This window comes from Cotesia typhae, unplaced genomic scaffold (assembly GCF_013202065.1).
Source record: "Cotesia typhae breed Kobodo isofemale line unplaced genomic scaffold, CoteBio_Ctyphae contig_5, whole genome shotgun sequence".
Lineage (NCBI taxonomy): Eukaryota > Metazoa > Arthropoda > Insecta > Hymenoptera > Braconidae > Cotesia > Cotesia typhae.
The window spans coordinates 10,270,862-11,403,740 of NW_027423757.1; the positions used below are offsets into that span (position 1 = coordinate 10,270,862).

General features: G+C 30.2%; 108 protein-coding genes, 4 long non-coding RNA genes and 1 pseudogene across 198 annotated transcripts; 66 read left to right on the forward strand and 47 right to left on the reverse strand.

Moving 5' to 3' along the window:
• Positions 1–273: 273 nt before the first annotated feature.
• On the reverse strand, positions 274–38,449 carry LOC141531157 (uncharacterized). The gene is made up of 4 exons (XM_074248713.1): positions 38,179–38,449; positions 12,427–12,520; positions 3,528–3,661; positions 274–1,315 (listed from the first exon to the last, which is right to left on the reverse strand). The coding sequence occupies exons 2-4, from the start codon at positions 12,508–12,510 to the stop codon at positions 1,207–1,209; spliced, it is 327 nt and encodes a 108-aa protein (XP_074104814.1). The 5' UTR covers positions 12,511–12,520; positions 38,179–38,449; the 3' UTR covers positions 274–1,206.
• An 8,571-nt stretch (positions 38,450–47,020) lies between these two features.
• Positions 47,021–149,791, reverse strand: LOC141531577 (rap guanine nucleotide exchange factor 6). Of its 8 annotated transcripts, XM_074249471.1 has the most exons (14): positions 149,367–149,787; positions 128,063–128,614; positions 124,523–124,650; positions 123,901–123,984; positions 81,906–81,981; positions 62,239–62,334; positions 56,935–57,147; positions 55,705–56,057; positions 54,915–55,376; positions 52,514–54,576; positions 51,455–51,769; positions 50,512–50,628; positions 48,203–48,442; positions 47,021–47,088 (listed from the first exon to the last, which is right to left on the reverse strand). In XM_074249471.1, exons 2-14 carry the CDS (start codon positions 128,129–128,131, stop codon positions 47,057–47,059), a joined length of 4,248 nt encoding a protein of 1,415 aa, XP_074105572.1. In that variant the 5' UTR covers positions 128,132–128,614; positions 149,367–149,787; the 3' UTR covers positions 47,021–47,056. The 8 variants fall into 8 exon arrangements, with proteins under 8 accessions (XP_074105572.1, XP_074105574.1, XP_074105576.1 ...); XM_074249473.1 differs by lacking the exon at positions 50,512–50,628 and having other exon boundaries at positions 149,367–149,791; XM_074249475.1 differs by lacking the exon at positions 48,203–48,442 and having other exon boundaries at positions 149,367–149,785.
• An 822-nt stretch (positions 149,792–150,613) lies between these two features.
• Usp39 (ubiquitin specific protease 39) lies at positions 150,614–153,429 on the reverse strand. The gene is made up of 9 exons (XM_074247555.1): positions 153,215–153,429; positions 152,795–153,073; positions 152,182–152,357; positions 151,873–152,098; positions 151,499–151,785; positions 151,278–151,406; positions 151,146–151,207; positions 150,825–151,047; positions 150,614–150,720 (listed from the first exon to the last, which is right to left on the reverse strand). The coding sequence occupies exons 1-9, from the start codon at positions 153,291–153,293 to the stop codon at positions 150,667–150,669; spliced, it is 1,515 nt and encodes a 504-aa protein (XP_074103656.1). The 5' UTR covers positions 153,294–153,429; the 3' UTR covers positions 150,614–150,666.
• A 179-nt stretch (positions 153,430–153,608) lies between these two features.
• Positions 153,609–155,270, forward strand: LOC141530460 (uncharacterized). The gene is made up of 3 exons (XM_074247556.1): positions 153,609–153,974; positions 154,119–154,241; positions 154,991–155,270. The coding sequence occupies exons 1-3, from the start codon at positions 153,817–153,819 to the stop codon at positions 155,169–155,171; spliced, it is 462 nt and encodes a 153-aa protein (XP_074103657.1). The 5' UTR covers positions 153,609–153,816; the 3' UTR covers positions 155,172–155,270.
• A 293-nt stretch (positions 155,271–155,563) lies between these two features.
• LOC141530407 (uncharacterized) lies at positions 155,564–175,606 on the reverse strand. The gene is made up of 10 exons (XM_074247486.1): positions 175,377–175,606; positions 168,431–168,668; positions 167,149–167,316; positions 166,786–166,959; positions 166,485–166,646; positions 165,351–165,558; positions 165,118–165,244; positions 162,079–162,302; positions 160,169–161,204; positions 155,564–157,305 (listed from the first exon to the last, which is right to left on the reverse strand). Exons 2-10 carry the CDS (start codon positions 168,631–168,633, stop codon positions 157,076–157,078), a joined length of 2,532 nt encoding a protein of 843 aa, XP_074103587.1. The 5' UTR covers positions 168,634–168,668; positions 175,377–175,606; the 3' UTR covers positions 155,564–157,075.
• A 6,093-nt stretch (positions 175,607–181,699) lies between these two features.
• Positions 181,700–199,356, forward strand: Jar (Myosin heavy chain 95F jaguar). 2 transcript variants are annotated; one of them, XM_074247960.1, is made up of 14 exons: positions 181,700–181,843; positions 191,214–191,404; positions 191,964–192,037; positions 192,354–192,483; positions 192,721–192,885; positions 193,379–193,791; positions 193,875–195,551; positions 195,912–196,217; positions 196,309–196,448; positions 196,655–196,702; positions 197,766–197,886; positions 197,960–198,077; positions 198,158–198,373; positions 198,806–199,356. In XM_074247960.1, the coding sequence occupies exons 2-14, from the start codon at positions 191,224–191,226 to the stop codon at positions 198,955–198,957; spliced, it is 3,741 nt and encodes a 1,246-aa protein (XP_074104061.1). In that variant the 5' UTR covers positions 181,700–181,843; positions 191,214–191,223; the 3' UTR covers positions 198,958–199,356. The 2 variants fall into 2 exon arrangements, with proteins under 2 accessions (XP_074104061.1, XP_074104062.1); XM_074247961.1 differs by lacking the exon at positions 196,655–196,702.
• Positions 199,357–199,838: 482 nt separating this feature from the next.
• On the forward strand, positions 199,839–205,168 carry LOC141530881 (myosin heavy chain 95F-like). The gene is made up of 10 exons (XM_074248262.1): positions 199,839–199,975; positions 200,071–200,207; positions 201,355–201,428; positions 201,507–201,636; positions 201,750–201,914; positions 201,987–202,399; positions 202,808–204,313; positions 204,531–204,712; positions 204,818–204,935; positions 205,002–205,168. The coding sequence occupies exons 2-10, from the start codon at positions 200,081–200,083 to the stop codon at positions 205,071–205,073; spliced, it is 2,787 nt and encodes a 928-aa protein (XP_074104363.1). The 5' UTR covers positions 199,839–199,975; positions 200,071–200,080; the 3' UTR covers positions 205,074–205,168.
• LOC141530882 (fatty-acid amide hydrolase 2-B-like) lies at positions 205,132–208,051 on the reverse strand. Its single transcript, XM_074248263.1, has 9 exons — positions 207,525–208,051; positions 207,230–207,449; positions 206,755–206,972; positions 206,577–206,688; positions 206,145–206,443; positions 205,921–206,022; positions 205,677–205,844; positions 205,401–205,583; positions 205,132–205,341 (listed from the first exon to the last, which is right to left on the reverse strand). Exons 1-9 carry the CDS (start codon positions 207,693–207,695, stop codon positions 205,246–205,248), a joined length of 1,569 nt encoding a protein of 522 aa, XP_074104364.1. The 5' UTR covers positions 207,696–208,051; the 3' UTR covers positions 205,132–205,245.
• A 437-nt stretch (positions 208,052–208,488) lies between these two features.
• LOC141530480 (fatty-acid amide hydrolase 2-B-like) lies at positions 208,489–212,905 on the reverse strand. Its single transcript, XM_074247602.1, has 10 exons — positions 212,631–212,905; positions 210,912–211,082; positions 210,617–210,836; positions 210,332–210,549; positions 210,159–210,270; positions 209,776–210,074; positions 209,454–209,555; positions 209,027–209,194; positions 208,746–208,928; positions 208,489–208,666 (listed from the first exon to the last, which is right to left on the reverse strand). Exons 2-10 carry the CDS (start codon positions 211,080–211,082, stop codon positions 208,571–208,573), a joined length of 1,569 nt encoding a protein of 522 aa, XP_074103703.1. The 5' UTR covers positions 212,631–212,905; the 3' UTR covers positions 208,489–208,570.
• A 1,179-nt stretch (positions 212,906–214,084) lies between these two features.
• Positions 214,085–225,457, reverse strand: LOC141530478 (fatty-acid amide hydrolase 2-A-like). 4 transcript variants are annotated; one of them, XM_074247599.1, is made up of 13 exons: positions 225,319–225,442; positions 222,667–222,905; positions 222,188–222,331; positions 219,353–219,532; positions 219,011–219,230; positions 216,900–217,117; positions 216,420–216,531; positions 216,176–216,333; positions 215,771–215,911; positions 215,602–215,706; positions 215,354–215,521; positions 214,753–214,935; positions 214,085–214,670 (listed from the first exon to the last, which is right to left on the reverse strand). In XM_074247599.1, exons 3-13 carry the CDS (start codon positions 222,188–222,190, stop codon positions 214,575–214,577), a joined length of 1,584 nt encoding a protein of 527 aa, XP_074103700.1. In that variant the 5' UTR covers positions 222,191–222,331; positions 222,667–222,905; positions 225,319–225,442; the 3' UTR covers positions 214,085–214,574. The 4 variants fall into 4 exon arrangements, with proteins under 4 accessions (XP_074103700.1, XP_074103701.1, XP_074103702.1 ...); XM_074247600.1 differs by lacking the exon at positions 222,667–222,905 and having other exon boundaries at positions 225,319–225,457; XM_074247601.1 differs by lacking the exons at positions 222,188–222,331; positions 222,667–222,905 and having other exon boundaries at positions 225,319–225,443.
• On the reverse strand, positions 223,000–227,412 carry Mats (MOB kinase activator-like 1). Its single transcript, XM_074247603.1, has 5 exons — positions 227,139–227,412; positions 226,296–226,462; positions 225,993–226,220; positions 225,755–225,918; positions 223,000–225,573 (listed from the first exon to the last, which is right to left on the reverse strand). The coding sequence occupies exons 1-5, from the start codon at positions 227,150–227,152 to the stop codon at positions 225,493–225,495; spliced, it is 654 nt and encodes a 217-aa protein (XP_074103704.1). The 5' UTR covers positions 227,153–227,412; the 3' UTR covers positions 223,000–225,492.
• Positions 227,413–227,811: 399 nt separating this feature from the next.
• Positions 227,812–231,724, forward strand: Tti1 (Telo2 interacting protein 1). The gene is made up of 5 exons (XM_074248096.1): positions 227,812–228,184; positions 228,444–228,580; positions 228,665–228,842; positions 228,917–229,094; positions 229,180–231,724. Exons 1-5 carry the CDS (start codon positions 227,994–227,996, stop codon positions 231,625–231,627), a joined length of 3,132 nt encoding a protein of 1,043 aa, XP_074104197.1. The 5' UTR covers positions 227,812–227,993; the 3' UTR covers positions 231,628–231,724.
• Positions 231,566–233,373, reverse strand: Rrp42 (exosome complex component Rrp42). The gene is made up of 6 exons (XM_074248098.1): positions 233,214–233,373; positions 232,940–233,136; positions 232,540–232,705; positions 232,262–232,456; positions 232,019–232,174; positions 231,566–231,842 (listed from the first exon to the last, which is right to left on the reverse strand). Exons 1-6 carry the CDS (start codon positions 233,265–233,267, stop codon positions 231,738–231,740), a joined length of 873 nt encoding a protein of 290 aa, XP_074104199.1. The 5' UTR covers positions 233,268–233,373; the 3' UTR covers positions 231,566–231,737.
• Positions 233,374–233,450: 77 nt separating this feature from the next.
• On the forward strand, positions 233,451–235,494 carry LOC141530781 (40-kDa huntingtin-associated protein). Its single transcript, XM_074248097.1, has 2 exons — positions 233,451–233,598; positions 234,255–235,494. Exon 2 carries the CDS (start codon positions 234,300–234,302, stop codon positions 235,206–235,208), a length of 909 nt encoding a protein of 302 aa, XP_074104198.1. The 5' UTR covers positions 233,451–233,598; positions 234,255–234,299; the 3' UTR covers positions 235,209–235,494.
• A 70-nt stretch (positions 235,495–235,564) lies between these two features.
• On the reverse strand, positions 235,565–237,122 carry Bc10 (BLCAP apoptosis inducing factor bc10). The gene is made up of 2 exons (XM_074247880.1): positions 236,835–237,122; positions 235,565–236,674 (listed from the first exon to the last, which is right to left on the reverse strand). The coding sequence occupies exon 2, from the start codon at positions 236,587–236,589 to the stop codon at positions 236,347–236,349; it is 243 nt and encodes an 80-aa protein (XP_074103981.1). The 5' UTR covers positions 236,590–236,674; positions 236,835–237,122; the 3' UTR covers positions 235,565–236,346.
• A 484-nt stretch (positions 237,123–237,606) lies between these two features.
• Positions 237,607–239,642, reverse strand: LOC141530486 (pre-mRNA-splicing factor RBM22). The gene is made up of 3 exons (XM_074247611.1): positions 239,393–239,642; positions 239,250–239,303; positions 237,607–238,894 (listed from the first exon to the last, which is right to left on the reverse strand). The coding sequence occupies exons 1-3, from the start codon at positions 239,444–239,446 to the stop codon at positions 237,746–237,748; spliced, it is 1,257 nt and encodes a 418-aa protein (XP_074103712.1). The 5' UTR covers positions 239,447–239,642; the 3' UTR covers positions 237,607–237,745.
• A 424-nt stretch (positions 239,643–240,066) lies between these two features.
• LOC141531282 (neurophysin 1-like) lies at positions 240,067–241,061 on the reverse strand. Its single transcript, XM_074248995.1, has 3 exons — positions 240,617–241,061; positions 240,355–240,559; positions 240,067–240,275 (listed from the first exon to the last, which is right to left on the reverse strand). The coding sequence occupies exons 1-3, from the start codon at positions 240,743–240,745 to the stop codon at positions 240,163–240,165; spliced, it is 447 nt and encodes a 148-aa protein (XP_074105096.1). The 5' UTR covers positions 240,746–241,061; the 3' UTR covers positions 240,067–240,162.
• Positions 241,062–241,077: 16 nt separating this feature from the next.
• Positions 241,078–243,574, reverse strand: LOC141531279 (rRNA N(6)-adenosine-methyltransferase ZCCHC4). Its single transcript, XM_074248991.1, has 4 exons — positions 243,432–243,574; positions 242,426–242,970; positions 241,658–242,354; positions 241,078–241,589 (listed from the first exon to the last, which is right to left on the reverse strand). Exons 1-4 carry the CDS (start codon positions 243,496–243,498, stop codon positions 241,093–241,095), a joined length of 1,806 nt encoding a protein of 601 aa, XP_074105092.1. The 5' UTR covers positions 243,499–243,574; the 3' UTR covers positions 241,078–241,092.
• Positions 243,575–243,680: 106 nt separating this feature from the next.
• Positions 243,681–245,515, reverse strand: Idh (isocitrate dehydrogenase [NADP] cytoplasmic). The gene is made up of 2 exons (XM_074248992.1): positions 245,304–245,515; positions 243,681–245,096 (listed from the first exon to the last, which is right to left on the reverse strand). Exons 1-2 carry the CDS (start codon positions 245,316–245,318, stop codon positions 243,885–243,887), a joined length of 1,227 nt encoding a protein of 408 aa, XP_074105093.1. The 5' UTR covers positions 245,319–245,515; the 3' UTR covers positions 243,681–243,884.
• Positions 245,516–246,787: 1,272 nt separating this feature from the next.
• Clc-c (chloride channel protein 3) lies at positions 246,788–252,741 on the forward strand. Of its 6 annotated transcripts, XM_074248989.1 has the most exons (12): positions 248,225–248,340; positions 248,495–248,713; positions 248,787–248,975; positions 249,050–249,227; positions 249,339–249,688; positions 249,757–249,918; positions 250,001–250,288; positions 250,349–250,531; positions 250,592–250,806; positions 250,911–251,471; positions 251,587–251,964; positions 252,034–252,741. In XM_074248989.1, the coding sequence occupies exons 4-12, from the start codon at positions 249,137–249,139 to the stop codon at positions 252,122–252,124; spliced, it is 2,319 nt and encodes a 772-aa protein (XP_074105090.1). In that variant the 5' UTR covers positions 248,225–248,340; positions 248,495–248,713; positions 248,787–248,975; positions 249,050–249,136; the 3' UTR covers positions 252,125–252,741. The 6 variants fall into 6 exon arrangements, with proteins under 6 accessions (XP_074105087.1, XP_074105088.1, XP_074105086.1 ...); XM_074248986.1 differs by lacking the exons at positions 248,225–248,340; positions 248,495–248,713; positions 248,787–248,975 and adding exons at positions 246,788–246,943; positions 247,016–247,141; XM_074248987.1 differs by lacking the exons at positions 248,225–248,340; positions 248,495–248,713; positions 248,787–248,975 and adding exons at positions 246,807–246,830; positions 247,016–247,141.
• Positions 252,742–253,227: 486 nt separating this feature from the next.
• Positions 253,228–258,068, forward strand: Arf51f (ADP-ribosylation factor 6). Of its 2 annotated transcripts, XM_074248994.1 has the most exons (6): positions 253,241–253,383; positions 253,456–253,476; positions 254,078–254,199; positions 254,285–254,388; positions 254,514–254,712; positions 255,454–258,068. In XM_074248994.1, the coding sequence occupies exons 3-6, from the start codon at positions 254,118–254,120 to the stop codon at positions 255,594–255,596; spliced, it is 528 nt and encodes a 175-aa protein (XP_074105095.1). In that variant the 5' UTR covers positions 253,241–253,383; positions 253,456–253,476; positions 254,078–254,117; the 3' UTR covers positions 255,597–258,068. The 2 variants fall into 2 exon arrangements, with proteins under 2 accessions (XP_074105094.1, XP_074105095.1); XM_074248993.1 differs by lacking the exon at positions 253,456–253,476 and having other exon boundaries at positions 253,228–253,383.
• A 3,112-nt stretch (positions 258,069–261,180) lies between these two features.
• On the forward strand, positions 261,181–276,025 carry Stol (voltage-dependent calcium channel subunit stolid). Of its 6 annotated transcripts, none has more exons than XM_074248102.1 (26): positions 261,181–262,009; positions 262,139–262,609; positions 262,841–263,042; positions 263,801–263,882; positions 263,981–264,091; positions 264,319–264,541; positions 264,733–264,864; positions 265,336–265,914; positions 266,088–266,224; positions 266,322–266,402; positions 266,486–266,566; positions 266,717–266,791; positions 266,869–266,883; positions 267,081–267,191; positions 267,288–267,359; positions 267,420–267,561; positions 267,681–267,902; positions 268,530–268,629; positions 269,508–269,540; positions 270,098–270,202; positions 270,373–270,485; positions 270,566–270,708; positions 271,009–271,172; positions 271,664–271,860; positions 272,013–272,304; positions 272,450–276,025. In XM_074248102.1, exons 3-26 carry the CDS (start codon positions 262,945–262,947, stop codon positions 272,727–272,729), a joined length of 3,588 nt encoding a protein of 1,195 aa, XP_074104203.1. In that variant the 5' UTR covers positions 261,181–262,009; positions 262,139–262,609; positions 262,841–262,944; the 3' UTR covers positions 272,730–276,025. The 6 variants fall into 6 exon arrangements, with proteins under 6 accessions (XP_074104203.1, XP_074104205.1, XP_074104202.1 ...); XM_074248104.1 differs by having other exon boundaries at positions 261,181–261,663; XM_074248101.1 differs by having other exon boundaries at positions 261,181–261,499; positions 261,572–262,609.
• Positions 276,026–276,721: 696 nt separating this feature from the next.
• On the forward strand, positions 276,722–278,922 carry LOC141530520 (trans-1,2-dihydrobenzene-1,2-diol dehydrogenase). Of its 2 annotated transcripts, none has more exons than XM_074247680.1 (4): positions 276,722–277,201; positions 277,575–277,778; positions 277,905–278,196; positions 278,276–278,922. In XM_074247680.1, the coding sequence occupies exons 2-4, from the start codon at positions 277,577–277,579 to the stop codon at positions 278,778–278,780; spliced, it is 999 nt and encodes a 332-aa protein (XP_074103781.1). In that variant the 5' UTR covers positions 276,722–277,201; positions 277,575–277,576; the 3' UTR covers positions 278,781–278,922. The 2 variants fall into 2 exon arrangements, with proteins under 2 accessions (XP_074103781.1, XP_074103782.1); XM_074247681.1 differs by having other exon boundaries at positions 276,722–277,196.
• A 249-nt stretch (positions 278,923–279,171) lies between these two features.
• LOC141531579 (ribosome biogenesis protein NOP53) lies at positions 279,172–281,108 on the forward strand. Its single transcript, XM_074249481.1, has 3 exons — positions 279,172–280,073; positions 280,370–280,890; positions 280,963–281,108. Exons 1-3 carry the CDS (start codon positions 279,264–279,266, stop codon positions 281,042–281,044), a joined length of 1,413 nt encoding a protein of 470 aa, XP_074105582.1. The 5' UTR covers positions 279,172–279,263; the 3' UTR covers positions 281,045–281,108.
• A 94-nt stretch (positions 281,109–281,202) lies between these two features.
• On the reverse strand, positions 281,203–282,705 carry LOC141531582 (uncharacterized). 3 transcript variants are annotated; one of them, XM_074249487.1, is made up of 5 exons: positions 282,470–282,705; positions 282,131–282,402; positions 281,920–282,073; positions 281,680–281,859; positions 281,203–281,618 (listed from the first exon to the last, which is right to left on the reverse strand). In XM_074249487.1, exons 1-5 carry the CDS (start codon positions 282,574–282,576, stop codon positions 281,210–281,212), a joined length of 1,122 nt encoding a protein of 373 aa, XP_074105588.1. In that variant the 5' UTR covers positions 282,577–282,705; the 3' UTR covers positions 281,203–281,209. The 3 variants fall into 3 exon arrangements, with proteins under 3 accessions (XP_074105588.1, XP_074105587.1, XP_074105589.1); XM_074249486.1 differs by having other exon boundaries at positions 281,920–282,402; XM_074249488.1 differs by lacking the exon at positions 281,680–281,859 and having other exon boundaries at positions 281,920–282,402.
• LOC141531580 (cilia- and flagella-associated protein 157) lies at positions 282,551–284,579 on the reverse strand. The gene is made up of 4 exons (XM_074249482.1): positions 284,323–284,579; positions 283,984–284,255; positions 283,449–283,602; positions 282,551–283,362 (listed from the first exon to the last, which is right to left on the reverse strand). The coding sequence occupies exons 1-4, from the start codon at positions 284,442–284,444 to the stop codon at positions 282,693–282,695; spliced, it is 1,218 nt and encodes a 405-aa protein (XP_074105583.1). The 5' UTR covers positions 284,445–284,579; the 3' UTR covers positions 282,551–282,692.
• Positions 284,580–284,634: 55 nt separating this feature from the next.
• On the reverse strand, positions 284,635–288,475 carry Hrd3 (HMG-coA reductase degradation 3). The gene is made up of 5 exons (XM_074249480.1): positions 287,494–288,475; positions 286,704–287,422; positions 286,402–286,630; positions 285,636–286,042; positions 284,635–285,567 (listed from the first exon to the last, which is right to left on the reverse strand). Exons 1-5 carry the CDS (start codon positions 287,960–287,962, stop codon positions 285,052–285,054), a joined length of 2,340 nt encoding a protein of 779 aa, XP_074105581.1. The 5' UTR covers positions 287,963–288,475; the 3' UTR covers positions 284,635–285,051.
• A 465-nt stretch (positions 288,476–288,940) lies between these two features.
• Positions 288,941–290,021, forward strand: LOC141531583 (uncharacterized). Its single transcript, XR_012479957.1, has 2 exons — positions 288,941–289,209; positions 289,615–290,021. It is a non-coding gene; the product is annotated as an uncharacterized LOC141531583 (long non-coding RNA).
• A 2,085-nt stretch (positions 290,022–292,106) lies between these two features.
• On the forward strand, positions 292,107–294,880 carry LOC141531581 (glycosylated lysosomal membrane protein). Its single transcript, XM_074249483.1, has 5 exons — positions 292,107–292,478; positions 292,780–293,037; positions 293,476–293,913; positions 294,153–294,427; positions 294,529–294,880. The coding sequence occupies exons 1-5, from the start codon at positions 292,413–292,415 to the stop codon at positions 294,698–294,700; spliced, it is 1,209 nt and encodes a 402-aa protein (XP_074105584.1). The 5' UTR covers positions 292,107–292,412; the 3' UTR covers positions 294,701–294,880.
• Positions 294,881–297,406: 2,526 nt separating this feature from the next.
• Para (sodium voltage-gated channel paralytic) lies at positions 297,407–334,035 on the forward strand. Its single transcript, XM_074248273.1, has 33 exons — positions 297,407–297,549; positions 303,249–303,325; positions 304,666–305,099; positions 305,857–306,031; positions 307,349–307,381; positions 309,305–309,460; positions 310,104–310,309; positions 310,717–310,845; positions 312,247–312,338; positions 312,619–312,831; positions 312,953–313,013; positions 313,262–313,571; positions 313,766–314,044; positions 315,170–315,226; positions 315,558–315,986; positions 316,418–316,511; positions 316,621–316,689; positions 317,329–317,579; positions 317,654–317,827; positions 317,906–318,256; positions 318,596–318,830; positions 320,277–320,411; positions 320,524–320,656; positions 320,739–320,857; positions 320,936–321,207; positions 321,286–321,459; positions 323,416–323,538; positions 325,213–325,335; positions 325,420–325,614; positions 325,696–325,941; positions 326,208–326,478; positions 327,353–327,657; positions 328,021–334,035. The coding sequence occupies exons 4-33, from the start codon at positions 305,888–305,890 to the stop codon at positions 328,804–328,806; spliced, it is 6,165 nt and encodes a 2,054-aa protein (XP_074104374.1). The 5' UTR covers positions 297,407–297,549; positions 303,249–303,325; positions 304,666–305,099; positions 305,857–305,887; the 3' UTR covers positions 328,807–334,035.
• Positions 334,036–334,857: 822 nt separating this feature from the next.
• On the reverse strand, positions 334,858–336,492 carry LOC141530895 (U6 snRNA-associated Sm-like protein LSm2). The gene is made up of 4 exons (XM_074248275.1): positions 335,933–336,492; positions 335,765–335,832; positions 335,169–335,259; positions 334,858–335,056 (listed from the first exon to the last, which is right to left on the reverse strand). The coding sequence occupies exons 1-4, from the start codon at positions 335,933–335,935 to the stop codon at positions 334,931–334,933; spliced, it is 288 nt and encodes a 95-aa protein (XP_074104376.1). The 5' UTR covers positions 335,936–336,492; the 3' UTR covers positions 334,858–334,930.
• Positions 336,493–336,683: 191 nt separating this feature from the next.
• On the reverse strand, positions 336,684–338,328 carry Creg (Cellular Repressor of E1A-stimulated Genes). Its single transcript, XM_074248274.1, has 5 exons — positions 337,881–338,328; positions 337,403–337,557; positions 337,142–337,261; positions 336,979–337,060; positions 336,684–336,890 (listed from the first exon to the last, which is right to left on the reverse strand). The coding sequence occupies exons 1-5, from the start codon at positions 338,233–338,235 to the stop codon at positions 336,718–336,720; spliced, it is 885 nt and encodes a 294-aa protein (XP_074104375.1). The 5' UTR covers positions 338,236–338,328; the 3' UTR covers positions 336,684–336,717.
• A 1,954-nt stretch (positions 338,329–340,282) lies between these two features.
• On the forward strand, positions 340,283–344,544 carry LOC141531365 (uncharacterized). Its single transcript, XM_074249147.1, has one exon. It carries the CDS (start codon positions 340,379–340,381, stop codon positions 344,246–344,248), a length of 3,870 nt encoding a protein of 1,289 aa, XP_074105248.1. The 5' UTR covers positions 340,283–340,378; the 3' UTR covers positions 344,249–344,544.
• A 523-nt stretch (positions 344,545–345,067) lies between these two features.
• On the reverse strand, positions 345,068–357,951 carry Dap160 (dynamin associated protein 160). Of its 14 annotated transcripts, XM_074249134.1 has the most exons (25): positions 357,790–357,951; positions 357,494–357,678; positions 356,971–357,027; positions 356,719–356,872; positions 356,494–356,642; positions 356,196–356,390; positions 355,883–355,987; positions 355,526–355,597; positions 352,637–355,386; positions 352,507–352,572; positions 352,220–352,315; positions 351,311–351,451; positions 351,081–351,207; positions 350,838–351,002; positions 348,150–348,286; positions 347,963–348,069; positions 347,826–347,898; positions 347,410–347,616; positions 347,082–347,327; positions 346,868–347,005; positions 346,240–346,468; positions 346,068–346,142; positions 345,760–345,834; positions 345,421–345,594; positions 345,068–345,347 (listed from the first exon to the last, which is right to left on the reverse strand). In XM_074249134.1, exons 3-25 carry the CDS (start codon positions 356,990–356,992, stop codon positions 345,199–345,201), a joined length of 5,652 nt encoding a protein of 1,883 aa, XP_074105235.1. In that variant the 5' UTR covers positions 356,993–357,027; positions 357,494–357,678; positions 357,790–357,951; the 3' UTR covers positions 345,068–345,198. The 14 variants fall into 14 exon arrangements, with proteins under 14 accessions (XP_074105235.1, XP_074105238.1, XP_074105239.1 ...); XM_074249137.1 differs by lacking the exon at positions 357,790–357,951 and having other exon boundaries at positions 356,971–357,037; positions 357,478–357,691; XM_074249138.1 differs by lacking the exon at positions 357,790–357,951 and having other exon boundaries at positions 357,445–357,691.
• A 786-nt stretch (positions 357,952–358,737) lies between these two features.
• On the forward strand, positions 358,738–366,936 carry Orct (Organic cation transporter). 5 transcript variants are annotated; one of them, XM_074249148.1, is made up of 11 exons: positions 358,738–359,103; positions 359,169–359,290; positions 363,566–363,841; positions 363,910–364,153; positions 364,509–364,767; positions 364,866–365,034; positions 365,121–365,354; positions 365,439–365,653; positions 365,768–365,949; positions 366,107–366,243; positions 366,315–366,936. In XM_074249148.1, the coding sequence occupies exons 3-11, from the start codon at positions 363,699–363,701 to the stop codon at positions 366,454–366,456; spliced, it is 1,725 nt and encodes a 574-aa protein (XP_074105249.1). In that variant the 5' UTR covers positions 358,738–359,103; positions 359,169–359,290; positions 363,566–363,698; the 3' UTR covers positions 366,457–366,936. The 5 variants fall into 5 exon arrangements, with proteins under 5 accessions (XP_074105249.1, XP_074105251.1, XP_074105253.1 ...); XM_074249150.1 differs by having other exon boundaries at positions 358,829–359,103; positions 359,169–359,304; XM_074249152.1 differs by lacking the exons at positions 358,738–359,103; positions 359,169–359,290 and adding an exon at positions 360,655–360,836.
• A 708-nt stretch (positions 366,937–367,644) lies between these two features.
• LOC141531385 (putative pyruvate dehydrogenase E1 component subunit alpha, mitochondrial) lies at positions 367,645–370,480 on the forward strand. The gene is made up of 6 exons (XM_074249185.1): positions 367,645–367,825; positions 368,633–368,869; positions 368,950–369,168; positions 369,249–369,497; positions 369,685–369,933; positions 369,997–370,480. Exons 1-6 carry the CDS (start codon positions 367,775–367,777, stop codon positions 370,180–370,182), a joined length of 1,191 nt encoding a protein of 396 aa, XP_074105286.1. The 5' UTR covers positions 367,645–367,774; the 3' UTR covers positions 370,183–370,480.
• A 143-nt stretch (positions 370,481–370,623) lies between these two features.
• On the forward strand, positions 370,624–377,173 carry LOC141531381 (synaptic vesicle glycoprotein 2B). Of its 2 annotated transcripts, none has more exons than XM_074249181.1 (10): positions 370,624–370,941; positions 371,009–371,068; positions 371,270–371,431; positions 371,990–372,152; positions 374,513–374,634; positions 374,702–374,940; positions 375,042–375,244; positions 375,759–376,021; positions 376,128–376,415; positions 376,490–377,173. In XM_074249181.1, the coding sequence occupies exons 1-10, from the start codon at positions 370,887–370,889 to the stop codon at positions 376,549–376,551; spliced, it is 1,617 nt and encodes a 538-aa protein (XP_074105282.1). In that variant the 5' UTR covers positions 370,624–370,886; the 3' UTR covers positions 376,552–377,173. The 2 variants fall into 2 exon arrangements, with proteins under 2 accessions (XP_074105282.1, XP_074105283.1); XM_074249182.1 differs by having other exon boundaries at positions 370,624–370,844; positions 371,292–371,431.
• Dad (Daughters against dpp) lies at positions 377,134–396,392 on the reverse strand. Of its 4 annotated transcripts, none has more exons than XM_074249177.1 (7): positions 395,375–396,392; positions 392,276–393,127; positions 389,254–391,189; positions 387,777–387,836; positions 387,074–387,178; positions 380,221–380,430; positions 377,134–379,915 (listed from the first exon to the last, which is right to left on the reverse strand). In XM_074249177.1, the coding sequence occupies exons 3-7, from the start codon at positions 390,239–390,241 to the stop codon at positions 379,554–379,556; spliced, it is 1,725 nt and encodes a 574-aa protein (XP_074105278.1). In that variant the 5' UTR covers positions 390,242–391,189; positions 392,276–393,127; positions 395,375–396,392; the 3' UTR covers positions 377,134–379,553. The 4 variants fall into 4 exon arrangements, with proteins under 4 accessions (XP_074105278.1, XP_074105277.1, XP_074105279.1 ...); XM_074249176.1 differs by having other exon boundaries at positions 395,319–396,392; XM_074249178.1 differs by lacking the exon at positions 395,375–396,392 and having other exon boundaries at positions 392,669–392,822.
• A 459-nt stretch (positions 396,393–396,851) lies between these two features.
• On the forward strand, positions 396,852–400,991 carry LOC141531382 (xylulose kinase). Its single transcript, XM_074249183.1, has 12 exons — positions 396,852–397,059; positions 397,597–397,679; positions 398,116–398,269; positions 398,405–398,584; positions 398,679–398,780; positions 398,867–398,998; positions 399,103–399,256; positions 399,755–399,899; positions 399,969–400,258; positions 400,344–400,441; positions 400,520–400,660; positions 400,767–400,991. Exons 1-12 carry the CDS (start codon positions 397,009–397,011, stop codon positions 400,836–400,838), a joined length of 1,602 nt encoding a protein of 533 aa, XP_074105284.1. The 5' UTR covers positions 396,852–397,008; the 3' UTR covers positions 400,839–400,991.
• Sf3a1 (splicing factor 3A subunit 1) lies at positions 400,699–404,279 on the reverse strand. Its single transcript, XM_074249175.1, has 4 exons — positions 404,028–404,279; positions 403,618–403,945; positions 401,449–403,225; positions 400,699–401,162 (listed from the first exon to the last, which is right to left on the reverse strand). Exons 1-4 carry the CDS (start codon positions 404,140–404,142, stop codon positions 401,061–401,063), a joined length of 2,322 nt encoding a protein of 773 aa, XP_074105276.1. The 5' UTR covers positions 404,143–404,279; the 3' UTR covers positions 400,699–401,060.
• Positions 404,280–404,602: 323 nt separating this feature from the next.
• On the forward strand, positions 404,603–406,717 carry Ppan (Brix domain-containing protein peter pan). Its single transcript, XM_074249184.1, has 5 exons — positions 404,603–404,728; positions 404,855–405,415; positions 405,498–405,824; positions 405,941–406,289; positions 406,372–406,717. Exons 1-5 carry the CDS (start codon positions 404,711–404,713, stop codon positions 406,515–406,517), a joined length of 1,401 nt encoding a protein of 466 aa, XP_074105285.1. The 5' UTR covers positions 404,603–404,710; the 3' UTR covers positions 406,518–406,717.
• Positions 406,718–406,726: 9 nt separating this feature from the next.
• Positions 406,727–416,584, reverse strand: LOC141531374 (uncharacterized). 2 transcript variants are annotated; one of them, XM_074249171.1, is made up of 7 exons: positions 416,253–416,584; positions 414,729–415,916; positions 414,426–414,606; positions 414,107–414,236; positions 407,675–414,013; positions 407,376–407,527; positions 406,727–407,019 (listed from the first exon to the last, which is right to left on the reverse strand). In XM_074249171.1, exons 1-7 carry the CDS (start codon positions 416,404–416,406, stop codon positions 406,944–406,946), a joined length of 8,220 nt encoding a protein of 2,739 aa, XP_074105272.1. In that variant the 5' UTR covers positions 416,407–416,584; the 3' UTR covers positions 406,727–406,943. The 2 variants fall into 2 exon arrangements, with proteins under 2 accessions (XP_074105272.1, XP_074105271.1); XM_074249170.1 differs by having other exon boundaries at positions 406,728–407,022.
• Positions 416,585–417,467: 883 nt separating this feature from the next.
• Positions 417,468–429,065, forward strand: LOC141531376 (uncharacterized). Its single transcript, XM_074249174.1, has 5 exons — positions 417,468–418,073; positions 418,189–422,132; positions 422,663–422,806; positions 427,392–427,570; positions 428,861–429,065. Exons 2-4 carry the CDS (start codon positions 418,230–418,232, stop codon positions 427,542–427,544), a joined length of 4,200 nt encoding a protein of 1,399 aa, XP_074105275.1. The 5' UTR covers positions 417,468–418,073; positions 418,189–418,229; the 3' UTR covers positions 427,545–427,570; positions 428,861–429,065.
• Positions 422,626–424,776, reverse strand: LOC141531387 (U-scoloptoxin(11)-Sm7a-like). 3 transcript variants are annotated; one of them, XM_074249189.1, is made up of 5 exons: positions 424,411–424,776; positions 423,674–424,170; positions 423,397–423,579; positions 423,115–423,318; positions 422,626–423,051 (listed from the first exon to the last, which is right to left on the reverse strand). In XM_074249189.1, exons 2-5 carry the CDS (start codon positions 423,824–423,826, stop codon positions 422,851–422,853), a joined length of 741 nt encoding a protein of 246 aa, XP_074105290.1. In that variant the 5' UTR covers positions 423,827–424,170; positions 424,411–424,776; the 3' UTR covers positions 422,626–422,850. The 3 variants fall into 3 exon arrangements, with proteins under 3 accessions (XP_074105290.1, XP_074105291.1, XP_074105288.1); XM_074249190.1 differs by lacking the exon at positions 424,411–424,776 and having other exon boundaries at positions 423,674–423,925; positions 424,024–424,257; XM_074249187.1 differs by lacking the exon at positions 424,411–424,776 and having other exon boundaries at positions 423,674–424,257.
• Positions 425,649–427,114, forward strand: LOC141531386 (uncharacterized). Its single transcript, XM_074249186.1, has 2 exons — positions 425,649–426,613; positions 426,989–427,114. The coding sequence occupies exons 1-2, from the start codon at positions 425,682–425,684 to the stop codon at positions 426,990–426,992; spliced, it is 936 nt and encodes a 311-aa protein (XP_074105287.1). The 5' UTR covers positions 425,649–425,681; the 3' UTR covers positions 426,993–427,114.
• An 83-nt stretch (positions 429,066–429,148) lies between the features above and the next one.
• Svil (Supervillin) lies at positions 429,149–440,874 on the reverse strand. Of its 2 annotated transcripts, XM_074249172.1 has the most exons (16): positions 440,735–440,874; positions 440,050–440,154; positions 439,878–439,952; positions 439,677–439,762; positions 438,770–438,899; positions 438,406–438,664; positions 435,746–437,146; positions 434,596–435,494; positions 433,549–434,300; positions 433,138–433,411; positions 432,957–433,034; positions 432,651–432,819; positions 432,375–432,532; positions 430,074–432,295; positions 429,407–429,562; positions 429,149–429,334 (listed from the first exon to the last, which is right to left on the reverse strand). In XM_074249172.1, the coding sequence occupies exons 2-16, from the start codon at positions 440,150–440,152 to the stop codon at positions 429,248–429,250; spliced, it is 6,849 nt and encodes a 2,282-aa protein (XP_074105273.1). In that variant the 5' UTR covers positions 440,153–440,154; positions 440,735–440,874; the 3' UTR covers positions 429,149–429,247. The 2 variants fall into 2 exon arrangements, with proteins under 2 accessions (XP_074105273.1, XP_074105274.1); XM_074249173.1 differs by lacking the exon at positions 435,746–437,146.
• LOC141531388 (uncharacterized) lies at positions 432,909–440,857 on the forward strand. The gene is made up of 6 exons (XR_012479917.1): positions 432,909–433,047; positions 435,881–436,013; positions 438,800–438,920; positions 439,694–440,003; positions 440,065–440,612; positions 440,724–440,857. It is a non-coding gene; the product is annotated as an uncharacterized LOC141531388 (long non-coding RNA).
• A 1,026-nt stretch (positions 440,875–441,900) lies between the features above and the next one.
• LOC141530383 (uncharacterized) lies at positions 441,901–446,917 on the forward strand. Of its 3 annotated transcripts, none has more exons than XM_074247446.1 (4): positions 441,902–442,089; positions 442,262–442,399; positions 442,514–445,935; positions 446,016–446,917. In XM_074247446.1, the coding sequence occupies exons 2-4, from the start codon at positions 442,282–442,284 to the stop codon at positions 446,229–446,231; spliced, it is 3,756 nt and encodes a 1,251-aa protein (XP_074103547.1). In that variant the 5' UTR covers positions 441,902–442,089; positions 442,262–442,281; the 3' UTR covers positions 446,232–446,917. The 3 variants fall into 3 exon arrangements, with proteins under 3 accessions (XP_074103546.1, XP_074103547.1, XP_074103548.1); XM_074247447.1 differs by having other exon boundaries at positions 442,262–442,393; positions 442,507–445,935; XM_074247445.1 differs by having other exon boundaries at positions 441,901–442,089; positions 442,262–445,935.
• A 441-nt stretch (positions 446,918–447,358) lies between these two features.
• Positions 447,359–459,523, reverse strand: LOC141530389 (uncharacterized). Of its 3 annotated transcripts, XM_074247464.1 has the most exons (14): positions 459,403–459,523; positions 458,779–458,919; positions 458,609–458,693; positions 458,260–458,430; positions 457,082–457,740; positions 456,427–456,965; positions 455,266–455,436; positions 450,919–450,989; positions 450,047–450,314; positions 449,885–449,963; positions 448,817–449,424; positions 448,525–448,742; positions 447,657–448,197; positions 447,359–447,584 (listed from the first exon to the last, which is right to left on the reverse strand). In XM_074247464.1, exons 9-11 carry the CDS (start codon positions 450,154–450,156, stop codon positions 449,410–449,412), a joined length of 204 nt encoding a protein of 67 aa, XP_074103565.1. In that variant the 5' UTR covers positions 450,157–450,314; positions 450,919–450,989; positions 455,266–455,436; positions 456,427–456,965; positions 457,082–457,740; positions 458,260–458,430; positions 458,609–458,693; positions 458,779–458,919; positions 459,403–459,523; the 3' UTR covers positions 447,359–447,584; positions 447,657–448,197; positions 448,525–448,742; positions 448,817–449,409. The 3 variants fall into 3 exon arrangements, with proteins under 3 accessions (XP_074103565.1, XP_074103564.1, XP_074103563.1); XM_074247463.1 differs by lacking the exons at positions 455,266–455,436; positions 456,427–456,965; positions 457,082–457,740; ... (2 more) ...; positions 458,779–458,919; positions 459,403–459,523 and adding an exon at positions 451,569–451,676 and having other exon boundaries at positions 448,817–448,966; XM_074247462.1 differs by lacking the exons at positions 455,266–455,436; positions 456,427–456,965; positions 457,082–457,740; ... (2 more) ...; positions 458,779–458,919; positions 459,403–459,523 and having other exon boundaries at positions 448,817–448,966; positions 450,047–450,317; positions 450,919–451,048.
• Kay (transcription factor kayak) lies at positions 451,376–478,682 on the forward strand. 6 transcript variants are annotated; one of them, XM_074247456.1, is made up of 4 exons: positions 451,376–451,515; positions 451,603–451,776; positions 475,026–475,457; positions 476,403–478,682. In XM_074247456.1, exons 2-4 carry the CDS (start codon positions 451,648–451,650, stop codon positions 476,970–476,972), a joined length of 1,131 nt encoding a protein of 376 aa, XP_074103557.1. In that variant the 5' UTR covers positions 451,376–451,515; positions 451,603–451,647; the 3' UTR covers positions 476,973–478,682. The 6 variants fall into 6 exon arrangements, with proteins under 6 accessions (XP_074103557.1, XP_074103559.1, XP_074103558.1 ...); XM_074247458.1 differs by having other exon boundaries at positions 451,603–451,725; XM_074247454.1 differs by lacking the exon at positions 451,376–451,515 and adding an exon at positions 459,820–459,976 and having other exon boundaries at positions 451,742–451,776.
• On the reverse strand, positions 459,848–462,509 carry LOC141530390 (uncharacterized). Its single transcript, XR_012479751.1, has 3 exons — positions 462,018–462,509; positions 460,979–461,901; positions 459,848–459,971 (listed from the first exon to the last, which is right to left on the reverse strand). It is a non-coding gene; the product is annotated as an uncharacterized LOC141530390 (long non-coding RNA).
• A 461-nt stretch (positions 478,683–479,143) lies between the features above and the next one.
• Positions 479,144–483,196, reverse strand: Mrrf2 (mitochondrial ribosome recycling factor 2). The gene is made up of 4 exons (XM_074247453.1): positions 482,704–483,196; positions 480,192–481,960; positions 479,528–479,674; positions 479,144–479,441 (listed from the first exon to the last, which is right to left on the reverse strand). The coding sequence occupies exons 1-4, from the start codon at positions 482,843–482,845 to the stop codon at positions 479,280–479,282; spliced, it is 2,220 nt and encodes a 739-aa protein (XP_074103554.1). The 5' UTR covers positions 482,846–483,196; the 3' UTR covers positions 479,144–479,279.
• Positions 483,197–484,921: 1,725 nt separating this feature from the next.
• LOC141530388 (N-acylneuraminate-9-phosphatase) lies at positions 484,922–492,406 on the forward strand. Its single transcript, XM_074247461.1, has 3 exons — positions 484,922–485,367; positions 490,455–490,938; positions 491,619–492,406. The coding sequence occupies exons 1-3, from the start codon at positions 485,263–485,265 to the stop codon at positions 491,804–491,806; spliced, it is 777 nt and encodes a 258-aa protein (XP_074103562.1). The 5' UTR covers positions 484,922–485,262; the 3' UTR covers positions 491,807–492,406.
• Neurochondrin (neurochondrin) lies at positions 485,692–489,798 on the forward strand. Its single transcript, XM_074247452.1, has 2 exons — positions 485,692–486,443; positions 486,601–489,798. Exon 2 carries the CDS (start codon positions 486,904–486,906, stop codon positions 489,127–489,129), a length of 2,226 nt encoding a protein of 741 aa, XP_074103553.1. The 5' UTR covers positions 485,692–486,443; positions 486,601–486,903; the 3' UTR covers positions 489,130–489,798.
• Positions 492,407–492,873: 467 nt separating the features above from the next.
• On the reverse strand, positions 492,874–497,072 carry LOC141530384 (uncharacterized). Of its 3 annotated transcripts, XM_074247451.1 has the most exons (10): positions 496,965–497,072; positions 496,657–496,880; positions 496,223–496,572; positions 495,672–496,002; positions 495,087–495,479; positions 494,627–494,937; positions 493,726–494,057; positions 493,345–493,622; positions 493,150–493,251; positions 492,874–493,073 (listed from the first exon to the last, which is right to left on the reverse strand). In XM_074247451.1, the coding sequence occupies exons 1-10, from the start codon at positions 497,002–497,004 to the stop codon at positions 492,906–492,908; spliced, it is 2,529 nt and encodes an 842-aa protein (XP_074103552.1). In that variant the 5' UTR covers positions 497,005–497,072; the 3' UTR covers positions 492,874–492,905. The 3 variants fall into 3 exon arrangements, with proteins under 3 accessions (XP_074103552.1, XP_074103550.1, XP_074103549.1); XM_074247449.1 differs by having other exon boundaries at positions 495,672–495,999; positions 496,657–497,041; XM_074247448.1 differs by having other exon boundaries at positions 496,657–497,041.
• LOC141530382 (uncharacterized) lies at positions 497,066–531,026 on the reverse strand. The gene is made up of 9 exons (XM_074247444.1): positions 530,827–531,026; positions 516,377–516,528; positions 508,776–509,206; positions 506,189–506,988; positions 504,661–504,929; positions 503,107–503,864; positions 501,351–502,389; positions 499,796–500,253; positions 497,066–499,463 (listed from the first exon to the last, which is right to left on the reverse strand). The coding sequence occupies exons 2-9, from the start codon at positions 516,480–516,482 to the stop codon at positions 499,290–499,292; spliced, it is 4,035 nt and encodes a 1,344-aa protein (XP_074103545.1). The 5' UTR covers positions 516,483–516,528; positions 530,827–531,026; the 3' UTR covers positions 497,066–499,289.
• Positions 531,027–540,915: 9,889 nt separating this feature from the next.
• On the forward strand, positions 540,916–542,466 carry Sec13 (nuclear pore and COPII coat complex component secretory 13). Its single transcript, XM_074247858.1, has 3 exons — positions 540,916–541,283; positions 541,615–541,999; positions 542,084–542,466. The coding sequence occupies exons 1-3, from the start codon at positions 541,042–541,044 to the stop codon at positions 542,390–542,392; spliced, it is 936 nt and encodes a 311-aa protein (XP_074103959.1). The 5' UTR covers positions 540,916–541,041; the 3' UTR covers positions 542,393–542,466.
• Positions 542,467–542,501: 35 nt separating this feature from the next.
• On the reverse strand, positions 542,502–547,091 carry Tst (superkiller complex helicase subunit twister). Its single transcript, XM_074247857.1, has 5 exons — positions 546,915–547,091; positions 546,476–546,782; positions 543,454–546,240; positions 543,196–543,377; positions 542,502–542,940 (listed from the first exon to the last, which is right to left on the reverse strand). Exons 1-5 carry the CDS (start codon positions 546,945–546,947, stop codon positions 542,611–542,613), a joined length of 3,639 nt encoding a protein of 1,212 aa, XP_074103958.1. The 5' UTR covers positions 546,948–547,091; the 3' UTR covers positions 542,502–542,610.
• Positions 547,092–547,423: 332 nt separating this feature from the next.
• Cap-g (Chromosome associated protein G) lies at positions 547,424–550,694 on the forward strand. Its single transcript, XM_074248659.1, has 3 exons — positions 547,424–547,690; positions 547,769–550,342; positions 550,423–550,694. Exons 1-3 carry the CDS (start codon positions 547,577–547,579, stop codon positions 550,609–550,611), a joined length of 2,877 nt encoding a protein of 958 aa, XP_074104760.1. The 5' UTR covers positions 547,424–547,576; the 3' UTR covers positions 550,612–550,694.
• Positions 550,695–550,758: 64 nt separating this feature from the next.
• Wdr92 (dynein axonemal assembly factor 10) lies at positions 550,759–553,211 on the forward strand. Its single transcript, XM_074248660.1, has 4 exons — positions 550,759–551,180; positions 551,519–552,019; positions 552,149–552,246; positions 552,623–553,211. Exons 1-4 carry the CDS (start codon positions 550,914–550,916, stop codon positions 552,828–552,830), a joined length of 1,074 nt encoding a protein of 357 aa, XP_074104761.1. The 5' UTR covers positions 550,759–550,913; the 3' UTR covers positions 552,831–553,211.
• A 104-nt stretch (positions 553,212–553,315) lies between these two features.
• Rpb8 (DNA-directed RNA polymerases I, II, and III subunit Rpb8) lies at positions 553,316–585,358 on the forward strand. Of its 3 annotated transcripts, none has more exons than XM_074248663.1 (4): positions 553,316–553,470; positions 565,208–565,291; positions 569,621–569,801; positions 584,618–585,356. In XM_074248663.1, the coding sequence occupies exons 1-4, from the start codon at positions 553,398–553,400 to the stop codon at positions 584,733–584,735; spliced, it is 456 nt and encodes a 151-aa protein (XP_074104764.1). In that variant the 5' UTR covers positions 553,316–553,397; the 3' UTR covers positions 584,736–585,356. The 3 variants fall into 3 exon arrangements, with proteins under 3 accessions (XP_074104764.1, XP_074104765.1, XP_074104763.1); XM_074248664.1 differs by lacking the exon at positions 553,316–553,470 and adding an exon at positions 553,737–553,803 and having other exon boundaries at positions 584,618–585,354; XM_074248662.1 differs by lacking the exon at positions 553,316–553,470 and adding an exon at positions 559,014–559,432 and having other exon boundaries at positions 584,618–585,358.
• On the reverse strand, positions 565,231–566,570 carry LOC141531129 (uncharacterized). The gene is made up of 3 exons (XR_012479866.1): positions 565,941–566,570; positions 565,564–565,836; positions 565,231–565,370 (listed from the first exon to the last, which is right to left on the reverse strand). It is a non-coding gene; the product is annotated as an uncharacterized LOC141531129 (long non-coding RNA).
• A 6,523-nt stretch (positions 585,359–591,881) lies between the features above and the next one.
• On the forward strand, positions 591,882–612,953 carry Nompa (no mechanoreceptor potential A). The gene is made up of 20 exons (XM_074248442.1): positions 591,882–591,905; positions 597,480–597,612; positions 598,311–598,396; positions 598,526–598,787; positions 598,976–599,105; positions 599,375–599,526; positions 599,615–599,890; positions 600,562–600,870; positions 601,851–601,946; positions 602,047–602,577; positions 603,259–603,493; positions 604,299–604,906; positions 605,667–605,845; positions 607,087–607,226; positions 607,372–607,518; positions 607,726–607,815; positions 608,971–609,325; positions 611,296–611,477; positions 612,323–612,448; positions 612,589–612,953. Exons 2-20 carry the CDS (start codon positions 597,537–597,539, stop codon positions 612,779–612,781), a joined length of 4,173 nt encoding a protein of 1,390 aa, XP_074104543.1. The 5' UTR covers positions 591,882–591,905; positions 597,480–597,536; the 3' UTR covers positions 612,782–612,953.
• Positions 612,954–626,631: 13,678 nt separating this feature from the next.
• Positions 626,632–652,466, forward strand: LOC141530990 (netrin receptor UNC5B-a). 3 transcript variants are annotated; one of them, XM_074248433.1, is made up of 12 exons: positions 626,632–627,154; positions 629,977–630,239; positions 631,591–632,319; positions 633,343–633,633; positions 636,730–636,897; positions 637,935–637,967; positions 638,309–638,473; positions 639,453–639,509; positions 639,740–639,883; positions 644,997–645,599; positions 647,227–648,244; positions 649,897–652,466. In XM_074248433.1, exons 2-12 carry the CDS (start codon positions 630,134–630,136, stop codon positions 650,066–650,068), a joined length of 3,486 nt encoding a protein of 1,161 aa, XP_074104534.1. In that variant the 5' UTR covers positions 626,632–627,154; positions 629,977–630,133; the 3' UTR covers positions 650,069–652,466. The 3 variants fall into 3 exon arrangements, with proteins under 3 accessions (XP_074104534.1, XP_074104535.1, XP_074104536.1); XM_074248434.1 differs by lacking the exon at positions 637,935–637,967; XM_074248435.1 differs by lacking the exon at positions 629,977–630,239 and having other exon boundaries at positions 627,065–627,154.
• Positions 652,467–674,442: 21,976 nt separating this feature from the next.
• LOC141530803 (UPAR/Ly6 domain-containing protein crok) lies at positions 674,443–679,390 on the forward strand. Its single transcript, XM_074248128.1, has 3 exons — positions 674,443–674,904; positions 678,227–678,388; positions 679,055–679,390. Exons 1-3 carry the CDS (start codon positions 674,838–674,840, stop codon positions 679,264–679,266), a joined length of 441 nt encoding a protein of 146 aa, XP_074104229.1. The 5' UTR covers positions 674,443–674,837; the 3' UTR covers positions 679,267–679,390.
• Positions 679,391–682,503: 3,113 nt separating this feature from the next.
• On the reverse strand, positions 682,504–689,550 carry Gcl (germ cell-less). Of its 2 annotated transcripts, XM_074248126.1 has the most exons (9): positions 688,958–689,550; positions 687,605–687,728; positions 687,419–687,515; positions 686,017–686,386; positions 685,246–685,518; positions 685,110–685,169; positions 684,801–685,019; positions 683,978–684,068; positions 682,504–683,911 (listed from the first exon to the last, which is right to left on the reverse strand). In XM_074248126.1, the coding sequence occupies exons 1-9, from the start codon at positions 689,101–689,103 to the stop codon at positions 683,777–683,779; spliced, it is 1,515 nt and encodes a 504-aa protein (XP_074104227.1). In that variant the 5' UTR covers positions 689,104–689,550; the 3' UTR covers positions 682,504–683,776. The 2 variants fall into 2 exon arrangements, with proteins under 2 accessions (XP_074104227.1, XP_074104228.1); XM_074248127.1 differs by lacking the exon at positions 685,110–685,169 and having other exon boundaries at positions 688,958–689,547.
• Positions 689,551–689,887: 337 nt separating this feature from the next.
• On the reverse strand, positions 689,888–694,583 carry LOC141530294 (uncharacterized). Of its 2 annotated transcripts, none has more exons than XM_074247317.1 (10): positions 694,394–694,583; positions 693,124–693,490; positions 692,678–693,036; positions 692,289–692,398; positions 692,073–692,218; positions 691,736–691,987; positions 691,307–691,537; positions 690,860–691,225; positions 690,618–690,751; positions 689,888–690,542 (listed from the first exon to the last, which is right to left on the reverse strand). In XM_074247317.1, the coding sequence occupies exons 2-10, from the start codon at positions 693,445–693,447 to the stop codon at positions 690,368–690,370; spliced, it is 2,097 nt and encodes a 698-aa protein (XP_074103418.1). In that variant the 5' UTR covers positions 693,448–693,490; positions 694,394–694,583; the 3' UTR covers positions 689,888–690,367. The 2 variants fall into 2 exon arrangements, with proteins under 2 accessions (XP_074103418.1, XP_074103419.1); XM_074247318.1 differs by lacking the exon at positions 694,394–694,583 and adding an exon at positions 694,211–694,338.
• A 142-nt stretch (positions 694,584–694,725) lies between these two features.
• Positions 694,726–698,675, forward strand: Glnrs (Glutaminyl-tRNA synthetase). Its single transcript, XM_074247316.1, has 6 exons — positions 694,726–694,861; positions 695,543–695,720; positions 695,858–696,162; positions 696,290–696,513; positions 696,727–698,381; positions 698,515–698,675. Exons 2-6 carry the CDS (start codon positions 695,610–695,612, stop codon positions 698,563–698,565), a joined length of 2,346 nt encoding a protein of 781 aa, XP_074103417.1. The 5' UTR covers positions 694,726–694,861; positions 695,543–695,609; the 3' UTR covers positions 698,566–698,675.
• LOC141530295 (parkin coregulated gene protein) lies at positions 698,658–699,974 on the reverse strand. The gene is made up of 4 exons (XM_074247320.1): positions 699,784–699,974; positions 699,108–699,420; positions 698,885–699,034; positions 698,658–698,818 (listed from the first exon to the last, which is right to left on the reverse strand). The coding sequence occupies exons 1-4, from the start codon at positions 699,883–699,885 to the stop codon at positions 698,658–698,660; spliced, it is 726 nt and encodes a 241-aa protein (XP_074103421.1). The 5' UTR covers positions 699,886–699,974.
• Positions 699,975–700,125: 151 nt separating this feature from the next.
• Positions 700,126–707,049, reverse strand: LOC141530292 (DNA-directed RNA polymerase III subunit RPC1-like). Its single transcript, XM_074247315.1, has 8 exons — positions 706,604–707,049; positions 706,379–706,511; positions 706,163–706,312; positions 705,312–705,653; positions 704,911–705,243; positions 702,101–704,227; positions 700,915–701,772; positions 700,126–700,427 (listed from the first exon to the last, which is right to left on the reverse strand). Exons 1-8 carry the CDS (start codon positions 706,645–706,647, stop codon positions 700,215–700,217), a joined length of 4,200 nt encoding a protein of 1,399 aa, XP_074103416.1. The 5' UTR covers positions 706,648–707,049; the 3' UTR covers positions 700,126–700,214.
• A 542-nt stretch (positions 707,050–707,591) lies between these two features.
• LOC141531032 (splicing factor U2af 38 kDa subunit-like) lies at positions 707,592–709,697 on the reverse strand. The gene is made up of 5 exons (XM_074248501.1): positions 709,446–709,697; positions 709,204–709,291; positions 709,035–709,101; positions 708,270–708,558; positions 707,592–707,968 (listed from the first exon to the last, which is right to left on the reverse strand). Exons 1-5 carry the CDS (start codon positions 709,487–709,489, stop codon positions 707,722–707,724), a joined length of 735 nt encoding a protein of 244 aa, XP_074104602.1. The 5' UTR covers positions 709,490–709,697; the 3' UTR covers positions 707,592–707,721.
• Positions 709,698–710,122: 425 nt separating this feature from the next.
• On the forward strand, positions 710,123–715,874 carry Gnf1 (germ line transcription factor 1). 2 transcript variants are annotated; one of them, XM_074248497.1, is made up of 7 exons: positions 710,123–710,388; positions 710,678–710,937; positions 711,092–711,232; positions 712,017–714,130; positions 714,526–714,918; positions 715,353–715,617; positions 715,688–715,874. In XM_074248497.1, exons 2-7 carry the CDS (start codon positions 710,929–710,931, stop codon positions 715,799–715,801), a joined length of 3,036 nt encoding a protein of 1,011 aa, XP_074104598.1. In that variant the 5' UTR covers positions 710,123–710,388; positions 710,678–710,928; the 3' UTR covers positions 715,802–715,874. The 2 variants fall into 2 exon arrangements, with proteins under 2 accessions (XP_074104598.1, XP_074104599.1); XM_074248498.1 differs by having other exon boundaries at positions 710,344–710,485.
• Positions 715,875–715,885: 11 nt separating this feature from the next.
• Positions 715,886–719,542, reverse strand: LOC141531029 (angiotensin-converting enzyme-like). The gene is made up of 7 exons (XM_074248499.1): positions 719,361–719,542; positions 718,334–718,676; positions 717,864–718,182; positions 717,559–717,783; positions 716,609–717,389; positions 716,185–716,360; positions 715,886–716,115 (listed from the first exon to the last, which is right to left on the reverse strand). Exons 1-7 carry the CDS (start codon positions 719,369–719,371, stop codon positions 716,090–716,092), a joined length of 1,881 nt encoding a protein of 626 aa, XP_074104600.1. The 5' UTR covers positions 719,372–719,542; the 3' UTR covers positions 715,886–716,089.
• Positions 719,543–721,811: 2,269 nt separating this feature from the next.
• Positions 721,812–724,617, forward strand: LOC141531031 (actin, muscle-like). Its single transcript, XM_074248500.1, has 3 exons — positions 721,812–721,964; positions 722,427–722,572; positions 722,647–724,617. Exons 2-3 carry the CDS (start codon positions 722,447–722,449, stop codon positions 723,649–723,651), a joined length of 1,131 nt encoding a protein of 376 aa, XP_074104601.1. The 5' UTR covers positions 721,812–721,964; positions 722,427–722,446; the 3' UTR covers positions 723,652–724,617.
• A 2,374-nt stretch (positions 724,618–726,991) lies between these two features.
• Positions 726,992–729,501, forward strand: LOC141530979 (actin, clone 205). The gene is made up of 3 exons (XM_074248392.1): positions 726,992–727,123; positions 728,031–728,181; positions 728,256–729,501. The coding sequence occupies exons 2-3, from the start codon at positions 728,056–728,058 to the stop codon at positions 729,258–729,260; spliced, it is 1,131 nt and encodes a 376-aa protein (XP_074104493.1). The 5' UTR covers positions 726,992–727,123; positions 728,031–728,055; the 3' UTR covers positions 729,261–729,501.
• Positions 729,502–730,867: 1,366 nt separating this feature from the next.
• LOC141530980 (actin, muscle) lies at positions 730,868–732,903 on the forward strand. Its single transcript, XM_074248393.1, has 3 exons — positions 730,868–731,026; positions 731,376–731,525; positions 731,600–732,903. The coding sequence occupies exons 2-3, from the start codon at positions 731,400–731,402 to the stop codon at positions 732,602–732,604; spliced, it is 1,131 nt and encodes a 376-aa protein (XP_074104494.1). The 5' UTR covers positions 730,868–731,026; positions 731,376–731,399; the 3' UTR covers positions 732,605–732,903.
• Positions 732,904–734,616: 1,713 nt separating this feature from the next.
• LOC141530787 (uncharacterized) lies at positions 734,617–736,532 on the reverse strand. Of its 4 annotated transcripts, XR_012479799.1 has the most exons (5): positions 736,489–736,503; positions 736,353–736,414; positions 735,808–735,852; positions 735,253–735,366; positions 734,617–735,182 (listed from the first exon to the last, which is right to left on the reverse strand). XR_012479799.1 is itself a non-coding variant. In XM_074248106.1 (4 exons), exons 2-4 carry the CDS (start codon positions 735,776–735,778, stop codon positions 734,854–734,856), a joined length of 450 nt encoding a protein of 149 aa, XP_074104207.1. In that variant the 5' UTR covers positions 735,779–735,852; positions 736,353–736,413; the 3' UTR covers positions 734,619–734,853. The 4 variants fall into 4 exon arrangements, 1 of the variants encoding a protein (XP_074104207.1); XR_012479798.1 differs by lacking the exon at positions 735,808–735,852 and having other exon boundaries at positions 734,619–735,182; positions 736,489–736,532; XM_074248106.1 differs by lacking the exon at positions 736,489–736,503 and having other exon boundaries at positions 734,619–735,182; positions 735,772–735,852; positions 736,353–736,413.
• Positions 736,533–739,007: 2,475 nt separating this feature from the next.
• LOC141530609 (uncharacterized) lies at positions 739,008–744,967 on the forward strand. Its single transcript, XM_074247808.1, has 4 exons — positions 739,008–739,200; positions 739,277–743,139; positions 743,208–743,411; positions 743,584–744,967. Exons 1-4 carry the CDS (start codon positions 739,176–739,178, stop codon positions 743,674–743,676), a joined length of 4,185 nt encoding a protein of 1,394 aa, XP_074103909.1. The 5' UTR covers positions 739,008–739,175; the 3' UTR covers positions 743,677–744,967.
• Positions 744,968–747,183: 2,216 nt separating this feature from the next.
• LOC141530850 (uncharacterized) lies at positions 747,184–749,646 on the forward strand. Its single transcript, XM_074248213.1, has one exon. The coding sequence runs from the start codon at positions 747,897–747,899 to the stop codon at positions 749,376–749,378; it is 1,482 nt and encodes a 493-aa protein (XP_074104314.1). The 5' UTR covers positions 747,184–747,896; the 3' UTR covers positions 749,379–749,646.
• A 44,883-nt stretch (positions 749,647–794,529) lies between these two features.
• LOC141530650 (uncharacterized) lies at positions 794,530–797,307 on the reverse strand. The gene is made up of 4 exons (XM_074247877.1): positions 796,510–797,307; positions 795,749–796,345; positions 795,279–795,562; positions 794,530–795,207 (listed from the first exon to the last, which is right to left on the reverse strand). The coding sequence occupies exons 1-4, from the start codon at positions 796,529–796,531 to the stop codon at positions 795,067–795,069; spliced, it is 1,044 nt and encodes a 347-aa protein (XP_074103978.1). The 5' UTR covers positions 796,532–797,307; the 3' UTR covers positions 794,530–795,066.
• Positions 797,308–798,862: 1,555 nt separating this feature from the next.
• On the forward strand, positions 798,863–801,384 carry LOC141530806 (uncharacterized). Of its 2 annotated transcripts, none has more exons than XM_074248132.1 (5): positions 798,863–800,092; positions 800,170–800,316; positions 800,399–800,528; positions 800,669–800,846; positions 800,917–801,384. In XM_074248132.1, exons 1-5 carry the CDS (start codon positions 800,011–800,013, stop codon positions 801,103–801,105), a joined length of 726 nt encoding a protein of 241 aa, XP_074104233.1. In that variant the 5' UTR covers positions 798,863–800,010; the 3' UTR covers positions 801,106–801,384. The 2 variants fall into 2 exon arrangements, with proteins under 2 accessions (XP_074104233.1, XP_074104234.1); XM_074248133.1 differs by having other exon boundaries at positions 800,399–800,525.
• A 12,237-nt stretch (positions 801,385–813,621) lies between these two features.
• On the reverse strand, positions 813,622–889,105 carry LOC141531434 (serine/threonine-protein phosphatase 2B catalytic subunit 2). 7 transcript variants are annotated; one of them, XM_074249267.1, is made up of 15 exons: positions 888,880–889,092; positions 887,508–888,397; positions 861,979–862,182; positions 842,766–842,890; positions 840,061–840,172; positions 836,712–836,857; positions 833,160–833,299; positions 829,764–829,935; positions 828,900–829,026; positions 828,507–828,587; positions 825,279–825,311; positions 818,282–818,366; positions 817,923–818,020; positions 817,495–817,714; positions 813,622–817,112 (listed from the first exon to the last, which is right to left on the reverse strand). In XM_074249267.1, the coding sequence occupies exons 2-14, from the start codon at positions 887,557–887,559 to the stop codon at positions 817,518–817,520; spliced, it is 1,572 nt and encodes a 523-aa protein (XP_074105368.1). In that variant the 5' UTR covers positions 887,560–888,397; positions 888,880–889,092; the 3' UTR covers positions 813,622–817,112; positions 817,495–817,517. The 7 variants fall into 7 exon arrangements, with proteins under 7 accessions (XP_074105368.1, XP_074105367.1, XP_074105366.1 ...); XM_074249266.1 differs by having other exon boundaries at positions 887,508–888,479; XM_074249265.1 differs by having other exon boundaries at positions 887,508–888,769.
• Positions 862,606–863,526, reverse strand: LOC141531437 (uncharacterized). The gene is made up of 2 exons (XM_074249274.1): positions 862,904–863,526; positions 862,606–862,821 (listed from the first exon to the last, which is right to left on the reverse strand). The coding sequence occupies exons 1-2, from the start codon at positions 863,361–863,363 to the stop codon at positions 862,775–862,777; spliced, it is 507 nt and encodes a 168-aa protein (XP_074105375.1). The 5' UTR covers positions 863,364–863,526; the 3' UTR covers positions 862,606–862,774.
• On the reverse strand, positions 865,600–868,041 carry LOC141530601 (uncharacterized). The gene is made up of 2 exons (XM_074247796.1): positions 867,760–868,041; positions 865,600–867,686 (listed from the first exon to the last, which is right to left on the reverse strand). Exon 2 carries the CDS (start codon positions 867,275–867,277, stop codon positions 865,760–865,762), a length of 1,518 nt encoding a protein of 505 aa, XP_074103897.1. The 5' UTR covers positions 867,278–867,686; positions 867,760–868,041; the 3' UTR covers positions 865,600–865,759.
• A 29-nt stretch (positions 889,106–889,134) lies between the features above and the next one.
• LOC141531436 (uncharacterized) lies at positions 889,135–893,234 on the forward strand. The gene is made up of 5 exons (XM_074249273.1): positions 889,135–889,305; positions 891,827–891,958; positions 892,030–892,225; positions 892,298–892,453; positions 892,890–893,234. The coding sequence occupies exons 1-5, from the start codon at positions 889,139–889,141 to the stop codon at positions 893,022–893,024; spliced, it is 786 nt and encodes a 261-aa protein (XP_074105374.1). The 5' UTR covers positions 889,135–889,138; the 3' UTR covers positions 893,025–893,234.
• Positions 890,088–891,351, reverse strand: Gsts4 (glutathione S-transferase S4). The gene is made up of 5 exons (XM_074247807.1): positions 891,239–891,351; positions 890,959–891,106; positions 890,715–890,882; positions 890,511–890,647; positions 890,088–890,400 (listed from the first exon to the last, which is right to left on the reverse strand). The coding sequence occupies exons 2-5, from the start codon at positions 891,095–891,097 to the stop codon at positions 890,233–890,235; spliced, it is 612 nt and encodes a 203-aa protein (XP_074103908.1). The 5' UTR covers positions 891,098–891,106; positions 891,239–891,351; the 3' UTR covers positions 890,088–890,232.
• Positions 893,235–896,043: 2,809 nt separating the features above from the next.
• LOC141530569 (odorant receptor 13a-like) lies at positions 896,044–898,533 on the forward strand. Its single transcript, XM_074247759.1, has 8 exons — positions 896,044–896,556; positions 896,635–896,754; positions 896,837–896,954; positions 897,012–897,273; positions 897,351–897,473; positions 897,546–897,636; positions 897,705–897,841; positions 898,338–898,533. Exons 1-8 carry the CDS (start codon positions 896,413–896,415, stop codon positions 898,519–898,521), a joined length of 1,179 nt encoding a protein of 392 aa, XP_074103860.1. The 5' UTR covers positions 896,044–896,412; the 3' UTR covers positions 898,522–898,533.
• Positions 898,534–899,191: 658 nt separating this feature from the next.
• Positions 899,192–901,722, forward strand: LOC141530413 (odorant receptor 13a-like). Its single transcript, XM_074247492.1, has 9 exons — positions 899,192–899,356; positions 899,433–899,549; positions 899,741–899,858; positions 899,922–900,183; positions 900,250–900,372; positions 900,430–900,520; positions 901,029–901,165; positions 901,245–901,377; positions 901,458–901,722. Exons 1-9 carry the CDS (start codon positions 899,192–899,194, stop codon positions 901,512–901,514), a joined length of 1,203 nt encoding a protein of 400 aa, XP_074103593.1. The 3' UTR covers positions 901,515–901,722.
• Positions 901,723–901,905: 183 nt separating this feature from the next.
• LOC141530414 (uncharacterized) lies at positions 901,906–904,858 on the forward strand. The gene is made up of 9 exons (XM_074247494.1): positions 901,906–902,375; positions 902,432–902,551; positions 902,905–903,022; positions 903,120–903,384; positions 903,463–903,591; positions 903,869–903,959; positions 904,021–904,157; positions 904,613–904,745; positions 904,808–904,858. The coding sequence occupies exons 1-9, from the start codon at positions 902,232–902,234 to the stop codon at positions 904,856–904,858; spliced, it is 1,188 nt and encodes a 395-aa protein (XP_074103595.1). The 5' UTR covers positions 901,906–902,231.
• Positions 904,859–905,601: 743 nt separating this feature from the next.
• Positions 905,602–908,065, forward strand: LOC141530415 (odorant receptor Or2-like). Its single transcript, XM_074247495.1, has 10 exons — positions 905,602–905,745; positions 905,803–905,922; positions 906,014–906,131; positions 906,657–906,921; positions 906,988–907,110; positions 907,176–907,266; positions 907,337–907,473; positions 907,727–907,859; positions 907,930–907,932; positions 908,018–908,065. The coding sequence occupies exons 1-10, from the start codon at positions 905,602–905,604 to the stop codon at positions 908,063–908,065; spliced, it is 1,182 nt and encodes a 393-aa protein (XP_074103596.1).
• Positions 908,066–908,664: 599 nt separating this feature from the next.
• On the forward strand, positions 908,665–910,997 carry LOC141530578 (odorant receptor 67c-like). Its single transcript, XM_074247766.1, has 10 exons — positions 908,665–908,808; positions 908,885–909,004; positions 909,149–909,266; positions 909,325–909,589; positions 909,891–910,025; positions 910,097–910,187; positions 910,245–910,381; positions 910,649–910,781; positions 910,848–910,850; positions 910,950–910,997. Exons 1-10 carry the CDS (start codon positions 908,665–908,667, stop codon positions 910,995–910,997), a joined length of 1,194 nt encoding a protein of 397 aa, XP_074103867.1.
• A 380-nt stretch (positions 910,998–911,377) lies between these two features.
• LOC141530570 (odorant receptor 13a-like) lies at positions 911,378–913,284 on the forward strand. Its single transcript, XM_074247760.1, has 9 exons — positions 911,378–911,619; positions 911,686–911,805; positions 911,875–911,992; positions 912,054–912,318; positions 912,395–912,529; positions 912,589–912,679; positions 912,747–912,883; positions 912,949–913,081; positions 913,149–913,284. Exons 1-9 carry the CDS (start codon positions 911,431–911,433, stop codon positions 913,197–913,199), a joined length of 1,239 nt encoding a protein of 412 aa, XP_074103861.1. The 5' UTR covers positions 911,378–911,430; the 3' UTR covers positions 913,200–913,284.
• A 387-nt stretch (positions 913,285–913,671) lies between these two features.
• Positions 913,672–915,628, forward strand: LOC141530572 (odorant receptor Or2-like). The gene is made up of 9 exons (XM_074247762.1): positions 913,672–913,812; positions 913,942–914,061; positions 914,142–914,259; positions 914,347–914,611; positions 914,678–914,809; positions 914,997–915,087; positions 915,174–915,310; positions 915,379–915,511; positions 915,578–915,628. Exons 1-9 carry the CDS (start codon positions 913,672–913,674, stop codon positions 915,626–915,628), a joined length of 1,188 nt encoding a protein of 395 aa, XP_074103863.1.
• Positions 915,629–916,030: 402 nt separating this feature from the next.
• Positions 916,031–917,691, forward strand: LOC141530574 (uncharacterized). Its single transcript, XM_074247764.1, has 8 exons — positions 916,031–916,294; positions 916,381–916,498; positions 916,553–916,817; positions 916,872–917,006; positions 917,080–917,170; positions 917,238–917,374; positions 917,448–917,580; positions 917,641–917,691. The coding sequence occupies exons 1-8, from the start codon at positions 916,031–916,033 to the stop codon at positions 917,689–917,691; spliced, it is 1,194 nt and encodes a 397-aa protein (XP_074103865.1).
• A 749-nt stretch (positions 917,692–918,440) lies between these two features.
• LOC141530571 (odorant receptor 13a-like) lies at positions 918,441–920,202 on the forward strand. Of its 2 annotated transcripts, XM_074247761.1 has the most exons (8): positions 918,441–918,584; positions 918,657–918,776; positions 918,840–918,957; positions 919,101–919,365; positions 919,431–919,565; positions 919,646–919,736; positions 919,806–919,942; positions 920,019–920,202. In XM_074247761.1, exons 1-8 carry the CDS (start codon positions 918,441–918,443, stop codon positions 920,200–920,202), a joined length of 1,194 nt encoding a protein of 397 aa, XP_074103862.1. The 2 variants fall into 2 exon arrangements, 1 of the variants encoding a protein (XP_074103862.1); XR_012479766.1 differs by lacking the exons at positions 918,441–918,584; positions 918,657–918,776; positions 918,840–918,957; positions 919,101–919,365; positions 920,019–920,202 and having other exon boundaries at positions 919,535–919,565; positions 919,646–919,741; positions 919,806–919,828.
• A 2,148-nt stretch (positions 920,203–922,350) lies between these two features.
• Positions 922,351–924,390, forward strand: LOC141530416 (odorant receptor 9a-like). Its single transcript, XM_074247496.1, has 8 exons — positions 922,351–922,839; positions 922,932–923,051; positions 923,123–923,240; positions 923,312–923,576; positions 923,640–923,774; positions 923,842–923,932; positions 924,001–924,137; positions 924,204–924,390. Exons 1-8 carry the CDS (start codon positions 922,696–922,698, stop codon positions 924,388–924,390), a joined length of 1,197 nt encoding a protein of 398 aa, XP_074103597.1. The 5' UTR covers positions 922,351–922,695.
• A 576-nt stretch (positions 924,391–924,966) lies between these two features.
• LOC141530417 (uncharacterized) lies at positions 924,967–932,557 on the forward strand. The gene is made up of 16 exons (XM_074247497.1): positions 924,967–925,319; positions 925,612–925,731; positions 925,966–926,348; positions 926,431–926,553; positions 926,619–926,709; positions 926,773–926,915; positions 927,175–927,307; positions 927,396–927,441; positions 928,778–929,039; positions 930,061–930,193; positions 930,734–930,901; positions 930,968–931,087; positions 931,155–931,272; positions 931,485–931,746; positions 931,823–931,939; positions 932,500–932,557. Exons 1-16 carry the CDS (start codon positions 925,173–925,175, stop codon positions 932,555–932,557), a joined length of 2,424 nt encoding a protein of 807 aa, XP_074103598.1. The 5' UTR covers positions 924,967–925,172.
• A 1,007-nt stretch (positions 932,558–933,564) lies between these two features.
• LOC141530582 (odorant receptor 4-like) lies at positions 933,565–935,583 on the forward strand. The gene is made up of 9 exons (XM_074247770.1): positions 933,565–933,796; positions 933,874–933,993; positions 934,064–934,181; positions 934,420–934,681; positions 934,764–934,871; positions 934,950–935,040; positions 935,098–935,234; positions 935,325–935,457; positions 935,533–935,583. Exons 1-9 carry the CDS (start codon positions 933,653–933,655, stop codon positions 935,581–935,583), a joined length of 1,164 nt encoding a protein of 387 aa, XP_074103871.1. The 5' UTR covers positions 933,565–933,652.
• A 794-nt stretch (positions 935,584–936,377) lies between these two features.
• LOC141530581 (odorant receptor Or2-like) lies at positions 936,378–938,198 on the forward strand. The gene is made up of 9 exons (XM_074247769.1): positions 936,378–936,521; positions 936,609–936,734; positions 936,797–936,914; positions 937,009–937,270; positions 937,337–937,453; positions 937,531–937,621; positions 937,735–937,871; positions 937,964–938,096; positions 938,148–938,198. Exons 1-9 carry the CDS (start codon positions 936,378–936,380, stop codon positions 938,196–938,198), a joined length of 1,179 nt encoding a protein of 392 aa, XP_074103870.1.
• Positions 938,199–938,763: 565 nt separating this feature from the next.
• Positions 938,764–940,661, forward strand: LOC141530577 (odorant receptor 4-like). The gene is made up of 9 exons (XM_074247765.1): positions 938,764–938,907; positions 938,974–939,093; positions 939,185–939,302; positions 939,398–939,659; positions 939,723–939,842; positions 939,904–939,994; positions 940,196–940,332; positions 940,412–940,544; positions 940,611–940,661. Exons 1-9 carry the CDS (start codon positions 938,764–938,766, stop codon positions 940,659–940,661), a joined length of 1,176 nt encoding a protein of 391 aa, XP_074103866.1.
• Positions 940,662–941,103: 442 nt separating this feature from the next.
• LOC141530573 (odorant receptor 4-like) lies at positions 941,104–943,233 on the forward strand. The gene is made up of 9 exons (XM_074247763.1): positions 941,104–941,405; positions 941,472–941,591; positions 941,650–941,767; positions 941,917–942,178; positions 942,236–942,355; positions 942,589–942,679; positions 942,748–942,884; positions 942,974–943,106; positions 943,169–943,233. The coding sequence occupies exons 1-9, from the start codon at positions 941,262–941,264 to the stop codon at positions 943,217–943,219; spliced, it is 1,176 nt and encodes a 391-aa protein (XP_074103864.1). The 5' UTR covers positions 941,104–941,261; the 3' UTR covers positions 943,220–943,233.
• Positions 943,234–943,907: 674 nt separating this feature from the next.
• Positions 943,908–945,975, forward strand: LOC141530580 (odorant receptor 13a-like). The gene is made up of 10 exons (XM_074247768.1): positions 943,908–944,051; positions 944,111–944,230; positions 944,316–944,433; positions 944,599–944,863; positions 944,937–945,077; positions 945,253–945,343; positions 945,419–945,555; positions 945,648–945,780; positions 945,849–945,851; positions 945,928–945,975. Exons 1-10 carry the CDS (start codon positions 943,908–943,910, stop codon positions 945,973–945,975), a joined length of 1,200 nt encoding a protein of 399 aa, XP_074103869.1.
• A 756-nt stretch (positions 945,976–946,731) lies between these two features.
• Positions 946,732–949,090, forward strand: LOC141530418 (odorant receptor 13a-like). The gene is made up of 10 exons (XM_074247498.1): positions 946,732–946,875; positions 946,948–947,067; positions 947,133–947,250; positions 948,015–948,096; positions 948,170–948,310; positions 948,381–948,471; positions 948,536–948,672; positions 948,735–948,867; positions 948,942–948,944; positions 949,043–949,090. Exons 1-10 carry the CDS (start codon positions 946,732–946,734, stop codon positions 949,088–949,090), a joined length of 1,017 nt encoding a protein of 338 aa, XP_074103599.1.
• A 1,889-nt stretch (positions 949,091–950,979) lies between these two features.
• Positions 950,980–1,007,245, reverse strand: LOC141530583 (uncharacterized). The gene is made up of 6 exons (XM_074247771.1): positions 1,007,165–1,007,245; positions 1,006,773–1,006,957; positions 1,005,959–1,006,062; positions 997,635–997,781; positions 994,479–994,619; positions 950,980–951,233 (listed from the first exon to the last, which is right to left on the reverse strand). The coding sequence occupies exons 2-4, from the start codon at positions 1,006,906–1,006,908 to the stop codon at positions 997,671–997,673; spliced, it is 351 nt and encodes a 116-aa protein (XP_074103872.1). The 5' UTR covers positions 1,006,909–1,006,957; positions 1,007,165–1,007,245; the 3' UTR covers positions 950,980–951,233; positions 994,479–994,619; positions 997,635–997,670.
• Positions 951,977–957,517, forward strand: LOC141530419 (uncharacterized). Its single transcript, XM_074247499.1, has 17 exons — positions 951,977–952,120; positions 952,285–952,404; positions 952,470–952,587; positions 952,657–952,936; positions 953,005–953,127; positions 953,211–953,301; positions 953,952–954,088; positions 954,168–954,347; positions 954,448–954,454; positions 954,929–955,156; positions 955,225–955,344; positions 955,509–955,626; positions 955,690–955,969; positions 956,778–956,900; positions 956,970–957,060; positions 957,125–957,261; positions 957,334–957,517. The coding sequence occupies exons 1-17, from the start codon at positions 951,977–951,979 to the stop codon at positions 957,515–957,517; spliced, it is 2,481 nt and encodes an 826-aa protein (XP_074103600.1).
• LOC141530579 (odorant receptor 82a-like) lies at positions 958,370–960,380 on the forward strand (annotated as a pseudogene).
• LOC141530860 (uncharacterized) lies at positions 964,026–966,139 on the forward strand. Its single transcript, XM_074248224.1, has 3 exons — positions 964,026–964,400; positions 965,255–965,453; positions 965,564–966,139. Exons 1-3 carry the CDS (start codon positions 964,093–964,095, stop codon positions 965,837–965,839), a joined length of 783 nt encoding a protein of 260 aa, XP_074104325.1. The 5' UTR covers positions 964,026–964,092; the 3' UTR covers positions 965,840–966,139.
• Positions 985,999–986,910, forward strand: LOC141530420 (uncharacterized). Its single transcript, XM_074247500.1, has one exon. The coding sequence runs from the start codon at positions 985,999–986,001 to the stop codon at positions 986,908–986,910; it is 912 nt and encodes a 303-aa protein (XP_074103601.1).
• Positions 1,007,246–1,018,345: 11,100 nt separating the features above from the next.
• On the forward strand, positions 1,018,346–1,032,571 carry Dmtn (transmembrane and coiled-coil domain 2 protein Dmtn). 7 transcript variants are annotated; one of them, XM_074249107.1, is made up of 13 exons: positions 1,018,346–1,018,701; positions 1,018,772–1,018,998; positions 1,020,820–1,021,015; positions 1,021,328–1,021,532; positions 1,022,430–1,022,610; positions 1,022,850–1,023,078; positions 1,023,345–1,023,389; positions 1,023,881–1,023,963; positions 1,025,482–1,025,810; positions 1,025,871–1,026,271; positions 1,026,967–1,027,097; positions 1,027,310–1,027,449; positions 1,032,453–1,032,571. In XM_074249107.1, exons 3-11 carry the CDS (start codon positions 1,020,879–1,020,881, stop codon positions 1,027,091–1,027,093), a joined length of 1,737 nt encoding a protein of 578 aa, XP_074105208.1. In that variant the 5' UTR covers positions 1,018,346–1,018,701; positions 1,018,772–1,018,998; positions 1,020,820–1,020,878; the 3' UTR covers positions 1,027,094–1,027,097; positions 1,027,310–1,027,449; positions 1,032,453–1,032,571. The 7 variants fall into 7 exon arrangements, with proteins under 7 accessions (XP_074105208.1, XP_074105205.1, XP_074105204.1 ...); XM_074249104.1 differs by having other exon boundaries at positions 1,018,348–1,018,705; positions 1,026,937–1,027,097; XM_074249103.1 differs by having other exon boundaries at positions 1,018,348–1,018,701; positions 1,026,937–1,027,097.
• LOC141531348 (uncharacterized) lies at positions 1,030,825–1,035,711 on the reverse strand. The gene is made up of 4 exons (XM_074249102.1): positions 1,035,369–1,035,711; positions 1,035,101–1,035,253; positions 1,034,301–1,034,801; positions 1,030,825–1,034,118 (listed from the first exon to the last, which is right to left on the reverse strand). Exons 2-4 carry the CDS (start codon positions 1,035,242–1,035,244, stop codon positions 1,032,415–1,032,417), a joined length of 2,349 nt encoding a protein of 782 aa, XP_074105203.1. The 5' UTR covers positions 1,035,245–1,035,253; positions 1,035,369–1,035,711; the 3' UTR covers positions 1,030,825–1,032,414.
• Positions 1,035,712–1,036,996: 1,285 nt separating this feature from the next.
• Positions 1,036,997–1,044,811, forward strand: LOC141531347 (uncharacterized). Its single transcript, XM_074249100.1, has 12 exons — positions 1,036,997–1,037,335; positions 1,038,058–1,038,235; positions 1,038,350–1,038,445; positions 1,038,964–1,039,470; positions 1,039,542–1,039,908; positions 1,040,491–1,040,867; positions 1,040,942–1,041,376; positions 1,041,766–1,041,939; positions 1,042,037–1,042,770; positions 1,042,831–1,042,933; positions 1,043,546–1,044,556; positions 1,044,627–1,044,811. The coding sequence occupies exons 2-12, from the start codon at positions 1,038,101–1,038,103 to the stop codon at positions 1,044,672–1,044,674; spliced, it is 3,987 nt and encodes a 1,328-aa protein (XP_074105201.1). The 5' UTR covers positions 1,036,997–1,037,335; positions 1,038,058–1,038,100; the 3' UTR covers positions 1,044,675–1,044,811.
• Positions 1,044,812–1,046,570: 1,759 nt separating this feature from the next.
• On the reverse strand, positions 1,046,571–1,115,094 carry Ci (transcriptional activator cubitus interruptus). Of its 2 annotated transcripts, XM_074249098.1 has the most exons (11): positions 1,114,977–1,115,094; positions 1,114,788–1,114,873; positions 1,114,296–1,114,677; positions 1,059,997–1,060,250; positions 1,059,492–1,059,593; positions 1,055,821–1,056,012; positions 1,053,377–1,053,633; positions 1,050,668–1,051,081; positions 1,050,412–1,050,576; positions 1,048,998–1,049,936; positions 1,046,571–1,048,406 (listed from the first exon to the last, which is right to left on the reverse strand). In XM_074249098.1, exons 3-11 carry the CDS (start codon positions 1,114,547–1,114,549, stop codon positions 1,046,658–1,046,660), a joined length of 4,326 nt encoding a protein of 1,441 aa, XP_074105199.1. In that variant the 5' UTR covers positions 1,114,550–1,114,677; positions 1,114,788–1,114,873; positions 1,114,977–1,115,094; the 3' UTR covers positions 1,046,571–1,046,657. The 2 variants fall into 2 exon arrangements, with proteins under 2 accessions (XP_074105199.1, XP_074105200.1); XM_074249099.1 differs by having other exon boundaries at positions 1,059,504–1,059,593; positions 1,114,296–1,114,873.
• An 8,403-nt stretch (positions 1,115,095–1,123,497) lies between these two features.
• On the forward strand, positions 1,123,498–1,125,979 carry LOC141530635 (uncharacterized). The gene is made up of 3 exons (XM_074247855.1): positions 1,123,498–1,124,834; positions 1,125,011–1,125,595; positions 1,125,782–1,125,979. Exons 1-3 carry the CDS (start codon positions 1,124,663–1,124,665, stop codon positions 1,125,838–1,125,840), a joined length of 816 nt encoding a protein of 271 aa, XP_074103956.1. The 5' UTR covers positions 1,123,498–1,124,662; the 3' UTR covers positions 1,125,841–1,125,979.
• The last annotated feature ends 6,900 nt before the right edge of the window (positions 1,125,980–1,132,879 follow it).

Sequence of the window (1,132,879 nt, forward strand, 5' to 3'; positions counted from 1 at the left end):
GTCATTATCATGCTTTTTAATAAGATGTCTTAATAAATTACACATTACCTCAAAAGTGGAATTAGTCTGCTTTTTCGTCTAATCGATTCTTTTTTCTACGTTTTCAAAATAATAATAATTATAATTGTAATTATAATAATAAAGCTGTTGCACAAGAACAATACTTTAGTTTATTTTTTTTAAAAAATTTTTGATTGGATTTAGCTTAATTTTTTTTTTTTTTTTTTTTTTTTTTTTTTTTTTTTCAAGAATAATAACGGTTAAAAAAATTTTTTCTTCAAGCTTTGAAAACTTTTTAAAAAAGCCTATAATAACAGTAATAATAATAATTTTATGCTAACAATGGAGCATAATTATTACCATTAATGATAATTGTCAGTTAATAAAGTTGAGGAAAGTTGGTAAGGATTAAATAGAACGTGACAAAAATAAAAAAAGAAAATGAAACATCTTAAGAACGCTCCTGACCTTCCCGGCGTCTGTTGCTTGCACATTTAAAAATACTCATAGACTTATTTGTATGTAGAGTACAGAGGTAAAACTAATGCATCCCAACTGAGTCGGCGGTACGTGATGAGAATAATTTTATCGCATCGGTATATGAAGAGGTTAAAGAATAAAAGACGATAAAATTCTTTAGTTGGGTTTTGTCTGGTTGGACGATCTAAATTTTTTCTCTGTTTAGTTCCTCCTCGTTGCTCTCGACTGCTGGCAGTTCTATCGAATCGAATTTCAGCGTTATCGTCACGAATAATCTTCGGAAAATAGATCGCGTATACATCTTTACTCTATATTCTATACATTGATAAATAGGGGGTGGATAAATTGAAGGTGACCTACCAGTACAGTCGGAGTGGAGGGGGTTTTATTTTTAAAAAGATTTTATCCGATAAGGAATGCGCGTATTGTTGATTTTGTAGACCTTATCGGAGTATTGTTGTATTGCAATTGCACTAGTAGTATAGTAACTACTACTGACTACCGACTACTGGTCCGTGGAGAATAGAAACGAATCTCATTCTTTTTTTATAAAAGTTCAACAAAGCGACGTCACGAAAAGTAAATGAGATTGTCTCAAGAGTAATTCAATTTAATCATAAGAGTTGTACCTGTTTTAGTTTAAAGTTTATGTTTGTAAAGAAAATATAAAATTCGCAAAACAAAAGTATACACGCTCGACTGTAATCAGAGGAAGATAAATTAAAGTTAGAATAAAAAACTCACCTTCCCAGAGCCCCGGGTGTTGCTAAGAATAACTCCGGCTGCGTGGATACGATATTCTTTATCCAGTTGTTCATGCTGGCCCTGGATTTTCCTGAAAAAAATGTACTATTGTTTAAAAATTTATATTCAAATTATTTTCGGAGATTTATTGTCCAGCCATTGTGTTGTTAAATTTTTTTTATGTAAAAGGATATTGTGAAACTCGGTGTCGATCATTTTAAATACCCATTGTGCTAAGTGGATTTTAAATTTATTTACTTTTTTTTTGTCAGCATTTACACTGATAGAAGAATTTGTTAGAGAATAATAAACTGGTTCCTTAAAATTTTGTTAAATTACTTTTTAGCAATAAATAAAATAAATTAATTCATCAAAAATTTTAATTTTCTTTAACTCATTTTAATTCAAATCAAATTCTGATAATACATATTTCATTATTGAGCTTAAAATCCAATCTCGTACATTACTAAATAGTTTCTAACTTTCCTTTTCAATTTTCAAGACAATAAATTCATTAAAAAGGATCCATACGTAAGCTCAGGACTTACCAATCATACAAAATAAAATAAAGAGGTACAAGAGAGTAATAAATTCTAACAAGGATTTCAAGTACAACTTTTCTACTTATCATTGAAATAATACACCATTGCATTCAACTAATAGTCTTGCATTATTTCCATATTATAAAGTAAAACAACTCATAAATTTATTTTTGAATTATAATGACCTCACTTTTTAATAATATATATTTAAAATTGATAATCAAACACTCGAAATAGATTATATTTTTATGACGTTTAAGCTAATTGGTGCCAATTTTAATATCCAGTGAATTTTAATAAAATCTGATCCGCTTATAATAAAATGGAGATTAATTATAATGACGATAATTGTTATAATATAGATAGAAATAGAAATTAAATCACAATGATCTTATCAACAGTAGTGATACCGAGTTTTAATTGGATCGACGCGAATCGGCCTTTGATCTTCGAGGCCAGACGTCCATGCGCTTTACGGAGCATTCGAATCAGCAGAATTAAATCGGGAATCGGACATGAACGAGCTGCCAGACATTCAATCTTATTGGAGTCGTGTGTATCGACATAGCCGCAGATTAATACTGAACTTAATAGCGGAAATCTGTGATCCAAAGCTCTGCTGTAATAGCCCCACCCTCGCTGTCTCTATCTCTATCTGTCCCAAGCCCAAGCTCGAGCTCCAGATATATAGCAGCAATATCACGGTTATTTACTTTCACAGTGACAGTTTTTTAGTCCATATAGAAATTTAATCCTTTGATACGCGCAAATCCTTCTTTATGTCTTTGGAATAGACATCGCAAACGTGTCGTAACTTTGGTGATTTACGAATGAAACTTTTGACTAGTTTCTCGGGTTTTATTCCTTCAAAAAGTTATACAGACAATTACCATGAGGATGGAATTTTATTTAAAACAATGCTTGTCCGTATAAAAAGAATTTATTTCAAAAATATATTATAGAATATTAAATATAAAGAAAAATACATTTATTATGTTATAAAAAATTTTTTTTTCAAACTATTTAAAAAATAAAAATTTTTTTAATTTGTTGAAAATATGAGTTAGTGTGAAATATTGTTTTTTTCTGATCGTTATACACGTATTTTGAGTTTATTTTTAATTTGATCAAAATTTTTTGATTTTTAATTTTGATCTGACTATTTTTATTTATTTTATGTTGTCAAAAAAAAAAAAATGAAAGATAATTAAGTTTCCAATGATAATATTTTATCCCAAATAATTGACCCCCAATAGTGACAAAAAAAACACAACAGCTCCAATAAGTCTCATCAATACTTAAAGTTGATTCCAGCGAAAATATAAGGACCGCATAGAGAGCAATATCCATGATTTTCAGCGAGGAAATGTTGTATTATTTTCTACGGATTAAATTTATTTGTCCCTCTTGCCCGACGATATAAAACAGAGAATAGTTTCGTTTACAAGATTTCGCAAAATATACATATACAAATAAAAAGAGGAAGAAAGAGAGAAGCAATTTGCGCTCAAGAGGATGCTGCTTGATGCTTTTCAGTTAGTAGAAGTAAATTTAACTAGTAGCTAAAAGAAAAGTAGAAGCAGAAGTTGAAAAAGAGAACGAACTGGAGAATCAAGAGATACAAGCTCGAATCAACTTGTCATTTATTTCAAGAGTCCAATTTATCTCTAAGTGCTTTTTCATATTACTCGACGGAATTGTCCATAAATCTAACAGTCATTATTTTTTCATCTCAAGTCGGAAAAAGTGAATCAGACTTACGAAATTGCGTGGATTAGTTCTTGTCGCTGCTTTTCTTTTACTTTTACGCTTCCTCCCTCGGCAAGAGCTACCTGCAGTTCTCTTTGGAGGACAGCTAGTTTCCTTCTTTCACCTTCCAGCAGTAAAGAAGTAACCTGCAACAGAAAATTTCTTGGCATTAATTTTGATAAATCAAACTATTTGCAATTATTGTCAATTAATTGAGATAATTTTTTTTTATAATTTTAATCTTTCAATTAATTGATGATCAGTGAAAGTCGAAATCAAAGTTTCTTGAATTCTTATCGCAGCAGATAAAGTAGTGACTATCTTACCCGATAATTACCGTTGTAAGTTAACAGCTAGCTGCTATGCCGACCGAAGCAGCGGCTCATTTTACCGTGCAGCAAAAAAGTAACGCTAGAGTTGGAGCAAAAAGTCAATAACGCTTGTATATCTAGGTAAAATAATAATTAAAATACCCAATCTAAATCCGTTATCCAAAGAATAATTATCAAAGCAAACATTGCGCAATTAATTTTGTTAGATAATTTAATTCAATTATCATATTACTCATTACGTAAATTGAGTCATAATGCAGCATAATACAAAATAGACTATTACATTATGAATAAAATAATTCACACAAGAATTTCCATAAAAACGGTGCTGCGAATAATCCATAATACGAATGAATGAGTTATTCGAAAAATAAATATGTATTCTATTATTCCAACGATGCTGTATAAATATATAAATATAAACAGAATCCCATAACTCGAGTATTTTACACCGTTTATTGCATTACTCACGATTTATTCGCCTCACTTACTTGAAATAAGGAATCGGTTTAGCAAACACAATAAATATTTACTGCAATGAAATATGAGTTTCATTTTTATCATTCTTTATATAAAAATAAAAAAAAAAGCAACTGCTCGGTACATCACCCAATTTAAATGAATATTTATACGCTGACAAAACACTACAAGACATGTGTGTCATATGTGATGTGTTTTAATGATTCTCCGACGAGCGGTCACACTGGTAAATTCACTTTCCTGTTTATGCGATAATCATCTACCCAATGTAGTGATATGTCTACACCGTAATTCACATATGTACGCATGGGCCCGTAAGTGAATTACAAACATAAAATAAAGTTGCAGATGGATTAACTCGGATGTAATACAACTAAACAGAATTACTGAAACTTTTAAAATTTCAGACGGGCAAATAACTTTTACTTCGATATAAATAATTCGAATCACGCGTGATTTTTTCAAAAATATTTCGCCCGTAGAGAATTACGAATAAGTTTCTAACTAGATTCTCGATGCATACAACAAAGCCTAATGTTTTTTTCAACAGTTCTCAAACTTAATGGTCTAGTGACTCTCGTCTCAAGATCAACATGATCATGATTCATGAAGACGAATAATAATAATCCTAACAATGATCATGCTAATGATAATGATCACAACGATGATTATTATCGTAATAACATTATCGTAAAGATAATTATCTCTAAAACGTACTCGTGCCATAATTAACCACCAAATAGGCACGGTTTCCTCAGCGATTAAACTGTTATTACTGGCCGAGTCGTGTATGGATGCGTAGTCGTATACACTCATCGTTCACATAAGTGTATAATCGAGAATAGAGATGTAAATGTAAATGAATTTAATGATGACCAGCAAAGGGTTAGAGCGTGCATATAAATGTTAGATCAAGTGTAATGGTCTAATCATTACGCTGACTGCTGCAGACATTGATTCTCAATCAGTACACATAGTAGTCGGTATCGGTATCGCAACTCCAACTGCTACTGTGATTATTATCATTATTATAATTGTTATTATTATCATTATCATTATCCATTTGCGAACAGCATGTTCCGAATTCTGTTAAAATTCATTTCGACTGGATCCGGATTGCGATTTCCACTTAAGCGCACCGTTCTGTGATGTAAACTACCGAACTGACGCAGTTATTCAATAGCTGGATCAAGGAGTGTGATGTTTTGATGTTTATACCGTGTACCTGATTTATTATTATCTTTGGGTGCCATCCTTCATTGCCAGGATGATTACAGAATGCATAAGTGTGTGTAGCAGTTGTAGTAAATGTAGTTGTTGCTGTTGCTGCTGTTGTTGTTTATGATACGGTAACATCACGCCTACGCTGTGCAATTTGTTTATCTTTGGTCTAATGCTCTTGCGGAACAACTCTTACCATCCAACCTTAGTATGTTTATTATGCTTGCTGTTTAATTATCTTTATTTTATTATTTGCATTAAACTACTTACTACTTATTATGGATTATTCAATGTATTATATTATCATTATCAACCTTGTTCTTTTTTTTACATGGTTAGAATATTGCAAAATTTAAACTATTACAATACTACAGTCGTATCTCATAAAATTTCATGACTTAACTTTTTTAAAAATGGAACCATGTATTGACAAAAAATAATTAAATTGACTCCACATTTTGGATCAAAAATTTTTCTTTACTAAATTATTAAAGAGAGTCGAGCAAAATTAATTTAACTGCACTATTTAAGAACAAAAACTCATCAATAATTTAAAATCGCAGTCTTTAAAAATTGAAAAAAATTAATAATAACTTTGAATTCTATTCTATTATCAATAATTTATATATTAATAACTTCTCCTTAATAAGAATTTCCTCAAGTGTATTCTGTGTAATTTTCTCAGTTTAAAATTTTTTCTCGTCAATCTAATTAATTTTTTTATCATATATGATTTGATTTTCCAAAAAAAGTAAAGTATCGTAATAACAACTCAGATTTTCTTGAACAGAATTTAAAGAAAGTAACAGTATAACATCGTTATTTGGAGTTAAATATAAAAAATGTCCATGTAATGTAATACGAAGACACAAGCAATTAATTTCAGCAACCACAAGTAATCAATCTCAGGCTGAGCGTAAAAAATATGACCTAGCTAAAAAAGTATATGACAGCGAAATGAAGAAACCGCATAATCGCAAAACCATACGAGCAGCCATTAGCAAGATCCCAGCAATTACTTTCGAGGAGATTACGTCATAACGGCTCATCTCTTAACCAGAGTCTTAGACGACCTTCTGGAGCCTGAACTTGAAAACTCTATTTCCAGCTCCAGCTAATGATATAAATCTTATCCTGTCTCTGGTCATGTGCAGCGTACATATGAAGACGATAAAGCTTGTGTTCGCTCATCACGATGAACCATGTACTAACTGGTTACCAATAGCAACACTCTCACTCAATCCGTGGGAACCAGAGTCATGTCTAAGTCTCCAAAAACGATCCGTCAGTTTGATCAAGAGTTCTCAGTTCTCTTACCAGAAAATAACAAACTAAACAATCGTCATTCCTTCAGCTCTTCTTCATTCATTCTCTTATTCTCAAATGTCATTATCTATAAAGTATTGGAAGTGGTTGCGTGGTTGCGGTCTGATGCCGTCGGTTACCTTGCCCTTTAAAGTTTAAACGCAGCTCCGAAGTCTACAAAACTCCCGGACATTGACTCTATCTCACGAACACATTTGCACGTTTACGAAAAATCCCCACACGTTTGAATCTTTTAAAAACGTCTCTCCATTCACATAATCTTGGCTCTTCAACCACTACCGACTACCGACTACTCGACTTGCTCATCTACACGTCATCATTATTATTATTATACATATATATATATATATATATATGGATTACATCCACTAGTGAAATTACACGAGCAGAATATCGACAAGACACTTAAATAATCTCTCTGCCGTCATGTCGTACATAAAATTACCACATGAAAAGATCGGCATTACTTCTGACTCCTGACTAGTACTATCTATACTAGAAATAACCCAAGATTTATTCCAACACGTCAAGTTATTGGCGATAAAAAACCTTATTTCTAATATTTTAACCGTTTCTAAAGAGCTTACACTCTGAGCGATGTAATAGCGACAGATAGTAAAACGTGTACGTTATTTTTATGAAATTTTTAATGCAAAATTATCTATTTGATCGACATTTTTATGATGGTGAAATTGATAGATTATTTTTAATGATTCTTCTAACCGACAAGTTATTGCAAGGATAATTTGAGAAAAAATTTTAGATAATTTAATTTTTAATATAATTTTCTCTATAATTTTTTGTAGTAGTTCTGAATAATTTGTTGCGTTTTTACCATAACATTTGTCCATTAAATTATTGGTAATTGATTCTGTCATCGCAGTATCATTTTCAAAATTCATTTCAAAAGTATCCAAATTATGTATATTGTGATTAAAAATATCGAAAAATCATGGAGCCAAAGTTTTTCAAACATAATTCGTCATTCTTGACAGTTACATAGCTATTGCAGATTGATAGTTTTTATATCAAGTTACCAAAGGATATTTATTTATTTATTTTGTAAACTAATCAATAACTCAATGGAAGATTCAAAAATATTAAACGATAAAAAGGATAAAGTACTTTCAACAAAACTGAAGGAAAGATATTGTTAAAAATTCAAAAGAAAAAAAAAAGAATAATATCTAGAAACAAAATTTTTAAAACATGAGTATTATTTTATCACAAGACTGAATTTATAACATTATAAATCAAAAATTTCAATTTTATCGCTCGAAAGTATAATAAAAATTTTTTATATCTTGTACATTATCTTCACGACTAAAACTAAATTTATTATTATTATTATTATCAGTAATAATAACATCAAAGATAAAGTGTTTGTATGCTAGCCTTTTAAATGATAGAGAACTTTAAAGTGAGACTGGGAAAAAATGATAAATAAATTTATGAACACGAGCTACAATTGATTGTCGATCAGTAAGGCTACTTAAGTTACACTCTCGGGACCACCTTTCACCATTACATGTTGCAAAACAAGAGTGTACTGGATACTGGATTTTGCAAGATCGTGCTCCTCCAAAGTCACTTTAACGGCGGAGGTGGCACTTGCTATCTCAGGAACTAAACCGCTTACGCGATTTATTCATCAACCTGTGTGGTTACTGCCTGCATATACACGCTACAGATTTTATACATATGTAATATATAAAATGTGATATATAACACAAAATATATATAATATAAGACACCAACACCACCCACTGAACTGAAAGACAAGTAACTCAAGACGAGATGAAAGGACGACCGGATTCTCCTACTGACGGGAAGTGTAACGTTTGCAGTACAAGTGCAAATCGGCAATCTCTACTCTATGTGTCTTTCTTTTGGTATACACATGCTACATAAATATATATATATAGATATACTTATAATATGGAATATGTAATCTCTCTTTTCATTCTAGAATCGCCTTCCAGCGAAAGTAGAGCGACTTTACATTCCACCGAAGTTGTTTTGCATACTGCCCTGTATTGATATTTTTCTTCGATACGAGTTCAATATGCTTTCAAATTTATTTATAAGTTTCTATTTTTATCTACATGGGTTTTTTATGTAATCATTGTGATAATATAGATGCAACAAAGTCCATTTATTGACTAGACACAAAAATTTATTCACTGATAAAACTACTAATTCTATCAAAACAAAAAAAAATGCTGCAAAATTTTTTGAATGACAGTGAAATATTGTTCAGAAATTTTTTATTGATTAAATGCGAATAGTAAATTCAATACATCATTAATCATTATAGACAATTCAAGTAAATACGTCATTGTAATTGCAATAAAAAATATTAAGAGTTTAAAATTGAACAAAAAAATTTCTCAATATTTGTTGTTAAAATTTATGAAAAGAAAAAATAATAATGTTAACGTAAATGAAAAACAAATAATAACTGTGAATAATTTTTTATTGATGATTTCTATTTGACGAATTTGTTCCACCTATGTCGGCTAAAATAGAGAGTTGCCGGGTTAAATATGAGTTTGCCCATTCTATTATTTCCTTACTTATATATTTATTTACTCACTTACGAGCAATTTAAATAACTGTCAACAAAATGACATGTCTTCGCGGTAAATGATTAGTATTAGAATTACTCGGATTAAGGATTTTTTTTATTTGTTTTATTAAGAAACGCGTCATTGACATCATTCGAGTGGTTAACGCTGTAGTCATCGTTATCAAGTTTGTCGATCGCTACAAACAAAACCAGTCGTTGCCATTTATGTTTTAATAATAACACCAGTTTGTCCGCGAACCGGCAACCGGTAATCGGTATAGTAACCGGTACTCTATTTAAGTTTGTTTGTTTATGTATTTATTTGGCTTTGTGGTTCTATTTTGAGCGTGCTGGGTGTTACGTCCAACGTCCTGAGAAGAAGCTAGTGTATTGAATTGGGAAATAATACATTATACTACACTATTATTATTTCATAATGTTCAGTTGCGGGATTACTGAAGCTTAGTTTCAATTGTAGATCGGTCATCGCGGAATCTAGTCACGGACCTGTAAGTGCGCACGCGTAGGTTTTCACTTTCGTGTTAATAATTATTCATTTTTATTATAATATTATTATTGTTGTTAGTATTAATGCAGTAATGATAAAAATAATGGCAACGCGTGCGAGAATAAAAGATGTTGCAGCAAACTAAGCCCGACATAAAAGCTCGACTTTTCTTTACTCTTCATGCACGAATTATTTTTTCTCTGATCGCGTGTCCGACGTAATTGCTCTGTTTCTACTTATGCACGGTCTTTTAATACATAACCTATTCATAGCTAAATATCAAGTGACTGATGTACTATTCCAACTCTATAAATACATAACATATATGTCTCTAACATAAATTCACGTAGAAAGTTATTTTTTGCTAAATATACTCGCTGTGTAATTAACAATTAACAGACGCTTATTGCGGACTGAAAACTCTGAGCGGCCTCTAAAATTTCAAACTTATACCCGAGAGAGTCAAAGGAATCTTTTTTAAAATTTTAAAAATTTTTTCTTTGATAAAAATGTCAAACTTTCTTCTATTAAATTTCTACGCAAAAAATTGTCTCTTTACAGTTATTGAATTATAAGTTATCATTCATTAATTAATGTATTTAACTGTTAACAGTTTATTAATTAAAAAATAAAAGAGACCGTCACTATAAAAACATTTATTCGTGCCGATTAATTAAAAAATTTATTAAAAAAAAAAATATTTTTTTTTCCGGTGAAGAAAAATGTTTTAAATCAACAATTATAAATATTCTATTTATGATTTAAATTTTTGACATTTTAAACAAATTAAATTTCTTTAAAAAAATTTTTTCTATTCAATTTTTTGATAAAATATTTGCAAATCATTTTTCCATCAATCATTGAAAAAAATTATGTTATTATTATTTCAATATTACTCGCATCTGTCACAGTGACAAGTTTATTATTAATGGAAATAATAATGACAATTGAGGTAATGATGATGATAATGATGATTAAGATGAATATAAATACGAAAAAATGACTGTCGAAAAGAAAGGGAGATTAATATGATAAATAATCCCCATTTTTCGCGTACAACTGAATAAGTAAGTAAGTAAGTAAGCAAGTAAGAGTAGCAAAATATAATACTGGAACCTACTTTCTTCGATTAATTCGATTTCAGAGGAGACGGTAGAGTCAGTACCAAGTGGATTTCTCATTCTAGGTCATAAGTCTCGAACGAGTGAAGAGTAAAGAGTATAAGAATACTCTTTGCTGTAGGTATAAGTACTTATATACTATACAGCTAATAGTGAGTCTACACGGCTGAGAAGTTGAGTTGGCTTGACTCGGTGTAAGTATTATACTGAGTGTAAAGATACATTGGCCCACTAACGACGACACTAGATACACGTATGCATGTATATGTAGATGTATAAGCAGACGAGACCAGGTGCATATCTACAGAGTGACCGTTGGCCTCTCATATAACCCGAGACCACTTCACCGGCCGTTCCTGTATGAATGAATAACCGCTAAGGTTATATCCCATTCAGACAGGTGCTATATATACGCTAACTGATGTATAAACTGATCTACTACTTGTAATATTTTGCTACTTCCTCGGATTTTATTTAACTACTCGCATATTTTCATATTAACGCAGATGAAATCTCTTCAACCTAAAATAGCGTTTATTATTAAGTTACGGAAATGCCGAGGTAATTTCTAAGGCTTTCTCTCATTGTGAAACTGCTAAATGGTATTTGATTCACCGAGCCTTTGATCCACCGTATGGTATGTTTTCATAGGTTCACGATATGAAGTTTATTTTAGAAACTACGGCGATAATTTGCAGCCAGTATAAATTCAAAGTTGAACTTGATAAGAAATATTTGTCTAATTAATTTATACATTTTTTAAATTTAAATTTTAGGAAGTAATAAAAAAATTGATAATTAAATTTTTCTTGGATGATCTTGAAATTTTATCGGAGAATGTCAAAATCAAATTATAATTGTAGGGTCAAATTGTAATTGTGGGTTCATTACCGAAAATATCGAAGAAGTTTTAAATTTTTCGTTAAAGTTAACCTTTTTTTCATTTTAACAGTTGGATGAACTTCGTTATCAGTTATTATCAATAATATTGAAGAGCATTGATTGATGCTACCCAGGCGAGACGGCTGTCAGGTTCAATAACTCCGACGAAATAAAAAAATAAACTTTTATTTAAAACGTAGGTATTAAATGTGAATGTGCATTGTGTTAAAAGTTAAAAATGTGCGGTGAAATGACGATGAACGGGCTGTCTGAATAGTAACGTGGATCGTGGATAGAGATCGGAGCAGAGATTGAGGAGAGACACGTGGGCGTTTTTCTGGCCGAACCCTGGGGCTCAATATCCTAGGTTATGAGAGTACCACAAACTGTATAAATATATAAATATATGGACGGCAAAACGGCAAATGTACAATAAACATATCGATAAGAAACTAAAGAAACGGTCGCTCACTTCAAGCTGGACGCCAAAGAGATCTCTCGACCTCCCTGGTCTCTGCAGCTCTTGCATCTGGTTCTCCCGTTCCACCAGACCCATCTTGTGGTATCTGAAAACATTTATTTCAAATCATCAATCATTAATATGCCATTTGAAATGTTAATAATTTATGTAATCAAGGAAATAAAATAAATTTTGCATCCAGTAAATTTACGTAATGATTTGTTTTTCTTTTTCAGCTAAATTTATTATTATCAGAAATGTCTTGGACTGAATTTGTGTCTTTTCACAATCTTATATATTTTTTGGTTAGTTAATTTTTTATTGTAATTTTTTTGAAGCGATTTTGAATGATTTTATAAATTTTATTTCATTTTTCTATAAAATTCTTAATAATTAATCCTAAAATAGAACAATTAATATTAAAATTAATTTAAAAAGTACCCTCACTAAGTATATTGTAATTAAAAATATTTTTAAAAAATCATTCAACCAGTTCTTTTATCCATAACTCGTAATTCTCAGCAATCACATAGTAACTGAAGATTGTTAGTTATAATAAATAACTAAGCAGTGACATGCAACGTACAAAAGTACTCTATTTAAACAAAACAAAATCTGTTTCTCGTCGGATGTGCCTCGTCGTAATGTATAACGGTGAGCCGCGGAATACCGTGCACCGACAATATTTAACTTAATGTCTGCAAGAGTATTTAACCAAGTCGAGGTTATGCACATGCATTGTCTGAAGATCGTATGTACTCATTGTTGTCCTAGGGCATCTCCTTTCGCTGGCTGGGTCCTCTATTCTCTGAGTTGCGGATCCTACTGTTGTAACCTTGTTGGGTTTCCCACCAAAGCTATTTAACTACTGAGACGCTCGCTTCTTAACCTGAGATCTAAGATCTCCTCTATTGTTTAGTAAGGTCAATTAATTTTATTTAATTAATTAATTATGGATATTATCTAACGTCTTTTATTATTATGTGGCGCTAAAAAGTAAAAATCACTATCGAAAGTGCTAATTTGAATATTTTCTAAAAGATATTTTGTGTTACTATTAAAAAATTACTTTTCATTTATAGGCAAAAAATTAAACTTTTTTATAAAAAATCAATTTAAAAAAAAACTCTTTTTTAATTAATTTTGAAAGAAAAAAATTAATTTTCGCCAATTTTAAAATTGAATTTATAAAAAAACATTTTATTAATCATTTTGAAGAGCTTCATCTTATGATTTAAGTAGAAAAAATTTTTAAATAAAAAATTTTTCTTGATTTAAATAAATTTTAATTTACTAAAGAATTTTTAATCTTCATTAAAGAAAATAAAATTCTTTAAAAAAATTTTCTTAACTCAAGAATTTATTCTTAAATCAAGTTAATTATAAAATGCATCAGAGAGCGAATAAACGAAGTGAGTAAAAATGATCAACTAATTATTTCTAATGAATCGTTAGAATTACGACATCTCAGCGCAGCGTAAGACCAGAGTAGAGTAACTAGGAATAGTATACAGGTAAGACGCAGCGAGTTTTTGTCCTCATCAGACTTTGATAAACAACCCCGCGGTGTCAATGTCGTCTTCTTCTTCTCGTCCTCATCCTCATCCTTATACATATACCTAACCTATAAGACCTTATACTTTATATGCTCCTCGGAGACTTGACAAACGAGATCCTGGAAGCCACCAACCAGCCCGATGAGCTTGTATGAATTTATTTCCGTCTTCAATTTAAAATATATTTATATATATGTATATGAACATAAAGAAGACGAAAAAATAAACTCTCAACATCTCGATCCGTATTCTCAAATCACGAGCAAGACATTAATCTACAAGAGTAATTGCCCGTTTCCCTTCCCACGTTAGTCATTCGGCCGACAATAATTTGCATTCGGAAGTCGATACTGCGGTGTTGTGCCGGTGCCTACTCGGTACCCGGAGCCACTCGCGAACTATTCACTGTATACCTTTATTTAAACAACTGTCTGCACTGGCTTTACTCTTTCTTCTTTGCCAATGATTTATGTTTCAGAGTTTTACCCTAAACTGCAAGAAAATTCACGCTCACGATACTCATTATGTTTTTTCACAACCCTTTATTTATTAATCGATTATGTCATTTTTTTTTCGTGGATATTGATTTTGTAAACTTGTGGGAATATTCGATTTCATTTGTACACAGAAAAAAAGTGATTATTGAGACAGAAAAAATAATTAACTTGATTCAAGAATTTTTTCTTGAATCAAATTAATTTTTTTCTCAATCTATATATCTTTAATAACGATAATTCTGATGGAAAAAAATTAAATTTGCTTGCTTCAATAAAAATTTTACTTGAGCCAAGACTGTTTTAATTTTCTTAAATTAAATAAAATTTTTTCCTAAAGAAAAATATTAAAAAAATTTTCAAATTTTTGTGATGAAAATCATCAAATTTCAATTATATAAAGTTTATAATTAAAGAATATGTTTTATTAAAAAAAAGATACTCAGTAAAAAATTAATAGTCTCCAGTGTATTGTAAATTATTAGTATCACGCATAAAATTTAAAATCAACCGTTTAAATCTTGTAATTAATTGATATTTTATTTTGAAGCCAACTACTGAATAAATAAAAATCCTAATACCTGAATATTCTAATTTTTGCTGTGAAAAATGTCAAAATATAAAAGTAGTGATAAATCATGCCAGCAAATTTTTTCGCCAATCCCATTCCCATCATGATCCTGACTATCTCATCAAACTCCACTAGTCTCATATTACTATTAATAACAAAATACTTGATCATTTAGAAATAAATATAAACAGCCAGATTAAAAATAGCGTAAGATAATAAGAAGGAGAAGAGGAAGAAAGCTAACGAATTAAAATCTTCGGGGGCGAGTATAGCTTGGTAACGGGACCGAGATACGGATCATTAACGCGCTACCAAGATCCACCATCCACCATCGACCATACAATATAACATAGGTTACCACATTAGACTCTTACAGTATTATATACTCTTGGTCTATTACTTACACTCGAGAGTAAGAGCTACCTACGCGTTACGTCTGCTCGTGATCTCGCGTGTGAGGCTCACTCTCCTCGTGGATCTTCTGTTCTACGTACCGAGCACCTCGGCATGCCTCTGAACCACTAATGTTAAAATTAACGTTAATGCAAACCTGAGCGAGGCTACGATCGCAATTGGATAGCGCGGTTAATCCGTGATTCCACCTAGTGAAGCTCCGACGATCGCGAACGACCGCCGCGGATATAATATCTATCCACCTAAGGAGAGTAGAGAGGTTCTTTAGACTCATCAGCAGTTTCTAATCTTAGCATTTATCATTGTAAATTTATATAAAATAATAATAATAAATAATGATAAGATGATTACGGACTTACAAGTCATCTTCATTATTATAAACTTGCAATTGTAGAAACCCTCACTTTCACATTTTTTTAACATTTACTTTTAAATTATAAACGCTTTCCTGATATATCAGCACAAAGTCAGCGCAAAATGATCAATTGCAATTATCATTATCGTTATTAATGTTTTGCTAATTTTTATTTTATTATTAAATGCTTCTTGATTTGTTGTACATTTGTGTAAATTTATGAATAGCTTTGTTCGCAACAGTTGTATAGTAACTAAACAAGCAATAAGGCGCATATCGTTTAATATTATGGGACATATTGTATCGATAACTTCTTAATGGTTATTTCATTTTGGTTGCCGAGGATAACTACCGATAAAGAGACCCACTTCAAGGACTCTGATTGTGCCCGGTTAAATCTGAGCAGCTTCTACTCAGGAAAAATTTACGAGTCACTATTAAGATTACTATTACTATTATGTACACTCTACATAATATAATACTAATACAAGTTATGCGTATTACATTGAGTAATCGGTTTATTATGCTGAAATTTCAGTACCGGTTTCTATGTAATTATTATTTTAATAAATTTTAATCGTTGATTATTTTTCATGCCTACTTCTCGATAGTTAGGCGTTTATTAATCAGAATAATGTTTCTTGATTTTGTTCCGTGTTTCAAGTAGGCAAATATTTTTAAATTATTACGACTTAATTTTAAATTTTTTAATTTCTATAAATTTGATATTTTTTACTCCAAAATTTTTTTTTAATAATTCATTTGTAAGTAATTAGAAATTTTGATTGTAAGTAAAAAAATAGATATTATTAATTTTAGCTTTATTATACAAAAATTAATTAATTTCTTTTAGATTAAATTCGCTTGCTCTATCTAATCAACCGATTTATTAAATTAATAAATGGAAAAATAATATTTTACACATGATAGCAATTATATTTTCAGAGTATAATTTTTTTTCTAGAGTAATAAGAATCGATTCAAAGATTTTTATCAGAGATTCTGATAAAACTTTTCGTATTTAAAATTTTTTATTGAATTAAAATGAATTTAATAAGCCTGGGATAAAGTTGAGTGTTAGATAATTTAAAAATAATTTCATAATCCTCGAGCCTCGATTCTTCGGTGTTTAAAATAATTAACTGTTGAATTAAAGAATTATCCAATTATTAAATTATTTAATTAACAAGCGAAAGAAGGAGGTAAAAAATAATTAAAGTAATAAGTTTATTTATAAATGTTATTTATAGCCCTAGTTCTAACTCTAGAGTCTTGACAATAATACAACTATAATAATATATCAGCAAAAAAAATCTAGTGTCATTATATTTCATATTACATAAGCAGGCGCCTGCGTGTGTCGCAGCACGGTATAGCAACCTCTACTCATATCAGCAAAGCCACTCTTACACTTCTAGATCTAACTCCGTACATATTTGGTTCTCATATCACCTCCGCACACGGTTTTCTATCCCTTCATACATCACACGTATTTTTAATACCATACGAGCTCGAGGATGAGGACGAGGACGAGAATGGGAATGGGGAGTGTAACGAGCTTTGCAAATCAACCACTTTAGTACTTTGAGTTGAGTATTAGTTCTAAGATCTTAACATATATGCACACGACGATCAACCCCTTTGACTTGTCGCGTTCCATGAATTCGCTTGCTTGCATTTACTTTATTATTCACCTTCATGCCCATATATGAACATATAACATACACGGAGCGTTCGTTCATTAATATACCTATACATTTGTTCAAACTATAGACTTCAGTACAATTAACTGCACGATACAGGAAAATATAAAGCCAAGTAATCACTCGGACTGACGGTATACGGCATTAATTAGTATTAAAATCTTAACGTTGAAACAATTTATATCGCGATTTAATCGGTTCTATAAATTTAATATATCATTCTTTATCGTTCGTAATTTATTTTATTTTTTTATTTTGTAAGAATAGTGGAAAATTTCTAAAAAATTGACTTTGAGCAAAAACTTAACAATAAAGTGACAAATTAGTGTCAATCTTGACATGGTCTCGCATTAGTCGGTAAATGAAACAATTCGCTCCACTTGATTAACGTCTGGGTCAAGCTATATGGTTTAGGAGCTGATCTCACAACCTACTTATATCGATACGCATCATACGGAGACAGACGATGATGCTATTTATTTAATCGATGTGACTGACGCCCTTTATTTATTTAATTAGTTTAATCATCTAATTTCCTGGCGATTAAATAAAGTTTTGTTGAAAAAAGTTTTAGTTATGAGCTGAATGGAAGTTATTATTAATTTACAAATTTAATAAATCCGAGGTTTTAATTATAATATTAAAATCAATTATCGGTACAATCTGGAACCGCAAACCATATTCTTAATCCGTCCATTTTCCATCACCGATTAAAATTCGATATATCCATTTAATGAACCATATATATGTATATATTGATGAAAAATCGTTATGTATAATAAATATGTACTGTCATTTACAAGTGATTTAATTAATTAAAACAAATAGAATAATGTATTATGATGTAACAAGTATTAGATTGTATTACATCATTCTTAATTAATTTAGTTATGTCATTATATTGAAAATTGGGACTGATAATCTAGACATTTTTATACCATGCGGTATAATTATTAATTCATAATTAATACGTTATTTCATATTGCATTAAAAATTGAATATTGTTGATTGATAAAATGAATTATAAATAAATTAATTAAAAATTAAATTAAATAATTTTTTTTAGTCAATGAGCTTATCATTATTAATTTTCTAAAAATATCATTTAGTGTCTTATCACTCGCGCTAACAAGCTCAACAATAACTCTCGGATGTAAGTCATAATGAGAAAAAAAATTGATGACCTAATATTTTATAATACACCATTAGATTATACGCAAAATCTCAATATTTTCCCGCTTCTTTTTATAATAATATAATTTAAAATATTTTATTATAAAAAGAAAGGCTGGCATGAGATCAGTTTACACGAGGGTTAAAAGAGTCGTGGGTGGCTCATTTCAGCTGCGCAACTCGCGGCTCGAGAATCGATCAGAGTCTACCGGTGATCGCTCGAAATCTCGCGTGTTCAACCGTTTGCGTGGGCGTATCATCCACACACTCACACCAGTTCATCCATATCCATACACATATATGTATACACATAAACATACATAAACATAGACAGTCATATAGATATAGATATAGATATAGATATAGATGCATGGAAGGCAGATTGTCAGCGTTAACGTCGCCGTCGGATGGGCCTGTACGGTAGGCGGCAGACATCGGGTGTGTAGCTCTACATCACGAAGGGTATACATACATGCATTCATAAATCCATCAATGTATAAGTGTATAAGTACATCGAATACTGACACAGACCCTCGTATATAAAATCATTAGTAGTAGTTTGGTAGGAAGGAAGTTTTCTATCGATCGCAGCAGTGTTTTGAGGTCAGGGCGCTGCGCCAGCACTGCGGGGACCGGTGGTAGCTAATCCTACGGACCGGAAACCGGCAACCGGCCTATACCTATACTAGTGGTGTTGACGGCACCCTTACAAGCAAACTTAAACTATATTTTCCAAATAATCTTACTGCGGAATGAAATAGAATTCCTAAGACGCATATTCTCATCCGTTTTCTTCTTCTTCTTCTTCTTCTTCTTCTTCTTCCTTTCTTCTTCTTGCAGGGCATGATAATGATAATGATAAAGTATACGAGGATGTATGTTGACAACTCTGGAGAAGAGCGATTATTTAGACGGTTGAATCTCTTCCGCAATGCAGTCGCGGGTTCAACCGCGAATGAAAATATTTTTGGTTATAATGACAGGGTAGAGAGAAGAAAAAAAAAGTTGGCGGAAGCTCATAAAAATCCAACCGGAATCAAGGTCTTTGTTGCTCTGATACAATCGAGCTCGATATTTTTATCGGATTTTCTCTACAGAGTCGAGCTGGTGTTGCTTTGTATCCTTTTATTTTTTGTTATTGTTATTGTTCTTTTGATTATTTTTCTCGGTGGAGAGCGCGAAGCAGGTGGGCGTCATACCTTGCGGCTGTTACGGCTGCACGCGGTGGCCTGTACCGCAAAACCTCAAGCTTAAAGTGACAGGTTGAATTATCGTATCGAGCGAAAAAAGTAAGTGTATGAATAAAAATAATGGACTTCTGTCGATATGTTTGTTAATATCTGTCCAGAGATTGACAGAAATTTTGACAAAGGGCAGTTATAATCGTACAAAATCAAATTTTTGCGGATTTTTTTGTATGTCTACTTTCAAAATAATACAAACTGTTTAGTCTGCAATACTGTTTAATAAATTCAATTTTAAAAAATTACTCAAGAAATTAATTACTTTTCCTGATTGTAATTCTTGTCGTACATTAGTAATGCAATAAATAATAAAATTCTCCCTGTGTACCAGGAAGTAGTTATAGACGACAAGGGTGATGGGCGATGGGTAGAAAGGTTAGAGCTTTGTCAGCAGTAATGTTTTTTTTTTTTTTTTTTTTAAATGTTTAAGTACGGCTAATGGATTTTTTAAGTACATGGGTTGAAATAAAAAATAGGTTCAATACCGTGATAATTTAAAGTCCAAGCGGTATAGACACAGGCTAGCTTGGAGTCTATAAATAAACAACTATTTTAGTTGTAGGCCGTTAATACTTAATGATTAATGATTGACGTAGTGTTTGCATTAGGTTTCAGCGCTATCATCAGTTGGAGACAGCGGTAGTGACACAACATAACAGGTAGTATATTAAAATAATATATATAATATAATGCCCGCGCCAGGTTGTAACACGTGGTGGGTAGTGTAAAATAAAAAGCCACGTAGCCGCAATTATTGTTCGTGCAGTAGCAGATATAACAGCGCTGCTAACGTAAAACATAAAAGCAAAAAGTAAACTCCTTTTCTGCGAACACACAAGTGCTATCGGTGATGGCAAATATGTGATAACGCTGTTTCTAGGAACAACACACAACACCAGCGTAGATGTAGCTCTGTTTTTTAATCGAGCAAATAACAGAAAGTCTTGCATACTTTAATAGAAAAATAAAGAGCCTTGGAACACGAACCTTCATTTGTCGATACAATTATTCTTATTATAATATCTTTAATGCATTTACATTGTTAACAGTAATAACTGATGGCTGTTCGTTGATGCCTGCTGACTGCTGACTTCACTTCTGACTACTGACGTGTACGTGTCCCTCTTTTTTAACAATAAATTTTTATCTCTAATCGATATTTTTCCTGGTATTCTTTTTGCAACCATTTTTCTTCAAGCTTGTTATTTAGTTTATTTATTTATTTATTATATGTATACCGCTTTTAAATTTACCTTGTATTTTTTTAAGGGTTGTAACTTTTATGTGGTTGAAAAAAAAAAAAAAAAAAAACAGCACATTGCGTTGATGAAAAGCATAATTAATTAATGCAATGTAAACACATCATTAAATTGGTGTGAAAAATGTAAAAATTTCTCTAGTATTATAAATTTATAAATTTTCGAATAATTTAAATTTAAATGTTTTATAAATGATTAAAAAACTTTAATGCTTTAAAATTTTGTTTAGAAAATAAATTATTGATGTATTTACGACAAAAAAAAAATTTTATTTTCATGTTTTAAAATTACCTTTTATTACACCCACGTCCATAAAAAAAAGGTTTTCTCTTAAAAAAATAAACAAGCAATAAAACCGTCGACTAGCATGCATTAAAATCCGCAAAGGACAAAGTCATAAGATCATAACTCGTATAGATTTAACACGATAATACTCGAGTTTGAGAAATTATACTCCGTAAGCTAGGGGAGTTTTTTAAAACCAGGGGGTGAAATAATATTACAACACACATTTGTATGTACCTATATGAGTATAATAATATAGCGTGAGTTCCATGAAAGGGCCTCGACTTTTCGATCGCTTTCTAATGTCTCGCAACGTCATGAGTTAAGGGAAGCGAATAAAAGTACTTTTATTCATAACAGTGTAGAACCTTAGCTTTAGCTTGCAGTACTTAACTCAATATATAGATATGTAGGTATAGTTAGGGGTACTCACGCACTCGGCAAGCCCGGAAGAGCTTTTACGGACCGCTCGTCAAAAAATGCGGGCCCATTTGGATGGAGGTAAATACCTAATATTTCGTGACTGTACTCTCGACTCACCACCAAGTCAAGGTATATGTATGGTATGTAATATATAATACAGTATAGATGCAAATGTAAAGGTAGAGGCCGAGCTTACCGCGATACCAGAAGGATAGGAGTCAAGGCAGTAGAATCCACGAGGGGAGCTTTTGGCTTATCGATTCGCTCGGCAAGTCACGCCAAGTACAAACCACCACACAACTTTCAACCCTCTTACGATTTAACAACACTCTTATATTCCGAAACTATATATATATATATACATGTAGATGCTGAAACATTATACGTGGCCGCATAATATACATTAGTATGTAAATATATGTACATTTTACGAATTACTGCACTTTTACAAGGCATTTAACTCTAGCGAAAAAACTCAGTTCAGTTTTTCAGAGAGATTTAAAATTAGAGTTTAGACTCCGAAGTAATTAAACTTGTTTGGAGATAATTAAGGAGCGAGGAGAAGTAAAAGCGAGTGAATAAATTTTATAAAGAGTGAATTGGAGGAGAGTGTATTCGTACAAGTTAAGTTAAGCTCGTATAGTTTGGTCACGCGAAGTATGGGCGGAGATTCCAAAAATAAGACCATTACCGATAAGGCGAAAGGCGAGTACGAGCGTGAGGCGCGCCGGTCGGGCCTAGGTGCCGATGCCAGGTGATAAAACCGAGGGAATAGAACCGCAAGACGGGTGAGTTGAGTTAAGGGCGGCTTTTACTACTACATATACGTACGGACGTAGATATATACATATATACATGTGAGAAGTCGACAGGCTAGGGCGAGCTTACTTTCAGGAATATATAATGTTATGTTATGTATTATGTAACGCGGATAATAATAATAATAATAATAATAATAATAGAAACGGGTGAAATGGGGGTGTAATTTGGATGTAATTGCGCGGAAGGCATTCCAATATATTCACTAAAAATAACTCCAGTAAAATAAATTTTTATGTTTGAATAAAATAAATTAATTATTGAATCAATGATTGAAAAAATAAAAATCTAATGATAAATAAAAAAAATGTTGATATTATTACAAAATAAAATAAAAAGAAACGATGTATATACATAGATAAAAATGTAAAAAAGATCTTCTGTGACATTTTACGCTTTTGAAATCAGCGGATCGATATTTATGTTTATTTTTCTTGGGTTTTAATATTCACATGAAACCAACGATAAGCTTGTTATTTTTCCGCCCGTTTATTATTTGCAACCCCGAGTTTATTTATTTTATTTTATTTAGCTCCTTTGTGAGTGGAACATATTAAATAAATACCAAATCGTGTGCACTCGATCGAATTTACATTAACAAGCTTAAAGCTTTATCGGACTTTGGATTCCGATCGTGTAATAAAATGATATTGATAATGATAATGATAATAGATGTGATATATTATTCATTTTCATTATAAATAGCAATCCTGAGGCTTTTATTGTAGCCATCGCGAATAAGTGATTCCTCGATAGCGGACATTGGACATACACGTCAAATAATAATAATAATAATAGTAATGATAACGAAAGTAAACACATGCATCTACGTTTCTAATCATATTCATATGCATGAATGTTATTATTTTTTATAAATTTTCCTGATCAAGACAAACACGCGTGAATACAAAAACGCGGCACGTAACACGCCCCCAAATATACACACAGAGAATGATGCGTGCAAGTTGGTAATACGAATGTACATCGAGGCAACCTTCAGGCAAACTATTGATCCGTGATTAGTCACGCGATTCGCTCATATAAAACTATCCTTACTTGTATTAATTCTATCTATATTACCCACATTTTTATTTTTATTATTTTTTTTATTTTTTATTTTTGCAACAGACTGACAGGATTATTTTTTTACGTAGACGTTTTACCTCATTTACTTTTTATTATATAGATATATCCACGTAATATCAACCGCGGTGTTAAATTAGATAATTTTTTTTTACTCTTAATAGATCACCGGGTAAATTTAGTGGCTTGCGACCTTACAAATTAATGTGTAAGGGTATATATAGTGGGATAAAATATACATATGTATAGAGAGAAGGTTTCACGGACGAACGAGGCTGCCAAGTGAATAAGCGACAAACCCCGACATCCAATTAGGCCGGTGTGATCTTGGCCAAACAGGAAGTGTGCAACCTGCAACCAGCAACCGTGTGTGTACCCTCAACGACTAGACGGCTTTGTGGACACATCCAGGCAATAATTTTCGACGTCATTTCACTTTTTTTCTTTCATGTTACGTATTTCTATTCTCTCGGTCTTTCATCTCTTGATAGTGAGTAGTAACTCCCTGATAAATGTCAGAAATATACTCAGAAAAATTAGTCATACGTCCATTTTTAGTCATGTGTGAGAACATTTGTGATCAGATCACATATCATTAAATTTAATCTTTAATTGACTGAAATGTCAATTTTTATGTCTTGTATACTTTGTAACTTTTGCGATTTATATTTCATTTTTATTTAGGCATCAAATATAATTAAGATATTAAATTTTTTTAAAACAATTTTAATTTTTCAAAAATATCCAATAAAAAAAAAATATTCAACCTTTTCTTAATCCTTTATCCCCAAACGATAAATATTTTTTCAGAAAATAAAATAATTGAAGACATTCGATTATCGTTTCATTTTACTCTTTAACGTAAGCTGATACTACTTAACTATACTTATAACGTGAAATGATTGATTGACTGGGGAACATTTATTTTCTTTGGGCAGTTGTTGTATCCGTGGCGAGTGCTTTCTTAGCGGACAACCAGGGCCAAACCAGTTAAGGATATAGAGAGAAAGAGGCGAGGTTCATCATATAATAGGAAGGGTGAATATCGATTGTGGATGACCATTTGGAAGTCTATGGCGTGTTAGTTTGAAAAAACTTTAGTATCCATAGATATTCCCACCCTGGTAGAAGCTACAACTTTCCTTTACTTGCTTCGTCACTACATTGTTGCTTTTACTATTACATATTGCACACGTACATCTCGATGGGTGGCTCGACACACACATGTCAACCTACACACTGATGTGATATAGAGATAGTTTATTATGCATGCGCAAATGTCACTCAAGTTGTATCATTATTGAAGTACTCGACACAGCAATTTAGTCCCCTATGTCAACATAACTCTGTTATCATTAACAAAAATATGCTGGTAATTTAAATATAATTAATAACTGTTTTATTTATTATTTTGCTACATATAAACATGTTAGAGATATACAATGTCAAAAATTGTCGTTAATCTCGTGTACGTGATTTTTTACAAAAATTAAAACATTGAAATCATTATCATTGCTTATGTAGTTAATTTTAGAGAAATTTTGTTCAAAAAAGTATTCCCAAAAACTTTAATTCAAAATTTTGGTTGAAATATTAAAGATACGAAAAAATGATCTGATTTCTTTCATAAAAAATTCAATTCTTTACAAAAAATTACTCAATCAATTTTATCGTATCTCTTATCTATTAATAGGAATTTAAATTTAAAAATAAAATAAGAAATGTTTTCAAAAATACTCATTTTTATTTGGAAAAGATTAAAGTCTAAATTTTAACCAAATTATAAAAAAATGATATAAAACCATTTCTGTAGAAAATTCAATTTTCTCAACACAAGTTTCCTGTCAATTTTATCGTATCTCTCACCCTCTAGCCATAATTTAAATTTAAAATAAAAATTAAACTCGACAATAATTTCCAACTCTAGCGCGTAAACATGAGATAAATAATTTCATAATAACAGGGTAAAAGTTAAAAATAAGAGTATTTACAGCTCGCGGATCGCGTATTTTTATTTTAGCACTTCTCGAGCTCGTTACAGCTGTAGGCTCGAGTCTCTTACTCATGTAAGTACCAGAGAAAGCGGGGAAAGTTCTCACGATGCTGGAGCAGGCTAAGTAAAGAGTAAGGTAAGGGTGAAGTGGATGAGATAAAGACAAGGGTCGAGTTCTTAGGTCACTCGGTCGTGATGTTCAGTACAACTACGATGATATATAATTACCGTTTTCTGTTTCTGTTTCAACTCTGTATCATACACGCTCAGAGTTCTTCTTCTACTAGACTTCTTACCAATGCGAGACACGAGTAGAGTTCACTAGTTAGTTCGTCTTCAAAGCGACTTACGCTGTCAGACTCATGAAGATATACTCTGTTAGTTTAGTTTAGTTTAGTTTAGTTTCTCGACTTGGACTATTTCCTATTACTTATATTCTGAGGAGAATGCAAAATCGAGATGAACATCCTGATGGAGTGTCTAGTTATATAGTTATAGTAAATCGAATAGAAAGAAACTTTAAATCTTTACTGGTATATTGTGCTGCTCAACATGACTATATGACCATACGTAGTACGAGTCTAGTCAAGATAGACGTGAAGCTCTTTAATCGAAAGTAGTATGAGTATGAGCTCGAATGAAATGAGTGGAGAAATACCAGAGGTGAGTAGTCGATGAGTCGAGAGCTGTTGAATTCCCGAGTACGAGTATGAGCACAAGTACGAGACAGCTAGACGGCAGAGAAGTAAAGATGACTCAAGAATTATTAGAATTAATGGAGAATGCAAATTATGGGAATATCAATCCGTCATTTTTTATCAGTTATTTTTTAAATTATTTCATGATTTTATTTTAATTCAATTAGATTTTTTCAGCCAAGCAGTCTGTCTAGTTTAATGTTATTCAAGTACAGTAAATGGAAAACTAGAAAATAAATCCTGACGCCTAATCGATGATTAGATCCAGGTTCGATTCCTAGCTCGAGTCAAAAGCTCCAAAATTTTTTCAATATGAAATTTATTAACAGTTTATAAATATTTGTTTAGACTTTTGAATGAAAATTCAATTTTTACTCTTTTTATATCTCGATAATTTTAATAGATTGTTTTATATGATCAGATACATTAATAACTTGATTATAAAATATGGAGAAAATAAAATTAATAATAAAACAATCATTACAATCAGTGAATATTATAATAAAAATAAATTATAATAATAAAAATCTTTATTAAATTTTAACGATATCTATTTATGCTTAATAATTGAATAAATTACTTTCAATAAAATGAATTTGTTAATAGTTAATTAATTCTACTATCAGTGCAGAGACGAAAGTCATAACTAAATAAAAAACATGAGAAATTTTTCATTCACTATACTTGAACGACATAAATCTAGTCAGACCGCTTAGTTAAAAAAAAAAAAAATCTTACTTAATAACAAATTTATGGTCGTAAAAAAATAAAATATTTTTGAGATAAACTTTATTGAGTAGAAGTTGTCGGTGGTCGGTCTTCGTTGACTGGACGATTATTTAATATCCGCTGTGAAGGTCAGTGATGAACCTGGAGCAAAGTTGCTGGACCAAAGCTCGAGATGAGATTAAAGTAAAGGGCAAAGCAGGCTTAGCTCAGTTTGTTTGGTTGTTTTAGCCGGTACCGGCTCCGGTGATGAGGCGGACGTCGGCTTGGCAAGCCGGGAATTAGGTGGGCGTAGTCAGATGGAACTAGAGCAGGGACAGGTGGCAGGTGGGTTAGTTTGCTTACGTGTGCGCTCTATGCACAGTGTGCTACGGCCTACTACTATGTTCAGTGTGTGCACCCGATCCTCGTTTCCGTCTCGCGGCACACGAACCGTAAACTTACGGACGTGCTTGCGTGACCACTCATTCGAGTGGAAAAAATAAAGCTACTAAATTAAAGAATAAACATTTTAGATCCAACTGCTATGCTCCTCGTAATTGTTTTATTCTCAGAATTATTTTACTTTCCCAATTATAGATTTTTTTTTTTTTTTTTTTTTTTTTGTATCAATACTAACTATATTTATTAGCAAAACTAATTCTTTATGACAGTATAAATGTTTACTTAAATTATACTGTAGTATTTATCAATAAAATTATCATGAAATTTTGATAAATTATAAATTCAATTTATTTTTTTTAATTCCAAAAAATATCAGTATTTATTTATTCATTGTTAATTAAATTTAAAGTAATCACAGAACATATATTTGAGAACAAACAACAAAGGAAGTCCTCATCTACTTCTAACACAGCAACTAATTTACCCAAAGAACTCTTCGGACAACTAAAAGTGGTACCAGCAGACCCGAGGGTGAACTCCGTCATCCTCATCCATCCTCATTCCATCAACAATTCAAAGCATTTGAATTCCCTCGACCGAGTTCCCCTATCCAACAAAATTACCATTAGCCGGTTTTCTGTTGAATTCCTCTTCCACTTCGTCCTCGAATAGAAAAAACTAATAGAAGCTAAGTGGAGTCCGTCTTCGACCTTTCGTCTTTCGTCTTTTGAGTTTGAGTTTGAGTTCAGGTAAGCACAGGTGTACACGCGAATTTACGTGTTGGTGATCAATGGTTGCTCCACTCGGTTGTCGTGTGTACACGTGGGCTGGCATGGCAACGCGTTCGATAAATAGCTCGAGCGGCCGCGGTGAGCTTCCGGTGTCGTTATCGCGCTGGGATATCGAACTCAGCTAACTCTACTCTATACTACTGTACTATATACTGCCACACAAGAGTATGTGGTGTGTGCATAGGCATAATATATATAATACTGATATAAACCCTTGCCATCTATATAATCCTAGCTGCACTTGGTACTATAACTAATATAATACAACTAAACGTGCTTAAGGTAAGACTAAATTAGTCTCTACGTAGGTCGGTTTTAGTGTTAGTATTAGTTTGTGATTGTATGAGTGTAGAACCGTGTGCTCGCGGCATATACTCCAATAGAGAATAACACAGGAGGGTGTTATTCGGCTCTACTCGACATTAATGTTGTTTCCACGACGTTGATTCGTCCATAAGATAAGCTCCATTCGATCGACCGGCACTTTATTCCATTCTCGAGCACGAGCATGCAGCCTTCTATATTATAATATATTTCTACGTTCCACGTATATAAACCAGTATCAGTATCAGTACCAGTACCAGTGCCAGTGCTTACGCTCAGATCTGATTCTAATGAAATAGACTAGACCCAACTGACGTTTTTCACTAACACTAAGGAAATATTATGCTAGAGAATTATTCCGATTATCGATCTCAATGCGCATAGTTAGTTATAGCTTAAATTTTACTCGTATCATTTTTATTTTTATTCATCTCTGGTTAATTTAGTGAATTTAATTTTTTTATAAGTAAAATAGTTCGGATACTTTCACGTTTTTAATTTAAATCCGTCGAATTAAGATATTAAAACTTGATAATAAAAAAATAGTTTGGTGTTGGGGTGCTCTTTTTCTCGAGGTGAATTAAAAACGTGAAAATATTTTAATTCAATCGTGAGTAAACAAAAAAAAAGTTTACATTTTTTTCGGGGCAAAAAAATTTACTGTCGAGCTAAGAATTTTTTTTATGATGAAAAAATAAATTTATAAAATTTATTTAAGAGATTAATTAAAAAGAATATTATTTTTTTGATAAAACAATAACAAATTAATATAATTATTTAAAGAGATGGATTGAAAATACTAATAAAAATAATTTTAATTCAAAATTAATGTTATCAAAACAAAAAATACCACAAATATGTAGCGACTAATAAAAAAATGATTGTCATCATTGATAAATTGTGAATTTATTCCGAAAGACACGTATGTCATATTATTACTATTATTCTTCCGACTTAGTTTTATTTCCCGGTAAAGGTAAACTCACCCTCACCCTCATACTCGCGAGCAGATATAGAAGTAGAGCTTCGAGTGCATATTTATAACTTGGCTTTACACTGTATATACATCAATGGTGATATATGGAGGCATTACTGTCCCTTAGTCTCACTGTTTTACGTCAATGGCCAATTTAGTACCATATAACTACATATATACTACTTATATCCGTATCCATGTCCATATCCATATATAATACGAATACGTAATCTAAAGTTGTACTGTAACTAAGACTGTCGACGTGTGTGAGAGTATTACTTTGGCACTCGTCCTGAGTAAAGAGTTTCCGAGCTCGAGTAAGCGACTAAAGAATACCAGGTCGCGCGTGTACTATTTCCGGCGATCCCCTCATTCACATTTTATTGTCCGCCCTTTTGTGGCCTATACTATGGACTAGATATAGAGTTATTTTATATTTATGTATATATGTATGTCTTATGTCTAGTTTTATTAAAAAAAAAAAAAAAAAAAAAAAAAACTGAGTAGATTACAGAAATTTTTTTTTTTTATTATCGGCTTGTTTGAAATTCAATTGTGCAATTAAACAGTTCAAGTTTGGTTAGATAATACCAGCGACACACAAGGACGGCGAGTTTAGTGAGTCATGCAGAGTTTGAGTTTTAGTTTGAGGCCGCTTCGCTCGACTTCTCTACCCTGTGGTGGATTTAAATGATAATAAAAGTTCGGCGAACGTTATCAGACAGGTGAATGACTCGGTAATCTACGGACACCCGCAGCACACACCAGTCAGCAGATGTAGTATTGTTAAAAGCGAAATTTAGCCTCAGCTGTTGGAGGTTCGAGCTAGAAAAATGATGAATTATTGCGTGACTTTGTTATTATTTAAGCAGTTGTTTAAAAGAATTTTTAATGTTATCTGTGTTTAATTAACTTTATTTTTATTGATTAATAACTGCTAAATTTTACAAATTTTATATTTTATTATTAAATGTTAAATATTTATCATTGAATAAATAGAATTAATATAGACGATGTTAATATGTTGGAGCACTTTATACAAGGCAAACCTTACCCGTGATTAAACGTTAATTATTTATAATACTTGTGAAGATTATTTGGCTGAAGGTTTGTACCAGCAAGTGATGGCATTGCAAGATCCACGATTATTAATTGCACATCTGTGAATTCTTCCAGTGCCAAGACCCGTCAGTACAATGCATAATAATTATAATATTAGATAGTACTTTAGATTTTGAATAGTTCACATCCTCTCTTTCGAAGATATTTCCCATGAAAAGTTTGTCGAATCCATGAAAAACAGTTAGCGAAAACAATAATAATAATAAACAAATACGGCAAGGGTTTCGGAGTTATTATTCTTCGGTGTACTCAAAGTATTGTTAAAGTTACCCAGTGAAAGATCCATACCAAGACAAGATGAACTTTCTAAGATGGTACTACTCCACTCTAAGACGAACAAAGAGCCTATACCAATTCCAATTGTCCTTCTTGAGTCTCGGGTCTAGTTTGTCAAGTGCTCCGAGGAAAGGAAGAGGGTCTCGTTCGTGGGAAGCCTCTCCTTCAGAGCCTCAACTTTCCGAGCAGATGAATCTCAACAACTCAAAGGGATTCCAAGGTTGAACGACGTCCGGCTTAACGGCGAATCTACCGCGAATACCCGACACAGGAAAATACCAAATTTAACGATAACGATGACAATAACCGAGTTCCAGTTGGAGTAATAATAATAATAATAAAAAAAAGTAATAAAAAAATCCGTACTGTGGACTATTGTTTTCAACGGGTGCTAACGTTGTGAATGAGAGATAATACAAGTTAAGTTAAAGTAAGTTAAGTCTATACTGGTGGTCGGTAGTCGAAAAATAAAACTCAGCACACTGGGAATAATCGTATCGTTTTATAAAATCCCTGATACAGCAGTTCTATCCGCAAATATTATACGTATACTTTATTTTTTTTTATTCTTTTTACTTTTATTTTATCAACACGGAAAAAGAGCTGGTGAAAATAACTTTTTATTCAATATTTGACTAGACCACTCGATTAATTTTTACCATATGAATTTATAGATTATCAATTTTTGCTCTTTTTCCATGCACAAATAAAATATATTTAATATATTTACCGCGGATGATTCACTGGATAAAAAATAACCGCGTGAATGAAAAAATAAAAAATAAACTGGTGAGAATAATAAAGTACGAAAACCGGAAAGGCACGCGTGGCCGATCGCACGAGTAGCACCAACAAAACTGGCTGGCACAACTCGATACCAACGTACCAAAGAGTGCCAGAGTCCCTCGTGATTCGTCAGCCGTGGGTTACCCTTCCGTCCTATTCCCCTATTTTATCAAATAAAATAAAACTTTTACGTAGATACCAACAACTCGGTTACTTTTGCGTCAACGAATTCGCCCTTTTTTTCTATTATTATTATTGTTTTTATGATAATTATTATTTTTAAAAGGGCAGCGTTCCTCACGAGTGAACAGACCGGACGTACACGAGGGTGCGCCAACAATGTTGGTGTTTACTGAGGACGACCAACAACCACCGGAGCCCGAATAAGACTGACTGACGGAAAACTGAACGGAGTTAACCCGTCGTCAACCGCGTCGTCGTGGTTCCAATTGTTGGATTACCGAGTTCTGGCAGAGTTAGGGGAGTCTATTCTCGAGGAATGGACTGCTGAAAACTCACTGAGGCTGCGCAATCGGGGTCTAAACTACCCCTACTAGAGAGCTTCAAAGTTCACCCCTGGCCCTACTCTCTGCTCTCTTTACAAACAACCCCCTCACCAGCTCTCCCGCTCACCCTCGCACGAGTCCTCATTATCAACGAGGTTAACACACCACCACTAACCACTACATATATGTCTATGATAGTATACAACCATTGTCACCAGTCACCATGTCCATTCCACGTTACGACTCATACTACTTTATTATTATTATTATTTTTATTGTTATTATTATAGCTAGAAACTTTGGAATATCGCTAAAGTATGCGCAATTGTTTATAAGATCGCATCATTCTTTGTTAATATATAATAATATGTATGTGTGTTGAGAGTAAGTTTATTCGATAAACTTCAAGTAAAGTATTTCCAAGAGCTCAACAATCTTTTCATGGAATTCTCTAAATCTACTTCGCGATGAATAATTAATAATGCAGATAGAATTCTGAATGTATTATGTATTTATTTGTAATAAGATTTTGTTGAGTTCTATAATTTATTTTCGAGGAATGTACAGTGAAAAAAAGTAACTTGATTTAAGTAAAAAATTTAATTTTATAAAAAAGTTAATTTTTGATGACTCAAGAATTATTTGTCTTCTTGATTTTTTTTTATTTTTTGTAAAAACGGTCAGTTCCGCTGGGAAAGGTTTGCCTGTTTTCGGTTTGATGGTGACAAGATAAACTTTTATTGACGCTGAACTTTCGTAAATTATAAGTTTAATTTAGACTTTAGAGTTGACTTTTAAAATTTTAATGGTTCGAATTCTATCTTCTGACTTTACTTGGATTAACTGCACAATTTTATTCTTGTTTAATCCAACAAGATTGTATTTTAAGAATAAAATTTGAATAAAAAATCAAGACTAAATTCTGATTCTTCACTGAAAAAAATTCTTTTTTTCCAACAATGAGTTTCTTGAAAAATAATTTGATTTTAAAAATATTGATCGATAATTAAAGCTTTATCTAAATTCATTAAATGACATATCTGACCTAAGATTAAATAATGAAAACTTATCAAAAATAAAAGCTATGAATATTAAATAAGTACCTGTCAGATTTAGTAACAGTTTAATTTTCTCGAGTTTAATCACTCATTAATCTAGCATAAAGTATGAAAATATTCTCATACACTTCTACATTTTTGAACTCTTAGAGGAATCTAGTCTCCGAATAACTGCAGAAGTTGGTCGTAAACTTTCCAAGAAGGATTGCCCAGAATTTAATGAATTTTTTCTTTTTTTTCAGAAAATATTCATGAAATCAGTAATTTCAATTGAAGTATTATAAATTCAAAATTCAAATGAAATTATACTCCGACAGAATTTACCTAACAAAGACAAAGTGCGGGATGATTCAATATTTTTCTCCACATTAATGTAATTGAGGTACCTATCAGCTAATTAATTAAATTTCTCGTACACATTTAATAGTACAGTTATACACACTAACAAGCAATTTAAATATAATAATGAAATGAAATTATATATTATATTTATACCGTATAACAAGGAAGTATGTAGTGAAACAAAATCCTAGCCAAGATATTTTTTAGTTGACAATTAATGCATTGTTGTGTAGATGGTTTGTTTAATTAAACAAAACTAGAAGTAGATTTACGAGAGGTAGTAGCTAGCATACGTTTGTTAAAATCAAGGCTCAACTATGTTTTTTTTATTTTGGAAGTAAATCTAAAAGATTGCAAGGCACGTAAGACTGAGATTAATGTCTGCAGAGGTGTGGAGATAAATTTTTTTTCCTTTTAGAATATTTCGTAGTATTACATGTATATAACGCCAGGTTGAGCTCTAGATATTAGGTGAATTATTAAACATGATGAGGGGGTTTCGTGCTGACGGTTTTATTTGTGCTTTGGGTCTCTAGTTACGGGAATAATAACGAATGGAAGTAGTACACGTGTGCTTTTACTGATCAGTATCTCTTGACTGGAAGATAACAATCTTTGGTTTCCCGGTTAGGTCTACTGGAAAATTTAATAGTAATAGTAATAGGAATAGTAATAACGAGTTCTGAGGAACGATATTGATCGACCTGTTAGCACATGACTACGCCATTTGCCCAGTATATATTATTTATTTATTTATTTGATTTATATTTTACAATCTACTAGAATTCAAATTTGCGCGCGCAAGCGCGCGCCTTACTATAGCGTTTACATATATTTTCATGCTCATGATATATTCGACCAATCACGTTACGAATAGTTTGATGCCACATACATTTCATCTCAATTTTATATAAGGACTAGAATTTAAATTTGCGCGCGCAAGCGCGCGCCTCATATTTGTTTGATATATTTATGTGTCGTTTATGTATATTATATTCACTTTCAACCAATCATAATGAGAATAGTTATTTTCAACCAATCATATCACGAATAAATTGGTTTCACATACATTTCATCTCTATTTTAATATTAAGAATTTTAATATTAAGATACTCGAGCTTTTCGTCGCAATTTTTTCTCTCTTTATTATTTTCAGCTTTTATGATTCTTATTACCGAGCTTTAACATTTTTATCGCTCGTTATATAGGCAGGTCATTAGCACACGTAATGATAGTAGATATTACTTTTATTGGTTATTACTAGCAGTTTATATTATTCATTTTATTATCTTATCAAACTTTCTGGTTAATCTTGTTTAATTGCCTTTTTTAATTAAGAAATGTTTTTTACTCGGAATACGGTTAAGGTTTTACCTGATCAATTTATCGAATTTTTGTAAAATTAATTATCAGCTTTTGTCACTTTTTTTTTTTTTTATTGAACAGTGAGTTTAGTAAATTTTTTTCCCGAGAGTAAATATTTGGTCTCAATTTATTGAAAGTTAGTATTCATTTTTATTAATAAATTATTTTTTTGTATGAATATTTTTTAATTTGTAATAAGAAATTATTGAATAATTTTTTAAAGCAAATAAATTTTAAATTCAATTTTCTTAATAGATAAATTTTAAACTGTAATTTTCTCTGGAAAATAACTATAACAATTTTATAAGATATTATAAATAAAGAAAATATTAAATATCAAGTCAATATTTCTCATTTTTTTTAAATAATACATTATATTTACTCTAACGAATTTAAATATCGTGAAACATCTGCTTTTTTCAGTAACATAATTATGATAATTCTCACTGTTATATTTATCCTTGTAATTATTATTTCATATATTTAATTTAATCAGAATTTAGATCCTCAAGCCCCGTGATGGGAAATGACCAGCCTTTTATAAAAATTATATTTCAAGCATAATTAATTAATTATAGTTATCAATTTTCAAAAAAATAAAAACTAAAAACGCAATTTAATAATTAGGGAAATAAATGCATAATACATAACAGCAAGTTCACACAATTTGCCACTACAATAACGGCTTTAACCTAATGCGCAGAGGTAGTACAGAGGTATATACCGATCTTCGGTCTGATTCGCTATGCTAATCTAGCCAGCAGCAGGCTCACGCCCGAGGCGCTGCATATATAATAATGTAACAACATATTACAGCAACTACGTAATATAACTTGAAGCTCGTAATATAACTCATCTTAAAAAAAATCCCGGCATTTCCGTTTCCTCACCGCGAGCTTACAAGCCGCGACACCTTTGTCCTCGGCATTTAATAATAAAAATAAAAATGAAAATAAAATGGAGGATCGAGGATCGGTGATCAGTGACTACACACTATAATATCGGGAGTTCCGGCCAATGTCCCACATTTATCATCAATCATTACGAAATGACTTTACGTAAAAATGAAAATATAAATAAATATCTTCACAGTACATAGAACATCTCCGTAATTTATTTTTATTCTATTCTATAATTATTTTTATTGTCTCGAAATCGCGTTATTGAACAAGACTCTCTAATTTATAAAAAGTAAATGTACGGGATAATTTTTAAACTTTTCAGTGTTTTTATATTTTATATTTTATGTTGCAATAGCTAACTCGCGAATAATAAGACAAGTGGTCGCTGATGTGCATCACGAGATTTTATTTTCTTGCGTCCCGTTTCTCTAACGGATATTAAATAAACTTAACTCTGTATTAAAACAATTAAAATATCTATTGTTTAATCTGTTTATCGTTTTTTTATGTTGAAAAAATTGTGAGTGAGTTATTTTCTTTGAAAGATAAAAAAAAATGAGAAGAGAAATAAATAAGATATAAATATAAATAGGAAAAAAGATAAGTCAACCAACGATTCTCTGTAATTTACTTATTTAACTTATAGATCGCTAGAGTTAAACTAAAGTTGAGCAATAAACTCAATCAATGTTGATTGCTACCTGCATAATCATCGATAAAGTTCCCAAGGACCTACCAAAAGGTCGCTGAGGGCGTAAAGACGCAATCGCTAGTAATATTATCGAGCACAATAAAAAGATTGGATAAATGGATAAGAAGAAAATACACTTCACTTTTGATTTTTTTCTGTTCAATATGATGAAGAGAAATTTTAGAGAAAATGAAGTTCAATTTTGACAAGAAAAAATTTTATAAGCTTCGAAGATTGCTTTCTGATCGGTAAGGAAGATTTATATCGATTATTTAATTATTTATGTGAGTAATTTTCATTGATTTTAGTTTATTCAAGAGTTTTTTTTAAATAAATTCCTTTTTTTATGGCAAAAATTATTTATGATTGTAAAATAATTAAATTAATTCCATTAATTGTTATATTTACATTAAATAAATATATTTGCCTTAAATCGTAATGAATAATTAATTTAAAAAATTACTAATAACTTCCGTAAATAAATTTTTGTCAAAAGTAAATTTTGAAATAAAATAAAATTTATCATGAACTGTTATAAAAAAATATCAGTATAAAAATGAGTATTCTATATAGGTTCACATATTATCATTAATTTATTTTTTATAATTCAACATGCACATTTGACATCAATTTTTTTCAAGGGAGAAATTAATAAATATTTATCCAAAAACTTCAACAATATTAAATGAAAATTGCTCTAGAAGAATGTGCATTAATTCGTAATAAAATTAAAAGTTATTTAAAACTCCTAAAAGAAATCATAAAAAATCTGAAAACAAACCATAAAAGTAACCATATTTGAAACAAGCATGTAATTTATACTACTAGTGATTTTTTTTTATTTTAAGAACATTTATTAACGGCTGAATATTTTCGTCCAAGGATATTTAGTAAGGATTCTGTTGTCATCGAAGCAAGACGCAATCGCAAAAAAGACAATAAAGCCTAAAAAGTAACAAGAGAAAATATAAATGAAAATAAAAATAACTTGGCCCAGAGATAGAGAGCGTAATAATATGTAAGACCTTCAAAAGTAGTACGCGGCCCTCTGCTCCACGCTGGTAAAATACATCCACGTACAGATAAATACATTCATACACAAGTACACTCAACACTCCCGGGCTTTCTCTCCATCTTGATCAGGAGTTACGGACTCTGACTACTCGGACAGCACTCGACCTCGACCAAACACGGACATAAACTATTTATCATTCAAACGCGACGTTTTTAATAACAACCCAGTAATAATGTTACCATTTAACACCAATAAACTCAATCACATATTATCATATTATCACAACATTACATACTGTAATTATTAACCGCAATCACACTTATTAACTTCAACGAGTCATTATATATTACGCCCATTAGTGTACATTTAAATTAAATAAATACTTATTAAAAATGATAAATTATAAACTTTCTGATAAAATTTTTATTACCTGGATAAAGAGATTGAATCCTTCAGACTTTCATCAAAACGAATGACAAAAAAATTTGAACAAAACTTATCATTAACATCAACATCAACATTAAAATAATGCAATAAAACTTGACACTTGAAACTTGCAACTAAAAATAACAAAACTCACAGAATGAGGATCCGATAAATAAAATATCGGTAAATAAAATATATGCACGTATATTTATGTGTTCCCGGTATTTATCGGCTCGTTAGCACAGTCAAAGAGCACGTGAACGACACAAGAACAATTGCAGTATCGATCTCAAATCGTATCGTGAAAAACGTTTAAATAAAAACGTTTCAAGTTAAGACAAACTCCGGAAGAAGATTGATCGGTTTAAAATAAGTGCACACCTTACTTACACCTTAATTATTTATATTATTTAAATGCATTTACGTGTAGTGATGGCACAGAGGTACCAAATACACGTGCAAACCGGAAATATCGAAGGTTCCTTTATGTATACATAATAGAACAGGCACATGTGTAACACGCACTCAAAACTGTTACGAATAAGAACTCACGAAATATAAATGTATTTCAAAAAGACACTTTTATTCCAATTGTATTATTATTTTGATGCTTTGGGAAAATAAGTTAACTTTTACTCCAATGTTTAATAAAAATCTTTTCGAAAATAGTTATATTAGTTAATGCAAACTTAAATTTTTAAACTTTAAATTTTTTTACGAAATTTTTTAGCCAATTTGAAACTATTAAGTTAAAAAATGTATGACTTTTTTAGTTTTGATGATTAAAATTTGTATACAAGTTCAAATTAAAGATTTTGAAACCAGAATATTTAACCCGAAAACTCATTAGAAAACTACCAAAATTTAACATGAAATAAATCGCTAAAAGTTCCAGCAATAAAAAAAGTACACAAATTTATAATTGACTTTACTAACAAAAAATGAGATAAAATTTTTGATAGTTCACCCTTTTAAACTACTTTAAGATAACTTAAGTGTCTTATCAGCGATCACTTATCATCATCATCACCACTTATCACATCGAAATGACATGTTTATAGAAGCGATATCACGTTGTTAAAAATCCACCTGTATATTCTGGAAGTTGTGGTGTTTATTGGTATGTATATATATATATATATATATATATCTTTGTAGATTGTAGATATAAACAATGGGAATAAAATAATTCAATCGCACGTGGTCGTTATATTACTGCAGAGGCAATAAAAGTATCCAATGCCAGAATATCCAGAGTCAGGAGTAAAAGCTTTGCTCAGGATGTCGTTGGTGTTGTAATATACTGCCCGCGATTGGTATAATAACAACAATAATGATAATAATAAGATTCGATTCGATTCGATACGGAGAATTCGCGGCAACTGACCTTGAGTCGGAGGTCAGGGTCGGGCTCAATGATCCTCACACACTCACACGCGATAAGATATGGGCATGGGTAAAATCGATAAATACAAAAACAAATTTACATATTGAGGCACTTTTTGAAATTCAAGCACTTGCACTTGCACTGTTTGCAAAAATCCTTTTTTTTTTCTTTCTTTTTGTAACTCGCGGATTAACAGATCAGCTCGGTTGGTCGCGATCGCGAAGTTGGTCTTTCTCGGCACGATGCACCGCGACTTACGTCTGCTGGTGGTGTAGATAGGAGTAAGAATAAGTATTAAAGTAGTTGGTTAGAGTCGAGTTGGATTATTCAAGTTGGTGGAAGGAAGGCAGACTTGAGTAGTGTGGTGTGGTGGATTTAATATTACGTAGAGAGGGAAATTGCTGTACGAACGGCAAAACTAACCGGCAGAAGGTGTGCTGAGCTGAGTGAAAGAGCAAGAGACTAAACCGGCAAGTGACGCGTTTGGTTCTGCTGTTATGTTGCTGGTTGCTTGTTGCTTTAACTTTGCTCTGAGCTCTCAAGGAAGAGTATAGAGTATAGAGGAGGAAGAGGAGACAGCTGCGATAGGAGGAAGTAGGGGCTCGGCGAATGATCTCTGCTTTTATTATTTCCTTTATTCGTTCTATGTCTGAGCACCCAAATACTGACACCTCTCCTTCCTATTGTTTGCTTTTTTGATTAATTGCTTTCTGTTTTTGGGAGGTAAGACAAGTTTGACGTCATTTCTTATCAGAGAACCAGATGTTTGCTGATTTTTAACTTCGTGATATAAAAATAGATCATTTTTTTTTAAATCAGGAAATTAATTGACTTGAATTTGTGCCTTTTCAATGCTGTATCTCTAGATACATAATTGGGAAATTACTTTGTATCTTGTGATCTATTGATATTTTTAAAGATATAAGCTCACCCCGACATTAAACTTATCGAGACCTTTCATTTGAGTACCCACATCCATTTTTCATATATTTATATATATATTTGATATATGTATATATAAAAAATATATCAAAATGCATGTGGGTACTCAAATGAAAGCTCTTGATGAGTATAACATGGGGATGAGCTTATATCTTTAAAAACGTCAATATTTAAAAAAGTACAGTGCTAGTTTACAATATTTAAATTGTTTAGATAAAAATATGTTACATTGAATGAATTTTCTGAATGCATGAATAACATAAAAGATTTTATAATAATAACATGCCTGTTTTTGACAATTTAGGGTATAGTACTGTTTATTTGTTTAGACTTTTTAGGGTTTAATTACCGAGAAAGACACTAAACCCATAATTTACTCGGCGACTTTGATACCTACTATGGTAGTGAAAAAATGAATACCCATATCATACGGTGAAATATTTTCCATGTCCTTAGTTCTACATTAAACAAGTTCATGAGCCGTATCGCTATAAGATAGCTGTTTATTTCAGTGAGGTTAATATCCACCTCTCAATATATATCCACGTGCTGGAAAAATATTTTTTCCGCATCGCTAATTAAATGTACTCAATAATCCCAACAATGCAAAATACATTATTTACAGTAATAAGTAATAAGTTATTATTTATTATTAATCATACAATAAATTATCTCGTTCCCATTCCACTATTACATACTAAGGAATAATCCCATATTAATATTTTTTATTTATTTATCAAATCATCAACCATCCTCATAAATAATGAATAATAATCCCTCCAGTAATTAAATTACGTAAATAAATTTTATTAATGGTCTAATAATATGAATTTTTGAAATTCAATTATCGTAAATAAAAATATAATGATAATATTGGGAAGACACGAGACATAACTTAGCAATTAAACCCTAGACATAAAAGTACCCTCTACTCAGCATTATATTATTTCATACTTCACAAATAAACCAAAGACTCGTCCTACTGGTACTGGTACTAGTACTGATGCTGGTAATAGTACTAGTGCGCGAACATTGAACAAGTTTTCTCGGGTACACCGGCGGGTTGCTGAGTAACACCTGTTGCACGATCAGGCCATACTCAGACTCGCAATACATAGATACTAGATGAGTTAAACCACTTGAGAAACTACTTTACTCCTTACATTTACTTCACGTGATCCTCAATAAATCTCCTTTTTATCTCGACCGACGACCGACGACCGACTGCCTCCGAACAACAGAATGCATATTATATTTTATATTATGACTCTTTCTTTAACTTTTAAACTTAACATCTAAAATCCGACTTTTTAGCTTTTTATCAGATTTAATGTTTCTCTAATTTACTTAAAAAATTTATGTACCTGTTCCGGACAAAATTTTTAAAAATTATTTCAAATTTAAAAATCCGAATTTTATTTTAGCCGCAAATAAATCCTTAAATCAAGGGAAATTTACTCAAATTAAGTAAATTTTTTCATTTTAATCAACATCATGCACGGAAAGAACAATATGACACTGGATATTATCCCAGATTATACTCAGTGATATCTGTAATGTGAAAAAATTTCAGATAGTAGCTAGTATAATCCAGATTATACTACGTGATATTTGGATTATACTGGCTACTATCTGAAATTTTTTTTCACTCCGTATAATCTGGGATAATATCCTGTGTCATCTTGTTCGTTCCGTGTGTGCTTCAAAATTATTTTTTTGGTTAAAAATTTTTTCTTGAGACTCAAGTTAATTTTTTTGCTCAAGCTTCCAATATTTTTTCATTTCTGTCTTAAGTTGTTAAATTAATTTTTTCAATTTATTAAAAAAAAAAAATATTTAATTTATCAATTCATTTTTCCCCCCAAAAATGTGATTAAAACAAATTTATCTCAAAATTAAGCCACAAAAAATAATTTTAAAAATCACAAATCTGAGAAAAAAAAGACACCAGACAATTTTTGTATTTTTTAATAAATTAATAAATTTTTAAATAAATAAAAAATTGTTAATTAAATAAATTAAATAAAATATTTAATTAATTTATTTAAAATTTACAATAATTATCTGATTTTTTTTATATTTAAAATTTTTATACTCAAAAAAACTCACATTTCGCAGATTCAAACAGCAACTGCATTTGGCGGGAAAATGGCGCAGCGAATCTCTGAAGCCTTGACACTATACGGAAAAAAAAAACCACTCACTGCACTACTTACACACTAATTTATTATAATAAACACTAAAAACTGAACTTTTACTACTTAGACCCGATTCTGAATAATAAATTTCATTAATCAATACTTTTAAAATATAACAAAGACCGATCGAAAATTGCGCGGTATATATAGGTATACATGACGGTGCTAAAAACCGGCTCACGGATGCCCGAATATTCGAATTCATATTTAAGTAATTGTTAACGGCGGAATAACTGAAATTTATTAGTCTACGCGTTTATCGTCATGAAAAGAACACTTTTGTGTGTTTATTTTGATTAATCTACTCGATATTTACTAAAAAACTTGATAAAACTAGTGGAGAAAATTCGCGTAACGTACTTTTGTTCCGCGCAGTCGCCATGTTGTGAAGCTTGCTGCGCGCGCATGCCGAGTATAACAGAATTGGCCGTTAGAAATTTGAATTAATATTATTAAATTTGTTTTTATAAAATTTTATTTGATAATAATAATAATAATTAATTTTATTATTATAATTATATTAAATATGAAATAAATTAATTAATTATTTTCTAATTTGTCCAATAATTTATGATTTTATAATGTGATAAAAATATGACAAATATAAAAATCAATAATACTGAAGTTAGCATTCAACTGTTAATTTTAAAAATTTTTCCAATAAATCAATTACAATAAAAAAAATGCTTCTAAAAATTTACACAGTAAATTTTATTAATTTTTACATGTGAAACTTTTTAATTTAATTTTTTTTATAATAATTTAATTGCTATAAATATTTAAAAAAATTATGACATAATAAAACTAATTGTTGAGATAAATTAAAAAAAATTAATGCAAAGTTTGCACTTGGCAGAAATATAATTACCAATTAAAATATTGTTCAAATACCAGACAACAATATTATTAAAATAAACCTGAATAACTGAATAATTTCAAGTGTTACGTTTCAAATAAAAGAGTAATAAATTTAAAAATATGACGGGAATATAAAAGAATGAATTATAAAATTTACATAATTTATTCTATTTTATTTTTCTATAAATAATTTTTATGCTTTAAAAAACGGGAATAACAATTGAGTTTTGCGCTATTCAGCCTTTATGTATGCCACAAACCCAGTTTTCGAGCCAATGAATTCTTTGAGTAGCAATAACGTCTTTTCATTACTTTACCATCCAGAAATTATTGATCTTCAAAACTGTAAAAGCTCTTTACAGTTGTTGCGGACTTGATCCAAATTTCCCCACAAAATTCTTTCTTAAAATTAATTCAATGATAGGCAAATAAAAAATAAACAAATATCTGTTGTACTATGATTTGAGTTTTATTAAACAAATTAAATACAAAAGATCTTGTGTTCATTTAAATATCTTTCTGATAGTTACTGTCATCTAATCGCATTTTGTTATAAATAAAACCAACAGGTATTTATATAAATTAAATAATATTAATTAATAAAAACGTGTGGAAGAATAATATTAATAATAATAATTATAATGATATAAACTGTCTATATTTATATAAATATATCCTTTAGTCAAGATTAATTTGCATTCTACGGATTATTATTTTATTTATCGACACGTATTCATATTTTTAAATATATATATTTATTTATTTATAAAGGAGATAGTGGCTGACATTTTGTAAATAAATTAAAAAAATTTATTTATATTTTTATAATTATAGCGAGCAAGTAAAAAATTATATTGTTTTTTAAATGGATATTAAACAGTGAAATGAAATTTTAAAATTTATTTTTTTAAATTACCAAATAATATTTTGTACGTCAACACATGCGATTTTATTTTATTTAATTTCAATAATCAGTACCTGTAAATGCATTTGGAATAAAATAAAAGCGATTAATCGCTGTAATTTATAATAATAATAATTATTATTATTATTACATTGACAGTTCAATGATAATAACAGTAATTAATATTATCATTACCATTTAGAGAGTAGTATCGATAATAAAATTTAAATTACATCTGTACAATTAAATAGTTTAATGTATATATTAATCAATTACCTTTTATACTGAGAGAAATTTAGTATTTTTAATTATTTATTTTGCAATGAAGATGAATATTTTTAGAGATATGTACAGAGATATATATTTTAAAAATTTTTAATTCAATATGTAGATATTTAATATTCCAGGATGTATATATAGGCGTATCGACTAGTCGAACAGTGTCCTTTAATGTCATACTTTTATTATTTTTATTAATGACATTCAAAGTGCGCTGTTTAATGAGCATTTATATATTTTTTTTATTCTTACTTTTATTAATGATCAATTAAGAAATTGAAATAAAAAAATCATTTTATTTAATTTAAGTGTCTAGTTGAGTAACTGAGTGTTTAATTTTTTATTTTAATGCTTTATTTAGTGTGTCAAAAATTTTTGTCAAAGTTAAATAATTTAATTTATTTTAATTGAATTTTTAGATGCAATAATTACTCCAATAGCATAATTTTTAATACAACAGTCCATAATAATTATGATAAATAAATGAAACTAAAATTAGCCGACAGCGAAAAATTTTTATTTTTTTCTTTTTATTAATTAAATTAATAAAAAAATATTTTTAAAAAATTGCACGTGTAGTTTTTTAAATTTTTTACTTGTGGAATTTTTTCAATTAATTTTTTTCTAATAATTTAATTAATAAAAAAAATTTTTTTTAAATTTAGATGTCGGCTAACTTAATTTTCATGATAAATAATACAACAATTATAATTAATTGATAACAAAATATTATATTTGAACTCTATTAATTAGGACATGCAATTATCACAAAAAAAAAATATACCACGAAACGTGTCCAAATATGCAAATACAATAAATAAAATAAAATTTGCATATAAATATTCAAATTCACAATTATTCATAGAATATGATCCTCCAGTTAATTAAAACGCCTACAATAAATATTACGATGAAAATAAATTTAAAATTTATAGTATTAGCATACAAATATCCTGAACATTGCCAATTAATAATTATTACAACTTCTCTTGACTTTCTAAAAATAACTTTTAAACACTCAGTCAAAAACTAGGTAGAACAAACAAAACAGAGACCATTTATGGACACCGTTAACGACGTAATCACTCCTTAAACGGACGATAATTAGGTCCGTTAAATTTAAACAATGGTATACATAATAACCAAAATTATTAATTTTGCATCATAACTCATAATTTAACACTTAACTTTTTACTTCCATCAATCATTAATAATTAATTATAATTTTGAACTGAAGATTTTTATTTTTTAAACTGCAAATTTAACCTCTTAATTATCAATTAATCTTTCGTTTTTGAAATAAAAAAAAAGCCATTACGGCTTTTATATATTATTTCATTCTCCACATATATAATATTAATATTAATAATAATAATATTCAGTATTAATGTCAGCTTAACTCTATTCTAAGCTATTTACACAAACTTACAAACTATAATTATACTTTAAATTCCTTTTACAAACTAACTTATAAATAAATATAATACAGGTGCCGGTAAATAATTATTCGGCATTTTAAAAAGGATATTTAACATCTTTGGATTCAATTTATTACACATTTATATATATTTATATATAACTGATTTGTAATATATTTCTAGTCACTCAAATAAAACTTTATTTCATTTGAATGATTAGATATAATTAAATAATCATAATTAAATTTGAGTAAAATAAAATTTACCAAACTTTTTGTTCGTCTTCATAATTTATAGTAAATATATTTATTATTATTATTCAGTACTAGAGTAAAAGCGATCAGCATAGTATATTTTAAATGATATACTTTTTTCTTTTATCATAGGCTTTCCTCATCCTCAATCTTTACACCCGTGATTCATACACTTTAATTAATCAAAATTAATCATACATGTATATATATATTTTTTTTTATTTTATGTATATATATATATATGTATTTTTTTTTATCAGTTATCATTGTCGGGTACGTGACAGGAAATATTATAGATCAATGCGTGTATGGTCCGGAGTACAAGGAAGCACTAAATAACATGCGGTTGTTATTTATTTATTCGCATTATTTTTTTTTTTCTTTAAATATATACTTTTTTTCTTTTGTTTTTATCTATTCACAATTATTTGTCTTAGATATGTCCTATCCGCTCGCTAGTCTGACTCACACCACTAGTAAAGTACAAAAAATAAATAGTAGAAAATAATTAATACAATATAAAAAATTAATATAAACAAACAAACAGAGGACGGTCAGGAATTGGTGAATTTTTCTGGTCTTTTTTATCTTCTATTGATTGCTGACTTTGTTTTTTTTTTTTTCTTCATATTGGCTCTTTATTTACACTGCTGACACTTGAGCTTCGTCGTCATCTAAAACAAATTGTAATCCCAATTATTTATTGTTATTTTTTTTTTTTTTACTTACACTGAAAAAAAATTTTTAGAATTGATTTAAATTTTTTTACCAGTGCAAAATTTTTAAATTAAAAATGATGCAGTTAAAAAAATTTTAATTATAATTAATTTTAGTGTGATAAAAAAAAATGACAACGAATGCAGGCAGACTAAGTACAAGCAATAACAGTTACTAAAATAAAAATTATGTAAAATAAAATTAAAAGTACTATGTACAAATAAAAATGTAAAATTAGTAATTATTTTGTAATATGTTATCACGATAAAATCTCGGTTTTTTTTTGTTTTTTTTACAATATACAATACAAAGCAGGCAACTATAATAATAATCTATCAAGTGACTGCAAATATGCTGACTGTGATGTTTAAATAGATATTGGCAAGCATTTGGTGCATCTGATTATCAGAGTGATTATAAATGCGTAGTCATGAGAGTGATGTTAATTATTAAGTATGCACAATATACGTTTACATTATTATTATTTTATAAAATTTTTTTTTTATAAATAAATATATTTTATAAATAAAAATATAAATTAAAATAGTAAATGATAAAGTTAATAAATTAATAATAAAAAGAAGACCAGACTAAAGTAGAGAAAGAAGAATAAAATAAAATAAAATAAGAAATATAATACAAGATATGACGTAAAATATTATTATCCCGTGGAATATAATAAATATAAAGAACAAAGTTGCAATTAAATGTAAGTGAACAAAGAAACTAGCAAAAATAAAGATAGTTTACACTTTGATGGCCATCACCTAACGGATTTTTGTTCTAGACTATGATATAATATAATATATAATATAAAATATAAAAATTTATAAATATAAAATTTCTACGATACAATAGTTTTAGTTTGTGATAATTTTACCGGCGAAAATAATGTTAATATAAAAAATATAACAGTATTGAACAACAATACTTATAAAAATTTATGAGTGTTATTTATAATATATAATATAAAAATATGGACATGAGGAATGCCAGTGAGTATAATCCAAAGACATGAAGAATAATTTAATGTAATAATTTAAAATTGTGTATTAGGCGTTACTGCAGTACCATCTTCGTGATTGGTGCGATAAGTGACTCCTTCGTGGCTGTGGGCTCTGCCCAGCCTGTGCAATCTTGCCATCTGAGCGGCGACTTTGTACGCTGGAAGCTGTCGACACTGCCCAGGAGCACCGCCTGGGAGCACTCCAGGTCGCTGGATTATCGAGGAGTTATTGTTCATAAAAGAGGTTGTCCCTGCGCTATGATGCATCACTCCTGTTCCGAATCCAAACCCAGCTCCCGTACAACCTGAAAGCCCTTCACTCTGGGTCTCGTTCTTCATTTACAGATTTTTATTATTATTTATCACCCTATCGGATTTTTTTTTTTTTTAACTTGAAGATTTTGAAAAATTGAAGTTTTAATTCTTCAAAATAATCAAGCAAATTATCGCCGATCCCTGGTTACTAAACATTTTAAGGCCATTAATTTAAAAACCACACTAGCAAATGAACTCTGATTAACGACTGCAATATCGGTTTTCCAAAAAAAAATTCCAGTTTGTTTATTTACAAAATTTTCTGAGAAAAAATCCTGGAAAGCACCAGTAGAAGAAAGATGAAGAAAGAAAATTTGAAAAAAAAAATAGTAATAATAATAATAATGATGATAAGTAAAATTGTAGTAAAAATAACAGCAGTCACAAATAACAACATACACACCTGGAAACAGCGGCAACACCACCAGCAACAGCAACAGTTGTTAATAAAATAAAGACAAGACAACCCACGAAAAAGTACTCAGTATTTTTAAGCCAACCAGTCAAGTAGCAAAAACTCATAAATATAATGACATTGACAATTTACATGGTTGTTAGCGTGCTCAAACTAGCTCTTCAGCCAAGCGATTATGCCTTACAAATGTAACATGTACATGTATATTTATTATTTATAATTATAATTATAAAGAAAAAAAAAAGACAGAGGTAGTGAAGTATATTTTAAGGACAAGGAGTATAGTAGTAGTCCGGTGGTTAATGACAGCATGAATGTAAGTGGATGCCATGACCAAATAAAAAGGAGACATGCCGGTCCTTTGTCGACTCACCTCGAGAGGGTGGCGGTGGCGGTGGTGGTGGTGGTGATGATTGGGATTGTTGGTGATGATGGTGATGATGGTGATGATGTAGATGATGATGATGATGTTGTTGTTGATTCTGATGATTATGCGTATGGTTGATTGGAAGCGGAGGTAGCACTGCTACTGCGTGGGGGAATGGAGGCAATCCACCTCTTACCGATCCTGCACCACAATTTTTAATAACCCAACTACTCTACTTTCTGTTTGTTTCTTTTTCTTTGTCGATAGTTTATCGTCAGAGATTTTATTAAGATAAAAATGACCCCTCTGTTTTTTTTATTTTTAAAATTTAGAAATAAAACCATTACCGGCAAAAATTCAGATTTAAATTAAAAAAAATATGTATAATGATAATTATTAAATATAATTGCTCGTCTATTGGCCAATTAGAAGAAAAAAAATTTTTTTACAGTGAACTATAAAGAAATAAAATTTTGCTTTGTTGAATAATGAATTTTGTTAAATTGCGCTGTATTTTTTTAACTATTGACATTTTTTTTAAATTTAAGCTCATCCCGATGTTACACTCATCAAGAGCTTTCATTTGAGTACCCACATGCATTTTGATATATTTTTCATATATACATATATATAATATATATAAATATATGAAAAATTGATGTGGGTACTCAAATAAAAGGTCTCGATGAGTATAACATCGGGATGAACTTATATCTTCAAAAATGTCAATAGTTCACAAGATACAAGGTCATTTCTTAATTACGTATCTAAAGAAGAGCATTTTTGAATGCAGCCTAAATACTTATTATAATAAATTGAATATTTATTGCAATTAAATAATAAATTTTTAATCCAATTTTTTAGTAACTAGCCAATAAAAGAGTAATACAATTTAAAACAGTAAGTAAAAGATAAAAAATATAAACCCCAAGTCTTAGCTTGACAAAGCGCTTAAGCAATCCTCGACAATTAGACACCAAATACCATAGAAGCAATAGAATGACAGATGAACAAGAATAAAGCTTTATAATTATATAATAATAATTTAATGATTAAATGTATAACGCGATGGCAGAAAATAAAATGTATCTGCCATGGGACATACGATATTTATTAATAAAAATTTATAAAATACTCGATTGATAAAAAATTCCGAAAAAATCAAACCCGTTGATAAATGCAAAAAATAATAATTAATGTTTAATAATAATAATAATAATAATAATAATAATAAAATATTAATAGTATCTGTGGTGGGTGTACTCGGAGTTACATACCTTGCATGGATGAATGCCGTCTCTGGGGCGGTGGAGGACTCCCACCAGCTTCGACGCTGCTCCCGCTGTGGCTATCCAACTGTGTACTGTGACCACTGTCACTACTCGTCACCGAACCTACACAGACGTCGGCAACATACTTCTATCACAACACTATTTCAGCCCAACCAATACACCTCCTTTTAATCCTTAATACTTTAATCTAATCTAATCTAGGCTATTACTTATATTTATTTATTTATACTTATTTGTTATTATTGCATAATATCACTAATAATAACAATATTAATAACGTAATATTTGTTACTTAATATTATCATTATTATTGCGTATTACATCAACAAAACAGTTAACTAACAGCCCTGATGACAATATAAAAGCTCTACATGTATGTCCCATGGTGACAACATTCGGATCGTTATCTCATAATGTTTAATTCCATTATTATATATATATTATTATTATTATGATCAGACCTGTTTATTTATCTGTACTGATCATTTTGATATTATTTGATTGCAAAAATAGATTTTTTTTATTTATAAATTTAATCAAGATGCTAGTAGATGCTCATAAATGTATGACATGAAACATTTAATATGAATGAATATTATTAATGTTTTAAATAATAATAAAAAATGAATATTTAAATAAATATATTGCGTAACAATTGTGCAACGTGCATAACAATTAAAATAGTCAAAAAAATAAATAAATAAATTTTTAATATAACGTACGATCCGATCCGTGTATGAACGAGCAACGAAAGTGCACCATGGTTCAAGACAAAAGTGTAAGCCGTTCCCTAGTTTGTTAAATTTATATTAAGCTAATTATAATTTATTTTATTTGTTACTGTTATTGTATTTGTACTGTGTTGATCGTGTAATCGCGACTAGAAGAAAACGATAAGTATTTAAGTTGACAATAAGTCACGACTTACCACTAGTCAGTGTCTTTCTTAAAGGCTGGAGATTACTGAGACTAGTGACACTACTGCTTTCGGCGCTAAGATCCACTGGAGGCGGTAAACCAGAAGGTGTATCGCTGTGCGACCTTTCATGCATCGGCATTCGGCTGCCAGAGCCTACTCTTCTAGGTGCTCCAGGACTTGGTTCCAATCCGCTCGAATGCAAAGCTAGACCTGGAACTGGCAGCGCGGGACAGTGCTTTGGTTGGTATGGTCGGGTCTTGTGGGGGTCTGATAGAGCTAGCATTTTTCGTACTGCTTGGGGTGATGCTGCTCCGAATTTTGTTCCTGGAATGTATTATTCAATTAGTTTTTAGTTGGAGATATAAATTTTATTGGCATTCATTATTCAAAAATAATTAATTGATCAATTATATTGGTGGTAATTGGAAAAGTTAATTACTTTTTATTACTAACAGAATTTATAGATCATAATTGGTAGTAATAATAAATTAATGCTATACTAGCACTATGTGACTGCCATGACTTGTGAATTATAAATAAATAAAATTTTGCTTTATTAAATAATAACTTTTGTTTAATTGCACTGTACTTTCTTAACTATTGACATTTATAAATATATAAGCTCATCCCGATGTTACACTCATCAAAAGCTTTCATTTGAGTACCAACATGCATTTTGATATATTTTTCATATATACATATATCAAATATATATAAATATATGAAAAATGGATGTGGGTACTCAAATGAAAGGTCTTGATGAGTATAACATCGGGATGAACTTATATCTTTAAAAATGTCAAAAGTTTACAAGATACAAGGTAATTTCTTAATTATGTATCTAGAGATAAAGCATTTTATCTTTTAAAATTCCTTAAATTTAATAATTTTGCCAATTTAATTTACTAGTTTGAAAAATTTTTCAACAATATAAAATATTCATTAATTTTTTAAATAATCCAATGAATTTATTATATAACAGGCACGTAATTACTATCAATAGAATGAACCAAAAAAAAAATTATTATTATTATTATTATTATAAACTAATTTTTATCAATGAAATACCTTGTATGCTTTTTCTGCCCTCACTGGTACTACTGGCACTACTAGTAGTAGAAAGCGTGGGTGAAGGATGCCTTCTGCCCCGACTTCCTGATAGAGGAACAGCCGCAGCAACAGCAACCGCACCCGCATGTGGCTCACAATCGACTGACAACGCGTGTAAACGTTCCTCATCCGTGATAACCTTCATATTCGCCAAGTAGGCCTTGACCCGTCTAACCATCTGAGCTTCCTCGAACATTTTTTTGGGATTCGGCGCGGCAGCTGACTTTTTCCTCCTTTTAACCGTCGCAGTTTGACCACCCTGGTTCCCAGTCGTCATTTGATTAAGCGCGACCATCGCAGAACTAGGAGGCTGACCACCGCGCTCTAACATCGTCAGCAAATCATACGGCGACGAGCACATATTTGTAAGTGCCCTCACCTCCTTGGCAATCATTCTCAGTTTTTCAAAGTTAACTAAATTCTCGACTCTAGAATCATTTCCCAGATGAATGAACGTCAAGTCTTTCTTCACCACCGGATAGAAGGGAATTATTGGCGGTTGCGTCTGTTCAGAAGCCACTAGCTGGCGATACTTGCTCATATTCCTGCTGGGGTCCATCAGTTCTTGCAGGTCACTGAACAACCTTTGATACTTGCTGGGTAATTTCTCCCAAGAGGCTCTTAGACGTGAGACAGCTCCATGACCCAGACCAGAAATAATCGCAAACATTGAATTGAAATTTTTACACTCTTTGCACTGGCGGGCAATTTTAATAAACTGTTTTATTATTTTACTACGTCTGACGAGATTGTGTTCAGAGCAAACCTCCGTGACAACCCAAAACATCTCTCTGTTGACTAGTTCCGCGAATTGGCTGAGCATCGGTATCCCATAGCGACTCTTCAGCTCAAACAAATCATCCACGTACTCCGTAGACTCTATTTGCCGGAAAATACTAAAGTCCTGGAGTGTCAGCTGGATTGCAACTTCTACGGCGTTTAGTTGTAAAAAATGTACTTGGGACTCACGTATCAACTCAGGTGCCTGTTCGTCGGCTACCAACGTCTCAGAAACGCCGTTTGTCTTAAGGTAGTAGCGTGAGCTTAAGCCTATCCTCTCGGCCAAATTTTGCAGCTGATCTGGCAGTCTTCGCTGCTTAATCATTCCGCCTTCGGCGACACTTACTTCTGCCAGGGAATAATTCGAGCTGCTCTCTGTTCCCAACCCAAACTCTTGCAACGCAAGCATAACAACTTCATGAGCTGTCGTTACTTGATGTACTAGAAGATATTTGCAAGTCTGATCAGCTTTGTAGACTTTCAGTACGTGCTCGGGATAATCTGGCGCTCTCAAATCATCGTAGCAGTATATCGAGGTTAAATCGGGATTACTGCGGGAATGATAAAGGTTCGAGGAATTCTGGAGTCCCGTTCCCGGGGGCGTGTGAGGAGGTGCCAGCGAATCATCAGCATGCATACCATCGTTGATAATGTTCTTTGGCAATATGTTCATCTTCATTAGCGCTTTTTGAAATCGCCTTTTTGGTCCCAGTGTCATGAACCCCTTGTGTTCTTTCTTGGAGTCCTTGCAAGGCGAGCCGTTGTTGTCGGGAATCAGCAAGGGCACTCCGCCGACCATGGGGTTGAGCTGCCCTCCAGGCGTCAACGGGTCCACGTGAGTCGACAGCCTGGAGCGCGGGTCACTTGGTATTCGCGGGATTTCGGGTTTGTTTACTCGTCCACGTGGTCGCGGCGAGTTGTCGGGCATTTGCAGCATTTCTTTGAATGCCAGGAGATTAGATTTAACTGTAATACTGAGATGCGTTGAACCACGCAGAATTTCTAGGGCTCTCGCGTGACTCACGTGCTCGAAGCGCTGGCCATTAACTTCTAAAATTTGGTCTCCGCGCTTCAGTCCTACGTCTTCGGCCTTGGAGTTCTTGTCAACTTTGGATATGAAGATTCCGAACCCACGTTCGTATCCTCCAAGTATACTGAAATTCAGCACCTCGTCTCGGTTTGGCCTCGCTAGAGTTATGTTGCGCGTTCGCGCTTTTGCAGCACATGCAATGTTTAATAATCTGAAAAATAAAATAAATTACAATTAATGAATAATGTTTTGTCTTAAGGAGGTATTCTGATCTATAAATTTGAAAAAATCACTTCATTAGCTGATAATTTTTTTAATTTTTTGTTTTTTCTTTTTTGTATTTTTGAAATATTAAGAAATATATAAAAAAAATCGATCGGAAAAATATTGATTCTCTAAAAATGTTCTCAAATTCATGATTCTAGACCAGAATACCCCCTTAATCAACAAGTGTCTGGATAATTTTTCATTAAAAAAAAAAAAATATACAATTGATAAAATAAAAAAAATAAATAAATAAATAAATTGCCACTAAAGATAAAAATTTACCTCTGTTGACCCTGCATTTTTTCGCGCTCAAGGCCAGCCTCGAATGCTTCTAAAAATTCCATCATCGCCGGGTCTGTTTCAAAGTCCGTGAAATGATTATTGACCCACAGCAAAACGACACGTGCAACGCGATCTTTGACCTGTGGCTGGGCAAACCATTCGAGCAATTGATCGGCAACCAGCAGCGGGCTGTCAATGAACGTTCGGTGGGTCAGCAGGAAATCCTCGACATACGTCGGGTCTGTAATACTGTTTTCTTCAATAAGTTGTAGCATCAGCCGCTCAGGTGTCCCACGAATCACAACGTGACCGCGTCTTGTTCCACCGTCCAAGGCGCCTCTCAGCTCGGTAACCAAAATCACTCGACCGTTCTCTTCATGTCGCCTCGTGTTTTCTTCCCCCTGATGCTGGATGCGAAAATAGTCAGCTTGTGTCACACAAACAAATTGGCAGTCATTGCACCTAAAGCAAGAACAAAACAAATAAATGAAAATTTTCCAAAACAATCCCGACTAATAAATATTTAATATGTAATACGTATAATGTATCTCTTAAATGTCAACAGCAACTGTTTAGCAAGTACACAATGTAATTTATAATTTATAATCTATATACACGCAAGACAGAAACATATAAAGAGAAAAAAAGAGAGAGAAGAAGGATAATAAGCATTTATTTAAATCCTACCCACTGCACAGCAATTGCAATGACAATTAAACGTGATCACGACTAGTAATTGCTATAAAGTATACCGTTGACGTCTCATCAGACAGATGATTTGTTTACTTACTTTGTTCGCATAACTCCTCGGTGTAGCAATCGCTCCATTGTTGGCAAAATTCCAAAACTATCACCAAGATGTAATTGCTCCACATCGCCATTACTATGTTCTATTTCAACAGCACCATTTATCAGCACACTCCAACTATCTAATTCCTCGCCATCAGTCAGTACGATCATCCCGGCGCTCTCCACCACTGCGAATACCATTACCGCACACAGTGCACGTCTCACGGCCAAGGTCATATTCGTGAATGCCTTTAAATGTTGCGTGAACTCTAGCAGGATCTCGATATCTTCCTCGGTTCGCTCTGCTGGATCTTTTTCCAGGCATTCACGCACGGTATCGCGAACAGTCAGGCTCTGAAATTTATAAAATCGTTATTCCAACTTTCAATCATTGTTATTAGAATAAAATTAAAGTTATTCAAGTTTTTATTCATGATTTATATAGTACATAAAATCGGTTCTTGTTTTCAGAATATTTAATATTTTATTTTCATACTACTTTTCGCCGCTTTCGCTTTTTCTTTCTCAGGTACTACAACAGACACTAATAATTATTTCAATTTAAATACACTTATAATTTCTTCTGTTTTTAGTATCACCTCACAATAATTAAAAATGAGATAAATTTATTTTATTAATTTAATAGTTGACAATTTTATAGATAAATTTAACAGTTGATATTTATAATTGAGGTAATTTTTATTAGTGTATTTAAATTAGTTTAATTTGATCTGTTAATTAAATTATTACTAATTTTTAATATTTTTATATATAATTGAATTGTAATTATTATTACTGTCTGTTGTAATACCTGAGGAAGCTGCGAAAGTGTCGAAACGTAGTATAAAAATTAAATAAACATAAAATATTAAATATCCTAAAGACAAAAACTGATTTAATGTACCATAAAATTAAAGTTTGTAGCTACAAAGAATTATCTGTCAATTACCAAGACTAAAATTTTTATAATATTTTAAAATAATACTTAAACATTGCTATTTAGATAGATAAATTAAATATGTTGGTATTGGCAATTGACTTGTATAATTTATTGCTTTTACGACCCTCTGAATGGTAGTTTAAGTCGAAAAAAATGATAAATAAAATAAAATTGAAGATTTAATTATATACTGCAGACTATGTGCTCTGTACTCGGAGTTATTTCATCTACAGAATTATTTAATATGATTACTGGCTAGATTTAATACAAGATAAGTGACCAATTACGTACGTCCATGCTCTCAGCAAGATCTTCCTCCTCATCGCTGTCTACTATCGACTCGACGAGGCCAGAGAAGTCGACCTCGTCGTTGTCCGCGTCCAAAGATCCCTGGACCGACGTCATTGTGTCTGACCCGCTGTACGCCGAGCTGGTGTCGCTTGAATGACTACTCCTGTTCGACTTTTGGTACAGCTCCGGCCGGCTCGTCAGCCCCGGTGCAAACTGAAATCAAGAACAAATTATTAGCTTGCAATGTGAGCTTATATTGAGACAAGACAGTTTAATAATAAATAGAAACCACCAGAACTGTAGTTGCACCATAATCATAAATCATACCGAGACTTTTAGTCACTCAATAAAGACAATGCATTTCAACAATTGCTTTGTGGGTATATTAATCATCGGTCATATCAATCTACATACACACGCGCAATTTATTTCACTTGCGCACACACGCATCGGCTTAATCTTCTTTATATTATATTATGAGGATTACATAAACCTTTTTAATAAAAGTTTACAAGCTTTAAATTAAAAACTATAAATTGGTGATTGTATCAAACCCAATTATCAATATTATTATTGGTTATTTTGTTTTAATAGATATCATTGGCCAGTCGGTCAAAGTCAATTTTTTTTTAAACATTCTCATCTTTAATCTTGAGTGGAAAATAATTATTTTTCATTACATAAATTGACTTTTTATTTTTAAAAAAACTGGTTATACAAATTTAATAATATTTTTCCTTTCAATAATAATTTATCTGTTTAAAAGAAAACAAAAGGTTTGTGCTAACTGTTAATTCTAGTATTATTATTTATTATGAATCATAAATCATAAAGCACTACTGTGAGTAAAACCAGTAAATTTCAAGTACAATTGGTTTCAGGTTATTCAGAACAATTACACAGTAAAAAATTTTTGTGTTAAATATTCAACACTTTTATTTGTAAATTTAACATTTTTTTTATTAAATCAATACAAAAAATTATTAAATATTTAACATAAAAATTTTTGACACAAAAAAAAAAAATTGCAATAAATATTTAAATAAATCCATAATTTTTTTTTTTTCGTAGTAAAAATAAAAAATTGTTATTTAAAACCCAAAACAACTTGGTGTTGACGTTTCGATGACCCTGAGTCCACGTGACCTTTCCAGTCCGTATAAATTTTAATATTTATATTTATAAACAACAATATATATATATCAGAGAACAAAACGACAGTACCGATCGAGGCGAGGAGCAAAATACCAAGAATGGGCGTGATTGTCGTATTGACGGTAAGGTTAGGACGCTGGGCATCATGACATCATGATGAAAAGAGTGTATATAATATGTACACTGGATGACAATTGACAATTGATAGATGCAACACACCCACATGGGTGCTCCATCAGCAAAACAAAACAGCTCGAGTTTAAGAATGCGAAATCGCTCAATTGTTTTTTCTATTTTCACCATAAAATGCAAACTGAATCGTGAATCTGGAATTTAATATAGTTTACATTAAACTTGATGAGAATGAGAATTGAGTTCAGTATTTAATTCAGCACCCAAGTGACAGTCATTGAAGCGAATTGTCGAATCAGGTAAACCGATATCTAGATAAGATAAATAAAAATAAAAATAGATACGGTAGTGTCCCCCTACCTACACTATCTCAGGGAAATGTTTAATGCAATGGACTTTTAGGTGTACACGGTACACCGTGAAAGGAGCGTGCCTCACCAAGGCCATTTTGAGCTAGCACGAGATTTCCGCGCTTCACATCTATAATCCACATACTTCATTCTTACATTCACAATCTAAAACATACATTATTTTAATATCAACATAAATATATCTCTTTAAATGTTGATATAAATTATAGATAAAATATATTGTGTATTAATTTAATCAGAATCAGTCTGTATTGATGACACTGAAGTTAGCAGACGTCTAAAAATTTTTGATTTTGTTTTTTTAATTAAATTACAACTAAAAAAATATTTCTAAAAAATTTCACTTACAATTTAACACGTGACATTTTTTTTTTATCTTTTTACTTGATATTTTATCAATAAAAAATTTTGAAATGTCGGCTAACTTCATTTTCATCTATATTGATGCATAACTCACTTGGTACATGCCAAAGGCATCCATCGCTGTTGTCACTGCACAATATTTCAATTAAATATCATCTAAATTTATTTTTAATTGCCGACATATTAAGTCTGTAGGTCACCAATTAATTTAATTTTTTTTTTTTTTTTTTTTTTTCAATTATCTGCAAAGTTAATTCAATAATTTATAATTAATAAATAAATAAACAAAAATGAAAAATTTTTTACGCACATCACGATCACAAAACAAAAACTTGTCGCTCTAATTCACTTACATACGTGTAGTAATTTAGTAATTGCAATTACACTAGAATTATGAGTAGGACACCAAGTTAGAATTGGAATTAAAAAATAGATTGGTGGAGTATCAACCGGCAGTAGCTTTCATTGTATAGTATCTCTACTCAGTAGCCATTTGTGCAGCATATCCGTGGAAATTTTAATAATAATAATTGTAATATTTACAGTGTTTATTATTAAATTGCGGAAGAATATTTATGACACGTAAAAATTAATTGGAGTGTTGAACACATGCTGGAACTGGTACTCGGTAAGTATTGATGATAGTTATCAATTGGATGAAAATAATATAAACAAAATGTCTTGGTCTGAGTCTTGAGTTGTCTTGTTGTTCCCCTTCTTATTAAATATTCCGTCTGTTCACAGTCACAGCATTGAGCATACGCACTCCTGACTATAGAGTGTGGTACCTCGGATCCGTACACACAACAAACACCAGCGCAACTAATATAATAACCAGCGGCCAACGAAAACCAAGTTAATAGTATATTCGAGATCTGTAGTGAGTAACTGAACAAAATGACAATAGTGACAATGCGCCGTCGCAGAACTGCCACGATGTCTCGGCCAATCATTGAGCGAATAACATGAGTCATGTGACCGATGTTAGAACTGGGAATACCAGGAACGTATCGACTACGGAGAAAGATTTTTATGGGGCTCCACCTGTAGCTTCTCTTTCAAAAAAAATTTTTTTTTTTTTTTTTTTTTTTGTACCAAAAAAGTTGCTTTTTTATCTTATTAAAAAATTTTCTGGTTATATATATTTTATTTTATGAATTTTTTAAAGCTTAAAAAAAATTATGAAGATACTTTTTTTTTTAAGAAGAAATTTCTTTTTATTGATGAGAAGAAAAAAATTTTTTTTTGATTTAATTTTTTGTGAAAATTAATTTTTTAAAATTGGAAAATTTTTATTGATAATTATGACAGTCTTTTGACATTATATAAACAATAACATATTTTATCTTGTTAGAAAATTTTATTTTAGGAATTTTTTGTCTAAATTGAAGCGAAAATTTATTTTTTGAAGCTTGAAAAAAAATTGTAAAGATATTTTTTTTTAAAGAAGAAATTTTTTTTTATTTATGAGAAGAAAAAATTTTTTTGGTTGAATTTTTTGTGGAAATTAATTTTTTGAAGTTAGAAAATTTTTACTGATGAGTATGACAGTTTTTTGGCATTTAACAAGACATAACATGATAAGTAATTATAATCTGATGATTTTGATAAATAAATTAGAGCAAAAAAAATTTAATTAAAAAATTTCATCTTCAAAAGCTGTAAAAAATTATACCTGCAATTTTTTAAAAACAATTTTCTAGACCTAGTTTATTTTTCAAAAGAAAATATAATAATCATTTTTGTTTTAGGATTTGTTGGAAGATAAAAGATTATTCAAAGACCGATATTTTTTAAAAAAGTTATTGGAGGTAAATATGTTTGAAGTGTTATGATTTATGAGGGTTGGAAAATTGTTTTGGAATGTGTCCAAGTACAAGAAAATATATAAATCGCAACGAGATGAAGGACGGAAAAAGATGGAAAAGATATTGGTGCTTTATGTTTGGAAAAGTGAAAAAAGTAGAGTGAGATGGAAAAATGAGTATAAGTAGAGATTGTTGAGGTTGAGGTAGATGTGGAGGCAAAAAAAAAAAAAAAAAAAAACTATCATCGACATCATGATTTACACACCAATGCGATCCGTTATACTGTTTAGTTGTTTATTGTACACTGGGTCTTTGTACTCTCTCACTTTTCCCAGCTCCAGCTGAACGCATGCTTTCCAAATCACTCGCCCATTCCACCATCCGAGTAAAACTACGGAGGACGTAGAGTACGGCAACTATGTAAAATGCTACATATATAATAACTGAACTAAACAAAATGTTTATTTAACCGCATGTAGAGTTACATGTGCAGTGATGAGAATAAGGAGCAAGACTTGTTTTATTTATTTAGGCGCTGTCACTAATGGATTTTGACAAATGGACCTTTGTAGACTTTCGGGAGGTAGAAATTGAACTTGAGCTAAAAATAATTAATCTCGATCTTCGTTCCAGTTTAAATATCATTGTATGCACTTTTTTCTATTATGCTTTTTTTTTATTTTACATACTCTACTTCACAGTTCTACGCGGTGTTTATATTTATATTTGTAACAATGAATTGGAAAATGGAAATCAACCGCTGGACAAATGAAAAAAAAATACAATATGATGATGATGATAATAATAATAATAATAATAATAATAATAATAATAATAATAATAATAATAATAATAAATAAAGTTTTGAAACGAGAAGTGAGATGAAAACTGAATGGGATATTGAATTGGAAAATTATTATTGAATGGTCAATTGTTGACCGTAAATCCAATCGCTGGCGGTTTTATCAAAAGCGATGTGAAATAAATAGAATGTATAATAGTATATAGTACTGATCCCTCAATTCTATCCAGTACTGTTCGGATGATAATAAAATCTAAATAGATTCATTTTCTATTGATTGCAGAAAAAGAATAATTATTATTTTTATTTTGAATGACATGGCGAAGCGATTCGAATAAAAGTTTCATTGAAAAATAAATATAATATTCAATTTAATAAAAATTGAAAATTTATTTTTTTAATTATTTATTTATTTACTTGGCAAAAAATTTAGAATTTCTATTGTAATTTTACTATCATAGATCATATTAATTTTCCTCAATGTATTTTCTAGAATCGATAATATTTATCCTCTAGCTCTAAGTATATATTATTTCCAAGAAATATTTAAAATAAAATATTAAAATTATAATTTTTAATTTTAAATATTAAATTGTCAAAGTTTTTTTTTACTTAAAGAAAATTCGACAATTTTTATAAATTGCTTTAATAATAAAAAAAAAATAATAATTACCGTATCATCGAAGACCAAATTAACCTGCCGATGGTCGGCGATGGGATGAGGATGCGGAGGTCGATGCATCCTTCCCTGGACTTCCGGATAATCAATCTGCAACAATAAACAAGAAAAATCGATTAGTAAACAGATTCATTAAAAAAACTTTTATTTTTTAAATTTCGGATTCGCTTTGAATTGGATACTCAGATCGGCAACTACAAACTTTAAAGTTTAGACATACATATGTATGCACTTGATTCTGTACAGTGTATCAGCAACAGAGAAGAGTTTCTGTCGACCGCGAGTGGAGCGAGTAAGCCGATTAGTGAGTTGCAAAAGAGTTGAGTACATAGAACATAGATAGTATAGAGAGAATGAAACATAAAAGCAGATGATCCTCACGACTGATCTCTGATATTTTCTATCACTCGACTTAGACTTTCAAGGCAAACCGATACAGCTCCAGAAGCCTCTAAGCCTTTATATTATTCACCGGCTTACTCTAAATAAAATCCTAGAAGCATCCATGTTTCTATTTTTGCTCGTTATACTTTTAAATTTCGTTAATTCCTGATACAATCTAAAATTTAACAATAATAAATTTATTTATCGTTACATTTTTAAGTATAAGTAAAAATCTAATCTTACTTGAAGACTATTTAAGTTATAACAGAATTATTTATATTTTAAATAATAAAATGAGGGAGAGACGAATGTATGTCGGACCGGAACTCGTAGGCCGGACTTCCTGTAGATACTCGTCATTCGAAATGTACTTCATAAATGTAATAAATGTTTTTCACAGCGCTGTTACATTTCTTTCAATGTTTTGTCAGTTAAATTTTTTTCGCGGGATCATTAGGTCTTAAAATCAATAAAATTTCCCTCCAAGGTATTTAGGTATTTCCATATTTAAAAAATTCTACAGCAAATTGTAAAAACGATTCATTTTTAACATTAATTAAATGTTTTAAATTTTAATATTAATTTTTTAAAATTTTAATATGACTTACATAATATTATTATGATTTTATTTTTCGAAAAAAGTCAATTTGACAAATTTTATGGAAAACACAGAAAGAAAGAAAGTCTTGAGTCAAGCATAAATTTTTTTAAATCAAGAAAATCTTAAGGAAGATTGAAAATTTCTTGAATGAAGTTAAATTTTTTTTTCTTACAATTTTCTTGGTTCAAAAAAATTTTTTTTTCGATATAAGTACCGATATAATCGGCAGTAATTTTCTCTCGACTGTCGAAAATCGAAAGGCAAATTAAGAGAATGGGAATACTCGAGTGATTATTCGACGGTTTCACCCTTTTGGTTCCGCGTTTTGATAAACGAGCTTTGTAGGTCGATTTGAGGTGAAGCGTTGAAACCGCACCCGCTCTAATAAATTTACCCCGTACTGTATCCATTTCAGCCAAACGAAGTATGTCAGAGTGTATATATGTGTATATTAATACTCAGGAGGTCGAAGAAACGAAGGGTTGGTCATCTATTTTTCCCTCGCAATTTACAACGTCTGTTCACGCGTACGCCGGATAGGAATACCACCGTTTACGCTGCAGGTGGCTCACTTTTTTACTGCCAGCCAAACCAGACTAACTCAACTCCCTCTGGACTCTGGATAGGAGACAGCTAAATGTATAACTCTCTTATATATTATTCGTGGGCATACTATGCCAGGTACCGGGCAAATTATCGCGATTCAAACGCTACCGTTATTGTTATACAACAATACTCTGGAGTATGTAGACCCGCGTAATTAAAAATAATGCTCGGTTGGGTATTATTTGTTCGTTTATTAATATACACGGAAAAAACAGTTAAATTTTTAGAGTTTGGAGCTTAAATTTTATAATTAGAAGCCTTTAAGCTGCAAAAAAAAATTTATTGTCCAGAAAAGGATTTTGTGAAATGATTTATTAATTTATGACAAAAAAATATCAATATTTGCCTTAATTATGAAATATTTGAATGTATTGTGTTAGATAAAAAAGTAAACAGCTTTATTTGAATTGAGTAATTACTAAGAATAGATTTTCTTGTGTTAAGGAATTTTTCTTTAAGTATTATTTTCTCTAAGCGTAGCAAAAAAATTAAAAAATGACAAAATCGTTAAAAATTGTAAGAAATACAGTATTAATTAATATTTTTATAAGATAAAATTCTAATGTACTGATTTTTACAATTTAAAAATAAAATTTTTTTTAAGATTGTCAAAATTGTATTTTAAAACTGTAATTTTTATATTTTTTTTTTTTTTTGCTAAGTCCACCTGAATTTATAAATTTTTATAAAGATTTTGTCTCTTCAGTCAAGTTAATTTTTTTATCAGTGTACAATATAAATAATAAAATAATTTATAATCGACGGAGAATAGAAAAATAAGTTCATTCGATCCCAGATTGTTTTTACGATAAATAATTTAGCGCAAATGTAAGTATGTAAAAATATTGTCGAATAAAGTCGACGGACTTTATTAAGTATCTGCTGGATTTATTTATAGCCTTGTTATTTTTATTATTTTTTTTTTTTTTTTAAGGTAAATAATTCATACATATGCAAGTATTTGTATGTACGATGTACCTCCTCTCTCGTCTCCTGACCCCAGGTGAAAGCATTGTCGCCACAATGTGTCGTCAGACGTTGTGTATATATGTATTGACAAAAGAACACGCCCGCGGGTTCATGTCTTTATTTCACTTGGCGTATCCGACTGCGACTTTAAACTCCCTAACGATGTTCTTTCTTTCCCTATTATATTGTACTATATATAAAAATATAATAATATAGAAGATTCGACTTGAAAAGTGCAGCCTTTATCTTGGCATTCATTTGCGCTTTGTCAGGTAATCACGCATTGTAGGAAAGAAAATAGTGATGCTCGAGGAGACTCAATAAAAATAAAAAGATTCGATGGTAATGAAATCTTATGACTTATTTTTAAGCCTTTATAGTTTGTAAAATAAATAAACCAGATGATAGTTTTATTTGATTAAGAATAATAATAAAATCAAATTAGTATCAGACTCTTGAAAACTTTTTTAAAATTCATAAACTATTTAGATTATTACAATAAAAATTTTATGGAAAAATCCACTCGGAAATTTTTTATACTGCTATTAAATTAAATTAATATTTATTCAGTGCTAAAATAAAAAAAAAAAAAAAAAAAAAAAAAAATATCAGCTATCTGTTAAATTTCTCACTCGTTAAAAAAGTCAGTGTTATTTGCTTAATTTAAAAAATTAAAATAATTATAATTTATACAAATTAAAGAAGTTCATTATAAATATTTTCATTCTTACAAATATTTTTTACTTGTCAAGGTTATTTTTTTACTGTGTCATTGATTATCCACTTACAAAACCAATTAAATGAAATATTTAATTTATAAATTTATAAATTCTTACGTAATATAACATTTAATAATTTTTTCAAACTTTACACATAAATTTTCCAACGAAAAAATTCAATAACTACTAAAATATAAATTAATAAAAAATAATTTCCCCTCTGTATCCATAAAACACAAGAATTATTCTCGTAAAAACAAAAAAGCAAAATAATAATGGTAATTTTGTTTACTTGAAAAAACTTTTGAATGCAAATGATAGAGAATTTAGAGTCTCATTACCGGGATCAGAAGAAAATGACGGTGATATTGGAAACCGGGGAGTAATTTTGACAAAGGGGTTTATTATGCAAGAATTCATAATGAAGAGTATTCAAATGCAATGCGGAAATTTTCTCTCAGTATTCAGTGTGTATAATTTACCAAGTACAAGTAAACCCACTATGCTATACATCATATAATGTTCCCATTCCCTCCGTATAATATTCGTACCTCGGACGCAGAAGCGATGGAGAGAGTATAAGGGGTGCCAGGCCAACTTCTCGACCCGGAGCGTCCTCGTTTCTTCCTCAAGACGATAAACCGTGGCCGCGCGGTAGGACGTCCCACGTGTTTCAGCATTTTATATTTCTTCACCAATTATTTCCCTTATCACTTGCCTCTATTATCACTTTCTATTTCTATTGAATTATCATCGACTCGGCACTTCCATTCCAGTCAATAAAAAATACTTCAAACATCATTTGAAACTATCCTGCGTGTCCTCCATCGGGCGAAAGTTCATCAAGAGAGCTCACTCGCTCTCTCTTATCGCTTATAAATTTTTTATTATCACTTCACTTGTGTATTTTTGAATTATTATAAATTAATCCATTTTAGTTTAATTAAATAATTAAATCCTCTAATCGTTACTATGCTTTCACATGTTAATCACTGGAAATTAAAAAAAAATTTTATTTTTTTAATTAAAATTAATTTTAGCGCGAACTCCAAAATTTTTAAATTAGCCAATCAATCACGTTAAATAAAAACAAAATACGAGTATGTAATTCGAAAAAGACATCGCTAGTAAGAATATAAATAAATATAAAGCATTGTATGTTAACGGTATAATCCTACAACGTGCATTATCCCCAACGGACTTTCGACGATACGAAATTTCACAATGAATTGATGTAGAGGAGGTAGTGAGTAAGTGTATAAGTACTATACGTATGAGTGGCGATAGTATGAGTGAGTAAACGTGTGAGTATGTGGGAATGCGAGGGAAGCAGATACCAAACAAGTATTATGTCTTTTGTGTGTGTGTAGAATTATCTTTACAGTCTACACACTCGTCATATCACTACTTACACTCGTACTGCTGTACGAGCATGGATAAATGAGCATACGCGTAGTAGTAGAACGAGGTATTGTCTGTATGAGTGGTACTTCACTTAAAAAATGTATGACTGTGTGGGTAATAGAATGGGTTTTGGTTTGGGTTTGTGTATGGGTAGTGAGCAAGTAATCACGTGACATGGACAGCTAAACACATACGTGTTGCAAGACCTCAATTGAAACGAGACGCCGTGGCAGATTACCGAGTTTAAGTATACTTGATCGTATCGGAGACATCTTGGTCTTAGTTGGATTGCAAGTTGAGGTAGTAAAAAAGAAATCTTCAAATTATGGAATTAAGTTCGTTAACTGAAGCTTTATAGATGCAATTTTGGTTTATTTTAAAAAACAAAACTTTGAGAGTAGTAACTAATGTCTTTTTTTAGTTTCACTTTAAAGAAAGGGAAAGTTTGTTCAAAATTTGAAATTAGGTTAATATTAATATTAATGAGTCTATTGGACACTTTCTGTTATTAGAACAAATACAAGTTTTTATATTAGGATAATTTTATAATAATTGTTAGAAAAGTATAATTTCATAATTAGATTAATCCAAATCAAATTGCATTCATACTTTAAAATTAATAAATATCAATATAATTTTAACAGTTTTTCTTAATAAAACTGAGACAATTTAAATCAAAAGTACATAATTATTTTCTTGACATAAACTAATTTGACATTGGCTTAAATAAATTTATCTAACTTATCATGATTAATTGTAAATTTCAAACATGGAGGGACTTGACGTTAAAACGTTATACATATTTTTTTTCCAAGTATGACGTAAAGATAACGAGAGATTAATATTGTAAAATTGAGGTAATTTTATTATGACTTAAATCAGTACTAAAAATCAATGTTTTTTTTTTGTAAAATATGCAAGTATAAATATTTATTATTATAATAATAATTATTGTTATTATTATGATAATATTAATATATAATATACCAGCAGACAGTATTTAAATTTTAAAGTAAGTCTACTCTGGGGTGAATGTGGAATGCGACGAGGGATCGCGACGTGACAACAGGCGAGATTTTCGCAACCGCAAGCTGCTAAAAATTTATCTCGCTATCCGTTGTTCGAGTTCACAGAACATGGAAGACTATCCACCAAACTCAAAACACAAAAAGAAAATAAAATAAAAGAATATACATAAATATTCCATTCCGGCTTGAGTTTATTTTGGGTACCACCCGCGTTGAGGAGTGAATAAACTTGAACGCCATACGAGTTAGTACACGTAATACAGCACCAAGCTAATTAAAATTTATTCTAAAATTAAATCATAATAAATTCGAAGTCGCTGCTTCAAAATTCAATTTCAATTTCCATTATACACTTTTTAGGATTGCATTTAAAGACCATTTTGTTAACTGTCCAATGATAATTGGTATGTATGACTGGCAAAATACGAATAACAGCACATAACATAATAAAACATAACACAATATAATATAAAGTAGATAATAGCATATTACGATGTATAATGTTATTATTTAACGCCAGTGAAGTTTGAGCAGTCACAGAATAGGATATTAGGATCTTTTACTTATTTTCCAGGAAATGAGGGTACGTCGGGATCGTTAGGGGTATACGCTATGGCATAATATGGTTGAGGAGTGCAAACGAGGGTATGGCAGGTAGTCAGACGTGTCTGGGTGTTGAACCACAGCTAGGCAGCCCAGGACTATATTCTATTCAACATATAACTATGACTAGACCCTCGTCTTTAGATTTCACACACATGTATTTTATTTTTTTACTTTTTATCTTGCACTTGAGAAAAACATAATGAAGACACAACTCTAAGCTCAACAGAACAGAACACCAGAAGGTCGGAGTAAAATTCAATTTTACTTTTGAGAAAATTTTACGAGGAAATTAGATAAAAGCTTCAAGGTTTTCCGACATCATTTCACATCACATGTGACACACAGATTTTATACACATGTGGATTGTATGCTTGTTAACATTAATATTTATAATAATTATAATTGTGTAAAAAGAAAAAATTTAATTATGAAAATTTTGGAGTTTTAACTTGAAATTTAATGGTAACTTTTTTTTTTAACTGTAGTTAAATTTAGATCATGAGTTATGATGTAATTATTTACACTATGAGACTAAATAGAGACGACTTATAACTATATTGAGTTTAAAGAACAAGTTAATATTGAGTCAAAGTCGCGGTTACTTGATACGAGTGTGGCAGTCCGCGAGTTGGGTTAAGAACTGAGTAGAGAACTGAGAACAGAGAGACATACGCTCTTCACTTCCTCTCCGTGGTGGAAGATAATGCACGTCACTATCTCCTTCACGGATGTGTGCCTGAACGCTAGTTCACAGTTTACTTTTTTTACTCTTCCTGCCAACGCATTTTTCATTTTTTATTTCATTCATGTGTTTGTCGAACTTGTAGATAAAGATAATGAGTTTGTGATGTATATAGTCACCGTCCGCTTCAATGGCGTTGATTTTAAAATTTCAAAATTACCGGGAGAAAATTTCAATGTTGGAAAAAATTTTTTTCAATTTTTTTTTTATAAAATATGATTCAAAATTTAATAAAAAAATTTTTTAATAATATGCTTGTCTTTATTTGAATGTAAATGTTGTAAAAATATTTGAAAGTCACCAAAAGCTTCAATTATAAAATAATAAAATTGAGGTGACTTTAAAAAAATTCAAGTGAAAGTTTTGTAAATTATTATTATAAAAAAAATTTAATTTATTTTTGGCCGTAAAAAATTTATCAATTTTTTTTATCGAATTTTAAAATAAAAAAAAAATATATGATATTTATTTATCAAAATGAAAATTTTATGAGTAACTTTTAATTAATAATTGCAGGCAGAAAATATAAATTTAAATTCCGCCAGTCAAAATTAAGTGTACCCATTTTTTTAAAACGATATTCACAAAACTTTTAAATAAAAACGGAGAATAAATTTAAGTAGACGTAAAAGTAGATTTTTATTGCCGTGGATATAGAGCAAAACAAAAATCAAATACAAATGGTAGTACACCGCGTGTGGCCGTAGGCATGAATGGAAAGTCCAACTTGAACGTAAATGTAAGTTAGCGAGATACACACCAACACAAATTACATGTATCGTGTGTAGACGATCAACCGTGCGAAACTCCTCTACTATTATCGCACACATACTCTCAATTCATTACACACCCGCGTATCACGAGCCTGAATTCATATAGGTGATAGACATATATAAATATAAATATAGAAACCGTCCAATATTATAGACGAGAGAGCAGAGTATATTTATGTAGAATCCACAAACAGCAGATTTTATTCAAGTGTATCGAGAGCGCGCTCTCACTGACAGCCCACGCGTGTGTCACAACTAAACGGAGTAAGCTTTGTAAATATAAAGTACACTTGCACTAAAATATTAAATATAAAATCATTGTAAACAGTTATTATTTGAAGAACAAGCGTAATATATTATGTGTACATACTCAAATTTTGTACTTTTAAATTCATTTTCATTTCCTACCGCATAGCAGAGCTTTAATTAAAAAATTCACCGCTTTATTTTTCCATTCGTACCACAAGCGAATTAAAAACTCAATGAATAGAACAAAGTTTAAAATTTTAAGTGTTAATAAAACATTAACATTAGTAATTTTTTTTTTGTTAACCTATTTATTGAGTCACGCATGAGAAATCAGAGTGTGTGGTCGGATGAGTGTGAGCTTTGAGCTATTAAATATGCACTGTGTACGTGATGTCAGAGCGGGGTTATTTTTTGCTCCAACAGGTGCGAGTGACATAATTATCGGGCTGCAGGTTTCATTTAGTTCGGTTACGAGTGACAAAAGCAACTGTCGGGATAATTTGTTTAAGTGGTTTGTTGGTAGATGTAGAGCTTGTATGCTTTGGTTGGGTTGCATTGCTTGATAACTTTATAGATAAAGATTGTTTGTTTGTTTGATTTTTAAGGAGATTCTTCAATGGATAATTGTCTTCCGGGTTACGGCTTTTGTTGAGTTGTTTGCTTTTTAAATAATTGTCTATTTATTTTATTCGATATTTGTTTTGTTTTTTTCTGCAGGTGGAAATTGATATCTTGCAAGTATTTATTGTTTTTAAAATTATTTTTGTTACATTTTATTACAGTTCAAGTGAACAATCTGATGTTTTTTTTTTTCTTGTGAATGTTTTTGTTCAATTTTTTATCAATTTAAAGTTTAAACTTTGTTTTTTATTTTATTTTATTATTTTTTTTTTTTTAATAAGAAAACTTAAAAAAAAATCTAAGTTGTTTTATTATTATTATTATTATTATTATTATTATTATTATTATTATTATTATTTCGTCAATTTTTTAAATTCACACATTTTTTTTTTTTAATAAAAACAAACTAAATAATTTAAACTAAAAATAACATTACCTATAATTAATTTAAATAAATACGTAAATTGATTAATTGACTACATTCGTATGTGTTGTTAATATGTTATATTAAATAACACTGTCAGTTGCAAACCTCTATATTATTATTATAATAAACAACATAAGGCATTTGTTTTTCTAACGACTGTTAACTTCCGTCAAAACATATTCTCAGAACTCAGTAAACTTACAAAATAATTTCCAATTAAATCAATTACTTCATTCATAAAAAAACAATTTAATCATATGTTGTTATCTTATCTCAAAACTACAATTGAAATAATCTTCACTGATAAAAAATCATTTGTCGACAAATTTGTTTTTGTTTCTCCAATATTTTTTCAATTAAATGATTTACAAGCTCAACATAATAAAATAATAATAATGAAATTAAAATGATGCAAATGTATGTAATATTGTAGCCGTTAAAAGTCGGCGGAAGTAGTCGCAGGGAGGAAAGGAGAAACGTGTTCTTATAACTTACAGTGGGTAGTCATCGGAATAAGAAGTTACGTTACGGCAGTGAGTACGATGAATGAACTTGCGGGTTATGTTGACTCGACCCGCGAATAAAAGCCAGGGGGGAGGACCAAGTTGAGTAAAGTCGAGTAAAAGTGAAATTCATCCAGCAAAAAAACTCAATAAAAAACCACCACCGATACAAGACACAGCAATATATATGTGTGTGTATATATATATTTAAGTATAGTATATAATAAAAACCGCAGTCCGAAATAATGATTAAATTTTTACAAAATAGAGGGGGGAGAGTTAATGCACCGCTAATGGAGTAATGGAGTCGGAGGTTAAATAATTTCGGCAAAAAATAATTCACTTTAGCTTCAGCGGTAATAAATTCTCCATGATTTATTTTTGCGGTATTTTAATTTTTTAAAAAGAAAGTTAAAAAAAAAAGTTGGACAATTTAGTTTGAATTTTTGTCTCACCTTTTTATTATTACGATAATTTGTTTTATTCGGAGAGTTTTTCCCTTGATATTTATTTTTATCCGTACATCGTTTCAGAAAAATAGCGTTTACGCTAAACCGTGAATATATATTGGAGACTTTCGGGCACGAGGTAACCCCAATAATGGGAATCGGACATTGCTGAGCCTCATAACTTCACCTGGATTTATCTTCTACGCCCTCTTTATTTTATTTTACTTTTTCGGTCCTGGGTAGTTTTTGATGAGGATTCTACTCGATAGCATTACACCGGCTGGAGGATCGCTCGGAAAATATTGTCATTTTTTCTTCTTCCAGTAAAGTAACGGGGAATATAAAATAAATTTATTGTTACATATAAATACACATATAGATAAACAGATAAAGCCATGATGAATTTTTTCGGACAGGGATAAATAAATTTATCGCGGTAATAAAATTGCGAGTGTATGTAATAAATCATCAAGCTTATATTTTACTGTATATATTATATAAAATATAAAAATATTTTTTACATCAGATATGAATTCAGTTCCGTCAACAAAGTAGATAAAAATATTAATTATTATTATTATTATCACTTTTATTATCGTCTATGGAATATTTCAAGAAAATTTAATTTCAAATTTAAAATCCTTTATCGCTTCATAATTACTCTTTGGAATGTCTAACTAAAATACTTTAAGAATCGTCAACTTCTACTTAGTTTTAATTAAACATTTTTTTTACTTCAAGTTTGATATTATAATTGTAAAAAATTCTTAAGCTTTTATTAATTAAAAAAAGATCAATTTTATTTTTCTTTCCTTGGCATATTTTATCGTGAAAAATTTTTTAATTTTATCTTGACGTTAAATTTAATTTAAAAAAAAAATAAATAAAATTTTGTCACATAAAAATTAATTCAATTTTTCATTACTCCCACGTTGGAAATAAAAAAAAAAATACAAATATTTATTCTCTTTTACATCAATATTTACTGAGTAAACAACCGAGCGAATAAAATTTAATTAAAATATTTTCCATCAAATTCTTGAACTAATTTTTCACAATTTCTTTTTATTTATTATTTTATTTTTTTAATAAAATAGAAATAAAAATAAAGCAAGGTTATATGCTCAATACATTTGCACACATTTGACACATATGTATATACTTGTATGCGCTTTCTTAGCCAGAAGCCACAGGGGATTTAAACTGCAAGTCCTCACCATTTGGTCCTTGTCCTTCTCCTCGACGTCTCCGTCCTTGTCCTTGTCCCCGTCGACGTCGCCAGAATACCGTAATGGAGTTCCAACTGAACGTCGTGATAGAAATTGAATTCCCCGTAATGGACACGTCCGTCTACGTCTAGTCTACCTACAACTATTACTATATACACCACCCTTACATATATATGCACTATATTCCCGTCATTCAATTCCTTTCAACGACTCTTCTATTTTTATTTTCCATTTTAAAATCTACTTTTTATTTTTCACTTTAATACGTGTAGACCTTCACGAATTTCTTCCACATCCATAAACCATTTGCCATTTGCCATTTACCACTAACCATTTACACCACTGTACTGTGTATAATAATAATATAATATGTATACACTATGGACGTGATCGTGCTGACCGAGCAGAGTCAAATAGCGACTGAATGGCGCCTCTCACCGAAAGTGACGTGGAGGATCCCACGAGATGACGTACGTGAATCACGACGGATGTGGTGCCGTTTTATTCCAAACCCCATGAGTAAAACTAATATTTTAGTAACATCTAACATATCTCCTCTGCTATGAATCATTTTTCTCTGATATTTTATATTTTTATATTTATCATTTTTAATCGTGAAAAAAATTTATTGAATTTATTTCATCATAAAAATTTTATTGTTATTTTTATTAAGCTAAATTCAATTCATTTAATAAATTTATCAATTGTACAAATTAAAATCTAGAAAGATCCACACGCGTCGAAAAAAAATGAACTTTGATGAGATTAAATCAATTGTTGTTTTATATATGTTTTTTATTATTTATCGCAATAAGAATTGAATTACTTTTTTATTAAAGTCAATTGAATAAAATATCATTTCTAAAAAGTTACGGGCATGCGGAGCCAAACCAGGAAGTTTTTCGAAATTAATTTTATTTCCATTATTACTAAATTGTTTTTTATTAAATAAAAAGAATGATATTAATAACAATTGATGAGTATAATGATTAAGATGGGCTTGTCCTGATAAAATAAATAAAATTTTACCGAAACTATAAGCAAGATTAAAAAAAAAAATTTCCTGTGGCCTGATATGTCGCAAAATTTTTAAAATATCCTTGTATTTCTAATCTGAAAATTAATCAGGAAATATTTGACCGTATAAAAAAATTTTTTCACGAAGATAGAGAAGAATAGGGATGAATGAATGGATATGACATGGAATAAAATAAAAGATAACCTTTCCGCGATTGAATCCTTCGTGCGGATGCTTATCTCACATCCCACATCTGAGATCGCATCAAGTTTGTCGAGTGATGAGTGATGAGAAGAGAGTGAAGAGACCGAAGAAAGTGTTGGTATCGCCTCAGCCAGCGGGCAGGCTTATTGCAAATATATTCAACCTTTGAGCTTACGATATAGTTTATGGTTATTAACATATGGGTAATGAACCCGGGTTACGTGATTCGAGAGGAGCGATGAGCTTAGGAGCTTTCGAGGGAAGCCTACTACCACTACTGAACATATAATGGATGTATTAGTATTGGTATTAGTGGGTGTAAGGATCAAAGTTTGTAAGTAAGCTGCGCGGGATCCGGAGGTTGAATATACGTGACGTGTAACTTTAAATTAGAAGTTGTCGGTATGAATATACCAGGATATCATATATAGTAGATAGTATATTATATACAAAGACTTTTATATAAGAAGCTATTGAAATTTTATATTTAATAAAAATACGCGATAAAAGTGTGTGCCAAGGAAGCGCGTAAACGTGATAAAAATATCGAGAAAATATTACGTATTATTTTTTATGCAATATTTATGTTTATTATAACTTTATCTATATTTAAAATACTGAGATTTATTATTATTAATATCGTTTTAGAAATAAGTTTTAAATTTTTATGCACTGTTAAAAAAAAATTTTTTTGATTCAAAAGAAAATTTTGAAGAACAAAAATTATTTTTGAGAATTTAATTAAGAAAAATAAAATAAAAAATTTGTTTCAGAATTATTCTTAAGATTTTTTTCTCTAAATTAAATTTTTTTATTGCAATTAAAAATGTATTTTTTTTTTTTTTAATTAAAAAAAAAAACGACGTTTAATCAATAAATTTTTTTTTTTTTTTTTTTTTCATATATTCTACCAGTCGATTAAAAAAATGTAAACTCTTGTATGGCTTCATCAGCGCTCTATATCCGATAATAATATCTCCATACATAATGAACAATAATAATAATCCACTCTTATAATTTAGATGAAAAATATGAAAATATATCATGTAAGCAAACTATTCGTAACGTGATTGGTCAAATATATCATAAGCATGAAAATATATGTAAACCCTAAACTCAGGCGCGCGCTTGCGCGCGCAAATTCAAATTCTAGTGAAATCTAAAATACATTGTAGATTATAAATTCGACTATATCCCTATAATGATGTTTTTACGTCAGTCTATTATTTTTACCCCAACAATTGAATCTCAATAATCCATCCCTCGTCAAATATGAAATATAAAAATATATCTAAAAGCCCGAAAACATTAATCAAAAAAATTTATCCTTGCACCATTACTGTCTCATTATATTTTCCCGATCTGCGATTTCTATCTAACGCCTAGCGTCCCTCGCCCCAGTAATATTTATTCATAAAATAAAAAAATATAATAAGGAAACAGTGACAATATATAATATATAATATTATACATTTGGCAAAAGAGAATAACGACCTGTCAAGGACGTCAGCGGTATTATCGAAGCCATCCAACCGTGACAGGATGCCAAGGTAAACTCGACAGACATCTCGTCAGTCAGAGACCGACTACCGGGTCGAGATATATCTCACCCCTGCAAAACGTCCAACACGGAACGCAGAGGACAGTGTAGTCCGGACTCGGGACAGTATGGCCCAGACTCGGGCTTGTATGAGTTATGGGATTACCTTAATTAGATGTCACTGGAGGGTCGTCTGAGCACGTCCAGATCAAACACGCGTACTATTAAACTCCGATAGAAAATTTACATCCATTCTTTCCATTTATTTGTTTGTTTGTTTGTTTAGTTGCTACAGTGTGTTTGCATGTCTATGCGTACTCATATTATTGGACGCATGTGTATGCTCCATTCCCGCACCCGAGAGGTCAGAGGTTAAAGTTCACAAGTCCAGAAAAGTCACTGGATCCAGGGATGTTTGCTCAACTCACAAACTACCGATATAATAAACATTCACTTCCTCTATAATTTAATTAAATGTTTATTCATGCGCCAGGAATTATTTATTATATATACGACTATAGGCGTGTATCTTTATTCATTATTTAATCCTTATGTTCTTGTCAACTTTCACCTTTAACAAATTTTAATTATTAGGATAAATTCAGAACAAACAAAATTATTTTTTTTTGTTTAGGTGTTTCACTAATTTATTAAAGTTTAATTAATTTTAATAAAATTTATAATATTTGAATTTATTTAAAAGATTTAATTATTTTTTTTTCTGATAAAAAAAACAATGCTTTGTGTATTTTTAGAAGTTTTGTTTTTTTAATGTTTAAAATAAATAAAAAAATTAAAAAACAAAAACTTTCTGAAAAATAATTTAATTCTTCATTTAAAGATTTTTTCAAAATTTATTAGAAGAAATATTTAAATACAATTTTATATCTTTAATTAAAATTATTTTTTTAATTAAAAGATAATTTAAAAAAAAACCAAATTTGTCATTTTTTTGAATTTATCTAAACAAAATTTTTTTTGAGTATTGATACCAAAATTTCCGAAATTTAAATCAATAATTAAATTATACGTTCTAAAAATTTTATTCAACTCACCCCGTGACAAATTACAGATCAATCTACCAAAATTAAAAAATAAATTACCCACTATTTCTATTCAATCAAATTAAACTCATCTCTATCAAATATTCCACGTATTTTCCCAGCGAATGAACAACAAAAAAAAAAAAAAAAAAAAATTACCGTCGCACTGAGTGACACGGTACCAGTGCAACTCAGTACCAACACGATTGTCGATAAATAATCAATGATAATGAAAAACCCGGCGACAATTTTGTCTGAATAGAATAAAATGAAAACCGGCGTACACAACAGCGTCCGCGGGATAACATAAAACAGTAACGCGAGATTTTCGCCACGAGGCTGCTCACGATATTTATTATTCATGTGTATGCATATATGTGAATATACATATATATATATATATATATATATATATATATATATATATATATATATATATATATATATATATGTGTGTGTGTGTGTGTGTGTGTGTGTGTGTGTGTGTGTGTGTGTGTGTGTGTGTGTGTGTGTGTGTGTGTGTGTTTACTGATGCATGTGACGCGCAACACTACTATTTAATTCCATGTATTGCATTGCATTGCATTATACATTGCGTCGGTGTCAGGTCAGCAGAGCACTTGTAGAATTATGATCGTCATAGATACGAAGTCGGACGTATAGACAGTCCCTAGGGGACTCGTGTTACCCGAAACCCCACGTGCGTGTCGTTGATTCCGCTGGTAGACTGAGAACAATGATCGCTGCCGTCCAGAGAAGTATTCCATGTGTATAAAATGCAGTCCCAAGTCCTGATAATTTTGCAATTAATTATTAATAATTAATTTAGTAAATAAACAGAAGCTTCTATCTCTGAATTTTTATTAAATGAAATGATTACTCGAGGTGTCGCGGCGACAGGAAGTCATGTCGAAGATATGAAGATACACAAGAGGACTCACTACCATAGATACAGACGACGTCAACATCCCGTTGGCTATTTCTATGACCCAGTTTTATCTTTACTTTCTTTGTTCGACAATTAATTTCGTTTTATTTGCTATATAATTTTTTGCGGCCCTGGTAATGTAGGTACAAACGAGACATTGTATATTATTGGGGGTAAACAGAGTGTAATATAGTAGAATGAGTTGCTTCTATATTCTTCGATAATGCCAATTGCTAAGAAGCTCAAAAAGTCGAGTAAGATAAGATTCGATACGATATAGATACGGTTTTACTGTACTGAGTAAAGTACTCTATGGAAGGAGGATTGTAGGGTTTAGATTGCATAGCAACTAAACCGATCGTAAAAAAAGATCTGTTGAGTTTGAAAAAGATAGTATTGGTGTGCTTATCACGTATGCGTTCCCGATCTTGCTTTTACGATACTGTTTACTGATTTTAGTTCGAGCGAATTTTGTAATGCTAACAAGTATTTACTATCAATCACTACCTTAGTCTTATTTGCTCATTTTCAACGTAAAAAAGAATTATTTTTTTTTAAAACATTTTATTTTTTAAATTTAATTTGTTTTGTAAAAATTTATTTTTTTATAAGCGTTGACAAATACTAAAGTTATTTTTAGTTAAAAAAAAAAAAAAAAAAAAAAAAATGTTTGGTTAAAAATTATTCAAAAAATCTTTGATGGTATAATTGATACATTTTTGAATTTTAAGACAAAATTATCTAGCAATTTTTTTTATTCTAAGCTTGGAGCCAAAAAATGTTTTTTCTATCAAAATTTCATTCAAATAAATAAAAATTTATTTATTCTTCCCCCGACATAAAATAAAAAACAGCATAGATTTTTATTTTTATTATTATTATTAACCAACCAGATTTTACTGTTGATTTATTACAACAATAAAATTTTCCGCTTTGTATTAAACTGAACAATGAAGATATTCCATTGATAATACCGCGGCCGTGAACAATAAAAAAAAAAAAAAAAAAAAAAAAAACCATCAAACCAAAATGGTTCTTTTAAAATTCACCAATTTATTTTTATGGTTCACTTGATTTTGTCCAATGGTAAAATCGTGATCGACCGTTACATCCAAAAGTATCCATATCCTCATCCACGTAGATAACATTCGTATCGTCCTATTATACACGCATACATATATATACAAGCAACCTCGATCCGGGATCCCGCGTTATTATCCATGCACGCTGGTATCGTATTACCTGGAACAAGGTTTCGCACCCGATCGTCGATTCCGAGCTAAAACGATTTATTCCAACCGAGCAGACTAAAACCACGCAATTCATCCTCTACATCCATATATACCGACTTTATTTTATTGAAAACACTGTACTATATCTCTAGCTATTTCTTCCCACAGCTTTCCATCCTCAATCTCATCCTACATTTAAATTTAGATTGTATTTCCCAATTTAAAATAAAAATTTTAAAACAAAATTAATGAATTATAAATTAATTTTACCGAGCCAGTCAATAATTAATTTTAATTATTTCCAATCTCATTATAATTGTCAAACAAAAAATTAAAATTAAATTAATCGGTACTGCAGATTCCTTGACTGCAGGTGGCAGCACAGCGTGGTTGTTGATTGTGTTCAGCTTGACTCAATAATAAAATACGAACCCGTCGAAATTGAAGCATGTATAAAGCAATTAATTAAAAATAAATTAAGTTGTCGAATAATAACAATGACAATTATAATTATAATTATGACTGTAATGGTATTATTATCAGATATTTAAACAGCTGATTGAGTGAGTTCGAATGTAATTACTCGTTGTTTGCTATTAATGAGAGCAGAATTAATCAATATGCCCTTGTATCGTTCCTTGTATTGTTATTGTTATTGTTGTTGTTATTGTTATTGGTATGTGTATCGCAGGCAGCCGTCTTTGCATATGCTAGTTAGCAAACGCCCAATAGCAATACCAATCTCATCTGATCCGAGCAACACGTTCCTGGAGCAATACGTGTATATGTTTGCAAATACATCCCGTATGTTGGAGTGTTTTATACACACGGATATATTTACATTTACATTTACATGCATGTATACGAGAGCGAAAGCAGCATCGGCATCACTAAAGGTAATATTGATTAAATGTCTTGTCTCAGGTCACGTCTCCCTCACGTTGAGTCGCGATATGTCTTCAGGAATGTCGGAATATAAGTTTGTTGCTTGTTCCAAACATCAACATTCAAGACTCGATGAGTTGAGAAGCTAAATGATGCTTCGCGGATCATATTTCATGTTATATGTTTGGTACATTTTCTGTTACAATTTTGTTTGCAAAACTTTGCTTCGTTAATTAAACTAATTATTTGTTGGACGTCATTGCCTTATCTTATTACGAATTATATTTATAAATAAGTGAAATAATGTGCTTACTCCAATTTAATTAGAGATGTCATTTAATTGCACGAGGAAATAGATAGATTTTTTTTTTTGCTCGTGTGATTGTAAAACATTTTTATTGAGTATGTACTTAAAAATTATGCAGGGGTGTGAAATTTAATGAGAATTTTTCTGAATAAATTTTCATACGGAAGACAATTTTTTTTAAAAGAAATTGAATAAATTTCTAGTGTTAATTTTTTTTTTTTAATAAAATAAAATGTTGAGTAAATATTATTAAAAATGCATGAAATTTCTTAGAAACTTTGAAAGGGTGTTTTTTTTTAAATTACTTTTATAATATGTAAATTGGTTTTATGAAATATTAAAATTGTAAGTTTTTTTTTTCGAGATATCTCAAGAGAAAATGAATATTTAAAAGTAAACAAGAATTTTTATTAATTTTGTTTTTAACCAATCAAGTTTTTTTACTGTAACACAATTTTTCATATTTAATTAAAAAAAAAAAAAAAAAATTATTAAAATTGTTGGTAATTTGAATTATTTCCGCTTAAAAAGTGTAATAATTATATAATAACTTTTTCAAAAAAAGTAATTTATAAAATGAGCACTTGAACAATAAATTAATATTTTCCCAAGTAAATATATAAATTTTAAACAATTTCCTGTGTATAATTTTCACAGGTGCATTTATATATTTTCATGGTTATATCATAACAAGCGCGTAAAATAAACAAAATACATAAAATAACGTAAGCAAAAAAAAAAACTCCTTATATTAATAGTACGCTCGGTAATTGTAATGAAGAAACTTTATAATTTCACTATTCGCTGCGTTTGCGCTAGGCTACCCACCACGAATGGGAAATTGCATTTCCAGTTATAACATCAAGTCGAACCATTACCCATTGTAAAATAAAAATTGCTTCTAATGAAATAATTACATAAATAATAAATAATATGATTAAAGACAATAAGTCTAAAAATTTCACATCTTAATGAACAAAACTGATAGTCTGTCCGATTTAAATAACGAAACAATGAATTTCGAGCCTTGAAACTGTTGCAACGGTACTTACATTTTACTTTATATACATATCCTAAACATATGTAAGTAATTATGCAGCGCGAAGCGTGAATGGATTTAACCGTAAAAAGGCGAACAAAAAGCGCATATTTAAACTTATACTTATAATAAACAAATAACAATGTAATACTTACGACAATCATCTCGGAGGGCTCGAGAACGAAGCACTCGTTGGGTCTCCTGGCACTGCCACCCGTCCGCTTTCCAAAGCTGGAACAAATAAACGGTCCCAAGGGCGAAACGTTAATTATTTACATTTAAAACGGCATCGTAATTGGAGGAGCTTTTGCGGGCAAGGAGCGGAGGTGGAGGACAGAACTTTTAAATTAAGGATCAGGATGCTTTGCGGAAAAGGCGATGAAATATTTCCATGGGTGAACCGCGAAGGGGCGAGGGGATGGAGTGAAGGGATGCGATCAGCGATTTAAGAGCAGACTAAGGTCGTAATTAATAATAATAATTGCGGGCTTACTAATCACGAATGTATGTATGTAAAGTAGGGGTGTATTTGCTAACTGGCTGGTTAACTGGTGGATGTTGGATGTTGGATGCTGGATGGTTGACTGGGAATTAAAGAGGGTGAGCTAGACCCTATTTCTCAACGGAGTTTGCGGAAAATTCATATAATGCGCTAATAGCTTTACCCACCTACGCAATGTCATCTGGTCTGGTGTCTAGTGTTTGTATATATGTATGTGTAAGGATATGAGGACAAATGTTGTATATATATGTGAGCCATGTATAGTTATAGTTATAGATGTATAATTGCGGTGCGGATGATAGCGAAAGTAAAACGACGTCTCGACGTAACAAGGAAAGACCAGAGGCGCCGTCGCTTCTCTCCCAAGGCAATTTAGTGATTCTCTTACCATTACGCGTTCTATTATACCCCACACCCGAGAAAGTGGGCGTCGCGACGGCGTTAATAGCCTCCGACTTATCAGACTTTTGAGCCGTGTCACGAGTCACGACTCACCCCCGCTTGGATCTTCTAAGTTTCTATTACCATATTATATTAGACTAACTAAATTCTGGTGACGTCTCCAAGGCTTTATGTACGTGATTTTTGGTTGTAAATCATTCAGGTATCTAATCTTGATTTTTTATCGAAGTTGTTTTTATTTTGTTGAATAATTTGGAAAATTTTTATTTTATTTTATTAATTATTAAGAGCTTTAAAGACATCTGAGTTACTCTGGATACTCAAGGACTTTGAGTTAAAAATCCAAAATTAAAAAAAAAAAATAAACTTGTTAACTTTTTGGCCTAAAAACCTTGCAGAGAATACGAAAATAATTGAATTGGTATTTAATAATCGTGAAAAATAAATCTATCGAGAGATTTAAAGCCTATTATCCCTGTAGTTTAGCATCAAAATTCTCGATACCAATTAAAAAAATTTTAATTTACAATTAATAGTAAAAATAGATGACAAAAACGGACATAAAAAACCGCGGATCAATTTCGTCAATGCAATTTGCAACTACTTCAGTATTTAAAATTTATTTTTGCACAATCTTTGAAAAGTTTTCGCATTGCGGTAATGAGCAGAGTATTAATTAGTCACGCGAGCTTGTTTCGCGATTTTATTTTAAAAGACTTATTCATTTTATCAAAATAAAAAGAAAAGTATATTAAACATTGAATGAAGAAATAAAAAACGTCTGTAAAAATAATAAAACATCAATTGATACATTTGCTCGAGTTTCATTACTATCATTATTATCATTACACTCAAATAAAATACCAGAGACACGAAAACACCGCTAGCATTATCGTCAAAAATACCATGTTTTGCAATGACATGTTACGTAGTAAAGCCACTCCTAAATCACAAACTCGAGCTCAACGGTGATTAATATCAAAATTAATGTGCCCTTTCATCAATATTATCATTATCCATATAAAACTATGGATCGGGTGATCGATTTTGCCTTTGATTGCGATAATCATGCACGCGTCAATGCATACACACATATCGCAGCACTCGTAATATCGACAATATGTTTAAATACGTCAACGAAACTCTATCGACAAGTAATTCGCAAATTAAACATGAGATTAGAACCCGAATGCGCAATTCAACGTCACGACATGCAAAATAACAAGACACGCAATCGGCATTTATTCAATTATATCACCCATATAACCACCATGTTCCAACAGACATATGATTTGATTATACCCGTGCAGAGCACATTCCTTCCATCTTCTATCCTCTATCCTCTATGTTCTACATACATACATATATCATATACATATATACCATATATGCCTCCTACAATGACGGGCTATTTCACGCCATCAATCGATTAAACGGGCTGTCTATTAATAAGCTCAATTCTCAGCTAAAAACTACCCTCGATGCCCTAGACTCACGATTCGATACCCACAACCTAAATAAGAACATTTTTTACATGTTTAGTTTATTTAAATATATATTTACGAGCCTTAAATTTTTATTTTATTATAAAAAAAAAAATTATTCAAAAAATGAAGAACTTTAATATTTTCTTAGTAAAATAAAGCTTAAGAAATTTTTATTGTTAATCAATTATAAAGGTTTGTTACAATTTAATAATTAAAATTTTTTTTAATGTTCAAATCTATGAATTGTATAAATTAAAAAAAAAAAAATAATTATACTGCATAATTTTTACATTTCTAAAAAAATCCACTCTCTTAACACGGAAAGCGCCATTTTCATGTATAGTTTTAAGATTAAGACACTAGCGCCATCTTTTAGAATTTTTGAAAAGTAAAATGGAAAAAAATGAATAATTCTCAAAATTCTTAATAATTCTTAAATAAAATGTATTAGAAAAAGATTTTATATTGCAACTGTTAATTAATAGACTTGAAAAAAAAAAAAAAAAAAAAATTGTACTAAAAGTACTAATTCAAGAAAACAAACATGAGCCACATGGATGCATGGCAATCGCTAGATTAATCGAACAAAGGGGCTCGGATTTTCAGGGAGCGCTGCGATGCGTCACTAACAGCAGGCATTTTGAAACGCATATGCTGGTTATAGCTATCTTTTTTCAATACTTATGGCTATGGAATACGTTGTACCATTACATATAATAGATTTGGTCATTGAATAGACTCGCATATCACATACATACCATTATACTCTATGTACTAGACATATATGTGTATGTAGACAATGGCTTAAACCACCCATTTACCCGTAATGGCCTAACACACCGTCACTGCGGTGAGACCTACGAGAGTTGATTAGAAACAGTGGGGGTTGATGTCCAATGCCATTCAATTTCATTATCTTGTTTAGGACTGAGAGTTTCAAGCCGAGCATTGAACTGTTACCTTGACTCCCATAAATACATATAGTTACATAGTTATCGCTTGCTACAAAGACGTGTTTTACCTAATTGTAAATTACTAGCACGCATAAGCCCAATCAATTTTAGTTTACGACCATCGACTGCTTAAACAAACTTTCGGCTGAAACATAAGTATTCAACATTTAGATGATTACTTTATTTTTTTTAGCGTTGGTTGATTTGATCTAGATTTTAATTTATTAAATTTTTAAGGAAAAGATTGTTCTATTTTTGATTTATTAAAAAAATATTTCATCAAAAAATTGTCTAGTCCAAGGCTGGAAGATTTTTCATCCCCAGAATAATTTTATCGGTGGAAAAATGAATATTCTTTCTCGTTTTTTAATTTTTCTCATCTCCGGCGGTCTTTGAGCTTCTACCGCCTTTAATATCACTTCACATTATACGTTATATATTATATATATCTTGTTTAATGTGAAAACACTTAACATTGTGGCTTGTAAATCATCAGCGGGAAAATAAAGTATGTATAAGAGAAAGAATAAAAAGCATCTGGTTTAGTTAACTGTTCAGTGATAAAGATATAGATGTTGAAACGGATAAACTTCCTGGTTGCTGGCATTAACTTTAATGAAAACGACAAGTCGCAAGAGCTGTTAACTGCTATATGCTTTTACTATTACTATTTCTATTCTGACAAAGTTATTTCCATTCGGGTGATACCGGGACATAGACATTATATAGACAGTAGCCCGTCCACCACTCAGAGTGATGAGAAAATATTTACGTTGCTCTTATCCCCTTATTCATTTTACCAATTGAATAGCATACCTGACCCCTATAGACCCTACATATAGTCCAGTTTCTCATCCTCAACGTGCCTATGTACGGCGTAGTTTGCTATATAGTCTAGTGAATGTAGTGATATAATATAACTTGTATGGCGGTGTGTACATATTCGGTTTACTCGGCGATGACTGGACTATGGCCTTGTGCTTTCTGTCACAAGCGTTACCCTTGGAAAGTTCATCGCCGTCTATGCTTACAATTCAACAACCGCCGAAATACACATCCAGCTGCTTTGTTATTCTCAATGCGCGCTGTGTTCAAACAAATTAATTCCTATTTCCCTTAATAGAACCCATTAATTACTTACTTATCGATATAAATTATCACTTGACGTTCTTAATAAAACAATATGGGAAATCTTTTTTATTTATTTATTTTTATGCTTTCGTAATTTATTATTAAATAATCGTCAAACTTTTCTAAAAAATTACATAATTGTTTGAATCTGCCATAACAAATCAAAAAATTGTCTTATTCGTTTTTTTTCCTTCTTTGTGGTGAATTTTTGAATATAATTTGTAAAAAATACAATCAATAAATTTTTTGATCACATTTGTCCAACATACAAGACAAAAAAATTGTATACTTGTTTTGATTTTCGTTGAAATTTTTCATAAATCAATTTTTAGACTATTAAAAACTGAATAAATTAAAAATGAATAAAGTTTTATACAATTTTTTTTTTGGATTATCATTAAATTGGCATTTTTTAAGATGGAAAAATTTAAATTTCTAAAGTTAAATTTTTTCCCTCTTCAATAATAAAAATTCAAACTTATTTCAGTACATAAAAAAATCTTTACCAAAATTGGAGTTTTTTTTATTGCTATAAATAAAACTCTACAGCTCAATAAATAAATAAAAAAGACAACACAATATTCCCGTAATTCTAGTAACATAAAAGAAATAATTGGTAAAGCAAAACTCACCAAACAGAAAAACGTCGTCGAGGAAAAGCCGGGGGTGGTGGCGGCTGAATGCGATGACCTCGGTCTACACTTTCACTTCTGAGTACCTGAACGGCTTTGGGAACAGCCCTGTAGGGCTCGAGATTGCTCTTGGGACTGAGACATCTCTCTCCATTAACATTCGAAGGATTAGTCTCAAAATTGCCGCCACCATGGAAGCTATTCCAGCGTTTAACCTGTCCACGAACAGGTGGAGAACCATTTGGACTCCTCACCTGGTTCATATGCTTGTGCATTGCTTACCGCTTATGCGCCAAATAGTAAACAGATAAGAGCTGAAGCTTCAGAAGCGTTGTCTGCTGCGGCTTTGTACGTGCCAAAGTCCAAATCCGAATCGATTTCGATTCCGCTCTATCGCCTCCATTCTCGGTAATTGTTACTGTAGACCAAGGTTTACCTTTACCTTAATAAAACCTTTATCTCTTTTTTTTGCTTTACCTTTATTTTTATCAGCTAAGCTTCAGTCTCTTTACTCCTACACCCCCGGTATATATATTTGTAATCTCATTTCTACTTTACTTGGCGATGATCCATTTTGAGGCGTGCATTCAACGCAAACTACTCAGCATCGCGGGATGAAATATAAATAAAAGTTCAGTATTTATCTTCCTTCTTCTTAAATTTAATTTTTTCCTTTTGCGCGTTCCTATTTCTGTGTATGGGAATAAAAATAAGGTATTACATCTCGAGCTACTGAATAAACTACTTCAGTAGGCAGTGTCATTTTATAAACCGCACAACTAAACTCTCTATCTGTCTCTCTTTTCTCTCAACATATACAATTTCTGGAAGTTAAAGTTAAAGTTAACTTTGCCTGCAGTTACAGTTACAGTTACAGTTCAGATATATGATGCGCACCATCAAGACAAGTGGGAATACAACGAAAAGTAAAAGACAATGATAAATATGACAAAAGCAAAAGAGATGTGAGCTTCTACTTCACTGTTGTCACATGCTAATGTGTATTATTATGTTTACTTTTCTCCGATAAAAAATGAATGTTTTCTATGATAAATTTTTCTCTTCATAAAAAAAAAAAAAAATTCAGCGACACCTTTATTTATTGCACGAATATTTTAGTTTTGATGAAAAATAAAATTCATTTACTTGGTAATTAAAAATTGTAAATACTTAAGCATCAGCATTTTCATCTACAAGATAAAGAGACGGTGAAAAAATAAATGCCGTTGCGAAAATTATGAGAAAAAATACCGAGGAGACAAACGACTTTGATGCTTTTCGAGCTTATAAAAATTCAACGAGCTCCAGAATTTTCCTCCTTTACAACTCTTTCCTTGACGTCTTTTTCTTTTCACGCATACGCAGCAACTCTCAGAAAAAAAAAATGTTTTTTTCTTTATATAACACCCCCTTATCTCGGCGTTTTACAGCGTCAAACTTTTATTTAAAAACCAGCTAAGCTCAGAAGAATATCATGAAGTATTATATTCTGTAAAGGCAATTGAGAGCTATAGACTAACATCGTATACAGCTAAGTGTAGTCTACTCCATCTCGAAAATAGAGTTTTACTTCTTCTAAGGAAGAGTATTCTGATTTTTTGATAGAAGAAGATGCTTTGTGTTATATTGAGCAAAGCATTCCAGGTGTTGTCAGCGTTTACCTGTCTGGGTTGACATTTTTTACGCGCATACCTAAAGTATACTTTGTACTGTCTTAGCCGGTATATGCACAGAGATTTTTCTATTTTACTTTGGCATTATGTTCTCTCAGCCCACGCCTAGGTCCCGCCGTGACAAGTAAATATGAGAGGGAAAATTAAAAAAAATTGTGGATGTTAGAATTAACAGAAAATAGGGAGAAAAAAAAAAAAGTGAGAAGAGCTTCTGACAAATAGAAGAGAAAATTGAAATTTCAACCAACCACTACTCGCGGAGAATTTTCATCACTTCTTAGCCCCGATGTTCTCCAAATTTATTCCATTCCAAGGGATAGATAAAAAATCTGTCACGTAAAAAATTAATTTAACTTGGTAATATTTTTATTTGACGCAGTATGGTATGCTGGTAGCTGGTAGGACATGGGAAAACTTAGAAATTAAAAAGTTAGGTATTCATTGAATGGAAATAAAAGTTATAATAATAATGTGGCTGTAATTAAATGAAAGAGAAGAATAAGAGATGAAATTGAAGATTCCGTTATTTTTAGTTTCTCGTGATTTAGACATAAACTTTTTCCTATTTGCAAAGCACCGAGTACGAGCGCATAAGTTGAATATAATGTATACGTATTGCATCAATAAACCCGCCTCGTCTAGTCTTCTTCGGTGTAGATGTTACGTATGGTATAAATACTATTAAAAAAAAAAAAAAAAAAAAAAACAGAAAGCAACAAAGAAGAAGACAGACCCCCAGTGTGCATTGTGCTTATTTTTCTTGATCCTGACAAGTGTGTTTTACACTCCACCGAGACACGTGTGTTATCGGATTGATACAGAAGCACTGATACTGACTGTAATTGCACAAAACCGACAGTAAATTAAACAAATATTTGCTCTTTGTAAGTATTTGCTTTATTTATAGTATTCTGGTGTGTATATTGTGCATCGAAGATGGAAAAGTTTAACGAGTTTTTCAATTTTAATCAATCAAATTTTTTCCTTAACTTAAAAAATTTTTTAAGAAATTGGAGTCGATTAATTAAATTAAAAAAGAAAAAAATGTTTAGCTTTATTTCAAGGCAGAAATTGAAGCAATAAAGAGAAAAATTTATCGTAAGTTCGATAGAGATTATTATAAAAATAATAAAAAAATTTTTTAAGAATAAAATTCATGAGATTTAATTTTTTTTACGATTATTAAACATTAAAGTGAATTGTAATTGATTTTGTCATTTTAAACGTACAGTTACAAAGTAAGATTTCGAGATTATTAATACGCGGAATCTTAATTTGAATTAACACCGGCCTCACGAACCGTGTCTACTCTTCCGGTGCAATGATCTCTTGCTTTCTTTCTCAGCACACACCATAAAAATAACAACAGGCTCCTGTAAGTAAAACTACCGTATCTTAGTCCTTAGTTCTTGCTCTATTCTTTCCATCTCGTGGATTATAAGTGAGCAAAGAAGGGACCGAAGCATCCATCCATCCATCCATCTACTATCCATCCTTGCATGTCCAGTCTACAGTCTACAACATAGTAAATATGCAAGTGGGCAACTGGAACTTGAGCCTCATACCAGCTTAAAACTCATCGTCGACTGCCAATTGATGTACAAGGTAATTTAACCCGATAGTTTGTGGAAAAGAGTGGCTGTAAAGTGCATCCCAGTGCCCGGAAGATACATCCACATCCACTCTGTGCTCTTAAGAAGCATTAATGCAAAAACGGCGTGTACATACATAACACCGCCGAGAAGAATATTTATTCTTATATTTATAAGGCTTGAGCGTCTACATCATCACTGAAGACTGCACGAAGAGCGAAGATCTCCAAGAGAAGAGGCCCGCGAAAATAGTTGGGACTGGGAAAAAATCTACTCGGTAAAAAATAAAAACAACACCGCAGTTTAGTTGCATTTACCGCCGAGGGCAATGATAACGAGCTCGGTTGTACTCTCTATGAAGAGCTCAAGCAATGTTACCTGCTGGGTACTTTGCTCAACTTGTGTTGGGTTCCATCTACTTTCCGCCGCGGTCTTATTTAGCTGATGTACTTATAAAAGTCTATGTGTAGGAACAAAAGCACCGATACAACGCTGTTCCGTCATTTATGAGTTGAGAAGTAAAACATTGAGCGTAAGACACAACAAAAATGGGCTTGCAAATCACTTGTTTTGTTATTATGCACTTGCTTGTTTTATTTTTTATGCATTGCCTTTCTTCCTACGCTGGTAAAGTTGTAACAGAAATGCTGATACTTTGTTGCAAGACTGGCTAACTAAACTATCGGTAAAAAATATTTATTGGTTCAATAATTTTTCGTCTGTCTTCATTTATGAGTATTAAACTTTTTTAAATGATTTTTTTAGCTACAAATTTTTTCTATTGAATCAAGTTGATTTTTTTTTTATCAATGTCATAAAATTAGTTTTGATTAGCGATTTTTAATATCACTGAAGAATTTGTGACAATCTAAATAATTAAAATCAATAAAATTTGTCAATGTTTACTTCAAAACTTATAAAAATAAATATTAAGAGTTCAATAATGCATTAAGAAACATTTTGCACCAATAAATATTTTTAAATGTCCAGTAAAAGCCTCTTAGATCTATTAAAAATCGAAAAAAGTATCAATAAATCGAGTTTCCTCCCAAACAAATCTTTTTAACGGCGTAATAATGTAGAGTAAGTACAAGACCTCGAAGAATTGTACTCCTCTATTACGAAAATAATAGAAACCAATCGTTATATTCCAAAGGACAGATGTCCAAAGGACAACAACATGACTTGGAATATTGTGCTGGCGTATGATACTAACGAGGTGGATTCCCATCGTCAATTCCGTCCTCGAATGTAGGTACCCTTGATCAACGCATACGACTTTACAATTACACATTGTTTTGTGTGAAAAGTATTTTTAATATTAAAATGTGTTTAGCGTTTGTTTTTAAAAAAACACCTGATTAAATTTAAAAAGTTTTTCAACAAAACAAAGTTACTTCATCTTCTTGACTATTAAATATTAAAGATGTTACCGCGAGAAAAAAAAAATATTGAAAAACTTAGCTTGGAAAAGTTCTTGAGAATGAATATTTTGTATAAAAAATAAGTAATTTCATTTGCAAGCAAGCGATAAATTTATATATTACATCCATCACATCAGGTATGCTCATTTTTGGTTGAATCTAAAACCAGCCGGATGATCTCATGGCTTTGTTATTTTAAAAAAGACATAATATAATCCACCCGTATATATTCATGTGATATTGTACAGACAACTCGAGAGATATGATATTGCTGTGTAGAGTTTGTAGTAGTTTGGTTCAGTTGTACTTATGTGATACTCAAGGGCCGCGTGATTGGCTCCCGGAATCAGGTTAATGTTTAAAAAGAGGCTTTGATGTGTAGAAGAGGCTTTGATACTTGTAAAAATTTTATTTCCGCATGATATCAGTTGATTTAAACCGTGTCAAATAAATATATAAATATAAATAACGTCTAACACATGTTAGTTGTTTAATGTTGGAAGTAGTAATTATCTTTGGTTATGTTGCGTAAATGAAAAGTAAGCTCATCAGTGAAATAGCATGCAGTCAAGGGGAAGTGTAGGAAGTTATATAGCAAATCTTATCCACTATACCTGTTGTTTAGGCCTGTTGTTTGTGTTATTGGTGTAAGTCGGGTGTAATTGCCGTATCGGGCGTGTGTATCCCGGCCCGTAATTCCGGAAGGATAAAAAAAAAGGTGAAAATTTATAATGGAGATACTGGTGATAGGGCGACAGGCTATCGACAGCGTGATGTCGCGGTACTGCATGGACATGCTCCAGTGAGCTAAAATGAAAGGGAAAGCAGCCTTTGGTAGCTCGCAAGGGTTATATTATGTGGAACGTACCTGTGAAGTACTGAAGGGAACAACAGGGAAAACAACGAGAAACAAAAAGGATAAAAAATATTTTATCGTGGAAAATCCAAACGGTTGAGCGCGCTTGCTACTAATAAACACCCACACTATCCAGTGACTCTCAATAAAATTAGCATTTGCTTGAAGAGATCAACAGCTATTATCTCGTTACGCCACAATCGTAAATTTTAAATCTGTTTCATCTTACATTTTACACTCAAACCGTGGGTTGATATTAATAATAATCTCGGTTGTTTATTATTATTATTTATTATGTATTATGTGTTCGAAGAAGGTAAGATGGATTTTATAGAACAGTTAGGAGTTATTAAACAGACAGTTAAGCTGTAAAAAAAATTAAATAGCTACGTCAGCTGTAATATTTTGTGGGCTGATATTGCATTTACTGATATTGAAGGATTTATAAGGAAAAAGTCAAATAAATTTATTTTACAGCTTTTATAGATGGTAATTTTCATTTCTGAGAGAAAAATTTTTTTTTCAGGAAATGAATTTTTTCATGTTTGATCCAGAGACCGGTGGGCTCTCGTACCAAGAAGTTCAAACACGTGTAACCATTTTGGAATATTTTTATAAAATTATTTTATCAGTATGAAAATAAAAAATTGAAGGGATATATGAAGTACCGATAGCTATCTACGGATTTAGTTTTGATATGACTGAAAATTGATGATAGTGAAAGTGAATGGAAAAATAGATGGAGAGAAATTCCCATTGAGATTTGGTAAATAGGTTTTTATACTTTCACATACGTGTGCTTTTTTTTTTTTTTATTTCTTTTTTTGTTTTCATTTTCATCGGTATTGGTGAATGTAGGTAACGAATGAAAAGTACTTGCAATTTCATTATTACGAACGGGTGAGATTTAGTCTACGAGCGGGTGAGAAACGATATTGCAGTACGTGCAGACGATGATACGAGCACATGTGTGTGAGAGAAAGTAGCTCTTATTCAGAAGCTGGAGGATCCACAGGACATGTTACTAGCGTTAAAGTACCAGGAAATCCGAGTGAACTGTTCCACTCGAAAAAACCGATAACGATTCACGACGTAGGTCTTTTCCCTTTTTATTATTACGTTTTTTGTTTGCATTGCTCCACCCGAAAACGAGGGTTCTCTGTATGTGAGCTAGGTATAAAGGAATACGAGCTGATGGAGAAGACTTTTGGATGACAGCCAATGACTGAGGAAAGAGGAAGGAATTTATGTATAAACTGAATTACTCGTTAATTCATTGAGGCTTGATGTCGTTCTCCGTTAATTGTCGTGGTAATCAAATTTATTTTATTCATCCGGTTTATTTTTGGAAAACCAAATTTGTTTTCTTAACGACGGTTTCTTTCAAAGTTCCGACAGAAGCTGTTAATGTTGTTTTATCTAGAAATTACACTTCGGTTTTTGAAAATCTCCATTTTTTTTTTGGTTGGAAAAAATTTGTGCTGTTGAAGTTTGTACTTGGTAGTGAAATAACAATGATAATGATAATACCAAAGAAGAAAAAAGGTGAACACTTTTATTGAAGAGCTTCAAGCGAATTTTATCCATAAAAAGTTTTTAAGTATCAAGAATCGAATTGAAGAACTAAATCTATATAACTTTAGAATTTTTGAATAATAGAAATATTATTGCATATATTTCTATTGAAATCTGAAAATATTTTCAGGGGTCAAGATGTAAGTAGAAACTTTCAAGCGTTTTTGACATTTCAAGAAGAAATTTTCATATTCAAAGGAACTATTTTTTTTTTTAAATGAAGAATACTTTTGGTTGTTTTAAAAATACTTTACCTTTTTTTGTAAATAAAAGTTTTGAGCGTTATATAATTTATAGTCAATATTATTTCAAATGTAATTTATAGTGTTTTCGGTTGAATAACACAATTAATCAAAAAAAGGTGCCTTAAGAATCAAACTTTTCTTCTTAAATTATTCTGAAGTTAACCATAAATTTATCATCAATCTTTGAAGAAAATACCTGTACACCATACTATATTTCTACAATTTTTCATCTTAGTCTTTAAATTTTTTTTTTAAATTTAGTTAGTTAAAAAAATAACTTTCGAAGCATTTTCCTCAAAAACTCTTGCAAAAGATCCATTTGAACCTTGAAGACTGTTTATTTTTGTTTATTTACTCGACTAATTTCGGTTCTGATTTTGCGAAATGTTTCCACTTGAAAAAAGAAGCCTTAGAATTTTTTTTTCGTTCTAAAGAAGTCTGACGAGTAAAAGAAGTAAAAGCACAATTTATATCAATATAGATAAAGTACTATGTACTCCAATACTGGCGGTAAATCTGGCCAGGTCAGCTCGAATTTTACCCGTAATCTCTTATCTTCTTCACGGTATCCTTTCTACATCGTTCACGATCGATTTCCTGTCTTTACTTTCTCAGCTGGAGCTCATCGATCTAATGGACCGTATAAAACTTCTTAAACAACAACAACTATCCTTACTGCAAGCAAACCAACAATAAATCGATACCGAGTAACACCAAACAAAACACCGAAATTTCTTTAATTGACAATATAACTAAATTCCTTTATTCTTCTTTCTACATTGTATATATGTGTATACTATTCGCTATATAACTATCACTAGCAGTATTTTTAATACATGGTTCAACGAGTTCATACGATCGATTGAACTACGGAGACAAAGGCTCTCTAGATTTCGCGAGACGCAACGAAAAAATGAAAAATAAAGCGAAAATCCTCATATCCGCTCAAAGAAAAAATTGCGCTATAAAAAACTACTGAAAGTTGTTATACTTCGCTTATGTGATACAAAAGATGATACACTGGCTGTATTCATCCACCATATTTCAAAAGTTAAATATTTTATATATTAAATGTACATCTTCATCTTCAACAGAAAAATATCTAACTATATATTTTGGAAGTTTCGTGAAGAAAAATTGGTCATAAACGTGAAAAAATTTTTTACGGTAAAACTCAAAATTTGTATCATTTTTTTGAACAGTTTTGTTATGAAAAAAATATATTAAGAATAAATTAATTCTTATGCAGTTTAAAATAAATTTTTTGTAAGTTTAAAAAAGTTAGCTATTGATAATATATTTTTAAAATTTCAACATATGTTTTTGATATAAATTATTGTTATGAGGGTTGAACCAAAAAACTAAAATTCTGGAAATTAATTATTATTCAAGTTTTTTGTTCAAAAACTAGCCTTTAAGTTTTCCAATATATCATTCTAAAATAAAGTAAACATCTTGCACTGCATTTAAATCCATTCCAAATGAATAATACCCGGCTTATTCTCTATTTATAATAATAATACACCCTGAGGCATTTAAATATCTGTCATACTAGCTATATTCCCGACTGCCTTTGAATTAATAACCGGTTAAACTTAAACTGTTGGTATCATAACAGAAAAGCAAAAATTTTTAAAATTCATTCACAGAGTAGGATTCATTAGTTAAATTTGGTTAATGTGAGTTTATAAAAAGCTTAGCTGCGGACTGACTGAAAACATCAATCTATTAATATGTATATCGAAGAGAACTGCGCAATCAATGAATAAAACGCCGTCTATCTATAAATATATGTACTAAAGTAATACGTTTTGGAATATAATGCTACAAACGGATGATGAATTGAGGAGACCCTGCTGGCAAAGGAGGGTAGTGAAGTTCACTACCCACGCAACATGGTAATCTATATTGTATGTATGTATTCGAAGATACATAAATAACATTCTATTCCGCGTAGTTGTAGATACATATATAAATGTCTACAATGTACAACTAGCAGACACATAACTCGAATACCCAAAACATTTGATCATCTTCACTTTGCCTTCCTCTATCAGCTTTCTCAACACTACACTGTTCTAAAGTGAGGATATTGCCGCCTCTGTACTATAAACAGATATTTGTCTGTCTCAATTTAAAGTTGACAAATGTAGTGGTAAAATAATACGTATAATGCGAAACTAAGCCAAATTAAATCAATGAACAAGCCTTTGTTAATGTTAATCTCTCAAAGACGAATCTTTTGTAAATCTGTCAGCAAATTAAAGTTTCATTTTAGCTGATCAAATTACTTCTCATTCATCATACAGGCTCAAAGTGGATAATTTTTACGGGCACCAGAGTTGAATGCAGTCGTTAATTTAAAGATATATATTCAAGATAAGTTAGTTGCTTCTTCAAGTGAAGATATAATTGTTCAAATTGTTTCAGCTTGGGTTTAAACATTGAAGTGTAAGCTATATTGGAATTACTATCGCTTGGTTAACTTGTATCAGCTTTTAATCGAATTGATTAACGAGTACCAAGTGTTTGAAACTTGTTCGTAATTGAATTCACCTTTCTATAACACATAAAAAGACATATCTACGATATGAATGTCATTCATTTGCTAATTGAAATCCAAAGCGTGTCATTTTTAATTATTAGTTTTTAGATATTTTGGATCCTAAATTGTACTTCAAAGTAAAATAAAAAAAATAAAATAGCCTTTTCAGTTTGTTGAGAACAAAAAAGATCTTGCAGTTTAATTTTCTCTTTTTGCGATGAAGCGGAATAATTCCGGTATTTTTGTAGACGATAAGACTAATCCCGATTTGGCGATTAAAATCTGAAATGGCGGGTGGATTTCAGAGAACGAAAGTGCTTATATGAAAGAGTTGGAAAGAATTGACTTTTTGTTTTCTGAGGCCAAAAAATATACTCCTTCTTTGTATTAGTAAGTTTGTATGCGTACGGATTGTTGGATTATATGGAAAGGTACATAACGTGGGGATTATAAAAGCATTATGTAAGAAGTGTAGGGGTGAAGTAGCCAAGTATGTGGCGTGTACGGAATAACAGGGCTGGGGAGGAATGAAAAGAAAGGAAAAGGAAAAGAAAAAGAAAAAGGATAAAAGGATGGAAGAAAAAAAACAGAAACGAAAGCGAGGTGGTAAGAAACATCTGCGACTTGGATATTCCAAAAGATATAATGTGTGTGCGTACCACCAATATTTCTTGGTATGTTAGACTCAGATATATAGAAGCAAGGACGTCGAATCGTCCACTCAATGATACGCGGGTGTGGCTTTGCTTTTTTAATATTTAACCACGCATTTTAGTTTTTTCCCCGTGACCTCGTTGTGAATAATCGACCGAGTTCAAAGAACAAGGGCTCGAGTAATTATTGGGAGTGTGAGTTGGAGAATAAGAGTTTGAGGCACCTGTCAGACGCTAAATTTGTTTTATTTAATGATGATGGATTTTATACCAAGATCGATTTTTAAATGGAAGTTTTTGATATTCATCCGACCTATTTCACCGGCTATTTACTCGCGTTATAATTTCAATTCAAATGGAACAGTGTCAGGAATTTTCAATCATTCGATACGTATGCTATCGATTGCCCTAAGAGCATGTCCGCGGAAAACTCAACTGAAATAAATGGAAAAAGTGCTAACTTGACGAAATATAAACACGGGATAAATAAATCCTGGGGTGATATGCTGTACTGTGATGGATATAAATGCTACGGTGACAGAATTTAAGCATTTCTTTTAAAAGTATTCCAAATTTTGTTTCAAGTCGTAAGTATTGCTAACTTAAGGAAATTTTAATTTTATGTAAAAATATTTTCTTTTTAACTATTCGAAATTTTATCTAAAAAAAATATATGGTATATTTTATAAAATTTTATATTATGTTTCATATTTTATGTTCTACGCTTTATGTTAAAATTATATTTCAATGCTCATAAACGTTATAATGACAGAATTGAAACATTTCTCTTTAAAGCATTAAAACTTCCATATAATAATAATAATAATAATAATAATAATAATAATAATAATAATAATAATAATAATAATAAAAAGAAGATTGTAAATTTTAAAAAATATTATGCAATATTTCAGATGCTATGTTGTGATGCTCATAAACGCTATGATGACAGAAGCGAAGCATTTCTCTTAAAAGTACCGAAGATATTATGCAATCAAAGAAAATATTGTATCAACTCAAGAAGATTTTACGTAACGTTCTCTGCTTTTTGCCGACGTTATATGGTTGTAAGTTCGTATGTTCTGTGCTCTATGAACTGTGTACTGTTACATGAAAGTGAACAGACACCGCAAGAGTAATTTTTGTCAGCATCAAAGCAAAGATGGATGAGATGGAAGAGTTGTCGTTGAAATTACTATTAGTGAAAACGCATTTCATTATTTAAATTGGAAGTTGTCGAGCAAAAAGAAATGATGAAGAGAAAACCGAGTGAGTGAAAGAACGCCCGTACCGCTGTGCAAACTACACTTATGCTTGTTTATTTGTTTCTACATATACAACATACACACATTTAATTCATATATGGATGTTTCAAACGTATGGCTGAAGCGAGATGTAGTACACAAGCTGGTTATGTACATCTGCCTTATGCAATCCACGGCAACGTATATCTCGAGGGCCGGAAGTCAATATCACCCAGTATGCAGTGGTAAGCTCCGCCGGCCATTAATTAAACCTGACCAAAATTTTCCAGAAAATATTGACAATGCTCAAGAAAATCATTTTTCTTGCTCTTTATCTAATTTAATGCAAATGCTTTTTTTTTTTTTTTTTTTTCGTTTATTAAACTCTATCTTCACTATCGCGTCATTAATCTTTGTCTATCTAACAATGATTCTTTGGGAGGCTCAGTCACGCAAAACCTATCAATTATTACACTTTTATTCTTCACCATTCATTTTTTTTTTGTTAATTATATTTTTTTTTTCTTCTGAACTTTATCGGAAGTTAATTAATTATAAATTTCCATTAAATATAAAAAATATCTGAAGATATTTAAATAAATAAAGTTTTCTCATAAATCGACAGCCGTCAATTTATCCCAGGTAATTACCGATCAAGTTCAATAGATCCTTTTATTCATCCTATTGATATCGAGTCTTTTTGTGCGATTTCGTGGGAAAATATTAAAGAAGGTATTGCACGGTAGCTTCACCTACATACTACTATAGTTATAGTTATAGTATAATGTTTCTCACTAAAATATAGGAGTATAGAAAAATACAATGTAGAGGAAGGATCCAAGTGCCTACGAAGAATCGGAGATTAATACTACACTAACCAAAGAGTTCTAACAAAACCTTTTTTTTCCGTGAAATAGGAAGTGGAGTGGTTGGAAAATATAAATAAAAAAAAATTTTCCACGCTCAGTCCGTTGCAGAAACTCAGTTGATTCTTTTACTACACACAAATGCACACAAACTTTTATACTGATATACTTAGACTCAAACTCTGTCGAGTCTTTATATGTGAAGAGGAAGCGAAAGAAGCTGAACAAGTAGGTACAGTAAAGAGTGCGTACATCGACTCAATACCAGCATATATTATGAGTGCGTTAGATTCTACGTCACAAGCGTTTTTCCGGAGCTAAGGATTTTATTGAACTCACATGTGAGTATTTTGTGTGTGAGTGTGCGTGTTGTCTTGCACGTATGCTGACAGAAGATTGCAAGAACTCGGGATGGATGAAAGGGGAACACGACAAACGGGATCGAGTAAGTCTGTGACTATCAAGGGAGCTGAAGATCCCCTTCCGGGTGAGCGATCGAGAAAACGTATGTCTAGTTGTCGATATCGAGACGATAATCCGGATTTAATATAAATATATTTGATGTGTTATTTTTTTTTAATTTTATTTTTGAAAATAGATTTTCAAATTATCTTTCAGTCTATTTTGAATCAATATAGTTTCATTTGAAGGCCGAAGAATCGGCTATTATTTGCATGGAATATAAATTAAATGTGAACATAACGGATTTATGGTCTCAAGTTCAGACAACTGTGAAGCAATAGATTATGCGTAACATCGAATTTGCCGAGCAGAGAGCTTCAATGAATTTCTCTTCAGTTGACTTGGTCAGTTATGATAATAATGCGCTGTGATTATACGACTAAAAAACAGAATATGGATGATAAGAATAGCTGGCTGTAGTAAACAATTTTAATTGAAGGATTATTAATGAATGGCTGGTTATTGTATCAGCGTGGAAAAAAAAAAATGAAAATTATTTTTACTTTTTAATTTGAGAGAATATTTAGATTTATTTTATATTGGTAATTAATATGAAATGTTATTTGATTGGTACTTGATGAATCAAACGTTGAAACGGTAATTATATTAATATTTAATCAAATTTTATTTGATAAAAATATATGTACTTGTTAAAATTAAAATCACTTCGAGTGTCACTTGACCCGTGGATATATTTAATTTACTTTTGAAAATTAAATCGTGTGAAAATAAAAATTTCATTTTTAATCATGAAAATAATTTATTTTACGTCGTAGAAATTTTTATTCACTGTTAAAAAATGAACGAATTTTTTTATTTCAATAAAAAAAATTTATAATTAAATTTTGAAAAAAAATCTGATGATTTTAATTTTTTATTATAAGAAAAATTAATAATCTCAATTTTTTTTTTAAGCTGCTCGATCTTCGCTGAAGCTTATTATTAAAAATTGAAGGAGGATAAATTACCGCGGGCTTATGCAGATAAACGAGACAAGCGATTGTTGTGAAGAGTTCTGAGAAGCACCTGAAGAACACTCAGCTCGGATGATGATGATAAGAATACATATTATAATGCATGTATCATTATCATCATAATGCTTATACATACATACTAGACCGAAGAATACTTGCATTGTTGTATCATACTCAAAACCTTCTACATCTTTGCCTTATTTTTTCCATCTCAGCTCGGAACACCCACAGCCGTCAAAAAAAAAATCGAAGATCTGGAAATTGACACGAAACATGACGACAACGAACCAGGTCATGCTGTCATCTGCCTTCTGGAGCACATTTCCTATTTGCATACACACGCTAATTGCTTTTTATTTCTTCTCCATATCCTACATCCCCATTTCTGGATTTGCGATTTCAATCGACAATTACCCGCTCTGCAAACTAATCCACCCCCCACGGCTCAGAACCGAACAATAATAAAAATAATCGGAACATAATAATTAATAATACAATGCAATATTAATACCGCCGTTCCTCCTATTAATAGCGAGATTCGCTAAAAAGGCCGAGACAGATATGCGGACGCCTCGTGTTTTAATTAATTCTGATAGCTGTATTAAGAAGAGTAATTATTTTTTTTTTTTTCTATAATTGTTCTGTTCATTGTGTCACTGGGTTATCGTTACAATTTATACCAACAATTGTTCCCTGGCAATTAATTAATTTTTTTAACAAACAAAACTTGAGAGACAGAGAGAGAGAGACTTTTAAAAGTCGCGCGGCTTATAAAAATAAACACCCCTTATTACTTTAATTGTAACTCGTAAACATACGTATGCTGGAAATGAATCTCGTGCTCTGTTTCAGCCCATAAAAAAAGTTACAAGCTCCATAGGCATGTGGAGTACAAATAATGTGTATCTTCACTGCACTGTTATTATTCACGTCACAAACTGCCAACGGTTAATAATTTTTTTTATTTATATCAAATGGATGTCATCTTAGTGGAATAATTGTAAATTCATTTTTTTATAATTCTATTAATATTTATGCATTTTAAATCTTTTATTTATTAATTTAATATATTTTGTGATTTTTTTGGACTGTTATTGTAGATTATAGGGTTACTCGAAACTCGCGCCACGGTGTTCCAAACAACACTAAGCTTCTCTCGAATAGAACTCTCAATAACATGAGCCAAGTGCGGCTTCGACCTAACGCCTCTTGCGGCTGATCTCCGAACGAATGTTTCGTTATTTGCAATCGCTACTTTACTTGTGTATGTAGATTATTGCTTCATAATTTGATATAACGTTATATTAATTAAGAAAATTATTTTATAAACCCGAATTAATGAAACATTTTATTTTTTTTATTAATTTAAAAATTAATCTTAAATTTATCTGCTAATTTTTTACAAATAAATTTTTTTTAAAAAAATTCATGCGTTAAAATTTATAAAATTATAAATAGTAATTTTTTTTACTATTTTAAATTAATTTATTTTATAAAAATTATCAAATTTATGCTGATTTAAATTTTATCAAAATTTGATAAGAAAAGTCTAATGAATTTTATGATTTTTTTTATGGACAATAAACAACCTAATAAAACTAAATAATAGGGCAGTATTTTTTATGAAAATATTAAGGTTAATTTTACTTGTTTTTTCTTTTTAAATAATTATAAAAAATGCTTACAGTGCATCGTAAATATAGAAAAACTTTAGTAATAAAAAAATACTTTGTACACTCGACACAAAATGATCAATAAAAAAAAAAAAAAGGCCAAAACTAACATTGCATTGTATGGAGACATTATAGTAATTTCCAGCGCACTTATGAGAATATGTGAGCATACAGTACTATTCTTGGTGAATAACCATATCGTTGTTGGTCCATGGCTTGGATGCACCGAACATTATTTCGTGTAAAGCCCCCATGATTTTGACGCGTGACGGTCTTACATGTGGTAATTTTCACGCGATACCTTTTTATTTGAGCATGTTGTGTGATCATGTCACTTGAACTTGAGTATATGAGTTTATTTAGGAGTTATTACTATTATATGTGCTGGCGGTAGCACGGTGAACGAAAGACTCCAGATTGCTGAGTACCGAGTACGAGTCGTTAAAGAGATAAAAGAGTTCTATACTGTTCACTGTGCGAATTGCCAGCCACTGAACCTCCATGCATGCTGCTTGGGGGAGTGAATACAATTTTAATCTCAAGACATTTATCTGATCTTCAACGGAAGGTCGTGTTGTCCTTACACATTCTCAAGTTTCTAGAAAAGCTGTTTGAAGCTATGCTAGGATAACAATGATTCCATTGTCAAGTTCTTTTGACGTCATTACAATTGTAAGGAAAAATTTTTTTTACTTTTTGTACTACGCTCACTAAGTTCAATTGTTGATGTCTCCACTAGTTTAATGTCGCATTAATTAATCAAACATATATTTTATTTATAAGGTTCGTCGAGAGAAATTTGTTTATTTAGATATGTTTGACGTTTAATATTTGATATTCAATATTTACCGTGAGGTTTAATATGGAGTATTGACAAAATATTTTTACTTTATACGGTATTTAGGTTTGATTTATTAATTTAATATGAAGTAGAAGAAATTATTTAATATGAAATTTATAGAAATTATTAAATTACTAATTCAATGTATCATTAATAATTTATTAATTAATTATGCGTATGATTTATCAATTTTTTAAAATAATTTAATGGTATGAACCCAAATTTTTTTTTTTTATTTAATTTTCAAACTGTGGACGAAATATTAAAGATACATAAAAATTATAAAATATTTTTTTTTAAAGAAAATTAAGTTTCCTACAAAAAAGCTCAAAATCAATTTTCGCGAAACTCTGCTTATTTAGAAGTCAATTAAATTCAAAGTAAAACCTTGTCAATAAAATTTTTTATTTAGTCAAGGACTAAAGTTTACATTATGGATCAAGTATTAAACACGAGAAGTCATAATAAATTTTTTTTTGGCAGATTTCCAAATCATACATTGATTAAAAATTAAAAAATTGTCCATAAAATACGAGCCCTAAAATATAAAAACCCATAACCATAAAATAAATTTAGGATATAGTAAAAATCTAAAGTACGCTGAACAATGAGCTTTGATGACCTTGACATGACGTGAAGTATAATACGTGCCGGACGTATTTAACGAGCAAGGTCGCATGTGCCATGTTAAGTTTAAATTGTAGCGACTAGATAAAAGCCTTTAGAAAAGCTTCCATTGCACACAATACCAATCACACATTAATATAGCAGTTCATAAACTTGCAAAGAATTAACTATACGGTACAGAGCTGCCTGATAAATTAACTTGTCGTTCGATTGTACCATCAATTATCATTATTATTATCGTGAACTATCTACATCTATACACGCACAGTATATCGGAATCTGCTTGGAAGACGCGACGGTATATAATGGGACGGTGAGCATAGAGCATAAATCTAATTTACGCGCTCACTCATTAACGACGGATCCCCGTTAAGAAAATTAATTAAGCTCCCCACACTCATCCCGCTTCGATTGGACTCAAGCTCCGCTAGTTTTATTCCATTTCATTTATTTATTTATTTATTAGAACAAACCGATACGGGTAACGCTGATCTTTATAACAGGGCTTCCGGTTCCGTTTCCTCGTCCGGCAACTTGGCGCCCAGTTTCTCGTCTACTCCAATACAATATTACTTTATTTTACTCATACATTTATATTACTGTTAGATAAGTCGAGTGCTGAATTAATCTACGAGCTCACGCATTCGCACGCACACACTTTTGCCGAATGCACTGCCGTGGTGCATTGATCAATTCAACATTTATTCTCTTCATTGAGCAAATTCGGGCACTTCATCCTAGCTCGTATAATGATTAATTTGTATCACAAACAAAAAATCGCACAAATCACCGTTAGTTTTTTGGCAGCGCTATTTTTATCTTCCACGCTCGCATCGATCATCGAAGTGATTAATTGTTATGTTCGCTACGGTGGATCTGGTCTAAATTTTTTTGCACTTTGGCATGCTTGTAGAGAAATCGTTGCAACAATCTCAGTGAAAGTCATGAAAAAAATTTATTTATTTATTGCTCATACACTTGCATGTTTTATTTTATGACCAATTATTTACCGCGGGTTGGTAATTTTTTCATTAAATATACTTGTAATATCTTTAGTTTCCAAGAATTAGGTAATTTAGAAAATATATAAGTTAATTTTAATTGTTTGATTAATTAATTAATGTAGAAAATAAGTCAAGTGCCATTTGATCAAAAATATATTAATTTAATTATTGAAAAAAATTTCTAAAAGTTTTCTGAATTGATAATTATAAAAATTTATAGATAATTAAAGTTTTATGTGAAAATTATAATATAAAATTTTTTTTTATCCATTTCTTAGAGTGTCATAATTGAGAAAATTTCTTTTCGCCAATATCACATTTTAAAATTTAATCCAAAGCTCCCAGGATTAATTATTTGATCAAGAGGTCCCTCGTGCCTCGATTTCCCTTATTAGACATAAAAAAGGCGCTAATGAAGCTTGAAAATTGAAATAAAACCGAGAAAAAGAAATCCTCAGGATTCTTGAGTCGAAAAATGTTAAATTAAAATTATCAGTAATTTTCCAGCATCCGAGTTACGGAGTAATTTACTGCACCAGGGAGAATATGAGGATACTTTAGCAGCATCTGCCGTTGAAAAAAAGTAATCGACGGCCGATGGAATGAAAGGAAGCGAGTGACTTCCCGAAAGAGCTCAGCGATTCGCGAGTCATCAGGCTTTCTCGATTATTATGTGTTACATTATGTTCATCAATGTGAGAGATATTGTGTGTTATATGTTTTATACTTGTAGATGAGTATTGAGGCAGGTGTAAGCGTGAAATGGTATGTAGTATGTAGTATGCAGTTTGTAGACGTCGGGTCGTTGTGTCAAATCTTCCGTACATGTGTATGTTCTATGTATCATGTATCATGTTATATTCAGTGTACACGGATAAACCCAAGTTGGGAGCATTGACTCGCACGGAATCATATTTATGTATGAGTACCCGTATAAATTCAAAGCATGATGTTAAAAAGTGATGATGGCTATGTCCCTGTCCTCACGGCTGAAAGTTTGATCGACCGTCATCATCGATGAAAAAAACCGATAAGATGCAATATATATTCCGAATTTATGAATTTTGGGTGGTTATTTTATTATGCTACATTGCCAGGATGAAATCTTTTGCACCGAGAAATAAGTACAGAAAACTTTGATAGCAAAATATGGGTTAAGAAATTAGTGATGATTTATTTTTGATAGACATTCAAAAATTATTTGAGCAAAAGCTTGATAATTTCCTAAATTGTATTATTTTTTTTTTTTTTTAATTTCATTTTTTGTTATTCGATGCATAATTATATAAAGAATAATCTTTGTAAATAAAAAAAAAATGCATCTAGTGATACAACAAAATTAAGTAAAGGTGCATTTCACTATTACGTATACAGGAGGTCAAAATATGAATGATTAATGATTAATGATTCGATAGAATCAAAAAAACCTTCCGTGATTTTGATTTCCTCCGGGCATTGTGCAATTACCTGGTTAAAATTTATACACTTATGTTGATAAACCGTTCGAGAAGCTCCCTACGATAGGAGGATTGATCGATGTCATAATTTCCGTGCATGAGACGCAATAAATGTAGTTCACCGTCCAATTATTTTCCATTCCGATTTCTAGTGCGAGCCTGCTATAAAACTTAATAAACGTTTTACGTCCAATAAAAGGCGGAAAATATTGAGAAGGTTGACTATAAACTCGAGGATTTAATATCTGGTTCAGCTATTTCGCCAATTATAAGTGATGCAATCAAAGGATTTAATACCTTGGCTCGTCTTATTATCTAATAACTTACTGCAGCAGATAGGTAATAGGTAACAACACGGGTTTCATCCTATACGGCGTGCTATTCTGGGATCGTTTAATTACGGTGGCCGTGCAGACTTTAACAACAAATACGAGCTGGTTTAGTGAATAATCAGGCTTTGGTGTAAGGCAGCTTGGGCTCTGATGTGGTGGATCTATTTCAGAGAGTACACGGGCCAGCTAAACAGCAAAAGTGGTCTTATACGTAAAATATCCCTCTATCGACCCTTATTCCGATATGACGTTCACTTTTGGGAGAAGGGGCCAAATCACACACACTGTCAGCTTTGTACTCTCTACTCTCAATCACCATGATAGCAGAGCAGCACAAATATCTCCAACACCCAACATACATCCAACATTCAACACTTAAAGCTACCCAAATGATAAACCAGGCCTGGAGAGCCCTCTCGAGCTGCACATCAAGAGACCAGTAACCAGTTACTGTTCCATCCATTTGTTCTATTCCTTTCTCGTTCCATTCTAGTTCTTGTACTCTGTCCATCACATCAATGTCCCATTTTCATCCTCGTCCTCATTTTCATCCTCATCCTCATCCAGTACTGGCATTTGGCCTTTACTCTTCTCTCGAACTCGGACAAATATATATATTTTATAGTAGCACAGAGCAAGTTTTTTATTTTTTACCTTCATTTATATTCCAACGCATCGATCGATTAATTCGACATGGCGTCTGGCATCCAACGCTTTCGAATACGCCATAAAACAACATCGGAGACGATAGACGATAAAAAAATTTAACGAAGCACCAAGCTATCGAGTGAAAAAACTCTCTGTTGGTATTGAGAAATATTGGCGAGAATACTGAAGAGGGCTCGACCAAGAGTGGAGAAGACACTCGTATATCATCGAGGTTTTACGGTGCCTCCTAGTGTTATATATAGGAGAAGTCAATCATGTCTGGATGACTAGTGTCATAGTAGAGACAGAATATAGCACAGAGAATGTTTGGTTGAAGGAACTGTGGATTGTGGGGCGAGAACCAGTACGACGAACCCGGAAGCCGGACTGCAATTGACAACCCGTCGATCTTGAGGAGTTTCACTCCAGGAGTAAACTTTATCGACTAAACAAGATGACACTGTTTGGCTTACACGCAATTTAACTCACTTCCGAGACTGATTTGGAGTAAGTAATCAATTTTCTGGGAAATTGAAACTGTTTGGAGTTGCGAACGTTGATCAGTCTTCAATCTTCGTACGTCAATCTTGTTTTCGAAGAAATTTGTCATGTTTGATAACATTGAAAGATAAACTTAAATTAGACACGTGAAAAAAGTTATTGATATAACCGTAATTAATTTATTAACTAAAGATGGTGTTTAAAATCTCCAATAGGCGGCGCATGATCTCTAAATCGTCTCCTTACAAGAGAGTTATGTCTAAGATTAATTAAGATTTCAATTTCTAACGATAAAAAAATTTTTTTTGACATTGGTGTTCAATTCAAAACACCATTAAACTAATTTTTTTTAATATGACATTTTAATTGATGTAGATATTCTTTGAAAGAATAAAAAAAAATTTTTTTTTTTAATGAGATATGGCCAGAAATTAAACTGAAAATAAAAAACTATTTCCCTGTGTCAAAAATGTACCCCAAACATGAAACAAAAGCTATAAAGTCTGGGGTCGCACGTGTGGTAGCAGATATTACAGTACTGCATATAATAGAAGCGTGTGAGGACAAAAATGATGGGGACGTTGGGAAGCATTAACTAGCCGCAAGACAGAAAGGGTTTATTTTGATACAGGAGCCTTTTACCTCAAGGACCATTGTCCTGTCGTATGAATGCAAGTATTACCGTATCTCGTATTTGTATACACGAGATATGTTTGTAGAGACACATTTATTAACGTCTCGTGGGACTGTCAACCAACTCCAGTACTCATTAAAGTGCACGCGACGTAATTAATAATTAAAGTGCCCTCGCATGACGCTTTTATTCGAGTTAATCCAAACTTTTAGTGCGACACTTTCTCTCGTAATGATATTAATGGCGAAACTTACGGAAATACCCCCGTAATTAGAATTAGATGTGCTGTCACAATAATTCGAAATAGTTTCTGCTTCTATTATATTACATTAATACCACTAAATTATTAGATATGATGATATGATTATTATCAAAACAGAGGTATAATTGTGTTTGAGATTAAATCGTGACCTAGTGTGTGGGGGTTGAGAGGACATCAACAGAAAGAGGACAATGCAGGCCACCATCAAGAGTTAGAAAATTTCTAAAGGTACTTCAGGGCTTATTGTCAACGTGTGGGGCACAATTGCACCCGTCATCACTGCCAATGAATAAAATATTCAGAAGCCCTTCTGTGGACTCTGTTCTGCTAAATTAAAAGCTTAGATGGAAAAAACATCTGTCTTTGATAAAAGATTGCTTTTTATGATTGACTATTCATAATATTGTCCGCTTTGGTGATTATTGATGATCTGCTAATGCTTCATTTACGCCTGAGCTAAGGACATAAGTCCTTAGCGTGAGTAGGAGAAAAAACCACCTGCCTTACCGATGAGTAACGCTAGCAAATCACTACCTCGAGTCGGTAAAATAACTCTCAGCAGACAGCTTTGCTGACAGGCAATAATAAAACAGGTGGAATGATGTTGATAACAGCAAGTTGCTGTTAACTTTGTAGATGGAGAAGAGAAGAAGAAATATGGATAAATAGAAAAAACGGGATTAACCGAGTAAATTATTAGGAAGCGGAACAAAACAAAACAGTTAGCAGATGATTAAAAATTTCTGAAATAAACCTAAATTGTATTAGTTTAGTCGGGTGCCGGTTGGCCCTAAGTGGACGTTAATAACATTAAAACTCCGGAGTGCAGTTAGAGGAGGAAGTTTTCTCAATTTCAGTAATTACAAAACTTTCCTTTCAGGAACAACTGGTAAGTACTTGTGAAGCTGTACAAGGCGATTTCCAACATCATCAGGCTCGAGTAGACTGGTGACTGCTGTGGGAGCTCCAAGACCTACGTTATAACGTCAATACGCTACACACTTACTTATTGTATTACATTATATATTATATATTTCCATTTATATCATCTATATCTACTCCCCACTAGAATGGACGATAATATTCTGCAAACGCGTTCAGGGACACCAAGAGAACGTTCGCTTCTCTTGTACGGAATTTCTATCGATCAGAAACGAGCCCAGAATATCCAATCAATCATGTGGAATGCTCGATAAATTCACCGCTCGTCTGCGTTTACTAATAATTTACCGCTAAATATTTTTGTTAATACTTTTAGATATGGAAATAAATAATATTAATCCGGAGAATTAATCATTTAATCATTCCATGGATAAGAAAATTAGACAAAAATTCGTCACACCTCCCCACTTGGAATTGTCATCTTTAGCTAATAAATAAAAATGATTTTGGGTATTTTAAGCAATCCATTCTCAAAATTTATGGGTTTTGTAATGTTCTGTAATGATTCTAGAGATTTATTGAAAGTAGAACAGCATTGTTAGTATCAGTTTTAAAACATGGTCATTTAATTACTCTGATTGGATCCGCTTGTAGAAGAATAAAAGAATAAATGTCCCTCCTTATAAACGTGCAGTTGGGGGTAAAAATATTCACAGCAAAACAAAATTTGACCTTTCTGCATAACAATGAGCTAGCTCGAGGCGACAAAATTGAGAATGGAAACCAAAGCATTCTTTAAGACCACCACACCAATGTGGAATCTACATCTAGTGTAAAGTTTCTATAGTTGAACAGACTCCGGATTCATATTATGTTATAGTTAAATATAAATCTACAATGTTGTATCCATACAAAAGGCGATTTCTCGGCGAGCTAAAATGAAGATTTTGTGCGCCATTGGACTATCTCGAGAACCACCAGAGCGTAGATTCATTATTGTGCGCCCTACAGGGGAAGGGATTTTATCAAATGTACACACCCAGTGAATATACATCTTCGTATTGTCACTCCTCATTGTCAGCTGATAAATAACAATATATAACAATATTTTCCCGTTACTCTCTACGACTACAAGGACTACCATAAATCCACCTGCCGTTCTCCGATCCATTGTCTCCTTGCTTTAGTTTTATATATTATGTCCTATATATATATATATATATATATATATATATATATATATATATATATATATATATATATATTATAGACTGAACTATAGTCGAGCTACCCACGGCACGGTATTAAGATTTTCACCGCGTAGTGGTTCGTTCTCAACGAAATAATTCCCCATTAGCATCCGCTCTATCTCGAGATCTTTCAAATTAATAAAAGCCATGGTAACTTTAATAGCCCTACTGAGTGGTCCAGGCTATCGTAGAATATACTATAGCTAAAAAGTTATCTCTCTCGGTCCTCGAGACACTTAAATCTAATTTATTTTTTGTCCGGCCGAAGAGATGGATATCCAAGTACCGAATCAGTACTCCAACTTGGGTATGGTCTATAATACTTTAATAATGCTGTACTAAAACTGCCAGACGGCGTATCAGATACGCTTGAGATTATTCAAGCATAAATTATCATTTTTTGTCGATCCTCCAGAGGAATTACACTAGGCTCCGATTATTTTATACCAAATCACTCTTGTCTAGTCTCTAGAGACTCTAATTTGTTATTATTCCTTGGGGGTAAAAAAGAGTATTTAAAAATAAACAAAAAGTTGATATTACCTGCGTTTTTGGTAATATAAACATTAGTTTCGTTTAATTTGTACAAATTGGATTATTTTATCTTTTTTTTTTTTTTTTTTTTTTGGTAATTTTTATTAAAATTTTATATTATATTTGATTTATTTTTTAGCTTTAAAAGTGATAATATTTTATAAAATATAACGTTAATTTATTCAGCTTTCATCAATTAGCAAGTTGTTAATTAAAAATTTCATTGAGAGCCTATTCAAATAATTTCCTAATTAATTTAATTACAATTGAGTAAAAATTGATTGAATATAAAAAAAATGGACTAATTTTCAATAAAAATTGAAATTCAATCAAAATAAAATTTAACTATCTAATATTTAACATTTAAAATTTTTATTACCAACAAATAAAATCATCTAGCAGTATATTTAGCCTCTAGGCTCTAGTATCTAACCAGGTCTAGCATTACTATCCATTCTCATTCTTATTCTCATATTTATATTCTCATTCTCACGTATGATGAAAACGTGAGAGTGGGACGCTCGACACGCAAGATATGCGAACCCATAGACTATAGTCTATACCCTTCTATTTCTCCTATTCTATCTACATACATATTATAATAAACATAACATGAAGAAAAGAGAGAGGCGTGCATGTGGTTGCAATGAATGAGGTAAAAGTATTGGTATTGAATTATCCATGCACACAATTACATCACACTCATACTATAAATCAGTAGTTTTGGATTAAGATTGAGGACAGTAATAAGTTAATATTAAGCCCGACAATCACGCACGACTTATTATCGTCATAGGTATTCCTTAGGTCATCGGTGAGGGTCATCGGGTCAGTGTCTATAATATCTGGTCACTCTATTCACAATACAGCCTGAATTGAATCAAATGTGATGGGAAAAACTCGATAGACCTATGATACAATGAGATAAATTTTTAGTTATTGTTGCTGAAATAAAAGCTTTGTGCTTTGCCAACCGTTGCAACATAAAAGTGTTGATAAAGGGCGATAAAATAAAAAAAATTAGATTATATGATATTATCACTTTATAGATATATTTTAACGCTGGCCTATTTATCAGCTATCGATTTACTATAGTCTTTCGTGCTCGATCGTGCGTATTACTGTGCATCGTTGCACTTTGCTACACGTATTATTACGTCATAGGTGTTGTGTGTTGTGCTTGTGGGAAATAACTAAAAAGGTACGACGACACAACTTTTATTTTTCTTAGCATACCAGCCAGCGTACTAATATGTCAGCAATACCGATCGATTCTCATCCCAAAGTGTATCGTCAACAGAAGAGATAAAACAATTAATCACGATATTATATACAATGTTCGAGATAATATGTAATACGTTGCTGTAAGTATAAGTATTACGACTTGAGACTCGATGACGTGCGTCTTCAAGTACACCATCTCCATCCTAACCAGTCTTCGTCTCCGGTTATAAGACTCCCGTCCTATCATATCCTATCCCTTTACTTAATATACGTTTTTATACCTATGTATATCTACTGACTTCATCATGTGACGTGATGACATTAAAAGCTGTAATTTATTTATATTGAGTTAAATGTCGATTTAATTATTTTATACGTCAGAAAAGTTTTTACTTTATTTTAAACTAACCCATTTGCCAATCGACAAGTGAATTTTTTATGCAGTTATATTAAGTCGTGACATACTTTTTTTAATTGGTTTGATTTTTTGACAATTTTTGATCAAAAGATTTTTTTTTTTTTTTTTTTTTTTTTTAATGGAAAAATCTGAATTAATAAAGGGAAAGGTATTGATGTTTGTTTATTTTGAATTTAAATTTTGTTTGAAATGAAAGATTAAATGATAATTTATTTATAGAATAAATTTATAACAAAAAGTATTTGTAATTTTTTTTTTAGCTTCAACTTCTACTTGAAATTTAGACTCCAAATTTTTATAAAATTCATTTTTGTTTTTATTTAAAAAATTAATTGTACTTTTGAAAGAATTCAATTTAAAAAAAACATCTTTTAATATTTTTTAACATTGTAAAAATTAATCAGAATACTTTTTAAGAAAAAAAAATTTTTTACCGGTTATTAATAAAAAAAAAAAAAAAATGTGGGTTTATTTAAAACGAATAGACGTTAAGAAAAGCTTTCTCAAATATTGATACTTTTGAGCTAATACAATGCTAATGTACTGTAAACTTAAATAAATTTCAAGGTAAAAGAATAGAAATAGTCTGCTTACTTCTACTTACTTAGCAAGTTGTCGAGAGTTTACCGAGTTTACAAATTGAAATAAAGAATTATTTTGCATTGGCAGTCACGACTTGAGAGAATATTGGAAAAGTTTGTTTTTTCTAGTGGACGAATGTCGGGTTAGCAAGAAAAAAGTTCATCGCACTCTAGTCGCACGTGGTGCAAATTGCGTGGGGAAACTTTGAATGAGTCTTAACTTTTGTTAGACTTGGACTGGATATATATACCATAACATATAAGTAGAATTGGACATGTAAGGCAGAGAAAGCACAATCAAAAGAAGAAAAAAGAATGAGGAAAGAAAACACTGAGGAAGTTTTTTCTGTGATTGGGCAGGTTGATCGATCGGCGGGTTCAGCGACGTCAGCGAACAAGTTTCAAATTTTTCTCAGCTAAGCCACTTTTTTCTTTGTCTCCGCTTCAATTTTAGTGAAATTAGATTGGACAAATTAATTAATTAGATTGTAAGGAGGAAAATCCGCACGCGAAACATTGCAATGGGCTTTAACTCGATTACTGGTATGCCTTTTTTGTCGAGATGAATGTCAAGGATTTCTTTAGAGTGAGTTTATAAAAATACACCGCGATTTATACACAAATAAATGCAATGTTTCTTTGTAATGTGGATTTTTCTCTTGGCACAAATTTTTCTGCAATGCAGTTTATTTCGTGTGAGCAAGTCACACACTGAAAATTAAATACGGATTTTTCGCAGAGAATATACTACGTTGGAGCTTTTGTCTCTGCGAATCGATAAAAAATAAGAGGAAAATTATGTATAGAAAACCTTGTGGGAATATTCAAATGAGGCCAAATAATGAGATCTTTTTTTATAATAACTGTTATCATTATTAAAAAAAAAAAAAAAAAAAAACAATACACCTCTCTGTACGATTTTTTCCGAGCATTGTTGAATTAAGTCGTCATTCATTAAAGTTCATATTTTGTAGAAAAAATATCTAAAAAATCAGATTTCTATTTTAGAGTTTTCTGTAAAATAATTCTTTTGATACGAGCCATTTTATTAAATTTTTTCAAATCGCAATTCCGGCTTAAGTATCAAAATTAATGTTTAGGACTTTTATTTCTATCTTCGATATTTTTCTCACAATTTTAATTCGAAACTTTCAAATCAGAAACTAGTCATCTCCTTCTGTAATTGTTCGTATAAATATGAAACTTGACAGCGAAAGTGTCTATCATTTTGGAAACCTTTAATTCCCTGTAACTAGCGAGAGCTGAGATTTCCTACCTCTAGTCTGAAAAGACATAAATAACAGCAAGAGGATCTCTTTTCAGAGACAAGAAACTCTGTATAGTAACATATAAAACGACAAAGAGAAAGCCGTGTGTGAGAGTTTTGACGTATGACTTGGTCAATTCAATCCTTACGCTATTATATACAAAATAACAACATCAACCACAATAATAACGGACCTCTGATTAAATTAAATCTATCACCGGTACAATAAATACAATAACGATTACAAATGGGCTTAAATACTTAATTGACGTTGAATAAAAGAAATAGTTAAATTAAGCTAAAATCATAATAGTAAAAAAAGTAAATGACTCGTTAAAAGTTCAAGCGGTAGAAATAGAAAAAAAAAAAAAAAAAAAAGTAAAAGTGCGACAAAATATTTCTCACTGGAAAATTTCTCCAATTAAAATACCGACGTGCTGCTTTTGCAAATGAGAGTCTTGACGTTAAAAATAGTTCGTAGACAATTAATAGATAAGAAATAAATATTAATAGACTCGAAATAGAAATAAATGTTCGGAAGAAGAGGACAACTATTTTTATCAATTACAGGACAGTTGCTGTGAGGGCGTCACAGAACAATTTATTATTATGACGTCCTTGTTGGACACATTAATGCCTTCGTCTGCATAATTCATGATTTTGATATATTTGGTGTATGTGTGGGCGACAGACCGGTGATATTAGTGATAGTGATGACGATATTTTTATAAAGCATCACCTACCACCAGATTTAATTTGTCACTTGTGCAAACAACGAAAAACGTCTATTATTACATGGACACTCTACAAGGGTTGAACATTAATCTTCTCGATGACCAATGTGAAGGTTGCGGGGGCGTTAACTGATGGCCAATAAAATAACTGAACATGTGAATGTGAATGTGGAGATATTGGCACACATGAGATCAATGAATAGAGACTAAACAAGTTAAGTTAAGAGGTAAGAGTTATTCTGATATAATATGAAGAAAAGAATAAAAAAATTGAATGGAATATCTATTTTATATCGAACGAGACTTGATGCATTAATCACCGTCTGAATTGAACGAGAGAGCTTGACTTTATTTATACACTTGGCGCCAACCTGATAAATTGGACTCGCTTTACAATTTTTATCTACAGCATTTATATTATTTGCCTTGAGATGATACATTAATCTTTCATTTTTCATCGGCCTGAATCCTTAATAACTCATTACTTTTTTTTTTAATTAATTGGCGCGTAAATTTTTTAATTTTTCCACATCTTTTTATTTTTTTTGTCGTTTAGTTTTAATGATATGAACGTGTAGTAAAAAATAATTACCGATGATAATGTTAATGAGAAAAAACTTCATATTGAAATTAATATTAATGGCTTTTCAAGTGTCGTTGCAAGGAATATCATTGAAAGGTAATTGATTTATGAGTCATAAGAAAGTAATCGGTAAAATATTAGTTGAAAATAAAATACGTTATTTACATTTATGATGCTAAAAGTAAATATCTGACATTAGTTTCTTTTTAAATAAATAACATTTACAGGAAAATCATTTTAAAAATGTTCTCACGTGTTATATTATTTTATTAATGTCTTAAAAAATTACTGACATTATCTTAATTAATTTTAAAGTATTGATTAAAATAAACACCAAAAGTTTTATTTTTAGAATTTTTTTCTATTATGATAAAAATTCAATTCAATGAAAAATTCCATAGATTGATAAAAAAAATTAATTTAATAGAAAAAATTTTGAATTAAAAAATTATTTTTTAGAATTTGATCTTTTTGAGTCAAGCAAAAAATTCTTTAAACTCAAAATTTTTCTTGGTTCAAAATTTTTGTTGTAATATTAATTTTTTTTAATCATAAGTTGTACTAATTTCAATATTATCCCTAAAACAATTAAACAAATGGGATATTTAAAAATAAATCTTTGAAAGCATGAAATTAAAGGTCCAAATAAAACCCTACTTATCTCGATTTCCATTATACGGAAAATAGGAAGCTTATAAATTCGTACGAACTGCATTTCATTTGAGGAAAGTATAGTAAGGTAATAGCCGTTTTGTTCGCTCCGGTGATTGGAAATCGATAATTTGCTTTGTAGTACGCTCACTGTTTGAAATAAAGTAAAAAGTATCGGAATCTAAAATGAGGAAAAAAGGAATCTGCAAAAATCCCATCCATGGGGGATTATTTTTATCGGTTGGTAGAAATATCGTAATAGTAATAGTAATGAATAACGAGTAATGAGTAATGAAGAACCGAGGCATAACTTCATGGGAAGGCTAAGCAAAGTAAAGTTAGATATGTCGTGTCATAACTTAATACCCCGTAGCATATGAAGTATGAGGAAGTACTACTTTATACTAGTTTAGAGACCAGAGATAATTTTTAAATGATGGCTCGAGATGTTTTCCACCAGCAAGGCTGACGTTGCTAAACACAACCTGGCACATTAACGACAAGGATCCTCGAGCATTAAATAAATTGATATCGTGGTTGTTTTAGCCGCGTAATGCTAGTATTAATCTCAATGTTAATTTTATAGAAAATATCTTCATAAATTTATAAACAGCAGCAGGGCTCGTTTTTTTTTTTTTTTTTTTTTGTATTTGCGCGGTTTCAATGCTCAGTTTTGGTCCTCGCGGTTGTGAGTCAAATATAAGGAGTCAGAGGAATGAATAACTGGCGTGCAAACTAGTAATAGTATTTATGTATCGCAAGAATTTCATTACTGGGTCGCGGTGAGATTACTTTGCTTTTAGAGTTAAATAAAGTAGAGGAAGAAGAAATAAAATAAAAAGAGAGGACCGGGACTTGATTATTGCGTCGGCTTATTATCCTTTAAATAATAGTAAGAGAGGAATAGAACAAGTGTATATTCACCGGTTCTTATTTTGTACTTTACCGAGTAGTGAGTAGTGAATAGTGAGTGCTAGTACGAGTATTAAGACCGACTATTTGCGGAATTTAAAATTGTGGACGTTGAGATAATGGAAAACCGGGACTTGATCATTTCACCGAGTGCTCTGTCTCTGTCTTTGGATCTTTCTACTCTTTCTTCATTCTCGGATAATGATTATTGCGTGCTTATTTTACAGCACGGTAGTAGATTACTCTTCGAGAAGTATAATTTACCATTACAACATTCTATAAGCTGAATTTATGGTAAATAAAAATAACAAACCATTAAATTCCATGTTAATCTTAAGACGCGTCGTTATAATTAACATGTGTGGGGAAAAAAATTCTGGTACATGGTGTGAAAATTTTAGCACAACTTACATTAAACTTTTTTGCACGTGCTCGTCCAAGTTTACAAGGTTTACGAGCTCTTAAAAACTCGAAAATTTCAGAGAAATTCCACGGCTGTCCCGTTTCAAAACTCAATAACTGCAAAATTTATAGGCTTGTTTTTTTAAGGTATTACATGGGTAAGAGCAATTGAAAAATTACAGATTCTGTAGTAAGAAGAGGAGCTTTGAATAAAAATCCTAAAAAATTACTATTTGAAATACAATTCTAACAGAATAAAATCTCAAGTATTAATTTTTACATTTTTAAAATTTTTTTTTTGAATTTTCTAATTGTAATTTGTCTAGTTTTTTTTTCGAGGCATTCGTCTTTTATAAATTGTACTATGTAATTATTTAATTGTTTTTTTCTGCGTGTAATACTTTAATTAAACAATTTGATTTATTTTTGTAATTTAAAAAAATTTTTAATTAATTTATTGATAAAATAAAAATTTTTTTTGCTATAAAACAAATTTGAAAAAATTTTCAAAATGTCATTTACTGTATTTAAAAAAAAAGGCAGTCGTCTATAGAGCTCTGAAGTGACATTGACACAAAAATAATGCAAAAAAAACATATCTCACCGGTCATCCTGAGTGACAGTGATGTCAGGCGGGGGTGGAAGGGGAGGGGCGCCGTCGGTGGCATCCAGCTTGCCGGTTTTTTCCACCCTCTCCTTATCAATATCCAACAATGCCCAATATCAATTCACTGACAATTCACTGGCACATCAACACTTTAAAAATTAATAACTTATTTCTGGTAAATTTATTCAAACAGTCACAGAACGTAGAACTTCTGCAATGTCAGTACAAAATGTAATTAAAGTTCCAGACTATTAGAAACTCATATCCTGACCTCAATGTCAAAATAAGAATGAGAATACGGTAAGGATAAAGAATACCAAGTTGCACGTAAAGTAGCAAAACCACTTACTTGTAGCTGGCACAGACTCTCGACAAACTTTCGTCGCAAAGACGTCGTCAGAGACTAGTCAAGTCGACTAACAAACTAAAGTCTTGCAGCGTATAGTAGCGGTGAAAGCGACCAACCGGCTAATATATATGTATACGAGATTGTATTGTAACTATATAACCACACAAAGCAGATAGTACAAGTACATAGAACCCAATTCTCGACAATTATAGTTATGGTTGACTCTATAGTGCAGTACAGTGTAGACAGTACACCGACATAAACATCAACATCAGCTACAACACAATCACCGACCAACAAGTTGATATAACTTATAAACTCACTGTAAATCGCGAGGTTGCTCAAGGTGTTTATCGATAATAATCGTGCGTGTACCTGCTACGAGTAATCACACAGATGTGATCCCGATGACGGAGTATAAATTTCTATAAAAAGTTGTAACTGTTAGAAGTTACATGTTATAACTTATACGCTCGTTTATTCATTAAATTGGCCCAAAAAAAAAAAAAAAAAAAAAAAAAAAAAAACTCAATTAAAATTTTATCAAAATTTGGACTTTTTATTGTTTTCAAAAACTTTTTTTTAGCAATGTTCAAAATAAAAGTTTTACTTTTGGAACTTTTGATTTTTACACTCAATTTTGAATCTTTTGGATGAAATCATTAAAATTTTGAAATTTACGCTTATTTGAAAATCAACCAGTACAATTATTAAAAAAAAAAAAAATTAATTTTTAAATCACAAATCATGAAAACATATATTTACAATCAGAACTTTTGTAAAGCACAAAATTTTGACACTTTAATAAAAAAAATTTTGTTTTGCAAACTTGAGGGATATTTAAAAAAAAAATTTCAATTTTTTTTTTTTTTTTTGAGCCAGTTTGAGAAAATCGTGTAAATGTGTAAGTTTTAAGTTAGTACTTGAGCACAGAGCCTATAATAATATTTAAATAGACAGAGCAAGAACTGAGTGTAGATAGAGAAGTACAGGTCCCTTCTCTTCTCCCACTGCACGGTGTAGTAACCGATTGGCACTAGCACGATTCGCGCACCGAGTTGAGTCGCGAGCGAGCATAGCAGGAGTAGCTGTAGTGGCGGAATGCAGCAGCGAGCCGTTTGTTGGGTGTCGCTCCCAAAGCTCTCTCTCAGCCTCATGCTCGCTTACTATACGGTCTATACTATATAGTACGATCCTTTTCCACCACCTACGGCGTCCTCACCCTTCAGGGTTTCCGTCTCACTCGCAACCTTTATCGTACACTTGACTCCGCTGCTCAGATATTATATGATACACACTCTCTCTCTCTCTCTCTCTCTCTCTCTCTCTCTCTCTCTCTCTCTCTCTCTCTCTCTCTCTCTCTCTCTCTATCTATCTCTGTCGTTCGCGCATTTTATTCACGGGTCACTGGTCCCAATCTTTCGGTATGCAAGTACTACAGCAGCAACAATCTTCCTCGTACGGATAGAGGATAGGAGTAACACAAACAAACATCCATTGCAATACAACTATCAGAACCAGTCCGGAGGATTTATAAAAGAGACAGTAGGTCTCTACTCGCGGTTTTCGCGGGGAAATAAGGGCATGATTGGAAGAAACTTTTGATAGACTCGTTAAGAAAATTTTTTAAATTTTGACTCAAGGACTTGAGATACAGGAAAATTTATGAGGATTTTTTTTTCTATAATCTAATTTTTTATCTCCAATATTTCATCCTTCAAACCAGAAATTCCCTAATAATAAATGAATAAACTCATTGAATAAATATCAAAACCTTGACCATAGATTTCAAGCTAAATAAAGAAACCGGCGAGTCCTTTTGATGTGTAGCTGATCCGTCACGGGACACTAAATTGCCCGATCACCTCATGCGAATCAACTTTATAGCCATCATTCGCAGTACAGCCATATTATACAAAATACAGATAAGACGACGTATATTCTTCTTCCTACCCTTCCTTTCCTCCTTCGCCCTATTTAAACTCCACACTTTATTAACTTTGTCTCAACTAAGCAGAGTCTTACCTTCCTTACCTTACATCAAACATTACATATTACATATTACATGTTACGTATAATCCATTACATTAATACCCATAAACTACAAACTATAACTGAGAAAAGTAAGTCTAATCATCCCCGTCTCTCCCTCAATTTAGTCTTTATCCTCCCACATATGATCCAAGGAAAATATATCTATCCCTCTCACCTTAAAAACCTTTATAATATTACTTCTATCCTATCCTCTATGACTTCCTCTTTCTCACGCTCAATTCCACGACACGGTTCGACTCACCGTGTGAAATACGTCGGTGGCGTTTTACCTCTTTACCAATCAACAACAACAACAACAATACAACATAACAACAGTACCGTCAAATGTACATATGTACGCTTTTATTTAGCATATTACCGTAGGTACAGTTCCGTACAGAAATATTGAAACAACCGCAATTGTGTATACTTAAACTTTCTTTCTCTCTTTCTGTTCATGCCTACCAGCGGATCTTTTATTTATTTTATTCGCGAAAGAATGAAAAAGAAGATACAAAACCGTACTACTATACGCTGTAGACTAAAGCTAAGCCTGTAGCCCAGGAACCGGCTCATGTAGAACTGATGTCGTTGACAAACAAATATGCACACCGGTCTACTACAGTCTACAGTCTAGCAACCAAATCAACCGTTTCTTTCTTTCACTCTTTAAAGCTCCGCTTTTTATCACAAAATCACACACTAGCATACTACACACTACACACATGGTCACATTTTTTAATAAAATAAAACTCAAACAGTATGTGTGCAAAATCCCGCAGCAGTTTTACGTACCCAGCCGCTAGTCTCCACTGCAAAAGCAAATAAAGAGCGAGGAGGAAGAAAGGTAGAGGATTAGATCGAGAAATTTATAAAGCACAGCATCTCCCGCTACTATACGGAGTATGTTTTTTAATTCGCGTCTCCGCACACGGTACATGGAATTTAATCGAGCTCGTGCTATGCCTACCTCATACTCAAACTCATTACACCTACGCCATACATTTTCAGTTAAATACCAGCACATCCTGCGCCAATACCAGGCTCTTTAAAGCCTCGAAAATTCTATAATGCTGTGCCACAACTTTGCTTCAGACGTATGGAGAACTATATGTGGTATGGAGTTTTCGTTGGATATTCATACGGTTTCATTTCAGTCTTTTATTCATCAACGCGGAAATAATTTGGGTGAATATAATAGATGGAAGGGAAGTAAAATGGAGTTCTGCAGAAATTTTCGGTACAAAAAAGCTTTGTTGCTTTTGAAATGTGTTTTTTTTTTTTTTTTTTTTTTTTTTTTTTTTTTAAATTTTTATATGAAATTTGTATGAATTTTAGAGTATTATGAATTGAAACTTTTTTATAAGAAAATATTAATTTAGTTTTGGTTAAAATCATTGCATAAAACTTATTAATGATTACATGTCAAATGATTTAAGTATTAAAATTACTTCATAACAGGTAAATCATAAAAAAATTTTTTCCTTAATTTTTAGTTATTTATAAAATTTAAAATAAATTTTTTTTTTTCTACTAAAATTACTGATAGAATACTTTATGTTATAAAATTATATTCAAATATGATTTATGCATATGAATATTCGTATTCTATTCAAAACACATCCTACTTTGATAGGGAATCATAGCTTCTATTCTAGTTATATTATGCATAGCGTTATTATAATAACAATCTCAAAGCCAGCACCGTCTGTCGTCAGCCAGCCCAAGTTTCATTATACTTCATTATTATTTTTCCTCCACAATAGAGTCGAGTTTGCAGCGAACTTAATACATATAATAGACATATAATATGTATGAATAGTCAAACAAAAAAAAAAAAGAAAAAAAAAACTACGCACTTGTTAATTTAACAACCAACGGACTCCAGGAACAGGAATTCAAATCAACTTGATCTCCCATCCTGTTCCAGTGTTCTACTATTTGCGATAACTAGTGACCCGAGACTCGGATCAATTTAAAAAGTTGCTTGTCGCTCCACACAGCTCACTGTTTTTTTTTTCTTTTTGATCACTCGTTTTTTATTTACCTATCGCTGCTCGTAGATGATGATGGATCACTGCATTGTCATGTTGCACAACAGAGGTAGAGTAAGAACGAAGGGCTACTTTTGAAGGAATGAGCATAGGAACGTTGTGTAACAATATACGGAACAATACGCGTATTTATATTATATTAGTCCGGTTATATTGTTAATTGTATTGGTGCAAAATTTGCGGGGCTTATGTCATGAATTACGAATCGAGGTTGCGGAATTAATAAGGATTTCCTTGATAGGTACTAGGGGAACGAAACCCAGAAATATCACGGCCGTAACCCCGTTAATAATTATAATTATACGTAACACCTTTACAAACGATCTAGCGCTTACGTTTAGATCTGCATTAAGTTAAATATAACTTTTAGATTATAATTAGCCATAAAACCATGTCTATTTAAGGACTATGACGTGCTTTCGTTGGAATAGACAGTTATTGATAATTGAGTGGAAATAGAATGGTTAATTCACCTTGTACGGGGGAGGAACATTGACCCATCGATGAACACCGATCCAGACAGCAAGATGTACCAGCTAGTCGCCAGTTCGCCAGTGCTGAAAATTTGATTTACTTTTGTTAATTTTCTATTACTTTTCGTCTTCACTCCAGAATAACTGTTTAAAATTTCATAAAAATAAATGGAAGCTTCTTTTCCGGCTAAAACTTCCATCTAGTAGCAAATGAATGAATTACAAAAGTTACCAAGCATTTCAACAGTCGGTAGTTAGTATTCTGCTTATTCAAAGTCGGTAGTACAGAGTTATAGTTCGAAACTATCCGTTAGATGGCGGTAGAAATCTGTTTTGCGCTAATGAAAGTTAAAGATGAAGTAGAATTTTATAACTCCGACTGAGAGCTTTTTCATAAAGAAAAAAAAATTAATTATTGATAATTTAATGTACTTCTTGTTTGAAAGAGGATAAAACGTTCAGTTTTGTTAAGAAAATAAATGTATTATTAAATATGACCTAAAAAGATCGTTTCAAGATTAGGTCACTTTTCTGAAATCATCCAATAACAGAAATGACTAATAAAAATAATATCTTAATGGTGTATAATAATATAGAAATAGAAATAAAAGATAATACTTACTAATAGAGAACATGATTGGCGTAATGTCTTTCATATCGGACAATTTTACAAAGTCCTCTGAGAATAGAGTCTCTGCACGGCCTCAAAGCTTCCAGCCCGAGGAGACCATAGTAAATAATCTGAAGATCCTGAAAGAAGAATTGAAGCCAGTGGTTAGCCAACAGAAATAAATGTCAAAAAGTTTGTCATCTATACAGTGCACAGATAGATATTCGCTTATTTATACCTTTCGTTAGTATATATTTAACAGTTGGCATTAAACACGAGTGTCAAGAGACATGCGACCTCGCGTGGTGCATTCTATATACATATATATTTTTGCATTAAAGTACAGTAAGTATAACTATGTAGATGTAATACCGATCGAAAGGCTATATAGCGACTTGTTCCTTTATATTAACAACCGCATACTTCGCATATATATTTTACTAAACAAACTTTTATTTGCATATTTTTCCTTTCCCGGGTAGATAAATCTTCCATCTTCTATTTCTATTACCATTGAACTAATATTGAGAAACTAAAATTGTGTTTATATGTCCACACATTATACTTTTTACAGATCACTAAATCGCGTGCAAGATAAATTGAAATCTGCAACCCAGTCTGCAGTTTTAAATTACAATATTTATTTTATCACCAGTACAGGGTATTTAGATTTTTGCACAACTAATGCACGGAATTTGTCCGGCTGGCAACCAACCAGGTAACATCTTTCAAATTAATGATCGAATATCATCTGATCGCCATGCTCACTCATTATCATCGTATAATTTCGCTATAAAATGTAATTACGTTTTACAATCTTGTTTAAAGTCTTGCGCTAAAATCAAGAGTTTTCCTTTTTTCGATATCAACTTTTTATAAAGATTTAACTCTCTACTTGCCACCCGATAGGAATTATAACAAACTTGCATATCAGGAACGCTCTTATCGAGGTAATAAAACGCGTACGCAAATACAAAGGAGTCAATAGCCCGTGCAATGCAGACTATATTTTATTGTGATTATTATTCAAACGCTCTCTATTAGCAGCATTGAAATTAACAATACTCGTAATTGTATCCTCATTATACTTATTATAAAAAGTACTCACACGAAAAAACAAGTCACGGAAAACACACTGGCGCCTAACAGTCTGCTTCTTCCCCCTCGTGTTATGATTATAGTTATAGCTAACTTATTTTGATTCTTTTTTGGACGAATAAAACAAAACTTTGTGAATAAAAGTGACATGTCCTCAGTAATATTTTGTTATTCATTTTTTGGGTTAATTTACCGAATACAAAGTTGTATCTTTTTTTTTCTGTCCAAAGATATTAAATATTGTGTATGTGTATGTATGGATGGATGGATACGTGTGTTTTTTGAACGAGAGGAACAGGCATACTCGCAAAATGTGGAACAAAACGAGTACCCGGCGACCTTGAAGTTTGAGATTGTATCTCATTAAGTGTGAACGTTAACGTTTTATTCTACAAGCCTGTACCGAGTTTATTTAAGTTGATGCAGCAGCTAAATTGAATTGAAAGGTTGATCCTTGAATGAAGATTATTTACAATATAAAAAAGGCAGCTTCAGCCTATTTTGAATTATACAATAATCGTCACTATTTTCGACGAATTCACGCGGCATGGGTTCTTCTATTTAATTTTTTGTATCTTTGCTTCTATATAATATCAAGTAAAATCTAAATGAGATGAAGAGAGAAAGAGAGTTAAGGCGTTTTGACTCGAAGAAAATAAATGGATAAATATAAATATATAAAAGGCACACGAGTACATCGGGTATTTGTACCGTTACCTATATATATTTTCATCTTGCTTCTCTTGGTCTTCACTCGCATAACACGCATTCCGTAAAGGCTCAAGCAGGTTTATATTCACGGCACTAAGAATCTTTATTACCTGACAATTCAACGTCAGGTGCGTATTTCTGATGTACAACCTCCTTTTCATTGATAATATTTGCGATATTTGCCCTCATCGAATTCAACTTTCTGCTGAATGCAAATAGGAAGGAGGAAATTTAAATATTCTTTGTTATTTATCGTTTGTTTGGTACACACATGACTTCATATCAACAATTTGCAATAATATTTGAATAACTGAAGTCGTTTAGAGTTGAAACATTACGAAATGATGAAATATATTCACTTTTGTTAAAAAAAAAAAAAAAAAAAAAAAATAGACGCTTCAGTATAGCTGTAATTATTTTGAATACTTTCTATCAAGCCTGATAATACTTACGCAATTTATGATTCAACATATTTGACTTTAATGAGCAAGCCTACGTAAATTGTAAATTCTATAAAATTGAAGAGATATTGTGGATGTTTTTAATAAAATATCCTATTCAACTATAAGCCCAAAATTATTGTCCACTTCAGCTATTTAATTTTACGGGGTACGCATTAAAATTATATTTTATAGTCGACGCAATATAAAGTGCGTAGCGATTAATAATTGATGTAATAATTTACGGTACTGATGATATAATAATTTTAATGATAAATACATTACTAAAGATTATCCTTTTGAAGATTAACTACTTTTTATAATTTATTTAACATCGAGGGGTGATTTTTTTTTTTTATTGATTTGAGCTTCATAGTGTATTCACTGTTGTTTCGTTATTTTCAATTTCCATGTTCATACCTTTAAATGTCACTCTATTTCTGGTATCACGACAAAAAGCTGGATTTTAAATAAAAGTTTCGAGAAAATAACGTTTAAAGGTTCTACAGGACTTTCTTTTGAAAAGAAAATCAATTTCGTTAGAAAAAAATTCTGTAATGAGTTAGAATTTTTTGTCGTGGTAAATCTATAAATTATTTGGGATATCTCTGCTCAGCGAGGATAATTGAGTGTCTAAGATACACAGTTACGTGTTACAGCATTTTGTCGTAACGATTCTAATTATTTTCTAAAAGATCAAAGACGTATCTTTAATTTAAAATCAAGAAAAATATATCTCGAGTTTTTCAGTTCTACAATTGAGATTTTTCGATTTAAATAACAAGAGAGTGATTGATAAATTAATTACTTCAGTCATTCAAATTAATCTAGTTAAAAGGAATTTTTTATTTACTTTTATCAGAACGCAATTTCGAAATAAAAATTCATTTAAAATTCTTGACAGAGTCCGTATTGATAAATAAAGCTTATGATTTATTGTACAAAACATTATTCACGGGAATCGAGTATACGGAATTTAAATAAAAAAACTAAAAAGCCTGAAATACCATGAAGAGAATACCATATAGTGAATTTGAGGGTTTTGGCAACCGATATCGGCTTTCATGATTGGCTTCAACGATATATATCTATACATATAATAGCTATCCCAACTCCGTGGCAATTGTTAATTAGTCCGGGGGTTCTGAGTGCAGAATATCGACCACAATATTTATTAGTCCCCCTGCAGGACAATACCAGTCAAACGGACTTGAGAAAAATGCTGAACAAGGGCCAGAGCTCATAACTTTTCCAATATATATTATAATATAAAATATATAAAATAAATTTGTCAATAACTTACTTGCAGTGTCCTTCTGTCTGGATCCCGACAGAGCGCTCGGACAAAATGTGGGTCCAAATAGTCCGTCATACTCTTTCACACACTCACAATGTCACTCTCCAACTTTACAGTCAAAGATAAACTCGGATGATAAAAATATTTCAAACTGGAACCCGGTTCCTTTCATTATTACTCGGACGTCGTCTTCGTCCGATGTACGATCATCAATTACTTCGGATTCGGCGAATAATTAATATCCAAATTCCGTCGCGAACTTTTAGTAACAATTTGATTTCTCATTTCTCAATAAGGAAATTTAACAACGAAAGCAAAATAAAGAAAACAGTACAATGAGAAGAGGAAGAGGTGAGCCCGGCTCATGCACCCGGGTCACGACACTTTCACTCAGACAATTGCCGTTTCAACATTGCATACGATCCAGGTCACTCGTGACGCCTTTCTGTGAATTTTGTTCCAGGAAATTCGATCAGTTGTTGTGCTCGGAACTTTTGAAAATCAAGATCTGGTGACGATACTCCATCAATTGATCACCTTTCCTCTCTCCACGGGAATCTGTAACACCAACACAAAGCTTTTATGTAGATACACGTTTAGTAAAAGTTAGACGTCGATGAGTCATGCACGATTCTTATTTGTTCTTTTTGCGGGCACTCTTACTCATTCACGCATTGGTAATGTTAATTCTCAAACTTAGTATTTTATTTACAACCCTCTAATTTAAATTTCTGCGTCAAAATATATTTTAAAGAGCGGAAACATTAGTTAATTTTTTAATTAAAAAAACATTTTAGTCATTTGCATTAAAATTAGCAGCAAATAAAAAATTGTTAATAGTCGCCATTTGTAAACTAGTTAACTGATTTTAATCGTCTTCAATTTTATCCAAAATAATAACCCCAGAAGCAGTTGTACCAAGTTTCATAAAGATTCCTTCAAAATTACAAACATCATTTTTGAATTAATGATATTCTGTAAAGCTTCTTGACAATTGAAGAAATTGCAAAATTTTTAAAAGAACTAGGAAAGTCACAGCAAGAGGACAAACACAATAGTGAGATTTCTAAATAATTCAACTGAAAATTACCACAAAATGATCTGCAATTAACATAAAAGCGGCATTTAACAGTGAAATCACCATTTTTATAAAGAATAACTTTTTGTATAACGTGTTTGTAAATAAAACACAAACGAGGCTGCTGTTAAGTATCGACCAAACGGAAGGTTAACGGTCTTTTTATCTACAGCTTCCTTCTTATTCTGCGCTCTCATTCGTACCGGTCATACGCCCGAATGATAATCACCAAAGGTAGCCGTCTACACAAACTACCGCACCAAAAATAATTATAATCAAGTGGTTTTGATGCCAGAGCTTTTAAATCTTACTTGAAGAAGAAAACGCTGATAGGATAAGTAGACTCTAGACAGTGAACTTGCAGGCTATTCGAGAATAGACTGCCAAGGGGCGGTAGCTGATAGTTTATAGTTGATAGTAAATGTGGTGAGACCACCACGAATGAAGAGTACAAGAATGGATAAATATAAATGTGTAAGTAAATGAAAATAGGATAAAATAAAATATGTATAATATATACTATCAGACGTGGTTCATCATCCGACCTTGGATGAACTGCGTGACGTCGCCACTTGAATCTACCTTGAGAGGTACGCGCCGAGGTCATACGTACACCCCGGGATATACACGATGACTACTTTCAAGTTGGGTATTACATTATATAGACAAAGACCAAGACAACTACACTTACTCCTTACTGGTTGGCTACCTACTGCACTATCTGCATTCGCATACAAGCACCACACGGTGCATACACGCTTTATTATACGTGTATTAGCTTCTTGGAGAAGAAAGATGCTGAAGAGTCAGCGAGTCGGGCTACCAATACCCAATGTAATGCGAAAACGGAGTCTACCGCGTGAATTATTATAGGATTATTGCTCCTTGCGTTTTATTCACCTCATGTATTCTTGGGTTAAATATTACAGGTCGCTTCTGAACTGCTTCATTGAAGCAATAACCGGCGTCTGATAAATTCCTCTACAGACAGTAGGTTACTTTTATTTAGAATCCGGGTTATTGAAATAAATTTCGAGTCTGGTTTATGCCGTTCTGGGGCAAGAAATTGATAGTTGATTAATTGAGCGAGAGACGGTTTCCTAAACTGGTGTCTTGGTATTTTTGTTGCAATTAATTAATGAGTAACTGTAAGAACCGCGTTTCGATTTTGGGGCATTAAATGTTCTGTGTCGAAAGTCACTAATTAAATCGAAGAGGTTGCTTTGATATTTCGGAATATGGGTCAGTTATGAAACTAGTTTTGGAAGGTTGAAAGGCAAATATTCTAACCCGGCTCACGACACACTTTTTGAATGATGAAAAAAAAATATTTTGAAGGGAAGTTAGAAATTTATTCTAATTTTGTTCAATAATTGCTTTTGTAATTATTCTGAAGAATTTTATAAATTTTCGATCTACTTGAAGTTATTAAATATGATTTTGATATTGAATTAAATATTGATAAGACCAACGATATTGAATCTCGATATTAATATTTAGAGTAGAAATATTTCTAATAAAATTCAGAAAGCAGACAATAAATTTCAAACAGAATAAAGCATCATCAGAGTTCAGGTATTTCGGTCAATTTCCGCAACGTGATGAATATTTTAAAAAGTAGTTTCCACTAGCAAGTAGCTTCGCTGAAAATCAATGAAATTCATCGACAGACTAGAGTTTCAAAAGCAGAAAGCTCTAGCATAAATAATTTATAAACTGTTATGAATTAAAGTAAAAATTAATCAAGCGAAAGGAAATCAATGTAGTGACACGAGATTAATATCCGACAAACTTGAGAATTATCGATTAACGTTAACCCATAAACGTGTCATATGAATTGTGACTGAGATAGGTCAACGACCTGGCTGTGTAATAGCAGCTCTTTACTCTCTTGACTAAAAATTGCAGATTCATATCTCGGTGGAATTCGTCCCGCTAAAAGTCAACATCTCTACTATGATATGATCGTTACGTAGTTCGTAGATCATAGTTCGTGTTAGTGATATGACAAGCATGATATTTTTCGCAGCATCACCAGAGATCATGACGAGAAAATTTATAGCCTGGCCGTTAAAGCTTTTACGCAGCTTTTTTTCAACCCTCACTTTTTGCTTTTCATCCAATAACTCTTCGCTACTTTGCAACACGTCCCAAATCCCGACTCTCGATTCCATCAACCCTTTTTTCCACGCTACCATCCACCATCACATTGTGGCTCTTTCGGGGTTCCGCTGACGCACGGAAATTGCGTCGGATTTTTAGATCGTCCTCGCTTTACTTTGCGGCTTAAGCTTTACAGCTAACAATTTTATTTAAATTGCAAACGTTTAAAGATAGATCAGACTATGTGTCCAGTTAGCGACTGTATAACGCTAAGCTGCACGTGCATCGCTATATTTAGACACTTCATCTTCTATTTAGCTTATGTGTGTACAGCTACTATATGTTTGGAAGATTTAAAAACGTGTCTTTGAGGCCTAAGATAAATAATCACCGAAATTGGGAACGATTCGTTTTCGCGATTACTTATTCAGGCCATTCGGCATACTTTAACTAAATAATCTGTAAATCTTCGGTGAACGACAAACTCAAAAAAAAAAATGTAGTTTTCGGAACACTTTAAAAAATTTCTTTCTATCAATTGATTTTTCTTTTTTATTCTTAAAAGAGTATAAGAAAAAAAATATAAAGACGGTAATCTTTGGATTCAAGTTAGATCAATAATCATAAAAATTTTAATCTTTTTTTTTTTTTTGTCAACCATTTAATTTGAGAACCGTCGCTCGGGAGTTTACAATGGACATAAACTTGCTCAGAAATATTTTCAATCTAAAAGCAATTTCAGATTATTATCGACAGTACAAATTTACCTCGAAATCTAGTAACTAAGATACGATACAACGAGTTTAATGCAGACTGAAAGTCGATGCTCGACTCTCCGGAGAAAATAACTCTCCAGAGAGAGAAATACAACCAATTCATTTGACAAAAACTACGCTAGCTTCAATGATGGTAATTCTTGAGGAAAAACCGTGATAAAAAAATTTAAAGTTACTTCTGAATTTAAATATGAATTTTATTCATATTTTATAATAATCACAGCCATAACATACTCAGAAGTCACAAGTTCACTGAATTGTTAAATTAACTAAATAAATATTGAAATTTGCAACATTTCACTTTCAGTCAAACTTGCGGAACAAATAAAAAATTCTAAAGAATCCAGCGTTTGAATACCTAACTAGCCGACTTCAAAAGAATTATTCAAAAAGTGTTTTAACGATCAGCACTAGTTTATGCAGTGTTCGGCAAGATTCTGCAAAAAAACATTTTGTTGAATTTGTATTTCAAGATTATTAAGATCCAGTTAAAAGTTGCATCCACGCCTATTTACACAACTTCTTTTTGTAGAGAATTAGAGAAGCTGCTGAGTTTGCGTCTCGTTCATAAACTATCTTCATAAGAAGCGCGAGCCATAATGTAAGAATTCTGTTAAAGCTATTCGCAAATACTTTATTGCTTTCCATCAAAATATCTCCATAAAGAAAATTGCAGCATGTAAATGCCAGTTTTTGCTTTTATTCCACGAGTCATCACGGAAAATAACATAAAAGTTGGTAAGTTGACGTAAAAAGAGCGAGCAAATGGGAATGTCAGATTAATAAAAGAAATTTCTAAAATTAGCATGATTCAAAAACCTAGTTTAAAGTTTGCGATTGATAATGTACTTGACGTCTTTACCCGGAGGGGCATAGATTCAAGTCACCGGCTAAAATACACTCTGTATGTAGGGCATTGTACCCACCTCTTATGTACACCTCTTGTAATATGTAGAGCTAATCTTTTCACCACAATAACTCGGAGCTGGCTATCGAAAAAGTTGTCAAGTGAATATAATAGACCCTCGAATACGTACGTCCAAATTTATTAATAACTCGCCTGCGCATTCCACCTAGACATAATAAACCGAATATCTGCTGCTGCTGCTGCTGCTGCTCACGAACTTTTTTATACAATATTGATACAGATATAGACAGTCGAATTTTGACGAATTGCATAAAACATTGCAAAGAAAACAGTGCAAAACTTGAAGTAAAACAAAACAGTTTGGTAATGATTAATAAGCTAAGAACGATCGATATAATGATCCAAGAATAGTTCTGCGATTCCGCAGTCTATTTGCACTAGAAATATACCATTCGTAATGAACGTTAGTTTATTTAACTGTTGGTCGGACTTGCGCGGCCTGGATATCCATTAACCCAACTACTAACTACCTTAATTCAACTGCGTCTATATATTTATACGTTTCAATGTATATCTTTGGTTTGAACAGAACTTAGCCAGCGCAGTATAGACAAAGTACTTGCAAGAGTCAAGTATCTCAAAGGGCGTACTCGAAAAAACTACACGGCGATTATTATCGCTGGCAGTAAAATCAAGGAGCTTTGTTTGCTGGGAATGAAAGGTAAACAAAAAAAAAGTTTTTCACGTTTATTATATTCCTGAAAAATGCTTCTCTTTTTTTCCAAAGCATCACGGAACAGTAGAAAATGGAAAAATAGTGATAAGTCGCGTTTTATTAACATGTCAAAAGATTTAGTTGAAAAACCGGATGGATGATGGTAGATATAGCGTAATAGGGATATTATCCGTAAAAAAAATTTCTGACATGGTCATATATGCCCGTATATAATTTTTTTTAACGAAAGTAGTTTTAAAAATCTCCAACAGATGGCGTCCGATCGCTAAATCTCCTCCTATCAAGAATTAAATTTTAAAATTTCAAAAAAAAAATATGAAAAGTTACTAAATGATTTTCTTTTACTGATTATTTATGGCCAAATTAGAAATTTTTTTACTGACAGTATCAAGTGTGAAATAACGACACTAAATAATCAAATTCAAGATCTAAAAAAACATTTAAAGAGTATCACGGATCAATGGTATCCGAAACATTTATATATACAGATAAAATATGACATTTGACACTATGGTTTACCCTGTCGTGAAGGCTGAGTATCAAAGAGATAAGAAAGGTCGATCGAGGCAGCTACTACACTATGTTATTTCCTCATCTTATTCACACCGTCTTGTAATAGTGATAATAACAATAAGTTTGAATCTATTTATACTCCATCAAAATATATAACTGTTTGGCAAATAATAGAGTAGTTATATTTCTTCGCTAGAATCGCGCCTATGACCCGGTTTTAATTTCGCATTACGCAAAAACGACATTGTTCTTGGATCTACAATAGTAATAGGAGTTTTAGTTTTGACTGGACCATTGTTTTAGCTGTGATGAGGGATTCAGTGACGACACGAGGCATGTCGGTGATGTCTAACGAACCGAGACTTAATATCTGACTACTACTTCTGTCACTTATTCTATATAGTAGCTGTTATGATTGTGGCTGTGTGTTATGTGACTTGCGATTAGATGTGTAATTATTTTCAATGACACTTTGCAATGGCCTGAATCTGCTAAAGAAATTCATCGATGATTAATCTTCGAGCGATATGCAAACATAATTTGATGAATCACGTTGGAAGATAAGTTTTCAATTATCTGCTCTCTGTTCTGCAACGAATGACGGCGTGAAATGATGTTAGTTTTATTTTAATGACGTGAAACTTTGTAGCTTTCGTTAAATTTAACTTTACGGTTGGATATGTAAATTGTGGAAGGGACAGCATGTGGAATTATTAAATTAATTTTTTATTTTAAATGACCTACTGAAACAAACTGAATATTTATAATAATATGCATAGATAAATATGTAATTAGCATTGCAAATAAATGAGAGTATCATATAAAATATGATCATAAACAGTTTAAAACGTTAAACAAAGAGCACACACATATAAAATTACGTACTCAGGAAATGGAAACCCGTTTCTTCCGTGGAGGAGATTCGGTTTACGGTATCCAGCTTTAAGCAATTCACGGCACCGTGATCGCGACTCAGCACGTTGACCACGAAAACTACAACTAAACCATCTTCATCCCTATTATTCGTACATAAGAACAAGATACTACTCCACATTCACATTTATTTTAATATTATTCTTTTGCATTTATCTTTACGTCGTTAGAAATGAAGGAATTAAATGAAACATTCATTCAGAGACTGAGATTTCATATCAGTGTAATGATAATGAGTATCCCTTTAAAAGTTGCACACTCAGTGTAATAGAAATCGACTAGATCAAGTAAACTGAATAGAAGAACCGCAAAGTACTCGAGACCTGATCACGTATAATTAAGCTGAAAAAATATTCGATCGAATGAAGATTAAAGGGTTAGAACAATGTAAAATACGAGATTGTCACGTGGATTTAAATTGAACGTTTTATATTCTGAAGCGTATAAAATGAACGGGAAATGGATTCGGTTGAGAGAACCCAAGTCTGGTAAGATCTACCAGCTACAGCTGGTCTATATGCCATTTAACAGTGGTTTTACCGCACCACCAATTACTTGTTTAGTTTCGCATGTCGGTATCACGCGATTCCTTGTTTTGCCCAGAAGAAAAATCATTAATGATTAGATTACATTACCGTCATCTGCATATGTGTGTATATTTCTTGGAATAATCAAGTATAGTAGAAAATAAAAGTGATATTTAGACCAGTGATAAAATTACACGACACTTTCTCCATTTCTTAAGACAGAGTTCAATTTAAACTTCAATCAGAGCAAAAACTTCTGATTTGATTAAAAATTAATTAGAAGAATTTTTAGAAAAAATTTGATCTAGAGTTCGATGTTTAAAAAACAATTATGTACTCAATCATTTGGGTGTCAATGAAATCCCATGATTTATAAATGGAATTTATCGCGGGTGGGCAGAATTAAATAGTCTGCAGTAACTAAAAACCGTGGAAATGGCTGATGAATGGGAAAAGTTTGTGCTGTTTAGTTAATATATTGCGCCTACACACTTGTATAAAATGGTGTATGCACGTTACATCCTCATTAACTAAACCTACCGATTGTCCCTGTTGTTGCTGTCCCTCTTCTCAGCGATAATTTATCTACGCGGCAGCTTTTTTTATCTTCGTAACACTCTATTAATTCGACTTTGCGAGCAGAGTGGGATGTGTGAATCTGCATTCTGCATACCTTCTTTCCATCCGTAGAAAAAGTCCATTTATTCAGAGTATTTGCTTTTAATCCCACCAAGTGAAATTAAAAAAGTTTTTCCTCCCTAAGTAATAATAATAATAACAAAAATAATGACATAATCCCCGAAGAACTTTGTGTAAATCGAATTCGTTGCAATAAAATTTATGATATGTAATTTAAAATTTAATTTCCGATCACGCGTTGGAAATATTTATCTAGTGAATATCGTGAAGATAAAGGAACAAAAATAAGGTCGCTCATGCTCATAGAAATTTATAGATATATCATAACGTCTAACGTCTGTAGAATTTTTAGTAACTGGGTTGTGTCACCCCATGGAACAGTAGTCTGAGAAATTTTCCGGTGAATCTTTTTCAATTTATGTGCTACGAGATTGACAGCCGTTTAATTTTGTTCAAGCATATACCGGCGCTTTTTTGTGGAAAAAAAAGACCGAGCCAAGTAGGCTGACTCGACAAAAATTATCTGAAACACCTGTCAAGGCATTATTCATAGCTTACAACCAATACTACTTCAAGCTGATGTGTGATCTAGCAATGATAAAAAATGAAATGAAATAATGTGAATTGGCACAGCCTGTGCCAACAAACATAACAAGTGTATCTAGCTCAAAATCTCACGAAAGTTTTCTCAAAAGAACTATGAATGTATTGAATGAGTCGCATTTCTATTATAGACATCGTATCGCTGTCTATTATTAAGTGTGTACATATCCCCACAAACTTTCTTATCCGTGCGATATTTATCCATTATTATCTTAGCAACTTGACATACTGAAAGTCGGGCGTGATAATGATAATAGCGGATCGAAAGCACCGGAAGAGCTGATTGATAATCTTTATCCACTTTGACAATACCTCCATTCAAAATTAATCACCAATTTCATTAATTAGCTCTATATTGTTATGCCGTTTAGCGGATCAACCCTCCGGCGGTTCAATCAACAAATTAATTTTTCTATATTTCCCAGGTTCATGCTTCAGCTTGAATCAATACTCAAATAATGCAAAACTAAGCGCCGAATTTTTCGTTATGCCGTTTCGAAATCAAACAATGCGAAATGCGAAACACGAGCCGTAATAAATGCAAGGGCTTTAAAAGCCGGCAAACAAAAGTATTGGCATACCAATTCTGCTTTAAATTTTTTGTTTGAACCAAAATAATAGAATAAAAACACCAAATTCAGTTTTCAGCACATATACATATCATTCAGATGCGTGAGATAGTTCTCACTGTAAATTATTGTTACGATGAGCGTTTTGTCGGTCGTGTATTGTACACGCATTCCAGTTAAGTAAAATACAAGTGATTACAGTACATAGCACACATATGTATATATTTCGTTACACATTACGATATGTAATATGCGTATGTACAAATTGGCGTGCCGTCAACACATCGTCCAAATACTGAAACACTGACAACAGACTCTTGATGCGTGTTAATATATTATTACATTATAGTATATTATGCCCGGTATGTTTCGTTACATCAAATAAATTCGCAGTAACACAATGAAATGAAAAAAGCTATTGCTAACAATTCAACACAAACGCCAAGCAGCCGTATGCTCTACTCTGGGAAATAATACTAAAGTAGAACAAAACAGAAACGATGTACAATGTCGTCACCTGCGGTGTACCATAATCAAATGAAACCCTATTTTCATTTCGTTTTCGTTTCGAGGCTCGTGGTATTGCGAAGTGATGCGAAAGAAAAATTGGTCTCCATTTTTCATATTTTTTCTATTTTTTTCACCGAACGCTAGACTGTGAATAGATGAATTTTAATTGTCTGACGTTGGCGGAAAATCAGGAATAAGTTCACTACTCTGGATGCGTTTCGTTGTTGACAGATTCGCGTATAAACAGAAAACTCATGTTACGTTGCCATTGCATAAAGGACTGTCTGACGAGGATGAGTATTTTGTGTATATATAAACTAAAAATCGATAAAACGGTGGATATAATCGAACGGCATGAATAAAGTTTCAAGTGTGCATGTTCTATGTGTTTATATATACGTTTCGCGTTTCGAACTGGCTTTACTTTACTTGGAGCCACCGTGAGCTCTTTCTACATACTTGGATTCGTCGGAGCACTGCACTATGCACTGATACCGTGTCTATGTGTGTATTGTATGTTCGTGCATATGCATAATATTTACTATATATGTATATCACGGACACAGGTAGAAGTAAACTTTGTTGCATTAGCGAACAGTAGACTGTAAAGAACAGACGACTGAGCAAGATACCAGACACGAGACAGGAGACAAGAGACAAGAGGCAAAAAATGAGAGTGGTAACATAAGTATCGAGTAATGTATATAATACTTTCATTCTATTATGCTACTTTTAACGTAGTTTGCGCATATTATGGAGCTGAGTTAAGTTGAGTTGTCTTTACTTTACTTTGGACTTGTTGTATTCAGTTCGCCGTTTATTGAGCAACGAACTGCACTAACTGAAACAGTATGTCGATGTAGATATACTTTTCAATGTGGACTTTGGTGTCAGTGTATATATTTACGTATGTATATAAATGTATTTATGTAAAGTAGGTTTTTTTTAGGAATAATTGGTCATTTTTGATACTTATTGTCGACGAGATTCAAAAATGGTTGTGTTAGATAAAAAAAAAATTTATGTTGTCTTCGTGATGATTAATATTGAATTGATTTTTCGATAAAAAATAATTTTTAATTTACTGTAACTCTAATTTTTTTAGCATAAAGCCGTAATATACAAAATGAAATACTTTATATGTAAATTAATTAATTTTATCCAATAAATTAAAAGTAATCCGAAGTGAATTGATCATAAATTTCAATTATTGAATAAAGATTGGATTTTTCTTTGTAAAAATGTTCAAAAGTTTAAAAAAATTTGATTAAAATTGAATCTTTGAGCTACCAGCAAAGGTTCTGTTACTAGAATACATAGTATATAGACAAGTATTGCCCGCTACACACATGTTTACTCCATATATAGCGTATGTAGATTATACTATGTATATAGACCTATATATAAGTAAGCGTAGCATGGGACCTCTCTGACATATGGCGTACGGCTTCTGTTCGTACTCGGAAACAACCACGAAATAAAAGCGTTCTTATTTCCCCGGCTTACGATATTGCCTCCAAGAAGTTGGTTAGCTTGTACTCTACTCTCAATTTTTTAAAACCGCTTGCGTGTGATGCATCCGCCAACGTTTCCTTTACGCTCTTAATTTCGTTGGTTCTTTTATCCTTTATGTATCACTGGCAAATGCTAATTTCTAAGCACTTCTGAGACCCGGTCCAAAGAAAATTTGCAATTGAAAAAAATAAATAAAAAGGCGCATACATATTTATAGATCCGAAAGGCATTGAACCATTGTGGATAAGGGTTGCCCTATTTTTTGGGGTGAAAACACCTGTCTGGGGGGCAGTCAGGTGTTCCCACCTGCGCAAAAAATGTTTTTTAGAGAAGGAGAATGATTATGTGAAATTTATTTGATTGCTTTCTCATAAGCGTAAGCTCTAATATAAGATTATTAATGACACAATTTATAAAATAATTTCCAAATTAAATTTAACTAATATATAATTTAATTTCTAATATATGTGTAAAATATTTCTGAAAAGGGTTTTGTTTCATTTACCGACAAATTAAATTATTGTGCTCTTAAGTTATGGGAACGTGACTGGATAATCTATGCTTAAACGTAAAGTGTAATTATAATATTCAATTAACAGTTTATATATTGTAGATTTAATGCACGTATTTAATACACAAACATACAAACAAAAATAATTAAATTTTCATCGATAGTTTATTTGACGATAAACTTTCAACTTATTAATTAATTTATGTAATACCAGAACTTTGGCTTAATGATTTTTCGATAGTTTTAATCACAATACAGATTTTTTAGGTTCTTTTGAAATAAATTAAAAAAATAATGTTTCTATTTTAGGATCAGTTATTAATTATTTAATGGACAAATGTCACATGCACAAACTTATAGAACCAAAGAACTATTCAATACTCTTCTAAAGAGTTAACATAAAAAATTGACTACTCCTAAAAATATATTAAATCGTAAAAAAGCACAAATTCAGGTCAAGACCTTTCTGATGATATTAAAAAAATTCATTTTATTAAATAAAATACGCCAGAGACATATTTTCTCTACTCTCTTAATTATATAGATTAAGGTTAATTAAATTAATAAACCAAATATTTATAATCAAATAAAATGGGAATTATAAACGTGAATTTCAATTAGAATTAAAGTGTTAGTGTCAGTTGGAGTAAATGTCGAGCCGAAATTGAAATAAGTTATTTATACGAAAGCAGTCAGGATAAATTAAGATTGAAGACAGCGAGCAATTTTAAGAGCAAAATTGCAGTGAACTTCGACATTAGTATAAACTGTAAATTTGAGAAGGTCGCGACCCTTGATTTTACTCGTGTGTGCCAACGATCGATCAACTGAAAGTACTACTGGGAACAAGAACAATCATTAAACCCAAAAGAGAGTAAGAACCGAATTAAAGCAGTCGAGCAGATAAGGTGTCAAGTAAAGTCTTAAGTGCAAATGAGAATGAGAATCTGGCTTTAGTTCTTAGCTTAGACGTTACACCTACAATCCTCATGCAATGTAAAACAGGCTTTGTCTGGGTAGTGTGTCTAGGCGAAATAAATTATCGAATTCAACACTCGTGTTCTCAGTACGATCTACCTGACTGATCCTACGTGATCGTGCATACACAAGTCGCTCGATCGTTTTACTTCCAATTCCTCATCGCAACACCCGGCAGTCTCCCGATTCAAACCCATTTATACATGTTTATATTGTATGAGTGTGTATAGGGAGTACAGAACACTAGATAGTATCAACTTGACTCTTTATAATTGCACTGCAATTATCAGCACGTGCAGTGACGCCAATACCAACTCATCGCAATCGTATGTAATGTAATATAATAATATAATAATATAATAATATAATAATATAATATATAATAGGATGTTTCTAAAAGGATAATAAAATAAAAAAGTTTTTTAATGTGATCAACGTGTTAACAGCTAAATATAAAAATCGAACCGTTAGAATATCGAGCAATAAATTTTTATTTCTTGATGAAGATTAATAAAATGTCTGCCTGACCTTAGAGACTGGTGGAGGATTTCCTGGTGTAGAAAAAAAAATTAATAGTTAGTTTGCTAATTACAAGTCATAATTTTTATTTGTTTATTGAGTTGAAAGATTTAAATATCTTAATGGTCTTGTGGATAAAAATCAAACTTTAGAGTCACAAATTTTAATATTTGATTCGAAAAGAAAAAATTAGTTGTTGAGTGTGAATAAAGACTTTTTTTTTTATGTTTCTTCCTATTTAATAATATTTTTGATTTCAGAAAAAAATATTCAACCAAAAAAATCATTTTAAAGATTTTTACATTCTTGATTCAAGATTTTTTCAATTATATTTTTAAGTACTAAGAAAAATTTGAAATTTTTCAATTTTTTAAATCAAAAATATTTAATAATTTTTTCCCTTTTATAAAGTTTTATTATTTTGTATTTTGGAATGTTGTGTCCTCAGGTACTTTATCATTGAATATTTCATACTTTGACATATCGCGTTCGATATTTAAATGTAACCTTGACGATAACGATTAGCGAAATATTTTCGTAACTCGTGACTTTAAAAAAGCTATCAACCCCAAAACTTTGCGTCGATCAAACAAAAAGTAAAAAAAAAAAAATATCCCTATTAAAATATTCATTTTCCGCGGTATATAGAGATAAATTTCGGAGATGAGTTTTCTGTTAATAAAATTTAGAGCGGAGGCTCAAGAGGGCTATGAATCAATCGGTATGTCAATATCGAGACGGGGTGTATAAACCCTAGAAGCATATAGCAGTGATCAGAGAAATGTATATATATTACAACATCACACCCTATCTGTTATCATAAGCGAACCCGAGCCCTGGGGCAGGATAACTGCCGTTTTATACTTTTTCTCCCCAAACTTAAGCATCCGGTTTAAAGTTCACCAACCGTAGTATGCATTTTCCCCTACAATATATATAAATATATATAATAATGATGATAATAACAACATATATGCTACTCTATATCTAGCTATCTACATGAATTTATACGACGACACTAAGCGACATCAGGATGGATGGGAGTCTCACAAAATAATAAAGAAACTAACGCAGAGATCAACCAACCATCAGATCAGCCCTCACTTTGCACACACACACCGCTTAATTTTCTATTTTATTTATATTCTGAAAGTCAACTCTTGCTCTTGCCATGATTTGATGCGGGAATAAGGAAATAGGCGTGAAATTGCCCGAAAATTGACACAAACCCTCTGGATATGCGCATCCCCAATATAAACCCTCTTGTCGTTTTGCCTCTCATTTCTCTCCAACTTTCGGGTCCGCGTCAAAACATAATTGAATGAATGTGCGTCGGGTGTAATTTAGTAGAAGCCAAAACAAAAATTTATAGCCAAAAAAAATTTTACAAAACAAACTAATCAGCTTGACAATAAATTCTAACAATTGTTAACAAAAAAAAAATAAAATGTGGGATTTAAAATATAAAATTGGAGCCAGATGTCCCTCAGGACCTTCCAAAGTTAAAAAAATCAAAATTTCACTACGATCCAGTGTAAAAATGAAATCGAAAACAAAAATATTATGACTTACAACAAAACAAACCGTTCTGACACACACAATTTCCAAAAGAATGCAGCAGGTATGCATGCGTGACACTAGCAAGCCGGAAGAGGTTTTTGACCGGAAACCTCGGAATCTTCAGTCAAAAATTGTGTTTTTTTTTTTTTCTTTTTAAGTTATTTATATTATATTAACGAAATAAAAGATCTAAAGACGCGGATTGAGATTGTTTCACCTGTGGCGTAGAGGTGGCTTCCGCCGAGGGGTCTCCAGCGACCTCGAAAATCTACTTCGAGCATACATGTAGACATGTCATGCTTGTGGATGTGTATATATAATATGTATACAATATAAAGTCTCGATGTGTTAACACTTTGTCATCGACATCGAAACTTTCATTTTTTAATTCCAGCCTACGCATGTGAATTTACATATTTTTTGTGTTCGACTAACTATGGCTATAAAAATCTGTGTATATTTAATTGCATGTATTTTTATAAAATACTATCTCAAATTATTGACAACTTTTTTGGATTTATTCATCAGTGATGTTTATTTACGCTCATACTTGTATTGTGAATCATAGACAAATACTTTTTAGGACTATTGTAGTTTTTACAACTTTTGATAAAAAATTTATAGTCAATAAATTTGTTTTTTTTTTGTTAGAAAATCGATTAAAATCGTCTTTTAATAACAATAAAGTGTCTTTTATGGATTGTAAAGTTTTTAATTTTAAATCAGTTTGACGCAATAATTAAAAAAAAAAATAAGCCTAAAAATTACTACACACCTAAGCTCAAAGTTTCGTCAGTTAAAATTTTGTGTAATTAGAATTTTTCAAATATCCAAGATTTTCATGTAAGATACGAAAACCAACGTGGAAAGAGTCATTAATATTACATTAAGAACATGAAATTAAACATTAAAAAAATAGAGACAAAAAGAAAATCACCGGCGTAAAGAGGACACAGGAAACTAGAAGAGAAAATAGTGGAGAAACAACAGAAGTCCGTGTAACAAAACGCACTAACTTCCATGTGTCACTCTTATACATCCAAGACGTCACTGGTTATTATTTTTATTAATAATGGATGATATATATGACACACAACACATGCACAGTATATTCTGTCGAATGGAAATAATTAACTTCTCGCTGACGTACAGCACGTTTGACAGGAATAATTCAAAAACAAAGCACCCAAGTGAAGAAGAAACAGGTGCCGTACCAACAAATAAATATTACACTTCTGACAACAACTGTGCTGGTGGAGGGTAAAAAAAATGCCTCCAAAAAAAACGAACGAGTGTAAATTAAAAGGCAAACAAAAAAAACAAAAAGGCGCAGTGAGATAACCGTTTAAATAAAAGGGCGGACTCTCGTTTAGTTTAGTTATATATTATCATAATAATAAGAATTAGTTGAGGTACAAAATAAAAAAAAATCTTAATGATCCCTTGCACCGTATCGTGCATGCGGGCGATTTTAGCTGTAGCAATACTTTCTGAGAACTTTACTACTGACTAACAGCCAAGTATTCACTCAGATAACAAATCGTTCCGATTTTTCCCGTGGTTACACTCCAGTGAATCATCGCTTCTTAACGAATAGTTAATCCTTATGCCCGGTAATGGCTTAATGGCTAGTAAGCGTAATAACAATTATTATTTATTATTATTGAGCAATTAAAGGTATTTTCAACCCATAAATAATCTATTTGCTAAATCCGGGTAATGGAAAAAAAAACTCTTCCGTGACATTAAGATAAGATTGTCGGCACAGCCTTTTTTTACACATAACAAACAGATAAACGAGATAAATTAAAAATGTTTTAATTTTAGTGTAAAAATTATCTTTGAATTTTTTTGAAATCAATCTTCCGTCTGAACACTGATAAAAAAAATTAACTTGACTCAAAAGCCAAAATCTTGAATCAAGAATACCATTTTGGAAAAAATTCTTGAGTTAAAAAATTATTCTTGGGCTAAAAAAATTTTTCTGTTTCAAGAATTTATTCTCTTGACTCAAGAAAATCAAAATGGTATTCTTGATTCAAGAATGTGACTCTTCAGTCAAGTTAATTTTTTTATCAGTAAAGAAATTTAGTTCAACTTCCGCACCAAAGTCTTGGTAACTAGATGATAAATTCCTTGCAATAAACATTCCAGACTCAGAACCGTGAAAACCGCGAACAGGAATTAGCACACAGATCACCTTGTCAAGTATGACGGATTAACCGTCGTGTGTAGTTCTACGAGGAGTATTGTCTGCACCCTATATGCATTAGATAAATGAGAGTAGCCCTCAGCTCAGTTGTCTATTGTATCCGTGGCCTCATCCTCACTCTTGCAACACAATCTACAGTACAGAGTACTTCCTCTCACCTTCTATCCTGTCCCTCAAACAAAACCTCACCAGTAATAGTAACTATAACTATGCATACACTCATTTATCTTCCAGCCGAGAGCCGAGTGTCCCTGCGCTGCCTTCCTGATCAACCGACCATGAAGACTCTTTATTTTTATTTTTACTTGTACTTATTATCGTATATTTACAACTCTACTGTACTCTACGTACAGTACTATGCATATATATGTGTAATACCGTCGCGGTACGTTACTCGAAAACATCCACACCCTAGCGCAACATAGAACTAGTGTAATGTACTGTACTGCAGAATGAAAAAAAAAATACATACATATCCATACAATTTATTCCGCACGCAGTATTAAAAAGTCACAACAGCGTGCACCCCTGTCAGCTTTATATGAAACTCTCCCATCCTTAAAAGCCTTGCATTTAACGACACGAAGTTCCGATTGCGTTCTTCCCGACCTCCTGGCCCAGTTTTGTTACTTAAAACTTAAAAATGTATATTTTATACATTTATGTGACTAAACGTACATTATTCATATATAAGTCACACGTGGTTGTTTTGAAGAAAGAAAAGACAATTAAAGGCATGCCTCGTCCTCCATACTATATAGATCCCGTGATAACAATTATTAACCGTGGGATAAGAATTTTTCTAAGCACGTCATCGACAGTTACTAAAGTGGAAGCGTATAAAAAATTTATGTACATTTATATAAAAATAAAAGAAACACTGCTAACACAATTGTACCCAAATAAATTGAAACACGTGTTCTATAGACATGAAGGCTACAAGTCTAGATCTAACAGTCGTAGTTGGTGTTAAATAAATGAACGGTAGATGTGTTGCTTGGATTGACGTCAATAGATTGTCTGAAGTTTAAAAAGGTCCTGAGCAGAGCAGAATCTTAAGCTGGTATTCAGTCTTGGCTAGACACTGCTCTAGGATTCTATTCACCAGAAGAATCTTCCCCGGTCATGTAACGGGGCGAATCAAGACGGGTTGCAGTCGATTGAACAACTTGTATCTATCTTTATCTTATACTGTAAAAATATCTCTGGTACGTCCTTAAATACTTGACTCGGTGATCGAGTGAAAAGTTAAGTACATTGACATCTGGAGCTACTTGACTTGGAACTTAGTACATCCATCACTTGGATCGATAATACTCTATTTTAATTATTCATCATTCTGATTTAATAAACTGGATTAACATTAAACTTAAGCCGTTTCAAAACTAACGGAGTTGATCATTAGTCATTGCTTTTTCTTGTTCGGATACTCCAGATTCTTTATTCTTCATTCTCTGACTCTGGATTCAATTAAAAGCCTTGCATAATCCTCTCTGATAGCTCACTCTTACTTACAAGGAGTATGTCTGAATTAAAGAACGTTACATACATCAATATGCATTACTATCATTACCATAACTATTACACATTTATCATGCGTACATATATGGAGATATACCGCAAACTAATCGTACCACCTGCCATCTGGCTTAGGCTTATTTTTTAACTGCCGAGACACTTGTTTCCTCTCCGTGTAAGTCGGTTTTATTTTTTAGTTGATGGAAATTAATTGACATAACATTTAAATATTTCTTATTAATTATTTGAATTTTTAAAAATTGCCGATAAAATAACTAAATCAATTAAAAATTTTATTATTGACAAATTGATCTAAAAGAAATTATTGAGAATAGATTTAACTGATTTTTGTGAGTTTTAATAATTGAAGAATTGTTAATTTTTTATTAAATTAAAAATGACATTAAAAGTAAGAAAAGTAATTCTTGATATTGTATCTATTCAACTGCTGTCAGAAATAATATTTACTTGCCAGTTGGAGTCTATTAAACCAAACGCGATATTTAGACACTTGACTTAACATTACTCGAAAATGTTAAGATACAAATTGTAAAAATTATTTTTTGTTTTATTTCAAAGGAATTTTTCTCTCAGTAAATTAACTATTATTTAAAAATTCAAAGCTCATTAATCTTACTATAAAAAATAAATTAAAATTTTCAGACTAGTTCATATTTTTCAAATTAAACTTTTTAACTTAATTGACGCAGAAGATATATTTTTAATTAGTCACGTTTTATAATTAATTTAGTACTTTTTATAATTGCCTACAGTAATTAATTTTTATATAAAATTTTTCGGGACACTAAAAACTTAATCCACATTTCGTGATCCTAAAAATTCTAATCGACAATTTTTTAATTTAATTAAACTACTGACTTACTAAAATTATTCAATGTTAAACAATTTTTCAACAAATAAAATATATATTAAGAAAATTTGCTCATAACTTTTTTAATTTTCTCCATATTTATATTTTTAACATTCATTTGTTGAAAAAATAATAAATTAAAGATTATATAATTTATAAAAAAAAATATAATCTGACTTATTAATTTCTCTATTGCGTAGAAAAATTTCCAATACCCTAAAAAATCCTTGAATTAAAAAAATAGTACACAATCACGCCTAACCACCGAAAACCCAAGCATATAATTCGACAAACGTATTCCAGAGCCTGATACTAAAATAAATTAATATTAACACGTGGTAAAGCAATAACAATAAATAAATAAAAAACCTAGTGTAGCATCGAGCCCGTAACTTAACCGCTATACCAGTATAAGTATATAATATAGAAGTAGTTTAAAGTAAATCTTCTCTCGACCTCTTGCATTATCTTTTTTTACAGCCTCCCCCAGAAATTGGGTATTTTTTTCAGACCTCCGATCTCTGGTTAGGTGCCGGTCCGCTTCTCAACTCTCTTCTCTCATCTTGGAGTTAAACAAACTCGTATTAGAGTATATTGCATCGCGTGAAACAGGTACAGGTACGAGTCTTGCTTCTTGCTATGTATTATATGCCGCACAGTAAAGCAATACAAGCGATAAACGACTCAACTAGTATATAATAGTAGAATAGTATATATAATAATACTAATACATAATATAACAGAATACAGGACAAACCGATGCGAGTGGAGATCCCCAATATAATACAAGACCAGTAGACAACAGAAGTAGTGACTAGTTGGACGATCGTTTGTAAGTCCTACTACGAGGGTACAATATAAACACAATGCTCAATGCTAGTCCTGTCATTGTCGTTGTATTCCATTATAAGAATATTTATATTTATATACATTTAATATGTACATATATACGCATGGCACATTTATACCAAAACTGACAATTGGCAACTCGCAACTCCGAACTGGGAGATATAGATACTCATATTAATATTTATTAAAAAATTCTAATTCAAGACAAACCCGATTTATGTTTTGAATTTTGCACAGCTTAAAAATTCCTATTAACTCTCACGGTTCCAGATGAGAAAAAAATTAAAAAGCTAATGATAACATCAGTTTTTTTTTTTTTTTTTTTAGAATCATGAATGGCAACATCTTTAAAGCACCTTGTGAGAAAAGAAGTTGGACATAAAAAATTAATGACGCTCACATCATTGTAAAAAAAATTTTGATACTAAAATTAGCAAACATTTTAAAATTTTTGACATTTTTAAATCAGTAAAAATTCTAATGACATTAAATTTTTAATTTTTACAATAACTAAATTATAATGAAAAAAATTTATTGAAAAAATCATAAGTAAAAATTTTTAAAAATTACAAGTGTCAATTTTTAATAATATTTTAAGACATTAAAGTTAGTAGTCACTTGACAATTTTTTTAATTTTATTTAACAAAAAAATTGTTCTTGAAAAATTATTTATAAAAAATTGGATTTTTAATTTTTTTAAATTTCTACATGTCAATTTTTTTTTGCCATCATTTATTTGTAAAAAAAATTTTTTAAATTATTAAATATCTGCTAAATTAATTTTCATAAAATTTTGTCATATTACAAAAAGAGGAATTTTTTTTTATTAGTAATTAATAAATTATTATCAATATTAATATTCATTTGTTATTATTATTATTATTATTATTATTATTATTATTATTATTATCAGTGACTTACGTGACGAGGACTCGCAGCTATCTTGGGTTGTAAATCGGTTAATCCACAAATGTTCACATCACAGGTAAAAGTAACAATGCACGAAAGAATAAAAAATAAAAAAACACTATCACGACATAAAATGTAACACTGATGTAAAATATATAATATATATAATGTAAATTTCACTGAACTGTTAACGGTTTTAGTTATTAAAACTTATTAAAACTCAGCCTCGGTTGCACGGTATTTTTTATTTGCAAGGTGATTCAAAAATACGGAGATAAGCAATTCAAAAAAGGTATTAATTTTTCCCATAATATAAGTTAGTGTTTACTTCTCGTTCTCGGTGAGGAATAAAACGCGCGCGTACTATACGTTAGTCAGACAGCACAGGTAGGATATACAAAAGTAAAGGAGAAATTAAGTGCTCGGAACAGCTTCGCGTGGCCGGCTGCCGTCGTGCCCCGTCCATCGGACTCGTTTGGCGCGACGCTTCGCTCCCTCCATTTCGATACACTTTTGGCTCCCCCACCACAGAAAGCGCCAGCGCGCCAACGCGGACAGTTTTGGTACTAAATTCAAATTTAAATTGGGGAGCATGCTCGAATGTTCTAGTACATTCACATTTCAGTGCGTACACACATACTGTCTACATATATTGAGATCTAAGTAAGTTATATTCAAGTATATGTATATATATGTAATTTAATTAGTATAATTTAATTTAATGCAAACTTCCTGGTCTAATTCTCTTATTGGTGAAATATTTTTTATCATTATTGAGTAAAAATTCAAAATTTCAACAGAAGGAAAATTAAAAAAATTTAGAGTTTTATTTTTTGTGATTTAATTGTTTTTTTTTTTTAATTTAATAGAAAATTCTTTTATTAAGTTGCAGCTGTTTTAAGTAAGAATTTTTGAATATTGATTCAATTAAATTAAATGTTCTTAAATTTAAGAAAAAAATAATATGAAAATAAAGTTAGCTGACATTAAAAAATTTTTTTTTATTGAAAAAATTATTACAAAAAAAATTTCATTTGTAATAAAATTAAAAAACTGTAAATCTAATGTTTAAAAAACCTTTTTTAGTTCTAATTTAATTAATTAAGCAAAATCAAAAATGTCGACTAACTATAATTATAAAAATAATGAATTCAAAAAATTGACAGCTGTCATTTAATTTCAGTATCATAAAAATTGTTAGTAAAATAAAATTAAAAATTTTTGGAATGAAATTGAAGGTAAAAAATTACCAACCCATGGATAATTGTACGAAAAATTATTCAATCTTTATTAAAATATAAAAAACTAATCGTTAATTCGTCTTGGTACCATTTTCAGTGCTGTCTTTTTTCCTTAATTCATAAATCTGTAACAAAGAATTATTTTTTAAATTAATAATTTTATTAATGTGTAATAAATATAAAAAAGTAGTAAAATCTGACATATGCATGCGTTCAGAGTAATAATTACCTGTATATAAGCCTCGCTGAGAGTTATCATTTGAGATAAGCGCTGTGTGACGTGCAAATCTTGCATCTCGTACCATTGACCTGTAGCGCGATGTAGAATGTGAACTTTGTAAGTTCCCTTACCTGGTTCACCTTCATGGACAATGTTTGCAACTAAGTCGTAAACAGTGTATGGATGCCTAGCTTTTACTTCTGGAGTCAAAATATCTCCAAAGTCAACATTCCTGTAGTAAAAGTAATAATGAATTAATTATCATTGTTATTCATCACTATAAATTATTATAATTACTGTAGAGTGCTCTAGAGAAACAAAGTAACTTACTTAACCGGGAAGTTGACAATCGTGGGATTTTTTTCCACGAAAAAGGTATTCTTGGTGAATCTCTGGAATATTTAAATATTAATTAAAATATATTTTTAGTAATTAATTAATTTGATTGTTTAAAATACTTACTTTTATGTAGAGTATTAAGTAAGGTGGAAGTTCTGTTATTTCGAACCTCTTCAGAAAGTTTTCTTTGTAAGTTTTATACTCTTTCTCCGTGAAAGCATTGAATTTATTTAATAGAGTGTACAAGTTCACCTAAATATAATTAAAATTAATAAGTACAAAATTTTTATTTAAATTTTAATGAAATTTGGATAAAAATAAGAACAAAATAATTAATTAAATACCTGAGGAATAATATTTTCAGTAAATTGATCTTTAAAAAGCGGTGGAGGTGGCAAGTCGCATGTCAAATACAAGAATGGACTCTCGGTAACTGTTTCTCCATATTCCACAGTATTTAATAATTCACTTCTTTGGCTTTCCTCTAATTCTAGCGGTGGGATTTTTCGCGTATATATTCTCATGTGGCCCAAAAATGTCTTATAGATGATACTAGAGTCTCGTTTTTTACTGCCGTTCAGCGCAATGTGAAGCGCATTTAAAAACCACGACAAAAAATCAATTGGATCGCCTGAAAAAAATTATTTTAATAATAAATTTCTTATTTAATTTATTTTATTTTTTAAATTTAGTATTTCGTTAATATTTAATAAAATACCTTGTTCAGTAAATTGAAAACTTTTTTTACTCCATAAAACAACAGCTTGAAGCATCTCATGAGGACTGACATGAGCTTTAAAATTTCTGGAGTTCCATAATTTCCTCATCAATTCGCCAAATCTCTGAACTAGAAGATACTGCGAGTCACCAGGTGGTCTCTTGACATGCGAATAGTTGGACTCACGCAAGAAATAATTCCTCAGTGGAGTGACATGAGACAATGCCTAGATAAATCAATCTTATTAGCAATTAATTATTATTATTAATAATCATTACTTTTTTTACAAAAATAAAAATAATAATTTACCTGTAGAATAACATTGCAGTAATCATTCGCTTTAATGTTGTTCAACCCAACGATACCCGGCGAGTACATAGATCCATCAATCGCTCGCGACTGCTTATCACTCGTATCAAGCTGAGCTATTTGCTCCTTACCAAATGTTGGATTTAATACGTACTTAATGTCGTCCAAGGATGAATCTAAGAAAAATTGAAAATAAATTTCAATAATTAGTTAGCAGTCAGTTGATAATTTTAAAAATTTTTTTAATAAATCAATTACAATAAAAAAATGTTTTTAAAAATTTTCACTTTCAATTTTTATTAATTTTTACAGGTGAAACTTTTTAATTAAATTTTTTTTTAATAATTTAATTGCTATAAAATTCTAAAAAAATTTGTAATGTCTGTCAACTTTAGTGTCTTGCCTAAATATTTATCATAATAAATTAACCATCGGTGAGAATAAAATGAAACTTTAAAAAGGCACAAATTTAAATCAAGACCTTTGCAATGACACTAAATTTCACTTATAAAAAAAAAAAAAAAAAAAAAAAACGATTTTATCATATGATTATCCTGGATACAAAATTTTTCTTATTCTCTTAATAATATAGATTAAATAATAAATTACTTACCAACAATTTCATAATTGTCAGGAAGACAGTAAAACTTTAGGGTATGAAGATTTAAAAACACATGATGACTCTCAGCTACGCTGTGAGTGTAAGCGTGAGTATTAGTACCTCTTCCTTGGAAATATTTTCCACATACTAAACAAGCGTAAACGTTTATACGTGACAGGGAAACGGAGCACAATTTCTCAAAATCAAAGTCTAAAAATTGTCTATTTATGGTGTCCAAGTACGGACATAGTCTTGGAGCATCTGTTTTATTTTTTCTGAAAAAATTAGTATCTGAAAAAAATAAATTTTAAATTAAAAAGTGTTCTAGTTGTAGATGAGGTTATAAACCTAACCTCCAAGAAAATGTCATGATAAATTTATCTGATAGTTTTGTTAGAAATTAAAAAATTGATGTTTTATCGTAGTACTTACTTTCATTTTCATTATCTGAATCACTGTCACGGTTACTTAATTTTCTTTTTAAATTATTACTTGTAGTATTTGCAGCCATTGTACAAATCGGCGGTGTGTTTACTATGAATTAATGTAAACACTGCATGCTGGATGTGTAAATGTGGAATAATTGTGTAAAAATAAATTGTGAAAAAAGTAATTAGAATAATTCAATTTTAATTATTTAAATAATTTTTTATTTATTTATAAAAATTATTGTAATCATTTAATAATTAAAAAATAATTTGAAATGTATACTTTATTTTCATTTTAAAAATTAAAATAAAGGTTTCTTCATAACACCAGTCGAGAATTTAGATTCCGTAGTTTTCATAATAGTAAATTCCTTCAGAAAAAAAAAAAAAAAAAATTAAAAAATTCATCTCGTGCTCGTAAAAATTATTCTGATGCAATTTTGCAATTTTGCAATTTTGCAATTTTTCGATTCAGTGAATAGCCACCCTCATTATCGCACGACTTGACTGAATAAGATACCTCGAGCACGTGTCTAAATCAAAGTTCATCAAGTGAATACAGTGTTATATAAAACGTGAAATTACTACAAACATAATTGCAGAACAATGGCCAGCTCAGGAAATTCAGCAGACTCGCTTTTGACAAAACTCGGTCTCCAACCAGTAACACGATGCTCGTTGGCTAAATTTTACGTTCCCGCTCTAGGAGTTGCTGGTTACTCAGGACTTGGATACAGTGTATTGAACCCTGATTTGGTGCTAAGGTACTAAAAATTGCTATTGCATGTTTAACCTTACTTTTACTCTGTGCCGTTTTTTATTTTTTCAGAACTCGGCATCACGGAGTATTATATAATCACCAGACTTATTTAATATTTCATTAATAATAAATTTTTATTTTTGTTTAGATTTTCCCAAAATGTCGACATAACCAACATGTTCCTGGGGACTTCCCTCGTGGGCATGGGATCATACATTTACACTAGAGAACACATGAAACCAGCCCGTCCGGTTGTTCGAGTTATGTACAGGTATTTAAATCTAATAGATTTTTTTTTTATTATTTATTACAACTCAATTTTTTAATGATAATTAATTCAGCAGATATTTGATCATTTTTATCATTTTTGTAAGAAATTGATCATAGCAAAAAAAATAATATTTAGACATTTTACAAAATTAAAAATGCAATTTAAAAAACAACATTTTTAGAACAAATTTATTTTGAAATTTATACTCATTAAAATTTACATAAACAATTATTTTTGATAGTAATAATAATATGAAAATTAACTTGGCAGATAGTTGATAATTTTAAGAATTTTTGTAACAAATAAATTATGGCAAAAAAAAATTGACATCTAGAAATTTTAAGAAACTACAAATGCAATTTTTTAAAAATAGTTTTTTGGAGCAAATATTGTATCAATAATTAAACCCGTAATTTATTTTTAAAAAAATTTTGAAATTATCAAATATCTACTAAATTAATTTATATCGAATTTTAACTAAATATAAATGATACTTAAATCAGCTGACATTCGAAATTATTTTTCATTTTTTAAATTAATTAAATAAGAATTGAAAAAAAATTTTTTTTTAATTGCACTTATAGTTATTCAAAGTTTTATTTTTTTCTGCTAATATTTTACCAAGAAAAATTAAAAAATTTTTTGGATGTCTACTAATTTTATTTTCATAAATAGAAAAACAAGGGTTCAATAAAATAATTAATTTTGAATTTTATATTTCTTAATTAATTAATTAATTATTTATTTAGTGTCACTGGAGCACTCTTGTTTAACTTTGGATCAGTTTTGATCTGGGCAGTCGTAAAATCAGTTTTTGGAATGAATAAAGTAACGCAATGCACATTGGCAGGAACTGCTACAGGAACCGCGCTCATCATAGGTGGTCACGTTTACCTCAATTTTGTTGACAGCCAAGTCGCCAAGAAGTAGCGGGTGTTTATTTATTTATATTAATAATACTGTTAGATTATTTTATGAAATACACACACCACTCATTACTATATTTACAAATAAAACTCCAAAAAATAATCAATATTTTTCTTCAGCTCCCATCGCTTATACAAAGTAACTAATTAATTGTACTCCCACTTTTTTATCAGTAATATTTTAATTCTGTTAAGTGTTTGCTGTTTTTCTTGACACTTTATGTAAATTGTTATCCTAGTGTTATAATTATGTTGAATTTAAATCAAATAGAAGCTATTAAAAGAAAATTTATCTTACTCATTTGCTTTTTATTTCAGTGACATAAGTTTTTTTTTGGAATTTTATTTTTTTATTATTCAAACAGGTCTATTGAATTTTTTAAATAAATATTCAACTTTACTTGTCGGGATATAAATCCTTTTATTAATTCGAATTTACGAAACATGGTTTTTGATTCACCAGACCATTTTATATTACAACCAGCGTTTAAAGACTAACATACAATTAATAAATAATACAAGCGACGCTTAACATTTAAAGATTCAATAAATTTTTTTTTTTTTTTCAACGCCTGCTTATAAAATAAAATAAAATAAAATAATATTTATCAGTTAATATAAAAAGTAGAAATACAATAATTATAAATTAAAACCTAGCGGTAAACTAACAGTAGTCTATTGAAAAATTACATTTAAATGTATTTACATGATGAAAGTTATTAAGAATTAACTGAATAATGATTTTTACTATCAACTTTTTAAGCTCGTAAATTTGATTAATACATTTAGCTCTAGCAACCTCCAAATTTATTGTCACTTTATTTAAGTTTTTTGTTATAAATATTTATCCATAGGATAAATCATCGTCAAACGTATTCATGAAGTTTCATGAATCGTAAGTTACAATTTACTCCAGCTTTTGTCATAAAAATTAATACATTTTACTTTTACAGGTTGAGAGCCATTGAGACGGATATTAAATAACATCCTCGACTTTTTAACAAACTCGATCATTTAGAAGTATAACTGTACAATTTTTATAAATATATCAATGTAGTTATTATTATTTATGATATACATTTTGAAAAAAAAAATTATTTTCAATTATCAATTAGCAGATAAATAAATTTTTAAGTAGAAATGATTTAATAGGATTTTTAGCTTTGTAAATCTAAATCTTTATCTTTTTATTTTAATGCTACTTGATAAACTCTAGATAATTTTTTTTATAAAATTTACACTTTGAAATAATGGTAGTTATTTACAAGTGGGGTTTTACCATTTTAACTTCCATTTTTTTTTTAATTGTTTAAAAAATTGTGATAATAATTTTTTTTTATTGTTCTTTTTTATGTATTTTTGAAAAAAAACAAAATAAATCAAATAAGATAACAGAAATTTTATCCAAAAACATGGAAGCCAAAATTTTTTCCAAATTTTAAAGGCAAAAAAGCTGTTGAAATATTAATTTTTTGACATTTTCAAAAACAAGCCAAATAAAAAAAAATTAAAAAATGTTTATTTTTCACTTAGATATGGCCAAAAATATGTTTGACCCTTTCTGGAAATAATTATAACTACTTTGATTTTTTAATTTAATATTTTAACTTATTTAGATATTGTAAAATTATTGTATTTTAATTTTAAAAAGTCGAGGATATTTAAGAATATTTTTAAAGTAAAAAAAAAACTGATCTTAACTTAATAAATTTTACAAAAATAAATTTGTAAATTAAAATCATAATAATAATCACTTAATTTATCGTAAATAAATATCACGAATAAATAAGCGACCGATAAGTCTTGGAGTTACTAAAACTCAATAACAGACTCGGGAATTATTTAAGGAATTATAAAATTAATACTTGTACATTTATTATTAAAATTAAAATAATAATTATTAACTTATTAAGAGTCTCCTGCTTCCGTGGTTGACGGAGTTGAAGACACAAGCGCATCAGTAACAGCATTAGCGACTTTAGTTGATATCCTGTCGATGCTATCAGTAATTAAAGTGATCGGGTGATCTTGGTCAGTGTGATTATGTCCCTCGTGGTCTTCTTCGTGGTCATGCGAGTGTTCATGACTGTGCTCGAGTCCATGCGAGTGTCCATGGCCATGTGAGTGAGCATGAGAAGCTGCAAAAGATAAATCAACGATATCAGATAAGCTACCCGCTGGTATTTATCCTCAGAAGCTATAATACAAGTGATTAATAAAAGAAAGTAAAATAAATATTGTTGACGCCAACGCTTTCCGGATTTACCAAAGTAGGTATCATTTTCTCCTAGAATTTACTATCGGAAAAACCCGTAGAGGTATAATCTAGCTATTGAATTTGCGAATAGTAATTTAGGTACACGAGAAAGCTGTCGAAAGTCGGTCAATCAAGCGACTAGTGCGTCGACCTCGGCAAAGGTCCACTGCCAGTACCGGAGAAAGCTCACTGATTAAACACATCTGGGTCATCTGGGTCTATTTATTTATATAGATCTGGATCTATAAAAGTCAACTGGGGGCTAGTCGATGAGGTAATAATCATTAGAATTTTTTATCATTAAAATCATTCATTATTGTCATTAATAAAATCAAAATTGATAAAAAATTTGATTTATGAATAGAAAATACTTGTATATAAATATTTTAAAGAAAAAATATTTGAAATTAAGATCTAAAAGTTATAACAAATACAACAAAGAAAAAATAAAGATTTCGATAGCTTTTTTGCCTTCAAAAGTTAAAAAAAATTTTAGCTCTCATGTTTTTGGATAAAATTTCTATATCATCTTTTTTTGATGTCTTTTTTTTTTTTTAATTACATAAAAAAAAGAATAATTAAAAAAAAATGAATACCACATTTGTTTTTTAATTTATAAATTTTTTTTTAAATTTATTAAAATTGTGATAATAAATTTTTTTTTTTTTAATTGTTCATTTTTTAAAACATTTTTCAAAAAAAAAAAAATGTGTCAATAAAATCAAATAGAAATTTTGTTTAAAAAAAATGAAAATTAAAATAGTTGACCCCACTTTTAAATATTTACCAAAAAAATTTCTTCAAAATTTAATTTTATAAAAAAAAAATGTTTCTTATGATTTTTTAGAAAAACCAATAATTGCGCTGTAATTTCAAAATTAAGATTAATAATAAAAGATTCAAATTTTGTGATAATTATGAACGTTAATATAAAAAATTTGAATCATTAATTATAAATTATAATTTTGAATTTGCGAAAATCTCAACGCTAGTAAATTAACAATAATAATTTAAAATAAAATTCCAGATAGATGAAAGCGTGCAAATAATTTACCAGGAAGTGTCACTGCCTGTATTTACGTCTGTTGAACCACCGAGGACAATATCTAATTGCGCAACGCATCCGGAACTATTTGAATCGAAATAATTTGAATAGAAACATAAATTTCTCATCATTGAAATATTTATAAGAGAAAAAATTCACGTAAATAGCGTCTGAATATTTAAAAAACATAGTGAGTAATAATATTTATTATTTACAATGAAAATCGATAGCGTGCTGACGAAATGAAGAGCCACTAGAATCAATAATACTCTTTACATTACTAGACACAGAATAACTAAAGAGGTAAAAGCTCTGGAATAAATATTCTTCAATATAATAGCAGTGATTGGACGTGAAGAGATGGATAATATAAAATAATAAAAAAAAAAAATGAAGACAAATTCGGGAGCGATTAATGTAACGGTGGATCAATGCCAAACGTTCATCAGCACGCGATCCACGTGGCCGTGACCCCGCCTCATCACCGTGACCTGACGGCTAGTTGAGTTTCGTGGATAAGTCGGAATTTGTTTTATACAAGTGTAACATAAAGCTTACTCTTAAAGAGAGCTCTCTCTTTCTCTCACTTGATTTAAAACTCATCGATCGCTTTAAATCTTTTCACAACGTCAGACAACGACTACCTGCTCTACAATCTGCAATGGATATGGATATTTAATACATATGTAGACCGTACATACAACTAAAAGTAAAATGCAAGGACGTGTCTTGAAATAGCTCTGGGTTTTGTTGATCGTTAACGCCACCGTACTGAATTAAGCGAAAGAACAAGTATCTTTGACCTTTTGTCGTAAAATAAAAATTGCTTTCGCCCGAGTGAACCTATTGTTCCAGTTGTTAAATTCCTCGTAACAAAAGCAATAAAAAAAGGTGTTCAAAGAAATAAATTACAGAGCTATTTTAGCACTTTCTCAGCAGGAGTTCATTTTTAAAAATAATTATTCTTCTTTTATTTCTTCTTCTTAATTTACAGCTAAGTCATGAACTTAGTGATGTAAAGCAAAGCATGTGCTCGTCAATTGACCAACTAAAAAAAATTACCGCCGGTCATTTTTTCGAATTTAACCCTAGACTGGTTAACGTATGAGTGTGACGCCGCGTTCAACTAATTTTTTTTATTACATCTTCAATATTTACTAAAATTATGCAAAAAAATTTGATTTTGTTCCTTAAACATTTTAGAATATATTAATAATTTTTTTAAACATCTTTGAAAACGTTAAATTACTAAGAAAAAATTTCTTTAAAAAATTTGTGGCAATTTACGGGGCTTTCTAGGCAAGTCTAGGCTTAAAAAATTATTAAAAACTTGATCAAAAAATAATCGAAAAATTTTTTACAGTAATTTTCCATCTAAACCAGATTTATTTATTACCGTCAGAAATTTTAGATAAATTTTGTTTTGAATATTTAAAATATTTATGTTGCATATGAAATAGTTTGGATTTTTTTTTTTTTTTTTTGAGAAGAATTTTCGTAAAAAAAAAAAATAAAAAATGCTCATGAATTTTTGTGACTGACTAAAAAAAAAAAATGTCGAGCAATTTTTCGTCAATTGCCCGTAATTTGATCAAAGTAAAAAAATGATTGTCATTTCACATCACTACATGAGCTGTAATTTATGATGATGATCCTTGTGTTCCTTGTGTATTACTACAGAAGTCTAACGCAAACTCACTGAGTAATTGAAGCCCCAGCATCAGCATGAATCCAGCAACAATGGCTGCTAATTGTAGCAGCCCGCTTTTTTCATTGGCTCGCTCACGCGCGAGAACTTCAAAAAAGACAACGTAAAGAAGAGTTCCCGCAGCCATGCCTTGAAGAATAGTCGGGGTGGTCCCCAGATTGTCGCTGTCATTTTTGAAGTATCCGAGAGCGAGTCCAGAGACGATCCCCAGAGGCGTGACCAGGGAAAACACAGACATGTACCCGAGGACTGTCCTCGTCGAAGCGCCAGTGACGTACAGCTCCATCCCGACGCAAAAGGCAATTACTAATTTATGAGTCGCGATCGCGGCTGCCAGGTAGACCACGGAAGCGATCGATGGCTCTAGACCTACGGCCAGGCCTTCGAATATCGCGTGGAATGACAGAGCGACTACTGTCAGCAGTCCGCGGACGGATGTGTCTGCTTGAGCGTGGCTGTGAGGCTTGTGAGCGTGAGAATTGTAGCTCGGAGGAGCGACGAACTGGTCTTCTTCCTGGCCAGCATCCACTGGTGGGTCCATCGACGGCGAAGATTGCACAAACACCGCGGGTAGAACGTCAGTTTTGCTTATCTCTTCTCTGCTGGTTGGAGAGCTGCTGGCTGTCTTGTGCTTCTCGTCCTCGTCGTCGTACCGCAGCTTCCCGATATTCCACGACGTTGGCGACGAGGCTTTCTTGCTGGTCGCCACTGTCGTTATCGTGGTGTTTGATGCTGAAACAGCCGCTTGCTTGTTGCATCTTCGCACTGAGACTGTGCGGTAGAGCAGATCTTCTGGAGATGATCGCTTTCCTGTCAATGTCGCGTGCACTGTTTCTTCGACGAAGTATACCAAGAAAAATCCGATGCAGAACAGCAATTCTGCCATGCTCAAAGTTCCTATGCTTGTTAGCTGACCGTTTGACTGGTGTCGTTCTACGCTTTGACGGACTTCTGGCGCCAGGTGAAGAAATGTTGTGAAGAGTAGAACTCCACCGCCGAAACAAAGGAGTAGAGATGTCAGCAAACCCTGGATTAATAATTTATTTATGTAAATATAATTTCAATTTTTATCAGAAAAAATTTTTTTTTATTTAAGATTAAATTTTATGATTTAATTAATTTACTTGACAAATATTTTTTTTAAGTCTTAAATTCCAAATTTTAATTGTCCTTTTTACTGGTAAATTATACTTTTTTCTTAAATTAATTTATTAATATCAAACTATGTGACTGCCGTTACTTGTGAACTATAAATAAATAATTACTGTTGTTAAATCGCACTGCAATTTCTTAATTATTGACATTTTTTAAGATATAAGCTCATCTCGATGTTACACTGATCAAGAGCTTTTATTTGAGTACCCACATGCATTTTGATATATTTTTCATATATACATATATATATATATATATATATATATATATATATATATATATATATATATATATATATATATATAAATATATGAAAAATTGATGTGGGTATTCAAATGAAAGGTCTTGATAAGCGTAACATCGGAATGAGCTTATACCTTTTAAAATGTCACAATATTTCACAAGATACAAGGTCATTTCTTAATTATTTTATTGAATAAAAATAATTATTTTTTACATAAATTGAAATTGAAATTTTAAAATATATTTAAAATTTTTAATTTCGAAATCTAAAAAATATTTTCTTAACAAAAAATTTGAATAAAATTTTCAAGTTTCGAATATTGAACTTTTGTACAAATTACTTAAGCATATATCAGTAGGATTAGATAAAAATATCTTTAAAGAAGATATTAATAGATAGTATGTCAAAAATTCCAAGAAACTCGATGAACTCGCAATTTAATTATAAATTCTCCTTTCAAGTAAATAAATTAAAATAAAAAAAAAATATATATATATATTACTTGGGCCGTTTTGTCGATAGTCGAAGAAGCATTAGTAGAAGTACTGGAGCAGTTAGAGAGCGCGCATTTTTGTCGTCTTCTGAACCTGCAGCGTCCAATAATCAGCGGAAGAACACCCAGTCCGAGTGATCCTAGTCCGAGAATAAACATCGCGGCTATTTTAGCCATCAATAAAGACACTTGGTTTGTCTGGTAAGACACCGTAGCTTCGGAGTTCTCCATTTAGAATTTAAAATTAACAATTTACAACAATTTACAACGAAGGTTTTACTTATAACACAGTGCACTTTCGAATCGGTTCTATTAGTGACCACCGTCAACTTATCACTGGTTGAATTGTTCCCCTCTGAGCTCGGACTTACGTCGAACGAGTTTACTTAACTCGATAGTGATATCATCTTGAAACAAACATCCTAGACATTCAAAAGGTCCACCCAGTATAGCAGCAATATATCAGCCATAAGTCAATAAGAGCATAATAAATAAATAAATATAAATATTAAGTATGTTAAATACTCATATGTATATATTTATTTCTTCTTAATGTTATCGTCTGCTCATAGTCCGTCACTACCGATTTCTTCTTTACTTCAATCACATGCTTTGCTCGATATCTTGTTTAAGTTTGCTTTAAAACTTCAACAACCTTTTGTGAAATATAATAAAAAATAAAACATAACTCTGATAGCTTATCTCGCCAAGAAAATTATATACAGATATATTAACTCTGTAACAAATTATCCAAAAAGTTTATTCTTGACGTTTTAGTTTTACCTCAGTTACATATCAGCACAGTAGTAATAATCACCGTACAAAAATTTAATTACATAATAATTATCATCTTCATTAATTTTTTTTTTTTTCAACTTATTCTTCAAAAAATTAATTATATCTTTTCTTCATCCACTACCTTAGCATATTTATTTAAAAAATAAAAAAAAAACTCTATCGTAAAAATTACAACTGACACCGACACGTGTCCATTGAAGATAACGTCATTATTGAGTAATTAATCCAACCAGAATTAAAATGAGACAATACAAGAGGTGTTACATCAGCAGATGACCCAGGAACACCTGCTTGCTCATGACTAGTTCTGTTCCATAATAAAACTCGCGAGCGTCACGTGGGAACGTCCTCGCGAATCACCCAGCAAACTGAACTCGAGGAGAGACTCCAACTCCAACTCTACTCCAACTCGTGGCCCGCTGGTTGTAAGTATAAGTATAATATATATATATATATATATATATATATATATATATATATATATATATATATATATATATATACAAATAAATATATAGCCAGCAGTCAGAGTTTGAGTGAGCGGCTTGTTGCGGGCTATCCCTTCGCACGTCTTACGTCGCTCCATCCATCCCCTTCCATCATACTGGCTGTTGTATTTTCACGACAAATCAAGCTTCTCCCTCTTCTTCATCAGCATCCTTTTGCGAATTCCCCCTTCTCGCTCTACTTCATTGTCGTTTCTTCTCTCTTGCGCTTTTGTAAAATAAAATGAAAAACAAATCATCATCCTCCTACTCTGCTATATACTCATACGCTTAAAAGTCATCGCTGGTCACTATTATTGTACACGGTACACATATCAACTGCATATATGAAGTTGCATATCTCCACGGCCTGGCCTATTGTTTCCTCGTTGTTATATCTCTATTGTAATGCTGAAAGTCTGAGAGCATAAATCAAAACATTCATGTCGTAACAATCGTTTAAGATATGTTAATTATTTTAAATTATTAATTTCCTAGTACAAAATACCTGAAAATAATAATTATTAATTTCGTTTTTTTTTTTTTTATTAACAAGTTTACTCTTTTGTGCATACTTGTATCAATGCGATGCAGTTGGAGCAGTAAATAGGCCAAATGACGTTGAAGATTCCCAGTGACTTACTTACTCTTCTTTGTCTATATTCACCTACATTATTAAACTAGTTCCAACTTATTTATTCTCATTTCTCAATTATCATTTTAACCGCTTAATGTCATATTTATCTTCCTATATTAAATAAGTGTAGTTTACACCTTTATCAAGTTAATGCATCAAATTTATGTATTATTGATTTAACATTATGTTAACTTCAAATGATACTCAATTTAGAAGACATCTAAAAATTTTTTTAACAATTTAATTATAATAGAAAAAATTTTTAATTATTTTTTTTTTTAATAATTTAATTGTTATAAAAATTTAAAGAATTTTTAGATTTCTACTAGATTAAACTGAGTGAAAAAAATTTTTAAATAGTAGCTAGTATAATCCAGATTACAATGAGTATAATCCAGATATCACCCAGTATAATCTGGGATGATATCCAGTGTCATCTTGTTCTTTCCGTGTGGGCCATGTTAATTTTTTTTTTTTTTTTTTTGATAAATATATGAAAAAATGAATATTTAAAAAAAAAAGTTAATTATCGCAATTTTAACAAATTTTCAAAAAAATTTATAAATTAAACTTTTTTTTTTTAATTGTTTGTTTTTTTATGTATTTAAAAAAAAAAATTTATCAAAAAAATATAAAATAGAAATTTTATCCAAAAATCTGATAGCCGAAATTTTTTTCAACTTTTAGAAGACAACAAAGTTATCTAAATTTTAATTTTTTTCTTTTACGACATTTTTTTGTGATAAATGCACTGTAAAAATAATCAGAATAAAAAAATATTAATTTTTCACCTAGTGATGGCCCAAAATAGGGTTGACCCCACTTGTAAATAATTATTAAAAATTCTTGAGCCAATATCGTAAGAAGATATCCATCCACTTTGATCAGAAAATAATAAAATATTTTCAAAAGTGTGCAATGACGTCTTCAATATTCATTAAAAATTCTAAACCTATAAAAACAGCTAAGATATTTATTTATTTAATCTCTAGAGCATATAATAATACCTTGGGACCGGTTCGTTGACGTCAAACTCAGATCAACATAACATGAATAATAATATTTATATAAAATATAAATATTATAATGATAATGATAAAAATTAATGTAACTTGTATCTAAACTTACTTGCTATCTGGAGTCCAAACATCAGAATAAATCCGACGATGATTGATAAGTACTGATGGAGTCCATCCCGATTGTGATGCAATATCTCGAAAAATACGACGTAGAGAAGAGTTCCCGTGGCAATTCCCTGTGGTATTTATTTTTTTCGGATTAAATTTGGTGTTTTTAAGGTCGAAATCTTTCGTAATAAAAGATTTATTCATTTATTTATTTATGTATTGGGGAATGTTTACCTGGAGAATGACGGGGAGAGGTCCGCTGGCTGCTGGACTATCTCCGCCGACAAGCAGCATACCAATACCAATACCCATCGGCGAGACAATTGCGAACGTACAAACGTAGATGATACTCAAGCATTGGTGCGTCCTTGAAGCAACCAGTTCAACTCCAATACAGAACGCTATGACGAATTTGTGAGCAGCCACTGCAGCGAACATGTACCTGTAAGAGTAAAATTCATTAAATTAAAACGTTTTATTACTCAAATGGTTTGTTATCTAGGTCAGGGTTATTGATTGAGTGGAAATTTTAGTTTTTAGATTATTTGTAATTATTTTTTGTAATTTTTTTTCAGAATTTAGTATTTGGACATTTTTATGGCTGTAATATAATAATTTATTATTATTTTAACGAGTTTTGTTGTTTTGAATCAAGAAAAAAAATTTTTTAAATCAATTAAAATTTACTCAAATAAAAAAAAATTTATTAGTTAAAGAATTTTTCTACTTGAATAAAAATAAAGCTCTATAAAATAATTTTTTTTTTTAAATAATTAAAATTTTTAAATAATGACTTTTGTTTAATTGCACTGTACTTTTTTAAGTATTGAAGTTTTTAAAAATATAAGCTCATCCCGATGTTATACTCATCAAGAGCTTTCATTTGAATACCCACATCAATTTTTCATATATTTATATATATATTATATATATGTATATATGAAAAATATATAAAAATGCATGTGGGTACTCAAATGAAAGGTGTCGATGAGTCTAATATCGAGATGAGCTTATATCTTCAAAAATATCAATAGTTGACAAGATAGCTAAGTCAGTTCTTAATTATTGAAATTTTTGAAAATATAAGCTCATCTCGATGTTACACTGATCAAGAGCTTTCATTTGAGTACCCACATGCATTTTTACATATTTTTCATATATACATATATATATATATATATATATATATATATATATATATATATATATATATATATATATATATATATATATATATATAAATATATGAAAAATTGATGTGGGTACTCAAATGAAAGGTCTCGATGAGTCTAATGTCGGGATGAGCTTATATCTTTAAAAATGTCAATAGTTCACAAAATAGTCGAAATTAATTAAAATATTACTTACCATACATCATTGGCGGATCCTTCCAGTCCTATAGCAAGACCTTCAAACAGTTCATGAACAGATAGACCGAGAACTATGAGCAAACCTCTCAATGAACTTATTACAAAATCATGATTATCATTTATTGTAGCTGCTGGCAAATGGGTATGTCCATGACCGTAACTTGAATAAATAATATATGTAAATAAATATTAGTAAGATATGATAATAAGAATGAGGAATATTATGACAAAGAAGATGTCAGTGTGTATTTTTCTAAAAAATGATATACTTTATGAATTATTTATTGATAATTAATTACCCGTGAGAATGGCCGTGATGAACGTGCCCAACTGCACAGCCTTCGTTGTTTTCAACTAAATCATTCGTGCTGTGATTAACATCTTTCTCTGGATGGTGTTGATGGGCCACGTGGTGTTCACGGTGCCGTAATTTGGTGTGAACTATTTCTTCTACAAAGTACATTATAAAGAACCTAAAAATATTTTTAATTAGAAATTTATTCATTAAATATCTGTATTTTTATTTTTTTAGGATTTTTTTATGGTGAATTAATTAATTTGAAGTAATTAAGATAAAACTAACATCAGAATGTCTTAAAAATATTTTATTTTTGATAAAATTTATAAAAAGAGTTGAAGAAATTAATTTGAAAATAACTTACCCAGTACAAACAAATACTTCAGCGAGAGGAAAATTAAACTTGGGAAGTTCTCCGCGTTCTGTTAGTAGTCCAACGCTTTCTACGACTTCTGGAAGCATGTGCAAAAAGGTCGTGCAGAATAAAACTCCTCCGCCGAATCCTAAGAGCATTCCAACTATTCTAGAAGATCTATTTAAAAAAAAAAAAAAAATTACATTTTATTAATAATATATAATTAATGTTATGAAACAAAATTTTTTTTTCCTTATTTTATATTATAATTATAATTATAACTATTTATTATTAAGACATTAAACTCGCACCATTGCGTACTGAGAAAAAAATTTCCTTTATAAAAAAACAACTTTCTTGAGTCTAGATGTAATTTATTAAACTTTCAATTCTAATGTGCTTATTATTTTTAAAATATGTTATTTATAATGTGAATTATATAATATGAATTGCATAAATGATTATAATTTACAGTAATATTTTTATAATAAGATTAAAATTTTTCTAAGTCATTTTATAGCTTAAAATTTTTTTAATTTATCTTCAATCTAAGAAGCGAATTCTTCATTCATTAAAAAAATTTTTCAAGCTAGTTTTTTATTTATAAAATTAATTTATTTATTTCATTAATAAAAAATTAAATTATTTAGAAATAAAATTGTATTCTTTTTAGATAATTTAATTAAAAATTTTAACAAATTTAATTATTAATGAATTTTAATTTCATGTTAAAAAAAAATCATTTAATAATAAATTTAAAAAAAATTTTTTTAATTTATCTTCAATCTAAAAAGCGAATTTTTTATTTAATAAAAAAATTTTCCCGGATAGTTTTTTATTATTAAAATTAATTTATTTATTTAATTAAAAAAAAATTAAATTATGTTTAAAAAAAATTACATTTTTGAGAATTTTATTAAAAAATTTGATTATTAATCAATTTTAATTTTATGTTTAAAAAAAAAATAATTTAATAATAAATTTTTCTAATGAGAGAAGAAATAAAATTTTTAAAAAATTCCTAAAATCAAATTGAATTTTTCTGTATTAAAAAAAAAAAATATTACAAGAAAGTTTACAAACATTTTTATTTATATAACATAAAATCTACTAAAAACATATTCATAAATTTTAATCACAACTTAAGAGATCCACCCACAAAATTTACATATGTTAATCATAAATCACAAAAATTAAAGATAAAATAAAAATCTTTAGAAAAATTTAAAAGCAAAGGCGAAGAGAAAAATAAATATTGCAAAACTTTGAAAGTTGATAAAAAATAGATTACCTTGGATTTCCAGTTTTATCGTGCGTGCCCCACTTGAAGCATTTGCCAAGCTGAATGGGAATAATCCCCATAATAGTACTGACCACGCACAAAACAACCATGGTCACGGCTTTTGCCATAAGTACCGTCGACGGATTAATAATATCTTCGACATGGATGGCCATTTTTTGGCCGCTTTCCATGTCTTCCTGCTGCGTCGTCATTTCTCACTAAGTAAAATAAAACCGGCACAGACTGTCTGAAAGTTAAAACAAAAATAAAAATCAATTAATACGCATTATTATATATATAAATATTAACTACATAGTAACAGTCACTATCATTAATCAATGATCATCAATAGCGAAGTCAAGAAAGTCATTGAAGATAATGTAACAACAAATGGATAAACGAAAACACCTGGGGCAAACAAACTATCGATTAACTACGGGCATGATAAAGCAGGTATGTATATTTTTTGTAATGTTGCAACTCTTGGCTGTACCTGAATGATACTATTCAATGGATATAGTGAGTATTATGGAATAGTTTGAATTACGGTAAAAAATAAAAATATTTAAATTTAAAAATTTATTACAAGCCTTTCAGAAAATGTTTTGTAACAAACTATTGTATCATCATCGCGTTATTAAGCATACTGATGATGATGATGAGTACTTAAGTATCAATAAACGCTTAGATGAGCCTCATCGTCAACTGATGCTTACACAGTTGGTAAGCGGGTCCACCAATCACTTTTATTGTTCAATAAAAATATTTGAAATCAGTTACACACTTGAATATTTTTAATTTAAATATTTATTGTATATAATTGATGTCATCTGGTTATTAATAAATTACCAGGAAAAAATATGGTAATAAATTGAATCGTATTAGTAATAAATTTTACCATAGAACTGTTATCTGGTTGGTATATTATTTTGTAAATAGTATGATTTGTGATTTATAATTTATTTTGATTCACTATGTGACTGCCGTGACTTGTGAAATATAAATAAATTAAATTTTGCTGTATTAAATAATTACTTTTGTTGAATTGCACTGTACTTTTTTAAATATTGAAGTTTTTTAAGATATAAGCTCATTCCGATGTTACACTCATCAAGAGCTTTCATTTGAGTACCCACATGCATTTTGATATATTTTTCATATATACATATATCGAATATATATAAATATATGAAAAATTGATGTGGGTACTCAAATGAAAGCTCTTGATTAGTGTAATGTCATGACATTAAAATTAACCGACGTTTGACAATTTTAGATTTTTTTTTATCAATTAATTTAGAAAAAAAATAGTATTTTTATAAAATTGCTCTTGTAATTTATAAAACTTTTTATGAGATTAAAGTTAGCTGTCACTTGACAATTTTTTAAGTTTCTTTAACAAACAAATTTGTTCTAAAAAATTATTTAAAAAAAATTTCATTTTCAATTTATTTAAATTTCTAAAAGTCTATTTTTTTAATAATTTTTTTTTGCTATAATTTATTTGTTAAAGAAAATTAAAAAAATTGTGAAGTGACAGCTAAATGTAATGTCATAAACTTTTTACATGTGAAATTTTTTTAATTAATTTTTTTTTAATAATTTTGTCAATAAAAAAAATTCTAAAACTTTTTAGATGCCGGCTAACTTTATTGTCATCAATAGTTCACGAGATACAGGGTCATATCTTAATTATGTATCTATAAAAAATTAAATATATTTAATAATATAGATCAGTAAAAATTAAAAAAAAAAATTTTTCTTCACGAAGAAATTTAAAAAGTGAGTAGACAATTCAATTTTAAGTGTGAGAGTTAGTGTGATTTTTATGAGCCCGGAAGAATACGATTTCTCAACGATCTTTTTCAATTAAGCTCGACGAATTGCCAAGAAACACGAACATGGGCATTTGCTATCAACCATCAGCATCTGTATCTGTATCTGCGTAGCAGATATTACATATCACAGCATACGTATCAACTAGTCCGTCGGGATATAGATGACAATAATAAAGAATAATATATAAAGAGCGAATGATTTGAGCGTGGACACACGAATTGAATTGTCTGATACAGTAAAGAGTCTTCATTACACATATACTTTATTATACAAGTAGCGAGAGCAGTAAAATGCGAATCGGCGTGGGCACTAAGTACATTCATCCGGGTGTAATGCTTTATTTTATTTTATTCTGCTTTGCAATCAGAGAAAAGTGAGTAAGAGTTCGTGCGCAATCGATCTTCTGATTATTTTTACTAATTTGTCTCTATTCTTCCCGCCTATCGGCTCACTTTTTGACATTTTGCATAAATCACAACTCATGTGATTATTATGGAAGATTCTTTTATTACAGTGGGAAGAAATTTTATTTTTCTTCAGCCTTAGGGTATCAATTGCTCATAATGATTGTTGTTATTACTTTCTTCTTATATAAAGTTATTTTTAACTGAGTCAATATTAGTTTTAATAGGATTATTTACATTCAAAGTAATTAAGTAATTTATTTATATATTATGCAATTTTACTTCTTAGATTACAATTTATTAGTAATTTTTTTTTTTAATTAAAAATTTATTTTATAAATTAAAGAAGTTTAGAAAAATAAGAATTTTTTAACTTTCACTTAAATTTTTACATTATCAATTTTTTTATTATTATATTTATTAAATTTATTACTTTATTCAATTTTTTGTACAAAATTCTACATCTGTAATTTAAAAAAAAAAATTAATTTGATATTTCAAGTTTAATTAATAAAATATTAATACCGATAGAAAAAATGAAAACAATTTAAATAAAGACGTATGCAAATTTTTCTAGTATTTTTCCATTATATAAATTGAACATGAAAGCTAAAAATTATCAAACGTCGACAATTTTTTATCTTTCTTCCCAACGAGCATATGTAATAAATTTATATACGTATACATGGTACAATAAAATAAAATATAGTTTAAAGCTACTCGTTAAAAAAAATTTTCTAATTCGCTGGATAAAAATATGTATGAAAAAGACTATTATTTTCTGTTTTAAGAATTTACCTGCGAGTATGTATGCACTTAGAACATTACTAGTTCCAATAGATTATCACTTATCACCATAAAATTTTTAAAAATTAATTTTAAATTATCAATAATTAAAAAACTGTAAAAAACTGAACAGAACTGAGATATAATATTAAATTATAGAATAGAATTTTAATTGAAAATAGCATTGAATATTTATTTAAATAGATAAATAATAATATTTAAAATAATAATGTAAAACGACGATGAATGATTGAGGATTTAAATCACCGCGGGAATCGTGTAACTAACTGTCTTACTACTAACTGTCTCCGTCCGTGACATTCAGATATACTCGTATGTATTTAGTATCATCTCTCAATCTTACTAATCGACGAATACGTGGTGATAACAAGTTGATATTTATTGCCGGGTAATAATAACCGCTTTAATACTGCGGTTAAGGTAGTACTGTCGGTCTTAGGATCATTGTTTAGAATTTAATAAAATTTTATGTTAGTAATTAGTAATTTTATGTTAGTAATTAGTAATATATAATTAGTAAAAAAAATATTGAACTTTTAGAATTTTTGCGTGTTAAAAAAATCACAATTATTTTTTTTTTTTAAATAGTTTACTAAAAAAAAAAAAAAAAAAAAATTGTCTTAGATCAAGACAAAAAATTCTTAAAGGAAAATTTACTTAAATCATCAGTTTAAAAATTTTTCTATACTTAAATCAAGACAATAAAGCTCTTCAAAATTGTTTTTTTTATTTAAGAATTTTTCACAAGAATCAAGTCAATTTTTTTTTTTTTTTTTTTTTTTTTTTCAGTGTGCCACTGAGATTTTTATAAAAATTGAAACAATGAAATAAAATATCATTAAAAATTTTCAATAATTAAAACTACTGATTTAGAGCAAGTAGTTCTAACTAATAAAAAATTATGTCTATCTTTCTTTCATTCCAAGGCAATATTGCTTATTTAAATTTACTCCATAAATCAAACAAAATTTAATATTCGACATTCGACACTTGCAATCTTAAAATATTACCTCAATAAAATAAATAAATTATAATATTTTAATAATAATTATAATTTTATTTATAACAGACCTGATTTTTGGATAAACTAATTTTAGCTCAGGCGCTACAGATTGTGTAATATTCATGAGATGAATTTAGATATTTATAGAAAAAAAGAGTAAAAATGTATAAAAAGACTCCTGCGGTGACTGGCTGCTGACTGCCGGATCTCTGAGTATTTTTATGAGATAATATAATTTAATAAAAAGTAAGGCCTTAGATATATAGACAGAAATTCGATCGCTATCTTCAAAGGTCGCTCATTAATTTAATACCGTGCAGCAAGTGAATAGTTGTTACTTGTAGCCTACTGTTGTGTATCATTTGTGTCTCTGAGTGATGCAGTGAAAGTATTCGCGAAGAATTAGCGAAGGGGAAGCCGCAAGCTACTTTGCCAGAGAATAAATAAAATAAATCTTTTTATCTTTATATATATATATATATATATATATATATATATATATATATATATATATATATATATATATATATAGATATTTAGCGAAAGATTTGTTCAAGGCGAGCCTCGTGACTGGCATATACACGCTTGCAAACTTCACAAGGGGTTTAATGTGTTGAATCTCGTCCAGATTCCGGTTTTGCTGATGGTAATTGCTGTCTATTTGGACAATTTGCTGGGTACTCCAGGACGATCTGGGAATTCCGCTACATGAAAAATGCACGTCATGTTGGGTTGAGGAAACTCAAACTATTTTGCTTACAACAGACAGCATTATTATTTTACTGACGCATTTATAACTATATTATCTCCGTATGTGATTATTGTTCTAATAATAATGATGATAATTTTTTTAAGATAAATTGGTCATCAATTGGAAATTATTATTCATTTTTCCGTCAATTATTTATGAAGTAATCACAAAAAATCAAAGATATTTATTTTATCTTTATATCAATTAATTAATTTTATAATTTTTGAGTTTGTTTTTAAAAATAAATCAGTTCTGAAAAAATATTTTTTTTAAATTGCATTCATTGATTTTTTAAACTTCAAAATGTAAAATTGTTTTTTTATAATAATTTAATTGTTAAAAAAATTTCTAATTAAGTTTAAAAAAAATTACCTGGAGAGATTTTATAAAATCTTGTCAGTGGAAAAATTAAAATTCGATATTTACTAACACTTAAAAAACCCGGCGTGGGTGGAATTTAAACTTAAAAAAATTTACTAAACACAAATTTTGATTTTATAGATAAATATAAAATGATTTATTTTTAAATAAATCTAAAGATGATAAAAAAAAATTAATTAAAATAATTAAGTCGGAAAATTTCACTTTTAAACATTTAACACAGTAGATTTTCCAAGTAATATAAGAAAATTAAATTTTAAGGTTATTTTGAATTGGAAAACACGATTTGGACGGAAAGAAACGGACTAATGTTTCACGATGGTCATAACTCCCACCCCTATTATTACAAAAAATTACAAGCTCTTTACATACACTTTATACACACAGTAAAAAATTTTGCGCCAATGCGTTGAAAAATTTTGTGTTAAAAAACACAATAAATGTTAAATTTACACAAAAAAGTGTTAAATTTTTAACACAAAATTTTTTGACTTTTAAGCCGAAAAATATAAAATAAAAAATTCTTAAACCAAAAATGAAACTATATATTCATTAAAAAAAATTTTACAAAAATTAAGGGTTGAATTTTCTCCCTTAATAATATAAATACCTATCACTGATAATTAATTGTTTATAAAATCCTATAAATTAATTTAAAATAACTTCGAAAAAATTTTATTATGAAAATACTCACATTAGATGAAGAACTTAAATGCTTCTAAGTCAAGTACTCGCAAACGTTTGTCAAGTATTATCAGGCAATGAGCGAGCATTCATAAAAGTAGAAATATTATATTGCCTGTGGGACGATACAGGTGTGAACTAAATCGTAAAGTCATGTATAAATGTATACATATCAATACAAATGTACCTTACACATCCACAGTGAGTTTGTTCAAATTCTGACATCACCCAACGAAATTCACGATAAACGCAAAGAGATTACAATGCACAGCTGCATGTTTAATTTAAATATTATTATTTATCTTAAGCCAAAAACTTTTAATCCGAAAAACAAACAAATTACCCCGCAAATATTAAAATTATCCGTGTGATATAATATTTATTATAAAATTGTGTTTAAAAAATTTCTTCCTTGTCCATATATTTAGTTAACAATTATTTCGAGTTATACTGCCGCATGTCATTAAATAACTCATTGTCAATCATCAGGTAAATTTAATTCTTATTGATATGATGCTATTTGCGCTCCGAGTGTCTTTTAAAAAAATATTATTTATTTACAACATTCATTACTAAATTTAATCTCACGGCCATCTTACACATTAAAATGTCACAATAAATATTTAAAAAGTATCGTTAAAAATTTTATATTTCGTTACAATTATAGACAGTGTTTCCGCGTTTAAAAAAAAATTGTTACTTGCGGGACATTTCTAACAGTATAAAATGTAAATTGGAATAAAATTTCAAAAACCGACACACATGACTCACTTGTCAGCATTTAAAATACATTTATCAGCCGTAGAATACACACGTCTGATGTGAATACAAATGAACCAATAAAAAATTATTTTCTACGAAATATATGTAGGTTTGTTTGTATACAAAACGGAAAACCCGCTTAAATTGTTGTTTAAATTAAAATAAAAAAAAAAAATTACGCACTAAGTCTTCGATCATTTAATTACTCATTTGATTCCTTAAAAATTCATGACGCAAACACTATAAATTCATCTCAGTAAACAAAAATTATAATTAACATAATAATAAGCTTGAATAATTTTTTATAGATATAAAAACACTTACAAAATTAATCCGCCCGACAATCGGTACAAAAACTAACTGGTTTGTTCGTTTAGTTTCGAGCCATAGGCTGAGGGAAGAAAAATACTTATAATCCCGGAGAAAAGCAATTAGCCAACAGCACAGCAGACTTTTTCTCGACGACTGATGAAAATTTACTGCCTTGGGTGCCTTATAACAACCCAGCTGTAAACGTGTCATACACTTTACACTAACTTTACTTGCTGTATAAGATATATAACAGTAAGAATGTAAGTATAAGTATATAATTACACTTAATAAGCTTCACTAATGACAAACACTCGAAACCGATAATAGAACTGAAATCGAGTGACGAAACTTCTCCCGCAGTTCCTTCCTATTGAAAGGAACAGAATTAAAACGCCGAAAGGCGGGAAAATTAAAGTATAAAAATTATCGGATAACAGTTAACAGTTAACAGTCGATAGTAATAATAGAGTAAAGAACCAAGCCCAATAGCTCTAAGCAGCGTTCTTATTACAGATGATTTACATGAGAAAGCCACGGATGAGTGAGTTGCTGTCCATCCAGCTATAATATATTGAGAAACAGCTTGCGTCCGCTTACTTGCGCTTTACTCACTTTACTTACACCGGGATTCACGCAACTGAAACGCGTAGGCGAAACCGCGGGCTTATCTCTGTTATTATCTTACTTTAGGGATTCACCACTACGATTTTCCAGCCTGCATTTTTCCGGTAACTGTCTTGCAGAAATTTTCCTCCATTGTGAATCATACATACAGAAAAAGATTCACTTGAATCAGGAAAATATTTTTTTTCCTAATTATTTTCTTGAGCGAAAAAAAAAACTCAAAAAATTTCACTTATTCCAACAAAATTAATTCTCTTGCTTTAAGAAATAAATATCTTGATACAAGAAAATTTATTTAAGTCAAAATAATCTTCTTGCTTTGAGAAAATTTAGCCTCTTGCTCCAAAAAATTTTTTTCTTGATAGAAATAAATTTTTTTGACTTGAAAAAATTTCTTTCTTGCTCCAAAAAATTAAATATCTCGATAGTAAATTTTTATTAACTAACATATCAAAATGGGTATCAAATATTCAAGAGAAAAATTTTCTCAAGGTGAGAAAAGTATCTAAAAATTTTGATCAAATATAAAAATTTATTGTATCAAATATTTATGATAATTTGAATTAAAAAAAAATTACTTCCACCAAAAATAGAATTTCAAAAAAAATTTTTACTTCGGCTAACACAATTTCGGCCTTCCTTCAGGCACTCAAAAAATTTTTTGAGCCAAGAATTTTGTTCTCCAGTCGAGATTTTTTTTTCTGTATAGTAAAATAATAACAATAATAATAATAGTTGTAATAAATATAACTCAGCTCGAACAATTATGATAATGTTAATGACAGATAAATAATTATTTAAATAATGTGATAAAAATAATTGCTGATAAGTGTAAGCATACGAGTTTCAACAGGAAAGACAATAAATGTAAACAAACACGAATTATTTTGCGGATATGCTCGTCATGTGTTGGTTTTATTTTTTTTTTTTATTTATTAATTTGTCGAAGAGACATTCCAATTACCATAAATAGTTTAAATACTTTTTTTTTATGCCGGTGGTTATTTATAGAAGGACATTTATTGCATTCTAGTTGATATTATTTGAAATAGAATAAATTTAATATTGGAATTGTGTGTAACTATAGAAGAGGATGGTTTTAAAAATGAATCTAGAGCAAATCAATCTATAATTTATCTAGAGATCTGTTAGGTTGATAATAATCAGTAAATAAATAATAAAACTCACATGTCACGGGTCGGTGTTGCACTCTTTAATTTTTTTTATTTTATTTCACTGAATATGAAGCGTTAATTGTGAAGAAATATAAATGTACTTCATGCGTGATTTTTTTGTGAAAAATTTTGGAGTAAGCTTGAGATAAATGAACCGGAGTCTATGTTGTCTTTTGCGTTATTGTTGCGGTTCGACGCAGATACAAAATACAAAACAAAAGGAGAAGAATCTTGTTCAAGTCACGGCAAGTTGATGCGCGAAATTGGCGCCGCGAAGAAGAATAAACGGCTTATGGACTCTCTGGGACCTCGTCTCTTACCTTTCCACGGTGAATTCCCCCGTTCAAGTCATAATGCATTGCCTCAGGACCAATTGGCTTCACTTCACCCTGACTTCCCCACTCGGTTGTACCTACACCAATTCCTTTCCACCCAACTACATTCTAGATTTTATTCTATTTTACGATAACTTTGTATTAATTTATTTTTAATTATCATCACACGTCCAGGCATCTTCAATAATTAAAAAAAAAAATTATAAATTACAAATAAAAATACACTTTATATTTTTTACTGATGTTTGTTTTTTTATTTTACGATCGAAAAGAAATTTATTGCCTAAATTTATTGTTTGCTAGATGATTGAAGAAGAAATTATGTGAAGCTACTGATCGTTTAATTTGAGTACGCGAATTTCAAGGTCGCGGAGGGTAATGAGATGCGGTGTAGTACCTCATGAAATTATAATGAGATATATTACGAATCTTTAATCTGATTGAATGTGCGTATGATTAAATAGCCAGAGTTTTTAATTTAAAATTAATTATTATTTACTTTCAGTATCAATTTTTTTTTTTAGTGATTCTATTAAATTATCTATCTAAATTTTTTATAGATTTTAATATCGAATAATCTGAAAAAAAAAAAATTCGTAAAATTCTTTTCTTCACAGAAGGATGATAAAATGATGTTTGTAAATAATAAAGTAATCGTTTCAAAGAAGAATAATAATTATTTAAAACAAACGAAAGATTTCTTTCCTTATCAATTAATTTTGTTCACAAATAAACTTAGGAATTTCCTGTTGTAATGTAGAAATATATAAATATTTTTTTTATTAATAATTATTGAAGAAAAACAATTTTTTTAACAAAGAAGAAATTAGTCATTTAAAAAAAAAACTAGACAACCTTTTTATATTTAAATTTTAAAATTATGTAATTTGAATATTTTATTAAATTTACTAATAAGAAGTTCTTAGAAATATTTTTTTTTTTTTTTTTTTTCATTTAAGAAATAATTAACTTTGTTAAAAAATAATTTAAAGAATTAAAAACAATGAAAATGAGCAGCAATAAAAAAAGTAATTTAAATTAAAAAATAAAAAATTACTAACGACGGTACAAGAGGATTTCAATTTGTTCGATTGAGAATAGACATAGCTGGTAATTTTTTTATTATCCGCCTGTAATTACCTATCCATCATCCATTACCAAAGTAATTAACAAAAAAAAAAGATAGTACAACTAATGGGAAATTTTTATCTTTATCGCTGGCATATGTTTGTCACGTTGCTCGTCTTTGTTTTACATGTAATATAAAAAATGATTGCTTGATCAAACTGAAGTTTGACGCTTAACTAACATTTGAGCTTAGACATTTTAAATTAAGAGTGAAGTGAGGTTCGTAAATTCCATTGTTCAAATATCAGAAGATTAGCGGGTTAGATAACTAATCAGTTTTAATAACCATACTCCCATTAGTGGTGTATATCTATTTTAACTAACACAAATTTATATTTTTTATTTCACTCATAAAATCCAATCGCAAAGTAATAAAATCCGGAATTACTTTTTGTTTTTATAAGAATTAACGAGTCATTTATCAATAGAATTAAAATAGATATAAATAGAAATAAATTTTATAAATTTTTCGACTCCGTTTATATTAGCCTATTGTATAACAAGATAATAAAGCACGTAAACAAAAGGTCAAAAGAAAGGCACCGTGTGAGTTTGTTTAATTCAACGGTTCAATCGTTCAAAAGTTTAAGTCGCTTATGAAATCTTCTCTTATTGGCCACTCCCACGATACGATATTCTCATTCATTTATATATATTGTAATATTATAGAATAGAATAGAATTTATTTAATTCAATCAGTCTCAGGAAAGATCAATCGATCTCTTCTCAGTAAATTTTAAGATAAACAGAACAGAAAAAGTTTTTTCCTTATCATTTAATTAATTTTAAGCTTCAAATAAATATAATTTAATTTAATTATATGATAGGCATCAATGATTGTTAGAATTAGGCAACGAAACAATATTAAATAAATATTAAATTTAACCTTACGATGTGCGAAAAAATACGATCCTTTATTGTCTGTTTGCATTTATAATAAATGATTAATGACCGCATTAAATTCAAATTTTAATATTATTTTTCTCAAAAGATCGATCAATCTAAAATGACTTTAAAATTTCACTTTTATTGTTATTGCACTCGAAGGATGTGAGTGTAAAAATAACAATTGGTTTTAGTAGATACTTTCGAAAATACGTAATTGAGTTTTGAAAAGAAATCGTCAAATACTCAGTAGAGTTAGTCATAAAACCATTTTTAACACCAAGTTTTTATTGATTTATGTACTCATAATACTGAAAAATGAAAAAATAATTAGTCAATTAATATTTTTAACGATAAAAAAAGTCCCGGTTGTTAACACCGCATTGAAATATGCATAATTGCGCAAAAAGTTTAGACGCACAAGTTTTAGTTGAAAGAAGTAGAAGCGGCCGGAAATTCTTGTTTCGGTTACGGTTAATAGGTATAGCTTTACAGCTTAACTTGTATCGGACCGATTAATTTATTGCCAGGACTACAATCTGGGTAATTCCCAGCTCGCCGGACTGCGTTTGTTGTCATACAGCTTTCACAAGTTTTAATTAATCATAAACAAATATTTAGTTTTAATAAATGAATTAATTTGGTAGAAATTTATTACGCACGCGCCCTAATCATCTTCAGGCTATTGAATAACCAATAGGGAGATTGGAGTCTCTAAGTTAACCAATTAGGAGCTGTTCATTTCGAATTTATCAGCTATATTTTTATCAGAATTCCCTGAAGTAATAATTTATGTAACTTACGTCATTCTGATCTATAAAAAAGGTTAATTATTGAAAACTCGTCGGTACAATTATTTTTGAATGGATAAATAATTTAATTTTGACTTTCTTGAGGTAAAATTGATCATATCACACATCCGTAAGGAAATTCTGGTGCGCTGAACAAAGTGACCATGTATCAGATATTCATTTGCTGAAAATTTCACTTTTTTGTAGTAATACATTGATTTGAATCTAAATATAGAGAAATTATTTTAAAATATATAATTTTTTTTAATATTCATTTATTTATTTAATTTTTACGTCAAGGCAAATAGCCAAATGACAAAAATATATGTAAGTTTATACCAAAGTATACTTTAGTGTAACAAAATTAAATTAAATATATAAAACAGATAGGATCAATTTTATTTTAATTACAAAAAAAAGTCAACTTTAATAATTTAATAAATATAATTTTTAAATTATAAATTTTAAGATAATTGGTTTTTTGAGAACATTTCATTTTCTTTTTTAATTAGAATAAAATTGCAAGTGTCAAAAAACTAGATCAGTATCAATAACTGGGTCTTTTACCTTAATTATTAATTTTATTTAACTTGTAAATTATCTTTATATTATTTATATAAATTTTTCGGAATAATTTTAACTTTCATACTGTCGGCAAGTAGGAGTAACAACAGTTCTTTCCGTACGCGTACTCCATCTACACCTTACTCCCAGAATTCTTATCACTTATCACCCACTATTAAATTCCTGTTTTATCAATTTGACAAAAATTTAAAAATTATTTCAATCTCAAGAATTGGTAATAAATTAACAGATAAGGATAGGATGATAAAAATTATCAGTAATTGAAAACGTTTTTGCATGAATTATGGAATAAATTACATCATATTTTTTATTTGTGTAATTTTTTCATCAGATGTCACAAAAAATGAATCATTCAGCAGAAATCATGCGACGTAATAAAAAAAAAAACTTTTATAATTAATAAAAATATTAATTTTAAAGTAAAAAAATATTTTTTTGTCCCAGTATTTTGAAAAAATTGTCAGATTTTTTACTTTAAAAATTTCTTACAAAATAAAAATTTTTATTTTATTTTACAAATAAAATAAGTAAATTTGTGACTGAAAAAAATAAATTCTCTTTAATAAAAATCCTTTAATGCATAAAAATTTCTTTGTATCAATAAAAAAAAAAAATGTTCTTTATTTATTATATTATAAATCATAGTATTTTCCAACGACCTATTCTTCATCGACAATAAAATTAAGGATCCTATTGTAATGTCGACTGTTTACAGTATTAATTTCAGTAATTTATCAGAACAAGAATGGTACAAATATAAATTTACGGTCACGGTATAGAAAAGTGATTGTTGGTTGTTGGATCCCAGGTACATTCGCGTGGCAGGTACGACGAGCTACGAGTAAAACCGAGATCAAACGAGCAGAAGGATCTAAGCGGCAGTTGAGCGCGGAACCTCGTGCTGTTGGTGTCGTGTGTTATCAGTGATTATTAAGGAAACAATACAAAAACTCTTAGTAAGTAACTTGCAATCAATTGCACTAGTAATAATAAAATTAAATTTAAAATAATTTCAGGAAGAAATACTAATTAATTACTTACTTTTGAATCTTTTTAAAACGGTTCTCAACTATCCGTTTTTGGTCTTTAGTCTTTGTTATGACTAATGATTCCGAGACACCTGTACCGAAACGCTTGTCAAGGAGAACGGAAACTCGGATATTACATATAACATCAAAATATTATTATTTAAATTTAAATTTAAATTCTGAGGTTGAATTTTCCCTCCGAATTTCTTCCTAATTCAAATTTAAATTAGCTTCTTTTCAATCAAATATTTTATGACATTAAAGTTAGTAGTCACTAGAGAATTTTTAAATTTTATTTAACAAAAAAATGATTTTTAAAAAATTTGATTTTTAATTTTTTTAAATTTCTAAATTTCAATTTTTTTTGCCACAATTTATTTGTTAAAAAAAATTATAAAAATTATTAAATATCTGCTAAATTTATTTTTATAAAATTAAAATCTCAATAGCGAGAAATGTTTGTGATGAAACAAAAAAACTAATTGCCGATAATAAATTACTTTACTTCAATTTTTGCCATTTGTTTAATGTCGCTAACTTTTATGATAACGTCGTCATAAATTTTCTCAGCGATTTTGTCGGCAAGTTCTCCTGTTTTGTGTTTTATTTCTTTTACAGATTTTTTTTTCTCTTATTATTGCGATTAAAAAGATTAAACTAATGAAAAAATTTTTTATCTATTAAAATTTAATCCAAAATTTTGTTTAAAAAAAAACTGCTCCAATTTTTGATAATTTCAGTTTTAAAATTTTTTATAATTAAATTAATTATGAAAATTAAGTTAGCTGACATTTAGAAAATTTTTTTTCGAAAAAATGTCAATTAAAAAATTAAAAAAATAATTTCACATGTAAAAAACTTGAAAAATTATAAGTGCAATTTTTTAAAAATTATTTTTAGATGTAATTTAATTTATAAAAAAAAAGTCAAAAATTTTTGAACGTCTGCTAATTTAATTATTATAAAATAATTATTAAAAAATTCTACATGAAGAAATTTAAAAAAAATTATTAGTAGGAATTTTTTTAAATATTTTGTTATTTTTATAGACTTTTTAATCATATTTAAAAGCCAAGTTTGTTTATTTAATAAATTTTATAGCACAGAAGCTAACGTAAAGGACCGTCAATATACAATAAAGTACATAGTTAACATCTAGGTTAAACAATTTTATGAAAGAGTACAATAATATAATAGTGTATTGATTTTAAAAAAATAATGGAAAAATTTTACAAGAGTAAAACATTAAAATATAAAATTAAATTCATTAAATTTAGATTAAAAAAAAATTAGGATGCAAATTTGATTAAATTTTAACCTGAAAAAAAAAAAATCGTAAATTATTGACGAGATTAAAAATTAATTGATATGTAATTTAAATCCAAATGATATCGAGAGTACTTTCAAAATTTCACTGACACTTTCATCTAATTCATAATGAATCAAACAGACCGTCGTATCAAGAGTAGAAGTGTGTTGCTAATGATAAATAATTAAAGATTAGATATCAGATAAAAGCTAGTGAAAATATCTAATTATATTTTTAATAAATTCGTCGAATTTATGTAACAGGACTTTGCTCGCTTGGATTACTGGTCACTTGAGATTGCCAGATAATTTACTTTGCACATATTATATATCTTCTTAAATGTCTCATATTTTATAATATGACGAACAAAATACACAAACTCAGGTCGTGTCTTATCGTTCATTCGAAAAAGTACACCGACAAGTGTACACTAAAAGTTTACAGGTGCAAGACTCGTTATTTGTCACTCTTGCCTATTTTTAACATAACATGTTACCTGTATAATTAAATTATATATCAACATATAAACTCATAAAAAATAGGTATAAATTAATATCCGACCTCTAAAATAAATAATTAATTTTTTAAAAATTATTTATTCAAAAATTTTAGAGAGAATTCTTTCATTTTTCGGAATAGTTTAAAATTTTGCAGGGAATAAAATTTTCTGGAAGAGTCTAGCAATTGTTTTTTTATCTCCGCACGTAACGCACGTTATAAATCATGCATTAGATTATTATCCCCGCTAATGGGTGGCATGAGATAAAATTTTTATTAACACTTTCGAAAATTAAACGCTGTACTGAGTGTAAGCTTTCACAGCATCGGAGGTTTAAATCTTTAAATCTCACTCTAAATCACTTACAAGTCCGAAGACTATTAATTTCTCGCCGAGTACTGTCGACGGGTAATAAACGCATTCATTTATATTAATTAACTTGACCATTAAATCAAAGCACCGATTTTTTTTTTCAGCGTGATCAAAAATATTCTAAATAAATAGAAAAAAAGTTTGCGTGATAAATGATACTAAGTCTCGTTGCTGTGATCTCAATTAGCCGAGTTACAGACAACATTCAAACCAATTTCTTGCATTAGTCATTGTTGTGAAAAAATACCAAGAAGTTTATCAACACCGAGATCTCTGGCCTACATAAACAATTGTCTTATCCTTACTTCGTTCTTCATCACTTAGCCGGAGAAACAATAAACCCGGGAGAGAGATACTGATCAAAAGTCAACTACCGAAACAATTAACAAATTAATTTATCAAAAAACCGTAAAAAAAAAAAAAAAAAAAAAAAAAAAAAAATGTACATCATCCAGAAACTCTCACCTTGCACAACAAGTTGCACTTTCATTCTCATCATTATACACCTCGTATTGTCTTTATTACCATCTTTCAATGGTTAATACTCCACTAACAAATACTTATACTACTTTTGTTCTTAACTTCGTTTCATTGTTCCCCTTTATTAATAACGTCTATGCCTATTTTTTGTTCCGCCCAAATTATACGTGCTCCACTATTATATTATATATCAGCCTTACTATTACTACAGTTAGTTTTATTGTACTATTATCAATTTATAACATCGCACAATGCGTCTCACGACATCATTACGAAACAGTTTACAGCATTGTTAAGATCATTTCGTTTAATGTAATGACTATCAATTTTTTTTATTTGCTAGCCGTTCCCGCCCGCATTGCTAGACAAATTTTAAGAGATAATCGATTTAATTCATTATTTTCTGTTTTTATAATTTTAAAAAATTCTTTTACAATTTTTTTACATGTATTTTCATTCCTAATTTTTTGGTAACCGTTGCTATGGAAACTGTTGCCATGGTAACCGTTGCTAAAGTGGTTAACATAACAACGAAAAGCGACAACAATAAAAAAAACCTCACATCAACTTTTTAATAAATAAATTTAAAGGGTACCATTTAAATTAAATCAAGTGTAAATTCAAAATAATATTTTTACACAAAAAAAAATAATTTACTACAATTAAGTAAATAAAATTGAAGAACTTCGTTTTGATTTGAGTAGAAAAATTCTTAAACTAAGAAATTTTTCTTGGATTAATTAAATTTTACTTGATTCAAGTCAATTTTTTTTTCAGGGTAATATTATAGACTTTTTTATTAAAAAAAAAAATCCAAAATTTTTGTCTAGGAACAAAATGTAATACTTAAAAATAACTCGACGGCGTTTCTTTCTTCTTTGACTTGAATGATTAAAACTACTAATTTTCAATTCATCTAAAAATTTTTTTATTGAACACAGACAAGAACGTCCTTAACAATATATTGTCTGCGGACAATAAAAATTAGGCGGGTTTATTTTCGTAATTTAATCTGTGAGCTTCTTGTTTGCGATAAATATACCCATATGTCGCTCCTGCGGGTTCTTCAGCAAATGTATGCATATATATATATATATAGATATATATATATATATATATATATATATATATATATATATATATATATATATATATATATATATATATATATATATATATATATATATATATATATATATATATATTTGTGTTAGTATTTGTATTCGAGACCCTTCATACTGCATGTACGGTAATATTTTTCACATTGAGTACTTGCATAAGAGCGTGGATTTACAGCAGCAGGCAGCTAGTAAGGATTATCGCCGTCACGGCATGTGATACGATGACCGCGAAGAAGCGCGAAATAATGTTAGGTTGAATAAAAAATTAAAACAAGTATCTATGCTACACTACCAAGTGTGTAGAAATATAATATAGTATAATTTAGTAGATACAGCAAAGAGAATGAAGAAGAGAAAATAAAACCATGAAGAGGATGAAAGAAAATCCGCGTAATATAGTCCGGCTTCTCAGTTGCATGCAACCTACTTTTATCTCTTCTCTCTATAGATTTATTTAATCTATAAAGATCTAAATTAATGGCAATAATAATAAGAATAATTATTATTATTATTACTCGGCATCGATTGACAATTTAAAAGATTAATTTTAAATGAAAAGACCTTTTGCCTTTCGGCAAAACCTCAAGTACGTAAAAGGGAAAATAATTAGCGATGCGTCAGTTCATCCCACGCAAATAGAATCCGCAACATGACTCTGACCATGATCGTGCGAGAAGGTTGCACCAATTAATATTAAATGATAGTTCATTCGGAGTTTTACCGACGATGGGGGATCCTACGCATTATAAACGCATGTTACGTCGTAACTTGTATCCTCGGGTACTTATATTTTAGTTTAATACCATTCAACACTACCTCGATCGTAATATTCTATAACACCGGATTATGTATGAACAATATTAATATTGTAAATGTGTGAGTACAGAGAATAATTAAAGCTTAACTTACGTCTCGGCAATTACTTTCTCGCAGGCCAATTTAATAATTACTAAGTTAATAATTCATTATATCTTGCAATATATTATTTTTATTTTTAGTTGCAATAGAGTCTTTAATTCATCGGTTATTTTAAATTATTATGTTATTGCAATTGTACAAAATGAAGAAGAAATAATAATTTAGACTTGGAATCGAACTCAAGTCTCTTTTTGAATATTTTACTGACAATTATTGAATTTAATTATGAATTATCTAAAAAATTTTATTTCTGTTTTTTTTTTGTTGAGCAATTAAAATTTTTATGAATATTGAAAAGAAGAAATTATAAAAATTCCAGATTTTTTGTGTTTGCTTAAAAAAAAAACTTCAATGATACTTTAAAAAAAAAAATAATGTCAATGATAGTAGAAACTATAAAACATATTTATAGACTTACGATTAAATAAAATACATTTATTGAACCTGATTACGGTTTATCTATATTATTAAGAGAATAAGAAAAATTTTGTTTCCGGGATAGTTACGTGATAAAATCGGTTTTTTAGTGAAATTTAGTGTCATTGCAAAGGTCTTAACTTGAATTTGTGTCTTTTCAAGGTTTCATATTATTCTCACCAATAGTTAATGTATTATGATAAATATTTAGGCTGCAATCTAGATACATAATTGAGAAATGACCTTGTATTTTGTGAAATATTGAAATTTTTAAAGATATAAGCTCATCCCGATGTTAAACTCATCGAGACCTTTTATTTGAGTACCCACATCAATTTTTCATATATTTTATATATTTATTATATATATGTATATATGAAAAATATATAAAAATACATGTGGGTACTCAAATGAAAGCTCTTGATGAGTGTAACATCAGGATGAGTTTATATTTTTAAAAACGTCAATATTTAAGAAATTACAGTGTAATTTTTAACAAAATTCAATATTAATAAAGCAAAATTTTAATTTTTTAAAGGCTGCTAGTAAATATTTAAGATGTTAGATAAAAAATAAATAAAATAAAATTGGTCTTTTGTTCTCAGCGGATCTGAATCATACTTCTAAAGTATGACAAATAGAATTCATGATTTCTATTGATAATTCTCGCCCTATCACGTCCGGTGGAAGTGGCGCGGGGACAGAAAGTATAAAATTAGGGTTTTGAAACCCGTTGAAGGAATATTAGTACAATAAATAGTGAAATGGGAAAAGTATTGTTGGACTTTGTCAGCCCAGGTGATCGAAGCAGGAAATACGTTGGGTGAGGCGCTAACAGGGAAACACGCATCGACGAGTACATTCATTCCAAACATGTCTTTGCTTGTTTATATTTATACATCCATAGATTTATAAATAAATAAATTTGGTATTACGTAAAAGCTGTTCCAGTATTCGCGAAGAATTTTTTTAATTAAAAATTAAATAACTAAGTAAAAGACGACCCCCGGGAGTTTCAGGAGCTCAGTAGGAAAATGATGGTTCGATTTGTTAGCCGGCGAGAAAGTAAGAGGTAGTCTTCTCTCCTGGTCACGGCCACTGAACTCCGGACAAGCAGTTATCCGTGAGCACCCCGCTATCACGCATCGCATGCGTATGTATATTTATGTTTATATTTAAATATACAGACGTATATGTACATATGCGTTATGCGCTTATTGTATAGTAGGCCACGCAAAACTACCACCGGTTATTTTAAAAATAAAGAAAATAACTATACTATGAGCCACTGACGCATCAGAGCTTACTCGTCGTGCTTCAAATACGTTTACGTCCTCTTTACTCTTTATTTATGAATAATGTGAGCTGTGATAGTTTACTGATTGTTAATCGAGAAGCACTTTAAGTACATTATTCAAGAAGTTTTGCGGGTACTTTCAATCATCGTCGATCTTTTCGTAACTCTATATATACACAGTAAAAAATTTTGCGTCAATGCGTCAAAAAATTTTTGTATTAAATATTTAACACTTTTATGTGTAAATTTAAGATTTATTGTGTTAAATTAACACAAAAAAGTGTTAAATATTTAACATAAAAATTTTCAACACAAAATTTTTTATGAAAATGAAGTTAGCCAACATTTCAAAATTTTTAGAAATTTTTTATTGAAAAAATTTCAATTAAACAATTAAAAAAAAAATGTCAGATAAATACTTTAAGGAATGCACAGAAAAAAAAATTTATTTGAGTCAAATAAATAAATTTGAAGAATTTCATCTTTTTGATTTGAGTAGAAAAATTCTTGAGCTGAGAAATTTTTCTTGATTTAAGTAAATTTTATTTAATTCAAGAATTTTTTTCTCGATTCAAGTTAATTTTTTTTTTTTTTTTTTTAGTGTATTTACATACTTTTTATTGTTATTATTCAACTGTGCATTTAATTAAAAAAATTATATCAAATCTTATTTTTTAGAAATTTATTTTATAAAATTAAAAAAACATTTGATTATTTTTTCAACAAAGAAGAAATTATAAAAAATTATAATTGCAATTTTTTAAAAACAATTTTTTCTGCTGATTTTAAATTAAAATTTAATTAAATTAAAATTAACTAAAAAAATTTTTTTTGCTTGTATGAAAAATGATTTTAAAAGATTCAAAATATTAAATTTAAAGTAAATAAATGAGAAGAAATAGTCAGAACAATTTAAAGGTAAAGAGTTTTTCAATTAACGTAAAAAGAAATAATATTTAAAAAAGTTTGAAATAAAAAAAAAAATTTAACTTTAAAAAATGTTTAATGCTCATCAAAGCAATTTTCCTGGAGTATAATCTCTTATAATGTAAATTAATAACACATAAAATGTATATAATTTTCGATGCAAAAGACTCGAATCAACACTTAATGAAATCCTCATAAAAAAAATTCAAAACCGCTACAATTACATGTTTTTATTTAATAAATAAAGCATAAAGACTGCGCATCATGATGTATTGCTTGGTATACTGAGTACACTGAGCAATAAAGGGTTCTTGAAGCTAAATTACTTTCATTAGAAAACTGTCCAGTAGCCTCTGACAACTAAAAAGAATCTTACAACAGCTGGTAGTTACGACTAGTCGGGTACAACGAATATAAAGACGAACAAAAAAAGTACAACAAAGAAAATGAAATAATAAAACAAGGTGAATGAACTGTTGGTAAATATTTAACCCTATTTATTTTTTAAATATTTTCCAACTCGATCTTCTTGATCTCGTCTGCTCTGTTTAAATTTATATTACACAACAGGAAATATTTTATGTATTAAATTTTAAAATTTCTTCTGAATTTTCGATAAAAATTTCGAGGTTTTTGACCTGTAATAAAATAGTAAGTTTATTTAATAGAATGAAAACCCAAAAAGTCAACTCGATCCAGCGTGCACATAAGAATCGTTTCAGAAGTGTTTACCTGGTGGTGTTTACCGTTACGAGATCTTTAACGGGATGCAGGCGGGAGAAAGAACTAAAATTGAATACTGTAAAAAAGGAGCGGACAAAATAAGAGAACAAATAATAATAATAAAAAAACAAGGATATCTTGAACGGTGAAGAAGATTTAAATAATTACCAAGATTATACATAGAACGTTTTTTGTCTTCACGAATTAATCTCAATCTCGGAGAGTTTAATAAACTGTAACCGTATTAATTCGCCAAATGCCATGATGTCGATTTTGTAGTCAAGTCTAAGTCCTGTTCAATGCTTTTACTTATATTATGTTTGCAGTTTGCTCTTACTCCGTACTGTACGGTGAACTCCTTACATTAATGTGAAAAGTTCACCGCAAAAGTCACCTTCGTAATACAATTTAATTTCTTCCTCCTGAAAAATAAAATTCTCTTACTTATTAATGATTAATTAGTTAAACTGAAAATATAATATTCTACATACGTATACACATGAGTTACATTTACAAATAAAAAGATTATGTGGTTATGTGACATTTAGTTATCGCGATAACGAATGCGTCTTGATAAGCGACCCGTATTCGAGAATGCTTATTAATAAATTCGTTTTTTGTATTATATAGTTTTTGTTCTACTTATTATAAGTGTATGTCTTAATATCTAGTGATCTATCGGCTTTCTACGGAGAATTTCTGTAACGTTTTTCTCTTGACCAATTATTTTTCATAATAGATTACATTAGCCTTGACAATCTGCAGACTTGTCATCATACCAAGGAAAAAACAATAATAAACTCTGATACTTGCGAAGCACCGACTCGACGGCACTTTTAGTGTTTCCGAGTCGATAAAGAACTGTTTGAATTATTCTAGTCGACGTAATAAGTTTTTTAATAAGTACCACGTGTGTCTTTAATACATTGAGAAAAAAAAATAAACTTGATTAAAGAGAAAAAATCTTAAACTAAAAAAAATTCTGGAGTAAAATTAAATTTTTATATTTTAGAATTTGCTTGATTAAAAATAAATTTTTCAAAATTATTTTCTTGGTTTTTTTTTTGAAAATCAAGTTCATTTTTTTTATTAATTTTGTGATATTAAAGTCAGAAGACATTTTTATTACAAAAAAAAAATTTTAACTTGTAATTCTTTAAATTGTTTTTATAATTAATTTAATTGTCATAAAAATTAAAAAAAACGACTGTGATTTTTTATATTTTTTTTTGCAGAGTAATTACAATGGAGAACCAACAAGTATGGGTCCGGGACCAGAAAGAAGGTTTTATAATCGGTAAATTCACGGACATGGTAGACGGTGACGCATTAATTGTTCCTCTTGATCCGAAATATCCTCAACGCACGTGCCCACTCGACGAGGTATATCCAGCTGGAGAATACACCAAAGACGTCGAAGACAATTGCAAGTACACTGTGTTTACGCATTCATTTATACTCATTTTTTATGTCATTATTTAGAAATTATTTTTTTATTATTATTTAATTTTTAAACTGTTAAAAATAATTTCCTTGAAATTATTGCAAATTAATTAACAATTAAATTCCCACATTTCTTCTTGTTAAAAAATACAGGTCTTTAAATTTTTTAATAAAAATTCTTGTTAGAAAAAAAATTTATTTTTAACTAGAAAAAAATATTTTTAAAAAATTAGCTTTTGCTTGACCTAAAAAAAAAAAAAAAAAAAAAAAAAAAACGTTATTTTATATTGAGGCGAATCCTTCGAAATACTTTTTTATAACAAGACCTGTTGAATAATACAATAAGTTTGAAATAAGAACAAAAATTTCTGTTGATAAGTTAAAATTATAATGCATTACTCGAATAAATTAGTGTAATTATCACATAATTAACAAAAGAGAACAAGCTGATTTGAAAAAGAAATCAATGAGCATTTAAAACTGGCCTGCTGGCTATTGAGAAATAAATATGAAGAAATAAATGAAGTAATAAATATTTTTAGGTGCCCTGATGTACCTGAATGAGGCGACTCTCCTCAATAACATACGCACTCGTTACTTCAAGGACAAAATATACGTGAGTAAAAATTTCAAAGTACTTATCCGGCTTTAGAGCTTGAATAAAAAATGCACAGAAAAAATAAAATTCTCATAGCACACCCAAGAGATCCTGTGAGAGATAATCCACTAATGTAACGAAACACAGTGAGTGATGACTTTCACATCGCTATTTATTACAACAATTATTATCATTACTTAGTTTTTTTCTTTGGTGAACGATACTTGCTCCTCTCATTAGTACGGAACTCCCACATAACCCCGGGATTTGAAGTAAAGATTACGCTCCGCGCTGAATTACGGGCAATGATTGATGATGTTTTAAATTTTTACAGAGTTACGTAGCTAATATCCTCATTGCCGTTAATCCGTACTGTCCAGTTAAAGACCTGTACTCACGACAAACTATAAAAGCTTATCAAGGAAAATCGCTGGGTGAAACACCTCCTCATGTTTTTGCTATCGGTAAGTTATGATCTTGCAAACGTCCAATATTTTTTTAGTAATAAATTCTTGCAAATATTTAGGGCCACTTAAATCAAGATTTATATCCACTTACGCATCATAACTGTTAATTTTAAGCCATAGATCTTTTTTTTTTTATTTCTTCAATTTTTATTTTTAAAATTATAACAAATTTTCAATTTTAAACAATAAAATTTGAACAATTACTTAAAAACAATATTAATTGTTATTTTTAAGCTGACAAGTCTTTTAGAGACATGAAAGTACTGAAGCAATCTCAAAGTATTATTGTGTCTGGAGAGTCAGGCGCTGGAAAAACAGAATCAACTAAATATTTACTGCGTTACCTCTGCGATTTATGGGGTTCGACTGCGGGACCAATAGAACAGAAAATTCTTGATGGTAAGAACTGCGAATTGATAAAATGGTATTTGGAAAAAATTTTAAAGTCACGAAAAATTAATGTCATTTCATTGAAATTATTATAAAATAAAAATAATGTATCACTCTTTTTTTAATAAGAAAAATTTTTTAAAATGATGAGAATCAATTTAGCAGACAATAATTAATTTAAAAAATATTTTTTTATAAATAAATTATGGCAAAAAAAATTGACATTTAGAAAATTAAAAAAGTAAAAAATGCAATTTTTCAGAAATAATTTTTCGGAGCAAATTTATTTATTAAAAAAAATAAAAAAATTATAATAGTGACAGCTAACTTTAATATTATTTAACAATCTTGAAATTGTCAGTCCTGTGTTTTGAAATTAGGCAGCCGATTATTATAATTTTAATGAAATAATGAAATAATTTTAATGAAAAACTTTTTTCTGGAATTCTGATAAAATACTTAAAAAATAAATAAATAAACAATTTATTAATTTATTCTCCAGCAAACCCAGTACTAGAAGCGTTTGGTAACGCAAAAACTAAAAGAAACAACAACAGCTCTCGATTTGGTAAATTTATGGAAGTCCATTTTGACAACAAGTGTCAAGTAGTAGGTGGTTTTATATCCCACTATCTCTTGGAAAAGTCCCGTATATGTTTGCAGAGCCCAGATGAGCGAAATTATCACATATTTTACATGATGTGCGCGGGTGCTCCAGCAGAATTACGGTCAAAACTGGGCATCACCAAACCCGACGACTTTCACTACCTAAAAAATGGATGCAGTCAGTACTTTTGTAACGAAAAATCCGAGAAGAAGCTCAATGAAGCCCAAAAATCACGGAACCACCTGGAGAAGGGAGGTCTTTCCGACCCAATTCTCGATGACGTCGACGGTTTTAGTACCGTTGATCAGGTGAGTTTTCTTTCTAATCTAATAAAATCTAAAATGAAAAAAATCAAGCTACCGCATCAATTCACATTTTACTTTTTTCCTAGGCTTTCACTCGTCTCGGGCTCACTGAAGTCGAACGAATGGAGATCTACACGATGGTAGCAGCTGTTCTTCACCTCGGCAACATTGTCTTCGAGGACAATCCCGAAGACACGCGTGGCGGCTGTAGAATCGCCGGTAGCACTGTTAAATCCGTGACAATGTCCGCCAAACTTTTAGGGGTCGATCCGGAGGAGCTCAAAGAAGCGCTGGTATCAAAAGTAATGCAGACAAGCCGCGGAGGATACAAAGGGACTGTTATCATGGTTCCCTTGAAGATATACGAGGCGAACAATGCCCGAGATGCCCTCGCGAAAGCTATCTACAGCAAACTGTTCGACCACATTGTCATGCGCATCAACAAGAGTATTCCTTTTAAAGCCTCCAGCTACTACATTGGAGTTCTCGATATCGCGGGCTTTGAGTACTTCAAAGTCAACAGCTTCGAGCAGTTTTGCATTAATTACTGCAATGAAAAACTCCAGCAATTTTTTAACGAGCGAATTCTTAAATTTGAGCAAGAGTTGTACGCAAAAGAGTCGCTGAACATCCCGAAGATTTCTTACGTCGATAATCAAGACTGCATTGACCTTATCGAGGCTAAAATGAACGGAATATTCAGTCTTCTAGACGAGGAATCAAAATTGCCTACTCAGAGCTTCGCGCATTTCACCAGTGAAGTTCATCGCACCTGGAACGGTCACTTTAGAATCACATTGCCGCGAACATCAAAGCTTAAAGCTCACCGCGAGCTAAGGGACAATGAGGGCTTTGTTATAAGACATTTTGCTGGCGGCGTTTGCTACCAGACTAATCAGTTTATTGAGAAAAATAATGACGCTTTGCACGCCTCGCTCGAAGGGTTGATTCAGGAAAGCGGCAATAATTTTTTACGCACTCAATTCGCGAATCACTCGGCCAGTCAAAAAGGTAAGCTTACCTTCATCAGCGTGGGTAGCAAGTTTAAAACACAGCTGGGTGAGCTTATGGATAAATTAAAGAGTAATGGAACTAATTTCGTTCGCTGTATTAAGCCCAATAACGAGATGGTCGATCACAGCTTTGATGGCAGCAGTATCCTCGGTCAATTACGCTGTTCTGGTATGACTTCAGTGCTTGAACTAATGGAACACGGCTATCCGAGTCGCGTTCCCTTTCAGGAGCTCTACAATATGTATAAGTCGTATCTTCCACCGGAGCTGGCTAAACTTGAGCCGAGGTTCTTCTGCGAGGCTCTGCTTCAGAGTTTGAAGCTCAATAATAAAGATTTTAAGTTTGGTATCACTAGAGTGTTTTTCAAGCCTGGAAAGTTTGCAGAGTTTGACAGAATTATGAAGTCAGACCCGGAAAATTTGAAGAAACTCGTCGCTGAGGTGAAGAAATGGCTTCTGAAATCTAGGTGGAATAAAATACAGTTTTGCGCGCTCTCGGTTATTAAGCTGAAAAATAAAATTATTTATCGGCGAAACCATCTTATCGTGATACAAAAAAATGTTAGAATGTTTATTGCTATGAAACAACACCAGCCGCGTATCAAGGGAATTATGAAAATAAAAAATTTGAAAAATCAACTGATAGAGATGCAGGAGATTGCTAATCAATTAAAAAGCGCTAGGGATAAGAGTATTGAAGATATTAAAAATTTACAGTTGGAAATAGACGTTGCATTAAAGAAGATTAAGGTAAATAGAATTTTATTGTTGTATTAAATTATTTATTGACTTATTGAAAGTTTTTTTTTTTTTAATTTATTAACTTACTAGTCAAAAATACTTTCTCTGTATCTTTTATAAATGATTAGGTAATTTATTGTAGACAAAATATAATTTAACATAATTAAAATGTTCAAAAAAATTTAATTTGAAAAAACATTGAAAAAAAATGTAATTTGAATCAAGACAAAAAATTTTTGAATCAAATAAAATTTTACTTAAGCCAAGAAAAATTTCTTAATTTAAAAATTTTTCTACTTAAATAAGAAATATGAAGTTCTTCAAAATTATTTACTTAATTCTTTAAAGTAAATTTTTTTTTCTGTACAGATGGATCAAAATATAAAAAGTACGGAAATAGAAAACCTGTACACAAAATTGAGGATCGCTGTTAACAATGAAATGACCAACCTACAAGATAAAGTACAGCAGCAAAAAGTCGAGGAGCAGAAATTACGTAAACTTCAAGCTGAGATGGAGATAGAGAGGAAAAAAAAAGCCGAGGAGTTGGCTAAGAAAAAAGAGGAGGAGGAGAATAAAAAGAAGAAGATGGACATTGAAGCGAGAAGAAAAGCCGAAGAAGAACAAAGAAAGAGACTTGAAGAGGAAGATCAAAAAGCAGCACTGAGTCTTCAGGTACGGTGTTTTACTTTTAATTATCTTCCGCTAAGTTTTTTACTGCCCGTTGTTCTATCGGGCAAAAGACTCATCTCGATAATTACTTAAGGCTCAATTGGAGAAAGAAGCTATGGAGGAGAGTCATTACCGAGAGCTCCTGGAACAGGAGCGACGAGACCATGACTTGGCTGTGCGGCTGGCTCAGGAGTCTAATGGACAAGTCGAGGACTCGCCTCCGCCTATCAGGAAGTAAGTTTCAGTAATTTTTATTATTATTATTTATAATTTTGATGATGATAAAATGAAATCGGAGTGTAAATGATCGAGCATACAATACCGATTAATTTGGTCATACAACGCTGGCAATTGCTGGTTATTTAATAGATATTACACCAAAAATTGTACAAAGATAAACCTATGTATATTCACGTTCCAATTTTTATGTAATTGCACAGTGGCTCAGACGTGCGGGTAACCACGACAAACAACAACAGGCTCAACAGGTATCAAACTTTTCAGGGTCTTGACACCAACTTAACTAATTTTACTAATTCTAATCCTTTAATTGTTTACTATTTTTTATTTATTATGATGATACTGGTTAGCTGACAACTATTAATTTTTAAAATATTTATAATAAATCAATGTAATTATTTACAAGTGCAGTACACCCTATTTTTGGCCATATCTAGACACAAAATTAACATTTTTTTATTCTGCTTGTTTTTCAGACGCATTTGTGACAAAAAAAAAATCATAAAAGAAAAAAATAAAGATTTCGACAGCTTTTTTGCCTTCAAAAGTTGAAAAAAATTTTGGCTCTCATTTTTTTGAATAAAATTTCTATTTTATCTTTTTTTTTAAGTACTTAAAAAAACGAATAATTTATAAATTTTTTTGAAAATTTGTTAAAATTGTGATAGTCAATTTTTTTTTTAATTTTTCATTTTTTTGTGTATTAAAAAAAAAAATATTTCAATAAAATCAAATAGAAATTTAGTTCAAAAAAATGAAAATTAAAATGACCCCACTTGTAAATAATTACCCAAATCAATTACAATAAAAAATTCCCACTAATAATTTTTTTTTTTAATTTTCATATTTGAAATTTTTTAAAATAACAATTTCATAGCTTTAAAATTCAAAAAAAAATTCTGTCAGTTAATTTCAGTGTCATTTATTATGATCATGAATCTATCAAGCATTAATTAATTTTTAGAACAATAGAAAAAATAAATAATTTAAAAATAAAAAAAAAAATGTACTTGAAGAAAATTAAAAAATTTTTTTTAACTCTAAAAATTAATGTATGTTTGCTAAATTCAGTCATATTTTTTCGTACTTTAATTTTATTACATGTATTATAATTTATAACATAACTCTAGTATAATTTGCATGACCTCTTATGTGTACCATAAAATTTATCTGTAAATTAACTCTTTGTTTTTTAATAAATTTTATTTTTAATAAAATTACAACTTAGGATTGAGTAATGCATGTTAAAGCTGTTCTAAACTGTATTTTATTATCAAGAACTGACTAACTTTATTGGTTTATTGAATTCAGGTCGGAGCAAGTGAGAAATCATCAAGCAATGATGGCCAATAAAAAGTACGATCTGTCAAAATGGAAGTACTCGGAATTGCGTGACGCTATCAATACTTCTTGTGACATTGAATTACTCGAGGTAAATAGAATAAAATTATTGTATATTATTTATTAAGGTAATAAATAATAAAATGTACTTGTCAATTTTCCAGGCGTGTCGTCACGAATTTCATCGTAGATTGAAAGTGTATCACGCTTGGAAGGCGAGAAATCGCAGACGTACTACAATGGATGAAAATGAACGTGCTCCGAAGTCAATTATGGAAGCGGGTATTTATTAATTTTATTTTTTTTTTTGTGTTTAATGGTATCTTAAATTACAATTATTTTATAAATTTATTGTTTTTCAGCTGCTAGATCCTCACGTAATCCACTAAAGCATCAGATAACAGAAACGTCACAGCGTTACTTCCGTATTCCATTCGTGCGTCCCAATGCTGCAGGACAGACAGAAAATCCTAATGCTGGAAGTAAGCGTGGGTGGTGGTACGCTCACTTTGATGGACAATACGTAGCAAGACAGATGGAATTACATCCGGATAAACCTCCAATTTTATTGGTAGCAGGTAATTGAGTCATTTGTTTTTGACTTATAAATTTAAATAAAATTTTGATTTAATAAATAATGAATTTTGTTAAGAATTGCACTGTAATTTTTTAAATATTGACGTTTTTAAAAATATAAGCTCATCCCGATGTTACACTCGTCAAGAGCTTTCATTTAAGTACCCACATGCATTTTGATATATTTTTCATATATACATATATATATAATATATATAATATATATAAATATATGAAAAATTGATGTGGGTACTCAAATGAAAGGTCTCGATTAGTATAATGTCGGGGTGAGCTTATATTTTAAAAAATGTCAATATTTCACAAGATACAAGGTCATTTCTTGATTATATATCTAGAGAGTACTTTCGAATCCAGCCTAAATATTTATCATATTAAATTGACTATTTATAATTGTAATTTTTTTGGATTTACAGGAATTGATGATATGCAAATGTGTGAATTAAGCTTAGAAGAGACTGGTCTAACGAGAAAACGAGGCGCTGAAATTCTCGAGCACGAATTTAACCGCGAATGGGAGCGCCACGGTGGTAAACCCTACGTAATTCCCGGTGAACGTAAGAAATGAGTTAGGTAGAAATTATTATCACGGTTTATCGGTTTATTATATATACATATATTTAATAACAATAGGTATATAATATCTTATTGTATACTTGAAACTTGGAAATTTATTTGTATGAACATAATCTTATTCATTTATATCTTCACTCTTTTTGCTTCACTCTTTATCTTATATTTTTTGTTATTAGAATTGATACTGTCAATTATTTGCGGCAACACGAGGCTGTATGTTCATATGATAGATTAAAAATTTCATAAAATTTACTATAAGTTTTCTTGTTTTATTTTTAAACAATTTTTTTGATAATCATGGAAGAAAATTTGATTGAAATCTGTAAAAAAAATTATTTTACATTGAGTTTGAAATTAAAAATTTTCAATAAAGTTATTTAAAAAAAAAAAATTATTATTTATTTTACTTTACACTCCAAAAAATATTTTATGTCCTTCCTATATTTTATTTCTTTTGTAAATATAAAATTTTAATAAAATAGTAAGTTTATTCAAAGAAGAAGCCGAAATAAATTTAAAAAAAAAAGGATTTTTTTATTCTAAATCTTTTGAATGATTAATAATAAAAAAAAAACTCAAAATTTACTAAAAAGTGTCTTAACATGAATTAAAAAATTAAAAAAAAATGAGGGAATTAAAAATAAAAATATGACTCATATTTTACAATTAAAAAAATTTTTTTATGTTATAGAACAATTCGTTCTCGCAGTAATAAGAATATTTATCAATAAATTTAATTATTAAATGTCTCAAATTCTAAAATATTCTATAAGCATCTAAAAAATTAAGCGCGATCTATCGCTTCTCTACGGGAAATTTCTACAAAGTAAAATTATTCTTTAGATTAATTATTTGTCACAATAGATTAATCTAATTTAATCTAGAAATTTCAAAATTTGTGATTATATAAAGGGAAGAAAAATTCTAAATTATATTATTCGCAAAAAGCAGCTCGACGGCACCTAGTGCTTTCAAATCAATTGTGAAGTATTTAAATAATTTTATCCGAGGTAATAAATTTTTTATTAAGTACTACGTCTATAAATAAGTATATACAAATCTAATTTAATAAAAATTATGGTACACGATGAATACTTTCTTGCAGAATTATTATAATGAATTACGATCAAGAAGTATGGGTCCCGGACCCGAAAGAAGGTTTTAAACTTGAAAAAAAAAATGTTGTAACTACGGATAAACAATATCCAGTTGGAAATCGCGAAAAAGACGAAGATGATAACTGTAAGTACGCTGTGTTTACACATATATTTATATTTCCTTTTTTTTTATTTATTTGCGCTTGAATTGAATGTTTTTTTTTTTTTATTTGTAAAATTATTAAAAAAAGCTGAACAATTTACAAATTTACTTCTGTAAAATACATAACTATAAAAATTATAATTTATTTATTTATTTATCGAATAATAAGCAATAAAAAATATATATTTTTATTTTTATAATAAAGATCTCAAAAAATATTAAAAATAAAAATATCCATCGTACTTTTTACAGTGTAATATAATTAGAGCGAAACAAAATAAAAAGATAATTATTATAAATGCGACCACTGTATCAGATTTGACGCAATGTAATCACAATTTTGATAAATTATCCATCTGTAGGACAGTCCATTTGGCTAATCGATCATTCTAGCTAGTTTAATTGAACAAATGTCATCTTTACATTTTAAAAAGTACCAAAATGTCAATTTAACATTATTAAAAATGCACGTTTTCCAATTTGTAAAATGTCTTTTTTTTTATAAATAGAATTGTAAAGTTTACAATTAGAAAAATGTCAATTTTAAAAAAATAAAAATGTAAGATTTATATTCGAGATAATTTCAATTGCGCATAACGATAAATGTGAACAATACAAAGTAAAATATAAAATTGTAACATAATCATAATGTATGATTTGTTTCATTCATAATGGTTAACATGAATAACTTTTAAGATTATTTTAAATCGATTTGAATGAAGAAAATTTTTTTTACTTTTTTTTTTATTCTCTCAAGGCTAACTGTTGATTTTATTTTGAATGAAAATATGGTACGATATTTGATATTTTTAAATTGTTTTTTAAATTTAATTTCTCATCTTTATAAATTATAAAAAGAAGAAAAATATAAAATTAGAATTTTATTTTATTTGCATAAAAAAATTTTTACATACACTGATAAAAAATTTAACTCAACTCAAGAGTAAGAATCTTGAACCAAAAACACCATTTTAAAGAAAATAAATTTTTTGAGCCAAGAGAAAAAATTCTTGAGTCGAGAAAATTTTCTTGGTTTAAGAATTTTAAAGAAGAAAAATACAATTAATTTGAATAACTTTTTATTCCGGCTATTAGTATCTAAAATTATTAATTTTGTTGACTATTTTAGGTGCGTTGATGTTTCTGAATGAGGCGACTCTCCTCAATAACATCAAAATTCGCTACTTCAAAGACAAAATATACGTGAGTAAAAACTCACAGTGTACTTATATCTTCCTACAGTTTAAAATTTGAACTTAAACGATTTTAAAAATTTTTCAGACTTACGTAGCTCATATTCTCATTGCTGTTAATCCTTATTATCATATTGAAAACCTATACTCAGAAAAAACAATTAAAACATACATAGGAAAATCGCTTGGTGAAGAACCTCCTCATATTTTTGCTATCGGTAAGTTATATCATTTTTTTTTATTTCTTCTATTTTTATCTTAAAAATTTTTCAATTTAAAAATTTCAACAACTTCTTTAAAACAATATCAACTATTAATTGTTATTTTTAAGCCGACAAGTCTTTCCGAGATATGGAAATGGATCAACAATCGCAAAGTATAATTGTATCTGGTGAATCTGGTGCGGGAAAAACAGAATCAACTAAATATTTACTGAACTATCTCTGCAAATTAAAGGGTTCCAGCGACGACTCACTAGAACGAAAAATCCTTGATGGTAAGGGCGGTGTATTAATGTAATATACTTAAAAAAAAAAATAAATAAACAATTTATCAATTTATTCTCCAGCAAACCCAGTTCTGGAAGCGTTTGGTAACGCAAAAACTAAAAGGAATAACAACAGCTCTCGATTTGGAAAATTTATAAAAGTTTATTTTGATAAAGAGCCTAGAATTGTAGGTGGTTCTGTAGCCGACTATCTCCTGGAAAAGTCTCGCATTTGTCTGCAGAATTCAGATGAGCGAAATTATCACATATTTTACATGTTATGCGCCGGTGCTCCAGCAGAATTGCGCTCAGAACTGGGCATCACCAAACCCGACGACTTTCTTTACCTGAAAAACGGATGCACTCAGTATTTTTGTGACAAAAAAACCGAGAAGAGGCTCAGTGAAGCCCAAAAATCACGGAGCCACCTGGAGAAGGGAGGTCTTTCCGACCGAATTCTCAATGACTTTGTCGGTTTTAGTACCGTTAAACAAGTGAGTTTTCTTTCTCATTTGATAAAATATGAAAAAATCAAGCTACTCCCCTGTAAAAAAAAAAAAAAAAAATTGTTCATAACTTGTGAATATTTTTTTAACACCCAATAAAAAATCAAGGAAGTATTTACAAGTGGGTCAACCCCATTTTGGGCCATAACTAGGTGGAAAATTAACATTTTCAATTTTTTTTTTATTTGACTTGTTTTCATGGCGCATTTATGATAAAAAAAAATCATGAAAGAAAATAATAAAGATTTCAATCGCTTTTTTGCCTTTAAAAGTAGGAAAAAATTTTGGCTCTCATATTTTTTAATAAAATTTCTATTTTATCTTTTTTTGATGTTTTGAATATATTTTTTTTTTACATAGGCTGCATCAATTGACATCTTTTTACTTTTTTACTAGGCTTTCACTCGTCTCGGGTTCACTGAAGCCGAACAAAATGAGATCTACTCAACGGTAGCAGCTGTTCTTCATCTCGGCAACATTGCCTTCAAGGAAACGTCTGACGGCTGTGAAATCTTGGATAGTTCTAAAAAATCCGTCACAATGTCCGCTAAATTTTTAGGCGTTAATCGGGAGGAGCTCGAAGAAACTATCACAATAAATAAAAAGCAAAGCTACATCGAAGTTATCAAAAGCCCGCTTCGACCAGATCAAGCAGAGAACGCCCGAAATGCTCTCGCCAAAGCTGTTTACATCAAACTGTTCGATTATATTGTTTCGTGCATCAACAAAAGTATTCCTTTTGAATCTTACAGCTACTATATCGGAGTCCTCGATATTGCGGGCTTCGAGTCCTTCGAGGTAAACAGCTTTGAGCAGTTCTGCATAAATTTCTGCAACGAAAAACTTCAATATTTCTTTAACAAGCGAATTCTCAAATCCGAACAAGAATTGTACAAGAGAGAGAAGCTCGAGGTTCCTGAAATTGATTACAATGACAACAAAGATTGCATTAAAATGATCGGGGATTCAGAAAAGGGGATATTTAGTATTTTAGAAAACGCTTTGAGACTCTCCAATCCGAAACCAGAAGATTTTACTAAAGAAGTTTATAAAACTTGGGCAAAACACCCTAATTTCAAAGAGCCGGCGTTAACACGTGAATCTTCTTGTGAACTGAGGAAGGACGAGGGCTTTTTGATAAAACATTTCGCAGGCGATGTTTGCTACCATACGAATCAATTTATTGAGAAAAATAATGACGCTCTGCACTCCTCGCTCATAGAATTAATGCAGAACAGTAGCAAGGAATTTTTGAGAATTCGCTTCATGAAAGATCCGGAGAGTAAAACAAAAAAACGAGCGGCCCCAAGTGTCAGTAGCAATTTTAAAAAACAGCTCCGTGAACTTCTGGATGAATTAGAGACTAATGGAGCTAATTTCGTTCGCTGTATTAAGCCTAATAATGAAATGACCTCTCATCGCTTTGATGGCAGCTGTGTCCTCAATCAATTAAAATATTCTGGTACGATATCAGTGCTTAAACTAATGGAACACGGCTACCCGAGTCGCGTTTCCTTTCAGGATCTTTACAATATGTACAAATCGTATCTTTCACCGGAGCTGGCTAAACTTGAGGAGAAGGTCTTCTGCGAATCGCTTCTTCGGAGCTTGAAGCTGAAGGATGAAGATTTTAAGTTTGGTACAAAAAGGGTATTTTTCAAACCTGGTAAGTTTGCGGAGTTTGACAAAATTATGATGTCAAGTGAGACAGAAATGAAGGAACTGGTGGCTAATGTCGAAAAATGGCTACGAGAATCGCGGATTGTTAAAATTGAAGAATTGAAAAAACAACTTCTTGAGATGATGGGAATAGCTAATCAATTAAAAACTACAGGAAAGAAGAGAATTGAATATATCAAAAATTTTGAGTCAAAAATAAACGCTGCGTTGGAAAATATCAAGGTAATTTAATTATTTTATTAAATAATTTGTTTGAAATAGTAAAATTTTTTATTTTTCATTTATTTTAAAAAATTTTATTATTTAGAATCAAGAAGAAAAATTCTTGAATAAAGTAAAATTTCGGAGTTTTTTTCAAGAAATTTTTTTTCTTAAAAATTTCACTTTTTTGTAAGTCTATTTAATTTTTTCATTAAAAAAAAAAAATTTTTTTATACAGCAAGATAAAAATATGCAGCCGGTAACAATAGACAATATATATACTGGATTAAAGACCGATGTTGACGATGCAATTATCAAACTAGAAAAAGAACTAGAGCAGCAAAGAGAAGAGGAGCGGAGATTAGCTGAACTTGAAGCTGAGAAAGAAAAAATAAGACAGGAAGAGTTGGCTAGAATTAAGTAAGATTCAGTTATATTTTTTTAAGCAATAGTCCTTTATCAAAAATTTAATTATTTATATATTTATTTATATTATTGCGTATAATTTTGGTTTATGCGGATTAGATTGGAGGAAGAAAGAAATCGTAAAGCAAAAATGGCCACAGAAATTCCCGACGCATCTACGTGGAAGTACTCACAATTGTATGCCGGTTTTTATAGTGATAACTCTCAAATAAAAGAGGTAAGTAAATAAAATTATTATTTGTAATTATTTTTTTAATTAATTATAAACTTTTCAATTTTTCAGGCATCTATTATCGAAATTAGAAAAAGATTGCAAGTTTACCGCAAATGGAAGGCGGAGAATGATACCGAGTGAGACGATTAAATAATCATAATTATTAAATAATGAAATGTTACATTCTACATTATTATCTCTAAAATAAAATAACATTTTTTCTTTATTATTTATCACATATTTCTACATTTATTACAAACCATCTATATTACAGTAATTAAAATTAACAATACTTTAATCAATATATTTAAATCTAGAGTTTTGTCGGGGGAACCCAGCCACCAAATGCTTTTTCTAATTCTTTAGCGACTGCTAAACAGAGTCTGTCTTGGTGAGGTCCAGCGATCACCTGTTAATTCATTCAGAATTAAATAATGAGTCATTTTTGTGAATTTAAAAATTTCTTACCTGAAATCCGATTGGTAAGCCTCGCTTATTCAAACCCATTGGAACGTGCGTTGCCGGTAGCCGGAGGATATTGCAAAGGATGCAAAATACGCCTGAGATTGTCAGCAGACAACATTGACCAACTGCTGGAGCTGAGCTTACAAATGTCGGGAATAATAACACTGAATTTTCATCCAAAATTGTCTGTTGAACAAAACATTGGTTCATTGCACATCATTTCTTCTTTAAAACTCCAGAATAATGATCTATAATCTTCAATTAAGTAATTATCATTACCAAAATCTTTTTTTGCAATGTTTCATATTTTTCTTCGTACAGCGGAAATCGAGATTCAGGTACAAATCCATTCATTTTCCTAACAATCGCTACAAAAATAGATGAAATTGAATGTGATGAAAACCCAAGTATTGCTTTTATGGATTCTAAAAACGGATTTACTCTTATCTGCAAAATTTATGAGCTCTAAATTATTTATTACTTATTTTTAAATGATTAAAGTTGGTAAATTTTATGCATGTACTTTTGGATCATTGGGATGCGTTAGAATAGGCGGTAAACTATTCCAAGAGAAGAGTTTTACTGCTCCTATCTCACAACCATCGCTAAACTCTTCAATAACTGGCTAGATACAATAAAAAATCCATTATTTTAATTACACTTTTTAAAATTTCGAGGTTTGAGCACACTACTCCATATTATAAAGAATTACATTAAGTGTATAAAAATTAATTACAAAAATTTAACCTTGCTTATCTTTGCACCGCAAGACTCAAAATATTTGGTAGCAAGTCGAATAGATTGTCTGATATCTTCATCAACAGAAGAAACACCGAAATTGTTTTCAATATCTTCCAAGTAATAAAAATGGAGTTTTTTTACATCAACCGGTTCATCAAGACGCAAATTAGTCTTGCAATTTTTCGTCATTACTTTCAGTACCATGTAAAGATCCTCTGCAAATCTTGTCATTGGTCCAAAGGTTCCATACTGATAAAATCCATTGCCTTCTATCGTCGGAAGATATTCTTCCATCGGAATTATTCCTAAATAAAAACTGAATGAATTATTTAATTATTTAATTATTACTGAAAGAATTTTTGCGGGAAATTTTAAATAATAAATAATAATAATATGGCTAAAAAAATGTTTTCTTTTTTATAAAAATTTATTTTTTACCAGGAGTCGGCTTGTGTCCAAAAACACCGTTGAATAATGCAGGTATCCTAATAGACCCAGAAAGATCTGATCCAACACCAATAATAGATGCTCCGGCTCCTAATAAAGCGCCCTAATATAATAATTACAAATGATAAATTAAATTTAATTAATTAATTTAATAAATAAATTTTCTCACTTCGCCACCAGAAGAACCACCAGCAGTCCGTCTTGTATCATACGGATTAACAGTAGTGCCGTAAACTGGATTGGTACACTCAAAACCATAACACAATTCCGGTGTATTTGTAACACAAAGAGGAATAGCACCAGCCTCGCGCATATTTTTGACAACTATGCTGTCTTCATCAGCCTTGACACCGGAACGAGCTAATGTACCTGCGGTGTAACTAAGCCCTAAAAGAATGAAAATTAATTTAGCGTATATTTAATCATTTTAAGAATTTTTTTAACAAATAATTTCTGGCAAAAAAAATTTGAAAAAAAAACTGACATGAAGAAATTAAAAAAAAATTAAAAATGCAATTTTTTAAAAATAATTTTTTTTGTTAAAAAAAATTTTAAAATGGTTAACTTTAATGTCATCCGAAAAGAAGAAAATAGTCCTCGAGTACTCAGCGTAATGGACGCGAAGAACAATCTCGAGGACATACCTTTAAGACTGCAGCTTTCTTTAACAGTGAATGGGACACCGTAGAAAGGTTTTTCCAATTGAAGCTGCATTGGTGTAACAACCCCCGCCTCCAGCATTTTGTCACAGTGTCGGGCTTCGCGTAAAGCATCTTCAAATCGGTCATCTACTACTGCGTTAAGATAAGGGTTTACTTCTTTTATTCTCTCGATGTACGCTTCTACTACGGATTCACTTGATATCTAAAAAGTTTATTAATTATTTTAACAGCCGCTGGTCCAATTAATTGTTATAATTATTTTATTTAATAAACTTACTTGTCCAAATCTTATTTTTTTAACCAATTCGCAAGCTGTGAGATCAAACAATGAGTCTGTAGACGGCGGAATACTTGCCGGTTTTATGCAATCGCGGTACCAAAAAAGTGGCTTCAAAAGAAGCAACAGCTTGGCTGAAAGCCACGTCAAACATCGCAACGTCAATTGCATTTTTATATAAACTGAAATAGCTATCAGCTATAATTCTATTATAATCGTTAGATTACGTAAAAATATTTCTATTCCACGCTATCTAATAATATATAATAGATTTATCAATTTAAGATTTTGTGTATTGATAAAATAACTTAATCAAGATTATGAAGGAAAAAACTGAAACATTTAATATTTAAACATTCCATCAATTTTTTGTGTAAATTTTTAATTTTTTATTTACATAAGATAAAAAAAAATTGATAAAACTCATAAATGCAAATTTTAGCTTTGTTGCACCTAAAAAATGCTTTCTAAAGAAATATCTTCCCATGCATCGCAGAGTCAATTCTATTTTCTTCTTCGGCAGGTGTACTTATGTAATTTTTAGAGCGTTAAAAAGAAGAAATGATATAAAAGTATTTTTATAAAATAATTAAATCAGAAACAATGAAGAAATATGCGTCAACGTTGATATTTGATATATTACGTGAATACGTCGCGGTTAATTTAATATTTTTTATTTATACAAGATAAAGAGTTGATAAATGTCATAAATTTTAATTTTAACGTATCAATGATGATGTACTATACCAAGTTTAATTTTAAGCAATGAGTTATGCAATTTTAATTAATTTAATTCAATATTTATTGTGAAATACTTCAAATCATCCATTGAAAGCATAATGAGCTGAATAAATATGATGATACACTTAATTTTCAAATAAACTACCGTTTTTTTATTTTTAATCAATAATTTAAAGATGATAAAAGTCTTACGCTGGATTTTTGGTTTAAAATAAAATAAAAATTTGGCATATTAATGCTTTTATATATTTGTACAAATATTACAAAATAAATCTCTATAATAATTATAACTAATTGATTTTAAACTAGACTTTTGTTGGTGGAATCCAGCCACCAAACGCTTTTTCCAATTCTCTCGCAACTGCTAAGCCGAGTCTGTCCTGATGAGGCGCTGCAATCACCTATTAATTCATTCAGTAATAAATTATGTGTTAATATTTACGAGTTAATTTCTTCATTCATAAAACTGACGTTTCTTACCTGAAATCCTATTGGTAAGCTCTGTTTATTTAAGCCCATTGGTACTTGAGTCGATGGTAGCCCAAGAATATTGCAAAGAACGCTAAATACACCCGAGATTGTTAAAAAAACGCATTGGCCTACTGGTGGCGCTGGACTTATGAATGTTGGGAAGAATAGCACGGAATTTTCATCCAAAATTTCCTGTTCAAGTACAAAAAATAATTTTATTATTTACAAACTAAATAAATGTTGCCGTATTTTTTTTTTTTTTTACGGTAATGTTTAAAAAATATAATTACCAAAAGTTTCTTCTGCAATTCTTTGAACTTTTCTTCATACGTTGGAAATTGAGATTTGGGAACAAATCCATGTATTTCTTTAACCATGGCCATAAATATCGCAGATTTAGAATACGATGAACAGCCTACTGCTGCTTTTAACAATTCCAAAAATGGATTTACTTTTCCCTATCAAAAAAATTAAATAATTAATGGCTTATTTTATAATTTTTATCCTAAAAAACTATAATACTAAAGTTAGCCGACGTTTTTAATTTTTGGATTTATTTTCATTAATTAAATTAGAACAAAAAAATATTTTTAACGCTGTAAAATTTTTTTACAAATGAAAAAAATTTTTTATAACAATTTTTTCAATAAAAAAAAATTCTAAAAATTTTTAAATGTCGGCTAGCTTTATTTTCATTGAATAACTTTATACACATACTTTGGGATCTGTGGGATGCATCAAAATTGGTGGTATAACACTCATTGAAAAAAGTTTCGTGATTCCAATTTCACACACATCGCTTAGCTCTTCAATTACAGGCTAAAAAAATCATCAAATAACTCATTAGTCATCGTTTAATTTAAAAATACTGATAAGTACTGAAAAAAAAATTAATTTGATTCAAGAGAAAAATTCTTGAATCAAAAATATCATTTTAAAAAATTAAAGGTAAAATTTACTTGAATCAAAAATAATTTATAAGATCAAAAATTTTTCCCTTTAATCAATTTTTGTCAGTATTTAAATTAAAAAAATTTACCTTGGTAATTTTCGCACCACAACTCTCAAAATGCTTAGCAGCATCTCGAATCGACTTTCTGATATCTTCATCAACAGGAGGAATACCATAATTGTTTTCGATATCTTCCAAGTAGTAAACATTGAGTTTTGAAATATTTACCGGTTCATCAAGACGTAAATTTGTTTTACAGTCTTTAGACATTACTTTAACAGCCATATGAAGATCTTCTGAAAATCTGGTCATTGGACCTAGAGTCAAATAGTGTCGAAACTCAGCACAATCCTCCATTGGAAAATGTCCGTCAATTGGAATTATTCCTAGAAAAAAAAAAAAAAAAGAAATTAATCTTTAACTTTAAAAAAAAATTTTTTTTAATTATTTATTTAAAAAAAAAAAATTACCAGGAGTTGGTTTGTGTCCAAAAATCCCATTAAATTGCGCAGGTATTCTTATTGATCCACCAATGTCTGATCCAACGCCAATAACAGACGCTCCAGCACCCAGTAAAGCTCCCTAAAAGTCATCAATGTTGAGTTTTAGGATTAAAAAAAAAAAACTGCAGCTGAAAACTTACCTCGCCTCCAGAAGATCCTCCAGCAGAATGTCTTCCATCATAAGGATTAACAGTTAGGCCATAAAGTGGATTGGTACACTCAAATCCAGAACACAATTCCGGAGTATTCGTAGCACAAAGAGGAATAGCGCCAGCCATGCGCATACTTTTGACAATAAGACTGTCGTCATCGGCCTTGATTCCGGAACGCACTAAAGTACACCCGGTGTAACTGAGCCCTAAAAGAAGAAAATAGTCCTCGAGTACTCAGCTTAATGGACAAGAAGAACAATGTCAAGGACATACCTTTGAGTCCGCAGCTTTCTTTAACAGTGAATGGGACACCGTAGAAAGGTTTTTCCAATTGAAGCTGCATTGGTGTAACAACCCCCGCCTCCAGCATTTTGTCACAGTGTCGGGCTTCGCGTAAAGCATCTTCAAATCGGTCATCTACTACTGCGTTAAGATAAGGGTTTACTTCTTTTATTCTCTCGATGTACGCTTCTATTACGGATTCACTTGATATCTAAAAAGTTTATTAATTATTTTAAAAGCCGCTAGTCCAATTAATTGTTGTAATTATTTTATTTTATAAACTTACTTGTCCAAATCTTATTTTTTTAGCCAATTCGCAAGCTGTGAGATCAAACAATGAGTCTGTAGACGGCGGAATACTTGCCGGTTTTATGCAATCGCGGTACCAAAAAAGTGGCCTCAAAAGAAACAACAGCTTGGCTGAAAGCCACGTCGCAAATCGCAGTATCAATTGCATCTTTTATATAAACAGAAATATCTGTTACTTTTTATCGGTTTAAATCCGACAGTGATTGTTATTAATTAAATTACGTAACGATTTCTTCTCTCACGCTATATCAAATACCGCAACTAATCCGTATACTTTATAATTTGCACAGTAAAAAATTTATTGTTAAAAAATTTTATGTTAAATATTTAACACTTTTTTGTGATAATTTGTGATAATTTAATACAATAAAAAAAAATTTTTTTTTTCTTTTTTAATTTGTTATTAAATTTTTTAAACATGTCTTCTCCTTGCAGATGCTATTTATTGTATAAAATCAGTAATACTAAACATTTTACACATAAAAATATAATCATATAAAAAAATATATCAAATATCCAAACAAATAAATTCTGACAATTGACATTGAAAAATTCTATCAATTTACAGTGGCTATTTTGAAATTTTTTATTTACACGAGATAAAAAATTGATTAAACGCTCAATGTAAATTTTAAAATTCGAATTATTATTGCGCTGCACCGAATATGGCCATGAGTGTTATATATTAAATATAATATGTAATATTCTCTGTACTGAATGAAAAGCGAAATATTGCCGTTACTATTGCATCGATCAATCCTTTCTGTGATGGGCGAAGCAATTGTGACAAAATAGGCCATAAAAACCATCAAGATAGCTTCTCAAGTAGATTTCTTCTCGACTTTATTTATTTAACTTTCTACTTTATTAATAATTATCACGCGCGTTAATTTTTTAAAATTAACTCAAGCAAAATTTTATAAATATAAAACAATTTGCGTAAATATACTCGAGGAAGCTAATAGACATAATTTCAAGCTCATAAAGTAATGAGTTAGCTATTAAAGTATTTTAAAATAAGATAATCGTGAGGGACTTTTATGGTTTGTGAAAATCGGCGTTTAACCTGAATACCGCGTTTAAATTGCAAAAGTAACGCTGCTAGACATATATAATATATAAATTACAAGTTTAACAAACTCTTACTCAAGGATATGTGTATTAATCTTTTTTTTTTTTTTTTTTTTTTAATACACATTTATAAGTATTTCCTCTTTGCATGCATAATTACAAAATAATGAATCAAATTTCTATCAATAATTTTTTGCAATAAAACCTTGATTCTACTTACTACTTATTATTATTTTTTTTTTCTTTTAATTGCGCATTTTATCTGTTACAATGTTATAAACAGTTTTTTATTTTGATCGCTCGTAAGTTTACTGATTAAAAGTATTTTTTTTTTATTTTATCAATTGAATTTCATTAATCACTTTTTAACGAGTTTAAATATTCATTATCGTTTGTTTAATATATTACAATTATAAATATCGAGAAAAACTCGGCCTTGAAATTTTTTTTGAATACTTGAAGAAGAATATTGATAAGATTTTTTTTTTTAATTTAAAATATTTTGTATTAATTTATAAAACATTTATAAATTAAAAAAAAATTAATTAAACATGAAAATTATTGTAAAGAAGAAATAAAAAAATAAAATTCTTATTAATTAGAAAAATAAAAAATAATTACTTACGATTTTTGTGAAATTAGGAAGAAATATCAGTAACAATTTTATTGAAATAAAAATGAAGATGATAAATAATAAAATAATAAATAAAATAAGCGATTTAAATAAATTGAAATCGATAAAATAAATCTCGAGTTGTAACTGGTTGCAAATGAATGTATGTAAAAGAAGGTAGTGATCTCCCACTTGTTCGAATGTCCACGATCAAGTCTGGACCAGAAATAAAATGAATCAAGTTACATACAAGTTAAATTACCCGACACAACACAACGTTATCGTGTCTCCCAAAACGTGCGATTACAGACTGACCGGTTCTTCTGATTATGGATGGCATACGTACATTATGTGTATGAAACCGATTACAGACCGCCTAGTCATAACATATGTAAAACAAAAAGTTGATTATAAATAACTTTATAAGTAATGAGACGTTTTTTGCTAATTTATCCATCGGGATCTCGACATACGACCTGATGGCTTGAATATTCTAATTTTAATCTACATTTTATCGAATCAAACCAATTTCCGGATGTTATCCACATTATTTTATTATCGAACTGTCAAATCTGAAGGAAAATATTTTAATTCCTTCTTAAATTAAAATATTAGTTAACATTTTTTTTTTACAATTTATTTTAAGTGATTTATTTAAAGTGATCTTCTTTTAAGTTTAGATAAGCTGGATTTTTATTTAAATTGCTGGTAAAGTGTAAAAAATGTATGTATTAAGATACATCACATTAAATTTAGCTGTCAGTTCACAATTGTTTTAATTTTCTTTAACAAATAAATTATAGCAAAAAAAATTATTAAAAAAATGGACTTGTAGAAATTTTAATAAATTAAAAATTCAATTTATTTAAATAATTTTTTTGTTAAAGATAATTAAAAAATACTAAATTGTTTATACTCAAGCCATACTTTAAATTTTAATTATTTTATTTATGGATAATTAAATATTATCTAATCATTCTGAATTATAAATTTCCTTAAAATTTAATTATGTCGGTCTTCTGTATTTAATATTATTATACGTGATCTTTATTATAAAATTATGTATGTTATTTTCATTCGGCTATTTTACCTTGGCATAAAAATTGAATAAAAAAATAAAATAAATAATACAAAAATTTTTAAACTTCTAATTTTAATTATATTACTTATGTGAAACAAAATTCTATGTATTTACTTCTTGACATTTGGCTTTATGCCTTGGCATTTAAATTCAATAAATAAAAATAAATAAATAAAGTTTTTATAATTACAACATAAATATTGGTCGGGTCAATGTTTAAAAAATTTTAGTAATGTAAAGTTCACGTGATAACGACAAAGTTCAGAATAATCACCAGTACTTATAAAATTATTTTGAATTATTGTTATTTTTAATTTATTTTAAAATTTATTTTTTTATTAATATACGAGAATCACAAAAATTAATAAATAATAAAAAATAAAAATTATAATAATGAATTTTTGTTAATTTTAATTGACAGTTTAGTTAGTTTTTCTAGATAAAAAATTTATCTACATTCTTAATATTTAGGCTATCAACTATAATTGACAAGCAATAACTTAATTAAATTACAAATTTATCTTAGTGTATGGCTCTTTGTTAATACAAATAATTTTTTTTTTTTTTTTTTTTAATAGAAAATTTATGATAGTAAAAATATTTATCGCACGATGAAATATAAAGTTAATGCACTCTTATCGTACACATCACAGATTTGTATTATTTTAATCACGATTTAATAGAGGTAGAAATTACCACTTTATCCCACAAAAAATCACTTGAAAATAATTTTCACAAGTAATTTTAATTCACTGTTTTATAAATCAAATTTAGTATCGAATTACCGAAGCTTTTTGATTGATTTAGTATGCATAGAATTAATTTAAATACTTTTTTTCGTTGTAAATAAAATTGATTAAATATTAAATTTGTTTTTAACAACTTGGTGGAGGTTTCCAGCCGCCAAAAATTCGCTCGACTTCTCGCGCTACGGCGATTGTCAAATGATCTTGTCCTACATTTCCAACAACCTGTTATTTATATATAAAAATATTTTATACTTGTAATTTTATTTAAAAATTTTTTTAAATAATTATTTTTAAATAAAATTACCTGAAATCCAATTGGAAGACCATTTTTATTAAATCCAATAGGACATTGAGTCACAGGAAGTCCGATTGCATTGAAGATCATCATATAAGTAACATTACAAACTCTTGGATAAATTTCATAAGGATAATGAGGCCCATCAATAAATGTCGGGCATATTACAACACCATTATCACCAAGAATATCCTGTAAATCAATTTTAGATAAGTTTATTGCTTGCGTAATGTAATAGTAATCTTACACAGAAAAAAAATTAACTTGAATCAAGTAAATAATTTTGAAAAACTTAATTTTCTTGATTTGATCAGAAAAATTTGTATGAAAATTGATTTAGCATATATTTAATAATTTTAAAAATTTTATAACAAATAAATTATGGCAAAAAAATTGACAGTAGAAATTAAAAAAAAAAAAAACGAAAATGCAATTTTTTTTAAAATATAAAACTAAAAAAATTTTCTTATTTTAAATAAATATTACTTGATTCAATAATTTTTTTTCTTAATTCAAAATAATAAAATTCATCTAAATTATTTTTTTGGTTCAAGAATTTTTCTCTTGATTCAAGTTAATTTTTTTTCAGTGTACATATTAAATAAATTACCTGAAATTGTCTCTTAATCGACTCATTTTTTTCATGCAACCAATTAAAATGATTTTTCGGAAACGAATCGGTTATTTTTTTCAGCAAGCCGTAAAAAAGACTGCTGACGGAATGCGAAGATCTGCAAGTTGAATACCTCAATATCTCTCCAAGAACGCTTTTCCATTTCTAATGCATAAATATAAATTATTTTAAGCTTAATAATTAAAAAATAAATACATAAATATTATGTAAAAATTTTAACTTACTAAAGGAGCGTTTGTTTCTTCATCGAAAACAGTATCAACACCTTCTAGTTTAAGAAGCATAGTTGATGATGCTTCAAAAGCATACTTAAGATCCGGTATAACAGCCTAAATTTTTCTTTGATTAGATTTTTAAATAAATAATTTATTTTAATAGCAAAAAATATCATACCTTGTGGGTTTTAATTCCTTGAGAGCTTTCCAAGTGTTGAATAAACTTGTGAATACCGGTTATTATTTCAGAATTTATTTTGTGAGTAAGAAATGATGGTATTTCTTCAAAGTAGTAGAAATTAATATCCTTAATATTAACCTAAATCAAAACAAGGTAAATCAATTCATTTACATTTAAAAATAACTGATTTTTAAAAGTTCAAATATTTAAATTAAATTAAAAAAAAAATTAATTTAATTTAAAAAAAATTTTAATTAAATTTTTAAAAAATTTACATTCAATTTAAAAAATATTTAAATTAAATTTATAAAAAAATTAAATTAAATTAAAAAAATGTTTAAATTAAATTTTAAAAAAATTTACATTTAAAAATAACTGATTTTTAAAAATTTAAATATTTACTTGCTCATTGACATGCGAAATAGCAACGTCCGACTGGATCATTATTTTTAAAAAAAACAATAGATCGTCAGCGTATCTAACCATTGGCGCAAGGGTCAGAAATGAAGGCCACATTGGATCTACTGAACCTGGCATGTGTCCGTCAGTTGAAACCCATCCTGAAATAAAATAAATTCAAGCTTCAGTTACTTCAAGAAGACTATAATATTTATTTTAATAAAATAAATTAACGCTATAATTTTACCTGGAGTCGGTTTGTGCCCGAAAACTCCACAAAACATCGCTGGAAGTCTTGCAGATCCCCCAATATCAGAGGAGAGACTCAGCAGTGAAGCCGCTGACCCAAGAAGCGCTGCCTAAAGTAAAACAAAAATATTTAAGTGACGATAAATTGCGAAACATTAGACAAAATATTTATAAGACATTCATCGGTCTTTAAATCGCGAATAAACGAGACGGCAAAGAGAAAGTCGTAAAAGTTTAAGTGACGTAAATTTTGAGTATCTTCAAAAGAAATAATAAAAGAAGCTACAACTTTCTCAAGTATTTTTATATCTGTCGTTTCATTATTCATCAAAACGTTAAAATATTTACAGATTTTAATGAAATATTTAAATATTAATTAATAATCCTGATTGACATTTCAATGAAAATTTATTTGCAATTGCAATTATCATTAAATTAATTTTAATTATCATATTTATTGATACAAATAGTGGAATACCTCCCCTCCAGAAGAACCACCAGATGTTCTTCGTGTATCATATGGATTTAATGTTGTGCCGGTCACGTTGTTATAAGTCTCCCAACACATGCACATCTCCGGGGTATTGCTAACAAGGATAATTATACCACCGGCTCTTCTGACACGTTGAACTGAGTCCGCGTCACATAGTGCGATTGCTGGTTCCTTCGTTTTACGTCCAGCAGCATGACTTATTCCTGAAAATTTTATAAGTAATTAATAATTGACTAGCAACCTTGCAGCCAATTATTGCCGGGACTTGTGAACAATAAATAAATAAAATGTTGCTTTATTAAATAATGACTTTTGTTAAGCTGCACTGTACTTTCTTAAATATTGACGTTTTAAAGATATAAGCTCATCCCGATGTTATACTCATCAAGAGCTATCATTTGAATACCCACATCAATTTTTCATATATTTATATATATTATATATATATATATATATATATATATATATATATATATATATATATATATATATATATATATATATATATATATATATATATATATATATATATATATATATATATATATATATATATATATATATATATATATATATATATATATATATATATATATATATATATAAATATATGAAAAATTGATGTGGGTACTCAAATGAAAGCTCTTGATAAGTGTAACATCAGGATGAGCTTATATCTTTAAAAATGTCAATATTTCACAAGATACAAGGTCATTTCTTAATTACAAAAAATGTTTTTTTCTTCCTTATGACTGCAAATATTTTACCCTAATATTTTTCACCAAAATAATAGGAATTTCGAGCAATCAACAGGTGAAAAATAAATAATAAAAAAAAAAAGTATATTTATGATTTATAACAAATAATGTTTCGACATTTTCAACGAGGAAAGAGACACCGTTTTAGATTAATCAACATCTATTATCGTCAATTCCAGTCAACAAGCAGTAGCTCGATCTCCGAGCTAAATTTAACAAGCCTACGGATCAAGTCCGCTGATGATAAATTGTTCTTATTGCACGCAACATTCATCTATATACATGTATCTACATTGTAGGGACATGTCTCGTGTTAAGCACGACAAAAGTCATCTAATCAAAATAATTACACTGATACTCGCCCGACAAGTGTCTCACGATTTCTATGACCTGTCATTAATTCAATCAATCTCTAATGGATTTCGAATTGGGCCATCATTAATTGATACACTCAATGAAGTTTGAAAAATTGCCGATTGATTGATGAATATTCAATCACTCCATTAGAGTGTTTGGAAGAAATATTTAAAGTTCTTCGTATTACAGAGTACACAAGACAAAGTGCAGTCTTTATTTGTTTTAAAATACTTGTTTTTTTTTTTTTTATAAAGTGTTTTAGGTACTTTGTTGAGTTTCATAAATTTTACTATTAAAAATTCTTATTAATATTTAAAATAAATTTTATTTAATATTTTTCTTCATAAATCTTTGAATAATTGTATTTAATGATTTTTTTTTATTTAATATGAAAAATTGCCGCCATTATATAATTTTAAAGATATAAAAAATTATCTGTTGAATTTCATAAATTTTACTATTAAAAATTCTTTCAATTGCATATAAATTCAAACAAAGTACTAGAAAAATTTAATTGACCATAAAAAAAACCGATTTATGTAAATTTTTATTTTTATTTTATAAATTTAATATTTAAAATAAATTTTATTTAATACTTTTCTTCACAAATCTTTGAATAGTTGTATTTAATGATTTTTTTTATTTAATATAAAAAATTGCCGATTTTATATAATTTTAAAGCCATAAAAAATTAAAGTGTTTATAAATCTAAAAACTTAGATAAAATTTTCTCCTATTTGAACTAATTTTAATAGAAATAAAAGGAAGAAATATAAAATCATATATAATATAAACTTGAATCGATAAAATTTAATAACAGATACTTTCTGAATTGATTAATGTCAAAACTTTCATCGAAGAAATGTGTTTCCAATATTATAATCAAATTAGCGTCTTACAAGTCTTAAGAAGATATATAAATAATAATTATATATAAATTAAATACTAAAACAACATAAAAGTAATAAAATAATTGATTACCTTCAACAGCGATACTTTCTTTAACAGTGACGGGAATACCAAGAAGCGGAGTATCGCGAGCCAGTAATTCTTCAGACCTGGTGCCGGATTTCAAAAGGAGATCGACTTCACGTGCTTCCTTGATTGCAGCTTCGAACCGATTTTCCACTATTGCATTTAGCACTGGATTAACTTCTAGACATCGTTCTATATAAGCTCTTACTATTTCTTCACTGGTTATCTATTCGCCGAGCCATAAAAAAAAAAAAAAAAAAAAAAAAAAAAACAATTATTTGCTTAGCCAATAGAAAATGTCATAAGTCATAATTAATACAAGTAATAATAAGTAAAAACTAACGATACCTCTTTTCTGCGTATTCTTCTTGCTAATTCATTAGCATGAATAAATAATAATTTATTAGAAATTGCTGGGCATCGATTTATTTTTCTAAAAGCTGCTAATTTTAAAAAAGGCGTCACTGCACATGATACCATAAATACAAATGCTTTTATGAATACTTTCATCGCACCATTTACAAACTCCTGTGTAAACAAAAAAAAAAAAAAAATACATATTTTAAATAAAATTAAAATAAATATCCGTGAATGAATTTCCAATAATTTTACAATTTAAAATTAGAAATTCAATGTCAAGGTTACGATAATTATAAATTATTACTCGCGTGTTAACTTACCGCGTAATCAAAGCGTCTTATATTAACATACAATAGAGTTAATCCAGATAAAGCTAATTCCATTTTTATTTTTTATTGATCTATTTGTTTATATTAAATAATTTTTATTTTACCACTTTTTAAAAATAACACTGAATTATTTTATCCAGCTGTAAGTATTTTACAATTTTAATTCACTTGAATAATAAAACAATTAATTATTATTTCAGGGAAGAAATAGTGAGATTTAATTCAAGAACTATAAAGACCAGAATTTCTTAATCTAATTACTATTACATGTTGCAATGTCACTGATACATTGGAGAACTTGTTTGAAGGAAAAAAAGTGGATTAAAAATCGATAACAAGTTTAAACGCGACAATCATCAATTAAGTAACTTCGGATTTAATGCGCATAGGAAACTAGTTATTATATATTGTATATTAGATAATAATTGGCTGTATCTTGTTGCAGGTTTTTTTAACAGAGATATTTCTTCGGAGCGAAGATGATAGTGACTACAGGTCATCTGGATGGGTGTAAGATATTTAAAGAGCAAAGAAGATATATATGTAGTGCGTTATGGACAACTCTGTCAATGCGCTGATATGTACGGCATGAATAGTATGAATAGAAGAACAGTGGGGGACCATGCACAATGTTAATATGCCATGCCAATACCACTAAACCGCAAACCTTGGCAGATTGCGTTATGAAATGTAAAAGACACCGGTGTGTTTAATAAGTCAAATCATCACTCTTTTAAATCTATTGTGCATAATTTATTTACAGAAGATATATCTTCATTAAGTCAATCGATTGAGTTGTAAATATATTGAAAATATTTATGCAATATCTTCAAAAATTATGCGACAAAATAACTGCAAGACTTTTAAGTTAGTTTTTATAAAATTGCTATTAACAAAATTAAATTTAAGCTTTTTTTTAATTATTAAGTCAATTTTAAGTTAAAAAATGGATTTAATAAGTATTTAATTATTTAAAAAAATGCATTTAATAAATTACTATTCTGCATAATTTATTTACTGAAGATATATCTTCATTAAGTCAATCGATTGAGTTGTAAATATATTAAAAATATTTATGTAATATCTTCAAAAAAATTATGCGACAAAGTTTTTGTTTAAATAACTGCAAGAGTTTTTAATAAAGTTAATTTTTATAAAATTTCAATTAATAAAATAAATTATAATTAAATGTAAGTTTTTTTTTTTTTTTAATTATTAAGTCAATTTTTAGTTAAAAAAATGTGTTTAATAAGAATTTAAAAAACTGTATTTAATAAGTCAAACCATAACTCTTTTAAACCAATTTTTTGAACCATTAAGTCAATTTTAAGTTAAAAAAATTTTTTTTATTCTGTTTACAATCTAGTTTTTTTTAATTGAGTGATTAAACGTGTTAATCTTTTTTTCTTCTTTTTTCAGAGGCTGAATAGTTATGAGAAGTTGCATAATTAATTAATGCAATGCGTAATTTGCGATAAATCGATAGACTTCAAGTGACTCGAGCTATTGAGTGTAAAGAGAGAATTGATGAATAGAATTTCTAGAAGGGAAGGCTACTCCAGCTTGTGTATTTTATAACGTTATATGCAGGTGTAAATTTTTTTTCAGTGCTAAATAATCTGTCACACCTTATGTTTAGCTGAAATATTGCTCAATAGTAAAATAAATATATTTAAAAATAATACTTGCAAACACTTGTTAAAATGCACTCAAGAAAAAATTTTATAAAATTTTTTTAAGTAAATTGTTTGAACAAAATAAATTTCTAAGTAATATTCTTCATTGTACAAGCAATTTTATACTGGTAATAATTTAGTAGGACAATTTGCTTGTTAGACTGTCGCGGTGTATTATACTGTTGAGGTAACTAACTGATAAAATAGTGCAATTGTCTTTTAAAGTATAAAAAAAAAAAAAAAAAAAAAGATAAGACATCGATAGTTGATAAACAAAAAGTAGTTTAATTGTTGGAATAATTGACTTAGGAAAAATTTATTAAAATTATAAGCCTGAAGTTTAAGTTCTAGACAAATAAGTAAACATGTTTTACAATTTAAAGTGTAATTGAAGAGTTTGAATGATGATAATGACAAAAAATGATAATAAATCTATAAGATGCAATATTGTTTTCTTAAAAACTCTTTTGAAAATTTACAATGATCCTTTGATGGTAGTTTTTAAAATTTTTAACGTTTTTTAGCAAACACTTTACGTCATACTCATGCGTTATGTATTAGCGGTTAAACAATATTATCTTTTGTACTGAAAAATCTCTTGACATTGAAAAAAAAAATCAGACAAAAAAAAACTTAAATTTAAGCGTATTAGTTACAGTAAAATTTATTCTTGTTCATTTTTATTCAACGAACGTTCAATAGATTAGTATTTTTTGTGTTATTAATTATAATTTATAATAATCAATAAATATGTTGTCTAAAAAGCTTATTTATTCTTATGCTAAATATTTATTGAGCAAATTATTGAATTTACATACCATTATGGATTTTAAAATGAATTAATTTCATGCGAATAAATTTAGTAGACGAGGTAAACTGTCAAAACGTGTGATTACTTGATTACTTCTCTCGTTGCAGCTTTGCTCTTCACTTTTTTCCCTCTTCTTCGGTGCAATTACTGACTTTTCAGTCCCGAGTGAGTGAAATGAAAAAATAAAAATAGTCAGAAATTAAAAGCACACTTTAGGATCATAATTTAAAAGAAGAAATAAATTATGAGATTGAAGAAATGAATTACGAGCCACGTGTGGCGAATAACTGGTCAAAGACTGGAATACTTTATTTAAAATAAATTATCGAGTTTATCCGAACCCGGTGAATGGTTCGCGACGACTGAAATTATGTACGAAGAAGAGAGAAAAAGGCTTCTATAAAGTTTGCCGTACAACAAACCAAGTGGGGTGACCACAATAGCAACTGAGAAAAAAGAAACGCTTTCTTGGCTTCATTATTTTACCTATTAGTACGCTTATCGTCCATGACTTAATTATTATTATGACTATTCCGATTATTAATTATTTATTTCTTCCATAACGTTGTTCCACAACAAATTATCTCAGTCAATATTTGATACTCGCTCTCTGATGTTATTGTCTGGATAAATACACATTTTTTATTAAATAAACACTCAATTAACGATACTGAATTGATAATTAGGGTTTTCTTCTTTTAATTTTACTTTTTGACAGATGTCAGCTGAAAAAATTATTTTAAACAAACAATTGAATCAAAGGAACATTTAAAAATTTTTAAATTTATAAAAATAATTATTAAAAATTAATCTAACAAATTATATCGAGCCATTGTTTATTTTTATTTGAAAAAAATACTATTTACATTGCACAGATATCACTATTAATCGTTAACGCGAAATAACGATTTGTTTTTACAGAAGATAAGCAATTTGACGCATTTTTTTTTTACCATACCATACAATTTGAGCCTCTATTTCGTTTACTCAATTATTTTAAAATTCAAGTAAACTCATTAAAACTTTCTTCTTTATTTTTATAATTTTAGAACGGTCATTTTTCTTTAAATTAATTTTTTTTTTTGATTTTATACAATTATTTCGACGGAAATATTTTGACTACCATTATGCAAATTTAATTTAATGTATTTTGATTTAAATCATAGTCAGTATAAATAAATTTGTCCTGTATTGTTTGGAAATAAAAAAATAATTAAAACAAATAAAATTATGACACTCAAATTCTGAAAATTCTTGAAATTTTCATAACAAATTAATGATTATAAAAAAAAAATATTTTTAAAAATTCGCACTTATAATTTTTTTTAATTTTTACACAGAAAGAATAAGATGACACTGGATATAATCTCAGATTATACTCAATGATATCTGTAGTAAAAAAAAATTTCAGATAGTAGCTAGAAAAATCGAGATTATACTGGGTGATATCTGGATTATATTCATTGTAATCTGTATTATACTCATTGTAATCTGGATTATACTAGCTACTATCTGAAATTTTTTTTTTCACTCAGTAAGGTAAAAGACCCCGTTCTTGACACTTGCATTTTTATTTTAATTAAAAAAAAAAAATCAACTCTAACAAATTAATAAATATAATTTTTGAACTATGAATTTGATAATTAATTTTTTGAGAACATTTTATTTTTTTAATTACAATAAAATTGCAAGTGTCAATAGCTGGGTCTTTTACCTTATAATCTGGGATGATATCCAGTGTCATCCTGTTCTTTCTGCATACATATAAAATTTTTTTTCTAAATTTTTTTCATTATAATTTAATTGTTATAAAAATCTAAAAAATTGTTAGATGTCTGTTAAATTGAGTATCACACAAAATTAAATAGTTTAAAATTATAATGACGTTCTAAAATAATAACAATTTAAAGCTTATCCTTACGTGACAATCCAATGCGTCATATTTAATTAAGTACTCATTATTATGATAATTAATAATTATTTTTAGTATACAAATTATTAAATTTAGTTTTATTTATAGTAAATATGTAAAAGTACACTTAACGGGCATCTGAAATCTGAGTTTGAATACAAAAAAATAATTATTCACATTAGTCAATATCGTATTCAAATTTGCTTTTAAAAATTACTCATCCGCAAAAGCTTTATATATAAAATATAATATTTTGTTATTATTATTTTAATAATTATGTTTTAATATTTTTTTTTGTTCAGCATGACTGTGATCAAGTGTTCAAAAGACGTACAGAAAGATAGCTAGTATTTTAGTTGTGTAGTTTCTTTTAACTGTGAATATTTATACGTTTCAATTTCTCCACATTAATTTATTTTATTATCGACATTTGTCTTGTAATAAATACATGATTTTTTTTTTTTATTTCTGTCAATAGATAGTTACACTAAATAATAATTATAATATTGTCAAACATAAATGCGCACCAAATTTATAAAATAAAATTATAAAAGTAAATAAAAATAAAGGCAGTAAAACTTTTGTTGCAATAATTAAATAATAATAATAATTTTAAAAAAATCTCTGTTTTAAAATATACACTAGTGGTACGCATTATTTGTGCACGACTGTAACAAAATGCCAAGAAAATTATTCTAGAATAAAATAAATCTATTATCAACTATTTAATTAATTTATTAAAAAAAAAAAAAAAAAAAAAAAAAAAAAAAAATTAAAGAAATATTTAAAACAATAATTAAATATCTTCGCTGGACACGCGTAATGCCTTAATCTTTTTAAAACCCGCTAACATTAATAATCTAGAAAATAAAAACAATAAAAATACTTAAGTTAAAAAATGAAATTTAAAAAACACACGACGGTAATAAATTATAATAGAAGTATCCTTCTTACATTAATTAGAGAGTAATTATAAATTACGTTAAAAACATTCTAACCATACAACTATATTACAAGAATAACGTTAACGAATTCTTAATAATTATGCTAACGCTCAAAAATTTATTATCCTTTGTTCCTTATTATTATTTTTAATAATAATAACTACTATTATTTAATGATACGTCTCAGATTAAAAGCTGTACGAAATTTAGGTCTGCATTGCAGACTAATATGATTATAGACTTAAATTGCAGCGTAAAAGCATATAAATATCAACAACCTACCGGAAACGATGCTTAGCAAACTTTAAGATTTTAAATCCAGTTAAATAATATCCAAATAATACGCAAGTAGCCAGGAGATAACGATGCAGTTGGTTTCTTTGGAGTTTTACACATTTATTGTTCCACTTGTTGTATTTTAAATAAAAATAAATTTATTTTGTCACCATATTTCATTCATCGAGCATCTTTAGCTGTTAATTTTTCAATTAACTCTTGCAACGGCGCCAGCTCTCGTCTTTCAATTAAATTAAATTCCTAAAAAAAAAAATTAACAATTATTTACTATTCAAGTTCAGATTATTATTTTCAAAATTATAAAACTTAAAATTGGTCAAAGAAATTCAGGAAAATAATTTCAAATTATTCCTGTTACCAATTTTAAGTCATCTAAATTTTCTGGGCCTGATCAAGATTTTAAGATTATTAAAAAACTTACTTGAACAAAAAAAATGAAATGTTTAAATGATGTATTTAAATGTGCCTCCTCTCCTAATTGAACCACCTCACTGAAATGTTGATGGTATATGTGTGCATACACTCGAAACAGTCGTTTTAAAATTGTTTTAGCAATTGAGAGAAAATTTTTAGGAAAAGGAACACCTGTTACATTAAAAAAAAAATTATTTCTTATACTTTAATAGTTACATTAAATATTCCAATAAAATTTACCATACCTATTTTGGAAGGAAAAAGAGTTTCATCGTCCAGCTGATCTTGGACCCAAGTCATTAAATAATCAATGTACTTGGGTGCTGAACATTTGATAGGTTTTTTAACAGTGTGACCATCAGCCCAATGGTACTCATATTTAGGTCCTGCCGACATTATCGGGCAGCTTTCTTCAGTACAAAATTCCGTGATTGTACCGTACAGCATGTTTATTTGATTAAAAAAATCAACAGCTAAAACAAGACAATAAAATTAATCAAATATTGTAATTAAAATCATTAGCTTGTTATCTCGGACAAATTACTTACTGTTAACTGCTACCCACTCATTCAGATCTTCTCCCTCAGGTAACATGACAGCAAGTCTCAGATTCCCCGAGCCCAAAGTCGCAGCAGCATGTTTCATCAAGTCATACTGATGTGTCCCTTCAGGAATATTTTTCTTAGGCTTGAATGTCTTAGAAGACCGGCTTCCACTGCAAACAAAAATAAAATCAATACAAACTCCCAATTAATTTCTTTACTAAATATAACAATAATCCTGTGCGAAAAAATTAGCATAATAATGTAAGAGTATTAATCTAACAAATGACTCATAACATACTATATTTGTAATAATGACGTGAGTCAACGGTGCAATATAAATAAAAATAAAAAAAAAAAAAAAAAAAAAAAAAAAAAAATAAACCTCGACTAATGTAAGTAAAAAAATTTTTCGAGGATAAATAAATAATTATTTTTTAAAGTCTAATGGATTAAAAAATACACAATTCTGATGAGACTCAATTGGTGGTCTATTTATAGATAAACTATTGGACTTGAGAGAAATGAATTCATGTAGACAGGTCAAGAACCTAAATTTAAAAAAAAAAAGAACTTGATCCAGTAATAATATTTATGTCAGTAATTAACAACAGTGTTGGGTGGAGATAGTGCTCCGATAGTCAAGTATTCTGTCATATCAATCGACAACAAGAACGGATCTTTCTAAATAAATAGCACTTTCTCAGGATATTGATCAATGACGTGCTAATAAATTTGAGTTAAAAATCAATCTTCATCATTAACTTGACAATAATCAATTAAAATTAATTAATTAATCAATTTACTTGGTAAAAATGTAAAAAATAATTATTGATAAAAAATACTTACAATAGGAAGCTCATTCTGATAAAGTAGCTGTCGCGTCAATGTGCGACTTAGGCTGTTGCTACGTCGATTTAATATTTTTTTTGTTAAAATCACCACGTAAAACAACTGACACTTATTGTTGTGGCGGGTGGTTTATCAACGACACTCGCTATACAGTCGGTCTAGGTAAAAATTATAAATTACAGCAGTGATGTAAAATGGCAGACCTTTTTTTTAAGAGGTAATTTTTTTGTCAACTACCTCAAGAAGAGAGATGATTCCATCGACTGCACACACACTTTCCTCCTCTCTCTCTCCCGCTCCAGCTCTTTTAACAGACTATTTCCTTTCTGTTTTTCTATTGGTCCTTCTCTTAGAGCTCGTTGGGTTACGTCATATCCGCAAGTGGATTTTAGAAATTTTTAAATGACGGCTATTGGTCCGAAAACACCTGTCACGTGATACCAGCTGTTAAATTAAATTGAATAGTCATAACACTGAAGTTGACAGACATTAAAAATTTTTTTAGAATTTGGTAGCAATTCAATAATAAAAAAAAAATTTTATTAAAATGTTTCACATGTCAAAATTAATAAAAATTACAAGTGAAAATTTTTAGAAGCATTTTTTTATTGTTATTGATTTGTTAAAAATATTTTTAAAAGTGACAGCTGACTGCTAACTTCAGTATTATGAATAGTCAACAAGAAATCACAACAGCAATAGTTTGAACTAACCTCAAAAAATAATATACACATTTCAATAATATGGGATTACTCTAACCTAAACGTTTGTTTATTTACATGTGGGTGTCAACAAGTTAATACCGGTGAAATTTATTTATTTTATCTCAGTGACATATTTATTTAATTGATAATGGAGGACATTACTATACGACAAGCTTTTCTTAAGCTTAAGCCAATCTGTGATTGTTTAATAGAAGAACCGACAATTAAAAATGCTATTGATGTTGAAAAATGTGTAAAAAATTTACCAGCTTCAGTAATACAAAATCTTAATGAATATATTTTATTCCCAGTTATAATTCATTTACAAAATAATATAAGGTAATTATTTTTATTATAATAATTCATTTTTAATTAATCTACTATAATTTTTTATGATATTAAAGTCAGCAGTCACTTAACCATTTTTTTATTTTTATTTAACAAGTAGATTATTTCCAAAAAATTATTTAAAAAAAATTGAGTTTTATTTTTTTTTTAATTTTTACATGTCAATTTTTTCTCCGACTTTTTATTTGCCACAATTTATTTATTAAAAAAATTATCAAAAATCTGCTAAATTAATTTTTTTCTTTTTCAGCAAAGATGTCAAATTACATTTGATGTATATTGTCAAATCAGTCATTACCAGATTAAGATTTTACAAACTTGAATTTTTTAATAAACTTTATGTATGTTTTATTATTTCTATTTATGATTCTGCACAGAGCAATTTAGGTAAGACATTAATTTTTAATTTATTTTCTGTCATTTAAATATAAAAAAAAAAAAGGTTAAATATTCACAATATTTATTTTTCAGTAATTCAGTCACATGAAGAACTAAAAGAATGCGTTGTCGATTGTTTAAAATATTTGATTGTCAATACATCGCTTGACGTAATAGAAGAATTTTACACACGTGAAAATGCAGCGAAAATCAGCCAAAGTATTTATACTTGTTTATCAATAGCAGTTACAGAAAAATCATTTTCTTTACGGTAGTCAATTAAAACTATTGAATTAATTTATTTTTTTACAAAAATATTAATATTTAAAATTATCTTTTAAAAAGAATTGCTGCCTTGGAAGCACTTATAGCTCTCTCCTATGTCCACGACAGTGTCGATGCCTCAGAAGTTGTTTTACGTAATGATGTAGCGAATATTATAATGTTATTTCTTCCCGGTATTGTCAAAAAATTACAAGAAATTTATCAAGGAAGCGATGTTCAACATCATAAAATTACCCTGGTAATTTTCAATATATTTATTTATTTATTTATTTAACATTATTTAAAAATAATTTTTAAAATTTTTTATAAAAAAATTATTTTAGATGGCAGTAAGAGCATTGGGACGTATTGTAGCACTGGTAATGGAAGATCTAGTGAAAAATACCGAAGTATCAACTCTCCCAGCTTTGCCCCAAATGTCAAGCTCTACCTCAGACCCTCTGGGTATCCAATTAAACCAGGAAGGTCGTCAAGGTATGGAGAAACATATAAAAACAGTAGTGCGTAATCAAGAATGGCTAGACGCAGCTGCTGATAAACTCCAAGCTCCAATGCGTGACTTGATAAATCTAAAAAAACATTCTCACTATAAAGTAAGAAAAGAATTAGCTGTAACAGTAATTTTACTACTCACTAAATGTCCAAGTAACCTTCGCCAGAGTTTTGCAGAACTGACTGAAATTTTGATAACCCTGTCAGAAGATGATGTTCCAGAAGTACGAGATCTAGCAAACTCATTGCTGAGCCAAGTTAACAATATTGTCACTCAATATAAAATGAGATCAATTGTTGAAACTCTAGAAGAAAGGTTTTACAAGCTTTTGACAAAGTTACCGCGAATCATCCGCCGATCAGACGATGCAGCGCAATTGTCGTACTTGAACCAGTTGGCTGGTTACTTGAGACTTCTCGGAAAAGAACGTCTTCCTCAAATAATGACTTCCATCGCTCATTTAAGACGTTTGATTTTATCCCTGGTCTACGTAGCTGAGCTTGACTGCAGTGATGTCACAATTCTTGAAGAAAATCAGCTGCGGACAATCGAGGATGTTGTTGACTCACGGCGGTCTTGGAAGAAGTTCAAATTCATTCGTGACTCAACAACTGAAGAAAAACTAATTCTCATTTGCAGTTTACTGAGTAGTCTTGGAGAATTATCAATTTTAGTCAACAGTATCTTCGAACTCATTACCGACATGCCTCACTATCGTAAAGAATTGACTCTGCTGCTAAACTGGATGCTCAAATCAGGTTACGAAGCCCCGGTGTCTCTTCTGCGGCAAGTTGTAGATTACTACACGGATCCTGAGCTTTGGTACCTGCCTATCCAAGATGAAGGTACTTCACTTCGTCAATTGCAATACAATGTCGTCGAGTCTTGCTTATTGACAGAAGGTCTGGGGATCTTAGCGTCGGTACTCAAGGAGGATTATCATCAATTTCTCTTAAAGACTCTGTACTTAGTAATTGAAAGAGCGGGAAGCGGTCACGGGATGATAAGTCTCGTGGGCCTTCAGACTCTTGATCATATTGCTAATGCTCAAGGAAAGAAGAGTATAACTGATTTAATTCGCGAAAATGTAGACTATATTTCTTACCACGTTACCATTAAATTAAGAAGGGTTGAAAAAAATCCTGGTGTGCTAAATGTCGTTGCTGTTGTCATGAAGTACAGTACTATGGACGTGCTGCCTTGTCTGAAAGAAATTGTTGAAGATGCTTTGACTCAACTGGGGGCCAATTTTCAGAAGGCAAATGTTTACTCACTGCTCAAAGTGCTCTACACATTTACTGTGTGTTTGAAGCAATTGTTGGGTATTAGCGAAAGTGTAAAGAAGAAAGAAGAAGAAAAGGAAATAAATATCGCTGAGAGAGTGATAGAAAATTTATTAGAGCACTGTGAATCGAAAAAAGTGTCTGAAGATTTTGAGAATGACGAACTGGGTGGCAGCCCTGAAGATATTTTAAAAGATATTGAGAATAGAGAGGATGAAAATCCAGATTATAATGCTACGGAAGAAAATAGAGAGCCTCCAATGCACATTAAAATTATTGAGAGTATAATGAAACAGTGTTTACACTTCTTGCCGTCTAAAGACATGGCCAAGCTTTTGCTGAGCATGCAAACACTTCAGGAAGGTATTTTTATTCTTAAAGATTGGACGGATCAATTGCTACCTATCGTACACGAAATTTGGCATCCACTGGTGGATCGATTTCAAGATTCTAATATACTTATTATAAATACCGCCTGGCAATTACTTTTCACTCTAGCTCAGGTGTCTGAAGACTTTATTAGAAGTCGCACCCTCAAACAAGTGTCTCCAGGATTGGCAAAATTTTTAAATGATTCTGCTAAAGATAGTTATAAAAAAGATTCTAAAAACGGATATAAATTTACCCAGAAATTTAAATTACAAAGATTACTTCTTATGCAAATGGGACCCGTGACACGTTATTTAAAACTCCAAGAACCGGATCTCTGGAAGTTGGTTACTATTACCGAGCCTTATCTTGACTGCTATCAGCAACCTGAATTGCAGAAATGTTGTGTTAATTTGTACAAAGAGATTGCTGATTTAAATGGGGACATTGTTTGGGTCAAGTGTATCAGTCTTTGGCACTCACATGTTAGTAAGGTTTCTCCGGATGAAGGTTTTAGCATTGATTTAGAGTTGGAAAAAGTTAATGATAGTAGTAATAAATATGTTAAGAATTTAAAAACAATATTTAGGTATATTGATGAGAAGATTCGAATGGTTGACAGATGAGTGTTTAAATAATATTTGTTGTACAGTAATTCAATTAAAAATGTTGTTTTTTGTTACTCCATGTACAGTGTAAAAAATTAAATTCATTAAATCATAATGATTTGATTTTACTAACGTAGAAAACTAACGATTGGTCTTTTAGGTCCCAGTGATTGTTCTTTTTTTAGAGCGTCCATTAATGATTCATTTAATTTTTTTCCTACAGCAATTCCAGTCTGTAAAATTAATTATTTTGAATTGTCAATCAAAATTTGGTAATTATTTACGAGTGAAAATTTAAAATAAATAATTCATCAATTTTTTATGGCCAAAAATAGGGTTGACCCCACATGTAAATGATTACCCAAAATTTTTTTTTATTTTATAAAAATTGTTGAAAATTATGAACTACCTGCAAAGTTTTTATAAACGTAGCTGGTTGAAGACTTCCATATCCTGTTTTTACAACTGACGTGATTTCTCCTGAAGGAATTACTGATAAAACCACACTAGCTGCTGCGCAAGCTTCCTCTTCAGCTATGGGGTCTACAATACAATTATCACCTATCTAAAAAATATTCAATTTAATCAGTAAATTAAATATCAACTAATTGACTATAGAATAACAAAAATGAAACAGTGTTTGATAAATTACTTTGCATAATGTGACGAGCACTGGAAAAGATTCAACATTCAAAGTGACGCAGTCAAATGGGTCATCAGAGACTTGCAGGTCAGCTTCTCCACCATCCAATGTTGCAGCTGTCACTCTTGGAAGCTCTGTATTAAATAAAGCAGCTTTTATTGCAGCTCCAATAGCGTCATATAAATTTCCACCACATTGTAAAATCTATTTACAAGAAAAGAATTGATTATGATGGTTATAATTATTTTTAACAATTAAATAAAATTATTTTTAAAAATTAAACATACCAAAACGTCAACATACATTTTCCAGCATTTTTTATGTGGTAATATTGACAAAAATTTAAGATTAAATGTTTTCTGTGACTGATAAGTGTTTGTCAGTACATTGCTGATCTCTGTAGCCAAATCGTCTCCGCCTTTACCTTCAAACTCCGGGGCTGCGTTAGCAGAACTTTAATAAAAAAATGAATTAATCAATTAATTAATTATTGAGGAATTAGTAACGATTTTATCAAGCAAGCAATGAAAATTAAATTAGCTGACATTTGAAAATTTTTAGAATTTTTTTATTAAAAAAATTATTACAAAAAACATTTAATTGTAATAAAACTAATTTAATAAATTAAAAAAAAATCAAAAAGTCAAAAACGTCGGCTAACTTAAATATTATTATCGAACAACGTACCAATCAACAAAGAACTCCAGTTTCCCCTCATAAGGTCTATCGGGAAATGGAGTATCCACTTCAACCTTAACACCTACGAGCACATCGGTATTCCCAATTTTTAATCGCGCTGATCCATTTGTTTGTGGCATTAATTTTGTCTCAATCTCAATTGACCGGTACTCACATTGACGACGTCCATCTATCCTCAAATCTGCCTATTTTATGCAAGAAAATAAATGTCACAATAAAAATATTTATTTAACAAATAATTTAATAAAAAAATTATTCTTACATCTACACCGTGAAGAATAAATGTCTTTTCAGCTAAACTTAATGGATTTTCCATCTTTTTAGTAAATGTTTAAATTAAATTACTGTTAATAAAAAATCAGCTCACACTTGGACTCTTATTTATGTCTACACACTAAGGTTATGTTTACAAGAACGTGTTTTTCCATAACAATAATAATCATAAAGTTTGAGTTTTTTAATCAATCCAGGTGTCTCTAGTTGTTGGTGTTTATTCTTGCTCTAGTAACTAAAAACCAAGTATCATTAAAAATTACAGATGTCAATAATAATAATAACAACAACAACAATATATATGATGTATACGAATGCAAAGTTGTCCCAATTGTCAGTAAATTTTTTACAAATAAAAAAATAATTCTTGAATGGTATGTAAAATAAATGTAATTATTTTTTATAGCACTGAAGTTGACGTTGGAAATTTTTATGAAAATTAATGTAGCACATATTTAATAACTTTAAAAATTTTATAACAAATAAATTATAGTAAAAAAAAAAAATAAGAAATAAAAATTAGCATCTAGAAATTAAAAAAATTTTTAAATGTAATTTTTTAAAAATAATTTTTTGAAATAAATCTTTTTGTTAAAAAAATTAAAAATTGTCAAGTGACAGCTTACTTAAATGTCATGAAATATTTTTAGAACTTTATAGCAATTAAATTATAGTGAAAATAATTTAATAAAAAAATTCCACGTGTGAAAATAAAAAAAATTTATTTGATGAAATTTTTAGGAACATTTTTTTAATTATAATTAATTTGTTATAAAAATTTAAAAAAATTGATAAGTGTCAGCTGATGATATTAAAGTTAGCAGTCTTGAACATATTTTAATTTTTTTTTAACAAACAAAGTTGGTTTAAAAAATTATTTAAAAAAAATTTCATTGTTAATTTTTTAAAATATTTACATGTCAATTTTTTTTGCCATAATTTATTTGTTAAAAAAATTATTAAATAGTTGCTAAATTAATTTTCATTGTCAGCTAACTTCAGTATAATAATTTCTTATTTAATTTTTCAGATTAATACTAGTTAATCTTGACTGTCTTGTAATTAAAATATCAACATGTCAGATTTAAAAGAACCGACGAATTTGATGGCTAAGTACCATATTATTAATAACAAATTAAAAAAACGTTTTATGAAAAATCCGAATTACCCAGAAATTAGCGAAGAATTTATCTCATTAGCAAAAGAATGTGAGCAAAACCAAGCTTGGCAGTATGCTGGTTTGTGTTATACAGCGGCATCACAGTGCTATCACATAATGGGAGTAACAACGTCTGAGATAAATTCATTGGTGCAAGCTGGAAGACAGTACTTGGTAGCTGAAAAACAGAATAAAGACATTGGGTGTCCGTCTTTGGGTCAAGAGAATATTGTAGCTGCTACTAAATGCTTCCTGGATGCTTCAGAACGGGTTCCTGATGCACCAGAGTTCAAGGTGCTCGTTTCTGAGTGCCTAAGAGAAGTTGCGTCCTATCAAAAAGGCACATCAGCCTGTGATCAATTGCTGAAAAAATCCATCAGCATGTGTGCGACCGTGGAATCCTTCGACGCTTTGATAGTCAACAGTATAAAGCAAGACAACTATGTTGAAGCTCTCAACGCGATTAATGAACTAATCAGTCTTATTGAAAGTACAAAGTCAAAGACGTTGACTCGCTATCGCCATTCTTTACACAACGCCGAAATCAATCGAATATTGTTGGTGTTGATTATGTATCCCACGTGTTTCAAGATCCAACCTGTGCATAAAAAAATTCTGGATAATTTTATTGCCAATGAAGAAAACACTAAAAATTGTCTCTGCTTGTGCGATGACGAATTTATTTTACTCCAGTCGTTGATCTTGGCGTGTCAGTCTGAAGACATTGAAGCTATTTTAGATTTAGAAACAGAACTGTGGAAATATTTAAATGCTTATCAGAAAGATCTTTTGAGAGTACTTGTTCGAATTATTACTAATGAGTGAATTTATTTACATAGATAAATTTTATTTTATTAATTTTTAGACTAAAAAAATATGGTAAATATTTACAAGTGGGGTCAATCATTTTAATTTTAATTTTTTTAAACGAAATTTCTATTTGATTTTATTTTTTCACTTAGTTATGGCCCAAAATGGTGTTGAGCCCATTTGTAAAAAATTACCAAAAATATTTAATATTGAAAATTATTGATGCACTGTAAATAATTAAAAATTGCATTTAAATATAATAAAAAAAAAAAAGTCAAGTAATGTGTGTAAACATAAAATGAATAAGAATTACATTAAAAAATTTATTAAAAAAATAATTTTATTTCTTATATAACTATCCGTCATTACACTTGAATATTAGCGTTTATCATATTTTTTTTTATGATTAATTAATAGTTAATAATTATAATATAGAAAAAATTTGACAATTATTTGCATTTTAAATTACGCTACTAAAAATATTTATAATTGAGTATATTATTTTATTTAACATCGCAATTAGGCATAATAGAAAAAATAATTTGTTTTTTTAGTTAATTATTAATACCATGTACATAATATACAATAGTCGTATGTAAATAATTATAAGCATTATTTAAAATGCATAACTACGAAAGTGTGTCGTGATAAATTATCAAAGAAGGCAGTAGTCAGTAATAAATAAAAAAAAATATTCAATATTACATTATACCCGTAAACAACCAGGTAACATATTGTGATACAATAACTTTAAAGTTAAATAATTATAATTGTATCTTATGAGTAGTGAGTTTTAATAATTAGCATCTATAAATATTTATTATTGCCATGGGTATAATAAATAATAATCATTGTCGCTCTTACGCATCACTCACAGGTACCAATTAATAATTATAAACTAGCCATGATTAATTGTGCTATTACAATATTTACAGTGAATATTTTTTGGCTACTGTATCACTGAGTAAAATTGCACCAAGGGTATTAAATACTATATCTACATATTTGTCACGATTCAATACTTTCATACTTATGTACATTGTATAAATTATTTGATACGGTCAATTGTTCATAGATTATCATTATTAAATAACTTTTAATTTACATTATTGGATTTGATCCTAATTTTTTTAATTTATACAAATTTAAATTATTATTCACTCTCACATTTTATTAAATCGCAATTATTACTCCAAAATAAACAATTACCAAAACCACTGTAACAAATTAATGAAACAGCAACAAAAAATACCAAGCTGCAGATAATGCATGGCCTTCTTTCCAAGAAAAATCCTATAAGATAAAGTACCATAAACATGACATGAGTTGGAAGCAATGCAGGATTCACTGGTTTTGGAATCAGCAAAACTGGTATCAGCCACTGTAGACAATACATCCTTCCCTAATAATTATTTAATTATCTCCCTGATTATAACCTCTTGGAACTTTATTTTTTATCGGTTAATCATTATCACCTATATCTAAAAAAACAAAAAAAAAATAATTAATATTTTTAAATTCAAGATTATTTTTTATAAATCATGCATGCTTATCTATGCAATATATATATATATATATATATATATATATATATATATATATATATATATATATATATATATAATGTTTCATAATTGATACCTTGTGATGTCCATGGTGTAGCGCAAGTTAATTGTTTAAACAAACACTATGACAATTTATTACAGCTATCAATAATTTTTTATTGACACTAAACTCAGCATTTATTTTTCATATAAATATTTCAAGTATTAATCAAAGCATTTCCCACTTGGTTTTGTTAACAAGAATTTAAAATATTAAAATGAACTATTTTAATAAAAATATCATGACGGAAGACTGATGACAATAACAATGAGTAACAATAAAATTAAAAAATATATATGTTAATTATTACCTTTACCATGGTCTTATTTTAAATGACTAACCTTAAATTTATTGTTATTTAACTGCTGTAGGTATTTAAATGCACAGATGTTAACTTCAACTAGCGACATCTATGAATTAGATCTTAGTTAAATTTTAAAAAATACTTAAGATCATGAAAATTAAGCTAGCTGACATTTAAAATTTTTTAGAATTCTATTTTTATTGAAAAAATTTTCTCTAATAAAAAACTTTAAAAACTGTAAGTGCAATTTTTAAAAAATATTTTTTTGTTTTAATTTAATCATTAAAAAATTAAAATCGTCGGCTAACTTTAGTATTATAACAAAATTATGAAAAGCAGTCGCTTAACCATTTTTTAATTTTATTTGACAAAAAAAAAGTATTTTTAATTTTTTTTTTATTTCTACATGTCTATTTGTTTTTATTTACTTTTTTACTATAATTTATTTATCAAAAAAATTCTTAAAACTATCAAATATCTTTTAAATTAATTGTGACAACAAAATTAATTGTTTATAATATCATAAATTTTATTTATAAACAAATACATTTAATAATATTAAAACATAAATTGATAAATTTAAAAATCTTACAAATATTTGATTAATAAATATTGAAAGTAAACTTATACAATTAAAACTAAATTAATCTTCAGGCCAAGGTTTTCCTATCCCTTGACTGGCACCCATTCTTGACGGATCTTGGCTGGGATAATGAATGGGGGCAGTTCCAGGAGGGAATATCGGTGTGGCGGCACTGGCAGCAGCAACAGCAGCAGCAGCAGTCGCAATCTGCGACGGGAACAAAAACTGCGGAGCCACTGGAGGCGGTGGAATTATTATCGGAGGCATGATACCGGTAGCACCTTGAAGATTGAAGAAGTTGTTGCCCAAGCTCTCGGGCGGAGGCAGCGGTTTTGGGAGTCCAGGAACAGGCTCCAACATCTCTCGAGTCGCTTCTACGGCAGAAATTGTCTGTCGCCCTTGAGATCTTCCCCATTTAATAATCAATCGTCGGCCTCCTAAGATTAATTTGTTGAACGTGCGCTCGGCAGCCAGTTCTGCAGCTGCTCGTTGGGTGTACTGAATAAAGGCACACTGCTGACGAGGGACCATCGTCACGGAACGAATTTCTCCGTACTGATAGAAGTGATCTCTGAGCTGCTTCTCCGTCAGAATGTCACCGAGACCGCCGATGTAGAGAGTGGTGATAGATTTATCCTCCGGTGGCTCAAGAGTTGGCATAGCAGCTGCCCGGCGCATTAACTTGTCGGCAACCGGGTCATTGACTCCGTAATAACGATCCTTGATATTCTGGTCAGCCAGTGGATCGTCTGGGTCTGTGGGTTTCTCGTGACGGTACGGACACTCTTCGCCACGCTTACATTCTCCTTTCACCCAGAATGAACAAATGTGGGGGCGATTTCGCTTGTAGTAAGGACTTGTTCGGGCCAGCTTCATCAACAAGTCACTTGCTGCTGCTGATTTACCCACTGCTCCTGCTGGACTAGTTGGGTCAATGTTACCTATTTCTTTGTCTATGTTCTGGACGTAGTACTCTTTATTCACTTCGGAACGTGGCAAGTCATCCTTGACCTTGAGCGCTGCATCACGTACCTGGATGGGCAGCCCGTACTCCAAGTCCAGCAAACATGTTTGACAGACATTTTTCAATCTGCTGCACGTCTGGCAAACTTCAGTCTTCTTAAAACGCATTCTTGCTCCAGGACACCATCTGAACACTGTGAAGGGCCGGATACAAATCTTACACTCTTTTCCATATTTTTCCTTGGTCTGTAAATAAATTTAACATTTGATAGTAAAGTTAGCAGTCATTAGATAATTTTTTAATTTTTTTAACCTTCAAAATTTGCTCCAAAAAATAATTTTAAAAAAATTGCATTTTTCATTTTTTAAATTTCTACATGCCAATTTTTTTTATTTATTTTTTTTTTGCTAATTTTTTAATTTTATTTAATAAACAATTTTTTTCTGAAAAATTATTTTTAAAAAATTGAATTTATGATTTTTTTTAATTTCTATGTCAGTATTTTTTGCTCATTCTTTTGCAATATATTTGTTAAAAAATTCTAAAAATTCTTAAATATCTGCTAAATTAATTATTAATTTTTTTTAGAAAATTACTCACCATTCTTATGTAAGGATTATCACCTAAGCATGTCTGGCATAAAATTGGAAATTCCTGGAGAACAAAAAATTACAGTTAATAATAATGAAAAATTTCACGATGAAATAAAATAGTCGAGGTAATAAATAAGAGGTTATACTTACAGCATCTTCCCAATTTTGTCTGTTATATGTATTTGTAGTCTTTGACATCGCCATGATTAATGTTTATAAGTAATTATTTACTTGTTATAGTCAAAAATAATTTTAATTTTTATATTAATTAAATTTCCTAAGCAAGCTTGTAGCTTGTTAATTAAAATATTTATACGTCGAGCTGCGTCGCACTATACAAATAGATTCACTTTTCATTTATGTTGTGTTTTATTCTCTTTTATTATTCTCCTTCCTCTAATCTCCGCCATCTTTATTACGTCACAAGTTAACACGTGATTTGCTTTCTTGATACTAGGTGGCGCGTAATTTTTGTTGCGCCCTCTATTGAAACTGGCGGAATCTTTCAACTTACATCCACATTAAAAATTGTAAAATATAATTTTATTAATTAAATACATTATATTATTGATAAATATTTATTAATATAAAAAAAAAAAAAAAAAAAATAATGAAAATTTTTTTTTCAATCATTTTTTCAATAAACTTAATTTTTATTATTTTTTTTCTCGTTTTCTTTGATTTAATTTATTTGTTAAAAAAAATCTTACAATCATAAAATTTCTGCTGAATTAATTTTCATCTAACTTTAATTTCATAAAGTTGTCTTAATTTAACAAAGGTAAATAAGTAAAATTAATAAATTTATAATTATAGCAGCATTTTAGTTTATTTATGAGGCGTTATCATTTTACAGTATATTCTAAGTAAGTACATATTTTTATGAATTGTTTTTTTAGTAACTTGGTAGTTAAAATGATCTAATTTATCATTTGGTAATTTTCACCAATTAGCCTTGGAAATTCTTGATCAATTTTGCGGTCGCTCAAAAATTCATATCCAATTTTACATGATGAATCCAAGAAACAACTTTCTGCAAATGAAATCAATTTAAAATTTTAATCATTAAATTATATCAAATGATTTTCAAAGAAATTAAAATTAAAAATTACCTTGAGAGCAGCAAATGCCATTGGCGGCACATCTAGCAGTATTATCCCGACACATTGCAAAACCAGAGACACAAGGGTGCGAGTAAAGACTTTCTTTACGACATTTATAAGTTTCTGGGCTTCTGATGAAGCAGCCAATAGACGCTCCACAGCAAATATGAGGTCCAAAACATTGTCCTTGATCTCCAGGTCCACAACTTGAACACTGGAACAATTAATTAATTAATTTAATTACATCTTATTACAAAACTCATAGACTCACCTCTTTTATCAAACTTGGCATTGATAGTAATGGAGATTCTCCGCGTTTTCCTCCTCGTGGGCAGTTAGTAATAAGACACGCGAAACTAGAAGTGATAAAAAAATATACCAGCAGAAATTTATGCATCATTTTTCGATAAAATTTACTATTTTTTTTTTTCTTCTTTTCAGAGCCTTGATAACTATTAGCAGCTCACTAAATTTTTCGTTGCTGCAAATTCGGTGGAAGAAAGTATTCTGTTGAAAACCAAAAGAGCGCCAAGGTTTTTATACATTTCACTACAATTAGTTATTTAAAATTCTAAAAACGTTCACTACAAGAATGCCGGGATCATAACTCACAATAGGGCACTCTCAAGATTATTTTTTTAAGTTTAAAGGCATATAAAGATATTATTTTATGCTCTACGTCATTGTATAATAGCTACGGGATTTACAATAATGAATAACAAACATACAATATATTATTAAAAAATTTTATTTGCTAATCTTTTTCAAATTTAACTTTGAATTTACATTTTTAACTTTCTTATGTAACATCATTTTTGAACCGCTTTCTATTTCTTTTAAACTCCTCTTTTTTTTCTTCACTTTAGAATTGTCATCGCCTTTTTTTTCTCTATTCGTTGTTTTATCTTTCACGTGTCCATTTTCTTTGCCTGTTTCAGTAATTTCTCCTTTTACACCTTTGATTTTTAATTTTTTCTTCTCGGCTTTATTTAAATTACTCTTCTTGGTAAATTGTACTTCATTATGTGTTTCTTCTTCAACTATTTCATCCTCCTCATGTTTTTCTACTTTTTTATTTTTCTTCTTCTTATTCTTCTTCACCTCAATCGTATCTGGACCATTCAATTTTTGTTTTTTATTATTTTTCATTGAATTATTATCACTAGCCTTTCGTTTCTTTGATGATTTAGCTGAAGAGTCATTCACAGTACCAATAATTTCTGGACAGTCTTTACTAACATGATCTAAAAAAGAAATAAATAAAATAATCTAAATTATTAAGATAAAATAATAGATAAATAAAAAAAATTACCTGTCTTATTACATTCAGTGCAATGGCCACTGATTTTGGGTTTTGACCCGCAAAAATGTTTTTCGAGCGCACAACGCTTACATTTTTGACAATGTTTCCAAGTGGGTTTAACACAGCGATTACAAATATTGCAATGCTTGTATCGTCTACCGTCTTCACTTGTACAAGCTTTACATTTTTTACAATGTTTGTTTTCAGCACCGACCCATTTATCGCACCTTTTGCAGTACTTGTATCCATCATCCTCCGAAAGTTTGATCAAATTGAGCGGAATGTTTGTAAAAATACGAACAGGACTTCCAAACTTTCGTCCATTAGACCCAGAACTGAACAAGGTATGATTGTCATAGTCAACTTTATATTCAGCCATTTTTAATTCTTTCAAACCACCATCCACGCCAGCAGGATTTGATTTAAATTGTATGATTGATTTCATAAAATATGGCATAAATAACATTACTTTCAGTTCATCATCTTGAGACAATCCATTCCATTTTTTATGTAAATCGCTGATAGTTTTTATAGTTTGCGACATAGGTTCAACTCTACCACCAAACGGTGGGTCACATACCACATAAATGTCTTTTCCGTTGTTCTGAGTCATGAAATCCTTGAATACAGACTGAGATTCTTTATTAAAAAAGTGATGATTGAACAGATTGTACCAGCAGAAGCTCAGAGGTCCGAAGAAATCATGCTGCAATTAAAAAAATAGTTTTTAAATTTAAATTGATAAAAATAAATTATAAAATAAAAGATACTACTCACAAATCTTCCATCAAAGTCTAGCAAAAGACTAGACAATTTATCCTCATGATTTTGAGAAATATATTCATGAATTCTAGGAGCTCCAGTGCACAAAACATGCTTGGCTCCAAGATTTATCAACAAATCGACAATTTCAGAAGTCGCTTTCTTTGAAAATAAATACTGAGCCTCCTTTTTAGAGTCAGTACGAGGTTTCAAAAGAGTTGTAGGATTGCACATCTGGTCATTGGAGATGTTTTTGATAATTTCATGCTCTGGATGTTTAGAAATTTCATTAACTGAAATTAATTTTTCACACGTATGACAATACGCTCTTCTTTCAGGCTGCTCAGAAAGCAATTCATGGAATCGTATGTAACTCTTCTGGTGATTATACATCTGATTGTATGTTTTAATTTCTGCTTGCCATTTTTTTTTCTCATTTTCTGACAGTTCTCCGTCTTTTTTTAAATAAAATTTACACAGCTTTCGGTCTCGGCAGGCTGAGCAAGCGTAAAAATGTTTAAGATCATCCTTAGAACGCATTGCAAATAATAAAGTTGGTCCTAATAAAAAATAACATTTTTAATAATACTAAAATTGAAAGACCTGGTAATTTTAAAATATATTTAACAAATTAATTATATCAAGAAAAATTTATTTAAATAATTTCATCTTCAAAAATTTTAAAAAATTATAAATGGGATTTTGTTAAAATATTTTTCTAGACCTAGTTTTTTTTTTTTAAATAAAAATCAAAAAATTGTCAAGTCAGCCGACATTTAAAAATTTTTTTTTATTGAAAAAATTGTAATAAAAAAATTTAAAAAAAAATGTCACTTGTAAGAAACTTCAAAAACTATAAATGAAATTTTTTAAAAATAGTTTTTTGTTTTAATTTAATTATTAAAAAAAAAAATTAAATAATTAAAAATGTCAGCTAACTTTAGTATCATTCAATGTCATCATTTTTATTGTGATTATTATCCATTAGCCTAAAATAAAAAATTAATTTATGATAAAATACCGTGAGGACATTTTGGGTGAGTTTTAAGATCACTCCAAAAACATTCAATATTACTTTCTACTTCCATTGTTACAATTTAATAACAATAACCTTTTAAAAATATTTGAGAGCACGTGGATCAACAGAAAACTGACCACATATTTTTTTTTTTTTTCTTACACACTTGTTCAGTTGATAAAAAAGACAGGATTTAAATGGATCGGTACAGAAGGTAACTAATTACTATTAAAAAAATTTTAAACAATTAAATTATTAATTTATATTATCTTTATTTATTTAATATATTAAAATTAATATATTTTCTTTGCCATATTGCCACATGATAAAAATGCATAAAAATGGAATGATAAAAAATCTTCTAAAAATGTATAAAATTTAAAAAATTACATACACTTACAAAAACAAAGTATACATGAACTATAGATGATATTTAAACCCAGCCGACCTTTGGCTTCATTTCCCAAGACTTTTTTTAAGATTATCTGCAAGCTTGTCCATGAATTCAAAAGTCTCAAGATAATCTGACCGCTTAACTTTATCCATACCCTTGATACAAATCGCCAAATCTTTGGTCATAAAGCCCTGTTCGATTGTATCAATGCAGACTTTTTCAAGGGTCTCTGCAAAGTTCTTCAAAGCTTGATTATTATCAAGTTTAGCCCGATGAAGAAGTCCCCGAGTCCAAGCAAAGATAGAAGCAATAGGATTAGTAGAAGTTTCTTTTCCCTGCTGGTACTGGCGGTAGTGTCTGGTGACAGTTCCATGAGCAGCTTCTGCTTCAACAGTCTTGCCATCGGGACACAGCAGCACCGATGTCATCAAACCTAAAGACCCAAAGCCTTGAGCAACCGAGTCAGATTGCACGTCTCCATCATAATTTTTGCACGCCCAAACAAATCCTCCGTTTGATTTCATCGCGTAGGCAACCATGTCATCAATTAAACGATGTTCGTACCAAATATTAGCTGCCTCGTACTTGCTCTTGTACTCAGCTTCGTAAATCTCCTGGAAAATATCTTTGAATCTTCCATCGTACTTCTTGAGAATTGTGTTCTTGGTAGACAAGTACAGAGGGTACTTTCTGGAAAGAGCGTACTCAAATGAACTGTGCGCAAAGTCGCGAATGCTGTCATCAGTGTTGAATTGAGCTTGAGCAACTCCAGCTCCTTTAAATTCATGGACAGTGTGGAGGATTTTATTTCCGTCAGTGCCTGTCCATGATATCTCCAGCTTTCCAGCACCTGGTACCACGAAGTCAGTGGCTCTGTACTGATCTCCGTAGGCGTGTCTGCCAATAATAATCGGCTCGTTCCACCCGGTGACCAGACGCGGTATATTCTTACAGATAATTGCTTCGCGGAATACAGTACCGCCTAAAATGTTCCTGACAGTTCCATTGGGGCTCTTCCACATCTGCTTGAGCTTGAATTCCTCCACTCTCTTCTCATCTGGAGTTATTGTAGCGCACTTAATGCCGACGTTGTACTTTTTGATCGCCTCTGCGCAGTCTATTGTCACTTGGTCTGACGTAGCGTCACGGTGCTCGATACCAAGATCATAGACATGCAGTTCAATGTCCAAGTAGGGAAGGATCAATTTTTCTTTTATTGACTCCCAAATTATGCGAGTCATTTCATCGCCCAAGATGTCCACTACTGGCCCCGCCTGGCAATAAAGATAAATAAAATGTCGTTAGCTTTATCAACATAATAATACACGTCACTTAAAGTAAACAAATGTTGCGTCGTTTTTAGTCAGATGATAATTTGAGATTGTGAATTTTAATATAGATTTATTATTTTATTTTGGCAGTATTATTGTAAATTTTAATGGAATTTTAATAAATTAAAATAAAATAGAGAAAGTATTTACCTTGATTTTAGCCATGGCTACTGAAGTACAGCTGAATGTTCTAACTAACTGTGTAATTGAGCACCGATCAGGACAGCGAAGCAAAGACCTGCGTTGGGATTGCTCTGTGTTCAAAGTCCTCTTGTCAAGGAAAGTATTACTCGAGTGCGATAAGAAGGTTGTCGGGCGAATGAAATTGGTGTTGATCAAGCGGCAACGGAGAAAGACAGACATGACAATTCACTACCTCCACAACCTACTTTGCCGGTGCGACTGTTTCTCTCTTGCTTCAACAAATTGTTGCTTTGCTCATTTTGTCTCTCGTTGTTACGTAGTCAAACCCCCACTTCGCTTCAATGGTAACTGGTTACGTCCCTTTCCTCACTGAAACCGACGATCATCAACACAACACACATACTTTTTAAATTCCTGTAAATATGTCCATTGGAATTAAATTAGAATATTAAAATTACGAGACTTTGATTTCCTATTTAACCTCGTATAGACATTTTTCTAATTACCTATTCACTTATTGACTTATTAATAGCACTAGAATGTTCTCAGTGATAATTGATTGCTATAATAAAATTGATAAGTTTTAATTTTATCAATTATCAATTTTTTTTTTTAATTTTAAAATCTTACCAACTTGTGAAATTCTCATTTTTATTGTTATTGATAACAATAATAATAATATTTTTCAAGTAATTATTATTTCTTAATCACTTCCATTCATTATTTTGCAATTACATATTTTAACCTTGACCTAAAAAATATAAAAACAATTAATCAATTTAATTCATATTTTTATGAAAATAAAAAAATTAAATAACGGGATATATCTTCAGATTATTTTATTTGTAATATTTATTGACATTTTAATTTATTCCATTGATAAAACTGGGTCACAATTTTTTTTCCCACAGATTCAAAATAACTCGCGCCATTTTATTTAAATGTCTGACAGATGGCAGGTCAGTCGCGATAAAACTGAAGTTAGCTACAATACTAAAGTAAGTCGACGTTTTTAATTTTTTGATTCCTTTTCATTTATTAAATTATAACAAAAAAATATTTTTTAAAAATTGCATGTGTAATTTTTTAAATTTTCTACACGTGAAATTTTTTTTTAATAATTTTGCAATAAAATAAATTATCAAAGTTTTTTAATGTCGGATAACTTAATTTTCATAAGTTAGCTGTCAATTTAAAAAATTTTTTTAACAAATCAATTGCAATAAAAAAATGCTTCTAAAAATTTTCACTTGTAATTTTTATTAATTTTCACATGTGGAATTTTTTAATTAATTTTTTTTGTAATAATTTAATTGCTAAAAAAATTTTTAATATCTGTTAACTTCAGTGGGATAGTCGCGAATATTTCCAATGGCGCTGTGATTGAATTAAAGCGACATTTTCATGAATGATACGACAAAGAGAAGCTGTCAAACTATTGAAGAATGTTTTAGCAATAAATTAAAAAAAAAAAAACAACATTTTTTCCACCCACTAATTCCCAAGTGCTTTGTGCAATACTTGTACGTACTGGTACGTAGGTAATTTGTATGTGTTTCCATCTGTCACTGAGATTGGCACGTACAAAACTTATATTATATGATCAACATTTTTTTTTCAACAATAAGTCATTTGTGTGTTGAAACGTATGTCGTCTTTTCACGTTGAACTTACAACAATTGGAGCGTTTATTAACCTGAAAAATTTATTAATTCCAGGTCAGGAGAAAAGTAAAAATTTATCTAAAATGAATGTATAAAATTCTATGAGAAGAACTAATCTGTCAAATTTGAATGTTTTCGAGTGATATTAAGGACTATCAAGAGCATACGACGTTAGAAATGGTGAGTTGAAGATTTGTGTAATTGAAGAAAATGAAATATCGCGGGGATGTGTCAAATTGATCTATCTATAAATACACGTACCCATGATACGTGATGCATGAATGCGCTATCATATCCATGGTCAAGGTAATTCAATCTACATGATACACTTAACCACATTTACATCATGATATACTTGTAAAAAAAAATGATTGAGGATAAGGGACATTTAAAATACCAGTAATCAGCTGAGTAACTTTTTTTTAATCTGTTAAAATTGAGTTTTAATTAATTTAGGTAGTATTTTCTGATAATGCCAGTCAAGATATCAATTGATTTTGATGATACTAAAGTTAACCGACGTTTTGAATTTCTTTGATTTTTTTTTTTAATAATTAAATAAAACAAAAAAATATTTTTTAAAAATTGCACTAACTGTTTTTAAAGTTTTTTACAAATGACAATTTTTTTTTCTTCTTTTTTTGTTGTTATTTTTTCAATTAAAAAAATTTTTTTAATTTTTTAATTTCGGCTAACTTAATTTTGATGAAAATGAAATTAGCAGACAGCTGACAATTTTTTTTTTTTTTTTTTTTTTTTTTTTTAAATAAAATTAGTACGAAAAAATTCCACATGCAAAAATTTGAAAAACTTTACGTGCAATTTTTAAAAAATATTTTTTTATTGGTAATTCGAATAATAAAAAAAAAAAAATTAAATTTTTTCGCTGTCGGCTAATATTAGTTTAATTAACTTTGAGGGTATCATAATTGCGAATCGAAATATTTAACCGATATTGAATGACAATTGACATGTGCAGATGGTCTGGTCAAGATTTATAATAATAACAATATCAATTAATGTATTTAACACAAACAATAATACATAATTCTTCTAGTTAATCTGGATAAGATTTTTATCTGTTTGTCATATCTTAATAAGCTACGTAGCCAATTGAATATTTATTAAATGGAATAGTATTATTTGATATGCTCTCGGTTGTTGACTTGGTTTGACAATTATTTAATTTAAAAATTAGCCGTTAGATGTGTCACGCTGTAAAAATAAAATTCTTTGTCCCTATCTGTAAACTAGATCAAGGAAATGATATGGAGAAGTTTCCATTGAAAGGTACATCATCGCTGAGTAATTTTAGTCATAATATTGCTGTTTCTTCTGCTGTTTTGGGTACGACCTACAACTCTGTTTCAGCTGCTCAGGTAACTAGTGTAATTTAAATGTACAATGAAATTATTTATGAGACAATTGATGATTGCTGTAATAAATTATACTAGACGTCTAAATACTTGCTATGCTTCTGTATTTTTCCTAGTGACCTAACTTAGACAAACATTTATGTAACTCCTATTCCAGAATTAAACTGTCTGAAGAAACTATTTATTTACCTAAACTACTAAGGATTGAGGTGTATTTAAATTAAGTTGGACTACTAAAAAACAAAAAAAAAAATAAAATAACAATTTTATTTAATGATATAAATAATAATAAAATAACACCACGTATCTCGAATTAAAATTGACTAAAAACCGCTCGAGTGCTGGGGATATCAGCAGTCAGCGGTTAATACCAGAAGTAAGAATAAACACCTGTATAATTTTTTTAGACAACGCATTTATTATTTTATTGTTATGTTTATTATTTTCAGATATTTTTTTAAACACTAGATTATTGTTTTCATTGCTGATAATATGTATTATTATTATTTCTTCAATTTCTTTTTTTCTTATATTGATAATGACCCTCTGCACGCTTTCTCACCTACAAAAATATGTTTATTTAAGATTGGCTGGTTTGTTTTAATTTACGTACTTGCATGCTGTAATTACGTACAATTGTAAATATTATTTCATTGAAAAAAAATTTTTTTTTATTGAATTTTATTAAAAAAAATGATGATTTATTTTTTAGACAACGAATGGTCTTGATGGTAATGGTGACGCTCGGCTGAGAAGCAGTGCTTTAAATCGTGCTGGAAGCTTGAGCAGCGAAGACGATATGGATGATCAGAGTCATCAAGCTAGTTCCAACACTGGAAACAATGCTTATCTAGAACGTAGCTTACGTTTAGATGATGCCTCATCTCATTGTAAGTATTAATTAATATTTATGGCTATCCGGGAAATAAAATTTTTCTTATTTTCTGAATAATATAGATAATTAATATTTAATTTATTGATTTATCCCATTTGTTGAACAGTTTCGGCAGAAGCAGATGACATCCCAGGAATTGGCCAATATGAGGATTTTCATACGATCGATTGGCAGCGAGATATTGCACGAGATCGGATGCGACATCGGTATATCATAAAGAAAAAACACGATTCTATTTGGGACCTTGTTAAGGGAGCCCACGACGCATGGTCTGGATGGCTGTGTGTTCTTTTAGTCGGCTTATTTACTGGAGTCGCTGCTGGTGTTGTTGATATTGGAGCATCCTGGATGACTGACCTTAAATTCGGTATATGTCCCGGTGCTTTCTGGTTAAATAAAGAGCAATGTTGCTGGAGTTACAGTGATTCGATTTTTGATGATGGCAATTGTTCCCAGGTATTTAAATTATAAAGAAAAAAATAACTTTCAACAGAGAAAAAATTTTTATTTATTTTTATTTTTAGTGGATGGAGTGGGCTGAAATTTTCGGCCAGTCAAAAGAAGGCGCAGGACATTATATAGTTTCTTATTTCTTTTATATAGCGTGGGCTTTACTATTTGCATCACTATCTGCATCTCTTGTCAGGATGTTTGCTCCTTATGCATGTGGTTCTGGTATTCCAGAGGTTTGTAATTTTATCTATACCTAAATGAACTATAATTTCAATAAATAAAATATTTTTTAAATTCTAATTAATATATTTACAGATAAAAACAATACTCAGTGGTTTTATTATTCGTGGATACTTGGGTAAATGGACGCTGATAATCAAGTCAGTTGGTCTAATCCTTTCAGTATCTGCTGGATTGAGTTTGGGTAAAGAAGGCCCAATGGTTCACATTGCGTGTTGTATAGGAAATATATTTTCTTACTTATTTCCAAAGTACGGAAGAAATGAGGCTAAGAAGAGAGAAATTTTGTCAGCCGCTGCAGCTGCCGGTGTTTCTGTTGCTTTTGGAGCGCCGATTGGTGGTGTACTTTTCAGTCTTGAAGAAGTAAGACAATTATTAATATTTTAATATTTAATAATTAATAATTAATATCATAATTTTTAGGTGAGTTATTACTTTCCTCTGAAAACATTATGGCGATCGTTCTTTTGTGCCTTAATAGCAGCTTTCGTATTACGTTCAATTAATCCATTTGGCAACGAACACTCGGTATTATTTTACGTCGAGTACAATAAACCCTGGATATTTTTTGAATTAATACCATTTGTAATGCTTGGAATTATTGGAGTAAGTTATTATTACTGTACTAATTTTAAACCATAAATTATTAAATATATCATATTTCAGGGAGTAATTGCAGCATTATTCATCAAAGCGAACTTATTTTGGTGTCGCTATCGAAAAACGTCAAAGCTTGGTCAATATCCAGTCACTGAAGTTTTAGTTGTAACTGTAATAACAGCAGTGATTGCATTTCCAAACCCGTATACAAAAATGAGTACGAGTCAATTGATATACTTACTATTCAGAAAATGTGGTGTATCAAATAGTGACATGCTGTGGTAAGCAAAATATTTTTTTGATAATTTAGTAATCAAGTTCGACTCATAGTTAATTTAATATGAAAAAAAAAAAAAAAAAAAAAAAAAAAAAAAAAAATTTTCAGTGACTATCAGCGAAATTTTACAAATTTCAATTCAACAATTGAAACTGCTGGAGCTGAACCAGGAGTTTACAAAGCCGTATGGTTTTTAGTACTGACATTAATAATGAAACTAGTCATGACAATATTCACATTTGGTATTAAAGTACCATGTGGATTATTCATACCGTCATTATGTCTTGGAGCAATTGTCGGACGAATTGTTGGTATTGGAATGGAACAACTCGCATATAATTATCCTCATATTTGGATGTTTAGCGAAGAGTGTACTATCGGCACTGATTGTATAACACCTGGTTTATATGCTATGGTTGGTGCAGCAGCTGTACTGGGAGGTGTTACACGTATGACAGTGTCTCTCGTTGTAATAATGTTTGAATTGACCGGTGGAGTAAGATATATTGTTCCACTAATGGCAGCTGCTATGGCTAGTAAATGGGTTGGCGATGCGCTCGGTAAACAGGGAATATATGACGCGCATATTGGACTCAATGGATACCCATTTTTGGACAGCAAAGACGAATTTCAGCATACAACACTTGCTGCTGATGTTATGCAGCCCAAGTGAGTTTTAATTTAATTTTTTTAAATAAATGAAAAAAAAAAAATTATTTTTTTGGTCTACTACATTCTGATTTGGTTTTTGGAAAAATTACTATATTAATTTATTTATTTGCAGGCGTAATGAAACATTACACGTATTAACTCAAGATTCAATGACCGTCGAGGACGTAGAGAATCTTTTAAAAGAAACTGAACATAATGGATTCCCTGTAATAGTATCCAAAGAGTCACAGTATCTTGTGGGTTTCGTTTTACGGCGTGATTTAAATCTAGCTATCGCCAATGCTAAAAAAATAATGGACGGTATAACGAGGCAGTCATTAGTTATCTTTACTAGTGGTAATAATTTACCAGTTCATACATCAACGCCTTTGAAATTGAAGAAAATACTAGATATGGCGCCTATTACTATTACTGATCAAACTCCGATGGAAACAGTCGTTGATATGTTTAGAAAATTAGGTCTACGTCAAACACTTGTAACTCACAATGGGTAAGTATTTAATACTATTAACAATGATTGTATTAGTCATTAAAATAATACTGATTTAAATTATTACAGACGACTATTGGGAGTGATTACGAAAAAAGATGTTTTACGACACGTGAAACAGCTAGATGACGAAGACCCCAATTCAGTTTTATTTAATTAAAACTTATCTTTACCTCATAAAATCATTTTGCATGTAAAAAAGGAACAAATTTTTTAAATCTCTATTTTTTTCATCGTTACATCACACTTCTAGGAAATATTACTTCCTTAAGATTTCATTTTTTTTTTTTTTTTTTTTTTTTTTTTTTTTTTTATATTTATTTCATACTAAAGTCATCTATTGATTATTAATGACATAAATATATAGCGATGATATTAATTAATTAATTAATTAATTAGTTAGTTACTTTAAAATCATATGAACAAGTATTCTGCAGTAATTATTATTTAATTAAAAAATCACGAGAGCTAGAAATTTATACTTTTAGACACTATGAGCTATGAAACAATTTCGTCCAACTTGATCAATTTATTAGGCGTTATTCATGACTACAATTATATAGATATGATAAAGTAATTAATGAGTGTACAGGTGTGCTCGCAATTCAAAAGTAAACATACATTTTTTCTTCATTATTATTAATATTATTATTCTTCATGTTATACTAATTATAAATAATTAAATATTAATTGCGTATTCTATTGTAATATTTGGAAAACTGTACATAATAATTACAACAAAAATTGTCCATTAAATAAATATAATATTAAATCATACATTGATTTTTTTCTGTCATAATTATGACAGAGTATTGACATTAATACAAAGCAAATAATACTTCAGTACTGATTTTTTTAAAATTAAATTTGATTTGTTACAAAAATTAAAAAAGTCAACTTTTGTCAGCTGACTTCAGTATCATGCATTTATTTGAAAACCCGCCAAAAAGTATAATACTGAAGTTAGCCGTCAGCTGTCAATTTAAAAAATTTTTTTAACAAATCAATTACAATAAAAAAGTGTTTCTAAAGATTTTCACTTGTAATTTTTATTAATTTTCACATGTGAAATTTTTTAATAATAATTTAATTGCCATAAAATTTTTAAAATATTTTTTATGTCTGTCAACTTCAGTGTCATCAAAAATTAGTGACTCTCCCATTGCAACATCGACTTCTCGCTATCGAGTAGCGACAATCGATAGTGAATGTAGGTGTTGGTGTGTTGGGGCAGGGACGCAGTTGTGTTGGGTGTTGGATAGAATTGAAGTAGAATATTCAGCCTAGCATAAAGTAAACCAGCAATATCCAGTGTGTCATTGATGCACATTATAGTTACATAGTAAATGATCGCGAGAATGTGTTGTGATGTTCCTGTTTGTTGATGATAAATTACTCACTCGGTGTAGATGCTTTTTGGTGAGTTGAGTGATTAATTTTTGTTTAATAAATATAAAAACTAAAAACTAAAAAATATTTTTTATTCACCAGCCACACGGGACGATTTGAAAGGTTATAAAATAAGTGTTAGCGGTTTTTATAAAATACTGTTACCCGACGGTGTCCCAGGATGTCCTCGTTGTCATTTAAATTAACCAGAATTTATGCATCACATTTTTCACTATTACATATGTCTACATCATACACAACGAGTTTAATATTTATATTACCTAAACAGTAAATTATCCATTACTATAACAGCTATTGGGTTGTTTTTATATAAATTAAATTTATAAAATTTTATTGGACGCCATCAACCAACGACAACTTAACCTTTTCTAACCCACGGAATTCTTTTCTCAGTAAATCGGCTCATATTTCTGCGATACTAACATTTTTTTTAATTCACACTATTTCTCATCTTCATCATCATCATCATTATCATTATTATGATTGATTTCACAGTTTAAATTACAACCTCAAATTAAATCTAGCTGTGAAACAGCAACTACTATTTTTTTTTTGACTTAATAAAATTAAAAAATACGTTACGGTGAATAAAATTATATAAACGAGTAAATTAATCATATTATACAGTCTTATATCAATTAAGTGTATAAATATAAATAATAATGATGTAATATATTAATTATAATAATTGTTACTGATATAGGTGAAGTGTGTATAGATAAATTGGTGAGCCGGCAGGCAAGATGGGCAAACTCTTGTCAAAAATATTTGGCAACAAGGAGATGCGCATCCTTATGTTGGGATTAGACGCAGCTGGAAAAACTAGTATCCTTTTTACATAATTAAATAATTAAATAAATATATAAATTAACATTTTTAATCAATTTTATTCCTTAATAATTATTATCAGCAATATTATATAAACTTAAATTTGGACAGTCTGTCACAACAATACCAACAGTAGGATTTAATGTCGAAACAGTAACATACAGAAATGTTAAATTCAATGTTTGGGTAAGTTTATTGTGAATTTAATTTATTATGAGTTTAAAATTATGATAATGATGGTTATAATAATAATAATAATAATAATAATAATAATAATAATAATAATAATAATTTAAAACAAATAATTGTAGGACGTGGGCGGTCAAGATAAAATACGCCCGCTTTGGCGTCATTATTATACCGGAACACAAGGACTTATTTTTGTAGTGGATTGTGCAGATCGTGATCGAATTGACGAGGCTCGTCAAGAATTGCATCGAATTATCAACGATAGAGAAATGCGTGACGCTATTATATTAGTATTTGCCAATAAGCAAGATCTTCCTAATGGTAATAAATATTTTTTATTTCAATTAGATTAATTTAAAAAACATTACTATCAATCTATGAAGAGTACACGTAAAAAAGTAAACTGTAAAATTTACTCGGATTCCGGTTGATTTATATAGTTTGAAACAGTATTGCGGACATCGGGGTGGCACAAATTTAAATATTACAAAACTTAATGTAGAAAGTGTAAAAGCCACCACAATTTATAATTTATTATCGAAAATGTGATTAGTACACGGAAAGAACAAGATGTCACTGGATATCATCCCAGATTATACTCAGTGATATCTGGATTATACTCATTATAATCTAGATTATACTACGTGATATCTGGATTATACTAGCTACTATCTGAAATTTTTTTTTCTCTCGAGGTACGAAATGATGAATATCAAAGTCAAAATTTTTAATTATTATACTTTAAATATTATAAAGTGATTGTTAATATCTCAATTTTACTTTTTAAAATGGCAATTTATTCCAGTCGATCATTACTTATTATAAATCGATTATTATTTACTAGTTTACTTTTTTTCCGTGTAAAAATTAATAGATCAACCGTTTAATATAAATTTTAAACGTTTGTGGAAAGTAAAACGGAAAAGTTATCGCTAGCTCCGTTTTAAGAGTCATTTCAAGCTGATGAAAGTGAAAGTAATTAGCGAGTAGTTAGTTTATAATTAGTAAGAAAGTAGTTAATTATTAGATAATGCATTAAATGGAATTTAAATTATGTTGTAGCAATGAAGCCACACGAAATACAAGAGAAACTGGGCTTAACGAGAATACGAGATAGAAATTGGTATGTTCAGCCGTCATGTGCCACGACGGGGGATGGACTTTACGAAGGCCTTACTTGGTTGACTAGTAATCATAAATTATGAATAATTAGTTAGTCTTTATTCCTCGTGGTTAATAAAAAAAAAAAAAAAAAAAAAAAAAAAAAAACTAAAAAAAAACTAAAAAAACTAAAAAAGATAATGATAAAGAAAAATAATAAGTAAAGTAATAACTACTACAGCAACAACATATACAACACGCCTGCCATGTGATTTTACCTTATGCCAACAATGTTGAGACTCATTACTTACTTACGAACGTGATGGAATGTGAATCTAATGTACAATGGCTTGTTTCAATAATATATGTATAGAGAAAGAGAGTTTAAGAATAAGAGGGAGAAAAAGGAGAGAGTGGGTTTAGTTGTTAGATAGACATCCCCATTCACACGGTCTATCGTTCAACAATGAGCTACCAATGTCTCTCTTATCAAAATTACCGGTTCTATCTCTTATTATTATTATTTTTTATTTTATTATTTCGTTGTATAATTATACCCGAGGTTTATCAAAGATAATGATTTTTGTTCTAAAAAATAATTATTATATAAAAATTCAAAAAAAAAAAAAAAAAAAAAAAAAAAAAAAAACAATCGGAACAAATTTAATGGCAAAAAAACACTTGATAAAATCTGTAACTTCATTTATGAACGTTATAAAAAATTTTTTTTATTGTAAAATAGTTTAATACAATTTTTGCAATATCAATTTGTAGCTTTTGCAGGTTCAATTGATTTAAAAGATATTTTTTTATTATTTAAAAATTATATTTATATATAAAAAAAAAAAATAATATCCTTTATTGGCAGTACTTGTAATTTTTTTAAATATGTATTACGATGTTCACAAGTTAAAGCCAGTTTGAAAAAAAAAAAAAAAATTTACAATTATATATAAATAAAAATATTGATTTAATTGCGATTATATTATTAAATATTTTTTAAAAATTAGCAAGAGCTTTGTTCTGCGCTAAAGTTAGTAACAATGAGATGTAAAAATTTATTGCTTCTTGCAAACGTTATTTACGTTTTAGTTTTAAGTAATAATTATTAAAAATCATTTATAGCAATTTAAATAAATACCAACAACGGAATTTATTTATTTAATTATTAAATGATACTGTGGCTTATTGTCAATCAATTTATATTAATAATAATAATTATGATGAATCGATTTAAAAAAAAAAATAAATCGCCACTAAATTTAATTTATAAAAGCTAAATGAAATTATAAAGCTTAATTAAAATAGTTTTTTTTTATGAAATAGTAAATTTAAATAAAATACAACGGCGCGACGATTTAGTTATAATGGATAAAAAAATTTCTGCAAATAATTGAATTGAATTATCATTATTATTACTATTATAATTATAATTATTATGTATGTCTAACGCTCAAGATGTTTTTAATTGCTAAAAATATAAAAATATTGAATCTTTTTTATTCAATTGTCAGCAGAATTTTTTTTCCCACTTTATTTTTTTTTTTGTACATGTCATAACAGCTAAAGAAAATTAACGAGCACATGAGCAAAATCACAAGCGACGTTAAATGAACATAACAAGAAAAAAAAATATTTTATTATTATTATTATTATTATTACGATTATTTTTGATCAATATATGAGTGTTCATATTAAGTAGGAATTAAATAAATTGAATTATATAGGGAGCGGATACGTATCTTCTTTGATGTTGCCAAAGCAACGTTGCAATTGCATTCCGTAGTATAAAAGTAAAAAAAAAAAATTAAACCATTTTTAGACGGTCATTCATCGAAAACATTCACTGAATTATAAAATAATTCCAATATTTTTTATTATTAATAAAATAATAATTATTAATAAATGTTGCCAATTGAAATAAATGATTAATCAAATATTTAAAATTGTGCTTTTGTGAACAATATCGTACAATTATAAATTTTCAGACTAATTGTTTTACAGAGAATAAATAAAATTAATAATAATAAATATTAATATTTTGTAACTAACAATTCAGTATTGCTTTTGAAATTAGTCGACAGTTAGTTAATGTTAAAATGTAAATTTTAATCCATTTTTGTGGTCAATTTATACGATCCCTCAATATTATACTTATAATTAATGAAAAAAGTAAAAAAAAAAAAAAAGAACAAGTGTACTGTATAGTAACGACTGAAAACTTATCTTTACGTTCTATGTAAATTATATTTTAGTTCACTGTTTGTAATTTAAAAAAAAGCAACCCGTCGAAAATTTTCATTATTTTTCGTACTATAACACTTTTATTATTACTATTATTATTATCATTACTATTATTCTTATATTTTACATATATATATCTTTCTACTTTTGTTTTATTTTTCTCACACGTTCATCTAGTTTCTTTTTTACTTTACTAAAAAATCATGAATCAATAACAGACGGACCATCGTGTATTATGTGTAATCGCGATATTTAATGTCACTATTTTCGATAAATCAATAAAAAAAAAAAAAGAAATAAAGAAAACAATAAATAACAAAATTTTTAAATTACTGTGTTGTATTTTTTTGTATGTATTTATGTGATAATTGATAATGATAATGATAACAGAATCAAAGGTAACAAGATACTCGGATAAAGATTTTTAAAATCCGAGACAAAAGCGTAAAGTCCAATCAATAAAAAATAATTGGCAGTGTAAAGTTTTTTTTTTTTTTTTTTATTCATCAATTTATCTAATTGATAACTGAAACTAAAAGTTTATTTGATTTCATCTATTTTGTTTGAAAACCAAGTGAAAAAAAAAAAAAAAAACTGATGAATAAATAAAAATATAAAAGTTAAATTGCATTAAATGGGATTCAATTTAAAACTCAATCCAGTCTGTACGAGTAGGATTTATAAGATTGTATAAGACAATTTGTCCAGCAAATAATATTTTTTTTTTTTTTTTTTTTTTATTCAATCAGTATCTATACAAGAGAGATCGTTTATAATGAAATAAATTCAATGAAATTTAGTTTAAATACCCAAGTATAAATCCGTGCGGGCATATAATACGTAACCATGGGTCAGGGTTACTCCAAGGTTTCCACCCATTTTTCCGGCCTCCCTTCCGCTACTTTACAACGCATTCATCGTCTCTCTAGGCTTGTTTATCGTACCCGGATCTGTATACACTGAATGGCCAACTCAAATAAATAAAAAAGAAAAACAATATTAAAAAATACAAGATAAAAAACCGCGAGCAATCAATCACAGGAGAAAAAAAAAATAGAAGAAATAAAAAAAAAAGAAGCGATATATACTGTAGATATTATCGTGCATAAAAAAAAGAATATAAAATAAAATAAATTGTAAATAAAAAATTTAGCCGTGTCACTCTTATCCGGCGGAGATCCTTTTTTTATTTTTCTCCTAGAAAAGTACATTATGTCATCGTGGGCGACCGGAAACTACCAAGAAAAATAAGAATAAGAAGAAGATATCTATGTGCCAAGTTCCCGTATGCTGGGTACAGGAGGTCGAGTATGTGCCAAAAGTTTTTGAGCGATCGGACGGGATAGGACGCCAGTACATGCATCCCTAGTTAAAGTCCGGTATTATACCAGCACAGTCTACTGGCATCCTCCCTGAGTATAAGTAATGTCTGGTCATGGGATTGGGTACAGAGTTTTGGGTACAACGGCATACTCTCTCCTCTTATACAGGCACAAGACCCGGTGCGCTATGTAAAGTGATAAAAAAGTTGGCTGATGTAATAAAAATCGATTCAGCAGATAGATACCGAGCAATTGGTCACGCGTAATGCCAAAGGCTTATGACCCATGTTATGCGAGTATACTTTCAGCTCTGCTGTAATAATATATATCATTATCATTATTTTTATAATAAATAGGAGCTGGGTGGAGCGAATGGGTAGTTTAGCGAGAAATGAATTTTTTAGAGCTTAGATACAAGTTGTCTGATTTTCCTTTCATTTATAGTGGATTAAAACACACTTGATAATAAATGATAAAGTAACTTTTACTTATAATTAATTTATTTCTTCCTTACAGAATTTTTTGAAAAATAATTTATTACTTACAAAATATTTGAGAATAAATTTAAAAATATAAGTTTTTTTTTAATAACAATAATATTTTGTTCTTAATTTATTTCTTCTTTAAAGAATTTATTATTTTTAAAATACTTGAGAAGAAATATAGAAATAAAAATTTTTTTAATAATAAGAGTAATTGGTAAATATTTTCTTCTTAATTTATTTCTTCTTTGAAGAATTTTTTGAATAATAATTTATTATTTATAAAACACTTGAGAAGAAATGTAAAAAATAAAAATATTTTTAATAATAATAATAAATGGTAAATATTTTTTTCATAAAAAAATCTCAAGATATTATCAAATTTCTCCTAATTTCAGTATGCATTTTATGATAAGTAGTAAAAATACAAACTGGTATAGTTACGATATGAATATAATAATAATAAAAACATGAGGTAGCCTTTCAGCCAGACGTCATTACGGTAATCATCGGTCTGCGACGAAAGAATATAAGGCTGAAGAAATGGCAAAGTAAAAGGGGGAGAATTGGCTGCGTTCCGGAAAATGCGCAAGGACTTGCATGAGAGAAAGGCGAGAGGGTGAGGTCGCGAGCGCGTGATGCCAGAAGAAGTAGTTGTAGCTGAAGTTGTAGTGGTGCTTGTGAGGATGTAAAGAAAAGCCCGAGACAGAGGAGAGAGAGAGAGAGAGAGGAGAGACGTCGGAAGAAAAGGAAGAGATCCGCGGGGAGTGAAAAGGTAGCTAGGTAGGAGCCAAAGGAACTGGTGCTTGCGAGGACGAGAGCTTGCGTACGGGAGATCGGGAAAGGTTCTTACCTAAACTTGGGGGTGTTGGGTTTGGTGGGAGTCAGGATCGGCCTCGCGCCATATCGAGGATACGAATGGGAATATATGTGTGGGGTGAATTGAACTCCTTTGGCCGCTCCGGAGTATTGGTACAACGTGAACATACATGTTAAATCAATGATGCTGAGCTTGCGCGTCGCTGGGAGTCCTGGTCAACCGTAGTCTGGGGTATATATGTATATATATGCACAATATGAGGAACGAGAACGAGGTGCGAGGCGAGGAGTGGGAAGAAATCGAGGGAGAGACGATAGAAGACAGAATATAGAGGGTAGAGCCAAGCACAAGGAAGAAAGCAAGAGGGAGTCGTGTGAGGGCGATGATGATGATGATCACAGTTGTCGTAGTAGTCCCAAGTGGTGGTAGTGAGGATTGAAGCAGTGGTGAAGCGGGATATTACATCCACACACCTGCTATTTCACTCTACTGGGAAAACTCTTGCGCAGCGACTACTCCACCTACAAGCGAGCAGCCACCCTCACCCACCCCTCACCTCTCACCACCCACTGCCCTCCACCTTATTCCCTACTCCAACTCATACACACTCCCGGAGACTGCTCTCTCTCTCTCTCTGGTCTATCCTGTTCTGTTAAACGGCGCTACACCGAGGTTTGGTGCCTAACTCGCTACCCTTCATCCGGAGCCGGCCCCACCCCCGACTTGGACGTCAACTCCTCTGTGCTGGTGAGAACTCCATACTATATCGTGTAGATTCACGTCCTACAGTTTTCTCTACTCCTAAACGCCCGCTCGACGTGCTACTCCTCTTTAACTAGACGTAGTAAGAGTTATGCGCGCGCGCGACTCAAGGCTACTATTGGGAGTAGTAGGAAGATGCTTATATTTTCCGTCTCGTTACTCGACTCCCGTTGGAAAATAAGCCCCGCGTATTTAACGGGTAAGAATAATATACAATAATAAAAGGGACTTCTGTGAGGGCCAGACGTTGAGGCTTACTTACTCGGTGGTAGATACACACTTGTAAAATACCTGGTGTAAGTGTAACTGTGACTCTCTCACCAAGGGATGTGCTTGTACTTGTGATAATTATGGTTATTATTATTATTTTTGTTACTGTAAGAATAATAATAACTATTTACTAAGTGAGCAAGTGCGTTTTCTTTTATCTTGTCTGTTTTGTTCTTCAGGATTATGCTGGGTGATGACAATACATTTACAACGAGAAGAATATACTGGTGAAGATTTTATGTATGGATAAATGGACTGACTGGAGCTGGAGGTGAAGAAGATATAGTAGATCAAATGCTCACGGTTCTTTCTCTAAGGAAGAAATTTAAATCAAAAAATTTTTAATTAATTTAGATTTTTATTTATTTATTTATTGATGAAGATGGTAGGGTTGCTCTTTTTTTTATAGTTTTTTAATGAAAAGCTAGATATATACGATAAGGATATTGGTTAGGGGTTTTTTTGCTCGACGAATAGTGTAGACGAGTGTGCGTGGAAAGAGGGTGCGAAGCGTGGATGAAGGTCGTGGATGCAGGGTGTAGTAGAGGGCGAGGATCGTTTTGTGGTGGCGTTGAGAGTACGCGTAAATGCAGAACGTAAAACACCAAAACGTAGAGGTGGTTTATCATTTTTGTTAATATTTTAGTGGGTGTTGTACATATAGACAACGTTACACTAGATTCATTTATAGAATTAATAGTTTCAGTATATAATAATAATTGTTATTGTTGTTGTTGTTGTTGTAGTTCTATATCATGTTTCAATAATTCAAGTAAGAGTTGATTGAGTAATTGATGTAAGAGCTGTTGTGAAAAAAAAGAAGAAGAAGAAATATAATGAAATAATAATAATAATAATAAGAAAAAGTATATAACTACTTGCTCAATACAACGTGTGTGTTAAAAAAATAAAAAAAAAAAACGCGACGTTACACGTCTTTTTGACGAGACCTATGGATTTTTTGCAGCGGCCTCTTACTACTCGCCGAATAAGAAAAGACGCCTCAGTTCTTGGGACTTTTTATTGCTCAGACCGTTATCATAACTGTTACTGCTGCTACTTGGACATGGATCACTGGATCTGAACCTGGAGGTGTCACTTGCACACCCTAGTTAACGATAAACGACTGGCTACTGCATAGGCCGACACACCAGATATAATTTTATCGTCATCAACAAGCATCATCATCGTCGTCCGGCTGTGCCCAATGAATTAACGTGAGTTATTTATATCTTCATTATAAATGTGTATTCTGCAATTTAAATAATATTTATTTTAGGATTTTACATGTAATTTGTATTGATATTTATTTAATTTATTATTTATTACCTTGTGGACGTCCATCGACCGCGTGGACAATAAATAATCTTAAAAAAAAAAAAAAAAAAAAAAAAAAATAAATTTAAAAGAAGAAATAAAGCGGGAATTTATTTTATTTGTTGCTCCAGCGGCGAAGAAATACAACAACATCAACAGTAAGTTTGGAGCAACAACGAGGGAGGAAGATAAATAGTCTTTCTGATAAATATAAGAAGCGGGAGAAGATAACGAGATGTATCGTTACGTTAAAAGCACGTTGTACATCAGCATACTTTTTCTTATAAGTATTGGAATCAGTCATCAACAGGAGGAGGACATTCCACACAATGAGTAAGTTTGGCTTTTGTTTAAAACTTTTGAAATGGGGCTGCGGCCGTGTTCGATCGTTGCGGTATTTCCGTCTCTCTCTTCCACTCGCTCTCTCATTCACTCATTCTCTTCTCACTTTATCTATATATATAATATATATATATATATATATATATATATATATATATATATATATATATATATATATATATATATATATATATATATATATATATATATATAATATCTATGACTGTCTGTCTCTCTCGGCGGGCAATGATGTAACATTTGTGCATCATATACATACCGGAAGAATTTCACAAAGTCAATAGCAGAGGAGAGACACGGTGTGTGATCTCACGCCACTGATAAATCTGTAATATATGATGATATGATGCACACACATCTCCTGGTGAATAATATATATCCTAGTCGCGGGATAGAGATATTTAAATGCATGAGTATTGGCGCCGGTTAGGATAGAAGATTAGATCGCACTCTATATATATGTATATTATATATTATATTTATATGTATGTAGAAGATATAGTGAGAAGAATATGCTCTCTAGGATGTATATATGTGTCTGGATAAATATGCCATACTATGGAATTGTATTGCATTGTATTGCTGTATAAGTAGTTGTAGGTAGTGTGAAGAGATGAGAGAGAGATTGAATTAAAGAGAGCCAGTGAAGGAGGAGGAGGTGGAGGAGCTCAAGGTGAGGCCAAATGGTTATCGATAGTTTATGCGACAACCTGCTGCTCGATGTGTTACAGAGTGAGAAACTGGGCACTTAAGTTTGGTGTCGATCTGTGGGAGTTTGGACGACAGGCAACTAAACTTGGGGAAATACAGAGGGCAAGTTTTAATATTATTTTATATAAACTTTAATTTTTACTTTTTATTACATTTTTTAAATTTTTACTTTTTTTTATCTTCTCGATTATGCTTTTTAGAATTACCATGGGATGAATGCTGCTGTGAATAAAAAAGATGGTCTAGTTTTGGTACGTGAAATGGCAGCGGAAGTCAAAAATATGATGGACTTTAAGATGAATGCCGTTATGGTAAGACAATACCGATATTTTTATTTAGGTTGCTTTATTTGTTCGGTCGGTTGGGTTGGATTATTCGGTTCTATTCACTACTTGGTTGTCAGTTGTTGTTCTGTTTTCATTTTATTTTATTTCATTTATTTATTTATTTTTTTTTTTTTTGCTATGTCGATGTTTTTTTATATATTTACCAACATACTAATGAACATCTATGTAAAAAATGGTTCTGACTATTATAGAGATTGATGGAAAGTGCGGAGCAAGCTGCAGTATCATTGCCAAGGGACCCAACTACATCACCCCGATACTACAGTTCCCATGAGATCAACAGATTCACTGATGATGGTAAACTCACACCCGGTACTCGTGAATTGTTACTGTCGATGAATCGTCACTTTGACAATTTACCCGTCAATTTGAGTATGTCTGCAGTTCTTTTTCCGCCGAGTGTTGACGACTCTGGTTTGTATTTCCTACTCTCTATTTTTCTACTTTTTTTTATTTATTCATCCGCATTAAATGGACCTTCTCTTCCACATTTAATTCGCTAGATTACACTCGAGTTATTAAAAAATATATAATTATATTAATAACTCACAAGTCATAATTATAAAAGAGATTAAAAGTTTATAAAAGTTTCATTGACATTACAGACAGCCAAGTCTCTTCTGGGCTTCAGTGGAGCGATCACTTGGACCCACTTTTTGTCAATAATTATGAAAGTGATCCTACTTTGTCTTGGCAATACTTCGGCTCTACTTCTGGCTTTTTAAGGCGTTTCCCAGGTAAATATTCACAGACAAATTCCCACTCTAATTTCAATTATCAATTATCATGATCTGTATTATTAAGAAAATAAGGAAAATTTTGTTGAAAATACTACCGATAGTAAATTTATGATAATACCTTGTATCTTATAAAATATTGACATTTTTAAAGATATAAGCTCATCCCGATATTACACTCATCAAGAGCTTTCATTTGAGTACCCACATCAATTTTTCATATATTTTATATATTTATATATATATGTATATATGAAAAATATATAAAAAATGCATGTGGGTACTCAAATGAAAGCTCTTGATGAGTGTAACATCAGGATGAGTTTATATATTTAAAAACGTCAATATTTAAGAAAGTACAGTGCAATTTAACAAAAGTCATTTTTTAATAAATCAAAATTTTATTTATTTATAGTTCACAAGTCACGGCAGTCAAATAGTCATTAATAATAAATTTCTTCTCACTTCCAGCAATATCATGGCCGGCAAGAGGGAGAGACTCAAGGCCTGATGACCCGGACGTCTATGACTTCCGTATGTCTGACTGGTTCGTCGGTGGTGCTACTTGCCCCAAAGATCTGGCAATTCTAGTCGACAGTACGAGTTTTTCATCTAAAAAAATTCGCAAACTGGCTATAGCCACGACAAAAAGTATCTTAGACACACTGTCGACGAACGACTACGTGAATGTCTATCGCTTTGCCGAGAGTGTTGAGGAAACTGTTCAATGCTTCAAGGATTCGCTGGTGCAAGCGTCGCCGGAAAATGTACGCAACCTGAAGAATTCATTGTACTCAATACAATCAGATTCGACGGCAAATATATCAGCCGCAATGGCCACTGGCTTTGAAATTCTCTACAGATACAATAGAACTGGAAAGGGGGCTCAGTGCAATCAAGCTATTATGTTGGTTACTTCTAATACTGAGGCTCCGTCATCAGACCTTATTAAAAAATATAATTGGCCTCATATGCCCGTCAGGATATTCACCTATCTTATTGGTGGGGACAAAAGTTCAGAACTTGAAGAAATGGCTTGTGTTAATAAAGGTACACTTAGTTTTTTTTTTTTTTTTCGACCTTACTTATTATATTGTTAATATTATTTTTCTTTACTATTGATTTTAATATAAAATATAGATATAATATATAACAATATATATCACGCTCTACAATTTATATATTTTATTTCATCTTATTTACTTTTACAAACTCATAAAAAGGTTTTTACGCGCGAGTGACGTCAATGGAAGACGTAAAAAGTAAAGTTTTTGAGTACGTCAAAGTTTTAGCACGACCTATGGTTTTGTATCAACACGATCATCCAATTCATTGGACACCTGCTTACGTAGGCGGTGAGGTATTGTATTTAAACAATTATATTCTATAATATTATCACTTTATTTTATCTTACGTACGTCAATAATTTACTTTTGTCTATTTATTTGTAATTATAGAGCAGTAGATACGGCGAAGAAAGACGTGGTCAATTAATGACATCAGTAACTGCCCCAATTTTAGATCGCCGTAATCACACAGTGAGTTTAAATATTTATACTCTAAAAACATTTGTGCTATTTTTCCTCATTCGTGATAAATTATAATCTGATATAATCTTCAGGTAAAAACTGCCAACTTGTTGGGAATAGTTGGGACAGATGTACCGATAGACCAAGTACAAAAGCTCGTACCACCTTATAAGGTAACTTTCAAATCATTTAACTCTATGTTTGTTATTATTACTATTTATTATTATTATTATTATTATTATCATTATTGCTATTGCTACTTTTTTTTTTATTCTATTCATACACGTAGAATTTATCGAACGATTTTTTTTACTCTATTCCAGTTGGGTGTAAATGGCTACTCGTTTATCGTCGACAATAATGGTCGTGTCTTGTATCATCCAGATCTACGTCCTTTGGTAAGATTGATTTACATAAAAAAATTTTAAAAATACAAAGTCATTTAAATAATATATATTTATTTATTTAAACACAGCCGACAAGTCCAAATGTAAGTATCGTCGACCCGTTTTAAGTACACTAACTTTTTTTTTTTATTTTTTTTTTTTTTTTTTTTTTTATTTTATTGTAGTATTGATTTACTCAGGTATCATAATGGTTTTCAATAATATATATATATATATATATATATATATATATATATATATATATATATATATATATATATATATTTTTTTTTTTTTGCAGTATGAAAACTCATTGCATCCTAGATACACGAGCGTTGACTTGTCAGAAGTTGAACTAGCTGAGTTTGAAGGATCTAGTTACATTTATAATAATAACTCGCTGCTTTTTGATGTAAGTTACAAGAGTTATTGTTGAGTAAAACAATATTTATTATTAAATACAACGATAATAATAATAATATTAATTATTATTTGTAAAATATTTTAGTTAAGGCGCGATATGATTGAGCAAAAAGAGGGAGAGACGAATTTTGCGGTGAAAATTCATTATGACAATATGGTAAGCATTTAATAAATAAATTGTCGGAGAATAATAAATAATGATATTCATTTCTTATAGAAACGTGTAACGATTCGTCGACACAATTATTTTTACGAGCCTATTGTCGGGACTCCGTTCTCTCTGGGGTTAGCACTGCCCGAGGGCTATGGTATGCTGGAAGTGCTCGCCGAGCTGGAGCTTAAACACGCTATTTTAAATGGTAATAAAAAAAAAAAAGAAATAAGTTAAATAGATTCTAATATAAATTGTTTGAAATATAAAGCGTAGCAAGGGTAAGAAGTAAAATATTAAAAAATCCTATTTTTCTTTATGATTCAGTGTTTGACTATCTAAATGGAAGTAATTGGAAAGTTCACCCGGATTGGGTTTACTGTGAGTACAGCTCGGCGTCTGATAAGCAATTTTCAACCCCCGAGGAACGTATTCTCCATTTCCTCGGTCGTACTCGTATGCCGGGTTGGAAGTGGATGTCTATGAGACCTAAGAGTCCCAGCTCGCATCACAATCAAGCGAGCAAGCCCGATAAAGATGCGCATTATTGTACGTATTGTAATTATTAGTTGCTCGCACACTGATAGATGGATTTAGTAATTATTAATTTTATTTATTTGGGAGAAAAGTACATTTATTAATAGTAAACAAATATTTTTAAAGATATAACCTCACCATGACATTACGCTCATCGAGATCTTTAATTTGAGTATCCACATCAATTTTTCATATATTTATATATATATATATATATATATATATATATATATATATATATATATATATATATATATATATATATATATATATATATATATATGTTTATATGAAAAATATATCAAAAATGCATGTGGGTACTCAAATGAAAGCTCTTGATGAGTGTAACATCGGGATGAGCTTATATCTTCAAAAACGTCAATAGTTAAAAAAAATACAGTGCAAAATTTTTTTTTATTTATAGTTTGCTTTTTATTTTAAATAAATATTAAATAAATAATTAATTTACTGTTAATAAATATTTATTAAATCCTATGATTTAAAAAAATTATTTATCAACAGTTATTAAAGCTTATTAAATATAAACAAATCCTTCTATCAGTGCATTTATTATTTAATTTAATTGGTGATTTGATTAATAATTACATTTTTTTTTTTTTTTTTTTTTTTATATTACAGGCGATAAAAGATTAGTACAATCACTAGTTATGGATGCAGTAGTAACTGGTGGGTTCAATAAAAGAGACTCTAACTTGATGCACAGGGAAGATAATCAGAAGTAAGTGACAGGAATTAAGACTGTAAAAACAAATTAAAATGAACCAAAGAAAAACTAAAATATATTTTTGATACAAACAAGTAAATAATAACTTTTAAAGAAGCATGCATTGCAATAATTACTTGTTAACCCAAGCACCTGTAAATGCACAAAGCACTGATATATATAACTATTAATTATTATAATAATAATTTTAATGATATTTTCTCGTTCATTGATCCGCGGGTAATAATTAAAAAATTATTAATCGTGACAAATTGTGTTTAAATAATAATAATAATTATTATTATTCAAAGTTATTGTCACGGTTATTATTGATAAGACATATCGTTCCGTCAGATCAATTGTTTTGTATAGATTTCCGTTGTACGTGATTACCACAAGTAGACACAGAGAGAGAGAAAGAGAGAAAGCGAGATAAAGAGAGGGTGAAAACGATCTCCGCAATTATCTACTGCCCGGCGTAATTATATCCGGGAGAGGAATATGCAAAGGAGCTTTGTTTCTCTGAGTTTAAAGGACGATATTGGTGGTAATAATTATTATTATGTTGAAATAGTGATGACCAATGTGAGGGAGAAACTCAAGCTCCTCATACTAAGGCATAATTAAATAGAGTGAAGCTAACAGGAGATCAATTTTATATATTTATATATTTATATATATGAGCGAGGAATATAATATATAATAGCTGAAAAATAATAACATAAATAATATTTTATTATATTATAATAAATCGTATATTTATACTGCTTTTATACGACACATTTTGCACCTTTTTAAACGACACTTTTTATTATAATTTTTATTTATTAATATTTATATTTTTCTTGCATATATTTTTATTACATTTTATTATTGTGTGTCTCCACCGCCAGCCCCATTGCCATACTGATGGCTCTTCTGCACAGGTAATTTATTATGCACAATTATATGTTTTATCCTCACTCGCAGTCTTGCACGGTAAATATATTACCAATTGTTTTCACGGTCATTCCAGCGAAATATTGTGTTCCTGCGTCTCCCAATAGACCTAATCATTGTCGCCGATTACTCATTGGGAATTTTTTTTTTTATATTTTTTTATGTTACTAATATTACAATCATTAACTGCTAAATATTCAGCTGAGCGCATAAAAAATATATAATTCAAAATAAAAAAATATATATCATTCATCTGCTGGATTTTCATGTCTATATTTTATTTGTACTACGATTGAGTTTAAAAAAAAAAAACACAGCGTTTTTTTTTCTTTTTAACTCAATTGTGCTTTTATACAGACGAACAAAAAATAGATGTTGCTGATAAATGATAATTATGCAGAATATTTAAAAAAAATGAATATATATTTTGTGGCTAAGGTATTAATGATCATGAGACTGATGATAATTAACAGAAGTCTCAATAGCTGTTGAAGAAATTAAAAATAATTGTGAAGATTAATTTAATTTTGTTGAAATTTTGCAGCCAAGGAAAGGGGAGATTCGACGTCGTCCGAAGTTTCATCGCTACGAGGAGTGGTCTCTTTCGATGGCACGACCATCAAGACAATAAGGAAACCGAAGACGAACCGTAAATGTCAATGATCATGAATTAATAATTAAATAATTTAAAAAAAAAAAATAAATAAAAATAAAAATTCTTTTAAAAGTTCTCTGAGTAGAGTTTAAAATCCGTTTGTCGCGCGATAATTATGTTTATGAGAATGTTAAACGGGAAAATTGAAGTTTTTAATTGACCAGGCATTTCGCTGACATGAACAAAAGAGCTATGGACACATCATGGTACAAAAGAGCCGCCGAACAACACGCTGTGGAGCCTGAGAGTTTCGTATTTAGTGTGCCTTTCAACGCCGGTAATTTATTTTATCACTTAAAACTTCGAATAAATTTATCTACATATTATATTAATGATAATAAATAATAAATAAATTAGCGGAAATGACGGAACCACTTGTAACGGCAACTCACGCAGTCTTCTTCGAGGGTAAAAATCAACATAAGGCACCAGCAGCTGTTGTTGGTATCCAACTACAGCATTCATCATTATCATCCCATTTCATGAATATTACTTCCACGGTAATTACCTAGATTTATATCGTTAAAGAGGTAATTCTGGAATAGAAGTTTGAATTTAAGGTCATTTTTTAAGTGCTGCAAAAAAGGCAATCAAGATTTTTATTATTAATTTTTTTTTTAAATATTTATTGATATTTTAAAAATAACTTCCCGATTTTTTTTAATTTAAAATTTTTTTAGCGGGAAGTTTAAAATAAAAAAATTTTTAATTTTAAATTAAAAAGAAATCCATTTTTTTGTAATTTCTAAACCAGAAAACCACAAAGTAATGTTTTTAATAATACATTTAATTATTTTCAGTGCACTTCTTGCAAGAAAAATTGCGCGTCTCAAGATCTGGACTGTTACATTCTTGATAACAGCGGATTCATAATTATTAGCGAAAATAATGAACACACGGGAAAATTTTTCGGTGAAATAGATGGTACTATAATGGACTCGCTCGTACAGGACAGGATCTACAGGTATGCGCTCGAATTTTACTATCTAATAAAAATAAAATCGAAAATCTGTGAATTTGTCTTCGGGGTTGTCATTCGTGTTACGCTATAATGCATACACATATTATATGAAATATATGACACGGAAGGGTGGATTTAGAGGCAAGTCTTGTAAAAATTTTATTACTCGTATATTGTGTTACGATGTATCACAGATTTTTGCTTCACTTATATTTTTTTCACCAGTATGACGTGTTTTATTATCTATAAAATGCTGTTAAAAATAACTCCATTAAATTTTATATTTAAAATTATAAATTTTATCAACTTTATTTTATTTATTTAAATTTATTAAATAACGGCTTTTGTTAAATTGCACTGTACTTTATTAACTATTTATTTACTAAATTTAATCATAAAAAGCCATTTTATCATATAAATACACTGGCCACAAAATTTCGCTTATGTTCTTAATAATATAGATAATTATTGAAATTTTTTTTACTGTATTTTAGAAAAGTTACAGTAGTGGATTATCAGGGTCGTTGTCCACCTCAGGAGTCTCATTTATCATCGGCACCACGAACAGTATCCGGATCAATTATCAAGACAATTGTAACAAGTTTGAACCTTATCTGGTCTTCAGTAATAAATTTAAATATCTACGATGCAATTAGTCCGGCATTTGCCTGGCCAAATGACGCTAATTCAGGTAATTATCAAACTAATTAGTTGAGAGAGTCTGAAACAAAGTAATTAAGTGAATAAGTAATTTATTTACTGTATTTTAGATAAATGGATTTGTAAATTTATGATAATTATTATGATAATACAGTATAAAATAAATTTAACGGTCGATTACAGATGACGTTGATATTAAAAGTGATGACGAGACAAATTCTTACGAATCGAAAAATTTGTCGGAAGAGCCAGCGGCTGGAAGCGATAAGGCACCTTCATTTCCGGCGGTAGCGTCTCCTCCAACAGTTCCGCCTGCTTCTCACGCAACATCAGCTCAATATACGATCAATAAAGTACGCCCGTGTGAAAAGAAGACGGATCTGTACATTTTGCAGCCTGAAAGATTGAACACAAGTGGTCAGAGCAATCCACTCAAGGGTAAATTGACGAATTGCCACGTAACCGGATGCGAGAGGTGAGCTTTTTTAAAAACGTCTGTCAGCTCTTACATACATAAAATAAAAAAAAATTTTAATCTACATTTTATAAGTTTTTTTTTTCTTCTTCTTCTTTTATGGCATTTGATTGAAAAACTGACTTGTTTATCAATCTCCCCACAGGCCTTTCAGTGTCCAAAAGATTCTTCACACGAATCTTATTTTACTGGTGGTGGATACTCTTTGTCCGTGTGGCAGTAAGCAGCTTAGTATCGAACCCGTCGAAGCAGTTAACGAACCAGGAGTTTGTTCAACTCGACGTGAACGGCTCTATCGACGACGACCACCTAAATGCATCAATTATCATCCTGAAGAAATGGAAATAAAATATTGCGGTAGCGCTAATAAATTTTACTTATCGTATGGCCTCATTGTCGCCTTGTTGTCGATATACTTTACGTGACTCGGTTCGGAAGCTATCTCGCGATTCAACGAGTAACTTACGTATAAATATATACATATACACACATATATATTTACGTATTTGAATATAAATATATAATATATTTATTATTGTATTATTAAAATTAAAATTAATATTATTATTATTATAACTACTATTATTATTTAAATTGAGTTTACATGCAGCTATTTTATGGCGTAGTACTCAGAGCAATAGCAATGACGGGGAACAGGATAATAATTAAAAAATAATAATAAATATTAAAAAAAGTCAGTGTGGGTATGAAAAAAAAAAATGAATAAGATTTTAATAAATTTATTTCTTCGATTGTCCATTTATAAAACGGCTATTAAATAAACGCATAACATAAATACAACGTAAAAAGACTAATTAAAAAAAAAAAAAAAAATTCTGCAAAGATGTTATAACTTATATTATTATTATAATCATCTATAATAATTGAATATTGTTGTAATGCATTGGGAGATGAATTTTAAACAAAATATTTATGAGAAAAATTATGAAAAATAATAAAAAAAAAAAAAAATAGAGTGAGCGAGAGCGAAGCGTGAAGATGTTTGGGATTGATTCGCCGTCCGTGAGTGCGACTCCCCTATAATAAATAAAAATATTGGACCGAAATTAAAAAACGGTTCAATTAATGTTTAGACAATACAATTTGGATGCAAGAATTTTTTATGCTTGCACCAAGTTACATACATATATTTATATATGTATGCATATGTATATATATTTATTATGATAAATATATATATGTATATGTATAAATAGTTATCATCGTAACTTATTAATATTTATATAAATATATATTATTATTTAGAGAAATAAATAATAATTAATATATATGATAAATAATAATTGTTTTTTGAGCGTAAAATTTTAAACCAACGAAGCTATGAGTTATTTTAAATGACTCTCAATGGATCTGTGCAGCATGACTCACTGGTTCTAAGCTTTCGTCTTTTAAATAAATTTATATAATATTTATTTTTATTTATAAATTATATATTTTGTTTATTACTTATTAAATAATAGACAATTTGTAATAATAAGCTTTCATTTATTGTTTGTCGTTGAGCACTCGTACTCACTTTATGATGAGCTCGTATTATTAAATGTATCTATAAAAAAATTGTGAGTGTATTTTAAAAGCAGATACATTTTTATTATTATTGTAATTATTATTATTACACAGTTTAGATAATATTATTTGTTGTATAGAGAATATATGAAAATTTTATTGCAATTTAGTATTGAAAGATGAGTAAGGTACAGTTTGGAAATAAATTTTTACAGCCAATTCTTAACGATTGTCAATATAATATATTTAAAGAGAAGAAAAAAAAACGTTCAATTACTTGGAAAATTTTAATTCAATTTAAAAAAAAAAATGAAGAAAAATCGTAAAAAAAAAGTGATAAATCGTTATATTGTTCAGAGATGGACCGAATGATTGTATTTATAATGTTATGAATGAGATAGTTATTCATCATGTATAAAATACTTTTTAATCTTTTAAATGTACTTTTTGAGTTTTTACTTGATAATAATAATTAAGTTTTTATTTTATAATTATATCATTCCATTACAAGACCATTTTTTACTGTGTCTTCCACGAAACGGCCTTTCTTAATGTGGATTACGAAGAATACGTATGAAGAAAAATGATATGTGACTATTTAAATGTGAATGTTTTATTCAAAAATAATTTTAAAAAAATTAAATAATACATATCGGCTTCCTGGATTACAATTGCGTGATGTTACGAAAAAGGAATGAAGAATAATAAAACATAACAAAATAATACATTTATATGTCAAGAACGAATCTACATGTATGTTCTGATTTAACAATAATAATTAAACTAATAACAAACCTACATTCTTATGTATCTGTAAGCAAACGTAGGCGATAATTATACAAATATCAATATAAGTTAACAAAAAAAAAATAAATAATAATTACAAACAAAAAATCTTTTCAAAAAAATATTCCAAAAAAAAAAAAACAATAAAAAATATAATTAAAAGATAAAAACGGTTATTGTAAACTATATTTAATGAAGAAGAAATAAAGTCACTGTGTATTTTAGTGGCGGACAAAATTCAAAAATAATAATAATAAAAATAATAAATAAAAAAAGACGAACTTATAAGTTTTTATCTTCCATTTATTGTGAATTTTAAAGCGATCGAAAACATAATAAGAATGCATTTATAATTATTATTAAATAAAATTATGCAAGTCAGATCTTTATATAGATTAACATAATAATTATAATAATCTTTAATTAAAGAGACGCGTCATGACAGGAGGAAAATAATAAAAGGATTAAAATATAATGACTATTTATCGATATTTAATAAAAAAAAAAAAAAAAAAAATGAGTATTTGGGGATTACGGGGGACAATAATTATTTAAAATAATCGATTTAAAATCAATAATAAGAAGAGCATTTAATTGCATTAACGTAATTCTGTGCAAACAATCGCTAATAACGAATAAAAAAAATTAAAATACAATTATTATGCTTTTGTGATTGTTATCTTTTACAGATTACTTGATAAAAAATAAAAAAAAAAAAATATAAAAAGAAAAAAAACCAAAAAAAATGCATATGAATATTTTAAATAAGAGTGTATACAGTTTATTGAGGCATTTGTATGAACGCGTTTCAAGCTGGGCCAAAAATAATAACTAATATTAAATAAATAAAGAAAAAAATAATGATAATAAAAATTATGTTTTCCCATGTAATTTATTCGGCTGTTGTTATCTTGAATATCGACTAAATATGTTTATAGAATAAAAGAATAGTTAAAAATAAGCCAACTAAAAAACATAAAGAAGAATAATTATTATTTATTATTATTATTATTATTATTATTATTATTATTATTATTATTATTATTATTATTATTGACATTCATATCAAATTTATTATGAGATGAAGAACGTTTTAAATTTAAAATTAACGAGAAGAAATGTTGTAAAAAATTAATTTCTCTGCCCAAGTGTGTTTGCACTCTTGAATGTGGTCGAGAAGATGGCAATCAAGATCAAAAAATTATTATCAATGTTAATTAAAGATATAAGCATCTGAAATAGATCATGGCGCCCAAATCCTTAAACGAAAAACTTATTTAAATATATTTAAAAAAACAATAAAACAAAATTATAATAGTATCAAATGCTATTACGTCGATTGTACATTACTATTATAATTAATTAATATTAATATTATTACAATTAAAAACAAGTAATTGTGTACAGACATATAGATTTATCCACGATCCTAGTTTATTATTTTTTTTTTAAGTCCTTCATCCTTAAACTCGGTTTTTTTTTTATTTTTCGAGCTATCAAAGTTCGTCATGTATTTTATGAAAATTAAATTAGCTGACATTTAAAAATTTTTATTATTTATTTTAATTATATTAAAGTTAGCAGTTACTAGAGAATTTTCTTAATTTTTTTTAACAAATAAATTTGATAAAAAAAAATTGCATTTTTTATTTTTTCAAATTTCTACATGTCAATTTTTTTTTACCATAATTTATTTAGAAAAAAAATTATTAAATATCTGTTAAATTTATTTTCATTTTCTTTTATTGAAAAAATTATCACAAAAAAATTGCACATGTAGAAAATTTTAAAAATTATGTGTGCAATTTTTTTTTAAATTATTTTCTTACTTGTAATTTAATTAATAAAAAAAATTAAAAACTTAAAAAAATGATAAAGTTCACCAAAGTTTTTAATTTTTTGATTTTTCTTTATTTATTGAATTAAAACTAAAAAATATTTATTAAAAGTAATTTTTTTTTAAACAATAATTTGAACACGAGAGAATTTTTAATTTTTTTTTAATAAACAAATTTGTTAAAAAAAAATTACTTTTAAAAAATTGCATTTTTTAATTTTTAAAATTACATTTTTTCAAATTAATTTTATATCTATATTTTGTTTTGATAATTTTGTTAATTAAGAGAAAATTTTTAAATGTCAGCTTATTTTAGTATCATGTATATTCTTTAATCTTCACTGCAACAAGTATTATTTATTTAAAGCATACCACTATTATTTTTTAAATATGTAATATTACTACGGGTATCATATCAATATCAATCGTTAGTTTGAAATATAAATATGGACATAGATAAATTTATTTACATTAAATAATTCCAAACATCAAGTGTTGCATTTTATTTTCTTTATTTTTAAAACTGCAGCGGCAGAACTATTATATTAGTGGGTAGATAACCTTGGTGGTCAATTGTGATGTTAATTAAAGAGAGACGAGCTTTGATATAATAATTCAGTTATAAGTAATAAAATTGTTAAATAATAAAGTATTGAAGTATATAAAAACCCTTCTGTATTATATATTTGTCTTGCGGTATTTGTTCACAATATCCAAGTGTCAAATAAATTACATTATATAGGTTAAGTATGTCCTTTTTGTTATTATTAATTATGTCAATAATCATAATAATGAAAACAGCAGACATTTGACAGTTTTCATATTTTTGCTAATAAGTATGATATTAAATTTAGCTGTCACTTGCCAATTTTTTTAATTTCTTATTTTAAAAAATTAAAAAAATTAAATTACTGCTAACTTTAAATTAATAAATTTTGTTAAGTAAAAAAAATAGACAATTTTTTGCTGTTTTTTTTTTTTTTTTTTTTTTTTTTTATTAGCAATCAAATTTTAGATATTTTAATTATTATTTTTAATTCAACGATAAGTGAAATCGTAAAATATTAAATTGGATAAAATTAATAATTGTACATTTTAATTATATACAAACATTTAATAGAAATGGCAACACGTTGGGGGATTGCTAGTGCTGGGAAAATTTCCCATGATTTTACAAACGCTGTGGCTACATTGCCTATTAATGAACACGAGGTTGTCGCTGTCGCTGCACGTGATATAAAACGTGCTGAGGAGTTTGCTAAATTGCATCGTATTAAAAAAGCTTATGGGAGTTATGAGGAACTGGCAAAAGATATTGATGTTGGTAAGAAATTGCTATTTATTCAATTTATATACTCTGAATTATGACACTAAAATTAGCAGACGTTCAACAATTTTTTTTTTTTTTTTTTTTTCCATTAATTAAATTAGAATTGATTTTCCTTTTTAGAAATTGTTTATATTGGAACTTTGAATCCTCAGCACCTGGAAGTCGCAAAATTGATGCTAAGTCATGGAAAGCACGTACTTTGCGAAAAACCATTGACGATGAACTTGAAACAGACTACAGAGTTGATAAACTTTGCCAAGTCCAAAGGTTTATTTTTGATGGAAGCTATTTGGAGTAGATGCTTCCCAACTTACGAAGCAGTTAAAAAAGCGATCAAGGCCGGAGAAATCGGAGATGTCAAACAAGTTATCGTATCATTTGGATTTGCTTTGGAGGATGTTGACCGTTTAAAGTATTAAATGTTTTTTTATAATTTAAAATTTACTCAAGTACTTGAGTGCATTGAAGTTTAATCTTAAATCTCTTTTAAGTGTCAAAGAAATGGGCGGTGGGACAATCTTGGATCTTGGAGTTTACACTCTACAGTTGGCTCAGTTTGTTTTTGATGGAGAAAAACCGATAGATGTAAAAGCAGGAGGCTTCTTGAATGCTGATGGGGTCGACAAGTCCATGTCAGCGACTTTGATCTATAAAAATGATCGCACAGCCACGATAATGACACACTTAGTGGTAACTTTACCAAATGAAGCTGTTATCATCGGCACTAAAGGTGTGATCAAAATCCCGACCTTCTGGTGTCCAGTGACGGCTGAATTGCCGTCTGGAAAAATTAAGATCGAGTTGCCAAAGGCTCCACATCAATTTAATTTCATCAATAGTGCTGGACTGCGTTATGAAGCTGCTGAAGTTCGGGCTTGTCTTCTAGCTGGCTTGAAAGAAAGTCCCAAAGTATCTCATGCTGAATCTTTAATGATTGCTGCGCTGGAAGATGAATTGCGTCGTCAAATTGGAGTTGTCTATCCTCAAGACAAATAGAGCATCTTCAATATACTGACAACAATGACACATAATACACAAATTATTTTTTTAACAAATAAATTGTAGCAAAAAAAAATTATTAAAAGAATGGACTTGTAGAAATTTTAATAAATTAAAAATTTAATTTTTTTAAAAATAATTTTTTGATTATTTTTCTTTTGTTAAATTAGAATTAAAAAATATTTTTAATAAATTGCACTCGTAGTTTTTAAATTTTTTTACAAATGAAATTTTTTTTCAATAGTTTTATCAATAACAAAAAATTATAAAAATTTTTGAATGTCATTTAAAAATTGTATTTTCAAAAAACGCGCCACACGTAAAAAAGATAGATGGAGATATTCAAGAGAGAGAAAAAAAAAAGAATAAACATAACCTCAAATAACACATGGATGTAAATTAAATAGTGTGACGATACGTGATTTTTTTAAACGTTTTAAAAAAATTTTTTAACTAGTTGTAAAGAAAAAATTAAACAAAATGAAAATAATTACCGAAAGTGAAGGTGTAAAAAAACGCAAGCGAGTATCAAAAAAGAATAAAATATCATGGCGTAAAAATATCGATATCCAGGATGTGGATAATTTTTTAGAGGATAAAAGGTTAGAAGAACGTTTGGGTAAACCTTTTGCAAAAAGAACAGCAGCGGAATTATTTTTCGTGGATACTAAACCGGATGAAAATCTTGGAAAATTAGAAAATGTGCCGGAGATAAACAGCAAAGCGGCTTACAGGCTCGCTCTCCGTAATTCCGAGCCCAAGTGTTATTCCTCATTGAAGTCAACATCAGCAGTGCCTGACCCCATCACCAAGCGCAATCGTGTCAGAACTCCAGAGGAACGTAAGAATCCGGTCACTAAGCGTGTTGAAGCGCTGAGGCGGTTGAACGGTCAGCTGAAGTTGAAAGAACGGGATGCAATTCAGAATAAACGTCTGGCAGAAGCCAGGAGAAAAAACAAACCGAAACGTGGTGAGTATAACCTTGACGCTTGGGAAATTACTCCTGAACAGGTTACGAAGATGTCTTCGGTTATGGACACTCAGTGGTTAAGCTCAGATACTGTCAGACACACTCTGGCGAACAGCGGATTGAGTAAGCGCAAAATTCCAAATTCGCTTTCTAAAAAAACTTCTGTCTTGCCGGCGGTTGAAGCTCCGCATCCTGGTATGTCCTACAATCCATCTTATGAAGATCATCAGGATTTATTGAGGAAAGTTGCGGAGAAAGAAATGAAATTGATTAAGGAAGAAAAACATATTGAGAGAGTGACAACTAAAATGTTTAAAAAGGTAATTAATTTATTGGATATTTTATTTTTTATATTACTGTTATACACAGAAAGAATAAGATAACACTGGATATCATCCCAGATTATACTCAATGATATCTGTGGTGAAAAAAAAATTTTCAGATAGTAGCTAGTATAATCCAGATTATACTGGGTGATATCTGGATTATACTCATTGTAATCTGGATTATACTAACTACTATCTGAAATTTGTTTTCACTCAGTATAATCTAGGATGATATCCAGTGTCATCTTATTCTTTCCGTGTAGTTGTTAATTAAAATAATTTTTTTGTAGGTGTCGCCGGAAGAACAAACGAAAAATTGGTTAAAAGAATCGTCAGAAGGATTACCAGATGATGAAGAAGATAGTAAAAAAAAGGCTGGTGATGATAATAATGATGATGATGAAGGTACTTTGGAAACGTCAAAACCTAAGAAAAAACAAGAAAAAAAAACCCTCAAGCAAAGACGTAAGCAAAAAGAACAGAGGAAGTTGAAACTAGATTTGGCAAAGGGCAAAATGGAGAAAAAGAAAGTCAGTGATTTATACAGATTAAGAATGCTGAAAAAGAGTATGGATGCCAAGGAACTCAAGAAGCAAAAGCTACGGGAGATAAGGGAAAAATTAAAGGCCAAAAAAGCTCTTGAACCCAAAGTCTTGTCCAAGAATAAATACGAAGAGCCAGAGATTGACTTCCAAATGGGCCATGAGCTTAAGGGTAATTTACGTTCTACTAAACCTTCGACAAATTTGCTCAGTGATCGCTTCAAGTCGCTGCAGCAGAGGAGTATCGTTGCTCCAAGTAATCGTATATTGTACGTATTTATAGTTTTATTTTTGATTATTTATTTTTATTGTAAGTTGTACTAATTATATTTTTTTTACAGGAAACTTAACAAGGCGAAGGTTAAAAAGTTCATTAAAGCTGATCACAAAATAACGATGCCCAAAGTTAAGAAAAATAAATAATTTTATAAAGTTTTTTTTACATTAATTATTGCAGGCAATTCAATAAATATTTAATTAAAAGTCATTTGCTTGTAATTGTCTTTTTTTTTATTTAGATAAATTGTATAAGTGTTTGATAAATTGGGTTAAATTCAAAGATGAAATTTCTGACGCAGTATTTTCAATCTAGTGATAAAAAAATAAACGTAAGCATGAATTATTGTAATTTTGATAAGTTAAAGTAAAAAAATAAACCTGAAGAGCACATGCTACGGCATATTTCATATCATACAGCGTGTCAGAATATTTTTTAATGTTCAAACAAACTTGATTGTGTAATTTTTGTGCTTCTGTGAGCTGAAAGGTTTTAAAACATAGCGAATGCTTTAGTTGCGCTAATTTTTCTTCGGAATCGGTCTCTCGAGTCTGTAATTTAACTACTTGAGCATCGTAGTCGCTTAGTATTTTATCAGAAATAGGTATAACTATTTTCGAATTTTCTAAAAATTTTTCTATCAATTTTTTTTGTGATTTTAAAGCAGACAAATGATTAACTATATCCTGTTTGCTATTGAGAATAGAAATTTCTTGACTTCTGTTAAAAAAATTTCGAGTAAAAAAAAATTTTAAATGTCATTATTTAAGTAATTATATACTTTGTAATTAAACTTAAGTCCTTCTTATTAGATATGTAAATTTTCATTAGATCTATTTCATCGCGAATTGCAGCATTTTCATGGAACAATTTATTAATTGAATGAGGAATTTTTTTTAAATTATCACTCGCTAATGACTCGGACAGCTTGAAGATTTTTATCTTCAAATCATCCATCAATCTAAAAAAGAGTAATTTAAATATTACATTTTAATTAAATCTAAAAAAAAAATTAATTTACTTAGCGCCAAATATTTTAAATCCAATATCAAGTTGATTAAATTTCGCTTTTAGCTTTTCTTCTTTTTCTACTAATAAATCATCATTTTTTCTCATTTTTTCTCTGATAAATTCTTCATTATTATGAAAATCTTCCAAAGCATTTATTTTAGCATCTTTAAAAAAAATATTTTTAATACTTTTAGAAAATTTTTTTAATAAAAAACAAATACTTGAAATTTTTATCTGGCACAAAAGTTCCTTTCGCGTGTTATCATGCATCTGTTTGATAAAATTAACTTTACTGTCATGTCTATTCTGTTCTTCATGTCGCTGATTATTTAATAAATCAATAGCTTTTCGCGCATTTGCTATTTTGTTTAATTCAGCTGACAAATCCCTGTTGAGCTGTGCTATTTCATTTGTCGTATTAACATCAGTTGAAGTAAAGTCATTTTTAACTTGCTCCTGAATTTCAATAAGTCGTTCATTACGATTCTCCAACCTACAAAATGCATCAGTGTATTTAATTAAATTTATCAATAATTAATTAAAAATATTTAAAACACTACCTTTCAATTCTCTTCTTGATATCTTCGATAGTAATTTCAAAAAAAATTCTTTCAACATTGTTCGGAATTACTGCAGGCTGTTTAGCTTCTTCAACTACTTTCTCCATAATTATTTAATTATTTAATTTACAAATAAATACAGTCAAAATAAATATAAAAAAAAAAATTTGACAAAAAGCTGAATTCAAGCAATTAAAAAAAAAATTGAATAAAAATAAAATTGTTATTCAGATATTATTTCAGTAGAAGCGTTTAATTTTTCTAACAATTTATAAATACTCATAAGTTTTTCTTTAAAACTTTCATCTAGTTCACAAACTTTGCAATCAACAGATTTAGTTTTTACCGTCAATTCAGTAATTAAATTTCTAACAGTCTCCAAAAGTTCTCCAAGTTTTTTCATCCGTCTATTATCAATTTGAACTTGCTCTAAAATACTTCTTCTCGAATCTTCAGCTTCAATAATATTTTTTTCTATTTCTTCTTTTTTCTTCAAATCATCACTATACTGATCCTCGTACATCCTCACAAATTCCTCTTTGCTCGCAGCTTGAGATCTTATGCGCATATTATTAGTCCTCACCCGTGACATGCTTAAATGATCCTCCAGCAAAGACTGTATAATTTTATTCCTCTCGAGAACTTTATTGAGAGCAATCTGTGCTTCCTTTTCAAACAAAGATGCACGTAGACGTGCATTTTCCTCTTTTTCTTTATAAGTCTGGGTCTTGTCTTCCAGTTCCTCACAAACTTTCAACATTTTGTCTAATTCCAAATGCAGAGCTATATTTTCACGAACTGCTCGATGTGTTGCGTCAGCAATACGGAGATTTGTTGCTTCTTGAAATTTTAATGCAAGCTCATTTAAACGTTCTTCTGTTTCTTTTTGCATCCTATTTTAATTTTTACCCAAAATAAATTTATAAATTTATTAATTAATAAATTAGCAAACTTTGATAAGAATAAATAGAATACTTACTTGGCTTTACCAATAATTAATGACTTTTCAGTTTCGTAGAGAGTATCAGCGTGTCGTTGTTCTTGTTCAGCCATTTGTTGCTCCTGTATTTCAAACTTTTGAGTTAATTCTGCACGCGCGTTTCTCCACTCTTCTAATGCATTTAATTTTCCAGCTTAAAATAAAAATAAGATGAATAAATTTTCATTATATTGATCAAAATAAAATTATATATAATTTTTGGTAATTGTTTACAAGTGCGATATTTGATTTTTTTTTTTTTTTTTTTTTTTTTATTTTTTTGATGTATTTTTTTTAAGTACATAAAAAAACAAACAAAAAAAAAAAAAAAAAACAAATATCACAATTTTCTAAAAAATTTGTAAAATTTGTTAAAATTGTGACTCAACTTTTTTTTTTTTTAATTTTTAATTTTTTTATACATTTAAAAAAAAATTTATATCAATAAAATTAAATAAAAATTTGGTTTAAAAAAAAAATGAAAATGAAAATAATTGACCCCACTTGTAAATATTTACCTAATTTTTTTTCATACCAACTAATTTAACTTCAGCGTTAAGAGTAGTTTCCATATTATGATAGTCTTGTAACATGCTATTTTCTTTAGCTTTAAATTGATTTTGTTCCTCTTTACGTAATTCCTCCATAGCCAAGAGGCGTTCGCTCAACTCTCGTGCTTCTTCAGTCTTTTGGTGTAAAATTCTCTTCAAATGAGCTATTACATCAGAGCGGTCTTCTTCCAGTTGGCTTAGTTTGCCTTTTAGCGTCTCAGTTTCAGCCTCGAGAAATTCATTACGACCACGGACTCTGAAAACAATTAATAATACATTATATAATAAATATCAAATTATCCAAGCCAATAATTGACAATTACCTAGCTAAGATTCGATTATTGTCAACAATTTGTTGCTCAAAAAATACAGTGTCACGTTCGCTGATACTTGATTTTTTTCTTGTTTTTTTTTCATCTCCTCCCTTTTTTTTCTTCTTCGGCATAATATTTAATTAAATAAATCCAAACAATATTCAATATCTCTCAAAAATCTAATAAAAAAAAATAAAAATTACTACAAAGGTTACTTTGAACTGAAATTATTATTTCTTGGTTGCTATGGCAAATAAATCGTTACTCAGACGTTCTATCTATAATATTTAATTAAACTTTACAGATAATAAAATAAAAAGCTTATTTTATTATAAGAATTTATTCATTTATTTTTTTTTCTACACTCTTCTATCATTTTTTCATAATACAAACTTCAGTCATTAACAGGTATTTAGTTCTTGACAATAATTTTATTTATTTTAGTTAGTAACGTCGAGATACGAGAGTTTAATAACAATTAGTTTTTCAAACTAATACAATCTGACGTTAATTATCTTTAGAATTAAGATTTAAGTCAATTTTAATTGCAATTACACTGGGAAAAAATTACAAGTTAAAAAAAAAACAAGAGTAAAGATATTAATCTTTCAACAGCCGAGTAGTACGTTAGCACGTTTAATTTAATTATTAAATAATTAAAACTAAAAAATAGTCGTGAAACCACTATACACGTGTGTAAATTCAATTAAAATTGACGTTAAAGGTAGAAAAAATCAATTAATTAACAGGAGGAACATCAACTGGGGCGCCTGGAGCTGCTGGTGCTCCAGCTCCCACTCCAGTTCCGGGTCTCGCTGGTGTAGCACCAGCTCCTCGTTGTGGTTGCTGAGGAGGCTGTGGCCTACGGAAGTAAATAACAAGACTTAATATCCCTGTTAATACACCAATCACATATAGATCCCAATTTTGTCCTAGCATCTGGTCCCACTTGGCCATATGTTCATTGAAACTGAATTCTTTCAGATAATCAATACCAAATAGAAAATAAAGTTTTATCAGAGCCAAAACAACGGGGATTCGCGCATCAGGGCTCGTTTCAGCTGCTAAATCGTAACACCGTTTCGCTAGATGTCGATCTTGTGCAAGACCAAGTCCGCGTTCGTGCATGTAACCGAGATTGAATATTGCCTGAGCATTTTGCTGCTGATCAGACGCTTGTCTGTAATAGCGAGCAGCTGCTTCGTAGTCGACTTTCGTTCCTCTTCCATAGTAATGTGCATCGCCAAGCTTTACCTGAAAAAAATTAATTAATCAATTAATAAATTACACATTTAATAGAAGGTGTTTGATAAATAATTTACCTGAGCTGTTGAGTACCCTTGAGCAGCGGCCCGTGCCCAGAAAGCCAATGCCATCTTGAGCCCCTCTTCAGGAGTCAAAATTCCTACTTCGCCTTTATCCAGAATATACGCTGCATTGCTCTGAGCCGCTTCATAACCCATTTCCGCTAGGAGAGCATACTGAATGAACGCCTGGTCGACTCTACCTTCTCGGTAATCCGCGTGTGCTGTCATCAATTGATTACTCCATTTTCCGCGCTCGGCGACGTTTTTAAATAACTCAACCGCTGCTGAACAGCTTCGCATCATTCCCGTACCTGTAGCATGCATCTGAGCTAAATTGTAAAACGCCAGTACGTGCCCAGACTGACTTGCCAGGTTAAAGTACTTGTTTGCCATTTTATAATCACGCTTTACGCCTATTCCACCTATTAAATATTTGATAAATTATAATTAGTAATTATTTTTTTTTATTTTAATTATATTAAGAGAAAATTACCTTGTATCTTGTGAACTATTGACATTTTTAAAGATATAAACTCATCCCGATGTTACACTCATCAAGACCTTTCATTTGAGTACTCACATGCATTTTTGATATATTTTATATATTTATATATGAAAAATGCATGTGGGTACTCAAATGAAAGCTCTTGATGAGTGTAACATCGGGATGAACTTATATCTTAAAAAATGTCAATAATTAAGAACTGACTTTGCTATCTTGTCAACTAAAGATATTTTCAACTAGTTTTTATTATTAATAAAATTTTTTAACAATACTTACTGAAATACATATTGCCTAATTGTAATTGTCCATCAACCCAGCCTTGCTCAGCAGCTTGGCTAAAATATTGCAAAGCTTTTGTGGTATCCCGTTTTACTCCTCTACCATACAAATACATTAACCCTAATCCACTTTGTCCCACAGGATTACCGTGAGTCGCGGCTTTTGAAAAATATTCTAAAGCCGTATCATTATCTTGTTTAACTATGTCGCTTCCTTCCAAATAAATCTATCAAAAAATAAATATCGAATTAATAAAATAAATAAAAAATTAAATAAGATTTTATAAAGAAGCTCCATACTTTTCCCAAAAAAGCCATAGCAACAGCATTGCCAGCGTTAGCAGCATGCTGAAAATAATCAAGAGCCCGCTGATGATCCAAAGGAACTCCTCTACCGCCTTGATAGTGCAGTTGTCCAAGCCCGACTTGAGCTTGTACGTCACCGCGTTCCGCCAACAGCTGATAGTACTCGATCAAGTCGTCATCCAGGATTCCTGCATTGAACTCTGAATTTTCTTGCTCATCAAGTAACCTAGTCCGCTGGATAACTGGACCACCACTCAAGGTCACTTGATCAGCCACTTTATTAGCTACTTTTCGATAGTAACTCAAGGCACTCTCGCAAGAAGGGCGAGTAAACACTCCTACCCAGTACCTGTAGCCGACTGCCATTTGTGCTCGAGTATCTCCACCAATTGCTGCGATGGTATAGTGCAACAGAGCTTTTGCTTGGGAAGTTTTAATTCCTTGCAGACCTAATGCATAAAAAAAACCCATTCCCATATGCGCCGACGGCAATCCCGTTTCCACTAGCTCTTTAAATGTTTGCAGAGCTGCTGAAATGTCTTGATTAGCTGACGGCAGTCCCGTTTGTGTACCTAATAACTGAGCCCATGCCAACATTGATCTCGCTTCAGCGTGTCCTAGCGTTGCCGCTCCAGTTATCAATTTATAAGCCTCAGCTTTATTACTCCTGGTGGCGTTTAATAACTTCTGTGCTTTGTTAAACATTTCTTCAGCTAAAAAATAAATTAAAATATTATAAAATAAATGTTTTATAAAATAAATTAAAATATTATTTTTTTAATACCTTCTTGTTGTTCAGGTGTCAAAGGAATTTTTTCCATTTCTTCCTGATCATCTTCTATAATTTCTTCCTCAATTTCTTCTTCCCACGCAGACGATTCTTCATCGCTTTCTTTAGATTGTTTAGTGGTGATTTCTGTGAGAAATGAATCACTCACTGGTACTAAATCAAGAATTAAATCTCGAACGGCTTTGAGCTCCTGTAATCTTTGACGAACACTCTCCCAGTCAGTCAAACTATCATCATCATTATTAACAATACTATCATCGCTATCACCATCATCCATATCTTTTTTAACAATGATAGGCGTCTCTGGAGCATCATTTTGTGGCTGGCGTTGTTGTTGCTGCAGCCTTGGAGACTTTTTTTCATTACTATTATTATTTTCATCCTTATTCTTGGTGAGTTCCGCGGTGGAGAGCATCAAGAATGCTAACCACAGCAGAAATACAAATTTATGGCTCGACTTCATCTTAAATACTTTAATTACTACTTTTATAATTATTTACAATTTAATAAACGCATTGAAGCGTAACGTCTGTCGACCCTTGCCGCTACTTCAACTTCTTTTATCGCTATCACTTATTATAAACAATTGTCTGTGCATACGTGGACATTATAGTCTGTCTTTTTTTAACTCTACTTGACATTTAACAATTTTTTGATCACATGCCGGTCTATCTCAACATTTGTCAGTTCATCAAATGTCTAGATCTCGAGTATTAAAAATTAAGACCAATTGTTTTTGGAGTAACAATTATAATTATTATTGATTATTGTTTGTTGTTGTATTTTCATAAATTACTGTAGTGAGTTAAAAAAAAATAATAATAACGGACTGACCAGCCGCTGAATCAGCTGTTCTACTTGTACCGATCTTGGAGATTGATAAAAAAATATTAAACGATGACTGCGCTCGTGTTTCTTGGTTCTATTTATCGTCGTTACAGGGTATCATATTGACTTATTTATTTAACATATTTTTTAGTTACATTACTGGATAAAATGACGACACGTACTCCTTTTTAAATAACATACAAAAGACACATACACGTTCAGCTCCCTGATTGGTATAGATTGTAATTTTAGTATTTACCACTTACACCAATTATTTTCTTCATCACATGACATTTACGCTAATTCAAAATCCTAATTTATGGAATTAATAAATTTAAAAAAAAAAATATAATTTATAATTAAAAATCTTTTTTTTACATGATAGTTTTTTTTTTTTTTATTTTACATACGTCAATAATTTAAAAAAAATTTTTAAACATTTTATTGCACATTTTACGATGAATATTTCTTCTTTTCACTATTTTTTTTTTTAATTATTATTTAATAATAAACTGTGATTTATTATTATATCATTAAAAATGGATTAGGATAAAAGTTATTAAAATTTTGGAGTTTGATAACACTCATATGACATATGCGCAAGGCAACTACGTCCAAAGGAACTGGTGCCGTCACTGAAAATGGTGGCGCTTCGGTAGGAATGTTTTTTTTTTCTTATTTTTTTATTTACTTTATACATTTATCGGCATTTGGAGTTTTAAAAAAATTAATTAATGATAATTAAAGGTTAAATACCAATAAGTGAATTTTTTTTTAATAATATTTTAATTGTTGCCAGTTTTATTTTTATTAAAAACAATGACAAATTATCAAGTTTAGGAATTATTGGATTGAAAATAAATATTGCTTGGTTACATGTCAGTGAGTACTTAATTATTTAATAAAAATATAATGAAAATTTATTTAACAGATATTTTAATGATATTCAAGTTAGTTGTCACTTGACAATTTTTTAATTTTATTTAATAAAAAAATTTGTTCCAAAAAATTGCATTTTTTTTTTTTAATTTCTAGATGTCAAATTTTTTTTTGTCATGATTTATTTGTTATAAAATTTTTAAAATGATTAAATATGTGCTACATTAATTTTCATGATATTTTATAATTTAAAAAATTTTTTTGACAAATAAATTGTGGCAAAAAAAATTATAAAAAAAAAAATTGACTTGTAGAAATTTTAAAAAACTAAAAATGCAATTTTTTAAAAATAATTTTTCAGAATAAATTTATGTGTCAAAAAATACTGATTTGTTTTTTATGTTGCAGAATTTTAACAATGGATCAAAAAAAAAATAATAATTACAATTAGAGAAAAAGAAAAAAATTTTAAGACTGCGAGTTTTTTAAAATATAATAATTAAAATAATTATGCATGTTTTGTAATTACGCGGTTGTTCTTTGATCGATATGTAAAAGTCGATTCTGAGATTTAGTGCCTGGGAAATGCTGCTGCCTAGCGGAAAATATGAAAAATATTTTCAATGTTTTATTTTGTTTTATCCACAAAACACATGACTTGACAAATGTGATATACAATAAAAGACAATAATTTATGCCTGCTCGTGTTGCTTTGGATCGATGAAAGTTTGGATTTATGAAAATTTGTCCAAATAAATATGAAAGTTTGTAAAATTGCTGATGAATATAAATGAATAAAAGTACAAAAAAATTTACGTATAATTGTATATAAATAAAAATGATTCTATGCAAACTAGATCATCTGTTCAATTTTACAGTTGTTCAAATGACCAACTGAACAAATAAAATTCCCTATTTTTAAAAATACGTACAACTAACAATATGTTTATTTGATTTTAATTCCAAAAATATAAATGGAAAAATGAACATAACTATAAATGAAAATTTATAAATTTACTAGTTAATAAAAATATCATTTGAATAAATGATTAATAATACAAGTGTATAAAAAATAAATGAAACATTCACGTAATGAACTTATGTATTTAAAAGATAGATCCTTATGTAAAAAAACTATTATAATAATTTGAACAAATGAAATTGCGGATAAATAATGGTAATGAATAAATGTAGAAATGATTTTATGAATAAATGACATTATGATCATTAGTATTTTTGAGGTTGTGTATAAATAAACATTTGTAAATATGATGATCGGTACAAAAGAAAGTTGTCCGAATGGATATTTGAATAAATGAAATTCTATCAAAATAAATCAATAAAAATGAACATCTGCATTAAAGTTAATCAGTAAAAATGAATATTTGTCCAGAAGTTAAACTGTAAAAATGAATATCGGTTAAAAAAAAGATTTTCACGAAATGTCTTATAATTTTATAAGCATGTTGCAATCTATTAAGAACGAATTTTATAACATTTCACCCTCAAAGGGCTGTATGTGGATGTTAAAAATTAAGAAAACTTAAAACTTTTAATGTATAATTTTTATAGGTTTAAAACGGATTTTATGAGTATAAATTTTACTCACTGAGAACAGTGCAAGGGCGTTAAATATTAAAAAAAATTAGGAAACCGGTTGACCCTAAAAGCCATCCCTGCAACTTCCCGCTAATTCCATACCCAAGCGCTTAAAATTGCATTGTGTGTGTGTGTGTGTGTGTGTGTGTGTATTAAGATAAAAAAAACTAAGTCGATCACCGCAAGCCCGGTCACAATCGATTCATCCGTTCGTGAGTTATCGTTGTCGAAAGAAAACCGAATAAAGTGTTTTTTCGAAATTACTTCAAAATTTCTGGCTCGATCGATTTAGACTTGAAGATTCTTTGGAAAAGCTTTAAAAAGTGCGCGTCTAATGCCGCCAACCGCGTAACAATCGCTTCATTCATTCAAAAGTTATTGCAGTTTGAAAATTCAAAAAATGGTGTTTTATTAAACGTAGGGTCAACCGGTTTCCTAATTTTTTTTAATATTTAACGCCCTTGCACTGTTCTCAGTGAGTAAAATTTATACTCATAAAATCCGTTTTAAACCTATAAAAATTATACATTAAAAGTTTTAAGTTTTCTTAATTTTTAACATCCACATACAGCCCTTTGAGGGTGAAATGTTATAAAATTCGTTCTTAATAGATTGCAACATGCTTATAAAATTATAAGACATTTCGTGAAAATCTTTTTTTTAACCGATATTCATTTTTACAGTTTAACTTCTGGACAAATATTCATTTTTACTGATTAACTTTAATGCAGATGTTCATTTTTATTGATTTATTTTGATAGAATTTCATTTATTCAAATATCCATTCGGACAACTTTCTTTTGTACCGATCATTATATTTACAAATGTTTATTTATACACAACCTCAAAAATACTAATGATCATAATGTCATTTATTCATAAAATCATTTCTACATTTATTCATTACCATTATTTATCCGCAATTTCATTTGTTCAAATTATTATAATAGTTTTTTTACATAAGGATCTATCTTTTTAAATACATAAGTTCATTACGTGAATGTTTCATTTATTTTTTTATACACTTGTATTATTAATCATTTATTCAAATGATATTTTTTATTAACTAGTAAATTTATAAATTTTCATTTATAGTTATGTTCATTTTTCCATTTATACTTTTGGAATTAAAATCAAATAAACATATTATTAGTTGTCCGTATTTTTAAAAATAGGGAATTTTATTTGTTCAGTTGGTCATTTGAACAACTGTAAAATTGAACAGATGATCTAGTTTGCATAGAATCATTTTTATTTATATACAATTATACGTAAATTTTTCTGTGCTTTTATTCATTTATATTCATCAGCAATTTTACAAACTTTCATATTTATTTGGACAAATTTTCATAAATCCAAACTTTCATCGATACCAAAGCAACACGAGCAGGCATAAATTATTGTCTCTTATTGTAGATATTGTAAGTATACACATATCTACATGAGTAACAATAATTACAAGCAATAGTGTGTGTATTGTACAATACAAACTGTCAAATGATAATAGTGAAGTGACTAATAAAAAAACAGACGAGACATTCTCCAGATTTAAAACACAATAATGTGACAGTTGGTTTTTATCTTAGTAACTACAATTAATATTTAAAATGAATTTTTATTATTTTTTAATATTTATTATCACTATAAATACATGTTCAGGATCTCCAAGAGTCGTAAGTTGTCTAAATATATATTATTTTTCTTTGTTTTATTTTTTTAAGAAAGTAGATCAATGATTTATCAAAGTCCAATGGCTTATTATATTTCTTTTGTTACAATTGCTCTAAATAAACAATTTTAATTAGCATTAAAAATATTTTATGAGGTTACTAATATAATTTTAAAGCTTTAACCTTGAAATCCTGTCACTATAGAAACAAAAAGCACACATTGTTATTTTTATTTTACTATCACTTTATTATTATTATAAAAACTTTTTTAATTCATTAACAGTGTAATTTAATTTTGTTCCAGCTTAAGTATGAGCTAAACCCAGGATGCGGGAGAGTATGCGACGAAAAGAGTTTAACAACTTTGCACTTAAAAGCAGAAGGACCTAATGATACTTTGCATTACTTATGGGATTTCGTCGGTAATCCGTCAGTTCTTTTAGCAGTAACTTCCCCAGCTGCTAAATTGAATATTGAATGGGATAAATATTTAACTAGACAGCCAAAGTCTATTAATTTTACTGAAGAACCTATTTATACGTTTGGTTTAGTTATTCAAAAGGTTTGTACTCTAATCTATATTATTAAGAGAACAAGGAAAATTTTGTGGTCAGTGTATTTATATGATAAAATGGGTTTTTATGGTTAAATTTAAAAATTTAAAAATTTTATAAGATACATAATTAAGAAATGACCTTGTATCTTATGAAATATTTATAAGTTTAAAAATATAGGCTCATCCCGATGTTACACTCATCAAGACCTTTCATTTGAGTACCCACATCAATTTTTCATATATTTAATAAAGCAAAATTTTTTTTATTTATAGTTTACAAGTCACAGCAGTCCCATAGTGATTGCAAGGTTGCTAGTTATTCTATTATTAATTAATTACTCATTACCATAAAAATACTCTATTAAACTTTACATTAATTTTATTATTATTCTTTTTATTAATTCTATAGATTAACTTTATTTTAAATATTGTCTTTGTCTGCAGATTATAGAATTTAATGACGTATATGATAAGGCAACGATAGACAATGTAAGAAATGAAGATATAAATATATTAAATCCAGAATATTTCAATTGGACAAGAAAGAACAGTATAAAGAGTAATCAATTTGTGGAATTAGATATGATAGGACAGAATTATACAGATCCTGAATTAAATAATATAACCAGAGCGGGCAATATTGAAATTATTTTAAATGGATTTTGCACATTAGAACATTCGGATGTAATTCCACACATGTTACACTCCGAAAATTCAACGCAGATTGATTTTATAATCAACCATCTTCGCACTAATTCGTCATTCAACAAAAGTAGATTTGGGCTTGAGCTTATGGTTGTCAGTGAAGGAGATTCTAGTTCAAGAATGTCAATTGATACGAAAAAAAGTTTAGACGATGAGTACACTCCTGGAATATTTGAGGTAATTACAATTCTCGATTAACAGTTCAAAAAAATTAAAAATAAATTCCAATCTCAAATTTAATCCAATAAATAAAAAAAAAATATTTATAACAATATTGTTATAATTACAATCTGAAATTTTTTTTTCACTCAGTATAATCTGGGATAATATCTAGTGTCATCTTGTTATTTCCGAGTATAATCCCGATTGGCGTTAAAATAAATAAATAAATATTAAATGATAAAATTTTTTTTCAGACTATTGAAATGAGAACTCCAGAAAATAATAAAAATAAATTCCGTGGTTCAGGTTACTTACAATGGAGACCAGTATCTTATTTGACATCCCATCGCGATGTTACTGCTTCAACAGAAACCACTTTTTACAATATAATTAACTGCTCAAATATTACCAATAATTCAATATTATATGCCTTTTATGGAGATAGCAATAATTTATTAATAAATAAAGTAAATGTAACAATTGGTTCGTCTGGAGATGGATTCTACAAAAAAACAAATTATGCTACTTGGTACTTTTTTTTTTTTTTTTTTTTTTTTTTTTTTTTTTTTAATTATTGCGTCAAAAAATTTTTTTATTTATTTATAATAAATTTTTTTTTATTTTTAATAGGACATTCCTCGTTGGCTACGGAAATCCACCAGGCGAACAATTTTCGTACTTGGTGATCTTAATAATATCCATAGGAGTCGGTTTACCGGTATTAATAATGTCAATTGCTGGCATTTATATCTGCATCCGGAGATTACCCAGAAGAGAGTCCAGTAGGCTAGTGGATTCTTGAAAATAAATTAATTATAAGTAAATTAATGAATTAACTGATATTCATAAAATTAAGGATGTAAATTAATTTTTTACGTAGTAACTTTCATGACACCTTTTGTATGATTACGCTGAAAGGCTGACGAATGCATTACTATAAGCATTTATATATATTAATTAAAAAATCGATTACAAATAAAAATCAATTTTATTATTAAAAAAAAAAAAAAAAAAAATGTTTCTCGATGTTAATTATAATAATGTTAATAAAGTACAGAGTAATCAGGTGGCCATGAAACAACTTGCGACGAATGTCGTGAGTCGTGTGAGTGATGTCCATCAGAAGTGTACGAGCGAGCTTACTGGGTATGCTGGCAAGGTTGGGGGGTGTGTGATCAACGTTTTCAGGTGAAGATAGTAAAAGTGGCGCGGTGTGGTACCATATTCCTGGCAGGCAACTCTGAAGAAAAGCGGGGAATAAATAGGAGGAAGTGGTAGATGAAGTCGGAAGAGGAGGAGGATTTTGTACTAGTAAAGGAGGGGCGGACTTTCATTGATCCACTCGTAGCACACACTCGTCGATGTGTATTCGGAAACCCAGCTTCGGTATATAATAATATTAACTAAAACTATTTTTACAACATCTATTTATCAAACCCCGCTTGTTGTTCTTCTGATAAATATTTTTCAGAGCAATAAATATATTTATTAACACAAAAAAAAATTTTTTTTGCAGGTTTTATTATTTAAAAAAAATTATTTCTTCTTTAAAAAAAAAAAATCGATGGTTTTTTGAGGGTAGTTAAAGCTATCGTTGATGAATAGCGTCAGTTAATACATAAGAGATGAAGTTTTGAGGTATAATATAAAAAATAGCTGGAGAAAACGTGTATTAAACGTTCTGAATAAAATCAATGGGTAATTTGAGTGGGGGATGATTCGTCCGGATTTGGAATCGCGGATGCGTCACGGGGTGGTTGGAGAATTAAGTGGGGATAGGGAGGGTTATAATATAGTTCGTGGAAAGTCCGCACCGCGATGTTGGCGCAGGACGATGCAGTAACATCCGTGCTCGGGTCGGTTTGTCTCCCCGCGATTTGGACACCAACCTTCAAGACTGCCTCTGTTTAAAACTAATATATTTCAATAAATATTATTTAATTAAAACACTTGACATTTAAAACAGTAACAAATAAAACCAAGTAATTTATAATAATAATAATAATAATAATAATAACAATAATTAAAACAACAAAAAAAAATAATAATACTTATAAAAATATCACCAGGAGGAATATATAATCGTTGAATTATTTTTTGTGAATTAATAAACCATAGTCTAGGCAATGCTCGGGGTACACACGCGGTGATTACACAACTTTATTATAAAAGAAGGACTATACGTCAAAACGGATGGATAACGTAACGTAAACGAAAGCAATTAATTAAATTAAAAGTTTAAAAATAATTTATTAAAAATGAAAATAAAATAATAAAAAATGTGTCCGTGACATTTGAGCGTTTAAAAGACAATTTATTTGAGAACTTAGTTTCAACAGTGTGAACTGAAACTCGGTTAATCATCCATTGAAATAGGATTGCCATTGTGACGTGATACTGCTGTGGGAAGTGTCACTTTATTTAATTTAAATTTAAATATTTAAAATATAATAATAATAATAATAATAATAATAAATTTAATCTGATAAACACGCACAGTAACCCACCTTCACGCCTGTAATGCATATGAAAAACTCTGACAACTGGTGGACGGTATAAGGCCCGATTGGTGGATAATTGATGGACATATTAGCTGGTGGTGAGTGAAAGGAATGACAAGACATCGATGAGAGCCTGAAATGTTAACACAAACCGAGTTTTATGCTCTATTTATTCACTACACCTTCGTGTAGTATGATAGGGGGCGGGTCCTTGCAGCTGCGATGAAGGTGACGGACGAAATAATGGATTATTTCGGGGACTGCTTGGGACACCAAGTGTGCTTGTTCTCTTATATATATATGTTATTGCTTAATTAAGTGCTGTGCTGAAAAATCTTGAGTGTTGTGTACCATAAGAGAAAAGTTTTAGTAACAGCAAGAGGAAGATTTTGTTTATTAATTAAATAATAATTAAATAAAAAATTATTTATTGATAAAATATTAAGAAAGAAAGGAGATATAAGAATAATAAACCCAGCCAAGGCCCGCGGATATATCTCCAGAGCCCGCCCCAAAACATCAGTGCCTATTTTCCTCTGTATCGCTTTGTTCCTGCATCAAACCTCGACTGTATATACATACATTATATATAATATATATATATATATATATATATATATATATATATATATATATATATATATATATATATATATTATATATATAAATATATAAGTAAATATATTTATTTATATATGTATGAAAAAGTGACACTCGTCGCGTAAGTATTCATTTTATCAATCAGTATTTTTATATTCTTCTTTATGACACTGAAGTTGACAGACATTTGATAATTTTTTTAATTTTTTTAACCAATAAATTTTATTTAAAAATTTCATCTTTAGAAGCTCTGAAAAATTTTAAAAGAAAAATCAAAAAATTATCAAGTGTCTGCTAACTTCAGCCTCATTCTTCTTTATATATTTTTTCTTCTTGCGTTACGCTTTGTTGTTATGTTTATGTGATAAATTATCATTATATTTTATTTTTTTTTTTTTTAGTTATTTTATTCTTGAAGTAATGGCGCAACCTTTTGACCTTCCTGCACGAGTCTACCGTCGAATCGCTGGTCAATACGACAATACGGTTTACAAGACGCGTATTGATCATGACACGCGTAAGAGAACAAAGTTAAATTCGAATTAAAAAGGTAAAAAGTTATGAATAAAGACGGACAGTAAAAAAAGAAAAAATATGTTAAAGTTAAAAGTAGGAAAATGTAACTACAGTAACTATTTACAGTAACTGTTACAATGCAGCCTATACTCGACACTTATTACCACAGACTTATAAGTAAAAGTTCCTTGCTCTATTATTTATTTATTCGATATGTTAAATTTACGCTGCCCTAAGAGATTGTAATAGACATTATGAATAACTTATTATTATTTTACATCGTGAATAGTCTTGCAGGCAAGTGACTAGAGGCCAATCGATGCACAATACGTCAATTGTTTTGCCCTATCGCAGCTATCAGCTGATCCAACTTGGAACCTACTTTTGGGTAGTCCTCGCAGTTAAAGCCATACCCGATTAACAGAACTAGTGATAATAATAATAATAATAATTATTATTATTATTATTATTATCATTTTAGGAATAACAATTAGACAATAAAGTTTAACATAGGATAAAGCTCTGGCTTTAGAAGCAGCAGCAGTAGCAGCAGCAGCGGTAGTATTGAAAGTAGTACGAGTACACATAGCGCCAGCCGGTCGGTTAAAGGAGTGCAAGTTGAGTGCAGGCGTACTTGGAGCTGGTCATTGAACGGGAGTAGCTACTGCGCCATCCGCATCCGTTATAGTTTAATATTTTTAAGAGATATCGGTTTACCTATATTATCAGTCTTTAGCTTTATCCCTCGTCATCATCAATATATACTCCGTACATCTCAATCCGTCTTGCAATTCACGTCTGACGGAGATCGAACCTCGGGTATTTATTACGTGGGCGCTGATTAAGGGACTGACTCGTATTATGTCTCAGATATCCCAGGTATGGTCGCACAAAGACTCAGGTGAACTTTCAATAAGGCTGGTTAGTTGGTTTGTTGATTGGTTGGTTGGTTGGTTGGTTGGTTGACATCAGTAACCAGCTACCAGCAGCCAGCTAGCAGTTACCATACCTCATGCGGGAAGAAATGCCAAGAGTCTATTAGAACGGATGATTGGCTTCGACAGAGGCCAAGGCTGCGAGCACTTTGTCAAGCATGCCACCACGGTTATAATATTTTATACTCATATAAAGTTTGATTATACTTATATATACATAGCATTACCAGAAGGATGACAAAAGAATGTTTCGTGTATAGATATGTGGATAAATATAAATATATGTAGGTAGCTGGTGAAAATCGCAGGGAGAATTGTCACGAGAGCGTGTGTATATACTCTTGGGGGCTTGGTAACGAGAATACACGCTTCTCGGGCTATCGAGCTTATTGATTTCATCCCTGGCCCGATGTTTCTGTCATATTTTTTATTATTTATTTATTTAATCGTCTATTTGTGTATTTTAATATTATTGTTTCTTTTTTTATAAATTATTTATCGAGGTATTTATTTATTCATACATTAAGCTCGGTAAAAGTTATCACGTAGGTAAACAACTCACGACAGCTTGGTAATCATTACCATTACCATTAACGTTATTAATAATATTATTTTAATGTATCACTGTCGTGATTGTTAAACCGTAATTCCAGTTAATCATTAAAAAGTCAATTAGAGAGAGAGTCGGTATTAGAATACAAGGCGGGTGTATGTTTTATTATGTAGTTTTTTTTGTTTCAAATGTAGAGTGGCAACAAGAGTGGAGTTACGAAGCAATAGCAGGTCAGTAGGCCGCGCGCAGACCCTCAGTCGCGTAATTCTTATCAACTGTACATGTATACTGTACCTTTATGTATATGTATATGTATAGATGAAGATATATATCTATATGTCTATGTATACTTGAATGCATATAGAGGGCAAAGGATAGTCACGCGCATGACCCCAAGCTATGGGATCGGGGCCGGCATCAGCGCGTGTTTTCAGCCTAAACCACTCTCTGTACTCTATAGTCTTCCGAGTAAACTCTTTACTTCTATTCTATTCTCCAACCCCACTTACACTGTACCATTTTATTTGTCATTGTTTATTGTGTTACTATAATACTATCGTAACTCGACTATTCCCGCCAATGTCATGCCGCGGTACACCATACTGCACCACTAATTTTCATTCTATGTCCACCTGGCATACTTTATTAAAGGGTAATTATTATACTCCACCTGGCTATCATTAAAACCCTTCATTTTGTTATTTATCTATTTAGTTAATTAAAGGGGAATAATTATTATCAAATTAACATTTATAAATAGTAATTATTTATTATTATTATTAATGATACTAAAGTCAGCTGACGTTTTTAATTTTTTTTTAATTTATTAAATTAGAACTAAAAAATATTTTTAAAAAATTTCACTTATAATTTGTCAAGTTTTTTACAAATGAAAAAATTTTTTTTTATTTATTTGTAATATTTTTTCAATGAAAAATAATAATAATTATTATTTAAAAATTTAAAATCAGATACTTTAATAATAATAATAATAGTAAAAAAAAAAAAAAAAAAAACAAGAATAAAGTTACAAGTTTCTTTGAATCAGAGAGTTAGGTAAACGTTTATGCGGTGCGGGTGGCATTATTACGCTATTGGTGGATAGGAAGGGCAAAGAGAGGGATTGGGTGGTTGAAATGGCCATGCGGATAGAGGTAGTAACTGGGTCAAACCGGTATTTATATTTCGCTTGTATTGAGAACAGCAAATAATGTTTCTATTAAATTGAGTGATAACTATCACTTCTATAACTGTAATGTTTAATCCCTAATATAAGTATTGAAGTAGTGTGTATAATAATAATAATAATAATAATAATAATAATAATAATAATAATAATGATTTATAATAAATGGATGGATGACCGGATGAATAGATGTTTATGTATTTTGAGGGAAATGTTAAAGTCTGAGTAAATAAACTAAATAATTAACGTGAATAAAGAAGATAATAAAGGTGGAAGGTAAATATCAGGAAATAGTAAGTTGGGGGTGGTCTATTCAACCGGGCGATCGGTTGTTCCAAACTGATAATGACGGTCTATTGAGCGACCGGTGACAAGGTTCGCTTGGTTGTATTCATGTCGACTACTCCAGTAGTTCAGTTTCGTTTATAAAGATCGATAGCTACGTCTCTGTCTATACAATAATACAAAATAATAATAATAATAATAATAATAATAATAATTATTATTATTATTATTATTATTATTATTATTATTATAGTATTTAAAATAAAAAAAAAATAGAAGTAGCAGTCTTAGTAAGCTGGATAGAATAAAATAGGATTTAATAGGAGTTAAAAAAGTAAACCAACGGAAGGAAGAGAGCAAGCAACTGCACTCTGTTCCGCAGCCCCAGGCGACACGGTGATGCATTTTCCTTATATTCGTATTCGTCTCTTTCCAGAGCACAGGTTTCTCGGTGGGTTTTGCGGAATAAAATATAATAGTACAGCATGACTACTCCGGGATGATATAAGACCGAGCTCGGGCTTGAGGGTTGTAGTAGTGAGACCGAGTAGACAGACAGAAGGAGTATAAGAGTTGGTACTAGCGCCGGCGCCATTTCAAATTCTTCACCCCTTTCCCATCGACCAGATGAATCTTTTATTTTGGCTTAAATATTTCCCGTAGCCTTGCACAGTTGCCCTCTCAAATCACTTGCTATTATTGTCGTTTGTTCTCTCATTTCTTTTTTCTTCTCATTTTTTTTTGTTTCGATCGATCCCTTTTTTAAATATGCTTTTCATTTATATTTTTCTGTCTTTTGCTTTAAGCTCACTTTTTTTTTTTTTTTTTTTATTTTTTTCATATCTTATTTTTTATTTCAATGAGCAAAAATTAAAATGATAAATCTGTAAAAAATCCAACTAATTAAATTTATTTCTTCTCAATTTTTTTATATTCTAAATAATTTTTTAAACTTTTAATAATCAGTCACAAATAAACAAACCAACAAATCGATTGTTGATCAATTAAAATTTGTTACCGCAGATACTTCCCCTATTATTTATTCAATCGGGCAGTATAAATTCTGAGAAAGTGGCTATTGTGTGCCAGTACCATTCACAAAGGTGTATGTTGTCATGACAACATTTTTCTGCAACGTCCGCGCGTCCTAATTCATGACGTCACGGTGGTGGTATCGCCGTTCACCGCGTTACCACCCTCAGGCAGGTCCTCGCGCTCTCTCAAAGCTTTGCTTTCTGCACCACAATCCTCTCTCCCTCTCTCTCTCTCTAAAAACTACCCCCTTTCTCAGTACTTGGCGACGCTGCCGTCGCGATAAATATGCTAAGATGGCGCGGCATGCTTCTATCCGCTTCCGCCAATGCGTCTCAAATCAAATTCCTTTCTCGTATCAACAACAAAACTCCGATAGACACAGCCCCTGCTTACCATACATCAACATATATTATCCACAATAAATTTCCATACATAGAAGCATTAAAGAACAAATATCTGACGCAAATACACTTTGTTTTTCATTTCTTCTTTTCGTAATATTTACCAACAATTTTTATTCCCTTTTTTTTTCTTATTAAATATTGATCGAAATGACAAGCAACTATTTGACCGATAAGTCAATATTTTTGTTACTACTTTATTTGTCATTTATCGCAATCAATTTTCTTAAAATAATTTGATAGGGTGATAAGCCAAAAAGGGACACAAAAATAGACAGAGTCTAGTCACTGTGGATAATGAATTCTTTAATAAATAATATGAGTGAAGGGCCACTCAGATTGTCAGATTATCAGATAGTGATGGTTATCAGAGGATAATAGGGTGTTATAAATAATAGGGAAGTAGGCTAATAAATGAAGTAGAAAAAAAAAAAAAAGGTAATGAAAAGTAGAAAAATCATCGAAATATAAGGGTGGAATTGGCTGACTTGCTCGGCGTGGCACACGATCGATATTGTTGCAAACGGACACATACACCTTCAGTACAGAGTAGACCGGGCTTTGGAATTGCACCGACTCTCGTAAGCCACCACCGTCGGGCAGTCTGACTGGTGAAGGACTGTAGCTACTTGGGCACTGACTGTAACGTGTTCACCTACTTTCCATTGACACGCGATCACCTAATCGTTTTACTAATACTATATGTTCTCCTGTTATGCATACATATATTTATATATATATTATAAATGTATATATATATACAATAGCTAATGTTACCATACCGTACATACGCTCATCAGTTATACTTTACGCTACTCTTTACTCCAACGCTGCTGCTACGCTGTATGATATTTTTCATAAATTTTATATTTAAAATAATATTTTTTATATCTTATTTTACTCGTCTGGCAGCTGGATAATAAAATACGCCAGTGGTTTAAGTTTGAGCGCATTTGAGCGGACCGCAGATGTCATCTGCGAGAGTTTTATTTAATAAAAACCGATATCGCTCTAATGCACGCGAATTAGACAACTGATACTTTACTTGCATACAAACCTAGCCCGATACTAATACTGCTATTGCATTAATTTTGCTAGATATATGTTTATATACTGTCGGTATATGTGTAATGGTCTTCAAACAATCCCCGAGTAGAGAGAAGAGATCATTTTATTATGTTTGTACAACGTGTTTACATTCCCGGTGGGTTCTAGCGTGGAAAATTTTTTTAATATCTTTTTCTTCATTTCTTTGCTTCCGTTTTTTATTTATTTTTTAATAGCTCAAGAGCTCAATTGCTAATGAGGGTGTTTTTTTGTTTTAATGGTGCTCGACAGTGACGCGTAGCTTCAAAGTCCAGGCTATGATAATTCCAATAGCAGATTGAGCACACTCGTCGTCGCTTCATGTATATGTATGTATTTAATTTATTTATTGTTTTATGGTATTATTTAAGGTTGAAAAGTATTTTAAAATGTTAACTAGTGCGGGATTGTCAAACAAGATAGGATTTATTATTTGTAGTTGGTTTAATTTGTTGGAAGAAATGATTTATGTTAGTATGACATTCGAAAATAAAATAGATTGATATTTAATTTCAGTTTTATTAAACATAACTTTTGTGGAAAATGTTATATTTATATATGGGTCAATCAGTATTATGTTCTATTAGTTAATGGAGGGTTGGAATATGATTAATGGATTGATAAAAAAATATGCTGAGTAGTTAAATTGTCAATGTTTTTGTTCTGTATGGACTTTTTGTTTATCAGATTGATAAAAAAAATTAATTTGATTCGAGAGATAAATTTTTGGGTCCTTATTTTTATAAGTGGGGTCCACCATTTTCATTTTCATTTTTTTTTTTTCAAACAAAATTATTCATTGATATATATTTTTTTTAAATACATAAAAAATGAACATTTAAAAAAAATTTAGAAATTTTTTAGAAAATTGTGATATTCAACTTGTTTTTTTTAAATTGTTCGTTTTTTTACATACTTAAAAAAAAATCATATCAAAAAAAGATAAAATAGATATTTTATCCAAAAACATGAGAGCTAAAATGTTTTCCAACTTTTGAAGGCAAAAAAGCTATTGAAAATTTTTTTTTTCCTTTCATGACATATTAAGCAAAACAAAAAAATTAAAAAATGTAAATTTTTCACCTAGATATGGCCAAAAAATAGGGTGGACCCCAATTGTAAATAATTACCAATTTTTTAAATTGAAAGATTTTCTTTTTTTTTTTTTTTTTTTTTTTTTTTTTTAATAAAATCTATTTATTAATTTTTTAATTTAAAAAATTTATTGCATATAAAATTTTTCATTGATAAATTAAAATTTTTTTATCAATAGACTATCTCAAAGTTCAAGTGGTTAAAGTTAAGTTATACAAAAACAATAACATTTGCAGTTTCATTTTTAAAAAAAAATTATTTTTTAAAAACGTCAATAGAATTTATTATTGCAATTTTAAGTAATATATTTAGCCGATTAGCAGAAAGTAGTCAAATAAATTTAAGCATAAAAGCTTTTTTTTACCGGTCATAAAATAATAATAAAATAACGTAGAAACATTTTTTTCACTGATAGTTGTAACCGTAACATTAACTTATATTAAGGCAGTAAATTTATTCATGGATTTTATGATGAGAATCAAATAACTAGTTAGTATTAAAGGTTTAAAAAGTATGAAGGATGATAATATGTAATGAATAAAATAAAATGATAATTGGATATCTGTGTGTTCAGGTCGGACATGAAAAATCTTGGTTCACGTTGGATTGGCCCCAACATACCACGCACTGCCGCAGCGCGCTCACTACTGGTCGCCGCAATTTCACCTCTGCCGAATAATAAAAATACCGGGAGACGCAGGCATAACGTGAGGAGTGAAATAAATCAAACAAGACGACGGAGTATCATTATCGCAAGCGGCGAAAAAAAAGAAAGCGAGATAACGAGGAGTTACGTGGTGCAACAGCCGCATTTATCCGTCCGATCCTACAAAACTTCTTTGTACACTACTTCTACCGCGCATTCCAAATTAAAGAAGCACTTACTCAGAGCTAACAACATTTCAATATCTCGCTTACAACAACACTATTTTCGCCATCGACTGTTTTATTGTTTTTCACCTCAGACACACAGCCGTCATTTAAGGAAGTGTTAGCACCAACCGTAAGGTATATCAATTTTATTTATTTGTTATATTACTAGCTGACCCGTGCAAATATTTATAATTACATAGTTGTAAAACATTTTTATTTAATAAATATTTGTATTCATTTATTGACACTCTTTTGTTGATTTTGTTAATTCATTACATTTATTTATTAAATAAATTGATGGAAATTTTCGTCACTCATGTATCAGTTACATATTAAATACACCACCATCACTTGCATTTTTTTATAAAAAATTTTTTTTCAATAAAAAAATGTTTTTATTAATTTTTTAGCAAAAAAGCTTTTATTAATTTAAAAAAAAAAATTTTTTTTATTCGGTAATTGGTTACAAATGGGGTCTACTTTATTTTTGGCCATATCTAGGTGAAAAATTGACATTTTCAAATTTTTTTTTAAATTGTTCATTTTTTTATGTATTTATTTAAAAAAAATTATCAATAAAATCAAATAGAAATTTCATTCAAAAATATGAAAATTAAAAAGGTGAACCCCACTTGGAAATATTTACCTTTTATTTTTTTTATGAATAAAAAAAATTCTTCATTAATTTCTTCAACAAAAAGATTTTTACTAATTTTTTAAACAAAAAAATTATTTTCAATTTCTTGAACATTTTTTGTCAATGAAAAAAAATATGAGTCTTAAAAAAATTTTTAAATTTGTTAAAAAATAAAAAATTTCAACCGGATGACAAAATACACCTTTAAAAAATAAAATACAAGATAATTATTAAATTAATTGAGTGTAATTGCAGGAAGGTGCCGTTGTCGTGCGCAGCGTAGACAATGTCCGAGTTTTCTGACTCTATATCAGAAGAACGAAGTTTGTTCCGTCCGTTCACGCGGGAATCTTTGGCTGCTATTGAAACTCGCATTGCTGAAGAACTTGCCAAGCAAAAGGAGCTCGAAGCTAAAAGAGCACAAGGCGAGGTATGCCCAATTCAATTACAATACTATACCACAATTAAGTACTCTAAGTAGTCCAGTAACTCACCCAGTCAGACCGTAATAATTCAAAGTCAAAGATAATATTTTAATTTTTCCAAGAAAAACATAAAATACCAGGCGTATGCTCCATATAATATTAACGACTCATAAAAGAATAGATCCAAATAATAAATATTGATAAAAAAATAACAAAGTTAATAATAAAACAGAAATCTACTTTATGTGAGAGCTTTAAAAAGTTTAACGCGCTTGCTGTATATTAAACAGGTGAAAGTGCTTTTTTTATTGCAACTCTGCCTTACGCATAAATATATCCGGTGTTGTAAATTGTAGTTTAATCAATCAATGTCTTGTTTATATATTATATAATATATAATATATATATTGTTTTGTAAATGTAAACTGTTGAGAACAAAGTAAATAATGATTTTGTGTTTATAATTATAATGAAGCAAAGTAAAAAGCACGACTGTGTGTATATATAACGGCTAATATTAAAAGTATATGTTTATTATTATATTAAATTGTCTTTTTATATCTTAATGTGACTGTTTATGTGTTACGTCGATAAAATTTAATTTAAAAAATCTTAAATTCGCGTTTAAACTTAGTAAATATTGCTACAAAAGTGTTAGGTGTGTGCTTGACAATGTAAAATTAGCAGTAGCGTCAGTGGAATTTAATAAACTCTAAAATAAATTTAAAAAAAAAATTTGTAAAGTCAATATTTGTGTATACTATTTTCTAAATGTATTTTTTACTATTACTGTACTGTTCTCTATGTACTGTACTTTAATTCTCTCTTTGTTTCACTGTCTAAAAGCATACAGTATTACAAAACAGTCGCGTGCGAAAGCTCGATGTATGCAATGTCATATTTATTAATATTATTTTTATTATTATTGTTGTTATTATGATATATATGCTGTGCCTGATTCTATCTCGTATCTTGTTACACTTTTAATCTTCTGCAATACCTTGCCCTACAATTAATTTAATTACTTAATTCATTAACTTACTGGTCCCGCAGACTTAAAAATCACTAAATAGAAATAAAAAAAAATTAAATTATTAAAAAAGTATGTGATAGATTTTAAAAAATAATAATTATTTATTAACTTACTCTATATAAAGTAATCAGTAGTTATTTGAGAGAGAATATATTAAGTTACATTGTTAGCTATTTATTTATTTTTTTAATAGTAATTTATTTCTCTTTAACCGATTTATGTTTCATCTCTTATTTCTTCTTATGTATGTTTGTATGTATGTAACTCTTTCCCTGTTGTGCAATTCCAGGGTGGTTATGGACGGAAGAAAAAGAAAAAAGAAGTAAGATGTTGCATCATGCCAAGTAATAACAAGCTAATCACACAATTTTCTCTCTGTCTCTCTCTCTCTCTCTCTCTCTCTCTCTCTCTATATATATATATATATATATATATATATATATATATATATATTTTTTTTTTTTTTACTAAGAATTAAAATTTTTTTTTTTTTAATTTTTATTTATTGTTCGATCTCTCTTGTAAGTCCACAGCATTTAGAGCCATAGATTGTGCATATATAAATATATAATTAGATACGTATTCCTATACATATATATATATATATATATATATATATATATATATATATATATATATATATATATATGTACTATAATGAAAGACTAGAGCTTGTTTTGTATAGAATATCTAGTTTTACATGCACACACAAACACACACAATTTTTAATCTATTAAAAACTACGCTGGGGAACAATGAACGCTTTTGCTTCAATATTTAATTTATCTCATAATATTTTATTGACCTTTAGGTATTTTTAAATTGAAAGCCAACATTTTAAACAAAGAAGACGATGAGGTAATTATTTATAAGTTGGGTCAACCCCATTTTGGGCCATAATAAGGTGAAAAATTAACATTTTCAAAATTTTTTTTGATTATGTTTGTTTTTACGGCGCATTTATAATAAAAAATGTCGTGAAAGAAAAAAAAATAAAGATTTTGATCGATTTTTTTGTCCTTAGAAGTTGGAAAAAATTATGGCTCTCATATTTTTGGATAAAATTTCTATTTTATCTTTTTTTGATTTTTTTTTTTTTTTTGGAAAAATTAAAAAAAAAATTGATTATCAGAATTTTTTTAAAAATTCATAATTTTTTTTTAAAATTTGTTAAAATTGTGATAATGAATTTTTTTTTTTAATTGTTCGTTTTTTTTATGTATTTAAAAAAAAATATATCAATAAAATCAAATAGAAATTTCGTAAAATAAAATGAAAATTAAAATAGTCGATCCCACTTGTAAATATTTACCGACGAAAAATTTTATTTTAAAAATATTATGAGATTCGAATGTTACAGGCAGTGTAAAAATAAACCAAACGCTTTGACAGTGAATGTTAATTAATAGATCTCGCTTATTTATGAATATAGATTAGAAAAAACAAATCAACATACGGTTATTATAAAAATAGCCTAAATAATTGACCTATTATAATGAGTCACGATTGTAAAAACTGATCTAATATTACGATTACACATTTATTTTAATGATTTTAATTAATAATTAGATTGCCTGCACGCGCAATAAAATACTGTTATCACGAATCAATATGTTAGTTTATAAAAAATCTATAATATATAGATATATTTATATATAAAATTATGAGAACACACTTTATTAAAAACTAAATTACATTATTAATTATTTATCGGCTGAATAAAATAGTTAATAGGCTAGAATGTGTAGGTATATATAAATATATTAGTATATAGTATTTAATATTTTTATTTACAGTACACATCGCTTGTTACTGTACACAAGTTTATTCAAATAATCACTATTTTACTTCCTAGGATTTATATACCAATGTGCATCAACATTCCAGATGATGAAATACAAACAAAAAAAAATATTGAATTACAGGATTGCATAAAGAAAATAAATAAACATACAAATATGGAATAAATAAAAGCATGTTAAATTGTTATTTTATATTTGTACAATTATATTTTCTTTTATTCCTCATAATCTGTGCAATAATTGAATAAAAACAGTAAATTATTAAAAAAAAAAAAAAACATTGGTGTACAATGAAGTCAAATAAAATCCAAAAATGTACATACAAATTTTCCAGTTAATAATTATATTTATGATATGATTAATACATTTTTTTTATATAGATTTTAGAGAAGCCATGCGGGGGAGTTTTGAGGAAATTTATTAATCTATTATTATTCCCACAGACCCGTTATGACGACGAAGACGAGGATGACGGTCCTCAGCCTGATCCGATGTTCGAACAAGGAGCGCCTATTCCAGTCCGATTGCACAACGAATTTCCCCCCGAGCTGGCCTCGACGCCTCTTGAAGATATCGACACCTTTTACCACAATCAACGGGTGGGTATTTAAGCTCACTAATTATTTTACGTTGTTCTAATAATGCACTGAAAAAAAAAAAAAAAAAAAAAAGAAATTAACTTGATTGAAGAAAAAAATTTTAAATCAAGAAAATTTTTCAATTTAAATATTTTTTTAATTAAATAAAAACCATAAAGCTCTTGAAAATAATTTTCTCAGCTCAAGAATTTTTCTCTAATAAATAAACTTTTTTTTTTTTTAAATATGTAAATTACATATAAATTTTTTAGCACTAACGATCGGTGTAATTATTAAAAGTCTCATTAGTAAATAGTAAACACGCTAGATAGTTAATTGAGTTTATTTAATGATAAATATAATTTATAATTTTATAAATAGAAATATATAAATCTCGAAAATTTATACTTAGTTTAGTAAAGTTTAAAATTTTTTATCGATATATAAATACTTAATTTTATGTACTTATAACTTGTATCGATGTACAAGCTAGCAGCCTTGATCTACTCTAGACTCAATGTTTTTTTTATAACACTTACATATTTGAAGAAGAAGAAATAAAGTAAAGTGCAGTTGAATAAAATATTGACTTTTAGTGATTTAATTTAATTGTTATCACACTCGATAATAACTCTAATAAATATATATGAAATTAAATTTTCAGACGTTCGTGGTTATCAGCAAAGGAAAGGATATATTCAGATTCTCGGCGACGAATGCGCTGTGGATCCTCGACCCGTTTAACCCAATACGACGGGTGGCCATATATATTTTGGTCCACCCACTCTTTTCCTTCTTCATCATCTTAACTATTTTGGGTAACTGCGTTCTCATGATCATGCCCACATCGCCCACCATCGAGTCCACCGAGTACGTATTACACTTGCTTGTCCCCTGGGCCCCTTTCAAAAAAAAAAAAATAAATTTTTAAAATACACTCACAATAAACAAAATAAATAACCGCTAGCTGACTAGTTTTTAAATAAATGTCTAAAGTAATTTAGGTTTTAATTTTTGTCAAACGCTAAAAATTTTTTATAGATTTATTAGACTCTGTCTTTTTATAATCAAAAATAAAATATCGGTAAGTTTGTAATTAAAAAAAAAATTAGATTAATAGTTTAGATAAATTTATTTATTTAAAATAATGTGATAGATAGTTATTTATTAGAATTATTTATATTTTTATATTAATTATTTATTATTATTGCTCTGTTTTATTTTTATATTATGTAATAATTGTCTGATTTTTTGAGCGTTATAATTTATGTTTTCAGAGTGATATTTACGGGGATCTACACGTTTGAATCCGCCGTAAAGGTGATGGCGAGGGGTTTCATTCTGCAGCCTTTTACTTATCTTAGAGATGCATGGAATTGGCTCGACTTCGTAGTTATAGCTTTAGCGTGAGTAGTTAAACATATTCATTGATTTATTGATTTATTATTTGTAAAAAGTAAAAAAAAATACATCACACAAATATATATATATATATATATATATATATATATATATATATATATATATATATATATATATATATATATATATATATATATATATATGTACATACTACATATATGTGTTTTTATATTTATATATATATATATATTATAAATAGATCTATAATATGAAACAATGAATTTTAATCAAGATTTTACAAGAAGAAATATTTATTATAATAATAATTATTATTATAACACATTAATCATCTTCATGAGTTATATAATAATTAATTAATCTGTTTATTGTTAATTATATTTGTCGGTCGTAATTTATTCTTTAATTATAGTTTATTGACTATCACTCGTTTTAATAATTACGGGTGATTTAAACGCTGGACATACTATATACGTTATTTTTATAATTATTTATGAAATTTACTACAATAGAGATTTTATTAATTTAAAAGTTAAAAGTTAAAACACAAACTCAGTTGAAATAATCGAAAAAAAATTTTTTTTTAATTATCTAAATCGTATTTAAGAATTATTTTTATCCTCTAGCTAGTAATCAATCGATGCAATCTTATCGCGACATCGATCAATTTAAATAATTAGGTACCAAAAGGATAATACATAGAAAATGAATATAAATGGAGCTTATATTTAATTACCTCATAGACAAGTAGTTGTCCTATTAAAGCTGATCGGTAGGTTACAAAATTCATTAAATCAAAACACACTGATAAAATTAAAACAATTATTTATAAATTAAAACGCTTATTAATTATTCTAAATAAAGAAGAAATATTTAATAAAAATTACACAACAAATTCATCACATTCCCCTTTATAATATAATTATACGAAGTAGAAAGCAGTTTTAATAACAGATCTTAAATTTTTAAATACAATAGTTTTTTTTTTAGTGAAATTTAGTTAATGATTCATCGTAAATAATATTTATTAATTAGTTTATTTATAGAGAGCGATAAAATAATTTATTGTCGTAGAATAATTTATTATACTTTGCGTTAAATGTTGATAGAATAATTGTTATTACTATAATAATTTGATTTAGGAAGTTTTAATTATGTAATTATATATATTTATATTTTAACATCTAATATATCATGCATGAAAGGCAAATATATATAATTATAATAATTTTGTGAGTTTATTAATGAAGCGCGGTAGATCATAGGTAGATAAATAGTTTGTAATTGAACTAAATTGATGATTTATTAATTAATTAATTAATTCATCTTATTTTATATTTATATTTTTATTATTAATATTATTGTTATTATTTTATTATTTATTTTTTGTATCACTGTAATGTATGTGACGTTCGGGTGTATTACAGTTATGTGACGATGGGAATAGATCTAGGCAACCTTGCCGCTCTCAGGACATTTCGAGTCCTCCGAGCCTTGAAGACTGTCGCTATTGTACCAGGTATGCTTAGAGAGTATTGATCAGAGTAGTAAACAGAGATTATTTATTATCTATTATATATTATATATTATATTATTATATATTACATTAGAATAGATATTTAGTATCGATGAGTGCTTGTTGCATCTACATTGCTATAAAACAATTGTAAAAAATTTTTTAATTTAAAAATATAAATCATTAAAGTATAAGAGAGGCCAAGACTACTCTGCGTAAAAGATACTTTGATTTACATATTTATAAATTGGCTGTTTATTTACATTCTATGTACTTTGTATAGGTCTGAAAACCATTGTCGGCGCTGTGATAGAGTCAGTAAAAAATTTGCGCGATGTGATAATCTTAACCATGTTCTCCCTTTCCGTCTTTGCGTTAATGGGCCTTCAGATTTACATGGGGGTCCTAACGCAAAAATGTATTAAAAACTTTCCAAATGATGGCTCTTGGGGGAATTTAACTGATGAAAATTGGGAAAAATTTGTCAGCAATTCAAGTAAGTTTATCCGCTGTCCAATTTTTATTTTTATTATTTTATTTATTATTTTTATTTTATTAATTACACATTAAACTGACGTGTTTGGTGATCTGAATAATTAATTGCGGTTTTCTTCTAGCCAATTGGTATAAAGATGACAATGATAATATGCCTTTATGTGGTAATTCATCGGGTGCTGGGTAAATATTTTTTTTTTTGTGTTTTTAAATTATTTTATTTATAATTTTAATTAATAAAAAAATTTAATTTTGTTTTTAAAACTTTTGTACAACTTTTTGGTAGTTTTTCAAATTTATTCAGCTACTATAATAGGAAAAAAAAAAATCAATTATTATTATCTAAAAAAAAAAAGGAGAATTTAATAAAATTAATTAATAATAAATAAGGAATATTATACAGTTAAAGAAATTTTTTTTAAATATTTTAGAATGTGTGAGCCGGGTTATACGTGCTTGCAAGGCTACGGTGAGAATCCAAATTACGGATACACAAGTTTTGATACATTCGGGTGGGCATTATTGTCAGCGTTTCGTCTGATGACCCAAGATTATTGGGAGAACTTGTATCAACTAGTACTGAGGTCGGCTGGTCCGTGGCACATGTTGTTTTTTATCGTCATCATATTTCTTGGATCATTCTATCTGGTGAACTTGATCCTTGCCATTGTAGCGATGTCGTACGACGAGTTGCAAAAGAAAGCTGAGGAAGAAGAAGCTGCTGAAGAAGAGGCGATAAGGGTAAATTAATGTTTACTATTAACTCACTTTGTCGTGTATACTGTTACACTTTGAACTATTGCGGATCATATGTAAGCAATACCTTGTTACAGTGATAAAGTGTTGTGTGCTAGCTATGGTTTATTTTTATTTTATTTAATGATCTTGAAAATTTTATATTTTATATTTTATATTTTATATTTTATATTTTACAGGAAGCTGAAGAAGCGGCCTTGGCGAAAGAGCAAAAAATAGCTGCTCACGCGGCGGCTAGAGAAGCTGCTGCTGCAGCCGCGGCTGCTGAGTCTATCGTTAAATCACCCTCAGACTTTTCTTGTCACAGTTACGAATTGTTTGTCGGACAAGAGAAGGGCAATGATGACAACAACAAAGAAAGAATGAGCATTAGATCTGTCGAATCTGTTACTGAGTATAGGGTCAGACAAATCAACAACAATCACAATGGTGCTAATAAAGTTCGAAAAGTCAGCGCTGTAAGTATTTATTACAGTTTATTTTCGGATAAAAAATAATAAATTAATAATTGTTTTATTTATTTATTTTTTTTTTTTAAGTTAATTTGTCGTTTTTAATTTGTCGCTTGGTAATTAAAAAAAAATAATCCAAGTGATTAATTAAAAATAAAGATTATAAAAATCTGATTTAAAAATTAAATGTTTTAATTATTTTATAGTATAAAAATAATTATTAGCATTTGTGGCTGCTTTTTGGTGCATACAGAAAATGCATATTGTGAATTTGCAATAATTATTATATACTCTTGATGATAATATTTTTTTTATTTAATACAAAATTACATTTTACAAATGAGTAATTTTAAACATAATAATCTACAAATCACGAAGATATATTTATTTATAAAATACATTATTAAAAAAAAAAAAAAAAATTATCTTTGAAATAAATTGACTATTTTATTTTATTTCATCGGCATGATAAATTTAGCAAATTTATATAAATATATATATGCATGATATATATCAGTTAAATTGATGCATGTGCTAAATTAGGAATAAAAAATGAAAATAAATAAATACACGACAGAATAATTCATTACAACAACATATACAAACAGAATATTAAACGGATCGAAAATTTACATAGAAAAAAAAAAAAAAAAACTTTTTATCACAAAATATTATTAAAAATATAAAAAGTTTCTTCTGAAGCATTTTTATTGAGAATAGGATAAAAAAAGTTTATGATAACTCACAAATCACAAGTACATGCATGCAAACGGTACCATTAATTTGCATAAACGATTATTATAGATTATTTAAATATATAAAAAAATAATTTTTATGAATTTTTAACATTTGTATCCTTATCAACAGTATACTTAATATCACGTTATACGTATTATAAAAAAAATAATTTTTTTTCCACGTACATTATATATTTGTTACATGTGCTTTTGCAACTGTAAGTGGTGCCTATATATTATTATTATTATTATTATTATTATTATTATTATTATTATTATTATTATTATTATTATTATTATTATTATTGTACGTTGGTGTAAAGCTAGTTGCGTTTGAAAAATGAACCCTTATATTCGGTAGGAGATACCTTTTCTTGTATTTTTTTTTCTTAAGGTCTCTCGCGCCCCTAATGGCCAGTTTACTTGTGCTTACCGGGAAAATCTGAGGAAGGTACGTGTACGTGATGGGATGACGGTCGCAACCGTACGTACTTTAATTGTAATAGGTTCAAAAAAAAACTAAATCTACAACATCTGTCTCTATTTACTTAAATTACGTGAAATAACGCAAATAAATAAGTCATTTTTCAACAAAAATTGTCCAAAATAAATAAATTTAATTACAAATAATCCTACGTCGGCCTTTGCACGTTAATGTGCACTAAAAAAGTCGAAAAAAAAAAAAAATAAATAAATAAATAAATATTCAAGTCTTGAAGCTAATTATTTAATATAACAATAAATATGTGATAATATTTTAATTAATGAGCGTAAATTTTCAGGCAAGCCTTAGTTTACCCGGTTCGCCATTCAATCTCCGCAGAGGAAGTAGAGGAAGTCATCAGTTCACGATTCGCAATGGAAGAGGAAGATTTGTCGGACCACCAGGTGGTGATAGAAAGCCCCTGGTACTCTCGACATATCTGGACGCCCAGGAACACCTGCCTTACGCGGACGATTCAAATGCCGTGACTCCGATGTCCGAGGAGAATGGTACCATCGTCGTCCCGGTTTACTACGCGAGTTTGGGCTCGCGACACTCATCCTACACCTCCCACACATCTCGGCTATCTTATACGTCCCATGGTGATCTGCTGGGCGGTATCGCCAATGCCGGTAAACCCATGACCAAGGAGAGTAGGCTGAGAAGTAGATCTGCCAGACAACCATCCACCAATGGTCATCCAGAGCAACTGCAAAAATTACATCACGTTAGTTCACTTTTATTTATCCAATAAGTACACAGAAAGAACAAGATGACACTGTATATTATCCTAGATTATACTGAGTAAAAAAAAAATTTTCAGATAGTACCTAGTATAATCCAGATTACAATGAGTATAATCTAGATAGTAGCTAGTATAATCGAGATTATAATAGATATAATCTAGATATCACACAATATAATCCAGATATCACACAGTATAATCCAGATTACAATGGGTATAATCCAGATATCACGTAGTATAATCTAAATTATACTAGCTACTATCTAAAATTTTTTTTTTTTCGCCACAGATATCACTGAGTATAATCTTAGATGATATCCATTGTCATCTTATTCTTTCCGTGTACTTTGTAATATTTAAATTTAGATACTTGCCAGACATTAATTTCCTTTGATCGTTGTTATTTACTTCAGGATGTGGACATGGAAGATCCACTGGGTAAAAACAAGCAACAAGACAACCCATTCATCGAGCCTTCCCAGCAGAATGCTGTTGTTGATATGAAAGGTCAGAAGTTAAAACTTATATTTAGAAGCAGACGTACCAACAACACTATTGTTGTCTTGAGTATAACTTTGTATACCAATGTTGTTATTTTGTTTTATTTATGTTGCAGACGTTATGGTTCTGAATGACATTATTGAGCAAGCTGCTGGGCGGCAAAGCACATCATCAGAACAAGGAGGTAATTTTTATTCTTTTACTCTTCCTCCAATGCATCACTTGGTCACTACACGTGGGGATTCGACTCTTGTTTTATTTATGTCACTGCTACTTGACGATTGCGTTTTTTATGTCGATAGATAAATTTACAAGTCTTGTAATATTTTTTGTGTTTTCGTTCTTCAAAATTAGGTCTCTATTGATCAGCGACATACATAAACTCGACGAGGTGTCACGCTTGTTGACGAGATTTTTTAATTAATGATTGTTTTATTTTGGGGAAATAGAATTTTTATATTGATGATAAAAGGCTCATCAATGTTGCTTGATTGATTTTTTTTTTTACAGCATTGCATTATTAGAGAAATAATAAACTCTAAGATGATATTGAAATCTGCAGAAATTTGACTTTTTTTTTATTTTTATGAAAAAGCCAATTATAAAAAAAAAAATTTGCCTTTTTTTTTTTTTTTAATTTCTAGGTGTAAATTTTTTCGTTAATATTTTTTCATAGTAATTTAGTTTTAGTTTTAATAAAAATAAATTAAATTATTAATAATACAGTATAAAAAAACTATTTCTTCAAAATAAGTTGATAATTTATGTAAATATTATGCTAATTATGAAAAAATAAAAGTTTCTATTTATTATTTTTCAACAGACGACGACGAAGAAGGTCCAACAATGAAAGAGAAAATATTAGCAGCAGTTATTCGCGGGATTGATTTTTTGTGTGTATGGGATTGCTGTTGGGCATGGTTAAAATTCCAAGAGTGGGTTGCATTAATAGTATTTGATCCATTTGTCGAACTTTTTATTACACTGTGTATCGTAGTAAATACCCTATTCATGGCTCTCGACCACCACGATATGGACAAAGACATGGAGCGGGTATTAAAATCCGGCAATTACGTGAGTAAACATCCTTAAATCTCACCATAAATATTCAATGAATCTCCTTTAATTTAAAAAAAATTACATTACAGTTTTTTACGGCAACATTTGGTATTGAAGCTGGACTTAAATTGATAGCTATGAGCCCGAAATTTTATTTTCAAGAGGGCTGGAATATCTTTGACTTTATTATAGTAGCTCTGTCACTTCTTGAGTTGGGTCTTGAAGGAGTGCAAGGTCTTTCAGTATTACGTTCATTTAGATTGGTAAATCAAAATTATAAATTGGAGTAATTTCTCAATAATGATTATGACATTAACAATAACTGTTCCTTTTGTTTAAAGTTGCGAGTGTTCAAATTAGCTAAATCGTGGCCGACTTTAAACTTGTTGATATCGATTATGGGAAGAACAGTAGGAGCCTTGGGTAACTTGACGTTCGTGCTGTGCATTATAATATTCATATTTGCCGTGATGGGTATGCAGCTGTTTGGAAAAAATTATACAGACAAAGTGGATCTTTTTCCCGATGGTACTCTGCCGAGATGGAACTTCACTGATTTCATGCATTCATTTATGATCGTATTTCGTGTGCTGTGCGGAGAGTGGATTGAATCTATGTGGGACTGCATGCTGGTCGGTGATGTCTCGTGCATACCATTCTTCTTGGCTACTGTCGTAATCGGTAACTTGGTCGTAAGTATCAGTATCATTAAACAATTACACGGAAAAAAGAAAACTCGAAAAATTACAGCTTCAGATTGTTATTATTACAGATTTGATAAGAATTACATTTTACAAGAATTTAAATAATAAATATTATAAAGCGATTGTTAAAATCACGATTTTACTATATTCAAGTATTTTCTATTCATAAATCAAATTCTTTATCAATTAAGCGCGCAAATTTTTTTTTATCAAGAAAAATTTTTAAAAATCTTAAAATCGTCAATTACTGTGTTTTGAAATTAATTTTTTTTCCGTGGCAAATTAAACTTGATTCAATAATAAAAAAATTATTAACCCTCCAAAAAGGTTCTCAATCTCTTCTTGGCGTTGCTCTTGTCAAACTTCGGTTCATCAAATCTATCAGCGCCGTCGGCTGACAACGACACCAATAAAATAGCCGAGGCAATTGACCGGATAGCAAGATTCATTAATTGGATCAAGCGGAGCTGTAGCAATCTTGTTAAGATGTTGAGAGCCAAACTCACCAACCAGATATCCGATCAGGCGCCAGGTGAGGGACCGTCCAACAGTTGGAAAGAAGGTTTATATCCAATCAGATCGCTTGCTGTGTGCGCTGTGTAGTTATTATCATCATTACAATTAAGTTGTTGGTCATTTAATATTATTTTTATCTCCAACCCCCGCCTATCAATCATTTTATTATTTAACACTCTGTTAATTTATTATTTTTTATTCCCGACACCTGATAATATAATTGCCAATCATTGATAGTCGCTAATCGCTTTTCTAATTTGGATTTGAAGTGGATATGACCGATGTAATAAACATGTAGTCTATTCATCAACGAACACACACGCACTTGACCCCTCTGTTGATCACTAACATACCTTGGATATCGCGCTCATGAGGACACACTTAATCAGAATGTAGTTAATATATCTTTAGATTATTTTATTGCTATTAATTGTCATTACTATTCTTATTAATCACTTGTTAGATTTTTTTTATTATTTTTATTATTTTTTCGGTTATATTGAATATAACATTTGATAATACTATTACGTGTATTAATTCACAATCACGCACGCTGTTTTGCACTCAATTGAATCCCGCACTTTATTTATTATTTATTAATTATATTAAATATAAATATATAAATTCATTCGTGATCGAAAAATAAAGTCTTTATTCACACAACGTCATTAATATATTTTCATTCTGATTAATTATGATACCAAATGAGTGTGCATGTGTTACAATAAAAAAAAAATTAAAAATTAAAAAAAAAAAGCCAGAAATTTTATCGTTTTTTTATTTTTTAATAAAATAATTATTTGCAAAAATATACAGTAAGACCAAGATGACACTGGATATCATCCTAGATTATACTGAGTGAAAAAAAAAAAATTCAGATAGTAGCTAGTATAATCCAGATTATACTGAGTATAATCCAGATATCATCATCCATTATAATCTGCTACTATTATACTAGCTACTATTTAAAAATTTTTTTTGCTCGACGGGCAGAAAGCGTCAACTTTCGGCCCGCTGCGCTAAATGAAGTTGCCACTTTCTGCCTTCGTCGAGCAAAAAAATAGCATACACTCCTCGGGAAGTAAATAAGAAAGCCTCAGATCACATGTTTGTTGACCTCGGCTTCGCCTCGGCCAACAATTACATGTGATCTGAGACATTTCTTACTTTACTTCCCTCGGTATGTAATATACTATTTTCACCACAGATATCACTGAGTATAATCTGGGAAGACATCTAGTGTCATTTTGTTCTTTACGTGTAGTTGAATTAATAAAAATCAAATTTTAACTTAGAGTTAATTTTTGATAAATAAAGGACGATAAGATTTTATTTTCATGGATAATTGAGACCATAAAAAAAATCAGTTACGGTAACACGGCTCAAATCGAAAAATTACGATTTGAAAATATTTAAACAGTTATCCGATATTATTTTTCGACCATGAAAATTGGTAACCCGGATGGGTTAGAGATCATGTGTAACTGCGCAGATGGAATTGACCGGGACGGAGATCGGGATCTTGCAGATGGAGAGCTGGACGGCTACCGGGACAAGAAAAGCGCCAAAGAGTTCAACAACCAGCTGGAAGTTGCCATCGGTGAAGGAATGGAATTTACCATCCATGGTAATTATTGCCATAAATAATTAAAAAAAAAAATAAATAAATAAATAAATAAAATTAATTGTTCAGAACAATTTATTTACTTTATTGGATGCTTTTGCTTGTTTTTTCAAAGGAGATCTGAGAAATAAACTGAGAAAGGAAAGATTAAGCATGAACAACACAAAGGCCATTAGTAATTCCATTAATCACTACGACTGCCGTTTAGATCATGACTACATCAATCATCATGACGACGATACCATTAGGTAAGTGGGTTTTACTACTCAAATATATATATATCTGACTTATTAATGGACATTATCGATAATTAACTATTGATTTCACCAGTAACAAGTCATACGGAAGCCACAAAAATCGGCCATTCAAAGACGAAAGCCATAAAGGAAGTATTGACTCGTTAGACGGCGAAGAGAAGAAAGACGCGAGCAAGGAAGACCTTGAAGAAGGTTTGAATGAAAATTTATTTCAGGGATTCAATTTGAATGTAATATAATTTATTTATCATTGATAATTGGTTTCGGTAGATCTCGATGATGAAGAAGATGAAGATAAAGGTGAAGATGAAGGGGAAGAAGTCCAAATAATCCACGCCGATGAAGACATCATCGAGGCGGACTATCCAGCAGACTGTTGTCCTGACCACTGCTACAAAAAATTCCCCTTTTTGGCGGGTGATGACGACGCTCCGTTCTGGCAAGGCTGGGCAAATCTCCGGCTCAAAACCTTTCAACTTATTGAGAACAAGTACTTCGAGACAGCCGTAATTACTATGATTTTACTCAGCAGTATGGCATTGGTAGGTATTATTCTGGTTAAAGCCAAAAATAGAAAAGGAACAAAGAAAAATAGTTAAGTTGATATTTTTATTACAAAGGCGCTTGAAGATGTTCACCTTCAACAGCGACCAATTCTTCAAGATATTCTTTATTACATGGATCGTATCTTCACGGTCATCTTTTTTCTTGAAATGTTGATAAAGTGGTTGGCGTTGGGCTTTGCTAAATACTTCACAAATGCTTGGTGCTGGCTTGATTTTATCATTGTCATGGTAAGCAAAAATATACTTTATCTAAATAAGTTGATATTAAAAATTTATTAAAAAAAAAAAGGTTGTTTTTCCATTAATATATAATAGACGGCGATTCACGTTCAAACCAGCTCAACAATTTAAACTTTATAATGCTATTATAAAAATTCTTTCAGCTCCGGATTCAATTCTTCAAACGTCTATTATTAACTTATAAGTATCGAAGATTTTTAAAGCAATTCAACTTAAAAAAAAAAAAAAATGAAGAAAAGATTCAGTAAATTGATTTTTATAAAATAAATTTAAAAATCTTCATGACACTGGAGTTAGCAGACGTCTAAAAATTTTTGATTTTTTTTTTTTTTTTTCAATTAAATTACAATTAAAAAGATATTTGTAAAAAATTGCACTTATAGTTTTTCAAGTTTTTTACATGTGAAATTATTATTTTTTTAATTGTTGAATTAAAATTTTTTAAACAAAAAATTCGTAAAAATTTTGAAATGTCAGCTAACTTGATTTTCATAAATCTTCAATGCAATAGTTAAAAATAATATGTGGCGTTTCGATAATCAATAATGAAGATTATTTTCTAAAGCAGCGTGATCACTGGATTTTATAAAAATAGTGATTATATAAAAGAAAAAAATCTAAAGTGTTAATATTATCATGATAATGAATCTACATTTAGCCCGACTAATTATGAGTTGATTACACTAGCTTTCGCTGATCAATTTGGGGGCAGTGTGGGCTGGTGCCGATGACATCCCGGCGTTCCGTTCAATGAGAACTTTGAGAGCTTTGAGACCCTTGAGAGCAGTCTCCCGTTGGGAGGGGATGAGAGTAAGTGAAGGGCCTTGCGACGAAAAAATACGTTATTAAATTTATCTTACATGGATTATTATTGATTTATCCGTCGTCATTGAACAGACTCATTCAATTAAAAAAGCTATTATTAAAATTGCCGAGTTAATGACGACGTTAAATCATTATAATGATATTGATAAAAGAAAAAAAAATTCACGGACTAAATTAAAAAAGTGTTTAACAATAACGATAGCGGTGTGCTTATTGGCGCGCAAATTCCCCTTGTCAAAATTACTAAATTTTTCTACCGTGTGTTATTTAATTAATAAAAATCTAAATGTAAATATTTATTTATTTTTTAAATAACACTATTTGTATATGAAAAAAAAAAAAAAAAAAATATTTGTCGTACTAAGTATTGCAATGTACGCCTTTTTGGAAATTTAAAGTGTGGAAAAAAATTTTGGTGTATGCTTTTCTGTGTATAAACTACCTTCTGTGTTCTCTATCCAAAAAAATGTTTGCAAATTTTTTAACGTTTTTCTATCAGGCCTTCACAGAATTAACAGAGATAAAATTTTTTTTTTTTATTACGAGCCAAGGTTTTTTTATAATTAACAGAATAATTAGCGCTATTTTAATTAATGAGAAGAAATATATTTTTTTTAAACATTTAAACCATGTCTCGTGATAAGCAAAAGGTTTGAAAGAATTAATCTGTTTCAGGATGGAGCCGATTATTATTATTATTATCATTATCATTATCATTATTATGATTTAATACTAACACTCATTAATTTATTTTTACTAATTGTTTACTGCTACATTGTTGTCTTCTGTATTCATCTACTCTAAATTTATATACTTGTATAAACTAATGTCTTTCATCGTCTTCTCGTCAGCATCTGATCCGAGGGCTACATATATTTGTCGACAATTAATGACATTATTATTATTATTATTATTATTATTATTATTGTTATTATTATAATTTTGTAAACAATATTTTGCATAAAAAAGCTTGTTAACCAGGTCCGCAATTATCAGATGACCCGATTTACTTTTAAAAAGAATGTAACAAAAAAAATTGTTCTACCTGTCCCTTTGTAGCTTTTTCTATTCTTTTAAAAACTCTTGCTGTTACAATCGTATCTCGTTTCTCGCTCGCAGGTTTCGCTCATTAACTTCGTAGCGTCGCTCTGTGGCGCGGGCGGAATTCAAGCCTTCAAAACAATGCGGACCCTAAGGGCCCTAAGGCCACTCAGGGCGATGTCTAGAATGCAGGGGATGCGGGTATGTAGCCCACCGTCTCAGTCGACCTCGTCTTATTTATTAATGTTGTTATTACGATTTATTATTAATTATTAATTATCATTATCCTTATAATTGTTCATGATTTTTATTCACAATCAATTTTTTTATTAGACACTAGAATTTTTAAATTAGTACTTCATCGCGTCAATTGCATCAACATTTTATATTTAAATATTATGCAATTCACTCAATTATTTAAACACTTGATTTGTTATATCACTTTACTCTTTTATCATGTAACTGAAGTTCTGAACGTTTGAAAATTTATTTTTTTATTTAATTCTATTTTATTTAATTAATTAAAAAAAAATTTTTTTTTTCAATTTTGGAATCAAAATTAAGCTTTAAAAAAATTTTTCATGACCTAGATAAAAATCTAAAGAAATTATAACGTTTAGAACTTCAACTACATCTGCAAGGGTAGCTAATGCTTTGCTAGAACACAATTATAAAAATTAGATTTTATTTATTTTTAAATATTTTATTAAATTAAGTAAAAAGTAAAAATAATGCTGCGCATTTTTAGAAATTTATTTAAAATTAGATTTAGTTACTTTTTTATAAAAATACACTGACAACTGATAAGGTCGCTGAGACATTGGGTTTAAAACATAATAATCATGCCCATACCCCGACACTTGTATCCACTCAAACTACTTTTTTTACTTATCAACAACTCTATTGCATGGTATTGCCTTATAGTTATAATTCATAATAATTATTATTATTTTAATTAAATGTAGGCAAGCATGTTTCGCTCAATGTACGTACCACACCAAAATTAACATAGACAATAGCGAAATGTAAAATAAGGCATGAATACATTAATACCACATAAATTTGGTATTTTTTTTGCGGCTTTAGCAATTAATGTCATGTGCCTCAATGCTTCTTCATTCATGTGTTTAATGAGATAAATAATATATATGTAAATTAACATCATGCAATTGAATTGCAATTTCTCTACACATACAAGAGTTGTTTTAAACTACAGCTATTAAAGACACGATAAGTTGCTTTTAAAAATTAAATGGATAGAAAATAAAAACACAAACACAATGCTCTATAAAAATAAATGTAGAATTTTTTATTGAGCTTACCATTAATAAGCACAATTGATCGTTCAAGTATTCAATTTTTAAAATAATTATGAACTATAAAAAAATTAAAATTTTGCTTTATTAAATAATGACTTTTGTTAAATTGCATTGTACTTTGTTAAATATTGATGTTTTTTAAAATATAAGCTCATCCTGATGTTATACTTATCAAGAGCTTTCATTTGAGTACCCACATGCATTTTTTATATATTTTTCATATATACATATATATATATATATATATATATATATATATATATATATATATATATATAAATATATAAATATATAAAATATATGAAAAATTGATGTGGGTACTCAAATGAAAGGTCTCGATGAGTGTAACATCAGAATTAGCTTATATCTTTAAAAATATCAATATTTCACAAGGTAAAAGGTCATTTCTTGAGAGACAAAATTTTTCTTATTCTCTTAATAATATAGATAATTAACTGAAACAAAAATTTCTATAAAGTATACTTGAACCGTCAATTTAATTAGTGAATTATTTTATTTTTTTAAAACAGAATTTAAAACAATAATATTTATCTAGGTGGTCGTTAACGCGCTGGTCCAAGCTATCCCGTCCATCTTTAACGTATTGCTCGTCTGTTTGATATTCTGGCTTATTTTTGCCATCATGGGTGTCCAATTGTTTGCTGGAAAATACTTCAAGGTAGTTATTTATTTATTTATAATATTTATGCAAAGTATTGATTATTATTAATGATTTTTATTATTTTTTTTTTTTTTTTTTCAGTGTGTTGATATGAACAAAACGACACTCAGTCATGAAATAATACCTGACCGTAATGCCTGCAAAGCTGAAAATTACACCTGGGAAAATTCACCAATGAATTTCGACCATGTCGGAAAAGCTTACTTGTGTTTATTCCAAGTGGCTACTTTCAAAGGTTGGATCCAAATAATGAACGACGCCATCGACTCCAGAGAAGTAAAACATAGCTTCTTAGATTTTTAATTAATTAATTAATTAATTTATAAAATAAAATAAAAATATTTTTTGTAATTTTAGATTAACAAACAACCAATCCGTGAAACAAATATCTACATGTATCTTTACTTTGTATTCTTCATAATATTTGGATCATTTTTCACTCTCAACCTGTTTATCGGAGTTATCATTGATAACTTCAACGAGCAGAAGAAGAAAGCCGGTGGCTCGCTTGAGATGTTCATGACTGAGGATCAAAAGAAATATTACAACGCGATGAAAAAAATGGGAAGTAAAAAACCACTGAAAGCCATTCCACGACCAAGGGTGAATTTTTATGTTCTTTCTTTTTTTTTTTTTTTTTTTTTTTAATTTTTTTTAAGGTAGTTCACTCAGAACTGAATCAATGTAATTTTAATTTTTTTAAAATAATTTTTTTTTTAATAAAAAGTATTCTATGTTACTTCTAATACCTCCAATATTATTAGTAATTAATAAAAGAAAAATAACAAAAATAGCACAAACTGTTTGTCAGGAGTGAACTACCTTAATGAAGAAATAATAAAATAATTTTTTCTTCTTATTTTTTTCAGTGGAGGCCACAAGCAATTGTGTTTGAAATAGTGACAGACAAAAAGTTCGATATGATAATCATGTTGTTCATCGGTTTGAACATGTTAACGATGACACTCGATCATTACCAACAGACTGAAACATTCAGCAATGTGCTTGATTACTTAAACATGATATTCATTGTGATATTCAGTAGCGAGTGTCTGATGAAGATTTTTGCTCTACGTTATCACTACTTCAAGGAGCCATGGAATCTCTTTGATTTTGTTGTTGTTATATTATCAATATTAGGTAATATAACGTAATGATTACTTCAGTCGTATGACCCTACTGAAACGAAATCGTTAATGCCTAACGGTGGCCCTGTTTGCTTTCCCATGCACTGAAAAATTTTTTTACTTAAAAATTAATAAGAAAAAATAAAAATAATATTTTTTTTTTTAATAATTTGATTAATTGCATGAATTGATTTTTTTTTTTGAACCGCACTGTTGAAAAACACAATAAAAAGTGAACAGGTTATCCCAAAAAAACGTTTCAATTGAGTCGCAACGACTGATCATTGTCATTACGTTATGTAGCCTTACATTGACGTTGTATATACAATTATATGTGCTTCAATGTTATTCTATTCTCATTTCAATGCATCAATAAGCCTCTCTCTCTCTATCTCTGAAGACTTTCGTCTAATCTCATAGTCATTTATAATTATACACAATTTTGCGTTTTTATAATGACTATTGAGCAATAATAATAGACTGTATTGTAAGTATGTGTAGCATGCCGAAAACGGTAACATTAAATTTGACAAATAACCCATACACGTTGGGTAAGACATTATTTATAAACAATATTAATTAATATATAATATACATACTTAGTTTATTTTATTATAAAGATACTCTGACAAAACATACATTTTTTTTGTATACATTCAAACAGTTAGTCAATTACTGGAAAGTAAATTGAAATGCACACATTAGAAAATTTAATAAAATAGTTAGATTGAGAGAAAATAAGACTTTTAAGAAATTATAATTAATAAAAATCAATAAGCCATAACTAGTGGCCTGCATGAATTAGTTTTTGATGCATCGTGAGATAGACACGATATTTTTATTTAAATAGGAATTTAAATTAATAGGATATTGACGCCCTTTTTTAGGTTTGGTCTTGAGTGACATTATTGAAAAGTATTTTGTCTCGCCTACGTTGCTTCGAGTGGTGAGAGTCGCCAAAGTCGGACGAGTACTGCGTCTAGTAAAAGGTGCCAAGGGAATCAGAACTCTGCTGTTTGCCCTGGCTATGTCATTGCCAGCGCTTTTCAACATCTGTCTGCTGCTCTTCTTGGTCATGTTTATCTTCGCGATCTTCGGAATGTCTTTCTTCATGCACGTTAAAGACAAGAGCGGTCTGGATGATGTCTACAACTTCAAGACTTTTGGACAGTCGATGATTCTGCTGTTCCAGGTAGGATATTAATGATACACTGAAAGAAAAAATTTTTTTTGAAAAAAAAAAGTAATGTTTTAATAAAAAATTTATTTGTCAAAAATTTTAAACAATTTTATTTTTTAAATGAAGAAATAAAAATTTTTCTCACAGTAATTTTCTTGTTGAAAAAAAAATTTTTTTTATTTTGGAAAATAAAAAAATAAATTCTTTAAACAAGAAAATTTTACTTATTCTCATAATAATCTAGATTAATTTTTTATTACAACATTAGTAATTTTTTTTTTTTTTTTTTTTTTTCAAAATAAATTTTTTCACTCAATGTAAATAAAAAATAAGATAATAAAAAATGAAATACTGAATTATTAAATAAATTTGTAGATGTCAACGTCCGCGGGATGGGACGGCGTGCTCGACGGTATAATAAACGAGGAGGACTGCCAGGAGCCGAACAATGAAATAGGTTATCCTGGGAACTGTGGCTCGTCGACAATAGGAATTGCATATCTGCTATCGTACCTCGTCATCAGCTTCCTAATCGTCATCAACATGTACATCGCGGTGATATTAGAAAATTATTCACAAGCGACAGAAGATGTGCAGGAGGGATTGACCGATGATGACTACGATATGTATTATGAAATATGGCAGCAATTCGACCCGGACGGTACGCAGTACATACGATATGACCAGCTCTCTGACTTCTTGGATGTATTGGAGCCCCCTTTGCAAATTCATAAGCCGAATAAGTATAAGATCGTGTCGATGGATATTCCCATATGTAAGGGCGACCTTATGTTTTGCGTGGATATCCTCGATGCACTCACAAAGGACTTTTTCGCGAGAAAGGGTAATCCCATTGAAGAAACGGCAGAGCTGGGAGAAGTACAAGCCAGACCTGACGAGGTCGGCTACGAGCCGGTGTCGTCGACATTGTGGCGTCAGAGAGAGGAGTACTGCGCCAGGCTGATACAGAACGCCTGGCGCAAACACAAGCAACAACGACTGGGCGGTCCCAGCGAGGAGAGTGATGATCCAGACATGGACCCTAGAGTCAGACAGACTGCGGTCCTCGTTGAGAGCGACGGATTCATCACCAAGAATGGCCACAGGGTGGTCATCCACAGCCGATCGCCTAGCGTCACATCTCGAACAGCGGATGTCTGATTGTCACTGCGGCAGCCGTCATCATCACTACCCCACCGTTGACCATTACCAACACCACCACCACCTCTCAGCCCACCACCACTAAAACCACCCGTCAACTCCTCCTATTATTAAATCTCACTGTCGTGCTGCTGCTATCAAATTCAACAGCCTTAAACATATATTAATAAAAATTAAATATAAATATATATATATACATCCAATATATACATATATATATTATTAACTAAATAAAATAAAATAAATAGTTTTATAAGCAACGTGACGTTGTCCTCGAGTTGCCTTTCGTCGGACCACTGCAAAAACTGTCACGTATTCTCGCCGTTAAAGAGCGATCGTCAGACACTTGGATCGTCAGTCCATGTTTATAAAAATATAAATATAAATATAAATAATAATAATAATAATTAATAATTAATATTAATAATATTCAAGTAAACCTCGAGCACGCCTCGATGTGTGTATTGTTGTCCAAAAAAAAAAAAAAAAAAAAAAATAGTACATCTAATTCGAGTACACGATTTTACTCGATTGACTTTCGTGCCCTTCCCCGACGGTTACTTTTCGCTTGCTTGTGTTCTATCTGCTATTATTGTAACTTATCACTTTTTATTTTATAATTATTATGTATTATATATTATTATGACTTCTGGCAGCAAGAATACATCGTCATAATCATCCTAAAAAGATACATATGTCGCGCTTCTTACTTGCTCACCGAATTCGCTTCCCCTAAATATGGATTCGGATGACCAAGGCACTGTTAACTTACAACAAAATCAACATCTTGTAATTAAAAAATTATCAGTGATAACATTTATGTTAATGTGTTTATCGAAGCGCGATTTATCGTATTAATTCATCTGTAATAAGTGTGTGAGCGACGTAACAAGAGAATCGAATTGTGTCTCGACGAGCACCATTATCACCTATCATCTCGGCCGATTGTCCGATTGCAACATTCAACAATTATAGACATTATTAATAAATATATATAAAAATATATATTTAAAAAAAAAAAAAAAACAAATCTATTGTCTCGGCCGCTTTGTTCAGTGTTTTTTACATTTTTTTGTTATTCTCGTTATTTATTATTATTTTTATTATTGTCATTATTATTATTATTATTATTATTATTATTATTAATTGTTATTGCTATTATTATCATAAGTATTATTATTACAATTTTTATTCTTATTACAATTATTATTATTATTATTATTGGAACTATCATCTTCATGATGTTGAATTAATAAAATCACGCGTATATATAAATAGTATGTATTATATATTCATATATATAAATATTGTGCAAATTTAGTTTATATACAGACAATTTAAATTGAAAGTCTCATGTGTGATTTTAACGGGAAAATTAATTAATTTTCATTTAACGAATCTCATTTTCTCGTTTACCATCAATGTAACGCAATCTCGCAATCCATTAATAAATTGTATAACTCTAGCTTTTTCTATTCGAGTGAATGATTGTAATAATTATAAATAAATAAATCATACATTCGCGAGTTTAAATAAAAATTCAGAAATTAAATCATTGAAAAATTAAAAAGTAAATTACGATAAAAAAAAAAAAAAAACTCGCGGGTATGTTTTTTAGTTTGAAATAAAAATAATTAATAAAGTTAATTAGGTGAGTGCTTAAATGTGAAAATGCGTTATAATAATTAAAATAATTACACTCAACGATTGCCTGCATATTTATTAATCATTAATTACGAGATTGAAGTTACTGTGGAATAAATTGTGAGATAAAATTTAAAAGACAAAAAATATATTTAAAAAAAGAAGAAAAGTCTTGCGCGAGTATATAGCAACGGATTAATTAGTTAATTAATTCATTAATAAAATAAATAAATAATTATAAATGCATTCTAAGTAACTAATTAATTAAAAGTGTAAGATAGACGTATTTGATGGAAAGCTCTCTCGTATAATGAGCCCTCGTCGCATGCAAACTATCGGCTTCATTTTTTTAATTTTTTAATTATTCTTTTTATTCAATTATCGCGTATTTTATTATTCATTTTATTCTTTTACAACTTTACAACACTCTTGAGACAGCAATTTTAAAATTTTCCAGTGTCACGGTAATATTTAACACAGAGCACAATTGACTTTTAATTAATTACACCGAATAAATTGACGTTGACTTAATTACCCTTTATTATTAGTATTATTTAATTAAACTTAGACTATACATATTTAATTATCGATTACACGTATAATTATTTTATATTTTAATTATTATTTAATGCTAATTAATCGTATGAATTAACATTTAAAAAAATAATATCGCTTAGTTAATATACACGCTGATTTATCACGTTGCTATATTTCTATTATATTATTTGTGTATTTATATTTTATTATAGAGAATTTATTACTTTGTTATTATAATTATAATGATGGAAAATAAATTTTATCATATAATATGTAATAAATAAATAATACGAAACGCAAGACTCTTTTGTTACTGACTTACAGGCTCTAGCGAATTGTTAAAGTTAATTTTTATAATTTTAATTCATTAGTAACACAAGTCTCTTGCATTATCGTTATCAATTTAGGCTTAATTAACTTAAAAAAAAAAAAAAAAAAAAAAAAAAAAAATTAAACTAAATAATTAATAAATAAACATCTATATAAAAAAAAAAAAAAAAACACATTGTAGGATAAAAAATGCTTATCTTACAACAAGCAACCAATGTTCATTACTCTATAAGCTATAGAAGCTCAAAAAAAAAAAAAAATAATTAAAAATCATTTAAAATTAATCATAAAAAAATTATTCTCACTATTGAACGTTATATCTGCTTATCAAAATACTTATTGTAATTAGAATATTTATCATTATCAACATAAATTTAACATTGACACTTTTTTCTACTATATTAATACTCTATAGTCTTCTCTCCTCAAATTCATCAATATATCAATAGTAGATTTTTATTTATTTATTTATTTATTAATCAATCAATCAATAAATCAATCAATCGAATAATTTAATAATAAAAACGATTCCCGCTTCGCCACTCTATCGAATTTGTTACAACGGAGGTTTCATCCTATCATTTAAATGTTTTTAATGATAAATAATTTATAAATTTAATTATTTGTACTATTTATTAATTTTGTAAGTGAATAAATGTGAAACCTTCTAATTATCGACGAGATTGCTTTGATTGCAACATTATGCTCGGAAGTAATACAAAATTAATAATAATAATAATAATAATAATAATAATAAAATTAATGATAATGATAATAATAGTAATAATAATAATAATGATAATGATAAAAAAATTATTTATTAATTTGTAGATGTTGTAATATGTGCAAATAATTCTTATCACGTCATTTATACGCATTAGCTTAAAAATTCATGCATATATATAATCATCAATAGAAGCAATAAGTAAAGTAATATTTATTATGATAAATAAATAAGTAATAATAAAAGTATTTATTTATTAAGTGTTGTATTAAAATGATCAAGTGATTTTTCCCCAAATCATCTTAATCCATTTATACGCGCTTAATAAATAATTACGCAAGTTTACTTGCTAATAATAATGACATTAATAATTATAAAAATAATAATATTAATATTAATTGTAATAACAATAATAAATAATAATTAATAGTAATTAATAACAATAATATTAATATTAAAATAAATAAAATCCTCGATATTTCCACATTTAACGATTTCTAGGTAAACTTCGCGCGTGTATGATATTAAAATATATAAATAAACACTATGTGATTATCTGAAGGCTTTAAGTGTGTATATTTTGAAATATCAAGGAAAGAATTATTTAAATAAATAATAATAATTATTATTATAATATGAAGGGAAAAACAATAAAACGAATAATAAAGGAAGAATATTATTAGGCTCGAGCTAGTTAAATTGTAACTTCCCCTAATGAAGAAAACTTAGCTCGTGTTAAAAAAAAAACAAAATTTGTCAAGTGTTTTAATATTTTTCCTGGCTGATAAAAAATGTTTATAAGTGATTTTATCAATTATTTATAAATATATATACGATGAAGTATATAAATTTATAATATTTATCAATAAATAAGAATGTGAAGAAATAAATTTGGCTTATTAATTAATCGGTAGTAGCGATAATGGGGAGAGTATGTGTATCGTTTGATAATATCGTTTTATCTATATAAATCTGTTGGCTTGTATTTATAAATATTTAAAAAAATTAAAAATTTTAATTTTTGTTTTTAAATAAAAAATAAAATTATAACAAATATAAATCTTGTAACGCTGAGAAAAATATAAATATAAATATATATATATATATATATATATATATATTATAAATCAACGTACTTTCTCCGTGAACCGATACTGCCGTTATTCATAAGTTATTGTCACAAATGATTATTAAAAAAATAATAAATAAATTTAAAAATTAGATGAATTGTACGGAGTGGAGTAAATAATTAATTAAATTAAAATTTTAAATGAATATGGGTAGAAAAAAATTGAAAGATATGTAAACTCGTTGAACGAAAGAATTACTTGTACTTTAAGTGATTTAAGAGAAGAAATAAATATTATAAATAAATTAATATAATATTAATATTAATAATAATAATAATAATAATTATTATTATAATAATTTAAATTATAAATATAATTATAATAATAATTTGTATATCCGGACTGTCGATAAAACGAGATATCAAGAAGCACCTTTGAGCTTTCTTACAATTTAAATTTTTTCAAAATCTTTCATTGCAATCATAAGATAATAAATAATAAATAATAAAATGATAGACAGTTATTAATGTAATGTGCAACGCTAAAAAAAAATCAGAGCCTGTCGGCCAGTAAATTTAAAAGCAACTGCCATATGGGTAAAGCTAGCAAAATCAGCTGAGAATCCAATTTTCAACAAACCTAGCTACCAAATTATTGATAAACTTAAAAATAAATAAATAAATAAATAAATAATAATATTAAATAAATCACACAATAAAATGATTACCACAAACGATCAATATAAATTGAGATACTGTCCATTATTAACATGTTCTGTTAAATTTACGAACTGCTGTACTGTAATGACAAATCTGTAAAAAAAAAAAAAAAAAATGAAGTAAATTTTATTGGTATGAAAAAAAAATAAATAAATAAATGAACAAACAAAGAAGAATATACTTAAACCAAAAATGATAAATTCAATGAGATAAATAAATGAAATAAATTTAAAAGGCAAAAACCAAAATAAAATATGAGTTATTTGCACAATATTATAAATATTAATATGTTTATTACGATTAAATGAATTTTAAGAGCAAATAATGCAAAGAAAACGTTGTTAAATAATTAATACAAGATGATGAATAAAAATTAAACGAATAAAATAAAATGAAAATAAAAAAACGAGCAAAAACAATAAATGATTTTTGTCAAGGATTGATATTGGAACAAAATATGGAAAAAAAAAAAAAAAAAAAAAAAAATTTGTTTGTTATTAATTATAGTTTAAACGATTCGTATATTATTAGTTACTGTAATTATGTAATTCCTACGATTAATATAGTTAACAATTAACAAGTTGTTACCGCTTTGTTATACACAATATAATTAATATATGATAAGATTATAAAGTATGCCAATGCATCGTTGATTGGTCCTTTAATTTAGGCTATAATACTAGAAAATAATGTCTCTACTATTTTTTCTAACTTTTTTTAATTTTAGCTATTATTTTAGTTACTTCTCATCGCTAGTGTATGCGTATGTATATTTATAAAAATCTATGTACGTATATATTTGGCTTTTTCTTCTTACAATCCAATAATCGGTTGGTTGATTCGCATGGCCGAACGGATGAACACATTTTACAGAAATATTTTCAATAAATGATTAAAAAAAATCTAGTGCTGTCATTTGTCCTTGGTTATTTTTTATTTTATAATTAGCTGACCCAGACAAAAAAAAAAAAGCTTTTACATCGTTTTACTGTACATTATCAACGTGTCTTTTAATAATAAATCAATAGAAAATTTTATTATTTATTATTATTTTTAATTGTAGAAAATAATACATTATTTTAATTATATTTAGTTTTTATTTAGCGAGTTTGAACCGTAGTCTCTTTTCGGGCTGCGTCTTGCAACAGCTGAGTGTCTACTTCATCGTGCGGCAATTGGACGTATCGCACGACAGATCCTCGGATGAAACAATTTTTTACTGATTGCTAAATCATGGAACAAGAATTTATTCTATATTATTAATTATTTCACTTTATTGATTAGACAGAGACATTTTTTTTTAATCAATAAAAAATATTAATACATTTACTTTCATACCATGTGGGGATATTTATCTGGATCTGTGACACTGATATCAGTTAATTTAATATTTAAATACTGATCTACCGAATGAAGAGTACCGCAAATACTGTAAAATAAGTAAGTTTTAATTATCAACACTTTAATTATAAAATTAATTTTTTTTTTAATGAATTTTGATCATTAAAATGATAGTCAGCCAACAGCTATCAATTTAAAAATTTTTTATACCAAATCAATTATAATAAAAAAATAATTTGAAAAATTTTGACTTATAATTTTTTTTTAATTTTCACACCTGAAATTTTCAATTAAATTTTTTTTCATTATCATTTAATGGCTAAAAAATGATATAAATTATGAAAAAATGATAAAATTTGTTTTTAACAAATAAAAAAATTTTTTTTATCATTTTGTAATGATTTTTTTAATAAAAAAAAATTCTAAAAATTTTTAGATGTCGGCTGACTTAATTTTCAAAATTATTTTCAGCTGTCTATTGTACCATCATTGATAATGACCATAGAGTATAAATTTACACCGGAGTTTATTTATACCGGAGAATGATTTCAACTCTAAAAAATTTATAAATTAAAAAAAAAATCATTAATTACCTGAGATCATTTTTTAGTTCCACCACGACGTCCTTACCGATCAGAGATTTGAAAAATGAATAAAACAACTGTAAACAAAATATAAATAGATTAATTCATTATGTTTTGATTTGACATATAGGTTAGAGTAACTAATTTTATTATTATTTTTGCATTAAAAATATTTACCATGATTTTATAGATTTGTTAAAGATAGTTTTAATAATTAGTTTATTTACAACTAAGTTAGCACAAAAAAATGGAGTAATCGTATGAATTATTCTATTTGCACTGTACTGTTTAACAAGCGCAAGTAATGTTTACCGCGAAATACAATTAATTGTGTAATAAAGTGAGATTCTATGTGACCGACAATATTTGTCTGTTCAATTGTTGGTATAATAGATAAAAAAGTAAATTAATATGAAGCGGGTTATTTAATTTAACAAAAGTTAACCTCAAAAAAAAGATTAGTTGTTAAACGAATGATACAAGCGATAATTGACAGTCAAATAATAATAGTTATAAAAAAAAATAATATTATTACAATATTTAATTGTGACGCATCTGACTGTTTTGATTCAAGAAAAGAAATTATTTTCTTCTCTGTGCTATTTCAAGAAGAAAATTTAAACGAAGAATATCGTTAAAGAAGACAGGATGAAAAATAATAAAAATAAAATTAGCAGACAGCTGACAATTTTCAGAATTTTTTTTATGACATTTAATTTAGCTGTCACTTGATAATTTTTTAATTTTCTTTAAGAAAAAAGTATTTTTATTATTCAATTATATTTATATTTATTTGGGAGTATATATATATATATATATTCACCAGTAAAAAATTAATTTTGGTTTCGACTTATTCAAAGATTAAAATTAATTATAATTATATTACAACTAGTTGATCGATAAAATATAAATCAATCAAAATAAAATGAAGAAAAAAATATTTTAAAATTCAAACAGATGTTTTAAAATTGATTGACATATGGCATCGGATAATTCATATATTCGTCATAATTCTCACTAGGCTTTGTTACAGGTGGATTGTAGTAATCTTTAACAGATACAAATTTGGCACCTCCAAAAGTGTCAAGCACTACGATGAAGAATATTTTTAATTTAGCAAAATAAAACTCGTGATCTAAAAATAATAAAAATGAAACATTATTATAAACATCGACAAGGTAACAAATACATTTTATTTATTTATTTTAATTAAAAAAATTTACCTCTTGGCATGTACTTCAAGCTAGGATGACGTCCGTAAATTGCTTCCCGCGCAACAACGTACTCCGGTGATTTATGATCAATCTATATTATAATTATTAAAATAATTAATTATTTATAATCTGTCTTAAACAATTTTATCTGCAATAAGTAAGGGATACACACCGCTTGAACTTTTCCGCTTAAAATAGTTCGCGCGCACCGCGGATCTATTGGTTCCATTTCTTTGTGAGTACAATAAGGACCTTGAGCCAAGGTCACCATGAGCGTCGCACGTGCGTCTTCCTACGATTCGAAAATAGATTAAAATTCCTCCTTTCACTTTAATAATGCTTACCGTTATCACAGTGATCTTACCACTAGACTTTGATTTAAGCATAAATAATTTAATTACATAATAAAAAACAAATATTAAATAATACATACTTTCAGGTCTTTTGATGTAAAGTCCAAGGGAGTGAGGAACATGTAAGGAACTCCAGATCCGTTACCACGCGGTCCATCGCTCAAAGCTACGACATTGGCAAACGGAAATGATGCTATTCCCTGTTGTCTGCTGATAGTAGCGACGGAGGTCCAATCTGTGGATCATAAATCAATTATTTTAGCTCTAGTTATCAAAAATCATCAACATGAATGATCCTAAAGTTAGCCGACGTTTTTCATTTTTAATTTTTTTTTTTTTTTTTTTTTTTTTTTTTTTTTTTTTCGTTAACAAAATTAGAACTAAAAAATATTTTTTTTTAATTGCAGTTAAAGATTTTCAAGTTTTTAATGAATGAAAAATTTTTTTAAAATTATTTTATAACAATTTTTTCATTAAAAAAAAATCTAAAAATTTTTAGATGCCCGCTAACTTAATTTTCATCAACATGAAGACTAAAAAAACCTGTTTGATACTTACTTGACTGATTAACGACATACCGGCCCACCAAAGCCGGATGATCCTCTGGAGGTAAATCATCACCAGGTGAATCACTTATTTCTTTGGCTGAATATGCATCAAATTCAGCACTTTCTCTTTTTGAATCATCATCAGCAAAACCAAAATTATTATTTTTTTTGTAGTGATTATTCAACTTGCTAAATTTCTTCCACTCTTGAAAATCTCTGCACTCTTCATATTTTCGCCAAAGTTGCTCATCATCTTCCGAGTTCCATGGTGAATATCGTTTTTTCGCGTTGGCAAAATTTACTTGCGAATAAACAACAAAAAAAAAAAATGATGCAAAAACAAGCAACTTAAATTGGCAACTCATTGCAGTTCAATGAAAGAAAAATGTAAACGACTAAATTAGAAGTTCTTAAAAGAACGTGATACGTGACAAACGTTACGAATTCCGGTTACTAATGACCGTGAGAATTAGTCAAGAATCATGTTTCAGATCCGAGAGAGACAGACATATATGTCTATCAGTATCATCATAGAATAAGCGCGTTTGATTTGACTGGGACAATGATGCCATCGGCATTTATAATATATCTATATTCATTTTATCTAGTGAATTTAAGTTTCAGTAAATGCCAGCTTGCTTTTTTAGCAGCGCACTGATTTGATCATTTGAAACAGTTACATTAATTTAATTTTTTATTTTTCAGTCTCATTATTTATTTATTTATTTATTTAAACTCTTTTTTTGCTTCATACACCAGGTTTACATCAAGTAAATTTAATTTTAGGTGAAGAAAAAAAAAATAAAAATAAAAAAGCATTAAAATTTTGTTAGAATTGAATTAAATTAAATCAATTTCATTTATTTTATAGGTTCCAATTTTTATCAGCATAGAAAAATATCTCTGAGTAATTATTACAAGACGAAATAAAAATTACACTTTTCAAGAGACTGGTGGTGATTAATTAGAAGCAGTCGTTTAAGCGATGATACAAATGATGTGATTAAAGTGTCAAATAATTCGAGGTTTGAGAAATTATCGTTGAATAAATTATTAATCATTCTTCTTGTTACAGTGTATATTAAATACTTATTGACGTCCATACATCTACATATCGGTCAACAAACCGTTACAAGATAAACTCAAAAATAAAATAAATAATATAAAATTACATTAATTTAAATGAAATGCTGGATGTAATCAAGAGTCACATTAGTCATCAACCGATGACTAACTTTGGGTGAATAGCATCTCCGAGGAGGGATTTTTAAATAAAAAAAAAATCAGAGTGCTCGTGGCGAAGGCCTGAGTTTGAAAATCCGAAAGAATGTAAATTCAATGGAAGTAGTGGAGTAGACTGAGGAAGTAAACATAAAGGTAAATGTAAAGTATAAGTATAAATAATATATAAAGGAACGAAACTGGCACGATGTCCGGGGCGTCCAATGGGCAGGTCTCTATGTATGTAGGTCATCGTCTAACTGTTTCACGTACCGTTTCAATCCTCAGCTACTCCCTCGTCATTTATATCCCGCTTATAACGTCTCTTTTATGCCTGGTTCAACTGGTAACTCTTCTTGTTCTTGGTCTTGCTCTTGGTCTCGGTCTCGCTTTTGATCTTGCCTCTTTTTCCACTGTCACACGTCCTTTTCTCAATCTTTTCTCACTTAGTTTACCTCTCATTTTTCTTCAACCACTTCCTCTATCTCAGGTACCTCCACTTTCAGCTCCTTCTATTTAGTCGCATTTGCTCTCCCTCTCACCCGGCGGCAATCAGCTTCGAAAGCAACGGATGCACTACTCCCAGCTCAGTCGTCTTCGACAGCTTACCAAGGACGCTTAACGTTACCCAAGTGTCTTTTATTTCGACCGATCCAACGAGTCGAGAATAAAAGTATCCTGAGGATGCTTCCGCTCGTACACACGTCAATGGACTTTTAATTACCTGTGATTCAACATTTTTGTTTTATACTTACAAGTATTTATTTATTTATTTATTTATTTATTTACAACAGGTAAATTTATTTACATTTATTTATTTATTTATTTAATTATCCTTTATTAAACTTGACATTCGAATATTGAAACCTGACCTGGCCTGTGTCCTACTTCAGGACCAGGCTATTAGTCTGCATGTTAAATTTAATTTTCAAATCACGTTCTGCTTGAAGTAACTCGTTGAATAATTTTACATAAAGTCGGAACAATAAATAAAAAATAATTATTGTTTTATAATTTTAAAATTAGTATTTTGTAATTTTATTTTCTTAAATTATTTATGAAAATTAATTCAGCAGATGATTTAATAATTTTGGTGACAGCTGAATTATTGCAAAAAAATTGACATGTAGAAATTTAAAAAAATAAAAATTTTTTTTTAAAAAATTTGTTTGCTAAAAAAAAATTAAAAAATGGTAAAGTAACTGCTAACTCTAATGTCATAAATTATTTAAAAATACAAAAGAAAGGAAATAATAAAAGTGTTGACATTTATTTTTATTTTAGACGATGGAGAGACGTCACCTGAGAATAATGTTGAAATTATCAGCATTTTTTCTGGGAATTACCTTAGTTGCTGGAGACTCATTGATGGGTGGACACTTGGACAACAAAAAATCATCAACGGAAACCGGAAATTCACTACGTTATAGAATTTTGAACGGTCCCTATGCTTTTAATGGCGGGCAACCGTTCTCCCTGGAGAAGGATCCCGTTACTGGTCAAATCGACTTTAATAAAGCGCCGCCGTTGACGGCATATAATTATACCGGTTCATACGACATTAACAACACCGAGGATGAAGATGATGACGATAATAATAATACCAACAACAACAATGACAGTAATAACGATGATGACAGTCAAATGGAAAATGAAGAAAGCGAGAATGGCCAAGAGGAAGCAAATGACACACATTCAGCCTCAATCGACGATGAAGATCAACAAATTCCAAACGAAATAAACCCTTACTCTCCGAGTTTTCATGACTTTTTAAATTTACCTGTACGGTATTCTGACCACGAAAAATATCACAGCGATAAATACCCACTTATATCCAGCTCGTATGCAAACACAAAAGTCCAAGGCGGCAACGGGAACTCGGCTTACAACGCATACATTATAAATAATCACAAAAATTATCATGCCGGTGGCGAGGCTTCGACTTCCCAGTCGTATTCAATGACCCGTAAGCCTTACGTACCGAGAATCACCACACGGAGGCCAAATACGACTGTCAGGACAACTCCGTCAACTTCCACTACTGTCAAGCCCAAGCCAATTATCAGAACAACAACTACTACGACCACTATGACTACAACAACACCTAGACCAACGACTACAACCACCACGACCACTCCAAGTACAACCACTAAAAAACCGACCACTGAACCAGTTACTACCTGGAAGCCTTCCAAGTTATCACCCATCATTAACAGGTATGACATTGATTACGGTGACGCATTATTGCCGATTGAAAAAATTCAAAATTCAGCACCTGGTAACAGAGATGAAATATTAATTCACGAAGACAATGACAATGACTATGAAGATCACTACGAAGAATATTTAATGGTTGAATCTACTCCAAGAACAACTACTACTTCTACTACTTCTACTACTACTACTACTACTACTACTACTCCTTCTACAACTACAATGACAACCACCACAACAACTACCACAGAGGCTCCAACGACCCAGACGACACCAAGACCAGACCCCGTAAGAAGCTCTGAAAATCTGGAACCAAAACGACCTGTCCTGGTGAATAATGTCAGCGAGGAAGGATACGGAGAAACTAATCTCGAAATGAACCGTCCGCAGTTGATAAATCTTAACGGTGTTGGAGATAATGATTACCCAGGTCACGGTATGAGTCATCCGAGTTATTCAGGACTTGTTGTAGAAAGTGCTAGTAATGTTATCGTGCCGCCTGATCAAGACACAATATCATTTGTCCTAGGTAATAAGCAGAATGTCCAGGGTACTTACTACGCTCACGGCAGTGCGATACCTGAGTCTCCGTACGGAGACGTAGGATCTGTCAGGCCGCTGGAAACAGGTCACACTGTTGATTTATCAATTGGACGGCCGACGATAGCGGCTCCTATCATGAATGACGGACACCAGTATCCTAATCAGATGGCTCAGGACCGGTACGGGTCTAATGATAACGCGCAAAAGTGGTGGTACAATAATGAACACGCGGAGAAATCACAGAGTGTCACTGAGAAAGTTAAAAATGATAACATCAATGTAGTTGCTGGGTATCGTGTAGTATTTCCCACTTCAGCTCCGGAAATTTCTTCAGAAGTCCCCAGTTCTGAGACTTTGGGATTATCAACGACGGTGATACCGTCTCAAGAGCTCGGACTCGGAGAGCTTTCTGAAATTCTTACACCACCAGCGATAGATGCTTCTAGACCCTTGATTTTGGGCCAACGACCTGACTATCATCATCCGCCTTACCATCATTATCACCGCAGACCTCCACCAGAAGTTCCAGCTACGCATCTGCGTCTCCCGTTGGCTCCCAATGAAAATAGCTATAAAATTCGCCAGAAGCCCAGCAGCCTTCCGAATATTCTGCCGCAATTCCGTCCCGGGTCTCAGCGACGAGGCAGCGAGGTAATTGGGACAATGCTTGTGTCTAACCCTGGAAAATATCCGTCGAGAGTTACAATTAGAGGAGGTCCACCGCCACAGCAACAGCCTCTACCGCATCATCGCGGTCCGCAGCGACCAAGACCATTGCCACCATCACCGCATCTTCAGCCACAATCCCATTTACCACCCCAACCACATTTACCTCCGCATTTACCTCCAGGACATATTTCACCACCGTCGGCATATCTTCAGAGATTGAGCCCGCCTCCACCTCCGCCAGTCCACGCATTAAGATTGCCTACACCTGCTGCGTTGATTGGTAATCCAGAAATTCATAGTCCAGTGACGGAAAGTATTCCTCTGTCTAAAGATTCTCCTTATCGTCGCAATGGAATCAATAATAATATCGAAGGAAAGTTAGACGAACGTAATCGACTGGCTTTTGCAAACAACCAGGCGCTTAAGTCTCGGCTGAATGATGAAGACAGTGAAAAATTAACTGCTGAAGCTCCAGCTATGCCTCCAAGAGCTCCGCTGTTCACCAAGCGAAAAAATGGAAACTCTAGCGTAGCAACTCTGCAAATGATTCAGCATCTGGGAGCTAAATCTTCAGAAAGTGGTGAAGATAATGAAGGTCAGGGTAATAGTAATCATAATGATGATGATGATGATGATGATGATGATAATGACACAGCAAATCGTCGCGGTGATGAAGCTCCGGTTTACGTTGTCTATCCGGTGAAAGGTTCCATAGATATAAATGATGACACGGATAATTCTGCAGACAAGCGGCCGATGGATGAGAGCGTTGTGATTGGAACTCATGGGCCTCAGAGACCTTTACCTCCAGAAAATTTAACTCATGATGAAGATGACGATGAGACAGTGCCGAGTGTCCCGAGCTTGCCCGTGCGTTTGGGTTCGGATTTCCCGTATGCTCTTGAGAAACCTGATCCTTCTTTATTTATAAATCAAGTCCATGAAACTCCGTTGCTTGTACCTACGGAGCAGCATGAACAGCAGACGGAAGATGGTCCCTTTGATGACAAATCAACCAGCAATCAAGACGGGGATGCAAGTATTAATATTATACCTTACTTACAAGATCATCAGCCATTTGCTATCAAACCCAATGCCATTTCGACGACTCTTCAGCTTCTTTCTGGCTCTTCTGGCTCGTTGTCATCATCCACGTCTTCGTCCACTGCGAATCCTATCGCTTATGTTTACACACCAACGATGCGGGCTCCAGTTCGGAGGCAAAATGAATCTTATAAAAGAAACCCGATTCTTTTGCCATCGCAGCAGCCGTCCAGTTCATCCAGTTCTGCTCCGTCGCCGCAAAATTTCATGGCGCCTTTTGTAGCGAGTCTCAGTGCGGAAATGCCTTCGAAAAATGGATGGAGCGTCGTAACGGGTGATCATTTTATTCCTAAGACGGAGTCCAATGATAGGATTGATAAGAATGAAGATAAAAATCATGAGGATGAAGTTCATACTGATGCTGAGGATAAAAAAGATTCTGATGAGCGTAATGGTAGTAATAATACCAGTACTATGAGTTCTATTGGTGAAGATGATAAGAAGAATAATGAAGAAATTGAAGATGGTAATAATAAAAATATTTTTGACTCGGATAATTTTAAACCGCAATTGTTCAGTGGGTTCCAGCCGATATTTAAATTTCCTTCTGAAGAAATGCCGGGAGGTATGACCCATGCTGATCCTACGATGATGGAAAAACCAAGAGGTACTGAATTTGATCATTGATTTAATTGGTATCAGGCATCTTGATCCTTCGACAAAATATCCCAAAAAAAAATATTTCCGGACAAAATATCTAATAAAATCCATGATAAAAAGGCACAACACGTTTTATTTTGGGGATATTTTGTCCAAGATATTTCGTCGGAGGATCAAGAATTATGGAACCAATTAAATTAGCAAAGACTTACTTGAATTAGATACTTATTTTGAAAGAAGAAATATAATAATTTTAATATTTATTTATAAAATATTTTTCATTTATCGACTGATATTTTATAATAGATAATGATGTGGAAACTGAAATTTAAAAAACAGTTTAGATAAATAATTTTGTGATCTCTGCACAATTATTAACACATTGGTATACATATAATATAAAATATAAATAATTATTTTGTATATGATGATATTGATATAATTATATTTATTTAGTGGAATGTTTATTTTTGTACGTACGCATTAGTATCAATTTACATTCATTATAAAAAAAAACAAACAAATTTCATTGGTAGTATTTGCTTACGTACGAATTTATAATTTAATTATAACAATAATGGAATAATTTCTATTAGACCTAACTGTATATATCTTTTTGCTTTATATATGCATGATGAATATAAATAAAAAAAAAAAAAATAGAAATCATACATACATAAGAGCGACTAGATATTAATATAATTTTAATTTTCATGTCGCATAGTTGGAAAAAAGTTAATACTAAACTATGTCAACTTGTAGATTTAAAATAAATAAATAAATAAATGATAATTGTACTGGAAAAAAAAATAATAATAATAATAATTAAAAAAAAAAAAAAAAAAAAAAAGTTTAACAAAAATTATAATTATAATTTAAAATCCTTTAGCTAATTTATAAATGCATTTTCCCTAGAGTATTTTTATATAATTTAATCTTCTAATCATTATTAAATAGCATAAATTTAATAGATTTAATCAACTACCAAATAATCGGAGATCAAGTTTTAATACTACTTCACCCGTGTTAACTTCGTGTAATTTTATTCTCTTCTGAATGGGTCCACAGGAATCTTTGCAGTCTTTCATTATGTCTGAGACTCTTACTTCCGCTCGCCCGAGAAAATCTAAATAATTAAATTAAAAAAAATTAAATATTTAAAACATAATTAAGTAATTAAATAATTATAATTTCTTTACCGTCTGGAGTATAATAGCCTTTGTCGAAGACAGTAATGCACAGTGTATCTTCATGCAGATCTTTAATTAAAAATTGCATCGAGGTATCCCACATCGGACAATTAGTACCAGGTACAACTGGAGTTCTTTCTTCTTGAGATCCCATTGAGACATTACAGAACGCATTGCATTTTCCTATTAATTAATTGATGAATAATTTATTAATTAAAATTCAATTTAGTGCTTTAATTATCTAAGAGATGCACTTGCAGTTAGTGCGCGTGCAAAGCTTGGTGCAAATAAAAATTGAAAAATTTTTAAGTGATATTAGTCCGAAGAAATTTTTTTAGTCAAGATTACCTTTCTTAGTTAAGATTAAATCTTCAGCTTCTACAACTACTAGAGACAGGCGTCCTTCTGGAGGCTTCCTGCGAACTACAATCATGCCATGCTGTGTATTAATAACTATCCGTGATATCATACGTGTGTGCAAAATTATTTAAAAAAATAAGGAAATAAAAATACAGTTATGTGCTTAAATTTTATGAAATATATAAATGTTAATAGTTAATAATAGTGATTTAAAAATAAAATTTAATTAAGCAGAAAGCAAAGCAAAATATACGGCACTCTTGGAGCAATAAAACTAAGCTATGCATCCGGCTTACCAGCTGACGCCTTCAAGCTGCTTCCTTGGAGGACTGTTACGAGAATACGACCACAAGAGCTAAATTGCGCTTGTCCTGTATTACCGCACAATGCGAGACATTAAGTAATTACAATATATTATTATTTTAAATACATTTAAACGAAGAAAATTAGTTGGTGTTACAAACTTACGGGAGCGTTGACGTTGCAATAAATTTTTTTCATTTTTAGCAAACTGTTTTCTTGCTTCGCGAATTTTTTTAGCCCACAGTGTACACTCACTCGCAGATGGGGCCAGCAAAATAATTGGTCGTTTGCTCGAATCTCGTAAACCAAGTGTCCTAGATGCGTCTGACGTAGGAATTATATTGCCGTTCGAGTCGGAGTCACCAATCATAGATAATTCGTTTAAAAATATCGGCTAGAATTTTAAAAAATAAAAAAATTAGGTAAATTTTTGCAAGTGGGGTCAAACATTTTAATTTTGATTTTTTTGGATGAAATTTATAGATTTAATTTTATTGATATTTTTTTTTTTTTTTTTTTTTTGAAAAATAGATAAAAAAATGAACAATTTAAAAAAAAAAATTAATTATCACAATTTAAACAAAGTTTCAAAAAATTTATAGGTTTTTTTAGAAAATTGTGATATTCAACTTTTTTTTTTTTTTTAATTCGTTTTTTTATTTAATTAAAAAAAAAAAATGTATCAAAAAAAGATAAAATAGAAATTTTATCCAAAAACATAAGCCAAAATTTTTTCCAATTTTACTAAAAATTATTTAATTGTTTAATAATAAATTTTTTTTTTTTAACTTACTTTTCTGTATAATTTAAATTTATTATTTTCATTTCTTTCAAACGAAAATTGTTGTCCAGAAGGTAGTGTCTTGAGTGGTTGAGCAAACAGTAAAAAATCGTTGGTGAGAAATGCAACGAGTTCTTTGCCACTTTTAGCCTAAGCAAAAATTGTAAAGATAATTGATGCGAACATCATAAATGTGAAAATAAGTTTAACGAAAAAAGTTTAATACTTTGTGAAGAATTCCATAGTGTAATAACTTTCTTGGGCCAGCTGAGTTTGTTAGAGAATTAAATACAAGTTTTTCCTGCAAAACATCTTCATTATACGCTACATGAGTCTGTAACCATTCCAGTCTATCACTGTTCTCTTTTTCTCTGACACCTTCGTTCACTTGTATACAAAATTCCTCGGCTTTTGCCAACGCTTCTTGTAAATACTGTCTGTCTGGATGTTCAGTCGGTGTATACTCTAATATCTGCAATTAATATTCAATTATTTACAAGCTCTAACATTTTTTTTTTTTAACAATAATTAATTTAAAAAAATAATTAAATTACTTTATTAATAATAAGGGGGTATTTGGTAATTCGTTGCATTGGTTTTATCAGAAATGAACTTAGAGGCATTCCTTTGGTACGAGGATCTTGCTGACATGTCTGTGCAACTGCTACAAATTCGGGTGACGTTTCTGTTAAGCTTTGGAGATACACAGCTGCTGAAATTTGACAGCTACAAAATCTTACGTATGCTGACATACGTGGGATCTGGAAATGAAAAAAAAAAAAATTAATCATTATATTTAATTAATTTAATTAGATATAATTAAATTAAATTGATGCTAAATATTTTAAAATATTTTTGATGCTCTTCATAATTTTTCGCTTTATAATTTATATTTAAATAAGTTAAATCTATTATATAAAATAAATAATTACAAATTACAAATTAATTATAGCAGAATATAAAAACTTACATTTTCACACAAAATATCCCCGATCAGTCTTACAACACCGTCCTCACTGTTGTCTCTTCTTATCCTCAACGTTCTAAAAAATAATTAGTTGAGAAATTAATTTATAATTAAATAGAAATTTAATAATTTATTTTTACCTCAAAAAATTGTCATTACAAGCAATAATATCACGCCAATTAACAAAAATTCTTTCTACTTCATCGACAGTGAGAACGCAACTTTGAATCAAAGGCTTCTCAAATACCTAAAAAAAAAAAAATAAATAAATAATTATTATTATTAAATAAATATAAAATAATTTTTTATAAAAAAAAATTTATTTACTTCATGAACAAGAATCATATCATTGATATAAGCCTCTTCAGTCGCAATAAGTTCCTTAATATACTCTTGACGCTTTCTCTCCATCGGATCCAGCATTGAGATAGAATAATTGTCCAATCTTGAGTTATTGTCATCATCTGCAAACAAAATAAAAAATTCTTACCAATTCTACATGTTCAAATAATCATCTCCTCACTTACCAATAGAAAACCGGGCGATTGCATTATTCACCGAGGAAGAGAACTTGTATTTTTATTTTCAATTTCATCTTGATAATTTTTCTAAATATTTTTAATGCATAGAAAAAAAATAACTGACTCTTTAAATTAAATACTATCTAAAGGATTTAATTTTCAACAGGACAACTATCAAAATTACTCAAAATAAAGTATCAATATAATAAAATAAAATAATTAAAAAGACGGATTTAATTTTGCAACAGATAGACACTTTATTCGAATCGTCATGTGCGAGTTTGCTATACTTTTATTTAAATCATTTATATTTGTTTCCATATATAATAATTTCTTTTATTTCTTAAATGCATGTGATATATATGATATGATCTATATGCGTGTGTTCCGCACCACTCAGATATTTTGTATACAATTAGGATAAATGTGAACAAATATTATTAGACAAATAATACCAATATCTATCCATTAATTATGATTATAATAATTAATAATATTAATGTAATAAATATATTAATAATAATTACTATCCAGTTGTCTCATTGACAAATTTTTGTTCACACTTTAACAATACGACGTATCCATGATATATATGTTTACATACGCAAATAATTATTTGCCACATAACAGAGCAAAATTTTATTTTATTCTTATTCCAACAATACAGGATAAACAAATGAACATACGTATAGCTTCTTTCAATAAGTAACATTTTATAAGGAATGAAGAACAGAGATAACGCGCGACACGCGTATATTTTATATATTTTTTTTTTTATTTTTTTTTTATTTTTATTTTTATTTATTTTTTTTTTTCTAATCATTTCTACTACGTAGCACAAGTTATAGGCATATTGACACGTCTCATAAAAGTATTAATACAACTTCCCGAAACGTTTATTTTTTTTTTTATTCTCTAACCAACTAACGGGCTTATATTTAAGTTCTTTGAATAACATATATTATTGTTCTGATATATTGTTGTTGTTGTTGTTGTTTTTTTTTTTTTTTTTTTTTTTTTTTTAATTGTTTTAATAATATTTTGTTCATAAGAAAGCGGACCATGATTTTGTGTGTTTGACTTTTGCACTCTATTAATGGACCTGAATGAATGTGGTGAGACATGATATTCAATTGATCACAAAAAAAAAAAAAATCAAACAATATTTGGAAATGAATAGAAATCGTCAAAATAATAATAAAATTAATATAAATCGTCAAAATAATGCTACTGAGCACTCGAAAAAAAAAATAGAACCTAATAATAAATAATAATATACAATATAACATCATATTAACAAGATTCAATTATTGATATAGACATATATTAATATCTTTGTATCTAATACTCAAATTAATGACGCCTGGCGTAAAAAACGGTGTACAAAAAATAAATAAAATTAAAAAAAAAAGTCAAGCTTATTAATAAATCTAAAAAAAAATCTACAGTTAATTCCTTGAGCTTCAATTAATCATATTAATAAAAAAATAATAATCAACACATAGGACGTAACAACGATCTAGACCTATGATTGAGAAAATAATACCAAACTTTTTGTTTCAGATCTAAAAAATACTATTAACTGTATGAGATGTTAATTAATCAATAAATAATTTAATAATTTATGGCATATATAATTCTTTGTATATATATATATATATATATATATATATATATATATATATATATATATATATATATATATATATATATATATATATATATATATATATATATATATTTTCTTTAAATCCTTTCTTTTTATTTTTCACGCATAAACGATGCGCGTAATGGCCATTGGATAATTGTCGTTGTAGTGTTTTCCCATTAACTTTTTTAAAAATTAATTTTTGATAAACGCAGAAGCTGGCTTTTAAATTGTTTATGTAATGTTTAATTTGCACTATTGTAGTACAATGTATTTAGTTTGTAACCTGTGATGTCGTACTCTCTGCTGCTATCCTTAGGCTGCATGTCAAGCAGAGACGAAATTTTCAAAAATTAGTGATAATGAGAAAGGACAAGGCAACGATAATTGTTAGTCATAAACACTAATTATATCATACATAAGTTAAAGTGAGCGATGATTATTTATTTTTTTTTTTTTGTTTATTAAACAATCTCGTTTTTTTTTTATTTTAATTAAAAAACGAGAATGCTTATTTACCCTGTAAAGATTGGACGGACAAGCTGGCAATAGACAAATGTAATATTTACAACGTTAGAAAAACGGTATCTACTTTTCAGTAACAATAATAATAGCAATAGTAATGATTATTATTGTAGCAATAAATAATAAATAAATAAATAAAGAAAAAAAGCGGTAGCAGATTATTTTCTCATTCATCTATCAAACTAATTTTAATTTTATTATCATATCATCATGTTGTCGTTATGACGCTCGTCCGTCCATCCGTAATTACTTATAAGAGATTCTTTTTTATCATCACTGATAGAATCACGCTTATAAATTGCGTACTAGTAGACTACTCACACATGGGTGTCACGTAGTTGCTAGGAAATATTCCGCATACTCCGTTAAGATCACCTTTCCACCAAGACTCTTCTTGCTTTGACAAAACAATTATTACGTCGCCTTTCTCGAAGCTCAGTTCGTCATCATTTTGAGCTTGATGTGGATACAATGCCATTACACGTTCTATTAAAATAAATTTAATCAAATTAATACGCGTGTAAGATATTCAATTAAGTAAAAAAAATAAATTAATTTACTAACCGACATTAGGATCCGTTGGAGAATCTTGATAACCATGAGATACTGGAGTACTTCTATTACTACTACTTGTTAGTGGCTTAACGTAAGACGCAGGGAACCATCCAATTTGACGTTTTTTACCTCGAGCCTACAAGTAATAAAATTATAATATCAGTAATAGTAAGTAATAACAGATATTCATCAATATGATTACTAGGTAAATTAATGAAATAATACTGAAGTAATAATACCTGTAGCTCGCCTTCCCACCATCCAGAATCAGTCTTCTTCCTGATCATAATTAGTTGTCCTCTTTGCAAATCGAGTTGTTCAGTACTTGTTGCTTGGTAGGGTGCAATTACCTGGACAATCTCCGGTTTCTTTCCTCGGGTCTATAAATATTTTTTTCATTCAATATAACAGTAATTATAATAATTTTTAAAATAGAGTAATCAGCTGTAAATATTACAATAAATAAGGAAAAAAAAAAATTATTTTATAAAAATTATTAAAGAATAAAAAAAAAGAAACTGCAAATTAATAAGTATGTACGTCGATAAAAAGCAATACAAAAAAAAATTGCGATTACGTAAAAGCCAATAAAATTCTATCGACGAATAAAATGCTACCTTGTAGTACTGGATCAGTGAGTAATACGGACAAACAGGAGTGATCGATGATAATCCAATAAGCGCAGCATCCAAGAAAATAAAATTGGAAAGCCCACCACAATCCATTAATAATTCACGAAATTTTATAAGTACTTGTTATATTTATTCCATCACCTTGACTATTCCCATTGATTATTAAAAATTTATTCAATAGGTTCTTGGCATTCATACGACTTATAATTTCCTCCGTTTCTAGTTTCATCTCACAATAGTTAAATTATTATAAAATTGTCAATTATTAAATTAATAAAATATAAAATATAACTTTTAGTAATTCAAAATAATTTTACACTAATTCGGGTTGCAGTCAACTAGTCAGACTGACAACATTCCGAATTAATAAATTACTAGAACTTAAAACAAGAACATATTGAATGTATTATGTATAACATTAAAAATTTAATTATTGTATTAGCATAAATAAATTTGCTAAAAGAAATAATCGGAATGAGAATTTCCAGTTTCTTATATTAATAACGATGTCATTACCTGCTGAGATGCCATTGCTGAGAAATCAGGTAATTCGGCCCGATCTTCAGCAGCTTGTCGTTCATCTTCAATCTGTTCTGCGGTTTTTTCCGCCGACTAAACATATAAATCTAGCTTAGCACAAAGGTGCTTGTGTTTATGAGGAATGTTAGTTAGGAAGAGGAAGGATTGTTAATTTAATTACTTAAACATACACTCACACGGTGTAAGACAATACTGTTTAGTTATTAGACAATAAAAAGATAAAATAAAACAATTTAAAAATAAAAATTCCTCATAATACTCACAGGCGTTCCTTGAGATGTAGGAGCAACAACATCTGTGACAGTTGAAGCAACAGTTTCTACAGGAACCTAGAATAATTAAAATAATTTATTTTTTGCCTACTTAATAAAGTTTAATGCTAGTATTACTAACCTGATTAATATTTGGTTGGCATTTTTCAACGTAATTAGACGGGAAGAATCCACATCTGTTTCCAATAGTTCCAGTCCACCAATCACCTTCGCTCTTAGTCACCTCAATAATTTCACCGTCAGTAAAGTTCAAATCATCTGGTTCTGCCGAAGAGTAAGGATAGAGAGCGACATAATAATTATCACCAACAGCACTGGTGTTTGTTAAAGTCTTAGCAGCAGGAGCGACGTCAACTCGTGCAGCAGTGGTCTCACCCAAAGACCCGGCGTCAGAAACATTCTCAGGAACTTCAGCGATTTCTTCCAATGGCCTCTTTTCTACGCTGTCTTGCTGGACAAATGTTTTGTTGTCGTCATACTCAGAGTCCACCGGCTCGACATACGACTCAGGGAACCAGCCAGTATGTCCACGGATCTCACCGGCCATCCACCCGGGCTCTTGATTTTGAACTGGCGGAACTAATATAATATCACCGGGTTGGAACGATATCTCTTCCTCATTTCTCGCTACGAATTCATACAGAGCGCGGTATTTCCTGACTCCGGATTCATCAACAGCAGAAGTAGTAACGGGTGCGTTGTCAACCGGCCATTCACTCTCATTGACAGGCTCATTTTGATCAGTTGAACCCCAAGCGCTCTCTGCCCAAGCACTACTTGTGTAATCAATACCTCCAGAGCTCTCAACTTTTTCACGTAATTCTAATATTTGAGATCGTTTATTGTCAAATGACGAGTAAAGAGTTTTACATTCATTAATAAGGGTCTTCATACGATCTCTTACATCCTGCAATTGCCCATTATTATTTTCAATATCAGCCATCTTGTCATTTATCTGCTGTTGTAAGTCAGCTATTTTATCTTTCAGCTGTTTCAATGTTATTTGTTTATTAGCAAACTGCATCTTCATAGCTTCTTGTCCAGCAGAATCATGCGAAGCATTCATTTTATTTTTGGCTTCTATTTTAGCCTTCTCTTGACTCAATGCAAGCAATCGCTGATTCTGTTCTCGTAATTTTTTCTTCAAATCATTCATCTCCTGAAGCTGATTATCGCGAGTCGAACGCATACCATCGATAGTTGTTTTAACGCCTGACACTCCATTGCGAGTGTCACAAATTTTTTGCGAAAGTTCCTTAACACGTTCATTAAGTGACGTCAGCTCAATAGTCAGCGTCTGATTCTTAGCTTTTAATTTCAGTAAAATGTCTTGTTCTTTTTGTCGCTGTGCTTGAAGCTCTTGAGACTTTTGAGTTTCCCACTCAAGTTGCCTTTGTCTCTCCAACTCTTTTCTCGCAGCTTCTCGTTGCTCTTGCGCTCTCAATCGCTGCTCCTCTTTCTCCTGTTCAATTTCACGCTGTCGCATCATTTGTTTTTCAATTTCAGCTTGTCGACGTCTCTCCTGCTCAAGTCTAATTTTTTCTTGTTTATCAGCTTCCTCACGTTCTTTGCGCTCGCGTTCTTCTTGCTCTTTGCGCTGTGTATCTTGTAAAGTTTTCCGACGACGCTCCAATTCAGCTTGACCTTTTTCAAAGTTTTCTTTCCTCTTGTCCTCGAAGGAAGACTGCGGCATGCCTGCCGACGGATCGACAGTTTCCGGAAGACCCTGAGATGAAACACTGCTTTGACGTTGACGACGGAAAATCGGAGGTACTAAATCCGGCGATAAACTGGTTGGAATAGTTTCTCCAGCTTTAGCCATGTCACAGAGATGCATTGCTAGAACGAATTCTTCGCATCCCAATCGACCGTCTGAATCCATGTCAGCTAGAGTCCAAATTTGAGCGAGAATTTTTTGATGCAACTGCGACTGAACCATGATATTTCTCGCTTGTGGTCCTGACAAGTAACCAGTTCTCGTTCTGTCCCAAGTATTGAACAATTGGGTGTATTTAAGTCGCGACTGTTGTGGAACAGCCCAATCTACAGGTGGTGAACCTATGGAATTCTGACTATGTTGACTGTGTTGGCTGTGCTGACTATGCTGACTATGCTGACTGTGCTGACTGTGCTGACTATGCTGTGAATCCATAGATCCAACTCGATCAATACTTGGTGGCCGTGCTGTAGTGCTCAATGGTGTATTTGTAGACACTGGAGTCTGAATCATACTAGCACTACCATTCATCGCAACGTTTGCTTGAATTAATGGTTGTACTGGGGGAATTCCAGTTCCAGGAACCTGAGGAACAACTCCAGGTATTGATGGAACAGCACCAGGAGCAGTTGGAATCATTCCAGCTGCTAGTACCGTCGGCATAACTCCTGTATTATAGTATGGAGCTTGTGGAACTGTAGAACCACCTGTGACAGATGGAATAACTCCTGGAACAGATGGAATAGTTCCTGGCACAGAAGGAACAGCTCCTGGTATAGACGGAATAGCTCCTGGGACAGAAGGAATAGCTCCAGGTATAGATGGAACGATTCCAGCGGTAGGAATGACTCCTGGCATTGAAGGAACAACACCAGCTGTAGGAATAACTCCGGGCATCGATGAAACAATTCCAGCTCCTGGTATCGGTTGAATTAGTGGCGCGACAGTTTGTCCCATTCCGAAAGCTGCCATTGGAGCGGGATTGGTGTTAAGTGGTACTATTGGAGCTGCTTGAACCATACCCATCGAGGAAGCTACTGGAAGTGGTTGCATTGAACTGGCAGTTATTGATGCAGCTACCGGGCTGTTTGGAAATGAAGGCGGTGCTGGCTTCGGCGGCGGAGCAATACCAGTTGTAGCAGTGAATCCACTACCTATAAATATTGTTATTTTTTAAAATAATATTTCTTAGGAATTTTCTGTTGATGTTTTTTCACGATAATTATTTAAAATAACAGTGGAGATGTTAAGGCATGCACGAGAAAAGGTGTCAAACATTGATTGGGGACATACCAATACTATCAGGAGGTGCAGGTCTTTGAGGCGGTGCTCCAACGTTGGTAGTTGTTATAGTATTTGCATTTCCTTCGTGTAGCAAGAAATAATATTTGCATTTTACATTATGAAATTGTGCATTTTGTATTAGAAAATATTTAGATAGAGTAAAATAAATAAATATCAAGTAAAATTAATTTTTTTTTTTTTTTTTTTTTTTTTTAGATTATTTATGAAGGAATAAATTAACTAAAGTCAAACTATTTAAGTGATAGAAGCAGTAAGAGTAATAATTTTATGTAGATAAATAGTTATACAAACAGATAGACACACAGATAATTAACAGACAGATGATTGTAGAGATTGATCACATACCCATGAAGGGTGGTGCAGGCCGAGCAGGTGGTTTTGACGATGTCTTATTAATTGTACCCAGCACCACACCACTAGTACCCATATTATCCCTAAATTGACGTGAGGCTGTGTTGCATCATGCAAATATAATAAGATGGCATTGAGGATTTCTATATTTATCTAATATATGTCATCACAAGTGCAAACTAATTGATTGTTAAATTGTTAGTTCATTTGTGTATTATCTAATTATCTAGCCTATAATTTTAGTGTTACTCTAATAGCCGTAAGGGCCAAGAGTGAATTTGTTAGAAAAAAAAAATAAATAATTTACCAGCAGGTATTTGAACTGGAACAACAGGTCTCACGGCTGGATTTGCAAGGGGTACTGTTGCCGCTGCTACTGCTGCTGCTGGAGATATACCTGGTACCACAGGACGTGGCACTGCTGCTAGAGGCTGAGGTACGCCTCCAAGATTTACTAGCGAGCCTGTTTGTACACCACCATTTATAACAGCCGGAACTGTACCTAGATAAAATAATTGAAAATGTTAATTTTAATCTATACTATTTAGAGTTTTTAGATGTTGGCTAACTTTATTGTCATATTAAATGAATAATTATTCTCGTACCTGGAAGTGGAACTTTCAAGCTTTGAATAAGCGATGGAGGCAAGCTTGGAGGAACTTCCATCCCCCGCAACTTTAAGTGTATCAATTTACAAGCAATGCTGAACTCATTGATGTCCATTTTTCCATCTCCGTCGGTATCGGACAGTGCCCTATAATAATAAATTACAATTATCAAAACATTAATTTTTATTTAAAATAAATAATACACGAAAATAAAAATTGTACCATATTTGTCCAAGTATTGAAGGTGGCAATTGTGACCTCAGCAAAAATCCTTTTGCTTGTTCTCCAGTAACAACACCATTATTTGGTTTAAGAGCCTCAAATTGATCTTTAAATAGTAATCTCTCGCGAGGTTGGATCACCCACGGATCAATACCTTAAATAATCATTTGACATTTAAATCAATTAAAATCAATTATTACAATATGTATATATAATTATAATAGCGATAAAAAATTAGTAATGTATATTTACCCGGTGCTTGTGGCACGGCCATTCTGTTAATGATTGATTTATAGTTATTATCAGTACCTGTAACAAACTACAGGTTAATTAACTACAGATAAGCTATCGGTGAATCTTAATTTTATTAAAAGCAATAATAAAAGAGCTTGACCCTAACCTCTGTATGTAACTACACTAAATGTCAATATGAGTTACAATTACAATTACAGTATTAAATAAAAAAGAATAAAATATATAGGTCAATAAGTAAACGATATCGAGGTTGAAAAGGGGGCGTTATCGAGCATGGGTCAACTTGTCAAAATAACTGCATGAAAATAAAATATACAAAAAATATAATAAAAGTTTAACCACGTAATGTCAAAAGCCATCAACTAATATAATGACATTAATGGTTCTAAACTTATTGACTTATCGTTTGCGCCGATTGACACAAATTCAATAAAATACATTTTAAAATTAATAGCAATTATTTCTACATACATATATAAATTTATATTATTATATAAATTATACTTTTTGTTCTAAACACCTTCTAGTTATTACACCGACAGGCGAAACAGCGTCATTCCATCAACTTGTCGTCACAGAGTAGCAGAGTACTTGAGAGTTTCGCTCTCTAATCTTATTCCTCAGCTGCTCTCAGTTCCTCTTTTTTATTCAATACGACAGTATCTACAATTGTTCTTAGATTAAAAACTGATTGCAGGTTTTTGTCTAAAGAAGAAGAAATAGTCTTGATTATTATTTTCCGTATTAAAAAAAAAAAATTTATAGATGTATAGTTAGTGATTTTTTTTCTCAGAAAACCGATTGAATAAAATGAACCTGTACTGTGCAGCTGACGACCACTGCCCTCGTACCACAATTCACTTTCTTCTACCTCTACCTCGTCTCTATTGGTCTTTCTTCCTTGACTGTATGTACTTGTATCTTTTTTCTTTACTCTACACCCAGCAATTTTTTCTTTTTACTCTGTATAGGCTTAAGTATTTAAATGTGTGTCTGTGTCTTGCTGTACATTAATTCCACACTATTGCAATGATGGCGCTGATTGGCGGAGAGTTGCTAGAAGACATTTGGTTGGTTGCTGAATCTGAAAAGTAGGTAATATCGAGATGAATTACTCTGAAGTTAGCCGTCAGCTGTTAATTTAAAAAATTTTTTTTAATAAATTAATTACAATAAAAAAAAACTTCTGAAAATTTTCATTTGTAATTTTTATTAATTTTCACATGTGAAAATTTTTAATTTAATTTTTTTATAATAATTTAATTGCTGTAAAATTCTAAAAAAATTTTTAATATCTGTCAACTTCAGTGTCATCGAGATGGAAATTAAGTTAGCCGCTATCTAAAAATTTTTAGAATTTTTTTTATTAAAAAAATTATTGCAAAAATATTTTTAAAAAATTTGATTTGTAAAAAACTTGAAAAACTATAAAAGCATTTTAAAAAAATATTCTTTAATTCTAATTGAGTAATTAAAAAAGAAATCAAAAAATTAATGAAAATGAAGTTAGCTGACATTTCAAAATTTTTAGAAATTTTTTATTGAAGAAATTTCAATTAAATAATTAAAAAAAAAAAAATTCACATCTAAAAAAATTTGAAAAACTACAAGTGCAATTTTTTAGAAATATTCTTTTTGTTATAATTTAATTAAAAAAAAACATTAAAAAATTTTTAGACGTCTGCTAACCTCAATGTCATAAAAATCAACAATGTCGGCTAACTTTAGTATTATAATATCGAGAGTCAAACTCTCGAACTCGCAAAAATCGATACCTGCAAAGTCGACCAACAGCTAATCGATTTAAAGTCACACCACTCTATCAATAATGATACTTTTGTAATCAAGTGTTGCTGCTGGCTGATGGTTTTAAAGAGTTGAGTTTGCCGGTTGTCTCCTTCACTGTCGCGCTATTATTTTTCTCTGTTTTTATTTCCGTTAATAACATCACATCATATCAGTCCACTTCTACGAGCATTTATTAATGTATTTTAATTTTTATTTAAATACGCTCAAGTACAGACACCTTTTATTTCATCATTAAAATAATTATTTTATTTTAAACCAACTCCAAAATATTCTACTACCTCGTGTGTTCATTTTTGGTGTGAATTATCAATTATATAACTGGTGAGTAAATCTAAAAAATAAAAAAATTTATTTTTATTGAAAAAACTAATTTATTTTTATTTCAGAAATTTATCAGAGCCGGTTCGGGAATGTTTGAAAAGTACACGTGGATATTTGATTACAATTGTCAATTACTGATACATGAAACTTGGATTGTTGTGAAATCATTTGTTATTAATTATTGAAGGTAATTGTTGACAGGTAAAGATGATATAAATATTTATTATTAATGACACTGAAGTTGACAGACATTAAAAATTTTTTTAGAATTTTTTAGCAATTAAATTATTATGAAAAAAATTTAATAAAAAAATTTTTTGGTAAAAATTTTTAGAAGCATTTTTTTATTGTTATTGATTTGTTATAAAAATTAAAAAAATTGACAGCTGTCAGCTAATTTCAGTGTCATTATTAATAGTAATAATAAATAATATAAATTGTTAATTTATTTCAGCGTGTGGATCTATACTATTATTATAAAAGTCTATTTTAATGTCCTTGATTACGATATAAGTAATAGGTAATCGTATGCACTGACGCTTAAATATTAACTACTGTTAATAAATAGAGTAGATCCTAACTAAAACTAATACATTATTATAATAATGTATATAAAATAATGCGCTTGCGCGTCTGTTCCTGAATGATCAATTGTCCTTTATATTATTATACACACAGGCAATAAGTATGTAAATTATTGTATTATAAGTTATAATACAAGTTGATACCTACGTAAGTTTACATGCGCATGTATATGGCATATACGATTGCGGTTTTACGATATAATACATACAAGTCATTCGATGCGAGTCGTTTGACAAAATGCTTCCGTGAAAATCAATTGTCCTATTCTCTTTAGCATTTATTAAAAAAAGATTTATAACATTGACAATATACCTTGTGATATTTAACAATCAAAGTATTTAATTAATTTTTTAAAATAGAAATTTATACGCTAAAATTTTTATTTATTTTCTTTATTATTTGTACAGAACTTTTACTATTTTTGTATATAAATTAAAAGATTATACATTTGTGGCGTGATAAACAATTTTACGATTTAGTATATTGATAACAAGTGTTATCAAGAATGTAATTAAAAACCGCTTACAGTTTTTAATGATTTATGACTTTGAAATTTAAAATTCTTAAGTATTACATAAAGTAAAAGATAAGTTATAAATTTTTTCGAGTATCAATAAATATAAATCTTTAGTCTAGAGTTGACGGTCTTTAAAAATAAATAAAATAAATTATAAAATCAGCTGCAGCTTGCAGTATATTTATAACGATATTATTTATAACTGGATTCATATAATTGAGCTCGTAATTTTTTTAAAATAAATTCGCAAACATATTTCCAAATATAAAAATTTTTTTTTAAATGCAGTAACAGTCTGGATAATTAGAAATAGGTATAAATAATTTAAATAAAACGGACGAAGTAGTTTTAACTTGAGCAAATGAAACTGCGCATGTATTTCACATAATGGGAATGAACTTTAACTGTTTCGCGTCTAGTCTAGTCTGAAACACGGTCGTCGGTTTTCCGGGGTGGGTCTAGTTCGTCTGGCTGTTTGTATTCTGTCGTTGCCGGTATATGCCAATCGTAACAATACAGCAATACAAGTAAAGTACTGTATTTAATGCATGTGTATGCAAATCGGGTACAAATATAATTATATTATATTCAAGCAGCAAACACAATTTTGTTTGCGCGCCAACAAGTAAATGTAAGCCTAAAAAATTAATTTTTTTCTCTGATGCTATTACCTATTTACAGACATAAAATAATTTAGCACGAATAGCACGTGTGGAATAAAAAATAATAGAGACATACTGATACTCCGAGTGGGTGAGTAGTACAAAGTAAATCGAGAGTGGCATGACTTAAATATTAATAGCGTTAAATTTATATAGTGACTTTGGAATGCCGTTTGGAGCAAGATTCCCACGCGAGCACATTCACGTACATGATGATGATGCTGGGAGTTATGTGGGTATAGTACTCCAATACGCATCTATACCCCATCTGACCGTGCAATGTGCCGGGTGTTTGGTTGTTGTCACTCTATACACTGTATATTTATTGTACGTAGACACATACAATATTAAAAGCCCCACAGTGGTTGTTGGTTCCTCGATATGATATATATTACAATTAAAATAGATTTGATAGGTGGATTGTAAATCTTAAATGTAGTTTCACTTCTACATGCAGAAGACTACCATCAGCAACCCAAACCGGGTGCTTTGATGATTAATTATCTTATTTTCATCTCTCGTTAAATATTTTCTCTCTGATCTTATTTTAATCTTTATTACTGGTATATATTGTATTATATTATATGTTGATTCCAGCTCGTTATCTTTTATACCCATGCCGTACAATAGTGGAGAAGCGCGTGTTGGAGCTCGAACAAAAACAAGAATAAAAGCTAGAGCAAGAAGTTTACTCCATGAACATTACATGCCGGGGATGTTGATGGACACATGTACTCACCGGCGCCATCAATAAACATTTTACGGTCATTCGTTCTTGATCATTATACATCGGATTATTATATGCCTGTTTTTATTAACGTTTTAACTTTGTTATTTATTATTTTAATGCAGGTTGGTGATGAATAAGTAGAGAGTGGATAATAATAGCTGGGAGCTCGGTAAAGGTACGAGAAGCTGTGGATCGCAAAAACCCGTCTCGTAGAATTAATATTTATAAATTTTCTTACTATACTGGTTTATTTGCGGTTTTTAAGTGCTTTCCCATAATTTGTACTCTAGCTACTGTATTTAATGAAGGTCAGGGGGCTGTTTTCTTCAAGGATACGGCCCTATCATCAGATCATGTTGTACGATTGTGGGCTAAGAGTAGGGGATGCTACGAGATTCTTCTACGGTGGTCCATACATCCAACCCTACTCTCAATTCTTCAATCACACTTTTTTATTTCATTTAATTCTTCACTGTCTGACTCTCGAGGAAGACTATTAAATTAAATCTACATTGATTATTGATTACTATTTAATATTTATTCAGTTGTAGATGCCCCGGGAGTTTTAAATGATAACAAGCTCATTAATATGGACAGCCGATGACGAATCACCGGGTGGAAATAGGTTTAACTCAAGAATTTTATTTATCTGATGGTGAATCCTCTGTGTGAATTGAATGTATGCTAAAGAAGAAGAAGAAGAAGATTATTCTTGCCCCCCCAAAGAGGATGCAGAGACACTGATGATGCACTTGGTGTGCATTTTTTTAAGAGCTTTTTTTATTTTTGTTTGCATTCGCTCGCGGAGAGAAACCAGTTGAGGAGATTTTTCTCGTAGTGGGAACTTAAGCTGCAACCTACTACCGAGCAAGAAATTCTCGCCCTTCACCTCCCACCGCCCCTTTTATATATAAATTCTGATCCTCTAGCACTCTATTCCAGAAATAGCTTTCGTTATAAATGTGAAGTCCGGTCATCTAAAAGGGGATAATGCCCGCGGGCTGTGGAATTTTTATATGGTTAAAAAAAATAAAATAACAAACTAACAATTTGTTTTGTTTGATCCACACTCGAGACGCCGAGGTATTATCAGTGAGTTTTTAAAATTCTCTTATTTGTTTAGAATAAAAAATAATGAATGAATGATTATTTGAGCAGACAGACGTAGAATGGAGCAGACCCGGTTGGATAAAGGTGTCTACTAAAGTAGTCTTGTACCTTGCATAGAGGGTATGTGTGTCTTACGGTTGATGCTGATCATGCACATTAATGACTTGGCCGGCCTCCTACCTGTCCAGACTTGGGCCATTGACAAGTAGAGGCGCACACTTTATGGTGGGGTGTCTTGAATCTTCAAGAATCCTGGATAATAATAAGAGTATCGAGACTCGAGAGTACGGCTGGTAGACAATACTCGATCCTTAAACCCGAGTCTTGACCGATGATACGCATTAGTATGGATGTATGGATGTATGTATTGGTATATTAAGCTGGTAAAGGAATAGACATTGTTGCTACACACACCCCGGGTTCACTACTGACTCTCACTCTCACTCCCGCCCTCATCACTACTTGCGAGTCTGACTTGAGAGTCTCCAAGCCGGTCGAGATGCTACCAATGCAACGAACCGTACGTTAGTCGGGCTTCAAACTTCACGAGGATCATATCTTGGTCCCAATTTATTTTCTTTTTTATTATTGATACTTGATAATTAATCGCGGCTTTAGTACTAGAATATTTATTATTTTCTTGGACTGAATTCAGGTGACTATTTTTGTAATTATTTTTTTAATTAATTTAAAATTTATTATCTAAACGTGACACTGTTCAAACAAATTAAATTATTTGTTAAACCAGACTACTTACGCACATAACTTGTCTAATCATTGTTAGTATTAAGACGTCAAATATCATTATCACAGTTGTAAATTTAATCTAATAATTTTATTTTTTTTTTATGATTACAGATTCAGGAAGGAAAATTATATTAACTGTGGTGGCTTAAGCAAAGATTTAAAAAGTTAGAGATAGACTTTTTTATGAGAAAAATTTTCTCTGACATTTAATAAATAAAATAAATTAGTTAGGTAATTGGAAAAAATGGCTTACGATGATGTTATTTTACGGATGGGAGAATTCGGGAGGTATCAACGCAGGATTTATGTACTGCTGTGCCTTCCAGCGATTATTTGTGCTTTTCATAAGATGGGTGGAGTTTTTCTTGGACCCAAGATAACTACCAGGTAGATATTTTTTTATCAATAAAAAATTATGTTGGAAATTAAATTAATTAACTGATTTATTATTACAGATGCTTGTTGCCTTGGGAAGAAAAGAATGCAACGTTTTTTATAGACCCAGTTATTATGAATGCGAGTTACCCCATAGAGGATAAGCAGTGCTTGAGACGAGTAAATTTGACGGGTTACGTCCCTGAAGGCGGAGGAAATGCTGGAAGTAGCGGCGATTCGACAAGGTTATTAAGCGACGGGATCATGACCTGCGAGGAATTTGTCTTTGACACTAGCATTTACAAAAGTACAACTACCTCTGAGGTATGGTATATTATTAGTACAAATATCGTAGTCGTCAGTAGTACAGATAATTACCTGATATCATCGGCTTACTATTTGTATGATCAAAGGATCCATTATAAGAAATAATTACCGATATATCCTGGCTATCCAAGTAGTAAGAGCATGCAATCATTTTACATTGCGTGAGAGAAACTAACGTTGCTACCCGAGAATGAAATAAATGTTAAAAAAAAAATTTATGAATGAACCAATTATTTAGTATGTTAAATTAATATAATAGTAGCAACTTTGCAGTCACTATGTGACTTGTGAACCATAAATAAATAAAAATTTATAGATAATATAATTTATAAATAATTTTTTTTTATTTCAGTGGAACCTAGTTTGTGAAAGAAAATGGATGAGAGCTTTTGGAGATTCGCTTTTCATGGTAGGAGTGATGCTTGGTTCAATAATATTTGGTGGTTTGTCTGACAAATTTGGACGTAGACCAATTTTCTTCCTGTCTTTAGTAATTCAGCTCGTCGGAGGTATACTTGTTGCCATTGCGCCAGAGTATGTTTCATATATCATCTTTAGATTAATTGTTGGTTCAACAACAAGTGGTGTATTCTTGGTAGCCTATGTAATTGGTAAAGTATAAAATTACTATTTAAAAAAAAAAAAAAAATTGTAATTTCCTAGACAACTAATTGAGTTTTTAAATTAATTATAACTCTCTATTTAACAGCTCTGGAAATGGTTGGTCCGAAAAAACGTTCAGTTGCTGGAGTAGGTTGTCAACTATTTTTCACATTTGGTTACATAGTAACCGCTGCGTTTGCTTACTACATTCGTGATTGGAGATACTTGCAAGTCGCTATTACGCTACCGAGCTTTGCCTTTCTTGTTTATTGGTGGTAATTATTTTTATTTAAATTTAATTAGTCAAGAAATTATTAACGAATTAAAATTTGATTAATCATAAATTATGGTTTATGTTTAGGTTTATTCCCGAATCTGCGCGTTGGCTTTTGACTAAAGGCAAAGACGATGAAGCTAAAGAATTACTACAACGCGCTGCTAAGGAAAATGGTATTGAAATACCTCGTGATACGTTAGATTGTCTTTTACATGAAAACTGCGGAGAAAATGTTGTTGTAAATAACCAAGCCTCGTTGTTTGATTTATTCCGTACTCCGAATCTCAGAAAAAAGAGTTTACTTCTCTTTTTCAATTGGTAAAAATTGCATATCAAAAATTAAAAAAATTAAAATAAAATAAATGATCGATAATTCGAAATATTAACGAAAATAATTTTCAGGTTGGTCAACAGTGGGACTTATTATGGTCTTTCGTGGAATGTAAATAATTTAGGAGGAAATGATTATGTTAATTTTGTAATACTCGGTGCTGTTGAAGTACCAGCATACTTATTTCTGATTTTTGTACTAGAACGTTGGGGAAGAAAGAGTATTCTTTGTGGTTGCATGGTTGTTTCTGGTCTTGCCTTAGTAGGAACGATATTTGTTCCAGAAGGTATTTATTAAATATTATTATTAATTTTATATGTTTTTTTAAACACCATTGTCTTTGTGGATAATATTAGCTGCTATGCACTCGTTTATTTTATTTTTTTTTTCTGTTATTTAGAATATCCTTGGATGATTATAGTACTTGCAATGATTGGTAAATTGGCAATAACATCCTCATATGGTGGTATATATGTTTTTACTGCTGAACAGTTCCCTACGGTTGTGAGAAACGTTGGCCTTGGAGCTTGTTCAACTTTCGCCAGAATTGGCGGTGTCATTGCACCCTACGTTAATCATTTAGTACGTGTATACTATAGCGTTAGACCATTCTTAATTTTTTTTAATTAATCCATTGATTGATTTTAAGATTTTAAACTCCTACAATTGATTAATTTTATTTAATCATAAAATTAATTAATTTATTTATTTATTTAATTTTTATTTTATTAACTTACAGGCCGAAATATGGAAACCTTTACCACTAGTTATATTTGGAGGTTGCGCTCTTGTTGGAGGCTTGATATCACTCATGTTACCTGAAACGCTTAACAAGAAATTACCTGAAACAATTGAAGACGGTGAATTATTTGGATTGTAAGTATTAAATAATTTATTTAATTATTTAATTATGTATTTTAAATTAATAAATTTTTACTGCTTTCTAGAAAAGACAAAACATCAAAATTAAACAGAGAAAAACATCGAGAATTAAAACAGCTGGATGTACATCACTTGACTGATACTGATTCAATAAAACCATTGAAGCCAGTAGAAAATGGAATACACGATTCAAAGCAGAATGGATGACGCCCATAAGCTTAACGAAATTTGGAAAAGATGTTTGCAGTATTCGAGGATTTTTTAAATCTGCCAAGCGTGCAAACGCTATAAAAAATGTTAAAAAATAAAAAAAATAAATAAAAAAAGACATGTGTTCCTTTGTACCGCGATCGTCATTAGAATAAAATAGAACACTTTATTGTTCTAATTTATGAAAAGGTAATGCGCTTTGATGCTACAAAAACTAGAATTATGGTTGTGTGATTAATCTTATTGAAAGTTTCTTTTAAAATATTTTTTTTAATGAACATTGAAATTGTGACAGATGAATGACTGATAAACTTTTATATGTATGTTCATAATGATATCAACGCGCACTTTTATATTATTATACAAAAACTTTTTAAATCACTCAATTGTTAGTAATAAACGAATTTGTTGTATTATTTTAATTGCTGTTTGTAAACAATATTTTGAATGTCATTAAATTCTTTTTATACACAAAAATCAGTTGATTTTATTTTTTAACTGTCCAAGTTTAATTGTTTTGTTTTTATCAAAATTAATTTAGCAGATATTTCATAATTTTCAAAATTTTTGATGGCCATTTGATAATTTTTTTTTGCTGTAATTTAATTGTTAAAAAAATTATTAAAATTTAATGAATATCTGCTAAATTAATTTTTAAAAATTTTTGTAACAAATAAATTAAAAAAAAAAAAATTGACATGAAGAAATTTAAAAAAATTAAAAATGTAATTTTTTAAAAATAATTTTTTGGAACAAATTTTCTTTAATAAAAAAATTTGTTTTAAAAAATTGCATTTTTAATTTACTTAAATTTCTACAAGTCTATTTTTTTTCTATAATTTATTTGTTAAAGAGAATTAAAACAATTGTAAAGTGACAGCTAATAAATTTAATGTTATAAAGAAATTTAAAATACTTCTGCAGCGCCACCACTTAAATTTTTGTAAAATAGCGCCCTCGTTCAAAAACCCGAAGATTCACGAAATAAAAACATTACCCGAATCTAGTATAATGAGTGTAAAATGAGTGTATTATTATTATTATTATTCTTAGTCCCCTATTCTCATCCCACTTAAAACTCGCGACTTGCAAATATAACCTATATTCATATATATATATATATATATATATATATATATATATATATATATATATATATATATATATATATATTTACATGTATTACGTAGTAAAGTAGTGTCATAAGTGCGATCGTACTAGTCGTCGATCAGGCGATAGATAAAATTATTTTAGAATAAGAACAAAATAGAAAAGATATCTACATATATATAATTAATTAATCAACCTTTCAAAGATGATGGCTAACTGTGTGAGGAATATCAGCCGTGAGGCTTCTCGACGTAATGTAAGCTCTTAATTAATAATTTTGAATCTTCTATTAAATGTCCAATTATTCAAAATTAATAACATTGAAATTTATGATTTGCTATCTATTTTGTTATAATAAATTCAAATGTTTGACCTTCGTTTATATATTGAAGGTGCATTTAGATTATGTACTAATTAATGCAGCTTAGTTATCAGTTAACATTTAACATTTAAATAAAAGAATTTTTTTTTCCTTATTATGGTTAAATCATCGGTGATCTCTCTCCCTTGCCCTTTAATGCTTGGGCATAAGCAAGTTCGCAACATGGAACGAGGTAAATATACCTCTAAACTGTGAAAGAATTTAATTTATAATTTATTAAAGCACTTATCTAATTGATGTATGTTGCCAAATGATTTATGTTGTTGTCCAAGTTCTAAGCGATTTTTTTTTAATTTCACAATTTATTTTCGTTTGAATTATATTAACAATAATGATACTGAAATTTTTTTATTGCTAATTTAATTAATAAAAAAAAAATAAAAATTTTTTTTTATTGAAAAATTATTTAAAAAAAAATAAAAGAAAAAATTTCACATGTAGAAAATTTTAAAAATTATACATGTAATTTTTTTTTGTTCTAATTTAATTATTAAAAAAAATCAAAAAATATTTTTAAAAAATTCACTCATCATTTTTTTTTAATTTTTACAAGTGGAATTTTTTTGCTAAATTATAATTGTTATAAAAATCTAAAAAATTAATAGATATCTGTTAAATTTTGTATCAATAATAATAATAATAATAATAATAATAATTTTGCAATATTAATTTATGTTACAGATTTTCTCAGTATTTACCGGTGGACGTAACAACTATGCAACAGAAGCATCATTCGAAACGAAACCCTTCAGATTACATAAATTAGATTCTGGACCGTCAACAAAAGTAACAGTCTCACGAGAAGACGCACTTGATATTTACAAAAAATTACACACCATCAGACGAATCGAAACTGCTGCTGGTAATCTATATAAAGAAAAAATAGTCCGTGGATTTTGTCACTTGTATTCCGGACAAGTAAGTTTTCTTTCAATTAACAGTCACACACTAGTTAAAAAAATGTAATTAAATTAAAAATAAAAAATATTTATCAACAGGAAGCATGTGCAGTAGGAATGAGTGCAGCCTTAAGGCCCCAGGACTCTGTGATCACAGCTTACCGTGCCCACGGTTGGACTTACTTGATGGGTATTCCACCAGTAGGAGTACTGGCTGAGTTGACGGGTAGACAAAGTGGTAATGCGCGTGGTAAGGGAGGTTCTATGCACATGTACGCCAAAAATTTCTACGGTGGAAACGGTATCGTTGGTGCTCAGGTACTTTGGAAAATAATTCATACCAAAAAAGCAGCAAAATATTTATTTTAACTTTGAAATTATTTAAAAATTGTATCTAGGTTCCACTGGGAGCTGGAATAGCTTTTGCACACAAGTACAAAGGAGATGGAGGAGTATGTTTAGCATTGTACGGTGATGGAGCTGCCAATCAAGGTCAAATTTTTGAAGTTTACAATATGAGTAAACTGTGGGATGTTCCTTGCATTTTTATTTGTGAAAATAATCAGTATGGAATGGGTACAAGTGCTGAAAGAGCTGCTGCTAACACAGAGTATTATACCCGTGGTGATTACATACCTGGAATTTGGGTAATTTTTTTTATAGCACTTAAATTGACAGACATCTGATAATTTTTAGAATTTTTAAAAATAATTTTCTAGACCTAGTTTATTTAAAAAAAAAAAAAATTGTCATCTGCTAATTTTTCAGTATAATTTTTTTTTTTTTTAGTTATTTATTTTCAATAGGAGTAAATAATTTATTGATGAATCTTAGGTTGATGGTATGGATGTATTAGCTGTCAGAGAAGCCATGAGATTCGCGATTAAGCACTGTACATCTGGCAAAGGACCACTTGTAATGGAAACAATGACATACAGATACAGTGGTCACAGTATGTCAGACCCTGGTACCAGTTACAGAACAAGAGAAGAAATTCAAGAAGTCAGACAAACTCGTGATCCAATCACTGGTTTCAAAGAACGAATTCTTAATGCTAATCTTGTTACTGCTGATGACTTGAAGGTATAATTTTTTTTATTTTTAATCATAAAATTTTTAATTAAATTATTTTAAAAATAATTGCAGAAATTGGAGTCAGAAATAAAGAAGGAAGTTGATGAAGCTGTAAAAATTGCCAAGGCTGACAAAGAAATTGATGATCACGAGCTCAGTGCTGATATTTATTCCAATTGCTTGGAAAGTGGAATTCGTGATGTCACACCATTTACTCCCCTAAAGCACAGTAGAATCGGGCCAGCTGTCAACGCTTAAACCATATCGACAAATTTTATAGTTGAATTTTTTTTTTTTCAATAATTTAATGAATAAAATAATTAATTAAATACCCAATTAATTAACGGCTCACATCTTGTCGTTACGTCTTAGTTGATGTATTTAAATACAATTTAAATCCGATGAAAACTTGTTATCAATAAATCGACATAGAAAATTAAATAAATTATTTAAAAAAGTATCAGTCGCTGTTACTGCCTGCTTGGACAACAATGTAAAAAAATATTAAGGCGATTATCAATCAATTTTAAGAAATAAAAATCACGACGTTTATTAATTACGATGTCTTATTAATTAATTAACGCAGTGTACCTTTTAAGTAATAGTTTATTTAATTATATTATAATTAATTCATTTTTATATTTATCACAAAATTAACTATTTTTGTTAGTTCTAATTAAACATGCAATTTATACTCTGAACAACAGAATATTGTCTTACATTATGTAAAAGACAGTGCAGAAGAGCGTTGCGATATTGAAAATTATTAGTTCGTTCTTTAAATTACAATAAATAAGAGAAAAAAAATACGTACTTCCGGATCATTAACTAGGAAACATTTTTTTTTTTTAACAGAACAGGAGTAAAAATCATCGTTAGTATTGTTCATCAGTATTGTTCATGCTAACAAACGGTCCTCGGTAAATATTTAAAATTAAAAAAAATTATTTATATTAACAATAATGGTTTCTAAAAATTTTAATTCAATCAATTCAACTCAAACTATCTTCACAATAGGTAAATAATTTTTAAATTTATTTTTTGTGCATCAAAAATTAAAATTGATTTTTAAAATTTTTTACAGAAAATAAAAATACATTACCGAAAGATGGTGTGAATTTTGAAACAGCTATAGAATTATGTGGTGAGTTTTTTAATAAATTTTTATATAATTAACAATTAATTATGACATAGAAATTTTTTTTTAAATTATTTAATTGAAATTTTTTCAATAAAAAATTTTCTAAAAATTTTGAAATGTCGGCTAATTTTATTTTCATAATTAATTAATTGTTTTTAAATATAAATTACTGAGTGTTTTTTTTTTTCTTTCTCTCGTTAATAGAATACGGAAAATTTCATTATAGTGTCATCATTATTTGCGGACTGATATTTGTATTTGGAGGATGTCAAAGTGGTATAAATTCATATATAATTCCAGCTGCAGAATGTGATCTTAATTTAAATTCTCATCAAAAAGGACTTATCAACTCAGCATTTTTAATTGGTAAAAAAAAATATGAAAATTAACTTAGTTGATAATTTTAAGAATTTTTCTAACAAATAAAATTATGGCAAAAAAAAATTGACATTTAGAAATTTAAAAAAATTACAAATGCAATTTTTTAAAAATAATTTTTTGGAACAAATTAACTTTTAAAAATTAGTTTTCTGTTTTTACAAAATTGTTTAAAAATTTTTTTTCAAAATTACATAGCTTCACCTTCAGCGACCCTGAATATCATGACACACGTGTTGATGAATTACTCGTAAATATTATCAGTGCAATACTAATTTTAAAAATATATAATTATCAGATATGTTAATAAAATATTAATTCAAAAGTAAAATAATTAAATGGACTGTCGTAAAGAATAGAATAAATAAATTAGTATTGGTAATAAATTTAAAAGATAATACAAAAAAATAAATTAATGGTATTTTTTATAAAATATATTTCCTCAATAAGGAATATAAATTTGTCTCAAGTGCTTTTTATCAGTTAAAAAAATTTAATAGACTGTAGTAGGTATGAGTATTGAGAATAAATCTATTTTTATTTCAGGCGGTATGTCAAGTTCATTTCTTTGGGGCATATCGGCTAATGCTTATGGCCGGAAGAGGATTCTTGTTGGTACTTTATTAACTGATAGCCTTCTCACGTTTTTATCAAGCCTTTCTCAGAGCTTTGAGGTTCTCGTTGTCTTCCGAGCATTCGCTGGTTTTTTGTAAATCTTCCCCCTTACTTTACTTATTAATAAATCTAGTATATAGATTAGGGTGGGTCAAAAAAATCGAATAATTTATTTTTGATTTTATACTCTGAAAAATAGGTTCGTAGACACCTAAAAAGAATTCTCTCCAAGTATAAGCTCTTAATTATAACGGGAAGGTCCTCCGCTTTGCGGGTTTCTATTTTTTTCTAATAATCAGATAAAAAAATTTATATCTCGCTTCCAACTGCTTGGAAAAATATTCCGTGGCATAGATTTTGTGAGAAATTGAATGCTTTACAAGAAAGGTCTCTTATGACTTTTTCAAAAACTCAACCGATTAAAAGATATTCATAGTTGAAGTTTGGCTATTTTAAGGAAAATATTCGTTTTTATTATGAATTTTATAAGTCGATGAAAAAAAATTATTTCGGATTGCGGAACTCATGATTTTGTAGGAAATTTACTGCTCTACAAAAATGGTCTCTTATGATTTTTTGATTAAGTGAAGCCGTTACGAGATATTCATCGTCAAACATTAACGAATATCAATATTTCCAGTTTTTGATCAATAATTCGATAAATTTTAATTTAAACTATGAATTTCAGGAAAATTTACATAAATTTGAGTTTCGATCGATAAAGAAATGTTATAAACAATTTTTTAATATTGTTTTCAGTCTTGAGCTTGTTTGATTGCATTAAAACAAGAAATTAGAGCATTTTTTTCGACATATAGCCAATGATTAGTTTAATTTGAAGTGAATGACATATTTCTTTGTCAAATTTAATATGAAAAGTATTGAATCAAGTGAGAAACAACCAGTATTTAACTTTTTTATAGATAAATTTTTTATTGAATTATCAATTGCAATATAATTGTCTATATTTTTAACATAACAGTACGCTATTACTATAAATAATTTCTTTTATTACAATTTGGGAATGTTTTTTGATGTTCTTTGACAACTTGTAATAAGTACTGGAATTGTTCTTCATTTTTTGTCAAGCATTGATTATATTCACTGACTAATGCAACAGCTCGCTCTGCTGAATCATTGACAACTTTTAGTTGTTGAAAGTATTCTTTATTTTCGAGATAACTCTCATTAGTAGGCCATAATTCAACATCGACATCAAGAAAGTCATACGGTAGATCGAAGATTTTGAAAAGATTTAATGACTTTTTAGACACAAAGTCACTCAGAGTTCTCTGCGCCAATGAATTCAAATCTTTTTAGCAATTACAAATCTTTTAGCTTTAGAATCTGTACCTTCACGAGTATTAACAGCTTCAACAATACTTTTTTACTTCTAATGGAACGCCATCGTCAAACAGTGATAAAATGGCAAGTTCATCGCTCAAATACCATAAGTGCGAAATCATTTTTTCACACGTAGCTGAAGAAATCAAAGGATTGATATGTTTGTACTCCAATAAATTTTTCATAAACTGCAAGTCATGATAAGCAGCAGTTGTTGCAGAAGTTGATGAAAACCAAGCTTTTAAATACAATGTGACTATAAAAATACAGAAATGACGAAGACCATGCAATTCTTTCTGAGAGAGTTTGAATTCATCTCTGAATAGATACATTTTCAAACTATAAATGGCCTTAGCCATCCATCTAGCATGATGAACAGTACCAGGACGTTTGAAAGAAATCTTTTCTTGAGGCATTTCTCCAAGGAAAATCAATGATAATTCCAATAATTCTTTATCTAACTTATTATAACATTTCTTTATCGATCGAAACTCAAATTTATGTAAATTTTCCTGAAACTCATAGTTTAAATTAAAATTTATCGAATTATTGATCAAAAACTGGAAATATTGATATTCGTTAATGTTTGACGATGAATATCTCGTAACGGCTTCACTTAATCAAAAAATCATAAGAGACCATTTTTGTAGAGCAGTAAATTTCCTACAAAATCATGAGTTCCGCAATCCGAAATAATTTTTTTCATCGACTTATAAAATTCATAATAAAAACGAATATTTTCCTTAAAATAGCCAAACTTCAACTATGAATATCTTTTAATCGGTTGAGTTTTTGAAAAAGTCATAAGAGACCTTTTTGTAAAGCATTCAATTTCTCACAAAATCTATGCCACGGAATATTTTTCCAAGCAGTTGGAAGCGAGATATAAATTTTTTTATCTGATTATTCGAAAAAAATAGAAACCCGCAAAGCGGAGGACCTTCCCGTTATAATTAAGAGCTTATACTTGGAGAGAATTCTTTTTAGGTGTCTACGAACCTATTTTTCAGAGTATAAAGTCAAAAATAAATTATTCGATTTTTTTGACCCACCCTAATATAGATTATGTCTATATACACATATAAATTATTTATTGTATCTCTTCAACAGAATTGGAGCTCCAGGTTCATTAATTTACAATTATCTTGGTGAATTTCATACATCTAAATTACGTGTTAAGTGCATGTGTATCGTCGGTTTTTGCTGGACATCTGCATCATTATTATTACCAGGTAATTAATTGTCTAATAAATAATCCAAAAAAAAAATAAAATTATTTATTTAATGATACTTTTTCAGGTCTGGCGTGGTTCATTATTCCTCTTAAATTTTCATTTGAATTTGCGGGATTTATATTCAACTCTTGGAGACTTTATCTCGGATTAATTGGACTCCCAACTTTTGTCCTGGGATTTATTCTTACTATGTACCCGGAAAGTCCTAAGTATTTATTATCTCGTGGTAGAAAACAAGAAGCCCTTGAAATTCTTCGAGAAATCTATGCTGTTAATACTGGGCGAAACAAGTCTGACTATCCTGTCAGTACTAAATTGTTAAAACCAATAATTTATTAATTTAGTTTCTTTTTAATCTAACAACCAATTAGTTGGCTTTGTTTCTATTTTTTTTAATGTTTAAGGTAAAGGAATTAAAGATTTCTACTGATGAGATTGATGAGAGGAATAAATTGTCGATTGAAGTGACGATCGATGATGCATCTAATTTACTTGTAATCAAAAGACTATTAAAAAAGGCTTGTCGAGAAATAAAAACTTTGACATCTACTCCTCATGTTAAGTGGGCACTGCTCTGTTGGACTATTTATTTTACAAATTTATTCGGGTAATTTTATTAATTTAAAAAAAAATTTTTATGAAATTAAGACACTTGATAATTTTTTAAAATTTTTACAATTAAATTTTAATGAAAAAAATTTTTTAATTTTTTTTATTAATTAAATTTAAACTAAAAAAATTTTTTTTAAAAATTGCACTTATTGGTTTTAAAATTTTCTAAAAGTGGGATTAAAAAAAATTTTTTTTTGTTACACATTTTTCAATAAAAAAAAATTATAAAAATTGTTAAATGTTTACAAATTTTTTTTTAATGAAAAATTAGACACAAAGAAAATGAAAAAAAAAAATTACAAGTGTAAATTTAAAAAAATATTTTTTTGATATAAATTTTTTAAAATTGTTAAATGTCTACTAATATTTATTTTAATAAAAAATGACACATAAAAAAAATTCTAAGTGCAAATTTTTAAAAATATTTTTTTTATATAATTGATTTGTTATAAAAAATTAAAAAAATTTTCAATGTCTTTTAATTAAAATAAAATTACCAATTTAAATAGCTGGTATGGCTTCGGTATATGGATGCCCGAATTACTGAACCGATTTGAAAATTTCTACAAACTCCATCCAAATATTACCACAGCGAGTGTAAGCGAGTTAGTATCACTGAATCAAACATCAACGATACGTAAATATGATTGTGAAAATCACAGTATGAATGAAAAAGTATTTGTTAACACATTAATAATAAATGCTGCGTGTTCAATAGGAAACATAATGTGTATTTACTTATCTAATCATGTAGGACGACGTATAATTCCTGGTAATTATTCAAATGATTAGATCATCAGTTAATAATTTATCAATCATTAAATTAATATTATTACTTACTCAAAATTTTATTTTTATTTTTATTTTTATTTGGACAGTAACGACGTTGATCATCTCTGGAGTTGCTGGACTAGCTTTGTATTTTATAAGATCCTCCACGCAAATTATAATTGTATCTGGCATATTTTCAGTAGCAATGACAGCAGCTAATATTGTTTTAAATAGTACTGTAGTTGATATATTTCCAACACATATAAGTGCCCTCGCACTATGTATAAATTCATTCTTCGGACGTATTGGTGCTATTGTTAGTAATATTGCATTTGGAGCACTTGTTGATGTCAATTGCGAAGTACTGATTTTTCTTGTAGCCTCTATTATTATTGGTAAGCGTTTTAATCAATCATTAATTATTTTCTATAAATAGATATTTACATTTTTTTTTTTTTTTTTTTTTCAGTGGGTGCCATGCTAGCATTTTTTCTTCCGCCAAAAGACCCTCCTCGGGTTTTAGAGACTTAATTTACATAATTAAAAAAAAAAAAATACATATTATTTATTAATTAAAACTAAATGAAAAAATTTGATAATAAAACAGCCATTTTTTAATAGTTAATCTCATGTATTTTTTTTTAAAAACTTTTTAAAAATTTTTTAGTTTTCATAAAAATCAAGAAAATAATCCAGTCAACTTGTTTGATCTTACACATGTATTTACGTAAATTGTTATTTTTTTATTAATTATTTTTTGTCATCAACTGATACACCAGATAACTGGTATATAAAACTAATACCAGTAATCTAGGTACATTGCGCGTGCCGCAGTCAACTTTTTTTTAAACCTCACGTAGAACAAAATTGTATTAACAATTTTTTAGACAAAAAAAAATTTGTTTAATTTAATTAAATTAAATTAAATAAAAATAAAATTTAATTCGGGTCAAATAGAAAAATAACACCCGGTGCAATTTGTTCGTAATCGCGTTTCATTTATTATTTATTTTCGCCAGCCTATTGCTTTAATTTATTGCCGTCTTTAATTCGATGCATCGCATTTTGCGCGATGACGAACAAGACTATGGCGTATTAATTTCTTGAATTGGCTTTTTTTTTTTTTTTTTTTTTTTTTTTTAATTTTAATATACACATTACTCTAAACACTGTGTTATAAATAAATATATATACGTATAAATATATATATTTATTGTATAATTAATCATATTAATATTTATAATAATAATAAGAATAATAATCAATAATAATCGTAATTGTTACTATTAATATTAATAAAACGTACAATATACAAGAGTAATCCGCTTTTGTTAATTTAATAATATTTACCAAAATTGCGGACAAGTTTTTTTTTTCCCTCCATTATAAATTTCATTTTTATCATTTGATTGCAACATTTTTTTTTTTTATTAAACTTACCAATTAATTAAGTATAAATTTATTATTGCATTATTCCGATGACAAATTTTTTTTTTTTCTTTTTGGCAGGTATAAAAAGTCAAGGCATAACATTTCACTACAATTAGTCAATTGAACATTAGTTATAAATATTAATTAATAAAAAACGGAGGGATTATTTAATCGCTTTTTGTGTAAATAGTTCCACGAAAACGGCGGACACAAAAGACTTTAATTTTTTATTTTTTTAATTGGGTAAACAGGCCAGATTTACATGGGCACTGTTCTCTTAGGTATTTTTTCGTGTTTGTCTGTTTTTCTTATAATTTTTTTTTTTTTTAATTATCGAATACACGTTTTCGTTGCGTCACAATGTTTACTACTATTATTTTTTGTTAATTACTAATCAGAGACGGCTTATCAGTCATCATCTTCATTATTAATATTATAATAATTAATCATCAACATCATAAAAGGCACAATGTTTCACAGAGACAATTTTTAAGCTGGACATTTAAAATTTTAAAACTATTATAAACAATTTTATTAATAATAATATTACAACTTTGTTCGTCAATACAATAAAAATAAAATTGACAATAAAATAATGAATCTTCCGATGGATTTTTTTAAATGTTAAAAAAAAAAAAAAAAAAAAATTACAAATGTGGGTTTGTATGGCTTGTAATACAGTCTTAAATATTTACCAACGATTGCCGATACCCGAGTTAAATAAATTATTACATGGGCCTAAATACCTGAGAGCCCCAAGGTCTTCCCCGTGAAGAATCTCGATGTCGAATATGGAATACTAGACATCTTGAGAGTAAACAAGACTCATCGAGTCAGTAGTACTCTATAGGGAATTTTCTTATAATTTCCATCGTATCGTATCGTATATTATTGTTATTATTTAGCAATGGCACGGTGACGCAACTCAACCAGTTTTTTTATTATTTTCCTTTTATTAAACTTTATTTTTATATATCTATCTATGTATATATATTTATATGGATGAAAGCGTAAACCATACATACATCATGTATAAGATATACAACAATATCGTACAAATAAAACAGTCACGCGCTTTTTAAAATAGTCTCAAGACGTTCAGAAGGCAAAAACTGAACCGACTAACCAAGCAAACTTGTTCATCATCGTCCTCATACTTATATACTTTTACACATAACATTTACTCACTCGCTTTTATTTCTTATTTTCTAGCTCTCTCCCTCGTTCTGTACAAGACACTCACTCATCTACCACATTATATGGCAATTAGCGTCGCGTTTATTGGCATTTTATTTTATTATTATTATTATTATATATATATACGCTGTATAAATAATTTTATTTACAAATGTGTTTATCTTTTTGCAGCTACAAAATCTTAATAAATAAACAAAATATTAAAGCATGAACCGCGATCAACAGTTTTTCCGGACGCGTCCTATCGTTATTTTATTTATTTATTTTTGTTTTAATTATTATTACTATTAATTAAAATTAATTTATTTATATGTATACAAATTCATGCTCTTGTTTGTTTATTTTGAATCACCTCTTATCCAGCAACGTGTACAATTACGTGATTGCTTCCATTCGCGATACGGAAATGAACTACAGTGAGGTATAAGCCATTCGATTAGGCTAACAACAGAGATAGTCTCTTTCGTATATCAAATACGATTGACCATTATTTATATAATAATAATAATAATTATTGTTAATAATTTTTTTATACAAATTACTTAATATATATATTATATATGTATTACATAAATATACATATATATATATATATATATATTTATATATGTATATTTATTTATATATTTATATTACCACGAATTACTGAAATGCGAAGGCAATAAAGAAACAATTGGCTCTGTGTAATGGCTCCAAAGAAATGGGCCGTCTTGCTGGATAATATTATTAATCTTCAGTTTTTTTTTGTTTTGCTGTTATTATTATTATTATTATTATTATTATTATTATTATTATCATTATTAGTTATTACACGAATAATTAATGACGGCCCTCTCTTTGTCATTCCCTCGAACGATGAGGAAGGCACGATCGGTAACGACGTCGACGACGTAAAGATGACAAGATCACCTGCACGGTGCTAATAAAACTTCAAGCCAGCATGGACACGATGTTATCTCTTGTCGCTTGTACCTGGGCCCCCATCCTTTTACGAAGCTTATTCTCACAGAGTACATGTCAACAGGACCACCTGAATTGGCACCTCCTGCTCCACTTCCTCCTCCTCCTTCGCTCCCGTTGCTGTAAGTACAGCGTGATGGTAAATTTTTTGCCCGATCAAATATGTTCAGACATGATCCAGGAGGAACTCGGTAAACCAATAATGTACGTGACTCCAGATCATCGAGTGTCGGAGAATTTACAAATATTGGATTACTGGATCTGTTGTACGCCCATACACCATCGTCTTCTTGGCTCAATACGAGACCTACAGCAAACAAAATAATAATAATAATTTATTTTAATAGTATAAAAATAATAATAATAATAAAAATAAAAATATATGTAATATAATAAAAGTAATAACGATTATTATATATTATATAGAGCATTTTTTCACGCAAACAAGCTTAGTCAAACGAGTTCACGATACAATATAAAAATAAAAAAAATATATATAAATTATCGTGTACACGCAAACTACTCGACTACTACTACTACTGACTTAACTATATAGATTTAAAGCCTATATATTTTTATTTATTGGTATATATGTTGGTGTAATATACACACCTAGACCAATTTTACTGCGTGTAGTTTTAGCATCGTCGACAGAATCGTGGTTCTCAGCAAGACTGGCCAAGCAGAGTCCATCGCCGTCGTGTAACGAGTCAAATACACTTATTGTCGATGACTCCACGGGGTAAAGTCTTCCAACACGACCACCAAGTTCCCAGTAAGCAAGAGTACACCATTCTTTTCGTCGATGCCCGTCACCACGCTCTGTAATAAAACAAAAGCAAAAAAAAAAAATCAACGTTATTATTAACCATTAAAATAATAGCTTTAATGCTTCGCGGCGATAATATGCCAACGAAAAATACTCAAAAAGAGAAACCAAGACCTGGAGGACTTTAAGTCCAAGGTTAAGAGTAGAGTCTCAATATAATAAAGATAGAGATGATGATGATGATGATGATGATGATGGTGGTGGTGGTGGTTCTGTAGTAGGTATAGTGAAGCGATGGATAGACTGAGAAAAGGAAAGAGAGAGAAAAGTAAAGAAGTGGCTTGTCTGGATGGGCCACTGCGGCCCACGGTTCAACTCGACCCGTTCTTCTACCACCGTCATCATCGTGGACTACGGCAATCATCTCATCGTTTTCATCCTGCCGCAACCCGCGCGACCATTGCCGCTCCCGCCCGCCACCGTGCCAACGTTGTAGAAAAACTGCTCGTCTCGCCGCGAAAATTATAATGCTCGACCGAGTGGCGGCGGCCTAACAACCTACGCGGATCACGCAAATTGCATACGGCTGGGGCTGTTGCACACACACACACACACACACACACACACACACACACACACACACACACACACGCGCGCGCGCGGCATACTGTATTTTATATTTGTGTGTACATACAGCTAAACAGAACTCGCCCCTCTCTCTCCTCTCATTTTTAACATCCACATTATTATTATTATAATTATTAGTATAGTATAATAACGTGAATAACTGTCTTGTAAGAAAATAGTTCCGTAGTTATCTTAATGGTCTTTGCGCTAAATAAAATTTTTATCCACTGTTGATACTCTTGTGTATCTGGAATTTTGGTAATATGTATAAATAACCAGGCATATAGACCTCCTTATGACAATATCATGCTTTGTTTGGCCCCCAAGTACCCATCGATGATAGTTTATCCAAAGTCTTGTATCTGTAAATATATATATATATATATATATATATATATATATATATATATATATATATATATATATATATATATATATATATATATATATATATATATATATATATATATATATATATATATATATATATATATATATATATATATATATATATGGCGGAGAGTAAAGTACAGTGGAGTATTTTCTGACGAAGCGATGAGAATATTCTTTAGGATATTTCTATTTTTTTAGTTATTTTAAGAAATGTATTGTTACTTTAATATTTTGTAAAATAAGATATAACTAAAATGTTTTATTGCGGTAGGCTTAGGCCTAGGTAGGCACATGGTTGTCAACGTAGTCGGGATCCCAGGACGATAGGGGTATCATAAAATTAATAAGGAAAAGAGAAATGTGCAGCAGGCAGACTATTTGAGAATAGTTTTTGAAAAGACATTCTTGCTTTGAGATCGAGATCGAACGGACGTCCTGGTGATCGCGAATTCGTTATTTCCTAAGTCTCGGTCAATCGCAAGATATTATTAATATTGTTTGCGGCCTGAATTAACTTAACCTTGTACGAGTTTATCTACTCATTCGTAATAATTGATCTTTTTGTAATTGTGAATATTAATTAATTGTAATAATAAAAATGAGTGAATCACGAAATACCGAATCCCCAACAATAACTCCTGCCTCTCTAACATATATATATATATATATATTTAAGTATATGTATATGTATTTGAGGCGCAAGAAGCATTTAACCGTCGCGCGGTGCTTCCATGAGATAAAAATAGATATTACGAGTTTAACACGGCGCCAAGATTGCGGGCTATCGTGATTATTACGTCATCGTGGGACGGAGGAGCGGAGCGCAAGGACGATCGTCGCGGCGGCGGTGGCATCGGCGCCGACGTCCGCTATAATTATTAAAACTCATTGTATCGCTGTATATGATATCGGTAAAATACGGAGGACAATGAGTTAAGTGCTGATTCAAGTAAGTGTCAACACACATATCACATCGTCATCGTCTTAATCTTCATCTTAATTTACTGTCACAGAAGTAAAAGTTGTCTCCAACAACCAACAAGATGGATTTATTTGTTTAAAAAAGCGCAAGACCGCGAAAAGGTCAACCACCCTCAGGTTACGTTGATGATAAGCTCTACCGAACTTCTGTACTTTAGTATATAGTCTCTAGGTAGATAATCGAGCGATAGCGTATATAATAAATTTACGTGATATCTGTATCTGTAGACTGGTATCGCATGTGAAGAGACCGATCTCGCGGCAATTAATTTATCACTGTAAAAAAATAAATAAATAAATAAATAAATAAACCAGTGTAAATTATAAATACACATATAATAACATGTAATATATGTTTTATGTTAAACCAAAATATAAAAGCGGTGAGTTGTCGAGTCATATAACACACATGCAGGTGACCTCTGTCCTTCGAACGGCCTTTCCATAGCGTACCGGTACCAGTAACCGGCCGCCCACCTTTAATCTCGACTAGTTTGCGAGGAGCGTGTTGCTCTGTATGCATAAGTATAACAAAACAAACTAAATTAAACGGATAGAATAAAATGAAATTAAAAAGCAGTGTCTTCGTTCTTCATTCTTCGTTTTTGCTCGTTGGTGTTGGGATTGTCGGTGCGTGGTCGCTGCCGTTGGGAGGTATATAACTCGCTTAAAGACTTGCTAAAAGCTCAACTCTTATCTCCAGCGACCCGTCGTTATCGCGTGACGGACCGGATCGAATTGCAAACGGCCATTATTGAAACTGTGTTGTATTTTGTGTGTATGCTCCATTTGGGAGTAGAGTGTGGATAAGGCTATAGGCCTTTTCATACACATTTACACATACACACACTGCTGAGAATTATCCAAGAACGGAGCAGAGTGTGGTGTAGAGCCAGTACGGCAAAACCGATACGATACTTGTTCTTGGGTTAGCATAGCAGGGAGTCATTGACGGCGCGAGCTGAGATATCGGACCCACACCGGTGGAGATACCACGGTTATACCCTCTAATATAAACTAAAAGATGATTCTACGCCAGTGGAGACGCCACATACCAGGCGCCGGCGAACCACTCTCTTCTTACCTCTTCGCCCTCCTATCCACAGATTCTCAGAGCTCTACTCAGCTCGACGCTCTTACTACTCTATACTAAACTACACTCTTAGCTTAGCTTTACTTGACTTGGTAAGGCCTGAGGCTGTCAGCCAGCCAGCAAGCCAGACCAACCGACATCCAACGACCAGCAACCGATCCAACCAAAGCTAAGCGCTTTCGGGCGGCCTACGTGTGTACAAACCAAGCTAACCGGGCAATACGCACGTCAATCTTCGATATAAATGAAAGGAGTAGCCAAAGCAATTGCAACTCTTTGATTTTCCGCTGTACATACTTATACTTATACTCCTCATTCTTTATCCCTGCAATTACAAATATACATAAATTAAAATGATGATGATAATAATAATAAATATACTTCAATACATACTTATAGACAACCACTCGAGAGTAGTATTTTAAAGAAGAGTGTGTGCCGTTGTTTGTTTGTAATAATAAACCAACTGGCGATATTTCGGTTCTCTTTACTTTGCTCCAGTGCCGACGATAATATATAAGCGTCATAACTTGAGTGCGTCTGGATATGTTTATGTATATGTATATGTATATTAAATTAACAAATTACACATATACATACAGGACATATTTAGATAAATATATAAGTGTATATATACACTCGAAACGGCAAGCGTGGTATGGCGCCAAGACACATTCCTCTTTGGCGCTGGATTAACGGCGGACAGCCTGCACCAGCACCAGCACCACCACCAGCGAAATGTTACGTCCGCTGTATACCACTCAGACATATATAACCGATCGCCGACCAAAATAATACCTCCATAAATACTATACGTGCAAGATGCCACTGCGACAACCGCGGTTAAATATTTAATGTCTTAAATATGTAAGCGGCTGAGAAAGAAAGCTCGCGAATATCCACGGACATACTAATATAAATATATATGTATTTATATAGGATCAGAGATTAAATCCGAGATGTAAAATCTAATGGAGAGAATAGAGATAAATAAATAGAATAGAGAAGAATATGTACAATAAAATATATAAGAAATAAGATGAGAAGCGTGGAGAAGAAACAAGAATAAGAGAAAGGAACGACCGGCTGATAAATTAACATGGGCTATGGTATGCCATGCGTAACCGCTGCATTCCCCACAGACTCAACTCATTGATATAAGTTTCCCGGAAAATCCAGGGTTTAACTGGTTACTGGTTGCCCGAATTATATATCTATATAGTTTTATTATTATAGAGGAAGAGGAGGCGGATAGTAAGCGCGTGCGCTGGCCCATTTTGTACACAAGGCGACCTGTTGCCCGTCCACCTCCTTTTAACTATGTAGACGACACGACCATTCATGTTATATGTTATGTGACTTTAGATGATGGATTTCCACGCGGTTTTGCTGGCTCTGCTCTCAGCTTCTTGGCTTTGCTCTTTACTCTTGCTCTGTTTAGTTATCATACATTACAAGTATGTGTGTTGAGCTCTTCTGCTCCGGTGATTCTTTTCCTAGCTGCTGCTGCTAAAACTTTACTCCGGTGCTATTTAATCTTGCCCAACTAAACAGATTTATATTTATATAAATATATATATATATATATATATATATATATATATATATATATATATATATATATATATATATATTGAATAAACGAGTTTTATACAAAGCTGAATTGTGAATCAATGGGAAGTAAAGTAACTTATTTAACTTGTTTCTTCTTCTTCTTCTTCTTCTTCTTAGTCTTCTTGTTGTTCTCTCTCGACGACTCGCTCTTCTGACTCGAGTCAAAAGTTTAGTCTGTGTGTGTGAAAATGAATGGATGTATAGAATAAGTTAAGTATAGTAGGATAAACTGAGGTATACAACGGAGACAGAGAGAATGAACGAACAAGAAGGCAAACAGTCGAGGTCGCAAGAGAATACTGACGAGACACGCGGCAGCTGTCTGGCGCCATACAAGCCTGCCCTCCATTTCCTCAAGCCTCTAAAGTTCGTACACTGCATGGTATATGTACATATATACACGTATTGTGTTATATATATATATATATATATATATATATATATATATATATATATATATATATATATATATATATATATATATATATATATATATATATATATATATATGTGCCCATGCACCTACCGCTATCCGCTTATTCACCTTTTAGCCCAAAAAATTTCGACCCTCTTGCACACCCATATATAAACCTATTTATTATATTATAAACATACTATTCAATCGATCACGCCGCTATTATGTTACACGGCGCCTAACTTGTTTGATTTATATTACATCCAGTTGATAAATTTGTTAAGAAAATAAAAATAAATATAAAAAAAAAAAAAAAAATTGTCTCACGACTGACAAGTAAAAAGAGAGAGTGAGGACTGTTAACAGCTAGACGTAGACGGAGACTTTCTTTTACTACCTTTTCTTCATTGCCTTTAATAGCAATCGACAAATCATTCAAGTCAAAAGTTTGTTTTAAAATAAATGCTGTGTAAACAGCTTACTTATGAGATGTAATTAGTCTTAATCTCTTTATTAAGGTGTAAGCTCTAAAATTCTCAGACAAACTGAGTTATTTAAAACGGTAATTTGAGAATAAATTAGCGCTTTAAATAGAAAAAATTTTAACTATTTTTATGTCATAAAAAATATAATATGATAGTAAAATTCTTAGAGTATTTTAACGAGAAATTTTAATCGATAATAAATGATCAGTATGTAACTGGAAAATTTAGATAAAACTGATAAAAGTTGAATGGATTTACTTTTATGTATATAACTGTAGAGACACGAGTGCCTAACGATAATTGCTCGTTTAAATCATTAATTTCTAATGATTATTTTTAAAAGCACTCATTAAATTCCTGAGTTGTTAAAAATGAGAGGTTAATATGTTTACGTTAGTGAATTCCTGATCAATTTTTTCTATTTGCGTATTTTAAATGTAAAGAAATTTTCCGCAATTTGTTTTTTTTTTTTTTTACTCGTTTTTTTACAACTACCCGCGGTTGCAGATGAAATAAAAAAGTGTTGATACACTGAAAAAAGGTTTCTTTATATAAATGGTAATTTATGGTTTATTTTATATAATAAAACTTTTCATCGAAGGAATAATTTACTGAGCTAACAAGTAAATAAATAAATATTTATTTACGATAAATATGACTTTTTTTTTTTCTTCTTTTTCTTTAAAATGTTAATAAAAATGTCTATCATCTGAATAAATATGAGCTATATTGCAGTAATCTACAGACTATATTAATATTTGTTATTAATAAATATTTAAAAAAAATTAAACGTAACAATCTATTTACCGTGAACCTTTTAGTCAGTATAAATTCCCGAGAGATGGAACTAATTATTTGTCTAACTAATTTCTACCAGCAAAACGTCTCCGTCTAGACAGTCGGCTGATAATACTTAGAGACGTTAAAAATTATAAAGCAGAACCAGACGAAATAGGTGAGACTGGTAGTAAAAAATTATTTTGAGTATAATTGTCGGTCAAGGTAGACGAAGGTTGTCGTCAAACTTAATAGCACGAGAGATTCAAGTTTGAATAATGTCCTTTGTCTAAAAAGGACAATTGCTTTACCTTCTCCGTCGGTGGTGAGCGACTCCGGAAGTCTCGAAGGCACTATAATATTATTCCCACAGTGTCTTGTGTCCGCTGGGTTTGTTTGAATGGCATATGAAGAAGCTGAAATTAAACAAACAAATAAATAAATAAATTAATATTTTCACTAATATTATTATTATTACTACCACTTATTATTATTTTTATCATCATCATCATCAACGTCGTCTTGCTTGTCGTCATCTTCATCATTGCTATTATTATCATTAATATAAAAATAAATATATCGCGACGATATAATAATAACAGCAATAAAATAATATACAAAAATGACTTCTACCGCAACGGCGACGGATAAAAACATTTAGAGTTTGGTAGTAAGTACATATCATAATAACAAAGAGATATATAATAATGTGTATACATATCACGTAGTTTACATTCCACGCATTACGTTTAACCAGCGTTTGACCCCCCGCTGATGGCAATTCGTATACATAAACCGTGTGCTGTACGTATCTTTTAATGTATGCATACATATATGTATATTTACCCACACATGCATGCATATGAATGTATGTAAGTGTATGTGTATGTATGATAGAGTCAAGACCGCGAAAAAGTATGTGCGCATAATCGCATCGAGAGCCACCGGCGTACGTGTAATAATAGCCGCTCGCGGGAGAATCCACGACGACTAGGCGCCGCTTAAACAGCTTACCTTCGCATTTTGTTGCACCTCTCTTCGCTGGGATAAGACAATACGGGGGTGGTGGCGACTCTGAAACATAACAACATCATTTATTAATATAAACTTTATTTACTTTTACTATTCTCGATATATATTATCATTATCATATAAATTGCCGGCATGCACACACTGTCTTCATATAAATATAAATTTATTGTAATTATTTAAAATTATATGCAGTCAACAGTTAAGCAAATATAAAATATCTCGTCATGTCATATGTTAAACAAAACATGACTAAATGGAAAATAATAAAAATAAAGAGAGAGAAAATTATTTAAATAAGAAAAAAAAAAAAACATTAATAGTCTGAAGGAAGTTTCGGTTGGATTGTCGCGAAAAGAGCCGGTATCCTCGCGCTAGCGCCGGCTGGCTGGCCTCGACAATTAGCTGGCGCCAGCAATGACACGCGGCGTCGGCAACGATGGCGGTATTCCCCCTTCTCTTCGCCTGGTGCTGCTGCTGCTGCTACTCTGCGGTCATGCCTGCCTGCCTTCTTGCCTGTAAGCCCGTACCACAGCTTACTCGACTTGTCCTGCTGCTGCTGCTGCTGCTGCTGCTGGTGAACAGTCGCTTACATTAGCTTGCATCGACAACTACGCCATCGAGGATCCAACCCAGCAAGACACATTACATATATATCTATATGTGCCCCACCTCCCTGAAGCCGCCTTTCCCTTTTCTTCCTGCAGTGTATGTCTAACGGACTATAAACACAATCATATTGCCAGGGTGATAGACGCTGACGACTGTTCTCCGTCTCCGTCTAGGTCTTCATCCAAGACTTTTTTTTTCCAGTTTAGGATTTTACAGACTTCATTTATTATTGTTTCTTGGTTGGTAATTTTCCCTTTTTCCCTTGGAAAAATTCTCAAAGTAACATTTCCAGGAATTACAAATTTCTAGGTAGTAAAACCAACCCAAGAAAAATAGACCAGCAGCGTTAGTACAGCAGCAGCAGCAGCAGTTGTACCGTCAATAAATACATGGACATGGAAAAAAAAGGAAAAGATAATAAATGGGTCTTGGCGGCGACAGTGCAACACGGGTCAGACACGAAAATTTAAAACCAGACAAGGATTATCGAATAAAAGAAAAATAAGTCTAGACTTTGGTCGTTTTATACCTGCACTGATGCCTATATAATGTACTACCTATTAACGACGGCGACGAGCATACACACGCATACAATGTACATGTCTGTGTATTTAAGTATATGTGTATATGTGTATACAGTAACATGAAAAGAAAGAGACAGACAGATATACAAAGTTAAACGGGACGAACATTACGTAAAGGAAGTAAGACTGGCGCCGCTCGTCGTATGTTGTCTATACATTAGTTAGAATTGACTGCAGTAAATTTAAATACCCACAAATGACGCTAATGAGTACTGTTAATTAATCTTTAAAAAGCATTTAACTTTAAGAAGATAAATACTACTCACCAGGTTTGCAGAGCCGGCTCCAGTGATAGGGATTGCAGCAAACATACGAGGGATCTTTCGTGGAATGACAGAGCGGCAATTTTTTAAGCTGACTCGTGAGAGATATATCAGGCCACCGCCAAATTTGGCAGGAGAGAAGGTGGGCCGCCGATGAAGTTAGCAGGAAATCGGTCCGTGAATTTTCCCCGGTCAAGCAGCGTTCGTCGTCGCCTGCGGCGGCACCAGTAAGAGCGAGGCTAGAAGACTCGTCCAAAAGCTGGGTGTCTTTGTTGTAGCCCTGGTGCAGCTCGCAGCGGCGACACCTTGATCGTACTCTAGGAAATTGTCGGTGCGAGTGGCGGTGTCTCAGCGGATGATGATGCCGGGATTTTCGCTTGGAATTGCGACGCCGGTAGGGATCCGGCTGCTGATCCCCGTTGATGTCCAGCTGAGAAGAAGAGTTGTGAATGGGTCTGCGGGCGACGAGAACACACGAGCCGAGATCGGCGCCGCAACTCTCTATGGCCATGAGCAGCATCTCCAGCTGGTTTTCCTTGAGAGTCTTGAGGAGCTCTTTGCACCGGTTCAAACGCTCCCGGGCCTCCCTCTCGATTTTGTCGTTGAGACTGTCCTCTTTATCCTCGAGCTCGTCTTCGTTGTCCTCCTCGTCGTCTTCGTCACTCTCGTCCTGGGAATCGGCTCCTCCACAGCAGACCTGGTGGATTTTGGGGCCACTCCCGCCACCCCCGGATGAAGATGTCTGTCGTTTGGCTTGAGGTTGACTTACTGGCACAGTTTCTCTGGACCCCGGTAGCGATGATACCGTTTTACCGGATCCACCCACTACCGTGTCGGAGCAAGCTGATGCTTCTGCTAATATGTTACTCACGCGAGCAATGTGTTGCGACGTATTCTCTTGAGTCTCACATTCGGTTTCATACTCTCGACAGACTTGAGCCTTTAACAGACGTTTAGTCAGTATCGTCCGTTTGCTCCAGAACATGAACATGAAACACGAGAATACGTTTGTGCATTTGGGGGCCAGTACTTTATAACTTTGCGACAATAAGATGATAAATCGACACACCTGAAACGGTGTGTTTAATAAGTTGTTCACGATTTTTTTACACCTAGGTACACCAGGAAGAGATGATATCCTAATAATTATAATTATAATTACTATAATAATATTAATAACAGTTAAAATAATAATATTAATGATTAAATTGACTCAGGAACACACGTTAATGCCGACAGACCAGAGCGAGCACGTTGTCGGACTACCGGCGATGAGGAAGATCGTTGTACCGTCGCTGGGTCACGGTCGTATGCTCGAAATAGCGTGTGATGATGCTCTCTGGAACCAACGAGCTATCAAACTTCTTTTTATCTTTATACACGATGTCTTTGTCTTCAACTTTAACTCTTTTCACAGCACCCCCTAAAGCAACACCAGCATCAGCATCAGCAACAGCAGCAGCAGCAGCAGTCTCTTGAATGGGAAAATTTGAGGAATAATAAAAATGAGTTTTAGTTTTACTGTGACGATAAACTTCTAGTTGTATTGCTTCTGCGCTACGGCCAGCTGTTGCTTCTCCACTACCACCGATGCTAACTGATGCACTAATAAATCGCTTCTTCTTGTTCTCCTCCTCGTTCTTGTACGCGTTCTTGTTCTCCGCGTTATCCTCCTCGTCGTCGTGGCTGTCGGTGGTTTGGCACCGCATAACACTGATTTACAACAATCACTCATTCGTTTTCGACTAACAGCGATTGACATAATTCCTCGAATCCACTTTAGTAATCATAGTTTATCGCTTCCTTTGGTAACTTTTTAAATAATCTTTTAAAACTTTACTCGTACAACTTTTTAAAAACTTGACACACGTCGCACTGCGGTACACTCTCGTATCTCACCGGCTAGCTTGGCCTTGTCTTTCTCTTTCTTGCTCCTCCACTTGAAAAATAACAAAATAAATAAAATTATTATATTTTAAATTTACAAAAAAATACACACACATTTTTAAATTAATAAAAATGAAGTTAGCAGACATTTAAAAATTTTTTATTGAAAAAATTTCAATTAAACAATTAAAAAAAAAATTTCACCTGTAAAAACTACAAGTGCAATTTTTTAGAAATATTTTTTGAGTTGTAATTTAATTAATAAAAAAAATCAAAAATTTTTAGACGTCTGCTAACTTCAGTGTCATTTAAATTAAATACAACAAACTAACATATAGATACATACTATGCATTTGTATCCAAATATCAACTTAGATACATGTCATCACATCAATCTGTGTCTATATATTATATATTACATAGTTAAATATAATTTATAAATTAATAGAATTGTATTGTCGGGTAATTTATAAGCTACGTTGTCTTTACTAAACAAAAATGATGATCCGTCCGCTGGATCGTACGAGTGAAAACAACTACAGTGACTACGACGATGGTACACACACACATGGTAGTAAATATATGGGATAGGTATTCCCCGCGCACGCAACACGCGAGTCAACCAACAAGTATGTACTAGCCGACTACTTGACGACGTTTAAACCGACAAGAGAGGTCGACGCGTGTCGAGTGCACCGACGTCGCGACGCCGCCGCGTTCGCAATCGCATTCGCCACTTTATATATGGATACATATAAAAAAGCATATATTCAATTTCACACACACACACACACACACACAACGATACAACAATCGGTTCTCTCTCTTTCTCTCTGTCACTCAAACTCCAACTCATACACTCTCTTCTTTCTTCATTTTTTCTTCTACTCTCTCGCTCACTCTCTCTTTTTACCGATCAGTTGTTTGCGATTCAACACAATCGCGATAAATGTCGTCAAGAAGAAATTAAACTCTCGTCTTAACCGCTACCACTCGAGAAGACTATATGATAGCCAATATATGTGTGCTTTTAAATATATACATCAATATCTACAACAAAAACAACTGCAATAATAAAAGTAATATAAATGCTAATAATACTAATAATAATAATAAGTAACAAGTATTATATGCTTACATTTAACGTTAATTATTAATTTATAAAATAAATAATAATAAACACTTTAATATTTAAGATGAAATCACGTTGACGTCGTCTTTGGTGTCTTGATTAATAATAATCACTCGACTAAAACTCAACGTACTGAATAATAAATAAAAATAAAAATAATAAAACAAAATAAAAATAATAAAAAAAAACACACACACACGTCCGAACACACAATTCAGTGTGTAAGAACACTGGCGATAAACAAAAAGCGGGAGATACACACTGGTCAAAAGCTCGGACTTTACTAGCGGCACACACGAGGTCCAGGGCCGTCACGAGCCTTCTCTCCCCTCTCCCGAGTACCAGTTAATACTATACACACTGTATAATACTATATAGACTGTAGAGGCGCTAACTTACACATTGAAAAAGGGAGCGCGCGCGCACACTTAAACTTTGGTGAGCACACGCACAATGATAAACACCGTAGTAGTCCATACAGTTCCCATTAACCACGGCAGACAATTATGAGCTTGTTGTGTGTATGTCCTGTCTGTGCAATACAATACAGTACAACTACTATCTCAATTACATATACCAAAACATGGCCGTTCTTTTTCTCTCTTCTCTCTTGTCTCTACCGAATAGTATAAAAGTATAAAACACACTACACTGCTTATAACTTTTTACTCGTTACTCTGCGTGCTCTGCACTCTTCACTCACTCGCTTTACTAGCTCTAAGCTCTGTCACTGTCTCTCTCTCTCAGGTTATTAGTACCCTCGATCCTCACTCACGACGCTAGCTGGCTTCCGTTCTCCAGCATGGCGCTCTCTTCTCTGGTTGAAAAAATTTTTGGCGGTATTTAAGTTAAATCCCCCTGGGTAAAAGAAAAAAAAACAATTATTATTGTTCAAGCATTGTTCAAGTATAAGTAAGTATGATAAGTATGAGTATGAATTTAAGTACTGTTTATTATTATTATTTTTTTAGCTGAAGCCAAGTAGCCGCTTAGAATGCACGAGGTTGAGCACGGTTGAGATGTTAAATTTAAAATAAATAAAAAGGATTAAGAATCCCGATATGACTAGAATACATTAGTAATTTATTGTTATTATTTATCGTAAATGTATTTAGTATGTGATTTGAATGACGATAAAAATAAGTAAAGTCGTTTGGACTTTGATTTTTACGAGCGATTGAATTGCATAAATAAATAGATGGCGCCTTTACTTGGATGATTAGTTGTTAAGCTGAGTTGGGAGGGGCGAACGATTGGCGCCACAGTTACAACCGCGGATACTCAATATAGGTATTACATATATATACAATATATACATATACATACAATACAATACATACATAAGTATGTGTTATGTTGTATAGTAGTATATTGAAGAACTTTGGATGATGAGGAACCGAGGAGGTAAGGGGACCAAAAAAACAAGGAAAGAGATAAGTGGGGGCGAAAAGAAAGGCATTCGTAGGTCGTCGCTCATAAATTGGCTAATTTTAGAAAACGAGTTTCCAACAGGGAGCTGCTGCTCTTGCCGTTGCTCTGCTGATGCTGCTGCTGCTGCTGCTTAAACGAGATTTTGTAATGGTTGCAAACGTGACGCGATCCACGATCCAATGATTAACAATATTACTTGCTGTTAATTTTATTGCTGTGTATGCATTCAAAGTTCCCTGAGCTTGCTGGTATAAAAACCGATTGTATGCTCGATATTACATACATGTAAAATGAGGTACCAAGCTTGATGATTCAATCAAAATACCTGCAAATGATGATTAACTTTAATTAGCATTCTTCTGTATCCTTATCTCCTAAATCATATTATTTTTTAATTTTTCATAAAACTTACTTTAGATAATTTTGTTTTCCGTCAACCAAATGAATTATCGCGGATCTTGAGTAATACGGAATTCGTTATGAAAAATGAAATAAGAGAAAACCGCAAATGGTGTATATGGTATTGGGACAAATCGTACGAGCAGAAGAACCCGGTTTGACTGGTGCCGATGTAGCTTGGCATCCCCTATTTGTAAGGGTGGTATAGGCGCCGCATGTTGGGAAGTTGGCGCCGTTTGCCATTCTTGCCTCGTAGATACAGGCGCCTTCTCCCCCGCTTTGATGGCTCCAACAAAACTTCCCACTCTTATTTCCATCGTCCCCCTTTTCTTTTCAATATATCTATATCTATATTTATATATAAGGACATGGATACACATATATATGTATATATAGATATAGATATATTAAACCGATTCCTTTTAACGTCTCAATATATGTCGCCCTATATTTTTGTGTCGTCAGACGACATGCGACTCTGGCTCTGCCTGTGGGAGCCGGCCGGTCGGTGACGACTGATTCAAAAACACCGTGAGTAAGCGTGGCTACGACGACTGCGACTAGACAGATGAGACGACAATGAGGAGGACAAAGTAGATTGGCCAGATAGAGTAGAGTATAGAGAAATAGAGTGAGAATGGAGAGTGAAAAATGAAACGTCGTCGGGTGAATAGTTGTTGTTGTTTGCTGGTGGTATTTCGCTGGTTTGGCGCTTAGCTTTGTATTTTCTCGTTGGTAATATAACGAGATGCGATGTGTGCCAGTGGCTCACCCGCTACTCAACACATTACAGTGTTTGCTCTGTACACATAACATGGTGGCACCCTTTAACATCACCGATAGCAACAGGACAACAAAGTAAATCCAACCAACGTGGGATGGCGTGCATTTACCATATACACACTTTAACTTGCTTTACTTAAATATAATATAATGAAATATTATATCCAAAAGCGAAGCTTGTGTGGACATGTATACAGAAAAAAAATTAATTTAAATCTAGTAGAGAAAAATTCTTAAGCCAAGAAAATAATTTTGAAGAGTTTCATTGTCTTGGATCAAGACAATAAATTCTTGAATCAATTAAAAACACAAAAAATAAATTTCTTGAGCCAAGAAAATTTACTCTCCAGTCAAGAAATTTTTTTTTTTCAGTGAAAATAAAATTCTTAAAAATTATTTACTTGATTCAAGGAAATTATTTTTTCTGTGTACCTACACACATTAATGGACTGACTTTTACTCGTGGATAAAAGACAAGTTTAAGTTAAGCACCAGTTTGTCGATGAGAACGACAACTATCACGAGGCGATCGAGACGTAGGGATTCCAGTAGGTGGGGTGGTCTCCGATGGCTGGCCCGACTGGCGACTTGGATCTCCTTGTTTATCATCCTGCTCCCCCTGCAAAATGTATAATATATAAGAACCGTAGTATAACAGCGCGTCAAAACACTTGGCGTCCCATGATCATCGCCAGAATCCAGAATACTAGTAATAGTACTGGTATCGCGAAGAAAACGCCAGGCGCCAATTTGTCCCTCTCAATTCCGTCAACCGTACATGGATATTATTTTATCTCCCTGTTTAATCGTAAGGAAGGATACCAGAGCCGTCGTCGCCATCGACTCGTTGTCCTTCTTATCCTGTTAAGCCAGTCGTTGGGAATCCTGGACGCCACAGTGTGGTGCCTGGCGTCGCGAAGAAATCTGAAATGGTAACTCTATATATATATATATATAAATGTTACTGGAAGATATTTTAGGGCATGCATTGGTTATCATATCATATCGTATCGTGGGATATCAGGTAAAACCTTCAGCACTTGTCGAGCATTCGAAGAGCATATCAGAATCATACAAGGAAAGAACCAACTTGGGATAGGAGTCGCCTGTACGGCGCGACGGTTTAGCTGGCGTCAAAGCAAAGTCCAATCCGCGGCGCCAGTCAGACAGCCTCGTCCGTCGGTCCTCGGTGCTCGTCCCGACGGCGTTGCGACGCCGACGGGAGTCTCGACGCCAGGAGGGTGACGCCAGCAGGACACCCCTTGTCCTTTTTTTAACCCGCACCACCTTGTCTCCGCACCACTGTTTTCTTCCGTTCGTTTTCTCATCCCCCGAGCAACTGAACCCCGAGGGTACCACTGCTGGTGATGCGAAGATCATCCTGCCGAAGATCTTCCCGGATTATTCTTCTTTACAGTGCTTGTACCAGCAATCTTTCTTCACCAACTGACGTCTAATCACCGTCGATAACTTCTCTTCGGCTCGACTACATTTTAAACGAACCAAGCACCGTTCGTCCTCCGCGATGACTGACTTATTGCGTAACTTAACTTGCTGATAAGATAACGATGAAACATGAGCCTGAAATAGTTTTTATTATAATTATTAAAATTATTATCATGATGATTATTATTAGTACAACTGTGAATTATCATTTATGATGTTGTTATTATACTTGAATTAAAATAATATTTTTTATACTTTGTAAGCGACCTCGTAATCACTTAGTCTTCTTCGAGAACTCGTCACGTAACCAATAGCCTAGCGACAGACTGAAGTTACATACATAAATCTATACAAACAAATAAAACATATCTATATTATTACATCAATACATAGATCATACATTTAAACAAATTTATCATAAGTCATAAGTGATGTCAAATGCGATGCTCTCTGATAGTTAATGGAATAAAATAGCCTAGGCTGGTATGGCATTGTCGGCGGGATGATATAATGTAGTCGTACCATTAAATTCGACTCATAACTTGATAACTAAACATAACGGACTTTAACGAACCGCGGCGTGCTCCGCTCGTATCGGTGCCTGCTGTTGCTTTCGACTTTGACAGTCACTACGACTAGAACTTCAGCCCGGTTCCAGACGTTCCAGTCAGCCAGAGGAAATGGGCGATTCGGGCCCAACATACCTGGGCTTGGACCTCAGCACTCAGCAGGTTTTGTTATTTATTTTACTCACCACTATCAGCTGTCCACTATTTAAATAAATACACTAAATATTAATATTACTTACTCTTTACTGTCTAAACTTTTAGATTAGATTTTTTTTTTCTGTCATTTTATTTTCTCTACTCTGGTAATTGTTGTTGATGCTATTGTTATTGTCGATGTAGACTGTTGTATTGGCAATTATTCTTGATTGATCATCATGACGCATTTTTATACTTGGACACTCTGTCAAGCTTGCTTTTTATTAACGCGCAAGTCTCTTAACATTTATTAACGATGAAAAGAGCATTACATATTGTCATTATTTTTTCTTCTTTCATACTTAAGTACCTTGTTGTTTACGGTTATTTTATTTTGGATAAAAAGTAACGACGCAATGGCATTGAAGTAGTTTTTTTTTTTTTTTCCTTCACAGTTTGGTTCATAAACCACGCACCTATCGCGTTGTACCTGTCTGCACACGTGGCGCTAAATTTAAAAAATAAATATCGCTTAATTTTATTATTATTCCTTTCTTGTTACAGCTGAAGGCTATCGTTGTGGATGATCAGCTGAAAGTACTTGACGAAGCTTATGTTCAGTTTGACAATGATTTACCGGAGTTCAGGTAAATAAATAAATATTCATTAAGTACTCCGTCATTATTTAATTAATTAATGACACGAATTGACAGGCTTAAAAATTTTTTTATAATTTTATATCAATTAAATTGTTATGAAAAAAATTTAATTAAAAAATTCATGACATTAAAGTCAATTAGTTAATAAACAAATTTGTTCCAAAAAATTGCATTTTTTAAAATGTCATTTTTTTTTGCCAAAATTTATTTTTTAAAAAAATTATTAAATATCTGCTAAATTAATTTTGATAAAAAATTCTACTTGTCAAAATTAAAAAAAATTATAAAAACATTTTTTTTTATTGTAATTGATTCTTTATAAAAATTAAAAACTTGAAATTTATCAGCTGAATTTAGAATCATATTAATTATTTTTATTGTTTCACAACTTACGACACAAATTTATGAAGTTAATAATTTACAGAACATACGGAGGAGTAATAAATAAAAAAGAATCGGCAAGTGTAGCAGTAGCGCCTTGTCTCATGTGGGTGAAGGCATTAGACATGCTCCTGGACAAACTTCGGGTTTGCGGTGTAGATTTCGCCAGGGTCCAAGGCATTTCCGGCTGTGCCCAGGTAAATTAACAGGAAAAAAAAGCAAACTAGTCTACCTGAATTTTTTTCCTATTCTCTTAACCTTCTCTCTTTTTTATCTTCATCTCATCTCACAAATTACGTCATCGTAAAAAGTTTTTTTACCTGTCGAAATAGCAACATGGGACGGTATACTGGAGCAAAGGGAGCCGCGAGTTGCTGAGGAATTTAAGCCCGGATAAATTTTTACATCAACAACTTTGTAATGCCTTTGCTACTAATTATTCACCGATTTGGATGGACTCGAGTACTTCTGCTGAGTGTGAAATCCTTGAACAAACCGTCGGTGGTCCACAAGTCAGTAAAAATAATTATTCAAACAATAACTTGGTGTTTTGTAAATTAATGTATGAGTTATTTTTAAGTTTTTCTTTTTCTTCTTTTTATTTAGAACTTGGCACAGATAACAGGATCGAAAGCTTACGAAAGATTCTCAGGCCCTCAAATAGCAAAAATTTGGCGAACTCGTCCAGATGCTTATGCTAATACAGAAGTATAATTAATTTTATTTTTTTTTTTTTGCGTGGATAAATATTTTCTAAATAAGTTATTAATATTCGTGTGATTGATTTATGACAGAGAATATCATTAATAAGTAGCTTTGTGGCGAGTCTCCTCGTCGGCAACTACGCACCGATTGATTATTCCGATGGCTCCGGTATGAATCTTCTTGACATTCGTACTAAAGATTGGAATGATCAGCTCTTAGAGGTATGTTTTATATATTCTTGACAAGATATAAGGAGACATTTACATGATTTAATAAATATCTTCATGACAATGTCATTAAACTGACAATTATTGCGACGACACAGGCTAGTGGACCAGATTTACGAGGCAAACTTGGCGAGACTGTGCCCTCGTATACAAATCTCGCTTCAATCTCAAGTTACTATGTCGAAAGGTTTGGCTTTTCCGATCAGTGTCGAGTGATTGCTTTTACTGGTGATAATCCTGCTTCTTTGATCGGTAATTAATATATTTATTATTTTTATAAAAAAATAATTGTTATTGTTTACAAGTGGAGTCTACCGTTTTAATTCTCATTTTTCTGAATGCAATTTCTATTTGATTTTTTTTTAAATAAAATAATTAAATAATTATTTTATTTAGTTTTTAAATAAAATTTTTTTTTAACATAAAAAAATGAACAATTAAAAAAAAAAAGTTGATTATCACAATTTTAAGAAATTAAAAAAAAAAAAAAAAATGTTTTTTTTTTTTTTATGTATTTTTCAAAAAGAAATATATCAAAAAAAGATAAAATAGAAATTTCATGCAAAAACATGAGAGCCAAAATTTTTTCCAACTTTTTTAGCAAAAAAGCTATTGAAATTTTTATTTTTTCCTTTCACGACATTTTTTATCATAAATGGGCCGTTAAAACAAGCAGAGTAAAAAAAAGAATTTGAAAATATTAATTTTTCACTTAGATTAAAAAATTATTAATTATTGATATATTTTTAGGAATGCGACTGGGCAAAGGCGATTTAGCTTGCAGTTTAGGTACCAGCGACACTTTATTTTTATGGCTAGATGATCCCAAAACACTGCCTGAAGGACAAGTTTTGTGTAATCCTCTAGATAAAGAAGCATATATGACAATGCTTTGGTAAATATTTATTTAATTTAACATAAGTATTTGAGAGTCAGAGATTAATTGATAACTTTAATTGAACAGCTTTAAAAATGGATCGTTTACACGTGAAAGAATACGAGATAGTGCTGCGGGTGGCTCGTGGCAAATATTCAACGAGCTTCTAGACAGCACACCGCGAGGTAATTTTGGAAACATCGCTCTGTACTTCGATGCTCCGGAAATAATTCCAGCGCTCGTTGGCGATCACAGGTTCAACAAAGCCGACGACAAAATATCGAGATACAGCTCCAAAGAAGTGGAAGTAAGAGCTCTTATTGAAGGGCAATTTATAGCCAAGAGAGCTTACGCTGAAGATTTTGGATTTGTTATTGGTTTGTATAAACGACAAGACAATCAAACAAGATATTCTAAAAATATATCTCAAGAAATATTTAAAATATGTGATCTGCACTATAGCTTCCAACAGCCGTATTATTGCTACTGGTGGTGCGTCAGCCAACAAAACTATGCTGCAGGTTCTTGCCGATGTATTTAATGCTCCAGTTTACACAACTGTATGTTGGCTATTTATTTATTTATTGTATAATAATTTTATAATAAATAATTTATTTTTAACTGCATTTATTGTCTAGGAAGTGGCCAATTCTGCAGTGCTAGGTGCAGCTTATCTAGCAAAATACGCTTTGCATAGAGATAAAAATAATTTTCAAGAAATTACTAAGTACATTCCTGAACCAAAACTTTTATGCACGCCGTACAGCGACGCTGAAAGTGTAAGTTATATTAATTGATGAGCTATTGATGACACTGATTAATATTATCGTCACTCATTTTATTTTACAAATTATAATTATTTACATGTTAATTTTTTTTTTGTAGATATATAAGCCAATGGTGGCGCGTTATCGAAGAATTGTTGCACAATTGTTGAAACAAAATGCCAGTAGCTGAATTTTTTATAGTTAGATAATGATAATTATTTTTTTTTTAATATTCACGTCATTCCAAGAACAAGTAGCCTTAATATAATTTATTTTCTAATAATATTTTATAAAAGGTCCTTTATCGATAAGTAAAATTAAAAAAATCAATATTACAACTAAAGACACACTATGAAGATACATTTTAAATTCGCTGATCAGCGAAAATAATTAAGTTAAAAATTAATTTATTTTACTTCTTTCTTCCTCCTCTCTCCTTCGGCAATAGATTGACAACGTTACCGCTGACCAGGTTGTAATAAGCGAGTGTATTGCTGTCCTTGAAGAACATACCCTGTAAAAAAAAATTATTTATTAAAATTAATTCCTAAAAAGTTTGGAAAATCCAAAAGTGCACGCCTCATAACGCTCATTCATTTTTTAAGAAAAAAGTAAATTGTGTAATTGATTAAAAAAAAAAAAAATAATAATAATAATCATTAAGTAAATTTATAACACAAAATTTTTTGACACAATGACGTAAAATTTTTTACTGTGAATATTTAGAGATCACAAAATTGCTTGACGCGCTATGAGGTGTGCAAAAATTTTTTACAAAGAAATAAAAAATAAAAAATTACCTCAAACTGTAATTTTTGTTTGCCAGGAGGCATACCAGTTTGTTCATGAATCCTAGCTTTAACAGTAGCAATAGTTTCATTAGGCTGCAAAGTAATTGTCAAAGTTTGTCCATGGAGTTTCCACTCGGTCTTTTCGGTCATTGAAGGCACAGCGATATTCAGTTGAACAGGTCCTTTGTTGCGTGCCAAGAATTGTTGTTCGTTGATAAGCGAGTCTTCCGTACGAAGTTTCTTAGTCGGTGGCTCTTCTTCTAAGGACATTTCACCCGGATGCTTCATAGTCATCGGAGCGGGCAGCGGCGGCTGCATAGTCGGAGGAGCTGGCATGAATGGAGAAATGGCCGGAGTCATGAGCGGTGGAGGTCTGATTGGAGGCATCGGAGCCATCATCATCATCGGCGGCTGAGGAAGCATTGGCGGCTGAGGCATACCCATAGTCGGTGGAATAGCGATTTGTGCAGGTGGTGGCGGAGGCTGAGCTTGTACCGGCATTGGTTTGGGTGCTGGTGGTTTCGGCGGAGCTTTCAGAGTAGCTTGTGGTTTAGCAGCAACTGCTGCCATGTGTGACAATTCATTTGCACGACTTACAACTGGCTTAGGTCCAATCTTTTCTTTCTCCTCATCCGGAAGTAATCCCTTGACTTTGTGGATCTGGTGAATTTGCTCTTCGAGAGTAATATTGGCTCGCGCAGCTCGAGTAGCAGCTTCGACACTCGATGTATGACCGTCCCAAGTGACTTTATCGTCTTTCTTTTTGTCTTCTTCGCCAATTTTCTTACCAATAGCTGTCTCTTCGTCTCCAACACCGAAAATATCAGTACGACGCTCGGCAAGTTGTTTCAAACTGGCTTCAATAGCAGTACCAGGAGCAAAGACAGTTTCTTGGGCGACTTTATCAATGTGCTTATCACGCTGCTCAACCCAGCGTGGATCTAACAGGCCAATTCTTACGTGCTCTTGAACCTTGTTAGGAGGAATACGTTCACCAGTAAGCGGCGAAATGAGATACTCATCACTAGAAGCTGGTTTAGCCGCTTTAATACTGTGTTGTTTTGGATCGTATCCTTTTCTAACGACCACGTTGCCTGGTGTGGGTGGCAATGGAGGTGGTTGCATAGAATCTCGGTTAGCTCGAGCATCGCGTGCCTTTTGTGAATCAAGCGACAACATTTCCATCGTACTAGTCTCGTCATCGCTCGAGTCTTCTTCCATATCTTGGACCTGGTTATTGTCCTTGGCTGTTCGTTCTTTGTCCATGTCACTGCGGTTCAGCATTTCATCATCACCGTCGCTCTCTATTTGCATTTCAACGTCTTCTCCTTCTTCAATACGCTCCTGCATTAGAACACGAGCACCGACCTCATCTGGAGTGGTTGGAGCCGGGAAATTACCAACTTCAAACTGCTGATAGTCAACAGTTTCAACTACCACGAAATCGTGCCAATCAATCTGTGCATATGCGACTCGTTCACGTTCCATCTCTTCTTCCTCTTTACGACGCTGAGCTTCTTGGTATTTTAACCACTCAGATCGGTACTTAACATCTTCCAGTATTTTCTCCATGTTAAAGGACTCATCTCTTAACCGGGGTAATAAATCCTTTGGTGGAATCAAAACTTTTGTATACTGTTCCAATAATTTTGTAAAGTACTGAAATAAAGAATGTTGGGGCCGTAAAAAGTCAAATTGAAAATTACGCTGTTCGCGATTCATCAAGTTTGTTAAAAATTGACGTCCATTTCTTGCAACGAATTGAGCTGTTAACTTGACAATGTCTCTGTAATAAAACAAAATATTTATAAATAGGTAATTATTCAATCAATAGAAAATTTATAATTTAAGGGAGATAGCCACTGTGAGGATCAAGAAAATAGATGATTTTCGGGAATTTTTTTAACTGGGATAATGAAGGAATTTGGGGATCGGATTTCTTTTGTTTTATAAAATATACATTGAAGATCATTCTCCTAAATTTTGATTAAAAAATATCATGTTGTTACAAAGTTATAAGCATTTTTGTGGAGCGTTTTTACTTAATTTCAAAGCTCAAAGTTGGAAATTATTTTTTACATTAGATTCACTCGAACCTCCTTAATAAAATAAAAAAAAAATTTTTTTCAATTTCACAGTAGCTATCCTCCTTAAAAATAAAAAAATTATTGAACTTACAAGTCAAGTGCTGAAATAGACGGCGGATCAGCAATAAATTCAAACTCAGGAGGTGGATCCTTTGGTACAAACGGTTGTTCCACAGACTTGAGAATCTCCTGCTGCTTCTGATGTGTACCAAGAGTAACACCCCTTGAAGCAGTACCACCAACAGGCTCCTGGGCCTTGCCTTCTTTGAACTCCTTAACTTTGAATTGATAATATGCATGATACGGGTCACCGAAGTTTAAAAAATTGAACTTAGCATTGCCCAATTCGTTCTGACGAATCCTGGATTCAAACTCCGGGCCGTTCCTCGCGACGAAGCTCGCAGTTTTGTCGACAATATCTAATCAGCTGTATAAGAAAAATATTGCTTACCTCTTTATTATTTAAATGTATATTTTAATTTTATAAACAAAAAAGGATACTTCTAACCTCCGGTGGAGGATAGATGATGCCGACAATTGGCTGTGATGATGGTGCCGAAGGTTCTTCTGCCTCTGGTGGCGGTAATTGGACCGCCACCGCATCTTGTCCAGGCATGATTTATATTATTTTTTTTTTTACAAATATATCACTGTAAAATTAATAATGAATCAACTGAAACGACCGAAAACGTCACGAGGGTTAGAATGGAGAGAACGCCTCGAAATAATCCAAAATGAAGCATTTATTTTCACTACTCACACTGTAGAATATATATAATCAAGTCATAAAGTTGCATACGTATGCATAAAAAAAAATTAATTATAGTACTGAAGTTAGCTGACAGCTGTCAATTTTTAAAATTTTTTAATTTTTACACTAAATTAATTAATGACATTAAATTTAGCTGACACTTGACAATTAAAAAAATTTTTTTGAATAAAAATTAATAAAAAAAATTATTAATATCAGTCAACTTCAGTGTCTTAATTAATTCGCTATTCCACCGCCAGTCGCATTAGTATACATTCTCACCACTAGGGGCAGCACATTTCTGTTTGTCGCTTGTTAAAAATTAATCATTGTCATTTATTTATCTGTAACCGCTCACAACGTGATCCGCACGTGGATTTATAAAAATAAATAATTACTCTCATATTAATTTAAATAAAAAAATCCTAAGAAGATGGGTCGCCGTAAGAAGGTAAATAATTTTTAAATAATTAATTAATTAAAAAAAAATTATCCATTGAATTTTTTTTTTACCTACAATTATTTACTTTTTAATTGCCGAATATTTAAGGTTAATTTAAATGTTTTTTATTAACAGGGAAAATGTGTGAGAAAAAATAAACAAATGGACAGCCAAGAACCTGATGACTTGGTTCGAGCGCCCCATTCATTTGTAATACATAAAGGAATTCCTGGTGACCATATCGTTGAGCTTACCAAGGATTTCCGTAGAGTTCTGGAGCCATTCACAGCTTCGTCGCTCAAGGAGCGCAAGAAAAATTCGATAAAAGATTTTGTGTCTGTTTCCAGTGTTCTTCATGTCACTCACATGTGTATATTCAGCAGAACGGAGCTAGGAATGTATATGAAGCTCTGCAGAATACCTAGAGGTCCAACGTTGACGTTTAAGATAATAAACTTTACACTAGCGAGGGATGTAATTTCTGCGATCAAAAAACAGATGGTCTTTGAAGAGGCTTTTAAAAATTTTCCTTTAGTTATTATGAATAATTTCAGTGGGGCTGCTGGTAAGGATGAAGATAATAAGGATTATGTTAAAGGCGATGATGAAGATGATGATGATAAGGCGCATGATGGACATATTAAATTGATGGCAACTACTTTTCAAAATATGTTTCCTAGTATTAATATAACGAAGGTGAGTTATTTTATTTATTATATATAGTAAAATAAATTTAATCAGTTTTTAATAATTAAATAAATATTTTTGATTTTTACAGATTAATTTAAGTACTGTAAGACGTTGTGTTTGTCTTAATTACAATCCCGCAGATAAATCAATCGATTTTCGTCATTATGCTATTAAAGTTGTGCCTGTTGGTCTATCGAGAGGTGTCAAAAAATTAGTACAAGCTAAAATACCTAATTTAGCAAAATGCCAAGACTATTCCGAGTTTTTGTCGAAGGGTACTCTGTCAGAAAGTGAAGCTGAAGATGATCTTGTAAGTCATGTGACGTTATCACAAGAATTATCATCGCGTGGTAATCACGCGAAAGGTAAAAGTGCAATTAGATTGTATGAGTTGGGACCAAGATTGACAATGCAGGTAAAATATTTATTTTATATATTAATTTAAATTAATATTTTATTGTATAATGTATTTACAAAGATTTTTTTTTTTATACATTAAAAAATATTTTCATAATTTTATTTTAATTTTAGTTAATTAAAGTTGAAGACGGCTTACTGGATGGTAAAGTAATGTTCCACGAACACATCCATAAAACAGAGGAAGAAATTCAAGCCATTGAAAAATTACGTGAGAAAAAGAAACGGTTGAAAGAAAAACGTAAGAGAATTCAAGAAGAAAATAAACGTAAAAAAGAAGAACAAAAACAGGAACATAAAGAAAAATCTTTGGAAGGAATGAAGAAGAAAAAGGAAACTGTGAAAAACGAGAGCGATATTTTGTTGCGTAAATTTGCGAAGGAGTCCTATCAAGAGACTAAACAAGAGGATGATGATGATGCGCAGTATTATCGCGATGAAGTTGGAGAGGAGCCAGACAAAGGTATGTTTATTTTTGGTAAAATAGTTAGAAATAAATTTATACTGTTATTTACAATATTGACTGGTTTATTTTTCTCTTTCAGATCTTTTCCAAAAAAATACTGCTGGAAAACGAAAAAGCTACACTCCGAATTACAAACCAAAAAATAAGAAAATGAAACAGAATAATAATGATGAAGCGAAATTTAAACGTAAAAAAGTTAAATTCAGTAAAGATGTAAAGAAATAAATTGTTTTGTCTAATGACAGTTTTATTATTAATAATAATAATAATTCAAATTAAGGACATTAAAAAAAAAAAAAAATAAATAACAGGAATAATTATTTTTAATTATAAAATCAAGTTTTCTTTATTTTTTATTAAATTACTTTTATATTAAGTAGCATTTTTATAAAAATATTAAAATAAAAAAATTGTATTAAAAAATATCTTTAAATGTTTAAGTTTCTTAATATTAATTGTAAATGGTTATTTTTCTCTTTAATTAATCTTTAAATTTTTTTTTATGTGCACACAAATTGCTTAGACTATTTATGTATGCGTTAGATATTCAATTATAAAAATCAAGAATATATTATATACATATAAAAACCACTTATGATTAAATATTCTCTATATTAAATAATTTTAATCATAAATTTTGTCGAAAAAAATTTATTCGTACCAGAATCGGTGAGGCGTTAATTGCGACGTTCCCAACACGTTGACATGAATATTTTCTTTACTTGCGCTGCTTTAAAAATAAAAAGATCAAAAGTAGTTATAATTTGAATTCATCAAAGTGCAAATTAATTGCAAAATTCACTTAAATGCCAGTCATACAAATAAAAATTAATACTACAACAAGCAATTGATAAATTAAGCAGAATTACAAAAAAAATAGAAGATTTTAATAAATATACAGAATACAAAAAGTGTTTATATAATACTTGTTAATTTTCACATTAAATTCATTAGTATAAATAATTCGTCTTCTTAACGAAGGAAAAAATAAATATAAATAATTTCTTGAGAATTAGTCAGTGATTTTTAGGGAATGTGTAAAGCGTCATGCATTTATAATACATTATTTTTTTAATCTCTCACTTTTTTGTTTTTGGAATTTCTTCTTGATTCTCTAATTGTTTAATGTAGTTCTTCTGTTCGTATATCTTGGTATGACTCTTTTTGAGCAATTCTTGAAGCTTTATTTTTTCACTCTGTAGTTTAGCGATTGTTTTTGCTTCAAGTGAGGACTCCTGTAAAATAAAAAAAAAAAAAAATATATAAATAAATTAATTAATCAATTATTAACTTATTTTAATTTAATTTAATAAATTAAATTAAAATAAGTATAAAAAAAAATTATCAATAAAATGATAAAAAAATATAAAATTAATAATTACCGGAATAACTCCATATTTGACAATATTCATCCTCATTTTGTCATTTTTCTTATCAGCCACTTCAGCATCAGTCTGAACTCCCAAATCACGATGATTAGATTTTATCCTGGTACATTTTTCACATTCAGCTCGTTGTTGACTTCTCAACTTATCTCTCAAAGCATCATTCTGCTGTTTATATGCCTTAAGAATTTCAGTATATTCATCACATTTTTTCTGATGTGGAAAGAAGCCCGCCTCAATTTGCATCTCAAGGGACGTTATTTTAGCATTTCTCATCACTAACTGAGCATCGAGTTCCTTAATTTGTTGACGAAGAATATCACAATCATTAATCTGATCATCAGCCAGTCCCAAGGGGCGATTCTGATTGTACAATTCGCTTCTCCTCCGCTGCCGAGTGGTATTTACTAAAGTAGGACTCGCGGTTCTTGAAATATTGCAATTACCATCACATCTGTTGTTCAACTTAGCTTTAAGCTCCGCGTTTTCTTGTTTCAAACCTTCCACAGTTCTCTTAAGCATCTCCAACTCACTATTAAGCCTCAACTCAGCTTCTCTTTGAGGATTACTATCTTTCAGCTGATAAATTTTGTCTTGCAACACCGTATTTTCACAATCCAGCTCGTTAATTTTATTAAGCATATCATCCATCTCTTCGTCCAATTCCTTATTTTTCCTCATCACCTCTTCATTTTTCTTCATCAACTCACCCATTTTTTTCTCGTACTGCGACACAGTCGAGCGTTTTTCTTCAAGCTCCAAAGCCACAAGATTTTTTTCCATAATCAAAGCGTCATACTTACTCCTTAATTCTAAAATTTCCGAGCTATTAATTTTCGACTTATAATTACTCAGAGTAACTTGTAAAAGATTCATCTCCTGGCAAGTAAGCTCGTACCGTCCTTTCAACTCGACAAACTCAGTCATCAGCTGAGACTTACTGCTTTGTAAATCCTTAATGCGATTACACGCTCCTTCAAGATCATTAGACAGCTTTCGATTTTCATCTTTCATGGCCTCAATTTCCCTATCAACAGTAACTTTACTGGTACTGTTCCTAACTTTCTTGACAAGTCGTTCATTCTGCTGCTCAAGCTCTTCACACTTCTCCTTCAACTGATCCAACGCCACTTGATTAGCAGTGCACCTATTAGTGACTTCAGCCAACTGCTTGATCAACCCAGCAGCCCTTATCTGCTCAGCATCCAACTGATCCTTCAACAAAGCGACCTGTTGACTATTTTGCCCCCTCAAAATATCAACCTCGCTCTTGTACTGCTCAAGACGTACTTGTCGCTCTGCAGCTTGCTGCTTCAGCAATTCATACTCCGGAATAATAGTCTCCAACTGAGTTTTGTACTCAGAAGATTTATCACACTTCATTTTCAGCAGCTCGGTTATTTCTTCCATTTTTCTGCCCTTGCTCTGATTGTCTTCTTTAATATGATCGTACAGCTCCGTCAGATTAGCAAGCTCTGTTTGAAGTCGCTGGATAGTTGAGTTAGCTTTGTTCAACTCTAAAGTCTTAATATCAATAATATTCTTCCACTGCTGATCATTCAGCTCCAATCCTTCCAAATTCTTGGCAAGATCTGAATTTTGGGTTCTGCAACACTCGAGCATATTCTCAAGTTCCTTCAGTCTATCATTGTACTTCTGCTCCACTTCTTTCAATTTCATTTTGTGCTCAGCGTCACGACCCTCCAGGGCTTCTTGAATTAATTTCTCGCGTTCTTGAGGAGAGCTACTAACACCAGTCTGCGCAATTCTGTCATAATCTTGCTGAAGAGTATTGAAATCCGTCTCCATTACCGTCATCTTTTCATTCAGTAGCTGCTTTTCATGCTCACTGTCCATCAGTGAGCTCTCCAACTGGGAAATCTGCTTCTGCAATAAACTGATCTTGTTCTCATGCTTAGTTAAGTCGCTTTGCAGCCTCTCGTTATCAGCTTCCAACTCCTTTGCCCATTTACTAACGCGTTTTTCAGCGTCAATCAATTCTTTTTTCTCCTCTTCCAATTTATTCTTCTCTTGAGCGCTACGGCGGTTTATCAAATGCACAATTTCTTTTTCTTTCGACAACAATGCCTCTAAAAATATCAAGAAAACTTCGCTCACTGTTTTACTCTCAAGACTCGTTAGGTCATTAGAAGATTTAAGAGTTAAAATTTCTTTAATCATTCTCGACTTTAAAATTTCTAATTCTTCAGCGACTTTATTGTTATGATCTCCACTAAAGCTCTCATCACAAACTTCCATTCTATTATCAATGATATCCAAATCCTTCTTCAATTGTTGCAATGTCGCGAGTTTATCAGCAAGTTCAACATTTTCTCTGGCGTAGTGATCAACTTTTTCCCTTAAATCTTTGACAGAAATTTCCAACGACTCAACTTTCTGTTTGTATTCATCAATGATAGCCGTCAAAGAAACAACTTGCTCGCGTTCAGGTGGAGGCGTAGATTTAATAAGATCCAGCTCTTCCTTCAACAAGTCTTTAGAGTCTTCAGATGTTCTCAACAAACATCTCAATTTTTCTATCTCAATTTCAAAACTATCCATATCTTGTTTATATTTATCCAATTCTATTTTCAACGGTGATTTTTCCGCATCTGCAGCTTTGAGTGCTTCTACTTGAGCTTGCAAGCTAACTTTTTCACCTTCAACTTCTGCCAACAAGGACCTTAATTCATGACAAGTCTCCTCATAGTCTTCTTTGGCTTTTTTAAGATCAACAATTTGACTTTCCAGGCCTTTAGTAACCTCATGAAGATCTTTGTTGTCAATTCCAGCTTGCTCCAATTTCTGAGTCAAACTTTCAACTTGTTTTTCGAGTTCATTGATCCGGCGTTGAGCTTCCATGGCAGAGTTTTCAGTCTCAGCCAATTTTTCTTCAAGCATTTCTTTAACTGCTTTCAAAGACTCGACTTCTTTTTTCGTACTAGTCTTGACATTTATAAATTTATTTAATTTCTCGTCAATGCTGCAAATTCTCTCGTTGGCTTGTTGAAGATCGTCTTTGTAAGCTTGCAAATCCTTTTCAATTTTTTCAAATTTCGCGTCGCGTTTGTTTGATCTTGGAGATACGACTACTTCAGTACCATTAACAAATGGTCTTAGCTCGTCAGTATCACTGCACTTTTCCTCGTACAACGAAGACAATTTCTGGTAATCCCCGCGGATACTTTCCAACTCCGAAGATATTTTTTGAATTTCCTCCTCGGCGTACGAAACACTAACATCTTCAAAGATACTCTCGTTCATAGTTGCATTGCACACACTGGTATTGATATCAACATCCTCTTTAGCTTTGTTTGTCAATATTTCAACCACAGCGCGCTCTTTCTTGAATTTCTCTTTCAAGTCACGGGTTCGTTGGCTCATTGTTATGATCTCACGTTTCATAGTACGACGCTGTTCGTTGAGTTCCACTAAATGAGCACAGTTTTTGCAAGAGGTCAATTTAATATTAGCCAACTTTTTATTCAAAATTTTCAATTCATCATTTTGATTCTTTAGATCACGAATTTTTTCAAGCAAAGTCTCGTTCTCGTCATACTGATCCAAAATGTCATGAATAGACCTGTCTAACGACGGACTCGGCGAAGTACTTCTTTTTTCGCTCCTAATTGGAGATATCGCTGACAAAAGTTCTTTAGAATTTTCAAGATCAGTGAGATTTAATTTTTCAGCATTTGGATTGGTCGCTAATTCGGCATACGCTTCTTTCAAAACCGAATTTTCGTCAAACAAAGCCGAGTGTTTATTCGCTAAATCAATATTTTCTTTCTGAAGGATTTCGTTCTTCTGAATGTAATAATTAAATTGGTCACGATATTTACAGTCATGGTCGAACTCCAGGGCTTTCATCTCCTGAATTTTATTCAACTCGTCTATCCTATCAGTCAAATCATTAGTCAACTCCATGTTTTCAGTTATCAACTCTTTTATTTTCGCTTCATTACTTTTCAATATTTTTTCCAGAGATTTTTTGTCACTAACCAGCGTTTGAATTTCTGTCTCTAGATCATTTATCATCTGTTTATATTTTATTTCCATATCACTAAGCGCGTTGTTTGATGCTTCTAATTTTGTACTAGTCTCCTCATTTTCCGTAGTGAGTGCATGAACTGTTTCCTTCAAACTCTCCATTCCTGATTTAAAGTCCATCATATCACGATTAATAGCATCAATTTCACCAATTTTAGCTTGTAAATTATTTTTCAACTTCTCATTTTCGTCAACTAAAGTATTTTTAATTTTTAATAATTTACGAACTATATTTTCACACTCTTTGGTATTCTTTTTACTTAAATTGTTTATCAGCTCAAAGTCAGTGGTATTTAAATTACCCTGAGAGTCCTCATAGTCTGATTTACTTTGCTCAAAAGCTGTTGTATTGATAGAACTACTAAGATTTGAATAATTTTGTAAGAAATTAGAATCCGTCATATCACTCTGCATACTAGATCCATTCATACTGTCGAAATAACTACCATTGGCAAAGATACTGCTTGTCTCTACTTCATTTTGAGCTGAATTCTTGTTAATTTTGACCGGAGTTTCATCTTCAAGGGGTTTTGGTTCTTTGAATGGTTTTACTGCTGAAATTTTACAAGTATTTTTGGAATCATTAAGCGTCGTTTCATGATCAGCAGTCCAAGTTTTTTCCAAAGGACTTACTACAGATGAATCTGGAGAATGTCTCAACACATCATGATCTTCTTCAGACGCATTTACAATTTCAATCTTCAAAGATGAATTTATTTTGTCAGCCTGTTGTTTCAAATTTTCATTTTCAACTTGTACGTCCTTGTACAAATTCTGCAGATTCGTAATATAATCTTTAAGATTTTTAATTTCACTCTCATAGTCATGAAGTTGTTTCTCCTCGAGCTCAAGTACTTTTTCATTGAGTTTTTTGCGAAGATCAGTAGTTATTTTTTCCAACTCTTCATTTTGTGATGTCATGAATGCCAACTGATTCTTTGTTTTTGTCAATTCTTGCAATTCTTGGTCCCTCTCTTTCAACAAAAGCTGCAAAGCATTCTTCTCACCTTCATTGAGAGTTTTTTCACTCTGCATAGTAGACAATTGCTCTCTCAGTTTGTCATTTGTCGCTTGAAGCTCGCTGATTTTATCTGTATGAGACTCAATAGATAGTTTCAACTCATTGGACTTGTCTTCTAAAAGTTTTTCCTGCTTTAGAAGCTCATTCCTCTGGTTCTCAAGAAGTGATTCAAGCTCGGCTATCCGATTCTTTTGTTCTTCCACTAAAGCATCCAATAAGTTCGGCTCTTCATCTCCAGGCATTTCAATTGCTGACTTGAAAGAATTATCCAGAACATTACCCAGACTCTCTTGTGAATCTTGACTAGCCAATACTAATTTAAATTCTTCTTCTACATCCTGAATCAAGTCATTAGATGCAAATGCTTCTTTTCCTATAGCATCTAACTGTTCGACACGAGTCTTGAGCGATAAAATCTCAGCGGCTTTTTTCTCGACTTCAACTTGTAAATCATCGACAGATTTTTTCATTTTGTCAATTTCCAGTTCATTGCTTTCAATTTGTTTTATTTTCTCAGCTAACTCAGCATTTTTGATGAACAACTCATCATACTCTGCTGCTTTGCTAACAATAATTTCCTCCAGCTCAGCAATTCGTTTCTCAAAATCAGTCACCAATAATTCGTGTTCACTACTCGAAACTGCTTTAGCCTCAGACAACTGTGTCAGCTGAATAGACAATTCTTCCAATTGGTCTGCCAAGTGATGTTTCTCTTCAGCCGATCGTTGCAATTGATTTTCCAGTTCTGTTAATTTATTAATAAACTCTTCATTATTAGAAGATGTGACTGGTGAAGGCTGGCTTTCAAGTTTTGCAGTTAATTCATTGACGAGCGATTGTAAGTGAACAACGTCAATTAATTTTTGTTTTTCACTGGGATCGATGAAGTCTTTCCAAGCAAGATTAAGTGAATATTCCAGTTCTTTTTCACGCTTCTTGTGCTTTGCTGTCAAAAGTTCTAGTTCATACGCATTTGAATTAGCTTCGTCTTCTAAAATTTTTATTCTTTTCAAAGCTTCATTCATTTTATTTTTGTACTCATTTTTCTCAGCCTCAATTGATGGAAAATAATCACGGAGTGCTTCTAGCGATTTTTTCTCTTCGTTAAGTTTCTCACACTCCCTTTGAACTTGACTGTGATTCTCGGCAAGAATTGCATGCTCACTCTGCAACTCTGCGTAATTTTTTCTTAAATCTATGCACACTTGTTCGGTATCCTGTAGACTTTTTTTATAATACTCCAACTCACGTTCATAATTCGCTTGCTAAAAAAAAAAAAGAAAAAAAAAATTTTTTTTATCACCACAATGACTCATTGAATTTTAAAGAATTTTAATAATAGTAATTTTATTATTTACAGTCATTGCAGAAAGACCGTCCTCTTGATATAACTGTTTCTCGAGAGTAGAAAATTCACGGAGCTCAGAGTACTCTGTCTTCAATACCTCCAACCGCTTACGTAGCTCAACTTTTGGCGTTGAAGGTGACCTGTAAATTAATAAAATGAAAATTACAATTAAAAATTAAGTCAGTTAAAAATAATGAATCTTTAAAAAGCCAGTCGAGTGTAAAAAAAATTGTGAGGCCTTATCTTATCAGCGTAGTATAAAAAAACAATTATAATTATCTTTTAAAAATAATTTTATTGTTCAACAATAAATTCATGTAATATATTACCTGTTACATGGATATTTTGTTGGAGATGCTTCAGGAGTTTTATCCTCGTCCTCAGAAACGTGGTCGCGAACAGTAACTGTAGGCATTATTTCTCCATCATCGCTCACAGTTGAGAATCTATTTTTTTCATTTTGATCTTTTATAAGTTGGAGCTCAAAATCAGGGTAAATTGTGTGAAATGCTGTAATAAATAAATTAATTAATTATTAAATTATAAAATTCTAAACTTGTTTGTTTAAATTGATTTAAATATGTTTTCGTATTGTTATTTAAAATTAAAATTAATCTTAGTTAAATATTTACATTGGTTATTCAAATCAATAAGATCAACATCATGATCATTAATTCGGAGCTTCACTGGTGAAGAATTAGCAGAAAATTCCGTGATAGTCGGAAGCCCGAAATCAAGACTTTTATTCATAAAATTCTTAACCGGATTTCCTGGAGCCCAGGTTCGTCTTCGCCTTGCTTTAACTTTCTCATCTTCGCTAATAGGCTTGCTAACAATAGCTTTGCTGAGTAGCTCGATACGCTGGAGTAACATGTACTTTTCATTCTCAGCAAGCTTGGTCTGAGCCGACTCCAGAGCAGCTTCAAGCTGGGCTTGATGTTTCATCATTCGTTTCAAAAGTGCTTTCTCCGAAACAGTTTCATTAATCTGTGGCTTGTTTTTAATGCCTTTAGCCCTTACAGCAAAGTCCAGCGTACACTGAGTTTCATCAATAGCAGCTGGAGTAACAGCACAGATGATTGTCGTAAGAGCGTTTCCTCCCAACGAAGGCTGTAAAATCCTCGTCAGTTTGCTGTCCCGGTAGTTGATGAAACAGGTACCTGGCTCACTCAGCTGTTTGATCACCAAAGCCAGCGCCGAGAGAGACAAATTGATGTGTTTGCCTTCGTTGAAGCGCTCACCAGTAGCACCAGTTTGCCGAGCTCTCTCAGAACCCGCCAGATCAATCAAATTTAATTGAGCTTCCGTGGTGGCGCCGTCCGGATCATCAACTCTGCAACTCTCGATGGTAAAACGAAAAATTGTGTGACTTCTACTACTCCGTTCATTCATATTTGTCTCGCCGATTCGACGTAACTTCTCGCCCTTCCTCATAGCGTGAAGCACGCAGTCTGGAGAATTTATAACTTCCTCTTTACAGTCGACATTTATTCGGCCTTGATAGTCCTCTTTTACTTTCAAATCTTGGTTATTTTTATCCAGCAAATCATTTACTTTTTCGTTGTAAATTTCGATGTAAGAAACACGCAGCAAATATTTCCGAGTTGAATCATTAAGAATATAATTAAATATATAATTAACTGTGAGGGGTATCACACCAGGTTGTTCTTTATTCCCCATCATGGTGTAGGTTTTTCCTGACCCGGTTTGCCCGTAAGCAAATATCGTCCCATTGAATCCATTCATCGCCGCTTCGACGATTGGCTTTACCGTTTGGTCGAACACATCTTGATTGTTCGCTTCCGTTCCGAAAATATAATCTGAAAATATAAAATAAAATGTCATTAAAATTAGCCGACGTTCTAAATTTTTTAATAATTAAATTATAACAAAAAAATATTTTTAAAAAATTGCACTAGCAGTTTTTTAAGTTCTTTACACGCGCAAATTTTTTTTTTTTATATTTTTTTGTAACAATTTTTCCAATAAAAAAAATTCTAAATTTTTTAAATGTCGGCTAACTTTAATTTCATAAAATAAATTACCGACATTGACCTTTAAAGTAAAAAAACACCATTCTATCCATCTCTGTCTACCGGAAAATATTTTTAAGGTTATGCTATTTATTCCATGTAAAAATAAAAACAAAAAATTACCGAAATGAAATCTGGCTTCAGCCCGTTTTTTGGACTCCGGGTCTATCTGCTGGATACAATTATTTTCCGTGATCCAGTGTTCTGCCAGCCGATCATCCTTTTCTCGTTTGATCAATGGCCGGACTTTTATTGCTACTTTTATATTATCCGACATTTTAACCTCACTATTTATCAACTAACCACGTTGATTAATTTCACAATACACAAAACATATAAAATATTAAATAAATGCACACACAAAAATATAAATATGTATGTTTTAATTTATTTTCAACCGACTGTGATCATGGTGTTAATTTTTTGTCTTATGATGGATCAACAGCCCGCTGACAAATGACGCCGATTGTGAATTTACGGTTATAAAATTTTTGAATTTCACGTTTAAATTAAAATAATCTAATTGGCTGAAAAGTGATAACACACACATGTAGTTCGTATTTCTGACGCAAGGTGGCAGCACTGTTCTCAGAAAAACGTTAATTTTAATTCTAAATGTTTTTATACGCGAGTGATGAGAAAATAACATAAATTATTTGTGTAAGTTAGAAAAAAAATATTAAATTTGGTTGCTAGAATTTTTTATTATAATTTTTTCCTTTTTCCTAGCAGTAAAGAATTTATTTTTGAGTGAAGACTAAAATTTTTAATGACATTAAGGGTTTTAGCAGTCACTTGACAATTTTTTAATTTTATTTAACAAAAAAATTATTTTTAAAAAATTGCATTTTTAATTTATTAAAATTTTTACAAGTCCATTTTTTTAATAATTATTTTTTGCTATAATTTATTTGTTAAAAAAAATTAAACCATTTTTGAAGTGACAGCTAAATTTAATGTCATTAAAAAAAAAAAAAAAAAAAAAAAAACATACTGAAGTTATCAGTCAGCAGTCAATTTAAAAAATTCTTTTAAAAAATCAATTACAATAAAAAAAGACTTCTAAAAATTTTCACTAGTGATTTTTATTAATTTTCACTTGTGGAATTTTTTAATAATAATTAAATTGCTATAAAATTCTGAAAAAAATTTTTAATATCGGTCAGCTTTAGTATCATTAATAAAAATATTAATTTACAATAATCTGATCAGCAGGTGAGTATCCATGATAATGTCTCTTCAGGCATTATTGAAATTTTTCTATTACGGATAAGAATATTCCATTATCAACGTCACATTTGAATTCCAGCGCTACGTATTTTTTTTTTTTGCAGTAGATTACCAACCACACCTCAAAGCCCGCGCCATGTTTGTTGACTTTTATAAGGCTCAGTATATCTATATTTAGTTTTGATGATAATCATCAAGTGATGATTATTGGCCAACAGAGTCATCATCATAAAATTTGTGTAATGTGGCAAACCTGGTATAAATGGTTGATTGCATCGCTGATGTCGTTCTCGGCAAAATAATCGTGTGTTGTCGTAAACCAACTCTTATTTTCAATCAATTAAAAATAACAGTTCATCAGTAACTAATCAGCAAATGATTTTAAAGACTGTAAAAAACACCAGCTCATTTAAATAAATAGCTAGTTAATAAGTAAAAAAGTTACTTAAATAAATAATTGTGAATTTAAAAAAGGTTCTGGGCTGGTTACTGTTATCAGTGTTGATGGTGTATGACCCTTCATCATAACGTTCCATGTAAACATTGAAAATAAGCTTTGAGCATTTAAATTAAATTTTATCAGGTTATTTATTAAGTAAAAATTTTTTTTTATAATTGTCAAATATTTTTTTTTATTTGTTATTTATTTATAATTATGTTATTCATCAAAATGAGTTATGAATTTTAGTTAATTTAATTATGACGACGTTTATGGTAAGTTTACACTCGGCTTTTTTATATTTCTAAATTTATAAATAAATCTTGAACAGTAGCGCTTTAAATCAACTAATCTAATGACATATTGTTAATAAATTTTTTTTTCTTCCAGATTTTTTGATATTTTAAGTTGTTATTCTACTTAAAGTAGCCATGGATCAACAAAATATTAATGAAGTAAATGTTGATCAGTCGGTATTAGAGGCTAATGAACTTTCTGCATCAGTTGCTAAAGAAATAATAAATACTGAAAAAGAACCTGCTCCAAATAATGACACGAGCAATGAATCTGAGGTTAAGGAGCAATTAAATACACCGGAAAAAATTGAGGAATTGACGGATAGCTGCGCCATAAGTAATAGTATTGAGGATAAAAAATTAAATCACACTGGTAGTAAGGATGATAATGGAGCAGAAAGTGGTAACCCTTCTGTAAATGATAACGAGAGTAAAAAAAAAGGTACTTGTCATGTGGAAGATAAAAAAATTCCAGTAGATGAACCGTTAGATAAAAAAGCTGATGAAGCAAAGAAAAATCAAACAGAAGTTACTGATAATTTAATTGAGGAGAGTGAAAAAGTTGAAGATAAATGTGATTCTGCTGTTAGCAACAATTTAAATAAAAATGTAGAGGCAACAGCGAGCGAGAAAGAGGCTACAGGTGATACGATAGATATGATTGAAGAGACTATTGTTGTTCCAAGCGAATATGAAGCTGGAGAAGTGATTAGTCTGAATGATAAAATTACTGTGGTATCTACCGATCACATGAGCTCGGAAGACACCAATGATGAGGAAGAACACACTGAGACTATTGAGTTCAATGTTATCGAGTACACCGATGTCGAGGGTAATCAGGAGCTCAAAGTAGAAAAAGTTGAGTCTAGCAATAATGAAAAGACGCCTGCTAACAATGAAAAGGTTGATGGTTCTGCTCGTCAAGACAAAGATGAGCTGAAAGAAATTCAAGATTCGATAGAAGTCGACGCAGCTGTTGAGAATGGCCAGTGGGATGAGGAACATATTGAATTAATGGAGACCGAGGAGTCGAGTACGAGTAAAGCCGAAGATTCAGACAAAAAACGGAGTGTCATTCAGGATATATTCGATGATTGGAGAGACGAGAATCTTGAAGAAGATTCTGCTTCTGTCCAATCACACGATACCGTAGAATTGGAGCTGAAAAGTTTGCTGGACGATGACAAAAGCTCTAAGCCGTCTGAAACGAATGTGGTAACGCCGAAAAATATTTCTGGATCGTCTCCAGCAAATAAAACTCCAACGTCTGGATCGAGTATTGATTCTACGACAAAGAAGGGTGTCAAAGATGACTCTGCCAAGCCTCAGCTAGTTAAATTGACGTCACCAAGAACGCCAGATTCGATAAAAAATGCCAGTAAGTTATTGACTCCGCAATCAGGTACTCCAAAGTCTGCAGAGCTCACAGATAGTTTGTCCTCACCAAGCGATGGATCGCCAGTTACTTTTAAAGGGTTCAAGAGCAAAGATTCTGAGACACCGAGGAAGGAAATAATTATTGTTAAAAAAATAAAGAAACAAGAAGCAGGCCAGTCAACAGCGACTACTCCATCAGCGACTTACTCACAAGTTTCAACGACAGCGGAGAATCGTTCCACAGTTACTACGTCGAGTGAAAAAGCTAGCACTGATAAGGAGCTTTTGGCTATTCTCGAGGGCGACGTTGATCCAGACTGGTCAGATCTGAGACCTCCGTCACTCGTTGAAGAACCGGAAAAGAAGAAAGATGTCACTGCACAGCGCAGTTCTCCACCTAAATTGGATCCGATAACGGAACGCGAGCTGGCTTTGAAGCAGCTTCTCGAGTTGCCAGCGACTCCCAAAAAACTAGTAGTAGCCTCCAAAAAAAAATTCACACCAAAGTTAATGCGTCCTGTTAAGACTCAAAAAGAAGCTCAAGTTAAAGATAATAAAGAATTTAAAGAGCCGAAAAAAATTGTGAATGTTGATTTGGTGAAGAATTCTAAAGAAGATTCTAAGGAAGTCTCGGAGAAAGAACTGATATCAATAGATTTAACGAGTCCAATCTCTGATGATCTTAAAGTTGAGGAAACGAGGTCTGGGAGGAAGAGAAAACCTACTGAGAAGGCCCGTGAATATGAAATCAGTCCAAAACGCCAGAAGTCTGTTAAAATTAAGAGTACGACGACTAAAAAAACAACTAAAGATTGTTCTAGTGGTACAAAGTCGAAAAATACCACGGAAAATAATTTAAATAATACTGCTGACAGTGAAGTATTAGATAAGGATGATTCGGAAGGAGAGAATACAGATTCTTCTATTGTGATAGATAATGAAGTAGAAGAACCTGAGTTAAAGGCTGATAAAAATTCTCAAGAAGAAGAGTCTTCAAAGAAGTTGAAAGACGTGACATCCAAGAAAGCTGCGCCTTCGAGTGCTAAAAAGAAAGTCACTAAACCTAAACCCCCAACTCCAAAAAAAGCCGCACCGAAATCGATGCCTAAAAAATCTCCCAAGGCTACAAAGACTGCGAAGAAAAATTCTGATGGTGCTGCACCTGAACCAAAGCCGAAAAAGAAAATAATCGCTGAAATAGATCGACTGCTTCAGGACGAAGGAGTTGTTAATTTGCTCTATGACGTCGAACAGCCGGGCAAGAAACGTCTTGTACCAGTGACTCAATCACAGGCCAAAGTTATGGATATACAAAAAATCCAGAGGGAGTTGAAAATCCGGACTAAGCTTGTACGCAATGCTGTGCTGAGACTACGAACGTCTGGGACATCTCCAGCCAATGTTACGTCGAGGTCCAAAAGACACGAGCAGCAGCAGCAGCAGCAGCAACAGCAGCAGCAGCAGCAGCAGCAGCAGCAGCAGTCGTTGCAGTCAACGCCGGAAAAAAAGGTTCAGGACTCAAAGTCTCCACGTTCCTCGATGGCATCGCCCTCGGAGTTTATGTTCCCCGCAAAAATAAGAAATACCGCGCAAGAATCAATTATCATTCGCAGACACTCTTCAAGTTCTTTCTCCAGCGCTTCTGGCAGTCCACGCGTCAGCTTCGACAGTGGAGAAAGACATTTTAATGCGGATACAATTAAAATGGAAGATCATCCTCTGAGGTCTAACAAGAGACGTCTTTCTCAGGAAGATAAGAAGAAACTTATGCCTGATTCCAAGAAAAGTAAAAAAGATACTGAGAAACTCAGCGATTTAGTGAGATCGCTGCCTAAAAGCAAACCCCAGCTTGGTAAGATTATCAAGAAAGCTGTTGATAAAAAAATAAAAAAATTCATTGAGGATGAAGATGACAGCGAGGATGAATTTAAAAGAACTAAAAATGGAGCTGCTGGAAAGAAAAAAATTGTTAAATCTAAAGTTTGTTTTGCTAAAGAAGAAGATGACATCAAGGAAGAACCCACTGAGCAGGATGATGCTCTGTCTGCTTGTCTTGCTGAAGCAGTGACGGCGTTGGCCAATGAAAGTTCCGGTCGCACTAGAGCTGGCGCTGTCAATAAAAAATCCAAACTCCGCGACGCGGAGAGTATCAAAGCTAAGGATAAAATTCAATTTAGCAATAAAGAAATTATTGTACAGCGACATGGGAATCTTGTCCAGTTGATCCTGACGCCGTCGACCTCCTCGAAAATAAGAAACGGCATCACGCTTCAAATTATGCAGGAGTTCCGCGAAGCTCTCGCGATACTCAAGAAGGACGACGACTGCCGAGTCGTCTTGCTCACGTCCACTGGTTCCAGTTTTTGCGAGGGTCTTGAACTGTCGACGCTGCTTCAGGAAAATAAAGATGTTCGACGTGTGCAAGCGCAAAAACTAGCGAACGGTGTTAAAGATTTTATTAAGAGTCTTGCTACTTTTAATAAACCGATCGTCGCTGGTGTTCAAGGCACTGCTGTAGGTCTAGGAGTGACCATGCTCCCGCTCTTTGACCTGGTGATTGCAAGTGACAAGGCCACTTTCAGTACTCCTTATGGCAAACTGGGGCAAATTGCAGAGGGTGCTGCTATTTTTACCCTTTCTCATGTGCTTGGTAGCGCTGTGGTAAGTTTTATCTATTAATTATTTAAAGTAATTATTTACAAGTCGGGTCAAACCTAATTTGGGCCATAAATAAGTGAAAAATTTTTATTAAAAAAATTTTTTTTGATTCTGCTTGTTTTTAGGGCGGATTTATGATAAAAAATGTCGTGAAAAAAAAAATAGGAGTATCGATAGCTTTTTTGCATTCAAAAGTTGGAAAAAATTTTGGCTCTCGTATTTTTGGATAAAATTTATATTTTATCTTTTTTTAATATTTTTTTAAAAAGTACATAAAAAAAAATGAACAATTAAAAAAAAAATAAATATTATAATTTTCTAAAACATTTATAAATTTTTTTGAAAATTTGTTAATATTGCCACAATTGACTTTTTTTTTTTATTGTTCATTTTTTTATATATTTAAAAAAAAATAAATCAATAAATCAAATGAAATATAAAATGGTTGACCCCACTTGTAAATATTTACCTTATTTAATTATTGACTCAAGAAAAATTGATTTTTTTTTATTAATAAATTTATTTTATTGCAGACGAGTGAACTACTGCTGGGTGGAAGGACACTTACGGCGAACGAAGCCTTGAGAGCGGGACTTGTAACGAGAGTCCTTTGGCCAGACCGATTTCAAGTGGAGTTGCTGCCCTCGCTCCGAGTTATGAGCGAGCAATCATCGCAGGTTCATAATCAAATTTTATTTTTAAGCTAATTAATTTTATTAATTTAGTATATTCTGCTGGTTTTATTCCATGGATCACAGTGAGCTTTGTAAGCAGTCCCTAAGTACATAAATTCTTGGACCTGGTCTGATTCTTTGTACTCGGTAATACACAAATTACCCTTCGGACAGGAACATCGATAGTAAATTGAGTAGAAATCTGGCCGTACAAAGCCACAAAATTCATAGCTGTAGCAAATTCTTTGCTGAAATTTGTAAACAGGCGATCAATAATTAAATTTAATAATTAAGTAATTATTGATAAATACTTGCGAGCATTTGTATGCTTGGTAGAGTTGATTTTCATCAAACTCGTATTTTTTCAATCTCCAATAATGAGTTGACGGACATATACAATTGACCGTGACATTTTGGGGAATCATATGAGTATTGTCATCATTTATTACTCCACGTACTACAGCAGCTATTTGTCTCGACTTACAGATTTGTTTTTCAGTAATCGTTTGACAAAACTATAAAATAATATTTTGTTATTTTTAAAATTAATTGGGATATATTTTTATAAAAAAATTCCAGTAATAAAAACGTACTTTTAAAATAGATCGGTTGTTAAGAACTATCGATGAGTTGTCAGTTTCTTCAGACCAAGGACATTCTTCTCCATTGGGACATCGACAGAGTCTTTCTGCCAAATTAGGCATCCAGAAACGTCGATGTACAACATTGCAAACCTGATCTTTTCCACATTCATCTAAAGTCAACTCCCCAGTTGTCTACAATAAATTATTTCTTACTCTTAATTTTATTATTATAACTACTTAAGTACTTTTAATTCTTAATTGTGATAAATTTATCTTTTTTACTTACACCTTCGAGGTATTTAAAAATAATACTGCTTGGTTTGCTGCTAATCCGCGTATAATTTGATTGGCACAGCGCCGGAAAAATAAATACCAGGCAAATTATTTTCCACATTATTTGTCGAGTTAACTTTAAACGCTTTGGCCAATAGTCACGCATATAAATAATTGTAATTTGTACTCCGACATTTGTAATAATTTAATAATATAGCAATACACCGATGACCATCCTACACTCACGCCTACACCCCACACTAGTCTTCATGGTACCAAGAGAATGTTGAAATATCATTATTTCAAATATTTACTGATATCTGTTTTTAGAATCACTTAATATGTTCTTTTTTTCATACATACTTGATTTTTTAGTTCTTTAGACTCTTGACTAAATTATACATATTACACTAGCAATCTGCAGTCACTATGTAACTACCGTGACTTATGAACCATAAATATAATTTTGCTTTATTAAATAATAAATTTTGTTCAATTGCACTGTACTTTCTTAAATATTGATATTTTTTTAAATATAAGTTCATCCCGATGTTACACTCATCAAGAGCTTTCATTTGAGTACCCACATGCATTTTCATATATTTTTCATATATTCATATATATAAATATATAAAATATATGAAATATTGATGTGGGTACTCAAATGAAAGCTCTTGATGAGTGTAACATCGGAATGAGCTTATATTTTAAAAAATGTCAATATTTCACAAGATTAAGGGGGATAGCCACTGTAAAATTTCGGAAAAAAAATTTTTTTTTTTTTTTCATTAAACTGAAGTTTATATATTCAAAATTATGTATTTCAAATTTTATAGAAAAATTCCGAATAGTTTTCGAGTTATAGTCATTTTTATAAGAGCGCGTCGATTGACCGTTTTACGCGCGGCGCTTCGACGAAAACGTCGCCTGCTCGCTCCGTCTTTGATTCGTACGGGTTGGCGATTGTTTTCCCTCACGATTGTCAACCGTTACAATTATTTGACTTTTAACGTATATTTTTTCTTATTGTTGAGATACTGTACCTCATAGTTTAGTTGTTTTGTATGAATACACACTCGTTCTTTAATTTATTGAGTTTCTTAGTGTACTCGTTATTGTTTACTTACTTATTTTTTTAAATCTTCTGATCTTTTTTTTTGTTTATTTAACAAAAAAATTTGTTAAATAATGGATCGTAAACAAAGTAAAGTTATTAAAAACGAAAGAAAACTGCCAAACGACAGGAAAAATTTAATCGACCGCTCAACAGATATGAAACTGAAAAAATACTGGCTCTCAACAACGTGATAGTGCTTCCAAGAGGAAATTATCACAAAAATCTGATTGTACAATTGATTCGAGTATTAGCTACAAAATTATAAATTTTTTTCGATATTTAATTTACTAAGTGGCTGTGTATCGTGTAAAAAGTGTGGTGGTGATGTAAACTTTACTGAGACAAGTATTCGAGAATTAGGTTTTAAACTAGTTGTGAATTGCAAAAATGTGATCCAGTTTTGATAAATTCATGTCCACTCATCAAGAATGCGTATGAAATTAATCGCCGTTTCATCTTTGCAATGCGGATAATTAGTATTGGGTTATCTGGAGCTGAAAGATTTTGTGCTTTCATGGATTTACCACGACCAATGTTCCATAGCTTTTACGATCGTCTGGTCACACAAATCAGAAATGCAGCTAGAAACTGTTGTGATTTAGTGTTGAAAAAAGCTGCTAAAGAAGAAATCCAAGAAAACCTGCAAGCATTTAAAATCCAATGACATTCCTGGAATTTCTGTCTCCGGTGACGGTAGTTGGAAGAAAAGAGGGTTTAAATCTTCATTTGGTATATCTTCTCTAATTGGTTACTTCACTGGCAAAATCGTAGATGTAAGTATGAAATCCAGTTATTGTAAGATGTGTGCGCTAATGAGCTCAAAAAAGGAACAGCTGAATACGATCAATTTATGCAAGACCATGCTCTAGACTGTCCAATAAACCATGAAAATTCTTCTGGACAAATGGAGGTAGATGGAATAAAAGAGATGTTTATGCGATCAGAGTTATTACATAACGTTAAGTATGTAAACTATATAGGTGATGGTGACACTAAAACGTATAAAAATATTTGTGATGCTAAACCGTATGGGGACATGGTGAAGATAAAAAAAAAAAAGGAATGTATTAATCACGTGCAAAAACGAATGGGCAGTCGACTAAGGGCTTTGAAGAAGCAACGAACTAACAAGAAGACAAAAACAGGAAAAGAAGAAAATACACAGAAAAGTTTAGGTGGGAAAGGTCGATTAACGGACAAAGCAATTAATGAATTTACAAAGTATTATGGTTTAGCAATCAGACGTCATTCTAATGATGTTGATGAGATGTATAATGCTATTTGGCAAACATTTTATCACAAGTTTTCATCACCCGAAGATCCGCAGCATTTTCTTTGTCCTGAAGGTGCAAATTCGTGGTGTCAATTTCAAAAAGCTGTGGCAACAAATACTTTGGACTCATTAGTTGAAAAACCACCACTTCCTGCAGATATTGCGGAAGCTTTAATACCGATTTATGAAGATCTATCGAATCCAGAGTTATTGGAACGATGTGTCGGTGGGTTTACACAAAATAATAATGAAAGCTTCAATGCATTAGTGTGGCAGCTCGCCCCAAAAACAAATTCTTCTTATTCCCTTATTGTTGAAATAGCTTTATATATTTCAACAATTACATTCAATGATGGGGCTCTAGCAACTCTGAAGATATTAGAGAATCTCGATGTTAAAGTAGGACCAACACTCTACTCATACTGCGCTGAGCGCGACGCTACTCGGGTTAAAGCTGCTGAAAGCCGCATGGAAACGGCCAGTAAAAAAATAAAAAAAGTCAAGGTCAATACTAAAGATAAGGAGGAAGAACCCTCATATGGCCCAGGACTTGATAGTTTGATGTGAGTATGAATATTTTGTGAAAGACTAGATTTTAAAGTTGCGAGAATCTTCTTAAAACTTTACTCGCGTTTTTCTCAAAACGACTTTTTTCAAACTTTCCGGTACTGTAACTTTCGTAAATATGAACCGATTCTCAATTTTTTTGTTTCCCCGTATTCGTCTACTTAGTGGCTATCGTCGCACGTAGGGGATTTTGAAAATTTTAATTTTTAAGATTTTTTAAGGCTGTTTGAGTCCAAAAAAATGAGGAAAAAAGACGAAAAAATTTTCAATATGGCGCCATTTTTTCTCAAATCAAAATTTTCAAAATCCCCTACGTGCGACGATAGCGACATTCCTATAGATTAAAATGCCGTTTGGTTTTTTTGTTTCAGATAATCCGTTTTTGAGTTACAGTACCGGCAATGGAGGGGGAAATTTTTTTGGTGCTCTACAAAAATGTTTATAACTTTGTGATAACAAAATATTTTTGAATAAAAATTTAGGAGAATTATCCTCAACATATACTTTATAAAACAAAAAAAACCCGATCCCCAAATTCCTTTATTATCCTAGTAAAAAAAATTCCCGAAAATTGCCTATTTTTTCCAGCGTCACAGTGGCTATCCCCCTTAAAGGTCATTTCTTAATTATTGACATTTTTTAAGATATAAGCTCATCCTTATTCTTTTAATATTATAGACAATTTATTTAATTAATAATTAACTAATCCAGGGAATAAATTTAATTAAATTAATTATTAATTATATTTTTTAATTAAAAATTGTATTTTTACAGTCAATGGAGGCTACAAAAGCACTTCTTCGTCACAGTCTCCGTAAAAAATTGGACGCAGCATTAGAGTCTGAAAGCTATCTTTTGATCCAACATTGGTGTTCAATCGAGTGTCAGGAAGCAATAAAACTTTACTTGGATGAAAAAGTTCAATGAGTGAACTAATATATGGATAATATATGGTAAAAAATTTTTAAATATAAAATAAAAAAAAAATAACTGATAAAAGTAATTAATATCAGTGGATAAAATTGTATGGATGAATTTATTGTAGAGTGAGATTTTTTTTTTTTTTTTGATTTTTTTCAAGCTATGTAAATTGCATTAATAATTAATTTCTAGAGTCCGTGTGCTGTGAAAAATTAATTTTAAACTTGTGTAATTGAATTTTAAAAATTAAAATCACGTAACGTCACAAATAATTCACTGGCTTTCAATTTAAAGAATTATGAATACCATAAATTTTTAAATTTGGTGAAGTTAATGCCTTTCAACTGTGTCGATCTCGAAGTACACTGTGTTACGAGCTTTAATTATTATTATTTATAATAATAATAATAATAATAATAATAATAATAATAATAATATGAATTTTGAATGTGTATTTATGTGTATTGGGGCATTATTATTTGGTAATGATTAATGAAAAATAGTAACCATTGAGCAAAACGGACTTAATTTTATGATTTAAATTATTATATTAATTTTTTTAGCCTGTATTATTAAAAAAAAAAAAATTATTATAGTTATCAAATAATGTTATACGTATTGATTAACATGTTTATGTTTTTCTTTCTTATATTTTAATTAATTATAAATATTGTTAAAAATTATAAAATTAATTTACGAGAATTATAGTAGTGACTTATTTCTCGTACAAAAAAATATTATTAATATTCTTAAAGATAATTATTTTCAAGTAATCTTTAAAGAAAGTAACAAAAATTATAAATAGATAATAATAATAATTTTAAAAATAATTATTAATTAATTAATCAATAGACTATTGTTATTAATAGTCAAATAAAAAATTTTATTAAATTACTTTATTTCTTGTTTTGTTTTATTTTTTATTATTAATTATGTATTGTGATTGTATTTAAAGTGTACACTAAGTTGATTAATTTTTTTTTAATTCATTCATATTCGATCAAATGTATTTCGGGAATCAGGCACTTGAGAAATAAAATAAATGTGTGAATATGATTAAAAATTATATATTAATAAATAGTAAAAAATTAAAAAATATTTTTGATTTTTACTTCGTAATTTTAAAATTAGAATTATTTTTATTTACAAATCTGGAGATATTTTTAATGAAAAAATTTATATAAAAAAGAGAAGATTGAAAAACTGATGTGTTCCTTCGTTCTACGATCATCAATAGACTAAGTAAAAATTATTTTTATCATTATTATTATTATTATTATTACTTTTACTATCAATACTCATTAATTTATTTATTTATTTAGTTCATGCCAAGTGGAAGAGCCAGTTTCCCAACTTCAGCTTCAAGATTAAAAAAATAGATTATATTTATGAAAAATGAAGAAAATGATTGTGAGAGAAAGGACAAAAATTAAATGTGAATTTTCATATTTAACGGTTTAAAACACATGTATTATTTGATAAATATATAAAACCCGTACAAATATAAATGAAATATTCACAAGCCAATTTTTAAGATTATTTTTTTTTTTGTTTGTGTATTAAAAATATAATTTTATCTTTGTAGTTTCGGAATAATACTTTAGCCTAAGTCTTTTTAATCTTTATTTTTAATTTTCAACACTCATTTTAAAAAGTTTTGTTAGTCAATTGGCGTAATAAAAAGGTTTATTTAATATAATATAAGTCTTTTAAAAAAGGCCGATTTCTTTTTTTATGGATATTTGCTTCCATGCCGGTAACTCTCTAAATTCCTCCATGTCCATGCCTAACAATTCCTGTACAGATAATATAAATGGTTATAATTAATTTTCAAGAATTCAATAATTTAAAAAAAAAATAGGACCTACCGTAAAGTGTTGCGGTGACAAATATAATTCTAATGTTGTCGGATCAACGCCCACAGGTAACGGTCGTTGTAATAATTGAGCAGGTGGATAAGTACGTTGCGTTAAGCGAGCCAGCTCGCTTTCAACAGAAAGTATTTCACCAGGAGCTCGACCATCCTATTAAAAAAAAAATTGTTCATCATTATTATTAATTGTAATCTAATTATGTTAATTATAATTAATTTAAATCAGGATGTTGTGACCGAATTGATGTTATGTTTTTCATTTAATTTAAGGCACCTTAAAATTTTACAATATAAAAATATATATTCCTTAATTTACAAAAATTACTGCATATAATATTTTTTTAAATAAAAAAATTTTTTTTTATAATTTGTTACTCATCAATATTAACTATAAAATAATAGACGAATTTTTAAACATATTGTTGATGAGGTTTTTAATATATTTAATTGAATATGGTTCATTTTATTTATTACGGACTCTAAATATAAAAATAATAATAAAATTTTTGCATATAAAAAAATATCATGCGTAGTAATTTTTGTAAATTAAGGACTCTAAAAAACATAACATCATTTTGGAACAAAATATTGAGTTAAATTAATTATAAAAAAATTTTGACTCGATTAGAGAAATAATATATTAATTATTAAATAATAATAACCTCCATATTTAACTCCGCAATATCATCCCGATCTGTCCAAGTCGGAAAGAGGTTGATGAACTCCAGTGGTTCAAGGCCAGCCCATATTAGATATACACATTTTTTTTTAGAATTGGAATGTGTTTTGTTCCAATACTCAATGGCAACTGTCATCGCAGCTTTTCTTTCAGCTTGCCATCTCACAGCTCCGCTTCCAGTTTGATCATCCAAGCCAGTATCGGGCCACCAACCTTGCCACAACCAAAGTTCATCCTTGTTGTCCAGCAAAAATAAACTGGGCTGATTAGCTTGATAAAGTTCCTCCTGAATAAAAGGAAAAGGCGTTGGCACTTTGGAGCGGTGCGGACATAATAATTCCGTTACTGTGAACTCTCCCGACGAGCTGGAGAAGTGAAATAGTCTAGGCGTATGGAGTGGAATAGTTTTTTTGTTTAACGTCATGTGTAATTTTTTATTCATAACACTGTTGACGAATTCTTCAGGTTCTTCACCTTCAAAAATTTCCTCGACTGTAATGCCGCTGTAATTACTAAATCCCGCTTCAATTGGACAATTTTCAACTAATTTCTGAGCGGCATGTACTGCATTTTCCCTGATGTGAGTGAGCGAGTGTCTTCCATGCCAGACGGAAATTTTCCTCAGCTTATTATCGACGAAAACTAGCGAGCCTCGGCTTTTGAGCTGCCGAGGACTGCAGGGCACTTCTATCAAGCAAGTTTCATTTTCTTCAGCGCCTCGGCTGACAAAAATCCGCAATTTTTTGACATTTCGCTTGTCTGATTTTTTACCCGAGTGAACAACCATCCCGCCTTTGAATAAATTAAGAAAGGCGGCTGGTTCGCTGCCTTCAACAACGCGAATATGTGGGCCTTTTTCACCATCAAGCTCAACAGTGAGCAACGCAGCAGTGCCCTGCTGATTCAACGATGAATTTTTGCCTTGCCAGATGAAGTACGCGCATCGATTGCGACCATCAACAGCATGCTTTGACGGCAAGCCGCTGAGTTCTCGTCCGGTAATTGTGATTCTGTACATCCAGCGGACAATATAACTGTCTCCAGTGAAAAATTGTCCTACAGAGCTATCATCCAGCTGACAGTACGAGTATTCATCAACATTCCACACAGTAACATTAGTAGTAGTTACCAAGTACTGCCTACTGAATTCCTCGTCGAACCAGCCGCTCCCGCGACCCAGATGACAGCCTTCCAGAATTAAATCAACGGGTGTGTCGTTAGGCTGGAGCATTAAATTAACATCAGGAGGGTCAACAATTATTTTACCATCAACCTGTTCTTTTTCCTGGCTCTTTTTAACTTTTATTATTCCCGTAGCGTTTGGCCAGTCGAGGAATTTCTCACGGAAGAGAATTGTTTCAGTGTGTTGAGTTAATTTGGCTATTAAACACCACTCGGGACGTTTTACGTCTTTCTTCACAGCCGACAACTCGGTAGGGCGCCGTCCGATAAGTGACGCAGCGTCAATTGGACAAGCCGTACACTCAGAATAATCATATCCTTCATCCCACAATTCTTGGGCTAACCGTGTAGCGACACTGCGCTTCTCTTTCGAGGCTATTTTACCATGCCAAATGTACATCTCACTACCAAAGTCAAAGACTAAAATTTTACTGGGATCAAGTATTTTTATCTTTGGTATCGCACCCCAGTATTTTTCCAGAGGTATCAGTTCATCGTTAACAACTTCATAGACTACGTTTGTTGCAATTAACGCCGACTCGTACAACTCATCTTCTTCAGGAAGACCAGCTTCAACTACGGAAGAATTAATATCACTCTCACCTAAGTGTTTCCAAAAATTCCTTACATCTGACAGCGACGTTGAGTTGCCTTCGTTTATGGTTACTACTTGGGACGCATGGCAGCCCAGATCTTTGTGTCTCTGAATTCTCAGCGCTATATCAGCAGCTCTTGACTTTTCAATAACATTGCTAAATTTTCCCGAGTAATGATACAACTCTGATCTCGTTAACAAGATATAATTATCGCCGGAGTTCACGCTCGATGCAACAGGTTCGACTAGACGCACTTGAACGTGTCGGCGACCTTTTACTAGTATTAACATTAATTCTTTATACGGACGCAGTTTGTTGCTTCCAAAAACTGTACTGTCCGTGACATTTTTAAGAGTTATTGCATTGAAATTTTCCGTTGAAGCTAGACCAGCTAATGCTTCTACAGCTAAATTTGAATTTTGAGCAACTGAAATATTATTTTATAACATTAAAATATTTTAATATTTATTGCTTAGTAAAAAAATACTCTAATTGCTAGTACATACGTTTTTCAATGTTAGTCATTTTCATAACTCTCTCAGCAACGCCAGTATTTATCTCTGTGTACTCATCTTTTATATCAGTTCGAGCAGCCAATATTTTAATTGGATTACTTGAAGAAACATGTCGCCGTTGAAATTTAGTAGTTCTTCTCACGCCAAGTCTATTGATAAAATGTTATCTTTTACAATAAATCCATCAAAGATTAGGTATCAACTATTGTCATTATTATTATTATTATTATTATTATTGTTATTTTAAAAAAAATATGATAAACTTACAACTCGGAATAAGGGGTAATGATATCAAAGTCACTTTCATCTACGTCAATACTTTCTTCTCGACATTTATCCACGGAGAGACTCTCAAAAAAGGAAGTAAAAGTTTCATCGTCAGCGCGAGGAACGTATTGAATTGAACACGATTTACGATTTGTTGTAGATTCTTCGCCTATTATATTTAAAAAAAAAAAAAAAAAAAAAAAAAAAAATTAATAAAACTTTAGAACAGAGTATAATAGAAGCATTAAACCGTTGCGTCACGCTTAATTAAAGAGAATAGATGAATTTGTGTTAAAGTTAGCATACCACTATCGTCGCTGGTATCTTTCGGTAGTGTTGGTTGTGTTAAGTACTCATTGCTGCCTGACATATCTTTAGTATTTCCTACAATAATCAGGTAAAAAATAACAAAAGTATTAATCATCTCTAGTATAATTTAATTTATTGGTTCACAATTATAATTAAATTAAATTAATTATTGTCTCACCTTTCCTGAAGTGTTCAGGGCGTGGTACTTTTTTCTTTGCATCGGAAACACAATTACCCATTGACTCGAATAACTTTTGTGGTAATATTGAATCCGGTAATTCGACTCGCATTTTACCGGCTACAGAAAATGTGATTGCGTCTGTTTCAACAACTCGCTTGCGCCATCCTTCAGCTGCTGATTCTAATTTCTCAAGGCGATCAGCTAATCTTCTTTGTTTTATCGCGAGCTCGTCTTTCTCTTTTTGACAAAGATCACTACTCTTTTTGGAATCCTATATACATACAAATAATAATAATAATAATAATAATAAACCATTATCATTATAATCTTGCAAAGATTATGACAGTTACTCAAGTAATTAAATAAAATTAAATAACACAAGATAAACTAAAAAAAAAATTAGCTTACATTATCAATAGGTTTGTCAACAATAATTAAAGGCACAGTTTCAGTAGTCACTCGGCGCTTCCAGTCAGTGGTACCGCTGCGCTGAAGCGCGGCTAAACGATCAGCGATACTCATGCTGGGAAAGTCAACACAAGGTACTGATGATACAGGTCTCTGATTCTTAGTGCTCGTTGTTATATCATTGGCTAAATAATTCTTGTCTTCACAAAAAATACTCTCACTTTCAGATTTACGTCGTAACTTTCTTGTTGTATTTAAAATTCGCTGTGTTTGATTTTTGTTAATACAATGAGCACTATCGGTTGTTTTACAACTACTGATATTGCCGTTACTTATACCGTTGCTACTATTATTACTATCAATATACTCTGATGAAGGCACTGTATTGTTTTTTTTACTGCCGTTGTTACTACTCTTCACAACTGCTCGAGTTGATTCACAAACACGACTACAATTTTTATTCCGTAGAACAACTCCATCGTTTACGTCTGTGCAGCATTCATTACATGACTCATTCTCGACAGATTGCTTAACAATCCGTGGCTCTTGTTCTCTCAAGTACGGTATTTTATTATTGTCCACACAAGAAGCAACATCTACTTCTGATGATGAGTTTGAGGATGATTCTGACACTGGAATAAATTCACCTGTCGAGTTACGAAGTCCTAGTACGTGTGAGCTTGATGATTTTAAAATACCTTTCGGCTGCTCACTATTTATCTGCGAAATAGTTTCAGGTGTTGAGACAATTCCTGCCAAAAAAAAAAAAACTTTGATAAATATCACAAAGATAGAAGATAGAATTTATCAAAAATCCCAAGATAAATTACAATTAAGGTAAAAGACCCAGTTATTGACACGTGCAATTTTATTTTAATAAAAAAGGAAAAAAATCAACTCTAATAAATTAATAAATATAATTTTTTAAAAATTGGTTTTTTGAGAACATTTAATTTTTTTAATTAGAATAAAATTGCAAGTGTCAAACAACTAGACCAGTATCACTACCTGGGTCTTTTACTTTAATTTAAAACAAAATAAATTTACCCAAAGATTCAAATGGAACTCGCTTTAAATTATCGATTTTGGACGGAATACTTCTCGACGCGACCTCGACCTCTTCCACCGTAACGGGCTGAGTCCTAAAGCGACTATTGAGCCTCCTTTGCGTCCGATCAAGTGTAACGCCAGATTTCCCAGTGTTTTCTGTATCAATTCGTCGATTGAACAGCTTAACCCGGTCAGCCAAGCTCAGCTTAGACGGATCAACGTCATCACTCTTAGAATCTTGTTTCCGAGTAGAAGAAACCGATGTCATCTCGACAGACGGTCTACTGATTCCCTGGTTCTGGAGCACTGCTTCGTGTACCTCCTGATAAGTAACTGGCTGAGTAACAAACCTGTCATAAAGTTCTTTAGAGTGATGCTGTCCTAATGCATCATTCCCTAGTCGCTGTTGGTGGCTATTGTTATGCCGAGGTAACTTGCTCTCCTTCACACTGGTGGTCTTAACCCGTTCTTCTTCCATAGCCTTGAAACGTAACGCCATTTGTGATACATTTCTACCGCTGCCAGTACTAATTTGTCTTCTATTCTCCAATGTCGACGAATCTAATTCTTCTCTATCCTTATTTATTCCGATGACATGCATCTTTTCAATGCCCGACAACTTCTCGTCTACCTTCGCCTTCCTCGAGTCTAATAATTCGACAATAGGGACTGTGTCTATCACAACAGTCTTGGGCAGTGTTTGAAGGACATCAATGGCATTTGGTAATAATAATTCTTTACGATTTCTATAACGACGCGATATATGACAAGCTCGTCGTAATTTAACAATATTATCATCCAGCTTTTTATTACTGTTTATGTTTGTTAAATTTGTTTCGTCATCGTTCGCTGCACTATCCTCTGCATTAGAGTCACAGTAAATTACCTCGTCTTCCCTGTAATAATAAAAAAATAATATTATTTTTTTTTTTTTATTATTAACATTATTAATAAAATTATAAACAATAATGAGTCTATTAGTTTTAAATAAATAAATTTATATAAAATAATTAATTAAGAATTATTAGATTGAAAGAATGATGTTATAATAGTGTTTTTAGTTACTAATAATAAAAATAAATTAAATCGAGTCAATCCTAGATTGACAGTGAAACGAGTAGAGACGAAAAAGCACACAATGACGTACCTATTGGGTAATTTGAATGAGACTATAGATGCAATGGATGAAGTGAAATTGTTACAACGTAATGATGAATTGATTGGAGTGGGTCTACAGTCAACGTCTATACTATCTTTAAATGTGTCGTATATTTCATTCCAGTTGCCGTGGGACGTATTCTCGTGGCCAACAGACCGAGCACGTTTCCTCAGACACAGATCCCTCGTTGAGTCACTGGACCGCGATCGACCAGACGATGAATTCTTCAAAATCGAACGCACTGCGTCACACTCTGGTAAGCTATTTGTACGTCGTTGCAATGCTTGATTTTTTAATACCGAAAGTTTTTTTGGCGAAGTTGCTTCAGACTCATTGCTAGAATCCTCGGAACTTTTTTTCGAAGATTTTAAAATTGTTTTCTTGGGTTTATCTTCATGCTCATCAGACTCTGTGCTGGATTTTTTTTTAAGAATCGGTCGAGGCTCCAAAGACGGTGGATCGCTTGATGAAGATTCTTCACGGCTTATTTTCTTCTTAAGAATTGGACGTACTTGGGTACAAGCACCACCATTAATAAATTCCGTATTTCCAAGCGTTTTAGCAACCGCAGCAGCAATACTAACATGATGACCAGCAGAATTTGATTTACAACCGCCAGATGACGGCCTCTTTAAGATACTCTGTGGCTCAGTTGTATAAAATTCTTCACGATCATCTTCTCCGGAAGTTTTACGTTTTAAAATCGAGGTGAGATGAGATTCTGGGCTGCGTGGACGTTTCACGAGCTCATCTAAAGATGAGCGACGTTCATTGGTAGAAATTGGTGGATAGTCTAAGCTACTTAAATCAGCATAGACATCCGGTGAATTACTTCGACGTCGTAATATTTCGTTTTCATCTAAACTACTTCGCTTTTTTAAAATTCCGTGTTTTTTATTATTTACTTTAATATTATCTACCACTAATGTTACAAATTGACGAGATTCATCCGCAGTCGTTGTCTCAATATCAAGTGACTTGTGTTTAAGTATAGAAATAAGCGCAGATTGATTTCGACTCGATGATACTGTTGATGACATGACTTGGACCTCATCGTTGATTGTCTTGGAGCTAGATGATGATAAATTGTTAGTCGTTAATAGGAACGACGATGCAGACGTATCCGATGCGAGAACACGGACATTCTTCGGCGATTGCTTGGTGATGTTGGGTGATCTAGACGTAACCATCTGCGGTATACCAGAGGTGTGATAATCACCAAGTCTTAAATTGGTAGATCTACTGTCAACGGGTGTAATCGCGTGGGAGGAAGATGGTGATGATGATGATGATGAGGAAGCAAGCCTTTCTACACGTTCCATGGTGGCTCTTGTGCGTGCCGTCAGCGCGTCGACCCGCTGTTGCAATACCTCACTGCTGTCGTGACCGCTACGAATAATAATAAAAATAATAAAAAACAAAGTCAGTTTGTTACTATCAACGTTCGCGAGGCTTATGTTGCTCTTTCTCTGGTGTGTATGTATATGTATGTATGGGTATTTTTGCCCTGAGTACTTCTATTCAGTCAAGTCTTGTTTTGGAACAACAGCTCTTCTCATTCTTTCTCTCTCATTTTCACTTTTCCTCTTTATCCTACTCTTGCATTCTCTCATTTTTATATTTATATATACATACATATATACAGCATCTAAGTACATGTATATATGTTTTCACTCACCGCAAACGAGCCAGTTAAATTGCTAACCGCCTTCTCATTATTTTAAACGATATCATTTTATCTTTATTTTATTTTATTTTAATTTTTTTTTTTTTTTTTTTTTTTAATGATTATTTTTTTATCATCATCATCATTTACATAAAGGAAGTGCGTCAGAAGCAATCGTACTAATATAACCAGATATGACAGTAAGCTGTATGTTAATATTAAGTGCCCACGTGCTACAAAGCAATTGTAGCGAAGGCGTATAAATTCACGCCATATATTCAGCTTTACAAAAAATCAAATTAAATTTTAATTTAATAATCTGACAATTACGTTATGTTACAATAGAATATCTAAAGAGAATGGGTGACCGTCTCTTTTTTTTTTCATACAAAAATTCTCAACAATAATTTCTTGTTCAGTATTTTCTTAATTATTTTTTTATAGATAAATTTATTTAAATATTTATAACTTTTTGAAAAAGTTAAAATTCGGTTAATATACTTTTAAAAATTTTTGAATGATAATTTTTTAAATCAAAAAATTTTTAAGAGAAATTTTTGTCTCGAGAAATTATTACGGATTAATAAAGACATGGAGCCAAGAGAATGTGACTACATTTAAAGAGAGAAAAAAAACGAGAGAAAAAAATACACAGACTTGTGTATATACATAAATATAATATGTATGAAGGGTAGAGTTAAGCATTTAATTGTGACAATACAAGAGATATAAAGATAATGCATTTAAATTGTCATATGAATATAAATCTCGTACTAGACAATATTAGTATGTATAATATTAATACGTGGGGCGTTAGATCAATTAGATTGTTTGTAGAATGTGTCGAGTGCGTGAGTTATATTGGCATGTTAGCGCACTCATTTATTAATAGGCATGGAAGTATTAGTAGAGGCGGCTCTCGATCTACATAAACACTTATTATTAACAAAGTGCCTGCATCTACATAGATGTAATGACATACCTAATTCGGTTTGTACTGGTACGTTTTGTACCGGATGAGGAAGCGAGCGTTGTTGATGTGGATGTAGATGATGCACGTACTGTAACTGAATCGGATGTGCTTTGATGATTACTGACCCGTCGCGTGCTGTCTTTTGAATCGCTATTCTGATAACGACCAACACCTAACGGATTTTTATTTAAATCGCTCAAAGCTGAGGATGTTTTTGTCGTGGAAGCTTTTAGTGCCAACCGCTTTGATCGTCTAACAATTCTTTCAGCTGTAATATTATTAAATTAGAATTAGTATCATTATTACTCAACATCCTTGCTGTTATTTAATTGTTGACACTAAAATTATTAAGCTCACTATTTTAATTACTCACAATTAGCTGAATCAATTAGTTTATCTTCAGGCTCGCTAGACTTTGTGGAGGTACGCCTCTGGTGATACTTGTCTCTGTCTCTCGACGATGCTTGAGAGAGGCTGCTGCTACTCGAAGACATTGGACTTTTCTGTACCCAAGAAACACTTATGTAAATGTTTTTACTTTTTACATTATTTATGTTTTACTTTAAGAGCTAGATAGTTTTGTTAAGAAGTTTATTCACGTGTGGTAACACAATAAAACGCCAACAGGTTCAATAAATTTTTAAATTCCTTTCAGCAGGCAGTGCCGATAGACTTGAGTTTATTTTTTTTTTTACTCTAATAAAATGTTCAGTTAATCATTAATGATAACGATAATGTTAACATTAACGTACAAGGTAACTCAGGTATTTTATCTACTTATTTTAAATTCTGAATTCAAAATTACATTATTTAATAAATTAATACTAGCAACCTTGCAGTCACTATGTGACTACCGGGACTGTTGAACGAAAAAAAATTAAAATTTTATTTTATTAAAAAATAAATTTTGTTGAATTGCACTGTACTTGAGCGGCACAACAGAGATACATATCGATTCTTTTTTAATATCTGCCACGTGCTCTCTTCTGACAAGTTTTAAAAAGCCGTCTCGGTAAATAATTTGTTTTTTAAATTATTAGTTGAGTAAATGTCTATCAAAAATTAAAAATTAAAATTTCACTATGAATATGACTATCCTGGCCACAAAATTTCGCTTATTCTCTTATTTAATACAGATCAACACGCAACGCAGTGCCAGTGAAATAAATATTTAAATAATAAATTAATCTTGATACTCGAAATATTATGTTAACAAAAGTCGTAAATTAATGTTAATTTACTGCTAATTTGTATAAAAGTAATGATAATTTTTTTTTTACTTGTTTGTTGTACAAAGTAGCCGACTGTGAACTCCAGGCAGATAGACCGTCGGGAAATCCTGTTTTTCTTGGCAGAGTTGAGCCATCTAAAAATAAAATAGACAACAGTAGTAAGCCAAACAAATAATATATATTTAAGGATTACTCCATTTATCTACCAGCAACACAATGCCGGGTTTAATATAAAAAAAAATATTTTACCGATCGGAGATACTATTGACGCAGCGCGCAATCTTGACGCCTTGGTTTCACGAATGCTGGCAGTCTTCTTTCCTACTGCAAAAATAAATAAATAAATCAATATTAATTATTTAATTAATAATCTACGTAAGTATTATTATAATACAGTGTAATGGTGATTTTATTTTCTTACTAATACTGTTCGTAGTACTGGTTCTCGATCTTCGGGCCAGGCTGTCAGATGATGAGCTGCCCTCATTAGCAGCCATCAAATCAGTGACTCCAGCTGCTACCATATCTATTATTGCAAAATTAAATAATAAATAAATAATGTATTATATTTTTACAGATAATTTTACAAAGGTCTACTGTTAAAATAATAATTATTGGTGTAAAATAATTTAGACAGTGAATACATTGAGATAAAATGGTAATTTAAATGACTGGAATTAAAATTGTTCCTGGTATGAATCATAGAAAAATACCGAAGCATCCTGATCCCCCACTCTACTCACAGTGTTAACAACTGAGTGAAGAGACTGGAAAATAGCAATGCAACACAAGTTGGTCAAGGTTTTTTTCGTTAATTTAATTATAGGTCTAAACAATACAGAATTGCTTAACCCATTAATAGCATTAGATTCCGTTATCATAAGTTATTAAATTATTAATAAATTTATTTAATATGTGTATTGTAAATTTCAATAAAATTTTATTGAGATTACTTGTCCAATATGTGCCGGATTTACATTTCAGGTGATTGATTATAAGAATAATAATAATTATAACAATCAGAGTAATAGTAATAAAATTGTTATTGTTATTACTATTTCAATTATTATTTAATCTTACTATTATTATTGTTAGTGATAACTTACTGATTTATTAAATGACCAGACGTGTCACCATAATATTTAGTCTCCTGTTAAAAAAAAAAAAAAAATAACCACTGGCTCGTCGGCAACAAACAAAATATCTATTTAATAATAATAATAATAATTAAGTAAGTATTTATTTATGTAGATATTTTTTTAAAAAAACATTGAAACGTTGACTTGTAAGATCAAAATTGTTATCACAGGAGTCATATTTCGATGAACTCACTACCACTGGTGAAAGTTGTATTACAGCTATGAAAAAAATACACCAGAGAATGAATAAAAAAAAATCACATTTCTCTTTTTTTATAATTATTTTAAATAATAACCGTAATATATTAAAATATGTATAGCAAATAAATATATGTACAGTATGGTTTTAATAAAATATTATTATTATTATTAATTTATTACTATAAACTTTTTGTTATTTTTTGAAACTAATTATTGACACAAAAAAACGGTAATAACAAAGGAAGAAGATAAGTTAAATCGCGGTAATTTGTTCTTTTTTCCCACATTGCGAATTCGCGATTATTATATTTTTTTACAATATTTGTTTCCAGCTTGTCATCTGCGGTTTCCGCCGAGATGGAGCTGCATTGTCGAAAATACTACATGTAAAACACACACGACACTCGGCTGATTTTTTAGGGCACATTCGATTGTAGCGCCAGTTTATTTAGTTTATAGTGAAGGCTTAAAACCTCAGCTGGTAAGTTCAAATTTTTTAGTGAAAATAAAAATTATTTATTTTATTAAAAATAAATTTTTAAAATATGAAGTGAAAATTTTTAAAAGCATTTTTTTATTGTAATTAATTTATTAAAAAAATTCTTTAAATTAACAACTAACTGCTAACTTCAGTATTATATTTTTAGATATTTATTTTTAAAAAAGACAAGTGAAATTTATGAAAAATAAAATTTGCTTATTAAAAAATTTTTAAGTTTGTAAATTAAAATAATTATAATTTTAATTTTTTACTAATTTCTTCTTTAAAAACTAAAAAATTAAAAAATTGCGTTGATTAACTTATTTGAATTTACCTGCGACTTTGGCGCCATCTATGTAACAGTTTAAATGCGCGTCAACCTTAATCAAAGCAATTGCGCATCGACCATGTTTGTATTGTCAAAGAAAGAAAATTAATGAACGAATGCGGTTGGCGGTAAAACTTTTTACTACATTACGTCGTAGTTGTGACTTATATAAAAACAGTATTTTGCGGTTTATTAAACGCAATTACGCGGGAAAGTAATATTCAGTAATAATTACCATTAATTTTGAATTGAGATTAGTTACAGAGAGACTTGAGAATTATTTTATACTTAAGTGTGTGAAAAAAACTGTTGGTAAGTTTCAGTGAACGTGTTTCAACTTGTTTCTTGTGACCATAACAAAAGAAATAGGTTAGGTTGTCATTGGTCTCAAAACAAATATTTTAAAAATAAAATAAATGAATAATTATTTAACAACAAGTTCATACTGAATAATATTTATTTTTTTTTTTTTTTTTTTTTTTAGGAGGAATTTAATTTGCCAAAATGCCTCGACTGAGATCGAGGCGGACGACAAAAGAAAATATTGATGTTCCTGAGGAGACAAAGTCGCCGAAAATTCGTGGTACTGCGGGGTCCAGAGTTGTTGCGGCGAAAAAAAAAGGTAATGATGATAATTTGATTGCTGTTAATGCGTTAACGGTGTTAAAATCGCCAGTTCTGCGGGACAGAACTAATTTGATAACAACACCCACGAAAAATGATGTTTTGAAAAAAGGTATCGAGCACGAGGAAGCTGGTGATCAGGTGGCCGCTAAGTCTGAGGTGAAAGCTACGAAAACGAGGCAGAAGAAGATTGAGGAGGTGAAGGATGTCAAAGCTGCGGTTGGAAGAACGAGAACTAGAGGGAGTAAGGCTGATGTTCAGGAAATTGCCAGTTTGAAGCCTTCAACTTCTGGTAAAAAATCCAATATGATTATCACAGATGATCACGATGATGTACCAGTTAAAGCAGTTGAGAATAAAACTGCTAAAAGTAAAAATAATCCTGTAAAGAAACTTCCAATGGAAAAAAGAACGAAACTGGTCGAGCAAAAATTAAAATCAAAAGTTAGTACTCGAGCTAAAAAAGTTGGTGCTGCTAAAGATAAATTAAAGCCTTTGAAAAATGATTCTGATGATGAATCAAAAGATGTCGAGGAAAATTTATCTTCTAATGAAGCTGATGATGATGAATTAAATGGTTCGATGCCTGAAAATAACGATAACCCGCCTAAAGTTGTTAAAAAAAAATCAACTGATAAAAAGAAGGTCGGTGTAACTTCTAATAAACGATCTTTACGAGCTTGTAAGACTGAAGAAATAAATAAACCAACAGATGATGAAAAATCAGCTAGTGAAGATGATAATGATCAATCAGAAGATTCATCTCCTGAAACAGCTGACAATAAGGTTGAAGATGCTAAGAAACAATTAGCTAATAAAAAGAAGGCCAGTGTAACTTTTAAAACACGAACTTCACGAGCTCGTAAGATTAAAGAAGTAAATAAATTAAAAGATGAAGAAAAATTAGCTAATGAAGCTGATGATGATCATTCAGAAGATTCATCTCCTGAAACTGATGAACTCGAGACTCAAAAAACAGACAAACCAACAGGGAAAAAATTCTTTAAAACAATTGTTCCTGCAGCTCATTATAAACTCTCTCCTGTGAAGAAAAAGAGGTTGGCTGCGAAGCAAAAAAATGTCTGGGGTCAAAAAGTTCGTGGAAAAGTTGCCGATCCAAGAATGAGTGCTTCTTTTCGTTTAAGACAAACGACTCTGAAAGACTCTTTAGCTAATATTTCAAAAAAAGCTCTGAGAGCTCGGCCGCCTCAGAAGAAGAGTAATGAAAATTCGCCTAGCAAAAAAATTGTCAAGAAAAGAGGACCAGTTTATAAAGAAATCCTGGAAGATGGTGTTAGTAAAAAAAACAGCCCAGATGAAATTTATGAATTTAGTTATGACTTGAATGATTCTAAGGAACGGAAGATTGTAGGTAAAAGGAAAATTACTCGCAAAGCTCCGGTCAAACGAAATAAAGCAGCAACTAAAACAAAGAAGACTGTTAACAAAACAGAGGAGCCGCCAGCTGTAACAACAGAAAAAATTGTTAAGAATAAGGCAGTAGTTCCTGCTAGAATTTCTGAAGAACTTGCTGAAACTAACCAAGTTCATATTACAGTAGCAGCAGAAGTTTACGATCCTCCAAGTCCAGAGCCATTCTTTGAAAATGAACCTTCTACTACTGTGGACGAGCAATCCAAAAAATCACGACCGGTAATGATTTCTTGTCAAGAGTTGAGTGCTGAAAATCGTATCAATTGGACAACGACTCCGGTACAGCCGAAGCCAACAGAAAAAGAATCTTCAGGATCTCGTCAATTCAGTCAGAGGCCGTCGAGGCAAATGAAGACCATGTTGGACACTTCTCTGATCAGAAGATCTCTCTCACCGATCTCCAAGGCGAATCCTACCCCGTTTATTGAAGATGCTGGCAGTCCATGGCGTCTTATTCCTAGTAATTCGTTCTCTCGTGTGAAAAATGTCTTCCAGAGTACTCCTCAGGGGAAGAAATTTACTACGCTGTTAGGGAAGGCTTCAGCTGCTGAAAACAAACGTTTAAGCTCGAATATGGATAAAATTGAAGAAGCTAAAGATGAAAATCCAAACACAAAGCTAAATACTTCATCGGAAGATGTGCGAATTAATAATTCTAAATCCCCTAGAAAGTTCGGCACTGAGATTTCTAATATTAATAATTTTAAGGGGATTAATCAAGCGGGAATCAGTCCGTCAAAGTCTCCCCGGATGTTTGGAACTGACCTTTCGAATTCAAATAAGTCATCACCAGCGAAAAGTCCTCTGAAGAAAAAATTGAGTAACTCATTATCGGCAACGAGTCCTCTTAAGAAAAAATTAAGTAACTCATCATTGACAACGAGTCCACTTAAGAAAAAGCTTTCCCAGTCTTTAGTACCCAATGAAAACAGATCAGCCAGTAGAGAAAAATTATCTCTTACAAATGCTTCTGTTATTGGTAGAGAGCTTTCTGTACAGAATGCTTCGGCTGATGAAACTTTAGACAAGGAAAATTCAGCGCCGAATTTGCAAAGTCCTAGCAAAACGCCGAGAAAAAATAGCAGGTCGGTTGGCAGCAGCTTTGAAAGTCCATTTAAAGGTTTTCCTAGTAATAAACCTGTTGAGAATTCAAGCCTTGGTAGTCCATTTAAAGGATTTCCAAGTGAACCTCCTGCTTCTGCTGTAATTGAAATAGGACAAGATTCAACTCTTGAAGGTCCGTTTAAAGGTTTTCCAAGTGAACCTTCTGCTTCTGCTGCAACTAAAACAGGACAGAAGCTACCACCTGAAATTGAAACTCAACCAGAGACTGAATCTAGATCAGAGATTGAAACTCAGCCAGCCGTTGAACTTCAACCAGATATTCAAACTCATCCAGAGATTGAATCTCAGCCAGACATTGAAACTCATCCAGAGATTGAACCTCAACCAGACTTTGAACCCCAACCAGGGCCTTCAGGATTTCAAAAAAATAATCCTCCAGCTAAGACATGGAATTTAAAACAGTCTAACTTGAATAGATTTTTAAATCTACCTGAAAAACCAACTAGCACTCTGATCAGCACGGCTCATGGTATTTTTGACGACTTAAATACGTCGCCCATTGAAGTAAATATAAAAAAAACGACTAACAAGACAGACGAAGCAAATGTTGAAAATGCATTTGGATTTGATGACATTGATGAGTCTGATGAAGCGAATACTTTGTATGACTTTGTTAAAGCGGCTGTTGAACCTACTGTGCCTAAGAAAATACCTGTCGTGAACACTGCAAATATTAGAACAGTCAAGGTAGTGATTCATAATAACAACGATGGGGAGAGTAAAACGGCGACGAGAATTCCTACAGCAGCAATTAATAGAATATTGAGATCTAATAAACAAGATGATGGAGTTAAGGAACCTGAGATTCAATCAGCACCACTTGCTGGAGAACATCAGTTTGCCGAGCCTGCAGCAGCTCTTATTGAGCCAGAAAAATTTTTAGACACTTTTGATCTCTCAACTGCCGATACTGAAAATGTCGATAAACCTATTGGGCTATTTCTTGATAGTGAACCTGTTATTCACTATAAAGAGGTATTTATTTCTATTTTTTTTTTTTTTTTTTTTTTCACTTGAAAATAATTTTTAAATAAATTTAAATTTTATTATTTTAGCCTCCAAGATTTTCTTACAAACGTAAACGTCGTCAACGTCTGATGTCTTGTGGCGATTCAGAGGAAGAAAGCGATGACGAGGAGCGTGAACGGCCGATAAAGAAAAAGAAACTCACCAAAGCCGAGCGAGAACAAAATAAACAAATAGATGAGTGGGCTAAAATGATCAATAATTCATTTACAGAAATAGAGCATTTTGATTTGGTAGTCGAGTAAATTTTATAACTTTATTTATTGATAAATTTTTATTTCCTAGATTGAGTAAGAAACATTAAGTTTGTGAATATACTTAAACTAATTTATTACGTGGATATATTTAAAGAAAAAAAAAAAAAAAAAAAAAAAACTAGTATATTTCTATAAAATTTTCTTAAGAGATTTCTTACTTTAAAACATTTAACTACTAAGAGTTATTAGAGTTCATAATACTTTTTTTTAAAAAAAAAAGAGCAATATCTTTTATACTTAATCTTAATTAGTGCTAAACGTTAAACGTAAAAACAATAAATAATAGTTATAAAATATTTTTAAATAATATTGATTGTTTGAAAATGAAAATGTTTATTTAAAATAATTTTTAGTTTAAAAAGCATGAACAAATGACAGCACGTGTATAATGTGGTGTTAAAATAAATCGCAAAGAGAAAAATATATAATCATTAAATCTTTTTATACTAATTATAGAGATATTAAAATTGTTGGTGTCTGGTAGTGCCTACTATTCTACTATCGGTGGTCATGGTACAAAGCTTATTATAGCAATAATGTCTAACAGAAACATGGCCAATGTTTATCTTTAAGCTTACTCATTATTCTGATAAGGATACATTATTATTTTATATTAAATCCAAGCGCTCATTGTTACACAAAACAATTTGAATTAAACAAACATTTAACTATAACTTATTTATAATAATTATTTTTAAATCCCGTTATTTTATATTAATTAGATTTTTAAATTAAAAACAATCGTGCTAATTAGTATGCCAGTGAGACAAACATAAGCTGACTAATTTTTATTCATAAGTTACATTCATCGCGTGCCTTAAGGACAATCTTGATAAGTTAAATTTAAGCTTGTACAATCTATCAAATTTTTATTTTAAAAAATCCTTTGTCAATAGACCGGTCTTTACGTACAATAAATAATATAATAACGTGCTTGAAATACAATGGCCAGTTAATATTGGATTTAAAATATAAATACGCAGAGTAGAAAAATAAATATAAATTTACGCGACGGAACTCGCCGACGTCTTTGTAAGTATAAAAAAAAATCCTCGCTAATATAAGTACTAATACCATAATTATATTTATAAATAAGTATATATAAAGAAAAAAAATATATACACGTATCTTTATTTTCAGTGTACAATGGAATAAAGAACAAAGGATGTCAATTGCATTTCGTCATCTTCGAAGTTGCCTCTGTTAATCGCTGAGCCGAGTATATAAATATGTGATTACTTTACATCAGCGACGGAAATAAAATTGATAAAGAAGCTCACGCGATTCGATAAGACATTCGAACACCTGGTAGCTGCTAGCTGATGTTTTTGTTCTCAAGGCCTGTTTAAAAATTTTCTTCTATCCATTAAATCTCAAAAAAAAAAAAAAAAAAAAAAAAAAAAAAAAATTTACCTTACAATTTACATTTAAAAGTATTTTAGCTCTTTAAATTTATTTTAATTCATATGCTAATATATGAAATAATGTTTAGCTCTAAAGTATATAGTAGCTCTCCCAACAAATACCGAGCCCAGTAAATATAATACATATTTTATTTGTCTTACAGAGAAGAATTTGTTTCGTAACCTTAGAAAATTCGATACGGATTTTATTTAAACGAAAGAGCTAAGTAGTCTTGACAGCGCATGCAATATATAACGGATTATTATTTTCCTGGCTACTGGACCCCTTTGTCTTGAAGCAGCGGCTCAAAAGACTGCCACTCGAGTGTGTGTGGTCAGCCGTGTCGCACGTGCGTATATTTTTTTCCACTTAACTTAAACACAGTTGACTCATTTTGCTCAGCTTTAACAATTGTACACGTTCGCTTTAGTTCCATGTACAATTTACGATCAGCTGGATAACAAATTCTGCTTTTGTAATGCTACTCTACTAAGAGTCCATGCCATCTAATCATATAATACACTTTCTTTAATTTTTTCCAGCCTCTGTTCTAAAATAAAAAATAAGTTTACTTCACGAAAATAACAAGATGACTCTGGATATCATTTCAGATTATACTGAGTGAAAAAAAATTTTTTAGATAGTAGCTATTATAATCTAGATTACACTGAGTATAATCCAGATTACACTGAGTATAATCCAGATTACACTGAGTATAATCCAGATATCACGTAGTATAATCTAGATTTTTCTAGCTACTATCTGAAATTTTTTTTTTTCACCACAGATATCACTGAGTATAATCCGGGATGATATCCAGTGTCATCTTGTTCTTTCCGTGTTATCACAGAAAAATATTAAACTTATTGTTGTATACTTTTACGCGTATTTGCTATCAAGTTTATTGGTATCCATCGAAGATATTTCTTGTAGCTCCTACCGTTGTTTATTGTTATTGTTTATTATCTCGATTCCGCAAACTCAGCATGCATACCAGTGACGCAATTATTCAGTACGCGTGAGAAACATTTACTGTTAATATCTCAGCAAGTTTTATTTTAAAATATCAATAATACTCGTACATATCGATATTTACTGAAAATAAATAGAAAAAAAAATTAATAAAAATAAAAAAAAAAAACAACAATAAAGTATTAAAAGCGTCTCACGATTTATAATAGATGTCTTATCTAAATCATTTAACTGATAATATTTTCCAAGGCTGTGTTGATCGTCATAATTTTATCAATTATTATTATTTTTACAATTTTATACATAAGGACTCTAAAATTGCATGGCATTGACGTTAAATCACAGGTCTGAAAAAATACAATAAAATTTTTAATAGCAATTCGAGTAAAAACTTACGTTTTGTATTGTATTATGATAAGATAATCGAGGAAGTGCGACACAATAAAAGTATTTGTTTTCTTTAGTCGCTAAACATCCAATGCTCTGCAAATTAAAATAAAAAGTAACGCCGTTTTTCCATTACTCTAGCATGTCTTGAGTCTCTCAAGGTCCAGATCGTTAATTTCCTTCAAGACTAAACGGGTATCGTTTATTCCATTACCTCCATCAGCGACAATGAAATTCCTCCGTGGATTCCACATTATTTTCATTCTACTATTTTTTACGTTTGTTTTTATACTAAATACTTGAAATCAGTTTCAGAAATATATATCCAGCCTTGAGCTAGCGCAAAAGCTAGTCCAAGGATACCTTGACCTTAATACCATCAAATTTGATCATTAATCTGGTTTTAATCAACCGGTCTCTGTAACCAGTTATCTTTTTATATTTAATCATCAATTCAATAAATAAATAAATCAATATTATTTAATAAGTAAAAAGTAATTTAATTAATAATAACACTGAAGTTGACAGAAATTAGAAATTTTTTTTTTAATTTAAAAAAAAAAATTCCACATGTGAAAATTGTTAATTAAAATTTTTAGAAGTATTTTTTTTTATTGTATTTGATTTTTGTTATTAAAATTTTTTAAATTAACAGCTGACAGCTAACTTCAATATCATAATTAATAATAATGAATATTTTTTTTTTTTATTGAATAAAATGATTAAAAAAAAAAAATTCCATTTCTAAAAAATTAAAAAAAATATTTTTTTGTTCTAATTTAATAAATTTAAAAAAAAATTAAAAACTTCAGCTAACTGTAATATTATTTAACTATTAAAATTACCATTTGGTATAAGTAATGAATAAAATTTTATACCCAATTAAAATCTTCCAGCATTGAATTAATAGAAATAATATTTATGACATAAAAATTAAACGTCATTTCAACGAACCACCTGTAACATAAAAAGGGTGATATTAAGCGGTCAACGAACAAGATTGCGTGTTTTTATCTGGATGACCATCAGTTGTTAGTTACCCGCGCAAATATTCAGCATACTTAATCAGTGAGTCATGTTTCTCGTTCAATATGTTCCAGATACCAGGTCCGGTCTTCCTAGTGTATAGTGTATCGTGTATAGGAGTCATCTACCACTCATCTAAACTTTACAGATGTTTATATACATACCTATATATAACATAATACACAAAAACGCCTACTTAACCCGCCAGTGAGTCCATGAGTCATCCGACGATTCTTAGAAAGGCTCACGTGAATTCGTTGAATTTTCACAATTGCCCTTCATCTACTACGTCAAAGTCATGAAAATTAATTTTGTGGATTTTGGATTATTTAAAAATTTTTCTTATGGAAATTAAGTTAGCCGACATTTAAAAATTTTAATAATTTATTTTATTGAAAAATTATTTTAAAAAAAATTTCACATGTAGAAAATTTTAAAAATTACACATGCAATTTTTTAAAAATGTTTTTTTGATAACACTGAAGTTGACAGATGCTAAAAAAATTTTTTTTAATTTTATAGCAATTAAATTATTAAAAAAAAAATTAAATTAAAAAGTTTCACATGTGAAAATTAATAAAAATTACATGTAAAAATTTTTAGAAGCATTTTTTATTGTAATTAATTTGTTAAAAAAAATTTTTTAATTGACAGCTGACCGCTAATTTCAGTATCATTTTTTTTTTTATAATTGAATAAAAGAAAAATAATTCAAAAATTGAAAACGTCGGCTAACTTTAAAATCATAATTATGTTTAAAAAAAATTGACATAAAAATAAAAAATGGAATTGTATAAAAATAAATTTTCGGAACTAATTTATTTGTCGAATAAAATTTAATAATAATCAAGTGATTGCTAATTATGATTTTATAACATTACGTAACCTCAAAATTGTCTTCGCCGAAGTCTAAATAATACATGATTAATTTTTCATGACAATCATCCTTCCAATTACCTGCAAAAAAAAAAAAACAATTAAAATGAATAGCTTAACATAAAGTTCGAGAATTTTCCGTGATGTCAAAAAATTAAAAACAAAACTTAAAAGTCGTGGGCACAAAATGGCGTGAACCGTTACTGGTGAATACGAGGCCGCTGATTGGTCCGCGCCGAGCTAGCACGAGTGAAAATAACGAATGACATCATCCACGAGACGGGCGAGAGTGTCCGGGAGATTTCGGGCGAGCGGACACGAGTGTAACGTCGAAGATACCCGAGTGCCCTGAGGTATTCCCCCACATAATGAGTCATCGCGGGCGCAGTTTCACGGAGATTCGAAGTGTTGAATGTGACGATTTCGCGGTATATTCTTTAACACTCCAATAAATAATTTATCATCAATTAATAATTACGTCAGTATCTCCTAGTTATTTTACCCGTCGATTAATTCCTGTAATAATAACAATAATAACAATAATAACTATCAAGAGTTTACGAACTGGAAGTTTTTTGCCAAGTCCGAGGACGCGAATGCAGTGAACGTGAGCGTTGAGATTATTTTTATTCAAAATACTATACATATATTATATCTTACCAGCTGAACGCAACTTTATAATTTTAATTATCAGGTTCAAGTACTTTTATTGCTGCAATAAAAGTTTTTTATTTAAAATATGAAGCTGGACGTGTCGGACGTGATGTATGACAACTCGAGCGTATCGAGTGATAGCGGGACATCTCAGAGTTCTCATGTGAGTCATGATTTTCTTTCAAATATCGCCAATGCTACGATTCCCAACAGTGTAAGTATCACTTACTTGCTATTGTACATATATTATATATTTAACGAGAGCTAACTGTTATTCAACATATGTGTAAGTACAACAATATCAATAATAAGTACACCAGTAGCTTGAGCTGGTGTGTAAATCCCATTGATTATTGTTATTTAATTTTTAATGCTCTTTAATTTAAATTTTTTATGACAGATAGCAGGAAGTATTAATAATCATAATTCGGCGGTTAAAAAACGTAACCGAATTAATTTAAGTTAGTGTGACGTCTTGGCCATGACGCAAGATTTTTTTTTTTTACATCTTGTGTCCTTATAACACGCCTCATATTTATTATTGTCATTGCTGTAAAAGTGTGTGCTTGTATTTAGGTATTTGCTGGTTGTAAGTATGGGTATTAATGTTTTATTCAATTGACAATAGGTGTAGGCAATTGACGCGTGGAGTTTTGAGGTTAAGAATTCCTTTCTATGTCTCAGTGGATGTATACATGTTCTTACACTACTTTAAATGTTTAAGTAAGAGATTTTGATAACAATATTTTATTGTTTAATTTATTTGGCTTATCGCTGGATAAAATATCATCTGAGATTCGGAAGAATGATTAAATAACAACAAAGATAATGACTGCTGATTATTTTTCAGTTCAAAAACAATCATATTGTGATGTCATTAAAGTTAGCTGTCACTTGACAATTTTTTTAATTTTTTTTAGCAAATAAATTTGCTCCAAAAAATTATTTTTAAAAAATTGCATTTGTAGATTTTTAAAATTTCTAAATGTCAATTTTTTTTATAAATTTTTTTTGCCATAATTTATTTGTTACAAAAATTATCAATTATCTGCTAAATTAATTTATAAAACTGAAATTAGCAAACGTCTAAAAATTTTTGATTTTTTTTTTATTAATTAAATTACAACTAAAAAAATATTCATAAAAAATTGCACTTGTATTTTTTCAAGTTTTTTTTTATATGTGACAATTTTTTTTTTTTTTAATTTTTAATTGAAATTTAGTCAAAAAAAAAAATTTCTAAAAATTTTGAAATTTCGGCTAACTTCATTTTCATGTTAATTTTCATTCTTAGTAAAATGTATGTAGAATTCTGAAAATAATCTCGCAGGCCGGTTAAGAAACTAAAATTACAAACCCGCGAGATCATCAACGAAAAATAGTTGGCTTGCACTTAAAAAACTCTTAGAAATGATATTTTAAGAAAATTATTTATTTTTATAATTCGTATTTTTGTAAAACGGGTAGATTGAGTATACTCGTACGGAGAGATTGTTTTTCATTAAAGTATTTGGTAAACTTTAATGTTGTATGAGCAAATCTTGTGTACGTAGATTGGATCGGCGACTTTCATTCCGGTTTTAACTTGTCTAACCTTTTAAGGGGACCACGTGTATTCCCCATGCAATGAGCACTGCTATCGAGCTTGCTCCTATCTTATCGCCATATTAAATAATTATTCACGAAACTAGTATATAATCTGTTTTAATTTTCGCGTCTACTGTCTTGATAAACAACTTATCCTTATTACTGTCATTAGTTATTTTAATTGCTCGCAGTACCGGCTGGATGTTAGAAAAAAATTCTAAGACCAAGTGTCCGAAGCATGAATTTAAATACTTACACATTCTGCTGAGAGTTTAAACCTACAAGTCATCTACAAACTGTATTTTAATTACGCAATATTACACAATTCGATGCAGGGACTTTATTGCTACGTGGGAACAATTTCACAGCATTGATCTGTTTCACCTATTAGCCCTCAGATCCTTAAGAGTTTTATTATTCATGTTAGAATTGTCATTTTAATATTCAATAATTAATTTCAAGAGATTCAATTATCAAACATTATTATTTATTAAATTATTTCTTGTATTTAAATTGTTAAAAAGTTTAGTAATTATTTACAAGTGGGGTCCACCCTATTTTTGGCCATATTTAAGTGAAAAATTAACCTTTTTAATTTTTTTTTCTGTAAAAAAAAAAAGTAAAGATTTTTTGCCCTCAAAAGTTGGAAAAAATTTTGGATTTTATGTTTTTGAATAAAATTTATATTTCATATTTTTTCATGTATTTTTTTTTTAAAAGTAGATAAAAAACGAATAATTAAAAATCACAATTTTCTAAAAAATTTATAAATTTCTTTTAATTTGTGATAATCAACTTTTTTTTTATTGTTAATTTTTTATTTATTTAAAAAAAAAATGTCAATAAAATCAAATAGAAATTTCGTTCAAAAAAATTAAAATTAAAATGTTTAACCCCACTATAAAATATTTACCAATATTAAATAATTAATTTCAAAAGATTTAACTACTAAACATTATTATTTATAAAATATAATTACATTCCTTGTATTTAAATTGTAAGAAAGTTTTTTTTAAAAAAACTTTCATAGGAATTTATAATAATAACAAGGCCAGTTCCCGAGACAAGCCAGAGACTTGGAATTGAGTATAATAGAATATAAGTTCGAGCGTGTCTAATCTCGCGGATGATTACTGGGGAAAAAATTGAAGTAATAATTCAATATTTAAATAATTCTATGGTATTATCCGAGTACTTCGTTCGGCTCATGATTCGACTTATTCTTATGATATTACATGAATAATTACTTGTTATTATATTGTTAGAGCGGTGTTTATTGCTCAGTGCTCGCTGTCTGAGTTGTCTTAGGGGTCTTTAGGAATTATTGATCGACTATTGTTGGAGAAGCCCAGCTGTTTGGTAGATACGGTATATATATATATATATATATATATATATATATATTGTGTTACCTTTCCCCAACTTTGTACAGCCGTCGCTCTCGATATATCTTTCGACATATATTAGATATAACTAAAATTCATGTATATTTGTGCATTATACAGAATATTAGTTCGTGTCCTGGGTGCATTTATTTTCACGTGGTCGCACGCGCTCGTTTGCTCACACGTGCCTAGTTGTTCGTTCTCATATCGCCGTATTTTATTTTATATCCGGCTCTTGTCTCTGTTATATGTTTTTTCACGTTAGTGTTATATGCAACAACGCGTTCATATTAGAGAATATAATAATACATACACTGCGCTGCAATAATTTTGTAAGCAGACACCAAAATGCATACACAGCTGCAGCTGCTCGCCTAATGTAAAGATCAAATCATTATCATAATTTTATAATGATCAATAAACTACCAACACAATTGATCGTATTTTATAAAATGTTTTTTGTTTAACAAAGAATTTAACAATAAACATTTTTTACTCTCTAAAAGTCAACCGGGCACTTAATTTACTATTTTATTTAATTGGTTATCTTTGTGCGTTAAAAATAAACTTAATTAGCGGTCATTAAAAAAAAATAGATTTGTCGTAAATTAAAAACCCGTATTGACATTAATTAATTAGTTAATTAAATTTATTTTTTATCGGGTGAATAATTGAAAAAAGGAAAAAAACATAGTACAATATTTAAATAATATTTTTTGGAGCTAACTTACGAGGAAACGCGACAGGAGTACAGTGAAGACACAAGGTCACGACACGCTTCCCAGGATAGCGAAAATAAAACGTCACAGCGATTACTTGGACGAGGTTGAGGCTACATACTCTCTTGTCGGGCCGACAAGGCCGCGTGCATGTGATTGCTCTAGTCGCGAATCGAGTTTCGACTTCGGAGTACATAAAAATATAAATAATGCACATTAGAATTTAATAAATTCAAGGTTCTGTACTATATTATTATTTTCCCATAATTCATGTAAATTTAAAAAAAAAAAAATTATGATTCTAATCTATGTTATTAAGAGAATAAGCAAAATTTTGTGGTCAGTGTATTTATATGATAATATTGACATTTTTCATATATACATATATATATATATATATATATATATATATATATATATATATATATATATATAAAATATATGAAAAATTGATGTGGGTACTTAAATGAAAGCTCTTGATGAATGTAACATCGATCTGAGCTTATATCTTAAAAAATGTCAATAATCAAGAAATGACCTTTAATTTTAATCTTGTAAAATATTGACATTTTTAAAGATATAAGCTCATCCCTATATTACACTTATCGAGACCTTTCATTTAAATACCCACATCAATTTTTCATATTTTATATATTTATATATATAAATATATGAAAAATATATGAAAATGCATGTAGGTACTTAAATGAGAGCTTTTGATGAATGTAAGATCGGGATGAGCTTATATTTAAAAAAATGTCAATATTTAAGAAAGTACAGTGCAATTGAACAAAATTCATTATTTAATAACGCAAAATGTTATTTATGGTTTATAAATCACGGCAGTCACATAATGACTGCAAGGTTGCTACTATTGTATTATATAGATTTGTTATTCTGATTTTTTTTTTTTTTTTTTTTTAAATTAATATTTCACAACGAATTGGTATTCCCGAGGGTTAAAGATATATATTTATGTGTCCCTACGCTACGGTCTACCGCAGTTTTTTTTTACCTGGTCACTATTGTGTTATATCGTAAATATATAAATATATAAATACAAATCCCGAGGAATACAAACAGAATCACATGCAATTATCAATCGAATCACGTATGATTGTGGCTGCGGGAGTACCTACAAACATTTTATTAACCCCATAGGCCTTTACGTACCTTGTCTCGAAAGCAGGGATATAAATATACAAGTACACACATAAATATATGTCTATATACAATAAGCAATAACTCCAATAACACAATACAAGTGAAATGTATATGAACGGACGTTCATTAGAATGTTTTCTTTGTTGTCACGAACAAAAGACCAAGACGATCCTTTTGAAGACGCAACATAACAATTGTATACGCTTGTGTACGCTTAAGTTTTAAGTTATGTTATATTAACCAAAGTGCGTAGTCAAGCAAATAAAAGCTTCTGAGTTTTCAGTTTCAGTATATTTTCAGCTCTGCTCCAAAGTTTACTCTTCTCAGGATAGGACTTTGATCATGTCAGCGTTAAAAAAATTTCCATTGTCCGCCTATATCCCCTGTCGTCAATTGTCTCCTACTGTTCGCCAGAAGTTTCTTTCGGCGTCATTAACCAAAAGATAAATTCTAATGATTTTCTAAACTGATAGCCGCTGAGTTGGACCCAACCTTTTCACTGCTTTATTTATTTCCGTGGCTCAATAAAGACATTAAATACAAATAATCTAGGAAAAAAAAGGAAAAAATAAAATACAGATTGTAGATTTATATTGATAGGTTTAAAAAAAAAAAAAAAAAAAAAAAAAAAAAACCTTTTTATATTGTTGACATTTCTACTTACTTATCTTTGTTAACATTTCATAGACCGCATATACGATTATAAGGCATTTAGATTAGTTTAGTTGAGTTATGGATTCTAAAATGGTCAAATAAGACATTGGATGCTATTATAAATGGAGTTTACTGTCTATTAAACTCATGTTTTTTTTTTTTTTTTTTTTTTTCTAGCCGTAACTCTTAACTAATGAGGACATGCGCTGTTACTCGGTTTTTAATTCTTACGTATTTAGTTTAGATAAATGAATTCTTTTTCATTATTTCATTACCATTTACACTAAGTAGCTTTTTAGATTTATTACTTGTTTTATTTACCCAATACTTAAAGCTCGGTGATTTTTATCACCAATGCACTTTGGACAAATGTACGGCAAACACCAAAAATTATTTCTCGAGGCCACCAAGTAGACCGGAGGGAAAATGTCTTATTCAAGGTCTCATTTTCTACAGGCTTTCGGTTAGTTCTTATTCTATTGAATGTAAATACGGAAGATATATAATGCACGATGAGCGGTAGCTTTCTTTTTTATGTGACTCATATAATTGTTTGGCAATATTTCTCCCAAGCCTCGAAATAAGGTCGTAAATAGAGACGTTTTTGTAAACGTATATTATTCTTTTCTTGAGCTTGCCGCTGATTATCGCTGCCTGGAGCTAAAAAACCTGGAAAAAAATATCTCAATGTATTTGTAAATTAAAATTCTTTCAACATAAACTTATCCCCAACGACGAATATTTACTCTGTTAAAAATTCATTGTCATCCCTTCGAAGGGAGATAAGATAAAAAATGAATTTTTTGGCGTTAAGCTAAGATAATAAATTACTGTCATTTAAAAATTATTTAATTTTACAGCGTTAAGTTGATAATAATGAAACCTTTTTCGAAGAAAAGTTACTTTCTGACAATGAAAATTTTTTTATTAAGTGCGACAATTACGATCTAAGCACCACAATGAATTGCTAAGTACTGTTAATTTATGTACGCTGTAAAATAAATTTAAACAAAGAAAATGATAAACTCGGCAGTTAAATTTCGCGAAACACGTGCTGGGAATCCCCATCGAAAATAGACGCCCGAATAATAAAACAAAATTAAATGAAAGAAAAACATTCGGGTTATATTATATGTATATACACTGTCTATTATACGATGTGATGGAGATAGAGTAAAAAATACTTACACATACTCTTATTATATGTTTATACAAATGTGTTGTGTGCTAAGTGACAGCCTGGTCAACATCAGTAGTTGCGGGGCATTATATTACATTTGTCAGGTCTTTAACCCACGGCTTGGCTGCAGCGGTGCAAAAAATCCAGGCTCCTGAATCATCAGGAAATCTCGCGGTTAACTAAAAATCAAAATATAAATTAGCGATGACCTGAATGAATTAAATTATTACGTTAAAGTTTGCAATCTCTTACTTTTTTTAAAAACAAATTTTTTTTTAACAAATTGCATTTTTAATTTTTAAAAATTTCTACATGTTAATTTTTTGGAGTAATTAATTTTAATTTTAATTTACTTACCAAAATTTTTTAAATAAATTTAATTATTACATTAAAGTTAGGAATCTCTTGATCATTTTTTACTTTTTTAAAAAACAAATTTGTTCTGCAAAAGTTATTTTTAATTTTTTAAAATTTCTACATATTAATTTTTTTACCGGAATTAATTTTCATAAATTAAATTTACTTACCAAATTTATTTTTCAATAAATTTCCAAGTAGAATTTTTATTAAAATTTCTTCTTTAAAAAAAAAAAAAATTAAAAGAGTCGTAAATAAAAATCCAGCTGTTTTAGTTATGTAAAAATTTCTTAAATGTCTTCCTTGATATTCTGAAATTAAAAAATGATTAAACTAAAATTTATTATCTTGAATCATTGTTTTAAATTTACATCTTTTATTTGGTACATAATTTGAAATTAAACTTTAAACAATTCCAAGAAGCAATTTGTTATTTTTTAGGAGTAAATTAAACTAAGTTTATTTTTATTTTTATAACTGTTGGGGATAAAAGTGTGATTAAAATTCCTGAAAGAGATGCTGGAATTTCCGCGAAATTGCCTATAATTTCTAGGTACAAACTAATAATCGACGTAGAGATATTCGTGATAATATACATTAGTATTTACGGAGACAATTTCTCTGTAATAGCTTAACGTTTAATGTGTATTTATTGTATCGTGTAATCGGTAATCAAGATAGTAATGACGTCAGGATCGCGCGATGAGACTTATCTCAGGGAATACAAGTTATTTCTGTCTCTCTTATTGTCACCGACACTTACAGAGTCGTGTAAAAGTGCCGTGTGTACTTACCGGTCTAGTTAAAGTCGTTGCGCGCGCGTGTCGTGTTTCCTCGAAACAAATCCGCTGATTGGCGCTCAGCCGCGGGTTTTAGGAAGTGGGGGGTCGCTCATGTCGTCCGCTCCCTATCTATATAGTTTCAGAGTCACGTTGGCGCGCTCAGTCAACAGCGACAATCTTCTCTGAGTTACTACACTGTCAACTCTCGGTACTTAGTACAAAAAATTACTGCATTGCATTATTACTTACTTCTATTTTTTTTTTTCCATTTTCCGAGGACGTGACAGTTTTTTTTAATTTTTTTAATTACTTGCATCAAAGTTTGGAGTTTTTTTTTTTGACATTGTTTGAGTTTCATTTTTTGTTTCATTAATCGTTGGTGCGATTTTTTCCATTACGAATGGACACGGATAATTGGAACTCGTTCAGTTACTCGATTAATGGGCCATTGCCGTCACAACGTGTTCCCAATACGGGATCGTATGAGGTTATGGTTGACGAGCATGGTGATTACACTTCAGCTACACTTTATCCAATGACTGAAAATATTGATTTTTGGCAACTAGCTAAAGATGACAGTTCTATGGTGAGAAAAAAATTTTTTTAATTATTTTGACATTAACAGACATGTAATAATTTTTTTTTTTTTTTTAATAAAAATTAAAATAGATATTTAATTTAATCATTTTTTAACGAAGTAAATTACTGAAAAAAAAAAAAAACACGTGCAGAAATTTCCAAAAATAAAAATGCAATTTTTTAAAACAAATTTGTCTAAATAAAATTAAAAAATGGTCTGACTGCTAACTTTATTTCTTTGTATTAAAAAAAATTTTTTTTTTTTTTTAATTTACATTTGTAATTTTTTCTTTGAAACTTTTTTAAAAAATATTTAATTGTAAAAATCTAAAAAATTGACACATGTCTATTAATTTCAATATAATGTTTTAAATTATAAAATTTATTGACATTTTTATGATGATCAATTTAAGAGACATTTAAAAAAATTTTTTCTTTTAACAAAAAAATTAAAATATAAAATTTTACATACAAGAATTGTAAAATATTAAAAATTCTAATTTATTTGGTAATTAAAGCTCTATATTATTCTTCTTTTAATTGATATTGAAGATAGAGATAATTTTTTAATTTTTGTTCAGAAAAATAAATTTATAAATTTTTTTTTAATTTTTAATTTTTACTGTCATTAAAAAAATAATTTTAAATTGTTTTCTACATGGTAAAAATTAAAGGACAATTTATTTTTAAAATACTCCAAAATAAAATTAAACTTCTCTGAAAAAAAAATTGAAAATAAAATTCCAAGTATATTTAAAATTGCAAATTCAATTCAAAATAAAACGGCAATAGAACATTTGTGAATTTATTTAAATTACTTGATTACTAGAAAAGTCAAAACTTTCGCCTGAATCTTAAAGCATGTCTTTGACCGTCATTGTTATTTACATTGAAATTGAACTGGCATAAACGATATTGAAATATTGATCGTAATTGTCCATTCATATATTAAAGTTCAAGGTATCTGAGGTCAAGATTTGTGAATTTTAACGTCATGGCGCTTTAATACCTGTTTTTAAATCCATCACAAACAATTCTTGAACTACCTTCAAAACATTTCTTCCCAACAAAGTCCAAGTATTTCAATTCTTCACCAATAAAATCCCACCAAGAGTACATAAATGTATTTTAAAAATTTTTCGCCGATAATTTTATTGCACCTCACCTACTTCGACCGCTCAAGCGAGCGGATCCACTTAAAGCTATTTATCCACTCTGAAAAAAGAGAATTTTATTATTTGCACAAAAAACTTAATCTTCAAGGAGTGTCTTTTAATGGGAGACAATATTAATACAGAGCTCGCTCGAGAAACCGAATAGAAGGAAAACGGTGAAGTTTAAATCTGACAGGAAGCGAGGAGTTAACGCTCGTTAACCCGTCAATTAGAGGGTTTAGTTGACCATATCAGGGTTAACTTTTAGTCGAGTTCTTTGGGTCATAAGCCATAAGCCAAAAGGTGCCATCCTGCTTCTCTGTTATGTCTCAAGCTCTTCTCCCATTAATTGGAGGCACTTCTGCACCCACTCTTCTCAACTAGATCCAGTGTAATAGTTCAATTATTATTTCTTCTCAACTTTCAATGCAATCAAATTTCTTCTTTAATTAATCAAAAATTCTCAGATCATTTCATTTAATATAAAAATAAAAATTTATTATTCTTACAATCTGCAAACTTCCGCCCGTAAATGTGTACCAATTAATTAAACTGTCAATATTTGTCATGACACACTTGTTCGCGTGTCTCTGCTCAGCCACGTCATTCTATCTCACGATAGTAGAGCTCAGTAATAAATATCAGGGGATCAGAGCGAGGGGCGACTTGACTTTACTATTAAATTAAATGTCGTAGCCTTAAATACATCCAATATATTATTATTATTATTATTGTTAATAATAAATGACCGAAAAAGATGATGGTATAAATTACATATCTGAAATAATAATAATAATAATAATAATAATAATAATAATAATAATAATTAATACATTTAATTATATTTTATAAAATATTATTTAAGCATACTTGTTTTATTTCCGATACGATTACCTTAGATTCGCGCATACGTAGCACATACGATAGCACACTCTGATGAGTCATCTTGGTTCACTTGTTCTTGGTAGCAGTTAGCAGCCTCTAGCTCAATTTATGAATGAAAATCCACACTTACACGTTACACCTACAAACAAAACCAACCCATCAATATATAAGCGTTTGTCAATACATACACACATTATTGTAATACATAGGTATATATATTTACTATATAATATAATACACTTTGCGCTCTTTACATACCAGACTCATTGTACCATTATTAACATTTGATACACTATAAGCCTCGCGGCTACGGAAGTCAAGATTAGTCATTGCGAGATGTTGATTTTATTTATTTTATGACACATCTATACTGATATAATGTGATAAATATAAATATTGATATTTTGAAACATTCTGGGAAATCCCTGGGTTGTGTAATTACAGATGATTTAAATTTTTGGGAAAATTTAAATGCCAGATGAGCAAAACTTTAAATATTTAATCTTGACATTTAAATTTATTATCTATTAATTTCTAAAAAATTTTTTTTAATTCTTAGAAATTTAATTAATTACAAAAGTTATAATTTACAATCATTAAAAATTTTTAAGCGTAATAACCTTTTATTTGATAATTGTTAAAGTCATTTCATAATAATCTAATTGCTTTATTAATTGATTTATAATTTTAAATTATTAAAATAATTTTTTAAACAGTAAAATTTATTATAAAATTTTTAATTAAAATTAATTAACTTGAATCAATGCAAATAAAATAATTAGATAATAAGAATTTTAATAAATTTCAAGGCTAAAAAATTAAATCATATTATTTAAAATAAAAATCCATTACTAAGTTCAATATTTTGACTGAAGATATTTCATAATTCATAAAGCAACTTCATTAATTACCAAGGTAGCAGTCGCGCGTTATTATCACTATCTGTAAAAGTTTTGAAATTCCCATGACGTCAATAAGCCAACAGATAGAGAAAAAAAAATTTCCGATGAAATGAATTCCATCTCCCTCTTTGGTAATGTCACGACATTTCTCCGTCTTTCTCCGTTATATTATGGCCATTGCGAGGAAGATATGACGTCAAACACGTCTGCCTCCTTTCGCCATTCCCAGGATTTCCTTTAAAACTTGTACGGTATAAAGACACCGAAAAACCCGGATTTTAAATTCCACCGATACCGCAACAGTTCCGGAGTTTTGCGAAATCGATTATCTTTATCTTGTTTATTTTTATTCTCAGATAAATTTAAGCTCGTGTGAGTGAAACGTGCTCCGACAAGTTTGGACTTGAATGAACACGCGCCCGCTTCTAGGTATAAAGTATTAAAACTCAACAGCATACGATCGTGCATATATGTTATCTATAATAACCGTGAGTCCTGATTTTCCTCCGTAAAAATTAAGGGTCGCCTTAATTAGCATAAAGGTCTACCGTTGTGTGTAAAGCGACGGCTTTGTTCACAAGAAATTTCATTTCATTTTATTAAACCTTATTACAAGGAATTTATTTCAATGGTTGAAGACGAGTTTAAATTATTACAAAGAATCGGTGATCCATCAAAAATTATTAAGTGGCCGACTTACTATTTGTTATTTAAAAAAAAATATATTTTAACTACATAAAATATAAAACGAAAGATAAATCACCGGTTATTATTATTATTATTATTATTATTATTATTATCCAGTAAATTTTATTCCAAAAAAAAAAACGTTAGTTATGATTATTTAAAATGATGAGAGTAGATTTTTCATGACAAAAGATTCTTTAAATTAAAATTTTTCTTTTTCGTTGCGAGGGTGATAATAAAAGGAAAGATGAGAGAGGGTGTAACCGCATCCCTAACTCATCTTTCCACGAATAATATTATACTATTAATGTATATTATATTGTATTCTTCTTAATGCTCTTAGGAGTGTATATAAAAGGACCAAAGATTATTTTTTAGGTATCAGAAGACAAATATAGAATTCGGGTGTATAGACTCTTCTCCTTTTTACATATTTCGGACACACAGGTCGTCTAAGATCCGTCACACATAATACACACACACACACACACACTAATATTGTGGTGTTATATGTGGCCTTCTTTCAAAAGAGGCTGTCGAAGAGTGCAGCATGCGCGTCGGAAATGCTTTCGAAGTTGCGTCAGAACTCTGGAATTCCAGACCGTTGCCCAGAACACTGAGAAAGATCGTCCTGGAAAATAAATTTAATTAAATTACTAAAAATGCCATTTAAATTGAAGCGCTCTCACACCCGGGAATTTTAATTTTTGATTAATACATCTAGATCTAGATCTAGAAAAAAAAAGTTTTTAAATTGCACAGATAAAAAGTTTTTTTTTTCTCTAATGAATTTTAATTAAAAAAAAATTATTATCATATCTACACACAAAAACCAATTTTTTTTGCAATGAAATTTCAAGGAATACAAAAATAATTAAAGAAGATTGGCTCAAGAAATTTTTAATCTTCCTTAATTATTTTTTTGAGCCGAGAAAATTTATATTCCAGTCAAAAATTTTTTTTCTAAGTGTAGTATTTCTCAATATTATCTAAAAAAATTCAGAGTTATTTATTTATTAAATAATTTCTTCTTTTCTCATCCTTGAAAACTTGATAGAAAAAGTATTCCAAGTTCTATCTGTAGTTTTACAAATTATCCAGAGTAGAAGGCCAAGCTCATAAACAATTACACCTGGATGTTAGTTTATCTCTTTGTCTCAGCTGCTGACATGTAAACATAAATGTAAATGTAAATGTTAATATCAATGTTAATGTTAAAGAAATAATAATAATAATAATAATAATAATAAATATAAAAATGAAAGGTGGCTTCTGTTACTACATTCATTTTTACCGGGAATTACCTCGACTTGATCGTGCAAACACGATTCTCGGTATTACATATATCTACACAACCTCCTCCTTTGACATTCAAACCAATACCGTAACAATGAGACCACCGCAAACTAGATTCCAGATACATACTGCTGTATTTAGCCCACATTATATTAATGATACCACGAACATCATATCATATCACGCATATATTAAATTATAAATTTACACATATACTCACATGATAATTTAATATGTATAATATCTCACCAAACTCGACTCGACATAATATAACAGATTTGAAGTACCGGAAAGACGTGGTGACGTAAACCGCGGTTTTTTCCTTGTATAATTGCGCGATCTTGCGTGTTTTTGTTATTTTTTCCGAATTATCAACCGCATTCAGCTCCGCTAATTGGGGTGTAAATTTCCACCTGACAAAAACATCAAACATATAATTATAAAAGATAATTTTCAATGTGTTTAAATTAGCAGACGTCTGATTCTTAAAATTTTTAAAAATAAAATAATTATTAAACAGAAAATTCCAGGTGCAAAAATAATTTGAATAAAATATTTTTAAATAACCTAAAAATGTCAAATATCCGCTAACTTCAGTCAAGTACAACGCAGAATTATTAAATACAAATTATAAAACTAAAAAATAAAATAAAAACTCACGTAATTTGATTAATTTATCAGTCGGCTTATTAATAATTGTTTTCTCACAAGATCCGAGTAAAAAACATGATGATTGGTACGTCTGCGTCTCTATGTATTAATCTAGAACCCACACTTAACTGCCGCCGAAGGCACCCGAGGTCTGCCGGTGAGACCCGAGTCCGCGGATTCGCCGGCCGCGAACCATGTGGTGATACCACGATGACAAAAGCACTGTCAGTGTCACTCGCCGCGCTGCGCTGTTAAGATCCGGCTCTAGTTTCACATTTTTTATTATATAACTTTTTATTTTATATATACATATTTAATATTTATATTTCTATATCAACACATATTTTTAAAATATTTATTCATTATCTCGGTATTAAAAAAAGTCAGCTGAACGCCTGCGGATTAGCTTTTCAATAAAACACAAGGTCACTCTCCATTCCATTGTTGTTAACATTATTATAACTGTAATCGATAATTCCTGGAATTGAATACGCTTTTTTAACATCTGGTAAGTTTTGATAAATATATATTTATATGTTCACTTTAAATTTAATTTATTCGATGTGTGATAAATAACTTTTTGGTCAATTCAAATAATTTTTTTACACGTGCCATTATTTTTTTTTTTTTTTTTTTTTTTTCACTCGTATCAATTTATTTTATCTATATAAATCAAATTTATTATCGGTCACTATAATAACAAAAAAAAATATGATATTAAAGTTAGCTGTCACTTGACAATTAAAAATTTTTTTTTAATAAATAAATTTACTCCAAAAAATTATTTTAAAAAAATTGCATTTTTAATTTATTAAAATTTCTACAAGTCATTTTTTAAATAATTTATTTGTTAAAAAAAAAATTAAAACAATTGTGAATTGACAACTAAATTTAATGTCATAATTTTCATAAAAAAAAATTTATTTTTAAGGTTAGAAATTAAAAAATGTCAAAAGATATAACAATAATTGTTTTTGCTATGAAAATGAAGTTAGCTGACATTTCAAAACTTTTAGAAATTTTTTATTCAAGAAATTCTGATTAAACAATTAAAAAAAAAATTTCACATGTAAAAAACTTGAAAAATTACAAATGCAATTTTTTAAAAATATTTTTTTAGTTATTTTAGTAATTTAATTAAAAAAAAAAATATTTTTTTTAATTTTTAGACGTCTGCTAACTTCAGTGTCATTTTTTATCTTATAAATCAAATTGATTTAATTGATTATCTCTCGCTATAATAACAAAAAAAAATAATTTTTTTTTTAAGGTTAAAAATTAAAATGTCAAAAGACAAAATAATAATTGTTAAAATAACTTTACGGTGTTTAATCACGAACAAAGACAATAAGAATTATTTGTTACTTATTTGTAGTAATAATTGCACGTGTATAATAACAATGATAATTATATTTCTTCATATATATATATATATATAAAATCATAAATACCGTGAGTATAATGAGAAGAAAAATAATATAACGTATTTTTTATTTTTTTTCTAGTGTGACTGATGTATGTAGTGTGTATTGGCTCATTATTTTCCCGCGCAATACACCGCTCAACTTGCGCATACACATGCAATGCACGTGTGCATTTGAATGTCGATGTAGATGCAGATTTATATTGTAGACATGATATGAGAGTGCGAATGATGGCACCGAGATTGTAAATGTGAAGTGAGATAACCAATGAGTCGATTAAAGTTTCCAGCCGATAGTTATTTTATAAGCGTAATATAATGATCAACTATGACGCAATAACTTGATATTTTTTGCGCTTTCGCGTTATGCTATTATCAGATTATTATGAAATTAAATAAAAATGAAACTAGTTGAAACTTGGATTTAAAGCAGGACATGATCGCGTCCATGATGTTGCATTATCAGATCTCTGTGTACGTATATAAATTTATTTAGTTTTATTACAGTTGTTTTTGTTGTATGGAAGATTTAAAATTTATAATAGGGAACACACGTATGTAAATAGCCATGGAATGAATTTGTTTATCGCTAAATGTGTGAGTTAGCGACCTTGGTACCGCCCACATCGGAGACATATGGGTTGAGTGCTCCCGTGATCTTGGCCTGACATTTTCGTCAGTAAAGCGCCTCATATCGCAGAGACGTAAGTTTACTGTACCCTTTTTTAAACTTCCTCTAATGTTCGGCTGAGGTTCTGATTTTATATTTTATTTTATTTTAAAAGTTTTGTGATTTATTTATTTTCGTTTTTTTTTTTCTTGGAGGGTCATTGAATTTTATTATCCTAAAAGTTACAAAGATTTAAAGTATTTTTTTTTTTTCTTAAATAAAAATATTTAAAATTTTTATTTTGTAGACAGAAAAAATTCAAAAATTTCGTCTAAATTTTTTAAATACATAATTAAAAAAATTTTTTTATTATAAAAATTATTATTAAATATCTGAAATTTTATTTTAAATAAATATATTTAAAATAATAATTTTATAAAAAAAAAATTTTTCAAGTTTAAAAAATTAAAAATTTGTTTGAAATTAAAAAAAAAAAATTATAAATAAATCAGAAGATTTTTTAAATAAAATGAAAAATTTTCTTGGCTCCATGTAAATTTTTTTATAATAGAAAAAAGTATACTCCGATTTATTAAATTGCGCAGTAATTTAAATTAACAAAGAAAAATAATAATCCAAACGGAAAATGATTTATTGATTGCTGGAAGATGTTGAAATGTTATCTTCATTTCTTTAACAAATAAAAATCCATTTTTTTGTTTAATCAATTTATTAAACTGCGGGCGTGATTTCTTTGTTTGCTCCATAATATCACAGCCGAGAGTAGAGCTAAGCATTTCGAAAGTGAGAATATAGATGTAACAATGTGTATCTGTGTTGGTCGAGTTTTTCGAGCTTAAGCTGCTGCCGACTAAGTGAAGTGTCTCGGGGTCGTCGGACGAATTATATTTGAGAAACGATAGCGTTTTCTTTGTTCTCGGTTAACTCGCGTTGTTAACTTACACTGTTTTAGTTTTAGTTTTGCTTTTACAGGAGTGCCGAGTATTCCCAACCGAGCAAATAAGAATAAAAAGAGGAATTGTCGAGGAGCTGGTGAAGAATGAGACACTCAAATCGCTAAATGGACCATTTTTTCGTCTCATTTCACTTCACAGCTTTTACTCGAGAAGAAAAATAAAAATAAACAAATGCAGACACGCATGTTGAATGCTATTAATTATTCAGATGTTTGCTTGATTTAGTATTGCAATAATAATTATTAATAATTTAATCTCCTTGTCTCTCAGGGATTAGTAATAGAATTATACGGTCTTTATACTGTGACATTATTTTATTATATTATGCGGGTCGAATTAAGCTTGTTCTATTTATGGACACACGGATTTATTTTTTCTTTTGTTGTAATTAAAATTATTTAGATAAATTATAAGATAAATCGGAGTAACTGCTCTACAAAAAAAAATTTTTTTTACTGAAAAAAAATTGACTTTTATTGGAAAAATTACAGGATTAAATTTTAATTTTATTATTATTATTATTTAAATCAGAATTTTTTGTGACATTGGCAGATAATTGATAATTTTTTTTATTTTTCTTAAAAAATAAATAAGAGCTAAAAAATTATTAAAAAAAAATTTTTTTATAATTTTAAAAAAATTTCTAAATTTAGAACTTTTAAAATAATTTTTTTTGCTACAATTTATTTTTTTAAAAATTTCTAAAAATTATCAGTTGTCTAAAATTTAATATAATTTAAAAAAAAAAATTATTTCTGGTACTTTTAATGTTAAAAGCCTCAATAAAAATTAAAATTGCTCCGCAAAAATTAAAATACCATTAAAAAAATTTTTTTTAACTATAAAAAATTAAAAATAAATTTTATCCTAAGGTCAACCGGAAATATTAAAGATTAGTCACGAATATTTAGGACTTGGACAAATGGCAAGTTGCTGTAAAGAAAACCACAATCGATAGTTGAGTGTTTTGAGTAAAATAAGCCAGATTGTTTATTGTAATCGGGCCGTCTAGTGTGTTTTCATATCAGCGGGTGAGATAAGAGGCTTTTCAATGTCCGTATCGTGTTTCTTGCGGATTGTTTGTATAGCAGTCGACCGAGATACATATACGTGTAGATTTACCACAATATGTTCTGCCATTGGACTCATAAAAGCTTTAAATCATTGACGCTGTCCATATTTTAAATTCCGTCTTTGCAAGCCCTAAAATTATTCTATTTTAGTCCATTACACTCAAGCGGATAAATTAATGGATGAGGAGCAAAAATTAACGGCAATAAATTAGTTAAGAGTCTTATAATTTAAATAGAGAATTTCTGTTGACTTCCGGACCTTAATTCTATTCTGAGACTTAGATTGGGATTCCCTCTCTCGGGATCAGTAAAGTGTTGTGGCTTTCCGGTGGTATTTTTGTTTGGAATTCTCTTAACTATTATAGCACTCTAGAGTTAAAAGAATTCTCCTGTTATATGGAAAAAAATATAAAAAAATAAAATATTGGTTAAAAAGTTGCGTCTTTTTCCGCGAATAAAGATAACGTAGCTACATCCGGTCAAATCTCTTTGATAAATTTCTGGCGTCACGATATGAAATATAAAGAGAATAAATATATATTTTAACGAGTATAATTAACTCAGCGAGTAAATTTTATAAATTTATTTATATTAATACACTTGGTATAATAATATTAAAACAATTTGAGCTAATGGCGCTTGATAAAAACATTTTAAGTGCGTTTTCTTTTCCAATTAGTTTCATCCTGGTTGTATGTTTATCATCGCTTTTCGTTAGTCTCTAAATTGAAGTATATTTTGGCGGGTCGTTTGCTACTTATACGAGTACAGTCCGTTGGCAACTTGCCAGGTAGAGAAAGAGATTTAGAAGAAGAAGAAGATGATAATGATATACTTGTAAAAAAGATATAAAATAGAAGAGCTTTAGATTATTCGGAAGTATTTGTAATTCTACGGGTGACAAAGTTAGAATTATCGTTTGATTAATTTATCTGATTTGTAACTTGAAATTTAAAATTTTTTAACTATCATAGGTTTTTTTTAATTCATTAGATATTTTATTTTTTTTAATTTTTTATCAATAAATTAAATATAATTTTTGGCTTTTGGTGAAAAGTATGCAAAAAAATGTTTTTGATAAATAATTAATAAAAAAAAAATTTTTGAAAAGATTAAATGCAAATGAAAAATTTTTTTCACTAAATTTATATATAAATAATCGAAATAAATTATGATAATCGATATTATAATGTAAAAATTGATTAATATAATTATTTATTTATGAAAAAAAAATTTTTTTTTTCAACAGTAATAATTTTTTTTTACTTCATAAAATAAAGATCGGTTATTTTTTTTAAAAAAAAAATTTTACTTTGTCACCGTGGAAATTCCAAACTATTTTAAGACATAAAAAAAATTCAAACAAGAGAAATATGTTCAAATTAAAAAAAAATTTGATTATTCACATTCTAACTTCGTCGGTAAATTAAAATAAAAGGGGAAAAAAGACCGCTTAAATTTTTTAAAAGTAGAAAAATAAAAAAGCAATTGTTAAGAGGTTTTCCACCCCAAGAACTTTTTCATTTGCGGTAAGGACGATAGAACGATGATGTGCTTTGCGGGGAGTGTTTTACGAGTTCAGTAATACCCTTGAGTCCAGTGGGTGGCTGTTAATACTTCCTAGGAGAGAGGAGAGCGGAGAGCATGGAGGGAAATAAGAATGAGCATAATAGCTCTTGTGAAGTAGTTTGCCATCTGTGAATTTGGTATCTCCGCTCGTCTCGGGTGAAATTCGATAGCCGAGAATTCTTCAGGGACGAATTTACGTGGTTAATTGGCGAGATGTGTCGTCTTGGTCTTGCTCTTGGTCGACGATGTCGTCTTGGTCGCCACTTTGAGGGGGCGCTCTTGTATATTGCGTACTAAACTTCTCTCTCTCTCTCTCTCTCTCTTTTATTCTATTTTTCTCAAATTCACCATGCACATGCTCAAAATTCGCGTGTCTATTTTGGTGGCTAAGATGAGACGCTCGACGTCTTCCCGACGTACCTCGTCTCAGTGCGTTGCCCAGTGTTAGACAAGTGTTGGTAGACGACGCACCGAATTTCGAACGAGTAAACGCGTGGCGATAGGGCGCGGACAAGAGTCTAATCTTTATTTACATATTTATAAATAATAATTAAATGAAAGAACGAACAAGTTTATTTTTTAAAAATTTCTAATTAATAATCCAAATAAGATTATTTTAATTCAAGCAAGAGCTCTTGCTTCCGACGCCCGTATTATTTATTACGAACGAACGATCTGTTTTATCAATTATCACTCCGATAATTTTTAAATCCACTTTTATCATTATCATTGTTTTTATAACTACTCTGAATTTAAGATTGTATATTACAAATTTTATCAACGACGGATTTATTATTTTATTTGAATCTCTATCTAAAAACGAATACGAAATGGCAACCGCCATCGACCCAGTCGACATTGCAAATATTCTTGCACAAGAGTTGCTATTCCAACAGGTAAATCAGACATACTGCCCTTACCTGTCACGGCAAATTGCTGTATCTAATACAACATTTTACCTTGACAGTTTTACACTTCAATTACGTATCTACTTCAATTTTACTATTTTCTTCAATCGATGCATTATTTTTTTTATTACTCTATTAAAATGTAATTAGAAAATTTTATTTATTTAACGTCATTCATTTTTATATAAATCTATATTATTAAAAGAATAAGGAAAATTTTTTGTCCAGGATCGAAATTTAGTGTCATCTAGTTTAGATACATAATTAAGAAATTACCTTGTATCTCGAGAAATATTGATATTTTCAAAGATATAAGCTCATCCTGACATTATACTCATCAAGAGCTTTCAATTAAGTACCCACATCAATTTTTCATATATTTTATATATTTATATATATTATATATATAAATATATGAAAAATATATAAAAATGCATGTGGGTACTCAAATGAAAGCTCTTGATGAGTGTAACATCGGGATGATCTTATATCTTTAAAAACGTCAATATTTAAGAAAGTACAGTGTAATTTAACAAGTCATTGCAAGGTTGCTGCTAGTTACTAATGAATGGAAATGATAAATAATAAAATAATAAAAAAAATACTGTATCAACAATTTTTAAAAACCAAAACATTTAAAGATAAATTATTTTATCTTCTAAAATTTTACTATTACTTCACAAGATAAATGATAAAAAAATTAAAATTTTTAATAGACATTTACTCAACAAGTAATTTAAAAAACAAATTATTTACCGAGACTGACAAAAATTCTCAGGAAAATATATTTTTTGGCGGTTTTTAAAAACTTGTCAGAAGAGAGCACGTGGCAGATGTTAAAAAAGAATCGATATCTATCTCTGTTGTGCCGCTCACAAGGGGTAGACCTTGGCATGTGTGTGTTTACCTCCATCACGTATTTGTACTGTATGTCGACATCTATTTTGTATTTTTTTTTTTTTTTTTTTTTAATTTTGTTATATATTTTATTTTAGAAAAGTAACGCCGATTAGGTCGTCAAAGCTGTCGAAAAAAAAATTATAAATCACTTCAATTAATTAATTAAATCCTTGCGGATAAATTAATTTAATGCCTAATTATAATTACTTACTCTGTTGTTGTTAATAAAAATTATTAATAGCTAGCAAACAGGTCTTATCACTGTTTAAAATACTCCTCGTGTTTCACAATGTTTTGAATATTCTGGATACGGTATCACCCTTTTCTTAAACTCGGGTGGTGCAATAACAAACACGCGTTGCGATGAAAATGCCAGTTAAGTTGTTTTATTAATAGAATCCTCGATGAGGTGGCTCAAGAGTTGTTTAACTAATCTAAAGTACTGTAATGTTATATAGTATAATATTGTAAATACATGGATCGGTAAAATATAATAAGCGCTTTGTTTTAAATGGACCTCATTAGTGTTCAGGCTCATATTACAACCATTTAATTAAAGATTAAGCTTAATAAAAAGGATATTCACCTGGTTTATTGTCTGATATTAAGGTCAAGGCAGACAACCTCTCTTTTTTAGCAACGCTCTCTTTTTTTTTTTTTTTTTTTTTTTTTTTAAATCTTCTGGATACAATTTAGTATTTTTGATACAAGCCAAATTTATTTTAATTAAAATATTAAAATATTTTTATTTAATATTTTTTATAATTATTAATTAATGCATAAAAATTAAAAATGATTTATATTTCTTATTTGTTAAAAAATTTTTAATTTATTAAAATATTTTTATTTTTAAATTATTCCAAAATTTCAGTAAAAAAATTTCTTGATTTCATTTTTTTTTTTTTTTTTATTTTTAAACTATAATTTATCAAAAAATTTTAACTTTAAATCAATTAAAAATTTTAGTAAAAAAGTAATTTTTAATTTGAAATTTATTAAAAAATTGTAAATTACAAATTAAATAGAAAAAAATTTTTATTTTATATTTTTTAAAAAATTTAATAAAAAAATTATTTTTTAAAAATAATAATTAAAAAATTTTAATACATACCTAATTTTTTATCTACCATAAAGTATTGAAACTTTTTATTCTTTTTTACCCAGTAAAAAAAAAACCTACACCCATAAAAAGATCCAATTAAATACTGAAGGTATACTTACAATAATTTTTCAGCTCGAGAAGTATGTACCCACCGATGAGTAATTTAAGCGATGACATAAGTGTTTTGTCTTTTTAATTTAACCACGGAAATTCCCTAGCATTCCAGTTTAAAGTCTATAAGCTCCTTCCCTTTTATACCTGATCTTTATTTCTTCAGATGATTTATTATGAATATCGTGACATTTACATTTAAATATCTCCATTAAATATTAAACACATATATTTAAATTTATTTATTGAGTGGCGAACCCTAATTTCAATAATTAATATTTATAAATAAAAATAGTACCTTAGGAGTTTTTAAAGCTAGCAATAACAATATTTATATTTTGAAAACCCGTCAAGTGATATCATCGATAAATTTATACCTTATTACCACGAAGTGAATACGATCCATTAAATATATAAATAATAAATATAAATAATATTGTCCTGCAAGATAAGACACACTTGATTCGTCATCGTCACGTTTAAAATTAGACTGCTCAACTTAACTGAACCCTATAGTTGTGTGCATTTTTTTGTTTTAACTCATCAACTGCATGTACAACATAATTATTCAAGTTTATATTTAAATTTAATTTTATTTTAAATTTAAATATAACTATTTTGAGGATAAGAGCGCACGTGATTCAAATTAAACGCAGCTTGTTAGCAAAAGTGCATCCTCGAATAGAGAGCGCGGGCGTTGCTCTGGAAAAAAAAAAAAAAAAAAAAAAAGTGAAAAATTGCAATAATTTTTAATAAGTCTTGGGAAAAAAAAAAAACTAACTCTGTTATTTTGATATTTATTTTATAGCTGGCATCTCTAGACGGTCTGCACAGTGGTGTGCCCACGAGGACGACGCCTACACTGACACCGACGACCCTCCGCACCATCGAGCAGACGTTCCTCGAATTAACGAGCGAATCAGCGTCCCACAGTCGCGAGGCTGGTTTCGTTCCTCCTTTGGTTGAGCCGTCCCAGCCAACGCCGGCTCAGACCCAGAACAACAGCTTAATCACCGGGCAGAGCACCCTTAATCATCACCATCACTCGGTGCTACTGGAGAATCAGCAGAGCAGACCCCAGCAGCAGGCCCGCAGAAACATGGGCGGCAGGAGACCCACCAGGACGATCGGCATGTCCCCTGAGGAGGAAGAACGGCGACAGGTTCGCAGGGAGAGGAATAAAATGGCTGCTGCTAGGTGTCGCAAACGAAGAATGGATCACACCAATTCCTTACTAGAAGTAAGTTTACTTAATTTTCAATTTTACACACTTTTTTTTTTTTTAATTAATTTATTTTTTATTTTACAGAATTTTTGATCCAATTTATAAATTCTAAATATTTTCATTGGAAAATTACTTGAGAATCGTTTTAATTTTTTTTTTTTCTAGCTGGATTATTTTTTTTGCACTTGAAAAATCAATTTTTTTATTAAATAAAAATTTTTAAAAAAGCGCACTGATAAAAAATTGACTTTATTTAGAAAAAAAAAATTTTTTTTAACAAAAAATATAATTTTTACAAAGTTTGATTTAATTTGAGAATTTTTTTACTTGAATAAAAATTATCAAATTTTTTAAAGTAATTCATTTTTGAGTCAAGAATTTTTTTTTTTAAGTTAAGTTAATTTTTTTATCAGTGTAGGAATAATTTATCAATTGTTGAAGCATTTTTTTTTTTTTTTATTTTAAATGTTTCCCAGAATTTTTGGTTGAATTTTAAATTTAAAAAGTGACAAAAAACTAGATCATACTTTGGAGTAAACGAAAAATTTAAATATAAATATAAATTGATGTTTTTTCAAAAATAATTCCGGAAACTTTTGATGAATGTAATAATTATAATTATTTAAACTTTTATAACTTGACAAAATTTAATTTTATCATTGTAATTGAAATGCTCGATCTTAAATAATTAAAAAAAAAAAAGTGTGATTACTCTTGATAAAGATTTTAAATATTTAGAATTTATAAGAAATTAAAAAGTCTGAAAAATTAAAAATAATGTGTAAAGAAATGTTAATTAAATTGATGTGTCTCTCTGAGCCTTGATGAATTAATCAAACAAATTTTGTATAATATTTGTAATATATTTTGGAGGGCTGCAAGGGAGCTACGACGCTATGACCTTAAAATAATAAATAATAATATAATTATTTAGTAGTAATAAGCCTTAATTTTTTTTAGGAAACTGAGGGTTTGGAAAAGAAGAAACAAACACTCCAGAACGAAATCTCGCAGCTCCAACAAGCAAGAGATGACCTGGAATTCCTGCTAGAAAACCACCGAGCTGTATGCCGACTGGGTTCATCCTCGCCTCCTGACATAAAACCCGTGATAAAAGCCGAGTCATACATCGACAACAGCCCATTCCTCCACCCGAATAAATGCGATTCCCTGGACACCAGACCAAATCGCCCAAACTCCCTGCAGGTCGGTTCTGACAACAACAACCGACCAACTTCATTGCCGATTTTTGCCGCTAATGAAGCTAAAGAACGGCCAGACCCCCTGCAATTCAAGACCGTCGAGACGCCCTCATTCATGAAGACTTCTAATGAAGTTGCCGGAGTTCCAATAACGACACCCTCCAGCGGTATTCCATTCAACTTTGACTCTCTGATGGACGGTGGAACCGGTTTGACCCCAGTATCCACGCCGCTGATTCCCTCTTGCTCCTCGCAACAGAGAAACAATCTGTCCGCCGTTGATCTCAGCTCTCCGGACGCCAATCCACCAAAACTTGTGAGCTTGTGACGCCAGGAGGAACTTGACTACACCTCCAATGAACATGAACCGGCGTAAAGTTATTAAAAAAAATTTATTTATTGTAATTACATGCAAAAAATCCTGACAATTTTTTTTTTTTTAACTAATGTATTGTATTGGTCATTTTATTATTGATTATAATTATGATTATGATTAATAATTACTGTCATCTTTTTTTGGTTCATTTTATTGGAAGTTTTTTTTACCACGACGACATCGAACGAGTTGTGTGCTACTTCTTTGCGTCACAAACATCACAAGTTGCCATAAATGTATTTTTGTCGTTCTCGTCATCAGGACAAGAACGGCTGTATTTAATTAATATTAAATATTATTACTATTAATAAAATACGTCTTTTTAATTTAAGAGAATAAATTAAATATATTATAATAATAATAATAATATTTCTAAAAGTGAATTATTATTATTATAATAATAAACGAGCAAAGTTTTTTTTGAATTTGTCTTTCTGATGATAATATCATATTGTTAAACAATTGTGAAATTTAAAACGCGTTTCTTCACAATTGCTATTTAATGTATTTTTGTACTACGAAATATTTTAAATAAACTTGTGCTCTTAATTGTATAAATTTTTAAATTTTAAGGAAGTACGAGCGCTAGGCGGGGTGTATAATTTTATACACCAAAATTATTTTTTTTTTTTATTTATAAAAAACTAATATATGACTGTGGATTTTTTTTCTACATCTATCTAGACATTTTATTATAGTATTTTTTTTCCTCATAACAGAGTTTTCTGTTTTTTATTATTTTTCTTTTTATATTTTATTTTAATCAATTTTATTGTGAAAAATGAGATCCTTCAAATTTTTGGAATTTTTTTAGATATATTTAAATTTCATATTAAAAAAAAATCAAGCCTTTTATCAAAAGTTGCCTTGGTGCTCGTACTTCTTTGGTAAAAGATCCAGTTACTGACACTTGCAATCTTATTTTAATTAAAAAAAAAAAAAAAATCAACTCTAGTAAATTAAAAAATATAATTTTTTAATTAAAAATTTTAACAAAATTGGTTTTTTAAAAACATTAAATTTTTTTAATTAGAATTTAATTTAAAGTGTCAAACAACGAGGCCAGTGTCAATAATTAGGTTTTTTACTTTATTCTTGAAAAAAAATTTTTTTCAAGTTTTTAAAAAAATTCTATATTGCAAAAGCCAAAAGTTAATTTTTTTTTTTTTTTTTTTTTTTTTCAACAAAACTTAGTAATTGCGTTAAAAAAAAAAAAAAATGAGTAATTGTTATTATTAAAAATAAAATTTTTGTAAGGCTAAAATAAGTCCTTTGAGAAATAATTAGGAAAGTGGAGAAGTACATTTATAAAATGTTTATGAAATAAAAAATTTTGAACAAAAAATTTTTCTACTTTTACATTTTCTACGCAAGAGTTTGCGATCAATTTAAAAATATTTAGAATTATATTGATATATATTTTACACAATATCGTATTATACGATAGTTTATTAGTCTTTTTATATTGATAATTAAATAATTAAATAATTAATTGTAAAAAAAATAACAAAGACAATTTATTAAGCTCAAGCTGTATCGACTAAGCCATCGAATTATTTCTTAATAAATAAATAGATATCCAAGTCACTTGTATTGATAAAATAATTTTTTCAAAGGCAATTAATTCCCGAGTGCCTGCTCAATTTGATAAAAAAAAATTTTAATCTAAACTCACGACAATATTTTAAATGTAAACAATTTTTTAGTGGAAAAACACTCAAGTCATTTTTAGAAAAAAAAAAATTGACATTTGCCATTTACCATTGAATCTTGTCTATTTAAAAATATTTAATTAGCGAGTTTTATACGAGTTTTATACTAGAATAATATTTTAAAATAAATAGTTTTTAATCCCTCCAAGTAATTAAAAAAATAATAAAAATATAAATATATTTTATAGTGTAAAATTTTGCATGAGCTCCAGCAATATTACTAAATATATTAATATATACATTTATATTTAAATAAGATGTGATAATTTGTCAAACTCAATTTATAAAAAAATTTGTATAATTACTTGCTCTTGTATTTTACTCGATTATGTAATAATAATAATATTTAAATACAATCCACGATGCAATATATTTTTAGTCAAAATAAAAGTCAAACAATTATATAGAAAATAATTTCAATTTTTAATTATTTATTTTTCATCTCTTACCTTTTAGGCAAAATTATTTATCAGATCCTTAATTACTAATTACATATAAAAAATAATCAATTATTATTTACAATAAATAAATAAATATATTTTTTAAATTAAAATCCAGTAATTTGTTTGATAGCTTGTTGCTCTTCAACTGACCCCATACTTTGATAGTTCTCAAATTCAGATGAAAAACTTCCATTGCCGGACGTTATTATCCTTAGGGTCGTTGAGTATCCAAGTAATTCACTTAATGGTACCGAGGCTCTAAGTACCTATTAATTAATTAATTAATTAAATCAATTAATTAACTCTCCAATTTATTAGTAATATTAATAAAAAATAATTCAATAACAATTACTTTGTACTGCCCACGAACAGTAACTTCTTGTATTTGCGCTCTTCGTTTTCCAAGATCCCCCATCACTCTAGATGAGTATTCCTCGGGCATAACAACTTCCAATTTCATTATCGGCTCCAACAAAATGATCCCCGACTGTTCCAACATCTATAAATAATTCCTCTAATCAATATAAAATACCCCAATAACAAAAACAAGCCAATTATCGATATTAAGAGAGTAAGAAAAATTTTGTCTCCAGTATAATCATGAGATAAAATTTCTAGATACATAATTGAGAAATGACCTTGTATCTTGAGAAATATTGATATTTTTGAAGATATAAGCTCATCCCGATGTTACACTCATCGAGACCTTTCATTTGAGTACCCACATCAATTTTTCATATATTTTATATATATATATATATATATATATATATATATATATATATATATATATATATATATATGAATATATGAAAAATATATAAAAAATGCATGTGGGTACTCAAATGAAAGCTCTTGATGAGTATAACATCGTGATGAGTTTATATCTTAAAAAATGTCAATAGTACAGTACAATTTACCAAAAGTCATTATTAAATAAATCAAAATTTAAATTATTCATAGTTTACAAATAACGGCAGTCACATAGTGACTGCAAGGTTTCTAGTTTTAATTACCTTCCGTATACACTGAGCAATAGCTGATGAAATCATAGTATCAGAAGTACCCCTGCCGACCTCCAGCCAGTGTAACTTAACACCAACATCAATCAAAGAACACCCTAGCTTAGGTCCATGATTAAGTGCCATCTTGACGCCTTTTTTAACCGCGGCCATCGTCTTGGGATGAATATCCGCAATATTAGAAGCGCTTTCCTTAGTCTTATCAAACAACAGCAGCTCCTTGCCTTCATAATTAGGTATCAACGACAAAGTGACATTGACATCATGATTAGTACTTCCTATTTTGTGATGTGAGACAAGGGTGTCCTTGATGCCTTGGGTGATAGTTTCTTTATAAGCGATTTGCAGCGGGCCGAGATCAACGTCAATCTTATACTCAATCTTAATTCTCTCTTTGATTATATCAATGTGAAGCTCGCCCATTCCACCAAGAACAGTCTGACCGGTCTCTTCATTCAGAGTGACGCGAAGACTCGGGTCCTCTCTCTCCAGCTCCTTCAGCGCATTTTCCAGAGGAACCTGGGCCGACAACGAAGGCGGCTCGATGGAGCAGAAGAACACAGGATCGGGAATTCTGGCAGCTGAAAAAAATTTATCTTTCTCTGTTTCATCAAGATTTTTTATTTTAGCCGCAACGTTCTTCGCACGGCTCACCACCGCCGGGCTGCTGGTCAGCAGGTCTCCGGTGATGGTAAATTTGCAGCCAGCCAGCCCTCCGATGTTTCCTTCAGTCACTTCATCAATTTCTTCGTAATCATCAGCGTAGGCTGCGTAGAGTCTGCTTCCCTGCTCATATTTTTCTCTAGTTGCGTTGTAGACCTTCTGGTTCTTCTTCAAGCTTCCTGAGTAGACTCTGAAGAAGGTTATCGGGCCACGCTGCTTGTCATGCATTATTTTAAACGCCCTGGCTGACAAATTGTCCTCAAAGCAGCGGTACAAGCTCGCTTTTTTGTGAAGATCTGGAGATGGTAAGTAAAAAATGACAGCGTCCATCAACGGCTGGACTCCGATGTTTTTATAAGAGCTCCCTAGAAGAACTGGCATGCCTTTACGCTTGATGGTGCTGCTTCTCAACGAGTCAGCTATCACCTGGGTTGGTATGTCATCCAGCGAATCCTGCTCAATGATAAAATTAGCCAGTCCATCATCGATTGTCGACAACTTGTCAACCAACAATCGGCGCTTCTCTCTAGCCCGTTCCAGCAGAAAACCATCTTCCGTCTCTGCCAATTTTTGACGCAGCAGTTTTGTACCCTGGGAAGTCTTGTCGAAAATTATCTTCTCCAAGGTCAGCAAATCTAGAATACCAACAAAGCCATTGTCATTTTTAATAGGAAGCTGCACCGGCAGCGCAGTTACTTCAAACTTGGACTCCAAGGACTCGAGACACATGTGGAAGTTTGCGTCAGCTCGGTCCATTTTATTGACGTAAACCAACCGTGGGATACTGTATTTATCTGCCTGCTTCCAGACTGTTCTTGTTTGCGCCTCTACGCCTGCGGAACCGTCCAGAATCACCACTGCTCCGTCCAACACTCCTAAGGTCTGCTCCACGCCCATTGTGAAGTCAATGTGCCCTGGTGTGTCGATTAAATTGAATCTATGGTCTTTCCAATTGAAAGTTACTGCTGCTGATACTATCGTTATGCCTCGTTGGCGCTCTTGCTCCATATAATCAGTTACCGTGTTACCGTCATGGACTTCACCCATATTTTTTATGCTTCCTGAATAATAAAGCATTCTTTCCGTAGTTGTTGTCTTTCCTGAAAGATTCATTGTCAAAATTAATTTCAAGGTAGACATTAAAATAATAATAAAATTTGCAGACAGCTGACTATTTTTAGAATTTTTTTTTTCAATAAAATTATTATAAAAAAATTAAAAGAAAAAATTGCACATGTAAAAAATTGAAAAAACTAAACGTAAAATTTTTGAAAAAATATTTTTTTATTGTTAATTTTAGTTTCATTAAAATTATTCGACATTTTTTAATTTGCTCCATTTATTAAAATTAAAACTAATTTTTTTTTTTTTTTTTTTTTTTTTATTTGCACTTACAGTTTATAACTTTGTAATGATTTTTTCAATAAAAAAAAAATTATAAAAATTTTTAAACGTCAGCTAATTTAATTTTCATGAACAATTTTATATATTTTTTCATTAATTAAATTAGAACTAAAAAAATGTTGTAAAAAATTCCATACTTTGTTTTTTCAATTTTCTACATGTAGAATTTTTAAAAAATTCTTTTGTTATAAATTTTTTAATAAGAAAAATTCTAAAAATTGTCAGATGTCTTCTAACTTTATTTTAATAAAAAGACATCTAGAAATTTCTAGAGATCGGCAAACTTTATTTCCATAACCCCAAGACTTATAACTTGTAAAATAAACAATAAAAAAAAAAACAATTTTTTTTATTTTTTAGTTATTAAAAAAATCTAAAAATTTTTTAGACATTAACTAAGTTCACTATCATATAAAATAAATGTAAGATATTTATTTACCTGCATCGATATGAGCCATGATACCAATATTTCGTATCTTTGATACTCGACATTTTTCATCACTTTTTGACAGATCTTTAGAATAATACCTAACGCGAAATTTATTCCAACTTAATTTATTACCAAGGTTACGTATCAACATTTTTAATAATTATTTATTTATACACTTTTTTCATCACGTCAGTCCTCGATTAAAGAACGTAATTTCTAATGGCGGAGTTATCACGTGTTTGCCGCAAAAAATTTAAACTTTAATTAAAAATAAGTACCTTTTTTTTTTTTCTTCTTCTTTTAAAATTTATGTACTTTATCATTTCTTATTAAATTAAATTAAATAATAACACTAAAAATCATCACAAAAAAATATTAATTATAATTTATCATTAGATAAAAATAAATAATCACTTAATTAGTGATTCTTTTTAATTTATGAACGACATTTCTCAGCCGTTTGTGTGAATAGAAGATACAAAATAAGTACAAAACACACATTAAGTAAAACATGATTAAATAATTAAATGATTAATTAAAAAAATTAATATCAGCTGTCACCAGTTAAATATTATTTAGTTTGATAAATTTTATTATCAAAACGCTAATTTAATTATTATTTAAAATTTAAGTACCGATAAGTACACACGTTCAGACAATTTGATTGTCAAACTCTAAATGAATAACTCGGTGTACGCTCTCGCTCTGATGCACTGCTGCGGGCATGGCAAGACTCGTCAGAGCTCACGTGTACGTGCTGAAAGTCACGTACACATTTTCTATTATTATTGTTATTCATTATTATCATGATTGTAATTGTTATTATTATTATTCTTGGTGGTGAGCAGTGTAGACCCTAACTGGCTTTCATTTGACCTGGAACTTCCAACTGGAGATGGAAAGAACTGCGCGTGATTACTTGAGAGAGTAACGGAATAATAATACTGAAGTTAGCTGTCAGCTGTCAATTTTTTTAATTTTTTTAACGAAAAAAATTTCCACTAATAGTTTTTTTTATTTTTCGCAGGTCGAAATTTTTATTAAATTCTTAATTAATAATTACCTGTCAATTTCAATGTCATTAATCCAAACAGCTGATGAAGATAAATTGTAGATGAAGTTGCAAAAATTTATGCAATAATTAAAAAAATTTCCACATACTTTTTCATATTTTTTTTTATTATTAATAATACTGAAGTTAGCAGTCAGCTGTTCATTAAAAAAATTTTTTAATAAATAAAATACAGTAAAAAAATGCTTCTAAAAATTTTCACTTGTAATTTTTATTAAATTTTACATGTGAAACTTTTTAATTTAATAATTTTTTTTTTTATAATAATTTAATTGCCATAAAATTCTTAAAAAAATTTTTAATGTCTGTCAACTTCAGTGTCATTAATTATTATTATTTTAACAGGTAAATTATTTATAAATTATAGTCAGCTGATTCTGAAAATAAAAAACTGCAGTTGTAAGTATTAAAAAAAAATCAAGAGGAAATATCTACAAAACATTTAATAAAATAAAAAAACAATTTTTTAAGAATTAATAATTATTTATAAATTAGTCAGCTGATTTTGAAAATAAATAATTGCATAATATTCAAATTAGCTGTCACTTGATAATTTTTTAATTTTATTTAACAAAAAGATTTGTTCCAAAAAATGATTTTTAAAAAATTGTATTTTTTATTTTTTTTTAATTTCTAGATGTCAATTTTGTTTTTTGCCATTATTTATTTGTTATAAAATTATTAAATATGTGCTAGATTAATTTTCATAAAAATTGCAGTTGTAAGTATTAAAAAAAAATTTTAATAAATAAAAAAATCAAAAAGAAATTTTTACAAAAGATTTAATAAAATAAAAAAACAATTTTCTAACAATTAATTGTTAATTTTTAACAAAAGTAAGTAACTAATAGTCTGATTGTTATTTTGACAGATTCTGCCGTCGCGATAAAAGCGCATGTAAATGCAGCTTAATGTTATTATTGATTGTCGCCAATGAAAGGGAAGCTTAAGACATGAATGACGTAAAATGATCCGAGAGTGGTGTGTGTGTGTGTGTGTGTGTGTGTGTGTGTGTCGAGCGCTGGGACTGGACGGTCGAGAATTGTCACCGATAATCCCCCATCTGATTGGTTGATGCTGGCTTATGGACTTGGACATTTAACGAGCAAGGTATCTACACTTAAAAAATTATACAGATATAGAGATATATATCCATCAGCATCATCGACCATACCACCACTTTACATCCGCATTGATCTCCGTCAACGTCGCATCGACACACAAAGAGACCTTTAATATTAAAACCAACAGTTGGTGTTATCTTATACTTATATTAATGATTAAATCAGTTGTCTGACGTTATTCGTCGCAGCGCAACGTCAAGATACTTGTCAGTAGCCGCCTCATTGAATTAATCACTCCTTGATATAAAATATAGTGGAACGTCAGTTAAAAGAACAAAGCCAACAACAGGTGCCAGCTTGAGGAGCTCAGTATTGTTTGGATTTGGATTTAATTGATCATCAGCACAGCAGCAACCGGTAATCACTTGGACAATGGCAACTTACGGGGTCAGGAACGCAGCTATCACCACTATTTTGTTCGACCTGGACAACACGCTTATTGAAACAAGAAAGGGCGACAGTTTAGCTTGTAAAAAGGTACAGAGTGTATTTTTTTAAAATATTCGTTTTTCCTCAGCCATTATTTATTTATTTTATTATTATTTTTATTATTTTATTTCATTTATTTATTTTAGTCCTTTTTTTAATTTTTAAGTAGATGACTATTTAAAAATTTTAAATAATCTAGCAAAATATAGTGTGCGTGGAAACCAATAATCCAGCATATCGCAATACATAAAACCTTGAAGAGAAGTAGACAAAAGGGCGCGAGAGGTCATGTCATGTCGTCAGCAACTTCACGATCATGTGCGCACAATACAAAGCAGGCAGTAACCTTGTGTGTTTACTACTTTGGTAAATTATTATAACAAATGCGATAAAAATTACATTTTTTCGTTTTAATACTTTAATATAAATATTTTTTTATTTATTTATTTTTTTTTTTTTTTTAAATAATTTGCAGTAATTATAACAACAATTATAATTACTGCTGAACAATTGATTGATACACGGTTGATTGATATACGGTTTAAAAAAATATTTATAAGTGAATTTACTTGAATATTTTAACGTTGATCGATCACTAAAGTGCGCGGAGTGGTTTTGCTGTTGACGTTTTAAATGAGTGTTGTTTCAATGTATATATATATATATATATATAAATACATGTGTTTAAACTAGTGAGGTTATATTCAATACAAGATTTAGATTTACTTGTGCCACGGAGAATTTGGCAACGACTAAACTAACCCGCAGTCACCAGAGAGAGAGTAGAAAGCACACTCAGAGTGGTCCAGCAAAAGATCTACGGCGAGTAACATTTTATATTTACTAAAATAGAACAGTGTGTAATACGAGACGACTTCCTGATATAGCTGTTTCTTACTAAACTAACCACGTCGACGGAGGACTATTTTCGACGGAATATTCAACGGAGCAAAATTCAGTCTCAATAGTAGATAAGGAAACACGGCTAGTTAGTCGCTCAAGAGAAATAACAAGACTTATTTTGGAGGTTAAAATCACTGCACCGAGAATTTTTTTTAAAAAATTATTTTTTGGATTTATTTTTTTAACTCTCGGTCTTACTGCTGATCGCTGATACATCTTGGGTGAGTGCGACGCTTATTTTTAACCATACGACTAAGTACGTCGTGAGAATAACCTCAGTTAAGAAAAATACCAGCGAGGATTCAGTCGCTAAGATTTTTCACTTGAAAAAATTTTTTATTAATATTAATAAATATTTTTTGTTTTATTTTATTGAAGATCAAGAATTCGGATTTTCGTGAGTGCAAGTAAAGAAAATATTATTTTTTTTTTTCTGTAATAAGACAATTGATAAATCAAAGTACCAAAGGACAAGGCTAAAACGTACGTCGTTGGGAGTGATGCCAATTGGCTTTGGATCTATTTTAATTGAATGCGAAAGTGTGAAAATTATTTCACTTTTGTTAAGTGCTATCAGCAGTTAAACTTCAACTAGTCATTGGCAATTGATTTATATTCACGTTAATAAAATTAATTATTATTATTATATTTAAATTAATTAATTAATTAATTAAAATCAAGATGAGTATTCCAAAAAACGTGGAAGAATGCGTGAACGCTCTAAAGAAAGCGACCAGCGACTCGGCAAAGTTCGGAGCGGTTTTTATGGTGACAAAATTGGTGAAGAGCGATGATTGCAGCGCGGAGGACTATAAACTGATCTTCGAAGCCATAGGCTCTAAATTTTTGCGAAGATTGATGGTAAGCAACGACGTGCCCGCCGGATGTCCACCAGACATTTACAGATCAATTGCATTCTCAATTCTGACGGCTTTTTGCAACGAGCCGGAGCTAGCTCAGCACCCGGACATGATTTCCCACGTTCCAGCGCTCCTGGAGATAGTTTCACAAATAACCGACGACACTTCCGACGACATGCTGATCATCGTAAGCCAAGCTTACACCTGCTTGCAAAATATCGCGCAATTCCCAGTTGGACAAAAGGCGCTCTTGGAGCAGCGAGCGATTCCCAAGATGTGTGAAATTTACTCCGAGCAGAGTTTCCAGACCGACCAGGCGCTGAACATCCTGGTGACTCTGGTGAATCACCTGGGCCCTGAAGCCTGGGACCCGGTGGACACCGCGCCGTTCCACGCGATCCTCAACAAAATAGCCGTGGATTTCGAGACCGATCACTCGGAGAGAAAATTTGAGCTGTGCGGAATTCTCCAGGCTTTGATAGCTTCCTGCCGCAAGGACGCGGTCGTAGACACTTGTAAGGAAGAAACCTGGCCTCAGAGTTTGTACAAAGGACTCTTTGATATTCTCGGGTCCAAGATTGGAAAGAACCAGCGAGACCCGGCTTTGAAATTAGCCTCAACTGTTCTTGAATTATTCGGAGCTGAGTGGGCGCTGATGGACGAAGAAAAGCCCAAGGCATTCTTTTTATTGCTAATTCAATTGGCGTGCATTGAAGTTAGGATGCAGCTCGAGGGCAAGCAGCTTAAATCAGTCCTTCAAAATGCCGATTTAGTTACAGCTTGCTTTGTTATCCTGGAGGTTTCTTTGCAATACATAACTACGGACCAGCTGGACTTGGAGCAGAAAGAAAAACAATCCTTATACACGGCCCTTAAAGGAGCTTTTTCGGCAGTAATCGGTCTCCTTACATCGGTGTCAAAAATGAAAGAGCTGACTGATATTAAAGAAAAAGTATTTGTCTGCGCTATGGTCAGAGTTTTGGCTGCCTGGTTGGTTCAAGATACATCCGCAATGCGGCCGCAAGTCTACGCAGTTCTTCCCTACATGCTCACCGTCGCTAAAGACACCTTCTACGCATTCAGAAACAGAAAATTAGCTGAAAAATTGAAGGCCAACAAGCCTGAAGACTCATCATCGTCCTCTGAGCCGGTTGTCCATGATCCTCTCAGCGAGGTAGACGTCCTACGGGTTTTCCTACCGGCGCTGTGCCACCTGGCCGTCGAGGAAGACGCTAGAAAAATTATGCTCAAGCACAAGCAGGAAGAAATACTCTTCGACTGTCTCTCCTACCACTGGACGGTCGTACAGAACAAAAAACCTCCTGTTCCTAGATCAGAGCGGCTCAAGGCCATCAAAGAACCCCAGAAAGAAGTGGAGCCGAGAGTTTTGGAGGAAATGAAGGACTCACGCGCCGCTATGGTGTCCATTTGCAATGTCCTAATGAACATCACCGTCCTTGAAGCTAAGCTTGTTGAGCAATCGCAGACTTTCATTGCTCTGCTGAAGTTCATCTTTGATAACTTGCCGATTGTCAAGCAGACCAGCGAGAATCTGGTTCTCCATGGTCATCTGGCGGTCTTGGGGCTGCTACTGCTCAAGCAGCAGGCGAAACTTGCTAAGAAAAATGATTACAGCATCACCGGGTTCATCAGAGCTACCATTAGGTTCCTCTGGGACGCTTATATTGTTGATGAGAGCAACAATCCCACCGAATTGGTTGTTTCTATTTCTTACAAAGAACACTGGATGGAAATCATGGAGCTCTGGTTCCTCGGCATGCAGACCATGGCCAGTGTTCTCCAGCAGATTCCCTGGCTTGCTGAATTTGCTATTGAATCGGGCTGGGTTGAAGGCATCATTGATCTACTCAAGAAGGTCAAGATTGGATCGCTTCCTCCGAATGTCAAGTCTGCTTACGAAGATTTTCTTTGTCATCTGGTGAAAGCCGACTCCAAGGTTTCTACAGAGCTTAAGAAATACGACGCGCTTACTGTATGCAGAAATCACCGCATGATGGAGCTGGGAAAAAGTTTATTTGGAGATTAAAATTTATTTTTAAATTATTTTTTTCACACTGGCTTTTCGAATTTTTTAATAAGCTAGTGATAATTTTATAAACTAGCATTTATAATTATAATTATAAATTTTTTTAATTTTTATTAATAATATTATTGTTATTAATATTAGTTTTGATTATTTTGTTTTGTAGAAATAATTGCAGGTCATGTTTAACTATGTACATTGGTCATGTATATTTTAATAATGCATCACACCTAGAAATAGTTTCTGGCAAGGAAAATGAAGCTAAAAATATTTTAATAATTTTTTTTAAATGATAAATCATTAAATTTATTATTAAACATTTTTTTGCAACTCAGATTGTCTATCAAATAAAAAAAAAAAAAAAAAAAAAAAAAAAAAAAAAAAAATTCAATGACCTTCGTTAATTATTTTATCGAATAAAAAAAAAAATCTTTAGCTTCGTCTTCACAGCGGTGCTATTTTTATTTGTTTTTCCACTCTGGTGCGATTGAATATAAATAACCAAAGAGATGCAAGATTTAAAATAAATATATATTGTTTTAAAATAAAACATAAAATATACAATAAAAATCTCTTGTAAAAAAAAAAAAAAATAAAATAAAATAAAAAAAATAATAAGCTGGTAAAAAGCTGTAAGATTTGCAATTAAAAAAAATTGTTTTTTTCTAAAAAGTGTGTTAATTATTCCGTATTGATAATCCTGCCTACAATGTGTGCTATAAACAATTTAACATTGTTACTTAGACTTATTTGGAAGGAAATGGAAAGCAACTGCCAATTAAGTCTGTTGTTGGCACAACTGATTTTGTTGTGATTACAGCAGTGCCCGTGGGTGCGTCTTCAATGTGTGTCCAAATATATCGGCACGAGTAATATGAAAATGAGTCAGTGCAATTATTCTAGGTAATCATTAACAATGAATTAAGCGATCTTAATTTTAGTTATTATTTTATTTTTCATTCTACCGACTGATGAGCCCAATTTTAGACTGACAATTACAATTGCTACATTCAACAATTATACTTGCAATTTATTTTTTATTTTGTCTTGTTTTATTGATTTTTTTTTATTGTAACAAAAAAAAAAATAAAAAGTTTTTAATAATTTTTATTTAATAAATTATTATTAATAATTATTAAAAAAATTTTTCAATAATTTTTTAATAATTAAAATAAAAATAAATAGGTAATTAAAAAAAAAAAAAAAAAAAAAGTATAATTAATTGAATGCAGCACTGTCTAAATTGTTCCCTCTTGACTCAACATGTAACCACCTATGATAACAAAGTGCAAATTAAACTAATGATTCTAATTGTTTTACCCGAGTAGCTTGCCGAGGAGTTGACTACGCAGTACAATGTTCCGCACGAAGCGTCGACGAAGATCACCAGCAGCTACCTGAAGCACTTCAGAAATTGCCCTGACAATCAGGCGTATGATCTGGACACCTGGAGAACCTCTCTCTGGTCGAAAGCTCTGGGCGAAAAGTACTCCTGCATCGCGGATAAACTCTACGCAAGATGGTTGTACCTGCGGTACCGCTACCTCGCTCTGACTCCCGACACCCAGTCGATGCTAATGGAGCTCAGGAAGAAGTACGCGCTTGGCCTGATCACCAACGGCTCTTCCAACGCCCAGTGGGAGAAAATTCGCCAGCTGGACGTCTCTCGGTACTTCGACCTGATCCTCGTGTCCGGTGATTTGCCCTGGGAGAAACCTGAGTCCAGGATCTTTCACGAAGCTTGTCGCATTCTCGGCGCGCTACCCAGCAATTGCATCATGGTCGGAGATAAATTGGAGACGGACATATTAGGTAATTTAAATTAATGATCTTAAAGTCAACAGACGTCTGATCATTTTTTATTTTTATAATTAAATTTTTTTATAAAAATTTTTATTAAAAAATTTTAAATAAAAAATTCAAGATATAGAAATTTAAAAAAATTTTTAATACTTGAAAAAATTTTTTAAACAAGTGTAAACTTTTTAAAAATTAATTTTTTTTATCTATATAATTAAGAAAAAAATTTTGTGATGTATTTTTATGATAAAATTATTTTTTTTAATTAAATTTACTATCATTCTTACAAAAATTCTTACAAAAAAAAAAAAAAGTAAATAAAAGAAAAAATTCCACATGTAAAAAATTTAAAAAACTATACGTGCAATTTTTTAAAAAGAATTTTTATAGTTAAATTTGGTATTTTTAAAATTTATTTAAAAAGCAATCAAACTATGCAGGGTAATTTTTTTATAAATTAAAAAAAATTAGTAAGCTTGGCAGTCGCATAGAGACTTAATTAAAAAATTCCACATTTAAAAATTGAAGAAAATTACAAGTGTAAATTTAAAAAAAATTAATTTTTTATAAAAAAAAAAAAAATTTGTCAAATGTCTGGTGATTTCAGTAGCATGTAAATAAAAATTATAAATAATTATGATTGTATTGGAATTCAGATTATTTTAATTGAAATATTTATTATTTTATTTTAGGTGGTGTTGAAAGTGGATTAGGTGGTACTGTTTGGTTGCCAATTTCTGACAAAACACGACTGTCCGCGGATGATCCTAAGCCAGATTACACAATAAAGCGAGTAACTGATTTAATAAGCATTCTGAATCGTCGCCCAGGCGCTCCAGAGCTTGAGGATTCATCATCAAACGCCTCTGACGGCAGCTGATGAGAAAAATTTTACTTTGCGAGATTGCTCGCTCAAAACATATTCATCATTCACTTGTGAATACTTTGAATTTATATAAATATATATAATTATATTTTATATATATATATATGATGATTAAGATGGATAACCAATAGCGAAGGATCAATAATTATTGCAGAGAAAAATCGTCGAGACGACTTGACAAAACAAAAAATAATTGATCTCTATCTTTAATTCTTTAACAACTGTATAGATGTAATTTAGACAACACAAACTAAATAATTAACTTACTAATACCTATATTTAAATATATATACATATATATCTGAATGATGTACAGTTTGGGTGTGTATACTGGTTATACATACGCATGTTGATACACTATATTTTTTCACCATATATTTTATCGTTGTTTATTGATGCCTAGCATTGATTTCTCATGGACTCGATAATCTATTATTAAGTAATTACAAATGTAGTCATAGTTTATTGTAATAATTGATAATGATTAATAATAATCAACAAATAGTACTGATTGATGGTGATAGAAGCTTATATCCAGAGCACTGTGTAATGTAATTAAATATTTTATCAATAAAAAATAGATCTAAGAAGAAATTTATTATTTTTATTATTATTTTAATAATAGATTTATTAAAAAAAAAAAATATCGCGTTCCAATATAAAAATTAAATTTTTTTTTAAGTCGAAAAAAATTTTTAGTTTGAAGAAAAAATTTTTTTTGCATTTCTGCACATGAAAAAATACGTCAGTTTTAAAAAAAAAAATTTTTTATACACCCTTATCGCTCTTGGGACCCACCTAAGATGCCATAAGGGCGTATAAAAAATTTTTTTTTCGGGAATTGGTTCCCGGGTGCCATAATATAATTTTTATACGCCTTTGTGGCATCAGTAACACGATATTAAAAAAAAAAACTTATTTCAAAACAATAAAAAAAAAAAATTATTCAAAAAAATTTATTCAAAAAAATGGGGAAAAAAAAAAAATTACTTAAAAATATGAGAAAAAAAAATATTTAAAAAAAGGAATAAATTTTTTTTTTATATAAAAAAAATACTGTGTTATGTAAATTAGATATATAATTTATTTAAAATTAATAATACAATTTTTTTACAGATTTCTCGCATGATTTGCACAACGTGTTTATTTTTTTTTGAGGAAGATTAGGACAGACTGTTGCGCAGCCATGCAAATGCGAATCTTGAATTTGTACTTGAGTGTGCATTCGTTTTGATTTATAGTTTATATGTGACGAACATATCTACAATAATAATAATAAATAATAAAAAAAAATAATAATATTTAAATTTATGGTAATAATAATTTTGAATAATGACTTGTCTTTTTCTAGAATGTTTTGATGATTCAAGTTTCGGGACTTCCTTGATCAACAATTCTCGGTTTGCGTCATCGCGGAAAAATCGAGCCTCTATTTTTATCTAGACGCGATAAAAAATTAAAAGTGATAATTAAAAGCAAGTTTTTTTATACAGGAGATAAAAAAATCCCACTAAGGATTAATTGTCATTTACGTCATCTTTATCTTTGACCTCGGAAGAGTCTTCGACGTCTGAATAAGACTCAGCAATCGACTCCTGGTCAGTGTCTTGATTATTCGATTGATAATTCGACGCTGAAAATTGTAATTCCCGGCCCGTAGATTCGTCCGCAGTAACGGAACTTTTAATTTCTTTGGTTCCACTTTTTTTCATGTCAAGAGAAAGTTTCGACGTGCCGCCTAGGCCTCCTTCGCCTGGGCCTTGCACTGCAGGAAACGAAAGTCGAGTCACTCGTGACGCACTTGAATCATCTAAAAAAGATAAAATGTAAACGAGTGTTTCAATATCGCTTTACTATCAATTATTCCAAGGATTTCTATAAACATTTATAAATTTTTTTTATTTCCAACAAACCTGTTCCACTTTCCTCTTGGGAATTTTTTACCTCAACATCTTTATCAACCGATTCTCTGTTAGATAATTCAAATCTTTCCGTTCGTTGTTTAAATTTAATCGATTCTTCTTCCCGGTGGTTTATTTTTCTTGAATTTTTATTATCTTTTATTTTAACTTTAACTTCCGGGGCGCTTTTATTGGATTCTATTTTATTTCTACTATCCTTGAATTCTTTTTTCGGGCAATAACATCTCTTGGGATTTAATTTTGTTTGATTGATCATTTTTTCCATCTGTTTTTTCTTCGCTGAAATGCTGGATAATATCTCACAAGGTGATTTATTTCTCAGTCTGAATCAATTTAAAAAAAAAATTAAATTTAACAAAAAAAAAAAAAAAAAAAAAACAAAACTTGAATTAAAAAAAAAAAAAAAGTAAAAAATTTTGGCTCAAGTTTTTGGTAAAATTTTTATTTCATCTTTTTTTTGATGTTTTAGATATATTTTTTTTTATGAAAAATAAATAAAAAAACGAACAGTTAAAAAAAAAAAAAAGTAGAATTTCACAATTTTTTTAAATTGTGACAATCAATTTTTTATTTTTAATAAATTGTTCATTTTTTTTAAATTATTTTTCAAAAAAAAATATCTCACAAAAATCAAATAGAAATTTCGTTTAAAAAAATGAAAATTAAAATATTTGACCCCACTTGTAAATATTTACCAATGTTAAATAATTAATTTTAATAGATTTAATTACTAAACATTATTATTTCTTAAATATAATTATATTTCTTGTATTTAAATTGTAAGAAAATTAGGTAATTATTTACAACAGAAATTTCGTTAAAAAAAATGATTGATTCCACTTGTAAATATTTACCATTAAATTTAACAAAAATAAAAATAAAATGTTTTTACCTTGATTTACAAAAACATTCTTTAGCTTTTTTTTTACTTCCATCATTTTGTACCGTAGATAAATTTTTTTTCAAACAGAAACACAGAGGAGGTTGGATCGTAAAAGAATCATCTGTGGAAGTAAACAATTGAATTTGGCTTCCATTGAAATCTTTCTTTGAAGTCTCTCCACATCTAATATCGTACTGGTACTGAGTATGAAGCTGATGTTGATGATAATCGGTTGGCTGGGTGGACCGGCTACGGAATCCTTGGGTCCTGATCGAGGAAGCAATAGGAGAAATCCCCGCATCCTTTCTCCTTGCGTGCACCTGGCCGATCGTTTTTCTGAATCAACGTAATCTGGAGGATTTTTCTCAAAGGATTTTCTCGGGGACATTGTCAGAGAGACAAACGGAAATACGGATTCAACAAACATACAATAACTAAATAAAAAAAAAAATTTAAGACAATACTTTACCATTTGCAATGTATGCAAATCTTTGCTCCTCTTCAGCAAACGCTTGTAAACCCTGTGCGCTTGATCTGGATCGATATTCATCTCCATAAGGGTCGCCAGTACGTCCCTTTCCGTGATTAATAACTCCGGATTTGCGTCAACTAGCACGACAGTATTTCTACCGCTGTGAGGAGATTTACTGTACGCTTCTTTCAGTTCCTCTGGATTCATCAATTTATCAGTCACTTTGTTTTCGTCTAATATTTTTGGCGGAGTCGGCGGCTTCAGCGGCGATACTGATGAATATTTTCGGGATTTTATAAATTTTTCTATTCTTTCTTCCTCGTCTTCGTCATACTGATCGACTATGTTCAATGACAATTTTAATTGATACAATTCATACATCATTTTGTTCTGAAATAATTAATCATTAATGACCTTGTATCTTGTAAAATATTGATATATTTAAAAATATAAGCACATCCTGATGTTACACTCATCAAGAGCTTTCATTTGAGTACCCACATGCATTTTTATATATTTTATTGTATTGAGTTAATTAATCTGCTATTCAAATAATAATAAAAAAAAAAAAAAAAATATTACCTTATCAAGTGTATCAGAATTCTTTTGAATATGCTTCTGAAAAACACTTCTAAGCTCTTCATCTTTATAATAACCATTCTGAACAATCTCTTGAGTAATATCATATAAAAATTTCGAGTACTTGGTTTCATCAGACACGTTAACTATTCTACAAGCTTCAATATCTCGTTTACGAGTACTTAATAATGAATTCTCGTTACTGCGGCTTGAAGCTGAGTCCTTGGAGGCTGCAGAATTACGCCGTGAATGCGAACCTTCTGAGGGTGATTCAAAACTTGATTCATACGCTGACCCGGCGTGATCGTTATCACCTTTACTTTTTGCTGACCTACTAACATCAATACCGTTTATTTTATAAAATCATTTATTATTATTATTATTATTATTATTATTATTATTATTATTATTATTATTATTATTATTATTATTATTATTATTTTTAAATTAATGTTATTTAATTTTTATAAATTCTTTTTGATATAAATAAATAAATAATAATAATAATAATTATTATTATTATTTGAAAAAAAAAAAAAAAAAAATTAAAATACCTTGGAGATGAACGAGTACTTGAATTAACACTATACTCATTACATTTTCTACCATAACAACCTTCAATTTCTTCATCATTATTATCTTCCTCTAATTCCTGATTTTTGTCGTAATTTTTCGAGTTTCTTTTAGTAAAAGACCCAGGACGTGCCGAATGAAATGACAAACCAGATGAGTATCTTGGCCTTGATCTCGACAACGAGCGACCTCGTTCACTTTCTAAGGTCCGCGTTAAATTGGAACGCGCTTTCGGATAATCAACGTCCCAGACATTGCAAGCCGCGGGACATTTTTTAGGAGTTTTTGACCTGGTGTAATCAGTGACGCTGTAACCCATTCTCAGGACATCCTGCATAATATAAAATTAAAAAATAAAAATTTTTGTTTTATTTTTAAGAAAAAAAATAAAATAAAATAAAAAAAAATGAATAACCAGAGGATGATGTTCTGTGTCATAAGCAACTCTGTCAATAAACTCTTGCGGCGGACTGGGAATAGATTTAACTCTACCCGCAAACATACTCCTTTTTTTTAGCATATAGCTCTCGTTTCTTGAATCAACTCTGCTTTTTGCCAATAAAACACGGCGTAAATGCGCGGACATGCGATTGTACGCCGCTAATTGTTCGAAGTAACTTTCTCCTTTTTGATTGTAAACTACAAAATAAAAATAAATAATAAAAAATAAATATAAATCGATATATAAGCAAACAAAAATAATAATTATAAATAAATACTCACCAGAACTTTTGATATCGGAAGTCCGACAGCATGTTGTCATTTCAGCTTACCTTTTATTTTATTTTTTTATTATTTTTATCTTTATTTTATGTTTTAGCACCAATGAACTCTTAATGGAAACAAGTACAGCTGGATAGCAGCCAAAATAATGTGCATGATGGACCAGTTATTTAAATTTATATTACAGTTAATTGGGATATCGAGGTGAATTTACCTAGTATGATGATTCAAGCCATTGTTTATACCTGCGAGTAATTTTGTTTACCCTTCTGTTGCCTAGCAACCCTCGACACGTGAGATTGACATGACACATCAGTTTATAGCACGAATATACATTTTTTTTTGTTGAAAAATCAACACAAATTTATCATTTTTTTTTATTTATGTTTATTAATATATTAAATTGTTAGTTTAATAAATAATTCAATTACAATAAACGATTACATTCATACCAGACATCCTTTTTATTATTGTTAGCAAATAATTATTTATTAATAATAAATAATAATTCGCTAGCGATAATTAAAAAAAAAAACAAAGGGTGTTTGGATAAAATAAAATCAACTAGATTTTTTTTAATTTATTTATCATTTATCTTCGTACAGAGATGTAATTCTTTAACCATAATACAAAAATTTATTTTTATAACTTAAATTTAAATATTTAATTAAAAATATCTAAATAAATATTTTTTATTCAAAAATTTTTGGATACATTTTTTTTTTTTTTTTTTACTTAAATTACAAATCGGCCAGCGGCCATTTTGTCGGCGGATATTTTTAATTAAATATTTTAAAAATTAATTGAGTAAATTATTTAATAATTACGATTAGAGAATTACATCTAATAAATAAATAAATAAATATATACAAAGATAAATGAGAAAATATAAATATTTAAAATATTATTTTAATAATTAAATTTAACGCGCAAATTATTGCGCTGGATATGTACATTTCTATACTATTAGTTGTATATAGTATATATAGTATCAAGTTTTATGTATTTAACGATTTAATTATCATAAATACCAATATTAATAAATATATATTTATGTATAATATATATTTATACATATATATCACTTGCATTTCATGAATACACGATATGCTTCTACATAAGCTACAGTGACCACATTTCTGACGCGTAAACTGCACAGTAAAAAATTTTGTGTTAAAAATTTTTGTGTTAAATATTTATTAAAATTAACTTAGCAGATAATTAATAATTTTAAGAATTTTTGTAACAAATAAATTATGGCAAAAAAAAAAAATTTATAAAAAAAATTGACATTTAGAAATTTTAAAAAATTACAAATGCAATTTTTTAAAAATAATTTTTTGTAGCAAATTTATTTGTTAAAAAAAATAAAAAAATTGTCAAGTGATAGCTAACTTTAATTTAATTAAATATTTAACACTTTTATGTGTAAATTTAACATTTATTGTGTTAAATTAACATAAAAAAGTGTCAAATAATTAATAGAAAAATTTTTTAACGAATTGACGCAAAATTTTTTACTGCGTGACGCGACTCAATATTGTAATTTAATAAATTAAAAGTACGTCAATCATCAGCATCAGAAAATTGTCATCGCCCGTACTCTAAGTACTTAATATTAATAACATCAATAAAAATTAGCTCATTCTTTACACTATAATGTTACATAAATAAAAAACGGCTGCAGGTATTATTATTTCACTATAATGTATACCGTAATTGACTTTAACATCTTCCATTACAACGTCATCATCAATTCAATAGTTATTAGTTATTAGTTATTAGATTATCGTATTGTAATTTCATTACATTATTCTATTAAATAGTACAATAAATACTGACGCGAGCTATCGAATTATCGATAGTCTTTACTTTAGTAATTAATCGATAAAATTTAAGCGCATAACCGTAATAACCGTAGGGATGACAAATGACAAGAATAAACGACAAGAAGAAAGAATAAATAAATAATCGCAGCCGTTAGGTGAAAAAGAGATCGATCAAATAGATGCTGTCTGCTAGAATCTTCAATACTTGCTAAATAAATCTATTATTTATATACTTAAGGTTTAAATTATTCGCCAGACAATATAAGTACGTAATGCGAATAAGTAAGTTCTTCTCTCAGATGCTTTTATTTAAGCGGTCCTGCTTTTTTAATGGTATTTTGTAGTGGAGTTAGTGACAGTGACGGTGACGTCGACGGTGACGGTGATGGTGATGCTCTCTTGCTGAAGATGCTTCGGGTGGCTTTACTTTAAAATGTTATTCTTGAAGATGACGTCAAGTGCGATCAATGTTTCTACTCAAAAATCACGAAATAGTTTATGTCTGAGCAATTTCCTTCCCGGTGGAGTGACTCTCGCATAATTCTCTTGCAACCTCTATGTCCTTGTCATCTTTATCTGCACCGGATATCACATATACCGGTTGTTTGTCGTATGCCAAGTAACGCTCATCCGTTTCTTCTCCTTTCGGCGTACAATATCTTACTTTCATCTATATTTTAATTTTAAAACAAAGAATATTGTTAGTTTGTGGTGAATACATTTTTTAAAAATAAATTTACATGTTCAGACTAAATAATCATTTTTTTTTTTTTTTTTTTTTTTTTCATTTAATTTCGCGAGAATATAAAAATATTAATTCATACTATTATGTATAAAAAAAATAAATAATTAAATAAAATAAAAAAAAAATTTTTTAACTAAAAAAAGGAATAGTTATAAATAAAATTAAAATTGAACTGAATTTAACTCAAGTGATAATAATAAATTATTAAATAACTAATAGCACAATTATTATAATGAAGGTAATAATTTGTAACTGACCTTCCTACGATAAATAACGAATAAAATAATAAAACTGCAGATAATAATGGCACTTGTAGCGGCAAGAACGACGGTAGTAGTCTGATAAATTGGAGTTTCAGCGTCAGTGAATAGTTCCCGTTGTTCAAGAGCCATTATCTTGTCTTCAGCTTCAAAAGATAAGGGCCGATGGATAAATCTTGAAGTGGTAGCATCGGCAATGGATCCCAGCAGCGCTAAACTACGACTGCGAGTTAGCTCCTCAAGATGGAAAGCCACATCAACTTTGTTGTCTCCGACTATTTCAAATCCAATTATCGCCGCGTCGAGGTCCAGCTCCACAGCAATCCCGTCTTTAATACTCGCGTTGAGATCACGCAGCAGGTCCGCGGTCGCCCGAGTGAACCGATTTGTGTCCTCATTGACAAAGTGTCCCGGAAAACGGAGCGTCACTTCCACCGCCTCTACTGCAGTCATTACTGAAATTTTAACAAATCACAGTTAAAAAATTACACACTTTTTCATCTCTACAAATTACAATTAGCATTAACATCGCGCTTAACTTATTTCCTTGTACAATTTCAATTTATAATTCCCTTTTTCTCTGCCAACAATCACCAACAAATTTACATAACTCTCAAACTTTATTACCTCTCAAGTACTTTTTAAATTCATTTCATTTCAACATATTTCATCTCTATTTATTTATTTATTTTTATTAAGCACAAATGCCCTCTAATGGCTCTTGATTTTACACAAAATTTAATACTCAGAATTCAAACCACGGGTTATTTATTTTTACAACTAAAAATAAAAAAATATATTATAAAGTCTGATTAAACGCGAGGATGAAAGTTCTTTAGCTAAAATATAACGTATTGTATTATATATGAATTCATTAATTTAAATTACTCAGTGCACTCTCTGTATGCAGACATAAATTTGTGTAAATTATTCGGTTCTCTCGACTATAAAATATATTTCCACCGTCAAATAAATTTAATACATACATATTATTCTATATTTATTTCGCTAATATAAACTCGCTATAAATTAACCGTTTAATAAATATTTAATTTTTAAATAAAAAATAAAAATTGACTATGTATTTCTTATTTCAGCCTTTTCTTATATATTAAAACACCTTACAGATTCCAAAATCTCAAATTAGTTCAATATTTTAAATTAAAATATTAGTTATTACGTAACATTTTTCAACTATTACAAAATTATTGATCTTAAAAAAATTATTTATATGTTTAAATATTTTGTCCCAGTGATATTTAGTCTTGGGGATATTTTGTCAGGGTTAAGTAATTATTTTTGGTCTAAGAAAATTTTTTTGTTTCAAGAATTTATTCTCTTGGCTCAAGAAAATAATTTTCTTCAAAATGGTATTTTTGGTTCAAGATTTTGGCTCTTGGGTCAAGTTAATTTTTTTATCACTGCAAAAATATGAAATTTCAAATAAGTGTCAAAAATCTTTGGTTCTACTTAAAATTTTTATCTGCAAAAATGAACGAAATTTCAAGTACTAAAATCTAAAACTAAAAAAAAAAAAAAAATTGAAACTTACAGCACATTTGCGTGCCTTTGAAGAAGGGCTCAGAGCCAATAATTTGATTGCCAGCCTCGTCAACACACCAGCAAGTTTCTCCGGCACACTGTGTGGGCTCAAACTTTCCATCTACATCGCAAGTGGTTGGTACATGACCGCGCTCTTTCATCGCTTCGCATCTCGTTACCAGTAATTTCGCCACCGGCTTCTCCATCCTCTCCTCTTCAACATCAAGCTTAACCAGGGAGTTTTCCATGTACGCGGCGATTTCCGGATCTATTTCAATCAGAGAACTTTTGCTTCCCTTTCTCGCCTGTCTGAAGTTGCACTTGGGCTCTTCGCCGCGTACAAGCGAGCCTTTTACCGGTACTCCCTTTCTGTCGACGCACCAGCAGACCCCCACGTGCTCGAGACACTGTACAGGCTCCCACGCTCCGGTGTCTGCGTTGCATCTGGGCAGGAAGACGGATTTTTTCAGTCTCTGGGAGCTCTTTAAATTTCTCTCCCGCTGGAGCTCGCAGGGCGTCAAAACCGGGCAGACGTCATCGCAGACCACCTTGCTGGAGAAGTCATTGTGCCCGACCGAGCACCCGGTCTTTATCCTGCACTCGTTCAACTCCGGGTCGAAGTACCATCGCTCAGTATCGTTCATCCCCTTCTGCCTGGTGGGAGGACACTCGATGAGTCTCGGGGGCTCGAAACATACGTCCCGGGGCTTAGGGCAGCACACCGCGTATTCATCAAGCGGAGATAGCTCGCATTTGTGGGTAGTCGGGCAATGCTGGCCGTGGGGACCGCAGATAGCTGGCAAACCTTCTTGGGTTAGCAGAGGAGCTCCGTTGGGACAAGGGTTGTCCTTTTTAGGCAGACAGACCGGCACAGGGGGACATGGTGGCGCGCTACACGCCACTTCTACCATCCTACAAGCTTCGTTTTCTCCACGACAATTTACGGCCTTACACGGGTCCCGGCAAGCGCAACGCGGACACCCAGATGGATCTAAATCTAAACCATCTGGACAGTCGAGGTGGCATTCTATTGTTGGACAAGTCACCGGCTTTAAAAAATAAAGTTTTTTATTTATTATATTTTTTTTTTTTTATTTAAAAAGTTGGATGTAGTCAAATTTGAAAAAATTGATTTTTTTGGAAAAATTGCTTCATAATTTTAAGTCAATTAAATTTATTTTAAAACTGTTTTAAAAAATTTTGGTAAATATTTACAAGTGGGGTCTTATTTCTATTTGATTTTATTGATATATATTTTTTTTTTTACAATTCATAAAAAAAATAAACAATAAAAAAAAAATTGATTATCACAACTTTAACAAATTTTCAAAAAAATTTTTTAATTTTTTAGAAAATTGTGATATCCAAATTTTTTTTTTTTTTTAACTTTTCACAAAAAAATATACAAAAAATATAAAAAAAAAATAAAATAGAAATTTTATTCAAAAAAATGAGAGCCAAAATTTTTTCATGCTCTAATTTTCAAAATAAAAAAAAAATCTTTAATTAAATTTTATTAAGCTAATAATTTTTCGTTTTTTGAATAAATTAATAAAGAATTACAATGGCCACCTTGTTTACAATAAATATTTTTTTACTTCAGCTAAATAAAATTAAAACCTAACAAAATAATTTAATTTTGTTAATTATATAAAATGAATTTAATTGTTAAAAAAAAAAATAAATGATTAAATTACTTATTTTTTATACTTCTGACTGTATAAAGTCGAAAAAAAAAAAAAAATAAAAAAAATAACATTACATACCTTATTGCACTTCGGAACCGCACCATCTGGAACTCTGGTACCAGCAGCTTCTCTTCCTTCTTCATCAACACACCAACAAGTTCCTAAATGGCATTGAACAGACTCAAAGCTTCCTTTCTCATCGCATTGCGGAATATAAATCCTCCTGGCAGGTTCCCCAGACTCTCTGGCCGCGTGTTCGGCCAAAGTTCTGGCGTGTTGACAAGCGGTGGCGACTACTGGCTCGACACAAGCGGTTCCGCAGCCAGTCGAGCAGCACTTTCGGTCATCGGAACATTCCTGATCGTTGCTGCAGTGAACTTCGCAGCTGGAAGAACTGGGAACCAGGTAAGGACACTGGCCTTGCTTGACAGCCAAACAAGCGGGGACTTGGGGGCAACTCTGGCCCTCCCCGCAGTTCACGTCGACCATCGAGCAGATTTCTCTCGGACCGCAGGACACTCCTTGGCAAGGATCTCGGCAGCGACACTGCTCGCACCCCGCGTCGTCAACTTCCCGGCCGTACGTGCATTGTATATCGCATTCCGGAGGCTCACATGTCTTACTCAAAGCACGTAATTCATCGCAGTCAACATCTGTTGTGGTGATATTTGTCCTTAGAGGTACTCCCTGCTCATTTACGCAGTCACAGCGCGAATCGTGACACTGCAGCGACTTCCACGTGCCGTCTGAGGAACATTTTGGTGGAGGGATTGCTAAGGACATTCCTTCTCGCGTTCCTTCCATGCGATTATTAAAGTCTCGTAAGTACTCGCACACTGTAATTATAATTTTATCCATTAATTATGATTGTTTTTTAGGTCGTATTCATTTTTTGAATTAATTTATAAAATTTTTATTATTTGACAATTTTTTTAATAAATTAAAGGGTAATTATTTACAAATGGGCGGCTGACCAATTTCAAAACACAGTAACTGACAATTTTGAGATTTTTTTTTAATTTTTCTTATTAAAAAAAATTTGCGCGCTCAATTGATAGAAAATTTGATTTATGAGTTGAAAATACTTAAATACTTAAATCGTCAAATTGTTTATTTAAAGTATTAAAAATTGCGATAAAAAATATAGAGGTTTAGAAATTTTGCAGTTTTTGTAAAATTTTGATTAATAATTGGAAACTCCTTTTTTGTGAATGTTTTGTTAAAAATAAATATTTAAACTATTTCTTTTAATTTAAATTAATTAAATTTTTTTTTAGAAAACCTTCCGGAGGTCGTTTATAAAGTTAGAAAAATAATTGTTAAAAAAAAAAAATTATTTATAAAATTTAATATTACTGATGTATGTTTTCATTTTTATGTTAATTATTTAAAAAGTTTCTTTAGAAACAATAAATTAAAAATATCTTCTTGCAGCCTTTCCCTAATAAAACTACAGAACTGAAATTATATTTGAAAAATATTCAAATAAATGGTACCATATAAAAAAAAAACCCTGAAAGCGTAAATAAATTTTAACAGGAGTTAAAATTAGGAATGGAACTGAGCGAGTAGCATAAAGTTAAGTGTTTTTTTGTTAGCAGTTGTGTTGGTAAACAATTTTTGATTACTCACTTGTTGGTGGCGTTGGGATGTGGAGCATTGGACAGCAAACAGACTGGCCTGCTTCGGGGACTGCGGTACAAATATGACTCGAGGGACACGTGCTGTTTGTACCAGTGCAAGTAACAGCATTACCACCCTCATCACTTAATGGTGCGCCAGTTACACAGGGACTCTTGTACGACTTCTTTGCCCGGCATTCCGGCGTCGTGGGACAGAGAAAATCCGGGCAGCCATTCTCGCGGTTTAATACACACTCTTGATCTGCTGGACACGGAAATCTAAAAAAAAATATTTATAAGAATAAGTATAAATAAAAATTCGTGTATTTTATATTTATACCGAGTTCGGTTTTTATGTTTTGATAACTTTAACGGCTAATAATAAATCCAGGAGCTGATAATTTTACTATTCTTTACAACCAGATAAAGTTTCGCGTCGTACAAAGTGACCTACTTTTTAAAACGACACTGTATTATTAAAATTATTGGTTGTAAAAAAAGTTACTTGAAACATAGTTTGCTATCAAATTAAATCAACTTTTCGAATAAAAATACCACGTTAAAAAATTACATGTCGATCATTTTTTTTTTTTTTTTTTCATCAAACTTTCAAAGTCTGATTTTATATTGAAAAAATAATGCCGAGAAAAAAAATTCATGGAATTTTTTTTCAACTCACATTCTCTAACTTTTTTTTTTTTTTTTTTTTTTTTTTAATAAAACAAATGTGAAAAAGTATGTCGTGGTCTTATATTAAAATGTCGGTACTCACAGAATTTTTAAACTACACTTTTTAATGTTATTCGTTTATTATTAAATTTTATTTTAAATTTAAAAACATTTTAAGTAAATAAATTGTGTATTTATATTCATAACTTCAATTTTTCTCTAAATATTATAATTTAAAAATTTTTTATTCTGTCATTTAATTTGAAAATGAAATTATTATACATTGTATGAATAATAAATTATAATTAGATTTTTTTGTAATAAATTTGTACAAATTTATATTAAAAACTTAATTATTTTTTTGTCATAATTTATTTGTTAAAAAAATTGTGAAAATTTTCAGATTTTTTTCTAATTTTACTTCAATATTAATTTTAACGAGTTACAAAATTAGCAATCAAAATATTTATATAAAAAAAAAAAAATCAAAAAATTTATACAAATTTAAATTATTGATAATTATTTACAAGTGGGGTCAATCCCATTTTTGGCCATAAGTAGGTGAAAAATTAACATTTTCAAATTTTTTTTTGATATAATTTTTTTTTTAAGTACATAAAAAAACAAACAGTTAAAAAAAATGTTAAATATCATAATTATCTAAAAAAAGTATAAAAAAAAAATATATCAATAAAATCAAATATAAATTTCGTTAGAAAACACTTGTAAGTATTTACCAAATTTTTTTTTCATTAATTAAATTATTACTGAAAAAAAAAAAAAAAAAAAAATAAATTAAATTAAAAAAAATTTTTTTCATAATAATAAATTTGTTAAAAAAAAATTAAAAACAAAATAAAAAAAATTACCCTTCACAAGGATTATCACACTCGCAAGTAGAGCATCCAGCTTCATCGACTTTAAATCCGTACTGACACACTTGAGCGCAGTGATAGAGTGGGCAGGAGGTGGGCAGAGCACGTCCTTTAGATTTATCAGTAACTTGATTACAATTAACAGCAGCAGCAGGTCCCATGGTGCCGGAAATTTTTTTACCGTCGACGCGAACGCACCAGCATACCAACCCGTTTCTGGAGCATTGTTTTGGCTCGTATCCACCGGCCTCGTTGCACTGAGGAATGTACCCGCGGCCTTGCTTCTCGGAAACGCTGAGCATCTCGGCGAGCATCCGGTTCTTGCGGCAAGCGCTCAGCCCGACAGGAAGCAAACAAACTCCTCCGCCGCAAGAGTCGCTCTCACAGCACTTTTGCGGTCCGGAGCAGTCCAAGTCGTGCTGACACGGCGGGCCACAGACAGCTGGCTCTTCCGGCGGGCATTTTCCAGGTCGCTCCAAGTTTAGAGTCGACGGACAACAGACTCCGTACTCCTGATTCGGCTCCACCAGGCATCGGTACATCGGCGGGCAGGAGGGCTTCCCGATGCTCTCACCGCAGAGGAAAGGCCGCGGTGAGTCCGTTATCTGGAGCGGCTCTCCCGCTGGACAGATCGTCGCCAAGGACTTTGCTTTCCGGCAGCTGGGGATCGGCGGACACGGTGGTCGCGCGCAAGAAGATTCAATTAGCTCACATGTTTGTCCTACTCCTGGACAGGTCACGTTGTGACACGGGTCACGGCACTCACACTTCGGACATCCGGTCTCCTCGTCTATCTGTTTCGTTTAAAAAAAAATTTTTTATTATTTTTAAATTGCCAAGTTTACTTTTATTAAATTTACTCTTTCTGGCCTCGTATTTTGTTTTACTTTGGTTAAAGTTTACATATTTGATGGCAAAATTTAAATAGAATTTGTCGATAGAATATTCTGTTTTATAGATTAAATCTTTTGATAGAAAATTTTATTTTAAAGTTCCAAAGATATATTTAGATTTATTTTATCGAACTTTTCAAATTGAAGTTTGAAAAAAATTTTATGTAATTATTAAAGGTAATATGTGGACATACAAAGTTAAAATATGAATTATTGAGTAGAATATTTTTAAAAAAATTATAAAAAATAAAATAAGTGTGAATTTTACATAAAAAAAAAAAAAAATTATATTTAAAATTTTAATAGAAAGAAAAGTTAAAAAAAATATTTTTAGAAAGTATTGATTTAAGTATTTTTATAGAAATTATTAAATTGATGTTTCAGTTGAAACTTTGAATGGAAATTTTATTTTAAAGTTAGAAAGATTTATTTGAATTGATTCTACCGAAGTTTGGAAGTAAAAGTTTAAGTGAAGTAGAATTTTTATTAATATTATTGCATTGAGTATTTTTACAAAAATATAAATATACGTAAATTTTATGTAGAAATTATTAAATTTACAATTTAAAAAAAAAATTAATAAAACATCTTTAGATAGTAAAAATTTTATGAAGGTATTGAAGTCATAGAAGTTTAAGTAAAATATTTGTGCAATAAATAAATTATTAAAGTTCTCTTTAATAAATTTTATAAAAGTATTGAAGTATAAATTTAAGTAGTAGCTTTTATATAATTGAGACAATATTTATACAACTATATTCAAAGAACAAACTTTTTTAAGATTATAAGAGTACTTATCTTTAAAAAAATTATTTATTTCAATTTATGTAAAATTTTAGATAAAAAAATTTAATAAAAGTAAAAATCAAAACTTTTGTTTAAATTTTAAAATTAGTTATAAAAAATTAAATTATAAAATGTATGTAAATTTATTTTTGCTAATTTTTATTGTTTTAAATAGTAATTCAGAGCCAAGGGTAGAATTTTAATTTTTTTGACATTTATATAATTGTTATTATTAATAATTTAATTTTTACTGCATAATTATTTAACAATATTATATTTAATAGCAATTATTCAAATAATTTATAATCAATTTTATTACTAAAAATTGTATTAAGCTACCAAAGTCTAACTTCTACTAATAACAATAACAATATAAAATTTAACTTCACTAAAATATAATATATAATACCATAAAGTGGACTCTAATAACATTTATCTAGAATCAACATCCAACAATCGGTGGTATGAGAAAAGCCAATATACCCGATCCCGAAAGTTAGTTTCCAGTGAATAAAACTTTGAAATCGAAAAACAATCACCGGTAAGTGGTATTAAACAATACCAAGCAGAATCTCTGGTTCTCCGAAGAGAACTAAAGATAAAGATAGAGTAATAAAATCAATGCCGATGTAATGATAATAACCTTCCCTAACGATATGACTTTCTTAAAAGTTCCGGTTAAAAACTCTGAGAGACTCAAGCAAACTAATATCAAAGAGTCCTAGAGCTGTAACCTCGTGATCTCTCCTCTCTCTAGTGTTCTAGTATTTTAGTTTCGGGATTAGACAAAGACAAAGTGAATTTTAACGGATGAGGAAGACAAAAGCGCAAGAACGTCATCATCCCGGTTCCCGCAGCACGCAATTACAGGATTTAATAATAAACTTTGGTGAATTACCTACCTGAAACCCAAGAGGACAGAGCATACGGCAGGAGTGCGCTTGACACAGCCGCGGATTATTGCAATCAACGAACTCTCGTCCCGCGGACCTGGTTCCGGGCAACTCGCTTCCAAATTCATCAACACACCAGCAGTTTTTCTCGGTGGCCTCGCACTGGATTCGCTCGAACTCCCCCGTGAAATTGTTGCACTGGGGAATGAATTGGGAAGGTCCACGTGTGCCCAGAGCACGCGACCGTCTGGTGGCTGCCAAAGCGAGCTGTTCGCATCCAGTCAATTCGCTGGCGACGCATTTTAATCCGCATACCGTCTCGCAGCATTTTTCCGTCGAGCTGGAACACTCGAAGCTGCTGGAACACGGCGCAGCTCGCGATGGACATGTGCTTTGTTCATTTAAAGCAGGACAACGACCTGGAGATCTCAGCAGTGGCTCTGAAAAAAAAGATTTTATTCAAAATCAATAAGTTATTTTCTGTTCACATTTAATTCCTCTTTCTCTCCCTCTATCCACTCCCTTGCCTTCTCCGTTAGGACATTTAATAATTACTCCATTTCCATTAGGTTAATTATTATCCTTGAAATAGATTATTGCTTTTATTTTTTTATAAGGATTAGCTTTGATTTTTTTATCAAGATTTTATTCCATTAATTTATACGTCTAATTCCCGGCTTTGTTACAGCACATTTTTAAATGGATCGTTTTATTATTCGGTCAGATTTAATTTAAATTACTCTAATGTAATTCAATTATTAAATCAATTAAAGTCACTGAAAATTCAAGAATAACTTTGAAAAAATATTGGGATTAGATTAAGCTAGATTAATATACATAAATATATAAAATATATGAAAAATTGATGTGGGTACTTAAATAAAAGCTCTCGGTGAGTGTAACATCGGGATGAGCTTGTATCTTTAAAAATGTCAATACTTTACAAGATATCAGGTCATTTCTTAATTATGTATGTAGAGATAGAGTATTTTTAAATGCTAAAGTCTAAATACTTATCATAATAAATTAACTATCGGTAAGAATTTAAATCAAGACCTTTGCAATGCTATAATAATGTAGATTTTATTATTAATAATTTGGATAATTAATAAAGTAAGGAAAATTTTGTCTTCTTTTTTTGTTCTATAAATTTTTTACGTCACAATTTTTCATTAAATTATTAGTAATTAATCTCAAAATAGTAATTGTGATTAAAAACATCGAACACTAATCAAGTTAAAGTTAATTTATTGATAGTTTATAGTTATAAAATTTTATATAGTAACTGTAAGTTGGTAGAAATAATAATGATGATAAATAAATAAATAACAAAATAAATGAATATAAATATTTAAAGAGAGATTGACCCGTAATTTAGTGAGTATATAGGGAAATCGCTAAAATAACTACAGTTGAAGTTAACGGTTTCTCGCATCCTACTGCCACACTTATTACACGCCGGAAGCCCATACCAAGTCGGGATTATTCAACATTGTGTGGATCTTAACATCTGTACATACTACATACTACATACTACGTACTACATGGAGTACAACCGCGCCTCAAGCTTGTACCATTTTATTTTATTCTGCTTCATTTACTCCCATCCGCTATTCAATTATTCACAGCACACAGCACATCGACTTTAAATAGCTAAATTTATTTATAAATAAATAAATAAATACGTATTACACGGTTTATTTATTACGCATAATTCTAACTTGAAAATGCTATTAAAACTTTTTTATTTAACGGCGGTTATCAGACTGTAATCTTTCGTTTATGAAACTCTTCGTCAAATAGCGAAAAAATAATAGAGTTGCGATTTCTTATTATTATATTTTATAATAAAATTTTTATATTATCTTCTTCGAGATTGTTAGAGACGGTCTTGTGAATTTTTAATAATTCACGTTTAATTGTTAAAACTTACTTCTATTACTTTTAAATTTCACATTAATTCTCGGAATTATTAATGAGATTTAAATAAACTTATAACTGCTGAATATTATCGATTTAAAGTCAACTTGTCTGTAATTAAAAGTGTATTAATTCTTTCCTCATTAATAATCTAAAAAAATCTCTTTTTTTAATTTTATCAATATTGAAAAATAATTAAAAAATTTTTTAATTTATAATTAAAAAAATTTTTCAACTGAGATTAATAATAAAAAAAAAAAAATTTTTTTAACAAAAATTTTGGTAAATATTTACAAGTGGAATTAACTGTTTTAATTTTCATTTTTTTAAACGAAATTTTTATTTAATTTTATTGATATTTTTTTTTTTTTGAAAAATACTTAAAAAAATGAACAATTAAAAAAAAAAAAGTTGATTTTCAGAATTTTAACAAATTTTTTAAAAAATTTATAAATTTTCGTTTTTTTTTTATGTATTAAAAAAAAAAAAATCTATTAAAAACATCAAAAAAAGATAAAATAGAAATTTTATCCAAAAACATAAGAGCCAAAATTTTTTTCCACCTTTTAAAGGCCAAAAATCGAAATCTTAATTTTTTTCTTTCAAGACATTTTTTATCATAAACAAGCAAAATAAAAAAAAATTGAAAATGTTAATTTTTTACTTAGTTATTGCCTAAAATGGGATTGACTCTACTTGTAAATAATTACCAAAAGTTTTTATCAAATTTTTTTCTAATAAAAAATTCATAAAGTTCAAATAAAAAAAAATTCTGAATAAAATAACCCTCCCAAAGTAAGTAAAAAAATTTTTTAATTTACCAAAGATCAAATTAAAAAAACATCAGGGATGTGACTGAGTTACTCTCAGCTCTGCGAAATAGTATAAAACGAGCGTAGTGGGAGATAATTTCTTTTTATTACGTTGTGTATATTTTATAAGAAGTTACGAGTTGCTGTATAAAACATTCTCTTGTTAATCCAGGAACGTTTCGTTCTTTATTTGGTACTTCATCAGACTTACAACTCTCAAGCGAATCGTGTTTTGAATCAGTCCGATCCGAACTGATGTTTTTTTTTTTTTTTTTTCGACAGCAACCTAGTTCTGAGTTTTCAAGCATTTCATCGCCTAAATTTTATTTTCCATTATTACCGCAAAAATAATAAACAAAAAAAAATCCCACCAAAATTTCAACCCCATAACAATCATAATAAACAGTACCTAAAATTTTATTTCTAGTCCGCGAAATAAAATCAAGCAAAAAAAGGTCCACAGTACGTGAAAGGATTTTAAAAATTTTATTATTTTCATTTGATTGATCAAAAGCTTCCATTTGGTTTGTTATTTACCGTAGCGAGGTATTATTTTATTTAGCTTTTCCTTTTTCCTCCTTTGGATTTTATTTTATCTCACTGCGGCCCTCAGACAATGAAAACTTTTTTCCTCAGCTTATTTTATAATACACCGAGTAAATACGCTAAAATTCAAGAGGCTTTCGGTTATTATTAACAACATAAAAAAAAGAATTCATCTTCTTAAGAGTCTCCAATTATAACTCGTCACCGCTTTGTCCATTTTATTATTATTCTTCGTCAAACGACTGGGCAAATTGTCAAAGCGAGTGAAAGGGGATGAGTCCCATCTTTGGAGATGTTTACATCGTTTTTCCAACTTTCCTTGTCGGCGATAAAAAATAGAGAGGAATGAAAGAGCGAGTTGGACTAAGGGCCAAAAAAAAAAAAAAAAAAGAAGAAGAAAAATTAAAGCAGTGATAAGGAAAGAAATATATTGGTTAAGCCGCAGTTCGACGTAACGGGGTAGTTTCTGATTTTAATTTCGAAGGAGCACACGTACTAATTGACTCGGGAACCTTCTGAACCAGTCTCAAAGCTCCCGTAGATACTATACATCCAACTAAACCCACCACGTAGACTTCTGGTGAATTTCTCCCTTTACTTCTTTATACATATATATATTTCAGAGAATAAAGTATATATATTATACTATATATAGAGCAGAAATTCTCTAGACTTGATACAGACCAGAGAGTTTGGAGTGCTCAAGTTGGTCCCTCAGCCTCTCTTTCTCTTTTTCTCTCCACTTTTCCCATTCTGCGTTTATATATTCGAGTATGAATCTTTATGAAAGAAAAAACTAAACAAAGAAGAACAAACCACCAGAGAAATGTTTCAAAAGATTACTAAAAACCCTCCTGTATCTATACCGCACCGCCGCAGCACTCACTCTTCATAAAAATTCACCGTTTTACTTTTTTCTCTTCCTCTACTTGTAACCATTTATACGTCTTTCATTCACCCTCCATTTTTTTAATTTTTCCACTACCCCCGGTTCGAGAGCTTCCATTTAGTTACGCGCTTTTTGTTTCAATGTTACTTATACGCGAAATGCATAAATATATAACTTCAATGGGGATATTAATTCTCGAATATTGTATAAGAGCTCTTCAAGTCGAGGTTCGATAGTCGAATTTTGTGGCTCGCCACTAGTTTAATTGGATTCGCTTTTTTGCCCTTTTTACCCCTCCAAAACAAAAAAAACAAAATAAAAAAAATTGTTAGTTATTTTCTGCACTGGTTATTACAGGAGTTGATTAAACTGCTCTGGTTAAATATTTAATTGTAATTATTACTGTAAATAACCATTTCAAAAGTTATAATTGTGAAACTCGCGCGATAGAAGTTAATAAGAGTTTTAATATTTATGAGTTGTTTATTGAAGGACATGATATTTATTAATTAACTCTTAATATTTGATTAAATGCTTTATAAATATTTAATTAATCACGTATGACGGTCGGCTGTTTTTATTTTTTTGTAATACAATAATGGGAAATTTTTTTTCTGTATTGTTGCATTTTTTATTACTTCAATTAAACAATCTGACATATTTTAATTAAAATTTTTTGCTTCTATATCTTCTCTAGTATTTCTGTATTAGTATTTATAATCAAATCGCTGACTATTTCTTGTATTCGCGCAAAAAAAGTAAGCTATTTTTTGTCGCTTCTTCGAAGCCAAATAAATCGAATTTTTTATCAATTTAAATTGAAAATATTTTTTTTATTTTTTTAAGGGAATATTTTAAGAAGCTCAGAATGTTACTTTTTATTTATTTAAACTCAAAAAATAATAAACAAATTATTTATCGCCTGAAATGTAATCTGGGCCCATAAAAAAAAAAAAAAAAAAAAAAAAACGAAAGTAAAAAAATTAAAAAAATATAAAATTCTTTATAATTTTTTTAATAAAATTTTATTGTATAAAAATCTAAAGAAAAGGATTAAGATCGCTCGTTTATGAATAATGTATAATTAAAATTACTTTAAGTATTGTTAACAAGTATCATTTCGCGAAAATTAAAAATTCTTTTAATACGACAAGATGATTGTATAATACTATGCAAAATTTCACTGAAGACAGAGCCATTGATTTGATTGTAATGGATATTCTATTGTAGAAAATGATTTCAAAAGAAAATTCATAATAATAAGTCTTTTTATCAAAGTAATTTTCTTTCTCTAGAAAGTACTAAAAGTGAAGTGATAAAAAAATCCTTTTACCTAAATTTTTTATCGTAAAATACAGAAGTAATATGCAAAATATGTTTCATCTCTGATTTTAGATTTTATCATATTAAAATATTTACCAATGGCTTTTTTAAGATATTTTTTTTTATCTATTTATAAAAAAAAAATTGTCTTTTACTTAAAGATCAAAAGTTTTAGATTTTTTCAACATTAAATATACAAAATTATTATTATTATTATTATCATTTTGATATTAAAGACATCTTGAAAGAACTGAATAGTAAATCCATTTATAAGTATAAGTATATACATAAAAACATGTTTCTTTATAACTTTAATAAGTAAAGAGCTACAAAACTTCTTTACTGATACTTTCACCGCAGAAACATCGAGAAGGTTCTAGTTATTGGATTGATATTTCCTCCATTAAAATATAATATGAATAAATATATATATGTAGGAATAAATTTGTTCTGTAACAGTGAAAAAAGCAATTTTGCTATTGCAAATTCCAATTTACTATTGTTTTTATAGAATATTAAAAAGTAATACCATTAATAAACTTCCGAATTGAATATCTAGTTTTTGATGAGTTCTATATCTTTTTAATCGAATAGTAAAACTATGACTGCCATAGGAGTATATCGAGTTTATAGTTTTCGCGGTTAGTGAGGACGTAAAACACGTCTCTTCCCTTATTAGTATTGATATGACGAGTGACGCGATATTGACGTTGTTTTTTTTAGATCACGATGGATTGATTGACAATCGGCGTCAATTATTTTTTATCGAATAAGTTTTAGATGATATTACCTCTTCTTTATTACGTAAAAAAAAAAAAAAAAATATATATATATTTGACGTTTAAGTTGTCGATTTTATTCGTTCCCGATTGACAGATTTTTTTGTACTTTGACGACTTTGATTGACTGTTTAATTTTTTAGATAAATATCAAATGAATGTTAAAAATATCACACGTGAATATTGAATAAATAATTTATTTTTAAAATAATAATAAAAAGTTCAAATACATTTTTTTCATTTTTTAATTACTGTCTTTTTGAGGTGTGCAATATAATAAGCGAATTTATTTTTACTAAGACAAATTAGCATTTAATGAAAAGAAGAAAATTGAGTTTAATTAAAAGTAAGTTAATTATTACAAGTTAAGACAGATTTTTTAATAAAACTCAAACAAATTAAATCAAAATGATAATAACGGCATTAAGATATAAATTTATTCAAGAATTATCATTAAATTTATAAGTATTAAAATTATTTTTTAAAATAATATTGTGGTACAATTTCTTGGATTAATTTTTTTAAAAATTCAATTTTTTTTTTGTAGCTCCGAGTATTAAAGCTAAAAAAAAAATATTTTTCATGTTTTCTTTCCTAATGGCTTCGATATCAAAAGATATATTAAATTCTTGAAATGTTGCATTTTATATTTATTTTCAATATTAAATAAAATGTTTCTTAAAAAAAAATATTTTTCTCCATTTCTGGATAAAAATGCGCCTCAAAATGTTTATACTTGAAAATTGAAACTAAATTAGATAGATTTAAAATAATATTTCCGGAATCGGAACGAAGCTAACAGAGATATATAAAATGAATGACCACATTTGGAGATTATGGGAATATTACCATAAAATAACTATTAAAAAGGAAGGAAGGGGAGTAATCCGATTAAACTCTTACACAAATTATCCTTTTTCTTCAATAACACTCTAATTAAGTCGACTGCGGCGGATTTTGTTTCGGATTGTAATAATAATAATGAAAGCTAGAGCAAAGCTGAATCCAGAAAAACTAAAGTATAATTTTATTTTATATTATAAAACAGTTTTTTATTTCGTTAATTAAGTAGATTATTAAGTTTTGCCGTGCGTTGATCCATGCACACAAAGCAGAGCATAAGAGAGGGAGGAGGACTGGATGATAAAAAAAGTACTTGATTAAATTTTAAAAAATTCAACCCTCGAACACGTGCGGCGATAGTTCATTAGTTCTCTTGTGAATAATAATTATTGCCCGAAGCATCCTTTTTTTTTTTTCCATTTCCTTTTGTTATTGTAAATTTTCACTTGATTACTTAATTGAACAGAACAGAATATTGTAATAAAATAAAAATTATACCTGCATCGATCGATAGAGAGTTTGTAATAACATCGAGGAAGAAGAGAGTGAGGACGGATGTCGCCCAAAGCGACTTGTCGCTTCTCCAGGAATCTCGGCGCATCATCAATGCATGAAATTGCTGTTATTTATTTATTCCTTTTTTGCAACACCTGAAACATAATGAGATAATTTTTATTGTTATTGTTAAATTTTTTTAGTAAAATTCATGTATTGGTAATCTTGCAGTCAATTTTAATTGAAAAATTAAAATTTTGCTTTATTAAATAATAAATTTTGTTAAATGGTACTGTACTTTCCTTAAATATTGATATTTTTAAAGATTTAAGCTCATCCCGATGTTACATTCATCAAGAGCTTTCATTTGAGTACCCACATGCATTTTCATATATTTTTCATATATACATATATAAAATATATATAAATATATGAAAAATTAATGTGGGTACTCAAATGAAAGGTCTTGATGAGTGTAATGTCAGGATGAGCTTATATCTTTAAAAATGTCAATATTTCACAAGATACAAGGTAATTTCCTAATTATGTATTTAGAGCATTTTCTAATTATTGCCGAAAAAATAAAAATGTACATTAAAAAAAATTTGTCAAAATCGTATTATATATAATAAATATACATCGATTAAATAATAAATCCTCTTGTGAGCATGACCTTTAATTAAATAAAAGTAATTTCATTTATGTAAAAGCATGTATGACAAGTTATAAATACACATCGACTAAAGGACCAAATTTAATCACATTTAGCTTTGATTCAACATACATAATATAAATATAACTTTTAATTCATCAGTCTGAACAAAATGGAGGATATTTATCATAAATAGATAATCATATTAATTTGAAATCAGTGGCAAATATTTAATTTCTCCTTCGAAAATGAAAAATCAAAAATTAACACACGGTTAATCGATAAGAACCAAAATAAACTATTGATACCCAAATCAATACTCAGATATCCAGTAGCGAAGATTTAAAATAATTAAAACTGACCCAAGCCAAAGTTTAGCAATAATTTATCCAACACTAACCATAAATAAATGAAGTAAATAAAAAAAACAAACCAAGATTTTTATAAAACTTTTCTACTTGATCTATCGGGGTCGTTTCCTTCATGAAACTTTTTAATCAACAATGAAAAGAAAAGAATAAGTATTAAATTAAATTAAAACTTTGTATTATCGTTACTACCTACCAGTAATGAGAGCTTTAAAAAAGTAGTACAGTATTGAACCAAAATAGTTTATTTTTTTTAGTTGCTTTTTCAGTGTTTGTCTCGCTCAAACATCCAAATGAATTTACTGTGTACTCAAACGACACAGAGTAATTAATTAGTGCCTTTTAGATATCTCGCGACGTTGTATAGTGATAGTAAAAGAGTTGACTGTGAATAAGGAACAGATTGAGGCGGGAGTAGATAGAAGTCTTTGAGAATTTGAGCTAGTAGACATAACAAGCGCACACTTAAATGTTTTAGTACCCGAGCAATTTCAATTAACATAAAACAGAGACAGAAAAAAAGCTAATGAAATAAAATAAAAGGGTTCATAAATTAAGAGATGGACGGCATGAAAATAAGGATAATAATAAAGATAAAGTTAAAGATTGAGATGAAAGTAGATAGAGTTCTTAAGCTGAAGCTGAAGCTGAAGAGGAAGCACCCGAGGGGTAGATACCAAGCCAGTCTAAATGTATAACTTAAGACGGGGTGAAGGATGGGGACGGAAATGAAAGATATGTAAAATGGTAAAGCAGGAGTCGTTATACTATACGAATATTTAAAATTCTAACGTCCGCGTGAGCTTTCTCTCTCTCTTTCTTTATTTCTCTTTACTCTTGAGCAGAATCGCGTTATTCATGAGCCGAGTAGACCGGAAGAAGCCTTCTCGATTGTTGAAACTACCGTTTTTCATCTCTCTTAAACTCGAAATTTTTATTCTTCTCTTTTCTTCTCTTCTCTTTAGATTTTTATTTTTCTCGCATCCTCCTCGAGCTTAGCTCAGCTTTTATTTTTCACAAATTTTCTTTTTGGGCCTCGGGCGACCGCTTCCAGCGCAAACCTTTTTACACGTACGCAAATATCCCCAGTGTGTGACTTGAGAAAAATTTATTCTCCTCTTTAAACTCTCTTGACACACAAAAAGGTTTTGTTTAGATTTTTAAACACACGATCCATCTACTGAAGTTTTAGATTTTAGATTACACTGTTTACTTTTTTTTTTCATAAATTTTTTCATCGGAAAATTCAAGCTCAAGATTTTTTTTTTTCTTTATTTTTTAAATTCAATTTGGCTATTTTTGATAAAAAATCAATTTATGTAAATATAGAATGCATTTTAACATTAAAAAATTAAACTTTTCTTTAAATAATCGCCCTCAATTCGGTCTTCTAATGGCAAACTTTTCTCACATCGGAAAGTTGATTATATTTTATATTCATCCCGAATCAAAAATATCTAAACCAATCATTGATTTATATAAAGCAGGTCACAATTATATAAAATTGTGATTGAGTGCCAATTAATAGTTAACTCTACAGAATAAAATATAAAACATAAAACTCAATTACGAATTAATGATCCGTTAAAATCGTTATTTATTAGTATTCAGTGTCTCTTGCACATGAAAGTTCAACTTTTTTTTTTTTTATTTATTTTAATAAATTATCAGTGTTACGTTTAATTCAAATTATATATTAAAAATCACATTAATTTTCAATGATTAGCGACCACTTATCATTAAATATAAAATTTCGTAAATTAGAGGAATTTTATACGGATTTGATGTATCGTCGGATAATTCTGAATAAAATCGCAGTTTTATATACAGAGGCTTTAAGTGCCACTCTGTCAAATTTATTATTAAAAATTTAATTTTTAATTTATAATATTGAATAATTGTAAATAAATCAATTACAAATTTTTAATAAACAGTTTTAAAAAATTATACAAATAAATTAATTTATTAAACTATTTTTTTGATAATTTAATAATTTTTTTCCAATAAATAAATTTTTTATAAAAAAAAATACTTAAAAAGAGTTTTTAAAAATTTGCACAAGTGAATTTTTTACTTAATTTTACGTTAATTGCTATCAATTTATTGTCAACAATTGAAGAAAACATTGTAGTTAAATCAAAGGCTTTTTTTTTCCTAGATGATGCATTTAATAATATTAATTTATGAATGAAATTCTAGTAAATACTCGCAACAAAGCCGTTAATGTACTTTCATATTAACTTTACGCTGCGAATAATATAATACTCTTAAAATATTAGGTGAATATCTAAATACTTCTTAACAGATTTATTAATTATTGTTGATAAATAAATAAAAAAATTAAATCCGATTAAAAGAGTTTCAAGATAAAATACAAATTATAAAAAATTATTTTATCATTCACTGAATCCGCTGAATACACCATTAACTTAAAATTTCAATGAATATAATAATAAGAAATAAAATAAATTTATCTTTATGGATTATTAAATCGCTCGGATAATCTTTCTCGAGAACTATGTTCAGAATTTATAAAAACTTTTAGGAAGAAACTCGAAGTTAAATATTGAATAATAATAATTCATGATAGTCTGATTATATTTCTCATTATTCAAGTAGAAATAAGGGAGATAAAGATAACTACAATGAAACAAACTGAACAAGAACAAGATGAAGTATTCAAGACACACATGCATATGTATGCATACATGTATATCTCTAAAATATCATACATATCATTTTGTAAGGCTCATTATTATTCGAGAGGATAATCCGCTCGAGGATGAAGCACCATATAAATAATTCACCGGTATTTAATGTTTAAAAGCGGCAGACCTTAGAATATCGCGATATTCACAGACACGTAGTTGGCAGGCGGCTAAAATTTGGAGCAAAACATGTAAACAGCTTGAGTGGAGGTCGCGGGTTATAAAAAGAATTAGGATGATGTTGCTCAAGCTAAAGACCAATTAGGTGCGATCAAAAATAGTTTCGGAAACGATAATCTTCGGGAGAAAAGAGAGAGAGAGAGAGAGAGAGAGAAAAATTTGTCTCTTGACATTTAGGATCGATATATCCGCAAGCATTTTATTTTCTCGGCCTCTGTCTCCGTCTTGAAACGCCAACTTGAGACACGTCAATTTCTCAACCGAGCTTTTTATCTTATTTCTTTAACCTCTTCCTTACTTACTTTCCGTTTCGCTTTCTTATTCGTTCTCTCCATCTCCATCTCCATCTACATCTATATCGGGTCTGTTATAGTTATATGAAGGTACATAGTGCTATCCCAGATCCCAACAGCTTCTTCATCTTCTTTTCCGTTTACTTTATACATCTCTTGACTATTGGACCTTCCATCACCTTGTTATACAGTCTGACGGATTATTTTATTTCTCCTCATTTTTCCCCCATATTATTAGATTCCTTATTCTTTTTTCGAGTTTTTTCATTCGCTACCATTTTTAAAAAAATGGGAATTATTCATACTGACTGCAACCTGAGAGATTATTTATTCAAATTTACGTTTCATTAAAAATTCATCCAATGACGCAAATTTTTTTTTTATAAACAACCTTTTTTATTAAATCTTAAATTTTTTATTAAAGTTGTAGAAATTGAAAATATTTTCAATTTACACGGAGAAAAATGAGCTACGAACTGGCAATCGGTAATATAAATGGGTAATTTTTTTTCTTGGGGGTATTATTTGATGAAAGTTAAGGATTTTTATTTTTTATCAAGTATTGAAGCTCTAAAATTATTTTTCGACATTGAAAAAATTTTTTTTGTGTGAATTTGACATATTTTTTTATCAACCTGACGGCCAAAATTCAAGTTTCGAGTCAAATTGATAGCTTTTAATGATTTTTTTTAAGTAGAAGCTATTAAAAAAATCATTTAACTCAAAATTGCTTGAATTAAATATACAAAAAAAATTTTTTATTATTAATGAAATTATTAAATTAATTATAAGCCTGATTTCAATAATTGACAATGCTCATCCAGCATATTTCGAAATGGATCGTTTTATCCTTGGATGAGATTTAATGTAAATTACGATAATGTAATTATTAAATCAATGAAACATTTCCAAGTTAAAATAATAATTTTTAAAAAATTGTACAAATTAAAAAAATAAAAAATAAAATATTTTTTATTATTTTTCTGTATAAAAAAATATCCCTCTAAAATTCTAAAATTTATACCAACATCAAAGTAACTCGCAGCAACATCAAAATTTTCCAATAATTAAAAATCCATCGAACATTGCTTGAAGCAGATTTGGTCGTACGATCTGGATAATTTATCCACCAATATAATAAATAAATTACGACAATAATATAATTGATGATCCGGAATGATGCACGAGAGGTAAAGTTATTGTGCGGAATAGTTTGTATTGGAGTTCGCAGCAGCATCATGCACACAGCGGACATAATAATACACGGTAGACATGGAGAGAATTATCCGAGACTAAACTATTACACCTTCAGCCTTTGTATCTATACCATGTTATGATATTATATCTGGTGGTATCTTCGCTCATACATGCACCCAATGCAACTGGGAGTCTCTTTCTCTCCGGTGTGGGTGAATGGTGAATCATGATCATGATAGAGCGACGAGCTTACTGCCCGTGACAGTCGTTCGCCAACCTCTGGCCGGATGGCATGTGATAGTGTTTTATACGGCACCATGCATCATATAACTAACGTTTTAATGTTTTATTTGTATCACGCGCCGCAGACTCCGTATAAATAATACGAGTATGTATCAACTCACATGAGTGAGTTTGGCGAACTGCAAGCCAACTAACACCGGATGTAGGTCACCGCGCTGACGGTGTGCCGGTGTTTCTGTTCCTTCCGGGTCGGCCAATCAACCGACAACTTTCTATTATTATTGTCGTTGATGAGTTCGCATAGCTTCCAACTCCGAACAACGGTGCAATCTCCAGTCACGTTATTCTACTCTATTCATTTTTTTTATTTTTTATATTTTGTATCGCTGCACTTTTTTTTATGTATGAGAAATTTTATTTTTTCACGGTAAATTAATATTGCAGTTTAATTTTTTTCAACTAACGCAGCAATATTTATTCCGAGCTGGGTTTAATATTCGTTTTGCTTGAAATATATACGAGGTATGCAATTTTTTTTCTTCGGGAAAACAATAATTCGATTAATTATTCCCCGAAGTTTTGTTTTATTATTTTAAATTTTTCAATAACTCATTCAAGTGTTTTATTTTTACACAAAGGCTGTGGATATTTTTTTTTTAATTAATTCGGTTTTTTTTTTCAAAGGATTAAAAGCTTTTTGATGACATGTTTTTTTTATAAATTCTTTTTCAATGAATTGAATACTCTGTTAATTATTTACTTTTTGGTTTTGTTTGTTTTTATTTTAATTGGAAAAATTCATAAGTTAAAAACATGTTTTTATACCTGGAAGCGTATTATTAGTTATTAGCCCAATCGACAATTTATTTTAGTTTGGATATATACTCTATTTGAGCAATGTATTAATGTTTTTTATTTATTGACCAAGTTATGGGCCCCAGTAGTCAAATTTGCGAAGATAAAATAAATTACTTTATCATCGAATTTGTATTTTATTCTCAATGTTATTTCTAATTTAAAAAATTGGTAATTTTTAAAGTTTTTTTTTATTAAATAATTAATTTCAAGAAAAAAAAATTTTATTCAAGCAAAAAAATTATTAAATCAAGTAAAATTGATTTAAATTAAAATTTTTTAACTGCAAAATTTTTTCTTTAATTAATTAAATTTTTTTTTAATTTATAAAAATACTTAATTCATTAAATTACTTATTACAATAATATTCATCAGTATAAAAGCTTCGTACTAAAAAAACCGCGTCCTAAATCAACATTAAATAAAGTAAATGGTAAAATAATTAAAAAAACACATTATTTTTCACAAACATTAAAAACATTTCATTCCCTCCACTTAATTAAAATCTCAAAAATCAAATATTACTCCAATTAACTCATTTCACAAGTATACATTATAAAACCTGAATACCTAAAATTAAATTTTCATTTTAATGAATCCTTTTCCGTGAAACATTTTGTTTACTCGACTAATTATTTTACCACAAAATGAAATTTTAAAAATTAAACTAAATTTTCCCGACTAACTTAAGCTAAGCTAAGCACTGAACTCGTTCACTTTCTAACAAAGTAAAAATGAAAAAAAAAAAAAAAAATTAATTCTCACAATTCCGAGGGCGAGTAAATCGTAAAAATAAAAATAAAAGCTCGTTAAAAAAAATTTATGTTTTGATAAATGAAGCCGATATTTCTGAAATATAACTCCCGGGTTTCGCGGATACATCGAGAGAGTTTTCAGTGATAAAGGCACGTGTTGCGATACAGAACATATTTCATCCGGTGAAACAACAGAGAATAAAAAAGGAAGTGTGTAGTGTGAAGTAGTATAGTATTTAGGTAACACAATTAAAAAAAGTGTAACAATGTCGTAGAAAAGGAGTGTGAAATCGTTGACATAAAAGCACAACAATGCCTCTCTTCTCTTTTTCCGTTGTTTAATGTCGTGCGTTTCGTCCTCTGTGTTCTGTATTCTGTGTTTTCTGTACATCGTTCTTGTTTGCTGTTTCATTCGTCCTATCACTGATGCATTTTATTTATTTGTTTTCACCCTACTTCCACTTCTTCTATTTTTATTAAACTCTACGTGATGTGAAGTGCAGTTTAGCTCTCGCTCATCTCGCGAATGTCCAGTTCAGTTTCCAGTTTTCCCTTTTCCAGTTTTCCCAATGCCCGGTCCGAGAGCGTGACTGTCGAACTAAAGGAGTACTATTCTACTCTTCTCATTTATACATACATACATACACATTTTCCGTTATGTTACGTCCTTACGGTACGGATCGTAAAACTTTGACCTCGAGATTACCTCAGGATATCTTTCCTGGCACTTTGCGAATACTATTATACTGTAACTATTATTATTATTACTATTACTATTACTATTACTATTATATAGTATTCCGACCATTGTCACTACTACACTCGCGATGACTACTCTACGACTATTTATGTTATTTTACATGTATGTGTATGACTACCACCTTACACTACCCATTTTCTCATCCCTCTTTCCTGCTTTACCTTGTGACAATTTAAACTTATTTTATTTTATACTGCAAATAGAACTGCGAAATTGAGGGTACGGGGAATACTATAAATGTATAAGTATATACCTTCGTACATACGTAAATCATAATAACACAATTTCACTGTAACGAGCTTTTATGATAATGAAATATTTTGTTAAGTAATGCAAATTATGGTTTTGTTTAAAATTATTTTATTTTTTATTTATTATTATTATTATAAAAATTTTAACATGGTAATTTAATCCATATTTTAACAACTAAATTTTTGTTTTATTATATAACAATTCAATGCTGAGAAAAAAAATTATAATATTTTAATTTTTAATACAATTTTTAATTATTAAAAAAAAAATTATTTTAGGAATTAAACTAGTTCCTTAAATTTTTTTTTTAATTTTTTAAGTCTCAATAAATAAAAATTGTCTTAAAAATTAAAATATCACAGCTTTCTTTTTGTATATTAAAGTATATTATAAATTATAATATAAAACAAAAATTTCGTTGTTTGAATATAAATTAAATTTCCAAAAATAAAAATTTCATCCTAAATTCTTGAATTAAATGAAGAAAAAAAAATAATAATGTAATTGAATCAAATATAAAGTTATATCAAGCTATATTAATCCACTTTACTATCACGAAGTTAATAAAACTTTATTAGTAACTTCAATACTTCGATCCACGAACCGAAATTCCTACGGCTTAACTTCATCGTTTAATAGTATCGACAGCTTTATCTTTCCAACCTTTTACCCACAAAGTATTTTGATTTTGATTCATATTTTTACTCTCTAACTTCGTCAACAATGTTTAACGCTCCTACAATAGGAGCGTTACAATTACACTAATCATTTAAAGTTTTAGCCCGAAAAAAAGCTAATTAAACTATCAATTAATCAATTAAAAGCATTAATTAATTAAGTTTAAATGCTATTTATCTTTAACCAATAATCAATATCGACTGTACTGATATATACGACCGCTTATACTAATACCAATGCGTTTTTATTTGTAGGGCGTATTTATTTATAAAGTAGCTATCACTAGAAAACCACACAGCTACATCAATCCAGCGAACTCGCCAAACTCTCTTCACTCTTCTCTCTTTTCCAATGTGAATAGGGAGTCTATTTACTGTCCAATAAATTCAAAGCCCAACGACACAGAGAAACGATATTACCTGGTGTACAGAGAGTTCACTACCGAGCATCGAGTAGAGGGTAGAAGCTACTATACAGAATATCCACAGTTAAGTGCGCCGCTATACATTGGAGTAATATATAGGGTAGGAAACTGGCAAGCTAGATTTGTCCCTTATCCTCTCCTCCTACTTCACCCCATCTCTCTCTCTTCGTTAACCTGAGGTAATCCACACAAGACAACTTATACCAAACAAACTTTTCGTAATGCAATTTACTCCGATGGGCAAGTTATTTCAAATTTAACCCATGGGGAATTGGTCACCTATATCGGGTTTAGTTATTTTATTAAATAATAATCGGTATAATCGATTTTATTTCTTGAGGTCGTTGCTCCGGCCAACGATAATATTTATTATTAATTATGCTCCTCAAATCCAATTAATCCGTCTGACAATTAATTATTTAATTAGATCACTTTATTAGATTAATATGACGTATTTCTTATATTAACTATGCACCCGGTCTCTCAATTTAATCTCCGCACGATAATTTATTTTAATTTTTGAATTTTAAACTAACCGATATATACGACTTGACACTTCAAATTTTGATAAAATTATTCACTTATATGACGACGTTAAATGTTAGATCATACTTCCAAAGCTTGCGAATTATTCATCAGTTATTCCAATGTGATGTAATTTTCATTGAATAATTACGTTATGTATAACTTCTGAGTACTAAAACCAGTTGAAGTATGGAATTGAACTTTAGCTTCTTTTATTATGTATCGCCAAAATTTTAATATTTCAAGCGAGAGTAATTATTCAATCTCTTGGTATTTAAATAATTGTCCTTTTAATTAGTCGACAATTTTAATTTTCATACAGTGTGATTGAAAATAAAATTAAATTAGAGGAAATTGAAAAACTAAATAAGCGAGAAATTGCTTATTTTATCACCGTAAAATCACCGAAATTTAAATATACACAGACTGTCATGTGGAATAATTTCAGTCCTCATGATATTTCAATAATTAACAAATTCAATACTCCTGCTCAGTTATTTTATCCCAAACAAATGGTAATTATTTTGCAAGCTAATATAAATTGATTGACATCTTTTACCCATGTATGATTTAATCTTTTGATGATAAATATTCATTACTATTATAATTTTTTTTAATTCTTTCATTATAATAGTAATTTTGCCAATTATAATTATTTTGATTATGAAATTAATTATTTATCAGTCAAATAATCTGCTACGGATAAATATTACTTCACAAAGCAAAAATCTTACCTAATAAATTAAAAAAACTAATTATGTTTTTAAAAGTACTGATTTAGCTATCCAATAAAAATTTATTGGCTTATAATAATTCAGTAACTTATATGTAGGTAAAGCAAAATGTTCATTCATGCTTGTATTTATGACACAATTTTCATCTCTATAAAATAGCAAAATATGATGGCAGATTGAATTTATAATAACCTGATGATGAAAACGAAATTGCTTTTGAAAGTTAGCCAAAAAATAAACCATCTCTTTGATGAAAAATGATTTCAAATACTGCATTATTTTTTGAAAATGATTACTCCAATTGACCTAGTAAAATTTTTAGATCAATCTATGTGACTGCCGTGACTTTTTAACTATAAATAAATAAAATTCTGCTTTTTTAAATAATGTCTTTTGTTAAATTGCACTGTAGTTTTTAAACTATTAATGTTTTTAAAAATATAAACTCATCCCAATGTTACACTCGTCAAGAGCTTTCATTTGAGTACCCACATGCATTTTTATATATTTTTAATATATACATATATATAATATATATAAATATATGAAAAATTGATGTGGGTACTCAAATGAAAGGTCTCGATGAGTATAACACCGGAATGAGCTTATATCTTTAAAAATGTCAATAGTTCACGAGATAAAATTTTCACTGGCCAAGAAATTTTTCTTATTCTCTTAATAATAAAAATAAAATGAAAAAAAAAAAAAAAAAAAATATTCAAACTTTTGTTAAATTCAGTCAATTTCAGTTCAAAAATTTTTCCAGCTTAATCAAAGTTCACGTGTTTCTGCAAGTCAACATAAGCTCACTGTAATATAACTAGAACTTTTCAAAGTTTAGACCGCGGTTCCATCTACATGAACTAGAAAAATATTTTTCATCCCAATTCCAGTTAGTGCTCACAGTAATAACTCAAATTCTTTCCCTTTGTTCTACTTTTCACGTATTCTATCAAAATAACGGTAGTCTGAAAACATATCGTATAAATCTCACAGAAAAAATAAAAAAAAAAAAAAAAACCAGAAAGAATTCCAAGTTACAAATCAAGATAATTCACACAATTATTTCCGACGAATTTATTAGAGTCCTCCGTCAAGTAGAACGTGTTAAAAAAAAAATTAAACACGCACGTATGGCCACAATTGTCAACAATCAACAATTACCAGCTTTCGAAACGTAATTGCAATATTAATGCGCGATATTAATTGATAATTGTGAAAATTTCTCAAGCGAACTTTCGGACGTATTGTTACAAATAGAACCCGTAATATTTTTTTCCATGAAGGACAAAAGGAGGGAATTGGAGTGGAATGACAATGAATAAAATTACACTGATGACAAACTGACAATAATTGACGTGAGTGTCGGCGGAAGCGTTAAAGAGAAAAAATAAATAAATAAATTTTCTCTAGATCCAAGGTAAACTTTTTTTCACACTTGACAGTCGACTGTCTAGTGGATCCTCGACTCGAGTTCGTTGAGTTAAAACTCCGTATCAACTCGACTTATTATTCTATTCTATTCAGCTTTCAGAATCACGGTTTTTAGTCTTGTGTACTTCTAGTTGAGTCTACTCGTGTAACACGTAGCAGTAAGTCACGTATAAGATTTTAAACCAGCGAGTTTGAGGGAAAATATAAGAATAGAATTGGACGTAAGTGCCGGTGGAGATGCGGCAAAGGTGGCGAGGAAGAACAAGAAGAACAAGGAAGTTGGGTGTAGAAGGTGGAAAGTATAAGGTGGGTTGTCATTCGAGACGAATACAAAGTACCGGCACTTCGGGTCTTCCCATGGGAGACAAAAGAGATGACGCGGTTCCCATTTCCGTCAGAATCGACTTCGACGCCTCGTTACCGATTTTACCACTTACACCTTTTCTTACACCCCTATATCCCTCTGTAATACTCAGACCAGTGATACCCCGGGCGTCTTTATCACGATTTTAACCGACGAAGTGAAGAGACTGATTTATTACGGCTTATAAATTTATTAGAGAGCTGAAAGTTTTATCCGAATCGAAAAATTTCCTTTTTTATTTATTGTTCTAAAAATTACTTTTTTTTTTTTTTTGAAAACTACAAACTGAACGCTTTTATCGCTTTAGCCTTTGGAACGGATTCCATTTATTATTTTTTTTTATTTAAAAAAAAATAAAAATAAAAATAAAAATTGAACTGTCAAACAAAATTATATTTTAGTTTTAATTAAAAAGCGTAAGTATTTTTTTTTATTCCACGTTCGGTTTAAATATTTAAATACTTCATCGAATGATCCAAGTTTTTTAAAATTGTTCATTCAACTGTCAATTATAATATGTATTTAAATAAACTCTCGACGAGAAATAAAAATAAACAAAAGTTTATATAGAGGGTTTTAATAATATTTCACTCATACAAAAGCGTATTCGTACACATACGGCATTAGTAGCATGAAATATCGCGAAAATAGATTAATGCTCTTTGAATGAAATTTCTCCAATTTATCGACAACCTACAGTCGAATTCTATTAGTTTCATTATTGTGTTAATAATTACAATAATTGTTGTTGCTATTGTTGGTTTTGTATTTGGGTTGAATATTAACTACCAATGCTTTTAGATTAGAAATAATTTGAAGAATATTAATTTTCAATTAAATAAATATACATTTACATGTAAAATGTGTGATGTATTATTTTTAAATTAGTATAAAAAAAAATTTTTTTAAACATTATTGGCATAAAATTAATCGTACGAAAAAGGAAAAAATTCTCGACTCTAGAATAAATTCATTTGATTAAAAAAAAAAAAATTTCATGCTATAAAATTGTTTTAATTAAATAAACTTTTTTTCTGTGTACATACAAATTTTAAAAAGTTTTTTTTTTGTAAAATAAAATTTATTTCACATCAATTTTTATCAAAAAAATTAAAAAAAATTGGTAGAAATAATATTTACAAAAAACGATATTGAAATTTAAACTGTCAATGATCGAAAATATTTTAAAATAATTGACAAAGTGTAACTCAATAAATAAAATTTTTTTTTTATGAACCGGAAAAATCAAGAAAAAAAAATTTTAATTTTTTTTCTACTAAATAAAAATCCGAAAAATATTTCTCTAATTAAATTATTTCCAGAAGACTAATTAAAATGAATTTTAATACGAAAATCCAAAAATACTCTGTTAATTATTTTCTCCTCGCACAATTGACGGCATAACAATTAAAAAGAAAAAGTCGGAGCTTTCCACTGCATCGCATACATTATTATCCCAGCTTATGGAGGGGCTGAACCATAATAAAGACTTTAGAAACCCAAGTATTTACGTACCGATATTACCCATTCCCATACGACCATTCCGTTCACACATGACTCGCTATACGTACTAGTTAAAGTTGTGACGCGTGATATTCTCAGCTGAATAGATTGCCTCACCAAGAAAGACAGATATGTATTCAATAAAGTGAAACTATAGGTATTTCATACAACACATACTGGTTTATTTTAAATCAGCACATGTCCCGTGAAATCTCTGAAACACACTGAATGCTGTTACGTTCTGTATAGTAATATATAATGTCTCTATGTCTATGTCATAGCTTTCTCGCGCGGATTCAATTGTTCATGCAAAGTAGCTGTCGATATTCTGTCAAACTCGAGCAGTCAATTCAAACAGAAATCCATTGCTTGTATTGTCAACCATTAACGCGACTAACTCCATAAATAAATAAATTAATTAATTAATAAATTTATTTTACGACTCTTGCCTTAGTTTGCGCTCCAAATAATTTATATCGCAAATTAATAATTACAATAAAAAATAATTATTGATAAATTTTTGCTTACCAGGTTTTAAAAAATCCAAAACAAAACTCACGGTTCAAAAATAAAAAAAAGTTATTTCAATTTAATTGTCGGCGGTAAAATAATTATCGATGCACCTTTTAATTAATCGTGATCAAAGCAACAAACTTTGATGATGATAATAATAATAATAATAAGTAAATATAATAAGCACGTCGGTGTATTATGGGTTCGTCTGTATGTCGAACGGCTCGGAGCGATGTCGGAGGATAGACTGACTTGGGTACGGTATATTCCAGCGACTAAACTTGCACGAGTTGGTATGAAAGCGGGAGCACCGTCGACGATGCGACGCGGTAGTAAAGCCGCTCACGCGCCCGATGACCCCCTTCTTCATGTACTCAACCTTTCCTTTAACCTCTTCTTCTTCTTCTTCTTCTTCTTCATCATCTTTTTGATTTTTTTTTGTATATCCGAGCAACTTCTCTGCTTCTTCCAATTTTCCTGACGTTCCTCGAGGATGTACACAATTTTATTTCACCCTCGTCCTCTTTTTCTCCTGGCCATCCTCACTTGCACGGCGTACGTCTTTGAGTGCTCTGGTTTGCACGCCGAGTTTGGGCCAAAGTCCGCAAGGAGAATATTATGGAAGAGTGAATATGCTGCTGGCGTAAACTCACTTTGTAGTTACAAGGAAAAATTGGAAAATATTCTTGTCCTTAGTCTGAGTCTTTTTTTTTTTTTAATTTCTGGGGAATTATTTTTTGGTAAATTACTCTAATTTTTTTCAATAGATTTTTGTGAAAGGTTGATGTTGAAATTGTGGGTTAAATATTAGAGATATAAAAAATGATAAGAATGTTTTTTGTAGAGAACTTTATGGCTCTATACAAAAGATACTTATCAGTTTTGCTTTATCTCTTATCATTTAGACGAAATTTAAATTATTAGAAAAATTTTTTGGAGTAATTATATTGAGATGTTTTTTTTAGAAGTTAGTAATCGAAAAAAAATTATAAGAGATCTCTCATTTTTCATTTTTTTAGACGAAATTTGAATTAATAGAAAAATATTTTAGATAAATCGAACAAAAAAATATTTGTAAAAATTTAAAATTAAAATTTTAGAAAAAATATTGAAGTAAAAAAAAAAAAAACTATTTTATATATTCTTTATGAGAAAATGGAGATGAATAAATTTATATTCGGTACCAATTTATTTTTGATTACTGCTCATAAATTAGTTCAATTTATATGGGCGGTAATTGTTCTGTATATCGACAAAACGAAAGTTTATTTCGATCCAATTATAATTTTTTTGATTAAAAATAAATTATTATTCAAAAGGATAAAAAAAATATTTACAAAAAATCTGAAAATATTTTATTACTTATTTTTTCCGTAAATTTTTTATTGCTTCTAATTTTTTAAACCAATAAAAACAAAGTAATTGGCTTGTTATGAAAAAAATAATTAAAAAATTTTCTTTTAATGAAAAACTAAAAGAAAAAATTCTTAAGATCTGAAACTTTACAAGTTTAAAACTTTTCTTGGCCAAAGAACCACTCATTTTCACAACTACAACTTTTATTAAAGAAAAATAGAAATAAAGATAAATATAAATGAAAATAAGAGAAAAAAAATTGTTCCGCGCAATTAAACCCCAGTGATCCCCGAAAACGAGATATAAAATTAGAGGCCAGCAATAAATTATTTTTAGTGAGAAAAAATTCATATAAAAATGCTCCGTGAAGATGGACATTAGTCTTTTTAATTTTTTCTGCCGCGGTCCAGCGGCATTACATTGTACAGCTGAGAGAATGGCTAAGGGTTCCCTCGTGAGTTCACCAGGTCCTTACTCCGTAGTCTGCACGTACACTTCTTTAATACTCAAGCGGCATCCACCTCCGTGTTATATATAATATATAAGTTTTATATATGTATTAATGTATGTATGGAGCGATTCCCGACAGCCTTCCTATGACCCTACTATATGCTGGCTTTGTGGATGCTCAGATGCACCAGCAGAAACTTTAATCGAACGTGAAATCGCGTGCGGCCCTACAGCATATCCACTCTTCCATACTCTCCCAGCGGATTTTGGCCCAAACCACCTTGCAAACCAGAACACTCGCTTGTATGAGCGAAGATGGCCAAAAAAAAGAAAAAGAAGGCAAGATCATTTTTTTTATTTCCTTGAGGTGCCATGGATGGAATTTTATAAATTACAGATTTTTTTTTTTTTTTTGACAAATCAAAAAATATTGAGCTAAGTCAGCGTATTTTTTTTACACGGTTTGATTAGTTTGGAAATTAATTTTGTTGATTTGAAAATTTTTTATCAAAAATAATTCAATGTTATTTTGTTCTAGTGACCCGACTAGGATTATCAAGATAAAAAAAATACATCTGTACCTTTTATTTTAAGAATATTTTAGCTTTCAGAATATTAAAACTTTTTTTTGCTACATTGCAGTGTAGTATAATTATTATGAAACACTTTATGATATTTTTCCACGTAAAATGACAGTACGTTGAAATTTCAGAGATTACAGTGTAAATTTCAATATTTAAGTCCCGGGCAAAAAAAAAAGCTAGAAAAATTATAGTTGAGAAATAAAATTTTCACAAACTCTAAATTCTGTAAGAAAAAAAATTTTAAACCGTAAAAATTAATAGTTAGAATTGTATTTTATATTAATGTTACTTAAAACTGTAACTTTTACAGTTTTAAAATGTACTTCTTGCAGAGTTTGCGAAGATTCTATTTTTAAACTGTAGTTTTTCTATTTTTTTTTTTTTTAGTTATGGCATCTTACTATTAAAATTACAAAAATTTCATCATATTTACAATAAAATTAATAATTCTCCAATTTTCATTTCAATTTATTATCAAAGCTACTTTTTTTTTTTAAATTACAATTTACTGAATTTCAATTCACCCAAATTCAGAGTCCAAAAATTTTTTACTATTTATCAGCAATAAATCATAAAAATAAAAAAAAATAATTTCTCCTCGAAAAAATCATGTAACAGGCCTCACAGCTGTTAAAATTTGGCAGTAATAAATAACCCAGACATAAACAGGAGCTTTGATAGTCCATAAACCGCGTGAAATAGTTGCTCGAACATTTTATTATTATTTTTTATGAAGCAGGTGGCCGTGCACCGAGGGGCGGTGGGTGTAAAGCGGGAGGTATAACGCGCGATAAAAATGTGCTTTAAATTCCCTTGGAGGCTCAGCAGTACACAAGCTGTTGTAAGCGCTGAAGAGGAGTGACGCGATAATGTACTGAGGTAAGTAAGTGTAAGGCCGTATCCAACATCCACCGAGGGGGAGGAATGTAAGTGTATTAAGGAGGTGGTAAAGTGAATAGCGGCGTGTTTTAACAGAGTGTGGTTAGTGTTGGATAATCGCACTACATTACTGTACAGTACTATTACATTTATTATTATTATTTATATTATGCAGGAGTTGAGGCAAGAGGCTCCGGTGACCGACATTCCCATTTACCATTTCTTCCTGATCCTCTACTTATTCTTTTTTATTCGCCGTTCAACGGATGCTCTATACTTAGCATACTAGACATTATATTCAACATTGATGTATAATATATAATATATACAATATATAATACAACCGCTGACTGAAAAAATAAATTAAATAAGGTCTCAAGGAGAAAGGACCGCGTTTTCTGGATCACCAGGATTATTATATTATATTATCGCTAATTTAAACAAAATTATAGAAAACCAGCCGTGAAATATTTATTAATCTTTTTGTCAGTGATCGATTCAACTTCTGATGCTTTTTCGCGATTCTAGGTCGGTGAAATCTATCGATTAAATTCAAATAAGAATATTATAAATAGAAAATAGATTTAAGGAGATAAAAAACAGATAAGCGTCAATGACACAGGACATATTTTGGAGTTATACGCTTGTGGATTGTGAGATCAGTTGTGCGGATGAACATACCTTTGAAATGTGAAAAGACTGAATCCAGAAGCTGGAAAAGAAGAAGAAGAAAGAGGGCTGGAGGTCGAGGAGAAAAGGTTTGACTGAAAGAGGACAAAATTGAAATTCAATATTCACTGGTTCAAGTCTATTCAATATTGCACAATACGCTCTAAATCAATTGTTGTGTTATTATATATATATATGCTCATGTGTATGGATTATTTTATTTATACTATTTTTTCGACGTAAATCGATTTCTTATTTCTATTTTGTATTATTTATTGTTGTTGTTGGAAGAGCATTAGCGGAGATAAGGTTCTTAACTTCTTGCTTCTTACCGCAGTCTATATATATATATATATATATATACAGTTTTTTAATTTAAGGAGTGGTTGTAGTTGGAATTTCGGTACATTGAAAAACATTTACTCGAGAGTCCTGGAGAAAAATAAAGTCGAGAACTTTGATGCGAGTTTTTTTTTTTTTATTCAGATGTAAGTAACGTTAATCTTCTTTGTAAGAATTTTAAAAATGAGTTTTTTGTGACAATTTTAAATTGTGATTCAAATAAAATTAGACGGTATTTAATAAACAGAAAAAAAAGTAATTTTTTTAATAAAATATTCCTGACACAAGAAGATTTATTTTTGATAATTATTGGAAAGATATCTTTGTCTGAAGAATTGGTAAAAATAGATTTTATTTAATTCAAATACGTTCACTTATCGTAATGAAGACAGATATTGACAATATTTGTCGATTGATTATCTGTTAACTGGATTTTTTATTTTTAAAATAAAAATAGAAGCAGAGATTTATTTTACGATAGAATTTTAACTCTGGAAAAAATTGATAAATAATTTTTTTCGTTTGAAAAATTTTCTTTTAAATAAATTAAAAAAAAAAAAAAAACATTTAATACTTCAAAATTTTGATTTAAAATTCATCAATTTTTTATCAAATATTATTTTATAAAGCTGCATTTTTTATTTTTAAAAGTATTAATTTTCTTTGAAAAAAGGAATTTTCGTAAAAGTTTTGAAACTCAAAAAATATCCTTATAATTAAATTTTAAACAAAACTATTCAATGAATCATTAAATGCAAGCAAATAATTTAAAAACTGCAATGATGAACCATTTAAAATTTTTTACCGCTGTTATTATAAATAGTTTATTGCTTGGATTCCGAGTAAGCGGGTGATTAATACAAGCCACATAAAAAATTAAAAACCAAACAGAAAGTCTTAATAAAAAAATAAACCGTGATAAATTTATCAAGTATGATAAATTAAAATATCCATTTTAAAAAATAAAAACCAGTAAGAACTTTTTCCCACCTAAAACCGCCATAAATTAAATTACGCTTTGTATTATCACCTTGAGTTGGATTAACTTTTAAGAAAGTCTTACAACTCACGTGAATATTGTATCTACTCGGTATTGTCTAAGTACTAGCTCTTGTTGGTTTCCGCCCCCGGTCGGTAGTCCCAGGGGAAGTCTCGTAATGAAAAATTCGCAACACCTGTCCTTCTAGCGCTTTTATTTTATGTCCGGACACTGTTGAATAAAATAAGACCGACAGCGCAATAAAGAGCTGAAAAAAGTTAAATAATGAATAAAAAAGGATTTTTGACAGAAAGAAAGAGTGTAACAGCCGGGACCGGACAAGAAGACATGAAACGAAGAAGCGGGCATGGAAATTCCCGTCTTCGGGCTTCATAAATATCTCGGGTCATACATTTTCGAAAAAAAAATGCCCAAACGCAGATAAATTTATCCGAATTTTTTATTTGCGGATACAGTATGGACAATTTACGAGTTTCCGGTCGGTCGGCTGACGCTGATGCCAAATTTATCATATCTGAGTATTAGTAAGGTACAAGGTAAGCATACAGTCACCTTTACGCCGAAGGGACCAGAGGGTAGAACCAATACAACTAAACATACTCTAAAATTTACCGTGTTTTCTCTTATCTCTCTCTCACTGGCTGTTGGCCGTGTCCCCTAACAGCTCGGATACGATCGATAAACTATTCTCCGTAATTTAGTTACAGCAATGTACGCGGAGATAGAGGGAACACCGGGTTCTGGCAGAGGGACAGGAGGAAGAGTTGGCAGCCAAGCGGGGGCGTTAAGAGCCCAGCGGAGCCTGATGGTTAGGAGTACGAAAACGGAATTACCGTTAATTGCAATCACAGAGGAGGACACCAAGGTTTCATACTACCTACCATCTCTCTTCATCACACCCTTCGGTGTAATAATATACATGTAGGTTAGATTGGTTAAGGACCCCTGCCTATACTACACACTCACTCCCGCTAAACTCTACTGTTAGGCAGCTTGTTATGCATCCTGCATAACTTCAAAAATCACCGCTCGAAATATTCTATCGGAAATCAGAAATAATTGAATCCTTTTTTTGTCGACAGATTTAAAGGACATTTTTTTAATTAATTTTGATAAGTATTTTTACTTGATTAAAAGTTCAGAAGGTTGAGGAAAAATTAGGGGTGATTTTTTGCGAGTAAAAATAGGAAAATTTGATCGAATATCAAAATTTTTTTTAATTAATAAAAATTACTCTCTAATTTATAAGTTTACAAAATAAAATAAAATGTTTAATTTTCTGTGCCCTAAATGGCCTGCAGGGTCATTTTTTTTTTTCGTAAAAAAACGATCTAAGCCAGGATCCGAACACTGATCTGACTCCAATCAAAAGTGGAAACTTATCGCTTCTAAATCCAGTTTCCTACAAATGAACCTCATTAAGGCGAAATAAGAACCTTTAAAGTCTCCTTAACTCCCTACTGAGTAAAAAAAACTCGATTATTCAAACTTTTTATTTTTCCCCTCTGGCTTTAGCTTATCGAGGCTCTTGAGTAAAAATTCACCAATCAAAAGAACACAATTGTATTTTCTTAAAACAAAAAGAAAGTTTTTAAATAAAATTTTGTTAGTCTTTAATTTTTCTAACGAGCGAAAGAAAAATTATTCTTCAAGGATTTTCTGCCAATCCATTTAATTTACTTAAATAAAAAATTTTTCATATGAAAAAAAAAAAAAAGAATATTTTTTTTTGCCTCAATAAAATGTTCTCAATACAAATAATTTTATTTTTATCAGCGCCGAAGATTTTAAAAAGGACGTAAGACATTTTATATAAATTCTAGCAAAGTCCATCGAATATATACCGTCTGGAATTGTAGAGAGTGAAAAGGCAGAGGTAGAAAAGAGTATATAGAAAATTTAACGGTTGCCAGGACGACCAGGCCGAGTCAAGGATGTCTAAGGCAGAACCGGAAGAGCAGCACATTGGTCCCGGAAGCCAAAAGTTCGGCATCGTTGGACCTCAATGTTCGGGTGCATTGCCAGATGTGCCTGGAGCCCCTTTGAAATGGATGGATATAATATTCCTCTGACCATTACCGGGATAATTAATACCTTTTGTAATACTTTTTGTTTACGATAATAATTACGAATTACGATAACGGCACGCTGGTATCAAGTATCTTGATCAAGATACCTTCCACTTCTATCGGCGGAAAGTTTGTTTTGGTCGGAGTTTTGACTCTGCTTCTGCATCTAGAGTATATTGAATTTGGCATGCCCGCCAAATATTCACAGTCTGCTGGAGTCTATTTGATCGCTGGGAGCTGGAGGATAATCTATTTGATTGAGTGCAGAACGGAGTTAGAGAATAGTCGCTGCTGGGAATAGTTAGTAGCTTCGGTAATCAGGAGCCCAAGTGACAGAGACACCCATACTGTGGTATAGATCCTGCATGCTCTATTGTACGGCCCGGTTAGGTATATCATACTTATGCGATGATGTTATGCCAATGTGTATCAATGGGTGATTATTTCGGAAACGATAAGCTGCTCATCATCATGCTGGCCATCATATCCCTGTTTATCATTCAAGGTCAATGATCATGACGTCAGAGATTCGGATTTAGATTGAGGATCGAGGTAGATGCACCTAACCCGGAGCTCGCTTATTATACCAGTCGGAGTTCCTTCTACCGAGGCTGTATCTTCTCACGTACTGAGTTACTATAGAAAGTAGTAGCGAAGAAAGTTAACATACGGAATTACCGTTGGGTTTTTGAGGTCGGCTACTTGTTTGTTTTTTTTTTTTTTTTTTTCGAGATTCCCGACGTCATTGCCGGCGTCATCTCTCTTAATGTGTGTTTTCTACATATTTTAGATTTCGCGGAAATAATAATTATGTTATACTCTAATGAATAAAAATTGAGGATAAATTTTAACGAATGAAAAATAACTTGGTTTTAATTTTACACCAAGGAAAAAATATTTCTATTGAGAATTTATGTTCTTTATACTGTAAAAAATTTTTTTTATAAATTTACAAGACTACTTTTTTATCTAAAAAATTAATCGAATTGTTTTAGATAATTTTTATTTAATTTGAGTGAAGCTATTCATTTTTTTTTTTTTTTTTTTTAATAATAATGTAAATGAATATTGAATTTTTTGAGTAAAAAAATTAATAAACTAAATTGTTCATTTTAATACATTTTTAAATCAAGAGAAATAAATTTTTAATTGCATCATTTTGGCATTCTTCGATAAAACTTTAAGATCATTTGTAAAAAAATTGTTTTTTATTTCGCGATAATAAATATTATTATTTTTTTTTGTAAAGAAAATTTCTACATCTCAAAAGTTTTATTAAATTTAACTATTATTTGTTAATTTATCACGATGGAAAATCAACGAAGCAAAGTATTGACTTGTTATTTTAAGCTTCAAATTTATAGTTTAAATTTCAAAAGTTTAAATCGATCGGTTCCAATTACCAAAGTTCATTTAGTATCAGAGACGATCCAGTGAATAACATTAAAAACGTATTACAGTTTCTGATAATTGATAAAGAGTTTTTAAAACTTTTCAGACGATAAAATATTTTTTCAGACACCCTTCTTAAGAAGCCATAATCGCAATTTACCGAGGTATCTATTTTTGTCACGATAAATATTACATTCAGCCAGAAGGGAAACTTCTGAAGCTTAATTTATTTACTTTGCCTATGTAGTATAAAGATAAAGTAACCAAAGTCTCCGGAATCAGTACATAGACAGACTCTGAAAAAGCTATGCACATCGAAGTTTTTATACTTCAGTCTCCAAGTACTATAATATAACTATAGAACTAATTCCGTATATTTATCCAAATAATTTCATTATCACAAAGTTACACAGTTCGACAATTCGTCTAAATCTTTGCATTAATTTTGCGAATTTAAATTTCAACTCGTCGTTATAAATAAAACATTGATTCAGCTTTATACAACAGCTAAAATTTTTCAACGTATAATTCAATCTAAAAAAAAATGTTATTTATTTCAGTCTCTTCACTTTGAAATCTAGGTATAACAGTTCTTTGTCCAGGAGGGTCAAATTCTCTCTACCCCGGAAAAACTAAGACAGATACTTTTTTGAGTCCTTTGATCCTCGGAGATCACCCCGAAATCTGGTTTATCTTTGACGTATGTCACTCTTAGAATTCACAATTTCAGCAATAACTCCTCCTGTGACATTTTCGCATTTAGTAAATAGTTTACGATTTTTTTTTTCGACAATCTTAATCCAAAGGTGACAAATAAAATAGCTTTTTTTTTTTTTTTTGTGAAAATTACATTAGCCGGCATCTGAGAATCTTTAGATTTTTTTTGTGGAAAAAATTATTAAAAAAAAAAATTTCATTTGTAAAAAAATTAAAAAAAAAATTTTTTTAGTTCTGATTTAATAAATAAAAAAAAAAAAATAAATAAAAAACGTCGGCTAATTTTTGTATTATCATTTTTTTTACATAATACATGAATCAGCTGACATCTGAATTTTATTTTTTATTTTTATTCCAAAGCAATTATAAAAATAAATATTTTTAAAAAATTTGCACTTGTAATTTTTTCAAATTTCTAAACATGAAATTTTTTTATAAAAATTTAAAAAATTGATAAATGTTTGTTCAATATTATTTTTTAGCCAGATTTAATTTTAATTATCCTTCAAAATAAATAATAATAATAATTAATTCTCATTACTTTTGAAAACACGCGCCAGTTAAAGCTTCAAATAAAAACTCCAGAGAGCGCCAGCTCACGCAGAGACTAAAAAATAAAAATGCGCACGCATCACTGATGTGTTCCTCCACGTATGACAGACTGACCTAGCCTAAAATACAAGTGTAGTAGACAAAGATACGGCATTTAGAAATTAAAAAGTAACTTAAAAAATTAATAATTTTCCATAAATTTAAATTAAACCTATGAAAAATGGTTTCCGTACTAAACACAGTGGATACCGGGCACGAGGACATGATCCACGACGCCGAGATGGATTATTACGGTCTGAGGTTAGCTACGTGTTCTAGTGACAACTCAGTTAAGGTATTTGATCTGAAAAACGGATCGCAGAGTCTGGTCGCGGACCTGAAGGGCCACGATGGCCCAGTTTGGCAAATCGCATGGGCCCACCCTAAATTTGGAAACATTCTTGCATCCTGCAGCTATGACAGGTAACCTTAGTTTGATAACAAGCATCAAAACAGCTTGTAACTTTACGATACTGAAATTGGGAGACATCTGATAGTTTTTAGAAATTTTTTTTATTAATTTAATATCAAGAAAAATTATTTTTAAAAAATTCCACCTTTAGAAGCTCTAAAAAAATATAAATGCAATTTTTTAAAAATTATTTTCTAAATTTAATTTAATTTTTAAAAAATTTCACCTTTAGAAGCTCTAAAAAAATTTTAATGCAATTTTTTAAAAATAATTTTCAAGTGTAAAATAATTTCAGTTTCGTTTTAAATTAAAATCTAATCATTTATACTTATAAATTTCCAGGAAAGTAATGATCTGGAAAGATTTAGGAGAATGGAAAAAAATTTATGAGCACACAAGCCACGATTCATCAGTGAACTCCGTAGCCTGGGCCCCCCATGAGTTCGGTTTGATTTTGGCATGCGGAAGTTCTGACGGTTCAATTTCAATACTTACCAACAACGGCGACAGTTGGAACACCCAGAAGATACCAAACGCCCACACAATCGGCTGCAACGCCGTCAGCTGGTGCCCAGTAATCGATCCGACGTTCGACGCAGCTTCTCACCAGAGAACTGGAAGCGTAAAGCGACTCGCTACCGGCGGGTGCGATAACTTAGTCAAGATCTGGAGAGAAGAAGGTGATCGTTGGGTTGAGGAAAATAAATTGGAAGCTCACAGTGATTGGGTAAGTGATAGGTACCTTTTGGAGTCTTGGATCTTGTTTAATTACTTTAAATAATTAATTCTTCTTTATTTATTTTAAATTCAGGTTCGCGATGTCGCTTGGGCTCCAGCAGTCGGTCCACCACGCGCTGCATTGGCTTCTTGCTCGCAGGACAGACGCGTGGTAGTGTGGACCTCTTCAGACTACGCCAGCTGGAAGCCCAACGTGTTGAATGTCTTCGACGACGTTATTTGGAACGTCAGCTGGTCGCTGACCGGCGGAATTCTTGCTGTCAGCGGTGGAGACAACAAGGTCTCGCTCTGGAGAGAAAACTCCGAAGGACAGTGGTCTTGTATTTCAGAGCTCAACAAAGGACAGGGAAACCTTAACAACGCAGACCAACGAGTTCTCTAGTACCACATACTAACCTACAATATCAATTAAAATGTATAATAATAATTAATAATTAATGATTACCTTTTTAATAATTATTTTTGTTTTTTGATAAATGTACGCTTTAAGCTAGAGAATAGATTCTGGTTTTTATTATTGTACAGAGTCGGTAGAAAATTTATTTGTATATCACGTACAGCTTCGGTGGAGTAACTTTTAGTAGTTAATTTGTTTGTGCTCTAATCCTGGGTGTAAAGGGAAGCCGTGAAGACAATGTCACGCTTGATAGCCGTTGAAGCTTCCTCCATTTTTTCTTTTAAAACAGTTTCACCGATTCTATTTGCCGCTGTTTTAACATCCTTCAGTGTGTCGTTTAATTGCTGGATGCAGCGGACTATAATACCTTCTTGGACTTCTGTAAGTTCCATTATTTTGGCAAACGGTTCTTCTCGAGCCCACTCATAAACAACTTCCACCAGACCGAAATTAAGTGGCTCGACAGTTTCCATTCCATACTGAAGTTCTATAGTTTCTATCTCTTGACGAATGCTGATTATTGTTTTCATTGTCTTTAAAAGAACAAATAATATTAATTAATTTGTACAACTTTAAGATTTTATTATTAAAGTTATACTTATAGTAAATAAATTAATAAAAATTCTATGCCAATTCAACGACTAATTTTCATTTTAAAAATTTTTTTTTTACAACAAAAAAATTTTTTTATAAAAAAAAATCATTATTGGTAAAGCCATTAATGAGTCGTTGATGTGACACAAACTGGCCAACAAATTATCAATGAAATGAATAAATAAAATAATTACCTCTTTTAGCACTGCTAATTTAGGCTCCGGATCATTGTCCATCTTTTGCTGGAACACTAGAGCAGACAATAAAGCAGCTATTTCAGCTGGCTGTAGATTCGTTAAAATATTCCGATAAACCAATTCTGTTATCAATAATTCATGGGTGCCCATGTCTAACGCCACTCGACCTTTCAAAGTTACTGAAATGTAAACCAAAAAATTCCAATCAATACCCTTCAATTAAATTAAACAATGCTCATTACAAAATAAAATTACCTCTGTCATCAACATCGATGTACCCCAGGGTCTTCAAAACTTGGACTCTGTTCACGTACTCAGGATAAAGTGCCAGACTTTCATCACTTAGTTGGAACTGCAAATCATGTAGACGTTGTTCAAGCTCGTTGCGTTCGAAGACTGCTTCAAAGTGCTGCTCCAAATTAGGCATCTTAGACACCTTGCTCTGGACAATCTGCTTCTCCAACATCGCCAGATATTTAGATCTAGCGACGTGGTCTGGATGGGACACACTGGCCTCGACATAAGGCTTCAAGATTCCTGTATTCTGGCTTGCCATCAGCGACATCGACATCAGATCCTGAAGAGCTGCTTGACACGACGGACTCGGCGGGTCGTTCTGGAACCGCGAGATTTTGCGTTTCTCACAATCCTTCAGGACCAAGCTACAATCAGCGCCAATCATGCAGTTGGTAATTTCATTGATATGCTCGGATTTGATCGTCAAAAGTGCGTGAGACGGTACGCCTTCAGGTACAAAAATAGTCCTCTTGGTCAGTGATAGTATCCGGTACCAGTTTTCCGGTTTGTTCAATTTTTCTTGAGACCCGTTTGAATTTTTAAGACACAGCACGTTGTACTCGCTCTCTGTCTTCTTCTGGTTAACACTCAGCAGAACAGCTAGCTTGTAATAGTGGTGTCGGTATGATATGATCAGTATTTTCCCAGGAATCAAAGCCTTGGTGACTTTCTTCCCTTGGAACAAATGCGGGCTGAGTTTTATCCAGTCAACGATATACTCCATAGCGAGTTTATAAAACTCGGACAATTGTTTCTGAAATTCAGTCTCTGGTGGAAGCTTCGCCAGCGCTTCTTCCACCTCGATCAGCTCAGTCTTCCGTTTGGTGGTATTTGTAATCAGCGACAGCTCTTTGAATGATCTGCGCATCATATCCTCGACACTAACCGACTCACTGACTCGTCTCAAGTTCAGTACCATAGAGTAAGTTATTTTAAACTGAGACTGTAGGTTCTGCGGTTCGCCGCACATCATCGCTTTCAGGTCCATAAAATGCGGTATCTCTGTCTTGCACATTATTATTACGGTACCCGACTTATCGTGTCCTCGACGACCAGCACGTCCGGCCATCTGAATATACTCCGTAGGCAGCAGCCCACGGAATTGTTTCCCATCAAATTTCCGTATCGAATCAAAAACAACAGTCCGAGCTGGCATGTTAATACCCATCGCAAAAGTCTCAGTAGCAAACAATAGCTTCACCACTCCGTTTTGGAACAGCAATTCGATTATCTCCTTCAAAATCGGCAGGATCCCACTGTGGTGAACCCCGATGCCTCGCTCCAAGAGACTCTCCATCCGCTTGATCTGAGGCAACTCCCGATCCGCGTCGTTCAAACGTTTGATACACTTTTTGAAGAAAGCTCTCACGTGTCCTTTCTCGGTCTCAGTCGTCAAGCAGACCGACGTCAAAGAATCTGCGTTCATGTCACATCGATTTCTCGACAAAGTGAAAATAACTACTGGTAACTTTTCGTGCTCTTTTAAATGAGCTATAAAAGCTTCCCACATTGTTTTTTCCTGCTTTGGTGTCAATTGTATTCTCTTGTTGATATTCTTAACGTCTTGATTTTTTGGCTTCTTCGAATCCTTCAGCTGTTTCACTTTGTACCAGGTGTCTAAATTAAACTGGCCTTCTCCATCCAACACCAAGAACCTGTCGTTACGTGTCTTGCCGTCAGTTCCAGTGTACAGATAATGTTTCAGCGGTACCGGCCGCTTAAGAGTGCTTATTACAAACGTTTTTCGCTTCTTTATATTACCAACCCAATTGGCGAATATCAGCGGGTTTGGAACTGTCGCTGACAGCATGACAATATTGACATTAGGCGGTAGAAGAATTACAATTTCTTCCCAAACATGCCCACGGTTCTCGTCATTTATATAATGAACTTCATCGAAAATAACATACTCAAGATCTCTCAGCACCTCGGATGCATTGTACAACATTGTTTGAAGAATTTCAGTCGTCATAATCAAACAATTAGCTGTTTGATTTATTTGAATGTCTCCAGTTACTAAACCGATGCTCTCAAAGTGCTTGTTGCGCTTAAAGTCTCGGTACTTTTGATTGGACAAGGCTTTTATTGGCGAAGTGTAGATTACACGCGTCATGTGTCTTTGACTTAATGCAATTGCGTACTCAGCAACGGTTGTTTTACCAGCAGAAGTATGAGCAGCGATAAACACATTACAGCCCTCTTCCAGCTTGATGATAGCTTGCTTTTGGAAGGTGTCTAGCTCGTAGTCGAAAGTGATGGCTGGTTTTGGCACACGCTTGTCGAAATCCGGAACAGGTACTGAAACGTCCAGCTGCTCAGCCCACTCTGCTAGTATTGATTTTGGTTTCTCGACGAGTTTTAGCACCGGAATGTGCGATTCGTTGATCACGAGATCATCAATCTCTTCGAGATTCGCAGCAGTGTCGTCGAATTTTTTAATCTCCTCCATTTCTGTTGAATTAGAAGACGACCAGAGACCTAGTTTATTGCCTTCCTCGTTGACCATCGCCATTAAATTGACTTTTTCTAGTTTGGCTTTGGGTTTTTTCTTGTGATGGTTTTTCGGCTCGTCTTTGGCGTTGTCTTTGGGAGTGCAATTGTCGCTTGCAAACTCAACACCAGCTAGGAATCCTTTTGCTAAAGTACGTAAATTATTTTCTAGATCCAGGTTCGATGCCGAGACTGTCTTGAGTACATCTGGTTCGTCAAATCCACCCGGCCAGAACGGAAAGTTACTCGAATTACCTGAAAAATAATTATTTTTAGTTTTTAGAAATTATTTAAGACGTCTTTAAAGATATTAATATTATTTATTGACGTTTTTAAAGATATAAGCTCATCCCGCTGATGCATTCATCAAGAGCTTTCATTTGAGTACCCACGTGTATTTTAATATATTTTTCATACAGTCATATATATAAATTTTATCATATAAATACATTTAATAATATAGATTATTAAATAATTGATAAATTACAACCTTGAACGCCCTCCATTGGTGGACCAGGTGCTCGCGACATTGACATCGAGTTTTTGGCATTTTCGCCGGCTCCCAGAAGGACATCCTCGCGCATGTGGGTAATCCGTCCAGTAATTGGGTCCCGGTCATATTTTAACACTGTACCGAGTGGTGACAAATCATACTCCAGAAGTGACAAAATATTGGGTTCTCGGGGCCAGTACAGCTGGACATTTTCCACCTGGTGGATTGGTAGTTTTTCCGGGCACTCGATGTACTCGCATAATTCATCTCTGATGTCCGGCAAAATTGGTGGCGCACCACAAACCTTCAATAAATAATAATTAAATATTTATTAAGAAATGAATAAATTACTTAAATTATTTTTTAAATAATACATAAATTAATAAAATAAAAAATTATATTTTATAACAATTATTTATTATTTATCAATCCTAACCTCAGTCAAAATTTCCTCTGTCGATAAGCTCATTGTAGTTTTCAACCTGTTGAATTTTTAAAATTATAAAAGAATTTGATATTTTAATGTCATAATTTTTTAAAATAAATTTTTAATAATATATATTTAATTAAATATAAATTTATATTTATTTTATATATTCGAGGTTATTCTGTTGTAAAAGTCTGAAGTTGTTTACTTGTTTAATTGTATTTTTGTTTCACACTGACATCTACAGTAAAGTTATAAAAATAATTTTCGAATAATTTATAATTAAAAATAAATTAATAATTAATAAACTTTTATTATAAATAAAAAAAATATTTTTTAATTAATTTTTCAATAATTTATTTAATAAATTATTTAAAAATAAAAATTTTGAAATAAAATATTTTTTTTTTTTAATAAAATTAAAAAAAAATTTTTTTTCTCACATTTGGTAGCACTGAAATTCATTCATTTGATTTCTAATTCTAACGTACTTTAAAGTTTACGTGTGGTGTAAACAACTCCAATTGTGTTTTTCTCAACAAGTAAATATTCAGTGTCATTAAAAAAAATTAAATGTATTTATGATAGTGTAAATTATTAATTAAAATTGCATTAAACTTGTGAGAAAAAATTTTTTTTTGTAAAAATAATAATAAAAAAAATATATAACAATGCCGGGAGTAAACAATTTAAAAGAACTAATAAGACAAACATTTGATGAAACCCAAGCTAAGAAAACTTGTCACAAAAAACACGTGGAAAGACTGACTAAAATATTAAACAAAGTAAGTATTTATTTATGGTTAAAATTACCATCCTGGCTTACCAAAAAATATAAACATAACCTACTATTTAATTTTCAGCATGACCTTGAAGAATTTACAAAGACTTACATAAAATTTTTGCAACTTGCAACGTGCGCAGGAGAAACAAATCCTCATGGAGATAATTTTTTAGACTTTACAGTCAAATTTGCAATGAGTTTGCCACCTCATGAAAACCTTGACGAGTCTCAGACTGAGGATGAAGACGACGACTCGGTATCACTCTCGACATTCACGTTAAAGATGTTTAATTATTGCCAAGAGAAGCACGAAGCACAAGACAAGACAGTGAGGATGCGAATTTGCCAATTGATCAATAAAATGTTAAGATCAATGCCAGACAACGCAATAGTTGATGATCTTTTATTTGAAAGTCTCCAGAAGGTCTTGATATCACGTTCCATTGACAAAGCTCCCAAGGTCAGAGCCCAAGCCATGGCGGCCCTAGGACGTCTACAGGAGCCAGAAAATCCCGACTGTAAAGTCAAACAATTGTATTTTTGCCATCTCAGGAGCGATCCTTGCGCCGACGTCCGGAAAATAATTATTGACAATCTAAGCGCAAACCGTGAAAGTATAAAAGAAGTTAGTTTCAGAATTAATGACGTCCATGAATCTGTCCGCAAAGCTGCTTATTTGTTCATCAGCAAGATTAGGATAGACACATTTACCATAAAGCAGCGAGTAAGATTTTTTAAAGAGGGGCTGAATGATCCGTCTAAAAAAATACAAGACGTAGTACGCAACAAGCTGCTGAAAACTTGGTGTGAGCACTTTAACAACGAGTATTTACGATTTCTCGCAGCTCTAGATCCTCAAACGTTTCAAAAAACTTCAGTCCAGGTTTTAAATCTCATATTCGAGCAGTCAGAGCGCGACAAATTGATTCAACAGCTTCCTCTGGAGTTGGAGAGTAAGTTAATACCAGTTAACGGATTGACGAGCGAGAACGTTTTGTACTGGCGATGTTTGATCGAGTATCTCTGCAAGGAGTCTTGTGAAGAAAAGCTGGAAGAGTGTCGCCCGGAGCTCACGCATTTTTGTCAATATATTCACGAATATCAAGCGATGATGGCTAGCAAAAGCTTCACGCCCTTGGAGGAGGCCACGCAAGGATTTATTCTGTCCCAGCTGTACAATATCGCCAAGATATACGACTTGAGTGACGAAGTAGGACGCAGGAACCTGGATAAATTGATCTGTGAGACCTTGCAGAGCGAGAAGTGTTCTGTTGCTATCACAGAGCTGATTACACTCTACTACGAGAAAGTCGAGCAAGATGTCGACAGGCGACTGGAGAATCTAGCGCATATTATCAGTGAAATTCGTATGCCCACTACGAAGTCCAGCGTAGAAGTCGAAGAGATCACTGATAGTCAGCAACACGAACGGAAAATGTTGCAAGCAAAAAAGCAGATTGATTTGCGCTGTCTAGAGGATCAGCTGTACTGTAAAACAGCGGAGAGAGACTTTATCGAGGCTCAGAAATTAAAGGAGAAGATTGATGAATTGAAGGAAGAAATAAAACAGCTGGCTGAGTCTGTGAATCCAGTTGCTGTGATGGAAGTAGAAAATTATGAAGAGAAAAATGACCCTGAGACGATGTTGAGGTGTTTAACAATTGCTTGTTGTATGGCTCAAGTTACCTCTGTAAAAACTCTTAACTCGGTGCTCAGGAGTCTTTACGATAATTTGGTGTTTCCTAGTCTAACACATCAAGATCGCAACGTCCATATACTTACGCTTAAAGCAGTTGGTATATTTTCAATGCTGGATGAGAAACTTGCTAAGGAGCGGTTTTGGCATTACCTTATGTACTTCACTGAGGAAGAAAACAACACTGATTTATGGATAATATCTTTGAAGGTTGTTTTTGATTTACTGCTGCGTTACGGTCTTGACACCTTCAACATCGCTAACGAAGTCGATAGCACAGTTAATATAACGGGTAATGATACTCAAAGAAGCAGAAAAAGTCGCTCGTTACATCGCTTGCACAGCAATACCTCCGCGAGCTTAATTGCTGAGAGTCTGGTGTCTGATATTTCTGAAAATTCAGAGAAAAATTTGATTACTATCATGACGGCTTTGTGCGATAATAGCGATGAAAGCATACGCACCATTGCTACAGAAGGTCTATCGAAGTTGCTGCTGTATCAAAGATTGTCCAGCGTGAATTTAGTGGTGCGATTCTTGATCATGTTATTCAATCCCGCGAATGAAGGATCCACGGAGCTTAATGGCACGCTCAAAACTTTCTTTAAATACTATCCTACGGTCGTTCCCAATAGTCAGGAGGTACTGGAACGTGCGTTCATACCTACTCTGCGGATGATCTGCAGAGCGCCAAATGAGAGTCCTCTTATGGCCATCGAGCTTGAAAATGTTGCAGCTTTTATTCTTCAGCTGACAGATTGCACGCTTGTAAAGTCCAGATCTGACTATACGGTTCATAATAATTTAGCTGTTGTGATTCTTGCTGCGGCTCTTAATGATGATGAGGAAATTGACCGCAGTGTTCTTCTCAAGTGTTTGAAGTATCTTAATGTTGATCTTACCAGCGATCAGATGAAAGAAGACTTGATCTCTACGATCGATGACATCGCTATTAATGTAAGATATAATTATCAATTTTTATTTATTTAAAAAATAATTTATTATTAATTTATTCATAAAAATTATTTTTTTTTCAGCTGCAATCTCATGAGAGAAATCTCAGAATTTGTATAAGTCAATTTAAAAAGAAGATAGAAGGAGTACCTGAACAAGAAGTTGATAAACAAGATGAAGCCGAGGGTGAAGGTGAAACTGAAGGAACTGAGGATGAACAAGAGCGAGAGCAAGACCAAGAGCAGGATCACCTGGAAATTCAAGATGATTAATTTTTAATAATTTGAGCAATTTAATTTTAACTTTTAACGTTAAGCAGATATTTAAATAAATTTTGTACTGTCTTTTTAAAAAATATTTGTTATTATTTTTAAAAAATAGTTTTTATATGAAAAATAATTATTTATGATTGCTGTAAGTAATTTCCACTAATAAAAACAAAATTTTAACACTAGGTGGAGTTAAAATTTGTTTTGATTCAGATGCTTGGAAACTTCAAACAGAAATTCAACATCGACGTTTCTAAGAAGAGTAAATCTGTGTTAATAGTTGAATTAAGTAAATAAAATTAATAATGAATAATTTAGATAAACCACAAATCATTTGTCATATTGAAAAGTCAGTAGATTATTCACTGTTTGACGCTAAATGGATCCCATGCAGCGCGAAGTTTGTGGTTATGGGCTCGACACCTCGTGGGTCCGGAGTGATACAAATCTATGAAGTGTCTAGTGGAGAATTAAAACTAATTAAGAGTATCGACCGTTCAAACCCCATGAAATGTGGTACTTTCAAGGCGTCTAGTTTACGAGATCGTTTTTTAGCAACTGGCGATTTTAAAGTAAGTACAATTACAATGACATTAAAGTTAGTAGTCACTTGATCATTTTTAAAAATTTTTTTAACAAACAAATTTGATGAAAAAAATTATTTTTTAGAAATTGCATTTTTAATTTTTTAAAATTTCTACATGTCAATTTTTTTTTTCATAATTTATTTGTTAAAAAATTGTTAAATATCTGCTAAATTAATTTTCATAATTATATAAAAAAAAATTGACCTGTAGAAATTTTAATAAATTAATTATGCAATTTTTTTAACAATTTTTCAAAAAAAAATAGTCAAGACTGCTAACTTTAATTTGATAAAAAATTAATTTAACTTGACATAATTTTTAAGGGAAAATTGAATATTTATAACCTGGAAGATCCATCGGTGCCAGTTTACTCAGCAAACGCACACAGCGAAATAATAAACGCAATTGATGGTGCCGGAGGTCAGAGTGTTGGTTATGGAGCTCCTGAGATAGTGACTGGCTCAAGGGACGGCAGTGTCAAGGTCTGGGACCCCAGGCAAAAAGATCGACCTGTCGCTGTGTTTGAACCCAAGGAAGGTGACAGCAGACGTGACTGCTGGTCTGTCGCATTCGGTAATTCTTATAACTCAGAGGAACGTGTCGTGGCTGCTGGTTACGACAATGGAGATGTCAAGATGTTTGATCTCAAGGCGATGTCTCTGCGCTGGGAGAGCAATCTCAAGAATGGTGTCTGTGGTCTTGAGTTTGACAGGAAAGATATCCCGATGAACAAACTCGTCGCTACGACTTTAGAATCAAAATTTTATTTGTTTGATCTCAGAACTCAGCACCCGAAACGGGGGTTCGCTTATCTGACTGAAAAAGTAAGTAGTTTTTTATGACACTAAGATTTTGTGTTGATTTTCTTAGATAAAAATTTTATGACAATTTTTAAGAAGTTAAATATAATTTTAAAATAAACTAGTACTTTTTTTAATTAAATATTTTTCCAGGCTCATAAATCAACAGTTTGGTTGGTAAAACATTTACCTCAGAATCGTGAAATATTTATGACTTGTGGTGGGGGTGGATCTTTGTGCCTTTGGAAATAGTAAGTAATTTTTTTTTATTTATTCTTTAATTATATTAAAATCAGCAGACATCTGGGGCCATTTTCAATGACTTTGGAGTAAGCAGTCATTTGATTATTTTTTAATTTTTTTAAATTTCTACATGTCAATTTGTTTTTTTTTTTTTGCTATAATTTAATAGTTAAAAAAATTATTAAAATTTAATAAATTAAATTTCATAAACATTTTTAATAAATTTGCACTTGTAATTTTTTTCAATTTCTAGACAGATTTTTTTTCATAAAAATTAAATTTTTTATAGAAATCCAAAAAAATTGACAGATGTCTGTTAATTTCATCATCAGATTTTTAAAAAAATAAAAAATAATTGTTAATTGTTAATTTTCTGATTAATAGTAATTACCCAGAGAAGAGGAAACAAATGGACGTGGATGGAGTAGCCTACGGAGTAGTTGGAAGTGTTGATTTATTACAAAATAGTATAATATCCTCACAACCTGTCAGTTCATTTGACTGGTGTCAAGATAAAGCTGGTCTTGCCGTCTGCACGTCATTTGATCAGTGTTTAAGAGTCCTCGTTACCACTAAATTGAATCTTTATTAATTTATAAATCATTTTATTATTTATTTTTACTATTTTTAATTTAAAAGTTTCTTGAGAAAATATTTTTAATGCAATCTTAACAATAAGTGGACCTTGAAATACGTTACGAGCAGATTTTAATTATTAAGAACTCGACTGGCAGCGCCTCTAGCGACAAAAAAAATTTTTTGGCGCTAAATGGAAGTTTAAAATTTTTGTTCGCTTTAGCTGTTAGGGGCGCTGCAGTCGAGTTTCGGCTAAAAATGGGTGGATATAGCGTATTTCAGAATTCACTTGATAAATTGTTGTAATTACAGTTTTATTACAACGAAAAAAATTAAATACTAGATAGCGAAATAATATTTTGACATTTTTTATGAATAATAACTTGATCTTAAATTATGAAGTTTAATTATTTTTACTTGTTTGTTTTATCGAATAATTTGTGTTGATTAATAAAATAATTTTAAATATACAGTACAATTTAATGAATCATAAATAATGAACCGCAATAAAATAAATAAAAAGTACCAGGTACTGTTTTAAATACGTACGGTTTTGAATCAGCTGATTAAGAAAGTTTGTAAAATGGCGGGTGTGCTGTTTGAAGATATTTTTAACGTAAAGGACATCGATCCTGAAGGAAAAAAATTCGACCGGGGTAAGTGAATTTTAAATGTTACATTTTTTATCAATAAGTGTTTTATTATTTGTGTGAGTGGAAACTCAAAGATTCAAAGTTTGTGTCATAAAATTAAAATACCGATTAAAATACCAACAACAACTCGACGTTATTCCGTATCAGCCGCTTGTGTGTATATATATCTATATGTATTTATTTGATGTTGAGAACATTCCAGTAACCTTGAACTAAATGATACAGGTTTTGTTTTCATAGATTTGTAAATCATGATTCAGCGTTGGATAATGTTTTTTATCACTTAGAAATCTATTTTCGTAGCATCTGTTGATGTCAAACCAAATATTATGTCAGGTATGCAATTTTTTTGTTATTCACAATTGTTACATATAATTAATCCAATCTTTTCATTGTTATTTTATTTTATATTATTATTATATTTTATATAATATTAAATAATATAACACTGAAGTTGACAGATATTGAAAATTTTTTTAGAATTTTATAGAAATTAAATTATTAAAAAAAATTTAATTACACAATTTCTCATGTGAAAATTAATGAAAATTCTTGGTGAAAATGTTTACAAGCATTTTTTCATTGCAATTAATTTGTTAAAAATTTTTTTAAATTGACAGTTGACCGCTAACTTCAGTATCATTAAATAGCCGTCAGCTGTCAATTAAAAAAATTTTTTTAACAAATCAATTACAATAATAAAATTCTTAAATTCTTTATTTAAAAAAAAAATTAAGGATTGAAATGAAAAATTTAAAACTAAAAATAAATATTCTTATAAAATTATTTTTAAAAATTATTCTAAATTTATATAAAATAAAAAACAAATTTGTTTTGAGAGTCATAAAAAGCTAGAAATTAATATCCGTTAATCAGAACCGTTTATCTAAAAGTAAACATTGAAGATTGCGCAATGATGCACAATTTAACTGAATCGTTAATGCTCTTGCGTCAGCTATGTAGGCGACACTGCATATATGTATTTTGCACATAAAAAGAAAAACTATATGTACATATAAATCCATCAAGATTAAAAACTCTGAAATAAAATATCTGCGGAAAATGTTTTCATCAGCCAAGATAAAACGTCCTGCAAAGTAATGTAAATATAAATATAAATTTATGAATAACCAGTGGAGAAGTGAAGAATAGAAATGTAAAAAAAAAAAATTCCACAGAGAGTTTCTCTCGTTATCATACGACCCAGTGAGTCACGAGATGAAATCCAGTCAATTTGATAGACATTGTAATACATAAATATATAAAGATCTATATTCATATCATCAGCATTACCATCAACGTCTATACAACTATTGACATAAACACAAAGATTTTTAGCGTCGTAAATTTTTTTAGTATTTCGCTGCGTTCTCAGTTTCCGGTCCCCAGGAGGGTGCGAATCTATAATATACGTTCTCTTTGGACTTCCACGTGTAACCTAGAATCTCTTGAGCTTGTATACATATGTACATATGTAGGTACATATATGCTCTTACGAGGGTGGTTTTACGATGGAAGATAGACGAAGAAGAAGAGAAAGGGGTCTGAGGGTGAACTTGTGTCTTTAGTAAGTTCTTGGCAAGCGTTAACGTTTTACTTTATCAGATATAACTATTGTCAGTGTGCTATGTACTGAACTGGTAATGGTAATGGTAAATGTAAATATAAATGTACTTGTACTAGTGAGGGTGGATAAGAGGAGATCGGTAGACAGGGGTTACTGCGGGCCGGTCGATGCAGCGATGTTCCCGCAGCAGCGCATAGCACCAGCGCCAAAGCAACATCGCATTTGCCGTTTTATGGCCCAATATATGTATGTACTTCGCACATGTATTTGCAGAATATATATTCTTTGGTACGTACACTATCGAGCTACAAAATCCAGTTGAGAAGCAAAAACAAGGAACAGAGAGTTGGAAAAAGACCGATTTTAACGAGAAGAGGGGCTAAACTCGTATTCGCAAACTACAACTACAACTAAACGGTTAGGTTGATATTGCTGGTGATGCTGATGACTGTGGTGGGGATTGACACGGTCAAGGTCACTCTTGGCTTCAAGGTTGCGCTGGAGATGTCATCTCGACGGGGAAATGCAGAACCGGGTATTATACACTAGTGTATTGATGTTTCCAGTGGTTGCTTTTTTACACTCCAAAATTTATCTATTTAATTCTCCACCGGAACTCAATGCATTTATATTCATTTCTCAGGAAAAATTCATAGATCTATTTATTTATTCAAATTTATTATGGGTATCAAAGTTTTACTTTTTGAATTTTTTAAATTATTCCGTGAATTTACATTCACTTTTTTCAAATTGATAAGCGGTCATTTAGAAAATATTTTTTTTTTTTTTTTTTTTTTTATCGATTCGGGTGAATTATTTAGATTAAAAGTTTGCTTAAATAATTGTCGAGTTAACACTAACACAAAGCACGAGCTTAAAGTCAATATTTTTATTTACTTTTACAATTTAGTTTGGAATTAAACGAAACTTTAGCTTTATTATTCTAAAAAGTGACTCTGCTCGTTAAACCAAAGAATCTCGTTGCGGTAAATGTACGACGTAATTATTATTATTAATTATAATTATCTGTAATTAATACCGAAGTTTCTGGTACGGCGATTGTGTGATAATTTGTAGTTAGCACAGGATATAGCATAATTAACTTCATTTTTTCTCCAAAACGATCAATGTCATGGTTGACCGCAGAAACATTTGTTCTTTTAATTTACCATACAATAATAAAGATACATTTTTCAGATAGTTAGTGTCATTAAAATGTCTTTAGTTTTCGTGAACATCCCACAATAATAACAACTAGATACCCCCCGGTTATATTTATCTCAAATAAGGAAGAAATAGAGAAATAGAGATGTAAGAAGAAATAAGACCAAATGGAACATAATATCCTCACCGGTAACATGAACCGTGAGCTTCAAGTCACGTGCTTGTGTCGTAATGCGATCCATGTTTTTTACCATTTATTTATTATTCTGGTTTCTTACACACGTGTACCGATCTTGATACAATATATATATATATATATATATATATATATATATATATATATATATATATATATATATATATATATATATATATATAATCCAAATACAAGACATACATACTCGTAAGTACGCTATTGCCGTGTAATATATAACTAGAATTCAAATTTGCGCGCGTAAGCGCGCGTCTTACTATAGCGTTTGCATATATTTTCATGCTTATGATATATTCAACCAATCACGTTACGAATAGTTTACGGACACATATATTTACATATTTTTCATCTAAACTAGAATTCAAATTTGCGCGCGCAAGCGCGCGCCTTACTATAGCGTTTGCATATATTTTCATGCTCATGATATATTCGACCAATCACGTTACGAATAGTTTGATGCCACATACATTTCATCTCAATTTTATTATAAGGATTAAAGGATAGATACATTGCTATTGACTATTGTATTTATATCAGAAAAAGTCTTTATATTCCGTGTAGTGACGTTTAAGATTTTAGATGTAGATCGGTATGATTTTTTATAAAATAATTTTACTGAAACATGCAGGTGACGTACAACGATAAATTTATTCTCTCTAAACTATAGATTTATTTAGTTTCTGTTCTCAGTCTCGGTTTAATATATTTAGCTATATATGATAATGTAAACAGTTTCATTTGGATCAGAAGATTTCTTTGAATTTTCACCAGAGTAAATATTTCTCAAATAAATTGCATTACTCGAGAATTTATAAATGAGATTATTGATCTAGTCATGTGAGAAAACTGGGGCAGTTACGGGGGAGAACTGGGGAGAGAAAGATCATTTCTCGTTTCATCATCCTCGTGGTAACACAACAAGGGTAAAATAATAACAATAACAATAATAAAATATAACGAAGGGTGCTGAGGCCGGTTTTGGCGGTCCTGGTGGACATAGGGTTGATTGAAGCAAAACTGTACAATAAAAAAATACATAGACGTGTGTTATATGGTACACATATGCACGGCAAAGTCGTTGACAAAGTTTTTTAAAATTATCCGAGTAGAAGTTGCTTTTAGAAGTATACATTTTACAAAGGATGTAAGATATAATATATTAACATGTAGTGTAGCATACAGCGAACTTTCAGAAGGTAATAATGCAAAAGCCCGTGAAAGCTAGTGACGTTGATTCGTTCAGACAACTCTGAGAGCTCCACTCGACACTCATTATAACGTTGTAAATTTATGATAAAGAACGTTTTATTATTATTCCTCTCGCTGCTAATCCCAGTATTTAATTATTAAAAGCAAATTTTTAAATTTAATATCAGCTACGTGTTCAAAATGACTTTTGATTTAATATAGTGATAAGCCAAGAGAATTTTAGAGCGTATTCCTCTAGCATTTCGAATCTAGGTCATGAATTATTATTATTGCTTCTTAATATTGTTGATTGACAACTGAAATGTCAGTTTATTTTGTTTTTTTATAAATACTCTTTCAATATTTTTATTCAATTACTCTTCACTTTTTTAAATAAAATATATTTACTCTTTCTATTCTTCACTTTTTAAATAAAATATGTTTATCCTTTCATTTTAAGGAAAGAAGATAATATTTAAGATGTTTTTAAAACTTTTTACTATTTTTCCATACAGAAAAAAAGTGTCGCCCAAAATAAATATGATGGAATATAATTCTCGTGGAACGACTCGACTACTAGATAATTTTGTGCGAGAAAGTAAGGAAAATTCCAAGAAAATTCCTTCGGTAAATATTTACAAGTGGGGTCAACCATTTTAATTTTCATTTTTCTGAATGAAATTTATATTTGATTCTTTTTAAAATAAATAAAAAAACGAATAATTAAAAATTTTTTCCAACTTTTGAAGGCAAAAAAGCGATCGACATCTTTATTATTCTTTTTCACGACATTTTTTATCATAAATGCACCGTAAAAACAAGCAGAATTTAAAAAAAAATTTGAAAATGTTAATTTTTCATCTAGTCATGGCCCAAAATGGGGTTGACCCCACTTGTAAATAATTACCATTTCTTCTTGCTCCAAAATAATTCAAAAGAAAATTAAGCAAATTGAAAAATTACGAAAATCAATCTTGAAAAATTACAGAATTAAGTTGGAATTCTATCCACAGATTGCAAATATCTCCATCCAGGAAATAAAATCCCAAATGATAAAAAGAAGAAATGAAATCTTAAGATCAAGTGTTACAATCACAAGTACAGATGTTACATGTGCAATGCACATATCTGAAGATAAATATGTGTTTGGCCTCAGATATACGTCCATCTTTCGTATTGGAAGATAGAGAGCACATAACATAATAGTGCAAGCATCAAAGTGATGGAAGCACATGTGTGCATATGTGTCCGTCGAAGTAATACATGCTAAAATGAGTAGTGAGTAGCGAGTTGGATAGGAGCTGATGTAGAAGGGGACAACGTTGAACAGCCGGCTGGTTTCTGTTCCGTGCTGCTCTGGCTGTTCACCGTCATAGCAGTTCTGTTCGGCCTTCGTGTTGCTAGGCGCGAAGGCCACTGTCAGTGCCAAGGCAGCCGAGACTATCGTCTTCGCGTTTTATTCCTCGATTCTCCTATATATACATAACATAACATAACATATGTAGTATTTATTCTCTTCATCTGGCTCTCTGTCCACATTACCTCTGCTCTTCTTCATCATTATCATCATCATCATCATCATCATCATCATCATCAGCATCATAATCTATATCTCTGTCTTTATCACTCATTTAAACTATACCACATTATACATCATACATAATATAAACACACATGTACACGTTTAAAGTATCATATGTGTACATATGCGGGTTTTTCGCCGTGGCAAGCCGGTAGAGTGAAGCCGAAACCCGAAACTCCTCAGTGTTTGTCGAGTCTCCGCACAGTCAACGCCCAATACATCCGCGCTACTTCGACAATTTATTCAATCTGTAATTATTTAATATCTTTTATTAATTTTACATTGTTAAATAATTTTATTGGTTGGTTAAATATTACGAAACTTTAAATTAAATAGCAGACATCTTAAAATTTTTATAGAACTGAATTTAGCTGTTGTCCATTTTTTTTTTATTTAAAAAAATTATAATTTTAATTTTTTTTAAGCTGTCAAAATTAAAAAACTCCAATATAAATGTCAGCTGGCACATTTTCAAAAATTATAACAATACGCAATAATTAATTAAATTAGTAAATAAATAGTGACGTTTAATTTGGAGTAGTTAAATTCAAAATATACTTACCAATAATAAAAACACTCCTCAAATTAGGAAAATAGAAAATACACAAAACACGGTATAAAATACGGTACATAACAGTAAGGTAAATTTAATAGTAGTATAGATCCGGCAGCGCCGCTCTTATTTTCTTTCTCTTTCTCATCCTCCGTCTTCGTTTTTATATATTTTTTCCGTGCGTGCGTCGTTGGCCAAATTGCGTCTTCTGAATCCTCGTAACACTCGACGAAAGTGCTCAGCCGAGAGAAGACAGTCCGGGGAAGAGCGTTCAAGAAGATAGGTCGATTCCGACAGGTACCGTACGCAATTAAAATTTTTTTCATGTCATTTTCACAATCCATAAGCTCATACTCGTCATTTCTTCTTTCTTATTCTTTATAATCATTTTATTGCATTTAATTAATGCAATTTTTTAATAATAACTTGGACTTTCCAGGCGAGCGTTAGTCGGTATTGGTTTATGGGTCCCGCGGGAGGTCTAGTCATAAAGCATGTGCAATTCGCTCGGGGTTTAACACACCAGACTATCGATCTGCCTCATAACTAACAGTTATTTACTGTCAGGTTGTCTGAATTATTAAAAATAAAAATATTATTATTTTTAAAAATAAATATACTCCAAAATAAAATAAAATAAAACTAAAATACTAAACGTTAAAATTTATCATTTCAGACTTGAGACTGCTGTTATTACTCACCTTCATTACACCTCATTATTATATTCGTGAGTGTGTGATGTACATAACATAACAAGAAAAAATATATAATAGTGAAAAAAAATGTTATGTATGAATCGTGACTGGATTTCGCGAGTAATCGCGATGATCCTCGATCTACTATGCAATATCATACACCATTGGCTTATCTGTTAATCTTTAAAGCCGTTTGATGTGACTACGAGTATGTTTATTTATTATTTTTATTATTTTATTTTATATTTATTATTAACGACGTTGTGGATAGAAGTTGGACGCGGTTCTAGAGACCGCGATCATGCGCCAAGAATAATGTCTTTTGTTCAATAGATATCGATGGACAATCAGATCCCAGAGTTGACCTAAAAATTATTTTTATTATTATTTTACTGAAGCTATTGTTATTTTTTAACCACATTGTCTCGATACTTTACGGCGATTTTTTTTAAACCCGGTGTCTTTATACTATGCCTGCTGCCGATACAATAAGAGTTATTTTGTTGGTTGCTGTTGTGTGTATTGTTTAAATCGGTCACGAAATAAATAACGCTCGTAAAACGGCGATAAAGTAGTTTCTAACTAAATGAATCATCACGTGGCCGACGTTGTTGCTTTTTTTATTGTTTCAATCTCGTGGATTTTTAATTCTACTTTTATCAGCTGTTTTAAACAATTTCTCATTTTTAATTAGTTGAAATAGAGATAATAAATAACAATAATAATAATAATAACAACAATAATTAATAATTATTTGCTGGTAATAAATTTTATTTTGGCTTAATTGAGGGCGTTAAATAGTCGCGGCTGAAAGGACAGTTATTATTTCGTTAAATATTTTTGCATTGTCGCATATGGTAATTTAGTAGCTTATGCTTTTTTGATACACACTGCGTTGTTCTTGGTTACGAGACATGGTCGAGCGCTCACAACTGCGTCCGATAACGGAGATAAGAATGAATTATCGTTTGGTGCTGCGGCGTGACCTTGTATTAAATGTTACGCAAGTTCCCGCTTTTAAAGTACTGACTACTTTTGGCATATTTTTTTTTTTTTTTTTTTTTTTTTTTTTTTATTAAACTTTTAAATCGACAGTTATTTCTTTAGTGGTTACGTAAATCCTTATTCTAATTTATTCGTATACACAAATTTTAGCCGTCAGTCATTATAACTTTTAACAAATTTTATTTTGTTTCATTTTTTAATATTAACATTAATATAAAAATTTAATGTTCGTGCTTTATCACTAAATTAAAAGTTTATAATTAATTAAAATATTTAATATTAAATTTTTTTTGAGTATAAAGTTCCAAGCTAGAGAAAAGTTGACTTTAATAAACTGCAACTTTTTAAATGAACTTGATAAAAAGAGATTATGTTATCTATTTATTTTTAAAATTATAATTAATTTCAAACGCTTGATTATTCCGAGTCATGCTAATAAATATTTTAATTTATTATTTATAATATTTATTCATTTTTAAATTTAATACTTTTGTATTAGAATTATTTTGTTGCGTAATTGAACTAAAAAATAAAATTAATACTGCGATAGACGTCCGTTTGTTGGTTTTACTCCATCTGCAATGGATTTGCTTTAGAATTAGTTAATTATACAGCTCGGTTGTTCAATCCAGCCAGTAATTACACAACAAATTGTTTCAATTTCCAACCAGCAAACATAATCCTTGTATTTTGTAATTTTTCTCTTCAAAAATTTAAATTGAAACTTAAACTTTTATTACATACAATTTTTGTCTAAAAAATATTGAAATATTAAGCGATAAAAATATTTGCTAGGTCGAGTTGACACGCGACTGCTGAAAGTAGTTACTACGGTAGCGCAGTAGACACTTGATATTGACAATTAAAATTTTTTATGTCAGTAAAGCATGAACAAAATAAAAAAAAACGAATAGTTAATAAAAATTAATGTCTTGTGAGTCAATAAATCAATATTTAAATAATATTAATTAATTTTAAAACTGTCAATTAAATACTAAATATTAAATATCCGGAGGGATTGACGTGTATTCAATACCGGGTCGGTTTTACGTACTCGAACTCAGTAAACTTTACCCGAAGGCGAATATTTATTCGCTTTATAATTTAAAAATTTATTTTATTGATTTAAAGTCTTAATTTTGAGCGTATTTATTTATTCGACGGCAATCACTTACTTCCGTTACTCCTTACTTGCTATATAGCTCCCCTCGACACTACAGACTAGTTGTGCCAATACAACGTTAACGCACTACCGTCGAATTCGGTCAATGGGTTAATAAAGTTGTCGGAACCACCGCAGAATCTCCTCAGAGGCATTACAGCTAGCCTAAACTTTTAGAGTTTATTTTTTAAATAATTTAAATTATGGAGTAAGATTTTTAGTATAAAAAATTTTTATTAAAATCAAAGTAACAGATATTTAAAAATTTTTTAAGAAATAAATTACTCCAAAAAAAAAAAAAAAAATTGATTTTTAGAAATTTTAATAAATTAAACATGCAATTTTTTTAAAATAATTTTTTGGAGCAAATTTGTTTGTTAAATAAAATTAAAAAATGGTCAAGCGACAGCTGACTTTAATAAAAATTAATTTAGCAGATATTTAATAACTTTACAAATTTTTGTAACAAATAAATTATAGAAAAAAAATTATAAAAAAAAATTGAAATATAGAAATTTAAAAAAATTAAAAATTTTAGAAAATTATTTTTTGGAGCAAATTTGTTTGTTGAAAAAAAATTTTAAAATGGTCAAGTGATGGCTAACTTTAATACCATCAAATTTTTTAAGTTAAAAAAAATAATAATAATTTTATTTCAATTAATTTTTTGAAAATCTAAGCTTTGATATTTTTATTTTTAGACCTCCAGCTAGTGAGCAGCGCAAAGTGAAATGTAGAATTATTTTTTAAAAGAAGTAAGTTGGGATGAGGATCGGACCTTTGTAACAGAAGTAAAGTGCAGTATATATATACATAACACCAACGTAGTCCACTTCCCCTTGATAGTTAGTTGAAGGTCAAGGTTTTCCACCCCGCAAGTTACCCGGGATGGCCGGGAGGCAGCACGAGCGAATGAGACCGTGAGTGCGCGAGCAAAGCGCCAAGGGGATGTATAATAGTAATCTAGTGGGTGGAGGCGTGGGATGAGGATGAGGATAAGGATAAAGATGAGGATGCGAGGGATGAAAGGGAGGATTGAGTGAGTGGGCGTTCGACATTAGATTGCAGGCCGGGGGACGGATTCGTCGGTACCCGGTTGAGGGACAACGGGGGTGTACCATGAGAACCTGGTGCCCAGTATTTATAGCGCCAGCCAACCGGTCGATAACGGATACAGCCACTGCGCAGTTCTGATACACTGAATATCCCGCGCACTCTCACTCACTTTGTTATTACTATTATTATTATTATCATTATTATTATTATTATATCTCTCTTTCATTTTCACTCCATGCTCTATATATACTTTTAACTCTTACTCTATATAAATTGGTTGTCCCTGAAAATTTTCCACCTCTATTTTTACGATCCTAGATGAAGAATACCTCTCGCATTCTCCGCTCGTGCTCACAAAAAGGCTTTATTTTTTTAAATCCCGCTGGGACGTGTCCACTTTTTTTTTATTTAAAATTTTTATTCTCTCTGCTCTACTCTTTTCACTCGTTAAATGCTTGATATTGCATTCACCCGAGTTATTTATTTTCATTTATCTACCCAAAGTTTTTAAATAATTCACCGTACACGTGTCGCTAAAAACCTTCAAGTATTATTATTATTATTATTATTATTATTATTATTATTATTATTATTACTAAATAAAATAATAATTATTCTCGTGCCATATTTTTTCTTATCGACAAATTATTATCATTATTATTACTATTATTATTAAAATTATGAGTATGGGATATTGAGTAATAGTTAGAGGGGTAAGTGCATCAGTAGTTCCCTCTACGTCCTCCTACCCTTTGAGTTGTCCGGCGTGCGCCGTCTCGCCCAAGGGTTGCGGGTGTGCGTGGGTGAACATTTCACTCCGGGTGGGAGGACCCGGTCCCGAGGAAATACTCAACCGCGAGGCAGCTGTAGATACTCGTCACAATGTTCATAATCGTGACTTATCGTTTGCTTGCTCTGTTAAAACTTAAACATTTAAATTAAAAAAAAAAAAAAAAAAAAAAAAGTAAATTATTAGCACTGGTATTATTAATTATCACCGAGGATAATTATGCAGCCGTGTGCATACTGTCCGTTGAGCAGAGTTAGTTCTTGTGCAGCCTCAAGGTCACCGCAGTAACATATGGTCAGTCGTATAATATTATTTCCATTAAAACTTATATTTTTTATCACTTAAATTATTGTAGTTATACTTTTAAGTGTTATACTTTTTTAAGTATCGCCCGGTTTCTTATTTTTTTTTTTCCTCAAATATAATTTATACTATATACATTAAGAACTTACGTCATTTGACTACGTGGACTAGCTTGGTATATACCAATAAAATAATATATATTTTTTATTACTTAAAACTTGGAGTAAAAATTCATTTACATACCAATAACAATAATTGAAACAACAGCAATTATTCAAATTGCACAATAAATAACTGGAAAATGAACATAATTTTAAATGACTCATCAGTTTAAATAAAATAATAATATTTTAACTTTTATGCATTGGTGTTTAAGAAAAAAATAATAATCCGTCTTTCAGTGATCATTAAATGTAAATACAAGTCATTAATATGTCACGTATTTTTTTTATTTGTTACAGTCAGTCGTCTGCACTGTGAATCTGAGTCCTTTAAGATGGACCTCATTCTCGACATCAACAGCTGGCTCTATCCAATGGAACTCGGTGAGTCATATATTCATCTATATCTAGTTTTCTATTCGCCTTTTATTCGTCGTCTTATTCATCTCGTTGAATTAACACACTAAAAATAATATTTTAAATAGTAAATTAATAAATAAAACGTAAGTACACATTTTATTTTATTTAAAATAAAATATTTAACAATTATCAACTCCCAAATAAATGAAATATTACATTGACCTTCGATAATTATCTCTATTAGCAAATTGTTAAATAATTGCTCGCATTAAGAACGAAGGTTAAAATAATATTACCTTAGATAGCATAAACCAGTCACTTTAATAAATACTAGTGATGTTATTAGTACACACAAATTAAAATTTATACTATATTAGAGTCGGCTAATATTTCAGAGCGTCGTAATGTTTGTTTACACCTTTGATGACGACTTCCATGCGGAAATTACCGATCGATAGTCTTACGATGTCATATTACTACTACTGGTCATCTCTCATGTCTCATATGTCACCACGTGCTCATTACACTGCATGTTAGTCTCACAATTACAGTCGTAATACGTCAGTACCCTGTCAAGAGACACCTTAAGTTAATTAAATCATTAACTATACATAAATACAATTAAATTCATAACAGAGAAAATACAATTAAATTTTTGAGACGTAAAACGTACCAATTACTTCACAGTCAAGGTCGTCGGGAGCTTTCTATGTGCTTGGTAGTTAAGCTGCACGCGATAACTCTCCTTGTATATACAAAATATAAAAAATAGCTGTATATACTCTTCATATTAATTCATACACACATGTATTTTTTTATATATGGTTTATATATTTTGTATGTGTGCAAGATTCAAAAACAGTCACGCGGTGTTTTTATTTTCCCCTACGCCGATAGGAATCCAAAGGCTTCTTCCGTCTACGACGTATATATTAAAAAATAGTGTATATAGCTGATAGCAGGTGTTACGTATTCTTCCGCGTATTTTTCCCCCCACTATATCGTGGTAAGAAACCCGTCCCCCATAGAACCATCGACCCAGTTCCTACCAAACCAACAACTACGTCTTCATTCATACAAATCACCGGTATTTCTTATCCTCTTTCCTTTACTTGTTCTACCAAATTATTCTTTATATTTTTAGATATAAATACTGAATTTTTAATTTTCAGTCTTGAAATCATTTTTTGATTCTATTATTTTAGTCTTTAAAGTAAAATTAAATTGTTTCATTGTAAAAAAATTCTTGCGACGTAGTTTTGTTTAAATGGAAGAGTTTTAATTTTGTTAATGTAACTCTTGGGATTTTAATTAGAAAAATTTAATTATTTTAATGGAAAATGTTTTTTTTTTTTTTATTAAAATATTTATTGTGACTAATGAAGTTTTATTATAAAATTCTTACGTAACGTAAGAGTTGTTTTTAAAAAATTTATTTTAATATTTTGGAGTATTTATTGAAAATTTTGAGTAATTTTGAAATTTTTTAGAGTGATTTATTCGAGATATCTCAAAATTATTGAAATACTCAGACGCGTTTTAAAATAATTTAGGAAATCTTAGAAATAATGAATGACAAAATATCAAAGCATGACTTTCCATATGTTTATTTTAAATAAAAAAAAAAAAATACAATTTTCTATAAAAGATTATATATTGAAAAAAAAAATCAAGAAGTTTTACTTTTATAAAAATGATTATATTAATTTATGATTAACGTAGCATATATCAAATAAAAAAATTATAATTTTTAATTTAATTTATTCGATAAAATTTCTCAATATCGTTATTTAAATAAAAATTTAATTAAAAATAAACTTATAAATTAATTAACAAAATATCTAACACAAGCTCTAAAATTTCAAAATTTTTCAATATTAAATCCCAGATAAATTAAAAACAAATACATAAATCCCTAATTAACACTTGTAATTAAATTAAAAAAATTTCAATATAAAACATTATCAATCGCTTTAAAATAATTAAAAAAATCAATTAATCCCCCGGTTCCACCCACGTCTTCAGAAACCCGTTTAGCGTTTTAAGTATTAAGAAAAGTGTACATAATGGAGTGACATACATACATAAACATATCTGGTATCTACATATAGCCAACAAATGCACAATACGATGGGCAAAACGACGAAGGTTATAAAGTCATGGGCTAGGCCGCTGTATTGACGCGTGGCGGTTCAGGCTTGCGCGAGGTGACGCAACCTTTTCCTCACTCCCCTTTTGCTCCTGGCCACCATCCCTACTCGCGGAGATGCACACCAGCACAGCGTGTTCCCTGCACACACACGGTGTCGACTTGCTCACAATCATCCGCCCCCACCAGGCGCGCCTCTAACCGCGTATAACTACCCGCTACCCGTGCCGTGGGCTCTTCTCTCCCGCTACCGCAAGTTCAATGCCAAGGTCAAAGCTGGTACGACTCGCTGTTGGCCACTAGAGTCGCTCCGGCCTCCGGCTCGCTCTCTCAAACCGCGCTAGTTATTTTCTTCATCATAATATAATAACACATATAATATAATACTACTTATATTACTTCATGATATATACGTGAGTCGATACAATATTTATTTATATTACTTACTTTACTTTCAATTAATTTATTTCTTCTTTTTTATTTTATTTCTTCTTTTAATTAATAAAATTTATTTTTAAATTCTTTCTAAATTAAATTGTCATTTTAAAAAATCGTTATTTTTATTTTTATGATTTAAATTAAGATTTTTTTTTTTTTTATTAATTTTTAGTTGCTGTAAAATAAAGAAGAAATAAAAATATACCCTTTTAAAGATATAAATATCTATAAAAAAGCACTTGCAGTAGCAATTAAAATAAAAATGTGGGAGGAAAAAACAGAGGGTAGTATTACCAAGGTCGTGACGTCCTTTAAATCGAATGACAGCAGTGCCGAGTTGTGTATGTATATAAAACGATCGATAGCTCGATGCCGTCGCTCATGTTCGGGTGAATTCGGTCCAGAGTCTGTTATGTATTCTGCGATATACATAGACATAGATATCTAGTACAATCTCGTCATTGTCGTTGTCTTTTTCGCTATGCGATGTTAGCAATATTAGATATACATGTACATAGATAGAATCCAATATAATGTACAATATTGTGAGCGACAGAGATATCTGTAAGCAGTGTCAAAGAGGGAGCGACGTGCGGTTACATTTAAGACTCACGCCATCAAACTGCGTCATACATCTTTTGAATTTTCATAATAATTAGTAGATGTATAAAAAAATATGAGGTGATTTGATACGTGACAGAAGGAAATGAAAAAGAAGAAGATTATTCTTATCTTATTAATAATAACGATGTTAAAAATGAATTCGACTTGAGAAATAGAATAAGTAAATGATTAGCAATCATTTATTTATAACACATGTTGCATAAATTCTATAATTTCATTCATTTCCTCAGCGGTATTAACGCCAAATGTTGCTTATAGTGTGTTTTATTAAGTATGTAACATAATATAAGTGGCTGGTCGCGTATTCCGAGTATCTATTAAGTCTATATCTTCAGGAAATGTGAATGAAGGAACAAGAGTTGTTTGTTGGCAATAGAGCTCGAGATAAATACCCTCTTTTAGATGACATTACGTTTGTTTCTTTTTTTTTTTTTTTTTTGAACTTACAAAGCAGCATTGTTTAGATCATCAATATATGTAATCCTTTTTAATTATAATTTTCTGAGATGTCAATTACAATTTTGCGAAAAGATAAATTGTCAGTTCGCTGAAAATTAGATAACGTGTGTCGTAACTTTTCTTTTTTTAACTTTTATCTTCATTATTTTTCATTAATGATCTATAATTTTATTTTAAAGTTTAAAAATTTATAATTATCAATTTTTATAATTAATCTCGTAATTTTTCAAGTTCAGAATTTTTTGCGCAAAAATTTTTATTTCAAAAATAAAAACCTTACATTCATATTTTGTCCTATTATACTCCGTAGTTCGTCTCAGAGTTTTTTTTACCGTGACAATTCGGGATTGGAAGAGCGCCAAGAGATTCGAGTATACATGAATCCGGAAAAACATCGACATCCTCCAATTCCCTTTTTTTTTTTACGATCAATCACTCACTCTCTTGTTACTTTATTATTTTTAGTTTATACATTTCTCCTCGTCTTGACTCTTCAAACTTCAGAAACGGCTTTGCGATAAATTTATTATTTTTTACGCTCCTATAAAAATATTAATCCTCTTTGACTATAAAAGTCCATTTCTGCTATTAATTCTGCCCTAAAATTTAATATCTTATTTTATAATTAATAATTGAAATTAAATAAAAATAAAACGAATATTAATAATATATTTTATTTTCAGGTGATAAATTCCGGCTGGTGCTCGCAACCACCCTGAGAGAAGATGGATACCCCGATGGCGGTGATTGGAACGCTATTGAGCAAGAAGGAGGATCTAGAGCAGACAGTTTTGAATACGTAATGTCCGGGAAAGTTTACCGCATCGAAGGAGATGATCTCAGCAACGAGCCTGGCAGCCGACTGTAAGTATCGGAAAACTTTTTAATAAATAATAATTAATATAAATTAATTATTCAAACAAATCTTGGATTCTCCTGACTTATCGCGATCCGATTATACTCGAGTATCAATCACGATCAACCTTTGTATTTATATTTAAGAGCTCATATTAATATATAATGTAATAACTCTTCATAAATATATAAATATAAAGCGTAGATCACAAAATGTCTTTGTGGGATTTTGCTATAAAAGTTTAGCTGGTTTATGAAAACATCCGATGTAGGTCATGAATTAATCAATATATTTTATCAAGATTACGCTGGTGGTAATCCTATCGAGTGACTAAAGTAATTGATTGAACTTTTTTATTCATTCTGATCTGCTTTAGAGTACTTCTATCAGAAATTTTAAATTAAATAACAACAGCGATCAATAGGAATTTTTTTTTTCAATGTTAAATTAAAATTATTTATTTAAAAAAAAAATAAAAATTATATTGTTATAAATTAAATTTTAAATCGAATCCATCAATACCAGCTGCAAAATATATTTTACCGAAAAGAGGGCAGCACTTGACGGTGTCTAGGATTCCCGGATTTAACAGAAAAATTTTTTAGTTTGAATCTACCATTTTGGTGATTCTGACTATTAATTGTACCAGTGAGTGATAAATTGTATTATTTAAAGAAGAAATTAATTTTAAAAGAGTGAATTTATTAAATTAATTGATTGCAAGTCAGTTAATTGCTCGGAGAATAAAATAATCGTTTGAATTAAATTAGTAAATAGTCGCTATCGGAGAACAGGGAGCCACTCTGCGTTCACTCGGTAGGTAATGAAGCGGGTGAACACAGCTGGTGGTATCTCAGTTTTCCGAGTGCGTTATCAACGTTTTCGCCTGTATCGGCTGTTATAATTAAAAAATTTTTAAATCCAAAGAAAATTAATAAAATGAAGAAAAAAGAATTAATCTAAATGGTGATACTAATGAAGAACAGAATATTTTCCCCAGCTGTCTGTTTTAAAATTGCTAATTAGCGGTACAGAGAAAGCTTAAAGAGTAAGCTGATCAAGAGAAGTTCATACAACAGAAACAAAAAAGAAAAAGCGGTAATGGATGTAAAATAAGAGCAAGAGATGAGTGAGATGGGCGGGAGCTTTAAATAATCCAGGAACCCGTGGAGCGATGGTAGTTTACTGGTTGCAAGGATTTATGGGGGCGTGACAGCCGGTAATGAATTATTGATCAAGGACTCGATGGAATGTGCTGGTACTTGTGCTCCTGGCGTAGAGAAACAGGATGAATGTGGCTAATCCATGGCAACCCCTTTATGTGCTTGGACCTTCCGCCATCCTCGACACAGGATGGGAACCAATGGCAGCCCTACTTACGCGGTTCATACACTTTATCTCGAGCTACCAATCGCAGACCGTTTAATAACTTTAAACATCCAATTATCACGTTAATTAATTTTTAAAAAAAGGAAAGGAAGAGAAGTTAAAGGCAGCCACTCGAGAAAAAATATCCAGACGGTATTGTTGGCCGGAAGCGAGTCGAGTTATTTCTGAAAATAAACGACATGGAAAAATATCTTTGTCAGTTGTTCGACGTTTATACAAAGTCGTTATCGCAACCCTGCAGTATTTTCTATTCAATTTATTTTTAAATGTTATGTAATTATTCAAAGGCCGTTCAAATAATTGTCTTATTTAGTTACTTGTTATTATTATTATTATTATAATTTATTGTTTTGTATTTTAAATTATGATTGTAACTGTTTGATGGTAGGTAAAAATTATGCTTATTCAGTGAGAATTAAATAGAGACAATAATAAATTATAACAATACAGTAAACGTTTAGGGTCAAAAGCACCTGAAATTTCTGCTGGGAATCTTTACATTAAACTTGATCCGGATTTAAACTACGGTTTCTCTATTATTTTAATTCACTTCTTTAAAAATAGAATACTATTCACAGCTTATCATTTTTTTACGCTACAATCATTTGCTTCTATTTATAGATTAAATTTTACGATTTTTACTATTATAGATAAAGTTTACGCTAGACTTGATTCAGAGATTTTTAAATTATTTTATTATTTTACAAAAAAATTAGACAATTATAAAAGCTTTTAATAAATTCAACTAATTTTAAATAATTCTTTCATTCAACTTGAATTTTCACTTGACTTGTATATTGGCTAGTAATAAATTAAAATTTTAAATTTAATTAATTTTGACTGCAAAAAATTACAATAATTCGTATGTGCCTATGAATGTAAAAAATTCAATTAAAGTCTAACAAAAATGCCTAGCTTAAAGAAATACAGTTTATAGATCGAGCTTTTACCCTAATTATGTTTGCCCAGTAAATTTGGGCTAAACAGATTCCCTTGAAGTAACATAATGTGAACTAGCAGTAAAAATCATGAAAAGTTTATCTTTAAAGGCCCAAGTGTAAGACCTAAGACGTTTACTGCTTATATCATCGAAGTCACGACAAAAAAGCTTAATTTAGAAGAGAAGAGCGTCTGAGCTTCGGTGTTTGAAAACAATGTAAGTGCATAGCAATATAACACAAAGTAGAGAAATTTAGGTTACATCAGCTTAGTTTACCAACAGCTGAATCCTTTTAGCTCCAACTAGAGATGTTATGTGTTGGTTGAGTAGGTTGTACGCTCTTGCTTTCAAACTCCTATGCCACTTCACTTACACCCGTATTCTATTTGCTGTCATAATAATAATAATAACACATTCAAGCATCCACACACGAGTACACATGTCTAACTCAACCTTTAATGTATCTACTCGTCACACAGTAATTGTAATAGTAATAATGATAATGGTAACAATGATAATAATTACATTAAGAAGCAAAAAGACTATAAAACAGAAGCTTTAAGATGAAATAAAATTCTTATCATTCTTCAGGGTTTTTATTGCCGCTTCTATCAAGACAAACATTTTATTGTTTTAATTCGTCTTTGATTCTGTTCTTGACAGTTTAACTTTACAATTTATTTCTTTTTTAATAATAATAATAATAATAATAATAATAATAATAATAATAATAATAATAATAATAATAATAATAATAATAATAATAATAATAATAATAATAATAATAGTAATAAAAGTTATTATAACTGAAGTGTAAAAAAGTGGCAAATTCTTTTGGTTGAATAAATTCGATATCTACTTAAGCTTGAGCACACTCTGGAATAAGTTGTAGACAATTAACGTGCCTCATCGCCGGAAGGGGAGCGGTGTCCTTGTAACTCGATGGCTAGAGAGAGAATATCTGGCAAATCGGGTCAAGACCTTGGGAAAGAAGAAAAGTTATTTCCCCGTCTCGAGTTTTCTTTTCCGTGTTAATTTATTATTTTATTATTATTATTATTATTATTATTATTATTATTATGCTATATGCTACATTTATTTTATTTTTATTTCATTTTATTTAGTCAATTTACACGCTCGTAAATGGAACAAGCTCTTTTTGCTCTGCACACCAAGATCTGCAGTGGGCGTTGGAAAAATAATAAATTGCTTAATTGATTTTTTACTCAATGCCGGAATTAACCGCATACATTTTTCTCTTTGTTTACGGTTCTAGTCTATTTTTTTAAGCTAAAATAATATACCAGTGTAAATATTTCTGGTTTAAATTATCTCAAAATTTAGGAGTTAAAAATTTTAAATAACTACAAATAAATTTATTTTTCATTAAAATAGAAAAGATAATTTATAGGACTTTTTTTTCTAATAATAAAATTAAAATCCTTTCAATTTTAATCTTAATATAAACAAACACCTGATGAATTTCTATTTTTTTATCAACCAAAATAATTTCCTACTCTACAAAATTAAATGAAAATTTTTATAATAATTTTTTAATTGAAAAAAAAATTCTAATCTTCAATAAAAAATTTTAAACTCTTAAATTTTTTCTTATAAACGTTCTTACTGCCTAAAAAGGTCGAAAAGTGTCCATCAGTTAAAAGATTTGCTCGAAAGAACCCGACAGATAAACTAAAACAATCACGGCGAAGGATTGTTGAAGGAAGAATCCATTTATAGAATACATATAGACATAAAAGCTCCCTCGGGATCGGAGAGTTCGGTCAAACGCAAAGCCTGCACTTGGTGTTGAGCTTTGAGCTTTGAGCTTACTGATAGGCAGGAGGAGGCCGCGTTGTTTCCAGGACACTCCAGGCACTGACGACCTTCTGGTAGTTGGCTCATGCCCCATCAGTTTTTTCCTATTTCTTTCCAGGGTTGACCCAGTTACCTTACGTCCTATATACGGTCCCACCTGTCTCCCCTCTTGCTTCCTTCTCTTCCTCTTGCTATTTCGTGACCCAAAGCGAGCTTTAAAGAGGACACGGGGAATTGAGTTTGACTCTGACTAACAGTGAGATTCGCAGCCATTATATATATTATATAGAGAGTTGTTTGAGGATAGAGGATAGAGGACAGAGGATAGGGGAGGACCAAGGGTGGCACCACCACCCCCCTTATTGCATTATAATGTCCAGAAGCCGGGAAAAGGTCAGGCGGGACCGGGGAAGTTTAGGTTCCTCTCAGCCTCCTCGCGGCTTACAAACTAGGTCATCCCCTGTTGCCCCGATGAAGAAGAGGGAGAATAGCGAGTTAAACCCTTCTGTCTGATGCTCCCAGTCTCTGGTTTTCTCTTTCTGTCGCTGTGTTCTCTTCTCGCCTCCTCGCCGAAAGGACTTTCGCTCACTATCACGCCGTCTTTCCGTTCGCCCTCTGCACCAGACTCTACTTCATCAGGCTTAGATTTTTTTTAAATAACTTTAATGTGTTTGTGATCTGTGAATTCAATATTCAATTGCTCTGAGGTCAGTAATAAACGAATTTATTTACATTTACATTTGCATTTTGTGTGATTGTAATTTTTGGTTGGTTAAATTTTGGCGTGACAAATGGAATTTCAAATTATTCGAATAGTTCTGGTTTACTCAGCGGACCGTCAAATTCATTATTTAAATTCAAATTTAATAGTCCTTAGTCGTTATTACATGCGCTGATTGATGGGCTCAATTTACGTATAGACTGGCTAATTCCACCAATGACAGCGGGTAGATTGTAGTCGGTATTATGTATTATGTATTTATAGAATTGGAAATTCACCAATATCCATCGAAATTAAGGATGCGATAAAATATTATTGAGCTGAGCTGGTAATTTCGCGGTAATTCTTCCGATAAATGGTGTTAATATTTTAAACTAATCAATTTTAATATTTTATTTCCTGGGTTTTATTTTATTCATTTCTTGTGTTTTAGAATTTTTTAATTGTATTTATCAATAATATATTAATTTTTATGTTTAAAAAAAGAATATTGATTCGGGAGTTTTAAATAATTGAATGAAGAAAAAATTTTATTTTTTTGAATTAAGCAGAAAATTTTTCAACTAAGAAACTTTTCTCCATTTAAGTGAATTTTACTTAATTTAAAAAATTTTTTTTGCTTGATTCTTATCAAAAAAATTCCTCAAAATATTTTTTTTGTTGTATTAAAAATGTCTTCTCTTAAAAATCAAGTTAATTTTTATATCAATTTTGGATAAAAATATTTTTTAGCTTAATTAATTTTCTTTGTAATTTTAAAATACAAATTTATTATTTTTTTTTTTTTTTTAATTAAGATTATCTTTTGCGATGAATACAATAAAACCAGAATAAATAATAAAAGTTGAGCGGTTGCTATTACTTAACTGTCCACAGACACAGGCATAGAGGAAATAAAATTATTTAACTACAATCTATCGAATGATCCTGAAGTTGCTGTGAGTGGCAGAGCCGTGACATTGAGTGCCATTGTGTCTTTCTCATCGACATTAGCACAAACGCACTGTACTGCAGTCACAATCACAATTTTACATCACTAAGACAATTAGCGTCATAGCTAATTTCTGACCACTCGGTTTAGTCGATTAGTACCACGTGTTGCATTACAGATAAACTTTGTAAATCTTCGTCGCGTGACGAGCTAGTATCTTCTATCCGCTCTCTGCAGTTTCTGCTCTATTACTTCTATCTCACTTCCTCGCTATGGCTTATTCGCTTTTACTGATTCTTATTATTATATTACTGTTTCCGAATAGTTTAATCATTAGTCATTATCATCAATATCTTTTTAAATACACAGAAAAAAAAATTTTTTTTCAATTAAATAATTCATGTGATTTATTTTCGAATAAAAAAATTTTTAATTAAAATTTTAAACAATAATTTTAATTTTTTGATCAAAAAATAATTTTATTATTAAAATTAATTATAATTATTAAAAAAAAAAAAAAAAACAAAAGTAAATGCTACTAAAATTTAAAAAATTTAACTTGTCTGACCAGGAGCGTACACCTACTACTTATTTGGCATTGATAATTCAACCAACCAAATCCCTACTAATAATAATACAAAGGTATTATAAAATCCACAGGCAATTTGTTAAATTAAAAAAATTTGCATATGATTATTCAAAATGCATACAATAATTTATTTGTTCAAATGAATAGTTAGGCGTCTGATAATTTAAAAATTAAAGAGAATTAAAATATGAAAACTCTCTAAAAACCTAAAAAAGTGATATCAATAAAGTGCTTGCGCAACAATATATACATTTGCGCAATTACTTTACCAAGATAATTAAAGAATAATATTATTTTATTATCTCGAGTTTCTCGATACCAATAGAAACCCATCTAAACCGCTACGCGTGCATATAATCCTAGCGTGCAGTGAATTACGTAATTGTACTTGTACGACCACAGATTGCCAGGAGCGGCCATAGCCATGTAATGACGATTGAGTTTCTCTGTGTACTAATTCTAATACCGCCCAATCTAGCTAATACACTATCAACATATAATAATAATAATAATAATAATAATAATAATAATAATAATAATAATAAAAATCACAATTATGAAAAAGAAGAGTATAATACATATATAAAAATAAATATGTTGACAGAGCCAGGAGGATTTGTTAGAAAAATTAATAATTTTATTGTTTACTCATGAGCCATTATTAATAAGTAAATATATTAATGTACTTTTATATTTAAATATTAAAATATTATTTTATTTTAATAGTAATGTTTATTTAGCAGACCACGGTCTAATGAGTAATGAGATTATGAATGCACGGATGAATGTTGAGTGGGCGATGCGATGGACGTGAATGTTTTAGTGTCGATGAGAATATCAAGCCAAGTTTAAATTGGAACAGGGTGGATTGGACACCTGGCAAGCTGACCTGGCTTCAACACTGATTTGTTCTTTCCCATTTGTCACTTCTCCTTTTTCGTTACCCTCTATTTCTCTTTCTCTTAAGCTCTGTTTTTGTTCAGGCTATAATTGTCGACTATTTACATTGTTTATTCGATTCATTTATTTATCAACTGTTTAATAATAAAAAATATTAAAGGATTTAATTTATTCGGTTCAATAATTTATGCGAGGGGTGTTATAAATTATCCAGGGATCTAAAATAAATTTTTGTCAGACTATTGAACGTAGGAATTTATTTTTTCAACAAAAAATCATTTTTAATTTATCAATCAATTATTTTTAAGTAATATAATCTATTAGAAAAAAATTTCTAGATTTTTTTTACCGTTTCTAATTTTATTTTTTATTCATTAAAGCTTATTGTAAAAAAAATTTCACGAATATTTTTTTAACAATTGAAAAAAAAAATAAAAATAGAAAACAATTAAAAATTTTTTCAACCGATAATATCAATCAGCCTGACGTAGAACAATAAAAAACGACATGGGGATCAAAGAGTAATAATACTATACATAAATAGTAATAGTAATACGACGATTAAAAGGTGCAGGTGTGAGTCATGCGATTCTAGTTTCCAACAGAATAGAAGCAGAAACAGAAACAGAACTAAACTAAACGTGTACAGTATCAGAATAAGTCTAAGTACTATTATATACAGCGGTAGTAATTGCGGGTTTCCGGGTCGCTCGTCCACGAAAAACAAGGACACATTCTCGCGCTTGAAATTTCATATTATACTTCAATTTAACTCGCGCGTACAGAATTCTAGTATTAGCAATACAACTGAGTTAAATTAATGCAGCTTAATTGAAATATCTATTAATTTAATTAAATCAGGTGAAAAATCTAAATTCTTCAGTGTTGAATTTTTTAAATAAAGAAAATAATTTTTAACAGCTTCATCGTTTTAATTTTAGTACAAAAATTCTTGAATTAAAATTATTTTTTTATTCAAAAATTTTTTTTCAGTTCATTATTTCGACGTTCTAATTTCCATTTTAGACAATCGTTCATTTATACGAAAAAACAATTAGTTAAAAATTTATTATCACTTTAAAAAATTATTTAATACTTAATAGAAGTATAATGTTTTGATTTAGATCATTCAAATAATTTATAATTGGACTTTTACTACATCAAAATGTTAAAAAATCACCCTCTAAAAAATAAGGAATAAGACCAATTGCTAATTAGACCTTTGATTTAAAAAATGTATCCAATTTTTAGTCTAAAAAATAAAATAAATTCTATTTAATAACTGAAAAAAATTAAAATTGACACTAAAAAATTTTCACCAATTTTAATTAATTAATAAAATTTATATTTTGTATTTTTGATACTTTGGAACGCATTATTACGTTTTTCTGTGCGACTACTGTACTGACACCATTAAATTACACCATTACACCTAACTACTCCATATTATTATTATTATATTAAATTTGCTGCGTTTTGCGATTAGTGATTCTCTATGTACAATGTACTAAGTAATACGTAAAATGTACAATGTAGTGTAGATAGGAGCGCTCAGCTCACACTCAGCCCACACCAACAATATTTATACTCACATGCTAACACATACACTAATACTCTATACACTTAATACTAATATACATATGCAAAGTAGTGTAGCAACTACACTAGCCAGTTACGCAACCCAGCCATCCCGATTTATTTTCGTCATAGAAAAACCAGTGCAGCGCCCGAGAAACGCCTGCTCCGTGCTCTCATATACTGTCCCCCTTTTTTATTTTTCTACTATTTACTCTCGTGTCGTAACTTAATGCTAAATTTAAATAAATAACACTGATTCAATTTTTAGTTTAAGGGACACTAATTAACCTTAGTCTATTACATTGAGAGTTAGGCTCTAGATTTTTAATTATTATTATTATTAGCACTTGCATTATAAATTACATTCGAGTAAATTTATAAAATTGAATTCGGTAAATTGTTAGAATTTTTTATTTACGCGGCATTTATTTCATTTAAAACGCGCTTATATTATAAACATAATTATTATTCATGTATCGTCATTGACGCAATGCATTCATCAAATATGCGGCCTCGTAATTTCTAAAACGCTTCATGCAAACTACTGAATTATCTATTATATGTTGTGGATATATAATGGAATAAAATCTAATGAAATTCAATAGAATGAATTTTGTTGTTTTTTTTATTGATATGATAGCAAGTAGCAGATGACTGAGTGTTGGGTGATTTATTATTATTACTGGATACTGGAAATAGAAATTTAATAAAGCTATAAGATAAATAGATCATTTTTATTATTATTTTTTAATTAATTCGATAATTTGTTCAGAAGAAATGATTAAAATAAATTATTAAAAAATATGTAGAAAATTTAGAAAATTATTATTATTATTATTATTATTATTTTTTTTTTTTTTTTTAAGTAATTTACAATAGTAAAACTTACAATCTATTTTTAAAAGAATTTTAATTTAAAAAATTTTATGTAAAAAATATTTAATTTTTACATTTAAAGTATCACAATTTAAAAAATTTTCTCTTTCTAGCATCAAGTAACAGATTATACAGATTTCTTTAAATTAAAGACCATAAAAAAAAAAAGTAATAAAAATTTTTTTATTTTTAAAATTTGACTTATAATTTATGAAAAATTGTCAATTTTTTTTGCCACTTAAAAAAAATTAATTTATACTTCTACAATTACAAAATATCAAAACTCTGCTAATTATTTGTTTCCACAACAAATGTTATGTTAAAAAATAGAGTTAAAATTTTTTTATTGCCCTCTCAGTTTAATAAATCTTATGTTTTATAAACATAAAAAAAAAGTGCATCTGCTACTTGTCATCCCATCAATAACAAATTTTGACGCTTGACTTTTCAAAAACGCGGTCTCTTTCTTACCGACTCTGCGTGAAAGATTTGTTAAATGCGTGCAATATCCAAAAGTATGAGCAAATCAGTAGTCTACGTCCTCGACACGTGAGATCGTTTTCGATCATGCAATTTCTGATGATGCTCCCTTATGCGCGTATATATAGAAATGAAAATGTACCAGGACCGTCAGTCGATCTGTATCGCGTCCGCGACTCAACTAGTTACTCGCCTCGTACTCGATATAAATAATTCAATTAAATCGTTATAATTATATCATAATCAGTTAATTGTAATCACTCTATTGCTATTGAGATGTTTAATTGCGAGCTTCACGTGTAAGGACAGTAAAAATAAAAGTAAAACCAAAAACCAAAAAAAAAAAAAAAAAATAGTAAATGAAAATAAAAAACTAAAAGCGGTAATTGTAATAATTATCATCATTCGAAAAGTACTGTTTTGTGTAAATTGAATAGTTTAGTTGTTTGATAGTCACTCAGTTTGAAACTTGGCACAAGTATTTTCACATAAGCCAACTTAACTAGGATTGTGTAATATCGTCTTGTCGTGGTCGTCGTTTGGCCTCGCACGCGCCACGGCTCTGCTCAGTAAACTTTATTCTACTTGCCCGTTCGCGATCGCCACCTCTACAGTCATACACTATTATTATTATTATTATTATTATTATTATTATTAAACATACATACAGACAAACTTAGCACGTAACACACCAACACATGAAAAACGATCGTCTCCCCGGGATCTCGCTACTACAACTCGCGTTCTGATCGCGTTCTCACTTACGCTCATCTAGTATTCCTCTAGTCGTCAACCAAGAGCTAGCTGCAGCTCACTGTCACTTTATTTCCATTAACATTTATTAAAAACACATTTATTTATTATCTGACGATTTTTAACGTTAATTGGTTTTTTAATTTACAACTTTGTTTGGTTTTACACGTGCGTTTTTATAAGAGTGCTAAATTCAGTTTATGATTTTTGAATTATTAATAAATCAATTTAATTTTTAAAATTCAAGCTATAACTTTTTTTTTTTTTTTTAACGTAAATTTTATCTTAAAAAAATCCAAAAATTTTGTCAAAAATTAAAAATTATTCATTTTTTATTTAAAAAAAAAAAAATCCATGGTTTTTTTAATAAATTATTTAGTCAAAAAAATCGTTATTTTTTGACTAAATATTTTTAATCTCACAGAAGACTTTTTACAAAAATAAATTTAAAAAAAAAAAAAAAATACTAGGAGTGAGTGAGAACTAAACTCGGTGTGCAGTGGGTCAGTTTTTAAATAACCGATCGGAAAATAATGAGTTTATCGTTTGTTACTGATCGCAACAATAAAAAAAGTACCGAGTGGATGTAGAATGTAGATTAAGAAAGAGGGGATAAGAGAAAAATAAAAAGAAAAGCTTTGGTACAGTACTATTATTAGTGCACTAGCGATCGTGCCAATGGTGTCAGAATCGTTTGTTATTTTATCGCTAATTAACGTCAATTACTTAGTACTTAATTATTATAACAGTCTTACAACTAAAACTAAAACAAAAAAGTTCAAAGTTAAAACTCAAGACTGATAAATCGGTAATTTTTGATACTTATCAGGAAATAAAGAGATCGCGATTTTTACCAAGTGCTTTCCGTAAAATTAACACGAGCCAGTGAGCCGTTTCGTAATGAAGTAATTAGAAAAAAGAAAATATGCATTAGCGTCAATTGAGTACGAGGTTAGACCGTGGGAGTGGTCGACCGGAAGTTTACTCGTTCTCTTCGGTGACAGAATAAACACCGGGCAAACACCAAACTTACTAACGAATAAATAAATAAATTAGTTGGTAATTAAAAAAAAAATAATAATTATTATTAATAAGGGAGGGAAGAAAAGTGTCGAGTGAAAGAGAAAGATAAATAGAATAGTGGCAGTTGGGGCTCGTGCCAGATGCGCGTTTACACGGGCCCTGAATACTGTAAATGCACTATCTGGTACGACATCTCTTCTGTCATTGTCACCAAATTGTCAACCTGTTATTATTGTACCGGCTCCACTGGTGATCTGACAACTTCTTATCCTTAAATCTCCTAAATACTCTTTTTTATTGTTTATTATTATTTTATTATAATTATTGTTGTTATCATTGTCATTTAATGTTTTTATTTCTTAGCCTTAACTTTAGAAAGGACAAACCACGTCCTTGCCACACCCTTCAATACACTCTGTTCATATTTATCTTCTTACTCTGTATTTTGTATTCTGTAATTCATTAAGATATTGAGGTCATGTGTTATTATTGTTTTTGTTTTCATTACATTGTATACTTTTATTGTTATTAAAGTATTTTTAATAAATTGCCTTTACATTATTGTTTACTGTAGTTACTTTTTATTATTATACTAAAAACAGCGGACACTTTTTTTTTTTTATTAAAAAAAAATTTTATTTGAAAAGAAAAAAATTTTTGTCTGCTATTTTTGGTTTATTAATTTTTAAGGTTTATAATTGCAGATTTGAAGAAATTTTTGGAGAAAAAAAAATAATTGTAATATATTTTAAATAAAAATTTAAGAATTTAATTGTAATTTAAATAATTCATTTCACTTGCGCCTTATTTCATTGTTTTATTTTTATGTTAAAATTTTTTAATATTCTTATTTTTTTAAATTTTATAGATTTTTTAAATAAATTATCAAGTGTCTTATTTAATTATAATTTAAAATGTAAATATTTATCTCGAATAAAATTGAATAAATAAAGATAATCTCATCAAAAAAGCGTTTAATTTTCACAAATTTATTCACCCCATTTTCACCCTTCACAATTAATTTTAATTAATAATTGATATTAATAAAAAAAAAAAAAAAAAAAAGCAGCAATTATTTTTAAGTTTTAAATATTTTGTAGAAAAATTGGGAGCTAAATAAAGGTGAAGGTGTAAGGACAAGCGGAATACAAGATACTTAAAATGTAGCAAGACAGAAAAAAAGTAATAAATTGATAGTCCGAATTGAATTGAATGCAGAATAAATATATACAATCCATAAATTATAAATAGCTTAGCACTGAAAGCCAAAATAAAATGATAGAGCTGCCAATAAAAATTGTGAGAGCTTTGAGGTTAATGGGGAGTAACTAAATAAAGCTTAGCTGAATAGAAATCTGCCGCGGACAAGCATCGGGCTTTTAAACTTTTAAACTTTTAAACTTTGTAATATTAATTGAAAAATAATAATTGTAGAATAGAGTTGAAGAGGACGACGGAAGATGTCGCTGAAGAAGCCATCGAGAATGGACGATAACCTTGTAGATGATTATGATGAGCTGGAAGAGCTGGTTCTTTGGGGTTTTCTTAACAGACAGGCAGATAGATAACATAAGGGTGGATTTAGCTGATAAATAAGGCGACTGGCGTGTTGGCAGTGTGGTTAGCTGGTTGTGTTATGCCTTCAAACACGACCGCTATCGACACTGCAGTTACGACGGTCGCAATAATCCATCAGGATCCCGTCATCTCGTACTTTCTTCAGCCTTCAACTTCTGCTATTTATTTAACTCGGATACTTATTTGCTGGATTTACACCAACGGATTTTATTCTTAATTAAATTAGATTAAATATCAATATCAATATCAATTCATTCTTTGCATTATCAAATCTTGCAATCATTAAATATGTCCATCGTCACTTCATCTTCATTTAGCATCCAATATGCTACATTTATTATTTATTTTTACTTTTATTTATCAAGTGCTGTTAGATTATATTTTATTTTTTTAAATTTGTTTTAATTTTGTGTATTTTAAAAAAAAATTTTTTTATTAAAAAATATAAAATATATATTAATAATTTATCAAATTATAGAAAATTATTTTTCCACGGAAAAAAGTAAACTTTAATAAATAATTGTCGATTTATAAAAATTATCATTTCAAACAGTAAAGTCGTGATTTTAATAATCGCTTTAAAATATTTATCATTTAAATTCTACAATTTATTTTTTACATGGAGCAAAATGTTAAAGTATAATAATTTAGAATTTTGACTTTGATATTTATCTATTTATCATTTTGTATCTGAAAAATAATCGTATGATATACAAAAGTTATTTTGGAGCAAGAAGAAATTTTCTTGGCTCAAGAAAAATTTTTTGGATCAAAAAATTTTTAATTTTCAATCTTCTTTAATATTTTCTTGAGCCAAGAAAATTTACACTCCAATGAAGAATTTTTACTTTTTTCCATATAAAAAAAATTTGCTTTATTGAAAAAAATTCTTAAATTTTTAAAGAAGAAATATATTTGATTTTTATCTATTAAAAAATATATCTTTGATAGATTTTAATTATATATAAAACATTTTAAAAAATTATATATTATAAAAATTTTATTTCTTATTTTTATAAAAAAATTTTTATTTAAGTTAAATAATTAAAATTTTTATGTAAAGATGTACTTATAAAAAAAAAAAAAAAAATATGTTCATAAAATGAATCAGCGAAGTCAGTTTATGATCCATTACATTCACATATATAATACCAGTAATAAAACAATTTCATTCTATTTATAATAAATAACAGCTCATAATGAAAAGTGAATAAATTAAAATTAATAATTGTCATTGTCTACTTGCAGATCCGCCTACGTGTCCTTTGGAGGACTTTTGATGCGATTGCAAGGCGACGCTAACAATCTTCATGGCTTCGAGATCGACCAGAGCATGTACTTGTTAATGAAGAAACTCGCATTTTAAAAAGACCCAAAAAACAATTTTTATACTTTTATACATTTTATACTGAAGAAGAAAAAGAAGAATTGAGTAAAAAGTACAAAGGAATTATTTTTTTGTTTTGCATTTGATCGATCGCTGGAGATTTCTGGATATCGCATGTTCTGCAAAAGTTTGTTTGCTTTATACATATTCTAGTTAAACATTCTAGCGTATGTTAATATTCAAACCTTGCGACGCAGCCCTAGAGTATGCAAATATATACTTACACGTATATTTACATATGTGTATCACGTCTTGTTGACTTATAAACAGTATGTTTCTCATTGCCAAATTTGTCCGTTTTATGCCAATAAATATATCATTTTTTTTCTTTTTTTTGTCATATTAATTAAATTTTATGTTTTTAATTTTTCTATAATTTTTAAATTTATTTTATAAATGTCATATTTTTATAATTTAAATTATTTGCAAAGATTTTAATTAAAAAAATTTTAATTGTATTTATAAAAAAAAAAAAAATCAAACTTAATTTTTTTTATTATAAAAAAAAAAATATAAAACAAATTTTGAAACAACCAAAAAAAAAAATTGGGATAAAATTATTTTTGTAATTTTTACCGACAAAAAATTTTCTAAAAATCAATAAAAAAAATTGCAAACAAAATTTTAACATAAAAAAAAATATTATTTATTAAATAACTCATCACCGAACCTCGTAAATCCTCAATAATAAATCAATCCCGAAAAACATTTATTTCCCTACTTTAAATATAGCAGTAAGAAATATAAATTAATATAAGAAACTAAAATTTGGATGTACACCAATCTCTAAAATAAATAGCCGGTGCATCATAGAGTCTAAATGTGCTGCGTAAATCCGATGAAAATAGGTGCCAGGCACATGCGCTGCATTCTTAATTCACCGACTAACGAGCGCGATGAGTGCGGCCCACGATCTTTATGTTAACACTCGAATCCCGGCACAAGAAAAACACCTCAATAGTCATAAAAAAACTAGTAAGAATCTTTAATAAATATTTATCCGGTCAAATTAATTGTTTGTTTATTCATCAGTCGTCTGATGTGTGAAAAATCGCTAAAAAATCTTCCATTTCTTCTTTTAAAATATTTCTTCAACTAAAAATAAATTTTTCCATCTTCCCCTTTGTATTAAAAATAATAATTAACTGCAAAAAAGCGGCTGCATTAAAAATATGCAGGAGTCAATTAGAGAGTAAGAGCTAATTTATATAATTAAACTCGCGACATGTGACCTTGTACGGTTGATCGCGAAGCCCTCGTACATTACAATGCACAATAGGACAGCGCGTGGGTTGGCGCACGCTCTTTGTAATGCCAGAGCAATAGAGGAATCCGCAAGAACTAAGTAAAGCCAAAAGAGAAGAATAATAAATAATTCTGCAAGTAGTCTAATAGAAATAAAAATCTTCTCAAGATGGCAGCCGCAGATCTCTTCAGCCGCCATCTCGTAGTTCTCCAAATTATGCAATCGCAAATGCCAGGAATAAGCGCCTGGTCCTAAATAGATTGCCCCAGTGACACATTTAATGCTCGGTTAACTTTTGCGCAGCCCATTTCGATAATTTAACTAAGCAAAATTCAAAAATTCAATTTTTATTATCATTTTAACAATTTTCATTCGCCATTTTGTCAACATTATTTTGCGCTATCGTTTTTATCTCTATTCCCAGTCTATTACTTCAATTTATAAGGTTTTATTATGTAAGTTTGCATTTATTATGACAATTGCAGTATCTGATTGTTATAAATTAGATTTATTAACTATCAATTGCATTATGTTAATAGAATATTGCAAGTGCGTTCTTTTGCATAAGAGCGTACCTTTTATGGCGCGCTGGTTGCTGCTGGCATCTCGCAGGGTTTTAAGGTACTTTTTCACTCGAGTTTCTTTATCATTTGTCGTAACAGTGAGAAATTTGAATTATATTTTTTTAACTTATGATAACGATGAGTAATTTAAATTTAATAAATTTTTGTTTTTATCAGAAAGATAAAATTGAATTATTAAATATATGTAATTTGATAAAAAACCGATCTTTCCGACTTTTAAAATAAAAATTTTTTTATTCTTGATGTTATCCTCATCAAGAGCTTTTATTTGAATACCCACATGCATTTTTTCATATATATTATATATATCATAAATATGAGAAATATCATATATATAAAATATATGAAAAAATTGATGTGGGTATTCAAATTAAAGCTCTCGATGAGCGTAACATCAGGATGAGCTTAAATCGTTCAAAATATCATTAGTAGACAAAATACACTGTCATTTCTTTATCATTACCATTTTTTTAGATCAATATGCAATCATAATTTTTTTTTTTTTTTTTTTTTTTACAAAACTTGTTCAAAAATTAGAGTAAATTTATACACAATCACAAATGACTCATCTTCCGAATCCATAGCTGAGACTCTAACCTGCCAAGCATAATAAAATATTCAATAAAAAAAAAATAATTATCTACAAATCCAGTGAAGTGTAAACAGAAGATCGATAGTACTCGAAAATATTTATACAGTTCCGAAAATAGAAGCCCTAATCCTAAAACAATAAGATATATACTCCAGAATCGACCACATATTCTCCTCTTTTTTTTCTTCTCTTCTCTCCTATTCCGGTGGAAGGGCAAGCTATAATTTAATTCAATTGTCGAGTCACCGGGAGCTCCCAGTTCCGAGTTAAGAAGCATCAAGCACCAGGCTGGGGGTGAGGGGGCGCGGCCACCCCTGGAGATTAGAATTATCGACAACGATTGTATGTCTTCCAAAAATACTTAGAGTCACTTCCGACGGTGATTAACAGGAGTCGTTCATCGAAAAGTGACGAATAGTGAGGATGTACCGATTGCATGATTAATCATTTAGTCAACTTGTATTAGATGTCCCAAATTTTTTTTTTTTTTTTTTTTTTTTTTAATGGACATGCAAGCAAATCAATAAGTCGATTTTTTTACCTGCGGCAGATATCGACTAATATAAATATAAATATAAAATATAAGACCCGTGTATTTCGAGTGGTCTCGATTGATTGGTAGTCGTAGGGTATTGTCATATTAATTTGTTCCAAATCAGTGCATCATGTCAAGGGAGGGAACAGAGCACGCAACTTTTCACACACATAAACACATTTATAATGTATACGTATTATAATTTAATGGCTTTCACAGCTGGAAACATTTTTCATCGTTATTTCTGATTTAATAAATATAATCGCCTATATGTACTAGTAATTTTTTGTTCTTTTCTCTACGCTCTATTTTTTTTTAAACATCATTCAAACTCAGTTTGTTTTGTACTCAATAATAATTTTTGTGTTTATTTCTTCAAGCATGTACGCCTTTTCACAATGTTTAATCGTTAATTTTGTTTTTTTTAAATATTTTAAATAATATAATAATAACTTCCGTTTTTTTTTTTTTTTTATTATTTATGATCAGTTTTATACGAAATTTTACTTAAACTTCACCTAAGCTAAGTAGCTATTTGGTTAATAAATCACGGTAAATTTTAGAGGATATACTTTTGCCGCTAATTAATTTTTTTTTTAATTTTTAAATTAAAAAAAAAATTAATTTGTTAAAAATTTTATTTCTTAGCTTTGTTGAAAAAAAATTTTTTTGATTAAAAAAAAATTAATTTTTAATTGACAACTGGCGAATTATCATTCAAAATAATTATTTTTTTAATTATGACATGACTTATGACTTCTCTCAACGCTAGACCCTTAAAACTATTTATATTCATAGTTATCAGAAAATACTTGATAAAAAATTGAAATAGTAATTTTTAACACACTCGCCATAATATCTTCCAAGAAATCTAGCATAGTATATTCACGATTTTTCTCCAGAGGTCACGGCATCGATCCTTCTCCCCGACTCGGATAAATAGACCCTTCTTAGTCTTGCTCGTACAGAAAATGGGAATTTCAAAGCAATTTTTTCCCGTCACCAATTAGAATTTCCACAAAAGCTAAATTCTAAATCACGAAATCGCCCGGGGTTGAATAAGACAATACATTTTTTTTAACTTGTACAAATTGAAACTCCCTAAATTTTTATTTTTCACAGTCTTTTTATTATAATCATTATTATTGAGAAAAAATGGCTTTATTAAAATTTTTTTCAGATTTTATTTACAAAGTTAAAATTTATTTTTAATTTTGTACTTTTGCCATAAATTAAATCAATAAATAAAATTTAAAAAAATATTTTATAGAAAACAAAATTATGATTTTTATAATTGAATTTTATTGTAATTAATTAATTATTTTTTTTAAAAACAAAAAAGCAAAAATTTCACTAACTAATCAATCTTTCACCAAAATGATTAAAGGGACGTCTAAATATTATTTGTACAGCAAACATTATGTTATGAACATACACCCTGACAGGTCAAAGCGACCCCAGTTGACTCTACAATACATCAATACTCAATACTCAATCGAACAATCGTTGCTCCAAATCTGACCCTTTCCCTCCAAAAAGTCCCGTACTATACAAACTATACCTTGGGAAAATTCATACAATCAATTCTTCTCTCCCTTTCTCTTCCATTAATAAAAATAAAAATAAAAATAAAAATAAAAATAAGAAGCAACTTCCGAAAAAGTGACTTGCATTAGTGATAATAAATAAGGTTCCGTTCAATTCTTTTCCGGTTTTTCAGAAATTTCATTTCACTCCATCCGATTCCAGCTAAGTGTTACTGAAATTTAAATTCAACACACGATGAAAAATTTCAAAGTCTAATCCGGGGATTAAGCTTTGCCTTTCAATTGGACCCGGGAGAGCAAAATAACAGAATTAACAAACTTTAAATTCATTAAGCCTCTGCTTTTTCGAAAAGATATTCTTCATTATATTTTTTTTTTTTATTGCGCAGTTTAAAATTTAAAATTTTTATATGTGTGTAAATACAATTATTAAAAAATTACACGTGTAATATGTTGCTGAATTTAAATGAAATTTTTCTCTTTTGAAGTCAAAGGAATTCCGGAATTCATAAGCTACAAATACTCAAAATAAAAAATTTTTTTTTATCTAGAGATGTATTTTATCAACTGTGAAAGAGGGATCTCTCTTTAGAAGTTGAAGGAATATCATGGAATTTTTAACCTTACGCTCAAATGTTTTTCCATTAAACATCTAAGTACTAATAAAAAATTAACTCTAATAAAGAGAAAAATTCTTGAACCGATAAATTGTTTTTGGGTCAAGTAAATTTTACTTTATTTAAAAATTTTATATTATTATTTTTTTGTTTAATTAAATCAGTAACAAAATTATAATGTCTAATAATTTTAGTATCAATATTTTATTTTCCAAAAAAGTTTCTATTTTTTTTTTTTAATATTTCTTTTGTTAAACATTAAAATTCTAAATAATATTGTAAAATTTACTTAACTAAATGTATTATTATAAAATCATGTATTTTTGCCATTCAAATTTTAAATTATATAGCTTAGCAAATTAAAATAAATAAAAATACAAAAATTAACAGCTTAATTAGCAATATCAAATTTCTACTTAATTTAATTTTTAATTATCCAAATTCAATACCAAAAAAATTCTTCAGCCTCAGAAAAATTTTTCAATTTGATTTTTCTTGTCTCAATCCAATCCACACAGTAAAAAATTTTGTGTTAAATATTCAACACTTTTATGGGTAAATTTAATATTAATTGTGTTAAATTAATACAAAAAATTGTTAAACATTTAACATAAAAATTTTTTAACGCAAAATTTTTTATTGTGCAGCCAAATTTTCGAAAACAATTTTCCCCAAAATTTCTTCCCTTGACCCTTTTTTTTTTTTTTTTTTTTTTTAATTTCTGCATGACCCACCAGCGATAAATAATCCAAAATAACAAGTTTCCCATCTCGATGATCATCGCTATAAATAGCAAGCATCGAGGATTGACGATATATCCGAGATTGACCGTCACGTCCGTTTAGAATCTCTAATCCATGATTCCGCCATTACACTACTCATGTCTCGTTCAATACACAGAGCATTACATTTAGCCGATGGGAATCTCATCCACAGCATACAGCAGACAGCAACAGCAACAGCAACATCCCAACATAGCTGAACATAGCTGTGCACACATCCCAATATACTACATCTATCTATTACCCCATTACTTAACTCTCTGCGCCGAACTCAGCAGAATGGCATCTGAATGCACCAGAACGAGGTTTATTTGCTTAGCAACTTCGTAATAGCGACATGCCATGAAATAGAGTTTGGGTTTGGGTCCAGTATGTATCTATCCATCGTTACAGTCCTGTATACGTCTCTGTTATCCCTGGTAACTGGTAGTGATAGAAGAGATACTCTATATGTACTCTACTCTGTAGACCCGCAGACCTGTAGACCCTGTAAAGGCATCGACCGACGAGTGGAGCGTGTTTGTGCGCTTTTTCCCGGATGTCGTGCGGAAACCGAAAACAATGAACGTGCTTCCGTTTTATCCACAAGGCCAGAAATCCATCTCACGTTAACTCCACTCGATACACTATACCACGCATAACAGCTAAACCGCTATCCTACTTTTCAATTGGATTCCTATGTCATGTTGGATCTATCTGTCAACATAACTATCGAATCAAATCGAAAGGCAACGCAACTTCTCGCGCCAGAGGGTACTCCCATTGCCATCACCATAAACAGCGTTATTGCCACACCACTACTATTATTACTATTACAATTACAATTACAATTACAATAACCATTTACATTTACATTCTGATCCAAGAGTAGAGGGCCATGGGACTATTTCTGCCCCCAGCAAACTCAAATACTTCCACTTTATTCTACTTCATACGTTACATTATGCATCCGCGTTTTGATTGCCGCGACCTGTTAGACTGTCATTAGGTTCACACCATTTTTCACCGCAGTCTGATTACAGGTGTTACGAGTGTTCGGTCGCGCTCGTTGTCCTGTCAACAACACGCGAAGAATATTATTAGATTTTTTTTTTTTTTTTATTATATATTTTTTATACGGTTTGCATTTTAATTGATAGCTCTGCCGCCGTTGTTTATCCGATTGTAATTAGTTTTGTTTAAGCGGTTCTGGTTCGCTTTGTGTCGCGGTGCATGGAAGTAAATAGTGCTGACTTTTTAATTAAAGGTATGTATGGAAATTTTGATTTTTTCGAATTTTTTTGTGGAGATTTTTTGTGGTCCATAATTTGGTAGAATTTTTTAAAAGTGTAAGTTACTGTAAAATTGAGCAATTTTTTTTTTTTGACATAGTAATTAATTAAAAATTGATGACACTGATGTTGACAGATATTAAAAATTCTTTTATAATTTTATAGCAATGAAAATATTATTATAAAAATTTTTACATGTAAAAATTAATAAAAATTACAAGTGAAAATTTTTAGAAGCTTTTTTTTATTGTAATTGATTTGTTAAAAAATTTTTGGGTTTTTTTTTTTTTTTTTTATAAATTGTGCAATTACAAAGAATTTAAAATAATAAATTCAAATTTTTTACATATTTTTTTGCTTAATAAAATTTTAAAAAAATCAAATTTATTAAAATTTTTTTAAGTTTTAAAAAGTTTAAAAAGTGATACCAGTTTTTTTTTTTAAATCAAAATAATTTTAGACTAAAATAAATATTTCGGCTAATATTGTTCAAAAGTATTGATAATAGATTGATTGACATACTTTTGAAAATAAATTTTTTAATTTCATAGTTTTATGATGATTCAATTAAACAGAAATAGAAAAATTTTAAAGTAATAGTCTTCTATAAAAATTTAAAACCAAAAATATATTTTAAAAAATTAATCAAGTTCTTGTATTTAAATAAAAGTTAAAAATTTATTGAAATTTTTGATAAATAATTTGGCAAAAAATATTTTTATAAAGTAATAAAAATCAAATATTTATCAATTATTAAAATTTCGCATGATTAAATCCAAAATATCGCATCACTAAATTAAAGACTATAAAAAAAAGTCCACTTATTACTTTCTTCTCCCAAACCGATGTTGATTTATAATTAAATCAAAATACTTCTTGGATTCTATTAGCAAAATAAATAAAACCTCAATCATTAAACGATTCACCGATCAAAGTTGGTTCCGCCCTCCACTTTGTCCGTCAATCAAATCTCCACCACCATTAATTACTTAATTAAAAACAATGCGGTTTTGATCCAACACGTTAATACCGGGGAATTGATCAAACAATTCAAATCCAGGAGTATTAAATTTACGGATTAATTTAATAAATAATAATAATTATAATTATAATTATAATTACGGAGACAGTTGCAACTGATTGCAGCAATTTGCCTCCACTTTTACCCGGAGACAGAGCCAGGATTAAAAAGGAGGATTAAAAAAAGGTAAAAAATAGGAATAGAGTTAAAATAAAATATTGATTTACGTAACTGAGGTAACTGAGCTATAAAGAGACTCGAGAGCTTTCTTATTTCCATTATCCCTGGTCGGTATCTATAGATATAGGTGTACCGAGAATAAAAGTACTTTGAGTTAAGAGTATTATACTTTATGAGCGTATTCGATAAAATGTATTTTATTTCTCTTGATGCCGCTCCCATTCATCGACTCTGCTTGGCATTATTTATTATTAAGATCAAGAATCAAGACTGAGGACCGAGGACCGAGAATTGAGGACTGAGGAGTTTTATCAAGGCAAACAGTGAATAGAATCGAGCCCCTTAAAGCTCCAGCCGATGCCTGATGGCTGAATTTATAATTTTATTTAATTGCTTTAACTTTACTCGCTATTTTAATTTGAATACTTTCAATATTATCTTTTTATCGGAGATGAAGTCTCCGGCCGGCGACAATAGGTGGTAATAATAATCCATTGATTCGCAACAAGTGGAGCTGCTCTGTATTGGAAAAACCGTGGGCTGAGGGGCGAAATCAGGGAAAATAAAAAATAAAATACTTAAGTTTGTATAAAGAAACAATTTCTGGAATTGACAGGCTATCTGCTTCTGGTTGGCTCGAGACAGAAAATTCGCAATCCGTCGGGAGCTCTGTTGTCCTCAATCGGATTTTATTTGCCAGACTCAATCATGCGTACGCGAGAAAAAATCTTTTCACCCTCGTCTTTATTTGAGCTCTTAATTGTCTGGAAGCTGGATTCCGCAAATATTTTTATCGGAATTAACTCGGGTAATTAATTGTGAGGTTTGAGAGATAGTGAGGGTGATTGTTGATTATTTCTCAGGAATTTAATAGGAATAGGGGTTGTAATTATGTTAGTGATTAATTGGAGATAAAAATGGGTTTTTAGATTATTATAAAAATTTAAATGATTCACGAAAAAAATTATTAAACATAATTTACACAGTAAAAAATTTTGTGTTAAAGATTTTTATGTTAAATATTTAACATTTTTTTTTTGTGTTATTTTAACACTTTTTTGAGTTAATTTAATACAATTAATGTTAAATTTACACATGAAAGTGTTAAATATTTAACACAAAATTTTTTGACACAATGACGCAAAATTTTTTACTGTGTATTATTTTAAATATTTTGAATCAAGTGAAAATATTCGCGAAATTTATTTTAATTAAGAATTATTTCTTAGTTTAAAATTTTTTCTGCTTGATTCAAATGATCAAAATTAATTTTTCGGATCGAGATTTTTTTTTTTTTTAATTTAGTTCAATTTTTTATCGATATTTTGGGAAAAGAAAAAAATATCAAAAAATTATAAAATGTTGGTAATTTTTAAATTCGTTTTTTAAAAATTGCTAAAAATTTTGTACAATTCAAAATAAATTAATTTGAGTCAAAAATGGTCCTATATATGTAAAAAAAATTAATAAAAATGATTTTATGAAAATTCATATTACAGAAATGACAAAATTATTCATTGAAATTTTCTTTTTTCTACATATTTATCGTAAATTAACTTTTTTAGGATAAATATGAATTTATTTAATAAAAGAAAAATTTTTTGGATGAATAATTTTGTTTTTTAACAAATATTATACAAAAGAAGAAAATAATTTTAATTTTTTAATAAAGAATTTTAATTTTCTAAAATACAAATTATTGGTCCGGAAAAAAATCTAAAAATTTTAAAATATCGGTTTTTTTTTTAATTTTATTTTCTCCCAATAAAAATCTCAATTAAAATAAAATGAACATGTAAAAATTTTGTTATAAAATTAAAAAAATTATAAGTAACCCGTAGACCGAAATAATTGTATAAACAAACTGGCAATTAAACAATTAAACTCGGCGAGTTATGATTGACATAGGAAAATAATAGAAGGGTAGTAACGAGCGTGTGACCACATTTGATCAGCGAGTAACCATCAAATGATTGCGGACTGAGGTGCTGGCTGCTGTTATACACTAATGAAAGAGAGTAGAGAGTACGGTGCAGCACATAGCTGGTGAGTTTCAGAGAATGACAAAAAAGGGTTCTGGCCAGCGTGCATTGCCGGACGTACATTGTTGTACGCGGAGTTTACAAACGGTGTCGGAACAAGGGTCCGTGGGATTCCAAATGAGCACTCACCCTGAACATTTCCACACACAACCACCGCTTTGACCGATGTATTTGTCGTCATCATTTCTCTGATTCCATATGTAATACAAATACCAACACAAATGGAGACACATCCATTTCCACATCTATTTCCACTCACACTTAGCTGGTGTCGACCAATCGAATTTAATAAGAGAAATACTAAATTCACATTGCACACGCCCGTACCGAAGGCACCAGAGCGTAGTTCCAACTTCCAGGCTTCTATTCGCATTATTAACTATCCATTAAACTATATATTATCCTACATCTTCTATCTACTATCTCTGGTGTCTGCATGGCTCTCCATGATGTGAAGAGCAGATTTTCTGTCCAGCAAATATTGGACAGTTTATTTTAATTTATTATAATTTAATAATTTATTTTATTTATTTATTTATCTATATTTTGCCTTTTCAAGAGTTTTCTTTTTTTTTGGCAAAAGTTTAATTTACATTTAAATTATTATTTACATCAAAATAAATTTTACAAATTCATAAAAAAATGTAATAATCGATATTTTATTAAAAATTTCACGTCTTAAATTAAAAATCATTTAAAAATAAATTTAAATTCGCTTGATTTTTAATTTAATTAATTATCTTTCGAAATCATTGTTTATAAAAAAATTATTATTATATTACTTTGAAATCTCTACGGATTTATTGTGGATAAAAAATTTTTTGGAATAACATTAATGAATTTTTATTATTTCCGTTCAATGTTTTCTTCTTAGAATTTATTTATCAGGCGTTGTAACACAAAAAAATTTTATTTAATACAAATTATTAACAAGACCCCAGAAAAAATATGCAAGGTTAAATTTACAGTGCCTCAAAATTATTAAAATAAATAATTAAAAATTTAAAAACAAATAATTACAATATTTTAATAATTAGTTGCTATTAATAAATTGATAAAACTGAAATTAAAAAAATTGTTTAATTGTTTTTTATAGAAAAAATGATAATAATAGTAATAAATTTTACGCAATGGAAATAAAAGCCTTGATGATAGTTATAGAAGCTTGTAGATGGTATCTAAATTTTATTATAACGCCGGTTATCTTCTGTATGGGTTTGTTATTGACGCTTCTGTTTTTTATTTTTGTATTGTTATGCAATGATGGGATTTTCATTAAATAGTAGTTTTGTTTTCCCCAAGGACGGGATTGTTGAAAATTTTATTTTATTAATTTTTGCGGGACTGAAGGTCCTCGATTAGATTAGATTGGATTTGGAATTGTTGCTGGTTACCGGAACGTGCTATTAGATGGGTATCGCTTTGCTTCGGAGTTGTGTAATTTTAGGATTTAATTGGGAGGTGGAAATTCATGCGACGGTGATTAATTTTAGTTGAAATTTAGATTTATTGTTGAGAAATTTTTTTCCGGTATTTTAATTTAATGCTTAAATTTTTTAACAAAAATTAATACTTAAAAATTTGTCTACAATAAAATTTTGTTCCAAACAAGACCCTTTATATTAATAACCGTAATTTAAAATAAAAATAAAATTGTATATCTAGTAATTTAACATCCGCGTGACAGAAATTAAAAATAGCAACCGGAACAACACAATGATAAAAATCATTTGTAACAAACATCCGCTTTGACCATTGCGCTGGTTCAATACCTAGGAAGCCGTAAAAAAGTTATTTTTATTTATATTAACTAAAATAAAACAAAATACAGCTCATAAAGTTAATAAACTCCGCAGTTATTAAATAAAAATACAAAAAAAAATTTTTTTTGATTTGAATATTCTTGAAATGAGCGCTAAATTGATCGCATGGAATTCCTGGGCTCATACAACTCATAACAATAGACCCCACCTCACATACCTAACCGGTACGACTGAGGACTGACGATTCTTCTACAATTTTCTCGATTCCCCATACTTAAAATTAGTTTTGTCGTAACCGTGGCATTGTTCAGAACTCTGTAAATTAAATTTAACTTTATTCAACATTTATCATTATTCCCATGGAATTTACATACAATAATCTCAAATTTATTCTTCTAAAACCATTAATAACACATTAATAATTCCAAAATGATCCACCTGATTGCGATGGTATCTCGATTTATTTTCTGACCCAAAAATTCTCAACGATTGTTAAGAAAATAATTATTTAAATAATTCATTTTTATTTCTTCCTCTCCTCAGTATCTGCAACCAAGTGGTATGACCACTTGACAGTGTTTACCGTGCCTTCAACTCAAAATGAAAAGGAACTTTAACATGTTCAGTATGGTTCAAGCTATTACGGTTCTGACAATTCTCAAGATGCTTGCCAATGGTAAGTTTATTTTAATTTGTTAAACTAAACATTGATATTGTCACAAATAATAAAAACATGTCTATTAAACAACAAAAAAAAAATAATTATTAAAGACCAAAAAATAAGTTTTAAAACTAAATAAAAATTTCTTGACTCAATATTATTTTCTCGGTTCCAAAAATCAATTTTTTTTTTATTTAAAATAATTTTACTTTCATCAAAAAATTTTTTTTAATTTAAACAATGATTTTTTTTGAACAAAATTTTCAATTAAATTATTTTGAACAATTTAATTTAATTAAAAATATTTTTACCTCAATTAAGAATTTTTTACAATTGATTTTTTTTAAGAAATTTTTATTTGAATAAAGAAATTTTTTTTTTATGTATGTCAAAGTGCAATTGCGGTCGAATGTAATAAAAAAATTGTAAAAATAATTTAGACATAACATCTTGTAAAAAATTCAAGGAATTAAAAAAAAAAAAAGAGCAAAGTAATTTAAATAAAAAATTACAATAACAAAAAAGGCAACCAGACAGGGAGTTTAGAATAAAAACAAGAGCTCTAATGAGACTTTTTAGCATCGAAGGTCGTGATCATTGTCCATAAACTTTTTGTTTTCCAACTCATGAATATCTGCATTATTCTTATTCTCGGACAATCACTTACCGCGATAAATCAAAAACTTTTTTGACCCTTTAGTGTTATTTTACAGCCCAAACCACGTGTAACGGCAACGCTGGGAGGATAGTGTATGAAAGATTACCGGATCAACAGCTCCAAGGGTTCGATGATGAAGTGGTAAAATAATTAATTTTTTATTATTATTTATTTAGAAAAAAAAAAAAAAAAAAATTAAAATATTTTGCCCAGAAGCTTTCATTTATTCGAATAGAATTTATTGATTTATTTTTGTTGTTTTTTTTAAAGGTGAGAGATTCGGCGCCGCCGTTCCGTGTTTTGGAAAAATGTCAGGACCTGTGTTTACGTGACAGGACTGCAGGGAATAATTTGCCGCGTGCCTGTGCAAGCTTTGATTTCCAGCCTGGAAGTAGAATCGCCTCGTTCAGCGGTACGCCGGAGTATGAAGAGAGCACGTGCTATTTGACCAGAGAACAAGCTCAGCCCGAGGGAATTGGCAATTTAATGCTCGTACCCAATAGCGTCCACTTTACTGAAGTCTGTCTCACGTGTGAGTAAATCGATTAATGCTCCTGCAGTCCTCGCATTCCCCATCTATTAAACCAATAATCAATACTCTATTACATTTGTAACTAATAGCGCTATCACCACTTCACTCAATTCTCAACTCTCTTCTTTTTTTTTTTCGTTGTTTTTTTTTTTTACCAATTCAATTCAATTCTTTTATTTTGCAATTAGCTAATAGGATCGAAAGAGACTGTCCAAACAGACGGTACATTTTTGAGCGACATTCCAGGAAGAAATTAAAGTTACCTATGACTGATGTCAGAGAAGTTCCTGCTGCTAATCGAACAGTCTGTGAAGAAAGGTATTTTTTTTTTAAGCCAGCGCGCATAAAATAATTTACCACGTTGAAAGATTTTTAATTTATCGCTTTTTTTTTCAATTTTTATCAGTAAAATTTTTTCTATAAATTTTTTTGTGCAAAATTTGTTACCAAAAATTTTAAATATAAATTTCTAGTTTAATTATTGAAGGTAGAATTAAAAAAAAAAATTTTTTTTCTTAATGTTAAATTGTTAAGTTTATAAAAAAATTTGATTGAGCCAAAAAAAGACTTATTAAAATATTTTTTAGTTGTTTAAACGAGTACCACTTTGTCTGCCGTTCGGCGACATTCGACGCAGTAAACAGAAATTGTTTAATGAGTCGTTTCACCAGAAGAACACATCCAGAACTTTTAGAAGATGATCCCAATACTGATTATTTGGAAAATACTTGTTTAAATGGTAAATTTTCAATTGGAAACTTTCTGAGGAATATTACAATAATAAAATGTTTGTATTGTATGAAATAATTGTTTTATCAATTTTTTAGCCGACAGAAGGTGCGACGGACTGACGGTGTTTATCAAGGAAGAAAACAGGAGACTTCGCGGGCCCTTCGAGGTGGACATATACACAAACTTGACGCTGGAAGAGTGTCAAAATCTCTGTTTGCGGGCTGATAAATATTTTTGTCGAAGCGTCGAGTTTGATGAGCAAACACGCCAGTGTGTTATTTCTGAAGAAGATTCTGTCTCACAGAAAGACGATATTGGGACCAGTAACAGCCCTTCTTATCATTTTTATGATCTTGTCTGTCTTGATAATCGTGAGTTGCTTTTTCAATTTATTCCTCAGGAGATTACTAACGTTTTTAAAGTTTTTTTTTTTTATTAATTTTTTATTTTTAGCTATAATTTAAAAATTTTTTTTAATTTAAAATTCAGTCAAATTCTTCTTCAAATTAAAAGTAAAGAAATATTTAACAAAATTTTGTGTCTAGAATAATTAAAATAATTTTTAAGTTCTTAAAAAATTTTTAAAATTTTTAAATCCAAACAAAATTTTACAAATAAATTGAAAAATAGAATTATTATTATTATTATTTTATTTAAAGTCGCTTTTTGACTTCTAAAAAACATTAAATTTTATTTTTTAAAAAAAAAATTTATTTTAAAATAATCTAAAAACTTAAAAAAAAATTACAATTAAAATAAAATTCACTGTAAAAAATTTTGCGTCAAAAAATTTTTAACACAAAATTTTTTACTGTGTTTATAAAAAAATTACTTAAGTGATTTTAAATAACTAATTTTGATAAAAAATATATTTAAAATTAGAAAAAAAGAATTTATAAAAAAAAAAATCTCGAGCAAAAGCAAAATTATTAAAAGTAATAACCAATAAGTTTATGTAACAAACTATCCCGCCATTGTTTCGGCGACAATTTACTTAAACTGTCAGATAAATGTCAACCAAATGCCAGCTTACAAAAAGTAGCTTCTCCTTCAGCACGTGGCTCGGAATACCCGGACAACTCAGTCTCAGGACACTACCCGGATAGCAGACGTCCAGACACGGCCTTCCAGCGATACAGGAACTCGCGTTTGAGCGGAGAGTTTCACTCAGAGATAACTGGAAGAAGTCTGAGCGAGTGTTTGGACGAATGTCTTCGGCAAACCAGCTTCCAATGCCGATCCGCGGTTTATTCTGAGCACCTCCGTTCCTGTCGACTCAGCAGATTCAATCAGCGTGATGGCCATCGGATCATCTACGACGCCGATTTTGACTATTACGAAAACCTCATGCGTAATTATTATTATTATTTATTTAATATACAGTGTCTTTTGGAGCTTTGGGTCTGAATAATTTTATTCTCAAAGCCAAAGCCTCTTTGAAAGTCTTAATCAACCGTGAAAAAATCCAGCCGACAGCTATTCCGATAAAAACACTTTTACAATCTCATCTGGAACGGTAGCATCGGAAAATGTCAACTTTTACGGAGTAAAAGAGTACAGAGTCCAGTTCCTACGGCGATAAAAATACTTTTTCAATCTCCAATCTCAACGATCTCTATTCAATTGAATGAAAACTTTTTTTCACTTGACATATCCATCATTTCTTTCCTTTTCTTCACTCTTTTTATTACTTATATTCTTAAACATTATTTCATTTCATTTTTGTATTCATTTTTTACTCGCTCTCGACTCACAAGAGCACACTTAATAATTTAGTTAAAAAGTTTACCGAAAATTTATAAAAATTAAACTTTCAATATCATTCAAAAGTTTCAAGAAATTCTATCCACTTTGCTTCTCAAGAGATTCAATTCGCGAATTTTTACTTTAAATTAAACTTGCTGGGTAGAAAAATTTATATGCATTTTGTTAAACTTTTTCATGTGCTAAAGTGTAAAGGCTAGACTTTATATAATATTTTTGAAATGCATTTTTGAAGTATTGTGTAAAGTATATATTCACGTAAATACCACGCGGTTATTTATAAAAATATTATAACCAAATCTACTGATAAATTTAATTTAATTAAATTTTATGACCAAAAATCTAAAAAAAAATTATTTTGACCCAAAAAAAAAAAAAAATAAAAAATAAAAATGTTCAAAATAATTTTTTTGGTTCAAGAATTTTTTTTCCAACAATTAATGTCTTTAAAAATTAATTAGTTGATCAGTAATTTAATAAAAGTAAATTTTTTTTTTAATTATTACGCAATTTACATTTTTAATTTATAAAATTCGATTAACAAAACTTTTTCTCACAAAACTGCAGATCAATATTTAGATGGAGATCGAGATAATCCGATGTACAGACCCGACCCCGTGGGACAGGGCACTAATTTCGAGAAACCGTCCCTCGGGCGACCAGGTAACACATGTTTAATTAAATCTAATTAACAAATCTCTCAGCGATAAAACTCGGTAATTAAATACTCATATAATTTCTAATTATAATTCGAAATTACTAGGTCACCCGGACGACTACGACAAAGGGTATCCGGGCGGTTCTCATGGCGACCGCTACCCAGATTACTATCCGCCCCCCGGAGACAGATTTCCCGGCAGCAAGTACCCGAATCAATACCCGGACGATCGCTACCCCGATAAATATCCAGATCGATACCCTGATAAATATCCAGATCGATACCCGAGTGATCGTTATCCTCTGGACCGGTACCCGCATGATCGTTACCCCAGTTCTGGGGACCGGTACCCAGCAGATCGTTATCCTGGTCCGAGTGACCGCTATCCTGCGTCAGGTGATCGGTACCCCAGCGATCGATACCCTGCGGGCGACAGGTATCCTGGAGATCGGTATCCAGCAGGTGACAGGTACCCGGTGGGTGGAGATCGCTATCCTGTGGGTGGAGATCGCTATCCAGTCGCTGGAGATCGGTACCCGATAAGCGGTGATCGATATCCAGTTAACAGCGATCGGTATCCAATCAACGATCGATATCCTGTCAATGGTGAAAATTATCCGCTGATCAATACTCCAGGTTGGTGAAAAAATATTTATAATTAATAATTTATAAAAAATTAATCATTTATTTTTTTTTTTTATTATAATTTATTGATTTTTTTTTTGATGTTTTTTATTATTATTTTATTAAAAATTCGAAATTAAATTTTTGGTTGAAGAAAATTAAAGAAAATTCATAAATTTAAGTCGGAAAATTTTTGATGGAATTTTAAAAATTTTTGAAGCTTAAAAAAAATAAATTACATTTTTTGTTGAGCAAAATTAAATAAAATTGTACTTTTTATAATATTTTATTAACTAAAACAATAATTTAAAACATTTTCAATTAATTTTAAAAAAGAAATTTAAAAAAGAAATATTTAAAAAAAAAATTAATAGATATTTTTGGTTAATAAAGCTGAATGCTTTTAAAATTAAAATAATTCTTGTAATAAGTAATAACGTAAAAAAATCTATTACCCAATACATCGGAGTACATTGTAAAAAATTTTCATACAAACAATGGTCTCTGAGTATTTAATATAGTCAGCTTGCTATGAATTTACAGTGACATTTTTTCGATATGAAATATCGGATTGTTACATATTATTTTAAAACCTGTCACTAAATTCTGTCCATGTTCTACAAAGTATTATTCTTGAAAACTACTATAATAATAAAGTGAATATTTAAGTTACGATTTACAATACTTCTCCAGGCTATCACCGATATCCTCCGCCTCCAGTGTATCCATCCTCAGGACACCGGTACCCGAGCAGTCCAGGAAGTAGATATCCAGTGAAAGACGAGCCTTATCATCCTGGTTCTGGCACACGTTATCCAATACCGGATGATCCTTTAACGCGGTATCCGACTCCCGGTATCAATAAAATACCCTCCCGATATCCCAATGATAGATATCCTGACAAGGACCCTTATCCTTTTCGTGACAGGTAAGATCAGCTCATTATCATTAATTAGACAATTTACAATTTTAGGTTTTGACGTGATACTAAAATCTCTAGAAATTTTATAACAATATTTTTTTATGTGTCTAAATATGGAATTTTTAGTTTAAAATTTTTGTTTGTGTTATAAAATAAAAGGAGTAAATTATTACAGTATTGAAAAATGATGTTTTGTGTTTTATATCAAATATTACAGTTAAAGAAATTAATATTTGCATAATTAAATCAATAAATGTTGAAGTTATTTCATATTATTTTAATAAAAAAAAAATTAGGACTAAGGTTGACCTTAAAGGTTATTCCTGCAACTTTCTGCTAATTTTTTACCTAACAGCTCAACGTTTGACTAATTTTATTTTTAAACTAATAATTTTAAGAGAAATTATAAATTTCTAAAAAAATAATAAACTAATCAACTGCTTGGCCTAAAAACCTTGTAGGAAATAAAAAAACAAATCGATAGGTAAATAAAAATTATTGGAAATAAATTTATTGAATTATTTATTACACTAAAAATTTTTAAAATTTGAATACTAATTATTTATAAACTTATAAAATGTCCTTTTTTTTTACAAAAAAATTCTTTTTTTATTTATTTAAGAAATATCAAATTTTATTTAATAAATTATTTTATAAAAAAAAATGTATTTAAAGTCAATAAATTTTTCTAATCAATGTAAAATTCAAATTCTTGTCTAAAATTAATCGACTAATTAAAATAATGTGAATCTCGATTAAATAGACGATGATGATGCTGGAGAACAGTGTAATAATTATAGTTTGATTGTAGATATCCTGGAGCGTATCCAAACTTGTATGAGGAGGACATCCGAGGCACAAAAGGGTTCGCAGATAGGCCGGGATATTACTCCCCAGGAGGAGTAGCGGGAGCCGTTAGGCCAGGACCACCAGGAGCAGGAGCTGGAGCTGGAGCAGGATACCCGGAACCCTCGCCCGACAACTTCATGGCGGGGGTGGGTGTGGGTGGTGGCGTGGGCGACACAGATCCGTACAACAGTGTCCGGCCAATTGGCTCCGGCGGTGGGACAATTATCGGGCGACCGCCGTTGCTTTCACGGTGCGACGAGCAGGAGAACTTTCGTCAAGTCGGATCCCACACCCGGGTTCGCAAGCCCTTTGTCCGCAGATACACAACCGCCAACACATTGACCGAGTGCGAAAGAGAGTGTGCCGACGCGAGAGACTTTGTCTGCAGGTCCTTCAATTTTAGGGCATACGCCGCGCCCTACGGCGCTGAGAGAGACAATTGCGAGCTTAGCGACAGAGATTCCAGGGACATGGCCATGAATAATCCGATTTACTATGACACTTCCTCTGATTACGATTTCTATGAGAGGAACAGTGCTAGGCAGGGTGCTGACGGCGAATGTTTAGATGGTTAATTATTTTTTTAATATAATTTTATAAATCTTTTTTTATTTTTTATTTTTATTTTACGGTGATAGAATTATCAATTTTATTAATTAATTATTCAATTAATTTATATTATTAAGAAAATAAAAAAATTTTGTCTCCAGGATAGTCAGATGATAGAATCGGTTTTTTTAATAAAATTTAATGTCATTGCAAAGGTTTTGACTTGAATCTTATAAACTATTGATATTTTTAAAGATCTGAGCTCACCCCGACATTTCACTCATCGAGACCTTTCATTTAAATACCCACATCAATTTTTCATATATTTCATATATTCATATATATATGTATATATGAAAAATATATAAAAATGCATGTGGGTACTCAAATGAAAGCTCTTGATGAGTGTAACATCGAGATGAGCTTATATTTTGAAAAACGCCAATAATTAAGAAAGTACAGTGCAATTTAACAAAATTCATTATTTAATAAAACAAAATTTAATAGATATTTCTTCATTTTTATTGTTTTTTCAATGATTAAGGGATTTTTTAATATTCACTAAGTCTTCCTAATTGGTAATAAATATTAATAAAAATTTATTAATACTTAACAAATTTTTATTAATCGTAAAACAATATTTATTTGTATTTAATAAATAATTAAATAGTTTCCAATAAAATAAATTCATTAATAGTTAATAAAATTTTTTATCAATGTATTGATAAATTTATACGCCAATATTTAAATAATCTTAAATATTTATTTATTAACTTTACAGTGAGCCAAGTATGCAGCGAAGACGGCATGGAATTTACATTAAGAACTCCCGATGGTTTTATTGGACGCATTTATACCTACGGTTATTACGATCGTTGCTTTTTCCGCGGTAATGGCGGCACTGTTAATGTATTACGTATAAGTGGGCCTCAAGGTTATCCTGAATGCGGAACACAACGGGTAATGCTTTATTTTTTTAATTGTTTCATTACACGCCTCATTATTGCTAATTTTCTGTTAGATATTTAATATGTTCTGGTGAAAAATATTTTTTTAGAAAGAAAGAAAGGTCAATTGCTGCATATGGACTTATGTAAATAGAGATTAGATAATTGTATTACAGATAGTTTGTAATCTTGAGATTTGAGATTAGGTAGAACATTATCGATGTTCAATAATCTTTTAGTATATGTTTATTTATTTAAATAATTTAATTTAAAATAACAATTATTTTTTTTAAGTTGAAAATTTATTTTAAATTAATTTTTTCAGTGTTAAATTTTTTTTCTGGAACTAAATTAATTTTTTTTATTTGTAAAATAAATGTTTAAGTTGCCAAATAATTTTTTTTCAGCTGTATAATTTTTTCAATGTACAAAAAATCATTTTTAAATTATTTATCAATTTTATTGACAAAATTTTTGATATTTTTTTTTAATTATCTTTTCAAAATTTCATATTTTTTTTTTTCATCAATTAACATAAATATTATTATTTATCCCAGACTAAATTTTCAATTAAAATACTTCAATTTAATTAAAAAAAATTCTAAATTTTTTTATTTCTACAAAATTTACTTAAAAAAATTTCTTTCAATAAAAAAAAAAATTAAATTAAATCAATTTAATTAAAATTCTTCCAATAAATATTTTTTTTCTTTTTAACACACCCAGAAAATTAATTTAAAAATAATAATCATTACCAAAAAAGTAATAAAAATTTTTAAAGCAAACAAATTTTCCAACAAAGAGGATCATTCTGGGACTTATCCTCAATCAACACACTATCCCCCAAAATAAGTCATAGAAACTTAAACCACCATACAAAATCGTATTAAGCCACCATCTTACGGATTTTGAATAGCTCTTTGAAGGCTACAGTACACATACAATGTACATCGCTTAAAAAAAGTCATGTAGTATCTACACAATTGACTTGTTATTTTTTATTGCCCATGACTTTTTGTAATAACTCAAATCCGATTCGTTCCCTCATTAATTATAAAACCAAAAATTTTTTATCAGCTCTTTAAATGTACTTCTTGCCGTAATAGCGTGGGAAAAATGAAGGCTTACATCTGAATATGAATAATAATAATGATAAATATATACAAAATGATTTATCACTTGAGCTGGAGGATTTAAAACTTCAAACACTAATTCTTCTTGCGTATGACTTATTATTTATGAATTTTTTTGTAGTACGGAGATACGATGACAAACATAGTAGTGGTGCAGTTTTCCGACTACGTACAGACGGGGAGAGACAAGCGTTTTAATCTAACATGTCTATTTCGGGGTCCAGGAGAGGCGGTTGTCACCTCGGGATACATCGGAGCTGGGTGAGTTAATCTCCCATTTGATACCGCTCATTCCAATGTCATCCATTACAACTGTTTTCAAATATCAATGGCTTTATAACAATACATATTATATTTCATATTATTCCATTCGGTTTTCTTATTTTTACGATTGTATTATTAGCAGATCAGGTTCGCCGATACCTATTGAGTACTTGCCAGCTGAAAACACCCTGAGCTCCCGCGTCAGGCTGATGATTCTCTACCAGGGTCGCCCGACGACAACCATTGCCGTCGGTGATCCTCTTACATTCCGGCTAGAGGCCCAGGACGGGTGAGTTTTTGATTTTCTGAGCTGTGTACTATTGTGCCTCTATGCGTAAACTTGTACAATAAATATTTCGCACAATAAATATTTGATTCCACGCTCAATAAATCACGGTACGGTGCGAGTACTCGAGTGTACGTTAAACTCGATAACCATCACGTCGTATATTTATGTTTTTTTTTTTTTTTTTTTTTTTTCCGTTTCTTTTTTCAGCTACAACTATGTGACAGACATATTTGCGACGAATGTCATTGCCCGGGACCCCTACTCGGGTCGCAGCGTTCAACTGATTGACAGATATGGGTACGCTCTTTTTATTTTATAATTATTTTTATTAATGCTGAGAGACAAGTTTATTAAAGATGAATATCATTTTTTTTTTTTGGACTTTGATATTCATTTTATTGTTAATTCAAAATTTTTAGAATAAATTTTAAAGAATTACGCACAGTAAAAAATTTTGCGTCAAAAAATTTTGTATTAAGAATTTTTGTGTTAAATATTTAACACAAAATTTTTTACTGTGTAATTTTATTTTTTTTTAAATTTTATCAATTTTTCACTGAATAAAAATATTAACAGCAGTCCACCCCGACTTCGCACAGGTATTTAACAAAAATTGGAGTTTTAGAAAGGATCTCGTATTTTTTTTTTTAAATATAAGACAGCCTATGTCACCCGGGGATAGTGTAGCTTCCCAACAGTGAAAGAATTTTTCAAATCGGTTCAGTAGTTTCGGAGCCTATTCTATGCAAACAAACAAACATACAATCAAATCTTTCCTCTTTATAATATTAGTATAGATAAATAATTTTATTTTGGAAAAATAAATTTGATAATTAAAATTTGATAATATTATTGACAAAAATTTAATTAATATTAAACTTCAATAGGTTTATTTAAAAAAAAAAAGTCAATTGATCTCAAAAATCGAAATTTTTCGCGCTATTTTTTAAAAATTAAAAGTCTAATTTTTTTTATAAATATTTTTCAGTACTATCTTAACATTTCTGAATAAAAAAAGTCATAAATTTGTTATATATAAAATTACGTGTCATTTGAACTCAATTATAACTCAAAAAATTTTTTTTAATATTTAGGAGTTTGTAAATATTTTTAATTAATTTTTTGACTTGATAGTTTTTTTTTAAAGAATTTTATTTTAAATTTGTTTAATTTAATTTAAGTTTATTATTTTGACATTTAAATATTCATAAAAAGTAAATTAATTTCGGTAAAAAATTTATGATAGTTAAAATTTAATAAAAATGTAAATAATATAAAAATTTATAAATAATTTAATATTTTTAATGAGTCTTAATTTTTTGTCTAGTAAATATTAATTAAAAAAAATCAATTTCGTATAAAAATTAAAATTGTCTCTTAGCTTGTTGACATACAATAAATAAATGAATGTAATACAAAAGTGATTGACCGCTAATTGACCGAACAAATTAGCTGTCCAGTTGACAACTACGTCTTCCCGGGTCTGGATCGACTGCGCGAGGGTGACAGTCTCGAGGCGCGTTTCAATGCCTTTAAAATTCCGGAATCAAATTTCCTGGTCTTTGAGGCAACTGTGAGATCCTGTCGCGACGGATGTCAGCCAGCTTACTGTTCCGGAAGCGCAGGCAGGAGTGAGCCTTCCTTTGGCAAACGCAGACGTCGATCTTTGAACGGTACCACCGATGATGTATTATTGGATGAGCACGAGAAACTTTTCACGGCGAAGAATGACACCGAGTTAATAGAAGACGACGAACAAGACGACCCCGAGGAGGCTGAAGAGGAACATGTGAGAGAAATGATTGAAGTAAGTGCTTCAAGTTACGACTATTCCACTTTATTTCTTTTATTTAATACTTTAATACTTTTTGTGAGATTACTCTTGCTCTTGCTCTATAAAAATATTACTTATTTAATCAATATTTTACTAGCGAACCGAGCTCGCTGTCTAACTGCCTAAGTACACATCTAACGTCTTTTTATTTCTTTTATCGGAAATCCTTGGAGATTTTTATCCTTTTTCTGGTCATCTGGGTCATTTGTTACCGCTCCGTTTTATTTGTCTATTGTAAAACTTGGAAATTTCTTTCTTTAATAGAATTTCTGGAGACACTTATCACTATTTTATAATATTCTATTGAAATTTGAAATTTATTCATTTTTTCATTTTTTAACTCGTCTATTTTTTTTATTAATCCAGTAATATTAAATTTAACAATAATAATTGCATAAGTTCCAAAAATTAATGCGCAGTTTTTTCAAAATTCAAATTATTAATTTATAATCAAAAAAATTATTTATTTAATCAAATAAAAAAAGTAACAATTATCTAAATTATTGAATAAAATTTTTCATTAAAAAATGTTAATATTTATTTTATGAATTAAAAACTAAATTAATTATTCAAAAATTAAATTATTTAATCAAAATTATTTTATATCATAAAAAAAATTGAATATCTAATTGAGAATCAAAGAATTTATCAAATGTGTGAAAAAAACCTAATTTTAAATTCTATCTACCCTTATCTCGATCTTTTGATATTTTTTAAAGGAACCAAAACCATAAGGGTGATTAAAAAAAATTTCTTTCAAGTGAAAGTAATTAAATTACAATCTAAAAGCGTAAAAATGAAATTTAAAAATTTCTTTATATTCGCCCTTATGGCTTTTTAACAACTCACCCTTATGACATCTGTACCACAAAATCTAACAATGTAATACAAGTTATCAAAAACATGTTAGGATAATTTTGAGTGAATATTAACAATTAAAAAAATTCAAAAAATTTTGAGAATACTCAATATTAATTCTTAATTATTAATTCTGTTCTTATTGATGGTTCATAATAAAATTCAGAAGGTTTTTATTTTTGGATATTTAATACTAGATATTTAATCAATTATTTAATCAATTATTGCGGATTTACCAAACTATCGCAATTTCAAATGATAAATTTCAATGCCTTAGTCTACATTATCCTCTATCCTTAATCACGAAGCGAAGAAATGAATTCAATTCACGAGATAATACTCCAAGATTAGATCCATTTATTATTACCTGACTGTATTTAGCTTCAATTATCACTTTATCGACAAAAGAAAATTAGTAATAGCTTCTGAAGTAGGTCATTGCACAAGTTTCTTTGTCCAAAAATCATCTTCAGGTATCTTTTATAGATATAAAGCTTCACGCCTTGAGAATTTTCAACAAGCAAATTCATTAAATAGTTTTCAGTATCCCGTAACTTAATAAAACTTTTATTTTCGTTCAACGAATATTTCACTCCAACAAAGAATCGCCCCAAATCACTGGCACTTCCCCGAGAAGTCTTCATCCCCAAAGAATTTCAGCTGAAACTCAATTTTCGAGATTATATCGACTTTCTTTTATACGTACGACAATTTACATCTGCAGTTCTATATCTAGTCTATCTCCTAAGTCGATAGTTGAGTTTAGTTCTCGGAAAAGCTAAGCCCCATCTCGTATAATACATTCACATGCACATATATCTATATATATATTTTTTCTATAAGTATTTTCTTCCTGGTAATAAACTAAAAATTCTTCCACACTCATCTCGAATTACAAAGGGTCCATGAAAATCACCGTGACAATAACCATGACAAACCCCCCGTCAAAATATCCCCGATCTAAAACCACCGCATTCACCATGCCTATTTTCACATCCACTGCGGGCGTTATTGATCACTAATTTTTTACCTCACCCCAATTATCTCTGTACCGTTAGTTTTATTTTATTTTATTTTTATTTCAGGTCCTCGACTCACGGTACGACATGGATGATAATTACTACAGCAGTAATGTTGTACAAAAACAAATAGCGCCGGTAGAAACTATTTGTATAACTCCTAATGAATACTATGGATTAGTAACAGCCATTGTCGGTCTAGCTGTATTATTATCTTCTGTTGTAGTTCTTTCTTTGTTAATTTACAGGTAATTACTTTTATTAATCATACTTTAGTTCAATAGTAGTAATAATAATAATAAAAGGTCGTTTTATTTAATTCATTCAATCATCGGCTTCTTAGAAAGTGAATTTAATTTTATTAAGAACTAAAAAAATAAATTTTCAAGATGGAATTTTTTGAAATAGTATAAAGTAGAATTTATGTCTCTAGTTTTACAGATAAGCCTTGTAACTTTATTGAGGGTAAAAATCTTTCGGTTGACATTTCTTTTTATAGTTTATCGGGTTTTATAAATCCTTGAATTTTTTGGAGTAATTTTAGATTTAATTTTATCTTTGAAAATTTTGAATTATTTATTTTTTTTAAATATTTTTAAATTAAAATTTTCATTATTGAATAATAATATTTAATTTAATTTAGACAAAAATTTAATTTAATAATACTTTAAATAAAAGTAAATCTAATTTTTTAATCAAAAAAATTTTTATTATTTGTTAAAAAATTTAGACATTTTCAAATTATTTATTTTTTTTTAATTTTAATTTTTATTATTAAAAAATAATCTTTAATTTAATTTAGACAGACATTTTATTTAATAACAGTTAAAATTAAAATTAATAACATTAAATTTAATTTTTTAATCAAAAAGATTTTTATTATTTGTTAAAAATTTAGAAATTTTTAAATTGATTTAAAATTTTAAATTAAAATTTTTATTATTAAAAAATAATCTTTAATTTTATTAAGAAAACATTTTTATTTAATAATACTTTAAAGTAATATAAAAAATATTTAATCTAATTTTTTAACCAAAAAGACTTTTATTATTTCTTAAAAAAAAAAATAATAATAATTTTTTAAACGAATTAGAAAATATGGTTACCCGATAATCCGTAAGAACAAAATCGTAGACAAAGTAATCCGAGAAGACTCAGCGAGTTCCCGATCAAACTTTTCATTCATGCGATCAGGGCTCCCCAAGCCATTCCAATCAACGTAAGTAACCGTTTAACTCGACAATCTATTTATATTAATTACTTAAAATAAAAACAAATGAGAATTGAGCGCTAAAAAGAAGAAAAAAAAAAAAAAACTTAATCTTGTTCCTCATCCTCATCTTCCTCATCTTCTTTCAGGTCGTTAAGTCAAATTTTTAATCACCAGCTGACGTCGACGGCGATGGAGGGCGCGGTAGGATTAACCGTTAACAGACGGAGCGATTTCGATCCAAGCGAGCCTATTTACACAGATCCATCATTGTTCGAAGTGTCACGTGATTCGCTACATCAATCAAACTCCGCCCGTAATGAAAATCTCCATCTCATATGACGATTATCCAATCTTGAGCAATCATTATCTCTAATTGATTAATTAAGCCTAAATTAATTCGACTAAATCAATTTATTATCCAATCAATAAATATTTCTACAATTATAATTATAAGTAAAATAAAAACTTTATTATTATAGCTTACAATATTTTTACTAAAATAAAAAATAAAATAAATATTACAATTGTTTAATCAAAAGTTTAAATTATTTCTTCTTATCTTCAGTTGTTGTAGGTAATAAATTTACAACTCTTTCGTTTTGAAGCCCACTATACCGCTAGTTCGATCCATAATACTCGCTATGCGGTGAGAGACAATACAAGAGCTCACTACATTACTGACCGTCGAGAAGATACCGAGTGGATGTGAATGCGGAGCCGGGATACAAGAGATACGAGTCGGGAAGCTGTATATAGAGCAAGACTCGAGTAGGAGAGATGAGTGGGTGAATAGTAAGTGGTATATCGGGGATTACCATAAGTAGTTGAACGAACGAGCCCGTGTCATCAGACAAGTTTAAAAACATCTTCATATAATACATACATTAGACCCGGGAGATATCTTCCCGTAATTCTGGTCACGTACCGACCAGTTGTGATAATTCAAACTTCGATTGGGATCTTGGAAACTCTCCAAATATCCCAACATATATCTATATATTTACTATGTAATCTACTACATGTAGTTCTATATATCCATCCATACATACATTATACATGCGCATTCTAATTTATTCCAACTGGACGTCTCATGGTAATGTCCCCAAGACATCCATGATCCGCAACGTTATATTCCAAGGTAAACTATTTGGTTAAACGTTCCGGCGGTAATGAGATACAGAGGAATCGAGGTATTAAAAAGCAAAAACAAACTTGACTCCTATCCCCGGTTAGGAGTTCCTGAGCAGGGACAGCCAGCCAGCCCAATGGGCAGGAAATAAAAAAAAAAAAAAAAAAAAAAAAAAAAAGCCGATCCGCGGGGAAAAAAACTCAGCTTTTTTCGTCCCGTCAATTTCTCAATGTTTTTGTCACGTCAAAATAATTTATTATCTTGCTAATTTTTCCGTGACAGTTGAAAATGTCTCGGGCTGAGGCAAATGTGATAAATTAAAACAAATTTCATGTGAGTTTCTTCAAAGGAATGCCATACCCGTGAAGCGCATGATAAATATGTAACACGTGTGGATCCCAACTTTACTCTACTTGGAGAAATAAAGACGGAGACGCATCGCGGTCTTTAGCTCCACGTGGTTCGTGGTTGGTTATTAAATCCCGGTCATATTATATCCCATTGCAATTATACACGGCGAAAAAAATATTTTTGCATACAAAAAAATTCCTATGTTGATTTAGAAATTTTTTTGTTTGTGATAAAAAAAATTCGAGGAAATTTTTTTCAAATTTTGCTTTACATTTCGAAACAATTAAAAATTCAGCAGATTATGGACAGTGTGGCTTAAATTGCCATAACTTTTTCAAGAATTGACATATCGGGACGTTTTTTTATTTTTCAAAATTTGTTTTATTAAATATTCTTTATGGAAAAAAATAGAAAAAAATTATTCAAACCTATCTTCATCGTTATTTTTTAGATTTTCCGAAAAAACTCCGAATTTTTCGATGATAAACATTTTTAATTTCTTTTTCCTTTCTTTCACATGAAACTTTGACATTTTTTATAAATATCCTATAAATTTCAGAATGGTATTTTTTTGATTTCTATTTTTTTTTTTTCAATTTTTTCAATTTCAAAAAAAAAATTCCCATGTTACCATTGGAAAAATCCCTTTGCAAAAATATAAAAAATCCCTATGTTTTTTTCGCCGTGTAAGGATGTTTAGTCCTTTTTCTCTTCCACATTTAAATAAATTTCTCAAAGCTTCTTTATGTCTGCTACTCCGTCTTCAGCTGAGATTTTTAGTATTAAAGAGTAATACAGAGCCACCGGAGCACGTTTGAGTCAAGTGGACATTTAAGAGCGCAAGGTGAAAGACAAGTCACTTAATAACCGGAGGTAGAAAAAATTAAGTATTATATTTGTGAAATGAATGACATATCCTGAGCAGAGTGTGTTGTACCCTTTTCTAAATATAAGTGAGCTAAAGCTAAAGCCAAGAGTTGGGTTATTGGCGTAAGTGGATTGACCTGGGTAGAGAATTTAGTTAACGTGTCTAATGGGGAGGCATGCTATTGAGCTCTCCTGTTGAGATTGAGTGCAGAATCAGACGTAGACACAGACAGAGACGCAGACGTAAACTTTGAGTTCTAGTAGACGCTCAAGAGGAATTCGAATGGCAAGAATAGGAGGAAGAGGAACAGGGAAGAGGGAAAATGTCGATGGCGCCAAGAGGCTGCTGTTGGTGTCAGGTCCAGCTGACATTCAATACTCACCAGCATTTTATTCAGTCTAGTGGACGCGTTTTGTCACCTACTGCATGCACAGGGAAGGTATCGCCCTCGGCTGCATCGACGATCATCGACTTTCAATCAGGTGCCGAAAAATAACGCCAACACAAATTCAATGTTGCTCTACATGTGTCACTAAAGTAACTCACGTCTGGACGCAAAAGTCGATTACTTTTTGTGGGTGGTGGTACTCTATACTATGTACTGTTCTGCCGCTCATTGGAAATCCGTGTTCGGATATCGCGTTGCACCCCACGGTAAACCAGAACAATGGCTCTTTGTCCTACGCACCATCTACACGCTTGTATGGAGATTTCGGAGTGTGTGAGTCGATGTACGGACAATAGGGACAAACCAATAGCGACAAACCTACTCGCGGATCCAGTTCAAACAAGCCGGACGGCAAACACTGTTGTTTAAATACTCGCTGATAAATGAGAGAGTGTACCCGGCGTACGAAGAATATAAAAAAATAATAACAATGGTTTTAATTGCTTCAGCGGTACATAGGGACTGGGAAGGGTTGCCGATTACTCCCTCTAAATTTTTGAAGTAATTAATTATAGAATTTTTAACAGCTGGTCGGTGGGAGGATGTTTTGAAATTATTATATTTAGGGAGAGCTATTTGGTGTTTTTTGTTTTTATGGGTTTTAGCAGTTATTGTGAGAAAAATTTAAGGGTCATTGGTTTTTATTTGGATGGATTGTGGGTCAGCGTTTTTTTTATAAGGAAAAATTTTTTGAAAGAGTTAATTTTTAAAATTAAATTTTTATTTTTGGTAATTATTAGAGAAATTTAAAGAAATTGAATAATATTCTAATGTAATTTTAAAATTAAACCATTGAAATTTTGAACTCAATTATTTGCTTTATTTTAAGTGTAAAAACAATTAATTACTAAAAAAAAATAAAATCAATTTTTAGAATTTTTAATTGATTGTATAATTTTATTTTTGGAGCAAAAATTTTTATTATCTTCTGTACAATTATAAATCCTATTATATAGAGATGTCTAATTTTTTTAATTGACTATAAATTGAAGATATTTTTGAATCAATAAAAAAAAAATTATCTACTAAGATCAAGAATAATTTTCTTAACTCAAGAATTTACTCTCTCGACTTAAGAAAATCATTTTCTTCAAAATTGTATTTTTGGTTCAAGATTTCATCTCTTTAATGTCAAATTAATTTTTTTTATCAGTGTAAATATTTACAAGTGAGGTCAACAATTTTAATTTTAATTTTTTTAAACGAAATTTCTATTTGATTTTATTTTTTTCTTTCACGACCGAGTTGTAAATAATTACCTAAATTTTAAATAAAAATTTCCAAATTTCTTCAACATTGAAATTAATAAAAAAAAACTCATTTCTATGCCAAAAATTAAAACCAATATAATTTTGACATTACTTACAAATAATAAAATAATTTCAACACAAAGTCCCAAAAATGAAAAATGAATCAATTGCAGCAGAACACACAATGCCCGAAAAAATATCTTTATCTCCAACCAGAAGCTTGGTACAAGCCCGATCTCGTGGGAGCGGGCCAAGCGGGAGCAGTTGGAACAATTGAATGAAATAATTAAAAATAAATCCGAGGTTAATTAATAATGATGTTAAGATAATAATTTATTATTCTTGAGTGGTGTGCGCGACGGGTAGCGGGTGGAGGGTGACGGGTAACCGTTTTGTGTGGAGCCTGTTAATAAATCCCGACTATAGCTGGGGATATATATCTATAGATAGATACTAGCTGGAGGGGTAGATTTAGTGTCAGTGTGCAGATCGAATACTCTTGGAAACCACAGAGCACGAGTTAAATGGCTTACGCAAGAGCGAGTGTACCGAGCCTGTGGTAATCGAGTTTTCGCGCCATCGTCCAGGATAATCTACCTACGTTGCAATTTATTCCGACGTTAATCGACTATTTTTACTTTTACCTCTGCCTCTGGTTCCGCTTTACCTCTAACCTCGACTTTTTAACAACTACACTACACTTTTGCTGGCTTGGTGTGGGTTTATTTGAGATTTCGGTCGCGTGACTCCCGGAACCCAATTCTCAAAATAATTGTGAAACCGATCCCGAGCAAACTCAATAACAAACTTTGCCCAATTATTTGTAATTTATTTATTATTTAGCTCTCACCAACAAAGACTTCTCAGTAAAAGAGTCCTAGTTGTTATTTTTTCATAAAAAATTTACCGAAAAAAGAAAAAATAATTTCGCGAAATTAAAATTTAATAATAAATGCCTCCAGAAGGGGAAAAAGTATTTTTAAACTTGGATTCTATATAATAATAATAATAATAGCAATAGCAACGTAAAAAAGTTTGAATTCTAAGAAAGTTTATTGTTTCGTGAGTTCATTTTTCCACCTTCCACCTACCCTTCGACCATTACCGAGTGTAGATCGGTATAACAGAACCAGACTGCCGGGAGTGCATAATGTAATCCACAACATGCCTATTATATATATATATATATATATATATATATATATATATATATATATATATATATATATATATATATTTAGATTTAGAGCATGTTTAGCCCTTATTTTTTTACCGCATTCTACGTGCGTGCTGACGTGGCGACGCTACACCGGCTACCGACTATAACAATAAATGCTGGTGTACATCCGAATAATCGAAATTAAATAGATATCGATATGCAGGTTATATAGGCGTGTAGAGCTCAACCCCTTCTTCAGATGACGTGGCCACATGTCGTCTTGTCCGGCACATCGCTGTCTCTTATATCGCGGGGTTGATGGACGTCCTAACCCGTTCATTATGTGGGTATGGTATACACCTCAGGTCTCTCGCAGAATTTACCTCTATCTCTCTATCTCTCTAGCTTATATACCCACGGCTTTACATGGAAAAAATTTTAAAAATAACTATGATAATTATGATTGATTTCTTGGCGAGCTAAGCTTAATGGAGAGTGCAATTTTTATAATATTGTTCTGTAATTGTAGAATTGTAGCAATTAAATAAATATAAATTAATTATTACAATAACGAATTTATTGTATAAAATAATATTTATTACAGTTTATTTTTTGATGGATAATACAGCGCATAAATGATTAATTTTTAGAAGCATATGATTAAACATATATGTTTAATATGTTGTGCACAAAAATACTATAATCGCAAAAACAACAATAGTAATAAAAATAATAGTTGTAATAATAACAATGATGATAATATTTGAACACATACATATATCAAAGCAACCCTGTTCCATTTCCTCAGATGAGAGCTATACTCTTCCTCAACAAACTAGCGAAAGCGTACTCGGGATGTGAAATATTAAACCAGCCCGAATACTATATACGAAGAAACTAAACGAAACCCGCGGCGACCCATCCTACGGTATATAACCGCTGCCGGATGTTGAGAATAAAAAATGCCCCCGATACCTAACCGGCGACGGCTGGAGGTTCTCTTTTAATTAATAGACTCAAAGCCGTAATTTTTCTAGGTACTAAAGGAAAGACAGACAAAAAAGCTTCAGCTAAAAAAAAATATCCAGTAACAAGCTATAGTTATAGTTACAGTGACAGTGGTACCTACACACCGCTCCAAAACGAAGACATAAAAGCCCCAAAAAATAAGGTGAGTTGAGATCTGAGTTGGAAAAAGCTGAAAGAGCCACTAATACCAATCCACCCGCACAATTTTATTGTGTGTGTGTGTAAATGTGAGCCTGCCACCGGCTGTAGAAAATGAGTCTCATCTCACTCCGGACAAATAAGTTGTCTTGGCTGTCATTCGACACTTCTTACAATACCTACTCGTGTCGTAATGTTTTAGATTGTTGCAGAACTAGAGGAACCAATACTCTCAGTTTTTCTTCTGTTATCTCTCAACTTGCTCCTTCTTGTTCTTCTTCAGCGCCAGACTCTCAGACTTATCCTTGTTTAGTTCCTTTGTGCTGATTGTAGCCGGTGGTGACAATCTGGCATCATCAGATTGATCGGTATCTCCTTTACTAGTTGGTAGTTGGGGCCAACGATAAGGCCAGATACAACTGATTGTGAAGAACCGTCGTTCAATAAGTGAGAAAGTAAAATAAAAGGGATGAGTCGCTCTAACTATACTTCTTGTCCTGCGAGAGAGAAAGAGATAGAGGGATGGAGCTTTGTACCGAGCCGTTGAGGCGTGTTCCCTGGCTAGGCTGGGAGTTGTGAGTCATATATGCGGATGATGACAAGCCCGGTTGTTATACTTGGGAACTTACGACTTGCGAGGCACTAAAAGATAAAATAAAATTCTAAGAAAAGGATCCACAGAGCCTGTTAAATTCTCGAAAAGGCGCAGGGGAGGATTTTAGGATGAGCTTTCTTGCAGCTACTTTTCACCGTGGTTCTAAGACGCTGGAGGGAAAAAAGATATCGAGATGAGCTGTCTCATCTGCCAGCCAATCCCTCAAGTTTCTGTTACATAATCTTTCGGGATGTATATGTGGAAAAAAAGTTTATGGGAAAATTACAGAAATGGTTACGTAAGAAATTACACGGCCTTCTTATGGTGCATTTAAAAATAAATTTTTAAAGTTATGGGTATGAATATGTAAATATTATATTGCTAGATAATTTTATGCTTACTAAAAAAAAAAGCTGTTAAGTTTACTAAAATTGAGCTGTAGAACTTAAAATTTACAAAGTTATCAGGATAAATTTACAAAATTTTTTTTCCATATGCGAAATTTACATTTTTTTGCAATGTAAAATTAAAACTTTTCCTACCATAAAATCAATATTTTTTCCATGTAAATTTAACACTTTTCCCACATACAAAATTTACATCTTTTCAAATGTAAAATTAAAGTTTTTTTCCAAGTAAATTAAACATTTGTTTCTCATGCAAAATTTACATTTTGTTGATGTAAATCAAAAATTTTTTGCCCGTGTTAAATTTACATTTTTTCGATGTAAAATTAACAATTTTATGGATAAAGGTAGAAAGTTTTCACACCGTAAAAATATAAATTTGACATTTACGCCTTGACAGAAGTAAAACTGTAAATTTAACAGATTTTCCTGTAATTCCTCGAGAACTTTTTTTCCCTCTATGGATAAGATGTATAAGACACGTAATATATGTAGTGTTCAATGGCCCTCTTTTTCAATCGAAGATTTGCTGGTCGTTTTCGCGTTTGCGCGCGCGAGGAACTTTCAGTAGCTCGAACAGAAGCAGGAGCAGGATCCTGTCTTTTATATCTAGGCTCTCTCTATATATATATATGTATATATAATATATAATAGTTCTTTTCCTTGGTAGATACTACCGTGGGCAAGGATCCTTTGTCCACTCTCGACTCTCCATCTCCATCTCATATATCTCGGGTTCCATTCTATTCTCCAGCATGGCATCCCTTTCCCATATCCCATATCCTATATCCTACATCCTCGGCAGCGAGCATTTATCTTGGACAAGTTGACCGGAGGATGGGTGTAGTACTAGAGTAAGCCGCGTAGTAGTTTCTGGACCTAGACACTAGACAGAGAATTTGAAGCTGGGACAGACTGACTAAGACAGTGGTTGTTTTTATCCGGCAGTAAGACTGCACTTACCCTCACAATCATAGTCACTATCGGAATCACAATCACACGGACTAAGACTGAGACGGGTTTGTTCTATTGTAGGTCCAAGTGCCGAAAGCTACCGTGCCGTGCTATTTATTTCTTATTGCTTCTCTTCTCCTTGTCTCCACTTCCTGCAAAAACACTTAACTTTACTGCTCAGTAAAAATTTTAGGAACAAGAGTCGAGTTTACTTTCCAAAGAAGTATTTTCACGGATGGAAAAATAAGCTAATTATTAATTCGATGGAGGAAATGAGTTTGGAAAATTTGCGTGCGAAGATATTTTATTAAAAGTTTAAGAGATCTTTTTTTTTTTTTGCAGAGAATTATTTATTTTAACTTTAAGGATTCAAGATATTGGGGTTAAAATAAATTACTAACTTTTTTATCTATTATTAAAAATAAAAAAAAATATTTTCTGATAATAAATGAAGCTTATAATTTAAAAAAGGGTTTTTTATAAATTTTAATAGTTTATAAAAAGTTTTTTTTCTGTATTTTATTTTGCTGAAAAATTTTTTATAAATTAGAAGCAAGAATTGCTTTAATTTTTATTTTAGATTTAAGTAGGTCATATAAAAATATATACATGGACATATCAAGCTTGATTAGGCTTTAATAAAATCAATCATTTTAAAATATTTTTTTCGCGGGTTATATTCAAATAAAAAAATTATTTTTTGATTAGTAAAATTTATTAAAAATTTTAATAAAATACATTGATAATAATTTTTTGAAATAAAGAATTTAAATTACTTTTAAAAAATTTTATAAAATATTAATTGAGGCATTTAATTAAATTTTTGGTAAAATTATTTTTTACTGGGAATTTTAAAAAATATATATTACTAAAATAAAATATTAAAAAATTTTCTACCCAAAATTAATTAAAAAAATTATTATTTTTTCATAATTGATAAATATAATTAATACACTGTACCACAGACTCAAAATTTCAAATTTTACATTACACCGCTACCTATAAAGAATTATTAATCACAATCATAACGAATAACTAAACGAAAATTTGAAATTTGATTCGGTTCTCATAACTCCGTTATTCCTCATCAATTGCACTGTAATAAACTTATCTTTTATCCTCCAGTAAGCATTAATAAAGAAAAATGATCGGTGTACAGATTAAACTTTCATACTGGAGTCTAAGAAATAGAATCTTCATTGAATAATTCACCATCGAAGTACGATCTTCGCTCTGAATTATTAACAAAGATCTGCACCGCCCATAACTGTTATATAATTTGTTGCATAAACCTCACCACGAAGCGACATTTTACATTGGACCGAAATATAAAATCCTCCTCGTTAAAGGATCGTTATTACGGGCGCTCAATAATTCAGAGCTCTCCTGCGTTTCAAGTGAATCATAGATCAGTCAGGTAATAAAGCTCCTTCTAAATTATAAGCAGACATTGTGGTTCATTATTAAAGCGCGGATGTATCAGTTATTTATTTTCATCTGACATTCCGCGATCGGAAATCGGAGAGAGCGAATGAATAAAAATATTAAAAAATAAAATTTACAGTAGAAATTACTAAACCAATTTCTCTCTACATCATTCGGGGAAAATCGAACTATGATTTATTAACGTCGAGTTTTTCCCGGTGAAATCTACCAATTACCCTTGTTTATTGTCTTCAACTCGGTATAACTTTTTACAGACACGTAACAACAATAATCATCGTAACATTTTGGCATTTCTCATGCTTCGGACTCATATAAACAATTTTCAACTGTAATTAAAATAAAGTTTATGATAGAACCAAAAAAAATCTACCAGAGTGAGTTTCGAATTCAAATTTCAATGAAATTCTCTCTGACAATACCACCCGTAATTTCCAGTTGTAAATTATTTCGATCGAACTACACTTTCAACTCGTAAAATTAGTACATAGTTTAGAATTAAAAAATAAGATATTCTAAGCGCCATGCTGTTATACGAAACTATAATTACCCACGACAGCGTGTGGGTGTACTTTACTATCGATATGCTTGTCACAATTTTCAATCTTAAATCGTTTCTATAGTGTAACTTATACGTCTAATTTATATTAGCTAGGAAGTTTTAACAAGTAGAAACTTGAAATTATAGGATTGGTATATGTTTTTTTGAATTCTATTCAACGTTTTTTTTTTTTTTTTTTTTTCAACATATATTTTGTAATTTATAGTTACTGAATAAATAGATTTTAATGACAATATCGTGATCAAGATTACAATAAATTATTTGGTATAAAAAATTATGACAGTAAGTTAAATTAATTTTAAAAATGAATATTTTTAGAAATTCTCAAATTTTTTTTATAAACTAAATTTATACTCTGCAAAAATCATTCTTTGGAGTAATTTAATATTTTTTCATTTTTAAGAACTATTTCATTAAAATTTTCCAATAGAAATTTTTAGCAAAAGTAAAAAATATCTTTAATCCAGAAAATGATTTTAAAAAATTTAATCCTTTTAAATAAAGAAGAAAACTTCTTAAATCAAATAAAATTTGCCTAATTATTTATAAATGATTTTTTTGGTTTAATTTATTTTTCTTTGAATGAAGTGTAACTGCAAAATTTTTTTCTCAATTTTATTGCAATTTTTTCCTTCAAGTAAACAATTTCATTTTACAAAAAAAAAAAAATCAACTTGAATAAAAAAAAAAATTTTTGAATTAAGAAAATAATTTTAAAGAGCTTTATTGTCTTGAATCAAGACAAAAAATTCTTAAATTTTTTTAACTAAAATTAAATCAAGAAGAATTCTCTAGTTTAAGAATTTTTTTTTTTATCAAAATCAACAATCTAGTGTTTTTTAAAATTATTAACAATTGATTCAAGTAATTTTTTTTTTTTTTTTTAATAATATGTCCCCATATCTTCTGCGTATAAATAAAATATTTTATAAATTTATTTCAAACTTATTTCTCGCAAATAAAGCCCAAGAAACGTCAGAGAGTATTTTGAAACAGGGCAGCCGATAATCTCTCATGATATGACTTATGACAAAAGTTAATAGAAGTTGAGGCAAATAAAAAGTAAAAGCACTTATGCCGAATCGTGAGTTATCGAGAGTGAGCCCGAAATGATGGTGGCAACAAATGTAACACGTGGTGGTCTTGGTGAGTCTTTATAGAGAGAGTATATGCGTCATTTCGAGCAATTTCCTCTTCTGGTCCTTTCACTGGCGTTTATTATACCGTGTCAGCTAAAGCGGTAGGTTCTTTGGTTGTTACCCGTGGCTGTCTACATCCATACATCTATACATCCATACATCAACAAATTCGCATACTACATGTATAAGTTGGCCATCGATGTCGACGTAGAATATCTTGGAGTGGAGTGGAATACATACACAGTAGTGAGTGGTGGCCTGAGTAAGTACACGGAGCATACTCGTGTACTCGTGTAGTCGTGTAGCCTTATTACATCCGCAGTACCAGCAAAAGACAGCATAGCACATCGTCAACTCCTTTGCGGCACGGGAAGGTCCATGCAACGTGCAAATGCCATGCTCCGGATGGTCCATAAAGACCCTAATTGTCTCCGTTCTGAGGGCGTGTCGCATGCCCCCCTAGAACGTAGCCCCTTTCCTCTCCCCTTTACTCCCTTTTACTCCCCCGTACTCGATAGTTCCTCTTTTATTTTACTCTTTACTTTTTCAGGCCGTACTCCCACTGGCATACCACTCTCAATCTCCTCGTCGCTCATTCCGCCTATCGGCTCTTTATCGGTATGCATAGCTCGGCTTCGGCTTCGTTACTTACACTCTATACAGTAACATAACTTACATTAACTTAGCTTGAGAACAGAACGGAGATAAAGAAGGAAAGAGAAGAGAATAGAAGAGAAGAGAAGAGAAGAGAGCACCAGAGTGTGCTGGTATAAAGTAAAGCGGGCAAACTCATCAGGACTATTTAAAACTTCAAAGACTCATAAAAGAAATAAAAAATAAAGAAATTAAAAGATGAGTCGAGTCAAGAGCTGAGAATGAGAATCAGAATGAGAACCATAATCAGAACCACCAGAAAAGGAGGAGGAGGATAATCCTCTTTTTCTTCTTACTACAAGCTTCGTCGTGAAAAATTGCTAAGTTACAAGTTTTAAGGATAATCTACCAATTATCTGTATTTATGCATTTTATGTCATAGCTTGTTTATTTATTTTATATCAGACATTGAAAAAAAAAATTTTTTTATTGATTTTAGGAATAAAATTAGGATGATCTCCTTTTTTTTTATCTTTACTGTAAATTTGCGAATTATAAAAAATTTATAAAATTTTATTTTTTTCATAATTTTAACATTTAATAAATTTCCACTTGTTTAAATCTTTAAAGGATTAATTTGTAGTATACTATTGTATTCTTTTAAGAGCCTCAAAAACCCAATAGCAATTTCTTAGTTCGATAATTTTTTTGTTTGGTTTAAAATTTTTTTTCTTTAATCAGTTTGATTTTTTTTTTAATCTATTCATTTATAAAAAATTAAAACAATTAAACTATACATCAGAAAGGTAAATTATTATAATTTTTAAGTTAACAGAAATTTGAAAATTTATCTTATTTAGTCTATAAAATATTTATTGATTTTTATTTTATTAATTTTCTCAGGAGTATTATAAAAATACCTAATTATATAAAGATTTATCCAATAATTACAATTAATCTTTATTTATTGATAAAAAGTAAAAAAATAATTTCCTAATCTTTAAAAAAAAGATTAATTACTATTAAAACTTAAATTTGTCCTCCCTTACAATAAATCCCACCCAAAATTTCCAAATCAAAACCCCCCGGCTGTAATATCGATTAACAATCAGCAAAATAGCATCCGAAACTGCACTCCAGCAATCAGATCATGAATACACAATAATTTGTCAAGAGTAATTCACGGCATGTACCGAGTAGATATGTTCTCCCTTGAAATTTCCGTTGATTACAAATGCAGCAAGCCTGCGATACAAAATCAAAGGACACAGAGAAGAGTGCTTTCCCGAGCGGCGATGCAGCGCAATGGTTATACCGAGAGTAAGATATTCTCTCGATAAGTGAGATGGTAATATTCTTCTCAGCGTGATACCTCTTCTTGTTCTTCTTAGGACTTTCCTCAGCTTGTATCATAGCCCCATACTGCTTGCCATCCAACAAATATATAACAGTGTTATATATTGTCCGTAGCTTCTTCCGTCCTTTGCTCGGGCCCGCGGTACATAGCGGAGGCTGAGCAGATAGAAGAGTCGATGGCAATGCGTTGTTAACTTTCCTCTGCTCCTCTTTATCTCTCTTTCTCCTGTTACTCTTCCATTCTATCTGCATAGCTTTCGTTCCGGCGCCGTCGTCCCTGTTTCATCCCACGGTTGCCCTTCCTACTGTGCCTCGCACACAGACAGACACACCAATGCACACCAATGCACACCAATGCACACCAATGCACACCAATACACACTTTTACATGGATGTGTATATTCTTCCCCCAGGGCTCACCACCACTGGCAAAACAAACCCTGTTATGCCTCGAAAGCTGCCAGTGTGCCACCACCACCACTTAGAGCTGAATCTTGTCTGTCGGTGTGTGTGTGTGTGTGTGTGTGTGCGCTTGTATTACCGAAACCTCGAGCAGTAGTGGTGTAGTAGTGTAGCGTGGCAATGTGGAGACTCGGCAGAACAGAGAAGAAGTAGTATATAGTAGAAGAGAACCAACCAACACGAGTAGTGTTAGTATAGAGTAGAGTACAGTATAGAGTACAGCGATAGCGGCTCCAAGAGGTTTGAGCACCGCGAGCTCACTCAGTCGGCCGCCATGAGCCACTCGCGTTTCCATAACTGCCGCTACGCTCTTACTCCTTCGTTTACACACGCGACTACCTACTTCACGTCTTTTCACGTTTTTTCAATCTACTTTTATCACTTTTTTCCCTTTTGTCCTGCCGGATTTTGAAGTTTAATTTTCGCGCAAAAATTAATTTTTTATTTTTTATTTTTGGAAAAAAAAATTTTAACTCTTGTGATTGTGACATGTGGGGTTTATTTTGATGGAGTTTGTTAGTACATAGGTGTCTATTGTGCTTTTCACGAATGTTTTAGTTTTGAAATTTTATGCCCAGAAAATTCAAATTTAAGACCTGGAGTGTTTTTTAAGCGCGTTTACGTGGAAAGTGCTTAAATATAATTTTAAAAATAATATTAATTTTAAATATACTTGTAATAATAATAATAATAATAATAATAATAATAATAATAATAATAGTGTACACAGATAGTTGTTATGTTTGTTGTTATATTATTGTATGTAAGTGCCTGAAATATTACTTGATGGATATTGCAGTTAAACGGCCTTGTTATCTTCTCGTCTAGGTGAGTTGTGTTTCCAATAAAAAGACCCGCAATGATAGCAATTGCAATAGTAATAGTTATAATAATAATAATAATAATTATAATGATGATTATAAAGTACGTAGTCGCGGTTCAAACGGAGCGCGAAATCAAGGAAGAAAAGTTTCCTTTTTATTTAGGCAAAAACCCTGAGATAAAATGATACTGCTGCTGCTGCTGCTGCTGCTGCTGCTGCTGCTGCTGCTGCTGTTGGAGACGGCGATTATTTTTCATTAAGAAATTACCGGGAAAATAAGACTGAATTATGACTAATTGGAGTGTTGCGAAAGTTATATAAAGACAGTGCTTTTTTTTACTTTTGGATTTTTTTTTTGACGATTTTATGTTTAAGTGAATAATTATTTTTTTTTGAGCAAAGTTTAAGTTATTAATATTTTTTTTAGGGAAAAAAAAAATATTCTTTTAAGTAGGATTTTTTTTTCGCAAAGGAAATTTGAAATTTAGACAAAAGTATGGAAATTTGAGTTAAAATTAAACGAAAGTATTCTTATTTCTCATTGAAGTTAAATTTTTTGAAGTTTTTTTAGATTAGGAAATTTTTTATTAAAAATTAGTGTTTTAAAATTAATATTTAAAGAGATTATAAATTAGTTATATGTCATAGAATTTATCTGAAATTTAGGAATGAAAAAACGTTGATAAGGTCAGTAAAAATTCCATTTTTTATATGAAAATTTTTATTTTGAATAAAAAAAATTTAATATAAAAATTTATGACACTAAAATTAACAGACACTTGACAATTGTTTGGTTTTCTTTAAAAAATAAACTAGGTCTAAATAATTGCATTTATAAATTTTTAAAGCATCTAAAGATTAAATTTTTTAAATAAATTTTTCTTGCAAGAAAAATTCTTAAAATTTAGAAAAAAAAATGAGTAGAAAAATATTTTAATTATGTCATTAAAAAATTAAATATTTAAAAAATTGTTAGATAGCAAGTAAATTTTTCCAAAAATATTAAAATTTATTTAGTAACCCAAAAATCGTGTTAAAAATAAAAGACATCAATCAATTTTAATCACCAAATAAAACCCGTTTCTAAAAAGAAACTTCCAAAAAATCTAAAAAATACACATTAAAGAAAAAAAAAGTCTTAACATAAATTTTTGACATTATTTGTTTGTTTAAAATTAAAAATTTTCAGATGTCTGTTATATTATAGCCACGGATAAAAAGACGTGGAACTTGTGTAAGATCAAAGGATTTGGAGTGAAAGATGAGAAGAAATAACAACCGTATTATGGGTAGAGAAATTTTAAGTAAATAAATATATAATGAGAATAAAAAGACAATTTAGTGAAGTTTTGAGCGAAGGACAACGTGTTCCGATGCCAGAAGTAGGTATAGGGTGTAGGGCGCAAAGGTGGAGACGGGATTTGGATCAGAGGCTGGAAATTGGCCCCAGGTTTGTTCATTCAGTGAATAGGAGTCCAATATAGTATCCTATGTCGTATATCCTATATCTGGGCGTCGTGGTATCGTAATCGGGATTCGGGACCGCATCAGAACTCGAGTGTCGTGGATATAGAGAGTGTAACACGATCCGGGAAAAATAGCTGTCCGCAAGAAGTATATATATATATATATATATATATATATATGTTGAGAGTTAGAGTGTCGCGCAGGAAGTTGAACGACGCACGTGATGTGAATGAAGACTCTGATTTATATATAAACACAGAATACACACATTCAGTGTATTATATGGCACTTTACGTATTTATAGCCTTTTTATTGTCGTAAAAAATGTATTGCCGTCGCCCATACATAATTCGAGGCGAGTTAATATAAGCGGTACGTTACAATACAAGTACGTGTAAGAGTTAGTCTAAGTACCTTGATAAGTAAGAAGAAGTACTGAGAAGTTCAGAGCAATTGCTGCTGAAGTTTGCAGACGTTTTCAATTTTTTTTATTAGGTGTAGAGAAAATTTTTTGAGGTTGATCTTTTAGCTTTTGATTAGAGAATGTTAACTGAAAAAAAAAATTCTTGACTAGAGTGTAAATTTTCTTGGCTTAAGAAAATATTAAGTAAGATTGAATATTTTTAAAATTAAGTCATACACAAAATTTCTTGAGCCAAGACAATTTTTTTGAGTCAAAAAAATTTTTTCTTGCTCCAAAATAAATTTTGTCTTCTTTTAAATTTTCTGGGCGCAAGAAATTTATTTTTTCTGTGTAGAAATTTTAGCGTGAGGTTTGAACACTTTCAAATTTAAATTAAATTATCTTAGACGGAGAATTTATTGGCTAAAAAAATTTTTTTAATTAATTTTAACAATGTTAGAAAAAAAAATTTACTTAAATATAGATTTTTTTGGAGAACTTAAATTATTTCGGAGCAAAAAAAAAAATTTTTTTCGGTCTAAAAAATTTTATTTCAGCCTAAAAAATTTTCTAAATATTTTTCTAAGTAAAAATAAATATTGAAAAAAATTTCTTTGAATTTTAAAATTTCTGACGATTAATTTATTTAATAATTATCAATATTAATTTTAATGTTTTTAATTATTTATAAAAATTATTTTTTGATAAGAAAAAAAATCTCAGACTGAGAAAAAGAATACTTTCTGAATTAATCTAAGCAAAAAAAATTATGAGCTACACTTCGACATTCTGACGAGTAGAAATTAATAAAAAAAAATATAATTCAATATACTACAACACCAGAACAATATTTCGCGTAAAAACATTCTCATGATTGGTAGAGAAAAAAAAAAGAAATATAATAAGAGAGAAAGACTAGCGAATTGCCAATGGACATGTTGTAAATATATATTTCAGGTACTGGAAGCGAGGAAAAAGTAGGGAGCCATCACCGAGGAAATAAAGCGTTGGTAAAAAGACTAAAAGACAACTCTTGTCGAGGAAAGGAATGCGTGAGATGAAATTAGTGGCTGGATAACGTGGCGGCCACTTTTTGCTCGGTCGGGCCGGAGAGATGAGGCGAGATTCCTTTTTCGTGGTTTTAATGTTTTGCATAGGCCCGCTGGTTCTCTTAAATGCTGCCTTAGTCTTTGCGACAACGCTGGACCACGACGTTAATGGTGAGTACGCTGCCCAGCGCTAAAGATTAATGTTTAATGTTTAATCGCCGAAATCCCGGATCCGGAATCGAGCAATCGATGCCGTCTTTGTTTACTTAGCCATTGTCGCTGCTTTGGTTGTAATTCATTATCATTATCCATTCAAGAATTTTTGCTCATTTATTATTATTATTATTATTTTTTTTTTTTAATAGCTTTCATTCTTTTTAAATACAAATAATTAATTTTTTTATTTAAAAAAAAAAAATGTCTAGATAATTTTGTTATTTCTTACTTTAATGAATTTTTAGATTTTTTTTATTCTGTAAAAAAATCGATCGTACAAAAAGAACATGAAAAAAAAATATTATACATTTCTTCCATTAAAAATAAATAATAATTCTGTCAAAACGCTGGAGTTAGAAATATTAAAATATGTTAATTTCACTCAATAAAAATTCAATCAATTATTTAAAAAAGAATAAATTATTATCGAGGGTAATTTAACATAATTTTTGGTGTCTTTATAATTATTAAAAAATTTTTATTAATATAAAATTTAGAAAAAAATTTTTTAAAATGCAAAAAGAAGATTATTAATAGATCTTTAAGTTTTATTCCGTAAAAAAAATCACTTGAGATAAAAACATCGTTTAGTTGAATGTGGATAATAAAATCCTTATTTATGACAAAGATATAATACATTTAAGCTATTTAATGGCGCGAAATAAGTGATTTAGTAGTAGAGCCATGATAGAGCTTGAATTTTCTACTAGTATTGTTTAATCTACTGTTATTCCTTTCAAAATTAATAAATTAAATCTTCTATTATGTTACAAAAATTAAGTAAAAAATCCAAAAATTCTTAATATGTTTAAAAAAAAATTTTTTTTTAACTTTGTAAATTAAAAAGTGATAAATCTAAATTTTTTTATGACTTATTAAAGTTAATAAAGCTTTACTATAAAAATTTAAATTTTAGAAATTGATATTGACGATTTAAATCTTACCATAAAAATTCCATAAATTTGTAAATAAAAAAAAATTTTATTAATTTATAAATAAAAAAAAAATTTCAATTGAAAATTTTTCCCTAAACTTAAACAACAAAGCCACAAAAAAAAAAAAAAGTCGTGAGGTTAGTAATTTCAGTATCATGAAATTTCAAGACAGCGTTTTGACAGAAGAGAACATAACAGAATGTTGAAGTTGTTGATGTTGTTGTTGTTTAGTAGTTGGTAGTTAGAGAGTGAGTCGGGAGTCGGGAGAAACCGCAGGAGTTAATTAAGAAGGAATATACATGTGCAAGGATAACATAAGATAAAAAAAAAAAAAAAAAAAAAAAAGGTTAAACTGGAATGAGAATCTACAGTTGCAGAGTCAAATGCAGCGGTCGGAGCAGTCGGAGCTGGGAGAGGCGTAGTAGCGGCGATGACTGCATCTGGAATGATGCCCGATGAAGATTCCGAGGATCAAGACAATGAAGACGAGGAGGAGGAGGAGGAGGAAGACGAGGAGGAAGACGAGGACGAAAGAGACAGAGACTCTCTTGCTGGGACTAACGATGACTCGTATTTGCTGGGCGAAGACGAGGACTCGCCTCTGGCGACCATTACGGGTGGAGGCGGCATCTCCAATCCCAACATCAACATCAACGGCAATTCTAATGGCAATGCCAACGGAATTGGGAATGTCAATGTGAATGCGAATGCCAACGGGAATGCGAACAGTGGCGCGGGGACCGGGAACGCCGGTGCCGCTGCAGATACCGAGCTAATCTCCGAGACGGGGGGCCACCTCCCCGTCTTCCTAATGGAGCCCCTGGATGCCTTTGTCGTCAAAAACAAACCGGCGACGCTTCGCTGCAAGGCCGCCCACGCGCTCCAGCTTTACTTTCGCTGCAACGGGCATCGCGCGGAAGATTCTCATCAGACCGATTTTGTTGATCCACACACCGGGACCAGGATCGTTGATTCTGAGCTCAATATTACCAGGGATCACATCGAGGAGTACTTCGGGAAAGACAAATTCAAGTGCGAGTGCGTCGCTTGGGCTGGCTCCGGGTCCATCAAGAGTCAACCAGCTGTCGTCGATGTTGCGTGTATGTAATTTCTTAGTTTTTTGCTTTTATTTTAGTTTAAGGATTCCGTTGCAAATTATACGGGCAAGGTGTTTTTTTTTTATAAATAATTCATTTTTTTCTGGCTTCTGATTTTGGAGTTTTTATATTTTTAATTTGGGATACAGTTATTTTTTAATTTCTAATTTTTTTAAGCAGACATTTTCAATTAAAGTTTTTTGGTCCGATTTTCAGAACTTTAATCCTGAATTTTCTTTATATAAAAACCAAATTTTTACTTTTTAACTCTTATTATAAAAATTAAAAATTTTGGTAATTGAAATTTTAAAAATATCAATTAAAGTCTTTAGTTTTAATTAAATTAAAAATCAAATTTTGACGTTTTAAGATTTGGAACAAATAATTAATGATGAAAATTCTTTACTTATTGTCTGATTTTGGAAATTTTTATTAAATATTGAAACATAAATTAATTTTTTATAATTGATGAAAATTCTCAAATTTTTAATTAAAAATCAAATTGGAATATTTTAACGTTAAACATAAATTAAAATTTTACTTTTTAATAAAAATTTTATGATAAAAATCTTTGATTTGAAAATTAATTAAAAATTCACAATTGAGTTTTTAAAAATGAATTAATTTTATTGCGAATAAAAATAAAATTCTAAATAATTGAATATTTAAACTAAAAATTATTGTGTCAAATTTTAATAAATTTTTTTTTGATTTAAAGTAAAAAAAATGTCTGTAATCTGAGAATAAAATGAACCCATTGTCATTTTACCATAAAATTTCAATTTAGGCTTGACCAAAATATCAACCGCAAACCTTAATTGCGAGAGATAATTTGCAACCCTCTTCAGGGAAATAGAGTCCGGCATAAATAATAACTTTTAGCTTCTAAAAAAGGGGAAGAGAGGCAAGCAAAAAGTCAAAAAATAGTTGAGGAAGGGGAAAATGGGGGACTAGAATGACCGTAATGTGTGTGTTTATCTGTAGTATCTTATATCTGTTTTATCAGTGTTATTTATGCATGTACAGATCTGAAAAAGCAATTCGAGTCACCGCCGTACTCGGTGTCGGTCGAAGCTGGGCAGAGCACTGAGCTCAGATGTATACCACCCACCGGGGTGCCGTCTCCGCGAGTCTACTGGCTGAGGAATGGAGCGGCAATCACGACCGGCTCGGATGCCGACGCGGCTCTTCTCGTCTCAAGCGAGGGCCATCTTCTCTTGGGTCAAGCCAAGATCACTCACCAGGCCAATTATACCTGCGTTGCCGAGAACATTGCTGCAAAACGTCTCAGCGCCCCAGCGACCATCACTGTTTACGGTTAGTTACATTTTATCCTCATCCTCTTCCTCCTCTTCCTCCTCTTCCTCCTCTTCCTCCTCCTCCTTCTCTTCTTCCTCATCCTCTTTCTTCTCAACCTTTACAACCTTCACAACTAAACTAAACTTGCTCATCTCGTGCCCTGCCATCACGATCACGAGTATGCTGCTTAAATAAAAACAAGTCTCAACATTTTAAAAATAATAAAAATATACACTGATAGAAGAATTTATTAACTGCTAATTAATTAGTAAATTTATTTGTTTTTTTATGTGTAGAAATTATTTATTAATTTTTTTCACTTTTAATAAATATTTTTTTTTTTTTAAAGAATTATAATTAGATTTATTAACATATAAAAATTTCTACCATTAAATGTGAATTTACAGTATTGCATCAATAATTAACATTTTGCAATTGTTAATTATCAGTTTTCATTATTTCTTTTTATTTATTAAAATTATAGGATGATAAAAAGTGTCTAAAAATAATTTATAATCTAAATTTTTAATTTAAAGGTGCAAATAAATATTTATTAAGAGTTTAAAAATATTTATTATTAGTAAAAAATTAAAATATTATGTTTAGTAAATTAATTTAGTTAGAAATAATTTACAATAGTCTAATTAATAATTAGGGCCGACATAAGCAATCGTATTTTAACTGTAATAAATTTTTAATAGCAATGTTTATGAAGAAATTACGTTTTAACTTTAAAAAAATTTTTTCAAAGAGAAATTTAAGTTAATTAAAATATTAACAACTTATAAAAAAATTATTTTGATTGAATAGATAAATTTTACTTGATTTAAAAATTTTTTATAAAATAAACTATTAATCTATCTGATTTATAGGGTGGTAAAAAAATTAAAAATATAAATTCTAGATTCACTTTTTAATAAAAATCTTTAATAAATATTTTTTAACAATTAAATTAATATTGATATTTAATATAAATTATATTTAACAGTCGATTGATAAATTTTTAATAAAAATTAATTAATTGTTACTAAATGATATTTTATTAACTGTTAACAAATATTTATTGCAACAACTTATCTTAAAAAATAATTAAAAACCACTAAATATAAATCTTATTTAATTAAATTTAAAAAAATCCTATCAGTGTACAGGAATTATTTTTTTATCATTATTATTTTGTAATCTACTTATAAAATTTTCACTAAAATACCAGAACCTTTAAGTAGCTGCTCGAAGTCTTTTAAAAGATTTTTTTTATAAAACCGAACCGTTTTGCAAAGAAAGCACCGCGGAAATTATAAATAAACTTTCAAAAGATTAAATTTCCTTTGTAGCTATTTTATATATTTTCCCATGTATATACATATACAATCTACCCATCTGCAGTCTGCACTTTAACTTTCCGTTTATACTATGACGTGCTATACATCCGATACTATGTATAATAGGATCTAGTATATGGTAGTAGAGTACACCCACTAGAGTCAATATATAAATAGGTGAGAAGTGTTTGAATAGTAACACAAGTCATCAAAATATTATTATTTTTCATGACCGTAAGCTTTTACTTAACCTCTGGCTATTAACTCAACCTTTTTAATCTTCCTTCTCCAAAACTCTATTACTATAACTATTAACATTTCCATTATTATTACCCTGATAATCTCACGAGTGGAAGTTTCATTTTAATGATAATCACATCAGCTGGTGAGAACACACAATAGATACTTACTTTTTAAATAATACGAATATAAAAAAATATATTGAGCTTTCTTTGTATCATCTTGATTATTTTATTTTAGTTTTATAATTGGAAATATTTTATTTTTTTATCAAATTTTTTAAAATTTTTTATACCCAAAAAAAATTATTTTATTTGTTTGAAATAAAAGATTAATTAATTTTTTAATTAAAGATTAATTAATTTAAAAATTACAAAATATAAAATTTAATTAATTAAATAAAATTTATTTTTAAAAAAATGTTATTTAAATTTTTGAATTTTTCTAAAAATTATTATTTTTTAATTTTTTTGACGCAAATTAAAGAAAAAAAAAAATATTTTAACAATCAAAATTTTATGAAACTAAAATAAATACGCTGACAATTTAAAAAAAATTTTTTTTATCAAATAAATTATTTTTTATTATAAAAAAATATTTTGTTTCAAAAATTGTCAACTGTCAGACTTCAACACCATATAATTTTGAGTCTAAAGCACTATTTCATGTTCGATCTTAAGAAAAAGAAGTACAGTAATGCGATTAATGTGTTGAAAACGGTTCACATAATACAAATGTTATTTTTCAACAGACTATTCATGTTAAACTTACATTCACCGCAATCTTTTATGAAATCCAACTTAACTAAACGCTCAAGTGTCAAATGTAACACATTTTACTTCTTCCTATCCTACATGTACCATCTCAGCATGAAACTGACTACATAAAAGAACTAGAAATGTGAGTGACATATTTGGTGACCTAATGATTAACTTGACAACTTTAAACTACCAAAAACCAAATAAACCAGATACATTATCATTAATTTCTAATTAGCAATATCGTCTTATATTTTCCGAAATAATACAAAAATTCAAATAATTTTTTTTTTACAATAATTCTATAAGTTTTGTTATTATTTATATTGATTTTTATGTCATTTTATTTTTTATAGGGGAAATATGGTCAACTTTTTTATATAAAAAATTTTTTTGAATTTTTTTGTAAAAAAATTTGTATAAATTTAATTTTGAATATTTATTTTTACAGTTTTGAATTTAATTTTTAAAATTCTATAAATTGAAATTTTTCTAATTTTTATTTTTATTTTAATAAAATATAATTTCCAAATTTTTTTCCTTGTAGTAAATTAAAAATAACTAACAGTAAAATTTTAAATTGATTTGCCCTAAAATTATCCATTTTTAACTGCGCAATATCCAGAAAAAACCCCTCGAGCCATAACTTTAAAATCTCCTCTGTCATTACCCTGATGATGGCATCCTCAACAGACTGAATAATGAAAATGAAGCCTCATAAAATGAAATTTTCCCCTGATACTTAAAAGTCATAGCTATGCCTTGATACCTAACATCAGCTGTCTTGTTCACAGTTAATGGCGGCTGGTCCGCCTGGTCTCCTTGGTCAGAGTGTCACTCACGTTGTGCCAAGGGCGGTCAAAAACGGACGCGAACCTGCACAAATCCAGCGCCCATAAACGACGGGCAGCCTTGCCTGGGTCCCGCAGTCCAGAAGATGGATTGCAACGCCGCATGTCCCGGTGAGCATTTTTGTTACGCCTTGTAATTATCATTCAGCCCAAACTTCTCCGCCTCCAGTTCAGTCCATAGTATATTGTACTTCTCAATCCAAAAGTAAACTTCCCTGCAGGAACTATACTTGACAAACTAAAAACTCCAAACTTCAAACTATAAACCACATGTAGTGATTATGAATGTGATAGAGTTTCAAACAATAGCCAAACTACTATGCCCATTGCCCGTAACATTAATAGATCTATTATACATGTACAATTAGGGTGGAACAAAAAAACATTTTTTTTTTAGCCCTGCGGTGAAATTTGTAGCTTACAAAAAAATGAATTAAACATTTTTACGAGGTCCATAATTTTTAAAATAAATAAATAATTAATTTTAATTTTAAGTTTTAATGGAAAAATTTTTTTTAAACATTTAAGAATTGACCAATATAATAGTTTTTACAATTCTTTATCAAAAAAAAAAAGATGTAATTTTATTAAATTTAAAAAAAATTACAATGATAGTTTTAAAAAAATTTTTTTTCATCCAGAATTTTCAATTGGCTTAAAAAAAACCCTCCAGTATTTGAAACAGTATTGAGAATTTTCTAAGCCAAAAAAATTCTACCCCAAGGAAAAAAATTTTTTTTAACTTAAAAATTTTACCTCAAGCTAAAAAAAAATTTTTTTTTGTCTTCATAAATTTTAATTGACTCCAAAAGAGACACTCTTTAATTTCTCTAAAAATTGTCAATAATTTTCTGTTAAAACCAAAAAATAATATTAATTATTAATTCTAAAAAATAGTAAACGATTTAAAAATTTAAAAAAAAAATTTTTTTTGTTAAAAATCTTATTTTTTTAAAAGCCAAAAATTCTACCCGAACAAAAAAAATTATTTCACATTATTCTAACATACAATTTCATATCCTTACCCCCTACTTTAAACTTTCAACCTCGAAGCTCAAATTTAAACTCAACTCACAAATGTTATGTCGTTTTTTTTTGTCCATTGTTATTATTGAAAATGTTACTTGCGCACGCTTGCTTTGAGACAGACCGAGTCTCGCAGGGAACTGCCATCGAGACAGGTGAGTCATCGACTTAATCCATTCAAGTGGTTTTCTTTATCCGTATATATAATAATACTAAACATGTATATCCTCGATACTATACAAAGTATAAAATACAATATAGAATAATACGGTACACCGCATGAACACGAACACGAATACGATTATTATTATTGAGTCGAGTCCTACGGCATGGTAGTCTGAGTTCGGGGGCAGGAGCACTACTTGTGTTCGATGAATAGAATAATAATAAGCGAAAAAAAGAAAAGAATGAAAGGAGATTAGATGCTGAGAGTGAGATAAGTATTTACACCATACCAGTACCAGTGTATTAACGTAAATCGTATGCCTGTCGTCAGCCGTAGACGGCGGATGGTCCAGATGGTCGGCCTGGTCGGTCTGCGGGAGCGACTGCACTCACATAAGAACAAGGACCTGCGATGAGCCCACTCCGGCCCATGGTGGTCGGCATTGTCAAGGAAGGGACACGGCTGTTGCCAATTGTACCGGGGGACTCTGTAATGGTGAGTACTTTTTATTAAATGATCACCATGTGACAACTAACGTCCAGTATGTCATCATCTGAGTATCTGGATAATTTCTAATGGGTTAGTTTAGTTAACTGGACAATCGAGAAAACAAAGTGTTACCGGCTGACAATTAACGAGTCGAATCATTACTTTTATTTTTATGCGATTAGGTTCAGTGAGAGGCTGGAGGAAATTCAAATGTTTAATCATTTTTTTACAGGTTTAATTTTTGAAAAAAAAAATCGATTTATTATCCTTTATTAAAAAGTTGATGTGGCATTTTCATTGTTGTCACTTTTCGTTGCTATGGTGACAAACAAAAAAAAAATTTACTTGAATTAATTATTTAATTTTGGAGAATTTCATATTTTTTATTCGGGTAGAAAAATTGAAGTAAGATATTTTTTTTTAAGTAATTTTATTTGATATAAGAATTTTTTGTCTTGATTCGAGACATTGAAATTCTTTAAAATTCATTTTTTAGTTCAAGAATTATTTTCTTGATTTAAGTTATTTTTTTTCAAGGCAGAGAATAAATTATAGCAAGTTTAATAACAGAAAAAAAATTTTAGTTTTTATGAAAATTTAGAAATTGATAATTTGTAAGTGAAAAAAGGAATAATAATATTAATAATTGTAATAATACACGAGAATATTTAATAATTTCTGGGTTTTATTTAGAAAAATCAATTAGTACTCAAAAAAAATTGCAGTCAAGTTTTTATATGAAGAATTCTTTTTTTTTATTAGTATGATAATTATTTAATTTGAAAAATTTATAAAAATTGACTTTAAAATTTTAGTAAAAAAAAAATCAGTAAATGTAATTTTGGATAATATTTAATACTGTGATATTGAATATACTTAAAATTTTTTATACTAAAAATTAACAACCATTTTTTTTTAATTAATTTTTGATGCATACTCCAAATTTTTAGAATTAATAATTCTATTTTTTTGTGTCTTTTTGCAGTAGATAGAGCAAAAATGGGTGGCGTACAATTCACGACGACAACGACTACGCAAAAAGGTGAGTTATGAAATCGTAAAATTAATTTTTCAGCGGACAGTGAGAGTATTAGCCCGCGTATTATATTTTATATTTGCGATAGCGATACTTCAGCGTGGAAAAGTCCGAATATATTCTATTCGAGTCTTGTGTACGGTGTACTTGTACACTCTTGTGGTATATTGCGAATGCAAGAGGAAAATAAATGAAAATAGGAACGCAGAATGTAGAGTGAAAAAAATTTTTTTCAGCGGCCAATCGACGAATGGACGTGGCGCTTTATATTGGGCTTGCACTCGCCTGCGCTTTTGGCGGCGGGCTTGCACTTCTTTTAATCAGACTTGTACGTCGGAAAGGCCGCGACCACGCTCTTTACTCTATGGCACGTAATGCAGGTAAATATTTTTTATTATTTCGTTTTTTATGCCTATTCAATACCGAGTATAATAGTCAACCGTATACTCGTCTACTGTACAACTATGAATATCAATATACACGTATATGCATATATATGTCTACATTTACTGTTATTGCGACTATTTTTATTATTATTGCTGTTATTGAATATCGAAATCCAGTTCATACTTTCGCTAAAGAATTTTCATAAGTGAATAAATAGAAAAATTTAATATTCCACTTAATATTTAATGGCCAAAATGTTTAGAAAATTTTTTACAATAGATTATTTAATTAAAAATTTATTACTTTTTTAATATTAAAATTTTAATTTGCCATTTTTTTATTTTTTATTTTTATATCATAATTTTTTAGTACTTAAGAAAGAACACCACTGCAAAGATAAAATAAAAGAGGTGATTTTCGGGAATTTTTTTTACAGAGAAAATAAAGGAATTTACGGATCAAATTTTTTTTATTTTATTAAGGGTATATTAAAGATTATTACCCTAAATTTTTATTAAAAAATATTTAATTATTACAAAGTTATTAATAATTTTGTAAGAGTACTAGATAAAATTTCCCCCTCCATAGAATTTAGAAAATTTCTATTTTAAAAATTTTTTTAGCCGGGTTAAAATAAAAAATAAAAAAAACAGTAAGAATAGTGAGAAAATTTTCAATCAGCCGCCATTTTTTTATTAATGAAAATTTTTTAAATTAATTTTAACCCGAATGAAAATTTTCAAAATTAATTTAAAAATTTTCAAACTAAATTTAAATCCTCCTTGGCTAAATTTACGACAGTATTGTTAAACTTTCCATCCGAATTAATTATCAAGTCTAATTAAAATTTCAATAAGACTAACCTTTGATAGAATTAACAAAGTTTAAACACACTAAATCCTTAGCGGAATAAAAAAAATACTTGTATCTAAAAGAGAAAAAATTTCAAATAATTCTATAAAATAAATTTACCTCTCATAAATAAACATCAGAAAAAAAGTCACAGTAAAATTCACTTTTTAAAACAAATGTTTTTTTTTTTTTTTTTTTTTTTTTTTTTCGATGAATATTTCCATATATTTATATTTATGTCTGAAAAAAAAGTACTTCCGTTTATTTTTAAGAGTTTTAACAAATTTATTCATTTTTTCGCCGGTACACGTGATTACGGGCATTGACATATTTATAATTGTGTATTCGGTAGGCGTTTATTTAAATTTTTAATTTAACCTAGCTTTAAAAAAAAGGTAATGAAAATTGAATTTAAAATAAAGAGTTGATTTATTTCCATATTTATTCGAGCAGAGTAGAGTTAGTAGAGGATAGAGAAACTTAAAATTTATTCCGAGATTTTTTATCCTTTATTCCGTTTCTATTATTGTGACTCTAAAAGACAGTGGGCTTAGTTATTTATTAGATAATTCAATATAATATATATTTATATTTATTTAGGTATGTCGACACATCTTTGAATTATTTAGAAATATATTTATTCCGCCCATTTACTTTTTATTTTATTTAATTTAATTTTTTATTGGAGGTAATTAAGATTACTTTAATCGATAAAGGTTAAAAGCAAACAGTCGGTATTTACATTTTATCAGTACGGTACTAAGCCGATGTACGAGTGGAACCAACGAAACTACATTTCGAAATACATTTTTTGATGTACGATATATCTGTCTATATATATAAACATCTATGGACATACACAATATATATAATAACGGTACTCGTGCTCGATTGCCGACCACTTAAGCGAGTCTCGTTCAACTACACATCGAATTTATTTTTAAAACAAATTTAATGCTAAATGTTAACGTCAAAAATATTAATAACGATATTTCGAATAATTTTATCCCTGTCTGGTATTTTAAAACGCCTTTTTTTAATTTTTTCATCCAGCTGTCAATTATCGATCGTTAAATAAAAGTATCATCAATTTTATAATAAACCTGAAATTATCCATCGCCCGTCTTACTGATCGAGTAATATAAATTTAGAGTTTTTAAGAAACTGGAAAATTTGTCGGCAATGATCTGTAATTAGGAAATTTTTTAAATTATTTATTCAACCTTTGTAATTTATAAATTATAAAGCGAATTTTTTTTTTTATTTTTTAGTGTCTTAATTTTTTTTAATAAAAAAATTTAATCTTGTCATTTATTATCAATTTTTTTTTCAATGCAGAGATAATTGAATTTATTAAACACTTGTAATTTCAAAATTATTCTTTTTTTTTTTTTTTTTTATTTATTTATTTTATTTTTTTTTATAAAAAAAAATTTTTAATAAAAAAAATCAAAATTGAAATTTTTAAATTATTTATTCAACCTTTGTAATTTAAAAATTATAAAGCGAATTTTTTTTTAATTATTAGTGTCTTAATTTTTTTTAATAAAAAAATTTAATCTTGTCATTTATGAGAAATTTTTTTTCAATTAAATGATAAAAATTATTTATTGAACCCTTGTAGTTTCAAAATTATTCATTTTTTTTATTTATTAATTTCTTTACTTAAAAAAAAAAAAAAAAAAAAATAATTAAGAAATCAAAATTGAATTTTTAAAATTATTTATTGGAAATAAATTACCAATTTTGAATGGAAAAAGGGGTTATTTATTTGAAAAATACTAGCAGTATATAAAAATAAATTTATTTGTGTGGGAGGGTCTCCAACTGTCTTTCTTCGAATCTAACACATTTTTTCGTGTTCGGAAAAAAAAAAAACGGTCAAAGTGAAACATCTTTTACGTTCTTTTAAATATTTGTAATTTTCAGTAAAAAAAAAAAATTATTTGAAACTTCAAAATTTTTTTTTTCAACAAAAAATTCCAAAAAAATAAAATTCTACTAACCTACTTAATTAAAATTTATTTTATATCTCCTAAAAAATGTAACTTCAAATAAATTTCTCTGAACATAAATTTAAACACAGAAATATTTCTCTAATTTAGTAAATAAATTTTTGACTTATTTTATTCTTAATAGTCAACATAAATTTTCGAAAAAAATCCCGGTCTTAATGGTCGTTAAAAGATAGAATTTTTTTCTAAATCTCCGACTCTAAAAATAGTGATTATTTTTCGATAATTACCACAATATTTATATTTAAAATTGAAACATAAAAAAATTTAATTGAAAAAAAAAAATTCTCTTTAAACTTTCATTCGAATTCCCGTTTTTTTTTTTTTTTTTTTTTTTTTAATAAATTGATTTTATCACCGGACATAAAAATACTTTGTCGACGTCAGTTATTCTTGCATCGAAATATTTCAATTCTCTAAATCAATCTTTACGACAGTAATTATTTATATTTTCACTCACCCGCCAACATTAACTCATCTTCTCCTTGGTAAAACTTTTATAAAAATACACCGAATTTACATTTAACCTTTTATATTTAATATTTAATGCTCCATTGGCCGCTCGAGAGAATCTCCGCCCCGTTTTAAAGGCTGATTATATCGAAAAAGTAAACACGATTAGTCGATGCCAGTTATTCCTGCATTGAAATTTCTCAAATCCGCCAAGTAATTTTTACGACTTTATTTATCTCAACTTTTCACTGGCGAACACATAAAAAATAAAATAAAATCTTCACCGACCTCTACTCTTTATTCTTTATTATATATTACTTCTTAAAATATAATATATCTCAGATTATACTTTTCATCGGTCATGTTCTCTAGAAATCCACGCCTTTTAAAGTGATCGTATCAATAACCTAAACACGATTAGTCCATCCTAATTTTAAACTCCGATATTTATTATTTATAGCTGTGATTTTATTTTGAAATGTAAAATATAAATTCTCTGGCGTGTAAAATATATAAAATAGTCAAATGGATTTTTTGTTTCTTGCACGACTTATTTTGTGAGTTTAATTTGACGTTGAAGTTATCATGCGTACAATTATGGCACATGATAGTGTTTAAAGCTTCACTTGCTTTTGGCAACGATGCAAACAATTAATATTGTTTGAGTTTTTCAATCATTTGATTAATTAACTTTGACAGATTTTTTATAATAAAAAAATTTGACAAATTAAATAAATTAGTAATATTTTAAATATTTTATAAAAATTTGTGCCCCAAAATCTTAGAATTAAATTTTTTCCTTTTAAATTCAGACTATAAATTTTTTGTACAGTAAAAAAAAATTAATTTGATCTTAGAGAAAATTTTTGATTAAAAAAACTAATTTTTTAATTAAAAAAATTTATTTTAACGCAAATAGAATTTTTCTGCTTCAATTATTCAGTGATTAAAATTTTTTTCAATCAAGAATTTTTCATAAAAAAATTACTATTCATTTATCGTTCAAAAGTCACAACAAGATTGCTAGCAATCATAAATTTATAAATCAAACACTGAAAAAAAAAAAAAAATTATTTTTAACAAAATAAAATGCAAATTATTGTTTAAAAAATTAGTGAAATTAATTATAACATTTTTTACTCGCTCCAAATAATAACAAAACAATATCAAAAATATTTTACAAAGAAATTATTAATTTTACTATTGAATAAATTTTTGATTAAATAATTTTTTATCATAAAATTTGATATTAAAAATTTATCACAAAAAAATAATCCATTTTTATTATCGAAAAGTTTCAATACAATCGATTAATAAAATAAATTCTCAAATAAAAAATTTATTCCCAAGAAATATAGTTCCCGACAATCATCGTAAAAGTAAACTGACAATGTAGAGTATAGGTGAGTGCGGGTACTCACCAGTAAAGAACAAAGTAAAATTAAAAAAAAAAAAAAAAGGGGGGGGGAATAAAATAAAAGACAGAAGAATGTGTAGTTTAAGCCGGACGTTTGAAAGCTCAAAAGTTTATCTGTTTAAAAAAGCAACATCTTTTGTTCGTCAGAGTCACATATAAATGTCAGAGTTGTTGTACTATTTTTTATTCTTTTATCTTACTGACAATCCCAACATGCCAGCGGTAGTATAGTAGAATAATATATTTATATTCACTGTTGTTTATGCTTAGCAAAACCGAGAAATAAAACCCCAATAAAACAAAACTGAATAAAAAAAAAAAAAAAAAAAAAAAAACTAACAACACATATGTGTGTATTTGCGCATGAAGATTTCCAGCCGGAGTACTTTCCAGAACACGATAAGAAAATGTGTCTCCAGCCGGATCTAACAGCAGGAACAACAGTGCAAGCCTCCTACGAGTATCCTTTCGATCCGAAGCTCTCTCTGTCGCGTTCCCTCTCGGAGCACCACTACGACGTGCCCCATCTGTCGATAGCCCAGCAGCAACAGCAGCAGCAGCAGCACCAACACCATCACCAACAGCAGCACCCGTCGCCGTCAGTGTCGTCGCCCAGTCCGAGCATTCTCAGCAGCCAGGAGTCCTGCAGCGGCGTGGCGAACGCCGACAAGCAAATTTACTCCGGGAGTGAGAACAGCGGGACCAGCGTCGGGAGTTCCTCGTACCCGTCCTCGGACTCGACGACGACGACCTACAACGTCGCCTCGGAGCGTGTGAGGCTCGCCGCGGCCAAGCTCGAGCAGTCCGGCAACGTCGCGAGGGCCGCGGTCAACGCTCGGGGGGCCCTTCTGGTCCTTCCGGACTCCGGAGTGTCCCTCTCGGTACCGGAGGGCGCGATCTCCAAGGCCCAAGGACGAAGACAGCTCGACCTATCTGTTCTCGACGAGGACAGGTTCCGTCCGAGATTGCCAGGTACTTTTTTCTTTTTTATCTGTAATTATGTTTTGAATAATGAATAATGACTTATGATTAGCCGAGCTAGTAGTCGCTTAAGCCGGTAATAAAATTCAAATTATCAAGTCCCATTGTCGGAAAGTCACTCACTCATTCATCATATCCATCATCGTATTTTCTTTTTAACAATCCGATCATCCTTTTATCGTAAATATCACCTCCATTGTTATGCTAATTTATTTAATACTACGCTATATTATTCATCTTTGTCATTGTTATTGTTATTGTTGTTATTTTTATTGAATTTTTTATCGATTTTATTCGGCTTCTTTATTTGAACACCGATTTTTATTTTTTTGTTTACTTTCGATGGGTTAATTTATTTATTGATAGGCTCGGGAGTGAGTAATTGGAAAATAAATATTTGGATTGTGGCTGTTCGACATTTTTAAGAGTCAATATTGTTGTTTTCTTTTTACTTTTCGGTGCCCTGATTTTTTTTTTTTGTGGTGAATAATAACATACGTGTTTTTTTTTTTTATTGACAATAAATAAAAGAGTTTTTGAATTTTATTGCTCAGTGATAGAAAAAATAATTTGTATTGGTTCAAGAGTAAAAATTTAGAAGAATTTGATTATTCAATTATAGAGAAAAGTTCTTAAATTAAAATTATTCTATTGGGTTATGTATTTTATTTAGTTGAAGAAATTTTATACTTGATTTAAAAAAATTTTTTTCTTGAATCAAATTTATTTTTTTATCAGTTTAGTATTTAAAGAGAGAAATTTTGGTCATTTTTTAAATATTTACAGCGATTTTAACAATAAAAAAAATTATTTTCATCAGAAATATTAATAAATCGTTTAAAAAAACCAAAAATTAATATATCAAAATTTACTAAAATTTTTCTACTTTGTAACCAAACTTTTAAATAAAGATTTAAAAAAAAATAATGATCGAAAATCAGCAGTTATGATAATTGAATTATTAAATATCAGTGCGTTAAATAATTATTACTTTAGAAAAGAAAAAGAAGCCATAAATATAAGAAAGTCGATAGTTTCAGGAACCCGTCAGTACATTAAAAATAATACGTATCCGTTCAACCTAAAAAAAAAAAAAATAAAAAAATAAAACAAATTATTTCTCTTCTCTCCATAAAAATTTATTATTTTTTCACACCCTTGCTCACACTTCCTTCAAACAATAGGTATCAAAATTCTAAATCATCTACACAGAAAAAAAAAGAATTAAATTAAATCAAGAAAAAAATTCTTGAACCAAATAAGATTTAGTTTAACCAAGAAAAATTTCTTAGTTTAAGAATTTTTTTACTCAAATAAATTTTTTTTCTGTGCATTAAAAAATTATAACCAGTTTAATATTCACAATTTTACTCCTTTAAATAAAAATATTTTTTTTAAATAAAAAATTTAGATTTAAACCCTTCAAACTCGATAAAAAATCCATTTAATTGTCTATAAAAATTTCCTTTATATAAAACCAAAATCTCAATAGTAATCGCCCGCTTCCCGAAAATCTCGATGAACCCCTCGACAAAAAACAATTATTCCCTTCCAATTACTCTTGAATCATCCTCGTGCACGTATAATAACCGAAAACGCAATTAAAAACTGTTCCCAGAGGGCATGACTCAACTATCGGCAGCGATCTACTGCGGGCCACCTGCTGTCGCGTTCGACAAGCCGGTGATCCTCCAGTTCGAGCACGCAGCGATGTTGCACCCCGCGGGTACATGGGAACTGAGCGTCTGGGCGTCTGACGATCAGCCTGATGGGCCAGCTGACGAGGAGGAGACGGCCCAGGACAGCAAGCTGATGCACCCGCACCATACGTCCAGCGGAGACTCCAGCCTGGACAAGCTGAGCCCAGTCACCTGGACAAAAGTCCTCACGCTGGGCAGCGAGACGATAAACACGCCGCTGTTCACCCAGCTGGACCACTCGGAGGCGTTCATTGTCACCGAGCAGCTCCGGAGCTACGTCCTGGTCGGTTCCAGCGCGGAAGACGCGATCGCCGCCAAGAGACTCCGGGTGCTGCTCTACGCGAGCCAGTACTGCGTCAGAGTCTACGTAATCGAGGACACGAAGGCCGCGATTAAAATAATCGCCGACCGCGAGGCTCAAATCCGCGGGTACCTCCTGGACAAGCCGCGGCCTCTCCTCTTCCGCGACAGCGGCGAAAATCTCTGGGTCAGCCTCGAGCAGGTCGGCAACGAGTGGCAGAGCAAGTCTCCGACGGAGCACCAGGAAATCGCGTTCGCCGACGTCTGGAACTGTCCCAGTAACTCCAGCCACGTCGCGTTCACTCTCGACGAAAGCTTCGACGCCGTTACGACTACCAAGAGCTACAAGCTCCAGGTATGCCAAGGCCGGACCTCCGACGCCCAGAGGCAGGTATTTCGCATCGTCTACGACGTCATTAAGCAACGCGTCTTTTCGGGTAGTGTTACTCGTCCGCTCAGGGAAGTTACCGTCGTCAGCAGTGTTGGTGCCAATAATATTACCTCTACGGACTCCTCTGCCCGCGGGCCTTTCAGGTTCACTAGATCCCTCAGGAAACAACTCTGCCAGTGCCTCGACCCGCCCAACGCGCTCGGTAATGACTGGAGAATGCTCGCTCAGAGACTACAAGTTGACAGGTTGGTTTTTTTTTTGCTTTAAGGCACTTTGTTTTTTTGGTTTTGTTTTTAACGCTTCGTAAAGTTTACATTCCTTCGAAAAAATTGTTTGAGAAATAAACAATTAAAATATTTTAATACTCTTTTCATTTGTACAGAAAAAAAAATTTTTTTAATCAAGTAAATAATTTTGGAAAAATTTATTTTCTTGATTTGAGTAGAAAAATTGTTTTACTAAAAAATTTTTCTCAATTTAAGTTAATTTTAATTAATTCAAAAATTTTCGTCTTAAAAAAGTTAATGAAATCTTAAATTTTTTAAATAATAAGTATAAAAATTATGCAAAAAAAATTTTTTTTGAAGAAAAATTGAAAGTTCAATTATGAAGGAATAAATTTTGTAGAATAATTTTTGAAAGATTAAAAATTGAGTTTAATTTTACTTTCAAACATGAAATGAAAATTTGAGAAAGAAAGGTCATTATTAAAATTACATTGGACAAAAATTTAATTAATTTTTTTTATCTTAAGTAGTGGAGAAAGTAATTTTATTTTAAATTTGGTAGCAACTTCTTTTTTGTAACACTTTACATTCCATTTATTTCAAATTGAAAGTATAAAGTTAAAAAATTATCCATCAAAATGATTTATTGAGACAAGAAAGTCTTTTCTTCTTTATAAAAAACAATTAATCATCTTTTTGATCGAAACGTATGTTTTTAACAGAGATACAATTTTTAAACCAGTAAATCTGAGTTTTCTAATCTAAATCACCACTTTCGAGGCTCCAAAAGATTAATCAAATTCTTACTTTGTCATTAAAACAGACTTTAAGATAAAAAGAAGCATTTGAAATCCCATTTTTTCATTTTCATTTTTTTTCAAGCCTAAGAATTAATTTTTTATTGAAATTTTGTGACAAAGTACTTGTAAGGCTTCAAAATTTCTTCAAAAAAGCCACAAGTGTGTTAAAAAAAAGCTGAGAAATTAACATTACAAAGAATTCAAATTTTTTCTATATGAAACAAAATACTTAAAAAAAATTATCTCAAATTTTCTTAAAGTGATAAAAGCATCCACATTTTTTTATTTTTATTATGATGCATGTCAAATGTACAACATAAAAGACCCAATCTTTCTTCAGAAGAATTTAACACCCTATATATCTTCAGCAGCAGCTAAAAAAAAATTCTTTCATCTTATCACAAAGAAATTAGTTCACATTTCAATAATAAAACGACCTTCCGCCTCAAGCTGAGATTTTACGATTTTTTCCGAACAAAGTTTCTTCTTAGAGAAGTCATAAAAAATCTATCTAATCTAATATACTATTAAATTTCTTCTCAATTTTAATTCCCCTCTAAAACTTTCGATAGTTATTCTCACCTTTACAAAATAATAAACCCGTCAAATTTTTTTTTTCCCCAACAAAGAAACTTAAAGAATGATATTTAAATTATTTTCATATTGTTTCCATATCTTTCATCAAAATTTCCCAACAATAAATTTCTTTTCTTAGACACAAACCAGACCCCCAGCAACAAAAAAAAAAAAAAAAACCGAATCTTTTATCTTTTAATCTCCGCAAAAAATATGACTCTGTTATTTTGTTGGCATTGACAAATACCAGATTAAAAAGTAAGTTCCTTTACTCGAAGTTTGTCTGTCCCGTAGATACATCAATTACTTCGCCACAAAAGCCAGCCCCACGGAGCATATTCTGGATCTTTGGGAGGCACGACATCGTGAGGCAAGCGCAGTTACCGATCTACTTAACCATTTACGTACAATGGGAAGAACTGACGCGGCGACTATCCTCGAAGCACAATTGGGCGCCTGGCTCTAGACCTAGACGCCAATAGACTGTTTTAGATTATACGTACATTTATTTTATTATTATTACTATTTTTTTATCCACTTACTTTTAATTATCAGCCTTTTTCACTAAAAAAAAAAAAAAAAAAAAAAAAAAAAATTTTTTCCAAAAAAAAAAATTTCCAAAAAAAAAATTTTTTTTACTACATGGAAAGAACAAGATGATACTGGATATAATCTCAGATTATACTGAGTGATATATAGATTATACTCATTGTAATCTGGATTATACTCATTATAATTTGGATTATACTAGATACTATCTAAAAAAATTTTTTTTCACTACAAATATCACTGAGTATAATCTGAGATTATATCCAGTATCATCTTGTTTTTTCCATGTAAAAAAAAATTTCCCGAAAAAAAAATAAAATTTTTTTACCGAAAACAAAATTTTTTTTTTCCCCTTTCGAGCTTTTATGCATTACAAACTACAAATAGAATAATAAATAATGTTTAATGTAAAATGTATAACCTGCAGCGGCGCATTCCGATAGATAGCTCGCACCGTGCCAATTAAACAAAAGCGATTAAGTAAAGTATAGTGATAGCGGTATAGTAGTAATAATAAAAATAAAAATAAAAATAAATACTGTACTATTATTAACAATAATAACAATAATAGTAATTACATTAATGATAAAAACTATACTAGTAGAAAAAAAAAAAAATTGAATAAGCAAAAAAGGATTAAAGCGAGGGAGATTAAACGCCATACTAAACGAAATGAATTAAAGCGAACAAAAAAAAAAGGAGAAATGAAAATAAAAATAAAACGAGTATAACGAAAAATTTAAAACTCGTGTGAGATAACACGTGCCAAATGGAATTAAAATAAATATAAAAAGATAATATTAAATTCCGATGGGGTCTATCGAAAAACATTGCCTTAAAAACGGTGCGTACGCACTACACTCGATCTCATCTTGCTTGCTTGCCATCTCCCTCTCTGCTATAAAAAAAAAGAACATTCTCGGTCTTTTTTAATAAAAAATAAAATAATATTTGAAGATTTAATTTAGTAAATAATTGTCTCATTAATTCCCTTGTAAATAAACCATCGAATTTAATATTAGAAAGCAAAAATTATAAATATTGAATATAAATATAAATATATATTAAAAAAGTAAATATTATAAATGGATATATGAAATATTGAATGGATATATATATATAGAGATAAATATATATTAAATTTGAACGACGAATCGCAACGATACCAACTTTTGTAGTAATAAAATAGAAAATTAAATATTATTGATAATTAAATTGAGGAAAATTATATATTAAGTATAAGTATATATGATAACGTTTAGATGATGGATATATATGAAGTATAAAATATGTGTACATATATAATATTAATGGATGATAAATGGTAAATAAAAGATAAAGTTATATTAAACATTTTTATTAATGCAGACTGAAGACAGATGGCCAGTCATTTGTAAGCCGCGGTTTTTCCGTTTAATTACGCAACTGAGTTATAAAAAGCGGATTGTGCCAAATTTATTAGTTCTTTTTTTTTTTTTTTTTTTTTCTTTTATATATACACGATATACGTAAATATTAATTTAATTTTTTTTTTTAAGTTATGACAACTACTTGTGGATTTTTATGTCCGTTTTTTGAGTTGGTAAGCAATTTATTAATTTTTTTTTTTTTTTTTTTTTTTTTTTTAAAAAAACGAGGCATGAAAGTTTCCAAAAATTTTTTTATTAAATGTTTGAATTTTATTTTTTAAAAAAAGAGTTGGAGTTTTTTTATTGAGTTAAAAAAAAAATTTTAAAAACGGGGACAAAAACTATTGATAGCTTATTAAAGATTCTTCGAAACGAGTAAAAAATAACCGTACAGATAATTAAAACACTAAAAAAAAAAAAAAAAAAAAAAAAATTTGGTTAGGGGAGCTCTGGTTCCTAGAAAAAAAGCTCTTTAAATGACATTATCAAAAAGTGATGTTGAATTTGTTGAAATAGCCCGAGACAATTTGTATCCGGTGCTCGAAAGCCTCAAGAAATAATTAATCTCAGGGGACCTTCGTGCCTCGGTCTCCCCTAAAACTGCCATTACATATTATATAAAAAGCTCTTATACACAAGATATATAATATAACATTACTCAGAAGCGACTCAAAAAACTGCTCTCATCTCATAAACAAACCATAAAAAATCACTGCCGAGTAAAATCAATCTCACACTAACCAACAAAAAAAAAAAAAAAATTTTTTTTACTACTTTAGCGGACAAACAAAATTTAATTTAATTAAAATTGTAACTATTAATTATTATTATAATTATAAATACCGAGATAATTGTCTCTCTAAACCAATTTGTACTAAACTTTGTAATTATAATTATTGTTGTCAGTAATCAAAATTTTGTATTTCTATTATTTATATAAAAGATTTGATTATTAAAAAAAAAAAAAAAAAAAAAAAAAAATAAGGGCCTGTGTCACCGGATTTATTTTTTAAAAATTGTAAATTTGTTACTTCGGATGAATAAAATATTAAAATATTCTTGTATGTACTCAAACCGTAAAAAACTATTAAAAATAAAAACTAAGATACACTTGAGATTTATTTGGACGTCGCATTAAATGAGCCGACAGCAGGCGAAAGACAAGAGGGATGGAAGATGGAATTGGAAGAAGTCGAGTTGAAGTGGTTCTTCACTAAAACTCAGTCCTCCATTATTATTATTGTTATTATTATTATTATTGTTATTATTATTATTATTATTATTATTATCATGTTGTGTCTTATCGGCGAGCAGTGTAAGTCTGGTTTTTTTATTTGAGCGTGTGTTCGACGTAACCACGCATGGAATAGACGTAGAGCACGATTCAGAAACAGAGGTATGCGCTCTTGAGTGTTGCTCAAGTGCTTCAACGTGTTACTACAGTCGTCAACTTGAGATACTCTAACTCTAACTCGTAAAAATAGCTCTCATCTCATGCTCATCTTGGCTTTTCTTCTCTCCTTCTTACAGAACAACGTCTGTAGTTGTAAATTGTAGTTGTGGTTGTAGTTGTAGTTCATTTAGTTGCTTTTCAACATAACGATGTCCATCGCATCGGAAAGATCTACGAATACGTCAGCATTAACGACAACCCCGACATCAACATCTTCTATCGCTTAAGTATGAAATTTACCATCTGCTTGGCGATATCTCCCATACGCATCTTTCATCTTCCATCCACATCTCTCTGCCTTTCAAACCGACATTTATCACAATCATAATTATTATTAAATAAAATTAGTTTAGAATTCGGGCTGATTCTTTCTTCTGATCGCTCGTCTGTCATCCGTCATCCGGCAACTGTCTCTTGTATCTTCTTGTCTTGTCTTGCTTGCTTGTTTTCAGGGAATAGATGCGAATGTCAACAATGTTTGCTACTAACTGTAAATACACCTTTTATTATTTTCGAGACGCCCGAGCACTTAATATTCTATTTATTTATGTATTAATATATGTGTATATACTTGCAAGAATTTATTTACTTCTTTTTTTGCTCTTTAAGCGCAAAATAACTGATGTACGCGGAAAGGTGAAGAGTAGACGGAAATAACCAGGCACGCACGCCGACGACCAACACTCTCTGACATTTATTACACGCGAGTGAGTTAGTGGAGGCGAATTTTTGGATTTAATTCCCAGATTTTCGGGGAATCTTCCCCGAGTATTTTGAATTGCTGACGGATTTACTGGATTTTTGATGGTTTAATTAAGCTTAAAGATATTCGGAAAATTTTCAGGCTTAATTGGAGGTGACATGCAGGACAAAAAGTTGTGGGAAATATTTTTTTGATAAAAATTTTATTTTTATTAATTATTTTGATCAATTTTTTCTTACCTTCAATTTTTTACTTAAAAATCATAGAAAAAAATTTTTTATTCAAATTTTTGACAAAATAAAAATATCAGAACAATTCAAACCAAAAATTCAATTTAAGTACCTCGTATTTTTTAGTCAAAAGTAAAAAAAGTATTTTTTTTTCTAAGACCAAAAAATTAAAACAAAAATTCCAAAAGTTACAAATTTTAACTGAGTAAATATTGAGTAAAATTTCTATTCTCCCTTTAAATATCAAATTCCAAATATTTACTCCCAAAATTTCAATCTCAAAATAAAAAAAAACAAACTCTTTTTAACACCCCAAAAAATTTCCTTTGCTTCCGACTCAAAATTCCCCAGAATATAACTTGGCGGTCCCCGTAACTTGGCGGTCCCCGTAGACTGGTACAGTCAAAGCTCGATGCTCGATTCTACCCACTATCACTTGGGTATGACCAACGTAACCCTCCCTGTAATTAAGAGACTTTGTCATCCGAGAAAAAACCGGCGCCACAGTGGGCTTCCGATCGTTGATTGGTTTGGTAATTGGTTTGATTGCCCCGTGGCCCAATTAATTAAATTTCCTATAATTGCATACTCGGCAATTATAACAATTTTTTTCTTTGCATTACTTTGCCCGGTCTTTTGATCCTGGCTCTGCTAGTGAAGAGTATATAATTTAAATTCTATTGTCGGAGTGGCCTCACATATCATTTCTCGTATAGTAGCCTGGAATTAAAATGGTAGTTTATTAACTTGCGGTTCGCGGTTTGGTTAAATATGCCTCAGTCTTATTCTCATACTCATACGTGGTCTGACGTTGAACAACTCTCAGCATAGCTTGGTGCCGGCGATCCTGGTGGTCGCTGTAAACAAAGCGCGGTCGAGTCTAAGTCGCGGTTCGAGGCTGAGTGGATCATGAGTAGAGTAGAGACGAGGAACAACAACGAGGAACCGATTGGAGTAAGAGTAAGAGCCTCGTTCACGTTCAAGACTCAAAACCGGTTTACTTAGCCTCTCTGATCTGTCTGTGTGTTGGTCCTTGCTGATATGAACGCTGTATAAGTAAGTATAAGCTTTTGCCGAGACTTAGCATTTGAGAGCTGACTTAAACTTGCCGTGGTATTATAGTAAGAGACTGAAGCACCAGAAGACGGGCACGACGGCTAATGTTATGTATAAACCGTACCAGAGACCAGAGTCTTCGCCGTTCACCGTTTACGTTTGCAGGACTAATATAAAGACTGATTTTAGTTTCAGAATAAGAAAGAAAAATTAAAAAACCAAACGAGAGTAACTTTCAGAGTATAGAGTAACAAGAGTGGTTCTGTCTAGTGGTTTGTACACACATTATTCGAGGACATTATGTTCCAGCTATCTATTATTTTATATCGCCAGTAAAAAAAATTTGTGTGATAGAAGCTGTAAATTTGATAAGAAATTTTACAGATCATTTTATTTTATAGGAAAAATTTTTTATATGGGATTTTAATATTTTACTAGCAACCTTGCAATCTCTATGTGACTGCCGTGACTTGTGATATATAAAAAATTTTAATTTTGCTTTGTTAAATAATGAATTGAATTGCACTGTACTTTCTTAAATATTGACATTTATTAAGATATAAGCTCACCCCGACATTACACTCATCAAGATCTTTCATTGGAGTACCCACATGCATTTTCATATATTTTTCATATATTAATATATATAAATATATAAAATATATGAAAAATTGATGTGGGTACTCCAATGAAAGGTCTTGATGAGTGTAATGTCGGGGTGAGCTTATATTTTTAAAAATGTAAATATTTCACAAGATACAAGGTCATTTCTTAACTATGTATCTAGAGATAGAGAATTTTCGAATGCAGCCTAAATACTTATCATAATAAATTAACTATCATATTCAAGTAAAAAAAAAATTTTTAATAATTTATTGTAAGTAGAAAAAAATTGAGAATGTATTTTAAAAATAAAAAAATGTTGCTACTAATCCATAATTTTAACAATTTTTTTTAAGCAAAAAAATTAATTTAATTCAATAGAAAATTGTTTACCACTTTAATAATTTTTATAAAAATAAAAATCAATTATGAATTGAACTAAATTTTTAAAAAAATAAAAAAACATTTAACAATAATAAACACTAATTTTTTCTTATCAAACCCTCAATTATATATGTCCACCCCATTCATCCTTCAATTAAATCCAATTATTAATTATTATTACTCAGTATTACCTCTCAGAAAAAAAAGTTCAATTCGAATGAATCAATAATAAAATAGTTGAGTAATTGGATCGATTAATAGATTTACAGACCCACCAGTACATCTAAAATTCGAGGATCCGGCTGATGCTCCAATAAGGCCAAGCGATACTTGATACCTGATACAGAATAGGAAGAACAGAAAGCTGGTACAAGTAGTATCTATAAAGTATATAGGGGCTATAATAACATATGTATTTTGTAGTTGTTAATTTATCGATGAGTTTATTATGTGACGGGTTTATATAAGCGAAGAAGAGAGACTTCTTGGAATCACGGACACACGTAAGTATAAGGCATTCAATTTATTTTCAATTATACAGCCACGCGGCAGGAGATGTTAGACCCCGTGTAGTAAATACTAAGTCATCTTTTTCTGTCTATACACCAACTATTACCGATACTATACGATGCTATGTGAAGCAAGAACCAGGAGCATATATATAAAGATAAATAAATAAATAAAAACAGGGACAGGGTGAAACTGAGAGGATGTTATAAAGAAATCTAAATGGAATTGGGGTAGAGCAAAAAATAAATATAATAAATAAATATAGGAGGACATTTGCTGACGTGTGTGTTATAGCTTGATACATTCGATCATCGGTGAAAGAAGATGCGCATATAAATCGTTAGGGGACCGGACGTAACTGCTCTTGTGTCTCTCGGTATTATGCTCTCTCTTCTTTCTCTTTTTTTTTTTTATTTTTTTTTTTTTTTTTTTCTATTATGTGAGTCATCGAGAAAGAGCAGAGTCACCAACAGCCGCTGCTCGGGTGTGTAGCAGTGACTCTGAAAGCCAAAGCGAAGTCAGCTAGAGGGTTGACTTTTATACTCGCGGAAAAGTTGGTAGTTCCCCTAAATTCCGGACGACTCTTCCTGGGAATAAGAACTTGTCTATTTTCCGTTTCCCAGATCTCAGTCCTCTGTTCTGTTCTCAGTTCCGGAGAGATCCTAGTCATTGTGGTCCGGCCATTAAACTGAGATTTCTTTGCTGAGGGAGACCAGGATGGGGTAAAGCCGTAAGGATAGAGTGGGTGGATATTGTGTGGATGAATTGTCCCCGGTACGTGCTTGCTAAGCGTCACGTCCTCGGAGATTTCGATTGCCGGGGCTTAAATTCCAGACAGAAATTAAAAGATAGACAGGATATGCTGAAGATCAAGATAAAAATTCTGTTATTTAATTATTGTTTCGGTAAGATTTAAAACACTGTCGAGAATCAATAATGTAATTTAATTTATCTGTCTTTATTGATATTATTCAATCGACCGGAATTTAGGGACGTCGTAATGTCCTGTTTATTTGTATGCGACACAGCGATATGACGATTGTTTCGATATTCAGGCTTGCGGTTTAATATCCGAGTTGATCGTATAGAAAATTTGGCGAGTCTATCAAATGGGTTGCAAGTTTTTATGCAGAAAATAAAATTGCTGAATTGCATACTGGTATTAATTTTTTTTTTTAATTTAAAATTCTTTTTTTTTTTTTTTTAGAAGACATTTTTTTTTTTTAATTATGTATCAATTTGAATTTTAAAATTTTATCCTTTGTACTTAGTTTGAGGACTTTTGAAATATATTTTGAATAGTTTAATATCACAATTTAATATAAAATTTTGTTGAAACTATTTCAAAATTAAATTAATAAATTAACAAAAAATTTCAAAATTCCTCTAAAAAACTGATATAAAAAATTGGTTCCATGATTCTTGATCCTCCGACAAAATATTTTAAATAATTAAATTACCAACACATAAGCTTTTTACCGTGTTGTGCCCTTTTATCATGGATTTTGTGTGATATTTTGTCCGAGTATATTTTTTTTTTTTTGGGATATTTTGTCGGAGGATCAAGAATCAAGGAACCAAAAAATATATAAAATACTGAAAAAATTCTTAATAAAATCAAATATAACTTTAAAAATTTATTTTAAAATCAAATTAAAATTTTGCTTATTTTATTCATTACTTAAATGATAAATTAATTATCAATTACAACATATCGAGATAAAATACAAATTTAGGTTAAGACCTTTATAATTGTACACAGAAAAAAAATTCTTGTGTCAATAAAATTTTTATAAATATATTTTTTTGAGTGCTAAATTAAAAAAAATTTTTATATCCTTAATTGTGTAAATTATCATTGAAAAAAAATCAAAACAGAAATCTAATTACATAAAATAATATTTTTCCTTGAACTATCACAAGAAAATCAATTTTAATAATTATATCACTTAAAATTCTTATTATATTAAACGTCGGCAATGATCAGACCTCCTGGATTGTCATTTAAAAATTGTTTAGTCTAGACTAATTCTTAATTGCTGTGGGTAACTCATTATACCGCATTCGTATTTATTTATTTACTTTTCACTCTCATATCATTATTTTATAAATATTTAACATCTAGTGTTGTAATTATACTTTTTCTTATTAAAATAATAACAATAAAAGTAATAATAATAATAAAAAAAGTTGGAGGAAAAAAAATAAGTAGCCTCAGTGGAAGCTGAAGAATGAGAATGTGTGGGAGAAAGAGACTTTGAGTTTTAGCATCAAAACAGCAGGAGAATAAGAGAAGAGTAAGAGGCTATGCCGGTGATGAAGGAGTTGGCTGTGGGGTCGCTGAGGATGAGCTGAAAAGTAAAGAGAGGGTCCAAAGCTCAACTCACCGACTCACCGAGTACAGTGTATAAAAGAGTAGAACGGAGGGCTCTTGGCCCGCCGCGTGGTTAATGATTCGTGCTGCTCTACGGCTGATGCTTCTTACTTCTTTACGCCGAGATGCTCCGATCTAGTCAACCGCGACACCGTGATATGACGCACCATCGTCTCTTATTACTTTTACAACGTACACGCTATTATCTTCGCTTCTACATACAGTTTTATGTTTCTATCAAGGGATCAAATTGAGACAACGAGGGTTTTATCAAAAAGTCTAAAAACATTTTTTAAAAAATTATTTTTTCAATAAAAATAAATAATTTATTTCTTCAATAGCTTGACTTTTGTCTGCGATGAAATAAAAAAAAATTCAACCCTAAAAATTGAAATACAAGAATTTAATTTAAAAACTTCAATGAATGTATCCTTAATTTATGATTTCAAACTTTTAAACTATTCGAAGTGCGTTAACCACGTAAATTTTTTTCCCAACTTTTACATTCCCAAGCGGAACTAAAAATATTATTAACTTTTCCGATAAATTTTATTCCATAGAAGTCAACAGTTTTTCATTTTTCAATTTAACGTTTTGTTCGTATTTTAGTTTGTCTTGAATTTAATTTTTTTATATATTTATTACAGTAATTGTCGTGCTAGAGAGTGAGAAAAAATTCCTGAATTTTTGTTAACTTGTCAGGAATATGGACATTAAAATTTTAAAACAATTAATTTGATTAAACGCGAGATAATTGCAATTAAAAATAAAATTAATTCTTTATAATTTTTTAGAAATTATTCATTAACAAATACAGCGAATAATAATTTAAAATATTTCTTTTTCAAGACTTAAAAATTAAATTTTAATTAATTAGTAAAAAAAAAAAAATAAGCAGTAGTTTGTAATAAAATAAATTTTATTAAAAAAAAAAAAAAAATCTTGAATTAAATTAAATTTTTTTTTCAGTATATGTATCATACAAAAATCACTTTAAGCTGAAATATATCCTCCGAAAAAATGTCAGAGCGCATTGACATTCTGAATCGATCCCGTTGAATAGAGTAGAGCCTAGTTTATACGGTCGATCGGTCCATTAGCCTGCGGCTGGCAGTCAATCAGTGAAATAAAACTAAACACATATTTCGCGTGTATTATTGTCTTAATTTTTTAAATGAATTATTCTTATATCAGGTTGGGATTAAATACGGCTTAAGGTTCTGAGTTATGAGTTATTATGTTTAATAATAATAATCCAGCTGCTAGATATAAATATAAATATAAATATACATATTAATCGTGAAATTTTAATAAATTTACGAGTGGCGATCAATTACAATAGCTGAAGTTTTATAAATCAACCTAAAAATATTTGTCTGGTGATCCTGAGCAGATCCGAACTTTAAAAGAGCGAGTTTTAAAGTAGCGAGGAGACGACAGATAGAGACGCGTGGTGATGAATGTAGCGAGCGTGTAAATCCGTCGTCGATGCATGACGTTTATCGCGCCGACGGCAAGCAGGCATTCACGACTTAGACGGTGCAATGCTGATGCTGGTGCTACTGGTTCTGCTACTGCATCCTCTGGTTTGCCCCGCTATACTGGCTGAGACTCGACATCACCATCTCATAAGAGTCAGTTGTGTGTCGAGAGGAGTATTATATAGTTATATAGGCTTTAAAATAGGAAAAAAATAAAAAAGTCCAGCTACAGAGGCAGTAGGCAGAAGGCAGTAGGGCTTACGGCTTATAAGATGAGCCAGAGTCGAGTAGTAGGTAAATATAACTCTCTCTCTCAAGAATACGGCAAAGTACTACGTATAACAGCTAAGTCTGGCATGTATGATGTCTGTGATATGTGTGATGTGTAAGATGTGTGTGATGCTCGTCCTCTTAAACCAGATGTAACGTTTCACTTCCGTTTTTCCATACGCACCACCTATAAACCGCCGTCTGGTTCTTTACTCATGTCTCTTAATATTACCGCCTGTAAAAATTTTTTATCCTTTTCATTATTACTATTATTATTATTATTGACATTATTATGGTAATATGGTAAGAACGTGGTCACACACAGCCATCATACATGATCATTGATCACATGAGTGATCATATATGTGTCAGATATGTTTTATATATATATATATATATATATATATATATATATATATATATATATATATATATATATATATATATATATATATATATATATATTGTAAATTGACTACATATTATAACATGTCTTGCATATGACTATATATGATCTATACTTGATCATATATGGTCACACATATGTCAAATTAACAATATAATGTAGCATGTCTTCTATATGACGATATATGATCGATATGGCCGACATATGATCACATAAGCTCTATATTTGATTACATATGGCTTACACATGGTCATATATATTTTAAATTGACTACATATTGTAACATGTTTTGCATATGAGCATATATGCTTTAGAATTGATCATATATGTATCACATACGGTTCAAACTTTACCATATATGGATCATAGATGATCAGATGTGATCAAACATGACTATATATTGTAAAATGTTTCACTTATGGCCATATATGACTTATACTTGATGATAAATGCATTGAAGATAATTTCATATGATCCATATTGTTGTATATTTTATAGATAGTCACATTTGATCATCTATGTATCATCACATATGCTTGATGGTCGGTTTATTTATCATTATTATTAGTTAAAATAAAAAAAAAAAAATGTTTTACTAATTATAAATATTATTTTAGTCATAATAATTATTATTCGAACTTATTTATGGGAATATAATTATGTGGATGTATTTTGAGCGGGTAACGTCAAACTATATCCTCACAAGCCGTGTAAGCACGTACCCGTGTATCAATCATACGATTAGTGGCTGTTTGTTTATCTAGTACACTAAGTAAGCATCAACTATTTTTAAGTTTATTCTTTCATCATAATTCTTCGGTCTCCTAACCGAAAGTCTCGTAAAGTTTCCTTCCCCCGTGCCGGCTGAAATGTTGCCTCAGTGTCAGCCTCCGCCCCCGCTTTCCGCTTTCCGCGAGTTCACTTTTTTACTCAACTCTGACTCTGTTAATTTTATTTTTGTTTTCTTGTTCTACACTGAAAAAACCGGGAAAATAAACGTGACAAAAAAAGAGTCGTGGCTTATTTGGGATACGCTTTCCGAGATACCGCTACGAGTTGTGTGACACGTCTGACGGAGATAGACCCGGTAAAAAGTTAAACAAAACCCGTGTCTGAAAAGAAAACAAAAAATTGTGAAAAAAAATATGAAATAAAGAGCTGAGCTGAGAATGTGTACATGTGACGTGGCCACATCACCGCCCCCGTTCGCGCCGACTTTAATAATGAGTGGAACTAGTCTACTGGAGTGTACTATAATATAATTTAATTTAATATAATATAATAGCGTTATACTTATGAGGAGATGAAATTCAAAAGGGCACTTTTGGTTTTTATTCGCTTAATAAATTTTAAAAGTGATATTAAATATTTTTTTGGGGTGACTTTGTTTTTCAATTATCACTTGCTTTCATTTTAATTCCTTTTCAAAAGGTTTTTATGTAATTGGTGTCAATTTCAAAGAGTACTTTTTTATTGATATTAATGAAAGTGTTACTTTTTGATTTACGACGCTGATTATTTTATGGGTTATCAAGTGGCCGATAAAAAAAATTGATAATAATGCACTTTGATTAAGCTTTTATGTTTAATTAAGTGAGCAACAAACTTCTTGCTAATTTATTAATCAAAAAAAAAACTTTATTAAAAAATTAAAAGTCTAATTTTTCATCAAAAATAATAAAAATTCATTTTTTATCTACAAAGTCTGTTAAAAAACTAAACAAATAATTTTTTATTACAAATTTTGGGATAAAAATTAAAAAAAATTCATTTTTTATCTAAAAAGTCAGCTTAAAAACCAAACAAATAATTTTTTATTAAAATTATAGGATTAAATCTTAAAAAATTTATTTTTAGTTCAAATAATGAGATTAAAATTTGAAAAATTATTTTTTTCAATCAAATATTAGCATGAAAAATTCTTTACACAATTATAACAATTATATACAATATAAAAAATACATAAAATGATTTTTAATAAAACTTTTGACAATAATAAAGTAAAAAAAATTTTTTTTTTATTTTAATTATTAATAATTAATTTTTTTTTTTTCAAATTTTAACAAAAATAGATCGAAAAAATTTTATAAAATTAATACTGAACAATCTGAAAAATTAAAATGACATAAAAACGACTTTGCCACAATGACGAAAAATTAAAGTGTGCTTAGGCTTGTTCATCCCGATCTTTATCGTCTTTTAGTCGTTATATATATATATAGGTATGCATAAGTGTACATATATAGCATAAGTATTCTTATATTATACAAATACAGGGCGTCGGGTTGTCAGATGCAGCTGATGGATGCTCTTGCGACAAATTCTCGGTCGCGCCGGTTCGTAATTACGATTTATGACCGTACACTTTCCTTTGCGCGACGTATGCACGCTTAATGGCGTGTTGAATAACGAATATATGTTGAGTCGTATATAGAGTATAAGTATATAGTTCAGTACATAGAGTACATAGAGTTTGTGTGCAAGCTCGTGGAAGTAAAGGATACGAGGCCAAGTGCATACTGAGTACAAGAGTAGAGAGTAGAGGCGAAAAAGGACCACTTTATTTCCCACTACACACAGTATATACTTTGCCGGAATATTATTACCGCAATAATAATAACAACAAAAATAAAAAGAATAAATAAAGAGGAGATAGCTGAACAGAAGAAAAGATAAAATAAAAGATGACGAGTGCTGTATCCGGCAAGTCGGAAATAAACTTAAGCAAGCATTGTTATTAATACACAATAGATGTGTTGGTTGGACAATTTAATGTGGCTTCATGCTGTAATGGTCACCACGCTAGATGTTCTGACTTATGACTTGTGATTATAACTAACTAGCTTAATTATACGCAGCACGAGTTAAATAATAAAATTTTTAATTTATAATTTTAATAGCGAATAGGGAATAACGAATAACGAATACGAGAGCGCTTTTATTTTATTTTATTTTATTTTATTTCATATCATTTAATTTAAGCGAGCTGAACTGGTGACTCGAGTGTAAGTTAAGTGATATGAGTAAGCGAGAAATACCCTTCTGGCTTAACTTCTCCTCTGGTGAAATGCAATTTCCGGTATTTTTACATTGAAAGCTTGATGGGCTATCTTTGCTCCAGGCACGTTCCTCAAATATCATCATCTTCGTGATACTTTAACGCGCATAACCGCTACTGTGCTCCTGTCTCGCTATTATGTTCTCCTCTAATGTACATGATAGAAGGCTCAAAGCGACTAATGTATTGTCTAGCTTTTTTTTTTAATTTACTATGACAGCCTTCGGTTTCACGATAGAAAATAAACGGAATTTTAAAATACAAAATTTATCGTAGGGATAATTTTTAAAATAGAAATTTGGAATATTCAGTTATTAGAAATAAAATTTTTAAAGTAACAACATCATTTTAGATAGTTTAATTAAGAAAAATAATTATTAGATCAAGTGAAATTTAATTAAAATAAAAAGAATTTATTAATTTAAATATTTTTCTTGACTTTGTTCATTTTAATTAATTTTTATTATTTTTTTATATAAATTTAAAAAGCCAAATTTAAATAAGAATTTTTTAATTTTGATAAAATAAAAATTCTAGTTTCAATTTTTGATTAAAATAAAATTTCTTTCTATAAACTTGATCTGAATTTATTAATTTCAACATTAAAAAATTACTTTATTAATATTTCAGAAATTGTATTTATACTATTAAATTGTTAACAAATTATAAAGTTTCATAAAATTGATCCTGTCTGTATTTTATATTTAATTTAAAAAAAAATTTTTTTTTAATTTAAAAATAAATTTATTTAAGCGAAAAATAAAATTCTAATGACTAAATTTTGTTAATTGTTACTGCGTGAATGTTTAAGTGTATAATAAAAAAAAAAAAAAAATGAAAATAATAATAATAAAAAGAAGCATTGATCCAACTTTCTGTCACATTCTGTTAGAATATTTGACATGATTGTCGAGAGCTGACATTTCAGCCCTATCCACACAGATGATACACACATGAAATGTAAGACGTACGTTATACGTTAGGTACATATGTTCATTTGATGTTGAAATAAAGGAAAAAAATAAAAGGCTGTCATAGTCATATAATATCTAGTGCAGTGTTCATATATATATATATATATATATATATATATATATATATATATATATATATATATAACTCCATGCTCATTGCTCTAATCAAGCGCCACCAGCTGATGACTGCGGGGGACTGAGCATTGTCAAGACTTCATCTCTGTATTTTTTAACTTTTTCGCGGCGTTATTAAAAAAGTCCTACGTGCTGAGGAAAAGAACAAAGGATATTCGAAGGTACTCACAGTATTGTCCTGTCAACGTGCCTTTTGTTTGCCACACTAATATCTAAAACTTTTCCATTCCGTAATTTTTTCTTCCCGTATCTCATTCTGGTCCTCGGTCCCTTTTTTTTTTTGCAGAATGTCCTTTGGCTTCACTTTATCTCTAATTTCGAGCCAGAGTTTAATTTTTTCCACTAAACGGAAAACTATTTATTATTTAAACTATTTTAGATAAAGTTTTAGCTAAACCCTGACTTATTGAGTTGTATGTAATGACCAGTAATGAAAGGGGTCTCAACAATTACTATTATGAGCGTAATTATGTTATATTGTAAAGTTCTCTTTCTAGGCCGCCAGGTTCAAGTATATTAAACAGGTACTTGATTTTGTTTTACTGAATAAGAAAATTATAGTTTTAATAAGCAGCGCTGCTCTCTAAGTTCAAGAATGTAAAAGTTGTAAGTTACTCTGTAATTACTTAAATGTGTTTTGGTGTCAATTGTGCCGGCTTTACTTTAACATGATTCACGGATTTATTATTTTTAAATAAAAAAAAAAAAAAACCGGGAAAATTCTTGGAGTAAAAATGTTATTTTTTAAACAAAATAAAAAAATTCAAGTTAATTTTTTTTCTACTTGATCAAATTTTTTAAAATTATTTTTTCGTAATAATTTATTTAATATTAAATTTAATTTAAAAAAATTACTATTTAGAAGTTTAAAATTAATTAATTTTTTCAAATTTTAAAAAATAAAAAAAAAATTTAATTCTATTAATTAAAAAAAAAAAAAATTATTAACTCTATTCGCCTATCATCGCATCTACCTCGCATTGAGAGACAACTCTTTTCGTACCTTTCGGACAATTTGATATTTAAATGAATTTGGCATGCGTGGTAGGCGATGGGTGCAGAGAAATGTTTGGCCAGGGAGCTCGCGATGGCCAGCGGGGACCGCCGTCACTGTTCGCTGTCATAGAGTTAAACACACGGGCTATGTCAATTGGTCCAATTAGCCGCGGCCCAGCGGATAAATCGATGACGACGATGAGTGCGCACGTGCATTTTAGATTAAATACACATATATATATTTACAATATATAATTTAAAAAACATATGTATACGTGTTTGCTGGTTAAAATTGGCTGAATTAAAGTGTAACACGAAACCGCACGTGGCTGTGACAGTATGAGCGACATATTCCGTCGAGTATATTGTTCGCCATTTTATTATTGTTATGTAGTACATGTAGTTAAACACACACTTTCACGAGCCACCGGGAAAAAAGATAAATGAGTAAGTGGGAGGATACGGGCGTCTTGTGTTGCCTCTTTTTTTTTTATTTCATTATATTATTATTTTTATTTTTTATTTTATTATTTTATCCTTTTTTTTCTAAATCGTCCCACATTGGTAGTCCATAAAAGAACAAGGTCTTTTTCAACCCGTCATCGAGTTACGACACACTAAAAAGGAACAAAAAATTGTGGCTGTGGGTACAAGGTATAGTAGGTATATTATACATATTGCTCGAGAGGAACTGAATTTCTGTGATGAAAAATGATGACTAGATTACACAGTCTTCTACTTCCACAGAAGAGTACCGGGTAAGAAGAGACTCAGACTCCAATAATAAAGTCCCTACTAATACTACCAATACCAATACTAATACTGATAGAATGTACATGCATGTGAAGAGGAGAGGATAGGAATGTGGACAGAGAGGAGTATCGCCGGTCATATCACGCTTGGGAATGAGGAACAAGGGGACTCGGGTCGTCCTATCTAAGGGGTGGCTAGAATCGCGCAGTCTACCTAATAGGCTGTGATAGATCGGTTAAATTGCGTCGGTGCTAATGGGATTGCCTCCGACGCCGCTATAATTACCATTAACTAACTTCGTTGGCTATTTTCCTTTGTCATAACTATTTAAACGCCTTTTTGTTAGCGCCCACGCACACAAACAACTACTATAGTTATGACAATGACACACACCGCACGCCTGGACATTATACATTATAAATTTCCGAGATGATAAAAGAGCAAGAGGAGCGATGGAATAAATAAAAGCCAAATATTAAAATATGAAATACTACACTGCTGTCGCTCGTCAATTCTCTTTCTCTGTTTTTAAAAAATATTTTTACGGCCTTGTTTTATTGGATGGAAAATAAAATTTTTTTGAAAATTTACTGGAGTCAGTAATAATAAAATTGTATTTATTGTTCATGGGGTTTGATAGTTTAGAGCTTATAAGTTTAATTTTTAAAATTGTCGAGGTTGAAATAGAGTTTTCACTGATTGGATCAGTCATTTTTTTTAATTATCATTTAAACAAAAATTTACTGATTTATTTAAAAATATTAAATGATAAATTTAATCCAATTTTTTTCTGATAATTTTTCAATAATGAGATCAGTGATTTTTTTCTATTTAAATAAATTAAATTCACGACAGAAATAAGCTCATCCTGATGTTACGCTCATCGAGACCTTTTATTTAAATACCCACACGATTTTTTTCATATATTATAAATATATATGATATTTCTCATATTTGTGGAATATATAAAATATATAAAAAAATGCATGTGGGTATTCTAATGAAAGGTCTCGATTAGTGTAACTCCAAGATGAGCTTAAATCGTAAAAAAATCTCATAAGGAGACAAAATACAACGTCATTTCTTAGTTATTGAAATTTTCTTCTTCAAAATATCTCTCAATATATTTTGTCTGACTAAAATTACTTTTTAATCAACTGAATAAAACAATTTGACCAACACAATCATCTAAAAAATATTCACCGAAACCTTTTCTACAACCGAAAATAAAATAACAATTTCCTATTTCTTATCATCTATCAAAAAACAATAAAAAGCATATCGTTGAATTAAAAAAAAAAAAAAAAAAAAAATCCCGAACCCCTATTCCACCCCATTCTCTCCTGACATGTATTTATATTTATATAATACGCTGGGTGGATAAGTTCTATCGCCGATATACATATATATATATATATATATATATATATATATATATATATATATATATATATATATATATATATATATATATATATATATATATATACATAAAACACAAAAGGTATAGAACAGCGACTACATAGTCAGCCTATAAGTACATAGATCGGTGAATTAGACAGTTTCAACTGCCGTCAATCTCCCCGTCAAAAACACCAACTCGGCATGTATTCATTTCTTATAAATAATGCGGGGTTTAAATTTTTATCCTTGCATTATACATATATTCTCTTTCTTCCTCGTAGTGTCGAGTGGAGTAGCTTTATATTACCCACACATTCACGGATCTATACATATATATAAGGCACGAGGACGAGGAAACTCTGACTCTGATTCTGATTCAGATGCTGGCGTGTTCTGGATAGGATCTGAAGTGCCGGTGACTGAATAGTAGGGAGCTCGTTAACCACAGGCGTACTCGAGTGTACCCGCAAGTATAGTAACGCATTTATGTGAGCTATACATGCCTGGAAACAGGACCAGAACTCATATTATATCTATCGGCATATGATACACATAGCACACACATAAACTCCTTCTATGTAGGATTTATGCATAAATTTATATATCGTCTATCTGTGTGTATCTTCCCGGTAATATTCTACTCAACTCTCTACTCTTTTCCGCTTATGGCTACTGTAAATCGTCGAATCGGTAGCAGTAGTTGCAGTTGAGTGGTCCTCGGTCCAGAGACTATCATCATCATCATCATCATCGCGTCTATTATCATCCTCCCGTCATTATTATCATCATTATCATCGAGTAAGTGATATAATAGCCCGTTCGATCAGGCTCACTTTGTTCCCCCTCGAATCAGTTCCTTCTGGACCACTCGAATGTATAATCTATTAATTTTTTGTGGATCTGCATGCGATATATAATGTATGTATAATGTATGGCCCAAACTGGCTCGATCTCCAGAACAGAGGAGCTCTAGAGTCGAGTAGCAGCCAGCCCTTGTCCCTACATTAGTCATTGGGCTCGCCTGCATGCTGTATGGTGCTGCTTATATTACATACATGTACATAAATATATATATTATATAGACATTATACAAGGCATGCATGGGGCTTCACATTTCAAAGTTTCTCTCTCGTCTTACTTACAATATTCTCCTGGCATGCCACGAATAGGAGAAGGTAGAAGGTAGACTCTACTGTCTGTATAGAAAAGTCTGTATAGGTGGTTATATGTTAGATGTTGTATGCAATATGCAAAAAAGAATATACTGCTTCCATTCGCTTCGGTAGGTCTTCCTTACTAGCTTCGTACCTTACGCTATGGTATAATATGTATATCATATGGATATTTTGTGTGTGTATGGCTGTGAACTCGCGCCGTGCTGGTCTACTCGAATTTCGGTCTTTCATTTCATATTAGCAATGTGAAACCCCGAGTAAGTTATGCTCAATTTTTTACCTTCGAGATAATAAGAACCCGAGAATAATAAGAGCTCGTTGTTCGCTCCAGCTCGGGGTAATAATCGGGTAAGGACCGGACTACGGAGAAACGGATTAAGGAAAATGGACACGTAATCTTTAATACCAGTCTTTTTGTTGTTGGAAGGTATGATGTGAGCAAGGATCGGTGACAAAGACGTTTTTTGGGTTTATTTTGAGGTGTAAGAATTTTTTTTTTAATCGATATTAAAATCGATATTTTTACCAAAAAAAAAAAAAATCATTCAAAAAAAGAAAATATACTTTTAAAAAAAAAATTTAATATTTTCTCATCAATAAAATTTTCTTAAAACAATTATAATTTTTTTTTAATTTCTAATTTTTTTTACCAAAAATCCAATTTACTTCAAACACTTAAAAGCTTAATTTTCTCCAAAAAAAAAAAAAAAATCAATTATCCCTTTCAAAGCTTTTAATTTTTTTCTAATGAAACCTCTGAAAACTAAAAAACAAGTAGCGATTTTCCCGAAGAGCCCCATGTGTATTAAACCCAACATATATACAGCTACAAATATACATATATCACCGTGAAAGGATCTCTCCTTGAAGTGGTCCAAACATCCCGGCGGACAAAGCGAAGTTAATGCTCGTGCAATTCAACGGTTCTCCCTTCTTCCTTCTCCCTCCCTAAAACGATTATCCACTCGCAGAGCAAGAGGCCCTCCAGTCAGCTCGACACAACTGAGCGTCGTCACCGAGGAAAGCTCGTCGCTATATCTAATCGTCGGGGATTCTATCGAGGAAGGAGACAAGTGCACACATACATTCAACACACTCGCATCCAACATCAACATCGACGTCTGCATCCACGAGTATGAGGGATTGAAATCGCGTACGTAACGAGACGTATTGTGTGCGCCAAGTCCAGTCAGTCAACCATCGCACTGCCGGATGCCACTGCCGCGTTTACGTTGCACGGATCTGAATAACCCACAGGGGCATACTGGAGCCTCCAGTTCCAGTTCCAGCTCCAGCTTCCAGTGGGGTGTTGAGGATTGAGGATCTTTCTGTGTGTCTGAAGCCAGAGGTTGAGGTTCAGGGAATTCACCATCTCGATCATGGTTACCATAAATTCACTTCTGTCCTCTATCTGCTGGAAGGAGTCTGGAATGGAGTCGGTCTATGTCTATGCATAAATGTTCGCATATATATATATATACATATGTACAAACATAACACAGGAACAAACTCCTAGACACTAGACAGAGGTTGTAGACTACTGTAGACTCCAGACTACTGTAGCGGTTTATAGTTAGAGGTTGCGTGATTGCGAATTCAAGTAAAAGTTGTCGGGAGTAGAACCACGCCCGTGACGCTTATTCCCAAATTGCCGAATCCTAGTCGTTTGCTGTAGCAGGATATAATACAGTTTTAAGATCGCATGCGCCAAATGTATCGTCGTTCGATACCTCACTCTCTTTCTCTTTAACTCGCTACTTCGGCTGTACTACGATATCACTAAACTTGCCGATCATGAATAAGAAATGAGTTTAAGAATTGCTGATAATGGAGGAGACCGGTATTGCGGTGCTGAGAAGGTTATTCTTTTTCAACTTTCACCCTCTTAACACCCACGACTGCTTAATAGTTGATAGTTACTAATCTCGGGGACGAGATTCGGAAATTTTATGAAAAAAAATTCTATTTTTTTGGATATAGAATTTTTTAATTTTTGTGATGAAAATTAATTAACTTCAATAGTTTTTTTTTTTGATAAATTTTTACCTAAAAAATTTTAAAACCAAAAATCTTGATCAATTTTTTTTTTTTAATTTCTCTAAAATTAATTTCCCAGAAAATTTCGATCTAAAAATTCCAAAACTAAAAATATTTTTCAATATAACTATAATTAAAAAAAAATTATCATTGTTTTGCAGTTAATAAAATTCATATAAAATAATGTATAATATTAAAAAAAAAAAAGTTTCACAATTTTTCTCAATCAAACAGATCAAAAACTCCAAAGAAACCAATTTTCAATAAAAAAAAAAAAAAAAAAAAAAAAAAGTCGATTCTTTAACAAAAATTGCTCCCTCATTCTAAATTTCCCTCTCGCACAAAGACAAAAGAAAGCCTGGATGCGGAATGAGTGAGCTGGGCGCCAAATAAACGACTAATGCCGCCGGAGCTTGCGAAGACAACAGCTGGTTGTCCGTTCAAATATTTAAGAGCCAATATACACACGACGTAAACCTTTTCTCCGAATCAAATGTTAATGCAAACATCCTTCCGTGAAAGCAAGCTTTTTGCGTGTTGGTGAGTATGCAGGTATTCAGTGGTATCCTCTCTCTCTGTTTCTCAGTGAACCAACTCCCCATACAAAGGATAAAGGGATATGCAGTATAAATAAAGTGCCTACACGGTATTAAGTACACAGGGGTTTAAGTTATGCTGCGTACATCAGGTACTACTGTTGCTATTGGGTTTACTCACTTTAATACCGGCTCGGCAATGATGACTAACAAACTGGGCCCGGTAGCTGGTGTGTCAAATAGTATAATGTTGAACGCGACTGTTAAATGTTGAATGTTGAACGAGGGGTGGAAGGACGTAAACGTCAGCAATGAAACTGGCAAACGACATCCTACACCTAGTACATTCTACATACTAGACCACCCGACTCCTATCCGACGTAGTGGTGTACGATGAACGATTACAACAACCCCTTTGGGGTGTTAGCTGCTACTGCTTCTCTCCGGAGTCGGAGAGTGACGATCGATTTATGCTGCGTGCGCCAGCCAACACTGAACACCCTGTTTAGTTCCATTGAGTTTCACTTTTGTTTTAAATCTGGAGAAACTCGAGCCTCATCCTTGTCCTTGTCTCTCTCTCTCCCTCTCTCTGGAAAAGGGAGAGCCAAGTGGATTGCTGGCTGTGAATGCGATACGAGAAAGAGGCGGTCAGGTTTACTCTAACATTGTTACTCTAATGTTATGCCTGATAATTAAACATCTATTCGGCAAATCGAGGGGCTGGCAGAGGAGCCTCCTAAAGGTTATGAGCCCCGGTCCAGTCTGACGCGGATGGCTATTGAATAATGACTCGACTAATTCGCGATCGATTTGCGTGAGGAGACGCAAGGGAGGATATTTATTTTCATGTGTGTGCTGTGAGACACACACATAGTCCGTGCTTTCGTTGGGCTAAGACAGATCACTCGTGGTTATAATTAAGATTTACCGAGTGAGAGATCGCCTGATAGTTTATCTTTTTTAATTGGGGGTTACGAGGGACTTCTAAGCTACATGTGATTTATCGCCCAGTACTTGCTGAGTAACTGGGGTTCTTTTTGCTGGAAGCTGCTTTTTTGGATTGATCGTGGCAGGATGGTATGGAAGCTTGCTGGTGGTAGTCGGTATAAATGGGATGGTTTGGATCGATGCTGGTTATTCAGGCAGTTGGAGTAAACAAGTAGAAGTTTGCTTGATTTTCAGAGGAAGGTATGGATGGAGGACAGATGATTAGGAAGAAAATTTTAGACTGCGCTGAAGAAAATCCCTGATAGCCACCTTACCTATAACTTACTGTCAATTTACGTCCGCAATTTGAAGCAAACTTGACGGAAAGAGTTGGCAAAGCGAGCGATTACCTATTAGTTACCTATAACTTACTCTGCAAATAGACGTCAAAACTTGCTGTACAAGTATTTCAGTCAAATTGTAGTAAAGTTAAAAGGAAATTTAACTACAAGTTTGATTGTTAACTTGTATTTAAGTTGCGGCCGTAGATTTCCATCAATTTGCTTACAACTGTTGTTGAAAGAAGAATTACCGCCAACTTGATATATAAATTAACCGTAACTGCTGGAAGTCAACACTTACTGAGAAAGCGCTGGCTATCAGGGTTATTTTTTTTTTAAATATGGATATTTTTGAAATAAGAAATTAATTGGTTAGAAATTTTAAACAATTGATTTTCTTAATTGAAGAAATTAAAATTTTTCTCACAGTAACCTTTTTTGTTGCTAAGAAATTTTCTAAATTTAGAAAAAAAAATTGATAACTTGAGAATTTTTATCTAAAATTGTTTTTATCCAAATTTAAAAAATTTTTTTTCCACAAGATACAAGGTAATTTCTTAATTATTGACATTTTTTAAGATATAAGCTTATCCCGATGTTACACTCATTAAAAGCTTTCATTTGAGTACCCACATGCATTTTGATATATTTTTCATATATTCATATATATAAATATATAAAATATATGAAAAATTGATGTGGGTACTCAAATGAAAGGTCTCGATGAGGGTAATCTCGGGATGAGCTTATATCCTTAAAAATGTCAATAGTTCTGAAGAAACAAGGTCATTTCTTTATTTACAAAATAATTTTGTTAAAATTTCAATTGATTTTTTTCTTGGTAAATAATTAAATTTTCTTGTAATCTGTACTTAAATTTTCTAAAAATTTAAAAATTTTGAAGACTCAAAAAATAAAAAATAGTAAAAAAAAAAATTATCGATAAAATAAAAACATTTAAATGTCTATTGTTTCGGAAAAATAATCAAATTTGCGATGGCTGAGTCGATGCTACAGGGGTGGCTGGAATCACCAGACAGAGAGATTGAGATCGCGAGTACGGAGTGTGGGTGGCCGCAGGATAGGACTGGCGCATGTAAAAGTCAAAGTGCACTGCGCGTCTTGTCGCATAAACCGCGGAGCGGAGATACGGTCAAGTGTCCAGAAGTGCCCGCGATTCGACACGACCCACATCGCACCACGTGCTCGTACCTCGACAAACCAACCCCCGTATCGCCTGGACCTGCGAATCATCGTATTACTTGCTTGGAAATTATAAAAATTTATTCTTATTCCATCCAAAAATCTTTTACTGAAAATTTTATCAGCGCAGCGTTCATTTCCAGTGATGCGTTTGTAATTTTCCGGGGAAATTTGTGGAAAGTGTTTTCAAAGTACTTTTGAATATTTAAAATTTTAAATTGATAATAAATAATCTATCGCACATTTTCGCATTTTTTATTTATAAATTATGATCAGCCGTCAAGTTGTATCAACTTTGCTGTCAATCGTTGTGTTCATTTCATTCATCTCCTACGGTAAGTTTTATTTTATCTTTTTTTTTTTTTTTATAAATAGTTATTTTTGATTGAGTAATTAATGCCGAATTATCGGCGGGTAATAATTGATTAAAGTAAAGGAGATTATGTAACAATGGCCCAGGTGGCACCGTTCCAATGTCGTAACAGTTCTCAAGATCAATGAGTAAAAAATCATTTCCAAAAAACTCGACCCAAATTTTTTAATTTAATTTATTTGAAAATTATTTGTGCTTTTTATCAATTTAATTTTCCATTTTTTTGGAATTAAAAATAACAAAAATTTTGCCTCCTAATAAAAATAATTATTTGTAAATTTAATTTAATTTATTTGTACTTTTTATCAATTTAATTTTTTAATTTTTTCGAATGAAAAATAACAAAAATTTTGCACCGTAATAAAAAAAATTATTTGTAAATTTAATTTAATTTATTTGTGCTTTTTATCAATTTAATTTTCCTTTTTTTTTTGGAATAAAAAATGATAGAAATTTTGCACTGTAATAAAAATAATTATTTGTAAATTTTAAAGACAAGTTTTAAATTATTCTTTAATAATTTTATTGATTATTTTTATTCCAATTAATTATTTGTTCTTTAAAATTTATTGAAATTTATTAAAAAAATTTTTTAAACACAAAATATTTAAAAATAAATTTTTTTATTCAATAATTTAATCATTAATTGCAATAAATTTTTAAGGTCTATATTTATTTTTAATTCATTACAATTAAAATAAAAAATAATTAATCCTGTCAATAAAATTTAAAACAATCAAAGAAAAAAATAAATAGTTAAAGAATGAGGGCAGAAATGGAGGTGTCAGTATAATGCATCGGTAGTTTACTGAAGTCATACAAAACATTGTCAGCACTTGTATTACTTCCACGGCTTACCTAGCCATGTGTGTTTTAATTTTTCTAATACACAATATACTAGCAAATCCACATTACCGATACAGAAGAAGATATTGTCTTTGTAAAACCTATTTCATCTCATTTATTCTCGGAAAGTAAATGGACTTACGGGACGACACGCCACGGAAATTTACTGTTCTCACAAATAAAAATAAAAGCCTCATTTGCAAAAGTTTAATTTTTTATTTCTACATTCATACTCCGCTGATTAAAGTTCATTAACTCGACAGAGTAATAGGTCAGTGATTGTAAACTCTTATAAATTGACAGAAGAGATCCAAATTACGTATGACCTTAACCTTGAGTAGAATTTACGGAGCACGGAAGCGGCGAGACTCAGGGGTCGCGGATGTAGTGTTATGTTTATGTTTGTGATATGTATTTATCTGGAGATATGCACACAATACATAGATGGATGCTCGACGGAAGTGTGGGAGAAAGATTCGGATGGGGTGCCGGTCGATAGAAACTTAGTGACGTCATGATACATTTTTGCCCTAGTTCCAGATAATTCGAGCTGACTTGGTACCAGCAAATTCCGAAAACTCTTCTCATAATTATTTTTTTTTAAATACCAATATTACAATATTACAATATTACAATTTTTAAATATTTTTTTGAACATTTATTTTTTTTTTAAATTAATTATAATAATTATTAAAAATAACTGATTTGAGTAATGTGTGTGTGTATGTTTGCAATAAGGTTTTTACAAAGTAATTTTTAATTTATCAGGACAAAATTGTATTCTGGATGTATTATTCTGCCAATTGGGTCATTTTAAGTTTTTTATCCATGAAAATTGTGGAGTAGTTTTAAATTTTGAGTCTTGAAAAAATCAGGAATTACTGACGAAACATTAACGATGAAATAAAAAATAGTTTACAAGAAATTGGATTCTTATTTTCCACCAAGAATTAAAGTATTATGAATAATCTATAAAAAGTGGTACACTAAAAAAAATTTAACTTGAATCAAAACCAAAATTTTTGAACCAAAAAAAAAATTTTTAAGAGTTTTAATGTCTTGAATAAAAAAAAAAAAAAATTCTTGAAGTAAAATTTATTTAAACCAAGAAAAATTTCTTAGAAAAAAATTTTTTTTACTCAAATCAAGAAAATAAAGTTTTTCAAAAGTATTTATTTGATTCAATTTATTTTTTTTTCTGTGTATAAATAATAATAATAATAATGCTTTATTTTTATTTCATAATTAGCAATATTGTTATTTTTTACAATTTTATTTCATATAGATAAATTTTTACATACGTGCTCTTATAAATTTTTCTTAAATAAATGAATCCTTCTTTAATTTGTAATATTTTTCGGCAAACTATTAAACCAATTATAACCCAGATAAATGATCGATTATTCTCCTGTATGAGTTTTAGTTTTAATTACTCCTTATTTTGTTATTTTGTCTTGTGTCATACTATTTATTTTTTATTAATTTTACATGATTAAATAATAATAATAAAAAAAAAAATTATTTTAAAATTATGAAAATAATAATTATTATTATTTTAGTTATTATAATCATTATGATAGACAAAATTGATTAGTTCATTGTCAGGAAATGAATAGTATTTATTTTTTTTATTATCTACATTTATATGGCCTTTTCAATTTATTACTGTTCATTGCTCATTGCTATTGATTATCGGCTCGGTCTTAAATTATTTTACTCGTCAATAAATAATGTTTAATTTTTTTTTTACGGAAAAAAAATTGATTTATATCTTGAATTTATATTTTTAAATAAATTTTTCGATCGTAAAGCACTCTCTAATGCTTCGCATTATAAATCATGCGGAAATTTTATTCTTATGAATATTTATACTTGAAAATTGATAATAAAAATAGCAAATATACGGTAGTTAGTATTTATTAGCGCATCTTGTATTTTTAGTAAAAAAATATGGAAGAATGTGTACTTTAATTAAAGTCAACAAAAATATATTAATATATTTAATTAAAAAAATTTGTTTTGATTTGCTTAAATAGTAAATAAATAATTTTTATTAGACGAAAAAAAAATAGCTAAAATGTGCACTATATAATTTTTTGTAACCTTTTTATTGGCCTTGTGCTGTTGGGTTATCGAATAAAGAAATAAATAAAAATTACAGTACAGAACAATCGATAAATTTACTTTAAATAAAATTATTCTATTAAAAATTTTATTATATTTTTACTCCGAAATTTTTTTATAATTAAAAATTTTAATTAAAAGTTTTATTAAAAATTGATAATTTAATTTTTTGATAAAATAAAATAAAAAATGCATGCTAAGAAAATTTTGATAATTTAATTTATAGATATTTTTCATTTTTAATTTTTTTTACCATGTAATTTTGGAAAAAAAAAATTTTTAACTACTTAAAATTTTAATTAATAATTTTTTAGGAGATGCAGTCGTTTGTTACGAGTGTAACAGTGCATTTGACCCAAGATGTGGAGATCCCTTCGATCCATACAGTCTTGGCACCGTAAATTGCAGTTTCCAAGAGCGTCTCGAGCATATTAATAATATCGAGCCAACTATTTGTCGTAAAATTTCACAGAAAGGTAAGTTGAGATCATGCTAAGTACTCCACAGTAACTTCTAGAGTTTCTAATTTATTGACATAGTTCTTCAAGACTTCCAAACATCTCTTAATTACACAAACTCCTAAGCAATCAAAATTTTCCACGCTCGGGAAATATAAAACTCATTTTTTGGATTCTCAATTTCTAAACAAATACACGTTCGGAATAATTATGACAAGAATGTCAAGTAAAGAAGCGAGTACAATAAAACAGAAAAATAAAATTTGTTTATTCAGATGATTTAGGCGGAGTTTTCAAATAAACTTTTCTTCTCAAATTTTACATATGTTCGTTTATAATAAGGAAGTTTTGAATAATTGTGTCACAACAAAACTCTAAAAATAAATAGATTCCTGCATAGAAAAATATATATGACGATTTTTTTTACACGGGATATTTAAAAAAAAAAAAAAAAAAAAAAAAATACGAAATAAAAAAAATCATTTTGAAGAGCTTAAATTAAGCAAAAAATTTTGAAATTTTTGTCTTAATTAAATTTTACTAAAGATTTATTAAATTAAAAAAAAAAATAAAAACTCTTCAAAATAATTTTTTCTATCAAAGAATTTTTTTCTTAAATCAACTTAATAATTTTTTGAGCGCACATTTGTTAGCTAAATAATTTTTTCTTTAATATTGACACAGTTTACGGAAAAATAAGGGTAGTGAGAGGATGCGGCTTCATAACCGACGTAAGAGATGACGCTGATTGCGTAAGAAGAAGTGGTACTCACGATGTAATGGCGTATTACTGCTCATGTACTACTGACCTATGTAACAGCTCTAATTACGCAACACCCACTTTTGGATTATTACTATCAATTTTTAGTATTGTCTATATTTTGACAACTGATTAGAAAACCGTTCCGATGATAAAAACTCAATAAATATTTTCAATAATGAATATAATACTTTAATTAATTAAATAAATAAATAAATATAAATTATTGTTATCGTGTTTCTTGGAATTAAAAAAAAAAAAAAAAAAAAAAAATTTTAAAATGATACTCGAAAAATATTTTTCTTAAAATATAAAAAAGTCACTAGATGTAAACTATTTCTTCTTTTTTATTTTAATTATCCATTTTTTAAATTGTATTTTTTTGTAAAAATTTATTTCAAGTCTAATTAAATTTTTTTTTCAAATTTTTAATTTTAATTATTAATAAATTGAAAATTAATTGTAAAAAATTGAAATTAATTTAAATTTGACTTGAAAATTTTTATTTCTTCAGTATGTAATTTTTAAAGTATGTCCTTGCAAAATTAAAAAAAATCACGATAAATAAATAAATTAATAAATAAATATTTAATTAATTAATTAAACTAGCTGTTAAGTAAATCAATGTTTTTATGACCAGAACAGGCGCGTTTTTACGTATATACATTAAATGTATGTATATCAGGTATTTTTGAACACAATAATTGTCATACGTCATATCAAATCGTGAATTGATGATTAACGTTATGGAATTTAAAGATTTTAACTAAATGAAGACGGTTAAATGAAAATCAAAGATTAATACGTAATAAATAAATAATAAATTATAAATAATAAATAATTAGAAATACATGTCAATTTTACCTTAAGTGACTAGTCGCTTTGATTTCGTTGATCAAAGTTTGTGTTATTTGATATAATAACAATGTAACTGATTGTGAGGAATTAAATTGATCTGACTCGATTAAAGGACATCGCATTAAGGTTTGGCGACATTTTCAATCCAAATAAAATGAAGCTAAAACTTCTACAGATTGATTAAAAAATTTACTAGGTTTAGAAAAATTAAATTTTGAACCAAAAACATAATTTAGAAAAATTTTATTATTTTTAATTAAAAAAAAAAAAAATAACTTTTAAATTAAATGAAATTTTTTTTTTAAATCTAGTAAATTTTTTTATCAGTAAAAAAAAATAATTTTTTTTTGACTGGAAAAAAATTTTTGCAGACCTCAAAAATTATATTTCAATAATTTTCTTCTTGCGCTATAACAATTCTGGTCTTTTGAAAAATTTTTTTGTTCAAAATAAAATTCATTTAATAAAAATAAAAAAAATTTGACATTAATTAGACGGATTGCGCGTCTGTTCAGTTTAAAATAAAAAAAAAAAACTGCCGATTACTTCAAAGAAGATACAAAAGAGCGTATTAATAGAACTCAAGTATGTTTCTATTATTAAAACGTATTTTGAAATACACTGAAAGGTAAATAAAAGCTTTGTCGCAATATTTTATGAGAGTCTAGTCAATGCTGATTCAATTAGACCAATGGTAGCCCGAGGGAGTTAAATTAATTAGAATTATTTTAAAGAAGTATATAAATACAGAGAAGAGTGAAGAAATGTTTATAAGATGTAAAACACCAACGTCCTTTTATTGTTCGTCCAATTATTATTATTATTGTTATTATTAATGTTGAATAGTTTTTGAGCTAACGTCGTACCTCAGCAATTTAAATATTGTCTACCTGCAATAATTAATGAGAGCAATGAATGACATTTTTAGCCGATTAAAATTAGAGTTTATCGATTTTAGGAATAAAATCAAGAGGAATTAATTTTTTCAAATATTTGGAAGCTTTTGAGATCTAAGACGGTAAATTATTTAGTCCATTAATTTTTATAATAAATAAAGATTTTTAAATTAAAAAAAAATTGAATTTTTTAATTTTTAAAATACTGAATTATTTTTTTTCTTGTTAATTATTGAAAAAAAAATTATTTTTAAAAAATTTAAAAATTTAAATAATTAAATTATAAATTTAAATGGATTAAAAAATAAATTGAAAGTGATAAAATAAGAATTAAAAAAAAAAAAGTGATAACAGAAATGAATTTTACGAAATATTAAATTATGGATTTAATAAATAATTATTAATAAAATTAATTATTACGGTGTATATAGATGTTTGCTTAAAAATATCAGCTAAATTAGGTAAGGTTGTCTCTTTTTGAGAAGCCTTAAAACAACGTGACTGCATCGGCGAGATTTTTTTTTTATAAAAAAAAAAATTTGTTTTTTTCATAAAAAAAAATTCATAGATTTTTTTAATAAAAAAATTTTATTGTTTTTTTTAATGAGAAAAATTCATTGTTTTTTTTTCATAAAAAAAATTCACTGTTTTTTTTTTAATAAAAAAAAATTTATTGTTTTTTTTTAATAAAAAAAAAATTCATTGTTTTTTTTTTTTTAATAAAAAAATTTTTTTTTGTTTAATTTTATTGAAAGAGAGCTTTTAAATAATTTTAATGAATTTAATTCTAAAGCGTCCGCTAGATGGATTCTAATCAAAGCGCTCTCGCAAGCGAAGCGTCAAATCCAGTCAACAAATGCGCTGATTAATTTAAATAATTTTCGCCGGCAATAAATGTGATAAAGTAGCACTTTATCACATTTTTTGACAGTCCATAAATTTATTTCATTATATTTAATAAACAAATTAAAAATAAAACAGCTCAAAATCATGCCAAAAATTTTTAAGCATATTTCATCGAATTTTTTGTTACAAAAAAGAAATAACTGATTGCTCTCTCGTCGACACAGTCGCATATGCCTTAAAATTTAGTCTGTAAGACTTAGATAATATTAAAAAAAAAAAAAAAAAAATAAGATAAAGATATCATTTTGTTGTAAATTAGTTAAGTAAGATTTAGAACTGTTGATATTCCTTCGATTTAAATCAATCGACAATTCAGTGGCATTCTATTGATACTTTTTTGATGGCTAAAAAAACATATCGAGTTAGACGATCATAAAAACTTTATTATTTTATTTTCACTTGATTCAAAATTTTGATGAAAAGAAAAAATTGAGGGAAAAATATTTTGTAAAATATTTTTTTAAATAAATTTTTTAAACGACTGAACCGAATTATAAAGTGTTGTAATACTAATTAATAAAAAAATATCATTATTCATAATATATGTACATCAAATTAGTCAATATAAATTTCTTTTTTTATTTTTGACGTATCAAAAGAATGTCAATATTTTATCGAAGATTATTTGTAATGACAATTATAAAGTTGTATAAAATAAAAAACACAGAAGACAACATCTTGTGTAGGAATGATTAATTAAATAAAATGTTGAATGGTTATAATTAACTGTCTAATTTATTTTTCTTAATTAATAAATTTATTTAGTTAATTTTTAACATTATCCTGTTAATTTATTAAATTCCATCAGACTGTATGACTATTTTTTATTACTGTATACTTAAGAAGCGTATACATTAATATTACAGGTACAGTTACAGAGCCACAGCCTCGGAAAGTTAAAAAATTCTGTAAATGCAATTGTAATTATTTTAATTCATTAAAATAGCTGTCTTTATAATGTTAACTGCAATAAATATCAACGATATTATTTTTCAACAATTTTAATCTTGATAATAATATCTACTATATTTTTTTTCCAATAAATTTCTTGAAGATAATTATCTCAAATGTACTTATGCACCGCGATAATATATATTATAAAAAAATATAAGTAAAGAGCGTATCAAAATTCATAAAAAAGCCATAGTTGATATAAGTGTAAGAAATTTTTTTTTATAATTATTATTCAATCTATTTATTTGTTAGTTTATCTATTTATAATTTTCAAAGGCACCTTTTTAATGATTGAATAAAAATACGTCCACTAAGGCTTTTTAGAAATGTATCAAAATATTTTTTTGTCAATTTTATTGGAATGTTTTTTTTTTTTTTTTTTTTTATTAATTCGTTTTTGTAAAATTACTTCAAGTTAAATCACCAAATTAATTTTTTAAGTCGTAATACTTTTGATAAAATAATTATTTAATTTTTTTATGGCAATTTTTAATTTAAATTACGACTTTTTGAAACTAAAAAAAAAACTTTAAAAAAAAAAATTTTTTTTAATAAAAAAAAAAATTGCTAATTAAATAATAAGTGATTAAACTTAAAGTAACTCAGTAATTTATACCCTTATGGCGAGTCTCAAACCAGCCTCTCCAAACCAGACTCTCAAATCAGCCGCAATTAATAAATAATTCAATAATAATATTGAACATCTTATATCTTGAAAATTGCATTGATAATTAAATATATAATTAATTTAACTGAAAGCTATAATTATAACTAACGATTTAATTTATATCGAGACTAGAGACCTACCAAGAATAGTCAGATTACTCTAAATAGAATACTAATAGAAAATATTAACCTTACGGATTAATAATATAAATAAATAATTTTAATAATTGATTTCTTCTTGCCTTCGGTTACAAATTAAGTTTTACTCTTAAAACTTTAAATTTAATTAGCTGTCCATTTTTAGACTGTTGAGACTAGATTGAAAGTACGCTAAAATAATTCTCATTACTTTTGATTAATTTTAAACTACGTTGTTTTGAGCGTGGCAATACCACTCGGTTTTTCTTCTTCTTCTGATTTTGTGAAAGGCGTAACCACTTGTATATTCACTGATATATACAATGGATAAGTCAATTGTTTATCTAACGACATCACTTGTTTCTATAAAATAATTAAAAATTAATATTTAAAATAAAAATAGAAAATTTTTATTAAAAAAAAAATTACCTCTTCATTTTTATGTAACGTTAGTCTTAATACTCCTGAATTTTGATAGTGTTTTATTTGTCTCTGTTCGTTTAATGAAAATAAACATACCCTGTAACAAAAATTATTTAGTAATTAATTAATTAATCAATAAAATAATTAAGTTATTATAATTATATAAGTGTTAAACTTTAAACTTTTTATTGAAACTAAAATTCCAGAAACTCATTAGCCCTTTTCATTTCTGATTGGACATTACTCTTGCTTGGTAATTAAATAGACATGATTAAGGGTTGAAAAGCTTTAATTAACTCAGGAAAGTTTAGTTTCAAAGTAGTTAGTTTAGAAATTACATTGCTTAAAGTTCGACATATTTCATTACATTACAGTATCGCTTGACAAATTTCAAAAGAGTGCATAAAAAAATTTTTTTATGCTAATTTATTTAGGAAAATTTTTTAAGCTCAAAAATTAGAAAAAAAATTTTTTTTAAGTTAAAAAGTCAATTTTTTTAATTTTTATAGCAATAAAATTATTATAAAAAAAATTCCATTAATATTTTGAACGACTTAGGACTCATTTTCACATTTATAAGTTTTTTATTAATTTTTTATTTCTTAATAATTTAATTAAATAATCTAACAAATTAAAAAATTCAATTTAATAATCTTGAAATTTTAAACAATTTTAAGTTGAGTCAAAATAATTTTTTTTATTCAACTAATTTGTTTTCTTGCATCTCATTTTAATTTAATATCAAAATTTTATAAATCGCATTGCAATATTCAAGAACAAATTAATTAAAAAAAAAATTATTTAAATAATTATTACCAATAACTCTTACCTAATAATAATATTTCGTTTACTATGATTGGCACTAATATGATTAGCATCCGTCCGATTATTCCGTCTGATCCCCAGCGAGGAGGTATCAAGATAAACGACTAAATCAAGCCCAAATTGAAAGGCCGTCCACCTCCAAATATGTTCGCCAGGTTTTTCTATGCACCTGCCACACCTGAAGCACTCTTGGGCGAACTCTTCTTCATCCATCTGCTTTGGTCTAAAACATAGCCAAAAAAACAGCCTATCAGTTTTACAGAAGCTGAATAAATTCTCAAGAAGATCTGATCCGGAAAAAAATCAAAAGTACCGAAAGACAATCGCTTGAAACGGATACAGGGCCGAAATACTGAGGACGTTGTCGAGTAATCTGAGATAGGGCAAAGGATAAAAGTTACATCATATGACTGGTCACGGAGGATAAATAAATAACTTTAAAAACTCACCCACAATCAGCGTCTTTGTCTGCGTCAATACGCAGCAGATGCAGCCACTGCTCCTTGTAAGCATCGTGGAGCCATTCAGCCGGTATTAAATTATCGCTATTCAATATTTTAACATCTTGATCGTGCAGCAATAGGTATTTCATTCTAAGTGCTCTGAATGGCTCTGCAAATTCTTTTCCCTCCGCGGTTTCAAATAGTGCCTTTGTCCACGCGTGTTTTTTAAAGTACTCGTCCACTTCGGTGTCTTCTTTATTTTGCATGTGAATAAACAGCCTGTTAAATTAAAAAAAAAAATTTATTTATTTAATTAATTTAATTATTGAAAATTTTTTTTTTTAATCTTTTTTAATTATACAAATATTAATTTTTAAATTGCAACTTTTTTATTGGTCCAAAGAAAAAATTATGAGAAAATTTCTTTTTAAAATTTAATGTTGAACAATTTTTATTTCAAAAATTTTTTTATTCGACCAATATTTCCGCTGTAATATCAAAAATTTGACACTATTAATTATTAATTATTTTTTTTAATTAAGAAAAAAATTTTGACTACAGTATTTATAAATACCAAAAAATTGGGCCAAAATTTCTTCATTCAAAATCTGTAAAACTAATTTAAATATATTTTGGTAGATTTCACTCAACAAGAAGTTAAAAAATTAATAATCCTCAACTTAAATTCGATAAAAAAAATTTTGTACCGCTTGGGTAAAGCTAGTTAAAAATAATTGTAATTCTAAAAGTGTATATAATTGAATATTCATAAATTACCATACACGTAACATCATATATATACAAAATTCAGTCTGTATAGCGACAAGTTCCGAGCTTTTAATCAGTTCCACCATCAACTCGGGCGTTATTTCCTTCAAAAACGACGGATACCTTGACCCATAACCCAGTAAGTTAACTTCTAACCAGCGTTTCGCGGCCGCTTTAACAGTAGGCACTCCATAAGACACCGCCGCGTTGTAGTAAGGTACAACTGTTTTGATATTTGTTGTTTCTATCATTATCTCCGTGCATTGATCTATCAAGCCTTGAAGTTGAAATAGTGTCGATGTCGCGAGTATTGAGATAACATTTTTAGGCTCAATACTCACTTCGTCTTGGTAAAACGACCCCAGTACTATCGACAATGCTGAAAAATAAATTATTTTTTTTAAACCGTGACCCAGATTAGATTACATTAAATTAGAGTCAAATAATTCCAATTAATCGATACAATTAATGAAATACTGAAGAAAATTAAATAGAGTAAAAATAATAAAAATAAATATCTATAGTTTGTTGATGCACTGCCGTAAAAGGCAGGCAGTTTCTAAATTTAGATAAGTAGGTCAATCACAGCGAAACGTGTGAATTTATACAACAAAAAAACTTTCACTTTTTAATACTTAATAAAAGATACGCTCTCTTTCTTCAATTATTATTACTCTATTTTACTCAATCGTTAAAATTTGTATTATATTTTTTTATTTAATTTTACTGACTTTATTATTTTACTAATTGTAAATTAATGCACTCTAAAAGGTTTATAATACACGAAATAGACAAATAATTTTACCAAAAATTAATTTAAACTTCAAATACCAAAAATGCGTTTTTTTGTGGTAATAAAATATTTCAATCTACACAAAAAGAACAAGATGACACTGGATATCATCCCAGATTATACTGAGTGAAAAAAAAATTTCAGATAGTAGCTAGTATAATCCAGATTATAATGAGTATAATCTAGATTATAATGAGTATAATCCAGATATCACTCAGTATAATTTGAATTTTTCTAGCTACTATCTGAAATTTTTTTTTCACTACAGATATCACTGAGTATAATCTGAGATGATACCCAGTGTCATCTTATTTTTTCCGTGTACTTCCCAACAATCCAAAAGCTCTTGATTGTAAAAAGAAGTTATTAAGCAAGAATTTTGAGAAGTTGATTAGATCTATTGAATTTTAAAATAAAAAATTATATTACATTACAAATTATTGTATAATTAGTCATAAGAAAACTTTATACTTTGTACATTGTAATAGCTAATAATTGTTTAACTTGATTGTATATACTATTAAATATAATTTTATTTTCCTTGTGTCTATGCACAGGTGTCATGCACTTTTATAGAATTTATACTAGAAGTAAAATAAATAAATAAAATATTCTTACAGTCTAAAGATATATTTGAGTCTGTGATTTCAACTGGGACAAATTTTTGATTTGTTTCTTTCCAAGATCCTGAGAACATACTCGCGAAATAAGGACTCTGAAAAAATTTTAATAATTATTATTATTATTAAAATAAATAAAAATTTAAAAAGTAAAATTTTAAATTAATTATTTATAATAAATTACCTGGCTTATATAAACTTTGTGCAATCGCCATGGTCTTCCTAGCATGTAAACAGTTATGTCACTTCCTTTTTCTTCTTGAAATAATGTCTTGTAAATATATTGTGCAGTTGTTAGCAACTTTCTTCTGTAAAAAAAAAATTTTTTTTTTAATATTATTGTTATTATTGTCACATAAAAAAATTTCTTATCATCAGAAAAATACAGACGGCAATAACAAGTGTAAATATAGATAGTGTAATAAAAAATATTAAGTAAATGTTATCTAGAAAATTTTTAAATTTTTGTCGGTAGTAAAAAACATGGATATATTTTAAAGCTACATGAATAGAACAATACAGGCATATACACCTATGTGATGACATCATCTGTTAAAAAAAGAAATGTCTCATCCTGTCGATTGCCATGAATTTAAATTAATAAAAAAAAATTATTGTTTTGTGTTATATAATAAACATTTTTCAGATAAAATAAAATAATATTTAAACAACTGTTACACATGTTGTTGGTACTTGGTAATTAAATAATCGATTATTTCGCTGGCATGAATGATCTAAAAATACAAACATAAATACATGTATGATTATTAGCACACATGGATTTAATTAGGGGAGTGAACTCGGTGATAACGGACATGCTAATAATTAAATAGATTATTTTGTTGAATAATTATGATACTGAAGTTGATAGACATCTGACAGAATTTTTATAATAATTAAATTTTTATGATAATAAGTTTAGCAGATATTTAATAATTTTTAGAATTTTTTTTAACAGTTAAATTATGACCAAAAAATAAAAATATGAAAAAAATTAACGTGTAAAAATTTTTAAAAATTAAAAATGCAATTATTTTCAAATAATTTTTTGGATGATATTAAATTTAGCTGTCACTTTACAATTGTTTTAATTTTTTTTAATAAATAAATAATAGCAAAAAAAAATTATTTAAAAAATAGACTTGTAGAAATTTTAATAAATTAAAAGTGCAATTTTTTTTAAATAATTTTTTAAAACAAATTTTTCTGTTAAAAAAAATTATATAGTGACTGGTAACTTTAATATCATTAAATAGCATTTAATTTTTTTGTTATAAAAATTGAAAAATGTCTTTTAATTTATAACACTGAAGTTGACGTATATTAACAATTTTTTTAGAATTTTATAACAATTAAATTATTAAAAAAAATTAATTAAAAAGTTTCACATGTGATAATTAATAAAAATTACAAGTGAAAATTTTTAAAAGCATTTTTTTATTGAAATTAATTTGTTAAAAAAATTTTTAAAATTGACAGCTGACCGCTAATTTCAGTATAACAAAAATATATAAATAGTCTGAATAAAAAGACTTACTTTTTAGGAGTCTGAAGAGTTCTATCAATAAATTCCGAGTCTGAGTCACAGTCATCTTCCTCAATGCATTTTCGCTTTCGTCCACGATAAACAGTATTAACAGCAATGTTTGACATTGATGCTATTTTACTCACATAACCACCCATTTTTATTTATATTTTTATTTTAAAATATTTCTGTCTGTTATTTCTTCTTTGAACTTACTTTATATTTTTTTTCTTCACTCAGTAAGTACTTTTTGTCTGTATTGTTGCTAGGTACGCTGAAGTATTGAAACTTACTTGTAAATACTCGGGGTAATTTAATTGAATTTAATCTCATGAAATTTGAATAATTGAAGCTAGCATGGTTCAGTGGCCGAGTGTTGAGTATTTTAAAATCTCAGAGAAACGTACAAATATAAAGTAGCTGGAAATGGTCTTTCTGCACGAACACGAAAACGTAAACATTTTGCAGCAACCTGCGACACACGGGGCAGCTGTTAGCACCCACACACTTGAATACGCTCACAGTAACAACATTTCAAGTATGTGTACACGTGATTTTTTTTTATTAGCTTTGCTGCCGCTGCTGTATATTTGAGATTGAAGACGCCAATACTGTTGCTGTCCGTGTTTTTGTTTTTTCTCCTCTCTCCAGCTGATGAGTTTAAATCCTACGCGCATGCGCGCTTTTTTAAAATGAGCGCCAAAAATTTAAACTTTTATTTTATTCGAAAATTAATTAAATTTTAATTAATTAAATTAAATTTTAATTAATTAATTCAATCAAATAAATTAATCAAAATTCTAGATTTAAAAATTAAAAAATTAAAAAAGATGTCTGCCGATTTAATTATTATAAAAAAAAATTTTTTTATAACTTACAAAAAAAATTATATATTATTTATTGTAACATTAATAAATACATTTCATTTTTTTTGTTTGACAATTATTAACATTAAAAATGGAATGAAAATACATCAAGTCTTTATCGTCAACATTAAATTGAGTAAGTAATATTTAAATTACAAATTTTTTTGTTTGCAGTTAATTAAAAATTTAATAATAAATTATAAGTCAACGTTCGAATTAAATTTCATATTGAATATTATAAAAATTCTTTCCGAATTTTAATTAACTTGTTAGAATTATCAAAAATATAATCTTCAATAAATGTTTTTCCTCTAACACTCAATTTTTGTTGACAATTAATCCGCTAGTAACAACCTGCTATTAAATCATAAACGATAAAAATAAAACTTGAGATCTTTAAACTTCAATAAATAATTTGATCAACAAATTAATCGTTAGTAAATAAAAAAATTGACTTTGAAATAAAAAAATTGATTTTAAAATAAAAAAAAAAAAAAAAAAAAAAAAAAGTCTTTTTAATTATTAAAGTTACTATTTTCCTGAGTTTCGTAACAAATCACTCCGATTCATTCGGATGACTTGTTTTAATATGGTGACTGAATTCGTACTGAGTAGTGAAACGTTGCTTGCAGTAAGGACACTGGTAAGGCATCATCGGATGCGCTGATCTCAGATGAGCTACTGCCAAGTCTCGTAGGACGAACGGTGATTGACAAACTCCACAACGATATCTGTGTAAAAATTAATTAATTTATTAATTATTTTAATTTTAATTCCTAATAAAATAAAAATGAAAAAATTTTTACCCTCCAGAAGTTCTGATAAGTGTTCTCTTTAATGGCACAGTGTAATTTTGTTCTTCAGGCTTGTCATCAGGCTCTGAAAAAAAGGACTCTGGTTTCAACTTAGGCATCGGTTTTACATCATCAGTATTTTGCACCTAAAAATAAATATAAATTATTATTATTATTATTTTAAATTGCAAACGACGTTAAAAAATAATTAATAAATAATATATTTAACCATATTAATTAATTTAAAATTCTACCTTAGGCTCGATGTGTATTCTGATATGTAAATTTCTCAACTGCGAGGTATCAAAGGTCGCTGGACACTTAGGACATTTCAATTTCTTAATTTGGTTGCCGGGTGAGATTGTTGGAGCAGTTGATGAAGACTCCTTGGTCGTAAGTAATTTACTAGGCGAATTATTCTTTCCAAACTGAGGCACTCTGGCACATTGATGAGTAATAAGTGAAAGTTCTTTAAAGAAAATTTTATCACACTTCGCACAGCGATATGTTCTATCTACTACGTGAATTTTTTCATGATTCTCCAATTGGGATTTTTCTGTGAATGGTTTGTTGCAGACTGAACAGTCATAGGTGACAACCTTAGCACGTTTATGAGACAACTGAGAAAAAAAATTACTTGCATTAATTCTTTATTTAATATAAATTAAAAAAAATAAATAAATAAAAATTTAATTTACTACCTCATGCCTTTGTAATTGCCATTTTTCCCTGAAAGTTTTTTTGCAACTACTGCAATTAAAATTCTTAATGTTTAAATTGTCCGAGTGTGTTTGAAGATGATTCAGCATTGTCGTATGATCATTGAACCATTGTTGACAAATTCCACACCGCGCGACATTTTTATTAACATTTGTATTCAATGACGTACGCTTTGCTGGTCTCTCTTCATCAAGTTCATCCTTATCCAAAGTCTAAAAAATAAAATTTATTTATTGATTTAATAAAATTTATTTTTTACAATTAAAAAAAAAATTTCTAATTTAAAAAATATTCTCCTGTAAAAATAAAAAAAAAATTAATTAAATAAATGAGAATAAATTAATTAATTAATAAATAAAAATAAATAAATAATTAAATAAATAAAAATGAATAATTAAAAAAAAAAATACCTCAGAAAAAGTTCGACAGCGATCTTTAGTTCTGACTTCCCTTTCTCTCGCCTCTCTCTCATCATTCAGCGCTTCTTCTTGCTCAATAGTACTAATTTTCGGTTTCATAGGTGGTTGCTGATTATGTTCACTTAGTTTATGAGCTGCTAATCTTATAAATAAGCCAAAGGATCTCCCACAGATATCACACTTGTGTTTTTTCGGTTCGTGTGTCCGCATATGGTTCGACAACGCGCTTTGCTGAGTACAAATCTGTAATTAAATAATTAAAAAAAATTAAAAATCAATTTTTTATTAAATTATTAAAAAATAAAAACTACCAAATCAATAATAATACCTTTCCACATGTAGGACAAACAAGACTTTTGATTCCATCATTTGGTTCTCGTTTCACTGCGTCTAAATTTACGTGGTTCTGCATCAAGTCATGAATTTTCTGATAGGGTTCTGATTTGATTTCATTTTTATCTCTGTGACACAATTCTAAAAAAAATTTTCATTTATTATAAATCCAATAATATTAAAATATTGAAGCAATTTTTGTAATAAAAACCTTCGTGTCGTGTTAATTCATCAAAAGTCCTGAATATTATTAAACATTTTCCACATTCGGGTTTTTTAGGACATTCAAATTCCATGTGCTTCATTAAACTCTCTTTGGTCCTAAAAAAAAATCAAATTATTAATTTTTCAGGATTTTAATTTACTCCAAATAGAAAAAAAATTTTTTTTTAGTATTTTTATAAATAAAAATTAATTTAGCATGTATTTAATCATTTTTAGAATTTTTGTAACAAATAAATTATGACAAAAAAAAAATTGAAATTTAGAAATTAACAAAAATTAAAAAAAAATTTATTTATTAAATAATTTAATAAATTATTGACATTAAAATAAATTTAAAAAATGACCAAGTGACTGCTAACTTTAATATCAACTTACTTGCAATAACTATTACACATCGAGCAACACAACTGAGAGTTACTCTTCGGTGACACATCCTTGCAATCATTAACAGTCAGGTCCCCTTTGAGCACCCGCTCCAAAATACTAGTCTGCTTTTCATCAAGGCATCCATTTTCTCCAACAGTGCTCGCGTCAGCTAAGCTGTGGTCACTATCTCCAACCCCGGACTCGAAATCCAGTTTATCTAGATCAGCATCAGCTGGTTCTTCTTTTATCTGAACTTCACAGGGTAGCTCGACCATGGGTTCTGCTTCTTTCTCCCTCACTGGAGCGAATTTTGCCGGCAATGGAACTAACGGCGGTGGAGCGCGTTGCTTTATCATGCAGAGCCTGACCTAAACTCAATCAATTTATAATTAATAATTATTTATTTATTTATTTATTAATTTAAATAATTAAAGAGAAGTAAAAAAAAAAATTACCTGGCAAGGGTCAGGAGAAGCAGACATAGCATCCAGGAACATCTTGACCGCAGTGAGATTCTTGCTAGCCAGCAATTTAAAATGCATGTTCTTGTAGACACTCAGGCAATATTCTCTGAACTCGTAGACATCATCCAGCCTGGCAGCGCAAAACTGGCAGATTTTTTTGGGAAGCGGGTCACTTTTGTACACCATTACAGGCAGGCAAACGCGCAATTTCTGAGCAACACGTCTGCGAATACCTTCTTCACCGAATATCTCGAACATTTCGGTCTTTTTTTCTGAGCACAAGCGGCAGGAACCGCTCCAGTCCAATGGGGCCATATTTATTTATTTTACGCCAATTAATTTATAATTAAACAACAATCTGGTGAAATAAAAAATAAAATATTAAAATTAATTTAACTTATATTTAATCATTTTATAAATAACAAATAAATTATAGCAAATAAAAATTGGTATGTAGAAATTTTTACAAAATTAAAAAATGCAATTTTTTATAAATGATTTTTTTGTTAAATAAAATTAAAAAATTGTCAAATGACTGCTAAATTTAATGAAATGTAATAAAGAAAATTAATTTAGAATTTTATAACAAATAAATTGTGGCAAAAAAAAATTGACGTAGAAATTTTATGACATTTTTGAATTTTTTTTAACAAACAAATTTGTTCAAAAAAATTGCATTTTTTAATTTTTTTTAGATTTTTACAGGTCAATTTTTTTACAATAATTTATTTGTCACAAAAATGATTAAATATCGACTAAGTTAATGACATTAAAGTTATAAATTACTTAAATATTATTAAATTTTATTTAACAAACAAATTTATTAAAAAAAATTGCATTTTTAATTTTTTAAAATTTCTGCATGTCATTTTTTTTAAATATCATTAAATATCTGCTAAATTAATTTTCATAGAAATTAAAAATTACAATTTTTAAATAAAAATATGCAATAAAACAGAACAAGTTGGTTAAAATAAAACAAACAGTGGTCACAAAGAGCCAATAATTAAAATTAAGGTTATTCGTCACAAATTGTCGTATTTTTTTTCTCTAGAAAATTCCACACCGAGATTCATACTTAAATATATTTATCACAGTTTTATCAACACAAGCTGGTGACATTGTACTTAATGCTGATGATAGATAGTTCAAGTGGATGGATGTAAATCACATTTTGTTGCACTTATTGAATTACAAGTTATACAAATACAATATGTCGATATATTTGATATATTTATAATTAATATGTAGGTTTTAATACTTAGTAGTGAGTAAGCTGATGATCAGGTTGTATGTAACATAACAGATTTCAGCATTGACTTTCACTCGACATCTATAACTTGGCCGGAGATCTTAGTCATGGGCAGTTGGACAATCTCCAGCGATCCGCCATGCCGTTTTATAAACACTCAACCTCTTTAGACTTCAGCTCTAGACTTACAGCTGCTCCTGGCTCCCAGCTCTAAGCTAAGAGCGTTACTCAGCTTTCAGCTTTCAGCTTGTAAGTTGTACATACTACATAGCAGCAGCAGCAGTCACTGGCAGTGGCAGCTCAGTCCCAGTTTCTGCCTCAATCTACATACTCCCGATACCCAATACAAACTCAGTTCTCAGTCCAGTGCTTCTTAAGTTTTGTTATATTATCAAGTGTAACGACATCTGGGATTCTCGGCTTGGTAAATTAAAAAACCGGTTCTTGCACCTGATTACTGATTATTTATTAATACTTGTAAGTATAATTATATATATTTGCTCCAAAAAATAATTTTTTAAAAAATTGCATATGAAATTTTTTTTTTTTTTTAATTTCTAAATGTCAATTTTTTGTATGAAAATTAATGAAAATTAATTTAGCAGGTATTTAATAATTTTTAGAATTTTTTTTAACAAATAAATTAAGGCAAAAAAAAAAGCTTGCTCTAAAAAATAATTTTGTAAAAAATTGTATTAAAAAAAATTTTTTTTTTTATAAATGTCAATTTTTTTAATGAAAATTAATGAAAATTAATTTAGAAGATATTTAATAATTTTTAGGAGTTTTTTTAACAAATAAATTATGGCAAAAAATAACAAACAAAAATTGACATGTAAAAATTTTTAAAAATTAAAAGTGCAATTTTTTAAAAATAATTTTTTAGAATTAATTTAATTGTAGAAAAAAATTTTTGTTAATTTTACTTGAAAAAAATTTTTTAATAATAAAAAATTTTATTTTGGAGTAAAGAATTAAAAAAAATAATTTTTTTTGTATTTTAAAATAATTTATTATCTTAATTATACAAATAAATTGTATTTACTTGTATATATTGACGTAATTTAAATCGCAAATGATAAAATTTAAAATCAAAACAATTTCTATGTGTTTTGACACGTGAGCAAGTTTTCTTAACCTCGCTTTGTTTATTTTTAGCTTGTGGAATAAAAACTTCATATTTTTCAATTAAAAATCTTGTTTTATAACACAATAATTGATAAAAATGGGAGAACTCGAGTTACTCAGGGAGAAAATTGGATTAAGTGAGCAGAAAGCCAAGGAAACGTTGAAAAATGCTCAAGTTACTAAGAACTTGCTCGCTTGTATTGCTGAGGTATTTATAAAATTATTTTATGATGTATTTAATTTTTTTTTTTGATCATTTTTTTCAACAAAAAATTTTCAGATGTCAACTAATATTAAATAAATTATTTTTAATTGTTAAATAAAATAAAAATAATTAATTTACAGGCTGATAAGTTTGGAAAACTCGATAAAGACTCAGGAATATTATTATACCATTTGGCTTCTAAGATCAAAGCTCAGATAATTGACAAATTGAGTTTTGTAACTGAGTATATTGTCAATAAAAAGCTGGACACTACCCAGCGGGTTGAAGCCGCGTTGGCCTACTTGTTGAGCAATATTCGCGACAATGTTAATATTCCAGAGTTCGAAGAGGCTTGTGGTGTTGGAGTTGTTGTCACTCCGGAGCAGGTTGAAGCTGCAGTTGAAAAAGCTATCAAGAATCACTTAGATGATATTAAAGAGCAAAGGTATTGTAATGAAAAATTTACATGTAGAAATTTTAAAAAATCATTAGTGAGAATTAAAAAAAAATTTTTTTTTTTTTGTAAGATGTCTGCTAATTTTAATATTATGTTAATTTTTTAATTATTTTAGATACCGATTCAATTCAGGTTTATTAATGGCAGAAATAAGGGCCGAGTTAAAATGGGCGAGTGGTGAATCTGTAAAAAATGAAATTGGAGTCCAGATGATTGATATTCTTGGGCCTAAGACTGCTGAAGACAAAGCTCCAGTTGGTAAAAATCAAAAGACAAAAGCTAAAGCCGCTGATAAAGCAAAAGCTAAAAGTATAAAAAAAGATGACAAAAATGACAAAGGTATTAAAATTTTAATTAAAAAATAAGTTAGCTGGCATCTAAAAATTTTTAGAATTTTTTTTTTTCATTAAAAAAATTATTACAAAAAAAAAATATTTAAAAAAATTTCTAAAATTTCTACTTGTTAAATTTTTTAGATTACATTTTAATTTTTATAGAAATTAAAAAAAAAAAAAACAGTTTAATTTTTAATTAACAATTTTTATTTTCAAGATTCAAACCCAGCTGACGAAAATGCAGACTCAGCAAGGACAATAAGCGAGTTAATGAAAACCAAAGTGCACTTCCACAAGCCTGGAGAAAACTACAAGACAAACGGCTACGTGGTGACTCCCAATACGCACAAATTGCTCGCGGAGCATCTTAAAATCACCGGCGGGCAAGTCCGGACCCGTTTTCCCCCGGAGCCGAATGGAATTCTTCACATCGGTCACGCGAAAGCGATCAACATAAACTTCGGCTATGCAGCAGCGCACAACGGAATCTGTTACTTGCGCTATGACGACACCAACCCCGAAAAAGAGGAGGAAAAATTTTTTACAGGCATCCGACAGATGGTCGAGTGGCTGGGGTACCAACCCGCAGCAATCACACATTCATCAGACAACTTCCAGCAATTGTACGAATTAGCAGTGAAGCTGATAGAAAAAGGCCATGCGTACGTTTGCCACCAAAAGAGCGAGGAGATGAAGGGGTTCAATCCTCCCCCGAGTCCTTGGCGCGAGAGACCTATTTCAGAGAGTCTCCGGCTGTTCGAGGACATGAAGAACGGGTTGCTGGACGAGGGAGAAGCTACCTTGAGGATGAAAGTCACTCTAGAAGAAGGCAAGCAGGATCCAGTAGCTTATAGAATTAAATTCACGGCTCACCACCGCACTGGAGACAAATGGTGCATCTATCCCACTTATGACTTCACTCACTGTCTGTGCGACAGTATCGAGAATATCACGCACTCTCTCTGCACCAAAGAGTTCCAGACAAGAAGGTCTTCTTACTACTGGCTCTGCAACGTCCTGGATCTTTACTGTCCGGTCCAGTGGGAGTACGGCCGGTTGAATTTGAGCTACACTGTCGTGTCTAAAAGAAAAATCGCTAAGCTAATTGACGAAGGCATCGTTACAGACTGGGACGACCCCAGATTATTCACCCTGACTGCTTTAAGAAGACGGGGATTCCCTCCAGAAGCAATTAACAACTTCTGCGCCCAAATGGGAGTCTCTGGAGCCCAGGCTGTCGTTGAGCCGGCAGTTCTTGAAGCTGCTGTTAGAGATGTCTTGAATCTCACCGCCCCCAGGCACATGGTGGTCATCGACCCTATTAAAGTTACCATCGCTAACTTCACAAACCAGCTCCCGACTAAAATTGACGTCGCTGATTTTCCCTCTGATCCTTACAAAGGACAACATTCTATTGCTTTTGATGAAATTGTGTATATTGAAGCCGCTGATTTTAGGGAAGTCGAGGAAAAAGGATTCAGAAGACTCACTCCCAAGCAATCGGTGGGGTTGAAGTATATTGGGGTGGTCTTGACGCTTCAGAAAGTTGAGAAGGATTCCAGTGGGAAAATTACTGGGCTGGTTGTTCGACAGGAACCGGTCAATGATAAAAATAAACCCAAGGCCTTTATTCACTGGGTTGCTAAACCCAAACTTGCTTCTATTAGGCTCTATGAAAAATTGTTTAAACATAAGAATCCGGAGGATGTTAATGAAGTTCCTAATGGGTTTCTTAGTGATATTAATTCACCGAGTAAAAAGGAAGTTGTCGGGTATATTGATGCGGGCCTTGATGCTGCTAAGCCTTTTACACAATTTCAGTTTGAGAGGAATGGATTCTTTTCAGTTGATCCTGATACTCGACCAGGAAAGGTAAGAATTTTTATTATTATTATTATTATTATTATTATTATTATTATTATTATTATTATTGTCGCTTTTTATAAATTAATAATAATAATAAATTTTTTTTTGTTTTTTTTTTTTTTTTTTTTTTTTTTTTTAGCTTGTCTTCAACCGAACTGTGACACTTAAAGAAGATGCAGGAAAAGTGTAATTTAAAAATCTTAAAAATAATTTAACTGATTTTGTACTGATTAAATTAATGAATAATTTAATTTTTTTGTACACCGTGCAATTAATAAAAAATTAATTCATCATACAAGATTCATAAGTAGGTACCATATATTTTATATTTATAAATGCATCTTCGCCACCATATCTCTCCAATACTTCTAAAGTTTCTTGAATCAAGTCCGCTGGATTTTCTCCGCGTTGCTGAGAGTAATCAATACCTTCTCCAAGATTCACTGCATAAAATTTAAATATGGAACAATTTTAATACTTGGAGTAATTTTAATTAATTAATTAATTACCATTTCTGTCTTTGAGTAAATTAGGAATTGGAAGAATTTGTCTGAAGTAAGGAACCAAAGATTCGCCAACACAATCAGCAGATCTGACCAGCCACTGCAAAGCTCTCATTGTTGTGCAAATTATCTCCGGAACTTTGGTATTCAAAGCATCTGCAATAGTGGATAAATATTTATTATTGTAATTATTTAGAAGACGCTGAGGACATGCAAATCTGACTATAACTTTTAATTGGTATTATTAATTGTGGCACGACCGGTAATATTTTGGGACCACCGTGCTCTAGCATGTCCGATATTCCCTGTTCGACCAAAAATTTGTACGGGTGCTCGGTTTCAGTCAAGCCGTCGAAGAACATCGGTAAGTAGTGATGGAAATCCAGCTCTTCTATGTTTACTTTCCAGGTTATTGATGAAGAGTCATTTTCTATTGAAATTGGAAACAAACCGCGTTCGTAAAATTTACGGAAGTTTGACGGTTTTGGCGGAATTGGTTTGTAGAGACCACACTTGGGAGGTTTTGCTACAATTGTGTTTTCCTGAAATTTTTTTTTTAATTTAAAAATTTAATTTTTTTTTTAAAATGTGTCTTATAATTTTTTTATACCGCCAATAAATACAATTTCATTGTAATTTTTTAATTAAAATTCATAACAAATAATTCAAATTTTTTTTAATTATAAAAATTTTAATTTTGAAATTACAGATTTTTTATTGGTCCTAACAAAAAATTGAGAGACATTTTTTTTTTTGTAAAATTAAATTTTGAATAACTTTTATTTAAAAATTTTTTATACAACCAATATTTCTTCTGTAATTAAAAAAAAATCACCATAATTAATTATAAAATTAAGACAAAAATTCTGGCTCTAATAATAATTAATTTTTAAATTTACATTTACCTGAAGAGCTTGAATTGTAAACGCTGGAACAACTCGGGGTTTTTTTTTATACTTTGGATTATTTTTATGAATTTCAGCCCAAAATTGCCGCTGATTTACCATTATTAAAATTAAATTTATATAATTAATTTTTATGCAATTGTTGGACAAATAATTTTATTGTGCTGTTGTAGCGTAAATTTATCAGTTAGGGGTTAAACAAACTGTCAGCTGCCATAGCAACCTTAACGCACTGCGTCAAAATGCTAAATAATTAATATTAATATTTATATTAATACATACATACATTTACACACTTACTACAGTAAATAACAAAATAATAATAAATTGTTTTATCAATAATTAAGATGGTCGTTTGAAAAATATATTACATTTTATTAAATTGCAATAAGTATAAATCATAACATAATTTATTAAACTAAATGCAATTATTACACATTAACAGAAGATGTGTGGAATTCCGGATCGCTGAATAATAAATCACGTTTTTTAGGTTCTTCTTTGTCATTTTTATGAAGTAATTTAAATATTCCAGTGCCTATTGGTGCAGGGATTCCCATAATTATTGCCTCGGAAACTCCACTGATAACGTCTGTCTGACCGTAGTACGCTGCATCGAATAAATGATCCGCTGTACTTTCAAACTGAAATAAAAATAATTTAATTAATTTTTTATTCATTACTTATCAATCACTTATGCAAACTATTTTTGTTTTTAATAATTTTTACTATTTAAAAAAAAAATTAATATATTTTAATTAAAAAATTAATATAAAATTAAAGACTTAGTTATTGACAATGGCCTAGTTATTTGAATTGCAATTTTATTCTAATTAAAAAAATAAAATACTCTCAAAAAATCAATTTATAACTTTTAATTTATAATTCAAAAGTTATATTTATTAATTTAGTAGAGTTGATTTTTTTTTTAAAGAAAATTGCAAGTGTCATTAATGTAATCTTATTTTTTTTTAATATCTTTAGAAATTTTTTTTTTTTTTTTTAAATGCAGTAGTTGCACAACGCATTAATTCTTTTGGTTTTTAGCTGTTAGGTTGATTATATGAAAATAAATAAATAATTGTTCAATAACTGGATCTTTTACTTTAAATAATAAAAATAAATACTTACAGAAGCTAAATTAAGAACAGATTCTTTCATCTTAGCTAAACCTTGTCTAGTAATACCATTGACTTCTCCATAACTGGTCATCAAATCAGCAACAAGCATCGAGTGCCGTCGATCTATACTCATCCCGTGATTCTCCATAACAAGTTTAATTTCCGTCATGATAGTTGAACGAGCTGCTTCAATTCCCAGAGTTTTGAACACCTCCATGGTATTATTGGAGGTAGTTTTGGTATTAAAAATACCTGAAGTCGCCATGACTTCACGAAGATTGTCACCTTCAACAAACAACTTGAACTTCTTCTTTTTCTTTACCTTCTTCTCTTCGTCACTGGAGCTACTATCAACAGCTTGTTCATCAATGTGAATGATCGCTCTCGAGACCGAAGGCATTCCTTTTATAATAACTTTAGGCACCGCTTCTTTTAGAATGTTCAACGAGTGGCTCATGCTCTGCTTAGCGTTTGAAACTGGGACGATTGTCAATATCGAGCTGCTGTGAACTTTCACCTCCTTGAAGTGCTTTTTTAATTTAGCCGTCTCCAGCGAGTACTTGATCGAGTTGACGTCGACTTCCAGCATCAGCAGTTTTATTCTTCCGATATCGAGTTTTACCAGAAGAAAACAACTATCTGGAAGTATCACTTCTTCAAAGTACTCTGTTACTTCTCCAAGAGTTGTTTTTTCAATTCTTCCTTTGACTCGACGCGCAAAGTCCTCGTTTTCATCATCCGTGAGATAAGCAGTGATAATTGGGGTGCTGATCTTTGAGCTGGCGTTTATTATCTCTTTTATTCGAGGGACACCCTGGGTGATGTTCATAGAAGCTACTCCAGCAAAATGGAAGGTCTTCAAGGTCATCTTTATGGAAAAAATAATATATTATTAATATAAAAATAATAATAATTGTGCCAAATTTAAAAATTGAAAATTAAGCTAAAAATCAATAAAATAAAATTAATATTATAAAATATTATTTCAATTTTTAAAAAATCAGTCTAAAAAAATTTATTAAAAAAATTTCATTGCAAATTTTATGTAAAAATTTTTTTTTTAATAATTATCTTTTTAAAAAATATTTTTTAAATTATTTAGTGTGTTTCAATTAAAGCATAATTAATTATAATTAAAAAAATCATAATAACAATAATGAATAATTAAATTCTAAAAATAAAATAATTTTTTTTACCTGAGTTCCAGGTTCTCCAATACTCTGCGCAGCCAGAGCACCAACTGCAGTCCCAGGTTCAATTTTCGCTCGCATAAATTTCTCCTTGCACGTAAACATAAACTCCGAAACTTGAGTAAAAGTAACTCTCTCCAGCTGCTGAGCAGCCTTAACATTCGGTGGATATTTTTTCCTCAGCATAGAAATTTTCCTTGCAACCGTAGTAAGAAACGCTGTGAGTTCATTTTTAAATTCCTCACTCAAGCCTTTAAACTCTTCTTTGGCCAGTAGCAAAGAAGCAGCCCCAACAACTTCCGAGCCAGACATAGCGTCTCCATTTTTATCAGGAACCTTGGCACGAACATGATCAAGCACCCTCTTGTAGTCCACAGGACAGTCCTTACCTTCCATGTAAGTAGGATCCATAGTATCTCCACCGTACTCAAACTGCACAATTCCCCCGGAGGAATTCCTAACAGTCATGTCGTAGTGCAAGCACAAGTCTTCAAGATTCTTCATCAGTCTTCGCTGCATGTACCCAGTATCCGCAGTTTTTACAGCAGTATCAACCAAACCTTCTCTGCCACCCATCGTGTGAAAGAAGAACTCCGGCGGAGTGAGCCCCGAGTAAAAAGAATTCGACACGAACCCTTTAGCCGCGGGGATTTTGGAGTGTCTGTCAAAGTGCGGCAGCGCACGGTCTTCAAATCCATTTGAAACACGATGACCGCTGATAGCTTGTTGCCCCACGCAAGCAATCATCTGAGAAATATTAATATAACTTCCCTTACTCCCAGAGAGAGTCATAATCAGCGGACTGTTGCTGCGGTGGAGCTCTTTTAGACAAGCTTTACCAGCCTTCTCTCGAATATCAGACAGCTCCTTCAAGATCTTGGACTCCAGAGTCTCTTCCATAGAGCAGCCAGGCGCGAGTTTGAGCTCCCCGCTCTCCATCTGCTTGATCAGGTCTTCACAAACTTTATAACCATGCTCGAGCAAGTCCTGCTTGGCCTTTAGCAATCTCTGACCCGGAGTGACGTCTCCAATCCCGATTGAGAATCCGCGATTCATTAAATAAATACTCGCCATTCTGGACAGCCGCCACATCGCAGTAGTTGCTGCGTCCTCGCTCCAGTCTCTCAGCAAGACGTAGAAAATATTCTGCTTGGACCCAGAGCCAAGAGTGTTTTTGTCCATAGAGCCAGCTAGCAGCTCAGAGTTTCTTATTACGACAAACGAATCATTCGCGCAGAGTTCTTCTTTATCTGTGTAATTTTTTCCCTTCGTTCTTAAATTAGCCAAAATTTTGCAGCTTTTATTCGGGCGCAGAATCAAGCTGAAAATTTGCTTGCCGGTCCAGAGTGGACGAGGCTTTAATATTGCTGGCTCTGGCATATCTATCTGCATGTTTGAGTCGGCTCCGGCCAGCAGGCAAGCTGCTAGCTGCCAGGCCTCGGATTTATTCAGAAAAGTGTCCTTCTGGGTGAGCATAAACCCTCCGGTTAAGAAATCTTGAGTTGCTGCGATCAACAGCTCGCCGTTACGCGGCGTGACTAAGTTAGACTTGTTTCCCATCAGGACTAGAGCTTCCGCGCGAGCTTCTTCGGTCTGCGGCAAGTGCACGTTCATTTCGTCTCCGTCAAAGTCAGCGTTGTAAGGATTGCACACGCACTCGTTGAAACGGAAGGTACGGTGCTCGAGAACTTTTGCTTTGTGCGCCATTATACTCAGCTTGTGCAGTGAAGGTTGGCGGTTGAACAGAACTAAATCGTCGTCTCGCAAATGACGCTCCACTATGTCGCCTATTTTCAAATTCTGAGCTATCTCGGCTCTGTTGGCGAAGCCTAAGAATATTGAGGTCACTTCTTTGTTCTTCATTATTTTTACATGGTTCGCGCCTGGGTGTTTGTTAGCCCCGTTGAGGACCAACTGACGCATCTTTTCGATGTTTGCTGTACACACTCGCTCGGGGTACGTCAATGTTTTAGCGACGTGAACTGGTATGCCCACCTGCTCTATTCGCAGATTTGGGTCTGGTGATATTACGGTACGAGCGGTGAAGTTTGCACGCTTGCCTGATAAATTTCCTCGGAAACGACCTTGTTTTCCTTTTAACCTTTGGACCAAACCCCGACCTGGATTTGTTGGCTGAAAAATTTATTTTTATTGATAAACAAATAAGGGATAAATAATTATTGTCGCGAGACTTGAAATTTTTTTAAGGGGATATTCTGGGCTAGAAATTTGAAAGAAAAAAATTATTTTTTTTTTTAATATTTACAAAGCTTAAGAATATGTCTTCTTAGTAAGTCTTCTTTATAGACTTCTCTATCCCATAAACTATTCTCATACCCAAATTTCAATATTTACTATTTTTAAAAAATTAGGAAAACTCAAAAAGTGGTACAAAAATTAATTTTTTTTTTTTTTAACCACCTACTTTATTAGCTAACTTCTTAAATTTTGAATTTTTTTTTCTGTATTTTCGAAATATTAATAAATATCTTATAAAAATATTGATTGTCTTTTTTTACACTTTAAAAATTATTTTAAAGCTTCTTAACCAGAATACCCTCTTAAATAAACGAGGTCTAAAAAATTGGATTTATAATTTTTTAAAACTTCTAAACATGGAATTTTTAAAATAAATTTTTCTTGATATAATTTATTAATTTAAAAAATTCTAAAAATTATTAGATGTCTCTCAATTTCAGTATCATTTTTTTTTTCCAAGAATTTTTAACTGATTATTTACAAGATAATTTTATTTGAAGATTTTTAAAATATTAGTATGAAAAATTTTCAATGTTGAAAAATAAATAAAATTTTACCTGTTTATCCAAAGGAATTCCAGTGACTTGACTGTTGATGTAGAAAGCAGTATGAATTTGGATGAACTCAAGAACATCATTGTACTGTAACATCTTCATGCCTCTCTCTCGAGACTGTTTTATTTGATCATTGAGCAAAACAATCTGGCTCAGTCTCATGGTTAAGTTGTCTTCATTTGTACCAGATTTAAAATCAGATTTGACACTGGGCCTGATACAAATTGGCGGAACAGGTATTCTGGTGATTAACAGATCTTTTGGCATCCCGGTATTTGGATTCATCATTAAAAACGGCACATCGTTAACTGGTATACGTTCAAATAAATTTAGCACCTAAGGAATGAAAGTTTAATTTTTTTTTTTTTCAATCACTAATTATTTATTTAATAAATAATAATTACCTCAAGCGGATTTAAAATGTAAGCCAAATGAGAAGTCTTGAGTGTTCCTTCTAGCTCTTTGTTACTTTGCATTGCCGTTTCATACTCAACTAATTCATTGGCCATCACCTGGAGGTCACTCTTTTTTGACTTTTGGAATTTTTGGTGTACAATTTTTAACAGACCAGCTTTTTTTACAACACCATTTAAATCTCCACAGTATGGACACACTGACTTCTTTTTAACCTTTTTTAAAATTAGTGCTCTCAGAGCTTTGCGTTCCAAGTAACCGAGATTTGGATTTGATACGCGCTTAACATACTGCGCTTTTGCCTGTTCGTCTAATAATACACGAGAACATTTCTGTAAAAAAAAATAAATAATTGTAAAGAAGAATTTTGCTTTAATTACAAAATAATAATTAATAGTGTCAAATTTTTTACATTACAGAGGAAATATTGGTCAGATAAAAAAGTTTTTGAAATTTAAGTTCAAAATTTAATTTTCTAAAAAAAAATTTCTTGTAATTTTTTTTTTTTTTTTTTTTTTTTTTTTAAGGACCAATAAATAAGCCATAATTTCAAAATTAAGATAAAATAATTAAGACAATTCTTTTAATTCTTATAAAAAATCATTTCAACAATAAAAATACTTAAAAAAAATTTTTTTTAAATTTTTATAAGCCGAATTTTTTTTTCACAATAATTTAATAGTAAAAAAATTTTTTTCTGTCAACTTCAGTGTCATAAAATTAAATTTTACTAAAATTAACTGAAAATTTTTCTTTTAATTTTTTAAAAATTATTTTCTAATAAAATAAATTACAAAAATTTTTAAATCTCAGCTAATTTAATTTTCATAAAATAAATTACCTTGCAAATAGATTGTAGAATATTAACAATAGACTTGAAATATCCATAATGAAAAACTGGAAACTCAAGATTAATGTATCCAAAATGCCCAATGCAATCAAGGTATGGTAAATTACAAGTTTTACATTCACCTTGTTTCGTACAAAGTCCCTGAAATAAATTTATCAATTAATATAAAATTAATTTACAAAATAATTAAAAATAAATTTTAATTACCAGTCGGGGGTCCAAGGCACTGTACGGCACAGGTGTGTGATCTTGCTCTGAATAAAGTGGATGACAAACGACATTAACATGTGCCTGTCTCGCAATGTCATGATGACTGTTTATCGCAAATGTAATGTGAGATCTAGAATTAAAAATTGATAATTTAGTAATTAAATAAATAAAATTGTAAAATTAAATAATCATTAAAAAAAAAAAAAAAAAAAAACAACTTACATTTTTTTAGCAAGATGAGTTTCCCGAAACTGTTCCTTAACCATCTTGAGGTTATAATTTGTTTATTGTGGTCAATAGAGTAATTAAATATTTACTAGTTATCAACAATTAACTATCAGCTGTTCAGCTGTCAGTAAATTAATTTTGTACCGAGAGTAAGTTTGAATTTATTTACATTATTGTAATTTTATACAGTTGATGAAAAATACAACTGCGGCAAATTATTTCCGACAACATTTCTCACGTGTTCACATACTTTTGAATGCCAACATGTTGTGCACAAGCCAAAAATTGCTGTTATGCTGATGCAACTGAGTAGTTACTGACGTCGCTTCAGATGGCCATACTTAAATATTCTATGAAATTCATGACATTAAAGTTAGATGAAAATTAATTTAGCAGACAGTTGATAATTTTAAGAATTTTTGTAACAAATAAATTGTGGCAAAAAAAAATTGACACTTAAAAATTTTAAAAAACTATAAATGCAATTTTTTTTTAATAATTTTTTTGAACAAATTTATTTGTTAAAAAAAAATTAAAAAATTAATTTTTTACTTTTTTAATTTCCTAGATGTCAATTCAATTTTTTTTTTTGTCATAATTTATTTGTTAAAAAAATTTTTAAAATGAATTATTATCTGCTAAATTGATTCTTATATGAAATTAATTAAAGTTAGCTTGATCACTTAATAATTTTTTAATTTTCTTTAACAAAAAAATATTCTAAAAAATTATTAAAAAAAAAATTGCATTTTTAATTTATTAAAATTTCTACAAGTCTATTTTTTTAATAATTTTTTTTTTTGCTATAATTTATTTGTTAAAAAAAATTAAAACAATATTCTGCATTTATATTAATTACATAAATTAATTTTTGACACATAACGACATTAATATGTACAAAAAAAAATTAATCAGTAAATTACATTTAATTTTAAGCTTAAATCTGAAAATAAAATAAAGAAAATTTTACAAAAATTCGGGATAGTTTTATTTATATTTATTACGGAATTTATGATAGCATAAGAATATAGTTAGTTTTATAAAAAAAATCGATGTTGCTGTTTTTGAAAAATAAAATTTTCCAATTAGAACCCGATTGACAAAACGAATGTTCAGTATCTTCCTGATCGACCATCACGTCCTCTGTCTTCGCGACTGTCGCGACCACCCTTCCGACGGTCTCTGGAACGAGATCGACGTTCGCGGGACCGCGACCTGTGCTTCCGTTCTCGGCCGCGTGATCGTGAGCGACTGCGAGAACGTTTTCCTCCCTTCTTGCGGCTGTACAAGTAACGGCGCAGCTCACGGGAGATGGGCTTCAAGTGCATGAAATTGCAGAATCCTGATCGGGTACATTCTCTGTAATAAAATAAATTAATGAATAATTAATAATTACATAAGTAATTTATAATTCTGCCAAATTCAGTATTAACAAATAAAATTTAAATTAGCCGACATCTGAAAATTTTAATAATTTTTTGATAAAAAAAATTATTACAAAATAATTAAAAGAAAAATTTTCACGTAGAAAATTAAAAAAATTATACACGCAATTTTTTTTAAGTATTTTTTTATTTGTAATTAAATTGTTGAAAAAAATAAAAAATTGTTCAACGTCGGCTAATTTTAGTATTATTATCATTAATTCTATTATATTTACCCCATTTCATATTGTCTGCAGCAAGCTTCGCGAAAATCAGTCACAGGTGACAATTCAGCATAAACTGGACGTCCACCGAACCAACGGTTGTTCAAATCATTAACAGCTCGCTCAGCATCTTCTTCACGGCGGAATTTAATGTAAACATTTCCAACAAGATGATCTCCAAGATTGTCGCAAACGTTCATTTCTTCGATCTCTCCATACTTATCTTCACATTCAACAAATACATCTTCGAAGAAATTGTCATAATGCTCTTGCATTTCTTCATCGGAGACATTGGCTACCACTGAAATTTTAATTAATAATTATAAATAAATAAAAAGTATACTAAATTTAGCTGAAAATTGTCAATTTTTATAACAATTATAATCTACTAGCTGTTACCCGCCCGCTTAGCTGGGAACTTTATAGAATTGTAAAATATAAAATATAAAAAATTTTTTTTTCAATTTTCACATGTGGAATTTTTTTATTAAATTTTTTTTATAATAATTTTACTGTCATAAATAAATAAATGAAAATTTGACATTAAAGTTAACAGCCTCGACCATTTTTTAATTTCTTTTTAACAAATAAATTTATTTTTAAAAAATTGCATTTTTAATTTTTTTAAAATTTCTACATGTTAATTTTTTTTTTGTCATAAATTTATTTGATAAAAAAATTCTTAAAAATCTGCTAAATTAATTTTCATATATCAATGCGTAATAATAATAACTGTATTAGTTATTTTTTAGTTTGTTTTAATAAATAGTAACTTACAGTGAGAGCCATCAGCACTTTTAGCAGAGTTTTGAGGGTTAACGTAAAGGTTTTGGAGTAAGCATGTCTGAAAAAAAAATTTTTTTAAGTTAGAAATATGTATAAATATTAATTATTTAATGAATATTTAGATTGTTATCGCTAGTGTAAAATATTATTTATTATTTACCTGGCTAAAAGTTGGTTTGTTGTGAATCCTTGAACATCTATCACCGTGACGACACGCTCCGATTTTGAAATAAAAAGAACAATTTACCCTGAAAAAAAAAAAAAAAAAAAAAATTAGCAATTAAAATAAATCAATAAAAATTTTACAAGTATGTAAAATAAATTTCAATGGAAAAAAAAAAAAAATAGTAGATGGTATATATAAATAAAAATAAAGGTTTGTTAGTATTGTAATCAACTTACTTGTCCTTCTCAGTACCGAAAATAGAAGCTAGATATTCAGCCATTTCAGCTGATATTTACTGACGGAATTATTGGTTTTAATGTAAATAAATATATTCTGAAGACATAAAACGTATCAGCAATGGTAAAAATCCATAAATATTTTTAAGAATCTCGTTTAATTAAATATACAACACGCTGGAACTGTTAGAGGTGTTTTTTAAGGTTAAGTGTAGAATGTAGACTATTAGTCGCTGATTAAGATTAGATGTTTACGTGTGTCGGTATAAGAAAGCCGGCTAGTTGAAAGCGCCACTAGTTTTGCGAAGCTTGTCGAGCATTACCGAGTTTTATCGAATATTTTGAAGAGTGACTTTAAAAAATAAAAAAATTTATTTACAGTGCATGAAAATCTGAAATTTTTTTTGGAAAAATTTATTTAAGCGATGAAAACTTTTACGTGACTAATTTTCAATTGAAAAATTTTTTTTAATATAAAAAAAATATCTTGAATAATTTTTTACGTCAATTTATATTTTATCAATGCATTTGTAAAAATAAAAGACATTTTTTACTGATAATTATTCTTATCAGAAGAATAATAATTTTTTTTTCAACTAGATAAAAATTATTTAAAAACATTTTTGTTATTCACATCAGTTGAAAGATCACATCACTCGCCTGTCCTCGACATTGGTGTAGCGGTTCAATACATTGATCCCTACGTACCACTCAAATGTCGAGGCGGCTGGTTCGATTCCCATCGAGGCAAAATAGTCGACAGGCTATGCCCGCCGGGCAAACTACTGCGCAAATAAACACCACTCCGTGTTTGCCTTCACACACGGACCGGGTCAATTAAAGATACCCTCCGTTCACTCTAGCCTAGATACCGAGCTAAAGTGGACGGTAAAATCTTTTGCTCCGCTCGGGATATCGAACCCAAACCATAGCGCGTATATCAGTATGATGCTAATTTCTATTTTATCAACGCATTTCTAAATAAGATATTTTTTTTTTACTGATAATTATTATCAGAATATTAATAATTTTTTTTTAAAGTAAATAGTTACATACTTCTTACGTAAAAATCCTTCCAAGTAATTTTTTTGTGATTTTCAGAATATTCTAAAATTTTTTGACAGCTAAAAAATATTGAAAATATTTTAAAAATATAATTTTGAAAATTTTTTTATTTATAATTATAAAGTTTAATTAATATAACCATAAAATTGTCTCTTTTTATTTTTCAGGTGATTATTTTCAACAATATTTAATTTATTCTCATTGAGACTGTCAGCTGCTACTTTCAGTGTGGAAAAAAGTGCGCGAAATGTAGTGGTGCGGTTAAGAAATGCACTTCTGAAATTTTATTGTGATTTTTGGAGTTGTTATAATATTTTTCTGGATAAAATAACTGTTTTATAAATAAAATTTTAAACAATAAAATTAAGTTGCTTAATTGGGAGCCAAATTTGAATACAAACATATAAAATCATCAACAATGTCGCGTGTAAGTATCTCAATATTATTACAACAATTTTTTAGGTTATCTAACAGTTATAATTCATATTACTTAAGTATAAGTAACTAGTATAAATTCATGATAATGTACTTTAAAAATTTATTATCAAAATTGTAATTGTTGCTGTGTGTTTTTATTCTAGGACATTCGATCGTATTTTTCATTTCCCAAAGGACAAAGTAAAAATGCACCGGCAGCGAAGCCGTCAAAGATTAACAAAAAACCGTTGTCATCTGATGAGGAAGATTCTCATGCTAGTCCAAATAAAAATAAAGCTAAAAAGGTAAATTTTTTTTTTTATTTTAATTTATTACATTATTGTTTATGATCCTAAGCTGACAGCTGACAATTTAAAAAATTATTTTAACAATTAAATTATTATATTAAAATGAAACTGAAATTGAGAGACATCTAATAATTTTTAGAATTTTTTTAATAAATAAATTATATCAAGAAAAATTTTTAAAATCATGAAAATTAAATTAGCTAACTTCAATTTAATTAATCTATATTATTAAGAGAATTATATTATTGAAGATATAAACTCACCCCGACATTATATTCATCGAAAGCTTTCATTTGAGTACCCACATCAATTTTTCATATATTTATATATATATTATATATATGTATATATGAAAAATTTATCAAAATGCATGTGGGTACTCAAATGAAAGCTCTTGACGAGTGTAACATCAAAATGAGCTTATATCTTGAAAAATGTCAATAGTTAAAAAATTACAGTTCAATTTAACAAAATTCATTATTTAATAAAGTCAAATTTTATTTATTTATAGTTCACAAATCACGGCAGTCACATAGTGACTGCAAGGTTGCTAGTTTGTTTTATTGAAAGATTGTTTTAAAAAAAAAAATTTCACTTGTAGAAAATTTAAAAAAATTATCCGTGCAATTTTTTAAAAATATCTTTTTTATTTTAATTTAATTAATAAAAATTGTCAATTGTTTGCTAGCTTCAGAGTTATTAAATTAAATTATTACATAAAAATTTTTTTTTTATTATAATTAATTTGTTATAAAAATTTTATTAATCATTTTGCTTGTAGACTAAAAAAACTGGGAACCATATTATATCAGACTCAGAAGACGAGGATACGGTGACAAAAAAACCTGTCTCGAAGAGTCCATCCACGACGGGGAAGGACAAGGTTAAAGAGAAAGAAAAAGAGCTTAAGCCCGTGACTCTTGACAGTATATTCAGCAAAGAACCAGTCAAACGTAAAAGCGCCCCCGCGCCGATTCCTAAAAAATTAAAAGAAGCAGAGGCGAGTTTCCACGACGACAAGGAGTTCGAAGCGACCTTGAGTCAGTTAGACACGACAGAAATCGAAACGATATTCCAAAATAAAGATAAGACTAAGGATAAGGAAAAGAAACTGGATCAGTTTAGCGGAAAACGCAAGCCTAGTGATAGCGACAAAGAAACTTCGCCTAAAAAAATAAAACTCAGCGAGGATGTCAAAACAGAAAAAGACAAGTCTAAAGTCAAGGATAAAAATTCCAGCCATTCAAAATTGGAGGTTGAAGTTGACAACAAGCAGAAGAAGAAACAAAAGAACGATGCTGATGAAGTGTACGAAGAAAACATCGCTAAGAAGAAACAGCACGCGGTTGCTTATCAGCAGTACCTCCACAGAGGCGGCGCGAGGAACCCCGGCTCCAAAACAATTCCCAAGGGAGCTGAAAACTGCTTGGCTGGTTTGAGCTTCGTGGTGACTGGAGTCCTGGAGTCGCTGGAGCGCGAGGAAGTTGATGAGCTGATAAAGCAGTACGGAGGTCGCGTGGTTGGAAACTTGTCCAAGAAAACTAATTATCTTGTGGTAGGAGACGCTGCTGGAGAGTCGAAGATGGCCAAGGCCGACTCTTTGCATGTCAAAAAAATTTCTGAAGACGAATTGTTGGAAATGATCCGCTCCAGGCCAGCTGGTAAGTCCTCCGCTGTGATTCCTAGTCGGAGCAAGAAAAATAGCAGCTTCAATAAGTCTACAGATGATGAACTCAAACCTTCGCCTTCTAAAAAAGTTTCTTCTGAGGTCAAGGCTCAGCCTGTTAAAAGTGAAGATGTTGAAATGAAGAGTGTCGTTAATATTAGGGATGAAAATATTTTCAAAGCTCCGATTTCATCCAAGGAAGCTTCAACATTTGTTGCAAGTTCGGAAAAAGCTTCAACCAGTAAAGATCCAGCTGCAGCTTCAGCATCAAAAATTGAATTCGTTGGTAATGATCACGTTGAAGCTCTGGTAGAAAAATACCGACCGAAGATGATGAAGCAGATCATTGGCCAGCATACTGACAAAAGTTGCGCGAGAAAATTGCACGCGTGGATTCTTAACTGGCACAAGAATCAACACGGCAAGGTCAAGCCACCTAAGCCTTCTCCGTGGGCCAAAAACGACGACGGAGCTTTTTATAAAGCTGCTTTGCTGTCCGGGCCTCCGGGAATTGGCAAGACTACCACTGCCCAGGTGGTCTGCAATGAACTCGGCTTCGACTTGGTTGAATTCAACGCCTCGGATACGAGGAGCAAGCGCCTGCTCAAAGAAGAAGTCTCCACCTTGTTATCGAACACCAGTGTCAAAGGCTACTTCTCCAGCAACAAAGAAGACAAGACTTCCAGGAAGCACGTGCTGCTGATGGACGAAGTTGACGGTATGGCTGGCAATGAAGACCGCGGAGGCCTACAAGAGCTAATTAATCTCATCAAAGCTGCTGATGTTCCGATCATTTGTATCTGCAACGATAGGAACCATCCCAAGATGAGGACTCTCGCGAATTATACTTTTGATTTGAGGTTCCAGAAGCCTAAACTAGAGCAGATAAGAGGCGCTATGAAGTCGCTGTGTTGCAAGGAAAATATTTCGATCTCTACGGAGAATTTGGATCGATTGATCCAGTCGACTAATTTTGATATAAGACAGGTTATTAATCACCTCGCGATGCTCAAGGGTGAGCCCGTCGAGAAGAAAGAGGGAAGGATTTCCGGTGATATTAACAAAGATCTTAAACTTGGACCCTGGGATGTTGTTCGCAAGGTTTTCAGTGCTGAGGAACATAAAAATATGAGTATTCATGATAAGAGTGACTTGTTCTTTCATGATTATAATATTGCTGGGCTTTTTGTTCAAGAAAATTATTTATCTGTTGTACCTAAAGTTCCCAAGTAAGTTTTGGTAGATAAATTATTTATATAACTAGAAAATTGAAATTTAAATGTCAGTAATTTAGAATTTACGTTGTATTTTGTATACTGATGATATTTTTAATGATATAAGCTTATCCTGATGTTACGCTCATCAAGAGCTTTCATTTGAGTACCCATATGCATTTTTGATATATTTTTTATATATACATATATATATATAAAATATATAAATATATGAAAAATTGATGTGGGTACTCAAATGAAAGGTCTCGATGAGTGTAATATCGAGATGAGCTTATAACTTCAAAAATGTCATTAGTTGACAAGATATATAAGCAAAGTCAGTTCTTAATTATTGATATTTGATTTTATATATCTCATGTATTTAAGAAGTAATTAATTTTTTATTACAGAGATCAAATATTGGAAAGAGTTGCAAAATCAGCTGACAGTTTGTCAATGGGAGATCTAGTAGAACAAGCTATTCGTCAAAAAAACGCATGGGCTTTACTACCAGCTCAAGCTTGCTATTCGTCTGTAATTCCTGGCTCGCTGATGTCCGGGCACATTGGTGCGCAAATAAATTTTCCCAGCTGGCTTGGACGTAATTCCAAGCGCAATAAATTTGATAGAATATTGCAAGAAATTACAGTTCACACGCGACTGGTTACTGGCGCCAGCAAAGAAGCGATTAATATTGATTACCTCAATGCATTGAGAGATAAAATTACTCGGCCGCTGGCGCTCAATGGCACTGAAGGTGTCGACTCTGCGGTTGACGTCATGAATCATTACCATTTACTCAGGTATTTTTTTTTGTACAAAAAAAAAATTTACTTGAACTAATTAAATGAATTTTTTTTTTTTTTTTTTTTTTGATAAAAAAATTTTTAAACTAAAAAATTAAATAAATTTTACTTGATTCAAGACAATAAAATTTTTTTAAATTATTTTTTTGGATCAAAAAATTTTTTCTTTATTCAAATTAATTTTTTTTTTAATTATTATTACTATTAATTTATTCTTTCATTGCACTTGAGGTTTTAAATCTTGCGTACAAGAAAAAATTAAAAATACAGAGCAAGTAATTAATTGGAAATTAATTAATGTATGTTAATGTAGCCAATTGATTAATTTCTGAATAATATCTCTTAAAGTGAAATAAAAAAATTAATTTAAAAAAAAAACAAATAATTATAATTTAATTAAAAAATTTATTTTATTAATTTTTGACCTGTAGGGAAGATTTAGACGGAATAGTTGAAGTATCTTTGTGGCCAGGTCAGCGTGATCCTTTCCAAGTGATTGATTCTAAAGTAAGAGCCGCATTCACGCGTTCTTATAATAAAAATTCAACCTTGACACCGTTTGCTGCTACGGCGAGTAAGAAAAAAGGCGGTGGTGATTTAACTTCTGAGGATTCGGGATACATGGAAGCCGGAGAAGAAACTATTTCTGACTCTGATAATGACGATGATAGTTTAGAAGCAGATCGCATGGTCAAGGTAATAATTTTTTTAAAAAATTTAATTTAAAAAAAAAAAATTAATTATCTTTTTTATAAATTTATTTTAGGCGAAGAAAACTGCTCCAAAAAAAGAACCGGCAAAAACTGCTACTAAAAAAACTACCTCAAAAGCTTCGGCGGATAAGCCGGCGAGCAGACGTGGCCGAGGTCGTGGAAAATAAAATTTTTAATCATGGCACTGCTCAATTAAAATTAAATTATCAAAAATTTAATAAAGCTGATAATAATTTTTTTTTTCTATAGTATTATTTTAATGATACATAACAACGTCGATTTATTTATACTTGATTAAAAAATTTTTTTTCGAATGAACTTTAAATATTGAATCTCAGGTCAATCACAAGATCAACTTATTTGTTAAGTAATATAAAGGTAATATTTTTCCATTTTACTGGAATGTAATGAAGTATTTGTCGGTATTAAATAACGGAATTATTTTCTCTTAAAAATTATGTCTCTTGTTTCTTGTCGCAAGCTGAAAAAAAAAAAAAATATAATTATTTATTATTAAATTATTAATTTTAATTTCATTTTTAAATCTTACTTTTTTTGGAATTTTTCCAGCCAATAATCTCATTATTTTTAGCATTTGTTGCTTTGAGCCAGTCCATTAGTGGTTTGAAATATTCAAGAAGACCACTTGCGTCCATTTTTCTTTGTCCGGTTATTTTTTCCATCGCATCTGGCCACGGTCTCGAAGATCCCAACTCCAGCATGGATCTAAAAAAATTTTTAATTTATTAATTGCTACTATATCAAAATATTAATTTTGAATCAAATATAATAATTGATAAAAATTAAATATTATTTTTTTATTCAGCTGAATTATGTAATTATGATTTTTTTTTTCCTCATAAAATTCAGCTGAATAAAAATAAAAATTTTTATTTACTGATTTTAATCGTCTAATTTTTATCAATTTTTATTACAGACTCTGGTACAAAATAAAAATGAAAATAAGACAGTACTTGAATAATTTTCCAGCTTCTTTGCTTCCATAAATATTACACTCGCTCAAAGCTTTAGTTTGAGGATTTTGCGGATCGTACTGTCCAGCTTCAATGCAAAGCGACCTGTGAAACTGGAACTGGACTACAAAGCTGACAAAGTACCGAATGTACTCAACACTCGCGACAATATGGTACTTCGCACCCGGATCAAAGTCATCTTTAGTGCGTTTTACCGGAGGAACAATTCCCTGGAATTCTTCAGCGAGCGCCCACCATTCGCAGTTGTAATTATCTGGAGTTATTTTCAACTGAAAGACGCCCCAGCGCCATTTGTCCATCATGTAGGCGAATGGTAAGAAGACTACTTTGTCCAAACTGTTCAGGTACAAGTGATTTAAAACAGCTTCTTTGTCAGTAGAAGCGTCAACTAGCAATCCAATCTCTTGAAGGTGCTCGGGGGTTGACGCACTTAGTGCTATTGTGTCACCCACCGCCTCATGGAATCCTGGATTTGCTCCGTCTTTGAAAACTGTCGGTTGATTTTTGTACTGCAAGTCGTACTGAATGTGTCCCATTTCATGATGAGCCGTCAGCAGGTCTTCCATGTTGATACGTGTACACTGTTTTATTCTAAAGTCCTTGCCATCGTAAAAGTCCCAAGCACTTGCGTGACAAATTAATTCTACGCCTTCTGGTTTTTTTAGAATTGAATTTTTCCAAAATGTTTCTGGCATTGCGCTTAAGTTTAGTGATGTGAAGAAATCTTCAGCTACACGGAATATTTTTGTTTCATTGTAGCCTGAAAAATTTTAATTAAAATTTTATTATTATTATTTTTTTCAATTAATGTTAAATCAAATATTTGACATCACTAAAGAAATTAAACTTATAATTAATCAAAAAAACTTGATTAAATATAAAAAAAAAAAATAATCTTTAGAACAAAAACTCAAAAATAATAATCTCACCTTGTTGAACCATAGCATCAGTAACATCAGGTAATTTCTTCCCCGGATAAGGAGTAGTAAACTCAGCAATATTATTCCAAGTCTGAGCCCACATGTTTCCAAGTAAATGTGCTGGAATAGGACCATCCTTAGACACAACACTTTCTCCGTACTTACGACGAAGTTGACCGCGAACATACGCATGCAGTTCAAGGTACAGTGGTCTTATTTGTTGCCATATCGCCTCTGTAAATCCAATTCCAATCGCAATTAGCGGTCATAATAATCAACCAAGAAGACATAATATTTTTATCCTATAAGCTTACCAATTTGCTGAGGAAAATCATCAGCTTCATACTCTTTCATCCAAAACGCCGCCATGTCAGTATAATTATTCAACCTAGCAATTTCATTGCTCAATTCAACATACTTAATAAAATCTTGTTTGACATTTCTTCCCGACGCGTTCCTCCAAGCATGCCAGACATATTTCAACTCTTCTGGATCTCGACTGTGGATCAATATTTCAGTCAGCTCTGGCTCTAGCGCCAGATTGCAATTACTTTGATTTTTATATTGACATACTTTTGCTGTTGAGTAAGTACTCTGCATTTTGTTTACTACTTCATCATACTGCCTGTATTTCTGGAATAATTTTTTCTTTAGATCTAAATTGTTTCAACTGAATCACATTTAAAAAAAAAAAAATTTTTAACTTTTATATATTTTAATTGAAGAAATAAAAAATTTTTCTCACTGTAATTTTCTAGATTTAAAGAAAAATCCTTTAACTTACTTCAGGAGACAAAGCGGCAGACCCTGGAGTCGCCAATTCGGCAAACTGTCTCCTAATATTAAAGTCTGAGATATCTCTCCAAGGAAAGGCGTTGACTTCTTTGTAAACTTCCCTGACATAGTCAGCGACCTGAGCAGATACATTCAACTGAACGGCTAAATTTTCATCAGTGATATTGGAAGCGTAATTCCACGCCGCAACCGATACTTTGTAATTCCACTCGCTGTACTCTTTGTTTATTTTGTTCAAGAGCTCTTGAGCACGTGCTAAGAGTGCGGGATCATCTGCTGAAGACTCGCAATAACAAACTGAAGTTATTGCCAAGGCCGCTAGCAAGCGGTACCTGAAAAAAATCGTGGTTTAGATCTAATCGACAGGTAAAATAAGTTAAATAAATACTAGCAATCTTGCAGTCACCATGTGACTGCCGTGACTTGTGAACTATAAATAAATAAAATTTTGACAAGATATCAAAGTCAGTTCTTAATTATTGACATTTTTTAAAATATAAGCTCATTTTGATGTTACACTCATCAAGAGCTTTCGTTTGAGTACCCACATGCATTTTTATATATTTTTCATATATACATATATATATATATAAAATATATAAATATATGAAAAATTGATGTGGGTACTCAAATGAAAGGTCTCGATGAGTGTAATATCGGGATGAGCTTATATCTTTAAAAATGTCGATAGTTCACGAGATACAAAGCCATTTCTTAATTGTGTAGATTAACACTTATTGCCAATCTAAAAATTGAAAATTATTGTATGAGGTAGCTATTGGGATAGATAATTTATATTATATGCATAGCAGTGACTTTTAGAGTTCCGGGGACATTTTTAATTCGTGTCGTGAATTTAAACTAGCAATTAATTGTATTGTATTTTATTTTATTGAATGTTATCTAGCGAAAAAATTTTTGCAGGAAAATGATTGCTATTCTGGTAAAGATGAATTTCCTCTTTGCGGATAATAATGAGTAATTTATCCGGTGATTATTATTTATAGAGTACTTACGTGAGTAACATTGCTGTTGCGGTCGATGTGGATATACGGAGTTGAGGTTGAAGCTGTCCAGCTGGACTGGGGTTTCCTCTTGTTAAGCCGGTCTTATAACTTCATCAGGACTGTGGTGTTAGATCCCCCACTTTTTACCCCACTAGGTAGCCTTCGTAATTATTATCAGCTCCGTTGAACCATGCAAATGGTGACAAACTAGAAAATAATTGTTACCTTATTACTTTCATGGGATTTATTTATGTGTCAATAACTACTCTATGAAGTCACTTTTTTTTTATCGCTCGTCATTTTTAATTGAAAATTTTTTTTTTATTATTATTATAATTATTATTATTTTACTTTTATATTTATTTATTAACTAAACTTAGATGATAATTAAAATATTTAATTGCTATTGAGGTTTATTTATTATTTTCAATCATAGGATTTGCTCATATATTTTAACATTGACTATAAAGATTAAAAATTATTTTTTTCAATTTAAAAAATTAGTTTTTTCTTAAAGATTTATTTATAATAGTCGCAATTATAATTAAAAAGTAATTAATGTTTATTGTGTTTGTCTAAGATATTTTTTTCGTCAAATGAAAAAATTTATTTTTATTTTAATGAGTAATTTTAGAGTAATTTTTTAGAGCTTGATTTTTAATCAGGCGTATTGTATATAGTTAAATATGATTTAAATTAATTCAATCGATAATCTTGGCATAAATAAAGATTAATCTAAAAAAAAAATTTAATTTTGGTAAATATAATAAAAAATTCAGCTGAATAATAAAAATTTTTATTTTTTAATTTTAAATGTCGAATTTTTTTATTAATTTTGGTAAATATTTACAAGTTTAACCATTTTAATTTTTATTTTTTTGAACGAAATTCCTTTTTGATTTTATTGATATATTTTTTTTTTTTTAAATACATAAAAAAATTTACAATTTAAATAAAAAAGTTGATTTTCAAAATTTTAACAAATTTTACAAATTAAAAAAAATATTTATAAATTAAAAAAAAAAATTATAAATTTTTTAGAAAATTGTGATATTCAATTTTTTTTTTAATTTTTCATTTTTTTATCTACTTTTCAAAAAAAAAAATAAAATAGAAATTTTATCCAAAAATATTAAAAAAAAATTTTTTTCCAATTTTTCAAGGCAAAAAAAAATTTCGAAATCTTTATTTTTTTCTTTCACGATATTTTTCATTTATTTATTTTTTTTTACACGACCCAACAGTCAAATGGCTAATAACAGGGTCTCTGAATAATATTATACAAATACTCTAATAATTAAACATTTTTAATTCAATTTTTTATCATAAATGCGCCGTAAAAACAAGCAGACTAAAAAAATTTTTAAAAAATTAATTTTTCACCTCGCTTCAGTCCAAAATAGGATTGACCCCACTTGTAAATAATTACCGTAATTTTTTACAATAACAAATTAAATTAAAAAAAAAAAATACACTTCGGAAGTGACTTTTTTTTTCCAAATTAGATTATACAAATAAATTAAAAAAAAATAAAACTATAAAAGAATATGCGACTATTGAACCTTAAATATATTAAGTTAACAAACCGGTTAAAATTCCGAATATAATTTTTTATAAACCGGTTTTTTTAAACGCGTGAATGAATAAATATATTGCTTTATTTTAAAGTTGAAAAAAAAAATACATTGACACAGCGATGTAATGTCTGGGAGTAAAGTTCCGACTTATCTCTTCTTACTTTGATAAAAATTGGATATTTATTTTTTTTTTTTAATTCTTTTCAGTTGAAATAGATAAAATGATTAATGATCAATAAAAATTGCGATCGTAATCTACGAGAAGAAGTTCTGATCTATGTTCTATCCACGTGGAACGTCTCATAGCTTTTAGAACAACGCAGATGTTTAATCTTCAGCGGCCGCGGCAGAAATATCTTGTTCAAGATAAAATAAATCCAGGCCCTCGACTTATTTAGTCATGATTATGTTTGTTTAAATATAAGATTGATAAATAAATAAACGAGGTGAGAAGATTATAAATAAGTAACTTTAAATTTAAGCAATTGACTTGAATTAGATGAAATTGTAATTTTAATTTTATATGGGGTGGTTTAATAATAATTATAATTTTACAGAGGAATGTTGAGAAGAAATAGGAACAGTTGGAAATAAAATAATGAAAGAATAAAGTGTATAAAATGTAAACTTATTTTCGGGCTAATTATAACTTAAAACTAAACGAGAAATGAGGGTGGGATGTGCATAACTTTCAATCAACAAAATAGATATGATGGTAAAAGATAGAGGAGGAGAAGATGAAGAGGCTGAAGACAGCGGCAGGGCCGTCCAAAGACGGACTGAGAAAAGTAACAACAACTTGCCGTCACTACGAATGCACTACTTATACTAATGTAATATTTTCGGGCTTTTTGCGCTACTGGGCGTGGGCAGAAGCTGCGTGGGCAGATTGTTGGCCACCCCTGGAGACTCGTCGTGCCCATCTTCGGTAACGGCGGCACGAGACCCACCTACGATATATCTGCGAGTGTCAGAGCTTCCAGAGCTCATCCGCATCTCAGACGCGAGTTTGTTCACTTCTTACCCTCTTTCTACGGTTAGTACTGCTCGTCTTTATTTTACGTAGTTTTGCTACTAAATTTTTTAATTATTTTTATTTTAATTTACGTATTATTATTTTTATTTTTAATTTTATTTGAGTTTTAGTTGAGAAAATAATTATTTGATTTTTTTGAAAATTTTATAAAAAATGGTGATGGGAATTTAAAAGTTTTAGTGGTGGAGCTTTTTACTATTAATGTGCTGTGGAAATTTATTTAAGTGGATTAAAAAAATAATTTTGTGTTGTAAATTTACTTAATGATTATAATTGTGGATTTTTTTGAGTAAAAGTCACTTTTTTTTTTAAATAAAATAGAGGATTAAAATTAGATAAAGAAAACAAATTGTTGGATTAGATAATTTTGAAAAATTAAATAAAGCTTGTAATTGTAATCTGATAGGATAGAACAAATTTTGGATAAAAGAGGAAAACTAATTGGTAATTTTTAAATTGCAGATAAATAAACAAGCTTCAAAATGTGTGACGATGATGTAGCGGCTTTGGTTGTGGACAATGGATCCGGTATGTGCAAGGCCGGTTTCGCTGGAGACGATGCTCCACGAGCTGTCTTCCCCAGCATCGTTGGTCGCCCAAGACATCAGGTAATTAATAATTTACTATTTTTTAATTTACTCAGCCGAGTTTGGACTAAAAAAAACTTTTGTTTAATTACTAGGGTGTGATGGTGGGTATGGGTCAAAAAGACTCGTACGTCGGTGATGAAGCCCAGAGCAAGAGAGGTATCCTCACCTTGAAATACCCGATCGAGCACGGTATCATCACCAACTGGGATGACATGGAGAAAATCTGGCATCACACTTTCTACAATGAACTCCGTGTTGCCCCGGAAGAACACCCAGTTCTTCTCACTGAGGCTCCACTGAACCCAAAGGCCAATCGTGAAAAGATGACCCAGATCATGTTTGAAACCTTCAACAGCCCAGCCATGTACGTCGCCATCCAGGCTGTGCTTTCTCTGTACGCTTCTGGTCGTACCACCGGTATTGTGTTGGACTCTGGTGATGGTGTCTCTCACACAGTACCAATCTACGAAGGTTACGCTCTTCCCCATGCCATCCTCCGTTTGGACTTGGCTGGTCGTGACTTGACCGACTACCTCATGAAGATCCTCACCGAGAGAGGATACTCCTTCACCACCACCGCCGAGCGAGAAATCGTTCGTGACATCAAGGAGAAGCTCTGCTACGTCGCCCTGGACTTTGAGCAGGAAATGGCCACCGCAGCCGCCTCCACCTCCCTCGAGAAGAGCTACGAGCTTCCCGACGGTCAAGTCATCACCATCGGTAACGAGAGGTTCCGTTGTCCCGAGGCCCTCTTCCAGCCGTCCTTCTTGGGTATGGAATCTTGCGGAATCCACGAGACCGTCTACAACTCTATCATGAAGTGTGACGTCGACATCCGTAAGGACTTGTACGCCAACAACGTCCTCTCCGGAGGTACCACCATGTACCCAGGTATTGCTGACCGTATGCAGAAAGAAATCACCGCCCTCGCCCCATCAACCATCAAGATCAAGATCATCGCACCCCCTGAGAGGAAATACTCCGTATGGATCGGAGGTTCCATCCTCGCCTCTCTGTCCACCTTCCAACAGATGTGGATCTCCAAGCAAGAATACGACGAATCCGGTCCCGGAATTGTTCACCGCAAGTGCTTCTAAGATGTTTAATCCACGTACCATCTCAACAGTCCATCGGGCTCACGGACAATAACAATTTACAAACCAAAGTACAACCGTCCGATGGCATTGTAATTACAATAGACCTCGTCCAATGTCAGCGATCCACTCGTCAGCCCACGTACAATCATAAAGATATCATCTCACCATCCTGAGTCATCGTATTGCCAGCAATCACGTTCCTTCAACATCTCTATCCTTACCTTCAACCTTGTGTCCGCGTCTCGTTCTCATGCGTTTCATGCTCCGCGCGTCACAGCGAGCATTGGGCCCGAACGACCTCGTCAACTCTCAGTATTTGAAGGGCGAGTACACGGACACCTAGTCAAATCGAGGACGGCGAACAGAAGCCTGCGTTTTCCGTCACAGCGCGGTACCAGAGCCCGCTCACCTCCATCTCCCGACGTTGCACCCTTGGACCTCTGATCACCCACCTCTTGGACGTCCTCTTCAGTCACTCCAGGTGCCCAGGAATCTGGAATATATTTCGTCGATCCCAGCTCTCACGAAACGGCTCACCTGGGTCCACCTCGCGAGTTTTAACAAACCTATACTATTATATCTGAAGAAACTCCAAAGGCGCATCGTCTCTCCCCGACTTTTGGTACCGCGGCGCTTCTTATCTGTAACGTAAGACACTTCCACCTGTTCTTCGTCTGATCTTGGAATACAATACTCGACCAAAAATTATATCTCTAAGAATCTATATCTTAAAATAATGAATTAACCATCTATTCTGTACAACTATTAAATCTCTATACTACTTATAATATTATTATTATATTAATATTAATATTACTATTATATTTATGTATGTCTACAATAAAATACTATTATTTATTTTGTAAATACTATACATTATATTATTATATATAATTATTATCATTATTATATTATTATATAATGTCAATTTATTCGCCAGCCAAATATAAATCTAAATTATATATATCACCGTGATTTTTTTTTCCTCCTCCTCCTCCTCCTCCTCCTCCTCCTACTTTTACAAATTATGACTATTTTTATTCTACATCGCTTAAAATTATACTTAAAAGTCTTCTCCTCGTTGGTCTCTTCTCGTTTTTATTTTTGGAAATCACCCCGTACCTCTACTCTCGACTATTTATTTTTCTTCTCTACTATGCACGTTCCTTTTTTATTAAAACTATTCATTGATTACAAAAACAGTCTATTAATACTTACAACTAGGTCATACAAAAATATTTCATTTTTTTTTTTTTCATTCGAAATTCTTAAAATTAATCAAGACTCTCTAAAAATTTATTTATATTTTAAAAATTTATTACTTAATTATTAATAAAAATCTCTTATTTAATGTAATAATTATTTTTGAATATAAATTATGATTATTACATAAATTTTCTTCAAAGCAACTGAAACTATATTAATCGTATGAGTAACAGAGCATTGCAATTTGTTGGATGGATAGACAGCACCGAGTATGACTCGGTATGGCGAGATCAACTGACAGTACGCGGCTATGTACTGTTTCAATATAATAAAACGAGCCATCAAGTTAAAATAACTACTCTGTTGTGACGTCTGCCTACCTGTCCGACCTTGCGCCGTTGTTTACATATATCACGCTGTGTTGTTACCTCTTCAAGATGCGAAATGTATATTTTTTAATTTACAAATATTTTTTTATTTGTTCGATCTATTTATTTATAGACAGAACTTAAATAGACGCTGCGTTTTTTAAAATTTACTGTGAAAATAAATAAAAATTTTTGGCTTATTTATTATTTATATTTTTATTAATTGTCGCTTTTTTTTTTTTATGAAAAATTACAGAAAAATAATGACAGTTGAAAATTTTTTAAAAAATAATTTAGATTGAAAAAATTTATAATTTTTTTAAGTTTTTAAAAATGTAATTTTTTAATGACAAATTTAGCTGTCACTTTACAATTAAAAAAAAATTTTTTTTAAATAAATTATAGCAAAAAAAAATTATTAAAAAAATGGACTTGTAGAAATTTAAAAAAATTAAAAATTTAATTTTTTAAAAATAATTTTTTTGTTAAAAAAAATTAAAAAATTGTCAAGTGGTAGCTAACTTTAATCTAATAATTTTTTAAATTAATTTTTACTATAAAAAAATTAAAAAAATTATCAGAAGTATTATTAAAAATAAGACAAATACTGACATCAAAAAATGTTGACCAAAATGAGTAGTTTTTGTTTACAAAATTATTATCTAAAAAATTATTTTTGTTCTTTTCAAGGACTTGATTTCTCCTTTGTTGACAGTTTGTGTTTTTGAAACTAAAATTGCCGGCGCCGCTACCTAAAAAGGACAATAAAAATTCACTCAAGATTAGCGTTGCGCAATTATTTGGCAATGAAAATTTAAACAAATCTTTAATTAGTAACTCACCTTGTTTCATAATTGAGTTTCTTCATAAATGATTTGAGTTGTATAGGATGTTGGAACATCGGCGATGATTGATTTAGAGATATATGATAAAATAATTGATTTTAATTATTTTATATGCCGTAAATAATTTTTTTAATGTTACAATTTATAAAATTTTGGAAATAAAAGCGTAGTAATAATTAATAATAAATTTTACAAATTTTTAAAAGGACACAGTAATTTTATTAATTAAAAAAAAAAAAACTAGGTAGAGTTTTTTAGTATTAAAATTTTTATGTAATTTTTGCAATTAAAATTATCCTTTGAAATTAATTTTAATTTTGACAAAATTTACAATTAAAAATAAATACAATAATATTTTAATTATTTATAATTTTTAATTATTAAAACTAAAAATTAAAAATTTACTAAATTTAAAGTAAAAAAATTTTTTCTTTACTTTATTAATTTAATAAAAATAATAAATGTTCTATTTTTAATCATCAATTACTTATTCATATTTTAATATTAATTTTTACATACTTATTAATATCCAAAAATAAATCATTTTCGAAGCAATGACTAAATTGAGTATCACAAAATTGGAAATTACATGCAGCAAAAATAATGAAGCATAAAAAAATGAATAATCTTTGAAGCAGTTATTAACTATAAATATTTTTTCGTAAATTTTAAATTGAAGCTTTAAAAAAAATAGAGCAAGATGTTGCAACGGTGTAAAAAAAATGTGAGCCATGGAATTGGATTTGAGATAATGATAATTAAAAATAGACGTTCATTGGATTGAGTGTCGATGTAGAATTTAGGTAAAGAAGAAAAGCTCTATAGAGAAAGCATTGCGTACTCCGAGTGTGTGATGAAAAATAAAGTTGGATAATCCAGGAGGATGGGGTCGCCTAGTTCGGAGAGCATCGCGGCGCATCGTGATACACGCCTTTTTCGTGCCTGTCGGGTGAATTTTGATGTACGGAAATGCGGGGGCGGCTGGACGAGAGCATATATTCGACGTCGCGACGCTCTTCACCACAGACGCCACCACACTCTGTTCTGTGTACGGTACGTATTCCTGGAAAAATTTTTCCGATTATAAAATTATATTTTCACGCGTTCGTTTTTTAATTCATGAAATTAAAAAAAAAATTTATTTTTTTTTTAATTTCAATAAATTTGATTGAGTTTTGGAATAAATCGGAGAAAAGAAAATTAGCTGCGTGTTTGATGTGAGTAATTTGAAATAGATTTGGCAGGCGACTTTGTAGTGAGCAAGTGAAAAAAAATCTGAAGAATTCGCGGAGTTGGGTGGAGCTGGTTCTAGTTCGTAGAAGTTCGGAGAGTAAATAAGTAGTTGGAAGTAGAATAAAATAAAGAGGAAGTTTGAAACGGGGGTTAAAATGGTGTGACGAGTTATGACTAATAGCAGAAAAAGCTAAAGTTGAGTCAGGCGAGATATAGAGTTGGGCGAAGGGTCTTTGGCCGGATTGGGAATCTCTTGATCGTTTTGCAGAAGCATAATTTTGGCACGCGAGCCATTATAACTAAACTGTTAGAAGTATGTAGAGAAGTGATGATAGTATATAGAGAGTACCGAGCGAGGTTGGTGGTTGCTTGGCTTTGCGGCGTCGGAGGGGTTCATAATCTCCGCTGCTTGAACTTATAGGGAGCGTCCGCGCTTCGGCTAAACATAGATCACGCTCACCAAAAATAGGATTGCACGCGTTGCGGGCACTCCTTGCCATCGGCAGCTTACGGTTTATAGGCAACTGGGTCAATTCTTCGGTTCATCTGTAACAAATGACACGAAATTTATTTTAATTAATTATTATTCTATGACAGCTCGGAGTTGTGAAATTTATTATCTTCGTCTAACACCGTTATATTACTCTATTATATTAATTTAAATGCATATATATATTTATGAAGATGATGCGCTAGAGACTAATTTAAGTTCTTTGTTTTTTTCCAGAATTTGAATACAACAAAGCATCAAAATGTGTGACGACGAAGTAGCAGCGTTGGTTGTGGACAACGGATCCGGTATGTGCAAGGCCGGTTTCGCTGGAGACGATGCTCCACGAGCTGTCTTCCCCAGCATCGTTGGTCGCCCAAGACATCAGGTAATTAATAATTTACTATTTTTTAATTTACTCAGCCGAGTTTGGACTAAAAAAAACTTTTGTTTAATTACTAGGGTGTGATGGTGGGTATGGGTCAAAAAGACTCGTACGTCGGTGATGAAGCCCAGAGCAAGAGAGGTATCCTCACCTTGAAATACCCGATCGAGCACGGTATCATCACCAACTGGGATGACATGGAGAAAATCTGGCATCACACTTTCTACAATGAACTCCGTGTTGCCCCGGAAGAACACCCAGTTCTTCTCACTGAGGCTCCACTGAACCCAAAGGCCAATCGTGAAAAGATGACCCAGATCATGTTTGAAACCTTCAACAGCCCAGCCATGTACGTCGCCATCCAGGCTGTGCTTTCTCTGTACGCTTCTGGTCGTACCACCGGTATTGTGTTGGACTCTGGTGATGGTGTCTCTCACACAGTACCAATCTACGAAGGTTACGCTCTTCCCCATGCCATCCTCCGTTTGGACTTGGCTGGTCGTGACTTGACCGACTACCTCATGAAGATCCTCACCGAGAGAGGATACTCCTTCACCACCACCGCCGAGCGAGAAATCGTTCGTGACATCAAGGAGAAGCTCTGCTACGTCGCCCTGGACTTTGAGCAGGAAATGGCCACCGCAGCCGCCTCCACCTCCCTCGAGAAGAGCTACGAGCTTCCCGACGGTCAAGTCATCACCATCGGTAACGAGAGGTTCCGTTGTCCCGAGGCTCTCTTCCAGCCGTCCTTCTTGGGTATGGAATCTTGCGGAATCCACGAGACCGTCTACAACTCTATCATGAAGTGTGACGTCGACATCCGTAAGGACTTGTACGCCAACAACGTCCTCTCCGGAGGTACCACCATGTACCCAGGTATTGCTGACCGTATGCAGAAAGAAATCACCGCCCTCGCCCCATCAACCATCAAGATCAAGATCATCGCACCCCCTGAGAGGAAATACTCCGTATGGATCGGAGGTTCCATCCTCGCCTCTCTGTCCACCTTCCAACAGATGTGGATCTCCAAGCAGGAGTACGACGAATCCGGTCCCGGAATTGTTCACCGCAAGTGCTTCTAAGATGTTTAATTCAGAAATTTTTATCATTAAAATTTAATTATTACTTCTTCTACATTGAAAAAATAAGCAACGCGTTTACCGTATACCGCTTGGTCACATATATACCACATACGACGCTACATTACTTGTTTCCCAGGTATGAAGCTAGTTTCGTGGCAATAGTTGTCATTCGAGCACAAATATCATCTTTTGTATATACATAAGTCAACATCTTATGCAATAAATACTATCTTATATTTTACAGCCGTCAATTCACATTCATTTCGGATCCCTACACACAACCATCTAATTCTAATTCTAAGCTAATTAAATTTAATTAAGTTCCTCAATGCATACTTATTTTTATTTCAGCGATTCAACAATCGAGTTTTATTCTACAGCCGCCACTGCCTGGCATTAATCATTGCAACCCGTCTGCTCAATAACTTCCTACAAAAATATTTTATTATTCACCCAGGAATCAAACTTTTGGTTACATAATTCCTTTTTTGACAATTATACATTACAATTATATAAGCTTAAATTTTTATTTAAATTAAACATTAAAACCAAAAGTTTAATTCCTTAAATTACTCCAAAACAAGCGAATTAATGAATGATCAATTAAAAATAATAAAAATGAACCCATAATCTAACTCATCCAGCCGGTGAGTTTTGTTACAAGCTTTAAAAAGTAATTTAAAAATTATTTGTAACAGAGAATTTTTTGTCCGGTTAGGCATTATCGTGTACATGGGGTTTGGAGAGAATTTTTAAGGGTCACACAGTGCTACTGGCATTTACCATGTGCTCGGCTCGTTATTCTCCTCGTATTTCTTCGTGGGGTGTCCCGGTCCTTCATCTTCACTAGCAAAACGTTCCAGATGTGGAGATCTCAGCCCACCGAGGGAATTCCAGTGAGTCGACACCAACACGTCCCTTAACTTATTATCTTCTTTGTCCATTTTTTAATTTTTTTTTTTTTTACTTTTAAATTTATTAAAAATATCAATTTAATCGAACACTAAATTGATCAGCCGATTTTTTAAATTCTAAACGAGAAAAATTAAATGAAATTTTTTTTATAAAATAAAATAAAATAAAATTTTTTTAAACGCACAAAAAATGTGAATTAAAAAAAACTGATTAATTTTTTATAAATTAATTTATTTAGAAGAAATTTGAAAGTTTGGATTGAATGAGAATAAGCAGAGCTTTTAGGCTTGCGATCGCGAGAGCAATGCAATGGGAAATCGGGATTTCTGGTGTCTAATTAAGAGGAAGAAAGCGAAGCGGCTTATTTGCAGAGGCTTCTATTAGGCTGTTGGGACCAATAAAGCTCCCGAGGAAGAGGTCGGAGGGTAAAGCGAGAGAGTGAGAGGGCACAATCTCAAGATGGAGATGTCGGATCTTGGTTTGTTGTCTGAGAGAGCTTGAGAGCAGAAATCTGGCGTAGAGTGGGGCAGCGGGCGCCTTATTTGGGTTCGGGGGGCGTCGCCGGACCCGGTGCCGTCGACGTCGCTCGTCAAATGCTCGACGGTCTCTTAGGGCGAACTAATGTGTAAGGAGTAAGGACCATGACTACTAATGCGTACGCGGACGGGTGGCGGCGACGACGACCGAGAGTGTACACCGGTAGATTTCCATGTAAGGGGCGGATAACTATTTTTGGCTCGGACCGATATGGATAAAGGGATCCCACACTGCTGCTAGAACGACACTCGTTACTTGGTCCCTAGCAAGACGAACGCCTTTAGCGCGTCGCTGATATTTTAATTTTGCTCACGGTACGGACTTAAACTTTCTTTGTTGCTTTTTAATTAAAAATTATCTGTTTCATTTTTATTTAAAATTGTTTCAATTTTATTTATTATTTTATATTATCTAAATGTGAGGTGCAATTATTTTTTTGTGCAGTAATCTCATTGGACTTTATTAATTGTGAAAATTTTGAGAGTGAGAGTTAGAGAATGGTTGTAGATTTTTAATTTAATAAAATTTTATTTATTTATTTTTTTTTTAATTAGTTAGTGCGAAGTGGATGATTGTTGATAATTAATTAATTATTAATTGGGTTTCATTTCTACCGAGTGAATAAAAAAAGTGACGGAACTAATTTTTTCTTTTATTTTCCAGAAAGTTTAATAAAAACCTATCAAGATGTGTGATGATGATGTAGCGGCGCTCGTTGTGGACAATGGATCCGGTATGTGCAAGGCTGGGTTCGCGGGAGATGATGCTCCACGAGCTGTGTTCCCCAGCATTGTTGGTCGCCCCAGACATCAGGTAATTAATAATTTACTATTTTTTAATTTACTCAGCCGAGCTTGGACTAAAAAAAACTTTTGTTTGATTACTAGGGTGTGATGGTGGGTATGGGTCAAAAAGACTCGTACGTCGGTGATGAAGCCCAGAGCAAGAGAGGTATCCTCACCTTGAAATACCCGATCGAGCACGGTATCATCACCAACTGGGATGACATGGAGAAAATCTGGCATCACACTTTCTACAATGAACTCCGTGTTGCCCCGGAAGAACACCCAGTTCTTCTCACTGAGGCTCCACTGAACCCAAAGGCCAATCGTGAAAAGATGACCCAGATCATGTTTGAAACCTTCAACAGCCCAGCCATGTACGTCGCCATCCAGGCTGTGCTTTCTCTGTACGCTTCTGGTCGTACCACCGGTATTGTGTTGGACTCTGGTGATGGTGTCTCTCACACAGTACCAATCTACGAAGGTTACGCTCTTCCCCATGCCATCCTCCGTTTGGACTTGGCTGGTCGTGACTTGACCGACTACCTCATGAAGATCCTCACCGAGAGAGGATACTCCTTCACCACCACCGCCGAGCGAGAAATCGTTCGTGACATCAAGGAGAAGCTCTGCTACGTCGCCCTGGACTTTGAGCAGGAAATGGCCACCGCAGCCGCCTCCACCTCCCTCGAGAAGAGCTACGAGCTTCCCGACGGTCAAGTCATCACCATCGGTAACGAGAGGTTCCGTTGTCCCGAGGCCCTCTTCCAGCCGTCCTTCTTGGGTATGGAATCTTGCGGAATCCACGAGACCGTTTACAACTCCATTATGAAGTGTGACGTCGACATCCGTAAGGACTTGTACGCCAACACCGTCCTCTCCGGAGGTACCACCATGTACCCAGGTATTGCTGACCGTATGCAGAAAGAAATCACCGCCCTCGCCCCATCAACCATCAAGATCAAGATCATCGCACCCCCTGAGAGGAAATACTCCGTATGGATCGGAGGTTCCATCCTCGCCTCTCTGTCCACCTTCCAACAGATGTGGATCTCCAAGCAGGAGTACGACGAATCCGGTCCCGGAATCGTCCACCGTAAATGCTTCTAAGGAAATAATTAAATAGAAAAAGCTCCACCGTCAACCATTTCGCCTAAACCATCACGCATTGCCTCACCGGGGTTAAAGGTGCCTCGGCTCCACCTTACACTCATCATCGAATCATCGTACCAGGGAGAGAAGCACACCATATCACCAGATCTTCATCTAGATCTATTTAACAGCTGCTACAGAGTCCACAGGAACAAACGGATTTTTAATTACCGAGAAACCAAACAAAATACATTAAAATAAAATTATTATTATTATTATTAAATCATTAATAAATTAAAGTGCCTTTATTACACACATTTATCAGACTGTAATGTACTTTGTAGTTTATACAACACGATTATTTGTTATTAACATTAATTATTTATTATTTAGTCCTCACTATTGTCGAATCATTCAACTGCTGTTACTCTTACTACTATTATCATTATTATTATTATTATAATTACTATTATAATTACTATTATTATTATAATTATAATTATTATTATTATTATTATTATTATTATTATTATTATTATTATTATTATTATTATTATTATTATTATTATTATTATTATTATTATTATTATTATTATTATTATTATTATTATTATTATTATTATTATTATTATTATTATTATTATTATTATTATTATTATTATTATTATTATTATTATTATTATTATTATTATTATTATTATTATTATTATTATTATTATTATTATTATTATTATTATTATTATTATTATTATTATTATTATTATTATTATTATTATTATTATTATTATTATTATTATTATTATTATTATTATTATTATTATTATTATTATTATTATTATTATTATTATTATTATTATTATTACTATTATTATTATTACTATTATTATTATTATTGTCAATAATTAAAGTCGTAAAAAAGTATCCAATCGATTAATTAACATCTTCAATGGAATAAACGTACAAGTAAATAATTTTTATTAATCGCCGGCTCATATTGTTGTCCGGCAATTTTTATCTCAGTTCTTCTTATCATATCCTTATCAATAATAATTATAATAAATAGTATTGTCTATTAAGTTCATTATTTTAATGACCTTCTTCTTCTTCTTCTTCTTCTTCTTAATGATCATCATCGTCTGCTACAGACTAGGGCTGCTGATAAAAATATGAAGAAAGTGACTAATTACGGAGAAAAATAAATCAAACAGCGAGTTGTTTTAATATTTATGTTAATAATAACCCTTGTGGGAGACTCAGATCGCCGAATGATAGTAGCACGTGCCTGCCATATGACTCTATTAAATTTATTTCGACAAGTTCTTCCTTTCTATTCCCCCGGAGCGAAAAAAGTATAAAAAGAAAACCCGGCAAGAGCATGAGACAACTTAAGAAAAAGTAAAAATAGTTTCTTCGTGCTGGTACTTATTCTACTGCTGCTGGTGTGTCTCGTCTGGGTATTAGGATTAGTATTAATGTATCTAGATGCAGACAAACTCTACTCACACCAGAAGCTCAAGAAGAAAATACCCAAACTTTCGGTATACTGTTGAGCAGATATATAGAGTCCCCAGCTGTGTCAGGCCTTACATGGCTTCTCATACAGGATACCTAACTCACGCATTTACTTTCTTATGCCTCGCTAAAATTAACGCTTACCAAAAAAAATATAGTTTAGTCGGATTGAAGAAAAAAAATTCTCTTAGTGTTAGTTTTCGCAGACATATATATTACTCGTGCTAATTATTTCATGTTTTTCTCTTTATTTTCAATGGCAATTTTTATTTTAAAAAAAATTATCAATTAAAAGCGATTTTTAAGAAATTATTTATTTATTAAAATTATAAAAATTTAGAATAATTAAAAATTACAATGCTGAAATTAGCAAACAAAAATATTTTGAAAAATTTACATTGATAGTTTTTTGAAAATTTTAATTGTAAAATTGTTCTACTAATTTTCTTTACAATAATTTTTAAATTTATTTTTATTTAAAAAAAAAAATATTTTTCAAAAAATTATATAAAGAGCTATTTACAATTCTTACATAAAAAAATTTATTTTTACCAATTTTCTTTACAATAATTTTTAAGTTTATTTTTATTAAAAAAAAAAAAAATGTTTTTTAAATAATTATATTAAGAGTTTTTTAAAATTTTTGCATAAAAAAATAGTAAAAATTTTATTAAAATTCATGATTGCTGTATATTTGATTGGTCTTTTACTAATTATGAATTTTGATAATTACAGCACCAAATTAAATTAAAATCTTATTTCACGAGAAGTTTTATCAGTAAAAACAGAACAATAGATGCAACAACGCAGCCAATTACAATTATGATGATATATATCACGGGAAATCCTTTTTGTTCTTCCGGCTGGACAATAGTGACAGATTGTCCACTGGATGGTGCCAGAACACCTGGAGCAGCTTGATTCGTATATACATGATTAACTGTGTGAGATGATTCGCTGTTACCAAAGGCGCTTTTTACGACTTGTTGGCCCGCTCCGAATCCTAGACCTTGACCAAAACCAGAGGCGAGGCTGCTTTTGAAACTGGACTTCTGGTAGCCGCTATTGGATGGAACAACGATGACTAAAAAATTATAATGATTTAGTTTTTGATAATGATAATTGATAATTTATTAATTTAAAGAAATACATACTTGGGGTGTGCGCTGGGGTATGGTATGTAGGGGTATGATGTGAAGAAATATGTGATGTCCTGGGGGGCGAATGGACCTTACCACCAAATCTTGTGCGTCCTCGTCCATCAACATCTAAAATTAATAAATTTAATTTTAAAATATTTTCTATCAAAAAATTAATATATTAAATTTTTTATTTTAATAAAATTTTTAGTCAAGAAAAAATTCTACACAATAAAAAATTTTGTGTCACTGAGAAAAAAATTAACTTGAATCAAGAGAAAAATTCTTGAACCAAGAAAATAATTTTGAAGATTTTGATTGTCTTGAATCCAGATGAAAAATTCTTGAATGAGGTAAAATTTACTTAAATTAAAAAAAATTTCTTAGTTTAATAATTTTTCTACTCAAATCAAAAAAAATAAATACTTCGAAATTATTTACTTGCTTCAAGTAAATTTTTTTTTCTGTGTAGTACTTAGTATAAAATCAGAATAAATTTCATTCACGTCATAGTATTTATTATTTTACAATTACTTATCATTTATCAAAGAATTAGTCACACATTGACACCTTTATCTAAAAATGCGCGTCAATAGGTCTTTTGATCATTAAACGCTGAAACATTTGTTTATCCACACTGAAATAACTTCCTTATCTCGGACTAACGACTAATTACTCGGAAACCTCCGAAATATAAACTGTGATACAATTTTTTTTCTTTGTTCTATTTTTATTAAATTAAATTTTATAATAAAATTGTAAAATTGAATTCAATCAAATTTTTCTCCATTAGTAATTAAAAAAGAAGAAATTTTTATTCAAAAAATATTTTTAGCCATCGAAAAATAAAATTAATTATAAAATAGAGGAAGTCTAAAATATTTAAGCTCTAATTTTAGTTATAACTTTATAGATTTATAAGTTCAAAAAAGAAAATCATATTTTTTTTTTCAAACAAAAATCTTTTTAATTGTGATAAATAAAATTAAGCTTAAATTATTTTAGACATTAAATCAATTGTTGAATATTTCAATAACTTATTTCATATTTATTATGTTTCTTTTAATAAAAAATTATTAATGTTATAATTAAAAAAAAAAAAAAAAATAAATTACTTGATATTAATAGCAGGCTTGTTATAAAACCAGCCCATAATGCTATTATATATGTTCATTCTCTGGAATCAAAAAATTTATTAATTACTCTCGTAATAAGCGTCTCCACCAGTAAAAAAAATTATTTTATAGTTACACAGTTATTGGAGTAAAACTTATCTATAACTGAGTCTTTAATGATGGAATTACTCTATATATTACACTATCAATGTGATTACTTTATCTTGAAAAATTATTAGAACATTTTATTATCGGTGGAGGAATACATAGAAAAAATATTTTAAAAAATACGTCATAAAATTTTATTGTATTATTTTAAAAATATTTCTATTAATTTAAAGTATTCACTATTTACTTATTATAAATTTTTTTTATTAAAAAGTAATAAAAAATAACAAAAATAGTTTTAATGGTAAAACAATTTAAACTTTTATATATTTAAAACATTTTAAAAATTGACGGTTAGAAATTAAATTCGCGCGCTTTTAAATCAACCAATCAGAGGCGTTATTTTTCCCTCGGTTTTTCTGCACAGTCACTGCGCCGCCATTTTAGCTAGTTCAGTCGCTAACTTCAGAATTCACACTCGTGCGGTGTCTCTCGTTACTAGAGCTAACAATTAATGTTTTTATTGTGATTGTATTAATGAATTAATTATAAATAATGCATGGAATAGTTATTTAAGTGTCGGGAGTTGATAATTTCTATAAATTACTAAATTTTTAAAAGTTTAATTTATTATAACCTCACTATTGTCGAAATTAATTATTGAATTATAAATTTTGAGTTTTTTATTTTTTAACAGTGATAAAGTAATTTTTTTAAGTTGATTTTATTTAATATCTAATAAAAATAAAAATTAATAAATAATTATGATTTCGGTGTTTAGTATTTTTTGGAGATCTGAAGCTTGGACCCATGGAGCCTGATGCTGATCTGGAGATTTTGCAGCTACCGTAAGCTTTCAATTTTTTTTTTTTACATTATAATAATCATTATTATTGTTGCATATTTTTTGGGAATTATTTTGACAGTTTAAATAATTTTTTATTATTATTATCAAAATTGCTGATAAAAAATAAGGATTCACTATTTAATTATTTAAAATTTTTTTTATTAAAAAGTAATAAAAAATAACAAAAATAATTTCAATGGTAAAAAAATGTATACATTTATAGATTTAAAACATTTTAAAAATTGACGGTTGAAAATTAGATTCGCGCGCTTTTGAATCAACCAATCAGAGGAGTTATTTTTCCCTCGGATTTTCTGCGCAGTCACTGCGCCGCCATTTTATGTAACTCAGTCACTAACTTCAGACTTACTACTCGCGCGGTGTCTCTCGTTATCGGAATTAATAATTAATGTTTTTAATGTGATTATATTAATGAATCAATTATAAATAATGTATGGAATAGTTATTTGAGTGCCGGGAGTTGATAATTTCTACAAATTACTAAATTTTTAAAAGTTTAATTTATTATAACCCAACAATTGTCAAGATTAATTATTGAATTATAAATTTTGAGTTTTTTATTTTTTAACAGTAATTTTAACAGTGATAAAGTAATTTTTTTACGTTGATTTTATTTAATATTTAGTAAAAATTAAAATTAATAAATAATTATGATTTTAGGTGTTTAGTGTTTTTTGGAGATCTGAAGCTTGGACCCATAGAGCCAGATGCTGGTCTGGAGATTTTGCAGCTACCGCAAGTTTTTAATTTTTTTTTTACATTATAATAATAATTATTATCGTTGCATATTTTTTGGGAATTATTTTGACAGTTTAAATAATTTTTTATCATTATCAAAATTGCTGATAAAAAAAATATCAGACATAAAAAAATTGATAGATAGAAAAATTGGCAGATTTTTCGACAATTTTTTTCACAGAATTTTTAATTTAATTTTTGAAAGTAAAATTTTCAATTAATCTTTATTGGATTAATTTTATTTTATCTAATTTTTTTTTTGAGTTAATTATTATGATATTGAATTTAGCACAACATTTTTTAATAAAAAAATATCTTATTAATAAATAAATAACTACTAAAGTTAGCCGAGGAAAATTAAGTTAGCTGACATTTAAAAATTCTAATAATTTATTTTATTAAAAAATTATTAAAAAAAAAATTAAAAGAAAAAATTTCACTTGTAGAAAATTAAAAAAATTACACATGCAATTTTTTCTAAATATTTTTTTGCTATAATTTCATTTTTGGAACTTTTTTCAATAATCTAATTAAAACAAAAAAACATTTTTAAAAATTGCATTTACAATTTTTCATGTTTTTTACAAATGAAATTTTTTTTTTATTTTTTTGTAATAATTTTTTCAATAAAAAAAATTTTTAAATGTTGGCTAACTTAATTTTCACTAACTTAACAAACACTTAGCAATTTTTTATAAAAATTAATTTAGCAGATATTTAAAAAATTCTAAAAATTGTCAGACGTCTCTAAATTTCAGTATTATTAATTATTGATGTATTTTCATGATTTTAAATATATGAATACATTTTTCCAACGGCAGCTATGAGCACCACTTCAAGAAGAAATTTATTTTACCAACTAAACTAAAGACAAAGATGTCACCACTTACCGAAAAATGTGAATCTCCACTTATCGAAAAATCTCCAGAAAATAGGTTAGACTCGTTAGTTTTGGCGCGTTTTCTCAGCTGACTGTGTGATGAATGTTTGTGGTTTGTTATTGTCTATTAGTGCACTAAATAAAATAAATAAAAAATTATAATTTATGAAATAGTGCAACATTGTTAACTAATAAAATAAATAAAATTGTAAGTACTGTTTTAATAAATATGGACGAAAATTCTGACAAGTCAGGTAAGCAGTAACAATTAATTAACAATAAAAAAACCTCTATGGTTTATTTAATAAATTATTTTATTTTTTTTTTTAGATGAAAAAATGCATGATCCAATTTTAAATACTGAATTATGTGAAAATGTGTCAGAGGAGAATATTGATACGGTAAATTTAGTAAGTAAAGAAAGTGCGACTGAGAATGCGCATTCAACAAGTGAAGCCAGTGAAATAGATCCAGCAGTAGAGATAGCTGATAAACATTCTCAAACGGAAAAAAATTCAGAGGTGGATTCAGACTCCAGTGATGTAGAAGATAGAAATAAAACAAATTTTCAAGAATATGTAAAAAAAAAAGCTGCTGCAAGACTGAGAATTTTAGTTGACAGTGACTCTGAGGATGATGAGCCTAAAAAATTAAATTCCGTGACCATTAGTTCGAGTACACAAGCGAGTCCAATAAAATCAAAGACTAAATCTCATTTGAGAATCAACAGTGACTCAAGTGATGATTCTCCAAGAAAAAATCAAATTAATGACGATAAGAGTGACTCTGATGAAGATTTAGCAGCTGTAAATAGATCCAAGCGATTAAATGAGTTAGTTGATTCAGATTCTGAAGAAGAAATTGTCAGCAAGTCAGCCGGTCCTCGGATTTTAGCTGACAGTGATGATGAGAAAGAAGAAACTGGAAAGACAAAGAAACCCAAGAAAGAGAAAAAAAGAACCGGGTCAAAAAGATCTGCTAAGGACGAAGCTATGAAGCAAATTCACAGCGAGACTCAGAGGCTGCTTCGGGAGGCGCCTGTTTCATTGCCGTACCATCGGCCAAGACAGCGAACTCTTGAGGAGTTTCTTAATAGAAAAAAAATAGCTCCAGTGCTACCTCAGGCGACGTCGACCTTCGCCAGGATGAAGATGTCTGCGGAGGTCGTGAGCAGAGCGTTGGAAGAGAAGGAACGAGAGGCTGAGCTGTTTTATAAATCAGAATCTGATGAAGATTCTGGTGATGCTGGTCATGTTGAAGCTGATGGTCATGGTGTAGCTTTGAGAGAAGATAGTCAAGCTTTGAGTGAAGAAAAATCGGATGGAATTCATCAAGATGCAGTTAAACATGTCACCAGACAATTGTTCAATGATGATTCCAGTGAATCTTTGGGGGTAAAGTCACAATCAATGAGCGATGGTGTAATTTCTTTGATCTCTGGTAGCGATGAAAAATTACTGAAAGACTCTAGCTGTGAAAATAATTTAGAAAGTATTCTAGAAGATGAAAAGCTTACTGATAGCCAAGAAGGTGTAATTTTGTCGAAAGAAAGTAATGAATTTTCTAGTCTTGAATCAGCTGATCCAGCTGTTCTGGATGCTGTAAAAATAATCAGCAATTTAAACAGCACCAGCACGGGAAGCGAGTCAGATACAATTGTTTCGTCGAGTGAAAATGATAAAACAGAAACAGAGGGAAGTAAATGCGATGGTAATTTTGAATTGAGGGATTTAAACTCGGAATCCGATAAAAGTGACGGTAAAGAGCTGGACAAATGTGAGGCTTTTAACGGGAAAATAAACTGCGATGAAAATGATAGATTAAATGTCGTTAAATCAACGGAAAATATTTCAAGCTTGAGTTCTATTAGCAAGACATCAATTATTGACGAGCCTGATTTATTTTGTGACGGGTCACAGCCTGGAAACTCAGAGCCTGTGTCAGATGAAGTAAAGGAAGTTGAAAGAAATGTCCCTGCTCCGACGGTGGATAAGAAGAAGACGCTGATGAACTTCGCTGAGCTGAAGCCTAAAATTCGTGGTGCTCCGGGAATGATGATAGACTTTACTCGGGAAATGAAGCCGAATAAAGAAGCGATTGATAATTTGCTAGACCGGTTTCTGTTCAAGCACGCGGGAAGTAAGCCGAGTAATGTCAACACTGAAGTCACTGTTCTGCAGACGGAAGTCACGGACACTGGGTTGAAAGTCACCAAGGATGTCTTCGCGTATAAAAATGTCGCGAGTCATGTCAATGATCCTGAGTTGAACAAGCCGGGAGCTAAGCTGATGAAACTTAAGGAAGATTTAAAGAAGCAGATGGCGGATAAGAGACATGAGGAGTGGATGCGGAAGGAGCAGGATGTGGTGGACGATGATGAGGAAGAAGAGGAGGAGGACGACGAGGGAGAAGAAAAAAATAAGGGTGAGAAGGAGGTAGAGGAAGAAATTATGGACATTGATGAGGAAGAAGAAGAGTTGGAGGAAGATGATGTCCCGATGAAGGACAAACGAATCAGCTGTGCTTTTGGTGACGATGAAGCTGAGCTCAGTGAGGAGGATCAAATTCATCTGAGTGATGATGAGGATGAAGATGAAGGTGATGAGGAGGATGATGATGAAAATGAGGAAGAAGAAAATACCCAAGGTCGCAAAAGATTCAGCAGAATTGTCGCGCTGGATGAAGACTCTAATTCTGATACTGAAAATTCTAAACCAGAAAGAGCTTTCCAGCGGACTAGGACTGATGTTGATATATTTGAAGATTTTGATGATCTGGAAATTCCAGCAGGACAACGACAATCCAGTCCCAGTCCGGAGACAGTTCAATTACGTGAAACGCTGTCCAGTGTTGTAGGAAGCAAATCAACTCAAGGAATTCCCGAGTCTCCGGTTCGATCGCTGCCGAGTCAGCTAAACAACTGGGATTTCGAGTGCACGCCGAGCATAACTGAATCGCCCGGGAAATTATTCGAGGTCCAGAATAAGCCCGTCACTGATGAAGAATTGATGAATTTATGCTCGGGGAAATTTACGGATGGGAATAACACCCAGGCCAGTAATCCGCGATTGAGTGGTTTAATTGATAATTCGGCGAATGAAAAACCAATAACTGATTCACAAATTATTAATTTGTGCTCTGGTACATTCACTAGTCCGGATTACGGGTCGCAGAGTGTGGTGAATAATGTTGACGAGTCTTCACAGGATATGTGTTTGCGGTTTGATGAAAATTCACAGAATGGTGTTGAGGTGGTTAAAAAAAAGGTCGAGGAGATTTTGAAAGAGAAGGAGAAGGAGGGAGAGGAAAAAAAGGAGGAAATTTTGAGGGCTTCCCTTAAAATAGTTTCTTCTTCGTCGGAAGACGATGACGTGGATGAGGTAGATGGGAGTAAGATTAAGAAGAAGGTGTTGACGAAGAAGAAAATAAAAAAATTAGTCTTGTCTGATGATGAGGATGAAGATAATTTTACTGATGAAGAACAAGGTGATCAGAGTGACGAGGAGAAATTTATTGATTATGATTCGGAAGAAAATGAGGTGGTTGTTGTCCCGAAGCGAGAGATAAAAAAAGTCGCGGCTAATTTCCTAGAAGCTGAGGCTGAGCTGAGCGAGAGCGAGTGGGGATCCGAGGATGAGGATGAAAAAGGCTTAGACAAATTTGAAATAGAGGAGGGTGACGCTGAGGATATCGATGAGGATCAAATGAAGGATCAGTTGGGTAAAATACACGCCAGGCAGCTTCTAGATGACGATCAGAGAGACGTTAGGATGCTTCAGGAGTTACTCTTTGAGGACGGTGATTTGCATACTGATGGCTCGGGTAGAGAGAGGAGGTTCAAGTGGAAAAATATTGACAAAATTGGTGATGACTTCTTAGAAGGCCCGAAGAATGATGAAGATGATGATAATCCCGCGGATCCTAATGAGTTGGCTAATGAAATTGAGTGGCGGAAGATGAGGTTGGAGAGAGAGAAATTTTTGGAGGAAAAAATGAAGTCCATGGATGATTCGCTGGAAAATGAACTCGGGTTGGGTGGTCAGTTTTTCAAACTGGGTATGAAGGTTGTCAAGAAACGGAAAATTTCTATTGAACAGCAGAGTGTCGAGGGTGTTGTTGATAAACCTATTATTCCTCGCGCTGTCACGGAATTGATGGGAACGCCTGTTTCTGAAAAGTCTAAACTTTTACATGTAAGTAATTTATTTAATAATTTATTTATTTAAAAATTATCATAAATTATTTTTTTAATTTTTTTCAGAATGCAATGAAACGAGGTTCATTTTTAGCTCGTGGAGATGAAGCTCTGGCAAAACTAGCGCAAGTTATTAAACAATCAGATAACGCTTTAACTTCAAATCACTCTAAACATTTTTTATTTACGCATTTAAGTCCTTCTGTTAATGATTCTAAAGGAAAAGTAGCTGATACAGATGCAGAAAATGTCGAAACTGATGACCAAAAGGTAAAACAATATTTTTTTTTAAAAAAAAAATTGATCTAGACAGAAAAAAAAATTTATTTCAATCAATTCTTAAAATAAAAATTTTTTCTTGGTTTGTGAGTAAATTTTAATTAATTTTTTTTTTTGTGTAGTTTATTGAATAATAACTTATCCAATGAATTTAATTTTCTAGGGACGGAAACGAAAATCCGCAGCCAGCGAGACGCCAAAGCTGACAAAAAAGACGAAGCTCGAAAATCCTAGTTCCAAGAAAAAACTATTTTAAATATGTACATATAATTACCTCGTGCATTACGTCAATTATCAATTATTTATAGATATATATAATAATCATAATGTAAATATATTTTTTTAGTACCGCGAATAGTGATATGAAAAGTATTTTGAAACATATAAACTTGGTGGGTTGTTTTTCATGAGAATTTCATAATAATACAGATAGACGTGGTGAATAATTAATGAAATTGAATTTTCCTGGTACGTATATATATGTATACATATATATCCAGGCGAAGTGAAGACACATCACGCGCATATATGTTGTACAACGTATGGAATGGGAGAGAGACAATAATATCCGTGCTGTGTGTGTTTAATGTAACTTTATCCAATAATGCACATCCTGGCCTAGGGCTGAAGCTCGTGTTCCCCGCCATTCGATCGACAAATATATATTCACGAGACCAGCCGTACATACCCCAAGATATTTGCTCTCAGTAAATTTTTTGAGGCAAAAAATTCGTAACTATAAAATAACTCTAAAATAATTTCTTTACACTCTAAAGGAAAATTGTCACTTTCCTGTCTTGGAGATTTAATAAAAAATTAAACCTGAATTTTGGAAACATAGCAGCAGATTTGGGTGAATATTTAATGATTCAGAAGGTGTATTATGAGACGATAGAGAGAATCTAAATGATCTGCATAGCAGCTTTGATGCACTGAGAGCCAGTCATGAAATGGACTAGGAGTTTAGTTTTGTAAGCGGATTAGGACATCACGGTCTCGCGGGTCTAGTCTAGCTTACGAGTATGGAGTATGGAAGATCGTAAACGTCGCCGTAGAAATCCTACCTCCTGCACATCCTCGTTCACCAGCGTTGTGTTATACCAAATCGGCCGGAGACACATTAAAATCTTATAAAATATGCATAGCTACCACCACCCTCGAGCATTCTCTGTCTGCCGGCGGTTCTACTTGCGCTTCTGCTTCAATTTCTACCTTCAACATTCTACCTTCATATTTCGCATGAATTTTCCGAGAAGCTTATACACCGTTAAAAGTTTGAAAGCTCTCACCAACTTCTATACCTGCTTTATCCTCCCGCTTTACTCAGCCAGCTGCTTCAATCATAAAAAATTGTTCCGTTGTATCTACTATTTAAAAGCTGTCTTTGTAACTGTAATTTTTATGTTTTTTATCGACCTTTTATTCACATCAAACTTATTACATTAAATTGTATTATCATTTTATATTATACCAGCAACCTTACAGTCACTGTGTGACTGCCGTGACTAGTGAACTATAAATAAATAAAATTTTGCTATACTAAATAATTACTTTTGTTAAATTGCACTGTAATTTTTTAACTATTGACGTTTTTAAAGATAATAAGCTCATCTTGATGTTATACTCATCAAGAGCTTTCATTTGAGTACCCACATGCATTTTGATATATATTTGATATATTCATATATATAAATATATCAAATATATGAAAAATTGATGTGGGTACTCAAATGAAAGGTCTTGAAGAGTGTAACATCGAGATGAGCTCATATCTTTAAAAATGTCAATAGTTCACGAGAAACAAGGTCATTTCTTAACTATGTATCTAGAGATAGAACATTTTTGAATGCAACCTAAATAGTTATCATCATAAATTGACTACTGGTAAAAATGATATGAAACCATGAAAAGGCACAACTTAAGGTCAAGACTTTTTCAACGACATTAAATTTAACCATAAAAACCCATTTCATCACATAAATACACCGGCCACAAAATTTTTCTTATTCTCTTAATAATATAGATTATTTATTATTTTATTTTAAACATTATTGTTGTTATTTAAGTCTAAGTCTTATGGACGAGAATTACCGTTCGACTAATGGATCGCAGAGTACGCAGAGATTTTACTCTCTTTAATAATTCACCAGCTCAAATAATCTCTTTTAAAGAATTTTATGTAAATACTCGGTACATTACTTGCTATCATTTTTGTTATTTTTTTTTTATTTTTTTATTTTATAAAGGATTATATTTTTTATTCGTTGTTTAAACGCAACGATTGTTGTGAGTGCGATGGATTTAATGCCTGGCAGAGTGCAACGCTGCGGGCTAAATTCGCTAATAATTCACTACTATTCACTATTGTTAAACTAAACACACAATGTTTGATGCATTTAGTATTTATTTTACTTCGCTAGAATTATTAATTAAAAATTATTTATTTTGAGGAATTAAAAAAAAAATTTAATGATTACTGATTAGTGACAAGCGTCTAGTGTCTTCTATTATTATTAGGAAACTCCTCGAGAGCCTCTTGCCCAATTACACTCTGATTGTCTACGTCGGACTTTTGCGGTCTCTTGAGGGTAAAAGATTAAATGTGAGAATTACCGAATTTATTTCTATAAAAAAAATTTTTTTTTGACACTGGCTTCAAGCTAAATTGTTTGTTTGTTTTATTTTGTTGCTACAAAATCAATAAAAAATTGTCTAGTCAATCATCGTCAGCACAAAGAAATAAATATAAATGTATAAAAAATATTTTTCCCCCTCTTGGATTCATTTTTCGAAGAAAAGTTACTTATGGATTCAAATTACGGGGTGCTCTGCACGATAGAATTGTACATACGGCAAATTATCGTGGCGCATATGATAACGCAAGGATATGAAACTCATAGTGATATTGAATCGTGTGTTACTTTGTTGTTGATTCGTAGCGAATATTATGTTGTTGTTGAAATAATTGAATACAATGTGTGATATTGAACGAAAACTATGAAAAAGTAAGTTCTATTTTTATATATCGCTACTAAGTTGCAAGGTGAGTGAAAAAATACTTTGTTGCACCCTTCGAGGTACTTGTTTTCCGACATATGCTGTTAAGTTTTTTTATACGATAACTTTATTTTTATTTTTCGTAGTATTTTTATTTTTTATAAAACAATTGTTGGTAATTTTCTTTTACAATAGTTTCATGAAATAAAATTCAAAGCTTCTCTCAAATAAAATAGATTCTTCTTTTTTATACAAGCAATTATTTTTATTCATTTTTTATTTTCCATTAAAAATATACAAAGCATTTACACTAAATTTATTTTCCTACAAAAAAAAAAAAATATCTGTCGATAGACCGAGAAAAAAAATAAAAATTTATAAAGTGTAAATTTATATTACAATTAATTTTTTATAACTAAATTAAAATTCTTGTGCCTTGAAAATATTTTTTAGTATGAATCATTTAAATACTTTGCATGTGCACAACCCATTTTTTATAAATTTTTTGATATAACTTAAAAAAAAAAATATTGAGTAAAAAATTCATTAAAGAATTTTTTTTTTAATTTAAACTTTAGAATTTAATTTTTAATACCCATTAATTTAGCTCACTTAAACCAAAGTCACCGTTTAGTAAAATCAATACTTAAACTAGTATTTTATTCTGGAAAATAATTTTTATCTATAGAAGTCGTGACCATAAATCGATTTTATATTTGTAGCAATAACAATCTACCTTATAATTAAAATTATGTCTTCAAATATCTTCCAATTAAACTATAAAAATAAAAATCATAATTTAATAGCAAAGCTACAATAAAATTAAATAACAGTTCAACAATCGTCTTGAAACTTGAATAATTGAAAATTACCATCAAAAAAATAATTCTAAAATTTTCCCAGGCTTTAAATATCATCACACGCCATGATGCAACGAAATATTTAGTTCTGAAAATATTTGATCTGCAGATGTAGTTGCAGTAGCAGGGTAAACTACTCCTGTTTCTATTGAAGGCCATGGAGCAACGCAATATCAATCCATATAAATATATCCATCTATACCATCATCTATCTATTGTATTAAACATTGATATTGTGATTGTGATAAAACCGTTTGGTGTATGATGAAATGCACGCGTCGGCGCGCTCTACAAGGAGGTGGTACGACCAATGAAAACCTGGTGACTAAAAAGATCGTAGGCGGAGCTTCGGACTATACGTAGCCTGTTCAAAGCGTCCTTTCGACAGACGGCGTTTGGCCACCGCCGAGAGGAAAAGCTCGGCTTGTGCTGTCTAAAAGTAAATAAACAAATACTTTTTAAACCACTCGTGAGCCGCGTCCTTGTCAATTCGCGGACGCGGTTAACAATCTTGTGATGTAAGTTTGTGCTAAACCTAAACCATAATTCAACGAACATTAAATAAATAAACAATTAAAAGTTGAACAAATAAATTCAAAAGTTTCGGTGATATCTCGCAATGTTACACAGCGCATTACCCCGTTCATTCCTAGCCCCACCGGGGCTGTGTTACCTCGGCGGCTACTACGGCGAGACAGTCCACCCGTACAGTCCAGTGTCGCGATTCGCTTCCCTGGAGAACAGCTACCTGTCGGAGCACCTGGCAGTAGAGAATCCCGTTCCAAGACCGAGTTTACCAGCGAGTCCCAGTCCTCTGGACTTGTCGCTCAAGCCTCCAGCGCTTCAAACTCCAGCGACTGACGACAGCGAGACCATCGAGGTCGACGATGTCGAGGACCGTCCTTACCCGTCTTCAGAGGACAGCTACGAGCAGTTACGCGAGAAGCGGTTCCACGACTGGGAACGGTTCGCAGTTGATGATCAACAACAACAACAACAACAACAACAACAACAACAACAGCAACGGGCTTATCATTTCTACGACGAATTGCGAGCCCGGCCGAGGAGCCAGGACCCGGTGTACAGTGAAATTTACCAGAGTCCTAGCTCGAGTCCCAGTCCGAGTCAAAAGCTGCTGCTGACTTCCCCAAACACCTTGAGGTCCATGCAAACTTACCAGCAGCAGCTGCTTCTGACTCCGCAGCATCACCTCCAGGGAGTCCACGCTCCGATGACTCCTCCAAGCACTCCTTCACCGCCTCAGTGCCCCAGGAGGCGGCCCAGGGAAGAAGAAGACCCTTCTGCGTCGGCGACTACTCCGAAATTGTCAACATCAGCGTCTTCTGCGGAGAAAATTGCAAGGCCTAAGAAGAAACACGCTAGAAGATTGAAGTTTGACGAAGATACCAGCAGTCCAGTTTCCGGAACAGTGATCCTCGGACCCGACGAAGCTGTCGTCACTGGAGACATCGACCCCGCGTTCAACATTGTTGAAGTTACTGAAGAAGCCCGGGCAGAACTGGCGAAGATCGAGAACAGGCTGGGGCCGTATCAATGCAAATTGTGCCGACACTTGCACGAAGACGCGTTCCAGCTGGCTCAGCACAGGTGCTCGAGAATCGCCCACGTTGAGTATAGGTGTCCCGAGTGCGACAAAAGATTCTCGTGCCCCGCTAATCTCGCGTCACATCGTCGCTGGCACAAACCTCGTGCACCTGTTGGTGATCATGGGTCCGCTGCCGCTGCTGGAAATTCCGCGGTTCAGGAAATCGGCTGCAACAAGTGCGATGCTAAATTCACCAGGCAGACCGCTTTGAGGAAACATCTGGCTGCTCAGCATCCTGAGGCTAATAATAATGTTTTAATTGTTGATAATAATAGGAATAGTAATAGTAGTATTGATAATGCTAGTAATGGTAATGGTAATGGTAATGGTAATGTTAGTAATAATATTGTTAGCAGTAGTAATAGTAATTGTAATAGTAATAGTAGTAGCAGCAGCAATGAAAATGTTTGTATGGAAACTGGAACTGCGTTGGCGTCGAAATCACTGGCAGTAATGCAGCTCGCCAGCGGGCCTCTTCCCAACGAGATGCCATGACACCACCAGTTCCCGGCGAGACCTCTACCCAGGCGACCTAGTCTCTACTGGAGATTTGGACTCGATCTCATGTGAATTTTTAGCTTTGTCAATGTTTTGGCTTTCGATTTACGTGAGTGTACAATCAAAATATTATTTGCTTTTTTGGGTTGTTTTTTTTTTTTTTTTTAATTTATGCCTAAGCTATTTCATAATTATTTTTTTAATTATTGGTTCAAATTTAAGTTAAAAAGTTTAATCAGAAAGTAAAGTCAATAAAAAAAAATTAATTTTGTATGATCAGAATATTAATTACACAGTAAAAAATTTTTATGCTGAATATTTAACACTTTTGTGTGTTGATTTAACAGAATAAATGTTAAATTTACTCATAAAAGTGTTAAATATTTAACACAAAAATTTTTTGACGCAAAAGTTTTTACTGTGTAATTAAAAAAAAATAATTCATTGAAAAATTAATCATTTTGCAAATTCATAAAATTTTTTTAAAATGGCTTATGGTTAAAATTTAAAAAAAATTTAGTCATTAATCGTATAAATTTAAAACTAGTCATTACAGAAATAATTTAATGAATAAAATTATTAAAAGTATTTTCTTGGATAAAAGTATACTAAAGTCGCTATTTAATCGTGTAAAGAATCGGATGCCAAACAGATACTTAGTCAGTAACAATTTTTAATTCTGGTCATTCCGTCTAGTCAATTTAATTATTTGAACTTTGTATTGCTAATTTTTTTCAATAATTTTTATTTCAATTTTATCGATAAAAAATTATTGGATAACTACGAATTTAAATGGTTGTTGAATGGAAGATATTTATTTAAAAATAAGTAGAAGTAAGTATAGAAATAATTAGAGTAGTTAAACTGTCAGAATTTTCTGGTCATACAGCTAACGCATCAAAGATAGTTAAGGACAAAGAATAAATAAATTCTTCAGTAGATGAATAGCAATAAACGTTAAAAAAAATTTCAATATGTACTCATTGTTGATAGGAAATAATGTAATTGTAAAAATCATCGGCAGTATTTTCGGCAGCCTGATTTTGAGTGTGATTATTATTTATATTTTTCTTTTTATTTACCATTTTTTTCATTCTGTTGAATTAGAATGAACGAGTATTGTCTAGTCCAAAGACCGTACGTTAAGTTATCAAATAATTATAGATTATAGTTGTAATTTATTTATAAAACATCTCAACGTCGGTATTATCAGTAAAAAATTCAGAAATCACTTAGCAGTTAAGTCCAAAAAATTTATAGTCTTAAGCAATTAAAGAAAGTATTTAAACTATTGAAAGTAACTAGTGAAAATTCCATTATGGGATATTGCAATGTTAAAGTGTAAGATAAAAATTTGGCTGTAACGCGCAAAATTAATTAATGCAGCTTAAAAATAATTTAACTGGTGGCATTAATATATTTAGCGTGATTTTTATCAACCCTAAGATTAATATATAATTGCGAGCTTATGTATTTTTAAAAACAGCTATATTTTTTTCACATAATTTGCGATTTAATTGTAAAATTAAAATGCTTAGTTTTAAGATTGTATTTTTAATATTTCATTTACAATGTACAAAAATTTAACTTTTATTTACCAAATAATTGTATAAATGTACGATAAATATTTCGTCGTATTTAAATTATTATTTATAATTTATTTTTTATTACAACCATTGTCTCTGTAAATACAATAAATAAAATGTATCTCATAAATAAATATTCTCAGTGTTAATTTTTTTTTAAATTATAATCACAGATATTTCTAAAATGTACTTTATCCTTTCTTTCGTCCGTAATTTTTTTAACTTCTTATATAGAGATTACAAAAAAATTGGTTGTGGCTATTGTGCTGTTGGCTCTTGGTTCTTCCTTCGATCGATATAACTCCATAACATTTTACTTGATTGTAAAAACTACAATAGAGGGATTTCGAGCCCGAGTAATCTCAGTAGTGGCATTGTGGCGGTTCAATAAAGAAATATGTCGCTGGTTAAATTAATGGAACAAAAAAAAATTTCACTATTATGTCTTGTATCATTTAATTTAAAATAATAATTTTAAATTAAAAAGATAAAATTTAAATTTTGTGTTTGGTAAAAATTTTAATTTTTCATCCAAAAAAAAAAAAAATTAATTTTACTAATAAAATTTTTTCTGAACAAAAATAAGATAAATTATTCTCTAATTTAATGTAAAAAATTAATAATTGATTTTTGAGTTTAAAAGAAAAGAAATATTAAGTAACACAAGATTCAAAAATTGAATTGACCCTCATATAAAATAAAAATCTAAAATATATACTTTATATTAAATATAAAAAATTTTCCCACGGATATTCGTCTATTTACGATCGTCAGGCGTCGTAGGATTTTACAAAGACTCGGGAATCTACTTATACTCTTTCTTCCCACTCTCGGTCGGGTGGAGATGGAAGCTGAGGGCTCACTCTTGGTGTCCCGCGAGAGTAAGAGGTTGAGTCTCGATGTGTCGCAGTGCGAGCTAGAACTACTATACACTAGTCTCAGGTTTTAGGTCTCGGGTCTTCTCAACCCGGCGATAAAGCGTAGAGTAAAGAGTAAGAGGAAAAGGACCTCGACGATGGCACTACAAGAAGCAATTTCTCAATTTTCCTCTACTTTGTCATCTTCGCTTTGCTATTCGCCGGCGAAATGGAATTTTAGCCTCGGTTAGCTCAAGCTAAAACTCCCGAGACTCCTGGCGTCAATTCACTGTCGATTGAAATATCGCTTTGTCCATGATGTATGTAGTTTTTTTTCCAACTCACAGCTACTATCATTTTTTATTTTATCTAATTTATTCAATACTTTTTTTTTAAGGTATTTTATTCGCTGGTTTTAAAATTTTATTATTATTATTGATGGTATTGAATTGCAGTGGATGATAGAGCCATGAGAATCATTTAATTGTTTTGAACAGAATTTCAGTATGTCGCTCTGCGACCCCAAATAACGAGGCGTTTTCACCCCATGAGTAGTCTGATGTTAAAGTTTGCCGATGTTCTCTGTTTATTCACCCAGAAATTATGATAAATGTTATCTGTTATTTTTTCTTTTAATGTTCTTAAATAATTTTTTTTATTTAAAAAATTTTATCAACAAAAATATTTTTATTCTCAAACTTTTGATGCTAAAAAAAAAGTTATAAATTTATTTAACTTATAATTTTTTTATAAAAAAATAAAATTGTAATTTTTTTAATAGTTAAATTTATAAAGAAAATTTCTAGTTCAATTTTATTGGAAGAATTGGACATTTTAATAAATTCTAAATTCTAATAAAAAAATTAAATATTTTTTTAAATCAAATAATAATTTACTACAGCAAAAAAAATTTTTTTTATTTAAAATTAAAAGAAAAAATCTTCAAATTATAAAAAAAATATTTTTTTAAAAAGCATTGTTAAGAGTTTGACAAAGAGTATTAAGCTTTGACAGTTTAGCAAACAGAACAAAATATTTTTATTTCTAAAGATGACCACAATATTCTTTAAGCACAGCAAACATCTTTCAAATAACTGTGAAAGCTCTGAAAAATCACGTTTCACGCGTCTCTGATATTTGTCTTTTTATTTTATATTTATCACCATCGAGTATGTTTATATATATATTATACCATATTTATTATAAATTTTTGATCTCATGAGAGACGTGTTTTGTCAAGTTGTGCTTTGTCACTAAGTTTTAATTTAGTCTTTGAACCTGTACTTAATCAAACTAGTGCGTAGTACATGCATTACCGCAGGAATCCTACGAATGAGGCTCGACAGGGTAGAAAAGAGCCACCCTATGGCTGATGGAAAAATGCCATGGGGTGAAACCGATTGCTTTCTCATCTGAACTCTGCTCTGCTCTACTGTTCTATTTCCACTTTACTAGCTCGAGAGATACTAAAGTAATTCTCATATCACACTGACAATTCACTTGTGTGCTTCTACTAGTCTTCAATAATATAATTAATTTTTTCCCATCGTTTTTGTTCCGACACTTCAAACAAAGAAAAATAAACACGATAGTTCCGAACATTTCCCGTGAAAATTTATATTAAAAATATATATTTATTTCTGTCAGTCATTTTTTTTAATGAAGGAAAATTCCCATGAAGAATAAATAATTAATTATCAATGTCATTAAAATTCTAATTGGAAAAATTTTTAGACCTTTTTTTTAAATCTGATGTCCGAAATAGTTTTATTTAATTTTTTGAAGTGTTTTAGGCTTAAAAAAAAATTAACTTAAAAAAAATCAAGAAAATCATTTCAAAATAATTTTCTCGGTTCAAGAAATTTTCCCGCTATTCAAATTAATTTTTTTTCCGTGTAGAAATGAGTTATAAAAAATAAATAATTTTATTAATAAAATTTTCAATATGAGCTGATTTACTAAAACGTAATCTCTCATTTTTCATTTCCAATATTTTATTTCGAAGTCCGTAGAGTGCAGATGCAGAGAATGAGGCATAATTATCACTGCTAAAGCGAACAGCGGAGAGCCCCAGAAAGTATATAGTAAAATAAAAACCGGGCAAAGTCGGTACAGTGGGAAGAAAGTACGAAAGAGAAAAGGGGAGGGGATGATGAGGAATTAGAAAAATGTATTTCAATTCGCGACGGGGTGCATTGAACGAGAGATCATCCAAGAAAAGTATCTTAAGGGGTATCCGTCATATCCTGATGTACGTCCACGGCACCTAATTCCCCGAGTTCTTTGATATCGCGGCGCTTTGCTCCTCTTCCCTTTTCCTTTATAAGGATTATCGACAAAGAGAGACATAAATATCACCGGATAATCTTTTACCTCGTGTCACATGTCCGCGTCCTCGATCTGGCGTACGTGCCAACAAAAACTCTTGTCCTTTTCCATCGACCTTCGTCCCGAGCTTCTACACTATTAAATTTATTATTTTAATTTTATCTCTGCTCGCTGTTTTACCAACAAACACAATGCTCTGGTCAATTATTCACTGCCTGGTTCGCGGAAAGCTTGTTACAAATTCAATGAATAAAATCCTTTTACCGTATATTTTTATCAAATTTAATAAAATAAAATTGTGGGTCAGAAAAAGAATCCGACTTTAAAAGACACAAAGATACAAAGTGAATTTATTGTTGTCATTGTTTTGTATAAATTTATCGAGAAGAGCTTCCGAGTCTTGCAAGCTCCCTTGACCATTTCGTTTTGCATTTCCGGGTTGTTGAACATCGGACGCGACAGCTCGAGGAAATACAGTTGTCCTTTCTTGGCCGGTCAAAGAAACCACAGCGTCAAACGCACGAGCAACTCAAAGTCCGTCTAATGATGTGGTTATACTTATTTATTTCGACCCTCTCTTGTAAAACTCTCCACAATACGATATATTTACCTCCAAATAGTACTTACTTATCATACGCAACCCTCTTTCGAGCTCTTTTCCACGCTCTTGAGTTTTTTATGAGTCCATTGACATCGAAATCGAAGAGTCGCTCTCTGTTTCGCTGGACCATAAATCAAATTTACTTTCCTAGAAATTACAGCCAATTAATAAATCATTTATCAGAAATTTTTTTTTTAAGCATAAAAAATTTTTAAAGCTTCGAAACTTCGAAACTTACATCTGATTCCAATTTTGTCCAGGATTTCCCCTTCAATTTTGCATACGCGTAGTTTCTCTTCTCCCATTTTGTCAATTTTCGAGAAATTTTTATTATTTTTATTTCAATACTTTCGTACATATCTCCAAAATCAGAGTCTTCGCTGTCAGAAGTCAAATCTTGTCTGATTTCAATCCCCGAGTCAAAAGATTCAGAGTTTTCAAAAATAAAAATCGGCGGGTTCAATTTTTTAATTGTTTGACCAGAATTTGAAAATTCTAGCATAGGAAAATTTTTTCTTGAAGAATTTGGGCGTGAATTTTGTTTGGGGTTCAAAAAAATTGCCTGGGTCAAATATTTACAATCAGAAAAATGAATCCAATGATTATTTTGATTTTTCTGCTCTAATTTTTGTATTTTTTCTGTATCAAAAATGTCGAAGTTCCAAAAATAGTCAAATTTTGTTTTTCTTGTCTTAATTTGATGCACTGAAAAATTTTCAAATTCTTGAGAATTATTTGTGTAGACGTTTGTCACGAAATATGTTTTATTGACGCAGTCCAAAAACATTTTCGCGTGGGAATAATAAGTATTAAAAATTTTAGTGACCAAATTTGGGTACCAGCTGCCAATTTGGATGCATGATAAAAATTTAAATGTTGTTATTGATTCCGGCGACTCTTTAATAGGTTTTTCGCGATGATCATTGCTTAAAAAGTTCAAAAACTGTTTTATTAACTTGGATAAACTGAAACTGTAATTTTCACGCGACATGTGGAATGTTATTTTAAAAATAATAAATGTGACATTATTATCGAGAATTTAAAAGAGAAATAGTTGAAAGGTTAGTTTCGAGACTAGAATATTTAAGTAAAAAAATAGAAGTGAAGTTGGCTGGGAATTTGTTTCTTTTATGCATATGCTTTAATCGAATAGCGAGTTTATTAAATTAAAACTTTGAAATTAAGCCACATAGTTAAATAATACACTTATGTATGTGTCTATGCAATAATGTGGGGCGACATAATAGATATAGATGCAAAGTTTCTCCATGCAGAACGGAATGTCTCATCACATAACAACGCTGGTTAATTGAAGCGTTTCATATCATAGTCACCTTTGAGCTTTCAACCCCTTATTATAAACGTCACTTTCAATACATTACTGTTATCGAAATCTTAAATTATTTATTTGTCAACTATTTACTCATTATCTTCTCCATTAAATTTGTTAAGAAATTTTTAATTATAAATAACAATTTTTATTATGAAAAACAAAGAAACAATTTTTTATTTTTGAATTAAAAAAAAATTTTTTAACTTGTGCAGAATTTTAAGTTCAAACTTTTTATAAATTAATTTTAAAGTATTTAAAAAAAATTTTTTTTTTGTAAATCTATTTTTAAATTCTATTTAAACCATAGGAGATATGATAAAAAGTATAAACAGCTTTTTTTGTAGGAAAACTAATTTTTTTGAAGAAACGTATCTTATTTTTTTTTGTATCTTCAATATTTTACCCAAAAATTAATTCTTTATCCCAACTTCTATTCTAAGGTTGTATTTATTTAAATAATCGATCCAAAAGCATTTATCACAAAACAAACTCGGCCAAGGTAGTCTGAAGAATTCAAATTATCCAAGCGTGATACCAAAAGTTCGAACAATTAAATATTTTGGATTACTTAAACGATAAGAGCAGTACTTCTCACGAGCTCTTTATTCAAATATATATGTCCAATCAATTGTAGAATGTGCTGTTATGATAAACGGTCTCCAGCTCGACTAGTAGTACACATAAATAATAATAACCCATCAGTAGCTTGTATTTGCCAGCAATTGAGTCAGCAGTGACTAGAAAGCGAGCCCGAACTCCCCTTTCTCACCCATCTTCTCACCCACGCCCTTTCTACGCCTGCCTATTCACATTCACCATCACTTTCGCCGTTCTCGTCCTCCGGCATCGCACCTACCACAACTCTGCACGATTTAAGGCAACTTGTTGCTCCTACTTTACATTTAATTTACAAATATAACTTCCCTAATACACCTCCGAATTAATCACCAACAAAAATTGCCAAAAAACTCTCTTTTTAAACGCTCAAGTATTTTGACACGGATACTTGTTTAGATCTCGCGGAATAATAGAAACAAAATGTGGAAACGTGACTTTGATTACGTGTTTGTAATAATAAGTAAAAGTAATGAGTAATCAAATCACTAATCTTTAGATTCATAATTATAATCACAATCATAATCATTGTTTTGACATATTTAAAAGAGAAGGAACAAAAAATAAGGAAAGAAAAGTATGAATAAGCAAAGTGAGTTTGTTAAAGGACAATTATCCTCACGTCAGTGATGTGTGGGCTGCAAATATGGGAAACGCGTGGCACTACACTCATTTTACTAGTTTTGTTGTTATGCATTATGTGCGTGATGGTGATAAAATTATTAACGTAAATACCGTAGTGCATGCTCAGATGCGATTCCATTAGTTCGAGCTGACGCGACAGTCAAGTCTGTGAATATTCATTTTTATTATTATTAGTACTACTGATTTTTAATTGCAGACCGATTTTTTTTTACTTTGTGAGTCAATACTCTGTAGATTGGATCTTTGATTTTAAGGTAGTTCATTTTACTAATGGTTATTTTTGTTTAACAGGTCAGTTTATTAATAATTTATAAAAAAACTACGGGGTCAAGATTTTCAAAATTTTTTTGGGTTATTTTTAGTATATTTGTGATTTCCTCATTCTCCATCCATACTACCTATCTAAAATGTCATTTAATTACAATTATCGAATTTCTGGTACGGTCAATTGATCTCACATTTCAACAGCACATGTAATTTGTATTATATTACCCATACTTCAAATCTCGAAAACTTTACTCTCAAAATTTTGCATTTCTGACTGAACTACCTTAATTGATCGTGGAAAAATCAGCATAATTTTTTTTTTATTTCAACAGCATGTCGCTTCTATTGCACTAGTAGTAGTGTAGGGTAATTGCGTTGGATTCTTAATATTTTTTAATGAGAAGTCATTTGCATGTGCGTTTTCTCAAGTCGTCACGTCATTGAATTCTTGGAGTCTTGCTCAAAATAGTTTTTAATACATTTTTCATGTGATTTTCTTTTAGATTCCATTATTTATGTAAGTAATTTTTTTAATATTTCCATGAAAAAATTTTTACATAAAAAAAACAATTCGAAAAATTATTCACAAAAAAATGTGAGTTAAAAAAAAAAATAATCCCAAGCAAACAGATATTAAAAGCTCACTATTGATATAAAATGAATGAAAGTTTGCTCCCGGGTTCGCCATATGGCCGAGGCATGAACGTGATTCGATAGTGCGAATCAGCATAATCGGGCGATGAAAATACTCCCATGTGTCGGTATCGAGGGGTGATACATAAAGAGCACCTCGGTGGGAACTGGGAACGCTCAGCCCTGAAGAGTCTGGTCATAATAGAGTGTGTTGTGCTCTGTTGTGTGTTGATGAGTCCACTGATGCATTTTTATGGACAAAGAGAATTGATTGTTCGTATCAAACTTCTCAAGATTTTTTACCAACAATTACTCTTGAAAATTTATCTCTTATATTAAAAAAAAAAAAAAAAAAATTACACTGTTTTACATTTAGAAAAAGAATACTTTTATTATATTTGTCTGAAGAATTTTTTATTGTCTAAAAAATTGATTGAATTGATTAAAATAATTTTTATTTGTATTAAATTATTTATTTTAACAAATTATCGAGCTAAAAACATTTTTCCACCTTATTTATGACGATATCTAGGTAAAAAGTTAACATTTTTTAATTTTCTTTAACTTTTTTTAATTAAAAAAAAAAAATTTGAATATCACAATTTTTAAAAATTTATGAATTTTTTTGAAAGTTTGTTAAAATTGTGATCAACTTTTTTTTTAAATCGTTCATTTTTTTATGTATTTAAAAAAAAATATATATTAAAATTAAAAAAAAAAATTAAAATGATGGAGACCCCACTTGTAAATAATTACCAAAATTCATCTAACCGTGATTTTTATTTTTTCTCAGTATCAAAGAGTAATTTTTAAAAATTTGAAAACTTTTTTATTATTCAAGATTAAAAAATGATTATTTAAATTTAAGATTTACCGTGTTAATGACTACTAATGATTAGCCTGAAAATCAAGTTAAATCAGCCTTAGAATGATATCCAGGCGTAATAAAAGTAAGTGTATAGTTTGCAATTGAGATAACAGATCCAGGAGTATGAATTACAAAGGGTAAAGAGAAGTCAGCTGGGTAGGGAGTAATCGGTGGCCCACATAACACTTAGCTGCCACTTAAGTCACACTCGCTAATACTTTAAGTTCCTCGGTGGTAGTTTTCTAGTTTCATTTAACGTAAACTCTTTGATATTAAGCCGCGTATGTGGTAAAAGTGTGTGCTTCCTCGTACTTAACTTCAAACAGCTAATTAGTACGCGCGAGGCCTAATTGGTTGGCATTAAACCTACGCTATTTCTTCGCACTAGTAATAACATCTGCATGTGTGAGGGCGGACTAAATTATTCGCGCTTACACTTGCCACTATTATATTTTATTTTCTCAAGATGTTATTATATTGTTCTTTTCTCACTTTGATATACTTTTCACTTATGTTACTCATATATTTATACACATATATAGTTATGAACTCACTCGGTTGCTTTTTCTTCATTATAGTTCGAGAATAAACAGATATTTATCGCTTATTTTTGCTTTTTTCACTCTAATAGCCCTCAATTACATGTCATTAACAATCATTAACATCGTTCTTTCTTTAGAATTAATTTTATTTTTACTTTAGCATTATAAAAATTAAAATTAAAATTTTTTAGTAAAAAATTTATTTGATTTTTGATATAAATATTTTTTTAATTTTTCATAATTAAGCTTTGCTTTATTAATTAATTCATTAAATTTTTTTATAATAAATTTAATCAATTTTTATAATAATTTTTTGATGAAAAATTAATTTAATTTACTTAAAAAAAATTTTTTGAATTTTTTAGTAATTAATTTCGTCCTTCAGTATCTTCATTTTTGATAAAAAACATCTTTAAAAAAGATTAAATTTTAAATATTTATTAAATCTCTGAAGAATAATAATTTATAAGTATCAAACTAATTTTTCTCACCGTTAAATTATTTTATTCAACCCTAACCCTTCAATGATAAATCCCCAAACTGAATTATTTACATAAATAAATTTATAAGTACACATTTGTATGTTATTCCCGTGATAGAATGATTTAGATTTATAAAAACGCGATAAAAGTTGATTAAAAGAAGATTGAGAATAAATCGGGAGATGATCGGGTGTGAAATGGTTATTAAATTATCAGACAACTGGTCCACGGGGTAACATTAAAATGGAGTGCGAGGATCGTTACATAACCACTTTTGTAGTGATATACATTTGCAGGCCTATAAATGCCACGAGTTTGGTATCTAAGCGCAGAATAGGGATGAGGAAGAAAGTAAGAACAGAGAAGAGAGAATAGATATATAAATATATAGAGCAGGACTGTCAAGAGCAAGAGTATGAGAATATAGATATACATATATAAGATTTGTAGCCCCCGTGTAAACCAATTTGCACGCTATGAAGCCCGGCGATGACGATACGTCGTCAAGCAGGAGATATTTCCCATAGGAATTGAACGAGGGCTACGGCTTTACGCCCCCTTACACCCTTGCTTTGCCGATGATACGAACAGCAGTCCCAATGCACAACACACACCGAACGTTGATATAGAGCGTAACGGCACGTTCTCACAGGAGTTGAGACCATGGGAACTACGTGGAAAAACTCAGACAAGACTTTGATGATGCTCGCGTCTAGACAATTCCATGGGATAGGACTGGGACCAACACTTTTGATTAAAAACTTCTCCCTTACCGATAATATGAATACTCATACTCATTAGGGTGTGCGCTACCTTACTTGCATTATTTTTAAACCACTCACTACACTTTGTTCAAAGGCCTTTTTATTTTTTGTTTGCTCTTAATTATTTTTCTAACATTGTTTTATTTCTTTGTAAATATTTTTTTTGTGCTTTTTATTTTTTTTCAAAGGTTCGAAGAGATGGATTATTTTAAAAAACGTTTGTTTAATTTTTGTATAAAAAATTAATATGTTAAAAAATTACTGGATCTCTGCAGACTTTAATAAAAAATTATCTTGATTCAAAAACAGAAAAATTGTTGATTTAAGTAAATTGTACTTAATCCAGATTTTTTTTTTTTTTAGTCAAGCTACTTTTTGAATTAAGACGAAAATTTTTGGAATCAAAGAAAATTTATTTAAACCAAAAAAAAATACTTTTACCCAAGAATTTTTTGTTTTGTTGTTTAGACCAAAATTTTTTCCAATTGATTTTTTATATTTGACTATCAAGTAACCACAAACTTAGTTAAAAAAAAATTAAACAGACATTTCTATTAAAAATCAAATAATTCCCACCCAAAAATTTATTTAGCTATAAAATTTTTATAAAAAAAAATTTGTCCATTAAATCTTAATCAAATCATAGTAACACTAAAAATCCATAAACATTATTTAATTACATACAATCGATTAATTAATGAATCCTTTTGGCTTTTATACAAACTCTCAAGGGTCTGATTCTTAGTTGGTGGGATTTACTGTCCATAAGCTATTATAACTGAGAGGCTTCCAATCGCAGCTAGAACCACCCGAGACCCGAGGGACTACACTAGACGTGTATCGTGTATGATAGTCCTCATGTTCAGTACTATAGATAGGAATAGGATTCAGGTTAGATGTAGTTGTAGTTGTAGTTGTAGTTGGGACAATCAGCTCCTACTATTATGTGTCCGGTATTGGTATTGCTATTGCACCGTACGCCACAATTCGCTAGTTTGCCATGGGAACGGTGCATGGTAGGCGGATTACCGATATTCGAGTTGAGTAGAACGCAACACAGTGTGTAGTGCTCGTATCTGCGACTACTACCACCGTTCCTACAATTACTACAACCACTGTACACAACCTAGGAAATTGACGACCGGCCACGTGCATGACACGCGACTCCTTTCCACTACCGACTCCCTCATCGGCAATCGCTGCGGGATTCTTTTTCGTAGTTCTGTTCGTACTATAACGCTATACGCTGTACAAGCTTTTGCTCAAACTTTATTCTGTGACTACACATACACGCACTATTCTAACCTCCCATTTATCCATTCGTAAACATATAGGTATATATATATATATATATATATATATATATATATATATATATATATATATATATATATATATATATATATAGACGAAGCTTTACTTATCTTTTCAACCCCTGGGCTATTTTTTTTTACTGCCGAATTTTTTTCTTTGTGCTAAAAGAAATGCCGTTGGTCTGAGTCATTCTCAAATTTTTTTTTTTTTTATTCAATTTGTAATTTTTTTGGCAATAATTAATTTTTATTGTAAAAATTACTTTTTGTAAAATTATAAAAGTATAAAAATTTTGAAAAAATATTAAAAAAATTTTTGGATATAAAAAAATAAAAAAATTAATGTAATTAATTTTTTTTTGGATAACCAAATATTTTTTTCCTTAAATTTTATCAAAAATAGAATTATTTATAAAAAATAAATTAAAAAAATTTCAATTTTCAATTTAGAGAAAAAATAGATATTTAAAAAAATTGTTTTCTTTATTTATGAATTTAAAATTTAAGAAAGAATTTTTATTTTTTAATTTTTGTACTTTTAAATTCCTTCCCAACACTTAAGAAAATTAAAAAAAACTATCGGGTGAGATAAAAATGATTAAACGTCAAATAATAAAATAAAGAACCTCAAAACGGAGCACGTGCTTCCGTGCTTTTTTGTTGGTAGAATCAAGAGAAAAGATCAAAGACGTCGGGAATGAGCGAAGAGGTTGACAGAGTGTGAAGAAAAAAGAGCACGGTACATATTCGACCCTTTGTGTGTGGCGAGTTGTGTAATCGCAGATCGCACACATGAGTTACTCGAAGAAATCCGACTTGAGCACTCTTTCCGACAAAATCAACCAGCATGTATTTTATAGATTAAAACAAAAAAAAAGATAATTTTTGTATAAAATACACTCACAAGTTAATCAGCGAGCAAAAGGTCCAAGCCTTTCGTGTCCGAGTGCGAATTACGTCAACTGGAAATTACTGAGCGAGTAAGTAAATAAAACCAGCTTGGATTGAAGTAACATTTTGTGAAGACTTTTAAATAGTGAGTTTTGTTTGACAGCGCTGGTCGGACACCTCAAAAGCTTTTACTGAGTGGCTAGAGGGCTAATTTAAAAATCAAATCCTTAACTTTTTGTCTAATCATTAATTCAATGATTTCAGATGGAGATTATTTTAGTACAGAATAGTTGCGTAATAAATAGAGCCGGTTTTTTAAAAACAAAATATTTATCCTGACGAATATTGCGTGGAGAAATATCGAAAGTATGCAGTAAGGGCAGTATCACGTATCGAAGGGTAGATAAGGTGAGACAGGAATGGGTGGTACCTGCGTTGCTTCTGAGTCACCGTTAATTTTTTTTCTTTCAAAGGGTGCTACCTTTTGTAACATTTCATCGAGGGGACTTGTATCGATCAAATAGCCATCTTGTTTACTGGTAATGACGGTCACGAGCCTTATTTTGGCTGTATATATAATATTAAATGCAGTACAGGGTCAAAATCCCACCGGCGTTTCGTGGAAATGAATTTATCACGTGCGCGATTTACGGGACTTTGCATCGGGCTTTTGCTAAAGGGGAATAGAGTTGTCAGATGTCAGGTTTAGATTGTCTCACAATTTTTAGCGACTGATTTAATATTTTGGAACAATAAATTAATCTTTGATCGGGTTTGGGTTTTTAAATTTTCAGTAAAAGGAGATCTGATGTCTTTTTAATGTAATTGGTTGAATTTTTCATAATTTAGGCTTCAAAAATTGAATTTTTTGTATTTTTCAATTTTTTCAATTTTTTTATTCATAAAAATAACTAAAAATTAAATTAAGTATCTTTATCATCAATTTTCTGCACAAAAGCTTTAACAATTAATTTCTTCCATCACAAAAACCTAATTTTCCAAATCTCTTCACACAATTAACCTCTAAGCCGCCATAAAACACTCGAAAAAAAAAAAATTAGTCCCATTTCCTCGGAATCAATACCATAAATACATAATATCTTTCATCCCCAAATGACACTCGTGATGAAAGAATTTTTACGATGAGTAAAATGAATAAACTGAAAGGATATTCTGATTGACTAACGTGTCAACGCCAGAATCCAGTGTCCCCTCGATTATTTATCAAGAGTAGCATATAGTACCAGTACCCAGGAGCAGGGAACAGAAAGAAAGCAGAGATGTAGTTGTAAGATTCTCACACAAGAAGAACAAGAACAAGAGAAGCTACCACAGAGATCAAGTCGCCAAGTTTGAGTGAGATTATAGGGATATTACATTTTATTTTGTGTTTGTAGCAAATTGCCGTCTTACTTTTTCAACTGACAGTTCCATTATTGCCGACCTCATTAAAAAAAAAAGTTGTAAAGAATATACTGATAGAATTTGTTAGATTTAAGGAGTTTATTTGTTGGAAACAATTTATTTATTTATTAAACATTTTTTAATTTTTTTTATAAAAAAATTATCTATATTATTAAGATAATAAGAAAAATTTTTTGGCCAGTGTATTTATATGATAAAATGGGTTTTTATGGTTAAATTTAGTGTCATTGCAAAGGTCGATTTGAATTTGTGCTTTTTCAAAATTTATTTCCCTTTAGTCACTTAGTGATTGCAAGGTTGCTAGTAATTGTTATTGTACCCTTAATGAAATTTTTTACTGAAATTATGGAGCTACAAAAAATCTCAAATTATAATTTTTACGCATACTTTTTATTCGAGAGTTTAGAAAAATGATGATTAATATTTACTAAATTGAATTTATAATTCTATTAACTGTTAATAAATATTTTTTAAATCATTTGATGAAAAAAAAAAAAAAATATTAAAAACTAATGAAGCTTATTTAATCACTAAAATAAAATATTAAAATATTTACCTTAGTGCATCGAGCTTCTGATTGAGATATTGTTATTAGTTAGCACTCGCTCGGAATAAAGTTAACGAAGTGACCTGAAAAAGTTAAAAATGAGATTACAATTACCGTTTTTGATAAACAAAGCGAAAGAGAAAAGTGTTGTGAAGAGTGATCTTAAAACAAACTCATCCACTTTGAGCTTTGAGCGTTTCCATAAACGAATTAGTCCGCAGTATTAGCTTCGCTATTCAGACGCGAGCTCGGGGCATAACCCCTTCAACAGTGTCGCCGTGAATACAGTAATTAACGGGTGTACCTCGAATTACCGTACCGGTTCTATTCGAGCCGAGAGCTTTCACAGAATGGATACACAGATGCGGATGATCCAGCCCAGCCAATAAGAGAAAAGGGCATTCATGGATCGCTCTCGAGTTGGATTCAGAGTTTTAGCTATATATAGTTATAGTTGTACTTGCTGGAATAGACTACCTTCTGCAAATAAGCTCTCCGTGAACGCGTAATAAGGTTATAACGCCCGACATTACTTCTCCTGACTTTATATGTTTCTGCGCTTGGAACCGAATCATCCCGAATTTGTACTGCAACTAGTTCAGTCTATGCATGGGTAATGAAGTTATTTCAAGTAAATATAAACTACCGATGTATATCACTAGTCAACATTATTAGAATTTTCTATTTTTAATTGATACACTTATTCGAGGATTTTTATTTTATTTTTAACTTTTAATTAGTTTTCTTTTAGATCAAATGATTAAATAAATAACAATTAATAGCAACCTTCAAAGAATTACAAATTATGAATTTAAAAACTTTAGCTCAATAATTTTTTTTAATATTTTAAATTACAATATTAATTATAATAATTATTTGAGTATTTTTTAAATGAATTAAAAAAATTATATTGCTATTTTAAGATCAATGATTGATAATTTAAAGAAAAACTCTCATGGAAAAAATTCATAAAACTAAAAAACTCCTTCAAAAACTTAAAAAAAAAAATTAACTTTTATAAAAAATATTTAAAATTGTTTAAACTTGATAAAATAATAAATTTTTTTTTAACTAAATTAATTTATTAAATTAACAGTTACTAAATTAGTTTTTAGTAAACAAAAATGAGTAAAAAATTCATTGTTTACATTTTTTTTCTCAATGTCGGATAGAGTATTGTCTAAATTCCGCGATTAAAGTGAACTTGGTATAATACGACGAAGAACACAATGGTCTGGCCATTGGAGTGGAGTTGTCTAATGAGCACGTGCCGTTGACAGAATATTCTGCATCAAGAAAGGTGTCAAAGTAGTCTGGGGAGTGATGTACACATTTAACGTTTCACATTTCAGAATGTTTGCTAAATAAGACGCTAACGAATTTCGAGTCTCTATTATTGTTATTATCATTATTGTTATTTGGTTTAACTATATCTACCACAATTTTAGTATCTCGGCCGTATCTTGTATCTTGTAGACTATATTTAAACGTCATATCTCCCACTGAGATTCTCCTATTTATACGTGCTTTGTTGAACTCATTTTGAGTACCATACCCGGGTAAATTATTTTATCGTTTAGTTTCGGTTTTAATGTAAGTGATACATTTTATTTTATAATATTAATAGTTGCTAAAATATTAAAATTTTCCAAAAATTTTAAATTTCGATTTATTTACGATTTATTTACATAAATTTAATTTTAAAAAATTATTTTTAGGAAATTTACTTTCTTAAATGAAACAGAAGATTTTCTTAGACAGATTTTTTTTTGTTTCAAGTTAAAAATTCTTTTTAAAAATTAATTAATTAATTTTTAAAAGAAATTTAATTTTTTTAATTAATTAATTCTTGAAAAAAGTCAATTTTTTATCAGAATAAAAATTTTTCTTCTGCTCAAATTAAACTTAAAAATTTAATTAAACATTTAATAATCATAAAAAAAAAATTTCAAACTGTATGTCAAAAAAATTCCCAAAAAATCCAACAGCTCAATAAAAAAAACCGTTGCAACGGTCAAATGGACACCGAAGACTGATAAAACGGGTGTCCGAGGTCTAACGGTCTTTCGTAATCTAAAAAAATTTGTTTCAATCGATAGTAATCTCTCTCAATAATAAGCTACAACCCTAAGCTCGGGCTAGCCTGAGTAAAAAAGTTATTAAAAACTAAAGGTAAAAATAAAACGAGGGACCAAGTACTAAGTGCTGGTTCGCCCCGCAATAAATATTTGAACAAGTGGAAAAAGCGAAATGTTATGAAACATTTAATTGTGAGAATATTAAACAAAGTACTGACAGACACAATACGTAAAGTATAGAAAACAGTACCGACTAGGGGGTGTAAAATTGGCCGCACCTGCACTCTGCTTGTCTACTCTACAACAAAGGGTGTAATACGCGAATATACACACATATGATTACCGTCTCTATGTATATAGTGTATTATTTTTAGTTTTAGTTTTAGTAAGGGTAGTTTGTAACTAATGTAACATAACGAGGATCGCTAAATAGTTATCGGTAACACCGCGTGTAACCTGGGATCAATGACGAGGACGAAGAGACATACCGCTGAGTAATGTCGCGGTGAATCACCAATCGAGACACTCAAAATACATAATTATATTTATAATTGGTCTTTATTATACACAAAATTGGTAAATTTTTTTAATATTAATCTTTAGGGAATTATTTCGAATTTAAGCTATTTTTTTTTTAATTTTAAGAATTTTTTCAATTAATTCCGTGACTGACAATTTGAAAAATTTTTTCAAACGTATTTTGGGCCTTTATAATATTTATTTCTTCATATTCGTTTAAAAAATCGATTTATTTACATCATGTGGCCAAACGGCGCTTTTTTCAACACTAAAGCCTTCCTAATTCTTTAATTTGACGATCTTATTTTATTGATAATTTTAATTACATTTTTTTGGCAACAATTTTTGTCCTTTTCAGCGATTTTAAATTAAAAATTAAATTTAAATTCACTGAAAAGTACAAAAGTTCCGAAAAAATATTGAGATGGACCAAGCCAGGAACCAAACTTGGATCTCCCCGATTGAACGTCGAGTATTTTATCACTTTAACTACCGGACTCTACTTAACGTATAATTATAATAAAATGTCTAATTTTCCCACGGGTCTAAATTTTGATGAGTTGTTTTATTTATTAAAAAAAAAAAAAAAAATTAGGAAATTTTTGGTGTACCCTGAACCGATCGCGCCCCCGATAATACGATAAACTCATTGTTGTCAAGACCAAGGGTTGCTCGTTGCCCGATCGAGTAGAGCAAACTTAAATCGTGAATGTAAATACATATGTAGATCTATAATGCTTTACACTCTATATCGAGACGGTTTTTGTACGTTTGGCTTAGCGTTGGCGTCCGTAGTATTGGTATAGACATAGACATAGGCATAGAATGAAAGACAGATAATATTGAAAGAACCCCTGGCTAGAGTAAAATAAATTAAACCCCGGCGATGCTTTTAATAGTATAAGTACAAACCGTTTACGTTTGTCTGAATTGTAGATTGTGGGAATACTTATATGGCGGCATTTGGACATCATTGTTACACACTTCCTATTGCGCTGCCGTGTTCTTTATTTTATTTATTTATTTTACAGCTGTGTACGCAACTATTGTTACTCTAATTGTTCGACAGTTATGTTTATTTGTACCGTATAATAATTTTTTTTTTTTCATTTTATTACCTAGTAATTTAGGTTTGCAGACAGTTGTTTTGTTAGGTAAAATATGGCTGATTATTCTCAAAATCATTTCAATTTGTATTTTTTATTTCAATTGCAATTGTTCGGAAAAATAATTCATTTTAGTCATTTTTTATTTTTTTATATTTTAAGTAAAGAAAAAATTTTTTTATTTAAAGAATTCATTCATCATACCTGAAACTTTGCGTAATTTTCAAATTTAAGACACTCGAAAATTCACTAATTAATCTTTGAGCTCAAAATTCGGAGAAATTTCTTCGACTGATTTATTTGACGGCATTCGACGTAATTTTTTTTAACATAAAAAATTTTTATGGCTTCAGGAACTTCGTTAAAAAATTTAAAAGTCAAAAATTAAAAACTTCTATAATTTTTCAAAAGGGAAAGTAAAAATTTCGGAGTCATATGAGACTAATTTTTAAATTTAATAAAACATTAGATCATCAGTGAGTCACAGCGAAGCATTTGACAACTGGGATAGCGATAGGTGTATCTTTTTTTGAGTCATGCTATGTTTCAGCTTAAATAAAATATAATATATGTGACGCGACACTTAACGCTAGTGTGTCATGCATGGAGCCAGTCTAGACTGGACATTTTTTCTCCATTCATTTAATTTCTCATTTATTTACATTTTACATGTGCAAACATTTTTAGGGAATACTGATTCATCATTTTTGTAAAAATAATTACTCATTTTAATCATCTGACTTTTGAAGAATTTTAAGTATCATATCTTTGGTATCAATCAGCCTAAAAAAATATAAAAAGTGTCTTATCATACTTACGAATGACAACTACGTCCAAAATAATTATACACATATTCATTAATTTGTTTTTATCTTCACTATCTAACAAAAAGATGGATCTCTTAGAAATATTGAGTAAAAACTTGTAATTTTATTCAGCACTATTTCTCCAATGAATATTCCACTAGATAATTCCCGTAAACAGAGCATAAAAAATTCTTTTACCGCGAAGAAAACGAGTTTGAAACTCTAAGCTCAAATAAAAACAAAGTACTATGAAGTAAGGAAAAAAAGTTTTAATATTCATTGATAAAGGTGAGGGTGGATAAATAATTAATAAGTTGCGAGAATATATGGATAAAAATAGTTTAAAGAGGAAATTCAAACGTAGCAGTAGAAACGAGTCTTTAATAGTCAGACAAGCCGGAACATGAAAGCTGGATGATAATAACTGTGCTTATTATTTATCTATACCTTTGCCTTTACCTATGTATGTTGTATGTCCTGCAGGGGTTCTTAGCGAGACAGGTGTGTCTTACATATTATGAAAAGGTGCATACGTTCGCCCTTATACCTTGTCGGAGCGTGACACTTTGAGACCTCTCAATCATCGGTATTATATTATTATCATTATCATAATAATATCAATTTTTTTTATTAAAGCCTTTTTAATTTCTTGAATTTGACTTTTTTTTTTCGGAAATTTTTAATCATTATTATAATTTTTTTTTTGCCCGCTTTGACTTATTACTTATTCCTCAAGATAACGTTATCACATTCTTATCGAGATGTAAAAATATTAATGCTTTTCTTAAGACGTGGATTAATGATTATTGAGTTAATTATCATCCGAGTAATTATCGCGTACGAGGGAGTAAATTAATTATCGGAGATTACCGGTGATTATAACTGGATGTGTGCATGGATGTAATAATGTGAAGGGTCGCAAGGGCACCAGTGCAGGCAAATGGTCGTCAAATGTCGATGGGTGGGCGACGTAGAGTGTCTAGACGCCACCGCACCGACGTCGTCAGTCGTCGGACTGACTCACTTGGCGTCGGCGTTTACCTTTATATCTATACATTATGTATATATATTCATATGTAGATGTATACTGATATGTGTGAGTGTGAGTGTGTTTTGAGTGTAGATAAAAGGGGACTCCAACTTTACACAGAATATTGCGTGTACACGCAATGATACATGAAAGTGAGTGCGGAAATAGTTTCACTACTTAGTCTATTAGCTAATCGATACTGTTATTTCGAATTGTACTAAAAAAATAAATAACTTGGAATACAAGTATTTATCTGATAGGCAATTATTTTTTTTTACTGATACCAAATGATAAGAAGTTATTTTTCGTGCATTTGGTTTTTTTTTTTTTTTTCCTTCATAATAAATAATAAAATATGGTGATTACACCAATAAAATAACCGGTAATAATTTTATAAACTTTATAAAATAGACAAGTATTTTAAAGAGGGTAATTTCACGAGTCCTTGGTCGTTGTAGTGATTTCGTTCCCCTGAATAGCGTAGGGCGCTAACTACCCTTATATCCATTGTCGAGGCAGTCGAGTCTCCTTCATCCCTAAACGCATCTCGAGCGCTTCAACAGGTTCATGAATAACTTGGTTTTCTCTCTTACCCTCAACTTTAATACTCGCTATGGTCCATTATCCCCCGTAGTTCCATCCAACTCGTGCTCACCAGTAAGCCGGGATATTAAAAAATAATTAACTTCTATTCGGGTAATTTCGAGAAGTTTTGGTTGTTAATACCGCGTAATTCATTATTCACTTTATTATTCCGCTATTCATTCTTAAAATTCAGATCTGGTCTATTTTATAAAATACCTGAGAGATTATTTATAAAGGTAGAGAGAAGGAGCGGTCTTAAAATTTTCCGAGGTAGCTAACGTGAGAATAAATTGGCCAGAGTCTTCTCGAGGACATCGTAGATGTTGCGGAATAGGGAAGAGGACTATACCTATCCCCCTTTCTCGTCGAGAGCTGAACACGGGGGTACAATGAATTTGCATCGAAAGTGGCTCTTAAACGTTTTCTCTCCCAAACTCTTACAACTCAACTACTCTCTCTCTGGTTTATATTTTATTATTATATTTTGTACGCGTATAGAAACTCTATTTGTTGTCGTAAAGTACGTCCCAACAACCCGGACAGATTGTACGCCAGATTCCCTATAAATTGAATATTCAATCACTTGTCTATAGGAACGATATTAGTGTGTTAAATAAGTTGAATTACTTTAGTTCAGCTTGAGGAAGAACATTTAAAATTTTGGCTAGATAGATAGATTAAAAAAAAAAAAAAAAAGTTTATTTAGTCAAGAAGATTTTTGAAGCAAAAAATTTTTAGTAAAAGAATTTTTGTCTTTTTTAATATTTTTCAGTCAAAAAAATTAATTCTCAAGCAAAGAAATTTTATTTTTCTGTTTTTAAATTAATTTATTTGAAAAAAAAATTTTGTATCGAAAAAATTAGATTAGAAAATTTTTATTAAACAGAAAAATTCTTCAATTAAAAAATTTTTGATATTAAATTAGACTTTTAATTATAAAAAAAAAAAAGAAAATTGTACTGTATTGTATCTCGTCGGTAATGTTCCACATTGACGAGATGATTAATGACAAAACTCGAACATTGCCAGTACATTTTGTAAACAGCAAAATAAACTTCATTAAATATTTCCCAACAATCTGCTATAAATATTCCGCGGTTTGCTGAAACAACATTTATTAACTTACAATTCATAAATTCACCAATAAATGAAATAATAATCTAAAAATAAATAATTACAGCTTATATTTATTAAATTACCAATTAAACGCGTTCTATATTTGTCGAAAACAAATTTTTAATGAGGACAATTCGAGCTCCAGAGTGACAGAGTAAAAAATAAAATATAATACGTATTATACACCGTCACACGAAATGTCACCGGTTTTGTCCTTCCGTTGTCCTCATTGGACACTGAAATTAAATATCGAGCGACATTTTTTCCCATCCGTCCATCTCGCAAAAAAATAAAACCTCTCTTTTTATTGATACTTTTAACATTTACTTTAAACTTTAAATTATTATCGCAAGTAGTATTTTTGCGTAATTTAGAAACTTTTCTCTGCTTTCATAAAATCGCTCCTTAATCACTGGACTCAAGACTAAAATAAGTTTTGTTCATTAAGTATACCCTTCGTTTAATGTGTAATCGATTACACATACGAACTTCGATAGTAATTTAAAAGTCTGTCCAGTAATTGTCATTTTTATTTTTGTATTTATTAACTTAATATTTATTTTTGGATCAATCGATTTTTTACGTCTTTATTTTTCATTAAAATTTTTTATTCTAATTATTTATTGTATATTAATCAATAATTCAACAATCACTTTAAAAATTCCTTATGAATATAAATTTTTTTTTCTAATAAATAATAAAGTAAAAAAAATTCTTTTATCCAAAATTTTATGTTGTCTGAAAAATTTAAAATTTTACTAAAAGATTATTTTATTATTGCAAAAAAAAAATTACATTCCTTCACTGATAAGAAATTATTAGTTTTTTGTAAAAAATTAATTTTTCTTTCAGTGTCTTGTGGAAGTACGCAATTATTGAATCAATAATAAAATATTATAGATACTCTATTAATTAGAGGGGATGTCGATAAATCATAGCTTTGATAAAATGATATATAAATAATATATGTCATATAAAAAGACCATATGGCGTTTTTTTAAAGAAAAAAGAACATAGAAAGTTTACAGTATGTTAGGTTTTATAGCAGTGCAAGTTTTGATAAAATTAAAATCTCGTTTTTTATAAATTTTATAAACAATTTTGAATGTAAATGAGTGTATTTATGCTACTTAGTAAATATGAATATCGTTAAAAAAAAAATATATATATATATATATATATATATATATATATATATATATATATATATATATATATATATTAATAGGGGGTGTAGAGAAGAGGGTATGGAATAATTTAGTGAAAAATTGAATCGGACGTAGCACCTGGCTGATGATGCCAATCGATTTAATTGAGAATTTCCACCCTCGGAAGTTACTTCGGAGCTGTTATGGCAGATATAAAAAATAATAATAATGTTACATATAATATGACATACACCGGCGTACTAACACACAATAAGCCATCAGAAATGTCGAGGTTTATGCGACAACGCGTAATGTATAAAAATAGAAGCTCGCGTTCGTATTCGGTTGCGGTTGATCGCGATGTGACCGCGGGTATAACAACATCGATCAGTGGATGGGGTTGGTATTCAACTGTCGTTGATCTTTATCGAACTTTTTTGATTTTTTATCCAATTATTTAATGCAGGAGTTAAAAAATTTTCATTTTTTAATTATGCTTCTATTTAAATTTTTTATTTCGGTGATAATTTTTTTTAAATTTGTATCTTAAATAATTTATTTGTAAACAATAATTAAAGTATCGGTGGAAGTTTTAAATAAATAAAATTTTTAAATACTTCTTTTTTCAAAAACAATAAAAGTTTTCCGAAAAAAAATTTAGTAATTATCAAGCTTACAGAAATTGCTTTATTTTTATCCATTAAAACTATTTTGATCAATTTATCGACAAGAAAATGACAAAAAATTTAATTTGATTCAAATTAAGAATTTTTACAAAATGATTAACTTTTGGTTTAAGAATTTTGCTCTCGAATCAAATTAATTTTCGTTCAGTATTATTCTCGATAATTTGTATTAAAAAATTTTTTTTAATAAAACAATTTCATTTCTCAGCAGACAAATTATACCATCAATCAATCAATCAATCTTTTTTCCACAAAATAAAAAAAAAAACGTATGCCTGAAAGAATTTCCCAACCACTCAATACTTAAATAACTAAAAGAGTCCCACACTAATCTGATGAATCATGAATTATCGAAATATTCGGCTCCTCATAGATAAAAAAAGACCCGAATAGAATCGATAGTTAGCCCGGTAATTTGAGCGAGGCGATACTTAAAAGCGTCGTGACACGGATAGTAGCTATCACGCATATTTTTTTTTGTTATCCCCTTGTCCTTTTTCTTTTGGCTTGTACACGCACACAAACACGACTTACCCCGTATGATTTCTTAAAAAGCCCTATGCATCCCTTACAACCCGAAAGGGGAATCAAATTCCCGTCGTAACACCCCCCGCCTGGTTCGCTCGTGACCAAAACTTCTCATCACCTGCCTCTTTACTTTTTAGTACGAGCCAATGCAATCGGGTATCCTCGGCACATATAATATTCCTGGCTTGGTGGCACAGGCCAGGTGATGAGTCACCCTCTGACTCTATATATTGAACTAGAATCTCCCCATCAAGGTCTTTTTCTTTCCACCTCCCCCTGCCCTTTATTCTCCTTACCCCGTCGGCCTCGTACCTTCTATTCGATCATTTAATGCCCCTCATGCTCATGTGTTTAGTTTTCTTTCGCCCCTCGACCCGCCGCCGATTGCGTAATTTCAAAACACGCACGCGCTACACCACGTTTACGCATTTGCTTGTCTCATATGTTACACACCCTTACACCCTTACGGATCCTTTCATCTTTACCTTTTTTATTTAATCTAGTTCTTTTTCACTCACCCTTTCTTTTCAATTATTTTATTCACATTTTTTAATAGTGTTGTAACAATTGAGTGAAAAAATTTTTTGTCAATGTCGAGTATTTCAATTTATTGCAAATGATAGTTCTAAAAAAAAATCAGAGGGCTCAAATATTTTTGAACCAAAAATATTATTTTGAAAAATTTTCATCTTTTTGAACAAAGTAGAAAAATTCTTGAATTGAGTAAAATTTATTTAAATCAAGAACAATTTTTTATTTCAAGAATTTTTTACTTGATTTAAAATGACAATAATACAAGTTTTTTGGATTAAGATTTTTTATCTGGATTTAATTTTTATTGAAATGACTTTATAATTTTAAAGTTCGACTCTGAATAAAATTAATTTTAATTTTTAATTGTTTAATTTCTTACTCACAATTAAAAAATTAAAAAACAATTTTTGAGATCTAATTTCAGAAAAAAAAATTTTTTATTTAAGTAAACTAAACTATTTGATGATTTTCTATTTTTTTTTTCTAAGTTACTTTTTATTGTGAAATTAATTTCACTTAAATAATTTATTATATCTTATAGAATTTTTCCACAATTAATGCAGAATTCTATATATTTTTTTTTCAAGATAATTGATTTATAAAATTTGTACATTCGAATTAATTAGAAAGTTATAACAACCAATTATAATTTTTTTATAAATTATTATTATTGTTATTTATTATATACAAAATATATAATAAGTAAAGGACGTGTTTCGTGCGTGTGTAACAATGTGTGAGGGGGTTGAAAGGGCACTTATTCGTGTAGCATGAAGCCGGATGGACAGGATATGGTAGCAAGCAAGGATGTGATTTATGCCACACCGGAACACCCCACGCCGACCAACTAAATAAAAGGGGAGATGGTTAATGTTGAGGAACCATCTACGCCGAATCGAACATGTAGTAGTACAGTATATACAGGGATTAGATATAATAAAAGCGCTCGTGCCGTATGTTAGCTTCAGTTTACTTTTATCTTTAGGAATTTTAAAGATTATTTTCTGTCATCTCTTAGCATGACAATGCCCAATTACCCAGAACCATCTGTTCAAACTCCAGAGTTTTAAGTTTTCACTTTAGAATACCATTTATTTTTATTTTTAATGCATCCTAAATCAAAATAAAAAATAATCACTTCTCCGTTTCTCGATATGTTTTATATATGTTGTATGCATATGCAGGGGATTGTTTGGTATTGATGAACATGGTGTAATATGGATATGGAGATGAAACCTCTGATGGGATGTTTAGGTAATTATAGTATCATATCTAGTAATAATGATATGTGATACTATTTGCGATAATACACCGAGGAATCTAATTTCATGTGAAGACTTATGTATTTACATTTTTTAATTTTTTATTTATTTTAATAATTCTTTAAAAAATTTTGGAATTTTAACTGACTTAAATACTTTTTGTTATTACAATTATCAATTATTATTTTATAACAATTTTATCAAAATTATTCGCACTTAAATGTTAATTTTTTTGATAGAAAGTTTTGTATTCATTTTTTTAACAAAAAGAGTAATAAAAATTCTTTTTTGCGATATATATATATATATATATATGAATCAAAGGCAGGAAATTTAAATTTTAACATAATATTTGAATTTTTAAGTTTGATACAAAATTAAAAAAAATTTAACTGTAACCCAAAATTAGAATTTTTTAAAAATGAAATTAATTTTTGATTGTCATTTATTGAATAATAATTTTTTTAATAAAAATCAAACAAAAATTTTAATATTGTTAAAATAATCTACGTTATTAAGAGAATAAGAAAACTATTGTGATAAGTATTTAGGCTGCATTAGAAAATGCTCTATCTCCAGATACAAAATTAAGAAATGAGCTTATATCTTTAAAATCGTCAGTAATTAAGAAAGTACACTGCAATATAAAAAAAGTCATTATATAATATTTTAAAAATGAATTTTTAACCAAATTTTGACTTTTTATAAAACCTTAAAGAAATATTGAGTTTTAATTAGTCAACAAACATAAAAAAGCCAATATTTACAATACCAAAAAAATACCAAAACAAGACCTGTCAACCAGCAAAAGAATAGGACACCAAAAATGTCCACCTTGCTTCTATTCTATTTCATTCCTTTCCATTCATTTTAAACAGACGATTGTAGAGTAGTGACTACACTAGTGACGTAAGTATTCCATTGAGAAGACGCAAGTCTTCTTGTATCGATGGTGTAGAATTGTTGAGGGTCCCCATTTACATTACACGGAGTTCAGCCCCTAGCATAACATCAACAGTATTATATAGTAGTAGTTTCTTTGGCGTGGTGAAGCGTCTATCCTTACCTCTGATCCTGTGAGCCCGTGAATAAGAAAGTAAAAGGAAACCTCATACTCACCAACAAGAACAAGTACCACACATCTAACATCAGAGCTCAGAGTATCAATGAACGAGAACTACCCAGCCGGAAGTCCAGCCCACGTGTGTATTATATAATACGAGGTGCCTTGTACCTATAACTCTGAGCTAAATATACTTATACTTATACTTATACTTACACCATGAACCAGCTACCTTTGTTATACGTGGAAAGAGCAAGAAGAATGTGAATAACATAAGAAAGAAGACTTTACATGTGAGTAAAGCAACAAGATATACAAGACCCCTTCTATATGAGCGAAAGAAGGAAGTTAAAACCACCGGATTTACCTTTTTGTTTAAGGAGAGTGTCTTAATTTATTTCTTCGACACTTTCGCTTTAATATTTTGCATTACTATTTTTTATTGCAAATTTATATGTGAAGACAAAATTCCAGCCCATAAAAAAATTTTTTTAAAGAGCCAAATTTCATACATGGCCTAATTTAATTACACATGGCTAATAGGCAATATGTGAGAATAAAAGACCAATGTATTGTGATTTATAAATTTTTTATTTTTTTTTTAAATGTTAACATCAATTAAAATTGATTAACTTCATAATTAATAGTAGACAAGCTTTGAAAAAGAGTAAAAAATAAAATTTTCATTTTGTAAGTTTATATCTTGAATTTAATTCTCTTGTTAGGAGACAATTTAGCGACCATGCGCCATCTTTTGGAGATTTTTAACACTAAATTTTAGTAAAAAATTATATGTCGGTACATATGTTCATATCGGACTTAATATGAGCATATCAAGTCATATAGAGTCGGATCTAGGTGGATATAGCCATATATGGCAAATTTTTACATCAAATTAGACATAGGAACATTAAATTTTCTTATTTAGTTATGTATGGCCCTATTAGAAAATTTTTTTACATGTGTAAATACAAGAATAAAAAACACACATGTGTCTGCGAAGTCTTCTTTTATTTTTGCTAGACATTTTATCCTAGTTCGTATTAGTTTTGTATACATGTATAAGTATGAATAAAAGTATAAGAGTGAGATGTGAGTATGAATGAATGAACGAGGGTACGCGTCGAGTAATGCGACCTATGCCAAGAAACCGTAGGGATTCCTGGCAGAACATCAGTCACCTTTGGGTATGGGGCTGACTCGTGCGAGGCACGTGACCGTCAATGGAAACGTCTCGTTATTGGAAGGCTTTGTAACATCTCTGGACTTTTACCTTTCTTGGTGTAGTATACATATACAGCATGGAGTTTTTCGACGTTTTAGTTTTTTGTTCGGATACAATCGACTTTAGAAGGATGTTAATGATGTCTTAAGCTGAAAGAACTTTTATTGTTGGTTGTATATTACTGTTTGCTCTTTAATTAGCTCCAAATATTCAAATTGATTTATGGCCGATTCAAGGAAAGGTAACTGCATCAATTAGTGAAGTTACAGCAGTATTGACACCTTGACTTTTTTTGTTCGATTGTTAAATTGTTAGGAATTACAATGGATTGAGGTTCTATTTTATTTTGACGGTGCCAATTTGGACGTTTGTCACTCGGTTATAATTGAGATATTTGTCAATTTTATGGATGTTATGACAGAATAATTATTTAAAAAGTTTCATTGATTTTTATTGTATTAATTACAGTGTTTGAAGTATACAAAAATTAATAGTTATTTTAGAAATTTTATAAAATTAATTTTGTAAAAACAAAATTCAATTTTTAAATAGACAATAAAATTTTCTTAATTCAAAATAGCAAGAAAAAACAATTTTCTTACTCAAACTGATTTTTAAACGTATTCAAGATTTATGTTTCATTACTTTTGAGAATAATTTTCTGATACGCAATTTTTTAGCCAAAATTAATATTAAACATTTCCAACAGATGGCGCATGGTCGCTGAATTATCTCCTTATCAGAGAGTTAAGTTTGATGTAATAATTATTGAGATAAAAATTATTTTTCTGCTTCTATGGAACTTATCTAACATTAATCTTTAATTTAATTTATGTTAATTATTATTCACATTAATATAAAAAATACAACATTGAAAAAATTACAATAAATTTTCTTATCTCACATAAAGCTATGTATAAAATTTTTTTATGGGCTTATTAAAAAGATCAAGTAGTTTTTTATTTTCTTTCTGTACAGTATAAACAATCAATTATAAGCTGTGCAAATATATATAAAAAATCTAAAACATATAAATTAAATTTTTTTATTAGTGTCGATAAACATATCCAAATATTTGAAGAAATCAAATGAAGGGTATTAATTACATTAAACACAGCTTTCGAGCCAAGGCATCTGTTGTCCATTTATACTTACAATAAAATAATATAAAAACAAGTCTAGAGTTTCACAAAACCTCGAAAAACCGTTGAAAGATCTTTTATATCTGTCTATACCTTGGAATATATATCAGGAATAGTTCTTTGGTCGGGAATAATATGTACGCATCTCAAGAGTGCAGATGATGCGAGGGCGTTTGTTATACCTGTAGGTATATGTTTTCAAACGGTTAAATCGAATGAGTGTACGGACATCTGATCACGAAAACGCATCAATATAAATAGACGATATTTCTCTTGTCACTATTGTTATTATTATTGTAAGTATAACAGTGGCCACAAGAATAAGAAAAGTTAATAATAGGAAAGGTTTAAATCGTTACACTTCTGCAGCAGCAGCTTTCGGGCAGCACACTTCTGCATTCAAATAATCCTTTCGATTTTGGTTAACAATGGGACACGCGTGTTACAATAATATATAAATCTGGCAGCTGCATATGCATTTTTACAATCCGTTGAACCCACGCTACTTTACATACATTTGCAACCAGGCGACAATCGCTTATCGATTCTTCAGCTACACCTTTCACATTTTCCGGTTATTCATTTTTCATATAATAGTCAATTCATAGTGTAACACTCGCTTCCATCAATCCACCCGCTTTCATTTATTTTCTACATAACGATAAATCAAATTTTTACATTTGATACTTCGGCACGATTTTTATTGTAATAGTGAGGATTTTTCTTCGATGGCAATATACGTTCTTTGATTAATTTTTTGAATAAAAATAAACCAATTTTAAGTTCAACGCACCCTTTGAAACTTTAAATTAAATTTTGTCTTTTGAAAATTAATCTAAGTTATTTTTGATTACAACGCAGTATATTTTTTAAAAATTTTAATTTTTTAATCCTAAAAATTCAACTTTGGAATTCGAATTAATTTTTTTTTTTAATACACAAAATATAAGGTTTCATTATTTGAAGATAATTCAGAAGTTAATGTAATTAAAAAAAATCTCAGATCAAGAGAATTAATTTGAAAAAATTAATTAAATAAAGCAGAAAAATTTTCTGCTTCATCTGTAAGATCATGAAGATCCCCAAAAATAATTTTTTTACTTCAAGAAATATCCTTTTCATTCAAATTAATTTTTTTTCAAAATATAATTTTAAATTAACGATTCAATACTGTTGATAAAATGTATCTGGCGTTTCGTAAGTGAGAAAAAAAAAAACAAAAACCCAGGAGAGTAAGTGAAAGATATAAAGAAATTGCAAAAGTATTTTTGGCACGTGGTAAAAGTAATTTAAGAGGTCGCGTGTGTATCAGTAATGGAGAATAGAGGAGGCTGGATCAGCTTTAGGCATCCAAGCTAGTTTCGGTAGTTTATATATACATATATATATATATATATATATATATATACATAATGGTATACTATAAAATTTAATTCCTCGGACAGTAGCGCGATTGATGGTGGATGGTGGATAGTGGGTAGTGCAAAGTCGCGTGTTTGGCACACAGGGCGACAAACAATGACGAAAATCAGGCATTGTGGTAGGCATTGTGAGCCAAAAAGCTGTGACATCGAGTTCGGGCAGCTGTACTGTTATACGCTGCCCCTCCGTCTTTGCTCTTCTACCCTTGAGCTACTGTGTGGATCGTGTGTGTATAGAATGTAGTAACTCTGGTTGAGTAGACCGGGGTAATGTGTGTACGTAAAGAAAGGGGAGGGTAATGTCTAATGTCTAATGTATATATGTAGATAGCAAGCAGATGGATAAGGGACGAAGGGGAGCCGAAGGACCAGGGGAATGATCGAAGGGTGCCTTCCTGACAGGCTTCCACCAAAACTTGATTTGTTGGATTGCGCGTGCCTTAACTTTACGGCTGTATATTTTATGAATTCTTATGAGTGTAGTGTGTGCATGTGTGACGGTACATTATTTTAGACACATTGTGATTCATAATTTACTGATGATTTTTGTAGATAGACAGATAAATGGATTATTATTTTAAGGGGAATGATTTGACGCCTTGCGCTACTCCAAGTGGGGAAAATTATCATGATTGATTATTTACTTTTATTTATTTTCAATACTTTGAATTATTATTCAACTTTTGATGTATCATCTTTTATTATTATTATTATTTTTTTTTTTCAACTATACAAATAATAATTACTCTGACAAAAAATTAGAAAAAAATAATTATAGCATATGTTTACACTTTACGAGCGTAATAATGCTTGATACTGACTCAGATATAAAATAATGCCCTAAGATACCTTAGATTATGTATTAATTAACAACCACAAGTCAGTGGTGCGTGTTTATTTTGGCACGCGTTTGTCATGCTCTAAACATTACGACATATGGCTCTGCTCATAATAATATGTACATATATACTCCAGACTAAAATTATTCTACATTTCTAACTAATCACATAATTGACCACGATGACAATGTTTACAACATATTTTGATTGAGTCATGCATTTCATTAAAAGAATAATTTCATTTTATTAAATTATTATCAAAATTTTTTTTCTCAAAAGTTGTTCCAATTTTTTAAATTATTTACTCAGCATTCTAAATTAAATAGTTCAAAAATTGAAAAATTAATTTTTTATTCAAATGTTGAAACAGAAAATTCAAAAATTAAGTTCTATGCGATATTTGGGGTTAATTTTTTTTATTTAATTATTAAATCATAAATAATTATTTTTCTAATGCAACTTTATCCAAAATTGAAATCAAATAAATTTTTGATCTTCTAAATATTTAATTAAAAAACAATTATTTGATAAATGACCAAAAAAATAGGCAAAAATCCACTAAATGTATCACGCAATGATACATCGATCTTTTATTTGAGTTAGCTTTAATATTTCGTGTCTTGACTCGTTTGTTGGGATACTGAGTTCCTTAAATGGAAATTCTATAAAGTTATATTTAACAAGTGTCCAACTTTGACAAAACAAAGAATAAAACTTTTTACTGCAGAAATTTATTGCCAAGAAAATAATAATTATTGTAAATATTATGGAGTTAATCAAAGAGATTGGAATTAATTTATAAATGCGTAAGTGATAGCGTAAAACCAAAACAAAAGTGGGTATCAGCTCATATTATCCGAACGGGTGATAGAATGATGAGAGGGCGATACCGACTCACTTCACTTAGCAGCTATGCTCCCTCGAAATGACATGTCAAAAGGTCACACAAAGCACACGCATCTGTGAAACTCTGGTGTCTTCCACCAGAGAAACTCTGGTTTCACGACTGCTCTGTATATAGTTCTGTTCTGTACATAGTACTTCGGTAAGTCCAATTGTATGTCTCTGTACATATCGGCCATCATCAGAGACCAAACAAAAGCCGCTGCCACTCATATACATTCCCTACACGCGTGATATTCAATGTCGTCAAATGGATTGCTCTACACATCGTCAATCTTCCACCAGATCAAAGGAATCCTTCAACAAATCTCATGACATTTTGAATAATTTGCTTTGAAAAAAAAAAATTTTTTTTTTTTATAAAATTCTCCAAAAATCTGAAAAATAATTGACTTTGCAAGCTCACTTTAAAACTTTCCACTGTATTGTATAGAAATTTTTTATTTGTTTCACTTAATTAAAAAAAAAATAATTTTAAAGGGTGAAAATTTAATTTAAAAAAATTCAATTTTGATCCCGAACTTTGCTAGGAAGTCTAGAAATAAAAAAAAAAACTCTAAATTTTATTTTTACGATTTCTCAAAATTTTTTCAAACCAAATTTAAATTTTCAGAAAATCTTTGTAATAATAGTTAGTATATTTTTTTAAAACCCCAAAACTTGGAAATTTGATAGAAAATTTATAAAAAAAAAAATTGAGAAAGAATCAAAAATTTTCTATCTTTAAAAATTATTAATTTCCACAACGGGAAATTTAAAAATCACAATCGATGAAAAATAATTTCGGCAATTGAGATCAATAAAGTCAGAGAGAATAATAAATAAATTCTAAGTACGTCACGAGTTGATAAAGTTGATTATAAGTCGACATAAAAAAGCATAAATGAAACATACAAGTGAAGAAAAGTATCAAGTGACGTCAGAGAATTACGTCACAAGTAAATGCAAGACATGAAACACCGGTGCAGGTTGTAGCTAATTGCCATTAAGCAGTCTTGTGTGTTATTTATTGTACAGAAAGTGTGTCCTACAGCTTTTATTTGGAATAACATAGACCTGCGCTACGGAGCGTAGCTGAAGAGTGGAACGAGCGCCGTATGTGTAATGTAAGAGTCATGGTTCATGGTGTATACTTATACAGCAAAGATTTTGATATGATGGATACGATCTTTGGCTGTGTCGCACCTTGCAAAAGACTCGGTTTTTTTCTTTTCTCTTTCTCTTCCGTTTTGTCGAGTCTTTTTCTTTGGGGCAGGACGATGTGTGTGTAACACACTGAAGAAGCCAATACAACTCAAACTGTCCCCCTTAGGCCTTAGGTGGTGAACTATTCACAATAAGGAGCTGAGCAAGGTGGTTTGTTTGTAAGAGAATTAACCAGAGGTTACTCTAAAGAATTATGAGATAAATTTTTTCTCTTTTTTTTTAATATACACCTTACGAAATAGTCATGAGTATAAATAGCAAAATTTATTGGATTTATTTCATGCATTAGCTATTATTTCAATTTATATAAATTTTGATATATTTTTTATATATTTATAAATATATAAAATATATGAAAAATTGATGTGGGTACTCGAAAGGTCTCGATGAGTGTGACATCGGGATGAGCTTATATCTTAAAAAATGTCAATATTTCACTAGATAAAAGGTCATTTCTAAATTATGTATCTAGAGATAGAGCATTTTCGAATGCAGCCTAAATACTTATCATAATAAATTAACTATCGATGATATTCTCTTAATGATATAGACAACTTTTTAAATTTGCTCAAGGAAAAAAAAAATTCGCTTTGCTTCTTTTGATAAAATAATTTTTGCTCTCCGTCTCGAGTAAAAAAAAAAAAAAAATGCTAAATGTATAAAAAAACCTGTTCTACTTCGACAACCTAATTATAAAATCCACAACACACACCATAATTACAATAATATATTCCTCTTACTTATTCAAAAATAAATTGAGCTCCATTAATAAAAAAAAAAAAATTCGCCATTGGTATTTGATTTTCCATGTGGGGTGATAATCGCAAAAAGTTTCCGAACATACGTCCCGTCCTTTGATACATATATGAGTATGATGTGTTATGTGGTATTATCCACAAGTATTGTCAAGGCACAGCTGCCTATACGACCCCCATGCGTGCCCCCATAGAGCGAGCGACGTCATACCACCTGGTCGGCCGCGAATTGCCCCTCGCTCTCGACACACCGGGCTCTATCCTCTATCCTCTAACCTCGATCCCCGCACCCCGACAAACATTTATAATATAACACACGTACAGACGGCGGACAAGAGTAAAGCAAAGTAAAGCAAAGCGAAAGACAAGAGCTGGCCATGAGCCATGAGGGTGAAAGTTCGAGAACAAGACAGAGAAGGAGCAAGCGAACTGACACAAAGAGCTGCGAGGGGAGAAGGAGGAGTGTTGGTACTATATAACTATACTGCAACTTGCTTTTCGATCAGGCACGTGTTTTTTTTATTTTATTTTATTTTATCCATTCGTAAGCACGCGCGTGCATCGGGCACTTTTTACGAATGGATGCCTACATACACGTCTAGTGTACATGGACAAGGGAATGCGGCCCCCTTCGGACTCGATCACTATTTCTATTTTTATTTCTATTTCTATTTCTATTTCTATTTAGGGGATAGGAGCTATCAGGTAAAAACACGCGATTATATATCAGACAGACCAACATAGTGTAACTAAATGGATACTGAATATTAATATTAATGTCCAAGATAATAGGCACAAGGATTAGATTGTACTATCCAGGAATAATAACAATAATAATAATAAAAATATAAGACCCCAATGTCTTACACCCTGAAATTTTATTTTCATGACAATTTATTCTCTTACACGTATGCAGTACCTACATATTTATTTATATTTTTTATTTTCGGTAGAAAGGACTCGTGTTAATGACCGAGACATCTGGTAGATATATATGCTTCAGGAATTTCGGGCATTACTTTGATTTATTATGATTTTTCAAAGGGAGGGAAATATTTGGGTGATTTAGGTTTTTTAATCTATTGGGGCGGTACCAATTATTCAGAGGTAGACAATCGGCACGTGGCCGTAGCGAGAAAGGAAACATTCAGACAATTATGGGTTTTAACGATTAATATTAATTTTTCCAGGTGTGGTAGAAAAAATGTTTTGATATTTTATTTTTTTTTTCTTTATTTAAACGTCTAACTTTTGTAAAAATTATTTAAATTTTTATTTATTGTCCGTAATTTTTTTTCCAAGTTCCTTTATATCTCCCATTCTCCCCCGGAGACTAAAAGGGAAATTGTGGGAGGTAGAAGGTGGCGTGCTGCACGTAAAACTATCTGAGCTTGATTACATAGTTAGATTTTTACTCCGATTTAAAATCTTTAAATCTTACCAAGTCATATTAAGTAATTTATTTTTATTAGTTAATCGGCGCCAAGTTCAAGGTACATTTTAATAAGAAATGAATATAAATTTTATTGTTCATAATAATGAATATTGATTTTGTATTTTTAAAACTTGGTCGTTGAAAAGAAAAATTTTATTAAATAAACGCAATTTATTTAAGATAATTGAATTGTAATTCTAACTGAGTGATTTAGTAATTAAGTTATTTCAACCCACGTTATCTCGAAAGCTTTCTATTGAACGATTTAACGCACTACAAAAGATTCATTGAAATAAAACCCTCAATTACTATATTCATTTCAAAAACAATTATTTTCTTTTATCAAAAACTAAATAAATATCGTGAATATTTTTTTTATTTTTTAGTAGTTTAATTTAAACTAGCAACCTTGCAGTCACATAATTATAAATAAATTTTATCAAATGACTATCCTGGAGACAAAATTTTTTTTATTCTCTTAATAATATAGATAATTCGAATTTATAAAAAGTTCAAAAAATTTTTTTTATGATTTTCCAATAAAATTAAAAAAAAATTCCTCTTTCCTCGATTGAGTAATTTAATTTAAAATAAAAATTGAAAGAAAATGAACTAAGTAGACTTGCAATTTAATCTATTTATACTGAAAATAAAACCAATAATAAAATAATTTGCATGCAAAATAGAAAAATCTTAGTTAGTGACTACGACTAAGTAAAAAGTAAAAAGTGCGGAGCTCAAATAGTTAAATTGTATGTAAAGACCGTCGTGTTTATAAATTTAAAAAAGTTTTCTCGAGTTAGAACTGAACTCTAAAGAAAGGAGTTCTTTTTTTTTTTTTTTTTTTTTTTTTACAATAAAGGTGAAAAACTCTCAGGTAATAACTTGTCGAGTACTTTCTTAGTGTTGAGTGTTCAAAGTGTATTACGAATGGCCGCGTTCAATTAATACAATATAAGGGAGCGAATCACGAGACAGTTCAAGAGCTCCCAGACAAGCTCTAAGTGAAAAGCATCGAAGGCTCCGCTACTCATAATACATAATAATCAAGTAATTACTCTACACTAATGGACATACCAACTTTATTGTAATTTAAATTCCAAAAACGTTATTTCGTTTTAATAAAATTCTTTGCTTTACTTTTTATTTAATTACCGGGCATAATTTATTATACTTTTAATTATTTTAAATTAATTCATTCCCAAAAATATTAATAAGTATTAAATTAAAAATTTTGAATTATTTTTTATTGAATTGAACTAAATAAAAGGGGGAATAAAAATAACTGAAGATACGAACATAATCAGCCCGCAGATCTTACAGAAAAAATTCTTAGATCTAGCTGTTCGACCCGTATAATACTGACTGCTTACCTTGAATTGGTATTATATGTGTTCTGTATTTAATTCAAGAGCTAATACCAATACTAAGTAGGTAAATAAAATTCCATTGGGAGTATTACTCGTCTACAAGTATTTGTATTAGAGGGATTTGTTATTGTGGGCTTGTTATTACGGGTAGCCCTTATCCTTGATAGCCTCTATTTCCAAGTGATCGAGCCTTGATAAGCTACTCTCAACTTAACTTCACATTAATATCAATTTTTCAAGAGGAAACCGCCAAAAACTAACGACTAATCACTTTTTATTATCCTAAATTTATTTGGGTACCTGCTGAGACTGCGGGTTTATTTTAAACTCATTTTTTTGAAATACCGTGTGATCTTACGGAGATATCAGTTCCCGTCGTTTAATATTACGAAATAACAAAAGGAAGAAAGTGAACTTTAAAATTTAATTTTTTTTTTTCCATTAATAATAATTTTAAAATTTCAATTTAATTTTTATTGGATTCAAATCTTTAATCCTCTCATTAATCGAATATTCTGTAGTTTTAATTTTAATAATTATAATTAAGAGAATAAGCAAAAAATAGATTTTGGCAAATTTTGGCAAATTATTTGATAAAATAGATTTTTTAATTGAATTTAGTATAATTAAAAAAGTCCTGACAAAAATTTGTGCATTTTTTTAGTTTCATATGCTTTTTTAAAAATAGTTAATTTTTTAAAGTATTTTTAAATCAATAAAATCTTCGGCAATTAATTTTAACAACTAATTAAAAAAAATTTGTTCTGGTAAATTTTTTCATCAATTATAGTTAAAAAAAAAAATTTCGAAGGAAAAATAAATTGTCTACTTAAAAAATCATAAAAATTAAATAATTAAAAAAAAAAAAAGAATGTTGATTTGTAAATATCATTAAAAAATAAAATTTTAATGTATAAAAAAATTTACAAGCAGATGTAAAAAATGCAACATAAGTTGCCAAGTGCTTGTAAAGCTATTCAACTATATTTGCAATGTATATTATACAGACATACAATAACTGGAGGCCAAAGAACAAAAATCACAGTCGATAAACGCATCTGTGCGTAGAGTTTCAATGATGCGGGCGGGATCATCGAGTGTAGTACAATCATTAGAATCCTCGGGTAATGCCTTGAATACCTTATACTTACGTTCAACAACTCAACAATTACACATACATCCATAAAGATCGAGTGAGAGAGAAAATATAATAGGCTGGTTTATAATACTAGTAGTTTGGGCAAGAACGCGTGAATCCTGACAAAACGCCTAGCTGTTTGTAAATTAGGGGGAGTCTTGTCTCTTGTCTAAAATACACTTATCCGTCACGAGTTGAGTTCTCAAGTGACTGTCGACTTTAGTTTGCCCGCGAATTCATACTCGTTGGATTTCCTCTTGCTAAAAAGGGTGATACGAATAAAAGCGATTGAGAAATATAATAAAAGGAGAGCGCCAATACAATACAGTACAATATAGTATAATAAAATATAATACCGGGAGCCGGGACCGCGTGCCACTAAATGCACTCGCACATCTGGGACTTCATGCTAAAGTCAAGATCAAAAACCCTTGTTATTTTTATTTACATCCATTAAGACCGACTGAATTATCCTTTTATTAATTTACACGACAAATAGAATAATGAAATTCATTAAATTTTGGTTGTTTACATTCTGTGTATTATTGCAATTATTGTAATGATATATGAGTAAGATTCAACGTTAATATGGTTGATGGTTGGTGGTTTAGTTAATAATGTATGACCTGCAGTGTTCACAATGCGATGTACTAAATGGTCTAGGGTGATTTTAAGCGTAAAACGGATATTAGTAATCCCGAGTAGTTCCACCCAAAGCTCTGCTGAACTAAAGTATAGTATGAGGATTTTAAGAAGTAAAGCTTTTTCAGGAGAAAAAAAATCCACTCACTCCCTCAGGACTTAGAAATCCACTGCGGGTATTGTGTCATTGCTTTGGGGGTGCCGATCCGCCGATCTTCGTGGGGGGCTACCACTTACACATCTGTTAGGCTAGAATCCCTATCATGCTTTGCTGAATGCTAAGTAAATACTCATAGTTTTTTGAGATTATTAATATGATTTATGAAGCTAAGATTCAGTGATTTTGTCTGGAGGAATTATTTAAATTTTTTATGGATTAATATTTTACTAAAAACCTTGCGGTGCACTTTAATTAAATAATTAATTTTGTTAAATTGCACTGTACTTTTTTAATTATTGACATTTTTTAAAATATAAGCTCATTTTGATGTTACACTCATCAAGAGCTTTCGTTTGAGTACCCACATGCATTTTGATATATTTTTCATATATATATATATATATATATATATATATATATATATATATATATATATATATATATATATATATATATATATAAATATATGAAAAATTGATGTGGGTACTCAAATGAAAGGTTTCGATGAGTGTAACATCGGGATGAGCTTATTTCTTTAAAAGTGTCAATAATTCACAAGATACAATATCATTTTTTTATTTTAATATTTTATTAATTTTTATATATTATGAATTATAATTAAGAATTTTCAGTAGAAAATTTGTATTTAATTTTAGACAATTTTAGTCGAAAGAAATATGAAAAATTTATTATTATAACACTGAAAAAAAAAAAAAAAAAAAATTTTTAAAAATGGCATTTTTAAGGACTCTCGAATATAGAATATCACTTCCTGGATCAAAAGGATCCGGCTCAGTGGCACGTGCGCAGGATCATGCCTCATGTCGGTTAATTTAAGAATTCGATCATCCAGAAGTTTAACACCCGAACCAGTAATTATATATCACACATTACACAATACACTATACTCTCAACTATAATAAGTACATGGCACTTGCAGAGCTCTTTACTGGGCTTAAAAAACAGTCTAGACTGTCTAAAGACAAACCGCGTCAAAATATATACATATATAATCCTAAAAAAAGACATGTAGCCTGAAAGTCTGCATCCGCAATAGTTTATAAAATATAAAAAGCACATTTGTATATTACTCTTCTATATCCCGTGCAGCGATATCAATAGAACAGAACTGGAGTCGCTAGACAAGTTTGTCACGATACCAAGGAAGGGTGAGAGTCGTAAAAAGTACATCTATCCGTAGGAAAATCAGAGCTCACCTGCAGAAATAAGGGGCTCAATAACCAATTCACTTTGTAAATTCCAGGTTGCGTCAACCACTCTATATACGTACGTACATAAATATGATGCCTTCACGACGCTATTAACTTAAAGGTGTGCTATTTTGATGCTAAGAGAACGGGATATTATATATAAGAACTTTTCACCCTTTGATAAGCTCAAACGCACCACTTGAGGGTCGATAACACGTTTTATATGTGTATATATGTATTTTTATATTCGCAAATGGCAGGTACTGGCCGCTGCCGGATATGTTGATCATTTCTTTGTGATTTTTCCTTCACTGCGGCTCCGGAAAGTCGGACTAGACCATTTATGAAAAATACGACCTTTCTATTGTACAGTTTATTATAAAATACTCTTCAATTGCCTTTTTGTTTTCAAAAATAAATCATCTTTAACAACACAAAGTTTAAAATATTTAAATAAAAAAAAAATTTTTTTATACACTGATAGAAGGATTTATTAATTATTAATAATTGAATTTATTTGAAGACAATTATTTAATTTATTGAATTTTAATAAATATTTTTTAACATTCAATAAATATTTATTTTATAAAAAATGCCAAAAGAAAATTGCTATTTTTTCTTTTTATTTTAAATAAATATTTTTTAACAGTTAAAAAATATTCAATGACTAATAATTAGTATTTTTTAAATTCTATGATGTTCAAAAACATTTATTAACACTTAATAAAGCTTATTAAATATAAATAAATCCTTCTATCAGTGTAGTGAAAATTATGAAATAAATAATTGATAATTTTCATCGAAAAAATAAAATAAAAATTTATCCGAGGTTTTTTCAATAATTTTATGCCTTGGATAAAAATTATATTTATGAAAAAAAATGTAGTAGAGATTTTTTTTTTAGGTTCAAAATTCTCTATGATATTTAATAATAATAATAATAATAATAATAATAATAATAATAATAATAATAATAATAATAATAATAATAATCTATCTGCTCAAATGCCTCGGAATCAATCGCCAAACAGTGGGATGCATACAACGTACGATGCAGCTCTGGCGAACGCGTTTTCACATAGGAAGTGGAAATGCATTGCACGTAACCGGAGCTGTTCAGTACAAGAGAGGCGTCTTTCAGGGAGATTCTCTGAGCCCTCTGTTGTTTTGCATCTCACTGCTGCCAATATCTGTTGCCCTCCGACAAACTCGTGGGTACTCTGCGGGGCCACCGAGTGATCGAGTATACTCGATCACTCACCAACTGTTTATGGATGATATAAAGATATACAGTGCCAACAAAGATCATCTACAAACGGCCCTCAACATCGTAGCAGAGTACACACGAGATGTCGGAATGTCTTTTGGGTTGGACAAGTGTGCGGTCGTATACCTGGCGAAGGGTAAGTGCTCTGATACGGGTGGAGATGTCGAATTAGTGGATGGGAGCGTCTTAAGAGAATTAGACGCCGGAGAGTTGTACAGATATCTAGGGATTGAAGAGCGGCGAATGCATGCCGTCTCTGAAGTCCGAACAACTCTTCGCAGCGAGTATGTTAGGAGACTCCGGAAGATCTGATCATCAGAACTTTCCGGCAAGAACAAAGTCTCAGCTACTAACATGCTCGCTGTCCCGGTCCTACTTTGCTCTTTTGGGGTCCTGAAATGGCCTCGAAATGAGTTGAAAGATCTCAACATCAAAACCCGTAAAGTCATCAATATGAATCAGAGCATGCACCCTAACTCATCAGTCGCCAGGATGTACCTCTCCCGGAACATCGGAGGGAGAGGATTGCAGAGCTTGGAGCCGCTTCACGATCGTTTGGTTCTGGGTTTAACATACGAGGTTGCCAATTTCACAGCAGACGAGGACGACTTCCTGATGCAATTTGTTCACAGTCATGAAAATGCGCGGAAGGGATCGTTCTTGTATAAGGCAGCAATCTACGCGGCAAACACCTTAGGTCTCGGAGAAATAAACGCTCTCATTGAACTCCCGAAAAAGGAGTTCAAGAGCGTCGTCAGGATAGCCGAGGAGAAAAAACTCCTCGGTGAACACATGGACAAGTCCATGCACAGCGTGTATTTCAAACACGTCCGTGACCATGGCTTGTCCACCCAGCTGACATTCTCCTTCTTGAAGTCAGCTGGCCTGATGTCCGAGACCGAAGGGTTTATATTTGCCTGCCAAGATGGTGTTATCAACACTCTCGAATACCGTAGCAAGGTACTCCAGGCGCAGCTTCCGGACACGTCCTGTCGGACGTGTAAACAACATCCAGAGACGCTGATGCACCTTTTGTCGGCATGTCCTGTGCTTGCAAGAGGTGCCTACATACAGCGTCACAATGCTGCCCTGCGAGTACTCTATTATCATCTCAGATATAGCTACGGTATCGATGAGACACCAGTGCTGCCTTATCTGCCAGGAGATATTCCGCAGGTTGTTGAAAATGAAAGTTCCAAAATTTATTGGAACATACCATTCGCAACAACCCGGCGGATTGACCACAACAAACCTGATATTGTGCTCTTCGACAAGGATACTCGTGACATTTATGTCATTGAGTTTTCGGCCCCAGCCGAATACAATATCTCGGCCAAAGAAGAGCACAAACACCAGATATATCAGGATCTCCTGTTTGAAATTGGCAAAATCTACCCAGGTTACCGTGTCAAGCTCGTCGTTTTGGTTGTCGGCGTCCTTGGAGGGATGAAACAGTCTTTTGTGTCTTCACTTGCGAAGATACCGGCTTGCAGTTCAGCAGCCGTGTCTCTAGCAGTGCGGATGCAAAAGGCTGTCATTTTGGGATCCCTGCGTCTACTTAGGCAAATGAATGTGGCCTGCTGCACTCACTAACCGCCTTGTTGTGCGAAGTGGTGCAGCAGTAATGGATGGCGCTCAGGCTGGGCCCTCGGAGAGTCGGACTCCGGGGAAAACCCCCCTGAGCAATTAATAACAAATAATAATAATAATAATAATAATAATAATAATAATAATAATAATAATAATAATAATAATAATAATAATAATAATAATAATAATAATGATAACTAAGAACACAAATGATAATTTTAAAAATAAAAAAAAAGGTACCGCGGCGGGCAATTAAATTTCGGCATTAAATGAAGCCAGTACACCGGTTCGGTTCAGTGTTGGGCGCAATGGCACTTGTAGGGTTTAGGGTTGTCTCGTGGCTGAGGCTGATGGTGGATAGCTTTACCCGAGCCGAAGTAACATACATATATGTTATATTCATAAAGACATAGGTGGATTATGTACGTGTAAAAAGTACCTTAACAGGAACAGCTGCCCGGAAGAGCCGACCACGACACTTCCTTCCTCTCTTCCTTTCCTCCATTTCCTGTCTCCTGCTCGACATTCTGTCACGCCCTTGTATTAAATCCCACATATAATATCCCAGACCAATTTGCTCTCTTTTACACTTTGTTATCTACACTCTGAAGTCCGATCGCCAAAACAATAAACATTTTTCGATCCTCCATTCATCGGGAATCAGAATGAGAATCGTGAGACCTGACCAACCTCGATGGTTACTAGGGTGATTCAAAAAAAAAGAATATTTTTTTTTTCGTTTGGTACTCTGAAAAATAGGTTCCTAGACACCTCTAAGAAAGCCTCTCCAAGCATGAGTTCTTAATTGTAACGGGAAGGTCCTCCTTCTTACAGTTTTCTATTTTTTCTTATTATCAGATAGAAAAATTTATATCTCGCTTCCAACTACTTGAAAAAATATCTTGTTCCTTAGATTTTGTAGGAAATTGAATGCTCTACAAAAAAGGTCTCTTACGATTTTTTCGTAAACCCAACCGTTTAAAAGATATTAACGGTTAAAGTTTGATTATTTTTGGGAAAATTTTTTATTTCTTATGAATTTTATAACTCAATGAAAAAAAATCATTATGAATGATGAAACTCATAGTTTTGTAGGAAATTTACTGCTCTATAAAAATGGTCTCTTATGATTTTTCGATCAAGTTGAGCGTTTACGAGATATTCATCGTCAAACATCAATGCATATCAATTTTTCTAGTTTTTGATCAATAATTCGAAAAATTTCAATTTATTCTGTGAGTTTCAAGGAAATTTGCAAAATCTGCACCAGGACGTTTGAAAAAAATTTCTTCTTGAGGCATTTCTCCAAGGAAAATCAACGACAATTCCAACAATTCTTTATAGTCATCTCGGGGTTGTAGTAACTATCAAAAACAATTAAAATTTTGTCAGAAACAAGAAAATTTTTTTTCTTAAAATCGCAGTTAAATCATACCTGTAAGAATTGTGCAATTAAACTAGATATTTCATTTTTTTTATCCAAAATGATATCAGCAACAACAGTATCTTCAATTCCAGATTTATAATTAGTTTTATTTATTTCATCCCATGATTTTTTAAATCTTCCGAACATTGGTACGTTTGGCCCAGATGACACAGGCCAATATACTTCAAATGCACTTCTCAATATGATCTCAAAAATGTGGTGACGACATGGTAACCATATTAACTCTCTTCCCAAAGTCTTTTCAATTGCCTTACATGTACCGTTATGAATTCCTGTATAAAGAAAATAGATAACTATCGTTAAATTTAATATTTTCAACAAATTGTAGATTATATTTAAAATCCAAATGAGTAAATAATTCTCAATAATTTCAAAAGTGAAATTCAGTAAGCAATAAAAATTAAACTAGAACGTTAATAATTAAATATTTTTAGATTAAATTATCATTGATAAGTTACCTGTATTAACTGCCGTCGTGTCAAAACACATCGCCTTAACATAATTAGTAATACCCCATTCACTCAATGTCGATAAAATGGCTGATGTTTGATTGTCTGCCGTCCCAGAATTCATTTTTGGAACCCCAAGTAATTGTTCGGTACCAAATGCAGTTAAAATAACTGGTAGCCGTTCCACAGATTTTGATCCAACAAGGTCATTCAGCATTTTTCCGTCCCAATGCATAACGTATTTATCGTGTGTCTTAAAGTTGTCATTAAGTCCTTTAGCAATGTCTTCTCTTTGAAGCATACGAGCTCGTTGAATTGAACTATAACTGAGCGTTGTATCTTCAATTTTAATACCTACTGCTAGTAAAACCGGAGCAATAATAAACATCGCATTTCTACTGCTGACATTAGCTCGGTCGAGTCCAAAAATGACTTCAGGAGTTAAGACATCAAGTTTTGCTCGTTTTGTCGGAATTGGAGGTTCATACTCTGAATCAGATCCAAAATTTGTAACTCCACTTAATGTATACGTAGAGAACGACTCTGATTTTTCACTTGGAACAATCGCATGACTGGTAGACGGTTGATCTAAGTCTGGAATAAGATCTGTTTTATAAATTAAACGAAGAAAATGTATAGAATTTATTCATTTTGATGACAAATAATTAAGAAAGGACTCCAAAAATTGTCTAGTCAAATGTCATCTAGTCATCTATGAAAAGTTACACTACTACCTGACTTTATAATAATTAAATATCTCAGATACTTACTACTCTCATCTATTCCCATCATAGTTGTGGTTAAGTTTGATACAGGTACATTATTAGAAAGAATCTCTTTATGGGTACCGAATTTTTGATCCAAATACAACTTTCTAATATTATCATCAAGCACTTTTAAGGATTTTTCGCTCACAATGTCGAATAATTGTTCAAGATCAGTCTGAATTTCATTTCCTTTTGGTTTTGCGCTGAATTCTTTTTATCGAAATTTTTTTGTAATTTTAACCATTGACTGTGATAGCGAAGAAATTTTTGACTGCATTAGGAGCTCCACTAGTTGGAATCTGATTTTTTCTCCACAGTTCAATAACTTGGTCAACTGAATTTTTAGCACTTTGTTTGATTGAATACTTTAAAATTTTAAGTTGGTAGAAAAACACACGCATAACCTCTTTCACTTTTGGTAACTTACGTTCCGAAATTCTTTGTAGAGGTATTCCGATAAAACGTATTTCTTTATTCATTGTAGGTTAATTGATGATAAATAAATTTATGTGATGATTATAAGACTTATTTAAAATGAATTATTTTATTACGTATTCAAGATGATCAGTTTTAGGAACACTGAAAATACGGTATTAAATGGGTAGATACTGAAGATAGTTGAGAGTAAAAAACATAGATGGCGTTAGTTTCAGAAGACAAACAGAAGAAGAAATGGAATTCAAAACAAAAATCCCCTCGAACGAAAATTTTATGTATATTTTGTGAAAAACAATTTAAAAATACGCACTGAACAAATTTCATAATAATAAATGACAACGCGATTAAGATTTTAAATTATTAAAGATAAAATAAAAAAATATTATTAGAATAAAAACTTTCAAATGAATTTTTGAACAGAAAACATCTATAGGAGTTGCTTTTATAATAAAAACTCAAATTTGTCTAAATTTCCTTGAAACTCACAGAATAAATTGAAATTTTTCGAATTATTGATCAAAAACTAGAAAAATTGATATGCATTGATGTTTGACGATGAATATCTCGTAAACGCTCAACTTGATCGAAAAATCATAAGAGACCATTTTTATAGAGCAGTAAATTTCCTACAAAACTATGAGTTTCATCATTCATAATGATTTTTTTTCATTGAGTTATAAAATTCATAAGAAATAACAAATTTTCCCAAAAATAATCAAACTGTAACCGTTAATATCTTTTAAACGGTTGGGTTTACGAAAAAATCGTAAGAGACCTTTTTTGTAGAGCATTCAATTTCCTACAAAATCTAAGGAACAAGATATTTTTTCAAGTAGTTGGAAGCGAGATATAAATTTTTCTATCTGATAATAAGAAAAAATAGAAAACTGTAAGAAGGAGGACCTTCCCGTTACAATTAAGAACTCATGCTTGGAGAGGCTTTCTTAGAGGTGTCTAGGAACCTATTTTTCAGAGTACCAAACGAAAAAAAAAATATTCTTTTTTTTTGAATCACCCTAATGGTTACATACATTTATAAGTTATCTATTACAATGTATACCTTTGATCCAAGTAAATGCATTTATATAAAAATCCAATTAAAAATAATTTTTGTGCTTTTTAAAAATTACTTAAATTTTTTTTAAATATTTTTGAATGAATGAATTTTTTTTTTTTTAATTAAAATTAATTATTTTTTAATGAATTAAAAAAATAAAAAATCTAGTCGAAATGAAAATGGTTCCTGAGTAGTGGAGAGACGATAATAAGTAATTGTCTGGCGAGCAATTTTTACGATTGCACCGACACTTTGGCTGCGGCGTGTCATAACTTCCCTATATACCTGTCATTCAAGTGTCACACACGAGAAGGGAAGAGGTGTGTTGCTGTTTCTGTTGGTTGACACGTTTGCAGGGTCGCCGCTGAAATATTGGGGTTGCCATATTTCACCAGTTCCTAAGATTGCTAATGTTAATGTTGAATGTAGAGTTTCATCACTTATCACCATCTCCTTAACAATTTATATCAATCTAATTAATTAATCAAAGTATTCAGTGCTTTTCAGTGAATTTCCGCACTAATAAAGAAATTAACTTAATTAATTAAATTCATAAGAGTCAAAATCTTGAGCCAAGAATACAATTTTGAAGAAAATGATTTTCTTGAGTCAAAAAAATAAATTTTTGAGGTAAGAAATTATTCTTGGTCTAAAAATGTATTCTCTGGACTCAAGAAAATCATTTTTTTCTAAATGGTATTCTTGGCTTAAGATTTTGGCTCTTGAGTAAAGTTAATTTTTTTATCTGTGCGACAATAAAATCACACCGAAAAAAAATTGACTTGAATAAAGAGAAAAATTCTCGAATCAAGTAAAATTTACTTTAAACTAGAAAAATTTCTTACTATAAGAATTTTTCTACTCAAATCCAGAACTTGAAATTTTTCAAAATTATTTACTTGATTCAAATAAAGTTTTTTTTTATGTAGCGATTCTGCATACCGAGATTTTGATCATTATAGTCGCTAGTTAGGCAAAAAATATTGAAGAAAAAATGCGCTCTATATTTATAAAATCTTTTTTTTTTTTACAACCAAAACCTAAATTTCACGGTTTACGATCACACATTAGGCGGTAATGAGCTCAGTTGTCGAAGTTTTGTGACTCAAAGCGACGCGAATATGGTGGAACAACAGTATGCGATAGATTATCTTGGATCTTGATGAACATACTTATGGCTTCGACACACAAATTTAAAGAATTTTATGTTTTATGAGCTTATTATTATATATTTACACGCCTATGTAAGGTGCCGAATAACTTTGTTATAATCGTAATAACACATTTAGAATTTTCTCGAAACTTTTCGACTTATGCGCTGGTAATTTTGACTTGAAATTTTTTATCAAAAGAATTTATCATATTTTATAACTATAATACATTTAATGACCAATAAAACAAACTAAAAATTGTCCCAATGGATTTTTTGCTCGAGAACAATTTCGAAATTGATTAATACTTTCTCGATTATTATTATTCTTTCTATTCGTGACAAATATATAGAAATCAGAAATGTCTCAGTACACTTATTGAGTGTTCAATTGTCAAACGTGAGACTCGTCTGCTCTAAAATAAGACATAAATTCCAAATTACAATATTTTTTCAACCAAAACAATATTTAGTTTCTTTCTAGTGTTTAAAAAATTTTACAGTGTTCAATTAAATTTTTTTGTTAATTTTTTGTAACCGACCGGTTGATTTCTGTGTAACAAATGGACGACATTTACATCGCTCCTCGTTCATTCGAGTTAATTTTTAATTTGATCAATCCAACAAAACTTTTAAAATTACGCAAAGTGCATAAATCTTGGAGCTTAATAATCAACGATTCAGATGTTTGAAAAAGATTATGCTTGAGTAAAAAATTAAAACCAATTTTGCACTAACTATTGAAACTAAGATTCCCCCTGATAAAAAGTGAAGAATATAAAAATTTATCAAAAAAAACTGAAGAGAATTATTCCTGCTCTACTCACGATGGAATTTTCCTTTCAAAAAAGCCAATCATATGATACGTTCATATTCTTATCTCCCTTACATTAAGGACTACGATAAAGTTTATTCAGTCTATAACTGTTTCAGTTTGTTAGGTTCGCGAAATTTTTTTAATTGCTTATTCAAAACTTTTCAAACATTTTATTCTTGATTACCTTTGTAATTATCTCAGGTGAATACCTTGCCTACATAATTTTTTATACCGGAGAAGTGAATTTGATTAACATAAAAACTGAGAAGCAATTATTAATAAGACCAATTTTTCTGGAAGGTTCTTATGAACCGCCTCAAGTTAACCGTATCCAAATTTGGCTGACTGGTATGATTATTTTTTGTTGTGTTGCATCGACGGTAAGTATAAAAATATTTTTATTAACTTTAAAGAATAATTTATTTTTTAGAAGATCAAAAAATATTTCTCGTGATAAGTTGGAAGAATAAAATTTTGATTTTTAACGCCGAGGATGGCAGACAATATGTGACACCTCCAGTTTTTACTGATATGGATCGATATTACCGGATCGTGAGGTAGTGGTTTTCACTATAAAAAAAATTTCATTCCTGCCTTAAGGGACTACGATTATTAAATAGATTTTTCTCCTAAGTCTAATTAACTTTCTTACCCGTATATGATCAAACTAATTAATTATTTATTTATTAAATTCTCCCAGCCGACGATTTGATAACGAGGTTTTTATTGTCGGTGTTGGAAAGGACCTAAGGTTGCTGAATTTTTTCCAACTGGAATTTAGTGATCAAGATGAAATAATAGCCAAAGAAATTTTGCGCATAACTCAACCAACTGGCTTTGATTACAGATATGAAAAACTTTATCATGAAAATCGGACGGTATATTTTAAATGCTTTTATTAGAAAATTAATAAAAAAATAAAATTTAATGAAAGAAATTTTCTTTAAGATAATGGTTGTGTTTGATGCAATTCCTGCAACGGTGGATGAAACGGATTTCAGTGAGAGATTTTGCAAAATAACAATTGTCAGATTACCGAGATCGATTACACAACCAATAAATATTGACACTCGTGATAGACGTTACACAATAACGCTTTTGCGAAGATTCTTCAATTCATTAATAGTAAAATTCTAGCATATATTCATATGTAATAAATCAATTGTTAAAATGATAATAAAATTTTTTTGTTGTCAATTAAATTTACTCCTTTCAACAAAATAAGTGCAAGTAAATTTTAAAAAATATTTTCTATTTACCCGGTGTATAATTTTGACATCCGGCCTATTTTTTTTTTAAACTTTTACTCAATAATTTTTGCTTCTGCGGCATTTCTATGGGAAACCGTAGCAGTCGCACCCCTGCGAAGAAATGCGCAAATAATATAGATTTAATGCTATTACACCGCGCTGACATATGGCGGTATCAAAAACACTTGCAATATGGAATGAAAAACACAAGTCGTGTTTTTTTTTGTGTCTATGCTTAAATATTTTTCGCGTTGAAAATTCCCACGATTAAATTTTATTTATATAAATAATGATAGGCAATATTTCCTGGTTATTGTTTGCAAAATCAAAACCGTTGAAATTATTTACTAAATATATAATTTTGTTTGCTGCGTGTATCTATTTTTTCTTTTTTTTTTTTTTTTAAATTCGCATAAACTACTACTAAGGCCGTGAGCGACTACGGTAGGGGGTAAACTTTTTGAGGTTGAATTCGTTTTATTGTTTGGGCTGAATAATACACTTTTTTATCTATTTTATACATTTTATTACCTGTAATAGTAAAATGATGATGAAAATATTTTTTTCTTAAATTTGACATTTTAAAATTAAATAAAAAAAAATTTTAACCATACTTTAGTATCAAAATTTACTTTTTTATTTAGTCTAACTCTTTTTTATTGGAGAAAAGAAAATTAAGAGTAATTAGTTAAAAAAAAGAATATTTACACCTGTTAAAATAAAAACTTGTACCTAATAGTAAAAAAAGCAAAACCGACAATCTTAATTTACCTCAATGAGATCTGAGTACTCTAGAAATCCATTGAAAAAGTGTTACACAAATAAAGTTTTAAATTTCCCACAATCTTGCCCGACAAAACGCCTCTTTAACCTGCCATTGTTCTTCAAATTTCATAATACATTACACATTATACATAATACATAATATAATAAAATATTTGGCTGCATCTGCATGCCGTTGAATATTCTTACCCCTTACTTGAAGTTTGAGCGCTGTGAACCGGTTCTAGGGCTGACCTGAAAGATATTATTGTTGTCCGCACAATGTGAATGTGTTTTTGACTAGTATTGAGTGAAGACTGGAGATATAGATGACAAAGGGATTTTTTATTGCGACACTTTTTGATAATATCTATTATCGTGATTTTATTAGTACCAACCACCCTTATTCTCTATTCTTTAATTCTTTATTCCGCCTAATCAGTTTTAATGCGTTTAATTTTTCACTCTATTGTAAAAGAAATCAGAAAAATAGGATAGATTATTTTAAAAAATAGGGCAAAATAATTTATTAATTATTCGATTGAAAATTTAAGATAAAAAGATTGAATGGTTTTTTTTTTTATTATTTACTGTGACTCATCAAAAATTATAAAATGCAGTTTGTACAAATATGTACATAAGATTTTTTTTATAGTAAATTTATACCAATATTGATCACAATAGATCCCACCCATGAAATTTTGACAGAAGGTTCCGTCATCGTATTTTTTTTTGAAGAAAAAAACAGATGCACTTTATTACCTAATTCATTTTTTAATTAAATTCTTTATTTTAATTGGGGAAAAAAAAAAAAATATTTTTTTATTCTTTAATAAATAAATTATTTAAATAATAAAAAATTGAAACATAAAATTTGCACTCTTGTTTTAAATTTTTAGACATTTTTGATTTTTTTTTTAAATTTCTAAAAATAAAATTTGAGTCTAACAATTATTTTTTAATTTTAATTAAATTTAATTACCGTCTCAAATTAAAATTAACAATTCAATCAGGTTGATTAGCGTGACTCGGACAACTTCAAACACAAATCCATATTTTTATTAGATCGCCACCGCTGAAAATATCTGTATACATTCAATAATAATAATAATAAAGTAAATGGGCTTGTAGCCCCAGTATATGCATAATACGATATTGGCAAGAGGAATTGAATCCCCTTCTGTATATACTATAAGTACTACTGGCGCTGTGTGCCCATTTCTTAATTAATTAATTCTTAAACCGGAGGAAGAACGAAACCAGCTTTTGGTCATTTGTATACATGTATCGCATTAATTTAAAATAAAACGGTTTGTTGGTTTCTTGAGCTCATGTTCTGGCATCACGCGCCCTCGTTTTGCAGCTGCGTCGCCGAAACTCGGGCAAATATTATTTTCTAGTCAATTGCAATCAATTTTTATCATTCACAAAACTAATTTTATACATTATTTTTTTTTTATTAACACATTATTTTAATAAAAAAAAAAAAAATCAGCAGTAAATTCTAATAAAGGTAGTTTGATGTAAAAATTAAAAACAAAATAATTTATAAAAATAATTAAAATTTTTTTTATTAAATTTTGTTTGTATTGAATTAATAGAAAAATTTATGAGAAACATACAATAGAAGTCTAAATTTCTGGGATGTCGGTTATCGGCCGGTTCCCAGGTGGTCTAGGGGAGTGATTCTTTGGAATGTGTCGAATACATATACATATATAGAGGATATATAGAAAATAATTACAGGAGCGGCTTCTATTCGACTAGCTCATCACTCAAAAGCACACTTTACGTTACACATTACATTAATTTTAATAATTTACAGCGCATGTAGATCTGCTCAGCTGCTATATCGGAAAGTTGATAATAAATGTGTAATATTTTCTTAGAATCATTTATATTGTTTTTAGAAAACATTAATTATTTGTTTTTTATAAAATAATAGATAAAAATTTAACCTTGATTCAAATAAACATAACCTTGGATCTAGTTCAAGGAAAATTACTCAATTGTATATCAGTAGTTGTAATTATATTGAAAAGGTCAGGTTGGGATAAGACTCTAACTCTGGCGATGCGGGTAAAATGACATTTATTATGGAATCCACAATATTTTAATAAATATAAATCTAATATTCAAGGTTTGAGAGAACCCGTATTTATTTTCACGGACACTCTATACTCTTTTACAATTGTACTCGAGATAACTAAACTGTTATTTTTAATTTACATTACGAAGATAGTGGAGAAATTTTTAAGCGAGTTATTTATTTTTTTAATTGTATTCTTTAGTATTTTTATTGGTTCTTACGGTTATAGGGGTAAATAAATTTTGAGTTTCGGTGATTTAATTTAAATAAACACAGTTGTAGGTCATTTTAAATAATGTTCTGTATATCTATAAGACTTTTTGGAAAATTGACAAATTTTAAACTGGCAAAAATTATCAAAACTTATACTAAAATTTCTATAATTAAAATTTCGGTGAAAATTCGCTCTCTGATTTTTTTAAAATTAAATTTTATTAATTTAAAAATGTTATTTTGGTAAATATTTATTTACAGCTCCAAATTGATTCATTATATAAATTTAAAAAATATTAAAATTATAATTATTAAAATTTTTTTTGATTTTTCAACAATTAAACTTAATTAACTAAAAAAATTTAGCTTTTAATAGCTAAAAAATTTTTTAAAAATCAATTTAGTCAATAAAAAAATTTTTCTAGCAAAAATTAATTAATAATTCCAAATATTTTTATTAAAAATTCAAAAAATACTTCAATTTTTACGGTAAAAATTTTTTCCTTAATTTTGTAAAAATTAAAATAAAAAAAAGGTTAGAATTTCTAATATTGGGCATCAATGTTATCCAAAAATCATTGAATTCATTTCAAAAGCTGAAAAGAAAAAAAATTCATTAGCTATCAGAGAAACGCGTGCCGTCACGGTCCACGCCGTGGACGCATCTGGCCTCCGCAAGCACGTGAGAGATCCAGCCACCTTTGGTACATAGTACCTCAGCACGGGGGTGAATATTTATCGCGACACATTAGTGCAGCCAATGAGATAACTCTGAGATTGAGTTGCGCGAGTAGAGAGCAGACGCGCGCACTCAGGGTGGTTTTCCGAGCTTGGAGCTCCTGGAAGGGGTCCAAGTTGTGATGAAATGTCGAAGAGGGGGTAACATTGACAATGAGTGCGGCGCGAGTGGGGAGCGCGTGGAAGGGGGTTGATGTAACGTGATGTAGATGTCCATAAGGGCACGTGTCGGAGGAAGGGGAGAAGAGTTCGACGCGGTGTTGTAGAGAGCAACTCGCCCCGCTGGAATTAGTCTGCGTTTGGCGAGCAACTGAGTAGTGTGCGCTTGCGTGGCTCGCGAGGATGGACGCGCTCGCGTCTTCCGGACGCGAGCTGCCAAGAGCCTTCAACCCCTATCGCCGTGATAACTCTCTGAGTCATCTATTTTTCAACATCGAACTCACTGGCTCTACTTTTTTTAGTTTTATTTTTGTTGCTGAAGTTTGTTTACATTGTTGTTAAACTTTAGTTTTGTTTTTTTTGCAATCAAACTATCTAGTGGTAAGTCATTTTTATATTTTGTTATTTTTTATTTTAATTTCCAAAATTATCTTAGTTTTTATCAAAATTTTTTTATTTTAAGTGTTCAGTGAATTTGTGTCAGTGATTATTTTTTATATTTAATCGAATTATTTTTTTTTTTTACATTAAAAGTGATTAAAATTTGATTTGAATTTTTTGAAATAAAATTTGACAGTAAAATTTATTTTTTTAAGAGTTTTAATCATTAGAATTTTCAATTTTTTACATAAATTTAAATTACTTAATTTTGTATTAATTTAATTTGTGAAATACGTTTTAATTTTGATATAATTATTGACATTTTATGTTCAATTACAAAAATTATTACTCAAAAACTTTTTTTATTCAAAATTTCAATATTTAATACTTCAAAATTGAACGTAATTTTTTTTTTTAAATAATAATTTTTCTTTAAAGATTCAAATCTCAAAAAAAAAAATCATTTTTTTTTTAAACTCAAATATTAAATACATTTTTTTAAAAATTAAAGTTATAATTTTGTACCTAAAAACTGACATCTTTTCCTTAAATTAAAAAATATTTATTATAAATTAAACTAATTAATATAAACTAAAACTTTATATTAATAATTATTTATTTTTAATTACAGACAAGTCAGAAGTTTATTTAAGATAATAATCACAACAACGAGCACAAAATGTACAAATTAATTTTTTAAATAATTTTAACACTGGAGTGGTTAAATGAAACAGTACTAAAAAAAATCAATTTTCTACATACCTGAAATGAAGTAAATTAAATTACTCAAATATTCTTCATAAAAAAATGGAATCTCCAAAATATCGCCGCATCTCCAAAAATAAAAAATTCAAGTTCAAGTTCGACTGTATCAAGCTGCTGATCACCACCCAGTCCAAAAAATAATCATAAGGAGTTTCGAAGTCGACAGAAGAAAAAGTCAGTCGATATCTAAGCACCAGCTTCCCACACCAGCAATAGTTCCTCCGTAGGTACTCAAAGTAATTTTTTTTCAATTGTACATAAGTAACGTTTAGTTACAAAATTTATTTTATTCACTTCCTCGCATTGTAAAAAAATAGTTTTTTTGTTGAGGTTACTAAACGACTCGCTAGCTTTAATTATTTCTAGTCTTTTTAGTGAGATATAATTATTAATTAAGTTACTTTTAATTAATTAATTAATTTAAAATGTAATTTTAAATATATATATATATATATATATATATATATATATATATATATATATATATATATATATATATATATATATATATATATATATTGAAATTGTGAGAAAATACCAAAAATTCAACGAACCAAAGTCAAAAAAAAAAAAGTATGAGTTCAAACTAGTCACTCAAATTTTTATAAATCTAGTCTTATATTTTTAAGTAAAAAATCTAGTCAGTGAAAATTAAGTGAGATTTTCTAGTTAAATAATTATGAAGTCCTAAGAAAGTTATTCTAGTCATTCAAAAAAGTGAGATTTTAATTGTAAAAAAAATTATAGCTACTCTAGTCATTTGAAACCAAAAAAATTGAGAAATTAGTCAAAATATGGCCATCGAAACAAATCTAGTCAATAAAAAGAAAAAAATATCTAGTCAACATAAAATTAATCCATTAATTATTAAATTTCATTTTTAAATTATCAAAATTGGTTTTTATTGAAAAAATAGCATTGTAATTAAATAAATAACTTAAATTCAAAAATCATTTTTTTTTTATTAATCAATATTCAAAATTCAGTCGGAAAAAAATTTTTTTTTAAAATTAATGGATTAAGTCTAGTCAAAAAAATTTTAAACCAAAGAATAAAAATTTTATTAATCAAAAAATTGCATCTAGTCAAAAAAAAAATTCTAGTCGAAAAATTTTCAACCAAAGAAGAAAAATTTATTAAAAAAAAAAATTGCATCTAGTCAACGAATTATTCTAGTCCCAAAAATTATATTTTTCTACCAAAAACTAGCCACTAAAAAAATTAAATAAATATTCCTAAGTTAAAATTTGCTGAAGAAAATAGCAAATCCATATAGCTTACATTCCAAATCTAATTTTAACAGATAAATATATAATAAATAATATAACTATAATTGCAGAGTTTATATTCTAGTCATTAAAATAAATAAATAAAATAGCGAACCAAAAAAATAAAAAGTGGGTCCTAAAAGAGCAGGCCGATTTCATATGCAATTTTATAATTATTGACTAAAGGTATTTAACTTATAATCTTTATCATAAACTAGTTATCTTATCTATCTATTATATAAACTATATAATGTACCATATAGTGTACCATATATAGTGTACCATACATAATAATAATCATAATAATAACTGGTCACAAAGGCTAAAGTCACTGCCCGTGGATGCGATGCCATATAGATTAAGTACTTCGGTCAAGTGGATTAAGGATCAACCGAATATCTTAAGTTAGCGCTTAAGTTAATCATCTCATAATTTTAATTAATTACATAATTAATTTTACATTGTTGTAACAATTTTTTAAATTCATAAATAATCAGTGAGATTTTTTTTTTAATTGTCTAGTCGCATAATTAATTAAGACATTCACTAAAGGGATACGTGTCAGTATTAGAAGTAAATAAAAAAACAAGCAGTCAATTAAAAAATTTAAAATTTAAAATCTAAGTCAGTTTTTTTTATAAATTAAAAATAAAAAAAAATTTCAGTTGATAAAAATTTTTAAATTTGAGTTTCTTCTCTTTTTTTTTAAATTAATTATAATTCTAGTCTAAAATTGCACTACAGAATTTTATTAAGATTAAAATTAGGTATTAGTTTATTTAAAAAGTCCTCAAGGCAGCTAGTAAAAACAAAAATCAAAAAATAATTAAGTCTTAATAAAAAAGGAGACTAATTAAAATTTTTTGTTTCTATTAAAAATAAGTATTAACCGGCTGTGTTTATTTTACAGAACTTGTAAACCAATTTAATTTAATTTTCATCATCCATAATAAGTAATTAATTGATGGTAATAATAATTTTACTGTTAAGGGTAGAATTAAGAATAAATTATAGAGTATTTATTTAATGTAAGACAAATAATTGAAAAAATTATACGAGTGGAATCTAGTCATGAACCACAGGTACAAACCCGAAACGCAAGTTCTATTGTATTTGCTAAGTACGGTAAATTGATCTCAATCTGTGCATAATAGATTTACATAAGTCACTTAATTGTAATCTATTCTAGTCTATTTTAAGCGCATCTATTAATACATTATATAATAATCATAATAATCGTATTATAATAATATTTATCTGAGTGAAATTATTTATACTATTTATTGAAAAATATTCATTTATATTTATGATTGTGAATTTTGAATTGTGTGAAATATTTAACCGTTTGTAATCGTGTGGGTTTTATAGTGTGATTTTTTAATTGATTTTATACTTGTGAGTGTGGAAAAAATTTGTAAAATAAAAAAAAAGTTTGATGGAATAAGTGTCTTATTTTTTTCCTTGTAAAAACTCAAAATTAATTATTTTATGTTTCAATTTTTTAATTTTTATAATTAAAACATGCTTTCAAAAAATTTCTACAAGATATTGACTATCTTGACAATTTTGAAGATATAAGCTCACCCCGACATTATACTCATCGAGACCTTTCATTTGAGTACCCACATCAATTTTTCATATATTTTATATATTTATAAATATATAAAAAATATATCAAAATGCATGTGGGTACTCAAACGAAAGCTATCGATGAGTGTAACATCGGAATGAAATTATTTCTTAAAAAATGTCAATAGTTAAGAAAGTACTGTGCAATTTAACAAAAATCATTATTTAAAAAAGCAAAATTTTATTTATGTATATTTCACCTAGTGACTGCAAGGTTGCTAGTACCTAAAATAAAAAAAATTAAAATAACATTCGCGTGGAAATCATAGACTTTATTTTAAGAATAATCTGAGTATCATTAAACAACGTAAGTATTCACAACAAATGGGCATAGGGTTGGTAATAGTTAATTTTCAGAATAATAAGATATTAATATATATATATATATATATATATATATATATATATATATATATATATATATATATATATATATATTATAATTATAATTAATAATAATTATTATTTTTAATGTATATATATCATCACGTATTTATAATTTATATTTTAAATTGATGTTAGTGAAATTAATTAATATATTTTATATTTTTATCTTAATATTTCGTCCTGGTCATTAATCTCGACACGATTGGCATTGCATACGTCCGTCTTCATGTACATAATGTACATAAATAATTGGCTGTATGTCACACCAATAATAGTCATTAATCATAATCATGATTATTCACACAGCAAGTTACATGTAGTCTGTACATGCTTAATTATTTTAAATATTTATTATTATTTTTTTAAAAATTGCTAAAAACGACGCAATTAAATATTTAGCATTATTGCGCACCCTTACTCCGATAATCTCATTATTTATTTATTATTTTTCTTCATTTCGGTCCAAGTATTTAAAACTCATTATTCCTATCATTATTATTAATTATTAGATTACATTTATTTAATAGTAAGTCGAATGATTTAAATCGAAGGTCTTACGAAGTCGATAACAGTTCTAGTAAATAGATAATAGTAAACGCACATTTATTTACAGTGTCTTTTTATATTTTATTCAATTAATCGCGTCTGGAGTGCAGTTTTTACAATTTCATTGCAACTTCATTTATATATTTAAATAATCCATTAATATTTCAAAATTATCAATTTTATTTATAATACTGCGTTATAAATTATCTAATTCACTGAAAAAAAATTATAAAAATAAAAAAAAAATTACCGGTACCGGGATTCGAACTCTGACCTGTCTCAATACAAGATAAGCGACTTTAGCACTCGGCCACGCTGAAAAATTTTGGTGCGTGATTTTAAAATTTTGTTTTAGTGAATCAGAGAATTTATAAATGCAGCTTTAAAATGAATACAAGTCTTCACTAAATTTATAAAAAGAAAACAACAAAATTCTAGCTGTAAATCGGTATTACCGTTTGGTTAATCAATCGTATTCTGTTATCAATTATAAATATTTTTAATTATAAAAAAAAATGAATGGTATATGTTTGTAATAAAACAGAGAGATCAATAACTTCTTCCTTACTTTCAAGGTAAATTTAATAATAATAATTTGACTAAACATCGGAGAAGATTGTGTTGAACTCTCTGTGACAAAACAAATCTTATTAATTATAATAATAATATAAATAAAATATACAGTGATAAATTACATGATTTATATTTGTTAAATGTTTATTAATTAATAATTATAATTATAATTACCAAATGATAGTAGTACTTTCATACTGTCAATACATTAGCGGTTAATTTAGTATGTTTTATGATAAATAAATGATAACTCTGGACGATTGAGTTGTACGCGCGTTTTAGTATTTAGATATTTTAAACATTTAAAATTTATGATTGTTAATATTTATTATTTTATTTAATTAATATATATTAAGTATGTATTATTTAATATATACTTTTAATTTAAGAATAAGATTTTTTAATTAAAAATTGCACGTACCACTCGGCGGGAAGAAATATATTTTTAGAATTTTTTGAAGACTGATGATTATATGCAATAGATATTAAGATATACAGACTGGTTTATATTTATTGCAGATTTTTTTTTTTTTTTTTTTTTTTCTTTTAATTACGGGGAATAAAAAATAAAGAATTTTTTTGTGCGTTTTCTAGCTTTGTCTAAAAATTTTTCACCAATTAATTTATAATTTTTTTACTCAATTTTTTTTATAATAATAATAATAATAACCAATCTGTATATTGTACAACTATAATTAGTTTCTAAAGGTATATAAACATATGCAAGTGACAGAAAGTGACTACGAAATTTTTTAAATATTTTAAAACGTTTATGAGACTTGAGTTGCTCGTAATTCAAAAATTATCATCGGAGTATTAATACCCGTACTATATAATAATAATAAGAATAATAAATCATTCACAATGCACAGTATGAATTGCGAGATACTCGATCGATAATTTTGAAATTTTCAGCTCGTCAGTCTGAGAGAAAGGCGCCGGGATTTCCCCTGTTTTCTACAATCAATCATTCACTTAACTATTCTGAGACGATCTTACATTATAGTCGTCAGTACACACTAGTTTAAAGAAAATTAAACCCAAAAATTACAATTACACGGAAAAAAGTAAACTGTAAAATTCACTCGGATTAAGGTTAATTTTTATAATTTCAAACAGTACGATGGACATTGGGGTGGGATAAATTTAAATAATTTAAAACTTAATGTAGAAAGTGTAAAAGCCACAATTTATAATTTAATATTGAAAATGTAATTAGTAGCTGTAACTATCATATTAAAAAATTAAAGTTCCAAACAGTAAAAATTGTTGTTTCAATTTATAATCTATACATTGAAAAAAAAAAATTAACTTGAATCTAAAGAAAAATTCTTGAACGAATAAAACAATTTTGAAGAGCTTCATTGTCTTGAATCAAGACAAAAAATTCTTGAATTACATAAAATTTACTTAAATTTTTTCGTTTAAGAATTTTTCTACTTAAATCAAGAAGATGAAATTCTTCAAAATTATTTACTTGATTCAAGTAAATTTTTTTTTCTGTGTACTATGAAGAAAAGGGGAAGGTATCACACTTGGAAAATGTTAAATTTAAAACATTAAAAATTCTACTCTTAAAATATATATATTACCAGTCCAAGCAAGTCAATAATTATAATTCAATTTTTAGCGTTGCGTTTAAAATTTATCAATTTATTTTGTAAATATTGACGTTGCTTGTAAAAAAATTTAGTAACTGTATTTTATATTTTTTACACATCATGCAATCATTTTTTAAGTACAAAATGATAAATATCAAAGTAAAAATTCTTAATTATTATACTTTAAAATTTTCGACTTTCACACAGCGAAAATTACTGTTTAAAATAGTATTTTCTTCCATTTAAATAATAAATTGCAGCATTTAAATGATAAATATTACATCGTGATTTTTAAAATCACGACTTAACTGTTTAAGATGGTAATTTTTTCCAGTTAATCATTATTTATCATAAATCAACTCATATTTATTACAGTTTACTTTATTCCGCGTAAAAAGCAACAGAAGAAAAAATTTATCAAAAAAAAAAAAAAAACATTTTAATTTGCAATTTGAATCCCATTTATTTAAAATAATTGTACAGGAAAAATGTATTATTAAAAGGAGATAAGACCTTCATAGTAACAAAAAAAAAAACTCAAAAATGAAATTTGAAATAAATAAAAAAAAAATAAACTTTTAAATACGTATATCAACACGTTTACAACTCCATTCATGTACACAGTTATTATTTTGTTTAAATTAATAATTAATTATAAATATCCATTATCAATTATCATTATAATAATAATTAATAATTAATCATTGTATTGATCAACGACTTATTAATTCATAGCTTTACACACGGAGAAGAGTTATTCAAAATTGCATTTTCTTTGCATTAGATCTTATTATGTTAATTAATTTATTTATTTATATATATTTATATTTTTTTGTTTTTAATTACTTTTAACAACATTCCTATCGTATTAATTTTTAAATTTTTCCACCTTGCACTAGGTTGTGACCCATAACCTGTAGGTTTTAGCGACCGTAACCATCACTCACTCTATTCGTTATTTCTTCATTAGTATTAATATTAATTTTAATATTATCATTATAATTATTATTAATATTAATTAATTAATATAATTTAATAGTAATAGTAATTTAAATTTTCGATAGTGATATTAATGAATAGTATTGATAATTATTTTTTTTTTTTATTATGATATACGTACACATACATACATACATGTATTTACAACATTGCACATATATATATGTATGATTATTTTTTTTATGTACGTTAATAATTATTTATCATAAAATGTATTTATTAACACACTTTTTTTTTTTTATTTATTTGTACAAGTAAATTAAGAATAAGTACAACTTGGTAGCAAAGAGAGATAGAATTATTTTCTTTTATTATTTATTCATTTAATATTAATATTATTTTATTATTTATTATTATTATAATAATTATTAAAGTGAAAGATAAAGAAAGATTAAGAGACAGATTGAGAAAGATATTTGTTAATTACTTTTTAAACCGTCGCTGGTTAACACCAAAGGGATCTTTGCCGTTAGCTAGTTATTATATATTTATTTATATTTATATATATCCCTCTTATTGTACGCATATGTATTTTTATTTTATTTAATTAATTAATTAATTCATTAATATTATTATTATTATAGTTAACGATATACAACATATGTAACTGAGGCGGTGGATTAAAAATGAGGGATTACATGTGTAGAATAAATGGAATAATTATGTAAGTGATATTCTTCATTTATTTAACTTACTCTTCAGTTCGAAAGGGTTTAAAACCTTTTTCATACTCAGGCTTATTTTAATAATTTAGTTTTTTTTTTTTAGTTTTATTTTTTTTTTAATTTTTTTATCTATACTTCGTATAATTGGCAAAGAATCCACTTTCGGTGAATTTTAGTTTTTTTTTTTAATTATTTAAAAACGACACTCGGCTGGACACTGTCCGTTTCGATAGCAACACACATTAAAAATCAATTACACTAGTTTTTTTTTAAGGTCAATTTTTTTTCACCGTACAACTGAAACTGGTAATTGAATTTTTGTTCTCGATAAAATTTTCCGTTAAAATATTTTTAATTATAATTTTTTAAAATAAAAAATAATAATTAAAATTTTGCTTTATTAAATAATTACTTTTGTTAAATTACACTGTACTTTCTTAATTATTGACGTTTTTAAAAATATAAGCTCATTCCGATGTTACACTAATCAAGAGCTTTCATTTGAGTACCCACATACATTTTCATATATTTTTCATATATACATATATGTAAATAATAATATATATAAATATATGAAAAATTGATGTGGGTACTCAAATGAAAGGTCTCGATGAGTGTAATATCGAAATGAACTTATATCTTCAAAAATATCATTAGTTGACAAGATACTAGGTCATTCCTAAATTATGTATCTAGATTTTTTTTTAATTAAAATAAATTTTAATTTTACACAATAAATTAAAGAATATTTCGACGGAAAAATTTTTTTACCGAAATAAAAAACTCAAGTAACAGTTTCACCATGCCAATATTAATTTCGATCCTCTATATTATTGATTAATAATTATTTAAATAAATACGGTGTAGTAATTTAGTATCTCACTTTTCTAATCTTAACAAGAGTTCATTCGATGGCTGTCCAAAGAGGCCACGGTGTTTATTTAATTATTTATTTATTAATTAATATATTAATTAAAAAGGGACCGAAGTGTCATGGCTTAACAGTATCATTATTATTATTATTAATTAATAATTATTTTTAATAATAATTATTCTATAAATCCTCACATATTTTCTTAATAGTTTTCTTTAATCGCAAGATTCACATTATTTAATAATAATATAACATATATTTATTTATTCGCCGTCTGGAGTCTCTCAATACGATCTTAGTAATCTTTATTTAATAATTAGTAATTATAATTTAATTAGTAATGAAAAAATTCAGCATGGATAAATAAATACAGTCCATTAAATGATTAACCTGAGATTCAAATAGCGGTATTGCACTCACATTATTTCAATGAGATTATTTCATTTAACTTTTTGTTAAAAAAGAAGAAAAAGAAAGAATTTGCTTTTAACTTCCAGACTAGATTTATCTAGATCTCAAAGGATCTTATCACAATGCCGAGCTCGTATTTTTTTTTCTTCTACATCATCGTGTCTTTTTTTTATTTATAATTAAGTCAAGGTGAAAACAATTTTAATTGCTCGGAACTCGGAATCTAATTAATTATATAAACTAAATACCCGAGAGAGCTTTTTTTTCAAACGCTAGTTTTTATTTTCTTTCAAATCTTCCCTTAATTATTTTTATTTTCTCTATTAAAACATAATAATAATAATTATAATAATAACAAACTTAACTATCTTTATAATTATTAATTGTTAACTTAAATTAACAATTCCTGAGCTCCAAACGGCGACGCAAACAATAAACAAACAATAAATTTATTAAAAAATATTTAACAGTAAGTTTAATTATTTTTTTTTTTATTATTTATTTTTAATTGGCATTGGATTGCAAGATCCGCTTAATAAATATCGTGGTTGCTTAAATTCTCGCGTGTACGGTGAATTAAAATGTGTATTATTTTTTTTTATATATACTCAGGTGATTCTTTTTTTTATTAAATTTTTTATAAATATTTTTTAAGCATAAAAAAATTTTTTTTAAATTAAATTATTAATTTTTTTTTGATAAACTTAAAAAATATTAAAAAAATAATAAAAATAAGAAACACCGTAATACACATAGATATTGAACAATAAAGTAAATATTAATAATAATAATAATAACTCCTCAGAAAGCAGAAGTAGGAACAAAAAATCCGTCACCCTTTGGCAGACCAGCTGCCATTAAACGGTGTGCAATCATTGATTAATATTTAAACTTCTTACTCATTTTCATTAAAACCATACACACTACTGTCGCTGATACTCGCGTTTACCTTCGTGGGCGTGTGCTATACGTGTAAGTGTATCGTGTACATATTTCGAGGGACGTAACACGATATACGAGAATGTCTATTGATGCTCCAAAATGTACATACGCAAAACATTTAATTTAACGTTCCATTAATCCGCTGATTAATTTATTTGATTGATCAGTCCAAATATTTATCGACTTATTTTTTTAATTAAATTATCATTAATTGCAATTTTTTTTTTATTTATAAAAAAAATCAATTATTATCAAAAAAAAAAAAAGAAAAAAAAAAAAATTAATGAAAATGAACATCTGCATTAATTTAAAGAAGTATATTGAGGTGGGCGTTGTTCCCCAGCTCGATGCTCTTTACAAAACTTTTTCTCCACGCACGCGTGAAAGAATTATGCAGTTTTATATGTATATTTTAAAACCGTATTTTACATTCTCGTATATTCGTCTAACATGTTATATATTATTCACCTTGACATTATATATATCTATATATATGAATGTTAGTATATATAGATATATTTTTATATTTATAGTTGTATTATGTATGTATTTAAAAATGTATGTATGGATATATATATATATATATATATATATATATATATATATATATATATATATATATATATATATATATATATATATTGTTGCGTATTAAGTATACGAGTCGGTGATGAGATGTCGCGTATCCTTATTCATTCTTTTCTTCTTTTTCTTCTTTATTTTTTTATTTTTTTGTGGTTTTTTTTTCTTTTTATTTTTCTCATGGTTTCCTTTTGGTAATATCTGATTTGACTCGATGCAACGGCTATGTCTAATTTTTATTTAGGGAGACGAGCAATGTAACATTGGTTGTGTTTCAAGGCGACCAGAAATTGAGACTCATAGTTGTCACCTGAAATTATTTGTTTATATTAGTTTTTTTATTTAATTGCAAGAAATACAATTAATTATTAATTTGCGTTATTAATGTCAAAGGAGCAGATAAAATATTTTTTTTTTTTAATCACTTTAAAAATGTAAAAATTTACTGAAGAAATAAAAAAAAAAACAAAATTGTTTTTTAGAGTAAGCTTTCAGAAATTAAAAAAAAATCTTAAAGCCAAAGAGCGTGTATAAAAAGAAATTTTAAATTTTATTTTCTAACTTTTTGCTTTGAAAATTGAACGTGAAATGTTAATTGTAATTTTATTAATTGAAATAATTAGTAAAAAAAATTATTAATCCATGGAACCCACATCTAAATTTACAATAAAATGATAACAAATAAAATCAACCTCAAACAAGATGTTTATGAGATTCACGAGTGAGGCGGAGGTGTACACTGTTCTTGCTTTTCTCCAGTAGCCGCAGCGGCAGGTTTTATCACCGGCTTTTCCTCATTTACCGGCGTAGGTGGTGCGTTTTTTCGCGGCGGCATTCGCTCGTTAATAGCGTCTAGACCCTTGGCTTCGGCGAACGACGTGATTTTGTGGTTCGGTGAGAATCCTTGGAGCGCTGTAAAACATTTTTACATTTATTTTTACTGTCTGCTCTGTATCTCTTCCACATCCACACCTCCATTTCTTTATCAATACTCCAACTCTAATACCCTTATCACCCACCCACACACATACACACACACGCGCGCGGTGTCTTCAATCTAGGTAAATTGTCCAGACTATCTTTATATCCCTCTTCTATTTAATTTTATTTTTTAACTCACCGTTTTTTAGAGACATCTTGCCGCCAGACAATGCTCCCAAAGGAAGGGCACCCGTGGGCGTAAGTCCTTTCAATTGCAAGACACTCTCGCTCTCCTCTCTGAAAAATTTTATTATTAATATTTTTCGTTAAAAAAAAAATGTAATATTTTTTTTGATAATTATTTACAAGTAGGGTTCACCATTTTAGTTTTAATTTTAATTTATTTTTTTTTTTTAAGTTTTGATTTTTTTTTTTGAAAATTTTGATTTATTTATTTATTTTTTTTTTTTTTTGAAAAATACATCAAAAATGAACAGTTAAAAAAAATTATAAGGTGTACCCCACTTGTAAATAATTATCTTTTTATTAATAATTTACCTGAGGACGGAAAATACTCGTGCCATTTTTCCAATCGCCCTGATCTTGTTTCTGATGACTTCCTTGCGTAAATTTGCTGCTGCACCTAAACCACAAAAAAATAATAAACAAACCGCAATAAAAAAAGTATTTTCCAATAATAAAAAAAAAAAGTATCTAATAATATTAGGAAAATTTATCCGCTTAATTAAATTGCAATGCAAAAAATAAACCGCATATCGGAGTAACGATTTGTCCTCATGATAATACACTCAGACTAATTATTCGACAAAATAATTATTTATGTATTATATATTAATTCCAAATAATGATAAATTTTCCTCAGTAATATTATACAGTAATATTTTGTCATTATTAACACTCTCGTCGCTCAATAGACAATTAAACAATATTTATCAGTAATTAAATTCAAACGGCTGAATAATTTTTTAGTGTGAAAAATAAATTATTATTAAAGAATAAAAAAAAGTAATAATAATAATAATATTTATAATAAAAAATCACGAGTTGCGTTATTCGGCGCGTGAAAATAAATTTTATATATTTATTTATATTATTGCGTGCTTTAAAAGCTGCACTCGCTGAGTGTTTGACAAATGCACTATACATAACATGCGCATGCAATTCAGGGTAATTTAATTTTTTTTTAAACTTTGTAAATATTTTAGCGCTTTTCGATTTTTTTCAGTTTCTAATTTTTTTCTATTCAATTTTAAGTAAAAATTTTCTTTATTAAACCGGAAGATTTTCGAGGATTTATTCTATTTAACGACCTAGACTGTAATTACAGGGAAGAAATTACAACTCATGGGAAAAAGGAGTTTCGGAAGAATAAACAAAATAAATGTTATTTATTATTCATAAACAAACTCGATCGGGAGTGAGTTGAGGACATGTAAGGGCAGGAAAACTTAATCACTATTTATAATAAAAAAAAAAAATAAATCAATAATGATCATAATATTAATGGTAGTTTGGACTACTGGCTGCTCGCTGCCAGAATTAAATGGGAAGTAAAGGGAATTCCGGACGATCATGCCCTAAATTGTCGTATCTCATTAACGAGGAAACTCGATATCCGTAATGCTCTCACTCAACATTCAATGATAATCAATAACCCGTCACGCATACTGCATACTACTGTAAATAAAACTAAATGTACTTTAATTGAAAAATAAATTATTTAAATATTTAAAATAAAAAAAAATAATTGAAACTCAAAAAATAACAAACTTTTGTTCGGTAAAGAATTGAACGTCAATATTTAGTGTAAACCGCACGTTACGTTGTTGTTTTAATTAAACTTTTAGAATTTTTTAAAAAAAAAAAAAAAAAAAAAAAGTGAATTTTTTTTTTATTTTGATAGAAAAATTCATTATTTTTACAACCGCTTGCTAGTCTATAATAGTTATGCATTCTTCGTGCTTTTTGGTCATGCTCAACTACTTGTGTCTAAAAAAAAAATTTTTTTTATCGAATTTTTTTTTTTTTCAGTTTTTTTGAGGATTTTTTTTTTTTTTTAATTTAATGGTAAATATTTTGATGGTAATAATTACTAAAATCAATAATTAATGAAATAATAAAAATTGATTAAAGTAATTATTTTATAAATTGAAACTAATTTTTTTACCGGACTTGTATTGGCAAATATTCTCATTAAAATAATTACAAAAATTAATTAATTTTATTTGATGGAAAAATGATAATTATTATTGGGAATGAAAATTGATTAAAGTAATTATTTTATAAATTAATGGAATATTAGCCGTTGAATAAATAACATTTATTGATAATGATAATATTGTATTATTGTATTATAATTTATAATTAATAATATTTAATTATGGAGAAAATAAATAATAACAAAAACTCACCGTACGCGGTAATTATTGGGGTGATATGCGGTTTGGAGCACGTTGGGTAAACCATTGGACCACGTTACAAGGTGTAATAACGTACAGTTAGCGGCGGTGGATGGCAACGTCAACGGCAAGTCGTGATTTAAAGGACAGAAGTACCAACAATGTAAGACCAGCACCAATTCACCCATATTTTTTTTTTTTTAAATATATTTATATATACATGTTTAACAATAAATTGTTTAATTAAAGGGTGATAGTCGTGGCGAAACGTGATGTAGTTTTTCAGCGACGAATAATCAGTAGTTATAGCGAGGTAGAAGTGTGGAAATAAAACAACACATAGAACAGACAAAAAAAATATGTGCACAGCATAAGTAATTGCATTCTCAAGCTAGTGATATTAATTTATTATTTTATATTTTAGATAACAGCTGCTAGTTTGTTTAAAAATTTTTTATTTTTTTAAAATATTATTAAACAATTCTACTTTATGATTAAGTCTCCATTTTTTTTTAATTATTTAATTTTTTTTTTTCAATAATAATAATAATCTATATTATTAAAAGAATAAAAAAAATTTTGTCTGCAAGATGACCTTGTTTCTTGTGAACCATTGACATTTTTAAAGATATAAACTTACCCTGACGTTACACTCATCGAGACCTTTCATTTGAGTACCCACATCAATTTTTCATATATTTATATATTTTATATCTATGTATATATGTAAAATATATCAAAATGCATGTGGGTACTCAAATGAAAGCTCTCGATGAGTGTAACATCGGAATGAGCTTATATTTTAAAAAATGTCAATATTTTAATTGACTTATTAAATAAATAAAAAATAGAGACATTTAATCATTAATTTTAAAAATGTTAACTTACAAAAAAAAATTATTGAAGTTAGTAAAAAAAAAAAAGTTAATTCTAATGAAGGTATTTAGTAAATATCTGATAATAAATTACTGGTTAACAATGAATTAAATAAATATATATTTGTGCATAAATATATATACGTATAGAGAAGCTTCCTGTAAAAGAAAAGAAACTCTCAAAAGAGAAAAATTAGATTAATAAAGTTTTTAAAAAAACGTGGAGGATCATGAAGTAACTTGTCACGTAGTGGAGCATTTGCTGATAAAGTTTAAGGTAAAAAGTTCCATATATGTAAGTAGAAATTTTTCTTGTCGAGGGTACTATTATTTTACGGTAAACTCGACAAGTGGAAAAATAATAAAATAAAATATGGATAAAATAATAATATAAGATACTCCGAAGAAGTATATGACCCTCGACGTTGTTGAGTAAAGAATAGCAAACTACAGTACTCGAATTATATATCAAAGGATATTATATTGTATAATATATAATATGAAAAATCGTGTATATTCTCTACGGGATTTTTCTCTTCGTGCTCAAAGTAAATTTCTTAAATCAAAAGTGACACGTTGGGTTACGTTAGCTCTTGTAATAAATTTATATATATACTCTTATATACAATAGGGTCTATCATTTTTGTGTTCCAATATTATTATTTTCACAAGAAAACTTCCATCGAAAATTTATGAGGGAAAAAGATCATTATTTATCAGAAACAATTTAAATTTGCCGCTTTTTCTCTCCGCACTGCCGGCAGAAAAATGGCGGCCAGCGAACATATGACTTCTTTCAAAGATTTTAAATTTTGATCATCAATAAAAATTAAATGGAGAACAATTAAACCACAATTTTTTGTAGGATTGTCTAAAAAAAAATGGTACAAAATTAAAAAAAAAAAATTCGAGCTCACAGGTTGATTTTTCTCAGGTTCAAAAATTCTTGATCCTTTGACAAAATACCTCTAAAATAAATATTCCCGTACAAAATATCTTAAATAATTAAATTTTTAATAAAATAATTCAAAACAATAACATTCAAAAAAATTATCAATTTTATTTTAACTCTAAATAAATTAACGGTTTTAATATTTAAAAATATAAAATGAAAGCGAAACAAATTCACTCAATAAAATATTTATTATACTCGGGGATATTTTGTCCGGGGATAATTTTTTTCGGGATATTTTGTCGGAGGATCAAGACGCCTGATACCATTTTCTCCTGATTGAGGTTGTGTAATTAGCACCCGGTGATTGTAATTAAAAAATTTCCAAGAAGTAAGCAACCAAAAGTTTTAATAAAAGTTTGAGGGTAAATAACTGAGGCTAAATTAAAAAAATAATTTTAATTAACTAATAATACTTTATAATTAAATCTGTCAGAAATTCTTCAAAGTTAATATAAAAATTTTAATAATAATTTTTCACAATTCAGCGAATGATAACTCAAAAATGACATACCCAAATATATATTTTAATTTAACAAACTAATCTTACGTTGAATTAATCAGGGTACTATGTAGCATGCAGTTGGATTATAATACATTGCACACAGAAAAGTTATAATAAATTATATTGTATCAAATTATTACAAAGCAAAAATACACACATGTGTACCTTTTTAATTAACTGTTACTTCAATAATAGATAGACTCGTGTCAGAATATCAAATTATTAATTAACATATCACAATAAACTCGGTGTACATTCCCTGCCATTAAATTTAATTAATAAAATATCGCAACATAATAATTATTAATTTTTATAACTTTTCTGTGTTAAAAAAAAATTATAATTTAAATGAGAGAAAAAATAATGAAAGATGAGTCGTGAAAAAGCTGAATGTGGAAAAAATAACAAAGAGGCTTGTTACGATTGTTTCCGGATTTGAATAATAGTTGCAAGAGTCGGGGATATAAATTTAAAAAATAAGGCTGAAGGCGAGGAAGTGGAGATGACGTTTAGATATTATTTAAAATTCTTTAAGGGCGGCTTTAAATTTTCATTTATATACAGGTATAGATAAAAATATAGTTCCAGTTATAGTTATCAGAGAAGATATAGGTGGAGATAAAGATGGTTGATTTAAGTTTAGTTAAATTTATAAAAAGTATAGCGAAGGGATGAGAGTTGTATCCCGGGCATATCGAGATAGAGATAGAGCGGAGGTTAAGGAGGGATGATAGCATAGCCTGAACGAGGTTGGATGCACGCTGGAGACGTCGCTTGCTCGAGTGGAGAGGGGACTAACCCGGGATTCAAAGGGGTTGATCGATGCCCGTGGGTTTTGTCTCTTATCTTCATATTCAGTACTGCTTAAAACTCTCCTTCGTTTTATCGAATTTATATAATTTACATGTACATCTTACTTTTTAATTAAATATAATTCAAACGATTTTTTCGGCTTAAGAATTTTTTATTTTTATTCTAATTACTTGCTGTAAATTATTTATTTTTACGATTTTTATCTAAAATAAATAACCCGATTTTATTATTTTTCGTTTTGATCGTCAATCACTTGTTGAGATTTTTAATCAAACCACACACGGTTAAGCGTTAGATTAAATCAAATTCAAACTTTACAACACGACACACGGGTTAGTCAAAAACTTTTCTAATAAATTTAACTCTACTTTTTAATTTGGTGGTACTGTAACTTTTATCACGAATTTTGTTTGTGTTTTTGGGGGGAGATTTATTCTTTTTTAAAATTTTTTTATTTGATTGCTTTCAAATTTTGGAGAGCGTGTTGAGGTTTTAATGTTGCGCGTGCTACGTGGACACAGTTCAGTGCCAACGATTTCGATTTATATATATAATTGTATTCATTATACAATGTATAATATACATATATTTTTTGTTAAAGAAAAAAATTTGTAGCAAAGGCGTCAAAAGAAATTTTTTCTTTTTTATTAAAATTGAGCAAAAATAAAAAAAAAAAACATTTTTCAAAAGTGAATAATTTTTTTTAATATTAAAAATTTAAGGGGTTTTCAAATCCTTCATAAAAAATATTTTTTTAAATAATTTTAAATATTAAATTTAACATCAATACTTTTATAAAAAAATTATAAATGAAATTTAGAATTTTTTGATTAAAAAAAAAAAAAAAGATTTTTATTCAACATCTTTGCTAAAAAATTTTTTTTTCACACGAAAAATAAAAAATCCAATGATAATAATTAATGCGAAAATTAAAACTCAGGATTAAAAATAAACGCGTTTAATTTATAAAATATATATATTTGAAAATTGAAATTTTGCCTTATTTATGAATGTAATAATTCTAATATGTATGCAATATTTATGTAAAAAGGATAATGTAAACAATGTGTTGATATTATTATGCACAGTAAAAACAACAACAACAACAACAATAATAATAATAAAAATAATAACAATGCTGAGTATAACATACGTGTGAAAACGTTCGTGACGAAGTCGCGCTACTGGCTAACGATTATTTTCATTTTCATTTATATATTATGCATTAATATATGTATATATATTCATTATTATTATTTATTTAACAGTAGATTTATTCAGAAGAAATCAGATTATTTATGCAGTTTATCGTGATAAAAAAAAAATAATTTTAAAAGTTTGTTTTATTATTATTTTCATATACTAGCGACTATACATTTTTTATTTTGAATCCATATAATACCATCCAATGAAAAAAATAAAAATATGTACGTATGAAATTAAACGATAAAAATATTTAACAGTACAATGCATAGTATGAATTGCAAATGATAAATATAAATATAAAAATACTTTTTTTTTTTATAAATATGTGATCTGCAACTATTCTAGGCGACGAATTTAATATTTAAAAGCCAACGATGAATTTTAATTATGAAACAAATATAAATACATTAAATACGTGATCAAATACTTTAAAAAAATTCAAACTAAATTTTTTATATATTTGTTTAAAATAATTGTAATAATATAAATAACTAAAAATAAACGTTCTTAAATTAATGGTTGAATTAGCGATGAAAAAGCGGGTCCAGCAGCAAATAAAATAGCGACAACGACACGAAACGTAAACACGCGAATTAAATACACTCCGCGTTTTAGTCGCGTTTTTTTTTTTTTTTGTTTGTTTTAATTATTTAAAAAATCAATCAAAGGTTTCATTAGTCGGCAGCTAATTTTTATTTCAATTTTATCAAAACGACCTTTAGTTAAGTTACGTACTGAGTTAATTTTTTATTAACTTTGCATGTAAGTCATCAAGCGGACTTACCATTTTTTTTTTGGACAACGACTTTGGCGGCGACTTTATGGGGTTGGAGAATTCCCGTATCAACGGAGTTTTGAGTGGTAGTAGTAGAAGTAGTAGAGGTAGTAGTAGCATAGTGTCGTGCCGATATAGGAGGAGTCCAAGGCCAGTGTGATTGACACAAATATAATAAAGAAGGAGTACGATAAAAGACAATAAAGTGCAAATCTGGAAGTCTTTTTTCATTTTTTTTTTTCAAAAAAATTTTTTTATACGATTTTTCCGGGCGCGGGTTTCTAAATTTTAGTTTTGTTGATTAAATAGACAGGAGGTTCATGCGATTTAATGACTGTTGGCTCTAAAAATTCGAAAATGCTCTATCTATAGATACATAATTTAGAAATGACCTTTTATCTTGTGAAATATTGACATTTTTAAACACATAAGCTCATAGTGATCGTATACTCATCGAGACCTTTCATTTGAGCACCCACATCAATTTTTCATATATTTTATATATTTATATATATATATATATATATATATATATATATATATATATATATATATATATATATATATAAAATATATGAAAAATATATAAAAATGTATGTGGGTACTCAAATGAAAGCTTTTGATGAGTGTAACATCGGGATGAGCTTATATATTTAAGAACGTCAATATTTAAGAAATTACTAAATTTAAATTTAGTTTTAAAAAATTCAAAGAAATTTTTTTCAGCTATTTTTCTCAAAAATTAAAGATATTTTAGAGGAAAACTATGTATAAAATTTAAAAATTGATCTCAAAAAAATGAACTTATTTTTTTTTTTTATAAATTTACTTGTAAAATTTAAGCATTTATTTTTATATTCATTTTTTGATACAAAGCCAGTGAATTAATAAATAATTTAAAAGTAAATTTGTTCCACAAAGAAGTTTAATTTCTCACCGCAAAATTTGAATATTTATGAAAGATTAAAACGCTTGAACCTCCAGTAAAATCTAAAAGTAAGAACTGTCGCCAAGTATTTTTTTTTAAGACAAAATAAAAAAGGGTCATCATTTAAATCTATAAAATAGCGAAAGAAATAAATTAAACGTTTGTAAAATAAATAATAAAAATTTAGGTCCAGGGTTTGCACTATTAATGTCAAGAAAGATTATTGTAGTTATTACTGAAAATGAAATAATGCGGAAAAATCGAGTGATAGATAGTACAATAATAAATAATCTTTCTTAAGAATATATAAAAATAATAATAAGACTTGCAAGAAGGCAATTTCGAAATGAAAATCGATGGAGCGAATGCTCTAGTAATATATATGTAAATATCTCATTTCCTTGAATATTTCCTAGCATTTAATAAGCATCCTAATCATCGTATTCCACTTCGAAGTGTGAATTTATATTTAGATGTAATGGAATGGAGGTCGTGTGGACTTATTCGTTTTACAATATAAAATAAAAATAAATATCTTAAGTACTGCAGTAGGATAATTTTTAAAATGAACGATGCATATAAAAAATTTAATAATAAATATTGAACACGCATGATAAAAATGGTTCTAAGCTACGGGAATTTAATTGGATGCTATTACAAGTGTATTTTACAAGAGGGATGAAAAGAGAGAAGAAAAGGGAGGAGAAGAGAAGTTTTAATAATTATCCAGTCGAGCATAAGAAGCCGAGAGGCTTGATTTTATGTATGAAGCTATTTTACAATGATAAAAAAAAAAAATACGTTTTGTATTGGAGATTGCTGATTGTAAATTTGGTAGAATATAAATAATAAAGTTGAGAGTAAGCCAGTATCTGCAGAGGATGTTTTAATAATGTAATATAAAAAAAGAATAATAGTTTTAAAATATACGTGTACGAGATAATAAATAAATAAGGAGAAAATTTGTGATAAGAGAAAGATAAATAGTAAAAATGGATTTTTTATGCGCATTGTAGCATATGAAGAAAGTCTATGATAAATTTAGATTCAAATGTATGTACATAATTTTTTGGCAAGTATATATATTTATGTGGTTTATAAATAATAATGTTAAAATTAAGGCGATAATGTAAATTAATATTTTTTATGTCTATGACTTATCATTTATGATTATGATTGATTAAGCGATTTATTAATGTTAATGTTAATGTAACTATGGTAATGGATTGTGAGGTGATTGATGTATATATACTTATATATGAAAATGATAAAAAGGTACAGTCGATTAACGTTTTCTTACCATCTGTCCGTACCAGCGGATAATATGGAAAAAGACAATTATTATGGTTTTAGAATATTTGTTTTTTTTTTTTTTTATATTTTTTTATTAATAACAAAGAGGGTGGAAATTTTTGTATAGAGCGAAAAAAGTAAACTGTAATAAATAATAGTCGATTTATAATAAGTAAACTATAAAAATTAACCGGAATTTTACAGTTTACTTTTTTCCCTACAGGGAATTACATGTCAAGCCTCACGTCGAAATTTATCGGAGGTTAGTTTTCACAGTGCTGGCAACCATTAAATACTTCAAATAGATTGTATAATTTTTTATTGAAGGATAAAATTTTAATTAATTCCCGAGATTTATAAAATATTTAACTGGAATATTTTAATAAATTTTTTTTTTAGCGCAGAGTAATTTATTTCACCGTCTCTGACAGGATAATCGGGGTCTGAAAGGTTGCGAGCACTGTGCCAGGGTAATGGAGGTTAACTTCGGGAAAATAAATGGAGGTTAGGCTGGAAGATAAAATATTGGAAATCAGGAGTATTTTCCCACGCAATGACGCTGGAATTTAAAAATGAACTTGTGGAACCGGGGAATGCAAATAGGCTATAAATTTTAGTGGAAATTGCATCACTATGTAGTAATGGCGAATGTGGAATTTCCGGTATTTCGACGTGAGGCATCTGAATTTTTCAGCTTGATAAATACCCGATGAAAAATCGCTTCTATTTTCATTAGTTTTTTCTTTATATTATTTTCCGATTGGCAATCGTACAATATATGGACGTAATTTATATATGTAGACAAATAATCTCGGATAATACAGATTAGCTGAGATTTGTAAAGCATTTTCTGATCTCTATATATTTATTTTATCGGATTTAGAGCGCGGGTACTGATAAGACCAGAATAAATTAAAAGTAAATGCCTAAGAGGGGGCTCTTTAATGTGGGGAAAAAAAAAAAAAAAAAAAAGATAAATCAAAAATAAAAAATTATGTTAAAAAAAAGGGTTTTACCTTCTTCGAGGGCGTCGTCTCCGTCGCTCATGAGCTCGTCATCCGAGCAAATGTTCAATACGTTAACCAGCATCTCAGTAACTGCGGAAGGTAAACTTATGTTATATTATTTAATATAATGGTTTGTTGGTCTATTTATGGATTTATAGCGTCGTAAGGGAAATTTAATTTATGAAATAAGGAGGAAATAAAAGTGAGGACATCTGGAACCAATAGTGATATATATTTTTAATTTAACGAGGATATTTTCTCAACTGGAGTCGAATTATATCGGGGTACTCCTTTATTTTTTAGTCTTGAAACTAGAAGCCGTAAACCACGTATATTAGACCGCGGTGACATTTCTGCGGTGATTATAGTTTCTGGATAGCCATTGAAAACGTCAGCTCTTACCTTTTTCACCGACGAATGGCAGGGACCACGTGAACACATCCATAAAGTTCGGCAGCCAGTATGGATGTGGCGAGCAGTTGAATTGTCTGATATTCATTACGTTATTCTCGTACTTGAGCACGGCCGCCTGCAAATTATAAGTTGCTCGGTTATTCAATATTTTATTTTTTTTATTTACCTAATTAAAAGTATTTGTTTTTTTGTTCTATAAGGTGTTAGCTTGAGATTTATAATTATTTTGGTCTGACTTTTTAGAATTTTAAAAATTTTAATTTAAAAAAAATTTATTTTTTATTTTATTGGATTTATAATTTAAAAATTCTATCGCATAGTAAAATTTTTATGATTATTTTTAATTTATTGGGCATAAATTGATGATTGATTATTCTTCAAAAAAATATCAATTTTATCATTTTTGTCCATTTAAAAAAAATTTTTTAATTTTATAAATTAATTTTTTACTCCAATTTTTAATTTTTAAATAACTGATTTCGAAGTTTAAATATTTTATTTCATAATAATAATGATAAAATTAATTAAATATAAATTCGTACCTTATATTTAATTAAATGCAATTAATTTAGTTGAATACAACAATTTAAAAATAAAGGTTACTAATTTTTAATTAATTAATTGCAATAACTTATTTAGAAATAAAAAAAATCAACTGACATTAATAAATGAAAAAAAAAAAAAATCCACTTTAAAATGAAAACTTCAATTGGATTTTTATTAAAGATAGTTAAAGCTAATAATAAAACCTCAGAACAAACGAAACAAATGACAATACAAAGTGATTAACGAGTGTCATTACAATAAAAAGATGATAAAACGGAATGAGGAATAAATAAAAATAAAAGCGACCTTATTGTTGTAGACATCGAGGTAGTTGGGTGCACTGAAGATAGTTATGAGCGATGGGAAGCCCGTCGTCTGGGATTTACGGTACATACGATAGCCAGCGTCCTGTGCTTCGTGCGCCCTTATGATACTCAAGAGACTGTTGTTTTGCAAAAAGTCGCAGCACGCTGCATAGCTGTTGACAAAAGTGACATTAGTTTCATTATATCAAACTTAACTATACTTACTTTATTTTTTATCTTATTTTGTTTCATATTTTACATTACTGTCGGGTTATAACGATGGAAACTTCACGGTTAAAATATGAATTTATACATTATATTACTCCCCAGGATATTTAGATCTCCCGGTCATGAGAAATTATAAATTCAAATGTTTCTTCTCAAATAAATTACAGTAATGTTAAAATAAAAAACAACAAACAAAAACAATTTTTAAGTTTTCACAAAAAAAAAAAAAAATAATTTTCCGTTTGTAATTTTAAGAAAAAAAAAAAAAAAAAAACAATTATTTGGCTTTGATTAGAGAAAGTCAGCAATTAAATTTTATTTAATTTAAAATGACAAAAAACTGTTTAATTAATTAATTAATGATGTCGCAAATTATGTCATCGATTTCCGATAATTTTATCAATTATAGAAACTCATTAAAAAATACTTTCCTGGCATACAAACGAATTTCTAAATGTCGAGCTTTGATTTATTTAATAATTTATTTTATCAGTTATTTTACCTCTAATTTTTCTATAAAATTGTTTTATTTTTTCTAAAATAAAATTTCTATTTTTATTTACAAAGAAAATAATTTTCTGTTTGATGTAAAATTTAAATCGCTTGAATTTTATTGACAAAGTGAAAAAAAAAAAAATAATAAATAATTCTTAGCGGCACTTTGACGGAAAAATAAAACTCTTCTTGTTTGGTTCGTCAATTTAATCAATTCAAGATAGTTATATTGTCAGTAGCGCAGATCCACATTTAGTCCGACCGTAACTCACTCTGGAGCTATTTTATTTATAATTTTTTTATCGTGGCAATTACGCGAAAAAATACCATCGCGATAGAGCCATTAATATTGCCGGCAAAAGCCGGGAATTTCGAGCTTGACATTCATTCGATTGAATTCCTTTTTTCGCTTTATTTATCTACGACATAAACACACGTCTAGCCGTATTGAAGCTCTTTGTATGTCAAATTTTCATTTTACAAACGATTAAAATAAAATTAAAAGTCATAATTATTTATCCCCGTGAAAAGTGATGAATATTAATTATTAACAGGATTTAATTAGGTGCCCACAATAGGCGACGCGAAATTATTTTATTTCAATTAAAAATTCACAAACTGAATGCCGGAATAACGCAAGAATACGTCAACGCTGTTAATTCAACCCTTTCCGAGCTATAACATGCGCAAAAATACCCTCGAGTATACATTTTTTATTTATAATTTCCCATGAGAGACAGTTCTACTAGGCTAAATCGTGTTCCTGGTATATTACATGGGTAGCTCTTGATTTCAGTGCTAGTGATAGTGATTCCTTCATAAATCTCGTCGTTTTAGCCTACAGGTTATTTTTATCCATGTCATTAATTTATAATCAATTGATATATATGTTAAATGATGTAAGAATACGCTAATAATTACTTAAATCAAAATATTTGGAAATATTAATCAATAATACTGAAATTAAGACATTTAATAATTTTTTAAATAAGCTAATTATTAAAAAAAAATTTTTTCCACACTGATAGAAGGATTTTTTACATTTAACAAGCTTTATTAACTGTTAATAAATTATTTTTTAACATCATAGAATTTAATAAATATTTATTAACAGATAATAAATTATTTATTAAATGTGAAGAAATATTTATTAAAATTTAATTAATTAAATTGCCTTGGAATTTAAATAAAATAAATAAACAAATAATTGCCTTTAAATAAATTAAATTATTAATTGTTAATTAATTATTTTTATCAGTGTAATTAATAATACTAAAATTAAAAGACAGTTAATTATTTTTTTTTAATATTTTTTAACAAGCCAATTTTTAAAAAGAAAATTAAAAAAAAATTTTTCTATTAAATTTTCAATGAAATATTTTCTCAATACTGATTTTTTAACAGTAATAATGATAATAAATAATAATAATAATTTAAGTGAACAAACAGCAGATAGAAGTAACTGTGATTGAAGGCTGAGCAACTGCAGGACGTAAAACAAGGGAATAATAATAATAATAATTGGTTAGGGTGTATTATAATTTACAAACGCTTGAACAATTTGAGCTTCCTTATCGCTTCGGGGTAAAATTATCCCACTTGAGCTATCGTGTTAGCAACTTTTCCGTCGGATGACCTCGCGTGTGATTTGCGTGCTGCGCAAGTCCAACTTGTTCGTACAATACATACATACATACTGACAGTCTGTATACATACACATACAAACAAACAGACTAGAGCTTACAAGCTAATTGGTTTAATCTCTTATACGATTTTCAAGTATGTTAAATAATGTAAATGTACAGTGTGTGCTTCTTAAATATATGCTTAACGCGTTTTAATCACGCCCTTTTAACTTTAATTACTATATTACTGTCTTGTGATTGCTACTTAATTATTAATAAATCACTAACATAATAATAATAATAATAATAATAATAATAATGATAATAATAATAATAATAATAATAATAGCTACTGAAATAAGTTGTCAATGTCAAGGAATAAAATTTTATTCGTTCTATTATTGACCTACTAAACAACATAACTAAAAAAAAAAAAATTTTAATTGCCTGTATGTTCATTTTTGCAACATTGCCAATTTGTATCATAAAATTTATAGTATTATTATTATAAGCCGAGTTTAAATATGCAAAAGTTTTAATTTTAAAAGTTCAAATAATTAAAAGTTAAACTTTCTTGAGTTTAACTTTTTATATTTAAATTTCTAGAGGTTAATAGAAATTAGGTAAATATCAAATTACTTAATTTAGTGTGAAAAAAATTATTAGAAAAAAAAATTATAATCTATACTATGATAAAATCGGTTTTTTAAGAAATGACTTTGTATCTTGTCAATTATTGACAATTTTAAAGATTTAAACTCACCCCGACATTACACGCATCGAGACCTTTCATTTGAGAACCCACATCAATTTTTCATATATTTATATATTTTATATATATGTATATATATGAAAAATATATCAAAATGCATGTGGGTACTCAAATAAAAGCTCTTGATGAGTGTAACATTGGGATGCGTTTATATTTTTAAAAAGGTCAATATTTAAGAAAATACAGTACAATTAAACAAAGTTCATTATTTGCTAAAGCAAAATTTTATTTATTTATAGTGACTGCAAGGTTGCTAGTTATTAAATAATAAAATTACCTGTAGAAATACGAACATCCCCGAACGCTATTATGAGAAAAGTGTTCGGCATTTTTTTCATTGCCAAAGTCTTCGAGTGGATCCGACCAAAGTAAATCACACATTGGTCCATAAGCTGGTGGCTCTTTGAACCTGTCCAACTGCAAAAAAAAAAATCAAATTTACTTCAAATATATTTCAAACACGTGAGACTGATTAATATTAGAGTAAACAAAATATTTGAGCATAACTTTGAGGATCTAATATTCGTTTATATGTTATCTCAAGTGCAGGGATGATTAAACATAAAGCAGCAACGTAGTGCGGAGTTATCCTTGTATTTAATGAGAATTTCGGAGTAAGTGATGTAAGTGAGCCAGGAAACTAAATTTTGCCATTGCACCAAATATTATTAAACATTTATACACACACCACCCACTTTATTTCGTTAATTAAATGTTTCGTTTGTCGCATCGCTGTTTATTTTTCAGTTATTTATTTTTGTTGTTTCGGTTGCTAAATTATCTCTTTACTTGGATTGCGCCGACACTATTTTAACTTTCAATAATAAATCAACTAATTAAACGATTTTTTGAATGAACGAGTAACAAAGTTAACGAACAAATGAAAATTAAATGTTGCTTCTATTTTATGTGATTTATCGCGCTTCGTGTAATTGGAAAACCCAGTATTATTATAACAATTTAAATTATGAATTATTAAATTATTAAATGCAAATTCCTAAAGTAAAAAATTTTTTTTTTATTTTTTAACTTTCCACGTTTGATATTTAAAATTTTAAACTTAACAAATTCAACATTTTTTAGAATTTGAGATATTATAAATTATTTAATGCAATTAAATTTTATAAAATTAAATTTTTATTAAATTCTGATATTTTGACATTTTAAGAGTCATCTCAAGATATTTTTCAAATTAAATTTTAAAATAATTTTTTAAAAAAAAAATTATATTAAAATTCAAAAAATTTATTTAAAATATAAAAAAATAAAATTATCATAAAATAATAATTTATCTAAAACGGTATCGTTTAATCCGTGAGTGACAAATTTATTTAGAGTTTATTCGAAGGGAACTACTGATCGATTCAACCCTAGAGACAGTGTAAAGAAATATTCATATACATATTATGTATTATAAAAGGGAATAAAGATAACCGATAAATGTCACAAGATCTATGTAATATATAAATACAATATAAATATAAATTCAAAGAAGATACATAACAGTGTAGAGCATGAGAGGGGACTTGCTATGGTCTATTGTCATGCATTATTCCCATCCTGTTGGTCTGAGTAGTTGCTGGTTTAGCGGACCGGGTCATTTAAATACAAAATTTATCAGGGAAACGAGCGTAGCTGACACTTTACTTCTAGACCGCCGACTGTTGCAATTCTCGGGTCTATCCAATGTTGATTAAACTCGGAATTTGCTCGATGCTACACTGAGGGAGTGTCACCAAACGTTACACCTCTTCCATAAATCATGAATTTATAATTTTGCATTTTTAAAGCAAAAAAAAGCGTGTAAAAAATTTTTTTTTGCTTAAATTCACTAAAAAATGTTAGAAATGTGAAAAATTGATTAAAAAAAATTAAAAATAAATCAAACTATTTAATTTTTTCCACGTTTGAAATGTCAATTTTTGACTTTTAAAGCAAACGTTGAATATTAAAAAAATAAAAATGGTTATTAACTTGAAAAATTAGAAATTTATTCCGAGTTTACTTTATCAGTGATCGAGTGCGTCATGAAAAGTATAAGAATGCATAGGATAGCAGTAGAGATATGTAAAAATGTAAGACGGTAGATGGAGGATGAAGATATAAATGTAGAGCATTAGCATATGTTGCGGATACTTTCCGATATGGGATACAGACAGAGGAAAGAAGGAATGAGGCGAATGGATCCAACAGAACATTTCTGGATTCTAGCATAGTGGTTTATAAGCATCCATTATCCATTATAGCATTCTAGATGCTTATGCAGCGTATCACAAGATTTCTTCTGTCTTCTGTCTTTATATTACTTGCTCTCCCGCCCTGAGACGTCAAAATGGAGTAAAACGCTCGAAGAAGAGTGCCTGATGCGAATGCGATAAGCATTAAACTGATGATTGCCAGAGTAGTGAGGACTTTTAACTATTTAGTGCCCGCTTTGAGCGTTGAATTTTTATACACGACTCTGAACTCCGGCGGAGCCATTGAAAACACCGGGGAGAAATAAATACGATACACTAGCCATTGTCGATTTATTTTTATGTTAAACTATCAACTATTGTTCTTCACCATCGCCATAAACGATTTTAATTCTCTTTTATGGGCCCGCTAGCAGGATTTTAAATTTTTAAATGTAATGGCTTGCATTAGCTTTTTATAGCGTGTTTAGCATTTTAAATTTGGTGATAAAAAGGTTTATCAATATCAATTCTCAACTCACGAGTTTAAGAGGTTGGAAGATCCTGATATATTTTATGGAAATTTATGTGTTATATGTGTAGAGTTGTTTAAAATTAAATTATTGTAGACGTTTCGTGTTTCAGAATTTATTTTATTTATTTTTTAAATTTTTATTTAAAAAATTTTAAACTTAATTTTGTAAAAAAAATTTATATCAAGATTAGAGTTTAATAATTTTTTTTTCTTTATTTTAATTGGCATGAATTGTAGTGCTTTAAATCTAAACTTAGTCTAGATTTTGTATTTTTTGCCATTCGGCTATTGTCTTGGCATTTAAATTGAATTAAAAAAATAGATAAATAAAAAAAAGTAGGACTTAACTTTGTAAGAAAATTTTTGATAAAAATTACTGTTTAAAATTTTTTCTCTTTAATTCATTCAAATATATTTTAATTAAAAAAATATAGGACTTAATTTGGTAGAAATTTTCGTTTAGATTTTTTTTTTTTATTAATAAGAATTTTAACTATCGATTTTTAGACTTTAAAAACTTCGAATTATTCAAAAACTTTCACACCTGTCTCGCAAAAAAATTTTTTACAAATCGAAAAGAGTTCAATAGACAATTAAAAAAAATTTTTTCCATTTTCATAAACTACCCTCTTTTTTATAGATTCAAATAGAAAAATGTAACAAAAAAAGTTCGAATATGAGTATTAAAATTAAAGTGTGGAAGAACGTTATGTATATGAAGGTATAAGCGTAGGTGGACGATCGATAGAGCAGGTGGCAGCACATTGGGTTAGCTTCCTAGTTCACTTCCGCTTGTGTGCCTTGGGTTCGCATGGCATTTTAATAGATCAGTCGATTTCTCGTCAATCATTTTATTCATATCAGTTAAGAATATATTTAATGTCATTTATACAATTAGCTTGATCTAAAAAGGCCAGGCGGTATTAAATTCTCCATTATACATAATAATAATAATAATAATAATAATTAATACGCATTTAAATCTTATGATCTACTTTAATTTATTTTCATAAATTTAATTTATTCTGACGTTTAATTTTTTATCTTAAATTAATTTTTTATTTTTAATTAATTAGTGAATTAATTTCTTAGTAAATAAATTTGTAAATTAGAGGTTTACCTTTCGGATGTCTTCCAAGACATGGATTTCTGGTGACAGACCGCCGTGAACACACAAGAACTGTTGGTTCATCAGGGCCGCGAGTGGTAAACAGTCGAACGCGTCCATACACGCATCGTATACTTTCTCCGAGTATTTTATTTTGCCTGAAAAAATTAAAAGAAAAAAAAAATTAAAAAGTTGTCTTTAAAAATTTTATTTTGTCTAAAATAATAAAAAAAAATTACTTTGTAATTTATAAATAATTAATGAAGCGGAAAGATGGATGGTCATTAGGGAAATTTAAAGATAATTAAATTTTAAATTAATAAAAAATTGGGTCTGAATCTTATTGTCTTGTTGGCTGATATTTAACCTTAATGAGGGATTTAACATTTAAAATGGTCATTACTCGAGAGTAACAGACAGAAAATCCAGGTTTAAAAAAGGATTTTTGTTTTGGATTAACTTGTAAATAGAACGGAAGTTATTTAAATAAATTATATATTTTAATGAGACCAAGTCGTGATAAGTAATAAATTAATTTTGCTAAAAATTATTTTCTCGATGGTAAGATTTTATTTAAGAAACAAAAATATTTTCCCTTGAACTTTGTTACAGAGCCGACAGAATTAATGAGATTTAAATAAACTAAAAATTAAACCGACAAGAAATTATTCCGACCCTGAATAATTATATTAAAAAATAATTTCTTGAGATAAATTATTAATGACTTTAAATATTCAGTGATAGTGACTCTATTTTTTAGCATTTTAAGTAAACCCAAGAAAACTCATTAATTACAAGCATTCATTTCAATTTGTGGTCTTAAATGGAAATTTTTTTAACTTTTTTTTGCAATAGCTTCTTTTAAATTACAAAGTAACATTACTGAGCAACTGGAGCGAATATATAAGACCGAACACTGGAAGTTCAACAGCTAAAGGAATTAACAGGAACCAGTCAGCTCTGTTCACTGCTGGAGTTCTTTTAACAAAATTGTTAAATTTTTCATGTCAATGACCAACTTTTATTTTGTTTCTTGTTCTTTCGTTTTTTGTCTTTAAGTATGTCAAGTTACAAATTACTCGGAGGAAACACTTGCCTTTCATTCTATTCATTTAATCTTTAGTGGTGTGTGCATGTAAAGAGGCTGATTTTTGCATATTAAAAATTTTAATTTATATATTTTTATTTTTTATTATTATTATCCTAGTATATTATTATTATTATTAGTATCTTGTGAAATATTGACATTTTTAAAGATATAAGCTCATTCCGATGTTACACTCATCGAGACCTTTCATTTGAGTACCTACATCAATTTTTCATATATTTTATATATTTATATATATGTATATATGAAAAATATATAAAAATCCATGTGGGTACTCAAATGACAGCTCTTGATGAGTGTAAAGTCAGGATGAGCTTATTTTAATTAATTCTAAGAAAAATATTTTTTTATTTAAAAAAATTAACCCTTCAATTTTGAATAAATAGAACAATTTTTAGTATTTGCAACAAAAAAAAACTCAAAAAAAATTTTATTGCAATAAAAATTTGTATAAAACCTTTTAACCTCTTTCCGACAGAAATATTTCAATAGAATTTGCCCATAAAACTTTCGATTCAATCATCAAACACTTGGTATACATTTGCCAATACTCGGACAGACAAATTTATCGTGTCAGCAAGGTAGAAAAAATGAATTTGATGAAATTTATAGGATTTATTTGAGCAATAACGAAATAACAAATTGGCAGATGGACATTAGTCTGTGTATGAGATGAGATGAGATGAAATAAAAATTAAACACTTAACCAGAACACAGTGACTGGATTACTGCCAGACATGTGCTGGTAGTGCTTTCACAATTTTAGTTTCCGCTAACCAAATCCTATTGTCTCGAGTTGACAATGTGTATGAGTAATAAAAAATAAATAAAATGGAATATAAATAGTTTGTAGTTGTAGCTTTGTATCAGGATTTTAATTTATCGCTACAATAAAACAAAACCGTTAGATTTATTGATACAAGGGACAGTAATCACCATGGGCAATCAATTTTCCCGGGTTCTCGGATCTCGCCTCTCGATTCTCGGTTCTCCTATCTCCCGTCTAATCCTGTTCGCCCGTCAATCGGTACCAACCTCCTTGGTGTCCGTTTTATTGTCGACAAATCCCTCTCAAATGTCACCAGGACGAGAAAATTTTCAACGAATCGCCTTTACATCTTTTCTGACCTTTTTTTATTTCAACACTTGCTGTCACGTCAACACTAATAAAATATAAGGCTGTGCTTTGTTGCAAAAAAAAATTTTTTTTTATAAATTCCCACAATAAAAAAAAATTAATCTATATTATTAAAAGAATAATAAAAATTTTGTCTCTAGGATAGTAACAATTAAGAAATGACCTTGTATCTTTTGAACTATTGACATTTTTAAAGATATAAGCTCATCCCGACATCACACTCGTCGAGACCTTTCATTTGAGTACCCACATCAATTTTTTTATATATTTATATATTTTATATATATGTATATATGAAAAATATATCAAAATTTATGTGGGTACTCAAATGAAAGCTCTTGATGAGTGTAACATCAAAATGAGCTTATATCTTTAAAAAAGTCAATATTTAAAAAAGTACCAGTGCAATTTAACAAAATTAATTATTTAAAAAAGTAAAATTTTAATTTTTTATAGTTCACAATTCACAGCAGTCACATAGTGACTGCAAGGTTGCTAGTTATAATAATAATAATTTTCTAAATTTATTCAAATCAAATAATTATTTGACTTGAAGTAAATTGAGACAAATTAAATCCTTAATCTTTCAGTTAACTTTTCTAAATTATTCGAATTATGCATTTAGAACAAGTAATTTTCTCCCAGCCCTCAAAATTAAGATTCTTATTCAAAGTTTCAATCAACATAATTCAGCCCCGCATAATTATATAAAAAAAAAAATCGCATCCCATCCATATATTATAAAAAGTTATAAATCTACTGAAATTATTCCAAAATATCTCAATCAAATCAAAGTCATTTTAGTAAATTGTTGACCCGGAAAACTCACAAAATTACCGATAATATATAAAAAAAGGAAAAAAATTTACAAAAAACTAAAAGTTTTATTAAAAAAAAGAAAAAAAAAAACCTGCCAGCAGCTAGAAAAACTTTGCAGAAAATCAGAACGAGATTTATGAGTAGTTACTTTTATTTAACTACATATATATGAAATCCTTGGCATGAATAAGATAAACCCGTTCAGGGAATTTGAATGGAAGCAAGTATAATGGAAAAGCTCGAATATGTAAACTATTCAGAACGTTACAAATATATATATATATATGGAAACTTACATTCTTGTTTAAATGTGAAGTATTCCGTGAGATGCCGGCACTCGTGGTTGCCTCTGAGTAGGAAGAGAGTGGTTGGATGGCACAGTTTCAGCGCCCACAGGTACAATACGCACTGAAATAAAACAAAATAAAATGAAAATAAAATAAATATAATTAACTTTAAGACAAGCCAATTAGACAGAAATCATAAGTTTCGGTGACAATTGACAAACCGCCATATTAACGGTTGAATTGTTGGAAAACTTTCCGACAAATAAAATCTACAATAGATCCATTGTCTGCTCGGCACTTTATTCTTACAAGTTTATAAATAGGCTGAGAGATTAATGGAAAATTCAAATGGTAGGTGGGAAATAAAATGTTGGTTCCGTTGGAAGGAATTTTATGTCCCAGTGAATGGTTTGGTGGTAGTGCTCTTTGTTGATAGTGTTTCAAAGTTTGTCCCAAGTTTGACGGTGAGTCACAAGCTTCGATCGTTCGGTCAGACGATACCAGGCTTGCTCTACGGAAAGTAGTCAAGTGGACGTCGTGGCAGACGCGGTAATTTCACTTAACTAACTATTCCCCTAGCTAAGGGACTGCTACTACTACTTTCATTAAATATTATCATTATTATGTTCACCTTCAAGTACTTCGCTACCAAATTTTGTTTTAAATGTCAGCTTTTTAATTATTAATTTATCTGATGAATTGTTTATAGAAAAATTTAGTTGAAATCTACAAATTTTTATTTTTGCATGCTTTAAGGAGATCCAAGTACCCACCTAGTGTAAAAAATGTCTATAAAAAAATAATACGCATAATATGCATCTTAAAATTAATTAATAACACTTTTGAGGAAATTTCCGAATAATTTATTCATTAAATTACAAATGTCAAAAAAAATACACCGATACCAAGAAGAATGACTACTGAACTAATTTAAAACACTGCTTAGTAAATTAATTGTCAATTTTAGTAAAAAAAAGAAACCCGTTTTTTTTTTTTTTTTAATTTAGTGGAAATAACTGTCAAAATATGGTGTGGTCAAGAAAACTAACAATCTACACAATTTTAGGACCCATTTTTTTTTTAGCCGTGTTATTAAACTTTAATGAAGAACCCTATGTAATATCAAAGCTTGACATCGCTTCGTTTAGTTGTAATTAAAACATTTTGATTGGTAATCACACCGAATTTTCCCATTTTGGTCAGCGATATGTTTTATTTTTTTAGTAAACGTATGTATGCGTATCGACTTGTAAGTAGTTGATATAACGGAACACGTGAGGGCGTTTTATTTGTTTTTACCTTACTTTTTAAGATTAATTTAAAAAAAATAAATTTATTCGAGACAAAAAATTTTAGAGATTTAAATAGAAAATTTAAAAAAATAATTTTTTTTATGACATTATGATTGCGATATTGACTAAGTGTAGAGAATTTTTTAGCAGCATAAAATAGAGAAAAGAAAGAATTTATATTCATGAAGGATTTCGGGTCGCAGGTTTATATTGAAAAAATAATTTTTCTTTTCAATACCGAAAGTATTTGGTCGTATAATTTTTATAGTACTCTGAGGTTATGGGAGAAAAATTTCTTCACAAAGGCATAAAAGAATGGGAGTATAAAAAGTTTAAAGGGAAAAATAAAGAAAAGCGGAGTAGAGACAAGTATGTGAGTATGAAATGCATGTATAAATGTATGAATGTATAGATGGATGTGAATATGTGAAAATGTGCCGAGCCTTCAACTACGAGTATTAAAAAGCTTTATCCGTAACAGCCGTCGGGTTTTACTGTTCACCGTCAGAATGTACACGAGAAAGCACGAAATACGGATCACTGAGAAATACGTGCTTAAAAGATCATAAGTTAAGCTCTCGTGTGAAATCCCACTGACATCTTCGATTATTTTTTCTAATACTTTGCTACCGGATTTTTAATAATTTTCTTTTTTTTTATTTTGCTTTTTAAATCAACACCTAGATTAATTTTTTAAGTTGCCAACATTTTTATTATTATTATTTTTACTTAAAAAAAAAAATTGAAAATAATATTACGAATAAAAAATTTAAAGAACTCAATAAAAAATTTAAAACTTGTTAGAAATTTAAAATAAAATAGTTTTGCTCTGACAACATCACAAATCCGGTCTATTGCCAGCATCGTAACAGGTGAGACACGTAAAATGTGTGACTTGGCATCGCATCATCACGAGTTACATTTATTGTATCACAGATTGACCTCCTGGTAGATGTTATTGTAAACTTCTCAAGTTCCTTGATCTACTTCCAAGCTCTTTAACATTTCTGTATTTTTTTACACACTCTCTCTCTCTAAAAAAAAATAAATAAAAAAAAAAAGTAACTAAAATAACTTTAAAGCGATAATTTATCCGAGTGAGAGTAGAAGCGCGAATAAATAAAAACACCGAATAAAACGGGAAATAAAATCGCTAAATTCCTAAATTACTCCAAAATAAATAACTTTATTTTATTGATTAAAGAGTTTATTTAAACAGTTTTATTTGTTGCCAGTCATGTGTGAAAATCAGTAGATAAAAAATAAACCAGAACTTAGAAATACTTGCGCATATAAATATATTTATGTATATTTAACAAGAGTTATTTTGGCTTTCGTATTTTTATATTTATATTTATTATCAGTCATTATTGCTTTTATTATATTGATATTGGGACTAATTTAGGATATTTATAAACTCACCTCGATACTGAAGTAACCCCTATCTACGTAGTCGCCTAGAAAGAGGTATTTTGTTGTTGAGGGTGGACCTCCAACCTCGAATAATTTCATAAGGTCATAGAATTGTCCATGAATATCGCCACACACTGCAATTCAACAATAAAAAAATTATTAGAATCTATTTTCATAAATTCAAAAAATTATTGAAAAGATTTTTTACTTTTCTTATATTTCAACTGTTTCATTGAATTTTTTTTTTACTAAAAAATTTATTATGACAAATATTTAGGCTGCATTTAAAAATTCTCTATCTCTAGATACATAATTAAGAAATGACTTTGTATCTTGTCAACTATCAACATTTTTAAAGATACAATCTCATCCCGATGTTACACTCATTAAGACCTTTCATTTGAGTACCCACATCAATTTTTCATATATTTATATATATTACATATATGTATATATGAAAAATATATGAAAATGCATGTGGGTACTCAAATGAAAGCTCTTGATGAGTGTAACATCGGGATAAGCTTAAATCTTTAAAAATGTCAATATTTAAGAAAGTACAGTGCAATTTAACAAAAGTCATTATTTAATAAAGCAAAATTTTATTTATATCTCACATAGTGACTGGGTGCTATTTCACATTTAATTATTTAAAAAAATTTTCTTGCAAAGTTTTTTATTTAAAAATATAAATTTCTTAAAGTAACTTTTTTAATTTTTTAAAAGATTTTTAGAGTTAAAATTTTCTCCCTTAGATTTCCAGACAATAGACATTTTTATTTTTCATAAAAAAATGAAAAAAAATCAAGGTATCGATGTCAGTCGGGGCCGAATGGCACTTCTACTTTTTTTTTTTTTTTTTTTTTTTCTTATGGAAGTAAGTTAGAAAACCTTTTCATTTAGAATTTTTTTTAGTTTCTCTGGGTATACCAGTGAACCGTATGATTCTTTGAGGAGCTCGTGTATATATTTATGTACATATGTATGTACCTCGACACATAAAAATATATATAATATGTGTACAGTAAAGAGAAAAGTTTCTAAGTTAAAAGTAATGTTAGAAGCATTATCGTTATGGGGCCTCAAAGAGAACGTTTCTCTGTTATTTTTTTTCTCTCAGCCCTTGGAAAATAGATTCTCTGAGATGTAAGGGAAGATGGAATATAAAAAATACAGAAACAGTAAAAAAATTCACTGATTATCGTACAACAACCATCAATCTGTGTATTGTTTCTCTTTAAATAAATCATCCAATACATCATTTGCTTTTGCTCACGCTTGTTGGTCTATTATTTTTCTTCTTGCGATTTATCAAATTTTTTCCTCATTATTTGCACCGTGTCTCATTAAATTTTGCTTTTATAAATTTATAATGTAATATTTTTAGATATTTTTTCTCTTTTTTATTTTATTTTATTTTTTTTTTCTTAAGAGAGAGATAAATCCATCGCAGAAAATAATTTACGAGCATCGAGGTTTATTAGATTATTTTATTAATAACAGTAATGAATTTTATTGAAGTATCGTAAACATAATGAAAGCAATGACATAAAATAGCTCAATAATGTCAGGAGGCAAATGTATATATAGATTATCTGAGTAAATAATGTAAGTTTTGATCCATAACACGATAAAAAAAAATTATATCAGCTAGTTAAATTATTTCATATCCTTGTTTTGTAAATATCAGTCACTTACGATAACAAATTACGATAATAAATTAATATATTAATATTATAATTATTAACAAGTATTCATGTAAATTAAAACAGAAAGTCAATTGTTTTTCCGTCTATTTGCACTTGCAAAACCGAGTGTAGAGCTTTTAGATTGCGGCCAAGGTGAAAAATACCCTAGTTCGAAATTTCACCGCCAGGTGGCTACGCTTTCTCGCACCTACTTTGGTACAGTTATTAAAAATTAGGAATTTGGGAAATGAGCTTTACATATGAGCTCTTTTTGGTATTTTTTATTGATATTATGCAAAATTATCTTTAAAAAATGTCAAAAGAGAGATAATAAAGAGATAAGCGTACATAGGAAATAAATAAAAACTTTCAACTGCGCAATATGAGTATGAAAAACTAATAAATGCAATAAATGTGAGCTGAAAACCTCACAGAGTTAGCGGAATACAAAACTTTTTGATTAAATATATTATTTCTTTTGAACAAATCAAAAATTTGGTAAATTATTATTTTCATCACAATTTTAGAGGATCAAGTTTCGAAAAATTATTATTTCAAAACCTTCGTATGATAAAATTTAATTTTCTTTAAAAAAACCAATTAATAAAATACTTATTGACTATTAATAAATTTACTTTCCTCCCAAATAAATATTTATTGGATATTAAAAAATATTTTTTTAAATTTAATAAATTAAATAATTGTCTTCAAATAAATTAATAATAGTTAATAAATTTTTCTATCAATGTACACTGTTAAAAATTTTTGTGTAGAATATTACACTCTAGTGTGTAGAATTTCATATTCTCATGTGTGATTTAACACACTAGAATCTGGAATTAACTTTATTTTGTGTAAAAACAGTCAGTAACACAAATAGATATTTGTGTTAAATTTGACGAAAATTTTTTAACTTTTTAATTGAGTAAAATTTTGAAAAAAAAAAAATCTAATTGATAAAAGACGTAAATAATGGTAGATATTAATTATTATAGTTATATTAACGAATAAAAGGATCTTTATAAATGAAGGAAGTACGCGGTGAATTGAATAATAACGCTTTATCAGAGTTACCATGACATGGAGAGCAGGCGGATCGATTGTAAACCGCTTTCATTATATCTATCTCCTCGGCAGTAATTTCAATTTGAGTGATCCCAGAATGGCAAATGTAGTAGGACGTGAGCCTTCCAGATGCAGAGACCGCCATGTGTGTGTAACAGCACCCACATGTGTATTCATCCTTATCCATACATAATTTTGAGCGAAATGAGAGTGTACTCTCTCACCTGGCAACCGACATTCGCGGTGTATGCAGTCATCAACTGAGCGCATTGTGGTCACCCAATGTCATTCGGATAGCATACTGAGTGCTGATTTGTTTGCGTCTGTACTGACATGTAGCAAATCATCAATATCTCCTCCTATTCATCGATACCCAACCGGGTTTTCATGTATTACATGCATTTATAAACTCCAAACCCGGTATTTATTCACCAATCCATCTCGAGCTCGCGGTCAATCCCGAGCCCCTGTTTTATCGCTTCTCATTGTTGATAAATTACACTATTCAACCTCAGCACATGTGTGCACTACTTTTTATTTCGTTTCAATTCATAGCCCTGCCAATAATTTTGCTGCAACTGGCATTCAAACTCGGCTATCATCGCTCGTGAAACTTATTTTTATTGTTATTGTTGTTATTGTTATTTGAGAGCGTAACACAGTATGAACATCAAATATTGTGCTCACATCAGAGGTCCGACAAGATAACTCGAACTAAAGAACCTAAAAAATAGTTAACACGAGTTACCGTCGAGTGGATAGGCATGTTCATTCAAGTTTGGACAGTTTACTTTATATTATGTGTGGGTGTACATTATATACACGACGGCAAAGTGCATCATCCTATATAACTTTCTCAAAAGCAGGTCATTTGTCCTGAATTTCAAGAGTCAAGCTTTATTGCGGATATATATTGTTAGGTGTGATAATAATTTTGAACGTTGCTGGAGAAAATTCAATTTACTTCATGGAACTTGTATGGACTGATAAAAAAATTCATTTGATTTCAGAGAAGATAGCTTATGTCAAGGAAATTATTTTGAAAATTTTATCATTATTATTATGAGTCAAAAAATTTTTTAAACTTCTTAAAAAGAATTTTTTTATAATTTAAGAATTTTTTTGCTTGATTAAAAATTACTAAATTTTTTAGAATAATTATTTTATTCTAACAAAAATCTACGATTGAAAAATTCCAAAAACTTTAATTAAAATTTTTCAGAACTAATTAATTATTGTTAAAATTATTTTTCATCTCTAAAGCATAAAAAACTCCCATAAATAATTGCGCGAAAATCCTCAATTAATTTCAACCTAAAATTTATTATAATACCTAAAAAAAAATTAATTATAATTCACTCTATCTCTCAACTTTAATTAAAATAAATCCTAATAAAAAGCATCGTAAAAATCCTCGATTTAGATCTTATGTAAATGAAATTTCCCTTGGAGTTAAATAAAAAATATCCGTACTTATTTAATCAAAAAATAAAAACTATTAACGACGTAAATAAAATAAATAAAATATATTTTCTCATTAACTTAGCATAACTAATGCAGTATCCTATAAAAAAAAAATAGTATTTGGCCCGGGAATTAAAAACTGGTATAAATAATAAACAGAAGCTAAATAAGGTAATTAAAGGCAAACAAATAGGGTATTTACTCAGGATAATTAACATAATACATTATGCAAGTGTCTTCGCATGTAGCCATTAGTCCTCATCTGTTAACTTGACCCGTCTAACCGCACCTGAGCAGCGCTACCGAATTTGTGTTGTACAGATATAAGACACCAGCACAAAGTAGGTAGTTAGTAATACGGTAGCAGTATCTTCTGTGTAAGCTCTACTAGCGTAGTTCCTACACCCAGAATCTGGTCTTAAGCATAGATATAGAGTAGATAGATTTCTCGGTGCCTCCAGAAGCTTCCCTTCTCCCGAGACACTAAACTTGGAATCTCTTTTGAAATCTCAACAAGAGCTTTCGAAGTTACCCAACAAAACAAGAACAGCCGTATAATCCGCAATTATTTAAACTATGTTATAGTTATTATACATAATACATAATACAGCAGCATCTTCCCATCTATTGTACTTACAAATTTTAATGATACCAGTAAAGTTACCTTTCTTGCATTCCGTGACACTTTATGCATCCATTCAGCTTCCAGTTTTCAGTTACGGTTGTTCTTATTCTCATCGAGTTAATGCATACGTCTCATTAATATTGCTCTAGCCATCTGCCAGCTCTGGGACTTACAGAACAGAAGCACTTGCTCTGGTAGAAGTAACAAAGCGCGAAGTAATATCAAACAGATTAATCACTGTGTCAAGCGAAAGCTACTACTCACACAACTGTCCTGGAGATATTCATTGTCGCTCCTGCATAAGACATTATGTTATGAGCTAAATATTCATAATTTTACTCTTGGACATGTCTTACAAGCCAACACTCCTGCTATCTTCCATAACACCGTCTTCTTGTTCTTCTTCTTTAATTTTATCATTATTGCAATTACTGTTATTGCACTCCAAAAAAGGAATTTTTTAAGATGATTAAAAATATATTATTTATTAACTTTTTTTTTTATTTATTAGCTCGATTATAATTTATTAAAATTTAATTTAAATTGTTATTATTTATTTATTTATTTATCAAAATTTTTAGACCCTGAAGCCTTAGCTCCTTTAGGGCCTTACATATAAATAAATATATAATAATAATAATAATAATAATAATAATAATAATAACAGTAATGGAAATGATAATAAAAGACAGTATAGAAAAGCAAGAAAAGTTATTTTGGCTAAATGACAATATTTAAATATTTTTATGAATTAAAAATAATTTTTACAAATAATTATAAAAATAATTTTTTAATTTCTTATACAATAATTTAAAAAAAAAATTCTAGTAATAGCCAAATGTCTCACACAATTAAACTTTTCTTCCAAAACTTGAAAAAACTCAATTAAACCCATTTTAATAAGAACAAAATTAAAAGAAAAAAAAATTCGTCTAAAAACTTTTCTGTAAACTTAACCATAACCCCTTAAATCCATGACCCTTTAATCCCAAACAGATGTGACCCACTTCTCGAATCTCCGAACAAATTTTTCAGTGTAACATTTATTGTTTTCCCCTTTATTGATCGAATAATCCAAAAAGGTTTTTAAATACCTCAATATTCCTCTAAACTCAGTGTTTTAAACAAGTTGAGTGACAGAAAAACATTTGTCTCTTTGCCTTTGGCACTCTGCCCCATTTCCACCTTCACAAAAATAAAAATATTTAAAAACTAAAACATATCAATCACAATAACGCCCAAAAAATTGTTTACATTTCTAATGACTTGCATGTAAAAATACACCTTATCATAATTCAGCAATAAAAACAATTTGTCAGCGTATTTATGATCAAGAAAAATTTTTTAATAAAATTACGAGCTATTCTGGGTCAACCTATTTTCATCCGAACATCCGAGAGTTCAATATTTTCATAATACGGAATTTAGTAAGCACGACAATAATTATAATTATAACAATAGCGAGCTTTTGGGTAGTATTACATCAAGCAATTGTTTATGTTAACTATCCTGGACCGTACATACTAGTTTAGTTAATTCACCTGGCCATGTGGCTTGTAATATTCGGTCAACTATTGCTGCGCCAACACATACAATAATAATAACAATAACAATAACAAAAAGGAATATTAAGATCGTATCGATTTATTTAAACGTTTTAAATATTTATCGGCTGACAAAATAGACTCCGTTATTTATTCAGTCTTGTAAACTTTAACAATTAATAGTAAGTGTGCAATAAATAAATAGTTCCGCGGTATTGAGGTCACTTGTGCTGAGAAATTATTTTTTTACCGACTCACAAAAGCATTTGATGTTTAATGGATTGTTAGGGAGCTGAGCCGAGGTGAAGAAAAAGAATAAAAAATTTTAAAATAAAAATAATAGAACAGGAAGAAGAAATAGTAACTAAAAAAAAAAAAAAACGACTTTGCGTGGTATTCTAGCAGTAAATGCTTAATAACCGATAGACGCTCGTAAATTGCTCTCAGTAAATCTTTTTTAATTACACCCGATGGTAAAGTAATTAATATCAATGGATTGGCATTCTTCAATCGATATGTCTTGTCAATGTATATCAAATTCTTATTGTTTTAACTATTTTATCTTTTACCTTCATTGTTTCTCGGATCGTTATTTTATTTTAGAGGCATACTGTTCACTCAAATAATAAACTACTTCCCTAATCGTTGTTTGTTTTTTATGTTTTCAATTTAAATTGAATTTTATATTGTTTACCAATTTAACCGTGTTTTATTTTTAATGATAAAAAATAATATTTTGAGTTTCTCTTTGCTAACTAGTTTTATAATATTTATTATGACGAGTGTAGTTTGTTTTTATTTTATTTATTTATTTATTTAGTTGTTTTAATTCTCATATTTGTTGAAAAAAAAATTTTTTTTTTAAACTTAAAAAGTTGAATTTTTAATATTGGCAACCTTGCAGTCTCTATGTGACTGCCGTGACTTGTGAACTATAAATAAATAAAATTCTATATAAATATCTTCTAATTTTTTTTTTTTTTTATAAAAATCAATCAAGAAAATGTTTAATAATAATTCAAATATTTAAAAAAAAAAAATTTATTGCAATCTTTAGTGTGATAATTTCTACAGCAATCAAAATTTTTAAAGATATTTTTTCCTAAATTTTTGGTTAATGTTTAAAAAAAAAAATAATTTACTCTAATTAAAAAATTTTGTTACCATCTATTTTACTTTTCTCTAATTAATTAAAAATTATCGATCTACAGCAAACCTTTTAAACAGTAATAATAACCAATAACAAAGCAATATCTCTTGTAAATTTTGCCCCTACAGCGAATGCAACTACCCAGTACTTATATTAACTCGAGTTAGGTGAAGTTAGGTGTACTGTAAACTCGTCGAATCGAAACTTGCTCTACACAAATATTTCTCGGGGTCAGATCTTTAGTTGAGATATACGATAACAGCCCTTCTACTCGCTATGCACGCATTAAACTTCACTATCTGAATACCTCGTGAACATTTTATAGGGATCTATATAGCAGGTTACTTACTACTGCTCTTATTATTACTATCAGGCTATCTCTGTCCACTAGAGAACAACACATCCGCGCAAACCGGGGTATAATATACATACATGCAAACATATACAGTATATCTGTAACTATATCTAGGTAATGAACGAACATTATGTAGTTATGTTGTATGTATGTACGCATGCATGCAAATAAACGTACGCTGAGCACATGCATGTTAACTGTTCACTTCTTTGTCTTCCGGCTCATTTACAACGATCGATTGTTGTCACGTGCAAGCAAATTATAATGGTCGACACGCATAATACAATGCCGCAATTACTCTATTTACTTATTTTTTAACGTTATCAAGTGACGTTTTTTAATGTCAAATCTGTTGATAGCTTTTTAATAATGGTCTTTTCACTGATAAATATCTTTATTTATTTTTTTTTCGTGTGTTTGCAGGTCGTTTTGAAATTTTTGTTGATTTCTGAGTGATAAAAGAAAAATTACGTTTTTTTTGTGTTTAATTTTTTTTAAGTAAATTCACTGGAAATTATTTTTATGCTTAAGTATTATAAAAAAATTCATGTTTTTTACTTTCTCAATTTAATTAAAATTTTTTTTTAATAATACTTATTTTTTTTTCAAAATTTTATTTATTTAAAGCTCACAAGTCACGTTAGTTAAATAGTGACTGCAAGCTTGATAGTTTAAAATTAACAATAATTATTTTTTTAATTTTTATAAAAAAATTTACTTGGTCAGTATTAAAATAAATTATAAAAAAAAATTAATTAAGTAAATATTTTGATAAATTTTAATTAATACTTGGAATTTTTTAAAAAATCAAATTTTTATTAGAAATTAAAATTAAAAAAAAATTTTTTTTATTTAATTAATTTTACTAAAATTCTTTCTTTACAATTTTTTAAAAATATGTATAAATTAAATTTATAAGGAAAAAAATTTTCTACAATGAAAAAAAGGAAAATTTTTGATTTTTCAAACAGAACAATATTTTTCTGTAAAAAATATTCGAAACCATACATTACAAAAAATGTATTGTTACATAAAAAAATATGAGTATGTTTTATCTAAAACATAGAGCCCTAGTAAGAGAGGGTGTGCCTTATAGAGCAGGGTTTCGTGCGCAGCGGCACACCCTTCCTTATGACCTTGTTGTTGATGTGTTTTGACTGTACTAAATCACCGTTCAAGCCTAATGCCCATTTGTAACAAACATCCCTCATCCGTTTAAAAGACCACCGATGTAATAACATTATATAACATATTATAACGAGTGCACTAAAAAGGCTCAGCTTCCTAATCTTTATCCTCTCTTCATCCTCCATCCACCTTTTCCCTGCATCCTTGCTTCTCCCCATCGTATAAATCCACATTAATATTAATAACGATAAAATCCAAATCATAGTCATGAGTTATGACGTTTGATTAATATCATGTATGTCTAGTGTACGCTGTTAAAACATTTTCAGTTAATATTGACAAAGTACCCGAGCTAGTTTCAGGCGAAACCGCTGCGGCAGGTCGTCTGTAAATATTTGACTTTAAAATTACTTGAGATTAACCTTGTAGTCCGTTGAAATTTATAATTCAGTTTACTGAAACTTTAATAAATTTTATACCATTACTGTTTTATTAAATAAATATATTTTTGTCTGTGTTAATGTTGAAATAATATCAAAGAAAAGTAAGAGATTTTTAGTCGGAAATTTTTTTTAATTTAACTAACAATTTTTTAATTAAAGAGTTATCTTAAAAAATTTTCAAATAAAAAAAAATAAAACTGAAAAATATATTAAAGAATTTTATTAAATTTAATTTAATTACGAATTTTTTACTCGGAAAAAAAATAAAATTTCAATTGGAGTACTAAAATAGTTAGTATAAATTTAAAATCAAAATTTTGGGTGAAATATTGGAGATACCAAAAGGGTATGAGACCTTTTTTGTAGGAAATTAAATTTCCTATAAAAAAAAATACTTGTCAATTTTGCCGAAAATTGCATCTTTATATTCTGAAATTAACATAAAAAGCGATAAACTTAAGGGAGTTTAAAATTCAAACTTCAAAAGTTTCAATCATGTAATTTAAGAAAAAAAAAAAAAAAAAAACTTCGCGTACTCTATAAAAAATTGCAACCAATAAAAGTAGTATTTACACCGACTGGTAGAAACTTTTAACTTCTGTCAGATTAATTCTTACGAGATCATGTTAATAATCTTATAAAGTAATTTACATTCCGAAAGTATCGGAAAATAAAGTCCTGTAAAACTAAAAAAATAAAAATTGTGTCAGTGTACGAAGTTAGACCCGACAATATACTTTAGTTGTGACAAGTTAGACATAAATTCAAGTTCTATCCTCGGTACTATACGGGTTAGGAGCTTCCTACACGATTGAGATTCAAGTACAACACTTCTACCATTGAGAAATAAAATGAAAAATGTTAAATCTTGGAAAAATAAAATAAAATTACATTTTACACTCTACACTCTACTTATAGTTTGACATGTTTGCTACATATTGAATTTATTTAACAATTTACTATTTTATTTTACGAAACAAAATTTTATTTTTGTGTAAGAAATTTTCCTTTTCCTGACATTCAATTTCGCTTCGCCGTTGTTGTATTTAATAAACTCGGGGAAAATTAAACCCTCGCGGCTTTATAACTAATTTTCATCGAATATTTGACGAGACAAAATACTCGATAGCGTTTTACGCTCAGAAATTAATGGAACAACTTAAAAGTATTATTTTTTAATTTTAAATAATTATTTTTTAGATCTTTAATTTTAAATTAACATTTTAATGCCGTAAATTTATTTTAATCATAATCTATTAATTAAATTAAATTAATTAAAGACATGAGATTAATTTAAATTATAAATTAAGATCAATGAAATAAGGGTCGAAAGTTTAAACTCATACTCTGTAAATAAAACAAAATTTAAATGTTAATGTAAGCATTAAAACTATTTTGTTTTGTTGTGCCTCGTTTTATTTATCAGCCAAGTGTGTGTGTGTGTGTGTGTTTTTTGCAACTCACCCACGCAAGCGGCAGTGTCATGTGGGTTAAAGTGCAGACATTAAAACAGCGCACGTATATAATAGTGTAAACCCAGCTATTTAACTCAAAACGATCTGTACACCGCGCACGCCTCCGGCAACAAACATAACTAATCCCCGTGTACCAGCGTTCTGTTGAAATTTAATGCATTTTCATGTGTTAATAAACCTTTATTACCTCATTGTAAAAATATATATACAGTAACGAAAATTATGTTTATCAGCAAGCATTAAATAATCTTTTCATTTGAATAGTTTTAATTTTTAATAATTTTATTTATTCTATTATTTTTTTAAAAAAAGCTCTTTGTGTAGTTCACAAGTCATGGCAGTCACATAGTGACTGCAAGGTTGCTAGTTATAATTAATTAATCAATTATAATTAAAAAATTTAAAATTAAAACGGAGATCTACGCAAAGTAGTCAAATTTTTAAAATTTCCTTAAAATTAACAAATTTAATTTACGTAGCCTAATAATTAATAAAAAAAATTAAGAAACATGTTTCCGGGATATTTAATGAAATAATTAGATTTGAAAATTATAATTTTTACATGTAGGTAAATAAAGATTCCACCAGTGGAGTATTTGGTTAAAAATTTAATGCAATTAACGATTTAAAAAAATTTTATTTTTATTGAATTTGATTGAAAAAATAATAAGTTTTCGATTAAAATAATAAAAAAACTTGGATCTCCTTAAATCTGAATAATTATAACGATAAATTTTTTAAAATTTCCTCGGGCAAGATTTTCTACGACTTAATTAAATGTGAGAAAATAAATAGGCGAAAAAAAAACTCGAGCCTTGGCTAGAGTCTTATTAAGATTTTTGATAAGCCCAGACTAGGATTTAGGGAGAGGGGTATGTGTGTGACAAATTGCAGATCCGAAAGCGGCTATATCAGTTCTCATATCGTTTTTTTATGTAACCCCACTCTTGTAAAAATTTTTGCCACATTTTGTCAGTTAATTCTTTTATCTTCTGCAGCACTTTCAGCACGCGGAAATAAAAAAATATAAATAAAATAAAATAAAAAGAAAATTGGCAATCGAGTTGTAATGATTGCCCTCAACTGGAGGCTCGAAAAAACTATTGGAGTGATTCTATAGAATGTCATGCCCGGTGAAATTCCCAGTACTTCTACAAAAGTTTATGGGCTCTCAACGAATTGCTAAAGAGGGATGAACGGCTTAGGTCTTCTTTATTACACAGACCGTGATAAAACGATCGATTGATGTGACACGTAAGAAATGAAAGACATTTAACAGTGGAGATATAACGTATAACGACGCTACCTGCTACGAGCTTTTATCCATTAACTTCAACACAATGTGCGATGATATAATAGTGATACTGTCCATAACCATTTATATAAATATATATTAAAAATTTAACAACTTTTCTCCGCTATCAAGCGAAATCATTTTCCAGGAGATCAAAAATTTAATGGTTCATTTTTCTATTATTAAAATTAAAGCTCGAGTTATCTTTGAAGATAATCTTAGCAACTAGGATTTGAAGTATGAAGTACAGGGAAAAAATGTGCATTACACCCTCGCGTGTCTGTTTAATGTCGTTCAAAGATCAAAAAATAGATTGTCGGTACGGAAAAAATTCTCAGAGCTTTAAACTCGCTCCACTCGTGTCACACAAACCGCATAAAAATAATAGTATAATAATAATGAAATAAAATTTTCAGTAGGTTTCCAGACGGCCATTCACTGGATCAATTTCTCGAGAATTTTTAATGGATAATGGAATCAGTTATTTAGTATTATCCTTGAAAAAAAAAAGTTAAAATCAATTCCAATTATCGAGGAAACTTTTAGGTAATAAATAAGCTAATTTTTTGACATTTTTTATCTTTGAAGGATAGTTAGATGATTTATTTACAACCACAAAAAATTTAGGGTAGTAGTTCTAGATCAGTTCATTATTTTTCAAATCATAATCATCGTAAGAGAATATTTAATTATTTTCATAATTGTATATTAAATTCATGCTCATAAAAATTTTGTAAACTCAATTTTTATGTTTAGTTAATTATTTCGATTTTCATAAAATTAAAAATAATTAAAAAAATTTTTATACAAGTTTTTATCAATTACTATTGTAATATCGGGTATATATAGTAAGGTTAACAGTAATTCGGTAATATTAAGTTTTATTTAAAATATAATTGTTACAAGAGATGATTTTCTTCATACAACTATCCGCGTGAGTTAGGACTTAGGAACTATCTTATTTTTCCTTTTTTCAAAGGTCGAGACCCAAACTTGTCCCTTCTGGGACCATCGCCCATCCTTATCTAACTTACACACTAATTGCAAGAGTAATAAAACGACAGATGGTGAAGGATTAAACAATTTACAAAAATCTTGAGCGTCAAAAACATGACCTGGGTTTTATTACTCTAGCATCGCAGGGTCTTATTTTCAAAACTCTAAGTCTAAAATAAAATAAAATACTTTAACTAAAAAAAATATAAGGCTGAGAGAAGAAGAAAAAAAAAAGAGAAAAACACTTATACACATGCATACCACGACATTCCCGATACTACACTATTATTTTTTTTTTATTTTTATCGATTGCTATCATTATTTTTTTATACATTATAAATTTTTTACACACCAACTATTGTAACTATTAACCCTGTTAATGGTTTAAACTGTTGGGTTTGTTTATTTAAATAAACAAATAAATAAATAAATTTAAAGTTAATTCATTAAATGTTAATAAATAAATACGAACTGAGAAAAGTAATTAATAATTAAATGTTATCAAATACCGAAAATAATTAACTATTAAAGAGTATTCGCAAGTACAACAATTCTGAACTAATAATCGGTTTTATCATAAGTAATGAATATAATTGATTATCAAAACAGTAAGCTGGAACCATGACCACCCATAAGCGGATACAAAACTAATAAATCTTGAACAATTAAAAAATAAAAGTAATCGAGTGTTTGCACTTGGAAGTATAAGAGTACAACATTTTATATTAATAGTTTGGAATTTGCACGACGCTTCTAAATAATCTATTATTAAACCAGGCTGCCGGGCGTCACTGAAAGTTACGTAAAGCAAATTGAGAGGAGCGATAAGCAATTCTTATGCCACCGCGACTCTTGCACTTGGGTTAATCTATGCATTAATCTACATCTTGTTCAGCTGAATTCACTCGCAACTCTCAACTTGGCTCTACTCAATTTTACTCTTATTTTAATAATTTTATTTTTCAATTTCATTTCATTCCTTCATTCAAATTTTTCTATTAATTTACCATGCACGCTCCAAAGCAAATACTACTTTTATTTTTTTATTTTTCATGTTCTGAATAAAACGCTTGAATTTATATCCAACTAAAACTTTCATTTAATATAATATAATATTAAATAAAAAAATATAAAAAAATTTTTTTATCTCCGGAATTACTCGTACACTCTATTTGCCTTTTTCCTTCCGGCAAAAGTTACAGTATAGTCGTTGAAAAAATTAAACCAAGAGCTTGTAAAACTAAACCAGTACTTTTGTCTTTTCTAATTTCTTTTTTTATTTTTATTTTTTACTTTACCAGGGCATAAGACTGTGATTATGTCATTGGATTTAATCCATTCTCTCTTTATTTACAAGGTGCTGTTCCAGCAGTTGAGAGACTTCTTCTATCTTATCTTTCTAATGACATCAATAACTATCATATATACTACTAAATATTTATAAATATATACTGGTGTACTTTTGAAATTTTTTTTAAAGAAATTTAATTCGATATTAAGTGAAAATTAATTACTTTATCATTTTTAATTACATAATTAAGAAATGACCTTGTATCTTGTGAAGTATTGACATTTTTAAGGATATAAGTCCACCCTGACATTACACTCGTCGAGACCTTTCATTTGAACACCCACATCAATTTTTCATATATTTTATATATTTATAAATATATATATATATATATGAATATATGAAAAATATATCAAAATGCATGTGGGTACTCAAATGAAAGCTCTTGATGAGTGTAACATCGGGATGAGCTTATATCTTCAAAAACGTCAATAGTTAAGACAGAACAGTGAAATTTAACAAAAGTCATTATTTTATAAAACAAAATTTAATTTTTTTATAAAAATTAAATTCAAGCTAAAAATTAACCAATCCACTTCTCTGTTAAAGTAACAGCCTTTAAGTAATTCAAATAAATTCAAACTCGACAATAAAACCATTTATGCATCCAACCGAGATTGAATTCTTTAACAATATATTTTTATTTTAGGTTTATATTCCTACTTAAGGCAGTTTCGGGCATCGAAATACCGTAACAGTAATACCAGCAATCGTTCTACTCCCTACACTATTTTTCACGTATTCACAAAAAAGCGTTTGGTTTAAGAATCTTATCTTATAGCACTCTATAATAGGACCCTTGGAAAGGAAAAACTGACGAATAAAACGGTGAAAATTTTAAGACCAAAATAAAAGAAAAGCTCGCCTGCCTCTTTACTTCAATACACGGAAAATATAAAGTTGTTTGCCTCTGGATGGCTATTGTCAACTCTTAGCAGCTAGTATACATCTATGTCTATAAATCCATACATCTACATTACTTCATATACTTTTCTCTCCTTGCACATAGACAGACACACGTTAGAAAAAGGGCGGAAAAAGCTCGTGACTATTATTTTTCTTAAGAATACAAGGAAAATACTTCCCAGCGGAGTTGTCTGGTTATTCTTTCGCTCCTACGTGCCCTCTAGCCTCGATCTAACCGTTGACTGGTGAAGAGGACGAGTGGTTGAAGAGAAATGGCCGGGGAAATAAAAAGATAAAAACTGGCAAGATGAAGACGGTAACCAGGTGAAGAATACTTCCTTTTTCGCTCCTGTCCTTTTTGTTAAATTAAACATATAGATATAGGTATTTTCTTTCCTAGCTTCACCTGGATATGTATCTTTCTCATTCCGTCTTTCGACCTCGACCTCCTATTCTCCACACAGAGTTCAGCGAAAAGAGTAAAGTCAAAGGCTCCTCGGCTCGCTCCAATGTTTACTCAGTCCGTGTAAATTCCCGACGCAAAGATTCCGCCCCGAGCTAACGACTTTTCATTTACCACCAGCGTATTCCAGCTCTGGTGGAAGTAAATATCTCCTAAAATTTTTTCGATTCTTAAATTCTCTTTTATCTTTATGTTTATTCTTTTTTTTTTTTTAACCGGAGATTATTTGTGCTTATTAAATATTTTTGATTACTTCAAAAAGGTTTTTTTATTTTATTTATTTTTAGATGAATTTTTAAATAATTAAATCTTGGATATATTTTTAATTAAATAATTGAAGTTTGAGTTAAATAATTTAATAAGGACAGTTAATTTAATTTTAAAAAAATTTTAACAATTGAAAATAATTGATCTGACTATTTTTTACTTAATAAGTAAACAAATTAGTACAAAAATTTTTCTAAACAGTTTTAAATTCAATTTTTCCCTTTTATAAATTTTTTTTTTATAAAATTTATCCAAGATATCTATGAAATAATTTTAAATAACCTTTAATTAAATAAATTGCTGTTTTTAAGATTTTTTTTAACGAATTAATAAATTAAATTATTTTAAAGAAATTTGAATTTTCAAAGGAACAATTAAAATATAAAATAATTATAAAAAATTACTTTGCAAAATTATAATAAACAAAAAAAATTTTTTTGATAATTAAAAATAATTATTATAAAAATTTTAATTTAACCACCGGCTTAAAAATACTTGCTCTACATTGTTTAATAACAAATATGGTAATTTATGTAAGATCATACATAGAAGGTGGATAATTTAGCCTTGTAGATTAAACTCACCCCCGAAAAGCAAAGAAACTGTGAGAGCGCATGCGGTAACAAATGAAACTCTTAATTTATCAAGCAGAAATAAAATAAAAAATATATCTGTAAAAAGAGTGGTTTTAGAAATGAATCAATGGATTTTAGTGCTTGACTCGGCACGGGGTTAGCTCGGGGTTTTAAACTAAAAAAGCGTGACCCAGTTTGAGCACCAGTGTGCTTTAATGTGCCTCCACACTAGCTTTATGCTCATGTTCACCCTTTACACACTCAACTCAACTCCCTTTTCCCTCACTCAAACTCTCTAAACCCACTCACTAACTCAACTCGACTCAACTCTTGGCTACGCTTATGCTATTCTATGTATGCCGTCGTTTTCTTTATATTACCCTTTTTCTCACACACACACATTAAACCCAAACTTTTTCTAATTTCCCTTTCTCTTTAATCTTTTTATTTATTTTCCACTATCATTATCATTTAATTTTTCATCAGCGCTAAATAAATTGCATCTATAATTTAATTTCACCGGCTACTATTATTATTATTATTATTATTATTATTATTATTATTATTATTATTATTATTATTATTATTATTATTATTATTATTATTATTATTCACAAAATTTGCAAGATAATTTAAAAAACAAATAAAATAGTTTTAACATGGCTATTAAAAATTATTTTCTGTTGTACAAAAATACAAGAGGCCTATTACTGAGCCACCAGATGCAGGTTGAGTACCTGGTAGTAGGTATAGGTATTAAAATTAAAATTAGTCACGGAAGAAATTTTAATTCAACTATGACCCGAAAAATTTTATCTTGCAAAAAAATTTCTCGTCAACTTTTGCCGATTCAGCAATTCATTTCTTCTTTAATCGTCTAAAAAACTTTTTATTTTTACTCTATATTAAAAGAAATAAAAATCAAACACTGCACTGATAGAAGGGTTTTTTTTTTTACATTTAATAAGCTTTATTAATTGTTAATAAATATTTGTCAACTATAAATAAATACTTATTAACTATTAATAAATCTACTTTTCTCTCATAAAAAAAAAAAAAATTATTGAATGTTAGAAAATATTCATTAAAATTTAATAAATTAAATAATTTATTTAATTACAAATAAATTAAATTATTAATAGTTAATAAATCCTTCTAAAAGTGTGCTCTTGATTTTTCTTAAAAAAAAATATTCAAATTAAATTTTATAGAGCGAAATTAATTTATAATCAATAATTTATCATAACATAAGCAATTACTATCGAATAAACAAACTAATTGAAATTATAAATAAATATATTTCTCTAATAGATTTTTATTATCATCACTAGTATGCCCTTAGCATCAATTATTGTCGGAAATAATTATAATATACAACATCCAGCCCCAAATTGCCCGTAGATGCAATTGGGTAATTCGGAATTAATTTAACATACTGCAATATTATTGTTACAGCGTATATTAATTACGATCAATCATTTATTCATGAATTTTATTATCAACTTAATATTTATGTGTGTATAAATATATATTTATCAGACAAGGGATAATCAGATGGAGATCTGGATGAATTTTGTCAAGGACGTTACTGGAGCGCGAATTGTGTGCACGCCTTATTGGATTATTTCTTGTATAATTTAATGTGCTATATATTTAACAGTATATATAATAGAAATTGTGGTGGTAACTCCGGACGGAGTTTACACTGCAAGTGTCACCGAAGATACCACCACTCAGTACGGCTTGTCCTTAACCGTTAATCGATCTGAAGAAAATTATATGGGAGCTTTCTGTTCTAGGAGCACAAGAAAAAATATTTGTCTACTGAGAAGAAAAATATATGGTTAAAATTATAATTAGTTTAGTTTATTTTTAATTATGTCAAAGCTAATGCCAAATGGCAATAATAGAATTTTAAATCTACATTTGTAGAAAAAAAAAAAAAAAAAAGATTAGGAAAGATATTTAAAGAGCGGTTGATATAATAGTTAATTTTTAAACGTGTTTTGCTCACGAATATACTAAGAAAAGAAAATAATTTTTCTAAGAGAATTTTCTTGATAAAAGAATTTATGTTCTTGATCATTTTTAAGAATATATATTTTTATCTCAAGAATTTGTTAAATTTATTGAAATAATTTTTACTTAATTTAAATAAAGCTCTTTAGAAATAAATAATTAATAATAGTAGAATATTTAATCGTCATCGAGTTTCTTGAACCAAGAAATTATTGAGTAAAAGTATTTTTTTTTGTGTATGATAAAAATTTCTCTTTGAATTATGTTTTGTAAATTAATATAGACTGACAAAAATTATTAAGTTAACTTTTTTCGGGTTTATTTTGGTAATTAATAATACTGATTATTATTATTATTATTGATATTATTTTAATGAGGATTAAGGATAAAAATATAATTTAAAAATTGACTCACCAGTAACTGGGGCCTCTATATCGATCATTGTTTTCTCTGATCGTAGAAGAGCAGCACCATCATTGACAATGCGCAATGCTGCTGCTTCGTCAATTCTGCCTTCGAGGACGAAATGGTGCTTGAGTACATCTGGTCGAGGCCTTCCTGTTCGAGCATCGAATACCTCTGCCACTGTCAGTTTGTGAGACGGTGGGAATGGTACACCTATTGACACAATTTAAATATTAGGACTTAATTATAAATTTATTTTAAAAATTATTGAAAATTTAGTCAGTCAGGCAATAAAAAAATTTTTAATAAATTTTATTATCACGTTCAATAATTGCGAGTAATTAAAAAAAATTATTAACTTTCAGGTAACACTATTTACTTAGAATTAATTCCAAACATTAAAGCCTGCATTAAATCAGTGACATTTTGGAAATTAATCCCCATTTTCTACTGGGCAATTACCAGAAAAGTGAAGGGAAATTTTATACTGATTATAAAATAAAACCTAGGCTATAAATTTCAGGTAGCTAGGTCTTCAGTACAGTAATTGTTTGATAACAATGGAAAAAAATTATCTGTGATTAAAATACTAGCTAGAAATAAAAATAAAGATTAAATTAAATTTTAAACTTTCAATAAATTTTATAGTTAATTTATTTATTATAAATGATTTATTAAAATACATAAATTACAATTATTTCGTAGAAAAATTAAAAAAATAAATTTTTAATTTAATTAAAAATGAAAAAATTAGAAATTTAATTTTTAAATTAACTTATAAATAAAACAGCGGTAAAAAATTATATTAATTATCCCTTTGACCAAATTTTGAAGTTGTTGCTTTGTCAACATCTGAAAAAACAAAAAAAAAATTAACATTACTTTATTCTTTTATTCTTGAAATAAATAAAATAAAAATAAAAAATAAAATTACCCAAGAAATTGAGCGAGCGACGAGGAGACTTGTGCAGCGTAAAATAATCTGCGAATTTTTTTCCAATATTATTTGGCGACAATTTAATCCTGAGTCCAGACGAAGACGACGAAGGCGATTTGTTACCAAAAAGCTTGCGCTCAAAGATAGCTTGTATATCTTTGAACTTTCCCAGACTGGATTCTCGGATGACGCCACTCTTGGAAGGAGTCCTCGGGGCCGGCGGTAGAGTGCTCTTGGAAATGCGATTGACTTTGTTCAATTTCTTGCGAGCTTGAATGTAAAGCATTTCCTTTGGCTCGTCGAGGATCGAATCATTACATGTATCACATGTTTCATTGTGTTCTTTGGGTTCCATGTTAACCGAGTCGTCTCCAGAATCTTCTTCAGAGTCCTCTCTGACGGTTGACAGCACACCAATGTCATCACTTTCGCCACTTATTTCCTCTTTTCTTTCCATATTATTCTCTTTTTATTGAATAAATTATTCAATTTTTTTTCTCAACACTTAAGTTGTCTATGTTTTATTTCACTATTTTTCTTTTATTGACAAGCCCATAATAATATACAATTTCACCTAAAAATAAAGCTAATTACCTTGCAATAAAAGCCCAGTCCTACCATCATTGACTAAATTTTTTTTTGAAAAGCATAAACTACATTTAATGCCGTTCGGTTCGTCCCAATGTTGCCAAAATTAGTTTTTGATTTATGATCAATTTAACACCTCACGAACTCTATGGGAAAATATATCAAACATCAAGCAAATTTAACAAGTTAATGACTTTAATTGTCCAGTTCTGATAAATTATCTCCATATAATCATCCGTAAATTTATTGACTAACATTTCTTTATTTCGTAATAAAAATTATTATTCATTTTGTTTAATGCAAACTGTAATTAAAAAATTACTTTAGTTTAATTTCAAAAATTTATTTTTTATGATCTAATTAATTGACTTAATTTTCTACATTATCGATGGAGATTATCTAATTAAAATTTCAAATGTACATATTAATTATTGTAAATGAAAGAATTAATATGGAAGTTTAATTCAATTTAAAAGTTACTTTTAAGTTTTTACAATAAATTAATAATTAAATACTATATTAATTTTCTTATTTAAAATTTTTAATTTGATCCTGAATGAAAAAAAAAGTTCAACAATTTTTGAATTTTTTATTTTGGATTTATTAATGACTTCTATAATCAAATTTAAATACTAAAAATTATATATTATTTTTGTTTATAAAAAATTGATAAAATAATTCATGAACGATTTATATTAAGTCTTCAGTTTTTATTTAAAATATTTAATATAAATAATAAATCTGAATTTCCTCCTAAAATATTAAATATTAAACGAACCTAAAAGTCACCGTAAAATTTTTAAAATAAATCAAACATCGTTATCTTGCAATTAATTACCAAAGAAAATTGATTATTTTATTTTACGACTTTGTATTTTAGCAATTAACAGTACAACGTCATTCGTACGGTAAAAAGTTATTTTTATAGATAATGCCAAGTCTTATCATATCGTTCTAAGCACCTCGAGACTTTTAAGTAATTATTTAGTCGTTATATATTTTATGATGTTTAAAATAATGAGTTTAATATTTTCAATTTATTTTACAGTTTAAAAAAAAATAGAATAGCTCAATTAAAAATAATGGAGTAAAATTTTGCATGAAAAAAAAAATTTATAGCTTCTTTATTTAAATCAATTAAATATGAGAATAAAAAATTGATTTTTATTGTCATAAATTGAAAAATAGTTCTAGAAGAATTATTTTATTTCATCGATAATTTATTTTAGTATTTAAAATAAATAATTCATTCCAACGATTAATGACCGAATTAAACGAGAAAATGATAACGCTTGTTAGAAAATGACTATCACGGTGCAATGAATCAATAGATAATCGAAAAAAAATAAATAAATAATAGCGATCACGATAGAATGGTATCCAAGCGAGTGAGCATACAACAATTTAGGGGATAAATAATAGCGGATACAAGAGGGTAAGTGTTTCCAATTGCAAGCATCAGCCAGTAACGCAATTCCTCTACTACAAAGATAACGATCGTAAATTGTGTTAGCCGTTTGAATCAAATGAGAGACTATCCGGTTTACTTTGTTGTGGGGTTTTATCCCTCTGTATTATCGTAATACTAAACAATTAACAGGTATATTCCGTGTAATGCTATTAACTTTCTCTCTCCCGTTAATTAGAGTCCGCATTCCCCGAAAGTAATAATTATTGTATCAATATATGAGTATGAGTCTTTGGTGAGAATAAATATTGACTGTCAAGCTATTTTAATCGTTTACAATAGCCGTAATTTTTTTTTTTAATTGCCGAGCATGTTAAAAAATGATAAGAGCAAGCAGAAAATTATATTCAGTCGCATTGTTAAGTGATAGTTCAAAATATTTCACTCTTTTTTTTTTTTTTTTTTTTTTTTTTTTTTTATTATTGAATTATTATTTTTAAAAATTTTATTATTATTTGTTTTTTTCTTTTCTTTTTCATTTAATTATTATTTAGAGTCTGAGGTTTTTTTGGGCTGTGAAAATCTTAACCTACGCGGCAAGGTTCGAGTCTCAGCCAATTCTATTTAATTAACGTTAAAAAAAAACTATCGCACTTATTTTGTAGGAAATAAATGAAATAATAATTTAATTATTCAAAACATTTTATTTTTTATACCAAAAAAAATTTACATTATTGTGCTTGTATAAATCATATACAGTTGATGATTTTTTAAAGAAAAAATTTTATTTAAAACAATTAAATCTACATAATAATAATAAAATTTGTTTTATAAATAAATAGCGATCAGAAAAATAACTACGGATTTTTAAACGCCTTGATAAAAAAATGTAATTCTCCATTTCTTAAATATTCAACGATGTTTAAGACCACTTCATACGGCAAAGGTATAACTTTTCTCAAAATAGAAATTTTTTTCAATTCTTCCAAAAGTCGCAACCTTTCCCGAGCTTTACAAATCCATTCGAAAATTATAACTCTGAAATAATAACTATTATAATCCAAATTTCTATTTATGAGACGACTTCTCCAATTATATTCTACAGTCAAATTTCTCTTAATTAATTTCTTCAATTTTACTTCATCAACCACAAGCCTTATAAATTCATACAAACTCATTTTTTCATCTTCTACTTGAATAAATCTTCGCTTAATTACACGAAAAATTAATCTTCTTTTATAATCATTAACAAATTGTGTGGTCATTTCATTGGAAGCAACAAACTTATCCAGTAATTTACTCTCTTCTTTTGGAACATAGAACCCAATTGCAGATTTATTGACGATGTCTCTTACAATCAATTCGAAACAATTGCATCTTTTTCTCCTAATTATCCGCCGCAGTTCGTCGGAACGATGAAGCTGATTTTTCGGAATTCGTAAATATTTATTCGACTTCTCATTGAACGGAAGTGTGGCGTTATACAAAGTTCTGGAATGAGTAATGTCGGAATAAAAAGGCAGCAAAGGATCGAGCAATGAGTCGCAACTTCTGTAAGCCGCCATGTTTAATAAAAATGTTTCTGAATCGTCATTTACCAGCGCGGAAATGTCAGCACCTTTTTCTGCTAGCAAATAAACTATTCGACTCATTACTCGATCAGTTCTTGGCATTTGCTCTTGCTCAGCGACGTACCTAAACTCCCCAAATTTTTTAGGATGCAATATGTAGTGGATCGCAGCCATACCTTCATTGTCTCGAGCGCATAAATATTCCGGATCTTTCTCCATGAATTCCAATGTCCATAACGCGACCGCGAAATAATTATACTCAAATGCGTACATTAATAGCGTTTTATTCATCGGACTTTTTATTTTATACTCAGCTCCAGATCTTGCCAAATAATAAGTTAAAGTTTCTTTGTAATAAAGAACTGCGTAAGTTAACAGAGTCATTTTTTTACCAAAATTATTGTACCATTTTTTGTGTTTTAAATACAAAGAAAATATTTCTATTCCAATTTCGGCGTTAATATTTGCTCCGGCGTCTATTAAAGTTAATATTATTTTTGGACCAGGTTTGAGAGTTTCAAAAAAACAAGCTAGATGAATCGGTTGAATTCCATCCTCAGCCGTTACATTGACATCAGCTTTGTAATTTATAACCAGAAATTTCACCAAATTTTGACAATTCTCCATGCAAGCCACATGCAATAACGTAAGTCCAGCGAATGGGCCGGTCTTAATTATCGGATCATTGACACTTTTGTTATTTGATAATATTAATTTTATAAGGTCCAATATTAATAGGCACTTCATGGATAGACTCAAAATAAAATTGAAAATTTTTGCCAATAAATTTGAGATAGTTCCCATTTTTCACACTAATAACAATAAAAAATAAATATTCACTTAATTACATTATTAAAAAAAATTTTCTACTACTTATACAGCCATTTCTCCATTACTTAGAAAGCCATTTAATCTTCATGAGTAATAATTTATTATAATTATTTAATTTCTTGTAATAACTACTTTTAGAGATATTTTTTTTTTGAATGTTAATAATTTAAAATTATTAAGTAAACGAAAATTGATTTAATTTAATTTAATTCTATTGAAATGTTATTATTTTATTTATATTTTCTTTTTTCACTCATAAACAAATTTAATTAATGAATAAATAATTATATAATTTATAATACTCTTATTGTAAACTCTTTCCTATAATTTTTTATTATTACACCATAAAGTGACTCTGTTATCGGCCAGTAAGCTGTTGGGACTGTAATAAATAAATAAATAAACTATCAATTTAATTTTTAATTTATTAATATAATTAATTAAATTAAACTTACCACTACGATGAAAAAAAAAATTAAATAGGTAAATTTTGAGTTGATTTTTTTTCCGCGTGATCTTTTATAAAATCTTACGGACTTAAAAATTAACTAATATTTATACTTTTATCGTGGGTGATGATTTAAAACTTTTTTTTTTATTTTAATTTATTTACTTGACTTCAATACATTTTACAATCCATCTGTATTTTGAATCACGTGTTTATTACTATCAGAAAAATTTGAAATTAACCTAAAAAAAATTATTTCCAAGATTTTATGAGCAAAAAGACTGTAGATCGGAGTTCAGGTATATTTACGTCCACCTCAGTAAAGGATAAACTATAGTTGTGAAATAACATACAGTTAAACTCCAATGAATTGAATAAGAATAGCAAAAAATAACAAAATTCCTTAAAAAAGTAATAGAATGTCTTTCACTTCTATTTTTAAAAATTTTTTCATTCTCCTTCTCTTTATTTTCTTTAGCCTCCCAAGTGGAGCGTCTCAACTGTTTTTAGAGGAGTTTTTTTATTGGCTTGTAGCGATATCTTGGGGTCTTCCATTCCATTGGTTATTATTCCTGAAATTTATTCAAACCGAGTATCTCCGGTGAATAATCGTTGCCCGGTATCGAGACGTCGATGACCTCCCAGCATCTCATCTAGATATTCCGGTCGTCGAGTTAGTTACCTTCGACCCGTTGATTTCATTTAGTAAGTCTATACCCAATATTCTCCTCTCAATACTCTTTTTAATTAGATGAAAATATTCAAATCCACTCCCGATATAATTTCCCCGGAAGTTATTAATAAGATTATTAATTTATATTTAATAAAAATTTCTATATGTATAAAACGATCTTGACTAGTGACTCGAAAGTTTTACGGTCGTGCCAAAAATAAAATATAAATAGCCACGAAAAACACATGTGCTTGCGATTTTCGGTTATGATTTCTTATTAAGTCTATTTAAATTTAATAAATCATAAATTATTATTTAATGAAATTTTTTTATTTTTTTTTTTGTAAATATTTTAAAATTATTTACTGTTACAGCGGCTCAAAATTTTATATTTTTCTATTTTTTAATCAAATAATTTAAGTGTAAAATATGGAAAACATTAATTTACTATAAAAATAATAATGACTTCTTAAAAAGCGTAAATTTTATATTTTATTGTACGAAGTATTGTCATTAAAATTTTAATACAACAATTTAAAGAAATATCTTCAGAGTTAAATCGTTAAATTTCATTTAAAAATTTTTTGAATCAAAAAAAAATTGTTTGAAAATTTTTTTACTTAAATTAAAACAAATTGAGATTTTTGATTAAAAAATTAAACTCTTAAATCAATTTAATTTTTTTTTTTTTTTTCAGTGAATAAAATTGAAAATATTCCAGTCAATTATTTGTCATAAATATTAAGAGTTTAAAATTTAAATTAATTAATTTTTTTACTGTCTAAATATTTATTAAGTTGTTTAAATATTTTCCAAGTGCGAAAATTAATAAATTGTTCTTCACAAAAAAAATTATCAGAACTGTTATTATTTTTCTTGAATTTTTATCGACGATGTGAAAATAATTTTTATTTAAAAAAATTATTACCGTTTTATACTTGCAGTAAAACGGAGAATTTTATAATAAAACTGTGTTAAACTAACGAGTAAATACAACAATACAACAAGGTCAAGGCTTGGTTGGCATTTGTCGTTAGTATAAACACGTGTGTCTTCTTTGAAATGCGTCCAATTTCAAAGACACTTAACGTAAATTCAATTACATATTTTTTTATTAAACTACTGAATAAATATATCATAATAACTTAATTAAATTTGCGTAAATAAATTCAAGCAAAACTTTATTTCTTTAAAAAATAAAAATAATTTTTAAAATACAAGTTTTGTAACTTGATTTTTTATAATTTTCTTGAAGTTATAGAGTTACTTTATTTAGTTACGCTCTCATTTAATGTACGGAATAAAACTAGTAATGTAATTAGTTTATTTCAGTGCCCATGTGAAATGTTTATCAAAAAAAGTGAAACATAAAATTTATTTTTTATTTTTTACTACCGATATTTTATCAATCGAGAGTCAGCCATAAAAACTGCAAACTGCAGACATTAAAAACAGTAATAAAAAATTAATAATTATAAAAAAAATTCTATGAAACCATAAAATCTTTCCCGAGTACTGAAAATTAAAATAAAAATTGATAACTAAAAAAAATCGTATCTAAATACTGTAAAATTGATAGCAAAAAAAAATTGGCTGCCGGCCAGTCCAATCTGGATTGTCAGAACTGTTTCAGTTCGTAGAAGATATAGAATAGAACCAGCATATCCAGTTCTTGTTCCCGCAGTAAGTCAAGCTGAACTTGTCAAAGTTTGTACGTATATCCGCTAGATGGCAGCCTCACAAAATTTTTTTCCGCACTGAAGACAGTGTTATAATTTTTTTACGTCACTGCAGATAGAGCAGTGACGTAAAAAGGTTGGAAAATCCAAATGAGCATGCTTTAAGCGCTCTTATTATTTGTAAATTTCTCAAAGTAGATAAAATATTAATTACAAAAAGAAAAAAAAATTGATTGGAAGTAAAAATATAATTCAACTCAAATTAATTTGAATTTTTCGCGACTATTTATTGTATTTAGACGAAACGGTCTCAAGCTACAGTTTTGTATTCCGAGTGTTCGCAAATAAATAATGAATTAATTAAAAAACCAAAAGAGTGTAAAAATAGATTTTTATTAAAGTTATTGTGATAACCCGACAGTAATTTGTAAAAAAATACACTACGAGCGTTTAAAAATCACTTTTTTATGTAATTATTTAAAAATAGTTATTAAAATAAATTTTTAAACGATCAGTGATAATTTTTTTTTATCTCAGTGTACATTTTGTAGCATTTTTGTACACATTATGCCTGTAAAATACAAATTATTGTTCGGGATCTTGATTTTTAGACGAGAGCAGAGCACGCTTAAAGCATGCAATAAGGAAGATGATAAAAATGTTAATATAAATAACATAAGAAAGGATAATGAGGGTGTTGATGATAACGATAACAATGAAAATAAAATAATAAAACAAAGAAGTGTGATGCGAAGGACGAGGAAGTAAGTATGACCCAGTTAATGTGACCTATGGACGTTTCATTCTGGCCACGACTATTAATAATTGAACACGATGTTTCCGAGTTCAGCGATCGCACAATTTCCTTCTCATTTAAAATCTATTATCACAATTAATGTTGATTTTCAAACTGGCTACCGCGTTATCAATTGATACGTTAAAAATGAATCAATATTTTATCTTCGATCTCTTATCTGCCGAGAGAAGAGGAAGGGATTAATTATAACAATTATTAAAAACAAGATAAAGATAACAATGTACGGAGCAGATAAGTACCGAGGAAAGATATTTCTCCCCAATGGAGGCAAACGACGTTCTAATAAATTAAACGCGTGTGTTAAGGAACGGAATTATATCGAAGGGAAGAAACTTGTTCTCGAGCGAGTATGTGGGTCGAGAGGTCACACACAAAGTCCTCTCATATCACATGAATTCGTAACATATAACACTCGGTGTACACAAAGTGAATGCTTGGTGAGTTGGAAAATTCACCAACACACGCATATTCGATTTTCGTTAGATACTTCCTACTATTCATGCCCATTAATTGCTTCGGTATTTCGAAATTAAAATTTCTGCATTAGCCTCTATCTCGATGCGCGATGAACGGAATTCTATATTCTATTTTATACAAACGCTAAGCCATCAATTTTACTCTCTATGTCGATGTATGTAAATACATATTATTAATGTACTAAGTGTACATGTGCATTAACAGCTCGATTTTAACGCGCCATCTCATTCTACACCTGCTACGAATATCGCTATTGAGTTAAAGCTTTTGCTCACTGGCGATGATACTTAATTAGTTTGTAACTTGTGAGATAAATTTATCTAGTTTTAATAATATTTATTTTATTAAATGCAGTTTGTTTTAAAAAATGGAAATAGTAATAATAAATTCATTTTTTTATTATTATTTTATAAAAATTTTATTGAATTAACTTTAAATAAATAATTACATTTTTTAAAAGTAAGATAAATTTAAATTAATAAATAGATATTTTTTAGTTACATTGAGAAAAAATTTTTTGGCTTAATAATTTATTGAAATTTATTTATTACTTCATAAAATAATACCGATTAATTTGAGAAATTCTTAGACAAGAGAATATATATTTTCAAAAATAACAAAGAATGTATTTTTAGCTCCCAAAAAAATATTTTTAAAAGGATCGTATTATCGAATTTTTAAATCGTTATTTTTTAAACAAATTTGATTCTTTAATTTTTTCTAATTTAAATACTGATTTGCGTAAATTAATTTTTTAATAAGTGAATTTTTAAAAAATAAAAATGTATTTTATAATTTATAAATTATACTTTCACTTTATAATAGAAATAATTTATTAACAATTATCATAAAATATTTTCTAATATTTTAAAAATAAAGTTTTTTATAAACTAATAATTTTACAAAAACTATATTAAATTTTTTTCACAAAATTATTTTATACGTAATTAATATCGATCCACAAAATACCAAAAATTATAATGTCAGATATTTTAGAATCGTACCAGGATAATTAGAATAAAGTTCTATAAACAGAACAATTATCTTACGTCCGGTATTTCGAGACCAGCAAGTCCGAAAATAAACCCAATAAATAAAAGAAACGAAAATTTCTATTTAAAAAAAAATATGTAATCCAAGGAAGTCATAAAGTGAAGAGTGCCCGAGAATTCTCGGCATTAAAGCTGATAGAAAAGATAGAAAGATAAGTAGAAAAAACAGAGTCTAAACTGAGTATGATAATAAGAACAAAGAAGCAGGGGTTGTTGAGCACAAGGGTAAGCATATAGGATGATCGCCGGGTGAAGAACCAGTGTACCATCAGTATAATAAGTTGTGATCTGTTGTAGTGATGGAGGGAATAGAACGGAACAACCAAAGGGAGAATAGAACCAGAGAACCTTAAGAGGAACGAGAGATATGGGTCAGAGGATGGACCGGACAGAATATTGATCCGCGGGTTGCGACGCGATAGCTGTCTATGTCTGGTATATGTGTATAATACTATAATACCTAACCAGTACCGGTGCTCTTTCTCTTTCTCTTCTACGTTGTGCGCTATACGCTACATAGCTTGTACGAGCCACGGGAAAACGGATACGTGGCTAAAACGTGCTGCGACGCACTCTAACTACCCTATTTCTCTTCCTCTATTATCAACCCCGCCTCTCCACCTCCGTTTTAAGGGCGACATCATCTGTACAACTGTTGCTGCAGATATTTCTTGATATTGATACTCGTACTTTACAGTAGGCAGGTACTTTTTTAGAAAAATTGTCTTGGGCACGATCTGGTGTCGTTTTTAAAAATTTTCCCTTTTTTTCCTTGAGCTTTGACCTCTTGGATTGAACGAGCCATATCTGCAGTCGGTATGATCAAATTTTTCGACTAAAAGTTATTTATTTATTTTTGTCGAAAAATTTTAATAATAAAAAATTAAAAAAAAAAAGAAATATTTAAAAAAATATTCAGAATATTTTTTGCTTAAAAATTTAAAGAAGTCTGATGATTTTTTTTTTTGCAAACAAGTCGGTAATATCTTGAACTAAAATTTTGATAATGATTCAAAATTCTTGCAAAGTATAAATTTCTTCTTGTAAAACAGTAAATTACTACAGTTAAGGAAATTATAATTTTTTACAACTTGTTCTGCTGACCGATGACATGCCTCGTTTAATTCTCGCTGACACACTATTATCCGAGCCACTTTACTTCTATGTACATGTACATATGTTTGTATATATTGGTTGAAACTTGCACACGTGGGACACGGAACGTCGACGACCCAAAAAGCTCCTGTGCACAACTTCTATATCATATCGCATATCTAGTTACGTTTTTGACTGGTGAATTAAAGGATCAATTTCCCAGCGGGCTCGATCCCCTCGCATCTACACCCATCTACACTAAACAAACTACTCTGTACTCGGTACTAGTTTAGCAACTCTGTACTCTGGTGTCATACCTTATACAGATACAGATATCTTTGTACACACCGAGTCTATAGTTATTTTTTAATTACTTTTATTTAGATTTATCTGCGGAGCAAGTCCAGAAAATACTATTGAAATTTAATTAATTTTGTTGAGTTTATCTCCCGAGAGGAGTATTTGTTTGTTAAGAGCATGTTTGTGGCGAAATATTCATCAATTTTGTTTGTTTGACTATAAATAACAAACATTCACTTGTTTACTTTCACTCTGTTTTTAAACATTTAATCTCGAGATTAAACTGGGAAAAAACAGGTTTGAAAGTGGACTAAGTTATCAAAATTTAAACTTAAGCTTTATATTGTAAAAAAAAATTACTTGATTTAAAGGATATATTTTTCATTGAAGAAAAAAATTGTTTGGCTCAAAAAAACATTTATAAAAATAATAATTATTGTCAGCCTATAATTATCCCACACTAGCAAACTTTATTTGAATCATTAAACTCGAGAGTAAATTTTGATATTTTCTCTCCGTAAAATTTTCCTTCTATCTCGTGATTGAAAAATAAACTTTTAATTAATTCAATTAAAAAGTTTCAATATTAAATCATAAATCATAATATTCATCAGCAGTAAAACTTATCTTATTCCAATCAAATTAAATTTCTAAGTCTAACTGTTTCAAAAGTCATAAAATTAATTATATTTCTATGATTAATTTTATCAGTCAAAAAAATATTTGCAGACAAATAGAATTATTATTACTTAACAATATATTTAGATTTACGACTTGCGACTTGAATGGGCAAGTAGTTTATCTTGTTTGTTTTGAGAATAATGATAATGAAATGATGAGATTCCTTGATATGAATGAAATTCACGCGTCGAGTAACTTAGTATCGCGGATAGGAGTAAAGACTTCCAGTTGTTATTGTTGTTGTTATTTAATCAAGACAATTAAGTTCGACGAACTTGTATGCTGGCACTTTAGAGCGACTGTTTGTGCCAGGTTCTTATCTAGTCTTTATAAATGCCTATATATTTATATTTATATTTATATTCACGAGTATTGTGGACTCTATCCGTGTGCTGGTGTTTGTATTTATGTTTATATTTACATCGGTGTATACTTGAAACATTTAGCACAAATTATATTATTGAAAGAATTACGACAGTTAATGATAAGTTGATAACGAAACAGAGTCACGTTCGAAGTCGTCACTGTAATTCATTTAACGTCTTACTATTTCACCCGCATTTTATTTATTTATTGTTTTTATTTGTATTATTATCTCAGTTTAATTTACTTCTGCAATAATCTTTGACAAATATTTGTCCTACGGGTATTCAATTTGTTATTTTTATTACACACGTTTGTCATGCTGTTTTAAGTAATTAAACTTTAAATGCCGCTTAACTATTTTTGTTCTATCTTATCGAAGATTAAGTTAGCCGACATTTAAAAATTTTTAGAACTTTTTTTTTTTTTAAATTATTTAAAAAAAATTTTTATGAATTTTTTTAATGAAAATGTTTTTTTTTTTGTATATCATTTTTGATTAATCAAAAGCTAGATAAATATTTATTTATTTATTTATTTATTTATTTATTTATCAACATACGCCTATCGGCAATATACATCAGAAGAAATTACTTAAAATTAGATAACATTAATTAGAATTTAAAAAAAAAAAAAAAACGAGAAAAACTCTGTGAAGTTTAATTGTTAATGAGTAATTGTAAATATCGGATAAAAAAATGATTAATTTACAGAAAAAAAAATAAAATCCGACTTTTTAAATTGAAAAATAAAATCGATGTGGGAAAATTGGAAAAATAAGAAAAAATAGCCAAGAGCAATAGTAAAAAAAAAGAAATAAATTTTTCTAAAACTCACAATCAGGTAAAATAATAATAATAAAAAAAAATAGTTTTACTTGAAGTTCAACACTCGAACAAATGAAAGAAATTTAACCCATTTAATGAAAACTCGGTACAGTATTGAGAGTGAGAAAAATAAAGTGTAATAATATTGGAATTTCTTTACAAACAGTTGTGTACACGATAACTTTAGCGTAGAATTTTCGATGCTTGAACCATGAAAATAAAATAAGAGGAATGATAGATAAAATGAAATGAGATAAAAAGCATGAAGTACAATGAAAATACAAAATAGAAAAATGAGGAGTAGGATGAGATATATGATACGTGGATGTTCGAGTCACACGAATTTCGCGCACGTAAAAAACAGCATATATGTATATACATTATCGACAAGTATTCAAGTACCCAGTGGCACGATACGAGTACATGCAGTAAGTAAATTAAAATAGAGAAGAGTAGATCGTGGGGGATAAAAATAGCGAGTATTCGGCATCTTAGATCCGATGGAGGCGAAGAAAGGTACAACAAGAAATCCGAGATGTTCTTTGTGCCTACTTCGTTTTGCATCCATCATAATCTTGTACAAATTTAAAATTGAATTAAAAAATCTAACAGAGCAAAATGTGGAAAAGTTTCAAAGGACAGAGGTAACAAGCAGGGGGACAGGGACGTGACGATGAGCAACCAACTGCAGAATGTTTGCAGTACCTTACTCGTATTGTCACTTTTTTACTCGTTTTTTCATAGCTTTTATTTTTAAACAAAGCTATTTGTATGCTCTGACATTTCTCTTCAATATATTAATCCATTCAATATTTTTTATCTCCTGTGTTCTCCACCAAGTCCATTATAACTCACGGTTTTATTTACTCATATATATTTATCTCTGTGTTTAACAATAAATTTATTTGCTTTGTTTCTGTACAAAAATGCTTTTTATTCGCTACAAAAATTCCAAAATTAATGATTTACTCGCAATTATTGAAAAGATTATTCTTACCGTGCAATAAAGTCTGTCTTTGCAATAAAAGATGATATAAATAATCCAAATGACTTACCTAGAACAAACAAGTAAAAAAAATTGATTAGTTATTTTTTTTAAAAAGTATATATTTAATTAAATTATTTAGCGACTGGTATTGAAAAGATATCTGAGTAATCTTGTCAAGAAACTTTTATTAGGAAATAACATCACAGGGTCTACGATCAAATCTTAGCGACGGAAATCTTGAGTGATAAATAAAAGTATATGCTTGGATTTTCACGTTTAAGTAAAATTCTCTTTAAGATTTTATAATTTACAACTTTTAGTTCTAAGAACATTCATTTATAATGCTACAATATGTTTAGATACGAATTTTTTGAGAAAGGCCAACAAATGTGAAGTAGAACGAATGGTACTTCTCTTTGAGAAAGATTGATTGAGTTTTCATGAAATATTGACAACTCTATTTACGAATCTCATATCGGAGACATTATAAGATCTGTGTACTCAAAAATTCTATGGACTTTTTTTTTTAGTTTTACCCTAGTTTAAGAAAATGATATATTGTGTTTCTTAATTTGAAAATTTGTAATCTTTATCTTTATCAGAAGAATAGAGCTGGGTGAAAAATAAAATTTTAAATGTTTTTTGGCAATTAATTAATTTTTTGTCCAAAATTTTGTGTAATCTAGACACAGTAAAAAATTTTGCGTCAATGCGTTAAAAAATTTTTATGTTAAATATTTAACAATTTTTTTCCATCAGAAAATTTAATGATTTATTTTGAGGACCATCAAATAATTTTTGATTATTTCTCACTCCATTATTCTCTAAAAAAAAATTTTTTTTTCCAAGAAATAAAATTTTAGCTTAAATATAAGCATTTAAAAATATACCTCCATATATTTATTTTATAGCCAATTTTCTCTGAACCCAATACTGAAATCTCTCAAATCCCATAAGCTTAAAAAATTTATGACTTAAGACCCTTAAAAATCTAAATCTGCTTGAAGTATAGAAAAAAAAAATAGTTAAAACTAATTTCATAAACGAATCAATATTTTTCTAAGACCCCGCGAAATTTAAGAAAAAAATAAAAAGGAATAATCGGAGTTAATCAGAGGCTCAGAAAAAAAAAAAACTTAAAACTTCTTTAAAATTTAAAAAAGCTCTCGAGCGCGAAGAAGTTATTTATTTAGGCGGTTATAGAAAAGGGGAATCTTTTGGCACGGCGTGCATTTCGGATCTGTAAGAGTGAGAATCACTCGACAAAAAGTGTATGAAAATAGAGAAGAAAATATAAAAATAGGGAATAGAAGACTGGCTGGAGAAAATAAGAGTTTGTAGTCGGATAGGAGGCGAGAATGGATTTTGTGGACGCACGCGCGAATACATCGATTGGTCGGGATGTAGAACCGCGTTGCAGGATTTTCTCTGAATCGCCTACAAGACTTAGTCGACTTTTGAGACTCAGCTGGTTATTATTGTTATTGTTATTGTTATTCTCTTCTCACTCTTACTGTTAGTCCTGTTGTACAATCGACTTAAGCGTATCAACATTTAATACACACGCCGCCATAACTTTTAATAATTTAATTTCATGTTATTCTATCTAATTATTCAACTTTGCATAAAGTTTCTTATTATCATTTTATTTTCATTTTTTTCCTTCGTTTCAAAAGACCCAAGTCATTTCGTGAATGAGTTTTAACTTTAACATCAAAAGTTGATTTAAAAACAGTGTGACTCGGAAGAGTATTAAGAAATAAATTACATAAGTGACATACTTTTTATTTAAAGTACTAGGAATTCAAATTGCGCGCCTTAATTTCGACCAATAAGGAATCGGGGACCATATTTTTTCGATATTTCGATATATTTCGATACTAACCAACTTCAACTCAGTCATGAATTTTATATTATAGTAATATAAGCAACTTTTTTAAAAATTTTCTGACCTATTTTTTCTTTCGATTTTCAGTTGGAATTTATTTCATGAATTCTGAGTTAAATATTGAAAATATCAAAAAATTATGACACTTTTTTTTATAGAAAATTTTTTTTCTCTACAAAGATCCTCTCAATTTTACCGTACCTCTCATCTTTTAGCCAGAATTTAAAAACAATAGCCTAGAGAAATATTTATTGAAATTAAAACTGAGACTTATTTATGATTCTTCAAAATTAAAATTTTGGGATAAGTATTGAAGATACAAAAAAATTATACAAGACTTTTTTTATAGAAAATTTTATTCTTTATAAAAAAGGGTCTTATCAATTTTACCGTCTTTCATATTTTAGCCAGAAATAAAAAAAATGGCCTAAAGTAATTTTTATTTAAATTTTGGATCAAAGATACTCTTTATTTTTTATATTTCTCTTAAATTCTGGGTCAATTAATTTTTATTAACCAAAACTCTGCTTTATGTCAATCAAAGCAAGCTTCAGAAAAATTTCATGCAATGATAATCAAAAGAAAAATGAAATAAATCTATTTTATTGAAGAAATTAATAATGCAAGAAAGAATTTGAACTTTTTGGCCTAATTTAATTGAATTTATCTTTAAAAAAATGTAAATAATTTTTTTTCTACAAAAAAATGAAACGATAATAATCATAACTAAAAATTGAACCAGAAGATAATTTTATTTCCGAAAAAATGATCTGAAGAATAAAAAATAAAATAAATGCAAAAGTATGTAAAAAAACAGTAAATGCAAGCAAAGAAATCGGAATGTTAGAAGGCTGCTAGCATATTGATCGGACTGCAGGCTCCATCTCTCAGTAAAAATACGAGCCAGTGCTTAATAATTTGAATCGTTTGATTTATTTACTTCTTCGTATCGGTACTTGTAATTTTCCCTTCGCGAAACAAATCTGGAGGCGCTTTTGCGGGTGATTAGTCAGATAACGTATCGCCGTGATTAAAATGCACTGCGACCTTATTTATAATTAATATACAGAATGTTTTTGGTATTAATATAACCTACTAATAGAACTGTCGCTACTAGTTACATATCTATGTATATTTACACATTTATTCTACCATTAATAACGAGGCATTGGTCGCAGTAAAGCTCACCCTATAATTTACCGCGGCCTTGTATTTCCAAGTCAACTGATTCACCTGTTGATGCATGTCCAAGGACTCAGATAGTCCCAAGGACGAGATTGTGACTCGCGTTATTTTAAATCATAGAAATAAATCTCCCTGCATGTTAATTAATTTTCGTACTTTCGTTTTTTATCAGCGCGCGTTGGTAAATTTTCGAGTTTTCGTTCGAGTTACATGGAAAAAAGTGATCTGAAAAATTCACTCGGGTTTCTACGTTAATTTTCATAGTTTCAAACAGTACAGCGGATGTCGGGGTGGTACAAATGTAAATATTACAGAACTTAATGTACATAAAAAAAAAAAAATTTACTTGAATCAAGTAAATAATTTTGAAGAATTTCATTCTCTTGATTTGAGTAAAAAAATTCTTAAACTAAGAAATTTTTATTGGTTCAAATAAATTTTACTTGATTCAAGAATTTTTCTCTTGATTCAAATTAATTTTTTTTTCAGTGCAGTTGATCATTACTTATTATAAATCGACTATTATTTATTAAATTTAATTTTTTCCGTGTAAAAATTCAAAAGTTATTTTAATTGACTGAGGTTTTGTTTGCTAATAATGCTAATGCAATAATTGGGAATTACAAATTCAGTAGTTGAGCTTTGTGACGTAAGTAGCGACAATAACATTAGTGAATATAAAGCAGAGCTGGTTCTGGTGTGTGCGGTTTCTCCAGTAAGAACGGAACCGTTTGTGACAACCACCAGGGAAAGTTGTGTCTAAAAGCTCGTACCTGAGCCCTCAAAGTTTCCAACCCGACTAGACGTTTGCGTTTAACGTTCTACTGCTATGACGGCATGGTTGGCGGCCGGCCGTCGACCGTGGTTCAAGATTTAACTGCCGGTGATACGTGTATATCAAAGTGTCTTATAATTATTGTTATTATTATCATTATTGTTGTTGTTGTAGTAGATGCTACTTCGGCTCAGGGTTTTACTCCCGAGGATTTCGTGTCACTTTCAATTTACCGAAAACCGAGTAGAGACCAAATTATAAATACCCGTGAGATCAAAACTAATAATTTTTCCGACTCAATTTGCTAGACTAATTGGGTATAAAACTAGATTTGTTGCGAAGGATGAAATGTTTGATAGGGATCGAGGTCATGGGAGAATTTTAAATTCTGTTCATTATTATTATGAAGTTTAAACTATGTGAGGTTAGATGTGAAGTTTACTTGTCGGTACACAATTAAGCGTTCTAGGTCAAATTATTTTAGTGAAATAATTAAGGGATAAAGTATTTTACTTTACCAAGATATTAATTTAAGATTTTAGTGATTATGTTAATTAATTTTGGCAATTATTTCTTTAGAAAATTAAATTTTTGAGATTATAAATTTCATGAGTAATACCACCAATTAGTATATACAAAAATGATCTTGATCATCTTCGTGATAATTGTCACAATTTATTCAAAAAATAATGTTATTTTTATAAAAAAAATTTAAAATATTTATATAAAATAGATTTTTTACATATTTATTGATTTATTTTGTTTATGAATTTAATTTTTCCAAAAATTTCAACTTGATTTTTTCACAAAAATTTTTTATGGTTAAATTTAATATCGTTGGAAAAGTCTTGACTTTAATTTGTGCCTTTTCAAGGTTTCATATCATTCTGACCAGTAGTCAATTTATTATGATAAGTATATAAGCTGCATTCGAAAATGATCTATCTCTAGATACATAATTAAGAAAACAAAAATTTTCTTTCGATCCAAATAATCCAAAAAAATGTGAGATCTAGCGACTGCAAGAAAATATATCGCAAAAAAGCGATAAAGAATCGAAGAAAAATCTATTTGAAAAGTAAGCGATATAAATTGAGAAGCACAAGCCGATGATTGGTGTATTTAAACAGAGTAACTGGGTGTATGGCCAAGCCAAATGTAGTTGGCCATCCGGCCAAATGAGTTTGTTTGTGTCTATTATTATACTCCAGTCGGCCGTGAGCGATGAGCCACTGCTACCAACCTGACACACACAACTTTCATATAGATCCATACATCGAGAGATCCACACATCGAAGTGTAGTAAGTAAACGATAGGATAGACGCGTTGATTGCGGTGAGCGTACGGCTGCAATACTCTCCACTGAATTCAGCTCTCTATCCCATCCGGGTAGTGTTAGGATGTCCGGGTGTTGGGATCTCCCGGAGTGACTTGACTACACTACTTACACCACACCACTATAATTCAACCCTACACTACACTAGGAAGTCTGGCAGTTTAACATAAGCGTTCGATAACCCATCTCGTTCCTGTCAAATCTTTTATGCTGCTTCCCTTCACCGTCTTCAACAGCCTTTGCTCTCCTCGATGCTCTAACAATAGGCCCACATCTCAAATTTTCATGAGGGGTGTTGTTGATTTATCTTTTTTTTTTTTTTTTTAATTAACTCAAATGTGACCAACTCTAATCTTAATTACATAATTCAACAAAATGATCATTCTTATTTAATTCAGTGGTGTAGTTTTGTGCATCAACTTGTCGGCAGCACATCTGTCTTTCCACATGTGCTACTCATATGGCCCCCAACGTCATCCTACGCACGATTGTGTGACCAAGTGGTTAGTTTACACACTAGATAGATTAATTATTCTTCAAATTACACATTACATTAGTATATTTGTGTTTTTATTGTTACATATTAACAATATAGATGAGTAACAAGTGTTTTGTCAACGAAATAATCGCTTGCCTGTAATTATTAACACTTGTGGTTCTCTTTTTTACTTTTTTTCTTTCCTCTAATGTTCAACAAAAATGTGTTACTTGAATTTTTTATTTAAAAAATTTGAACAAACATCTCTGGTTAAATATTTGCCGAGTTTATTATCGATGGAATTAATAATTCTAAAATCGGATAACACCTCGAATTTTTTAGCTTTGTTGTAAATTATAGATGATCGAGTGTTTCGTTTTAAACGATAAGCTTAAAAAAAAAAAAAAAAAAAAAAAAAGGAATTTGTTTCGCGGTTTTCCGATAATTTGTTAAAACACCGCGGTATAATTGAACAAAGCGGTGGACTTAATCTTCTGATAGTTTTTCGTGGGAAAAATGTGGGAATGAAGGGCTGAAACTTTTTGGGAAAATGCTACAATTACAATACATGATCACACATGGTTCACATTTGTAATCTCCAATGACGTGATATGTAAAAACTTTTTAACGAATTCATACATGATATTTAATGTTTAGAAATTTGTATTACTTGTACATGAATTTTCATTTATGTATCTTCACATCTTAACTTCATATGTGAAGTCATAAAACAAATTAAACTTCATATTTGACATAATAAGTTTGGAAATTTGTGTTAATTACACATGACTTCATATTTGTAATCATATGTTATGATGCATAATTTCATATGTAGAGAGTGTAATAAATTGAACTTCACATATGGCATTTAGTATTTTAAAGTGCTAATTGCTATCTATGATTTCATACATGTGATCACAAATAACTTTATTTATAAAGTCTTAAAAAAAATTAATTTTCACTTATAATCATATATAACATTGAAGTTTTGAAAATATTTTCACATACATCTTCATATATCAAGTCGTAGTAAAAAATTGACCTTTACATATGAGCATATGCGACATTGAAGATTTAAAAATTTTTATTACCAACTATTATGTCACACAAAGCCATATGTGATCATATATAAATTCACAAATGAAGTCATAGAAGAAATTAAGCATTACATATGATCACATATGCCTTAAAAAGTTTAGAAATTTTTGATTATGTGATTTTAAATATAAAGTTATGAAGAAATTAGAGTTTGCATATGATGTTAAAGATGTAGAAATGTTTGTTAATACCCATAATTTGACAAATATAATTAAAATTACATATTACAAATCTTAAACAAAAAATCCACTCGTTGACTTTTACGGCTCGATTGTCACATAAAAAGTAAAAATAAATTTTGAAAAAAATGAATAAAATAGTCTGAGAAGCAAGTGGGTTTGTAGGCAAGATTGCTTTACAGCTAACCTACTACTCTAGTTAGAGCCGAACATTTAAATACAAGCAAAAGCTCTGCTCACTAACATATTTCTAAATTTCTCTCAATCTCGTAAAATTAACCGAGGAGTCTGCAGCGGCAACGAAGCCATTTGGCAACTTCTTAGCCTCTACCTATTAACGTCAACTTACTACATAATATACCTTTATAATGAGCGAAACTTTTTATCCACATGCATAATATACATCAAGGCACACATAATATAAGCCCACACATAAATTTATATAAAACTTAAATGACCTTGCTCCATGAATAATTCACGTCATTAACACCTTGTTAGAAATTTAGTCAACTCACTGCTCACGCGGGAGGAATTCGTAAGACAACAATATAAACCTGGCGATAAATAATGTATTGAATTTTAAGTTGCATCGCCCAGTTGCTGGCTTTCTGTTTAATACTTTGTCTTGTTTCTTCACTCACCTCCCATCTTTTAAGCGAACAATGTACTATGTACAATATATGAATATATATCTACCAGGATCGTAAAAGTTTGCCCAGCTGTGACCAGCTGCATTGACTACCGCAGTCATATATTACCAGACACCAGATCAAAAGCTCACGGAGAAGATGAACCCCGTTTTTTTTATTCGTTCGAGCACTAAGCTCTTGTTTTTATTACTCAACAGTTGAATCAAGACTACGAAATTGTTTTTTTTTTTTTTTTTTTTTAACTTTCGACGAAATATCTGAGCGTATGTTTGTACATAAATTTTGGAAATGTCAACCGGGGCGAGAGTGCTTTGAGATAAATAAACTTTTTTGGGATCTTAGATATGTTTGATTTATAATTTTTCAAAAATTTGTTTAAGAAATTTGACTCTATGATAATCTATGTTCGAACATTTATATTTTTAAATAAATTGTTTTGTCAATTTTTATTCTATTTAAAAACTATTTATTGCACAATTTTTTTCCTTGATAATTTTTTTTTTGTTATTCAAGTGACAGAAGATAATTTTTTAATTATTTTTACTATTTTTATTTAAATTACATTAAAAAATATTGCTTAAATTTATTTAATAAAATTATTTTCTACTTTAGTAAAATTACAATTATATAGTTGAAAATTTTGTGAAATTATTAAACTTCAATTAAAAATTATTATTCTACAAAAATTTTAAGTTTCTTTTAAAAAAAATTAATTTATTAAAATTTTCAAACAACATTTAACAAAATTATTTAAATTTTTCTTCTAAAATTATTAAAAATTGTTTAAGCTTTTTTAAAAGTCTAAAAATTTGAAAAATAAAAAAAATCGTCCCAAACTCAAGGTCAATTTTTATCTTCAACAAAGTTTTATCTAATCTTAAAGTTAAATCTCCCTCATAATTGATTTTAATAAAATTTTCGAAAGTAATCAGACGCTACGTACACAAAATTAAACTTGAGGTGACGTTGTCACCGCGGGTATCATATCAATTTATGTTTGTAGGTTTCAAGCATCCGTGACGTTCATTGAACAAGTGACGAAACATTAAATCGACATTCTATCGATATCTCTCGATAAATTTAAATACACTTCGATAAAAAAAAATTTAAACAGATAAGCGACATTCACGGTTAAGAATACTCGTATTTACACTCAATTCTAAGGAAAAAAAATTTTTTTTCAGCAACAATTTACACCCCGAGGCAAAGAAAATTTTTTTCTCGCCACCCTAAAATTAGAAGATTTTTTTCCAACAGAGAAACTTCTAGAAAACACATAAAATAAAAAAACGTTTACGTTGACTGCCCACGTAATGGATCATTACTCGAGAATCCATCCTTTTAGAAAAACTAAAATAGACTCATCGAAAAGGGAACGTGGCATAAACTTTATTTAACGTTTTTCTGTAATCCAGTTTGTTTTTTTTTCAGAAGGTATTATCCGTGGGGCATTTTGATGTTAAACGTTAAGGTAAATTTATGCATTAAATTCTTAAATAAATTGTTTGGTATGGGATAAAGTCGGTATCCGTATTTGCGGGTAACGGACAAATCATATTACACCCACGTGGCGTTACTTAGAATAGAATAGAATACCTCTCAACCTCTAAGGTCTATACTAAGATATAAGAGTTTAGCTCTAACTTATCCGGCCGACTAGACGGTTTAAGTTCCAACCGAGATAAAACTTTTCTAAATTCCCTCTTTTATGTATTGTTATATTATTATTATCATTATTCTTGTTTTTATTTTGAAGAATCCTATTATTGCTATACAACTGTCTCGAGCTATTTTCGTGGGCTGTTTGTCATTAAAAGTGTCAAGCCTGTTGTTTTGTTAAGTAATACCTCACTAAATTCAATGATTAATTACTGGCATAAATCATCTGCATCTAACTAAATCTATATATAAATAATTAATATTGATTTTATGAGAGGCTGAACAGAATTAGTGATGGCACTGAAAATTGTTGTCATAGAAAATTAGAAAAAAAAACGTTTTAGTTTTTACTTAATATTGTAAAACTTTACTTTGAAATATAAAATGTTTTGAATGGCTGCTACTTAATCGTGTATAAATAAAATCAAAATAACAACTTTAATACCTCATAATTGATCAACTAAATATTTTTTTTTTCTGTCGGTTTACTGTCTAAAAAAATTTATTTTAAATATTTTTTTTTAAAGAATTTTTTACGAAATATTTCTTATTCATTTTTACTTTTAATAATTTTGATTACTTAATTGACAATTTATTAAAAACTATCAAGGCAAAATTTTCCAAATTTTTGATCTTGTTTTTATATTAATTTAATAAATGTTAATTTTTTAGTAAAATCATTAAAATTTAAAACAAAAAGAAGTTAAAAAAAAATTTTCAAATAAATTTGACTTCTAAATTGAACAATTTATCATCGCAAGAAAATAAATTTCCATTATTTCTATAAAAAATCAACCCCGACAAGAAATTTAAAAGCATCTAAATGAACCTGTTCTTCAAAATCCACCCGATTGACGTTTGTAAATAAATAACTCAATTAAAGCCCGTAAAAAACCTACCAGTATCTCAAAAATTGATCAGCCATCAAGCCTTACACCCCTAAAAGTAATTAAAAACAACCACCCCCACGGCAGAGACAAAAAAAAAGAGTAAAAAATAATAAAATAAACTGGAATATAATGTATTGTATAAATGAGAAGTAAGCTAGTGCAAGACGACGGTCTCGGAAAACGGAAAAGCGTGACTCGAGGGTCGGTTGGTGGTCGATAGCAATGGCGCCGCGACCCCGCGGAGAAAATCAATCTCGGCTTGACGCCGGTCGGCCTTGTTTTCATGTACACTCGCTCTCGTTTTCTCTCTTTCTCATCAACGATAGAATCGCCTAGCCGGGATAGAACTTGTATTTGTGTTTGTATTTGTATTTACTATACCGCTCCTGCCCCATCAGCGTTCACTCCACCAGACCGTTCTCCTTTCTCCTATTTTTCTCAATTCTGCACCCTTGTACTACCCTCGGTGCCTATAGCAAGCCGTCTGCCATGTACGTAAATATTTCAGGGCATCTAGTCGAGCGTCCTGCCGTACCGACCGAGGCTGGATAAATTATCAGCCAGCGAGTTGTTCACATTTAACAACATTAGCACGCAAACTTAACTATGACTTAACTAAAAAAAAAAAAAAAGATAATGATAAATTTTTTTGGAGCTTTCTTACTTTTTATTACACGCTCGGTGGTGGACAACTTCGGTGAATTATTGGAGGTCATGCTGGATGATATTTCCCGGCTTTATAGTGTTAGTTTTAAGCGGCTGACAACCAGCCGCACACCTTATCTCACTACTGTCACTGCTGTCACTGATTCACCCGACGTATGTTACTCCCAATTGTTTAGCAGCTACCAGTTGACGTTGCTGCGTCTGGCCGGATACTAATGCAATAAAACTCTATTTATTCACAAAAAAAAATTATCCTGGACACTTTGGGCTCTTGAAGTGACACAAACAGGACAGGGGGGTCGTCAGCTGCAGGGACTTAGGGAAGGGAAAGGGAGGATTCGGGAGTATCTTTCCTGTGTAGATAATCCGTCACGTTATGCTTTGAGTAACGTACACAAGGCAGTCGACAGCAACTATGTGACTGGTGGATGGTGGATGGTGGCAGCTAAGAGCTGCGCCAGATACTACCGTTCGTGATGACCATACATCTATTTTTTATCAAAACTTTTACGAATCTCCACTTGTTTAGTTGCTTTTATTTTTATGTACAGTATATATAGAACAGCAGAAAAATTATTTTATTATTTATTTATTAATAGCCAATTAATTATTTTTAGTGTTAAAACTTCTCCGGGCAACAAAACTCCTCCTATCGTAAAACACCGCAGATGGCTGCTGTTTTTCGTGCTCCGCTTTCCTCAAGAGCTTCTGGAGGATATTTTCCGCAACACACACGCGAGCAAGCCACACAAACGTTTATTATTATTTTATATATTATCGATAAAATTAACGGTGTGTTTATTTAGCTGGTATGTTAACTTTTTTATTTTAGTCGAAGGGAATAAAGTCGACAAGTGACCGCAGCTTGACCCACTGCGGCGGGCGTAACTAATACAGATTTTTCTACTTTTTTAATTTAAAGTAATGATTTTGTTGGTTAAGGTTTGTTGTTGTTCATCCACACACATATCTACGTATAATTATAAGCATAAATATAAATACATATATGTGAGCATGTATTTTTATCAAAAGAGTAATGATAGATTTATTAAAATTAAGTTTTTTTTTTTTTCACAGGCCAATTTAGTTTTTTTAATGTAGTGTAATGTGCACAGAAGGTGTGTGTGTGTGTGTGTGTGTGTGTAATCGTAAGTGTGGATGTATGTAAGCGTGTGTATATGTGTGCGACGGTTGATTATCACACCGCACGGTTTAGCTCACAAAATACAACTGCTCAGACGATTGCGCTGACTTGTGTGCCTAAATATATATATATATATATATATACATACATACACATAAATATTGTATATTATAAATGTATGTATATATCTATATATACAAATGGAGTTCACTTTTAGGTGGCTTACAATGCAATGTGTAGAGCAAGCCTCTACTTCTCAATTGGTGTGTAGGGGGGGCTTTAAAAGCCAAACAAGCTATAGAATTATTGTTATTATTGTAAACAATAACGACAGCGAATTATGATACAATTAAACTGGAATAATGTAAAATATAAGCGGGTACGTACGACGGGCACACGGTGCTCACACGCACGACACCACCGTAACCACCACGACGCACCGCTCGACACCCACGGTCGACCACGCCGCTAAATTCTACTACAAGATGTCTGTTCTGCTACGCGCCGCGAGCACTGACGGACAATCCAGCACACGCATACGGATGCAAACTCCTAGTGCGCATCGTCCACACGCAGCTATACCACAAGATCCGTGCTCCGAGGTCACCAGATGTCAATTTCCGGCGCCAGTGGGCGCTAGTTTTCTTCGTACGTAAGTGCGCCACCCTTTTTTATTTTAGTTCTGTTGAGGGTAGCTAGGCGGCACCAGGAATCAACTTCTGGGATTGGTTAGGTAGGGAGCTACTCGTCGTCTGTTTAGCGATCGTCTTCTGTTTCCTTTGTTTGGGATTGCGGGAGAGAGCTACTACGCAGTTTGTTACTGCTGTGTATTTAAGGACGCTCGTAGACAAGATAAAGACACCAATAGGTTATGGGTATTGGTTTCTTTCTCAGGCTCTCTTTACTGGCTATCGTTCACTTACTTCCACTCACGTAAAATATCGAACATTACTAACTTCAAACATTTTTTATAAAAAAATTAATGCCGCTTGTTTATATTATTTTTGATAAAAAATACTTGTTATATCTTCAATTAATGATTCTCGGTTTTTTTTTAAAACAATCCTAAGAAAAGTACGATTGATATTTAATAAAACGTTCGCTTGAACGTCGGTCAGCAAAATTCAAAATTTAAAATATACTAATTATTATAATATTTCAAAATTTAGTGCCGCAAGGACTATTTAAAAAAATTCCTGCTTATAGAAGATACTTGAGAGTATAAGTAGTCAAAACTTCAAAAAAATTTTAAGAATACGATTTTTTCTCGGAACGCCCTCGATACAATAAGACAAGATATAGTTTTTGGAATAATTTATGCCAAAAACTCCCATTTCCTACAATTTTTTTCTAATTTTTGAAAGCGAATAGAAATAGTCTATTTTTGAAAATCTTAAGTTAAATCTCAAAATTCTTTTGGAAATAGTATATTCATCTCTAACATCACCATTTTTATACAATTTACAAAGGTTCAAAATTATTTCGATAATGCTCATATTTTAGTAATAAAAAAAATAATTTTTTAAAGATATTTTTATTATAATGGTTAAAAAATAGCAAAATAGCATGAAAAAGTGTTTTAGAACTCCAACTTAGGGCGCTTGTCAACCCATTCCTTGATTTTCGGAACAGACAAGACATTTTTACGAATTTTCTTCAAATTCGGATGTTCCTTGGTTATTTCTACTCCACAAGCATTTACAAGAGAGTCATGAATCGCAGCAAAAAATATATCTGCGTAGCTCAACTGCAAAAGAGATGAAATATTAGAAAATTATTTCATCCAAAAACTGTATCGTAATAATTATAGTCAAAAATTAAATAGAAATTCTAAATAGTAGGCTTAAAATTTTTTACCTTTCCGTTTACAAAGTAACCATTGTCGGCGCAACTTTCCAATTTGTTCAAATAAAACGGCAAAGTTTTGGTCAATACTTCTTCTTTCCTCTTAGTTTTTATCTCAGGATTAGATTCTCGATAGAACAACGCAACGTCTGTAATTACATAGAAACAAATTAAAGATTCTTTTAGGCTGTTAATACCTCCCAAAATAACCCTCACGTTTTCTTAATTCGTAGAGCGCCTCGACAATCGAATCAATTTGCAGAGCATTCAAGTCTGTTTCACCAATTAAATCCATCTGTTTAGCCAAATAGCGGCAGATAGGCACTGATTGACAGTAAGGTTTACCATCAATTTCCAGAATGGGTAATTGCCCGAACGGTGTGTCTGAAAAATATAACAAAATTCTCAAATTTAAGTTAAAAACTGAATGAAAAAAATGAATCAATTAAGTCACAAGTACCTGGTTTCATTTTTGGCCATTCATTCAGACGATCGACCCGGAAGTCTTGAAATTGATGACCTCCATAGCTCAAAAGAAACCTTATAGGTTCACCGAGCCCCATTACGTTAAAGTACGTCAATTTATATTGATGCGGCATTTTAAAAATCTAAAAAAATTCACCAATATATCACTTCCATTAGAGAAGACAAATATATTCCTGTTATTTCTATTCCTATTATTTGATGCTGCAATAAAACCACAAGAAAAAATATTTATATAAAAAACTAAATTTACTCACCGAATAGAAATAACCTTTTTATAACAAAAACACTGCCGGTCTGGTGGCGTCGAAAAATATTGTTACAAAGTGAGACTGTCGAATGTGATGCCCCTTCTTGGACTACCAGTCTGCTGCTCTCACTTTCACTTTACATTTATTCACTCTTTCTTGTTCTACATAACATATATTCCCACATATCATATGTATGTCCCATTTGTATTCGTCGTAAAGAGCAATGACTCATCCTCCATTCAAAAGTTATCACTCACAAAATTTATCAAGCTCGTCATTAATTATTTTAAAACATTTTTATCCAATCTTTTTTTTTTTTTTTTCATAAATTCGATCGATAATCCAATCGGTGCCCTTTGGTCACTATTTGCGGGTTTAATTATGATGATAACAAAATACCAAGTCCATTTTTAACTTAACTTGTCAACTTTGGTGCTCATTTACCGACGACGCGTCGTATTATTTAAATTGTTTCATTAAAGTCGCTTAATTTTGGTGTTACTTGTATTTTAATAATTAAAAATTGATATTTGTAATTATTTAAGTACTGATTGTGAGGATGGATTACATTCTGTATGCTTCGGTGATTCACAGAGAAAGACGAGAGTATATAGTGGTGGCTTCTTATCCTCCTGAGGATAATCCTTATTATAGAGACATTGTTCTTAATACTATTCGGGATTCAGCGAATTCTGAAGATGATAAAATTACCATTCCGTGCGATAGGTAACTATTTTTTTTTTTTTTTTCATTTACCTTCTCCTATGTCATCTTATCTTAATGCCTTTATTGAACAGATTCGTGGCACATATCCTGACCGGGGAGTTGTACTATACGTGCTTGACGCCCACGTCAGTTAATATCGATTTCAACGCTCAAGAATTCTTGGAAAAAGTTAGGAGTGTCTATCGCGAGCTCTCCATTTTGGCCGACTTTTCCCAAGAATTTCAAAAGTCAAGAGCGAAATTTTCTGAGCCGCTTAAGGAAATTATTGTAATCTTGAATTTTTTCAAATATTCTCCATAGAAGATGGATTTATATTCTTGAGTATTTTTGATATTTCAGGAAACCAAAAATTGTCAGAATTTAACGTATTTGCCAATTGTCAAAGACGAGCTTGCTCAAGTGAGAAAAGTTTTGATCGAATCCGTCCAAAAGTTAATTGACAGAGGACAAAGGCTGGAAGAGCTTGTTAAAAAAACTCAAATTTTGGAAATTACGGTATGACTTTATTTTTGTTATTTTGTAAAGAGGTTTTTTGGTCTAGAGGCACAAATTTTAGTAAAATAACAAAAAAATTAGTAATATTGTTAGTATAAATATTTTTTGATATATCAAAAAAATATCCAAATTGTAAAATTCAAAATATTACAAACTAGCAAAGTTTGAGATTAAAAAAAAAAAGACATAAGTTTTACTTTTAAAGTCACTTAAAATTAAAAAAATAATTAAATTCTTGATTAGTTAAGATGCTGTAATCAATTGAACCAGGAAGAAGTAGAAAAAAAATTTTTTTTTGGAAAATTTAATCAAAATAAAATTTTTTTTCTAATAAAGACAAAAAAATCCAAAAATACAATTTTTTCTAATTCTCGACCAAAATTCTGTCTAATGTTTGCTAAAATATCAAAAATAAATTACCACAAATTAATTTCAGATGCGAAAAGATTTTCAGTTAGCTCAGAGATCGACCAAAAAAAAACATAGCATCTGCTTTGCCGTTCTTTTATCGATTGTAATGCTCCTGACATGTTTAGCGTTTGGCATTTTTGTTTACGTTCAATTTATGTGACATTTATGTTTATTGTTCACAGACTGTAGATAATAACATGACATTTAATCAGTTACTTTTTTTCTAATAAGATCGTCAGTATTATAAATATTCACTCGATAGAGTCCTCATCTAATTTCGCCAAAAAATTCAGAATATTTTTTCCTAGATTTAATTTGAATGTAATTTATTCGATAATTTAACTCATAAAATTTCCGATAACCTGCGACTCCTCCGTATGCTACTCTGTATCACTATTTATAATTTTTATCTGAATCGAAATGAATAAAAATAAAAATTTCAATTAAAATTCACATTATCAGTGTTTAATTTTTCTCATTCACCAGCTATCTTCCTTTCAAACGATAAAAACTTTAATTAAAAAAAAAATTTGAGCACCTCGTGGTTTTACGAAGTAAAAAAAGAAACTGAAACAGAAATAAAAAAATAAAGCTCGAGTTATCGAAAGAACGTCTGGAAAATTTGTAACAAATCGAATCGAGTGAACCAATCAACGAATCAGCGTTTCGACCCTTTAGCTTTGTGTGAGAGCTGTTTGGAATCAAAGAGCGGGTTGTAACAGGATTTCCAGACAATTTTGTGTTTTACAGATGAAAAGTATTACGCTGGATCTCTTTCACACAAAAAAATCTGTAGTTTGCATTAATTAACTTTATTATTTTTTTTTTTTTTTTTATTTTTAAAATATTAAGGGAGACTTTTGCTGAGTCTGCTAAAAATTGACATGAAGGTGCAAGTGCAAAAAGCTTACGGGAGTCTAAATTTAACTTCAACTTCACCTGCTTCACCGTGGTGTCCTATTGGCTAAAGCCCAGGAGAAAGGCGTGCAATAAGGAAAGTTTCGATTTTCTCCTCTTCAGCGAAGGTGATAGTCATGTCATATCATCGGATAGCTTATGGTATCGAAGAATAGAATAATACACTGTAGACAAATGGTATAAGTAACTCAGTATAGTTTTCTCTTAGAAGTCATCACAAATGCTGAATCAATAGTTAGTTTGACATTGACTTACGGAGGTGAAACATCTCATCATGATTTTCGTTTTGCATCAGTGTGTTTTTAGATTTTCTTGGTAAGTTTTTTTTTTTTTTTTTTTTTTTACTACTTACAATTTTTATTGAACTATTTTTTTTTTCTAATCTTCAGTGGTACTGAAATTTATTCTTCTTTTTTAAGTTTTTCAAAGTTTAAGATTTCAAAAGTGATAATCATAAATTTTTCTGAATAAAAAATGATTATTATTCGGGTTAAAATTACAATAATTCCAAAATTTTCAAGCTACGTCAAAAAATTTTGAGTTAAAAATCACAAAACGTAAATTTGTGAAATTTCATTTTAATTAATAAAAATTTACTTGATTTTTTTTCAATTTTTGCAATTTCACTAAAATTTATAAAATTCCTTTGAATAAATAAAATTTACTTGAATTTCTTGAAATTCTTTCAAATTTTTAAAAATTCATGCCAGCTCGTGAAAATTCACTGATTTTAAAATTTAATAAAACAAAACGTTTATAGTGTAATTTTTATTCTTAATAAGTACTTACTAATTCAAATTAGAGAGCGAATTTCAAACTAGTAATTTTCAATTATTTTTTTTTTTTTTTTTAAAGCTCTCCTAGCCAAAATTTGGAAAATCATAACAACAATTCAAATGGATAATCATCAATCACAATAAAAAGTAAGTATACATTTATTGCAAAAAATTTTAATTGAAGAAGTGTTAAATTTGATTAATTGTAATTTAAATTTCATTGATTATTTACTCACCCTCGCGATCAATAAATTGTTGATAACAGAGGAACAGTTGAGGTAAAGGGTGGCTTGTGTTATCTACGAGGGTTGGTAACTCCAGCAATGGTTGATAACAATACTTCATATGGTAAAAAGCAATATATATAATTTCTATTGTTGATAAGTCGCAAGAGTTGCTAAAGATAAAGTAAAAATATTTTTATAATCGATGATGTTGAAAATAGCGTTATGATACTTTTATTATGTGTCGCTAATTTTTTTTTTCGAAAACATTCAAACATAATTGTGATAAAAATATTTGGAATTTAATGTTTTTTTCTTTTTGTTAATTCATTTTTATTTTAATTATTATAAATGAGATTAAACATTTTTTTGTACTTTTCAGTGGTTCATAAATTTTTGCATACAATCGTGATTCGTTTCTAAAGAAATTTTTCCTACAATAATTAAAATGAATCAAAAACTTTTTCTATTGATGTGAATTATTTAATCATTTTTTTTCTATACATATTTAACAATTTTAATTTTTTCAATTTCTCTTCAAAAATCAAATAAGATTAAAATATTATCAAAACTCTGTTACTTTTTAAATTTACAAAAATTTTTTTGTCTTATAAATTCACATCGCAAGAACCGCTCGAAAATTTTTTTTCACATAGTAACAGCACCATCTTACAAACTCCACCGTCCATTTTACGGCATCAAATGAATTATTTCATTTTGTTTAAGAGATTTTGTATGAAACATATTTTTTTCCCCGAGTGAAGGATTTTGGTAGCCTGTTTATCCATCTTCAATTTGACGTTTAAGATTTTCCTTAGCGCCGATTTCTTTTTCAGTGAAAAAGGAACCTTTTGTCCGTATCTGTGGATATTTTAGGAACAAATAGTCGTATAGAAAATTTTAGGGCAGTTTCAAAAATTTTAATAAATTTTCCATAAAATTTATTAATGGTCTTTGACAAAAAAAAATTATTTTTACCCTTAACATTAATTAAAAATGTAGTTTTAACAGTTAACAATACTCAGCTACGGTTAGTTTAAAAAAAATTGTGTATAATTTACAATAAAAGTATTTTTGATTATTCCATCTGAAAATTAAAAAATAAAATAAATTTTTGCAAAATTGTACTTTTATTATTTTTAGATCTTTTAAAAAAAATTGTATTACAAATTCATCCAACTCTTTTTGAAATTTTCCATTACAACTATTGTATAAATTCATCAATCAATTTTTTTTTTTTTTTTTTTTTTTTTTTAAATACGTTACAGATAATTTATTTTCCAAAAAAATATTTTTGGAAAATTTTTTAAAGAAAATAAAATACACAATTTTAAATTAAATTTCTCACAACATATTTGTCTTTGCAATGAATGTATCACGGATGTAAAATCTAAAATATTTTCCAAGCTAATAAATCTTTAAAGACACGCAATGTCGCATGTGTTTTCGCGGAATCACACAACCACATTAAAAATTCAGATCCATTTTGCCACATTGAAGTTCTGATCATTGATATTCCCTTTGAACATTCGGCCGGAGATATAGTTCCAACGGAATATTTTATTATTACCGTACGCGAGCTTCTGCAAACGTTTTATTATGATCCAACAACGGAAGACTGTTGCACACGATGGATTACCTAGCGAGTTCATATTGTCGACTAAATAAAGTTTTATTGTCATGTTTGGGCGAGTGGCCTTACCAAACTTCGACCCAGCGACGAATCGTACGCAGTATTATTTATTTTTTGAGCGCCAGTATTATTATTCCGAAGGTATGACAAAAATAAATAAATTTTTTTGGAGTAATAAATTTATTTATTTTATTACAGCAATAAATTTTTTATTTTCAGATAATAAAACTCGTAAAAGTTTGGGGAAATTTAGATTTGATCATTGAGTGCGTGCCAATGTTGCTCCTCGACGCAGTTAATTTTGTAAAAGTGGCCAATGGTTTTATAAATTTCCACAAGGTACTAAACATTCAATAAAAATTCCTAGAAAAATAGTGAAAACAAAAAAAAAGATGGAACTTGATTATTGTGTGAAGTACAGATGCGTCAATTATTTGACAGGATTCAGGACAACTGGAAGCTCGAGTTCACAAAAAAAGAGTTTGAAATTTTGGAAAATTACGCTGAAGACGGCCGAAAACTTACAAAATTTTACGCAAGTATGAAAATTGAACTTTTTAAAAAAATTGTTCCTTACATTTTTTATATTTTTTTAGCTTATATGTATTCCACGATGTTAGTATACTTTTGCATGCCAACTTTGCCGAAAATATTGGATATATTGGTTCCATTAAACGCCTCAAGACCGGAATCGTATTTATTTGAAGCCGAATATTTCATTGATCAACACAAATATTACTTTCCAATTTTAATCCACGCGTACATTACCTGCGCAGTCGCCGTTTCCATATTGGTTGCGTTCGACACGGAGTATGTGGTTCAAGTTCTGCATGGCTGTGGAATTTTCACAGTGTTAAGGTTAAAAAAATTTTTTATATTAAATAAATATACAATTATTAATTACAAATAATTTTTAAAGAATATAATGATCTTAGATATAAATTGGAGCATATGGTAATAAGAGACGACGAAGCTAATCCGAAAAATGACAAACAGATAAAAGCAACTACCTACAAAATGGTGGTGGAGTGCGCAATTCTTCACAGAAAAGCACTTGAGTTAGTTATTGAACAATTTAGAAGTTTTTAATTTTCGCAATACATTTTTGTAATTAATAATTATTATTTAAGCTTCGCTGATCTTTTAGAGTCTTCGCGTGTGACGTACTTTTTTTTTGTCCTTTTCGTAAATATTGCAGCGATCAGCATTACCGGCGTTCAGGTTAGAAAACTCTGTAATCAGAAAATTGTTTTAATTTTTTGAGGTTTTTTGAATTTATTTTTGTTCAGACGGCTTTGAAGCTAGACCAACCTACTGAAGCGGTCAGATTCGGAGTCTATACTTTGGCACAAGTAACCCATATTTTTTACAATAGTTATCCAGCTCAAATGCTGTATGACAGCAGCTGGGAAATGAGTGATGCTATGTAAATATTTTTTTTTTTTTAGAAAAATTTATATCGACGCTGTAATTAGCAAATTGTCTAGTTACATATTTTTTCGTTTGAAAAATTTTCTATCTCGAAAAAAAAATTAAATTTAATCAAAATGAAAAATTCTTGAATCGAGAAAAAATTTACCAATAATTATTAAAAAAACATTCTTAAGAATTTTTTAGTTTAAAAATTTTTCCACTCAAATCAAAAAGATGAAATTCTTCAAATAATTCAAGAAAATATTTTTTTTGTGTAACAGGGCAATATAAAAAAAAAAATGATAATTTAAAAATTTTTTATTTTTTCTCAAGCCAAGTATGTTACAAGTATGAAAATTATAATAAATATTAAAATAATTTCTATATAAAAAATTTTTTTTATTGATCTACCTTATAAATAAAGAATTTTTTCAAATGAAATTAAACAATTTGCTAATTAAAACTTTGATATCACACATTAGTTTTATTAAAATTCTATTATATTCTAGCTTTGCTGGAGATTGGTATCGTGCTGGAAAAAATTCAAAAAATTTACTACACATAATGATAATGAGAAGTCGCAAGCCTTGCAAATTAACCGCTGGAAAAATTTATCTAATGTCACTGGAAAATTTTTCCGCCGTTGTAAAAACTTCAATGTCTTATTTCACAGTTTTGTTATCTTTTCGTTAAATGGAATTTGATTTTTTTAAATAAATTGTTACTCTGTTAAAAGTAAGCCTATCACTGAAATTATTACTAAACATTTAAGGAAATTAATACAAATTTTTTAAGCCTTTACTTTCTTATAAAAAAATTAAACTAATTTAATTTACATTGTTGAAATATTAACAAAATTTTTTTGACGCTGTAAATGTACTTAAAAAAAGACGTTTGAATTTTTTTATAAAAAAAATTGCGTCTATTTAAGCCTCAGTGTATATTTTAACGATTACCTTTTAATTTCTCGAATAAAAATGAACCTGACAGCTTGAAAATTAAAAAAGAGAGAAAAAACTCTTAATATTTCTGACGTGACACAAGAGATTTATAAAAAAGGGAGGTAACACACTAAATGTCACGTCAATTAAACCAAAATATTTATAAAACACCCCTTCTTTATCAAAGAAGTAATAAAAACCCTTATAATTTTTTCCACTTTAATGTGTGTATAAATATAAATGACTTCCTTGTCAAGTATTTAAAAGAACAGGTGACGTAAAAGCGATATTTTTTCCCTCAAGTGCGTGAATAAATAATTAGCTTTTTCTTTGCAAAAAATGAAGCGAAGGAAATAGCAATTTTTTATTCAAACCTGCGCAAATAGAGCACTCGCAAATCAGAAGTTGACCGGGGTGGTACAATGAGCACTACAGAAGTAATATCTGATTTTTTCAACCAACCCGCCTACAAGATAACTGCTCTAACTTTGAGAATAGTCGGGCTGTGGCCGCTTCAATCTAAGTTTGAGGGAAAACTTTTGCGATTTCTTTGGTATTTTTTTATCACGACTCAAATGATACCTCAAGTAAACTTTTACAATTTTTTTTTTAATTACTTTGCAATTATTGACTGTACTGATAATACTAATTACACTCACTTAGATATGTGTTTGTATAACTGATTTTGGGCTGGAAACATTAATGTCAACTATTCCGCCATTTACGGTAGCAATTATTGCAGGCGCTAAAATGATAATTAGTACAATTAATAATAATAAGGTATGAAAAATTTTGAAAATAAAAATTATGAGTTTTTACATAATTTTTGTAAAGTGTTTTATTTTTATTATTAATTTTAATTTTTATTTTTATTAATTGCAATGTTTATTAATTTTTATTTTTATCATTAAAATAATAAACAAAATAATTATTAAAATTTTATGTAAAATTAATTTAAAAATTTTTATCAGATTATCGACTTGATGAAAATTATGCAGCAAGACTGGAATTCATTAAAATCAGAAGTCGAACATAAAATCATGAAAAAACACGTCGAGCACGGACGACTACTTACACTTTTTATATCAAGTTGTTCTTTTTTTACTTTCTTCATTTTAATCATCAACCCGACCTAAGTCTTAAAATTTTCAGTGTTGTACTACAATTCCTTAATGGTATTCCTCTTATTACCAGTGAGACCAAAAGTGATGTCCTGGCTAGGTTTATCCAAAGGTCCTGCCGATTTCGCATTCCCGTACCCCGTTAATTATGGCGTCGATCAGGATAAGTATTTCTACATTATCGAAGCGCATATATCTTTTTGCTCGGCGCTTGTCATAACACTAATTATCGCTGCAGATACGTTTTTTATCGTTTTTATACAGCACGTCTGTGGAATTTTTACAGTAATAAGGTACAAGTTTTATTTCAGCAAAGTAATAATGCAAATTTTGCATATTTCTTTTTTTTTTGTTCTTAGTCACCGGTTAAAGCAACTGTCGGTCTCGAATAATTTGAACATCCAGTTGTATCCAAGCAAAAGAGATGATGAGGCATTTTGGATCATTGCCAGTTGTATCAGAAAGCACAATGAAGCGATCAAGTGAGTTTTTTTTGAAAATTTGAATTTTTGAACAGAATTAATGAAATTTTGGTTCAGGTTTACAGAGCTGCTTGAAAATATTTACTGTTGGATATTTTTCATCAGTGTAGGTCTCGAAACATTGCTTATGACGTTTTCTGGTGTACAGGTAAATATTTTTAAAAAATTATCCACACATTAAAAATTATTAATGATTAATAATAATAATATTTAATTATTTCAAATAAATGCTCATAAATAGCAATTAATAAAATAGTTTCATGCCTTATTATGCTTGTTATGTCTTAATATGACTTGATATGCCCATATTAGGTCTGATAATTTGATAAAAGCCCATACATAATTTTTGGATTGAAATTAGTGTCAAAAAATTCCAACAGATGGCGTATGAGCGCTAAATCGTCTCGGGACCAGAGAATTAAATTCAAGATATAAAGTTTTAAATTATAAATAATTTTTTTCAATCTTCTATGAGTCTTACCCTTCTATATTAATGATTATTTAAATAAAAAAAAAAAAACAATTTTTATTTTATCGAACATTTTAATTGACGTAAAAAATTCAAGAAAATTTTTTTATGCCTTTAAAAAATTTTTTTACAGGCAATGAGGCATAAAGCTGATTTAATAATAGCAATATTTTTTTCTGTGAATTAGTTAGTTTCTCAAATGGATAACATTGATGAACTATTTCGTTGGGGTCCGTTCGCCTTTGGTCAATTAGTTCATGTTTTTGTCGAAAACGCTATTTCGCAGCAATTGATTGACTACAGCGAAGGATTTCATGACGCGATGTAATTATGTTACATCTTTTTTTTTTGTTAAAACAACAATATTAAAGAAATTCCTATCTTACACTAATAAATTTTACAGAGCGATGATAAAATGGTACGGACTATCTATTCGATCTCGAAAACTGATAACCTTCATGATCATGAGGAGCCGCGTAACGAGTTCTATTTCAGCCGGAAAAATGGTTATCATGTCAATGGAAACTTTTGGAATGGTAAGGTTCAAAATTTGAAGATCAATCTTCAGTTTTTTGACTCGATATATATTTTAACTGTTGATATAATTATTCATCAGATTTTGAAAACAACCATGTCGTACTTTACACTACTTACTTCGGTTCAAGAAGAATAAATCACTGTTACAGTTTGCAATAAAATTTTACGGGAAGATTAAAAAAATTCTTTATTTTTATAAAAAAGAAATTTAAATGAATCGTACGTATAAAATTCAATTTTTTACACTTTTATTACTGATAAAATAAACTTTGGGTTATTTTATTTTTATTTATTTGTAAAGAAACACCCTCGGCAATTTACAACAATATGATTACATTTTTATGTGCAGAATATTTAGGAATTATTATTTTATACAATACATCGCATCTGCAAAGAGAAGATAAATTTAAGAAATTAAAAAAAAAAATTTTTGAATCACAAATTTTAAAATAATTGTAAAATTTTGAAGAATTTAGAAGAAAGTTAGTGATTCAAAATTTTCCAATACCCAAATTTTTTTTCTTTCCTTTTTTATAATTATTTTAGACTAAGTAAAAGCAATTTATATTGTAATCAACTGCAAAAACATAACTTTGAGATCAACGAACTGCATATTATGAAATAATCAAAAATTCATAATATCATAAAGTCATTTTGACAAGCAGTATGTCGTAATTATTAAAAAATCGAAGTTTCCTCGGCAACAGTGTGTCTACAAAGGCGGAAATTATGACTTGAACGTAAGAAATAAATCAAAATGCCTGTCACTGTCATTTAAATGAATAATACCGAGGGGAAGCACGAGGTAAAAATAATCACTTAATATAATAACTCAGACAGACTTCTCGTAACAATGGATGTTTATCAAAAACCTTGCTATAAAATAATGAAGACCTCTTGCCAGTTGATAGGTCAATGGCCGTACCAGTCTTCATGGAAAAGTCTTGTATTAATAACTGTTATATGGATTGCTTTTTTCTTGCAAGCCATTCCACAAGTATATAGTCTAATAACTCGTAACTAAAAATTTGGTTTTCATTAATAACGTTGTAGATTATAGCGATGGTGGTGCATCGTGATGACTGGGCCATATTGTTTGAAGCTTTTTCGTCGTTTGTTATAGATCTTGCCTTTATCATTAAATATTATAATACTATTCAAAAATCAGATTTGGTATGTTGTTCATTTTTAATTTTTACATTTCCAAATTTTTTGTGCAAGTGTTATTTGTCGGAAATTTTATTTTATTGCAAAATCGTTGCAAGGATTAATTTTTAAAATGTTTTAATCATTTTTAAAGGTCAAAATTTTATCAAAAATTTATTGTCAAAATTTTTCAGAGCTTTTTTATTGTGTTAAAATTTTATCAAAAATTTTTTTGGACTTTTTTTTTGTTAAAATTATTTTAAAAACTTTTTCAAGTGTTAAGATTTCGTCCAAAATTTTTAGAAATTTTTTTTTATTATTAAAATTTTTTTTTTGCTAAAAAGTGAAATTAAAATAACAAATTAAATTTTTAAATTTAGGTAAAAGAATTATTTGACAGTATGAGACACGATTGGAGTGGCCTTTCACACAATTCAGAGATAGCTTCCATGCAAGATCACGCGAATCTTGGATATTTATTAGCAGCAAGTTATGCAGGTATTAATTCCAATTTTTTTATCAAAAGTTAACTAACAAAAAAAAATAGCCTTTCAACTTTAACTATTAAAAATTTTGACTGTAATTTTCCATTAAGGCATCGGATATGTGTCAGTGATGATTTTCGTAACAGAGCCGGTTCTTCCACGGATTATAAATTTGTTCACAGAAACCAATGATACCATTTCACCAAAATTTTCTTTGCCATTAGAGTACATCATAATTGACAAAGAGAAGCACTACCCGGTAATGTTTACCATTTCAAATATATTTGTAATGAATATCATTGTAACTGTAATATCTTGCGATATTACACTGATCACATTCGTCACCCACGCTTGTGGATTGTTCGCAGTAGTCGGGTAACAACTAAAATTTTCGTAATAAATTTCTGAAATTCGTCCAAGCAGGAAAAATTTCCATGTTAAATATTTTCACAGATCTCGGCTGAAAAATTCACCCGTCGATGCATCAATAAAGCGCGGAATTGTCAAACCTTTGCCGAATTCAATGGACATTCCTTACAGGCACTTGGTGTTTTGCATCAGAGGACACAAAAGAGCTTTAGAGTATAGATTCTGATTTTTAAGTCTAATTGATTGCTACACTAAAAAAAAATTTACTCGATTCAAGAAAAAAAATTTTGACCAAGAAAATTATTTTGAAGAGTTTCACTTTCTTAAATCAGGAAAAAAAATTTTTGATTCAAGAATTTTTTACTTAAATAAAAACAATGAAACTTTTCAAAATGATTTTTTTGGTTCAATAATTTTTCTTTTGAGTCAAATTAATTTTTTTTTCAGTAGATAAAATTGAAATTTTGAAAGATTTTTATTGAATTTTAAGATTCGCCGAACAGCTTGAGTATGCTTATACGGTAAGTTTTGGAATTTTGGTCGGATTGAATCTACCGGTTATAAGTGTGACTGGATTGCAGGTAAAGTTAATTGTGAATTAATTTAAAAAATCCGCGTAATTAAATAAATTTACACTTTCAGATTATCACACAATCTAATACAGTGGAACAATTGCTAAAATATCTATCGTTTACACTCTCAGTAGTGATGCATCTTTTTTTCTTGTGTTTCCTGTCACAACAGCTGACTGATACGAGCTCACAGATCCAAGAATACATGTAAATATCCAGTTAATTTTGGAGAACAAAATTACTCATTATAAAATTCCACACAGCATTAAAATTTGGAAATTAAATATCAAACTAAATAATTATCACTTTATTAAATTAAAGTATCAAAAATTTTTTTTTTTTAAGATCAAAAATCGTTTTTTTTTTTTTTTTTTTGTAAGAAATAAAAAATTGTTTTAAAAAAAGATCAAAATTACTTTTTGATTAAAAATAAAAAAAAAAAAAATAATAATATTAGGTCGGTTTCGATGCGAACTCACTGCCCGACAGAAAGTTACTGACGCGCTGCCTGTCTGCCCTTCCTTTATCAATTCGTGATTCGGTTGTCAGTGGGCGGAGCGAAGGCATTCGCGTCAACAAATCGATCAGAGAATGTCCTTGTAGACTTTAGTAGTTCCAAAAATTTCCATAAAAGCCCAAAAATTAATATAATTTTGATCCAGAGCGGACGTTAAGTGGTACCATATTTCAACCAAGGCCCAAAAGTTGCTAATTTTGATGACTATGAACAGTCAAATGCCCTGCAAATTGACCGCTGCTAAGATTATGGAGCTGTCTATGGAAAATTTTGGAATGGTATATTTTTGATCTTAAAATTGTCAATAAAAAAATTTTTTTAAATGCTTATTTTTTTGCAGATGATGAAAACTTGTGGTTCTTACTTCACGATGTTGTTGTCTATGCAATAGACTGATTTTATTGGTAATATTCTTCGCAAAGTAGATAGTCGACTGTGATAAAAATAGTTCATTTTAAATAGAAAAAATTGTTAGTATTTTAGTAATTAATAAAAAAATATTTAAAATATATTTTCAATTTTTTTTTGAAAGAATTGAGCGTGAAATTTTCACAAATTTACTGAAAAAATTTATTTATTGAACTGGTATTTAATTTTTTTTTAATAAAAAAAAATTTTACAAGCCCCAATTAATTGTTTTGACCAACAAAAAAAAATTTAATTGATTTGATCAATAAAAAAAATTTTTATAAGACTCAATTAATTAATTTAATAAAATAGCGTCCAAGGATGAAATTAAATTTTATTTTGTTGTAAGATTTTTGTAAAATATCAGTTATTTTCACATCACACTTGTACAATTAACAAAATTTACTCTATTTAATTACAAGACGATCTAAACCTTCAAAATATGAAACAAAGGATATTAAAAGTAGAAGTAGAGGTAGCGTGTGTTACTGATAATTGCCGATAGAATATTAATTAAAGCGAGTGTGTATTCTGCCTCTAGTTTAATTGTAATTACCCTCACACGCAAAAGAAAACTGGTAATTAAATTGAACGCTTCAATTAACTCGTCCGTCAACGTCAATAGATTTCTCCAGGGGAAAGTAATTGAGGTGCAAGAACACGATGCATCATTAAATGGTAATCGAACGAAAATAGTGGATACGTGAGACTTATACTCTCAGAACAATGTCGATATATGACGAGCCTAATTACAAACTGGCTAAAAGTCTTTCTATCGTAACAGGCCGCTGGCCGTATCAGTCTTACGGCCAGAGTTTCATTCTAGTCACTATAATATGGACTGCTTTTACTTTGCAAGCGATCCCGCAAGTAAGAGTAGTACTCAATTTAGTTTAGTAATACTTATTTACGTAGAACGCCTTTCAGACCCTAGCTATTATCTTACATTTTCACGACCGAGGAGTTCTGCTAGAAGCCATGGCGCCCTACATAATAGACATCATGTTTGTTGCTAAATATATGAACGCAAGTTACAGTGCAAAATTGGTTCGTTTTTTTGAGTATTATTTTTGAGTAAAAGCTTTTTTTATTTGTTTTTTAAATTACTAAATTCTGAAATTAGGTATTGTATATTTAGATGAAAATTTGTTTTGATAAAATTAAAACCGATTGGACTTTGCTCCACAATGATGAAGAAAAACAAATTTTGACTTATCATGCCAATATTGGAAGACTTATATCAACTGGATATTCAGGTAATTAAAAAAATTTATTTTCAAATTTTTTACTGTGCAAAGTAAAGATATGTGCACTAAAAAAAAATTAAATTGAGTCAAGAGAATAATTTTTGAGCTCAGAAAATAATTTTGAAGAGTTTTAATTGTTTTAAATCAAGACGAAAAATTCTTGAATCAAATAAAATTTACTTTAATAAAAGCCAAGAAATGTTTCTTAGTTTAAGAATTCTTTTATTCAAATGTGTTTTCGTCAATTAACAAATGAAATAAAATGACTAGGGGTCATTTTAGAAATGAATTTTCTCAAAAATTGAACAAGAATTTTTTTACGATCATTTTGCATTTAATTTTTGATTTTTGAAAAAATTTACTTTCGAATACCTAAAAAAAATTGGGGATGATTATAAATTTTTGTTTAGTTCAAAATTTTAGTCTGGATAAGAAAAAAAAAAGACTTTTTGCAGTAAAACATAAGAAATTTAAATTTTTTATAAAAATAGCTAGAAAAAAATTTTTACCTACTTACAAAAAATGAATACCAAGGATTTGCTGCTGTAACGACGGCTATCTTCATCGCGGAGCCAATAATCCCGCAGATCGTTAATGAAATAACAAAATCAAATGCTACAATTCCGCTGAGATTCGCCCTTCCAGTGGAGTACGTAATCTTCGAAAAAGAAAACTACTATTGGCTGATGTTCACCATCACCAACTTATTCGCCATTAACATGATAATTGTGATAATCATGTGCGACGTTGTTTTCATCACCTGCGTGCAACACGTCTGTGGACTATTCGCAGTTGTAGGGTAAATTGAAATCTTCCAAAATTTAACTTCCATTAATTTTTTTACTAATTTTTCTACTTTAAAAAGATTTCGAATAGAAAGCACACCATTAGGAAAAGTTGTAAAAGAAGAAGCAAAAGGAAAAATTTCCTCAGATGCTTCTTACAAGCACTTGGTTTCATGCATCAGGAGCCACAGGAGAGCTCTCGAGTATATTTTAATATGCAATTTAGTATTTTTGATTTTTAATTTATTAACAATTTTATTGATTGCAGATTTGCTGATCTTCTTGAAGATACTTTTTCTAAGAGCTTCGGCGTGGTTGTTGCATTGAACTTGCCGATGATGAGCGTCACTGCAATGCAGGTGACATTTTTGAAAAAGCTATAAATATATTTTCATTAAAATAAGTTTGGAGTGTTTATTTTATTTACAGATCATTACACAGTCGAATACTGTGCAGCAAATTTTGAAATATCTATCGTTCGCTTTTGCCCAAATGCTTCATCTGTACTTTGATTGCTTCATGTCTCAAAATTTGACCGATAAAAGTGTCAGGATTCAAAAATGCATGTATGTAATTAAATTTAAGAAATTTTTGAGAAATAAAAAAAGGCTTGATAAATTCTTTAAAAATTTGGAGTCCTTAGATTTTTATTTAAAAAAAAAAAAATTATTCCAAAATTCCAAAAATTGTCTAATACAATCTAAAAATCCCAAATTTTTTTATTTAAAAATATTGAATTGATAAAATTGTCTTTTGTGAATTTTTTGAGCCTTATCAATTCTCATATTTATTATATAATGAGGAGAATTTTGAACACAGAGCTAATGTGAAATATTATGACCTCTCAATCGAATCACAGAAATTGCTACTTTTGATGACAATGAGAAGCCAAATTCCCTGTAAAGTAACTGCTGCTAAAATAATGGAGTTGTCCATCGAAAATTTTGGAAATGTAAGAACTATATTTAAAAAAAAAACAATTACTATCATTACTAACCTTTTTTTTAATGTTATTTTTGCAGATGGTAAAAACTCAAAATTGGCAAACAGTGGCACTATTGTAGCCAAAAGCATATAAAAAATAGTGTAAATATATATTTTTAATTTCAGGTGAAAACTAGCGGATCTTATTTCACAATGCTTATGTCAATGGGATAATTTAAATAAATAAAAAAATATTCGAGTCTTACTCCTGTTTAAAAATATTGATTGAAAAATGAAATTCGAGTTCCTTTCAATAAATTCAATTTTTCTGTTTGTATATATAGATATACAGTAGTTTGCACAAAGTGACCGCTTCTATATTCTTTTCAATCAATATTCTTAACCAAGGACCCGTAAAAATATTGTCACAAGTCGTAATTAAAGAAAGTTTTATAAAAATTTGAATTTTTCGATCTATTTACCCTGGCACACTCCTACTTCTCGATAATTCAACATTTAAGTAACTAAACACGCGACCCAGCGTTGAATAGAATTTAATTTCGCCTTCGGCTTGAGAAAAGGGGTTCATAGTTAAAAATTGCTTAAAAATAACCACCGATATTGATATTAAGATGTAAAATCGTCAGAGTAACCGTAGCAACGGTATACCCACAAACGGGGATACATTGACTCGTGATTGAAAACATAAATTAAGCTGTCCGTCAACGTCAATCATTTAATTTTTCACGAAAGATAATTGAGGTGAAAAATTCATTAAGCTAAATGTAATACAAAGGCAAGACAAAGGATTGTGTGTCAGAAGTACAAGAACAATGGATTTATATGATCAACCCCACTACAGGACAACTAAGAACTTTGCCATTCTCATAGGTCGATGGCCTTATCAGTCTCCCTTTCAGAGCGTAATAATACTCGTTGTTATCTGGACTGCATTCATTCTGCAAGCGATCCCTCAAGTATCAACTATTTTAAATTCACGCATTTATCTATCGTTTTAATTGGACTAAAACGTTTAATATCTACCATTTTCAGACAATAGCGATTATCAAGCATTATGATAACCGAGCGATTTTACTCGAGTGCCTACCGGCTTATGCGATGGACATTGTGATGGCGATAAAATATATAAACCTCATCTATAACGCAGAAACGGTTCGTCAGTTTTTTTTTTTTAAATTGAGTGTTGAAAAAAAGTTGAAAAAAATTTTTGTGCGATCCCGGAATGATCTTCAATTCATCATTATCACAATTGTGAGTATTAATTAATCCTTTTAATCAATTGGTTATGACTTTTAGATTAAGCGTTTGTTCGAGCTAATGAGAGAAGATTGGGAATTGCTGAAGAATGAAGAGGAAAAACGCATTCTTCAGTATCACACTGACATTGGACGACTTTTGGCTTCTGTTTACGCAGGTAGGAGCTTGGAAAATTTTTACCATGAAGGATGTTATGATCAAAATGTGTTATACAGGATTTGCTTTTACGACGACGGGTATGTTTGTCATGGAACCAGTTTTGCCGAGAATTATCAACAAAATTATTAAGTCTAATGAGACAGTTCCACTGAAATTTGCTCTTCCATTAGAATACATTTTCTTCGAAAAGGAAGATCATTATTGGCCAATGCTTACTATCACTAATATTTTTGCAGTCAATATGATTGTTGTCATAATATCTTGCGATGTTATTTTTATAACCTGCATTCAACACGTTTGTGGGATATTTGCAGTTATAGGGTGTGTTTAAAAGGGCATAGCCGGATAAACATGGTGAATTGGCTCCCATGGAATTTTCTATCGGTTTTTTGGTAATCGCTTTGGTACCAAATGAAAATAATTTGGCTAAAATTTAAGCGAGTAATCTCAAATTGTTTTTGAGATATTCAAAAAAAAATATATAATTTTATTAGGAGAAATCGAAATTCCACGGGGGCCAATTCACGATGCATGTGCGGATATATCCTTTTGATAATTTGTAATGGCTAAAGAGCATTAACCATTTTATTTTTTTTTTATTTTTTAATAAATATTGGAACAGATTTAGGATAGAAAGATCACCTACTGGCGGAGCGAGGTTGAAAGACAAGTATGGAGTAAGCGTCAAATCAAATTTGCAGGATCCTACTTATAAACATTTGGTTTCATGCATTAGGATTCACAAGAGAGCTTTCTAGTATGAGAATTGCAAAATATTTTTAATAAGGTTGTCTAATTTCTTTGAAATTGTAAGTTTTTTTTTCACAGTTTAGCTGACATTCTTGAAGAAACTTTCACCCAGAGTTTCGGAGTTGTAGTCGCGTTAAATTTACCACTCATGAGCATAACTGGCTTGCAGGTACAGCTTTTGATATCACAATAAATTGTAATAAATTGTAAAAAATTTTGCTTGCAGTTGATAACACAATCTAACACAGTGGAACAAACGATCAAGTTCGCCTTATTTGCTGCTGCGCAAATGATGCACCTATTTTTCGACTGCTTTCTTTCGCAGAATTTGACTGATATGAGCATTGAAATTCAACAGTGCATGTACGGAAAATCTTAATAAATTTTAATTTAGAAAAATTAGGATGAGGCACAATAAAATCATTTCGTTAATTTATAGCAAATATCAATCTTACTTGCGTAATTTTTAAAAATAGTACCTGGAATATCCGATAGGTGGCGCACGATCGCTAAACTTTCTCGCTGTTAAAGTGGCTGATAATTTATACTTATATTAAAAAAAATTTTGTGCTTCATTTTTTTTTTGTTATTTCGCTCTTTTAACACATTAATAAAATTTTCTGCATACAGATCCAACGTTAAATGGTACAAGAGTTCAAAAGAATCTCAGAAGATCCTACTTTTGATGTTGATGAGAAGCCAAGTGCCCTGCAAAGTCACTGCAGCTAAAATCATGGAGCTATCCATTGAAAATTTTGGAAATGTAATCATTAAAATTAAAATTTTTGTCAAATAATTATTATCATCTCTAATTTATTTCACTTTGTAGATGGTAAAATGAGGATGTGTCACAAATATAGCTTTCATAATCATCGATTACGATATATGAACCAAAATTTGGTAAATATTAATAATTTTTTTTTCCTTTTAGGTGAAAACAAGCGGATCATATTTCACAATGCTTCTGTCTATGCAATAGTGAATTTTTGATTATATCTATGGTGTAAAATATGTTGATTATGTGTATTGAATAAGAATATGGTAGTTGTTAAGTATTTTTTGTCTGACCGCTCCAGTCTTTGCAGACATCCTTCACTTTCTTCACTTGATTTTTAATTATTGTAAGAATATAATAAAAATCTAAAGTAAGTAAACTTACCTTTGACGTCTTTATTACTTCAAAAGCGCTTACACTCTTCAAAAAGACTACTTCGAGCGCTTGATTACATTTAACAAAGCACTGTTACTTTGTAATGCTGTTACGAAGTATCGACCGTCACAATGGCAACCCTTTCCTCGAATATACTTCCAAATAGAATTAAACGCAGTAATTAAACCGTCCGTCAATGTCATTCAAAATCTTACCAGGAAGTAAAATAACCAAGCTAAATGCAGAGTAGTATTATTTTTGAATGACAGCTTTGAAGTCTAAATGTGAAGATAAAGTTTTCAGTACAATGGATATCTACGAGCGATCCTACTACAAGATAGTTAAAAGCTTCGCTTCCTTCATCGGTCAATGGCCTTATCAGTCGCGCCTTCAGCGTTTGGTATTGGAGTTTCTCCTCTGGAACCTGTTCATCATTCAAATAATTCCACAAGTTGTGATTTGATATTAGTTAACATCACTTCAACTTACTCTTTCTAAAATAACCATTTTTTTCCAGGTCGTTTCTTTGGTAGATCATTTTAAAGACCTGGATGTAGTTTTGGAATTGTTGTCTGCATTTATTATGGATTTGGCATATATCGCTAAATATTCAAATGCTATTATAAAAGCTAAACTGGTATTTATTTATTTATTTTTATTATCAATATCAGTAATAAATTAATCAAAGTGAGCTTTCTTGGTTTAGATAAAAAGAATTTTCGAAAAAATTAAAGAAGATTGGAAGATCCTGAGAAGCGACCAAGAAAAATTGATACTGGAGTACCACCTGAAAATGGGCCAGTACTTATCGATTGGATATACTGGTACAAAAAATTTCAATTAAACGTAAAACATATTGTAGTTAATATATTGTGTTGAAATTAGGTTTTGCAAACTTGGCGCTTTTAGTATTCATACTAGATCCAATTTTTCCGATAATCATTGACAAATTTTCTGAATCAAATGACTCTTTACCGCGGAGATTCGCCGTTCCGATGGAATTTGTCGTATGCGATCAACAAAAGTACTATTGGTCCCTCCTAAGCTTGTCCAATTTTTGCATTATTTCTATAATCATGGTGATAATTTGCTGCGATGTTCTCTTTATTTCATTTGTGCAACACGTTTGCGGAATATTTGCCGTTGTGGGGTAACCTGAAACAATAATTTTATAAATTTAGCTTCATAAAATATATAAAAATCTAACATCAAAATATTTAACTTAGCTTTCGTATAGAGCATGCACCCAACGTGATCATTCCTCACGAAATACTCAAAGATTCAAATTTTGGCAGCAACTATCAAGATGTTCATTACAGACACATTGTCACTTGCATCAGAGACCACAGACGAGCGTTGGAGTAAGTTATCATCATCAATATTGCTAAAAATTGTCCTTTGATTGACTCTGTTGTTAAAGATTCGCTGAACTGATCGAAACTACCTTCACTGAATCTTTTGGAATTGTCGTTGGGCTAAATTTGCCCATAATGAGTATCACCGCGGTCCAGGTGCAGTTCTCAATTTTTTTCTGCTCATTGGTAAAAAATTTATGGAAATTTCATCATTATTTTCCAGATTATGGCTGAAACAAATTCTATCCAAGACACTGTCAAAAACATCATGTTCACTGGTGCCCAATTGGTCCATCTTTTTTTCGACTGCTACATGTCTCAAAGACTCACGGATATGAGCTCGCATATCCACGATTGCATGTATGTATTTATTATAAAAAAATATTTACTTGATTTGCAAAAGTATTTTTTTAATTTTTTGATAGAACGAGAGCTAAGTGGTACGAAATTTCGGCGAGATCAAGAAAGTTACTGATTTTGATGACACTTAGGAGCCAAGTTCCCTGTAAATTGACAGCGGCGAAAGTCATGGATCTGTCTATAGAAAGTTTTGGCGTGGTAAAAATTGAATCATACCTTATCAATTTTTTTTAAATGTTATTAACACCATTTTTATTTTTTTCAGTGTGTCAAAACGGCTGGTTCATACTTTACAATGCTTATGTCGATGCGTTGAAAGAAGAAATTTTTTATAATTATAGTAACAAGATCAAAAAATTTGGCATGCATTCAAAAATGTTTGTCTTACCAGTTTTTATATAAAATCTTCAGAAAAATGTACTTTAATCTCAAAAATACAAAAATTGAAGCGAAAAACACTATCACAAAAATTTTTGATTTTTTATTAAAGCACATTTTTGGAATATTAATTTATTGTATCAAAAGACAAACCATAAGTGAGAGAAGTATTATTCTTTCTTAGCTATAAAAAAAAAAAATAAATCAAAGTTACCATAATAACGAAATAAATACAAATAGTTACATTTTGACAAGCAATTTGAGCTGTCAATCAAACGTCAGTCACCATCCGTCAGTCAACATCTGTTTCTCAGAAAAAAAAAGCGTAGTATCGACTATGAGCAATACTTTTATATCCTTTCAGAAATACAAAACTAATATTATGCCATAAAGAAATAAATTTTAGGACAATGAACTTCGACGAGCCGTATTATAAATTACCAAGAAATTTCGCCCGCTCGATAGGTTGGTGGCCGTACCAGTCTCGCCTGGAAAGTTTTCTGATCGGGATCTTCATTGTTTTGGCGTTCACCCTCCAAGTTGGGCCAATAGTATACAAATAATTTTAGTAATCACGTCAATACTTTCTAAAAACGCTCAACTAAAAATTTTTTTATTAATAATCATCCATTATAAAATATTCTGTTCTTTTTTATCAATGAGTATTTAATTTTTCGTAGATTACTGCTATCGTAGTGCATTTTGACGATCGAGAATTGATACTCGAAACAATAGCACCAATTTTAACCGACGCAGCATCACTAATTGTGTTTGTTAATTCGTCGATAAATTCAAAAATGGTTAGTTCAAATTTTAACGTGCGATAATTTTGTGATTTTGCTCTTCGATGAATCTTCAAAGTAATTTCTTCTATGCTTAGTTGAAAAAGCTTTACGAAAGGATCAAAGCCGATTGGAAGTTAGTGGCCAACAGGAACGAAAAGCTAATTTTGGAAAAGTATGTCGAATTAGGAAATTTGATGGCCGCTGGATATGCAGGTAATTTTGAATCAATTCTTGTACGTAAATTAACAAAGACTCTGTGATTGTTCGTGACAGAAGGGTAAAAAAAAATTTCTTGTAAAGGGTTTGTATATTTAGCCACTGTGACCTTCATATCGGAACCCTTAGTGCCGATTGTTATCAATTTGATGCTCAAAACAAATTTATCCGCGCCACACAAATTGTCTGTTCCCATGGAATGGGTTGTGATTGACCGAGAAAAATACTACTGGATTTTGATAAGCTACTCGGGTGTGTGTATCACGGTAATTCTGACGGTACTCACTGCTTATGACGTCATGTTCATCACGGTTGTCTATCATGCTTGTGGATTGTTTGCAGTTACAGGGTTAGTATTCGTTACATATGCTTAGATAACTAAATTATTTTAATTAGACAATAATTGTGGTTCCAGTCATCGGATCCAAAATTTGACAAATTATGAAAACTTCGAAAACAACGCAGAAAAAAACATTTTTCTCAGTTCAAAAAAAAATCATTACGAACATTTGGTTTCATGCATCGAAATCCACCGCCGAGCTTTAGAGTATGTCAAAAATATTTTTGGTTCTGCTGAAAGAAAGGCTACTTTTTTTTTTATGTTGAAAATTTTTATTCAGAAAATTGAAGTAAGCTTTCATTCAGCTAGTGGTTCATTAAAATTTTCAAAAATTATCAGTTAGTTCTATCGAATGCCCAAAAATAAATCTGTGTCAATTTTCATGCTACTGAAGATATGTTGATATGATTGAGAGAACTATCACTGGCTGTTTTGGAATAATAGTATTATTGAACTTGCCGTTAATGAGCGTTACAGGAGTTCAGGTTTGTTTCCAAAATTTAGTTCATTTTTTAGCAATGCAAAAATTTTAAAAAACTCAAAAATTAGAACTTCAAAAATTATTTTTCAGATGATCACACTAGACAACACTCTGCAGCAGAAGATAAAAAATTTGATGTTCATCATGGGCCAAGTGATCCACCTCTTCTTTGAGTGTTTTTTATCCCAACAGCTGACTGATATGAGCCAGCAAATTCACACCCAAATGTAGTTATAATTTTTACCAATTTATTACTTAACAATTTTGAATACAAAATGAAAGTAAAATATTTTAGAACGGCCCAAAAGTGGTACAACATTGACGTGAAGTCCCAAAAACTTTTGATCATCATGATAATGAGATGCCAAACGCCGTGTATACTCACAGCCGGCAAAATAATGGGCCTGTCTATCGAAACTTTTGGAGTGGTAAATTTCAAAATTTGTGTTTTAATTTGTACAAAATTTCAATTTTTGACCCATGCATTTTTTCAGATGCTCAAAACTTCTGGGTCATATTTCACGATGATTTTATCAATGCAGTGATCTGAAGAAATGAAATTGATAATTTTTTGTTAATTAATAAAAATTTATAGTTAATTATTAACCTTACCAGATTTTGAACCTTTACTTTCAAGAAACTTCCAAGTTTTTCCTTCTACATAATATTCCTTCTCGTGTCTCATCAAAAATTATTAGTAGAACTTTAAAATATATACTAACACAATATCATTAGATTTTCTTTAACAATAAGTTTAAATAGCAAAAATCGAAGTTACCCTGGAAACACTACATCCCCTTAAAAGGGGTGACGGGAGACAGGAATTAAAATGTCTATCAGTCAAATGTCGTTTTAATAATTTATAATAAAGAAAATATATGAGGTAAAATGTTTGATTTAATACTAAGAAGAGGCAAACGTCGGAAATAGTGCTCATAATCAGCAAGATGGACATTTACGAAGAACCCTACTACATAATAACAAAAGGCTTCGCTTCTTTCATAGGTCAGTGGCCCTACCAATCTAGGAAACAAAGTATTATGTTTGGATCTATAATGTGGAGTTTATTTATCTTGCAAGTTATTCCGCAAGTGGTTTCTGTGGCTTTGCATTACGACGACGAGGAACTTTTGTTCGAGTCCTTGTCGCCTTTCATCACAGATTTGATTTTCATTGCAAAATACGTCAATGTTACAAAAAAAGCTAATATGGTTCGTTTTACAATTTGGAAATTCAAATTTAATCTATTTTTTTATTGATTAGTAAATATTAAACTCTGACTAGTTATAAAATCTAGATGAAGACCCTTTTCGACAAAATTAAGGACGATTGGAAGATTCTCAAAAATGATCAAGAAAAATCTATTTTGGAGAATCATATGCTCACAGCGCGGTACATTTCTCTCTGCTGGACAGGTACAGTAATTTTATTATTAATTTAAACTGAATTAAATTTTTTTCTTGTGCTAGCTTTTGTAAATTTAACGGTGATGGTATTTTTGATGGACCCAATTCTACCAATAATAATAAATCACATTCAAAAGCCCAACGAATCATTACCAGTGAGATTTTGCGTCCCAATGGAATATGTGATCATTGATGAAGAAAAATATTATTGGTTGCTCTTTAGCTTTTCTAGCATTTGCGTTGTTTTTATCATCATGGTTATCATTTGTTGCGATATTATATTCATCAGTCTTGTACAACACGTCTGCGGGATTTTTGCAGTCGTCGGGTAAGGTACCAAAATGATTAATTTTTTATTTTTTTGAACGGCAAATTTTTCTAGATTCCGTATTGAAAATTCGCCCACTGTTGATCTTTCCCGCAAAATGCTCACTGGGTCAAGATTTGGAATCAACTCTCGGGATATTCATTACAAACATTTTGTTTCATGCATCAGAGATCACAGACGAGCATTAGAGTAATTTTTTATCACATTTTAATCAGCAAAAAATTCGATGATTTATTTTTTTGATCCATCTGTTTTTGATCAGATTTGCGGATCTCATTGAAGCTACTTTTACTGGATGCTTCGGTATTGTCGTTGGCCTAAATTTGCCGCTAATGAGCATCACTGCGGTTCAGGTTCAGTTCTCAACATTTTGGGAAAACTTTATTTGAAATGTTTGATCAAAAATTAAATTTATTACAGATCATGACGCAATCGCAATCGATCCAAGACACAGTCAAGTACATCATGTTCACTTTCGCTCAAATGATCCATCTTTTCTTCGACTGCTACATGTCGCAGAGGCTGACCGATATGAGCGCTCACATTCATCAATGCATGTATATAATTTTAGAAATGATTTTTTTGGCAGCTCTTGCTTATTTCATGGAAAAAATAAAATTTTTTTGATAGAGCTAGAGCAAAATGGTACGAAAATTCAGCCAGGTCAAGGAAATTGCTCGTTTTGATGACACTCAGGAGTCAGATTCCTTGCAAATTAACCGCAGGAAAAGTTATGGAATTGTCTATAGAAACTTTTGGAGTGGTAAAGTTTTTAAAAAAACATTTTATTTATTTTTGTAATAATCAGGATTCATTTTTTCAGTATCTGAAAACGGCTGGGTCATACGTCACGGTACTTCTTTCAATGCGCTAATTTATATTAATTTTTTATACATAATTATTAATTAAATACAGTTTTTTTATGAATATGAATGAATTTAATAGTAGAAGTGTTTCGTAATTAATTTTTGAATCAAATAAAATTTCTCAATCTTGGTTCAAGTTAATTTTTTTTTCTGTATATAGTCATTTTATTTATGTGATTAAATGTTCAATTAAAAATTATTGATCTATAAGTTTAATGATCATAAAAGAAGATTTTTATCTGGAGAAATTTTTAACGCGGAAAAAATAAAAAAAAAAAAATTTTTTTTACATTATAATCTCAACGAATTAAAATTTTTTTGAAGATTGCAAGTAATTTTGATACAATGACAATCTATTTTTTAAGGAAAATTTCCAAATTTTAACGTAATTGTTTAATTTTATAATGTCAAAAAATTTCCATAATGTGAGAAAAGTGATTCACCAAGTCGCAATTTTCTTTTGAAATTAACATTTTCTGACTGTGCAAAACACTGTATCATTCAAACAGCCAATCAATAAGCAATACTGTATATTTTGCCAATAATAACAATAAAAAGAAAACCCAAGTAACCATAGCAACATTTTGAATACAAAAAGTGCAATTTTGACACATGATTGACAACATCAGGAAACGTCCGTCATCGTCACTTCGATTCTGCGAACGAAGGGTAATATTGACATAAACATAACATGATTACTTTTTTATTTTTACCACCGGAAAGAAACTTGAATCAGTAACGAAGACCGCTTGAAACAATGAACTTCTTCGATCAGCCTTATTATAGTTTACCTCGAACTTTTGGCTACTTCGTAGGTCGGTGGCCGTTCCAGACTAGTCTTCAAAAGTTTTTGATAGGGATTGTCATCAATCTAGCTTATATTCTGCAAGTGGGACCGAAAGTAAAAAAATAAATTGTTTAAATAACTTCAAATTTATATTTAATTATTTTTTGTGATGGTCATTTTTGACAGATATTGGCAGATATTGTGCACTCTGATGATCGAGAGTTGATTTTTGAAACATTGGCTCCCACTATAACAGATTTTGCAGCTTTTGCAAAATATATCAATACTTTTATAAATGCAAAAAAGGTTTGTAATAAATAGTAATAATTATTTTTTAAATAAATGATTAATTTTCCAATTTTTATTCAGATTAAGAATCTTTTGGAAAGGATTAAAGAAGACTGGAGACTGATTACAAACAACAGTGAAAAACTTATTTTGAAAAAATACGCTGGAGTGGGAAAACTCATGGCTACTGGATACGTAGGTTAACAATGGATCAATTTTATTTATTTAATATTAAAATTTTTTTTTACATTTGGGCGCCATTCTTTCAAAAAGTTTTCTTCCAAATGATTAAATATTTTTTTTTTTCATAATATTATTTAACGACAATGCAGTTATTTTAAGGATTTGTATACACATCGACTGTGATGTTTATTATCGAGCCGATTTTGCCGATATTCATGAATTCAATATTAAAAACAAACATCACTGCGCCACATAAATTTGCCGTTCCAATGGAGTGGATTGTAATAGACAAAGACAAATATTATTGGTTGTTACTCAGCAATTCAAGCGTTTGCATCATGATAATTTTGACAACGCTCATTTGCTATGACGTTATATTCATCACTGTTGTTCACCATGCTTACGGATTATTTGCAATTACAGGGTATGCAATAATGAAATCAATTAAATTATAAAAGCGTTTTAAATTTGAAAAAATTCTTCTTGCAGATATCGGATCAAAAATTTGCCCAATAATACAATACACGAAAAAAATTTTCCAAAATTTGATTCAATCACTAATAGAGGTGATATACATTACAAACATTTAGTTTCATGCATCAGAATTCACCGACGAGCTTTAGAGTACGTCCAAAAATATAATTTAATTTTCTCAAATTGTTCAAAAGTTGACAATTTTTTTGATAACTCACTTGTTTTTGAAGATACGCAGATTTTATTGAACACACCTTCGCTGGATGTTTCGGAGTGGTGATTGGATTGAATTTGCCGTTAATAAGTATCACTGGGGTTCAAGTACAGTTATTTATCAATCTATTTAACGCGTGTCTTTTTTTGGGCGAGTCGAACAAATTTTTTTTTCAGATTATTGCAGCTTCGAACACCTTTCAGCAGAAAATGAAGTACGTCATGTTCTCAGGAGCTCAGATGCTACATCTCTTCTTCGAATGCTTCCTGTCTCAGCAGCTGACGGATATAAGCTCGCAAGTTCAACAACACATGTACAAATAAAAAATACAAATATATTAAATTGTCAATAATATAATTTTTGATTTGTAATAAAATTATTTTGAACAGAGCCAATGGAAAGTGGTACGATATTTCGGCAAAATCACAAAAATTGCTGATTTTGATGACCATAAGGTGTCAAGTACCTTGTATTCTAACAGCAGGAAAAATTATGGGATTGTCTATCGAAAGCTTTGGAGCTATGATCAAAACTAGCGGATCATACTTTACGATGCTGTTGTCTATGCAATAAGTTTTTATTTTTTTTTGAATAAATATATTAAATATACATTAGAGCTCCTAAATGCTTTTTTTGAATTACTAATTTTTAATTTTTTTTTTACTTTTGAAGTCTTTATAAATTCATCGATATATTAATAAAATTCGCCCGGGAAAAAATGATTTTGCCTAATTATATATGGTTATATATAATATAACTTATATATAATTAGACCTGAAAATTGGCCAGGTCTAATTATATATAATCATATACAAGTTATATATAATCATATATGAGTTATATATAATCATATATAAGTTATATATAATTTTATGTACTCATATATAACTACATGTAACAACATTAAATTATATATCATTACCCCTAATTAAATATGTGGTTATTTTTAGGGATATAATATTTGATTTCGGCGTACCTAATCCTGTAACAAAAAAAAAAATCATCACATATGATTTTGCAGCTATAACTCCGACGCGGTCACCCATCCAATTACTAACCACGCGCAATGCTGCTTAACTTTGATGATCCCAGTGCGTCTCGAAATTCCCGGCTGCTATGCTGTCGTCTTTTAAGTATTGATGATTCTATGAAGTATATAACGTATCAAATCAATTTATCAGAAATATAATATAAAAATTAATTTTATATTAAATTTTGATACTCTTGATTCGCTTATTTCACTGAACCTAATTATAACAACATATTTATTCCAATAATCATTTTATTATTAAACAGTAGCAGGGCAAACCAAGACATCCTATAGGAAGTGCAATAAATTTTTCATTTTATAACTATTTAAGCGTATTGTAAAACATCATTTTGCACTTTAAGTGATATCTAAAAAATGTTTGCTTAGGTCTGACTATGCATGAACCTATATATAATTATATATTAACTTATATATAATTTAATAATACATGATAATCTATAAAAGGGTAATTATGTTAGCCAAGTTTGATCACATCTAATTATATATGGACCCGTATATAATCAGATCTGATTACATACAGATTCATATTAGTCAAGTATGAGTAGGTATAATCATATATAAGTCTACATATGGTTATATATAATTACTAATTATTAATTAGATATAACTATATATGATTAGGCAAAATCATTTTCTTCGGGAATATAATCAGATTTAATTCAACAAAGTATACTCTATTAAAATACTAATAAATATATCATGTAAAATTTAGGAAATATTATACATAATCTATTATAAGTGTATTACTTCAATATATATAAGCAAAATGTATTATTAATTTAGTATTGTTTTATAAATAATAGTAATGAAATATAAAATAAAATAAAACTTAGCTCTTTATCTGCAATTATTAATAAAAAAATTCAGATCTTATACTTATCTTAAAATTACTAAAGAACATAAAATCAATAATCATTGATAAATTTATAATTTACGTTTGATTAGATATAATTATGTACATAGCTTTACGTTTGATTATATATATATATATATATATATATGGTCCTATATAAATTAGATCTGATCAGATCTAATTATATATAGATTTATATATAATCATATATAGCCCTAGATAACTCAGGTCTAATCAGATCTAATTATATATAATCATGTATGGACCTAGATAACTCAGGTCTAATCAGATCTAATTATATATAGACTTATATATAATCATATATAGACCTATATAAGTCAGATCTAATCAGATCTAATCATATATAGACTTATATAAAACATACATATAATACATTAGTCCATATATGATTATATATATTTTATATAAAAATTTATATATAATAATATATAATTATATATATTTAATATATAATCATATATATATATATATATATATATATATATGGTTAGGCAAATTCATTTTTTCCCGGGTCCAAAAAAATAAATCAAAACTTTCCTAAAAAAAACTACTTATATAATTTTATTCATAAATTATTTTTTTTTAAATGCAAAAAAAATTTTTTTTCACGACAATAATTTAACAGTTGAAGAAAAAAATCATGCATAAGGTTGAAAAACATTTTTTTACCTTGTTTAATGATGTACTTACCAATTTTCAAAGTAGCCATAAATATTTTTTTAACTGTAATTTTATGAACATGTTATTGTTAGTGAAACAATCAAGGGTACTACTGCAAAACGTTGTATCTTCTGACTGAAATTCACAGCAGATACAAAGTTGTGTCAATACACCCTCGAAATGTAAATCTCCTTGTTCCTTATCCTTTGCAGCCGAAGAACAAACTGATCAATGAGCGGCGTCTAAATTCTTTGCTGCGAGAAAAAAAAAATGGTTGCCATAACAACACTGCGAATACAAAGGTGAGCTGTAAAAAATGATTGAAATCGCTAGTTTAAACGTCCGTCAACGTCACTTTAAAATAAGTGTCAGGGGGTGTAACGCCGGCCTTGATTGAAGGGCTTCAAATTTTAAAGAAAAGCACAAATTATGTCAGAAAATATAAAAAAATAACTGTCAGAAATAAAAAGAGCCTGGAACAATGGACTTTTTTAACCAACCCTGTTATAAGTTAGCGAGAAATTTCGCTCGGTTGATAGGTCGATGGCCTTACCAATCCAGTCTTCAGTGTTTTCTGATAGGAGTCGTTATTATTGCTGCGTATATTTTGCAAGTTGGACCTAAAGTATTAAAGTTGTTGTAAAAACAATTTACATAATTTCTTCATTTTTTTGGGCAAAATTCAAGAATAATTAAATTCAAATTTTTTTATTCCAGATATTAGCCGATATTGTACATTCCGATGATCAAGAATTGGTCCTCGAAACTTTGGCGCCCACAATAACGAATATTATGGCATTTGCCAAATATATTAACACTTGGGTCAATGCAAAAATGGTTTGTTGTAAAAATTTTGGAAATAATGTTACTTAATTTCAGTACAACCAAATTATTACTGTCGTATTTAGCTTAAAAAACTTTTTGAAACGATTAGAGACGACTGGGCGCTCGTGTCAAATAGTGAAGAAAAAGAAATTTTGAAAAGTTACGCAGAATTTGGAAAATTTTTGGCCACTGGATACGCAGGTTAAATATTTTTTACTCAAAAAAGGTTAATTTAATTAAAAAAAAAAAAAAAATTCCAAATTTTATTAAAGGGTTTGTTTACGTAACAACAATAACATTTGTAACGGAACCGGTTTTGCCAATATTAATAAACTCTGTTTTTAAAACAAACTTATCGGCTCCGCACAAATTCGCTGATCCGATGGAATGGATAATTATTGACAAAGAAAAATACTATTGGATACTATTGAGCAACTCCAGTGTGTGCATTATGGTGATTTTGAGTTGTCTTATTTCTTATGATGTTATTTTTATCACTTTTGTGCATCACGCTTGTGGATTATTTGCACTTACAGGGTATTAATTACTTGAGCTTACTGTTTCTCAGTTGGTTTCTTCAATACGTTTTTTTTTTTCCAGACACAAGATTCAAAATTTGACCAGCGACAAAAATTTGAAAAGGTTACCCAGAAGAACGACTGTTTTGAACCGATCTCACGATTTTCATTACAAACATTTAATATCTTGCATAAAAATTCATAAACTGGCTTTGAAGTATGTAAAAATTTTGTATTTTATTTTAAAAGGTTCAAAAATCTTTAAAATTAATTATTTGCTCAAGCTATGTAGATTTAATTGAAACGACTTTTTCGGGATGCTTCGGAATTGTCGTTGGCTTAAATTTGCCGCTGATGAGTATCACTGGAGTCCAGGTTTGATATCAAATTTATACAATTAGCAAAATTTGGAAAACTGAAATTTCCAAAAATTTAATTTTCAGATTATTACACAAGGCGGCTCTTTGCAGCAAAAAATTAAGTATGTAATGTTCACGGGAGCTCAGATGTTGCACCTATTTTTTGAATGCTTCCTGTCTCAACGATTGACGGATATGAGTTTCCAAATCCAAAAACACATGTATGGAAATTATTTTAATTAAAAAAAAATTATTGAAATTAATTTAATGCTTACGTTGTTTACTAGAGCAAACGGAAAGTGGTATAACATTTCGCCAAAATCTCAAAAACTTTTAATTTTGATGACGATGAGGTCTCAAGTTCCGTGCATACTGACAGCAGGAAAAATTATGGGATTGTCTATCGAGAGTTTTGGAATGATGCTCAAAACCAGCGGCTCGTACTTCACAATGCTGTTGTCTTTTCAAGCATAGAAATATTTATTGTTATATTTTTATTATGAACGTTGAATTATAATTGTTGTTAATAAATATGTTGAATTGATAATTAATTAATACATTTTTTGAATCTTTTATTTTCAGGGAGTTTTTTTCTTTAATAATAAGACAAAAATTGAAATTTTGTAAAATGTTTTGATACTTACACAAATTCTTCAATTTTTGGATTTATAAACATTTTTACAGAAAATTGCAGGGAAAATATCAATAAAATAACACTGTAAGTATCTTCACACAATTTTTACCTGAAAAAATGTAAGTATAAATTTTTTGTGTAGAAATAATATTTTTTGGAAAAATTATTTTTCCAAAAATTTGTTAATTTAAGAGTCAAAAATCGTGGATTTAAAATTTACCGTCTGTAAAATTTTTTTCCATGCAGTAAACTTCGAAAATATGAAAATTGAAAAGGATCAATACGGAGTAACAACTTATATCCAAATTTAGAAAATTAACGATAGTTGCCCAAGAATACTACGAACAGTATTAGTTACCAAAAACTGTACTAACAATGGAAACCTTCAGATCTAATTTTCCGTCTAATGTTCAAAGCCTAGTACCGTTAGGCCGTTTTAGAGCTAAAATTTCAAATCAAAAATTCAAATTTCGTGACTAGTTTCACCACGTCAGACATTAGATACTAGGAAAAGTTACTTCTAACAGAATTTTAAATGAGATCGATAGGCAACAATAGACCAGTCAGTCTAGTTGACTCTTAGTCCTGTGACAACCAACTAGCAACAAAGTTTTAGCTAGCCATGGAGACTAACACTACTACTCCGTATCATAGAATTAATAAAATTTTTCTTAGTGTCATTGGCCAGTGGCCCCATCAGACGAAATTGTCCAAATGTATTTGTTATATTATTTTATTTTTCTTCTGTTCTACGCAAGGATATCTTCAGGTGATTAACGCGATTAGGAAAAAAAATGTTTTTTAATTTTTTTTGCGAGTGATAGTTGAAAAGTTTTTATTTTAAATGAATTTTTTTTCTAAATATTAAACTCAGTGATAATTCAAAAAAAAATTTTTTTATTATTTATTCCAGTTCTAAATGATTTATTAAAAGGAAATTAACTGTGTTGTCAAAGCATTTATTATAATTAATACGATTTTTATTTATTTTATATTTCTCTAAATTTAAGAATTAATTTGCGTGTTAATTATTAAAAAAAAAATTTTTTTTTTAATCTCAGACTGCTGGAATGATAGCTGCAAGAATTGACATCGATGTTTTTTTGGAAGCGATTCCTACAGTATTGGCCGATGTTGTTTGTGCAATAAAAATGTTCAACTTTACTGTAAATTTTAGCAAGGTATTTTTTAAAAATTAAAGCAATATAATAAATGAATTTTATCTAATTTTTTAATTTTTAAAAATTTTATTACGTACTTCAGGATAAAAAACAATCCAAAATTAAAATTTTAAGATTTCATCCTTTTAAATTCTGTCCAAAATAATAAATCAACCTTTCATCCCTAGCTCAAAATTTTTAACGATAACTAATCAACATCTATTTTTTAAATAAAAAAAAAATTTTTAATCCTAGATGAAAAAATTACTTTTGATAATGGAAGACGACTGGAAAACTTTTTCTTCTGGCCCAGAAAACGATATTTTGAATGAATACGCCCATTTTGGAAGAAAAGTTACCATCTACTACACAGGAGCTCTTTACGGAACATTGGCGCCCTTAGTAATAGTTCCAATCACTCCTTTGCTGCTGGATGTAATCGCTCCTATGAACGAAAGTTATCCAAAACACTTAATGTTCCAACAAATAGAGTTCCTAGTAGACGCTGAAAAATATTTTTTTCCTCTATTTATCCACAATTACCTTGGGACCGTCGCGTATTTGACGATAATCATAGCAATTGATACGATGTTGATGGTTTACATCCAACATGGCTGCGCTAAATTTGCAATTCTTGGGTAATAACTTTGTAAAAAACTCAAACTATCTCACACCTTATTATTAAAAATTGACTGGATCAAAATTTGTTCAAATTTGTAGGTTGTTTTTGGAACGGATTGCCAAAAGCGCAGATCGGGGTATCAGCCGACATGATAATAATCTTCCGAGTGTTGACTATAAAGATGTGGTCAAGTGCATTGCGTTTCATAACCGTGCAATCGAGTCCGTATTTTTCTTTAATAATAATTTTTTTTGATCATTTTGAAAATTTTGAACTTTCTAAACAGGTTCGCCAATCTTATCGAAGATGCTAATTGCGTCAGTTTCCTCTCTATAATTGGGATAAATATAATAATGATGACAACTTCGGCTTTGGTGGTAAATATATCTTGAAAAAAAAATCATGTTTTTACCAAAATTCAAATTTTGATTTTTTTGCAGGCTCTTTTCAAATTCATGATGAATGAAACAGAAATAGCAGGTCGGTTCGCGTTCTTTACTTTGGGAGAAGTCTGCCATATTTTCTATAGCAGCTGGCAAGGAGAACTACTTTTAAAACACAGCGAATCAATATTTGACCGTGTGTTAGTATCGAATGAAATTTTTGATTTTTATTATAAAATAAAATATCTACACGGTTCAAAAAAATTATTTTAATCGAAGAAAATGAATTTTGAACCAAGGAACTAGTTTTCAGGAATTTTGGAATTTTGACTCGTCAAAAATTCTTTATTCAAAAATATTTCTGCGTGGTTCAAAATTTTTTAAAATTATTTTTCTTTTCTAGAATTAAATTAAATTTTTTTTAAAGCGGAATTTTTATTTAATTTGATCAAAATTTAGTTACCAAGCAAACTGGATTGACATATCAGTGCGTTCTCAAAAACTAATGGTGCCATTTTTGTTGAGAAGTGCCATTCCTTGCAGATTGACCGCAGGAAAAATGTTTGAAATGTCTTTAAAAACTTTTAGCGTGGTAAGAATATTATACTTTCTAAAAAAAAAAAAAAAAAAAAAAAAAAAAACATAGAATAAACTAAAACATAAATGAAAATTTATTTTAGATTGTGAAAACGTCTTTTTCGTACCTCACTGTGCTTGCATCAATGCGTGCCTAATATTAAAAAGTTGAGTATTAATAACCGAATAATTATAATAAAAATAAAATTAGCACTCTGGAATGGTTGCATCGCTTTTTTGTACTCAGTATCTTCGCTGCTAAAAAAAAAAAATTTATTAAAAATGAAGATCATAAACTTAAGACTTATAGTTAATTAATTAAATTTTGTAACTTTTTTATACTCATATCTTATGTGTAAGTTATGTACTATGATAACAATGTAATCTTTGATATTTTTCTAACTGCGAATTCTTTGAAAAATACAGAACCACAAATTTTGAATCAAAAAAAAAAAAAATTTATCTTTTTTGTAAAGAAAATTTCGTCACTTTAAAAGAACAAATTTTACTTTTTCAAACGATGAAATAGAAATGTCAACAAAAATTACACTTTTTTGTACAGTAATATAAATATGATGAAGCACTGTAAGACTTACTGTGTAAAAAAGGGAATATTATTTCTAAAATTTACGTGGTGGAACATCAAAGCAAACAGTCAGTACATTTGTAACCACTGTATTATAACCTCCAGCTCATTATTTATTAAGCCACTTTGCATCTCATTATTATTATCAACCTGGAGCAAAGACTTCTTAGAGAATCGGCGATAAGGACATCATGACATTCAAACCAAGACATCAAAACATTAAAAACATTAAAAGTTTCGATAGAAATAGAACAAACAATCGCAATACTGACACGAATTTGCGATGAATATTTTTGAAACGCGTCATTTTTGAGAATTCAAAGTCGTGCTTACTGTCCTTGGACTATGGCCTCCTCAGCCGCCTTTTCAGCGAAATTGCGCGCGGTTTTTTGTAATTTTAGCTATTTTAAGTATATTGACCGTAAAGGTAATTTTTTGATTACTTTAAAAATTATAAACTTCAAGGTATAAAAAATTTCATTGCAATAGGTGATCAAATTTGTTGAACTTATTCACGATATTGACGGCGCTATCGAATGCATGCCGATGATTATTGTTCATCTTGTAAGTTTGACAAAATATTTAAACTGGATCTTCAATGCTGACAAGGTATACACAAAAAAATAGAAGAAAATTCAAAATTTGTAATTTTGCTTTGTGGTTTTTACGTTTTCCAAATTTTTACGGAACTTTTTAATAATTTAAATTGAAAATTTAGCTCAAAAAAATATTCATTCATATCGAACGCGACGGCGAGACTTTGGAAGTGAGCAAAGACGTCGAGATCATGGAAAGTTGGATGAACTGAATTCGAACCAGCAGCGCTTCTTATACAAGTATGTTTAAAATTTGAACAAACCCTCAACTTTAGCCCAAAAAAATTGTTTTTTAACTGAGCAGCCAGCATATTCACTATTGTGGGGATGTTTTTCCTCGCACCAACAGTGCCCAAAATTTTGGACATTGCCGTTCCTCTGAATGAGTCTCAACCTTTGGTGATGCTGTACCAAACTGAGTACTTCGTTGACGAGGAAAAATACTACGTTTATATATTGCTGCATGCGTATATGTCGGTGTCAGTTTCCATCGTCATTCTTGTGTATTTCAACGTTCTTCTCGGCACGCATGTTCATCATACTTGCGCAATGTTTATCATACTCAGGTAACATTATATTGATACACTGAAAAAACAAAATTGAATCAAGTAAATAATTTTGGAAAATTTCCTCTTTTTGATTTGGGCAGAAAAATTCTTAGACTGAGAAATTTTTCTTGGTTTAAGTAAATTTTATTTTATTCAAAACTTTTTCATCTTGATCCAAAACAATAAAATTATTTTCTTGGTTCAAAAATTTTTCTCTTGATTCAATTTTTTTTTCTGTGCAATTTACATTACATTATTTATCTCACCTTTTATGATTGTTTTGATAATTATAATGTTATGTTCAATTTATTTTTAAATCATATTTGGAAACGATACATCTCGATATGTGTAACGCTACAGATTCCAAAAAATCTGAAATGCTCAAGCGGAAAATTATCCATTACATTAAAATTCATCGAAATACTCTAGAGTATATTGACATTTTTGGAATTGGTATAAATTGTTTGATGATAAAATTAGTTAATAGTGTTTTTGAACTTATTTATTAGATTTGCCGAGGAATTGGAAGCAGTACTGCTTGGTTTATTATGCTAACATTGTGTACTTTTGTAATTACACTTACCGGGACTGTGGTTATTACACAAATTTCATTTTTTTTCGTGCATTAATACTTACTTTGTAATGTTCAAAATTAATTTTTGAAACTGTATTATCTTTAAAAAAAAATAGTATCAAAAATATAAATTATTTCAATGAAGACTATTAATAAATTAAACTTCTAGATTTTTTTCAAAATTAATAAAAAAAAATTGTATAAATTTAATGAAAACATACGAAAATCCTACGGAAAATTTTCAGGCAGTAATGAAACTCGACAATCCAATGGAAGCAACAAAATTTGTCTCATTTTCACTAGGCAACGTTTGCCACCTCTACTACACAACTTTCCAGGCCCAGATGATCATAGAAAAAAGTGAAGCGGTTTTTTATTCAGTGTCAGTTTTCAAAAATTTTTTACTCCCACAAAATTATCAAAAAATCAAAATATTCATTTCAACTCAATAAATACCATTTTTAGTTACTTTTCTGATTGGTACGATTTCCCTCCAAAGTACCAGCGACTCTTGATCCCTATTATGATGAGAAGTAAGACTCCTTACAGCATATCCGCAGGAAGCATATTTGTCCTGTCGATGGATTTATTCAGCTCCGTAAGTAAAAAAAAAAAAACTTCAATAAACATTTTTGAAGACTCACAAATGGTATTTTATTTTGAAGGTAATTCAAAAAGCGATGTCCTTTTTTACACTCATATCTTCAATGCGTTGAAAACTTTTCAACGATAGTTCAATTCTCAAAATGTGATATAATTATTGTAATAGTTAGCTACTTTAGAGGCTAGATAAAAATTAGTGAATAAATAGAAAAATGTTTTGATAACTGTTATATTAAAAAAAAAAACAAAATAAAGTTTACCAAAAAAAATTTTGGAACAAATTTATTTCAGTGACTTTCAGCGAAAAATAAACAATTGACAATGACGAAGTATTTAAAAATTTTCCAGAGTCGCGTGATAAATTTACGTGTTTGTAACAAGTATCGTTAGGCGAAACAATTGTTCTGCTTCTCGAAATCTATAGTTCATTAACTATTGACCAATCATTTCCTCTGTTCTTTTTGTAACTAAGACTTCTGAGAGAATAACCAATGATTGTAGCGAAAATTGACTCAAAGAAGACAATGATTGTCAGTCGCAACACAGACACGCAACTAAAATGAATATTCTTGAAACGCGTCATTTTCGAGAATTCAAAGTCGTGCTCACCCTTCTGGGACAATGGCCCTCTCAGTCACCCTTGCAGCGATATTGTGCACGGTTTATTGTTCTGTTAGCTATTTTCAGTATTTTGACACCAAAGGTAACTGTTTTATGTTAATTAATAAAATTTGGCATTCGATTTATAAACCATTAATGGATGGAATAGATTATCAAATTCTTTGAAGTTATTAGAGACATTGATGAAGTTATCGAATGTTTGCCCATGATTATTCTCCACTTTGTAACTCTTACAAAATATTTCAACTGGATTTTCAATCAAGAAAAGGTATTTTTGATTTTTTTTTTTTTTTGAGGATAAAATAATTTTTTTGGAAATTTTTGGCTTTTTGTAGGTAAATAATTTAATTTTACACATCGATCGTGATGGAAAGGCTTTGAAATTAGATCGGGATGTTGCTATAATGGAAAAATGGTTACAGCGAATACGAAATGTTTCGTTGAGTTATTCAAGTATGAATTTTGTATTTTTAACTATCATTCCATGAAAAAAAAAAATTTATTAAATTAAATTTGAGTTATTTTTAGCGTATTCGCATGAAATTTTAATTTTATCATTGCTTGTATTTTAATTTAACCTAACACAATCATTTTTAAAAAATAAAATTGTTAATTTTGTCAAATTTTGGTCCTTTGATCTCCGAAAAAAAATATTTATTATTCAGCCGCGATGTTTTCAATTCTAATATTGTACCTGGCATCTCCTGGAGCTCCGAAGTTCATGAACTTGATAAATCCGCTGAATGAGTCTCGTAAAAGAATATTCCTATACCAGACAGAATATTTCGTCGACCAAGATGAATATTACGTTCATATTTTGATTCACGCATATATGACCGTGCCAATTTCCGTTGCTGTTCTCGTATACTTTGATAATTTAGTTGGAACGAAGGTTCATCATGCTTGTGCTATGTTTGATATTCTCAGGTGAGTTTCATTCTAAATTGAAACATTAAATTCGATTATTTGTTGACTATATTTGAGTAAAACTAAATTTTTATAGTACTTATTTAGAAAACATCAATGTTGGAAAATTAAATGAAGTTGGTAGCAAAGAAGATTACAATAGAATTCATAGGAACATTATGTGCTGCGTTAATATGCATAAAAATGCTCTAAAGTGAGTTTTATTGTTTCAAAAATTTTTACAAGGCTTTAAAGCTCAATTATTTTAATTCACAGCTTTATTAAGATATTTTTTAAGTTGCAAATTTTAAAGTTTTTTTTAAACAACCGGAAAAATTTTTTTTCGTGAACTTATATCAAATTTTTCTAAAAAAAATTAATTTTTTAAATCCTCAGATTTTCTCAGGACTTAGAAGATTCTATATCGTCAGCCTGGTTGCTAGTTTTATTTTTCAGTCTGACGATAATTTCAATAACAGGCACAGTGGTAAGAATTTTTAATTTTTTGCCGTCTGACTTGCTAGTGTAAGCTAAAAAAAATTTTTTTTCATCTCTACAGACAACTACAAAATTCGATCAACCTAACGAAGCCTTCAAATTTATGGCTTTTACTATCGGCGCGGTTTTCCACCTTTTCTACACCAGTTTTCAGGGCCAAGAACTTATAGATCAAAGTGAACGAGTTTTTCGAGCTGCGTATGTACTTTAAAAAAAAAAAAAAAAAAAAAAAAAAAAAAAAAAAAACCACTAACAAAATAAAAATTTTAATTTTAGGTACGACTCAAGTGGTACAATCTCCCTTGTTCTCACCAAAAGCTCCTCAGTTTTCTGATTATGAAAAGTGTGACACCAAGTGTGATTACTGCCGGCGGAATGTATATTTTATCACTTGATACTTTCAGTATCGTAAGTATTTTATCAAAATTGATAATTATGTCAACTATGAATTTTTTTTCCTTTTTTTTAAGGTCCTTAAAAATGCCATGTCTTTCTTCACTGTTTTGACGTCAATGCGATAAAATTGTTATCAACTAAAATTGGTTCTAAATTTATACATGAATTTTATTAAATAGATTAGAAATTTAGAAAATATTATTTTTTTATTTACTTATCTTAAAAAAAAATTTTTTTATGCGTTAAAATAATTTTTTTTTTGTCGTAAATTGTTTGCAAAAATTGATTCAGTTTAAATTTTAAGTTTTATTTAATAAAAATTGACATAAAGTTTTGTCCAAGGAATTTTTGGTATTTTGAAAATAATTTTTATTGAGTAAATGCTTTTTAAAAATTAAAAATCTCCACAGAAGTTTGAAAAATTTGATTAAAAAAATTCCCTATAGCTGAAAAAAAACTCTAAACTTTTTATGAAACAAATACGACTTTCCAAATTTTTAGAACACTTATTTTTTATTTTATCTGTCCGAAAATTAATTAAAGACACTGTTTTAAATTGTGTATTTAATGTAAAAATAAAAATTATCAACCCATAAAAATTCGACAGAATATTTAAAAAAAGGATTGAATATTTTTCAAGAGAAAACTTTACCAAAATCGACACATAATATAATTTTATTTAATAAAATACACAAAGACAATCTTCAATAAGAAATAAATGAAGACATTAAGTTTCGATTTAACTGACTAGAAATAGCAAAATTTGCATCTAAGGCAAAAATTTTGGACATCGCGTGATGAAGATTTCGAGGAAGTAATAGATAAACAAATGTTCTATGAATAAATTAGCCTCACGAAAAGCTAGAGCTAATTAAATATTAATGCGCCTCGACTATTTCTATTATCATAAGCCTGTCGCCATAGACATCTAATGGAATAGACAACGCAGCTTTGAGAATACTAATCATTCTTAGAAAAACATTAGTAATAATTTCTACTTCAGTATTAGTCGTGACTTAGACTTCAAACTGCGATGAATATTCTCCAAAGCCCGCACTTTCAAGATTTCAAAGTCGTGCTTTCTCTCCTCGGACAATGGCCTTCTCAGTCGCGACTGCAACGATACAGTGCTCGATTTTTCGTGTTATTTGCTATTTTCAGTATTTTGACACCAAAGGTAACTGTTAATGCTTGTAATAACCATTCAAAAGTGTTTTAATGATAATTTTTTGAAAACTTTTAATGATAAAGTAGGTTATCAAATTTGTTGAAGTGATCGATGACATTGACGGAATCATCGCGTGCTTGCCCATGATTTTCGTCCATCTTACTAGTCTTACCAAATATTTCAACTGGATTATAAATGCAAGCAAAGTAATATAAATACAATAAATAATTTTTTTTTTTAATTTTTTTGAAAATTTCTTTTCACCTTTCTTATCAGTTCGACCATCTCATTTTTCTGATCGAGCGTGATGGAAAGACTTTGGAAGTTAATCAAGATATTGAAATTATGGACGATTGGTTAAGAAAAATCAAAAGTGTTTCAACAACTTATACAAGTACCAATTTTTTTTTTTAAATAAAATAAATGATTTATTTGAAAAAATTTTTTGTGAATTTTGAACTTTCGATAAAAATTTTTTATTTCATTTTAATCAATTGAAAAAAAATGTTACTTACCATTTTTTTATTTTAATTTTATATCTAAACAACAAACAATTCAAATTTTGTCTTTTTTTGCATAAAAAAATTTTTTTCAAATATTTATTAAGTTTTTTTTTAATAATTAAATTTCAGCTTCTATGTTCGGGATCCTCGGAGTGTTTTTGGTCTCTCCAGCATTTCCAAAAGTGCTTGACATAATAAACCCATTAAACGAATCCCGTCCGCTGTTACAAATCTACGAAACAGAATATTTTGTGGATGAAAACGAGTATTATTTGTACATACTGCTGCACGCATATATGACTGTACCGATTTCTATGGGGGTCCTTATATACTTTGATATTCTCCTTGGAACCCATGTTTACCACGCTTGCGCAATGTTTGAAATACTCCGGTACTCTTTAAATTTAAAAAAAATTTAATGAAATATTTAATTTAAATTAATTTAATTTAGTTACCTTAATTTTTTTTCTTAGAACATATTTGAAGACAATTCACATAGAAATTTGCGATGAACAAGTTGAGGTGAAAGATAAATCCAAGAAAATAATCCACTGCGTTCGCATGCACAGAACTACTTTAGAGTAAGTTGCAAAAATATTTTTTTTCGATAATTTTTTAGTTATTTTTTCGAAAATTTTTGAAAACAATTACTGAATTAGATTTGCCGATGAAATAGACGCGGCTTACAGCACAGCTTGGTTCATCATGCTGATAACTTGTCTTGTAGGATTGACCTTCACAGGAACAGCGGTAAGATTGATTATTATTGATAATTTACTTTCGTAAAATTCACAATATTTTGTACAGACAGTTATGAAGCTCAGTGAAACAAACGAAGCGATAAAATACGTTTCATTTTGTACGGGCCATGCGTTTCATCTTTACTTCACTAGTTTTCAAGGACAACTTCTTATAGACAACAGTGAAGCGGTCTTTTATGATACGTTAGTATTTCTATGAAAAAAAAAATTTTTTTTCATAATTAATAAAAATTTGTTTTGAAAATTTTATTAAATAAAAATTACCCTCTTTAGTTACTTATCAGAGTGGTACAGAATTCCCGTCTTATACCAAAAACTCCTTATTACAATAATGATGCGAAGCATGAATCCCTGCAGAATTTCAGCTGGAAAAGTATACATTCTGGCGATGGATACTTTCAGTTCAGTAAGTTTAATTATTGAACACTATGCTCAAAAATATCGGAGCGTAAAAATAACATTTTTTTTTTTAAAAAAAAAGGTGATACAAAAAGCGATGTCTTTCTTCACAGTTCTGTCATCAATGCGTTGAAAGTATAAAAAATTAAATGTTGTTCTTATTGTTACTTAACTTTTCACTATCTGTTAAATATAATATAATTAATAAATAATTAATAACAAATATTTTGTAAATATTAATTAAATTTATTTATTTTTTGGTCTGAAGATTACATTTTAGTGGAAATTTAATAATTTACAAATGAAGAGAATAAAAAGACACAATGTTTATTTTTAATATCATAAAAAAAATTTTAATCATAAATTAATCACATTAAAACACATAATTCATTACATTTTAATTTTTCTAGGATTATTTTTTAATTTAATGTTAAAAAAAATTTTTTTCAAAACCTCAATTCAATTTTTCATTAAAAAAAAAAAAATCAACAGACACTCGACGAATTTTTTTTTTTTTTTAATTTTTTCAATTTTGAAACTCAGTTATTTTTTATAAATTTTTCTCGTTAGAAAAAATCATAAAAATAGACAAATGTCTGTTAATTTCAACACCATAAAATTTTTGTTTCGATTTTAAACTACAGCAAGTGTTAAACATTGTAAAAATAAACTTCTAAAAACAATTCAATCTCAATTGTGACTTACACTAACGTGACAAAGTCAAATCAAGCGTGACTGTATAACTAAATAAATTATTCGTTCTTCACGCAGCAAAGGTTATAGCTGATAAAATATTAACGCGTATATTTGATGAAGCTTTCTGCGGAAAAGATCTAACAGAATAAAGAACAAAGCTTCACTTTGAGAATAACAATAAAAAAGTAAGTTCATTGAAGTAATAGTCTCAATATACACACTGCAACTGCAATGAATATTCTGTATACTCAACATTACCGAGAATTCAGAGTCGCCCTTAGTATCCTGGGACAATGGCCTTCCCAGCCGCCTTTTCAGCGATATTGCGCACGATTCGTAGTACTTCTGGCGATCTTTAGCATTATAACACCCAAGGTACTATTTATAAGATCCTTTAATTCTATGTGTGTAATAATAGAGCTTCAATTGAAGTAAGAGTTAATAAATGTGGTTGAAAAATAGATAATCAAGTTTGTTGAATGTATTAGAGATGTCGATCTCGATAATCTTATCGAATGTCTGCCGATGGTTATGCTCCACTTGGCGAGTCTTTGCAAATATTTCAATTGGATTTTCAATGAAAAAAAGGTGATTGTATTTATAAATAAATATTCATTTTATTTTTATTAAAACAGCTCAACAATTAATAGGTTAACAATATGTTGTTTCTTATTGATCGTGATGGACAATCTTTGACAGTGGACCAAGATATCGGTATCATGAACAAATGGTTAGAGCGTATACGGAAAATTACTTGGAGCTACACAAGTATGTGCAATAAATTAAAAAAAAAAATCAATCTTTCAATTTTTAATTAAAAATTTGTGCAGCTTAAAAATTTAAAAATTAAAAAAAAATACAGTTTCTATGTTTTCAATCCTCGCAATGTATCTCGCATCGCCGGCAGTTCCAAAAATACTAGACATAGTTGCTCCGCTGAATGAAACTCGTGAAAAAATTTTTTTGTATCAGACGGAATATTTTGTTGACCAAGATGAATATTACATTCATATTTTGATTCACGCATACATGACCGTACCGATTTCTCTCGGTGCTCTTGTCTACTTTGATAACATGCTAGCGACCAATGTCGCTCACGCGTGCGCTATGTTTGATATTGTCAGGTAAAATTTTGAACAAACATTGAATAAATATAAAAATAATTTTATTTTGTAAAAAATAATTTTCAGCGCTTATTTGGGAAAATTAAATTACAAAAAAGTAAATTTTGAAAATGATGATGATGATTTAAGGAAACTACACGGAAAAATTTGTCGGTGCGTTGATATGCACAAAAATGCTCTGAGGTAAATAGAAAATAATAATTTTTTTTCCGAATAATTTTTATTGAATAAAAAATTAATTACTCGAATAAAATTCTTAGATTTTCTCGAAATTTAGAGTCATCAGTTTCATTTGTTTTGTTATTAATTTTACTGTTTAATTTATTGATCCTCACCGTGACTGGAATGGTGGTAAGTGTCAAACTTCAATGTAAATGTCAAAAATTTTTGAACAATTTCCAAATTTTTACATTCAACTTACATTCGTTCAATCAAATATTAAATTACTTTTTTTACTCATACAGACAATTATGAAACTAGATCAACTCAGTGAAGGGCTAAAATTCGCTGCATTCACACTCGGCGCCGTGTTCCATCTTTTCTACACCAGTTTGCACGGCCAAGATCTTATTCAACAGAGTAAAAAAGTTTTCCATGCTGCGTGCGTATTTTTTAAATTTAGCACAAAATTTATTTCAACAAAAAAAAATTTTCCTAACCAAATTACCTCAAAAAAAAATTTTTTTACGTCAGTTACATGTCACAGTGGTACAACTTACCCCCTCAATGCCAAAAACTCCTCATTCCAATAATGATGAAAAGCATGATGCCATGCACAGTAAGAGCCGGAAAAAAATTCGTACTCTCTATGGAAACATTTAGTATGGTAATAATTCAGAAATTTCTTAATCAGCTTACTCAATAATTTTTTTTTCAGGTGCTTCAAAAATCGATGTCATTCTTCACTGTCCTGTCGTCGACTCGCTGATCCACAAATTTTTGATATTCTTAATATTTTAATACAAATATTTGAAGTTGATTGTTTGCAAAATATATTTTTTCACAATACAGATAATCAAACTTGTCATTTTATTATTTTTATTATTATTGTTTCCAAATAAAATTGATATTATTTATAAGAGTAGTAAAAAATTTTTACTATTCTACAAAATTTGGATTGTTCCAAAAAGTCAATTACAAAAGTTAAACGAACAAAGTTGCAATCAAAAGGTAAAAGTAACAAAAGTCAAAACAGACAAACGCTTAAACTATTATTGAAACTTGGCAAAAATGAACAGAATAAAATCCCAGTCAAAAAAGACAATCCAAGAACCTGCTAGTTAACTATAGCATGTCTTTTGATTTGCAATCCCTTTGATGTCAATCACGAAACGTCCATAAATTTCTAGTTAACGACAGCTGCAGTATTAAAAATTTAAACGGTACTTGGAACAAGCATTGACACAATATGGACGTCAATAAGTTCAAACTGAATTTTAAATCAAGTTACCCATTGTTAGTGTCATGCTATCGTTGACATTTCAATTGCAACAATGGATATCTTACAGAATCGTCATTTCACAAACTACAAGTTTATATTCACTTGCTACGGACAGTGGCCATATCAGCCGCGTTTCCAAAAAAACTGCCTGAGGTTTCTCATCACCATGAGTGTTTTGAGTATTTTGACGCCTAAAGTAAAACATCAGTTGCTATTTGTTGTCAATAAAATAAATATACTCACTAATTAATTTTTTGGACAGACGATTCGGTTTATTAAATATTTTGGAAACATCGACGGGATGATTCAATGTATTCCTATGATTGGTGTTCACTTATTGGGACTTGTCAAATATTACAATTATACTTTAAATTACAGATCAGTTAGTTCGATCAAATTTTTTTGAATTTCATTATTTTTTGAATGTATTTTTGATTGATTAACAAAATTTTTGAAAAAAATCAATATTTTAGATCAGACGCTTGTTTTCGTTGATCGAACGCGACGGAAAAGCTTTAAAGAACGAAGAGGATAAGCAAATAATGGAAAGATGGCTGACTCGCGTAAGAAAAATTACAACCGCTTATACAGGTACTTTTTGAAAAATATTATTTCATTCCAAAAAAATAATTTTACTTTGAATTCGCTTGATTGTGCCAAGATTTAAGAATGTATCTACCCGACAGCGGCCATGTTTCCGATCCTGGGTCTGTTTTTGGCGTCGCCGGCCATTCCTAAAGTTTTGGATTTCATCAAACCATTGAATGAAACTCGCGCTCTGATTTATTTGTACGAAACCGAGTATTTTGTGGACCAAGACGCGTATTACGTGCCGATTCTCATTCACACTTACATGACTGTTCCGTTGTCAGTTGGCAGCATTGTTTTTTTTGACAACATGCTAGGGACGTTCATTCATCACGCGTGCGCAATGCTGGAAATTCTCAGGTTTGGACAAATCAAATTTTCATTTGTAGGAGACAAAATGCTGAAATTTTTTAACTTTTTCAGCAATTATTTACAAAGGATTCATTTAGACGCTGAAATTAAGAGAATTGATAATCCTGTAAGGCTGGATAGAATACGGAAAAATATTATTCGCTGTATTCATATGCATCAAAATAGTTTGGAGTGAGATATTTTTCAAAAATTATTATTTATAAATTTGAATTTATTAATTTTTGTTTTTAAGGTTTACTACAGAGCTAGAATCGTCGATAAACATTGCATGGCTCATTGTTTTAGGGTTCAATTTATTGATACTTACTGTTACAGGTATGACGGTAAGTTATAAATCAAATTAATTGAGAAGTTCAATTTTTTACTCTTCAAAATTTATCACAAAAATAATTAAAAAATTTTTTTTACTCTGATTACTTAAAAAAAAACCTGGAAGTTTAAAAAAAAAAATTTTATGTAGCTTATAAAAAATTTCCCATGTATAAAATTTGAAACTTGTAAATAATAATTTGATAAATATCTAGACAGTTATAAAAATAGATCAACCAGACGAAGCAATAAAATTTAGCGCATTCACCATGGGTGCCCTTTTCCATCTGTTTTATAACAGTTTTCAAGGACAAATACTGATTACACAAAGTGAAAAAATTTTTTATTCCATGTAAGCATTCAATAATTTCTCAAAATTCGATTTTACGCCAAAAACTTTAAGTTACTTTTTGAAATAAGTACATTTATAGATACACGTCTCAATGGTACACTCTACCTTGTTATCATCAAAGACTACTGAGTACGATGATAACAAGAAGCCGCTCTTCAGTCGCAATCACTGCGGGAAAGTTGTATATTTTATCCATGGATACGTTCAGCATCGTGAGTACAATCTTTTGAATCACTTTTTTAATCAATTTTATTGTAAATTTTGGTTTATTATTGAAGGTACTGAAAAATGCGATGTCTTTCTTCACTTTACTATCATCTGTGCGCTAAAAGATCGGTGAAATATACGTCAAAATACGAGAAACATACCAAAATTGACGACGGCGTTGATTAAAGATTGAATTTTTATCAATTATATCAAAAATATATTTTATATTTATATAATACTGTTATTTGTTTTTTGTTATATAAATAAATGTTCTGTAAATAAAAATGAACCGACACTTACCTCGCAGAATTTTAGTAAATTTTGATAAGCAAAAAAAATTTTGAAAATTTTCAACTGTAAAATAACGAACAGTAAATTTGGAGAAGGTAAAATTGGAAGACCTTAACAGTTACAGTAAAACTCAGTTCAAAAATACAGTGTATAAATTTAAGAGGTTTGCATGTCTTTTGATTTAAAAGTCCAATTGATATTCAAAACAAGAGTTCCGAGTATTTTCGCTAACCAAAAGCATCATTTATAAAATCATTAAGAATTCAAGCGGTTTCCAGTAGCACGAAGTTCCATCGGAATATTTAATGATTCTAAAGACTCGTCATGAAAACACCAATCGCTTCAATCAGTAACACATCATTCTCTTTTCGTGACAATTGTTTTGAATTTGAAAACTATGTTCACGTTCTTCGCAATATAACAAAGCAATTATGGATATTTTGGAAGATCAGCATTTCAAAAATTACAAATTTCTTATGTCGTGTTACGGGGTGTGGCCCTACCAGCCGCGTTATCAAAAGTACTTGCTGAGATGTGTCGCAACGATTGGTATCTTCAGCATTTTAACGCCCAAGGTATTTTTCAAAATATTACAAGCCAAAATAAACTTTTTGTATGACCAAATTAATTTTTCTGAATAGACAATCAAATTTATCGAATATTTGGGCGATTTGGACAACATGATTCAGTGTATACCGATGCTTTGTGTGCATTTGCTAGGCCTGGTAAAATTTGCCAACTGGATGTTCAACGCCAATGCCGTGAGTGTTAAAAATGATTTTCAAAAAAAAAAAATTTTTGACAATTCCAAATTTTCAGATAAAACGATTGTTCGTGCTAATGGAGCGCGACGGAAAAACTTTGAAATCTGAAGAAGACAAAGAAATAATGCAGAGATGGCTGCTACGTACTCGGAAACTGACATCCGCTTACACAGGTATCAATTCACTGCATTAATTACAATGAACATCAATTTGATCCTCATGAACCATTTTTCAAATTTTTTCTTACCAACGAAACAAAACATCGATTTTGTTTCGTTAATTCTATTTCGTCGATGAAGATATTGATGAAGGTTTGGCATAGCTGCCATGTTTCCAATACTAGGACTGTTTTTGGCATCGCCGGTTTTGCCCAAAATTTTGGACTTTATCAAGCCGCTGAATGAAACTAGAGATCTGATTTATTTGTACGAAACTGAATATTTTGTGGATCAGCGGGAATATTATCTGCCTATTCTTTTGCACTATTACCTGTCGGTGCCAATTTCTGTGGGTGGAATTGTTTTTTTTGACAACATGCTCGGGACGTTTATACACCATGAGTGCGCGATGCTGGAAATTTTGAGGTTTTTATCAATTTACCTTCAGCTAATGATTAACTTTTAACTGTTTGAACTTTTCAGTCTTTATTTGGAAAGAGTTAATGCAGGTAGCCATGTAAAAAAAAATCGTGGGAAAGAAGAATTGGATGTAATACGACAGAAAATTGTTCATTGCGTCCATATGCATCAACATAGCATGGAGTAAGTAATTGTTGTTCCAAAAATGAAGAAAACTTTATTTAGAAATTTTCCAAAAATACTGCTTTACATAAAATTTGAAGAACAATTGATTAATTTTAGTCACTATTGCAATAATGATTATGAAAAGAGAGATTTTGAAAAATTTGATCAATTTTAAAAGCATTAGTTCAAATGTAAAAATTTTTTTGACAAAATTTGGAAAAAAATTCTTATATTTTTTTTTTTAAACCAAGATTTGCTTTACAACTGGACTCATCGATACACATCGCTTACTTCATAGTCCTCGGGTTGAGCTTATTAGTCCTTACAGTGACTGGTATGACGGTAAGTATTTTTTGAACTTTCTTTTCAAGTATACAAAATTCATGAAAGAGAATTTCAAAAAATATCAGACGGTCATAAAATTGAACCAAACAAACGAGGCTCTCAACTACGGCGCCTTCACAATGGGCTCCATTTTCCATCTTTTCTACAGCAGTTTCCAAGGACAAATACTGATTACGCAAAGTGAAAAAGTATTTTACTCTGTGTTAGTAATTTTGTAATAAAAAAATAAACATTTCTAATTTTTTTTTTTTTTTGCGTCAAATTTTGAAATATAAATGTAAATATTTTTAGTTACACATGCGACTGGTATAACCTGCCGAATTACCATCAGAAACTTCTGAATATAATTCTGCTGAAGAGTGTCAAACCTTTCACCGTGAGTGCCGGAAAATTGTACATCTTATCAATGGACACTTTCAGTATTGTAAGTTTATTCTTCAAGCGAACAGTCGAGCCAATTTTTGACAAACTTTGCTTTTTTTTAAGGTGCTAAAAAACGCCATGTCTTTCTTCACTGTTTTGTCATCGATGCGATGAATTATTTTGCGAACATAAATACTATCAACTGACGCCAAAAAAAAAGAAATTGATAAATAATTGAAAGTACTATTTTTAATAACACAAAAAAATATTATTTTTTTACAATAAATTTTGTAACTCACATTGAAGGCTTGAAAATAAAAATAAGTGCAGCTTCAAATAAATGCAATTAAATTTCACCCAAAATTTTTTTCAACAAAACAACTTATTTTTTAACAGTTCCAAATTCTAACTTCTTTTCTGAGAAAACTATTTACACAAAAAATAAGTTATTATTTTTTAAAAGCAAACTATCGAACTCACAGAATTGAAATGTAATAGCAAAAAAAACTGTCAAGTCGTTTTTTAGTAAGTAAAATCTTGAACCTTCTCAAAAGACACGCAAAATTAAATATTCTACTTGAAAATTAATGAATTCACATTGAAGTTGCGACATTATATAAAATTATAATCATTAAAAACAGAATACTGAGAATTACGCGTTAGTATTAACAAACAGAGGCATTATCTAATGGAATACATAATGAAGGTAAGTGTTGTAGGGGAGAGTATGCACGCAATTGCTCGTGGCTTTCGAACAAAAGACATTTCACACGTCATTTGAGCCTTCGTCATCAACGATAGCCTGGAGAATTATTTTTACAATTACAAGTTATCAAATTTATAGATTAGTTTTGGACTAGCGATGGATATTTTTGATAAATCCTGCTACAAAACTGCCAAGAATTGCACTACTCTGATTGGTCGGTGGCCGTACCAATCTCGAAAGCAGAGTTTGATAATAATAACTCTTCTATGGATCGCACTCTTGCTGCAAGCTATTCCACAAGTATTATTTTCATTTGAATAAAATTGAGTTTTTTTCTCAAATTGATAACAATTTTGCAGATTATTGCCATAGTTTTGTACGCCGATGACCGTAATATTATTATAGAAGCATTGTCGACGTTTATATTAGATATTGTGATAACAACTAAGTACTTAAACGCGACTAATCACGCCGAATTGGTTTGTTTTTTTTTTCTATTTTTTTTTTTTTTTGGAGCGAGAAGTTTGATAATGAAAAAATTTGATAATTTACTTTGAAGTGCAGATAAAAAAATTATTCGATAAAATGGAAGTCGATTGGAAGTTGCTGAAGAATGAGAAAGAAGAAAAGATTCTGCTGCATCATTCAAATGTCGGAAAATTGTTGGGAACTGCGTACACAGGTAAATAAAGGCGTTTTTGAACCATCAAAGCATTCGAAAGTGTTTTAGTTTGAAATTGAATTTGATAGAGTTTCAACTAGAACAGTTCGAAAGCATTGCAGTTTAATAAACATTGTGAAGAACAGTGATAAATAATAATCATTAAGTAATAATAATAATAATAAGCATTTTTATTAACATCGGCAACGATATTCGTTATGGAACCAATTTTACCAAGGATATACAGCATGTTTTCAAAATCTAATGAAATTATTCCGTATGAATTCGCTCTTCCGCTAGAGTATATAATATTTGAAAAAGAGGATCATTATTGGTTGATGCTGATTATTACTAATTTGTTCGCTATTATAATTGTGTTTGGTATCGTTTCATGTGACCTTATTTTTATAACATTGCTGCAACATATTTGCGGATTGTTTGCAGTTTTAGGGTAACATTTTTGTATTTTATCACAAAAAAAAATTTTTTTTATAATAACAATAAATTATGTTTTCTGTTTGTAGGTATAGAATAGAACACACACCTATCAATGACATTTATACGGAAAATAGAAAAGAAGAAGCCATCAGTTATCAAAAATCTGATCAAGATACTTCTTACCAGCATTTAGTTTCATGCATTGAAATGCACACCAGAGCATTGGAGTACACGTTTTTCATACTTTAAAACTCGTGAAAAAATTTTCTGGTACAGCCGTATAGTTTTTTCAATAAAATTTCAAAAACTTCAATGTAATTGAATTTTTAGAAAATCAGAAAATTTTTTCAAGAGAAGTTTAAAAACTAATTACTCTTATTAATAATTAATTTATTGTTAAAGATTTGCAGAACATCTTGAAAACTGTTTTGCGCTAAGCTTCGGTGTGGTGGTTGGGCTGAATTTACCGCTTATGAGTGTCTCCGGTTTTAACGTATGGTCTCAAAATTACAATTGTACCGTTGTATAATAAATTTAAGTGAAGGGGATTATTGAACTTCATTTTCAGATCATAACACAATCTCACACAGTGGAGCAAATAGTGAAAGGAATAGCATTTATGGGCAGTCAAATGTTGCATCTCTTTTTTGACTGTTACATGTCACAGAAACTTAATGACTCCAGCTCACGAATTTGTCAAAGCATGTAAGCTCGTCTTTACTGAAAAATAATTTGATTGATCCTACTCTTAAGTTTCTGAAGTAACTTTTATTTAATTAAAATACTTTCTTACACAGCGCTAATATAAAATGGTACAAACATTCTGTACAGTCCCAAAAATTGTTAGTTTTAATGACGGTGAGAAGTCAAGTACCCTGCAAATTGACGGCTGGTAAAGTTATGGAATTGTCTATTGAAAACTTTGCAATGGTAAAAAAAAATTTTTTTTAGTATCTGCAATAAAGCGTTTTATTTTTTTGATTTTCACTTTTTTGCAGATGGTAAGTCAACTTAGTAATTTGGAGCAATTAAAAAAAAAAAATTATACTGAAAAAATATTGACATGTTTTTTTATAGTTAAAAACGGCTGGATCGTATTTCACAATGCTGTTATCGATGCAGTAAATAATTTATTAATAAGTAGATAACTTCGTTAATGATATTTGTTAATTGTTAACACATTGCAATTGAAATAATTGAAGCGATTAAAATAGTTACTGTTACAGAAAAGCTCTTTTTTTTCTTAGCCACACATTTTTTAACGCAATAAATCAGACATAATCAAATAAAAAAAAATAAAGTTATAAATGAAATAAATAGAAAACTTTTTTTTTTTTCAACTTGAAGACAAAACAAAATTTTATTACAATGCCCAGTTGTTGATTGCATCCATTGGAAATTTTATATAAACTTTTGTTAAGAACTAAAATGTCAATTTAATAAATTCATATTGAAGAACCTAAACTTAACACAGAGATAGAATGACTTTCGAGTTAAAACTAAGTGACTAAAATCTTTCAATTCTCAAAAGACACGTAAAATAAAATATTCTGCTTGAATAAGCTTAAATTTGTACTAAATGCGCCACATTCTAGAGCAATATAACTGCACAAAATGTATTATTAAACGTCGCATGACAGAAGTATCAAACACAGACACCATCAGATGGAATATTTTATTAGGTAAGTATTGAAGGGGTGAGTCTTTACACGCAAGTAACCGCGACTTTCAAACAAAATACATTTTATACATTTCCCGAAACGTTCATCATGAAAAACAGACTAAATCTTTTTCTCAGTCGTTAAATTATTTCAAAAAATAATCGAATTGATAGCCGAGTTTCGGTGATAAAACGCGTTAGAAGTAATAGCTATCTAAACAATGGATATTTTCGATCAGCCCTGCTACAAAACCACCAAGAATTTGGCTACTTTGATTGGCCGTTGGCCGTATCAGCCCCAAAAGCAGAGTTCGATTATTATAACCATCCTATGGATCGGGTTCTTCTTGCAAGCTATTCCGCAAGTAAACGACATCTAAGATAATGCCTATTTTTTTTTTTTTTTAATTAGGACAATAATTGTAACAATTTTTCAGAGTTTTGCTCTTGTAATGTACGCCGATGACCGGGAAGTATTTATTGAGGCAATCTCGACATATGCAGTGGATATTGTGCTCGCTGCCAAGTATTTAAACGCAACCTATCATGCTAAATTGGTCCGTTTTTATTTTATTATTTTTTTTTTTTCATACTTTTTCATTCGACTGATTTTGGATTATAGATAAGAAATTTGTTCGATAAAGTGCAGAGGGATTGGAAGTTAGTGATGAATGATGAAGAAAAACGTGTTCTGCAATATCACTCGGAAATTGGAAGATTATTGACAATTGGATATACAGGTAAATGAAGAACTAGTGTTTTAAACAATTAAAACATTCGAAAATGTTCTAACTTGTGAAAAATAACTTCTAAAATTATTGCAAGAGAATTTTTGATTGCTTAACTAAGACATATTTACTCAAAAAAAAATTAATAAACAATTAATGAATATATAATAAATTAACAGTAAATAAATCATTCTTATTGGAAAAAATTATTCGAATTAGAGAATTTTTAAAGATTAATTGAGAAGTTGAGTTTCAAAAGGGTATCTTTTAATTTTTGATTAATCGAGACAAAAAACTCGTTATCTCCAATTATAAATATTTTTATTGAACTTTTTTAATTTAGCTACAAGGTGCTATCGTTTATGAAGCTACAATTCGATTTTGATTCCCAAATCTTCATAATTCTTGGAGTAATTAATATTAAAAAGTTCAAAAAATTGCTCTTTCAAAATATGAAAAGATACCTTTTTGAAAATCCGCTCCTCAATTAAATTACTCTAAAATTTCATCGCGGCAATTCAGTTAGAACAATTTTGAATCTGTAGTAGTGTAATCAGTATATAATGATAAATAATAATAAAAAGTATAACAAGCATTTCTGACCGTAACGCTGGTGACATTCATAATGGAACCGATTGTACCAAGGATATACAGCTTTTTTTCAACATCCAATGAATCTAGCCCCCTTCGATTCGCCCTTCCGGTGGAATACGTAATAATTGACAAAGTAGATCACTATTGGCTGTTGCTGACAATCTCTAATATATTCGTTGTAGTTTTTATATTCGGTATTATTGCATGCGACGTTATTTTCATCACACTACTGCAGCATATTTGCGGGCAATTCGCTGTTTTGGGGTAACGTTTTACTATTTTTGATTACTAAAAATCTTCCTTTTTACATGACAATAATTTACAGCATGTTTTGTAGGCATCGCATAGAAAACACGCCTACTGCTGAAATTACAACAAAAAACGGAAAAGAAGAATTTAGTAATTCTCAAAAAATTTATCATGATGTTTCTTATCAACATTTGGTTTCATGCATCCAAATGCACACCAGAGCTATTGAGTACGTTTTTTTAATACTTTGTGATTTTGGGAATTTATTATTACTGTTATTGATTGATGAATCATTGAAGATTTGCAGAACTTCTTGAAGAGTGTTTTGCTATGAGCTTCGGCGTGCTAGTTGGCTTGAACTTACCAATGATAAGTCTCACCGGCTTTCAGGTATGGTTACCAAATTAAAGTAACCAAAAATATTTTTAAACTAACCTTTGATGTTCACTTTCAGATCATTACGCAATCTAATACAGTCCAGCAAATTTTAAAAGGCTTGACATTTATTTGCGGTCAAATGCTCCATCTTTTTTTCGACTGCTACATGTCGCAAAAGCTCAATGATTCAAGCTCACAAATTGCTCAAAGCATGTAAGCATGTCTTTATTAAAATTGAAGGATTTTTAATGGAATTTCTTCTTTTTTTCACACAGAGCTAATGTGGATTGGTACAAACAATCGATTAGATCACAGAAATTGCTAGTTGTAATGACAGTGAGGAGTCAGGTGCCCTGCAAATTGACTGCTAGTAAAATTATGGACCTGTCAATTGAAAACTATGCAATGGTAAAAAAAAAAAAAAATTATTTATTTTACCTTTTTAGAAAATAATTATTTTGGATTTTTTTTTTTTCTTGCAGATGGTAAGTATAAAATGATAAATTTCATTTTATACTAATTTTAAGAGTTTTACTTTCATGGATTGTAAATTAAAGTCAAAAAATATAATGTTATCTTGCAGCTGAAGACGGCTGGGTCATATTTTACAATGTTACTGTCGATGCAGTAAAAATTTTGTCGAAACTTCGTCGGAGATATTTTCTACTAGTTTTTACAATGTGATTAATATAATCAGAGAATTAGTTTTATAGAAAAATCGATGTAATTAGAATATTTAATAAATAGTCTCCCTTACATGTTTGTTTTTTTTGTGTTCGCTGCTATTTTCCAGAGCTGTGATGTCTGAAGAAAGGAAAATTTAATTAATGACATACAATTTTTGAAAAATAATTAATTTAAGTACCAACATTAGACTCAACAAATTATTAAATAATTTAATTATTTGTTTCTTTAAAAAATTAACTATCTTTTTCACGAAATTAGTAATTTTACAATTAATACGCAACTTGAAAAAAAAAATTCTTTGATGCTTAATTACGAAAAAATTCATAAACAAAGCTCAATTATCTTAGATTTATTTAAAATTTTATGTTATTGTACTTAATTGATTAATTTTGAATATTAAAAACAAAAAATTGAATTTTTATTTTAAATATTCCGTTTTTGAATATACGAAAAATTTTTTTAAATAAATAACTATAGTCAATTTTGTAAAAATAAACTTATTTGTAAAATCATTGACATTCAATATTTTTAAAACCACTTAAAAATCAAAAACAAAATGATTGTTGCTGTTATTGGTAGCATATTCGTTATTATAATTCAATTTCTTCAATAGAATTTTGGTTTTGGTATATTATCACTCAATTATTGTAAAAAATACTGTAGAATAATATCACTTAGATCACTGTTCGATAAAACGTGGTAAAATAATTAAAAAAAATTTTTTTTTTCAATTTTTTAGATACTTTTGTAGAAAAGTATGTATTTTCTATAAAAAAATGTATTCTTTGAATTAAAGATTGAAAGCAAAAATATAGACAAAAAATCACTTTTCAATTTTTTTCTATATTTTTCCATCAAATAAAAAAAAATTAGAAAATTCCTGAGTATAAAGAAAGTGGTAAAGAAATTTTTTTAAATGAAAAAAAAATTGATATTTATTAATATTCAATTTCACTGTAAAAAAAAATTATTTCCAAAGCGGGAAGTTAAAACAAAAAATCAAAATATTTTTTTTTACTAACTAAAAAACGGTTTAAAATTTTGGCTTGTAACCAAAACGATCTCCAAAGTTCAAATCAAAAAAGCCACGGGAGTTAGTCTGGGTTTACCATCGAGCAAGGAGCACATTCAACACTCAGTTACCGCAATGGACAGTACATTGCACAGTCTTTTGGGTATAAATCGATTTCTTCTGGAGCGGTTAGGACAGTGGCCGCACCAAAGTGAACTTAACAAAGTATTCAGTTTCATAAGCGCTGTTTTTTTTTCTTTTTTCTCAAGTTATCTTTCAGGTATTTTTTTAACTTTTTCGGATCATTATTATTATTTTTATCCTGGAATTTAAGATTAAAAAAAAAATTTTTTAGACCGGCGGGATGATTGCTGCTACGTGTGACATGCCAGTATTTTTGGAATCGATACCACCAGTTTTAGTGAGCTTTGTGTGTCTTATTAAATTCACTAATTTCATTCTCAACCGCTGATAAGGCTCATCTTTTAATTACAATTGTAAAGTATTGTAGTGTTGCGCAATAATTATGATAAAATTATTTTTTATCACCAGATGAAGAGGCTTCTTAATACTATGGATTATGATTGGAAGACAATTAATGATCCAGAAGAAAAAAGAATTTTACATTTTTGGGCGACAAGAAGCAGAAAATATATTATTTATTATTTCGGTGTGAATTTTTTTTTTTAAATAATTTTTTCAAATAATTTTCTTTTTTAAATTTCATTTAATGATGTCACCGTTGTTTAAATACCAACGCGTTTAATTTTTACTGATTTTTTCGAAATTCAAAATTCAAAATTTGAACTTTGGTCCTTTTTTGGTAAAAAATTTTAATTTTTTCAAAGAAAAAAAATTAAAAATATTAATATTGTATTTTCAATACAAAAACGTTTAAATTAACAATTTTGATTCATCAAATCAATTTTTTGAGTAGTAATTTGATGGTATTATAATTTTCAGGTCGTTAAAATATCCGTTTCGTATATGATGATCCTTCTTTCCACGCAGTGATTGGTAATTTAATAAAGATATTTGGGTTGCTGATATGTTTAATATTAAGTCATGTTTAAAGCTGAAATTGAATATTAATATATTTTTAATTAGTTGAATATTTTAAGTGTTCATAAATTAGGTCCTATTTATATATTTTTTTTTAATAATATAATATGTAGGAGTTGAAAAACAGCATTTTGTTATAAGCACAAATTGAAGTTTTTTTTTTAATTTAATAATTAAATAATAAATTTTATTAATCTTTCTTGTAAAAATCTCTAAAAAAAATCCTTATTTTTTTAGTTCAAAATTTTTTAGTAAACTTTTTTCAAAAAAATTTGAATAAAAATCAAAAATTTTGTGAAGAAAAATTTGTTGAAAATTCTAGACTAATAATTTCACCAAAAAAAATTTTTTTTACAACTTACACGCACTAAAAATTGTATATAGATAGAAGTAAGCTTCAATAAATTAATTTTATGATTATTATCAAACTTATTGAATTGTCCGGCAACTAAAATCTAATTTTAGTAAAAATCTGAAGAAAATTCAAAGTATAATGGACAATAAAGTATCACTTTTTCTCAGCCCGACATCAAAACTAAAACAGAATAACAAATATCAAACTTCGTCTGAAAAATTATAAATTTATAATCGAAAAATGACTTCTCAGTATAATGTCACAAGAAAAGATGATTGCGTGTGCTAATATCAAACTGTATAAATTGTCTGAGAGAATACATAATTAGGAGCGGTTATAGCGCATTCAGTTTTGACACGCAAGCTTTCAAACATCGGGACACTTACCCCGAAGTCATCACAATGGACAATACCCTAGACAGTTTGTTACGTGTCAATCGACTTCTTTTGTCATCCCTCGGACAGTGGCCGCAGCAAGATCGAGTTTCTAAATTGTGTACACTTACAAGCGCGATTTTCTTCCTTATTACTCAAGGATACTTTCAGGTATTTTAAAAATTTTTTACAGAGAAATTGGATGAAAAATTTGTTTCAAAAATAAAAATTGTGAACAAGAGACTTTTAAAATAAATTTTACGGCGCAAAATTTTTGTTCAAAAAAATTAATTACAATAAAACAAAATTTTGAATTTTTTAATTTTTGAAAAAAGGTTGGTGGAATGATTGCTGCTTGGTGTGACAAGCCAATATTTATGGAATCGATACCGCCTGTGTTGATAAGCATCGTATGCGTTTTCAAATTTATCAACTTCAATTACAATGCTGACAAGGTTTACAAAACAATGTTTTTTTTATAATTAATAATTTTTTTAAATTACCAAAAAATTAATGACAGATGAGAGCACTCCTCGAAAACATCCAAGCCGATTGGAATACTATAAAAGATGAGGAAGAAATAAAAATTTTGACTTCTTGGGCCAAAGACAGCAGGAAAAATTCCATCATGTACGCAAGTACGTTTAAAAAAAATTTATTATCAATCAATAATGATAAAATAAATTTTGATTTAATTTATTACTCAGCCGCGGTCTATGGGTCAATGGTTCCATTTATGCTAGGACCTCTGGTCCCAGTTTTCTGCAAGCTCCTGCCGGAAAGCTTGATCTCCTCAAACAGCAGCATCGCCAATTCAAAGCCTGTTATGTTCCATATTGAGTACTTGTATGATGTGGACAAATATTATATCCCGCTGGTGGTTCATTCATACTTTGGTACCATGACCTACATCACTGTGGTAATTGCAGTCGATACCATGTTCATGGTCTATGTTCAGCATGCCTGCGCGATATTTGTTATTATTGGGTACCAAAATTACTCATACATTTTTTTTGCAAATTAGGAAAATTTTTAATTTGCTTTCATTTTGACAGAAATCGATTGGAACATCTGGTGGACAATGATATTATAAACATCGACATAAATCCGCGGATTTCCAGCGACAAACCTTATCAGAATATGGTCAAGTGTATTATTGAGCACAGTAAGGCTCTTGAGTTAGTTAATTTAAATTTTTTAATTATTAATTTAATTAGTGGTAGGAAAAATTAGTATATAAGATATAAATTGTTTGTATCAGCTATGCGAATATGATTGAATCGGCGATGTCTTTTTCTTTCTTCTTTCAATTGGGGTTTAATATGATTACTATCAGTTTTACTGGATATCAAGTAAGTTTCATTTTTTTTTTAATTATTTTTTGTAAAATTATGAAAATTTCATTTATAGCACTCTTAAATTGTTGAAAAATTGTGTATTACTCTATCATCATTATTTATTGCACGCCTCATAGCACGAAGCGCGTGAGATTGTGCTTTATACCCGACTATATGACAAGAAAATTGAGCGCTGATATTTAAAAAAAAAAAAAAAAATACTCTGTAAGAAATTACTTAATTATTATTATTTTTTTTTTTTTTTTCAATCAATTACACAATTTATTTTTTTCTTAAAAAATTAATGAGCGTTATGAGGCGTGCACTTTTGGATTTTCCAAATTTTCTTGATTTCATATTTTTAATTTAAATTTAAAATCAATTTTTTATAGTTTTATTTAATAAAAAAAAAATTTTAATTTCTTCTCAGATAAAAAAAAATTTCAGAAGGAACAAAATTGATTGCAACCTGCAAAAAATTAAAATTAAACATAAAAACTGTTTATTTTATTTCAATTCCAATCGATTTTTAGTTCAAATTTATTAAAATAAATTACTTGTTATTTTTAATTCATCAAAGAGTAATTGATTGAACTTTATATAAAATTTTGAAAAAATAAATTTTCTAAATTAATAATATTACTTTTTTATTGTTATTTTATCAGGCTATAACAAAATTAAATCGTCCCGATGAATCTTTTCGATACGCAACATTCACAATCGCCCAAACTTGGGTTCTATTTTTTTTAAGCTGGCCGTCTCAACGACTAGCTGATGAAAGTACTCGAATAAGCGAAACCACGTTTGTAAAAAATAAAAACCATCACTTAGTACAGTAAGAACAGTAGAGAAAAATTTTTTTAAATTAAAATTATCCACAGGACTAGATCCAAGTGGTACCTGACTTCCTTGAGGTCACGAAAACTTCTCCAATTACTTATTCTAAGGAGTTCTGTTCCCTGTCAATTGACTGCCGGGAGTTTTTACATTTTAAACATGCAGAACTTCAGCTCAGTTGTCCGTACTTCAGTCTCATACTTTATGGTTTTATGTTCGATGCAGTAAATTTATAAAATAACAGTATTATGAAGATCAATTTTAAAATAGTCAAGTTTCATCAAAATTAATTCTATAAAATTTGTAAAAAAATTTTTTACCTAGTTTTCAGGTTTTGTATCCTATAGTTTTTAAATAAAATATGTTTAGCCTAAAAAAAAATTTTTTTAATTATTTTAAAATATAAAAAATAATCATTAAAATTGTGTAAAAAATTTTTTAAATAAAAATTATTACTCACTTATTTGCAGATTAATTTTTTTTGAATATTGGTTGTAAATTATAATTAAAATTTTCTATAAATGTCGAAATAAATAATTTGAAATTTCAGAGAAGAAGTGAATTGTCCAAATTTAGATTTAAATTAAAGTTCAAGAAAAGCAGAAGCATAATGACAAAAGTCAAGTCAATATTCCTCGAAGAAAATAACTTAAAGAGAATACAAAATAATGAAATTATCATGAAAAGTTATAAATTTATATTTAAATATTTTCTTAGTATCCGCTATAATGTTCAAAAAGTACACTAAGGGATATTAATATCAAATGCGCTGTGTACTTTCCAAGAGAATAAATAATAAGGGCAGCTAATGCACGCTTTACTTTTGACACGCGACTTTCGAAAAACACAAGGACACATTCATTACAATATTCACCCTCGACAAATCATCATGAATAATACACTGGACAATTTCTTGCGCTTAAATCGACTTCTCCTGTCATCGCTTGGACAATGGCCGCAACAAGACCGAACTTCGAAAATTTGCGCGCTTATAAGTGCCGTTTTTTTCCTTGCGACTCAAGGATACTTTCAGGTATTTTATTTTTTTCAGCGATTATTTTCCTTTCTAATAAATAAAGTGTTAATTAATTTTTTTTCAAGACTGGTGGGATGATTGCAGCCTTGTGTGATCCGCCTATTTTCATGGAATCGATACCTCCGGTGCTGATAAGTGTTATGTGTCTTGTCAAGTTTATTAATTTTAATTACAACGCCGACAAGGTTCGTTTAACTTTCTGAAACCCTAAAAATTTTTTTATCAATTAAATAACTAATTTAAAAAATTTTTTTTCATAAAATTCGGAAATCTAATTCATCAAAATTTTGTTTTTAATTTTTTTAATACTAAAAATAATTAATCTTTATTATTTAAATAATTATATTAGATGAAAAGACTTTTGGAAACACTACAAGCCGATTGGAATTCTATCGATGATGAAGAAGAACTTGAAATTTTGAACTCGTGGGCTAAAGATAGCAAAAAGACTACAATTATGTATGCAGGTACCCGAAAAATTTGTTAATTTTATTGAAAAATTTTTTTTTATCAAAATTATTGTAATTCAGGCGCAGTTTATGGATCCATGGTTCCATTTATGCTAGGACCACTAGTGCCAATAATTTGCAAATTTATTCCCGAAAGCATTATTCCTTCGAACAGCAGCATAGCTTTTGCCAGGCCATTGATGTTTCATATAGAATACTTGTATGATATAGAGAAATTTTACTTTCCGCTGGTTATACATTCATATTTTGGAACTATGACGTACATCACTGTTGTTGTTGCTATTGATACGATGTTTATGGTCTACGTACAGCACGCCTGTGCAATATTTGTAGTTATTGGGTATGATTCCAATTAATTACAAAATATTAAATATTTTAAAAATAAAAAAATATCATTTAGAAAATGGAAAAATTTTTTTTTAAACATATTTTTAATAAAAGAAGAATTTTTAAAGTTAAATTTGGTATTTTTAAAAATATTTTAATAAAATTAGGGTCTTTTTACATTTTACGATTTTACATATTTTTTTTTTTTTTTCGTAATAATCAATTTTTTGAAAAAACTACAAATTTGAATAGCGCGCCTTAATTTTAACCAATAAAACTAGTAAATTTTATTTAATAAGAAGTAAAAATTAATAATTGTCAATTTAAATTCAACAAAATATCACCGAAAAAATTTTCGTGCCGCTTGGGAATGAATCGTGGCCCGTTTTTTGCCAGTTTCGATCTATGACTAACTCTAAGACTTTTATATATTTAATTTAGAAGATTTTAAAGCCATATTTTAGTTCTATAATCTTATTACATTGATAATTTTTAATTAAATTGATTTTAAAATAAAAATATTATTTCCAAATTTTTTTTTAAAGTACTCAATCTAAATTATAAATAAAAATATCAAATTATTGCTATTGATTTTTTTTATCAAAATTCTTCAACTCATAAAAATTCAAATTTCTTCATTTTTAAGTTAAAAATTACTAAAGATCATCTCTAATGATTAAATGTTTAGTATTAAAATATATTTTTAAAATTTCTTGAGAATTTTTTTCCTAATTATTTATTTTTCTAATTATTTCCTAATAAGAATACGAATAATAAACAAAATTTCAACAATAATTCATGAAAAAAAATTTTTTTATTAGAAATCGCTTGGAACGTTTGGTCGACCACGACACAATATTTTTCAACGCCAATCCAGATATTTCAATCGACGAACCTTACAAGCGGATGATCAAATGTATAATTCAACACAGCAAAACTCTTGAGTTAGTAAATCCTTCAAAAAACTAATTGCTTAATTATAATTGTTATAAAAAATTGTTTTTATAATTTAGATACACGCAATTGATTGAATCAGCGAACTCTATATCGTTTCTATTTCAATTGGGAATCAACATGATCACTATCAGCTTCACTGGATTTCAAGTACGCTCAATTTTTGAATTCTAATTTCAAATTTATATTATTGAATTATTAATTTTTATTTTAGGCCGCAATGAAATTGAACCGCCCCGATGAAGCATTCAGATACGCAAGCTTTACAATTGCCCAAACGTTCCACCTATTTTTTGAAAGTTGGCCCTCGCAAAGATTGGCTGACGAAAGTGCTCGGATAAGCGAATACACGTTTGTATTTTAAGAATTTTTTCTCCTTAAAAATAAATTTGAATGTCAAGAAAATAAAAATTGAATTTATAGAACAAAGTGCGCTTGGTACCTCACTTCAATGCGCTCTCGGAAGTTACTTCATCTCTTTATAATGAGAAGCACTTCTCCCTGTCAATTAACGGCTGGTAATTTTTATGTTTTGAATTTAAAAAACTTCACCGCAGTCTGTAAGTCCTCGATGTCATTTCTCACACTTTTGTTTTCGATGCAGTAATTATAAATTTTTGACGTCTGTAAAGTTACACTGAAAAAATATTTTTGAATCAAGTAAAATTTAATTTAATCAAGAAAAATTTTTAAGTTTAAGAATTTTTCTATTCAAATTTTGAAGATAAAATTTTTCAAAATCATTTTTTTGATTCACATTAATTTTTTTTCCGTGTTTCTTTGATACAGTTCAGCATTAATGAACCAAAACAACAAAATTATAATTAAAGCAACAATTTTAAAATCACGAATGAATTTTGTTGCTTGAAAAATGACTGAGATATTTTGCAGGCGTAAATTTTTGATCATTTTACAATTTTTTCCGCATTCATCACTCTTCATGCTTTTTTTACATTTACATACAAACATTTTCATCTTACATACAGCATAAAATTTTATATTATGTAAGTATTAATACACAATTGTCATACTGGATTTTATAATAAACATTTTGTCATAATTATTGTTAAAAAAATTATTTCTATTATTAAGCCAAAAAAACTGACCTAATAATTTGTAATTTAAAAAAAAAAATAAATTTGTATTATTTTTTTTTTGGAAAAATAATTTTTCCAAGATATTTGTTTTACCTACTGCTCACTTTTGAAAACAATTTTATAACTATTATATATGTCGACTACTGCGCAAGAAAACTGACCTTTCTAACGAAGAACGCAATTCCAAGAAAAATTGTTGAAACTCTTTTACGTGTCCGTCATTGGTGTTCTCTTTTGATGACAAGCAATTTAGACGTCTGTCACACTCGAGCTGACTGCAAATGCAGACATCAGACACAAGGGTTGAAACATTGCGTGATAAAAATTTGAAGAGGAAGTTTTAAATAATAAAAAAAAAAAAAATGGACTTTTTCGACGGTCACTACTACAAAGGGATGAAGGTGTTGCTGTGCTTGATAGGTCGCTGGCCGTATCAAACTCGCAAACAAAGGGTGGTGATGACCTCACTGGTTTCTACCTTCTGGTCGTACACTATGTTTCACCGAGTCGGTCAAATTAATTAAAATTTCGCACAAACTAAAAGTCAAATTTTTAATAATTAATTTTTAAATCAAATTTTCAGATGCTAGTTTATAATCACTATGATAATTATTCAAATAAACAAGAAGTAGTTATAGAAACAATTTCACCGCTTTTAGTGGATTTTATATGCTTGGTGAAGTACATCACTACTTCCTTCAAAATGGATACTGTTTGTTTTTTGATACCAGCAGCTAAATTTTCAATTTCTTTTTTAATTTTTCTAATTTTCAATTTTAAACCATTTTTTTTTTTAAATTTAGATTTTAGGTCTTTTGGAACACATCAAAGATGACTGGAGAATTTATTCTGGAGAAGCGAAAAAAATAATTGAGTACTACGCTAATTTGAGAAAACTTTTTTCGATTGGTTACGTAGGTAATGTTCGCCAAAATTTTGATAGTTTGATAATCATGAATGTAAGTAATGAATAAAATTTTTGAAACTTTCAAGGTGCCGTTTATATGGTGACAATTTTATTTATTACGGAACCGATAGTTGAACAAACATACTTCAAAGTATTTAAAAATACAACTATTCCCAAAAGGTTTTCAATTCCGATTTATTGGGAAACGCCAGATGTTGAAAAAAATTTTTATTATTTGATATCATTTCAAACTGTTAATACAAACTTTATTATAAGTATTACTTGTTTGTACAAGCGACGCAATGTTTGTTATTTTGTTGCAACATGTTACAGGGCTCTTTTCGATTACGGGGTAATTTGGTCACTTATAAGAGAAAAAAATTTATTAACAAGAAAAACAATGAATTTTTTGAGTCAAGAGAAAAAATTTTTTAATTTTCAGTAAAATAAAATTATTGGATTAAAAAAAAATTTCTTGCCTTAAGAATTTATTCTCTGGTCCTAAGAAATTTATTGTTTTCCTTGTAGTCAAGGGTCAAAAGATATTTAGATTTTTTTAGGTATTTCTAGTGTAATTTTTGTGAAATTTAAAATTTTGATTGTTTAACTCAATCATTTTTTTTATTTACTTTTCATAGATATCTATTGGAAAATATACCAATTGAAGGTCTTGAAATTCAAAATGGATCTAAAAAAAATGAAAGACATAGCATATGAACACTATGTTTATTGTATGAAAAGCCATAAAATAGCTTTAGAGTATGTATAACTTTAAAAAGTAAAAATAATTAAATAAAATAGCAAAAAAAATGTTAAGGAATAAAAAATTTACTAGATTTGCTGAAAATCTCGAGTCTATTTACGTCTGGTGTTTTGGAATGGTGATAGCTATCAATATGTGTGTAATGAGCACAACTGCGATGCAGATAAAATGTATCATTTTTTTTTTTTTTCCAAAAATTGAAATAAAAAATTTTGATATTGAATTTTTTTCAGCTTACTACTGGCGCGTCAAATGTATTGCAATGACTAAAATACGGAACATTTGCAGGCGTGCAATTGCTGCATCTTTTTTTCTACTGTTTTTTGTCACAGAAGCTTTTGAGCAGCAGTTTGGTGATACCTGATTGCGCGTAAATCGAAATTTTCACATAATTTCTTTTGCAAACTAGCAAATATTGGAAAATTTGATTAATTGGCAGGATGGATGGAAAATGGTACCTTTGTTCAGTAAAAGCTCAACGGCTGGTAACGATGATAATAAGGAGAAGTCAAACTCCTTGCCAACTTACTGCAGGAAAAGTTCTTGTAATGTCAATGGAGACTTTTATTTCGGTAAAATATTTTTTATAATTTATTTGTACTTATTTTTGGAGTTTGAATTTCAAGTTTTTATTTGAAATTTTAAGATTGTCAAAACATCTGGGTTGTACTTCACAATGTTGGTGCAAATGCGAAATGTGTAGTCCAAAATTATAAATCTTAACACGTAGTACATTTATAAAGTAACTACTCAAAATTATAATGTAATAATTACAATTATTCAAGTAGATTCATACCTACATATTCATCTTTATTTTTTTTTTATTTCATCCCAAATTTGCACAGAACGAACCAATTTTTTTTTTTTTTTTTTTTTATAAACTATCAATTTCATTTCAGATTCTTGAATGCTTCATAATCATAAATCAATATTCAAAACTTTTTTTATAAGTCAAAAAAATTATTTACGATGACATGCTCATTATGTATTTTTAATATATAACACTACAGTCACAACGCACCAAATTTGAAGGCAAATAAACACTTTGTAAATAAAATATTCTCGTTTTTAATTTTTCAACTTTTTTTTTTTTTTTTAATCAAAAAAATTTTGATTAATATTCGATAAATTTATGTGACCTGCCTTACCAATATTATTTTCGTTACCATGAACATTACCATAGTACTTATTATCTATAGATATATACTGTCCATCAGGTAATCCAGGTAAGCTACCGCCAATCACCAACATACCGACTGTATACTTTGTATTTTCTCTTTATTCCCGTCCAGGTAATTTACCTGACGGTAACATTGTTCAAATGTACCATCAGAACTTTTCAAAAATTCTAATCCTACTCAAATTTCAAAATTTTTCAAGTAAAAAATTTTTGAACTCTCTACTGACGAGTTGTTTCAACAGAAAAATTAAATTTTAAATTTTTGTCTTGACAAATTCAATTTAAATAATTTTCCGAATATTAAAAAATACAAAAAAAAATTTACTCGATTACAGAGAAAAATTCTTGAACGAAAAAAATTATTTTGAGTTTTGTTATCTTGAATCAAGAAAAATTTCTCGGTTAAAGTATTTTTTTAGCTAAATTAATACGACGAAGGTCTTTGAAATGATTTTCTTAGTTCATAAAATCTTTTCTGCACTCAAGATAATTTTTTTTTTCAGTATTCATAATTTTTAATTAAAAAATTTCCAATATTACTTTATTTTTCTCGAATAAAACAATATAATTTTTTTTTTTTTTTTAAAGAAAATTAAATTAATTGTAAGATCGAAAAAAGTAAAAATTAAAAAATTGAAAAGGTGGAAAAGTGTAATAAATAAGATGTAATCAAGAAAACGAGGACCTACCAGAGTAATTTTATAATAAAAAAAAAAAAAAAAAAACATATCGAGAAGTAATGATCTACCCTAAAAGATAGCAGATAGCATCATAAATTCAATATAGAATTGAGGATGACATTACTATCCACTAATAGCCAAATGCAGATGCAGATGGGTCCTTTTCTACTCCACCTGATCCTCAAGAATTTCTAATTACACAGTAAACACAACCATCCATACAGAGTTTCCACCTCGCCAGGTACATGCGTACGAACGAAAAGTCGGAAAAGTCATCAGCGGTCTAGATCTTTGATTTCGGTGGCGATAACTCGTGTTTTCTCCAAGGGTTCCGAGGTCGCGTGCCACCGTTGATAGCTTCCGCCTGAACGCGCGCTACGGCTTTCTTATTTTTTATATGGTATATTTTGTATTTTATATTATATATATTATATATTATAGGTACGAAGAGTTCCGTTGTACATTGTACAGGCGTCTCGTTATTAAGGCGGATGCACCAACATTATTACCGAGTACGGCGGACTCTATTGTAGAAGCATCTGTCGTTATTCTAGAGACAACTGAAGAAACTGGACAGTCAGTACACAACAGGGAAAGCCGGAGGAATTTTTATCAAACCAGGAAATTTTTAATTTATTTTGTATTTTCTATTACAACCCTCTTTCTTTTTCGTTCTACACCCTCTGACGCTGCGGTGCTCAAAATATTCTATTAAACAATCTTTAGATCCTTGCTGTTGATTGATTGAGCGAGGAGAGTTTGATTGGAAACGAATTTTTGAGCAGGAGAAATGGGAAGAGTGATTAAAATTGAATTTATTAGGAATTTTTGGTTTTTATGAATTGGGTCAAGTTTTTAGGGCTTGAAAAATTTTTTTCAAAAAAATGATGAGTTTTACCAAAAAGTACATTAAATTCTGAAGAAAATAATGTACAATTTTATATATTTTGATAAATTGAAAGAATAATAATATCAAAAAGAAAATTCATATGTATCAAATCGATTTTTGGTGATTATGAATTTGTGGATACTTTAATATTAATTTAAAGGTTGAGAAAATTTTTTTCAGAAAAATGAAGATTTTTACCAGAAAGTGCATTAAATTCAGAAGAAAATGATGTATTATTTTGTATATTTTGATGAATTGAAAGGATGCTAATAATTAAAAGAAAATTTATTTGTATGAAAGCGATTTTTGGTAATTATGAATTTTGGGATACTTTAATATTAATTTCAAGGTAGAGAAAATTTTTTTCAAGGAAATGAAAAATTGTACCAAAAAGTATATTAAGTTCTGAGGAAAATGATGTATGACTTTGTATATTTTTATAAATTCAAGGGGTAGTAACACTAAAAAGAAAAGTCAATTTTTGATCATTAGTTCCAACCATATGTTTTCAAACAGTTCCAAGACAATTATTATTTTTCAAAATTTATTTTGGATTAAAAGACGGTTGAATAATTTTTTTTTACATTCTTCGACTTTGTCCAAAGTACAAAAAAAATTTATTATGCATTAAAACAAATTAAAAAACCCAATTGATCAAAATGAATAGATAATAAAACCTAAGTGCGTGAAAAGTAATGCAAAATCATAACGACGTAATATTGAAAATAAATCATGTGTCCAATTGAACCTGTGCGAAGCCAGAATGAGGTGCGAATGGTTAGCATCCACCCGAGCTCGGACTGTTGATACTTAACTTGTATGAACTCGAGTTTCATCAGCTGGCACCCGGTGAAACTCCCTCGACTTAGTATTTTATTTTTGTAGTGTCTCATCAGCCTACTCGAGGTAACGTCTTTCCCTATCCTCCATAGTATCCGAGTCTTTTTCTCAAAAAAAAGGTTTTTTTCCGACTCACGGCTCCCCACGCGTCAGACACGTGTGCAGGTATGCGAGACCAACCAGCTAAGCAATCAAGTACCAGGGAACAATCTAATGGAGGTAAAAGGTACGAGAGCGAGGGAATCGAACACATATATGTATACACTGTTCGGATCAAAGTGCCACTTGCCATTGACGAGAAGGGTAACCGGCGAGGAAAAGGGAGACGAAGCACGTATAGAGGGGAGAGGGAGGAGGGGGAGTGTGGTTTTATATACATTTAGAGTTACCTTACATTTAGGCATAAGTCGGGTCTCCCTCTACTCCAGCTACTCCAGAAAACCCGGGCAGGAGCACCAGGTGCACGTTATCTAGGGATGAGCACAAAATGAGGTGGGACCATATGTTGATGCATTGGAGAACGCCCTGGCACGCGCCACACTCAAACTCGAGCCTTTGCCGAGCGAGGACGAGCTCTCTCTTCTCTTTTCTTGTATTTATTGTTGATTTCACTTTTACAACTATTTACTGCGATAAATAACTTCGTAGTGGTTATGATTCTCGGTTATGATCATCAGTAATTCAAAGTTTGGTGATAAATGTCCCTGTGATGTGCATCGAATGATTTTTTACCCGCCGGAGGACATTCTTCGCGCGGGTAATCGGTAAAAAAAAAAAAGAGAAAAGTGCGAAAATATTGGTATTACACGATAATTGACTGCCGACAATGGCGCTCCTATCAAATCAAGGAATCTATCATCAATCAACGGACATGATCAACAATTACCAGACGGGAAATCGATCCTACGGAGATCCGCTCTATCCATCACCTTACAATTCTCCGGACTACGACAATTTGCCAGGCTATAGAGAACATTACACCGCGAATCTCGAAGTCAATGTTAATAATCTGACGCCGAGGAGGGATTTAGAAAACATCGAGTTCCCCAGTGATCAATGTCATGAGTATGCTAAAACTCCAGAAGGATATGAAAGAGAGCCTTACGGTGTTCTTACACCTTTAACACCGCAGAAGTAAGTCATGTTTTTAATTGCTCGTTATAAGATTTTATTATTAATGTTTTGTCATTAATTTATGAGATGAGTTGATGATTATATGTTTGCTGGGAGTTACTGTTTGATTTTCAAATAAATTAAGATTTTCTTATCGAAGAAAATAGATTAGATCATGATTTAAATCATAGAATTTTATGATTTAGATACGAATAATAAACAGTAGAAAAATTTTTAATTCTTTGTTATGAATTAAAATATCATATATTAGTAAAGAAAACCATATATGATAATAGATAAATAAACAAAGCTAGATTTATGGACAGATATGATCATATATGGCTGAAAGTAAATTAAAAAAACCATATGTGGTCTTATATGATCAAAAAACTATATATGATCATGAGTTAAGGCTTATATGTGATCACCTATATGAAAATAAGACCATATGTGAACAGAAAAATTATATATGACCATATATGGATATATGTGAGCATATATGAACAAAAAATCATATGTGATTATGAGTTAACACTTATCAATGGCCACATATCCAAAAATAAGATTATATATGAACTTATATGAACAGAAAAAATTGTATAGGACCATATACGATCATATGTACACAGTTATATATGATTATATATGAATAAACGAGACCACATGTGATTATTTATAAAATTCAATTTGATATTGATTAAAACTTTATAAATTATGTCATGTATAAAAAATATATGACCATCGTATATGATTATAATTTATATGTTCAGATATGAACATATATGATACATATAAATTATTAATATAATTTTTTTTGGTATTTTTTATTATTAATGGAATTGTATTAATAAAAAAATATTAATTTATGATTACAGATTTGTAACTCATGGATCTGTTGAATATATCACGTCACCACGATCAACACTATATGAAGACAACTCAATGGAGTGTCAGGTACCTGTTTATTGCTACGAGACACCACCACAAGAACCCAGATACCTTATTGACAATGACACGTGTCAACGGAGCAGCACTGACGCAAGGAAAAATTATTGGGAACCTGTTGCAAGTCAGGTATGCATCAGCATTTTACAAAAAAAATATATATCTTTTTATGCGACTGAAGAAAGAAAAGAAGAATGAATTTAGATTAATTGATTTAATTGTTAATTGTTTGATTGAAGGTCCAGGACTCGCCAACGTCAAGCCCCAGAAGAGGAAGAAGAAGGTCCCGAAACGTCCCTCCGTCGCCCAGTATCGTAAAACGCCGAAGATTGGCGGCAAATGCCAGAGAAAGACGTCGTATGAACGGACTTAACGACGCATTTGATAAATTGCGCGAAGTGGTGCCCAGTTTTGGCGCAGATCACAAATTAAGTAAGTACGAAACGCTCCAGATGGCGCAGAGTTACATCGTTGCGCTCTGCGAACTGTTGGAGCAACACGACGGTAAAGTTTGAGACTTCTAGGAAAATTTATACTTTATATTTTTATATAAATAGACATATTTAGTTTTGTACTGATAGTAAATAGAATATAATTTTTAAAAATCCGTTGATTTATCGTAATTTAAGTAGCTGATTAAAGTCGCGTTGGCGAAGCGCGAGAGTCACTAAGCTCTCACACGAGAGTTCGGGGTTCGAGTCCCGGCCGCGGTCAAATACAAAAATGTATAGTTAGTTAATTATTTGTTAATTTGCATGTGATTAATTTATAAATTTTTAATTATTTATTAATTAATAATTAAAAACAAACGGCTAAAAATCCAAAGAGTGTGAAAATCAAAATACTCGGCGCTTTAAAATTCAAAAGTGCCTTAAGTATATTTTTATTCATTTAGTTAATTAATTTTATTTAATAATTAGTTTCAATTGTAATTTTTTATTTATTATTAATTATAATCAAAATTTTGGATAAAAATACCAATTGATAAATTTATTTTACCAAATTGGTAATTTTGTCTTTTTAAAAAAATCCTAAAAAAATTTTTTTTCAATTTTTTTTTGCATGTAACCTCAATAGTTTGTTTTTTATTTTCTAGTCAATTGCCATGTTCATTTACTTAATTTTCTTTGTGTTAATTTAAAATAATTAATAGCTGTAATTGTATGTAATAATAATAATATATTGTAATAAGGTAATAAAGTAATATTGTAATGTAATAATTATTAAAAAATGTTGAATGTACGGCAGAGTTAAAAACTCTTTGTCCAAAGAAATTGTAAATTTATTATGTATTTTATTAAAGACATTATTGTATATTGTATTATTAATAATAAATAAACTTTTTCATTTTATTAAATAAAGAAATATGTGCGTACTTTTTTGTATTTAAATTAAATAGAGGGTAATTACAGTTGTCGTAAGAAAAATTTCTTCTCATCCTCATTTTAACCCTTATTGACATTGTTCTCTACCCTTATTCCCACTGTTCTTATTTTTATTTTCATTATTTTGAGGGAAAAAAAAATAAATAAACGACTTTCGTACTTCCTCCACAAACTTACTTCCTTCTTTTCCCTTTAAAAAATTCCCTCGGACTGGACTATCACTGACAATAATGTAAGAATAAAAATAAAAAATAAAAACGAGGTGCATTAACCACGAGATCCGGAGTAAGACCACTACTCTGAAACTTCTTTTGATATTTAACTCTAAAATGTACTCGGACGATCGGAAGTCCGATTTACTCTTGAGACCATTGAAAAGCGAAGTAATAGGAAGTATAGGAGAATCTAAGCAGTGAATTGAATGGCCAGAGGCATGAGGTATGAGGTAAGGTGGTATACATCAAAAACATAAGAGAAATGAAGACCGGTTGTCGAACAACGTCGACAGTGATCAGACAACATTCCGACCTGCCGGAACGTACAAGACAAAGATGTCGATGAGGTCCATGACACTGACAACGATCATCACAAAACGACAATTTTAAATCATCCTTATTATGATCATACCTATAACATATTTATATGTGCTACATAAATATCAGTCATAAGTTGTTATTATAATAATAATAATAATAATAATTATGATGATGAAAAGGAATTTGTGCACTTTGACTTTTTGCTAATTCCTTTCATGTAACAAAAGTCGGCAATAAACTTTTTATCTGTGTTGTTTATATTGATTTCGGGATTGAAGATATGTCCGTAAATGGTTTTATAACATTTTTACTTTTTTTTTTTTTTTTTTTTTTTAAGAATATGTCTTCTTTAAAAGTTTGGAATATTTTTCTTGATTTTTATATTTATTCTTTTACTAAATAAAAAAACTTTTTGTTGAAAAATTAATTTTTTAGTCGCAAAAAAAAAATTCTTAAACCTGTTTTTTTTAATATGTCGAGTGTAGAGCATTATCTCAACGCTTTGTTTATTAGTTGTGCAATTAACTTGATTGAAAAAAAAAAAATTTTGAACCTGGAAAAATTTTCTATGATAATCTATTTAAAATATTTTTTTGTATAAAGATAAATTTTTTATACGATGTTATACATGTTAAAAACATATAAAGATTTTTCCTGCTATTAAAAATAATAAGTACTAGAGTTTAATAGTTGAAGGGATCACTAAACTACGCGGCGGATTTAATTCGTGTATAAACAAAATAACTAAAAATAAAGAAGACAAATGCATGATATGGTGTTGGTGCGTCAGTATGTGTGACTTGTTAAAAACTGTCAGATGGTGAGTAAATCGGTAACGCTGCCGTGCACGTGTTACAGTACCAAAACACCTTTGACACCATAAGGACAGCGAAGATCGAAACTACTCCTTTTGTCCGTATACCTGCATCACTATATATTATAATATTATAATATTATTTTATAAGCATCATCTGAGGACTGAAGACATGTTAATACTCGACTCTTGGCTCGCTGCCTAAAAACCGATATAAATATCTTGGTTAAATATTTAATCTGGTCACCTTGGGCCCATACTACTAAGGTCTCTTGATCTTTCTCGAAACCGAAACAATAACGTTTAATAAACGCAGTCAAGCTCCAAAAATAAAAGAGAAGAAGAATCTAACAATCATGACAAAGGACTCGACTGTCGAAAGATCTTTTATTTTTTATACTTTTCTATTTTAGTCAATTTTTGTTTCCTGGCATTGTATCGGGGGCGGACATGCTCGTCCTCAATTATGTTTTACTCAGGACCGATCGCAGGTCAGTGAGGATCCTTTCCCTTTTACCAGTGTGTTAAAAACTGTCCTACATTTGTACTTTATCCTTTTCTGATCTTTCATCATGTTGGTAAACTCTTGCTTTCTATTTTGTTCAATTCGATTGACCGATCAGTTTGTTTTCTGCTTCACAATGGAATTGTTTGCTCCCTAGGGTTGTGTCGCCGTTGGGATTAAAAGTATGGAATGTTCTTAAGCACAAGTCAGAAGTCATTTATATTGTACGAAGGATTATACTAACAGAGTTTGGAATCAGTTGGGGGATTTTCGTAGAAAAATTCATATTTGTTGGTTTTATTGAAAAGAGTCTAGTGTTTAATTTAAAATTAATTTAATACAAGATTTAAAAATTTTTAGATCTTCTTTACAATTTATTTGAATAAACTTTGACTATTTTTAAATGAAAAAAATTCTAATAAAATTAAATGATAATTAAATAAATTTTTTGATCAAATAAAATTTACTCGTACTAAAAAAAAATTTTCTGTGTGATTCAAAGCAATAAAAATCCTTAAAATAATTTTTTTGGTTCAAGAAATTTTCTCTTTAATGAATTTTTTGTAAATTTTTATCTATATTAAACTTTTGTTTTTTTTTTTTTTTTTAATATAATTAATCTTAAAAAAAAAAAACAACGCATGTTACAAAACCAAACAAAAGACTCTTTAACATTTATAAAAAGATAAAACCAAAAATCAATAAAATTAATTCGTCTCGATACATCCGGTTGTTAGAAAACAACGAATTAGCTGGTGTGAAAAAAAAAAGTATTAAGAATACTAAAAAGTAATTTTCGATTTACCGGTTTTCATGTTCGGATTATGATTCAGCGCTCGGTTTTGTCTTGAAAACCCGAACAAATTAAGACCAGTCGATGTTATACCGAAAAGCGCGTGTATATTTTACCTTTTCGATAAAACAGGATTTATCTCTAATAGCTGGGGATTAGATTTTATTTAACGATTCCAAACCTTTTTAATCTCTAGACCTTTTTGGTTTTAGTTTTAGTTCTGGTTCTTGTTCTTTTGCTCCGGAAGCAAAGATCATCATTAGTCGGTATCTGTGTAGCCGAGCAACTTCTCGTCCTACGACAACTTTAAAGCTGCTTTCGTCGGCTTTTGTTTAGACAACACGTCCTAATTATGGTACCTGGGCTCATCTCGGTCTAGTACATAAAGAAATTTACAAAATTCTACGGCGATGACAGGCCAAAAAAAATTGGAATAGTTCCTCGACTAATTTAAGTAAATAGTTAACTTTGTTTTTGTTTTTCATGTTAATTTTATTAACAAGATAAATTATCTAGAGATTTTTCAAAAATAAAATACTGTTTTAAATAATTAAAATATAAATTTTTGGAACACTAAAATTTGATCAAAATATTAATCATAATTAAATAAAAAAATTAAATGTAATTATTAAATTTTTCTCCATGTAAAAAACTCAATTTAGTTGAAGAAAAAAAATTCTTGAGTAGAATAAAATTTACTTCATAAAAATTTCTTCTTAATCAAGTTAATTTTTTTGTAAGTAAAAAAAAAATAATAATTTTTATTTTTAAAATAAAAATATAAAGTTTTTTAAATTTGGAATAATCAACTTCCCCTCAATGTCTTTATTATGTGATATGTGACTGAATGGCTCTAAAAAATAGAATAAATAAATAAATAAACAAAAATAAAAGTCAATAGACATCACGAGACCGGTTCGATAAATCAAAGTCTGCTTTGACGGCAGACTCGGCCTCCCTTGATGTTATAATTTTCAATCCTTTTTCTCCATATAGATGTATATATATAGGTTTTTCAATCATTTCCGTTGGACCCTGCGCCTAAATTGCCTTAATATTCTTCTAATTATTTTATATATTTTTTTTTGTGACATTAGCGCACATTGCGCAAGCTGAAAAATATGGACGGAGATGGAAATTTCGTAGATAAAGGAGTAGAAATTTGGAAACTAATCAAATATCTTAGACTGCGGTGTGAAGGCGGCACGCGCCTCCGAAATATGGCGAACAGGTGAACGGAATAACCCCCATTGGAGTTTTGCGGTATTTATATACGATGATGATATATAATATATATCTTACGTACTGTATTACGCCCCAACTCGCAGAAGTTAATGCTTATTGTCTGAGGAAGAATATCATGGAACGCACAACAGGAAAAAGAAAAATACATGTTTCAGCGCGTGTTTCGTGAATCGCGAAAGATCCAGATGACGGCGAGCATAAGCTACTGCCTCCTTTCAATCCTCAATTTATTTGCTAAAATTTTTTTGATTGTCAAAAATAACAATGAAAACACTATCAGAGTCTGGAGAAAAATGTTGAAATATTTTTTATAAAAGGCCGATATGGCGTCCAAACGGTTCTTACTTTTTTTGTTTGGAAGTTTAATAAGAATAAAGTCTTTTTTGTGTTTTTTGAAATTTCAATTTTTGGAAGATATGAATCAAGTTGTACATATGTTATTTGGATGTAACAAACTGTACAGTTTTCTAAAAGTTGTTAACGGGTTGTTTGATATTTTTTATTATTTCAACGGACATGTCAAGCATAAAAAATGAAAAATGAAATATAATTTCATCATTATTTTGAAAAATTTTCTTTGTTTTGAATCAAGCAAAAAATTTTTTGACTTAAATTCAATTTTACAAAACAATTAAATTCTTCAAAATAATTTTTTTTGTTCTAAATTTTTTCTCATAAATAACGTCAAACTATCAAAAAAATTTTCTTTATCAATCTATTGAACTTACTCGTAATTTTTCATCAAATTTCAACAATTTAAATTTATTAAAACTTAAAAAAAATTTTTTTTCCAAAAATAAAATAAAATTGAGCAGATATTATTTAAAAATTCTAGTAAAAATATTCTCATTCATTTTTCTATCAATTATGTAGAGAAATTCAATCAGTAGCTACTTAATTAATTAAACTACTTTGTTAATTTATTGTAATTAAACATAGAAATTTTGGACTGTATAGAATCATATTTTTATCGAGTTTTTTTTTTTTCTCTATCAAAATATTCGACTTTGTACAAATTAAGTAACCCAATTATTGTCCCTTTGGGCTGTTGGGTTTAAATAAAAGCAAATAAATAAATGATAGTTCCTCAAAGTCTAATTAATATTTCCCAAAAACAAAAGTAATTAAAATGTTTGAAGTTTTTCCGCGAATGATAAGTAATTTTCCCTTCTTCAGTAAATTAAGTGTATCTAGATGAGACTATACGGGGAAAAAACGAGGGTGGACTGATAGGTGGGTTCAGGACTGGATTTCAGGAACGGAATAGATTTAGGTACGTTCACAAACATATATGTATGTATGTATGTGGTATACCTTAAATATTTAACGTAGGTTAACTTCGAGCGGGGATCGCGGTGACTTTTTGGATCCTATCATGCCACATGGCACGAGCCGCTACGCCCCTTAATAAGGGATCGGGATGCTCGTTCGTGCCACTGCAGTGTTATGTGTAGTGTGGGAATCATCAGTACAGACAGAGACAGAGAAAAAATATATTGAGTCTGGACTGGCGGTGCGGTGTCATCTGTTGCTTCGGTTATACTTATACAGCCCCGTGGAGCGTGGCGAGCTCAATGCCGGTATATAAGATGTTGTAATTTCAAAAACACGAACTGCAATTGTATTTTAATACGCCAAGCACAAAAGCCGCGTATTTTCATTTTTGCTTTTCAAACTCCTGTTGTATTTCGTAAGTACTTCAATTACATCACGGATCGTAATAATTACTCCGCTTCGTAAATTTCGGTGAATACGCTTCCGTATTTATTGTAATCATTATCATGTTCATTTTTTTTCTTTTTTTTTTTAATAATATTATACACATGTCGCTTTTTTGCTGCGTAGGTCTTCAATTCAGTGGCAACTCTTCGGAATCAATGCTCGATAATTATTGAGGAGCTCGTCAATAAAATCTTTGCTCCATTGTACTCCTATCTATTTAACTGAATTTAATCTTAATCATTGGTATTAAAAATTATGTTTTGTAAAAGATATATAACAAGGTTCATTTTTTTTTGTTATTGAAAAAATTAAAAATAATAAATTTGCTTCGAATTTAAATAAAATCTGAACAAATGGTCCTAAGAGGACAGATACATTTCTGAGATGTATAATTAAAGAAAATTAAGAAACTTTTTATTGAAAAAGAATTCTTTTAATAGAGTAATAAATAAAGCTAAATAAATAAATCCGATAGATAAGTATTAGGTAGTTTTCCCGGAGATAAATCGGTAGGCGTTGATAATCTCGAATAATAAAACGAGGAGTGTCTCCTTTTTTTTGAATCGTCGAGATCTTTTCAATTGCATTGACAACAAAGATCCATTAGCTACTTTTTTATTTATGGCTAAGACCTACAGCTGAGGTTATATTGTGTTAAATCTATAGTTTTAGGTAATTTTAATACTATAGAGTATTGTATTAGACTTTGGTCTGGATTGTTTTTAATTGATGTAAGAATTTTTTGTTTGTCTCGAGGAAAGTTTTGTTGATAAATGTTGCGTGAAATCTTTGGAGTTTTTTAAGTGACCTTTAGATACATTTAAGATGGAATTAGAATAATCAAAAATCAATAGAAGTCTTTAAAAATTGTGTTTTTAAAATTTACTTTTGATAAATTTTTAATCCAAAATTTTTTTTATTAAAAAAGTAATGAATTAATTTATTTGGAAACAATTTTTGATTTTTCCAAAGAAATTATTTTTTTACTTTTTATAAATATTTTTTGAAGATAAAATTTTATTTTTTATTAAATAATAAATATTTATTAAATAATCTGATGTTAAAAAAATTATTAAAAGAATAATTTATCAAAAAATTATTTAAAATAATTTTTTAAAAAATCATATTTTATTAACTGATTATTTAAAAATCATTTGATAAAAAAATTATTTAACAGTTAAATAATCTCTACACATATGACATTGTAAGTTCATGATAAAAAAAAAATTAAAAAAAAAAACTAGCTTTGAATATTAAAAACAAATTAAACTTTCAACATTTATTTTAATATTTATGTCGACAGAAAACAGAATTGACATTTTATTTGTAAAGTTATTTAAAGATGGTCATTGGGTTTAAATTGTTCGCGTGGCGGTCGCGTGGCGGAGATATAATACTACACGGGAAGTGCCTGTGCGGTTGGATTCGAGAGAGAGAGAGAGAGAGAAAAAAGATAGGCAGATATCCTTCGAACCTGGGAGAGACAGAGAGGCCGAGGTTCAACTGAGAGAGAAATACGAAGAACAGAGAGGCGTATTATATTATATGGATGCAATGTATATTGCTGCGTAGTGTGTGTGTATTTATATCGAGTACGCCGTGTCATGTGGAAGACAACGTTGGACCCAAGGGAGCGCAACGGCACGCGACACACAATTACCCTTCTCATCATTCGGTCTATGTACGCTTTCATACACTGGCACCCCTTGTAAATTAAAATGACCCACGTTTTGAGCAATACCCTTGGCTCGCTGCTTTATTATTATTATTATTATTTTTATTACAAATGACGATACAAAATGTAATAATAAAGTTTTAGTCTTTTATTTAGTTTATTGTGCTAAATCTTTTGTGTTAAAGCTATTGTGCTATTTTATGGAAATGGGATAATAATTTCTGCTGAATAGAGTGTTTAACTCTTCTATTTTGTTTATTGTTAGGAAAATTTTCAGTTTGTAAGTTAATTATGGGGTCTTTTTTTATTCGTCTCTTGTTTAAATTTTTCTCAAGTTTTTCCCAGGGTTTGCAAAAACAGTTCTGTAGTTTTGTTTGAAAATTTATTATTTTATAAAAAAAATTGTTATGAGACTTTTGAGATAATTTATTAAAATATATAATTAAATTACTGCTCAAAAAAATTTTAAGCATGAAAAATTTATTTAAAAATTTAATATTAATAATTTTAAGAAATTGATAGAGTATTTTATTAATTATTTTATAAATAATTTATTTTATTAATGTTTATAAATTTTGCTGGACTTTATAATTACATACTAAAAATTCTAATCAATTAAATTCATTTCTTAAATTTATAATATTGTAATTTTTAATATCTTCGTGATAAATTTTAATATGCTACAGAAAGAAAAAAAATTTTTTTAAAGAACTACACTTAGAAAAAAATTAATTTGACTCCCAAAAAAAATTCATAAACCAAGAAAATAATTTTGGAGAACTCCATCTTGATTTAAATAACAAAATTCTTCCCCAAAAAATATTTCTCTATTTAATTAAATTTTCTTTGATTAAATAATTTTTATTGAATAAGTTTAGATTCAAATTCTCGTTAAATTAAAAATTTTTCATTATTATCTCTTGAAATAATATCTAAATTTAATTTATAAGTAATTATCCTCCCGAGTAATTCTCTACAAATAAAATAATAAAATAAATCAGACAAAGAAATGATAAATGAACGGCATACTTTGGCAAGTGCCATTGAAAACTCGAAAGCGTCATTGATCTATACAAGCACTTGATAATAACGGTGAACAAATAGAAAGGTAAATCATCTTATACCTTATATATTAGTGTAATATAATAATAACAATAAAACATGACTGGTCTGTTCCGAGACATTATATTTGTGCAGAACGCTGTACATACACTACATTTGTATTAAGAATTAAGATTAATAAATAAATCCATTACATTTATAATATGCATGCGCACATGCACAAATTCAACGCTTCATACTCCAGCAAAACATGGCGAGTGCTACTTATCCTAATGGTTGAGCATAATCGATTAACGGACGGTCAATTTACCCGACAATAATTAAAATAAAAATAATTTAAACCGATGTTTCCATTTTTAATTATAATTTCAATTCCAGTTTCTAGTTAATTATTTGTTCTTCATTTGGTAGAAGAATGGCTCGTTTGCCAGAGAATTTATGGAACTTGGGGGGTCGATGACGGTCTAATAAGTGGGTTCAACAAAAAAAAATATACATATATCTAGTGGTATTAATTCCGGCCCGTCCAACAAATTTTTTTTATGCGCGCATTTTTCACGGTCGTAAAGTCGAAAAAATAGTTTAAGAATTAAGAAATACTTTAAATAATTGTAATGAACGCACTGTTTATTCAAATATGTACTGCGCATCAGTAAAATACATATATGTATGGGTATTTGTTTTTTTTACCGGTATTTACATTCGGACGGTTGGCCGTTAAATTAAACCCAGCAGCCCTTACATTGTTATTGTTATTATTATGTATTCCTGTGTAAGTATTGTAGTATCTAGTAAATCTCCCGCCAAATTTACTCCTTGGGACGGGACCCCATCTTCATGCTTCCTTTCCCATTCTTGGTACTTTTTACCGGGAGTCCTTCCACGCGGAACGCCGCTACCACCAATCACTTCTTAACGATTTTCAGCTGCGCTTATCCCTTATTCTTTATCCCTTAAGTATATTAATAGTAATATAATAATATACACTGAATATATATGCTCCTTTTATTTTATACATACTTCAAAGTCACAAATCTTCTGAATAATATTTCATTTCTTCCTTCTCGCACGCACTACGCCCATCGTTTAATCTTATTGTTTGGAAATTAATTTAAGGTACTATACCGAGAAAAACTGCTTCAGGCTTTTTTTTTTATATTGTTTTTAGTATTTGGAGCAATAATTCAAGTTGGATTCAAATTTTCAATTTTTCGGGTGAAAATATGAGTTTCTTTTATTTTTAAATTTAATACGTATATCAAATTTTATTTATTGAGAATTTTTTTATACTTTTAAATTAATAAAATTTCATAAAAAAAATTTTTTTTTATCTTTATGGGAAATATGAAAAATCATTTTTTGTAATTTAGCTTATTTAATGCTACTTTGGGTAATTTATTTTTCGTTATTTTCAATGTAGGAGTTGAAATTTAATTTTTTTAATGAATTTTAAACATTTTTTGATTAATTGCCAAAAAAAAAAATTTTATATCTCCTATAAAAATAAAAAAAATCTAATTTTTTTTTAAATTAAAAAAAAAAACAATTTTCAAGGCAATGATGACATTAATTTACGTCCAGTGAAAGTAAAATAATTTTTACGATTTTTTTACTCCATTTCTGGCGTCGCGCTATTGATTGATGGCTATAAATATGCACTCAACAATAAAAATATGAAGCGTATAAAATTGAATGTATTGATTCGTATATCGAGTTACCGTAAATTGTATGGCGCCCCCCGTGACTCAATTATTCGCGGCGGAGAAAGGGAAAAGAGTTAAAATCAATTTAGGAGCTATTAGACATGCTTCGGCAACGGCATCGTTTAACTTTACATTGAAATAAAACTCTTCACCTACCCTGCACAATGCACAGTATTCTACCCGACGGTACTTTAAATAAGTATCTATGGTGTAAAATAAAATAAGTATATAATACCGACAGAGAAAATACTCCCATAAACACCATTAACTCAAACGACTCCACGTTCTCGAAATGCCACTGCGTTCCGAACTTAAACGCAGCGCAACATATATTGTATATTCTATAATTCATCTTACGCAGCTTTTTTTTTTAACTTAAACTTTATTTCAGTGTAATGCAGCTAATTTTAACTTTGTGGCTTTGTAACGCGCCTTTTATATTTTTGCTTTTATTTATTCGTAGAAAACATTTTGTTTTATTCGACTATTAAAGAATACTCGAGAATTTTGTTTTTAATTCAATTTATAATTGCTTTTTATTTTTAATTTTTTAAAGATAAAATTTTTTTTGAAAGAAAAATTGACAATTTTTTATATCTCCAATTTTAATCTCGAATAACTTTTAAAATAATAAATTTATCGAAAAATTATAAGAGACCTTTCTTGTAGAGCGTTAAATTTTCTACGAATAATTTAAATGAAGCTAGCCATTAATTGCTTGTATGAAGAGATATAAAATTCCAAATTAAAAAATTTTTTTTCTGTTATTTAAATAGAATGTAGAAAATTTTGATTTCATATTTATTGAGTCAAAAATTATGAAATAAATTTTTTTTAATTTTTTAAAGGAGTACAAAAATTAATTAGTTATTTCAGACTTTAATTTTGAATAATAATCATAAATTTAAATGATAAAAACCGAAATATGTAAAAATAAAAGTAAAAATAAAAATTAAAAAATCGTTTGAATGAATTAATAAAATAAGACTTGGTCGTTACGGTCATTAAGTATGTGATATTCCGGTGGTTCACCTCCGATCCGAGATATGAGGGCACGTGGCTATCCCTTTTATCCCCACTTGTATTAAAATATATAAATACATAAATAAATTATGCATATGTAACACACGAGAAGTGAAAAGATCTATGATGATGAAGAGACACCGGCAAATTATCTTGTGTTAATTAATTCAAAAGGGGAACTCGGACTCTATAGAGAGTGTATAAGCTTTTTATCTCGAGTTTTTGGTCTAGTAATAAATAAAAACTAATGTAAGTATGTACACACACATATATCCTTGTAAATACTTAACATTATAATTATTAACCGCAAGGTGGACCCACCAACGTGTGAAGACAGCCGACGATTAATTGCCCTGATTACACATTAGGGGTGAAGGGAGACGATATAATATAACGATCGTCAAGCAACATACGTTGAAAATAATTGTTGGATTGTTTTATTCAATTATATGACTTATTGGTACTGTCAATAATTGATTTATATCGATAATTACGGAAGTTAAATTATTAATTGATATTTTATGGGACGATATTTATGATAATTTTGTGGTTTTATAATTTTTATGGTTCAATGTCTTGATAAAAATTAAAAAATTATTAAAACCAATTAAATCAAACACTAGACTTGTATATGAAATGTAAATAATAAAACAGCGTTAATTGAAAGTATGAATAATAAATAGTTACAATTAAGATCAGTGAGTAATTAAATACATTTCTAGTCTAGTATTTATATTTATATTTATATTTATATGCAGTAATCAGGTCGTGTAATTAAAGCGCACTTTAAATCGTGAATGCCTATTAAAATTAAAGTATGACTGCTGGAATTATTTAAGGGGATAAGAAGTTGACGTAGATCATAGACCTGAAGCTTAAACGCGGATCCTTGTGATGTAAAGCCGTAAGTTTAGCGCGAGAGAAAGCAGTAATCGCTAAATAATACAACCAACGTTTAAGTTACCTTGGTACTATACATGTTATGTACTATATACATTACTACACTAGGATAACGGGCTACCACATGTTCCCGGCACACACTCATCTACATCCACGCTGGCGCTCACACCGACTCATTGACTTCTTCTCCTTGACGTTGTTGTTATTTCTGCTGCCTAGGAAGTGCTGCCGCATTTGTGTGCACCTGCTTCGTCATCCTCCAAGTCGAACGGAAAAGATAAAGAAAAGAGCTCGTGCGGATACTATTATATTGTATTATGTATATATATATTCTTCTATTCTACAAGTTCAAGATGTAAAGCGCCCGAGTACGAGGGATGAAATAAGTCCAGAGTCTAACTACCATCAAATTCCTATCCCAACATTTTTGTTTTTCACTACATCCGTAATTTTTCTTTTTAAATTGTCATTAAAATATTTTTTTAAATGTATCATTTGAAAAAAATTATTAATTAAAAAATTCTACTTCTTTGTTATAATTTTTTATGGAAAAATAGTTTTTTTTTTAATATTATTTTTTATTTATAAATTTTTTTTTAAAGAACTCAATTTATTTTAATTTTTTTCAATTTTAATTTATTTCAATTTTTTACACTGTTAAAAAAAAATAAACTTGATTCTGTAAAAAATTTTTCAACTAAAAAAATTATTTTGAAGAGTTTAAATATTTTGAATCTAACAAAAAAATTTTTTAATTGTTAAATTTATTAAAAAAAATATATATATATTGGTTGAATAATTTTTCTGCTTTATTGACGAACATCCAATTCTTTAAAATTATTTTTTATATCAAAATTTCTTCTCTCAAATCAAATTAATTTTTTTTGTAATTGTAAAAATTGTCAATATTAAAATTTTCTTAAATTTTTCTTATTGGTAAAAATTAAACAAAGATTCATTGTTGTTTTATACGCCACAGAAAAATTTATAATTCAATTATAAACCGCAATAATCCTTAAACTTCAAAGAATTCAAATAAAAATCATTAATTATAATTATAAACTATCAAACATTTATTACACGGTCAAAAAGCCTATAATTACGTGCCAATAAAAAAAGCAACAATAAATAAAATTTGATTAAATCCTCAGCTTAATACCGTGGAAAATAAATCATAATCCTGGATAAATACCCTAATAAACCAATTAAACAAACGACCGTCAGGGTAATTCTGGTCGTACCTACCAAACGTATATACTGAGGTGTAATGAGTTTTCGCGGCTTACTCATATTATATGATGCGGGCATCGAACGCGGAACGACCAGAGTACGGATAAATTTAATACAATAATAAATATAAACCGAGAACGGTAGTTGGATGACGAAGAGTATAATACGAACAAACTTTTAAATTAATCAACACGTTGTAAATTAATTGGTGACGGAGATGCCTCTGCCTATGATTACACATAATTGCAATTGGAAAATGCCTGAAAACCCAAGCGAGACACTGAGATTTAATTTAAAGCCTAAGCTTGGTTGCGAAAAATTGATATTTCACGACTTACACAAATCAGCGTTAACGGTTTGGTTAGTAATTTCAATTTACGCATTGTTATTTATAATTGTATAAAATACATCGGTAAAAAAATTTATTTGATAAAAAGGAAAAATTTTTGTTTCATGAAAATAATTTTAAAGAATTTAGTTAATTTAAATTGAGCGGAAAAATATTTATCAAATTTTTACAGTTTATAGTGTAAATTTAAAAATGTAGATATAAAATTAAAAGAAAATTTTAAATATAAAATTTTTATCAACTCTGTAAGAAATATAGTTTAAAAAATTTTTAAATTAAATTTAAAAACGTTAAAAAAAATTAAACTTAATTTAAGAGAAAATTTCAAAATCCAAAAAAATTATTTTTCATTGTCTTAAACAAAATAAAATTTCCTCTTGAAGAATTTTTATACTAAAAACATAAAAATAAAATTCTTTAAAATAATATTTTTGGTTCTAGAATTTTTTTTTGAATTAAAAGTTAATTTTTTTTATTAAAATTCACTCCATGAATCTTTTAAATTTAATTAAAAGTTAATTTTCTTGTTTTCTATTCGTCTATAAAAAATATCTAGTATTAAAGTGAAAGATAGTGATAGAAATGATAATGATGTGCAAACCCGAGGTACCTCGCTAGTAGAGGACGTTTCTCACGTTTATTATTAATCCAGAAGAATAATGACATATAGACTATAAGCATCAAGTGGTGAGTATACATTATACGTATAAATACGAGGATACATAAGATATGAGGTTGAATAAGATCGTTGGCGCGAACCCTGAACCAAGATGTAATTCCTCATAGAGAGGAGCAAGGAGTAAGGCGCAAGGAGTCGAGAATACTCAACTAACGATTTGCTAGGCTCCCGAGCTTCGTCATGCTTGCAAACTATCCTTTCCTCGAGTAGAATATATTTATTATTTTTTATTATTATTTTCATCGGGTCTTTTATTATTTGTGTATAAATATATGCATATAATGTAATATTATTTTCTCGTCTCGTATTATGTATTCCGGACGTTAAAAGTGCATAATAGTCGTAAGTTGTGATGAGTGACTTAAAAATAGCACCTTGAAGCTGATGGAGGGTATAACCAGGCTCCGTTGTATTATATATTGTATACTTATTGTATATTGTATGGTTATGTTATAACTTACAACATAACTAAATAGTGAAGAGGAAAAACACCTCATGACTCTGAAAAGTATTGTATATCATTGCTCTTAGAGTTTAATAGCCATCAGTACCGATACGCCGGCTGCTAATGATTATTCTCCGATCTTCTATCGAGATTTGTGAGGTTTTTTGTGGCACACGGTGAATATAGAATACCGGAGAAAGAAGCAGAAAATTAGACGGGTTATATTATAAATAATGGGGATTTTTTTATCGGATAAAAGATTGGCCGTCATGATGGTTAGGTGGAGGATAATAACCCGGGTATTGAGAATAGACGGATGGAAAATGCCGTTCATGTCGAGGAAGCGACATAAATCATCATTGTTCATTATATTAATGAATTTATCATTTTTGTAGCTAAATGAATGGATAATACTTATGCAATATTTTTTTTACATCTCTTACAAAATAAAAATTGTAATTTTTTTTAAATAATTGTTGAAAAATTTTTTTTAAATAAAATTCAAATGGAATTCTGATTTTTTAATGATTTATTTTTACCTAATTTTATTTTACTTGAGTATAAAATTTTAATTTTAATCTATAATTGAAGCTTTCAAGTTTTTCAACAATTAAAAACCAAAAAAAAATTCTTTACTGTTTTTTAACAAGGTGAAAATCAATTTATCGACCTTGAAAAAAAAATAAAAACACAGTCTCAAAATTGATAAATAGTAAAAAAAATTCAAAATTTCCAAACTAAGCTTTTAATAGATCACTGTAAAATTTTCGGCTTAATTACAAAGTGAGTGAATAAAAGATTCAAAGAATAAGGAAGACAATAAAAAGAATATTTCTTTGAAAAAGTGTATCATCCTTGTGTTCTATATTATATTATTCGTAGCGAGCAATTTATCATTTGAAAAGAGATCAAAATTAGAAGAAACGAGCTGGTAACACGCCTCACACCTAACACCTCTTACTGGTGTCTGACCGAGGCGAGAAAAGCAGGGTAAGAAAATTAGCAATAACCACCTTTTCCAGTTGTTTTGAATAGCATCCGCGGCAAAACAAGGCCGGCTTAGAAGTGTCTTCACAGGTAGTACGGGCAAACCTGTAATTAGAGCACCTTGGTTGTGATTCTAATGGGCCAGCTCAGAGTAACCTTCATAAATCCTGGAGAATTACCAGGGATTTATATCTGAGCAGGCGCTAAACCCCCTGCAGATTTTAACAAATTTTCTCTATTTTATTCTTATTATCCTCACCAGTAAATAAAAGCCGGGTCTATTGTTTCTTTAATCTCCAACTAGCGACTACCATTCGAAAAAAAAAAATTTGCGCGAACACGTACGTAAGGATATGCTAAATAGGGATTAAAATTACCCGATAAATAAAAATAATTATCGATGAGTAATTCAGGTTTTATGGATCGTCAAAGCATCAGTCAAACTCCCGGCTATTATGCTGTAAATCATTAGTGATTGTCCGACGAAGTGTAATACTGTAAGCCGCTAGCGTAGGCAGGTAATAATCAATTTGCGTTCGTAGATAACACGCAATAAATTGATTATCACCTATCATCACATCACGAGGTTCAGCATCATCATGAGTAGAGCATAGGTTCGAGATCCGATCGACCGTAACCTATCGCTCTGTCTTCTGTCTTAGTCTTCTGATTACATTACACTCGTTACCTGTTACATGTTGTGTTATTCTGTGTGCCTTTATGTTGTGAATTTATAAATAAACTCTCTATTCTGTGATTATTATATTCACGATATAATACCGAGATAAAAGTACAGAGTCATTCTCATGTCGTTGACTCATATCACGGTTTACTACTAACTACTTGCTAACTTGTCATCTAATAGTTTAACTGTAATTTTCATTTATTTTATTTCAAGCGTTAGAGGTATATTATGTTTATTAATAAATTTTAAATTGTATTAGAAATTGAACTGAATGATATTATGATCAGGAGATTATAATTTCTAATATGAAAGCGGGGTTTAGAGTAATAAACCCGTGAAATAAGTTTATTTTTATTTAAAAAAAAAATTGTTACATAAGATACGTAAAAAATTATTTATTATACTTTTGTATTTTTTTCTTTTTTAATTAGGATCTCAATTGATGTGAAAAATTAAATCGATGAGCTTTGTTGAAAGTCAAAAATATAATTTTTATTTTATAAGCTCATATTTTAAATTTAACTCTTTTCTTTCGAGAAGATTCAGTGATCATGCGCCATCTGTTGGAGTTTTTGATAACTATTTTTGATAAAAAAATTATATGTGCCTTATTAAGCCTATTGAATATTAAGTTCTGTTCTAACAAAAAAAAATATGACTATTGAGCTTTAATAAAAAATTTTCGAATTTAATTTACATAAATTTAATAATAAATAATGTAAAAAATTATTTTATCGAAAAAAATTAATTATTTTTCACAGTAAAATCACAAAAAAAAAAAAAAAGGAAGAATTTTCCAGCTATTTTATAAAAATCTTTGTATCAAAACATTGAAAAAAAAAAATAGATCAATTATTTCCGTCCCTTTCTAGACAAAAACATTTAGTTGTGGTTTTTATTAAAAACAAAAAGGTCCAAAAGCTAAGTGGGCGTACTGTGAGTCATTTTTCTACTTCAACGTCTCGTTTGTGACTTGTCTAGTAAAAAGTGCCGCTACGCTGGTCAACTTAAGCCCGAGCCTATTTCGGCTTGGCTCAGTTCATTTGTTGCGTAAATTAGTGAAGGATAATGAGGATAAGGCCCACCGCCCTTCTTTCAAAGTGTGCTAACAAATGAAGCGAAGCCCTAGTCGAGTATAACCGAGAAAATACGGAGAAATATTTCGGTACCTTTATTTAATTTGTTATTACTTTTCACAGGCCTGAAATTTTTATTTTTATAGCTTAAGTTATCCCTTGAGTTAATATTTGCAATTGGAAAATCTAAAAAACAAACACCTGGCAGCATGCCGTACATTTTTTATAACTATTACTTTTACACGCGATAAATAAAAAACAAACAAACAAACACTTGAATTTATGTTTGGTTTTAAAGTCAGTCATGACACCAATCCCGTTTTAGGGTTGAAATATTTTGGAGATCAAACATCATCAAGTAATTCCTCGATATCACACTTTTGTACATAAATCCTCCAGGTACACAAAATTTAAAAGAAAAGAATTTATATTTTTATTTTCTTACAGTAATTTTAAAATAAAGTTAAGACTGTTGGCGCCGTTACAAAAAGTATTAAGAAGAAATTAAATAAAAGCTCAGTAAAAAAATTCTGAAACTGAACGAGGAGTTTTTAAAAATCCTTAATTGATAAGTACGAAGTGCAGTGGTTTGCTGGAGCGGCAAAAAAGTTAAATTGACAGTTACTTTGGCGTAAGTGAATGAAATAAAATAAAGTTAATAAAGAGGAAAACAAAAGGATGTATCGTAAAGTCTGAAGGACCTCGTAAACCAGTCAAATTTGTCGACGCTTTCCGGCCCGAGAACGTTTAAAATGTCGTAAAGTACGCGTGGGGTACTCTTATATATACATGTATGTATATATGGGGAGGTTAGGTGAGTTTTGAGACGAGTGTGTCAGAAGTAAGACAGAAAGAAGACGAAAAGAGAAATAGCCGTGTTTGGAGTCTCCTCGTAACTCGAGTTCTGTTTTGCAGCTCGTAAACTAGCGGGTCAACCCAACAAGCAAAAATAAAGAAAGGTAAAAAGTAAGAAAAAAGGCATTAGTGTTCTCTTGTGTTGTGTCTGGTGAAATAAAAAAGGGGGCTCAAAATTTAATTGTCAATGGAGAATAAAAATTTTTGAGCCAATTTGGGAGCTACCGGGAATTTTATTTATCGTCCCTCAAATATCTAAATGTCAATTCGAGATTTTTAGTCAGGGATAAAAGGGACAAGATATGTCTTTATTAATATTTAGATAAATCACAGAGGATCGATGTCTTAATTTAAATCAAAAAACACGAGTCCTAAGAGATATGACGTCTCTTAAATATTTAATTGCAAGAGACAAGTAGAAAAAAGGAACGGATGCAAATTATCCCCTATAAATAATGTGGGAATCACAATAAAAGTAATCGAGCTAGCGCTAAAGTCCCACAATAGCTCTAATTAAAATCCGTCTAGCTTTTACCGATTTTTATTTCTTCTGGACTAAGCCCCCAGCAAATTTGAGCTAAAATGATAATAGAGCACAAGAACGAGGAATAGTCGAAAAAAAAAAAAAAAAAAAAAAGTAAGAAACGAGACGAGAGGCGTGTCTGCTGCGGCTAGCACAAAGAGTTGCCCACTCGACAGGCCTGGTAGTGGGGAGCTGGGTCCTGCGGGACCCGATCTTGACCCCCACCTCGCTGAGGCCCAATTCCCCCTCCAGGCGCTCCGGCAGCGTGGTCCAGCCACGAGATCTCCGAGCTGCTCAAGACGTCGTCAGTTTACGCAACGACTCGATCGACTTAAGACGTCGCTCGAGCTACCCTCTTGTTCAGTCTCAGTATTCAGTGTCATCAGTGACGTCTGCAGTGAAGTGAATTTTATTTTTTTGACTATTTGATTTTTTTTTTTTAAATAAAACAAGACAATTTTTACATAAAAAAAAAAAAAAACATGACGAGCTACGCGTGTTTCCAACAGTACGATCTCCTAGACTCTGAAGGTTACGGCTCAGCGAGCAGCCCCGAGTCGAACCCGCGGTCCTACAGGCCCCCTCAGGCCCTGGAATCCTACCCCCAACCACCCCGCTCAAGGGGCAGCAGCTGTGACAGCATAAGTTCTGTCGACAGCCAGAACCACCAAGAGTATTTCCTGAATTTGGGCGGTGGGTTCAACTTCACCGAGTTCTACGAGGGGTACAACCGCGAGGCCGCCAAGTGTGACCAGATTTACGACCCCTTCAAGCCTTTGCCGTCCAAAGAGAGCCAACACAAGCTGAACTTCAACTGCCGGACAGAGTTCAACTGCTCTGTTGATGAGTCTTATGACTTGGGCTACCTCGAGGTCAAGCCTCACCCCGTTCTCCAGCAGAAAGTTAACCTCAATGGAAATTTAAATGTTAATCTAAATGGAAATGGAAATGCCAATGGAAATGTGCCAAGTGAGTTCTTCTCGAAGAATTTATACAACCAAACTCTCAATCAGGAGCAAAATTTGAACTATCAATTGGCGGAAAATTACCAGGGGAAAAATGACCTCGAACAGAGCAGAATTAAGTGCCAAGTTCAGAGGTATCGAAGGGACAGTGAAGCTTCCTTGAGCCCCTCGCCGTACCCGGCTCAAAAAATCAAGGAAACCCTGCAGAAGATGAAGAATTCCGCGCCCGGGATTGAGGTGATGAGGAAAAGAAGACTCGCTGCCAATGCCAGGGAGAGGAGGAGGATGAACAGTTTGAACGACGCTTTTGACAAACTGAGGGATGTCGTGCCTAGTTTGGGGAACGACAGGAAGCTCAGCAAGTTTGAAACTCTTCAGATGGCCCAGACATACATTTCTGCGCTTTACGAACTTCTTCAGCGCGACTGATAGCGGAGGATTTGGGGAGACTTTAAAAAATGATTTTTTTAAACAGACTGAGGTATTTTTTTGTAAATATAAACATTGATGATGATTATTATTATTGTATGTAAATAGATGATAATGATAATGATAATGATAATGATAATTATTATTATTATTATTATTATTATTATTATTATTATTATTATTATTATTATTATTATTATTATTATTATTATTATTATTATTATTATTATTATTATTATTATTATTATTATTATTATTATTATTATTATTAAATGCTTTAAGTTATTTGATGAATAAAGTCTAGTTAATTGTTGTAAATATTCATGGATGTTTTGTAGAATAAGTTGGTAAGAATGTAATTAGTTCTTAAGAGTGTAATTAGATATTTTAGTCTCGATAATTTGTATGGATGAATGTAATTAATAATAAGGGATTCTATAGTGTAAATTGAGAGTAATGTGTGTAATATGTTGAATATTATTATTGTATTGATGTGGGTACTTGAGGATATAAGAGTACGAGTATGTTAAAATGGTTAAATGTTCTGCACGCGAGATACTTTCCCGTCACCTTCGTATCGCCATTATTATAATCGTCGACTGGAGTGTCCGAGTACTTAGCAGTCAATCACAATTAAATAGTATTTTGTGGCTGCATACAAGCCAATTCGATCGGACGGTGAGGTGATGTGATGGCTTGTATGATGGGACTCTGAGGATGAGGTTCGAGGTGACGGAAAGCAAAAAGAGAGCAAATTGAAATCTTCTAGCCTGTAGAGCACCGACAGAATGATAGATGGTTCACGTACGACCATCAACGGACAATGACCACCCTACATGACGACCTCCACGGTTATACTTTTTTCGTTTTATTCCCTCTACGCTTTTAAAAGGACATCTACAGATATTTATTTTAATATAATTAGTGTACAAATTTATTATGTAATTCAAATTTATTTTTTTTCGATGAAATTTTTATAAGAAATTCTTTAAATAAAATTCAATTTTATGTTAATTAAAATTTTTTGTTTATTTTTAAATGTTTTCCTGTCTCATTTATTTTATATTTAAGTTAATTTTTTTTTTTATTTTTAACTTTAATTTTGAATTAATATTTATTCGACTCAAAGGTAAGTTCTAAATTAAATTTTTATTTAACTAATTTTTTACGTTCAAATTTTTTTTTAGTATTTATATTAATTTTTTTTTTTTTTTTTTTCCATTTAAATTAATTTCAATTTTCATATGAATTTTTTTTTTTATTTAATCTATATTGTTAAAAAAATGAGCGAAATTTTTTGGCCAGTGTATTAATACGATAAAATTAAAATCATTTCTCACAAAATTCCATAAAAAAAATAAAATTTTTTATCATAAAATAATAAATAGCTAGATTTAAATATTAATTTATATTATAATAATATATAATTTGAAATTTCTCTATTTGATTAAGATAAATGATTGTGTGTTAAAATAAAATAAAACAAAAATAAAAAAGCGTAATTGTTGGGGAGTTTAAATGGTAAAAGAGGAAAACAAGTAGGCAGTAGAATTAAAAGGCATAAAAAGTCGGCAAATAAATGAATGAAAGTGTATTAATGCATGATGAGTAGGATTGGGAGATGAGAGTGCGCGAGCTATCGGGGATCGGGGTAAGTAATTTCGTAGCAAGAAGTAACTAATGGCGAGAGAGTAAGGGACTTCTTCTTCTTGTGTGGGCATGTGTGTACGAATAAGAAAGAGTATGAGAGCGAGTCCAATACTACCGTCCAGCTACTCGCACTAATCATTCGCACACTGATGATGGTAACGTCTTCATTTGCGCGGCTCCAGTCTCCAGTCTCCAGTCTACGGTCAGTTCCTCTGCTCGGTGATGCCAGTGCAGGACAAACCGGACAGCCGGCAGCGTTTTGTCGTATCAACGCCATTCGTCTTCGCTCACACCTTGACGAAAGCGTAACGCGCGGCTTACGACTCTGCGCCGCGGGGATTCCTTCTTATTCCCGTCCTGGACCAACTTCGCTGGGCATATACCATACACACAGTACCTCTCTCTGGTTTTTATTTTTTTTTTTCGACAATCCTCTTTGATGTTAAACAAAAAATTAAAATTCCTCACTTTCATTACTTCATTTATAATTTTTTTTTCATTGCAAAAAATCTTTATTTTAATTCTAAGAATTTTTAACATCTATATCAAATTTTTTTTTTTTTTTATTAATTTATTTTTTTTTATATGTAAAATAAGAAATTCTAAATTTCTAAAAAAATAATAAACTAATCAACTGTTGGGTCTAATAACCTTGTAGGAAATGCTAAAACAAATCAATTGGTTTATAAATTTCACAAAAAAAAAAACGATTTTATCATATGACTATCCTGGAGACAAAATTTTTCGTATTCTCTTAATAATGTAAATTTTGTTGAATTCTATTAAAATTTTGATAAAAAAAAATTTTTTCATATCTCAAAAATTTCCGAAAAAAAAAATCGATTGAAATTTAACAAAAAAAAATTACTTTAGCAAACTTCTGGCGAATACTGTGAGTTTATCGCGTGTTGTATTTTTATTTTCTGAATTTAATTACCGGGTAAAAATTCAAGTTTCATTTAAACTGCCCATAGTAATGTACATATGTGCAAAAAATGTAAGTATATTCGTAATAATACGATCTGCAGTATAAGTTAGTTTTTATGCGGCTTTTAATGACCGCTAGTTGCTGCCCGTGCTTATCAATTAACAGATAATTATTTAATGACATTATTACGTGGATCCTTGAGTGGTCTTTTTGGACAATTGAACAATTTAAGCCCGGTAATGGCGGATAATTCCGTCTCGAGTAAATATTGGGTGAAAATTGGGGAGATTTTAGTCTTCCAGGAAGGTTTCGAGTTACCCGCGGGCATGACGAAGGGTTAAGGACTCGTCGCGTCATTTGGCATTTGCCTCGGGTCAAATTCTTCGACAATGCTTTACTCCTAACTTTTTTATCTTATTTTATACTATGTTGAGTGAATTTTTTACCGGCAGACTCGATATTATTTTCGTAGTCAAATTTAAGTCCTGAGCTTGAGATTATAAACTGCAAAGGAAGAGCAAAGAGGGCGATTTCAATAATTTCTTGATACTTTAAGTATCCGTCAACGTCATATCTGCATATAATTACGATCTCGTGATGCGCCGGAAATTTTATTAGAAATAAAAATATAAAAGTTTTTATATTCAAATTTTTTCAATGTTCCCGTTTGTAATAAAACTTTTTTTTAACTATAAATTTTTTATTCACAAATTTTATTAATATTTAAATTAAATTGAAAAAAAATTTTTTTTTTTAAATACTCATAAAAAGTCAAAAAACCTTTTTTTAAATTCAATTTTTTAAAATAAAGTTCTTAAGCTTTTTTTTTTTTAATTAAGTTAATTTTTTATCAGCCTATTAAACAAATTATTAACCAACTTTTTTTAATTAAAACAACCTGTCAGCAATTAAAAATTAAAACTTTAAATTTTTATCAAATTAAGTTCAAACAATTCAACAGTCGATGCATAAATTGACTTTGAACTATAAAAACTTGATAATAAATTTAATTTTTCACTAATCCTCCGAAGAGTTCTAAAAATCTAAAAAAAAACTCCTGAGAAGGTTATATAGACCTCTAGAGGGAATAAAAATTTCAGAATTCTAATTTTTAGGATCGGTCTGGTGAGCCCTGCTCAATAAAGGATCAAGGATCAAGCCGCGTAATTGGTATTTTACACTTGCACAGGGTAAATCGATCTTGATGTGTGTCGGAGCTCATTTCTCCATACATATTTATTTATTTATTTATTTATGTACAGCACACATGCACAGGATTCACATTGTATGCCGAATCACACATAAACACGTGAGTAGCTGGTTAGATATTCAGTAACCAAGTAACCAAGTACACTTGGTACTTATAAGTGAGTAAATAAGTGAAGTTCGAGAAAATAATAAGAATAAGAATAAGAATAAGAGACACTGAAGGTAGGATGGAGTACTATATACAATATCCTATCCCTTCGGTTATATTCTTGAGCTTGGAGCTTGGAGCGAGCTAACGTTGATAGAATGCCGGATAGCGGCTGGTACAAAGCGACCTTCGGCCGAGCATATAACCGACATATCCCATGCTTCGCGCTATAAGTCCTACCGGCCATGGACAAATTGATACACTGTACAGGTAGAACCAGGTAAGCAGTATAGAAGCACATACAGTAACTGGGAACGCAGTGTCCTGTCTCTTTTACACGTATGCTCGGTCCCCGCGGTCCATACATGTTATTTGTTATATGTTACGTTACTTTACGTGAATACACGGAAACTGCATGTGTACGTACATGCACTTATTCTATTGAAAGACTCACTGGGGATATCCTCAGGCATTTCTGCATCCAGGAGCATCATTGTCTCTCTGAACTCCCTATAGCAAAACTACCACACAATGATATATAATAATAATAATAATAATAAAAATTCTTATATTATATTATTTTATATGAGGATAAATAAGAATAATGGGACAACAAAATGCAAAGTCCCGGTAACTTGTCTTTCATCATTTTTAAAGGTCACTCACGGCAAATAACGATCTCTAAAAATTTAACAACACCCGTACGGAGTCGACGGAGTCTTGGTATTAAATGGGAATCTTTAATGACTGGTAGTTCTCGCGGAAGTCATATATAACGTATAAACGTATTGCCGTTAAAAATATAGTTTTTAGAAGTATACTGTTAAACGCGGATTCGTGTTACAGATTTTAATTCTTTAGTTTTAGAGTTTTAATGATTGTTGGAAAGAATATTAAAGTTCATGAGTGAATTTTAATGTTTTAGGGAACCGGAATATTGAAAATTTTTTTTTTATTTGAAGTTTTGGGTTGAGAAAAATTAAAATTGTTTTTTGTTTTAATTTTGATTAAGCTTTAAAAGTTGGAAAAAATTTTAGCTCTCATATTTTTGTATAAAATTTCTATCTTATCTTTTTTTTATGTTTTTGATATATTTTTTTTTAAATGTCCATAAAAAAATGATTAATTTAAAAAAAAAAATCAAATAAAAATTTCATTCAAAAAAATGAAAATAATATTAATTATTATTTACTTGAGAAAAATTTTACGACTAATTAAAAAAAAAAATAAGATATAAAAAATAATTACAGAAATATTCTGTTTTAGTTAAAATAAAAAATTCAAAGCCCTACGGCTCTGAAATGAATCATCAAATGAAATAAAATGAACTTATATAAATAATAGTTGTTGTTATTGTTAATGCTTTTAATATTAGTCGGATTTCGTCACAGTGAGAAAAATAATTGTCCGGAAATGCTACTGTGAGGTAAAGCCGGTGTAGTGTATGTTATGTGATGAGCGAACGGTAAGTAAAGGTCTTTAAATATATTTTTAAAACGGACATAATCCTTTCTTAAAGATCCCCGGAGTTGCAGGTAGCGATTGTGTGACTTGAAATGAGGAAATTAAGGCGCTAAAGCTCACCAGTACTATGTACTATTATAAAAATAACAACTAAATATATGTATAGTGTGCAGTATAAGATAATTCGCGCTCGCCACGGGCAATCGCAATAATTACGAGACGAATTACGGTAATTGCTGTAATACAACAACGTGGTATTGTAAGAACCGCGGATCACTTTGTCGTCGGCATCGATTATCACTCATGTAGATATATTATTTATTGTATATTATATATATATATTATGTATTGTATATATTTTCCACTGATATTAAAAGAAAATAAAGTGAAAAAAAAATTTTTTTTAAAATGTTTAACATTGAACGCGTGATGGACGCGAATAACACCGGAGGATATTTATTTTCTTCTGAATTTTATATGTAATATAAAATATATATAATGATGATCATGTTTAATGATGTCAATATTATATTACTACCGGCATACTTAATTATATTATAATTTATATGGCGTTTTATTCGCACTCACTGTCCTGTTTTTTAAATTAAATAAAATAACACTGATTATTTTTTTTTTTTCATTGTGACTCAAAAATTTATGAAGAAAAAAATAAGCTGGGATAATTTTCGAATTTTGAATGGTCTAGTTTAAATTTGAAAGAGGTATAATTTTATTTAAAGAGAAAAAATAAATGCAGAGCGGTGAAAAATAAAAAGATGAATTTTTTCCATGATACCGGAAACCTCAAATGAATGGGATGTCACAATATTTAACGTCCGTGTCGTACAGGTCGAAAAGTTTCGATTTGTCAAAATGGAAAAAAGTAAACAATCCTTATGCTTAAATATACGGACTCAACTTATACTACTTCTGTAGTATAGACTTATGATTTCGGATGTCTGGAGAAAATCAAATTTTACTTGACCAGAAATTAGTGGCGGTGAAAAACAAAGAATAGACTTTTTTTTTTCGGAGGTGAGGTTTACATGCTACGAGAGACGGAAGCTAACTTTTAGAAGACGGAACAGAGTATGTCATTAAAAAGGTATTTTCAGTATTTATCTTGTCAAAATATTGTTATTAATTTTTTTTTTCTTTTTTAATTATTTATCGTGAAGTTTTGGGTGGTAAATTAAAATTTTGAAAAATTGAAATAATTATTTAGAATTTTTTTTTACTATTAAGTTGAAATTTTGTTCAATAATTAAAAAAAATTTAAGTAATAAATTTTTCAATTTTATAAATAATTTATCAAATTTTAAAATTGATTTATGCCGGAAATACTATTTAATAAATTTAAAAATCAAACAAAAAATAAGATCTATTTTTCATATTATATAGACGTCAAAAATTCGTTTAGTAAAATCGTAGAAAAAAAAAAACAATGCAGTAAAAATGTAAGATAAAAAAAATCTTTTGTTTGTCAAAAATGAAAGATTATAAAACGAAAGATTCATCGCAATTAACACACCAGAAATAATAGCTTAAAATCTAAACCAATATCTTCCTAATAAGTGAGGTGATGAAGCGTCAAAAATAAAATCCTCTGAAATTACCGATAATAACTCGGAAACTTTGATTTTCTTCCGATGCAGGTAGCCTTATTAATATGGTGTGAAAAATTACTATACTTTACACCAAAAATAATAGTAAGAGCTCCATAAAATAAATAAAGAGCTACCGCTCATCTCGTAACGGCAATTACGAAACAAAACCCTGAGAAAATTCCAATTAAAAAATTCCTCACCATTTTTCCGTTCCTCGAACCATCAAATTACAGATTATTCCCCATGATGTCTATAAAAAATCGCTCTATTTATATATTCGATCCAAAAAAGCTAATCTGTAAAAAGTACATTGTACATACGATTGCGTTGTACGCTATAGGTATGTAAGTTAAATCATAACTGGCATTCTTCGAAGATTGGACGAGATTTAACGGTGCTGCGGCACGTGAATAGTTTTATTCTAAGAAGGTAACGACATTCATTGGACAGATTCACACCACCGCATTCATACAACACTCTACATGTGTTACGGTGCGGTGTGTCGTGTGTCATGTCCGCAACGTGTACATACTCGAGAGCACTCAACGTCTATTACACATACCTGATTTATCGACGTGAAGAGCGGTCAACACACAATTTTGCATTGTCACTGCGGCCAAGGGGATTCGTCTCACAGCTCTGTAATGGTACCCGAAGAGACGGACCGTATCCAGGAATTCCAGCGCAAAATACGGAAGCTATCCTGAAAATAAAAAATTTAATACAGTTTGTTGCATTAAATGCTTAAAAATTTATATTGCTAAGTAAAAATTAAATTCGTCTTGCATATTAATTTTTTTCTTCACAAAAATTAAAAAATTCATATTTTTCATTTTTTTTGGAAGTATAAAAATAAAAATTAATTTAAACTGTTAAATATGCAGGAGATAAATTAAAAATTTAAGAGAAAGCAATCTAGATCCAGATGCGTATTTCTCCGAGTGTTCAATTATCCCGGCGATGAAATCGATAGATATATTATTTATCTGAGATCGGAGAATCAATCGAATCAATCGAATTGTTATATGTGTTAAAGACTAGCGGCTATTTCTATACCTAATCTAAATATCGAGTTTCAATCGTGATAACCGGTTGATAATAACAGCTATGTTTGCTGCTCCCAGGTATTTCTTAAATTATTATTAGAATATAATCTAATCGCTGAGAAATATAATGACGCGAGTGTGTGATGCACGGTGTAATTAATTACCGGCGAATTACTACATCTGTTGGAGGCCTTAAGGGTTTAATTCGTATTTAGAAGACTAACTGCTGTTCTACTTTAAACTTCAGATTTTTTCATTCCATTTAATATCTTTGTCAAGGTTTATATTCATATTTACTGGATGTAATTAGAAAAAACTGCGTTACCAATTGATGTTTGAACGGATGAACTATCGAAGAGATTAATTACAATTGGATGTTTTTTTTTGTTTTCGTTGTAGTGTTTAATGAATGAAAATAAAAGGAGACTTAGGTCTAGACTATTAGGAGCTTGGAAGATATAATTTAATTTTTTTTATTAATTTTATCCCGTGCCGAGAAGTTAGTAAAAAAAATTTTTAGATATTTAGAACAGGAAATAGTAAAAAAAATACTTTGAAGTAGGAAATTAAAATAAATTTGGGATTTAAGAAATTTTTGAACGCTTTGCTGGAATATTTCTAGTTCAAAATTTGTAAAAAAAATTTTTACTTGGTCGTAAAAAAATTTTAAGATAAATTAATTAAAACTTAAAGGGTCAATTTTTTTTTTTTACTTTATCCTTGTGCCGGAAAGTTCATTTTTTTTACAAAAAAAAATTTTTTAGATATTAAAAACAGGAAATAGTAGAAAAAAAAACTTTGGAAGCAATCAAAGAAAATTTGAGGTTTAAAAAATTCTATGAAAATATTAATAAATTGTTTTAAAAAATATAAATCTAATTTTTGGCTAAAATATTTTGAAGTGTGAAGTTTCAACACCAGATAGGCCAATAATTTTTATTTTAATGCTTCTACCAAAAAAAAAAAAAAATTTTTTTTTAAAAGAAGCCTTCTGGGTTGAATTCGATTGTGTATCGTTCCACTTAGACGATTTCGTGCGTAATAAATCGCCGGGTTCGTTAGTGAAATGAGTGGTTGACTAATACCCGGGGCAATACTTATTAAACTTGCTCTTTACAGGTACTTTTGAGTGCAAAAAAATATAACAATCGTAGGCATTCTTCCTTCATAATTTTTAATGAATAAGAATATAAAAAAAGGAGAGGTTGTCGATCGCCTGAGGAGTTTTTAATCGGATTGTTGATCTGCCACCGCTCAGGATAAGGATAAGGCAAAGGCTGAACAGCGCCAGACTAATATTAATATAATATAATACTAAGGCCCAGTCATCTTATCTATGGTTCTCTTCCTCTTCATATATGCGTCGAGGCTTCTCTTGGACTTGCCATAATTCACTGGCCTAATCGGGTGTTGTTGCAACCCTTCAGGAGTTGTTTACTCCCAGTTGCACGGGATCTGATGCCGCTTCTCATTTATCATGTTTCAACTTTTTAAACATATTTTTTCCCAGTCATTTTTTTTTAACAAACATCTATATCTCTACACTTAAAATTTGAAATCTTTAAACTATTTTTAATTGATAATTTTTATTTTTCAATTTTTTATTTATTCAAAAAATTTTTTATTTATTAAAATTTTTTGGCTCCAATTCAAAAACTCTAAATTTAAATTAAAATAGATAATTAAAAAAAAAAAAAAGTTATTTATTCAAATTTTTAGTCCAAAATTTAAATAAACCAAAAGGCACAAATTTAAGTCAAGACCTTTACAATGACATTAAATTTCACTAAAAAAAAACCGATTTTATTATGCGACTATCCTGGACACAAAATTTTTCTTATTTTCTTAATAATACAGATAATTTTTATTTTTTATTTATTTTAATTTCAAACTAAAAAAAAAAAAAATCAAAATTGATAATTGAATTAAACAGACTGTAAAATTCACTCGGACATTATCGTGGGTCGTTAAAAATTGTCGTCCTTTGGAGCCAGAGCCTCGTGGCAAGACAGTATATTTAAAGCTTACTCACTTGTCCGTGATTATACTTACACGTGGTTACATCCACAAGTAAGTATAAGTATAAGTATGTTATATACACCCAAAGAGAAAGAGGTGGCGAACTGTAATCTGTAAGTAGGTAGGGGTCGAGGTAGATCGCGGGGCGTAACCTACAGAATCGAACAAGTCAATAACTCGTCCTGATCTTCCCCCGCAATGATAAATCGTCTGATTGGACAATGAATGTGGGTGCTCCGTTCCTCGGATCTACACATGCACATTAAATCTCGAGCTTGGCTCCAACATGCTTACACTTGTATGTTGCGAGTATGTTGCATACCGACACAATAAAAGGCTCACATAAAGTTAAGACAACAGAACAGCAATAATGTACGATTAACGAGCAAGAAGCTCAGTACACGTGGGCGCGTGGCGATGTCTTTATAAGCCCTACTTAGGCATACGTATTTGTTTGCATGTATATTTACATGTATATATGTCTTCTTGTTCCTGCTCTTATTAAATATAAGACCGGTTAATATTTGAGCAAACAAACAGAAGAAAAACTTCATTCTTTTTAACAAACTAGACTATTCAGCTCGCCAGAAGTATGAGAACTAAAGTAGACCTCAAAATTACACTAACTTAAGTAAATAAATATAATTCCTTACCGGTATTTTTATTTACGGCTTTTCCTGTAATTTTCTCTAATAGGTATCTGTCCAAGTTGGAGTCGGAGGCGGATAGTTGGGGAGCCTGGGCCTACCGTACCTAATCAGGTTAAATTTGCACGGTAGCCAGTTCAAACTCTGCCGAAACTGAAATTATGAAAATATAATTATTGGGGATTAGTTCAACCGTATCCTTAATAATTATCAAGTGACTGTTTTTATTTTTTTTGGCTGTTAGAAGAAGATTTTTACCGGAATAATCATTTTTAATTTGTTGTCAATAACATAGTTAACTTCTCCTCTAGGTTTTGGAGATTGAGTGAGTTTAAACATGGGCAATTTTTATTTCAAACATAAATTTTTTAATTTTTAATAAGAAAAATAAATTTGTTCTTAAAAAATAAAATTTTTTTCTGCTCTAAATTTTTTCATATTTATTTCACTGAATTATTCAAATTCGAAATTATTTAAAAATTATGAGAATAAATTTGGCATTCACGAAAAATTTGAATTTAAAAAAAGATAACTATTTATTGTGTTATTATTATTATTATTATTATTATTATTATTATTATTATTATTTTTAGATAATGAGGCGTGAAAAAAATGAGTAAATAATATTTAAATTAAAAAATGTATGTAAATAAATCGGAAGATATCTCTGGAGGTGAAAAATAAAGGAATTGCGAAGGAGTGCAAGGAATAAATAAAAATTGAAGATGAGTAAAAATGAAAAGGCAACGCCACCCCGTAGCGTCTGTTATTTAGTTCCCCCTGATAGCTACACACGACATATAACATAACAGAAGACAACATAGATATTGTAAAGGTATATGTAAAGATTACACAGATATAAGAGTAGAGATAGAGAAGAGAATAGCTGAGAGTCTGGACTTGTCCCGTTCGTCGGCCTCTGGGTTTCTCTCTATCTCTCGTGAGGCACGAGACAATAATCTCGGGTGGTAGTAGCCCTGAGGGTTCCACCGGGTCTCTTTTCAGTACATTATGTGTGCGGGCGCGCGCTTCTAATCCACCGGCAATTTGCAACACCGCATCCATGACTATAGAAATAGGAGTCAAAAATAATAAAAAAATTGAAAAAATCAGAGCTATTCTGTGTCTAATCTCTATGCAAGTTTAACTATACTGTATATACACACGTTTAGTTGTTTTGAATCGCGTGGCGGTCGAGCTCTTTTACTTTGGCCCAAAGCTCTAAGTAGAAACCGAGAACTCAGCCCTCGTCTCCTTAGACGCCGGTGGACATGCAAATATATTTTTGTCTGTCTATGCTTCATTTTTTATTTTATTTTGTTATTATAACAATAACTATTCAAATTGCCGTGTATTTTTCGGGCGAAAACATTTATTCGTGATTTTAAATTTTCAAATTATATGCGAAAATATTTTAAATCTAAATATTTTTAAATTTGCCACGTGTAAAAATATATCGATGCTTTTATTTTTAATTTTTTGTACAAAAAAATTATCAATTTTATCTTTCATTGTTTCATTATCAATTTTTGACTAAAGAATTGGATAAAAAAAAATTTATAAGAGACATTTTTATAAAAATGTGATTTTTCTCAATTTTCAGTATTTTATTGAGAATTCAGACTTTATTTATAAATGAATATTTTTTATAGCAATTATAAATATTATTTAAAATTTTTAAAAAATAATTTAGCGATTGAAATTGAATTTGTGAATAAAATAGGATAAATATAATAATAAAAAAATTTTATGAACATATATTTAACCTTAAAAATGTAAAAAAAGAGGAGTTAAAAAAGCCCGCGGGTTAAATATTAAGCCGACACACTGCACACTAACGGCGAAGAATTTTGCGGATAACCATTTTCTAATGCTAGAGTAGAGAGTGGTCTTGTGAAGATTATAACACAAATTCGGTGACTCGGGGCGAGGACCGACACGACTACTGATTGTCTGTGTGCTCATCGATAATGGAGAAAGGAGCGAGTTAAAGATTTGCTACACGAGATGCATTTTCGTGGAACCGCTGCAGACCCGAAACCGTCTATTTGGGTATAGAGTAACCCCAAGGACACGTCATTCCTTTCATGTCATTCCTTTCCTCAAATACACATAATACAAGGCTTTAGTCTTGTACTTTGCTTACCTCCTATCGTATTTGCTATTCGTTGTTGGGGTTTTGCAGAAACAACGGATTTAATCAGCTACCGCGAAAGATTACAGTTAAAGCTTAAAGTAATTCATCGTTAACAACTTAATAGGCGCATTACCCGCAAGTAAACCCTTGAGGTACACCCTGAGTGTCGGATAATTTAATAATCTTTTGAGAAATAACCATCTCTTCAATTTTTAATCTTATTGATATTTTTAGGTGCTGATTTGAATACTTTAAAAATTTATTTTTTTCTTCAAGCAATTACTATAATTATTTTAACGCTCTATTTTAGAAAAGTAAATAGTCTTAACTTTTTTTTATAATTTTCTTTTACAGAAAAAAATAATTCTTTGTTTAAGACCTAAATTTTTTTAATTAAAAAAATTTTTTTGACACGACAAAAATTATTTTCTCTTAGAGTAAAATATTCAATTTTTAATGAAAAAAAATTAATATTATCAATTTTTTTAAATATTACACTCAAATGCCGGGTCTGGGCCCATAACCTGTGGCTACATCTAGACCAAAATTAAAAATAAAATAAAAATTTAATTTTCAAACAAACACTAACTTTGTATTTAAAACCACCATAAATTTTCCCACGAGAAAAAAAGCTAAAAAATAAAAGCAGACGAACCCGAGACTGAACCTGGACTCTCGAGTGAAAAGAGATAACAATCACTTGAGACTTAAACTCATCCAGGCGATCTGGAGTCCAAGAGCGTGCACGCGTCCTCATACCACAACTATCTAATCTCGCAATTAACCTAGCACAAATCTTACATTATACACTATTTTAAATCTCTTACTCCATGACCCTCATCCAGCATTAGCCATACATATTCTACATTGTATCTAGTCTCCAACAATGAGCAGAGGCACATTATCCATATTACAATTGCAATACTTAATATTATTATTTATAATCTTTCTCTCGGGAAAAAATGATTATTACCGTACATCTAAGATCCTTAGGGACTCGTTAATCATTTTCATTGAAATGAAAAGCTTCTTATTACGGTGACAGCGATGATTTCACCTTGGCAATGATCCAGGAAACGCACTGTGTAACCAGTATGCACCGAGAGTCGCTGCTGGACAAAGATCTTTAATGTACACTCTGTTGGATCCACATACACATATAAATACGTATTTCAAATGTATATATACATACATACATTCATAATCTCAAGTATCCTTCTATCACAAGACGTTTCTATCCTCCTTTGTCCACAAACACACATATATTTGATTCGTTTGTGCCAGTTCCGGAGGCCGTTATTGTGTGAAATGTGAAAGAGACAACCACTTCTTATATTTTATTTTATTTTTTTGCTATTAACGTTACTTACAGGTATTTTATTTTATTTATAAATTTATTCATCTGTGTCTCAGTATTGTCCTTACAATTATATACTGGACCAATCGCGGTTCTTACGCACACATTTGCATGCTTAACTAGCAGGATAACATCAAGAATAGACGTGGATTTATCGTGCGCCACAAGATTAGTCTTGCAGAAGACGGCTGCAAGAATCGACGATAATTTGTCCGATTATTTTTATGCATACGTTTTTTTTATGTCATCTCAATTTATCTGTTTACTTATTTTGAATTAAAGTAATTTCAAAATTTTTTGATCTATTTTTTTTTTTTTAATATCTTGTAAACTATTGACATTTTTAAAGATATAAACTCATCCCGATGTTATACTCATCAAGACCTTTCATTTAAGTACCCACATCAATTTTTCATATATATATATATATATATATATATATATATATATATATATATATATATATATATATATATATATATATATATATATATATATATATATATATATATCAAAAATGCATGTTGGTACTTAAATGAAAGCTCTTGATGAGTGTAACGTCAGGATGAGCTTATATCTTTAAAAACTTTTATTTATAATAAAAAATATAAAAAAATTTAGAGGGTAAATTTTTTTTTAATAAAGAAAAAATGTTTCTGTGTTCTAAAATGAGAGTGAAATTCTTTAGAATTAAATTCCTTGAAATTTTTTACTCCAAATAATTTTTACTAGTGACATTTCCAAAAAAATGAAGAAGAAATGAATACAATAGTTGTTATTATTTTTGTCTGACAGAATACAGAAGAGTGAATTGTAATTAGGGCAAGTGAAATGAAGCGGAAGGATATTTTTTGAGAATAAGAAAAGACAAACATTTAATAAGACTCTTTCACTTGTCGAGTTCATTGAAAATTATAAAATATTTTAGTGTGTGAGTGCGTGGATGCGGGGGAATTTTGTTTTATCGGCCAATGAGAAACTCGGATGGCACAAAACCGGAAGGATATTACATAAGCGGATATACATACAGGGAAGATGGCATTGTTTATCTCACAGCCATTGAAATATGCACCTGAAGATCGCATTGAGAAGTTTTTGCGATCGGATGTGTGCGGAGTCAATGTAGAATGGAAAGGATGTTGAAAATTACAAGGCTAGTTGTGCGTATACTGTACTTGATTCTTTGATATATGTATGTATATTTCATTTATCCATTCGGTAAATTTTTTACTTCTTTACAAATTAACTTGTGTATGTGGAGTCGGGTGGGAGTAAGTTACAATAAAAATTCAAATGAGTACGAAAGCAAATGACGATGTATAACTAGAGTATTGTTCTCGGGTCGCATTATGACAATGTATCACAATGTTGGATATTGGATTATATTGAGACAGTTTGTTAGCTGATTACAATTCATTTTATTGCGGGTTTGATGGATACAGGGCACGCTGGTGACCGACAGATGGCATATTATTGATTTTTTTAGGGAGGAACTCGGAGAAATTTGTATTTGGTTTGTTTGACAAAATACTGATGAATATTATAATCAAATTTACTGTTAGTTCTGTGAAAATTCTTTTAATTTTTGAATCTTTAATAAAAATTAATTTTATTACAGACTGAGAGAAAGATTTTTTATGTTTAATTTAATTTATAAAATTTGTTAACTGTTAATAAATTATTTTTTAATATCAGAAAATTTAATTAATATTTATTAATTAGTTAATAAATATTTATTTAAATCTTTACATAAAAATCAAGTGTAAAAATTTTAATTCGACAATTTTCATAACTCAATAACTTTAATTGATTTGATAAATTAATTTTTTTTTTTTTTTTTTTTTTTTTTCATAATAAAAATATGACAAATAAAAAAGTTAAAATAAATTTAATTTACTCGTCAAAAAAATAATTTTTTATACGTAATAAATTAAAAAATTGCTTCTAAATAAATGAATTATTAAAAGGATAAATTATTTAAAATTAATGCAAGAAAATTAAATTAAAAAGAAAAAAAAATCTCATGAAAAATTGATTACAAGCTTCGAAAAATACTCTCATATAAATCAAATAAATTTTCAACTCTGTAAAATTCCGAAAAATTCAAGCAGTATTCAATTATCGATTTAATTTCAAAAATAAAAATACTTGTTCCAGGCATTTAAAAGCCACTTTACATGAAACACGTGTAAACAAAAATATTATGATTATATAACCAGTATGTTCGCGTAAAATCTCGCTCGCTAACATCCATATGGCGACACTTAATTTCTTGATGATGTTAAAACACTTTTGATTTTTTCTTCTCACTTTTTACCGAGCGCAATTAGAATTACAGCGGCCAGTATGGAGCAGAACGTACATCATGAATACATGTTCTTATCAATAATTATATTACCAGCCGAAGTAGCTGCTTCAAAATATTAATCACGCGATCCTTACAAAACGTAGATCCGCTCCGCGGGAATATTGCCCCCGATAAGTTCGTCGACCGCTCAAATTTTGAATTTATAATTTACCGTTTTTGACATAACACATTCAATAATTTCTTGGTCTACGTTCGCCCGTACCCCTGCTGAGTCGATCCAAGCCTGGACCCCTTTGGTCGATTATTAACACGGTTAAACTCGATATTTTTTACACTTTGTCATGATTTCCACCACTTGAGCACAATTTCGGTAAGCTCCACTTAGCTTCCACGTGTGTTTTTTTTTTTTTTTTTTATTTTAAAATCCAACCGACAATTAAACTCAGAACATTAACCAGCTAATTTTTGCGTGCAACCCTTCGTAAGTATACTTTTATTTTTGTTAATCTCAAGAAGCACACACAATCATAAGCATGTACCCGAGCAAAATTCATGCCTCTTATCACCAAAAAAATAATTAAAAGTACCGTTAAAATTAGACTAATTATTAAAAATTATCTCGAGTAACATTTGCGCTTCGACACTTGACGACATACGTTTATTATTTATTAATCATAATCATATTTCATGATAAATAATGCACACACACCCATAAAATTCTAAAAATATAAAATGGATATAAAGAGTCAAATTCTTTAAATCATCAGCACAAAATTTTTATTGAACGTGGATCTTAAAGTGAATTATGGACCACGCCTCCTCATTTTCATTTAACTACCGCGCGTACTCACGGAGTAATTAGCAATTGCCTTTAACAATTACGATTACCATCCTCATACACTTAATTGCTCCGAAGATTTAGGAGTCGTTGAGATATCTAGATTAGCCGTGGTTAATGCAGAACGAGTATAGCTCCATTCTTTAATAATATTTTATTTATTATCATATTTTTCTCTCCACAAATATCGCAATAAAATTTTAATTTATATTTAAATTCAATTTATTAAAAAAAAATCCGCCGACCAACTAAGTCGATTAGATTAGTTTTTAAATTACAGTTAATGTGTAACTTTGATTTTTCTTCTTAGGTGGTCTGGGTTTATCAAGAAAAATTATTTTTTCTACTGAAAAATACTAAATAAATTTAACGTGTTTGATGCGAATAAAACGAGGAGGAATCTTGGATCAACTTTGTAATTTTTTTATAATTTTTAATTTTAATAACTATAATTTAAGATATTAAAGTATAATTCGTGAGGATGATTATCGAAAGCATAAAGTACACAGATATTGTTAGCCGGTCGTTTCGTCTCATCATTAGCACGTCGTTGTGTGTAAACGCGTGGTAAAAAAAGTTTGTGTGAGTTTATGGTCAACAACTTTTCAGTGCTGGTATAATCACCCATTGATTGCCCATAAGGAAATGACATATGTATCTGTATGTCATACACTTTGATACCCGGTTTTAAAATGGATAATTTATTTAAATTTTTATCCCCTTCGGCTCTGAGGTCATACTTCCATCAATCATAACAGTATCAACAGAGTAAACTCTACTGCTTTTTCCTTACAGCGATACTTTTATTACACTGCAGTTCGTTAGGAACTTGCATTGGTGGAAAAATAATTTTTTTTTTTTATATGTAATATCATAATAAAATTTTAAAATAGTTTTTTCTACTTGTAATTAACTCTCAAAAATTTTATTTCATAAATTCTAGTTTATTTTAACTAAAATTTTAAAATAAATTCTGATCTAATAAAATTTAACTTGATTAAGGAATAAAACTCATAACCCAAAAAAATAATATTTTTAGCTTAAAAATTTTTTTCTTCCATCAATTAAATTTCTTTTTCCACATCTTTAATTTTTGATTCATAATAAAATATTTAAATTCCACAAAATAAAATCCTATTTAAAAATTTTTCTTATAAAATAAAATTATCCGGAAAATTTCTTATCAAATTTGCAGCTTCTATCCTCAAGCTATTACAAAAACTTTTTACATTAGCGATAAAAAATAATAGGTTACAATAAAGAAATAAAATTTAATGGATATAAAAAATGATTGTGGTTTTATCAAAAGAAATGAATAAAAATAAAAATAACTTATCATTTCGAATTAGGTGGTCTAGTAAAGGAATAAAATAATTAAGTTTATAAAATAAAAGTGTATTATAGAGAAAATAAAAAGATGTTTTAAAGAATTATGAACAAAGGTAGCAGCCACGGTAGCCACGGGAAACAAGGAATTCATATAAAAGCGGCAAGTAGAAACGATTGATCGCGCGCGGTGGGCCGCTATTCTATATTCCTATATAATATCGGATTTTCCTAGCAGTAGGAGGTGGCCCGATTTATTTTCCGTCCTACTCAACCTTTCTTTTGCTTTTATTTTATTTTTACCCTATTATTTTTTACCTAAAACCGAAAAGCAATAATTTCAATCAATTCTATTATTGTTTACCTGAAGAGAATCCACCCTGATGTCATTGTAATCCCGGCGCTCACTCCTTCGTGTGCCGGGGGTCCAATCGAAAGTGTGACAAATCGGAATGACTCGGGGATCGCCTGAAGAAATGGAATAAAAAGAAAATAAATAATAACATACAATAAAAAATAATATCAAGGATATTAATAAATAATAAAAAAATGTAATATTTAGCCCTTAAAACTAACTAAGAAAAATTATACACAGAAATTTCAAAAGATCACGCCTCTACTTTTTTATTTCACCGGATTTCCGTGTGTTTGATTTTAAAAGTCTGCGCTCGAGGCCACGGGCTTTTCTAAAAATTTTTCGTTGTATTATATATTATATCCCATAATTATCTTCTATATATTAATAGTTTATTTTTTTTTTTTATGAGTTTTAGAGTCAAATAAAAAATTTTTTGTATAAATCACGCAGATTTTTATTTTTAAAATATTCTATTTACTTAAGGATTCTTAATTAGATTTTTTTTAATTATTTTAAACTACCATATCCACATAAATTAATTAAAACAAACATCTTATAGTTTTAAAATTAATTTAGTTTCACTAAAAAATATATGCCTGCTGTTTTTGTCGCATTAAACCTAACTGAGATAAATTGCCAAAATCAAATTAAAATTTAGTTGTAAAAATAATTTATCTAAATTACTAGAAAGGCACAGTAGATTTAATAATAAAAATAAAAAAATAAATATTTAACAAAATTGATGCATAGTGACATAAAAATAATCGAGACAGAGACAATATATCTTAAGATGTGGATGTAGCGGAAGGATAAAAATTACCTGAGAGATATACGACGTTGTTACGAGGATTGGAACTAATTACCACCCAGAAGCGACTTGGTATCCCTACTGTAAGCTTCTCCGAGCGGTAATAGTGAATCAACGGTAGGGTTGACCTCCTATCGTTGGTGCTCATAGTAAAAGCCCCGACCTCGCCTCGTCTCGGCTCCCGCCGATTTATTCGCCTGTAACGAGCCGCGGGAAAAAGATAAGGATTAAAAATAAAAAGTTGAGGCAGGTAGAGAGAATAAACACTGTGTTGTAGACGTAGACCATAGGCCTTTGTAAAGACTGAAGATTCAGCCGGTCTACATGAGTGAAGTGACGATACAAGACACAAGTGAAGAGTCTTATTGTACAATAAGATAAAAATAAAATAGTAAATTTGTAACCTCACTCAAGGCGATTATGTTCCTGGTCGTCGTCCTCATCATTATCATCATCATCACCATCGCCATCATCATCATTATTACTATCATTATCATCTTTCATCGACTCTCAGTACGATGCTAATTGTGAAAGATGTCATTTATAGTCTCATCTTGAATTTTATTTTCTAATACCTGGAATCAAGAGTCAATATATTATTAGAATATTTTTTAATGCTATTTTGCTAATTATTTATTTTTATTGTACTCGAGCTTGCCTTTGCGATTTACGATTCGAATTGCAGTAATTCAAATTCATTTTATTGTTAATAAATTTATTATAAATATACCGCAGTAGTGGAGAGATGCTGTAAGAGATCAAATACACGGGGTCAATGATGTTAAACGTGCCTCGCCCATGTTAAACGATCCACAGATACTATACCAACAACAAATCCCGAGTTATATTGAGGATAATCAAATACGGAAATTAATGATGTTATTATTTTTATTATATATATTTATACCGTGTGGTTTCTTTAACTACATACCGGTCTTATAGTTTTGTTTTTTGAGCTCTCAAATATTTCAGCTAATTATGAAATTAGCTCAAGTATTTCGGGTTTAATTAAAAATTTTTTACCGCTTCAAATAATTTTATAAAATTATATTTAGTCATATTTAGTGTTATAAATAAAAAAAAAAAAAAAAAAATTTAGAAGTAAATTTTTGATAGAATGAAGATTGAATAAAATAGAAGCAGTCACATAAGAGATGCATCTATGAGGAGAGATAGCATCGATAAGAAGTAGAGAAAGGGCGCAATGTTAGAGTTGGGTCGTATATGAAAACAGGCAGCGGCATGTCGGTTGTCCGCGAATACGTGCCAGGAGTAGTTTTCTCGGTGTTTGATTGTCGTAGTGCTTTGTAAGCTGCCGTCTATGTACATAGATACAAACACACATTTACCTGGTACACATACTGAGTCTCTCTTTCTTGGCCAGGTTTTTCAAGGTACCGCGCTCGCCAGGGCTCGCTGGGGCGAGTCCCGCGGGGCGGGAGGGATGCCTGATTGCGCGGGATTCCCGCTTTGAAGTGGCACCGCCGATGTTTCTGAGCATCTCGACTCGTTACCACTCCGCTGAGAAGAGATCGGGACTTGGTCGCCGCCACCTATCAGTACGCCGCGGCTACCACGGTGCGTACATACTGAATACACCGCACTACACATTTATATTTACATTTATATGTACATACCTATATATATATATATATATATATATATATATATATATATATATATATATATATATATATATATATATATATATATATATATATATATATATATATATATATAAATGTGTAAATATATAACATGTCGCCGCGAGACTCACGGGAGCCGAAGGATAATGCCAAAAGGCTGTTGCTGTTTGTCGCTGGATCGCAACGCACGTCAAAGTCTTTTTAAAAATATTTTTTGACTTCATGGAATATTTCTACATGCACTTTGTCCTCTCGGCGATTAAATTCTAATCGATCCTTTTATTTTATCTCATTATTATTTTTATAAATTGAAATAAAAATTTATTTCGTAGAAATTTCACCTGAAAAATATCGAGTTTAATTTTAAAATTATAAAAAAATTACTCGAAAAATAATTTTCTTTTTTTTTTTTATACAAACCAGTGTCATCATAAATCTTATTAATTTTTTTTTAATTCCACTTATGAATAGTGTTGATGTTGTGACTGCGACAGGATTTATCCATCCAATTGGAATGAGTTTAATTAGGCAGGACGTTTTGGTTGACAGCCACTTTTCAATTTCTCACCCCGTGATGCGTCCACGCATAAGTGCCGTGAGATCTGAAAGATGCTCTGTCCGCCAGTCCTTTGAGAGCCGGCAAAAAATTTTATCACCTTTTGCGTGCGTCCTCTCGTCAATTTTTACTCTATTATTTACTTGTCAATGAAAATCCTCTCTGAAAAAGTTAAAAAAAAAAAAAAAATTAATACAAACCCCATTATTTGTTAATGTAATTTTTTTTATCCAAACAATTATTCGCATTAATGCACCCCAGTCAATCATTTTGACGTAACATCGTCTTCGTAATACTCGTGTACTTAACAATTATAATTAAACATTTATAAAAATACATGCTGAAATTATACGACGTACGATGTACAGCAGACTGCTGAATACATATATAAAAAATTCATCCTCAAATAAAAAATATCAAGTATAATTCTATTACAAAATAAATTTTCAATCTTGAATTTAAAATAAAATATTAGTCAATTGCGTTAAAATTTTTTACGAGTATAAAATAAAAATTTAATTATATTTATTTTGTTGGAAGTAAAAGTTTTATTATGATTGCGATAGTTTAAAAAGCCATAACGACCGCGGTGATTATTGTTTATTTGTGAATAAAGTATCATTAATACCAAAACAAACTTGTTATTTTCTCAAGTGTCTAAACCCCAAGAATGTAAGTCTGAAATAATTACACTTTACTTGTGATCGGTGTGCAGTGTCTTCCATAAATGTATCGATCCTTGGTAGTCTTGGCGGTTGTTGTTATTGTGTGTTGTTGTCATTGTCACCATCAGGAAAGTTGTTGTGTTGGTGTCCTTTCTTCCTCGACTTAACCGATTAAACTGGCGTTGTTATTCGCTCCTTGTTTCACACGGTGAGACCGAGACCAAGTTGGTCTTTGGAACTGCACTCGATTACATCTCCCGCACAGTTCTTTTTCTTCTTCCTCTTCTTCTTGGTCTTCTTCACCTCAAGAGTACTCAATGCGTTACTCTTTATACTATCACTCTATAATACCACAGAGTGCCGATACACACTACGTGATGCTGCGACAACTATTTTAACCAAAGGAAACTTCATTGACCGCAACTTCATCCGCATCTTTTGTTATTAATTTTTTATTGTCAATAATTAAAGATTATTTGTCCTGTTAGGTGTGTGTCGGCGACCCAGGAAAAGCAAAGGCTAAAACAGAAATATAATTAATGCAAAAAAAAAGGGAAAAATTGAAATTCCGGGATAAAGTTTGTCCGAAGGAATGTGGCGCGATGGAATTAATGGAGTGACTGGAAATGACTCGAGTTAAAAGGTAAAGTCACTGTTTTATGTTGGGAATTTTGGCTGCAGTGACCGCGGCGACGATTATCCAGGGTCGAATATCCCGCTCGCGCCAATGCAATATAAATATACCGAATTCGAAGCTAAGAGTTAAGTTAACTGTGGCCCGAAATAATGTGTAGTAAGAGGAAGAGTAGTACGAACAGAGGATAAACTGAGTGACGGAGAAGGACCGGAGGAAAGAGCAACGGGCAATTACATTGGAGAACAATTACAGGTTGGCACGTCCACCTCTCGGTGCAATCGTCGGCTTTTTCTGGCCCAGGATTCCGCCGGTAAAAGAAATAAAGAAACGGTTTAAGTATCATCGTCTCGCACTCACCAAGCTGTATTAAATAACTACCGCCAATTGAACTTTAAACAACTGGACTTGTCTCACGTCGATACTCATTTTCAATAAACATTTTTATACTGGATTTCCTTTTTAATTGAACATGCTATTTATCTTTATAAACTTGAAGGAAATCCGCGTCGTTTAGCTCCAGAATTTGGAAAAAAAATATTTTAATAAAAAAAAATTTTAATTTTGAATTAAAGTCCAGTAAACTGAAAAGATAAAAAAATGAATTATTAATATATAAATTATAAGGAATATTGCTTTTCATAATATTACAAAATTAAAGAGTTAAAATAAATTGTGATTAAGAAAATAATAATAATAAAATTATATGGTAAGATGATTGTAGTTTTGATGGTTTCAAAAATAAATAAAGGTAAAATCGTCACCATTTCCTACTTGAAATTACACTATTACTTCATACAATTCTTAGTAGTCACGCCTAAGACATAATAATGCTTTTTATTAAACTAAATCATAGACTTTAAGTAAAATATATTTGATGAGAGCGAGGATCAAAAGAAAGTAGCGACGTTATTTAATAAAAAATAAATGTTTAATTGTATCGCAAAAATGTTTAATCGAAATGATGAAAATTAATGGGAAGAATAGTGTGAAGAAATTATAGATAAATTTATGAGAGGAAAAATTGTGAAGCGCGTAATATAAGTAATACACTGAATAATATAATGATAAGGTGAAAGTGTAAAGAAATTATATCCGATGGGGTGTCGGTATTGTTTATTAAGGTAAGTTACAAATCAAGGCAACACCTGTAAATACTTGTAATTTGGTAATACTCGATAACAACTTAATTTTACGGTCCTGAGTGGGCCCGATCAAACAAAGCGTAACCATCATATTCGATTGAGTTAATAAGCGTGTGCAAAAAAAGAAGTTACAAAAAAGGGTAAAGAACGGACAACAACGAACACTTTTGGAGGTGCGAAATAACAACAAGAGAGGCCACGGCCCCGATCAAGAATCTGAGGAACCAGCGAGCATGGCTGAGTCTGCTCACATCAACCTCTTCCTATCCGGTCTTTTTGGCAAACACGATAATAATATTGCAGTTTAAATTTTTAAAACTCAACTCAACTCACGGCCCGAGTACTACACGTCCCACCACATGTGGTCTATATGCTTACACACAAATATCTACCCGACATGTACCAATTTGTAATTTATATATTTTTTAACACCATTATACGCTAGATATCAAAAGTTATTAAGTCTTGATATACAAATAACAATTTTTGTTGATGATACACATTTAGATTGGAAGGGTAAAAAAACCTCCGTAATATGAGATTTTATAAATCTTTAGCTACGAATTAACAAATTAAACTTTGATTATGGGTTGCAGTCCCAGTGTCTGTCTGAATTAAATATCAGAAGTGTATACATCGAAATTTCTTGCTCTTTTGTTCTCGATTGGAAAAATTTTTTATTTTGACGTAAAAAATTTTGTAATTTTTTTACAATCTGGTCAACTCCAGTTTGCTCTAATTTGGCTATAGAAAAAAATTTTTTTTTGGTCAAATTGATCAATTTTTTTTAATTGTTCGTTTTTTATATTTATTTTTGTAAATAATTACCAAAAATTTGGAATAAAAAAATTACGGTCAGTAAAATTTTTTTTTTTTTTTTAGCTTTGATAATAAAAGACTTGTGCAAAAAAAAATACATGAATAAAATATAATATTTTTGTCTCAAAACAATCGTTTCAAAAAAATGCTTTTAAACCCGTGATGGCAATGACTAAAAAAATTAATAGACTGAAATGTACATCAAAGCAGCGCATAACTATTAACCCGCGGCCAAATGCGTCCTTTTATATATTATATCACGCTATTGTAATTTTTCGGCTTTACAATTCCCGTAATAGCGTTTTAAATCGTCACGTCAACAGCTCAGCTCATCATGTTGGTAACGTATTTTTCCTAAAATTAAATTAAATGAAGTCTGTTGGTAAATTTCAGTGAAGTTATTGATAGATTGAAGTCAAATTAATAATAAAATTATATAAAATATAAAACAAAAAAAAATTAAATACATATCATTAAATATAAAACATCAATAATCAATAATGAATATAATCAAGAAAAAAATAACACATTCTCTATTCTGAACAGATGCTGAACTATTTTTAAATAATCATGGTCAAGTGAATATTAACCGTCTGCGGTTTAATATCTAAAAAATAAAATGAAGAGAGTCCTTTTCTAAAATATCGAAGACAAGACACTATTATTTATTTGTTCGCTATCCTTTCTCTGTGGGTCTTTGAAAAAATTATCATACACGAAATTCATTGTGCCCGGTCTGTCTCCCCCTAAACGCAGAAGCGAGCTGACGAAAATTGGTCGATTGAAAATTTAAGAAAAAATAACAAACAATCGAATTAGTATATATAAAATTAGCAGGCTTGGTGCCCGGTACCTAATTTCTGAGGTTTTACCCTACTGGTGGGCGCGTCGCTAGCGTTATTTGTTAAACAAGTTAAGGGTGAGAAAAAAATAAATAGTAAAGTTGAATAGCTTTCGCCATTCTATTCAATTTCTTCAAACTTATGGCGATACTTTTACATAAATAAAAACCTACCACCATTACCATTATATCATAGCACCATCATCATCACCACCACAATCATCACAACCACGAGAGGAACCGGCCGGCCGGCGAAGAAGAAACTTCTAAACAAACCTTGCACCCGTCCTTCTTCTTCTTCTTCTTCTTCTTCTTCTTCTTCTTCTTCTTCTTCTTCTTCTTCTTCTTCTCCTTCTTCTTCATCTTGTCCTTTCTAATTACTAAATCGTCGCGATCCCAATTCACTGTTCACTGTTGAGTCTGATACTCCAGACGGTCGGTCGATCGCCGGCTAAAAAGTAGAAAAAGTCTAACAATTCTAGTATAGTAGACCAGACCTTTGCTACAAAACCGGGCGCCGCACGTGGTGTGTACGCATGTCGTGTGAGACAGATAAATAAACCACTATGATATATATTTATATACATATATAAAAACTCTTCTACTCACTGCGTGTGTTTTTAGGATCATTAGATAAAAATAATGATTAACTCAATTCAACATTTCTTCACCTCGGGCTATCACCAGAACCATCAAATTGAAATAGAGACCAAATCAACGCTCTCGCCTCATAATGAGGACCTTTTTGTTTACGTTCTTAACAATAGAATCCGGAGTAACATCCAGTTACTATACTCTATACTCTAAACTCCCCATACGTATATTCTAAACAAAAACAAAAATTATAAAAATAACGATGACCATGCGAGGGATTGAATAAAGCGCAAGTTAAATTATAGGGTTTGCGTAATAATTGTGCGGTGTTCAATGATAATCACGTATCACGTATTTTATACAACACGAAAGGCTTTAGATTTACAATAGCTGGTTCAGTCACTATCAGTGATGCTTGCTTGCTTGCTTGCTGGTGTAATCGTTTTGCCATTTGGTTATTTAATTATAATTATAATTATAATTTTAAATCTCAGTTGTGAAATTTAATAACAAAACTGTCTATTTAAATAATTAATGGTAAATAAATCTAATAAATAATTGAGAAATATTTTGCAACTTACTAGAGTTACTTACAGTATTTTAATACATCTCAATGACCGGTATAAAGATAAACGCGCAATGATCGAGTGTATTAAATCGTCAGATGGAGACGACCACGACAATCGTATATATTCGATTGCACATGAGACAAACCGATGAATTATTTAGAGTGAGTGGAACGAGGGAAGAAACGAGTCCAGATCCAGAGAAGGATCAACACACAAATAAATATATAATATAAAATAAAAAAATAAAAATGAGATATAAAATGCGACGGGTGTATTAAGGTTGTATCTGTATTAAGACCCGTCGGGTTTTCGACTTCATTTCTCTCTGGATAAGGAAATGGAGACGTCGTCGACGTCGTCCGAGCAGTATCTTATTCAGAGACATCACAAAAAGTCAAGAACATTATAATCAAGTCGACTCATTGAATAAACTAAATGTCATATTCTTCTGTTATATGTACAAGTAAGGTATTAATTTTCCGAAACCCGAACCTGCTTTACAATTCACTGACTGAATAATAATCAGTAATAATTGTCCTCTAATTGACCGAAAATACTCGCAGTCGAAAAAGAGTACTTTAAATTATTTATACGTATTTAATTATTATTACATATAAAGATATTTATATTTATATATCTATCATTGTTGTCAAACAGTAGGATGGATAGAATAAAAGGATAGAGTGGGAATCGCAATAAAGACTCGAGAGAGCGTACAAGTAGATTCTTTGGTTTATAACTTGATGTATGATCAAGGTAGAAATGGCTGTCGACGTAAGAGTGCGTTCCGATAAATCTCTCGGGTTTTTTCGTGGCTGCTGAGGCGCCCCGAGGCCAGGCTGCACTGAAGCATCAACCGTGAAGCATCAGCACAGCCACCGATATAATAATACACGACCGATGACGATGGGAAAGGTCCAAGGAGATAAAGATAAAAATTAAGATGAAGATGAGGTGGAGATCTGATGACGTTCAATGCCGTATCAGGCATCGAGGAAGAGCTGAGTATGAGGTGAAGGTGGATCTTAACGAGAAAGGGAAACTTATCATCGGGGGTGAGAGTTGTTGCGAGTATAAACATTTGATATCAGGCGTTTTGATCCTCCGGTAAAATATCTCCGAGACTAATTATCACACAAAATCCATGATATTTTGTCGGAGGATGAAGAATCATAGAACCTAAATATTTATAAGTAAGATAAAAAATATTTTCAATTTCTCGAAAACAGAAGCTAGGGTTGAAGATACTTTGAGGGAACCTTGTCAAAATTAAGAAAGTTTATAAAGACATATCCATTACTATATAGTGTATGAAGTACATTTAACTCACCAGCATTGAGAGTAAGCTCGCTTGTAAAACGCTAAAATGAAGAATAAGTCACGGTTGTCTACCGTAAAGAAATTCTCAAGAAATCACGTCTGTCACAGGAACACCCAGGAGCTTGTAACCTGCAAGAAAATGTCCAGACATTGAGAAATATATATGTATATGTTATCATGAAAGTACTATTCCGGTTACCGTACAGTAATTTACTGTAACAATCGGGACTACCCACAAGTTGGTCGTTAGCTAGGAATCATCATACTGATTCTTACCATTTACATTTAACATTTACTGCATCCCTTGTCTATGCTCAGTGCTGGCTCGGTATCTTCGAGTCAACTGTATGCATGCTAAATAATTCCATCCAGAAATTTAAAAGCGATTTCCATCTATGGAATTTACCCCGAGATATGTGGCCGGTATGGAGCAACAAGTGGTTAACCCTCAGGATTCTGGACTCCGGATCTCAGGATCTGAAATTGAAACACACAATCGTACTCTGAATCAATGGCGTTCATTGTAATGGTGATCTTGATTCTTTAGATGATTCTTCAACTTACTCACTTACTTACTTACTTACTTAGTTGGTTGTTTTATTTATTTTTATTTCATTTATTCACTTAAGCTCGGTGACTCTTTCTTATCCTTGCTTACACTCTGAACGACGGAGTCTACACTTAACTTAGTGACATACTCACTCGCTCGCTCTTAACTCTCTTGCAATATATCTCTCTTGACTTTATTTATCCTTCGCTGGGAAATAAATAAAAGTCAATTTTTTGAGCCGAACCGGTTCGGATATACGACGGCCGACGGCGTTCCCTCAAACGTGACCGTAAGCGCCTGGACGCGTGCGCGATCAGAATTATTTAGCGGTTTATTCAGCTAATTTAATAGCCAGCGAAATTGTTTTCAGCGGATCACCGCCGGGAGATTAAGTTGGAGAGGTATCGATGAAAAAGTAAACTAAGGCAAATGTCTTAGCAGCGTGAGTCGAATGGCCCATCATCATTGATTCGTATTAACTCGTTCAGGCTGACTGGATGAGGACGAGGCTAAGGACCCCCCGATATCATTGACGATGATTACGATGCGAGCGATCGCTTCGACGGGAATGTTTTCTTCTAAGGGGACTTAAGGATGCGGCCCTTTATTGGATTTAGTCCCCTAATGATTTCGTCAACAGAACCTGCCAACATTCCACGAGCCAGACTTTCTGCATTCGAATTTGGCGTTACCAAGACCATTCAATAGGCTTTTTGCTATGAAAATTCAATTAGCTGACATCTGAAAATTTTTGTAGATTATTTTAGTGAAAAGTCATTAAAAAAATTGAAAGAAAAAATTTCACAATTTTAATTTTTTTACTATGTTTTAATTTATTAAATTTATTAAATTAAAACTTATAAACATTTTTTAAAAATTGTATTTACAGTTTTTTAAAAGTGAAATTTTTTTATAATAATTTTTTCAGAAAAAAAATTTTTAAAATTTTCAGATGTCGGCTAATTTAATTTTCATGTCGAATTTGACGATAAAAATTTATTTAACAGATATTTAATGATTTTAATAATTTTTTTAACAAATAAATTATAGCAAAAAAAATTAACATTTAGAAATTTAAAAAAATTAAAAATGCAATTTTTAAAAAATTAGTTTTCAAAACAAATTATTTTGTTAAGAAAAAATTGAAAAATGGTCAAAACAACTTGAGTATCAATTTTTGCTGCACTAATTTTCATGTCTTTCTTCGATTACAACTTTATATCCTTCACCACTAACCTATTCAGCAAATTTATTTATACTTTATCATAAATATTAAATTTTAATACTCACAACTTTATTATTGTAATGTTTATCACAATTTTTATTATTTATTTCTCATTTAGTCAATTTTAATCTTCTCTCCCGCTTGTCATCGTCCAATAGTGCCGCCATCTTTGATTTCTTGAGTCAACTGCGTTTCAATTTCACCTACTCATTCGATTCCGCGCATCCGCGGCAAATTTAGAAACTACTATCGATATTACAGTTTTCAATAATCAATAAATCTAATTTCGAGATTTACTACAGACAATATGGCCGCGAATTCTAAAAATAAATTTTATAAAAATTTTTTTTTAATTATTGCAATAAAATTAAATACTTGCCAAGTGATTGCTAATTTTAATGTCATAATTTTCTTAATAACAATTCATTTTTTATAAAAATCTAAAAATTTGTCAAATGTTTTTAAAATTTTTATTAAAAATTTTAATTCTTCTTAATTGATAATTAATTTAGAAGATTTTTGTTAAATTTTTATAATTTTAAGCAAATAAATTATGACAAAAAAATTGACATGTATAAATTTTAAAAAATTAAAAATGCAATTTTTAGAAAATAATTTTTTAAAAAAAATTTGTTGGAAAAAAAAAAAAATGGTGAGGTCACTGCTAACTTTAATGTTATATTTTAATATCAAAACTTTTGAAAAAAATTTCTAATATTTTCATTAAAAATCAAATTAAAAAAAATAAAAACAATTTTAAAAATATAAATAAAAGATATTTCTTAAATTAAAAAAAAGTAAAATAAAAATTGATACCGAACGTAGCCAAGCTGCATCTCCATCAGCAGATATTTGCAACCACCAGATGTCAGTAAATTTCGTAAACTCACCAATGACTGGCTTTCTTTTTCCACTATATAACAAAACTAGTTGCTATATTCTAGTCCGATCGTCATTCATCTCCCACCCAAAAACTTTCTTTATCTATTATTTTGCTTACTCTGTCAAACGCTCTGGCCGGGCGATCGACTTGTCGCTCCGTCTTCGTCAGGTGGTCCCTCTCTGTACTAACATCAGAGCTGCACCTCGAGCCAGCTCTCACCTCGAGTAAAGCTAAAGATTCTGAAGAATCGCAAGTGACCGAAGTAGCTGTCTCAGTGTTCGGGTGTCGCGTGTCAATTTTTAACTCAAGCTTATATATTTACTGTCAAAACAAATTACTCAACACCGATATACAAAGTTACCAAGTGCCCAGTGCCCAGCATCATCTGTGTCAACCTGTCTTGTGATTTATTACATTTATTATCCACCAGTGCCACTGAAATACTGAAATCACAATCTCCATCAAAATAGACAGAGTCTACAACAATGATACAAGTGTGTACGTTTAAAATAATGTTAGTATTCAAGAAAATTTTCGTTTAATCCGTCAGTTGTCTTCTTTCAGAGGTACTTTTACTTGGAATGGACGGAACAGAAATTAGCCGCAACAATATCTGGATAATAAACAAAATTAATATTGACGTTTATATAAACAGCGACTCTTTTCATTTTATCGCTCAACAGCAAGACATCAATTATTTATTTATGTGCGGATTTGTGACTGTTGATGATGCACGCTTGAACTTTGGGCGGGCAGCTAAGTCGTTACCTTCATGGACAACTCAAACTGAGGTGAGTGTACGATCAACTTTACAATATCCTTTTATTTTGTTTTATTATCACTCCAATATTTATCTTGGAACTAAACCGCACTCCAACCTACTTATCACCTTCCTCTTCCTTTACATACATCAAATTTCTCTATGAAAATTAATTTAGCAGATACTTAATAATTTTTTTTTATTTTATTTTATCTTGATAATTTTTTTCATTTTATTTTATTTTAATAATTTTCATTTAATTTTTTCTTATTTTATTTTATCTTAATAATTTTCATTTAATTTTATTTATAAAAATAAAACTAAAAAAATATTTTTTCAAAATTGCACTTAAATTTTTTGGAATTTTTTACAAATTAATTTTTTTTTTTTATTATTTTGTACTAATTTTTTTTATTAAAAAAAAGTTATAAAGATTTTTACATGTCGGCCTACTTTATTTTCATAAATAATTTTTTAAAATGATTGTTTGTTAAAAAAAATTAAAAAATTATCTAGTGACTGTTAACTTTAATGTCATAATTTCTCCTCCGATCACACCAACAAAACATAACACTTATACGCCTATACTGAGATGGTTAAAAAAAAAATAAATATGGCATTTATAAAAAGTAGTTAACATTCCTTTCTTTTTTTAGGTCTCGTATATGTACTATCTGACAAATAGCTATTTATTTATTAACTTTCACGCTCCGCTTAAATAACCATGCAATGAATTTCATTTCCGTGGTTTTTATCTCATAGTTTTTTTTTATTAAAAAAACGTTCATTTAATTTTTAAATTAATAATTATTGAGATGTAATTGAACGGCTAATAAAATAGACATATAATAATTTCCTTTGTGTCTCATGCCTCGATGACTCTAGAATATAATTTTCTCTTGCATTATATATTATATAGTACGTGATATTATGGTACACTGGTACAAGCATACATGTATGTCTATAGAAGTTTAAATATATATGGATAGATAGGAGTCATGTGTGAGATACAAAGCTTGTCAATGTATGCATATATAATTTGTAATCTCAATGAATCATCAGTTTAAAAGATTGCTCTGGAGCTTCAGAGGTGATAACTATTTGTGATACGTAATACTCTTGTGATAGTACAATTTATATGATAGGAGTATTTTTTATGTTGTTATTTTTGTTTGAATAACTTCATTCATTGGCAGATATAATAGTGCCTTTATTCATTACTATTAATATAATTATTAGTCATTGTTTATTGTTAATAGTTATGTAATTATTAATATGGTGATTAATTGAAAGCATGGGAAAATTTTATTGAGAACTGCAAATTGTCTTAGGACTATAGAAATTAATTATATAAATTATAAATTGATTATTTATACACAGAAAAATGGAACTTTATTTAAATCAAGTAAATTAAATTAAAGCAATTTATTTTTTTGATTTAAGTTAAAAAATTCTTGAATTAAAAAATTTTTCTTTTGAATTTTGAAATTTTTACTAAAAAATTTTTATTAAATATTTACATTAAATTTTGGTAAATATTTACATAAAAAATATTCACTGAAAAAAAATCAAACTTTTGATTTTATTAAAAATTTTTATTCAGAGGCTGAAGATTAATTTTTTACAGTTTGGTACTCATAAAAAAAAAAAAATATTTAATTATTCCTAACATTTTACACGTTAATTAAAAAAAGCTGAATAAAAAATTTATTCGGTAGAAAAAAAATATCAAACTTTAAAATAGAAAGCTCCAAAATTGCACTTTAATTGAAATTTTATTTAAATTGAAGATAAAATAAAAAAGCAGTGTATACATGTACACATCCACATAAATAATTTATTTTGAATACAGATTAATTGTATGCGATGCTCAAAAGCAATCGGGTAAATTAGTTCGTCTTGAGGAGGGTGATGGCTAGTTTGACAGTCACGACGTCAAGTAAAAATAGTTCTCGTGGTAATTCACCGAACAGAGGAAACATACTAACTCACCATCGACAATCATCCGCTAACCTGGAGCACGTGCCAAAGATATGTAACCCTGCAGTGTAAGCTTATTAAACTAATACGTAATTAAAAGCAACGTGCTTCGTTAAAACATCAATTATAATAATCAATAGTCATAACAAATATTCATTTATACGTAACAAAATAACGCATCAATTATTTATTATTAAAATAGAGTATTTAAAAGGGCGCTTTCAGTCAGCTTGTGTTAATTATGATTTTCTGTTATAACATCAATTAATAATCCGATGATGACCCAGAGCTTTAAATACTTTGAACTAGATAATTATTCATGTGAAATTGATGTTTTATGTAATTGGCATTTAATTATTTTTTTAATTTTTTTAAATTAGTGGCCAAACTGGAGAAGGTAGTACTGGAAGCGCAGGAAGCAGTGTCTGTGGAGTTACGGCTATGAAGAGTAGTACGAGACAAAGATCACCCGGTGCAATGGCGCGATCCGGTGATACTTTGGACGAAACAAACCAAACAAATCCGTCCAATTTTGAGTTAGAGGATTTTGTATCTAATGTTCACCCGCCGACCGACGACGAAGGAGTGAGTTCAAAAATGTCATTTTATATCTATGTAATTAAGAGAATAAGAAAAATTTTGTCTCAAGGGTATTCATATTATAAAATCGGTTTTTTTAGTGAAATTTAGAGTCATTGTATCTTGAGAACTATTGACATTTTTAAAGATATAAGCTCGTCCTCACATTACACTAATCGAGACTTTTCATTTGAGCACCCACATCAATTTTTCATATATTTTATATATTTATATATATATATATATATATATATATATATATATATATATATATATATATATATATATATATATATATTATATATATCTATATATCAAAAATATATAAAAAAAATGCATGTGGGTATTCAAATGAAAGCTCTTAAAGAGTGTAACATCGGGATGAGCTTGTATCTTCAAAAATGTCAATAGTTAAGAAAGTACAGTGCAATCTATCAAAAGTCATTATTTAATAAAGCAAAATTTTATTTATTTATAGTTCACAAGTAACGGCAGTCACATAGTGACTGCAAGGTTGCTGGTATATATATTGAGATATAGATAAATGAAATGGAATGTAATATGATAGATAGACTTGCAGACAGACAGACAGATAAATAACTAATCGGAATAAATTAAGCAATGCAAGAAATTATTATTTATCTGTGACATTTGATAAGTTAAAAAATTTTATTCGTGAGACCGTGAATTAAGGACGGACATCGGCACTCGTCTGATGTAGATAAGTACTTGTACATGCAGGGTCACAGGTCACAACAATGGACAATTTAATTTGCATAATTTATAATTCTTCAAGTAGAACTACTGACAATGAAATTCTACTTGTTAACTTTCGAATTATTAAATTACATCAATTATTTTTTAATTTTTATTATTGATGATTTATTTAATATTTAAATTAAGTTTATTTTTCAGGAAACATTTCATACTACAGCACAGTCGTTCTTATCGAACGGCTCGTCGGAATTAATAGGCGAAGATGTCGACTCGAGTGGAGCTAGAGTTCGCCAGGCGATAGAACAAACGCAAAACAAAATAACAAAGACTCGAGAGCTGATACGTACTGAGCAAAAAACCCGAGATGGTAAGTTTTATTTTATCGCGGGTAATTTGACCGTTCATAATATAAATATGACAATTTTATTTATTAAATAAAATACTTGCGTGACACTATCACCGTAATTTAATACTCGGGTGGAAAAAAAAAAAAAAATAAATAAATAAATAAATAAAAAAAAATAAAAAAAAAAAAAAGGCGAATAATAAATTTTATTTGGTAAAAAATATTTATTGTGTTATTAATTTATCGGTTGCGTGTTCTAGAAAATGTCAATGAGTATCTTAAACTCGCTGCGAATGCAGACAAGCAGCAGTTGGCGAGAATAAAGACGGTATTTGAGAAGAAGAATCAAAAGTCTGCTCACAATATTGCTCAGCTGCAGAAGAAATTGGATAGTTATACGAAAAAATTGAGAAATTATGAGATGAACGGCGCGCCGACGAGTCATCGCCAGCCCCGAGAGGTTCTTCGAGACATGGGTCAAGGATTAAAGTAAACGTTCACTTTTATTTTTTCCTATACTGTATCAGATGCCTTTTATTTATTTTTACTCCTATCTCTATCAAGCTGAGATGGATTACTCTTAGAAGTAGACCTAGACTCAACTCCGGGGCTATAAATACCTTAAATACATGTAATGCCACATTCAAATGAATGTAAATGGAATTTATAAATAGCTCACAATGTTAAGGCCGTAAATGTAGCTCTATAGATATATATGAAAAAATTTATTCGTCTAATTTAAGATTGTCTTCCAGAAACGTGGGCGGTAACATTAGGGACGGAATAAGCGGATTTTCGGGGTGAGTTTTATACTAAAATAGCTCAATCACTTTCACTAATATAAAGCTAAAACTAAAAGTTATTAAATCAATTTATTTTTATTGCTTTCATTTGAGTACGCACATGACCCTCTTATATATTTTATATATATGATATTTGTTAAATATATATGAAATATAGAAAAAATTTATGTGGGTACTTAAATGAAAGGTCTCGATGAGTATGACTTATATCGCTAAAAATATCATCAGTGGACAAAATAAAATGTAATTTCTTAATTACGGATATTTTTAAAAATATAAGCTCATCCTGACGTTGTACTCATCGAGAGCTTTCATTTGAGTACCCACATCAATTTTTTATATATTTTATATATGTATGTGATATTTGTGAAATATATCAAATATATAAAAAATTCGTGAGGATATTCAAATTTCCATTACCATTTATTATTTTTATTTTTTTTTTTGTTTTATTTATGAGCGAGCATTAATAAAAAATTGTATTACAGAAGTGTCATGTCCAAGCCCAGGGAGTTCGCGCACTTGATAAAAAATAAATTTGGCAGTGCTGACAATATAAATACCCTATCACGTAAGTAAATCCCCCGAGAATTAAAATTGCTTGATATTTTAAAACAAAGAAAAAAAAAAAAAACTTCCTAACATTTCACAACACCGCAATCTTTTAATAAATCATAACTCACAAGCAATTTTATTTTTTGGAATGAATAATGCTACTTGGAACTAAAAAACATCGATAAATCTTACTGTTTTTTTTTTTTTTTTTTTTTTTTTTTTTTTGTTGCGCTGCCACAACAGTTGACAGTAGTAAGTAACAGAAAATTAACATGTGCATTACGTTTTCTTAACGAATGATATAGAATATTTTTATAATATTAAAACAACATAACTCTGCTAGTGCATTACTCAAGGTGTTATTGCTACTGCTTCTATATTTATCCTTCTATTCCATATTTTACATTCACTTTTATTCGAGCTTAATCATATATACACCTATTATTATTTGGCCTCTTAACTTTTCTCAGCGTTAAAGATCTGCTTCCTCATTTAATTCAAGCTTTACAAATATTAACTCAAATTCCCTTTCCGCCTCTACACTAGACGCGCTTCTAATGAAATAACCTTTTTATTACTAACTTTTTCTTTGTACTTAATCTACAATCTGCAATTTATAAATCTTGTTTTACAATTAAGTGACTCACGTCGCTTAATCATTCCTGTCACTCCTCAAACCCACAACTAGTTATCCAATACTAACGAATTTTAGTTTTTTACCAACAGAATCGTGTCGTTTAAATTTCGTTTATTTTTGGATGCTCTGTTATTAATTTATTAATGGTACTTTATTGAATGAATGTACATGTTGACTAAATCAATTAATTTATTATATTATTCATTTACAATGGTGTCAAGTCTTAATAATTAAATGCAAATTAAAATTTTTTTTTACATTTATTTAAATGAATCATCTGATTATATAATTTATAATAATTAAATTAATTATTTTACTTTAGAAAGTAAAGTGGAGTAATTATTTATGAAATAAAAAAATTTCGATTAAATGATCGGATAATTTTTGTAATTTTGTTGAATTAATAAATAATATTTTTAATAATAACATTGCGGAAAATAAAAAATAGTGAGATTATTTTGAAATTAAATATTGGTGAATAATAAATGAATTATATAATCGGATATTAAATTTGGAAAATTTAATATCAAATATTTATAATACTGGAATTAAAAGACATTTAAAAATTTTTTTAAATTTTTACTTTAATTAAATTATTATTTATTTAAAAAAATTTTTTTCTATCGTGATTAAAATTTTTTTTAAAATTATTAGATGTCTGCTGATTTCAGAACTATATTCAGCATTTAATATTTAAACACAAAACCATAAAACTTCTGTAGAATTTAGAATTTAGCGACTTGCAATTAGAAATTTAGATAAATTAAAAAAAAAAAAAAAAAAGAAAAAAGCAAACATAAAAACTCGTGTTTTATTGTTTGGGGCACGAGAACTAAACCTGAAATTGGTATTGGATAACCGGGTCATCTAATTCACAGCATTGTCTATTCCATTCAGATGGATCTACTTTTTATGTAAACGATCCACCACGTGCAGGTACCGGCGACAATGGGAGCGTCGAGGAAGAGAAAACCCACCACGGCTCGGCGACGTTGCCGGGTGGTTGTAGTTTAGGTTCAACCCACAGCGCTGCGCCGGTTAAATTTCCCTCGGAAGAGGGCTCGGAGTGCTCGAGCGTCACCAGCGAAAGCGGCCCCGGGAGCAGAGGTCAAACGCACGCTTGTCACAGCAATAACGCTGCTTTCAGCTTGAAGTCCATCTTCGTTGAGCTGCAGGAGCACCGGGAGAACTTCGAGCGTATGCGGGAGAAATTGGAAACGCTCAAGGTAAGTTAATTAATTAATTAAAAAAAATAATTGCTAATTTTTTTATTTTTTATTTACCAGACACTTCAACAAGAAGTAACATTTTTATCAAACGCGCTGCAAGAGGAGCGCTTCCGGTGCGAAAGACTCGAAGAGCAAATGAACGACTTGACCGAGTTGCATCAAAATGAAGTTGAGAATTTGAAACAGACGATAACAGACATGGAAGAGAAGGTCCAGTACCAGAGTGAAGACCGCTTGCGGGATATTCACGAGATGCTGGAGAACTGCCAGACCAAAATTTGGAAAATGGAGCACCAACAGCAGCAGCACCAGCAATACGTTACGCTGGAGGGCCTGGACAATAGTAACGCGCGAGCGTTGGTTGTTAAATTAATCAACGTTGTGCTAACTGTCTTACAAGTCATTTTGTTGCTCGTAGCCACGGGCGCGGGTATAATGATGCCCTTTTTGAGAACGAGGTACTTTAGTAGCCATTATCGATTTTATTAACTGACTCTTGTCTTTAAAAGTAGCCGCTTTAATCTCCAGCCTCTGAATAGAAATTTTTTTATAAAATTAAAATAGTATATTACACACCTAGGCCAGTAAAATAAAAAAAATCTCAGATCACATGTAATTTTTGGCCGAGGCGAACCCGAGGTTGACAAACATGTGGTCTGAGGCTTTACTTTTGACTGGCCAGGGTGTGGAATATACTATTTATAATTATTTACAAGTGGGATCAATCCCATTTTAGGCAAATTTTTTTATTCTGCTTGTTTTTACGGAGCATTTATTTTTTTGAAAATTTGTTAAAGTTCTGATAATCTTTTTTTGTTTAATTGTTAATTTTTTTATGCATTTAAAAAAAAAATCAGATAGAAATTTCGTTGAAAAAATTGAAAATTAAAATGGTAGACCCCACTTGTAAATATTTACCAATTTTTTTCTGTCTTGTAAATAGTTTACTGTGATAATTATAATTAATAATTGACAATTAATGCACACACTATGTTGTAAAACTATATTATTTTTTGTTTTATCACATCATCGATCATCAGGGTAAACTGGAGAAAAAATGATAATGCACTTGGGGTTTCACATGCTCATCATTTTTGTTTTTTGCTTCACACGTTTGTTTCAGCTGTACTAAGCCTCATTGTTTCATGTGCAGGGTGCGCATATTGACGACAACTTTGGTCGTCCTGGGCATTATCTTTGTCCTCAAGCAGTGGCCCGAGGTCCACGATGTTGGAAGCCATTTGATGAGACACCTCAAGCAAACGCTTGCCGTTAAGTAGCATTGTAAGATTTTTTATTTTTATTTTTTCTATTATTTATTTATAAACTTCTTATTGATTATTGGACTTTGCATACTTTCTAAGCTTTGTTACAGTAGTTGAATTTCCAAGTAAACTTCCTATGCATGCAACGAATCAATATTTAATTTAATTTTTTTTTTTTTTTTTTTTTTTTTTTTTAATCAATGGATTGAATTTTTTTTTTTTTTTTTCTAGGGTTTGGGTAAGTAGCCGCAGAATAATTAACTGGCTACAAACAAATCAGCTATGAAACTCAACTGAGTTAAAAAATAATTAAAACTGAACCGGATTGAAAGACAAAAATAAATTTGAAGTCGCTTAATATTTGTTAGTAGGTAAATATAAACAGTTAATTAAGATTTTATTTATATATACATATATATTATTATTATTATTATTATTATTATTATTATTATTATTAATATTATTATTATAAATGTATTGGATGTAGATGAATTATTGTAACATATTGTTTAGTCAGTAAGGTATGTGATAATTAACATGAATTTTAAAAAAATATCGAGAGACAACGGGAGAGTAACGGTAATACGTAGCAGTCAAATTTTTTAATAATAAATAGTAACAATAATTATTATTTATTAATAAATAATAATTTAGTGAATTAGTGATATAAAATAGGATTTTTCATGGGTTAAATTATGAGTGTAAATATAACAGAGGTCTTACAATTTTTTTAAATTGAAAATTGTCTCTGCCTGTGTAAAAAAAAAAAATTTTATTAAAAATGTCGTTTGTTTAAGATTTTAAACGTGATATAAATTAAGAGAGGAGATTTTTTAAGTTTGGTTTTTAAATTTATTATGAAAATTAATCTTTAGACATTTTTGCGAATTTTTAACAACATTTTTGAGTAAGCTCTTTCAAATTGAATTTGACATGTTGAATTGTTGGAAAATTTTTATCAGACAATTTTAAGACACTCCATAATAATTTTCCGGAACTCTATCGCTGCTATTTTGAAGATCACCTTAAAAATAGTCTTAAAAAAATTTTTAAGATGAGCTCACAGCGACAAAGCTCCAAAAAAATTAAATCGAATCATTTTAAAAGTCTTAAAATTGTCTGATAATAATTTTTTAGCAATTTCAAATTTAATTTAAAAATTTTGCGATTAAAAATTTGAAAAATCGTCTCAAAAATATCTAAAAAATAATTTTCATACCAAATTTAAAAACCAAATTCTAAAAATTTGTGGCACGTTTAAAATCTTAAACAAAAGACATTTTTTATTCTACACGGATGTTATATTTATGCTTATTTAAAATTATAAATAACAATAATAACAATAACAATAATTGAAGATTACATGACATAGTCGAAGTGAGACTAAGGCTGAATTTAACTGATTGAATCAGCTATTTTCTTTTATTTATAGCTTTACAGCTTCAATATTAATTAAGATTGATAAAAAATTAATAATAATAGTAATACCTCAAAAAAAAAATTTTTAGTGAAATTTTTCGTACTGTTAAATTAAATGTTTGATATTTTGATACTGACAAATAATTAAATTTTTTTTTTAAAGCTATTGTTAAGTAATGCACAAATTCAGTATTAAGAGTACACAGCGATAATTGTAAATTATTAATTTTGTTACTAACGTATCTATTATTATTTAATTATTGAGATATTTTAGAACAATAGTAACTACGCTTAACTATTTTTACGACATCTAAAATCTATAATTTTAATTAATAATAATTATGTTGAATTATTATCAAAATAATTAATTAAAAAAAAATTAATAGTGATTATAAGTTGCTAAGTTGCTCTCTCGTATTTTTTAAAATTGCTGTGACTAAGTTCAAATTAAATTGGTAATTTAATAATTAATAATTTCTGGGATCAAAAAAAAAATAATAATAAATTATTATTATATCTAACAATATTTTAAATATTGCTGACAACTGCTGGATATCTGCCAAAATATTTTTAATTAACAAAAACTTTTTATCACGCTTACAGACAGATATTATTTTAAATGTCGGATGCATAAAAATGAAACATATTTCAAATTGACTTTTTATTATAATTGTTTTATCTAAATTGACTTATTTATTATTAAAAAATTAACTATTATTATTATAACTGTATCGTTAAAAAAAAATCTATATATATATATAGTAATTGTCTGTATATGAGGTTCTGTGTACATAAATTCTAAATTACAAGTAAATTAAAGATAAAATAAGAAAATATTATCATAAATAATAATTTAAAAATTTCACGACATTAAAAAAATTAGTAATTTAAAAAATCATGTCCATCGTAGTTTATTAAAATTACTAGTTAATAAAATCAGAATTAAAAAAAAATACTGTTAGTATGCAAATAGAGTATGTAATTAGTAATTAGCATCGAGCATTCCTCGACAAGCTTTATAAAAATTAGGAGTAAGGCAAATTTATTCTCATTTTATTTTAAGCACAAATTATCAAGAAGTTAAATGAGAAAAATTTTGTTATAAAAATTTATTAATTTAAATTAATTTATTTGATAAGAAAAGTTGAGAATTATTTGCAAGTGGGGTTTATCATTTTAATTTTCATTTTTTTTAACAATTTTTTTTTTTTTGATAAATACATAAAAAAATTAATAATTGAAAAAAAAATTGATTATCACAATTTTAAATGTATTTTTCAAAAAAAAAAAAAAAAATATATATATATATATATATATATATATATATATATATATATATATATATATATATATATAAAAATATCAAAAAAAGATAAAATAGAAATTTCATCCAAAAATATAAAGCTAAAATTTTTTCCAACTTTATTTTTTTTTTTCATGGCATTTTTTATTAAAAATGATAATTTTTTACCTATAGACTCGATATGGCCAAAAATAAATTTTTCCCCACTTGTAAATAATTACCAAAAATTGACTATAAATTACATAAATCTATGACGTAGGTTTGGTGCTTTGTATTATACTTTAAACAACAAATTATTGCATATAATTATTTATCAGGGTTCCCGTACTTGAATTTTAATACTAATAACCAGCCAAAACGCTTACAACAAAATTGTTACTCTAAAATTATAATTAAAAAAATTTTGTACTTTGTCAATAACAATTTGTAAAAACGGATTAAATTTTATACACATTTTATATAACAAAATTAAAAGGATAAATTACGGGGACTCTAGTTGATTTATTGTACGCATAAAAAATAATTAAATATTATTATTATCAACAATACTGTCATTGATGCCTTGCTTAGATAATTATGGATAAAAGTATAGAGAAAGATGGAAAAAAAAAATATTTGTCAATTTATAACGAGATAGTTGGTAATTCTGTGCAATTATTGGTTTATTAAAAATAAAATAAATACTACGTGCACTTGCGTATACTTAAAGCTCTCTCACACTTTTACTCTATCTGATAAGTCTCTCTTTGTCACTGATAAAAATAAAACTCTATTATCAATTTTTTTTTTTAAAACTACTACCACTGCAATGTTTAATTAAGCAACTACAATTGTCAAATATTTTTTTTTAAATTGTGAAAATTATAAATTTATTATTCCATTAACAATTAAATGGATTGTATGTTTATTTTAGTAGTTTTAGATTATAAAAATCGGATTATTGTTTATTACCATAAATAAAGAGCATTTTTTAGTAAAAAAAATTTATTTATAATTTTTTCCTAAAAATAATTACAAAACAAGGTATTAAGAAATTTTTTTTATTAATTCAGAAAATAAAAATTAACTGATACATATATTAATAAATAGATTAATGGTAGTAATAAGTGACAATGATAATTGTTATAATTGTTTATAAGAATAATTAATAGATACATTAGGGTGGCCCAAAAAAAAATCGACGACTTTTTTTTTTTTTTTTGTCTCGAGTGAAAAAATTTTAGTTTGTGATTTTTTAAGAGACTTCTCCAAAGGACAGCTCAAAAAAAAATTTTTCAGAGCTCGCTCCAAATTTTTTTAAATTAAAATAAATTCAAATTTTTTTTTTTTTAAATTTTTTAAATTAACATTTTTTCACTCGAGACTCAAAAAAAAAAAAAATAATCTGTTTTTTTGGGCCGCCCTGAGTACATATTGTTATGTACTACAAGATTACAAGCCTTAGAAAAAATATACAATGAATTAAATTGATAAAAATCAATTAAAAAAATACTCAAAAGTTTTTAATATAAAAAAATAATTCACATTTTTTTGTTCAGATTAATTGTACGAAAAAATTAATTACAGTAGTAATTATTATTTTATAATCTTATAGTACATAAAATTTAATCAAGTAATATTACGTGAACATAATTTTAATTTTTTATAATTAACTATTCACTCAAAACATATTTACACCTATAATATATAATATATACTTTTTTTTACATATTACTTTTTATTATGAATTCAATATTATTTTTGTTTAATTGTAATAATAATTTTTTATTTTAATCATAAACAAAAATTAAAATCGATTAAATGCAAATATTAATCATTTTTTTTTGTGTAATTCGATATGAATTTAAGACTTTAAAAATTTTATATTGTTTAAAAATACACTGTAAAAAATTTAATTTGCTTATTCATTAATGTATCGAACTTTCTCCTGGCTATTTATTGATTTTAATCAATTCAACGCTGCAGTTAATTAAGTAGAAGTTAAAAAATTTTTTAAAGTCTTAAATAAACATAAAGTTTTTGATTTAGCAGACCAAAAATTTTTTTTAGATAAATTTGAATATCTATACGACTGTAAAAATATTAATTGTATTGAAACTTGAAGATATAATGTCTGAAGCCAGTCAAAATAAGATAATTTAACGTTGTTATTAATTATTTTGTACCTTAAAATAAACGAGAAAATTTTTTAAAATCTAAAATAGATTTTAATTAAAATTTTAATGAGCAGAAAATTGACAATTTTTTTTTTTCAATAAAATTAATCGAACCTTGAAATATTTATTTCTTTGCTAAATTTCTCCTAATAATATAGATGACACTGAAGTTGACATTAGAAAATTTTTTAATAATTTCATATCAATTAAATTACTGCAAAAAAATAAAAAAAAAGTTAGCAAAACTTTTAAAAAATATTCCAATGTTACATACAATTAATTTATTATAAAAACAAAAAAATTCCAGCTTACTCAAGTGTCATAATTTTTTTTCCAACACTTAAAGATATTCAAATTTACAAAAAAAATTTTTTTTCTCATCTGTTCAGTCCCAAAACTTACTTAATTAATAAATTGCATATGAAATAAAGACCTTAAACCGAAGCATATGTAAAAAATCAGTCTGTTTGAACATCAGCGCACTCACTGGTTTCAGCATTCCCAATATTAGAAGCCTCCTCATTCCCAGTGTCTTTATCCAACGTATCATCAGACAATCTATGCTTCTTCCTGTGGCACATCATCGTGGACTTGGACACAAAAGTCTTCCTGCAGACATCACACTCATAAGGCCTTTCCCCGGTATGAAGTCTCTTGTGTATCGTCATAGGACTAAACTGAGTAAAAGTTTTCCCGCAGACGTCGCACCTGTAGGGCCTTTCGCCAGTGTGGGACCTTCTGTGGCACCTGAGGGCGGCTCGCCTGGCAAATACCTTATTACAAATCTCACACTTAAAGCTCTTCTCTCCCGTGTGCATGGTCGAGTGAATGCGCAAGTCAACGCGGGTTAAAAATCCTTTACCGCAGACCTCGCACAAGTACGGCTTTTCTCCAGTATGAATCCGCAAGTGGGTATTTAAGTAACTTTTACTCACAAACATTTTATTACAGACCTGACAGGGGTACTGTCGATTATCAGTACCCGAGTGAATTTTTTGGTGGCTCTTGCACAAGCCCTTAGTGATGAAACTCCTTCCACAAATTTCACACATGTAGGGTTTGACACCCAGATGCCGATTCTGATGGTCCAGCAGCGACTGCTTGGTTTTAAAACTCTGCTCGCAAGTGTCACAAGAGTATGGCTTTAAATCAGAGTGGACTCTCTGGTGTACGATTAAATAACTCTTGCACTGGAAGCCTTTTCCGCAGGTCGAGCAGCTGTAGTCGAACTGGCCAGTGTGCGTCGCTGTGTGCTGAGCTAGGCCAATTTTACTGCGAAAAGCTTTCTCGCATAATTTGCACTGGAATGGTTTTTCTCCAGTGTGCTTTCGCATGTGCTCCTGTAATTTGTAATTAGTACGATATTGCTTTCCGCACTGAGTACAAACCTTCGGTGTCCATTTTGATTTCACGCCTGACTGACATTTTTCTGTTCCTACATCATTTTCTCCAGCTCCAGCTCCAGCTCCAGATCTAGATCCAGCTCCAGTACCAATAATAACTTCATTAGCTGCAGAGTCGGAAATAGAATTTGTTAAAACGGAAATAGAAGAAGACTCATCATCTTCATTTCCATTAGCAATGGAAGACTTGGAGTCGCTGGAAAAAGGACACTGCTGCTCGTGGGTATTAAAATCTTCCAGGCTGACAAAATTAAGCCCGCAGGGGCAAGAACAGAAGTGCTGGTCGTAGTGGTCGAGGAGACTTGCGGGCTCGTTGGTCATTTCGCTGCAAAACGGACATATATACCACTTAGCACCGGCTTGGTCGGTCGAAGGATTGTTTATCACGTTCTCGATCAAGGTGTCTTTTGACTCCTTAGTGTACTCCACCGGGTCCGGCTTGGAAGCTTCCTGACTCGTGGACGCCAGCTCGGGAGAGGAAATCCGAGAGTTTAATGTATTTTCAGGGTCCTCGACTGTTGCCACGAAAGACTCTGAGCTTGACTCGATTGAGTGAGACTGCAGTCTTTGATACTCCTCTTTCACGTCCACTCCCTCGTACTTGACGTTTTCGCAGTAGTGCAGGATTTGCTCGTCTTCTGTTTGCTGCTCGGGGACTATTGCTGTCACGTAGTTTATTCCCAAGTGGTTGTTTACGGTTAAGTTGCCTACTACTGTCATGTCTCCGTCTAAGTGGATTGCGATTTGGTGGTTTGATACCTGGAAATTTTTTTTTTTTTAGTTAGTTTGTTGGAGAGATATTTTAGAGCATCTTTTTTTTTAGTAATTTAATAAATTTTTAATAAATACTCAATCGTTTTTAGGATTTTTTTTTTTTTTTAATTCATCGAAATAAAAGTCGAAAAAATTAAATTTATCTTACTGATAATAAAAAAACTTACTTCGTGCATATGTTCATCCATTCCAACAGTTTCTCCATTCAAGCATTCAATCCCAGTGACTTCAATAGTCTCCTGATTGGGAATTTCCTCCTGACTGACAACTTGTTCTCCACCGGCGAGCTCTATGTCGTCCATAACTCTCATGGTGTGCAGACTCCCGGTGTCACCAGCGACTTCATCATGACTTACGCAGTCTTGGCTTCTCAGCTCATCAACAATGCCATTTTGCATGTCACTGATATCATGATGATGCTGGTTGTGGAGATGGTTGTGGTTATGGTTATGGATACCGCGAATGTCCGTCTGCATAACATTGGGTATTTCGTCGACACCGGTGAGGGAGTTATCAATAGTGATAGCTTCATTTTTGAGCTCCTCTTTCAACATCTCGATGAATAATTCCTCAGTTTGCAAACATTTCTCGCGGAAGTTAAACATCTCGTCCAGTTTGTAAGCACATGGCTCGCAAATTACTTTAGGCAGGTCGTCGCATGTTGATACCTGATTTAAAAATTTTTAAATTAATTTATAAATTTTATTAAACATTTTTTTTTAATAAAAAAATAAATAGTTAATTTAATTTCAAATTTTTTTCATAAAAAAATCAATAACAAATTTAATTTTAAATTTTTTTCATAAAAAAATTAATAATAAATTTAATTAAACATTTTTTTAATAAAAAAATGAACAATAAATTTAATTAAAAAATAAACAATAAATTTATTTAACACCAATAATTAATAATTAATAATGTAAAATCATAATTTAAAAAAAAAAAAAAAAAAAAAACTTTCTCTTACCTGTACAGGCAAACAAGCGGCTATTTTTTTGTCAATATTTCGCAATCTTTCCCCAGGTCCAAATATCGGAAATCCCATTGTCATTATTCCAGTCTTGGTAGCACATAGACGACATAAATAATTAAATTCTTCAATCACCGCCATATCAACCAACTATTTTAAAATAAATAAATAACAATACAGTAATGATAATGACAACTGCAATAAAAATATCAAGCAAAAGCTTATAATTATGTATTAATATATATTTTAAAAATTAAAAAATTACTTGATAATTTTTTTTAAGGCAAATATAATAAAATTTATTTATTTTAAATGATTGTTGACAAGTGTTAGCTCTGCTCCATTGTAATAGGAGGCTTAATTGTCAGAGGACAATTAATTATTGTTCAACAGTTCGCCATTAAAAATCTTAGACTGTCGACGTTCAGTGATGTATGTTGACGAGTCCGGACAAGTCCCAGACAAGTCCTACCCAGCTGCACTTTTTTTTTCGACACTTTTATTGTTTTTATTTTACATTAATTGTGGGAGTGTGGGAGACAGAGGGAGACCGCGAGCACTGGGAAGACGATCAGCAGGAGAGAGATGCTAACAGACACTGGCTGTCGCTGCAGTAAGATTTACGTCCGCAGGTTTGACAACTTTACTTTGTGTTTTGAGGAGGATAAAAATTAAGTTCCTGGAAAAAACTAGTTGGTGGCTCTGTAGGTAAGGAAGATAAACTGTTGGTTTGAAATTTGAGCGCTAGGTGGCGCCAAGTGTTTAAACGGATTTTTAAAAAATCAGCTGATCAGCTGGCGGTTGTGTAGTTGGATGATTGTCAATAATTTGAAGGAATTATGAAATGACATTTTATGTTGTACTAACTCTCGGTGATGTAGTGAGTATTTAAAAATAATTAGAATCAATTTAGCAGATAATAATTCATTTTTTTAATTTTTTTAACAAATAAATTATAGCAAAAAAAAATTACATCTAAAAAATGCAATTTTTTGGAGCAAATTTATTTAATAAAAAAAATAAAAGAATTTAATGTCATTTAAAAATAACAATCAAGTTTACAGATATTAAAAATTTTTTTAGAAATTTATAGCAATTAAATTACTAAATAAAAATTTAATTAAAAAGTTTCACATGTGGAAATTAATAAATATTAAAAGTGAAAATTTTTAGAAGCATTTTTTTATTGTAATTAATTTGTTGAAAAAATTTTTTAAATTGACATCTGACCGCTAACTTTAGTATTATATTTAAAATTATTAAGTATACTAAATGAACTTTTAATGAGAATTAATTCAGCAGATATTTATTAATTTTTAGAATTTTTTTACAAATAAATTTATCTGCTAATTTCAGTTTCATAAAAATTAATTATAAAAAAAAATATTTTTTAAAAATTTGCAATTGTAATTTATTCATAATAATATAATTGATATAAAAATGCAAAAAAAAAAATGACAGCTGTTAGTTAATATCAGTATTATTGAATACCAACAAATAAAACTTATCATTAATTTTTTTTTCAACTTTAAATTTTATAAAATTGTAGTTAAATTTTTATATCTTTAATTTAGATTGAAAATCGGAGATGAGGGCGCTGTTGAAGATTTTCTTGAAACTTCAAAGAGATGAAGAAGAAATGAAGATAAAAATTACAAGTTGGAAAATGAAGCTTGTATTTAATTTAATAAAAAGAATAATTCAACGTTCGCAATCCATTGATAAAAATGCTATCTAAAAATAAATGTTATTTGTTGGCTTGGATTTAAAATAAGTAAATACTGTCCCAATTCCGATAGACTTTTTTATAGACAGCTATTTAAATCCCCGAAGAAACTTTCTAGCAAGTTCTGCTTTCGCTGGAAGAGTTTCCAAAAATCAAGGGTGAGAATAAAAGAAATTGCCAATAAATTTCTTCTGATTGTCACGTTGGGCCTCCAAAAGACACTAGATGTCGGCTTCAAGCTCATTCGACTGCTCGGTATTTTCTCAAAGTAAAGTTTTCGAGATATTTATAGAGCTGCAGAGAGATGCTGGTAGAAATGAAACTGGAGGCTGTTACTGGCGACAAGCCAGCAAGGTGCAAGTACCACCGCGAGATCTCACTCCCAAATCTTCAACAAACATTATATTTTATACAATTTACATTCAATCTGGCAATTTTTTTAGTTTTCTCTTCCAAACAACGCAAAGAATATAAATAAATAATTTTTTTAATGTGAATTTTCAAAAGTGAGTTTTTCAAAGTGTTTTTCTGTGCATTATTTTTAAGAAGACTATAATTGCATTTTAAAAATCTCAAATTATTAAGATTAATTAATGTTTTTTTTTTTAAATATTTAAAGTATATATAACAGTGTTGAAGAAATAATTCAAAGACGGAAGTAAAATTTATTTCTTTTTTAAATACGTAAATAGTCTTAAAGCAATCTCTTTTGTTTTCATACGAAATTTCTATATTTATCTTATTTAGAATCGGGATCTATTTTTACCCGTTTCCCATGGCCTCTTGCACGTGTCAGACATTTTTGAATAATCTTTTAAATGCTTTTTCTTCTTTCATCTTCACAAAAAATAATATACCCGCTTTTATCTAATTTTTGCGGCGCATTCCGATGTAATTAATTTATTTCTTCTGAAGATGATGAATTTTATTAAAACTTTTTTATTTTACATAAAAAAAAAAAATAGTAATAATTATTATAATTTTAATTTAATGACAAAGAGATTGAACGAAAGATCTATTGACAAAGAACAAAATGCTTGCCAATCAAAATTACGATAAACTGGGGAAGTGGAGCAAATTAAGCGTTGTCGTCATTGAAGTGTGTTTTCAATAGTTAAAAATAAACATTTAACATACGTATTAAAAAATATATTCTTCTTAAAAATAATTTTTTATTTATTTTTTGAAACAATTTTTTTTATTCATTTTCTGAAATAATTTTTTTTAGATCGCAATTAATTAACCCGATTACGAACGATCGACGATTAATAATGGGAGTAAGCGGTAGTTTGCATAATAATTGTAACTATGAGCCGCCGCCGTTACCTCCGCCATTTTACACCGGGCCTGGATATACACCTGCAACATCTCGAGCGTCTGAAGCTATAGATAATTCTTCAAATCAGGTAAAAATAATATAATTAGTCATTTGATGTTTCATAAAATTGTTTAATTTATTAATACGTATGATTGTTGTTTGTTACTTATTTATTTATTGTCGCTTATTCACAAAACAACAGGAAACACGTCGTAGGAGCGTAAGAAATGAAGATTGGTGGAATCAGAGACCATCCGCGCCAAATTTATCAAGTCTTTGCCATCCACGTGAAACTTTGGTCAGTAATTGTAATTATTTTATCAAATATATTAATAATTAATTAAGTCACTTGGGTCAGTGACTTATTTGTAGTAAGCGTAGAAATTTTCTTCTTAACTAAAATAGTAATGAAGATTAATTTAATAGAAATTTAATAATTTGTGACAAGTAAATTATAGCAAAAAATTGAAATTAAAAATACAATTTTTTTAATATAATTTTTTGGAAGAAATTTTTTTGATAAATAAAAAAAAAAAAAAATGAGTATGTATTGGCATATTTCCAAACATTAAAGAGTCTTTGCTCTGTAGCTGAGTCACTGCTACGAAAATTCATTTCCACGATAGCCGATCAGATCACGTGCCATCTTGGCTCATTGTCTGTCTTTTATTAAATTTTATTTCTTCAGTTCTTTAGTCTTGTCTTCAATCCGCGATAGTCTTCCGAGTGAATAACAACGCGTTTTATATTTTTTACCTGAAAAGTAATAATTAAGTGATTGATATTGTAAAGTTTTAATATAAATTTAAATTTTAGTTGACGTATGCAGCACAAATGACTGGTTGGCAGTCGGATTACACACCAAGCACTCCATCAATTAATCAAGAAGCTATGGAGTTAACGCGAACAGTGTCGCACTTAGCAGCAGCTAACCAGCAGTTGGCCTCTGCGCACAGCGCGCTTTTGGTGCAGCTGGAAAAATTATACGCCGAGTTGAACAAAGAACGAGAAGAAAAAAGTGAACGTGTTTCTTCTCATGTTTCGAGTGCTGATGCTGCTAATCAGACGGACTTTAATAATCACCTTTTGAGTCGCATTGAAGCGATTGAAAAATTTATCAAAAATTCCGGTAAATGTGAGCTCAGGTGCTGCAAAAATTCTTATAAAGAAAAAGAAAAAGACGAAAATGACAAACGAGAGTGTCAGAAGGCTATTGATAGGATACAGTTGTTAGAGAACGTTCTAGAGCCGGAGAAATTGGAATGTGAGAGTGAAATTGAGAGACAGAGAAAAGTTATTGAGAAACTTAAGAGGGATTATGATGTAAGAAATTTTGTTTTTTATTTTTTGAGCTTTTTTTTTTGGTTTGGGTTTAATAAATTTTTTTTTGGCAGACTTCAAAGAGTCGCTGTGAAAAAATGGAACTGCGGTTGAATGAAAAAGAGAAAAGTATGGAAGAAATGGAGCTGGAGACATCGAGACTGACTGAGCAGTTGAATGCATTCCACAGGGAAAAAGACACTGCCTTAATGCGAATTAAAGATTTGGAGAGTGGTTTGAGGAGAGCCGAGTCTGCGAGAGAGGAGACTGTCGCATTGAAGGACAAAGAGACTTTTAAACTACGCACTAGGCTTCAGGAAGAAATTAATAGTAAGAAGAAACAAACTGAGGCATTTGAAGAGGCTTTGCGAGAGATTCAAAGACTGAATGATGTTGTTGCTTTCAAAAAAAATAAACATACTGATACTGTTTTAGATGCTGGTAATTTATTTTTAAAATATGGATTCATTATTCATTAATTAAATGAGAAAAAAAATTTTTTTTTTTTTAAAATGAATATCTTTGTGATAAAATATTAATTTAAAAAAAATTTTATTTTTATAATGAAGAAATTAAAATTTTTTTCATATTTTTTGTTAAAAATAAGTCTTTTTGATTTAGAAATAAACAATTTTTATTTTTTTATTTCTTCAGCTAAAAAATAAAATTGTTTAAAATTTCCAAAAAATTAATTTATTGGAAATTTTATATTTTTAATAAAACAATGAAAATTTTTCTTACAGTAACTTTTTTTTTGTTAAACAAAAAGTTTTTTTAATTCAGAAATGAAAATTTTAAATAGATAATTCGGATGCTATTTAAAATTGTTTTTTTTTTTTCCAAATCTAAAAAGCCTTTTTTAAAACATAAAATTTGCTGTAAAAAGAAATTTTTATTTCTTCAGCTAAGATTGTTTAAAATAAAAAAAAAAAAAAAATTAATTTCTTATCTTAAAAATGCTGATTTTCTTCTAAAGAATTTTTTTTTCTCAGTGTTATATAAACATTTATATTTTTATTGTAGAAACATCAATGGAATCAGATAATACCGAACGTCCTAGTTTAGAAGAATTTAAAAAAGATTTAAGTATGAAGCGCGAAGCAAGACAACGAGCAATAGCAGCAGTTTCATCAGAAATGGAGAGATTAAGGCGAGAATTAGACGCCGAAAAAGAAGCTCACTCAGAAACTTCCCGAATTTTAGATTTGTTAAAAAGTCAATCTGAAAATGCATCGAGGAAAAGTGAAGTGTCAGTTGGTACTGCGACTACGGTAACTTCAACAACTTCTACGTCAACATCAACCGCACCGGGGACTTCAGGACTCGAAGACTGGAAAAATGAATGGCAAGGAAGTAATTCTGTGCATTTGGATGCTCAGAGACTCACTGATGTACTGAAGGTGCATAATTATTGAAGAATTATTATGATTATAAATGTAAGAATATATTTTTTTAATAATGAGATTTTTTTTAGGTTTCGGATGAATTGAGATCTTGTATAAGACAACAGATTGAGAAAATAGACGATCTAAGGTACCATTTGGAGTGCGAACCAGAAATCAACGCTCAAAGGATTGAAACTCTGAAGACTATTACCAACAAGAGCCGCGAGGCGTTCAGGCAGCGCGAAGAAAAGATAAATGCCCTGAAAAGCGTGCTATCACAAATACTCGCGCGTGTTGGCGATGAAAAACTTGAGATTGACGTCACCGACGACCTCAGAGCCGAGCACGACCGGCAACTGGACGATATTAAAAATTTGAAGAGTTTTTATGACGAGAGGATTAGAGTCATCGGGGAGCTCAAAGAGTCGGGATCGAAAGAACTGGTTGACCTTAAGGACAAGTTTAAGAATGTGTCTTATGAAAAGGAGACTTTGGAAGAAGATTTTAATAGAGCCCAAGAAAAGGTTTAAAAAATTTACTTTACACTCAAAGGATAAATTTATTTCGAAAAAAATTAGTAATTTTATTTTTTGATACACTGTAAAAAAAAATTCAGAATATCGTAATTTGAAAATTTTTGAAATCATAAATTTTTTAACTTTAAATAAAAAAAAAAAAGTGGAGCCCTATTTTTGCATAATTACTAAAATTTTTATTTCTTCAGCTAAGAAAAAAAAATTATTTAAAATTTTAAACAAATTAATTTTTTGTCCACAAAAAAAGTTCATTTTTTTTTTAAATAATTTTTTTCTCTAAGTTTACTTTTCTTCTTTTATTATGATTGCATTATAAATTTAAAAATAATTAATAATTTAAAATTTAAAATTAATTTATAATTTTTTTTTTTTTTCAGATTGATATTCAAGATACTGAAATTTCAAATTTAGAATCACAATTAGGTTTAACAAAAGCCGACTGTCGTGATTTACAAAATCAAATGGGAGTTATTAATAGTTTGTTTTCACAAATGTTGTTAAGTGCGTCATCTGCTGATATGGATCTCGATCGTTTGACTCAATTAATCCAAGTAAGTTTTTTTAATTAATTAATTCCAACATTAAAAAAAAAAAAAAAAAAAGAAGAAATGTCCAAACAATAATTATTAAAAAATTTTAATTTTCCAGGAAAATCATGAATTAATCAGTGAAATGGCCCGAGAAGAAGGCACAGAAGCAGCAGCGCTGCCAAAATTATTGTTGGACCTTGTGGAACAGGTAGAAGGCCGTGACAAGTCTAAAACAAGCGACACTGACAACAAAGAGAACCAAGAAGACCAAGAAGAAAGCATTGCTAACAATTTACCAAAAGTTTGGCGAGTGTTGCTGGAATTATTGAGCTGCCACGCGGCTCAAGGCTCCGCTTCTAGATCAGCGGAGCCAGCTTCGCTTTCCACAGACCCCAATGTCTGCTACAAGTCCGTCGACACTCCCACGGGCCCAAGGCTCGTGATATCCGTCAGTAAGACTTATATCAGGTTGAAGGAGCTGATTCTCGAGAAGAAAAGCTTGGAAAAAGAAATGGGTCGCATGAAGCAGCTGAACTTGCATTTGGAGAGCAAGCTGGGCGAGCAGGAGAAGCGTCTGTCGACGGTCTCTGCTGAATTGAGCAAAACTTGGAACATTGTTGGCCGTATGCAGGCACAGCACCAACAATTACACACTCATGAGAAAATATTGCGCTATGAGTTGCAACAGAAGAGGAAAATGTTGCAGGAGTTGAAACAAGAGTTGGAGTACTGCAGAGAAAAATGGGAATCAGCGCGTCAGAAAAATTGCAATACAGAGATTGAGTGGAAAAATTTGAGGAGAGAATTTGCTGCGAGAAAAGCTTTGGCTGTTGATGATTCATTTAATAATAGGTTGGTATTTTTTGTATCTTTGATTGAATTTTTTTGGAGTTAATATTTTTATTATTTTAGCGCTGAAAGTGGGTTCAGTGATGAACGCGGTGATGATACTGATGATGAAGACAGATCTAGTGATGAAAGACTTAGAATTGGTTCACGTCGAAGGACCAGAAAGGTTATTGTCATTTTTATTTATTTATTTACATAAAAATTTAAATATAAAAAAGACCAAAAAATTTCTAACAGTCTATAATTATAATCTAATTGTAGATTTTTCTTGTTACACTCGTCAAGAGCTTTAATTTGAGTACCCACATCAATTTTTCATATATTTTTCATATATACATATATATAATATATATAAATATATAAAATATATGAAAAATTGATGTGGGTACTCAAATTAAAGCTCTTGATGAGTGTAATGTCGGGGTGAGCTTATTTTTTTTTTTTTTTTTTTAAATATCATTAGTTGACAAAATAGCAAAGTCAGTTCTTAAATATTGACATTTTTTAAGACATAAGCTCATTTTGATATTACACTCATCAAGAGCTTTCATTTGAGTACCCACATGTATTTTTATATATTTTTCATATATACATATATGTAATATATATAAATATATGAAAAATTAATGTGGGTACTCGAATGAAAGCTCTTGATGAGTGTAATGTCGGGATGAGCTTATATCTTTAAAAATATCAATATTTCAAAAGATACAAGGTAATTAATTAATTTCGTAATATCTAGAGATATTTTTTAATGAATTGATTATTTGAATTAAAGGAGAGTCCAAGGACACCAACACCAGACACTGAGTCTGAACAACCAACAGACACCGAGCTATCGGAGTCGAAGAGCGAACCGGCATCACCTGAGCGGCAGAGAACGCCCACGCCAGAAGCTATTGATTATCACGAAGTAGCAGCGGAGGAAGTAGTTATGGAAGAACAGGTCGAAGAAATGGATCCTCTCGATCAAGCGCTGGCGAATGTAATTCAGAACTTGATTCAGATAAACCACACCAGCGACAGAGAGCATGATACGAGCAGTATCGAGCCACGTCCAGGTAATCAACCGGACATTGATCGAGAATCATTGAAACTCACTCAAGACACTCCTCCTCATTCAGACACAGTACACTGTGCTTGTCATACAGATCATACGGACATTGATGTGCATGAAATCTCCTCAGAGGCTTTAAAAATAATTAATTCTGTTTCTGTATTTTCAATCGGTCCTTTCCCAGAGCCTTCCGAGTCGGTGGTTGCTCGTCAACTGACTCCTGTGTTTGGACATCAGCCGGATAAAAATTCTCAAGAAGAATCAGACAGGCTAGAAGACAAAAAAGAAGTTGGGACGACTTTATTACCATCTATACCGGTTGTGTCCACTTCATTATCATTAACACCTACTTCGTTAACACCAGCAACGTCTACTTCATTACAATTAGAAGCTACATCTACTTCTTTGCAATCAGAAGCAGAAGTAATGACACTTAGTTCATTAAAGTCAGACACGGAAGCAATTACTGTTTCTAGTACACAACCCAGCTCTTCAAAAGCGACTCGCACGCCTGAAGAAGTTCTTGCGGCGCGCGCTGTTAGGTTAAAGAGGTTAGAAGAACAAGCTGATTGGTTAATGAAAAAAATGAGCGCCACTAGTCGCAGAGGTTCTGTTCTCAGTACCAGGTTAGAAGAACTTCATGAAGCTTATGCGGAACCTCCTGTTCCACCTCCTTTGCCTGATGTTCTACCTACTGTTACATTGCCTACTTGTTTGGATTTTAATAATGAGGTAAAAAAAATTAAATAAAATTTTTTTTTAGTTTGATTAATTAATAAAAAAAAATTATTTTTGGTTTTAGATAACGGAACCTGAAGATCAAAGTAATGAAGACAATTCATCGGTGTAATTTGATTATATTTTATTGTGTATTTTTTTAATTATTAATTGATATTTTAAATGTTAATTAAAATGTTTTAATTGTTATTATTAATTGTTTTGTACTTGAAGTAAAGAAGAAATTAAATAAACTTTAATAAAAAATTACTATTGTGTAATTTTTTTATTATTCATTAAAATTTTTAATTGGGAACTATCGACATTTTTAAAGATATAAGCTCAGCCCGATGTTACACTCATCAAGACCTTTTATTTGAGTACCCACATCAATTTTTCATATATTTCATATATTTATATATATTACATATATGTATATATGAAAAATATATAAAAATGTCATGTGGGTACTCAAACGAAAGCTCTTGATGAGTGTAACATCGAGATGAGCTTATATCTTTAAAAAAGTCAATATTAAATAAAGTACAGTGAAATTTAACAAAAGTAATTATTAATTATTTTGTCCTTAAAAAATAAAGAAGAAATAAAATACAAGATTTAAGGATCATTCAAAGGTTTTAAAATTTATTAACAACATCTCTTTAAAACATCTACAAAATTATTAATCTTTTTATATATGTTATTTGTCAGAATATCAATTATAATTATTAATTATAAAATATTATAGTTTGTATTCTATTCATACAAAAGTGATTTACAGATATGTATAATATTCACAAAATACGTCAATCTTAATAATAATAATTCACTAATCTAACTTGTAAAATTAATACAAAATTATCTGTATAACAATTTTTATAAAATTCTAGGTACTAAGTCTCTAACTCTCCGAAGAACATTTTCCGCGAAATTAATTTCACTTATTAAATATCCTAAATTATAAAAGTACAAAATTTACCTAAATTATTTAATTATTATTTTACTTTAATTAATATATAATTAAAAAAAACTCCGTGGAAAATGTTTACGTGATTTTAAGTATTTAAAATTCGATAAAATTTAATTTATCTACACCTTAAAATTAATATTGGCCTTGCAGTGTCTAAATTACTTAAATGCAATAATTCAATAATAATTATCATGCGAATATAAAAAAAAAAATCATTTATATATTTATTAGATAAAATTATCTAAGGTTGTAAGGTTAATTATAAATTTAACAATACTTTTAAGAATCGTTGTTGTCCTCAGCTACGCAGCAATACTAGCTCACTTAAAAATAATCAGTTGTGTATGTACGTTGGCGAAGGGATTTTCACACGAAAATAATTTGTATTTTTTAATATTTATCACAGCGTACATCGTACACTCTTAACTGAGCTTGAGAAATTTTACGTAATAACTGTATTAATAATTATTTATATAAAATATCCGTAATAGTTCTCACTCCAAACAAGTTTACGATTTATCTCACTAGATAAATTATTTTACTAAAAAGACTTATGTTATTAATTAATTAATTAATAATAAATATATTATAATTATAATAAAGGCACTGGGTTGCTGAGAAGGCACGTGGGCCGCCGAGAGGTAGACAAAAATTAAATTTTCAAGACCAATAATAATATAAACTCACTGAAAAAAAATTATTTAAAATATCATTTTTAAAAAAAATTTTTTTTCAAAAAAAAAAAATTTTGGCTCTCATGTTTTTGGATAAAATTTCTATATTATTATTATTATTATTATTATTATTTTTTTATGTTTTTGATATATTTTTTTTAAAGTTCATAAAAAAACGAACAATTAAAAAAAAAAAAAAAATTAAATATCAAAATTTTTTAAGAAATTTATTAATATTTTTGAAAATTTGTTAAGATTGTAATAATCAACTTTTTTTTTTTTTTAATCCATTTTTTTAATGTATTTTCCAAAAAAAAAAATATATCAATAAAATCAAATAGAAATTTTGTTCAAAAAAATGAAAATGAAAATGGTTGACCCGATTTGTAAATATTTACCAAAATTTGTTAAAAAAAAATTAAAAAAAAAAAAAAAAACTTTTTTTCAGTGAAATAAACCCAAAAAAAAAAATTTACTGGATCATCTGCTGCAAAAATCTATTTTCCTCAAGCAAAGAGCTGAGCGAAGAAGTCATATCATTAACAACCATATTAGAGCTAGCAGGGAGAGGCTGAGGAAGAGACAGCGGATGAGTAGAGCTAGACACATTGGTCTCATGAACCTGAGTCCCGGACCAATTGCGGCACTGCTGAACATACTCGAGAGTCCTGCGGTAGGAGTCCTGCCTCATCCCCTGGGGAGGTTTGACCGGAGATCCTTGCTGGGACTGACTGATATCCCTGCACTGAATCTCTCCCATGTTGTGTCCATTGAAGCAGTCGCCGTAATTCCACTGACAATTGCATACATACTGAGTCTGCGTGGTCTGAGATTGGGCCTCGCAGCCGCACTGGGACTGTACCCGGCAATTATTCTGCCTCGCGCAGAGCGAAGTGATGCCCTTGGGTCCCGGGAGATTATTGGTCTGCTGATTTGCATGATTATGTCTCGGCGAGTGGGCGACGCCTGGATGAACGCAGTTCGGAGCAATTTGAGTGCACTGGAGATTGTTCTGCACTGAGCTCTGATTTTGATTTTGATTCTGATTCTGATTCTGATTCTGGTTCTGGTTCTGGTTCTGATTCAGCTGGATATTCTCCAGCGGTTTGACCGTTCCGGGAGCGCAGTGCTGCAAAGTAGCGCCTGGACATTGCCCTTGACCTTGACCGTTGATCGGGATCTGGTCAGTCCCCGGGAGGACGTTTCTCACTTGAAGATCATTCATCAGGTGGTTGTTCCCGCGATGGCACTGGCTCTGAGCTTGCTGGCTTGGACACTGATTGTTGTGCAAGTTAATTCTTGGCCCAGGACTCGGAACTTGTGTGCAGTGCGGCGACATCTGGGGGCAGTTCCTCATCTGAGCGCAAGGCTGGACCAATCCGGGAGAGTGCGCCACTGGAGAACAGTTTGGAGGCTGCTGAGCTGGACAATTATTGGTGACTTGACCTTGACATCCGTAGGACTGATAAAACACTTGGTGGTTCTGCTGATTGCAGTTCCGGGTCATCTGGGCTGGAGCTTGCTGGAGATTCTGCATTCCATGCTGAGGAGGCAGAGCTCCAGCTGCTGGAGAAGTCATCGGCTGGTCGCTCATTTGACTGGCGGCGTAGTGAGACCCGGGAGACATTGTGACAGCCAGAGACATCACCTGGCTGACGGGGCTCGGCTGCATCTGCGAGCCGCAGGATTGAACCTGGTTGTAGTTCTGCGGAGGACAGTAGCCTGACGCCTGGCTCATGCGGGAACTCGGGCAGTGCGAGTAAGCTGGAGATGGGGCCTGGTAATTTTGGCAGTTCTGGATCTGAGGCTGGGCTTGAGGCTGCATTTGAGGGGATTGAGGGTAGCATTGCTGCGTGTTGTAGCAGTTTTGTTGGCGAGGGTAGTGCAGGTGGTTTGTGCAGATTGGGGATTGGCAGATTGGAAGAGGACTCCCGCGGAAGTTTATCTGCCCGTTGGCTTGCACTGCGTTCAGGTACTGCTCCATCTCGTCCGGGATCACCAGTTTGTTCTCCACCATTTCGCCTTCACCCACTTCGTCTAAGACTACTTCTTGATTCGGGTGCAGCTCCGGAAGTTGCGCTGATCGAGGGCGAGGCGGCACTGGTGGTGATGTTTGCTGCGTTTGGTATCCTCGAGTTGGTTCTGACATTCTGCGGTCACCTGACGGCTGCGGGAGACAGTTGCTGCTTGATGGCCACTCGTTGGCAAGAAGTTGAGCGCCCTGGAAAATTATTATTAATTTAGTTTTGATATTTAAGTTTAAAAAATTTATTGGTTGATAATTAAGATTCAATACGGGGAAAAAAAAATTTTTTTTTTGAAGAAAATAAAATTTTTTTTGGAAATTTTAAATAGTTGGATCTTTTAGCTGAAGAAATAAAAATTTTTCTCACAATAAATTATTAGTTCAAAATCAGTTTTATAGATTTGGGAAAAAAAAAATTATTCAAAAAGATCAATTTTTTACATTCAAAAATTAATGGAGCCTAACTTCTACATAATTATCAAATTGTTATTTCATTGGATAAAAAATAAAATTCTTCAAAATTTCTAAAAAATAAATTTTTTTTATTTTTACAAAATTGCTCATTTTTTTCATAAAATTTTTTTTTCTCAATGTCGTTATTTTAAATATAAAAATTAAAAAAATTTATTATTAAATAATTAAGATTTATAATAGACTTATAGCTGGTCTTTAGAAAGCACTTGCTCTAGGATTAAAATTTAATAAATAAATAAATAAATAAAATTAAATATGTTAAAGCAAAAATTCTAAAAAAATTATATTTGTGTTATAAAAAAAATAAATTACCTGCAAAGACATATTCTGAGTTTGTACAACAAGATTATTGGTGTTGTACTGAGTCTGAAGCGGCCCAGGAGGATTAATTCTCCCGGAAGTGGCGCTCATTTGACTCATAAGACTGCTCCTTCTGGAAGTCCCAGGACTAATTGGATCGTAGAAGCTTCCAGGACCGGCAGGTCCAATTCTGACAGCACCAACAGCGCTGGCTTGACTGCTTCTTCTGCTACCGAACTCCGTGGACTTCATGCTGCCATAATAAGTACTGACGGTGCAATTGCTGTCGCGTCTGGGCTCGCTGCGGGGCTGTAGCCTCAGCTGGAGATCCGCGAGACTGGTCTGCCTTGTAGTGCCAGTCTCCATCTTGAGATCGGTGATTCTGCGGTTGAGGTCGCCGATGCCTTGAGAAATCTGGCGAGTACCGCGAAGTCCAACTCCCGGCGCCAGAGAAGGCATGGCTTTGACATTGAGCCGGCCTTTCAAGCGGTTCCGCGAGTGTGGAGGCGCCTGCTGAGTCTCCATTCCGCCGACCATCGCGCGTAGGGGGACGGGCAGGTCCGCGATGTCCAGATTGTCCGGCTCCTCGCTCCAGGGCTCGTCGAAAACCACCGCGTCGACCGCTATACCACCAACACCCGCCATTTCGTCGGTGCATCCGCCAACCAGCGGACTGCCTTGCTGCTGGATCATTCCTGGAGGACTGTTTGCCTCGCTCTCAGACTTTACGCTCGGGCTCGACAGGCTTGGCGTCTTCGGATGCAAATCTTCGCTTCTGCTGGGGCTGTTGCCTCCAGCTCCCGCTTCGTCGCTTCCTCCGCCGTCGTTTCCGCCCTTGTGTTTCTTGTTCGCGTAAAATTCAGCGCCGTGGACTGTTTTCACGTGTTTTCGAAGTGAGGATGGGTCCGTGTATCTTTTAGTACATCCTGGTGCTTTACATACGTACGGTTTCTAAAAAAAAAATTTTTTTTTTATTAATTTATCTATCTCTAGATACATAAATAAAAAATGACCTTGTTATCTTGTGAAATATTGACATTTTTAAAAATATAAGCTCATCCCGATGTTATACTCATTAAGAGCTTTCATTTGAGTACCCACATCAATTTTTCATATATTTTATATATATATATATATATATATATATATATATATATATATATATATATATATATATATATATATATATATATATCACATATATGTATATATATCACATATATGTATATATAAAAAATATATCAAAAATGCAAGTGGGTACTCAAATGAAAGCTCTTGATGAATATAACATCCGGATGTGCTTATATCTTTAAAAAAAGTCAAGAAAGTACAGTGCAATTTAACAAAAGACATAATTTAATAATTATTAAAAATAATTAAAAAAATTGTTTTTTACAAATAATTAATAAAAAAAAAAAAAACTCACCTCATTAGAATGAGTTCTATTTTGGTGTTTAGCTCGATCACTGGCATTACTAAAAGCTTTACTACAACCTGGATACTCGCAAGTATAAGGTTTTTCACCGGTATGAGATCTCAAGTGCGTCTTTAAATTCTCGAGTCTCGAGTACGCCTTGAAGCAGCCTTCGAACTAAAAAAATACAATAAAATACCAGTTATTATCAATGTTGATCATAAAAACAATCTAGCGGTTGAGAATAAAAACAAAAAGGGAAACTTACCGTGCACTTATGGGGCTTTTCACCTGTATGCCGTCGCATGTGAACGACAAGCATGTACTGGGCCTTAAATGGTTTTTCCTCTCTGGAACAATCCTCCCATCCGCAAACAAAGCTCTTTTTGTTTGCATGAATATGGTCATTGTTGATGTGCTTTACGAGATCATCTTGAGTCGGGAATTCGAGACCACAGTCTCGCCAATGGCAGTTCGTCTCTATAAAATCTCCCGGCTCGTCTCTCAAGTCCTCGCTGGGACTTAGACCCTGGGGGTGGTTTACCGGCTGGGTCGTCGAAGTTGCCGTCGTTGTCGTTGCTGGTTCCCGCTTCACCTTCGTTTGTCTTCTTGACGATGTATCTGCTTCAGCTGCTATCGATCTTGTTGATGCGTCTGATCCTTTTCTGCAGGACTCCGTACCCTGATATTAAATATTTAAATTTTTATTAAGAAAATTTATCATAAAAAAAAATGATAAAAAATTAATATTGTGTCTTGAAGACGCAAGAGACAATAAAATTGATAAAAGTCTTTTTTTTTGTAAGAAAATTTAATTTTTTCATAAAACAATTTTTTTATTATTTTTTTATATCTTTAATATTTAATTAGTAATTTAAATTTCAAATAAAAAACTCTAATAATTAGTATTAAATTAAGATTGAATTTTTTCAATAAATTAATATTTTATTTATTTAATATTTAAAAATTTTTAAATTAAATTTTAAAAATTTAAATATTTGTTTAACATTTATAATCATTTATAATCAAAAATATTATACAAATAATAATAATGAGCGAAGAAATAAATAAAAAAAAAATTGTATAAATAATAGTCTGTCCTCATAAGTTAATTACTTTGCCGGGGAATATATTTTTAATTTACAGCAGGCAATTCAGTAATTATCGTCGCCAGTAAAGAGTTCTCTACTATTAAACTATTACTATTTCTACAGAGTAAATAAAAGCAAACACTGCTGCCCACATAGAGTGTGAACCGTAAAGAGTTAAGAGTTAAGAGCTGATAGAACGTATAGAGAATTAAGTAGTATGGTGTGTTGTTTAATTTATACTTATAATACATAGAGCCAGCGCGTGGCTGTAAATGTTTAAGACCGTAACTTTAACAGCTTTAATCGATCCTCGGACTCAGTACAACCACCACCATTATAAATATAATAATAATGATGATGGCATAAAGTGTAGTGGTGAACCGGCCAATCAAAGAACAAACGAGGATAAGTAATATAACTGAACAACCACGCTTCACTTGTATATTGTCTATACATTACTTGTTACCCAATATAGACATATAATGGGTATAAGTACGTGTACATAATCATTTTTTGCTCGGTACAAGTAACCATACTTGTAAAAATGTTGATCTTTACTCACGGTTTTTAGTTTGAGTTTATTTTACTGACATGTGCTATAATATCAAGGCTGGCGCAACTCTTCAAGTGGTTTTTAATTTATACCAAAAGAAATTTTTATAAAAATAATATTTTATTTTTAAGAAATTATTTTAGTGGAAAAATAATTTAGTTTTAAATAAATATTTTACTGATAGAAAAATTAACTTGATTTGAAAAAAAAAAAATTATTAAGAAAATTAAACTGACAATTTTTTTAATTTTGAATCAAATAAAAAATTCTTTCTCAAGTTCTGCTGAACCGATTTACTTGAAATTTGGTGTGAGTCTTCTCAATATATGTATCTATCGTACTAACTATTATTATAACAAAATAAAAATTTTTACTATTTTTTAAAAATTCAGAAAGGTCCAAAAAAATTGAAAAAAAAAATGTATCATTTTTTTGGACAGCCGTAATTTAGCAAAAAAAATTTTTTTTCCCACTTTTTCTTAGATAGTACGATAGCAGCATTTATATAAATTAATAATCTTTTTTATTTTTTTGTTTCAAAAAGATTTTTTGAGTCACCTGATTCAAAACTAAAAAATTCTTTGAAATTAATTTTTTGATACAAAATTTTTTTTTTTTTAATCAAATTAATTTTTTTATCAGTGTAAAATATTAAGCATTAAAAATGACAAATTTAGATTTGAAAAAACTAGTTAAATTAATTATTAATGTAATAAAAATTTATTTTAATAATAAAAAAAATTCAAAAATATAAAAAAAATCAAAAATAGTCTATTAGAGAATTTAAAAATACAAGTAATCTTTATTTTGCAAATTTTTTCACCAAAAATAAAAATAAAGTTTGATATAAAAAAATTGGAGAATAATCGACGGATAGCGTAAGTAATTTACATGATGAGATTGGTTGGGTAATCCGATGACCGTGAGTGTAACACGATCTTCTTCTCTTTCTACTTATTTAGTTGGTTAAGCATAAGACCTACATATTATATGTATTATAAAGGTATAAAGAGTATTATTATATATATATATATATATATATATATATATATATATAATATAAAAGTAGTCCTGGAAGCTTGTGGGTCTCGTGTTAAGCCCAAAACGGCGATTTGTTTGGAGTACGCAATCACGCCTGTGCTGTACTCCCTTAACGTGAGCAATCAATTTAAATTTTATACCTCAACTCAGCAAATTGTTTGTTCCGTTGAACACTCTTTACTCTTTACGGCTTTACGATAAATTATCAATTGTCTTAAATATCAATCAATAATATAAATCAATTGCCTTAAAATATGTAATAAAATTCTAAAATTTGAACCTTAAGTCTCACCTCTGTTTTTGAGGGCAGGATACCATGGTGAGGCCCCACGGTGGTTGTCGCACTCGAGTGTGGAGGAACGAAGAGCTGATTGTGAGGCGTAAGTCCGTGGGAATGAGGGTGGCTGTGCGGATGGGGTGGTGGCGGCGCCGGTGGCTGGAGAGAGTGAGGCATCAGAGCTGCCACCGCTGCGTTTCGGAGAAGGTGTGCTTGCAGTTGTTGGAGATGCGGCGCCATTCCTGGGTGCATGCTCAGAGCTGGACTCATTGCTGGAAAAATTTATAATTAATTTTTTAAAAATAAATTAGTTAATTTTTATCGTTATTTTGTTAAGAAGAAAATAAATAAATGTATTGCAAAATTTTGTTTGTTTAACTGGCGATTAATTGCGATTTTAATGCATCACCACACACTTCCGGTTCACGGCTCTAGTCTGCATCTTAATGGACGTGTTATTTTTTTTTACAGAGTTAATGATAAATTTTAATGGTGGATAATACAATATTTGAAGTTACCGAATTTTGATTTTTATTTTTATTAATTTTGAAATAAAAATTTTTTTTTTAATTTTTTGAAGCAAATTTATTTAATCTAAATAATTAATAGAAGAAATTTAAAAAGAAATTTTGTAATAAAAAAAATGTCTTGACCTAAAATTGTATTTTTTTGTATGATTTTATATATTTTTTGGTAAAAGTCAATTTTTGGAAAATTTTAGAGTAATTTTTTGTGTTATAATATTTAATCTTTTTGAGTTATAAAAATTTGGTATAAAAAATAATTTAAATTATTACAGAGTATTTTTTATATAATTGATAAAAAATTAAATAAATTCAATTAACAGTTAAAATTGTCTTTATACTTATTACCGTTAATTTAAATAAAATAAAACAAACCAGACTTATAATTAGAGATGAATAGTTTAGCTGTCTGGTGTAACATATATAATCGTATAATTATCTTATCATATGAAATAAAATATTGATGTTTATTGCTATCAGTACTGAGAATAAAAGCGTTATCTGATATATAATATATTTAATAAATTCTCGTAGCTGGATAAAATAATCACTAAACAGTAACATAAGCAAATCGAAACTTATTGGATAAATATTTAGTACCAGCAATGTGCAATAAGTAATTGATGTAACCGACGCGATAATATCCTCTAGTCTAAGTGACTATTGAGAAATATTAAAATAACTGAACATTTCAATTTCTTAAGCCGTATTTTTAAAAATGTCAATTCTCAAATGTTACCAGTGAGATTTATTTTTAATATTAACAAGGGGAATTGTGCGACTATAACTGTGAGAGGTAAATGACCCGGCAAAGAATAACGATCAAAGAGTTTAATAGCATTTTTAGGAAACAGGAAGTCAGTAAAGATGATCTGACAGCACCCGGAGTCGGACTGTTTTACATTTTTATTTTGACTTTTATTTCTACTAAATTGAACCATAAATCGAAGCGAAAGTTGGTAAATTTAGATATGAAATATTATTATTGTTTTTTTATTTTTTTTTTTTTAGTTAATACAGATCATGGATAGTTGAAATTATTGTAATTTATTAATTTTAAATCATTGATTTTTTTTTATCTAATTTAATTTTTGGAAATTTTTTTATAATGAATTTTTATAAATAATTATATGTAATATTTTTTTTAGAGCTTGATAAAATTTAAATGAATAAAAACGGAACGTCGCTAATTAAATAAGAGTTTAATTATTTTGATAAAATTAATACAATAAATGTTAAATTTACACTTAAAAGTGTTAAATATTTAACAAAAAAATTTTTAATACAAAATTTTTTGACGCAAAATTTTTTACTGTAAAAAAATTAATGAAAAAAAATTTTTTTTTCAATTATTTAAAAATTTATTTTAAAGTTCTTGAGAATTTTCAAGTCAAGCAAAAATCAAAGTCAAAGACAGCCATAAGCAGAACCAGAGACATTATTATTGCCCGGTTTTAATTTAACGATCAAGAGACCTTTGGAAGTAAAGTCTCGTCACGGGTTGAAACATACTCGTTATAACTACTGATGTCTGGATCAAAAGCCTGTCAGTTATAACGCAGCAATATAACAACATCCTTAGCTGAATACTCAGCAGCATCCACTGGTGCGCTGGAGCTCTAAGCCTGTTTCGTTTAAAGAGATGAAGATCTCCACGTAAACTTTAAACGCTTACAATAAAAATGCTCTGACGCATTTGTTGTCTATAAATAATCGATAATAACATCAATCTTGAGCTCAACGAGCTTATTATAATTATAATAATTTAATTCGGTCGTTTTTTACTCGGGAGAGATTTCAGCGCAGCAGGATGGAGATAATTAGCTGGTATTAAAGGCAATAAAAAGTTTAAGTTAAATAAAAAGCAACATTAAGTACGACAAGTATTAAGTATTATGTGTTTTATTTTATAGTTTAAAGAGTTTATAAAGTTACCGGCTGAAAGGTGTCCGTAACTGCCGCTGGCGCTGCTACTTCTCGATCCGTTGACGATCGACGCCAAGCTGTTCGGGCTAAATCGGATCATGCTGTCAATGTCAAACCGATCTGAGTACGGGGAACTGCTTAATGCGCGCTTACGGCTGGCCCTTATTGCTGATGCTCTTGGACTGCCCAGTCGCGATGACGCTGAAAATAAATTTCAATTTTTTAAGTTAATAAAATTTACAATTAATTTTTAAATCAATAATTAAAGCTTAATGTTAAAAAAATTTATTTTAATTAAAAAAAAAAAAAAAATTAAATAAAATTATTTTTAATAGTTGTACAAATTTTTTGATGTTTTAATAATTTAAAATTCAATTTTTTTTAAAATTAATAACATTAAAAATTGTAATTTGATAATTACATAATTATTTGACTTAATATAATTTTTGAAGTAAATTTTGGAAAAAATTTTGCTATCATAAAATCAATAGAGAATTTTATAGAAAATGTTGCAAAAAAAATTTAAAGATCCAAAAAAACTATTTAAATTAATTTTGGTTCAAAAAAAATTTTTTTTGACCATCTAATTAGCAATTGATCTAACTCCTTATTTTTTAGGGCGATTTTTTAACATTTGAATGTATCAATAGTCTAATAAGTTATTATAAATAATAATAAATTATTAGAATGATGCAAATTTAAATATTGTACCTCTATTAGATATTAACTGATTTTTTAAAGTGATAATAAATTTTGAACTAGTTGTTTTTTCTCTAAAATGGAGTTAAAAAATTTTCTATTAAGAACGTCGATTTAAAACTTCAAAAAGAGTAATTTAAATAGAAAATTTAGGGATGAAAATTAGAGAAAAAAAAATTAATCTGTAATAAATAAATAATCGGGATAATTTATCAACAAGTAAACAAAATATTACCAAAATTCTCGAAACATAAACGAAGCAATGTTCCAACATTGAGTAAAAGCAACACAATCGCGAATTGAAAAGCTTCTCGGGCCCCAGATCTGCGGTTAAGGTATTTTACCAGCCATTAGCCCCCGACCGCAAGTCTGGACGAGGTAATCGCTGTTAGAAACCGCTTTTTCGTAATAAGTAATAATGTTGATACAGAACATCTATGGAATAATGTAACAAGAATAAGCCCTCAAAAGTAACCAGAATGACTTATTTCGCGGTCATAATGAAGAAAGACACCGGTGGTCCTCCGGAGCTGGGGCAGATCCCGAGTTGGTTGTATTGCTAAGTTGGCAACGTGATACAGCCGTCTTTCCAGGTGTTTTGCGATGCGGTAACCCCTCAATATTATATTTCTCACCACGCCGATGTCTCCAGCAATAAAAACCGGCATTTGCATAAACATTTTCGAGCGACCCCTGACCTCACTCTGGATCACCAATTAAAAATCTTCATTATTCTTTTTTGTCGTTGTTCCAGCTTATGGCTTTTAACTCGGTCATGTTCCAGCTCCAAACAAAGCAAAACGTAATTAATAAAATAAAAAGTCTAAGTTAAAAACGTTCAGTCCTGGTTCTCGCATATTCATGAAACACGCCCCGAGTAGTACGGTGTACAACGGCCTCAGTCTCAGCTCGAGTCTAGTCTCTTAAACTCCAGACGGAGCCTGCACGGGGAATTAAGACATGTAAATTGGTGCAATCGGGCAATCCGATCGGCACTAAGAGGTCGTGATGCTTCACCACATGCTACCAAGGCAAGGTAAGCGCAGGCCACGATACACGCTCGAGATCTTTTAATTTAACTTTACTTTTTTTCACACATCCTGACTCTTATTTTCTTCATTTTGCTTAACTAGTTTTTGCTTTTAGACAAACATTTAAACTTCTTTTTCTATTTTTTTTTTTTGGCCTAAAAATTCTGTTTTTTTCTTTTAATTTAATTTTTTTTTTTCAAGCTTTTTAGAAGACCCAAAAAAATAGCCCTAGCCGCACGTTTCTATTAATATATTTGAAAATGACGCTATTTGAGTTAAAAGCATTTAGAATCATAAAAAAATTTTCATCTCTTAAAAAATTGCTAATTTGAACAAATAAGTCCATATATGACCGTATAAAAAAATCACATACGTTCTTGTGACCTAATAAATTCTATATAAAATTTTTGACATGTCCTCATCTAAAAATTGGCTATATCGGATCATTTTTGATAAATTTTAGTTTTAAAAATTTTCGACAGATAGCGCATGGTCTCTTAATTCTCTCCCTATAAGAGAGTTAATTTTTACGTTACTAAGTTTTAAAAGAAAAATCATTTTTTTGAAGAATTCTCTATCTAATTTTTAACTATTTAATTAACTGTAATTTTTATACGATTTGATAATTTAAAATATAAATTTTATAAAATTAAAAATTCACTTTTGCCTGATGACTATATCAAAAATTTTTTTTCTATTAAAATATAATTAATACTTTAATAAAAAAATTTTATAGAGAATTTTTATCAAAAAAAAAAATCTTAAATCCAGAATTTTTGAATTTTCTAATAAAAATAATTGGTAAAAAATGAAAATTAAAAATAATAAAAAGATTGAAGGCTTCAAAGTTGGATTTTTGAGACTTTAAGTATTAATTGGGCTGTGGGTCGAGTGAGAATTGATCAACACTCGATATAACGCGTCAGGTTAGAAAGTTGTGTTGTAACTTTACTAGGCTGGTTAATCTAGGGTTGGGTGTACAATAGGTACAGGGTAGGTATGTGTTTAAACTACAAGCATAACTAGTTAAAGGACAGGAGAGCGAGAAAGTGATGAACGATCAGATCGTGAAACAGCAGCGAGATCGGTGCAGGAGCAGAGCAGAGCACGGGGATTGGAAACGTGAGACAACCTGTAGCTGGAGGTAAGGTGTTAATGAGGTCGTGTCGCTTCGAGTCGATTCAATTATGCTCACGGTGGCGACTAACGAGCCTCATTTCTTCCCTCCTTGTCTTGGTCTCAGGTGCCCTTTCGTTGTTCTCGGAGTGTTGTGCTGGGAGGAAGGAAGAGTTGTGATCAGAAACTAGCAACCAGCTCAACTTGTACCCGGTTCGTGTCCTGGTACTGGTCTTGTTCTCCAGCCCCAGGTACCTGGCTCCCATGAGCATACACATTAGCCTATCTTACTCGCGATATCGGTGTTTCAGTCGAGATCCGAATCGATCTACTTGGAGAGACTGCTGCACGTCTGGAATTCTCAACTTAACTTCCACTCCACTCCCTGTTTATCCCTCTTTTATTTACACTTTGCTAACTTCAGCTTTTGATACTTAATACCTTGTTTTTAGTTTACAGTTAAAGGTCTTGTCGCTATCTGATAAACTGCTCAGTCAACTAAAACTATTGTGTTTATTAACTTACATCTAATAAATCGTTTTTTATTGGATTTACTTTCACCTTTTAAGAGTTTAAAAAAATTTTTTTTTTTTAAATTCAAGTTATTTTTTAAAATAGAAAATAAAATTATTTAATACAATTTTTGGAATTTTTCCTAGCGAATAAATTATTGTAAAAAATTTTTTTAAGTAGAAAATTTAATAAAATTTAAGTTTAATTTTTTAGTTTTAATTCAATTTCTTAACGAATACTATATTGCTTAAAAAAAAAAAAACTAAAAATCGTTAAATTTATAATTATAATAATAAAGGTATAGTTTAGCTGATAAACTACCTGGACTCTTACCATCGATGGAAAAAGGAAACTCCGAAGAAGCTAGAGTACTCGCTGGTCCAGCCGCGTGAAGTAGATACTCTGGCCCCAATCCACCCAGCCCTAAAATTAAAAATCTTGTATGTAGTTGAACAGTAATAAGCAATAAAATTCTCAAAATATTTTCATTAAGTTATAATTATAGTTTCAGTTATAATAATATAAATATTGTTTGAAAGTTTATAAAAAATACAGAAGAGGAAGTTAGTATGAAGAATAAAAAGACCCACGTGCCTTCCGGTCTCAGCGGATATGCGGGTTTAAATCGCACTTGAGAACTTCCGAGTGTCATTGTTTGCGTATAAAGCTTCAACCAGATTAGATTTTTTGGTACATAGTAATAGTAACAACAGAAGGGTGTATTTGAGTAATTATTAAAAATATTGTAAAGATTGTCAAAAAAAAATAGTTTATATTTTTAAAAATGTCAATATTTAAGAAAGTATAATTGTTGTTAATATTTTACCGTGTAATGAGGCGTTGGGACTGTGAGAAGAGGCCTGTATCTGGTGGTAAATGTGGTCCATGTAGTTAATACGGTAGGCTGGGTGCAACGGCGTATGGTCCGAAAGTGGGTGACTACGACGGAAAAAATCACCGGTCGCAGAACCGTTTACTCCGGGAGTTCCGGAACCCGGATCACCACTTCCAGCGTTTCCGCCTGGCGTTCCACACCCTGGACTGCCTGCACTACCGATCGCTGGAGAGCCTCCTGTTAATCTGCAACAGAAAAAAAAATTTATTTTCATTTTTTTTTAAATTTAAAAGAAAAAGCTACAAAAGGTGCACGTGTCTCGTTTGGTAATTCTTTGGGAAGAAAGACGTCGTCAACGCGAGACGTGACGTCTGAGACAATCTGAAATATTTATCTGTAGCTGTCGGCGCGTGTGTGTGTGTGTGTGTGTGTGTGTGTGTGTGTGTGTGTGTGTGTGTGTGTGTGTGTGTGTGTGTGTGTGTGTGTGTGTGTGTGTGTGTGTGTGTGTGTGTGTGTGTGTGTGTGTGTGTGTGTGTGTGTGTGTGTGTGTGTGTGTGTGTGTGTGTGTGTGTGTGTGTGAAAACTGATATGTCGAAGGATGTATAGGTATATAGTAAAGATATAATAATAAGAAGAAGAGGCGAGAGAGTAATTTGAGGGATGACGATTGGACACGCGCAAAATCCAAGGAAATGGCACGTGTCTTACTTAAAGTGCATCTTCAAAGATCCGCCGAGCAGACCTCGAACCACTCTCGGATTTCTCATCTCTTTCGACGCACCGTCGACCGACTCAATCTTCTGTGTCTCGAGTCAACAGAGATTATTCTTTCGAATTATAAATATAAATTATTTATGGGACGAGGGGTTCAAGTTTATTGTCTGTTGATTTTTAGAAAAATTAAAAAAAATTTTTTTTAGTTGTTAATTATAATTATTTAGAATTTTTTTTTTTTGTAAAATATAGAATTTATTACAAATTTTTGTCTTGAATAATTTTTAAGCCTTTTTTTTTAATGAGAATTTTTGCCATCACTTTAAATTTACAGAAATTTTATAAAGTAGCAAAAATTTTTCAATTCCATACTTTTAAAATTTAGCAAAAAAAAAAAGAGCGATTGAAAAATTATATTTTTATAAAGTAATATCCTCAGTATTAATTTTTATATTTCTGAGCATAATTTTATATTTTAAAAATATTCTTCTTACTAATTTTTTAGAAATTCAATTTTTACACTGTAATTTTTTTTTTTTTTTTTTTTTTTTTTCAATTTAAAATTTAAACTTCAAAAATATCATGAATATTTATTATTAAAAAATCAACGATTAATTTATAACTTTTTTTTCTTATAAATTACTTATACTAATAATACATCATCACAATAATTTTAGTATATTTTAAATAAAAATCCAGCCACTTAAAACTTTAAACAATAAAAAAACAATTATTCTCTAGCGACAATATAACTATATTCCCAGTCCATATTTAATTGCTACTGTTACCGCAGAAGACGTCCAAATATTAAGAATACAAATATATACCTAACAAGTGTAGATGGACATACAATCTACATATGTACATAGTACATACTTTTCATTAATACACAATATTTATATATTTGCTCTGAAAGTTTGCCGTGTAAAGACGAAAAAAGTCTCATCAGTGTTTGATGTTTACCCAGAGTCCACAAATCTCTCATGCCCATTTTGCCCACTAAGGAAGAACCCCCGCCGTGGCTGCTCGGTCAATAAACGAATGTTCGCACGACAATCGACAAGTCTTAACTCAATAACCGGATGTGCTAATAAATAAATAAAAAACTTCCTATGGTTCTGTTCACACCGATCAGAAGAGCCTAGTTAACGATCAGCTGAAGATGAATTGTTATTAATCGTTTCTGGATAAAATCCAAGTTTATAAATTTTTACCAAATAAAAAGGATATAATTTGACAGAAGAAGTCGCAGGATAATTGGTGATGAGCGTGAGTGGGTGCATTATATTTTATTAGATGGAGCGGTACCTTTACTTGCATCTAAAATCACCATCTTTATCTTATTCTGGCTCACTCCTTTTATTTTGCTCTTGTTTGTTTAACTTCGTCGCTCTTATTTTTTGGGTTAATTCATTTCGCTCAAGACTGTAACTAGCGAGCGGAAAAAAGTTGAGTTCTGTCTTTACTTAACTTCAAGACAGAGCAACCCGGTTCTATTTCGAATCCTGGTGAGTGCCAGATGACTCGATGCGTGCACTACTCTCTTTTATACACCATCTTGCTCTTCCTCAATAACCCGGTCTATGTATTAAGATTGTAAGTGTATGCTTAATGTCTTTTAGTTGTAAATACAGAATACAGAATACAACATACACAAATGCACACCCTCGCCTCGTTAATGCGCATCTTCTCTCTCTCTCTCTCTCTCTCTCTCTCTCTCTCTCTCTGCTCTCCTTAGTCTTCTTGTCTTAAGACCTCGACAAGTTAAGACTGAAAAATAAAAATATTTAAATAAAAAAACAAATAAACTACAACAAACAAAACTCCAGTCGTTAACTCGACACACCGGAAACTGTTTCTATCTATATTTATAATCATGGCGCTTCGGTTTCTGGTTCTAGTTGTTTTGCCTCAATTGCTAAGTAATTTTAGTCATTTTTTTAGCTCTGAATGTTTCAATTGTATTTTATTTTATTGGTTAAAAAATATTTCAATTTTCTTTTAAATTTTATATTTTTTATTTAGTCTGTTCAAAAGAACAATTTTAAAAAATTAAATTGTTTAATTAATTAAAATTAATTAATAGTAAAACATCAATTTTTTAATTTTATCAGATATTAATAAAATAAATTAATCAAAAAAAATTTTTTTAAATAAATATTGAACATATAAAAATTAAATTTTAGCTTGATGATTTTTTACAAGTTTAAATGTTGAGTATTTTTTTTACTTTGTAAAAATGTTGGGCTAAAATTTAATGCGAAAAATTGAAAAATATTTTTAAAACTGTCCATTTTTTTTTATTTAATTTAATTATAAATTATAAAATTATATTTATAATTTTTAAATTAAAAGTGTTGAAAAAATTATAAATAATTTTCAAATTAAATGAAATAACTTTTATTTATTTTATTTAAAAATAAATTTTGGAGAGTTAAGAATTCAAGAATGTAAATACCGTTAGTACTAGAGAAAACTATCATAAATTGACAATTTTAAAATAGTTATACATAAATGTCTGCAAGCTATCAGTTATTAGTTTGCCACTTGAATAAATTAGACCAAAAAAAAGAAATTTCTTCAATTGAGCATAATTTATAATTAGTACAAGCATAAATATAAATATAAATGAAACTAGAACTGGAATCAACTAGGAATGTCATCAATAATAAATTGACAAGTTGCCTTGACTGGCAACAAACTTTCCACCTTGTTAATAAAGATATTTATAATCCCGATCAGTCTAGAGCTAATCTAAATGCGACGGCAGGTAGACGAGGCTAATCTTAATCACACCAGACCAACACCACTAAAAGAGGAATTCATTCTCTCATTAAAAAAAAAAAAAAAAAAAAAAAAAAAAAAAAAAAAAAATCTATAAAATTCTATCACTAACTATAAACTACAAACTACTAGACCGCAAAAGTGTGAATCTGTTTGTAGTCTTCCATTAAAATTACTCACATGTTAAGTAGTTGCTGATAATTTCGAACAATTAGACCAGCACGAAACATTTTAACAATTTAATAATTATAATTATTAACCAGGAGAAAACTACTGTGAGTATATTTAACAAGCGGATTGCATTAATGAACGTAGTTAACCGGCTTATTTATTATACCCGCGAGATCCTCAATATAATCTAGCTAATTATGATACCAAGGCCGCTATAAAATTACCATATTTATTTAAAATATAATTTAACGTTGTTTATTTTAAAAGTATAAGGTAATTACTTTTTACGTCGCTAACCGAATAACTAATAACTAATTTTTATTTATTTATTAATTTTGAAGAGTTGAGATAATAATAAATTATATAATTGTTTACTGAAAAAAAAAAAAAAATTAATTTGAATCAAGAGAAAAATTTTTGAACTCAGAAAATAATTTTGAAGAGTTTAATTATTTTAAATTTAATAAAAACTAGCAATTTTGCAGTCACTATGTGACTGCCGTGACTTGTAAAATAAAAATAAATAAAATTTCGTTTTATTAAATAATAATTTTTATTAAATTGCACTGTACTTTTTTAAATATTGAAGATTTTAAAGATATAAGATTATCCTGATGGTACACTCATCAAGAGCTTTCATTTGAGTACCCACATGCATTTTCATATATTTTTCATATATAGATATATATAAATATATAAAATATATGAAAAATTGATGTGGGTACTCAAATGAAAGGTCTTGATGAGTATTATGTCGGGGTGAGCTTAAATCTTTAAAAATGTCAATAGTTCACAATATACAAGGGATAGAGCATTTTCGAAAGCAGCGTAAATACCTATCGTAATAAATTAACTATTGATGAGAATTATATAAAACATTGAAAGAGCACAAATTCAAATCAAAACCTTTGCAATGACACTAAATTTCATAAAAAAAATCTATTTTATCATATGACTATCCTGGACACAAATTTTTTTTACTATTAATAATATAGATAATTTTCTTGATTGAAATTAATTTTTTTTATTTTTTGTGCAACCAATAAAAAAGTTTAATAACAATTTTTGTTACTTTTGGACCACCGGCCGACGACCCCCGTCACCTCTCTGTTTCACTTCACCTCCGCTCGTACTTAAAACCAATCTAAAGGGTATAAAGTACTTCAGCATGAAGCATAAAGCATAAAACATAACCAATCTCAATCTCTTGGGCAATCTTCCGCCATTTTAATGTCTCAATCTGCGGTTTTGCTTGGTGGGCGGCATTAAAAATTTATTCACCGAGATTCATCTCCAAAATTTGTCTCTATAGTCTCTATCATTATTATGGATGAACGTATATCTGTACAGTTAAATTTTAAATACCAGGTAAAATTAAAAAAGAGCCTCTGTCTCGATCTTTGCCCACCAGATACCCGCTCGAGATTGTTATTCTTATTATTCAGCTACTTTGAATCGAGCAGGTGCGTTCTCGTCATTTACCTCGATTTATTTGGTTATTCATCGGATCGATTCAGTCATCCTCTGCTTGCCGATCGCTACCAACATGCTGCCTGAATTATACTTATTATCAACCGCTCGAAAATCCACGGAATACGAATAGCCGAATTATCGGAAGGTAACTCAGTTTTGAAATACTTTATTAAAATCAAAACCTTTTTTCTTGGAACCCTTTTGGAAATGGTTTTACCATATGTGAGTCTTTGTATGAACAACAGACGTTTTGTTCTTTTAATGCACTCAAAAAAATAAATTTAATTCAAGAGAAGAATTTTTGAATAAAGTAAAATTTACTCAAATCAAAAAAAAATTTTCTGCGTGATAAAATTTTTTTGAATTTTATTTTTTGGATGTAAAACTTTATAAAAAAAGTATAATTGTTGCGGAAATACTGGACAATTTTAAAAAGAAAAAAATTCTGAATGACTTTTAATAATTTCGCTTTCAGTTTGAAAAAGTGGCACGTCTAAATTGACATAATGAAAAAGATGAAATTTTGAAAAGACCGAATTCTTTGACCATCTTCGCACTCCATGGTGTCTGCTGTCAACTTTCCCTTTTTTTCAAAGAAGTCTTGTATATAATACAGGTCTTGCATTGTTGCCAGATGGGGCAGTTTCTTCAAATTAGACTTTTTTGTAGACATTTGTAGCTTGAAAACTTTGACATGGATTATTAACAGCCAAAGTTTGAAGTTTTGTACTTTTAAAGTCAATTTGAAGTGACGATTTGTTTTTTAATTGAAGTAAACTTTCTCTGGTCTTCAAATTGAGGTCAAAAATTTTTAAGAGAATTTTTCTTATTCAAAAAAATATTTAGCGAAATTTAGCTAATTATTCATCCGTATAAATTGAATGATTTTTAATACTAATTTTTTTGTCTACACAAATTTATTCTGTAGAGATTTGTTCGATTGTCATATGTAATTATTTTATTTATTTTTTTTTTAGAATTTTTTAATTTTAAACTACACACAGAAAAATATTCAGAATAAAATTGTAAAATAATCTAAAATTATCTTTTACTGAAAATTATGTTTACTTTTGTCTTTTGGCTATTGCTTTGGTATTAAACTCTATAAATAAATAAATAAACAATTAAATAAATAAATAAAATATTTTTTGGATCAAGTAAAATTATTTTTTTGAGTAACATTTAGCAAGAATAAAAAAATTTTTTAAGAAAAATAAACATTTACTTTGATTCCAAATAAAATTTCTAACAAAGTAACAACACAGTAAATTACCATATTGTTTACCTGAGCCTATGCAAGAGTTTTCTCGGTAAAAACGTATTTTCTCATGAAACTAATAAAATTTAAAAAGTTTAAAAATAATTATAGGCAGAAAGATTGAAGTGAGGTATGTAAATACCTTAGAAACGAAACCAAATGATGTAGTTGATGATAATGATTTCCTTTTCAGATAATTTATCGTTCAACACGATCGTTAAATTCTCCATAAATTGATTAAGATCTATCTTCTATCTATGGACGTGAGTCGCGAGAAAAATATGGTTATACAAATTGTGGATAAAAATTTTTAACCATTTACTTAGAACTAAATTTATGTAAGCTTGTACCAATACAAAGGCGACTTTGGTTTTAGTTGAAGTTTTTAGTGTGTGTGTGTGTGTGTGTGTGTGTGTGTGTGTGTGTGTGTGTGTGTGTGTGTGTGTGTGTGTGTGTGTGTGTGTGTGTGTGTGTGTGTGTGTGTGTGTGTGTGTGTGTGTGTGTGTGTGTGTGTGTGTGTGTGTGTGTGTGTGTGTGTGTAACTGATACATACATTTTTACATCGATGATAGGAGACTATGTATGTATACTACTACTACGTATTGCACTCTGGGCAGTTAGTGGGAAAACAAGACACGATTCTTGATCGACGGATTCGATATGCGTGTGAGGATGCCACGCCGCGTTAATGAAGTAATTCGTGCGCAAAAATGTGTGCACGCTTGTTCCGTGAATTATTCATTGAGTTGGGTAGTCATCAGCGAAAGCAACATGGAAATTATTTCGGGATTGTTATTATTCGAACCTATAATTCTTGAAATTTTACTTTTTTTCATAATTATAATTATAATCATAAAAAAAAAATAATTTTAACTATTAAAATAACATTTTTATTTAGTGAATTATTATTGTTATTATTCTGGCCGAAATATTGAAAATATGAAAAAATGATAAGAGACCTTTTTTGTAGACAATTAAATTCTCTATGAAAAATCTTGGTTCATTTTTTTTTATCTTGGATATTTTAGACAGAATATTAATTTAATGTTAACAAAAAAAGAAAAAATTTATTAGTTATGAAGCAATTAGCGAAAAAAATATTGTAATATCTAGTGATTACTTGGCGGAGTAAGCTCGAGTTCGATCGGCGAAGCCTAAATTAACCAATTAACCGATTCCAATGTCAGTGTCCGGCTGATAAACGATTAACGATCGGTAAGAGTAAGAACCGTCGGAAATGTGGAGATTAAAGACATACGATCGGGTTCGGGGATCCTGGATGGTGGAGTTTGGAATCTTTGGAAGATTGAGACTCGGTATGTGTGTAATGAGTCGACTAAAATTGAGAAGATCGTCGAGAAATGAGGACCGTGACTAATGACTCTATTCATCGAGTACCAATCGTTACAAAAGACATACCACACATATGTAACTTGTAAGTGTATTGTTGTGTTAAATTGTATAAATAGAAGCTGAGAAAGAATAAAATAGAGGAACGATTCAAGTCGGTTTTAAAGATATTCAGCTTCGCAGAATGGCTTCCGTTCCCGGGAACCAGATGATCCGATCTTTCGCGCGAAACCCAACGGGGAAAGTGAGAGGTACCTTACACTCGTGAATACATATATGTTTTGTGTTATATACGTTTATATTCCAATGTATATGGCATTATAAATGGCTATATTGAGTCTTGAAATAAAAATCATGTTTTCAACACCAACCATTTGACATTTTGATCCCAGCCAATTATTTATATTGCAAGTTGTAAAAAACTCTTTTTTGTACGAGTAATTTTGTTCGTTAGTCATCTTATTGATTGGGAACTGTTTTTTGTTACGAAAAGTTAATTGGACTAATTACAGTGTTACTGGTCGGCTTTTGAGTGAGTGATCAATCAAGAGAGATTGTTTCAGTTCATGTGTAATTATTTTTGAATTTTTCTGAAATTACTGTGGCGAATTGTAGATTGGAGTTAAAATTTTTTATGCTTCATTATTTTCGGCAATTTTGGCACTTTTGAAGTTATTTTAATATTATATTTAAAAGACACCTGTTGTAAATACTTATTTGAATTACTAATTTGTGATAAGTCACGAGAGACAGTGCACGAAACTGGAAGTTGTAATTGAGTAATGTCTGTATAATTTTGTTATTAGTATCGTACATTAAAATGACCAATTGAATATCCAATTATTTGACTTTGTAGTTAATGGTTTATAAAATAGGATAATTAGCGGGGAATAACTTAATTATTTTTGCTACACTGTAAAAAATTTATTTTTTTTTTTTTTTTTTCAGTGTGCTATATTTATAGCCAGTCTTTTTTAACAACCTATTGTGTTATTTTTACACACTATTTGTGTTAATATTACACAAAATTTTTCACTTAAAATTTGACCTTAAATCCGAATTAAAAAATATAATTTTTTGAATAAAATTGTCATTTAAATTAATAATTAACAACAATAATCAATTTATTATATTTTTGACATTTTGGAGATAAATTTAATTAATATTATGAATTCTTAATTTACATATTTGTATCAGCTATAATTTTTTTTTTTTTGATAAATTAATTATTTTATGCAACTGAATTATTTATCAATAATAAAAATTTATGATTTTTTATTATGAATAAATCATAATAAAATTCAAGTTTAAAAATTAAAAATTTTCAATTTTTTACATCCCTAATAAAAGACAGAACAATCTAGTTCCCAAAAAAACCTTCTAAACCTCCGTACAAGTCCAGCAAATAAAACGTTCTTTCTTATTTCCAAGTTATATATCGACGATTTACTTATAGTCGTATTGGGTCTCGGCGTGTTGGGATTTAGATTCGACACGCGAGCCACCCCCTCGTGTGTGTACGGCAATCGTGCTCATGAATTTATCTCTCGTTCTCTTTATCTCTTTTGTGCACCTTTGGTATGTTCCCCAGCCTCTAACTCAAGTATAAGTCTCCATATAAACATACACATACACTCTAACGTCTACTTAGTCTTAGTCCGGATCTTTGTTCCCGCAGAGCCGGGAATTCCCATTTATTTTTACCGATTTTTGCCTCTAAGTAAGCTCGCTTTTTATTTTTTTGGATTTCGAGCCCGAACAAGTAGTATAAATATATATAAAGGGCAGCTAGTCGCGAATTCTCTTGCAGGTATAGCAGACTGTATGCTGTATATGCATTCGAGAATTCCTGGCTGCTGTTAATATTGCGTGTCCTCAGTCTGTGCTTATGTGTGGATTGTGTATGTGTAACGGGGTTAATTAATTAATTAAAAAAGAGATGTGGGCGCGCGATCTGTCGTGCTTTATAGCGCCTTAGTACTTCTTTATACCCAATCACTGCTGAGTTGAGTTACTAATTCCAATATGGTGTGTTATTCCAATGCCGATCGGGAATAAAATAAAAAATGCATAATGCATGGCATGAAATCCACGCACACTTTTTTTTTTTTTTAATATGTTGTTTCCAGTCTGAAGTCTCGAGGATAAATGAAGAAGAAAAAGAAAAAATAAATTTTTTTTTCAACAGCCTAATAATTATGCGAATATATTAATTAATTAATTATGGTTTTATATAAGTAATTAATGAGCTTCTTTTTGAATTAACATGGAGAAAAAAAAAACTAAATGTCACCCAAGGATAACTATATAAATTATTGATGTAATAATTCTTGTTAATTAGCGAATAAATAATTTTAATAATGTCGCAAATGGATTTAAATATTTAATTTAATAAATGGCTTAATAATGAAGAAAGTTTTTTTTTTTTTTTTTTTTTTTTAAGATTGAGGAACTGCGAGTATATATATATATATATATATATATATATATATATATATATATATATATATATATATATATATATATATATATATATATATATATATATATATATATATATATATATGAAGAAGAATAAACAGAGGGTTGAGAGTATGTAATATTGTGGCTGGAAATATATATGTGTGTAAATGTATGTACGATGAGGTTTCGAGTTTGGATGAGCAGAGGGCGAACGGCCAGCGGCGTTGGGTTGCCCGTGTATCCGCCCACGTAATCTTGATTGTCGACACACCTCCACTACCACCCGGTCGGCGCAGAACTTTAACAATAGTGAAGTCCAAGTATAGTACATCGAGGTTGCTCGCTGTCTATTTATTTATGTGTACATTGCTCACTACTTCGGTCTTTTTGGAGTTGGGTTGTGGATCGAGCGAGAGGTTGAGGTGTATGAAGTCATAATGTTAGGAGGCTGGAGAGTTGGTGAGTGAAGGTTGTTCGAGGGCTGGGGAAATTTTTGGGATTTATGGGAAAATTTTGAAATGGAGTATTTAATGTTGAGAAAAGGCTAAAAATGGTTAGAAGAACGATGTAATACCGAAAATGAAGGAGAAAAATATTGAGAGAATCAAAATTTAATATTTAATGATGAAATATGTTCAAGTTTTATTAAATTTAATTAGAAATTAATAAATTGATTAAGATTTTTATAAAAAATATTAAAAAGAAAAAAAATTTTTTTTTTGATGATAAAAAATACAAAAAAAAAATGATATAATTTTGAAAATGAATGATTTTTGTAACAGAAAGTTGAAGAAGTAAGAAATATTTTAATTCAATGAAGAATTTATTAATAATAACGAATTTTTGGAGCAAAATCAAAAACTAATTCACCATAAAGTCTCAAAAAGTGATAAAAACGTATTTCAGGCAAAAGAGGGTTAATGACAGGACATTGGCCCGCAAAAATAAATGGATGCATAATGGTTTTCTGTTGCGAGAGGACGGGGTTGTAAGAAATTGGATAAGAACGTTAAGAGGCGCGTTGGTATTGGCCTGCCCGTTGGAGCCAACTCTGATATATTCTACCCGAGTAAAAGAATAAGTATAAGTATAAGTATATATATGGGTATAGAGCTAAGACGGAGTATGTAAAAAAGAAAGTGAAAGACCTCTAAAGACAAAAGAGTGAGACCAGATTTATGATCATTACTGGGAATTGTGGCCCAGCCTCAGAAGCCTGGGACCCGGCTGGCTGGTTTTCAAGTCTACGGCTACTTGTTTTACCGTAAACCCGCTTTAAAACTCAATTACTCCGTGGAATAAATAAATAGTGAGCTTGTGACGGTGGGGGCAAGGACAGGGCTCAATCAGGCCTCATACTCACGTCCTTTTCGGCATAATAATTTAATAAATCGGCGTCTCCAGCTCGCCCCTGGAAGAGCCTTCTCCTTATTGAGTCCGTGCCGGTGTATCTCTTAATTAACGCGCTACTCGATCGCGCAATCGAGTTTCGAGATCTAAAATCAATTTAGATCCCGTCCTGCCGATAGCTTCTTAAGCTTTTTCTTGTTCCAGCTCTTGCTCTTGTCCTTATTCTTATTCCGCAGCGCCTTTTCCCAGAGCTGCTCTCTGCAAGCCTTCCAGAACCTCGAGAGCCACCAATAAGTTAAGATGTGGTAACACACATATGTGTACAAAGAGTTTATCCATCTACATTTAATTCGGGCGAAGCACAAGTAAAGCCGTGGATAGTCAACGCTGCTGCTGCTGCTGCTGCTGCTGCTGCTGCTGCTGCTGCCCCGTGGTAACCTGGGTAACTTAATATTCCGGGTAATAAATAAGAGACTCTCAGAGCCCGCCCCGGCCAGAGCCCCGGGGGTTCCTCGAGCAGGATCCAGCCGAAAAGGAGCGAGAGAGAAGGATTTGCCTGGATGGAATAAGAGAAATAAAACGCCTACGCTTATCCATCCCCTGCATCAGTCCCCCGTCCTTCCGTTATCTGGTTTGTTGGTCCGCGACCTCGACCCGGGACATAATTAAGTTATTAACATTTATTAAATAATAAGTATGACTATAATGGCGGTCTGAGATATTGACAACTTGATAACGGGAAGAAATACATAGTTGGATAATGTATGTACTGACGAAATAATTATTTATTATCGTTGTACTGAGGACGGACAGGAGGCAGGAGGCAGAAATAATAATTGATGCACGGACAGAGGAATAATAAATGACAGTTAAAAATGTGTTAAGATATTTTATTGAGCAGGTGCTCGTGTAATCGCGGCGTTGCTGTTCAAGGTAAATGTACGATCCATGTAAGACATCATTCCGAGCGTTAAATAAACACAGACTGTTCGGTATTCTTGTATTTAAATCGACTATCTATCTGTGTAAAATAGATTCTTTATTTATTTATTCATTTATTTATTTATATTTATGTGCATAAGTTCTTTTAAGAGCCGGTTAAGTCGTTAAAGTTTGAAGAAGGAAATTAAAGCAAGGGCGAAGGTGTCTCGGCAATTAGTGGCGACAAAAACTCTTCTGTTGCGCTCTGGTGAGTCTACTGGGTGCTTGATGTACTTCCATTAAGGTTACAAACATGATTTTACGCGAAAAAAGCAATTTTGCGCTAGCCCTGGGGCCCATAACCTGTTGCAGCTTGTAATAAAAGCTGTTATTGATAAAGATTGGGTGAAAAGTTTTTGCAAATACTTGTTTGTACTCAGAGTTTTTGGTCTTGGAGAATAATAAAGTGGATTATTTGGCTCTGGGGCTTTCGAAGAAATTGAAAAGCTTGAAATCAGCTCGGATATAGCGGACAAGCGGAGGGACCGCAAAAAGGCTGGAATTTTGTTCGTGGGTCTCTTTGGTCCTCTTATATTAGACAACCAGGTCCTTCCATCCGCATCTCTATCAACCACCATAAATAATTCCTCCATCTCTGTCTCTGGTTGGCGAAACTGGACTCGGTTGGCGCGGGTCCCGATGTACCGGGCAGCCTGTGGTGTTTTTCGGCTGCACTCGAGAAGAACACACTACCCAGACCGGTCCAGCTCACTATCAACACAACAGAATCCTTTCTTCTCACACACCCAAATAAAAGTTCGCCAGCAGAGTCTCTGTCCAGACAATTTAAAGCCGATTGGGGCAAAAAATAATGTCGCTCAATTGAAATTTAACTTCTAGCCGATGTAATTATTATCAAACATTTTTATAATTTTTGCAACATTCTTTTCTTTATAATTAATCGATTAACGAACCATCAAGCCGTTAATCACATTAATCAGTTTTCTTAGAAAATTTTACCACTAATTCAATTTTAATAATAATTACTTTTGCAAACAAACTTAGAGGATCAAGGGCTTGCCCCTCGACGTCTTATTTAATTACCGAAGCATTTAGCCCCTCGCAGCCGTCTAGTTTGTACAACATTGCCATCATCATCATCATCATCATTATTATCATAATGATTACCCCGTCCCTAGCTGTGCAGCGGACGCGTGTGCGGAACATAGACACTATCCTGCATTTCCACACACATTTTCAGTCGGTAACGTAATATAATGCACGCAAAACGCTACGGAACAAGAAGTGCGTCGCTCGTTAGTGCCACTAATTACGTAGCGCGTTTCTTTATTCTTCTTCTTCTTCTTCTTCTTCTTCTTCTTCTTCTTCTTAACTTTCCATTTAATTCCCTCCTATTCAGCGGGCAGTTAATTCACATACGATGATTACTCTATAGCTTAAATAAAATTGTCTGGTTAGAGCGGGAAAACAAAATTAAAACACGTAATAAAGGCACACACGCTGTTATTTATAACCCCAGTAGGTAAAAAGTATTTGACGGTAAGGATGTAAAGACAACGCCACGGCGGGCTAAAAAAATAATCCCGTAAAAATATATATATATATATATATATATATATATATATATATATATATATATATATATATATATATCTTAACATGTTTTAAATTGCCTTTTACTAACACGGTTGATGTGAGATAAAAATAATAACAGAGTAGAAATAAAGGTTTACAGACATGCCGAGAAGATATCGATCGAGCATTGTTTTTTATTTATATTTCTTATTTTGCTTTAGTTAAACTTACCGAGTTATTCTCATTCCAGGATTCTCTGGAAAGTAGAATAGGCCTCGAGAGATCGAGAGACAGACGTGGAAACAGAAAACAGAGTAAAGAGTCTGAAGAATAAAAGAAAGAATTAAAAGAAGAAATAAGCATCCCTTGTGTGCTCTGTGCTGAAAACAAAGTCAACGTAGCGGAGGTCTTTATTCGATCGCGAAGGCGAATCACGTCCACGACAGGGAGAGACATCGTCTCCTAACAAATATGTATCCCTTTCTTCTTTCTTCTTCTTTGTCATGCTGGTTATATTGCCCTCTTCTGTGTCTTGTCTTCTTTTTCTTCTTCTTCTTCTTCTTCCTCTGCGGGAGAGTTAAACCGATGATGTCGATGTGGATGAGCACACACTCACAGAGGATCCGCTCGAGGGCATGTGTGCGTGTCTACCTGGAGTCAGTGACGAAGCAAGCTATAACTCCAACTCGGGCAACGGGTCTAACTAACTAGCGTACATGCTCCTTTATATTCGAGCATCAACCCACACATCCTCCACCGTACACCAATACATCTGTCTCTAGTTCATGTAGAGGTACCTTGGCTTATATTGGGACGACTCGAATTGGTACTGGTACACAAGACATCACCAGCAGCATCAGCATCAGCGCTGGATGAGAACCAGCTGCGAGTACGATCAACCGACAACTTCATTCCTTCTAAAGTATTCCGAGGACACTTGGCGTTCGCTTCGCCGTCGTTACCGTGACTTTTTTTTCAACGAGACAATGTACCATAAAAAATAATCGCAAATGCAATTAAAAATAAAAAATTTGTTTATTGTCAAACTTTTGCTTTGTCTTTTATAAATTATTATTTTGTTCCTGATAAGATTTTTTTTTTTTTTTAATTTATTTGCTCTTTAACAAAAAAAAATTATTGATGATCTATCAAAAATTGAAAAATTTGAAATCAAAATTAAATTAAAAGATTTTAAACTTCGGCTGAAATAATTTTTAACCTTGATTCACGCTTATGAATTATGAAATTGAATCGCTTGAGATTAAGAAATTATAGTATAGTACGAGTCTTGCATGAAGAAGAAGATCAAGAAAAAGGAGGAGAAGAAGTTATGAAGTAATGAAAGATGCGGAGGCTGAGGTTTTTTAGATTATGAAGTCGATTGAATTTTAAATAAATAAATAAATAAAGTTAATTTTTTTTTTTTCAAATAACTTAAAATTAATAGAGTAAAATTTTTTCTTTTTAAATAATAATTTTGAAAACAAAAATTGTTATGTTTTGGTTTCCAAAAAAAAATTTTGAACCAAGAAATTAATTTTGAAATTTTGATCATCTTAAATTAAGCAGAAAATGAACTTAAACCCAAAATTTTTTATTTCAAAACAATATAATTTTTTAACTAAAAAATTGATAAAATTTAAAGATTAAATCATTTAATAATAAATTTAAAGCCTCTTGAAGTGCTTCCAGCTTTAACTTCAGCCTTAACCTTGAATCACGCTCATGAATCATGAAATTGAATTGTCTGGGATTAAGAAATTACAGCATTATAGAAGAACTCTTGCATGAAGAAGAAAAAGACTAAATAAAGGCTTCAGAGGCTGTGATTTCAGAGATTATCTACTCGATAGAATTTTAAATAAATAAAAAATAAAGGTTGCTTTTATTTAGACAACTTAAGTGTATATAACTGTATAGAGCAAACTGGGATGTTGAGGCCAACAGACCCAAAAGCGATCTCTATTATGCCCAGAGCAAAAAACTCATCCTATTTCGTATCAGCGGTCTCTTCTCTCTCAATTTCTGGCATTCCTACTACTACTACCATCACTTCTCCTGGTCTTGGTCTTCATCTTATAGTGATATAACTACTAGCTATTGCTATCCACTACAACTTGTTCGGTGGAAGGTCCGCGGTAGCAAATAACTGATGACTAAGTATCACACACGCATACTACCGACTTTCGGTGAGATGATTTAAAAATTCGTGGTATCGAGCACTTGAAATAAGCCTTATGGCACACACAAGGCACACACACACATACACACACACACACACACACACACACACACACACACACACACACACACACACACACACACGCGCGCGCGCGCGCGCGGAGAGACATTCAAGTCAACGGAATGAAAAATGTTCAGTTATAATCGGGGTACAAATAAAAGCAAAAAGGTTTGAGGAAGAATAAAAAAAAGGTGGTCTACTCTTTAAATTTCTCTTGGTCGTGGGCTTGATCTCGACATCACGGCTTCGTATTCGTTCTCTCTGTACTCAAGCTCAAGCTGCTAAACACGTGGCTTAAACTCGAGGACGTCGCGTGCGTAACTCTATATTTACAACCAAACGGCGTCTTACTCGCACATGCTTCCATGGATCATTGCCGGTGAGAAACCCAAGTAATGCTCGGCTACTTGCTGCTTACTACTGTGCTTATTACTTGTTTATTACTCTCTCTTGTTTATTCCAGGGTACCAGTTTATTCTCTCCAAGAGCTCAACCAATCAGTATTGGGATAATGATATAACTAACACGTGAGACTTCAAGAGGTGATTGTCTTTAACCGAGCTGATATTATTGATGCCCTACGCTACGCCGCCTACTTCGATCGCGGGTACACCAAAGACTCCAGAGGTAACTCAAACATCCAATTTGCTCAGCAAATGTATGCCAATACTCCGGGATACGTACATATTCATTATTATTATTGATTGATTTATATGAGGGGCTTTTCAAGGGGTGAGAAAAATATTATTATAAAATGTAATTGTAGTGGAAAAAAATTTTTTTTAGAATTAAGGTTCTAAGGAGGTGATTAAAGATACAAAAAAGCTTTTTTGTAGGAAATTGAAACCTCTATAAAAATAGATTCTGATTAATTCATTTTATCTCCCACTGTTGAAGCAGAAATTTTATTTGAAATACTGAGAAAAAATTTTTTGGAGTAATCTAATAAACAAACTTGTGAACTATAAATAAATAAAATTTTGCTTTATTAAATAATGGCTTTTGTTTAATTGCACTGTACTTTTTTAACTATTGACATTTTTAAAGATATGAGATCATCCCGATGTTGCAATCATCAAGGCCTTTCATTTGAGTACCCACATGCATTTTCATATATTTTTCATATATACATATATATAAAATATATAAATATATGAAAAATTGATGTGGGTACTCAAATGAAAGGTCTTGATGAGTGTAACATCGGGATGAGCTTATATCTTCAAAAATATCATTAGTTAACAAGATAACAAATTGAGTTCTTAATTATTGACATTTTTAAAGATATAAGCTTTTTGCTTATTCTCTTAATAATATAGATCATTTAAAAAAATTTGGGAATAAAATATCAAAAATATCAAAAAATGATAAGAGAGCTTTTTCATAAAAAAATATTATTTTATATAAAAAAAAAAGGTCCTTGTGAATTTGATCCTATTTTCCATCGTTGAAGCAGAAATTTAATTGAAAGTCATAAGAAAATTTTTTTTTGGAGTAAATTAATAAAAAAAACTTATATTTTGAAGCTTGAACAGTTTCTATAATAAAAACTTCTGTTTAAAAATTTAAAACGACTCTATTAAGTTTAAGTATTTATCTCAAACCCCTTTAAATATTGGCGAGAAATATAAAACAAAACCTGGACTTTATTTAACTGCGGACGTAGCGCCGTTTGTTTGACAAACAATCCACGAGCGTTTACCAAACAAACCGTCGAACGTTTTTCCTCCAATGAACTCATTGTCCCTTTATTTAAAACCACATCCACCGAATGGAAATCGGCAGCGAGCACGTTCCATTTATTTGCGGTATCAAAAGTTGGCTTTTGGCTCTCATTCATTTCTTGTATCGGTGACAGGTCTGTCTGAAGAAATGAGTAAATACAAACAATAATGTGTAAAGTTGACGCAATGGGGTAAGAATGAAAGGGTTCACCTAGTGTAAATGATTTACCGCGGGAATTAATCGCGCATCGATGCGTCCATTAGAGCTTTCAATTCAACGTTTTGATTCTGGTTTATATTTACGGATTTCTTAGTCGTGATTCTTGATGCGGAGACTAAGTAAAGGGTTAAAGGACTTGTTTGCTGCGGTTGTGTTTAATAATCAACGGGTGGCGGGGGTCCAGTCCTTGCTATTGTTCTCCGTGTCCCCTAACAAATAAACAATGGAAACAACTTCGTTCGCAAAACGCAAACGTGTGTAGTGTCGTTACGCTTCGCGTTTGGCTTTTATGTTTGTATTTATATTATCCAGCTTTCATTACGGGCTTTTGTTTTTTATTTTTGACTTTTGCTCTCCGAAGGATGTTAATAAAAAATATCTGTGTCAATACACCATAACTCACTTCGAGGAGAAAAAGTAGGAACGGGTTAAATAAAGGCGTCAAGATTACTTAGTTATGCATCAGTGGCTCCTTTATTTTCCTAATTCAGTTGTCCGTTGCTATTTAGTCAGCACGTGATCGCTATTTCATGTCAATTCAACCGGGAAATTATATAATGTTCTACTATAAACTCTAATATATAATAATGAGCAAAACCTGCCTCGTTTTTGAGTAACAAAAGAAATTTAGAGGTGTTTTTTTTTAACAAAATAAATTTACAAATTTTTTAATTAAATGATTAAATCGAAAAACTTTTTTAGTAACAAAAAAATTAATTGAGAAAAAATTTTTTTAATAAATAGAAATATAAAAAATTTTATTGGAGTCAATTCTTATCCAAAAATTTTTCTAATTATTTTAAAATCAACCAAAGATTTTTTTTTCAATTGAAGACTTTTTTTTTTGTTAGTATAATAAATTTTTAAGAAGAAAAATCATTTTTTTTTTAATGTGATCATCTTTAATAATTAAATTTTCTGAGAATAAATTTTTTTTAAATTAAAATTATTAATTTTTTCCTTTGAAAATGCAGCCTCTATAAATTGTCGTTTAGATTTTTATTTTTTTAATGTATTTATTTCCGTAAAAAAATGTTTAGACAATAATTTAAAAATTTCACTTTCCTTTTATAATTTTAAAAAATTGTTAATAGTCGAAATGAAAAGGCGTCAACAACATAAATAACAGTAACAGTTCCAAAACAAATAAAAAAAATAATATAAGGATCGCGGCGAATTTACATACAATCCTACGAATATTTTCAAGTATCGATATATCACAGAAATCGGTATCTGATTCAACGGTTCTGTTGAATCTCGAATCTCAACTAAAGCTGTAGCTTACTTTATATATATTTACATTTATATACGGTGACTAACGAACACTGGCTTTGCAGTAAACTGTTCATCGGCTGCATTCATAACCAGGATTTTCAAAAAAATTGAGAACTTTATTCATTGCTGATAAAAAACTAATGTCTTACGGAAATAATTAATATTAAATACTTGTATCATACAGAGAAGGTATGTTTAAAGATTTGAACTGATTTGCGATTCGCGTGATATTTTATGATAAAAACTTCCTTATGACAACCATTCAAAATTTTTATTCCGATTATAGATTATTAGTAAGAAATAATAATTATTCATAGTAAAAAAAATCGGAGTGAAATGAAACTGCTGAATTTTTTGCACAAATAAATTGAAAATTTTCTGCAGGATATAATTTATTATATTCATTATGAAACTCAACCTCAATAAAACCATTTTTTCACGTGTCAAAAAATAAATCCGAGGATCATTAAAAAAAAAAAAAAAAAAAAATTATGAAATTATGTCACGGAAAAGCAAATTAATCACGGTGGTATTATTTTTTTTTTTTTTTTTTTTTTTTTTAATAAAGTCGAGTGCACCTGGAAGTGGAACTCGGGATATAAAGATGATGGTAAATATAATATGAGAGTGCTGTGTGTTGTGTTGTGTGTAATAATGGATATTCTAGTTTGGTAAAGATAATTGGTGGTTGTCTGACGGCAGGTCCGGCCTATAAAAGTTGGCTATAAACCCGTACCGGTACTGGATCAGGATCAGGATTGGGATCACTCGAGCACTCCCCTCGTGTATCTTTTATTATTCATCTTAAACTTTTATTTATTTGTCCAAAGTTGAGTTCTGACGTGAACCACGTACCAGCTTTTGCAGGCTTCGACCGATTACGATTAACCAACACTGCATCGAGAAATCAAACATCAAACCGTGGCTCTGCCGTCAGAATTAAGAGATCCGACCAGGTAATTTCTTCATCTTCTGTATTATATGTTATTAATATTTTATACTTTCTCCCTTATTCACATTCTCATTTTGGATTGCTTTATTTTTATTATTATTATTATTATTTTTTTTTTTTTATATATGTTACTTGCATTTAATTTAAATTCATTTTAAATTTTGATATTATCCTATCTGCGTAATGGCGTGGCTGAGGCGCTTATCCTCTCCAAGGACGCCTTCTGTCCTCATGTGGATTTTATTCTGCATATTTCTCGGTGAGATACCGCGGGATAATATAAGTCAAGTCTAAGAAAAAGGGCACTCGCGGATCTTGGGAGTTTAACAACCGGTAATTGTCCGGACCGGGCCGTTAAATTCACCGAGCAAACAACCTAACCTCGAAGATGGCTCTCGGCCTTGGCAATTTCATTTTTTATCGCCCGAAAATATAAATTATAAAATGGAATTATACTACACTAAAATTCCCCGGCGTACTCAATCGTAATTTATACAATTACAATCACACCCGGTAATTTACTCGCTATTGCCTTTCTCATTATTACCTGTTAACTATTTTCTTAATTACTTCGTTAATTAAATTCTGTCTCTCTCTCTCGAGCTCGAAGAAAAAAAATTTTTTCCTCCGATAATTAAATTGCTAATAAATGCGCATTTATTTAACCTTAATTATTACACAATATCCAATAAATCAATTTAAACTTTCAATCTTTCAATCAGTTATTTCAGAAAAAATTTTGTTCTATCTATAACGACTTCAAATTTAATTTGAAGAACAACGGCTGGTCTTGAAAAAAAATTACTTAAACAAAAGTTGTAGGAAATTATATTTCCTACAAAAAATGTTTTAGACTTTTTTTTATTACTCCAATAGGTTCGAAGTTATCGGCGAATATTGCCGAAGAAGTCGGCTAACTAGAGAAATTTTTCAATTTTTCAAAATTAAGAGTTCAAATTTTATTTTAAACTAAACTGTTGGGTTTAAAAAAAAATGTTTGGAACAAAAGTTGTAGGGAATTAAATTTCCTACAAAAATTGTTTTTTGTATCTTCAATAAATTCCGAATTACCGGCAAAAATTTACTGTTTAAAAGTAACTTTTTAAACGTTGAAGAAAAATTGAAATAAAAATTTAAATTTAAATAAAGTTTGTTTGCACAAAAGCATTAAAAGCGTCTCTATTAAGGCCTGTAAAATAATGAGTTAATTGCAGGAGGATAAAATAGCGAAATGACATAAATCATTGGGATTAGACACAGCGGTTTGGCTTCTGACGAGTAATTTCTCGGCATTGTCCATTTATATTTATCCATATACATCGCACACAAGGATAAATCGTTTTAGTGTGTATGTAATCCTCATAACCATAACCATAACCATACATAAACGTGGGTCTGTGTGTACTGAAGAGTAGTTACGATGAGGACGCAAAAAGCCCGTCGCTGGGTTTCACGCTCGTGAATCCACCGCTAAGGTACACACAACACACTGGACGTATATAAGCTGCAGAAACGCTATGCGTCATTATCGGACAACGAACGCAATGAAATGAGAGAACTGGTTCTCGCCGCGTTATGTCTGTCCATCCGTACGTACGTGTGTACACGATTGCCCCCCTTCTCCCCCTATCACCCCTACCACCCCACCACTCCCCTTCCGCCCCGACGGTCTCTTAATCTATCCTTCTCGGTGCTCTTTATACTTCTACATACTGCAATCTTCAGTTCTGTATTTCTGTTCCCCTTGGGAGGTAGTTCTCGCCGCCGGAATGGAACGTCGGAAAAAAATATTCCGGCGGATTCGTACAGGCCCTCTCCACTAAGAACGGACCCTCTATCTCCTCTGACGAGCTAAATTCCCTCCGTTGTTCGCTTCTACCTCTTCATCATCCGCTTCTTGTCTTGCTCAATGTTGTTACTTTATTTTTGTTTCGCCGTTTGTCTTTTCTTTTTCACCGGGCCAATACGTGTCTCAATACACTCTTCTCAGCCCAGTCTGATACAGCTGGAGTCTACTATGTGCCTCGGCTTTGTACATCCCAAATATCATCGTTTTCACCGAACTAAACAGACTTTATTACTTTTGCAAACAAAGTCTCTCCTCCAAATTATCCAGATATTTTTGATTAATAAATAAATCCTCAAAATTTGGACTCTTAATTTTTATTTTTAAACCTTGCTATTTTTAAAACTGTAAAAATCTGTTAAGAATTGACAATTTTTTTCTCAACAAATTAACAATAAAAAAAATTTTTTGAGGATGATTTATTGAAATTTAATACATTATTGAGGCGCCGACAGGTACATTATTTTCCCTCAGACCTTTTTTGTTAGCCGGAAAATTTCTTACAATCATCGTTCGAAATTTCAATAAACATCAGAATATTTTTACTCTTGAATAATAAATTTCTATTAGCTTGTAAATCTTTGAACATCTACAAGAGTTAAAATTATGACACTTGATCATTTTTGAATTTTATTTAACAAATAATTAAAAAAAAGTATAATTTAAAATTGTAATATCATTAAAGGGACTCCGAAAGTTCTCACACTATTATTCAACAATAATTAATCACAAAAAAACTAAAATAATAATAAAAAAAACATAAAATTGACGAGTGACTAGGCACGTTCCTAAAATCCTCATCTCCATGACAATAATAAAGATATTTATCCCCACTAATAAAAATCATACATCTAAAACTCACCACCACAAAGTGAACCACAATTGCTACATGAACACGGCTATTAATGTGTACACCTTGTCGTCGTATTGGTAAGTTACAGCTCGTTGTGAATTTAAAAGCCACAATATAAATATAATAGAGCGCAAGAAAGACAACCTGCAGCCTCAGGGGCAAGGGTCTCATCTCGGGTCTGTTTTTTCCTCTCATTTTATTTTATACGGAATAGAAACCAGGAATTTAAGAGCTTCGGGGGTGGGGACCCGGATGATACAACAGAGACCAATTACACACCGAGTGTGTTAGAACGAGATGAAACTGAAAAACTTTGTACCTGTGTACCTCATCTCCACAAAAAGGTAGCCAGAGAAAAACAGACCAAAACTCTCCGCTGAGTAATATCGCCCAGTACAAGCGTTGAGAAAAAATTCTACAACTCACCCTGAAGCCGCCTTCAAATCTCATTGTCATCCTCCAAGAAAATTCCTCGGCTCAGTCTTCAAAAGTAGTGTTATATTTTAAAGAAAATTATATTTATCTAGTCTGTCACTAATTTTATAACCCTGCACATTTTATCGTAATAACAATAAACGAAGGGATCCTTCCAATTGGCCACTGCGGTCCGCGCTCACGTACCGGCCATCAGACATGATTGAGCCTCGATCCAGTGATTCTATATAATACCGCGGTCGGAGGATATATAGCTATAGCTATAGATACAGATATTGCAGGATCGACTCCTCACTAACCACTTTATCGAGCCGCTCCAAACAAATAAAACAGCAGCGGGCAATTGATTACGCCGTTTTGCCCACCATCAATCCCTTTCCCGGCACTTTTCCTCTACTCCTCCCGATTTTTATTGGGAGTTTTTAAGTGAAAGCACTTTTTAACCAGGCACTCGAATAACATTCGTACCGCTGAGAGCTCTAGCTCTCACGTGACAACCTGACATCGGCAACACGTGTCACTTCTCTCCCTGTAATTTGGCTCGAAATTTTCAGGATTTCCGGAGCGGGATTTTCGCGGCGAACTTCCGGGAAAAAAAATCTGTAAAATTCTCGGAAACTCAGGCGAAAAAGTGCGATTTGGAGTAGAGCATAGTGTTGGCTTCAAGCGCGTCCGAACACAACTGAAGCGGTAGGACCACCCAGTCGGCCGAGAGGGCCCAGCTTGGATACAGTTCCCGGTGTATGGCGCTGCCGGCTCCCACTACTACAGTCCCAGTTCGGTCCCAGTCTCGGCTGCGGGCACGAACACGGGCTGGCTCTACTCTGTGTTAACCTGACTGCTCCTATCTGGACTGGAACTGCCGCTGATTGAGCTGGACTCTACACACATAGCACGTAGCACAATAACACACTGGAGTGAACTCAGCTCAACTACTTTGGACCGTGGCTCAATGTCTTACTCCGGGGTGGAGGACTCCGAGATTGCCCAGACAAGGATCTCATCTCGCGGAGATGTCGAGAAGTGCAGAAGAGAGAGACGCAAGGGCAAGGGGACTTGGATAAGGAGCAGGAGCAGAAATCAACAAGAGCAACACGAATAAAGACAAGGGAACGTGTGTGCACACACGATATTATACCGTCGGTTTGGTTTGGTTGAGAGTCCGGCTCACGGGCTATGTGCTGGTTGCTCGTTCTAGCCGTGACGAAACGCGAGGTGAATTGATCCCGCGAATAACCGTGTATGTACCTTGCCCAGCCCTTTCTCTTTCTCTTTGTTGTTGTTATTGTTCTGCTTGGAAGAAAGATGTTTGTTTTGTTGGTTGTTTATTTGCTTTTCATTAAGCTTCGAGGATTTTTTTAGCCTCAATAAGATGAAAATTGTTTATCAGTTTAAGAAATATTGGCGGAAAATTTTTAGTTGAAAATTTTTTCGTCAAATTTTGGAATTATTTCAGTATTTTATTTCAAAACACAGGAACTGTAAAATTTTTAGGACTTTTTTTTATATTGTTACAGTTTTTTTTTTTATTTTAATGAACAAAAAATTATTGCTCAAAAAAATGAACCATTTATTAATTTTTAAAAAAAGAATATTAATATCTTGGCTATCAGAAAGAAGTTTGACCTCTAAATTGATGAAAAATTCAATTTAAGGATAGAAAATATTTTAATAATAATTTTTTTAATAAAAAATAACATTAAATGATTTATTTGTTTTTGAAAAATTAAAAAAATATAACAAAAAACAAATCAAGTCCAAAATTTTGGAGTTACTGTATTTTAAATTGAGAAAATTAATTCATCTTAATTTTGATATGAATTGTTTTTTTTTTAATTAAATAAAAAATAATGTTTTGGATAAAAAAATATAATTATTAATACTCATCAGGAAAATTTTTCTTAATAGTTTTTTTTTAGGATATTTTTGAGGTCTAAATTAAATTTTTCATTAATTTAGAATGCAAACCTTTCTTAAAAACCAAATTTTATAAAATCAAAGAAATGTCAATTATTGGCCTCAAAAATTTCCCCTATCCTTTTCAAAGCACAAACCTATTTCACCATCTAATAAGGACTAAATAGACAAACTCGATAGCTAAACGATAAAATACCAAGGAAGGTGAGAGGCGTGAGATGGAGACGTCAACGATTGCGCGTGGCTGAATACTGGTGCTACGCACTTCAACAGAGAATTTATCAGCCAGAGGGTGAAAGAGTAACAAGCTTACTCATTCTATAAATCGACATTAAACGCTTGAATAAATCACCCAAGTATTGGCAAACTTTTTAAAACTCGGTAAAATCCGATGTAACATATCAAAAAAGTCCGCCCTACCACATTGGGGTGACCTCAGCCCTAAGCACGGCCCTGGACCCAAGGAGTCTGAAGAGCGAAAGAAAGAGAGAAGGAGATAGAAGAGAGTTTATTCGCCCACGCAACAAGTTGAGCCTGGTATGAGAGAGCCTTACTGCTCTTTCAAGCGCTCATACCCGGGGAAGAGAACACTTATGACGGGATAATTCCACGTCGTGGCGAGTCCAGAGCCAGGCTCAGACTCAGACGAGGATTCTGAGGAGAAGTTGGGGAGACTCTTTATATTATATTATATTACTTACTGCTCGCATCTCCACGTTACTCCTCGAGGTTTTAGTTTATAAGACTGTTACAAGTTTACTACCAGGGCATACTTTCCTCCTCGGCATCTCCGGTACTTAACTGTACGGATAATACACATAACATATAATATATAATATATTAAACGGTCCTCTCCTTGCTCGTACCCATCAGGGCTCTGCATGATGACGCTGGAAATTCACAAGATCGAGGCCCAAGTGCTATTCATGATCGATGGGACTTTTGGCTTAACCTCCACTGGAGGTCAACAACTCGGACAAAAACAAGCCTGGCCTTGTTTTTTTAAAAATCCAGGAGATACAACACACACTCTTCGATTCTACATCGCTTACACTTGGTGAGAAAATAAATATCTGAGATATCCGATTCGGGATGTCCTTGCCTTAAACTCCCGGGACTGAGACCAGGACGGGGTTGGACTAGCCTTGTTCTGAGGATCTTTGGGATTTATTGGCAGGTTTTCGGTTACAAGCTACGAATTCGAGTCACTGAACTTTTATTTAGGAACGAGGCTGCTAAAAATATGCTCGAGGGAAAGATACTTGGGTTTGGAAGTCTTTTCAGAAAATTTGGTCAGAGTTTTTTTTTTTTTTTTTTAAGGATCTCTCAGAGAAAAATATTACAGAAATTATTGTGTAATAATTATCTTAACTGTCAAATTTAAATAAACTTATTTGTAGTTGCTGAAAAAGTCCTAATAAAAGGACGAAAATCAATACGTAGTTTAAAATTATTGTCTTGAATTCCTGTGACCAAGTTTTAAGTTATTTAAATTTTTTTTTAATTTACAAAAATTAATTTAAAAAAAATTTTATCAAGGATTTTTTTCAAAGTAAAGTACATAAAATTTTTAACAGTAAATTTACATTTTTTACCTTGTAAATTTAACATTTTTTTTTAAATATAAAATTTACATTTCTTGCAGGATAAATTTTATATTTACAAATTAAAATTTTTTAGAAAATAATAATTGTATTCCCAAAAATGTAAATTTGATATTAATTGATTTATTAACAAGAAAAAAATGCAAATTCATAAAAGTTTTCTGTAATTTTGACAGCACTTTTTTTCATACCAGATTAGAGGGAAATAAAAGTAAAAAAAAAACCTTCGGAATAATTGAGGCAAGTAGAATCAGTGAAGATTAAGAAATAAATAGTTAAATTGGTTCTCTCGTAGCGGAACAATGTTATTCATTGTTTGGCTGGAGAAAAATGTTGATCAATGTTGGTGTGTATGTGTATATATATATATATATATATATATATATATATATATATATATATATATATATATATATATATATATATTTATATATTAAGAGTTAAGAGTGGAGGATGAGTTTGAGCGGCGTGCGTTCGAGCCTAATAATATGTGGATGGCAAGATCGTGATGGGATCGAAGGGATTATTATGCTCGGCAGCCGAGCTGAGTCTGGGATAGGGAGCAAGAAAGAGGACCCGGTAGACCCTCGGCCAGACAGAGTCAGAGAGATTAAACAACAACCGAGAGAAGAAGGCAGGGAGTGAGAGATTTGAGAGTAAAAGAGGCAGATAGGCGGGTACGTACCTCAGAGAGGATAATTGAGTTATTACTTCAATTGTAGACCACCTTGGTGGCTCCGGAACGACCGTAACAGGTTCTCAAAATCACGTATATCCGAGCTGTAAGATTGTAAGCGATTCGGATCCTCCTGGCCAATACCCTCCAAATTGTCATGATTATCATTTCGCTGATTGATCACATTTTCCGGAGATCGCTCTTAATTGTTTTCAAATTTTTGATGGGATGATTTTTTTTTCAAACTATTTTTTGTTTCTAATCCTTTTAGTGACTTGTAAAAGTGAGATTTCTTAAAATTTAATCATTTTAAGTGAGAAAGGGATCCTACAATCTAATCTTTGGTGTTTAATTGAAAGAGCATGATATTTATAACGATTGTTAAGAATTACCATCATAGAGATATTAAAAACTACAATGCAAGGATCGTTGACGCAACCATAAAATTCTCTGGCTGCAATGTGTATCCTGTAATATGTTTAGCGCACAATTTATAGAGATGTACGGCAGGAGTATAAGTGTAGGTGAAGAAGACGACAGCCGTTTTATACACCCACTAAACTGGTTACCGTAAACGTAATGCCCGGAGGCCCGATATTTGTAGAGTCTAACGGCCTTGCCTTTGTCCGACAAAATCCTTACGGGCAGTTTATTCCCACGACTATGGGCCAGGCCTTTCTGTTTCGATGTATTAGTACAACTATCCTCCATCTGAGAGGCTACTTCTGAGAGCTGAAACCTCTCAGTCATTCGCTTATACACTTGTATTATGAAATTGTACAACTCTATACTATCCACAACAAAACAGGGTTTTTGAACTCGAAAAACGGAACTTTTAATTCAGAGAAAGAAATAGGAAGGAAAACTATTTTGAGCGACAAGTACCTGCCTCAAGGACGAAAGTTATTATTTTTTCCGGGAATAAATTTATCATTTGGTTTTTGTCGAAAAAATTAACGTCCTACCATCCATTATAATTTGAGAGGCAGCGGATAGGAAGAAGATGAAGAATTTTGGTAAAGCGCTTAAGAAATAAAGGGATAATAAGATCGCCTTGGATTGGCAATGCGTTTGCTTTGCTGTCCGTCCTTTCTTCCCACAGCTTAATGTAATGCAAAGGATACGAGGATAAGGAAAAAGGAAATGGATTTAATGAAAGGAATAAGCCAAAAAAGTTTGGTATCCTCTGCAGTCAATATATATCTATATATATATATATATATATATATATATATATATATATATATATATATATATATATATATATATATATATATATATATATATATATATATATATATATGTATGGGCAGGAGTCTAATCCCGAAAACTTACGAGCGAGCCGAATTGCGTGCGAGGCAAACTGAGAGGGCACTAATCTCACGCTGAGACGTTACACGAGGGATAAAACTTAAATAATAAAAAAAAGTTAAGTTGAGATCAAGTGGAATAGAAGGAGACGGGGGCCTCAACTCCTGAGAAGGATAAAAAATGGTGTCTTTTAATATAATAAGAATAAGGCTAAGGCGCGGTTGGCAAGCTCACTCCAACTTGTATTTTTTTTTTTCCTCCTTTGGTTATTCCTCAGAATCCAGAACCACGACGTTCTGCTAAGTGAAGTCATCAGGGTGTCTCCAATCTTCTACTAGACCATTAGCAGGGTGTCACCGGGAGAATAATCACCAAAAACTGTCAAGATAAATCTCTGGTATCGCCTTAATCCCATTGTTTGTCCGGTATTACAATAAATACCAGCTTAGCACGCCTAATAATCGACTGGTCTATTACCTTGCCACTAGCACTAAGCATATTTTCTTGGTACAGATCAAACGACGCTTATTGTAACATAAACACGTGTCATACTTAAGTGTTTAACTTGTAGCCGGTTATTTCCCAATCCTCGGGCATTGTTTAAGTGTCTGTCGACGGTCGTTGCAACATTTTATTTAGGAAGTTATTACACTGGTAAATATCCACAATGTAAGTTCTTGGGAGATTAAAAATAGTATTTACATTTATATTTATATGTATGTTTAAACAATAAATAAAATAAAGTACGAAAAAAAATGGCATCGTGGTAAAGATAAAGACCGGGAAAAAGGATCGTACCCACTTACATTAATAATCCGCTAATCGTGTGCGTTGCACATTACGGATCTACAAACGCACACCAAAAGGCTATTCGAACCTGGAGGCATCTACAAGCCTACGTACGTGTAAATGTATATATTATTATCCACAATATACCTTTATAGGTATATATAAACCCGGAGCATAGTAAGTTACACCTTTCTGACCTTATCTGCAAAGATCGCCCGTACTCAGGCTCTCCGAATAACTTTACTACCGGTTTCGAGGCTGCATCTACCAATAAACATTTCGAACAACGCCTCCCACGTTAGCCAGTCACAATACAGTTTCGCCTAACCGAATATTTAGAATTCAAAAAGAAAAAAAAATTAGGTACAGAGCTTTTACAAACTTTAACAAATTGTCGAGGAAATTCTCGGTGGTGTTGGTGTTGAATTTGCATCTAAAAACGGTTTGCACAGAAGCTGTGACGGCTTATTAGCCTTGGAAGCTAAGGATCAACAGCAGAAGCAAAGGTTCAGGCAGCTGCGTGCCGATAATGAGACCCAATCTTGCGTTTATGCATAATAGTTGGTAACTCTTTCTCCTTTACGCACTCAGCTCCTCTTTGGTGCCTTATCCACTTTTATGTTTGCGTCTACCACGTACGTGGATATTACTCAGGCGTGAGTGTAAGTGTAAGTGTGAGTTGTATTGTAAACTGGACGTAGGAGAGACAAGAATCTAAGGAATACACACGGTTGAGGGGATTGTGTGTCCAAATGTAACACATGCCTATACCCAACTGGGAAGAGACGGAGATTGGAGACTGGGGACTGCTTTTGACTCCATATGCAGATATAAACCACGGGCATGCTATTTTCTCTTTCCTCCTTGGCTGGGTATCTCTCAGGACTCGGGAGTAGAAGTAGAAGGTACTGACACGCAAGCACATAACTGCTTCATCCTGTTTAACCTCGTGGGTATGCTATCCTTTATGTAACCTATACTTGAGACGTAATGAAAGGGACTTGGGAGTTTTCCTCATCCTCATCCTCATTATTCCTCTTCTCTTTTGGTGTATACTCTCAGCTCGGGTTAGTTGCTTAACTTTATCTCCACTCAGATTTATTTATTCCTTTATGTTTCTTACTTTTTTGGTTTTATTTTACTTTAGTTATGTATGATGATGAATACCAACATGTAAATATGTGGTTACATCGTGAATATTATATCAAAGTTAATATGTATCCTGTTTTGTTTATCTTAACTCTTTGGCTATTTATTATGCTTGGTAATGATAATGGATATGTTAATAAATTAAGCAGATCTTCGTATGATAGCTATGAAGGAGTTTTTTGAAGTTTTTGTGATCCATGTTTTGGATTTAAGGTTTTGAAATTGGTGGAAAAAAATTTGAGTCTTGGTACAAAATTGGATTTTTTTTTTTTTTTTTTTTCAGTAACCAATTTTAATCCTTTTTATCATTTTAATAGCTTATCCTTTTTATGCATGTGTCAAAAATATAAACCATTTTTTTTTACATTATTTTTCAACAGAAAAAGTCTTATCAACAAGAATTCGATTGATCAATAAAATGTTTAGAAACCCAAACAATCAATTGAACGAAAAGCTAGCGAGTTAATGTATTTATTATAATAAAATGGATCCTATTTGCGGTAAACCGTAGGTTAAGACAGTCCGTACCTTCAAGAGCTCACGTACACGTATGAGCTGAGTTCTCGGTGGTAGGTTCTGACCTTTTTGGTCTGCAGGAGCAGAGCAACGAGCCGGACTCTGGTCACGCGCGCCGACTGTAATCACGTCAGCAAAGTACCAAGGGTTCTTGATTGGCCCGTCCATCGTCCACCGTCCATCGGTTTGCTTGCATTGGTCTTGTCCTTTTCCTTCTTTTTGCATTCTCTTCCTTCCACTTGTCCCATTCTCTGCACTCTTCTCGTGCATCCAAAGGACCACGGAGGAATTTCATCCGTTCGATCTTTGTCTCACCCATTGCTTCCAGATAAATCTTTCTCACTCGCTCCTGTCCCCTTTTTTATCTGGATTGGACAATTTTTGCCTCATACTCGGTCTTGCTCTTTCTTCATTGTCCTCTGTCCTACGGATCTGCGTGGAAGCCGTTGGGCACAAATGAGGTTGTCGCGTCAGCGCGTGCGTTGAGTTGTTCCCTCTGGACCAGATAGAGTTGATAGAACGAGAGGAAAATATAAAGAACTGAACGAGTTTATTTTCCTTCTCTGTTCTATTATCCTCCTCTCTTCTCTGTCCGTTTCTCTTCACGATTGTCTTAACTTAATTTTTTTAGTTATTTTAATCCCATCCCGTCCTCTTCATCTTCATCTTATTTTATTAATACACACTCTCGTATATTTATATGTAAATTTATATTATTTTATTTTTAGTTTTATTTTAGTACTTTCTCTTGGCCACTTAAACTCTTCTTTTATTATCTTTAAATATTTATCCCGTAATATTATAATGTACGATAATGAAGATATTGCGCATTAAACTAGAATTCCTTCTTGTCCTCTTCTTTGGACAATAAACGATAATTCCTAATGTGAGGTATTAATATCTAAATTCTCCATTATAAAATAAAAATAAGAGGCGAGAAATATTGACGCATGCCCGAAATACCGAACACGAACTTGGTTTATGAGACCGCCATAAAAAGGAGATGTAATACAACTTGCTCGTATACTTCTTAAACTTTTATACTTGTATTTGCGAACTCTTGTATGACTACATATATATTTATATATAGACATATGAAAACTCTTCGGGGCTTGTTTTATTCCCGCCTAAATCACGTCGTCAATTTTTGTCCATTGACAGCTTAATTATTTTGCTGGCATGCCATTAAATATTCTCATTTCAATTAACTTATTTTTTTCGCTGTACTTCAACTTAAATTTATGCATGTGGTTGGACTTTTACTTAAACTTTTGTTGAAAATTTTATTCATGCGCACTTTACACTGAAAAATTTATTCTTTAGTTTTATACGGCTGAATAAATAATAATTTTTAATGAATAAATCATTTTAAAGGAGTTAATTGCGTCAAATGAATGATTTATTAGTGGTAAATAAGTTGTATGTAGCTGAAACATCTCGATGTTAACATTCTGTTGATATAACAAGTACTTAACATTAATAAAATTTATAATTGAACCGTTTGAAAGTCAAATACCACAAATGTCGTATTAATAACTTGATTATTTAATTATTAAAGTTTTCTTCTAAGAGAGAAGAAATATATGACATTTTTAAATGTATACAATAATTTCGTGAATATTATAATAATATATTTTTAATTTATTATACTTTTAAAATATAAAAAAAAAAATCAATTTTTTTTTTCGTCTCTAAAAAGATTTCTTCTCTTCAATAAAGAAGAAATAATAAAAATGTTAATTTCAAAGGACGAAAATTCCCGAGGATTAGATTGAACCTGAGCAATGATTGATGTAGTTTTTAATGATTTATAATTGAAGATGACGGAATTGTCAATTGACTGGTTGCTGGCCCCGCAGACTTATCCCAGGAGTCCACTTTTACTTCTTCAGATACACGGTCAGGTCCTGTTTTTACACAGTAGAGTCATGCCTTCGTTATTCGTCCTTCTTCCATTCTATCGTCCTCCACTTCACTCTTCTTCTTCTTCGTCGACTTGTTGATCTTCCTTGCCATTCCCATTGGACTCCGAAACTCGTACGACGATTTCTCAATTACCCTGCTACACTGGATTTTTTAAAAAGCTTTTGCTTCTTTCCAAAAAAAAAAAAAAAAAAAAAAAGCAGATCAGGAACAAAGGACTCGCGTGCAAGATTCCTACCGACTGGTCCGACAGAGGCAGGTGGTAAACATATTTATTTTGGTTTAGTGTGTTTATTTATTTTTTATGTCGTTAAATCCGCTGTGATTCAATTTTTGGTTGTAAAGAGACGTTAATCCATTTATTATGCGTGTTATTACCAATAAATATTTTTTATTGATCATTTTATTGAATATTTATGCAGCTGATGATGAGTTTTGATAAAATGTTGGCTCTAAGATTAATTATAAATGGTTTAAATATTGATAGGACTAAAGTCTAGAAGATAAGAGGAGTTGTAGTGGATTTTATTATACCGAGAAAGAGTTATAAAGAAAGATCGATTGATCGTTAGGGCTGACGCTAAATCATGTTCGATGATGAGCCGTGGAAGGATCAGAATTATCCAACTGAGAGTAAAGTACTCAAAATTATAAATGATGTCATAATCACAATGGGTCAGCGGTGCTCAAAACAATAAAATTAAATTAATGTACTGGTTTATTTATCTGGTATTTATTCAAATAAATCACCTAGTCATTATCGCTTTCAACCGACCTTCATTTTTATGCTCAACAAGACTAGTGTTGTACTTTTAATGCAATCTTTTACTTTCCGTTAACTTTCATGGAAATAATTTATCTTATTGAGAGAATAAGAAAAATTTTATCTTTAAAAAAATGTCAATAATTAAGAACTGACTTTGCTATCTTGTCAACTAATGATATTTTTTAAGATATAATCTCATCTTGATGTTACACTCATCGAGACCTTTCATTTGAGTTACCCACATCAATTTTTCATATATTTTATATATTTATATATATATGAATATATGAAAAATATATGAAAATGCATGTGGGTACTCAAATGAAAGCTCTTGATGAGTGTAACATCAAGATGAGATTATATCTTAAAAAATGTCAATATTTAAGAAAGTACAGTGCAATTTAACAAAAGTCATATTTTAAATACATTAATTCTATGACTAAATATTTTTTATGTATATCATTAAAATATTTATTTTTAATAATTAATATAAATTATTTTAATGAGGGAAAACAAGCGTCTACTGTCGGTAAAGCAGATTTCTATTCGTTCTACAGAAGAAAGTGGGATGCAAAAATGGCTGGAAAGGAGAAAATGAAAAAAGAAGAAATGTTAGCCCACGGTCGAGATGATCTATGGCTCTATCGTATTCACCAGACTTCTCAGCTCGGATCACAATCATCCCCTTCATTGTGTTGTTCCGTGTGTTGTATTTATTTCCCACTGGCTTGTTCATTCTAAACCGTACACACTCTCAGGTAATCTCAGATGCAGGTGCATCGCCCCGAGATGAATGCTCCGCCATTCCAAACAAACACACACATACACATGAATGCATATCTTATTGCATGTCAGCAGCAACAATCGTTTATATTTACAATAACCGTGCCTGTGGTTATGTAATTTATTTAATTATAGCTTGTATTTAAAAAATATATTATACCCAGAAATAACAAACTCTCTCAAACCATAACTATCTCAAGCTCCCTCATCAGGCATTACCATTCGTAATAATTCATTTCCTCAAAAAGTTATTACAATTTTATATTAGTATGTATTAAAAATTTTACTCTTTGGAGAGTAATAATTAATCGTCTCAATAACCGAAGGCGCCAATTATAACTTTATTATCGATGAATGATTTAAGATATAGAACGACAAATTTATGAACGTTATGATCGTCAATCTTTAGCTTCGGCTTCAGGTGCGAAAAAAAATTTTTATTTATTGTCACTTTCAGATTTTGAAACGAATATAACTTTATAATAAAATTAATATAATTTTTTTTATCATCAAAATAGAACAATAAGCCGAATTTCGTATTTTTTAGCATTTTATCAGATAATTAATAGTCACATTAAAAAAAAATGTTTTGCTAAATTTTAATAATAAATTTGTGCCGAATACATTAAAAAGTCAAATTTACACCAAAAAATGTTCTCCACAAAGAATAAGAATTTTTTTGTCCAAGTTCCGCTATAAAAAATTGATAATTGCTATATTTAAAATAGTGTCAATGAGATTTAAGGAGTTAAGTGGCAAGCAGTTATCAAAGACATTATAAATTTGAATGGGGAGTGCCCTGTAATTACCAGAGGCCGTGTACACCCGAGTTACGTATCTTACTTTATATTGCATGGTGTTCCTTACTTGTCGATCGTCCACAAGCCCCTTTCGTGCAGCAACCGGGAATACAGTAGTAACAGATTGCACCGTCGATCTCGTTTTACAGATCCAATTCACAAGTGCAACTTAACACATTCAACCGTCACCACAGCCTCTTTTTCACAATCACGACAACCTCAACCCAAGAATAAGAGCAGAGACTTGATCTTGCTCTCGATCTTGCTCAGCTTCTTCTCCTTTTTCCTCTTATAAACATCTACCACATAAAATCGGTATATAAATGCACATAGTAATTAAAGATCTCACAGCAAGCTGGATACCCGACAGGGAATGGGCTCTTAACATTTTCCCTGTGCTTGTTCTCCAGTGAATCGACTTCCATCTTTCTCGACCAAAAAACCGATCTATCACGGCACCACCAGAACACTAAGAAGCATTGCTAATTAGGAGTGTTTGTCGCTTTCTTTTTTTGGTCAAGGATGTCAAAGTGTACGGCGTCATTACCAGACACCGTGATCGAATATTCAAGATCAGAAAGAGAGAGACATTCGAGCCTGGACAAGGTGACTGAGCCACAAGATCGAGTACAGCTCAATCCTCCTCTTCCATCCGTTCTGGTTCTGGTTTATTCAAGCCGATTCCAGAAACAAAAAGCTTCTGTAGAGTCACCCGTTTTATTTTCCTGGAGTCTATCGTGATCCCGATCTCCGACGATTCTTTAATGACGTCGCTAAGGGTAAGAACACGTCTAACAAGACTCTTCTATGCATGCTCGATGCTAATTTTGCCTTTTACTTCGTATCCCAGCCTTTCGGCGTCCCCCGCAATCCTTTATTCGATCCAGCCAATCTTCAAGAAAATTCAATGATTCTTCTTCTTAATTCCAAATAGTCTTTGATTTTATACTTCTACTTATTATTGCTATTACCGATGTGCAATAGCTTCGGGACTAATTTCAAAAGCAATTTACTTTTACAAACTTTTTCAGAAGAGCGGTAAAAAAGTTTAAACTCCGCGGAATGAAACTACCGGCGGTTTTTTTTATCTCAACATTCGCTGCTTCAGTAAAAACTTAATTAGATGTCATAATTACAGGCAGTGACGTCGAATTTGTTCTGCTTGACGTGCCAGCAAAACACTTAAGAGAGATAAAGTGTAATTTTTTCGTACGGAAAAACATAAGATCCATTTTTGATCGTTATTTTTCTTTGTCCAGTCCAGAGCAAATTAATATTCCAAGGTCGGAATTATAATTAATTACTGGATACAACGTGATCGATACCGTAGTGGTTTCACGAGTTATTCCGTCGGATAGGTGATTAATAATCATCGAGTGACTCTCAAAAACGAGCCAATAGCAACCGGGGGTGGAAGGGGGCGTCGAACCCCCGGAGCGAGGACGAACCGTCCAAATTCTCGCTCTGTCTTTGTGTATAATTCTACTAATGCTTTTTCTTTAGTTATTATTTTTTTTTTTTTTTATTTATTCTCTGTTAGCTCACATACTTTTTGTTTTGTTTGTTGTGTTATCCTTATCTGGCTCTTCTTTGCTCATCCGCTGGTGATCTTGTCCTCCAACAGGGGGACTACTCTTGTCCCGATTGTTTCGTTCCCCGCTTAATTAACAGACAACTCTCGACATTTCATAAATAATTGACGCATGACTCGACGGAATACGTTATTATTTATAATTTTGGGTTTTTTATCGGGCATCACCCATCAGACACGCATCAAGTGGACATTTTTAAACGCTTAATAATATTTAATTGAGTATTTATTTGTTTAAGGCGGAAAACTTTGAGCTCAAGGAAGAAAGGAACGAAAAAAAAAAATAAAAAAGTGACCGTACAGTAAAAAGTTTAAAGTTGAGTAAATAAAAATAATTATTTTGTCGACAATTATGCTTCACTCGTGTTTTTATCTCGGAACAAAAAATAAATTGTTGAATAAATATAAAGAATATTACTGCAAAACCTGTTGCGAGCACTTTGCCAGCTCCTAGCAAAAAAAAATTAAAAATATATGTGAAAAGGAAAATTAATACGAGAAGTTAAGCGCGTTAACAACGCTTTGCTGATAAACACAAAAATAAATAAGTTATTATTTTTGTATGTTTGGAGAAAGGAAGAAAAGAACTGTATGTTAAGCAAAACTGTGATAGCATTATATGTACCGAGTTGAGAGCAACTATTGCTGGTGGATAATGCCGCCACCTGTTGCCGCCACTAAAGAGGGGAAATAGTTCCGCAGGGGTCTTTTATTCTCATTCTGATTATTACTCGTCTCGCTCTTTGCTAGTACACCGATTATGATCGTTAAACTCGTCACGATCCGGGTACTAACTCTGGTTTTTGTTGATACCCGTCGTAATCATCCTTTACGCAAAAAGAGCTCAATCAAATGAACAATCACGGTTAGATAAATAAATTGTTGCTTTGCTCGAGGCTTGCTTACACAATTTTTTGTTGATAAATTAATCTGAAGGATGGAAATAAAGATCATTTTTCATGAAAATTATCAAATTTTGATTTAAAAAAATTTAGGTTTGACATTTCTGATTATCTGTAGATTATTTATAAAGCCTGCTTTAAATTATTGAAAAGTCATCCTAATTAAATCCTAAAATTTTTGAGCTCTGAATATATCATGAAGAATCAAAACTGTCGATCTTTGGATGAAAAAAATATTTTTTTCATTAGATATGAACAATTTTTGGTTGAAAAAAAAAAATTATTTACGATCTAAGTCATCAGGTTGATAATCTTTCGAATTTTTTTACGTATTCAAAAAATGATGATGATAATTTTGAAAAGAAGGTATTTTTTTTTTTAAATAATAATTGTTCCAAAATAATTTTCAAAAAATTATTATCTTACAACAAAAGTTATTTAAATTGAAGTAAAAAATGATATAATGATAAAATGGTAGTAAAGATAAATCGGGTAAGTTAGTACACGCGCGTTAAGACTGTTGGCTGTCGCGGTTTTCGCGGCGGCTTTTGATCAACGTTGGCGTTCAATAATTCATCTGCAAGTTGATCGTCGCTCGCTCCTTTGTACCACTTGGACTTACTTTGTTACTGTTATTGTAGGTTGTTAGAACCTAATAATGTTTATAATGATAACAATAACAATAACAATAATAATAATAATAATAATAATAATAATAATAATAATAATAATAATAATAAAAAAGACTTTAAACTATTTATACAACGGATCGGAGTATTACACTCCAACACAGCAGATAAGGCCCAAGTGAACACATTTATATTGTTCCTAGCGCGTATAATAATAATCCTGTAAGCATTATTATCAAAAGATACTTTCTCTCTCCCTCTCGCGAGCTCCATAGTGTAAATAGACGTTACCGATCGTTACCTACCAACTAATGTATATAGTAAGTAATATAATGCTCCTCATAACTCATAACTCATAATATTCAGCTAATAATGTACCTGATGATTTGTAGCTTGTTAATTTGGTATAAATAATGAATTTAAATTCCCGATTGCTATTCGGTATTATTTTGCTCCAAGCAGATAAAATAAAATAAAAGGATTAAGATTTTTCCTCCGTAAAATATAAGACAAGTATTTGTTGGTCTGACCGGTTCAAAAATACCTCGAATGCCTCTGCTCGCTTACACCACGCAGGAATTAAACGACAGGACGTGGACGTACTGAAGAAAGAACCGCTGACTGATATGGAATTGCCTGATCTGCTGTATCTTATCACGAGAACTAAACCAGTGTATAATGTAAGGATCAAAGACCGTCAGTCACTTTGTTGGCTGCCACGAGTAAGTCTTTATTATCCGCTAATTTATTTTATCGATCGAAACTTTGTAATTTATTTTTTATTGATTCTTAGTTGGGTTTAATTGATTTTAAATTAATGAAAGGAAGTCAATTGGAACAATGAGCGGCTGCTTTGAAGGAAAATTGTTAATAAATAATAAAAAAAAATTTTTTTAATTGAACAATCATAAAGAAAACTTTTTTTTGACTTATTTTAAGCTAAATTTGTTCCAGTTTTCATTTTAATTATCAATAATGTTGATGAAAAAATCCGAAAGATGGCGCTAGTTTATTATTCCGGTAATTGTACTTGAAAATGACGTTTTTGATGTTAAAAGCGCGCGATTTTTTAAATAAAATTTTATGAATTTAATTTTTATCAATTTTACGGAGTAAATTTGGGTTTGAGAATTTTATTAAGTAATTTTCTAATTATTTGATGAAATTGAATGCTAAATATTTAGAAGTTTTTAATTTAAAATAATTGTTTTAATTTTTGTTCTTTTTTACAGAAGGAATGTTGCGAGGATTTAATAATAATGTTAAAAAAGTAGAAGCGCGTAATAAAGTAGATAAGTTTGTCGAAATAATTATTTTAATTAGAGGAACATAAACGCGTAACGCGGATAAATATCTCGGAAATCCTAATCGAGATCTGGATAGGCAGCAACATTAGACGGCAAAGTTGTTCAATAAAAGTGCAGAGAACGCCATAAACCCGTGGGATTCCCGGTTCCACACTGAGCAAAGAGCTTAATACTTATATTATGGCGGATGGAGTTCCGAGAGCATCCATTACAGAGGTAGTGAGTGTGAATAGCCGAGCACGTATCATGTGTAAGTATTAGTGCGGCTTAATGCAAGAAAGTATGAGTTAAATAAAAGGATTCTCATTCCTGATTCTGGGGTAAACGTGCTGTTTTGTTGGGTTATATTTGTGGAGAAATTACGTGCGTGTGTACGTATGTCATGCTGTGAAGAAGGAGGCGCTAAAAAGGCACGCTTATAAAATTGTACTCGCTCCTTTTATTGGCATCAACGCGGGAAATTATGTGTACATTCCACCCGAGAACCTGTTTCTTAACTCTCGGGGATGTTCATGTCGCTAACTCTCTGTTTATATATTTGTATGTGTATTACATTTAGTTGTATATATAATTGAAACTTTTTAAGTGTCGCAAATAATTTTATTTTTTTATTTTTTTTCAGATTCTCACACTCTGATAGGCTTAATATTTTTTTTCGCAAGATTTAAGTACTCATAAATGTTTAATATTTTAGATTTCAGTAGTGAAAAAATTATAACACTGTAAAAAGTGGATATTTTTATGGAACAGCCTGCAGGTGATGTAAAAAATTTATTGGAAAAATTATTTTTAATGGAAAAAAAAAAAATTAAATAAAATATAGCATTTATATCAGAACTTTTAAGAAAAAATTCAATTCAAAAATATTTTTAATGCATAATTATCATTGAAAAATTATTATTATAAATTTTAAAGACTGAATTTCATTAATACATTATTCAGAAAATATTTCAATTAAATTTGTTATAAAATTCAAAATAATTATCGTCTTTTTTTGAAATAAAGATTGAGATGAATGATATTGTATGGATATAAAAAAAAATATTTATACGAAAGTAAACTAAAATATTAAATAAAATAATAATAAGAGAAAAGGATTGGATAGAGGGAATGCAAATGAAATATCGTACGGGGGAGCGTAACCGGAGCCAGGCGTCGACTTTCGACGGTAAAATATCACCGGCGATTTATCCCGCGAGATAAATGCGCCACGCGGCTACACCATAATATTATTGCGGATGTAACAGAGGCGAAATACAGAGAAGTGAATAATAAAAAACTAAAACGAAAATTGTAATCAAAGTCCTTCCCGGCGAGATTGAGTTCCAAAATTTTTCTCCTTAAAAAAAAAAAAAAAAAAAAACAAAGTATGAAAGAAGAAGAAGAAGAAGAAGTTGGATAGAGAGATTAAGTCGGAATGGAGTAATGTAATGATAATGATATAATGAACAGCGACGTGGCGTCGAGGAAGTGGAAAGAAAATTAATAGACACCCCGTGGAGGTAGTCTTCATCAGACATCAGGCGATTGATGGCCGCCATATTTGCCTGATGCGTTTGGAGGTGCTGGCGAAGCAACACGAGGTGGCTGCCAGTCACTCGTTCTCCCGATACTCAGAAGAAGGCCCAGAAGTCGCTGAGACTAAGCTCTGTTCTTGGCTCAGGATAGGCTACTACACCATTTGGATTGATCCGTACACCGATATACAATACTCGTACGATCCGAGTGATCTTAACTTCTTGTACATCAGTCTTCAGTCTCCTGAGAGTGATTCTCGGCTCTCACTCTTCACTCTGCGGGCTGTCAACGACTTACGGTAATTGTTTGGCTCCCTGGGGTAAAATGCGCGAGAAATTATCGTTACTCGTTAAATATTTCTTACTCTCAACACGTCGCTCTTATTATCGGCCTCTACTCCTTTTTTATCGCTACTTCCTTTCTTTTTATTCGCTTAAAATTTTTTTTTTTTATCTTATATCTTTTACTTTTTTTTTTAATTTTTATAACAACTCACTTTGAGCGCGATTGGATCGAGTTACGCTTTTTATAAATAAATCTTGCTTAATTTTTTTTTGGTTTTGGTAAATCAATAATTAACATTAATTAGATTTATGCAGAGTTGAGTGATGTGAAGAAAAATAATTTAGTAAGTTAATTTCTTTAAAAAAATTTTGAAAATTGTTCTTTTAATTTCTGAACAGAAAAAAAAATTAATTTTTGATTTTATTCTGACAAAATTACTTTAAATTTAATCAGAAAAAAATTCTAAATTAAAAAAATTTTTTATAGAATTTTTAAACCGAAAAAATTTGTTTTTTTTTTTTTATCAAATGATAACATTAAAAAAAATTTTTCTTATTTTTTCTTTATAAAAAAATTCAGAATTTTTTAAATATTTTCAGACGAATAAATCATAAATTATTAAACACAAGTATGAAGAATGATTTTAGTTTTTATTTCAACAAATATTTAATTTAAAAAACAAATAATTAAGTGAATAATTTAACGAAAATTTCTTTTTTTTTTCTAATCAAACATTTATAAAAAAATTTGTTTTTGATTGTAATTTTCAATAAAATATTACAAGCCTGTAAAATGTCTGGAGTTCAGTAACTTAAATAAATTTATTTATTAATTGAGTGATATCAATGAACCCGCGATACGAACCAACGAAGCTCTCAACTTATTATCACTATCCCCGACTGATACCCATATGTAAACGTATACGTATATATTATAATTACAAATGAATAGAAACTGAAGGACTAATATAGCACAACAGAGGACGCATTGAATTTGTCTGGCAATGTGTTCATAAACGACGACGGTCATGATTACTTAGAGGATGAAATGTAGCGATGTAGATGATAGATGAGAGCACACAGACCAAGAAACAGAAACACAAACAGTACCGATGATGGTGTCATCGTTAATCGTTAAGCTCATTTTATTTTAGGCATCAATCATTGGCAACTCATTGGAATAAAAAGAGGCAAAAACAAAAATGCTACTTTCTGTCTTATTTATTTATTTATTTTTTTTTTTTTTCAAACAAAAACATTTAAATCACACACAATTATCTTACATATCATTAATCTTGAGGTAAAAAAATAAAAGTATAAATTTTATTTTATTCTTTTTTTTTTTTTTTTTTTTTTACTATAAAATTATGCAAACTCTTATAATCCATGTTGGCTGTCGCTGGGTGATTCTTTGAAGCTTACAGCAACGATTCTGATGAAAGGCCCTCGTGGCGGATGGTTTAGTTTGACAAATGAACGTCCGAGTCATCTCTGGGACTGCTTTGCTCATACTGTACCTTGTATGAGAATTTTAAAATGAAATGAAAGACGCGAGGTAACCAACCGGAGAATAGAGATAAAAACGTTTTACGGAAGGTGTTATGTTCGTGCCCAAATCTCTTTCGGATTATATTATACTTTATATGAATTTCTGTAGTTGTAATTGTAGATGTAGTTGGTTCCTCTTTGGCTGAGCTGCAGACCGCGGCGACGAGTAGAATCTGTCCGTTTAATCCTGATTAATGCCTCTGCTCGCTCGCGTTAATGCTAATGCCGAACCACGCCTGGGTTCTGGAGCCAGTCCAGCCTGCTCTTCTTCTTATTATTGTATTAATATATTATTACATTACTCAGCTTTTATTGGTCAGCTACTATGCGCGATACACTAATTCAAGTGTCATGTGTGTTTATCAAATGTCTTGTATTATTAAAAATTTGAGTAATCCCTTGGCTTGAACGATTTGACGCAGGTGAAATTTAATAAATATTTTTATTTAATTTGGAGCATTGTCATTATTACTTTGTTTTTCATTTCAGATTATATTTGTTAACTCACTGATGTTAAGTAAGCGCATTTAATGCTAATTATCTATTTATTTGTGGGTATAGGGTGAAAGTTGAGGCCCAGGAAAGAAAAGAGGGTTTGGTTCTGTGACTTTTAAAAATTATTTTTCAGCCGCGACAAATTCATTTATGGTTTACAAATAAAGACGTCAGGGAGGATTAAATTTGTTGATTTTTGAAGGATGATTGTGTGAAAGTGTTAGAATGATTTTAAAGAATTTTTATGAGCTTAAAATAATTTTTTTTTTCTAATTTTTATCTTATTAAATTTGAGAATTAAAAGAGAAAAAATTGTTTTGTAATTTGAAATTGAATTTATGAATTAAATATTGGAGATACAAAATTTTTTCGGAAATTTAATTTTGAATTAAAAAGTTCTTTACCAATTTTATTAATTATTTTATGCAAAAATTAAATTAAAAAAATGATGTAATGTTTTAAAAATTCATTTTGTTAATTTTTATCCTTTAAAAAATAAAAAAAAAAAAATTTGAATATTGTAAATTATAAAATGAGTTTGATAACTACTTATTTAAGGTTTGAAACACCCTCGTTTGTCGACAATTTATCATGTTTTAAACTAACACGTGTCGGTGTCTTCATGAAGCATGTGTTTCTGACGAAGGAAATGAGGAAGGGAACTGCTCAGGCAAGAAAAGGATTAACTTGGAAAAATTGCTCAAGTAAAAGGCGATACCTAGGACGTGTCTAAGTATAGTGGAAAACCCGAGTTTAAAGCTAAACTCTGGATCTGGAAGATAGCAGCAGCGGAATAGAAGCTTAGAATGATGATCGCTAGGATACACACCGAGTAAAGATGAAATCAAAGCAGCGAATGAGGAGAAATAGGCTCGAAATAGAGAGAAAAGAGAGAGAGGGAGTGAAATTTGCCCGCGGGGCAAGCATCTGGCCGTAATTACTAAATTATCCTTGAATAGCGGCGTCCACTAGCTCAGGAGAATACCACAGAGATCTTATCCGCCGTATGATTTAAAACTTTTTTCTTCCGTAGCTTTAATGCCCTCAGACGAGAGAGAGAGAGTAAAGCCGTCAGAAAAACCATTATTGCTCTGTTATATTCGGTATTTTTTACTTCCCTTACTACTCTTTGTTACTTATTACTTCATGGGCTCTTAGATATCTTCCTCTTCGAGGGTCTAAGGTTACAGTCCACAATTACTTTTGTATTTATTTACATCCCTATCTCTTTATTTACTCCATTGCCCTCTTCTGATACTGTACTAATATATGAACTAACAAAGTTATGACTGGGTAGCAATTTGATTAATTTTAATAAAGCTAAAAAAATTTTAGAAAATTTTAATGTAAAGTAAAATTGTGAATTATAAATAAATACAATTTTGATTTATTAAATAGTGACTTTTGTTAAATTGCACTGTACTTTTTAACTATTGACATTTTTAAAGATATAAGCTCATTGTTGACAAGATAACAAAGTCAGTTCTTAATTATTGACATTTTTAAAGATTTAAGCTCACCCCGACCTTAAACTCATCAAGAGCTTTCATTTGAGTACCCACATGCATTTTTATATATTTTTCATATATACATATACATAATATACATAAATATATGAAAAATTTATGTGGGTACTCAAATGAAAGGTCTTGATGAGTGTAACATCGGGATGAGCTTATATGTTTAAAAATGTCAATAGTTCACAAGATACAAGGTAATTTCTTAGTTATGTATCTAAAGACAGAGCTTTTCTAATGCAGCCTAAATACCGAAAGATGTGAAATCCCATCATATATGGCCGTGGCCGGACATCGATATCAATATAAAAATCGAATGGGCCATAATGGGTATAATATAAGTTAAATATAAGGGTACATAAGACAAAAGAAAACAGAACGTATGGCAAGAACATGAAATAAATGTGCACGGATGATATAGAATTGAATGTATTGGCCAGCCAGAGGTTTCATTGTATAAAATCCGAGAGAGAGTTTGTCTGGGCTGGTTCACGGATGATGCATGATCGTGCCCGGCTCGCGGTGTACCTTCGTGCGCTACTCCGTTTGCAAACTCGTTGAGGCTAAGTCGAATCGTGGACTATACCGGGCCGGGGCTACAGGTCAACTTTTAAGATGGAGTTTTAAATATATATCCGCGATTGTATGTCTCAATGTCTGGTTTATTTAGTTGTTCGGAGCAAGTACATATGGAACTTACTTTTAGATTTTATATAAATTTCATTTTTTGCTGAGATTTATTTATTGATATCCAAGTTCAATTTTTTATCTTTAAAAACGTCAATATTTAAGAAAGTACAATGGAATTTAATAAAATTCATTATTTAATCAAGCAAAATTTTATTTATTTATAGTTCACAAGTCACAGCAGTCATCACTATGTGACTGGAAGGTTGCTAATTTTTTAATAATACTTTAATATGTTTGATAAATTTTTAATATCAATGGTGATAGTGCAAGAAAGTTAATAAATCCTCTAGATTGCTTAGAAATTTCTTGTCAAGATAATAAATCGATGAGTTGCGGTTGAAGTGATTTATGTTAATAAAATCATCAACCAGCGGATATAAGTATAATAACAATAATAAGGATAATTATAATGATAATGAGTAAGTGAGAGTATGATTGGAGAGAAAAGTTGCCAACAGGATAATCACACTCGAGTAGTAAAGAAGCCGCGAGTTATATATTCTTCCTCATCTTCTTGTTCCTCATCCTCATTCTCATTCGGTCTACTATATATAATAATATAATACGGTCTTGGTCTTGTTGTTACTCTGGCTCAGCCTTATTGCGATCGGGTTCTCGCACCTGACAAGAAGAAGAGTGGAAAAAGAAGACATGAAGACGTCGTCTCCTGCTGGGACGATGGGCTTGAATGTTGTGTCTTACTTGACACCGTCTACATACATACATCCATATATATATATGGCTATAGCTTATAGATGTATTTTTAAGTCAAGTTAAAGGTACATAAGAATACTTGAGATACTCACTACAAGTTACAAGTACTTTTGTGCAATAATTTTAATTTACATCGACAGGAATGCTTTTTATTTGGCTATAAATATTAACCTAAGAGTTTATCCGTCTCTGTTTAGTGTGTGTGTGTGTGTTTGGTGTACAATGTATATGCTGGAGATTTTTAGGGAGGAGGATTCGATGCGATTTTTATTTCGGATTTTTCTGGCGAGTCTTAAAAAAAGGGATAGAGTCATTTATGGGAGCCCGAGCGAAGATACTGCGAAGTGGTTTCAAGAGAAAAGATTGAGTTACCAAAAGATAATCGGATGCACGCCCAACCGTGCGGCAAAAGCATCCCAGATACGCTTCATATATATTCTTAGTTTATTTTTTATAAAATTTTATTATTGTTGTTATTATTATTATTATTAAGAAAAAAATTAATTTGTTTTTTTGTAAAAGTAATCGGACATTGACACGGATTTTATATTTAAATGGTAATGGATTACTTTAGCTGTTCAAACGTCTTTAGAATGGAGGACGGATTGTAAAAAAATATTATGTGTTAAAAGAATTAAAAAAATAATTAAAAGTATCGTAAAATTTTAATAGTTATTTTTCGACTCTGGTAAATGACTTCCGTCAGCTTGCCGTCATTAAGCTATTGACAGTGAATAAATTTTCTACTTTCATATTACTATATATATGTAATAATAATAATAATAATAATAATAATAATAATAATAATAATAATAATAATAATAATAATAATAATAATAATAATAATAATAATAATAATAATAATAATAATAATAATAATAATAATAATAATAATAATAATAATAATAATAATAATAATAATAATAATAATAATAATAATAATAATAATAATAATAATAATAATAATAATAATAATAATAATAATAATAATAATAATAATAATAATAATAATAATAATAATAATAATAATAATAATAATAATAATAATAATAATAATAATAATAATAATAATAATAATAATAATAATAATAATAATAATAATAATAATAATAATAATAATAATAATAATAATAATAATAATAATAATAATAATAATAATAATAATAATAATAATAATAATAATAATAATAATAATAATAAATGTATAAATATACATGTGTGAAAAAGGTATGTGCTATTTTAAAATCGACATTTTTATACGCGGATGCTTTTTACCCACTACTAATGGAATAGTTAGTTATCTTTACGATTATAAATAAGTCAAGAGCGCTGGAGGTTTTTAGTGTAAAAAATTTATTTACTGAGAAAAAATTCTTTTTTTATTGATCATTGATCATTGCTTCGAAAAAAAATGTATATTGCTAAATTAAGTTTAATTTTAAAACTTTAAAGTAATTTATTATCATCAATTAAGTAGGTTTAAGCTTCATTCAACTCTATTATGTTACAGTTCTTCCAATTTAAGTTCATTAAGTTCAATATATTTAAGCGGTAACAAAATAAATATTTTTATTATCAAAAAATTTATTTTTTTCTATGAAATTTGGATAATTAATTCTCAACACAATTGAAAAAAAAAAAAAAAGTGGGGTAAGACCAAAAATAAAATAACAGAGAATGTTCATTAAACTTTTTGGTCGGTCATGTTCCAATTGCTCACAAGGCAATTCAGCTTCATGAAGACGTTTCGACTTGTTGTCCGCATGTTCATCAAGAAGGATGTAATGTGTAATGTGTGGTGTGTGATGTGTTGGTATGTACTCGGGTAGTAATGGAGCGTAGTAGGGAAAGAAGAAAGCATAATACAAGACATAAGACACAAGACTTAGAAGTTGATGATGATAGTACATATAGCGGATGCAGTGATTCCTCTTATGTACTCTAAAGCTACATATATGCTTCAGCTTCTTATTTAATTCTGTCCTGCAAGATCTGAGTGGTGAATTCCAGACGCCACAACAACTCTGGTTTGTTTGGACAACTGGTATTATGAGATTTTACGTCAAGTTAAAACTTGGTACTCGGTAATACTATATTGATCTGACTTTTCCGGTTCAATTATATGTCAAAATTTTTTTTTATTATTTTTCAAGTTAAAAAAAATTTTTTTTTAATAAAAAATTGTCTTTTTCAATTTTTTATGGTCATAAAATTTTTATAAAAATTTTTCTTGAAGACAAAATTAAAAAAAAATTATTTTTAAAGTTGAAAAATTGAAAAAAAAATTTTTTTTCGATTAATTATGAATAAAAAATCATTTTTAAATTTTTTATGATAATAAAATTATAATAAAAATTTTTATTGAAGAGCTTAAAAAATAATTTTGACTAATCGCGACATATTTTAAATTAATGGGGTTTAATTATCAAACCATTAGCTCCTAGTGTTTATCTAAAAAATATGAAGTTAGGTAGCCTGACTAAATATTATATTATCTAAGGAAAAAAAAAATATATATGTATATAACAAGTATGAGACAATGAGCGCCACATGGCTGGCACATTTAGTTTCTCGAGATAAAATTTAAAGAGAAAAGTCTAACTACACTCCATCCCGTTTCCTTTTGGGCTCTCTGTTTCTTCAACACATCTACATACACCTACATTTAAATTCACATGGATTACACACATGTGTGTGCTGCATACACGTCAAAAATATATTATAATGTGTATATATTTCTTGTCAACATGAATCACACAGATGACAAGAGTACTACACGCACTGCAGAACTACTTATGTTCATACTGGTCCAAGCACCGTAACTTTCTGAGAACCGAGTCCTCGAGGATATCCTTTTGTATATGTATATTTAATTCCAAGGTACAGTGATTAAGCAGCGGGGTAGGTACAACACAACATGTTAAAACACTGAGCGCGAGCACGTGTCTGAATTTATCCGACGTTTTAATTCACCCTTAGGGATGCTTCAAAATCAAAGTTATCAAGTGTACCATCGCTTAATTGTCTCACCCGAGTAATTAAATCACGAGATTTAGATGTATGTTATTTTACAAGTGCCTTATTGTCGGGTTTAATTTAAAAAGCGTATTCTGAAAAAAACTGAAATTAAGTTTGATTTTTATTGGACGGATTGAGGTCGTCTCTCGCCGGTCGTTAAAAATAGCCGATATATGTTTTCGATGGAATAATTTGCTAAATAATAGAAATTATATGAAAAAAAATGTTTTGTCATTTAAAATTAATTTCTGATTACAGGATTGAAGATATGAAAAAATTATAAGAGAGCTTTTTTGTAGGAAATTAAATTCTCTCCAAAAAAGGCCCATCAATTTTATTTGATCTCTCATCCTTCAAGCAGAATTCTGATCTAAAATCTTAAAAAAAACTTTTTGGAGTAATCTAATAAACAAACTTATTTTTTAAAACTTGGAACCAAAATTTAAGATAAAATATCAAAATCTTTTGGTTATAGTCACAGTTTTTACTAAAGTAAAACTAAAACAACCAAACACTCTCTCAACCACAAGCTCCGGCAATAATTATCCAGGCTCAAACTCTCATGGCTGATTGTCTGGAGATTAATGAGGAGATAATTGAATGGCGCGAGTTTTTTACGCGTATTTACAAACACAAAGCCGGCGGATTGAGTTTCTCAGGCGTTTCTCCACTACTCGTATTATATCGCGCATCGATAGACCGTCAGGTCACGTCATTGTATATCGCGACGTATCATGCTCAAGCCTAAGTGCTGTACAGTACGGTATCGCGTGTCCTGTCCAACAATAAATACACATACATCACCCTGATATCTACATAAACAAATAAATAATATAAACGTAAACTCTGAGCTATGAAGTTACATTCTTACTCCTCACTCCCCCCCCCCCTCTCTTATTTATATTATTTAATTCTCACTCTCCGCTAAAAGTTTCTCTTTTGCTCCCCAGCCTTTATTTTATTTAACTTTATTTGTCTACGTTATGAATGCGTGGAATTTATCAATGGACGCGGTGGACTGATGATAAATCGCACGCCAAGGATCGTATCGCCGTCCATACTACACACTATATCCATACCGTACCCTCAAGACTCTTTATTTTATTTTATAATACGTACAAGTTTCCTTCTTGCTCTCTACTCTCAGCTCCAAGTTTGTTCCATTCCGAGCGGAGCATTATAATAATATTACATGCAGATACACATTTGTATTGTACAGTATGGTACTCAGACTCAAACTCAGATTCAGACTCGGGCTTTCTATTCTAACACCAGCAGAATCAAGTGGAAGGTGAGAGACCGATGATATCACGAGCTGAAGAAGCTACATAAAAGATTGACCGAGCACGGTAGCGCTCCACGATTCTCTGCTCGATATCGCGATCCCGGACACATTAAATATCATCTTTATTTGCTCATACTCTGACTCACACATGTAACTCCACATTTGAATATAAATAATAATTGCTATTGAAGATTCAATGCCAAAAAATTCTCCGAGAAAAATTGACCTATCATATTTCCATTCACAATTTGTGCTGGAAATTAAATCACATATAATGTGTGTGTTAATATAAATTGCGGGGCATTGTGTGGAAGTTTGATACCCATTCTCGATCTTGAAGAAATTTTAATCGGTTTTATATTATTCTATCGGGATAAAATGAAAATAAGAAAAATATGTTTTTTGTAGTTTGTATTCTGTGGACGGCTGTGTTTCAGCGGATGAGCAATAAAGATATTCATGAAGATGTAGACATGTATATATATGTGAGCTACAAGGGAATTCCCTTTATAAGATGGATATCTCCGTGGTTTTACGAGCAAACTTACACCCACGAGTCCCACTGGTATAACTCGCGTCAACTCGAGACATGGATCTTGTCAATAATTGTTTTTGTCGAGAGGAAAGTCAGATTTTTTGAGCAAGTGATTTATGAAAAAGGGGATTTGATTTTCTGTTCATACTTTTATTTGGAATATTTTAACTTTCAATTAGGTTCAGGAGAGAATATTTCATTTTTTCAAGAAAATAATTGAATCTTTAGTTTACTTAAAGCAAAAAAAATTTTTTAAATACTTTAAATTGGAGCAAGAAATTTAAAGAAAGTATAATTGTAATTTTAAAAAATTCAAAAAAAAAAATTGAATAAATTCGCTACATTAATAATAAAACAAACTCTTTGTTGTTTTAAAATATCAATGTATTCACTTTTCTCCTAGTTAAATATTACTATCATAAATTACAACTGGAAATTGTTATATAAATAAATACTGTATGCTACAACCTATTATGGACTCATATCAAATCTTTTGTATGCAAAATTAAACACAAATTTGTATTACTTAAAGCTCTATTAACATCTAATATTGACTTCACTATCAATGAATAAATAAATAAATAATTAATCATAGATTTTAGCATTTGCATAAATTTATCAGGAACAAAAGTCTTGAAATGGTTTGAAAAGTTTAAATTTTTCGTCAAATTTCTTCAACAGAATTTAACACAATATTGTATAAAGCCAATTATTTCCTAGACAATTTATATTTTGTTCCTCCCAACCGTTCAAAAATAAACGTTCTAATGGGAATAAAATTGCCGAGCTGTTTCGAGGACAAAAATACCCTCAATAGCAAAAATATCTCGGATAAAAAGTGCCGAGGTTGGACAAAGAGAAGAAAAGTTTAAATTTTGCCGTCGCTTCGTCAATCGCGTATTTAGTTTCAGTCCCAGCCTATAAACTTAGACACACATGCATGTAGATGGAGTGCAAAATAGTACTTGAACATACAGCCAAAGTAGAGTAAGCTGCTAAAATAAGTCCAAAAAGTAAAGCGCAACGCCCAATGGTTTAGGGTTTAAATAATCCGGTTGTTTTGTTAGCAGCGAGCCGAAAGCTGGCGCCTTAAATTTTCCTAACTGCAATAGTGATAGAGTAATGCAGTGTGGAGATGTTAATGTAGTTTTAGTATTAGTATGTAGTGAGGAAATAAATTTACCCCTCGGTAGCCACCGACAGGCATTCCGACGGTTGCCGCAATAACTCGAGGTGATTTTACGAGGTTTTACACGGACTATCTTCTCCTCATTCCTCGGAGATAGATCTGCTGAGTCTTGTTCTTCTCGGCGGATATGTCCCTATGAATTAACACCAGGCCGTGTGTCTTTTCGAGACTGTGGCTATCACTATGACTGCATCACTCTAACTGGTACTAGCGCTGGTACTTGGGGTTATAACGACGAGTTTGCACGTCATTTCACTATTTAAAATTCGCGAACGCGTTTATAGTCATTCCATCTGCTAAAACTCGCCTAAATCACCGATTCTTCATCCCATAATCCATTTAATTGACCAAGTGTACGTACACCACCCGACATTTACACAACTTTTTTTTTGCTAGACTCTGTTTGGTTATATTTCACAGCAGATTTACGTTTTCTCGTAAAAGTCGTTCTCTTGAATATTATTCAATGTTTTTATTACGCTGTTTTGTGTTTTGATTTGTTAAAAGATTTCTATTTAAAGTCATTAAATTTTTAATAAAAGATAAAAAATAAAACTATCAATTCGGTTATTTTCGATAAAAATTCAAAACATTGAATTATTCAGGACATAACACTTTTTCACGTATGTTATAAAAATTTAATGATATAGTTAAATTTACTATCTTGATTTGTATAACAAAATCGTTAAAAAATAGTTAAATTTGGTATTTAAAGTTTTATGACTTAACCTGCGTGAATTTATTAAAAGTCACTTTTTAACAGGTTGAAATATTTTTTTAATTTTTGTGAGTATTAGAAATTTTAATTTGCAAGATGTCAACACTTGAAATATTTAATTTTTACATTTTTGGGGAAACTAATCTGTTGATAAATTTAGTTTTTTATGAGTGTCAAAGTAGCATTAGACATTTTTTTGAATATTAAAAATCTTATTATCATTTTTTATAACTTTTAAATTATGAGACATCCAATTATAACTTAGAAAATTTTTTATAGCTCCAAAAATTAATATAAAAAAAATTAAAAATTATCAGATGACTTCTAATTAAAGTTTTATATTTTTTAATGTTGAATTTATCTGCATAAAATAATTAAAAGGAAAAATTCTATTGAAAGAAGTGAAATTGTAAACAAATTTCAAAAAATTGTCAGCTACTTTCACCTTATTTATAAAAATCATGCCTAAAAAATCTAAAAAAAACTTACGGATGCGGCGGTGGAGCATGAAAAGCGGCAGCAGCGGCGGCGGCGGCGGCCGCGTGATGTTCCCAGGCCGCGGTGACCGCTGGATGGGGTGGCGGGGGCGGTCCATGATGCGGATGAAACGGCGGTGGAGGCGGCCCGTGATGCGGATGAGGGTGAAAGGCCGCATGAAAGGCCGAGTGGGGGTGGTGCGGCGGGGGTGCCGGTGGCAGCAGGGAGAAGGCCTCCTGGTGGTAGGCCACCTCCTTCTCCGGCATCTTGTACTTAAATCCCAGCTTCCTCGTCAATCAAACTCGCTGATATATAAATTTCCATCCACCAGTAACAATATCAGGAATTGTCTCTCCGTTTGTTCATGATATTTGTCACCATTACATTATCAACACTGAAAAATTCAAAATTAAGTCTCAAAAACACTCGCAATAATTAATAATCAAGTCACTCCGTAATCCTGGAATTATCCATAATCGGAAGTTAAAATAATAAAATATTCACCTCACTTCACTTTTAAAAAATCCCGCCACTATTTCTTTAATTTATTATTTCTTCTTTTTCTATTTTTTTCGTTAATCCTTTTCACACTTAAACACAAAAATATTTTATTTATCAATTAATTATTTTTTTTTATTCTAATTAAAAGAAATTGGAGTTAATAAATAATGAAATAAAATTTAAAAAATGTACAAATTGTCACGGTGTTTATCCTCTGACGGGTATGGTGGTACTGAGTCCCTAGACCAAGAAGACATTCTGTGTTCTGTGTTGCGGCTCTGACGAGAGGGGTGCAAGAGCAAGAGTAAGAGGAAGAGCATCAGCACATAAGAGGAAGATGATGTGCAAGACGAAGAGCAAGTATAATATGTTTCCAGGCGTATTCGTACAGTGTAGTGCGTTTGCTTCCCGCGGTCGTGGTTGTGCAGTTCAAAAGTGGGCGTACGACTAAGCCTTAATATAAATATATATATATATATATATATATATATATATATATATATATATATATATATATATATATATATATATATATATATATATATATTTATAAATATAAACGAATATAGGGAACGTCGAGAATACAGAGTCTGTACAAACCGAGTTACCGATACCAAGTGAAGTTTATACTGTGTAGTAGTTACCGAGTTTGAGTAGAGGCGCTGGCGGAGAACTAAACGGAAAACTAAATAAGAGTAGAGCAGCTTTGGTCATTCCTCATTCCGGTATAAGCGCTGCAAATCACTGGAGGGGGGCGCTACTTGCTGGTGGGAGAAGATCTGGTGAAGAAAACGGGAGCGAGAGAGAGAAGAGGTGGTGAGTGAGTAACGAGGAGGGGGCAATTGCCACGAGAACGCGTGTCAGCTCGACAACTCAACTAGCACCCCGGCTTTCTATTATTGCTCTCTTCGTCCTTCGAGCTCTGCTTTGCGGATTATATTGGTGTGTTAGTCGGATCGAGTTTGTATGAAGATATATGGATGGGAGGTTATCTTCTTGGTATGGAGATGTTAGCTCGTTTGGTGGATTTCTGTTTAGAAATTTATTTATCTTAGGTACAATGACCGATCTATTATTCCCTGGCTAGAAGAAGATGTCTCTGATTGTTTTTGTTGATATTGAGTTTCAAGAGCTGACGGATTTATTGGCAAGATTTATGATTTTTTGACGGTGTTGAAGACGTTAGGGGAGAAATTTTTTTTTTATGATTTTTAGGCTGGTTTTAGAGAAGAAATTTTGGTTTGGAGTTGGCTAATTGAAAGACTAGATGATTGATAAAATTAGTTATATTAAAATGATGAAATTAAGAGATATTTTATTATTTTTTAACAAATAAATTACAGCAAGAATTTATTTTTAAAATTTTGTTTTTAGATTTTCCAAAAGTTATAAATTTTTATAAAAAATTTTCAAATATCTGCTATAATTCCAATCTCATTAATTTCTATATATAATACACAAAATATTGTAGAAATTTGTTGTAAAATTTAAGTTAGAATAAAAAAAAATTTTTTTTCAACTAAAGCATTAGTTGTCAAATAAAAGCTAATGAAAAGATCTCATAAAAAGATTTGAATAAAATAAAATAAAATTTTTTGCTGATTACTTTGTATTATTTCTTTAGAAATTTTTTTATGTTTTCTTATGCTTTTCTATTAAAAACTTATTTTAGTGACATTTCTTTGTAACATTTTCTTCTCAAAAGCACGAGTATTCTTTTTTCAATATAAAATTTAAAGATCTGACTCTTTCTAAGATTTAAAGATTGACCAGTGGTCATATATTTATTTTAGCTCTAAAATGTGTATTCAAGAACAAATTTTACACCACTGGAAAATTTTTCAATAGTGACAATAACATATAAAATCCTTAATAAATATTTAATGCAATGCTGTAAAATATTTACAAAAGAAATTTTATATGATTCTGCAACTGTTTGAAATAAATAAATTTTTATTTTCAATAAAATTTTTAACTAACCGCAGTCATAAATTAAAAAAAATAAAGTGTAATTAATTATGGAGTAAAACAATTTGTTTAATTTTTAGAGGACTGAATGTACCTGAGAAATCCACTTAAAAAATTAACTGAAAGACCGGAAAGAACAGTAGAGGTGACATTCCAGCTTCAATAAAAGAAAAATAAAACTAAAAAGAATCAAGCAATTTCCGGTGGTCACATCTAGATTTAAAAAGAAAAAAAAAAGAAGAAAAAAGAAATCTTTTCTGAAAGCTGTCCTCTGTCAACGCGACTCCTCCCGTTTTTCGCAGTTAACTTGTACGGACCTCATATAAATGCTCAGCAGCGTCGGTGGGTCGCCAGCAAGACGGCAGCGGCGTCTGGCTGGTAGTTTTTCATGAACACGTGTGGGCCTGGGTATAATCACCACTTGTTTAACAGTTGCGTTGACACGGGTTCCCGTAACGTTTGTTAAAGAGCGGAAACTGTAAGCAAACTTCCCCTGGTAAGACAATGCGGATCGAATTTCGCTGTCAAAGCTCTGCTGAACTCGTACTGCACGGTGGTGCAGATGTAAAAGATGCACCGAGATGGATCTTCACTGTCTTACTATTATTATTAACGCGGCGCACAAACAGTCACTGCATATCATGTTCTTTAAATAAGTTTAGCCAAAAGTTTTAAATATGCGGTCCTGCAGAGCAGAGAAGAACGTACCAGTCGACTTAACTGCATCGGTTTACTATCAACATGTGTTTGTCCGTTCGAACAAACTGGTTTATAACATCAGTTTGCTTGTAAAATCATTAATTTCATTTTTTTATCCAGCCTTTCATTATACGCAATGACAACCTACCACATCTATAAACATATTTACAACAGGAATAATAAACAGACTCCTTTTAATCGATTAATTTCATATTATCTTCATTATTATTATTATTTTTTTATAGATTACGTGTATTCATAATTCATAAGGTTATTTTGACCTTTTATTCAACGTTATATGATGGATTATTAAATTAATATGCGGTTTATTTATTTATCCCAGGATATCTCAATTAAAAATTCTCAAAAAAAATGTAATATTCATGTTTTATAGAACTGTTTTTTTTTTTCAGATAAATTTTTTACTGAAGTACATACTGACAAAATTAAAAAGAAAAAAATTTTGAGCCAAGTAAAATTAAGAGCAACTTATCAATTCAAAATTTTTTTTCTTAAATTAATTTTTATTTTTTTAAAATCAGGGAAAAAAAATAAATTTTATAGTTCAAGAAGTTTTCTGCTTAATTTTAAAATAAAAAAACATTTTTTTCTAAGTCAAGGTAATTTTTATAAAAAATTTAGAAACCAGATTGCAAATCAATAAATTCTAAAAATTAACATCAGAATACCCTAATTTGAGATCCACATGATACACAACGATCCAAGACAGACTAAAATCCAGATTAGCCATAACAAGCTGCGCTGTTGCCGGATGACTGCGTAGCTGTGGTGGAGCCTGATGAGCACATAAGTGTGGTGTATTTTTTTCATTGACACCGGATTACATGGGAGAGAACTACGTCTCCTCACAATAATAATAATAATCATCATCATCATAATTATAATGATAATAAAGAGCAGAAGTATCATCATCATCGCAGCAGCTCAGCCAGCATCAGTGACCACTTTTTATTAGCCAGCGGACACGCAATGCAATGCCAGACTGATTGGCCGCGTCTTTGCGGGAGTTTCATGGGTTTTTGTCACCGGCATTTTCCTTTCCAGCGGTGGAGCGCCTTTTATTTACTTATGCCTGAACTTATACCTTGAAAAGCATATTGGAGCACTCATACAAGATAAGACGTCTGTTTTTGTTGTAAATATACAATCTTATATAGAATATAGGCGGATTCTTGCTCTTGCTTGCTCAGTCGCTGGTTATTATCTTTTTTCCTCTGCTCTTAATCTTTTATTTTCTCTTTTCTCTTTCATGTGTCTCAGCCTCAGTCTCAGGTCTTGGTTCAGCAGATGAGAGGACTTGGCTGAGAACCAGTTCGGGACACGGATAAATGAGTAGTAGACAAAGACCACGGACTGGAGTATAAGTACAGTCCCAATGTGTGCAACTGGCAAGAGAGAGAGAGACCCTTGATATCTTCCTCGCTGTCGTCGCGTACAAGCGAAAGGTCTCAACTCGCGATGCGGTCCAATTAGGGCGCGGTCCATTTAGAAAGAAACATCCGGTGTGCCTTGCACTAAATGGAACTCGGGAGTCTCACGAATCTGGCAAACTGTCGCTTCGCGCGCTCCTATTGGTCATCCAAAGCTTACACCGCGGTTATCTCCCCGCTTACAAACCCTCCCTGGTCCTTCCTCTCGTCGACGGTAATTAGGTTGCCCAGCAAGACACTACAGGCTTCTTCACCGGCTTTGTAGCACGCTTTCATCAAAAGTTGACGGATCAACAGATGTGAAGAAAATGACAGAACTAACTAGGCTTGTTTTACTCAATAGGGTTGAAATTGTCATTTTTTTTTTTTTTTTTTTATTTTTATGTTTATCAAAACAATATTTTTTAATTCAGTAGAAAAATAAATTTTTAAATAATTATCATGCAAAACTTGAATATCCCTCAAAAATATTTTATAAAATAACCACATAAAGTAAAATCAAGTCATAATAGACCAAATCAATCGAAAAATTTTAATATATAAAAAATTATACCAAATAAATGGAAATAAATGAGCAGATCAATTCATATTACATAATAATTTTTCGAGGTATGTTCAAATTATTTGAAATTAATAAAAAGTTGAGAATAATAGAGTTTAATTAGTTAATTTCATAAATCATAACCCCATAAATCATGATTGGTTTTTTAAGAACTTGAAATTATTCACACGTAAAAAAGAAAAATGTCAAAATTATATTATAAATAGTAACAAACGCCGCTTCGTATAAAAAACTAGACAAATTGTAGTCTGAAATAACATTTTTATAAATTTAAATCTTAAATGTTAATTTTCAGAGCTTTCAATGTAATATCAATTCAGAAGTAATTACTGCGCGTTCGTGGTAAATATTTAGTAAAGATTAATTTTTAATAAAAACTTGACACATTTAATTGCGTCGAGTAAATATTTAATAATTGTAAAAAAAAGAAGATGTGAGTTTTGACTACATAAAATTGATAAATAGGGACATAATTAACTAGTTTTACCCAAAAATATCATAAATATCATTAAAAACTAAACCCAGCTTAAAATTTGAAAGAAACGAGGACATATTCTGATAAACCAGAACGGATGGTAACCCTAAAATCAGCTTGACTCAACTCTTTCATCTCTCTTTCCCTCGGTTCTCTTTATTCCCAACGAAAATCGGCAAAATAATGAGCCAAAGGTGGACCCGAGTGTTTTATTGCCGGGGAAGTGAGAAACGACAAAGCTCTTTCTCATATTGACGACTCGAATGTGAGATTTGATTGTGTGTTTATTTCTTAGAGTGCGGAGTCTGCTTGGCTGCCGACTAATGTAACCAATGTTGGCCGTCAACGATTAACCGTTGAGAGAAGCAAAGAGGACCGAGGAGAACCAGAATGAGAAAGAAAGAGAGGATGATTCTTGTTCTTTCTCGGGCACCAACGAGCCGACGGCCGGTGGTTAATGACTTAACTCTATATGCACTTGGTCCAGTCCGGTCGCTGGTCCCTCTCATTCGAGCGGCGTTGATTATTAGGTCCCAAAACCCGAACAGACGATTATGGGCACAAGGGCGCGTGTGAGACATTTCAGGAGAAGAGAAAAGTGTGGGCGATTACGACTCTATTCTCAGTAACAGCACCAGCTCCGCTGTTATTGTCTGATGACGGCTCACTAAACACTAATACACACTTTCATCTCAAAGTCACTCTCCGACTACATATATGTTTTACATATGGTATTATTTATGTCGGAGGATATCAACTACAATCATTATTCTAATGTGTTTAATCGATCAGAGAAATTTGATGTTATTTTTTACCGCGATACTGTCGGAGTAGTTTGGGACACGTGTAGATACAATGATAGAAAAATTAATATGATCTAAGAGAGAAAATCTTGGACCAAGAGAGCCATTTTGAAAAATTTCAGTCTTGAATTTAGCAGAAAAATTTTTTATTTTATAAAATTTGCTTTATTTAAATAAATTTTATGTAATTCAAGACTTTTTTAATTTCGTCGATTTTCCTATCAAAAAATAGTTTATTTTTAAAAAAAAATTCCTAAAAAAGCTAAATTTTATTTATTTATAGTTCACAAGTCACATAGTGACTGCAAGTTTTTTTAAATTGAAATTTTCCAAAAATGAAGCTATAAATTTTAGCAAAAATTTTTTTTACTGAATTTTTTATTTCAGTTTTAGTAAAAAAAAAAATTAATTGATATTTTCAAATTTTTTATCTTTTCAAAGTTGAAAAAATATTTTTATACACTCAGATTAATTCTAATATATTGTTCAGTTAAATTAATTGTTCCGTTAAAAATCGTTTTAACATGAAAAAAACGTATATTTATAAATTCCCCAGGTAAGAAATAAAATCTGAAACTAAAATAAACGAGTTGGCATATAATGTTCCATCCTCGTTCGTCCGATAAAGCCGAGTGGAGCTAAGCGTTTCGAATCGTCATCAATACTGTCGTATTGGATGTCTCACTCAAGCTTTTAAGATCTTGTGTTTCGCGAAAGTAAAATAATATGTCCCGAGAAAAAAAAAGCGGACCGCCTGGGACATAAAAAACTAATTAACTCCCACGCGAAAGATCTTTATTTCTTATATTATTCGCCCAAAATCGATTTTCTCCTTAAAGTTTGGAGCTTAAGTTATTGGCGATGGAGTGCATTAATGCACCCATACTATTATACACAAGCTTGTGAGAGCGAGTCTGGCCCTTTGGGTCCGCGAAAACCACCGCTGGTCCCCTTTGTCCAGAGTGGGGCAGCCAATGACGTCCTGAACCCTTCCACCTCGGTACCTGTTGGTCAGATAAATCCCCTCCACACCCAGCACCCAAGTTATCCTTCTACACCCGGTCCTACCGCTGATGATGATGATGATGACGCTTTTTACCTAGTCGCCTAATCTGGAGGCTTTGATCTGCCGATTTTGCCAAAATTTCAGAGGTTATCTTCATTTCAATGACGGGTAGCCGCGAATTTATCATCTTCTCTGCTAATATCTTTGTTTGTTAATCACCCGAGGAAGATAATAAAACTCAATTGTTATTTTTAAGACTATAATTTTGGACCGAGATAAAAAATTATAAAATAATTCAACGTTTTATTCGTAATAAAAATAATTTTTAAATTGATTCTGTGGTAAAAAAAATTTACATTGTAACTTTTTCTCAGAACCGCATTACTGACAAAAAATATTTTTGATAAAACATTATCTAACTTAATTAAAGAGAAAAAATTTTGAAACAGAGATATTTTAAAGTTTCATCATTTTAAATCAAGATAAAAATTTATTGAACAAAAAAATCTTAATTGAGTAGATTTTTTTGTTTTTTAGGATTAGTTTAATTTTTTTATCAGTGTACAAGCTTTCTAAAAAGTTGATTTAAAAACTAAAAATCACTTGAGATTTTATCTGATTAAAATGTTTTTTGAAACTGTAATTTGTTCATCATTTATCTTTTTTTTTTATGTGTGACAGTCAAAATTTTAAGTTGAAAATTCATATCATAAGTTAATACATTATTTATTCATTTATTTTATAAATAAATAAATAAAATAATAAATTACTTTGATTAAAAGGCAGTAAATTTTTCTTTTAATGATTAGTAATTTTTCAATTTAAATTGACTCTTGTTAATGATGTAACACCCCCAATTTTTCCTTAAGAAATTATATCCAAAGTAAAGAAACGATTATCTCAAAAAAAATTGCTCCGAACTCTAAAATATTATTTAGACTCAATAACTTCTCGGGAACCACCCTATAAATTAAAAGATTACCATGTTATGTAGGTTGTAAATAAATAAGTACACACATATAAAGATGTAGCCGGCGCAGAGTTTGGTATGTGAAATGCATTATTCTGGGCCCTAAAACCCGAGGCGTGGTTTCTTCCCAGAAATTCAAGTGTATGAGGAGTTTCTGTAAGCGGGAGGGCATCAAGGAACATAACACGGTGATCGCAAGTTTTAGTTTTAGTTTTAGTTTTAGTTTGTGAGTGTAAGTTGTAAGTAAGTCAACTAGTTGTGTTGGCCCAGAGCAGATTTCTCAGCCCCCCCCGTGGTCAAAGCTCATTAACCGAGAGGAGGCATCTCTGGTCTCTCTTCGAACGTCTTTGAAGCTAGTATGGAAAATATATGAAGCATATAGTAGGCCAGATGCTATACAATACGCCTAACACACAATCTTAACAACCAAGCTGGCTGTTTTAGTATTGAAGTATTATATTGGATTCTCTGCTCATCAGCATCTGAGGATCGAACGAACCCGCCGCCGTTGAAGCCGCCGCCGTTGGCGTGACGTGCGTGCGCGCCGTCATCCTCCCGTTCGTCTCTGGGCCCAACCGCTCATCAGGTAGGAAAGGAGCCGCCTGGACCGACACGCAGGGCGCTAGCTCTTGTTCCTATATATCGACTTCATCCTCATCTTCATCTTCAACCTATGATACTTACACATTTACACTCATTTTAACTTTAACTTTCAGGCTTTGAAAATATAAAAAATATGTAGACAGCAATATTATATATGCTTTAGGGTGATTCAAAAAAAAAGAATATTTTTTTTTTCGTTTGGTACTCTGAAAAATAGGTTCCTAGACACCTCTAAGAAAGCCTCTCCAAGCATGAGTTCTTAATTGTAACGGGAAGGTCCTCCTTCTTACAGTTTTCTATTTTTTCTTATTATCAGATAGAAAAATTTATATCTCGCTTCCAACTACTTGAAAAAATATCTTGTTCCTTAGATTTTGTAGGAAATTGAATGCTCTACAAAAAAGGTCTCTTACGATTTTTTCGTAAACCCAACCGTTTAAAAGATATTAACGGTTAAAGTTTGATTATTTTTGGGAAAATTTTTTATTTCTTATGAATTTTATAACTCAATGAAAAAAATCATTATGAATGATGAAACTCATAGTTTTGTAGGAAATTTACTGCTCTATAAAAATGGTCTCTTATGATTTTTCGATCAAGTTGAGCGTTTACGAGATATTCATCGTCAAACATCAATGCATATCAATTTTTCTAGTTTTTGATCAATAATTCGAAAAATTTCAATTTATTCTGTGAGTTTCAAGGAAATTTAGACAAATTTGAGTTTTTATTATAAAAGCAACTCCTATAGATGTTTTCTGTTCAAAAATTCATTTGAAAGTTTTTATTCTAATAATATTTTTTTAAATTTTATCTTTAATAATTTAAAATCTTAATCGCGTTGTCATTTATTATTATGAAATTTGTTCAGTGCGTATTTTTAATTTGTTTTTCACAAAATATACATAAAATTTTCGTTCGAGGGGATTTTTGTTTTGAATTCCATTTCTTCTTCTGTTTGTCTTCTGAAACTAACGCCATCTATGTTTTTTACTCTCAACTATCTTCAGTATCTACCCATTTAATACCGTATTTTCAGTGTTCCTAAAACTGATCATCTTGAATACGTAATAAAATAATTCATTTTAAATAAGTCTTATAATCATCACATAAATTTATTTATCATCAATTAACCTACAATGAATAAAGAAATACGTTTTATCGGAATACCTCTACAAAGAATTTCGGAACGTAAGTTACCAAAAGTGAAAGAGGTTATGCGTGTGTTTTTCTACCAACTTAAAATTTTAAAGTATTCAATCAAACAAAGTGCTAAAAATTCAGTTGACCAAGTTATTGAACTGTGGAGAAAAAATTAGATTCCAACTAGTGGAGCTCCTAATGCAGTCAAAAAATTTCTTCGCTATTGTGAGCGAAAAATCCTTAAAAGTGCTTGATGATAATATTAGAAAGTTGTATTTGGATCAAAAATTCGGTACCCATAAAGAGATTCTTTCTAATAATGTACCTGTATCAAACTTAACCACAACTATGATGGGAATAGATGAGAGTAGTAAGTATCTGAGATATTTAATTATTATAAAGTCAAGTAGTAGTGTAACTTTTCATAGATGACTAGATGACATTTGACTAGACAATTTTTGGAGTCCTTTCTTAATTATTTGTCATCAAAATGAATAAATTCTATACATTTTCTTCGTTTAATTTATAAAACAGATCTTATTCCAGACTTAGATCAACCGTCTACCAGTCATGCGATTGTTCCAAGTGAAAAATCAGAGTCGTTCTCTACGTATACATTAAGTGGAGTTACAAATTTTGGATCTGATTCAGAGTATGAACCTCCAATTCCGACAAAACGAGCAAAACTTGATGTCTTAACTCCTGAAGTCATTTTTGGACTCGACCGAGCTAATGTCAGCAGTAGAAATGCGATGTTTATTATTGCTCCGGTTTTACTAGCAGTAGGTATTAAAATTAAAGATACAACGCTCAGTTATAGTTCAATTCAACGAGCTCGTATGCTTCAAAGAGAAGACATTGCTAAAGGACTTAATGACAACTTTAAGACACACGATAAATACGTTGTGCATTGGGACGGAAAAATGCTGAATGACCTTGTTGGATCAAAATCTGTGGAACGGCTACCAGTTATTTTAACTGCATTTGGTACCGAACAATTACTTGGGGTTCCAAAAATGAATTCTGGGACGGCAGACAATCAAACATCAGCCATTTTATCGACATTGAGTGAATGGGGTATTACTAATTATGTTAAGGCGATGTGTTTTGACACGACGGCAGTTAATACAGGTAACTTATCAATGATAATTTAATCTAAAAATATTTAATTATTAACGTTCTAATTTAATTTTTATTGCTTACTGAATTTCACTTTTGAAATTATTGAGAATTATTTACTCATTTGGATTTTAAATATAATCTACAATTTGTTGAAAATATTAAATTTAACGATAGTTATCTATTTTCTTTATACAGGAATTCATAACGGTACATGTAAGGCAATTGAAAAGACTTTGGGAAGAGAGTTAATCTAGTTACCATGTCGTCACCACATTTTTGAGATCATATTGAGAAGTGCATTTGAAGTATATTGGCCTGTGTCATCTGGGCCAAACGTACCAATGTTCGGAAGATTTAAAAAATCATGGGATGAAATAAATAAAACTAATTATAAATCGGGAATTGAAGATACTGTTGTTGCTGATATCATTTTGGATAAAAAAATGAAATATCTAGTTTAATTGCACAATCCTTACAGGTATGATTTAACTGCGATTTTAAGAAAAAAATTTTCTTGTTTCTGACAAATTTTTAATTGTTTTTGATAGTTACTACAACCCCGAGATGACTATAAAGAATTGTTGGAATTGTCGTTGATTTTCCTTGGAGAAATGCCTCAAGAAGAAATTTTTTTCAAACGTCCTGGTGCAATTCATCATGCTAGGTGGATGGCGAAAGCAATTTACAGTTTAAAAATGTTTCTATTCAGAAATGAATTTAAAGTTTCTAATAAAGAATTGGACGGTCTTCGGCAAATTTGTATATTTATAGTTACACTGTATTTAAAAGCTTGGTTTTCATCAACTTCTGCAACAACTGCTGCTAATCATGACTTGCAGTTTTTGAAAAATTTATTCGAGTACAAAAATATCAATTCATTGATTTCTTCAGCAACTTGTGAAAAAATGATTTTGCATTTATGGTATTTAAGTGATGAACTTGCCATTTTATCATTATTTGACGATACCGTTTCATTGGAAGTAAAAAAAAATATTGTTGGAGCTGTTAATACTCATAACGGTACAGATTCTAAAGCTAAAAAATTTATAATTGATAAAAACGATTTGAATTCATTAACGCAAAAAAGTCTGAGTGACTTTGTTTCTAAAAAGTCTTTAAATCTCTTTAAAATCTTTGATTTACCATATGACTTCCTTGATAAAGATATTGAATCGTGGCCTACTAATGACAGTTACATTGAAAATAAAGAATACTCTAACCAATTGAAAGTTGTTAATGATTCAGCAGAACGAGCTGTTGCATTAGTTAGTGAGTATAATCAATGCTTGACAAAAATGAAGAGCAATTCCAATACTTATTGCAAATTATCAAAGAACATCGAAAAAACTACCCAAACTGCAATAGAGGAAATTATTTACAGTAAAAGTGTACCGTTATGTTGAAAATATTGAAAATTATATGGCAGTTGATAATTAAATAAATAAATTCTTCGATAAAAAAGTGAAACACATGTGAAACACACTAAATTGAATTATATATTTAAAAAAATGCACTAATTTTTTGTTTTAATGTAATCAAACATGTCCAAGACTAAAAAAACTAATTAAAAAAATAGTTCATAACATATTTCTATTCATAGAAACTCAAATTTGTCTAAATTTCCTTGAAACTCACAGAATAAATTGAAATTTTTCGAATTATTGATCAAAAACTAGAAAAATTGATATGCATTGATGTTTGACGATGAATATCTCGTAAACGCTCAACTTGATCGAAAAATCATAAGAGACCATTTTTATAGAGCAGTAAATTTCCTACAAAACTATGAGTTTCATCATTCATAATGATTTTTTTCATTGAGTTATAAAATTCATAAGAAATAAAAAATTTTCCCAAAAATAATCAAACTTTAACCGTTAATGTCTTTTAAACGGTTGGGTTTACGAAAAAATCGTAAGAGACCTTTTTTGTAGAGCATTCAATTTCCTACAAAATCTAAGGAACAAGATATTTTTTCAAGTAGTTGGAAGCGAGATATAAATTTTTCTATCTGATAATAAGAAAAAATAGAAAACTGTAAGAAGGAGGACCTTCCCGTTACAATTAAGAACTCATGCTTGGAGAGGCTTTCTTAGAGGTGTCTAGGAACCTATTTTTCAGAGTACCAAACGAAAAAAAAAATATTCTTTTTTTTTGAATCACCCTAATATGCTTACTGTGTCTTGTTATAAATGTATCTGTTATTTTGGGTTTAGAAAGTGTCAGCTAGTTTTCAGAAAAACAGAAGAATTTTTTTGAATTTAATGAATAAATAAGAAGACGTTTTAATTGAGGAGGATCATTGTGAAGACATTAATTTTTATAATGGTATTTTTATACAAAATCAAACGATATTGATTATAGAGGAAGTTATTGAAATTCCTGAGTCAAAATAATGTATTAATAGAGGAATTTTTTTTATAAGAGAAAAAATATCTGAAGTCAAGAAAATTATTTTGAAAGATTTGATTATTTTAAAATCGAGTGGAAAAATTCAAGATTTTTTTCTTTTGAATCCAATTAAATTTTTCATGAGTGTATAAAAAAATAAAATAAATAAAATTGTTAAAAATTAAAATTTTCTTGAAACAAGAAAAATTTTTTTAATTAATTTTTGTTAGTGAGAATTTGACGATTTTTTTAATTAAATTTTTAAAAATAAAGCATGTGAATCTTTTTGAAAATCAGCATCGACATTTGCAAGACCAACTCATCCAATCTCATGTAAATAAATAACTCGGTTGGTATTTATTATTATTATGAGTATTAGCATAATTGAAGTGTGACGATGAAGTAATGGACAACACAAACTGGAGGTGTTGAAGTGTGTCTCTCAAATGGTATCTCGGCGTCTCTATTAAGACTATCGTTACGCGTTAATGAGTGGGAAAGGCGTGTCGACCGTACGATTAACGAGACTCTACTCCGTTTTCTACAATGCTCTTATATATCCTTATATATTCCTACATTGGAGATTGAATAAACGAAAAAAGTTAAACAGGAATATTTATTTAATCTTAACTGTGCTGGATAAAGTCTCTTTTGCTGTCTAATCGTTTCCGTCCACCAGCCTCCAGTTTAAGTTGTCGTCTTTATCCTTTGTCCCGCCGCTAGACCACGTATACGCGTGTTATCCATTTTTCCCACGGCAACGGCACCGGTAATACTAATAATGATAATAATAATAACAATAACAATAACGAATCACTAACTGGACATATATCTTCAGTTATCTCTTCTCTGATGGGACTCTTTGCCCAATATCGTACAAATTATCTCGTCACCGGTCAATAGAAATGTTTTTTATCTTTCACTCTATTCAATAAAAAACTAACGTAATTAGGTAAACTTTTTAGATTTTTTTAACTAAGTTCTATAGAAAGTTTCAACGTATCATTACATACTCCAAAAATTTTGTTACTATTTTTTATTTTTTTTCATTTAAATTAAAATCAAAAATTAAATTAGTTGAGACAAAAATTATAATTATGGTAAAAATTACTACCATATTTTAGGTCTAGAAAGTTAGAAAAAATTAATAAAAAAAAATTACAATTATTTTATAAAATTTTACATTGAAGAATTTGAAGTAAATTAATTATTAAAATTCTCTTTATAATTTTTTTTGATTAAAAATTGAAATTTGAAAAAAAAAATTGATTAAAAACATCAAAACTACTACAAATAATTTTCTTGACTCAAGTATTTTTTTTAACAGTGCAATGCAAACAACCATGACATCCCAAAAAATGTCAGCCCGTCAAAATAAGTAAACGAGTCCAATTTCGTTGCACCAAAAAATTAAAAACAAATAGTTCGGTTAACGATATCGTTAACAGGAACAGGTATATAACTTTACAGTGCGTGTACAGCCCAAAAATATTTGAGTATAGTGCTGTTCATTTCAAATCCCAGGTCCTGAGCCCAAAGTTTCGTCTGTGAGAGCAAAGCAGCGTTTAAAGATCTGAAAGTCTGAATAAAATCGCGAATCGCGAGGGGAGTGAATAAAGGGAACATAGGACCAAAAAGTACAATAAGAAAGGGCCCCGGCTAAAGAGAAGGGATGGAGGTGGCGCGAGGCAGACAGGTTGGTCCGATCGCCACCCGGAGGCTCCCCAAGGTGGCCGATACTTGCGCTTCAACGGCCTGAAAGCGAGAGGACGCGAAAGCAGAGGGCACTCCGACAAGTGAGACAAGGTTATCCCGAAGGAACATGGTGGCCTCGCCCCCACGCGAAGACCTCCTGAGAGACGGAGAGGATCCGAGAAGACACAAGACATAAGGCATCACCGAATGAGAACTGAGGGCTCGGGTTTGTGTATTGTTCCGAGCATCAGACTCCAACTGTACCTTGTTCTTGTTCCCTGCACTTACTGTACACTTACACCCTCTGCTTTGTCTTCTGCTCAAACTCGGGACTCAACTTTGTACACCATACTGCTCTTGTGCGGATGGATAAATGTATGTATGAGGATTTCTTCATGTATATGCCGTGGGTTAAAGTCGGCGCGCACACTCGTAACTAATGACTCAATTAATCCTGGTTTTCGCTTGAGAGTAGAGTCCCAGACGCCTCGGTACCGTTCGTTTCACATTCATGAAACTCGTTTTCCACTTGGCTAAATTGGCTGATTGAGTTAATTTAAGAAAATACGTGTTATGTATTTATACTTTTAAGGGCGGCTAAGAGGAAATTATTTTTCAAGGTCTTGTCTTCAAAGTTTTAAGAAGACAAATCTTCATATGATTGAGAAGATAATTTTGTAGCTGTATTTAATCGTCAAAAGGGAGAAAATCGAAGATACAAATAATATTTTTTATAAAATGAAAAAATTTTGAATTAAAAAAAATTATTTTACTGAACTAATAAATTAAAAATAAGACATAAAAATTTTAGAAATTTAATTCTTGTTTAAAAAAAATGTTTCTGATAATCTTAACTGAAATTGACCTATCAACCTCATTTAAAAAAATTTTCTAACCCAAAATATAACTTTATAATAAAAAACTAGTATTTAAAATCCACCCCAAAATATCTATACTAAAAAAACACAAATATAAAAAAAAAAAAAAAAAATAAAAAAATAAACACATTAACATATAAGTTAACAGTGGGACACCTATTGCTACATCTCTATGTAAAATAATTTGTTTTTTATCGAAATCTCAATAAATGTGAACGGTAGAGAGACTTAATCCTCAGTAGAGGCTGATTATTCAATGGACATTTTGTGTCTTTGAAAATATACATGTTATAATAATATATTTAACATATTCTCGGAGAATTTATAGATATCCCTTTGACGCCTACACAAAAATAATAAATAAAATCCATCGAATCTTAATTAACGTGGTTGTGCTTGTACTCGGATCCACATGCTCACATGTGTGTACGGGTTTATATGTTGGGAATTATTTATAACGTTTAACGGACCCCCAGGTATTCGCAGCGAGAAGTTTAACAGCGGTAGCATTAATTCCTGCGTAGTGTATACGACAGAAACTCTCTCACTGAGGCTATAGCAACTCGAGCTCGAATCTCGAATCTCTAGATCCTCATCTCAATACTATTCCCTACCCTGGAGCCTGGACCCTGGACCCTGTGCTGAACCTTGATATAACTTCTTTATATCTTCTATTATACTATACTTCTTATTCTATTCTGCTTTTGGTTGACTTTTTATTTTATTCCGGCGATTCTCCGATGGCTGTTGCCGTAGCCGGCTTTTTGGCCGCCGCGCGCGTTATATACGTCCTCTAATCATGCTCGGGAATACCGACGGGCTCAAATAAGGGGGATACGGTGTATAGAGACGTCCTAGGGCTTGATTGCCGTGTTCGCGTGTAATCTATACGTGTATTAGTGTAAGCATACATCCAAGGATAAGAATGTGTGGACCCGAAACAAGTTGATTGTGTTACGTATGCTGGATGCTGGATGGTGGGAGTCTACTCAAGCTTAGGACTCGGATTTAACTCTGACACTGCTCACTCCGGCTATATTAGCTTGTCTATATTCTATATTCTATATCGTATTATTAAACCCGCCGGAAACGGCATGGTACATGCTTTCTCGACGATATATGTGTTGAGGCCCTCCCCCTGTTCGCCAAATGCGCGATCATGAACCAGAACAACGTATATATGTATAATATTATAGCATGCTTTTTACGATGCTTCTATAAATTAAGAGGAGTCTAAATAGGGTACCCTCCAAAATTTATTTTAGATACTACTCAATCATAATTTATTAGTTCAACAATTATTTTTAAGCAATTACAGATGTCCGACACTCTTTTTTTTTATTTTCCCCTTTTTTTTAAGTTCTTTGTCTAAAAGTTGGAGTGTGAAAAAAATTTTTTTTATTTTAATTTATTTTTTATCTGTCCAAAATTATTAATTTTTTTTTTTTTATAAAATTTTCTCAATAAAAATTAAGTGATAAATTGTTCTTTGATTGACTGGAAAAAATTTTTTTCATATTCTATAAATTATAAAAAAAATAAAAATGGAAGAATTTTTAAAGTTATTTTTTTCTGAGAATCAAAATCTTTAAATAAAAAAAAAAAAAAGAAAATTCAAGAAACTTAATTCTGCTTAGAAATAAAATTTCTTTTAGGTCCCAATTTATTTTCCCTTCGCCCTACATTGTCACTGACATCTTTAAAGGCCTTTTCAATGACAAACGATTCTCTCCCAAAAAAGTTCCTAAGAAAAAAATAAATGTCGCAAACACGGAACCTCAAATTCTCATAAAAAACTGACTAAAAAGCCGCCTGAGGAATAATTTATAAATTTTTAATAACACGAAATATAAAAATAAAGGCACGTGTCTTAACCCGAAGATTTTTGGTGGAATACGCGGAAAAAAACGAACGACCTGAAAGGGTGAGGTGAAAAAAGCCGAAACTGGAAAGAAAACGAAGATAATAGTTATAAGTTAAAGTCATCATGAATTTATGAGTTGTATTGGTGTAGTGAGGATTTTAACACAAAAGGTACGAGAAGATGAGAGAAGATCACAGTGAAAAATTACAAGGTTGACTTGTTGCCTTAACTTCACAGTAATTATCGACCATTTTTCAGATCCTGTAGATTAGTTACGCGTCACTCTTGTTTCTCTCTTCGGAAATTCTTTGTCGGTTTAACAACAAAATTTAGCCATCAATTTTCGAGACTACAAAGAGAAAAAACATTAACGACCTACGTAGATATAATAAGTATATGTATAGGTAGGTATAGATATCGTTTAAGAAATATAATGGAGGTGGGCATTGGAAATCCTAAAAAACG

Excerpts from the sequence above, each read along its gene's own strand:
- LOC141531581 (XM_074249483.1), top strand. The coding sequence starts at position 292,413 with ATGAATTTTTATTATTTTTTAATATTTATTATCACTATAAATACATGT. Across the intron at positions 292,479-292,779 it reads GTTCAGGATCTCCAAGAGTC|CTTAAGTATGAGCTAAACCC; the intron begins GTAAGTTGTCTA and ends ATTTTGTTCCAG. Across the intron at positions 293,914-294,152 it reads ACACTCCTGGAATATTTGAG|ACTATTGAAATGAGAACTCC; the intron begins GTAATTACAATT and ends ATTTTTTTTCAG.
- LOC141531032 (XM_074248501.1), bottom strand. The coding sequence starts at position 709,489 with ATGGCTGAATATCTAGCTTCTATTTTCGGTACTGAGAAGGACAA. Across the intron at positions 709,292-709,445 it reads TTCGGTACTGAGAAGGACAA|GGTAAATTGTTCTTTTTATT; the intron begins GTAAGTTGATTA and ends TTTTTTTTTCAG. Across the intron at positions 708,559-709,034 it reads AAGTGCTGATGGCTCTCACT|TGGTAGCCAATGTCTCCGAT; the intron begins GTAAGTTACTAT and ends TTAAAATTTCAG.
- LOC141531437 (XM_074249274.1), bottom strand. The coding sequence starts at position 863,363 with ATGGAAAGAAAAGAGGAAATAAGTGGCGAAAGTGATGACATTGGTGTG. Across the intron at positions 862,822-862,903 it reads TCGCTCGCTCAATTTCTTGG|ATGTTGACAAAGCAACAACT; the intron begins GTAATTTTATTT and ends TTGTTTTTTCAG.
- LOC141530990 (XM_074248433.1), top strand. The coding sequence starts at position 630,134 with ATGAGGCGAGATTCCTTTTTCGTGGTTTTAATGTTTTGCATAGGCCCG. Across the intron at positions 633,634-636,729 it reads AGCGACCATCACTGTTTACG|TTAATGGCGGCTGGTCCGCC; the intron begins GTTAGTTACATT and ends TCTTGTTCACAG. Across the intron at positions 639,884-644,996 it reads CTCTATGGCACGTAATGCAG|ATTTCCAGCCGGAGTACTTT; the intron begins GTAAATATTTTT and ends TTGCGCATGAAG.
- LOC141530388 (XM_074247461.1), top strand. The coding sequence starts at position 485,263 with ATGGCAACTTACGGGGTCAGGAACGCAGCTATCACCACTATTTTGTTC. Across the intron at positions 485,368-490,454 it reads ACAGTTTAGCTTGTAAAAAG|CTTGCCGAGGAGTTGACTAC; the intron begins GTACAGAGTGTA and ends TTACCCGAGTAG. Across the intron at positions 490,939-491,618 it reads ATTGGAGACGGACATATTAG|GTGGTGTTGAAAGTGGATTA; the intron begins GTAATTTAAATT and ends ATTTTATTTTAG.
- LOC141530582 (XM_074247770.1), top strand. The coding sequence starts at position 933,653 with ATGAATATTCTCCAAAGCCCGCACTTTCAAGATTTCAAAGTCGTGCTT. Across the intron at positions 934,182-934,419 it reads TGTTTCAACAACTTATACAA|CTTCTATGTTCGGGATCCTC; the intron begins GTACCAATTTTT and ends ATTAAATTTCAG. Across the intron at positions 934,682-934,763 it reads GCAATGTTTGAAATACTCCG|AACATATTTGAAGACAATTC; the intron begins GTACTCTTTAAA and ends TTTTTTTCTTAG.
- LOC141530882 (XM_074248263.1), bottom strand. The coding sequence starts at position 207,695 with ATGCAATTGACGTTGCGATGTTTGACGTGGCTTTCAGCCAAGCTGTTG. Across the intron at positions 206,444-206,576 it reads TGGACACAAGCCGACTCCTG|GAATAATTCCGATGGAAGAA; the intron begins GTAAAAAATAAA and ends GTTTTTATTTAG. Across the intron at positions 206,023-206,144 it reads GCGGTGCAAAGATAAGCAAG|CCAGTTATTGAAGAGTTTAG; the intron begins GTTAAATTTTTG and ends TATTGTATCTAG.
- Neurochondrin (XM_074247452.1), top strand. The coding sequence starts at position 486,904 with ATGAGTATTCCAAAAAACGTGGAAGAATGCGTGAACGCTCTAAAGAAA.
- Mats (XM_074247603.1), bottom strand. Across the intron at positions 226,221-226,295 it reads TGAGTGGGTAGCAGTTAACA|CTGTTGATTTTTTTAATCAA; the intron begins GTAAGTAATTTG and ends GTCTTGTTTTAG. Across the intron at positions 225,574-225,754 it reads ATTTCATTTTTTTTGTTCAA|GAATTTAATTTAATTGAAAG; the intron begins GTAAGTTTTTTA and ends TTTTTTTTTTAG.
- Sf3a1 (XM_074249175.1), bottom strand. The coding sequence starts at position 404,142 with ATGCCTGGACAAGATGCGGTGGCGGTCCAATTACCGCCACCAGAGGCA. Across the intron at positions 403,226-403,617 it reads TCTATTTCAGCACTTGACTT|AGACATTGTCAAGTTAACAG; the intron begins GTAAGTTCAATA and ends GTTTTATTACAG. Across the intron at positions 401,163-401,448 it reads AACAAAAATTACAGTTTGAG|GGTATGTTCTTCAAGGACAG; the intron begins GTAATTTTTTAT and ends TTTTTTTTACAG.
- LOC141530572 (XM_074247762.1), top strand. The coding sequence starts at position 913,672 with ATGAACTTCGACGAGCCGTATTATAAATTACCAAGAAATTTCGCCCGC. Across the intron at positions 913,813-913,941 it reads CCCTCCAAGTTGGGCCAATA|ATTACTGCTATCGTAGTGCA; the intron begins GTATACAAATAA and ends AATTTTTCGTAG. Across the intron at positions 914,062-914,141 it reads CGTCGATAAATTCAAAAATG|TTGAAAAAGCTTTACGAAAG; the intron begins GTTAGTTCAAAT and ends TTCTATGCTTAG.
- Gnf1 (XM_074248497.1), top strand. Across the intron at positions 714,131-714,525 it reads GTTGTACCTAAAGTTCCCAA|AGATCAAATATTGGAAAGAG; the intron begins GTAAGTTTTGGT and ends TTTTTATTACAG. Across the intron at positions 714,919-715,352 it reads AATCATTACCATTTACTCAG|GGAAGATTTAGACGGAATAG; the intron begins GTATTTTTTTTT and ends TTTGACCTGTAG.
- LOC141531029 (XM_074248499.1), bottom strand. Across the intron at positions 717,390-717,558 it reads TGATGCTATGGTTCAACAAG|GCTACAATGAAACAAAAATA; the intron begins GTGAGATTATTA and ends AAAATTTTTCAG. Across the intron at positions 716,361-716,608 it reads GAAGCTGGAAAATTATTCAA|ATCCATGCTGGAGTTGGGAT; the intron begins GTACTGTCTTAT and ends AAATTTTTTTAG.
- LOC141530295 (XM_074247320.1), bottom strand. The coding sequence starts at position 699,885 with ATGGTAAATCAGCGGCAATTTTGGGCTGAAATTCATAAAAATAATCCA. Across the intron at positions 699,035-699,107 it reads ATTAATAATACCAATTAAAA|ATGCTTTGAATACCAAAGTT; the intron begins GTTATAGTCAGA and ends CCACTATTGCAG. Across the intron at positions 698,819-698,884 it reads TTTACTCAAAGACAGAAATG|TGAATCTTGGAGAAGGTATT; the intron begins GTAATTAATTAA and ends AATTTTATGCAG.
- LOC141530389 (XM_074247463.1), bottom strand. The coding sequence starts at position 450,156 with ATGACTCCTATACACGATACACTATACACTAGGAAGACCGGACCTGGT. Across the intron at positions 449,964-450,046 it reads TATGCTGAATATTTGCGCGG|GTGGTTCGTTGAAATGACGT; the intron begins GTAACTAACAAC and ends TTTATGTTACAG. Across the intron at positions 448,967-449,884 it reads TGCTGGAAGATTTTAATTGG|ACCTGTGATTTAACGTCAAT; the intron begins GTATAAAATTTT and ends GTATTTTTTCAG.
- Dad (XM_074249177.1), bottom strand. The coding sequence starts at position 390,241 with ATGTTCATGTTCTGGAGCAAACGGACGATACTGACTAAACGTCTGTTA. Across the intron at positions 380,431-387,073 it reads GCTCACCACCGACGGAGAAG|AGCGTGGTGACGGGCATCGA; the intron begins GTAAAGCAATTG and ends GTTTTATTACAG. Across the intron at positions 379,916-380,220 it reads ACGCAGTAAAATTGGTCTAG|GTCTCGTATTGAGCCAAGAA; the intron begins GTGTGTATATTA and ends TGTTTGCTGTAG.
- LOC141530577 (XM_074247765.1), top strand. The coding sequence starts at position 938,764 with ATGGATATCTTACAGAATCGTCATTTCACAAACTACAAGTTTATATTC. Across the intron at positions 939,094-939,184 it reads ATACTTTAAATTACAGATCA|ATCAGACGCTTGTTTTCGTT; the intron begins GTTAGTTCGATC and ends TCAATATTTTAG. Across the intron at positions 939,843-939,903 it reads ATGCATCAAAATAGTTTGGA|GTTTACTACAGAGCTAGAAT; the intron begins GTGAGATATTTT and ends TTTGTTTTTAAG.
- LOC141531577 (XM_074249471.1), bottom strand. The coding sequence starts at position 128,131 with ATGACGGACTATTTGGACCCACATTTTGTCCGAGCGCTCTGTCGGGAT. Across the intron at positions 48,443-50,511 it reads ACGGCATTCATCCATGCAAG|GTTGTACGGGAGCTGGGTTT; the intron begins GTATGTAACTCC and ends AAGGGCTTTCAG. Across the intron at positions 47,089-48,202 it reads TCGCACCAATCACGAAGATG|ATGACGACGAAGCTCAAGTG; the intron begins GTACTGCAGTAA and ends AATTTGTTTTAG.
- Svil (XM_074249172.1), bottom strand. The coding sequence starts at position 440,152 with ATGGTAGCAGCTGGAGTCACTGATTTGATGGCTGCTAATGAGGGCAGC. Across the intron at positions 433,035-433,137 it reads CCCTGAACACTTCAGGAAAG|GAAATACTAAAGATATGTCA; the intron begins GTGAGACAATAA and ends TGATTATTGTAG. Across the intron at positions 429,335-429,406 it reads TGTCACCGCAACACTTTACG|GAATTGTTAGGCATGGACAT; the intron begins GTAGGTCCTATT and ends TTATCTGTACAG.
- LOC141530980 (XM_074248393.1), top strand. The coding sequence starts at position 731,400 with ATGTGTGATGATGATGTAGCGGCGCTCGTTGTGGACAATGGATCCGGT. Across the intron at positions 731,526-731,599 it reads TTGGTCGCCCCAGACATCAG|GGTGTGATGGTGGGTATGGG; the intron begins GTAATTAATAAT and ends TTTGATTACTAG.
- LOC141530460 (XM_074247556.1), top strand. The coding sequence starts at position 153,817 with ATGGCCAGCTCAGGAAATTCAGCAGACTCGCTTTTGACAAAACTCGGT. Across the intron at positions 153,975-154,118 it reads AACCCTGATTTGGTGCTAAG|ATTTTCCCAAAATGTCGACA; the intron begins GTACTAAAAATT and ends ATTTTTGTTTAG. Across the intron at positions 154,242-154,990 it reads GTTGTTCGAGTTATGTACAG|TGTCACTGGAGCACTCTTGT; the intron begins GTATTTAAATCT and ends TTATTTATTTAG.
- LOC141531347 (XM_074249100.1), top strand. The coding sequence starts at position 1,038,101 with ATGGGAGTAAGCGGTAGTTTGCATAATAATTGTAACTATGAGCCGCCG. Across the intron at positions 1,038,446-1,038,963 it reads GCCATCCACGTGAAACTTTG|TTGACGTATGCAGCACAAAT; the intron begins GTCAGTAATTGT and ends TTTAAATTTTAG. Across the intron at positions 1,039,909-1,040,490 it reads TGATACTGTTTTAGATGCTG|AAACATCAATGGAATCAGAT; the intron begins GTAATTTATTTT and ends TTTTTATTGTAG.
- LOC141530850 (XM_074248213.1), top strand. The coding sequence starts at position 747,897 with ATGTTACACAGCGCATTACCCCGTTCATTCCTAGCCCCACCGGGGCTG.
- LOC141530881 (XM_074248262.1), top strand. The coding sequence starts at position 200,081 with ATGAATTACGATCAAGAAGTATGGGTCCCGGACCCGAAAGAAGGTTTT. Across the intron at positions 204,713-204,817 it reads GAAGAGTTGGCTAGAATTAA|ATTGGAGGAAGAAAGAAATC; the intron begins GTAAGATTCAGT and ends TATGCGGATTAG. Across the intron at positions 204,936-205,001 it reads ATAACTCTCAAATAAAAGAG|GCATCTATTATCGAAATTAG; the intron begins GTAAGTAAATAA and ends TCAATTTTTCAG.
- LOC141530382 (XM_074247444.1), bottom strand. The coding sequence starts at position 516,482 with ATGATGCGCCGAGATTCCTGGAGAAGCGACAAGTCGCTTTGGGCGACA. Across the intron at positions 503,865-504,660 it reads CATCCCAACGCCACCAACAA|TGTGCGAGTACTTACGAGAC; the intron begins GTGAGTAATCAA and ends TTATAATTACAG. Across the intron at positions 500,254-501,350 it reads CAAAGGCACGCAAATGTGCT|TAATGACTGCAGTAGAGGCG; the intron begins GTAAGTTTCAAT and ends TTAAAATTTCAG.
- LOC141530787 (XM_074248106.1), bottom strand. Across the intron at positions 735,183-735,252 it reads TACCCCAGCGCACACCCCAA|TCATCGTTGTTCCATCCAAT; the intron begins GTATGTATTTCT and ends ATAATTTTTTAG.
- LOC141530635 (XM_074247855.1), top strand. The coding sequence starts at position 1,124,663 with ATGCAGTCAAAAAATTTCTTCGCTATTGTGAGCGAAAAATCCTTAAAA. Across the intron at positions 1,124,835-1,125,010 it reads GATGGGAATAGATGAGAGTA|ACTTAGATCAACCGTCTACC; the intron begins GTAAGTATCTGA and ends ATCTTATTCCAG. Across the intron at positions 1,125,596-1,125,781 it reads CACGACGGCAGTTAATACAG|GAATTCATAACGGTACATGT; the intron begins GTAACTTATCAA and ends TTCTTTATACAG.
- Para (XM_074248273.1), top strand. The coding sequence starts at position 305,888 with ATGTCCGAGTTTTCTGACTCTATATCAGAAGAACGAAGTTTGTTCCGT. Across the intron at positions 314,045-315,169 it reads AAGTTCGAAAAGTCAGCGCT|GTCTCTCGCGCCCCTAATGG; the intron begins GTAAGTATTTAT and ends TTTTTTCTTAAG. Across the intron at positions 315,987-316,417 it reads AACTGCAAAAATTACATCAC|GATGTGGACATGGAAGATCC; the intron begins GTTAGTTCACTT and ends TATTTACTTCAG.
- LOC141530979 (XM_074248392.1), top strand. The coding sequence starts at position 728,056 with ATGTGTGACGACGAAGTAGCAGCGTTGGTTGTGGACAACGGATCCGGT. Across the intron at positions 728,182-728,255 it reads TTGGTCGCCCAAGACATCAG|GGTGTGATGGTGGGTATGGG; the intron begins GTAATTAATAAT and ends TTTAATTACTAG.
- Stol (XM_074248102.1), top strand. The coding sequence starts at position 262,945 with ATGTATCGTTACGTTAAAAGCACGTTGTACATCAGCATACTTTTTCTT. Across the intron at positions 266,225-266,321 it reads CTGCTTACGTAGGCGGTGAG|AGCAGTAGATACGGCGAAGA; the intron begins GTATTGTATTTA and ends TTGTAATTATAG. Across the intron at positions 266,567-266,716 it reads AGCTCGTACCACCTTATAAG|TTGGGTGTAAATGGCTACTC; the intron begins GTAACTTTCAAA and ends ACTCTATTCCAG.
- LOC141531376 (XM_074249174.1), top strand. The coding sequence starts at position 418,230 with ATGGATCAACAAAATATTAATGAAGTAAATGTTGATCAGTCGGTATTA. Across the intron at positions 422,133-422,662 it reads ATGTGCTTGGTAGCGCTGTG|ACGAGTGAACTACTGCTGGG; the intron begins GTAAGTTTTATC and ends ATTTTATTGCAG. Across the intron at positions 422,807-427,391 it reads TGAGCGAGCAATCATCGCAG|TCAATGGAGGCTACAAAAGC; the intron begins GTTCATAATCAA and ends GTATTTTTACAG.
- Bc10 (XM_074247880.1), bottom strand. The coding sequence starts at position 236,589 with ATGTATTGTCTACAGTGGCTGATACCAGTTTTGCTGATTCCAAAACCA.
- LOC141530420 (XM_074247500.1), top strand. The coding sequence starts at position 985,999 with ATGACGAGCTACGCGTGTTTCCAACAGTACGATCTCCTAGACTCTGAA.
- LOC141530580 (XM_074247768.1), top strand. The coding sequence starts at position 943,908 with ATGGATATTTTTGATAAATCCTGCTACAAAACTGCCAAGAATTGCACT. Across the intron at positions 944,864-944,936 it reads GGATTGTTTGCAGTTTTAGG|GTATAGAATAGAACACACAC; the intron begins GTAACATTTTTG and ends TTCTGTTTGTAG. Across the intron at positions 945,556-945,647 it reads TCACGAATTTGTCAAAGCAT|CGCTAATATAAAATGGTACA; the intron begins GTAAGCTCGTCT and ends TTTCTTACACAG.
- LOC141530294 (XM_074247317.1), bottom strand. The coding sequence starts at position 693,447 with ATGGCCCCATTGGACTGGAGCGGTTCCTGCCGCTTGTGCTCAGAAAAA. Across the intron at positions 691,226-691,306 it reads GGCAATTACAAAGGCATGAG|TTGTCTCATAAACGTGCTAA; the intron begins GTAGTAAATTAA and ends TTTTTTTCTCAG. Across the intron at positions 690,752-690,859 it reads GAATACACATCGAGCCTAAG|GTGCAAAATACTGATGATGT; the intron begins GTAGAATTTTAA and ends ATTTATTTTTAG.
- LOC141530895 (XM_074248275.1), bottom strand. Across the intron at positions 335,260-335,764 it reads GAACTAAAAAATGATCTCAG|TATTTGCGGTACTCTTCATT; the intron begins GTAATTAATGAT and ends CTTATTTTACAG. Across the intron at positions 335,057-335,168 it reads CAGATAAATATCCCCACATG|CAATCAGTAAAAAATTGTTT; the intron begins GTATGAAAGTAA and ends TCCATGATTTAG.
- Rpb8 (XM_074248662.1), top strand. The coding sequence starts at position 559,297 with ATGTGTACATATGCGGGTTTTTCGCCGTGGCAAGCCGGTAGAGTGAAG. Across the intron at positions 559,433-565,207 it reads TTCGACAATTTATTCAATCT|TCAGTCGTCTGCACTGTGAA; the intron begins GTAATTATTTAA and ends TATTTGTTACAG. Across the intron at positions 569,802-584,617 it reads AACGAGCCTGGCAGCCGACT|ATCCGCCTACGTGTCCTTTG; the intron begins GTAAGTATCGGA and ends GTCTACTTGCAG.
- LOC141531579 (XM_074249481.1), top strand. The coding sequence starts at position 279,264 with ATGAAAATAATTACCGAAAGTGAAGGTGTAAAAAAACGCAAGCGAGTA. Across the intron at positions 280,074-280,369 it reads CAACTAAAATGTTTAAAAAG|GTGTCGCCGGAAGAACAAAC; the intron begins GTAATTAATTTA and ends ATTTTTTTGTAG. Across the intron at positions 280,891-280,962 it reads GCTCCAAGTAATCGTATATT|GAAACTTAACAAGGCGAAGG; the intron begins GTACGTATTTAT and ends TTTTTTTTACAG.
- LOC141531382 (XM_074249183.1), top strand. The coding sequence starts at position 397,009 with ATGGGCGATTCGGGCCCAACATACCTGGGCTTGGACCTCAGCACTCAG. Across the intron at positions 398,270-398,404 it reads GCATTTCCGGCTGTGCCCAG|CAACATGGGACGGTATACTG; the intron begins GTAAATTAACAG and ends CTGTCGAAATAG. Across the intron at positions 400,442-400,519 it reads ATGCTCCAGTTTACACAACT|GAAGTGGCCAATTCTGCAGT; the intron begins GTATGTTGGCTA and ends TTTATTGTCTAG.
- LOC141530609 (XM_074247808.1), top strand. The coding sequence starts at position 739,176 with ATGGACGAAAATTCTGACAAGTCAG. Across the intron at positions 739,201-739,276 it reads CGAAAATTCTGACAAGTCAG|ATGAAAAAATGCATGATCCA; the intron begins GTAAGCAGTAAC and ends TTTTTTTTTTAG. Across the intron at positions 743,140-743,207 it reads AAAAGTCTAAACTTTTACAT|AATGCAATGAAACGAGGTTC; the intron begins GTAAGTAATTTA and ends AATTTTTTTCAG.
- Creg (XM_074248274.1), bottom strand. The coding sequence starts at position 338,235 with ATGAGTTGCCAATTTAAGTTGCTTGTTTTTGCATCATTTTTTTTTTTT. Across the intron at positions 337,558-337,880 it reads GTATGTCGTTAATCAGTCAA|ATTGGACCTCCGTCGCTACT; the intron begins GTAAGTATCAAA and ends TATGATCCACAG. Across the intron at positions 336,891-336,978 it reads CTTGAAGTACATGCCAAGAG|ATCACGAGTTTTATTTTGCT; the intron begins GTAAATTTTTTT and ends TATTATTTTTAG.
- Orct (XM_074249148.1), top strand. The coding sequence starts at position 363,699 with ATGGCTTACGATGATGTTATTTTACGGATGGGAGAATTCGGGAGGTAT. Across the intron at positions 364,154-364,508 it reads AAAGTACAACTACCTCTGAG|TGGAACCTAGTTTGTGAAAG; the intron begins GTATGGTATATT and ends TTTTTATTTCAG. Across the intron at positions 364,768-364,865 it reads CTTGGTAGCCTATGTAATTG|CTCTGGAAATGGTTGGTCCG; the intron begins GTAAAGTATAAA and ends TCTATTTAACAG.
- LOC141531434 (XM_074249267.1), bottom strand. The coding sequence starts at position 887,559 with ATGACCTCCAATAATTCACCGAAGTTGTCCACCACCGAGCGTGTAATA. Across the intron at positions 862,183-887,507 it reads CACCGAGCGTGTAATAAAAA|GTGTACCATTCCCACCGTCT; the intron begins GTAAGAAAGCTC and ends TTGTGTCAATAG. Across the intron at positions 818,021-818,281 it reads CGAGTATTTTCCGTCCTCAG|AGAGGAGAGCGAGAGTGTCT; the intron begins GTAAATTATTAA and ends AAAATTTTTCAG.
- LOC141530407 (XM_074247486.1), bottom strand. The coding sequence starts at position 168,633 with ATGACGACGCAGCAGGAAGACATGGAAAGCGGCCAAAAAATGGCCATC. Across the intron at positions 165,559-166,484 it reads GGATCCGCCAATGATGTATG|GTACATGTTCGCTGCAGTGG; the intron begins GTAAGTAATATT and ends TTACTCTTACAG. Across the intron at positions 162,303-165,117 it reads GTTTGGACTCCAGATAGCAA|AAATGGAGAACTCCGAAGCT; the intron begins GTAAGTTTAGAT and ends ATTTTAAATTCT.
- LOC141530581 (XM_074247769.1), top strand. The coding sequence starts at position 936,378 with ATGAATATTCTGTATACTCAACATTACCGAGAATTCAGAGTCGCCCTT. Across the intron at positions 936,522-936,608 it reads TTAGCATTATAACACCCAAG|ATAATCAAGTTTGTTGAATG; the intron begins GTACTATTTATA and ends GTTGAAAAATAG. Across the intron at positions 936,735-936,796 it reads GGATTTTCAATGAAAAAAAG|GTTAACAATATGTTGTTTCT; the intron begins GTGATTGTATTT and ends AACAATTAATAG.
- LOC141531582 (XM_074249486.1), bottom strand. The coding sequence starts at position 282,576 with ATGGAGAAAGTAGTTGAAGAAGCTAAACAGCCTGCAGTAATTCCGAAC. Across the intron at positions 281,860-281,919 it reads TTTAAAATATTTGGCGCTAA|ATTGATGGATGATTTGAAGA; the intron begins GTAAATTAATTT and ends ACTCTTTTTTAG. Across the intron at positions 281,619-281,679 it reads GACTTAAGTTTAATTACAAA|AAGTCAAGAAATTTCTATTC; the intron begins GTATATAATTAC and ends TTTTTTTAACAG.
- Wdr92 (XM_074248660.1), top strand. The coding sequence starts at position 550,914 with ATGAATAATTTAGATAAACCACAAATCATTTGTCATATTGAAAAGTCA. Across the intron at positions 551,181-551,518 it reads TAGCAACTGGCGATTTTAAA|GGAAAATTGAATATTTATAA; the intron begins GTAAGTACAATT and ends ATAATTTTTAAG. Across the intron at positions 552,020-552,148 it reads TCGCTTATCTGACTGAAAAA|GCTCATAAATCAACAGTTTG; the intron begins GTAAGTAGTTTT and ends ATATTTTTCCAG.
- Ci (XM_074249098.1), bottom strand. The coding sequence starts at position 1,114,549 with ATGCCGGAGAAGGAGGTGGCCTACCACCAGGAGGCCTTCTCCCTGCTG. Across the intron at positions 1,053,634-1,055,820 it reads TTACGGACACCTTTCAGCCG|CAATGAGTCCAGCTCTGAGC; the intron begins GTAACTTTATAA and ends AAATTTTTCCAG. Across the intron at positions 1,049,937-1,050,411 it reads ATAGAACTCATTCTAATGAG|AAACCGTACGTATGTAAAGC; the intron begins GTGAGTTTTTTT and ends TTTTTTTTTTAG.
- LOC141531385 (XM_074249185.1), top strand. The coding sequence starts at position 367,775 with ATGATGGCTAACTGTGTGAGGAATATCAGCCGTGAGGCTTCTCGACGT. Across the intron at positions 368,870-368,949 it reads GTCACTTGTATTCCGGACAA|GAAGCATGTGCAGTAGGAAT; the intron begins GTAAGTTTTCTT and ends ATTTATCAACAG. Across the intron at positions 369,169-369,248 it reads ACGGTATCGTTGGTGCTCAG|GTTCCACTGGGAGCTGGAAT; the intron begins GTACTTTGGAAA and ends AATTGTATCTAG.
- LOC141530571 (XM_074247761.1), top strand. The coding sequence starts at position 918,441 with ATGAACTTCTTCGATCAGCCTTATTATAGTTTACCTCGAACTTTTGGC. Across the intron at positions 918,777-918,839 it reads CTTTTATAAATGCAAAAAAG|ATTAAGAATCTTTTGGAAAG; the intron begins GTTTGTAATAAA and ends ATTTTTATTCAG. Across the intron at positions 919,943-920,018 it reads TCGCAAGTTCAACAACACAT|AGCCAATGGAAAGTGGTACG; the intron begins GTACAAATAAAA and ends TATTTTGAACAG.
- LOC141530569 (XM_074247759.1), top strand. The coding sequence starts at position 896,413 with ATGGATTACCTAGCGAGTTCATATTGTCGACTAAATAAAGTTTTATTG. Across the intron at positions 897,274-897,350 it reads GGAATTTTCACAGTGTTAAG|ATATAAATTGGAGCATATGG; the intron begins GTTAAAAAAATT and ends TAATGATCTTAG. Across the intron at positions 897,474-897,545 it reads CTTCACAGAAAAGCACTTGA|CTTCGCTGATCTTTTAGAGT; the intron begins GTTAGTTATTGA and ends TTATTATTTAAG.
- LOC141530806 (XM_074248132.1), top strand. The coding sequence starts at position 800,011 with ATGATACGTTCATATTCTTATCTCCCTTACATTAAGGACTACGATAAA. Across the intron at positions 800,093-800,169 it reads TAACTGTTTCAGTTTGTTAG|GTGAATACCTTGCCTACATA; the intron begins GTTCGCGAAATT and ends TAATTATCTCAG. Across the intron at positions 800,317-800,398 it reads TATCCAAATTTGGCTGACTG|AAGATCAAAAAATATTTCTC; the intron begins GTATGATTATTT and ends TTTATTTTTTAG.
- LOC141530416 (XM_074247496.1), top strand. The coding sequence starts at position 922,696 with ATGGACTTTTTTAACCAACCCTGTTATAAGTTAGCGAGAAATTTCGCT. Across the intron at positions 923,775-923,841 it reads ATTCATAAACTGGCTTTGAA|CTATGTAGATTTAATTGAAA; the intron begins GTATGTAAAAAT and ends TATTTGCTCAAG. Across the intron at positions 923,933-924,000 it reads TGAGTATCACTGGAGTCCAG|ATTATTACACAAGGCGGCTC; the intron begins GTTTGATATCAA and ends TTTAATTTTCAG.
- LOC141530414 (XM_074247494.1), top strand. The coding sequence starts at position 902,232 with ATGGATGTTTATCAAAAACCTTGCTATAAAATAATGAAGACCTCTTGC. Across the intron at positions 903,592-903,868 it reads GGACACAAAAGAGCTTTAGA|ATTCGCCGAACAGCTTGAGT; the intron begins GTATAGATTCTG and ends TTGAATTTTAAG. Across the intron at positions 904,746-904,807 it reads CTATGGAAAATTTTGGAATG|ATGATGAAAACTTGTGGTTC; the intron begins GTATATTTTTGA and ends ATTTTTTTGCAG.
- LOC141531365 (XM_074249147.1), top strand. The coding sequence starts at position 340,379 with ATGGAGAGACGTCACCTGAGAATAATGTTGAAATTATCAGCATTTTTT.
- LOC141530860 (XM_074248224.1), top strand. The coding sequence starts at position 964,093 with ATGGCGCTCCTATCAAATCAAGGAATCTATCATCAATCAACGGACATG. Across the intron at positions 964,401-965,254 it reads ACACCTTTAACACCGCAGAA|ATTTGTAACTCATGGATCTG; the intron begins GTAAGTCATGTT and ends TTATGATTACAG. Across the intron at positions 965,454-965,563 it reads GGGAACCTGTTGCAAGTCAG|GTCCAGGACTCGCCAACGTC; the intron begins GTATGCATCAGC and ends GTTTGATTGAAG.
- LOC141530384 (XM_074247448.1), bottom strand. The coding sequence starts at position 497,004 with ATGACAACATGCTGTCGGACTTCCGATATCAAAAGTTCTGGTGAGTAT. Across the intron at positions 493,623-493,725 it reads CCAAGAGGAAAGTGGAACAG|ATGATTCAAGTGCGTCACGA; the intron begins GTTTGTTGGAAA and ends TATCTTTTTTAG. Across the intron at positions 493,074-493,149 it reads AACATTCTAGAAAAAGACAA|ATATGTTCGTCACATATAAA; the intron begins GTCATTATTCAA and ends TTATTATTGTAG.
- LOC141530486 (XM_074247611.1), bottom strand. The coding sequence starts at position 239,446 with ATGGCGATGTCAAAGACTACAAATACATATAACAGACAAAATTGGGAA. Across the intron at positions 239,304-239,392 it reads GACAAAATTGGGAAGATGCT|GAATTTCCAATTTTATGCCA; the intron begins GTAAGTATAACC and ends TTTGTTCTCCAG. Across the intron at positions 238,895-239,249 it reads ATAATCCTTACATAAGAATG|ACCAAGGAAAAATATGGAAA; the intron begins GTGAGTAATTTT and ends ATTTATTTACAG.
- LOC141530573 (XM_074247763.1), top strand. The coding sequence starts at position 941,262 with ATGGATATTTTGGAAGATCAGCATTTCAAAAATTACAAATTTCTTATG. Across the intron at positions 941,406-941,471 it reads TCAGCATTTTAACGCCCAAG|ACAATCAAATTTATCGAATA; the intron begins GTATTTTTCAAA and ends TTTTCTGAATAG. Across the intron at positions 943,107-943,168 it reads CAATGGACACTTTCAGTATT|GTGCTAAAAAACGCCATGTC; the intron begins GTAAGTTTATTC and ends CTTTTTTTTAAG.
- Rrp42 (XM_074248098.1), bottom strand. The coding sequence starts at position 233,267 with ATGGAAAATCCATTAAGTTTAGCTGAAAAGACATTTATTCTTCACGGT. Across the intron at positions 233,137-233,213 it reads TTATTCTTCACGGTGTAGAT|GCAGATTTGAGGATAGATGG; the intron begins GTAAGAATAATT and ends TGCATAAAATAG. Across the intron at positions 232,457-232,539 it reads AAATGTATGTTGACGTTTTG|ATTTTACAATGTGGTGGAAA; the intron begins GTATGTTTAATT and ends TCTTGTAAATAG.
- LOC141530583 (XM_074247771.1), bottom strand. The coding sequence starts at position 1,006,908 with ATGAGCACCAACGATAGGAGGTCAACCCTACCGTTGATTCACTATTAC. Across the intron at positions 1,006,063-1,006,772 it reads CAACGTCGTATATCTCTCAG|GCGATCCCCGAGTCATTCCG; the intron begins GTAATTTTTATC and ends CCATTTCTTCAG. Across the intron at positions 997,782-1,005,958 it reads TCAGGGTGGATTCTCTTCAG|TTTCGGCAGAGTTTGAACTG; the intron begins GTAAACAATAAT and ends TCATAATTTCAG.
- Dmtn (XM_074249104.1), top strand. The coding sequence starts at position 1,020,879 with ATGGCTAGTTTGACAGTCACGACGTCAAGTAAAAATAGTTCTCGTGGT. Across the intron at positions 1,023,079-1,023,344 it reads GACATGGGTCAAGGATTAAA|AAACGTGGGCGGTAACATTA; the intron begins GTAAACGTTCAC and ends ATTGTCTTCCAG. Across the intron at positions 1,025,811-1,025,870 it reads AGAAATTGGAAACGCTCAAG|ACACTTCAACAAGAAGTAAC; the intron begins GTAAGTTAATTA and ends TTTATTTACCAG.
- Usp39 (XM_074247555.1), bottom strand. The coding sequence starts at position 153,293 with ATGGCTGCAAATACTACAAGTAATAATTTAAAAAGAAAATTAAGTAAC. Across the intron at positions 153,074-153,214 it reads TTCAGATAATGAAAATGAAA|ATACTAATTTTTTCAGAAAA; the intron begins GTAAGTACTACG and ends TATTTTTTTCAG. Across the intron at positions 152,358-152,794 it reads TGACAATTATGAAATTGTTG|ATTCATCCTTGGACGACATT; the intron begins GTAAGTAATTTA and ends AATTTTTCTTAG.
- LOC141531387 (XM_074249189.1), bottom strand. The coding sequence starts at position 423,826 with ATGCGTGACTATTGGCCAAAGCGTTTAAAGTTAACTCGACAAATAATG. Across the intron at positions 423,319-423,396 it reads ACAACCGATCTATTTTAAAA|TTTTGTCAAACGATTACTGA; the intron begins GTACGTTTTTAT and ends ATTATTTTATAG. Across the intron at positions 423,052-423,114 it reads AAGCATACAAATGCTCGCAA|CAAAGAATTTGCTACAGCTA; the intron begins GTATTTATCAAT and ends TACAAATTTCAG.
- LOC141530418 (XM_074247498.1), top strand. The coding sequence starts at position 946,732 with ATGGATATTTTCGATCAGCCCTGCTACAAAACCACCAAGAATTTGGCT. Across the intron at positions 948,097-948,169 it reads GGGCAATTCGCTGTTTTGGG|GCATCGCATAGAAAACACGC; the intron begins GTAACGTTTTAC and ends CATGTTTTGTAG. Across the intron at positions 948,472-948,535 it reads TAAGTCTCACCGGCTTTCAG|ATCATTACGCAATCTAATAC; the intron begins GTATGGTTACCA and ends GTTCACTTTCAG.
- Sec13 (XM_074247858.1), top strand. The coding sequence starts at position 541,042 with ATGGTTTCCGTACTAAACACAGTGGATACCGGGCACGAGGACATGATC. Across the intron at positions 541,284-541,614 it reads GCATCCTGCAGCTATGACAG|GAAAGTAATGATCTGGAAAG; the intron begins GTAACCTTAGTT and ends ATAAATTTCCAG. Across the intron at positions 542,000-542,083 it reads TGGAAGCTCACAGTGATTGG|GTTCGCGATGTCGCTTGGGC; the intron begins GTAAGTGATAGG and ends TTTTAAATTCAG.
- Nompa (XM_074248442.1), top strand. The coding sequence starts at position 597,537 with ATGAAAAGGAACTTTAACATGTTCAGTATGGTTCAAGCTATTACGGTT. Across the intron at positions 605,846-607,086 it reads CTGAATGCGGAACACAACGG|TACGGAGATACGATGACAAA; the intron begins GTAATGCTTTAT and ends ATTTTTTTGTAG. Across the intron at positions 611,478-612,322 it reads CTTTCTTTGTTAATTTACAG|AAAATATGGTTACCCGATAA; the intron begins GTAATTACTTTT and ends TAAACGAATTAG.
- Gsts4 (XM_074247807.1), bottom strand. The coding sequence starts at position 891,097 with ATGCCGCATCAATATAAATTGACGTACTTTAACGTAATGGGGCTCGGT. Across the intron at positions 890,883-890,958 it reads ATGGCCAAAAATGAAACCAG|ACACACCGTTCGGGCAATTA; the intron begins GTACTTGTGACT and ends TATATTTTTCAG. Across the intron at positions 890,401-890,510 it reads GTTACTTTGTAAACGGAAAG|TTGAGCTACGCAGATATATT; the intron begins GTAAAAAATTTT and ends TCTCTTTTGCAG.
- LOC141530413 (XM_074247492.1), top strand. The coding sequence starts at position 899,192 with ATGAGCACTACAGAAGTAATATCTGATTTTTTCAACCAACCCGCCTAC. Across the intron at positions 899,550-899,740 it reads GTACAATTAATAATAATAAG|ATTATCGACTTGATGAAAAT; the intron begins GTATGAAAAATT and ends AATTTTTATCAG. Across the intron at positions 900,373-900,429 it reads AAGCACAATGAAGCGATCAA|GTTTACAGAGCTGCTTGAAA; the intron begins GTGAGTTTTTTT and ends ATTTTGGTTCAG.
- Glnrs (XM_074247316.1), top strand. The coding sequence starts at position 695,610 with ATGGGAGAACTCGAGTTACTCAGGGAGAAAATTGGATTAAGTGAGCAG. Across the intron at positions 696,163-696,289 it reads GATGATATTAAAGAGCAAAG|ATACCGATTCAATTCAGGTT; the intron begins GTATTGTAATGA and ends TAATTATTTTAG. Across the intron at positions 698,382-698,514 it reads CTGATACTCGACCAGGAAAG|CTTGTCTTCAACCGAACTGT; the intron begins GTAAGAATTTTT and ends TTTTTTTTTTAG.
- LOC141530383 (XM_074247445.1), top strand. The coding sequence starts at position 442,282 with ATGCCTCGACTGAGATCGAGGCGGACGACAAAAGAAAATATTGATGTT. Across the intron at positions 445,936-446,015 it reads CTGTTATTCACTATAAAGAG|CCTCCAAGATTTTCTTACAA; the intron begins GTATTTATTTCT and ends TTATTATTTTAG.
- LOC141530478 (XM_074247598.1), bottom strand. The coding sequence starts at position 219,747 with ATGGAATTAGCTTTATCTGGATTAACTCTATTGTATGTTAATATAAGA. Across the intron at positions 219,533-219,684 it reads TAAGACGCTTTGATTACGCG|GAGTTTGTAAATGGTGCGAT; the intron begins GTAAGTTAACAC and ends TTGTTTACACAG. Across the intron at positions 215,912-216,175 it reads TTTCGCATGTCAATGAGCAA|GTTAATATTAAGGATATTAA; the intron begins GTAAATATTTAA and ends GTTTTGATTTAG.
- Kay (XM_074247455.1), top strand. The coding sequence starts at position 459,791 with ATGGACACGGATAATTGGAACTCGTTCAGTTACTCGATTAATGGGCCA. Across the intron at positions 459,977-475,025 it reads CTAAAGATGACAGTTCTATG|CTGGCATCTCTAGACGGTCT; the intron begins GTGAGAAAAAAA and ends TTTATTTTATAG. Across the intron at positions 475,458-476,402 it reads ACACCAATTCCTTACTAGAA|GAAACTGAGGGTTTGGAAAA; the intron begins GTAAGTTTACTT and ends AATTTTTTTTAG.
- Gcl (XM_074248126.1), bottom strand. The coding sequence starts at position 689,103 with ATGGGTGGTTATGTGAGTAAAATAGCATCAATGTCAAACATTGCTGTT. Across the intron at positions 685,170-685,245 it reads GACAAAGACGCTGATTGTGG|ATTACTCGACAACGTCCTCA; the intron begins GTGAGTTTTTAA and ends GCCCTATCTCAG. Across the intron at positions 685,020-685,109 it reads TTTCAAGCGATTGTCTTTCG|ACCAAAGCAGATGGATGAAG; the intron begins GTACTTTTGATT and ends GCTATGTTTTAG.
- LOC141530419 (XM_074247499.1), top strand. The coding sequence starts at position 951,977 with ATGGACAATACCCTAGACAGTTTGTTACGTGTCAATCGACTTCTTTTG. Across the intron at positions 952,937-953,004 it reads GCGATATTTGTTATTATTGG|AAATCGATTGGAACATCTGG; the intron begins GTACCAAAATTA and ends TCATTTTGACAG. Across the intron at positions 957,262-957,333 it reads GCTCGGATAAGCGAATACAC|AACAAAGTGCGCTTGGTACC; the intron begins GTTTGTATTTTA and ends TTGAATTTATAG.
- LOC141530803 (XM_074248128.1), top strand. The coding sequence starts at position 674,838 with ATGATCAGCCGTCAAGTTGTATCAACTTTGCTGTCAATCGTTGTGTTC. Across the intron at positions 674,905-678,226 it reads CATTTCATTCATCTCCTACG|GAGATGCAGTCGTTTGTTAC; the intron begins GTAAGTTTTATT and ends ATAATTTTTTAG. Across the intron at positions 678,389-679,054 it reads TCGTAAAATTTCACAGAAAG|TTTACGGAAAAATAAGGGTA; the intron begins GTAAGTTGAGAT and ends ATATTGACACAG.
- LOC141531348 (XM_074249102.1), bottom strand. The coding sequence starts at position 1,035,244 with ATGGCGGTGATTGAAGAATTTAATTATTTATGTCGTCTATGTGCTACC. Across the intron at positions 1,034,802-1,035,100 it reads CCGCTTGTTTGCCTGTACAG|GTATCAACATGCGACGACCT; the intron begins GTAAGAGAAAGT and ends TTTTTAAATCAG. Across the intron at positions 1,034,119-1,034,300 it reads TGGATGAACATATGCACGAA|GTATCAAACCACCAAATCGC; the intron begins GTAAGTTTTTTT and ends AAAAATTTCCAG.
- LOC141531381 (XM_074249181.1), top strand. The coding sequence starts at position 370,887 with ATGGTTTCTAAAAATTTTAATTCAATCAATTCAACTCAAACTATCTTC. Across the intron at positions 371,069-371,269 it reads AACAGCTATAGAATTATGTG|AATACGGAAAATTTCATTAT; the intron begins GTGAGTTTTTTA and ends TCTCGTTAATAG. Across the intron at positions 376,416-376,489 it reads TGTAGCCTCTATTATTATTG|TGGGTGCCATGCTAGCATTT; the intron begins GTAAGCGTTTTA and ends TTTTTTTTTCAG.
- LOC141530601 (XM_074247796.1), bottom strand. The coding sequence starts at position 867,277 with ATGGGAACTATCTCAAATTTATTGGCAAAAATTTTCAATTTTATTTTG.
- Ppan (XM_074249184.1), top strand. Across the intron at positions 405,825-405,940 it reads GACCAAGATTGACAATGCAG|TTAATTAAAGTTGAAGACGG; the intron begins GTAAAATATTTA and ends TTTTAATTTTAG. Across the intron at positions 406,290-406,371 it reads TGGAGAGGAGCCAGACAAAG|ATCTTTTCCAAAAAAATACT; the intron begins GTATGTTTATTT and ends TTTCTCTTTCAG.
- LOC141530578 (XM_074247766.1), top strand. The coding sequence starts at position 908,665 with ATGGATTTATATGATCAACCCCACTACAGGACAACTAAGAACTTTGCC. Across the intron at positions 909,267-909,324 it reads TTTGGCTTCTGTTTACGCAG|GATTTGCTTTTACGACGACG; the intron begins GTAGGAGCTTGG and ends TGTGTTATACAG. Across the intron at positions 910,026-910,096 it reads ATTCACAAGAGAGCTTTCTA|TTTAGCTGACATTCTTGAAG; the intron begins GTATGAGAATTG and ends TTTTTTTCACAG.
- LOC141530781 (XM_074248097.1), top strand. The coding sequence starts at position 234,300 with ATGTCAGATTTAAAAGAACCGACGAATTTGATGGCTAAGTACCATATT.
- LOC141530417 (XM_074247497.1), top strand. The coding sequence starts at position 925,173 with ATGGAGACTAACACTACTACTCCGTATCATAGAATTAATAAAATTTTT. Across the intron at positions 926,349-926,430 it reads GCTAAATTTGCAATTCTTGG|GTTGTTTTTGGAACGGATTG; the intron begins GTAATAACTTTG and ends TCAAATTTGTAG. Across the intron at positions 927,442-928,777 it reads CACTGTGCTTGCATCAATGC|CCAGCATATTCACTATTGTG; the intron begins GTGCCTAATATT and ends TTAACTGAGCAG.
- Dap160 (XM_074249134.1), bottom strand. The coding sequence starts at position 356,992 with ATGGCCGTGCCACAAGCACCGG. Across the intron at positions 348,287-350,837 it reads CAACTACGTGACACCCATGT|ATGATGACAATAACTCAAGA; the intron begins GTGAGTAGTCTA and ends TTTTGTTTGCAG. Across the intron at positions 347,617-347,825 it reads GGGATATTTTGTGTGAAAAT|ATCCCACGTATGTCAGCATA; the intron begins GTAAGTTTTTAT and ends TTTCATTTCCAG.
- LOC141531279 (XM_074248991.1), bottom strand. The coding sequence starts at position 243,498 with ATGGAAGTAGAAAGTAATATTGAATGTTTTTGGAGTGATCTTAAAACT. Across the intron at positions 242,355-242,425 it reads TAGACTTTGATGGAAGATTT|CATGATTTCTTCGGACCTCT; the intron begins GTGAGTAGTATC and ends TTTTAATTGCAG. Across the intron at positions 241,590-241,657 it reads CACTGAATGTAATAAGACAG|ATCATGTTAGTAAAGACTGT; the intron begins GTAATTTTTTTT and ends TTTCTTTTTTAG.
- LOC141530292 (XM_074247315.1), bottom strand. The coding sequence starts at position 706,647 with ATGGTTAAGGAACAGTTTCGGGAAACTCATCTTGCTAAAAAAAT. Across the intron at positions 706,512-706,603 it reads ACTCATCTTGCTAAAAAAAT|ATCTCACATTACATTTGCGA; the intron begins GTAAGTTGTTTT and ends TTTTAATTCTAG. Across the intron at positions 706,313-706,378 it reads GTGCCTTGGACCCCCGACTG|GGACTTTGTACGAAACAAGG; the intron begins GTAATTAAAATT and ends AATTTATTTCAG.
- LOC141530570 (XM_074247760.1), top strand. The coding sequence starts at position 911,431 with ATGACAGCTTTGAAGTCTAAATGTGAAGATAAAGTTTTCAGTACAATG. Across the intron at positions 912,319-912,394 it reads GGAATATTTGCCGTTGTGGG|CTTTCGTATAGAGCATGCAC; the intron begins GTAACCTGAAAC and ends TATTTAACTTAG. Across the intron at positions 912,680-912,746 it reads TGAGTATCACCGCGGTCCAG|ATTATGGCTGAAACAAATTC; the intron begins GTGCAGTTCTCA and ends ATTATTTTCCAG.
- LOC141531031 (XM_074248500.1), top strand. The coding sequence starts at position 722,447 with ATGTGTGACGATGATGTAGCGGCTTTGGTTGTGGACAATGGATCCGGT. Across the intron at positions 722,573-722,646 it reads TTGGTCGCCCAAGACATCAG|GGTGTGATGGTGGGTATGGG; the intron begins GTAATTAATAAT and ends TTTAATTACTAG.
- LOC141530520 (XM_074247680.1), top strand. The coding sequence starts at position 277,577 with ATGGCAACACGTTGGGGGATTGCTAGTGCTGGGAAAATTTCCCATGAT. Across the intron at positions 277,779-277,904 it reads GGCAAAAGATATTGATGTTG|AAATTGTTTATATTGGAACT; the intron begins GTAAGAAATTGC and ends TTTCCTTTTTAG. Across the intron at positions 278,197-278,275 it reads GAGGATGTTGACCGTTTAAA|TGTCAAAGAAATGGGCGGTG; the intron begins GTATTAAATGTT and ends ATCTCTTTTAAG.
- LOC141531282 (XM_074248995.1), bottom strand. The coding sequence starts at position 240,745 with ATGATGCATAAATTTCTGCTGGTATATTTTTTTATCACTTCTAGTTTC. Across the intron at positions 240,560-240,616 it reads TGCCAAGTTTGATAAAAGAG|TGTTCAAGTTGTGGACCTGG; the intron begins GTGAGTCTATGA and ends TAATTGTTCCAG. Across the intron at positions 240,276-240,354 it reads TGGCATTTGCTGCTCTCAAG|AAAGTTGTTTCTTGGATTCA; the intron begins GTAATTTTTAAT and ends TTTCATTTGCAG.
- LOC141531580 (XM_074249482.1), bottom strand. The coding sequence starts at position 284,444 with ATGCCGAAGAAGAAAAAAAAGGGAGGAGATGAAAAAAAAACAAGAAAA. Across the intron at positions 283,603-283,983 it reads CGCTGAAGTTAAATTAGTTG|CTGGAAAATTAAATGCATTA; the intron begins GTATGAAAAAAA and ends TTTTATTTTAAG. Across the intron at positions 283,363-283,448 it reads TTAATTATTGGTAAAGCCAA|GATGCAAAAAGAAACAGAAG; the intron begins GTAAGTATTCTA and ends AAATTAAAATAG.
- Clc-c (XM_074248984.1), top strand. The coding sequence starts at position 247,243 with ATGCGCTATCATATCCATGGTCAAG. Across the intron at positions 249,689-249,756 it reads ATGATGGCAATTGTTCCCAG|TGGATGGAGTGGGCTGAAAT; the intron begins GTATTTAAATTA and ends TTTTATTTTTAG. Across the intron at positions 249,919-250,000 it reads GTGGTTCTGGTATTCCAGAG|ATAAAAACAATACTCAGTGG; the intron begins GTTTGTAATTTT and ends ATATATTTACAG.
- Tti1 (XM_074248096.1), top strand. The coding sequence starts at position 227,994 with ATGGAGGACATTACTATACGACAAGCTTTTCTTAAGCTTAAGCCAATC. Across the intron at positions 228,185-228,443 it reads CATTTACAAAATAATATAAG|CAAAGATGTCAAATTACATT; the intron begins GTAATTATTTTT and ends TTTCTTTTTCAG. Across the intron at positions 228,581-228,664 it reads TTCTGCACAGAGCAATTTAG|TAATTCAGTCACATGAAGAA; the intron begins GTAAGACATTAA and ends TTTATTTTTCAG.
- Tst (XM_074247857.1), bottom strand. The coding sequence starts at position 546,947 with ATGAGCTTATCGACAGAGGAAATTTTGACTGAG. Across the intron at positions 546,783-546,914 it reads CAGAGGAAATTTTGACTGAG|GTTTGTGGTGCGCCACCAAT; the intron begins GTTAGGATTGAT and ends TATTTATTGAAG. Across the intron at positions 542,941-543,195 it reads AATTAGCAGTGCTAAAAGAG|ACAATGAAAACAATAATCAG; the intron begins GTAATTATTTTA and ends GTTCTTTTAAAG.
- LOC141530650 (XM_074247877.1), bottom strand. The coding sequence starts at position 796,531 with ATGATGGGAATAGATGAGAGTA. Across the intron at positions 795,563-795,748 it reads CACGACGGCAGTTAATACAG|GAATTCATAACGGTACATGT; the intron begins GTAACTTATCAA and ends TTCTTTATACAG. Across the intron at positions 795,208-795,278 it reads TAATTGCACAATTCTTACAG|TTACTACAACCCCGAGATGA; the intron begins GTATGATTTAAC and ends TGTTTTTGATAG.
- Mrrf2 (XM_074247453.1), bottom strand. The coding sequence starts at position 482,845 with ATGTTGATACGTAACCTTGGTAATAAATTAAGTTGGAATAAATTTCGC. Across the intron at positions 481,961-482,703 it reads CATGGCTCATATCGATGCAG|GAAAGACAACAACTACGGAA; the intron begins GTAAATAAATAT and ends TGAATCTTTCAG. Across the intron at positions 479,442-479,527 it reads CTGTTCGTGGGCAGTACAAA|GTACTTAGAGCCTCGGTACC; the intron begins GTAATTGTTATT and ends ATTAATTAATAG.
- LOC141531374 (XM_074249170.1), bottom strand. The coding sequence starts at position 416,406 with ATGTCGGATAATATAAAAGTAGCAATAAAAGTCCGGCCATTGATCAAA. Across the intron at positions 414,237-414,425 it reads ACAAAATATCCATGTAACAG|GTCACCTTCAACGCCAAAAG; the intron begins GTAATATATTAC and ends ATTAATTTACAG. Across the intron at positions 414,014-414,106 it reads ACGGTCTTTCTGCAATGACT|CAAGCGAATTATGAACGTGA; the intron begins GTAAATAATAAA and ends TTTTTTTTTTAG.
- Jar (XM_074247960.1), top strand. The coding sequence starts at position 191,224 with ATGGAGAACCAACAAGTATGGGTCCGGGACCAGAAAGAAGGTTTTATA. Across the intron at positions 191,405-191,963 it reads CAAAGACGTCGAAGACAATT|GTGCCCTGATGTACCTGAAT; the intron begins GCAAGTACACTG and ends AAATATTTTTAG. Across the intron at positions 192,484-192,720 it reads TCCTCATGTTTTTGCTATCG|CTGACAAGTCTTTTAGAGAC; the intron begins GTAAGTTATGAT and ends GTTATTTTTAAG.
- Arf51f (XM_074248993.1), top strand. The coding sequence starts at position 254,118 with ATGGGCAAACTCTTGTCAAAAATATTTGGCAACAAGGAGATGCGCATC. Across the intron at positions 254,389-254,513 it reads ATGTTAAATTCAATGTTTGG|GACGTGGGCGGTCAAGATAA; the intron begins GTAAGTTTATTG and ends AAATAATTGTAG. Across the intron at positions 254,713-255,453 it reads TAAGCAAGATCTTCCTAATG|CAATGAAGCCACACGAAATA; the intron begins GTAATAAATATT and ends ATTATGTTGTAG.
- Cap-g (XM_074248659.1), top strand. The coding sequence starts at position 547,577 with ATGCCGGGAGTAAACAATTTAAAAGAACTAATAAGACAAACATTTGAT. Across the intron at positions 547,691-547,768 it reads TGACTAAAATATTAAACAAA|CATGACCTTGAAGAATTTAC; the intron begins GTAAGTATTTAT and ends TTTAATTTTCAG. Across the intron at positions 550,343-550,422 it reads TCGATGACATCGCTATTAAT|CTGCAATCTCATGAGAGAAA; the intron begins GTAAGATATAAT and ends TTTTTTTTTCAG.
- Hrd3 (XM_074249480.1), bottom strand. The coding sequence starts at position 287,962 with ATGAAGTCGAGCCATAAATTTGTATTTCTGCTGTGGTTAGCATTCTTG. Across the intron at positions 286,043-286,401 it reads ATTAGGCAATATGTATTTCA|GTGGAATAGGCGTAAAGCGT; the intron begins GTAAGTATTGTT and ends AATATTTAATAG. Across the intron at positions 285,568-285,635 it reads AAGGGTACTCAACAGCTCAG|GTAAAGCTTGGCGATGCACA; the intron begins GTAAATTATTTA and ends AATTTTTTTCAG.
- LOC141530480 (XM_074247602.1), bottom strand. The coding sequence starts at position 211,082 with ATGCAATTGATACTGCGATTTGCGACGTGGCTTTCAGCCAAGCTGTTG. Across the intron at positions 209,195-209,453 it reads TGCATCCCACAGATCCCAAA|GGAAAAGTAAATCCATTTTT; the intron begins GTATGTGTATAA and ends TTTTTTTGATAG. Across the intron at positions 208,667-208,745 it reads GCTTACCAATAGGATTTCAG|GTGATTGCAGCGCCTCATCA; the intron begins GTAAGAAACGTC and ends ATGAATTAATAG.
- LOC141530415 (XM_074247495.1), top strand. The coding sequence starts at position 905,602 with ATGTCGATATATGACGAGCCTAATTACAAACTGGCTAAAAGTCTTTCT. Across the intron at positions 907,111-907,175 it reads AGCCACAGGAGAGCTCTCGA|ATTTGCTGATCTTCTTGAAG; the intron begins GTATATTTTAAT and ends TATTGATTGCAG. Across the intron at positions 907,474-907,726 it reads GTCAGGATTCAAAAATGCAT|AGCTAATGTGAAATATTATG; the intron begins GTATGTAATTAA and ends TTTTGAACACAG.
- LOC141531436 (XM_074249273.1), top strand. The coding sequence starts at position 889,139 with ATGTCTGTTCTGCTACGCGCCGCGAGCACTGACGGACAATCCAGCACA. Across the intron at positions 889,306-891,826 it reads GGCGCTAGTTTTCTTCGTAC|AGAAAGACGAGAGTATATAG; the intron begins GTAAGTGCGCCA and ends GGTGATTCACAG. Across the intron at positions 892,454-892,889 it reads CTCAAATTTTGGAAATTACG|ATGCGAAAAGATTTTCAGTT; the intron begins GTATGACTTTAT and ends AATTAATTTCAG.
- LOC141531157 (XM_074248713.1), bottom strand. The coding sequence starts at position 12,510 with ATGGGTCTGGTGGAACGGGAGAACCAGATGCAAGAGCTGCAGAGACCA. Across the intron at positions 3,662-12,426 it reads TCTTTGGCGTCCAGCTTGAA|GTTACTTCTTTACTGCTGGA; the intron begins GTGAGCGACCGT and ends TTTCTGTTGCAG. Across the intron at positions 1,316-3,527 it reads GAACTAATCCACGCAATTTC|GAAAATCCAGGGCCAGCATG; the intron begins GTAAGTCTGATT and ends CATTTTTTTCAG.
- LOC141531386 (XM_074249186.1), top strand. The coding sequence starts at position 425,682 with ATGGAGGTAGATGGAATAAAAGAGATGTTTATGCGATCAGAGTTATTA.
- LOC141530574 (XM_074247764.1), top strand. The coding sequence starts at position 916,031 with ATGGACATTTACGAAGAACCCTACTACATAATAACAAAAGGCTTCGCT. Across the intron at positions 917,375-917,447 it reads GCTCACATTCATCAATGCAT|AGCTAGAGCAAAATGGTACG; the intron begins GTATATAATTTT and ends TTTTTTTGATAG. Across the intron at positions 917,581-917,640 it reads CTATAGAAACTTTTGGAGTG|TATCTGAAAACGGCTGGGTC; the intron begins GTAAAGTTTTTA and ends TCATTTTTTCAG.